The sequence below is a fragment of the Tursiops truncatus genome, chromosome 13 (genome assembly GCF_011762595.2).
Source record: "Tursiops truncatus isolate mTurTru1 chromosome 13, mTurTru1.mat.Y, whole genome shotgun sequence".
NCBI lineage: Eukaryota > Metazoa > Chordata > Mammalia > Artiodactyla > Delphinidae > Tursiops > Tursiops truncatus.
The window spans coordinates 67450932-68604364 of NC_047046.1; the positions used below are offsets into that span (position 1 = coordinate 67450932).

At 37.9% G+C, this 1153433-nt stretch overlaps 1 protein-coding gene and 1 pseudogene across 1 annotated transcript; both read left to right on the plus strand.

Moving 5' to 3' along the window:
* Positions 1 to 49760: 49760 nt before the first annotated feature.
* DCC (DCC netrin 1 receptor) lies at positions 49761 to 826173 on the plus strand. Its single transcript, XM_073789896.1, is given in 29 exon segments — positions 49761 to 49869; positions 63386 to 63706; positions 180565 to 180849; positions 195846 to 195996; positions 197203 to 197339; positions 344081 to 344235; positions 346790 to 346910; positions 443156 to 443312; positions 460259 to 460413; positions 494548 to 494696; positions 496345 to 496483; positions 502690 to 502739; positions 594991 to 595132; positions 606453 to 606563; positions 623700 to 623894; positions 666545 to 666640; positions 672444 to 672676; positions 677891 to 678029; positions 683218 to 683325; positions 697320 to 697514; positions 700498 to 700530; positions 715583 to 715648; positions 724888 to 725050; positions 735077 to 735303; positions 740115 to 740231; positions 754439 to 754600; positions 760506 to 760718; positions 817843 to 817985; positions 821651 to 826173. Coding segments are annotated over 29 exon segments (4362 nt in total). The 3' UTR covers positions 821741 to 826173.
* A 246584-nt stretch (positions 826174 to 1072757) lies between these two features.
* Positions 1072758 to 1073245, plus strand: LOC101322967 (small ribosomal subunit protein uS13-like; annotated as a pseudogene).
* Positions 1073246 to 1153433: the final 80188 nt, after the last annotated feature.

Below are 1153433 nucleotides of genomic sequence, written 5' to 3' on the forward strand. Positions count from 1 at the left end.
ATAGTGCTGCAATGAACATTGGGGTTCATGTACCTTATTGAATTATGGTTTTCTCCAGGTATATGCCCAGGAATGGGATTGCTGTGGGAGGGTTCCCTTTCGGAGAGAAGTGCTTTAATTTTACGACTCTTTGGTTTCTTTTTGACCAGCTTTTCTGGTTTGTAAATGTCTTTGACTCAAGTCAGTTTCACAATCCACCGAAATCTGAGGACACCAGGGGTCTAAATTGCCCACCATTTCCTGAGTGCATCATCACATGTGGCCAGCTATGGGATCTTTGTTTAATAATGATGTATTTGAAAATGATCAATGATTTTTTTGTTTGTTATATTGGGTGATTAACAAATTTTCCCCTTAGGTCAATATATTGATAGTTCCAATGTTTCTTAAAGAAATATTTACTGAAAGAGTAAGAAGTAGGGTACACACAGTAAGTGCTACTGAGGCCCTGGGCCAGGTGACTCAGGCATCACTGCCATCTTCCCAACAGCTCTGCAAAGCAAAAAGTAATAACCTCATTGTATGGAGGAGAAAACAGAAGCTTAGAGTGATTGTAATTTGCCAGACAGTAATGTTAGAGTTTGACTTACCCAGGTCTGTGTGACTCTAAAGCCAAAATTCTTTCCAAGAGCTTAGGCTGTTTCAAGTGTTCTATCTAAAGAATGCTGCAAATAATAGTAGCTCTTTTTGTATAGTTCTTTAAAAACTATGGAATATTTAACATTCCATTTGCTAAGCTTTCACACTAAGCAACAGGAAATTATTCATCTCTCCAATAAATCCTAACTTCAGAAAAGATTAAGGCACTGTCCATTTATTTTTATTAAAATAATTTATGTAAATTTTAATTCAAATTAGGCTCAGCCTGAAGCACCTAGAATATTAATTCAGAAACTAGTCGTATTAGTCCAGGTTCAAACGTGGGGAGATTTGGCCAAGGACATTGAAGCAAGCACTTTATCTTTATTAGCCATCAGTCGGCAAGCCTTTATTGAGTACCTTCTAAGCATTTGGGGAGGAGCTTGAACCTCAAAGAAATTGCCGTCTGTTAGGGCAATACGACTAAATCATGTGAAACAATTTGGGAAAAATAGTAAGACAGTTCATAATTAAGTGTTCATTTGCTGTAGAAATTCAAAGCAGAAGGTTTTTGAAAGCACAGCAGATTTATTGCATGGGAAGCATGGAAAATTTCGTGGAAGACACTCCACTTTGGGTAGCCTTCAAAAAAATGTAGAGGAGCTTTGAGTAAATTGAGAAGCATGTAGAAGTTCATAAGCATGATGAGTATAAAAATTTGTGTTGGGAAGTATTGAAAGAAGTTGGGTATATTGATGTATTCGATTCCAGAGAATTCTTGTAGTGTGTGTGTTTGTCCTCCTATAAACTGAGTAAGCCTAGGGCCCTTGTGCCTCTTCCTTACCTTCTGTCACAAGCACAGTACATAGCATGTTGTCGGGGCTTAATAAATGTAGTGTGCGCTTCACTGTGAGAAGAAGGCAGGGAGTCAAGTTTTGACTTAGTAGGAAATGGAAAATATAAATCAGAAAATATTCTTAAAAGTAGCTGATTTCAGTTAGCATGTACTTGCTGATTTTATTAGTATCACTTTGCTAAAAAGATTCCGTTAATTTTGAGTAAAAGTCCCATCACTTATGTACATATATGTAATAGGGGAGGTGAGTTTAGAATGAACGCTGACCAGTTAATACAAAAGTCACTTTCATTTAGCTTCAGGCTTCTTTGTTGTAAATCATCTTTTCTGAATCAAATAAAGGTTAATGATTCCTTTGCATTTGCACTCCTGAGCACACTTCAACGAAAGTGAAGTCGAGTCTATGTTGACTGGAAGAAAATACAAAGCCCTGAGTGGGAAGTAAATTAAAGATAAACATGACATATTAATTCATTCAGTCATTGTGGTAGCCAGCCTCCAAGGGGGCCCCTGGTGATCCCTGCCTCCCGGTATTCACACCCTTGTATAACTCCCCCCTGTTGTGAATGAGCCGGGTTTTATAACTCAGTCTAATGGACAGAAGGAAGCAGAATGGTAGTGTGTGACTTGGAGATTAGGTCATAAAAAGCACTATGGCTTCTCACTCTTTCAGTCTCTGAAATCACTCTCTCTGGGGGACTCCAGCTGACATGTTGTGAGCTGCCCTGTGGAGAGGCCCTCAATGGCAAGGAACTGAGGCTTCCTGCCAGCAGCCATGCAAGTGAGCTTAGAAATGGATCTTCTAGCCCAGTCAAGCCTTCAGTCGAGTGTAACCCTGACTGACACCTTGACTGCAGCCTCATAAGAGACCTTGAGCCAGAAACACTGGGTTAAGCCCTGCTCAGATTCCTGACTCTCATAAACTGTGAGATAATAAGCGTTTATTACTTTAAGTCAGCCAACATATCTGAGAACACCGTGTGAAAGGCATTGAGTTCCCTGGTGATATCTTGCCCTTAAGGACTTAACGGTTGAGTGTGGAAAATAACACATGTACAAGTACCTATTGTATGAGGCAGCAGGAAGATCGAGGGAGCAATACAAGCTTCATGGCAGGGGTAACATTCAGGTTGAGTTTTGAAGGATGAGCACGCTGTACACACGTGAAGATGTTGAGGATGTCTTGCATAAAGGGTTCTACTTTGTGATGAGATTGACAAAATTGCAGAAATGGAGTGGTTGGAAAATCGAGTTAACAATTATAACAGTAATACTAAAGTACATTTTTTAAAACTTGAACAGTATTTCCACATGTACTAATTTATTTGACTTCCTCACAAACCAAGTGAGATGGGTAGAACAGTCATTATTGTGCCTTTTTTTTTTTTTTTTTTTTTTTTTGCGGTACGTGGGCCTCTCACTGTTGTGGCCTCTCCCGTTGTGCGCAGGCTCAGCAGCCATGGCTCACGGGCCCAGCCGCTCCGCGGCATGCGGGATCTTCCCGGAGCGGGGCACGAACCCGTGTCCCCTGCATCGGCAGGCAGACTCTCAACCACTGCACCACCAGGGAAGCCCATTGTGCCCATTTTATCATTAAGGAAGGTACAGCTCTGAGGTACTCAGTGTTATGTCTAAGGTCAGTCAGGTAGTAAGTGGCCAAGATGAAGCTTAGGCTCTTTGAAAACAAGGAGAAAGTATAAATCAATATGTATAATGAAATAACCTCAATCAATTAGAAAATGGTGTAGAAGGGATCACAAGGCAGTGAAATTACTTCTATAGAAGTTTTGAGGGAAAGAGATGTATGGTGTGATCAGCACATTAGTCAGGAAGGCTGGCAGTATTCTCCCAAGAGACTTCTCAGGGAGGTGAATTTACCAGCGTCGGAAAGTAGGTGTTCAGCTCTATAAGCTCTCAAACCTGATTTAGCTAGCACACAAGCAGGTCCGTCTCTCGAGGGAATATTTGTATTAGCAAAGTGCACAGGCAGATTTATTACTGTAATGAGAAGTGTCACCGCCATGCACCTCAGAGTATTCTGTTGGCGCTAGTACATTCATTGCCTGTAGACAGGCCTTCAAGGGAAGTCCCATTACAGTACAAAACTTGATAGCGTCCATGCTCTCAGGATGAAGAGAGTTGACTAGATAAACCTATGAGATGCTCCTCGGGTTGGGGTGGGGAGACTGAGGCATTTTTTTCCTCTTTAGAGATCACCCTGCCAGGAACACCGGTCCTCTGGCCAAGATTCACTCATCCCCCAAAAGAAATCTGCTTCCCTAACTCTCCGTATTAGTTTCCTAGGGCTGATCCTAACAAAATATCAAAACTGAGTGGCTTAAAATTTCCTAACAATTCTCTAAGTTAAAGATATGAATGAAAGGCGTCAGCAAGGCATGCTCCCTCTGCAATCTCTAGGGAAGAGCGTTTCTGGATTCCTTTCCATTCTGGTGGCTCCCAGCAATCTTTGGCCTTCTTTGGTTAGTGGCTGCCTCACTCCAGTCTTTGAGTCCAGAGTCACAGAACCTCCTCTGTGTGTGTGCCCCCTTCTCTTTATATAAGGGAACCAGTCATTGGATTCTGGGCCCACCTTAATCCAGTATGACCTCAGCATAACTTGATTACATCTGCAAAGACCCCATTTCCAAGTAAGTTTGCGTTCACAGGTCCACAGATTAGCATTTGAACACATCCTTTGGGGAGGACACAATTTAAGCCAGTTTACCCTCTTTTCTCATGTTTTACTGTTTGGCCCACCTCACTGCCGCCCTGTCCAGGATAGATTCTTTCTGCATTCAAGTGTTATTTTGGCCTGAGAGCCTTTCTCCCTTTTTAAGGTGTCTTGACTCATAACCGACCTCACCTTTTACATCAATTACTTCAGGGATAAGAGGAGTAGAAGTGATTGGAACATTCTCCCCTAAATAGCTTGGTTTTTATTTATTTTTTATTCTAAATGCCAAATGTTTCCTCTATGGCTAAACCCACCAGTTAAAAATCCCTGCAGTCACTACTGTATCAAGAATCCACTGTTAGTCATGAGAGCTTGTGGGGATAGTTAATAGTTTGGGAAGCAATGCCAGCACCAAGGGGGAGCTTGGAAGATCTGCTCCAGCCCCTCCTTCAAGCCATCCAAACCCAAAACAATAATAATATTCTTTTACTGTAATGCTGTTTTATTTTGCAGTCTCATGTCAAATGTGAACAAAATTACCTTTACCACGTATTTTGCGTTTTCTGTACAATGTAAGCTGCTGCAAATAAAACTTCAAGGGAAGCTCCCTAGCCTCCTATTCTAACCAGACTAATGTCTCCTAAACCCCTGCCATATGGACGTTCTAGAATACCCTCTGTTTAAATAGCCACATTCTGAGCTGGTTCGTAGCCTAGCTTTTAGAGGCCATTTTTATTCACCCCGTTTCTGAATTCACAGTGGGAAGGTACTTGTAGTTATACCGTACGCATTTTCAGGTGAAGAAATCAGATATTAGCAAGTGTAAAATAAAATAATAGCATTATAAAATCAGAGGCCAGCAATGATAAGCGTGGTTGCAGAAAAAGCAATTGTTAGATAGAACTGTACCCTTTCAGAAAGAGCTTCTCTGGCCTAGAAGCCAGAAGACTTTGGCACTCCTGTTATTGAGAACAGATAGAGCAAGAAAATATAGTGTGTGATATTTAACTATAACCTCAATTGTGTATAGAGCCCAAAGTATAAAATAAATATATACAAGTTCACATTGACATTAAACAATTGAATAAATAAATAAATAGGGGAGGAGGCACAGATCTTTCTTATAAAATTATTTCAAGTAATATAAGTGAGGGCTGGACTTACCCTCATCCAAAATATAGAGCATGGAAAGAGGAAAGTTAGTAAGAGTAGAAAACATGGCAGCCACTAGTTTAACCAAGTTATCAGAGTTTCCATCACCAGTAATAAGTAATCTTCATAGCATACACCCCCAATACGATATGATGAAGAGGGAACTTCATCTCTCTGGTTTTCTTCCCCAAACCCATAGCCCCAGTCTCATCATGAGAAAAATATCAGATAAACCCAGACTAAGGGGCATTCTACAAAATACCAGTACTGCTCAAGTTGTCAAGTCCATGAAAAAGAAGGAGTGAGAAACTATCCCAGACCAGTGGAGACTTAAGGAGTGAGGATGACGAAATGCAGTGTGGGATCCTCAGTTGTGTCCTGAGGTAGGAAAATGACATTAGTATAAAAACTGGTGAAATCCAAATACAACCTGAAGTTTAGTTTGTAGTTTAAAAAAAGGGAAGGAAACAATTGGATCAGATGGCTTAGTCCCTCCTAGCTATAGACTTCCTAATGTTCTAGAAGTGAGGTTCATAGAAGAGATGTCTTAGAGGAGAGGTTGGACTTAAGGTGTCAGAGCTATTTTTTCTAATTAAAAAAATATATGTTTTTAGATGCTTCTTTCTGTATGTTTTCTTCCCATGCTTAAGAAAATAGAGAATTGCAGAAGGCATTGCTGCAGATAGAAAACCTTAGACATCAGTTAGAATCTAAGTAGGAAAAGACAGAGCTGAGTAAAGAATTGTCCTCAGCAGTGGATCTCAGGGGGCTCATCTAGTCCTGAGGGTCCACAGGCACGTGACCTTGGACAGGTCATATTTCCATGCCTCAATTTCTTTGTCTGTAAACTGGTGAGATTAGATTAGAAAATATCTACATTTCCAATTATAACATATAATTCTACTAGCTCTGTGTACCAGTGGTAGGAGTCTGAGGTATAGAGAATGCAATTTCTGGGGTGGGTAAGGGATGCTCTTCCGCAAACCACAGTGACACCTGCTGGGGAATCAAGGGTTATCTCCCTTGGTTGGGTAGCTTGGAAACTCACAACCCTGGGTGAGAGAAAATCCTGTAGACTCAGCTTGGCCGTTATCTACAAACTTGGATAAAGGAATGACTTTTGCAGGTCTCTTTCTTGCCTCTTCTTCTTTCAGACATTACCTAGCACAGTTCTGACACCACCAAAAATTAACTATGACATCTTAAGCAAATTACTTAACCTCTCTGGGCCTCGATTTCTTCAGTTATAAAATGGGGGTTAAAAATAACTACTTCGTGTTGCTTTACGAGAATGAATTGAGCAAATCCAATTCTGGGCTGCAATGTGCTATTTACTTCTTATTTAGGTGGGTAATATTTGGACTTTTCTGGCCTCTGATCCTTACCAAGTATTAAATAACAGTAGTGTGTTCGTGTCTGTTGGTAGAGAGGCTCAAAGAGCAGAATCCAGCTATTCAAGACTTTGAAAAAACCCTAAATGATAGCAAGAGGGTAGATTTAGTTTTTACTAACATTAACTTAAAAGATTTGGGGAAATGGTTTTGCAGCAGTAGTTAGTAGCACATGATTGATGGTTGTGTTCATAAATAATCAGTGTGCAAGTGACTGATGGCTCTTCTGTGGGGGACCCAAGTGGCAGGGGAGAAGCATGGTTGTGAGGACAGCCAGCGCTTGATGGGAGCCTCAATAGAAGATTGATAACTTGGGAATATTTTCAACATATGTGGATCGCTCTTAAATAGGTTTTTGAGAAAGGTTCTTCTGCAGCCGAGGCTTTATGTTGGCACATGTTCTTTTTGGATTGTAAATTAGATTTTCAGTGATAAGCTGCTCATTCTTCCCCCTGTGCATCTGCTCTCATCTTTGTGACCATGGGAGGGGAGGGATCAGCTGCAAGTCACCCCTGGGACCTGGGCTTCTCACAGAACAACTGGTCCCAGGAAGGCTCTGGCCACATTTACACGTTAAAAAAAAAAACAAAAAAATGAAAAGGGATTCAAAATGGGATTATCATCTCCCTAGAACTCAGGAGTCAGAAAGTATTCCCTGGAAATACTTAAGTGAACATTCCTCTCCATATAATATTGGGTTTTACAGGCTCTATTTTAATATTTTGAAGCCTTTTACTTACTTCTTCTTGTGATTCTTGCCATCTGTTTGATACTCACCAGGCTTTATTATTGTGTTCTCACGTAGGACGAAACTGAGGCACAGAGAAGTTTAATTTGCGCAAGTCAGTGATAGAGATAAGAGCCCCTTAGAGTCCTTCAACCTCTAGGTGGATAACTCATCCCATACCTCCTTCTAGAGTATCATTGTCATACAGGAAATCAGTGGAAACCACTATTATCGAAATAGTCATATAACTATTTTTGCTAACATTGTAAACTTCCTGGTCACGTGTCTGTGTGTATGGGTGTATGTGTGTGTGTGTGTGCGTGTGCACACGTGCACGCACGGGTATGCACATGTTTTTGCATCTATGACCTTTTACTCAGAAGTTTTTTATCCCTAAGTTCACAGATTGGCATTTAAATGTTCTTGATAAGGATCTTTAGAGTAATCAAGAAACTGTATTCCATCCACAGAGTAAAACCCAAACTCCTTGCACTTCCAGCACTCTTTTTGAGCTGGTACAAACTGCCCCTTTAATGTTTCTTATCTTATCCCCTATCCCCTGGGATAACCCCTGCACCTGTCTGTGCAGCCAATTCCTGGCTCCACCTCATACTACAGAATTAGAAAAATATAGAATCTAAATGTTCAGCCTGCTCCCCAGGTATTTCTGATGCAGTGAGCCTATGAGTCAACATTTGTGGACCCTGCCAGTCCCATGCAGTCTGCTCTACTCTAATGTGGCCTTTATTTGCAGGCCCTCGTAACATGATACTATCAATATGCCTGACCTTATCTCCCAAACACTCCCTTTATTTCAAAATCCAGGTCAAACACCCTGGCATTCATGAAGCTTTGACTTATTCCTTCCACTACAGCGAACTCTTCGTACTTCACCCTCTTAGAAAGTATGTGTGTGCTTCCATTTAAGCTCCGTTGTTTATCTGTATTTTCTTCCCTCCAGAAGGAGATCTAGACTCCGTCCCTAATGCCCCACCAGGCACAGAGTTCTCAGTAAGGAATTGCAGAGTGCTGAATCGAAGTCTATGGGTAACTTCCGGACATCGAGGTTCTGATGATATTTTATTCTGGAGGCAGAACGAGACCGATCGGGTCTTTCTGTTTCACCTTTGGTCTCAGAGTTTGGGATTAGCTACTATGGACTCCACTGAGCTCTGTCCCTCTGCTTCAGATGTCTGTGAAGCTTGAGCTACCACCTGACAGCCTAGTTTTTGGTTGAAGAGGAGAAGTGAAGGAAGAAGAATAGACCATATTTATTAAGGAATTCTCTGGGCAGCTGACGTGTTTAGATTAACAGATGAATAGTGGAAAAGAAAGCCTTCTGAGCCTTGCATGATCTCACTTTTTGGTCCTTTATTAGATATATGTGTATAACTGTAAGGGTGCTTCACACTTTGAGGATATACTCATTAAATTCTGACAGTTATTTTAAATCATACATGGGAACGTACTTCATGTGTGCATTTATCAAGAAATAGCATTTAAAAAATTTTTTGTTTGAAGTTTTCCTCCAAAAGTACCTTCATGCTGCCACCGATACATTCATTCAGTGCTCAGAGTCAGGATTTTGAGTACAGGGTTTAAAAGTATTTAGATACAAGTGCATTGTTAAATAGAGAATTTGCAAATGCCATACTACTAAACATAAAAATTGGATATGAAATATAATTGTTGATCCAAGAGGTTCCATTGGAGAACAGCTGGTTAAGCCTTCTGGAAGACGTTTTTGGAAGTATGATGGAGAATCTATTTTGGCTGTAACAGACATCTTCTTATATTTCCCTCTATTTCTATTCATTATCATTAAAGGGTATCATCTGCTCTTGGTTTTGTGTTTAATTTGAATTCACACTCTTACAATAAGGTCATCTACCTTAGTCAGCTCTGTGAAATTGAATCTAATTTTGGAATAAAAGTGAAAATTAAGATCTAGGTACCACTCATTAAGGTTTAGAAGGCATAGGTTGAATTGGGTGTCTTGTGTTCTGCCACTTCTACTACCAAGAAACGATTCCTTTAATCCAATGAAATCCTTTAAGAAGTAATAGAGCAATTAGAAATTAAGGGCAAGGGTCAGCTCCTGAGCAGCACCAAGCCATCAAGGACTTTACTTGTAGCCCTGCTGTGTGCATGTGTTCTTCATAAAGCACAAAACAAGACAGAATCTTTACAGTGTTTTCTTAAGATAGAATTTTAGTAAAGCTCCCTTCAAATCCCAAGGCCAAATACATATTGGAAAAACACCTATTTTAGAGAATGAGTGCCTTTCTTACTCTTTAAAACCAACCAAATAATGCCAATTCCTTTTGCCTAGTTACGACAGCCAGCTTTTTTTTTTTTTTTTTTTTTTTGCGGTACGTGGGCCTCTCACTGCTGTGGCCTCTCCCGTTGCGGAGCACAGGCTCCGGACGCGCAGGCCCAGCGGCCATGGCTCACGGGCCTAGCCGCTCCGCGGCATGTGGGATCTTCCCAGACCGGGGCACGAACCCGTGTCCCCTGCCTCGGCAGGCGGACTCTCAACTACTGCGCCACCAGGGGAGCCCCAGGACCTCACTTCTAAAACCTCACAGCAGTGAGAGGCCCACGTACCGCAAAAAAAAAAAACAAAAGAAAGAAAGAAAAAAAAACAAGTCAAAGTGTCTTTAATCATTAGTTAACTTTTTTTTTTTATTTGCGGTACGTGGGCCTCTCACTGCTGTGGCCTCTCCCGTTGCGGAGCACAGGCTCCGGACGCGCAGGCTCAGCGGCCGTGGCTCACCGCTGCGCGGCATGTGGGATCTTCCCGGGCCAGGGCACGAACCCATGTCCCCTGCATCGGCAGGCAGACTCTCAACCACTGCGCCATCTTTTTAACATCTTTATTAGAGTATAATTGCTTTACAATGGTGTGTCAGTTTCTGCTTTATAACAGAGTGAATCAGTTATACATATATGTATGTCCCCATATCTCTTCCCTCTTGCATCTCCCTCCCTCCCACCCTCCCTATCCCACCCCTCTAGGTGGTCACAAAGCACAGAGCTGATCTCCCTGTGCTATGCGGCTGCTTCCCACCAGCTACCTGTTTTACATTTGGTAGTGTATATATGTCCATGCCACTCTCTCACTTTGTCCCAGCTTACCCTTCCCCCTCCCCGTATCCTCAAGTCCATTCTCTAGTAGGTCTGCATCTTTATTCCCATCTTGCCCCTAGGTTCTTCTGACCATTTTCTCTTTTATATTTTATATATATTTGTTAGATTCCATATATATGTGTTAGCATACGGTATTTCTTTTTCCCTTTCTGACTTACTTCACTCTATATGACAGTCTAGGTCCATCCACCTCATCACAAATAACTCAATTTCATTCCTTTTTATGGCTGAGTAATATTCCATTGTATATATGTGCCACATCTTCTTTATCCATTCATCTGTTGATGGACATTTAGGTTGCTTCCATGTCCTGGCTATTGTAAGTAGAGCTGCAGTGAACATTGTGGTACCTGACTCTTTTTGAATTATGGTTTTCTCAGGGTATATGCCCAGTAGTGGGATTGCTGGGCCATATGGTAGTTCTATTTTTAGTTTTTTAAGGAACCTCCATACTGTTCTCCATAGTGGCTGTATCTTTGCAAATGAAGCAACTGACAAAGGATTAATCTCCAAAACATACAAGCAACTCATGCAGCTCAATATCAAAAAAACAAACAACCCAATCCAAAAATGGGCAGAAGACCTAAATAGACATTTCTTCAAATAAGATATACAGATGGACAACAAACACATGAAAGGATGCTCAACATCATTAATCATTAGAGAAATGACAGCCAGCTTTTGAACAACCTGAAACTCTCTGTGTTCGAAAAGGCCCAGCACTTGTACTTGATCCAGTAACGTTGAGCTTCTTGGAAGTTGTTTGCTGGGATTCATATCTTTCATCCTTTAACTTTGGAGAAAAATAGTAGCTCATTTCTGTCTCATTAAGGAATGTATCTGCATCACAGCTGACCTATTGCCAGAAATAGTACCTAATTACAATCAGGGAGGATGAATTGGTGAGCTTTTCCTCTCTTCTTTTTTCTGATTTAATGAGGATGACAACATTCTCTCTGAGTGCCGTGATTATCAGATTAAGGTTTACAGAGTTCGTATTTTTTCCAATGTCTTTGGCAACTCTTACTCCCTCTTGTTCTTCCATGTAACCTGTGGTTCTTGAAAATATAGATTATCAACTATATGAAAGACGAAGGTCTTAAAAAGGAACCCTTCCAGGTTATAGGAAATATGGTGACATAACCATCCTTAGGATGGGACCAAATCGTGTGCAGTTAGTTACATGTCCTTGGATAAATGAATAAATTAATAACTGAATGGATGTATGTTCTTCCCCAAGGAAAAACTTTAAAGGGAGAACAAATCCACAGAATTACAGCATAGTTGTCAGTAAAATTTTCGATGTTTGTTTGTTTTTGTGGTACGCGGGCCTCTCACTGTTGTGGCCTGTCCCGTTGCAGAGCACAGGCTCCGGATGCGCAGGCTCAGCGGCCATGGCTCACGGGCCCAGCCGTTCTGTGGCATGTGGGATCTTCCCGGACCGGGGCACGAACCCGTGTCCGCTGCATCGGCAGGCGGACTTTCAACCACTGCGCCACCAGGGAAGCCCTCGATGTTTATATAGAATCCAGAGATGTCAGTTCCAAAATTTGATGATGAGGGTGAGGGTGTGAAATTTACAAGCTCACTGTTCAGCTGTGAGCCTTGCAGTTCTTAGAGCACAAGCCGACTGGAAGCATCCCCTGAGACCCTACCCCTCAACCAACTGTGAGCCCATCAGTCTAGGGGTGGTTTCATGCTGGGATCATGTTTGGAAATCCATGTGGCCATGGACATTGCCATGGGACTGAGGGCGTCTGTTCAGTAGTTTTCTCTGAGCCAGCCGAGGAGACTGTATCTGGCCCTGTCTGCACCCCAGGTTTGACTGGGGTAGCAGCACTGGTGGCAGCCACGTGGTGTCACTATAATTATCCAAGAACGTTTGGGAGGAAGAACTATAAAATCATTGTTACTCATCTTAAGATATTTTTCATCATTCGTGAATTTGCTAATCAGAATGTCAGGGGTTCAAGGGAAATGACAAGTGAAATATAGCTGTTTTATTGGTGAATTCCCCAAACCTTGTGAGCAGACTCGATATCCATGGCAAAGGCAGTTGCATTTGGTGGTGTCTGAGGGATGAGAAAGATGGGCATCCTGAAGTTTGAGGCAGTAGAAAACTTTATGTTTTGAACTTTTGCTACCTTGTATCCCGATTCTATTAGGGTGATTAGGGCGTTACATATTACTTTCTTATTCTCTGATTTGGAAGTCAGCAGACATGGACTGTAGTCCCGTATCCCCAATTCTGTCCCTGTTCTAAGCAGCTTTATTGAGCTATAATTCATATCCCCCCCATACAATTCACCCACTTAACATGTACAGTTCCGTAGGGTTTAGTATCAGTATATTCACAGAGTGGTGTTAATTCTGTCCATTGAAGTGTCTATATCACTCCAGATAAATCTGTGAGTCTTGAGTTGCCTCATGTATAAATTGAGTGGAGCAATATGTTTTTAGTCTTCTTTTGGATGATGAGTCTATAATTTCAAGACTTGGGAGCAATCTGTTTATGTAAAAAAGAAACATCATGAAATATAGTGAATGTTTTATAAGTTACCGTTTGATAGATCTCTCTCTCTCCCTCTCCCTCTCTCTCTCTCTCTCTCTCTCTCTCTCTCTCTCTCACACACACACACACACACACACACACACACACTATTCTTCCCTCCATGATCTCCAACTCAAATATCCCATCATCCCACATCCAGTTTAAGTCTCACCTTCTTTACTCCTACCTGCAGTCCCCCCACCCCCAGGCCCCTTCTCATGAATGTCTGCTACATTTTTTCTATCACATACAGATTGTCTCATAGATATGGGCTTTCTAATACAGTTTTATAGGTATAATTTTTTCCTGAGTAAGACTATAAACTTGATTCTTTCTATCCTACACATCACTTTCGACTCATAGTCAATGAATAGTTGTTGAGTCTCTTCTATACAATTACCCAGAAATATATTTGGTATCTTCAAATGTAGATGGGTTCTTCCTGTGCCGACTACCAGGGTCAGCTTCCAAAGGCTGAACTAGTCTGAGAATGGATAGCACTTTAGGAATTGCCAGGGCAGAGCATCATTTCTGTGATTGCAGTTGTGTTCCTTAAAGTACAGGCGTTATTACCAAGAGTAGCACATGATATTGATTGACCAGCATTGCAAGTGCACAATTCCATATTGCTCCATTGGGAATTAATCATTAAACCTGAACAAAGCTCTGTATAACACACATATTGTCATGGTGAATTTCACTGGCCACAGTGAGTTGTATCTATGATAGCCTCTGATCAATGACTAATATTGTTTGTGAGATTTTCTAGTTAAGCAACACTGGGTGACTTCTGGTAAGGACTTATCTAATATAATAGATGGCGGAAATCCATTTTTCAATACAATCAGGTACATCTATATTGTATTAAAATATTCCAAGTGTTTTCACCTTGACTTTGCTAATATAGTTAGAAAGCTCTTTTCTTTCTTTCTTTCTTTCTTTTTTTTTTTTGTTTAACAAGGTCTACTGCTTCTTATTGATGTCCCAGCTACAGTAGCCTTGATAATTGAAATGTTACCTATCCTGAAAGACTGTAGCAGTAGCAACTAGGAATATGATTGTGTTCTCGTTAACTATGCTAAAAGACCATAGCCTGGAGCTTCTTTACCTGTGAGCCCAATGGGACAACTGTCAGCATACAAAATACACACTTAGGTTGTCAGAGTTTTCTTCATAACACTCCTAGCTCCCACATCTACCGTGAGGCACAGAATTACTGCACAATCCTTATTATTTTTGTATCCTACTTTTGTACCTCTACTATTTATGTACCTCTACTACTATCTAATCCTACCTATTTTTGTATCTCTACTTTTCCATCTCAATCCATCATCCTTTCTTTGATGTTTGTTCCTGTCATGCTGTCAAATATATTCCAACCCTACTTGTAGTTGTTTACCAACTACCTCATCCCTTTCCTAAATCCACTGAGCATTTGCAGTACAGCCCACACTCATCTTTATTATCCTGACTCTTACTTTCATCATGGACCATCCAAAAACTAGCCTAAAGATTAAGTACCTCGACCTTTGCAAGTCCAATAACTATCTTCTGTACACCCTTGAGTATGGTTCCTGTATATTCCAATTTTTCTGGGTCAATCCTATTATGCTTGTTATCATGACATGATTATTAATAACACCTCCTTTAATTCTCAAATGTGGTATTTTGTTATGTCATATTTCTGCTATTGATTTTATTATTATTTCTAAACACTGGAGTCCTCTATTTTTTCCAAAATTTGGTATATTTCCTTTCTATCCAGATTAGACCTGGTAGGGCCCACTTCAGCCACTTCTTGCTGCTATCCTAAAATTCTTGCTCCTTTGGCCTTGTGGGAGCATTCACACTGCAAACTGTCATCTTCCAGCTAAACCAACTATCTGCTTTCTAGGGTCTATATCCTGCCTTCCAGAGGCATCCAGCTATTTAAGCTGGATTTTTGCTTCTACAAATTCATGGTTTCCATCTTTCTTGGGCTTCCATGATGCTGGACCAAGCACTTACATAACATTGATCATTTTTCATTCCCGTTCCCATAACAGCTATTACACACTTTTAAAGGAAGTTTTCTGCCAATTTTGTAGTGAAAACTGAGGTTCATATCTACCTATCTCCATACATAGACACTTCTATTTATCATCACCCACCTTCACTACCTTTTCTTCAGCATTGTAGAAAGAGCTTTTCATTTTTCTAATTCAAGGCAAATTACTCTCGCTATGTATGCCCTTCTCCTTTTTTCTGCAATGTTCCATCAATTGTTCAATTTTTTTTAATTTTTGAATTTCTAATATCTCAACCTCTACAGGATTCTTCCCCACAGACTTTATATATGTCACTCCCACTTAAAAACAAAACAAAACAAAAACCTTTCTTGGCCCCAGCCTCTCCTTTATTTACTAGCTCACCTCTAGTGTCTTCTTTCCTTCTTAGAAAAGTCTACCCTTCTTCATCCTCTATAATTGGGTGCCTCTATCACTCTGCTGATTCTATTGTAGGAGATATTAATGATCTTCCAGTTGTCAACTCTGATACTCTCTTCACAGATTTCATCTTACGGACTTTCCAATGACATTTGACAACATTGACAACATTGACCATTTTTATTTCCATATGGAAATAACCCCTTTTTAACCTCTTCGTTCTCCTTGGAATTCTATACAGTTTTACCAAGGCAAAGCCAGGTTTGAGCATCAGTGAGGATCGGTAAATGATAGGGGGCCACAGGGTAGCAGACAGAAATGGGTCTGGAAGTGTGGGTTGGATTTTATGGGTTTCATCGTCTTGTTTTCATACTGCTTCCTCTCATGTCTTTTTATCATGTCAGGTCAACATGTTACCTTAAAATTATTACAAAGATTTCTTTTTGGAAAATGTGCTCAGATGACATGATTTATCTTAAAACTAAAGGGAGATGAAATCAAATGGGAAAAGTCTGGACAGATAAAAGAATAAGACAACAAATGTTTCTCCGGCTTTCTCGTGCTTAGATTGTAGACAGACATGGAAAGTTACTATACAGGGTCCAAGAATCTGACTGGATCCAAGGGGTCTGATATTCTTTCCCATTTCCCACTTTTCAGTATAAACTTAGACTCAAGGAGCTACATGGGAAATGGTTGGTCTCTATTCTTACACTGGGTCTAAGACTAAGTAGTTGTATACCATTAGTTAAGTTTCTTACCTTTTAAGGGTCCCCTTATGATACTACACCCTATGATTCTATAAAAGTAGGTATAAAGTAGTTCACAGGTATAAAAGAGCTTTATAAACGTTATGTGGTACCATTTCGAGTCTCTGTCAATGTACCCATAAAACTCTCAACCCTTTTATGTGATGAAATTCAAATGCAATAATTTATCATCTAGCACTGAAGGAAAATATTTTAGTTTTACATTACATAGTTTATTGTCTGTCCCATGCTCTTATAATGGGGTAGCCCATTTGTTTAAAAACAGGATGACACCTGGTAATTCGTTTATTTACAAATTGGGATCCTGACTTAATAAATAAATATTTGAGGCTTTCAAAAGCAGTCACAGTCATTTTCTACACACAGTCATTTTTAAAGAAAATTATATAGAGACTGTTTCCAGTTGTATTTAACATTTATGAGAGATGTTATCCTCATCTCCCGAAAGTTCAGATTTTATTAAATGAAGATGGTGATTGAAGGCTTCTATTCAAGAGCCCGAGCTCGTCGCATTATGATGCCGAATCCCACACTGCAAATGAAATAAACGGCATATACCCTCTTAGTGTACAAACAGCACAGCAGTAGCAGCCATCCAGTCCGGTGGTATTAAACAGGCTGGCCTTCGTCTTTCCTTTCTCACACTCTTAAATTCTTTCTTATTCTGTGGATTCAGAATGCCCTCAGGAACATGACTTCTTGGTTTTACTGATGCCTTTTCAACCATTGTATCTATTGGTGTAGGAGACTTTGGGGATTTGTTTTCAATCTTTTCCCCTTAGCCTCCCTCATGTCTTTTCTTTGAGCCGGAGGATATGTTGAAGCCTGGACGTTTATATGCTTGCCCTAATTTATGACTAATCATGCCTCTGCTCCCCTTCATGCATCTTAATATGAAGCTTTGGGGCACTTGGTTCCCAGGTGCTGAAATTATCCTGGGCCTTGTGTCCACAGCTGTGTCTCTGGCATCATCTCTTACTATCCCCTTAAGGAATTATGCTATGCAAAGTGTGCCTATAAGGTAACAAGGCTGGTTTTCCTACACTGTATGTAAATGCTTGTCTCCTTCTTTTCTAAGTTCATTTTATATCTACTCCTCTCTTAGGGATAGGAGTGGACAATTGTCAATTGATCAGATGAAGATGGATATCCTAATATAAATTTTGATCCCTGAAAATGCCTGGTTTTCAGATTGGTTCATTAAAGTGACAGCAACCCCAAAATGGATTTCTGGGAAATTGAAGGAAGAAGACTAGAGTGGCTAGAGGAGTGTTAGGAATTCTGATGCTTCTTAAATATGGTCTTTGGGGTTTCATATTTGAAAGAAAGCTGACAGCGGTAGAAGGAAATGTATACGTGAAAACCAGGCATTAACGATAGTCTTCACACAGGACGAGTGAGGTTTCTGTCGAACATTTCTCTCTTAAATAGGTAATTAGTCTGAAGGAGGAAAAAAAGGGCCTGAAGGAAGCACAGGGTTTCTCTGGAAACCCAGTGGAAAGAGCACTAGACTGGCGATCTGAAAACACAGATGTTGGTCTGACATTTATCATACTGTTGATGCTTAGATCACTCAGCTGGGTGTCCTGTTTAGACCACGGCCAGGTATATAAAAGGTACTCAAAAAACTTTTGTTGAATAATAAATGAGTTAATAATTGATTTATTACAAATCTGTCATAGGATTTGATGTCTAGGTTTCCAAGTTTAATCTTTCCTTTCATTCTAGACTGAAAGGACTTGATGTTCAAATGTAGCATGGTAACAAAAAGCCTAGGGCAACCGAGTAACCCGTGGATGGGAAAGATGCCCCCTTAGCTGACTACTAAATCTTAGGATGGTAAAACATTACAGAGACATCTTGATTAGGCCATGAAGGAAATCTAAACCTAGCACCTGGTGTACCCGTGTCACTCAGAAACGTGTAGGGATTATAAAATGAGGTTGACATCTAAACGCCTTGATAAAGCCCCAGAGTGGAAATAATTCCATCTGTTTTAAAAAATTCATCGCAATATTTTTGTTTTGTTTTTATTTTGGCTGTGCTGGGTCTTAGTTGCTGCACGTGGGATCTTCCTTGTGGCATGTGGGATCTAGTTCCCTGACCAGGGATCGAACCTGGGCTCCCTGCATTGGGACTGTGGAGTCTTACCGACTGGACCACCAGGGGAAGTCTCTTACTGCAATTCTGAACTCTAGGAACAAAAGTCTGGGTCAGATAATCCAGTGGGTGCAGAGAGGCTTCCAGATCATGACTAACAGTCCTTAGAAAACAGCCCTGGGTTCCTGATCGTCCTCTAGTTTTCCTCGTAAAGAGTCCCACATACCAAGGTTTGAGAATTTTATTTATTATGAATACCTATGGCCTGATGGTAATATTTTAGAATTTGTTGAAATAGTTTGCAAGTGTAATTAGGTTTCTGTTATTCCTTGGTAGCTCTTTGGGAACATTGTTTCCCTTGACATTGTAAGTTTCTGGAAGACTATTTCTGAATTCTGTTCATTTCTCTTACTTCAAAGCAGACCATTTATTATCAAGAGCAATTCAGAATGCTGCCAGCTTCTTGCAAGCATTGCCCCTAAATGCTTTATGCTTTTGCAGTTACATCTGTTTATTTGTTTACTCACCCATTCTCTACCCACCACCAATCCAGGTCCTGTGATGCATACTGAAGAGGCAGAGATAACAGATGATCGACATTGACCTTAAGGGGCCCAGAATAATACCTTACCCACAGTAAACAAACACAAAAATCTGGTGAGCAAAGTACTATAAGAAGAGCAAGGTATCTTGAGCACACACACCGTTCTGAGCTTGGGGTGAGGAGAGCTGATCAGGGAAGGTCTTAGGGACAGATAACATCTGAGCTGAGATATAAAAGAAGCGGCGAGTTAAACAGGAGAGAAATGATGTGGTGGGAGGGAAGGGGAGACTTGGGAAGTGAAGGACTCTCTAGGCTGCAGGAACAGCATGTACAAAGACTTGGAAGGGAAAAAGCTGCACTCTTCAGTGAACTGGGTATGGGAGTGGTGGGAATTTCTTTTACTGTGACTCAGGAGAAGAAGAAGAGAACAACACAACAACAGTTCACACACACACACAAAGGAGAAAATGAATGATGTTACAATACTTACTAACTTTTCTGTGTTTCTGACACTTAATTTTAAACTTATTATCTATGTAATTTATCATTATTACAGCATATTTGCTTAGTAGCCATTGCTTGGATAGGGAAACAGGAGCCCTGAATTTTGGTGCTAGCTTTGACGATTTCCTGGTGAGTAATTCTAAGTAAATACTAAGTTATTACTGAGTAAATATTACTAAGTTATTATTAACTTTGTAATATCTGGGCCTCTTTTTCCTCTTCTTATCTCTCTAAGTGACTTTTAAATCGGCAAAAATCTTTCTCATACATTTTTACGTGTAAAATATTGGTAGTTTCAAGATATTTGAAAAACCCTAACCCTCCCCTTGGTAGACAGGATCACATCCAATAGCAGAGGCCAATATCTAAAGATGTCAAAGCTCATTTGCATAGACAACCAGCAGGGCAGTTGAAGATGTCAACAAAAAGATACTGCAGTGGGCTCCCCTGAAATGTTTGAGTCTCGGCCATAAGGAGCCCCACCCATGGCCACTGCCAGGGTTGCTGCGTCTGAGTCTGTAGGTAGTTCAACTTCAGAAGGTTAAGAATTTGTTACCTGGCTCATATGAGACCCAATCAGCAATTTTCTAAAGATAAAAAGCTAACAGGAAAGAAGATATAAGTGAGAAAGCAAATGTGATTTGGAGTTTCCAGAAAAATAGTATGTTGCAACAAAGTTACAGAAAACCCACAAAGTAATCAAAGCTCCCATTTAAGCTGGAGGAAAAGTATCCTGGGTTAAATGGGCCAGGAACCACGGCCTGGGAGCCCTTTCTGGCAGAATCAAAATCTGTGTAGCTTAGTACCAAAAACTATCCCCTTGTCTACTGTTACTTATTATACTCTTAGACATTCAAGTGCTGAAGATGCACACAAAAGTGAGATTCATTTTGTGTCCAGTCTGTTTGTGGCAACCTGCTCTATCCTATCTCTGTCCAGCCCTACCTTCCAACATCAAGGCCCGCAAGACACTTTGTTGTTAAACTCGGAGGAGGCACCCGGATTGCAAAATACCTATAGTTTTACAGGCGAGAAAACTCATCCTCAGAGAGTTTAAATAACTAGTCCAAAGTCATATACCCCGGGACTACTAAAATATAGTCAATTACAGAAACAGTATTTGAAATCCATTCAATTCCAAAGTCATGTTCTGATGTATTCTGTTCTTCATTGCCCAGAAAGACTGATTGTCTAATTCCCAAACCACCCTCTGGTTAAAAAGTTTTTAAAAAGTAATGTTAGAAATTAGACTGGATTAGGAACACAGAGTGGTGCTAAGAAGGGAAAACAAGGGCATGTCACAGGGGTTTGGCTTTGAATCTGGAGAGCACAGACAGGCCAAGAGGCTAATGCCAGTCAGTAGTGGGATATTCTGGTACAGGAAGGAAACTGACTTGCCTGTCCCTTCACTGTGTGCCAGGGACAGTTACCTCCATTTTCTCCTTCTGTTTAATTCCAGTGGTGAAGATGGCCTGCTTTCTTTGAATCTCCCAATGCCAGATGTTTTGCAGAATGCGTGCTAGAGTAATTTTGAAATCTCATATTACTTAGTCAAATCAAATATGTTCCAAAGATTAATGCAACCATTAAGTAACTGGAAGAATCCTTATCTAGCAATATTGTTGTAAAATGAATTTTTTAAAAAGATCCAAATCTATTAGGAAAATGGGCAGATGATGTGAAATTGACTATTCACAGGAATAAAACCATACGAATGAATAAATATATAGAGAGAAGCCTTTTCAATTCAGAGAATAAACAAATTAACAAAATTTTTAATAGCAGTGAGAGAGTTTTTTACTGTTAAAAATAACAGAATTAAAGAGGAATAATGCCATCATGCCCTTGAGAATGTGGTTAAACAGGCATTCTCAGAAGATGTTGGTAAGATTGGCCACTAGCCAGGTTTCTGGAAGTCAATTTTTCTGTTTTCTCAAAGGTCTCAAAAATGTTTGGTACCCTCTTTCTTGATCAGTATTTCTCCTTGGAATCTATTTTAAGGAAATAATTAGCGATGTGGACAAGAATATATATAAAAACACTGATTGCAGCTGCATTTTTAACAACAGTGAAAAATTGGAAAGAGTCTACATTGCCATCTATATAGAAATGACTGATTAAAATACAGTATAAACATAGGACAGAATATTGTGCAGCTATTAAAGTATCTTCAAAGAATTTTATTGTATGTAAGAATATATGCTCACGATGTAATGTTAAGGAAAGAAAATGTAAGATGAAAAACAGAATGTGCAGTGTGAACTTGTGTGTGTATGTGTGTGTGTGTGAGAGAGAGAGAGAGATAGTGAGAGATTGAGAGTCACCAAAACATGCAGGGAACATACTAGAATGTTAGTTGCCATTCTCCTGGTAGATGAGATTATGATTTTAATTTTCTTTTTTATACTTTACTGTGTTTTTCAAATTTTCTACAGTAAGCAATATTATTTTTAGCATAGGTAAAAGAGAAACTGCCTTGATTTAACTAACCCTTAGATGTACCTGCATTCTATTCCCAGACGTACCTTCCCTGTTCTACCCCTGACATACACATCTATGGTAAAAGGAGGAGTGAGAGAATGTTGGTTGGGAATAAAGGCTTACAGAGGAGAGATACCGGTCTCCAGGAGACTTTATATGATTGGTTAGGAAATCATCGTTGGTACCCAAAAGAATAACTTTATTCTGCCAGTGAGCACAAAGCCAAGGTCTTGACTGTGTGCCTGATAGAAAACCATCCTATCTAAAATAGACACTCCCAACCCCTGTGCCCATCACTCTGTCCTGTGACCTTATATTTATGCAGCATAGCAGTTATTGTTACGTATCTATTTCTTGTTGGCTATTTCCCCTCTTTAGACTGTAAGGAACATGAGGCCAAACGTCTGCTCTCTCTTTCAGATTCTTTTCCATTATAGGTTATTACAAGATACTGAATATAGTACCCTGTGCCATACAGTAGGTCCTTGTTGTTTATTTATTTTATCTTCCATGGATGTTAGTTGAATGACAGATGAAATAATTAGTTCACTACCAACCTGTCATGGGATTTGACCTCAGCTTTAATCTTGCTGCAGCAAGCCTGTTGGTGTACTCTCAGACTTTAAGTTGACTGCAGATGCAGATGTTGGGGAAGGAAGGCCGTGGCTCGAAGGATCACAGAACCTTCAAGTTTTCTGCCTTTATTTAGGAGACGGTGGAGGTGCCACTGGCCGACCACACTCTCACTTTGTCCTTCTGACACAGAAGACAGGTGGGGAAGAGATGCTATGTTGGGGGCCCTTGTGGCAATGGCATGGCGTGTGCTCTGCTCACTGCTCTTTTGTTGATGCCTAGTTTGGGAAATCGCTGACTTTTCTATGTGTCTGACCAGTACAAGCATATTCTACATATTTAAATTGATTGTATCAGTAAGTCTTGCACACATCTAGGAGGATAATTAAAGCCAGAAAATCAAATAAATGCTTTCCCATCTACTTAACGGATAGCCTTGTTAGGTAACATGATAAGGATATTGTTATATATGTGTAATATCATTTTACTTTTATCTTTTTCTTCTCCTTACTATCCTTAGCAACCGATTTTAAAATACTCACTATGTTGTCGGCACTATCTATATTAAATCATTTACATGCCCTGCATTACCTCCTCAGCCTTTATCATAACCTGGGGAGGTATATGTTGTTATCCCATTTTACAGATGAGAAAAGTGAGTCGATTATAATACAGGTGTGACTGATCTCAAAGAACATATTACTCTACTGCGTTCCGTGTGAGAATCCTGAAATACTAGGTATCCTAGGTATCCTACGAATACTTAGAGCTGGAACTAAGGCCAACAGTCCATGGAAAATGATCAAGCCATCCGGAGAAGTTTGGTTTGGTTTTCTAAAACATTCTCGCTGGCACTCTTAATTTTCATAAACCCCATTCATCGTTACCAGTGCTGCCTTTCATCCATGTGTTACTTGATATCCCAATTGGTCTGCTGTCAGCCTGTAGGCAAATAGCTTTGCAAAGGCAGAGGGGAGATCTGTGAAGCCAGTTTGTGTGGAGGGCTCAGAGTGATGCCGAATGCAGCCTCTGTACCCGGGCGCCAAACCGAATCTTGGAGACAGAGTTTGGGGTGAAGTAAAAATGGATAGCTTTATTGTTTTGCCAGGCAAAGGGGGCCACGGTGGGCTCATGCCCTCAAAACTGTGTGTGCCAACCTGGGGAAGGGGGGTTGTGAGGAGTCTTATAGTCCAGGGGCAGGGCTGCTGATAAGGATCAGGGTGCAAGCAGGGCCCTCATTCCTTCAGTCTAGAGGTCATCTGGCATCAGGTGGCGATAAGCTGTGACCTTCTCTCTGGAATGAAGAACGCTTCATCAAGTAGTTAACATCTTCCGTTTGTTGGGGGTTTTAGTTCTGCAGAAGAGCTCAAAGATACTATTACATGTATCACTTGCGGGGGAACCAGGACCCCACCACAAGGCTGCACTGCTGGTTTTTTTTGACTGTTCCTCTCTGTCTCCGCATCCCCTCCCTTCCCTGATTAGCAACTGTTTGAACCTGCCCTTTGGAACTCAGGGAAGGGGACACAGGAAGGCTTTTGTTCCCAGGAGTCCCACAGGGTCCTGCTTGGTTTCAAGAGTTGCAGAGTTTATGAGAGCTCACAAAGGTGTCACTGCTTTGCCTTGTCATCCACTGAAATGTATTTCCCTTGCTGTTCTTGAGTCTGCCTGACTCTCACTCCTTACACCTGTCCTCTGAGGGAAACAGAGCTCACTCCATTCCATCTTTTTGACTTTTGACTTAATTTTCCTAATTGGTAGAGAGAGGCCATTTGGGACCTAAAAGCACTTTAGTGCCTAGCCGGGCCATTTCTGAAAGCTCTGTTGATGGAATATGCCAAGGGACTTGGGGAAGTGGATGCCCAATTCTTTGAGCTTCTCTGGCTCAGGTCATTCCTTACACACTTTGTCTTTAATTGATCATATTCAGATACCATTACAAACTAGGCCAGGGAGAAAAGGACAGTGTTAACTTCCGCTTCCATGGGCTCACAACGCTGGTCGTACCAGTCTGTGGGCTCATACCAAAAGAGTCACTGAGTTCAAGAAAACCCTGGAAACCAGCGACCTGTTCAAAACTGAACTTCCAGTTCTACAAGGAAGAGAGAACAGAAGAGAGAGAACAAAAAACCTAGCAAGAAGGTCAAAGCTTTAAGACACCACTCTGGTCACCTGGGTACCCCCTCAGGATCTCAGGTGCTTAATGGCCTGCTAATATTTGGAAGCAGAGTCTGCAGCATGAAGAAGACGTGAAATACTCCCGAGGGCAGCCCCCGTGCACTTGACGGATCTTTTAGTTTAGCTTCCTGCAGAGAAGTGTTTAATTGCCTCTTGGATGGAGATGATCGTTTTGATTGTGTTCAGCCAGAAGCTAGGGAAAGGCAGCCCCTCCTTGGGCAAGTTTTGCATTGCAGGTTATTTGTCATCTCTTAGCCGTTATCAGTGCTGCTGTTACTGTCATCATCATTATCATCAGAATGGAAGTGTTAAGCCTGTAATCACACATGGCGCTGCGTAAGTGCAGTACAAGGAGGCACTTGGTTCTTACTGGCCAGCTGTGTATAATCAAAACATACTCTGTGCTAGGGCAGACCAGTATTACAGGTTCATGCAGAAAGGAAGACGAACACATAGCGACTGAGCAGGTCTTATGAGGATTTAATTGACGGATGTCTGTTGTAAGACTACAAACTATCATCTGGGGACTTTTAGTCTCTTTAAGGACTACCTCTAAACCTCTGCTACGTTCCCGGCACAGTCCTAAGTACTTTGTATGGGTCATGTATAATCCTTGCAATGGATTTACATGATAAATGCCAGTATTATTCCCACCCCACTCACCAGATGGCAATACTGAGGACACACTTCTAGAAAGAGGAGAGCAAAGCAAAGCTTCTGAACCAATCTGTCTGACCTCGGGGTCCACAGGAAGGTGGCATCTTAGTAGCCACGTCAGTGTTTCCTAGAAAATACACCTTCGGGACAGACTTTGGAAAGCTTTTTGTTTTGGGCTGTGCAGCACAGCCTGCGGGATCCTAGTTCCCTGACCAGGGATCGAACCAGCACCCCCTGCATCGGAAGCTCAGAGTCTTAACTACTCGACCGCCAGGGAAGTCCCTTGGGACAGACTTTTATTGAATTGCCTTATTTTTTGAAAAGTTTCTTGAGCATTATGTTTATAATTATATAAAACCCGGCTAAACAGACAAAGCAAGAAAGGGAGCAAGCAAGAATGAGAGCAGTTGCTTGTGGGTAGTAAATTTTGGGAATTAGCTCTGTAACGTGTTTTGAAGTATTACAATTTTGTTTTTAAGGTTTAGAAATGGAAAAGCATTGGGAACTGAACTGGGAGGGCTGTGCTATGTTAGGGAATGAGACTATCTGGAGGGTGAGCGAGCAAGTTGAGACTGATAATTTGGATAAGCATCTCATCCATTTGAATCCTGAGTATTTGTAGGTACACTCATCTCTAATTCTAATACTGCATTACTGACTACTCAGTAGGTTCTAGTTATTCCATTAAAAGGATTCAGTGGTTACATGTTAATTAAGGATTCTTTCCAAGCTGATACTGTGTACACTGATAATTCCATTTCTCTCTTGTGATTGCTTTTCTGGGGGAGGTATGTGGATTGGAGGTGGAAGCATGACAATGAATCCTTTCTTCCTTAAGCTTCAATTTTCCTTTATTAAGAATAAGAGCTATTTTTAGGATAAAATTATCTGATTTTTCACTTTGTTGGGGCATTTGAACATGCGAATGAATGTTACAAATCGTCACCGTTATAGGAAATTCCTAGTATCATGGGATAATCCTGCAGGGAGGCTCACTTTAGAGAATCACTGAAAATCTCTGCAGTTCTCTACCCCTAATTCAAACAGCCCTCCTACACTTGAGGAGCCTTAGCCCAATCTGCTGGCTGTGCTTAGGGGTCTTGCCCGTTCATTACAAGGTCTAAATGTGTAATCCTCTACCCTCATCCCACCCAGTCACCCGGTGACCTTCTGTACTGATTTGTTCTTGAAAGAGCTGTTCCGGATTTGGAGGCCATAAATACAGTAGAAGGAGCTCCAGCTTAGGCGTCAGGCAATCTGGGTTCTCCTTTTAGCCCCGGCACTAACGGGGAATGTGACCTGCAGCATGTAAGTTACCCTTCAGTGTCTTTGTTTCCTCACCTGTAAAAAGAAGGGGGTGGCACAGAGGTCTCAAAGTCCTTTCCTGCTCTGTGACTCTGTGATCCCTGCTCAGAGCTAGGGAGCAGATGCAGGGCTGGGTTCTCCAGCTGCTCTCAGTTCACTGTTTACTGACTCGCCCCCTGCGGGGGCCCTTGCTAGGCCCTGGTTTGCCTGCCCCATGCCCGCAGGCTCTGCCTGCCCGCTGCAGAGCACTGAGATCCCATGGGGCCCCTCTTTTCCTTCCTCTTTTGCATACGAAACAAGCAATCTGTCATGTTGGCAGTCAGTTGCACCTATGAACCCCAGGCTTCTCCACTCTGAGGCTGTCCTCTCACTCACCTGTCGTGCTGTGATGGACAGTGAGGGGCAGGGGGGTGCTTCTGACCTCACTGGTGGACAGCTAGGAAGCCCTTGAAGCCATAATGGGATACGACGGCGGCAGCTGCTCATGGAAACCTCTGTAGTCTCACATGTGGCTTATGATTGAAGGTCAGAGTGTTGTGCTTGGCGAGGCCCTTTGTGTGATAGATGGTGAAGATAAATAAGTATGATGCCCAATTAAGAACACCGTACAATTACCCTTGTCCATCCTGGCAACATGGCTGTCGGGAAAAAGCTTCACCTGCTGGGGGATGAAGACAGGATTTTGCGGTACGCGGGCCTCTCACTGTTGTGGCCTCTCCCGCTGCGGAGCACAGGCTCCGGAGGCGCAGGCTCAGCGGCCATGGCTCACGGGCCCACCCGCTCCACGGCATGTGGGATCCTCCCGGACCGGGGCACGAACCCGCATCCCCTGCATCGGCAGGCGGGCTCTCAACCGCTGCGCCACCAGGGAAGCCCTGAAGACAGGATTTTGAATTGGGCTGTCGTGGAAAGAATATCACCATCTTCCCTATGATTACATAATCCTTGTAAAGACTGTGTCCCAGCTCCCTATTTGCCTCCTTTACAGGTACAGATGATTTTTCTTCCCGTCAGTTTCCTCTGAGCATTCTGCTCTTGCAATCATAGGTGACCATTTTTCCGTCTCGAAACCGTTCTTAACTTTGAAGTTTTCTGATCATTCTTTAAAGAGGGCTGTAAGGTTTCAGAACCAGGGCAGAGAACGGTTTCATAGATGGGAATCTAAATGTGATAACAAGTCACCGAGAGCCAGGGTATTATACTTCTGTCCCCCTGCAGTGTGATCTGCCTGTTCATCTGTGTAAACAAACTCTTAAGAAGTAGCCGACCACATAGATTAAGCCTCTCCCTGGTGAGAACTGACCGCAAGAGGGCCCCCGGGAACAGAAATCCATGGAGCTTCTGCAGATTGGCCAAGAGTTGTCTGGATTTTGTAAACAGGATGAGCAAGGCTATGCCACAAACTTTGGTGCAGAAGCGAATGTGATATTTTGCGGAACACGGCCCATAAAGCTAAATAAAAATGTTTTCTATGAGGTCATTATAACTATATGTCATAGAGCCTTTAAAGTAGCATACATTATAAATCAGAAGCTTGGGTTTATAAGGTAGCTTGCCTTTAATCGACATTATTATGGCATTGGAAGCTTGGGCCACCCCTTACCTCTTTCTGGTTTAAATTAAGGTCCTTTCCACATTGTGTTTGTTCCAGAGAGGAAAGGTCCATCTACTCATGGGCTTCTGTAACCTCCAGTGCTTCCTGCGGTGGCCACAGATCCTAACATTCAAATACTCAGAAACCACAAGCAGTGAAACTTCGCCCGCAGATTCCAGATGGTCAGCAGGGGAGTAGCTTGAGAGGCTCAAAACTACATTTAGGTGTAGTAGACACCAGTATAATACATGTCTCCAGGGGCCTTTTAACCCATAAAACCACCCATTTTAGAGTTTCACTGGTGCCGATTTTCAGTGGATAAAATACATAAAAGACATTTATTTACTGTCTTCCAAAACATGGCATGATTTAAACAGATGCTAAACGGAAGATGCCGTACACAAGACTCCATTTATATTACGTTCAACAACAGGCAGAACTTTTAATGCCCCTGAATTGTAATACATTGTAAAATGGTTAAATGATATCTTTTCTGTTACATATATTTCACCACCAAAAAAAGACAAAAAAGGAGTAACCAGCACAGCCTAATCTTATGAGCGGAAGGTCATGAGAACGGCTGCTGGTGGGAGTGTCAGTGACTGGAGGGGGCCAGGAGGGGATCGTAGGGGGTGGTGGTAAGTTTCTGTTGCTCATCTGAGTGCGAGCTACACAGGTGGTTCACTTCATGAAGATCCACTGAGCTGTATGCTGTGAGCAGCATACTTTCCAAATCTGTGTTCACTCCCATAAAACATTTACCCAAAGAAAGATGCTCAATAAGTCTTAGTTGACTTGATTTAATTTGACTGGGGTTTTGGTCACAAGTATGAAAATTGACTCTGTTCTTCAGTTGCTGCAGGGATTTGGGCAGAGATAATTGAATAAAATGATGTCACTGAATAATATTTCTATTACTTCTTTCTTGCAAACACTGAATTATGTTTACGGAAGCCAGGGCAAGATTTTTGGCAGCATTTAAACAACAAAGTTGCCACCCTTTGAAGCTGCTTCTTCGAAGCTCTGGAGGCGCATTGAAGCTTCCAACAGTCAATTCAGCGTTAGTCTAACAGTCAGCTGTGGGTTACAGGGCACATAGACTGTTTCCCTTAAAGGTTCTGCCTCTGTGTAGCATTGTGGGAGAGTGACTTTCTTGTCATCTCTGACAAGAGGTCAGTTCTCTGGCAGAGGCCAGGGAACTATCTGGAAGGGATGCTCTGCAGAGAGTGCTGGTATCATGGGGAGGTTGAACAGAATAACTTACAATGACCTCTTTAATTCCCAAGTCCTATTTCTAGAGTTCCTGTCTATGCAGTTGTAAGTGACTACTAAGTATGAGTTCTTGTCTCTGTGTCAGTTTCTTCTTCACTAATTTTGTGAAAGGAAGTCATAGAGGTCACAGAGTAAAACCATTGCTCTTAGAACACTGTATTAATTTTCTTACGCTGCCATAACAAATTATCATGAATTGGGTGACTTAAAACAACAAAAATGTATTCTTTCGCGGTTGTAGAGTTCAGAAGTCCGAAGTCAAGATCCATTGACTTGTCCATTCTCCCTCTGAAACCTGTAGGGGAGAAGCTTTCCTTGCTTCTGCCCATTTCTGGTGGTTCCTGCAACCCTGAACGTTCTTTGTCTTGTAGCTGCATCACTCCAATCTCTATTTTCGTCTTCACATGACCTTGTTTCGTGTGTGTGTGTCTGTGTCTCCCTGTATCCTCTCTCCTTTTTATAAGGATAACAGTCATTGGATTTAGGGCCCACCCCAAAGCCAGGATGATTTCATCTGGAGATCCTTAATTACATTTGCAAAGACCTTATTTCCAAATAAAATCACAGTCACCTCAGTTCCAAGAGGTTGTAAATTTTTTTTTGCCAGGGGAGCACTATTCAACCCTCTACAGACCCCTTGGCAAAAAGAAAAAGAAAAAAAAATCAACTTTAAAAACATACTAAGGCCTGCAATAGATAGAGAGTGTCTAAGAGAAAGTTTTGTGTTAGTTCTCAGGAATCCTAGGGGCTCAGACGGAAGATGATCCACTCATGCATTTGTGCAGCAAATTATTATTGTACTCCTGAGATGTACAAGGCAGTCTACTAGGGCTGCGTGTAGAAAGGTGAATATAAAGAAACAGAAGCCATCCTCATGGCATTTCTGCTTCAGTGGGGGAGATCAGTATTAGCCTACCAAATGCAAAAACAAATCTATTACAGCTAATTGTTAAGGAAGCTATCTATACCTCTTACACTGAGAGGGAATCACATTGGTGGCGGTGGAGGGGTTCTTCTTTTCACTTGAGGGTCTGTCAGGAAATTTTTCTCTGAGGAAATGACATTTAAGCTGAAACCAAAAGATGAATAGGAGTTAGATCACTCCTATTCATGGGCAGATCTTGGACAGATCAGTGGCGAGTTCAGAGTGCAGAAAGGAAGCCGCTGTGGTGACATGATGATAAAGGTGGGAGATGAAGAGTAGGGTGCCGGGAGCCCAGCGGTGCACACACGGTGGTTCACATTCAGGATTTGGGAGTCCCTGCAACAGGACTCCCCAGAAAGTTTTAAGGAGAGGAATGGCAAGCTCTGAATTTCATTTTTTTTTTTTTTTTTTTTTTTTTGCGGTACGCGGGCCTCTCACTGTTGTGGCCTCTCCCGTTGCGGAGCACAGGCTCCAGACGTGCAGGCTCAGTGGCCATGGCTCACGGGCCCAGCCGCTCCGCGGCATGTGGGATCTTCCCGGACCGGGGCACGAACCCGTGTCCCCTGCATCGGCAGGTGGACTCTCAACCACTGCGCCACCAGGGAAGCCCTGAATTTCATTTTATGTGATCCCACTGGTTGATATGTGGAGAAGAGATAGGCACAGAAAAGTATCACCTGTGGGCTGAATATGATAAGATGACAGAAGTGGCTAGAGTAGAGAACCTTGCTACCCAGGAAACATTCCATATATTCCTACTGCTTGCAGGTGATGGGGAGGGTCCCCAGTGGATTATTTCCCAGGCTGAAAGACAATCCTGACTAAATAGAGTTTTTTTTTTTTTTTTCAATAGAGATTTGTATAACTCCATCCTCTAGATAGCACTGACTTTTTAAAAAGATGAAATGAAAATCACTTTCAAATGGATCTTATTTAAAATTAATGAAAGGGGATTTTATTATATATCTCTGCTCATTTTCTACTAAAAATGTGGGAATTATATTCTGGTTTGGAATATAGGTCCAGAATCTGATTTGTGCAGATGGGCACGGCCTGCCTTGTCTCTCGTGCTTACTCATTAGATCCTGGAAGTGCTATCACACAGGATGGGAAGGCCTTCCTAGAAAAGTGTGAGTCTCTCAGACCTAGAAATAGTGGCCTGTGGTGCCTCTGAACCAGCAGGACACACCGTATCCTACCAGAAAGCTGCACGGGACAGAAGAGAAAATTAAGATGATCATATCAGACAAAATAGACTTTAAAATAAGGACTATTAAAAGAGACAAAGAAGGACACTACATAATGATCAAGGGATCGATCCAAGAAGAAGATATAACAATTGTAAATATTTATGCAACCAACATAGGAGCACCTCAATACATAAGGCAAATACTAACAGCCATAAAAGGGGAAATCGACAGTAACACATTCATAGTAGGGGACTTAAACACCCAACTTTCACCCATGGACAGATCATCCAAAATGAAAATAAATAAGGAAACACAAGCTTTAAATGATACATTAAACAAGATGGACTTAATTGATATTTATAGGACACTCCATCCAAAAACAACAGAATACACATTTTTCTCAAGTGCTCATGGAACATTCTCCAGGATAGATCATATCTTAGGTCACAAATCAAGCCTTGGTAAATTTAAGAAAATTGAAATTGTATCAAGTATCTTTTCTGACCACAACGCCATGAGACTAGATATCAATTACAGGAAAAGATCTGTAAAAAATACAAACACATGGAGGCTAAACAATACACTACTTAATAATGAAGAGATCACTGAAGAAATCAAAGAGGAAATCAAAAAATACCTAGAAACAAATGACAATGGAGACACAACGACCCAAAACCTGTGGGATGCAGCAAAAGCAGTTCTAAGGGGGAAGTTTATAGCAATACAAGCCCACCTTAAGAAGCAGGAAACATCTCGAATAAACAACCTAACCTTGCACCTCAAGCAATTAGAGAAAGAAGAACAAAAAAACCCCAAAGCTAGCAGAAGGAAAGAAATCATAAAAATCAGATCAGAAATAAATGAAAAAGAAATGAAGGAAACAATAGCAAAGATCAATAAAACTAAAAGCTGGTTCTTTGAGAAGATAAACAAAATAGATAAACCACTAGCCAGACTCATCAAGAAAAAAAGGGAGAAGACTCAATTCAATAGAATTAGAAATGAAAAAGGAGAGGTAACAACTGACACTGCAGAGATAAAAGAGATCATGAGAGATTACTACAAGCAACTCTATGCCAATAAAATGTACAATCTGGAAGAAATGGACAAATTCTTAGAAATGCACAACCTGCCAAGACTGAATCAGGAAGAAATAGAAAATATGAACAGACCAATCACAAGCACTGAAATTGAAACTGTGATTAAAAATCTTCCAACAAAGAAAAGCCCAGGACCAGATGGCTTCACAGGCGAATTCTATCAAACATTTAGAGAAGAGCTAACACCTATCCTTCTCAAACTCTTCCAAAATATAGCAGAGGGAGGACCACTCCCTAACTCCTTCTACGAGGCCACCATCACCTTGATACCAAAACCAGACAAGGATGTCACAAAGAAAGAAAACTACAGGCCAATATCACTGATGAACATAGATGCAAAAATCCTCAACAAAATACTAGCAAACAGAATCCAACAGCACATTAAAAGGATCATACACCATGATCAAGTGGGGTTTATTCCAGGAATGCAAGGATTCTTCAATATACGCAAATCTATCAATGTGATAAACCATATTAACAAATTGAAGGAGAAAAACCATATGATCATCTCAATAGATGCAGAGAAAACTTTTGACAAAATTCAACACCCATTTATGATAAAAACCCTGCAGAAAGTAGGCATAGAGGGAACTTTCCTCAACATAATAAAGGCCATATATGACAAGCCCACAGCAAACATCATCCTCAATGGTGAAAAACTGAAAGCATTTCCACTAAGATCAGGAACAAGACAAGGTTGCCCACTCTCACCACTATTATTCAACATTGTTTTGGAAGTTTTAGCCACAGCAATCAGAGAAGAAAAGGAAATAAAAGGAATCCAAATTGGAAAAGAAGAAGTAAAGCTGTCACTGTTTGCAGATGACATGATCCTATACATAGAGAACCCTAAAGATGCTACCAGAAAACTACTAGAGCTAATCAATGAATTTGGTAAAGTGGCAGGATACAAAATTAATGCACAGAAATCTCTGGCATTCCTATATACTAATGATGAAAAATCTGAAAGTGAAATCAAGAAAACACTCCCATTTACCATTGCAACATAAAGAATAAAATATCTAGGAATAAACCTACCTAAGGAGACAAAAGACCTGTATGCAGAAAATTATAAGACACTGATGAAAGAAATTAAAGATGATATAAATAGATGGAGAGATGTACCATGTTCTTGGATTGGAAAAATCAACATTGTGAAAATGACTCTACTACCCAAAGCAATCTATAGATTCAATGCAATCCCTATCAAACTACCAATGGCATTTTTCACAGAACTAGAACAAAAAAATTCACAATTTGTATGGAAACACAAAAGACCCCGAATAGCCAAAGCAATCTTGAGAACGAAAGAAGGAACTGGAGGAATCAGGCTCCCTGACTTCAGACTATACTACAAAGCTACAGTCATCAAGACGGTATGGTACTGGCACAAAAACAGAAAGATAGATCAATGGAACAGGATAGAAAGCCCAGAGATAAACCCATGCACATATGGACACCTTATCTTTGATAAAGGTGGCAGTAATGTACAATGGAGAAAGGACAGCCTCTTCAATAAGTGGTGCTGGGAAAACTGGACAGGTACATGTAAAAGTATGAGATTAGATCACTCCCTAACACCATACACAAAAATAAGCTCAAAATGGATTAAAGACCTAAATGTAAGGCCAGAAACTATCAAACTCTTAGAGGAAAACATAGGCAGAACACTCTATGACATAAATCAAAGCAAGATCCTTTCTGACCCACCTCCTAGAGTAATGGAAATAAAAACAAAAATAAACAAATGGGACCTAATGAAACTTCAAAGCTTTTGCACAGCAAAGGAAACCATAAACAAAACCAAAAGACAACCCTCAGAATGGGAGAAAATATTTGCAAATGAAGCAACCGACAAAGGATTAATCTCCAAAATTTACAAGCAGCTCATGCAGCTCAATAACAAGAAAACAAACAACCCAATCCAAAAATGGGCAGAAGACCTAAATAGACATTTCTCCAAAGAAGATATACAGACTGCCAACAAACACATGAAAGAATGCTCAACATCATTAATCATTAGAGAAATGCAAATCAAAACTACAATGAGATATCATCTCACACCAGTCAGAATGGCCATCATCAAAAAATCTAGAAACAATAAATGCTGGAGAGGGTGTGGAGAAAAGGGAACACTCTTGCACTGCTGGTGGGAATGTGAATTGGTTCAGCCACTATGGAGAACAGTATGGAGGTTCCTTAAAAAACTACAAATAGAACTACCATATGACCCAGCAATCCCACTACTGGGCATATACCCTGAGAAAACCAAAATTCAAAAAGAGTCATGTACCAAAATGTTCATTGCAGCTCTATTTACAATAGCCCGGAGATGGAAACAACCTAAGTGCCCATCATCAGATGAATGGATAAAGAAGATGTGGCACATATATACAATGGAATATTACTCAGCCATAAAAAGAAACGAAATTGAGCTATTTGTAATGAGGTGGATAGACCTAGAGTCTGTCATACAGAGTGAAGTAAGTCAGAAAGAAAAAGACAAATACCGTATGCTAACACATATATATGGAATTTAAGAAAAAAATGTCATGAAGAACCTAGGGGTAAAGCAGGAATAAAGATGCAGACCTCTTAGAGAACGGACTTGAGGTTATGGGGAGGGAGAAGGGTGAGCTGTGACAGGGCGAGAGAGAGTCATGGGCATATACACAGTAACAAACGCAGTAAGGTAGACAGCTAGTGGGAAGCAGCCGCATGGCACAGGGATATTGGCTCGGTGCTTTGTGACAGCCTGGAGGGGTGGGATGGGGAGGGTGGGAGGGAGGGAGACGCAACAGGGAAGACATATGGGAACATATGTTTATGTATGACTGATTCACTTTGTTATAAAGCAGAAACTAACACACCATTGTAAAGCAATTATACCCCAATAAAGATGTTAAAAAAAAAAAAAAAAGAAAAAGAAAATTAAGATGAGATGAGATGTAAGGAAAGACGTCTTCCAACCCTGAAAATGACATGACAGTCTCGCTTGTTATTAGAAACCACGTAGGTACAACACTGTTTGAGCTATGAACATGCATGGGTCTCTCCCACAGGATTCTCTAACATGGTACAGCTCTGTTTGAGCTATGAACATGCATGTGTCTCTCCCACAGGATTCTCTAACATACTGCTTCTTCCAGCTCCCTATATAATGGGCTGAGAGAAGGCTAGTATCTCACTGTAGCAAATGAGTTCGTTCTTCTGGCAGGCAGTCACCTTCTAGATGAGCCACATGGTCCTCGTGGCAGAAATCCTCTCATCTGAAGGATAACTAATGTTATGTACACATCTTCCATTCCAACCTGGGCTCCTCCAGCCCCCTTAAAAAGGTATATAATCCTTACAGGGTATCTGGGCACCAGAATTGGGCCGGGACAGAGATGGCCTTGGCAGAGGGCTCCGGCACCACTGGTGCATCTGCATAGTATTGTCCACGTGAGTAGCCTGCCCCATCGAAATCAACAGGACCATGAGGCAATGTTCAGATCTGAAATTATTCCAAATGGGTTCCTGTGTAGTTACGACTCTGTGCTTGCAGTCTTTGTGATTTCAATTTGGAAAGTCATTCAAGTGAATAATTTAATGTTGGGCTGTTCCTTCTGTTTTCCCGTCAAGCTCACAAAATTCTTAAAAGAGCTTTATTATGAGCAAACCGACTGTGCTTAACAGGACAGTGCGGGGCTACACTTGCGTTTGTTCGAAGTCTAAAGGGTCAGGTCGGATTTGACTTTATCAGCTTGACACTAGATTTTATGAAAACAGGTCCTAGGTGTGGGAAGCCAACTTTTAACTCTTAGATGGTGTCTTACCTGGAGAGAGAAAACCTAGATTATCTGTGAACAGACAATTGGCTATTGACCTCAGATGAGGTGGGAAGACTTTGACTTCACTAAGGAAAAATATCACCATTATTAAAGTCTCAGTGATCCTCTTCATTCATGCCTCTTGACCCCTGATTCTTGTACAAGTTTGATGGTCTCCTGGCCATGGAGGTACCTCAAATCACTTTTTAGAATTAGGTAAAATGCATTTTGCATTCACTTTTATCAAAGTTGTGTAGGCACATGATTTTAAGAGCGCTAGAGTTCTGCAAAGCTTGCTGTAAAAACATCACTCCTTTGCCACTACATCTCAACTCTTCTCCCCTTCCCAGAGGTAACTGCATTGAGGGACTTGTGGTGGCACAGTGGTTAAGAATCCACCTGCCAATGCAGGGGACACAGGTTCAAGCCGTGGTCTGGGAAGATCCCATGTCCCGCGGAGCAACTAAGCCCGCGTGCCTAGAGCCCGTGCTCTGAAACAAGAGAAGCCACAGCAATGAGAAGCCCGCGCACTGCAAGGAAGAGTAGCCCCTGCTCGCTGTAGCTAGAGAAAGGCCGCAGGCAGCCACGAAGACCCAAGGCAGCTAAACGTAAATAAAGTAACTAATTAAAAAAGAATGAATCCCTCTAGCTGATTTTTATGGAATTTTTTCCGTATCTCTAAGTAATATACATACATTACTCCTTTTTAATTTTTCCATTTTGAGCATTATCTACTGACTTCCAGCTGTGACAGATACAGAGTTGATTTCCTTTCATACCCATTCACCTTTACCCTATATGTGCCCTGTTCTCATCCTCACATTCCCAATAAAGTTTTATCTTAATTTTGTTTAGATCGATATTCAGTGTTTACAGTACTGAAGCAAATTATACTGTGCGTACATTTGCTTTCCAGTATAATTTTTCCCTCTGGAGTTAATCATTGTCCTTTGTATGGTTTTTGTTTTTTCGTTTTCGGGTTTTTTTAGTTTTAATGTATTCTTCTCTTCATTACAAGCCTAAATCACCTCCCAATTATTCAGGCAATATCTGTAGATTGTCTCTTCCTGAGGCACTCACTCCCGTAGACTCCTGACCTGCTCCAGTCCGAAAAGATTGACTGCTACTCAGTGGGCACTGCTATGACCCAAGGTCTTCTTTCATGACCATTCTGAGAACCCCCTCCTCTTCCCTTCTGTGTGCAGCACCAGTTTCCTGAAGCTCTTGTCTTCTTTATTCTCTCCTTTTGGTGGATTATATCTCTCAGTAACTTCCTGAGAAAGGATTCATGGGGGGTGGGGGAGGGTAGAATTAAAACTTTGCACATCAGAAAATGTTTTTATTCTATGCTCTCACTTCGTTAGTAGTTAAATTGGGTATAGGATTCCTATCACAATTTGAGGGTATGGCTCTGTTGTCTTACAGCTTCCACATTTGCTTTTGAAAAAATCTGATGCATTCTGATATTTGATTCTTTTAGGTTCTCTGTCTCTTGGTCTCTTTGTCTGTCTCTTTTTGGAAATGTACAGGATGTTCCCTTTGTCTGCAGTGACCTAAAGTCTTATGATAGACATGATCCTTATGATCCTTTGTTAGGGATATCTGTTATGGTGTGGATATAGACCTGTTTAATATGGATTTGTGTGTCCTTCAATTCTGGGGAATTTTCTTGAATTAGTTCATCAATAATGTCTTCTCTTCCATTAGCTTCATAAAATGTTCCAGAAATCTTTTTTCTTTCTTTTTTTTTCTTTTTTTTTCAGAGATTGGAACTCTAGAACTCATCCACTAATTTTGTTTTCTCTCTTATTTTACATAATTTTGCTCTCATTTCTAGACTACATTTTTAAAATTCAAATGGAATATTTCTATTGTCAATAAGTAATTTTTTTTTAAAAATTCAAAATGCAGTCATGATGAATTAGACACAGAATTCAATACAAATCAGAAGATCTACCAGTGATTGTGTCATTATGGGTAGCATAAAATCTGTCTGTTGTTACCATAAGTGGGATAATTACTGTGGGTCAGAGAGTAGGCCAAAACTGAGGAATTGTAGAACCTCAAGGGTAGGCTAGAACATAAAGGAGAAAAGCCTAAAAAAGGGTAGGCATTGCTTTAGCAGTCCTTCAGACCAAATTACCATCCCAGGAAGGACATGAAGACCATATTTAAAGCACTCTGTCTGAGTTCTGGAGGGTGAAACTGGGCCATGGGAAGTCCCTACAACTGAGATACTTGAGGTCAGACAAATCACTTGATACTCTAACCCCAGATCACAAAGACACACGAGACAAATTCTAGAAGTGAAAAGATGAGTGGTCCTAAACCTCACCCTCAGGCACCCTAATTCCCTGATTTACGTCAACATGGCTAATTGCAGACCCACCAGCTTGTAAGCCTGAGCCCTTTAAGCTGCCTGGTCAGCATTGTCTCAGGACTGGAAATGGTGGCTTCTATGAGCTGAAAATCTTCAACGTCACAGCTGTGAAGAGTGGGCTGGGAAGAGTCGGAGAGGGATGACTGTGAGTATTTCAGACCTCCAGTGACTACCCATCACCTTCTCCACCAAATACAACTTTATTTTTCCTTTAACTGCCCCTGTTCTCTTGTTTTAATAGGTTTTCCTTCTCATGCCCTATTTTTAATCTGATCTCAATGCCTGTTTTACTTCACCTGCACGTCTTTTTTTTTTTTTCCTCTTCACAAATTTTGCCAGGTGGCCTCAGAATTCCACAGCTCTGCTCACCTTGAAATAGTAGCTTAAGTTGATCCAGAAATCTTCCCAAGATTTACCAAGAGAATAATATGATCGATACATCTTATTTACTTCCTGTCCTTTAGCAGTCATTTGTATGCTTACTAAAGCTTGTGTTCCCTTTTTTCATAGTAGCCTAAAGCCTTCTTGAAGCAGAGACTATCATATGTTAATCATCATTCAAACCTCCTACACACACAATCAGCATAGATACAGTGAGCACACCCAACTCCATCTGGCCCTCTCTACAAACTTCTTCTCCCTGGGTGGCATCTCAGCTTTCCTTCAGTCTTACCTGCTATGAGAGACTAATCTCAGAAAGGAATAGCGAAGTAGAAACTAAGAGGAGTATTTTGGTTGCCAAGGATCCTCTCCATTCTCTTTCAAAGCGTTCCCTGTAGACAGCTGCCCAGCAGGCCACATCAACAGCAGTCCCTTGTGTAGTCTGAGATTGATTAGCCAAGAGTACCTGCCCGTAGGGGGCCACACTTCCCCTGAGGCTGAAGCACCTTTTGCAGGAGGAAATAAACACTAGACTCATGGACAGAGCCCCTGACGAAGGAGGGCTCAGAAAGGCAGCCCATGCCAGGATCTGAGCAAAGCTGGGAGCCTAGGTGATCAATACACACCTCACTCCCCACTGTGCATAGCACTGCCTCTTGAAGTCTCGGCTCTGTCTTTGGATGTAGCCATGATCCATCATTAACTCCATTTCGCGCCCCTCTACTCCTTCTGGAGAATGGGAAGTAGGGCTGAAAATTCCAAGTTTCTAATCATGGCTTGGTCTTTTCTGGTGACCAGCCCCCATCCAGGAGCCCACCAAGAGTCACTTCATTAGGATAAAAGACACTGCTTTCACCCCAGAAATTAGAAGGGTTTTAGGGGCTCTGTGTCAGGAACCAAGATCAAAGATCAAATATTAGAACTAAAGATACTCCTGATGTTCTTATCAGTTAGGAAATTACAGGGATTTCAGGAGCCCTGTGCCAGGAACCAGGGCCAGAGACCAATATATACTTTTCCTATTATCTCACAATGGGAGAGGATAGTTTTACTTCACTAGGAATTTGGACTTCATGTGTTAAATGAAGTAGATGGTTTGGACTGAGATGACATTACAGAGAGAGAAACAAGAGACTGGGTAAGGCAATAGAGATAGAAAATATAAATTGGAAATGAAACGAATACCAGGTCCTCAGCATTAATCCTTCCTTTCCTCAGAAGAGATCCGTACACACATGGCTGCTCACTCTTGTTTGGATCAGATGTTCATGGTTGAGTTTCCACTTCTAAGCAATGTTGTAATAACACTTTTATACTTTTTGAAATTGTTTTACACATATTATCTCATTTAATCGGGTGGAACAGGTTGAGCTTCCAATAGCATTCCCATTTCAAAGATAAAGTCAGTGGAATGACAGAAGTAAAGTGACTTGCTTGAGGTCACGCTGATTGTGAGTCATCACATTTTGACCAATGTTGATCATGATAAATGGTCAGCTGTTGAATGCTTACTACAGGCCTTATGCTAACACTTTATTTTAAAAATTCCAAACCACTCTAGAAGATGGGTAGCGACATTTAGTCTTGCTTTATGGAAGAGAAAAGAGGATAAGTGACTTGCTAATGTCGTATAACTGATAAGTGGCAGAGATTGGGTTTAAATCTAGAAATGCTTGTCTCCAGAGTCTGTGATCTTAACCACTATTTATAAATAGTTTGTCTCTGTAACCTAGCAATTCTCCTTCTCCTGATACTTAGTGATTCTTGCATAGTATGGTCACTTTTCTATTGAATCCCATCTCTCTCCACTACAGGACCTTCATTTTAGTCAATTTCACTAGTTGTAGCATCATCTCACATCTTCTCTGCTGGCCCATATATATCGCTTCTTCCATATTTCATCTTCTGTATACCTCGCTTCTCTAGCCTCCCATCACACCAAATTCTTCAGCATTATTTGTATATATGTCTCTTCTTTCTCTAGTTATTTTGGAAATATTTTAAGCCATGAACAGTTTTCGTAAGTTTTATATTATATTTTAATTTTTTGCAGTGGAATTCAGGCCTGTGAACTCCAAATGTAATCCTTTGATCAAAAGCACAGTCTCTCGATTCAGGAAGACTCAAGTTCAAGTCCTGGCTCTGCCCCTTACTGATTGAATGACAATGGTCAAATTATGTGGCCTCTCTGAACCACCAAGATGAGTCTACTCATCTATAAAATGGAGATAATGGTCATGCCAAATTATAGGTCAGATGCAAGGAGTATTCTACGTAATCTATAATAGATATTTAACATAGTGTGTAGTAGCAGATTAAAAATGATGCAACGATGGAAGCCGCTATAAATGTTATCATCATTATTAATCATAATTATGAAAAGAAAGCTATGAGCTTTGGGAAACATCCCACACCTGACATTTCTCTTGCTTAGTAAATCCCTGGTATTTCTTACGAGTCTAATAAATAGGAGTCTCTCCCATATAACTCAAGATGAAAAGTATATTCATCTATTTTGATAGAAGCCGTCTCTTAGATATGATACCGGAAGTAATAGGTGTGTTGCTGCAGGAACACCATATTCCACAGTGAGGAAAAAAACACTCAGAAATGGAAATCCACAGTGATGAGTTCTGAAAATTAAAAATTACTTTACCTTGTGATATCTTCCAGCCCTTTACTGTCATTGGATCATGAAAACAGTACCATTCTTTTGAAAATAATTGTAGCTGACCAACACTTTTTTTTTTTTACATCTTTATTGGAGTATAATTGCTTTACAATGGTGTGTTAGTTTCTGCTTTATAACAAAGTGAATCAGTTACACATATACATATGTTCCCATATCTCTTGCCTCTTGCGTCTCCCTCCCTCCCACCCTCCCTATCCCACGCCTCTAGGTGGTAACAAAGCGCCGAGCTGATCTCCCTGTGCTATGCGGCTGCTTCCCACTAGCTATCTATTTTACGTTTGGTAGTGTATATATGTCCATACCACTCTCTCACTTTGTCACAGCTTACCCTTCCCCCTCCCCATATCCTCAAGTCCATTCTCTAGTAGGTCTGTGTCTTTATTCCTGTCTTACCCCTAGGTTCTTCATGACATTTTTTTTTCTTAAATTCCGTATATATGTGTTAGCATACGGTATTTGTCTTTCTCTTTCTGACTTACTTCACTCTGTATGACAGACTCTAGGTCTATCCACCTCATTACAAATAGCTCAATTTCGTTTCTTTTTATGGCCGAGTAATATTCCATTGTATATATGTGCCACATCTTCTTTATCCATTCATCCGATGATGGACACTTAGGTTGTTTCCATCTCCTGGCTATTGTAAATAGAGCTGCAATGAACATTTTGGTACTTGACTCTTTTTGAATTATGGTTTTCTCAGGGTATATGCCCAGTAGTGGGATTGCTGGGTCGTACGGCAGTTCTATTTTTAGTTTTTTAAGGAACCTCCGTACTGTTCTCCACAGTGGCTGTATCAATTCACATTCCCACAAGCAGTGCAAGAGTGTTCCCCTTTCTCCACACCCTCTCCAGCATTTATTGTTTGTAGATTTTTTGATGATGGCCATTCTGACTGGTGTGAGATGATATCTCATTGTAGTTTTGATTTGCATTTCTCTAATGATTGGTGATGTTGAGCATTCTTTCATGTGTTTGTTGGCAGTCTGTATATCTTCTTTGCAGAAATGTCTATTTAGGTCTTCTGCCCATTTTTGGATTGGGTTTTTTAAATATGGTCAACAGGAGCATCTCTTGTTTGTCTGAAGCTGCTACGGGCTAATAAATGATTGCGATAAGGACTTAGAAACATGGCAGCCAGTTTTGACATGAAGCCAACAGTGTAATGAATAACAGAGTTTCAGGATCCTGCAACTTTGATTGCCCTTCCTCCTCCTATTTGCTTTGTTCATCTCCAAGAAGAAAATGATCCGCATTTGTAATATCACCTAATCCTGCTGTTGGACATTAAACATTGATTTTAAACATTAAAACTGCTGAGCTTGCAGGTTTATGACCCTCAGATACGTTTATTTATCTATTTTTAAATTTTAATTTCTTTATGTTGAAATGGCCAAATCCACTGAAATGAAAGGAAATGAGATCTGAAAGCTGTGACTTTTCATGAAGTGTATCCAAATACAGCTGGTCGGGAGAGGATGACGGGGATTTTGCTGCTGGTGCTGGCTGGAAGGGCAAGGCTGAAGTATACACATTTGTTATTGAATGCTTTACAATTTGGTTATGTTTGGATTATGGTTTTTAAAATATCTTTGGGTTTTGAAAACCTCAAACAATGTATCTATAACCCATGGCCCATCAGTTTTATTGTGGCTTTCATTTTAGAGAGCAAGAGTGGTTTTGCATTTGCAATGAATTAGCTGTTTATTTTCCCAACTCTCCCATTTCATTATAGTGATGCAATTCATTCACCTAATGGTAAACATTTTTTTCTGATGTCTGGTCAGTGCTTGGCTCAAACTAGAAGGGTTTCATTTTTAGAGTGTCAGTGTGTCGCCATAAAACAATTTAGCTTTTGTGTTGACAAGGATGAGGTTCCTGCGATTTATAAGTGCCTTTCCTAGGGAATTATGACTGTGTGCCCTGCTTCTCCCTTCTTCTTTGTTAATGAATAAAAGTGAGAAGTATTGTGAAGAGATCATAAGCTATTTTTGAAAAAATCAGTAGTTATTACTGATACCAATTATTTGGTGCCTGTAGGTAGCCTTAGAAATAAAGTTCTTTGTCTTACCAGAAACAGCTAAAGTGCAGTGACACTTAGATGATATCTCACCAAGTGTGCAGACTAACAGTTTCTCTGTATCGTTTTATTGCATATGTGCTCCATTTCTCAGGGCTAGGTGGTTTGCCTTTCTTGCCTCCCAAGATTGTTATACATGAAATTATAAGGATCATTGTATTTTGATGCATCTTCTAGAATGTTGAGAGGCAATGGGAGGAGACAGGTACAACCTGTGTGAAAGATGATTTCCTCAGTTGTTTGTTGAGATAAGTGCATTGTAAATGGGAACGTACTGTGGTATATTGGCAGGCAGGTCACTCGAGCCTCTGGATATAGAGAATTACAGTGTTGTGTCTGTGTCCTGTCATTTTATTTTGTACTCACATGAACAGTTGCAGGAATGCACAAGCTAACATATCAGTTATGGAAGAGCCGAAATGAGGGCCTGCAGATGGATGAGTTTCAATAGCCAATAGTTGACAGGGTCGAGGGTCCTGAAGGATGATTTCATTGACTTGTTGCATCTCTGCTGCAAACAAGGATTCAACAGCTATCAAAAGTGCAGATTGGTCTCTAGAATCTCCAGGGATCTATGTGAATAGTGTGTATTTGGAGAAATGATCACAAATAGTCATGGGCTCTGGGAATCACAAATCAGAAAGCAGGTGCTCTGAGACCTTATAGCCCATAAGATCAAATTCAGGAAAACTGGATTTTTAACAATTGTATGTATGTACGTACACATTTATCTTCTCTAAATCTAGTTTCTACCTTGAATAAAACTACTATAATAGGAAAGAAAAACTGTTAGCGAATAGGCAGTATCTAGGGCTGGATTTAGTGGTCTGTTCTGTTGTTGTTTGCCTATTCTTTGGCTTGGTGGTCATGCCCAAGTCTTTAAGGAAGCCCTAACTAATTATTACTCCCTTGATGTTTCTGTCTCTTTGAATACCCAGAAATAGGAACTACACCCACCTTTGCTGAATTATACATTCAGATTTTAATGCATGCAATTTTTCCTTCTTTGGGGATTACAGTTTTGTAGTATGCCGAGGTCAGTGAGAAACACTGACCGCTGTCAGAGTCCCACATTGGATGTGATGTTTGGGAGGACTACGGATGGTCCTGGTTCAAGAGCTAGTCCACATGAGTCAGTTCTTTTAATGATAGACCCACAGAATGTTAGACCTGGCAGGGACTAGGAAGTCACTTAGTCCAAGCTCTTCACTTGGCAAAGGAAGAAAGTGATATTAAAAAAAAAAAAAAAAAAAAAAAAGAGGATTCATTGTCCAAGGCCATGCTGTATGGATGGGATCATTAGGAATAAAATTTAGGTTTCTCGGCTTTAAATGTTTTACAAATGCCCTGAAATATTGACTTTAAAGCTGAGTAAAATCCACTTATTTCAAAGATTTAATAACACAGTTTTTGCATAAGCAAATAATTTTGTGTAATCTTTACTGAACTTTTTTTTTTTTTTTTTTTAAATGAGCATTACATATGATTCTTGTACAGAAGGGTCTGGGCCAGTGGTTTTTAAATGGAGTTGGTTTTGCTCTTCCTCATGGCATTGGTAAAGCCTGGAGACATTTGTGATTGTCACAACTGGAAGGGGAGAGGGAAGGGTACCAGCATGTGAAGGGAGACCAGATAGGCTGCTAAACTTTCTACAATGCACAGGTCAGCTCCCCCCAACAAAGAATTATACAGTTATCCAGCCCCAAATGCCAATAGTTCCAACATTGAGAAACCATGGTCTAAGGGGTGCCCTTTGTTTTTCTTTTTTACTTATAAATCTTCCATGGTTCTAAGCAAAAATCCAACAAGAACAGGGCTTCTATGGACCCAAATACATCTATGTTACCATAATCTATATTTACAAAAAACTCTTGACAAGGTTGTAAAATACTGAAGATGTTTGTGAGTACTGGAAGGTTCTTACCCTTGTGTAAGAATTTTTACATAATTAAAAACTGGCACAGCTCAACAATAATCACTCAGAACACATGCTGGCCATAAGCACAAAGGATGGCCCTGGTGGAATTCAGACCTTCTTAAGCAGATCAACACGTATGTGTGGGGAGAGACCAGGAAGACCAACAAAAATCTAGAAGGGTTAGGAAATGGCTGTGTGAGAAGCTTTGGAAGACACCTTCTCTTGTTCAGATGAACTCTCACAGTTTCTTAAGAGAAATCAGATAATGTAAGGACTCTTTGCACCCCAGGAGTTAGGCATCTTCAGACCTCATTGGTTTTCTAGAGCAGCTGCTTAATCTTTATCCCCTGTTGCAAACAAACCACTAGACTGCAATACCGCCCAACAAAAGAATAAAATTTGTCCATCTATCATTAAGATAACTGTTATTGATTAGTCTCCTTGTAATTTTCTGCTTTTTGTTTTCAGATGTTGGTTATAAATCACACCCAAAACAGGCACCGAGACTGCGTTTGTGTCTATTATGTGGTTCTGATAAGGCTGGGCAGCGTTTTTCACCTTCCTGATGCAAGTTATTGAGATTGATTGAAGTGCTTTGCTGGTCCTATCCTAGACACTGTGTAATTAATGTTTCATTATGTTAATACATGCAAATGTGAAAGTGTGTGTTTGATTGGGAGGTGAGAGAACAAAAAAGGATTAAAGAGTTCACTCCAAAGTACAAATTAATTTATTGCATTGCTAACTGGCCTCTGAGGAATGAGGGAGTAGGCTTCAAAACAAAACAAAATGCACAAAAAGAAAGAGCTGTGCATGTCTGTGTCATTCAGAAGTGGTACAGTTGACAATTATAAAAAGGATATTCAGTCATATGACAGAGGGCTTGTCCATGCTGTGGTTTCAGCAGTCCACATCTCCCTCTCTAGTAAAAGGCTTTAGGTTGAGGAAGTTACAGATGATTTCCTCTTTACATACGCAAGCGTTTATACCTATACAGAGTGCGTTAAGATCATACTGAAACATTCGTGCAGTATAAAGATCTTTCATATTCAATCAGTGGTTGACTTCATGACATTACTTTAGTTGTAGAAGGGATTTTAATCCCAAATCAATCATCCACAGATCTACCCCAATGATTTGCTTATTGTTGCATGTTTCTTCCCGGTCTTCATGGTGATAATTTTGATTATTTCCTACTATATCATTATATTTGTGTTCTGTGATTTACTTATCTATTTCCCTAATATTAAACAGTTAATATGTTTCAGTATAGCTGGATTTGCTATGATATCAAACATTGCAATGAGCTTTTCATTTTTATATATACAGTGATTTTTGTCCCATTGAATTATTTTCTTGAGGTAGCTTCTTAGGAGTGAATTTACTAAATCCTAAATTTTTATGGCTTCAGATATACATTGCTTTCTTTAGAAACATTCCCACTCCCAATATCTAGCATAGAGACTTATGGTTACTGAATTTAACTCAGCCTAGACTTTACTAAATTGTGATAACTTTAAGGTTGTCATATTAAGTTGTTTTAGCCAATCATACCTAAAGGTAGGTAAAAATGATCGAAACTTCCTCTCCACTAGATGATGCTATTTTGAATAGATTTTTAAAATGGGAAGCTGAAGAAAGAAGAGTTTAGAAAGTAAGATTCAGCCAGGAAGGGAAGGGCTAGAGGGAATTTTGAGAAGAGAACACTAATGCCAGTAGGAGAGCACTGGATGCCCAGGAGGTGGAGGGCAGAAAAGGGCTTTGGAAGAGAGGGTTAGAGAATGCTACATAAACACGATTGTTTCCTATCCAGATTTACTTACTGGAGGTATTACAGGGACATCATTGTAATATATTCTAGCCTATTAGTGTGTTGCACAATTTACTTATTTATTTTTGTTTAGGTTTTTCTTTGGGTTTAGTTGTTGTTGTTGTTTTGGGGTTTTATTTGCTTTCATTTCTAGTGATTACTCGGGAGGAAGGGGCAGGGTGGGTATCTTTTCCTACTGTCTGTGGCTGCTTCCCTGCTACAGTGGTAGAGTTGAATAGTTTGCTCCACATACCAAAAATATCTACTCTCTGGCCCTTGACCGAAAAAAAAAAAAAAAATGTAGAGTCCCGATATAGAGAAGCAAATCTGACAGGCAGAAATGGAGTTTGGAGTCAAAGATAATATTTCAAATTCAAACTCATCCATTGGGAAAATTATAATTTGTTATAATTTTTTCCTCCCTAAAATCAACATAGTAATAATTTCATCAGCTGGTTGAAAATGAAATCATATAATTGGTTTAAGTATTGATCCCCTTGTTCTTCCCTCCTATAAATGAAGAACTTCAAAACTATGATTAGTGTTTAAGGTATCTAGTAGTTATTTGTGCACTCTCCTGACGTGGTCAAATGAAGATCCATTAGTACTATGTAAATTTTAAAAAAAAAGTATTCTGTATGAATTAATAAATTAATGCAACCAAAAATACCAACTTAATTTTCCCCTGCTTTTAGCTGTGGCCATGATAAACTGTTAGTTGCTGATGTCAGCACTGACTAGAAAGGTTTCCTGAACGTATTTATTTGTGTCAAAGCATTGAACCCACCACTATTAAGCAAAAGGACATAGAGTTGTGAGTCATTTAATGTGATGGAACAGGTCTCTTGCCTATGATCCCAACTCTCATACTTCATTCTGCCGTTATTCTTCATGGTCAAAGCCAGTGGAGTTAATAGTGTCTGAGTGGCCGCGGTCCTTTGTACCATGATTCATGTGTCATTTTTCACAGTCACTTTGCAAACTGACAGGGAAGTGTGATAGTTTTTGGTTCACAGTCCCCTTCACTCAGACAAATCACATCTTTAATCACTTGATTTCAATTTCTTTGTAGCTCCAGGCCAGTATGATGAACCCACAGCCATGTCTTTCCAGTTATTACCAGGAGGTGTTCCAATAAACATTGGCCTTTTACCCCTACCCAAAGACATTTCCATTAAGGAGTAAGCAACATTGAGTGAGAATAAGGCAGTCATTCTTTAAACACAAATTTAACGAAAACTCCAGAAGCATGACAGTATATCATACATTTCAGAAATAGAAATGTATATACTATATTTCAATATAGTTCATTCTGAATGCTTCTAGCTCCTGACAAGATTTCTCACTATCAGACAAAAATAAACAGATTTCAAAAGAGAGTGCAAGTTTGAACATCTGTGTCATCTTTAAAACAGTGATAGGTCGGAGACTATGCCTCCCAGGTTGCCTCAAACAATTCTAGTTTATACGTGTTGTCCTGGCATAATTATAAATTGAGTTCTCTTTCAGTCTCAAAAGTATCAGATTTATATAAAAAATATGTGATTATCCTAGTGATCACACCAGTGATTTAGCTTGAAACTAGCCAAGAGCAAAATGTACAGTGCTGGGCTTCCCTGGTGGCGCAGTGGTTGAGAGTCCGCCTGCCGATGCAGGGGACGCGGGTTCGTGCCCCGCTCCGGGAAGATCCCACATGCCGCGGAGCGGCTGGGCCCCTGAGCCATGGCCGCTGAGCCTGCGCGTCCAGAGGCTGTGCTCCGCAACGGGAGAGGCCACAACAGTGAGAGGCCCGCGTACTGCAAAAAAAAAAAAAAAAGTACAGTGCCATAGTTAGCCTGTCCTCCTATTATACATTTTTGGTTAAATTTTACTTTTTTTTTAACATTGGTGGTGAAGAAAAATTGACATGCTGATGTTCAACAGCAATCCCACCTAAAAGCTACTTTTAAAACCTTCACAAACTGCGTTACTGACTTTCTATCTTGGAGATGCGCAAGTGGGCATCCATGAAAGCCTTTAATCTACAGTGTCTGGTTATGAGCTTCTTTGGGTCCTGCTTGCCCATAAATGGCAGACTCCAGGTGAATCCTGCAGTGGGTAAACCAAACTTTGGACCTACTGGAAAGTAAGTACTAAAGGAAGCTCAAAATGTTCACTGTCTTTCCTTTATTCATTTTTGGTTCATTGAACATGTTAAAGATGTTCTCTTGTCCTGAGACTAACGCCACCTAACACTTTTTAAAATTATTATCTGTTATGCGTTCATCAGTGCTAAACATAAATAGGGAAGGAGATTTAAACAAAATGGTAGTCATAGTTCTTGATTTTGAAAGTAGTAGATCAGATATTAATATATTTGATAGATCAATACAGATTTTCTGGGCTAATCAAAATTTGGGAGGCCTGATACTTATAAATTCTGCTGATCAAATGCCTTGTTTCTTCTACATCCAGTTATGTGGAATAAATCTGGGTTTTGTGATTGAGGGTCAGTCTCAAGGAGAAAATAAGGTAGAAAAAGGTTTTCTGCTTTGGTGTTATTCCTCCAGCCTTTTCCCCCACCATTCTGTTTGTTGATGCATAGGTGCCCGGGTCTCCTGTTTGTTGATGGAAGTGCAGGGCAACTTTATTCCAGTGGGCTCTTCCCAGACCATCCCAGACCTTGACCCATGATTTAAGGTGGTAAATAACCCCCAACCCTAACCTCCAGACCACCCCCTACACAGGATAATAAACCTGACTGTATGTAAGTGACTTTGATCATTATCAGTCCTTTTCATGTCTGTATTATTCGTTCCTGTGGCTATGCAATAGCAAAGGGGTATTTTTCAAGCTGTTTTTTCACTGGAGAGAAAAAGAATTGAAAAGGGGAGAGGGAAGATTTTATTTATTTGATTACATTAAAAGGTAGTAAGTGCTTTGGCTAATATGATTTAACACTTATACTAATTATGGTTTTTTAAATTACAGTTCTGGTATATATCATACAAATCAAAATGTTATACAACCAAAAGTAACCCCCTCTTTAACTTCTGGTGACACATATTAAGTCCCTGCCTGTTCTGATCGTTAGGTAATATGAGGCTAAAAGAGCTGAAGGCATTAGGTGAGAACCTGTAAGTGGGGCAGAACAAGATAAGAAGCAGATGCATTTGTCTGGGATCGTGGGCCGTGAGGGGAGGAAGTGTCTCCAGCTGATGAATTATAAGGGAGCCCACACTTGAGATGGGGGCCTGTGGACCACACTCAATGAACTCAGCACATTTTCTGCTCTCAATTTTGCGTTTCATCTGAGAATTGTGTATACATTTACTTCTGAGTGTGTTATGGTAACACTTGGACCTCTCAGTGGAATTACAGTTTCTATCATTCAAGGGAACCTGCTGTTTATTATTTAGATAAATTTAAGGCATTTACTCTTCCTCAGTTGAGACACAGAAGATCATTTCTTTGCTTTGACCCTTACTGATTTTATTTTTCAATTAGAGACAATGTGAAAGGAATTTGTTAAAGGTCAAATAAGATAAATACATAAAAAGCAACTGGATAGAAGTTTGTCCAGGAATGGTAAAAAGTGGCGAAGCAACCTTAATTGCAACCCACAGCTCACCATTGGTGATACTATAAGTCCCTAGCTCTTCAGGACTGAGAGTTACCCAGATGTCTTTTTTAAAAATAACTTTATTGAAGTATAATCAACATACAAAGTCTGTACATATTTAATGTATACAACTTGATGAGTTTGGAGATAAGTGTAAACCTGTGAAACTATCACCAGGATCAATGCCGTAAACATATCCATTGTCTCCAAAAGTCTCTTCCCACCCTCTTTATTTTTTTTTGTTATTAAAAACACAGCGTAAGATCCACCTTCTTAGCAGATTTTTAAATATACAACATTGTTAACTATAGGCACCATGCTGTACAGTCAGTCTCTAGGATTTATTTATCATGTATAACTGAAATTTTATAGCCTCTTTAAAGCCAGTGAAAAACTCTACTGTGCTATAGCAGAGCAGGCTAGACTGTACTGGCTTAATTGCAACAAGAAAACAAAAGAAATAGCTTTTCCCTTCACCTTGAATATTTATTCGTGTAAGATGAAAAAAGCTAACAAGACTGTTTTCCTTTTCTCTGGGGCTTTTTAGTAAATGATGATATGATAATAGCATGGGTTGCATATATCATCAGTAATTAGAAGAATACATTTTCCACGGAATCCCCAACCACTCTGTTTGCTGAGGTATAGGTACAGCAGGCAGCAGGGACATGAGAGAGGCCAGGGAGTGTCCAGAGGCAGCGAGGAGAAGGACAGGAAGAGAGAGGATGGATGAAGCATGTGGTCTGTGGTCCTGAACTAGAGGGCTATTAGAAGGAGCAAGGTAGTGGGGGAGCTACATAGCCATTTAATAGATATTTAATGAGATGCATGAATGAATGAACAACTATAATGAACTTCACTTGTGTGCCTATAGACCAAATATTCTTATTAAAGTTTTCGTAACTGGTAAATCCATTACCAAGAGGAATGCAGCTTTGAGGGTGGCGAGTTTAGCACAAGGTGGCAGCTCCAAGCTTGAATCCCCTTCACTGTGAATTAGCAGATGATTAGCAGAATCATCTTCTTAGAACAGGGGTCAAGACTACAGCCTGGAGGGATGGCCAGATTTGGCCCTTACCCTCTTTTTAAAATAATGGTTTGTACATTTTTTAAATGGTTAACTTTTAAATCATCCTAGAAATAACTATATAATATCCTCAGTGTTGCCTCTTGGCCCACAAAGCTGAAAAATATTTACTATCTGGCCCTTAATAGAAGAGAAAGTTGGCCAACCCTTCTTCAGACTGCTCAAGGAAATATTATCAGTATGAATATTGATAATTTTTGTTTTTATTGACAGTAATATTGAGTAATCTTTATCATTCACAACCAATCTAAGAGAATGAGATCCATTTTTTTTTAACCTCTGTTATGATTTTCTTTCACTGATATAGGCAATTCTCCTAAATTATTCATGTTTTTGTCAGTGTAACTTTATTCAATAGATATTTATTAAATGCATCTGAGATAGTTAAGGGCTGTGTGATACAGAGAGACAAACGTGATTCATTTCTGCTCCCCAGGAGTCTGTGGTATAATAAGGAAGAAATTCTCACAAATATGTGATAGAAAGAATAGAGCCAGAGGAGACATTGAATAAAGACCTATCACTTCTAAGAGCTGGGACTGTCACTGCTATGCAGGGAGACTTTCTATCTCTGTACAGGCCTGTGGTCTAACTTTTCCATTTTGTAAAATGAGAGCTGATGAGGATTAATGTTTATTATTTAATTGGCTTAAGATTTATAACTAGTTCTAAGATATTATTGGATGTCCTGCCATATTGGAAAGCAAGTGAACTGAGAGTGCCTTTTACTATAGTGATTACAGCTCCTAGAGAAATCTTTGCCCTCTGTTTTGTTTGGTGTCTGTAGTAGGACTTGACCAGCAAAGGATTTATGAATAATTCAGTCTAGAGAACTTTCCAGATTGCATCCAATAGTGGCATTCCAGACATTCAGATATTGACTCGATCTTATACATTTGAATAATGCATTTTAAAATATATATATATGGTCGGGTCACTCATTCCTTGGCCACTGTTCGGGCACAGGGTGCCTTCAACTCTGGTCCCCTCCTGCTAGTATGCTGGGTCCAAGGTAATAACCACCGGATTCTAGGAACGACTGTAATGCGAACATTTCTAGAAACTTCTAAAGCTAACTCATGCATGCAATTAACTCTTTTTAGATGAGAAATACACATGTGTGTCTTCATTTTCAGACTTCCCATTATGGTTTTGATCCTTTAAAGAGACTTCGTCCTTGCTCTCTAAGTCATCTCCTGTAGAATCTAAATCATCATTGAATAAAACAAGTTGTTTACATGGGTCCTTTAATAAAGGCTGACCTCCTGAGTGGTTCAAAGCTCACTGGCTCTCAGTTCCAATGTTGATGTTTCTCTTATCATTGTGGGTTTTCCTTCTTGATGTCCTTCATAGACTAAGCAGGAAAAGCTCACCTTTCTGCTGTGACAAGATACAGTAAGTATCCTGACAAAGAGAACTAATAAGAACCTGCTGTATAAAAAAAATAAATAAAATAAAATTCAAAAATTCAAAAAAGAAAAAAACAGAATGACTACATTTTAATAAAAAACACTGTTGGGCCTCTGTGTCGGGAAAATTGGGATCATTGTAACACAAATGTTTTACCAGTATGGGTACCCCCATCAGACTTTATACCACAATATCAACCATGAGGTTTGCTGAATTTTCAAGGCTTTCCCAGGACCTGTCAGACCTTTATGGAATTAATCCTTCACATATTCAGCAGTTTCCACAAGATGAATGCTTCATTTCTCATGAATCATAATAAAACAGCCTGTGCTTTGTTGGCAGAGTGACCTCTGCAGTCTTTTATTTTCAAGAGAAAAGATTAGACTTTCTCTCTATTTCATGGATAACGAAGGTGGGTTGTTGGTCTCTTGGCACCTTCAGTACCTGCACGTCTTTGTGCTCTCATATAAGTCTGTGATAAACTGATCACAGCATGATTATGGCAGATCTCTTCATATAACAAATTTTCTCCTAAATTTGAGGGTGATTTTTGTAAGTAGCAAAGCTAATATGTGTGAACTCATAGACTTTTATAACAAGAGAGCTGAAGACACCTAGAAGTCATGCAGTCTGACTCCTTGTTTCATTGTTGAGGACATTGGCTCCCAGGGGTGTAGCCCATACTCAGAGGGGCTAGTGAGTGACAGAGATAGGCGAAGTACTCAGGTCTCCTGACCCCTTGTGCTGAGAGCTTTGTTTTGCAAGTGTGCCTTTTTTGCATATAAATTATGTAAGTTGCTCTATTGATCTACTTGGACTCATCCTGGACTCTTTTCTTTTCTCAACAATCCATATCTAATCCCTCAGCAACCCCACTGACTCTACCTTTAAAAATGGATCCTGAATCTGACCATTTCTTATCAAGTCACATCATCTCTCACTAGCCTCCCAACTGGTTTCCCTTCTTCTTCCAATGACCCCTATTCTCAAAACAGCAACCGGGATGATTCTTTTAAAAGAAGATTTCTCAACCTCAGCACCATTGACATTTTGGACTGGATAATTCTGTCCTCTGAAGGGTTGTTCTGTGCATTGTAGGATGGGTAGCAGCAACCCTGGTCGCTTCCCACTACATGCAAGTAGCACCCTTCCCAGCTGTTACAACCAAAAGTGTCTCCAGTGTCCTGGCTGGGGGATGGGAGTGTCTTTCCCTATTCAAAACTACTGTTTTTATAACATAAGTTGGACCTTTGCACTGTCTTGAAAACTCTCCACTTGGTTTCCTTCTTTGTCAGTGTTAAAGCAAAGTTATTTTGCTTGTCTACCAGGTCTTACACGTCTCCCTGTGACCTCTTGGTCTTGTTTCCCGCAGATTTCTTCCCCTAGATACCTATTCTTCGCCTGTTATGGATTGGATATTTGTGCCCCTCCCACCGCCCTTGCCCTGGCAAGTTCTTATGTTGAAGCCCTAACTCCTGGTGTATATTTAGAGATGGAACCTTTGGGTTTAGTTGGGGGCCTCATGACGGGATTAGGGTCCTTGTACGAAGAGGAAGAGAGATCAGGATATAACCCCTCTCTCTCTCTGTCTCTCTCTCTCTCATATTATTACAAACATGTGGATAAAATAGCAAATTACTATGAATCAAAAACTGAATCATTTCTTACAAGGAAATGCATATAAATTTCAACAGTGGCTGTCACCAGGTGAAGCAGGATTATGAGCGAGTATTATGACATTTGGTTTTATGTTTATATGTTCTTATCTGTGTATAGTAAATATGGGCAACTTGATTAATAATAAAGTTCTGAAAGTTGATTGGTCTCTTAACAATACCTGACATTCCAATGCTTGTCCACTTTTCACTGCCATCTGGATGGAGAGATTCCTATACACTAGATACCATTACCTGGTACTTTTTCTAAATACTCTGAAAAACCTTTCTCAGTGTTCCAGTTGACAGCTGTGTATTCATAAAAAGCAGTCCGTCCCCCTACTGATGAAAAACACAAGGGAGGAGAAAGCCAGCTTACATTTTACCAAAATGAGGCAGGGGATGAAGGTTCAAACCCAGGGCAGATTAAGCAGCACATCGAAGTTTCTCTTTTAAGTGTTAATTTTGCATGAGACCTAGGGAATGATAACCTAGAAGTCAGACTGTGTTACCTGTTGAGCTGAAAAATAATCCCATTACAATTTGCCCAGTATCACACAGCAAAATCAAGCTGTGGTTTAGAGATTCAGCTCTTGAAGCAGCAAAGAGATGAGAAAGCTACTCCCCCACTCTACCTTGGCCCTTATCATTTTTCTTTACCATTGGATTTAGCCAGCGGACACTCAGACAGTTGCCTGGGGCACACACTTCTTGCCCTATAAAAACCTCAGATCTCTCTGCAAAGCCTCCACTGCTTTGTGGAAGATGCCACGTGCTCAGAATGTGTGATGGGGAGCCTCTGTGTGGGACCATGGCTTCTTGAACTTCACATCCTGTATTTATATTTCTGAATTTTGCTCCCTGTCTTGTAAAGGGAAGAGAAAAAGAAGGATTGCTGTGTTAAGAACAAAACAGATTCAGCAACCTTTCTACCTGTATATTTGGTGGTACTGGACTAGGTCAGCAAGTGTCCTGACACTAAAATCACTTTTCCTGATTCAGTCATGGTAATTTTCCAAGAGTTCACTCTTGGTAGATACGTCAGAACTGAGAAGGGTAGTATGAATTCATATACTATTTGCTTACTTTTGCGATGGCCTCAGGGAAATAATTTCATGGGGGATAAAATTGCCAGATAAAATACAGTATGGCCAGTTAAGTTTGAAATTTGAATAAATAACAAAAAATGTCTTAGCCTAAGTATGTCCTATGCAATATTTATTTCATATCAGCATTTATTAAGCACGTATATACTAAAATGTTATTTGTTGTTTATCTGAAATTCAAGTGTAACTGATATCTTTAATTTTTATTGGCTAAATCTAGAGATGCTAATGGGGGAGAAACTGGAACTATCCTTTAAAATTTTTCATTTCATCCATTGCTTCCCTACATTTTTCGGTACGCGGGCCTCTCACTGTTGTGGCCTCTCCCGCTGCGGAGCACAGGCTCCAGACGCGCAGGCTCAGCGGCCATGGCTCACGGGCCCAGCCGCTCCGCGGCATGTGGGATCTTCCCGGAGCGGGGCACGAACCCGTGTCCCCTGCATCGGCAGGCGGACTCTCAACCACTGCGCCACCAGGGAAGCCCTGTTTCCCTACATTTTAATGATACTTAATAAATTCCCATAGTAAAATGCACTCGTGTTTCTTCCTGTTAAGTCTTTGCCTTATTGAAATTCAGTAATAAATGCCATAAAACCTCATTCATTTCTGATTTCCGTTTGTTGTAATAAAAACTTGAAGTCGAATGGCTTGAACATAGTCTCTCTGAAGGGCTGGAATGCACACCATCCTTTAAAGATATGACCACATCTTCTGACAAGTATTTTTACCATGTCTCTTATGTAGTCGAAAAAAAGCACTGATACTTCACAGAAACCACTGTGGTCATTGGTTCTGGCTTTAGTTAGATACACTTTCTCACTCTGGGCTGGCTGAAGTTAATGTTTTGCATTAATATGAAGCATATAAAGTATACCTCCAAGGCTCTAGCAGAATGAGTGCTAATATGGTTTTGCCCATCTGGAGACTAAACTGGTCTGAGGGGCAGGTCACCCAGGCAAGTGTTTAGAGTTCCAGTATTTTTAAATGCTGTAATTATACTGTGGAGCTAAAAGGTAATGAAAGAAATGTAATCTGATAAAGAATAATATATTTTCCAAAACTTCTTTTGCAAGAGGATTATAGCTATTGCAGCTGATTAAAAGAAATCTTTTGACAGCTCCTTGTGTGAACAACCAAGAATGTTCCAAAGAACATTCTAAATGTTCAATTGACTATAGAATTTTTTTTTTCCTTAATCCAGTATGGCCATTTGGTGTCCAGAGGGCTGGTAACAAAGGAAAGATGAGGTGTCGTCACCAATAGCCCTCTTTCTTAGCCTTTTCCCTACTTTTTTTTCAGCCTCTCAAAGAGAACTATACAACAAATATTAATAAAATATGTGTTGGGCTTCCCTGGTGGTGCAGTGGTTGAGAGTCCGCCTGCCGATGCAGGGGACATGGGTTCGTGCCCCGGTCCGGGAAGATCCCACAAGCCACTGAGCGGTTGGGCCTGTGAGCCATGGCCGCAGAGCCTGCGCGTCTGGAGCCTGCAGCGGTGAGAGGCCCGCGTACCGCAAAAAAAAAAAAAAAAAAAAAAAGTGTTGAAATGGTATTCAGTTATTCGCATTCCTGGATCATCCTGGTAACTTCATCTTTCTACTTAGAATTGACCATATTGCACAAATGCACCAAATATGGAACATTATAACAAGATAGTTCAAAAAACACAAGGATCCCCAAGCTGTAGGGATCCCCAAACTTCCCCAGCTGGAAGTTTTGGAGAAGCAGTTCTCAAGCTTTAGTGAATGTGAGAATTTCCTGGAAGGCTAATTAAAGCACACATTGTGGGACTCTGCCCCATTGTTGCTGACCAATTGCATGTGTCTGGGGTGTAGACTGAGATCGTGCATTTGTAACAGGTTCCCAGGTGGTGTTGCTTTTCCAGGTCTGGGGACCTTAGTTTAAGAACCACTGTGTCAGATTTATAATCTGATATCCTAAACCAAGTAATGTTCACATTAATTAGGGGACCTGTTAATTCATGGGTTTCTGTTTTGTTTTTTAAATCCCCTCCTCCATCACATAGCCTCACAGACATTATAAGCTTTTGCGAGGGCTGATTCCAGAGTGGCAGCTGCACATGTAAGTGATGTTTGATTAATTGAAAATGGATTATATTCCGTCACCCATAGAACAGTTTTAATTTCTTTCAATGGAGTTCTCTTTCTTTATCTTAACACAAGAGAAACAGATGCAGTAGAATATATTTCTAAGAAAAGATAATAATGGCAGAACTTTCTGGGTTGATTCCATGAATTTGGGGATCCACAGACTCTCCAGGGGTCCCAAAGTAAAAGTTTTCATCATTTGAAAGAGACAAAATTATGCAGAGTAAGTTCTATGGGGATTTGTATGACATTTTCTAATCTTAAAATCTTTTAGGAGCTTCTTTTTACATTCATGCTACTTTTCATAAATTTCCTTTTTAGCTTTTATTGCTTTAAGCAGAAGCTCTAAAACATTGGACTTGGAAAGGAGTTTCTGACTTCATAGGGAATTATTTTTCACACTTAGCAATGTTTAATATTGTAGATGAAATGTCATACCTTAAAAATCCATTCTAAGTCTGCCTCTGTGACTGGTCTTTGAAATTAACAAGAATATGATAAGGAGAGCAAGCACAAAGGGACTTAATCTTATAGAAACATTTTTACTATTTGCTTGATCATTTTGGTGAGTTTCTAAAACACACTGAGGATCTTCTCTATCTCTAGGTGCTCAATTAATATAAATCTGGAATATCCCTAGGAGTGTTTCTCCTATGCTTATTTATGTTTGACAAAACTAAAGCAAATAGATGTTAATATTTCTCCTTTGGGTCACCTCTTAAGAGTAGGTCTTCCTCTATATTTTCATTAGGAAAACATTAAAGGTTTTGCTGTGTTCGTATCTACTTATGAACTACCATCTTTCAGAAGAAGAAGAAGAAAAAGAACAATGTCTAAGGAAAATATGATACTCTATTTTTCTTGGACCAACACAGATAAGAAACAATACCAGTTAGTTAAATGCATATATGGCTCTTTGCCTAAATCCTAGACAAAGAAGATTTAGGAATCTTCCCAAGACAAAATTTGGAGAGAGAGAGGGCTGAGACTCACTTATTCTTATCATGAACTCTGGTATCAGACTCACTCATACAAATTTCTTACTGGATGGGATTTTGGTATTCTCAAGTACATTTCTCTAAATATAATTACCTTATGTAATTTTATAGCAGGCCAAAAGGATTGCTTCTATGAAGCAAGACTGAGAAATGTTACTATTTGAGGGTTCAACAGAATGACCATGGGCATCTTAAAAATAAAACCAAACCAAAACAAAGGGAAAACTTCTCCTGTTGGCTTTCTTCTGGATGAAATTCTCACCATTGTTATTCTAATGTAAAATCCTCTGTAAAATTGTAAAGTAGGTAGTTTCATTTTGACTCTTCCAAAGCATTCTTCTATTGCTTTCTGATTAAATCTTTCACCCATTTCCTAGGCGACCTGTATCCTCATGGAACTCTGCCCAAATTCCAGCCACTATTTTTTGAGCCACAAGTTCCAAATGTTATTTGTACTTCTTTGCTTTCTTTAGTTTTATCATCTTTCTTTCTCTGCTCCTACATTAAATCAGTGTAGTTGATTTCACATTGAATTTTAGATGAAACAATTTGATATAATTATTTTATAAGATATGATACACTGGTAGGCCCATCCCTCCAAGGGGAACTAGTACTCTAAGAGAAGAGGGAGGAGGATAGCCTAGATTGAAGTCAGTGTAATTATCAGTGAGACATTTCTTAGGCCTGTGTATACTCTCCAAGGGGGTGGAGGCAGCTTGCCCCTACCATGAGCTAAAACTTTGAAACCAGGACCATTGGAGACACACCTCTTATTTCTCAACAGATTACATTTGCTTGGGTCCATGCCCATCTTTTCTAAAAATGAAATAACTAATGCAAGTTACTTCAAGCAGCGAGACACCTTTATTCCAGAGTCACATGTTCAAAATATAATTGTGAAAAGGAGCACAAAAGCTCACATTGCCAGCAAACTGCAAGGATAGTTGTACTGAAGAAATGTTAATCTTTATTTAACTTTCCCAAATTATGTATTCACAGTGCTGAAAACTGTCATAACCTTCTTCTTTCAGATTAAGTGGATTATTTATTTGTGATAATGGGCACATATGCTCATTAACATGGTGTCATAAACAGCTGTGTGAAATATACTGTGTGTTCTGTGACATAAATAAGGTGTTCAACATGAGGTGGTTGTTTAAAATATAGGCCCCGGGAAGAACAAAAAAGCAATCAGTGCTTTTTAATATAGTTGCCTGGTCTTAAATTCTAAATTTTTTTCTGCCTTATTAATGCTACTTGTATGGAAATTGCAGGTATTCCTCTAGTGAAATATCTTGACATTTAAGGACATTAGAACTTCTTTCTACTTTCTCATCCTTGGTGTATCTCTAGCTAGCTGTTCACTGTTAGCAGCTCAGTAAGCTCAGAGCAGCATTCATTTGATGGATGTCTTCAACCCATCCTAATTCTGAAAGTTCCCAAACTGGATATTGAATTTAGAGATCATCAAGTTCAACACCCTCATTTCACAGAAGGAGCTGAGCTTCTGAAGATTTAAAAGGCTTGTTTGAGTCCCAGATCTTTAAATAGTAAAGCCAGGACCAAGGGCTAATTATCCAGACTTCTGATGTGATATACTTTCCACTAGAGGGATGGGCAGTAATAATTAGGCTGGCTACACAAAAACAATCTGACGGGAGGAGGACCTTATTGGACAATGAGAGGATGAGGCTGTATCTTTTGGGATTTTTACCATTATAATTTACAGTAGACACGATGCTCACTGTTATTTTACAATTTATAATAATTTGAGCAAACTTCCAGCTGCTTTCTTTGGGTAAATGACCTAGTTGGATGAAATGAGTGTATGACAATGAATGATGGGCAAATTTCAACAAAAACAATAAAGTAACAGACTTATTTTGAATATAAGGTTTAGAAAAATTGGGTTTGTGGGAACATGGCAGATAACACCATGGAGAAACGGTGAGAAGCTGTTCTGCTTTATCTTGAAAGTGGAGTATACAAAGCTAGAAATGAGTCTGTCCATTGGTGCCATTATGGGTCAATCCTTTATTATAAGAGTACTGATGATAAGCAATTTAGGTGCCTGCCTTTTAAATAACAGAAAACTGGAACATTTTCACCAAGTATGACAAAAATTGTTCCCATCACAGAAAAATTAAGGAAGCTAATGAAGTTGAGATTGTTATCCTGGAAGATTGAAGCCAAACATAACTTAGGGGAGGGAGTATTTTTAAAGAAATTAAATGTGTTCCTCTCCTCCGCACTGTTACACAGGGTGATTCAGGAGAAAAATGGGATTAAATGGAAGCAAGAAAATTCAGTTAAGACTCTAAGAATGATTCAATATTGAAAGCAAGGGATATTGTAGAATCCCTAGGCCCAGAAATCATTGAAAATGAAATTTAAAGTAATTGAGCTTGAGTGATTTAGGTATACACCTGTCTGAGCAAAGGGTGAGCCCCATGACCTCCTGAGACCTCATCAAAGTCTTTGATTCAACAACCAAATATTCTGCCAAATGCTGTGATGCCAGCCCTGAAAAGAATGTACTTAAACTAATTGTAGGTGTTTTACCTCCTCCAGATTCTTAAACAACCTTCTATTCTTTCTGTTGATTTCTTATGTTCATAGATGTTTATGAGAAAAAATCCAACTATAATATTCACCTAGACTTCCTGGCTCGTGAGCAACATTTGGATGAAAATTGAGACATATCACGGGTCTGTGACTTTAGGTGGTAGCTTTATTGACTTGCTTCTGCAAGTGGCATCTCTTACCTATTTAAAACACACCTGAGCTTTGTTCTAAATAACTTGTCCCAGCCAGTTTGGAGCTGGTTTTTTGTTATTATTGTTAATGAAATACTGTCTCTGAGTGGATTTCTTTTTAAATTTATTGGATACTAAACTCAGAATGCAGAGATAGAAATAGCACCCTAATCTTAGCTACCCCACTACTAACCGTGGCTACTTTATTTATTTATTTAAAATATATATTTATTTATTTTTGGCTGCATTGGGTCTTTGCTGCTGTGTGCGGGCTTTCTCTAGTTGCGGCAATTGGGAGCTACTCTTTGTTGCGGTCCATAGCCTTCTCATTGTGGTGGTTCTTTTCTTGTAGAGCACAGGCTCTAGGCGCACGGGCTTCAGCAGTTGTGGCATGTGGGCTCAGTAGTTGTGTCTCATTGGCTCTAGAGCACAGGTTCAGTAGTTGTGGCGCACAGGTTTAGTTGCTCCGTGGCATGTGGGATCTTCCCGGACCAGAGCTTGAATCCGTGTCCCCTGCATTGGCGGGTGGATTCTTAACCACTGTGCCGCCAGGGAAGTCCCACCATGGCTACTTTGGAAAATATTAGTCTATTCTGTCTAAATTTTCAAGTGTTGATTGATATGTGATGGTGGCTATGCCTAGATTTCTATAAATTCTTAATTTTTTATATTATTACTTTTGAGACCGATAGTTTCATTAATTGTGGTTACTTCAATTGGACACTTTTTCACTTCTTTAACAAAACATCCTTGATTTTAAGTTTCATTTAGCCTTGGACATTATTCAAAGCCCCCAGGTGTTTTGAAAAAGTTTTGTGAAGAAAAGGCAGGGGATTGGCTCCTGAGATCTATTTGAATAAGTGAACATATTTCCCTGTACTTTCATGTTCCAGGTTTCCAGATTAAGTCTTTCACATCACTGCGCTTCCTGTCGGAACCTTCTGATGCCGTCACGATGCGGGGAGGAAATGTCCTCCTGAACTGCTCTGCAGAGTCTGACAGAGGAGCTCCAGTTATCAAGTGGAAGAAAGATGGCATCCACCTTGCCTTGGGGATGGACGAAAGGAAGCAGCAACTTCCAAATGGCTCTCTGTTGATACAAAACATACTTCACTCCAGGCACCATAAGCCAGATGAGGGACTCTACCAATGTGAGGCATCTTTAGGAGATTCTGGGTCAATTATTAGTCGGACAGCAAAAGTTGCAGTGGCAGGTAAGTGGATTTTTCCTTCTCCTCCTCTTCCTTCTCCATCTCTTCTTCTACTCCTTTTTTTTTCTTTTTGAGATTAAAAAAAAAAACCCTAATATTTGTAAAAACAATGTATATTTTTTAAGAAAAAGGAAAAAATGTAAAAACATGTATGTTTATTTCCTCACGGTCTTGATTGACTTTTTGCCTAAATTAGCTTGGAAAACAATAGAAGAATCTCAACAATTAACATAACATGATGAGATTTTCCAAAACAAAATTTGGTTCAAGTTGACCCACTACTTATGTGTAAGGAAGGAGTTTTCATTAATAGAAAAATATTAGAAAAATAATTTCCTAATTAATTCCATTTTACAGCCTCACTAATGATGAAAATTTGCAGTGTGTGTGTGTGTGTGTGCTTGTTTATTTGTTTGGGTTGGTTTTTTTTGCCTTTAGAGCAGTGGATTTTATTTTAATTATAATGGCTATAACATATAAATCTCTAAATGAAAAATAAAAATTTGAATAGTGCTTCCAAATATCTTTATGCTGGTAATGTATTGACTCAATAACCGAATAATAAGATGAAAAGTTTTTCTTTTTATATATATTTTGAAGTGGTGCAGACGCTGAAAGAAACAGTACTGAATGTTCTGGAATCCATGGATATTGCTCTTTTTTGCCCCACTTATTTTGGTTAGAGGGTAGCTCATGATTATTTCTTTTCAGAGGTAGACCTGTAGGAAGAAGAATTAAATTTTCCTCATTTCTGTAATGATTCAGCTAAAAGTTGGGCTTTGACTTTGTTTTTTCATCTTTTTCTGTTGTTTAATTTTGATATTGGTCACAAAACAAGGCAAATGGATCCAACCTGAAAAAAATTTAGGCCTTCAGATAGGTAAACAGGTTTGAAGGGCTCCTTTCAAACTTAATCTTCAGTTCTATTCACTTGAATGAATAGGCCGTAATGTAGTCATTTGATATGGGTTTCCTTTCCCAGGGTCCATGTAGTCTGTATACAGGAAGACTGATGAGAATGAGGACTCATTTTCAGCCATGACATTTACTAGGACAATCAGGCAGGACCACCTCCCCCCTTGTACTCTTCTAGTAAAGATGCAATAAAGTTGAAATCTGAAAAAAGGGATTTTGTCAGATTATGATATAAAAAATTAGATCTCATAGATAAGCGATCAGTCCATAAATTCAACTTCCTGCCACTCTTTTATGGCTTCTTTTCCCCACCAAGGACTCTCTCTCATATTTCAGTTAAACAAGACTATTCTAGAGCAAAGATGTCCTGGCGATACAGTGGTCAGCCATCTTGGTTTAACCTGGACTGACCTACTTTTAGCACTTGCAAGTACTGGTCCTGAGAACCCCTCAGTCCCATGTAAAACCAGAATAGTGGGTCAACCTACCTAGTGGAACCTTCCACCTTCTCTAGCAACGCTAGACTGAAGCATGGGTGCCGAGCGTCTCCTTCACACATGAGGTGGCACCTGATCAGGAAAACCAAGGCTATCAGCCACCTGGGATCTCTGAGTGATGGGTGTCTGAAATGTGATTGATGAGCGTAAAGTGTGGAGAGAACTGAAATTCTATGTTAACGATGATTGATTAAAAAAGAAAAGTGGAGCAAGTGTTGGGGGTGAAGGTAAAAACTGCTTTCCTGGAATGCTCCAAATGAAGCAGAAAGGGTACAGTCTGATTTCCCGCATTTGAGAATTTCTGGACGCTCACATCCCATCCGTCAGTTGCCCACAATACAACGTAGCTCTGCTGATTTGAGTGAATCAGGATGGTACTTTGATGCCTGTTCCAAAAGGCACACACATATGTGTGCTGTTAATGAAAATGTCCTGGTAAGTTGTGGTTTCTGTTTCCTGTGATCTAGATTCACTTTTACATGCTCTGTTTCAATGGTGAGATGAAGAATAATCCCTTCCCTGTGAGATATCAAAATAAAGTGGCTTCTTCTTTTGACTTTCGTATTCTGTACAAGGATAGGCTGGCAGATTCAGTCACTGAGTTACAATTTAATATTAGATTGTATCATTTCAAGGCAATGAGGCTTATTCACAGCCTTTTAAACACTTACCTTGCTGTTTGGCAACACAGCATATGTCAGTGTTATGTCTGCTGAGGTTAAGATGGCCAAACCACTGGAATGCACAAGGGGCATATATCTTCCCTGTAATAAAGACCACGGGCCTGATTTAATCTCATTTTTAAAATGTTAGCAGTCAGTAAACCAACCACTCCTAAAAGGTAACAGGCAGCTTTTCTTTGGATGAGAAAAAAAAAAAAAAAATCTGTTCTCTACCCTCAGGTGCTGTGTAGAGCCCATTTAATAGAATGCTTCTCTTCCATTTTTGCTTTCTCAAAGTGTCTTGATAAAAAGAAATGTGGCAAATGAAATTGGTCCTTAATCAGTCAGCTTATTTCATGCAATGATCTTGCCATACACCATTCATTCTATTTTCTAAGAACTTCTCAAGTGCTCTTTAAGCCCTGAGTACATGCTTAGCTGGAGAGGGAGAGAGAGTAGGAAAGGGAAATGAGGGGCTACCAGCCCATTCAACATCTTGTTAAAAATCTCAGTGTTACGGCCTACCGACTGTCAGTATTTCTGGGAATTGTGAGTTCTATCAATAAGGAACACCTGGGTTGTTAAATCTCTATTTGAAAGCAACTTGGCCAGTACTGGCTGAAACTTGGGAATTGTATTTGTATCCAATTAGCTCTAATCTAAAATGGTACAGTATTTATCTGCATCGTGTACCTCTATTTAGCATTTCTAGATGGAGAACAGCTTGAAGAGAGGAGTACAGCCAGTCTTTGTTTATATAACTTCTTCTACCACCCTCTCCACTCAGTACCTAGAAAATCATCAGACGTGTTTAGTAGTTTTTCAGTAGATACTTGTTTTACCAATGAAGATGTGGGGCTTTCTGCCGTCTATGGAGAGTTTCTGGCCAATGTTCTCTTCTTCCTTCTCTTCCTCATCCACTTCTTCATTATTGACCTTGATGTGATTAGTTAAATTTACCTATGTGTGTCCCTACTCCTTTTTTTTTTTGCGGTACGCGGACCTCTCACCGTTGTGGCCTCTCCCGTTGCGGAGCACAGGCTCTGGACGCGCAGGCTCAGCGGCCATGGCTCACGGGCCCAGCCGCTCCGCGGCATGTGGGATCTTCCCAGACCGGGGCACGAACCCGCGTCCCCTGCATCGGCAGGCGGACTCTCAACCACTGCGCCACCAGGGAAGCCCTGTGTCCCTACTCTTGATGGGCAGAGTTGGAATAATTTGATTTATATCTCAATAGTCTACAAATTCATTAACTATTAGAAGATGGACTGTGCTGGAATATTCATGCTACGTGAAAAAAATAAAAGGCATGTGTCAGTTCCTTATTTCTTCCTATAACATCAAGATGAGTTTGCATCTGGCCAAGCACGTCTTCCCTCTGCCAGATGTCACCGGCTATCTGAGCCTGTATTCTCTTCCATAAAACAGACATAATAATAATCTACCTCCTAAGGCTGTGCTGGCTTTCAAATAACATCTAGGATGTAAAGCCATAGTGCAGAGTAGATTCTTATTCAATAGCAGCAGTAGTATAAAGAGACTTAATAATGGTTATTGTGTTATTACAATTATTACTACTAGGAAATGACAACTTTCAATATTCCCATGTGGTGGTACAAAAAATTTGGGGGGGAAGGAGGTAAATATAGGCTGCAAATCCTGAGCCATAAATATTATCGTCCTAGATCAGATATCTGCCTTTGCAATCCATAATTACAAACTGGCAAGACTGAATTGAGTTTTCAAATGGTTGAATCTCTCTGCAGTTTGTTGGCCAGCAATGCCAAAATCAGTTTAACTACAAAATTCATTTTTCAAAAGTTGATCTATTTTGTCAGTGGAGCCAATATAATTTGTACTGGGTCTAGACCAAGCAATAACTGCTGTCATTTTGGAAAAAAGATGCTGGGCAATCTTCTCAACCAAGCCTCCTTGATGCCCTTCCAACTGAAAAAGAGTCACCTAGGCTGGGTCTACAGGAGTTATTTGGTCTAGATTGGGAGTTTAAATAATGCTGATGTGTAAGAAAACCAGATCACTACAGAGCTCCTCCAAATAATCATGAAAGAGTCATCTTATTCATTTTCCCTGATTACACCACCACCACACATCCACCATCCAACACACCCACCTACCCACATGACTGCTTGCCCATCTACTTCTCCTGCAGGGCTCTTAGAAGCCCAGTTGCAACCTAAGTGCTTCCTCTGCTTGTATTCACACTCTTGGGGCTGGAAGGCGGCCAGCCTCTCCTCCCTCATGTGAAGCAACACTGACTGCAGGATACATTACAGAGCATTTGTGTCCAGGTAGATTCTCTTTGTTGTTGTTAATTTTAAGCATTTATGTCTTGAATATTAAAACCATTGACTTGCTTTTTTTATAGTCCTTTGCTCTTTGCACAGTATGTTCATACACATTATCTCATAATGCTCAAAAAAGCCCAGTGATATAGATACCCAAAATGACAGAGAACAAACTGAAAAGAGGTAGGTGGCTTTCTACAGGCAGAGACTAGAACTCAGATTGTCTAACTCTGGCACACACTTATTCCCTTATCATTTTGCTTCTCAGTCTAAGGACTAGGTTTAAGGATACTGCGAATAGTTTCTCACTTAGTCATTTATTTTTAATCATTCAAACTCTCCAAAATAGAAACTAAGGGGAAAATAATAGTAGATTTCTTTTATCCATTTATTGCCTTGAAAATATCAACTTCTTATGGGTTTAGGGGTTCAGAAGAGGCCTCCCCAAGATGTGCTGCTTTGGTATGTGGATTATTTTGCGCTGAAAGCAATGGAGATCCTATGGGCTCAAGAGAAACTACTGTCTGTCCCTTAATAACCTAGAAGAATTTAAATTGGGGATTTTTCCCAGAAAAAGAGTTATTGCCAGAGATACACTTTATCTAAGTGGCCCCATCTATATGGCAGGACAAATATCTAATTACTAAATGTCTGCTCTTCTTTATATTGTCCTGTGAGTGACCCTCCTGTCCTGGGAAGCCCCGGCCTGTATCCCACTCCTTAGCTCAGAACAGCATATATACCTCGTTTTGGTTTTCTGTCTTTGAACCTCTCACATATGTGGGTTCTCTTACGCTCTCATATATGTGGGATTCCTGTACGTATGAAATTGAATGTGATATTCTGTTAATCTGTCTTATGTCAATTTAATTCTTAGACCAGTCAGAAGAACCTAGAAGGGTAAAGGATAGATTTTTCCTTCCCAACATGGGCAAACACTATGATTTGGATGTTTTCTTCTAAGATAAGATTTTGCTAACACAGCTATGCATTAAACAATGACACAAGATCAATCTCTCCTGAAATGTGGAGAACATGTGATTTTTAAAATCAGCTTATAAATAGTCTTTCTAGGGGCAAGATTTTGGTTACCTTTTATCTTCGTAAGTGGTTTTATAATTCAGGTCGAATTTGCATTTTTTTCCTTGAAAATCAAGAAAATAAAAGGCCAACTAAATTGCATTTACTTGTGTTATTTCATTCAGGGGCGTATTTTTTTTTACTTCCTTATTACAATAGATGTTTCAAGATGCAAATTGTAGCACTCTGCTTTTAAATAACACAGGCATTATAATTAAAATTCCCCTGAGTTTAAAAAAAAAATAATTAGTGACTTGAGGAGTAGTTTCAATGAATTCCCTTCCAGGATGCCTCCAATTTAAATGAGTTATGAAATAATTAGTGAAAGCATATTATGGTGAGAGAAGCTAGAATTGCTTCAGCAGAATGGAGCAGTTTGTGAAATGATAACTTGACCTTTACGTTTTTACTTAAAAGGAAACAGAAAAAGGAGATTGTCTTAAGAGAAGGAAGAATAAACTACATTGCCTCGGGCCACTCAAATGTTATAGAAAGGAAATAGCAAGAAAAAGTGCTCATATTCCTTTCCTCTACAAGAACAAATATAAGAATCTTGCCTAGAAGGTCAAGTTCATCCAGTGAAGCAGTTTGGAAAATGCATCCCAGTGCTCTTGAATGCTCTCAGAATTCTATTTTGGGGAAGTTTCAGTTACAGAGCAAAGTTTTACATTTTATACTGAGAGGGATATTGTTTATTTTCAGACTGGTGAGCAGTAAAATCCATTGTTCTGACTCCATAATTCTTAATGGTCTTAATTATCTTCATTTAGCTAAGTGTTCTTTTGTTTTGTGGTTAAAGCACGAGAAAGAAAGAAAATTTAAGGAAGGATTGTGGTGTTATAAGTAATTGTTGTATGTGTGCTAATCTTATAATTTTCTTTTAGTTTTATTGCCAAATAAAACTGGGATAATCACCAAAATTGCCCAGTGCCTACTTACCCACACACTCCCACACCCTCAACTTAAATAATGGCATTTTAAAGAATAGGTTTTTAGTTGCCTCCTTCCTAAGTCAATTAACTCTGCAGTAAAATTAAAATAGAAATATATTCCTGAATAAAATATGCAGAGTAGAAAGACATCGTCTGCATTATAAAAATTACAAAAGAAAACTTGACAGGGCTTTTTATAGTAGAAACATCAACAAAATAACTTTAAAAAATCTTCCAACCTTTCACTGCCTTTTCTTTGTTATGAATTCTAATTCATATGACAGTGGAAATAGTAATTATTCATTCTAAAATTCAGTATCTTAAGAGCACTGTTCTTTCATTCAACTGTTAAGCTAGCTACAGTTTGATTTTTGCTGGTGCTGTAATAAAAACGAAGGGGTAATATCTAAAATAGTAATACTATTTAGTAATACTAATAGTAAAACAGTACAGTGGTGTGTTTTAACCAAAAACTCTTTTGAATTCTAGAAGACCCCCTTGGAATACAAGAGATTTTTTTTTGTTTTCTGGGTTTTTTTTTTTTTTTTTTATCAATGTCAGGCTAACAAAGACTTAAATCAGAGGAAGTAAAGTAGATAGATCAGGTGGTATAACTGTAAATCTCTGATAAAATTATGATTGATAATAAATTTAATAGAGCATTTTACTTTTATGAACCTATCACTGGTACTGATTTTTTTCTATTGTTTTTTATGTCCATGCTAAAATTTATCATTTAAATTTAGTAAAGATCTACAACTTAAGATATTTATACTAGATACAAGTCTTTCTACAAAGTAAGGAAATATTCAAGCTTAGGAATGTTCTAGAAACTAAGAAGGAATCATGGAAAATCTCAGTGTATATAGTCCCTAAATTATCTTAAACTTTTCTTGTCAGGATCCATATTTAGAAATGAGAGTACTGAATACATCAGTGAAAACATCTCCCTTTAAGAAGGTATTGCTTTTTTTTTTTTTTTTTTTTTTTTTGCAGTACGCGGGCCTCTCACTGTTGTGGCCTCTTCGGTTGCGGAGCACAGGCTCCGGACGCGCAGGCTCAGCGGCCATGGCTCACGGGCCCAGCCGGTCCGCGGCATGTGGCATCTTCCCGGACCGGGGCACGACCCCGTGTCCCCTGCCGAGGCAGGCGGACTCTCAACCACTGTGCCACCAGGGAAGCCCCAGGTATTGCTTTTTAATAATCTACTTTTATATTTATAAGCTATATCTATATATTTTATAATAAGCAGTCTAGCCTCCTATAATTGTTAAATATGTCTATTATTTGGTAGAGATGAGAATTAGAATAAGTCAGTAAGTTGATTTCTAGTGACTAGGCAGCCATTGGAATATAAGGAGCCACATATTCTTTTTTTTTAACATCTTTAGGGCCACATATTCTTAGTGTAGCAAATAACTTGTTTTGGACCTTGAATTATGAGTTTAGCATGTAACAACAACAATAAAACAATGATAAATATTTTTGATAGCAAATAAATAATCACAGTAAATCCCCAAACCCAAATATATCTACTCATTTCACAATATACTGGGAATACACACACACACACACACACACACACACACACACACACATATACATATGCACACACATACTAAAATAGTACAATATGATATAGTACCTTCAAAGCTGCCACTCTCAGAGCTACAGCTGAAAGTTCTTTGGAGACTTTCTATTAAAAGACAAAACCTATTGCCTTAGTCCCAGAGGTCAGAGTGTTTTAAACCGAAAGGCAGTTTGGGAAAACTTCCCAAAGCATCTGAGAAGCAGCCCTTTTTTTGTGAGAAGCAACACATAATTCAGACAGGTCCTTAACTGGGACTTGTCTCTAAATGCCACTCAGGTACAGAGGCACCTGCTCTGACTGGGCCATATAGAGCTGTGGGGCTGTGATATTGTGATTCACAAGGAGAAATTTATATTTGGTCTTTATCCCACTAATGGCACAGAGTTTCTAAAGCCTTCTGAATTTCCTAAGTGACTAGAGTGATAAAGGTGTCTTTTGTTATGTGAATGAGGTGACTTCTGAACCCCATCTAAGGATAGGGGCTCGTTGCCAGGGGAACCAACCCTGCCAGTGATGAGAAGCCTGGAACTTTCAGTCTTACCCCCATGGGCTCTGGTAGGGGAGAGGGTCTGGAGGTTGAATCGATCACTGATGTCCATGATTTAATCAATCCTGCCTATGTAATGAAGCCTCCATAAAAATCCAAAAGGAGAAGGTTCCAGGAGAATCTAGGCTGGTGAACAGGTGGAGGTGCTGGGCTAATGGTGCCTTTGGTCTCATGGGTTCCACACCCTTTCCTCATACCTTGCCATGTGCATCTCTTCCATCTGGCTGTTTCTGAGTTATGTCCTGTTATAATAAGCTGGTGATCTAGTAAGTAAAATGTTTCTCTAAGTTCTGTGAACCACGCTAGCAAATTAATTGAGCCCAGGGAGGAGGTCATCAGAACCTCTGGTTTATAGCCAGTTGGTCAGAAGCACAGGTAACAACCTGGGCTCGTGACTGGCATCTGAAGTGGATGGACAGGGAGACAGTCTTGTAGGAATGAACCCTTAACCTGTGGAATCTGATGCTGTCTCCAGGCAGATAGATAGGTGTCAGGATCGAGTTGAATTGTAAGGACACCCACTGATGTCCAGAGAAATGCTGGTGGTGTGGGAAATCACCTTCACACACACGCATTGGAATTAGGTGCAGGAACCCAAAAGAGCTGCTCTAACTTCTAGAGGATGATGAAGTCCGACGGTTATATGCCTAACTCGGAATCTAGTGAGCTCAGGTCAGTGTGATTGTGTGTAAATAAATCAGTAGATATTGGTACAGGTAGGGGATGTGTGTGTGTAAGAGAGTCTGTGTTCTATCATCTCCCATCAGGATCTTTAAACAATTCAATTTACACTGTCTACATTCTAACCTAGGTTACCCAGAGATATTTAGACATAAATACAGAGCATGCACATACACCCTTCCATTTAGATGAATCTTCTTAGCTAAGCCTCTATGTCCTGTTAGAAAACAAAATTCAGCTGAGTAAATTTAAAGATCTAATTGGTTTTACTAAATGATTCATGAATCAAGCAACATTCCATCTAGCAGATAGGAGCTCCAAGGAGCTGAACAAAATAAGAGGCTTTATAGGCAGAAGCAGAGGAAAAAGGAAATTTCTAGCAAAGAGTGGATTGTTTCAGACAAGGTTGTCTTCCTTTGGAGGAAGTTGGGGTCTTTTAGGCAGATTATCTTACTAGTGCTGACCAAGTAATTCAGACTGACTTGTTAAATGTGTGTGGCTTAGCACAAGAGACTCCATTTTGGGCCTGTTTCTTGTTTTTTGCTGTTGTCTTCTTTAAAAATAGTTTTAAATCTCTTCATGAACAGCACAGTCATAAAATCTGTTTGATTTATAATCCCTCTAATTTACTGTTCTGTTATACACATTGCTACAAATTTTATTTTATAAAAAATATATCTATCTTTTTTATTGTAACCCAAAGCTTTACTACCCTTAAAAGGACTGTTCATGAGGTTTCATTTGCTGAGATTTTTTTACCTGGAACATTTCACCAGCTAGGAATCTATTTAAGAAAATGTTTTAAAGATTAATAAAATCTATATAGCTTCAACATTAAGTTTCAGTGCTGGTTGATTTTATTGGATTGAATTTTTGTGGTTCCTCTCGCAAAGAGAAAATTTCTCCAAAGGCTGGAACATGACGTAAAAAATAATTAGTGTTTCTTTGATCTAATCATTGTTTCCAGGGACATCCTTTGGGTCCCACAGTGCATTGGGTACTTTATGAGCGAATGTGTGGCTATTTCTTTAAGGTTATTTCCAGTTGAGTGTCAGTTCAGGAGGTGCCTTGGTTTGGAAGATGTAGTTGCAAATAAAGTAAATGTCCCCTTTAATCCTCTTCATCCCAAATGCATACATATTGTATAGATGTGGGATTTTTTTGTTTTTATTAAGAAATAGTTAACATACATAAAATTAACGCTTTGAAAGTATGTAATTCACTCATTATTAGTACATTCATCACTACTTTCTAACCCTAGAATATTTTTATCATTTCCATTCCCCTCTCCCCTCAGACCCTGGCAACCACTAACCTACTGTCTGTCTGCATTGTTTATTTATTTATTTTTTTTGCGGTATGAGGGCCTCTCACTGTTGCGGCCTCTCCCGTTGCGGAGCACAGGCTCCGGAGGCGCAGGCTCAGCCGCCATGCCTCACGGGCCCAGCCGCTCCGCGGCATGCGGGATCTTCCCCGACCGGGGCATGAACCCGTGTCCCCTGCATCGGCAGGTGGACTCTCAACCGCTGCGCCACCAGGGAAGCCCTGCATTGTTTATTTTTAACATAAACAAGATTATCTGATTATCCTTTAAATAGTCGCTTGTTTTTTCACTTAATGATATAGCTTAACGCTTTTCTATATTTGTTCTTACAGATCAGCCTCATATTTTTTAATTCTCCGTAGTATTTTTTGGTTTACCATTTGTATATTGATGGATATTTGGTTTGTTTCTATTTTTTTCACTTTTGTTAATAGTGCCCTTATGTATAGTCTTGTATTTAGTGGATACTCTTCTGTGTGTATTTTTGACAAGTTCTCTAGGACGTGTACCTAGCAATATAGTCTCTGAGTCAAAGAGTATCAGCATTTTAGTAGATACCGTAGATTCAAGAACATAATGTTAGCCTGGACCTAAACATCAGAGGTCAGCATGTGTTTTACTGCCACTGACTGAGCAAATAGAACTGGCTTCTCCTTAGCTTGTAAATATCACTGAAATCTATTGCTTACTCCAATGAGTAGTGGTGACTTAACACTGTTAATTAACAGTTACAAGTGTTTGCCTCACTTAAAAAAAAAAAAAAAATAGAGACTCTTATATACAGCATTATAGAAGAATACATCTCATCTGAGTCCTAGGATTTCCCTGTGCTGATAGGTGTCTCTACTGCTTTGTGTGAAAGGAGTCTTCTAGTGGGTGTCATTTCATGAAAATGACTTGGGGTTGGGGCCTCTTTTAGGTCCAAAATGGCATTTGGTCATATCAGTGCACCACAGAAAAACGGGAACTCTTTCCGGGGGCCTAAAGGCCCTTCAGAGTCTGGCCCGTGAGTGTGCCTTTAGCCCAGTCTATAATCCTGTCCACACTCTTCCCTTCAGTTTTTATAGCAGTTTCCTACACATGCATATTCTGGTGCTCATGGCTTTGCATATTTTATTCTGTATGTCTTCCTTTTTCATCTGTTATGCTCACTCTTGCACTTTTTGTTTTTTTTGAATGAGACTGGATTCATGCAGTCCATCTTTAGGAATCTTGACCTGGTCCCTCAGGCTAGGAGAGTCTCCGTCCTCCTTGTACTCACAGTAAACTGGGCTTCCCCCATTATGGCATGGAACATGTCACACTATGTCCTTATAAAATACACACACACACAGACATACACACAACTCCTCCACTGGTCAATGACTTCATGAAGACAGATCATGTTATATCTTCTCAACTTCTCTAGGTGGGCAAACTCTTTAGAACCTGGTTAGTTATATGGCATAGCATGGTAGTCAGATGCATGAGCTTCAGAGCCAGACAGATTTGGATCCTATCTCTATCCATTCACTAGTTCTGTAAACTTGGGCTCTCTGTGGAAATATTCTGGGCCTACTTTCCTGTTCTTAAAGTGGGCCTGCTTGGGCTTCCCTGGTGGCGCAGTGGTTGAGAGTCCGCCTGCCGATGCAGGGGACACGGGTTCATGCCCCGGTCCGGGAAGATCCCACGTGCCACGGAGCGGCTAGGCCTGTAAGCCATAGCCGCTGAGCCTGCGCGTCCGGAGCCTGTGCTCCGCAATGGGAGAGGCCACAACAGTGAGAGGCCCGTGTACCACCAAAAAAAAAAAAAAAAAAATGGGCCTGCCTTATAAGGTTGCTGTGAATATAATCAAGAAGTGCTTAGACTTACTAAGGGCTTAATGAATGAAGTTTTGTTAGAGATAGAGAACGGCAGTACTCTTGAAGATTCCTTGAATACCCTGCAGCAAATGGGAAGAGAGAAACCCCACGAAGAAGGCCTCTTTTCCTGTGTGGGATGCATGTCTGCATGCTCCGTGACTATCTGACCTGTTTCTCACCCAGGGTCTTGCTTTCCCACATCCAGATGAGCTCTGTGCAAACATGTCAGGTTTTATGTGCCTGTTTAAAGCTCTTAGTACCAATACTTTGGGATTGATATTCCTTCCTGGAGTAAAATAATGACTACACTGGAAAGTACTTGGATAATACTCATGGTTTTGATTTTGTTCTTTGATGATATCAGAACACAACATCTCTTAATTGTCACTTAGCAAAAATCTGAAGTAAAGTTTGTCATGGAACCTTGAAGAACTTTCTCTGGACCAGCAAACTTCGGGACTCTTTCTTCTTCTGGGAGGACATATGAACTGCAGACTGACTGGTTACCCTCGTTGGTCTTTAACCTTTCATAAAAGTAAATGATCATTAGAGATATAAAAATATTACTTAGGTTAAGAGATTCTTGTTAATGATATGACTTGGATTCACAGTTGTGTTTTCGTATAAATCTTGATTATTTGTAACTGACTTAGAAAACTATCCCCCATTGTATGTTTGTTGTCTACTTATATTCAGAAATGCAAGCAGTCATCTTATTTTACCAGAGGATTGGAATTTATTTCCTCCAAATACTAAGCTATCATTTCCAAGCCTTTTTCCCTCAGAATTTGTGTACTAGACAAATGTTTCTCTTTAAAAAAGGCTTTTTGAAATGCTCGTGGAAATTATTTAAGTGATTGGCATCATTTATGTTGCCTTTGTAGCTACTTCATTTCAGCCCTTTCCCCATCAGAACTCTCACAACTTAACATGCCTTCAGAAAGTGTGAATAAGATTACACGATAATGCTGCCCCAATATGCATTTCAGTGCTTTGGAAAGGAAGTGTGAGCGCAAAGCTGAGAATATGTGTGTTCAGCCTGGGAACAATAAAAAGGATGTTTATCAATGAAAGAGAACCACAAATGGTGCCACACTTCGGAGGAGGAAAGCAATTTGGTGAAGTGAAGGATGTTAAATGTTTTAATTTTCTTCTATGCCAGTAAAATCTTGTAAAACAAGGTGACATATTAAATTTTCTATACTATAGCGGCTCCAAGAGCCTGTCAACATTTTCATTATAAACTCTATTTTCAGAGCTTTATAGCTTGGCTTTAAGAATTCACTCTGGCCTGACATTTGGAGTGCAAGGTCTTACCTGGGGAACATGTGTTTCACATGTTTTAAAAGTTGTGAGTTTATCCACTTCTCAGCTTTTAATGAGTAACCTTTTCATACTTTTGCACTTGGCCTTCTGTACCTCATAAATCAGAGGCAGAAGGCTTACATGTGGTAGGTCACCGATGGGGGAAAAATATCTACAAATGTCGTCAACACAGGTCAGGGCTGCTGATTTCCATTACTAAGACTCACTGCCGTACTAGTCACTCAGTCCATCGTATACAAAGCAGAAAGAGCTCTGTCACGTTGCCCTCACCATCTTAGACTCTGCCAGATCTCTACAGAGAAGACTCTGATTGGAGAATTCTTAGTCCCCAGTCTGTTTATTTCAATATTTGTATTAGTTTGTGGATGATGTTAACACCTTTTCTTAAAGCTTCCCAACATTCATTCTAATCTTGTTGGTTTGCTATTAAGTCTTCTTTGTGGTTGTGTGTGTGTTTTCCCTTTCTATCATATTTAGCACTCAGTAGGGTTTCAGTTAATATATATAATACAGATACCATTTTTACACTTTCGAATATCTGCAGTTAAATCTCCTAAAAAATTGCTGTTTGGAAGGTAACTCGAAAAGAGGGACTAAGGACAAGGAAGCAGTGGAAGAGAAAAAGACATGTTGTCATTTGGTATCTGGCTTTGAAATGTCTTGAGGACTGACGACTTAGTATGGCTTCCCCAAAAGAACAAACACGGGCCATCTAGAAAAATGTGGAATGCCTTCCATATAAGGCATGGTACCAAGACTTCAGTTCTATGTTGTTTCAGGAGATTTCTAGGAAATCACACTTCCCGACATATGTTAGCATTATTCCACTCACCTAATTGCAGTATATTTTCATACAGCTGTCAAATTCAGGTTAAAATGTGACAAGCACCTGGGGTATAATCCCAACACTTGTTTCCATTGTATGAGGACCAACTTTTGTGCCAGCTTCCTGAAAATATTTATATTCCTCACAACCACTCACTATGAATGTCCCTCAGCAGGAGACTAAGAGACAGATGGTCTAAATAATTTGCGCCACAACTAATGAATGTCCAAGGCTGGTTTAGAACCCAGGTCTTGCAGACCCCAGAACCATATTCTTTTCTCTAACTCATCATGCCTTTCTTTATGTGTACAAAGACATCTGTTTCTATTTGCATTTTTCTATCAGAATCATGCTATGCCTAACCCTATAAATGACTTACATTTTCCAGTGAAAAATGTTAAGATATGAAGCCTGGACCTCCAAATCTAAAAGAAAAAAAAAAATGAAGGATCAAATGACTCTTCAGTGGTCAAAGTTTAACCAGGAATCTGCTTTGCTCTGCAATTTCTCTCTTATCTCACAGTTAACTCTGTCCTGTTCTTCTCTTTAGTCCCATTGCACTGGATGGACCTGCCTCCATCGAGTCATCTAAGATGGAAATCTGGATGATGTAATTTCTCTCTCTCTCACCTACAACATCCTTGTCCAATAACTAGTCATGTGGAGTCTCAAAGAAACATATATTTTAATTTCTTTTGAATAGACTTACTTTTAAGGGCACTTTTAAGTTTGTAGCAAAACTGAGCAGAAGGTACAGAGAGTTCCCATTACCCCCATTTCTCCTCACACACATAGCCTCCCCCGCTATTAACATCCCACATCGGAGCAGCACGTTTGTTACAATTGATGAGGCTACACTGACACATCATTATTACCCCAGACCCATAGTTTACCTTGGAGTTCACTTTTGGTATTGTACATTCTGTTGGTTTTGACAAATGTATAGTGAAATGTATAACCCCTGACAACAACTAATCTCTTATAGTCTCCTTAGTTTTGCTTTTTCCAGAATAGTATAGTTGGAATTATATAGTACGTAGCCTTTTTGGATTGGCTTCTTTCACTTAATATGCATCTAAGTTTCCTCCATGTCTTTTCATGACTTAGTAGCTGTTCCTTTTTAGCACTGAATGATACTCCATTGTCTGGATGTACCACAGGTTATTTATCCATTCACCTACTAAAGGACATCTTGGTTGCTTCCAAGTCTTAGCAATTATGAATAAAGCTGCTATAAACATCCAAGTTTTTGGGTGTACATGAATTTTCAGTTTATTTGGATAAATACCAAAGAATGTGATTGCTAGACTGTGTGGTAAATGTATGTTTAGTTTTGTAAGAACCTACCAGACTGTCTTCCCAAGTGATTGTACCATTTTGCATTCCCACCAGCAATGAATGAGTTTCCTTTTGCTCCACCTCCTTGTGGACATTTGGTGTGGTCAGTTTTCTCGATTTTGGCTAGTCTAATAGGTGTGTAGTGGCATCTCATTGTTGTTTTAATTTGCAATAACCTAAAGATATATGATGCTGAACATCTTTCATGTGACTATTTGCCATCTGTTTATCATCTTTGGTGAGGTGTCTGTTCACATTTTTTACTCATTTTTTAACTGGGTTGTTCTTTTCCTTTTTGTTGAGTTTCCAGAGTTCTTTATGCATTTTGGATACCAGTCCTTTATCAGATTAGTGTTTTGCAAACATTTTCTCCCAGCTTGTGGTCTTCTCATTCTCTTGACAATGGCTTTCACAGAGTAGTTTTTAACCTTAATGAAGCCCAGCTTATCAGTTATTCCTTTCATGGATCATTCCTTTAGGGTTGTATCTAAAAAGTCATCACCATATTCAAGATCATTTAGGTTTTCTCCTATGTTATTATCTAGGGGTTTTATAATTTCGTGTTTGACTTTTAGGTCTATGATCTATTTTGAGTGGATTTTTGTGAAGGGTGTAAGATAGGTGTAGATTCTTTTTTTTTTTTTTTTTTTTTGTAATGTAGATATGCAGTGTGTTCCAGCACCATTTGTTAAAAAGACAATGATTTCTCCATAATTTTGCCTTTACACCTTTCTCAAAGATCCACTGACTCAATCTACAACTGTTTATTTTTTGTTGGGTTTATTTCTTTCCATGCCTACTGGAACCCTCCAAACAGAAGCTTCCGTCATCTCTTGACTGCATCTCCTACAAAAGTCTTTTAATTAACTTTTAATCTATTTTATACACAGAGGCCAACGTTGTCTTTAAAAGGTATTTGAAGTTGTTCAGTGTATCCCACTGTTTTTAGGACCCAATCTAAAGTTCTCAATGACCTAAAAGTCCTGCCTAATCTGACTTCTTCCTTCCATCCCTTTATCCCCTTTCCCTCTCCTTCCCTCACAGCCAACTCCATTCCCATCAGTGTCCTTGGGATGCTCCCAGACACACTAGTCATCCTCACTTCCTTGAGCAAACCATTCCCCCTCCCACGTCAAGACTTGAAACATGGCATAATCTCCTTCAAACCCTTATCCCAGTTCCTTCCAGTTAGCTCGTTTCTATTCATTCTTCAGAACCTTGTTTGGATGTCACTTTTTCTGGGATATCTGTTGATTTTTTAGGTCTTAGTGCTAGCTGCTATCCCAGCACCATGCCTTAAATCTCCTTCATAACAATTGCTGATTATACTTTTTTTTTTTTTTTTTTTTTTTTTTTTTTTTTTTTTGCGGAACGCGGGCCTCTCACTGCTGTGGCCTCTCGCGTTGCAGAGCACAGGCTCCGGACGCGCAGGCTCAGCGGCCATGGCTCACGGGCCCAGCCGCTCCGCGGCATGTGGGATCTTCCCGGACCGGGGCACGAACCCGTATCCTCTGCATCGGCAGGCGGACTCTCAACCACTGCGCCACCAGGGAAGCCCGCTGATTATACTTTTATTATTATTTTTTAGCTCCTGCCTGTCCCACTACGATGGAAGCTTCCTGACCGAAGTGGGCACCATGTCTGTCATCTTCCCTGATGTATTCACAGTGGGCACAGAGTTACAGTGCCTTAGTGTCCTACCTGGGCTGTGGGCGGTACTGAACTGAAATCGTCAGTAATGGGCGTGAACAGACCTGCAGGGGAGGGGAGCTAAGGGTTAAGCCTCTGATTACTGGAGCCTAGGACTTTTCTGTTTATCTGGGAGTCAAGTAATCAAATCACGAGTCAAAAGACTTTAGCTACCAGTGTATAGGAACAACCCCGAGAGCAGGAATTTGGAGTCACAGGATCTTGGATTTGGAAAAGATAAAAGTCTGCATGTAGTAGTCAAGCCTTTTTATAATGATCTTAAGCCCAGAGAATTCAAGGATTCAGGTTCATCTTCCTTCCACATCCTTTAAGGCCCCATAGTCCAGAGATCATTTTGGTTCCTGACATGCCAAGACGATAGGACAGTTACTGTTCTTGGCCTCTCCTCCCATTGAGCCGACACAGAGAAAAATTGTGGCTTTTATCTTTTTTATTTTTAGGTAATAACTTGGTTTCCCTTTCAGAAAGCAGTTTTCAAATGCTTCCCAGTTCACTTTCACACCTCAGTAGGCCTGATTTATTCAGTGTCATTTGAGAGGAACTGAACCCTGGGTTGGGCCAGCATCAGAGCACAGACCTCACATGCAAACCTCGAAGCAGGCGTGAGGTGGAGACCATAGTTTTTTTTGTTTGTTTGTTTGTTTTGTTTTGTTTGCGGTACGCGGGCTTCTCACTGTTGTGGCCTCTCCCGTTGCGGAGCACAGGCTCCGGACGCGCAGGCTCAGCGGCCATGGCTGACGGACCTAGCCACTCCGCGGCATGTGGGATCTTCCCGGACCGGGCCACGAAACTGTGTCCCCTGCATCGGCAGGTGGACTCTCAACCACTGCGTCACCAGGGAAGCCCTGAGACCATAGGTTTTTTAAAATGCAGTAAAGAAAAATTCCCATTTACATAAAATGAATTCAATATTTAAAATATATGAAGAAACTGATCATTATTTTTCAGTTCTATTCAATTTTTGAATTGTTTTATTCAAATGAAATAGGAATATGCCCAAGCCCCTTATTAGCTGGTCTCTCGAAGCACTTTCTCGCTTAGAAAGCCACTAGGCTCCTAACAGAAAAAGTGAGCACAGTCTCACTTTTCTATCCTATACTCCAGGGCTGGACGCACAAGCTGGAAACTTTTCCTGCGTAGAAACCTAGTGAGTCAGTGTACAGAACCCAAGGACATTTTGGGGCATTACCCTCTCACTTATATGGGGATATAAATGGAGACATTGTATCAGAGAGATCTCAACAAAGTTTTCTCTGTGCTCTTTTATCTGTTTGAGGGAGGTAGGAATTTCTTCAATATCAAAAGCCTTCTGTAGTGTTGAATTATTCTCTCTTGTTACCTCTCTCATATTTTAATTAACCCCTAAGTTCAGTGCTTCTCAAATTTGCTTTGTATCAGAATCTTCTGGAGGAAACTGGTAAAAAATATCAGGCCCAGGCCTTATTCTAGTTCAGTGAGGCTGTTTTCTTTATTAGTCCCCAGGTGATTCTGATATAGAGCTAAGTTTAGTATGTATATGGGTTCAAGTTTATGCAGAATGGCACCATGCTTTGTTACTCTATGAACCCCCCCTTTATTTTAGAGTGTAGTTACTTACTCTGTGATACCTTCTTTTTGCTTACTATAGTTGAATCCTTATTAATTGTTAGAAGCTATTAACTATCGTATCCTCTCTAGTAGATGATATTGTAATGACACACACTTAGGTAGATGGTAATTTTGTCAATTCATGCTGAACACATCTTGGTTCAGGAACTTTACGTTAACAGTTATCCTTTCAAGAATATTCCACTGTACCATGATTTTAAAAAGTCAGTAAACCATGAATATCAGAAGAATAATAGCAAGAGGTTTATAAGTGTGCATCGTAGGGCACCAGCAGTTTATTGTTGAGAGAATCTGATTAAACGCCTCTCTGTGGTTTACCATGGTTTATGGCGTAAGCGATGTGATGATTTGTGTTAGAGGTTTAATAAGTTTAGAGTTGAAAGTGTTTTCTACTTTTATTTCCTTCCCTCTGGCTGATAGTTAATGTCTAAGGTACTTCATCAGAGAAACTACCATGGGATGTCCTAATAAGAATACTGTAATGCAAAAGGTAAAAACACATTTCTAGGGTCAATGTCAGAGCTGGCTGTGTTCTCTGTTTATAGAGATAAGGGCTCAGATTACACAAAACCCTTCCTTCAGGGAGGTGTTAGTCCAGTAGAACATATGATCCATAATGGTGGTTTTGTTTGGGGGGGTTTTTTTGGTTTTGCTTTTGCTTCTTTGTTTTTCCTTCATGGTAAAGACTCAGTGGATACTGAAACTCCCCAAGGAGTGATTCGACATCTTATCTCTAATTTCTTGCCTCTAAAGTTTAAATCATTATAATAGAGTATACATCTATCTCTGTCTTGCTTCTCCTGGAGGTTTCCTACTTCAGTAGACAACCAAGTGTATGCAAATATTCTCATTGCCAAGAAAATAAACTTTGCAAATTGGTCAGTTGTCTGATGTTCGAGGTGCTATCGGCATAACACCTCAAAGGTGGATCAATTTATCGCTATGAAGGTCATGTCACGATACCTCAAACCTTTTATGCTCTCGGGATAGCATCCCCACCACATCCTCCGGGGGGTGCTGGAAAGAATAATAGCAACTGGGAAGATTTTGGCAAAAAGAAATTATAATTTCAGTAGTAAACCTTGGATTTAAGGGCATTAGATTCCAGAAAACTATAACTTCTGTATCAAAGTTTATGCTTTCAGTTAGACATTTGAAACTAGGATCCTGGCCTTTCAGCTTCTAATATTGAAGACTTTCACCTCACCTGATGAAGATATTATACCCATTTTGTGACCTGAGCATCAGTTAAATTGGTAGCCAAAGGGAAGGGATCTTCCTTGCATTTTATATCCTTAACTATGAGTTCCATTTCAAGATGATTTATTCACCAAATATGCTTATTTGTCTCCCCCACATCACTTCAGGCAGGCATAGAAAAAGTTTATAAGAATCGAAAGCCACAACCCAAATACAATGAAGAAAAAAGGTGGGGTATGTGTGGACAACAGATTGCAACAGTTTGTAGGAAACAGAAAATCAGATGCAGGGGGAAAGAGATGAAACAAGACTGAAAAGTCTGCAGCCACATAAGGTGCCCTGACGGTCATCTCCAGGGGCTAAATGTAATCATCTGTAATCATCAAGTTGGCCGTGGGGTCTGGGAGACTGTTCTGGAATAAAAGCCCCGGGTGCTTGTAACATTTAGTCAAGTTAGGTCAGCTGTGAGTACTGGTTTTCAAAGAGGGTGGGCCCTAACGAGCTGCATAAGCGTCACCTGGGAGCTTGTTAGAAATGCATTACTGAGCCTTACCCTAGGGCCCCTGACAGAGGCTCTGGGGGCGGGGCCCAGCTATCTGTGTTTTAACAAGCCCTCCATGTGATTCTGATGCTCACTGAAGTTTAGATCCACTGGCGTCACACACGTCTAGAGAGACTGCAGCTCAGGATGGCGCTGCTCTCCCAGGCAGAGTCTTGAAGAAGTTTGAACACCAACGAAAACCCCAAGGTAGGAAAGAGGGGACAAAAAGGGTGGTGGTGGTGGAGATATTAACAAATTATCCTACCTTTTTCTCTATTTTTTGCAGAATACCTAATCAATAGTCATTTCCTAGCTCGAAAAAGGAAGGCTCTTTTTTTTTCTTTTTTTAAAGTCATGAGTGGACTGTTTGGGAAGCTCTAGAACAGCACAGGGCTCAGAAATTATATATCTCATACCTTTCCTAGGAAGTTACTTGTAGCCAAGGAGCAAAGAAAAAGGAAAGTCAGTGACCAGCAACAGGCATGGAGCTCGGGGGAGCTGCGCCATGCAAGTTCAGGCTTGGATACTCCTTTAAAGAAAAAAAAAAATGATGTTTTGTTCATCATGGATTTTTTTTTGCCTTCATTTTGATTTTTAAAAAATATTGCATCATAAAATATTATCTTCAAATTGAGTTTCCTGGTGTCCCGTTGCGTTTGTGCCCAAGGCGCCTGCCCCATTAACCTCAGCAGCCCTGGCCTTGATTTGTGTAGCAGTTTCCTGTGTTTGCTGTAACCTAGTACCATAAACTGGGGGGCTTAAACCAACGGAAATGTATTCTCTTAAGGTTCTGGAGGCCTGAAGTCTGAAATCACGGTGTCGGCAGGGTTGCATTGTCCTCTGAAGGCTCTAGGGGAGAATCTGTTTTTTTGCCTCTTCCAGCTTGTGTCGGCTCCAGACGTGGCTGTATCACTCCAATCTCTGCCTTTGTGGTCACATGGTCTCTTCATTCCGGCTGTCTGCTTCTCCGTATGATGTCTATCTCAAAACACTCTCTACCTTTGTGTTATAAGGACACTTGTCATTGCATTTAGGGCCTTCCTGGATAATCGGAGGACGATCTCAAGACACTTAATTATGTCTACAAAGACCTTATCCATATTTTAAAAAAAGGCAGCATTCACAGGTTCTGGAGGTTAGGACATGGCCGTATCTTTTTTGAGGGTGGACTAGGGGAGAATTAAGCCCACTACATAGCAAAGAGTGAATGCAAAGTAAGAAAAAAAAAGAAATAACAGTGAAGGAACATCCCAGATGGAAACCTGTTGCAGCTGATCTAGAGATCAGCCAGGACAGACTACAGTAGAAGAGGGTCTAGGAGGCAGATCTCCAGAGAAAAGAGACTTGGTAGATTTGATGGAAGATTTGAAGGAGAAAATGAGATTATAAATACAATTTTTTTTAAAAAGAAGGAAGGAATGTAAATGCCTAGAAAATTAAAAGGTAGAGCAAACTAGTTTGTAAAAGGAATTGTTATACACTACTTGTCCCATCAGCAAGCTGTATTTACATAATTTTGAAAATGTAAACAGTGTTGAATTACTTTTGGCCGTTTTGAATCTGCCTATAGACAATGCACAACACACTACTGAATCTGTCCTGACAAGGTAAACATATCTATGGCAGAAGGTAGATGATAAAATGGAAAAGAGCGCTAAAAAGCAGTGGTAAAGATAGTAATAGTCTCTTCTTTACAAACTATGAAATCAAGAAGTATTGTCTATCACTGAAAGAAGAAATAGTCATGAGTATTATGTTACTTAAAAGTTTCAGTGGTAACCAGTATAGATAGTCCCAATAACAATATATGGGAGGAGGAGGTGGTGGCGTAAGTGAGCTTAAGTACTCATCCATCATTGTGAGAAGTCAATAAATAATGTCTAATGCTGATGAATCCAGGACCAGCCACACTATTTAGAGCTGTGAAAGAAGTTGCAAGTAGAGGTTTTAAAAGTTCCCAGTGGGGAATAAGACTATTGATTTTAATATTAAGCCTTTTCTTTGTTGTTTTAAATATGCATTTATTACATCAAAAAATGATAAAATAACCTGTAATGTTTTCATTTATTCTGTGGTTTCAAAGTGTCTTTAATCATTAGTTAACTTTTTTTTTTATTTGCGGTACGCGGGCCTCTCACTGTTGTGGCCTCTCCCGTTGCGGAGCACAGACTCCGGACGCGCAGGCTCAGCGGCCATGGCTCACGGGCCCAGCCGCTCCACGGCATGTGGGATCTTCGACCGGGGCACGAACCCGTGTCTCCTGCGTTGGCAGGCGGACTCTCAACCACTGCGCCACCAGGGAAGCCCCATTAGTTAACTTTTAATGAATAGAATTTTTAAAAAATTATTAATTTTAATCTTAGATTGCTTATTTTACTACTTCTCAAACTGTGGATTATCAAAATTTGATAGAAATTTCTAAAAGCTTCCTCTCAGTATGTCTACTTGACATGTTGCATACTGGTAACAAAAAGTTTGCAGACTAGGAAAATGTCAAGAGGCATAATTTGAGCAATGACCTAGTTGTATCTTTTTTTGTTGTTGTTCTTTTTTCCTTTCTTTAAAAATAAAAAAGAAAGAAAACTTAGTACTGTTGCTTGTTTGCTGTCTTGCATAAGAAATTCTTCCCTACCCGCAAGGTTGTCGAGATATTGTTTTATTATCTTCTAAATGTTTCATAACTTCCACACTTAGACATCCAATACACTGGACTTGTATATGGTGGAAGATAGAGTTTTGATTTAATTTCTCCTTATCAATATCCCTTTCATTTTTTCCCTTATCAGTTGTCTTTGCCCATCAGTTGATTGGATTAAACTTTTCCTACTGTTTTGCAGTGCCATATAACATATGCCCTGTCAAGTATCAGGGGTCCACTGATGTAGGTTATGATTCTGGACTCTGTATTCTGTGTCAATGTTCTGTATGTCTATTCTTGCATCAGTAACATATCAGTTTGATTACTATAGCTTCCTGTTTTGTTCTTTGTTCAAGCGTGTCTTGGCTTTTGTTGTGCCTTTACATTTCCTTAAAATTTTAGTTGACTTTGAAGGTTTCCCCAAGAAAGCTGTTGGCATTTTGATCATAATTGCATTAAATTATAACTGTTTTAGAAAGGAATCATCTTTACAGTTTATATTTTTACAATTCTGGCCTTTCCAATATTTTAATATTATGTATTTCTCTTTTCATTTTGGTCTTTAAAACTCTGTTTTGAAGTCTATTTAATTATAGAAGTCTTTTGAATCTTTCTGTAGAGTTATTCCTAGTACACCATGTATTATTGCTAATATTTTAAATAGTATATTTAATTTTATTTTTTATCTGTTTTTAAATAGGACTCCCTCCCTAGGTAGATAAAATAGATTAGATAGATTAGATAGGTAGGAACAATCCAAGAACCTAGCTCAATTCTTTGTAATTCTAATAACTTAGCTTGACATTCTTTTGAACTTTAGAATTAGAAAATTAATAAAATTCATGGTCATTTGTAAAAATATTATTAAATAGATTGTTAGATAATATCTTTCAAAATATATGCTCTATAGAGAGAAATATAAGGAAAGAAGACCCAGCTGATTGAAAGGCTGGGATACACCAGACTCTGCTATCTGATTTTGATAAATGTAAGTCATTGTAGAGAATTGAATTTTATAGTCGATATTTATTGAATACCTGCTGTATGTAAGTACCATAGTAACCACTGTAAGGGGATGCCTTCCTTCAAGGAACTCGCATTGTAGCAGGAGGAATGGAGAGAGTGTCTCTAACATTGTATTTATGCAGAAGCCACGAATTTTATAGTCCACCATTCATTTGTCCTCCAAGCTCCAATATTTTTTCCTCCATTATTGCCCATTTTCTCAAAATGTTATGCAAATTTTATTTCATTGGCCTGTAGTGAAGTTCAATAAACATAGGTCTTTGAGAAGAAGGCTTTGTCTCTGCTTGAAATGCAGTCTGCTCTTTTAGCTTTCAGGGCATTGAATTTTATGGATATTCATTTTTTATAAAGCCCTCATCAATTTGAGACTGTTATATCCATCTATTTATATGTGAAAATAGTACAGAATGCTTGCATTACTTTGTTCTTTAAATACTACCAGGACATAATGAAAAAGCTGGTTAGTTGAAGAGAATGACTTCTCTTATTATTGATTGAATACACAAGGAGAAACTTCAGCAATAAGAAACAATGGATGATTTTTTAAAGAAAATAATTTCTGAAGGATGAAAAGGACCATTTTCCTTTTCCATTTCCAGAAGTAGGAAAGTAAAAGGACCTCTTCAGTTAATACATTTCCAGAACTAAACACAGGGTGCTTCCTAAACAAAAGGACCTTTATAAATGAGGGTACACACGTTAGAATCTTTTCAAGGGATCCATATGTAGTTCAACAGCCTCCTTCAGATGCAGTGCATTTTAAAGACTTGGAAAGTAATTAGACTCTAGAGACCCGGAGAGGAGGCTGTTCAGTATTATTTTGGAAGTTTTGGTAACACAGGTTAGTTCGTAGCATCTGCTTTGAAGTAACCTTCCATGATTCTGATAGTATTTAGAAATCACGAGGAGAAATTTGAGCTTCTCATTTTTGCTTCCCCCTTTCCTTTGGTTTCAAAGAATTCTCATATCAGCGCTATCCCAAGACTGCTTCTGACCCTGGATGCTCTAGTGTTCCACATCTATTCTTAACACTCTGCTTTGATCCTAACTTGTGCAACTATACCCTCACCCTTTTTCGGCCAAGTACTTTCATTAAATCCCAAATACACAGACTAAACCTGGAGGACAGAGCCCTGAAGGCATAGGTCTTTCTCTCTGTGTGTTCTCCACTGCAGCTTCCTGGCTTGCTGACCTCTGGATCTGACCTCTCGTAAATGTGAATTCCTAGACCTGGACTACTAACTCTCCTCTGCCTGGCTTTATTTGAGCCTCCTGGCTCCCCTCTAAGTTACCGTATGAGAGAAATAAGCGTTGGAAAAATTTTGATTTTTATCCCCAATACTCTGTTAAGAGAGAAGTAAATTTCAGAGAGGAGTAAATTTCAGAACAGTTTAGGGGAATTTATGCCCCATTATGCTCTCCTATAAACATTTTGATTTTAAACCCTGACACTCTACCTAGAAGAATTGCGTGACGGGATTGCCTAGGAAGGTAAATCATCACTATTTTATTACATCACATGATACTGGTGAAAGGCTTAAATGTCTTTGGACAGATGGTACCCTGTGATTTTCAAGGAAGCTAGAAACAAGACCATACTGATTCGCAGTGTTCAGATGTTTCTAAAAATATGTTGCATGTCAGAATGAAAATAGACCTACACTACAGATACTTTCATCGAATAAGCATAGCTTTAGAGTCTATTTTACATTTAAGTGAAGAATGAAAATTATGCAGGAAATTCCATTTATATAGGTTGTCAATTGACATGAGTTGGACATCCCTACTTGTTCGTCTGACAACTGTCCTAGAAAGTAGTTTTACACCTCTTTAAACTCTTTGAGTACAATAAGCATGTGTTTATCCAGAGCCCCAAATAATTTTTCACTCTGCTTCTACTTTTACAACACAAAGTACATAAAAATGCTGTTACGTCTCACAGGGCAGCTTTGTTTTAGTCTCAGTATCCTCAGACATATATGATAAAAATTACTGTTAATAATGTGACTTGAGGCCCGGCAAGATCCTATAATCCTTTCTGAATCTTTATACAAAGTAAGTTGTGTGCAGTGTAATTTGAAAGTGTATTTTATTGTATTATCAGTAAAAGGCACACTCATGTTCAAAAGATGTTCTTGATACAAACCTGACGCTCGTCAGTTAGTAAACAGTCACTTAACTATACTCCTCTAAATACAGGACTTTACTGAAATTCATTATAGATTCTACTTTACTTGACCTTCTAGGGTAATGCAGTTTTTTAAGTAAATTAGTATCAGGCTATGGCAAAGACTTGGCTAATTTTCCTCTCCTGGCTGGAGGAAGTAGCAGGCTAGGGTTTGGCTGGTTCACAGAGCTCTCAGAAGAACTTTGTAAGTACAGTGAACAGTGCTGTCTTTTGAAGAAATTCCAAATCCCTTCTGAATTGGAAAGAAGCTACTCTAGTTTGTCAAGGGTGTGTGTGAGTCCTTGAGCCTTTTTATGCTGGGAGAAAAAAATGAAGCAGGTGAGGAATAGCGAGGGAAGATAAAGAAAAGAGGAGGCAGTGAGGAGAAAAGGCTTTTTTAAAGTCAAAAACCACGGATATGGAGTTTTTTGTTCATGTTTGAAATAAAACAGGAACGGCTATTACAAACGCATATGAAATGACCTTGTGTGTTGTGAAGCTTAATAAATACAAATTTCTAAAGCTCTTGAAATCAGAAACCCACTGCCCCGTGCCTACTTGGTAGCTAAATTAATCTGTAAACATTCAGCAGAACACAGGTCCTCAATCTTAGAATCTATATGGTAGGTTATGCTTCCCTGCATTACACTGCAACAGATAGTAGTGGTTTGATATGTGGAAAACCTTGGAGCAGTAAACTCCTCACTTTATAGAAAAAGAAAATCTGAAACTTGATTAAAGGTAAAAATAGTACTTTTTGTTTTGTGGCATGGCGTGCTTTTGTTCCTGGACGTACATGTAACAAGAAAGCGTGAAGATGAGAAGGCAAAGGAAAGGGACTTGCTCAGTCTTGCACAGCTACTAATTGGGCAAAATTAGAATTTTAACCTAGGTCAGGCTCACGTCGAGACACGTGCTTATAACCACAGTAGGCTCTATCCAGTAATTTTAACAATTTTATTCGATACCTAAAGTTAACCCCACTTTCAAAATAGTCCTGTGGATCCCAAGTGGTACCCACTGATCAATATTTGAGAAGCCATTTCAAATACCCTGATGTCCAAGTACCAGGATGACTGTTACAAGGAGCGTAGCAATATATTCATTTTTTTTTTTAACAGTGGACACCAAAAAGCCCTCCAGGTTGTTGATACAACTTAATTCCTGTTACTTTGGGGTAGTGTTCTTCATTTTGAATCATTAATGGCTACAGATTTCCAAGACATAGTAATTGTCAGTTAACATTTGTTGAATTACCTTAAATAATATTCCTGGGTTATACTTTACTTACAATATGTGCTAATAATATTCATTTTCCATTAGTGTTCAGCGAGTTAATAAAATTAGTGTTGCAGAGCTCCTGATGAGAAAAGGCATTCATGGGTCCTACTCAATATGTACCTTTAGTAATATTTATTATGAAAGCCTAAGTGTTCCCTAGCTAATACTCTCATCCTAATGCCTTCAGGCTCCCATGCAATATGACACGTGATGTTTTAATGAGTCATTAAACAAAAGTGTATGCCAATATTTTGATTTTTTTTGTGCAGTCTTTAAGGGCAATGGTGGAGTAAAAGATAGTGTTCTATTTTTTTAAGTGAAAAATACTGGGAGATGCTCTACAAAAATGGCATTCCCAGTGGTGTTTGAGCAGCATCTTATCTTTTGAATGTATCCTTTATTTCTCGACTCAAAGTATCATTCTGAAGGCGTATAGATGGATATAAAAATGATACTGTGTTGATACATAGATTGCTGTCCTTGTCAGTTGAAAATGGTGCTGATGATACGATTAGATGCATACATAGGTAAGTTTGAAAAAAAATTTTGCTTGATAGCATTTTCAACCCCAGACAGAAATGTATTTTACAGACCAGTCACTGCTAATAAATAGCAAAACATACATTTTATTAATATATCACATTGTATTCAGAAGTAGGTTTTGTTTCTGAGAGACTGCAGAGCAGACTAGAGTAAAAGCACCAGAGCTGTTTTTTGAATTTATTTATTTTTGGTTGCAATGGGTCTTCGTTGCTGCGCGCAGGCTTTCTCTAGTTGTGGCTAGCGGGGGCTACTCTTCGTTGCAGTGCACAAGCTTCTCATTGCAGTGACTTGTTGCGGAGCATGGGCTCTAGGCGTGAGAGCTTCAGTAGTTGTGGCGCACAGGCTTAGTTGCCCCGCGGCCTGTGGGATCTTCCCAGACCAGGGCTTGAACCCGTGTCCCCTGCAGTGGCAGGCGGATTCTTAACCACTGTGTCACCAGGGAAGCCCCCAGAGTTGATTTTTTTTTTTTTCCCTAATGTATCAGTTAGCTTTTGCTGTATAGCAAACCACCTCAGAACTGAGTGGCTTAAAACAACGACTGTTTATTTCCTGATTCATTAGACTAGCTGGGCGGTTTTCCTGGTCTGAGCCAGCTGGATTGGTCTTACTCATGTACCTGCAATCAGCTATTGTATTGGTGGGGACGACTTGCTTGTGATGGCGTTGGTTGGAAAGGTGGGGACTTCTCTCTAGGTCTCATCCTCCAGCAGGCCAGCTTGGGTTGTTCCCCTGGAGATCTCAGAGCTCTAAGAGTAAGGGTCCAAGACTACAGGGTCTGTCTTCTGAGCCATAGCCTGGACCTTACAGTGCAGCTTCTGCCACATTCTGTTGGTCAAAACTCATCACAAAATCATCCAAGATTCAAGGAGTAGAGGAATATACTCCTCACTTTGAGAGGGGAAGAGACCATGACCATTTTTACAATTTACCACAGCTAAAATTGCCATTCTCACTCCAGCCTCCTCAAGAAGTAATGTCTTTTAATCATAATCATAACCATAACTGCTAACACCTATGGAAGATTCACTGTGTGCTTTCTGTGGATTAACTCGATTAATTTTCACAGTAACAATATAGGGTGGCTATTATTTTTCCCCACTTTAGATAAGGAAACTTCGTCTTGGAGGGCTTAACTATTTTATAAGATAAAAGTTCTCCAAAATGAGATTTCCCTTGTTAAATAAATTTTGGAAATGCAAGGTTAAACCGTGATGAAGAGTCTGTCTCTCCATCCATTCATCCTGTGGGACTTCTTAAAGTTTTGAATGTAATAATGTGCTTGTGAATCTTACAGAAAGGAAGACAGTAAGCCTCATTTTCCAAACTTGGAACCTAGGAACCCTTCTTACGTAACATCTATTAATATCTTACAGGACAGTAGCATTCTATGAAATCCAGTTTGGAAAATGATGTAATATTTATTGTACTTAGGCTTCAAACTGGAAACCACATCACCCCGATTTTACGGCAAATGTAGCTGTCATTGAGTATATTAAGATGTATGCAAAATACCTTATTTTTTCTTCTAAGTTTGCCTGTTTGTTCAAAAACCATGGACCCTATAGACATGTGAAAATTAAGCCAGTATTACCTCTGAATCCCTTCAAGTGTTTTGAACCAAGTTTATTTGCTTTGTAATGTTCTAGCCCCTCGCCCTCCTCTTCCTTTTAAACCATCGCCTTCTTTTTGTATTGACATCCCCCTGAGCGGGAAGTCAGCGTTAACTGTTACTGACAGTTGGCAAATAGTACTATAGCGCGGCAATAAGATGCTGAATGAAATTATACCCTTTTTTTAAAAGAAGATGTTGGGGGTAGGAGTTTAATTAATTTATTTATTTTTGCTGTGTTGGGCCCTCGCCTCCGTGTGAGGGCTTTCTCCAGCTGTGGCAAGCGGGGGCCATTCGTCATCGCTGTGCGCGGGCCTCTCACCATCGCCGCCTCTCCCGTTGCGGAGCACAGGCTCCGGACGCGCAGGCTCAGCGGCCATGGCTCACGGGCCCAGGCGCTGTGCGGCATGTGGGATATTCCCGGACCGGGGCATGAACCCGTGTCCCCTGCATCGGCAGGCGGACTCTCAACCACTGCGCCACCAGGGAAGTCCCCTGAAATTACACCTTTGTCAAATTGCTTCTGAATCATTTACTTCAAGATAGTCAAATGAGAAAGAATCAGCACCTCCACACACACACCCCTCCAGCCATACAGACGAGGCAGGAGCTTGGGGAAAGTTATCTCTAGCTCTTCAGTGTTTAGTATCTACTACTTAATACTGCTCTTGTCAGAGAAATAGCCTTGAGGAGGGAGTTCTGGAATCAAGATTAGGTTATATATGGGTTTATATACAGGTAGGGGAGGTAAGATATTAGCATGGAAATTTCCATCTAAAAAAATGTGCCTGGTCCTTTGTAACTGGCTTTTTTCACTGACCGTAATGTTTTCAGGGTTCATCCATGTTGCGTGTGTCCATGCTTCATTCTGCTTTATGACCAAATAATATTCTGTTGTGTGAACATTAGGAAGGCCAGATTTTTATCTCCTCTTCCTTTTGGGGAAATCCTAATCGCAGCCCCATCCCAAGTGTGGAAGACCTGCCCAGGAACCTGATGAGCTGATGAACCTAGGGAAGGAAGGCTGGGTTTGCCTCTCTAAGAGCCAGACTGATGTTCTCCCCAGCAACATACTTTCATACGTTTTCCTATATTAATGTTTCCAAAATGTTCATCTTTCATACGCAGATCCAGAGCTTTATACTGTGTACTGATATCTCTGTTCTTTTGAAGCACTGGAGAAACAAGAAAAGACCTGTTTTTTTCATTTAGGTTTATTCTGTATTTCTATAAACAGTGAACACTTTTGAAGACTTAGATCATTGATTAGGAGAATATCTGAGTGTGACCCAGTTAAAGATTGATAAATGATATTATAACATCTATCTGGGAGGTCATCCGGGTTCTTCAAGAAGTACTACAGACACAAGAAACTAAACTCGATCAACTAGGGAGAGACCAGATGATTGGGACTCAGGTGTACAAAGCAGCACACATTAGGAGATAGGAGATAAGCCTTTATGAAAACCATAAATGATGATAAGACTGAAATCACTTATATTTGAATATGTTTTAAAGCTAATTAAAGTGGGGATGACACTGCTTATCTTCCTGCATTATGGAAGGGACTAAGCTTCACCTCCTAGGAGAGTGAGATGTGGGAGAGAACTCCTCCCAACCAAAACAAAGTAGCTAATTGAATTGGTGAGAGCCCAAGTTCCACAGGGCCACATGTTTACCAGGTAATAGAACCATATCAACAAAAGGTCATGTAGATGCTTCCCTGAGTCTCCATTTTGCTGGTACCTGGGTTGTGGACCGGCTCTGTAAGTCTCCACATAAATGGCCTAGTACCCCAAATCTACTTTCCAAACCAAGTTTTCATGGGGGGCAAGGGAGAAGAGGGAGAGTTTCATGGTTTAGGCTTGGGATGGGAGTTAGCACAGCTGCTGAGCTCGCCAGCACCTCTCTGCCATTCCCATTTGGTGTTTTCATTAACGATTTGAAAGGACCTTGGTGAAGGCAGTGTTACCATATTGCACAACTCCAAGCGTCACGTTTCATATCTGAGACCATGTGAATGGCATGAGGGTACACCCTGCGTGGTCATACATGGCAGTCTGGGTTGAAGAGAAGGGGTGAGCAGTTGGGACCCCCAATACTTCCAAAATGTTACAATTTAACAACAATAACCGTTGTTAAATTTATTCATGTCTCACCATATGTCAGAGCCTGTTAAACACTTTATATTCTTTGTGATGTTTAGGGCATACAACTTTAGAAGTTTGTACTCATTATTTCTGTTTAACGTGAAGAAATTGAGGCTTAGAGAGATGTATCACTTGAACAGGGTCACACCGTTTGTAAGTGACAGATGCATCATGATTTAAACCCAGGCCACCTGTAGCCAAAACTTGAGCTCTTCTTTGAACAAAGCTGCCTCCCACTTACAAAATGCTTTCATACACATTAACTAATCCTTACAACAACTCAGCTGGATCAGAAGGGTCAGCGCTTTATTGACAAGAAAGATGAGAATCAGAGATGTTTGGTAATTTCCCCCAAGGTCATATAACTACAGTTTCTTAGCTAGAACTTGGAATCTTTTCTTTTTTAATTAAAGTCTGGTGTTTTTTCCAGTTGTCCATGTTTCTTTGACAGTAGATGCAATACACAGACTTTTTTAAAGTCAGCATAGGACTTTCCAAATCTAGCCTCTGCTACTAAACGAATGTGTAATTTTAAGCAAATGACTTAACCTCTCTGAGCCTCTGCTTCATTTCTAAAATGAGGATAGCAATACAGCTGCCTCATAGATCTATTGCAAGATTTACCCGAAACCATAAGCATGCTTGCTAGCCAAGGGCCTGACATATTTTAGATACTAAATGTATAATCTCTTGCTTTCCTTCTGTCCCTCTGTTTCAACTCAAATGGGGTAGTTTCAGGACAAAGTGCAACTTACATAAGCAAGTAAAAGATGTATAATCTTTATAGCTGGCAGCAAAATTCATCTTTGGAAGTAAACTGTTGGTCAAAATCTTCAGTATTTGTGGAAGGTATGATTCCGAGGGCATAGGTGTGTGCAGGAAACCCAGCTGTGAAAAGAGATGTGGTTAGGTTTTTCTGGATAAGAAAATTATAGGAATGTATGTTTTGCTACCAAAAAGGGAGGAGAGAAGAGACGAATGGAGAAGGTGGGAAGGAGACAGGAGCTGGAGAACTAGGGGCAGGTAAGGACCCAGGAGCGGGGCGGCCAAGGACTAGTGTCCCATGGAAAGTCGTAGAAGGACGTTTTAAAAATGGGAAGTGTATTGCTCAATTTAAAACTGTTGATATTAAACCAAAAAAATCAAATTTCAGTAAAATTTTCCACGCTTGTAAAGATATTTTCTGTCCCATCTGGATTACCATGAGGAAGAACAGAAATACATGGTTGAAAGTAAAAGAGACCCTAAGAATGTAAGCCACCTTGGCAGCCTCAGAAATCTGGAACCTTGAGGGCCCAAGAAAATTTGGGGGAGATTTCAAGAGATAGTCCCCGGGGGCATATGGGTTACACAGTTGAAGTCCAGTTAAAGTCAGTGAACCAGGAGATGCTTCTGATTTCAGCATGATTTAGATACATTAGCAGGGGACAAACTGAAGACATTAAGATGCAGGTTATAAAGAAATTTTAGGTATTATTTGAAACATACCTCTAAACTGTCGACATTGATATAGAATGAGATAAGAAGTTTCCTCCTTTAGATGGTTTTGGCTTGAATAGACCAGGAGTTTGCTCTGGTGGCTCATGTCTGAATCTCCTTTATTTACATATTGACTTATTCGATAGACTTCATTTTTTTAAAGCAGTTTTAGTTTCACAGCAAAACTTAGCAGAGAGTTACCAAATGCCCCCAGTCTCCCCCTACACACACCCTCCCCTACTATCAGCATTTTCCACCAAAGTGGTACATTTGTTTTAATAGATGAACCTGCATTGACGCATCATCCTCCAAAGTCCATAGTGTACCTTAGGTTTCACTCTTGGTGAATCTCCTTTATTTCTAATCTACAAATTTCTATCACATTACTGGGTAGTATGGAGAGATCCCATATCTCAGCCCATGTCTGGCTAGGTTGCTGATGACCAAGTATAAAATACAGTCATTTCCCAGCAGGTGACCTGACTCAGCTGTGATATGCATACATTCATTCATATTACACAGTTTGTGAAAGAGAAAGTCGTGTATATAAATACAAACATACGTACTTGATTATTGTAAAATAATGACAACAGTATTCAGAGCACAGCTGTGAGTTTAGTAACGGATCACAGGAAGAGGCTGCTGGAGGCTCTAAAGGAAGGAGAAACATGATCACAGCATTGTCCTCAGGATCTGGCCTTTCATTAAATATCAGCCTGAAATAAATCCATTCCATCGTACTCTTCTCTTTTGCCCCGGGCTGGTTTTTACAAGATCCATAATAACCTCATAACACTTGATATATTTACTGACTCTACTGCAAACAGGTATTTATCCTCCTTGCAAAATGCTGCTTTAACATAGGTGCATATCTGGGAGTTTAATGTGATTTTGTGTTTTCCTATTATGAGTGAGGAATATCTGATTACACACCTCCTTTCTCAATCTTCCCTGTGAATGTATGGGAAATATTTCATTCACTGGTGGTTTAGTCCGGGCCACGGAGACGCATCCCAATCCCCTTTCATGTGTTAACTCTGATGCCCCCCACATTAAATGGTTGTGGGAGGTTGGGGGTGTGTGGCTCTGCTGTTGCTATGACAACTCATGTTTGTGTTGCTGAAACCTGCACTTGCCTTCAGTTCTGAGGCTGTCATGCAGTTATTTCCTAGCAAACTTCCCTTTATATATGGGATTTCCGAAGCTTAGATGCCTAAATGAGACGTGGTAGAAACGCACACACGCACGCACACACACACACCAGTTAAGAAGGTCTGCTTTTAGGCACTCTCCACCCAAATGTGTCACTGTGCCTAAAACGTCTCAGTCTGGATTTTTAAATCAGAATATTAGTTTGATGTTGATCTTGTCTCTTCATGGTGGCCTTTTACCAAATGGTGTGGTTTGACATTTACCTAAACCATCAGGAGGTACTTTATAGGTAATATTCTAGTGGAAAGTCTGTATTTCTGAGTGACTGACTGAATCAGTCAAGAAAACTTGGCGTTTTTTGCACTCCCCCCAAGATGACTCAAAAGCCTAGATTGAGCTATTTGTCAAGAAAAACAAAATGCAAAACAGAAAACAAGTCCATGAATTATTTCATATCATACTTTAAAATGGTACTTCATATTATTATTTTAAAAAGGAAAAAGAAAACCAGCATGGTCAGAGAAAGGTATAAACAAAAATTCCCTTTTTGGAAAGGACAAGGAAGAACACTATTCCAAAATCTATAAATCCAAAGGAATATCACCAAAGGTATATCTACTGCCACCTACTGGTGGCAGCCAAAGAGGTCACGCTGTTGTGTGGATACTTTGCTTTAATTGTACTGTGAAAATTCTTAAGATTCTGCTGATTAAATGAGGTGTACTTAAATTTGAGGTTGTTTTTACTTACCCCCTCCTTTCTTTTGATTGCTAGTTTCCTCTCTTCTTGTTGGTTTCCTCTTATTCTCTGAATTATTTTCCCAGCTGGTTTGGACCCGTGAGATTTTAGAGCTTCTCAATTGACTCACTGACCAATTAAATCCCTTCTTTAAACTGTAGGCCTTTGGCAGGATGATCTTGACTTAAAATGTTTCCACTTCTTTCAGTTTTATGTTTGCGTCTACAAAAACTTACGCCTGGATAATCCTGGTTTCTAGTGGATGCCACAAGTAGAGCAATTGGTAATTGTACTTCTGTTGGTATCATTGACGAATTGCCTCATTTCTCACTGGTTTGAATACAGCAAGATCCAGAAGGAGCTGCCAAAAATGAGGGCTAAAAATTTGATGGCATCCTTGGAACATTCAAAACGTGGCATTTCAGTAAAAATAATAATAATTATTAATAAAAATGTATAATTATCATCTTTTAATTTTGCCAGATAAGAATGATAAAATACAGTTAAACAAAATCAGAACTACTGCATATTATCATATCTCTTCATGAGAAAAAGGGCTTTTTAATAATCAAAACAAAAGGAATATATTCTCAAGAATAATATATTCTCAAGAAGGGAAGTTCACTTTAATTAAAAATAACACAAATTGGACATTACAAACTGGATTATAAAAATCACCAAATTTTCTTAAATTTTGTACAATATTAGAACCTAGTGAAAGCACCACCACGGACCCACTTTTGAAGACTAAAGGAGACATAACAGGTGCATGAGATGAAGATAGAAAGGTCTAAAGTAGGAAGGGGATCAAAACCAGTGGGCAAAAGGGAAACCTGTAGGTGAATGGGTGCTGAATCAGACAGGTGGTGTGCAGAGGCAAGCTGATTTAACATCTGAAATGGAAGGTGGATGGGCAACTAGAAAGACAAACCAGCAGGAGGCTCTAATCCCAAGTGGCACCACAGTGAGTGGTATAGAGGAAGCGACATATAAATGACTGATCAGTTTTAAAATGTGGAAGTCTTAGAATTCAGAGTGAGGTCTTCATCTGGAGGGGGAAAAAACAAAACAAAACTGTTGACCTTCTCCCCTCAAGGGATCAGTTCATACCATACAGATACACGTGGAAACTGGCAAATCGTCATCATCTGTTAGTTTTTTTGCTGGTTTTATGAATTAAAATGTTAACCTATGAATAAAGTGACACAAGATTAATTTTGCATTTTTTCTATATTTACATAATAACTTTTTTCCTTATCACTTTTGATATGGTATTGAGTATGTGATGAAAAGACCAAATTAGGTTTTATGGGTGATGTTTATAAGTGTGTTGGGTTAACTACATGGATGAGCTAAATAATTTTAAAGAAAGCAGTCATGAAGTGATTCAAGAGAAAATGCTTGTACTCAACAGCATTGGTTTAGTTAAAAGTAATAAAAATGGGTAAACAACTTTTCCTACAGAAATTAATGTTGGAAAATGAAATCATTTTATATTGGGGAGGTGCTTAACTTACTAAAATCACTAAGGAAAACTAATGTTTTCATTTAGATTGCAGATAAGTTTATTTTCATACGTTAAATTGTATAACTAGTAGATTTCTTTTTTCTTTCTACATTAGAAAAGAAGTAAACAATCTTAGCACTGCCAGCAAAATCACAGTTATTAAACATAAAAGAAAAGGAATCAATATGGTAAATTACAAGAGAACATGTTTTATAGTTTTTCATTATTTTTATCTAAGATCTGAATAGACAGATTTTCTTTTTAAAAGATGTTTTTGCTGCAATCCTAGCTCAGCTCTTTTATGTAATTTACATCAATCACACTTTCATTTATTTTTATCTTATCAACAAGAGACATTTGGTGAATCTGAGGAAAGAAAAGAAAAAAGTGAATGCCAACCGAAATTCCAAATTAATCCATTGTGAGTATTCTTTTTGAAATCTTAATTTATGCTTTGTATTTTTATAAATAAGCAAACCCAAAATTCTTTCAAACAGCAACTTTTCAGAATCTACCATTAGTAAATTGGATTAGGACTTGGGACCAACAAGGTCTATGAAAGTGGTTTGAGAAGAAAAATAATCTGATTATCATAAATAGAAGGCTTATTGAGTTAGGAGGAGATCACTCTATTTTCCAGGTTGACTGAAAATGACTGAATTCGGTTTAGAGCATTTTTCTTTTCAATATGTAGTATTATAAAATTGAGTGTTTATAGCTCACCTCAGTTACCCTTCCTGATGTTATTTTTATTATATACGTTATGTGTATTTTACTTAATGTTTTCATAAGATATCTTTTTAAAATATTTATCCTTCCTAATGATCAATGTGTGTGCGTATACTATATATATATGTATATAATACACACACATTTCTGTAAATTACAGTTGACAAGTTAATTGTTATTTCAGGTAAGAGGGAAGACAAGTACCTCTAGAACAACTAATAGTTCACTTTATATTAATGTTTGTCTTCAAGGAGAACATAAGAATACACCAGAAAGGTGGAAATTTATATATTGTGTTCACCTAAAATCTTAAATCCCAGAGAAGCGGGTGATTGGCAGGAAAGTATCATCCAAGTGCAGTTCTTTCATCTTAAAAAAAATAATGGTTTTTTTTTTTTTGGTTGGATGACCAAAACCTGTGTAGAATCGGAGATCACGTTTATGGTTTTTTTTTTTTGGTTGGATGACCAAAACCTGTGTAGAATCGGAGATCACGTTTATTTTGAAAGCCTAAGGGCATGCATTTCTAGAAAACTGAGAGGCTTAAATAGTGTTTAAAAGTTTCCATTTAATTAAAGTGAATGCAGATAACCCGGGTCTCGGGCTGCTGTCCTGCACTGTGTACTTACTTGCTGGTCTTGTGCTCCAAGGCAAAGCTCTATTAAAATTCAACAGATATTAACAACTGCTGAACACCTTTGGGCTGAGAGTGGGATGGTGTGTCAGGTCAGGAACTTAAGCCTTTGGATAAAGACAGGCCAGAATTCTGTAGGTGTTAGCAGTAACCACCAGGAATGAGCAGGCAGAAAGTCTAGTCTCCTGAAATTACACAGCATGAAAGGTCTACACTGAGCTACTCCATTGGGTCTTTCCAGAGAACAGAACCTTATAATTTATGAAACCCCAGTGAAGATAATAAATAGACCTAAGATACATATGTTTAAGAAAATATTATAAGCCTACCTTGGTTCTCTATGATGAAGAGAACCTCTAAATGGCCTCTAGAGATCTTTCCCTATAAAGTGACACATGATTCCGGGATAGCTTTCCTGCCTAGCCTTAAAGTTTTCTGTACAGTTAGGCACTGATGTCTAATTTTGATGGCTGTTGCCTTTCAGCAGAGATTGAGCTGTACAGGGGAGAAAGATGTTTTCCTTGAACCACTTAGGGTTCCTGTCTGGGTCTGAAAATCAAATTGACAAAGACAGATGGACAGGAGAAAAGCATACACATTTTATTGCATTTGTACACGTACATGGGAGACTTCACAAGAGAATGAAGACCTGAAGGAGTGACCAGAGCAGGAAGCTTTTATACATTTTAGATAAAGAAACAATAAATTTGTGAAGAATCAACAAGACAAAGGGTTTGGGCTCTGGGTAGTAAATAATGAAGAAGTGTTACCAAGTGAATTTGCCTGTGCTCCCCCACTATGCAGCAAAGCCAATTTACTGACACCAGATAGTGGTGAAAGAAAGTACAGCATTTATTGCAGGTGCTAAGAAAGGAGAATGAACAGCTCATGCTCAAAAGACCCAAACTGAACTCTCCAAAGGGTTTCAGGGAAGGCTTTTGAAAGGCAACATTTGGGGTGAGGGTTGCAGCCTGTGGATGGACTTTCCTCTGACTGGGTGGTGGGTAGGTAACAGAGTGATGTTTCAGGAATCACCAGCCTCCTGGGTCCAGCCAGTCTGGGGGCTTGTAGTCATTTTGCAGAACAGTTCAAAGATGTACGTCAGATTGTTATGTATATCCCTTGAGGAGGAACTGGGACACTGTTTTATTGCTGAATTATTGTTTAAGCTATCAGTACTTTTCTTGCTGGACTGCTTTTCCTGTTTCTGAATTCCCTCACTTCCCTAATTAGTAACTGCTTGGGTCTGCTCTTTGGAACTCAGGGAAGGCCTAGGAGACAAAGACCTTTTATACAAACAAGAAACAGGGAACACGGAGGGGCTTTTGTAACTGGGAGGACCCCACAAGGTTCTATAACAGGAAGATAAGGATTAGTTTAACAAGGTTTGTTTGTACAGAGTATTTGCCCAAATTCCCTGTTGCAGGTGATAAAAGTATCTTCCCTGGTACAGGGAACACACCTTTCAGATGGGAGTTTTAGGACCTGTTTCAGGGAAGAAGGGTGAAGGGGGAGAGAATAGAGTGATCTTTTTGCTTCTGCCATTTTCTCAAACTTCTCCAACTTAAGATATTTAATATGTAAGGTACTATATTTTAGGGTAGTGTCCTGAACCCCATCAACTGCTTAATCTTGAAAAACATGTAAAGCCATGTGAATATGAATGCAAACTTCTGGAAGGAATTCGGTAGCATTTGCAGATGTTGTAGGTGTAGTTACTGTCTCCTCAACAGCACAAAGCATCTAGTCCAGAGAACTCTTTTGATGAAAGAATATCAAGAAAGAATCTGTTCACTCACAGTGAGATACAAAAGGCCTCTGGACAAAGGATGTGTTTGAGAGAAAATAGGGTAGAAGCTATTGTCTGAAAATCTACTACCTTATAACTGTGCTAGCAAGAAAAACACTTTTTTAAAGGGGTTGAAATATGAAAGTACTCAGAGCCTCTAAGCACTTCCTTTATGTAATTAAACAAGAAATCGTGCTATAAGTTAATGAATTGCTAAAGGGGAATGGTAAGTAATCTTAATCCAGTTGCATTTAACTGCAGGGACTATTACTATACATATCATTTGCATGTCAAAGTTGAGGAAGCTGAGCATGGAGAGTTTGGACAAAATTGAACTTTACAAGTTGAGTATCTATAGACAGTGTTAATGATGTTCAGTGAAGATTTTTCCAGAATCTATCATATAAAAGCAGTGATTTTCTGTGAACAGCGTATTCTGGTCGCTATTTAATATCTAACACCAAACCAAAGAAGCACCACGGAAAGCCTATTTGAGACCTGGACCCAAAAAGATTTATAGCAGAGCAAGAAGAAAGATTTAATATGGATACTGAGTTGAAGATAGGAAAAGGTAATTGGCCTAGATGCTGTAAAGAATCTTAGTAATTGTGTGATAATATTTGTTGTGTATTAAGAAATAAATTAATACTGCTTTCTTTTAAAGACATATAAATCATGGAGCAGTTATTTAAAAATTCCAAAAAGAAGCAGGTCAACAACTGCTGTGAAAACATCAGTTGAAGTAAGAATGCATTAGGGTAAATAAAGGGCAGGAAGATGATAGATAGCAGGAAAGAGAGGCAATATGATGACTATGACCTCTGTGCAAGGTGAGTCCGATCTGGGTCACCAACTGTCAGGAACCAGGGATCAGAATGGATTCCACAGCATCACACAGCAGGATTAGGGGATATACTTCGTAAGGATCAGTAAGAGGAAGAGAAGACACAGTGTGATGGTTAATTTTATGCGTCAACGTGACTGGGCCACAGAGTGCCCAGCTATCTGGCCAAACATTATTCTGCATGTGTCTGTGAGGATGTTTATGGATGACATCAACATTTGACTGGGTAGACATAGTAAAGCAGATGCCCTCCCTAATGCGGGTGGGCCTCATCCAATCAACTGAAGATCTGAATAGAACAAAAGGTTGAGTAAGAGGAAACTGTGTGCTTGACTGATTTAACTGGGACCTTGGCCTTTACGGGTCTTCCAACTCAGACTGAAATATTTGCTATCCTTGGGGCTCAAGGCAGCCAGATATTGGACTGCAACTACACATCAGCTTTCCTGGGTCTCCAGCTTGCCAACTGCAGACCTTTGTACTTCTCATTCCCCATAATTACAGGAGCTAATTCTTTATAATGAATATATCTGTCTCTATCTCCCTATCTATCTATCTATACTATTGGTTCTGTTTTCCTGGATAACCCTAATATACACATGATACATGTGTTCCCCATTCCTTCATTCTCCTAGAAGTATGCCACAGTAAGGACATCGTGGGTTTGTATTTTAAAGCAGGAATCCAGCCTGTCACACCTATCCTAGCCCCATGAGGCAAGTGTGAGGACACATTTATCAGTGGAGGGACAAACAAACTCCTTGGGTGCCAGCCAGTCTGGATTAGCATAGGACCTTTATATCAAATTTTTCTGGGATGCTAGTAACCCAGCTCGTAGAGACTTGGTGGCCCCTGGGAAGTTGCCATCCATTATACTATGGGGAGGAAGCCACAGGAAGCTGAGCTTGGGTATAGCCTTCCCCCTGAAAGGAGGAAACCTCTGGCCCCAGCCACCTTATTTTCCATGCAACACAAAGTGAGCATCAGGGCCCCCTGTATACTATCTTGATCCTTGAGTCATGCATTGCTGGATTAGACTCGATGATCTTCTATTAATGACATCATGAAAAATGCAGTCTTGCTGGGGAGTTGCCTCATGCAAGAAAAAGTCAGTATAGAAAATAAAGATTAGTACATAATAGTAGGTTAAAAACATACTCTTGAGTATTTCCTCTGGACTCCTAATACCATTCCCCCCAGTTTTATAATTTATGGAAGATATGTGTTGAAAAGTAGTCGGAAACATGAACTAATTAGAATTCAAAGGCTTTGAAATACCAAGGAGACTTTTGTTAACTCAATATGATGAACAGATCGGGAAATGCAGACTTTTTAGCAAGTAATAAAGATAAGATTCTATTAGAAAAAGTAATTGACTCTGCATTATCCTCTGGAGGGAGGATAACACAGGCAAGAAGACTGGTTGGGATGCTGGTACAGTGACCCATCAAGTGATTAGGGCCCTGGAATGGGGTGGTGACAGGTTAATAAAAATGAAGGAGGTCCACAGTAACTTCAAAATTGTAAGACTAGGCAACTAGAAAAAAATGTGGTTTCAGTTAGGGACAACACATCTCTTGTGGGTCAAGGAAGATTAGTGACTGTGGAAAGAGGCTGATATCCAAAGAAAACTAAAGACAGGCTTAAAAATTATAATGAAACATGGGACTGGTTAGCAATTGGCTAAGATGGAGTAGAAATTTGGTCATTGCTGAGGACTGAATTGTGCCCCGCCTCCTCCAGATTCATATGTTGAAGCCCTAACCTATAAGGAAGTGATAAACTTAAATGAAGTCATAAGGGTGGGTCCCTAATCCAGTAGTGCTAGTGTCTTTATAAAAAGAGGAAGAGACACCAGAATTCTGTCTCTCTCCATGATGTGAGGACACAGTGAAAAGGCAGTCATCTGCAAGCCAGGAAGAGAGCTCTCACCAGACACTGAATCAGCTGGTGCTTGACCCTGGACTTTCAAGTCTTCAGAGCTCTGAGAACATACATTTCTGTTAAGACACTCAGTCTGTGGTATTTTATGGCAGCCTGTACTGTAATTTTCATGCTTAGAAAATTAATTATGGTTTACTTTGCCTAATTAATTATTGTACTTAAGGCACAAACAAGAAGGTAAACATCAGGAAACTAAAAGTAATGAGTGATTTATTATTAGATAATTGTATGATGCCTCCAAGAATATATGAAGATGCATAACGTAAATATCTTGGAAAAGACATTGACAACTTCAGCTAGGTTTGCCTTGAAAATGTTTAGCTTCAGAATCATATAGAACCACTTTATTAGAGTACTGATAGCAAAAAGAGGAGGGTAAACCAAACAATTGGTGAATAATAATAGTAATAATAAAATAATAATAATGGCAACTAATAGTTATTGAGCCCTTGTATTTTTTGACTTTTTAAAATTTTATTTTATTGAATATAGTTGATGTATAATATATGTTATAGGTGTACAATATAGTGATTCACAATTTTTAAAGGTTATACTCCATTTATAGTTATTATAAAATATTCACTATATTCCCTGTGTTGTACAAAATATCCTTATAGATTGAGCACTTGCATTGTGCTGAGTATTTTCTGAGCACCTCGTGTATATATTCATTTGAATAGTCTTTGTACAACCTATTAGGAGTTACTATTATTAATCTCATTCTACAGAAGAGGAAGCTGAAGCAGAGTGAGAATCAGTAAGTTGTTACAGTCACAGAGCTGTAAAGGGAATGAGGAGAAATAGTGAAGGAGAAGAATCAATGGCAGTTTTCAAATCTCCAAAGTAGTCATCCTTGGGGGGAAAAAATATTGCTCAATTTGTATGAGCTTTGGTTGAAACGTTGTCCTGAACCAAGGGATCTTGGGGAAGAAAGGGGCTTGGGGTGCAACACAGCCTAATTCTCCATTGGATGACAACAGTTCTTTTCTCAGCTGCTCTGGCAGGCCACCCAGGCGCAGTGCATATTCCTAGCAAGAGAGTAGCTCTCTGCTTCCCAGAGAAGCCCTTTGCAAGGTGGCAGGGCACCCAGTGTTTCCGAATTCCTCAGTATGTTGAGCTCAGATCTCTCTCTGTACCCTATGCACTTTTGTTTTCCTTTCGTAAAGCTAGCATTCCTTGAATCCTGCTGTGTTTCCTTCTGGGTAACTGAGCATTTTACAGCATTTTCATATCCAGTCACACCAGTGGGTGTTACGACTCCCATTTTACAGATAGGGAATGTGAGGTTGAGAAAGTTGAAACAACATAACTGAGGTGGTTTATAACTCAAAGGGTATGGGTTAACCACATACTACATGGGTATTCAGTGGCCAATGCAGCACCCATTTCATCTAGTTGTCCTTCCCTAAATTCTCTAGTTAAGCTACATTGGAAATATTAGCTAAAATTGGGTAGAATATCCCAGATGTTGCACTACATTGGACCCTTACCTCACTGGATCCAAATAGTATATTTTTATAAGTATTACTTAAGTATGACATTAATTATTAAAAATAAACTTTTTATATTAAAAAATCAATATGTGCTCAGTATATAATACTGTTAGAATGGAAGAAAATAGTAATGACATACATTGTTCAGTATTTCTGATCAGGGTCAGTCATTTCAATCTGTTTTTAGTATTAATGCATCTTTTTTATTTATTTATTTTTAATGAACATTGCTTTATTTTTACAATAGCTGTATCTTCACTGCATTGATGGTTATGAATCCTGCTTTTCTTCCTCAGCATTGATAACATCAACATTTTATAGATACTCATAAACTCTTTGTAAACATGATTTTAATGACTATATGATATTCCATTATTGGCCGGTTTCACTTTGCCAATCCTTTAGTTTTCATCTTTATGGAAAAATTCTAAACTACTTATAAATAGTTTGGTGATTAGAATCTTTGTAAATATTTTATTGTTTTTTCCCCCTATATTTTAAATTACTTATGAAGAAAAAAGTATTTCAAAAGTGGGATTACTGACTTGAAAAGTATTTGAAAACTATAAAAAATTTTGTCTCTCCTTTTCTCTCTCCCTCTTCCCTGCCTCCACACACACTCCCACACACACATTTATGTATAGTTATTTTTAAATTTGGTAACTCTCTTACCAAAAGGATTTTGTTGTTGTTGTTTTGTTGGGTCTTCATTGTGGTGCGTGTGCTTCTCATTGTGGTGGCTTCTCTTGTTGTGGAGCACGAACTCCACATAAGTGAAGTTAAATTGTCCAAGTATGATGATGTCCATTTTTATCTTAGCTGTCATTAGGGTCAGGTGGTAAGATATTCATCTAATGCATAAAATGACCAGGTTGAATTAAAGACTAGTCTGATTAATTAGATTTTTTAAAATATTTGGATAATTTAACCATTTCCCCATCTGATCTGAGTAATCATTTACTCAGAAATATAGGCGTGAACTCCTCACAAGTGAGGAAACATGGCTTTACATTTGGGCCAGCTTTTCTTTTGCCACATAAAGCTGTGTATTAGAGTGTCTGGTACTCAATATGGTTTCTGAGTTTTCTCATTGTGAAGTAACAGATTCAAGAGTGAATCTACAGTGAGGTCACTGTACTGGTTAAGACACCTTAGTTCTAGTTGCAGTGCTGGAATAAGTTGATAATGGCCTTTAGATCAGTTATTTACTCTAAAGTGAAGGAGGGTATCATAGCCCATCACTGAAGTCTCTCTAATCTCCAACATTGTAGACATCTGTAAATTTGTGAAATGCCTCCAGGGAGACAGGATGTAAATTATTTATGCTATTGATTCATTTGGCAAGTGGAAAGGCTAAGCTCAGAAATGAAAAAGAAAATTCTCCTATTATAGATCCATAGGCTGAAGGAACCACACCACTCAGATCTCAAGAAGTGCTTGGTAGCAGTTAAAGTGACACTTCAAAAAGCACATGAGAATTTTCCTCACATGTGTATATATCTAGACATCTACACGTTCAAACATTCACTCATCAAAAAGTATCGTGCATGTCCTTTGGCCAGATACTGTTCTAGATTCTGGGCATGTGGTAGGGAATACCACAGGCAGGCTCTGCCTTTCTGAGCTTACACTGAGCTTACATTTTACAACGATATAAAATGTACTGTGTGTTAAATAAGATGATGAGGTAAAGATTATATTAAAGCTATGGTATAAAGTAGCAAATTAATGTGGAGGATCTAGGGAAGATAATTTCACTAGATAATTCCACAATATTGTGTCCAATGAGCTGCCCACGGAGAAGATGACATTTGAGTGAAGATCTGCAGGAAGTAGGGTGCAAGCCATAAAGCTGTCTGAGGAGGGATGCCTCAGGCAGAGCCAGCAGCAAGTGCAAAGGCCCGGTGGTGGAAACTTGCTTCCTGAGTCTGACAAATGGTAAATAGACCAGGGTGGAGGGAGCTGAGTGAGCCAGGGAGAGAGGAAAATGAGGTCAGGATATAACTGGAAGCCAAATCTCCTAAGATTGTGTTGGCCATTTTAAGGACTTTAGCTTTTATGCAGAGTGAGCAACATGAGGTGACTTGTTATTTAATAGGATCCCTGTGGCTGCTGGACTGAGAATAGTTTGGGGGCAGGGGTGAAAGCATCAGTCCTGTTACAAAGCCGTTGGATAATATTCCACAGATATTCTCTTCCCTTACAAACTAGTTTCTATTACAGAAAATATCCTACATTATCTATAGCCTGGTGTCATACTATTGAATTTATTCACTTACTTATAGCTGTACTGTAATTGACTGGTACAAAATGTAGTAGTTGTTGCACTAGGTTAGTTATATAATTTTGGCTGTTAAAGTATATGCAACTGTAGATGCCTGTTTCCCCTACATTTATGGATCCAGGACAGTACGATGCAATTAAACAAAGGTTTATTGAGCACATACTTTGTGTTAGGCACTGTTCCAGTTACTTGGAATTCCATGGTCAACAAATGAGTCTAGGACTTCCCTAGTGGCGCAGTGGTTAAGAATCCGCCCTGCCAATGCAGGGGACATGGGTTCGAGCCCTGGTCCGGGAAGATCCCACATGCCGCGGAGCAACTAAGCCCGTGCGCCACAACTACTGAGCCTGCGCTCTAGAGCCCGTGAGCCACAACTACTGAGCCCATGCGCTGCATCTACTGAAGGCCGCGTGCCTAGAGCCCGTGCACTGTAACTAGAGAAGCCACCACAGTGAGAAGCCCGCGCACCGCAACAAAGGGTAGTCCCCACTCACCACAACTAGAGAAAGCCTGCGCGCAGCAACGAAGACCCAACACAGCCAAAAATAATAAATAAATAAAAATAAATTTAAAAATTGAAAAAGAAACAAATGAGTCTACTATCCCTGCCCTCATGGAGTTAACATTTTAAAAGAGAGCGAACAAAGAAAAGTAATACTAAAGTAGAGGACACAATAAGTAATTGATCGAGTTTATTAGAGGATTATAAGTGAAACTGAAAAAAGAAAACACAGGCCAAACTAAGGGGATAGGATAAGTCTTGGTGTTAATCAGATATTCTAGTCAGGAGTTTTAAGAAAATAAGATTTAAGCAAAACTTGAAAGAGATCAGAAAGTTAGCCATGGAGATTTCTGGGTGAAGAACGTTCCAGGCAGAGGAAACAAGAGTGGCAAACAACAGGCAGTGCCAAGCTCCAAGGCAGAAACATGGCTGTCCTGTTTCTAGACACAATCAGTGTGATAGTGCGGAGTGAGCAGTGGAGCATTAGTAGGGCGTAAGCTATGAGTCGAAGTGAGAGCCTGACCGTGAAGTCGTATGCAAGCTCTTGGAAGGACTTTGGATTTTGCTTTGTATGAAATGAAAAGTCAAGGGAGGAAGAAGCATGATCTGATTTAAGCTCTAGTCCCGGCCACTGTGCTGTACTAGGATGTAGCAGGCAGGCATGAGAGCAGGGAAGCCAGGTAAGCAGCTATGACAACAGCACAGGTTAGAGATGATGAAGGCTCAGACCAGGATGGTGACAGTAGAGGTGGTGAGAAGTGATCACATTCTGGTTATATTTTGAAGATAGATTCAGATAGAAGGTAGATTGGATATGGGTCTGAGACAAAGAGAGGGGACTATATGACAATAACATCTGGTGAGGCCTGAGACTAGAAGGATGGAATTGCTGTCACCAAAGATGGGGGAGATTCTAGCCAAAGCGAATTTAAGGCAATATCAGGGGTCTTGCTTTGGACAGGATGCATTTGGACATATAAGTGGAGATGCTGCGTAGGCAGTTACTATACAAGTCTGGAGTAGGAAGGATGGTGTGGATTGAAGATATAAATGGGAGTCAGCAGCTTATAGTGGTTTTTAAGACCATGAGACAGCAGGAGATCTCCAAAGGAGTGTCTGAGGACAGAACAAAGAAGGCCAAAGACTGAGCCCTGCATACTCTCATATTAGATGATTTGGGAGAGAAAAAAAGAACTCAGATAGCTCAGAGCTGGACTTGTTAACTTCTTGTCTATCAGTAAAGATCTGTTACTGAAAGTGTTTAAGCTCATTTCAGATTGAAACTACCCTTTTAACTATCTTTGTAGCATAATCCTTTTTGGATGTACTCAAAGCATAGACTTTCCAAAAAAAAAAAAAAAGCGTGACTTTCCATGACAACTCCAGTCACTTGGTATTGACCACTTGGAATGCTGTGCTACAGAAGTTTTGAAGGCCAGACATGGGTTTCATGGGGGAAAGAGCCCTGCACTGGCATAGTGAGTCCTTCCAAGGGAGCAAGATGGGCAAAGGGTAGCTTGCAGGCCATGAGTTCCTTACCTCAGGCTGTGCAAATCTCACTGGAAGTTCTTACTCTTGGGGTCAAACTCGCCTTTAAGAATTTGATAAGATTACAAAGACTACTTACCATGAAATCTGCATTCACTTGTGCACCCTCAAATAAGAAACAATTCTGTGTACCCCAAAATGTATGTACATAATTTTAGTCAGACATCTGGGGGTCATCTATGTGCTTTTTTTTTTTTTTAAGATCCCTTCTCAACTAAATCCAAAACAGACTTATTAGTTGAACAAATTTTCTTTCAAAACTTTGTCAGCTACTATATTTGTTAATTTTAAGTTTGGTATACTCTGTGTACTATTTAACGTGAGTAGCAAACAGAAATGAGGTACCGTTATTCCACTATTATCATTGTTATACTCACTTCATAAAGACACTCGCCAAGAGTTAATAAACGTATTTGCAAATTCATTGCCCTTTTATTGGCCATTGACTTTGCAAACAGAAACTAGCTCTAGCCAATTGGCATGTTTCATAGAGTTTCCTATTTTTGGTGTACTTATAAAATCTTTCGTTACCAGTAGTGAGCAGGGCTAACTGAATTGGTGCCCCGAAAGACAGATGGAAATTCCAAACGTTACTAAACAGGGCTATATTTCTTTACTAAAATTTTTAATTTATACATGAATGAAACTACTCTTAGATTAGCCATATGCATAGCCTTCTGCCATAGCAAAAAGAAAATAAATAGCCTCTTGTTTAATAATTGTATAATTTTTCCATTAAGAACGAGGAGAGGTTTGAATAGAGAGAAGAGTTTGGAATCTAGGTACTGCCACAAAATCCGTCTCAGCTTTAATTTCACTAAGACAAAGCTCATTGCCATGTGGCTTTCACATGCACTTAGTTCACATTCATTACCTCCATATAGTAAGCCCACATCTCTGGATACTTGGGACACATTTTCTAAACAAATCCCTCCTGGTTATTAAACTGATAAGTGCCATGATCCTTAAACCCAAAAATCCAATAAAGGTCTAATGAGGCTCTTTTTAGAACCTTGGAGGATGATTTGTAGCCAGCTGTTTTGAAAATTCCAAACTAAAACATTTCTGCCACACTTTATAGAAGAGTTCTAAACTCATGGATCTCCTGGGTTGAGGCAGTGAAATGTGCGATTGATGGGTGTTGAGCATACACCCCTCCAATGGCGTTGAATACCTTTATACCCACGAGCAGAACAGGCAGGTCAGGTCTGCCAAGCTCCATCCTAGAGCTCTCGGGGTCCATGTGCTTGAGCAGATACAAAGCAACTTCTGGAGAAAATAGGTTTCAAACCTGTAGCTTACTACTGGGTGGAGAATGCTGGGCTTCTACACAGGTAGGAACACATCAGGCTTCGCAATGTTCATAATCAGAGATTAGCCTGCATGCCCTCTTTTCGTTATAGCCTGTAGATCCACCTTCCATCAGCATCTCAGAACATGAACTCTTGAGCCCTTCTCAGAAAGTAAAGTTTTTAAATACTTTGAAGTCCAGTTCACTTGATACCCCAGTTAAAAAATGGGACATTTAAGGAAGTTTGTAGCTTTGGTTCTCAAAGTGCAGTGCCAGACCAGAAACATTGGTATTATTGGGGAACTTGATAGAAGTGCCCATGTAGGACTTACTGAATCAGACGCTGCTGGGACCTAGCAATCTGTGTTTCGCAGGCCCTCTGGGTGAGTCTAATGTTCATGAAGTTTCAGAACCACTGGTCTCAGGCATTGTTTCTCAAATTTTAGTATGCATAAGAATTTCCTTCAGAGCTTGTCTGGGGTGTGGCCAAGCATCTTTATTCATAACACTTATAACTTGTGCCCAAGCTGCTGTGTCTCTTCTACACTGACATATTTGTGAAAAATAGGTTTATGTATCCTTATTTTCTTTTATGAAATAATTTAGTTCTTTGAATCAAACCTCACCAAAACCCTTGTTGGAGAAATTAGAAAAGAAATATGTTTCTAAGTGACACCATTTTTTTCCTCTTATCCTGTAAGTATGGTTAGATACAATACTGAATCATAATTGTCCAATGAATTCAACAGACTTCAGAGAGGCAAAAGAATAAGAGGTTTTTATTGGAGAAAAGTGACATACAATTGATTATATATATATATGTATATATACACACATACAGTATATATATACATATATACATGTGTGTATGTGTATGTGTATGTATATATATACATATGCATACATGTCTCACACACATATAATTGGATGTTCCTTTCTGGCTTCTGCCCAGTGCTTAAACATTTCTTCCTTTGTAAATTTTATGAAGCTGAATAATTTGCATTAAGTTTCCTAAATTTCTTCATTAAAATTTTTTCATGGGCAAATAAGCCCTGTAAGCATACTTTAATTGCCAGTTGATTCATTGGCATAGATGACTGAATTTAGGTCATTTAACATTCTATGGTTGTTTTATAATTAATAAAGTTGGAGTAGTGGTTTATTTAACACCATATCATGTATGGCCAAGGAAGAACTGGCTGTTTTCATAAAGCCTGAAAGAAACACAATTTATATTACAGTCCTTTTTGTTTCCAAAGCAGGCAAATAACTTAGTTTTAAAGCACCACTGAGAACACTGTGCTATTTCAAAGTGATTTACTTTCCAGTTTGTCCCTGACTTCCAAACTTGTTTTCTTTTAATTTCAAAATGTGGATTTTAAGTAGGGAAAATGTTTCTGATAGACATTTGTTTCATTCAGAGGTTAAAATAAACTGCTCCTGATTTCACTGCACTGGAAATGTATAAGGTGATTTCTTGTGTCTGAATATTTCTGGGAGGCAGATTTTGTTTTGATTTCGGTTGTGATGTCATAAGATCCTATTCCAAGCCTATAATTTTTACTCTGGAACTGAAATTATGGCTTTGCCAGTCTGTTCAGGCTACTATAACAAAGTACCACAGACTGGGAGACTCATAAACAATAGAAATTTATTTCTCACAGTTCTGGAGGATGGGAAGTCCAAGATCAAGGCACTGGCAGATTCAGTGACTGTTAGGGGTCTTCTTCCTGGTTCATAGATGACTGTCTTTTTGATGTGTTCTCACATGGCAGAGGGACTAGAGAGCTCTCTGAGATCTCTTATAAGGGCATTAATCCCATCCACTAGCACTCTCCCATCATGACCAATCACCTACCAAAGCCCCCACCTCCAAACACAGTCATATTGGGAATTAGATTTCAAGGTCTGAATTTTAGAGAGACACAAACATTCAGTCCATAATTGGAAAGTCTTTAACAAATTGAAATGTTTTCAGAGTAAATTTATTCAAAAATTAACCATTTTTCTATCCATCTACTCCATAAAATCAAATGTATTCAAAACTGACTTTAAAAAATGGACCTTCTTCCACTGCATTGAGAAGCCCGTGCACCACAACAAAGAGTAGCCCCTGCTCGATGCAACTAGAGAAAGCCCGCGCGCAGCAACAGAGACCCAATGCAGCCAAAAATAAAAATAAAATTTAAAAAAGAGTTTGCATGCCACAACTGAGACCGAGTGCAACCCAATAAATAAATAAATATTTTTTTAAAAGTCACATTTAATGACTCATGTTAAACATCTTTATGATATGATTCTTATTGCTAAAAAAATCTTTCTACCTTGGTGTAATATTTAAATTTTCAAAGAGGATTCAGATAGACACCATGGGAAAGAATAAAATAAACTCTGCATTTCTTTGTTTCTGAAATTTTTGGATGAGTACTCTCTATTTGTCCTTATCTTTTTTTTTTTTTTTAAGTCTTTTTCCATCCCCTCACTTTCAGTCTGTATGTGTCTGTAGGTCTGAAGTGGATCTCTTGTAGACAGCATATATATGGGTCTTGTTTTTGTATCCATTCAGCGAGCCTGTGTCTTTTGGTTGGAGCATTTAATCCATTCACATTTAAGGTAATTATGGATATGTATGTTCCTATGACCATTTTCTTAATTGTTTTGGGTTTCTGGGACCCTTATAATATGAATGTTGTTGTGTTTAATGTTGTCCCAGAGGTCTCTTAGGCTGTCTTCGTTTCTTTTCATTCTTTTTTCTTTATTCTGTTCCGCGGCAGTGAATTCCACCATTCTGTCTTCCAGGTCACTTATCCATTCTTCTGCCTCAGTTATTCTGCTATTGATTCCTTCTAGTGTATTTTTCATTGCAGTCATTGTATTGTTCATCTCTGTTTGTTTGTTCTTTAATTCTTCTAGGTCTTTGTTCTTTAATTCTTCTAGGTCTTTGTTAAACATTTCTTGCATCTTCTCGATCTTTGTCTCCGTTCTTTTTCCGAGGTCCTGGATCATCTTCACTATCATTATTCTGAATTCTTTTTCTAGAAGGTTGCCTAGCTCCACTTCATTTAGTTGTTTTTCTGGGGTTTTATCTTGTTCCTTCATCTGGTACATATCCCTCTGCCTTTTCATCTTGTCTATCTTTCTGTGGATGTGGTTTTTGTTCCACAGGCTGTGGGATTGCTTCTGCTGTCTGTCCTCTCTATTTGTCCTTATCTTTAAATTATATGAAATTTTCATTCATTTGAAGTTTTAGGGGATATTGTATTTTGATATAGAGAATTTTCTTCTGATCCAAGAGGAATATCTTTTCACTGACTTTTTTATTGAATAAATAATTTAAAAATATGATTCTACTTTTTTGTTGTAGAAAGTGAGGTTTACTAAATGCTTTGAATTCCTTTCTGGTGACTGATGGGTTTTTGGAGTTGTTTAAGATAATACTTACCTGTATTAGTAAGAAAAATAAAGTTATGACATTGTACACAATGTCAGTCATAGTGTTGGCTATGTAATTCAAGGAAAAAAAAGATGACCACTTAACTTTCATGGTAAGGCATGAATTGTTATTATTTTGCCAACAGTTTGTTTTAAAGCCTCACATACACTAATTTAATAAGTGTTTATTTAATTCTTACTGTGAACCAGATGTTATTCAGAGCACAGGAATGAAGCATAAGACTTAGGCTCTAACCTAAAAGATCTTTACATTTAGAGAGTTGATCATATGTCAAGATTATGTAATAATTCAAAGTAGTGTATTTTATGAATGGCAAATGAGCCATAAAAGCAGTAAGTTATATAAGAATTCAGAAAATGGAAAGATCAACTAAAATAGTTCATCAGCACTTTGGGAGAAAGTGGGACTTGAGTTAGAATTTTAAGAAAATCTTAGAAGATAGGAGAAATGTAACGAGTGTATTAAGAGGGAAATAGCTTGAGTAAAGATGGAAGTGAACTTTATTTATTTAGCTGAAAGTGACAAGATTACCTTGGCTGGATCAAGGGACACGTGAAGGAATCTGCAGGAAAACATATATTGGCTGTGTAGAGTTAGGCCACAGTGAGGGGTTGAATGGCAGAATGAGTTGGAAACCCCCTTAACCATATTACAGTTCCTGTAGAAAAAAGAAAACAAAAACAAACAAAACCCCCTTTTATTTAGTAGGAGAAAAAATGCAAGTAAATCCAAATATCCCTTAATAAGTAAAATGACGTTTTTGTTTGTTCATTTGTTTTTTTTTAATTTTTATTGAAATATAGTTGATTTACAATGTTGTGTTAGTTTCAGGTGTACAGCAAAGTTATTCAGTTATGCATATATATATTCTTTTTTACATTCTCTAACATTATAGGTTATTACAAGATATTGAGTATATTTCCCTGTGCTCTATAGTAGGTCCTTGTTGGTTATCTATTTATATATAGTGGTATATATATATGTTAATCCCAATCTCCTAATTTATCCCTCTCCCCTTTGGTAACCATAAATTTGTTTTCTATGTCTGTGAGTCTGTTTCTCTTTTGTAAATAAGTTCACTTGTAACCTTTGTTTCTAATTGATGCAAAGTTTCTATCTAATTTGATGATGAAGTGCGTGTGTATGTATCCTTGTATGCTGAGGCATGTGTGTTTGCATGTGAATGTTGGAGTTGTCATTTATCACAATAAAAGGTTGCAGCTACCCAAGCAATTAGGCATGAGGAGAGCAAAGACCGGGTAAGGTGAGCTGTGTCTCACTTTGCTCCTGAGAGATCTTCATCTCCTGTACTAATCACGTTAAGTCATCGTGAGTGACAATTACAGACCTCTCATTAGAGGAAATGACTGCACAACTAGGTAGATTGATGAGCTGATTGGTGTTTCCTCAGAAACTGAGCTCCCCCCCGCAAGCCCGCTTCTGACAACATTGTGGAATATTATCAAATATGTATTTAAGGCAGTTCAGGTACAGAGTCTTCACTTGGCAAAACGCATTATGATTGCTGAGAAATGTATGCTGGGAGCTGAATCTAACATATCTCTGTGAATTGTAATAATACCCATCATTCTGAAAACAGTCTGCTTTTCTGGAGTGCTTTCTACCTTCCTTTTGTGCCACAGTGTCTGTGATGTTGGGGGTCAAGTTTTAGATTTTGTGTTTACGTGGAAAATAAGATAGGTAGACAGAGTGTTTCGCTGAGGACTGTCTGCTTAATTTAAAGCAGAATGTCAGACTCTAACTTCATCCAAAACCTTACACTTCCAATTGCAGGTAATTTTTTTTTTTTTTTTTTTTTTTTTTTTATTTTTTTATTTTTTATTTTTTTTTAACATCTTTATTGGAGTATAATTGCTTTACAATGGTATGTTAGTTTCAGCTTCACAACAAAATGAATCAGTTATATATATACATATATTCCCATATCTCTTCCCGCTTGCGTCTCCCTCCCTCCCACCCTCCCTATCCCACCCCTCCAGGCGGTCACAAAGCACCGAGCTGATCTCCCTGTGCTATGCGGCTGCAGGTACTTTTAACCAAAATGTAGTTCACCTCTTCCCACCACCAATGGATCGACCCTAGCTCTGCAAAAGGGGTTCTCAAACTTCTGTGAGAGTCATCAGAATCACCTGCAGGATATGTTAAAGCACAAAGCACTGGGTCCTACACCCAGAGTTGCTCATTCAGATGGTCTGGAGTCAGCCAAATTGATTTACAGTTCTAAAAAGTCCCCAGTTAATGCTAAGTTGATACTGGTGCTACTAATCGGGAGATCAAGAGCCACTTCTTTAGAAGAAAGACTTTAAAAGAAATCCTGCCTGAAAAGGTGACTTATTGTTGGTTACGGTACGTTGACCAGATATTCGACTACTGGATGTTCCCCTGAAAGTTTTTCTGAATCCCAATCCCACATGATTCGGAAAACCGGTTGGGCACAGTTTGCTCGTGTACCTAAATAAATGTTTTGATTGCTTTGCTCTGGCTTTCTAGCCGTGGCCTCATGGTCTGTCTCCATGAGAGCCATGCAATGCTCTAAGTAGAGAAATGCTACCATTTGCATTTTTCTAAGACTGAATTTCTGATTTGCTAATATTCAGGCACTGATGCAATCCCATTGTAGCTAAATTCTCAGTGGCACCAATATTTGTAGAACCATTCTTAATGTAACTGATCGAACTAATCAGCTCGGTCTGTCTTTATGATGGATGGTCCAGCTGTCAAAATGCAGATATATTCATTGCCCTAGAGAAACCGTCTTAGATATGAACTATGCTGATTTGACATGATCAGGTTGATTCCTGGGATCTATCTTATCCAAACTGACCATGCATGACCTCAAAAAAAAATAACTAAAATACTAAGCTACTGTCAGTAGAACAATTGAGAGCTAGGAAGTAAGATACCATCCTCATTCAATCCATGCACATCATTCATCTATGTATTCAAAAGTGTTTATTCAACTCGTACTATATGCTAAACACACTTCCAGGTGCTTGAGGCAGAGTAGTGAACTGGAAAAAGTCTGCCCACATGGAACTCATATTCTCATGGGGGAAGATATGATAACAAGGAAATTGATTTTTTAAAATAGTTAACTTCAGATAGTTGAGGTGCTTTGAATAAACTGAAGTAGGGTGCCACGAGACCGTGACTGGGGACGTGGAGCTATTTTAGGTAGACAGGTCTGTTCAGGTCTTTTTGAGGAGGAGGCAACCGGGCTGAAGCCTGAATGATATGCAGTGTTCATTCATCTGTAACTTTCTGTGGGAAAGGTCATGGTGAGGTTTGGAGCGAAAGTAGAACAGAGCTTTCAGGAAGAGGAAATGGGAAATTGCAAATATATGAAAAACCTGAGGCCTTGTTGGCCACAGAAGGAAGTTTGATTTCCTTCTAAGAACACTGGAGAATCGTGGAAAGGTGATGAGATCTGCTTTACGTTTATATATATATATATATATATATATATATATATATATATATATATATATATATATATATATATATATAGTCACTCTGACTGATGCATGGAGAATGCATTGTAGGAGAGTAAGACTGAGTCCAGCTGAGACCTGATTTCATCAGGCCTTTGTTTCAGACATCGACCTTGAACTTGCATTTGCAGCTTCTTTACCTGGAGGGTCGCTGTTATTTCCACCTGCGTATCCTAGATTGACTATATCAGGAAGTTGGCTCTGACCCTAGATAAAACACTGTATAAAGGAATTGCCATCTGCTGAGAAATGAGAGTGAGCTGGGTGTTATCAGTGTATATAGTGAGAAGTGGTTACACTCAGTACCTATTTGTGGAGGTGGATCTGAACAGCTTGCTGAAACATGGATCGAAGGAGTGTATCTGGACAGTGTATCTCTGTCCAGATACACTTTGGCTGGAGAGTCATCCTCTACCTTTTGGGACTGTTGGCTACCAAGTGCTTGTGTTTGTCTCTTCATGAATTACTCATTTCCTTCTGAGACTACGTTTTTGCTTTCCCTCACCCTCCAGCCACCTTTCATTCCCTTCTTTCCTTTGAGCAGTGGTTATCAAAGTATGGTCTTAGAAAAAGTAACATCAACATCACCTGGGAACATGTTAGAAGGATAACTTCTCAGATATCACTCCAGACCTACTTAATTAGAAATTCTGGAATTGGAGTCCAGGATTCTGTGCTTTTCCAAGCCTTGCAGGAGATTCTGATGCACGCTTAAGTTGAGAACCACTGAAATAAAGCTATCCCTGGTCACTCATTTGAACGAGAATCTCCTTTCATGTTGCACTGCTAAGAAATGAAACCAAAGACAGAGAATGAAGGAAAAACAAGAACTGATGGTGATTCCTAGGTTTTTGCCTTTAGTATCTAGTTGACTTATTGTTTGTTTAGCTAAGGTGGGAAAGACTTGGGGAGGAGCAAGGTTGGAGAAAGCAAGCATTCTATTTTGAACTTGGTTAAGATTGAAGTGCTTATTAGATACCCCAGTGGAGATGTCAGGTAGGTACTCAATACACAAGTCTGGAGCTCATGTGTAAAGTCAAGACTTGAGTTATAAATTTCAGAGCCTTCGCTATGTGGATAATAAGATCTTTGAAGAGATCCCAGAGAGATCAGAGAAGAGGGTAGCAAGAACCTCTAATTTTTGCATGTATTTGGAGCTATACAAAGTATGGCTCTGTGACTTCTTTCTCTAAGTTTATATAAAATATTCATATTGATTCAAAAACACCCATATATAGAATAGAACAAATAATAGCTGAACAAATAAAGAATATGATTTGCCCTGTGTCTGCACAAAGGACTCAGCAGATTTTGCCAACTGCTAATTAAAAAATTCAAGGTTGTGTTTGGCTTTAAACATGTATGAGGAAGTTTTTTCACCTTTCTTAGCTGCTAAGTAGAGAGGGCTTCTTATGGAACATGACATATATATATATATACACATTTAGATGCCAGAAAAGCAGAACTTGGTGAAATGTCAACAAGGCAGGTCTGATTCCTACATCCAAAAGTGAAGCAGAAGGGTATCCTAGAAATGACAATTTTTGCACAAACATTTATAAAGATGAAACTCTTTTTTTTAACACCTTTATTGGAGTATAATTGCTTTACGATGAAGTGTTAGTTTCTGCTGTATAACAAAGTGAATAAGCTATACATATACATATATCTCCGTATCTCCTCCCTCTTGCGTCTCCCTCCCACCCTCCCTATCCCACCCCTCTAGGTGGTCACAGAGCACCGCCCCGAGCTGATCTCCCTGTGCTATGCGGCTGCTTCCCACTAGCTATCTATTTTACGTTTGGTAGTGTATATATGTCCATGCCACTCTCTCAATTCGTCTCAGCTTACCCTTCCCCCTCCCCATGTCCTCAAGTCCATTCTCTATGTCTACATCTTTATTCCTGTCCTGCCCCTAGGTTCGTCAAAACCTTTTTTTTTTTTTTTTTTTTTTTTTTTAGATTCCATATATATGTGTTAGCTTACGGTATTTGTTTTTCTGACTTACTTCACTCTGTATGACAGACTCTAGGTCCATCCACCTCACTACAAATAACTCAATTTCGTTTCTTTTTATGGCTGAGCAATATTCCATTGTATATATGTGCCACATCTTAATGATATTAAAGAATGTGCTTCACTGTAAAGAAATTTTTATAATTTTTTTACACAAATTATTAAAAGTTCAATTTTGGTGCATATAATAACTCTGTGAATGCCTTAAACATCATTGCTTTCTTTCTAATATCATTTTGAATTTTTCTTTTAGTCATAAATTCAGTAAGAGAAAGCCAGTATCACATGATTTTTTTAAAAAAAAAATGCATTTTATATATATATATATATATATATATATATATATATTACCCAGTGCCTATTAAAACACCACCTATATTGTATACATGCTAACCTCAGTTGTGTCAATTGCTTATGATGCAAAACTTAACCCAGTTTCCAGAAGCAGGTTGCTGGAACAGACCTTAAGTATTTTTCTACTATTTAGAAACTAACACAGGTGAGGCAGAAGAGGAAACATATAGGAACCATTTGGGGCTGACTTATTTTCCAAAAGTGATTTTTCTGTAGGCAACTTATATCCTTTTTAGAACACCATTAGCATGGTATAACATGGTGGGGCTTGCAAGCATGGCTTCTGAAGTCACATGTAATGACTTTGGTCCCACCACCTATCAACTTTGTGATTGTTCTTGTCTATAGCATTGCAGGGTTTTTGTGAGTGTTAAACAGTATAACAGAGGTAAAGCACTTAGAACATTGCTTGGAATATAGGACATCCTCAGTAACAGTCTTAACTCCATACCCACTGCCCCCAATCTCTGAGCTATTATAGGAATACCCAGTTAGGCAGATATATCATTAGATGAACATCTGTCTGTCCACAAGAAGGACAAACTTCTGTTAAGACTTGGTGTGCTGTTAAGTGGAATAATATAGTATGTGTTTTAAGTAAAGGGAAGCTTGTCATATGTGTCTTTTTTGTAACAAGCATCCAGGCTATCTATACCATTTTTCTTCACTCTTTCATGCTTAAAATAATCTTATTTCTGTTTCTACTGAAATGGTAGCAATAAGTGAGTCAAGAAGCTACATTCTTCCTAACCAGGTGATGAATAGAACTGGAAATCATCATTTACCCAAGATTCATTATATGATTCTGTTTTATAATAATTCATGTTAAGGCATAAAATGGCAAAGTAGCTTTATAGAGAGACTATGTGGTATACTGGGATGAACTGTGAATTTGTAATTAGGAAATGTGTATTCTGGGTTTCATCTACTGTACATTCATCCACCTATTTATTCAGCAAATATTTATTGAGTGCCCTAAGATATACAAGTCAGTATTATAGATGATGCAGTAGTAAACACAACACAAATATCTATCTGATGGAGCTAGTGTTCTAATTATCAGTATAGAGAAAATTAACAAATTAACAAATACAGTCTCTTATGTAGTGATTTAATGCTAAAAAATTCAAATTGGCTAAGATTTATGGGGAGTTTTTTTTAAAAATAAATAAATAATAAATGGTTATTTGACCTTACCCATGCTGTTCAATCTTCCATGGTTTTAGTTTCCCCAATTATATGTTTTGGTGGAAGAAGTGGATATAAAATCTAGGAGTCTTAGGACCTTTCGGGTGTCAGTTGGGACTAACACAGGGCACCGTGTAATCACTCAGTATAGGAGTCATTCTCCATTTAAGAGAAGTCGTCTTCATCTTCCTTTGGTTAACGTATGATCCCCTCATATTTTTTCTGCACACTAATAGAAATTTACCTCCTAACTCTAACATTTTTATGTTGTATATTCCAAAGCAGTTTGCAATCATTTCCTCACAATAACTCACCATTTTATTCATTGATTCCTTCATTTATCTAATATGTATTGAGGTTATACCATCCTCCATGAAGCATGCTGGAAGATTTAAATTGGTATTATTATCCCTGTATCAAAAAAAAGGATAAGTGGAACAAATAAATATGAACTAGTTCAAGGACAAAGATCAGATCCATGTAGAGTTCATTCTTCTCTGAAGACATGCTATGTTGCTTCTTTTATTCATGTCCAGTCCTTGTGAACTGAGAGAAAGGCAGGGCTCTTTCCTAATGTTTGTCTCCCAGTGATGTGTATAGGAGAAGATCTGATTTGGGCCATCAAAATCTCTGAACAAGAGGTTCTGAACGAATGGTTCAGTATTTGTGCTTTATGAGTAGTGTATTCCATGAAGTAGCTACAGAAAATATTCTTTGGTCAAAGAAAGAGAAGAATTTGCCATTAAAGAAAGCCCAGTTTTCTGCCTAACACAATGAAAAGACCTCTCCAAGAGGTATTCATCTGTGCTAACATCCGTCCTCTTTCTTGACAAGATGTCAGTGAAAAATGAACTCACTGAGAAGCATCCCAGTTCCCTTGGGGAAGGAAAGACAGGACACAGAATAAGCTTAAAAGCAGGCCCTAGGAGAAGTCTGAGAGCAATTTCCAACAATATTACCCCTGTGTTACCAGGAAAGGCAACTCATCGCAAAGAAGACTGAGCTACCCAATCAGCTTACATTTCTTCATTGAACCATTCCCTGTGATCTGTAGGTACTCTGTAAGACAGTTGTATATTGACATTTGTTTTTAAGTGTGAAAGACAGTAAAAGGTAATGCAATCACTATGAATGATGTCCTTGACCAAATAGAAAAAATCCATCATATACAACGCAACAATGGGCCAAATGCAGCACTGTGATAATGTTGTGATTCCAACAGCAGTCCACCCCCAATACCCAAGGAAAAAAGATCCTGCAAAACTCTGGAGTAAATGGTCAGAGGCTGCAAGCCTGGCTCCAGCATTAGGTAAGACACGACTTCCTGAAAGCACAGCGAGGTCTCAGTTAACATGTTCAAGTTCCGTGTAAAAATGCTGGCCTTCCACTATAGGGCATAGTGCATAGCCACCACAATAAACCCTTAAATAGGAGCAAGAGCGAATGGCAAAATAAACCCTTAAATATAAATTAATGACATTCATTTCAGTTGTCCTTTCCAGAGATTTGATTGATTTCCAGCATGTAATAATTGCCTTACTTCTCTAACAGGAAGCATGCATTGAAGAAAAGTACCACTAGATTTCTTCATGGACTATAGTGCTATGGAAGGGAAAGAGTTTAACGATGAGGTTCTGAGCTGCAAAGAGTTAAGCTTTAACTGTTCCCTGCTCCCTAACACACATACACTGGTAGATGTTTTTCAATCTCACATGCAAAGTTTGAGAGCTTTTAGAAGTAGTGTACCTGGTCTGAGCCTATTCTTCTAGTGTGGAGAGCTAGAAGTAGGAAAATGCTGATAGTTGAGCCTCAACTAGAATAAGCAGTGGTGGAGGGAGGCCTCCAATGAGAGATTAATAATCGTTGAGATTGAAAATATATGTGATGGGTACTCAGCAGAGATCTATGCAAAAAGTGGATGGCTGAGATTGGAGATGGACACATAGATCTGTCAGAGGGTGTAAATGTAGGGAATGTCGTCATGGCTTCTGACCTACCTGCAGTCAGAAGTCAGCCTGTTGTACCTCTTTAGCACACAAGTATCATGTTTAGAGTCCTGGCATTATAGGTAACAGGTGTGCATTTTTATATGAAATATTTTCTACTGAGATGATCTTTCATTCTCCTCATCTATCCCGTGTATGAAATCCCCTCCTATAACATGCATATAAAAATATGTTTTATGTTCTCAATTTAGACGTGGTTTGAAAATCTTGCTACCGAGCCATTCTCTCCCTGAATAGAACTCTGGGTTTTATACTTTGAACTTACATACCCAGAAATACGGTCAAAACGTTTAACATTCTGGAGCAGAAGCAAGAAGAACAGAAGCAAGAAGAACTACAGAAGCAAGAAGACAGCAGAAGCAAGAACTACAACCCCACAGCCTGTGGAACAAAAACCACATTCACAGAAAGACAGACAAGATGAAAAGGCAGAGGGATGTGTACCAGATGAAGGAACAAGATAAAACTCCAGAAAAACAACTGAATGAAGTGGAGATAGGCAACCTTCCAGAGAAAGAATTCGGAATAATGATAGAAAGATTTCGATATATTTATAAACAGTACAGTTTAGCCATAGTGGTGCATTAATGCTAGTTCTTCAGTTGCAAATTATAAATCTGTCAAACTTTGCTTCAAACTGTTAGCGAAATGTCATTCCTATGAATATACAAAGAGCCTGTCATCGTTCATCTCTGTGACCCTTCCCTCTCCCCTCAATACACATGCACCTAATTGAGGAAATTCTTCAGGCAAAACTAAAAATACAGGGTTAAAGGTAAGTTACAAGAAATAGGAACAATAGCCCAATGATGAACCTAATGATAATCTATCTATAACTTTAGAGTAATAACAAGAGAGAAGGAGAGGAAGAGGAGGAATAAGAATGCATAAATGTGAAGGCTGTTTCAGCTTGATTTGAACTTTTTAAATTGGTAGAGTAAAAATTTGACCAGCAAAAGAGACAGCAGTGCTTCTTGTCTTGTCTTCCTGCAATATTAGATGGGCAGGAGTGTAATGAATATAAAATTGTCAATAAAATAATCAATAAACAATCCATAATGGGAAGAGAAAAGAGTTTTATATGAGCCAAACTGAGGACTAAAGCCTGGAAGATAGCCACGTCTCAGATAACTCTGAGGAACTGCTCCAGAGAAGCATGGTTCTCAGCACAGTTTTATATCTTGTCAGAACCAAGAACATCAAACAAGCCAGGGATACATTCCTTCAAGGTTTCAAAAAAAACAGATCAGCACGTACACAGGGAGTCAATATAACCTTGGCATCAGGGAAGGGAATCATCATCAAAGTAGTACCAGCATTGGCGTCCAAGGAAGGGAGGTATTTAATCTTTATTTTTGACTTGGACATTCTTTACTTCTGGTTACTGTTCCATTTTCTTTTCTAGTTAAAGCAGATGTTCACTGTTTATTTGGTAGGCCACAAACAGGCTGTTTTATTTAACATAAGATTCAAGTTAACTTATGTGTAAGCCAGAATGACTCCCCCACTCAATACGTGATAATTTCTTTCATGAAAAGACTGGTGAAATTGAGCTAGGAAGAGTGTTAGCCCATGTATAGCTTGTGGAAAAGGCACATGGTATGTGTATGTTTGGGATATTTAAGCAATCAGTCAAAACATATTTCTTGAGGTTTTGTCTTTCTAGATGTGTAGAATTGTATACAAAGTCTTATTTCTTTTCAATTGGTTTACAAGTTATTTGAGCCAAACAAACCAAATACACATGAAACCATTTAGAGATCAATTCACTAGCAGGTATGATAAAATTATCCATTTGTGGTCCCAACTATACATGACTCAGTAGTTTACAAGAAGATCAGTGAGGACAAGTTGTTCAGGGATATCTTTACCCAGAAGACTAGATGCAAACAGTGCTCTGAACATGGCTTGTGTTGGAATAGGCATAGGGAAGGCCATTGAGCTTCCTATCCTCAAGATATGGAACTGATTTCTTTGGTACATCTGGGAGGTGTGAGGGATTGACATTGGACTTGCCGTGGTCACGTTCAGCTAGTATCCAACAAACTTACTGTGCATAGGCTTCTATTAAGAGGTAGAGTTTGGAATAAGACTCAGATCCAGGTTCCCCTACTCACTAGTGGTGACTTTGAATACCTGTCTCCATTTTCTCATGGGAATATAATGACAGACAGCACTTTACTGAATAGGTTGATGTATATAAAGTATATACGGGGCTCTGGTTTGTAGAAAAATCTTGAAATATGCTGTTGTTAATAATTTCCCTGGTTAAACTATTGGATCAAGGTATATTACTTTAAGTACAAACCAGTTCCCACTGCTTTGCTTTGCTAGCGTGAGGCGATCTGTAACAGCAGAAATATCCCACGTGAGTGATGTAAACATTAATTTTGTGACTTTGAGTGGGTCACTTGCCACTTTTTCTCATCTATAGAATGTGAGTAGGATGCAGTGATCTCCAAGATTCCTCCAGATTTGATATTTTAAACCTAGCTGTATGAATTGACACTAATTAGTTGCTGCTGATTACCTGACCCATAAATTAGCTGGACACGGTAAAGCAGAAGAAGTCAGCTTTTATACTGTATTTGGGAGGAGAAACAGGGAAATGTTTTCTTTTCATTTCAAAATCAACTTACATCAATAGGTAGATATTTTGGGAGGAGGGACACATATCTTGGTAGTTTAAAATAATTCATTTTGAAATTATAGAAACATTTTTGATATTTTTCAACAAAAAACTTTAAAATGTTTATAATATTTTCTTTAATGGCTTTGGAATCTTGTGTAATAGCTGGAATAGCTTTCTCCATATCAAGATTATACAAGAATTCTTGGTTTATTCTAGTAGTTTTTTTTTTTTTTAATTGGAGTATAGTTGATTAACACTGTGTTACTTTCAGGTATACAGCAAAGTGTTTCAGTTATACATGTATCTATTCTTTTTCAAATTCTCTTCCCATTCCAGTCATTACAGAGTACTGAGCAGAGTTCCCTATGCTATACAGTAGGTCGCTGTTGGTTATCTATTTTAAATATAGCAGTGTGTACATGCCAATCCCAAACTCCCAATCTATCCCTCACCTCCACCCATTCCCCCCCCCCCCACCCCGGTAACCATAAGTTGGTTCTCTAAGTCTTTCAGTCTGTTTCAGTTTGGTAAATAAGTTCATTTGTATCATTTTTTTGAATCCCCCTTTTAAGTGATATCATATGATATCTCTTTTTTCTCTGACTTACTGCACTTAGTATGATAATCTCCAGGTCCATCCATATTGCTGCAAATGGCATTATTTCATTCTTTTTAATGGCTGAGTAATATTCCATTGTATATACATAGCACATCTTCTTTATCCATTCATCTGTTGATGGAAATTTAGGTTGCTTCCGTGTCTTGGCTCTTGTAAATAGTGCTGCAATGAACATCAGGGTGCATGTATCTTTTCAGATTATGTTTTCCTCCACATGTTTGCCCAGGAGTGGGATTGCAGAATCATATATTAGCTCTGTTTTTAGTTTTATGAGGAACCTCCATACTGTTCTCCTTAGTGGTTTTACCAATTTACATTCCCACCAGCAGTATAGGAGGGTTCCCTTTTCTCCACACCCTCTTTAAGCATTTATTTTTTGTAGATTTTTTGATGATGGCCATTCAGACTAGTGTGAGGTGATATCTCATTGTAGTTTTGATTTGCATTTCTCTAATAGCAATGTTGAGAATCTTTTCATGTGCCTCTATTTCTTTGGAGAAATGTCTGTTTAGGTCTTCTGCCCATTTTTGGACTGGGATGTTTGTTTTATTGATATCAAGTCACATGAAATGTTTGTAAATTTTGGAGACTGATGCCTTGTCAGTCGTATCGTTTACAAATATTTTCTCCCATTCTGTGGGTTGTCTTTTCATTTTGTCTATGGTTTCCTTTGCTTTGCAAAAGCTTTTGAGTTTAATTAGGTCCCATTTGTTTATTTTTGTTTTTATTTCTATTATTCTAGGAGATGACTCAAAAAAGGTGTTGCTGCGATTTATGTCAAAGAGCATTCTGCCTGTGTTTTCCTCTAAGAGTTTTATAGTATCTGGTATTACATTTAGGTCTTTAATCCATTTGAGTTTATTTTTGTGTACGGTGTTAAAGAATGTTCTAATTTCATTTTTTAATATGTAGCTGTTGAGTTTCCCCACACCTTTTATTGAAGAGACTGTCTTTCCTCCATTGCATAGTCTTGCCTCCTTTGTCATAGATTAATGGAGCCTAGGGGCGTGGGTTTATTTCTGGGCTTTCTATCCTGTTCCACTGATGTATATTTCTGTTTTTGTTCCAGCACCATACTGTTTTGATGACTGTAGCTTTGTAGTATAGTTGGGAGTTAGGGAGCCTGATTCCTCTAGCTCCGTTTTTCTTTCTCAAGATTCCTTTGGCTATTTGGGGTCTTTTGTTTCTCCATACAAATTTTAAGATTTTTTGTTCTAGTTCTGTGAAAAATGCCAGTGGTAGTTTGATAGGGATTGCATTGAATCTGTAGATTGCCTTTGGTAGTATAGTCATTTTGACAATATTGACTCTTCCAATCCAAGAACATGGTATATATTTTTATCTGTGTCATCTTCGATTTCTTTCATCAGCATCTTATAGTTTTCGTAGTACAGGTCTTTTGTCTCCTTAGGTAGGTTTATTCCTGGTATTTTATTCTTTCTGATGTGATAGAAAAGGGGATGTTTTAAAATTTCTCTTTCTGTTTTTTGTTGTTAGTGTATAGAAGTGCAACAGATTTCTTTGTATTAATTTTTTACCCTGCAACTTTACCAAATTCATTGATGAGCTCTAGTAGTTTTCTGGTAGCATCTTTAGGATTTTCTGTGTATAGTATCATGTCATCTGCAAACAGTGACAGTTTTACTTCTTCTTTTCCAATTTGGAAAAACAGTAGAAAAGATCAGTGAAACTAAAAGCTTATTCTAGAAGTTGTTTTATATATTTACTTACAATTGTATTTATCTCTTTTATCTATTGGAAATTATCCTGTTTCATTGGTTTTGGTCAGGCTCCAACTTTGTCAGTATTTTTCCAGGTGGCTACCCAGTTGTCCCAACAACTTTTATGTAATTATCCACCCTCCCCTCTGGTTTGAGATTAGGCATATTTCCCATATATATTAAATGAGTTTTTGGACTTTTGAGTCTGCTCCATTTTCTTTCTGTAAATTCACACTCAAATACTTTTTGTGGCAATTTACAGTGCAGTCTCAGGCATATTCCTTAGCTTGTTTTTTATTAAATTTTCTTATTTTTAAAAAGGAAATAATGATATTCTGTACCTCAAAGGTACTGCAAACATGGGATTAAATAATGCTTCAATTAATTTAGCATAATATTTGGCCCATCCTAAACTCTCAAAAAATGTTAGCAATTATCAATAGAATCACAGCATTATTGTATTTTCTTCCTGCTGTTAAATTTCATTTATATTTTGTGATCGGTCCCAGTGTCTTTGTGTGTGTGTGTGTGTGTGTGTGTGTGTGTGTGTGTGTGTGTATTCTGTTAGGTTTCAGACAAAGTAGCTTAAACTCATACAGTTTTTGAGAAAGTTTTCTCAGTCCCTCGTGATTCTGAGGATTAGTACTGCCCAGCAAGAATCTTTGTTCTAGACAGCATGCTCCCCACTGGGCTGCTGTTGCCATCTGCCCTAGGTCATGACTGCCCCAGTTAATTATGTGTTGCTCTTCCCTCTTTAAAATGAGCATGAGTCTGTCTCTCCTGTTTCAAACAAAGACTGATTCCCCGCCGGTCCCGTTTTTGCAAACTCTGCCAACAGTGGATAGAATTGGCTAGTTTTGTCTCTCTTTCTACAGGGAAAACCTTACTCATCATAAGGATGGGAATAGTGCCCCTAGCTAAGTAGTTGAAATTAAATCCAGTAACTGGAAACCTGGTGTAGAGCATGAAAACAATGTTGGAAAGATCAGGGCACAAAAATTCACAGGCAGCATCTTGTACCTGCTCCCAAAACAGAATCTCAAGATTTTTTTTTTTTTTTTAAATAAAGCATCATCAGCAACAGAATATGCCCCCAAGCAGCAAAGCTCATAAAAAGTAGCTTTTATAACTTGATTATTTATTAGACTGTTTTTCCAATTTCTTTTTTTTTTAGGTCAGAAAATCTAGCATAGAATTTTATACCAGAGTAGCCAAAGGGATATAGATTTCTTAGGTACTAGCCAGTGAACTGAGCTTCTGATTTCAGTGTTCACATTTAGGAGGTTTAGCAAAGAAAGCACATGGACTGTTCAACTTTATTTAGTTTGGGAGGTAAACAAGAAAAATATCCAAGCCCAGGAAGAAAGTCTTATTAAATACCACAACACCCCAGGCCATGAGAGAACTCTATTGCTCTTGGGCAAAATAGAATTGAAAACAAATAGAACTAGAGATTACAGTACTAAGATAGTTGTTGGGGGTTTATTTATTTAGTTTTTTTTTGAGTTGTCAAATAAATTTTGAGAGCCTAGAAATAATTCTTTTTCACCATCTTGAAGTATAGAAGATCAGATGCTAAGTCAGAGATTTATTTCTGAATTTCTACTTATACACTTTGAAAGCATCTCTAACATCTTGTGCCCAAGGGCAAAGCTTTAAGGAATATTTTCCATGGAAGTCGAGTCATCAGACAGTCAAAATTTGGAATCATTCCCAGTTCTTCAAAAGTAAAGTTAATTAATCTGGACGCACATCATTTGTGTCTAAGAAATTCAAGAGAAGTGTAATTAGTTCAGCAATTAGTTTTTTTTTTTTTTTTTTTTGCGGTACGCGGGCCTCTCACTGTTGTGGCCTCTCCTGTTGCTGAGCACAGGCTCCGGACGCGCAGGCTCAGCGGCCATGGCTCACGGGCCCAGCTGCTCCACGGCATGTGGGATCTTCCCGGACCGGGGCACGAACCCGTGTCCCTAGCATCGGCAGGCAGACTCTCAACCACTGCGCCACCAGGGAAGCCCAGCAATTAGTTTTAACTTATCAGAAACATTTCTCAAAAATAGGCATTAAAATCTTGCCCCCTTCTCCCAGTAACCATATTTTTAACTGGTTTATTACTGCTGGTTGTTAAACATGCTGTCTCCTTGGTTGATCTTGCGGTAGAGGGAAAAATCCATTATTGACTCTTTCTGTGCAGTAAAGTTCTGCTTTATCTACATTCTCAATTGTGACTTATTGTTTGCTCTTAATGAGCATATGATGAGGATGTGCAGGGAACATTGTTTAGCATCTTGAATGGAAAAGGGATATTCTTGCTTCCTTGAAAGTTGACTTTTTAATCCATTCCTTAGAAAACACTTCCTCTTCCTGTCCTCTAACTGGAGTCTAACCCTCACCCTTATGCATTTTGCTATGATGATTTCGACAAAAGAACTTAAATAAAAGTTGTTCAGGAAATGAGACTTAAATTATCTTATGTATAAATTTTTGGAGTCCTGTTGTTTTTCCCAAGTTAGAAAATGTGGAGTAATGTCTAGGGTCAGGTTTTATTTTATGTTATCAAACACATTCTAAATCTAGATGGCTGTTTAACCTGTTTTGGTCAGATAAATTAATACCAGCCATAAATGTCTTTAATTACCCTTTTAATCTTTTCTACATTAACAAAATCATGGTGTTTTGTAGCTTCAGTATTCCCTATTTTTTTTAAACTTCATATGCTTCTAATCACAAATGAACAAGGAATTGAACAGGATTTGTATTCTTATTGTTTCAAAATTGCTAAGTAGGAAAAGTCCACAAGTAGATGATTACAACTAATGATATGTTTATAATCTGTTTAGTGTATAAACTTTTTATTCAAAGTGAAGTGACTCTCCCCACCGAAGTGTCTGTCTCAGTAGGTTAAGAATGGGATTTGAAACTTATCTAGCCCTTTTAAGATTTTGTTGCTTGATTTTTCCTATTTTATATCTTTTCATAAATTATCCTTGACGTTTATGTAACTTTAATGAAATGTATTAAATACTGTATATATTTTCTTACAGTGTTTAAAAATCAGTCTAGAAATTAACATGTTTGCCAAGGCAGTAGAGTTCCCAATTTCCAAGGCAGTAGATTTCCTGAGTGGCAGTGACTCAAGCCACACCATGAACATTCCAGTCAGCCACAGTCTGCATTTCTCCCTTTTCTTTCATTATGGAGTTTGTAATCCTTAAACTACAGAAAGACACTTGGTTAAAAACCTAGTCATAAAGATTTTTATTATTGTTTTACTTTGGGTTATTCTCTTCATCATTTTCTATAAACCAGAATTCCCTAGACCCTCTTAGCCTGTTCCTCTTCTCCAAATAAATAGCAAATTGAGTTAAGAAGGAACCTGAAAAAGGCCAACGTCAAGGCTAATGCTGAAGGTCAGTTGAATCTAAATGGATACCTTAGAATAATAGTGGAAGTTCAACATTCATCCATTCAACACATACTTATTCAATACCTACTCTGTGCTAGGCCTCATTCCAGCTGCTGGATACTGAAAGAAATGGAGATAATAAACAACAGATAATAAGGGAAGTATTTAAACAACCTACTTTACTACAATTATAATCTTACAAATTTTTTTAACCAGATTCTTGTAAGTTAAGACAGATCATACTTTACTTACTGTGGATAGAATAATAGGAACATCAGATTATAGCTTTTAAAAAATACATTGAAATATAGTTGATTTACAATGTCATGTTAGTTTCAGGTGTACAGCAAAATGATTCCGTGATTTTGATATATATATATATATATATATATATATATATATATTCTTTTTTAACATTATCTTCTATTATGGGTTTTTACAAGATATTGAGTATAGTTCCCTTTGCTATACAGTAGGTCCTTGTTGGTTATCTATTTTGTATAGAGTAGTGTTTATATTTTAATCCCAAACTACTAATTTACTGATTTATCCCCACTACTTCCCCTTTGGTAACCATAAATTTGTCTTCTATGTTTGTGAGTCTAAAATATGCATTCCACCCAAAACACATCCCTTTTTGGCTATTATAGTCAAAATAACTGATTAATTTTACTTTTTAAAAAATTCAATAGCAGTCATGGTACCATTGTAGCACACTTTAATTGAAAATTGATATTCTATCTCCAGAACAAAAGAGGCTGAATTATAAAAATTAATGTCAAAACTCTTCACTCTATCTTACTATGCTTACAGGCATAATGAGAAGAAAAATCAAAATCATCGTGTTTTGGATCCAGGATTGGTACTACTTACATAATCATATTGCTTCAGAGTACTCTCTAGCAATAATTATTACCTTTCCATATTAATTTTTAAAGGTAGATTTTTGACAGGTGAGATGATTGTTATTTATCCTTTATCCATCTGTTTTTTAAAGATTGCATATGCTCAGTAAGCCAAGAGTAACAAGAATTTGAAAGCCTAAAAACAAAACAAAATCTCTGGGCATCTAGTATACTTTATGTAGGGTGATTTTCTAATGTTCTGTGAAAACAGGCAAATCAATACAAAGTAAGTATGTTTTTCTTTATTTCTAGGGATTTTGATTATATATCAAATTCAGTTGGTCCACTAAGTAGATACTTGAGGTACATATAAATTTATTTTAAACAAATAATTCAAGAGGCATCAAGCATTTATTTTTTAGGTAGTTGCAGGGCTTAGTTGGTCATTTCTGTAACATTTTGTAAGCTCTGTTCTTTTCCTGCAAGTCATATAAATCACAAGCATGTGTACATTTAGATAGCAGTTATTATGGATAACAGTTGCTGTTATTGAAAATTCAGCATTTATTGAATACTGACTCTGGAAATTGTGTATTTATTATCTCATTTGGTCCACACAGCCACCCTACATGGCAGGTATCATTATTACTGTCTCCAGCTAATAGGTGAATGATTATAAAAATGAGTCATGGTCATAGTGATTGTTTTCCTGTAGTTAAAAATTCTACCTCTTGAACTACTCCATTTCTTTCTCAAAGTTCCTGGCTTTACATTCCTCATTTTATTATATCCTTTAGCCTGTTTCTATCCCAGTTTTTTAGTTCCTCTCCTAAGGTCATATTGGCAGGGCTAGGGTAGTCAAACGCTGTGACAAGGAGTTTGGACATAGTCAGAAGTGGAGACAAAAGCCCCAAGGGAGCAGACTCCAGAGTTGAGCTGGACCAGGGCCACTGCTGGTATATTTAGTAGTTTGGGAATCTTATGTTGCTTTCACAGACCAGGCAGCAGATGGTCTGGTTCAGAAGCTCAGTGCCTGGCAGAGAGCTGGGCACAGAATAGGCCTTCTCTAAGCATTTCAAATGAATAAGTGAATGAACAAAAGAAAATCAGCTAAGGCTCTCAGGTCTCAAGTTAGCTGGAATTCAGGTTCAAGGAGGCAACATTAGTTTCTAGCTGCTTACTACATGCCAATTATTGTACTAGAAAACTACACGAAGTAAATTCCATTTTATAAAACAGTGCACCTTCCCAGCATGTAACCAGCTGAGAAACCAGATGTCCAGATTTCAGCAGGAAAACCAAATGCTGTTCTTAACACATAGTAGAGATGGAGTTGGGAAGTTGGGAGTGATGCTGTCACTATTCCTCAGTGCTTTGTTCTTCCGTAGGAACTTGGACAGTTGACACAGGACATAATAGTAAATTGCATGGTTTCCAGAGCCTAGAAGCAGAGATTCTGATGTTTCAGTATGTTAGGCTCTTACTGCTCTTGGGTCAGGGACCAAGGCCACAGATCTTCTGAGAAGACAGGGTAGGTAGAGGCCAACATGCAAAAATGATCAGAAGTGAGTATTGCAGCTTGTGAGTAAGTTGGATACACACAGATTCAGCCTCCCTGACTAATTCACGGGAAGAAGTCCCAGTCTTTAGGGGTTCTTATAAAAGAGGAGAGGCAGGACTTATAGTAAAACTCAAAGCTCTACCGGCAAGGAGTTTGATCTTATTTCCCAATGCACAAATCATGAGCCGTCCATTTTTTGGCAAATAGCCTTCCTTGACCTCAGTTTACTGGTTTTCTCTTCTGTAAAGTAGGAATGCTGAATATTAGGCTATGAGAGGGAAGGAATTTGAATGGATTTCATAAGTAGAGGTGAGGCTGTGTTATGCCTCTAATTTCACAACCCAGTGAAAAGCAGCTCACCCTCCAAATATCAGGCTGATTTGACTTACTCTGAGCCTATTTCGCATCATCAGGGCAAATTAGAAGCATTCGTTTATTCAGTGCTCATAAATCTGAACCCAGTGAACTAAGACAGTTTTTGAAATCCCTCTCTAATTCTTGGAGTGATTGGCGTAATGGTTTGGGTGGGCGTGACGGTGGGGCAGGGTGGGGAAGGTGGAGGTAGAGGAATTAACATTTCCCAGCCATATTACAATTTTTAAATCGAGACTAAACCTACCTTAATCCACCAGTAAGATGTCATGGACTTTTCTCTCTCCATGTTTTACTGTTAGTTTTTGTTTGTTTGTTTTCCCCTCTGTTTTGAAAATACGTAGGATTAGAGTCAAGTGCTACCACTTAATCATTAACTAGACATTCTGCATCTAGAACAGGTGCCTAATCTGGCCAAAGGGTCAGGAGGATGGTCACTAAAAATGATGTTAAAACCTAAATTCTTATGAAGCCTTGCTTTAATAATGAGGGAAGATGACTGTAATCATTCAACTCAGGACAACAAAAATCGTTAAATGATTTGAGCCAGTGTTACAATATCAGTTGCATGCCATAAACAGTTAATTTAAATATTATTATGTAGTATATGTGTGTATGCATATATTGATATATGTGTGTGAAAAACATATATATACATATACATAATTTAATGTCTTCTGTTTATGAAGACATCTTTTTAAGATGTTTATGGAAATTAAGATAATAGAATTATTCTTTTTTTTTTTGCTGTACGCCGGCCTCTCACTGTTGCGGCCTCTCCCGTTGCGGAGCACAGGCTCTGGACGTGCAGGCTCAGCGGCCATGGCTCACGGGCCCAGCCGCTCCGCGGCATGTGGGATCTTCCCGGAGCGGGGCACGAACCCGTGTCCCCTGCATCGGCAGGCGGACTCTCAACCACTGCGCCACCAGGGAGGCCCAGAATTATTCTTTTGACAGCAACTAATTTTTTTAAAAAGTGACAATATCCATTATTATGAATGTAGTAAAACTTTTAAATGAAATTTGTTTTATTAGTGATAGATAACAGTATCTTTGTATTCTTGAATAGTTCTGAATGTATTTGGAAAGACACGTTTATAGCCTTGAGCAATAATTGATATGTAGAGTATTGATTCAAAATTTCCTTCCCATAATTCTAAAGCCTGCGCCACACTTACCCCAGAGTTCCTCAGTCCACAGATTAGATATAACTGCTCTACAAAAATTACATATAAATTGAACGAAATTCTGGTCTTAAGAACCAATTCTTCCTCTTCAAGCTGTTAATGTGGGTCTTGGCTTTAAGTCATGGGTTATGTTCTACATGTTTAGGCTCATTCATACTCTCTTCTTTTAATTTTCCTGTTTCATAAGTACTTTGCTGGATAACTGATCCATCACCATTATATGTGGGTTACATTTTTGTTTAGGGGAAGAAAAGGGTAAAGATAATATCATGTATATTCCTTTTTAAACAGATTGGATACTCTGGTAAAAACAAACACTAAGTCAATGCTTAATGGGGTGAATCTGAGAGGAAAGTGCTTTTAGTAAATTCAGGCTTGTAGACGTGTTAACATTTGGCTATCTTTGCTCTAAAGACGCAGGCTAATGGATGGGCTAGAGTAGCATTAATGAGCTCACTCCATTAAATCAGTTCTTTTTTCTTGTTAAATATCCAAAAGAGAAAGATGGTCCACTTAACTAGGAAAAAAAAAGTTTTCATTTTAGTGCCGTAGAAGCATGATGCATATTTCCTTTCTAATTTAATTTCTAACCATTAAGAGTCAATTCTATAAATGACCCACTGAAGCACTTGGAGAGATTAGAGAAGTATAAACCGAATGTCGTTTGAACTTGGCTGGCTAGACACCATGATGTTATATAGCATAATTTGAATTTAACATCACATTTTTATGAAGCCACCAAGATGAAGCCCAGTGACTTTCATAAACCATTTCTAAGAAGGCCCTCAAATGGAGTATGAAAATCAATCTCGTCTCTGGTCATTGTTATTATTCAAGGTCACATGGGCCAGGCCTTTCATTCACTGTGATTTGAACTTTTGTTCAAATAGTCAATTTCGCTCTCGGAAATCAGAAAAAGGTTGTTTGTAGTCTGTGGGCTGAAGGAAAAGGATTATAGCTCTAATGAGCCAAATCTGTGCAAATGAGAAAATAATAATCTCCTCATAATTAGAACTTCCTTTGTAGAATAAATGTTGGCCATGAGTTTCCAAAGGCAGAAAAATGATTTCATTATTTCCTTAAAAGAATATATGTAAATGAATGCCAAACAGCTTACTGGAAAGGAGGAATTAAATTGACTTCGGCTTGTTTTCACAAGTATGTACATTGTTGAAATCTCACTCTGATGTTCTAGTCAAAACACTTATTGTTCTTTTCTCTGTCATTTGGATACCAAGGACTGATATGTCATCTATTCAAGTAGAATGTGATGTTTACTGCATAAAACGATTACTTTTATTCTTTTTAAAGTTTGTCCTGTAGGAAGCAGGGCTAGCACACCCATTTCACAGATGGAGAAAAAGCATATGCCTTGCTCAAGGTTTACGTGAGTTTTTAAATTGGAATTAGCATTTAGGAGTGTCATCTCCCATGTCCAGTGTGTAGATCATTGTAAGCAACAATAGAAGTGGCAGCACAAATCAGGAGGAGAAAACATTGTAATAACTGTGGCAGTACCCAGTTTATAAGCATATGTTATTTGGAACTCAAAGAGAGGCATGTATACACATGGTTGTGATTGGGTGCTCAGACCGCCACATAAAGTGGCAACATATTACTTAACAGTCATACAATTCTTCCAGGGTTTCTGGGCTCCTTTTTCTGGTCTCTCCTGGCCCACTGAGGTCTGCTGAGTTCCCTATTCCTTTAAAACCTGACCTGTCTGAGGCTTGAGACCAAGAAAGTTTAGAAGTCAACTTGCAGGTTAATAGCCGTTTGGAGAATCCTGCTGGAGAGGGCAGTGCCAGAGGGGAGTTCAAACTGAAAGAAAAGACAGCGAGCGTAGAGAAAGTGAGCTGTCCTGTGTGGCCCCTGTAGTAGGTTACCTCACAGCAGAGGAGGGTTCCAGCCAAAGGAGGCGTCACTGTGGGGAGGCCTCTGGAATGGGGCAGCAATGTTTGCTCACTTCTCGGGGGTTTGGGGGAAACCGAAGATCAAAAGCCAGGAACTTTCCATAATTAAAGTATCTCCCTTTCCAGTCTCAAAAGAGCATCACCCTGAATTATCTTGATTTCATGACTATGGGAAACCAGTAAGACAGTCTGTCAAATACAGTGTCATTTTCCACATTTTAGAGATGTTAAAAAAAATAGCCCATAGTGGTGATGTGGCTGCTCCCAAGATTATAAAGCTGGTTGGTGTGGGAGCTTGACTTGCTATTCCTGTTGCTTGACCCTTTGTTGAGGACTCACTAGGGATTGATCCAAATGCTTAACCACTTTGTAGGAAGGAACGGGAGGCCTTTTCCCTGTCCTTGTTGCTTTATGTGGTCTTACGGTCAATATGATTGATAAAGTTGAACATGTCCAGGAAATGTAATAAAGTAAAAACTTCCAAGGCAATGACTTCAGTCATGCGAACAGCTGTTTCTGAGGTAGAGAAACAGTATTAATGCACTGATCTGGTGATTATATATCATGGTAATAGGGGGTTACTGCTCCTGGGGAGAGAGCTTTGATCACTTTTAAGAGCTCAGTGATTATATGACACTTAAAAAAAAATCTTCACCACTCTTTATTAGGTGTTTGGCCTCCTCTGATCACTTCAAGTCCAAAATGTAGGTTATAAAAAAAAATGAACTTTCATGTTTATATAGAAGAACTGATGAAAGAAGGCCTTTGGAAATTTTCCAAATTATCCCAGATAAACTGTGTTAATCCTCCTGATAGCCTGCTTGTGATGTATTAATACCATGAAGTTCAAATCTGACAATTTGGAATGAGTGGCACACAGATTTTTTAATTCCTGAAAAAAATACCTTCATCTTCCCACAAGTCTTACCCAATGCCATCCCCCTCAAAAGCACACAATTTTGATATAAATAGAATCAATAAGATGATTATCTTAGTCTTCAAGGGTCAAGTTTCCCTCCAAGATTTCCTCTTTCAACATTTGCCAAATGTGCCCTGCTCTCCATCTCACAGTAGAGAGTATACAGAAGGGTGAGTCAAAAGCATCTCATTCTTTCAACATAAAGCTATTGAACTCTGGTTATATGCATGGTGGTTATCTCAGTCTTGACAGTGGAGCTACAGTGAGAAATACAGACACATCAATCAGCAGATGTGTAGACCCGCATGTCACACACGCGGAGGAGTGTAGAATGGAACATTGGAGGTTATTCCTCCACTCCTGAATTCAACCTGGATTAAAGCTTTAGCATTTAAAACCCTCTGGCCCTACTGAAAATATAGCCCTGAATGGGTGAATAAACCTCATGAGCACAAGAGCTATCATCTGTTGAATGAGTTACCAAAATGAAGATACATTGTGTCTGTAGAAGCCCTTTGATTCACCAACGGGGGAACAGACCAGTCAAGATAGCGAATAGGGCTGATTTGGCATGGATTGTTCTTTCAAAACTGCACTGCTATCTCCTGGGTATACGATGATCAAAGTTAATAACATAGCAGGTGGCATAAGTAGATGAGCATTTGCCAGATGGATGGTATTGGTGTAAGTGATGTGAATTTGGAGGAGGAGGGAAGGGAAAGTTTTCCATGAGTAGAATATGAATATTTGCTCATGAGGGACTGTCCCTCAGTTCAAAATCCTATGAAAGCAAATTGGTGAAATGAAGCCTTTTCCACCTAGGGTATTTTAGAAAGGAAGGTTCATGTAAGGATTTGATCTAAAATTACTTTTATATTTATCCTCTCTCTTACCAAGGCTTCATTCTACTTTCCCTTTGTTCCCATGATCAAAATCAATGAGTGTAGTACTTGGTATTTTCTTTCTTTGTGAGACAAAAACTCATATTTTTCATTGGTTGAGAGATGGAGATGAGGTCCTTACACATATCCCTGGGATTAAAACACATATTACGGATTTAATTAAACTAGCTACCATTTTCTCAGTGGATCAGGGTGCAGATACACTCTGGTGGAAATACAAGTAAGAGTTAGCAATATTCAACGAGATAAGCTAAATTGTATCTTCTTATAAATGAATTGCTATTAATGACAAGAAAATAAGAACTGTTTTTATGGTTTAAAAAAATCATGAAAGCCCACTTCACTTATTTAAAGTGATATTCAGAACAGCCAAATTTTAGACTGCACGATAATTAAGCCACAGCAGAGACTTCTCATTGATCAATGTCAATATTAGTATATTATTAGGTATTTAAATACAAAATATAAAATGATTTTGAGCTCACAGTCAATTTTTGGTGTGTCATTCTTTGTGCCCAACTGTCCATGCTTAGGACACGATGAATTCCTTTTGACCAAAAGTTTTCAGGTTTAATTTTTTTATTTAGTTCATGACCCTGTCTATATCATCTCTCCTTTATGCGTCCCCATAGCTGCCGCACATATCATTTAATTCTTAATGACAACAAAAATACTTTGTTTTTCTTTTGGATCTTGAAACTGTTTTTTTTTTTTTTTTTTTTTTCCTGAAAAAAATCTACTTGCTATTCTTCCTTGCTGGAATCCATACACATTCCCCTTAAAGAATTTAAAAATTCTCTTAGCAAAGTCATTACTTCAACTTGGCCATTAACACAGCCCTGAATGTAACTTTTTTTAGTTTTTACTAAACAGATTTCGGTCTCATGACAATCTGTCCATCCTCTGATAGACAAAGATGTGAAACACAAACATTGAACATAATGTTCTCTGTGCACTCATAAAACACTAAGAGATACATGCAGAAAACATAATAGTGGAGAACCAAAGAACACTGCGGTCTCAAGTAGCGACTCAGCTATTGATAAAAACTAAACTTGCAGCCAGGATGCTATGGTCTAAGGTATTCACGTTGTGACTGGTGCTGAAAGGATCACTATTTATGTGGAATTGGTAGTAAGGCATTCATAACAGTGCTATGGCGCTCAGTCCTATAATCCCTGGGAGGCTTCTCCATTTTTCGGGTTTGCGGTTCTGTTGCCGTTGATACCAGTTTTTCAAGGAGAAACAAGCTAAGCCTTGTCAGAGCTGACAGCAGTGTCTTCTGAAGCCTTTCCTTTTAAATTTAAGGTAAAGGCAAGGAAATTAGGCTGCCACACAGAGGTTAGGTGGTGCCCAGCCCTCTTGGATAATCCTTCGTGAAAGATCCTCATTTTCTTCAGTTTGCTCTATTGGAACCCCAGTCCAGGGATGAAGAATTCATAGCCCACAATGGCTGATTTGAAATAGCCTAGACCATGTGGGTGAGAGGGTGAACAAATAAAATGAAAAGAATGTGTTTTCATCCTTCCTTACATTTCCCTTCTACTCACTGACTGTGTGTCCAGATGAACCTTGAAACGTATTTTTTTTTCTTTTTATATTTTTATGGTTTTTATTTATATTTTAAATTTTATTGAAATATAGTTGATTTACAGTGTTGTGTTAATTTCTGCTCTGCAGCAAAGTGATTCAGTTATACATATATATATATATATATAAATTCTTTTTTATATTCTTTTCCATTATTTTTTTTAACATCTTTATTAGAGTATAATTGCTTTACAATGGTGTGTCAGTTTCTGCTTAATAACAAAGTAAATCAGTTATACATATACATATGTCCCTACATCTCTTCCCTCTTGCGTCTCCCTCCCTCCCACCCTCCCTATCCCACCCCTCTAGGTTGTCACAAAGCAACGAGCTGATCTCCCTGTGCTATGCGGCTGCTTTCCACTATCTGTTTTACGGTTGGTAGTGGATATATGTCCATGCCACTCTCTCATTTTGTCCCAGCTTACCCTTCCCCCTCCCCATATCCTCAAGTCCATTCTCTAGTAGGTCTGCATCTTTATTCCCATCTTGCCCCTAGGTTCTTCTGACCATTTACTTTTTTTTTTTTTTTTTTTTTTTTAGATTCCATATATATGTGTTAGCATACAGTATTTGATTTTCTCTTTCTGACTTACTTCACTCTGTATGACAGACTCTAAGTCCACCCACCTCACTACCAATAGGGCAATTTCATTCCTTTTTATGGCTGAATAACATTCCATTGTATATATGTGCCTCATCTTCTTTATCCATTCATCTGTTGATGGACACTCAGGTTGCTTCCATGTGCTGGCTATTGTAAGTAGAGCTGCAGTGAACATTTTGGTACACGCTCTTTTTGAATGATGGTTTTCTCAGGGTATATGCCCAGTAGTTGGATTGCTGGGTCGTATGGTAGTTCTATTTTTAGTTTTTTAAGGAGCCTTCATACTGTTTTCCATAGTGGCTGTATCAATTTACATTCCCACCAACAGTGCAAGAGGGTTCCCTTTTCTCCACACCCTCTCCAGCATTTATTGTTTCTAGATTTTTTGATGATGGCCATTCCTACTGGTGTGAGATAATATTTCATTGTAGTTTTGATTTGCATTTCTCTAATGATTGATGATGTTGAGCATTCTTTCATGTGTTTGTTGGCAATCTGTATATCTTCTTTGGAGAAATGTCTATTTAGGTCTTCTGCCCATTTTCGGATTGGGTGGTTGTTTTTTTTTGATATTGAGCTGCATGAGTTACTTGTATGTTTTGGAAATTAATCCTTTGTCAGTTGCTTCATTTGCAAATATTTTCTCCCATTCTGAGGGTTGTCTTTTCGTCTTGTTTATGGTTTCCTTTGCTGTGCAAAAGCTTTTAAGTTTCCTTAGGTCCCATTTGTTTATTTTTGTTTTTATTTCCATTTCTCTAGGAGGTGGGTAAAAAAGAATCTTGCTGTGATTTATGTCATAGAGTGTTCTGCCTATGTTTTCCTCTAAGAGTTTGATGGTGTCTGGCCTTACATTTAGGTCTTTAATACATTTTGAGTTTATTTTTGTGTATGGTGTTATGGTGTGTTCTAATTTCATTCTTTTACATGTAGCTGTACAGTTTTTCCAGCACCACTTATTGAAGATGCTGTCTTTTCTCCATTGGATATTCTTGCCTCATTTGTCAAAGATAAGGTGACTGGGGCTTCCCTGGTGGCGCAGTGGTTGAGAGTCCACCTGCCGATGCAGGGGACACAGGTTCGTGCCCCGGTCCCGGAAGATCCCACATACCACGGAGCGGCTGGGCCCGTGAGCCATGGCCACTGAGCCTGCACATCCAGAACCTGTGCTCCGAAACGGGAGAGGCCACAACAGTGAGAGGCCCGTGTACCGCCAAAAACAAAAGATAAGGTGACCATATGTGCATGGGTTTATCTCTGGGCTTTCTATCTTGTTCCATTGATATATATTTCTGTTTTTGGGCCAGTACCATACTGTCTTGATTACTGTAGCTTTGTAGTATAGTCTGAAGTCAGGGAACCTGATTCCTCCAGCTCCGTTTTTCTTTCTCAAGATTCCTTTTGCTATTCGGGGTCTTTTGTGTTTCCATACAAATTGTGAAATTTTTTCTTCTAGTTCTGTGAAAAATGCCAGTGGTAGTTTGATAGGAATTGCATGGAATGTGTAGATTGCTTTGGGTAGTAGAGTCATTTTCATGATATTGATTCTTCCAATCCAAGAACATGGTATATCTCTCCATCTATTTGTATCATCTTTAATTTCTTTCATCCATGTCTTATAATTTTCTGCATACAGGTCTTTTGTCTCCTTAGGTAGGTTTATTCCTAGATATTTTATTCTTTTTGTTGCAGTGGTAAATGGCAGTGTTTTCTTAATTTCACTTTCAGATTTTTCATCATTAGTGTATAAGAATGCCAGAGATTTCTGTGAATTAATTTTGTATCCTGCTACTTTACCAAATTCATTGATTAGCTCTAGCAGTTTTCTGGTAGCATCTTTAGGATTCTCTATGTATAGTATCATGTCATCTGCAAACAGTGACAGCTTTACTTCTTCTTTTCCAACTTGGACTCCTTTTATTTCCTTTTCTTCTCTGATTGCTGTGGCTAAAACTTCCAAAACTGTGTTGAATAAAAGTGGTGAGAGTGGGCAACCTTGTCTTGTTCCTGATCTTAGTGGAAATGGTTTCAGTTTTTCACCATTGAAGACAATGTTGGCTGTGGGTTTGTCATATACGGCCTTATTATGTTGAGGAAAGTTCCCTCTATGCCTACTTTCTGCAGGGTTTTAATCATAAATGGGTGTTGAATTTTGTCAAAAGCTTTCTCTGCACCTATTGAGATGATCATATGGTTTTTCTCCTTCAATTTGTTAACATGGTGTATGATGTTGATTGATTTGCATATATTGAAGAATCCTATCATTCCTGGGATAAACCCCACTTGATCATAGTGTATGATCCTTTTAATGTGCTGTTGGATTCTGTTTGCTAGTATTTTGTTGAGGATTTTTGCATCTATGTTCATCAGTGATATTGGCCTATAGTTTTCTTTCTTTGTGACATCTTTGTCTGGTTTTGGTATCAGAGTGATGGTGGCCTCATAGAATGAGATTGGGAGTGTTCCTCCCTCTGCTATATTTTGGAAGAGTTTGAGAAGGATAGGTGTTAGCTCTTCTCTAAATGTTTGATAGAATTTGCCTGCAAAGCCATTTGGTCCTGGGTTTTTGTTTGTTGGAAGATTTTTCATCACAGTTTCATTTTCAGTGCTTGTGATTGGTCTGCTCATATTTTCCATTTCTTCCTGGTTCAGTCTTGGAAGGTTGTGCATTTCTAAGAATTTGTCCATTTCTTCCAGGTTGTCCATTTTATTGGCCTATAGTTGCTTGTAGTAATCTCTCATGATCCTTTGTATTTCTGCAGTGTCAGTTGTTACTTCTCCTTTTTCATTTTTAATTCTGTTGATTTGAGTCTTCTCCCTTTTTTTCTTGATAAGTCTAACTAATGGCTTATCAATTTTGTTTATCTTCTCAAAGAACCAGCTTTTAGTTTTATTGATCTTTGCTATCATTTCCTTCATTTCTTTTTCATTTATTTCTGATCGGATTTCTATGATTTCTTTCCTTCTGCTAACTTTGGGTGTTTTTTGTTCTTTTTTCTCTAATTGCTTTAGGTGTAAGCTTAAGTTGTTTATTTGAGGTCTTCCTTGTTTCTTAAGGTAGGCTTGTATAGCTGTAAACTTCCCTCTTAGAACTGCTTTTTCTGCATCCCATAGGTTTTGGGTCGTTGTGTTTTCATTATCCTTTGTTTCTAGGTACTTTATGATTTCCTCTCTGATTTCTTCGGTCATCTCTTTGTTATTAAGTAGTGTGTTGTTTAGCCTCCATGTCTTTGTATTTTTTTACAGATTTTTTCCTGTAGTTGATATCTAGTCTCATAGCGTTGTTGTCGAAAAGATACTTGATACGATTTCAATTTTCTTAAATTTACCAAGGCTTGATTTGTGACCCAAGATATGATCTATCCTGGAGAATTTTCCATGAACACTTGAGAAGGATGTGTATTCTGTTGTTTTTGGATGGAATGTCCTATAATATCAGTTAAATCCATCTTGTTTAATGTATCATTTAAAGCTTGTGTTTCCTTATTTATTTTCATTTTGGATGATCTGTCCGTTTGTGAAAGTGGGGTGTTAAAGTCCCCTACTATGATTGTGTTACTGTCGATTTCCCCTTTTATGGTTGTTAGTATTTGCCTTAGGTATTGAGGTGCTTCTATGTTGGGTGCATAAATATTTACAATTGTTATGTCTTCTTCTTGGATGGATCCCTTCATCATTATGTAGTGTCCGTCTTTGTCTCTTGTAATAGTCTTGGTTTTAAGGTATATTTTGTCTTATATGAGAATTGCTACTCCAGCTTTCTTTTGATTTCCATTTGCATGGAATATCTTTTTCCATCCCCTCACTTTCAGTCTGTGTGTGTCCCTAGGTCTGAAGTGGGTGTCTTGTAACAGCATATATATGGGTCTTGTTTTTGTATCCATTCAGCCAATCTATGTCTTTTGGCTGGAGCATTTAATCCATTTACATTTAAGATAATTATCGATATGTATGTTCCTATTACTATTTTCTTAATTGTTTTGGGTTTGTTATTGTAGGTCTTTTCCTTCTTTTGTGTTTCTTGCCTAGAGAAGTTCCTTTAGCATTTGTTGTAAAGTTGGTTTGTTGGTGCTGAATTATCTTAGCTTTTGCTTGTCTGTAAAGGTTTTAATTTCTCCATCAAATCTTAATGAGATCCTTGCTGGGTAGAGTAATCTTGGTTGTAGGTGTTTCTCTTTCATCACTTTATATATGTCCTGCCACTCCCTTCTGGCTTGCAGAGTTTCTGCTGAAAGATCAGCTGTTAACCTTATGGGGATTCCCTTATGTGTTACTTGTTGTTTTTCCCTTGCTGTTTTTAATATTTGTTCTTTGTATTTAATTTTTGATAGTTTGATTAATGTCTGTCTTGGTGTGTTTCTCCTTGGATTTATCCTGTATGGGACTCTCTGTGCTTCTTGGACTTCATTAACTATTTCCTTTCCCATATCAGGGAAGTTTTCAACTATAATCTATTCAGATATTTTCTCAGTCCCTTTCTTTTTCTCTTCTTCTTCTGGGACCCCTATAATTCGAATGTTGGTGCATTTAATGTTGTCCCAGAGGTCTCTGAGACTGTCCTCAATTCTTTTCATTGTTTTTTCTTTATTCTGCTCTGTGGTAGTTCTTTCCACTATTTTATCTTCCAGGTCACTTATCCATTCTTCTGCCTCCGTTATTCTGCTATTGATCCCTTCTAGAGAATTTTTAATTTCATTTATTGTGTTTTTCATCTCTGTTTGTTTGCTCTGTAGTTCTTCTAGGTCCTTGTTAAACGTTTCTTTTATTTTCTCCATTCTATTTCCAAGATTTTGGATCATCTTTACTATCATTATTCTGAATTCTTTTCCAGGTAGACTGCCTATTTCGTCCTCATTTGTTATGTCTGGTGGGTTTTTGCCTTGCTCCTTCATCTGCTGTATGTTTCTCTGTCTTCTCATTTTGCGTAACTTACTGTGTTTGGGATCTCCTTTTCGCAGGCTGCAGGTTCATAGTTTTTGTTGTTTTTGGTGTCTGTCTTCATTGGCTAAGGTTGGGTCAGTGGGTTGTGTAGGCTTCATGGTGGAGGGGACTAGTGCCTGTGTTACGGTGGATGAGGCTGGATCTTGTCCTTTTGCTGGGCAGGTCCACGTCTGGTGGTGTGTTTTGGGGTGTCTGTGGCCTTATTATGATTTTAGGTAGCCTCTGTGCTAATTGATGGCGTTGTGTTCCTGTCTTGCTAGTTGTTTGGCATAGGGTGTCCAGCACTGTAGCTTGCTGGTCGTTGAGTGGAGCTGGGTCTTGGCGTTGAGATGGAGATCTCTGGGAGATTTTCGCCGTTTGATATTACGTGGAGCTGGGAGGTCTCTTGTGGACCAGTGTCCTGAACTTGGCTCTCCCACCTCAGTGGCATAGCCCTGATGCCTGGCTGGAGCATTAAGAGCCTGTCATCCACACGACTCAGAATAAAAGGGAGAAAAAAAAGAAAGAAAGAAAGAAGATAAAATAAAATAAAGTTATTAAAAATAATTATTTAGAAAAAAATGTTTTTAAGTAATAAAAAAAACAACGGACAGACAGAACCCTGGTACAAATGGTAGAAGCAAAGCTGTACAGACAAAATCACACACAGAAGCATACACATACACAGTCACAAAAAGTGAAAAAGGGGAAAAAAGATATAGTTGCTCCCAAAGTCCACCTCCTCAGTTTGGGATGATTCATTGTCTACTCATATATTCCACAGTTGCAGGGTACATCATGTTGACTGTGGAGATTTAATCTGCTGCTCCTGAGGCTGTTGGGAGAGATTTCCCTTTCTCTTCTTTGTTCCCACAGGTCCCGGGGTTCAGCTTTGGATGTGGCCCCGCCTCTGCATGTAGGTCACCTGAGGGCGTCTGTTCTTCACTCAGACAGGACGGGGTTAAAGGAGCCGCTAATTCGGGGACTCTGGCTCACTCAGGCCGGGGGGAGAGAGGGGTACGGACGCGGGGCGAGCCTGTGGCGGCAGAGGCCGGCGTGACATTGCACCAGCCTGAGGCGTGCCGTGCGTTCTCCCGGGGAAGTTGTCCCTGGGTCACAGGACCCTGGCAGTGGCGGGCTGCACAGGCTCCCGGGAGCGGAGGTGTGGATAGTGACCTATGCTTGCACACAGGCTTCTGGGTGGCGGCAGCGGCAGCCTTAGCGTCTCATGCCCGTCTCTGGGGTCCGCACTTTTAGCCGCGGCTCGCGCCCGTGTCTGGAGCTCCTTTAAGCGGCGCTCTTAATCCCCTCTCCTCGCGCACCAGGAAACAAAGAGGCAAGAAAAATTCTCTTGCCTCTTTGGCAGGTCCAGACTTTTCCCCGGACTCCCTCCCGGCCAGCCGTGGCGCACTAACCCCTTGCAGGCTGTGTTCACGCCGCCAACCCCAGTCCTCTCCTGGTGCTCCGACCGAAGCCGGAGCCTCAACTCCCAGCCCGCCCGCCCCGGCGGGTGAGCAGACGAGTCTCTCGGACTGGTGAGTGCTGGTCGGCACCGATCCTCTGTGCGGGAATCTCTCCACTTTGCCCTCCGCACCCCTGTTGCTGTGCTCTCCTCCGCGGCTCTGAAGCTTCCCCCGCTCCGCCACCCGCAGTCTCCGCCGGCGAAGGGGCTTCCTAGTGTGTGGAATCCTTTCCTCCTTCAGGGCTCCCTCCCACTGGTGCAGGTCCCGTCCCTATTCTTTTGTCTCTGTTTTTTCTTTTTTCTTTTGTCCTACCGAGGTACATGGGGGAGCTTCTTTCCTTTTGGGAGCACCGAGGTCTTCTGCCAGCATTCAGTAGGTGTTGTGTAGGAGTTGTTCCACATGTAGATGTATTTCTGATGTATTTGCGGGGAGGAAGGTGATCTCCGTGTCTCAGTCTTCCGCCATCTTGAAGCTCCTCCTCCATTGTGGTTTATCGGAGGATATTGAATATAGTTCCCTGTGCTATACAGTAGGATCTTGGTGTTTATCCAGCCTATTGTTCCTCAATCTGATATTCTTAGCAGCTTTTCTCAGATCCATTTTGGCACTGGTCTACATTCCTTTTCTCAATGTGAAATGTTATTTAGAGTTGCGTTACTAATTTACTGGGGTTTAACGTTAATAACCAGTTTTACCAAATTTAACCTATAAATACATAAATTCTTAATGAGTACATTATTCAACTATTATGGTATTAAGAAAGTCTTATATGGGATGTTAGAGTTTATAAAAAGGCAGTTAGATGTATCTCCTCAGGCTGTAGAACTGAGCTTTATGGTGGTAATTTCCATATTATAGGCCTTTAATCACTAGGGTTAATTCTGTGTTTTAATGGCTAACGGAAGGAATAGTCTGGATCAGTGCTTCTCAAATTTTAATGTACTTATGAATCCCCTTGGGATCTTTGTAACTGGAGATTCTGAATCAGTAGTATAGGGTGAGGTCTGTGAGTCAGTTCCTAGTGATCCCCAGAACAGGGATGTAGGGAGACCTAAACACCTTAGAAATTCAGGACTTTGTGCATCCCCTTTAAAATTGCCTCTGGCCTTTGTTTTGAGCTGCCCCTAAAATACTCACCTGCCAGTTTATTATCTGTCTCAGACCCTCCATCTTCTTAGAATATGTTTGCCAGATTCAGCAAAAACAACCCAGGATGCCCAGTTAAATTTTAATATCAGATAAACAATGAATATTTTTTAGTATAATTACATCTAAAGTAGTGCGTGGGACGTGCTTATACCAAACACATATTTATTATTTATTTAAACTTGGCATTTAACTGGATGTTCTGTATTTGATCTGGCAACTTCTTCTTGAAACTAGTGCCTTGCTGTGGATTGTTCTAGATCAACCCCAGCACTACTGACTTTGGGGCCGTATAATTCTGTGCTGTGAGGGGCTGTCCTGGGCGTTGCAGGAGGTTTAGCAGCATCCTTAGCTTTAACCTACTAAATGCCTGAAGCACGTCGTTGTTACAGTGGGGAGTGAGGAGATGGGAGATGTCTGTGGACATTACCAGTGTCTCTTGGGGGAGCAAACCCATCCCCAGTTGAGATCCACCTGTCTAGAGGAAGAGACTGTGTGTGTGTCTGTGTTGTGTGTGTGTTTCTGGATGTTTAGGGGCCAAAACTTCAGGAACGATTTGGTCATCTGTCTTTTTCAGTACAATATGATATATAATGAAGTTTTCTCTAAGTTCAGTGAAAGTTATGAGATTACTGAAAAACTTAGAGGCAAATATTGTCTTCTGTTTACCTATGCACCTATTTCCTCATGCCCTATCACCTCAACACATGCACCAATTTAGCATTTAAAAGCTATGTTAATCATAATGTTAATTACACGTACAGTTTCCTGAGTATTTTACCCCATATCTACAGCTGTGGAATATTCATTTGTCCTAAGTGTCTATGGGATTAGACTCATACTGTCTTCCCCAGCATTCATGATCTTCCACTAGCTCCCTTCTACCTCCCCAACTCCTCTCCCCTTTGGTTTTCCACCATAGTCTCTAATGTTTCTCTCTTATCCACTCCATTCTGCAATGCAAACCAGACGTATACCACTCACTGATTAGTGTTGCTCAGGTGTTTTCTCTCATGTGCTTTCCTTGTGTTGCCCTCCTTCTACCCTGCCTCATAGCCATCCTTTAAAGCAGTCTGTGCAATCCAGTACTCCTCAGTCACAAAAAAAATAATGAAATTGTGCCATGTGCAACAACATGGATGGACTTGGAGGGTATTATGCTAAGTGAAATAAGCCAGAGAGAAAGACAAATACTGTATGATATCACTTATACGTGGAATCTAAAAAATACAATAAATTATAACCAAAAAGAGGAAGACTCACAGATCTAGAAAACAAACTAGTGGTTACTGTTAGGGAGAGGGAAGGAAGGAGGGGTGATATAGCATTAGGGGAGTAAGAGGTACAAACTGTTATGTATACAATAAACTACAAGTATATATTGTACAATACAGGGAATATAGACAATAATTTATAACTATAAATGGAGTATAACCTTTAAAAATTGTGAATCACTATATTGCACACCTGTAACTCATATAATATTGTACATGAACTCTAACTCAATCAAGAAAAAAAAAAACCCAAAACAGATCAAAGCAAAACAAAAAAGCAGTCTGTAAAATTCAACTCTTCAAGAAACCCTATTCTTATGTTCTGAGCCTGAAAGAATCACCCTTTCTTCTGGCACTTTATAATCTGTGTCTCTTCTTTATAGCACAGCACACTTTTTCTCCTTTGGATTAGAAATATTTATGGACTTTATCTCTCTTGCACACCTGGAAAGACCTTTAAAGTAGGTTTTGGAATTGATTCAATGTTGCATCCTCCATAGACCATCAATGTGCAGTCCCCCAGGTGCTCCCACCTTAAAGCCTTTGCATGTGTGTTTCCCTCTGCTTGGCACGTTTTGTCTAACATAACCTCATGGCCATACTCCCTCACATCATTGAGATCTTTTCTAGGTAAGGCCCTTCCTGACCTCCCTGTTTAAAACTGCCACAGATCCCAGCTCCAACACACTTAAACCCCTTTCCTGATTTATTTATTTTCATGATAGTCATCCCCTTCTCTCATGCTTTATTTTTACCAATTTATTTATTATCTGATTCCCCTTACAAGTATATAATTTTTACTCTTTCATTTATTATTATTTTCTTAATGCCTGGAGTAGTTTCTGGAACATATTAGGTGCTTGGTAAATACCTGTTGACTAAGTGAATAGATTAATGTACGAGAATACCTGAATGTACCATCTCCAAAGGAGTTGGTCTTAAAAATTCCAATCCATGGGAATATAAGTAGAGTAATTGGCAGAAACAAAACTATTTTAAGGTAGAATTTCTTATACACCCAGACACAAGCTCATCATTTTCTAATCCTATCTTGCATTTATTTCACACAGAAAACTTAGGAAGAAAAGCTAAAAAAATCATGTTGATTGCAGTTTGGAGGGAATGGTACTGAAAAGGCTCCCTTGCTTAAACTTCTCTAATGCAAGGTTCTGGAAATTCCACCATTCCTGATATAATAAATGCTATATTACTTGTTATTAGCTAAGTAATTGTAGAAATATGATTGGGCCAAAAAGAAAGTGGATAAAAAGCTGTTTCATAAACCCTTGCTTCGTTTTCCTTTCATCTCCTTTATTTTTCTTCATAAAAGTTGTATTTGAAGTAAGCAAGCGCCCTCTGGGGCTGTGCCTACATGGAATGTTAAGGTATTAATGGATCATTTTTGTGTGATTTGTTCACATAAATCAAATATGCCAGATGGGTAGGTTATTCTCCCAACCACATTGACCAACTGTACATGAAATTGCCTAGTTAATTTAGAACTCCTGAGTTAACATTACCATGAACAAGAAGTCAAACTTTTTTTTTTTTCTAAAGGACCAGCTAGTAAATATTTCTGGATTTGCAGGTCACATAATCTCTGCCACAACTACTCAGCTCTTCCACTGTAGCTTTAAAGCAGCCATAGGCAATAGTTCAAGAAATGGACGTGGCTATGTTCCAGTTAAACTTTGTTTTATAGATCCATATATAACACTTTATAGATCTATAAAACTTTGTTTTATAGATATTTGAGTTTCATGTAATTTTCACATCATGGATTTTTTTTTTTTTTTTTTTTTTTTTTGCTTTTGTTCAACCATTCTTAGTTTGTGAGCCCTACAAAAACAGATGGTGGACCAGATTTGGCCCACAGACTATATGGTTTGCTGACCTTTGCTGCAGACTTTCTGCTTCAAGATGTTGTTGTCCTTGTAGGCTATCCTAGTTCAGAAGGAGCAGGACTTCTTGGAATGGAGCAGCCATGGCAAATGTGTGAGACCATGCCTGTGTTAAATAAAAGAAAGGCAAGATTTTGAGTCAGACAGCAGTTTGCAGCCAGAATTGCAAGCCAGACTCTTGAGTTTCATCTCCAATTAAGACTTTGTAGATTACTTGTGCTTTTATCTAAATCTTGTTCTCACTCTGCAACGTTTAGGCCTAATTAATGTAGGCTCGTTTTTCATGGTACTATCTCTTTTCCTAGCATTTTGGAAAAACTTCATCAGTGATTTTCTTTTAAGTTGGCATTAGTATTTATTTGTAGAAGTGGAGAGTTAAGCATGTTATTATTTTCTACCCTTTGTGTTGCTTAATGCTTTTTATTGTGTTTTCTCTGCCCGTGTGATCTTAGCTGCAAAGGGGTAGTTCCAGCAAAAGGCAGAGATGTTCAGGGTTTGGTACTATGCAGTTAAGATTTAAAGACACTAATTGTATTAACATTTATTTTTAGATCTTGTGCATAATGATCATTTTCTCTCTCATTCATTGACAGATGTTTGAATAAATTGCGTACAACTTTAATGCTTTTATAATACAACCCTTGTGGATACCAGAGTATATCTTTCCCAAGATATTTTAGTCAGTTGTCTCAACTTCCTGTTTTTTTGTTTTCCCCTCAAGAATGTCAAAAGGTACATTTTCATAGCCTCATTGTATAGTTCATCCAACTGTTACTGGTCATCATTCATGTGGTCATGATTTTTCAATCCAGTTTGTCTCATAATTAGATATTTTGCAGCCTCTGTACCAGACCAAAGCATCTGCTCTTAGAAGTGTTGGTTTTTCCAAGCAGCAGGCTTTTCTGATGCTTCTCTCTGAAGATACATAGAGTACTTTCATCTTGGCAGGGGGAGTCTGGGTTTAGCCTTAGAAAAGAAATCTGTTCATATGCTGATAATTTATTTTCAATCAGTAAAATTAGTATACCACTTAATAAATGAAAAGGGTCTCTTTCTACCCACTTTATTATCACAAAGGATTAAGATCTCTTGTCCCTTGTTTTAATCAGAGATTTAAAATATGTTTCCATCTAAATGCATTAGCACTGAGCTCCCCTACCTCCTCAACTTGCACTCCATTTTGAAAAGCTGATTAAATTGTTTCATTGCTGATTGGCTGGAAGCCCATGCACCTTCCTGGCTACAAGCCATTAACACCCTGGCCACAAGTGCTGACAGGAAGATGAAGAGATTTACACCCTCTGATTTCTGTATTAACAACAAGGACAAAACAGTATGTGGTCCTGTCAGTGGATAATGCAGTTTAAAGATATATTTCCTTTTTCCACAGGTGCATTTTTCTCTGAAAATTAGCAGTTCAGCTTGGTGTGAATAATAAGGTATTTTCTCTGATAAGTCTGATTCATATTAAAAAAAATCTGTATTATGGACAAGTTCAGGATTTATAAGGCTATTAGCATTTCTCTAAATGATAAAACTGGAGTCAGCTTATTCTTGAGATCTAAGTTTTGATAACCTGAAAAACTTAGTGGAGAGAAACAAGTATGGAAAATGTTACGTTTTATAAAGGGAAAATGCATACACATGTAATAATAGTGAAAAAGAACTTTTCTTAATCATTCAGTTATTTAAGATAAAATTATTTTTTAACAACTAGAAACAATGCAGTATGATAATATGATCACTTTACCCAATTAATTCTCCACTTGTTTAATAACCAACTATATATCTTTGTAGGAATATATGTGAAGTAAATGTATGTGTTTGTATACATACATTCACTTGAAATATATGTATATATTTGACTACAGTTGCACATGTATAAGTATACATATATGCACATACTCTTATGCATCTGTATCTATATCTATACACACATATATACATAAGCACATGTATGAATATTTACTAATCATGCACATACATGTGTGCGTGGGTATATGTGTGTGTGTGTATATATATAGCACATAGAGACATACACTCCGATATATACAACCTCTAATATATAAAAATTGGAAAAAATAAATTGAAGATGGGGTAAAATATGAATTTTGTATATTTAACACATTTTTCCATAAAATGAAATGATTAGATTCGTTTCATCCCTAAGGCCTCTTTCAGCCTTAAGCGATGAACCTAATATTTGTATATCTTCATATTCACTTGAGAATTCTGGAAATGTTTGTAATGATTATTGGAGGATAGAAATACTATAGAAGGAATACAGATGAAAAATCAGGCTTTTAATAATTAATTGCCCAATAACCATTAACCACATACTACTGCAAAGGCACTGTGCTGGGCAGAAGAGACTATGAAGGAATTGAAGGCTTATTCTTACTTTCAGGTAGCTTATAGATTACTTTCGGAGAAATATGTAGACTGACATGAAAGCTGTCACTGTAAAGCAGGGATTGATAAGTGGGGTAAAAAATGCAAAACCAAGTCCTACATTTCAGTATCAGGAGAATTCACTTTAAAAAATGTAGACTGTACTGTAAATCGTTGTTTGTCAATTACTTTGCTTACAAAATCTTCTCTTGATAGCTGGCTCAAAGGTAGTCCAAACCTTCAGGGTCTAATTATTAGAAGTTGTAAGTTCTGAATTACAATAATGAGACTTTCCCATAAATGGAGGCCACCATTAAAATATTCTCAAACTTTAAGATGAAATAAATCAAGTGAAGCTAACTATTTTAGAGTTTTCTTAACAGATGGCCCTTTGAGTAAATGGGCAAAACAAAAGTAATTGCTCCTCAATGTGATCCAACTTAAAACAAGGGTATTATTTGATGTTTTCACTATGTGAGACACTGAGCTGTGAATATTCACAGAAACACAGAGCAATATTTCTATCCTTGAGCAAACTAGAATTTAACTGAAGAGATGCATGTAAATATGATAATGATACCAATGAATGGTTGAGGATTGCCAAGTGAGTGCCAGTGAGAATATATTTGATGAGATATCTGAGAAGGAAAGGGAAAACAGATTTGACTTGGATCTCCAAGACTGAGTTGGGTTCAGATACTTGTGCATTCAGCAAATATTTATTGAGGGTCTACTAAGTCCCAGGCACCTAGGATAGAATGGTAAACAAATCCAGATAAGGGTCAGCCCTCATAAAGTATGAAAACGCAAAGGAATCAGACAGGTGGGTGCAGAGCAGAGGGGTGGCAAAGCTGAACAGGTAGATGGGAGAGTATAAAGCCATGTTCAGAAGCTCAGTGAGAAGACCAGTTATATAATAGGACATATGGTTACTAAAGGAGAATTATAGGAGAAAGAGATGGAGAGTGAATGACTTCATAAACCCAAGAAAGAAATACTCACTATATCTGATAAGAAATTTGAGAAATAATGCTGTATTCTGAGATTCCCAATAAAATCAGGTTAACCCTTAGTAAGTTTAGTAGTGAGAAATTGCTTTAAAGATGCACCTCACCATACTCATAAGGGACTTAAGATTGATGGACTCCATTGGTATCTTAATAAATGTTTCTAGATCCAAGACTAAATTCAGTAGAATATTTCCTGAAAGGATGAATAGAGATTACAATAAGCTGTCATCTGTGTCTCAAGCACCACTCTTTTTTTTTTTTTTTTTTTTTTTTCTGTACACGGACCTCTCACTGTTGTGGCCTCTCCCGTTGCGGAGCACAGGCTCCGGACGTGCAGGCTCAGCGGCCATGGCTCGCGGGCCCAGCTGCACCGTGGCACGTGGGATCTTCCCGGACCGGGACACGAACCCGTGTCCCCTGCATCGGCAGGCGGACTCTCAATCACTGCGCCACCAGGGAAGCCCATCAAGCACCACTCTCATACAGAAGTAGTATCTGTAAATCACGTTGAAGACTATCTCAAATCCTCAAATGCTGAGGCCAAGAGGAGAGCAAAATACATAAGGGTTTGCTTCAAAGAAAGCAAAATTTCGTTCAAAGTGAATACGAAGAACTTTGCAGAATTTAGGATAAATCTAGCTGTTTTAAACTTGTACTTTTGATCTTCTCTTTGTTGAGAAGCTATATGCCTTAAAAATAACAATAGTTTAGATAGCCTTTGAGAACAAGAGTTTTATCTACAGAGCCAAAGTAAATTAGACTGACTAAATTAATGAGAAAGCTCAATAAACAACAAGGTAGCTCACTTGTGACTGTAAACAAAGGAATAAGAGTTGTTCATATTAACTTGAGTCGGTCAGTTTTTGCAATACTGGGCAAACTTTACGGGCTCCTCTTTTACCATAAATCTCCAAGCTTGTTTTTAAATCCCTTTTAAGTGTCTCTGTGATAAATGTTGTCTGATGAGCACTGTATCTCTACTAGACTGGCAGCTCCATTAGGGCAGTGATGGGGAATGTTTTATTTACTTCTGTAAATCCAGTGATTCACAGTTTCTATTATATTAGTTTTGTTAAATGTTGCTGGATGACTGTAAGGTCTGACCACATATTAAGTTGTGGAAACACAGAGTCACAGGGTTATATAATTTTACAAATGGAAAGAACTTTGACGATTACCTCTAATCCTTTCAACTTTGAGATTCAGAGCTTGAGAGCCAGTAATTTCCTTATCTCTTACTCTTGTTCTAGTTTTTTTTTTTTTCATTTTAACATCTTTATTGGAGTATAATTGCTTTACAATGGTATGTTAGTTTCAGCTTCACAACAAAATGAATCAGTTATATATATACATATGTTCCCATATCTCTTCCCGCTTGCGTCTCCCTCCCTCCCACCCTCCCTATCCCACCCCTCCAGGCGGTCACAAAGCACCGAGCTGATCTCCCTGTGCTATGCGGCTGCTTCCCACTAGCTATCTACCTTACGTTTGGCAGTGTATATATGTCCATGCCACTCTCTCGCTTTGTCAGTTTACCCTTCCCCCTCCCCATAGCCTCATGTCCATTCTCTAGTAAGTCTGTGTCTTTATTCCTGTTTCACCCCTAGGTTTTTCATGACATTTTTTTTTCTTAAATTCCATATATATGTGTTAGCATACGGTATTTGTCTCTCTCTTTCTGACTTACTTCACTCTGTATGACAGACTCTAGGTCTATCCACCTCATTACAAATAGCTCAATTTCGTTTCTTTCTATGGCTGAGTAATATTCCATTGTATATATGTGCCACATCTTCTTTATCCATTCATCCGATGATGGACACTTAGGTTGTTTCCATCTCCGGGCTATTGTAAATAGAGCTGCAATGAACATTGTGGTACATGACTCTTTTTGAATTATGGTTTTCTCAGGGTGTATATGCCCAGTAGTGGGATTGCTGGGTCATATGGTAGTTCTATTTGTAGTTTTTTAAGGAACCTCCATACTGTTCTCCACATTGCTGTATCAATTTACATTCCCACCAACACTGTAAGAGGGTTCCCTTTTCTCCACACCCTCTCCAGCATTTATTGTTTCTAGATTTTTTGATGATGGCCATTCTGACTGGTGTGAGATGATATCTCATTGAAGTTTTGATTTGCATTTCTCTAATGATTAGTGATGTTGAGCATTCTTTCATGTGTTTGTTGGCAATCTGTATATCTTCTTTGGAGAAATGTCTATTTAGGTCTTCTGCCCATTTTTGGATTGGGTTGTTTGTTTTTTTGTTATTAAGCTGCATGAGCTGCTTATAAATTTTGGAGATTAATCCTTTGTCAGTTGCTTCATTTGCAAATATTTTCTCCCATTCTGAGGATTGTCTTTTGGTCTTGTTTATGGTTTCCTTTGCTGTGCAAAAGCTTTTAAGTTTCCTTAGGTCCCATTTGTTTATTTTTGTTTCCATTTCTCTAGGAGGTGGATCAAAAAGGATCTTGCTGTGATTTATGTCATAGAGTGTCCTGCCTATGTTTTCCTCTAAGAGTTTGATAGTTTCTGGCCTTACATTTAGGTCTTTAATCCATTTTGAGCTTATTTTTGTGTATGGTGTTAGGGAGTGATCTAATCTCATACTTTTACATGTAGCTGTCCAGGTTTCCCAGCACCACTTATTGAAGAGGTTGTCCTTTCTCCGCTGTACATTCCTGCCTCCTTTATCAAAGATAAGGTGACCATATGTGCGTGGGTTTATCTCTGGGCTTTCTATCCTGTTCCATTGATCTATATTTCTGTTTTTGTGCCACTACCATACTGTCTTGATTACTGTAGCTTCGTAGTATAGTCTGAAGTCAGGAAGCCTGATTCCTCCAGCTCCGTTTTTCTTTCTCAAGAGTGCTTTGGCTATTCGGAGTCTTTTGTGTTTCCATACAAATTGTGAAATTTTTTGTTATAGTTCTGTGAAAAATGCCAGTGGTAGTTTGATAGGAATTGCATTGAATCTGTAGATTGCTTTGGTTAGTAGAGTCATCTTCACAATGTTGATTCTTCCAATCCAAGAACATGGTATATCTCTCCATCTATTTGTATCATCTTTAATTTCTTTCATCCATGTCTTATAATTTTCTGCATACAGGTCTTTTGTCTCCTTAGGTAGGTTTATTCCTAGATATTTTATTCTTTTTGTTGCAGTGGTAAATGGGAGTGTTTTCTTGATTTCACTTTCAGATTTTTCATCATTAGTGTATAGGAATGCCAGAGATTTCTGAGAATTAATTTTGTATCCTGCTACTTTACCAAATTCATTGATTAGCTCTAGTAGTTTTCTGGTAGCATCTTTAGGATTTTCTATGTATAGTATCATGTCATCTGCGAAGAGTGACAGCTTTACTTCTTCTTTTCCAACTTGGATTCCTTTTATTTCCTTTTCTTCTCTGATTGCTGTGGCTAAAACTTCCAAAACTATGTTGAATAAGAGTGGTGAGAGTGGGCAACCTTGTCTTGTTCCTGATCTTAGTGGAAATGCTTTTAGTTTTTCACCGTTGAGGACGATGTTGGCTGTGGGTTTGTCATATATGGCCTTTATTATGTTGAGGAAAGTTCCCTCTATGCCTACTTTCTGCCGGGTTTTTATCATAAATGGGTGTTGAATTTTGTCGAGCGCTTTCTCTGCATCTATTGAGATGATCATATGGTTTTTCTCCTTCAATTTGTTAATATGGTGTATCACATTGATTTGCGTATATTGAAGAATCCTTGCATTCCTTGAATAAACCCCACTTGATCATGGTGTATGATCCGTTTAATGTGCTGTTGGATTCTGTTTGCTAGTATTTTGTTGAGGATTTTTGCATCTATGTTCATCAGTGATACTGGCCTGTAGTTTTCTTTCTTTGTGACATCCTTGTCTGGTTTTGGTATCAGGGTGATGGTGGCCTCGTAGAATGAGTTTGGGAGTGTTCCTCCCTCTGCTATATTTTGGAAGAGTTTGAGAAGGATAGGTGATAGCTCTTCTCTAAATGTTTGATAGAATTCGCCTGTGAAGCCATCTGGTCCTGGGCTTTTGCTTGTTGGAAGATTTTTAATCACAGTTTCAATTTCAGTGCTTGTGATTGGTCTGTTCATATTTTCTGTTTCTTCCTGATTCAGTCTTGGCAGGTTGTGCCTTTCTAAAAATTTGTCCATTTCTTCCAGATTGTCCATTTTATTGGCTTAGAGTTGCTTGTAGTAATCTTTCATGATCTTTTGTATTTCTGCAGTGTCAGTTGTTAGTTCTTTTTCATTTCTAATTCTATTGATTTGAGTCTTCTCCCTTTTTTTCTTGATGAGTCTGGCTAATGGTTTATCAATTTTGTTTATGCTTTCAAAGAACCAGCTTTTAGTTTTATTAATCTTTGCTATCGTTTCCTTCATTTCTTTTTCATTTATTTCTGCTCTGATTTTTATGATTTCTTTCCTTCTGCTAACTTTGGGTTTTTTTTTTTTGTTCTTCTTTCTCTAATTGCTTTAGGTGCAAGGTTAGGTTGTTTATTCAAGATGTTTCCTGTTTCTTAAGGTAGGCTTGTATTGGTATAAACTTCCCTCTTAGAACTGCTTTTGCTGCATCCCAAAGATTTTGAGTCATCGTGTCTCCATTGTCATTTGTTTCTAGGTATGTTTTGATTTCCTCTTTGATTTCTTCAGTGATCACTTCGTTATTAAGTAGTGTATTGTTTAGCCTCCATGTGTTTGTATTTTTTACAGATCTTTTCCTGTAATTGATATCTAGTCTCATAGCGTTGTGGTCAGAAAAGATACTTGATACAATTTCAGTTTTCTTAAATTTACCAAGGCTTGATTTGTGACCCAAGATATGATCTATCCTGGAGAATGTTCCATGAGCACTTGAGAAAAATGTGTATTCTGTTGTTTTTGGATGGAATGTCCTATAAATATCAATTAAGTCCATCTTGTTTAATGTATCATTTAAAGCTTGTGTTTCCTTATTTATTTTCATTTTGGATGATCTGTCCATTGGTGAAAGTGAGGTGTAAAGTCCCCTACTATGAATGTGTTACTGTCGATTTCCCCTTTTATGGCTGTTAGTATTTGCCTTATGTATTGAGGTGCTCCTATGTTGGGTGCATAAATATTTACAATTGTTATATCTTCTTCTTGGATCGATCCCTTGATCATTATGTAGTGTCCTTCTTTGTCTCTTGTAATAGTCTTTATTTTAAAGTCTATTTTGTCTGATATGAGAATTGCTACTCCAGCTTTCTTTTAGTTTCCATTTACATGAAATACCTTTTTCCATCCCCTTACTTTCAGTCTGTATGTGTCTCTAGGTCTGAAGTGGGTCTCTTGTAGACCGCAAATATATGGGTCTTGTTTTTGTATCCATTCAACCAATCTGTGTCTTTTGGTGGGAGCATTTAGTCCATTTACAATTAAGGTAATTATCGATATGTATGTTCCTATTCCCATTTTCTTAATTGTTTTGGGTTTGTTATTGTAGGTCTTTTCCTTGTGTTTGTTTCTTGCCTTGAGAAGCTACTTTAGCAGTTGTTGTAGAGCTGGTTTGGTGGTGCTGAACTCTCTCAGCTTTTGCTTGTCTGTAAAGGTTTTAATTTCTCCATCAAATCTGAATGAGATCCTTGCTGGGTAGAGTAATCTTGGTTGCAGGTTTTTCTCCTTCAACACTTTCAATATGTCCTGCGACTCCCTTCTGGCTTGCAGAGTTTCTGCTGAAAGATCAGCTGTTAACCTTATGGGGATTCCCTTGTGTGTTATTTGTTGTTTTTCCCTTGCTGCTTTTAATATGCTTTCTTTGTATTTAATTTTTGACAGTTTGATTTATATGTGTCTTGGCGTATTTCTCCTTGGATTTATCCTGTATGGGACTCTCTGTGCTTCCTGGACTTGATTAACTATTTCCTTTCCCATATTAGGGAAGTTTTCAACTATAATCTCTTCAAATATTTTCTCAGTCTCTTTCTTTTTCTCTTCTTCTTCTGGAACCCCTATAATTCGAATGTTGGTGCATTTAATGTTGTCCCAGAGGTCTCTGAGACTGTCCTCAGTTCTTTTCATTCTTTTTTCTTTATTCTGCTCTGCAGTAGTTATTTCCACTATTTTATTTTCCAGGTCACTTATCCGTTCTTCTGCCTCAATATTCTGCTATTGATCCCATCTAGAGTATTTTTCATTTCATTTATTGTGTTGTTCATCATTGTTTGTTTCATCTTTAGTTCTTCTAGGTCCTTGTTAACTGTTTCTTGCATTTTGTCTATTCTATTTCCAAGATTTTGGATCATCTTTACTATCATTATTCTGAATTCTTTTTCAGGTAGACTGCCTATTTCCTCTTCATTCGTTAGGTCTGGTGGGTTTTTGCCTTGCTCCTTCATCTGCTGTGTGTTTTTCTGTCTTTTCATTTTGCTTATCTTACTGTGTTTGGGGTCTCCTTTTTGCGGGCTGAAGGTTCGTAGTTCCTGTTGTTTTTAGTGTCTGTCCCCAGTGGCTAAGGTTGGTTCAGTGGGTTGTGTAGGCTTCCTGGTGGAGGGGACTGGTGCCTGTGTTCTGGTTGGATGAGGCTGGATCTTGTCTTTCTGGTGGGCAGGTCCACGTCTGGTGGTGTGTTTTGGGGTGTCTGTAGACTTATTATGATTTTGGGCAGCCTCTCTGCTAATGGGTGGGGTTGTATTCCTGTCTTGCTAGTTGTTTGGCATAGGATGTCCAGCACTGTAGCTTGCTGGTCGTTGAGTGAAGCTGGGTGCTGGCGTTGAGATGGATATCTCTGGGAGATTTTCACCGTTTGATATTATGTGCAGCTGGGAGGCCTCTTGTGGACCAGTGTCCTGAAGTTGGCTCTCCCACCTCAGAGGCACACCACTAACTCCTGGCTGCAGCACCAAGAGCCTTTCATCCACACGGCTCCTTAATTTGGGATGATTCGTTGTCTATTCAGGTATTCCACAGATGCAGGGTACATCAAGTTGATTGTGGAGATTTAATCCGCTGCTCCTGAGGCTGCTGGGAGAGATTTCCCTTTCTCTTCTTTGTTCTCACAGCTCCCAGGGGCTCAGCTTTGGATTTGGCCCCGCCTGTGCGTGTAGGTCGGCCGGAGGGCGTCTGTTCTTTGCTCAGACAGGACGGGGTTAAAGGAGCCGGTGATTCAGAGGCTCTGGCTCACTCAGGATGGGGGGTAGGGAGGGTCACGGAGTGCAGGGTGGGCCTGCGGCGGCAGAGGCCGGCGTGACGTTGCCAGCCTGAGGCGCGCCGTGCGTTCTCCCGGGGGCGTTGTCCCTGGATCCCGGGAACCTGGCAGTGGCGGGCTGCACAGGCTCCCCTGAAGGAGGGTGTGCAGTGTGACCTGTGTTCGCACCCAGGCTTCTTGGTGGCGGCAGCAGCGGCCTTAGCGTCTCATGTCTGTCTCTGGGGTCCGCACTTTTAGCTGTGGCTCGCGCCCGTCTCTGGAGCTCCTTGAAGCGGCGCTCTTAATCCCCTCTCCTCACGCACCAGAAAATAGGGAAGAAAAAGTCTCTTGCCTCTTCGGCAGGTCCAGACTTTTCCCCGGACTCCCTCCCGGCTAGCCGCGGTGCAATAACACCCTGCAGGCTGTGTTCACACCGCCAACCCCAGTCCTCTCCTGGCGCTCCGACCCAGCCCCGCCCGCCCCGTCGGGTGAGCAGACAAGCCTCTCGGCTGGTGAGTGCTGATCGGCACGGATCCTCTGTGCGGGAATCTCTCCACTTTGCCCTCCGCACCCCTGTTGCTGTGCTCTCCTCCGCGGCCCCGAAGCTCCCCCACTCCACCACCCGCAGTCTCCGCCCGCGAAGGGGCTTCCTAGCGTGTGGACACTTTTCCTCCTTCACAGCTCCCTCCCGCTGGTGCAGGACCCGTCCCTATCCTTTTGTCTGTGTTTATTTTTTTCTTTTGCCCTAACCAGTTACATTGGGGGGGGGGGGGCGGTTCTTGCCTTTTGGGAGGTCTGAGGTCTTCTGCCAGCATTCAGTAGATGCTCTGTAGGAGTTGTTCCACGTGTAGATGTATTTCTGGTGTATCTGTGGGGAGGAAGGTGATCTCCGCGTCTTCTTGTTTTAGTTTTAATATCACATCTCTTACTCTAGTGTGTTTTCTTCTCGTTTCCTTCAAACCACCACATATACCCACTTAACCCAAAGCCAAAATCCCTTACCCCACAGCCTAAACATTTTATTTGGAAACCAGACCAGGGCTCTTTTTCTTTTTTAAATTAGTGTTGTTATTTATTTAGAAAATCTCCTATAAAATGTACAAAGATAGAGACTTCAGAAGTAATAATCACATTTGTAATTGTTTATGATGAATTAACACAAGCTAAAGACCAAGTTGTGGCAGCTGTAATCAACAAATTATTGAGAATATAACACTCTTTCCAGAGTCAACATAGGTATTTCTAGTGAATCAGAGAATTGAGGCTCTTTCAGGGAAGTAATATGTAGAAGTTGAAGGAGGAGCCATAAACAGTATAATCCAGAAACAATTGAATATTTAATAATTGAAGAGTAACTACAGTCTATATAATGAGTACATAACTTGACACATTGACAGTACCTTCTTTTCTTTTTTTTTAAACATCTTTATTGTAATATAATTGCTTTACAGTGGTGTGTTAGTTGCTGCTGTATAACAAAGTGAATCAGCTATACATATACATATATTCCCATATCTCCCTCCTACACTCCCTATCCTACCCCCCTAGATGGTCACAAAGCACGGAGCTGATCTCCCTGTGCTGTGTGGCTGCTTCCCACTAGCTATCTATTTTACATTTGGTAGTGTATATATGTCCATGCCACTCTCTCACTTCATCCCAGCTTACCCTTCCCCTTTCCTGTGTCCTTAAGTCCATTATCTACATCTGCATCTTTATTCCTGTCCTGCCCCTAGGTTCTTCAGAACCATTTTTCTTTTTTTTTTTAGATTCAATATATATGTGTTAGCATACAGTATTTGTTTTTCTCTTTCTGACTTACTCCACTCTGTATGACAGACTCTAGGTCCATCCACCTCACTACAAATAACTCAATTTCATTCCTTTTTATGGCTGAGTAATATTCCATTGTATATACATGCCACATCTTCTTTATCCATTCATCTGTCGATGGACACTTAGGTTGCTTCCACGTCCTGGCTATTGTAAATAGAGCTGCAGTGAACATTGTGGTACACGACTCTTTTTGAATTACCAGGGCTCATTCTTGATCCATCCCTTTCCCTCACAACCCACACTCAACCTTCAACAAGTCCTATGTTTATGCCTCAGAATATATCTAGCATCTCTCTTTTTCTCTATTCTCACTGTTATCTCACTTTCCCAAGCTGCGGAACAGAGCACTGTGCACCTGTTATCAATCCCAGGGGAGGATTCCAGACACTTCTGTCCACTGTGTCTTGGTATCAGAATTGCCAAGGAAAACAACACAGCCAAGCACTGGCTGGAACAATGCTTTATTCACATAGAAGAAACAGAGCAAGTTCAGCTCCAGTAGTGGGCAGTGGTCTCCCATGGTCAGTGTTCCCCGCAAAGCTGGTGCTGGGCAATCAGTCTACCTGCACCCCTCTGCACCACAGTAGAAAAAACCCAAAACCCTGCTGTGGAGTTTGAAATACTGAAGATGGGGGATGTGCCTGAGGGTCAATGACCTACACACCTAATCAGAACAAAGGAACATTCATTGAGTAAGAAATGGAAAGATATCCTCACACAAGGTGATAGGCCAGCACAGGCTATGTGAGCTTTTTATTCCTTGGTAAGGAAGTGTTCCAGGCCCAGCGGGGGGAGTCAAAAGGAGGCTAGCACGACACTGCCTTTCCCAAAACAGACCCAGTTTTCTTTCACTTCAAATACTGTTAAGTTTGTAAGATTCCTGCTTTCAGTCTTGCCTTCACCTCTGACCTACCCCCACTAACTATCCTCTACATAGCAACAAGAATGGTCTTCAAAAAATGTATATCCAGTCATGTAATTTCCGTGATCAAAATTCCTCAATAACTTCTCAGTGTAACTGAAATGAAATACAAACTTACCAAGATGGTATAAGGTGTCTGAATTATCTGTATTATATGACATATCCAGTCTAATCTTTTGCTATCCTCCCTTTTGCCCACTGCTCTTCAAAGCTCATTTTCTACTTATTGAACCATGCTTTTTAAGGAATATTTCTTTTTATATTCAAAGATCATAAGATCAGGAAAGATCATAAACAAGCTTGGAAGTAATGTTATTCGTGGTTCTATAAAAAGTGTGTAAGTACTCTCATACTTGAGACTAATGCTATCCTGAAGGAGTATTTTGCTTCCTACCACACATACCTGTACCCCATGCCTGGTCCCTTAGGAGCAGGGAAGAAAATCTCTCTCTGCCCACGCATGCCCTTTTCCCACCTTATTCCCAGTCCAAGTATCAGATGATGCAACTGGGCCCATGAAAATGACTCCACAACTGAAAGATTTTCAGGAAGGATGATTTACTATTCTCTAATTTACTGACATTCTTCTACAGCCAGATGATTGCTGGGGATTAGGTATACAGAAAGATATGTTGCAATAAATAACTACTTCACATTCTTGTGGTGGATATTGATTCTGGTGAGTATGAGACAAATGCCAAAGCATGAATTTGGGCATCAGACATTTTTTTTTTTTCATTTGAACAGTTCATTCTATCAGGGATATTTTGTTACCTGGGTCAAGCTACAAAATTTTGGTAATTCTTTAAAAAGTTTGATTTCCTCAGGGTCTTAGTAGAGAAGGTGGAAAATCATACACATTCAGCAATGAAGCAGACATATTTTGACTTTCCATTTTCATTGTACAAATGCACAGCATGCAAATGTGTTCCATTAGCTCCAATTTTCTCCCAGTAGGTACTTCCAAATCAAAGTTAAAATTATATGGATTTACCAGCAATTTTTAATCGAAATAATTATTTCTGCTGGGGTTCCTTGATTCTTATGCTACAGATGGATTTTGTGGGGAGAAAAAATAATACTGGTGGAAAAAAAAGAAAAAAATAGTACTGGAATTATGAGAGAAAAAATTGAATCTTTTGATGTATTTGATGTGACTCTTAGCTATTATCAGTAGCTAAGCTTTAATTAATTATATACTGAAATAGAAGTATTGAGCTGAAACTACTCTCTCTGCTGCCTCCTTTTATTGAAAACTTGTTCCATTTAGGTTTCTCCTTTCTTTGGTCTATGTCTACAAGTTTTGAATATACGATTCAGTCACATATTTTTGACAGGAAAAAAATCATTCATATTGAAAGGAGGGTGATCCTATGTAACAAACTGAGAGTGAAAAATGTTGCCAGGGAACTTCAGTAGGGCCCTTTACAGCCATGTAGAGACTATATATTATACATTATGTAGTGCCTCATATGTATTCAATCAAAGCTACTGGTAATAAGAAGAATAAACATCTGGGTTAATAGATTAACAGCTAGAAGATCATTTAATCCTTTGGATAATATGCTCAATTAAAAGTTTGAAACAGTTATAACCTGATGGATTCTTGTTTCAGTGACCTTTGAAACTCATTGGATAATCTCTTGCTAAGTATTTCTGCTTATGGGCTCCCCTTTATTGGGGCTTTGCCATGTTTCACTCAAGAAATATGATGAATATGAATCTTACACTCCTCCTCTAGGTTTCCAAAATCCAGAAAAGCCCTTTGACAAAAGCTAGCATTGATCGTTCATCATTATATTTCTCAGGCAGTTAGGATGATGCCTGCCACATATGAGGTGCCCGATAAATGTTGATTGATTGTATTAGTCTGAGTTCTCCAGAGAAACTCACGTGATTATGGAGGCTGAGAAGTCCTCCTGCATTTGGCAAGCTGGAGACCTAGTAAAGCAGATGATGTAAATTCCAGTTCGAGTCCCAGTCTGAAGGCATGAGAAACCCGATGTCCCAGCTCAAAGAAAGTCAGGCAGAGAGAATGAATCCTGTCTTACTCCACCTTTTTGTTCTCTTCAGGCCTTCGATGGATTGGATAAGCCCTACCCACATTGGGGAGGACAGTCTGCTTTGCTCAATGTACTGATTTAAATGTTAATCTCATCCAGAAACACCCTCACAGATACACCCAGAATAATGTTTAACCAAAACTCTTAGCACCCCATGGCCTACTTACATCCACAAATAAAATTAGCCACAACATTGACTGACTGAATAAATGAATGAAAGCATACTTTGGAAATTCCCGTAAGATGATATAATCAGTGCTGGTAGGGCTTTGTGGCAGGGTTATCAGGAGAACATAGATAAAGTAGGGAAGGGCTGGTGACAGTTATATGATGTAAAACAAAATATCATACAACTTTAAGAGCATGCTTTTCTGGTATTTGGGTGATTTGCCTGCCTTGAGTTAAGCACAGTTTACAAGTAGGCCTAACAGATATTAGCCGCATTCATAATCAACTTTCATGAATGTTGTGACCGTTTGTTAGCCATGCGTAATGCGATTTAAGCTTGATGGAAAGCCTGAGACTGAATTCTGTAAAACTATTCATAACTATTGATTATAAAACAATCTCAGGTTTTGTAATAAGGATTTTATCTGCAGAGTAGAGAATGACAATAAAGTTATCGTCAGAACCTGTGGAGGTAAACATCTCTTCATGAAATCGATATACTCTGAATAGTTTTTTTACAATTCACACTGAATAGAATACACTAAAAAGAGGGTTAGAATCATTAGCAAAATATCCTTTTGTATATTTTAAGATGTGCTTGTTTTAGGAAAAAAAATGAGAAAAATAACTTTCTCCCTTTAAAAAATATTTATTAACATAATTTTATATGGTCATATAATGTTAAGTACAGTGGATATACCATAATTTGCTTAAGAAATCACCAGTTGTACAATTAGCCCATTTTCTATTGTTCACTATTTTCTTTTCTTTTTTATTTATTTGGGGGGGGATTTATTTACTTTTTATATTGTTCACTATTTTAAATAATGCTGTACTGAATAATTGTGTGTGTGTATATATGTGTATATATAACCTTTTCCTTCATATATTTATGGAAAGATTCCTAGAAGTGGAGTGAGTTCTTGGGTTAAATTATTATGATGCACATTGACAAATCACTTTTCAAAGGTAGCGTATCAACTCATGCTTTCAGAATTACTGTTCATAATTTTTTGAAATCATTGCAACCTCAATAGGCTAAAGTGCTATATTATTTTCAGTTTTTGATTACTAATGAACATTTTTCTACATTAGAAGTTTGTCCTTCAAAGAATTCCTATAGAAAATCTTAAAGTAAAACAAGCAAACAAACAGCTCTGTTTGGTCTGCAGGATGAGAATGAGTTTCCATTCGGCTTAATACATATATACAGGTAAAAGGCTAGTTTCAGTCATCAAAGAGATGGTGATACAGGTAGGAGAAAATGTAGCTGCCACTGTACAGGGGATGCCATCTAGCTCTTCCTTGAAGAAGGATTCTCTTCTAACCTTCACGTACAATCATGGCATTGATGTTCAATATAATTTGATTAGATTTTATGAAGAATCTCTCTCCAGGAAGACAATACCATGTGAGTTTGAGGAAGAGGTGGTAAAGCTCACTTCATTATTCAATCTTGTGCCGGGAAATATATGTTGTATAATAGCCCAGAAGGACGAAGAAAAAGCTTTTAACACGCTACCCAGAAAAATGCTTCCACAATCTGCCTCTGTTTGACCCTGGCGTTAACAAAAGACATGGATGGGCCAAGCCAAATCATTCTTGACTGATAGCAGGTAATGAAGTCAAGAGGTGCCAACAGAGTTGTTAGTTACGTGGGTGTAGTTCATACCTGAAAACAGTCTCCAGGGGAAGGTTAGGTGGGGCCTGAAATCCAGCTCTGGATTTGCTAGCCAACCCCATGGGCTACCTTTTTAAACTCATCCCTTCAAAGGTGGCACCCTTTTCCAAGTCTTATAAAGGTGTCACGTTGGCTACCAGAGGCCATAAGGATGTTACTAAGAAGGATGACTTGGAGAATCCCGAATTGCTGCTCCATAGATTTGAAGGCCAAGAACCTAGCAAGGCTACTTGATGAGGTTAGGGATAGATCTGCATTCACACTGGCTCTTGATCACTCACAGCAGTCCCAAAATGACCACTTGGTTCTAAATCTTATGTATAATCAAGTTTTCAGAGATCTGGGAAAATACCAGCCCTTTAGAGTATTTATATTGAACAAACCCCAAGCGTGATTCTGAAAAAGACTTCTTTGATGACATTTCTCATTGACTGTTTTTTGCCAAGGAAATGAGTTCATTATGTGCTGCTAATCTTTCCGAGCTGGACAGACAAACTGACTGTGTAATTTGCCTACAGGTTTCTTTCCCTTTCACACTTCTTCTGTTACATCCTTCTGAGTTCAACTAATTGGCCACATGGATGTTTCTTATAAGATCACACACTGAAGGAGTGTGGCCGGTACCCGACAGACACACTTCCTAGACTTGTTTTGTAATGCCACATTCCAGCCATGGCTCTTTAGCCAGCTACCTAGGAGTCTGTAATTCCACCAGTGAAAAGGAAGTTGCTAAAACAAAAACAAAAACCTGGGGGAAAACGTAAGGAGGGAAATGATCACTCTCAGAGGGACATACAGAAATATGCTTGTAACATATTCTAAGAACGCTTTATTGGTCTTCTGGCTTCCGAAAAGCAACGAAATCTAGAAAACTTCTCTTTGGATTATGTCTATTCTCTTCCCCTGAGCTAGCTTGAAAATTAAAAGGGGGCAAACAAGGTCTGGCTTTGAAGGGAGGTGGCTGTGAAGCTTTAATTTGGAGCGAACAAAGCATCTACTTCAGCTCTCCTCTGGCAGTTACAGGATATTACCACACTGCTGAATATTTAAAAGCAAGAGAGATTTCCAATCCCAAGGTCCGTCCCCCAATTGATAAGTCTATTTTTATTAAATGAACTTTAATGACTTAATAATTAGACCTTCCGTAGGAGGAGATGTGGACCCTGATAGTCTGCCAAAGAGGCCAGAGGGCAAATCAGAAGAATGTACCATTTTGAGATTCAAATTTCAAAGAAGGAATAGGCCCAATCTGAGGGTGTTGTGGGTGGAGGAGAGGCCTCCCAGGAGGAGGAGAGTCCTGGCAGAAACCTGGAATGCTTTGTTTCCACTTTTGCTTAAAAAACAAAGTAGCTTAGAATTAAATGAACAAGAGTGCATGTCTAAGCTATTCAAACTTTCTGACTATCTGGATCTGAATGAAAGATTTCTCCTAGTCTATGTGATGCGTGTGTGCATGGGTAGAAGAGTGCGGAGAGACTATTGTTCTCATTATTTTAATTCTCGGAGACTCACACTTTTGATGTCCCTGAAGATTTAGCAGCATTCATTGCCATGGTGATTTTCTACCTCATTTTTTTTAGCATCACAAAGGAAAAGCCCAAATGAGAAATGTTTGCTGCTTTGCTGTTAACATTTCTACTGCCCTGGTGACAGCCAACAGTTTGGTTGTGCCTAGCTCCTGAAACAAATCTGTATTGGCCAGAGCCTGATTGATGGCTGGAGCCATTGCCCTGCCTGTCCCAGCTGGGTGGGGGCTGGTCCTGAGACCTCTGATAACTTTGTTTCGGGGACAGTGATTTGAAGGAAGACGGGGAAATCTCATTCGAAATATCACTGTTTCACAATTTAAACTTACGGGCCTTAGATAAAATTTTCATGGATGCGCTAGACATCGCTTCCCCCCCCACCCCCCACAATCTTTTCAAATGAACGGCTGTATGGGTTGACTTTGTATGCTTATTAGGCTCAGCTCTTTTTCACTTTCCCTGAATAAATCCTTGTTTTCTCCCTCTCTTTACGCTCTTCTTCCTAGATTTCCCAGTGTATAAGAGCCTGGGATATTTGCCTAAACTAATTATCTGACCAATCATACATACTTTCTCATTAGACATATATATGATGGACAATTATATGCCATGCACTGTGCTGAGTGCTCAGAGTACAGAATAAAATAGAACCAGCTCTGCTTTTGTGGAATTTACAGATTAGCTGGGAAGATGGCTATTAAATGAACTCCACAGTTAATAAGTTATAATTGAAGTAAATGTTGCAAAGGGGACATACAAGAATAATTGGTTCTATCTCGATTTGGGGGAGGCCCCTCTGAGGAGGTGAGAATTCTGATACTGTGTTGGTACTATGAAATCCCAGGTAATTAAGCACCCGATAGTATAGTAAGTAAATGTTCTAGAAAAGAATTGTAGTTATGGCTGTTTATCAGGCCTTGGGTAACATTTAACAAAGTAACCTATATAAATAGACACTTAATGAATGTTTTTAGTGTAAAAATTAGTGTTAGAGAATTAGGAAGTATCCTTTACAAAAATCGAAATAAACAGGGTGAGACCCATTTCTCCTCGGTACTCTCATAGTGGCTATATATCTCTTGCTAACAACATTTAATGCTTATTATACAACTGTAATTAGGATAGTTAACATCAATAAAATTTCTGATGCTGAAGCCCAGGCACTTTTACTATTAGTAGCTTATAAAATTTAAGTTATAAGTGTCTATGTTTATCATTTCTAGGACAGGGGATAAAATGGAGTTCCCATATACGCGTGCCTGATCTTTCCATATGTAAAACAACGTGTTCTTTCCTTATTGTGGTTCCTGAACTGACCTCGCACTAATAGGTGCTGGTCTTTGTTAATGTACAGAGGTGCGAGTAATGTGTAAACCTGTCAGTTAGCTGGGATGAGACACTTCCAACAAGTCCAGCTGTCTTAGAATCCTGGGCCAGGCTAGGTGTGAAGGTAGGAACCTTGGGTATAATTCATTCTGGGAAACAGACTTTCCCCAAGGCTAATAATGAAAGGCCTCCATGGAAACAACCAGGCATAGGTTTGTGTGCTATTTTCAATTGCACAATACTTCAGGCTGAAGTTTGTCTGTAAAAATTCAGTCTGGGGCAGAATATACTTACTAAACAGAGTTTTCTAGTATTGTGCTGATACTTGGGGGTTGAAGAGTCAGGAAGTACTGTTATATTAAACAAAAAACTCCTTTGGGGACATTTTCACTTAGATTGGGGAAATAGGGTATTTTAAGAAGTATCACTCAGGACAAAACCTTTTTTTAAACCATCATACATAATGTAAACATTTGAATGAGTTTCTTTCCCTTTCCAGTTCCATCTGTGAAGTGGAGACTGTAATACTTGAAGAGCTGTTGTTAGGAGTAAAGGAGTTAATTTATAAAGGAGCTTAGAATAGTGTCAGTGATAAAACTCAGGTCTCCTGTGTCATTGGTCTGGATCCAGCAGCTCTCCAGGGAATCACATTGCATGGGGGTTGAATTGATGTTGTCATATGTAAAACCCTGAGACCAACCTTGAGGGTTGATTTAGGGTTTTCTGTTTGTTCTTTGGGTTTTTCATTTCATTTTGTTTTGGTACCGTTTCTCTGTTTACCAACTGATATCAAATGGAGGCAAGGAGCAACAATTAAACAAACAAACAAACCCCTCCCCCCCGGTCTGTTCTTGTCCGAAAGTGGGACATTCCCAAGGAGAAGAGAAAGGTTCCACTTGGTTCCTAAAATCACCAAAAGCCCCATCCTAGAATTCAGCCCAGTTGGTTGATGCCAAGGGAAAAAGGCATCTTTTTAATGGATAGAGATGATCCGTCGCTATTTATGGTTTTATGGTGGCCTTGAACGTCTCTATTCTGTAAAAAAAAAAAAAAAAAAAAAAAAGGCCAAGGTAAACTTGCACCCAGGTGTGTTATTCACCATCCTAAACTGCCACAGAGTATGTTAGAAAGTGATACACCAACACTCAAATGCAGTTATCAAAATTTTCATGCTTGTAATAGTCTACTTAGACATGGAACCTCAGTAAACATTTGTGTTTTTTTCTTTCAGTAGATATTTGATATATTCTGTGGACTGAAAAAACACATATACAAACATATAAACACTTGTCAGCCTTTTATTTATACAGTCAACTATGTCATTCTATCTTAAGTTATAAGTTCTGTAAAAATTCAAAAGATTAAGAGATGATTTCTGGTAAGTAAGACTAAGGAAAAGAGGATTTTTTTGACTTAGTACTTTAAGAATGATGACACATTTGATAGGGAGATGTTAGGGGAGAAGGTATACTTCTTAAGAGGAAATTTCATGAGAAATACGATCAAGAGGGAGCCAGGTATAGACCTGTTCAATAAATCCAAGAATTCTTTCGTAGGAATTGTGGAAGATGAGCCTGGAAGGAACACTGTATTAGATTCTTGAGTACCAGGATTTAGGGTATGAGACAGTATTAGAAAATGGAATGTTAGAGTTTCTTGAGTGAAAAAAAAACAAAAAAAACTTTGGTGATTTAGAAACGCTCCTCTTTTGACTATGTTTAGAATGGATTTAGGTAAGAAAAGAGTAGTGATAGGAATACCATTCGTGTTATGATTACAGTCTATCAAATGTGATCTAATGAGTTGAACCAGGCTTTTTCCATGAGCAGGCTCTTGATGAGCGGGTAGCTGTTTTTCATGAAGATCTCGTTAAAATTATACGTGTATCTTTGTATTGCATTAGAGCCTTAAATGACTCTTATGAAAACACTGTATTTCGTTCTTATGAGTTATAGTGAGTTTAATGTTCATACGTAGGTGCTCATACTCTGCCTTGAAAATATAGTACTAAGTTGATAGCCTGTAACTTCTTCTTTTAATACTGTTGCTGGTTTGTTGCACGACCACAAGATGAGAGTGATCAAAGACAGCACAATACTGGAAGCATTAATTCAAGCCATATAGAACCTCGTAAACCTAGAATTTCTTTTTGATGCTTGGAGTTTCCTTTGTAGAGACACAAAGAAAAAGCTACAAATCATGTTTATAATTTCTCACTATATCAAATAATCAACTATTTGAAGTTTTCAAACATCGCATCATTAAATTTTAAGCGGTAATTCCAACCCCCTGTTTATTAAAATCTAAAATAACCATAGTGATTAAGCATGTGGAACAATAGCCAACTCCATTAAGCCCAATTATATTAATATATAATCTCATGCCTCATCTATGATTCTTCCAGCTAGATGAAGTTTATATAAAGGAACCAACTGTTGAGTATCAATTTGAATTACTCTTTCATTTTATGTTTTATTCTATGCTCTGGAACTCTTTAGGTGAATTTTGTGAATACCACAGACATTCAGATGTAAAATACATATTTAGAATTTTATCCAGTATATGTAACTTGTACAGGACCATATATCTGAATATATAGAAGTATCCAGATATTTTATCAACTTATCAAAAATATTTTATTCTTACCTCCTTTGTGTAAAATGTATAACTTGTATGTGTGGGTAAATTACTCCCAACGGTGTTTCCTTAACTATAAAATAAAATGGTAGGGATGTGAAGACCAAGAAGAAAGCTATTAAGGAAACAAGTCAGAAACGTATTTGAAAAATATCTTGACATACATAACCGTCACAACATCTGGACACTACTCATTGCAGATTTGCCTTGTGTAGTATATATAAACCATTCGCTGTTCAAGTATATGCTTTAAATCCATACCAAAGCCAATCAGTAGTAGATTAATGTGGCTTCTTTTGAATACACTCAAGATTATACGCTACAGACAGCCTGGAAATTGGACTTTGAACAATGAGCTAGGGCACAAGTTAATGGATTCCTTTTGATCTTCATTCAGTGGTGGATCCAGCATAGTTATAGATTATTTCCAGTTAACTAAATGAGAAGAATAAAATTAGGCATGTGGTTTGCTCCCACTGTAGACACATCTGTACTGCTGAGACAGATAGCTCCATGGATCTGGATTCCAGATGAGTAATTTTAATACCTAAGTGTAGGATATATTTCCATTGATAAATTAACACATGCATCAAAATTCATATTTCTCTTTGGTCTAGAATCAATTGTCCTTGCTAAACCATGGTGCCACATCTCCAGATCTGTAGGTCTGTTTATGAGTGTGGCGGTAGTGAGTGGTAGACCATCTTTGGCAACTTAAATCTATTCCGTATGTGATACGGATGTAGTTTCCTTTTTCATAGATTCAGTTACCCTGTGGCTCAAAAGACTAATCTTTTAGTCTTTTGGGATATGAAATGCTACCTTAGCCTAGGATATGAGACTTCTCCACAGCATTTCTGATTGTCTCTCATATTAAATTATGATGTTTTAACCTAGGTCATTTTGCCTTTGCCCTTTTCACTCCAGCAAAATTTTTATCAGATTATAGGGAAAGTTAGGTTTGTGAGAATTAATGGACCCCAAATAAACCTAACAGTAGTTAAAGCTGAACACATTAGAATTTGTTATTGACTAAATACTGGTAGAAAGTTTCTTGACAAAATTTAAACTGAGACCTAGGAAACTTTGACCTACTTATAATAGATCTATAAAATAAAAATCGCAGTAATGCAAATATGATCAGAAAAACTTGACATGAAACCCAAACTGATGAATGAATCAAATTTTATTGTGAAATGCACATACAGGGAAACCAATTCCAGTAAAATTAAAATATTGGAATATAACTGTGATGAATACAACACAAATCAAGAAATTAATATTAGTTAATTGGATTAACTCTAGAAAGTAAAATTGCCAATGATCCATCAGTGGTGACATAATTCATTCAAATATGTTTGTTTGTAATCACAAAAAATGTTTTCACGGTCAAAGAACTAGGGTCACAGATATCCATCTGTTCATAAAAGGGGGTTCAAGAGGGCAGGCTCCAGATAGCTTCTACCCTTCTCATATACCGCATCATGATGGAGGAGGCTTCTCTCTCACCATCCTTCATGCTCAGTGATAGCCAGTTTATTTATTCTTTTGTCTTTTCATTTTCCCCTACGTTTGCTTAATCATCCATATGGATGCATCTTTTTTACATGTTATTTCAAATGAACATCATAGTCGTCGTATTTGTTGAATTCACTACTATCCCATTTTATAGCCCAAAGAAATGAAACAAGTTACCAAAGGACTCACACAGAGTAGGTGGCCCAGCCAGACTAGAAACACAAACTAGTCTAATTCCAACTTAAGCATTTTTTTATTTCACCACAGCTATAACTGGCAAATAGTGATGGTCATTTACCTTAAGGAGTCAGCCCATGAAAGATTGTTCTTTTTTACTATAATTTCAAGACTCATCTTTCTTGAAACTGCGCTGGGTTATGTCATATGGCCAGTCCTTCATAAATCCCCATAACTTCATAGTCCTTTGTCCAAAGTTGGCTAACAGTAAGAGCATAGGATGAGAATTTGGAAGAACCAGGTTCCCTTGGCAGGATTACATTGTAGTAACTGTGTGAATGCATGTGGGATTTCACTTCTCTGAACCTCAGTTCCCTCATGTATAAAATTAGGATGATCTTGCCTGCTTTGTTTGTTTTATAAGGCTGTTTTATTACCCAATAAAAACGAAACAGTTAGCTTCTAGAGGTTAATGGCAACATCTTTATCATTTTTCAGTCACGGAAACTACTGTTGGGCCAGACGTAATGTGGTAAAACGTGGAGAGCAAACGAGATGTATTTTGAGAAGATGCTTTATAGAATACAATTTTCTAAAAAGAATACAGGTGTGATTTTTTATTTGGTGACTACTGTGCCTCCTCTGAAAGATTTACCCTTTGTTCTTTGTGTTTCTCCTAGGACCACTGAGGTTCCTCTCCCAGACAGAATCTGTCACTGCCTTCATGGGCGACACAGTGCTGCTCAAGTGTGAAGTCATTGGGGAGCCCATGCCAACCATACACTGGCAGAAAAACCAACAAGACCTGACTCCCATCCCGGGCGACTCCCGCGTGGTGGTCTTGCCCTCTGGAGCCTTGCAAATCAGTAGACTTCAACTGGGAGACATTGGAATCTATCGATGCTTAGCCCGGAATCCAGCCAGCTCAAGAACAGGAAATGAAGCGGAAGTGAGAATCTTATCAGGTATTGCTGATAAGATTAGCGCTCTTTATTCTCTTCAGAATTATATTTTCTAGAGTTGTTTGAGCAAGTTTTCCTTTAACACATATTTAGTAGTTGTTTTTAAGTTCTGTATTGTGTATTGCATTTAGTTTTATATATTTTTCTTCTTTTCTAAATGAACCATTAGATGAGGGTATGCCAAAAGCTTTTCTTATCTCTCCATGGTTTGTAGTTGAACTTTCTGGTACAACAGAAACAGGTATTTTCCTTATGTTTGGCTTCATTCACTCACTCATTCCATTAATAGTTAATGAGTGCTTCTTTGTGCAAAGCTCATTGCTAAACGTTTTTATGTTAGTTGATTCTCCTCTGGTAATAGTCTAAGAGGTAGTTATTGTTATCCCCATTTTCAGAGGATGAAGGTGAGGCTTAGCAAGGTTAAGAGACTTCCCCAGCTTAATATTGAACATTCATTTGCTTATCCATTCATACACTCATTTCTGTGAAGCATTGTGCTAAGTACTAGGGATACAGCAATGACTGAGACTGACACAGAGCCTGGCTTATATAGAATTCTGGGTGAACATGGACATACGAGTAATTACAATAAAGTGTGATTGATACTATGATAAGGAAAATGTTTCTTTCCATCTGTTATCTCCCTTTCTCTTCCCTGGAAAATCTCTAAGACTCTGGCCTCATTTTTTTCTCCTAAATGATCAGAGGTTAGAATGGATATTTTCTAAGATCTCTTCCAATAACTGCTACTATCTTATATCTATGTAATATCTATCAATACTTTCTCATTTAATTTTGCTTGTAGGGTTTATTTAGACTCATTTGTGAGAATCACAAAGAAGGCAACACTTGAGTAATTGTAACAGACTCGCTGTCAAAGCACTGGCGTTGGCTCGTCTCCACATTCTGTATGTAGTGGTCACAAGTCCTTCTGCTAGGTAGAGGGTAACATCCCCAAGTCATTCCAAATGCAGACTGGCAATGTGATTGAAAGTTTCCAAAGACCTCAATTTAGGACATCTCTAAAACCGCTTCTAACCCTTTTGTGTATTCTCTCCTCTGTTAGTCACAGGGATACTGACTTAAATGTGTCCACAACCATCAGTGACACTGTTGCCTTCCATCCTCTAGGCAGTGACAGATGCAAATGCAGCATTTATTCCCAACACGTACATGCATTTATTTACACATCCATTAGATACACAAAAATTTTAAATATTTATATTCACATACCCTTAATAATGCATCTGAGTCAATCAGATGCGAAGCCCAGGTAAGCCACGTAGAAAATTGGCAAGAATATGTTTGACTATGTTAATACGACCGAAAGGTGTGTTTTCCAGTGGTATTAAGGGATAAAGTTGGACTAATTAAATATTAAATATGAAATGGAAACATTTGAAAGGCACAGAGACATAATCATCAAATCACCATTTACATTCATTTCTTCACCTTGCAAAACACATTTGCATTGTAATCCATGGAGATTTATTTAAAGCCGAATTTCATATTGTTAATTTGGCTAAAATCAAGAATATGTCGTTGTACTTTGGAGGTGTGTGGGTATTATTTACCTGAATGAAAACTCGTATTTTTTTTTAAGTCACTACATCTAATGAGAATTTTTCTCAAAGTTCTATGAATTCAAGTATAAACTTCACAAAGGAGTTATGAGCTAAGGTAATAAACACACACACATTATTAGCATACTTGATTAATCCTGTATTGTGTATTGTTGACCACATAAAGGACCTTGCTGGAAGACCATGTTTGTCCCATTTATCCCAGAGTTTGCAAACTGGTATAGAGGTCAAATTCACAAATCCACAAGTACAAAATTCTTTTAGTTGCCATTTAGCGTTTCCTCATTTTTAAAATTGTGCTAATCCTTTCTGAATCAATTTCCACTTTCTATAAGTACCAGTTTGAGGAAGTCATAATTACACAGGTATATTGCCCTTTCTCTATTGTAACATGTATTTAATAGGGTAAGATAGACACAGTTAAAATAGAAATCCATCATATTATTAACATGACTTAGAAGCATTAAAGTGGTACGTATATGGTTACCACTCTTTAAAAAAAATACATTCTTCCATGGCCATTTAAATGTCATGTTGACTGATGAACTTATCTATTTTCCCTTTAGTTTGAAACATAAATGCCAATTTGAAGTTCTGCAACTTTGTTCAACACTTGTTTTTACCGCAGTTCATAAAGAGAGTATTTTCATTTGTGTGCATATGTGTGGAGAGTTATCCATTTCTAAATAATATGTAATTTGATGCCCTTATTCAAGTTTATGTAGAATACATTTCAGGTTGCCACTTTTATGTATCAGGTGTCTAATATCACCAAGTAACAGAGATTTATTAAATTCAGATTTTAAGAATCAAATAGTTGTTTCGAAATGCTGTCTTCCAGCAAGCAGTTGCAGTTTACTCAACAAGCTTTTGAGTGACTCTTATGTACCTGTCGTCACACAGGTTACTAGGAATACAAAGTTGAAAGATAATGCCCCCGCAAACGGTTGTCTAGTGGGTGAAACAGATAAAGCAAGTAGACCGTTCTTTGAAAGAAGACATACAGAGTGTCATCCCCTTACATAAGAGAGAAAAACAATGTGCCAGTCTTGAAGAACAAGTAGTAGCTAGGCCAAGAGAAGACTACACCAGGAGGAAAGAACCGCATCAGCAAAACACAGAGAAAATAGAGATAAAAGCTTTTCAGAGGAACTGCACACATTCAGAGGAACTGCACGCATTCTGTTTAACTAGGTCATAGGGCATAGGAAGTGTTGAAGGAGGAGAACTTGGAAGCAAGGACGATAAACTGAAGGAAGAAAGATACGGTAGAATGTACAGCATTAATTCTGGAGAGAAGTGATCAAAAGCTGCTACTAAAGTGGTATCAGAAAGGATTCAGAAATGAAGATGGGTGGGGAGATAGTAAGGACAGGTCTTGGAGACATATCAGATGTGCCTCAAGAGGGAGGGAATGGAGCCCACGCTCAGATGAAGCTAGGTAGTGGCACTTTTCCTGAGATTAGGAGCAGGGTAGTGGTGTTATTGTGCTCAAATTAAATTACAAATTTTTTAAAGAGATTTTTCTCGTAACATTGTATATTTTCAAGGTTAAATGAATAATTATTGTTTCATTAAAAGGTAGGAAAATTGGTAACTAATTTGTTGATTAATGTTTGAAGACAAAATTATGGGGAATTATATATTTTTAACAGAGCAAGTTACTATTAAATTATTGTAAAGGATTTTTTTTTTGAAATATTGATAACAAAACACTAAGAGTTGAGATGGTTTAAAATGCCTCATTGTCTGTGATGGAGAATGTAGCAGGGATTGAAACAGCCATAGTGATCGTCAGGTCCACTTTATTCAGATCTCATCATGTCTGAGTGCCAAACAGTAGACTGAATTGATGAATTATAAATCTGCTTTGGGCACTAGGTTGACTAAAATAACTGGCCCATACACTGGAACTCTGATTTCAGTTTTCTTAATGGCCTAATTGAATTGATCAATTGGTAATTCAATCTGTTGTTCATTCGTTTAACTATAATTAGATGATTCTGGATCATGGATAGACTTGAACTAAATATCTATGTAATTAGAGACATTGGCTTTTAATGGAATAAGTTGGACTAAAATATATTTTGAATGATTTTTCTCTATAATATTTATTGTTTATTGGAATAAATTTTAATAGAAACCATCCCCAAAGGCATATTATTTAAAAGGAAAACTGTGTTTTTTGGTTTTAAAAGAGTTTCAGAATATGTTCATCTCTAAGAATTTATTATTAACCAATGGCTGCATTAAACTTTTTAGTTTGATTAAATATTACTTATATTTCAAAGCTAATTACACTTTCCTACCATTTATTTGTATAATTTCTACAGAATAATAATCTGTAGAGGAAAACAAAGAAGACACATTCTTTGTTTTGAAATTTACCATCGAGCCAGACAGTTAATTCAGAGCCATATGACTAATATAAGGCAGGGAATGGTAAATTTAGGTAAATATCTCTAGTTCCAAATCAACACAGACAAGGGATACATCAATTCTAGGAAGAAAATTTGCAAAGTCTTTAGAGAGATTACTTTTGTAGGTCATCAGGAGATAACCATTTGTAGAATAATAATAGCAGGTGATCAATCTCGAGTTAGAAGCTGAACCTGCCTTATGGAGAACCTTGAGTCCCGTGTGTAGGAATTTAGACTTGATTCTATTCACTTTATTTGTGATCGGGGCTCCTTAAAGGTTTTTGAACAGTGGATTCAATGGCATAAAACACACTCAGAAAAACAGAAACAGGGAAGTGAAGAGCAAATCATATTACTGTATTACCTGATAGTTTTGTATTCTACTTAATGTTTTTCTCTGCTTTGAAGGATTTTCCCATAGTTTGCTTTCCTTCTTTAGGCTAGTTTTGACTAAAACTATTTCCTGTGCCATGCTATAAACAGGGCACACTTGTCTTTCATAGATCCAAGTTGGATAAAATGATTTCTTCTGCTTCTCTCTTATCTATACTTAGAAAAGAATAAAGTAACAGACATATTACCATGACCAACCATGGATTTGGTTCATATTGATCAGTTAATTAATATTTAAAATTTGCAGTTGGAACTATTATTATGATAAAAGTGTGAAAAGCACGGAGTCTGATACCAAAGTACAAATCTCAATTTCACCGCTTGCAAGTTGTGCAATTAGAGCAAATTACTTAATCTAAGTCTTAATTTATTAACCTTGCAAAATGTAGAGTGTAATTTCATACAATTTCATAGGGTGGTTATGAGGCTGCAATTTTTTGGGCCAAGTATAATGCCTAGAATTGCTAAGTCCTTAGTAACTATCATAGTTTAGCATCTTAGAAATTCCACTTTTAAAGATTTTGATTCTCATATCAAGATTATTTTTCTTTTATTAAGTTACCTGACTTTGATTCTGGATATCGAAGTATTCATTGACCTAGTGGTAGTTAATTACATGTTTTGTGCTATTTGTCCATAGTACTCTTTATTTTCTTCATTTCCTTTTCACATCTGTTAGAAGTCAGAGTATCCTGCAACTATTTCCTTTGTAGTAACTCACTGATACGTGATTTTCACCCTTACCTCTCTGTCAACATCATTTCTTTGGCTATATGATGTATCACAACAGACACTGGCTTAGAAATAAGAGTTAGCCAGTAAATAAGACTTCTTAATATCTTATCTTTGTTAGTAAATAAGACTTCTTAATATCTTATCTTTGTTAGTTGTTGCCGATTCTTTTAATCCTCTAAAATCCTTAGTTTCCTTAGCTGTTTAGAAGTTGGACTAGATCAGCCTTTCCAAATCTCACTACCAAGGATCTCTTTTATTATTTTATCCACATTCATCCACAATTCTGCCTAAGTGTAATGTTTAAGGGTAGAAGTTTGCTAGACAAATTCTAATTCTAATTTTTCAAAACCATGAGACCATGCTAAAATACAACAATTAAAGGTCAAAAATCAATCTCATAAAATAGGAGACGTTTACATTTATATTTTTTTAAAAAAATTAAAGTCAGTTTATATTGTCATAGAAAGCAGACCAAAAGAAGATTTAATACTTTTTATTGTATAAATTGACTGCCCAGGCAGTGAACTGACCAAGTTCCATGTCATGATTTGCCCCCCTCCCCTCATATGATAACTTTATCCAGCCTTTCTGGGGAGCCTGAGCTGGGCAGAGCACAGAAACCAGTGGACAAGCATGTTATATTATATGAATTAGTTATTGTAAGTTAGGTCTTTTAGCCAATGCAAGATAACTGAGATAACCAATGCTTCACACAGAGTTGATGAAATCCCATTTAAATGCAACAAAGTCTCATATGTTAGCAAATCTAAGCTGATTTACTGTGGATATGTAAGACAACACGTAGACAACGTCTGTTTGCTTTTTGAATTTGCTAAGAATAAATCTTCATCTCCCAGTGCTATTTTGGGGGTGATCAACAAGGTCCAGGATTCCAAGTTGAAAGTACTTGGAATACTGGGAGATCTATGACATTTTTGTTGCCAAGTCTGTCATTCTAATGTCACCAGTGTTCTCTCCTTCACCAAATCCACTAGTTTATCTATGTTCATCCTCGACCTTTAGTGAGTTTAGATATTGATTATACTATCTAATCTTAAATTTCATTCCCTCAATGAAATTTGCTATTTCACACAATATGCTTGAGATTGCCCTCCACAAGGAGGAATAAACATTTCTTGAAAAGGAGAGAGCTTGTCTTTTCCTGAGTCTACTGGGCTGACGTATGGTCAGTTCTGCATTTCCTAGGAATGTGACATTAAGCAGCCCTGGGTGGGTGACGGAAGGGTCATGTAGTCTTCCCTGTTTCATACACAAACAAGAGGGTTTCTCCAAGGGTGTGTGGAAGCAAAACCCATAACCTATGAGTGCAAAAGTCACAAAAATTAATCAAAGAACTGGTAGAACTTTCTTCTTCGGTCCTATTGGACATCAGTTTATTCCTCGAGCATAAAAGAAGACACGTTTAGTCAAGAGTTATGGGCACAACTTCATTTATTCAACATTGGCCAAAGAGGAAATATTTTGAATACTTTTGGTTCTTTATCAAAAATGAGAGAATAACAAGTCCATTACTTTTCTGGAAAGTTATAAGTGCTGCTTTATGCATTTATATAAATTATGAAGATTTCTAGGTTCCCTAAACTAACTTTGACACAGCATAATGGCAACATTTGTTTTCTGGGATTCTACTGTCAGCTGTAAAATTTAAAAAAAAAATCATTCTGTAAAAGAAAAATCACTTCCTTCAGATCTGCTGTAAAATGAAACTGATAGACTCAAAATTTGCCTGTGAGACAGAAGGGATATAACCACATGCCAATGATAGGAATAGACACTCCCTTTCTTCTTCCAAACTCTAACTACAAATAGCAGTATGTGTGTGTACATGGAGAAGGAAAGAGGAAATATGAACAGATGTAGGAGTATTTACAGACAGGGAATGCCATTTTTAGCACTGAGGTGTAAACAAGGAAGGAAAGTAATAGAATCCTAGAGCTTCTGAGAAATGGCTCCCTTCTTCCTCTCTGTTCAAAGCTCCTTGGCTTTCAGCCAGATGGAGATTTTGTTTTTTATTAAATAAATTTAGATTCCTGTGATCCGTGTGGATTAGGCTGGTTTTTAATGAAAGACACTCTAAAAGATTTAGAAGGAGTTTTGTGGAATTTTTGGCTCAGAGCACATATTAGGATACCTACTTTTGTTTGAAAACACATGGTACCTGCTGAATTTCCTAAAACAGAACTAGATGGGGGTTGGCTAAGCAGCCAGCAGGTGGACAGTAGGTTAGCTTGAAACTGAGGATACAGACAGAGGCTCTGTGAAGTTAAATTAATTTGTAACTCTTATGCCTGGGAAGAAATCAAAGAGAATATCCCATTGTAGCCTGCAGTGCCCTTTTATTTCCAATTGGAAAAGTGTTTGATATTCCACTGAGGCAGGAATTTAATAAAGAAATCAAGAGTATACAATGAGGGAAAAAGGTTTTGCATTCAGAAAGCATAAAAATTAAAAGCAAATACTAGTTATTTTGAGGAAGACAGTTGTAAAAACCAGAATTTTTTTTTTCTTGCTGACACAGATGCCAATGGTCCATCATTAAATTTCTCTATGCCTCAGTTATTCTTTAGATTCTGCCATGTTAAGTTTAGTGTTGATGTTCCTAAACAATAGTTTAGGAAAATGGCCCCATTAAAAAAAAAAAAAAAAGTCATTGCAGGGTAAGAATGCCTTCCAGTTTGCACAAGATAGTCCTGGTCACACTTGATGTCCTGGAATAATTATAAAGAGTTACCTTTCATTCTGAAACATATCCCAAGTTGCGTAATTTATATATTCAACCTGGTCATGGATCATGAAGGAAGGCAAAATTATGTGGCCCCAAGGCGTTTGGGAAAACCTGGGAATGCAGAGCGTCAAATCTAGCTTCCAGCTGGCCTCACAGATTCAAAAAATTTGGCCAGTGTAAGGTCTAACGAAACCTTTTTTTGACGGGTGGGGAGGTGGGGTGAGGAGGTGGGGTGAGGAAATGTCTTTAAATGGAAAATATTCTCTCCACTTTCACTAGTGCACTTTCTCCATGCTTCTTTAGTACATGGGCCCTGAGGATAGTTGAGTTCTTACTTCTGAATTGTAGGTTAAATGTGTCAGTTTATTGATCCAAGATGCTTTTTTGTGTGTGTGTGTGCGGTACGCGGGCCTCTCACTGTTCTGACTCTCCCGAGGCTCCGGACGCGCAGGCTCAGCGGCCATGGCTCATGGGCCCAGCCGCTCCGCGGCATGTGGGATCTTCCCGCACCGGGGCACGAACCCGTGTCCCCTGCATCGGCAGGCAGACTCTCAACCACTGCGCCACCAGGGAAGCCCGATCCAAGATGCTTTTTAATTTGCAATGGCCTGTTGCTGAAAGAGAATGATGGGAAATATTTAAGTTTTGCACTGCTTTCCTAACTGCAAAATAATAATGATGATTGTTGAGGAGGAGGAAAAGGAGGAGAAAAGGTATATTTAATTTATCAATTTCTACTTCTACTTGAACGATGCAAAATTATTCCCATGTTGAAAGGAAATGGGCTTCTTGAATGCCTCAGAAAACTGCTTAATTTGTTGAGACTGTGGCTATAGCAGGTCTTCAAAGTATGGTCTATGAACTCCTAGCATTTCTCGAGATGATTTCAGGGGATCTGTGAGGTCAAACCTATTTTAACAATAATCCTAATGTGTTTGGGCGGTATTTTTTCACTATGGTGACCTAAGAATGTCTTTGATGAAGCAGTAAAAATTATTAATTTTATTAAATATTGATTCTTAAATACATATCTTTTTAATATTCTGCATGTCAAAATGGGAAATAAACATCAAGGATATCAAAGTACAGTGTTTTCTGAGGGGTAAATGCTTCCGTGATCATTTGAGTTTCAAGATGAATTAGCTGCTTTTTTTGGGGGGGGGGACATCATTTTTACTTGAAAGGACCATCAGCAGGAAAACTGTAGCTATTCAGACTTGAGTACTAGTTAGACATTTTCTCAGAAATGAACGAAGTGAGTCAGTCAGTGCAAGGAAAATAGTATTTGCTCACAAGGATGAAGTTCATGCTTTTAAGACAAAATTAGAAATTTGGAAATCTTGTATCTGCCACGGGGATCTTGACAGCTTTGCAATATTAAAAGGCCTTTCTGATGGGATTGGTGGTGAGAGTAACAAATGAGATTTTGTGATACTGTATAATGAAATGTGTCAACATTTGGAAGATATGTCCCATTCAGTGTACCATTCCAAATGACCATTGATTGATGTGACTAAATCAAGCGTGGGCAAAAAATATTTTCAAAATGCAAGATAGACCAATGGATTTTTATATAACATAACACAAAATGTTTATTTGATATGGTGTCAGATTTCACAGTACAACTAACCTTCAGGAAACTCCTTATTGAGTTTTGGTGCAGTCTTTAAAGATAAAATCTACAATTCTCTGAAAAGGCTGCTAAAAATACACCTCCCTTTTCCAACTACATATCTATTTGAGGTCAGATTATTTTCATGCAATTCATCCAAATCAGCGTATCAGAACAAAGTAAATGCAGAAGGTGACACAATCTAGTTATTTTCCTTTAAGACACATTAAAAATGTACAGAAATAAAAGGTACTACTAATAATTTTATTTTGGAAAGTGTAGTTATTTTTTTAAATACTAATTTTGGTGAGGTGTGAATACTTAATATTTTAATCTCTGTTTTGATTTTTAATATGGTAACTATCTATAGCTATAACTGACATAAACAAAAGCTCTTTGGGTACCTCAATAATTTGTAAGAATACAAATGGTTCCTGAGACCAAACAGGTTGAGATCCACTGTTTACATTATTATTCATTTTCCTGATGATTGTAGATCAGTCCTTTCTAACTTAGATAATAGATTAAGCCAAAGTAGGCCCAATTTACTATTTAAAAAGTTAGGAAGGAAGGAGGAAGGGAGGAAAGGAGAAAAGGAGGAAGGAAAAAAGAAAGAGAAGCATAAGTAAAAGCAGCATGTTGCCATAAGGTGTTGCTAGAATTTAATGCGATCTGTGTATGTCAAAGATCTGCATCACTGGAATGACTGCTTTCTCTTTATGTATGTACCACCCTCTTCGTCTGTGCGGAGGATTAGCTCTACCTCTACTAGCATGACAATGAGATCAGATCAGAGAATCAGGCTAACATTTACCTCCCAACAGGAAAAAGCTAAACTGGGTTTTAGTCCAAGCAAATCATGACTGCTTATAATCCATTTAGGAAACATAGTTGTGACAGTGTGTGTGCATTCACTTCCGTGAGCATCATATGAAAGAGGTCTGCTTTTGAAATTTTTGATATAAAAATTTACATTAGAAGAAAAGTCATTTTTTTCTGGTTTGATTTTAAAGCTATTGCCAAATATGTTTCCTAGAATCTACCCTTGCATATCCGTCCCGTCTTTTAATTGTAAAACAGATTACACATGCATAAAAGTATATGAAACATATGTCAGTTTGAAGAATAAAAATAAAATGACCATTTGTGTACCTATCACAAATTTATGAAATAGAACATTTCAGACTGGTATTATATGCCATTTCCTTGATGAAATCATGTTTATTATTTTACTGGATTTTTTTTCATATTCGTATTAGCTGAGTAACTCCATTTGGTTCTGAATAATCAGTGGCCATGTAGCAAGAACAAAAATTCTTTTTATGAATAATTACTAATTCCATCGTAGTTCAATTAAAATCAATTTAGTCAGCAAAGGTCATGACCTAGAATCTTAAGTTCACTCCCCCCAGGGCTTTTTCATCTATATTATTATGGAGCCTGGAGGGAGAATTTTCATTTGCTCTTCAATATTTGCCTTGTGTTTTAGTCATTAGCTTTTATAATTTCTTTGTTTCTTGTATAATTTCCATCCACTTTGCAACACCAGAGTTTAAAATAACTCTTTACTCTAAAAAAATATATGTTCTTATTAAAAAAATTTAGAAAACACAGAAAAATCCAAAGATGGAAATAAAAACTACCCACAATTTTATCATACAAATGTAACCTTGGCAATAGTATCTCTGTCCTCTCCATTTTAAAACTTAAATACATTTTCTTGATGTTCTTCTAAAAAAACAAAACACATTTTAATGGAGAAAAATAAGGGATACATCAAGATTAATCATGTTTCTTTAAATAGCCAGAATCACCCTAATAGTGAAAAAAAAAAAAACAAACAGAAACCAAAAGTCAAACTAAAAATAACAGCAACTAAAAAGGTTACTTGGTATTTTAAATATTTTAAATAGCTGGGATGGATTTGTTTTGTTTTCATTCATGTGTATATTTCAGTTATCTATTGCTGTACAACAAACCACTCCAAAATGTAGTGACTTAAATTTCTTTTTTTTTTTTTTTTTTTGCGGTACGCGGGCCTCTCACTGTTGTGGCTTCTCCCGCTCCACGGCATGTGGGATCTTCCCAGACTGGGGCACGAACCCGTGTCCCCTGCATCGGCAGGCGGACTCTCAACCACTGCGCCACCAGGGAAGCCCAGTGACTTAAATTTTTATCTCTTATAGTTGTGCAGTTTATCTGAGCTGTTCCTCTGCTGGTTTCAGTTTGAGTCACTCAGGCATATTTGACCGAGGTGGGAATGTTAAGACGGCCTCACTCTCATGTCTGTCAGTTGGTGCTGGTTTTGTCTGCGAAACTCAGTCATCCTTCTCATCCTCCAGTTGCCTTCTCATCCTCCAGTTGCCTTCTCATCCTCCAGTTGGCTAGACCAACACGGTCGTTTCATAAAGACCCATGGCAGAAACTTGTATGTCTTCTTGAAGCCTTGTGCCCAGAACTCATCAGTATAATTCCCAACACATTCTATTGGTCAAAGCAAGACACGGGGCCAGGCCAGATTTAAATCATAGGAAAGTGGACCCTCAACTCTGGACTGAAGGAGCTCAAACAATTTGTGATCATATTGAATCTGTCACAATGTTGTGAAACATATGAACTATTTACTATTAAAGACCATTTCCATTAGCTTTGGGGGGGAACTTCCATAATATTAGAATTTATTAGATTGGATAATTACAGAGAAATATCTTCGGAGAAATGGAACCAGATTTCTCTGCCAAAAACTGACATTCCCATATGTATGATCAGGGTGACACATATGATCAGGTTCCAATGTCTATGGAGGAGCAAAGATAATAAACGTAACTGAAATGGACCAGGTTGAGATTGAAGTAATCTAGAATATATATGCTCTGTCTAAAAATAGCAGATGCTTCTTTCCTGGCACTGAGCCCAGTGATGCCTGAACTATTAATATTTTAAGATACAGACAAAATCCCATCATTTTGTGTATATCAATAAGCTGATTCTAAAATTTACGTGGAAAGACAAGAGAATCAGAATAGTGAATACAATACTAAAGAAGGAAGTCAGAGGATTCACACTGTCTGACGGTAACTCATGATAAAGCTGCAATAGTCAAGATATTGTTATATTGTCAAAATAATAGGGAAATAGATCAATGGAACAATCAGAGCTCTCAGAAATAGACCCACAGAAATATAGTTAACCAATCTAGACACAGGCCTTATACCTTTCATTAAAAAAACCCCACGAAACCTCCAACTGGATGATAGACTTAAACATAAAGCACAAAACTATTAAGAAAAAACTTCTAAAATACAGGAAAAAATCTAGGTGATCTTAGGTTTGACAATGAAGTTTTAGATACATTGCCTATAAAATAATGCATGAAAGTTGGACTTTGGGAAAATTAGTACTTCTTGCTCCGTAAAAGATAATGTTATGAGAATAAGTTGGACTTTGTGAAAATTAGTACTTTCTGCTCTGTAAAAGACTATGCTAAGAGAATAACAAGCCACAGACTGAGAAAGTATTTGCAAAGTACACATTTGGATAAAGGACTTGTATCCAAAATATACGACACATGCTTGAATTTCAACAGTAAGAAAACAAACCAATTTAAAAAATTGGCAAAAGATCTTAACAGACACCTAAGCAAGATATATAGATAGAAACTAAGCATATGAAATGCGTGCAATGTCTTAGGTCATTGGAAAATTGCAAGTTAAAACAACTATAAGATTCAACTGAATATCTATTAATATGGCTAAAACCAAAAAAAAAAAAAAATGACCATAGTAAATGCTTATGAGGATGAACAACAGGACCGCTCATGCATTGCTGATAGGAATGTAGAATTGCAGAACCACTTTGGAAGAGAGTTGGGGAGTTTCTTAGAAAGATAAACATAGTTTTACGATATAATCTAGTAATCATGCTCCAAGGTATCTACTGAATTAAGTTGTAAATTTCTGTCTAGAAAAAAATCTGCACATGGACATTTATAGCAGATTGTTCATAGTTACCAAACCTGGAAGCAATCAGGGTGTCTTTCAATAGGTGAATGAATAAAGAAACTTTGGTACAATAGAAAAATACCCAGCAATAAAAATGAATAAGCTATCAAACTACAAAAAGACATGGAGGAACCCCAAATGCATAATTGCTAGGTGAAAGAAGTCAATCTGAAAAGTCTATATACTATATAATTCCAACTATATGAGATTCTGGAAAAGGCTCTACTATAGGAATAGTAAAACCGCCGGTGATTGCTCGTAGTTTGAGATGTAGGTGGTGGGGAAGAGATGAATAAGGGAAGCTCAGGGGATTTTCTTAGGGTGGTGGAACTATTCTGTATGCTACAGTAATATTAGATATATGATGTTATGCATTGACAAAATCCATAGAACTAGACAACACAAAGAGTGAACCTTAAGGTACACTATGGACTTCAGTTAATAATAATGTATCAATATCACTTTATTCATTGTAACAAATGTACCACACTAATGTAAGGTGTTAATAGTAGGAGAAACTCAATGCCGGGGATGGGGAAACTAGTATGTGGGAACTCTGTACTATTCATTCATCTTTTGTAAATTAAAATAAAATATAAAAATATTTTAAAAAAAATAACCATTTTGTGTTACATGATTTTCTGACAAAAGAAAATATAATTGAGTTGAAATTTTGGCTCTTCCGTGGATGAATAAGTAGTATTACACTTAGGTCCCAGGCAAATTTTCTTAGGTAGAAGATAAAATTATATAGGTTTTATTTGATGTTTTCTGTAATAATGTAGTGTTATACAGTATATGTAGCTGAAACATTTGATGAATAGGCCTCCATTATAAAGATAGCTATTTATTTATTTATTTATTTATTTATTTATTTATTTGCGTTCCGCGGGCCTCTCACTGCTGTGGCCTCTCCTGTTGCGGAGCACAGGCTCCGGATGCGCAGGCTCAGCGGCCATGGCTCACGGGCCCAGCCGCTCCACGGCATGTGGGATCTTCTCGGACCGGGGCACGAACCCGTGTCCCCTGCATCGGCAGGCGGACTCTCAACCACTGCGCCACCAGGGAAGCCCAACAACCGATTTTTAACACAATTCTAACGTGTTTTTCTGATCTTACTCCCCAAGCCACAGAAGCAAAACAAAGCAGAAGGAGGTGGAATAGATATTAGTGGCAGGCACACTGAGAATATCAAAAAGGTACTGATACTGTCTTGTTCTTTGATGACAATAAGTCAACAAGGCCTGTAGCCCACACGAGTGACTTGTAGTCTCAAGCTTTCTCCCTTTGCCTTATACCGTGATGTCAACAACAGATAAGACTATTCTAATATCCTAATCCTAGAAAATAGGCATGGAAAAACTTCTAGGAGTCTATTTTATAAGTTTCATTGGCATCTTTCCATGTTTCTTTCCTTCCTCTTCATCGCAGTGTCTTGTTAGAAAAAAAAAAAAAGTTCCAGATACATCATTTTTCATAAAAGATGTGTCCCTGTGCTTTTTTCCACAGACCCAGGACTGCATAGGCAACTGTATTTTCTGCAAAGACCATCAAATGTAGTAGCCATTGAAGGAAAAGATGCCATCCTGGAGTGTTGTGTTTCTGGCTATCCTCCCCCAAGTTTTACCTGGCTACGAGGAGAGGAAGTCATCCAACTCAGGTATTATAAATTTAGGACTTTTGTGAAGTATATGTTACTATTTATCTTACTCTAATTTGATGTAAATACCTAGTAATACTAGGGTTTTTGATAATAATTGAATATTCTTTCCATATTCCTTGGCATTAGACAGTATATAAAAGACACATACCCACTGGGATAAAGGAATGGGGAACAGAGTCAAAATCCATGAGATCAATTCTAAAAGGAAATTTAGAAAGTCATTGTTGCTCTTGAGATGATCCTAACCACAGAGGCTTCAGCAAAGATACTTTGGAGGATCTCATCCTGAAGAAGTGGTGTAGAGAGTGAAATACTTCTTAAGAAACCAACTTTCTGCATTCGAATGTATAGCAAGACATGATAGGGTCTGTGCAGTTTTTTTTTTAACTCTGATTATATCTCTCACCATCCCAGCTATAACAAATATTCAAGATAAGACAGAATTTTGGCTGGCTTTAAATTACTGAACACTAATATTAAGGCATACTTAGAAAGTAAACTCTTAATAGAATGGAATACTGAGTCTGAAACATTTTGATGAGAATGAATTAGATTTCACTTAAGAAATTAATTTCATTGATTTTGAGATCTGGTGTTCTAAATAGAACATTTATATTCTATGGTAAGATAGGTTCATAGGGAATAAGCTTATCTTTAAGTTTCATCTACCCTAAGTGTTTATTTATATAACAATAATACATAGTATGGTATCACAATACTTCTGAGAATACTGAAATATGCAATACATCCGGTTGGAGCTTCCGCATGTGAAGATGTGTTCTCTGAATATGGTCAGGCATGCACAGTGCACTATGATATGTGACTTTGTACAAAGATTACTAAACTGGATGTCAGGACGTAGGACATGGACTTCCACTGTGGGTAATTACTTCTCTGGACCGGCGGTTCTCAAATCCAAAGTGGGCCAAATTATCTTTAAGTTTCTTTTCAGTACTAACATTAGTTCCAAGTTGAATCTACTTCATTTCTTTGATCACAGCACACAGTATTCCAAAGGGAGTGGTTTACCTTGAAGGGATTTTTGAACATAAATGTAGTGTTATTAAGCTCCCACGAAATAGAGGTTTTTCTCCAGTTTTATAAATGGAGCTTTTGTGGAGTTCAATTAAACCTTTGAATACCTTGCCTGATATAGATATATGTAAATCTACTCTCTAATGTCATATGTCTTCTGTCTTACAGGTCCAGAAAGTATTCTTTATTGGGTGGAAGCAACTTGCTTATCTCCAATGTGACAGATGATGACAGTGGAACTTACACCTGTGTTGTCACCTATAAGAATGAGAATATTAGTGCCTCTGCAGAGCTCACAGTCTTGGGTAAGTTAACGGCTTGAGATGAGTTTACATTGTACCCTTCAAAATATATCACCGTGATGCTATAAATGCTTATCACCAAATCGCTTCTTACGTTTATTAGTGTGAAATTGCAAAGCCCCAATACGCCACACATATGCTTGCTCTACGTTGATTAACTGCACAGAGGTTAAATGTAGTATTTGAATACTCGCTCATTGATTAAAATCCAGATAGATCACTCTTAGTCTAATTATTCCCATTACATAACTGAAACTTAACAAAAATTATTATCTAAAAAAAGGGGTAAATAGCAAATGAGAGGTTCCAAAACATCTGGGGGAAATAAATGAAGAAGTGAATGAGAGAAATTGTATAAAAAACTAGGTACTTGAGTAGAAAAGTTAAATGTCATTTGAGATGACAGGGTTTCTGACATTAAACTCAGATGTGTTGGTAAAATTGTTCAGTTAATATGGAAATGCTGTAGATGTTATGTTGAAAGTGAACCATTAAAATCAAATACATCTAAAGAAAACCTGCATAGCAAGAATCTAAATAAATGTAAGTTCATTAAATTGAGTTAGGTAGGGTCACTGTGTTATCACTGCAAATAAATAATTCTTATATGTGGTAGCTCCTCAGTCAAACAAAATGTTTTATTATCCACCAGGTTTCTTTTAGCCAGTTTCATTTGAATCATGTAGTTTAGAGAAAGTGCCTTAACATTTGAAAAATCAATTGATTTTTCCTGTAACAACACCAAAAACTTGTTTATCAGTCTTTGAATATTTTCCTCTGGAATAAATCTTTTTACCATTTAAAGAATCCAGGTAAAATCATAGGCTTCTTAAGAAGTTATTCAGTAAGAATGAAAAGGTGTGGTATACTGATGATACCTGCTAACCTATATCATAATATCATTATGCTATCCATTTTGCTTTAAAGTTTGCATTTTGCTTTAAAGTGTATTCAGGAAATGCTTTCATCTGCACACAGGGCAGTAACATATACGATGAGTGAGGCAATGGAGTTGTTTGTTCTTTGATCAAACTCTAAATGTTAAACTAAGAATAGGCAAAGGACTCTAATTATTTGGTTGTAGAGGTAGCATTATTCTAACTAAAATATCAACTAACTTTAAAATGGCAACAATTTAATTCACTCATTTTATATGGAAGTTTTTTTGTGAAACAAAGAGCTTCCACATTTGTAACATCAAAGTACAGTAACAGAACAGCTACCATAGCAATAACCTTGTAGTGTGTATTACTGATTGATTGTAAGGCAGATATGGTTATGGAATGAGCTAGAATTTGTGGTGATCAGAGCTAAACCTCTAACTGCAAATGCCTGAGGTCTAATTTTATACCAAATTAATGCACATATTGAGACATGTAATGCTTCATTGATATCTAAGTCAAATGTATATAAATACTGATTTCTGAGGAGAAACTAGCCAAGAAATATGTGTATAGACATACATATATGCACATATTTTGACATTCGTGGCATCTTCCTCTGTGTGTTACTGTGCATGTATGTATGTTCTCCAGTCCATGTATGTATGTTCTCCAGGCCTTGATTGTTGAGCATTATCTTGTTTCAAAATTTTATTTTTTAAAAAAGCGAACACTAATTTATCCTTATATATTTTTGTCATTTATTTGCTTATATCCTGAGGAAAATTATCAAAGAAAAGTTTATACTCTCACCAGCAGTGCAAGAGTTTGCCCCTCACAAGGACGCATTTTTCTATTAATTGCCTATCTAACAATTTTATAAAATTGAGTCTCTTTGTTCTAATTTACATCCCTATAAAATTCAGATTATTTTTATAGTTTTACTGGATATTTGCATTTTATATTTGTGACTTACTGTCAGTCTTTTTTGATCTTCATAAATTTATTGAAATAGTCATCTTTATCTGGTTTATTTGCAAGAACTCTTTATATAGGAGAACAGTAATAATGCTCTATATGCTCCGTGTGTGTGTGTGTGTGTGTGTGTGTGTGTGTATTTTGTTGTTTTGGGTTTGGTTTGGCTTGGTTTTAAGTTTCATATAGGGTACCACATCTTTCTCTTTATGGCTGCTGGATTTGTTGCCTTTAGACTTCCATTTTTATTCTAAATGCACCATTCTATTTCTAAAAATCTAGTTACAGATGTTGAATATGTAAATTAGAGGCATTGTTAAATTTTAAATATAGATAGAGCTGTGATTGTATCTTGGTTTTCCCCCTTCCTTCCTTCCTTTCTTTCTTGAATCCTCTTGGTAACTGCGTATACATTTTAAGGATTTCCCACAGACTTAATATGACTTATAACTATTGTAGAAGGCACGGTTTAATTTAGGATGTGGTTGTAACACTGTTTTAACTATTCTGCCCAGGTTTTAAAATAAGTGTCGATATAGCAAAATCTTTGATATAGTCTTTGACTATCCTGATATAAGCTTAAGTTCATCCTGCAGGACTGAGTTCATATGGAAAATAGAATTTATTACTTTTTTTAAGGAAAAAATACCTTCATTATCAGTGTTACTTAAATTTGATTTTCGTCATTTTTAAGAATTTAAGTGTAATTTAAATTCTTCATAAGAAAAAATTCCACAAGAAATCCAGGCTTGTGCTTTAATCATGGATTTTATCAAACTCTTGTTTTGCCTTTTAACTCATGGTTCTTTCTTGCACTTAGATTGCCTTTGAGTGTGAACCGGCACGAACTAACAGACTATTCAAGTAGGATATAATTTTATATACAACAAGATAAAGAGGAGTTCTGTGGTCTTCCTCAAGAGTTTCAGAGTTAATGTCCGTTAAATATCATTTAAAGCATATACATTCTAAAATGAAAATTGAACGTTCCATAATATGTAAACCTATTGAAGAAATCTATATTAGATGAGATTAAGGACAACCTTGTCTGAAATAAATTAATGTATGGTTAATAATAACCATTTATATAATGTTTCTGACCTATAAGAATAACCATCAATACAGTATTGGTAGACGTCTTTTGAGTACATGCATTGCACTGGGTTCCAGAAAGGCTACACAAAGGTTTGAAGTCTGGCTTTATGCCCTTGCAATATAGTTACAAATTCATAGTCAGGTACCTTCATGACTTTTGAGTAAGGTTTTTTTCCATACTGCATGTAAACATGGGATCTGTGAAGCTGTGAAGAGTTGATAGTCTCTGCTTTCGTAAAAGATAGAGCCTAAACCAATGGTGACAGGAGAAATGTGGAGATGAGGATCCAGAGGGAGGCTCTTTGAATACCGTTGCAAGCTTATATTTTGTTTAAATCACTAAAGCCATGATTATTTTTTTAAACTCTAGTTTTTAACAAGGATCTAAAGAATGGTATTCTGTCAATTCTTATTTTCAAAATGTCCAGATTTCTGGCTTGAGAGCTATAATCACCGTTTCTGAACATAAATACATCCTTTTCTCCATCTACCCGTTACCCTCACGCACACCTCCCTGCACACATCAAGACAACACTTAATAAGCATTGAGGAGATTTACCACTGCCTTAGGTCTCGATTCATTGTCCAAAGCAATGCAGAAATGCATATGTTAAAAAGCTATTTGATCTTTAACCAATGAAGTGCTTGACCTTGGACAAAGCCTGTGCACCCTTGTCCATACGCTCTCAGAAGGAGATGGGTGGAAAGTTCACTCTTCAGTAAAAGCCATTAGGTCTAACATCAAAGAGAAAATGAAAGTATTTTTGAATTTTCCAGAAAAGATTCTAGAATTCCTTTTAAAGCAGTCTGTAGCAATACAAGCAATATGCTGTTAAAAGTTGACCTTTGTGTGTAGGTTTTCTCAGTTATTTGCCTTAGGTTGGCTAGAAGTGTCACAAACTGGCTTTGTAGGACACAAATAATTCTACTGGGTCAGTCTTTTACACATAATTGAAAACTTGAAGCGAAACCTAAGAGTTCATATCTTCCACCCGACAAGTGGCACGTGTTACTTTATCTGGTGTTTGAGTTTATGCTTCTCCCAAGTAAACACCTTTGAAAAGAAGTCCTTTGAGACAGGTATTACCCCTTCCTGAAACTCCTCCTTAAGGTGGCTGGGATCCATGTGTCACCCTTTAGGAATGTGTTCAGAAGAGCTCTCTCTACTGACCTGAGCATATTCGCCTTACACAGATATGTTCTTTAAGCCTAATGGTGGTGGATTCAGAATATTAAATTATATTTCAAAATATATAATATTTATACATGTATATATACATATGTATATGTACATGCATACACATAATATACACATATATATACACATATTCTCTATTTCTAAGAAAATTTCTCTTCAAAATCCAGTCCCATATTCTCTCAAATGCTTATGGTTATCTCAACCATTAAATAATGTATTGATTTTGCAAATAATTAGATCATAGACAAAGCTATTCAGAAAGTTTTAGAAAAACCATCTTAAACGTGACTTGAGAGCAGATTAAGATACATGGGGGAAGTTAAAGACCCCTGTTTAAAAAATATAATTCTGTAATGTCATGGGTTAGAAAATTCCACCGTAGTAGCTCACTTTCTTCTGAAAATGCTATTGGACAATAAAAGAGCTGGCTGGGTATATATATAATGAGCCAACCAATTATAGTTTCTAGTCCCAGGTAGACAACTGAGCCACAGTATTAGTAGTAAAGTAGCACCCAACTGTTGGGTGCCTCCTGTATACTCTTTCAAGTACCCTTTGGGCATAGAGAGACTTATGACACAGATCCAGGCCTCAAAGACTAGTTAGGTAAACAGACAAGAAGTAGGCAATTATTAAAAAAGTCAAAGAACAGCTGGGAGAGAGGGAGGTGTGGGACCTTGAATAAAGATTTCAACAAAGATGAAAGAATGGGAGTTGGGGCTAGGACATTGGGAGGAGAGGTGGAAGGAGAGCCTTCTGGGCAGGGGGAAGGAAGTGGGCAAAGGTTTAGAGATAAGCAAGGGATGGAGAAGGGGGAGTGATTATGGGTACAGAGGGAATCTGATGGTGGAGTGGAAAAGTGGTATAGATCCTGACTATGTTGCTAATGTGGTTAGATTTTTATCTTAAGGGTAATGGAAAGATATGGAAAGGTTTTTGAGTTGTGGCTTACCAACTTTTCATCTTGTTTAGTTATCTAACTCTCTTATCCTCAGTCCCTTCTTTTGTGAAGAATGATAATTACTTCATCATAGGATTTGATGACTACTTGGGTATGAGAATTGGGAGAGAAGGGTTCCAGAATATAGCAAGACACAGGTTTGGGTGCTCCGGGAAATAAAGAAATGTAAGATGCTCTTCCAGCCCTCATGAGAAGCCTAGAGCGTAGTTGCAAAGATTAAGCAAAAACAAACTAAAACAAAATGCCATAAATATTGAAACATCCCATGTATTCTCTTCATAACCAGTTTTCCTCATCTATAAAATGTCCATAGCAACAACTGGTCCCTGCATAATTCTCACAAATTGTGGAGGAATCATATAATGATGTCCTAACAATACACAGAGATAGTATTTTTTTAGAAATTTAGAAATCTCTCAATTTAAATCTAAATTTAGAAATATCTAGAAACATAGACAAAAAATCAGGTTTGTGGCACAAGGATGATATCCAAATTCATGAAGCATTTTATATTTTTTACTTTCCTCTGTCCTCTATGGCCTGCTAGTCATTCTTTCTTCCCAGCTAGATTGTGAGAAACTTAAAAACTGATGCTGTGTCTTTTTTGTCTTGGCCACTCAAACCCTTGGTTTGTTCTCAGGCTCATCTGAGTTTGAAATATATGAAATACAATTGAATGTGCATTGTACATCAATTATCTGACTTTCTATCAAAATATTTCATAAGCTCTCCATCGAGACTCTTGTTTTTTTTCCTACCCCACTGTTATGCGCTGAATTGTTTCCCCCAAATTTCTAGGTTGAAGTTTTAATCCCCACTGTGACTGTATTTGGAGAGAGGACCTTTCAGTAGGTAATTAAGGTAAATGAGGTCGTAAGGGTGGGGCCCTTATCCAATAGAAATGCTGTCTTTATAAGAAGAGGAAGAGGAGATGGGGTGTGTTCAGGGTGGTATGGCAGTAGACCACCCTGTCCCTTCCAAACTCTGGAACTTTCCCACACTGCCTCCCTCCTGCCACCTTTCAGATGCTTCCAGGCACCTGGTGTTCATTGAGTGCCCTCTGTGCCTGGTTCATTGCTGATTTCTGTGAGGCTTTATAAAAGAATGAGAGTGTGTCCGGCCACAGTTGTAGTCTTCTGACCCTGGTCTCCAGTCACAGCAGCCCTGGGTTTGAAGTGATTACAGGCTGCCTGTGCACTGGTCATTGGTAATGTGGGCAGTGGAAAAGTTGCAAGGGTTGCAGGTTTTACGGGATCCATACTGGTCCCTTTCCAAATAGGACAGCCTTCAGTGACTGTGGCAGTGACCAAGTATGAGACAGTGGAGGGAGTCAGGCTGTCATGCATTCACTGCCTAAGGCCTGAATCTGCCCCCCGCCATGACCCCGACACACCCCCTGTGGATGAGCATAAGGGTTTCCTGCCAGGTGGACTGATCACATGCTGGAAAAAATTTTTAAAAATAAAAAGAAGAGGAAGCAATGTCAGTTCACTCTCCCGGCACACACACACAGAAGAGACCATGAGAGGACACAGAGAAAAGCCATCATCTGTAAGCTACAGAAACAGGTCTCACCAGCAGCCAACCCTGCTGGCACCTTGATCTTAGACTTCCAGCCTCCAGAACTAAGAAAAAATAACTTTCTGTTGTCTAAGCCACACAGTCTGTGGTATTTTGTAATGTATACCACAGACTAATACAACTACAGAAAGGGTGGTTGTTCTATGCATTAACCTGTTAATCTTGATCAGTTTTACAGAGACAGAAGCTACAATGGAGAAGTGTATTAGTAACGTTTCTTACATATTGTTAATATGGACAACCTTCAATTTCCAGGAGTGTTAAAAAAAAAAAAAAAAAACTCCCTCTTACAATAGCAATTAATCAAAACCCATTTCTTCATTTATACAATTGAGTATATGTAGTTCTACTATCCTTATAAATTTAGTGTTTGCTTGTCTTATTTTTTCTTCAATATCATCATCTTTTTATTTAGTAATTTGAAGTATAAGGTACCACTTTAGATCCTATCATATTAAATTATCTGACCAAATTTTAATAATATATATATATATATTATTAACTATGAAAAAACTGTGTTTGTTTTCTAAATCAACTCTTAGGTATGCTCTATAAATTCACTTTACTACAACAAGCATGTAAATGTTGACACACACCATCAACTCTCAGATATGTCTAGTAAGGAAAGGAAAGGAAGGAAGGAAACGTGATAATTAAACATTGATATGGCTTTATTTTTTACATATGCTTTAGTTTTATAATTTTTTGTGAAACATATGTATCATTTGCTGCTACTTTCCCAGCATGGATAGTTGGCCAAGCAGAAAATTAACCCATCCAGTTGTTTGGAGAGTAAGTGGCACATTCACCTGCCATTAAGGTATTCAGTCACCTCCTTTATAAACTTGCTGGTGGATCACCCATGTTGGGTTTTAGGCTTATGTTCTTAGCCATGAATGGAAAATAGTTATCCTAAAATATATTAATTAATATAATATTTACTCTTTTATTACAATGTATAACTGTTTGAATGGAGTTCTTCTGAATTTACTGCTTCTGCCTAAGTAGCAGTCCTTAAATTTCATGTCTACCTATAATTGGCCTTTATTAGCAGTGACAACCGCCCCCCCCCTCACCCATACGCATTTAATGATCATAGTCATAAAAGCTGTGCCTTAGGTAAGTTTATATTGATTATCCTTCACAGGTAATTGCCAAATGGATCATATTGAAGTTAGAGTTTTTCCATGTAGGGGTATGATCCCAAATGTAGGATGCAAGTGCATAAAGTAAGGCAGAATTAAAATTTTAAAATTCATATATTAGCTGTTTCTTCCCATCACTGTGTTGATTAGTTATCACAATTACTTTCCTCACCTGAGATCACCACTGTCATGAGCATATGCAAAAGTTCTATCCAAAATGATGTTTAGAAGATTCTGTGGAATGCATATAGGTATTAGAAGAAGAAAAGTGGTAAACTCAGGCTGTTAGTAATAAAATTATTTGATTACGACTGCAATTATACCCGGCTATGGAAATACTAGTTGGATTAGTGGTAGGATTTATTTATTTATTATACAGATATTTATGTGCAGGCCTACTATGTGGATCTCTACTCTCCTTCCCTCTTCTTTGGAGAAAACAATTTGAACAGTGTTTTGCATTTATCCTTGAGATGATTATGATCTAATTTTTTTCTTTCTCGGACAGATAAGGAAGGAAGTAGAGGCCCCAGAGGGAAAGGCAAAGGCTATGTACTAATTCAGAGCATTAAAAAAGGCAATCTAAGACTATGATTTTAATTAGCCCTAACAATCTCAGCAAGGTGAAGTGACCACCTGTGGTTTAGAAGAACTGCTGACAGTGGTAGAAAGCTGCCCAAAAGGGCATTTCATGCCAAAATTTTCCTGAAGTACCAGAAGTACACGTTATCCCAGAAGGAGTTTAACTCTGTGATAGGACTCGAACTAAATTAAACAGGAGTGTTTTAATTAAAGTTAGCAAGAGTTAGCATCAATTGCACTTGCCAATTTTTAAACACTAGGGAGGAAAGATATTTCCTTATATACTTTGTAATTTTTTTTCTGACTTATTATTTGATATATCTAGGTATACTCATTTCAGTAATTTTACATAGTTAGGTGTGGATTCATCTTTAGTATAATCCGGTATATCTGAGCAGGAAACCTCCAGAGTATGCCTAATATTCATGCACCTGAAATTCACACTATTAAGACCAAGGGTCCCACTACCACTTGGTGGCAGTGTACAGGGCAAAAAGCACCAACTTGAGAACCCAAGTCTTAAAATGGTGGACTCTATTAAAGCATTTGGAGTTTCTATCTATACATTGGTTGATTCATTTATTCATTTGTCCAACAAATGTGTATTTAAAATACAGTAATTCTCTCACCTAATGCTTTAAAAAACAGCTTTATTGGGCTTCCCTGGTGGCGCAGTGGTTGAGAATCTGCCTGCTAAAGCAGGGGACACGGGTTCGAGCCCTGGTCTGGGAGGATCCCACATGGCGCGGAGCAACTGGGCCCGTGAGCCACAACTACTAAGCCTGCGCGTCTGGAGCCTGTGCTCCGCAACAAGAGAGGCCGCCACAGTGAGAGGCCCGCGCACCGCGATGAAGAGTGGCCCCTGCTTGCCACAACTAGAGAAAGCCCTCGCACAGAAACGAAGATGCAACACAGCAAAAATAAGTTAATAAACTCCTACCCGCAACATCTTCTTAAAAAAAAAAAGCTTTATTGAATATCATACATTAAACTTCACATACTATACACTTTTGCATTTAAAGTGTGCAATTTAATGGTTTCAGTGTAATACAGATGTGTGTGACCCATCTGACCACAGTCAATTTTAGAACACTTTCATTACCTCCTACTGTTTAGCTCTCATCCCCTTGTCCTCTTGTTCTCTCTTTCTCCCGACCTTACCCACAGCCCTAGGCAACCACCAATCTACTGCCTCTGTAGATTTCCCTATTCTGGACATTTCACATGAACAAAATCATAGACTATGTTGTGTTTTGTGACTCGTTTCTTTAACTTAGCATAATATTTTCAAGGTTCATCCTTGTGGTATATATCGGTACTCCATTACTCCATTCCTTCTATGGTCAAGTAATATTCCATTTGTATAGATATATCATGTTTTATTCATCCACTCATTAGTTGATGGACATTATCTCTACCTTTTGCCTCTTATGAATAGTTCCATATAAACATTTGTGCACAAGTTTTTGTGTGAACTTTTTTTTTTTTTTTTTTTTTTTTTTTGCGGTACGCGGGCCTCTCACTGTTGTGGCCTCTCCTGTTTCGGAGCACAGGCTCCGGACACGCAGGCTCAGCGGCCATGGCTCACAGGCCCAGCTGCTCCACGGCATGTGGGATCTTCCCGGACCGGGGCACGAACCCGCGTCCCCTGCATCGGCAGGTGGACTCTCAACCACTGCGCCACCAGGGAAGCCCAAACCTATTTTTTCTAACATCTTTATTGGAGTGTAATTGCTTCACAATGTTATGTTAGTTCCTACTGTATAACAAAGTGAATCACCTATATGTATACATATATCTCCATATCCCCTCCCTCTTGCATCTCCCTCCCACCCTCCCTATCCCACCCCTCTAGGTGGTCACAAAGCACCAAGCTGATCTCCCTGTGCTATGCAGCTGCTTCCCACTAGCTATCTATTTTACAAAAAGAGTCATATACCACAGTGTTCATTACAGCACTATTTACAACAGCCAGGACATGGAAGCAACCTAAGTGTCCATTGACAGATGAATGGAAAAAGATGTGGCACATATATACAATGGAATATTAGCCATAAAAAGGAACAAAACTGAGTTATTTGTAGTGAGGTGGATGGACCTAGAGTCTGTCATACAGAGTGAAGTAAGTCAGAAAGAGAAAAACAAATACCATGTGCTAACACGTATATACGGAATCTTAAAAAAAAAAAAAAAAGGTTCTGAAGAACCTAGGGGCAGGACAGGAATAAAGATGCAGATGTAGAGAGAATGGACTTGAGGACACGGGGAGGGGGAAGGGTAAACTGGGACGAAGTGAGAGAGTGGCATGGACATGAACCTATGTTTTTAATTCTCTTGGGTATATGCCTAGAAGTGGAATTGCTGAGTTGTATGGTAACTCCATGTTTAATCATTTGAGTAACTACCGGCCTGTTTTCCAAAGCTACTATACTATTTTACATTCCCTCCAGCCATGTATGAGTGTTTCTATTTCTCTACATCCTCACCAGCACTTGTTAATAGCTGACTTTTTTATTCTAGCCAGCCTAGTGAGTATGAGGTGGTTTCTCATTGTAGGTTTGATTTCAATTTCCCTGATGACTAATGATGTTGAGTATTTTTTCGTGGGATTATTGGCCATTTGTATGTATTTTCTGAAGAAATGTCTATTCAGATCCTTTGCCCATTTTTAATTGGGTTATTGGTCTTTTTATTATTGAGTTGTAGTGGCTTTTTATGGGCATATGTGTGTGGAGTGAAGTCTACCACCTTGATAGGAACAGGCTAAATGTAACGCCACAGAGGAACTTCTGGGGGCAATATGCGGTCATCGGCTCCCTGGGTGGAAATGTTTGAGTTCATAAACACTGTCTTTTCTTGCCTTGCTTTTCTCTTTAACTGACACTCTGTCATGCATGTGCACTGCTCTTGGATCATTAGATCTGATACAACCTGCACTGATGTGACAGCCTCCATCCTTCCCTCTGTTTCTATAACTTCTTGTTAATTTAATTATTAACACTTAATGCATTGGTCAGGCAGCTTCCATAGAAGTTCGTAATGTGAGTTGTAATTACGTATAACTCAGATTGGTTCCTCAAGGGGAGGGGTTGTATCTTAGTCATTTTCATGTCCTCAGTATCTTACATACTAGTTGACATGGACTAAGCATTAAGAAACTTGTAAGAAATGCATAGTTTTCTCTCTCAGAATTGAATTTGTATTTTCATCCTACATGTTGAATATGTGGGGGAAAAAAAAAAGTGTCTCATTCATTTACTCCTTCTTGTGACAAAAGAAAACCCACAAAAACAACAAGATTGTGCACAACCCTCAGATTCCAAGTCTTCTTTCTCATTTTATCTATATTCCTGTGGTTCCGAAAAGCTATTCCGATGCATGAAGTTTTAAGTGCACTATAATTAAGACATGACAAAGGGTTCTAAATCGCAATTGAAATATTTTAGTAATTACTCCTTGTGAAACACATTTGGGTTACAAGTTCAGTAGGAACAAAATGGACAAAGTTAAAGATGAAGCAACTGCGTCATCAAATGAGGCATCTCGTAAAGATGAAGGCTAAACATTCTTGTTCGGCAGCATCCCCCCAACCGTCTTTTCATTATTAAGTATTCTAGCAAAAATGAAAAACACAAAACAAGAAGTCCTCTGTGTTCCCTCAATTTAGGAAATGTCACATCAAGCAAAGTTAAATTGAACAAGTACACACTGCAGGTTTTCTCAGAATCTCTAACAGGAAATGGTATGTGCAATTAGCAAAGACTATAGAGTTAAAGGTCATTTTTTCCCTATGTTTGGAGGATGAAAGTGCTTTAGGTGAAGAATATCCTATTATCAGCAGTAAAGCTACACCAGTTTAACTTATATGTAATTTCAACTTACTGTATACATTTCTGTGGAAACTGCCTACCCAATTAAAAGGGGATTTTTACCATGGTTAATGGGTGTGGTCATTTTTTTATTCTTGAAGTTCAGACCCATTACACATTTGGTAGGAAACAACATGACACCTTTTTAATCACAGCCCGGTGCTTCCCTTCTGCTAAGAAAAATAAGTGTGATATTTGTGAGTTTGCATCCATTTCTTCTTTAGGGGGCCAGCAAAGAAAATAATTAACCCCGGTGATTAAATTATACAATTCCGTTTTCCCTTGGTGTGTTCTTAGTGACATTCAAAAAAATAGTTAGTGAATCCAACTGCTGAGTTCTTGGTCATAACACTTCATCACCGATTTCCAGTGTATGAAAATAAAAGAAATTTCAAATGACTTGGGGGATTGTGTGTGGGTGTGTGTGATTCTTAAAGGATGTTTAGCCAGATAGAAGTAAGGATTGTGTATGTAGTATTGTGTTTTCCTTTAGAATGATAATTTAGGCTGTAAAATACCTTGGGAATTAAGACTCCACAGGGTCACTGTGTAGATACAGGCAGGAAGGGAGAAAGAGAGGAGGGGCATTTTCCTTCTTTGATTTTTAAAACAATAATAAAATCATAAGAAATGGCCTCAGAAGAAGATATCAGTGAGTGAGTTGTTCTCTTCCCCACCTCTGGACTTCCTTCCATGTCAACAGCAGAGCAAATTTGTTCTCATTTCCACTGTCAACCGCTTGGTGTTCTTCTTTTAAGGGACATTTCATGCTTATCAGCATCTCCCCTAAAATCAGGAGCATCTGTATGGTTGTGAATCTCATCTTTCATTTTAGCCACACCTTCTCCTTCCACCATCTTGCTCTTCTCTCTACTCCTCCAGTCGACTCCAGTTTATATTGTACTGAGGGTGTTACTGGGTGAGCAGCTGAGAGCATGTCATTTGATCTGTGCATGGTCAGTGTGATGGACCAGTGTCACCTCATCTGCAGAGCTTGTATGAAGTTTAGACTAAGTGAAATGACACATCTCCAGGGCAGTGCCTGGAATGGAACAGATATTTGATAAGTGGCATCGTTATCGTTGTTAACAACAGGTACCTGCCCATTAACATGCATGCTGCTCGATTACTCAAACTCAGAATAGGGAGTCTCATTTAGATCTTATAAGTTGGTCAGGTCTTACCATTTCCTGACATTTCAAGGAAAATCCAGGAGAAAGAAACTGTGCTAAAGAAGCATTCTAGAGGTAACTCTAAGAATAGTAGAACTTAGGGCAGTAAAATTTATCTTAAAATACAGGATCACTGAACCAAAGTTTAGAAGTAGGGATTCATGAGAGGAGATGAATGAGTTATGCTGCTTTGGGTGGGCTCTATAGTCTAGTGATTTGGACACGAACCAGGGTCTAGTACATATGAAGCATTAAATAAGTACTAGCTATTATTATTTTAAAAAATAACTTGAGCTAAAAGTATTATAGGCTTTCTTGGGGGAGCTTAAGAAGTGTACTACCATTATTTACAATTTACCAAAGACTATGAAAATGTCAGCATTGTAAATTATTAAGAAAATCCCCTAGAAAATAAATATTCACAATTAAATTAGCTTTGGATAATAAGGAATATTTATCATTCACATATATAATACATATGAAAACTTCCAAAATAAGTAAATAGAGTTTGGTTTAATGAATATATTCTCGATGTTGCAATACATTAAACCCAGTCATGAGTTTGGGGCCCTCTTTTCTTTATACCTTATTTACATTACATTATTTACGTTAAATCTATACTAGTTCAACCTCCAGGGTGTATTTCAAATCTACCCACTTGTCTCCATCCTGCCTTCCCTCACCTTCAAGAAATCCAACTACTCTCACCTGTTACCTGGACCAGACCTATAACCTCCTAACTCTCTTTCAGTCTTGCCTTACTGTAACCCATTCTCTCTCAGAATGATTTCAACAGTTTAATCAGAACACAGTATGTCCCTTCTTAGCAATTAAAACTCTCAAGGTCCTTGCATTTTTTTAGACTAAACTAAAAACTCCTTACCGCATCTTACCAACTGCTGTGGGATTTAGCTTGTGTCAACTTTGCTAACTTCATCACATCCTACCTCTATTCATTGGACTCCAATACTAGCCTCCTGCCTGTTCCTTGAACAAACTCATTCCATTCGTGAAACATTTTGGGGCAGCTTCCCATGTCTGGAATTATCTTCCCTCAGCTCTTAATGGGGCTAACTCCTCACCCAGATCGTATCACAAATGCCACCCTCTTTTGGAGTTTATCCTTGTCCATTCTGACTAAATCAGCCTCTCTCAGTTACTCTGTTCCACCATCCTGTTATTTTTTCCTCTGTAGTACTTATTACAATCTGTTATTACCTATGTCCTCATTCACTGTTCCTATCTTCACCAGAGTAGAATCCTTATCTGTTTTGTTCACTGTTATGTCCGCAGAAACTAATCAATCAGTCAGTCAGTCTGTTGAATTAATGATATGTTGCCATCACCATCGGCATTGATGTTCTCATAACTCACATCTATTGGGCACATGTTATGTGCCAGACATTGTGCAAAGTGCTGTGTTTTCCCATTTAATAGGCTCAAAATCTATATATTCTTATTTCCATCTTTGATCTCCACTTTAATTGAGGCTCGTCATCGTCAGCATTGTCATCACTGTCACCATCATCATCATCATTTCAGGAAGCAGAATTAGAGGTGGTGTTGTTTGCCTTTCTCAGACGGTGGTCAGAGAAAGGAATAGGGCCCTTAGAGGTAGGAAAGTCCATCAAGACAACCCAAATGAGCTGGTCAGACAGGTGGCTCATCAAGCGGGGGCTTGTGGTAAACAAAAAACAGACAGAAATCTTAGACGCTGTGTAATTCTCAAAGTGAGGTCTCCAGGCCAGCAGTATGGGCATCACTTGTGAGCCTGTTAGAAATGCAGAGTTGTTGTTCGTGCCCTTGCCTGCTGAATCAGAATCTCTAGAGATGGGGCCAAGAAACTATCTCAGTAAGGCTTCCAAGTGATTCATAACCACTGCTTTAAGAAAAGAAAGACCAATCTGGCAGATGGCAAAAGAAATGGGATATTAACAAGAGTAAGGTGAGGCATTCATATTCAAAAACCAGAACAAACAAAAGTAGCCTTGACAGGCCATGTGCAAAGACACAGACCTGTTATCAAAGTTGGAGTATAAGGGAGGGGCTTGGACATAAGGAAGAACAGTCAAGGTAGAGAACAGGGCGGGATACTGTAGGATTAGACAGTATCCACATGGACTTAATCTTCTCACTTGTAGTACTTGCTCAAGTTCTTGAAATTTCCCTCTGATACACAGGATTAGCATCAGAGCATGAGGTTGGACTAAGCCAAAAATAGAAAAAAAAAAAGCCTATCTACTGGAAGAGTGTGGGTCTGGGGAGGAAGATGGGCCATGATGACTGCACTGAAACAGATCTGTAAGTTTGCAGATGACTCTGAAACTGTTCCAACTTGTGAGATGGATGTTTCCTGCAAGAACACTTGTAATGCTGTGTGAATAGGCAAAATAATAGAGGATAAATTTCAGCTATGGCAAGTGTAAGGTAATGTATCTTGGGGAAATGTAATCCAAACTATGCTGGTAAAATGAATTACTGTCTCTTCTATTACTTTTGTCTGAAAAACAATAAAAAATATCTGAATCTATGTCAACTATTCCTTGAAGATAGTCCAGTGTAGAGTGGCAGTTCAAAAGGTCAAACAAATGCCAAAGATAACCATGATAAAATTGAAGAAAACAGGATTATATAATTTTGTTAAATCTTTGAAGAGCTAATAATGTTTCTGTACGTGGTGTAGAGTCCATGGTTTTATTCAGTACATTCCATTAAAGCCATAAAACAGAAAAGCCTGAAAGGTTAACAGAAATGATCAAAGGAAAGAAACAGTAAGACCAGATGAGAAATTTTCAGTGCAGAAAAATGATGGGTGAGAAGGGACACAATCAAATTCATGTCAATGAAGGATATTAGAAAGTGGAGCATGGTCATGTTCAACAAATTCAACAATACTATACGTAGGAGAATGCTCTTGAAGCTTGAAGGTAATTTTAGGACAAAAAAAAAGAAAAGAAAAAAAGTATGAGACTTCTTTTCATACCTGGTGGTAAACTTATTGATGTCCTTCCCCACAAGTGAGTTGATAAATTAAAAAGATAATAAGGAATATAAATAATTGGAAGATGAGATTTAAAATGGTTTATAAAAGGAACACTCTAGATCATTCTGGATATTTCCTTAACATTTAAAAAAGACATTATTTGGAGATATATTCAAATTCATGCATTCTCATGAAAAACAGAGTCCAGGAATTAATGACGGATGCAGTGTAATGGTTTTTAAATATCCTTTAATATATATGTATGTATACGTGCACAAGTACACACTCCTATTCACACAAGTATGCATATACATGTTTATATTTGCTCTCCTTTAAAATAAAATTTTATGAAAGAAACATGTTCATTAACTATAAGTACATTTAAAAATACAAACTAGTATGCAAATAGTACACAACAGTACAAATACTATACAAATAGTACAAATACTATACAAATAGCATACTAGTGTACTATTAACATTTTACTATACGATTTTCTCTATATGGTTACAATTTGTACTTTCTTCTGAGTTTTAAAAGTATTTACTGCCTCTAAAATTTTGTCACTATGTAGATTGTTGATTTAAGATAGGCAATTTTAAACATAATAACATGAAAATACTAATATTCTGTGAAATTCAGTTTACAAGAATACAGGATATTTGCTGTATATTTCAAAATGAGGTAGACTTTGGTTTTAGTATTCAAGTTTATTACACTCATGAAGTTAAGTAGTTTTATAATTTACATTATTTCTGTAAATACATTTTATTTCTAACGTCTTTTGTTTTATGTTCTAATACTGTTTTGTTTAGTTTGTAAAGACTGTCTTAAGTATGTCTTAATAGCTCATAGGTGTCTCCTTTTTTTGTTCATATCTACCCAACTTGAAATACTTTGCCTTTTCCAAGGAGGGTTTCACTTGTTCATATTTATTGTCACACACTATTTAAATTATTATCATGAGATATTTGAAAAAACAGAGTCTGAGTTTAAATATTGGTGCTGTTTACTAGCTATATTATGAAGTTGTATGAAGGTTTAAATTAGATAGTGGATTTAAAACACTTAGTATATTGTCTGGCACAGAGTAAGCATTCAGATTATTATTTTTGTTGTGATTATTTCCTCTGCCTTATTTTATACCTCTGGCTTTTATTTTAATACCATTTTGGTGTTTTCTTTGTTTATATCTTCTACTGTATAGGTTGTTTTTTTTTTAGTTTTAATTTTCAGAGTAACTAGGAAGGTAGAAACACTCTTACAGATTTTATAGACAGTTAACTAAATTGGTTAAAATAGTTACATAAATCTAAAATATGATAACTTGATGGGGAATTTAGAATGTCATTATTTTTACTGCCTCTTCCTTCTTAAATCTCATTGATATTAGTATTTTGGTGCCATATTAAGTTTATTTGTCTACAGTTTTGGGGGTATTTGTCTTTGATTTTTTTAATCCTATCTGCTATAATAATTGTCACACTTATAATTATGTCCTAATAAGCATTTTAATTGTTCACTGACAGAAGTAGAAGGTGACATGTAAAGACAATGATTGATATGGAAAGTATGACTGAAAATTCATGAATACAAATGATAACAACATTTTTGTAATCTATGTTTATATCATTATACTTTTTAGAAATTTATTTTTTTTAATTGAAGTATAGTTGATTTACAATGTTTCAGGTATACAGCAGAGTGATTGAGTTATATATATGCACAAATGTATACATAATTGTTCAGATTCTTTTCCATTGTAGGTTATTACAAGATGTTGAATGTAGTTCCCCATGCTATACAGTAGGTCCTCGTTGTTTATTTTATATATAGTAGTGTGTATCTGTTAATCCCAAATTCCTAACTTATCCCTTCCCCCCTTTCCACTCTGTTAGCCATAAGTTTGTTTTCTGTGTCTCTGAGTCTATTTCTATTTTGCATATAAGTTTATTTGTATCATTTTATTAGATTCCACATATAAGTGATATCATATGATATTTGTCTTTCTCTATCTGACATGCTTTACTTAGTATGATAACCTCTAGGGCCATCTGTGTTGCTGTAAATGGCATTAGTTCATTCTTTTTTATGGCTGAGTAATATTCCATTGTGTGTGTGTGTGTGTGTGTGTGTGTGTATTATATATATACACCACATCTTCTATGCTCTTTTAATTGATGTGCAAAAGCATCTTCTGTATCACTTACACAGGGTTCATATATATAGTTACAGTTAAAATTTAAATTCTCTGAGAAAAGAACGTGTGTTTCTCTTATTTTTATTTTTTAACATTCAGAAAAACTGAGGGAGATTTTCTGTGTGTTGTTACTGTAGTTTTTTAAAGGACTTGGAAGTGATGGGCAATGAGAATATTAAAGTTTGACAACAAACCTGGGTTTTAAATAGTAAGAAAAACATCATTCTGGCGAATAACATTTCCGTATCTCACTTTATACAAGGAGTGAGAAAATTGGTAGAAGCAGAGATGCTTCCATGGTAATGTAGATGATTGAAGAACCAGATTTGCCTCCTCAAGTTGAGAGTGATATTTTGGAAGCCTGGGAAGGGAATTAAGGGCGTTAGGAAGGTCTGTGGAATTATCCATCCTTCATAGGAAATGACACCTCAATGTCCCCAGTTTCTTAAGTCCAAAATTTAAAGGCAGAATCACTGAGGACCAGGAACTCCAGCCCTGGTTCTGCATAAAAACTGGCTGTGTGATTGCTGAAAATAAAATCTGAAGCCTAGAGGCACAATCTTTGTCTGAAGAAGCAAGAGGAGAAGACCCAGTTTTTTCCGCAAGAGCTTAACAAGCAAGAGCACATGGAAAACATTGATAAGTGATAGGTGAAGGAGAGATAGGTAGGAAATCGCTTAAAGAAGAAGAAGAAGGAGAAGATAAAGCAAAAGATAAAAGAAAAATCTATTCTGCTTAAAATGTGGTTTCTGGACCAGGCCAGCAGCATCACCTAGGAATATGTTAGTAATGCAAAATTGTTCTCCACCCCAAACCTACAGAAAAAGAAACACTAGAGGAAGGGGACCAACAGTCTCTGTTCACTTGGGTGATTTTGATGCAGGAGAACCACTGGACTGTAGAATAGATCAAGGGCCATTTCATACATGGATCAACAACTCCATCTCCCACCGTAGCCACAGGTGGCATCATTATATTACAGCTTAATGTGATGTTCATGATGATAAACTTAAAGAATCCAGGGATTTAATTTAGTTGTCTGTTTATTTTCATCTAGCCTGTTTAAGAAAGCAGGTAAACGATGTGATAGATAGCTTCTCATCAACTTTCTTGGGGGCATATGAATTGATAACCATTAAGCTATCAAAAATATGTGTGTTCCTAGAATACCAAATGTCTACACAATAAATATCATGTTACTGTGTTGTAGTGTATTATTTATAAATGGACATCTCTCACACAGTCCTGCTAAATTTGACATTTATGCTCCTAGTCTCCCTAAAACCTCCCATTGTTGGTGTAACTGTTTTCTTTGAAAACATGAACTTAGGTTTTGACAAAAAAATACCTTTCAAAGATTTATGTGAGTAATGCCTACGATAGATTATTTTTATACGAAGGTAAATTTGTGATATTTTTGAAAATTCATTTTCCTTTACTTCCCACTCACCTTGAAAACGTACCAGGAATATCGATACAGGTATGTGAAAAACTGGAACCAGTAAAATCCAATCCAGGGCCAAAACGTGGCCCTTGCCTCGGGTGTGAAATTTAAGGGAATGCCCTAAAACTCAGTAATTCAGATAAATAATAATTTAATACTATATTTTAAGAAATCAAAATTAATGTAAAAATTCTTGATGAACAAAATAAAAATATATTCGATAAAGATAGTCTGACCATGCTTTCACCAGACCCATCCCATTTGCCTCACCTGAGTCCTGGCCCTGCTGGATCTGGTTCCCACCATTGGACCCCTCAAAAACAGTCTGCTGAGAAGCAGTTACCTGACTCATTTTGCTTGTATCTTGACTCTGCATCAGCCTGAACATTTGTACTGAAACAAATTTGAATTCAAATCTCCAGGAGTTTTACTTCTATATAATTTAAGATATCCCCCGAAAAAGAGGATTTAGGGCAAGTAGCTTTTAACATAAAGCATCTGTAATTTGTAAAAACAAAATTATGTAAAATAACGTATTCCACAGAAACCTTTTTATGTCAGTTAAGTAGAAAGGCGTGTTTTGCTCTTAAATAATGCAAAACGTCTCTGTGTTTTTACAGTTGGCTCTCTACATCTGTGGGTGTCATATCCGTGAGTTCTGCATCTGCAAATTCAACCAACCACTGATCGAAAACATTCTTTAAAATTCAGAAAGTTACAAAAAGCAAAACTTGAATATTGCAAGGCAACTCTTTGCATGGTGTTTACATTGTATTTACAACTATTTACGTATTTATATTGTATTAAGTATTATAAGTAATCTAGAGGTTATCTAAAGTATATAGGAGGATGTGTAGGTTGTATGCAGATACTTCACCATTTTATATAAGATACATGAGCATCCCTGAATTTTCGTATCCGCAAAGGTTGAGGATGTGGGCAGTGAGGAGTGTGTCCTGGAATGAATCCCCCTTGAATACTGAGGAATGACTGTATTAGTCAACTCCTTATACTGTATGCTGTGCACATCCTGAATTTGGTTGTCTAAGCAAGAGCACCTTGGCATCAGACTGCCGTGATATAAGTAACAGAACATTCCTTATAGTTGGAGGTAAGGAGGGTAGTAGAAGACCTAGTAGAGCAATATTTTCTGGTCCACTGAGGGATTTCTCTAGGGAGTTATCAGAGTGTAACTGATCTATCTGACTCGTGAGAGAGGCAAATGAAAAACAATCATCTTATTATATCAGTCTTCAAATGCTTTATTACTTTTCAACCTGGAAGTTGGAAACTGGGCTCAGGCCTGCTTATAAGGATAGTGTGGAATATATCTGATGGAAGGGGCCATCCTATGCATGTTGCCAGAGATGAGAGTCATGCTACATTTGACTGCCAGGGTCCCATGAAGCCCCTGGCCGGTTTGGAACAACTTTCTGGCTGAAGTTGCATGTTCAAGAATCCATAAAGGATTCCTACTGAATTTCAAACATAGAACATGCTGTGGTGATATTTGTAAGGAGATAGCTGGGACATATTTAGGAGGGACTGATGAAGGTAAGACCTGTAACATGAGTGAACAACTCCAATCTCTTACAGGTAGAAAGACCTCTGACTGTTTTATTTTAATTACTATTAAGGAGCAAGCAAAAAAGTATATCTCTGTAGATATTCTAGCTAAATAAAGTAAAATAATATTAGCAGCATGACAGTTTTTTTTTTTTTTTTTTTTTTTTTTTTTTTTGCGGTACGGGGGCCTCTCAATGTTGTGGCCTCTCCCGTCGCGGAGCACAGGCTCCGGACGCGCAGGCTCAGCGGCCATGGCTCATGGGCCCAGCCGCTCCGTGGCATGTGGGATCTTCCCGGACTGGGGCACGAACCCGTGTCCCCTGCATCGGCAGGCGGACTCTCAACCACTGCGCCACCAGGGAAGCCCCATGACAGTCTTTAAAAGAGGGAGAATAAAGTTCTAAAAGAATCTTATTATGATTAATATGATTATTATTGATTCAGGCTATATAAAATACTTTTGGTGTGCTGTTATTTTGTGTGCTATCATGACTTTTATTGTAGTGCACACTAACTTTATGACTCCCTAGAAATCACTCCTGGTCCTTCTCTTTCACCAAAACCATTATATTTAATGAAGTCTTAGGTTAGTTTCTTACCCACTGATTCTTTTGTGTGTGCCTGTGTTTTGTTCTTTGTTATTATGATTTTTTAACATCTTTATTGGAGTATAATTACTTTACAATGGTGTGTTAGTTTCTGCTGTATAACAAAGTGAATCAGCTGTACATATACATATATCCCCATATCTCTTCCCTCCTGCATCTCCCTCCCTCCCACCCTCCCTATCCCACCCTTCTAGCTGATCACGGAGCTGATCTCCCTGTGCTATGTGGCTGCTTCCCACTAGCTATCTGTTTTACGTTTGGTAGTGTATATATGTCCATGCCACTCTCTCACTTCGTCCCAGTTTACCCTTCCCCCTCCCTATGTCCTCAAGTCCATTCTCTACGTCTGCATCTTTATTCCTGTCCTCTTACCCACTAATTCTTCTATCATAGTGTGTGTGTTTGAGTGTGTGTGTGTGTCTGTGTAACTTATTCTGAACAATTGGGACATGGAATGGATTGGGAGAGGAACTTGGATTATGAATGATATTGAATAGTAACAGCTGTCATTTATCGAGTGCCTTCTGTACAACAGACATCATACTATGTATTTCACATAGCAATTTATGCTTCTCTTTACTACACCTCAGTGAAGTATCCATCCTATACCTGTTTTACAAATTAGAAAACTGAGATTGAGAAAAGATTACATGGCTTGCCTACATAGCTAATAGCCATCCAAGTCTGGATTCGAATTCATGTTCTTTCCTCACTCCCCACATGGACCCCTTGGGGCAGCCCTACCTCCTACTGCTTTCAGCCTTGTTCCAGCTCCTGAGCAGCTTCGCCTCTTGTTAGCACACTCGCAAAGGCTACATTGTTGAGGGCTGAGATAGACGAGATTTTAGGCTTAACAGTAACATAGCTGATCTCCTTTGATCTTCACATGGTGTAATGTATTATCATTGTACCCCTATTTCAGGTATGGAAACTAAGACTCTGAGAGCATAAGTAAGTTGCCTTGGTCACACAGCTAGGGAATAGTTGAATCAAGATCCACCTCCAGATGTCATGCTTTTAGCCATTATACAGAACAGTCTCAAGCCATGCCATGCTTCCACTGTGATACAGTGGGGAAACCACTGGATTAATAGTCACAGACATCAGCGTTTTATTCCAGACGTGGCTCTTGCCAAGTCCTGTCTCTTCATCTGTAAAGCGATGATTAATCAGTCCTGCCCTGGGTAAGTCATATCTTGGTTGTTAGACTTCAACCAGAAGCCGGGAAGAGACAGCTCTCACTGCAAGTTACTGCAGAAATACTGGGAGCAGCTGGAGAGGCTGCGGCTGCTGTAATGATCTGTGCTGTATCTCACACGCGCTAGAAGAGTTCTTGACTCTGAAGCTTTTCGGGACTCAGACAAAAAGCAAACAGAAGCTGTCTCGGTAAGAGAGATTTCAAGGGCATATCTTGAAAGTGGGAAAAGGCTCCTCTTTCTCCCTTTCCTCATGGCCAGAACCAGCCCAAAGTATAATTAAGAGGCTTTTTGATGAAGGACAGGTAGAGTAGTCAGGAAATCATTCCTCATTAATAGGTTTCCTATTATGTGTTTCAATTGTTTTAACATTTCCCTCCCCCGAATTCATTGCTTCTTAGAGTGAATAGGAAGTAAGGGATACCAACTGCTGATAGTTTCTGGAAATAATCCTGAGACTCGCCTCTGAAATTGACATGACCTGACTACATGTGGTAATGAGCTGGCTACTTTCTCTTGCCTTCAGAGTGGATTTCAGTGAAGTCCTGGTCGGCAGGAGTCTAAGAGTCTAAGGCCTTGATAGTAATAGATTCTGTCTTCATTATTCCAAAATATTTCATTTAATGATCTGGGAAGTTGGAGAAAAAAGAAAAAAAAACAGGCATTTCTGACTTTCCTTTTTCAGACTCTTTCTCCTGTCTCCTTAGTCTCAATCTGGGTTTATTTTCATTGTAGAAACGAGAACTAGATGGCCAAATCCTCATCACTGATTGTCAGGGACATTTCCTCAATTTGACAAATATTTCTTAAGGACCTACTTACACAGACACTCTGCTAGATACTGGGGCACCATTTGCTGGCTTCTGTCCTTGAAAAGCTTACATTTTCCATCTCACTCTATATTTTTGGAGGCTAATACTGTTATCTTCACATTAATCCACATGATATTTTTCTATTTCTCTCCATTGGTATTTTTGTATTTCTCACCTCATCCATCCTATCCCATCAAGTTATCCCCTGAATATAAGCTTTAAGGGAAATTTCACAAGAATTTGAATTTCCTACTCTCTTTTTATTATTTTTTGAATTTTATTGTCGTCAGAATACTTAGCATGAGTACCTCCTTAACAAATTTTTAAGTGCAATATGTTACTGTTGACTTTAGGTACCATGTTATATAGCAGATCTCTAGAGCTTATGCATCTTGCTTAACTGAAATTTATACCCATTGATTATTAACTCCCCATTTCCACCTCCCCCCAGCCCCTGCCAACACCTTTCCACTCTCTCATTCTATGAAGTTCACTATTTTAGATACCTCAAATAAGTGGGACCATGCAGTATTTGTCTTTCTGTGACAGGCTTATCTCTCTTAGCATCATGTCCTCAAATTTCGTTCATGTCATCCCATACTCTCTTTCAATTGAAAACAAAGTCTCTCATTTTTGGAATTACTCTATCTGGCTGTGTCTGCATAAGCTTGCAGATGGTGTGTTTGCTGTTCTCACCTGTGTCATATGCCTCAGCTGACCGATCGTTCCTTCTAATAAATCAACACTTTGAAAACCATTGCTGTATCATAACCCTGCCTATCAGCTTTCTGACACCCAAATACAGTTTGGTTCAGAAGGGTCTAAACAAGCACCTTTCAGATAAGAGATATACAGCTTATATAAGTCACACCCAAAGATGTGTAAGGCAAATCATGTGGCCATGTCACTTAATGCACAAAGATTTGAAAGTTTACAATCAGTTACTTAAACACCTTGCTCTGTTTCACTTTATGGATGTTGGCATAGCAAGACCTCGAATCCACCTCCCCAGCTATGGCTACCTCGAATTGAATAACCAGTTTTTTTCCTCTAAATCTCTAGATTTTTATTGCAAAGTATTACCTTGCTTGTTGCTTCTGCCTGCATTGCCGATGAGCTAGAAGACTCTGTACGGTATTGCTGCAGCTGAGTGTGCATGGGCTTGGAGGGGGTGGATAGTTGGTCTTCAATCACAGTGGGCAGCTGTCACCCTAAGATGAGGGCCTCTATTTTCAGAGTTCTGGCCTAGGATGTTCTATCATACTAAGCTGCCTCCACAGGGCATATTTATTTATGAAAATAAATCAATACTTTCAAAGCAGTATGTAGCCTCCTAAGGGAAAAGTATCATCTCATTTGACGGTAACTAAGAATTCTGAACATACTAATTGAAATGTTTTGTTATCCTCCAAATACGTAGCTACATCTTCAGTAGTATTATGTTCAATGTTATATCACTGTTGCTTAAATTGTAAAATGCCATTACATTTGTGTTATTATTACTAATAATGAGGCAGATAGGCACATATGCTCGTTCCCATGAGAAAGGGAAGATACTCAAGTGTAGAAATTTTCACTGAATTGTTCAAGTGTGCTCAACTAGTTCACATGATATGGGGTAGAATTTTCCGTGAGGATATGCATATTTGCCTGGACTGTAGTTATAGATGAATATTATTCGGGGGAAGTTTATTTGATCCTGCATCGAAGGTGATCCACCCTTGCAGTAGATCAAATCTATATATTATGATCAAGCTATTTTCCCATGTATCCCTGAACTTGAGATACCTGTTCATATAATATAGTCTTTTATATTCTGGGTGGGCTATACCCTTTCCCTTTCTCTATACCTTAAATTGTCTATGTCCTTAATTTCCTTATTTTATGTTTTCTTTTTCTGGATATTTTCTCTTAATTAGTTTTAATTAGAAAAGGAGTATATAATCACCAAAAACACTTCAAACAGTTCAGCAATATCTAAAATGAACTGTAAATTTATTCCCACTAATTAAGTCCTATTCCCATTTGTTAGGGACAGACATGCTTAAGTGTTTCCCACGTCTTTAACAATCTTCACCACAAACTACATGATGCGGACAAATCCCATGTTGTACCTAGAGGGAGAAGACCCAAGTTCAAGATACGATTTTCCTACCATGACAGTCATTCAGTATCTCGGGAAATTCATTTTTCAATTGTAAAATTGGTGAACAATTTTTCTCTTACTTATACCCTAAGACTGTTGTAATGACCATATAAAATAGGGTATATAAAATTTGATGGGGAAGTTAAAAGGACATACAAATTTAAGTTACTGCATAGATTGTGTAAAAACCAAAAATCCTACTCAGCTTAAATATCCTTTTTATTCTGTATAGCTTTAGCCTTTGTTGAGCTTACTTTCATTCTCATAAACTGAACCAGTTTACTCATTTATATATTCACCATCACTTTGAATCAACCGGAAGTAATTTCTCACTTATTTAAAATCCCACAGTATTGTACTGTACCTCTCTGGGGTTTCTTACACCATTTTCCTCTCTGCTCTTTTTATATGTGTAGGGGTCTCAAACAGATCTCTAACTCGACCTCCCCTCCCAGTAGCATCCAATGTTGTTTTTCAAAGAAGACATGCTTATCAAATATTTGTTAAGTTTTAAATGAATTAAGAACTAGACACATGGATGAGTTATGGAAGTATTTCAAAGTCCTTATGGATATTCATTTTCAGCACTTAGATAACAAGCCTTAAAGACAGGAGCTGAAGTATCCGTGCATCCCCTCATCCCTCCGCATCATTTGCTGCTCTTAGAGCAGTGCCTGGAGTGGTTCATCGGTTCACAGCCTCACCTGACTGCTTCCTCTGGGCTGGCTGCCTCTTTGACCTGGCCCAAATTCTCACACATAATACGTAAAGTGCTTCCTGCTGAGTCCAACCTGTATCTGCCAGTTGCATTTGCCCGTGGAGTCCTTTGGACCTTCCAGAGCACCGGTCTTTACCCACTGAGCCGTTCAAACACAGCACTGAAGACAGAACCTATAGCTTATTCCTTTGTATCACTGACTTTCAAAGCTGCCTGAACAAATGGTTCTGGCTGGATTTATTTCAAAGCATTGACTAAAGCAGACAGAAAGTTTCCTGCCAGGCGGTTATATTTACCACACAAATTTGTCACCTTAACTAAACATTTCAGCAGAAATTTGAGCTGATTGATCTAAAGGGCTCAAATACTATGAAAGCAACGAAGGTGCATCAGACTACGTAACAGCGTCTGCAGGACTCCAAAACGATCACTCAATAAATGTTGTTTTTCAGAGGAGCTATGCTGTTGCCTCCCAGCTTCCCCCACCCTCCTCCCATACTGGGTTTACAAAAGCCATCAGGAGCTTTCATGAGTGTAGGTAGGTTTTGGCTAAAATACAATGGTGGTGTTAGCAGCAATCTTGAGATGCCTCAGTTGGTTCAAATTACACCTTAAAAATGTTATTGTAAACTCTGAGCAAAATTACAAGATACAGTGATCCTTGAATTCTTATTGCAGCCTTAACATCACCTCTATCCTGTATGTGTTTGTGCTTAACTTCTCTTTCTGTAAAATGGGAATTATTTTCATCATATTACTGTCACACTGTCTTCATAATTTAACATTAGACTTGCAAGAAAAATCTTCACGACTCAAATGCCATGGGAACCTCCTATACCTTATAGTGTAAACCTGGAAAATGTAGCAAAGACTAATCGTTCAAGAAGATATAACAATTGTTGATATGCTGGAACAGTGTATCACTAGTTATCCTTTTCAGTATCTTCTGAAGATAAGATAATCAAACTGGGTGTAACTGTCATAACTGTTACTAGGTTTATATAATTTGCATTTTCATCATTTCCTACACGTGTAATTTAATTTAGCGTGATTTACACTTTCATTTTTCTTTTGGGGGGAAATTAAATAAGTAAAACAGAATTTTCAAACATTTAAAACAGCATTCAGGCAATAAGCAACATTTATTTGGCAGATGGGTCTGGGAAATACTCACAAAGAAGGGTAGGGATGTATTTGAGGGCAGTCTGATGTTTCCCATGGATTTTGCAATCTACAAGGCAGATTAGTACCCCAATTCTTTCCAAGGGACTATTGGCAAATGTTATACATCTGATCGCTCAAGAGGCAATTTTTAAAGCCACATTATTGAAATTAATTTAATAACAATATAGATGGAGCAAATGGATGTTGTTCTTCTTTTCTGTGTCCTCTACATCTATTGTAGTCTATTCATTATATACAGAGAAGAGCGGTATAAATATTTTAATTTGAATTGATTTAATTAAGCCATAACCAAAGAACATCTTAAATTAAGCCAGTATGTTTTAATTGCTTCTTTTTAAATTAATAGACTTTATGTTTTAAAGCAGTTTTAGGTTCCCAGGAAAGTTGAGCAGAAAGTACAGAGGGTTCCCATATACTTCCTGTCCCCGCAACTGTAGAAACCCCCCCACTAGGGGCATCACTCACCAGAGTGGTACATTTGTTATAACTGAGGAACCTACATTGACACATCATTATCACCCTTGGCCCGTAGTGTATATTCAGGTTCATTCTTAGTGTTGTACTTCTATGAATTTTGACAAATGTATAATGACTTGTATCCACCACTGTTGTATCATACAGAATATTTTTCGTTGTCCTATAATTCTTCTGTGTTCTGCATATTCATCATTCCCTCCTCTCTAACACCTGGTAACCACTTATCTTTTTACTGTCTCTATAGTTTTCCCTTTTCCAGAATGTCATATGGTTGGAATCATAAAGTATATAATCTTTTCATACTGGCTTCTTTCACTAGTAATGTGTATTTAAATTTCTTCCATGTCTTTTCTTGATTTGATAGCTTATTTCTTCTAAATGTTTAATAATATTCTATTATCTGAATGTACCACAGTTTATTTATCCATTCAACCTACTGAAGGACAGTAGGTTGAATGGATAAATAACTTGCTTCTAAGCTTTGGAAGTTATGAATAGAGCTACTCTAAACATCCTTGTACAGGTTTTTGTGTAGACATGTTTTTAGTACACTTGGATAAATACCAAGAAACACGGTTGCTGGATCATGTGGTAATGGTATGTTTAGTTTTGTAAGAAGCTGTCAAATTGCCTTCCAAAGTGGCTGTACCATTTTTCATTCCCACCAGCAATGAATGAGAGTTCCTGTTGTTCTACATCCTCATGAGTGTTTGATGTTGTTAGTGTTTTGGATTTTGATCATTCAAATAGGTATGTGGTAGTATCTCATTATTTTAATTTGTAATTCCCTAATGACATATGATGTCAAATGGCTTTTCATGTGCTTACTTGCCGTTTGTATATCTTCTTTGGTGAGGTGTCTAAGTCTTTTTCCCATTTTTGAGTTGAATTGTTCATTTTCTTATTGTTGAGTTTCTAGAGCTCTTTGTGTATTTTGGATAGCAATCTTTTATCACATGGGTCCTTTGCTATATTTTCTCTCAATCTGTGAACTGTCTTTTCATTCTCTTGATACTGTCTTTCAAGGAGCAGAAGTTTTTTAAAGTCCAGATTATCAATTCTTTCTTTCTTTTGTGGACTGTGCCTTTGGTGTTTGGTTGGCTGAATTAGATCTGATAAATGGTAGGGAAGTAAGCAGGTAGAAAATGGTTTGCTCTTCTGAGCCTCCATGGTTAAGCCATAGCCACAAAAATGCCTCATGTTAAACCAATTTCACAGGAAATGGAAAGTCACTTAAACCAATGAATTCACTTGCTATGTGCTCTTGGACATGTTATTGAGCCCTCTAAGCTTAATTGTGTTTAACTTTTAAATGTGGAAAATAAAATTCTGTTTGTAATTTTTTTGCAAGTACTTGGTATATAATTAAAGAAAAATCACACTGCCTGGCATATGAGAGAGGTACACAATAAATACTATTTATTAATAATAGTACTAATGATAAAATGAGTGCCAAGCAGAACAAGATATATTTGTTGGCTTCCCTGTGCAGCCGGTTTACAAAGGAAATCAATATACTTTAAGAAGATTCACATGGACCTCCCCGCCGTGCCCTTTCAGAAGGCTGTTGGTAATTGCTGAGTGATAAAAAATGCTTAGCTGGATTGCTTCTGGCAGTGATCTCCCATCCTGCCTGCAGCTATACACCTTCTCTGAAACTTGAGTTTTATGTGTACAGACTCTTGAGCCCTACCCAATCGCTACTGACTTTATGCTGGACAGCAAAGAAATTTCCAAAAGGCAATAACAACACAATGAAAGGGCCTCATTCCTGCTATCAGGGACTTTAATCAGGAATAGGATATGCATGTAAAGTTTAATATTAGTGAGAGGACATCAGTTGTTCAAGGGAGTACTCCTGAGGGAATTTGATGATGTTCAAATAATGCATACTCTTGGAGACTAGCTGTGTTTGTCCAACCCTCTTCCACCTCTTTCTTCCCTATCTGCACTCTGAATTCAATCTCAATATCCATGTCCTTGTAAATAATATAGGTGCTTAAAATTTCCCTGGGCTGCACACTCACAGACTTCTGAATGTTTCTGGTTTTTGCATATGACACGTCCCTCAGTGTTACAGAATGACAGATTAAGGAGGGAAAACTTTTATCAAATGAATATCCCTGAAGCCTTTTCCTGTAATTAAAAAAATTTACCATTTGTAAGAAATTACATAAATCATCATACTTTCTATTGCCAGCAGAAATAGGTTTAGAGTCCTACAGCTTCCAACTTCTAGGTCTCTCCCTGATTTCTTTTAAGTTCTACTTTTTTTTTTTCTTCCGGTACGCAGGCCTCTCTCTGTTGTGGCCTCTCCCGTTGCTGAGCACAGGCTCCGGACGCGCAGGCTCAGCGGCCATGGCTCACGGGCCCAGCCGCTCCGCGGCATGTGGGATCTTCCGGGACCGGGGCACGAACCCGTGTCCCCTGCATCGGCAGGAGGACTCTCAACCACTGCGCCACCAGGGAAGCCCTAAGTTCTACATTTTTAATGTTGCTTTAGGCCTTCTGTCTCTTCTTTACTAATTGGCGTACTTTCTTTATTCTTTGTATTTTACCCATTTAAGAAGCTCATCTGTTTTTCTTCAATCATCTTTAAAAATCACTCACCATGGTTCACCACAGTTCATTATCCAGTGACTCCAAAATCAAAATGACATATTCAGTTTAAATGTTATCATGTTTCAGCCACCTTTGGAAACCATCGTAGAGGATCACAGTGGACTCAACTTTATAATATTATCTTATACTCGCAACTGACTTTATTGACAAACTGAAATTTGTAATTCGGCTTTCTTTACCTTCCCCCGTTTATCCTTTTAACGCAGTCACTCTCACAAGACAAGTCAAATGCAATTTCTGTGAACTCTAAGGGATTGTTCAAAATCAAGAATTTATTGATTGACTGTTGTTGGAAGTAAGTGAATGATAGGCTTAAAAGTATTTTTGTCATAGAGTAATATTATTTTATAATAATATTTTTGTGGAAAGGCTGAAGTGGATCAAAATTTGAATCTTGATGGCTGTACAGAGAGGTCAGTAAAATTTCATAGATTCTTGCAATCAGGACCAATGCTACCCCTAAATACATGCTTATGTTAACTGAGGGCACATTAGCAATCTGCTAAAATAAAATCTACATTACAGCACCACCAATCTGAAGTTTTGTTATGCTGTGCGCTAAGAAGTTATTTTTTTAAGAAAGCTCCAGTGTCAAAGATGTTTCCTAGGAGAATGACATTAAATTGACACATATCTTAGCAAGTGATAACAGGTTTCTTTAGTGCTGAAAGTGGAAAGCAGGACTGTAGAGCAAATCTTTGCATATCAAGTACAATTTGATGAACAAGAGAGGGATGAAACTGCGTAAAACACACAGCAGTCTGAAGACAGACCCAGGCTATACCGGGAATGTATCCCGGAAATAATGGAACAGGATGAAGTCAATAGGGCATCTCTTCAGCAGGAGGATGTTGTGAAAGCCAGGTTGACAGGGAAGTGTGGAAATGCAAAGGGAAAGGGATACTCAGCTCTTAACCCTTTAGCGTAAGGTAAGCGCGCTTCTATTTTAAACCGTGATATGTTTGCTTTGGAGCCGTTGCTTCCGTTATCTAGTGTATGTTGTTCAATATTGACAGATATTTATGAATATCTTTAATGTTTTTTCCCAGATTCCCTGAGCACTATCCAGTATGTTATAATCTTAGTCTATGCAAAGATTAATTAATTCCCAAAACATGTATTTACTTCTCTGGCACAAGGCTTGGGAGATACAAAGGTGCATAAAAATGATCCTTAACCTTAAAAACTCATAGTTTCATCATTAGACTCTACTAGACAGAGACAGTCTTGTAAATAAGTAATTATAATACAGTATGATACGTGGAATTAGAGAGGGAGGTATATTTAGAGGTAAAGAACATAGAGGGAATAAAGAGCCATTTTCATCAATAGTAAATTCCATGTTACCCTTTTTAGAAGCCCCACTTAAGAGGACTAGGAAAGAGGCCCAAGATTACCTTCTTATCCATCCTGAATGTACTTTGATTCAGGAAGGATGCCCCAAGAAAAGAAAAATTCAGAAACGGTTTAAAATATCCTAGTTAGCCAAAAAAACATTTAATGATATTGAATCTAAAAATGAATTTCTGCCTTGCCCACTGATGTTTATTAATGGAAAAAATGGAATGATATAAAATCTAACAGAAAAGGTAAGGCATTCTTATGAATTCATGAGGGTACCGGGAAATGGTGATAGAAAAAACCCTTTGTATTCTTTTGCCTATCTGTGCGACTCTGTAATATATATATATATATATATATATATATATATATATTTAATCTCAGTTGTTGTTTTTTTCTCAGTATCATCGTTTAGGACTATCTCATGGGACTTATTGCCTCACAAGTCAGTAGAACTCATAGCTGAATTGGTGGCATTTGGGAGACTGTGGGTACCAACACTTCTCCACAACTTCCTATTGTAGAATATGAAATCATCAGAGATTTATTAAATAATTATTTGTTTCTCTGGTTAATGGAGTTGTTAGGTCTTACCGGAAGGCCCTATATATTTTTTAATTTTTTAAAAACTTTATTTATTTATTTTTGGCTGTGTTGGGTCTTCGTTGCTGTGAGTGGGCTTTCTCTGGTTGCAGCAAGCGGGGGCTACTCTTCATTGCAGTGCATGGGCTTCTCATTGCAGTGGCTTCTCTTATTGCAGAGCATGGGCTCTAGGTGCATAGGCTTCAGTAGTTGTGTCACGCAGGATCAGTAGTTGTGGCTCGCGGGCTCTAAAGCGCACGCTCAGTAGTTGTGGCACACGGGCTTTGTTGCTCCGCCGCATGTGGGATCTTCCCGGACCAGGGCTCAAACCCATGTCCCCTGCGTTGGGAGGCAGATTCTTAACCACTGCACCACCAGGGAAGTCCCCAGAAGACCCTATTTAAAATATTCTTAGAATTTCTACTTTCTTCCTATTGTTGCTGTAAATGAATTACCAGAAATTTACTGGCTTAAAACAACATAATTACATTATTTTACAGTTCTGGAGACCAGAAGTCAGAAATCCATTTCACTGGGCTAAAATTAAGGTGTCCACAGGGCTGCAGCTTCTAGAAGCCACCTACATTGCTTGGCTACTGGTCCCTTCCTTCACCTTCAAAGCCAACAGTGTAGCATCTTCTCTCCTCTCTGACATCTGCTTCCATCCCTACATCTTCTCTTTCTCTTGCCCTGATCCTCCTACCTCCTTCTTACAAGGATCCTTGCTTGTGATTTCATTTAGCCCATCCAGATAACCTGGGCTAATCTCCCATCTCAAGATCCTTAACTTAATCACATCTACCAAGTTTCTTTTCCCATGTAAGGTAACATATTCACAGGCTGCAGAGATTAGGAAGTAGATATTTGCAGAGGGCCATTATTCAGTTTATCAGAAGGTAATATATATTACATATATTTACAGAATATATATTCTGTAAAATATTACAGTAGGTAATATTTTAAACTCTGCTGTGATATGTCCGTATTATCTCAGAGAGGATCTTTATCAGGAAAAAAGTTCTTGAAGAAATAGACACAATGCTGGAGTTCTAGGCTAGATTGAGAAAAAGAGGTTAGAAAGAATATACTTGAATGTTTAAAAAAAAAGAAAAGAAATGCACCACAGGAGGACAAAAGGAAGACCCCTCCCTCCCTCAAATAAGTATTCACACTACACAGTTTTATTAAGGGCAAAGTCCTAAGCAAAGACAGGGCCAAAACTTTATCCCCTTTTCTTTAGCTGATGCTCTCCCCTTGCGCCTTCTGTAGTAAATGTTTATGGTCATATAATTGCGAATCTCAAAGTCAGATTTAAAAATATGGCCAGAAAAAAAAAAATGTTGCTAAAGAAAGGTAATTTTTTTTTTTTCTGTGTTGCTTATTCTACAAATGGGTATCTGGTTGTTTCAATGAATGGCTTTAGAATTTAGATTTTTTAAAGCTATTTTGAAAAGGACACTGGAAGTAAACTAACCGAGACTATTATAGAGAAAGTACACTGTGTCACAAAGAATGTATACTTCTTATCTGAAATCATATTACTAGTTAGTGTTAGACACAAATCTCATTTCCCAAACCCAAGTTTCCTGACTCCTAATTCAGTTCTCTTCCCCCTAAATCCATTAGCTCAGAGATTTGCATTTGAATTTGGATCTCAGTGCAATCTACAAACTACCCATGAGCCTCTTCCTTTCATAAACCAGTTAATCTGTAAGCCAGGAGCATTTTCTTAGTACATTCAGTAAAACACACTGATGTATTCAGATCTGTGGGGAATCATGAAGGAAGATCATGCTCGTCGTCCAGAAATGTTTTCTCCATTGCTAAAGAACTTCAAAATACGCAAGATAGACTGCTAAGAATTCTTTCCAAAAAAATCCATTTATTATTTCCCAGAATAAACAAGGAAGCCTTTCTAACCTTTTCCCCTTGCTATTATAAAGCTAAAATTTGCCCTAAAGCAAAAAGTTGTTTTTAACACAGAGTTGTTCCATGGCCATGAATAAAGAGACATTGCTTATACACTCTGACAGCTTCAGTGATTCACTTTCCCAAAACAAGTAGCAGAAGGAGAGCATTTATTTATTTACGCTTTAAAACACCCAAGAGAACAAAAATAGTTTTGTACTGTTTTTGAATTGCTCAAGCATTCCGTACCCTTCTGAGAACTAGCTGGCTAATATCCTGAACAATATCAGTTTCTTCTCTGTTTACCCCACCCCAAAGCCAATGTTTGTCCATCTCTGCTGTGAAATGTGTCGCAGGAGGCTGACCCCTTGGTTCTCCATCAAATAGGCACTCTTGTCATCAGTTGGCTTCTAGTGTATTTACCCAAGGAGAGGCACGAGCAGGAGAAGATAGATAGGAGGGTGGAAGGAAGGTGAGGCTGGGGCTTTTCTTTTCACTTCCAGCTGGGCTGTACCCTCCATGAGTACAGCTGTTTCACAGGGTCCCTTTGCGATGACTCTCACTGTTAAAGGAAAAAGTGTTCATTCTGGGACTTGATGCTGATGAGGAATGTAGGGGGAGAGCTACTACAATGGCATTTTGTAATAGTGGACAGAGATTGGGCTCAACTCTAAATACAGCAAGGAAAAGTGGGGCTTTATAGCCAAGGGGAAGGGTTGGAGGGTCAGTGGGTGGAAAATTACTGAGAGAAAATAGCATCGGTCAGGGGGGGCATTCTGGCTAATATGACCTAACAGGATTCTTGTTGAAGACAGGCCAGAGAGATCAGACGTCACCTGGGGGAGAGTGGAGATGAAGAACCTGATCAGATATTGAGGGTGGTCAGATGTCAAGGGTGGGAGATTCTAGCTAAACGGACTTATTAGCAGGATTCTGGCTAAAACTGGACAATAGTGAGACTTACATGGAAGCCCCAAAGTCAGGACGGAGTTGAGAAGTGAGTTCAGAGGAGACTGAGTAAGAGTTGATCAAGGAGAAACTCTTTATTCCTGCTCTTGATCTCAGGATGAGATCCTCTTTTCCTGCCTTTGCTCCTTCCAGATGGTCAGTGTTCATGACGTCCTTCTATTGCTGATTTCTAGGTGTGTCACTTAATCCGGCCCACACATCACTAGTCTCTTTTTTTTTTACGTCAATCAGAATTTATTTATTTATTTATTAACATCTTTATTGGGGTATAATTGCTTTACAATGGTGTGTTAGTTTCTTCTTTATAACAAAGTGAATCAGTTATACATATACCTATGTCCCCATATCTCTTTCCTCTTGCATCTCCCTCCCTCCCACCCTGCTTATCCCACCCCTCCAGGCGGTCACAAAGCATCGAGCTGATCTCCCTGTGCTATGCGGCTGCTTCCCACTAGCTATCCACCTTCACATATATATGGAATTTAAGAAAAAAAAAATGTCATGAAGAACCTAGGGGTAAGACAGGAATAAAGACACAGACCTACTAGAGGACAGACTTGAGGATATGGGGAGGGGGAAGGGTGAGCTGCGACAAAGCGAGAGAGAGGCATGGACATATATACACTATAGTCTCTTTATTAAGCCTTTGCATTTGAATCACCTGAACTTTTCCAATAAGCCTAAATCATTGACAAGCATTTTCCCTTCTACATAAAAGGAAACTCAACAGCCACTGGAACATCTTTATAGCATCCCTGTGCTCTGTTATCTGCTGACTCTACCCTACCCTCTGATTGGCCCAGCCTGCAGCTGAGAAAAGGTCTCAGAAGCCTGCTGCCCAAATCCCTCTGAAATTAGTTGAGTCATTGCCTTTTCCCCATCCAGTACCCTACCTTTCCATGGTTTTAAGCTCTGGTGAGTTGAATAGCCTGACAATGTGGAAACCACATAATTTATTATTTTGGCTGTTTAGACCACAATCACCAAGGTAAGAATACAGGTGGGCAGTCCCAGCCTGATTTTAACCCTTTTCACATAAAACCTTTTGTTTGCCTTCACTGCCTTATTCTTTTTCTATGGAGCAAAGCCAACCCAAATGCCTCTGCACGCCTTTCCCAAGGCGGACTTAATAATGGAATATGGTTGGCCCAGTTCTCAGTGCTATTTGTTAGACTTGCAGCTGGGTTTCTTCATGACAATATGATTACCCAAACGTTGGGAGGGTTTGCCAAGACGACCAAGGGTGGAATATGCACAGTGAAGTTTTGGATAGGACCCTGAATTCAATTTGGTCATTTTATTTCAGTACTCTTGGTAATCATTTTTGCAGCAGAAAGAATTCAGGTCCTTCCAAGGTTTTGCATTTTTCAAAACTTTCCTCTTTGTTTTGTGTCTTACGTTTTGAGTCAGAGAGGTCTGGCTGTCTCTTTAAGCTCCAGTGTATCTGTACTTTCTCCTACATTTACCACCTTAATTTTTTGCTACTTTGTCCTCTTCTGATACTTTAGATTTTCCTCTAAACAATCTGTTCCATCCAGTATGCTCACCTCCTGATAACTTGAAAAACTGTCTTTGGTGTATTTAGGGAGGTCTGTCCCTTAAGTAACAACAGAAAATGAAATACAGGAGACTGGATTTTTCCAGCAATATAACTGAGGCACTGTTCTATGTCACTTATGAAAGTAAAAACTGAACAGTGTAAACTGTACACGATGTATGATGCAGTGCATATCTTCATGCTTCTATAGCTCTTTAATGCATCCATAATTGGAGTTTGAATAAATCTTAAATTTTATTTTGTCCAATAAACATGAGATTCTTGAAATTGCCCTATTTGCAGTTGTTATAGCCTATATAAATAGAATAAAGGAATCCCAGGTGGGTGTGTATTATTCTTCTGTCATTTATTAACCATCTACACTGGTCCAAGAACCGGGCTAAACTTTGGGATTATGAAGTTTCATAAAGCAGAATCCTGTCCTTAAGCTGTCCCATGAGGAGTCAGGGATATTAAAATAATTACAGTACAAAGTTTAAAATATCATGTAAAGGCTGTTAGAGTGTGGATTGAAAGAGTAGTTAATAACTCTGTTGAGGATGGCCAGGCACATTTCCTACAAATGGTTTAGGTATGGAAGGATGAATTGCAGTGCATCAGGCAGGGCCAAAGGGAAAGGATTACACAGCAGAGGAACCCGAGCTTGAGAAGACATACAGACAGCACAGAGACTTGTCAGAGGACTTGGTGGTGGGTGAATAGAGATGGAGCAGTTGTGTCCCTGAGTCGGCGTCCCACCCTCTCTTATTCTAGTGGTTTTATCCTTTCCCTCTTTTACTTCCTAAAGAGGTCTTGGGTCCCACTGTAGGTATTCCCCTATCTTTCCCTCTTCCCATCATAGCAAAGATCTCAAAAGAATATTTTAAATTTCAGATTCAATTACTCACCCCTTGCTCATCCACTTATCAACCCATGACAACTAGATTTAAACAATGTAATAATATTATTGCATAAATACGGCTAACGAAGGCTTTTCTTGCCAGGGAAAATTGAATCTTTACAGTTCTCATGTAATTTGACTAGTGTTGCCAGACAAAATACAGCATACCCTGTATTTTAATTAGTGAACTTAATTAGGACATTTAAATTTCAGAGGAAAATGGAGATTTTTTAGTATAAGCATGTTTGATGCAGTATTTGAGACATACTAAATTGCTGTTTGAGTGAAATTACACTTTAGCTTGGACACCTGTATTTTTACTTACGAAATCTGTACTCTAAATTTTCCCTCTCTGCAGGTGAGACTGAACCATTCAATCATGATTCTCCCAAGCAGTCTAATCCCCTTTCTTGGTTTTAGCTGTTCTTTCCCTATGACTCCTAAATCTCTACCTCCATCCAAGATCTATTCTTTGACTTCCAGATCAGTATATCCAGTACCTACTGAACATTTTCTTGCGGTTGTCTTACAGGTATCTGAAACCCCACATACCCAAAGTAAACATACCATCTTTCTCCCAAACCTGCTTCCTGCTTGCATCCTCCATGTCAACAAAGGGCACCACCACCCACCCAACCCAGTTACCAAAGTGGAAATCTGGGCATCGTTCTGGACTCATCCTTCCCCCTCGCTTCCATTCCCCATTGCCCCACTCAGCCCAAAATGACTCATTATAGTTCTCCTTCTTAACATGGCTTAATTTGCCCCCTCTTCTACAAGTTCTCTGGAACCTTCCTTGTTTACACCTGTAGCATCTCAACCAGCATATTAGGTTAGCCTCCAGTGCATTTCCCTGTTTCATGCAAATTAAGAGGGGGCTTAATTTGCCCCCTCTTCTACAAGTTCTCTGGAACCTTCCTTGTTTACACCTGTAGCATCTCAACCAGCATATTAGGTTAGCCTCTAGTGCATTTCCCTGTTTCATACACGTGTGCGCACACACACACACACACACACACACACACACACACACACCCCCGATGTCTCTGACATCTCCAGAATTTCAAATTTGAATATATTTCTTTATTACTTAATGTTCTTCGATAACATCTTATGTTCTGCAGGATAGGCTTGAAACTTTATATTGGCTGGATCATACACTGCAGAATCTGGCCGCTGCCAGCCTCTCTCAGGGATGAGGGCACACATATGATCTGTTTTTTTTTGTTGTCTTATGCTTTGTGTGTACCAGGCAATCAGTGATTATTTGTTGTATGAATGAGACAATGACAGAATCTTCACAGAGTGAAATCTGTCATATCGTCAGCGAAGAGAACATTCAGTGTGCACTAAGGAGAGAGTTGTTATACTTGAGGGACTTGATATGACACATGGTATTTCAGAAGTTATACAATAAAGAGCCATGACTTTGGTGGATTTATGTATGAGTGCCTATACATATAAATATTTAAATACATGTAAATGTTGACTGCTCCTGAGAAGGTGTATATTCATATAAATATTTAAGTACATTGATCTCTCTTTACTCTTTGGCACAATGAAGAAATATTGATGTTCTGATTGTTTGAATCTTCTGATTAATTAATCACCATTTTTCTAGCATTTAAAATATATTAAAATACAATCCACTCTACAGTTATGTGGGGTGTAATTAAACGTTTGTCATGTCAAAAGATAGTTCAGGGCTTCCCTGGTGGTGCAGTAGTTAAGAATCAGCCTGCCAATGCAGGGGACACGGGTTCGAGCCCTGCTCCGGGAAGATCCCACATGCCACAGAGCAACTAAGCCCATGAGCCACAACTACTGAGCCTGTGCTCTAGAGCCTACGAGCCACAGCTACTGAGCCCGCGTGCCACAGCTACTGAAGCTCACACGCCTACAGCCCGAGCTCCACAACAAGAGAAGCCACCGCAATGAGAAGCCTGTGCACCGCAATGAAGAGTAGCCTCTGCTTGCCGCAACTAGAGAATGCCGCACGCAGCAACAAAGGCCCAATGCAGCCAAAAATAAATAATAAATAAGTTTATTAAAAAAGAAAAAAAAGACAGTTCAGAGGACTGTTCATTTTCTTTATGTGTGATAAGCATTTTTATTTATGAGGAAACAGGGAGACCTGTTTTTAGACTATAGGGGTTCATTCAGTGTCCCCAGACTCAAATAATTAATACAACATATAATTAACTTATCTCTAAAGTACATATATCATTATTATTTGACAAATAAAGATTTTAACTAATAAAGATTTTCTCCAGTCGTAAGCTGAAATGTATAATTTAGATTATAGTGGAAATAAAACACCTCTTGTAGAGTTTCAGGACTGCTCAGAGTATTGATATCAACCAGACAAGCGTGCCACATTTAATTTAACCTTTCGGATAATGTATATAAAGGAAAAGAAATTATAGATGGAGTAAGGAGTATTACTTGCCATTAATAAAATAATTCCTTTTGGCATGCTAGAGCCAAAGTGTAGGTGGAATTCATGTTGGATAACACAACACCATTTGAAGCCTCTGTAGAATTATTTCTATTTAGTTAGTAACAAGTGGAGCTTGGGGTGTTATTAGGCAAAATTACAACAGCAGTGCACCGCTGCACAAAGAAAGATCAGGGGCATTTCTTCTAAGCAGCATCTTTAAAAGTCTGGCTGCTAAAACTAATGTTTGAAGCTTCAGTTCTTTTGAATTGAGACTCCAGGGAATAAGAAAGAGTCATAATTATCAGCTAGGAATTGATGCTAAATTTGTTTATTCACTGATTTTCCACCACTTTCTATAGTATGTAAATGAGATTCTTACTTAGAAAAAGCATTCCCACTCTGAGACAGATGACAGCTGTTCAAGCCCAGGGGAGGAAGAAAACACAGCTTTCTCCTTGGCCTTTTCTTCTCCTTCAACACAGCTTCCAAAGCCTCACAGAGTTTTCCCAGAATTCCCTGAGCAGGAGCTTTCACATTCTGATTGATTAGTCATCATATCAGAGCTTACCGCTTTGTGGCTCCTTGGCTACCAACTGAACGTTATAAACTGGACCCAGAAAATCAGCTTGCTCAGCACCATTGGATCTGTGGGCTGTTTAACAATGGATGTCTAATTTCCTATGACTCTAGGTAGTAGAAATGGCATCAGAGCGATATGATTAGCACGTCTTCAGAAAGGATTCTGAACGTCTTGTCGAAGTTTATAATTCTGCCATGAGATGCAGAGAGAGGTACAGATGAACGCGCGCGCGCGCGCACACGCGCACGCACACACACACACACACACACACACACACACACACACACACACGAGTCTTTCAGACCTCCAGTCAGAGGAGCTTATAGACTGCACTCGGGAATGAGGGAGGTGGTGGTGGGGAACTCACGCTGGTGGGAGATGGGAGAGAGGTGATTTTCAATTTTGATTCCTCCACCTCTGTCTCCCGCACCCTATTGTATTCTGCAGTATCCTTAGGAAATAACTCAGCCATCACACTCTCCATTGGATCTCACTCTTGCTGAAACCTCCCGAGGCAGAGAGAAGTCAAACTATCCTGAGAGCTGACACTCGGCAGTGATGATCCGTCATAGGTGGAACATTTGTCCCAAACTCTCCTCTTATCCCTGGAGTCTCTTTTCTGGGTAGACAGTCCCCCAGACCTGACAAACTTCAGCATCCCATTCAGCATGACTTCCTTAAGTACTCTGTGCTCCAAAAGATGCCTGCATCTACCCGACAACGTCAGAACCCAGTTGCCGTCTGTACCCTGATAGAAATGGATTCACACGAAGTTACTGATGGCTAATTTGAAGTTAATATGTGACCTCCCTCAGAATGATGTGGATTTAAAGCAGGACTGTGAGGTGAGAAAATATATGATTGTAAAGGGAAGAAAAGCATGTCTACTGGTCAAATTTAATCAACGTGGTAGATGTCTGGAAGAGAAACAGTAGGGCAGAGGAGGTATTTCCATTTTCCTTCAAATTTTAAGCCATAGGCTGGTATTAGTAACAGTAAAATATGTACATTTAGTATATGTAATATGTACATTTACTATACGTATATAGTAAATATATTTAGTATATATATACATATATTTATAAATTGAGTTATTATTAAATTATGCCTTTACAAATCCGTTTTCTTAGAGTTGATTTATGTAACATGGCACAAATTAACAACATTGAGTAAACATAAATCGACTAAAACCCTTACTGGTCTTAAGTTGCTATTAGGATAAAATAGACTTACGGGGAGATAAGGTCTGTGATCCCCAAATCAAGAAGTGGATGTTTTATCAGCTGCTATAAACAAATTTCTATGTTAAGGGATATATACATATGTGTACTTGAAAATTTCTCCCATGTTTCTTTAAAGAAATGCTACTGTAGTTTTTATTCCATGTACATATCAAGACAGCTATGTCTATATAATAAAATGCATATGCATACATTAACATATATGTAAACACTGGATCCCCCCAAATAGGAAACTCTAACACTAAGGAAGTAAAGTCTGCCTCATACATGTTTTCCTCTCCCTCCTGTGCTCTCTTAGCACAAATGGGCTTCTTGTTTGAGGGCACATGGTGGAGCAGCTGCCACCCCTTCTCAGTGGTACCTGCTGAAGCTATTGAAGAGAAGACACACTATTTGGTGCTCAGGGCTAAGCTTGCGTGGTATCCATTGCTTCTTTACATTACCTCAGACACATCACTGAATATAGTTTTGAATGGTTCTCTGTTGTATATCATTGTTGTGCATATGCACTGGGCCGTGCAGCGTGCAGACACTGCATTTCAAATGAACAGAGGTAATAATCCAGCCACAGTGATAGGTTCGGTTCCAGTGTAGAACAGGGCAGATTTAACATTCTTTTTTTTTTTTTAAATAAATTTATTTTATTTTTGGCTGCATTGGGTATTTGTTGCTGCACACAGTCTTTTCTCTAGTTGTGGCGAGCGGGGGCTACTCTTCCTTGTGGTGCACGGGCTTCTCATTGCAGTGGCTTCTCTCATTGTGGAGCACAGGCTCTAGGCACGCGGGCTTCAGTAGTTGCAGCACACGGGCTCAGTAGTTGTGGCTTGCGGGCTCTAGAGTGCAAGCTCAGTAGTCGTGGCCACGGGCTTAGTTGCTCCACAGCATGTGGGATCTTCCCGGGCCAGGGCTCGAACCCATGTCCCCTGCATTGGCAGGTGGATTCTTAACCACTGTGCCACCAGGGAAGCCCAGATTTAACATTCTTAATCTGGTTGGCCACTTAGAGTTTTCCTGCTGACACAATGCGAGAACCTAGTAGATGCTCAATAAATGTTTGCTGAATGGGTAAGAGTGAAGAATAGATGCCTTATGTGTATTCAGTTATTCTAGGTAAAGGGGTCTTTACCTAGATCTTCAATGTGATGTGGTCTAAAGAAAATAAGACTATAGCAGCAGATATTTTTATTGAAAATCGTTTTTTAGTTTTAATTAACGGAGTCACAAAATCTTCAAATTAATACAAATGGTAAAGTTTTTCTTTAACTTAACACACATTAGTGTGGAGTTTTAAATCACCATTGAAGCTTATTAAGTTCGTACTAAATAATATTACCTACATTTTGTATATCTTTCAAATTGTGGCATGCAAAAATACCGGTTATCCTGCTTGTCCAAACACAAGTGGTTTGGGAAAGTAGGTTTCTGCTCTTCTTCTCCCATCTTTCTCTTCTCTAAGTAAAATATTATCTCTCTGCCCCTGTAATTTTTAGAGCTCCAACTCTCTATGTCCTCATCTCCAATTAGGCTAGCGTGGGATTGCCTTTCTTCCCACATGCTTTGCGTTCCAAGAGTTTGCAGGGAGATAGCTCTAAGCATCTGAAGAGACCTTAGTGACCTTGGACAGGCTTGCTGACTATGGTCAGAAAGGTACCATTTTCACCAGTTTACAGAAGAAATCCCTAGGAGGCCTGGAGAGTAAATGCGCGGGATTCAAAAGCTGGTAGGAGGGGAGGAAGAGGAGGCTAGAACTTCAGGACTCTTTCTTTTTTTTTTTTAACAACACATGTTTATTTCAGTCCTCTTCATCTTTCATTTCTGTACGTGAGTGGCAAAACCAAGTATTTTACAACTCCATGCAGTGGTTCAAAGACTCCTGGCTGAAGAGTTGGCCCATTCATGTGCCATTATGTGTATATGTGTGTTTTAAATAACAGATGACCATTTATAATAGGCGCAGAAGATAGATGGCAATTAAACTTAGTGTGTTAATCGTTTTTATGGCAATGAAAGTATTTTTAAGTGAAAAATATCCTATATTCAGAAGTGTATGTTATGTATGTATATAACAATGTTTTTATTTCAATTCAAAGGCAGGAATTTGGGATACTGAGATGTGTTCCATTAAGGGCAAGCCTGGTACAATTTTTACTGCGTTTTGAGATTTTCTGTATACCCTTAGTGGAATCTGGCGGAATGCAGAGTAGAAATAAACAAGCGTCTCCTGGTTTTGTTCATGTAGGTAGCACGATATCCTGAAAATCAAGACACATCGGTCTTCTATCTGTTGCTGATATTAACTGGGTGAGAGATGGGGGCTGAAATCGGTCATCATTAAGGTCTATTCCAGCTTTAACAAGCTATTGATGAAATGTTGATTGTCAAACCGAAAATGTGCATTTTGTTGGTTAAAGGAGCCACGTTTGCATGAGGCAGCCCTGAACCACTCTGAATGTTAATAAGTGCCAGAGGACTTGCAGCAGATCAAACCACAAGTGCTGCTAAAACGAATTTATAGGAAAAAGAATGATTATTTTACTTGGAAAGCCACAGGGTAGCCTGTAGAATGTAATGCAGGGAGCCTTGGTGAGTATATGAGAATAAACACAGTGTTATCTAAGTGTACACTGTAAGAAGAACTCAAATGATCCAATATCTTCCCCTGTCATTTTCCACTTGCAACATAGACAGCTAATTGTTATTTTGCAGTGTTCGCTTTAAAACAAAACCCAGAAGTGATGACTGCAATGGAAGACCCAAGGCCGTTGGGAGGAAACGACCATGTGGCATCTTTTCTTTACATTTAACCTTTAAAAAGTATAACTGACTTGTGGCAATTTTGCATTAAATTATGTTTTGCTGTGAGTTAGATTGTATAAAAAATACTCTAGACATTTACCATAGATATGTGAAAACTTTGTTGAGTTTTATTTTCAGGGAGTTTCAGTTAACATATTGTGACTCCCTTTCACACTCTGTGTATCAGAACAATCTCTATTGGAAGCAGAGTAAGAGTCTTGGTACTTGTTTGAATACTCTGCTTCCTTTATGTCATCTCATTACTAAACCTAAAGAAAAAAAAAATGTCCACCTTAGTATTAGTCTGCTAGGGCTTGCTGTAACTAAATATACAGCCTGAATGGCTTAAACAACAAGCATATATTTTCTCACAGTTCTGGAGGCTGGAGTCCAAGATCAGGGTGCTGGCCGGCCTTCCTGTGTGTGTGTGTGTGTGTGTGTGTGTGTGTGTGTGTGTGTGTGTGTGAGAGAGAGAGAGAGAGAGAGAGAGAGAGAGAGAGAGAGAGAGTGTGTGTCAGTCTCTGGTGTCCTGGTGTCTCTTCTATAAGGACATCCTTCCTATTGGATTAAGGCCACCCGTATGACCTCATTTAACTTTACCTCTTTAAAGGTCCTATCTCCAAATACAATCACACTGGGAGTTAGGACTTCAGTATATGAATTTGTGGGGACACAATTCAGCTGATAACAACCTTTAAAATTATTTTCAATTATAATCCTCATTTGATTGCAAATTTTAATTCAGGGACCGATGATATTTTTACGTTTTCTTTTCCAATCTGATTCCAGTTGAAAAGTAAAACATAAGCCTAAGAGGATTTTTCTTTTTCCCTTAGAGAATTCTACTCTGGTATCCAAAATTTAAATGTAAGTCCGTCTCTTAAAGGAGAGAAATAATAGTCGCCATCTGCTTCCACTATCTTAGAAATGCAAAGGCAGAGCTTACTTCTGAATCCGTATGTAAAGGGTACACAGTTCTTCAAATGAAAGCTATAGAAAAGATACAGTGTTTCATATTATTTTTGGATATTGTTTTCAAGTTTAGTAATCCTTCACTCATTAATTCATTCATTAATAATTTTTTAATAAACATCTTCTATATGTCAATCAGTATTCTAAGTATTGGAGTGACAGTGGACAGCAAAGTTTCTCCCCTCAAGGAACTCAAAATGCCCAGGTCTGAATAGTAAAAAAAAAATATGCTCACTCTTTCTCACACAGTATAAACTCCTTTTCTGTGTTTGCCCTTCAGTTATTGCTCTGTGCCATCTTTATGGCTTAGCTCTCTTTTCTAACCTCAGTCATTTCCCTGTGGGGGAAAATACTGAGAGAAAAATGAAATCAAGTGTCTTACAATGTGCTCATTTGTAAAATGATGGTTTAGACTAGATCAGTGGTTCTCAATCCTGGTTATCCATTACAATCACCCAGGGAGTTTTAACAATATTCCCTGGACCCCAGAGATTCTGATTTACTTGATCTTTGATGGGTCGTGAATTTTGATGCATTGAAAAAGATCCCTGAATGGTTCTGCAGTGCAGCCAGACTTGAGAGCACCAGAACTAGATGATCACCAAGACTCCTCAATGATCTAAAATGTTACATCTCCTAGAGAAAAGTTATAGATTCCTAGATTTTTCCCCCCAAATCTGAAATTATGCTCTAGAATAAGTTGGGAAAGTTATTTATGTTCCTCAGCATGTGAATGTTGTGGGGACTCTTAGTGATTCTTCTAAAAACCAATCTCTGCTCTCAGGAAGATTGAATTAAACTAAATTTCTATAAAAATCAAGTAGTTTAAATGTAGCATAATGGGAAGTACAGGGAAAGTGACATAATACTAAACTGGGCAGGTAGGGAGGACTTTTTTTTAGTATGCTTTGAGGTTTACCTTGAAGGTGATTGCTTGCCATTGAGAAAATAACAAATGGTGGAGAGAGATTAAGAGGTCAGTGGTTCAGAAAGAACAGGTGAGAGAACAGTAGAGAATGGATGGAAAGGGGGCAAAACAAAGACAATTAGAACATTGGGAGGCCTTTACAACAACCCAGAGGAGAAAAGATGAGGACCTAAACTTCAGAGAGAACGGACTTGTGTCAAGAGATATTTTGGAAGAATCAAAAATTCATGGCCAATGAAGCAATCTCTGATTTTAATTTTGGTAAACGGGTGGTTTGGTTAAGCTATTGCAAAAATGAGGAACGTAGGAAGGGCAGATTTGGGTAATGATTTTAAAACGTGTTGAGTTTGTAGTACATTCAAGGAGAGTTTTTCAGGAAATAATACCATTTACAGCAACATGGATGGACCTAGAAATTATCATACTAAGTGAAGTCAGTCAGAAAGAGAAAGACAAATACCATATGATATCGCTTATATGTTGAATCTAAAATATGACACAAATGAACTTATCTACGAAAGAGAAACAGACTTACAGACATAGAGAACAGGCTCACAGTTGCCAAGGGGGAGGGGGTTGGGGAAGGATGGGATTGGGAGTTCGGTGTTAGCAAATGCAAACTATTATATATAGAATAGATAAACAACAAGGTCCTACTATATAGCACAGAGAGCTATATTCAATATCCTGTGATAAACCATAATGGAAAAGTATATAAAAAGAAGGTGTATACACACACACACGCACGCATACATGATATCTGAATCACTTTGCTGTAAAGCAGAAATTAACACAACATTGTAAATCAACTATGCTTCAATTAAAAAAAATGGAGAGAGGACTTCCCTGGTGGTCCAGTGGTTGAGACTCTGATTCCAGTGCAGGGGGCACAGGTTCGACCCCTGGTCAGGGAAGTTCCACATGCCACGCGGTGTGGCCAAAAAAAAAAAAAAAAAGGAAAAGAAAGAAAAAGGGGAGAGTTGATCAGTATAGTCAGACCCTTAAAGAAAGAGATTTGAACACCAGAAAAAAAAATGTGATGTTGTAATTATATTGAAAACAAGGGAGATGGATGAAATTGTTTCCAGAGAATGTGTAATTTGGGAGGAAGGCATGGACGGATTCTTAATTTAAGGAAAATAGAGACAAATAAGAAATAGTGATAAAAAAAACAGAAAGGTAAGCAAAATCTTGAACAAAGTGATATCCTAGAGCTTGAAGGGGAAGAGAACTTCAATAAGGAGGAGGTGGTCAGCATAGAGGCTGAGTAATAGTTGCTAAATGTTTTGAGCTCCAATTTTCTAGTTGCTTTATGTGTGTTGATTCACTTCATTCTGATAATAACCCTGGAAGGTAGGGATTGTCACCTAATTGTATAGAGAGGAAACAGAAGTATAGCTAGTATTTTACCAAAGACCACGCAGTTAATTAATAGTGCTGTTAGGATGTGAATCTGGGGAGTCTGACTCCAGAAGCCATGCTTTTAATGACCCTGATGAACGGATAGTAGGGTGAGGAGTGAGAACAGTGAAGTATCCATTGGAAATCAGTCTTAGACCTTGGTGAGAGCAGAGTTCAGTAAACAGTGTGGATCCCAGACTGTGTGTGTGTGTGTGTGTGTGTGTGTATGTGTGGCAGGGACGGGGCTGGGGGTGGTGTGCAGTGTAGAAGAGAGAATTAGAAGTAAGGAAATGTGTTCTTTTAAATGCCTTATGTGTGAAGAAAGGTGCATGGTAAGATGATACCTTAAGGGTGACTTAGTACAAAAGGAGGATTATATTTAAAGACGGAAGGGGTGGAATATTCTTATATTCTGCTAAGAAATACCCAAGAGAAATGCACAGATGGAGACATAGGAGATAAATCATTATGGTAGCTTCCCATGAAGGTGAAGGGTGAAGAAGAACCAGAAATGTTAAGGGGAAGAATCAGTACTGACTACCTCTTCCAGTGGGAGAAGAAGAAAGGAGAGGATGTGAGAAATAATAGCATAAAAGGGCAAGAAGGCTGTGAAGGACTACTTACCCAAAGACCACTTTCATTCCCCCCACCTATGGAATAAGGAGGACACAGTCTACTCAGAGCGTGTGCTCGCCTATCTACTATATACATTGCTGTACTCCAACTTTCTCAACAGGCATCGATGTCACTAACTCACCCACTCAGTATGGAGCCATCTTTCTCAGTCAGCACGTTCTTCAAGTTTTAGTTATTGAATTCAGTTAAGATTTTCTCTTCTCAGTAAGGAAGGCCAGTACCAAGCAAAAAATACCTCTTAATCAAATAATAGCAAAGGACAGCCTCTTGCATAGCTTGTGTCTGGAGTGACCCAGAAAGAGTCTGAGATTGATTTGCAGTCTGCTGCTAGCTCTCAGTGTGCTGAATTAGGAGAGTACCCCGGGTGACACATCTAGTCAGACTGGCAGTGATGGGCCTGCCTGTGGAAAGGATGTGAACTCAATTAATAACACTTCGAACTTGAGCAGAAAGAACCGTGGAGGAAAGATGTCTTCAGATGAAATCCGCAGTGCAGACTTTCTCCCCATCTCACTTAACAGGGGGAGTGGTTGCAAAGGGCAACATCAGCAACTTTCCATAGGCAGCCCAGCCACTGTCAATCTAACTCAAAAAGGAAAGGGGATGTCAGCTCTCCAGAAAACACCCATCCCCCGAGACATAGGCAAGGCTTTCCTGTTCAATCACTGTATTTAATTCAATTATCTGCCCCGCCACCGCCAACTGTCCGCCTTACAAGGAAGGTTGGGAGGAGAGTGATGCTTGATGCTTCTGCAAGTCCCAAAAGAAGTACCTTCTTTTTTTTTAAAGAGTGCTTTTTTAAAAAATATAGGTTTTATTTATTTATTTATTTATTTATTTTTGGCTGCGTTGGGCTTCGTTGCTGTGCGTGGGCTTTCTCTAGTTGCAGCGAGCAGGGGCTACTTTTCGTTGTGGTGCATGGGTTTCTCATTGCGATGGCTTCTCTTGTTGCGGAGCTCGGGCTCTAGGTGTGCGGGCTTCAGTAGTTGTGGCTCACAGGCTCTAGAGTGCAGGCTCAGTAGTTGTGGCACACGGGCTTAGTTGCTCCGAGACATGTGGGATCTTCCTGGGCCAGGGCTCGAACCCGTGTCCCCTGCTTTGGCAGGCGGGTTCTTAACCACTGTGCCACCAGGGGAGCCCCAAGATGTACATTCTTTATTAGAGAATTCAGTAAATGATAAGCTCTTACTCACCCAGCTGCTTCCTCTGGGAAGTCGTCATGGGGCTCCAGCTGCCTGCAACAGGAGGATGACTGGATCTATGCCATAAATTGATTTTTTTTTAGAGTGGAGTCAGCTACTTGTCTTTTTTCCTTTTCTTTCTTTTTTTTTTTAAGGGCTTATTTCAATTACTATTAAAATTTTCATGTTTTCTGGTATGTGAAAACCACCACAGATTCATATCCCGTTCTAGGATTTTCAGAGTCCAGATATCCGGATAGTATATTTTAGGTCTAATGATTTTCCTCTCTTCCTTTCTTTGTCTTATCTGTCTTCTTGTTTGCCCATTTAAGGGACCATTAAGATTAGAATCTCTACAAGAAGTTGAGGAAAAGGAGAAAAAGAATTATAGTTCACCTGTGTTAATTTCATTTTTTGCAATTATTCTAGTAAAACAATGCAGTAAACATTTTGTGAGGTTAAAATTGCAAAAGTTGTTATAAAGTAAAATACGTCTTTAAAAATGTGTAAACTCTTATATGTTCTTAGATGAATGAATGCATACCTTTGATAATAAATAAGTCAATCAATGGTTAAACATCTCTTAGCAGTCATGTACCACAATGTTCATTGCAGCACTATTTACAAGAGTGGACATGGAAGCAACCTAAGTGTCCATCGGCAGATGAATGGATAAAGGAGATGTGGCACATATATACAATGGAATATTACTGAGCCATAAAAAGAAATTGAGTTATCTGTAGTGAGGTGGATGGACCTAGAGTCTGTCATACAGAGTGAAATAAGTCAGAAAGAGAAAAACAAATACCGTATGCTAACACATATATATGGAATCTAAAAAAAAAAAAAAGAAATGGTTCTGATGAAGCTAGGGGCAGGACAGGAATAAAGGTACAGATGTAGAGAATGGACTTGAGGACACGGGGAGGGGGAAGGGTAAGCTGGGACAAGCTGGGACAAAGTGAGAGAGTAGCGTTGACATATATACACTACCAAATGTAAAATAGCTAGTGGGAAGCAGCCGCATAGCATGGGAGATCATCTCAGTGCTTTGCGACCACCTAGAGGGGTGGGATAATGAGGGTAGGAGGGAGACAAAAGAGGGAGGGGATATGGGGATATGCGTATACATATTGCTGATTCACTTTGTTATACAGCAGAAACTAACACAACACTGTAAAGCAATTATACTCCAATAAAACTGTTAATAAAGAAACAATCTCTTAACTAAAATAATCAAAACTGTTTGGTTGGAAGACAAAATTACCTCACTTACCATATATAACAAGAAACTCATGAAGTGAAGAAAACGAACGAATAGGCCATATCAAAGACCATCAGGTAATGAAAGCAAGGCTAAGCTGACCTTTCCATCAATAAGTCACAAACCTTCAAATTGCTTCAGAGTGCAAATGTATTGTTACTACATTTGATTACAATAAACCAGTAATGCCCGTGAAGATATAAACCAGTGTTTTCCAAATTTGAGACTATATAGAACCTCTTTAAGAAAAGAGATCTGCAGGCCCTCAGTAACAAATGCTCTCTCAATTTTGAGAAATATTGGCTAAGGATTCTAGGTGTTAGTCCATGAAAATATCTTTCAACTGCAAATAATCATAGCAAAGTATAAAATTGATCTTTCTAATGGTAAAAACCATTTTAGATTGCAAGTGCCAGTGAAAACTGAAAAACAAAGCAGCCAAAAAACATAAAACCTTGTGGACCTACAAGTTTATATCTGGAGAATCAATTTGAAAAACATGACTTTTAGCCCTTTTTAACCAAAACTTGGAACTTTTCAAGGATTCTTTTTTATATATGTGTTACACTGCCAACTTTCTCTGAGCCTTACTGTTAATTCAGTCTGAATCCTGCTCCCAAGTTTTCCCCATCCTTGTGAGATGTGAACAATAAGGAAAGGGTTGGTAACAAAAATGAGTATCTTCTGAAACTCTGTCACCATTTCTCTTTCCTCCCATTCAGACTGGAAAAAGTTGTCTCCTTTGAAAGCTGATCTCACTAAGAGTTTCTTTAGTCACACCTTTGTCCCCATAAGTGTTATCCACAATGTATATTTATTGAATACCAGTAAATCTGAGTTGGAGTGGCACAATGTTCTAGATAATCAATGAATGATATTTCTTGAACATCTGTATGAATAATTCACCAGAAGTAAAAGTTTACTGAAGAAGATACTTCTTAAAATGTAAATTTATATTTTTCTTTAAGTATTTATTGTCTTGATGGGAAGATTAGGATTATGTACATCAGAAGATAATGATCAGTATGTGTGAGTAATGAAGTAAGCAGATATCATGGAGGTGCAGTGGAGAGAAGAGTTTGAAGAAAGTGGACTGTAAGCAGGATCTTGAAAGAAAAATAGGATCGGGGTAGATAAAAAAGGAAGCAAGAAGGTATTCCAAGCAGGAAACATCAAAGAGTGAGAGGTAGGAAGTCTTATTTGGAGGACAGAGATTAGAACAATATGACTGAAGTTGGATGCTCGTAGAAAGAGCTTTGTGAGATAGCTTCACAAAGACTGATGTAAGCACTTTGGACTTCGTTGCTGGAGGTATTCAAGCAGGGCACTGAAATGGAGAAAGCAGTGCTTCTGGGTGATCAACTTGGCAGTGGTGGGAAGAAAGATTTAAAAAGGGAAGAAACTGGAAAATTAATTTCAGGATAATTGCTTATTTCTGTTTTCTACAGTGAAATACTTAGAGGAGGGTATAGACGTAGAGTTATCTTTAATTTGTAACCACGTCCTTGATAACAAGTAATGAGAGCAGTGCACTCATTCGATGGCAAATCGAGGACGGTTGTGAAATTAAGTATTCCTTACTGAAGGCAGGCTTGTTCACACAGAGATACGTGGTTGATGCTGGAAATCCAAACAGTGCACATCTTCTCTGCCTTTGTTCTTTGCCCTTCTTGCCTATTCACTGTATCACTCGCTTAGAGTAGTGTTTCTCAGCATTGGCACTCTTACCATTTGGGTTGGTTATTTTTTTGTTCTGAGCAGTTGTCCAGTCCCTGTCCTCTACCCGCTAGATGCCAGTAGCACCCTCTCTTACCTTCCCAAATTTTAACACCCCAAAATATCTCCAGAAACTGCCAGATGTCCCCCAGGGGATAAAATCACCTCCTATTGAGAACCAGTGGCTTGGAGAAACACAGATTATTTTGTTAAATGTTAAGCATTTGTGTCAGGAGAAGAGAAACTCTTTCCTTCTCCAACATTTCTAAGCTCTGGGCTTTGTGAGTCCTGGAGGCATCAGACAACCAAAATGTCAGCCATACAGTTCAATATGTCTTCTCCACTGACCCATTCCAACTTCAACCCTCTTCTTCTACTAGCCAACAATTATCTGGAACTGTCCATGTAACTAGTGGATTGTTTCTATGTCCTGGTTTGCCTGGGAGTGTCCTGGTTTACACCGGTTTTCCACATTCCTATCTGGTTAGTACTCTTTTTCACACTCTAAGTGTCCTAGATCAGATGGTAAATTATGTGATCATTCTTTTTTTTTTTTTGCGGTACACGGGCCTCTCACTGTTGTGGCCTCTCCCGTTGCGGAGCACAGGCTCCGGATGCGCAGGCTCAGTGGCCATGGCTCACGGGCCTAGCCGCTCTGCGGCATGTGGGATCTTCCTGGACCGGAGTACGAACCCGGTAGGGGTAGGACTCCCAACCACTGCGCCACCAGGGAAGCCCTGTGATCATTCTTATATGTAAATTACTAGAACTGTGAGAGAACAACCAGGAAATACTAGGGATAAAGGAGGCAAAGAGGCAAATTGCCACTTTGGCTGCCCCAGGAAATGTTTCCTTGAGAGGACACTGGAATTAAGACTTGGAAGAACATTAGGAGTTAACCAGAAAAAAGAGGCAAAGAGGTTTACAAGACAGAGACAACAGGTAATTTATAGAGTGAGACACTGAAATGGATACATTGAAGAGTTGGACCAACAGGCTAATATGAAAATCCAAAAGTCATTTTTGCAAAGTTGACTTCAATTTGTATCTACCTATCAAATTGTTATCCTATGTAGCAAAATGGGCAGTGGTATTTTTAGGCTATAAATTCTAAATGTGATCGACATTTATTTTTCTCAAAAGGAAAAGGATTGATTGCTAGGAATTGTCCAAAAGGAGAGGAGGGTCAGTCCCCTAGCTGTGGGTTTGCATATGTGGTGATATTAAAATGCACTGATTACCTTCTCTTACTTTTATCTGAATGCGTGTAGCCGAGATGTAACTACAGAGGATCCAGCATACCATTACACACATAGATTTCAAAGACTTGGGAACAAATCTTATTTCAGCATCTGTAGTTGGTCTTATTAAAAGCAGTTTAAATTCCCCTGCCTAGAGCAGTTTGGAATTATAGAGATGGGCTGCAGAAATTTACATTTTAATTGAGGCAGAAGACAAAATAGGGCATGGTGCAGCATTCACACATTACAAGGAAGAATAAATAAGATATGTATCAGCTGGGAGAAAATAAATGACTGGTCGTTTCTCACTGCATTCTGCACTTAATTTTTTCAGATGGCAGTCAGCTGTGTTAGGCTTGTTCTGCAAAGACAATTTTTTCCAGTCAAAACGTTTACCATTTCAGAGTCTTGGCATTGAAATATCTTTCCTCTGTGGAGTAAATATGTAAATACTCAAATAGGCATGTGTGTGTGTGAGTAAGTGTGTATGGTGGTGTCTATAAATATAATATTTCAAATACCTATAAATATACATAACAGCTCAATAGACTACATAGGAAATTATTTTAAAGTGTGGAATATAACAGAATTATTGATAAATGTAATTTATCTGTTACATGCTATACTTTGAGCTGTTGTTTATAAGTTTCATAGAAATAGAAATTTTCTGTGTGGACAAAATTTGTGTCCTGTTATCAGTGTGAAAGTCTCTCTGAAGAGTGGCGAGGATCCAGGTTTGCAAACTTGAAGATTTAACTGTGTTTAACAGTCACCTTGAGAAACTATCCAGTTGTTTCTTTTTCTGTATTCATTATGCACTTCACTCATTCATAGAAAATTAGGTTGAGAATGCAACATCAAAGGAAAAAAACAATATACATAAAATTTAAAGTGTAATAAAGGCTTTAAAAGAGTAAGGTATTAAAATTCAACACCCATTTATGATAAAAAACCCTCCAGAAAGTAGGCACAGAGGGAACTTACCTCAACGTAATAAAGGCCATATATGACAAACCCACAGCCAACATCATTCACCATAGTGAAAAACTGAAACCATTTCCACTAAAATCAGGAACAAGACAAGGTTGCCCACTCTCACCACTCTTATTCAACATAGTTTTGGAAGTTTTAGCCACAGCAATCAGAGAACAAAAAGAAATAAAAGGAATCCAAATCGGAAAAGAAGAAATAAAGCTGTCACTGTTTGCAGATGACATGATACTATACATAGAGAATCCTAAAGATGCTACCAGAAAACTACTAGAGCTAATCAATGAATTTGGTAAAGTAGCAGGATACAAAAATAATGTGCAGAAATCTCTTGCATTCCTATACACTAATGATGAAGGATCAGAAAGAGAAATTAAGGAAACACGTACATTTACCATTGCAGCAAAAAGAATAAAATACCTAGGAATAAACCTACCTAAGGAGACAAAAGACCTGTATGCAGAAAACTGTAAGACACTGATGAAAGAAATTAAAGATGATATAAACAGATAGATATACCATGTTCATGGATTGGAAGAATCAACATTGTGAAAATGACTCTACTACCCAAAGCAATCTACAGATTCAGTACAATCTCTATCAAACTACTAATGGCATTTTTCACAGAACTAGAACAAAAAAATTCACAATTTGTATGGAAACACAAAAGACCCCGAATAGCCAAAACAATCTTGAGAACAAAAAACGGAGCTGGAGGAATCAGGCTCCCTGACTTCAGACTCTACTACAAAGCTACAGTAATCAAGACAATATGGTATTGGCACAAAAACAGAAATATAGATCAATGGAACAGGATAGAAAGCCCAGAGATAAACCCACACACATATAGTCAACTTATTTTTGATAAAGGAGGCAAGAATATCCAATGGAGAAAAGACAGTGTCTTCAATAAGTGGCGCTTGGAAAACTGGACAGCTACATGTAAAAGAATGAAATTACAACACTCTCTAACACCATACACAAAAATAAACTCCAAATGCATTAAAGACCTAAAAATAAGGTCAGACACTATAAAAATCTTAGAGGAAAACATAGGCAGAACACTCTATGACGTAAATCACAGCAAGATCCTTTTGGACCCCACCTCCTAGAGAAATGGAAATAAAAATAAACAAATGGAACCTAATGAAACTTAAAAGCTTTTGCACAGCAAAGGAAACCATAAACAAGACCAAAAGACAACCCTCAGAATGGGAGAAAATATTTGCAAATGAAGCAACTGACAAAGGATTAATCTTCAAAATTTACAAGCAGCTCAATATCAAAAAAACAAACAACCCAATCCAAAAATGGGCAGAAGACATAAATAGACATTTCTTCAAAGAAGATATACAGATTGCCAACAAACACATGAAAGGATGTTCAGCATTACTAATCATTAGAGAAACACAAATAAAATCTACAATGAGGTATCACCTCACACCAGTCAGAATGGCCATCATCAAAAAATCTACAAAGAATAAATGCTGGAGAGGGTGTGGAGAAAAGGGAACCCTCTTGCACTATTGGTGGGAATGTAAGTTGATACTGCCACTATGGAAAACAGTATGGAGATTCCTTAAAAAACTAAAAATAGAGCTACAGTACGACCTGGCAATCCCACTACTGGGCATATACCCTGAGAAAACCATAATTCAAAAAGAGTCACGTACCACAATGTTCGTTGCAGTTCTATTTACAATAGCCAGGACATGGAAGCAACCTATGTGTCAACGGACAGATGGATGGATAAAGAAGATGTGGCACATATATACAATGGAATATTACTCAGCCATAAAAAGAAACGAAATTGAGTTATTTGTAGTGAGGTGGATGGACCTAGAGTCCGTCATACATAGTGAAGTAAGTCAGAAAGGGAACTACAAATACCATATACTAACACATACATATGGAATCTAAAAAAAAAAAAGGTTATGAAGAACCTAGGGGCAGGACAGGAATAAAGACACAGAGGTAGAGGATGGACTTGAGGACTTGGGGATGGGGAAGGATAAGCTGGGATGAAGTGACAGAGTGGCATGGACTTATATATACCACGAAATGGAAAATAGATAGCCAGTGGGAAGCAGCCGCATAGCACAGGGAGATCAGCTTGGTGCTTTGCTACCATCTAGAGGGTTGGGGTAGGGAGGGTGGGATGGAGACGCATGAGGGAGGAGATATGGGGATATATGTATATGTATAGCTGACTCACTGTGGTATAAAGGAGAAACTAACACACCATTGTAAAGTAATTATACTCCAATAATGATGTTTAAAAAAAAGTAACATATTAGTGTCAAAGATGATTTCCAGAAAATTGCTGTAATTAGGCACATTTACACTTTTGCTTCAACCTTCATCAACTTTGTGGAATCATCTATCAACTGTACATGTATTTTTACAGTTTTATATGCTCTTTTTAAACTGTAATTATAGATTAATTGTAAAATTGAAAACCAGTAAACAACATTTTACTATATCATGATTATCCAATTATTATTTAATGCAGAGCCACATCCTTATTAATTGGACACATAGAAAGAACATTTAACCTTTTGTCCCCAAGCATGTTCGTCTCCAGCATGAAGTTCAAAGGAATTCCCTACTTTTAGTCAGTGAAACTTACCTTCTTTTGCCCTATATTTTGACAATGAAGTACCCTTTTGCTTTTCCTGGAATTTAGAAATAACCTTTTATAGTTAAAAATATAATTAACAGAGTGTCTTCACCTTATCACTAAGAGTACTTGTTTCTTAATCATGGACTGTCTTTAAAATGAAAAGTCATTTTTCTTAACATTTTTTTTTTGGTTACTTTGTTTTTTCTTGTAGGGGGGTTGTTTTGTTTTTGTTTTTGATTTTTCCCCCCTTGGAGCTATCTGGATCACTGTTCTAACTTGTATTGATAATTTTTTTAGTTCTACCCCAAAACTGTTCATCTCAGGACTTTTTTCTCCTTTCACTCCTAGTCCAATTTTGTTTGGTTATGCTTGTTATATTTTGATATTTGTCTGCCTCCCTCTGCGTGGATGTCCTTTTTGTTTTATTTTTGTCTCTCTTTTATATTAATTATGATGGCAAAATAATGACATTTGATATATACAAGTACTCAAAAAACATTTGCTTTCTTAATATTGACACTTTCTGAAACACATTTAATAAAGTCAAATGTCATTATTTTCCCATCATACATAATTATTAGCATGGCTGAAAGTAGATTTTAAAGTTTAAAATCCTTTTCCTGCAGAATTTTGAAGACATTGCTTTATTGTCTCATGACATTCAATATTGCTGATGAGGAATACAATGCCACTTTGATTCTCATTCCCTTGTAGATAGGTGCCTTTTCCTTTAGGAAGCTTTTATAATCATCTCTGAATCTTTGGAGACCTGACATTTCATTGAGTAGGTGTGGGTCTTGGCACTTAACCACATAGCAACCACTTTTATTTTCAGACCTCTTTGAGTTTATTACATTTTGATTTATCTCCTCTAATTTTAGTAGGATTTTTGGAAAGAAATAAAAGAACATCTTAATTCTGATATTTTTGCACCAGACACAATATTTTCAAGGTAAAAACAAAATCCAAGGACTGTTCATTCCCCTTTCTTTCTGTACTAACCGTCTGGTTAAAAAGCAGTAAAAACCATCAAGGTTTCCACCATGAGCTCTACGGTTCGCAGTTCTGCTCACCTGTCCATGCTCAATGGCTACCAGGTAGAATAGGTAAGACAAAAGGGCAAAAGGTAGAGCTTCCAAGAAATTCTTTAGCTTGAAGGCACAGTATGATCAAGTTGTCTTACAACCCAAATCATCACCTTGTGACTTTATCATTTGTTGAAACTGCTGCCAAACTCCATCTCAGCATCTTCCACAGTAGAACTTAGGACAAGATTTGCTTCTCAGTCCTTGATTAGTCTTCATCTATTTCCATGTAAGTTTTCTCATTGTAACACTATTAACATAAAGCAGAGTGGGGTGTATAGCTGAGGAAATGGACAGTGGGGCACAAATGATTCCGTTTCAACAGTTCTCTGTTACAGTTGGTTGACTTCATCTGTGTATGCACTTTGCCACATTCTTGCAATCACTAGCATCTAGACACTGGGCAATCCCCATTGACATTTCTATTTTTCCCACTGTGTTTCCTGAATTCTATGATTTACCACACTGTGATTCTACTAACATAACATGAAAAATATTCCGAAACTATCTGAAAAAAATAAATGCATTTCATATAATTAATACTTACCCTAATGCATTTCTTTCTACCAATATAATAGTTTTCTCTTCCTATCAATATTGCCCAGCAAGAAAGCTCAAGCTATTTAACCAGCAAAGCTGCCAAATTTACAACGTTTCAAGTCAGTAGAGGAATTTAGGTAATTTGTATTTTAGTGTTTACTGGTTACTTAATGAATATTGTGCTCGTGATTTTACTTATTTATACTCTATCTTGGTCCAAAAATAATTTGAAGTGTCTTGAACATTGCAGAATATAAATATAAAGAAATAGAATCTGAGTACTCTATGATGAAAGCAAATTTTGACCAGAATTATCTTACCAAATGGGTAAACACTAAAGGTTTATATAATGTTATGTATAGTTTAAAGTTCACGGTTTTACTGTAAAAATTAAAAAGAAAGAAAAATCAATCATTCCTCTTACTTTATACAATTACCAAAGAAAGATAAAACAGTTCACATACTGTAGGGCTATCTAGTTTATACTGAACTATTCAGATGATTGGCAATTTTTATTCTATTTATGAAAGGATTCTTCCTTTGTAGGCACAACTAAAGTCATATTAAAGAGAGATGTTCTGTGAGAAAAATTCATACATATTTAAAAAATGAAAAACTTCTCAATTATGTACCTTAATCTGATTTTTATTCAGGCTTCGATTATTGTACATTCAGTTGTAAAATCTATAATAGAGTCCGTTATTTAAAAGTATCATTAAATAAAAATTGGAGATGACTCCCTCTTGCGAGAACACCGGAATCACAACTAACTGCTGAACAGTCATCGATAGGAAGATGCTGCAATTCACCAAAAAAGATACGCCACATCCAAAGACAAAGGAGAATCCACAACAGGACAATAGGAGGGGCACAACCACAATAAAATCAAATCCCATATCGCTGGGTGAGTGACTCACAAACTGAAGAACCACAGAAGTGGTTATTATACTACATAAATCCACCCTCTGGAGTGAAGGTTCTGAGCCCCACATCTGACTTCCTAACCTGGGGCTCTGGCAATGGGAGGAGGAATTCCCAGAGAATCAGACCTTGAAGCCTAGCAGGATTTGACTGTAGGACTTCGACAGGACCGGGGGAAACACATACTCCACTCTTGGAGGGACACACAAAGTAGTGTGCTCATCAAGACCCAGGGGGAAGGAGCAGTGACCCCATAGGAGACAGAACCAGACCTACCTGCTACTGTTGGAGGGTCTCCTACAGAGGCAGGGGGGTGGCTGTGGCTCACCACGGGGACAAGGACACTGGCAACAGAAGTTCTGGGAAGTACTCCTTGGCGTGAGCCTTCCTGAAGTCTGCCATTAGCCCCACCAAAGAGCCTGGAGGTGCCAGTGCTGGGTCGCCTCAGGCCAAACAACCAACAGGGAGGTAACACAGCCCCACCCATCAGCAGACAAGCAAATTAAAGTTTTACTGAGATCTGCGCACCAGAGCAACAACCAGCTCTACCCACCTCCAGTAGCTCCCATCAGGAAGCTTGCACAAGCCTCTCAGATAGCCTCATCCCCAAGAGGGCAGAGCAGAAGCAAGAAGAACTACAATCCTGCAGCCTGTGGAATGAAAACCACATTCACAGAAAGATAGACAAAATGAAAAGGCAGAGGACTATGTACAAGGTGAAGGAACAAGACTAACCCCCAGAAAAACAACTGAATGAAGTGGAGATAGGCAACCTTCCAGAAAAAGAATTCATAATAATGATAGTGAAGGTGATCCAGGAACTTGGGAAAAGAATGGAGGCAAAGATAGAGAAGATGCAAGAAACGTTTAACAAAGACCTAGAAGAATTAAAGAAGAAACACCTAGAAGAATTAAAGAACAAACAAAAAGAGATGAACAATACAATAACTGAAGTGAAAAATACACTAGAAGAAATTAGTACCAGAATAACTGAGAAAGAAGAATGGATAAGTGACCTGGAAGACAGAATATTGGAAATCACTACCACGGAACAGAATAAAGAAAAAAGAATGAAAAGAAATGAAGACAGCCTAACAGACCTCTGGGACAACATTAAACACAGCAACATTCGCATTATAGGGGTCCCAGAAGGAGAAGAGAAAGAGAAAGGAACTACGAAAATATTTGAAGAGATTATAGTCAAAAACTTCGCTAACATGGGAAAGAAAATAGCCACCCAAGTCCAAGAAGTGCACAGAGTCCCAGGCAGGATAAACCTAAGGAGAAAGATGCTAAGACACATAGTAATCAAACTGACAAAAATTAAAGACAAAGAAAAATTATTGAAAGCGACAAGGGAAGAATGACAAATAACATACAAGGGAACTCCCATAAGGTTAACAGCTGATTTCTCAGCAGAAAATCTACAAGCCAGAAGGGAGTGGCACAATGTATTTAAAGTGATGAAAGGGAAGAAGCTACAATCAAGATTACTCTACTGGGCAAGGATCTCATTCATATTTGATGAAGAAATCAAAAGCTTTACAGACAAGCAAAAGCTAAGAGAATTCAAATCCGCCAAACCATCTCTACAACAAATACTAAAGGAACTTCTCTAAGTGGGCAACACAAGAGAAGAAAAGGACCTACAAAAACTAGCCCAAAACAATTAAGAAAATGGTAATAGGAACATACATATCGATAATTACCTTAAATGTGAATGGACTAAATGCTCCAACCAGAAGACACAGGCTCACTGAATGGATAAAAAACAAGACCCATCTGTATGCTGTCTACACGAGACCCACTTCAGACCTAGGGATACATACAGACTGAAAGCGAGGGGATGGAAAAAGATATTCCATGCAAATGGAAATCAAAAGAAAGCTGGAGTAGCAGTACTCATATCAGATAAAACAGATGTTAAAATAAAGAGTGTTACAAGAGACAAGGAAGGACACTACATAATGATCAAGGGATCAATCCAAGAAGAAGATATAACAATTATAAATATATTTGCAATATAGGAGCCCCTCAATACATAAGGCAAATGCTAACAGCTCTAAAGGAGGAAATCGACAGTAACACAGTAATAGTGGAGGACTTTAACACCTCACTTACGCCAATGTACAGATCATCCAGACAGAAAATTAATAAGGAAACACAAGCTTTAAATGACACAGTAGACCAGATAGATTTAACTGATACTTATAGGACATTCTGTCCAAAACCAGCAGATTACACTTTCCTCTCAAGTGTGCATGGAGCATTCTCCAGGACTGATCACATATTGGGTCACAAATGCCAAACCTCAGTAAATTTAAGAAATCTGATATCATATCAAGCATCTTTTCTGACCACAACGCTATGAAATTAGAAATGAATTACAGGGAAAAAACGTAAAAAACCACAAATGCATGGAGGCTAAATAATACGCTACTAAATAACCAAGAGATCACTGAAGATATCAAAGAGGAAATCAAAAAATACCTAGACACAAATGACAATGAAAACGCAATGTTCCAAAACGTATGGGATGCAGAAAAGCAGTTCTAAGAGGGAAGTTTATAGCAATACAGTCCTACTTCAAGAAACAAGAAAGATCTCAAAGAAACAATCTAACCTTACACTTAAAGGAACTACAGAAACAAAGACAAACAAAACCGAAACTTAGTAGACGAAAAGAAATCATGAAGACAAGAGCAGAAATAAATGAAATAGAAACAAAGAAAACAATAGCAAAGAACAATAAAACTAAAAGCTGGTTTGTTGAGAAGATAAACAAAATTGATGAACCTTTAGCCAGACTCATCAAGAAAAAGAGGGAGAGGACTCAAATCAGTAAAATTAGAAATGAAAAAGGAGAAGTTACAATGGACACTGCAGAAATACAGAGCATCCTAAGAGACTACTACAAGCAACTCTATGCCAATAAAATGGACAACCTGGAAGAAATGGATAAATTTGTAGAAAGGTATAACCTTCCAAGACTAAACCAGGAAGAAATAGAAAATATGAACAGACCAATCACAAGTAATGAAATTGAAACTGATTAAAAATCTTTCAACAAACAAAAGTCCAGGACCAGATGGCTTCTCAGGTGAATTCTATCAAACACTTAGAAAAGAGCTAACACCCATCCTTCTCAAACTCTTGCAAAAAATTGCAGAGGAAGGAAAACCCCCAAACTCATTCTATGAGGCCACCATCACCATGATACTAAAACCAGACAAAGATACTACAAAAATGAAAATTACAGACCAATATCACTGATGAATATAGATACAAAAATTCTCAAGAAAATACTAGCAAACAGAATCCAACAACACATTAAAAAGATCATATTCCGTGATCAAGTGGGATTTATCCCAGGGATGCAAGGATTCTTCAACATACTCAAATCAATCAATGTGATACACCATATTAACAAATTGAAGAATAAAAACCATATGATCATCTCAATAGATACAGAAAAAGCTTCTGACAAAATTCAACACCCATTCATGATAAAAACTCCCTAGAAAGTTGGCATAGAGGGAACCTATCTCAATATAATAAAGGCCATATATGACAAACCCACAGAAAACCTCATTCTCAGTGGTGAAAAACTGAAAGCATTTCTTCTAAGATCAGGAACAAGACAAGGATGTCCACTCTCACCACTATTATTCAACAAAGTTTTGGAAGTCCTAGCCATGGCAATCAGAGAAGAAAAAGAAATAAAAAGAATACAAATTGGAAAAGAAGTTAAACTGTCACTGTTTGCCAATGACTTGATAATGTACATAGAGAATCCTAAAGATGCCACCAGAAAACCACTAGAGCTAAGCAATGAATTTGGTAAAGTTGCAGTATACAAAATTAATGCACAGAAGTCTCTTACATTTCTATACACTAACAACGAAAGATCAGGAAGAGAAAGTAAGGAAACACTCCCATTTACCATTGCAAAAAGAAGAATACAATACCTAGGAATAAACCTACCTAAGGAGCTAAAAGACCTGTACTTAGAAAACTATAAGACACTGATGAAAGAAATCAAAGATGACACAAACATATGGAGAGATATAACATGTTCTTACGTTGGAAGAATCAATATTGTGAAAATGACTATACTACCCAAAGCAATCTACAGATTCACTGCAATCCCTATCAAATTACCATTGGCATTTTTTTCAGAACTAGAACAAAAAATCTTAAAATTTGTATGGAATCACAAAAGACCCCAAATAGCCAAAGGAGTCTTGAGGGAAAAAACATGGAGCTGGAGGAATCAGACTCCCTGACTTCAGACTATACTACAAAGCTATAGTAATCAAGATTGTATGGTACTGGCATGAAAACAGAAATATAGATCAATGGAACAGGATAGAAAGCCCAGAGATAAACCCACACACATATGCTCAACTAATCTATGACAAAGGAAGCAAGGATATACAGTGGAGAAAAGACAGTCTCTTCAATAAGTGGTGCTGGGAAAACTGGACAACTACATGTAAAAGAATGAAATTAGAACACTCTCTACCACCATACACAAAAATAAACTGAAAATGGTTTAAAGACCTCAATGTAAAACCGGACACTATAAAACTCTTAGACGAAAACATAGGAAGAACACTCTTTGACATAAATCACAGCAAGATCTTTTTTTTTTTTTTTTTTTGGCGGTATACGGGCCTCTCACTGTTGTGGCCTCTCCCACTGCGGAGCACAGGCTCCAGACGTGCAGGCTCATCAGCCATGGCTCATGGGCCCAGCCGCTCCGCAGCATGTGGGATCCTCCCGGACCGGGGCACGAACCCGCGTCCCTTGCATCGGCAGGCGGACTCTCAACCACTGCGCCACCAGGGAAGCCCAGCAAGATCTTTATTGACCCACCTCCTAGAGTAATGGAAATAAAAACAAAAATAAACAAATGGAACCTAATGAAACTTAAAAGCTTTTGCACAGCAAAGCAAACCATAAACAAGATGAAAATACAACACTCAGAGAAAATATTTGCCAACGAATCAACAGGCGAAGGATCAATCTCCAAAACATATAAACAGCTCATGCAGCTCAATATTTAAAAAAATAAACAACCCAATCAAAAAGTGGGCAGAAGATCTAAATAGACATTTCTCCAAAGAAGACATACAGTTGGCTGAGAGGCACATGAAAAGCTGCTCAACATTACTATTAGAGAAATGCAAATCAAAACTACAATGAGGTATCACTTCACACCAGTTAGAATGGGCATCATCAGAAAATCTCCAAATAACAAATGCTGGAGAGGAGGGCTTTTCATGATGTGGTTCAAATTCTCCATAAATTAGTAAATTCGATGATGGAATAGCCCTATGGCTGCTACTATGAATGGAGTGGCAGAGAACAATTTCAGATAATCAGAGCCACGTGAGGACCAGAAATGAGGGCAACAGTCACAGCCTCAGTGCCCAAGTGCCCATTCATCCCACAGATGGAGATAGGTCTGTAGCCAGTTTCTTTGACCACATTGCACCTCAGAAGTAGAAAGATACTGCCTAGACTTTGACCAATACTTAGCACTTTGGAATATTAAATCATCATTGGATCCACAATATCCTAATTTGGGGGTGGGGTCACAGACATTGAGTTCATAGCACCTTCCCAAATGCATGGTTGTTTTTTGTTTTGATATTGAGTTGTATAAGTTCTTTATATATTTTGGCTGTCAACCCCTTATTGCATATATCATTTGGAAATATGTTCTCCCATTAAGTCAGTTGCCTTTTTGCTTTGTTGGTGTTTTCCTTCACTGTGCAAAAGCTTTTCAGCTTAATGTAGCCCCATTTGTTTATTTTTACTTTTGTTTCCCTTTCCTGAGGAGACATAGCCAAAAAAAAAAATTGCTAAGATCGATGTCAAAGAGGTTATTGTCTGTGTTTTCTGCTAGGACTTTTATGATATCAGGTCTTGAATTCACTTTTGAGCTTATTTTTCTATATGGTGGAAGAAAGTGGTTCAGTTTGATTCTTCTGCATATAGCAGTCAAGTTTTCCCAATACCGTTTATTGAGAAAAACTCTCTTTTCCTCATTGTATAGTCTTGCCTCCTTTGCCATAAATTAACTATATGAAGATGGGTTTATTTCTAAACTCTATATTTTGTTACATTGATCTATGTCTCTGTTTTTATGCCAGTACTGTACTGTTTTGATTAATATAGCTTTGTAGTATAGTTTCAAGTCTGGGAGTGTGATAGCTCTACTCTGTTGTTCTTTCCAAGATTGCTTTGGTATTTGGGGTCTTTTGTGGTTTGAAATACATTTTAGAATTATTTGTTGTAGTTCTTTGAAAAATGTCATTGGTATTTTGATAGGGATTACATTGAATCTGTAGATTGCCTTTGGTAGTATGAACATTTTAAAGATATTGATTCTTTCAGTGCATGGACATAGTATATCTTTCCTCTTATTTGTGTCATCTTCAGTTTCTCTCATCAGTTTCTTACAGCTTTCAAAGTACAGGTCTTTAACCTCCTTGGTTAAATTTATTCCTAGGTATCTTATCTTTTGATGAAATTTTAAATGGGATATTTTATTTTTTCCTTCTGATAGTTTGTTAGTGTACAGAATTGCAACATATTTCCACATACTAATTTTGTATCCTGAAACTGTATTGAATTCATTTATTCTAATATTTTTGAGTCTTTGGTGTTTTCTATATATATTATCTGCAATTAGTGACAGTTTTATTTCTTTCCTATTTGAATGTCTTTTATTTATTTTTGCTGTCTAATTGCTGTGGCTAGGACTTTCAATACTATGTTGAATAAAAGCTTGCAGCTTGTGGGTTTTTCATATATGGCCTTTATTATGTTGAAATACGTTTCCTTTATTCCCACATTGTTGAGAGTTTTATCATAAATGGATATTGAAGTTTATCAAAATCTTCTTATTCATCTATTGAAATGATCATTTGACTTTCATCTTTTGTTAGTGTGGTGTATCACATTGATTGATCTATCCTGGAATGAATCCTGCTTGATCTTAGTGTCTGATCCTTTTAATGTGTTGTTGAATTAGGTTTGCTAATATCTTTTTGAGGATTTTTGCATCTGTGTTCATCAGGAATATCAGCCTGTAATTTTATATTTTTGTTTATGTCTTTTTGTGTGGTTTTGGCATCAGAGTAATGCGGGCCTTGTAAAATGAGTTTGGAAGTATTCCTTCATCATCAAATTTTTGAAATAAACTGAGAAGGATAGGCACTCTTCTTTAAATGTTTGCTAGAATTCACCTGTAAAACCATCTGGACCTGAAATGTTTCTGAGTGGGGTAGTTTTTTGATTACCAATTCAATTTTGTTACTATTAATTGATCTATTCAGGTTTTATATTCATGATTTTGTCTTGGAAGATTTATGTTTCTAGGAATATATCCATTTCTTCTGGTTGTCTTATTTGTTGACATATAGTTGTTAATAGAATTCTCTTATGATCCTTTATATTTCTGTGATGTTAGTAATTTATTCTTTTTTGCCTGATTTTATTTATTTGGGCTCTTTTTTTTTTCTTGATGAGTCTGCTAAAAGTTTGTGAGCTTTGTTTGTCTTTTCAAAGAACCAACTCTTAGTTTCATTGATCTTTTAAATTGTTTTTTAATCTCTTTTTTCATTTATTTCTACTCCAATTTTTATAGTTTCCTTCCTTCTTGTAACTTTGGGCTTTGTTTTTTCTTCTTCTAGCTCCTTTAAATGCACATTTAGATTGTTTACTTGAAGTTTGTTTGTTCATTTGTGTTTAGAGGTAGGCTTATATCACTATGAATTCCCCTCTTAGAATTGCTTTTGCTGTGTCCTATAGATTTGGGACAGTTGTGTTTCTACTTTCTTCTGTCTCAGGGTGTTTTTTGATTTCCCTTTTTATTTCTTCATTGACTCACTGGCTGTTTATTAGCCTGTTGTTTAGTCTCCATGTGTTTGTGTTTTTTCCAGTTTTCTTCTTGTAGTTGTTTTCTAGTTTCATACTGTCATGGTTGGAAAAGGTGCTTAGTATGATTTTAATCTTACTAAATATATTTCTGGAGACCTGTTTTGTGGCCTAGCGTGTATTCTATCCTGGAGAATGTTCCATGTGCACTTGAAAAGAATAGATGGAGTGTTCCATATAAATCTATAGGTCAATCTGGTCTAATATGTGGTTTAAGGCCAATGTTTCCTTACTAATTTTCTGTCTGGATGATCTATCCATTGATGTAAGTAGGTTTTTAAAGTCCCCTACTATTATTTCATTGCTGTCTATTTCTCCATTTATTTCTGTTAATATCTGCTTTATATATTTAGGTGCTTGTATGTTGAATGCATAAACGCTTACAAAAGTTATATCCTCTTGTTGAATTGACCCCTTTAATCATGTAATGCCCTTCCTTATTTTTTGTTTCAGTATTTGTTTTAAAGTTGTTTTTGTCTAATGTGAGTTTTGCTCTCTTTTGTCTAATGTGAGTTTTATTTTCCATTTATGTCAAATAACTTTTTTCATCCCTTCATTTTCAGTCTATGTGTGTCTTTAGATCTGAGGTGAGTCACTTGTAGGCAACATGTTAAGTGGATCGTGTTTGGTTTTGTTTTAAATCCATTCAGCTACCCTGTGACTTTTTATTGGAACATTTAGTCCATGTACATTTAAAGTAATTGTTGATAGGTAGGTACTTGTTGTTATTGCCATTTTGTTAATTGTTTTCTAATTTTTTTTTCTTTTTTTTGGTAATTCTTCTCTGTTCCTGTCTTCTTCTCTTGGTTTCTTCTCTTGCGGTTTGATGAATTCCTTTAATGTTATGCTTGTATTCCTTTCTCTTTATTTTTTTGTGTGTCCATTTTAGGTTTTTGGTTTGTGGTTCATATATATATCCACCTGTTTATTCAGCTGTCTGTTTTAAGCTGAGAGTCACTTAAGTCTGAAGGCATTCTAAAAGCACTACATCTTTATTCCCCTCCCCATACCCACATTTTATGATTTTGATGTCATATTTTACATCTTTTTATTTTGTGTACCCTTTAACTACTTACATAATTGATTGTACTACATTTGTCTTTCATCCTTCATACTAGATTTTTAAGTGGTGATTCACTGCCTTTACTATATATTTACCTTTACCAGTGAAAAATATTATATATGTATATATATATATATATATTTGTTTATTTATTTATTTATAGCTGTGTCCTTTTCTTTTCCATTTAAAGAAGACCCTTTAACACTGATTGTAAGACCAGTTTGGTGGTGATGAACTTCTTTAGTTTTTGCTTATCTAGGAAACTCTCTCTCCTTCAATTCTGAATGATAACCTTGCCAGATAGTGTATTCTAGGTTGTCAGTTTTTTGTTTGTTTGTTTGTTTTCTTTCAGCACTTTAAGTGTACCTTGCCACTCCCCTATGGCCTGTAAAGTTTCTGCTGAAGAATGATAGTTTCAGCTGATAGTCTTATAGGGTTTCCCTTGTGTGTTATTAGCTGTTTTTCTCTTGCTGCCTTTAAGATTATCTCTTTATCTTTAACTTTTGCCATTTTAATTATAATATTGATATGTCTATGTGTGGACCTCTTTACGTTCATCTTGTTTCGAACTCTCAGTGCTTCCTGTGCCTGGGTATCTTTTTCCTTCCCCAGATTAGGGAATGTTTTTCAGCCACTATTTCTTCAAATAATTTTCCTGTCCCTTTCTATCTCTTCTCCTTATGGGACCCCATCATGTCAGTGTTAATATGCTTGATGTTGTCCCCAGAATCCCTTATACTCTCCTCATTTTAGAAAACTGTTTCTTCTTTTTACTGTTCTGATTGGGTAATTTCCACTATTCTATTTTCCAGATTTATAATTCATTCTTCTGTGTCATCTACTCTGTTGTTAACTCCCTCTAATCTATTTTTTTAAATTTGAGTTATTGTACTCAGTTCTGATTTGTTTGTTCTTTTATTCTCTGAGTCTTTGTTGAAGTTCTTATTTAGTTCTTACGTTTTTCTCTCAAGTTCAGTGACCGTCCTTGTGACCATTTCTTTGAACTTTTTTTGTCAGATAATTACTTATCTCCACTTCATTAGGGTGCCCCCTCCCACAACCACCAATGTTTTATTTTGTTCTTTTCTTTGAAACATATTCCTCTGTCTCTTCCTTTTGTTTGAACCGTTTTTTGTTTTCTATGAATTAGGCAAAACAGCTACCTCTCCTGGTCTGGAAGGAATGGCCTTGTGTGGGAGCAACTCCTTTGTAGATTGCTTGTACCTAGTGGCTTTGGCAAGCTGGCTGGGGCTGGAGTGAGCACAGGCTAAGGGTTGTCTATAGGGAATGCCATGCCTGAAGTCACCTTGACTGTGCAGCTGGGCTGGAGCAGCCTGGTCCAGGACAGTCCCTGGGGAATGCTGCACCTGAGGCTAACTTAGCAAGGTGGCTGAGGCTGGAGTGGGTGCAGGTTGGGAGGGGAGTCCCTGGGGAATGCTGGGCCTAAGACCAAGCTGGTGTGGTGACTGGAGCTTAAATGGGTGCGGGCCAAAGGGGAGTCCTGGGGGCACTCAAACAATGGTGTTAAATGGCATTTCTGGCCCCAGGGGGGGTTACAGCAGTTCCTTGCCTGTTTGGCAGAAGCTCTAGGATTAGTAAATGGATTTCCTCCCTGTATAGTCTAGTTACACAGGAGGCTCCCTACCCAAATGTTTATTTTATAAACAGAATTAAATGTAATGTGTTGAACTGAAGGCAGGTTATAGCTCACTTTAAATGAGAGTTTCCGGTTAGTCCATCTAGAAATAGAATGGATTGCCTCATTTGTAGAAGTGCTCAAGCAGGTTCTGGATGAACTCTTCTTAGGGAGATACACAGGATTTAAGCACACGGTAGGATATTTTAATTAGTGACCCCTAAGATTTTTTTCTGACTCTGTGTCTCTATGGTTAATTTCTTTATCTAGTGACTCTGCCTATATAGACTGAGATTGATTTTATCTTTTTTTTTTAAGTTGCTCAATACTGCTTTCCTAAGCCACTAATTCTCAAGAGACAAAGAATTGCTATTTAAGACAATCGTGCAAACTTATCATCAATCAATATAACTCAGGGAACACGACTCCCTTGAACACTCCCTCTGATGACTTAATTTAGGACATCTTGTGTGGAATGAGTTCATTACCATCCTTGGCATGGTTCAATATGTTGTTAGGGAATTGAACCTGGGAATCATCATCTTTTTTCCTCAGTCATTCCAGTTTCCATAAAGGTAAGTTAAATAAAGCTAAACTTAGAAAATATCTCTGACAGAAAAGGACAATTATTTTATAACATCTATTGAAACCAGTAAAACTTTGAAGAGTTGCTGTGAGGCTTGATGGGATAAAAGGCAGGAAGGAAATGAAAAGTTCTTTGATGAAAAAAAAATGGTTCTTTTCTGGTTTCATTTTATATAAGAACTTTTAAGTGGGTTCTCATTCTAATATACACGAACATTTGGCAAATGTACAGGAATATGCTTAGCACTGGAAGGAAGAATAAGAGGAACACGGTTTAATTCTAGAATATTCTAACTCCTGTATAAAACAGAATGAGGGTATTCCCTTTCTCAACAAAAATGACCACCTCTAGTGTTAATATAATGCCTCTTTACCATCAAATTTAAGTGGGAGACTAAGGTTTTATTACTGCTTCATATAGTAATGAGGTTTGAGATGAGTGACTCAATTGTCAAAAGAATTTAGGATGGGAAAGGCTATGATTTGGCGTGTTTCCAGTTGGACAGAGGTAAAAAGATGGGTTAGGTTCTTAGGGTATGTGAGAAATAATATGGATTGAGGAACATGGTGCCATTTTCCTGGGTATATATTTCTGTTGAATTAAAATTCCTATCTTGTATAAATAAGTAACTGGTAGTTCCCAGTTTTATAAATTCTGAGAATTCCTTGTGATTTTTCCTTGCTACCCGTCACTGTGATATTCCTTTCACTCTGTGTCATGTTCGAATTAGGATTAATGAGGAGTTTTCCATGAATCAAGTCAAATTTTTAAAATACCTTAGCTCATTTTTCTTTGAATGGTCGGGAATTGCAACATGAAAAATGTTTTATCACACAGATGGCCAAGTTGAGAGTTGACCACACTGATGGAACTATTCAGCTCAGTAATGTTAACAAAAAAGAAATCTCAACCTAGGTAAGAGTAGCCAGTATGTATCAGGAATAGTCATACTGTTTAAATCTCTTACAAAACGCTAAAATTAACATTGCCTATCAGATTTGCTATAAAATGTAACCATCTTGATCCTTTGAGTTTCATTGCTTTCTCTTCTTACCACTTTGATTTATTGACGGAATATTCTTTTTTAAGACCATCTTTGAGAGAAGCGAATAAAGTAGTAGATTCTTGGCAAATCATTCTCAAAATTTCCACCAATTCAGGAATGTGAGAGAAATGAGAGGAGAAAGAAGCAATTTTTATTTCCATTACTTGCTTCCCCTGAGAAAAGAATGTCCTCTTCTTTTATTTTTAAAACAAGGAAGGAACAAAAGAATTCATACATTAAGAAAATTGGAAATATCCTAAGCAACTATGATTGCATTTTATGCTTAACTTTCTAGCGAGAATGAACTCCTGATACTCAAATTTGAATGTTTCAGTGTATTGTGTAAGCATTACCTTAGGGGCAATTAATATAAAATTAGTGGCAGATATAGCTTTTTCTTTACAGAATGGAAATTAAATTTAGTTAGAAAGATAATTTTAGTTAAATGTGTTAATTAAAAACCTTTTTGACTATTCTATAATTTAAGAACCAAAATACTTCTGGTGACGTGGATGCCACATTTATTTTAAGAAAGGTTTCAGTGGATCAGATTTTGCATTGCAAACAAATCTAACAAATCTGATTGCTCCGTGTGGTTTTATTTATTTATTTATTTTTAACATCCATACAAAATTAGTTACCTTCTATGAGAGTGCGAACATGGTTGAAAGATGTTTTGAGGGTTTTTTTTTTGTCCCACAACTTGCCGTTTATTAATTAATAGTTACAACACCAGCAAATAATAATAAATTTTCTCAATGAAAGTGTTTCTTTACTGAACATGGTTCCTGATTGCATTTTAAACAAATCAATAACATTTTAAGACATTAAACTTCTCAAAGCTAGGTGCCTTTTAAGTAGCAACTAAATGAATATGAATTTAATTAGCTGTCTGTGAAACTAATATTTAAGAAGACAAACACCTCAGTTGTCAATTGTTGGGTGCTCAGCATCTAATACGAACCCAGATTACTTTAAGTGAATATATGGTCCTTGGTATGGTCCTTGGTCTGTTGTGAAACATGGTCAGCCCTTTTTGTTAACCGATGGTCAAGAGAAGAGGTTTAGAGTAAGCAGCAAGAGGTAGTAAACTTGGACCTGACTTTTGTCCCAACTCAACTTACTAATAGCTTAGTCTTGAGAAGTAATTTAACTTTGAAGCATTTCCATTTCCTCTGTCATAAAATGTTGCAAGTAATATCTACTTTGCATGATTGTTAAGAAATATTTTTTGAAGAGTCCCCAAAACAGTGCTTGTATTGTTCAGTGAATATTTTCTTTGCTATTCAACCACCCCTACCCCAACTCTCTCTCTCTGCCGTCTTGTAAAGGTCAGAAGACTTGGGCAAGCAGAGCCCAGGTTCTCTGACCACGAGGTCTGAATCATTTTTCTGTGGAGACTGATCAGCTTCTGGAGAATCTGTGTCCACTACTTAAGCCATGCTACACCTCCCATGCTGCCATATTCCTTCCACTGAGAACTGCAAAAGAACACTCGGCACCTAACAAACCCATCCAAATTCCTACACTAAAAGGCATTAACAAATACTAGCATAGTTTTTTTTAACAGCTCAAGAATGAGACCCTAGGATGGCTACTCCAACCTCCTTAAGTTTCTGCCGGGAAAGCTCACAGATGCCACAAAAAAATACTGTTTGTCCCAGTTAACACCTGAAGAGAGGATCCCTGTCTCTTAGTCTCTGTGGCAAGGTAGGAGTTTAACTTTGATAAGTTCACCAACCCAAATGGCTTAGCTACATGGACCAAGTCCTCCCCTTTGCCCTTCAGTGCCTTTTCCTTCACATACCCCAGCCTTTTAAAAGTCTGTCTTTTGTTTGGGAGAAGTTGAGTTCAGTTCATGCTGGACTTTTTTTCCTGTTTCAATAGTTACTACTGCGCAGAGCCTGTCCACTTTAACTAGTGTCTGGCTTTGATTATCTTTGGCACTACCCAAAAGTGTTTCCACATCTTCCCCCATGTCAGATGGAAGCTGGGGCAAGGGAATAGTCAGAAGATTGTATTGTTAAGGGAGCACATTTTACTCCTCCGTAGGCATGGATAACAGCATAAAATCACAAAATGCATATACCACACAATATTCCGTTCAAACCTCAGTGTTTTAAATCTGTACTTTAAGGCAGTATATTCTATATAATAATTGGATTGTTTCAGTCATATTGTTGTTTAAAAGAATGACTCTAACAGTAATTACCATAAATTGCATGTCTAAGGAAAAGCTCCATGAATCTTTTGGGGTTTACATTTTGATTCCAGGGATGATAACAGTTTAGGTGACTGTTTTGGGATATATTTATCAACACATCTTAACTTCATGTTCATTAAATTTTTTTTTGAGAAATTGTATGTAAGCAATATTCTTAAATGATAGTTTATTTTGAATTTCATAAATTCTGAATGCTAAATATTTTTTTCTTGAGATCTTCATATAATTTCATGTTGCAGACACTAATGATTACTAAGAGAACCATATATAAATTTGGTAAATATTATCAGAGTCAAATGTTTAGGAATTAAAACAAAATCTTGCAATAATTTTCTGTTTTGAAAAGGTAAGCCCTACCTCATCATGACCTGCCACACTCTTCACTTATTTATTTTCTCTTCTCAAACAGAATCACCTTTTTCTTGATATTCTCTGAAGTGAGAAACACACGCACTCTGTGTCTCTCTGCCCACCCTTCTGAAATAGAATTTGGCTCCTGACGTTCCAAGCTGTCAACATTTTTGTAGACAGTCATTTTTGATGAAGACACACAGAATTCAACTATTCATGGGGCTGTCAATTTGCCCATGTACACCAGTCTCTTAGGCTCTTCAGAAGATGAGCTAAGTCTCATCTTTATGCTTTTATATTCCCCAGTGCCTGGTTAAAAAATAAGCAAAAGCCAAACCAAACCAGAAACATTAGAAAAATATTTGCTGTGTTAAACTAAAACAAATACACAATGCGTTCATTGAGTGAATGAGGAAGGTACAGACCAAATCTGTGTACCTTGAAAATGTTGTCCAGGAATGTCTTAGTCTTGATGACTCACCTTGATCTTCACCTGGGACCCATCTCTGATGGCTCTCAGCAGGGCGCCATCCCTTTCCCATCCTCATTAGAATTTTGTCCTTCAACAGTGATGTAGACAGGTTTTCTTACTTCCAAGTATGTTGGGTAGAAGAGTTTGCCCAAAGAAGACTTACTCAACATCAAAAAAAAAATCTTAGAAGGCTAAATATGTTTTTATTATCTAGATAAACTGAAGTAGGCACAAAATTCTACATCTTAGTTCAGAACTCACATTTTCCAATTACTATTGGAGAGGCTTGACTTATTAGCAGTTACACTGAGAATTTATAGAATTCTTTCAATTAAATGTAAACTTAAATGGAGCCATTTTTCTGCCATGAATGCCAGTTTGAATTTCAGATGCACATTTTGAAGTATAGTATTCAAATAAGGAAAGAAACATTCTCACATTTTTTTCAACAGGCCAAGGTAAATTGTGTATAGAGTATGCCTTGAAAACTAATTTTATGAAGGTCATGAGGAAAATGGAGTTTCTACTCAGTATCTCACAGCCAGATTTTGTGTTCAAACTGGTATTTGAATTCTTTGTTCTCATTAGGTTCATTCGTGCCTGTGTGATTTTGTGAATTTTTTTCTGAAACTTCTTCTCCCCTTTGTCACCTGGCTAATTTCAGCACCAAGACCCAGCTCAGGCATCACCTCCTCAGGGTAACTCTAACTCAGCCATCACCTGGTCTCTCATTTCAGCCCTTTTCTGCTGGGCAGTATCATAAACAATATGTTTATTGTTATATTTATCAATGTATAGGCCTGTCTATTCCACCAGACTTGCATTGTCCAATACTTTGCCCATTGCCATATGTGACAATTTAAATAAAATACAATTAAAAAAATAAAAATTCAGTTTTTCAGTTTCCCTATCATTTTTCATATGTTCAATGGCTACACTTGGTTAGTGGCTACCATATTGGACAATGTGGGTATAGAATATTTTTATCATCTTAGAAATACCTATTGGCTGTAACTGCACTAGGCTGAGATCCTTAAAAGAGATTCTCTTTGCCTGATCTCTACATCCTCATCATCTGGGGTAGTACTTGGTACATGGAAGACTGCTGGTAACAAACCACTGGACACAGCTGAACTGAGAAACAGTGGGTATGCTAACATGGAAAATAGGATCAGAGTTTGTGTTGCACAAGGATAGAATTTCAGATGCATGAAGGTACCGTGGAGGCAGATTTGAGTTCAGAGTGGTAAGCAGCTTTCTCTCAATAGACCTATTGGAAAATGAAATGGGCTTCCTTGTTCTATATTTAGCTCAGGCCCCAAACTCATTCCGTTAAAGCATGGATCACCTTTCAGAACTCTGGTGCAACATATCCTTGCTTTGGGGTGGGAACTGCAAGCAGAAGAGAATAATTGAGGTTCAGTCATTCTCATGAACAACATTTGAGAAAGTTTTGTGAAACTTTTTACAAACCTTGACTACCTGTCACATTTCCATCCTTCCAGCGATGATCCGTGCTTCACTTTAAAATATCTCATATGTATACCTTGTCTTTTCCTAGGATAGCTTTTACTAAACTAACATAGCTCTAAAATGTTCTTTTTTTTTTTTTTTTTTTTAAGGAAGGCTGTCTGGAGATAACAGCTGACTGGTAAATTTTCAGGATTTTTACAAGCCAGTAGTTAAACACAACCATAATTAAAATTAAATTATATAAACTTGCACTTGAATTATATTAAAATCAAGGTAATACATACTTATAACTCATAAGTTCCTAATTATTTTTACCACATTGTGCTAGTACCTTTGTTCTTGAGGTTATTTACATCTATTGAATCTCTGTGATAGACAACCAATATAAGATGTATTACTCTACCTCTCATCCCAACTCAATGTTCCATCAAGTCAGTAACTTGAAATCAATCATAGTAGAAAATTGGGTAACCAAGGAAATTGACAGATGCTACCAGTGAGGGCTTTCACCACTCCAGCCTCCAACCAGGAGAGTTGATAATATTTATCAGCCCACCACTGGTTCACACTTGCCTGATTGTGCACTCTTTCACCCCCAGGATTTTTACAACTTTGGATATTGTATAAGAAAGTTGGACTAGAATACAAGAGAGGGCCCTTGAACAAGGTTAAATCACACCCTTTTTAATAGGAGAGTTCACAGAAGGTTTGAAAACAGTGCTTTACATCTTGATCTGACCTTTATGAATATAAAGGAGTTGTCCTCCAATTACAGATTTTTCAGGGAACAAGATGCCACCATCTTTCTTATGACTTACTTATCATGACCAAGTGTTCTCCTAAGATGGATAAGAGTAAAACAGTTCATAACCTTCTCAAGACTTTTCCCTTCTGGGTCCCAGGTTTTGCATGATTGAATAACAATTTATGAGAACTATGAATCACACTTTTCATTTGAAATATAACCCTTTTCTCTTGGGTGACCTTTCTGAAAAGTTTCGATACTGTCTCTAACCTGCAAGAGACTATTTCTTGTTTGATTATGTTACAATGATAAATTTCTCTAGGTTATTTAAAATAAGTCATACACTTGTTTTTGTTATATTTTGTTTTTTATTGTCTTTTTTTTCCTTAGGCAAAAGCAATGAGGTGCAATATACCATAACTCAGACTTAATGAGTTCTAACTGGCTGAGATCTGGGGAAATTCCTCCTTTAATCTTAATTTTTCTTTAGTTATTTTTTTGGGGAATTGTCCATGAGTATGACCACACGATGAGAAACTCATCCTGGTCACTTTATGCAGCTGTTTCAGATTTTTTTTTTCTGTAATTTTATTAACCTGTATTTTCCAACAACTGTATATCATAATCTGAGAAAATTACTATAATCATAAAAAATACATTGATAGCCTTTACCCCATGAGAAACACAATTTAAAAATATATTTTCTTTATTTTCATGGTATTACAAACCACATAGGCAGATCAGTAGATTTTTCTGAGATGCAATAATTTTATTGTCAATGTTTACTGTCTAGAGTTGGCAGAACTATCTAATGATACAGCTAATACTCTTCCTCTAGCCATGTGTAAACATCCTTTGGTTTCCCAGCTCATGCACATTTTGATACTGTTCCCATGCTTAAGCTTCCTGTATTATAGAATATAACAAAGTGTTTTCAGGGCAACATGAATAAGAGCTACCACATATAGACTAGACCAAATAATATTGTCTTCTCCGAGGGGAAGTCATCATTATCATCATCATCATGAAATATTACATTGTAAAATAAAATATTTTTGCTACACATTCATTTGACAATGGAAGTGTTATGGATTTCCTCTTTAGATTACCCACCTTGTCTTTTTTTTTTGTAGTTAAGTTGGTAGTGCTATACTGCTTTTGCTTGTCATAGGCAAAGTGACCAGGAACATCATGGATGAGCAAGTAATTGACAATAGACCAATGATTACTTTTGGCTCTTGGTGAGATTCAAAATCAACTCATTTCTGATTAAACACCACAAGTCTGCTCATTATTCCTTTAATTACACCTCTTTTTGTTTGTTTTTTTCTCAGAACTTTGATGATAAGCACATGACAGATGTTTAAAAAGCACTTGTTTTTGAAGCAGCATTAGCCTTGAAAAGACAAATGGGAGAGGTTGGGAGGACAGAAGGATAGATTTGCACCTGATATACTTACAGGCAAGACTGAATGACTCTCCAGTGAGAAGCTGCATCAGCACATAATCTTTATAAAAGCTAAGAATGGAACTGGTCAAATTTCCTTTGTGTTTATTTCTTTTTATGCCACCAACATATAAGAAGGCTGCCTGTCAAGTCCTCTTGACAAAGGAAACTCTGCCCTTAGGTCATATCTTGTGTTTTGTAGGAGCTAAGGGTACGTAGCTTTAGGGAAAAGCAAGTTGGTAGGTGCTGAAAACAAAGCTAAATAACGGGATTGTGAGTAGACAGTATAAGGAATGCTGTCAAGGATGCAGGGGTAGAAGGTGACATGATATGTTTCCCACTGCATCATCCTCTCCCGTTTCCTTAGCAACTTGGCTTCTTGATGGTCAGACCTGAGATAACTAATTAAAATGCTGGAAAAATCATTATTATTTAATTAAACAATGGATTATTGAATGCAAACCATTCAATACATGATTGAAAATGCTGTTAACCTAAGAGATCTCTTCCTTTTGGATCTGTAATACACATCGAACCCAGTAATATGACCCTGGGGTCAGTGGTGAAGTTTGTGTGGATTTGAGGAGAGAGAGGTTTGGGTGGAACTACCCAGACATAACAAAATAGGTCAGATGCTACCTCTGTCTCATCTCCTGTATGCCCTCTTTATGACCGCTTGGTTGTGCCCATACGTTCTAGATGTGATTAATCAAGAAAGCTATAATGCACTTGGAGGTGACACATACTGTTCTTTGTTTTCTCAGAGAGGTGAAGAAGAGAGTGGCCTCCCCCTATGACTTTCTATCCCTATTTCTGTGCTTTTCATAGACATTGGGTCTCAGGCTCCAATTTATGGTGATGGTCCAAAACGGGGAAGATTATGAATGACAAAGTCTGTCTTTTGAAATCTACTTATAAAGAATCTTTATTTGGTATGTGTTATAATTTCTTTCTGGTGGTCCACCCCAATCACCATTTGGATGTGATGGATATTAATATGCGTGTAATGTGTCATACCTTTGCTTCACTTATCATTTCTCCAAGGTCTAGCCTCATTAACAAAGCCCAGTGTACCTTCAGTATTGAAACTTATAAATGGATCGATGGAATTCCCACAGCATCTTTCTTGATAGTAGTAGTTCATTAAGAAAGAGTAGTATACTGGGCGAGGCAATGATGAAAATGGGGAAGAGCCCTCAGATAAGCTTTTATCTCTGTGGTTGTAGTTTTGGCATTTTTTTTAGTCTACGTGTATATATTCTTCAGTCATTATGTAAAAATAATAGTCATAGCAATTTTTATGCCCATTTTCTTTGTATTCTTATGTAGATATCCAAATACTTTTACTGATACAAAGAGCAACAAAATTCAAAACTGGTTGTGTATCTCATGATACACAAGTAGAGTTGTCTTCACAACTTTCCAAAGTGAGATTTGTAAATGGTATGAACCAGATTTAAAGTGTCCAATCAGGGACTTCCCTGGCGATCCAGTGATTAAGACTTCGCCTTCCGATGTTGGGGGAGTGGTTTAGATCCCTGGCCAGGGAGCTAAGATCCCACATGCATCGTGACCAAAAAACCAAAAGATAAAACAGAAGCAATGTTGTAACAAATTCAATAAAGACTTTAAAAAATGTTCCACATCAAAAAACATTTTTAAAAAAGTGTCCAATCGGGTGTCTTCTGTATAGATTGATTAATTAATTCTTAGGCATGGCAATGCTCATCTCAAATCAGTCCCTGTCTTCTGGGTTAATGCTAAGTAAAAAGCAAGAGTATATATTTTAACCATTAAAAATTCAATCTAGGAAGATGAAAAATGATGGCAAAATGGAAGAATCAGCAAAAGAGAAATGACTTTGGATATACATTTAAAAAAGCTATTTTTCTTTTTTGCCAGCTTTAAGATATAATTTACATATAACATTATGTAAATTTAAGGTAGACAGTGTAATGATTTGATATACGTATATATTGCAAGTGATCACCACAATTAGTTAACACATCCATCCACCTGACAGTTACAATCTTAATTTTTTTTTTTGTGGTGATATCGTTTAAGATTTACTTTATTAGCAACTTTCAAATATACAATACAGTATTGTTAACTATAGTCACCATGTGGTACACTATATCTCTAAATTGTATACATCTTAAAACTGGAAGTTTGTGCCCTTTGACCACCTTCACCCATTACCACTCTCCCCCTTACCCCCACCCCCATCAACCACCAGTATGCTCTCTGTATCTGAGTTTGTTTGTTTTCTTAGAATCCACAAAAATAAGATCATACAGTATATGTCTTTCTCTGTCTGGCTTATTTCATTTAGAATAATGCTCTCAACCTTCATCCATGTTGTCACAAATGACAGGGTTTCCTTCTTTTATATGGCCGAACAATATTTATATATATATATATATATATATATATATATATAACATTCATCCATCGGTGGACACTTAGGTTGTTTTTGCATCTTGGCTATTGTAAATAATGCTACAGTGCATATTGGGGTACAGGTACCTCTTCAAGATAGTGATTTCATTTTCTTTGGATATACTTCCAGAAGTAGAATTGTTGGATCATAAGGTAGTTCTGTTTTTAATTTTGTGAGGAACCTCCATACGATTTTCCATGGTGGCTGTACCAACTTGCATTCCCATCAACAGCGTACATAGGTTCCCTTTTCTTCACATCTCATCAACACTTGTTATCTTTTCTCTTTTTGATAATAGCCATTCCAGCAGGTATGGCTGTATACCTCACTGTGCTTTTGATTTGCATTCCCCTGATGGTTAGTGATGTTGAGCCCCTTTCCATAAACCTGTTGGCCATTTGAATATCTTCTCTGGAAAAATGTCTGTTCAGGTTCTTTGCCTATTTTTTAATTGGATTTTTAAATTTGCTGTTGCATTGGGCTCTGCAATCGCCTCCCATCAGGTGAGGTCACGGCTGTGTTCCCTGGCGGTATGGTGCCACTTGTTGAACTCCCTGGTTGAGCAGGGCTGTAGGCTGGGCTCCACAATTGCTCTTAGTTAGGTGGGTTTCAGGCTGTGCTCTCCAATAGGACAGTACCTCTGGCTGCATTCCATGTTCAGGTGATCCCCCAGACAGGGCTTTTTGATCTGAGGGGGCCTCAGGCTGTGCTCTGTGTTCAGGCGGGGCCATAGGCTGTGCTCAAAGTAGGCAGTGCCACAGGCTGGACATCATGATCGGGTAGGCCTCTGGCTGTGCTCTGTTACTGGGCAAGGCCACTGGCCAGGCTCTTTTCAGGAGAGGCCTTCAGCTGTAGCCTGCAGTTGGGTGGGGCCAAAGATTGTGCTCTGGGGTCAGGCAGAGATGCTGTCAGGACTCCCTTGTCAGGCAGGGCTTCAGGCTATATACTCTGTAGCTGGGAGGAGTCACTGAAAGGGTTCTGTGCCTGGGCGAGGTCATGGCTATGTTCTACAATTGGGCTGGGCTCTGATGCAGAGCTAGACTGTAGGCTGGGCTCCTAGGCTGCCCGGGGTCTCTCATCACACTTCCTGGTTACTCAGGGCCTGAGGCTATCCTAAATAGTTGGCAGGGCTGCTGGCTCGGCTCCCTGCCCAAGGCAGGTGTGGGATGGGCTCCATGGCTGCCAGTGTTCTCTGTGCGGGCTTGGTTGTGGGTTACCAGAAGCTATACTGAGCAGTTAGGAGAGGATGGAATTTGCTCTCCTGCCCAGGCATGGATGTAGAACACATCTCATTGGCTGGGAATCCAAATTAGGCAGACCTGCCAACTGAGCTCCCTGGCCAGATAAGGCTCAGCTCTGCAAATATGCATATTCACTGGCTGAGTTTCAGCTCAGATGCTTATGCAAAGCAGATGTGCAGTCTGCCAAGATCCAAGTGCTTGTTGCTTTAAGCCCCAGCCTCCTCCTGATCTCCTCCTGACACTCAGTCCTTGAGCCCTCTAGACTCCTCCAGTGATCCACTTGAGGTTAGACCCAACTAGGCTTCCCAGGAAGTGTCCTGCAATGCTAGGGAATTGGATATCCTCCTTGAGCTCTCTTCTTTCAACTGGAGAACCGGAGAAGCCATAGGCCCAGAAGGGCTCTTTGTATATGACATTGCGCCAGCCTGGGGGAGGGATGATGCAGTCAGAGTGTAGCTGCTTCTCTTACCTTCTAATATGATCCTTCTCAGTCTCTGCGGTCCACAGCGAGGAGTGGTTCAGCCTTACCACTGGGTTCTGGGAGTTTTCACAATGGTGTCTTGTCTTTGGATAGTTGCTAGTTGGTTTTCTTGTGAAGGGGACTGAAATAGGGAATGACCTGTGTCGCCATCTTGATGATATTGCTGGAGATACATTTTTATGATAAAAATATTCCAAAAGAAAGCATAAACTTAGGAGTAAATATGCATATTTACCGCCAACATAGAGATGCAGAATTCAAGAATCCCAGATGAATGCGAAACCTATGATATTGATAATAGTTTGATAAAGTATGCCACGGTACATTGTTAGTTTTGACTTTTATAGCAGTTGGTCATTTATATCATCCAGGCAGGAAGCACAAACTGATGTCAAACCGTCATGTAAGCACGGCTATTTGAATTAGTTTCATTATTACTTATAAGCTGCTCTGACCTTGTCAGCTCTAGTGTATAGAGCACTTAAGTCTTGAGTCTTGTCAATAAATATCTGGAAGCTGATCCACTTCCAACAGGGCATGACAAGGTCATGATGTTTTGCAACCTGCTTTTCCTACAAATGATAATGACCATGGATTCCAAAGAGATTGCTTTTCTGCATGTGATATATCATCAGAAATGGTGCATTAACTGAAATGTAATCACCATAGGCTGATTTGAAGCAAATGATAGACGGGATTGTAGGAATGGCAAAGAGCTGTAAAAACAACAAAAACAATAAAAATATCCTTAGCTGAAGTGAAGCAACTGATTAAATGGTTTATATGTATTCCAAGCTTCTAACAGAGGACAAAATTAATTGCATCTGGCATTATGTAATTAAACTTTTTAGCCATCGTTGGAAAAGCACTGAGGTTGAATTACAACGGCTATGATAACTTAAGGACGATGTGGTTACATATAGAGAAACCCAAGTTGACAATGATAAATTTTGTAATAAATTTATGGTAAGTTTGGACATGGGTATCAGGCCAATTAAGTGAGCAATCAAACTCCAAATAGAATTAGTTTCCTTTGAACTGCCAACTCTATGGAGAGCCCTATTACTTGGCAAGAAAAGGAAACTTACAGAAAAAAAGCCATCAAAATATATTGTTTGGAACTAAGGTAGCAACTGTGTTTATAAGAGAAAGAAACAGAATTTGGAATCAAGATCAACTATTAAGTTTTAACTAAAATATGCTGAGAGTCAGAGGCAATTTAGAAGCTTGAGAACAGAAACTAAACCCCCATTATCTTTTGTGAATATATAAGTATATTATAGATATGAGATCATAAATAAAATATTATAAATAAATTATATATATTTATAAATAAATGTAAAATTAAATTTTACATAATATAAATAAACATTATATATATATATTAGAAATACAGTAATTATTTGTTCTCAATATAGCAAAATGTAAGCCTAGAAGTTACAAATTTAAATGTCTACAGAACCAGGAAATCAACATGAAGATTAACATAAAAGGCCCAGTGTTATATAACAGTGAATGTCAGAAACCATGACCAACTGGGGTGTTCATGACTTATTTAAAGCCATTCCCATTCAGTTTTCTGATCTAGGAGCCTTCTTTTTGCTAATTCAAATGCTGGTGATTTTGACCAGTAAGCCCCCAATTCTGGAAAATCAGGCTGAGACCATTAAATAATTACTTGAACCAATTTCAACTAAAGATATATTATGTAAAGATGAGAGTGATTTTACTATGCCAAGATTGAAAATATGAAGCAGCACCAGAATTTGTACATAATGTTATTTTAAAATGCCTCTGAATCACATATGCAGAAATGTTAAAATAGTCCTCACCTAAAAATAAAGCCATAATAAATATTAACTTTTTTGCAATATGCTTTGAATTCCCTGTTTAAGGTTATTCCGTGAATCCATCACATTCAACTGACTTAAATCACACTTTCATGTTTATTGATAGCTAGCCCTTTACTTAGCTTAGTTATTCTGCTGACTCATGAACAATTTTTACCATTGATCTTTAGTATCTATTCTGCTTAATTACACTTCTGTTGATATATCAGTAATTTCTACTTAATTTGCTTTCCGAAAAGTGGTTTGGAAACTGAAACCTTTAACCATTTCCGTTGCTCCAGGATATGCTTCTGTCTGGTAGTATTTATCTATTTTCAAAAGAGAATATATTCTATGGAGAGAATAAGTAGAAGTCTTTCCTGTTCAATCTAATGAGTACTTGCAATACACAACTTTAATTTAGTTATAAGTGAATTCTCAGGATATGAAAAATATCAGTATAACTTAAATTGGTAATAAACTTACCGCATAAGTGTAAAATATTTTAAAGCTATGTAATGTTTTTATAAGTTAACCATTTCACTAGCATTGTCCACGTTTCTGGAATATGCCATCATTACTCAATAAATATTTGTAAACAGATGAAAATAGTATACTTAACAGCTATTATTAACAAAAATTGTAGAGTATAAATTTAGAAGAAATTTCTCGATAAACATTATTAAGTACTGAAGAAACAGCACTAACTTTAATATAGGCAGAAAATAAAAGAAATACCAAATAACACTGGTGATTCTTAAATGAACAGGTTACAAATGAGTCTCTACATACATCAATAATGCCAGAAGTATCGACAGTAATAAGTGCTGTATATTAGAACAGGCACCCCACATTTATAACCCTTAAACCCTTATATTAAAGAAGGAGTTGCAACAGACCTGAAAGGATTATATCAGAACATGTAAGTTAGGATAATGGGAGTAGAATATTATAGCCCTCATTAACAATCCCCTTGCCACTCTGGGTTTCTATCAGCTCACATTATTTGTGGGTGCTAGGAGGAATTATCTCTATCTTAACTGATCATATTTGTGAGCCCATATACCAGAGCATAATATCTTTTTTATTTATTTAGAACTCAGCCTGAAAAAATAAAAAAAAGAAACAAGAAGCTAAAGGATATTCTATAAACATATATTTTATTATTAGTCTGTGATACTTTAAACTCATTGTTTTAAATAAAAGACAGTTACGATGCAATAAAAAATCAAAGATATTCCTCAAAGTCCAGAATCCTTGGTCATTATATTAAAATGTCCCCGTTATTACTATAGAAGGCTTGGGACTGGCTATATATGCAATGCTGTCCATAAGATGTCGAAACAGTCTATCCATTATGTTGATTGTGTGGTTAGGGAAATAGTGGTTCCAGATTTAAAAAAGCAAATAAGAGAGAAAGTAAGTATAAAAAATAATTATTATTATAATAAAACAATTCTGAATTCAGACCTTACAATTAGATGACTTCTTTTTGGACCATATGTTAGATATTTATACCTATGAACATTTCTCCATTGTGTAGGTCTTGTGTGGTAGAGTAAGTCTGTTCTTCAAATTTATTAGTAAGAAGATAAAATTTCTTGGCATTTAGTTAGGTTTCGGCATTTATTTTAGTTAGAGTTAGGTTAGGTTAGGTTATTTAAAGTTTCTGGTTAGATCATATATAAATTTTAAAAAGCAGTCATATGTTATATGATCTGAACTGAACACTCAGCATTAAAAGTTTTAACTTCCCAATATGCTTCACCTATAGGCTAACTCAGTTCAAATCATCTACCCTTTTGGCTTTCAGAGTCAATGCCATTGTCGCTGGTCTAATCATGTCTTGAGTTTCATTGTTGAACCCCCAGTGGCTTCTCTAGATAGAGGCAATGAAGCAGCAGGAGTAACTCTGGGAAAGTACATGTGACAGATGTTTTAAAAATCAAATCCGGGCTTCCCTGGTGGCGCAGTGGTTAAGAATCACCTGCCAGTGCAGGAGACACAGGTTTGAGCCCTGGACCAAGAAGATCGCACATGCTGTGGGACAACTGAGCCTATGTGTTATAACTACTGAGCCTGTGCTCAGTCATAACTACTGAGCCTGTGCTCACTCTAGAGCCCGCAAGCCACAACTACTGAGCCCGTGTGCTGCAACTCCTGAAGCCTGTGTGCCTAGAGCCTGTGCTCTGCAACAAGAGAAGCCACTGATATGAGAAGCCCGCACACCACAACAAAGAGTAGCCCCCGCTGCAACTAGAGAAAGCCCACGCGAAGCAATGAAGACCCAACACAGCCAAAAATAAATACATAAAATAAATAAATTTATTTAAAAAAATCAAATCCATCAAATATTACTACTTTAAATTCACTCAAAAGTTATTAGACCCACTCGTGTGATCTTGCCTCATACTGGTTTTGTTTAGTTTAGTTAATGTTGCAGTTAATCTTTGCAAAAATCTAATCCATCCCCAAGCTTCTTTCATGCCATGATCTGTTTGTGTAAATCTTCTGAAACAAAATACCCTGTCTAATTTGATCTGTTGTCATGATTGAAAATAGTAAGCTGATATTGTGTTGTTTCTACAGTGATATAATTAAGATGCCCATGCTTTTCTAATTAATCTAGTCTAAAATTGCTTCGGCTATTAGATATCCTAATAGAATGTAGTGCATTGTTTTTTTTCTTATCTCTGTCATTAGTCAGGAGAATTAATTTCACCAAGTTTGAAACACACCCAATGTTTATTTGCATTTTCAGTTATCAATCTAAGCCAGACTTCTTTGTCAAATATGATCCATTGCTTATTTGTTCTAGAAAAAGTGTCAGATTCAGTATTCGAAGAAAGAGAGATATATTCATGAGTAGATACATACCTAGAAGTTTTAAACTTCAAATTAAGCTTTATATTAATAAAAAACAATGGGAGTTAGGGAAGGTTTTGAAGAGCTGTGAATAATTTTCCCGGAATTTTTTTTTTTTTTTTGCTGTACGCGGGCCTCTCACTGTTGTGGCCTCTCCCGTTGCAGAGCACAGGCTCCGGATGCGCAGGCTGAGCGGCCGTGGCTCACGGGCCCAGCTGCTCCGCGGCATGTGGGATCGTCCCGGACCGGGGCACGAACCCGCGTCCCCTGCATCGGCAGGCGGACTGTCAACCACTGCACCACCAGGGAGGGAAGCCCTTCCCTGAATTTTTATCTTAGTGAAACATCATTGTGCAAATCCACATTTCTGTCTTGACATATGGCAAACATTATTTTTAGAAATGGACAATGCAGAGATTAGAATTTAAAGTATTTTTAATATGCAATTCACATTTGATTTTTTAATGAAATGATTTAGTAATGAAAATAAAAAGGGAAAATTTATTAAGCAACATTAGAATGCAGCTCTACGATCTTCAAGGAAAACTAGCCTGATTTATCACTCAGGGTATGTTTAAATCTGATATTAAATAGTTGCACTTATATTAAAAATGTAAATTTAATTAAATGACTCATAGTAATATTAAATTAATAACACATATTAAATATGTTGATAAAACAGTTCCTTTAAAAATCCTTAAACTCATTTTACTAATATTCTGATAGTATATATCAGTATGTAAATAATAGTTTATGTGTCAGTTGTTGATAGAAAAACAGTACAATAGATTGTTTTGATTGTTTGCACATAATCTAAAGAAGCCAGTATTATGATACTCAGAGATGCTTGCATCTCATGAAAACCCTTCTATTTAGAAACAATTCTGTTTTAAATTAATTTTTGAACACTTTATAATGTATTTCAATGCTTAAAATATTCATTTTCTAAAAACATAATCCAGTTTCCATATGGTTTCAGCTTTGACTATATTTTCCTCCTCTTATAACTAAATTCAGTATTTTAAATTTATCAAAAATAAACCTTACATAACTAAAGGCTTAAAAATCAACCCCTTAAAAAAACTTTATTAATGAAAATTTTATTGATAAAAAAGTACATGAATGAAAACACTTGTAATGAGATAAAATTGCTATATAAAACATTTTTGATGAAGGAATGCATTTCCTAATTGCCTATGTTTAGGGCAAAATTCAGATTAATTTGAATTAAAGGCATTCTGCAGCTAATGAATGCTTTAAACCCTCCCTTCCTACTCATTAAGCTCATGGACCTTACCTTAATTTTTTTCCCCAAGATATTCCAACCCTTTTTCCATATTTTTATGTTGACTTATATAACACAGATTTATTGAGTCCTTGACTGTATATTTATATATTCATTCATATATTCATATTATAATGAATATACACTTGACCCTTTAAACAATGTGTGAGTTAGTTGTGCTGACCTTCCTTGCAGTTGAAAATACATAAATAACTTATAGTTGATTCTCTTGGTTCCTTCATATCTGAGGTTTCACATCATGGATTAAACCAACTATAGGTTGTGTAGTACTGTAGTACATATTTATTGGAAAAAAATTCACGTATCAGTGGGTCTGCACAATTCAAACCCGTGTTCTTCAAGGATCAACTGTATGTATATATATCAATTGTATATAAATGTAATTATAGTATATAATTTAATTGCATAATACATTTTTAAAAGCTTACTTAAAAAGTGAAAAATAATGTGGATCCTATTGTGCTTTGATTTAAAAATTACGGAAACTGCTCCACATAATTAGTCATGGAAATGCAAAGTAGATGGCATGCCCTTATACACCCACCAGAATGCTTAAATTGAAAAGACTGACAATACAAAGTGTTGACAAGGATGTAGAACAACTGTTCTACTCATACATTGTTGCTGGAAATGTAAACACGAAACTATCCCTTTTGGAAAGCTATTTGACAGTTTCAAAAAGATACGCCTTCCGTATGGCCCAGCAATTCCACTTCTAGGTATATATGCAAGAGACATGAGTGTGTATGTGCATAAAATTCATAGAAGAATAGCGATAAAAACGTTATGCGTAGTAGTGCAAAACTGAAAACAACTCGTGTGCCAAAATAGGAACAGAAATAAACAAATTGTATTAGTCAAACAATACAATACTGAACAGCAATAAAAAAGATGTACAAACTGTCATACACTATGATGTGAATAAATCTCAAATATATTAGTTTGAGAAAAAGAAACCAAAGAGGCATGTACTATGTGAATCTATTTATACGAAGTTCTAGAAAAGGCAAACCTATTGCTCATGATAGAAGTCAGAATAGAAGTTACCTCTGGGGGGCAGATTTTAACTAAAAAGGAACACATCAGAAGTTTAGGTGAAAGGAAGTGTTTTATACCTTGATTTTGGTAGAGTGTACATATACACACACACACACACAAATATTAATTGAGCTATGCAGTTAAGCTTAGTATATTTTGCCAAATGTAAATTATACCTTAATAAATAAAAGAAACATGGTACAATTGATTATTGTTCAATAGAAAAAAAATTTAGGATGTTTTCATGAGTATTGATTCTACTATAACAAAATACATAAAAGCCTTAAAACATGAGTCTATTTCCTCTTCAACCTGACTACCCTTGCTTTCTATAAAAAATTTATCCAGGGCTTCCCTGGTGGTGCAGTGGTTGAGAGTCCGCCTGCCTATGTAGGGGACACGGGTTCATGCCCTGGTCCGGGAAGATCCCACATGCCGCGGAGCAGCTAGGCCCATGAGCCATGGCTGCTGAGCCTGCGCGTCCAGAGCCTGTGCTCTGCATCGGGAGAGGCCACAACAGTGAGAGGCCCGCGTACTGCAAAAAAAAATTTATCCGTAGCTTTCTTAAGAATTATTCTTGAGATTGGTTCAAGATGGCAGAGTAGAAGGACATGCACTCACTCCCTCTTTCGAGAACACTGGAATCACAACTAACTGCTGAACAGTCATTGACAGGAAGACACTGGAACTCACAAAAAAAGATACAATACATGCAAACACAAAGGAGAAGCCACAAGGAGATGATAGGAGGGGCACTATCACAATAAAATCAAATCCCATAACTGCTGGGTGCGTGACTCACAAACTGGAGAACACTTATACCACAGAAGTCCACCCACTGGAGTGAAGGTTCTGAGCCACACGTCAGGCTTCCCAACATGGGGGTCTGGCTACATGAGGTGGAATTCCTAGAGAATAGGACTTTGAAGGCTAGCGGGTTTTGATTGCAGACCTTCAGCAGGACTGAGGGAAACAGAGACTCCACTTATGAAGGGTACACACAAAGTGTGTGCACATCGGGACCCAGGGGAAGGAGCAGTGACCCCATAGGAGAGAGAACCAGACCTACCTGCTACTGTTGGAGGGTCTCCTGCAGAGGCGGGAGACAGCTGTGGCTCACCAAAGGACAAGGACACTGGCAGCAGAAGTTCTGGGAAGTACTACATGGTGTGAGCCCTCCTAGAGTCCGCCATTAGCCCCACCAAAGAGCCCGGGTAGGCTCCAGTGTTGGGTTGCCTCAGGCAACCCAAAGGGGAGGGAACCCAGCACCACCCATCAGCAGACAAGCGGATTAAAGTTTTACTGCGCTCTGCCCTCCAGAGCAACAGCCAGCTCTACCCACCACCAGTCCCTCCCATCAGGAAACTTGCACAAGCCTCTTAGATAGCCTCATCCACCAGAGGGCACACAGCAGAAGCAAGAACTACAATCCTGCAGCATGTGGAACAAAAACCACATTCACAGACAGACAAGATGAAAAGGCAGAGGGCTATGTACCAGATGAAGGAGCAAGATAAAACCCCAGAAAAACAGCTAAATGAAATGGAGATAGGCAACCTTCCAGAAAAAGAATTCAGAATAATGATAGTGAAGATGATCCAGGACCTCAGAAAAAGAATGGAGGCAAAGATTGAGAAGATGAAAGAAATGTTTAACAAACATCTAGAAGAATTAAAGAACAGACAAACAGAGATGAACAATACAATAACTGAAATGAAAAATACACTAGAGGGAATCAATAGCAGAATAACTGAGGCAGTAGAACTGATAAGTGACCTGGAAGACAGAATGGTGGAATTCACTGCTGCAGAACAGAATAATGAAAAAAGAATGAAAATAAATGAACACAGCCTAACAGACCTCTGGGAAAACATTAAATGCAATAACATTCGCATTATAGGGGTCCCAGAAGGAGAAGAGAGAGAGAGAGGCCCGAGAAAATATTTGTACAGATTATAGTCGAAAACGTCCCTAACATGGGGAAGGAAATAACCACCCAAGTCCAGGAAGTGCAGAGAGTCCTGGGCAGGATAAACCCAAGGAGAAAGAGGCTGAGACACATAGTAATCAAATTGACAAAAATTAAAGACAAAAATTATTGAAAGTGACAAGGGAAGAATGACAAATAACATAAAAGGGAACTCCCATAAAGTTAACAGCTGATTTCTCAGCAGAAAATCTACAAGCCAGAAAGAAGTAATATGATATACTTAAAGTGATGAAAGGGAAGAACCTACAACCAAGATTACTCTGTCCATCAAGAATCTCATTCAGATTCGATGGAGAAATCAAAAGCTTTACAGACAAGCAAAAGCTAAGAGAATTCAGCACCACCAAACCAGCTCTACAACAAATGCTAAGGAACTTCTCTAAGTGGGAAACAGAAGAGAAGAAAAGGGCCTACAAAAACAAACACAAAACAATTAAGGAAATGGTAATAGGAACATACATATCGATAATTACCTTAAACGTGAATGGATGAAATGCTCCAACCAAAAGACACAGCCTCGCTGAATGGATACAAAAACAAGACCGATATATATGGTGTCTACAAGAGACCCACTTCAGCCCTAGGGACACATCCAGACTGAAAGTGAGGGGATGGAAAAAGATATTCCATGCAAATGGAAATCAAAAGAAAGCTGGAGTAGCAATATTCATATCAGATAAAATAGACTTTAAAATAAACAATGTTATAAGACACAAGGAAGGACACTATGTAATGATCAAGTGATCAATACAAGAAGATATAACAATTATAAATACATATGCATCCAACATAGGAGCACCTTAATACATACGGCAACTGCTAACAGCTCTAAAAGAGGAAATCGACAGTAACACAATAATAGTGGAGGACTTTAACACCTCATTTACACCAATGGACAGATCATCCAAACAGGAAATTAATAGGGAAACACAAGCTTTAAATGACACAACAGACCAGCTAGATTTAATTGATATTTATAGGACATGCCATCGGAAAACAGCAGATTACACTTTCTTCTCAAGTGTGCATGGGGCATTCTCCAGGGTAGATCACATCTTGGTTCACAAATCAAGCCTCAATAAATTTAAGAAAACTGAAATCATATCAAGCATCTTTTCTGACCACACTGCTGTGAGATTAGAAATCAATTACAGGGAAAAAAACGGAAAAAACACAAACACATGGAGGCTAAACAATACGCTACTAAATAACCAAGAGATCACTGAAGAAATCAAAGAGGAAATCGAAAAATACCTAGAGACAAATGACAATGAAAACACGATGATCCAAAACCTATGGGATGCAGAAAAGCAGTTCTAAGAGGGAAGTTTATAGCTATAGAAGCCTACTTCAGGAAACAAGAAAAATCTCAAATAAACAATCTAACCTTACACCTAAAGGAACTAGAGAAAGAACAAACAAACCGCCAAGTTAGCAGAAGAAAAGAAATCATAAAGGTCAGAGCAGAAATAAATAAAATAGAAACAAAGAAAACAATAGCAAAGAGCAATAAAATAAAAGCTGGTTCTTTGAGAAGCTAAACAAAATTGATAAACCATTAGCCAGAATCATCAAGAAAAAGAGGGAGAGGACTCAAATCAATACAATTAGAAATGAAAAAGGAGAAGTTACCACAGACACCACAGAAATACAAGGCATCCTAAGAGACTACTATAAGCAACTCTATGCCAATGAAATGGACAACCTGGAAGAAATGGACAAATTCTTAGAAAGGTATAAACTTCTAAGACTGAACCAGGAAGAAATAGAAAATATGAACAGACCAATCACAAGTAATGAAGTTGAAACTGTGATTAAAAATCTTCCAACAAACAAAAGCCCAGGACCAGATGGCTTCACAGGTGAATTCTATCAAACATTTAGAGAAGAACTAACACCGATCCTTCTCAAACTCTTGCAAAAATTTTCAGAGGAGGGAAAACTCCCAAACTCGTTCTATGAGACCACCATCACCCTGATACCAAAACCAGTCAAAGATACTACAAAAGAATAAAATAACAGACCAATATCACTGATGAATATAGATGCAAAAATCCTCAACAAAATACTAGCAAACAGAATCCAACAACACATTAAAAGGATCAAACACCATGAACAAGTGAGATTTATCCCAGGGATGCAAGGATTCTTCAGTATATGCAAATCAATCGATGTGATGCACCACATTAACAAATTTAAGAAAAACCATATGATCATCTTAATAGATGCAGAAAAAGCTTCTGACAAAATTCAACACCCATTTATGATAAAAACTCTCCAGAAAGTGGGCATAGAGGGAACCTACCACAACATAATAAAGGCCCCATACAACAGACCCACAGCAAACATCATTCTCAATGTTGAGAAACTGAAAGCATTTCCTCTAAGATCAGGAATGAGACAAGGATGTCCACTCTCACCACTATTACTCAACATAGTTTTGGAAGTCCTAGCCACGGCAATCAGAGAAGAAAAACAAAAGGAATACAAATTGTAAAAGAAGAAGTAAAACTGTCACTGTTTGCAGATGACATGATACTATACATAGAGAATCCTAAAGATGCCACCAGAAAACTACTAGAGCTAATCAATGAATTTGCTAAAGTTGCAGGATGCAAAATTAATGCACAGAAATCTCTTGCATTCCTATACACTAATGATGAAGAATCTGAAAGAGAAATTAAGGAAACACTCCCATTTACCATTGCAACAAAAAGAATAAAATATCTAGGAATAAACCTACCTAAGGAGACAAAAGACCTGTGTGCAGAAAATTATAAGACAGTAATGAAAGAAATTAAAGGTGATCCAAAAGTTAGAGAGATATACCATGTTCTTGTATTGGAAGAATCAACATTGTGAAAATGACTATACTACCCAAAGCAATCTACAGATTCAGTGCAATCCCTATCAATCTACCACTGTCATTTTTCACAGAACTAGAACAAAAAATTTCACAATTTGTATGGAAACACAAAAGATCCCGAATAGCCAAAGCAATCTTGAGAAAGAACAACGGAGCTGGAGGAATCAGGCTCCCTGACTTCAGCCTATACTACAAAGCTAAAGTAATCAAGACAGTATGGTACTGGCATGAATACAGAAATATAGATCAATGGGAAAGGATAGAAAGCCCAGAGATAAACGCACGCACCTATGGTCAACTAATGAATGACAAAGGAGGCAAGGATATACAATGGAGAAAAGACAGTCTCTTCAATAAGTGGTGCTGGAAAAACTGGGCAGTTACTAGTAAAAGAATGAAGTTAGAACACTCCCTAATACCATACACAAAAATAAACTCAAAATGGATTAGAGACGTAAATGTAAGACCGAGCACTATAAAACTCTTAGAGGAAAGCATAGGAAGAACACTCTTTGACATACATCACAGCAAGATGTTTTTTGATCCACTTCCTAGAGTAATGGAAGTAAAAACAAAAATAAACAAATGGGACCTAATGAAACTTAAATGCTTTTGCACAGCAAAGGAAACCATAAACAAGATGAAGAGACAACTCTCAGAATAGGAGAAAATATTTGCAAATGAATCATCGGACAAAGGATTAATCTCCAAAATCTATAAACAGCTCATGCAGCTCAATATTAAAAAAGCAAACAACCCAATCCAAAAATGGGCAGAAGACCTAAATAGACATTTCTCCAAAGAAGACATACAGATGGCCAAGAAGCACATGAAAAGCTGCTCAACATCACTTATTATTAGAGAAAGAGAAATCAAAACTGCAATGAGGTATCTCCTCACATCAGTTAGAATGGGCATCATCAGAAAATCTCCAGCTGGAGAGGGTGTGGAGAAAAGGGAACCCTCTTGCACTCTTGGTGGGTATGTAGATTGATACAGCCACTATGGAGGACAGTATGGAGGTTCCTTAAAGAACTAAAAATAGAATTACCATATGACCCAGCAATCCCACTACTGTGCATATACCCAGAGAAAACCATAATTCAAAAAGACACATTCGGGCTTCCCTGGTGGCGCAGTGGTTGAGAGTCTGCCTGCCGATGCAGGGGACACTGGTTCGTGCCCCGGTCTGGGAAGATCCCACATGCCGCGGAGCGGCTGGGCCCGTGAGCCATGGCCGCTGAGCCTGCGCGTCCGGAGCCTGCGCTCCACAACGGGAGAGGCCACAACAGTGAGAGGCCCGCGTACCACAAAAAAAAGAAAAAAAAAAAGACACATGCACCCCAATGTTCATTGCAGCACTATTTACAATAGCCAGGTCATGGAAGCAACCTAAATGCCCATCAAGAGACGAATGGCTAAAGAAGAAGTGGTACATATATACAATGGAATATTACTCAGCCATAAAAAGGAACGAAATTGGGTCATTTTAGAAACATGGATGCATCTAGAGACTCTCATACAGAGTGAAGTAAGTCAGAAAGAGAAAAATGAATATCGTATATTAACGCATCCATGAGGAACCTAGAAAATGGTACAGATGAACCAGTTTGCAGAGCAGAAATTGAGACACAGATGCAGAGAACAAATGTATGGACACCAAGGCGGGAAAGTGGTTGGAGTGGTGGTGTGCTGAATCGGGCGATTGGGATTGACATGTATACACTGATGTGTATAAAATGCATGACTAATAAGTAAATAAACATTAAAAAAAGGATTGTTCTTGTGACACAGCATATTTTCTAGCAAAGCTTAAAAACTTTGCCTATTATTATAGAGAAATAAAAGAAACAGTTTACAAATCAGACGTTACTGGATACATTGTCTACCTCTGTACCTGAGTTACTGTATTTGAAACATGGCAAAATGGCTTTATGACTACAATGAAAATAATCATAGATAGATACTTATATATTTCAAGACTGTGCGAAGTAATATTACATGAACTCTTCTTCATAGCAATATTAATGAAATGAATCTTATTTTATTTTAGTGAGTCCTGGAGCTGTACCTTGAACCTAGGGATTTTGTCTTCATAGACCCTGTTCTTAACAATATATTATTTTTATACTGAGTATTTCAAGTGTAATGATTATACAACTAGAACAGCTGGTCTGTTGTGAGTCACTCTACATTTGGACCATTGTATTGAATGAGAAAAATCACTTGCTTATTAACAGATTAACCATTGCAATTTCTGAAGCATATATTTGAAGTTCAAGCAGTTATTTCAAAACTATGGATAATTATTTGTGCTCTTCAAGTGTAGGTACCTTAAGTAGAATGTTTCTCTACTTTTAAATGAAGTAGATTAGCATTATGGGATGTAAACAGAAGATACAGGTAAGCATGTACAAAAGGCTAATGTCTTCTCAGATTCTGGAGGAAAGATGATTGGATTTGAGTTTGGAAATATTTAAGAAGATCTTTAAAAAGAATGGCTTAAGTTCTGCATAAGCATCTGAAGTTGAAAAGAAGAAATAATGGGTGGGCCAAAAAGTTCGTTTGGGCTTCTCTATAAGAAGTTATGGAACACCCGAACGAACTTTTTGGCCAACCCAATACTTGAGTGATCAAAGTGAAGGTGGTCCCCAAACTATTTTCTGTTGAAGTAGGTATGATTTCATCTGTATTAGGGAGGAATTTAGTTCTCCATTTAATTAAATTCCCTCTGGAATCAAAAGTAAATTACCCATATATCTTATTTATAAAGCTTTTTGCTTTCCCAAATAGTTAAAATTAGAATATAACTAATACTCTACTAAGGGAAGGAAAATTCAAATGTAAAATTATCATCCTTTCAATTCCCTTAGAAGTTTGATAAAAGAGAGAAGAATACCAACAATTACACTCAGATTCTAGAGTATCACTAGATTTCTTCTTTCTATAAATTTCCTGATTTCCAAGATAATGATTGATGATAAGAAGTTTAACAGTGTTAATTCACAACTGATTTTCAGTTCATTTATAAAATTAAATATAGTGAACTCCAAATATGGAAGGAGCAAGAATCTTTCTGATCTATCAGCTCATCAAAATCTTAAAACAGAGAGTTTTAGGATGAACATAAATTTTACTCATTTAGCTGAATTAAACATTTAATTTGTATGAATGTGATTAATCTTAGGCTCTCTTAGGTACAAATGCAATTTCAGAGTTTCTCCAACTCAAGTTCATTGACATTTTTCTGAAGTAGATTAACCTTCACTTGTTGTGTTTAGTTGCTGATGGCTTTAGATGCCCCTTACATCACAGTCATACTTTGACTCTGTGTATGTGTGTGAAGTGGGAAAGCTTAAAATGTTTTGTAAACTACCTTAGATAAATCTATTTCTTCCTGGCAGGTAGTGTGCAAAATTATTTAACCAGAGAGGCAAAAAATTTCTCCCTGAAAACATTGATAAAAATGCTGTACCCGTACAGAGCAAACTAGGACATGCCCTTGAAAAGGTAGATCTGATATTTTAAAAACTGCATTTGAAAATCTTTGCCCTTGCTTTGGATATAACTTTAAAATTACATTGTTTTAATAATTATGGTTGAATTTTAAGTAACAAAAATTGCAAAAGAATCTGTTTTTATGTGAATTTTCACTGTATTATCCATTAGAAATAATCAAAGTAAAATATGTTACCTCATATATTTGAAAGTCATGACCTGCCAAAATGGCACAAATTTATAGTAAAATATTTAATTCTTCTCTTTGCTTAAGTGCATAATGCAAGTCAATACTTGGTTTATTGAGACCAGAAAAACACTACAAGGGAAAATGTAAAATCAGACAGTTCTGCAACTGTGTCAAATTATAGAAGAAATAAGCAAAAAATTAGCTGTTTGTTTTCAGAAGATTTTTCACATGTCTCTCCTTGAATATTTGGAGCTTGTCAGCGACTAAAAACTTGAGTCAACTATTTGTGGTAAACCGGTTTGTACTGAAGTATGTTTGCTGATAAATAAGGATTTCCTCTATGAGATGCTAAAAAGTAGTTAGGCATCTTCAGCCAAAGGTATATCTTATGTCAGTGTGCAGTGGAGTACTTTGGAAAATGATTTATAGAAGTTCTCACTTTAGTTTTATGAAAGGCTATGTGGTATTCAATAGTGGTGACACATCTGTTTTTTAAGATGGGTGGAGAGTTTACAAATGTTCACTTTACAGATGTTCACTATACTATTATGCTTGACTTTACTATTATGCTTTACTTGACTATCATGCATATATATTTTTACTTGTGATTTTATGCATCAACAACTTTCAGTAAAATCTAAAATCAATAATAGATCATTGGCTATTCCGAAGAAACACATAATTTAAGCCTAACTCTTTATTTCAGTCTTCATTAAAGTGGAGTTTATTCCCAGTTGTTTTTATCTCCAGTTATCTGTTATTTTAACTAAAAAGATAATTTAAAAACAGATATAGCCAAACATAGAAGTTTGTGAATTTCTTCAATATCCATACTAAATCCTAAATCTTTGGATACTGGGTAGAGTTATTAACCTTAAACTTGCACTTGCATGGATGATACTCAAGGCATGTACAGAGCAATGGTCCATAAACTCACAGGGACTGGTAAAACTAGGGCTCATCACCACTCCCCACCACCCCAGGAGAGGGAAAGTGTACACATTCTGATACATACAATTTTAAAAAATTTAGTATGATAGTTACAGATCTCCTAAACCCTTCCATTTCTGGTAGATGTAACAGTACTGACACTGTTAGCAGTGCAAAAAAAAAAAATGTAGTATTTCTTTTTTCTACATACTTAACTGCACGTTCCCCAATGTTGTTCCTGATGCATACTTACAGGGTATCATGCTGCCTGAGTTACCACATGCCAATTTTTGCATGGCAGTGGTTTCAGTCTGTTTCTATTACCTGTTCTTAATACCTGTGTTTAGAGGATTTGGGTTACCATAAGCATTTATCCATGCAGAGGCAGAATCTATATTCCACTGAGGTATACATATTCCTTTCTTGATCTTTAATGTTACATGTGACTTTCAATGTTAATAAAATTGCTTAAGAGTATCCAAGAGATTGAAAGCTGTCACTAAATCACTGAATTATCCTGCCTAATAAGCACAATGGTACCAGTACTTGGCTAAACAACACACACATAGAATAAATATTGACATTACAGTTTTCGGGTACAGCACAACATTGGCTTTACCCAAACTCTGAATATAAGGATTATCCTAGTTGTTCCCAACCTGGCTTTAACCTGGCATTCTTCACTAACTTCTTTACCTTACCCCCTTTTCTTCTTTCTTTCTTTCTCTCTGTTGTCCCCCCTTCTTCCTTCCTTCCTTCCTTCCTTCCATTATCTTTATAAGAAACACTCCTCTTGCCTTAAGAGCTATAATTTTGTTTGGACTGCTTCAAGTTATCCTCAATTAAACATTTCTTCTTCAGGGTCACTTACCACGAACATGTCCTTTTTCTATCATGGCATGTAATTCATTTTGTTCCCTGAAATACAAAAGAACAGAGTAGTATGATATATACAATATTGTATGTGCTCAAACAGCATTTATTGTTGCACAGTAAGTGTATGAATGAATGAATAGATGAATAAATGAATGCTATAACCTAGTGTATATTCAAAATATATTTGCTTGTTAAGTAAAGGATATCTCTCACTTTTGATCTTAGAGATGCTTCAAAACAAAAGCTGAAATGACTGAATTTGAACTTTTCTACATATAATATAGTTATATATCATCTTGTTTTAATACCTAAATCACAATTGTCTTCTATTTTTCCATTTAGTTTCTTTATTGTCATTCCCTCTTATGAGCATTTGAAGACTAGAGTTCAGAACCATGGAGAGTTCCAAGTCGTCAACAAAGCCCTGTTGCCTGAATTTTCCTGTGAGAAAACTAGTAACTTATAGTAGTAATCAGTATATTAAGCACTGTTATTCACACTGACTAGGTCCTACACTATTTAGCACAATTCTTTTTTTAAAAATCTTATTTTTCACAGATAAGATAGCTGAGAGCTGTCAGTAATCCAAAAGCTGATTCCAAAATTCAGGATCTTTTCCCACAACTCATTGCCTCTTCAACATCCATTTGAGCCTATAGTTTTCATAACTGGTGTCAAGACGAAATTTCTCTCTTTTTCCTGTATGGTCCATGAGCATTTAACAGTCAATACCTCCTAATTTTGCAGAAGACATTAGAATTAGCTTTGTAATTTTAGAATAACTTCTGAGGTAGAAAATTCTATTATCTTTAAAATCGAAGAGAAGTTAGAGTCTCTGCCATGAGCTACCTTCCCTGGGTTGGAATCTCTAGAACACTTGCATTGTATGTATCTGTACTTGCAATCTAGGTCATCTCTGTGGTTTTGGGATTGCACACTTTTAATAGTTATTCTCATCAGCCTCATCCTGGGCTCCACGACCTCCTTTATCCTTAAGCCTTCCTCTTTCCTGTTCATAAAATCTATAATGAAAATCCAAAGACATACTTTAGTATCTTGTACGGTGATATATTACAGATTCTCCGATTCCTTAAACCACGTGTTGGCAAACTACAACCTGTGAGTCAAGTTTAGCTCACCACTCGTTTTTAAAAATAAAGGTTTATTGTATTACAGCCAGCTCCACTTGTTTACATTTTATCTATGACTGCTTTTTGTGGTACAACAGCAAAGCAGAGACCCTATGGCCTACAAAGCCTGAACTGTTTGCTCTCTGGCCCTTTACAAAAAAAAAAAAAAAGAGTCTTCTGACCCCTAGTTTAGACACAGGGAATTATTAAGTGTGGTTTTCAATAACATTAAAGAGAGTAAAGTTTCCTGGATACTAGGAGTCACAAACTACACAGATTGTGGCCATATACAGTTAAACTAAAAGTGAATCAGATGTGTAAGAAACAGGGAATGATGGAGATGTGGGAACTTGGTATATGCACGTTTTGCTTAAGAAATGCAGCTACTACCTAGCTCCAAATTGATTTGCCTAATTGGGTTGTAGACAATATATTGCAAACCTAATTTTTTAAGAGAAGCCCGAAATTTATATTCTTATGCGAAAACTTCAAGTAAATAAAACTGACTAAATATTTAGGATTTCATGCTGCTTGAATTTGTTTTGTGCCAAAAACAGAATAAAACTTGAATTTGACCAAAGATCGTCAGTTGCAATCTCAGCTTTAAAAAATTCAGTTCTTATCCAGAAATGTAAGATTGAACCATATTGTTACACAAAGTAGATATTAACAAATAATAAATTTGGGGGAATCACTATTTTTAAGTACTCCTAATGTAATTTCCAGCACTTAAATTAGCATATCCTTACAAATAATAGGGATCTTACTGATCAAGTCTCTTAAGGTTTTCTTCAAAATTGAACTTGTACCAAAAGTTATTTGGAACCAGCAGTAATCAAAGAGGAAAAGGTCATATACTACTCTTAATCAATGTGATGTGCTTCATACTCCTTATTTGTTCTTAACCCTAAGTGTAAATATGCAATCTAACTAGCTTTGGATGGACTCCTGCCCATTGAGGCCAAGCGAAAACTGTAACAAATACCTTAATTGTGTCTTCTTGTTTTAAAAGTCTTTTCAGAACAACAAACTTTCTAGTTATAAGGGTATGAGATCTGTAGGATATAGATAAGTTAAGGTCCTAGCACCTTTAGCTGGGAATTGGGTAGAATTTAATAAAAGAGCTGTCTTAAAAGGAAGGGGTAACACTTAGGAAACAAGAGGGAGTAAAAAGTCCCTGGGCGTAGTTCATTGCCACCTCAAGGCCAGCAGAGGTAAGGGGAGGGCCAGGTTATGCAACCTGGAGGTAACATTTTATTGCCATCCGACAAGAGATTTTGGTAGAGAGGCATAACCAACCAGCTGTGCATTAGAAGCCAGGGAACAGGGAAAGAAAAACATGCTGACCTTATTCCCATTCTTCCACCTCCTCTTGGTTCCTCATGTTGCTGAACCCACTGGAAGCCTGAGGGAAAGGCAGTCTGTTGAGACAGTCCATAAAGGTCACCTTCCTGGGGCACAGAGCAGAGGGTGGAGAATGTAAGGATCAACTCTGAAAGGGTAAAGAGGGAGTACTCAGCCCAGTGTCTTTCTTCTCTAGTTGTGTGAAGAGTTCTCTTAACCTTTGAAAATTGTTAAGTCTTCTAAAGCCAGAAACTCAGTAATGTAGGACATGAATAGGAAGGTTTTTCTGTAAAGCAATGGAAGTGAATGAGCTGTGAGTGAATACTTGTGCAGAGAGCATCAAATGTATCTGTTAATGACAATTATTATATCTTGTTCTATTATGTGTCTGGTGAGCTGCGAAGTCAAGTGAGGGTGACAGGCACAGTGGAAACTGAAATGTTATTCCCCTTATAGCATCCCCTGAGAGGAAGTACTGAGCAGACAGTTGCTATTCTAAATAAACTTGCATGTATATGCTTTGAAGGAAAGATTTCCATGGAGAAAAGGATAAAAGGTTATATACTGGAGAATTCCACAGTACTGGACTCAACTGACTAATTTTGAAGTTCAATTGATTTTTTTAATCAGACCATGTTCTTGTAGATGTTACCGTAATCGAGGGAAATAGAGCACTTCACTATTAATTCTACTTGAAGCCTGGCCTGATAAGGAAAATAAACTTGGATGACTTGATGGATACTGCACAATTCTGGAAAACCTTAATTAGTGTTTTGGGAAAAGCAAGCAGTTGGATATTGGCTACATTTGTTTTTATCTGGACTTTACTCAAAAGCCCTGGTTTTACCTACCTACATACAACTGCATGGAATACGAGTCTTTGGGCTAAAATTTCTAAACCTGGTTTCAGCAGTTAAGTCACAATTAAAATATTGGGAAAGGTACATTTTTTCAACTATTTCCTAGTTATATTAATAGGAATAATAATCTCTTTTTTATATGTACCTTAGTACATTTCAGCATACCTTAATGCATTTTCAGTTCAAAATCTCTATTTATTGTAATGCATACCTTTGAGAATATCCTTTTACTAAAATAAACACAATTAGATGTGAAGGATTTATCATGAGTATACATTTATAGTAACAGGCTTTTAAAAAGATTAACCTTAAATTAGATATTCTTATTAAAAGATGGGTTAAGAACGTAAGTTCTAGAGTCACAATATTTGGGCTTGATCCCAGACCTGCCACTTATTAATTCTGTGAACTTGGGCAAGTTGCTATACCTCTCTGTCTCACTTTCCTTATCATTAAATTATAGGTAATAATTCTATCTACCTCCTGAGATTTTTCTAAGAACTAAGAATTAATCATTGCAAGGCACTAGAACAGTACCTAGAATATGGATGAAAATATGAGAATGTGTCACTAGAATGCAGATTGATTTTTTCTGCACTATTGGTAGAACTACTCAACTCTATTATGTAGAGATTTGTAAAAAATCATTTTTAAACTGAATGTTTATTGATAAGTTTTTCTTCCCTGGTGAGCTCAATTTGTGAAATTCAAATTTGATGACTTGAAAATCCTGAGGATAAAACAAATCGAACAATAATAAGTTTAGTCCTCTTTGTTTTAAATAATTAGACAAGGAAGTAAATGACTTATCCCAATATTTTACTTTAAATGGAAACAATTTATATTAATAAATGAAAGAATAAATAAGTTAATGTTAAAAAATAAGTAATTTAAAATGTATATTAAGATTGTAGTTTCCTTTATCAAAATTAAGAAGACGGTTTTAATTATAATCTACCTTTCAAACAGCCTGTCTGCAAGAACATCATTTATCCTCAAGGCTACTTAAGCATTAAAAGTTTATATCAGAAAAACATTAATAAAAAGTAGAGAAGTATCTTTTAAATACTTAGATTCATTGTTCATCTTTATACTCTAAGAAAAATCATACATTTTTCAGCCATTATGTAATTTTAAATGCAAATAATAGAAAGATTCTTGGAGTCCTATCTCATTAAATACCACATCAATGACTGCAACATCCTAGTTTCCAAAAAGTCCTGCTTTTCGTTAAAAAAAAAAAAGATTCAAGAACATGTAAATCAGTGAAACAGAGTAAAAAGGAATTTGTAACATTTTGTAAAAGCAAACATGGCTGCAATTATAAGAAAATAATGATTTTTTTCTGCTGTGAAAACACAGTCAAGTTAAAAGAATGTTTGTATTTGGTACTGATGTAATGTTTTCTTCAAAATTTACCTTTGCATTTTCATAAAGGATTCAACAATTCAAAACATTAAGTTTTATATTATCGGCTGCTCCAGCTCATGAGAGCTGACCGTGCACGTCTCTTCCCAAGTTTGTGTTAAAAAACATCACCCTGAAATTTCAAAATAGGCAGTGAGGGTTGTATTTATACCATGGAAATTGTATAAATATAAACCTGGGTCTTCTTGGAGAGCTGGTTGCAATAGATTTACCCCTATAATCTCCTCACACTTGATGGATGTAGGTAAATTCCTCTGCATTTTCATCCCTTGTTTTCTAGTTTTATAATAACGAACGTACCGTACTGAATACTACTAAAGAGTACAGAAGTTTTTACTGGTCAGGAAAAAAAGTGTTGACATAAACACAAAAAATCCTTTGAGAAAAAACGATTTCAAGATCTTTCAAAGAATATATGGTCTTACAACTAGGTTGACCTTTAATACAAGATTGTTTCTACAGAAAATTTTCATGATAAAACCCTGCTAATGCACTCCAAGTTTTGGCAGTATGTCATCAAAGTTAAAAATCTGGACCCCAGAGCTACTCAGAATTCTATTTGAAATGTGATTTGTCCATCTGAGTGACTTTCAGCAACTTATTTGTCCGTTTTGATATTTTGATCTTTACAATGGATGTTACAAGAATAATATAAAGTTTATGAGGCATTATAGCAATAATGTATCTAGAGCTTAGCACAGTGCCTGCCTGGTACTTTAAACGCCTCACTTACGAGTGAATTGATTTGGCAACTGCTATGTAATCTGAAATCCAGGGTTTTACTTGGCTGGTTTAGCCCATACTATCTTGACTACAGATGTCCCAAATTCCACTCGGTCATTTAGTTAGTGGAATTATTTTACATCTGTTAACCTGTTAACTTCATCTAAAATGCATATTCATATGTTATGGGTCAATTTTTTTTGATTATTAGATGAATAGAATCAAAAATTCCAAAACTTCATTGGGGAGAAAGTGGAGAACTGGGCAAAAATACGTTTAGAATGAAGAGGACAGACTTTCACACACACAAAAAAAATCCGAGAGCAAAATTGTTCATTTTTGCCCTGAGCACATAATATTTAACAATAGAAACAGGCTAAATTTTTTTCTTGAATGAGTTGGCTCTAAAGAGTTTTATAAATGATGCTTAAAAGAAAATCAACATAATAGGAAGAAAACTTGGGAATCAGGGGAAATGGAGCTGTTGTATTTTGGGGGTACAAGCTTGTACAGGCAACTTCACCAATCTGGACTCTTGTTTACCTCCTTTGTAGTCTCTGAAGTACATTTCTATTCTGAAATTCCAGAGTATCACCCTATGAGGATAATCTCTGAGGTTACTGTTGATGCATTACATTTGCATAGCTCTTAACAGTTTTCAAATGCTTTTCACATCCATTAGCCAAGGGAGACTGCCCATGAGCTAAAGAGCTCATCAAAGTAATAAAGAGGGAGGAAGATGAACAGAAGTGTCATCCACTGAATCACAGGGAATAAGACATAGAAATTCATCTCAGCAGAGGAGACTCAATAGTCCCTGGCAGCTAAACCAAGGACTCTTCCATCTTAACTGGTCTCTAATGGGTTTCTAGTCCTTTGATCAACTTTTGAGTATTAACGACACTCTATCAATTCAATTTTAAATTCCTAAGTCTTGTGAAATATATGTGTTAAATGTTAATTTTTTATCAGCAATGGGTAAAGGGATTGCAGTGGTTGTTTCTTAATATATACAAACTTGGCTTGTCTTTCATAGTTAATGACACTAACAATTTGCTGTAGCTTAACATATGAAAAATAAACCACTCCACACTCATACCTCCCTTCTTTTATCTTCCACCTTCACAGAAGTAAGGAAAATCTATATTTCATTATAGATTTTCCCCTCTCTAAATATATTTTATTTATGAAAGTAATATATAAACATATCCAACTTTAGTTAAAAATTAAAATATTGCAGACAAGGTTGATTCTCAGAAATGCCTTGATTTCTCAAAAGGATGAAGAGCTTCAATCTGGAACATTTGCATTGGAGTTAGTCTGGTTAAAATGGGTGGAAAAATATAATCAAACAAAAGATGTGTGAATATTTACTGAGGGATCACTTGGAGCAGATGAGGGTTCATGAAAAACAAGCTATTTAAAACTAATCTTCTGCCATATTTTAATGACATTACTAGAGCGGAAGATCTTGAAAATTCTTTAGAGATTAAAAAAATTTTCATGCTATTGTTTTTGCTTTTTTTTTTTTTTTTTTTTTTTTGCGGTACACGGGCCTCTCACTGTTGTGGCCTCTCCCGTTGTGGAGCACAGGCTCCAGACGCGCAGGCTCAGCGGCCATGGCTCACGGGCCCAGCCGCTCCACGGCATGTGGGATCCTCCCGGACCGGGGCACGAACCCGTGTCCCCTGCATCGGCAGGCGGACTCTCAACCACTGTGCCTCCAGGGGAGCCCCTCATGCTATTGTTGAGGAAAAAATTTGGGAGAGTGGGCTAATGGAATGAATATCTAATGGTACATGAGTATTGCCCAAAAAGGAAATGTGATAAACTGATATTAATCAAAATGATTGTTTCCTTCAGGGATCTTAACTTACCCCTTCCCTGTTCAACACATTTGTTAAAGGCTGCTGTTATGTCAGTTGGGCTGCAGCCAACTAGTACACATGAGGTTCCCAATACTCAGGAAACGTCAATCTTCATTATGGCATGACTATTCCAGAATAAGATTCTAATATTGGACTCTGATGCCAAATTTTAGGGTGTTTTACCCCACAATATATCTAGAACTTTTTGTCTCTGATAGTGGATAGAAAGTAAAACGATGCTGTTTGAGATATAATTGAAATAACTGAGGATGTTTAGACTGGAGAACTAGAGATAAAGTAGGCAAAAACTATCTTATGATATATGTAAAGAGCTTCCATACCGGAGACTATTAAACTATAAAATATGTCTTTCTTGGAATAAATTAAGACTGAATACAGGATATAGATAACTTATTTGCTGTTTAATGTAAGAAAAAACCCATCTTTTTAATGTTTGTAGACTTTTCTAACTAGAATAAGCTTCCTTATTTAGGAAATGACTTTCTCGTCATGTGAGATGTTCCAGCTCAGCTTAGAGGATGACTTTTCGCAGTGGTTGGTCATAAGATTCATATGGGGTTAATTGAATAATATCCAAGGATTTTGAAACTCTGATGTTTCCCCCTCCCCACCACGAACCTATAGAGGATATTCATTAAATTGCTATAAAAGGTAGGTGAAGGTATTGATTTTAATTATCTTTATTTTACTATGAGCTTATAAGCATAATTGAGAAAACTGGAGGAAAAAGGAAGATAAAAAGTAGCTATGTGACATTAATGCAACATTTTATTTTTTATAATATACAAAGACATTTCTTTATTCTTTCTTATATTTTATTTAGTTCCCTTTAAGAACACAGTCTTCTTTAAAAACTGTGTTATAGAGAAAGAAACATGTTACCTATTCATCTCTTTATGCGGATCAATGCTTTTTTTCTCAGTCTTACATTTTAACACTTGGCTTTACCCTATTAAATTCCCCTTTCACTTTAGGAAATGTAGCCTGAATTGGTAACTCACACCTGGACAATCCTCATTCCATGCTACCGCAGCCCACTCTTTTCTTTAAAGACAAAATTTGAAGAAGTCTTGTAAATATCTGCAGGGTTTTCCCAATCTCTAATGGCATCCCACCCTTGAAATAATTTTTATCTCTTCCAGTCACCACAGCTTATCTAAAAGATTGTGATTATGCAAACCCTTTATTACTCACATTAAAAAAAATTAAACAAAAACAGTAGTTTCCTGGACAGTCCTTAAGCTGATAAGGTGCTATTTGTCTTTCTCCTATATCTTATTCTTGATCATAACAGCCTGTAAAAACATACCGTCCTCCAAGATGACTAGATTCTCCCCTTTTTCTGTGGGACCACATATAGGAAGGAATCAGCAAAGTTTGATGAAATGATCCTGAAACTTACCTGGAGGAATGGAGACATCTGGTTCCTGTTTTATAGGGACACTGAAGTGAAATCTACTGTATATAATCAATGAGGACAAGACTGTCACAGTTCAGCAATGAGTAGACCTCAGAGAATCCATACTGATGAAAGTATTGTAAAGGCCCATTTAGTTCAAAAAGAACCGTAACATTAGCATCAACAAACATTGATATGGTCCATTACAGTTTATAAAAAGCTCTAAATGCATGAAGTAATGTTATTTTCAGAACCACTCTGAAATTCTGCATAATATATAAACAATTTCTGGATGGGAAACAGGATCAGAGAGTGGCAGTATTCCGCCTAAAGTCACACAGCTGCAAACTTGGGGCAGAAAACCACATCACTTAATACGAGATCACATTTTCTCTTTTATGTTCAATGCCAAATTCCCCCCTCCACCTTCCATCTGATGCTGATTTTTCCAACACCTGGACTCCCAGACTGTGTTTGACTGGCTCCAATGATGAGGAACCTCACTACCTCCTAGGACTTCCCTGTCCTTTTATTTTCTTTTTCTTTTTTTTTTTCTTTACAGCTTTAACTTTTATTTTCTTTATGAATTTTATGATAGTGAGATTTTTTATGGTTGTGAGATATATATATATATATATATATATATATATGGTTTATTATTTACAGATAAGTCCCCCTCTTTCATTTGACTCTCACTGTTCATATTATTCACTGGTTTCCCTAAATCACCTTCTATGTACCAAATTGTCACCTTCTGCATAGTGCTGAAGTCCCATCTCCTGCAGTTCAGTGAAGTTTGTCAGTCAACACTGTCACTGGGAAAATGGCTCACCCTTGATAAAGCAGGAGTGTTTGCTATTTCCTTTTCAGCAACCAATCATCTTAGCTTTGGTAAATTTTATGTAGTATTGATTAGAGAGCAAACATAAACTCTCTGCAGTCTTTTTCCTTTGCCTGATTTTAATGGCACTGCTTTTAATATTCTGTCATTAAAGTTATTTTTGTTACTTGTTTAAGAAAGTTTTTTTTAATCATGATAAAGAATTCTTTCTGTTTTTTAATTGAAGTATAGTTAATATACAATATATTAGGTTCAGGTGTACAATATAGTGATTAATATATTTATAGATTATACTCAATTTAAAGTTTGTTATTATGAAATATTAGCTATTATTATCCATTCTTTGCTAGAAATTATGTAAAATAATGCATTTTTGTGTCCTCAAATGATAATGTACTTCTTTTTTTAATGCTAAACCATTCTTTTATTTTTGGTGATAAATACTTTTTGCATCAAAGTTTATATGTTATTTTTAAAATTTTTGTTATTACCTATAATATATTTTAATTTCAAGTTTATACTAGCTTCATTAGATAAGTTGACAAGCTTTCCACCTTTTTCTTACTCTAGGACAATTTAATTATCTAAATTATCTAAACAGAACAACATCTGTTTCTTGAAAATTTGAATTAGGTCACTTGTTAAGGTCGTTGGGCTAAGGCAGCATTTTTGGAGATAAATGTTTAGAGAAATTGAGAATTTTTTTCTCAGTTTCTTTCTAGGTTTTGTACTTTTTAAAGCAGTTTTGTGATTTGTACTTTTGTACCTAAATAAAAGTTTCATGGTAATAGTATTTATTATCACAGAGCTGTAAAAAGGTCTGCTAGCATTTTTGATCTCTTTGCCTCTCTTTTATGTGCTTTCCATGCCTCTAATGTTGCACTTTCTCACTCTTCATTAAACTGTTGATTCTTCTATTTTCTTTCTTTTTTTGTAGTCTAGTTCATTATTTTTCTGCTACCTTCATCTTTCCTCATTGTTTCCTTCAGTCTTCTTTATTGTTATTTTTGTTAACCTTTCAGTTAAATGAGATAATTCAGCATTATGGAATTTGTATATTGAGATATTCTAAATGTGAGAACAATATGAAATAGTATTATGTAAACTCAGATAATCATGGCAAGAGAAGAGAATGAGAGAGACAGACAGACAGACAGACAGAGACCAGTATAGCATTGCCGCTTCCTTATTGGTTACTTTTCCTCTCCTTTTCTTCTTGAATTAAAAATGGTTTCTTGTGATCAGTTAGTTACTTTGTATGCCAAGAATAGCGTGTAATTCCATGGTATTCAACCTATGTGCCTTAATAAAATTCTGGACCATATAGTGGGTGCTATTCTCACATTGCTTGTCATCTTCCCCCAATCCCCAAATACACTCATTATTCTGCAGGGTCTCTATAACAGGATTTCTTCTTATTCTGGAAAATAGAAAAATGAGGCAGTATGGCAAAGCACTTATGAGTACTAGTTCTAGAATTATGTTCACTGGCTCTGAATCCTGTTTTTCCCACTTGCTACTTACATGACCTTTGACAAGTTATTCAAATTCAGCTTCCGTATTTGTAAACTGGCAAGATTAGAGGCATCTCTTTCGTAGGTTGTTGGTATGAAAATGCATCAAAAGTATCTATTGGCATCCTCAGCACATTGTCATTCTGTCATTTTTGATTCACAATTGTCTATTTATACAATTTTAAAATTGATTTGTTAAGCTTTCTGATTGCCTGACTTCTTATCTATTTGATAAGAAGTCAGGCAAATAGATAAGCTTTGATAATTTTATGGTAAAAAAAGAAATTGATTTTGTGTTTTTGAAGCCAGCATTCCCTTCCATACTTAGAAAGAAAAAAAATGCCTGAAGTTTCTATTCTGTAAAACACTCACTGGGAGAATGATCAGGCACAGTTACTCACACTCAGTTAACAAATGTTCAAAATGAATTGACACTTTTTGTGTTTCCTGTTACTATACCATCTATCACTGCTAGACCTGCAGTATTCCACCTTCCCCTCAAATCATCCTGATGACTGCAAAGAAAAAAATAAAGAGAGGGCCTGATGAGTCTGTTCTTCTAACGAAGAGAAAATGGCAATGCTCTAAACCCTGAAGACTTTGTAATTAGCCCCAAGATAGGCAAATTATGTAGCCGGATGAGTAACTATTGTCAAACAGAAAGTGAATCTATAATTACAGCACAGTAATACTCTGATAAAATACCTTACTTCTCAAGTATCTGTAAGTTTATAATTTCATTTTAACCTCATAACAACTCTGCCTGGTGGAAAGAGAAACATTTTACACACTGGTGCAAATGGATAGTGAGTTTAATGGGAACAATGGCACATCCCGGACTGGATAGTGATACACCCAGACTTTAAATCCAAGCTTCCTGGAGGAAAGAGGCAGCGGGTAAAACCACTGATTAGTAAAGGGGAGATTCATTCATTTTATCCAGTTTTTAAATATCTATGGAGTTATGATAACTGACTATAATACGTTCTGAATTGAAGAATAAGTTTTTGATTTTGTCTTTACATGTAGCTCATTGCCTTATCACATTTCTGTTGAATTTTCTTCTATATAATATACAGTATATATTTTTATCAACTCACGATAAAGCATTGTAGTAGTCTAATATAAAATTGTTTTCAGAGCCTTCAAAATATTATAAACATTAGGAGTCACCCTTCATTTTCTGCTGCAGTTATAATAGGGAAACATAGGTGTAGCTTATTTGTTGGGGTTTTTTTGGCAAGCAACAGAAAGCTTCTGTGACCACTGCATTCAGTGTCTTCCGTCATATAGAAGATGTATTAAAAGAGAAGAGATCATTCATTACCAATTATCTACTTGATTAATTAAATTACTAGGTACCTGTTGGTTACAACAGGCTAAGTTAAATATAAACATTATTACTGTTATTACTATTATTATTATTTAGCTTACAATATTTGAAATCCTTATAATTGAGGTGCCTTAATGGCTGTTTATATTTCTGGAAGATATGATAGTACATCCACCAATATAATAGGAAGCTTAAATTCTTTCTTATGCAGGCAAAATGATATACCTGAATGATCCTAATTTAAGGTGTTGCAGGTGATTTTCTGTAAGAACTCATACATTTTTTGTAGCTTTCAATTTCATCAAATGGCATTTGAGTCATTATTAATATTTTATTACCATATCACTAATCATAATTATTTAATGATGTTTACTTTTAGCTTGAATATTGGTATAGATAACTTTGTACAATAAATTTGAACCCAAAGAGTTGTATGTAGATAAATTCTTTTTTTTAAATATTGGATAATTTAAATTTACTAGACTATCATGCTGTTTAACATATTTTTTAACATCTTTATTGGAGTATAATTGCTTTACAGTGTTTTGTTTGCTTCTGCTGTATAACAGTGAACCAGCTATATGTATACATACATCCCCATATCCCCTCCCTCTTGCATCTCCCTTCCACCCTCCTTATCCCACTCCTCTAGGTGGTCACACAGCACCGAGCTGATCTCCCTGTGCGATACAGCTACTTCCCACTAGCTATCCATTTTTCATTTGGTAGTGTATATATGTCTATGCCACTCTCTTACTTTGTCCCAGATTGCCCTTCCCCCTCTGCATGTTCTCACCATTCGCTACGTCTGTGACTTTATTCTTGTCCTGCCCTTAGGTTCATCAGAACCATTTTTTTTTTTAGATTCCATATAGATGTGTTAGCATACGGTATTTGTTTTTCCCTTTCTGACTTACTTCACTCTGTATGACACTCTCTAGGTCTGTCCACCTCACCACAAATAACCCAATTTTGTTTCTTTTTATGGCTGAGTACTATTCCATTGTATATATGTGCCACATCTTCTTTATCCATTCATCTGTCGATGGACACTTAGGTTGCTTCCATGTCCACTATTGTAAATAGCACTGCAATGAACATTGTGGTACATGACTTTTTTTTTAACATCTTTATTGGAGTATAATTGCTTTACAATGGTGTGTTAGTTTCTGCTTTATAACAAAGTGAATCAGTTATACATATACATATGTCCCCATATCTCTTCCCTCTTGCATCTCCTTCCCTCCCACCCTCCCTATCCCACCCCTCTAGGTGGTCACAAAGCACCGAGCTGATCTCTCTGTGCTATGCGGCTGCTTCCCACTAGCTATCTGTTTTGTGTTTGGTAGTGTATATATGTCCATGCCACTCTCTCACTTTGTCCCAGCTTACCCTTCCCCCTCCCCATGTCCTCAAGTCCATTGTCTAGTAGATCTGTGTCTTTATTCCTGTCTTGCCCCTAGGTTCTTCGTGACCTTTTTTTTTTTTTCTTATTCTTAGATTCCATATATATATGTTAGCATACAGTGTTTGTTTTTCTTTTTCTGACTTACTTCACTCTGTATGACAGACTCTAGGTCCATCCACCTCACTACAAATAACTCAATTTTGTTTCTTTTTATGGCTGAGTAATATTCCATTGTATATATGTGCCACATCTTCTTTATCCATTCATCTGTTGATGGACACTTAGATTGCTTCCATGTCCTGGCTATTGTAAATAGAGCTTCAGTGAACATTGTGGTACATGACTCTTTTTGAAATATGGTTTTCTCTGGGTACATGCCCAGTAGTGGGATTGCTGGGTCATATGGTAGTTCTATTTTTAGTTTTTTAAGGAACCTCCATACTGTTCTCCATAGTGGTTGTATCAATTTCCATTCCTACCAACAGTGCAGGAGGGTTCCCTTTTCTCCACGGCCTCTCCAGCATTTATTGTTTGTAGATTTTTTTGATGATGGCCATTCTGAATGGCGTGAGGTATAACTCACTGTAGTTTTGATTTGCATTTCTCTAATGATTAGTGATGTTGAGCATCCTTTAATGTGTTTGTTAGCAATCTGTTTTTCTTCTTTGGAGAAATGTCTATTTAGGTCTTCTGCCCATTTTTGGATTGGGTCGTTTGTTTGTTTGATAATGATCTGCTTGTATATTTGGAGATTAATCCTTTGTCATTTACTTCATTTGCAAATATTTTCTCCCATTCTGAGGACTGTCTTTTAGTCTTGTTTATAGTTTCCTTTGCTGTGCAGAAGCTTTTAAGTTTAATTAGGTCCCCATTGGTTGATTTTTTGTTTTTCTTTCCATTTCTCTAGGAGGTGGGTTGAAAAGGATCTTGCTGTGATTTATGTCAAAGAGTGATATGCTTATGTTTTCCTCTAAGAGTTTTATAGTGTCTGGCCTTATATTTAGGTCTTTAATCCATTTTGAGTTTATTTTTGTGTATGGTGTTAGGGAGTGTTCTGATTTCCTTCTTTTTCATGTAGCTGTCCAGTTTTCCCAGCCTCACTTATTGAAGAGGCTGTCTTTTCTCTATTGTATATTCTTGCCTCCCTTATCAAAGATAAGGTGACCATATGTGCGTGGGTTTACCTCTGGGCTTTCTATCGTGTTCCATTGATCCCTATTTCTGTTTTTGTGCCATTACTATACTGTCTTGATTACTGTAGCTTTGTAGTATAGTCTGAAGTAGGGGAGCCTGATACCTCCAGCTCCATTTTTGTTTCTCAAGATTGCTTTGGCAATTTGGAGTCTTTTGTGTTTCCATACAAATTGTGCAAGTTTTTGTTCTAGTTCTGTGAAAAATGCCATTGGTAATTTGATAGGAATTGCACTGAATCTGTAGATTGCTTTGGGTAGTATAGTAATTTTCACAATGTTGATTCTTCCAACCCAAGAACATGGTATATCTCTCCATCTGTTTGTATCATCTTTAATTTGTTTCATCAGTGTCTTACACTTTTCTGCATACAGGTCTTTTATCTCCTTAGGTAGGTTTATTCCTAGGTATTTTATTCTTTTTGTTGCAATGGTAAATGGGAGTGTTTCCTTAATTTCTCTTCTTGATTTTTCATCATTAGTGTATAGGAAAGCAAGAGATTTCTGTGCATTAATTTTGTATCCTGCTACTTTACCAAATTCATTGATTAGATCTAGTAGTTTTCTGGTAGCATCTTTAGGATTCTCTACGTATAGTATCATGTCACCTGCAAACAGTGACTGTTTTAGTTTTCTTTTCCAATTTGGATTCTGTTTATTTCTTTTTCTTCTCTGATCACTGTAACTAAAACTTCCAAAACTGTGTTGAATAAAGTGGTGAGAGTGGGCAACATTGTCTTGTTCCTGATCTTAGTGGAAATGGCTTCAGTTTTTCACTGTTGAGAACAATTTTGGCTATAGGTTTGTCATATGTGGCCTTTATTATGTTGAGATAAGTTCCCTCTATGCCTATTTTCTGGAGAGTTTTTATCATAAATGGGTGTTGAATTTTGTGAAAAGCTTTCTCTGCACCTATTGAGATGATCATATGGTTTTTATCCTTCAGTGTGTTAGTATGATGTATCACATTGATTGATTTGCGTATATTGAAGAATCCTTGCATTCGTGGGATAAAGCCCATTTGATCATGGTGTATGATCCTTTTAATGTGCTGTTGGATTCTGTTTGCTAGTATTTTGTTGAGGATTTTTGCATCTATGTTCATCAGTTATATTGGCCTGTAGTTTTCTTTTTTGGTGACATCTTTGTCTGGTTTTGGTATCAGGGTGATGGTGGCCTCGTAGAATGAGTTTGGGAGTGTTCCTCCCTCTGCTATATTTTGGAAGAGTTTGAGAAGGGTGGGTGTTAGCTCTTCTCTAAGTGTTGGATAGAATTCGCCTGTGAAGCCATCTGGTCCTCGGCTTTTGTTTGTTGGAAGATTTTTAGTCGCAGTTTCAATTTCAGTGCTTGTGATTGGTCTGTTCATATTTTCTATTTCTGCATGTTTCAGGCTCGGAAGTTTGTGCTTTTCTAAGAATTTGTCCATTTCTTGCAGGATGTCCATTTTATTGGCATAGAGTTGCTTGTAGTAATCTCTCATGATCCTTTGTATTTCTGCAGTGTCAGTTGTTACTTCTCCTTTTTCATTTCTAATTCTGTTGATTTGAGTCTTCTCCTTTATTTTCTTGATGAGTCTGGCTAATGGTTTATCAATTTTGTTTATCTTCTCAAAGAACCAGCTTTTAGTTTTATCGATCTTTACTATCGTTTTGTCATTTCTTTTTCATTTATTTCTGATCTGATCTTTATGATTTCTTTCCTTCTGCTAACTTTGGGAGGTTTTTTTTGGTTCTTCTTTCTCTAATTGCTTTAGGTGTAAGTTTAGGTTGTTTGTTTGAGGTTTTTGTTTTTTCTTGAGGTAGGATTCTATTGCTATAAACTTCCCTCTTAGAATTGCTTTTGCTGCATCCCATAGGTTTTGGGTCATCGTGTTTTCATTGTCATTTATTTCTAGGTAGGTTTTGATTTCGTCTTTGATATCTTCAGTGATCTCTTGGTTATTTAGTAGCGTATTGTTTTGTCTCCATGTATTTGTATTTTTTTACGGTTTTCCTGTAATTGTTATATAGTCTTACAGTGTTGTGGTTGGAAATGATCCTTGGTATGATTTCAGTTTTCTTAAATTTACCAAGACTTGATTTGTGACCCAAGATATGATCTACCCTGGAGAATGTTCCATGAGCACTTGGGAAGAAAGTGTATACTGTTGTTTTTGAATGGAATGTCCTATAAATATCAATTAAGTCCATCTTGTTTAATGTATCATTTAAAGCTTGTGTTTCCTTATTTATTTTCATTTTGGATGATCTGTGCATTGGTGAAAGTGGGGTGTTAAAGTCCCCTACTATTATTGTGTTACCCTTTATTTCCCTTGTTATGGCTGTTAGTATTTGCCTTATATATTGAGGTGCTCCTATGTTGGGTGCATAAATATTTGCAATTGTTTTATCTTCTTCTTGGATTTATCCCTTGATCATTATATAGTGTCCTTCTTTGTCTCTTGTGATAGTCTTTATTTTAAAGTCTATTTTGTCTGATATGAGAATTGCTATTCCAGCTTTGTTTTGATTTCCATTTGCATGGAATATCTCTTTCCATCACCTCACTTTCAGTGTGTATGTGTCCCTAGGTCTGAAGTGGGTCTCATAGGCAGCATATATGCAGGTCTTGGTTTTGTATCCATTCAGCCAATCTGTGTCTTTTGGTTAGAGCATTTAGTTCATTTACAATTAAGGTAATTATCAATATGTATGTTGCTATTACCGTTTTCTTAATTGTTTGGGGTTTGTTTTTGTAGTTCTTCTCCTTCTCTTGTGTTTCCTGCCTAGAGAAGTTTCTTTAGCATTTGTTGTAAAGCTGGTTTGCTGGTGCTGAATTCTTTTAGCTTTTTCTTGTCTGTAAAGGTTTTACTTTCTCTGTTGAATCTGAATGAGATCTTTGCTGGGTAGAGTAATCTTCGTTGTAGATTTTTCCCTTTCATCACTTTAAATGTGTCTTGCCACTCCCTTCTGGCTTGCAGAGTTTCTGCTGAAAGATCATCTTAACCTTATGAAGATTCCCTTGTATGTTATTTGTTGCTTTTCCCTTGCTACTTTTAATATTTTTTTCTTTGTATTTAATTTTTGATAGTTCGATTAATATGTGTCTTGGCCTGTTTCTCCTTGGATTTATCCTGTGTGGGACTCTCTGAGCTTCCTGTTCTTGATTGACTATTTCCTTTCCTATGTTAGGGAAGTTTTCAACTATAATCTCTTCAAATATCTTCTCAGACCCTTTCTTTTTCTCTTCTTCTTCTGTGACCCTTATAATTCAAATGTTGGTATGTTTAATGTTGTCCCAGAGGTCTCTAAGACTCTCCTCGGTTCTTTTCACTCTTTTTTCTTTATTCTGCTCTGTGGTAGTTATTTCCACTGTTTTATCTTCCAGGTTACTTATCCATTCTTCTGCCTCACATATTCTGCTTTTGATTCCTTCTAGAGAATTTTTAATTTCATTTTTTGTGTTGTTCATCTCTGTTTGCTCTTTAGTTCTTCTAGGTCCTTGTTAAACCTTTCTTGTATTTTCTCCATTCTATTTCCAAGATTTTGGATCATCTTTACTATCATTACTCTGGATTCTTTTTCAGGTAGACTGCCTATTTCCTCCTCATTTGCTTGGTCTGGTGGGTTTTTACTTTGCTCCTTCATCTGCTGTGTATTTCTGTCTTCTCATTTTTTTTTAACTTACTGTGTTTGGGTCTCCTTTTTGCAAGCTGCAAGTTCGTAGTTCCCGTTGTTTTTGGTGTCTGCCCCCAGTGGGTGGTGTTGGTTCAGTGGTTTATGTGGGTTTCCTGGTGGAAGGGACTGGTACCTGTGTTCTGGTGGGTGGGGCTGGATCTTGTCTTTCTGGTGGGCAGGACTGTGTCCAGTGGTGTGTTTTGGGGTGTCTGTGAACTTAGTATGATTTTAGACATCCTCTCTGCTAATAGGTGGCGTTGTGTTCCTGTCTTGCTAGTTTTTTGGCGTGGTAAGTCCAGCCCTGGAGCCTGCTGGCTCTTTGGTGGAGCTGGGTCTTAGCATTGAGACAGAGATCTCTGCGGGAGCTTTCCCCAATTGATATTATGTGGGGCCGGGAGGTTTCTGGTGGATCAATGTCCTGAACTTGGCTCTCCCACCTCAGAGGCTCAGGCTTGCCACCAGGCCAGAGCACCAAGACCGTGTCAGCCACACGGCCCATCTAGGTGGCGGCAGCTCCCTGGCCCCACTGGCTGTGCCACCCTGCCTGCTGCTTCCCCAGGAAGATGCAGCCACCAGGTTCGCTTCCTGCTCAGCTTCCTGTGACTCGGTCCCTCCTCCTCCCTGGCTGAGGGGGTCAGTGGGCGCCGTGGCTTCCGGGCTTGGCTGGTGAGATGGGGGCAGCAGCAGCACCACCACGTGGCCGCCTGTTTAACATATTTATGCTATGAGTCTTTCCACAAAATAAAGACACATTTTATCATTTTGGCAGACACAAGTTTTCATATGTAATATTTGCATTAAGCGAGATGTAGCTGTATATTCTCGATTGTTCCTCAGTCACCCTTATTTGGAATGCTTATTTGGACTGAGTTCTCAGGATTTTCAAAATCGATCTTCTCTTTTCCTCCATACCTTATTGTTCATGAAAACATTTAACCATTTTCCTCCATGAACCCAGAAATACCGTTGCCATAAACCTGCCAATTTTTCTAACCATAATAAGAAAACAATTATAGTTCTCATCTCACAGGTACTTAGATTCTACGTGGCATATAAATACCATACATTATGCATTTAAAATCATTATGTGTGTACTGTGTGCAAAGCTTAATCACAGGTTTACAAAAATGTGCCTTTCTTTTTTGTATCTGATCTTAATTATTCTTTTGAGATTGGCTTTATTTTACTGTGGATGGAAACCTAATCTCTATTAATCTGGTAGGAAAATAGAAAAAGCTTTATATACTGTCAGGGCCAGGAGTAGAAAGCTGGGATAGTCATCTGGGTGATAAAATCTCTGTATTCCAACATTCATGGATACCTCCTCATTTCTAGCTGGTTCTCTAGCTGTGATCTCTAAAAGCAGCTGTGGCATTATCCTTCTTTGATATCTTAATGGCCTCTGCAGGTCTAGTGACCATCTCGCCTTGAACGGTGTGGACAAGGATCTAAGATAACATTGCTTGCCCTCCAGTTCTGTGTTCTTCCCACCCCAGTGGAGAATCATTATCCAGTCGTTGTCATGGTGGTGGGGGGCGGGGCTGGACTCGTCATATTGGTTTTATTTTCTTTTCCTCTTTCCAAAGTCCCTTGAGTTTCTGCACTTCCCTGTCGGAACTACAAAGCCTTTTCTTTGCTTTTGTGATGAAACATTCCGTTTTTAAGGTAATGAGTGTTTCTCTCTCTAGTAGCCAAACTCAGAAATGATCAAGGGGTAACGGAAAAAAAAACAGTTAATGTTTCAGAATATCATCTTTCTGCACTTGCATTATAACTCCCTGGACTTTTATGAATGTTTTGCATTGTGCTGTTGGGTAACTTCAGCTGGGATGTTTGATCTGGTGTTGGTATTTTAGAATTCAGAATTTGAGAATTTTACACGGCGTGTTCTCTGAGAAAACATTTCAAGAATATAGTTTATATTGTGTTCTCTCTTGTTTCTACCACTTAAACAGGCATACAGCATACTCAGAAACCCAAAATTTCACTGTACATTCCAGAACAACATTTAAAACTCAAATGCAATGACATATGAAATAATTCAGTCAAACCTTGCCCGATGTCACTAAAGATATTCAACTACATTTTGGGGTGGGAAGTTAGGATGATTGGGTGTGAAGAATGTGGTCTGTAGGCAGGTGGTAATTTCCCTTTGAAGGTAGGAGGTTGGTAGCATGAAAGGAACAATGTCCCGTGAATGGAAGACCAATGTTGAGCAGGCCACACAAGAGATGCTCATCTCCATGGAAATGCCTGCATACCAAGACGGCCTTAGAGGAGGTGCAGCTTCAGGTCCTCTAGGAGAAAAAACACAGGGGAATCAACATTTTGTAAAATTTTTTAGTATGTAGATATTTGGGGACATCTGACCATTTCCATTTTCTCTTATTTTTCTCTTTTCTTCTGTCAGCTTTTCTTCCCCTCTTGCCTCCTTTCTTTTTGTCTCCCTCAATTCCAGTCTCCAACTTTTTTACAATTCTACTTCTCCCTTTCCTGTGCACTCCTCCGCCTATAGCTTTGACCCATGGCAACAGCAGATATTATTTTTCCATTCTAATCTCCTATGGAAATCTGGCCAAGGTGACATCAAGCATTATAAAGTGAAGGATCATTGGCTTCATATGAGAGAGTAAGGCGGTCTTTGAGTTGATTGAAGGCACTTTAGCATTAGCAAATGGAAGTCAGAACAGTGATCTACTTAGGAATACTGATAAAGTCATGTGACGCTACAGTTAAAGGTAATCTCCTAATAACGGTCAGTAAGGCAAATGGACATTTGTATCACAGCCCAGGTAGCCAATCTGAACTACACTGTTTGTCCAAGTTAATATCATCATAGGTATGCAGTGCTCATGTTGCCATGCAGGTGAGTTCAGCTCAGACAAATTATGCTGTCAGTGGTCATTGGAAGTGCTACTATCAAAATCAGAATGTGCCTTAGGTACCGTTAATGGCAGCACTCTTATGGGTTTTTTTATTATTTGTTTTCTCAACTTTAAAATTTACATTATTTTTATTAAAATTAGTTTTGCATTAAAAATATATTTAATAACCACATTTTTCTCTTAGTCATTAATAATGCCTCTGTCCCCCAACAAAGTATTTTTGGCTCTTTTCCCACTTAATTACTAAAAGTGGAAAATATCATACACAGCTTTTCCACTGCATAAAATTATGCTATGTATGCATAATATTCAGAGACCTTTGCTAGGAGCAATGTAGTTATACTATTATCAGTCATGTTAGGTAGTAGTTAAAACTCAAAATCCTTAAATGATTATTCCAATTTAGGCTGACTTAAATCTTCCGTAACTTCTTAGCCTAATAATTATTTTCTTAATCATCTGTAAATTTGATTTTCAACCATTCCTCATTTCAGTTTATTATGAAAACTCCTAACAAAGACAATAGTCTCAATATTAAACAACAGGAAATAATTCCATTGGAATTTTAATAACATCCAAATATACCTAAAGACCCACTGCACCTAAACTACTACTAGTAGCTTATGATCAAAACAATTACTACACTGCAATTAAATCCAAAAATGATTTTCATTATACAACCTTATATTCAGCCATGTAGTGTAGAATTTTGGGAACTGGAAAAAAATTACATATCCTGAAAGGAATTTCAGAGGTTTTGTTTGTTTGTTTCTTTGATTGTTTGTTTCTCTTCCACTTGGTTATAACAATTAAGTACTAGGAGGGGAAATACGTATAAGCCATAGTTTTTGTCTGTTTCAATTAATTCATAAAGCAATAAACTAAAATTCTCCCAAATGTGGATTTTTAAATAGATGTAAATAAATAGAATAAATTAACACTTGGTTGAAAAAGGAAATGCAGATATGTGGGGGGTGAAAATATCCCTCTGTAGGGTAAGAATAACTTAAAATTAGCCTCTATTGATGCTTCATCATAAAACTCATCTGTTCCTAAGATACTGAAACTTGCTTTAATTTAGTACAGTGGAACAAAATAAATATGTATTATTTGTCTCTCATATGTAAATCATTTTGCTGAGACTTTTTCTGTGTGCATTTATGGTAGAAATAATCATTGAGCACAGTCTATCATACCTCCTTCGTGAACCTAAAACAACTTGGAAATGCCTGATTTGTAGCCTTTCCCATACACTATGGAAATTATCTACTTCTATATCAATTACTGTCACTAAATTGGTGATAACTTGAAGGCTGGCACTATGTCTGTGTCTTCTTTGTGTAGCTATCTTTGTGTAGCTACATAAACTCAGAGGTACAACGAATATCACATTCCTTTATTTTTCTCAATTTAACTTCAAAACCCCCCTCTCCTGTTAAATTGAGGGGCTGTTCAATCTATGGCATTATTAGGGCTCCTCCGCTTCTCCAGGGTTTCCTCAACAGTCCCCAGGGGCTTGGTAGGGCAAGACGTTTGGAGAGAGTCCGTTTATCTGATCCATTCTGATCACTGTTGTCTTTATCTAGCTTGCCTAGATGCTTACAGGTGAGTAGCTTCCTTGATTTTATGCTAAATTTGAGTACTGGGAAATTTTCTGAAGTTGGGAACCTCGGACTCTAGAATCCAGCCTACACAGATATTTCATTCATCAATTTACTTCTCAGATTCTGCCATCTTCCCAGAACAGAGAGGGACACTTTCTGGTATTGGTGGGATCTTAAATCATTTTCCTAGATTGGCCCATGCCACCCTCTAAAACTCCCTTTTATTCCTCAATGCTATTTAAATATACAATCCACTTGTAGGTTTTAAAATAAAAGGAGGTGGTCTTCGGAAAACTTAAACTTTTGGTCAATAACTGTGCCTCATCTGCATCCCCAGTAAAGCAGGGAATACAAAGTCTTGGCTATTTTTCTAGAAGAAGAGAGACAAAAATACAGGAGGAATAAGCACATACTGGCATCTCAATATATGTTCTAACCATATTAATAAATATAGTAGAAAGAAGATTCTTCTACATGATAGATACTCATTAAAGAGTGTTGCATGGCTGAATAAATAAATGGGACTCTTTTTGATGTAAAGAACAAGGGCTCGTCTGTTTCTATTTCCATTTTACTATTGTATCTGACAGTCAAGATTAATATTATGCACATAGGAAGCATTCTACTTTGAGCTGGAAATATTATTCTCTATAATTATATCAAAATTTAGCTCTTCTTGGACCTATTGCTATGGGTCCCTCCCCTATCTTGGTAATAGCCAGAGGCTATGTTATAATCATTGCCCTCAAAATAATATATGCATATTTTTTCTAGATGAAGTTTAGTGGATGCCACACTCTAACTCAAAGGGAAGATGTTCCTGATGGGAAGTGTAGACCCTATAGTAGTAAAAGAAATATTTTGTAACAGAGCACAGTGTTACTGTTCCATTCCATCACTTCACTGTGGGCAACCAGAGCAACTCTTTTGAAACACATTCCCAGGAAACTGAAATACATTATCAGCACACTAGAAATCAGGTTGACCTGGATTGTACCTATCACCTGTTGACCAGTGGTCACACACCCACAAGTGGGGCTGTGTGACCAGTGTATTGGATCATGGGTCTCTCTTGAAATTCTTTTCTGACATGTGATCACTTAGAATATTGATAAAATTCTTTCCTGGACCAGATATACTGTGACCTTAATTTTTGTGTGTGGAAATTAGGTAATATTATCTTTCCCAATTTTTTATAATTAAAAGTAACTTTGTTCACTCTGAAATGTCATTATTTGGGAAATTAGAAGTGTATTTCCCAATTATCATTATTTGGGAAATTGCTAAAAGTGCAGACCTCTGGAGTATGAAAGATGAGTTTCCAATTCTCTCATGTTATAAGACTGATAACTGGTTTGGATCATATAGACTTTGATATGTATCCATAGACTCCAAAATTTGGTTTATTCAAATTTTGACTAAATAATAAAGTTTGAGTTGAGAAAGAAAAATGAAGGTTAACAGAATAATTAAATTAAAACAGATTTTCAAGGAAAAATAAGACAAAATACATATAATGTTAGGATTTGCCAAAATTTTACCTTCTAGATATCAAACTAAAATTATTTTTAAAGAATTTGACTTTTTCAGTAGGTTAAAGTATTCTGAAGATATTTTCCTGGGAAGAGCTCCAAAAGGGTCTAATAACTTACTCTTCAGATTATGTATTTTTACTTATACTGAACCTTTTAAATCAGTATATAGGTGTGTGTGTGTGTGTGCGCGCGCGTGTCGGGGGGGATGGTGTATGTGTATGCAGGTTTAACTAATTTTAATTTTCAGTTAAGCTGTTTTTCAAAAAGGACAATTCACTGTTCTTTGTGGAGCAGCTTTGAGAATATAAGAATGTGATATTCTAGTAAATGCACAATCTGTCAAACTGTTATTTTGAGAAATATGCATGTCTTGCTCTGGAGGTCCGTCTCAGACTTTCCTCTTGTTTGGATGCCACAAGAAAATGTTATCAAATAAATGATACAAAACACACTTTCATCTTTTAGAATCTTTTTTTTTTCTATGCTACAAAGAATTAGAATCACCCAAAATTAAAAATAATAATAAAATAAAAGGAAGTCTAGTAGAACCAGAGAAAGAAACAAAGAGAATTGCATATGATTTTTCCTGTATAGATTCCTTTGCAGGAGGAGTAGAACTAAAGGAAAACATATTAGAAGTCCTTTTACTTGAAGGATAATTTCCTGGCAAATAGTTGGACCAAGTGTGTATTTTTCCCGTTTGATTTCCCTGTTGTCAGTTCTTTGGATGTGATACAGGCACTTATTGATCTCACCGTTCTCTCATGATACATGGCGTTATTTGTGTTTTGGGTTTTTTTTTTAATTTTTCTTTATTTATTTTTGGCTGCTTTGGGTCTGCGTTGCTGCACAGGCTTTTCTCTAGTTGCGGCAAGCGGGGGCTGCTCTTCATTGCGGTGCATGGGCTTCTCACTGTGGTGGCCTCTCTTTGTTGTGGAGCATGGGCTCTAGGCGCACGGGCATCAGTAGTTGCGGCACGCGGGCTCAGTAGTTGTGGCACACAGGCTTAGTTGCTCCACGGCATGTGGGATCTTCCTGGACCACAGCTCGAGCCCGTGTCCCCTGCATTGGCAGGCGGATTCTTAACCACTGTGCCACCAAGGAAGGCCCGTTATCGTGTTTTGAGAATCATATTTTGTATGCATGGCATGAATCCATTTTGAAGAAAAGTTTAATTTATCAGTGCAACGTCTTTGATAGAAAATGTTTCTAAGAGTTAGGAGTCTATGGTTCTATACATTGTTTCCGTGGGGTTACTACTTACCATCCTATTTTATATTGGAGGAATCAGGGAAATCTCAAGCTCCACATTTAATGCTTTTGCATTCATATGGAAACATAGCTCATGGTAAACCCCTGGGGATAAAGATCTAGTGTTCCATGGGCCATTATGAGAGCTTCAGGGTACAGAGTGCAAAGAACATATAGGGATTTTTTTTTTTCTGAGCAGAATTTTGAGCATTGAAGCTCACTGCTGGGGAAAGAAGTTAATAATAAAGAGGAAAACTTGCAGTTCAAGTCAGACTTGAGGTGGAAATAGCGACTTCCCCAGAAATCTCCCTCTGGCTCTAAGTCTGACTTTTCTTGGCAACCCACATAAAATCTTTAAAAAAATTTAATGACATACCCAGTTCTTCACATACGGTCTTTTAATGAGTTGAGGATTCTCTGCTTTAGTGTGCCTTTCATACCCGTTAAAAAGAGTTCAAGTCTCTATGAAAGGTAGAACTCATTCTGTGGCAAGTAACTGAAGACTCCCAAACTGACTTAACACAAAAGGGAATACAATGGCTCATAGAAATGAAAAGTTTCTGGGTGGGGAAGGCTTCAAGTACAGCATGATGAAGAAACTCAACTGGCAAACCCAATCCCAGGTAAACCTAATTTTTACCCACATTACACTTGAATTCTGAAGCCAAACATGAGTGGAGAAAAACACAGGATCTTGCTGACAGGTCTCTCAATTATAATGACTGCTAGCTTCAAGTGGTCCTTAATGTTGGTTGGTGTGATCCAGCCATGTTTCTCTACTCCATTTGATCTCCCACGAGCCTGTAAAACTATTTTACAATGTTTTCCTTTCTCCTCATCCATCCACTCCCTCTTCCCCACCTCAGTCTCCGTTGATGATGTTGTTTTCCATTTCACTGAGAAAATGGCAGGTATCAGAAGAGAACATTCATCTGTTCTGTATTTATCAGACCACTGTGTGTGCCCGACCAACTCTTGCTTTCCTTCTGTATGACCTGACCTAAAACTAGCCCCTCTATCCCTGCACTGTCTCCATCGCTTCTTGGGTACCTATGGGCATTGCTTCAGCATTTGTCCTCTCTCTTTCCTAGAGCATCTGTTTTCCTTCTCTGCTAGATCATTGCCAACCAATATACAAATATGATATAATTTTCTCTATCTTAAAGAAAATGAACTTTGTGAATGTACATTGCCTTCAGGCATGACCTCATTTGTCTGCTTTTTTTGTGTTGTTTTGTTTTTCTGTTATTTTCACTGCAAAACTTCTGTAAAATGTTGACTTATATACAGTGTGTCTCCGCTTCCTCCTCTAACAGACTATCAAAACTTTCCTTCCCGAGGCCGCCTCCTTTGTGGTTATTTTTCAGGCCTTAATTTACTCAGCTTATTAATAATATTTGACATGGGTGACATACTTTCCTTCTTAAAACCCAATCTTCATTTCTCTTCTGGGACAGCTCCCTGGTTACTCCTTTTCAATCTCATTTACTGGTTTCAGCTCATCTCCCTGATGCCAAATGTTGAATTTACCCAGCTCTGAGTTTTCACTCCTCTTCTTTAACGACCTGGGTGATATCCAAGACATACTATTTATGTATTGATAGCTTTCAAATTGTGTGTGTTTTTTTTTTTTTCCATCCCAGAACTCTTCCCTAAGCTTTAGACTCATACAGACTCTCCTTAGATGTCTGGTATCTAACCCTAACCACGCTAACCCTAACATGTTATACTTAAAATGATAACCAAATTTCTCATCTCTTCCCACAGCTTCCCTGCCCCATCATATCTCTCTAGAAAAGTTTCCCATCTCAGTATAGAGCAGATGCACCATTCCAGTTGTACAGGCCAAAAAAGCCATGGGGTCACATGCAACATCTCCTCCCTGCTCCCCCAAAACTCACCTCTGGTCTGTCTACAAATCCTGTTGGCTCTAACTTCAAAACACAGTCAAAGATGGTTGGAATCTAAAACCCCACCGCCACTGTGCCACCCTGACGCAAGCTACAACTGTCACCTGGCTGTTGCAGGAGCCTCCTAACTGACCTACTTATTTTCATCCTTGTTCCTCTACAGTCTGTTCTTAATTCAGAAACCAGAGTCCTGATAAACCTAAGATCTGCTGGGTTACTTCTCTGCTCAAACCTCTTTAAGGCTTTCCTCAGCCCATCATAGTGGAAGCCAGAATAGTCAAGGAGACCTAAGATCTGGCCTCTGTGAGCTCATCTCTTCTTCCTCCCCTTGCTTGTGCTGCTCCAGCCTTGTAAGGCCACCTTTGCTCTTCCTTGGACCTTTCAAGCACACTCCTCCCTGCAGCTTTGCTGTTCCCTCTGCCTCAAGTATTCTTATGCCCCAAATACTCCCTTCCTACTCAACTAGCTAATTCTTCCCACACTCCCAAAGGACTCTTCCAACTCCCTTTTGTCCTTTACATACCTTTTTTTTTTTCTTTTTTTTGGGTAACACTTACCATCACTCATTTTCAATCTTACTAAACTAGAATGCAAGCTTGCTGAGCACAGAACTTGGTTTTCTACACTAGTTTTGTTTTCTAGTGTATCTCCAGTGCCTAAAACGGTGCTAACAGCAAAGTTTTAAGACAACAATTTTAGGTCTGGTCTAAAGAATCTTGATTTCACTATCTGCAGTATTATCTGGTCAAAAAATGGATACATTTAGACTCTCTAATGTTATGTGGAAAATGGAATCAAGTTTATTTTATAATTAAAAAATAGTATAATTGTAGTTTGGGGGAATATCAAAAGCCCAATATTCATCTCTCAGGTATGTTTATACTCTTGCTTAAAGAGGAGTATTATTCCAATGTAGGGAAAACTGGAAACAACGAAAGTGAACAACAGTGGGGTCGCCTCCATTCTTTGGTACATTTGTATAATGGGGTACTAGGCAGCTTTTACAGACTGTGCTATAATGTTTAGTGGCTTCATATTCATCCATAATTGATTTAAGTAATCCAGTCATTCTAATGTATAGTTGATACTTTGTATGCAATAGTAACGGACATCCCTATACACACATTTTTTGGCATTTGCGCGATCATTCCCATGGTATTAATTCCTAGTGTTTTTGCTCAAATTAGATTCAGGTTTTTAAAAACTATATTATTAGTCAGAACTTTTTTCCTGTGATTTTTTTTGGGGGGTAGGATTTAGCAATTCTTTACTTAGAGAACTTAGTATTTTACTGTTACAAATGGTACACTGTTACAAATGGAACACTCATGTTGACAAATCATTGTCTCCAACTGTGCTTATTTCCATAGGTTACATTAGTAGATGCTGAATTACTTAATAAAAGAGAAAACACATATCTCAAGTCCTAACATGGTCACTTTATACATCTTACAAAATTGCCTTATAAGAAAAGAATTTCAATTTATCTTTCCTCAGAATTGTATAATGGTGTTTGTTTCATTTCAACTTTACAAAAAAAAATGTTATCTTTACAAAAAATGTTTTTAAGAAGGTATTATAGCTTCCAAAAATCTTTACCCAAATTGGTTAGGATATGCACCTACACAATTTCTAGTATAGTTCGTTCTGCTATAATGCTTGTTTTGAAAATGTGAACTTGTTGCAAGGTAATCAATATATTAGGGAACAATTAGAGTATAATGCACATTTTGCATTTTCTATATGTGATTTTATCTGCAAGAAATAATAGGTGCCTAGAGAAAACTGTGCCCAGCTGAGCCAAACCAGGCAGGAATCCAGAGCTCAGACATCTACTAGCTACCCTAGTTTACCACATGTGTTTATGAGCCTCACCTATCCATAGCTGATCTTACAACTTTTTGTCCGATTTCAGGTAACTTTCCCTTTACCACTTCACTATAACATGGTCATTTTTTAGGAACACGTATGTCTCATTATAGCAAAACTGTGTATGAATTCAACATACATCAAAGGTATGTCTACACAGGTGTTATTTGTGTTTGTTTGTTAATAGCCTACAGAAGTAATATTCTATTTTAGAGGCTTTCTGAATCACTGGTAAAGGCACTGGTGGATCTGTTATTAAGTATGTGTCCCTAGCCCCCCTATCTGCTCCTTAACTGTGTGTGGAGAAGGCAAACTTGAGACAGCAGAAATTGAAATGGAAAAGGAAGTGTTCAGAACATTTGGTGTAAGCAATATTGGAACTGAATATTTCTGTTTGAAAAATATGCTGTAGAGTCTGGGAGATGAGTTCTTTCAAGTATTGCTTCCCATCTTGGGTACACTTGAATCCTTTAGCTTTTCAGAAAGAAAGTTTAGTCCAAACTTGATACGCATTTTCAAGGAGGATTTTTCAAGCAAACAGTAGAGCAGGGTCCTTATCAATCCTTCAAGACTCAGGAAACATTTGGTTATTTTTTTCATCAGTTTCAAACAGGAGAGCTGACATTCTGTTTAGACAGAGTAAATGATTTGGGGGACATTAGAAAAGACCCCTTACTCAAAGAAGCATTGCCAACTCAACCAATGATGCCTAAATTGTTCCGTGCTACAGTAAGAGATGAAACTTCAAGTGTAGCCATCCCTGGGTTTGCACTAATTTAGATTCAGTTGCAAATGGCATCAAGTACAGCTAGGACAAGTTTGAGGATAAGAGAACTGACAATGAGTAGTTGAAGAAGAAAGGTGATAAGGAATCAATTGAAAGTGAGCATAGGTACAAAAAGAAACAACACATTTCCCATGTAACTGATATATCGCCTACTTGATATATTTTAATATATGTAAATATATATTTATGTATAATATAATATATTAATATACATTTAAGGGACTTCCCTGGCGGACCAGTGGTTAAGACTTCACCTTCCAATGCAGGGGATGTGGGTTCAATCCCTGGTCGGGTAGCTAAGATCCCACATGCCTCACGGCCAAAAAAACCAAAAAACATAAAATCAGAAGCAATATTGTAACAAATTCAATAAAGATTTTAAAAATGATCCACATCAAAAAAAATATTTTAAGTATATATATATTTAATATGTAATATACTTAATATATTGCCTACTTAACTGCCCTTTTAATAAGTCACTAGATGTGAGTGTCGGGGCAGAGGGGTACCAGTAAAACAAAACAAAACTAAACTAAAATCTGACATGGTTTTGTTGTTTACAGTCATGAACAGTATTTACACAGCCTTGTTCTGTTACCATGTTACATCTTTTCCTCCTGGTCTCTTAAGAGTTTTTATCATAAATTTTGAGTAGAAGATTACAGGAAGGTGTTACTTAAGAGGCTGAACTCTTAAAACTTACCAACTCTGAAGGAATGAAACCACACTGGTATGGAAAGTACAAGGAATAGGTAACAACAAATGTAACCTCTGATAAGGTAAGAAAACCACATGGTGCTATTTGAAAGCACAGCCTTTGAAGTCAAGCAGAGCTGGCCTTTATCCTGACCCTCCACTTATGGGTTCACAATATGGAGGAGACCATTTAGCCATCATGAGTCTCGTTTGCTTCATCTGTAAAATTAGAACTGATGAGAACACTTGAAAGGATGTTTTAAAAGATTCAATGAGATAAAGTTGTGTGAAAATATTCTATATTATCTGTCACTTGGAAAGTATGGGAAATGAAGGCTAACAAAAAATAAAAAGAAACAAAGGAAAATGCCTTATGTCAGAGTTCTACTTTGGGAAACAGATCTATCTCCAGAGATGGTCGGGTTATTCAATCCCAAAGCAAAAACAAACAAACATATCTGAGATCATTGTTAACATTTAATGCTACTATCTTTTGATTCATGCACGTACTTGTCAACAAATATTTGAGTGACTCTAAGGCATGAAGCTAGGTGCCAGGGATAAAACAAAGTACAAGACCAGTCCCTGTTCTCCATGTTCTCATTTGTAAAGTTAAGAAATTGGGACAAATAATCAATTAGTTCTCTTTCAGTTTTGATATTTTAGGATTTGATTATTACTGGTATTAGTAATATGTATATATAATTGCTGTTATCTTAGCTTGGGCTGCTGTAACAAAATACCATAGACTGGGTGGCTTAAACAACAGACATTCATTTCTCATATTTTTGGAGGCTGGGAAGTTTAAGATTAAGATGCCAGCAGATTTGGTTCTTGGTGAGGGCCTCTTCTTAGCTGGCAGCTAGCCACCATCTTGCTGTGTTCTCATGTGAGCTCTTCTTTGTGCTTGTGTATGATCTCTCTGTCTTCCAGTTCTTATAAGGGCATGAATCCCATCAAGAGCATCCCATTCTCAGTGTCCCATTCTCATGACCTAATCTAAAGTTAATTACCTCCCAAAGTAATTACCTTCCAGTTCTAAATACCATCACTTTGGAGGTTAGGGCTTCGACCCGTGAATATGGGGGAAGCATAAACCTTTAGCCCATAACATCTATACAATACTGTTATTAGGACAGAAGTTTTATAGGATTCTCTCTTATCCTTAAGGTAACCTTTATTTGATAGTTATTAGTATGCTCACTTTACAGATAGACGCGGAGACTAAGAGAGGTGAAATTAATTGACCCAAAGTCCCATAATCACGGAGCGGCAAGGGCAGAATTCTAGACTAGAAGTGGACTAGATCTATATCCTTTATGGATCCCATCAGTCAGTCAATCAAATCAGCATTTATTCAGCATTCATTGTGTTTTAGGATATATAGTAAGTAATAATTAGACAGAGTTCTCTCCTCAAAGTACTCCCAGCCTACATTTCTACTCTACCTGAAGTTCAGGTTTATTTAAAAAGCAAAAACAAACAAAAAGTGGCTCCTTCTTGTCTAACTTGTGACTTGACTTGTAGCTTGGTGGATTTATTTTTCTTTCCACAATGCAGAAATCTTGTATCAGCTTTGTGCACATGAAAACAGAATGTTCAGATTGCAGGTTGCACTTTTGTTATAGGCATGTCAGTAGGTATAACAGGATACAAGGGCATGTATATGGCCATAGAATATAGATGTTTGAGGTGTATAGATATATGTCTCAAAGTAAAGACTTGTGTTGGTTTATATGACTGCTTTCGTTTGGCATATAAACAGGAATTATATGTATATACAAGAACAAACATGAGATACGTATGAATGATAAGTATGAAAATCTGCCAAGTACTTTTTAGAAGCTTCTGAGAAGCACATATATATATACATACCTATATATATATATATATATATATATATCCATACCTATATATATATATATATATATATAATTCTAATCAGAATCAGTGGATGGATTATAAGTTTTCTAAACAGTTTGCTTGTAATTGATGAGTCGTATGTTAAGCTGTGCAACTACTTCTGCAAATGAGAAGGAATAGAAGGGATTCTGTAAAGTTTGAAACATTACATAAAATATTTCCTTGAGCTTTTCTTTCCAACCATTTCCCAAAGAGCCTTGGGGTGTAAGAAGGTTTCACTATGAAATGCATGGTCAAAAATGCAAGAACTTCTGCGTTAGCCTTACATTTTGACTGTTGTATTTGGTGAGTTTTAGGAGGGGAATGAAGTGTTTCCCTGAGGTTTGAAGAGTGTTAGTCATGGGAGAGGAAGTTTAGGGTTAAACACTGTTCTATGCCAGCACTGATTGCCAGACCGCAAGTGATAAAGGTAGCAATACATCCCTTATCACACACACACATGTGCACTCACACACATACATGCACACATGCATACATATACATGTTTATGATATTCAGGATCCTCTAAAGTGCAAGGCCAGGGCAGGGTTTTAAAAGTGGAATTCTTCAAAAGTGCCAGGATAATCACTGGAATCAGAAAGAAATTCTTCTTCCTGCTGGTCTCAAACCTAGAGCCAGAAGACATTTGTTGAACAACTGCTTTCCCAGGACTGGTGATCCCCAGTTTTATATACAGCAAATGGTTTTGTTTTTATTGTTTATGTACTGATTTTTAAATATAATTCCATTTACAAAAAATAAATAAAAATAGAATTGGGATTCTTAGCAGTCAACAAAAATTCCTAGATTTCTTTTGATATAAACTTGTGTTAAACGTGTCGTAGGTTTTGCTGTTTTTAATCTAATGCATGCTTTTATCATTTGCCCTCAATACACTGCATTTTAAAATTTGATACCAATTCTTCCTAACTAAAATGAACTTTCTGAGTTCTGAATTTTTTAACCCAATTTACCACTATGAATTACACACACATTTTGTAAGCATTCCTTTTTGCTTTTAACTATCAGGCGAAATGTTTAAAAAGACCATTTTCGTTTACTGTGCAAGAAGTCATTCAGGTTTACAAATGGCTTATCTGTGTGGTGAGATTTTATAAATCCTAACACACATGCACGTGTGCGAGTGCACATGCACGCACACACACACACACACACACACCCCTTCTCCATGGTTTCTGAAATCCATGTTTGTAAAGCAGTGAAATTACCATGGAGCTTGGTCTTATCTGTAGGGAAATAGCTAAGGTCTCATGAGGCCAAAATGCAGGAATGAAAAAGGCAGATAAAATCTGAAAGTTGGAATGTAATCAATGCTGGAAGTACTCTTACACCAAGTAATCTTAAAAGCCATATGTGAGTGTTAGTATGAAAGGAATACTGTCATTTTACAGCAAGACATTGAACTAATTACCTTTGACCTGTCTTTGAGTAACTTTCTCAAGTGACTCAAAGATGCTTGAGATACTTATGTTGGTATTTATTGTTTTAAGCAATGCATTGATTCAGATATTATTTTAATGGTTGAATAAAAAGCAAATTGACAACTTATTTTCCCTCTTCTTTTCTAAATCAACTTGATGTAAACTGTTCATGGTGAAGAGCATTGGACCAGCTAAATATACTGACGGGTTAGACTCACCAGAATTTTAAAGCAGGGGTGAAAAAAAAGGGCTTGGGGATAATTTACTTTCTTTGTTTTAGTAGCAGAGAATGTTCTCGTGAAGCTTCGAGTTAATATAGAAGCTCATTATATACAGTGGCATTGATACCGACCAGGGTTCTTGACCTTCCCCAATCAATAGAACTTCATAAGAGACCAGACAAGAAATTCATGCAAGGCTTTACTGGGGCCCCTATTGTAGCAGGGGGAGTGAAAACAAATAACAGGTTCCCTAGCTCGCTCCCCTAGGGGGTGTGGGATGGTTCCTTATATGTGGTGAGGGAAGGGGTGTGTCGCGCGGTCGAGCTGGAGGGGTGACTTAGGTGATCTCCCCAACCCTTTGGTGGTGTTGAGTGCAGGGGCATGTGCAGTACCCTGCTTTTACTCCCAACACCCTGTCTTTGCTCCTGGCTCTTCAGAAGTGGCAGTTGGATTTTTTTTCTTTTGGTCTTTTTATATCTTCTTGTCCAGACTTTGCCCTAACTGCCCATGCACAGTTATTTTTAATCCCTTATAGTTTCCTTGTATTCTGTTGCTCGAGGAGAGGTTTGTCCAGGTGCACGTACTGCAGCAAAGGGTCCCAGGGCCCAGGTCCCAGCCTGTCTCAGCATTACTTTCCTTGAAGGTATTAAAGCGTTGGAGAGAAACATCATCACCATCCCCTCCCCAGCAACTGGTGAAGAGATTCCAAAGAACCTGAATGATTGGATTCCAATTTAACCTTCTAAGTTTTCAAGTAAGAAACTGAAGTCAAGCAAAGTTCAGTTACTTGCTTGGTGTCCATAATCTGACCTTTAGTAGAGCCAGAATCAGGGTTGTTCCTGATTCTCCTGATTCTCCTTTTTTCTCATACAGTGGTTTTCCCCAGATCATCCTGCATATAGGAAATATATAGGAAATATATTATCCTTCACCAAATTTGATATAGGAAACCTGGTGTTGCTCTTACCTCCACATGATTTCCCTTAAGGGTTTATGTACTCTTGTCACCAGCAACAAGAGTTTCTCTGAAGTTCTTCCAAGACCCAGTGAAGAGGTAGAATAAAAGGAAAAGAAAAGAAGGATAAATATGTTTACTTGCTATTTATATCATGTGTATTATTTATACAAGCTCTTGAATTTCCAGTGGGTTCTATTATTTAAAACTATCATAGTGAGCCCTCCCAGAAGGTAAATGTTTAATTAATATCTTTTTTAATCATTGAATTTTTTTTAAAATACAGAAAAAGAAAGAAGATATATCCATACTTCCATAATCACTGTACATCTTAGAATATTTACTTCTAGAGTCTTTAAAAAATTGTTTTAGAAGAATCACTCTATAATTTTGTGAAAATAACCCATGTGATTTAAAAATCATGCCAAATCTCAGTATTCCATACATCCTTCTACGTATATAAATAGTTGGATACTTAGGTAGAAGTATGTTTATAACAATGTGATGCAGCTACAGATACTGTTTTTTAAAGTTCACGTTTTATTTAAAGGCATAATTGATTAAATTCCTGCTGTGAAAGATAGCACCTAGGGGTTAGCATGAGGGGTTAGCAGTCTCATCCATCCTCTCATTCCCCCACCTTCTGATTTTGGTAGTTATGGTATTAGTTGTATCCTTTTCACGTTTATGACAATTGACTTATCTTCAGTAAACATTATTTCCACTGTGTTTACTTTTATTTCTGTATAGAGTTATATTCAATATTCATCACCAGTCCTTTTATCACAATGCCTATCTTTTCATTTTGATGGTACTCTTCTTAATTGCCTGGATTTTGTTGTCAGACTTACTTTAGCAAGTGCTATATTTTCTGAGCACTTTCATAATTTAGACTATGGCTTTGTAAATAAACAACTGTATATAATATTCTTGGGTAATATTGCTTCATTATCTTCTAACATTGGATATTACTATATGGGAATCTGATTCCCCCTCATTCCTTGTAGATGTGTTTTGATCTGTTGAATGTTCAAATAATTATTTATCCTCCAGATTCAATATTTCAAATAAGATATGTCTTACTGTTGAGAATTATGCATTCAATTTCCCAGGAAAATGGGATAGTCTTTCAATCTAAAAATTCAGATTTATTTTTTTAGGGAAAATTTCCTATTATTTTATCTTTGAATATATCTTCTGTTCCATTTGTGAGTTTGCTACATCAGAATGCCAGTTATCTCAATATTAAATCATCTTTGCTTGGCCTCTTTCTATACAAGCTTTTCCTAATTACTTTAGTCTCTTTGCCTTTTTCATCTGCATTCACTGCATTTATCTCATTTCCAACACGTCGGTAATTTGGTTTTTAGTGGTGTCTATTATGTTACTTGTACTTTCTAATTTATATATTGACTCTCTAATGATGTTGTTTTGCCCCTTGATTTGTTTCCTTAGGTCCGCTACCTTCATTTTCATTTCTTCTGTTGTTTTTCATCTAGTCTTTGACCTCTAGTGTTGTTGAATTTATTTTCATAATAAGTAAATCCATTGTGTGAAACAACTTAAATTTATTTCTGCTTCTCCCCTTAGATTTTCTTCTGGGTTGAGTGTTTTGTTTCTCTCTCTTCTTCCCCCCACTTTTCCCTCCCTGCCCCACCCTCTCTCTCTCTCGTTATTGTTGCCGATAATATATTTCCATATTTCCCATGTGTGTCATTTATCTTGCTCATGTGTGGGTGACTCTGTCCAGACACTATTTGTGCCAATATAGCAGGAGTTACTTCTAGACTTATTTACCACGCTGCCTGAGACCCCTTGGGCTCCAGTTTGTAGTGCTGGATATTTCAGGTTTTATTAATTATTTAATAACCAGCAGGAATGGTCAGGGAGTGAGTTCAGTTGAGGCAACATTCGGCCTCTTTGAGAGCACCCAGCTTCGTTGGCTGGTTCCGTATCCTATTCCCTTCTGTAGGGGAGGGGCTGGTCCTCAGGTTGATAGCCACTGCAGCTTCTCCTCAATCAGAAAAGGAAGGAAAAACATAGGACTCTCCATAGGTTTCACATTGATTCAATTTTGGAGGTATTACTGAGAATTCTTAGGCTTTTCCCCAAAGTCCAGGGCAGTTTCTGGTGTTTAAGGACAGATAAGGACCTAAATCCTGCTCTGCCTTTCTCCTCTATTCCAGAAACATCTATTTTGATTTTTTTTTTGTTTGCAATTGACTGCTTTCTTTTCTTTGGTTGCTATGGTTGGGGTGTGTGTGTGTGTGTATGTGCGTGCACGTGCGCGTGTGTGCTGGGACTTTTGACTTCATTGGGTATTGGGGGAGAGAAATTAGTTGTGTGTTAGAATTCATCATCGTCTCAGTTAAATGTTTGTGTTGGAAGATTCCCTCATAGAATATCTACTACTAACAAAAAACTCGAAAAACAAAGTTTTCACTATAATTTACTGTAACTCTTCAATGTCCACTTAAAAATACACAGAAATTGCTCTAATGCATGACAGAAACATTTTTTCTAGCTGTTTAGAATATCCACATCTTTTACTCTCAAATAACAAGAGGGCATGCTAGAAAACATTTGACTGAGGGAAAAATAATAAGTCTTAAAAATTTCTGTCAGTATGCAGTGTTAGGAACTAGATAACTTATTCTAAATATTTATTATTTTTGTCATAACCCATGTGAGTTAATGTTTTTATCTTGTTTTTCTTAAAATGTTTTCATTTTCTTCACAGCTAAAGTTGAAAATTGGATAAGAAAGATTTTTATAAATTGTATATGTATGGATATATCATTTGCATGTCTTTGTGTATACATAACATTTTAAATATAGGTATTCGATGTGATTTTACAGTTTACATAGGATTACATAGGAGCACAGATATGTATATAAATATATAGAAATAAATGTATTTAATATATGTGTTTATATATACATATACATATGCATACATACACACACACAGACTTAATTGTTGGAGAGTTGCCAACATCTACTGAAGGACACTGATAGCACACAAATAGTTTCCAAAGACATGGTGATAACATAAGTAAGCATATAGGATTAGGGCCTTGAGATTAATCCTCCTATCATTTTTATCACTGGTTTGAGCCTTACAACATCATTCTCCCAGTTTGGTCCTAAGCTCTACAGTTAAAGAGAGAAATGGAAAACTCAGTCTGGATTTAGAGAGAAGCAATCCTGATTACAGAAGCAGTGGAAACTGAGGAAGAGTAATGGGATTATTTGTCTGGATAAAGAAAATTGTGACAAGAGGTCTAAAATAGTTTCTAAGGTCTAAATAGTTTCTATTTTAAAAAAACAAAACAAAAAAACAAAATAAAACAAAATAACCTAAACACAACTCCAAAGTAAAGGTTGAAGGTCAGATGTTCTTCATCCCCACAGCACATAGACTAGAATTTTTAGATAGGAGCACAAATTTTTTGGCATAATGGGGTAAGAGATAAAATCAAAAGGTCTCAAATTTTATTTCTCTAAGATGATTAAAATATCCTCTTTGCCAGCTATAGCAGAATAGCTTATAGTTTGATGCTTCTAATATTCTATTGTTGTCATTAGCGTTGACTTTAGAAGAAAAGTATACCTTATTCTTAAATGTTGTTCCTCATCTAGCTTTTCCATAGCTATTACCTGTTTGCAGCCAGAAGGTGGCAATGCCAAAGCATTGGCCTATGAAGACTAAACCACATCCATGCCTGTTTATCTAATAAGTATTTATTAGCACCCATCCCATGTTTAGTCTTGGGGACAGAAAGTGAAGTAAGGTAGCCCCTGTCCTTAAGAAATTAAGAGCTTGGTGGATTTGCATCCAGATGGATGCTACAAGGGGATGAATTGTTGTTGCCTCATCAGCTTTTCTGAAATGTAGTTTTCAATAATGATATATTTACTTCTGCTTGAGAAAAAAATATATAATTAAATATACCACTTAGGCTTACACATATGTCAGGGAAAAAGGTAATGTACATTCTGGAAGTTGTTAAGAGGACCCAAACCCCCCCACCCCCGGAAATTGAAACACTTTTTTGAATAGAAAATGCTAAGAATAAAATCCGTAGCTTAATAGTCATTTTTCTAGAACAATGGGAGCCCCAGTCAATATTATTAATTAGAACAAAACTAAAATGAGATCTTATTTCCAATGTGGGATACATTCTAGTCACTTAAGGCTAGAACCCAACTAGACCCAGATTTCAAATCACTTGTCACATAAGAAAAGGCCTGGAGAGAAGTGTTGGATTGGGCAGAAATATATCACACAGCTCCTTGTTAAATAAAGGAGAAGGAAGGTTATTCATTTAAAGATCAAGTTAGCTGAAAGAGTTACTTTGGCACCAGAAGTTGGTGCAGGAAGAATTGAAACTATGGGATCAAAGAGCTATTTCTAATCTATAAATTGAATGTCCATTAGAAACCTTATTCCATAAAAGTAGGATTTTGTTGAGGTACATTTAACATGGAAGCCTGAATTGATAAAAAAATATTTTCCCCCTGTGCTATGTTATCTCTAAACCTACATTGAACACCAGATGGCTTCCTTTGTAGTCATCTGAATGTGATTACATATCAAACTGTGGCTCCTTAAGGTGAAATTATCTGACTGTACTTGAAAGAACTCAATTTATTTTGGATATAGAGTTAACCCAGTTTGGCAGCAAACGTATTTTAGATTTTTGATCTGGTCAGAATCTTCAGGTATTTGCATTTAAGAGAAGACTAATGGGTTTATGTCCATTATTTCAACAACAAATTAACTCCAAAAGGCCTGGAGAGAGAGAAGTGTTTTGCTCAGCGACACTAGCTGGCTTTCCAGTGTTCTCAGGATAAAAATGTAGCCCATCAAGGCTCATGGTAATTTCTATTGTCTTCCTAACAAAATCTCGCTAATCTGTTTTTTTCCTTGATGTTTATCATTCACATGATGTTTATCATTCACCAGTTGTGTGTTCTGCCTAGTGTTCATTTAAACCACCTGCATTCCTTTAAAGTTTCATTCTTGCAGTTTCAAAGAGCTGTAGTAAATTTTTAGGATGTATCGAATCTTCTCAATTTCAAGGTAATACAGAGTGTTAATTATGTGTCCTAGAGCAGTATTTTAGAATTGACCCACATTTATTTGTACCTAAATAACTGGAAAAGAATAGATAAATGTTACTAAAAATACTTGTGAGGCATCTTTTATGTGAAATAAAACCTTTAATACTATTTAGATTGTTGGTGATGACTTGGTTTGGGGCTGAAATTACCGAATAAAATTTACTCTACAGAATGCAAATGATTAGTCATAGCATAGAAACTCATTTATAAAATATTTAATTTAGAGAAAACTTTTATTCAAATTTAAGGTTTAATTGTACAATTCTAATGATTGCAGTGTAGAGGGATCTCTCGTCTATTAGTCATTTCTAAATATGATAGCATTTTCTAGAACAGACATTTTTTTCCATCTTTCTGTTGTAGTCACTATCTCTTCTTCCCTCAACCCCTAAGTTATAAAAATTCTCTATATATGTACTCTAAGTACTTAAGAAGATCCTGAGAAACCAAGATCTAATGAAAATGTGGGTAATTTATTTTTGGTCATGAATTTTATTCTATCTAAAGAAGGAAAGTATAACAAAATCAGTATCTTGCCTGAAATTGCTGTAGCATCATACGTGTATGTTAAGCAGTTCTCTGAAATGGACTAAAACTGGGTGAATGGAACGATTTGATAAGCTTGAAAATTCATGGCACTTCATTTTTATTAGTCATTAAGGAATTGTTGAGCTGTGACAGGGCGAGAGAGCGTCATGGACATATACACACTAACAAACGTAGTAAGGTAGATAGCTAGTGGGAAGCAGCTGCATGGCACAGGGATATCGGCTCGGTGCTTTGTGACCGCCTGGAGGGGTGGGATAGGGAGGATGGGAGGGAGGGAGACGCTAGAGGGAAGACATATGGAAACATATGTATATGTATAACTGATTCACTTTGTTATAAAGCAGAAACTAACACACCATTGTAAAGCAATTATACCCCATTAAAGATGTTAAAAAAAAAAATTGTTGCCCCCCAAATAGTTTAAAGTAGTGAATTATTCCTTCCATGAGAGTGGAAAGGAAGGAGAACTATGTTAATATTCAAAGGGAATTAAAAGAAAAAGCATATGCTTCAGGCCCCATCTTTATAGTCTGGTTAGGAAATAATGATGTAGGTGAAAAATATCTAACAATAATAAGTGGGATAAAAATCGAGCACAGAGAGAGAGCACTGCAAGAAGCAGGAAACCCCATCATCGGCTTCATGAAAGACAACATTTCATGGAAGATGGAGTGTGTGAGTTCCCTCTTCACGATCAGAAAAATGATAAAGAAACATGTCCACAACCATTGATAAGTCATGTTCACTCATTAGTCCCAGTTTATATTTGTCTTGAGAATCTAGTACCCCAGAGCAGTGAAAGTTATACCTAGGTCCTAAATTCTGGGAAGCAATGCTAAAATAGGATGAATAAATCCTAGTCTGCTCATCACAAGAAGAGAGAGGAGTAGCATAGGAATAGGAAGGATTAAGAGTATAGAAGAGGAAAGCAGGAAGAGAAGAGAATACTAAATCTCCTTCTCTCTATATAAATATATACACACATATGTATATGTTTATGTATGATATATGTTTATGTATATTTATATTACTTATATACATATATATTTAAAGTTTAGTCTCAACCCCATAAATTAATTTCAAGATCCACTTATGGAAGTCATCTGAATTTTGAAAACTCTGATGCGGGTACAAATGATTCCAGGAAATCTGATGAACATGAACGCCAGGGCTTAGCAGACTCAGACAGTTTTCATGGTACCAGGAAAGAAGGGCTTAAAGGGAGAGGCAGAATAGACAACGTGATGTTATTTTTTTTAACAGCTCTAATTGCTTAATTTCTATTATCACTGAGGCTTTGGGAATATTTTTGAGTTATCCTTCCATCAGAATTTTTCGGTGGCAAAATAATTTTCCATCGGAATTTTCCAGAGGTAGAACTATTACAAAATAGTTCAGAATGTAGGCAGTGGAGTCAGCCTGTCTGGGTGGTTTGGAGAAGTTGCTTACACACCACAGTCTCTTCATTTCTAGAATGGGGGTAAAAGAGCCTGCTTCAAAGAGTTGTGGTGTGAATAATAAAGTGCTTAGGTTAATAAATCGTACAGTCAGCTCTCAATAAATACTGGCTATTGGCTGGTAAATAAATACTTGATCAAAATCTGTGATAAAATTGACAATTTTATCCAAAAGAATCCAAAAGAGACAATAAATGTATCTGCTCAGAGGCACTCAAGAAATATTTCTGATGTTGGTTCATTCTCAGTGAATTTGGTGAAAGAATAAATAAAGTCTAATATTACTATAAATTATAAATAATTACTCTTAGCCCTATATACAATGGTGACACATTCTCTGTAGGAAAGCTCTCAGACACATTTTTTCCATATCTTTAATCTGTGAATAGTAATGAATCCCAGCCAAGTCACCTAAACCAAGTTGCCCCTGTGAAAGATTCAAGAATTTAAAAGTTGTTTGGTACTAGAGGCCCAAATATTTAATTAAAAATAGGAAGATAAGACAGGGAAGGGGAGAGAGGGAGGGACAGAGAGAGAGAGAGAGAAAGAAAGAGGAGAGGAGAGGGGAGGGGAGGGGAGGGGAGGGGAGGGGAGAGATCTGACTTCCAAGATCATTCAGTAGAAGAACTAGGACTTGAATCCTGGGTGCCTTCCACTGGCTCTTCGATTTTTCTAGAAGGCAATGACCATCAAAGATTGCAAATTCACTTTGACTTCAAGGGAAAGTTTTGCCGACGGTGGTTGGAAAGAGCAAAGTATGGTGGTTACTCAAAGAAGCAAAAATGAGCACACCTTACCCACTGAGCGTAACAACAGCAAAGACAAATATTATAATCTGTCTTTAAAAATGTCTACGAAAAATACATATTTATTTCCAAGGTGAAAAGGGGATCAAGGCTGCTACTTCCCTGTGAATTTAACCTGGATTTCAGACAATATAAATATTCAAGTTTCACATCATTTTAAGGTTCCCAGCGGAAGAAAATGACAGTCACTTAAAAAAAATTTTTTTCTTTATTGGAGTATAGTTGATTTACAATGTTGTGTTAGTTTCTACTGTACAGCAAAGTGAGTCAGCTTTACATACACATATATCCACTCTTTTTTAGATTCCCATATAGGTCATTACAGAGTATTGAATAGAGTTCCCTGTGCTATACAGTAGGTTCTTACTAGTTATCTATTTTATATATAGTAGTGTGTGTATGTCAGTCCCAATCTCCCAGTTTATCCCTTCCAACATCACTTTTTAAAATGTTCCTTTCCTACACAGTGTTCTGAGGCACCAGGTCTGAGAGATTCACTAGCGAAGGTGTGTTATATTTGTAATTTCCTTTAAATTGCAAATTTCCATCATAGAGTAATGAGTATTATGGTAATTAAGACATTAAATTAGTGTATCATGTACCCTGCTGAGAAAATAGTAATATAGTATAGCAATGCACTAGAGTAGATAATTGCTAGGACAATAGGCATGTGTCCACAGTAAAGATGATGGTCATTTTTAGTGCCCTTATCACCACAGCCAGTTTCAATAGGAACGAGTCCGTCACATTAACTAAATCCTAATGAAACTCTAGAATTACAGAGACACTAAGCGTTCATGTCTTATACACTGGGTTGTGTCAGTCATATCAGCTCCCCTTTATTTGCTTTTTCAGCATAGTTTCCATAGCTTTATGGACTTTCCAGTGTCCTTTATGTAGGTCAATACGAACACTTATTCAGAATGTTTATTATATGCATTTTTTAAAAATTTATTTTTATTTATTTATTTTTGTTTATTATATGCAAAGGTTGTTGTTGTTTTTTACATTCTTTGTGGCAAGACACCATTAACACAACAACACACTGTTTAACTGCATTTGGCGGGGGGGGGGGGGGGGGGGGGGGGGGCGGTGGGGGCGCGGGCAGGAGGGGCAGAGGGAGTTTATCATGTCCTACAGTAGTTCCTATAAAGTAAACCAGGGGCTTAGGGGAATTATTTGAATTACAAACATTTTCAATATTTGTTTCTAAGTCAGAGAAGATGCTAGCATGCAAGTTCACATCCCCACCCACTCACTTTTTATTTTTCTGTCTTTACAGTTCCACCATGGTTTTTAAATCACCCTTCCAACCTCTATGCCTATGAAAGCATGGATATTGAGTTTGAATGTGCAGTCTCTGGGAAGCCTGTGCCCACTGTGAATTGGATGAAGAATGGAGATGTGGTCATTCCTAGTGATTATTTTCAGATAGTGGTAACTATCTTTTTCATATTCACTTTACAATCCCATTCATTGTCTACTCTGTTTTCAGTTGCTTTTCTTTCTTGGGAACAACGTTCCTGTTGGGAATGTTTATGATGTATGAAGAAAATTGTTCCAATAAAGCAAATCATTTTTTAGACTTGGAATTTTTGAGCTCAAAAAAAGTCATTAAACAGTCCAGCCCCCTTGTTTACAGACACGGTTTTAAACAAACAAAGAAAAAATGGGGGGCCTAAGACCAGTGCTTTCTAAATATTCTCATTGGTGGTTCTTGGAAAAACAGAGTTTAGAATCTCGTTCTAGACTGTATGAATCCAAGAATCTCTTCTTTAAATTTTGCCCATTATAATAAAGTTTCAAGTAAGATGCGCTACTTATGAATATGGTAGTCTTACTTTGGTAATTAGGATGGTCACTCTTTGCTCCTTTGCTGCTCTTCCAGATAGGCCAGCTGATCCTACATGAGCAGTAGAAAAGGGCAGTGATGAGGGTGATAGTGACAATGGTGGTGGCAGTGTTGGAGAGGATTTGAAGACCCAGAGTTCACATCCTTTGCAGTTCTGAACTTTGGAAAGAATTGAAGCCAAGAACAATGGTTCTTATAGTTCCTATAAGGTTTAGTGTACCTCTCTGTCCCTGCCCTGGAGAGAGATAATAGGGATAATGGTGGTATATTCACTGAGTTGTTGTCCTGGTACATAGTGAGTGATCCATACCTATCATTATTATTATTGTTTTTGCTGCTACCAGCAGAATGCTTTGCTCATTTAAAAATGCTCTGTGAAAACTCTCCTTTTGGTGTAGGTCAGCATCAGAGGTTCTGAATTCAAATGAATATCTGAGAAATATGAAAAGCACTTTTTAAATATCAAAGAACTTTGCAGCTAAAGAAGGAGGCTTTCAATCCATTTCTCTTATGTTTGAGATGCAGACATGACCCTGTCAAAGAAAAGTGGTCCTCCAAGCCAGGTCTCCCAGGAGACGGCAATTATAGTGTAAGTGCCCTATGGAATTCAGGCACAAGCTCTCTCCATGGCTTTACAGTGCCTCTTGCTGGTGGTCCCTCTTGCACGATCAGAAACTTTCAGAAACTTTCATCACCTCTTGATTCATGCATTTTGTCACATTGTAAGGGCTCTTAAGGAATACATCCGTAAAGAATATCTTTATTATGTTTATCACCACTTACCATTTTTCATTTTTAGTTGCATTTAATTGGTTGGGAATAGAGTAAGAAAGGAAAAAAAATTAACTTTTGAATGCCACATCAATCCATTAGTTCCTTTACATGCAATGCTGTTTCCCCTATCACTGAATTAAAAATGATCTGCCATGGGGCAACTTGAAATGTGTTGTATATGCCTAAAATAGATGCTACTTGCATATAGAGGAAATTGTTGAGTGCCCTTAAGGACACAGGATAAAATGAAGCATTTCATTTTTTTCTACAGTTTGAATAATCTTTTCCCCAGAATGACTTATTATAGCCAACCTACTTAAAATGTTCCTTTTCTTAAGGTAAAAAAAAAAAAAAAAAAAAAAAGTATGGTATGAGCCCTTTTCACATTAAATTGTGCTTAAAAATATTTCCCCAATAGCTCCAGATCTGTCACACATGTAACATTTAGCACAAATAGTAACTTATATGAGAATTGTTAATTGTAAGTTAGTCAACTTTATCTTAAGAATTTTACATCAGCTGAAAATTGACTACAAGACACTAAAAACAATTAAGTATTCCCCATGAGGTAATATTTATCTCTTAATGACTTCAGGGCAAGTGATTTAACTCGTCTCACTTACTGAACTAATTCTTACACTATCGAAGATAAACTGAGTTACTGTAATTAAATGCTATTTCAGATCATTTTATCATCCATCCTTGAAAACTATGGTGGCCCAATTTACATAAAACAGGAGTTAACATTGCTGTGTTTTAATTTATGGATCACTGAAGGTGAAACATTTCGGCCATATAACAAGAATGACATGGGTATAAAAGATCTACCATACCCTCCTCCAAATCCCCGAAAGGGCACACAATTTTAAAAGGATTTTCAGATATTTTTTTTCTCGGCAAATGTCCAGAAAATATCCAACCTAGATTTCTTGTCCTTTAGAAGCTGCAAAGATAAGTAATTTTTGTTTCCTTTTGCTTTTTTTTTTCCCCTCTCCAGCACCCACTGAAACTACTTCCTTCAGTACAAGGAAAAGAATGAGATTTATTTTGATACTAACCTCTCTTTCGTCCATACCTAATAAAAGAGTTTTCTGTTTACTGCTCACTTATGGAGGATGTGCATTCTTGGGAGTATGCTTTTCATGGCAGAACTAGGTTAAATGGTGGCACGTGGATTCAGCAGAATCTTGGGAATCTGTGACATTTCCCAGATGACACAGGACATATCTGTAAGGCTGAGGACCCTCTTGGCCTCCCTTCTGGTTTCTTTTGGGAAGTTTGATTAAAATTTGTTTTGTGATCATTTTGTCACTTGGAGTTTTTTTTGCTTTTTCAAATGCTTTACCTGCTTTTTCTTCTCCCTAGGGAGGAAGCAACCTACGAATCCTTGGGGTGGTGAAGTCGGATGAAGGCTTTTATCAGTGTGTGGGTGAAAATGAGGCTGGAAACGCCCAGACCAGTGCACAGCTCATTGTTCCTAAGCCTGGTAAGATGAAGTGAACCTTGCTCTGGTTCCTGTAGTTGCAGTTCTGCATGGTTCATCTGTGAAATCTGTACTGTTTTCCCTATTCTCAAAGTCAATTTGAAATTATTGAGTTATTTAGTTAATCAGGTATACATGTGTGTATTGATGGTATATTTGTGCTAGCAAATTATATCTATGACTATCGATATATATCTCCATCCAGTGAGATACAGTCAAGATGACTACCACTAAATTACTACCGTCTCCCCTCTTTTGTGGCCTACCTTTCTTCTTGGTGTTTCATATAAATATAAACTCTATATATGGAACATATATATATATGTAATATATATAAAATAGATAAGCATATACATGTATACATACATGCTTATTTATAGTCTTAAATCAATGGAAGTTGGTAGAAAAATAGCAGGAGTAATTAACTTGAAAGTAAAAACATTCTTCTCTTTTTTTAGAACAGATTTTGATAAGTTGTCCTTTTTTCTATAATTTATTAAGTTTTTTATTTTGTTCTGTAATCTTTTAGAGGTTTAATGTGGTGGTGTATTCAAAACTAGCGTAAATCTATAATAGACATGTCATGTAATATCCCCATAACAATATGATTTCCAGAAAACAAGCAAACAGACAAAAACAAACACACAAAAAAACCAGCTGGTCAGCTACTCTGAAATGTGGTTACACTAAAGAAGGTCAAAAACGTCCCTTCTCTCTTTTTATTCTTTTTTTTTTTTAAAAGCAGGGACTGAACAGTTGTTTCTATAGATCAAAATACCTTAAAATATTAATACCTCCTCATGAAAAGTTTTCATACCACCTATTGATTATGTTAATTTCAACTTTTTCAGGCCAGTTTCCTTCCTCTTGACTCAACCTTGTCTTAATCTTTCCCTGCTTTAATTTTAATAGAAAACAAATTTTCTGTTTAGAAACAGTAATTTTAATAGAAAACAGAAATTTCTATATAGCTACTGAAATACATGAGACATAGTCTTTCTTTGGCTTCTGTCATTTACAGTGTGCCTATTGAGGCCTTATATTTTGTGCATCTCTAACCAATTATCTGAAGATGCTCAGACTCTCATAATAATGCTCACAGCGATGACTTTCTCTGCTTTTCTTGATTAAAACAAAAAAGCAACCATAGAACCACAGTCCCAGATGAGTAAAGGAATGAAAGGAACTATTTAGGAATTTGAAGGTACCATTAACTCTTGTTCAAGATCACCAGTTTCTCTGATGGACTGTTTGTTTTCCCTCCATTTAATGTGCCTTACATGTGAATGTGACCTCATTTGTGCGACTAAATACATTCTCTTCGGCCGAAACAGTAATGGATAAGGAGGGGAAAAGGAACCTCTAAAACCAAGGTCTCTAATATGAGCCATGGTTTAAAAACTCTGTGCTGTCTCATTAACAACGACAATATGGCAACATTTACACTAATACTGATTGCTACACAAGTCACAGATTAAGAGAATTCTAGTTAACGTTGATTTCCATGTAAGGCCATAAAGCTGAGGAAAATGCAAGATAAGTAGTCCCGTATTTCTGAAGAGAAGTATGAGGTACATTCTCCTATCATCCCCTTTAACTGCCATTAGCGATGGAGGATTCTTTGAAGTGTTGAAATTCATAGGATTAGACAGACATCATCATGGTGTTTTCTTTCCCCCACAAGTCAAGTTGTGGAGATACCAAGAAAACCCCTTGAACAGAATGTGTGTGTGTGTGTGTGTGTGTGTGTTTTACTGTTTTGCAAAAATGGAAAATGGGCAACTTACCCTGACTAAAAGCTGTCTGGAGCTGCCCACAACTGCAGGAGGAGAAAGGGGAAGGCAACAGTGGGGAGAAGCTCAATTTCCACCTTTGGGAAGAATGAGGGTGTGAGTTGCACTTGAAGAAAGCAGGGCGGAAGACATCTTGAAAGGCCTTGCCCACGAGGTCCTGGCTGCTAAGGCTACAGCCACCAAAAGACGCTAGAGGGACACTGGCTGGGACGGAGCTGAGCTGGGAGCTGGTGCAGAAGACTAGCCAGATCCTGCCGTGCCTGCTGCAGGAGGGGGTCCAGGGCGGGGCTTCCTAGGTTGGAGGGGCTTCTGAAGAACACAGAGCTGCTCCCCAAAAAGAGGCAAGTTGATGCCTTCCACGACTGTGGGCTCTCAAGAGCACAGGCTAAGAAAAGCAGCCTTTGTCTCTTCACTCTAAATCCATCTTCTCTTTCTACCCTGGAGAAGCCCTAAGCAGAGGGGGAAAGCATAGACCCAAGAGAATTAAAAAAAGTGGTGACAGACAGTCCCATTGCCTCTTCCCCATTTTTGGTCTCAGGCCTACTCTGGGAGGCGGGGAGAAACTTTAAATTGAACATTAAGTTAATGTCTTGATTTAGATCTCAGTGGTGTGTGTGTGTGTGTGTGTGTGTGTGTGTATTGCTGTTGTTGTTGTCATTATTGTTTTTAATATCTGCAAATAAGGCCTTTAAAATATTTTAAGGTGCCCTTAGGACCTGAGGGTTGACCCAACTTGTTATCTGGGGTAGGAAATATATCCGATAGGGTGTGTTTGAAAGTGGATGAGAGGAGAGAATAAAACTGTTTCCCCTTGATATTCCAATAGTTCAGCTCGTTCAATAAACCAATTATAGGCATTCAACTTCATTTACACCAGGCAGCTCTGAATTCAACAGGTAGCTCTTTATTAACAGTATCTTGCCTTCCACTCAGGCCCTGATTCATTTGCGTCTCTGTGACCACAAAAGAGCAAGGCGCCCCTCGGCATAAATGTCAGTTACCTCCTGGCTAGGGCAAACCTTGGAGAATCTTGATAATTCATTCTTCTCCCATCTAGATGGTAAAATGTTGTCAGTGGATTCTACATTCTTGGTCGGTGTTTATTGTATCTGGCATCGGATTAGAATGAAGACCAAAATCTGAAAGCGTGACAGAACACCATTGTGACTGTCTTACATCCCCTCCTTGTAAATGATGGATTGCTTTTTCCTGGCCATTTAATCAGGTCTTAAAATAATGCCTCTCCACCTCCGCAGAGGTGCAGTGTAGGCCATGTGCACAGATGGTGGAGAGGCCAGCCATAAATATAAACTCAGCAATGAGGCTGACCTTGGCAGGAAGAACAGAGCCCTCTCTGTTTAAGTTCCAACAATAAACGGTCACCATATATTTTGAGGCACATCGTGAGTCTGCACTGACCAGCTGTTCAGCTTTGGTCTGTCCACATGCTTGCGGCTAAGAGTTTCTCTTGACAGCCATAACAATCTGCTTCTAACTGAAGTGCACACAATGGCCTGTTAGAGCCAGTGCCCATTGTTGGTGGATATTTACATAAGCCTAATGAAGTTTCAACCTAGTCTTTTCTATATAGTTAGTTATTCCCTCTTTAGCAATTAGTGACTTAGGAAAGAAACATCATCTACTAAATTAAATTGAGTTAATGACTTGTTTCTCTTTCCAGAAGATAAATTTTGGGAAAATACTGAAATGTGTGCACTGTAACATGTGAAATATATACATGATTTTCTCTAGATAAAGATCAATGACACTTAAAAACATCATTATACTAGAGGAGGTGCTATCAGTAATGGTTTCTATCTGATACTCTAACACCACACACACAGTTCCAGACTGCTGACCCTCTCTCTGTATACCTAACACAAACATGAACGCACACACACACTCGTGCACCCACAGACAATGGTCTGCACACTTAAGAAGACTTTGCATATGCATCAAAAATACTTTAGCCATATTATGTAAGTGGTGGTGAATGCGAGTTAAGATATTTTATCTGATATATATCACTTGTATTGCCTATTCATCTCTTCTAAGAGCTAAGGAAATGTTTTCTTGTTATTTGTTTTAGTTTTATTTATTATTTGGTGAGGGACATTGGTTAAGAAGTCCTCTTTCCAAAAGGAGATTGACTGTAGCCCTCCAACTCTACTGTTCAGTGAACAGCCCAGACAAAATGTGCCAAGAATCAATGTGTTAGGCATCATAAGAATAAGATGTTTCAGTAGCCAGATTTGCAAACAGGTAACCAGTACCTTAGGATCTGGTTGACATAGCAGATGCTGATGAGTTAGTTACCCTTGAGTCTCATCCAGTGAACTGGAGTGTGGGTAAGTAGTAATTAAATTAAGACTATCGGGTAGCAAGAAGGAAAAGTGAGCATACTTTCCAGTGCTGGTGGGGCAGCGTGGGAGCATAGAGAGCAAGGCAGGAACAAAGGTAAGATAGATATAAGATATCAGTTGTCTCTGAGTTAGTGATTCTGGTTCTAGTTGCTAGGTAGCATTATGTTTCCAGGCCAGTGGTCTTCAGTGAAGGTAATTGGAAATACCTAACTGCTGGGCAGAGAAGAAGAGAGGGCCAGGGAACTGGGAATGCAGCTGTAATCAGGGCATATGTAGTCTGGAATATTTTAAATTTAATGGCAGAAATGGGTGAAGATAGAATAAAGTCGCCATGGGAAGAAATAATGTATTCTTCATATTCTACTATGCACAGAAAGGTTATGTGTTCACAAATGAATAAATGCTATTCTAAATATTTCCTAAATGTAGATCTGCTTGGGCAAGTTACCAAATCATGCCTTCCACTGAAGAAATATATATGGGATATGTGTCTCATGTTAACACTGAATATTTTTTTAATGCTGGTTTTGTGTTTTTCCTCCAATATTGATGGCAAAATAGAGTTTCCCACTGTAGGAGGGGAATATATTGGTTATGCCTTTAGTAAAATAGTGAGCTACTATCAATTCCTTGTTCTCCCCTGGGAAAGGTTACTGATTACAAATGCTGTAGAATTTTAAACATTGTATTAAGGCAGTGTATTATATATTAGCAGAAGTGTTAGGTCCAATCATAAACATCAAGGCATAACATCAAAAGTCCTTTTGATGCCAAAAACTTGGCCTCTGTGTCCCAGTGCTGAATCAAATCTCAGAGACAGAGTTTTGGGTGAAATAGGAAAGAATAGCTTTATTGTTTTGCCAGGCAAAGGAGGCCACAGCAGGCTCCTGCCCTGGAAAACTTTGTGTCCCCACCCGGGAGGATTTGGTGAGTTGCTGATAAGATTAGGAGGTGTGCAGGGCCTGCACTCCTTTATTCTGGTGTCAGGTAATCTTTTGATGAGCTTCTCTGGTTCCTTTAATCTGGCCTCCTCAGGGTGGTCTTCTCTCATATGAAGAATGCTGACATCTTCCACTTGTTGGGTCTTAGTTCTATAAAGGGCTTAAAGGCAGTGTTCTGTGTATCGCTTGAGGCAGCACCAGGACCCTGCCCCAAGGCTGCACTATTGTCTCTTGACTGTTCCTCCCTTGTCTCTGCATCCCCTCCCTTCCCTGATTAGCAACTGTTCGAATCTGCCCTTTGGAACTCAGGGAAGGCCATGGAGGCTGGAGTCTGTTCCTTACAAGAAATGGGGGACATGAAAAGGCTTCCGTGCCCAGGAGCCCCACAGGGTCCTGCTAGGTTTCACTTTGGATCTGTTTTTGTGACTTGTTCCCTATCAGTACAAGAGGAATACCTTGAAATCCAAATAGGCAAGAGGAATATGTGGGTGCGTACTCATACAGTGTATATTAACTGCAGCTAGTTAAAGTGTTTCTTACTAAATGTGGACTCTTGTGTAGTAACTTCAGTGAGATTGTGTGAAACAATGAAAATTGTACAATTAGTTGTAACACTTCAAGATCTGTTAGAATTTAATTTGTCAGTGTAATAGCACTGTGTAAGAGAGATTGTTACTAACTCTCAAGTGGTGTACTTTTAAATCTGATATTAGTCACTGGAGGTCAATTAAGTTGAATTTTTGTCTCTTATTATGAGAAGAGTTACTATGATTTAAGCGCTCAGTATTATTTTGTGTGGGATCAAATTATTCCTGGAGTTCTGTAAATAATTTAGAAGAGCCAGTTCCATGTATTGGACTAATATATTGGTGGACCCAAACTAGAAAATGAGTCATTAGACAGTTTCCCTCACACAAACTGAGACGCTCATTAAAACTACAAACATTCTCTTTAGAGTTCCATCATTGAGTTTACGTGAATGAAAGTGCAACTTAATATTTTTGAAACTTGTTTCCAGTGATGATTATAGTGATTATAGCTCATAAGCTTTCCACAAACATTTTCCCTTATAAGCCTTAGTAATTAACTGTAGCTATTAAGATACAGAACCGATTTTTTTCAAGGAAGTGATTAATGTCCGTATATGTATGTGGCTGTGAATTTGTTCAGTGTACTGAAAAATTATTTCGCTAGCTAAGGTAAAGATAAAAATAAGAGGAAGGTAATGTCTGCTCTTTTATTTTCTACCTCAAAGTCTCCTTTCCCTTAGAGAAATCTTGACGCTCAAACTAGCACTTTCCCTGAGGGGTTCAACGATAGCCGAAGTTTCACATTTGATTTTTTACCATGTGATATTCACGTAGTCTATGAGATGTGGACACATTTCATGTCCACATCCTTCTCTAGTTTATCTATAGAGATTTAAACTATACTGGAATATAGAATATAATGAACAGAATCTTAGACAATATTGCCTAACCTTTCCAGGTCTCCATTTCCTCAGCTTTAAAATACAATAGATAATTGTCTCAAAGATTTAGTGCAATAAATGTATGTCAGAGGGGTTTGTAGGCTGTAAATTGCTACACAAATGTTAGCTATTATAAAGTCTTCCACTGGTTTATTTAGTCTCAAGAAAAACAGGAGACATTTCTTGGGATGCATACAATGATAGCTATCTTCTAGCATATTTTTCCATCCTCCAAGAAAAGAATTAATAAACAAATATTTCAGGGACAGTGGCAATTTGAAGTTTAGGTATTTAGCCCAGTGGACAAGGTGAAGGGAAAAGGTTTATTTCAGAATGCCTGCAGTGGAGAGGTTTGTAGTAGGGTTTACAGTATCCCTTTAATGACTTGCTCATTCCAGTTTTATGTTGGCAGAGGTTTCTCAGCAAATAAAAACTTGTCACTCACCTTGTCCTTCATTCAGCATGTGCTTCAAGTAGGAAGCTAGCTCAGTGCTAATCAAGAGGATATGGCAGACTTCGAAATTAGAGATGAATTCTACAGTAATATGAAGTATCCTGAGACCAGTGATAACTGTAAATCCATACGATATGAAAGACTTGATAGATTCATAAATACTGATCACATCAGACTTTGGTGGTAAACACACCAAAGATTGTTACTCCATAGCTTTTTAAAATCCCCATTGTGGGGAAGTGGAAAAGAAGAATCCTGATTTTTCCACTGAACCCAAAGGATCTTGTTCTTGTATTTCTGCCTTTTATTTATAAATCATCGTTTGATAATAGATGTGCCTGGACACACACACTACACACACATACAGATATTCCTTCTGATATATTAGTATAAGAGAATTTTAAAATATCAAGGTGATCATTAGTAGGAGGTATATATAATTTAATAGCTAAAATTATATAGATGTAATTTTAACTGATTATCAAAGTGATAATAATCAACATTGATAGGACTACAATGAAAATAGTACTCATATACACAGTTTGAAGGAATGAATTACAATGTAGTCAACAACATAGGCCTCAGATGATTCCACAGGAAGCTTTGAAGCTGGGTTAGCTACTCAGGGTACTCTACCCCCAGAGATGGGTATGACCTTGAGTGAGGTAGCTCTCTTTAGCTGAAGGCAGTTACTGGAGATGGATTCTGTAGGGAGCCATCAGCCACCATCACTGTCTCCAGCTGGAGGAGTAAGTGCCACAGTCCATGAAAGGGAGATCCAGACGGTACACCACCCTATTCACTACAGTCTCCCGCTGTGCCACTCAAACCTATTTGCTTCATGTAACCAATTCTAGAAATAACTATTCCAGGATACAGGTTGGTCTTATTCCCTGGGGGAAAAGGAAGGTTAATGGGATGAACTACAGCCCTCACCAGTACAACTACAGCTGGTCTCAGGGCTGCAATTTGTGCTCATCACTTCCTTCCTCTCACCCTCAGCCAACATCTCTGCTCATCTGTATGGCTTAGCGGATGGAATGACTCAAACTCCTATTCCTTCGCAAGTCATAGAACTTGTAGTAGTCTATTTACCATCAAAATTGGGGAAGAGAGTACCAAGAGACACTCCAGTAGATCACCTGGGTGCTAACCACAGTCCTCCCTGTTTCCTGCTTCCCCCTGATGATCTGATAATTATTCTCTCCTTGCCTGCTGCTATTTTGGCACAAGAAGCCTGAAATGACCAGGAAGCAGTGATAGCTCAAAGGTTAATGATTAAAGCATTCCTCCTCTGGGAACTAGGACTTCTGAGTCCTAGAGTTTCAGGGATGAGAAACACAGATTCCCAAATGGGTCACTGGGAGTGATGGTAAGCAGGGTTGCACCTACTTCAAACTCTTTTATCCATTTACTCTACCTTTGGGGACATGGCACCGTATACTGATCATTCATTTTGTGTATGTACCTTACTCTAGAGGAAGGCTCTTCATTTTTTTAGGATATCGTCTTCAGTCTTAACCCATTGCTCCTCCAAAAGACTGTACTTAGGCTGTATCAAGTTAGCGGCTTCTCAGAGGTTGGTTTGTGATAGGATGAGGGGCTCCCATGGTCGTGTATTCATGCCCACACCCCTTTTGCTGTTAAGTGTGTTATTTGATCTTCTGTAATATTATGCATGATCCCATGTCTGTGGCTCAGAAACTTCGGGAGCTCTCAGTACTGCAGGCTGAAGCCTTGAGAATAAGAAAGGTGGAATATGTGTATAGTCCAATCAAGATGAATTTCTGCCCTTTCCAGAGTAGAAGGAGTTCAGTATAAACAACTTGCTACCAAAAAGTTAGTCGGCCTCCTCAAGGAACATTGTTTTATTGGGTGCTCTGCATCGGGCTCTTTACTGGTAGATTGAATGTATGGCAGCTCCAGTAGCTGCCGGTGAGCCCGTGTTGTTGGGCAATGCACAGGTCCAATCCCTGCCACAATAGCCTCTAAATTTATGCACCTTTGATGTCACCACTGGAGCCTGGCTGATATCACCTGGCCAGATTGTTCCATCTAATTGATTGTGTCTCTTTCATGGAGGATACAATCTGGTGTTTAGATGTTTTCAATTAACAATAATCATGCCTGGGATAAACTTCATTGACTACAGTACTTCATTGACTACATTGCACAAAGCTTGAGGTTTAGATGTGATTCAAAGATCTTTATAATACTTGATATCCACTCCCAGAGGCCCATCCAAATCTTTTCCAAATCTCCATGTCCCTGATCTTTCAATCACTATCCCTCCAGACCCCTGGTCAATCAGCCAGGCCATTTGACTTTGCTCATAATCTACATATATATATTCTTACTCTGGGCCATTTCTCTCTTCACGTAAGGTAGATGGCCTGGTATACCAAACATTCTGCCTATTGAGAAAAGCTCCGGACTGCTCTCTTTCAGGGCTTTCCCTAAGAGGGGCAGCCATCTATTCTGAGTGCAACCACATACCCACGTACCAAGCCGACAAAGCTTGGCCTTCTTCCTCCTCAGTCACTTGGTCATAAGTGTGAGTCAAGGGGGAAGTTCCTTGGACAGCAGTGATTGAAAATATGGTGGTCAGGGACACCTGCCATTATGCCCTCTGGTCATGCTTGAGCCTGATACCAAATATAACACTTTCATCTGATGATGGTGCTGCATGAACCTTTGACTCAGTGCATCTCAGGGAACTCAGCTCAAGATGAACAGTTCTCGCCAGTTGATTATCCAATAGTTGGGCATTCTTACTCCAATAGGGTCCAATATTTTGTCAGAATCCATTATATAAATGGTGTGTAATTCTCTACTGCAGGTGGCCTGATTTTACAACAGAACCGTCAGGGTTTATGTTGTGATTCTTCTATCAGGGTCTGCTGTCATCTCTCCATAGAACATTTTTTCTACCACCAATGCCTCTAATACTACGGAGTCTGCTAGGTTGTATAGCCTAAGTGGCAGAGCCACTTGCATCATGGCCTGGACCTGCTATAATGTCGGTTTTTACTCTGGAAACCGTACTCAAAGACAACACCCTTTCACATGACTGAGTAAATAGGTCAGAACAGAATGTGCTGCCTGCACAGCCCAAATGCTTAAGAGGCATTGTGATTCTTTCTTAGTGTTTGCAGGTATCAGATATAATAACGTGTCCTTACCTATAGGACATGTCTTGCCATGCATGCCGCAAATCACAGTGCCTCTAAAATCTTTACTAACGTTATAGGCCACTGTATCTCCATAGGGTTTGTCTCTCACTACTGGAATGTATATTTTTTTACCAAAGCCTTCCATGTATTTGCCATTTCTTGCTCAACTTGTCCGGTGAACATGCTGTCATTAAGATAATGGACAAGTGGATTATGCTGCAAAATATCTGGATGGTCCAGGTCCCTTTGGACTATATTAAGACAGACATGGGAGAGTTAGCATAGCTCTGGGACTGAAATGAATGATGATTTTTCATTCCTAGTGAATGAGAAAATGTTTTGGTTATCCTTTCTTATAGGGATAGAGAAGAACACATCACTATGGCTAAATGTGACTGGCGGTCATTTGCATTTCATGCAAAGATATAGCATCTGGTATAGCAGATGCAATGGGAACCACCACTTAGTTAAGTTTGTGGTTGTCCCCTGTCATCTTCTAGGTGTGATCTGATTTTTGTAAGGGACCAGATAGGGGAATTAACTTAGAATGTGATAGGAATTACCATTCTTTAGGACTTTAAGAGTGGCAGTCTCCTCTGCCCTTCCCCCAAGATGTGATATGATGCAGTGATAAATGGAATATAAATAGTGAAATATAAATATATAGTGGAATAAATATAATATGTATATAAATAGTGGAAACAAATATAAGAAGTAGAATATAATTTTTGCACGCAATATGGGTCCCAACTTTTAAAACAAACAAATCTAAATCTATTTCTATATTTGTAATAAAACTATTATTTTTATTTTAGAAATCAAAATACATGGATGCAAACAGTATCAAACAGCAAGCAATACACACTAAAGCATTGCAAGCGTTTTAGAAATGTGAGTGTGATTTTGCCTTTAACTTCAGGCCCCAGAGAAGCTACTGGGAGTATTCTCTACCCCTTGGGACACTTAGGAGGCCTTAGGAATAAGACTTTTGTATTTTAGTATTTTCAAGCTCGTAAGAAACCTAGAAACATAAGAAAATAAACACTATTTTAACTTATGGAAAATAACATGCCAACAGAGCTATCATCAGTCCTATTTAGAGTAAGATTTAAATAAATACAGACCCAAAGGAAAACACAGAGAGAATAACATATTCTAGAACATTCTTGTGTTGGGTACTGTGTGCTAAGCATTTTACATGCATCATTCCTTTCACTTCTACAATAATCCAGTCTAGAATATATTTCTGTTCTCATTTCGAATGTTAGAAGGTTGTGCCCCGAAGAGGACCATGCAATATAAAATAGCTACAAAGTGGTAGAGCTGGATTTGAAAACACTGTTGAATCTTTGTTAGTGGGTAGTAGCATGCTGAGTTCGGGCTTTACAATCACATATTAATTGATTCCTCTCAAGAGTCCTATGGAGGAGATAGAATTGTTTTCCCCTTACTTTGTGGGTGAGGAAACTGTGGCTCAGGGAAGGTAATTAACTTACCAAGGCCACACAGCCAGTCAGCCCTCTGACTTTTGCACTTAACTTTCTCATCCACTCTGCCATGATGTGACTGACCACCCATATTCTGTCCACCACATGGAGCTTTGTCAGGTGAATGGGTGATATTTCAGATTTATTTGAATCTAGTCAGACTGGTTTGGGAATTATCGATAGAGGAGAAAAGCTTGGAATTAATTAAAATTTCTAACATTCTGCCACTCAAATGATCTCTGTCCAGATTCCCACTGTGCTAGAGGTCATTACTAAGTGTGGGTCAGTTATAATATTGTCTTAAGAGTCTTAAAGGTAAGCATCACATCATCTCTGCTATTCAGGAATCCATACTTTAACCAAAAATACACTTGATGCAACTAATCTTACTTATCAAATACAGTTAAGACAGAGTGACTTGTAGGGGTGGGGGAACAGTGCATGGAGAAAGAATCCATAAGGATCAACAGTCCCATTAAATGTAAATAGTCTAAACACTCTAGTTAAAAGATAGAGATTGTCTGGTTGGATAGAAAGACCCAACTATATGCTGCCTACAACAAGTCCATTTCACATATGAAAACACAAATATGTTAGAAATAAAAAGATGAAACAAGATGTATCATGGTAACACTACAAATAAATAGATAAGAAAAAAATTTAACCTGGAGTTTCTTTACTAATGTCAGGCAAAATAGATTTCATGGCAAGGAATATTATCAGCGATAAAAGGTTTATTTCATAATGATAAAGGTTCATTAATCAAGAGAACATAATCCTCAATGTGAATGCAACTAATAATAGATCTTCAAAATACATGGAACAAAACTGACAGAACTGCAAGAAGAAATAATCTACAATTATAATTGGAGAGTTCAACACTCCTTTGTCAGTAACTAATCAAACAAATTGACATAAAATCATTAAGGATATAGAAAATTTAAACAACTGTATCAACCAGCTTGACCTAATTGATATTTCTAGAACACTCCACTGAACAAGAGCAGAATGAATACTCATTTCTTCTCACGTGCACACAACATTTTCCCAGTTAGAGCATATCCTGGATGTACAAAAGAAGTCTCAAATGGACCTGGAGGGTATTATCCTTAGTGAAGTAAATCAGACAGAGGAAGACCAAAAAAAAAAAAAAACCAGACAGAGTGACTTGTCATGGTGTTTTAATTGTTCAACATTTATTAAGCACGCTGAAAATGTATGAAGACTCACATAACAAATACAAATTAGAGATAGTAGATGCCATTCAAAGAAAGTTCAATTCTTTATATTTATACTCCTTAAATTCTAATACAGCTAGTGCTTGGTGTATTTTTGTTTGTTGTTGTTCTAACCCTATTTTTAGTACCCCTTGTCACACAGAATGACAAGGCTCCTATTGTTTTGAAAAGTTCTTTCACTTATTGTTTTATTTTGTTCCCAGCTTTAGGTGAGAAGCTCCAGGTTAAAAAATAGGTTTAAAACATTTTTTTTTTCAGATCGTCTACTCATGGGTCTTTAACCTATAGTGTCGTTCCATCAAAAAAACAATAGTTAGTGAATAAGCGTAAATGACTAGTGCATGCTGTGCACAGCTGTCTTTGTTATTTTGTGTTGACAAATATCCACCAAGGATCTATAGATGACCTTAACTTTCTCTGACAATATTGACAAAATATATATACCTATTTAGTTGATATCTGAGTTTGATATATTGTGGAACATAAGAAAATTCAGTTGAAATGAAAAATAACCCGTCCTCAAAATAAAACACGCATCATTATAAAGCAAGAAAAATCAAATAGAGAAGTGAGTTTTCCATATTTTCTGTTATTTTTCAGTGCCAGTTCTTATTTAAATAAAGATCTCCCTGATAACCAGACAAAATATTCTTTAGTTCTGAAAGATGTGGGCTGAGTGTATGTATATAAAAACATACAAAAGCAGAATAGACTATCTTGAATAGAGAAGAATGATTCTTTCTCTAAATGATTTTCTCCTAATAATATGACACTTATTTGGGAGAAAAAAGAAATAAAAATACTATGTAGCATATTTTATATCCTTCTCTTGCCTTGTCTTCTTGATCTCATAAATAGAAAGAGACATGAGATAACAAAATTGGTGGCCCAGACATAAGTCTTTGGATCTCATGAATTTCATATCCAATTTCTGACATACAGACTACCTGCTTTCTTTTCATATGTCTGCCTTACTTCTCATTATTTAATATGAGCCTTTGAGCCCAATTCTGATCAGCTATTTTAGGTCTTTAACACGCTTGCCTAGAAAGGATATTGTGACCCTTGGGGAAATTCAACTGAATGAAGTGGTAAATGCCTTTTGCTTTTTATATCAGGAACAATAACAACAATGATAAAACCTCATACCAAGTAGACACTTTCTTGCATATAAAACGTTATCCTAGAATAAGTTATTCCTATTTTCTGAATGCAGATGCTAAGTGGTTGCTCAAGCTTCTAGTCTAATAGGGAACTTTGAAGTAGAACAAATCATTACCATGAGTTCCAGGAGTATATTCATACAAGAGGTAGGGCTAGCACAATGAAGAGCTTAAGCAACTCTTCTGTGGAACAGAGGAACTCATCTCTGAGGATGTGACATCTAAGCTAAGATGGACGTTGAAGAAGGAAGATGATTTTTGCCAACCTATCCAGAAGGGCAGAGAAATGGCTGGTAGAAGACATGTTATACCCAAAGCCTAGAGAAATAACACAGAAGCAGAAGTATATATTCAGAGAAGTATGTGTGGTTCAGTAAGATGGGAGAGATATTCAGGGGCTGAATCACAGTCTGTCTTTCAGAATAGGGCAAAGAAAATTGGACTTTTTGTCTAGGCTGTGTGTGGGATGTTGGGGGCTAGGATGTAAAAGATAGGCATGCTCCTACTGGTGTTTTTAAGAGAGAACTCTGGAAGCAGTGTGGATGATAGCTGGGTTAACAGTGGCAGGAGGCAACACTAGAGATAGAAAAACTAATCGGGAAGGTATATCGTCCATTGGTTAGGCAAGAGAGAATAAGGCCATCTAAGACAACAGTACAAAAAGCGTGAGTAGATATATTAGAAGGTCTTCAAAATGTGGAGATTACTATGAGTATGTGTGGATGCATTAGGGATCTGGGATGATTCCTAGATTCTTGATTTAACTGTGTAGATGGTAAAACCAGTACTTACAAAGGGCAGAAGACTAAGAAGAGTGATTTAGTGCATTTAGACAGAAAGAACCTGGCTAGTGAGTTCCTTGAGGGTGCCTGTCTTTGCATTTCAAGCACCTGGTAAAAGGCCTAACAAGGGCAGGCTCTCAATTACTCACTGGAAGGCCTGAAGGCAAATTCTGTTTTCCTGCTTAAGTGACAATACCAGTGATTTAGTAAAAGATGAAGCAAAGGAGGTAAACGTTTAAAAAGGTCTCAAAGCATATAATTGAAAAATTTATAATCAAAATAGGCAAAATTAATAGTCTGACTGAAAAGGAATGTTCTGCTGTGTGTATTTGAGAGATTGGAGCAGAAGGAAAGATGAATGCAAAATGTTTTGTAGTATCCCCAGAGGGAAATAATTATGGTCTGAACTGGGTGGCAACTCAGCTCATGGAGAGAAAGATAAATCCAAAGAATACTATGAAAGAGGAAATGCTTAGCAGTTTGCATTTGAACTGAAAAAGAGATTTTAATGCTGACTGGGAATCCTGTAAGTTATTGGCATTGCTGCTGGTGATGAAAAGCTTAAGGGAGAGTATGACGGAGCCTTATCGTGCACCCTAAGTTCCTTGATAGGCTATAAGTGAGTCATTCTCCTACTGATGAGAGGATTCCTCCTTGCTGGACATTTTTTTTTTACCCAGCTCTGAGGAAGGGACTCATTGTACTGCCATCTTGGAAGGAATTAAAGGGCTATGCATTAACATAAGATAACCATTGAGAACATGCTGTCACCGCCAGGACCAGAATATATTGATTTGATTATCCCTTAACTATCAGAAGGATATAACTGATCACTTCTTTTTCTTCTCTCTCCTCTTTGTCTCTCCTTTCTGTGACAGACAGATTAGAACTGAGAAATAGATTAGAAGTGGAAGGACTAACTTTGGTTCTTCGCCACCTGAAAATATTCCATGTAATTTACCCTGACTATCCTTGTTAGAGTGTTAAATATCGACTAAACAGTTTAATATGGATTTATGTAATGAGTTCACAAATTGATTTTGCAGAGTACGCTTGCTTTAGGAAATAAGCATCTATTCACGTGGCTTGGATGCCATACCTGTATGTTTTGAAATGATGAATGGATTTTTTTTAAATGATAAGGATTCTAATTTATGATCATTTTATCATCTCAATATTTAAAAAGCTCAGAGTCCAAAACAAAACAAAACAATGATTTAGAAGCTCCAGTTATCTCGTAGGGGAAGCAGTCTCTATAGGGTAGCAGTGCTAATATCTCTGAGTAACAGTATTAAACAAAAAAGACTTTCACCCGATGTCTGCGAAACCTCCACTTTCTCTTTTCCCTGTGCAAGAAAGTCATATGTACCTTATTTAAACATTAATTATTTAGCCTGAATTGTCTGCAGCTCATTTGTAAAATAAAATTCCTTGCAAGTTTGAAGATGAATCCAAGAGAGGTGCCTCTCTCATGCGGGTCCCCTCCTTCCCTATCTCGGGTGGCCAAATTTGATGTAATTGTAATTGGTGATGGGGTGGCGATGACAGTGTCAGCCAATCATTCTAGGCATGACTGCTAAGATTTGTAATTATAATGTCCTTTATTCCCATTTAAATTCAGCAGTATCTTCACATTACTATTCTTTCTCTTGAAACATGGAAATTTGGATATGGAGGTTGGGGATGGTTAAGAGAAAGGGTTTTGCCTTCTTGAAATCTATACTTTTTCACAGTCTATCCCATTTCTCTAAGGCACCAGAGACAGGGGAGGCCAGCTATCAAGAATGGTAATTTACAATCTAAGAGTGCTTAATCTAAAATCTGTCCTTGTCGAAGGAGAGCATGTTGGTCCCCATGCAGCAGTAAAGGGAATTTTATTTCAGCATAAGCTTCAAATTGTATTTCAAATTGTATTCTTTAAACTACCCTGTCCTTATCAGTTTATGCAATGTACAAGTCTTGTGGGCCTTCAACCTCGTTCTACTTTTAAAATAGAAATCACTAAATGTAAACTCTGAAAATGTAAACTAACCTCATAAACTGATTACAAACATAATCGTTATATAGTTTTGATGGGATCTAGCTTTATTAGTAATCATTTCTCCTGGTGATTAAAATTTAACTCTCCAAAGAGACCTTTTTCCCTAACAGACTTGTCTCTCTTTCACTGTAACCATGTTATATTCTAAAATTACTTCCCTTAATTTTCACTTTCATATACAATAGAGATTTGCTTACCATGGCTGTTAAAAAAAACTCATAGTTGAGGAATATATTATTTTAGAGTAAAAACTGGATCGAGTAGACAAGAATGAAAATACATACATAAGATCTTTATAACTATTTTTGTTCACTTACAAATCACTAGGCAGCATGCTAAATAAAGGCAGTATCAAAGACATAGTAATAATGGGTATTTTGTTTTAACTCTATTTATAAGCCCTGTTTGCTGGAAACCTTTAAAGATGTCTTACCCTCATAGATTCCAGGTGATGTGTATAAAATATTTTGCTTCAGAAAACACATATCCTAACTTTATTTTCCCTTGTTTTCTGGTCTGGAACTAAGTTAAGTACCAATATCTGGCTTCCGCCTACTGCCTCACTGAATCTCTCCTCTGTTATCCCAAGTTTATCCTATTTACATCTGCTCTAGTGGATCCCTAAATGCTACACCTCACTGAGTTCTGCATCCACCTACCCCTGTAACACTGGTCCCTTTTTTTCCTTCATAGCAGATTCTACTAGGGACCAAGTCTAAGATTTTTTTTTCACCTTTACTTTTTCTTCCAACAACCTTCCCAAGGCATTATTGATTAAAAAAAAAAAAAAATCCAACAGGTATCATCATCCCCTCTTCCTCATCAAAACATTCATTTTTCTCTGCTGTGTTTTAACACAATATTTTGTCCTCAAACCTCAGTTCCTTTATGTTTTCCAGTTATCTCGTATGAGAGTGACAATTTGAGTGCTAGAGATGGCAGATTGATGACTGTGTGTGTGGTATATATGTAAAATTATATATATTATTACTTCAAGAAACGTCAGATATCCAAATTGACTTGGAAAAGACTTGATTTCTAATATGTGAAACTCTTGATGCCTGAAGAGTGGCACAGTTATGGTTTGGATGCTTGGTGATGGGAAGGCAAACTGACAGTGTTAAAAGTTTGCACTGTGTGTTGGGTCAGTTTCTCCTAAAGCATATAATGCTGTCAAGAATACTAGGACGGGGCTTCCCTGGTGGCGCAGTGGTTGAGAGTCCGCCTGCCGATGCAGGGGATGCGGCTTCGTGTCCCGATCTGGGAAGATCCCACGTGCCGCGGAGCGGCTGGGCCCGTGAGCCATGGCCCACAGAGCCTGCGCGTCCGGAGCCTGTGCTCCGCGACGGGAGAGGCCACAACAGTGAGAGGCCCGCGTACAGCAAAAAAAAAAAAAATACTAGGACCTAAGGACTTTTTTTTTGAATTTTATTTAATTTATTTTTTTCTATAGCAGGTTCTTATTAGTTATCCATTTTATACATTAGTGTATACATGTCAATCTCAAAGGACCTAAGGAATTTTTAAGACCACTTTTTGTTGACTATTTCTTAGATTCATCCAGGGAACACTTTGCATTCTGAAAATATGACCAACTAAAATGTCATATCCATAACTAGCAAGATTCCTTACCTAGTTTTTAGAATGACTATATTTTACCTTTCTGCTATTCAAAATAAATTTCAAGACATAAAGGTACCAAGAGTTTATGATAAGATGCTGCTATTTAGAGAGAATCTGTGGAAATCTCTTCGTTCACATATGTATAGATACATGGTCAAAATTTTGGAATAGTCTTGTCAACAATCAAATTCCCCTACTCTGTTTCCAGATATTGGAGTCTTTGGGGAGAAAATGAATGGCTATAGTGATGGCAGCAGAAACCGTTGTTTACAGTGTTTTTCAACGGCTGAGGCACCCGAATATCAGAGTGAACATGGATGTGATGGATTTTTACTGTGGCACTTCATTCACGCTGGAACATTTCTCTAGGTTGCCTCCCCCGCATGGTTCTACGTTAGCGTGGGCCAAAAGAGAAATTTTATATGAGATTTGGCAAATAGATACAAAAGAGGAGCGAGGAGCCATACTTCTTTGTGTTTTGAGGTTGTTGCAGGCGCAAGGTACTGCTCATCTGCTGACAAACCTGTTGGCACAAGGTAGCATCCTGGCCAGTGGCAGCTCTAGGTCCTGCCATATCTTCTGCTTCAGCTTCTCCACCTCCTGAGCTAGGTGTGTGTTTAGGTCTGTGCTGGAGATGGTGAGAGACTGACATGGATTCCAGTCTGTCCTCCTGGGTTCCATCTAAGCTTTGTAGATTTCATCTTGTCCTTGCTTTCTCCAGTCCACAGCCATCTTCCCCTCCCAACTCGCTGCCTGATGACTTCAGTCTCAATGACCAGATTCAGGAACAACAGCCTTACAAACACTGTATAACCAGCCCTGACAACTGTGTAATATTAAATCCTGTAATAAGTTCTGCTCCCTGCACAAACCCCCCACCCTGACTCTCATGCTCTGATCAAACCCTGATTGATACAATGGAGAAATGGCAGCAGTAACAAAAGTGGCCAAGAATTTGGGGAAATGGGTGAAGGATTACTGAAGAGAGAGACCCTTAAATGATTTGACCAGTTTCTAAGACACATTATGTCAATATTTACTTTATTTTTTAAATTAAAAACTCTTAAAATTTCTTCATCTACTGAAGTGTAACCTCTAAAATGTGAGTCTGAATATACAAGGGTCCCCGAAGGAAATGTGAAACATACTTAATTCAAGGAAGGCTTAATAAAGAAACTGTTAACAAAGGTGTTGGCTAAGGTACAAGAAAATACAAAAGATAGTGCAGTACTGAGAGGCTATTAACAGTGGAGCCGTCATCGTCCCTTGGCTCAAAGGGGGAACTTGGTAAAGCAGTTACTAGAATTGTAAGAACAGAGGGCCTTACAAAGAGGGATACTTTGAAAAAAGTTGTAACTTGCATTGGAGGGGAACAGCTGGCTTAAGACAGATCTGCACGGAGACAGGTAGGAATAAAAACCTCAGATTCACACTCATTCCTCATTCAGATTCCTGTCAGTGCTCAACAGTGGGTGTACTCAAAAAAAAGCCCAAGGTCAGACAGAGGCAGACAAATATCATATGATATCACTCATATGTGGAATCTAATTTTTAAAAAATGATATAAATGAACTTACTTACAAAGACTAACAGATTCCAAAAACAAACTTACGGTTATCAAAGGGGAAGCATGGTGGGGAAGAATAAATCAGGAGCTTGGGATTAACATACAGACACTACTATATATAAGGTAGATAACCAACAAGGACCTACTGCACAGCATAGGGAACTCTACTCAATATTCTGTAATAACCTATATGGGAAAAGGATCTGAAACAGAATGGATACATGTATAACTGAATCACTTTGCTGTACACCTGAAACTAAGACAACATTGTACATCAACTATACTCTGATAAGATAAAACAAAAAAACCCAAACAAAACAAAATGCCAAAGGTCAAGGAAGCCTTCTGATATACCAGAGATGTTTGAGAGGTCAGCCGCTCAGAGATGGGCTGGAGAGTGTACAGAGTGCGTCTGTGTGAAAACAAAACACATCCAGCCCAGGATCTTGATCATTTGTTCACAAGTTTGTTCTTTTTATTCAAGAAGATTTGAGAAAGGAAGAGTGGGCAAGAAGTCACAGATGGGGACTTCCCTGACGGTCCAGTGGTTAAGACTTCACCTTCCAATGCAGGGGGTGCGGGTTCGATCCCCGGTCAGGGAGGTAAGATCCCACATGCCTCATGGCCAAAAAACCAAAACGTAGAACAGAAGCAATATTGTAACAAATTCAGTAAAGGCTTTAAAAATGGTCCACATCAAAAGAGCCTTAAAAAAAAAAAACTCAATTATTAAAAAAAAAAAAGTCACAGATGCACAGGGTAAATACTCACTCTATACACAGAATAGTGTCCGCCCGAAGATGTCCACATCCTAATCCTTAGATCATTTGAAATACTGTTTGCTTGCAAAGGAGAATTAATGTAACAGATGAAATTAAGGTTGATAATCGGTTGATCTTAACATACGGAGATTATTCTGGATTATCCAGGTGAGCCCAGTGTAATCACAGGAGTCCTGAAAAGTGGAAGAGGGAGACAAAGGAAGAGGGCAGAGCAATGTAATGTGAGAAGGGTATGACTTGTAATGCCTGGCTTTGAAGATGAAAGGAAGTCCCACAAGCCAAGGAATGTGGGCGAACAGCCTCTGCAAACTGGATTCCTTCTTAGAGCTTTCAGAAAGGAACACAGCCCTGCCAACACCTTGATTTTAACGCAGTGAGAACCTTGCCAGCTTTCTCACCTCCAGAACTATAAAATAACAAATACGTGTTGTTTTATGTCGCCAAGTTTGTGGTAATTTGCTACAGCAACAACAGGACACGAATACATTTGCATGCAGATTTCCTCAGTTTTGACTCTACGTTCTGATCACCTTGGTTAATTCTTATAGAAGTTGTGCACCATTGAGCAAAGAGTGATTTTATATTAATGTTTAGGATTACCACTGCCAAGGAATTCTGTCTTAATATTTCACAAGAAGAGTTATGGAATTATGATCCCTTTGTGGTTCTTAATCTAAACAGGAAGAGTGTTTCTGCCAACCCATTTAAAACCTCCCCCATCATCCAGGTACTCAAAGGAAATCCAGTCTTCACAACAGGAGGAGGGGAAACAAATCAGGAAGCCAAAGGGTATTACTCTCAGGGTAGGAGGCCTGAGATTTTGTGTTCAGTAGCTTTTCCTGGAATTAATAAGTGAAGGCCAAGGATTATAACAAAGATATGAAGCAAGAATTTAATACCAACAAGGTGACATAGAAGAAGAAAAATGTGTACAAGAAAACCACTCCAAATTAAACCTAGGCAGAGGTTTGTTTGTTTTCCCCAAAATAATTGAGTCCTCATAAATTGCTTAGAAAAGAGTCATATTAGAACCCAATCCTGGTTCTTAGGTTTCTAAGTATAAGAAATTGGAGTAAACAATGCCACAGTCTTATTGTGATTTGTAGGTTAAATAAACTCCCCAAATCATCTAGCCATCTTAAATTTCAACCTTAAAGATACTACAGGGTGTTGTTATAATGGGTTTCCTGGATTGTTTAAACCCTACCCAATCAACATTATCGAATTCTGGTGTCAGGAGTAGAGATACCATTAAAAAGTACCTCTTAGAACATTCTGTGTCATGTCACCAGGCTATGTTCTCCTTGATTGCGCTTTTATTCCTATTAAATAAAATAGAAATATCAAGCTAACTTTTCAGATGGAAAGGTGAATGAATCCCCACAGCTCCCTCTAAAACCACACCGCTCTGTTGCTTGTTCTTAAGTTTAGACAGTACGAAGTAATCCATTTCTTTTTCAAACAAATTCATGTTTGTCATAACTGTCCTTCTTTAAAAAGTAACCTCTCTTGTGGACTTAATGATGATGAAACGACAGACCATCAGTCAGTCAAGCAGGATAAAGTGAGCACTTTAATTTTTTATACAAATTCCATATCCCTGGGCTTCCCTGGTGGCGCAGTGGTTGAGAGTCCGCCTGCCGATGCAGGGGACGGGGGTTCGTGCCCCGGTCCAGGAAGATCCCACTTGCCGTGGAGCGGCTGGGCCCGTGAGCCATGGCCGCTGAGCCTGCGCGTCCGGAGCCTGTGCTCCACAACGGGAGAGGCCGCAGCGGTGAGAGGCCCGCGTACCGCAAAAAAAAAAAAAAAAAAAAAAAAAAAAAATTCTATATCCCTGCCACCCTAATTTCTGGTGGCATGTTTTCTGATATCATTGCTACCCAGCATTTCTTAACAATGATGCCATTATAAGTTCCAGCAGTGATTTCCTGTTATTTTGCATTATATTTAAATTGGTTTCTTATGAACACTGTTAATGATCATAAAGCTCTCATTTTGAATATTGAGAAAGATTAGCCAGCAATGAAAATTAATTCAACACTGGATAAGTTTGGAATGCGTGATAATATGAATATGCTCTAATAAGGAACTCTATCCAGTTGTGTATTATTTATAAGAAATGTGACCAGACATTCCTCAAAATAATGTGACTTAGTCATTAGTTTTATAAAGCAATGCCATGCTTGTATTCATGTATTTTTAAATATTTCTTTCTTCACATCTCTGTCTTCTTCTCTGTCTTATTTTCCTTGGAAAAGGGGAGAGAAAAATCTGAGATGTGATAGGATAGGAGAACATCAAAAATGTCATTTTTGGTACCTTCCCCCATCTATAGTGAGCTAAGGCCTGTTTACACCCCAATCTGTACGTGGCTTTCATGGCTCAGAGGCACTTGTCTTTTAGGTCCCTTCCTCCATTAAAAAAAAAATTAAGAATTTTATTTTATAATTACATGGGTATGAAGACTAATATAATCCAGGTTGGATTGCATTCATTTCTTTCCTGCTGATTCAAAAACAAAAATGAAAACCTATTCCTGGACTCCTAACAGTGCTGGGGGCCCTCGGCACTATGCTCCGTGTGTCCCGTGGATGGCAGCCCCGTGACAGCCAGTGGTTACACTTTCAGTAAACTTAGCCTAACTTTCTAAGTGCTTTGCAGTCTCTTGATGCGTAAGACAGCTAATCAATTGTTTTTTCCTATTGTTTAATAAATCATTTTTACTTTAAAATCACTTTTATGTCATAGGTATATTCTGTAAGGTTGTGTCAGTTAATTTTTTAATCAATGAAACAATCCCTTTTCATTAACTTTTGTTATTACCACAAAGGAATTGAATCTTATTTCATATCAATTTCCAATTCAAATAGCAACTCACGTTTAAGCTTTGAGAATCTTTGACTTCTAATTTCTTACTGCTCCCCTTCTGTTTGCACACTCTTCTGTCCTAGAGCTCATGTTTTGACACACATACTTATGTTTAGGAAAGGTGTTAAAAATGTAGGGAGATCTTTTGTTCTGCCAAAAGAGATTATCTGTAACCTACCTGTGATGTCACTTGGAATACTAACATGTCTGTTTTATTTTTTCTAAAAGCAAGGGATATAAGAAAATATTCTTAATAGCAAACATATATCTTTAGAGGCAAATAGCCTATATTCCTTAAGTAACAAATAGAACTGTAAATACCAGTTCATGAGGCTAGTGCATGCTCTTACTTTCTGATAGTTAAAAATATCCTTGCAGATTGCTAGAGTTTGCCTCAATACTCTGTGCTATGCAGAAAAGTATACTAGAACTGGTGTTTTGAAGGGTGCTTTAAGGAATGTGTAGTGTTTCCTGATCCTAAGACTGTCCAAACCAGTTCAACCAAGTTACTAAATAAGCTTAATAATTTTTCATAGTTCATCTAGAATCTCTTAGAGTTTAGGCAAATTTTAGAATAAACTAAAATTTATTAGTTTAGATTATTAACTGTGCTCCACAGTTAATGTACAGCCTTGCCTTATAGACCACAGGTGTCCTGGGGTCATCATGTTTACAGCGCTTAGGGTGCAGAATTGCAACATCAGCTCCACATCCTGAAGTGGTACTTCATTCCTCCAGGGAGTCATTCTCAGCAGGAGTTGAGCCCCAACTATCTACAACATGTGAATATAAGAGAGATGGGCTCTCTTAGCGGCAACATTTTAAGTTGGAAAATGTAAATGAAAGACTTCCAATAAATTTGATGTTCAATGTGCTTAGAACTCATATAGCCAGTGTAGATCCAAGAAGCTGCAGCTAGCTTTTCATCTTTCCAAAATAATGAGAGAATGATGATGTCCAAGAGAATAACATTAAAAAGAATTACTTTGGGGGCTTCCCTGGTGGCACAGTGGTTGAGAGTCCGCCTGCCGATGCAGGGGACACGGGTTCGTGCCCCCAACCGGGAGGATCCCACATGCCGCGGAGCTGCTAGGCCCGTGAGCCATGGCCGCTGAGCCTGCGCATCCGGAGCCTGTGCTTGGCAACGGGAGAGGTCACAACAGTGAGAGGCCTGCGTACCGAAAAAAAAAAAGAATTACTTTGGTCTTTCTACAACAACAACAAAAATCTTCTTTATCCTTTGATAGGAAGGTAGATAGGTAGGTAGGTAGATAGATGAGAGTGAGAGAGAGAGAGAGAAAAAGAGAGAGAGCCTTTAAAATTTGGTGAATTCTAAATACCACTAATAAAAATCTATGGGAGGGATTTCCCTGGTGATGCAGTGGTTAAGAATCCGCCTGCCAACGTAGGGGACACGGGTCCGATCCCTGGTCCAGGAAGATCCCACATGGTGCGGAGCAACTAAGCCCGTGCACCACAACTGCTAAGCCTGCGCTCTAGAGCCCATGAGCCACAACGACGGAGTTCACGTGCCACAATTACTGAAGCCTGTGCCCTAGAGCCCATGCTCCTCAACAAGAGAAACCATCGCAGTGAGAAGCCCGTGCACCACAATGAGGAGTAGTCCAGTTCCCCGCAACTAGAGAAAGCACTCGTGAAGCAATGAAGACCCAACGCAGCCAAAAATAAAATAAATAAATAAATTTATAAAAACAAAAAGCTCCATAGGGCTGAAATATTTGCTGATTTCTCAGTTTAGAATTTGAGGTCATAAAGAACTTTGGGAACTATCTTTAATTACTATGAAAAATTTTTTAAATTCTAGACTTACTGCAATGGTAGCTTGCTATAAAATAACATGTTCATTATTCATAGATTCATACTTTTGATCAAAGTGACTTCTTAAACTTCAAAATTTAGAGATGTTAGTGTTAGTCTTAACAACTAGAATACACTTATAAAGGTTTTAAAATATTATTTATCATCAGAATACCCGGTGGGTTTATGAAAACCTTAATATGCCCAGGAAGCTATATTTTTAACAAGCCATGCAAGTAATTCTTAAATTCAGGTAATTTTTGGGACCAATGCCTTAAGCAAGTGAACTATTTAAATATTGAATTTCTCTTCTTAATTTTCTTCTCCCCCACTCAGAGATGCAAATGCATAATAAATTATTAGAGGAATTAGTGATGAGTCCATGATTAGAAAATGGACATTATAAACCAAACACAACATCATACACTTACTATATGATTCAATGAAATTTTCTTTTTTTTTTTTTTTTTTTTTTTTTTTGTGGTATGCAGACCTCTCACTGTTGTGGCCTCTCCCGTTGCCAAGCACAGGCTCCGGACCCGCAGCCTCAGTGGCCATGGCTCACGGGCCCAGCCGCACCGCGGCACGTGGGATCTTCCCGGACAGGGGCACGAACCCATGTCCCCTGCATCGGCAGGCGGACTCTCAACCACTGCGCCACCAGGGAAGCCCCAACGACATTTTCTTATAACTTATAAACCTTGTATAATGTAGACTTTTTTACTTTATTGCAACAATCCATTTTAGGAATGATAATCTCCTACATAGATAGTTTGACAGAGTAAGGAAGAAACTGAGTCTGTAATTGCTCTATGAATGTGTGAAACTCAGGATGACCTAACTTCCAGAAAACCCTTTTAGGTGTGGCATTAACTGAAATTATTTGGATGGATTATATTTCAAATATTTATTTTACTTATGATTAGTCTACTTCTCTGTCTCTCTTTGAGGTAAGGGGGCTTTATTTTTCTTTGATGTATCCACTCCGGTACCCATCACAGAATCTGATATATCATAGATCCTGGAACACTTGTTGAGGAAATGAAGTACTACTCAGTTGTGTCTAAATACAGACACACACAATCGAGGGAATTTTAATGCTGGTGACTGAATCACACGAGTAGATTCAAAGATGCATTCTATCTCCAATATGAACAATTCCATTAGTATTAAATGTATATACTTGAACACTACTATAGTACTATATTATATATTACTATGGTATATTACTATTATTGTTATAAACAGTAACATTAAAGCATTCTTACATCAATATTGATGACAAAACATTTTAAAGAGCCTCTTACCATCGCATCGCACATCGCTCTAAATAAAACCTCGGTACATAGTATTTGCCAGCAAATATCCAAAGATTGTCAGCCCTGCACATAATCATAGGAGGAAAAGACTCAGGTTCTTCTGAGAAGACTCAGCTCAAGTACATTTGAGCTCATGACAAATTTTGAACTCTGACCTCGGAGAAGGATGCTTTTAACAGGATAGATCAGCCAAATCCCATGTGTCTGATCTGATTAGCATACCCTCCGGATTTAGGTTCTGACCTTCCGTAATTATTGACAACTATTTAATTTACCTTTTCATCCATAGCTGCTATGGCACATGTGAATACATCACTGTCGCCAGCACAGGCTGATGGGTATTCATGCTTGACCGTCTTTTTTATTTTCTCCTTGGCTGCTGGGAGTAGCCTGAGCAGTACAGAAACTAAAGAGCTTCATCTATCAGGCGTGACAGATTTGTATGCAGTGGTAAACGCCTGACCTTCCTCAACACCCTCATCCATTCCCATCATCCTCTCGCCGGGATGAAAGAGTCTGCCTAACTCCTGCTTCCTGGCTGTTTCCTTACCAACAATAACTGAGTCAGTCCGAGAGAATCACTAACAGGAGAATACCTTGGTAATGGGATTAAGTGCTAAAATTAAGAAAATAATAGTAAAAGATTTTTAAAAATCACCCATAGAATTATAAACAAGGAATGCTTAAAATTGAGATTAAAAAAAAATGCTCATCAGTGACATGCTTTCCTTATTAACCCCTTTGACTTTGTAGTAATACTTAGATTTTCCCATGGTATTCTAGCCTGAGAAGAGAGTATTTAAGCTTTTAGTATCCATTTGAGTTATAGGATGAAAACTGGTTGGTTTTGTAATAAGACATATGATTTTAGATGTTGAATGAGTGGGTGGAAGAGGATGTGTACAGACACGGTCTTAACTGGCAGGAAGAACTTTGTAGTGCAGTATGTACTATTTATTTTTCTCCTTCCTCTTCTGAAGGTGATCTGGCTTTTTAAGGCACTAGACCTGGAAGATCATAGACCTGCAGCTTTCATTTTCCTCTAGGAATCTGTCACTTTTAGCCCCAATTCTTATGATCTGAAAGCTTCATCAGCATTCTTGCTTTGTATTATTTTTTGACAACACATCACAGGGTTGTCAAAAGTCTCAGAATCCCTGTGGAATTCTGAAATTTGCAGTGAAATTTATAGCATCAGCTGGAACTAAACTCATAAACTGTTCAGTGAAACTTTGATGGAATTTTACAGAATAATTTCAGATAACTCTATGCCTCAATAAGAATGCATGCAGCTAAGAGATCCAGGGTAAAGGGATTCAGCAGAGGGATTGTAGGATATTTGGATAAATATCTATTCCGGACATCTCCAATGGTTCCATCATTCTTTATTAGTTTTACCTTGAACACAGGGAAATTTTAAATAAGTTCTAAAAATCTAATTGTTCTGTTCTAATCATAGTTTTCTACTCATATCTAACATTTACTGAGGCTATTTAACATATGGGTATACTCAACCGGGTTTAATAAATAATATAGGAAAGTAATAATATAATGACACTAATTTAGATAATCTCCTACTCTAGAACTCTGTATTAGATGAAAGCTTAGCATTACTTATATTATGATTATTTATTGCTATTACTGCAAATTCTGAGTGCAGTTAACTTCTATTATAAGGATCTTAATTAGAGTTGGCAACAGAATTTAACAAAGCTTATTTATCTGTTTTCCAATTAAAATAAAAGACACTTCTACTCATGTTTAATGCCCCTGATTAAAATGGACATTTTGCTTTGCAATCTTTCATAAAGGTTAAATATAAACATATTTCAGTTGTCATTGCTGGTGCTCTTTTCATGAGATGTTATTAACCATAAAATAAGGTCTGAAGGAAATGAGCACCCTCTGTGTCATGTCAAAATGTAGAGATAACTGCCCACCCATTTTCTGGAAGACACCAGGTTGGATGGTCTGTTTATCTCCCCATGGGTGTCCTTTGTTCATCTCAGAGGAAGTAGCTGCCTTTGCTGATAGAACTGGTAAGGGAAAGGCTTTCAGCTAGGGTTTTTAAGTTGTCCTAAGAAAATGGAATAAAACTCTATTAGTTTCCTACGGCTGCTATAACACATTACCACAGACTAAGGGACTTAAGCTGGCACAAATGTATTATCTTACAGTTCTGAAGGTTAGAAGTTTAAAATCATTCTACCGGGCTAAAGTCAAGGTGTTGGCAGGGATGGTTCCTAATGGAACATCTGAGGGAGAATCAGTTTTCTTGCCTTTATGAGTGTGTAGAGGCTGCCTGCATTCCCTGGCCCATGGCCCCATCCTCTCATCACTTCCAACTCTTTCTTCTGTCGTCATTTCTACTATTGATGCTGACCCCTGCCTCCTCTCATAAGGATCCTTGTGATTGCACAGCGTTCACCCAGATAATCCAGGCTAATCTCCCCATCTTAAGATTCTTAATTTATTCACATCCACAAAGTCCAATTTACCATGTAAAGTAGCATATTTTTACTATCCAGGGATTAGGATGTGGATACCTTTATTTGGGGGACAGGGAGCGTTATTCAGCCTACCTCGAATGCAGACAATTTAGTCTTCTAAAATATGTGCAGAGTAGACAGTCAACCAATGCTTCTCAAATGAATACATGAGAAAGAACGCACAGAAATGTACAAGAAATCATGTTATGAAAATGCACAAGAGTTGTGGTTGTATCAAAAGGAAAAGGGCAGCTTTCAAGTGAGTCATACAGGAGTAACCTCATAATCGCATGGTCAGATCCCCAGTTGAGCATAACGGGCTGGAAAGTTGAGTTTCAATTTGCAGTTGTTTGGTATCTAAATTTTTTTTAATGTTATTATTTTTTGATCTTTAATATTTATATTGTTTTCATGGGAAACCCAAAATTAAAGGGTAGAGAAGATATAGGCTATAAAATATGACAATTATATGACAATATATTGTCATATATTTGATAAAAATATGACAATATATGTCAAAAGAAATATAATGAAATGGCTATACTTTTTATTGGAGTTTATAGTCTTATGGTGGATTCTAGATCCTTTTTTTTTTTTTTTTTTTTTTTTTGCTGTACGCAGGCCTCTCACTGTTGTGGCCTGTCCCGTTGCAGAGCGCAGGCTCAGCGGCCATGGCTCACGGGCCCAGCCGCTCCGCGGCATGTGGGATCTTCCCGGACCGGGGCACGAACCCGTGTCCCCTACATCGGCAGGCGGACTCTCAACCACTGCGCCACCAGGGAAGCCCCTCTAGATCCTTTTTAACTTTATTCCAGAAGATATCAATAGAAAGAGAGGGAGGCAGGACAGGAGGAAAAGAGGGATGAAGCAGAGAGCCCCAGCAATTGTTTAAAAATAAGCTTAGTTTATGATATGATCATTATTATTATGATCCTTGTCGATGATAGCATTACCATAATTACTGGGCTAAAAATATCATGACCACTCTATAATGAAGTAAAATGTATTACTATTTAGTGTGGTGCATTTTACACAAAATACCTTCTCAAAAGATTTACAAAGCTACATAATGTAGTTGGAAATACATACCAAGGGAAAGACAAAGGGGAAAGTAAAAAATGAGGAAGCACTAAGTAAAGGTGGCTTTTATTGCATTTGAAATGAGATTTTAGGGCATGATACTAAAAAATGAGTTGAAGTAAGGAAAACCTAGTGTGACAAAAGGAGAGTTGCCATATTAATTTGTCCATTCAATAATAAATTGCTTAGTAGATGTAATTTTATATCCAAGGGGTTGATTAGCTAATGTGGACAGTCTTTGGTTTAAGTTTATACATCTTCTATATTCAGTTTTTTCTATCTTGAGTGCGTTCAAAGGTATGAAGTGAGCTACTTGTTGATAGATGAAGAAGTGAGCTGGTCACTTCCCTTTTTTACTATCTAGACCTCATAGCCATCATCCTGCCCACACTACATCCTGCTGCTACTTACAAGTTCTTCTGTATTCATGTTGCCCAATTATAAAGACGTTTATTGATTGATTGATTGATTGATTGATTGCGGTACGCGGGCCTCTCACCGTTGTGGCCTCTCCCGTTGCGGAGCACAGGCTCCGGACGCGCAGGCTCAGCGGCCATGGCTCACGGGCCCAGCCGCTCCGCGGCATGTGGGATCTTCTTGTACCGGGGCACGAACCCGTGTCCCCTGCCTCGGCAGGCGGACTCTCAACCACTGCGCCACCAGGGAAGCCCCTAAAGACGTTTATTTAAAGAAAAATTGAGTGTCTGTCTACTACATACATGGCATGATGTCATATTAAAAAAAAAATCTACTTGCAAGGAGCTTAGACTTAATTGAGAGAGATAGACAAATATACCAATAAATTAGACCAGATTTAATTAAATGCATTAATTTTCACGTGTCATTTTAAGGCTCCCAATACATCTAGTGTTTATTACAATGCTATATTAGTCTGCTTGGTCTGCCATAATAAAATGTTACAGACTGGGTACCTTATAAACAACACAGATTTATTTCTAATAAACCTGGAGGTTGGAAGTCCAAGATCAGGGTGCTAGCGTGGTCGAGGAGGGCCCTCTTCTGGGTTGCAGACTTCTGGTGGTTCCTTCATATAGGGGAGGGGTGAGGGATCTCTCCGGGGAGTCTTTTATAAGGGCTCTACTCCCATTTAAGAGGTCTCAGCTCTCATGACCTAATCACTTCCCAAAGGTCCCACCTCCTCATATCATCACACTGGGCATTAGGTTTTCAACATATGAATTTTAGGGGGATACAAACATTCAGACCATAACATATTGACATTCAAAGTGTCCCATATTTGGCCAGTAGCCGTCCTTCCAGCTCCTTACTGTGTCCTTTTGACAGGTTCCAATTACATTATAATCTGGATCATTTTAAAAATACTTTAACACAAAACCCCAAATAATGCAATGAAAAACTCACAAAGTCACATAGAATTGAGTTTAAATGCTGGCATTGCTAGGTCCTAGCTGTGCTGCCTTAGCAAGCAAAACCTGAGTCTTCATCTTCTAATCTGTAAAATGAGAATGAGGATTACTGAGAAAGCCTATGCAAGGCAACTAGCCCAGGGCTTCCAACAATAAGAGTAATAATAGCTAATACCTGTTGGGCACTATATATGTAATATGTAGGTGTCCTTTATTTCTCTAAAATAGATAGGAATTCAGTAACCTGTCCTTGGACATACAACTAGTAAGTTCCTGAAGAAGATTTTAAGTCCAGGAAAAGTGGCTCTAGAGCCATAGCAAGGAGGTAATAAATGTGAATTCTGTTATTATTAAATGTTAATTTTATTGTAATGAAAAGTGGAAGTAAATGAGTTATCTTTACGAAATAGCAGAGGGTCTACCTAATTTCAGTTAGAGGATATAGGAATATGAGTTACACTAGCATAGGAGTCTTCATCCCCCACTCCCCCAAGTGCCCTTAAGCGTCAGATTAGAAGAGAGTAAGAGAGGTGTTTGTGATTTAGCTGAGTATCAGGATATGCCTATTAATTTACATGTTCTAAAATCTCATTTCTAACTAAATAAGAATATTTGGCAAAACCTTAGTTCCAAATGCCCTACTGGTCACAGGAAAGAAAAAGGAAGGATAGAAAATCTTTTAGCTGCCACACTAGAGGCAGAGAAGAGAAAATGAGAGGGAAACAGAGGCAAGAGAGAAGAAGGAAGAAAGGATGGGGTGTGAGAGGGCGGGGGAGAGAGAATGACAAGCAGTCTGTTCAGAGGAGAACATAGTATCTCAGGGGTCAGATGCCTCCTGGTACCCGTGCCATCTCTTGACAAGTCCTGAGTACTCAGATCAATTAGATTAAATAATATAATTCCAATACCAGCTTCCAAGAAGAGGTTGCAAACAATGGCAGGGGAAATGGGGAGTGCCTATTTTAAAATAGGGAGATGGCTACCATCCTTTTATCTCTGGCATCGTGAAATGTCCACACAGAGAATGTTCTCGGGATTCACTTTTGACGTAGTGGATGTCAGTACTATGCTGGTGGTGGAGGAGATGTATCCATTTATCCCATAGCCCTGTTCTCCGTAATCCTCTTCTACACGATTAACAATTGCTTGCGTGGCTGCCTTCTTGACTTCCCTGACAGCAGTGTAATTTTGCTTTACAGGTAAGACGTAGCAGAAACAAATTAAAGTGGGAACAGTTATAATCTTGAAATTATCTCAAAGAGGCATCTCCTTCCAGCTAGTCAAAACATCAGAGCCCAAGGTCAATTCTGAACACTAAGGATGGATGACATATCTGTCCTCTCCTTGGAGGAGTATTGGAGGACCCACACACTTGTACGTGCACTTGGCAGTGTGCTCATTCATGATGCCAAAGGAAGCTGTGGTGTCACAAAATCAAGGAGATAAATAGGGACTGACTCAAAGAGCCAGTTACATTAACTCTTGGGACTGAGCCATGAAATACTGCATGGAGCAAAATGAGAGGCATTAGATAGCTGCAAAATCCGTAGACCTTGGGGCCCTTTAACAGTGATGCTAACTCAAAATCTTATTAGGTCTGAAAAAATGGGCAAGGTGATCTTTGCATAAAGAATTCTCTGGAGTGCTAGTCGCACACCAGCATACTGGGAACAATAAGTACAGAGAGGTATTTGTTCAAAATAGTTGACTTCCCATATGGCTTCTTAACCAAGAAAACATAGAAGACAACTCACAGTTTACTGAAATTTTGTTTTTTTTGTTTGTTGTCCTTTGTTCTACAGCCATCCTCCCAGGATGGGGATAAAATATGGAGTTTTGATGCTAAGACACTGTTTTTACTAGAAATGCTGTCAGGGTCCTGGTGATTCCCTAGGACAAGAGGAAGTGCCTCTTGACATGACCACTGTGCTGTTTACTTTAGTGCTGACATTGATTTTTCTCCTCTTGGCATGTAGAAGTCCCAGGTGCCCCACTGACCCACTACCTGAGGCTGTAATTACTCCAGGAGTAGGGAATGAAAAGGGCATATCTCCTCTGCTTTCAGGGAATGACAGACTCAGGGATTTAGGCAGGTCCTGCATTAAGGTGGATCTCTCAGGAGAGTTTAAAGACTCCCACACCTTGATTTGTACATTTTTGCATTAATAGAGGCCGTGCTCATTATCACCGAAGGCTGCGCAAATTGTGGAATTGGCCTATGACTCTGAAACTGTTTCATCGTAAAGTCAGATCCTAATGCTCTTATTGGAAACCCAGACAAAAAATAGAATGATTGTAACTAGGCAGCTTCCTTTTTTCAGAGTAATTCTATTTAGTGAGTTCTTTTCTACTTCATTAAAATATATATCTATATAAAGTTTATGATATCTTTTAAAGTGAGCTGGTTGTTATAAGCCATTTTTAGGGACACATTGCTATTTTCAAAAGCATTTTTAAGCGATATGAGTGATCATCCCATGTATTTTTATTCCTTAGAGAGTCTGAGATTTGGTAATTTTGTGAAATCCATTTTCAAACTCTACAGAGCTCTCTGTACATCATATTAAAAGACCTCTGCCTAATTTTTAAAAGTGTGTGTGCTTCTAGCTTAATATTCAAGCTGTATCCTTGTGAGTGAGTAAGCTTTCCTCCCTTAGACAGTCTGCTTAGCTGATTTTTAAAGTTAATTATGGTGCAATGAAATCTAAAGGTCAGACCGTGTCTATTTTCCTGGCTTATTCAATGCGATGGGCATATGGGCACCAGATTAATCCATTCACTGCTGACCCAAATAATAATTTTCATGTACACTTTAACCTGTTTCCTGTTCCAGGTTCTTAGACTCTTTAGTCTGCTTTAGGGTCTTCAGAATGGAGTATTATAGTACACAACACCCAAGGATTCCATGAAGATCCCCTTAGGATTTCAAATCATAAACTGTAAGGCTGCCTTTCTGTAATATTTTCCCAAGTTATCTACATATTTCCTAAATTGCCTGGATTATTTTGTTTTATCCTTACTACTCAAGGAGCAAATTAAATTTTGGAGAGAATTTTGAAAAGCGTGTAATGCTTAGGGTTAGTTACTTAGGGATGGTTTGCTCACAGTTTTGTAAACTATCTTCTTATTTATTCATTCATTCACTCATGTATTCATTCATTCATTCATCGATTTCTTAACTGAGAAATAATCCGGGCTCATCACCATGCTGAATACAAGAACACAAGAGACATAGAGCCTGAAATAAGTATGTGATCATAACCTGAACTAGAAACGCAGACCAAGATTCTACCAGTGAGAGATGGAACCAAGCTACACACCCTCTGCAGTCCATGATAGCAGAACCTTGAGGGCATTCGAAAGGATTCAGGAAAGAAGAGGGACCATGAGGGAGTGGAAACTGAGGTGTGATCTAAAGCAGTATATTTGGTGTCTGTTTAGGGTGAATATCTGTTCCTTGAAATAAACCAAAATAGTCACACAGAATTAAAATAATATGCCATGACTCTCTATGCAAATCTGAAGCCAATAGTTGTGGTAAAGTTGTATTCTCATAACTAATCATAAATCAGCTGTCCCCAAAATCACTTCTGGTGTGCTTTCATAGAATGAAAGGATTATCCGTCTTCTACGTTAGAGAAGTTATATCTCCTACTACTCCTTGAACAGTATTACAAGACAGTAGGTTCTGACCAAATGCTTATTAAGTAGCTCATTTCCTCTGCCACAGTTTGAACCCAAATATCCTCAAATAGGGAAATGTTAAACGTGTGAGGGTGTTGATTTATTTGCCTGTGTATCAACTGGACCAATGCATGTGGGCTTAGAGGAATGATCTAGGAACAGGGCTGGAACTAGGATGAGGAAGGTAAGGCTCTAGCCTGGGCTCCAAAGCACTTAGTAATCCAGGCAGTATTTTAATACAATAATTTTACATCAAAATTAATGCAATACAACCCATGACAAACAAGATATCACAATTTTAAATAAAGTCAATTGGTTTTACCAATTTTTTTCTCTGGCTTCAGGCTCCAGTGTGGCTCAGCACGGTACCAATCTAGAAGAGCTGCAGATACAGAATAGGCACTTATGTCCTGTAAAAGCCATAGAACTTTGACTCTGGGTTACATTATTTCTCAGATTTTTTTTTTTTTAGGCATGCCTACTTGATTTTCTGGTGATCCTGTAAAGAGAACATGCATCACTGGAGCAATGTTTCTACCAGTCTACATAGTAGTTGAGTATGTGAGAAGTAGAAGTATCCTTGAAGGTCACATAGCAGTCCAGAGTTAGGAACTAATTAACAAGTGAGTGAGATGCAGTTTGTTCTAGAACCTTCTCTTTTGTCTCGCAGTCCACTGCTTTTAAGTCATCATGCTACCTGGGGCCTGAGTGTTTCATAGGGAGAAGTAGGTTATTTATCATTTAGAGCTCCTGTTTGTGAAACCTCCTAGGGATGTTCTATGAAAATTCAATTTAACCTTCTCACACAAAATGAATACACCACATGGGAGTAGACAAAGGACAGATAAATTAATTCCCATCTATGATTATGTAAATGCATTCTGGTTTTCATGCATGCATTTAATGGGTTAGCAATCATAATTTTAAATACTGTACTAAGAAATGGTATCATTTGGAGACTGTAAATTAAATGTGTTCATGTATTAACTGGCATTCTTAGAATTCCAGATCTTAGAGAAATAGAGTGAGAAGAAGCTGTAACTGAAATGTTTTGTGTATGAGGGAAATGGGTCCCCTCTGATGCCATTTCCTGCCACAGAAGAAGTTCCATAACAAGCAGTTTGAACTTCCTTAGTAAAGAAAGCCAGGTACATTCCTGGGGTGCTTGGATTTGATTCCAGGAGCTGGAAGCTACTGTTATTGGCAACTGAAAATGTACAAGTTCTCATGCTACTCCAAGGGCCACTTGTTTTCTGAGTTTATCTGTGTCTAAAGATCCTATCCCCAGGGGCTTCTCCGGTGGCGCAGTGGTTAAGAATCCGCCTGCCAATGCAGGGGACACAGGTTTGAGCCCTGGTCTGGGAAGATCCCACATGCCGCAGAGCAGCTAAGCCCATGCACCTGCGCGCCACAACTACTGCAGCCCGTGCACCTAGAGCTCATGCTCCTCAGTAAGAGAAGCCACAGCAATGAGAAGCCCGCACGCTGCAACGAAGAGTAAGCCCCGCTCGCCGCAACTAGAGAAAGCCCACATGCAGCAACGAAAACCCAACTCAGCCAAAAATAAATAAATAAATTCATTTAAAAAAAAAAAAGATTCTATTCCTAGAATATCCAGCTCAGAATCTACAAATTTTGCTTCTGTCTTATGTCCCTGGCTTTGTCATGGGCCCTAGTACCAGGAAAGGATATGTGTGTTTATTTATTCGTGTGTAGTTAAATAATCAGATTTCAGTTAAGGTCCAACTTAAAAGAGATAAATACTCATATTTGTGATAAGTGGATTATTTTAGGGTTGTGAAATTATTTATACTCTAACTTCATCAAAACCATGACAAGCTATGCATCTTATAAAGTAAGTTACCTGATTTCATCCACCTTTTCTGCTCCCCTTCCTCCTGTACATCCCATTTTTATAAGGTGTTTCCAGGGCCTGGGAAATAAACTGCATTTTTTGCAGGTAATAGGTTGTTTTCTTATCAGGTTCTGACAATTTGTGCTCTCACAGCCTCGCTTTCTGCCATCATGACTGCCTGAAAGAATCATTCTAGTGTGACCAACTTTTTTTTCTTTTTTTTTTTTAACATCTTTATTGGAGTAGAATTGCTTTACAATGGTGTGTTAGTTTCTGCTTTATAACAAAGTGAATCAGTTATACATATACATATGTTCCCATATCTCTTTCCTCTTGCGTCTCCCTCCCTCCCACCCTCTCTATCCCACCCCCTAGGTGGTCACAAAGCACCGAGCTGATCTCCCTGTGCTATGCGGCTGCTTCCCACTAGCTATCTGTTTTACGTTTGGTAGTGTATATATGTCCATGCCTCTCTCTCACCTTGTCACAGCTTACTGTTTCCCCTCCCCATATCTTCAAGTCCATTCTCTAGTAGGTCTGTGTCTTTATTCCCATCTTACCCCTAGGTTCTTCATGACCTTTTTTTTTGGCACATATATACAATGGAATATTACTCAGCCATAAAAAGAAACAAAATTGAGATATTTGTAGTGAGGTGGATGGACCTAGAGTCTGTCATACAGAGTGAAGTAAGTCAGAAAGAGAAAAACAAATATGCTAACGTATGCTAACACATATATATGGAATCTAAGGGAAAAAAAGAAAAGGTCATGAAGTGACCAACTTTTGAATGTCCTCTTTAGTCCCTCTTTATTTGCGAGGGCCGCCTGAAGCATTTTGTCTGCTTGCCTTCTTTCACACCTCCCTGTGACCTGAGATGAGAGGGGGATCTTAGAAGCAGAGGCAGAATGGCTGTTTGAAACTCTAGCCTGGCTTTCCTCAATTGTCAATTTTATTTTATTTGACTGTGGCGGTTTCATGGGTATATCAGAGCCCTCAGATATCGCTTAAGGGAAGCTAATAAAATCCCTGACAGATTAGATTATTTTCTGTTTCTCTCTATTGAACTTTTTGGCAGTTGGGCTTGATGGGTTAAAACTCAAAGGAAGTGTCTAATTTTCCATTGCGGCCTAAGCTAGATTCTTAGATCAGGACATAGAGCTTCTTAGCACATTTTGCCATCTGCAAAATACAGAGTGAAATGTCCCGCTCCTAACGTCCGCCATGTGCCGGCTTCTTGCCTGCTCACTGGACACATTTGCTTGCCTGGTACTGGCATCTCACTGTTAGCTGGGACTCTGGACACATCATTGTCTTCAGGGCTGGGATGTACTTTCATTTACTTTAAGAATCTGTTCAGTGGGTGTTGACTTGAATGTAAGTCTTATACGGGTTGGCCACCTGGTAGTCAAGAGGAAGTAATTATTCTAGAACGTCTAGTGAAGACCTACTTCAGGCTTTGCTCTGAATGTAAAAGAAAAAGTCTCCAACCTTGAAAAAAGATAAAAGATTGTGCCAAGAACAGAAGGAGATACTAAGGCATGTTGAAGAACAACCACAGAGAGCCATTTACCTGCTAAACGTCTTGTATGATAGAAGACTCTGTCATCTCACTTCTACCATCTTGTGTGCTCTTAAAATGGCCCATTGTCCTGGCCTGTCTAAAAAGATCTTTTGTTCAACACTGAACTCTAGTCTGGAAAAGTTTAAATGACTATCCTAGAGAGAGCTGGATTGGATTTGATACCCTCTTACCCTTATAATCTTTGCTTCACACTGAAATCCAAGATGGAAACCTGGGGGACAAAAGGGAAGACATGATTCCTAACCGCAAAGAGCTTATACTAAAGTTTGTCTTTTCCTTCTCAATTAGAACTTCCTTAGTAGGTATTGCTAGTTGACTAGCTAATATGATAAAGAAATTAAAGAGTTTATAGGTGACTGTGTGTTACTTCCCAAAGATGAATATTCATGATTTAAGAGAGACTTTCTGGCTCATGATGCCATAAAGTTTTAGATGGTGGCTCATGCTCAGGTAGGTAGACTTGGAAGAAAATAATCTAGGTAGGAGTGAGGGTTATGATTTTCCTATTATTTATTTATGCCTAACGTGTGTTTAACCTGTTGTTTTATTTAATCTTTTATTTCTGGGTTTGATATTTTTTATTTTTGTTTCGGGTTGCTTATTTATATTAATCATACTATCCCCTGTCACTTCTTATCTGTTTTTTTTTCCCCTTACTATCCTCAAGTAGATAATCATTAAAGGAGTAATGCATCAAAGCAAAAGAAATTAACTTTAAGTGTAAAACTCAAAGTAATTTTCAGAGATTTAGAAACTTTATAGCCATGGCATTTTGCTTATCTGCTTTATTTTATATCTTTTCTATAGTGAAATAAAGATTCGCACAGAACCGTGCTCACATACACGTGCACACGTACACACCCCGAGCAGCTCAATGTATTTGCATTTGACTCCTTCAGTTCAAGGAATAGATCACCAGCTGCCCAAGGAGCCCCATCATGACTTTCCTAGTTGCTTACCTCTGTGTCCCACCAAAGGAAGACACTATCTTGAATTGTACTGAAACCACTTCCTTACTTTTCATTAGAGTTTTACTTCCTAAGCAAGCGTCGCCAAATGTTATAGTTTAGTTCTTGTTTTTGAGCTATATATAAATGGAATCACACAGTATGTATCCTCTTGTGTGTAGCCTTTTCTCTGGGTGTTATGTTTAGAAGAGTCATCCATGTTTTTGCATAGCTGTAGTTTGCTCATTTTATTCATATTTAGTGTTCCATGGTATCAAGATACCATAATTTACTTATCCATTCTAGCGATGACAAATATTTGGATTATTTCCTGTTTCTGGCTCTTATGTTCTTGGACAAACTTGGACATGTCTGTTTCGATTCACAAGCACATGCTTACCTGTTGGGTATATATCTAGATGTGGAATTGTACATTTTCAGCCTCAGTAGATAAAGTCAGCCTGTTTGCCAAAGTGGTTTTATCAATTTATACTCTCACCCAGTGTTTATGAGAGTTGCTATTACTCTGCATTCTAGTAAACACTTTCAGTCATTTTAATTTTAGCTTTTCTTATGGGTAGGTACTGGTTTTATTTCATTCGAGTTTCAATATGCATTTCCTTGGTAACTAATGAGGGCAGCCACCGTTTTATATATTTATTGACCATTTGGTATCTTTCTTGATATGACTATTTAGACCCTTTCTCCATTTTTACATTCATTGGTTGTCTTTGTGTATTGAATCTATTGATCAATTTGAGGAGACATGATATTTTAGTGTAGAGTATTTCAGTACTTTACAGTACTCAATTTTCAAATATTCCAGTACTTGATACAATATTTAGTAAGCTGATTTTCACAATGTAGAGCACTTAAGTGTTCTAAGACTTTAATATTTACTAGCTCTTCTTTACATTTTCTAAATATTTTATAGTTTTCTGTGTAGAAGTCTTGCCCATCTTGCATTAAATTTATTCTGGAGTTTTCAAGCTCGTGCGCTTGCACACTCTCTCTCTCTCTCTCTCCCTCTCTCTCCCCTCTTCCCCTATCCCTCCCCCTCTCTCCCCTTCTTCCCTTATTTCCTTTCCTTTTCCTTCCTTCCCTCCTTCCTTCCTTCCTTCCTCTCTCCCTCCCTCCCTCCTTCCCTCCTTCCTGACTTTCTTTTTCTCTCTCTTTCTTTGTCTCATTCTCTCTTTTTGCCTTATTTTACCAGCTGGACCTTCCCGTAGAGCACTAGTTCTCAACTCAGGGCAATTTAGCCCCCTAGAAGAGATTTGACAATGTGTAGACATTTTTGATTTTCACGACTGAAAGATCCTACCAGCATCAAGGGATAGAAGCTAGGTATGTTGCTAAATATCTGCAATGCAGAGGACAACCCTCCACAACAAAGACTGCCAGACCTCTAATGCCAATAATGCCAAAGTCTAGTAACTGTGCAGAATAGCATTGTATAGGAAGGACAATACAGGACCTCTTGCCTTGTTTCAGTAGCAAGGTAAAAGCTTTTAACATTTAACTAATCAGTGTAATGCATCTTGCAGCCTTTTAGTAAATAACTTTTATTAAATAAATGTCAGCTTCTTCTGACCATACTTTGCTGAATGCTCTTATGGTGAACTGGACATCATATCTGCAAAAATGTTTAAGAAAGCACATTGAGACCTAGGAAGATATTATCTTTCTCCAAAGAGAATTCACATTGCTTCTGCTGTAAGAGCCCTTTCAGCAGAGATTGAGATAACTAAACACTGAACTTCAATACATACTTCTGCATACTTCTGGTTTACCCTTGCTCATTGACTATAGCATCTATATCTATACATATATAGCTATATCTATATATCTATATCTATTTGTCTATAGTCCCAAAGTAGCAGGTTTACCAGAGCTCCCCCAACAGTCTGTTCACTGGTCTTAGACACACATCCTTGTAGCCTTTGTCCATCAAGGCTGTCCACTGCAGGATCACCCTCAGGGCCTCTCAGTCTCTTCACATTGAAAAGAACCAGTCCCATGGAGTAAAATGGGCCCTAAATTCTAGGATCATCACTTCCCTTTGCCTGTTTTTTTTCCTATTTCCTAGGAATTCTTCATTCTTTTTTTTTACCTTTTCATTGCCTTCAGGCAGAGTTGTTTTTAAGTTGTATTCTTTTTTTGATAGAGATTCTCAATCGGAAGATTGTTCTGAATTATCTAGTCCACCACTACAGGAAGCAGAATTCTTGTTTTATTGGTATATGCATTTGTTAATTTATTTCTAGATAGACCTTTAAGGAAATCAGCATTGTAAACTATTGAAAATGTTGAGATATGCTCATACTTGGCAAGTAAAAAAGTCATTCTTATATGAATGAAAAGTTTGAACCATTTTTCCTTTAATTATTATAATCACAATTTACATACTTAGAAGAGATGTCCACCTACGCTCACCATTCCTGAATTAGGAAAAGAATAATTAAATGATTAAAAAGTAATTCTGGAATAGAAGTGACTTGTAGCTCCCTAATTTTTCAGCTGAATTGGCACAGCTTCTTTAATTGTCATGTCAATACCATCAGTGGTTAGATATGTAGACAGATGCGTGAAGTCCACAGCTGGCATTTTCTCTCTTCTCTGTATTATGCAGATGCATTTAAAGACCATTCTTTAGCACAGAAGTGGATTGGAGGTTAAGTGAAATCAGATAATTTAGCAGTCAGCAAGTTTTAAACCTTTGAGGATTTCCAAGCCTGACCAGGGAAACACAACAGGATTTTTGCCACTTTGGTCCAGGTTTTAGAAAAAAGTATAAATCTAAAGAGGCTACCAATTGTGGGTTTGATTTCTCTATCCTTCAAGTTACATACGGCACCTCAGAAAAATGTCCACTCTGATATCTCTGTTTTTCTCATAAACGATGATTTCACAGTCTGGGCTTATTAGTCTGCCTTTTGACAGTACAAAATCTTTTGTAAATTGCTTTTAAAAGAGGAAGAAGAAAATTCCTCTCATGCTGTTTAGATCCTCAGTCCTAATTCCAAGCATTTATATTGACAGAATGAATATATGCTCATTTTCTAAATATTCTCTGCGAACCTCTAACCCTATTGGAATTAACTGAATAACTATATATATATATATATATATACATATATATATATATATAGTAGAACCTCTAAGGATAACAAATCTGAAAAGAAATGAGAAAAAGGGAAATTCAGCCAAGTACCAGACACTTTAGACATTTTAGTTGTTTTGCAATTATAGTTTCAATTGCTGAAAATTTTCTTGAGTGCTTCATTGTCTCACTGATCTACCAGGAAATGAGAGCTGTGTTAAGAGGAGGAAAAAGAAGAAAACACCTATTTCATCCTAGCCTGAATATTGGTCTGATCGGACACAGGATATGGTTTTCACTGTTGCTTTTGACCTGCACAGAGTGACTCGAAACATGCCTTTAGAAGCCACTACAGAAAACAATTTCCCCCAAATAAATAAAACCTTGGCTTATATCTAGGTGATGTTATACCAAAAATGTATTTGAAATATTTTTAGAACATTAAGATGCTGCTAACTTTGGAGAAAGGAAAATAATGTTGGTTTTACGCTAACAGCTCATTTTCCTATAGCAATCAACTCCTTGGCATAATGTGAAAAATGTCAATGAAAAGGAACACTTAGTGAATGCTCTCTCTGCTAAATACTTTTGGTTCATTTTTTTTTTCCACCATTCAATCCTCACAACACCACCATGAGAAGAGGTTCTGTTGTACAGTTGAAGAAAATGCAGTTTAAAGTGATGAAATAACTTGCCAGTCATCCATTTAGTAAATGGCAGCATCTGAATTTAGAACCAGGTCTGGCTTTATTCTCAACCCCAGTGCTGCTGCATCATGTATTGGGGGGAGGGGGCGGGGAGGGGGATGGTTCACAGTGATTGCATCATAGGTATCTGAACAATGTAATGGATAGATGAGAATAATCTATAAACTCTACGCTTCAGCTACCCTCAGATAAAGACAAGGAGTTTAAGACACATTTATTAGAATTTAGAATTCAGATATCCTCAGATAAAGACAAGGAGTTTGAGACACATTTATTAGAATTTAGTCGGGCACCCTTGAAAGTATGAAGAAGAAGTCTGTTTCACTTCTCTTTTTGTTGTTCTGAGCACCCAATTTCCAACATGTGGTGAAGGCTTCCCCCACACCAACAAGCAGTTCTCATACATCAGCAAGAGTGTCTGAGAATTCAACGCAATTCTTCCACTGTTCTCCCGAAGGTAGCATCAGATTCCATAGGTTAATGGTTTAGTCCCACAAGTCTGTGCTCCCCGCCTTCAGATGCCAGTCATGAGCCCAGATTGTTACCTGTGCTTCTAACGGATTGGCTGTAAATTAGAGGTTCCCAAGACTCTCTCCTCAGCTTCGACTAATCTACTAGAACGGCTCAGAGAACTCAGAGAAACATGTTACTTACTGGTTATCACTGGTTTATTATAAAAGGATATAACTGAGGAATAGCCAGATGGAAGAGATGCACAGGGCAAGGTATGGGGAAAGGGTGCAGAGCTTCCATGTTCTCTCCGGGCATGTCACTCACCCCAGATCTCCACATGCTCATCAACCCAAAACCCTGTCCTTTCAGGTTTTTGTGGAAGCTTCCTTACGTAAGCATGACTGATAGAATCATAGACCATTGGTGAGTGAACTCAATCTCCAGCCCCTCTTCCCTCCCCAGAGGTCACGGATGGGACTGAAGGTTCCAACCGTCTGATCACATGGTTGATGTTCTTGGCAACCAGCCCTCATTCTTAAATGCTTCCAAAAGAAGTCACGTCATTCATCTAACCAAAGACGCCTTTATCACTCTCATCACTTAGGAAATTCCAAGGATTTTGGGAGTCGTGAGCCACGACCTATGGACAAAGACCAAATATATATGAGAAATATATATCTGAATGATCAAATATTTATTTCTTATAAATCACAATATCACCACTTCCCATTATAGGCACATTCAAAAGATCACTGGGCAGTGAAAACAGAATAAAGCAACAGAATGTAATGACTTACTCTTTTTGTACTACCTTGAAAACTATTTTAGCTTTTAGCATCCAATTGTATAACTACTGTGCATAACACTTGTCATTATTTACAGGACTTGTCGCTTATTTTCAAAATTGAAATTAGTGATTTATTTCAAAAATCCCCTAAAAAGGTATCCCCTTTCATTCTTGCTCATGACTGATTCATAAAATCAATAATATGCAGGTCCAGTATTCGAGAGATTTTCTTTTAAATGAGTCTCCAGGGCTCCAGTGACTCAAAAAAAGCCCATTAAAATATATTTTAAAAATTAAACTGAACCCACCAAATAACACATCCCTGAATGCTTATGTGAAAATAATGTAAAAGAGAAGGTTAAATAAGTTGATGTATATTTTATTGTATTTAAAATATTTATATGGTATGAAAATTTAGTGAGTTGGAATCTTTTATTCAGAGGCTGCTCCGTTAATAAACTACAGATACGTAACATTCATCTTTACATAGTAAGATGTAAGATTCATTTTTACATAGTCAGATATAATTTATTAATTCCATTTATTTAATTCCATTCAATACCAATGAGAGGCTTCGAGTACTTGAATGATTAACATGATAATTTATAAAACGTGTAATTTCCCTCATACAGTTCCCTTTTGGAAATCTCATAGGCTTACCTTCACATATTGATTTTCATTAGCCCTGATTTATTTTTCCTAGAAAAACAGACCCTGTTCTTCTTCTTTCCCCCTGTTTGTTTATTTGTTTTTAGCAACAATTTTACTGAGATCTAATTCACATACCATAGATCCTATTATTCTTTAATTACATGGAAGTAAAAGTTTACCTTATGTCAGAATGACACATGTTGTAATAGGAAAAATTTGGAATGTAGGTTATTTTTAGAATTATCAAAGCAAAAGCCTTTATTTTTATCAAAATCCATATCTTATTTAGAAATAGATGAATTTCTTGTCCTAATAACAAACTAATAGTAAATCTGAGGTATTAAGCTGACTTAATCTAATCAAACAACCTTCTTTTCTTTCTTAATTTTTGAAGACTTAATGATTTTAGAGCAGTTTTAAGTTCACAGCAAAACTGAGAGGAAGGTAGAGAGAGTTCCCATATACTCCCGGCCTCCATATATGCACAGCCTCCCCCATTATTAGCATCCCCCACCAGAGTTGCACATTTGTTGGAATTGGTGAACCTATATTTGCCATCATAATTGCCCAAAGTCCATAGTTTATATGAGGGTTCATTCTTGGTGCTGTACATTCTGTGGGTTTGGTCAAATGTATAATGACATATAGTCATCATTATAGTATCATACAAAGTATTTTCATTGTCCTAAACGTCCTCTATGCTCTGCCTGTTTATCCCTGCAGCACCCCAGCCCTCAGCCCCCGGCAACCATTGGTCTTTTTACTGTCTCCCTAGTTTTGCCTTTGCTGTTTCTAGAATGTCATGTAGTTGGGGTTATACTGTATGTAGCCTTTTCAGACTGGCTTCCTTCACTTGATAATATGTATACAAGTTTTCTCCATGATAGCTCATTTATTTTTAGCACTGAATAATATTCCATTGTCTGGACATACCGCAGTTTGTTTATCTATTCATCTATTGAAGGACATCTTGTTTGCTTCCAAGTTTTGGCAATTCTGAATAAAGCTGCTGTAAACGTGATGTGCAGGTTTTTGTATGGACATAAGTTTTCAGCTCCTTTGAGTAAATACCAAGGGGTGAGATTACTGGATTGGTAAGAGTGTGTTTAGTTTTGTAAGAACAAAGTGGCCATACCATTTTGCATTCCTCCCCCTGCCACCGCCGCCCCTGCCAGCAATGAATGAGAGTTCCTGTCATTTCACATTTGGTGCTGTCAGCGTTTTGGATTTTGACCGTTCTGTTAGGTGTGTAATGGTATCTCATCCTTGTTTTAATTTGTATTTCTCTGATGATATATGACATGGAACATCTTTTTGCTTATTTAACAACTGTATATCTTCTTCGGTGAGATGTCTGTTAAGGTATCTGGCCCATTTTAAAATTAGGTTGTTTTACTTTCCTAGTATTGAGTTTTAAGAGTCTTTTATCATATGTGTTTTGCAAGTATTTTCATCTAGTCAGTGACTTGTCTTCTCATTCTCTTGACATTTCCTTTCACAAAGAAGAAGTTTTTAATTTTAATGACGTCTAGCTTATCAGTTATTTCTTTCATGTATCATGCTGTTAGTGTTGTAGCTAAAAGCTGTTGCCATGCCTAAGGTCACCCAGGTTTTCTCCTACATTATCCTCTAGGGGTCTTATGTTCTGCATTTTGTATTTAGGTCTGTGATCCATTTTGAGTTACTTTTTGTGAATGGTGTAAGCCCTGCATGTAGATTTATTGTTTTGCATGTGAATGTCCAGTTGAGTTGTTCCAGCATCATTTGTTGAAAAGACTTTGCTCCATTGTATTACCTTTGTTCCTTTTCAAACGAAGATCAGTTGACATATATTTATGTGGATCTATGTCTGGGCTCTCTGTTCCATTCCAGTGATCTGTTTGTCTGTTCTTTTACCCATACCACACTGTCTTGACTACTGTAGCTTTACAGTAAGACTTGAAGCCAGGTAGCATCAGTTGTTCAATGTTGTTCTTCAATACTGTGTTGGCAGTGCTGGGTCTTTTGCCATCTTTTATTTTTAACTGATGAATTTTTGAGCCATGCTGCTTCATTTCTGTCAGTTTATTCTGTGATCTTAACTAAATCTTGCCAGTGATGTTTTGATCGTGCCTTTACTATATTAAAGTCACATTCTCTCTTATTGTTCTACATTTCTGAATTTTCTGAAGCTTTCTTGGTTTCTCGAGCTTGCAAATGGAATTTTACAATGTGTTTTCTTCTTCTTTTGAAGATGAAAATTGTGAACCTAAAGATAGATTCAAAATTGTTTATTATGGAAATAAAGACAAGTAGATAGCACTCTGGAAAGTGGTATCCTATGGCCCTTTATAATTATAACTATATATTTATGTCTATGTAAATGATGTCCTACCAAAGAGTTATCTGTAGTACCAGTTGGTAGCATTTGTACTGAATCTTGATGACGCTTTATTTCTAAATTTTAGTAATTTTTAAGTGAAAACCCCCTTTTTTCCTTAATGCCTTTAAAAGATGATGTCGAGTGCAAATTAATTTTAAATAGTTGAGTTTTGTTTCTGTGTGAGATAGTTAACATCTAAAAGAAAAGTGTCAGCCTGCCAACTGCATAATGCACGCTCCCGAGAACTAGACCTTGCACATGCCCACAGAATGTAGAAAAGGAATTCTGTCTACAGAATAAACTCAAAAGATATTTCACCTCCGCCTTAGCTTCAGCATATTTTAAAATCGGGTGTGCCATTGAGAAATGGGTTTGGATGTTCTTATTCCTTTTTTTAAATGGAAGCTACAGTTTTTCAGAAGTCAAGCGTGTTGTGTCAGTGTACACACTGAGCCAACGGGCCCGCCAAAGGAGCAACAGAACTTACTCTCTTTGCAAGCTGGAGTGGCTGGGTTATTTACATGCAGATCACCCATCACGCTGGGCTGAATTGCCCCCACCTACAGGAGCTCAGGACTTCATATCACTTTGAAAACACTAGGCCAGGGCTAGAGATTTCCGTGGGCCCTCGTTCCTTGATTACATTTATGGTTGGATTCACAGATTTATAAAAATAAGCCAGTTCAGTTATTTGGGGCCAAATGGAATATAGATGAAGAAATTTTTATACACTTGATGAAAGGAATGGGTCCAAAAGCAATTATTATTTTGAACTTTGAAAGCAGGGCCCGCTGCCGTTAAGGCCAAAGCATGAACTGTTGCATTCTCTGCCTGGCAAGCTAAGCTCTGGTTTGAAATGAACTCTTAAGGTTCTCCCTTACTTCAGGCAGGCATTAAAATGTTCAAGTCTTTCTTCTTTAAAACAATTCTTAATATTTACTATCTAACCAGTGATTTGGAAAAACTAGACTTTTCTAGAGAGAGGGGAAAAACACGCTCACAGATTATCAGTGTTATCATCAAATGAGTAATTTATTGGAGGGCCTGGTGCAGCAAACTAATTTTCTGGTTGTAAAACAAATGGTGCTTTTCTGAAGTATGTGAAATGAATTGAAAACTTTCCATCTTAAAAAAAAAAGAGGATTAACAGTAAGAAATATACATTAAATAACATTAAAAGACAACATTTTCACAGTGATATCTAACATAGGTCCTCCTAGACTTGAATATCTATGAAGTCTTCTACATATTAGTTTTCCATGTTTTATCTAGTATATTAAACTTGGCGTGTGTGCGTGCATGTGTGTGTGTGTGTGTGTTTAGTTTCGGGAGGGGGGATGGAAAGTGATCCTGGCCTCATTAAATAAAAAGTCTAGAGGTCATCTTTCTAAATTCTATTTAGAAACTGGGCCATTGAATCTCTTTCTTAGATTTGATTCACCTGTCTGATTACTATAATTGGACCAGTAATTGTGAAAAAACAGCACTGCAGTGGTTGTATTTTTATAACCAAGATAACATTTGACTTACAAATTTACATAACTCTTCTGCACATAAAAACGATAGACATGGGCTTCCCTGGTGGCGCAGTGGTTGAGAGTCCGCCTGCCGATGCAGGGGACGTGGGTTCATGCCCCGGTCTGGGAAGATCCCACATGCCGCTGAGCAGCTGGGCCCGTGAGACATGGACGCTGAGCCTGCGTGTCCGGAGCCTGTGCTCCACACGGGAGAGGCCACAACAGTGAGAGGCCCGCATACCGCAAAAAAAAAAAAAAAAAAAAAAAGATAGACATTTTCTTTGATGATAAAATCTATACTGGGACTCTCATTCATTTAATGTATACATTTAGATTTTTAGCATTAAAACTAATGTCAACCTAAAATTGAAACAAATTATTGTGTATTTGCTGGAACATCATTATGGGATATCTTAATGGGAGGATTAACATTTTTCTTTGAATTTTTTTTTCTGTTTCTTATTCTGTGGTGACAGGTGACAGTTTTTATTATTATTTTTTACTGGTAATCTCAGGAATATGTATTGTGAGTCTGGAGGAAATGTAGAAAGAATGGACCAGGAGCAAACTCTTCCTCCTGGCAAGAGTAAGGAAAAACAAGGCAGAGATGATAAGATAATAGGTCCGTTGAATCCTCATCATGGGCTGAAGGAGAATATCAAACAGTACTATATTCTTATGACCTGTTACTGGTGAAATTCCAGATGGAGTCAGATTTGCAATGATTGGAATGTTTTGAGCTTAGTTACACAGTTTTGTTTGCCCTGTTTTGCAAAATTAATTCCCTCTTAACTAGGATACGTTCATTTTTTGGTGTGTTATGCACAATTCCAGCTATTCGTTATTGAATTTTTTCAAATAATCATGAAAGTATTCCTGGGTTTCAGATCAAAAATGATTAAAAATGATTTGCAACAAAGGAAGTTGCTTTATGTCCTGCTCAATATCACATACTTTTGCTGCCTTTTTTTTTAGCAAAAATTAATCTTTCTAAGGTTCTACTTCAATTACAGTTCAAGATTTCTCACCTTTTCTTGATTTATAATACATATAGATAACCTTTTAAAAACAGCCTACATTTATCTCACCTACTTCCCTAATTTCTACCTCTAGACCTAAAGAGCAGATCCCCTATATTTAGTTTTGAAAAAATAAAATAAATTTCTTTCCTTTTGTGACCAAAATTGTTTATCTTTTTTTAACCAGCCTATCAAGTGAACTTTTAAATAATCAAATTCACATTGAACTATTTGTGAGATAGAAAATTCAGTAAAATGCATATATAAACCCTTCAAATGTCAAAAGAAAGTATCTCATCTGCGCTGTGGAATACAAAACATTTTTAAACATTTTCTAACTAGAGTACCTAACTTTCATTAAATTTTCCTTATATCAGATAATTTACTCTATTTCTAAATCAGTAGTTATTTTGGCTGGATTGCATTAGTCAGAATTTGCTTTTGCTGTTTTATCCCCAAAGTTTACTTGCACTGTATGAAATTGCCAGTGTTTGATGGGTTTTGACCTACAAAAACAGCAATTCCATTAGGTTCAGTCTAAAAGTGCCCACCCTAAGGTCCTTGAAGAGTGACAACGCAGGAGGATGGGACAGAAAGAAGCTTCAGGATCAAGATCTATTTTTGCTACTTGTTCTCTAACCCTTCTTGTGTTCCCACCTTATTTGTAGCCAGTCTCCTTGTTGCTGGCTGTTTGGAGCTCTTTGGGTGTCTAATTTATATTGCTGTTTCAAAGTCCATGGTTCCTCATCTGCTGTTTATATGACGACAGCTATCAGAGAGTAGGAGAACCTTTAGGTTAGAAGGAACCTTAAGACTGAACTAGGGGTATTTGACTTCAATCAGTTTTCAGTTAAAGTGATCCCTATAGCAGGAGTCAGCAAACGTTTTCTGAAAAGAGCTGACTGAAACTACTTTAGGCTTTGTAGGCCATATGATCTCTGTTTCAGTTACTTACCTGCCATTGTTGGGCAAAGGCAACCATATAAACGCTTGTGTTCCAATAAAACGTTATTTATCGACATTGAAATTTGAATTTCATATAGCTGTCACGTCATGAATATTATTATTATTTTGATTTTTCTCCAACTAGTTAAATATGTAAAGATCCCTCTGATCTCCTGGGCTGCACAGACAGGCAACTAGATCGATTTGGTTCACAGGCCATCCTCTACAGCATCTTTGACATGGGTCATCTGACATCATCATAAACACCCTCATTTGATTGGGAGATGATACAGGTCAGCACATCCCAAATGCTTCATTTGCACTTATAAATGCAGTATAACCATATTATAAAGCCTATTTTGAATCAAGCAAAAGAAAAAGAAGGTGCACATTAATATCATCACAGTAGCATAATTATCATTAATGTCGGGCAATATTTTCTTCCAAATCATTTTCAATGTATATTTTTCGATTCCTACAATAATAATGCATATATTTTGAATACTATTTTTGTAGTATAACACTGCATCCTAAGTATTTTCCATATAATACATAATTTTGTAAGTATAATTTTAGGTGTCTTGGCTAAATACAGCTCACTTGGGCAACTATTCCATGCAGTACTTGGCTGTTACCAATTTGGGGCACTTAGGTTGCTTTCAGTTGTTTCACTAAGATGATTACCTTTATGGATTTTGTTACATTTTCAATGTTTTGATTAAATTCATTGGGAAGATTTCCAGAGAAGGGATTACTGAGTCTGAGTGTATGATCATTATATTAAATAATTGTTGAATTTACTAAATGGTTATGGTGCTTGTATTAATGGGGATGTTACATTAAGTCTTTTATATGTGGCAGGCAATGTGCTAAGCACTTTGTATTATGTCACTGAATCCTCACTATAGCTCTATGAAATAAATGTTATTGTCCCCAAGTATAGAAAAGTATTGGGTTAGCCAAAAGTTTCGTTCGTTTTTTTTCCGTGAGATGGTTTTAGTAGCACTTAGTTGTCTTTAACTTAATTTGAAACATTTTTGTTAGATCGTATTGTGACAGCTGTCATATCAGCGTACATTTTAAAAAAGACATCAAAATTGGTGAATTTTTGTGTAGCGATTTTAATACTGAAGATGGAAGAAGAAAAGCAACATTTTTGGCATATTGTGCTTTATTATTCCAAGAAAGGTAAAAATGCAACTGAAAGACAAAAAAAGATTTGTGCAGTGTATGGAGAAGGTGCTGTGACTGATTGAACTTGTCAAAAGTGGTTTGTGAATTTTCATGCTGGAGATTTCTCGCTGAATGATGCTCCACAGTCAGGTAGACCAGTTGAAGTTGATGGCAATCAAATTGAGACATTAATTGAGAACAATCAACATTAACCACGAGGGAGATAGCTGACATACTTAAAATATCCAGATCAAGCGCTGAAAATCATTTGCACCAGCTTGGTTATGTGAATTGCTTTGACGTTTGGGTTCCACATAAGTTAAGCAAAAAAAGTCTTCTTGACCATATTTCCGCAGGCGATTCTCTACTTAAACCTAATAAAAACATTCCGTTTTTAAAACAAATTGTGATGGGCGATGAAAGTGGATACTGTACAATAATGTGGATGGAAGAGATCGTAGGGCAAGCGAAATGAACCACCACCAACCACACCAAAGGCCGGCCTTCATCCAAAGAAGGTGATGTTGTGTATTTGGTGGGACTGGAAGGGAGTTCCCTATTATGAGATCCTTCCAGAAAACCAAACGATTAATTCCAACAAGTACTGCTCCCAGTTAGACCAACTGAAAGCAGCACTCGATGAAAAGTGTCCAGAATTAGTCAACAGAAAATGCATAATCTTCCATCAGGATAACGCAAGACTGCATGTTTCTTTGATGACTAGGGAAAAACTGTTCCAGCTTGGCTGGGAAGTTCTGATTCATCCTCCATATTCACCAGACTTTGTAGCTTTGGATTTCCATTTATTTCCATCTTTACAAAATTCTCCTAATGGAAAAAATTTCAATTCCCTGGAAGACTGTAAAAGGTACCTGGAAGGGTTCTTTGCTCAAAAAGATAAAACATTTTGGGAAGATGGGATTATGAAGTTGCCTGAAAAATGGCAGAAGGTAGTGGAATAAAAGGGTGAATACGTTGTTGAATAAAGTTCTTAGTGAAAATGAAAAATGTGTCTTTTATTTTTACTTAAAAACTGAAGGTACTTTTTGGCCAACCCAATAGAACTATCACTATTATTAACAGAGTCCAAATTAGGATTTTGGTGTCTGACACCAAACCCTATATTGAGGCATTTTGTTGCATCTAACCATAACTTATAAATTTACAGTGCCAGCATGCCCACATGATAGAATGTTATTTTAATTCCTTTCTCTCTTTCAAGTGAAATCCTACATACCCTTTGAAATTTATTTTAATGTTAAATCTTTTCATGAATCTTTCTCCAAAACCCATGTGGCAGAGTTTGTCATTCCTCTCACACTTCCGAAGGCTTATCACAGTGCATTATTTTTAGTATCTCGAGGAAGGCACTGTGGTCTGTTTATGCTGTATCCCTTCAGTTAACCCAAGCTTTGTACAAAGTCAGGGATCAAAAATGCCTATGAATATAACTATAATGGGTCATGATCTGCTTTTGGACGCTTCTTCCCATTGACACAAATCCTTTTTCTCCGCTGCTGAAGAATGTAGTAAACCAAATGCTTTGGTCTTATCCTTGCTTTATTTTCTTTGCCCTCTTTTCAGGTCCTTATCCAATCTCTCACCCCTGTACTTCCCTGGCAATCTTATTTCTGTGTGCTAAGCTTTCCTTGGGATGCATCCTGACCCAACTTCTTTACCAGCAGGTGTCATGTGGCTTCATCTTCAGTAGTAGGGCTTCATCTTCAGTCTTAGAAAGACTAGAATGACATCAGGGCTACAGCTGGAGAAATCAAAAACCCTCAGCAGACCAAAAACAGTTCAGATTTGAACTTACAGGTTGTTTCTTATTTAAATATCCTCAAATACTAACAGTTGTAATTTGAGTCAGAATTGATCTGGAAAGGTATCTGATAGATATATCTCAGTGTTTGAGTTCTGATTCTATCAGTTTGCCCTATGAAGAGTTTCATATAGCCATCATCATTGCGCTTGACCTGCTCCACTGTCACTGTCTCCTCCTCCTCCTCCTCCTCCTCCTCCTCATCATCATCATCATGTTACTGTAAAGTTTATCATAACCTCCTAGGCAATTGAACAGGTGGGTCGCATCACATTGTGAGGGCTGCTTAGATAGAAATTTTATCTCTTCACCTATTGTATTGTTTTCTTAATTAACCCTCTCTAACCTCTATATCCTATACTTCTTGGATAGGATGAGATTAAGAAAAGGAAGATCCAAATTACACCCAGATAATATGGTAATTGAACAATCTAATGGTAAATGAGAACTATTATTAATGAAATTTCATTCTAGAAAAATTGGTTTGGAAAGTCCATCCCAAGCAACTTCACCACCTTGAAATTCTTGATAAATTGAATTTTATCAGAAATTTAAACAGGATACAATCATGTAGCTATATTTCAGAAATAACTATGTTCTTCAAATTGTAGAAATATCTAAACATAAACTTCAACAAATTAATGTTACATAAGAATTTCAATAGTTTCTATAAATTCTGAAATGAGAATATATTGTATCTGAAATCTTTTCCTATTCTGTTTTATGGTCACATATGTGGGAAAAAATCTTTGTATAAAGTACTATTCATCTCTTTCAATTAGCCTGGTATAAAAATAAGCATTTCTAGAATTAAAATACACTTTAAATTTAGAGTTTAATCTTAAAAGGAGAATGTTATTTATAATTGATGTAGGTTTTTCTTAAAAGAAATGCATCCGGCAAATTATAATTGGATAAGACATTCTTCAGTTGAATAAAATGCTATAGCTTCATTCTTTAACACACGTAAGAATCAACTTTTCTGTACGCTAATGAGAAGGTTACATAACACAATTCAACTCTATGTTCTGCTTACCTTTATGCTCAAAAAAACTTTGAATTTACAAGGAAGACAGGGGAAAAAATCATTCTGCCTGTAAGCACGGTAATGATTATGAATAATGAATATTGGAATGCTATTATAGAATAAAGCCACAAGCCATGATGTATCTTACTGCTCAATTATTTAAAATGCTGCCTGATAATTTTAGACTTGTTTTAAGTCTACATCTGTACATGTTAAAGCTGGAATCAGTTTCTAATCAGTACCATTTTTTCCTTCTTGGTTGGATGGGAGGAGGATGTTTGTGATAGAAAATATGTTATACAGTTAGAATGTTGAAAGAGGAGCTATATTTAAATTAATAGATGTTTGTTTGGGGCAAGTGTTACTCCAGGGCAGGGATTACTGAAATTTTAGAAATACATTGCAATAAGACTATTGTAATTAGTGGAATTGCGACTCACTGTGTTCTATGGAAAGTATTAAGGAAGGAAATACATTTTGTCATTAAGGAAACAAAATATGAATTGCATATTTAACACTTCATTAAATATGTAGATTGCTGTGAAATCTGGTGAGAAAGTTAAGGAGAGTGAGATGCCATAAAGCCATCTTCCCACACACATTTGTTTCATATATGATACAGTTAGAAAATTTTAAGAAGAACCAAAGAAAAGCCAGAGTTGATTAGACATAAAAAATAAGAGATTGGAAGCAAAAGGACATTATGAAGGATATATCTTTTCAGAGGTAAATTAAGGACCATTTTAACACCTTTTAATAACAAAATATTATTTCAGCATAGTGCATGTGAAATAATGTGGGCTGCATTTAAGAGTGAACGTTACATTACATGTTATAGCACATGCCAAATGAAGTCATGGGGTCACTACTCATTTCTCGCATTTTTTTTTTTGCGGTACGTGGGCCTCTCACCACTGTGGCCTCCTCTGTTGCAGAGCACAGGCTCCAGACGCGCAGGCTCAGCTGCCATGGCTCACGGGCCCAGCCGCTCCGCGGCATGTGGGATCCTCCCGGAGCGGGGCACAAGTCCGCGTCCCCTGCATCGGCAGGCGGACTCTCAACCACTGCGCCACCAGGGAAGCCCCATTTCTTGCATTTTTTAACCCAAGTTTACATTTCTTCTTGCTCTCCATTCAGATTCATGAGCGTTCACACAGCCTGTATCTCAGGTGCATTATGGAAACTTACAATTATGTGTATGTATTTGGTGATTTTGATTTGAATTCTTGCCTCCTTTATCTCTGTTCCTTGGGAGTATTTTGCCTGCTAAAGTCATATTTGTAAATCTATTTATAGTTTTTCTGGAAAGTCACAACTAAATTTTTAATTTACACTTGTTTACCCTTTTTTTCAAACATAATGCAATATAAATAGTATTAACTGAGCATCTATTATGAGCTCAACACTGGTTACATGTAACACAGTTTTGCATGTAATATCTCATATCTCTGTTATTGTTGAAGTATAGTCGATTTGCAATGTTGTGTTAGTTTCTGGTGTACAACAAAGTGATTCAGTTATACGTGTATATACGTATTCTTTTACGTATTCTTTCCATTATGGTTTATTGAAGGATATTGAATATAGTTCCCTGTGCTATACAGTAGGACTTTGTTGTTTATCTTTATCTCTTATATCTTAATAGCAATTCTTTAATTAGTATAAACTTCACAGATAGAAAAAATTATGAACCAGAGATGCTAAGTAACTTCCCTTGAGAAAGTTATGCCTAATGCTGGTTGTCCTATAAGTCTCACTCTGTGCCTAATTCATTTAATGAAAAGCCATTACATTTTTATAAAATGGTTTATTGGATGCTTTGAGGCTCTACTCAGTGCTGCACATTTTGAGGATCTATGCAAAACCTATTTTGAGAAAGAGAACACAATTCAAATATTCCCTGCTAAATTCCTCACAGCAGCCTTATGTTTGGAAAGTAATAAGTGAACTTATTCAGTTGTTCCTTCTCTAATTGTTTTCATCCAATTGCTCCATGACTTTTGACCAGTTGAGTGAATTATTTCAAACTTTTCGGTTTTCAAGCTGACTTACATGCAAATTAAATCCCAGAAATTGTTTGTGAAACTGGTGACTGGTGGTCTGAAATGCCTTTAATTGGTCACAGTTACGACACTGAGCACTGATTTTACAGTAATAGATATAGGAATAGAATTAAAAGTAGCTTTAGCCATTAAATTCTAAAGAAAGTTTTCTTTTTCACTCCAGATTTGTGGTGTCTGATAACAATGTAAACAAATACATTACGATCTCTCGAAAAATGAACCATAATTAGTGTAGGCTTATAGATAGCAACCCCATGGTCACTATTTATCTCACAATTGCGTCTCTTGTCTGTGACACTCATTTGAATGAGGAGCACTGAGTGTCATTAAGATATAGATTTAAGGGCTTCCCAGGTGGCGCAGTGGTTGAGAGTCTGCCTGCCGATGCAGGGGACACGGGTTCGTGCCCTGGTCCGGGAGGATCCCACATGCCGCGGAGCGGCTGGGCCCGTGAGCCATGGCCGCTGAGCCTGCGCGTCTGGAGCCTGTGCTCCACAACGGGAGAGGCCACGACAGTGAGAGGCCCGCGTATCGCAAAAAAAAAAAAAAAAAAGGTATAGATTTGTTCTGTTGGTTCTCCCTTATTTCTGTAAAATTCAACAGTCTAGAAAAACTTTATCTTGGAAAATATGTAGTAAACATGATTGACCATATTATCTTTGCTCTACCACTAGGCCATTAGACCAGACCCTTTAGCTGTCAAAGTCAATTCAGGATTTGATTAAATTGCCCTATGGTCAGACCTTAAAGAGAGAATGTCACAAGACTTCTCAGGTATTAACATGATGGGTTTTTTTGAAGCAGGTAGAAGTAAAGGAAAATGGTGTAAATTAGTTACTTTTTAAAAATATTTTACTGAAGTATAGTTGATTTACAATGTTGTGTTTAATTTCTGCTGTACAGCAAAGTGACTCAGTTATACATATACATATTCTTTTTCATATTCTTTTCCTAAACCAGTTACTTTTCAAGCTCTGATTGGAATATTTCCCATGTTTTGCAGACCTCAGCTATTTCTGACTTTCCGCCTTTCTGTCATTACCCTAACAGTTTTACCTCCCTTTTGTGTGCACATCCTTGTCAAATGCCCCTTCTTCTGTCTCTGGTGTTCAGTCATTTTCTTGTAATTTCAACAATAAAAAATCCTTATTGCATGTGTAATATATCCTACGGCCCGTTCTGGACACTGGGCCTCTCTTGATGAGCCAAATGGACAATGCATCTGTCCTCATGAAACTTACAGTCTAGCGCGGGTTCAAATAATAAACAAACCCCTCACGTATAACAAGGTGTTATAATTACTATAAAATATATCTATAATAGATAAATATATTGAAGAATGTTGGAAGATTATATAATAATGTATAATATAGTAATGCAGAAATAAATTGGAGAGTATTGGGAGAATATTTGTAACGGGATCAGATACAGGGTTTCCTGGGAAATTCTCCTTTGCGCTGAGATCTGAAAGAGGCACAGAAGGTAGTCGAGTGAAGTCAGGGTAGTGACGGGTGAAGTGCTGGTGATCCAGGACTGGGGAACAATTTGGACAAAGAAGGCAAGAAGCAGGACCTTCAAGTACTGAAGGACGGTGAGGGAGACTAGTGATGTGTGGGGGGCACGAAGGGAGATGGAAAGATGAGCAGTAGCATTTCTCAGAGGTCCTTGAAGACTTTGGAATACATTCTCTTTAAATCTGAGCTCACTAGAAAATTCTATGTGCAACCAGCCCTATTAGGTTCTTTCCATACCTTCCTAGTTTATTCTTCTTGCAATAATTTAAGGGTACCTAGTTACGGTTGGCTTATTTTCTTTTCCAGCAGAACTGCCCTTTCTTGTGAAGTCATTCTCCCTTTAAATTTTCTGACAATGATGTCATATCTACTTTTTGTCAGTTTTCTTCATTTTATTCTTTCTATTGCTTTCTTCCATCTTTCCTGCTTTTAAAAATCGTTTTCATGTCCAGTCAAGGTCTTCATCCCTCCCATCCGTGATGACAGCACTCCAGTAGGATATGGCCCCTTGCTCCAAGTTTTCTTCTTGAATCTATCTCATCTTCCTGTCCTTTCTCCTTGGCTGGAATTAAGTCCCAAGCTGCCATTTTGCTCATCACTTCCTTTACTTTCTGGATGATGAAATTGTCAGTGAGGCACATCAGGAACATATCCTATGATCAGCTCTCAAATGAATTTCGCTCCCAGCAGATGCACGGGTAATTGAAGCTTCCTGTAGCCAGATTGCCTTCCCAGGATGCTGTTTTTAATAATTTTACAGAGAAGATTGGCCCACAGTTTTCATCCACGCTTTGGGTATTTACTGCGTTGCTGTGCTAACACTTTTATTTTTCTTTCCTCTGTTCTCAACCAATTGCTTTCTATTGTGTTTTCTCCTTTTCAAAGTTGGTAGATTTTCTTTTAAATGCTGCATATTTTTGTGTACATTCAGGGCTTGGCTATGCTCTGAGGCTTAATGACACATTAAATGCTAGGATTTGGAAAGATAGGAGAAAACCAAGAGTAGGCTGTACAAGGACCAGGGAACATTAACCCTGCGAAGACAGCAAATCATCTCGATCAGCGTGCTCGGTGAGATGAGCATTTGAGTCATTTTCCAGGGTCTTAGGGTGAGAGTTAATGGGTAACTAATCAATACAGTGTATGATTGAGAAAGGTGGTGATAAGATAACGATGAAAATGATGTGCTGTTACAGATGCCGAATCATTTCCATTTTCTTTAACTTTTAGGTTTAACTATTTTTTATACATGGTCAATCTCTAGAATGCTGTAGTTAATTGTTCCAACTTAATGGAACAATTAAAAACAAGCTTAACAAGTGAAAATCATAATTTGTAGATGTTTAATATTTTCTGAAAGGCATGTCTAAGTTAAGGATGAAAAAGATGTACATAATATGTATATAGTCAAATACCAGTTAGTTTCATATTCTGTCAGGTTATAGTCGGCGATGACAGTTATTTGGGGTTTTTCAAAATCTTTTATTCAATTTATAAATTTGTTTTCTGTGGCAAGGGGAAGGAATGGAAATCCCACCTACTTTTTGAACTCTGTCCTTTCTCATGCCACGCTTGGAGAAACTTGCTGTACTGGTTCTTTAAGATTATCGATTACTTGTTTGGGGGAATCCATCAGAGTCTCTGTAGGAGCCTCTGAAGAGAGTGGAAGAGGAGGTCACTGCTCAGACATTTATTCTGGGACTCTTGCAGCTCCCTGAGTAATATGGTGTTCTCATCAGAATCATTTCCATTTTAAATAATCCTTCCAAAAGTATAAAACATCCTGAAGATTTTAACTAATTTTCATCAATTATACATCTTGAGAAAAAAAAAATATATATGTTTGTGTATACATATGTATAATTTGGAAGTTTAAACCAACAGTAAGCCAACTCTATTTTAAGCAGTAATCTACAGTTATCCAGGGAAATAATTTTTATCAGCCATCTGGTACATAATAATTTGCTGATCTGCCAAAGATTTATGGATTTTACTGCAACAATACTTACTGTGATGTTAAGAGCTTTATTTCATTTGCCTGTTTGCAAAATTGCACCTTTCTTTCTTTGTGGAGCGTGTCTTCTCTCATTAACATTGTGGCAGTTAACTCAGTTCATGATGACTGTCTGTCACGGAGCTCTTTAAGCCCTAAGGATGCTTGGAAGCATCACCTTGGCTTTTACTCTGCCAAATACAACTTGTGCTTCTTTTCACTTGAATAGTTTTGCATTGGGCTCCCTCACCACATTTTCCCATGTCCTGAGATTGCATGTTCTCATTATTATTCTCCTAGCGATTTTCTTTACCGGTCTCACTCTTATAGGTCCTTCCAGCATTTGCTGGGTTTAATGTTTGGCTCAAAATGGTCACCAAACAACTTATCACCAGGGATTTTCCAGGCCAGAGTATTACGTCAAGCAAACGGTTCAGTAGAATAAGTTCTCATGGTACTGTAGGTGCCTTCATTCCCAAGTCTCTGGTTCTTGGAGCACCCAGCAGCACTACTACAACCAGGGCAACCCAACACAATTTAGACCACAGCCCTAACATGCACACGCAGACACAGTGATCCTTTTACACTATTATTATGTAACTTGACACATGAGTTCCAAGAGGAGAACACATCATATATAACAGGGAACGGATGGATCTACTGTCAGGGAGCTTGTGCTATAGTAAGAAGAGGCACACTGAACAAGTAAGAGCAAGTTGTTGAGTGTCCAAAAGGAAATGCCTGATGATGTATGAACGTAAAGAAAGGGAACTCACCTCAAGGGAGAGGTATTTTAGAGAGACTTTAGAAGGAAATGTCCTTCAGTCAGGTAGAAGGTCTGGGGGTGGGTAGGGGAGAGAATGGGGGAGTAGATTAGAGGTGGAAGCAATAGTATGGGTAAATCCAAAAAGACCACGGAGTGTTCAAAAAGCATTCTATGAGGATTTTTAATTCATAATTCTTGACTCATCTGCCTTTTAAGATCAAGACATCTTGTTGAAGATCATTTCCTTGGTTTTAACCTTTGGGATATTATTTGTGCCTAGAATTTTTGAGAAAGCAAGAAAGCATTCCTACAGTGTCCCAACTCTTCCTTAGCTAATACATTGACTAACTAGAGTAACACAGCATAGTTGATGATGCAACTTCATCATATAAGCTTAGAAGTGCTTTGCTTTTATTTTATTATTGAAATTAGGTTATTCACTGTGACGGGTATTTGAGGCATTGTGTTGAGCTGTTGCTAGGAACAGTAAGTATTATCTTCTTAGGCTTTAAAACACAGGGGAAATGCAGATATTTTGGAACAGCCCACATATTCTGGGCTGCCCGTTGTTTTTCCTATTGATTTTATTTGCCCAACTATTTGTTCTAGATAAATACAAAATATATGGAGAATAAAAAGGAACACTAATATCTATCACTGAGAACTGTTCATTCTGAAGTTCATGTTTTTTGTTGTCACTGTTTTCTTGCAACACTGGCATCATCCAGATGCTTGGGTCAAATGAGAGCATAAGTAAGAAAGAAATTGCTATGACATTTGAGTTGACAGGCACAATTCTGACACGTAGAAATAACTGGGAAGAAAACCAAAAAAAAAGGAAATTCACAAATAAGAGCTTAAAATGAGGATTATGCTGTCTGCTTCAGAATTATTGTATTATATGCCCAATTTTTTTTTGCCAAATATGCCTGACGTTAAGGAATTTAGGACCCAAAGATAAAAGATAAATACTTAGAGGTCTCCCAGGGACCAAAGGCTGGCAGGTGGTGGCTCATCTCTTTCACATGCAACATGTGTTCAGTGGAAATCAGTCTTAACAATGATGCTTTTGGAAAGATTTAGTTGGATAAGAGATGCTCCCCAAAAGATTGGACAGGCTTCTTTCTAGTTGTTAATGATCATGATCATGAGCATCATTCAGATAGAGCTTGTTCATGCTCTTCCTCATGCCTTCCTAGAATTGGCTAAACTTACATTTCCTACCGCCTGCCAAGAGCTCTCCATCCAACTGGGTTCTAAATCTTACCAATGTTCTTTCAGTCTATAGGAACCCTGGAAATCCACATTCAGTGGTTTTGAACCTAACAAATGCTACCTATAGGAGCGCCACTCTAACCCCTAACGTTACCAGTCCCAGTTAAGGATTTAAAAAAAAGTTTTTTTGCATCATTTGGATCTATTGCATGCTGACAGACATAAAAAGTATGACCTTGAGCTAGTGAGAACTTTGCCACCAAAAACATTGATTAACTTCAGTGCCTACAGGAATGTTTTTCTTCCAAGTCGTTACTTTGGAAAATTACTTTGAACTTTTTGGAACTCTGCCTTTAAAAGTAGATCCAGATTCAGTTCACAAGCACAGAATAAACACAGTGTCATTGGTTTACAGCCTTATTTAAGGTATAAACCTTATCTTTCTTCATAAATCCAAAAAGTGGGCCATTCAACCAGAACAGCAAACTGTTCAAAATATACGACACCACATTTTTTTTCTTAAAATCAAATATTCTCAAGCACCAAAATCTCTCATAACTTAAATATTTATATACAAAAGACTCTAAAGACAATTTCCAAAGAAACATCCTCCAAATTATTTTAGTAACCTCAGGTTCTTGGAATATTTACGTAACATGCCATGGTGGTCCCTTGAAAAAGACAATACTCATTTGAGTGTTAAGCTATGATACTTTTGTTAAACACATGAATAAAATAAACATAAGGTCACATTAACAATGTCCTAATGGTAATGGACTCAACCTCTTTTCTTATTTACCGTAGCGAGGAAGATAGCTTATGTTTTTTAGTCCGTTCTATAGAACGGACTAAAAAACATAAGCTATCTTAAAAATCAAATTTATGATTTCACATAAACACATTTTTTTTTTTTTTTTTTTTTTTTTTTGCGGTACGCGGGCCTCTCACTGTTGGGGCCTCTCCCGTTGCGGAGCACAGGCTCCGGACGCGCAGGCTCAGCGGCCATGGCTCACGGGCCCAGCCGCTCCGCGGCATGTAGGATCTTCCCGGACCGGGGCACGAACTCATGTCCCCTGCATCGGCAGGCGAACTCTCAACCACTGCACCACCAGGGAAGCCCCACATAAACACATTTATTTGCCCTTAATTTTTTTATTCATAGTTCTTTTGCTAAAAATAATATAGCCAATCTTGAAGAGGGGTATTATATAGAAAATGAATGCACAAACTGAGCTCAACTTGGCTTAAAAATGCATCTTTCCTTCCAATATCTGATGGTAACATTGAGATAGTTTGCATCTCTCTCTTTCCATCCTTACATCTGTCGTATCCTAATGACAATAGTGACATCTGAAGATACATTGTTATCAGCTTGCAGCATTTGCAAACCATTTCTTGTGAAACTCTATTAATACTCAGTGTTCTCAATGCACCAGAATGTTCATTTTCCCTTTTAAATTTTGTCTTTTTGTTTTGCTCTCTTAGTTGCATTAATTTTTTGAAAAATTACTTTCATTGTTATTAAGGAAATTATTTAAAAAAACATATATTTAAGTCTGTTAAACTCAGAAGAAAGGGAAGAGAAAGAGAAGCAGGAGGGGAACGTGGGAAAATCATGGTTTCTTTCAACATAGATGACTTGCCTCTTTAAGACAATCATTTTCAAATGTTTAGCTGTTTCTTCTTATATATACCTCTGTATTTCTAAATAATATTTATGTATAGCTATCTCTTTTAGATATTACACATCGATTTCTACTATGGCAGATCAGTGCTTTAATTACACTACACCTCACACTTTCCCTCCTCCATTACTTTTTTGTTTGTTTGTTTGTTTTAAATTGGGGCATAATTAATATGTAACAAAATGCACAGATCTTAAATGTTTAGTTCATTGAATTTTGACGGCTGTATACAGTTGTGTAACCACTACCCAAAACAAGATACAGAAGATTTTTATCCCTCTGGGGTGTTCTCTCACGGTTTTATCCACTAAGTGTCTCCCCCTCCCCTTCATACATACATGTGCCATTATCTGACTTCTAACGTCATAAAACAGTTTTTTCCGTATTTAGATTTCATGTAAGTGGGCTCAAACAATATTGCCTCTATTAATCAGGCTTCTTTCTCTTAGCCTAGTTTTTGAGAGTGGTCCATGTTGTTATGTGTACCAATAATTAATTATTATTTTATTACTAAATAGTATACCATTGGTCACAATTTAATTATCTGTTTTTTATTGATAGTTATCTGGATTATTTTCCAGTTTTTGACTATTATCAATAAAGTTGCTGTGGACGTTTACAAATAGGTTTTTGTTAGCATATTTATTTTCACTTAAGAATAGAGTTGCTAGGTCATATGGAACTCCAAAATAGCTCTCCAAAGTAGTTAAAATCAAATATCCTTTTATAATCCCTCCAGCAGTGTATGAAATTTCTATGCATATTATTCAATTTTTGCCATTTGATGTTAGACATTATTTCTGATCTCTTTATACGTTATCTGTGTTTCCTCCAAGTTCCCTTTTACGTTTTGTATATGTCTTTCATGTCAGAGATGTTCCTCAAATTCTAGGAATCCAGACTACGAATTCATACCTAAAAGTGAAGCACTAAACATTTTATCAAAAACATTATGTTTGTAGGCAGGAAGATGAAATTATAGGCTTCCTTTTAGGACAATCACATGGCCGTCTTGTCTTTTTGGGAGTGGTCTTCAAAATAATAGTTCCTTTCAGTCTTTACTCTGTGAGGATTCAGATTCCCCGGAGAAAAATTCTCTTACCTTTTACTTTAGATTTGTAAGTCTGGTTCCCAGGTTTTGGCATCAAGTGGGTCAAGAGGTGTGGGACTCCTCCTGTGCAGCATGCAGATTTTATTTAATCTTTCTGTTTCCCATCTCACCCTTTCCTCTTCCTCTTCTCTGTACTTGGAGCTTTTCTGGTTTAATTTCTGCACAGACTATGCCTCTTTACTCCTACCTAGGTTGGCTGAGGACAAGTAAGTTGACTGTGCTAGGGGAGGGAACAGAGGGAACTTGGTGTGCTTAACACAAAGTTTCGAACAGTTCTCCTGGTTTCAAGCCCTACCTCACCGTGATCTTTCATAGTACTAGGTTATCCTGGGATCTGTGGGGCGAACCATTTGCTTCCTATTAATGTCTCAAGTACACTTCAGTTTATTGTTCCTCTGCTCTGCTAAATCCTGAGCTATCCAACATCCATCTTTTCTTCATCTTTGGTTATACTTTCCTGAAGATAGAGTTCGTGTTTGTACCTTGATTACTACTTTCCTGAAGATAGAGTTCGTGTTTGTACCTTGATTTCTATGTTTGGAGGGCTTAATGTGTTGTTGATTTTTAAACTACATGGTTTCACACAAGGCATTCAAATTACACCGTACCTGAGGCTTAAGGGAGATTGAGTTAGAGGAAAAGTACAGTATTTGCTGATGAAGAGCAAATTTAGTGTTTCTGAAGAGCTAAATCTAATGGGGCCTCTCAGTTCATTTTCAAGAATGCTTAAAAGACTGCCTGAGAAAATGACACAGGAATTTCAGAACTTCAGAACATGGGGTGGTACCCAATCTCTTTTCATCACCAGGAGGGTTTTGAGGGTACAATTTCAAACAAAGGGTATAGTCACCTTTTAAAATGTAAATGAACTGCAACATCAGCATAATGTTCTTGTCCTATCTTTGAAAAAAATGAAAATAAGTACATTCACAGTATTTCTTTATTCTCTCAAGAAGGGTGTTGAAAACCCATGATTATAGAATTTATTAAGGAAAAATAACTAATAAATACCGTTAGAGGAGAATACTCAAAAGTTGAAGGATTGCTACGCAAATTGTCTTATTTCTTAGACTGTATCTTGGAAGGATGTTGAAGTTGTTATTCACTGACAAAGATAAAAACAAGTTATAAATTAAGCATATTGGAAACAGCAGGGAGGATCCGAGCTGACAAATTATTGATGTTGCAGAGGAACCAAGGAACAGTGTGCTAAAATGACACTTGGATGATCCGACTGCATGTGTGATTATTGATGTGTTTGATCAGAGGGAAAATTTCCCCAAGTATCAATCAACATATATAATCAAGAACCTCTGACATGCTAGTCACGGTGTAGGCTATCAAGAAATACGAGCACACCCATGATTTCAAGAGAGATTAGTTTGGTTGTAGAGGCATATTCAAACAAAGAGATGTCATCAAGGAATTGACCTGAGTGTCAATTAAGTGATACAGTAAGAACTACCTTAGTTCCAAAGAGACAAAGTCATAGGTAGATGGAGAGTGGGATCTGCACAGGAGAAGCAGAATTTGCCATTACTCTTAAAAATAAATCAGCATAAGTAAAATTGGATGTTCTAAATCTTGTAGTCTATAAAGGAACTTGGAAACATGGTATCATTGTCTCTGAGTTGTTTTTTTTTAAAGCTACATTGTATTTTGGCTAAGATAAAGAAGCATGCAGTTCGTCATTGCCTAGTAGGTAGCAAGTTTTTTTAGATGAAAGTGTGTCTTCTTGCTCTATTTATGGATGTATATGATCTTCTTTGGCAGCATGACCACAAACTGACACATTTGAGGACTTTGGAAAATGGAAACAATATCATATTCAATTTTTGTCTTTTTTTTTTTTTTTTTTAATAAGCACATTTCCCAGGGAGAATTCAAAGTCAGGGAGGAGTCTAACCAGTGATGTGAATATATTCACCATGGCCAGTTTCAGGCTACCAACTTGAGGTTACTGAATCCTGACTTGGGGACAGTTGAGCACCACTGGCTGTCCTGAGCTGGTGGTACAAGCTCACTCCAGCACGCTGTTGAAGCCATCAAGTTTTCAGATTCCATCCAGAGAAATGTGGGCAGGGATGATAGCAACCTTTCAGTCTTTCTTTTTCCAGTCTAATCTTCACTTAGTCTTCTATCATTCTTCCTTCTCAGGTAGATAGCTCTGGTTATAACATTATAAAAGTCAAAGATACTTTATTCCAATATGTATCTTGTTCATTTAGGCTGTCAAATGCAATTTAGTTTGTTATTGATAGCAGCAGTGCCTTGTTGCTTGAGTAGGCACGTGACAGAGGAGGTGACAGGACTTGAAGTCAGCACAGGTGTGGTGCAGCTGTTTATTATGAACTCACTTCTGATAAAAGCCTGTCATTTTAGGGTTCCTCTTTTGAAAATAGGGACAGTAATTCCAAAGTCCTCCACTGATTGGTGAGGAAGAACCCATAATTACATAACTCTGCGGGCCATGCCAAGGTCGAATTCTTTATATGGTACTTCCTTTCCTTTAGTGGGTCTGGGGCAAACCTTGCAGAGATGTTCACAAGCCCTGAGTGCCTGCATCACAGGGGGACATCCCAGTACTAGGCCTGGACAGATCGGGTATTTACCCATAAATGTGTGAAGCAGAATAATCAAACAGTGAGTAATAACTTGGTTAGAGCCTGTTTTGCCAAAGACCAAACCAGGTCCAGTACTGAGCAACTATTAAGAAAGTATTGACTTCCTTCCTCTAAATTTCCACATGTCTGTGGACCTCTAATAGTCCTCTTAGCTACCGCATGACATTTACCATTTCCCTGCTCTCTCATTGGTTGCTGCTGCTACGCTGTCAGCCACCACATCTGCCGGAGACTAGACCAAAGTGCCCCTGCCCCCACTGGTCTTGCTGATGCCCAGGAAGTTCTTAGGAAGACGAAGATTGGGCCTCCAAGCCATCGCAGATATAAAATCATCCACACTAGTACAACTGAACTTAGTGCCAGTGCTGTAAATTCACAGTATCCCTGAGATTTTAGTGGAAAATCCAAGTACTGTTTAGCACAATTAGTTGTGTTCCCTTTCTTTTACTATGAGCCCTTTCAGGGTTGGACTGAGTCCTCTGGATAACAGACTCTTCACCCCTTCTGTTCCTGGAATTGTATATATGTTTGTCTCACTCCTTCTCTGGGGATATTTTTCCTTCTTCAAGATTCTCTTTGTTAAGAATCCACCACTCAGTAAGATCACACCCCCCACCGTAGGTCACACAGATTTTATAAATATTGCAGAAGAGATGAGAGAGAAATCAGTTCCTGGTGCATTAACTACAGCTCCACTCCATTTTCTTTCTTCCCTCTGGTGACAGGGAAGAGAAGGACACATTGGTTTGAGAGCCTCTGCCCTAAAAGATTTGTCTACGAGTCTCCAAAGATCCTCCAGTAGGAAACCACTCATTCAAGACAAATCTAGATAAAGCCAATGGTCAGAGCCAGGGATGCAGCCATAATGCCAGTGATGAAGAGCCAGGGGAGAGGAATAAAATTCAGAGTTCAGATGCTGGAGTCAGGAATGAATGTGACTTGGGATGGAAAGAATGGTGAAGAGGAATGGTCATGAATACTGTCAGAGAGCAAGAGACCATTTTCATGGAATACCAGCTAGGTTAATGGAGTCAGGCAGGGTGGGATGTGTGAACTGTATGAAAATATTTATTATCAGCCATCACACTCATAACTGTGCAAAGGGACAAGTTGAGGCTAGCTCTCTCTTCAGAGTGTCTGCACTGAAAGCTGCATCTACAGTGAATGATGTTTTGCTGTGCTGTGGGTTTGTTAAAACATTAGCATATGTGTTGACAAGGCAAAGGTGTGTTAAATATCTTTATGGATAGTCAATCCTGATAAAGCAGGACATAAACTTAATTACAGTCATTTAATGGTGGCTTTTCTACTTTAATTGTAGTTTTATATAATCTAAGCTTGATTTAGCTGAATAATAATGAAGTAGCATTTATATGCTGAGTATGAAGAAGGTTTTGGACCCTGTATGCTTGTGAATTCGACTCTCAGTCTGAATGTATAAGCATATAAATAATATGCATGCTCTTCAGAGTGTCACATTACTAGAGCTTCACACTTCTTAAATATGGACAAGATATGTTTGCAGGTCATTGGAGATACAGAGATCCACAGAGCTACCTTGAGTGACCCACTTTTTATACACAAATCTGGATTTCACCTAGGTAGATCAAAACCTAAGGGCCCAATGAACGGCTTATCTCTTAGTTCAGAATTTGACTCTAGGGTGAGAAGACTGTAGTTAAAATAAACTATTTTTATTTTTTTGACATTTGTCAGAGTGTTATTTTCTTATAGTGAGTTCCTTTGTGCATGTACTTGTACCTAGAGATTTCAAAGGCAAGACATACTGAACCCAGTTTCTGGCTCTGTGGCTAGAAGTGGGGCTTGCAGGAACAAGTGTGACATTCCCTCTCAGCAATGTAGGTGACGTTTGCAAACAGCAGAGGCGAAACTGGAAATTCTGTTTTCCTGTTTCCTGGCAGCTTATACTTCTTCATGTCAATGTTGCCCCTGTTGTCACTCCTCAGGGCCCTTCTTCAGCATTAGTACTAGGTTGTTAGTGGTTTAGTGGTTAGGCAGCATGTCTGACAAGGAAAACATCAGGAACCCATAACTGCTGGCAACTCTCATTCATCTGTTTTTGCTTTTTGAGGACACATTTGTGCAATGGATTCTCCAAGTCTCTCTGTTCACCAGGCATATTCCCTGAACCTCTGCTTCTCAGCATAGTGGATTGAAGCAAAAACTGTGCTAGTCTCTGATTTTCTAGGGCTGAATCTCAGTGTTAGTGGGGCCTATGGCAGAGGGGCCAGGTAAGAAAAAAGGCTCCTTCCAAAGATGATGTAACCTAACAGCGCTAAGCTCATGACATGGGCGTAGGAGGAAAGATGAAATAAGAATTTGGGAAGTCAGAATCTCCAAAATATACAAACAGCTCATACAACTCAATGACAAAAAACAAACAACCCAATCAAAAAATGGGCAGAAGACCTTAATAGACATTTTTCCAAAGAAGACATACAGATGGCTCAACATCACTAATAATTAGAGAAACACAAATCAAAACTACAGTGAGGCACCACCTCACACTGGTCAGAATGACCATCATTAAAAAATCTACAAATAACAAATGCTGGAAAGGGTGTGGAGAAAAGGGAAACCTCCTACACTGTTAGTGGGAATGTAAGTTGGTGCAGCCACTATGGAAAACAGTATGGAGGTTCTTCAGAAAACTAAAAAGAGAATTACCATATGATCCAGCAGTCTTACTCCTGGGCATATACCCGGACAAAACTACAATGCAAAAAGATACGTGCACCCCCTATGTTCATAGCAGCACAATTCACAATAGCCAAAACATGGAAACAACCTAAATGTCCATCAACAGATGAATGGATAAAGAAGATGTGGTACATATATACAGTGGAATACTACTCAGCCATAAAAAAGAACAAAATAATGTCATTTGCAGCAACATGGATGCAACTAGAGATTATCTTACTAAGTGAAGTAAGTCAGAAAGGGAATATCACTTATATGTGGAATCTAAAATATGGCACAAATGAACCTATCTACAAAACAGAAACAGACTCACAGACATAGAGAACAGACTTGTGGTTGCCAAGGGGGAACGGGGGATGGAGAGGGATGGACTGGGAATTTGGGGTTGGTAGATGCAAACTATTACATTTAGAATGGATAAGCAACAAGGTCCAACTGTATAGCACAGGGAACTATATCCAATCTCCTGGGATAAACCATAATGGACAAGAATATTTAACAAAGAATGTGTATGTATGTCAAACCGAGTCACTTTGCTGTACAGCAGAGATTGGCACAGCATTGTAAATCAACTATACTTCAATTAAAAAAAAAAGAATTTGGGAAATCAGGATTCATCATACAAAATACATTTTCATTAAGGTTTGTGAATTAAAGATCATATGGAAAGAATGCCAGATAAAAAGTCATGTTTATTCTGTGAAGAGGAGACAATGAAATATGACATTTTGGTTTTGACATCCCTCATGTCAAGTCTGCATAAAATTCTCTAGGGTTGTAGGAATCATTTTTGTGAGTGTCTGGTAATTCTTAATCTGTTCTTCTTTTGATGTGGTTACAGGTAGGAGTACTGCCATGTAGGACTGAGAGCTGCTTTCAGCTGGGCAAAGTTTCATGTATTTCTTTTCTCCCCCAAATAGCCCCAAATCTCTTGCATTTATTTATATTTGTTAGTTTGCATGAATGGGGGAAAATAGTATTCAGCAATTCAAAGATGGCTGAATGGAATAACAGATTTTTATTTCCTAAGGGAACATTTGAGGGTGATTGAATTGCTCTCAGTCTACAAGCCATTTTTTACACCATTTTCTACTTGACTAATTGATTATGACAGATGTCACCTAAGCTCTGCTGCTCAAGCTGGTTTGATGCTAAGGCAGAGGCAGAGCAAGCAACCTCTGTTGATGAAATAGAAAAGCTGTGCGTGGGCATTTTTCTTATTGATTTTTCCAGTATATGATATCAGTTAATTACTGATTTTCTCTCAGTTAATTACTGAGAGCCATTCACTGCATAAATGTAAGCAGTCATTATGCCTGCATTTTCAATTGATTTTCTTTCCCTACAAACATGATAAGTGATGTATTCATTTTGAACTAAACAGAAATTTAAATAGCTTTGGTTGATATATATATATAGGCACTAGACATGGTGAATAACATGTGCCCATAAAAAGTAAACTCCCTGTAATATAGATACAGATGTGTTTGTGTGAGCAGAAAAGGAGCAGCACATATAATTGCCATGCTGTAAAGTTGTAGTCATTATACCAAAAGAGGGATTTATAAGATACGGGGTTTTAAGTGGACTACTTTTTCAGTTTTCACAACATGACCAAAAAATTTAAAGAATCTATATGGAATGAAAAAGAGGTGTGAGGAAACTTTGCAGGTTGATGGATAGAATCCACATTTCTTGGTTCTGGTAGTAATTTACGGGTTTATACATCTGTTGGGTTTATATATCTCAGTAAATTATATACTTCAAATGGCTACATTTCACTGAACAGAAATCATACCTCAATAAAGGGTTTTCCTTAATTAAAAGATTTTTACTTAATCATTTAAACACTATTTGGAGAATTACCATAGATTTAACATCTCTAATAATATTAAATCATTTGTGCATATGAACAAAAGCTACATTTCACTCAGAATATACTCTTAGAAGGAATTGAATTGATAATATCCATGATATATGTTGAATGTTCAGGCTCCAAAGGGCTATTCTAAAGACAGTTGAGACTTTCTCTAATGGGCTTGATGATCTCCACTTACCTAGGAGAAGGGGAGAAATAACTGACCTTTTGGGAGTTTCTCATGTTGACCTATGTGATACGTTGCCATAATAGTTTTCTATTTCTGCATAAAAAATTACTACAGACTTAGCAACTTAACATCGCACGCATCTATTGCCTCATAGTTTCCATGGGTCAGGAGTCCAAGCACAGCTTTGTTGAGTTTTCTCTTTCAGGGTCTGACCAGGGTAAATTTCAGATGTTGGTCATGGTGGAGGTCTCATCAGAGGCTTGACTGGGGAATGACCCATTTCCATGCTCCTGCGTTGTTGGCAGAATCTGTTTGTGGCTATAGGACCAAGGTCCCCATCTTCTTACTGCTCATTACCCATTACTGGCAGTTCACTTCTTCAAGGCCAATAGAAGACATTCTCCTTCCAGTCTGCTAAGACAGAGTTTTATAAAGATTAGCTTTACCTAATCTTGAGATTGAGGATGCCATCACCATTGCCATATAATGTAAGGGAGTGCCTGTCTCATCAATTTTGCCATATTCTGTTGACTAGGAGTCCAAATTGCTCAGAGGAAGTGCAGTCAACTTAGGTCGTGTGGGTCACCTTAGGGTAATATCCACCATAGTTGTTTTACAGAGGGCTCTTGAAATTAATAATTCCTTAATAATATATTTAAATAAATAAATAGTACATCTTTAAATTTATAAACATATATTTCAGAACAATTTAAGCAGAGTGTGATTTGATTTTAAATAACAGGGTTATTAGTACATTTAAAACTTGATTTAATTTATGTCAGTTTGATGTTTATACAAAATCCTAGGACCATAGCTATAGTTCAGAATCAGACACATCCCTACAGGGTGCATCAGGCCATGAAGGAGTTAATATGTTTCTCAAACATTGTCAATTTCCTTCCTCCTCATCCCTAAAATAAGACCTATAATTTGCAAAACGAATCTGCATTCTTGAACACTGACTGAATGAAAAACCTGAGTATTTTAATAATTAGCTATTCAATTATCTACGGTTGCCTACTTTTCATAAAATCAAAAACATAATATAAAATAATGTAGATCATAATATTAGTTACAGATGTCAGCTTCCTCCTTTTTTTCCTGAAGAAAAGGTGTTAATGAATTACTCTAGACTGATTTCTGACATAATTGCCAGGATTGTACGATATATCATTCTACATTTATGCCAGCAAATTGGCATCTGTGATTCATACAGTGGTAGCTTTCTTAATTTTATAATGTATGAAATATACGTTGCTTAGGTTCTCAAAATAACAGGTGACTCTATACCTTCTAGACTGAAAAGAATTTACAGTTCTGTCATTGAATTAGTGAATATTTCAAAGATGACACTAACGATATACCTGTGGGTTTACAGCAAAATAAGGCTGAAACTCTGACAAGCTACTAAATAGTGCAAATGCATCAATAATTTCAACCTGAGAAATATGACTTTTAATAATTTTAGCTCCTTTTTCTTCTCTGATATATTTTTTTCATGACAAGTACACAACACACAGAACTTAATATTCATTTTCAAATACCAGGAAGGCAGCTACAGATGGTGTCAGTAGAAGTTGTTTGTAATATTCTCTGTGCTTGTACATACTATATGGTATCAATTGCAGCCAAGAGTTGGGGTTTGCCGACACTCTCTGCCACTTTATCGGTGACCTTGGGTGCATTCCTGAACTACCCAAAGCCTCCCATGATGCAAAATTACAGTAGAACCCACTTAATGCACCCACTCATTTGCCCAGTGCCTGACATATAGTGATCATTCAAAAAACAGTGATGATACAATTTCTTACCACAATAGACCATTGCTGGCCATTGTTTATACCGTTTTCCAACCTAAACTGCCCCCCCTGGGGCTGGCAACTTGTGGGGCAAAAAGCAGCAGTGTGAGGGAATTCCTTGGCCGTCCAGTGGTTAGGACTCCTTGCTTTCATTGCCAAGGGTGGAGGTTCGATTCCTGGTTGGGAAACTAAGATCCCACAAGCCACGCAGGGTGGCCAAAAGAAAAAGAAAAGAAAAGAAAAAAAAAGCAGCAGTGTGTTATTTCTAATTATGCAACTTTCTTCAGGGTTCAGGAAGTCATTTGGACTCATTCTATTTAAATGAAAGAGGCAGTGGGAGTTTATGTTATTATATTTGCCTTTAAAATAAAGAAATAGAGGGTTTCCCTGGTGGCGCAGTGGTTGAGAGTCCGCCTGCCGATTCAGGGGACACGGGTTCGTGCCCCAGTCTGGGAAGATCCCACATGCCGCGGAGCAGCTGGGCCCGTGAGCCATGGCCGCTGAGCCTGCGCGTCCGGAGCCTGTGCTCCACAACGGGAGAGGCCACAACAGTGAGAGGCCCACACACCACAAAAAAAAAATAAAGAAAGAAAGAAATAGAAGCAAAAGGAAGATTAAAGTGTTTGGCCAATGGAGTGCACTGGTGAAGTTGGCTTTAGTGGGCACCGTCTCATGATCTAATTCCTGGTTATTTTTTCCTCTCGGGCATCTCCTTTATTTAACAGAAGCTTATAGATGCTTCCTATGAGTCAGGCATTACTGTGTGTGTTTTACAGGTTTTCACTCACTTGACTTTCAAGGCAGTCTTAGGGGTTAGGTACTGTTATTATCACCCACTCTGTATAGGTGAGGAAACTGAGGCTCAGAGAGGTGAAGTAACTTGTGTGACAACATATATCTATTATGTGGCAGAAGGGATTTGGCTCTGGAATCTATATTTAACCACTATCCTGTGCTGCCTTTCATTCTCAGATATGACTTTTTTCCCTCTGGGTCAAAAACACATCAAATAATGCCTAATCTCCCCACCCTGTGATCACAGAGCTTCTACTCTGCTTAACATACTGAGTCAGTCACCAAGGAGGGTACAAGAATGTGTGCTCCCAGAGAGAAGGGAGTTATCTTGTCTACTACATTTCCATCACCTAGAACAGAGACTGATACATGGAAGGTGATCAGCAAAAATATTTTGAATGAACAAACAATCTGATGGATAGATGAATGAATGGATACATGTATGAATTAGGTATGTACCTTGTTTTAAGGGAGCTTTTAGTTTAAGGAGACAAACCATAATTCAGATGAATAAAAGGTTTTATTTTTTTTTATTCCTTTCAGATTGTTCAGAAAAACGTTCTATATATAAAACTATTCCAGTCTGAGTGAAACAGATTTGCTCGGTTTTAAAATACATATTAGAAAAACATATGCTATAATCCAAATTAAACAAGCTTTTATCTGCATGGCTCAGTCTCAACCCAGATTAATTTCGTAGAGGTGAAAATGAATTCTTTCACAGGAATTATCTTGCCATATTTTAGCATGACATTTTCCTTATGGGTGGCATTTTTATGAGAGGAAACTGAGAAGTAGAAGTAAGAATGGGGTGGGGGGATATTGTTGAAGGTATCTTCATCTTAAATATACCCCCAATATATCAGAATCTAAAGAGATCAGTAACATGCTGAGGTTAATAGTAAGGATTTAGAAGACGAGTTTTTATTTTCTTATCATCATAAAAAATAATGGCATGTTTATATTTTTAAAACTGTGGGCCATTCAATTTGCTCAAAAAAGGAGACAGAAGTAGATATATTCAAGAAGGGAAGCTAAAATAATCGAGAGGAGAATGGATTTGCAGATAAAGACTAATCTAGCTAAGGGGAGAGGAGGAAGGAAATGTCATTGTGTGGTGATGTAGGCAGTCGGGTTATCGTTTTAAGATTGGAAAGACAAGGTCTGAGAGTGGAATTTCATCAACGTGTGTAAAACCAAGAAGGATATCAAATGTGACCATTGATTTATTTTACAAATCCCAGTATCTTACCCTCAAGGATCTACTCAAAATTTAGAAGTGGTTGTTTTAGCATGAGTTATAAATATATTTCATAGCAGATAATAAATTCAGAGTGAAAATGGCACAGGAAGCTCCCTAATAAGTCATTACTGTAACTTATGAAATTTTAAATACACATCTCTAAATTTTACCGTTGATATCATGAGGGTTAGTCAAATGCTTATATAGCATGTTCCCTGGTGAAATATCCGCCAGAGAAAAACCTGCCAGACTCCTTACCTAGTTGATAAGTATAACTTCCCTTAGATGGGGTTATTATGGAGACAAATTATGATGCAAGTGCCTAGTGACTTATATTTCCTACTTAAAAAAAAATTATTTATTTATGGCTGCGTTGGGTCTTCGTTGCTGCGGGTGGGCTTTCTCTAGTTGAGGTGAGCAGGGGGTACTCTCTGTTGCGTGTGCGGGCTTCTCAATGCAGTGGCTTCTCTTGTTGTGGAGCACGGGCTCTAAGCACATGGACTTCAGTAGCTGCAGCACGTGAGTTCAGTAGTTGTGCCTCACTGAGCACAGGCTCAGTAGTTGTGGCACACGGGCTTAGTTGCTCCACGGCATGTGGGATCTTCCCGGACCAGGGCTCGAACCCGTGTCCCCTGCATTGGCAAGCGGATTCTTAACCACTGCACCACCAGGGAAGTCCCATATTTTCTACATTTTAATGGGCTAAAATTGTGAAATGATCTGAATACAAGGAATAGGAAAGCAAAAGAATAGAGTATGCATGGGTGGGTATCCTCCAAAACAATAACAAAAAAATCTGGACCATGTTTCTGACCTGATATGCATCAAGCAGAGGATAGACGTGAGTAAGTGTGTGAAGTGAAATTCAAAATTATTTGTCATAACTGCTGATAGTCAGTGATGGGAAAAAGTCTTGTAGGAGAAAGAATTTGAAGTTTCTCACCAAAAATGGGTTTTACCTAAATGCTGGAGTCAAACTGCCATCTTCAGAGGGCACATTATTCATGTGGAAGTTCATCCTGGATTTTAGTGATCCATGACATTCTTATCCTGGATCAGCATCGTCTGTGATTTTTGAGTTTTTAGAAACATAACTTTAACTACCTGGATTTCATGGATTCCTCTGGTTATTCAGTCGTTTCATCTGAGTGATTAGTATGTAAATATTCTCTTCAGTAAATTTTACTGGGTGTTTTCTTGACTTCCCTCAGCAAATTGCTATACTCAACACTTTGCCCCTTCCTCCTCTGCATAGTTTCATAGTTACAAAAAGTAAATCTTCCCACCCACAGTTTTTAATTTTTTTGCCCTGATTATTATTACTTATTTTCTTACCATCCTCGATGGTATTTCCACTCGTTCCCAAGGAAGCACACAGAACTCAAAGTTACCCAGGGTGTGATCACAGGCTGTAAAACCAACTGTGATGCATGTGTCCACTTCCTTACCTGAGACTCTACCCATAGGATGAGCAACCTTGGTGATGATCCAGGTACATGCTACCTGGGAATTCATCATGCCACCTTGAGAAAAACTGTTTTTCCATTCTGTCGCCATTAATTTTACTAGCTATTAGACTTCACAATTTGAAAAATAGAATGAACCAAGGGTCTACTTTGGAATCCAGTACATTACTCCCTATGATGAAATAGAAAGTGGACATACAGTAAGACTGGTGTCAAGTGATACAGACGCATCAGCATGAATCATGAGTGCTCTGGGTGGGATGACAGTTCCTGGGTCCATGTTTGCCATCTGAATGCTTTATCTCTCAGGTCTGTGTTTGGAAGTCCGGGTGGTGCACATCCCTTTCAAACTTCCAGGATTCATCTTTCCACAGTGGCTGATAAATGTTCACTATGACCACACTAAGAATCCTAAAACCTAACACTGCTCCTGTTCCTTTTCCTTTTTAATTTTTTTATTCTTCACTCAGAATGAAATGGTACACTCCTAAAAGATAAGCATCTTTTTATCATGTGTCTTCGGGGAGCCTACTCTCAGCTTTTTAAAAACCACCAGAGCTAAGAGCATTAGGGTTGACTCAGCAACTGTAATTAAAAAAACAGCTCTTTCCCCCTTTTCCAAAGAAACTTTTTATATACTGTGTAATTTTTTTTTTTTTAGATTTACAGAAAATTTATAGAGATACTGCAGAGTTCCTGTATACCCTTTACCCAGTTACCCCCACCATTGACAACTGCCATTACCATGGTGTATTTGTCAAAACTAAGAAACTGACATTAGTATCCTACTATGAAATAGACTCTAGAGTTTATGTGGATTTTCTGGGGTTTATTGTTTTCTTTTAATTTTTTTTTACATATTTAGGATTCTATATGGATGTTGTCTTTTAGATTTCCCTTGGTATCCTCAATTCTTCTCCCAAGCCAGGTTTCTACTGCCCCTTTAGGCTCTGTGGGGTAAAGAGGAGAGCTCAGACAATAATAATACTTTAGATGATTTTATAGTAATTATAATGTATCTCATTTCATTTCCAAGGCTATGTTCTTTTTTTTGAATTTTATTTTATTTACTTTTTATACAGCAGGTTCTTATTGGTTATCCATTTTATACATATTAGTGTATACATGTCAATCCCAATCTCCCAACTCATCACACCACCATCAGCACCCCCCACCGCTTCCCCTCCTTGGTGTCCATACATTTGTTCTCTACATCTGTGTCTCCATTTCTGCCCTGCAACCCAGTTCATCTGTACCATTTTTATAGGTTCCACATATATGTGTTAATATATGATATTTGTTTTTCTCCTTCTGACTTACTTAACTGTGTATGACAGTCTCTAGATCCATCCAATTCTCTACAAGTGACTCAATTTCATTCCTTTTTATGGCTGAGTAATATTCCAATAATAATGACTATTCCAGTAATAGTAATGTCTATTTAGGTTTTCTGCCCAATTTTGCATTAGGTTCTTTGTTCTTTTAATATTGAGCTGCATGAGCTGTTTATATATTTTTGGAGATTAATCCTTTGTCCGTTGACTCGTTTGCAAATATTTTCTCCCATTCTGAGGGTGGTCTTTTCATCTTGTTTGTAGTTTCCTTTGCTGTGCAAAAGCTTTTAAGTTTCATGAGGTCCCATTTGTTTATTTTTGTTTTTATTTGCATTACTTTAGGAGGTGGATCAAAAAGATCTTGCTGTGATTGATGTCAAAGAGTGTTCTTCCTATGTTTTCCTCTACTAGTGTCCAGTCTTACATTTAGGTTTTCAGTCCATTTTGAGTTTATTTTTGTGTAGGGTGTTAGGGAGTGTTCTAATTTCATTCTTTTATGTGTAGTTGTCCAGTTTTCCCAGCACCACTTATTGAACAGACTGTCTTTTCTCCATTGTATACCCTAGTCTCCTTTGTCATAGATTAGTTGACCATAGGTGCATGGGTCTATGTCTGGACTTTCTATCCTGTTCCATTGATCTGTATTTCTGTTTTTGAGCCAATACCATATTGTCTTGATTACTGTAGCTTTGTAGTATAGTCTGAAGTCAGGAAGTCTGATTCCTCCAGCTCCTTTTTTTTCCTTCAAGACTGCTTTGGCTATTCAGAGTCTTTTGTGTCTCCATACGAATTTTAAGATTTTTTTGCTCTAGTTCTGTAAAAAATGCCATTGGTAATTTGATAGGGATTGCATTGAATCTGTAGATTGCTTTGGGTAGTATAGTCATTTTCACAGTATCGATTCTTCCAATCCAAGAACATGTTATATCTCTCCATCTGTGGGTATCATATTTAATTTCTTTCATCAGTGTCTTATAGTTTTCTGCATACAGGTCTTCTGTCTCCCTAGGTAGGTTTATTCCTAGGTATTTTATTCTTCTTGTTGCAATTGTAAATGGGAGTGTTTCCTTAATTTCTCTTTCAGATTTTTCATCATTACTGTGTAGGAATGCAAGAGATTTCTGTACATTAATTTTGTATCCTGCACCTTTACCAAATTCATTGATTAGCTCTAGTAGTTTTCTGGTGGCATCTTTAGGATTCTCTGTGTATAGTATCATGTTATCGGCCAACAGTCTCTTATTGCTATGGCTAGGACTTCCAAAACTATGTTGAATAATAGTGGTGAGTGTGGACATCCTTTTCTTCTTCCTGATCTTAGAGGAAATGCTTTCAGTTTTTCACCATTGAGAATGATGTTTGCTCTGGGTTTGTTGTATATGACTTTTATTATGTTGAGGTAGGTTTTATCTATGCCCACATTCTGGAGAGTTTTTATAATAAATAGGTGTCAAGTTTTATGAAAAGCTTTTTCTGCATCTATTGAGATGATCATATAGTTTTTCTCCTTCAATTTGTTAATATGGTGTATCACATTGATTGATTTGCATATATTGAAGAATCCTTGCATCCCTGGGATAAATCCCACTCGATCATGGTGTATGATCCTTTTAATGTGTTGTTGGATTTTGTTTGCTAGTATTTTGTTGAGGATTTTTGCATCTATATTCATCAGTGATATTGGTCTGTAATTTTCTTTTTTTGTAGTATCTTTGTCTGGTTTTGGTATGAGGGGGATGGTGGCCTCATAGAATAAGTTTGGGAGTGTCCCTTCCTCCGAAGTTTTTTGGAAGAGTTTGAGAAGGATGGGTGTTAGCTCTTCCCTAAATGTTTGATAGAATTCACCTGTGAAGCCATGTGGTCCTGGACTTTTGTTTGTTGGAAGATTTTTAATCACAGTTTCAATTTCATTTCTTGTGATTGGTCTGTTCATATTTTCTATTTCTTCCTGGTTCAGTCCTGGAAGGTTATACCTTTCTAAGAATTTGTCCATTTCTTCCAGGTTGTCCATTTTATTGGCATAGAATTGCTTGTAGTAGTCTCTTAGGATGCTTTGTATTTCTGTGTTGTCTGTTGTAATTTCTCCGTTTTCATTTTTAATTTTATTGATTTGAGTCCTCTCCTTCTTTTTCTTGATGAGTCTGGCTAATGGTTTGTCAGTATTGTTTATCTTCTCAAAGAACCAGCTTTTAGTTTTTTTGATCTTTGCTCTTATTTTCTTTGTTTCTATTTCATTTATTTCTGCTCTCATCTTTATGATTTCTTTCCTTCTGCTAACTTTGTGTTTTGTTTTTTTTCTATCTCTAGTTCCTTTAGGTGTAAGCTTAGATTGTTCATTCGAAATTTTTCTTGTTTCTTGAGGTAGGCTTGTATAGCCATAAACTTCCCTCTTAGAACTGCTTTTGCTGCATCCCATAGGTTTTGGATCATCATGTTTCATTGTCATTAGTCTCTAGGTATTTTTTGATTTCCCCTTTGATTGCTTAAGTGATCTCTTGGTTATTCAGTAACGAATTATTTAGCCTCCATGTGTTTGTATTTTTTCACGTTTTTTCCCCTGTAATTGATTTCTAATCTCATAGCAGTGTGGTCAGAAAAGATGCTTGACATAATTTCAATTTTCTTAAATTTACAGAAGCTTGATTTGTAACCCAAGATGTGATCTATCCTGGAGAATGTTCTGTGCGCTCTTGAGAAGCAATTGTAGTCTGCTGGTTTTGGATGGAATGTTCTATAAATATCAATTAAATCTATCTGGTCTATTGTGTCATTTAAAGCCTGTGTTTCCTTATTTTCATTTTCGATGATATGTCCATTGGTGTAAGTGAGGTGTTAAAGTCCCCCACTATTATTTTGTTACTGTCAATTTCCTCTTTTATAGTTGTTAGCCGTTGGCTTATGTATTGAGGTGCTCCTACGTTTGGTGCATATATATTTATAATTGTTATATCTTCTTCTTGGATTGGTCACTTGCTCATTATGTAGTGTCCGTACTTGTCTCTTGTAACATTCGTTATTTTAAAGTCTATTTTATCTTGTATGAATATTGCTACTCCAGCTTTCTTTTGATTTCCATTTGCATGGAATATCTTTTTCCATCCCCTCACTTTCAGTCTGTATGTGTCCCTAGGTCTGAAGTGGGTCTCTTGTAGACAGCATATATATGGATCTTGTTTTTGTATCCATTGTGCAAGACTGTGTCTTTTGGTGGAAGCAGTTAATCCATTCATGTTTAAGGTATTTATCGATATGTATGTTCCTATGACCATTTTCTTAATTGTTTTGGGTTTGTTTTTGTAGGTCCTTTTCTTCTCTTGTGTTTCCCACTTAGAGAAGTTCCTTTAGCATTTGTTGTAGAGCTGCTTTGGTGGTGCTCAATTCTCTTAGTTTTTGCTTATCTGTAAAGCTTTTGATTTCTCCATCGAATCTGAATGAGATCCTTGCTGGGTAGAGTAATCTTGGTTGTAGGTTCTTCCCTTTCATCACTTTAAGTATATCATGCCACTCCCTTCTGGCTTGTAGAGTTTCTGTTGAGAAATCAGCTGTTAACCTTATTGGAGTTCCCTTGTATGTTATTTGTCGTTTTTCCCTTGCTGCTTTCAATAATTTTTATCTGTCTTTAATTTTTGCCAATTTGATTGCTATGTGTCTCAGTGTGTTTCTCCTTGGGTTTATCGTGTATGGGACTCTCTGTGCTTTCTGGACTTGGGTGGCTATTTCCTTTCCCATGTTAGGGAAGTTTTCGACTATAATCTCTTCAAATATTTTCTCTGGTCCTTTCTCTCTCTCTTCTCCTTCTGGGACCCCTATAATGCGAATGTTGTGTTTAATGTTGTCCTAAATGTCTCTTAGGCTGTCTTCATTTCTTTTCATTCTTTTCTGTTTACTCTGTTCTCAGCAGTAAATTCCACCATTCTGTCTTCCAGGTTACTTATCCGTTCTTCTGCCTCAGTTAGTCTGCTATTGATTACTTGTAGTGTATTTTCCAGTTCAGTTATTGTATTGTTCATCTGTGTTTGTTCTTTAATTCTTCCAGGTCTTTGTTAAACATTTCTTGCATCTTCTCGATCTTTGCCTCCATTCTTTTTCCAAGGTCCTGTATCATCTTCACTATCATTATTCTGAATTCTTTTTCTGGAATGTTGCCTATATTCACTTCACTTAGTTGTTTTTCTGGGGTTTTATCTTGTTCCTTCATCTGGTACCTAGCCTTCTGCCTTTTCGTCTTTCTGTGAATGTGATTTTTGTTCCACAGGCTGCAGGATTGTAGTTTTTGATGCTTCTGCTGTCTGCCCTCTGGTGGATGAGGCTGTCTAAGAGGCTTGTGCCTAGAGTTTATGTGGATTTTGTTAGCTTTTCCATTAATGTTATTTTTCTGTCTCAATAGCCAGTCTAGTATACCATGTACATTTAGTTGTCATGTTTCCCCAGTCTCCTTTTTCTATAATGGTTTCCTTTTTTACTGCTGTTTACCTTGACTGTCTTGAATGATACTAGCCAGTTATCCTGTACACTATCTCCAGATCTTGGTTTGTTTGAAGCTTTCCTCATGATTTAGATTGGGGTTATGGGTTTTGAAAGAATACCATAGAAGTGAAATACCCTTTTATCACATAATATCAGGTCTATGGGACAGCTACATGACATCACTGGGTGTGATAACTTACGTAGTAAGTCAGTTTGCCAGGGTTTTACCATGAAGTTTGCATTTTTCCTTTGCATACTCTTTTCTTTGGAAGTAAGTTACTAAATCTAGCTCATTTTTGCCTCTCTGCCTCTCTTTTTAATGTTTACCATCACCTCTGTGACTCCAATCTGGCAAAATTATATCACATTCTCTGTTAAATCTCTAACACCTAGAGAATTAGTGTAGAAGGCAGTGTAGCCTTGTGCTTTTATCTGGGAAGGGGTAGCTCCTCTTCTGAGAACACAAAATGATTGCTCAGAGAGAATTCAGTAATAAAACATTTACAGTCCCCAAATTTCCCATTTCTTATCTTTACCGAAGAGAATTAGACCCCAGAAGAGAGAATTTACATATTTGAATTATGACATAGCAGTGTTGCAGGGAGGAAAGAAGACATCTTCCCCTCTACTTCATCTTGGTTTTGGTTTGTTTTATTTTCTGGTCATACTTATGTGGATTTAATCTCTGTCCTGACACAACTATAGTATGGAGGGAACTTTCATAACCACTTCTTCATTCTTATTACAAAATAGCTACAGAGTTCCAAACTACATATTTGTAATTTAGAAATGTCTCAGTAACTGTGGCATGGAGCTCTAAACTCTATACAACTAAGTTTTTTCCCCTGTCAAAATATTTACTTGTGAATATAATATATCGTTTACTCTTAGCTTTAAATAACCAAAAGTGTGAGATTGATGGTTTCCTTCTCATTTGAAGCTTAATGAGTTTTTGCATTCTTGAAGGTTAAGGCTAGAGTACTTTGTATTTTCATGATGACATCCATCATATCGAAATAATTATTTCTGGTGGAATTAATAATTGCTAGGAGTAAAATAAACAACAAGGGCTTACTGTATAGCACAGGGAACTATATTCGATATCTTGTAATAACCTATAATGAAAAAGAATACACACACACACACACACATATATATATATGTATATATATAACTGAATCACTTCACTGTACACCTGAAAGTAAAACAGCATTGTAAATCAACTATACTTCAATAAAAATTAAAAAAAAAGAAACAAAATAGTTGCTCTGTGGAGGAGATAATAGGAATTTTCTTTTTCTTTCTTTTTTTTTTTAACTTCTTTATTGGAGTATAATTGCTTTACAATGGTGTGTTAGTTTCTGCTCTAAAACAAAGTGAATCAGGTATACGTATGCATATATCCCCTCCCTATATATATGCATATATCTCCTCCCTCTTGCATCTCCCTACCCCCCTCCCTATCCCACCCTTGTAGGTGGACACAAAGCACCGAGCTGATCTCCCTGTGCTGTGAAGCTCCTTCCCACTCGCTATCTATTTTACATTTGGTAGTGTGTATATGTCCATGCCACTCTCTCACTTCATCCCAGCTTACCCTTCCACTTCCTGGTGTCCTCAAGTCCATTCTCTACGTCTGTGTCTTTATCCTGTCCTGCTCCTAGGTTCTTCAGAACCTTTTTTTCTTTTTAGATTCCATATATATGTGTTAACATATATATTTTTTTTTCTTTGTGACTTACTTCATTCTGTATGACAGACTCTGGATCCATCCACCTCACTACAAATAGCTCAATTTCATTTCTTTTTATGGCTGAGTAGTATTCCATTGTATATATGTGCCACATCTTCTTTATCCATTCATCTGTCGATGGACACCTAGGTTGCTTCCATGTCCTGGCTATTGTAAATAGAGCTTCAGTGAACATTGGGGTACATGACTCTTTTTGAAATATGGTTTTCTTTGGGTATATGCCCAGTAGTGGGATTGCTGGGTCATATGGTAGTTCTATTTTTAGTTTTTTAAGGAACCTCCATACTGTTCTCCATAGTGGCCATATCAATTTACATTCCCACCAGCAGTGCAAGAGGGTTCCCTTTTCTCCACACCCTTTCCAGCATTTGTTGTTTGTAGATTTTCTGATGATGCCCATTCTAACTGGTGTGAGGTGATACCTCATTGTAGTTTTGATTTGCATTTCTCTAATGATTGGTGATGTTGAGCATCCTTTCATGTGTTTGTTGGAAATCTGTATAGCTTCTTTGGAGAAATGTCTATTTAGGTCTTCTGCCCATTTTTGGATTGGGTTATTTGTTTTTTTGATATTGAGATGCCTGAGCTGCTTGTATATTTTGGAGATTAATCCTTTGTCAGTTGCTTCGTTTGCAAATATTTTCTCCCATTCTGAGAGTTGTCTTTTCGTCTTGTTTCCTTTGCTGTGCTACAGCTTTGAAGTTTAATTAGGTCCCATTTGTTTATATATTTTTTTATTTCCATTTCTCTAGAAGCTGGGTCAAAAAGGATCTTGCTGTGATTTATGTCATAGAGCGTTCTGCCTATGTTTTCCTCTAAGAGTTTTATAGTGCCTGGCTCACATTTAGGTCTTTAATCCATTTTGAGTTTATTTTTGTGTATGGTATTAGGGAGTGTTGTAAAAATTTCATTCTTTTACTTGTAGCTGTCCAGTTTTCCCAGCATCACTTCCTGAAGAGACTATCTTTTCTCCATTGTATAGTCTTACCTCCTTTATCAAAGATAAGGTGACCATATGTGCATGGGTTGTCTCTGAGCTTTCTTTCCTGTTCCTTTGATCTATATTTCTGTTTTTGTGCCAGTACCATACTGTCTTGATTACTGTAGCTTTTTAGTGTAGTCTGAAGTCAGGGAGCCTGATTTCTCCAGCTCCATATTTCTTTCTCAAGATTGCTTTGGCTATTTGGGGTCTTGGAATTTTAAAATATATTGAAATAAAAGTTATATACTGATACTACTTGCCCATCTTTTCTAACTCTCTTACTTATTGGCTTCTTGGTTAGTTCAATTGATTTGTGACACTGTTTGCATATTAGGCAAGTCAATCCTTTTCAATATTATTAAAAATATTGTCCCAGTTTCTGATTCATATTTCAATGTCATTTATTATGCTTTACCATACAAAAGTTTTGGTTTCAATACAGTCATATTTATCAAGATTTTTCTTCATGGGTTCTATTTTTGTCATATTATGAGAACTGCCTCCCCACTTGAATAGCAGAATGTATTCCCCTCTGTTTTTTCTTGAGCAGCTTTCCGATGTTTTTTTTTTTTTTACATTTATTTCTGGACACTCTATTCTGGTATTCTGGCTTATTCTTCTTTCTGACTGTCTTTGCAGTAGTGCACAGAAACTTTTAGCATCTCATCCAGTATCACACAGAAAGTAAGTCAATGTGCCCTGTTTGACTCCAGTAAGCCCTTAGACTCTCACTCTCAGATCTGCCTCTTGAGGTACAGATTTATAGATCTTTCTAGTGTAAATTTCATTCCTAAGATTATTGAGCCTTCCTCTGCAGAACAGTCTGTGTTTTAGCTTAATGTGGAAAATGCTCATGTTTATTAAGGTGGTAAATAGTCACAGCAGGGGCTGGTGCCATTTGTTTTCCTCTTTGTTTTTAGGCTGTCTTTAACTGAACTCAAAGTACTTTATGTGCATCATCTGCTATATTTTGTGTCTTCATGGTCGTATTGAAGAAGAGGGATGTTCATGCAACATTTTGACACTGGGAAAAATTCAGAGACAGAAGGCAGTATAATGAGGTCATGTAATCAGTAGTGACCCTGGCACAGAATTCCACTGTTTTGAGCCTCCCATAATCAATAGTGACTCTAATTCTAACCTTTTTCCATATCATGTTTTCTTTAAACCCAGCTCTCACCCCTGAACTAGATAGTTAGGCTGCCATTGGGTTCGAAATTCTGTCTCAGGTTTGGATGAGTCACTTTCAAAAGAAAGAAGGGAAAAAAAGAGAGAAATAAAAAAATAGAAAAAAGAACAGAAAAAAGAGACAGAGATGGAAGTTATTGTTGCTTCCTAACATGATAGAACCTTAGTAGTAGCAACCTTAAGGATTAACCCATCTGCACCCTAGAAACTAATTGCCCAGCTACTAACTCATGAAGAATATAGGCTGTCTCCTAACTGCAATCCCAGGATTCTTACTTTACTTCAGAAAAAAAAATGTCATCCATCATACCTCTTACTTGATGCTGATAAACGTGTGAACACAGGTCAAGCACATATTTTGCTTTAGCTAGAGTAGCAACCAGGAGTCAAACTTAAAATAGATACCTCTGTTATGGTGGATGAACACCTGTATCTTATATTTCAGAATTTCACATGCCTTATGTTATATTTTGAATTATTGGATAATTTTACCTGCCATAATTCAAATTGACATGGGTCTTTAGGCAAATCAACATATTGAATGATTAAAAAAAAATCTACCAAGACTTTTTAAAAGATCCATCTTTTCTGTAGGAATTAATATTGTTCTATTTAGAGTGACCAAGAAGAATACTGGCATTTGATGCACATCCACAATTTAAGATTATCTAATGTGTTTTTATTACTTAATCAATCATCTCTGGTAGTTATTCCTTTTGTTCGCCTACTTAATAGATTTGAAGAATGAATGCTAGGTTCAGGCCAATAAGCCTCTTTTATGGTTTACAGTTTTACTATCATTTCCCTCACCACGGTATATTAAAAAAGAGACAGGATGAGCTTACGTGAGTAAGCACTCAGCTGTGGTTGCAAATTCTCCATGCTCACCATCTTACTTCCCAGAGAGGGGACTGTAATAGAATTGGTCTGTCTGTCTCTCTCAGCTGTATATAGGCTTAGAAGGACACATTCAAAAAGAAACAGGGATCTAAGGAAACATCATTCATACACATTCTCTGCCCCCTGTTGTTTTGTGGTGGCTTTATAGCAGTGATATAATGTTCTGCTTGTTTAAACTTAATCGAAATAAGTAATAATTTATCTTTGCTTTATATCCTCCTTTATTCATTTTATTTTTATTTCCCTTTAATTTGTTTTGGTAGCTATAAAATTTAAGGGTGAATAGCTAGGGGTTAGAGTCAAGTGTACGGCACACAGATTCTCAGTAAACCTCCACATCTTGCCAGTGCCCCCAGCCTTCAGTCTCCTCACACTCATTCTTATCCTGTCCGTAGATGACATGGCATTTGGTGAACCTGTCAGTCTGAAATTATGACTCTCAAAGACACTTCAGAACATTGAAAGCCGCCCATCCTGGCAATGAGCATTTCCACGGCTATACTTACACAGTACCCTTAAATAAATAATATAGAAATCTATTTTAAATCCCATGGACTGGGGCTTCCCTGGTGGCTCAGTGGTTAAGAATCTGCCTGCCAATGCAGGGGACATGGGTTTGAGCCCTGGTCCGGGAAGATCCCACATGCCACGGAGCAACTAAGCCCATGCGCCACAACTACTGAGCCTGTGCTCTAGAGCCTGCGAGCCACAACTACTGAGCCCATGCGCCACAACTACTGAAGCCCGCGCACCTAGAGCCTGTGCTCCACAATGAAAAGCCACCACAATGAGAAGCCTGTGCACCGCAACAAAGAGTAGCCCCTGCTCACTGCAACTAGAGAAAGCCCATGCGCAGCTACAAAGACCCAACGCAGCCAAAAATAAATAAATAAAATAAATAAATTTTAAATCCCATGGACCAAGTTGGAAGTTTGCCATTAGTAGAACTCACTGAACCATCAAATTGGAGGTTTGTTTTTCTTTTGTCACTTGTTATTCTGAAATAGTAAAAGCAGTTGTTAAAAGTACCTACGCTACTAAAGAGAGTAGCTTAAACCTTTAGTTCTTCTTACGTAATCTGCATTATCTTCAACTTACTTTTTCTTGAATTTCTTACTGGAAGAATTCAGTTACTTAACAACAACAACAACAAAATTAAAATGCTCTAGCACTGAATCAATTCTTTTTTTTTCCTTAACGACACAGACTGTCAGCTATTTTACATTGGTAGTGTCTTATTACCAAAGGAAATTGCATGGAAAAGCACCGCTTCTTAAAGCCTGCCATGTTGATTTGTAGCTTTAGAGGTTTGTGTTCTTTAGATGTTCTCCATGGTTGGAGAAGAGGATTTCATGGCAGTCAGGACAAAGCACCATATGGTTGGGTTGAGGTGAATGATCATAAAAGCACATGAGAGATGGGAGGAGAGGTGTCACTTGTCAGTCCTTATCCCTAGAGGAAGCTCTGGTGACAGGGGAATGATTGAAACGGCACTTTTGGGGTCGCTGGGCATGGAGAAGGGATAAACAATGACTAGGAATTCAGTGATGTAAACTCAAGGGAAAGGATGGAAGCAAAGGGAGCTGGGGATTGGGTAGAAGTGTAGCTCTCCTGCAGTTGGTGAAAGATGCCAGGGAGAGACATTGATGGGAGAGATGATTAAAGATGGCCTCGTAAAGCCCTGGAATAGTGACAGATGGAAAGGCTACAGTGATTAGTAAGAAAATACAGAGAAGGAAAGAAGACCTGAAATGAAGTAAACTCTTGTAGGAGGAGGCATGTGCGATGATAAAAAGGGAAAACAAAGGATGAATTTTTCTCTGCTACCTGTTAAGGGAAATAGGCACAGAGATGGAGGGGACCAAGTCCTGTCCTTGGATATAGGAAGCACTCTTTTCCCCAACTCACTTGACCTATCAGAGCCCAAATCCTTCTTAAAGCCTTTCCAGTAGGGTGTCTGGATTTCCAGCCTGACAACTTGACATTGGGCCAGCAAAAACAGACTTTCTGCTCCCTGGATCTAAAGATAGAGAAATAAAAAATACCATTTACTGAGTACAAATCATACACTAGGGAGTGTGAGCAGCCCTTGAAGTCCATCTCTCGTCATCACTCAACACTGCATGTTAAAGATTTTGGATCAGTTTTAAACATGGAAAATAGGGCTTCCCTGGTGGTGCAGTGGTTGAGAGTCCACCTGCCGATGCAGGGGACGCGGGTTCGTGCCCCGGTCCAGGAAGATCCTACATGCCGCGGAGCGGCTGGACCCGTGAGCCATGGCCGCTGAGCCTGCGCGTCCGGAGCCTGTGCTCCGCAACGGGAGAGTCCACAACAGTGAGAGGCCCGCGTACCGCAAAAAAAAATAAATAAATAAACATGGAAAATAATCTTCAAAGAAGCTAAATAACTTCTCAAGTCACATAGTCACAGGGTATCAGAGCAGGGATCCAACATCATGTCTATTTAATTGCAGTTTTCTAGTCAGAACCATTTGTTTACGTAACTGATAGATTAACCACCTCCACAAACTGCTTGTGACTCTTGCTCCATTTTGGATAAACTCTTTAAAAGGTATTTCCCTAAATGAAGTGAAAATAAAGAAAGCATTAAAAGCATACAACATATGCGTTTACATATATACAATGTACAGATTGTAAACACATTCATTCACACATGTGATGGTTGACCAGTTCTCCAGATATTATTTTTTTCTTCTCATTTTGTCTTTTGAAAAGACTTTAAACTCTGAGAGATGTAGTTATCTCTGCTAAAATGATAATACTTTCCAGAATTTGTTTTTCTTCTTATCTCTTTGTGTGGCCACAGGTAATTTTTCATAGCTTACTGCCTTAGCCTTGCAGTTCTCTTTGATGTGTGGTCCTGGGATAAGCATCGGACTTCTTATAACAGATCCCCAGGTCAGGGCTGCACAGGTCAGGCCAAAGCAGTTTTCCAGGCTTCTTTTCTGCTTCTCAATAAAATGTTATTGCTCTTAGAAACAGTCCTATATGAATGCATGTTTTACATTGTTTGGTACATAGTTGGATTTTGGAAACATTTTCCCCTATTTGATCCAAAATGAAATATTCTTACCACTAGCCTACATTCCCTGGAAACCTCCCTCTGAGTTCAGTTTTTCACTCCACTTTGTAATTTATTAGCAGAGTAATAATGATTAGCATAACCAGCTTGCAGTGATAGCTCAGTCCCCTTCCAGTACCTAATCTCAAATACCCATTTTTCATGGTGGCAAAATGAAATTTTCTAATCAAAGTCTAAACATCATAATTTCACAAGTTTGCAAAGCCTTTCTTTTAGCTAACAACTGCAAGAATGCATTGGATGCCTAGGATGTGACTAAATACAGTGCACTAGATTTGGGGATTAAACTGTGGTGAACGGTTTAGACTTGGTACCTACTCTTACCAAGCATATCCTTTGGGATAGGATACAAAAAAGTGACTAGACCACAACAGTGCAGTGTAGGACGTGTCCTGAGGGGATGCTTATTCTTCTTGGGTGAAAGCTCAGCAGAGGCACCTAAGACAGGATGGGGATCAGTGAGGTGACTCCTAGGCTGAACTCAAGAAGCCCAGGTCAGAGCAGCAAAGCAGTTGGAGGGAGGAATTCCATCCAGCTCAGGTTCCGCACATGGAAGTAGCAGAGGTAAAAGCATGAGGTTCTCATGGAACCCAGCAAGTTCAGCTTGGAGAGCTGAGAGGTAGCAAGGAACCAGGCCTGCAACTGAAGCCTTTCGAAACTCCTCAAGACTAGCTTCTCAACCCCAGAGACCTTCAACTGGATCCTTTATCAGGCTTAACACTGCCCAAGACAACTGAGACGGTAGACTGGGATGGGAGGAGCCATGTTGGAGGTGGGAGGAGATAGGTCCTTGAGGGTGAAGCAGGGACAGGGAGAATTCCCGAGCTGGCCTTCCTCCCTGGAATTGGGAAATGGATTAAAACAGGCCTTCACACCTTGCCTTTCATGTCCTCATCCATCCATGAATATTGAATGGATTAATTATTGGTTACATGCATTGATTTACCAAAGAAAATTCATACATGTATGATCCAACTCCAGAGCACTCTTACTATGGATAGTTTATAAAATGATGAATTAAATAGGTTTCTGGGAACAGAATAGAAATGGTTTAGTGAGAAAGTGTGTTCTGATTTCTAAACAACCATCCTGCCAAAACACTTAGAACGGGACACATTTGTAAGTAAGAGACTGTCTCAAACTTTGTAATTGTCTTACATGCATATACCTTATGTCTTCAAATTAGTTCCAGGCTCTCCCAAGAAAAAATTCATGGTTTTAAAATAATTAATTCTTCACTTCAAGAATAACCATAGGAGGTTATAGACATTCAATAAATAATGGTTACTTGTTTTTAGATACTAATCCAGTAAGTTATTTCATGTAAATATTTAGGTTTAATGAGATATTGTATAGTTCATTCATTGCTATCTCATGCTAACCAAAATTGAAAAATGGTTTCAAATCACTATGTTTTTTAGTCCACATTTCTTAGATTTATTAAAATTCATAATACACTAGCTCAAACGCCATGATTCTTTGAATTTTGAAAATAATGTGGAACTTTAGAAAAAAATGTTAGTCTTTGTCATTTTCAACCATATACAGCCAAGCTTTTTTCAGTAAGCTTGTGAAATTACTTTGTGAACTCTAAAAACTCCAAACTACAATTTAAATGTTATCTACTTCTCCATTTAGACAATTAAAAGCTAGAGTTTGGTGTCAAAGGAATAAAAACAAGAAAAAAGTCCAAAAGGAAAAGACATAGATGTTTGGCCTTAGCACAGTTAGAAGATCCTATCATTTCACTAATGTTCTCTGTTTATATTTTATTTTTATCAAATCTGCCAGCTAATGAAAAGATGCAATAAATAAATCATCTGGCTGATCTGCTGGCTACGTTTATAGTATTTTAGTTCTATAAAATAAAAATAGACATGGGGAGTAACAGGGTTGGTTGTATGATGTTTAATGCAAATTAAATATTTTTGTGTTTTTATGAATATGTCTTATCATCTTTCATATGTCTCACAGGGATTGGAGGTCAGGCATTGTTAATAAGCTCAGAGAAAAATGAATGTCCGTAAACACTGTATATTAAAAATCCAACAGAAAGAAAGTGTCTCTGGTATCTAGAGGGAATGTAGCTCTACAGAAAACTTAACCCAATATTGTAATTGTTATCAATGATTTTGCGATGACATCACAAAAATGTTATTATTATTGGTTTTGAGTTTCAAAACTATCTATTCTTTGGATTTACATTATCTTAAGAAATCACCTCCTTTTCCGGATGTTGCTATCATAAAATATATTTAAAAGAAAAACCAAAAGACTATGTTATACTGTGGCAAATTCTCCTCTTCTTCTCCATGACAATAGATAAAGAAACTGTAACCATGACAACAGTAATGGACCCGGGAGATTAGGGCCAGACTGGAGATTAGGGCTCCAAGAGCAAAGAAAAGAAGTCCTGATTGGTTCTTTATTGAGACCTTATGTGATGACAAGTTACCGTTGAGAGAAAGCATGAAGGATTAGTAAGAACAAAATGATTTCTCTTGTATAAAGTAAGAAGCCATTCCTTTGTTAAAAATGTGCCCCTTCCTTTTTATATAACGACTGTTGAAATTGAGGTAAGGAGTCCATGATTAATTGTCTCCTGAGCTTTGTCTGATAAATCGAGTCTAGACTAGCTCTGTGAGAAGACACTTCGGAAGCCTGGAGCAAAAAGCATCTGTGTGGAGCCCCATCACCCTCCTTGTTGGGAGCCCCTGAATGGGTGGAGAAACCAACTCGTTTTTGATGTGGTGCCGTCTATAAGCAGAGCGCTCTTGGCGGAAGAGGATTTGAGAGTTTCTTTCCTGTTCTTTGAAAACTTACCTTTCTAACTTCTTGAAAATTCTCAAAAGATTTTTCCAAGCCATCATTGTTCACATTTTGTTTTTAAAAAATCTTTTGTTTAAAAAAAAAAAATTGAAAGGATCCCATTTTCTTTAAAGTGGTGAGATGTATAGGTATTACATTTTGAGAAAACATGCTATCTGTGATTTTAACATGGATTCATTGATAAAGGGGGTATTTGCTATTTTTGCAGTGATAAATTTACAGGCCTGAGAATGTTTGGTCAAATGGTATGAATATTTTTCATTTTAAAGTATTTTGCCAAATTGACTTCTAAAAAAGATTGTACTCTTACAAACTTCAGCTGATAGCATGAAGGTGCTATACCCTAGCCAACGTTTTATATCAATGTCTTCAGATTCGTACTACTCTGACAGATTTTTTTTAAAAGCTTTTTTTAAAAAAATATATTTATTTATTTATGGCTGTGTTGGGTCTTCATTGCTGCACACGGGCTTTCTCTCGTTGTGGTGAGCGGGGGTTACTCTTCGTTGCGGTGCACGGGCTTCTCATTGCGGTGGCTTCTTGTTGCGGAGCACGAGCTCTAGGAATGTGGGCTTCAGTAGTTGTGGCTCGTGGGCTCTAGAGCACAGGCTCAGTAGTTGTGGCACACGGGTTTAGTTGCTCTGCGGTATGCGGGATCTTCCTGGACCAGAGATCAAACCTGTGTCCCCTGCATTGGCAGGCAGATTCTTATCCACTACGCCACCAGGGAAGTCCCCATTTTATTTTTTTAATTGAAGTGTAGTTGGTTTACAATGTTGTGTTAGTTTCAGATGTACAGCAAACTGATTCAGATATATATATATATAGATATAGATATAGATATAGATATAGATATTCTTTTTCAGATTCTTTTCTCATATAGGTTATTACAAAATATTGAGTATAGTTCTCCATGCTATACAGTAGGTCCTTGTTGGTTATCTATTTTATATATAGTAGGGGTGGAGGAGGGATAAATTAGGAGTTTGGGATTAACATATACACTCTTAATACCTTTGATTCCACTTACTGTTTCTTTTCTTCCTCTTTTGTTCCTTCCTTTAGAATCTATGGGAAGGTACCATTCTATGTTTGCTAACGGGTCTTCTTTGCCTTCCTATGCATTTCTTACCCATGTCCCAACACTTCTGACAGCCTCCTCTCCTTCCTCCTTAGCTATCCCGAGCTCCAGCATCCTCCCTTCTGCTCCCAGAGACGTGGTCCCTGTCCTGGTTTCCAGTCGGTTTGTCCGTCTCAGCTGGCGCCCGCCCGCAGAAGCAAAAGGGAACATTCAAGCCTTCACGGTTTTTTACTCCAGAGAAGGAGACAACAGGTAGGTACTACCAATGAAATTCAGCCTAATCCACCAGGTCTTTAAATGTAGACTGTGGCGTGATGGCAGCGGGAGGTCTTGAGCAGGAACTTTGGAGACTGTGGGAAATCTCTCCTCTGTGCCCTTCACTCATTACTCGGTGGAGATAACATGTCTCTGTTGCCTGTGTGGGGTTTTTTTTAAGGCAGGATTGTGTACAGAATCAAATTCAATCATTTATAGAAAACTTCCTTGAAAAACAGAAAAGCATGTAAATATATGATATCAGGGTTTTTTGTTTGTTTTTTTAATTTCCTTGAGTTTCAAAGTGGTAAGCAGAGAACAGAATTGGGCTGTGTATTGATAGAACCAAGTGTGGGAGAACCAGTGTGGCAGGGTGCAAACTCAGCTCTGTCACTGACATCATGTGATCTCAAGAAAATGACATAACTTCTCTAAACCTTACTTCACTCTTTAATAAAGAGGAAATAATAGTACTTACCTTGAAGGTTTTTGTTAGGATTAAATTAGCTTGCATTTACAAAGGTCATTTAAGAGTATCTAGTATTTGCTAAAAGTTCTTAATATCATTATTGTCTAGGTAAAAGTGAGCTGTATGAGTCTCGTTTCAAGATTACAATCTACTGTTGTTTTTTGTTTTTTGGGGTTTTTTCTCATCATTTTTTCTTTAAGATGTTTCACTGTTTTAAGGCTTTGAAGTTTGATTTGTAAGTCTATGATAGTTATTGGTTAGTTCTAATCTATAAGAATAAACTGTATGACACCCATTTAATTAAATATATTACACTTACTTTATATTCTCTATTTGATCACTCTCATATCTGCAGTCTTTGTGTTTCTGCTGACTCTTCCTCATGGGGGATTACTTCTTCCCATGTTTGAGTGATTCTTGATTGTTAAATCTAGTCCTTAGAAATTTATCTGAGGGAATTTTTGAGGCCAAGGTTTAAAGTACATTCTCAGGGGAGGATTTGCTTTACCAAAACGAGACCACATTAAACCAAATTTTCACTAAGGTATATTTGGTCCATACAGGTCTCGTACTGATATTTTATTAGTTATCAGAAAATCCATTGTGTGATACATTTGTTTTTCTGCCATTTTTAACTTATCAACTTAAATAAATAAATGCAGACTTGTGGTAAGCAATTTTTAGAGACGTTTTTGTTGTTCCAACTGAGCTAAGACTGAGACTGGCATGTATTCACCAATTCTCTTATGAGGCTAATTTCACTTTCTAGTTCATCCACTGAAGTTTGGTCTTTCAGGATCCTGGCTGTATGCAAGGTTCTCGAGTCAGACCTTGTACCCAACTTCACCTGCAGATTTGTTTCTTGTTCTCTTCTCCTGTTAGTTTCTAAAGCTACTAGCTCCAGACTTCTCTTGAAAGGCAAATACTCTCAGTTAAACACCGGCCCCGCAAGTCAGCTTTCCCACTGTGATAATTCTCTTACTTTGCTGCCAGCAAGTTCCTGGATAATTTTTTTGTTAATAAAAGAGATTTTGAACAATTTTGGCAGCATTTTAGGCGTGCTGTAACAGAAGGGTTTTTCACATACTATCTAGTTTGCCATACTGCTTGAAATGGAATTTTGTAATATTTATCAAATGCCCATGTGATTGGTAAGATTAAAGCATAAAGCCACTCTGTAAACGTCTCACTTAGAAGGAATCAGAAAGCTATAGGAAGCTTTCTTAATGGACCTTTCCATTCTGTTTTTTAAGCATTTTGTAAGTTTCTCTCCTCATCAACTTTTGGGTTTTTTTTATGTTGCCAATTAAAGGTGATAAAAGAGATCAGCGTGTGAAAGCTGAATTTGCTTTAGAGAAACAATATATTGCTAAATCCCAAGATTCTGTAGAGAAGAACACCTATTTTCAAATGTACTCAGCAGACCTACCTACGCCTCTCACACGGGGAGGGAACAGCATCATTATGTCCTTCAGTAGATGAGGGTTTTGATAAGGTAACTAGGATCTTTACAAAATAGCCGTCTGTTGACTTGGCTGAGTTCCAAGTTTCACATCTTTTCTTCCATTTTAAACCTCCTCCTATATACAACCAGTCTAAAGTGGACATCCAGTGGTACACAGGGGTTCCTGGGATGTGGCAGCTTCTTCTTTCATCCTTTCTTTATTTTAATATTATTTATTTTATTTTATTATTTATTTTTGGCTGTATTGGGTCTTCGTTGCTGCGTGTGGGCTTTCTCTAGTTGCGGCGAGCAGGGGCTACTCTTCGTTGCGGTGTGCAGCGTTCTCATTGCTGTGGCTTCTCTTGTTGTGGAGCATGGGCTCTAGGCATGCAGGCTTCAGTAGTTGCAGCAGTCGGGCTCAGTAGTTATGGCTCACAGGCTCTAGAGCACAGGTTCAGTAGTTGTGGCGCACGGGCTTAGTTGCTCCACAGCATGTGGGACCTTCCCAGACCAGGGCTTGAATCCGTGTCTCTTGCATTGGCAAGCAGGTTCTTAACCACTGCGCCACCAGGAAAGTCCCCTTCTTTCATTCTTGAATGAGGGCAGCATTCATTTTCTGTAAAGTTTTCCAGCCAAAAGAAATATGACCTGTTTTATGCATCTCCATATATAGAATATTTGGTGGGGGTGATAATGGTGGCATAGGGGAAGTAGAGAGGGAGAAGGAGAAAGAAAGAGAGAGAGTGAAGGAGAGAGAGACACACAGAGAGAGGATGAATCTGGTGGGACCTAGTTGTTGACAAGGCTGAGCTCACACTGATCCTGACTATCACTATTCGTTCTTCTGGAGAAGAAGAGACTAGATGTGATGGCTGTCACAAGCCTTCCAGTGCCTGTTGAGAACAATGGGGACGGGGAGGGGGGCAGAGCCAGGATTCAAGTGTGAGGCTTCTAGTCTCTCAAACCTGTGAGTGCTTTCAACACGTAATGACCTGGAGGAACCCTTCAGGATTTGAAAGGCACAGGACAGTTTGGGCTGGCTGGAGTGTATTCAGCTCAAAATGCTGCAGTGTGATGATCGGATGGCACACTGCAGCTTCTCTCGTGCTGCGTCTCAAAATGCTTTTCTTTCCAGTTCACAGCAGCAAAGTATATCTTTAAGTTTCTGTTTTCTTTTACAATTTGACCTGACTTTAAAATGAAAGGAAAGAAATATACATATGTTCCCTAAGATCGTTCATTACCTGAGGAAGCAGGCATTTGTTTTAGTGGAATCTCTACCACTGTTTAACTCTGTGTCCTTATGAGAAGTCTTGTAAGTTCTTTGCGTGCAGCTGTGAAAACAGGTAAGGATTCTTGCCCCCTTGTCTTCATGTATCCACATGGACTTCCTGGAGGCACCTTAAATTCACCCTGCCCAAAACCATACTCACTGTCTCCTCCTTAAATATCTTTTTCTTTACATTTCTTAGTTTATGTTAGTACCTTCCATCCTGTTGACCAAGTAGCAAACCCCAGGTCATATTTTATTCCTCCCTGAATGTTAGCACTGCCATTAGTCATCAGGTCCTGGCAGATCTACCTTGGCCACGGCTCAGCCATCGCCCCTGTATTCTGTCATCTCCACCATCACTTACCTGATCTCTGACAATAGCTACTCACCCTCTAATCCATCCTCCTCACTGTCTCGAGCTATCTTTTTTTTTTTTTAAAGTCTCCTTTTTTTAAAAAAATGTATTATTTATTTATTTATTTAATTTATTTTTGTCTGCGTCGGGTCTTAGTTGCAGCACGCGGACTCTCTAGTTGAGGCGCGTGAGCTGAGTAGTTGTGGCGCGTGGGCTTAGTTGCCTTGCAGCATGTGGAATCCTAGTTCTCTGACCAGGGATCGAACCCACGTCCCCTGCATTGGAAGGCGGATTCTTTACCACTGGGCCACCAGGGAAGTTCCTCGAGCTATCTTTTTGAAATACAGTTTGGATCACTGACTTCACTGCTTAAAAATGTGAAAGTGTTTCAAATTTAAATATGATAAAATTTCTATGTAAAGACATGCACACAATAACTACCAAACTCCCTTGAATAGAAGTCTATCTCCAATCTATATATAGGTAGAGTGTGATTCCTATAACCTATGAAGATTAAAAATATACCACTTGGGCATCCCTGGTGGTGCAGTGGTTGAGAGTCCGCCTGCCGATGCAGGGGACATGGGTTGGTGCCCCAGTCCAGGAAGATCCCACATGCCACGGAGCTGCTGGGCCCGTGAGCCATGGCCGCTGAGCCTGCGCATCCGGAGCCTGTGCTCCGCAACGGGAGAGGCCACAACAGTGAGAGGCCCACCTACCAACAAAAGAAAAAAAGAAAAAAAATATATATATATATATCACTTAAGTCCAAATGGCTGGGTTTGGAAATGGTACTACTGTTTTATCAGACATGTGAGTTTTGTGTATTTAATTATGTAAAAACCAGGAAGAACATCTCTCTGCTGTGGTGGACAAAGGGAAGATGAATGCTACCTGTAGGAATTGCTGTGAGGACTAATTGAAAGAATTCAAGTAAAGCATCCAAGGCAGTCACTGCACAAAGGCAGAGGGTCTCAGAATAGCGTGAGTTCAAAGACAGTATGGAAGAGAGGCTGAAAATAAGGCCCAAAGGTAATGGTGGTAACAGTAATAATTAACAACAATGGGTTTCCATTTTTTTTATATGAACCATTTATTTTCAAAGCTGCTCACTGTTTCCTGCTAATAAAACCATTTTATCCTTTACTCATCTATTGATATCTTCCTTACCTTTCAAGCCCATGCATCCTTCCCCCATACCCTCTTGGACAGTTATTCCTGTGGTCATACCATGGTCCTTGTCAACACCACTCTCTGCAGCCTCTCCATGATCTCGATTTCAAACCTCATACTTTCATCTCAGTCTCTCATTTTCCTACCTTCCATTTAAGACTCTGATTCCATGGGGACCTACAATTCATTGATTCTATGGCATTTCCATTGTCCCTCATCCTTCATGTTTTCCTTCATTTGTTAAACAGCTAAAACCCCATGGCCAATTATTATAAAGACTGACATACAGCAATGTTTTGCTTGTTACTGTCTCATTTAATATTAACTTCTTGGCCAAAATCAACTCAAGTAACTGTAATTTTCTACCTACCTTTTCTTGCACTCTTGTAGCTGAATATACGTGGAAGAAAATATGTAGCTTTGCTGACTAGTCTTGAAATTCATAACTACTTATCTGAAGTTGCCTCTTCATGGTGTTGGGGGTTGCATCGCACGTAGCAGTCAGCCTCTCTCACACACGATCCTAATGATATTTCCTACCTTTTCCTCTCTTCTCAAATCTCCAACACCTTCCCTCTTTCCCTTACTCTTAATTGACCTTGCTTCTAATCTCCTGGAAAATAGTAGCAATCACAATAAAAGTTGTACCAGCTTCCATGTCTGATTTACCTAAGTGGGTCTTTAAGCATCTAATCTGTCTTTCCTCAAAGTGCTATAAAAGAACTGCCCATGCTCTTAACAGGGCCAAACATTCACTTATGCACTAGATCCCATCCTTTTTTTTTTGCGGTACGCGGACCTCTCACTGTTGTGGCCTCTCCCGTTGCGGAGCACAGGCTCCAGACGCGCAGGTTCAGCGGCCATGGCTCACGGGCCCAGCCGCTCCGCGCCATGTGGGATCTTCCCAGACCGGGGCACGAACCCGCGTCCCCTGCATCGGCAGGTGGACTCCCAACCACTGCGCCACCAGGGAAGCCCTCCCACCCTTTCTTGAAAACGAAAGAACAAAGCTTCAGCCCAATGTTTCTCCTCCTCATCAACGTTTCCCACCTTGGGGTATCATGCCCATCAGCATACAAGCATGTATTTGTATTTTCCATCTCAACAAATCATCCCTCTCAATCCCATTTCTCTCTTCCTATCACTTCATTCTATTCCCTTTTATAGCAACATACCTTGAGCTGTCTAACTTCACTCCAGTACCTACCTCATATTCCAGTCATGATTCTGTCCCTAGTATTTCACTGAAACTGTTCTTATCGAGGTTTACCAGGTGACATCCATGTTGCTAAACCCAGTAGCCAATTCCTGGTCCTCTCATTACTTGGATAGTTAGCAAATTTTGTCACATTCGATCACTTTCCCTTTCATGAAACATACTCTTCCCTTGGATTCTATTACATACATTCTCCTGGTTCTATTCCAGTCCCTCTGGCCACTCAGTTTTAGGGTCTTTTACTCCTAATCTCCCTGACCTGTACTGAATTGCCCTAGGACTCAGGCTTTGGAAATCTTGCTTCATCCAGTTTGTGACTTTATATTCTGTCACTATGTTGAAGTCTTCCAGATTTGTGTATCTGGCCCTGACGTTTTACCTGCAATTCTGAATCATATATCCAAATTCCTGCTTGGTTTCTCAACTTTGATTTATCATGAGCATCTAAAACTTAAAAACAAAACTAAATACCCATTTTCCTTCAGCCTCAAACGCTTTCCAAAACTTTATCATTCCAGAGGTTCCTGCATCTCAATGTCATCTGCATATTTCTCATTACTCAGGCCAAAGTCCTTGGAGTCATCGTTAGGTCCTCTTTTTTTCTCACACTCTATATCAAATGCACCATCAGATCTTGGCAGTACTGTCAAAATATCTCCTGAATCCTTGATACAATAGGATACCTGATATTTGCTACAAAATAATACTAAAAGACTGGCTTTTGTGATTTATTTGAGCTGAGTGATGGGAATAAAGTGGTTCATCCTATCATTCTGTCTAATTTTGTATTCCTCAAAATTTTCCATAATAAAAAAGAAGTCGAATAAATAAATGAAAATAAAACATAGATGGAATCCTACCACTTCTTACCTCTTTTTTACTACGATCAGGTCTCATGTGAACTATTGCTATAACCTCTCAAGTCTATTCTTACCATACCAGCTGGAGTTAACCTGGAGTTAACACAAGTTAGATTGTGTCAATTCTCATCTTCAAAACCCTCCAATGACTTCCTGTCTCATTCAGAGAATAATCAGAAATCCTTCCTGATCTGACCCCTTTTCACCTTCCCAACTTCATCACTTACTGTGTTTACTGTTTTCTTATTTGCTCACTCCTCTCCAGTCTCACTGGCTTCTCTGTATTTCCTATATATACCAAGAATCCTTTTCCCTCAAGACCTTTGTACTCGTTCTTCAGTCTGCCTAGAATGTTCCTTCCCTCAGACATCCACATGGATCATTCTCTAACTTTCATTAAGTCTTTGCAGAAATGGTACTTTCTCTTGGAGGCTTTACCTGACTGCTAGCAATCCCAGCGTCCTTTTTTATTCTTATTTTTCACCACTGCGTTATTACGTTTTAGTTATTGTTTCCTGAATCTCCTTTCTCGCCGCCAGAATATAAGCATTATGTGGGCAAGGATATTTTTATCACTTCTATTCATTGAGCTATTCTCAGCACCTAGAGCAATACATAACCCAGAGTAAACACTCACAGAATAGTTGTTGAATTGAAGCTCCAACTGAAATGTCAATCACCATGTGAAACTCTACATGGTCCTCCAGGTCAGAAGTCATCAATTTCTCCTTTATCCTCTCCTTTCACTTTGATTACATCCCTATTGTAGCATGTGGCACCTTGTATCTGGTTTTGTGTTAGTTTGAGTACATGTGTGTTTCTCTCCCAATGATTGAGACTAGATCTTATTTATAATTCCGTATCCAAGTGTCTAGTCTCCTGACTTCTATAGACGTTTACTGATTGGAACTGATATGATAAAAGTGGCAGAGAGACAAATGTGATATTCTTAATAGATTTTTCCTCAACCAGTAAAGCAAATTGTGTTACTGAGGAAGATGAAAAGCTGACTGCAATTCAGTAAAAACTTGTAAGTTGAGAAACAAAAAGTTGATTTTGAAATTTGATTCCAATATCTTTGTTCATTTTCTGTTTTCTGGCTCTCAGCTAGAACGAATATATGCCATATGTCTCTGAGCAATTAGCTGTGATGCTTGTTTGCTCATATAGGTTTATTTAGCCCCTTAACACAATAGCTTTCTAAAAGGTAGTGGATTTAACATTTGCCTCAGATTTGCAATGGCTTTGTCAGGCAATTACTCTAGCTCAGATTATCATTAATCTGTCTGACTGGTTAATGGTGTCAATAAGGCAAGTGCCTCAGTTAACATTTTTTAATCAACCCCTCAGGAGCTTTCATTTCATAAGTCAGAGGACAGCATAAATTCTAGAACCTGAAGGCCAGAATTCACAGAGATGCGATTGCTTCGCAGATATCCAGCTGTCTCCTACCAGTACCTAAAAATCGTTAGAATGGAAAGTGATCTTCGGAATCCTAGCCCAACTTCCTGCTACTTACACATCTAGAGATTGATGCCAAGGGAGGGGGTCATTTGCATCCCTAAGGCCACAGAGTAAGCTTCCAGAATGAGAGCGGAGCGTTTATTGAGTACTCGCTGTGCCAGATAACAGGCTAAGCATCTTATATAAATTATCTTATTTCATCCTTACAGCAAAACATTATCCAGATGAGGCTTAAAGAGGTTTACACCTCTGTTATATAGCTAGCAAGAGGTAGAACCAGGATTGAATGCAGCCCTGACTCCAAAACAGGTGTTCTCAATCCCTGTACTTGCTTGTTTCCAGCAGTTAGTGGATTAATCTAGAAGAGAACCAAGCTTTCTTGATAGCTTCAGACTTATGACATGGATTTCTTCTGTAGGCTTCTTTCTGATAATTTTCTGATTCAGTGGCAAAGTTAATTTGCATCATTTATCTACTGTATATAAGACACAGTAGCAAACTTTTTATGTGTGCATAGAACGTTATACCTTCCATTCAATAATCTAAAATTACGTATGGAGTGTGACTCCGTGTATTCACAAGGTTAAGGCTTTGGGGCTGTGAAATTGAACGGCCTGGGTTGCAGTCCTGGCTCAGAATTTTACTAGCTGTGTGGCCTTGGGGCAATTATTGGTGCCTTCATTTCCACTCGTGGAATACTGATAGTACCTGACATGTAATGTTGTGATGAATATTAGACAAAGTTAAGAAAATGTGCCTAAAACACTTGCTCATTGCCTGGTACACTGAAAGCACTCAACTTTTTGTTATTTAGTACCAGGTGCTAACTATGGTGTGGGTTGGAAGTGAACAATCAGTGAAATACAGGTATTTCCCAATTCATATTTAGAAAGAACTTTATCAGTTTCACAAACATTAGCCCATTTGATCCTCAGATAAGGCAGGGACGATAATCTCTATTTTACAAATGAGCTTGTGTGACTCAATTGAGAATGTCTACAAAGCATTGCCTAAGAAGCTACACAACTAGGAAATATTAGAAGCAGGATTTAAATGCAGGTTTCTAGTCCAGCGATCTCTTTACTATACCACACAAAGTAAAAGATATTTCCTAAAAGACGTACATATAAAGTACTGCGGGAGTTCAGATGAGAGAATTAAAACACTTTCATAGGCATCATTCAGTATAATCCTCACAATAACCCTGTGAGTTAGGCAGATAAGGGACTGGTATCTTCTTTTTGCAAATGAAGCAGGGAAGGCTGCAGGATAGCCCCTGACTCGCTCAAGGTCACACGCCTATTTTGTGGCAGAACAAAGACTGGACAGAGCCTTCCAACGTGCAGCACTGTATGCTTTACCTGGTTTTATGCCACCACAGGAAACCCCTGCTCACTGCTTGGGATTAGAGACCAGCTTTTCATGATTGCCGTGGAGGATTCATTTTAGAATTCATCGTGCGTTACATTTTCAACACGGTGTTTACATATTCTTTCCCTGCTTCTCGGTTGAGGACCGGGCAGCAGATGAAGCTTGTTATGAAGGGAGTGTGTTGTGATGGAAAGAGAACGAGACTCAGAATCCAACCACTTTCTGGCTCTGGCTTAAAGCAGGGCAGAGTCAGCCCTCCTCTCACTCTGCTTCTCTGCAAAATGTAAAACCCTGTCCTCTTTACCTCAAAATGAGTGGTTGAATTTTTCCCATGGCCCTGATGCGTATTGCAATATAAAACCTGTCATCGACAGTTTCCACATGTAAATGAACAACCCATTATTCACTTGTGAGTTGACAATGTGTCCAGAACTGTGTGGGAAACGATCGAGAAGGGAATAGTCTTCTTGGAAACAGTTTAGTCGTGTTTAGTAGGTGGGCAAGACTAAGTGTATCAGTGGAGCTGGAGCAGTGACACATCTAGAAATATTTAGGAAGCAAAATGGACAGAACAAGGTACAAGACTGGTCATTAATGGTGAGACAGAGGGGGTTTTCAAGCATTGTTTAGAGATTTCAGCTTATTTAGATGGACAGATGGTGGGGCAATTTGCTGAAATTAGGATGCTGGAAAAGATCCAGGTTTGAGAATGAAGGTCGGAAATTCAGGTTCGGACACGCTGTGTTTGACATACCTTTACAACTTTCAAGTTGGAATGTCTGTCAGGCAGAGCCTTGAAAATAGGAACCTGGAGCCCAGAGGAGAAGTTTGGGTTGGAGATAACATATCAGGAATTTGTCAGCATGTAGATGATAACAGCAGCTAGGGAAGGAGAAGATGGGCCATCCCCATAAAACAAAACGAGAAGAGGGCCCAGAACTCACTCATATTTATTAGGGGAGCATTGGCTGGAACTAAGCAAGATAAATAACTTGAATCCCAAACTTTTCTTTTTCTGTGAAAAGGTAGCTTTTTTATTTATTGTTGCAGTAGTTATTGGATGCAGTAGTCTTTTGGATGTGTCCTAGGTGCGCCAACAGAGATTATGTTAAGGCAAACATTTTTAAAGCCTGTTCCTCAGACCGTATGTGTGTGTGTGTGTGTGTGTGTGTGTGTGTTTTAAACGATTCAAGTAAAAACAATTTTTAACCAAACTTTAGTGGAAATGCCTCTGACCAAGAAGATGATCTCTGTTCCCCCATCATGCTTTGTCTTGGAGTAGATCACCTCTGAACCTACTTTCCCTTCAAGATAACACTGATTCCAAAGTCTGTGGTTCTGGGGTAAGAAAGGGTGTGGCATTTGGGTGGTTGTTGCCGCTGTCACTTTGGGCCCTATTTCAGTGACCAGCATATTTCCGCTTTGATATCCTCTCATCACTGCACCCTTCTTGCTCTCACTGAGGAAAGAAAAATGAAAGTGGAGTGGATCAAAAGATGTTAAAAAATCTTTCCATCAAAAATACCGTAGGTCCTTCCTTACAAAGGAACATTAATAGAACTCTTCCTTCTTGAAGCAACTAATTAGGCATTTGGTACATCAAGACAGGGTTTGTTGCTCAGCTCACAGCTGTGACTGAATGTTAATGCCCCGCTATACTTAGCCCTTAGGAGGATATGTGTTTTCTTAATATGTATGCTGGAGACAGGTTACAGATGATCCACTAAGAAACAGAACCATCGTAATCTGTAAACTGTGTTTACTTCTGAAATGTAAATACAGAAGGGCTGAATTCAGCTAATACACACACACACACACACACACACACACACACACACACACGTAATTTTCTATTCCCAATGAAGAATATTAGATTTAAAAAAAAAAACCAAAAAAAAACTTCTTTTAGTAGATCTCACTCTTCACATCATGAAAATGAGACCCAGGAATGTGGAGTGGCATCTGAAGGCCACCTGAGTAAGCTGAGATGGAACACAGAACAGAACCCAGCTCTCTAAGCATTTCTGAGATCACACTATGTGAAGATGTTATGCAATTAGTCTATTAAAATTTTTACATTTATTTATGCATTCATTTTCTTTTTAAATGTGCGCACCAGCAGCATAGGCATTCTTTACCTGCAGTGGATATATAGACTGAGTGTCAATAAAATATGAATGGAATATGACTTCTCTTCTAAAATAGTTCACAATTGAGTCAAAGAGACAGACCTGTCTGTCAACACAACGTGATATGGGCTGAAGAAGATGTGTAAAGCAAGAGCAACAAAAGCACAAAGGAGATAATATTTTATGCTGCTTGAATCAGAGGACATGATGGTAGGAGAGCTCCAGCCAGGAGATTTCATTTGAATTGGATTTGAAGGATGAATGGGCTTCAAATGGGCCAAACTGAGAAGGAACTGAGTCAGGAGAAAGTAACTCCAAGATAATCAAAATAAAGCAAAACAAAATTGATGAAAGTCAGAATGACAAAGGTAGGGATGGATAGGGTGTTGTGGAGCTGAGTGACCCATTGCAGATGAGTGCATAAAGGTTTGGGCCACATCTTGAAAGTCTTTGAATCTTGTCCCAAGGAATGGAGATTGTATTAATGATAGAATGGCAGCCAGCATGATGTTTTGGGCACGGAGTTGACAGACGATGTATGTTAGAAGAGTATCTCTGTCAACAGAAGACAGAAGTGGGAGGACCAATGACAAAAAACTAGGAAAAGCTATTATAATGTAATACATTGTAAGTAGGAACCAGAGCAGGGGCCAGATCCGGGCACGGGAGAGTATAGCCTAACCAGAGTCAGGTTTCAATGCATACTGCTTAAGGCTGCATTCCATGCCACCATGTTTGACTCCCTGAATCAAAATGTATCAGCATCTACAAAGACTTTAAACAAAACGCCTCATCTCAGCAAAGCAGCAGAAGTATTGTTACTGGGTCAGAATGTATGCTTGTAGAACACAGGAGTTATTTTCCAAGAAACCTCAACCAGGTAACCCAAAGCAACCAAGAACCAGAATTTACAAGAAGGAGATGCTTCTTACTAACACACTCTTCTTGGTCTCCTTGTAAAGGTCGAAGAAAGCAAGCTGCCTACATCTTTTTCAGCCAGCAGAAGGAGACAGACTTTATAATTTATTCTCTATGTGGATGTTCAGTGAATGAATTTGCAGTGAATGGATTCTAGAAAGCCCAGGTGATTTACTTCCTTTACTTCAGTCAACTTTATTTTGAACTTGCCTGAACCCCACACTGCCAACCAACTCAGAGTCAAGGAGAAAAGAAATGGAGTAATGAAGCTCTGTCTGACAGTACATTGACCAACTCAGACCATGACGCTAAGCTCTGAGGATTTGAGGGGTAAATTATGTCTTCAGAGTTATAGGAGAGAACTTCATGGAGAAGCAGCCTGGGCCCCTGTTGCTTTCCCAGGAGTGGTTGGTGTGGTGACAGTCGTGACACCCGAACACAGTAACTGGGCAAAGTCCTGACGTCTACTGTCCTTCAGAACCTAGTGTGGTATCTGCCCACTTACAGAGGATCATGGGCTACAGGGGGCTAATTACTAACTGTCTAAACACAGAGATTTTGGAGAGTTTACTTTACATGGCTGGCATTGCCCTATTGTGGAACCAGAGAAACAGGAGTAACAAACTGCCCTTCCAAATTTAGATTCTACTTACTTGTTGGGAAATGATTTGCGCTGGTTTGTTTTCAGCTATTAAAGAACAAATGGGGTGATCGAAAGCCACCTGCGAATCTTTGAAGAAATCTGTGAAGGGTGACATGGCAGTAAATGCCATTGTCTTAGAATGCATTGGTATCACGTTTGATGTTGCCCCAGTGGGACCCAAGAAAGCATCAGAGCTTGCACCTGAGAAACCTGAGGTTCAGATAAGTTAATGAGGAAGCCAAGACAGCCACCCCAGGCTTAAAACTCTTGAATCCACTCCACAGTCTACATAGCATTTTGATGTGACCTCAGTTTGATAGGATAAGCAGATTTCTGAAAATTGGCACATAAAATGGAAATGTTTAGGTTAAATTGTTGTTTAAAACCACTAAGAGCCCACATTGAAGAAACTAGTGGTAAATCTAGGGCAGTGCTAGTGTCTGGTTGGAGGAAGGGCTGAGATCACTACCATGGAAGTGTTTTCTAAAGATGCTTTGTTCATACTCTTAACGCTGAGGAAGTATCAGTTGTCCATATCAATGAATATAAATTTTTTTCATGACCATTAGTAATCTGGGATATTTTTGGAGGCTGCTGGAGATTATAAGAACCTAAAACTCCCTTCCTTATAATAAAATCCAGCATCCCCTTTTATATGTGAGTAATGTTTCTATTATATGATCTTAGACATTCTTACCTGGACATGCCCAGAAGTTCTTGCCTCTTTTTCCTTTGAAGAATGCCTTTTCAAGGGGTTATGCCAGCATGTCCTAGAACACAGCTATTTCATCTAAATTATTCAGTAGTTATAAGAATAAAGTCAGTTGTGAAAGCTGTCCTTCCTTATAGATACTCAAGGACTTTGGTATGCAGATCTGACCTTCAGTGACAAATATGTTGCTTGAAGGTTTAGAAAATACATCCTGAAATGACTCATAACAGATGATAATTACACTCATTCTCCCAGTGGTTTCTGAATGCCCAAGTGTCTCTTCTTTCCCTTTAGGAGCTCATGTCTTCTACGCAAAGTACCCATGATCCAAATAGGCCCCTTGTTTTCCCCTATTGTTGAATGATACCAATACTGGCTCTAGAGGATGAAATCCCAAATTTCATTCTTAATGGTAATATTCATTAACTGTGAGTCCTTTAAAAAAATGTTGTTTCTTTAAATCTCACTTTTACATCTATAAAATAATGATAATAAAACCATCCTATTTATACAAAAAGAGAGGCAATGCATATAAAAATTCTGCTGAAAGAAAATAATATGCAAAACTGTCTACATCCACAAGGCGTACAATCTGATTATGAGGGTTTTCTTTTGAAAAGCAATCTATTGGCCTGAATCATCTTAGTTTGGTAGAATAGATCAGTGTGATGTGTGACACATGGGAGCCCTATCTGATGTTTCTTACTCCTACTTACAGATAGGTCGCTATTGAATCCCACCCACATCCCTCCCTCACTGTAAGTCACAATTCAGCCTTGCAGCAAATTAACACAGTACTTGTAGAGGGATACCTAAACCTTGGGCTATATCCAGATTCATACAGGGTGTTTTTTTGTTTGTTTATCGTGGTAAAATATACAAAACGTAGCATTTACAGTTTTAACCATTTTTAAGTGTAGAGTTCTGTGGCATGAATTGCATTCGCCTTACGGCACAACTTTCACTGCCCTCTATCTCCAGAGTTTGTTCATCTTCCCCAACTGAACTCTGTATTCATTAAATACTAGCATCCCATCCCTCCCTCCACCTTGCCCCTGGTAGCCACTCAGTGTGCATATTTTAATTATGAGCGGTAATGGATAAATGAATGCTAACCGCTATAACAAGCCCTCAAATTTATAATGGCTCTAATCTGTTTGACTCTGTAAAGTATTATAGGAAAAGGATGTTCCCGATTGACAGGCAGTTCTTCTCCCAGGTCTTCTCCAGAATTCTTGCAAAAATTTGACTTCTCCATCATCTGTGTATGGCTTCCAAGGTCTGCCTGCCACATATGTGGTTTTTCAAGGCCAGGCCTGGAATCAGCACGCGTTGTGTACACTCAAGCTCATTGATTAGACCCAGTCACATGGCCTCATCTTGGCTTCAGGGGAGCCAGGACATACAGTCTAGTACATGAAGAAGGAGAAATAGGTTTGAGGAGGATCCAGCCAGTCTCTGTCATATCAGTCAAATTAAGAGTGTATATATGCCCGGCAATCACTATTCATGCCCGTAGAACTTTGTTTTCACTTTTCTCTTTGGAAGCTTACTTTACCCTGGCAGCAAAATAGGTTTTATTTTAAATATCTCCCCAAACAAAATAAAACTGAATGGTAAAATTAAAATGAATATATAATTCCACTGAGATGTAAGAGATATCATCTAGACGTAGAAACCTTAAGAAACAGTTAAGTGGCTAGAAGGAACTCTTTCTTCACATTCGATTGTGCGAGACCAATGAGGATATAAATGTCTAGAATCATGTGGGTCCTTAAAGCGTACTTCAGGAGTTCCGGTTCTTATATGTCAGCATCCATATTCGTAGGATTTGTCTTCTCTTAATGTGAACTATAAATCTCACCATGATCAGCAGGTTAATTCATTTGTTTGGAGCCCTCTGAGGAAGTTTTTAATTGGAAAATAAATTGGACACATGTAGATGTGGCTTGAAGAAAAGGCAAGTAGACACGTGTTCCACTTTCTCCTCACGAGGAAGGGCATCTACTTCTTTCACTAAATTGCACTTAACGTAACCACAGGACCTCAAGCTCTGTACACATCAACACTTGGCATCTGCCTTTTCCTTTCCTACAATGAAGGAAAATGCATAAATGCATTTGTTGACAGTACTGACAAAGACTGGCTTGTGGAGTAATCAAAACCCTGATTTCTGTCATTAGCTGAATGTTTACAAAACGCATCTTCCTGCCTACGTTCCAGACGCTTCTTCTTATTTTACTAGCTCTTTGTTATGAGTTTTGAGACTAAATTGTAAAGTGTCAAGGGAAAAGACTTTCGTATGCAAGGTTCATGGGAATGGCATAAACTTGAACTCCCCAGAAACCCTGCAACATTTATTTATAGGCTCTTCCAGTCAGTTTACATCCCATAGTAAGCCTTCGAGGTCTTGCCTTACATGCAGAGTCAACAGGAAATGAGTGAGCAACCTTTTGGTCTACCTTACTGCTGTTGCTCATTATTATTATTTTTAATTAATTAATTTATTTATTTTTGGCTGCGTTGAGTCTTCGTTGCTGTGCGCGGGCTTTCTCTAGCTGCGGAGAACGGGGACTACTCTTCCTTGCGGTGCGCGGGCTTCTCATTGTGGTGCGATGGCTTCTCATTGCGGTGGCTTCTCTCATTGCAGAGCACAGACTCTAGGCACATGGCCTTCAGTAGTTGTGGCTCACGGGCTCTAGAGCTCAGGCTCAGTAGTTGTGGCGCAAGGGCTTAGTTGTTCCGCGGCATGTGGGATCTTCCTGGACCAGGGATCGAAACTGTGTCCCCTGCATTGGCAGGCGGATTCTTAACCACTGCGCCACCAGGGAAGCCCCTCTCTTGCTCATTAAGTAAAGGCTGTGGCTAAAAGTATTCATGTGGGAATAATCTTTCCCTGCAACTTTTATTTCCTAGGGAACGAGCAGTGAATACATCCCAGCCTGGGTCCCTTCAGTTTACTGTGGGAAACCTGAAGCCAGAAGCCATGTACACCTTCCGAGTCGTGGCCTACAACGAGTGGGGACCAGGGGAGAGCTCTCAGCCCATCAAGGTGGCCACTCAGCCTGAGTGTGAGTATGAGACAGGAAGGGCAAATTTAGAAAGCATTTGTTTTCGTTGGCGATATCTTTGAATCCTTTCATAATAATTTATTGAGGTGACGGAATGGAAGGAATATTTCTGAAGCAACATGTTTAACCCGAGGGTTTTTAAAGGTAAGATAACTTTAACAAAATGGCCTTCCCACTTTGGCCATATCTCCATAATGACAAATTAACAACTATCAAGGCCTGGTCCATCCACACAGTCTACATGTTCACTCCCGAGTAAGTGACTGACTCTACCCGCCAGTACTTCATCATCAACATTGGGTTTCAGCCTCCTGCATTGATTTTTTCAGATTTTTCTAAGTTTGTCTATAAAAAGTGTAACATCAAAGGAGAAGAAAAATGGCATAGGACTTCCCAACACAGGGATTATTCAAGAACTTACTCATGCACTGAATGCCCTTAAGAAGCTTCCAAAAGTGAATCTAGATTTAAGAAACGTAAAGAGAAAATCTCTATTGGGCAATCTCATTGTCCTTTAACATAAATCACTATATTAAGCTCCATGATCACAAAGTAATGCAGCTGAATGTTATTGGACCAAGTTATAATTTAGCGATTTGTACTTTTATAAAGGAACAGCCCCCAAACTGTACATTTGAAAAATATTTCTGTATTGTACAAAATTTTGATTTTTCTACTAAACGTCTAATTTATTTGGAAAGATTATTACTGATGAGTAGTCTGCTAGCTTTATTTGGTTCAGAGTTTTAAAAAATTGTGATCTAACAGCTAAATGACATGAAGGACTACTTGTAACAAAGTACATTATTTAGAGATTTAGACACCTAGTTTCATCTACTCCTGTTCTTTGTTTTTGTTTTTGTTTTTTTGAATGATGCTATTTTATCTGTATTCCCAACCATTTTATTTAAAACTATATTTAACTTCAAAATCACCTCACATGCTTTTGGAAGAAGGTGAAGTAGAAATCAGAAAGATTTTCATTGGTACATATGAGAAAATAATCTTTGGACTAGGTCAGTTCTTAAGGATTTGAAATCAATATGTTGAAGAAGAGCAACAGAGACGTAGTCTGGCAGCTGGTATCATGCTCTGCACACTGGGCAGAATCTCCGTTCCTTCTTCCACTCAGCCAACGCTACAAAGACCAGATGAGGACAAATTGCAATAAAGTATTTGTTGGGGGTGGGGTTATGACTAAGCTGGACAAGTCTTAGAGATATTTGCCTCATAGAAATAAAACCTCACATAGCATCTTTAAGGGCATAGTAATGTACAGGTTTCAGATCACATAAAAAGAAATTAAATTGAGTTATTTGTAGTGAGGTGGATGGACCTAGAATCTGTCATACAGAGTGAAGTAAGTCACAAAGAGAAAAACAAATACCGTATGCTAACACATATATATGAAATCTAAAAAAACAAAACAAAAAAAGTGGTTCTGAAGAACCTAGGGGCAAGACGGGAATAAAGACGCAGATGTACTAGAGAATGGACTTGAGGACACAGGGAGGGGAAAGGGTAAGCTGGGACAAAGTGAGAGAGTGGCAGTGTATATATGGACATATATACACTACCAAATGTAAAATAGCTAGCTAGTGGGAAGCAGCCTCATAGCACAGGGAGATCAGCTCCGTGTTTTGTGACCACCTAGAGGGGTGGGATAGGGAGGGTGGGAGGGAGGGAGGCACAAGAGGGAAGACATATGGGGATATATGTATATGTATAACTGATTGACTTTGTTATAAAGCAGAAACTAACATACCATTGTACAGCAATTATGGTCCAATAAAGATGTTAAAAAAAAATGCAGCCTCCCAGGCAGGACAGGCTAAATAATTTGCAGGACCCAGAAGCTACAGTAGAGCGTTAAGCCGTGCTCCACGGGGGACCCTCCTAAGCGTGGGATCTTGTGCAGCTTCGTTAGTCGTATGCCCACAAAGCTGGTCCGACTTCCAGGTTTCTCTTCTTAAGAATGTTTTGTTGCTGTTTGGATTGAAATCATGAGATAATGCTGATTTCCACTTTGCAGTGACTATGTTCACATGTAATTTGAGTCATCAATTTCTTCATTGACTTTTTTTTTAATTAATTAATTTATTTTGGGCTGTGTTAGATCTTCATTTCTGTGCTAGGGCTTTTTCTGGTGGCAGCAAGCGGGGGCCTCTCTTCATCACGGTGCGCAGGCCTCTCACTATCGTGGCCTCTCTTGTTGCGGAGCACAGGCTCCAGACGCCCAGGCTCAGTAGTTGTGGCTCACGGGCCTAGTTGCTCTGCGGCATGTGGGATCTTCCCAGACCAGGGCCCAAACCCATGTTCCCTGCATTGGCAGGCAGATTCTCAACCACTGCGCCACCAGGGAAGCCCCTCTTCAATGACTTTTCACAGATCATATATATACAGAATCAATAACTTTTAAGAATATTTGGTATTTTAATCAATAAACTTGAATAAAAACAAATTAAGTCAAAATATATATTTTTGAAAATGGTATATGCCATGTTGTATACAGACTGATAGTTGAAAAACCCATAAAAATTCTGTAAAACAATCTTGTTCAATTTTCTCATGGCAGAACTTAAACTTTAAAAGAATGTTCATTTTCAGAAGATCCAATTTCTATGAATCGTCTGAATTCTTCACTTCCTAATCCAACTATTATCCCTGGAATTGTTTTAGTGTACTTTTCAAGGCTGACTGGCTATGATTACATTACATTTCTGATGAAAATTCTACATAGTCAGTTTCACTTCTAGGACTGAGCAACATTATTTTTCTTCTACCATTATTTTTAAGTATCCAGTTTGAAAATCAATATCCAGCATTTTTTATTTTTTTTTTTTTTTTTTGCGGTACGCGGGCCTCTCACTGTTGTGGCCTCTCCCGTTGCGGAGCACAGGCTCTGGACGCGCAGGCTCAGCGGCCATGGCTCACGGGCCCAGCCACTCCGCGGCATGTGGGATCTTCCCGGACCGGGGCACGAGCCCCGTGTCCCCTGCATCGTCAGGCGGACTCTCAACCACTGCGCCACCAGGGAAGCCCCCAGCATTTTTTTAATTCACATTTTTAAAAACAAAGGGACATTTCCTAGCCAAGGGAAGGAAAGTCTTTTTCATTTGTATACTGACTAGTAATAACGCCTCATTTCATTAAAAACATTACTCATGATACATTTTTAGTATAATTAATCAAAAAAATAAGTGTGATTATTTGTATTACACATATGGCCTTAACCTTTATAAAGTAAAAACAATAGCATAATTCAACTTACAAGTGTGTTTAATGAACACCCACTGTGTTCCTAATACTGTTCTACACTGTCTGACAGGTTAAGAAAGCATATGTGTGTAATGAAGTAACAGCACTTAGGGCTCTCAGAAGCTTCCTGAGGAAGCAAATATTTTAAATATGTAACAGCAACAAAACAAGTAAGGAAACCTGTAAGAATTTGTTAAATGAAATATTAAAAGTCTGAATCACAGATTGGTTTATGAGCCCATTACTTGTGACGGCCGAGGCATATGATGCCAAGAGCTCAGCCTCTGTGTACCGGTGCCAGATCGAATCTCGGAGACAGAGTTTTGGGCAAAGTAGAAAAGAATAGCTTTATGGCTTTGCCAGGCAAAGGGGAACACAGCAGGCTCCTGCCCTCGAAAACTAAGTGTACCAACCAGGGCGGATTTGCTGAGGAGTTTTATGGCAGTGGTTCAAGGGTGGGGTTGCTGATAAGATTAGGGTGTGTACAGGGTTTAGGCTCTTTAATCTTGTTTCAGGTAATCTTCTTGATGAACTTTCTGGTCCCTTTAGTCTGGCCTCAGATGGTCTCCTCTGGCATAAAGAATGCTAACATCTTCATTTGCTGGGTGTTAATTCTATAAAGGGCTTAAAGGCAGTGTTATGTGTATCCCTTGAGGAAGCAGCGGGACTCTGCCCCAAGGCTGCACTATTGTTCCTTGACAGTTCCTCCCTTGTCTCTACATCCCCTCCCTTCCCAGATTAGCAACTGTTCAAATCTGCCCTTTGGATCTCAGGGAAGGTCATGGAGGCTGGAGTCTGTTCCCTACAAGAAACGGGGGACATGAAAATGCTTCCATGCCCAGGAGCCCCGTAGGGTCCTGCTCGGTCTCACATATTGTCTAGGTAATTTTTTATGCCTTAATCATATCGTGCTTACCTCCTCAAATAAGTGCTTTATTACAAAGACAGCTGCTTTGGTCCTTTGTATATACCTTCCATTCTTCCTCATTCAGAAAGCAGTCTGAGAATTTATGTAGAATAACTCACTGGGTGCTGGTTTCTGTAAGCATTTACTTTGCTTAAAAATTAGCATAAATGATGATAAGGCATAAAATAAAAACTAAACACCTAACTGAATAAAAGGTTACTTGTTGGTATTGTTGTCTCATATAAGTTATCTTTCTCCAGAAAATGAAAGTAGAAAATCATTCTGGGTTTGAAACATTGAAAGTATCTTTAAGTTTTTTCATTAAGGGCAGTGATAGTGGTCTTACAATGCTAACTGTATTTTGGCCTTTAATAACACCTTTGTTTTATTAAATCACCTCTCTTCTTACCACTGTATGGAGTAAGGATTATTTCCTTTGCAGACCATTGTTTACTTGCAGGGTGACCTGATTGTGTTTCATTAAGAATTGGATAATTGTCCTTGGATAATTAATCTCTTGCTGAGTAGATAGGTAGATAGGAACAGTTCAGCCCAGATAAACAGTACTTTAGAATATATTTTACATGTGCAAAACAGTAAACTCCTTCAGTTCATTTAGATTAAGAGTATTGTGTAGCTTACTCGCTGTCTTTATTACAGACATTAGGATAAATAAGTTATGTTATCAGGACTAATAGGTACGGCATGTGTATTTCATCTTCTGTTGTTAACACAAAATGCCATTTTAGCAATTTAAAAATATTTCTAGGATAAGGAACACTTCATCTTCTCCAAACCTGCTCAATAATACACCAATTCCTGAGTAAGATGGAACACCTTAGAGATCCTGTGCTTCATTTCCTCCTCTCCCCACTCCCCCCCACCTCCCGTCCCACCCCCCCCTCCCTCCCCTTTCTTTTCCCTACTCTTTCTTCTCTCTCGACTTCTTATAAGCTCGTCCTTCTGTGTTTTTAGAGGAAGTTCAGAGGCTGATTTTATTACTTGGTTAGAATTGCAGAATTTAGAGGCAAAGGTGGGGGGACGTTTTCATTGTTCTCTCACTGACAAAATGATCTTATCTGTTGAAAATGGGTCTCGTCTGGTTAGCATTTGCTTGCTCGTTTTATCACTGTTTTTCCAAATGTGATGTAGTAATTGTACACTAAAATGACATAGCTTTTATACAAATTGAATTTCAAGGTTTCCATATTATTTGAAAATAGCAACTCTGTTATGAAAACCATATTCTCAAGGAATAAACACTGATGGAAAACATGTCTGAAATATAAATCAGCCAGCAACTGTTTCTGAAAAGTGCACACGTACTGCAGTAATCATTTAAAGAGATCAGCAGCCCAAGATCCAGTTTATGAAATAATCACCCAGAATACAAAGGCTTGATTTATAGGAAGGTCTGTGTCTCCTGATTATATCTTCCTTTGGCTAAACCTTTGCTCTTCCCTCTGCCTTTATGGTGTATAATTTCTTTGCTGTATTATCAGCCAGATTTAAGTCCCTGTGTGCTTAAGACTTGTCTAATCTTTTCATACCACATGTGGAGAATTTTTGAATTATTATTTGGGGTCCTTTAAGATGCTATTAAGGCAGTTTAATCATGAAGGATGTTAAAATGGACCACATACTGGCTGGAGGCTTGAGTTAGAACGGGGAGCCTATTTGCTAGACCACAACCCAATTATCCACAAAACCCTTTTATAGTTAAGTGTTGTAAGTAATATTCTTAGTCCATTATATTCTTTACACTGAAAAGATGAGTGAAAGCAACCCCCAAATCGACTTTAGAATATATTATACAGAGGAAATAGGACTTCCCTGGTGGTCCAGTGGTTAAGACTCTGTGCTTCCACTGCAGGGGGCACGGGTTCGATCCCTGGTCAGGGAACTACGATCCCACATGCTTCGCTGTGCAGGCTAAAAATAAAAACAAAAACCAAAAATACTTTACGGGGCTTCCCTGGTGGCACAGTGGTTAAGAATCTGCTTGCCAATGCAGGGGACATGGGTTCGAGCCCTGGTCTGGGAAGGTCCCACATGCCGCAGAGGAACTAAGCCCTTGCGCCACAACTACTGAGCCTGTGCTCTAGAGCCCGCGAGCCACAACTACTGAGCCCACATTGCCACAACTCCTGAAGCCTGCGTGCCTAGAGCCTGTGCTGCACAGCAAAGGGAAGCCACCGCAATGAGAAGCCTGCACGCCTCAACAAAGAGTAGCCCCTACTTGGTGCAACTAGAGAAAGCCCACACGCAGCAACGAAGACCCAAGGCAGCCAAAATAAAATAAATAAATTTTAAAAAAGATAATTAACTGTTTAAAAAAAGAATATATTATACAGAGGAAATAGACATATTTGCCTTTTACATCTGTCCCTGGATTTTTTTTTTTAATTCTAATAAAGCTCTACTTCTATGGTTGTTATGGGGGGTACTGGAAAGTCTCTGAACATTATGTCTCCAAACATTACTATCCATATCCTAGGACAAGTTCCTTAATCCTTGAAACCTCATTGTCCTTGATTATAAATTGGAGATATGAATGATTTACCCCTCCTCCTCCTGATGCCAAAAGCGCAGCCTCTCTGTGCACCGGTGCTGAATCGAATCTCAGAGACAGAAGTTTTGGGTGAGGTAGAAAAGGATAGCTTTATCATTTTTCCAGGCAAAGGGGGACACAGCAGACTCCTGCCTCAAAACACTATGTATCCCAACCTAGGAGGATTTGATGAGGAGTTTTAGAGCAATAGTTCAAGGGTGGGGTTGCTGACAGGATTAGGGTGTGTGCAGGGTCTCAGGTGGTCTGACTCTTAATCTTGATGAGCTTCTCTGGTCCATTTAATTTTGCCTCAGGTGGTTTCGTGGCTGGGCCTCCCTTGACCACCAACTGTTTGCATCTGCCCTTTGGAACTCAGGGAAGGTCATCGAGGCAGGAGTCTTGCCTACAAGAAACAGGGTCCAAAAAGGCTTCGGTGCCCAGGAGCCCCACAGGGTCCTTCTCAGTTTCATTCCCAGGTTGTAAAGATGAAATGTGATAACATATGGGAAGCCCCTGAGTCTTACCTGGCATCTAGTAGGCACTCAATAGAGAGAAGTTCCCTGCCCCTAATGGGATCAAATGGAAACATAATTCCAACTGCCCTGCACTGACAACCAAAGTGGGACACTCTAGAGTAATCACTAAGGTAATAAGGCTTGATTACTATGCAATCAGCCATTTACGTATATTATTGCTTTCCCCCTAATCATCCCCTCCCTCTTACTTAGCACGCTATTGTAGACTGGTTTGTTGTCTAATTTGCCTCTTGTACATCTTTGCAACCCTAACTAAAATTTGAAGCTTTATGAGCAGAAAACACTCTATTATCCCATAACATGTGTCACAGCATTGCCATTTTGCGAATAGCTAGCTGGTTAACATTTGCTGGTAGAATCTGATTTGTACTTAATTGGTGGTGGAGATGATACGTATCAGCAGTGTTTATTCATCATGATTCTATAAATTAAGCAAGCCAAGTAAATTACAGTTCTGGCTAGCTAATTTCTTGTATCACTTAAACTGGTTTCCAATTACTGACTGCACTGCATGGTAATTTGAGTGAATATTTGGGATGACTGTGGAGGAGAAGTTGACCGTGAGCCAATCAGCTGGTCCAGTTTTGTGGTCATGTACGTGGCTATAGACTAATAGTAGAAAGAAAGAAATATAAGCACTGATGTTTCATCTTTTTAGGTAACACACAAATGCTGGTATAATTTAAATATTCTCTCATTGCAAAACATGTTTTCAGGTATTACAAGTATAAGATGAGAGACATTAAAGGCTTATGGTATGGTATCCCCGGCAACAAAGGCTTAAGGAATCCATTTGGATTTTTTTTTTTTTTTTTTTTTTTTTTTTTTTTTTTTTGCTGTACGCGGGCCTCTCACTGCTGTGGCCTCTCCCGTTGCAGAGCACAGGCTCCGGACACGCAGGCTCAGCGGCCATGGCTCACGGGCCCAGCCGCTCCGCGGCATGTGGGATCTTCCCAGACCGGGGCACGAACCCGTGTCCCCTGCATCGGCAGGCGGACTCCCAACCACTGCGCCACCAGGGAAGCCCCCATTTGGATTTAATGGTCAATTAGCGAGGTATTATATCTTCTACAATGATGTATATTACTGGAAGAATTAGAGGTAGGCTTGTGAGTGTGGGTTGTTTAATCACGTTAGAAAAATTGAAAGCAAAAGGTGAGTCATTCTGTACTTATTCATTCAGTCAGTCAGTCATTCAAAATGATTCTTTTGTGCTATGTCCTATACTTCATGGTCCCATACAACCACCATTACTACATGTGCCTATTTACATTTCAATGTATTGATGTAATATAAACTCTAAAAGGCAGGCACACTAACCACATCTGTCAAGGTAACACTTAAAATTTAAATAAAATTGAAAACTAAAAATTCAGCACCTCATTAGCCACATTTCAAGAGTTCGTATATGACTGCTGGCTACTGTATAGGACAGCACAGAGAACATGACCATTATTGCAGAAAGTTCTATTGGGCACCCCTGATCTAGATGCTCTGCTAGTACATGAGGGTACAAAAGCAAGTCAGAAAATGTCCTGACTCCCAAGGAACTATTAGTCTAGTGTAAACTATTTTAATTAAGCAGAACTCATTAAAAAGGTATTTAATAGATTAGTCCCCTTTGAAAGTTGAAAAAGTTCATTATGTGTTGAATTAATGTGAAAGATTAAGTTTTAAAAGACCAGAGAATCTAGATCTGAACATATTTTCTGATTAGTTTCTCAAAGCTCCCTAAATATTTTCTCAGATAAAAAAATATATATACATATTATATATATTTATATATATAATATGTGTGTGTATATATATATATATATATATATATATATATATATCTTTCAGTGCAAAATTAAGGATGAAGGACAAAGATGACTTGTTGTTTGGATTAATCAGTGGTACAGCATAATTCAATTCCCCTAAGAAGCCTCTACTGGTTCCTTGTTACTCTCTCTGAGCACAAAGCATAATTCAAGCTTCTTCCACTGGTATAACCAAACATCTAAAGAAGCTATCTACTTGGTGAGAAAGTATAGAGAAAAAAGCTACAGATTTCTGACTGCTATTAGGGAGTGTGAAGAAAGATGACAAGAGAGTGTCATAATAATGAGAAGTTCCTGGAGAGTATGGGTATCTAGCCTGGGATAATGAGCTTCCAAAAAGGTAGATTTGTTTTGGGTTTAATTGCCTCGTTTGGTTATGTAGCTACTGAAAACGAAAGTAGGTTGCTTGGTAAACTGAATTAGAGCAAAATAGAGCTTGAGCATCATCAGGGATATTGTCGTCATGCTGCAGCAGCCAAATAAAACTCTACTTCAGAGATAAAACAGCTGAGCTGAGCTCTTTTAATGGGACTCCTTCAGTCATATTGGATTCTGTGGAAAGCTGGTGTTCATGAAGTGAAGAAGAGTAAAGACACACAGAGAATATAGCATTTTTACTCATATGTATTTATATATTCTCTCATCTTGACAGCCCTTTTATCTGAATGGTCCATAAGCAATTATTGAGCACCTACTATGTGTCAAGCCTTTTATAAGGTGCTGGAGAGATAGAAGGTAAAATAAGATGGGCAGAATAGTATCCAAAAGTTTAGAGATGAAATTTTTGAAGAAAATATAGTCAGATAAATTGTTCTAAATCATACTGTGGGATCAAATTTATTTCCTCTTTTTTTTAACCTAAAGTTAGGATTATAAGATATTAGCATATAAATAATATATAATTTAATACATATATACATACATCTATATACACACATATACATTTTGTGTTTTAGTATGAAACATGATAGTACTTTTTAGAAAGTAGCACCTGAAGAAATTTATAGTTGACTATCCTCATGTGATACCCAACCCATAAAGAGTGAAACTCATTTTTTTTTTAACATCTTTATTGGAGTATAATTGCTTTACAACGGTGTGTTAGTTTTGCTTTATAACGAAGTGAATCAGCTATACATATACATGTATCCCCATATCTCCTCCCTCTTGTGTCTCCCTCCCACCCTCCGTATCCCACCCCTCTAGGTGGTCACAAAGCACCGAGCTGATCTCCCTGTGCTATGTGGCTGCTTCCCACTAGCTATCTATTTTACATTTGGTAGTGTATATATGTCCATGCCACTCTCTCACTTCGTCCCAGCTTACCCTTCCCCCTCCCCGTGTCCTCAAGTCCATTCTGTACATCTGCAAATTTATTCCTGTCCTGCCCCTAGGTTCTTCAGAACCTTGTCTTTTCTTTTTTAGGTTCCATATATATGTGTTAGCATACGGTATTTGTTTTTCTCTTTCTGACTTACTTCACTCTGTATGACAGACTCTAGGTCCATCCACCTCACTACAAATAACTCAATTTTGTTTCTTTTTATGGCTAATATTCCATTGTATATATGTGCCACATCTTCTTTATCCATTCATCTGTCGATGGACACTTAGGTTGCTTCCATGTCCTGGCTATTGTAAATAGAGCTGCAGTGAACATTGTGGTACATGACTCTTTTTGAATTATGGTTTTCTCAGGGATATGCCCAGCAGTGGGATTGCTGGGTCATATGGTAGTTCTACTTTTAGTGATACTCATTTTTAAATCACTATTTTATGGACTCTTTTAACTGCAGGTTATATTCTACCTACTCTGAAGTATCTTATGTGCTACACAAAAGTATAATAATTTGACTTTAACTCTTATTGTCTGATTCCAGTGTTCCTACATTGTTATACTGTTTTAATAAAGATATTATTTCTACTTTGTAGGAACACAGCTGAGGGGAATAATACCTACAACTATTCCCTGTTCTGTGAAAACTCTTTTGGGTCTCAGCCCAATCTTCCCACCTTGGGAAGCCCCATATCACATCCAATATTGAGTTTAAACTGGGCCAGAATTTCTGACCACAGGATGTTTGACAGATACAGGGGATTTCCATGGGTTGAAATTGAAAGATTTTTAAGATGAGGCCACACAATTACTGCTTTCAATGTACGATGTTAAAATTGGAATCAAGATGGTGCCACCAGTGTCCAAGAGGAAATGATCATGGCCTTTTATTAACTGGAAGTCGAATAGTGGAACTCTGAGCCCGTGATTAATGCAGGTAGCCTGCTCATTACCACCTTATTTGAATCTGTAATTAGTGTTCCGGGTCTTTAGAATGGAGGAGAGAGAAAGGTAGTTGAGAACAAGCATTCAGAAATCAGATTGGATTAGAATTCTGTCATTTTTACTTACTAGCTAACTAGGGTGAGCTGGTTTTGCTAAACCACAGCTTCCTCATATGTAAAATAGGGAGATCTTGCAGGGATGTTGTAAAACTTAAAAGAAAAATCCGTAAAATGGGACAAAACAGTACATCCTCAAATGATTATCCTGAGAATTCAATGAGGTGTTTAGCATAAAATACTTAGCCTGCTCTCTGGCACTTTTTTAGTCCGCAATTAATGCTATTATAATCTTGCATTCCATCACTGCTGTATTCTGATTATTCTCATGAAGTCATGTTCCTTAACAATGCACATAATTTGTTCATTTCTATCTGTGGGCTGCTGACATGTGTTTGAAATGCTCTCTTTCTTCTTTAGGCTATTTCATAAGTCTCTTGTATTTCGATTTTACGATTTTATTTAAGATTTGAAAAGCAGAATCCCACTCTGGCTAATTCACCCCATGGATCCGTTAGTCTGCATAAGCTCATTTTTCCCGCTCCAAATTTGTTCACGTCTTTCATTCATTCATTTTTTTCTTTCAACAAATAGTTATTGTGTGACCCTAGTGGGCTACCCTGTATTTCTCAGCACTGGGAGTTCAGCAGTAAAAAAAAAGACAGACAAATGTTTATCTTTATGAGGCTTCTATTCTAGCAATAGAAAGGGACAATAAACAAATAAAACTAAAGCATGCAGAAGAATAAACTAGTTTAAGGAGATAGAGAATGAAAAGGATAGAGGTGATTCTAGAAAGGAAAGTCAGGAGAGCCTTTCTGAAGAAGAGGCGTTTAAGGGGACCTGGGAATGAATTCGGAGGGATGCCAGCAAAGACCTCGGGCAGAGCCACATTTTAGGCAGAGCCAACAGCAAGTGTCAAGTCCCTGGAGAGGAAGAGGAAGAGGACCACTGTGTGGCAGCAGAGCAAAGAAGAGGGAGAGTGAAGAGAGGAGTCCACAGGTAGCAGGGCCCAGACATGAGAAACCTTGAAGCCACAGTAAGGAAGGTGGATTAGTTCTCAGTGCAGAGGCATCTGTGCAGGAGGGGGTGACATGATGTAATTTTCATTTTAGAAGTGGGAGCTAGAGAGGAGGCTAATGTGTAGCACAGTCAAGAGATGTTGGGGGAAACTGTAGAGGTATGAAGGGCTGGTAGGGTTCAGGATGCCTTTGGAAAAGATGAGACTTGCTGCTGGGTGTGGGATAGGAGAAAGGACAGCAGTCAAATTTACTCTTTGATGTTAAGCCTCAGAAACTAGGTGAATTGTGGGACCATTTTGGGTTCTGAAACTTGATAAAGAGCCAGCTTGGAGGGTGTGTGGGGAGGGGAGAGACATGAGGGACAAATCAAGACTTTTTAAAAAAATATGTTAGGTTTGGGCTTCCCTGGTGGCGCAGTGGTTGAGAGTCCGCCTGCCGATGCAGGGGACAAGGGTTCGTGCCCCTGTCTGGGAGGATCCCACATGCCGTGGAGCGGCTGGGCCCGTGAGCCATGGCCGCTGAGCCTGTGCGTCCGGAGCCTGTGCTCCGCAACGGGAGAGGCCACAACAGTGAAAGGCCCGCGTACCGCAAAAAAATAAATAAATAAATAAAAAGTTAGGTTTGACTGTTAAATGGATTCAGGTTTTATTTATTTAATTAGACTGTAAGTTCAAAGAAGGTGCCCAATATTTTGAATAGAAGAATAAAAGAAAACGCCACATACTGCTAGCCAGCGGCCAAGGTCATGCAGTATTTAGCTTCTTATAGTGGCAAAACTGAACAGTTGTTGGAGTAACAGGGGCAAATTCTCCATGTTGTCAACTATAAAATATCTGTGCCCTACATGTCCCTGATTCATGTGTTACAGGGATATGCACAGTGCCATGCTCAGAAGACACTCAAATATTTGTCAATCACAGAGAAGCATCCTTCTTAGAAAGCATCCTGGCAGGCCAGTGAAGTGTAATTTGATTGGCTGATCCCAGAGAGGGAGAATTGACTAAAAGGATGCCTCAGATGCACAGCCCAGTCTTCTTGCTGCCAAGATTTTCCAAGAAACCAATCCAAAGGGGGCTAGTTAGTGCCAAAATAAGTGTTAGCCCAGAACCAGCTTGTTTTCTGATATGTCCTTTGCCTGTGTTCATTAAACAGGAGATTGAATTCTAATAGGATGTCTATTCAGAAATGACCCAGCTGTTGAGTCACCTTATTCTCTGAGATGGCATCAGGATTTTATCAGTGGAAGCCTGGTTTATAGGTCCAAGTAAAGACTACAGAATTCACAAGGAGTTTGCCTTTCGGTTTGTAATATCCCTTTTCTTTACCCTTTTCCCTGTCTTGGGAAATCTTATACACCCCGTTAACTCAGGGTACCCAGAATCCAAAACATTCACCCAGTGATCTGAAGCATAAAGTCAAGTTCATAAAGTCTATTTGAGATAGCTAATTTCAATCATTGAGTTATACAAAGAATAAATTTGGGGATCAGGGAGCTTAAGGCCAGTCGTAGGATGGGTCAGTACACAGCGGGTATCACCAGGCCTATATCTATGTCTAGATTGCTCATCCAGGGTTATTTATGTTAGATAACTCTGCTTACAAAAAATCTGTTTCCTCATTTTGAAAATGGATGTAACACTAAACCAATATACAAAATACCTGGGTTCTAAACTGAAACATTCTCTGTATATTGCTGTTACGTGTTTGAGAAGGTCACTTACCTTTTCTGATTTTCAATTTTCTCTCCTAAAATAGGGATTATCCTGCCTGTGTTAGTTCCCTGGGGCTGCTGTGACAAAGTGCCACATGTTGCCTGGTTTAAAACAACAAAAATGTATTCTCTGCCAGTTCCAGAGACTAGAAATCTGAAATCAAGGTGTCAGCAGACGCATGCTCCCTCTGAAGGCTTTAGAGAAAAATCTTCCCTTGTTGCTTCCCGGCTTCTGGTGGTTTTGGCAATCCTTTGGCACTTTTTGGTTTATAGGTGTATCATCCAGTCTCTGCTTCCATCTTCGCATGACCTTCTCCCCTCTGTGGCCATGTCCCTTTGTGTCTTCTTTTTTTTTTATAAGGATGCCAGTCGTATTGGATCTAGAGCCCACCCTAATCTAGTATGACTTCACCTTAATTTAGGTAATTATATTTGCAAAGGCCTTTCTGGGTACGCGTGAATTAGGCAGGGGGTGGTGGATGGGGGAAACTATTCAACCCAATACATAAACTTCCCTAAAAATCATATAGATTGTTAGTAAGTTTCCAAGTAATGTGGATGAGGACTGAGAAAACTATTATATGCATATATATATGCACACACACACACACACACACATATATATACATATATGCATACATATACAGACATATTTTTTTTTCATTTTTATTGGAGTATAGTTGATTCACAATGTTGTGTTAGTTTCAGGTGCATAGCAAAGTGAATCAGTTATACATATACATTTATTCACTCTTTTTTAAGATTCTTTTCCCATATAGACCATTACAGAGTATTGAGTAGATTTCCCTGTGCTATATACAGTAGGTCCTTATTGGTTACCTATTTTATATACAGTAGAGGGTATATGTCAATCCCGATCTCCCAATTTATCCCCCCCACCTTACTCCCTGGTAACCATAAGTTTGTTTTCTACATTGACTCTGCTTCTGTTTTGTAAATAAGTTCATTTGTACCGTTTTTTTAGAGAAGAGTTAACATCTATCCTTCTCAAACTATTCCAGAAAATTGCAGAGGAAGGAATACTCCCAAGCTCATTCTATGAGGCCAGCATCACCCTGATACCAAAACCAGGCAAAGATATCATAAAAAAGAAAATTACAGGCCCATATCACTGTTGAACATAGATGCAAAAATCCTCAACAATATACACATTTTTTAAAAATTAAGAAGCTACCTTTTTCATTTAAAAAATAATTTCAGTTATTGCCTCTCAAGCAGAGAAATATTAAAAGTACCCTTAGTTCCTTAAAATCATATTTGATATGATTTGTTCCTACCTTCTTCCGCTCTCCAGAATTCTAACCCTGCCTTGTAGGCTGTAGGACACAGTACTTTCTGAATATTAAGGACTGCGAACTGCTTAGGTGGCCCGAAGCGAACTAGCAAGTGAAAGAAATCAGCTGAGTAACAGTTTGCAGAAGCTGCCAGCATGAGCTGTGACAGGCACTGGCCACACCCTCAGATTTCCACTGTTTGACCTTCAGTTGATGAAAACGCCGTGATCTTTTACTCGTGAACATTGATGGCAGCACCTTGACTTTGGTTTTAACAGCTACGGCCCAAAGCATTAATTGCATGTCATCACCTTGAAATCTTTCAACTTCAGCCCATAGCAATCGCCTGTACCTGTGAAACATCCTGTGAAAAAGAATTTTGGTCCAACCTAACTCCTCCATTAGCTGTGACGAAATTAAATGCGACAAAACTAACACTGTCAGAGTTGTGATTAGAACATGGCATGACATTCCTACCACAGTGCTAACGCAGGTCTGTGTGTCAAGATTAGCCATGATAATTTCAGGGAAATGGAAAAACAGTTACCTGAAAGCTAACTGCATTTGAACAATTCTGTAATGAGTTAAAATTCTTATTATTCAAGAAAACATTGCCATAACAGTATAATATTTAAAAAATCCCAGCATTATTGAGCTTATGCCAGTCTGAGTGAGTTATGCTAACCCCCACGCTGAAGAACATGCTAGGGACATCATTTCTCCTCCCTGTTGTAAATCACTTGAGCTTAACCTTCAGTCTGCTGTCTGCTGAAGACTTGATTCAAAGTCTTCTCCTACTACCTTGCAGTGAAATAAAAAAATTATTATTATCACTTCCATTCTTCAGAGAGACTGACTTGTAGTTCAATCTAACCAAATGCTTAGGATCCACAGAAGTGACTTGATGCCCCTTCTGGGTTATGTTTCATCACTGAATATAATTTTAAACCACAAATAACAGTGTAATAATAGATTGAACGTATCACTCACATCTTAGATTATGCCAACAGCTTGATTAATTTTATCACTTGGAATATGATTTGTTCTCTGTCCTTTTGATAATTTAATGTTCTTACAGTAATTTTGCCACTCTCTTTGGAAATACTAAATTTTCTAGAGTTTTTTTTTTTTTTTTTTTTTTTTGCGGTACGCGGGCCTCTCACTGTTGTGGCCTCTCCCGTTGCGGAGCACAGGCTCCGGACGCACAGGCTCAGCGGCCATGGCTCATGGGCCCAGCCGCTCAGCGACATGTGGGATCTTCCCGGACCGGGGCACGAACCCGTGTCCCCTGCATTGGCAGGCGGACTCTCAACCACTGTGCCACCAGGGAAGCCCCTAAAGTTCTTGAGTTATTTTAGTGGCATTTCTGACTTCTGTAGTGTTGGGTATGGTAACCACTAGCCACAAGTGTCTGTGGAGCACTTGAAATGTGGCTTTTGCCCGAATTGAGGTGTCCTGAGAGAGTAAAATCCACACTGGCTATTAAAGACTTACTAGAAGCAGCGTAAACTATCACATTAACACATTTCATATTGATTATGATTTGAAGTGACTGTATTTTAGATATATTAGGTTATATATATATATTTTTAAATTAATTTCACTTATTTCATTTTTACCTTTTTAATGTGGCTACTAGAAAATTCAAATTACATATGAGTATTCATGCCTCACATTATACTGGACAGGGACGACTTTGGTATATTCCCTATGTCTTATACCCAGCCACAAGGAAGTCAAAAAGATTGCCAATCTGATATTAAAATGAGTTTTGGAGTTATTGAAATACAATGGTTAAACAAATCCATCTTCTTAAGTATTTCTGAATATTATCTAAATAGCGTCATGTTTAACCCCTATTTTCCTTATTTTACTCCAGATTTACTGAACATTATAATCAATGGCCTTTGAATGTTTGAGTCAAAGACATTTCTTTCCTATTGGTCTGAAACTTTATGGCACAAATGAAAATTTAAGCCAAGGAGGTGGGGTTGGGGAAATAAAAGGAATCTTTGGATACAGAATAGTACATCCGTGTCCCTGTGTTCAGTTTTACTTAAAGTCATTGTCTAACTTCTGTGAGATGATTTACTGCTGAAGACTATTTGTCTTCCTGCTGCTATCTCTGAACAAGCCCAAATCTTCCATGTGGTTAATAAACTTCTTATCTTTTGAATACTGAACATAAAATAAAATAAAATAAACTTAATCCTCAGGGTGGTTCAGTCAGCAGACGGGGAGCCTTTTAGATGCTTCTTAGAGATAGAGGACAACTAGGTTTTCTGCCCTGTGCAATGATCAATCTTCCGTTTGCACGCGTGTATGTGTAAGGGCATTAAAGGTGCTTCTCAGTGATAAATGTCAGTGGAATCGCAAAGTGAATATTAATTTCAGTATTGTCAAGGTCACATGTGTACCCAGGTTCATTGTTATTGGGATTTTTATTGTTGCCACTGTAAGGAAAGATATTTTTTTCTTGAGCTCTTTTTTTCAAGTATCGGGAGCGGAATGGAGCAAAATTCCTCAACACGTATATACGTTGCTTGGAAAAAAGTGCCTTAGCAGAGTCTGATCTGTTAATTGGGGTAATTATTTTGAGTGCCTTAAAAAAGAGCAAAGTGTGGGTTTAGAGGAGCTCAGTTAGGTGGGAATAGAACAAACAGATGATCACAAAATCTGGAGACTAGCTAATGTTCCTAAAAAGCGGCTGACTATATATGGAAAAAGAAAGGAAAAAATTGCAGGAGAAATAAAGAAAGAAGAAAAAAAGTCTGTGATGAGGCCATTCACAGAACTAGGGTGTGAAATCGTCTAGCCCAGAGCCCACAAAATTAAGAGAGAAGTAAAGATGAAGAAAAATAATAGGTTATGACTATCCATCTGAGGATAAATACCCAGCCAGATATCTCTGTATATAGTGAAGAACCTCGACCCAGTGTGGGTACCAATACTGTGATATTCACCTGCCCACACACCACACCCACACACCTGCCCAGTCTCGCTTTAATCCAGTGTTTGCTATCTCAGTGAACAGCATGAGGAACAACCAGCTATGCAAGTCAGAAATACAGGAGTCATTCTTGATGCGTCTCTCCTCTCACTGCCCAACCTCCAATCCATCAAATGCTGTTGTTTTTACCTTCCCTGTAGCTCTTGAATCCCTCTTTTCCTCTTCATGTCCATCACCATCATTCTAAATCAAGCTGTTAACCTTTCTCATCTGTGCTATAGAATACTCTCCCAACTGGTCTCCCAACACCTACATTTGCCCCCTTCAATTCACAATTTGTATAGTGGACAGAGTACAAAGTCTCTGATTAAGTCTGTCAGTACCTTGACGAGTCTTAAAACTCAACATCTTCCTAACGCCTTTAAGGCCCAGTATGGTCTCCCCCTTGATGATCTCTCCCACCTCATCTGGACCTCTCCTAGCTCCTTGTGGCCCCATCACCTTAGACTAAATTTTAAGGAAGATTTCGTTGTTTCCACTGCTGATTCTCATGATGTCCGGCACACTGTGAAAATTGGTAGTATTTATTGAGCATTTCCTTGGTACTAGATGCCATTCATAAATGATTTATTGTTAATCTCCACAACAAAGCCATGAGATAGGTGTTGGTATTAACCCCATTTTTTGTTGTTGTTGTTTTGTTTTGTTTTTTGTGGTACGTGGGTCTCTCACTGCTGTGGCCTCTCCCGTTGCGGAGCACAGGCTGCGGATGCGCAGGCTCAGCGGCCATGGCTCACGGGCCCAGCCGCTCCGCAGCATGTGGGATCTTCCCGGACCGGGGCACGAACCCGTGTCCCCTGCATCGGCAGGCAGACTCTCAACCACTGTGCCACCAGGGAAGCCCCAACCCCATTTTTAAGGTAAAAAAAATTAAGCTCAAGAACATTAAGTAGATTGACCCTGGCTGTATAGCCTGAGCAAGGGTACTGGATTTGAACCCAGGGTCTCCTATTCTGGAGGCCACACTCTTTACTGTTAGTCTCTCTCACCAAAGTTTTATTAGATGGGATGTAGCCCAGATCGGTAACTTCTGTGAAACCTATGTGTTAGGAGAATAGAGTTCTAAATTTCTTCTCTAACTATGGTCCCTCCACAAAGAGTCAGTTTACCCAAGGCAGTTACTTATCTTTTAAAGCCTAGAGATAGATAAACAATACATTTCTTCCCCTATCTTTTAAGGTAGGATCTTTTTGCTGTTATGTAGAAAAATCTAGTCGCTTGACTGCTGGAGGAAAGATTGCTGCTTCCTTCTCCTCTAATACACAGCAGCAGGGCTCTTTTATAAAAGCAATCCATACATGTCATTTATTGACTCTATTAAAACTACAGACATCAAATATTGATTCTTCCCATACCGACCATAAATACAAGCCAAATTTGAGAAAGGTTGCTGAGATTTAGTTACATCATCAACATGGGGAACACTCTGGGTTGCACTTAAGCTGAAAACACCTGATTCTCTGATGCGTATCTATAATATTTATAGAGAACTGACTTTTTTGTGTGCAGAAGTACGATCCTGAAGTATATACGAGTCTCAAATAAGTGTGAAACAAGCAAGAGGCCTACACCTGTGCCCTTCCTAGGGATTTCTGCTTGGGACTCTTCTATAAGAATTAAACGTACATGTATGGTCTGTATAATAACAAAATAACTGTGTGGAGTATTTATGAGAAGGTTGAAAGGTTTAACTTATGTTTACAGACATAATCCTGGCCAGGACTCATGCTACACGCTATGCAGGTATGGACTGCAATGCTTACTGTTTCCTTTTCACATACAGCTTCTCCTTGTGTTCTTCTTACAATCTTGAGAATTAAGAGGAGCAAATACTTATTCCTCCAATTGTCTGATGAGGGAACCAAAATTTGGAAATGTTTAAGGGACTTGATTTCAGGTAACAATAATATTAATTACTGTATTATTTTGAAGACTTGCTTTTCTATAATAGCATCATTTACAGTACAGTTTCTACAATAGCCCTGTTATATAGAAATTATGAACCCATAAGAAAATAATATGCAGAGTGTTAAGGTAGTCTGGTCTAAAGATAAAGTATTATTAAATAGTGAACAGGGGTTTTTGATCCAGGGTTCAAAATTAAGGTGTTTCATTCCCATTTGGGGTATTTTCTTTTTTTTTTTTACCATGTATCACAGTGATAGTTTTCACCTTTCCACTATCTCTGGAATTTCTCAGAAGTTCTTGACAATTTCTTAGAAAACTCATTTGAATTTTTTTTTTTCTTTTGTGAACATTTGTTCCCAAACTGAAGTTCTAGAGGCAAACATCTTGCAAAAAATGGATGAGTTTTTTAACTTTCTTCAAGCATCTTGAGACACACATTTTCTTAGAAATCAGTAGAACACTATTTGATTTGTTGATAATGCTAATAAAATAGATAAGCAATTTAATCATTGATAATTTCATGTTTGTGGGTTGTTTCCTGATTAACTGTGCCATCATTAATTAGTTCACTTTGGAATTATCCTCATTATTTTTACTTAAAGACTTCCTCATCTAAAGCCTTCCCCAAACTATTCTCTAGTGTTTTTCTTTCTGTTGACCAACTTGTAAATTCTATTCCAGAAAGGCAATTATCAAGGCCATTACTCATTAAACTCATTCACACCCATTGACCCTGACTCACTAGATTCCTCCTTCACATCTGAATTTCCTGTCCTTCCTTTTTCCATCAGTGCAATTTTCAACTGCTGTTCAAGAAACACTCTTGACCAAACTTCCCATAACTGTCCTCAATTACTATATACTTCATCAGTAGGTCTATTTCTAGCGTTCTTATATACTTCATCATCTGTCCAGTCCAGAGAGGTGTTTTTTTGTTTGTTTTTGTTTTCTTTGTCAAAATAAGTTCCTTAAAAGTTTCTACATGATAAAATATTTCACAGTACTAGAGAAAGCATTGTATTATAAACACATAAAGAGTGTGATTAGACTTTAAAATGAGCTGTTACTTTTATCTAGAAACTTCAATCACAATGGCAAGTAAGGAGACCCAAGCTATTCTGGGAAAAAAATTTTTTAAGTCATTATGATTAGGTTTACATGACAATAAGCCTTCAGTAATATGGAAATTTAAGCACATTTGGCTGAAACTTTAAGTTTTTCACTTCAGTATTATATTTTTGGCAATTTTGCTGTATCATTAAAAACAGTTGCCTTTGACATTACTTAAAAATCTCCAGTTTAGGGCTTCCCTGGTGGCGCAGTGGTTGAGAGTCCGCCTGCCGATGCAGGGGACACGGGTTCGTGCCCCGGTCCGGGAAGATCCCACGTCCCGCGGAGCGGCTGGGCCCGTGACCATGTCCGCTGAGCCTGTGCGTCCGGAGCCTGTGCTCCGCAACGGGAGAGGAAATCTCCAGTTTAAATGGTTTGAAATCTCATTTGGTCAGGAATCTACATTACCCACTACATTTTACTTTTCTAGGCATTGTTTGTGTTCTAAAGTGAAATTCAGCATAAGCTATGTACTTCACCAAGGTTATTATTGCTTAGTGGTGTTAGTGAAAAATCTGTTACTCCACTGAAAAGACCTTACATTGAGGCTATCCCTGTAATCACTTTTATTATAAAACTACTTCCGGTTCTAGGACGAATCACAAGAAGACTACTTTTAAGATTTTTTTCCTTCAGAGAGAATCATTAAAGTTTTTCCTCTTATGCTGTCAAAAAATATCCATTATTTAGTATATCAGCATTTATACATGTTTATATATATAAGTAATATGTAAGTTATAAATCACACATATTTTATATGTGTATATATATATATAGATACATCAATATATGTATGTCTACAGACACACAGATGCAGACACATATACGCACACATAATGACACAGTTGAGTATATTGTGAGTTAGCAGATAGCACCTATTCAAACCAAAAATATTCAATAAAATGTTCAGGTAATAACTGCTTCCTCCAACCAAATCTTGTCAGACTCCTGTGGTTTTGTAATAGAAACCTACCCCACAGTTTGTGCTTCTTCCTTGCCAAACTACTGTCATATCTCCTAACTGTGCATAGTTCAGTCAAGAAGGGTTTTATTATGTTAATAATTGCATTGCCTGCAGGCTTTTTGATGTCGCATTCCCCCTGCAGAATAGAAACAGATTTCATAGAAATATCATTAAAGCTGTTAACTACAGGAGAAAAAAAATCAAAGAGGCAATCAAAGCATGCACTTTATTATCAATAAATGCAAATAGTTTCAGAAATGGTTTGCATTTGAAACACATTCAGTGAGGATATCATTGGAAATGGAAGCTGCTGCTTAAATAAGAGAGCTTTGTGGCCTAAATCCATTTGGATCACCACAGATAATTATTTAGATCCCTTGCTATCCATTTTTAAAAATGGACTTAAGAGTCATTTTTGTATTAGCACATGAATAAGAAGGTAGACTCACCCTCAGAATTCTGGCCTGAATTGAAGACATGTGAATTATAGGTCATTATTTGAATGACAACACATGTGATTTTTTTTTTAATGCAGTTACTTTAGTTCTTAAAAAATAAGTATTTGGTGGCTGTTAAATTAATGATTTAGGAACACTGTACTAAGCAATCATTTTGAAAAGACTTTAAATATTCAAACGTTCAACTAGGTATTCTCTGACACTAACATTTGTCTTCATTTCGGACTACGAGCTGCGAAACATCAGTATAATGGTGAAAAGATATCAGCCTCATTCAGTATTGTGATGACAGAGACATGTCTTGATCCTTCTAAAGTTTTTTCTATGAAGACCTTATATTCACATTCTTATTTGGAAGACGTTATTTAAACTCCCATTTTTAGAAGCATATATTTGATAAATCATAATTTGGAATTTAGCGTGCTCAATACAAATATCAAATTACAGTACAGAGAAGTCAGGAAGGTAGACAAATAGATATTAGAATAGACACAGAGCAAGAGAAAGGAAAGGAAAATAAAATAGGGTATTAATTTGTATATGCTGTTTGATTTTTTGATCATCAGAAGCCCTAACATTTGGAAAATCTAAAATATTTGATGAATTAAACCAGATGAATTCAAATGCATTTGATTTACCCATGATTTGCAAAATGACATAGAACCATCTATTTCACAAATGTTTCAGCTTATGAAACAGTATAGCATTTTATTAAAAGTTGAAGATATCTATTTTAAAGTGAAATTATTGCCATATTTCCCATTATAAAGTAATTAATAAGCACTACAAATGATTTGATGATAGAGTCACTGATTTTCAGAGTCAAAAGAAATCAGAGATATTATCTAATCCACTGGGAGCTACCACTTAGGAAATTGTAGACCTTAATGATGGAAACTTTGTACCCTACAATTCAAATAATGTACATATTACATTTTTGAAAGTATGCAGACAATTTCAGGGGGTCCGTGGACACCTTGGTCTTTGATGCCAATGACTGGTCTCTATCATGAGTAGGGACAAGAAATCATACCTTCTGACTCTTTTCTTAATTAATCAAGTAGCTCATTAAACTGTAATATTCTTCCCCCCACCCCACTTACCTACTCATACATATATAGAACACAGACATACATCCTGTCATCAGTATGATTATATGTGATAAATCATGCCTTATTAAAGATTCAGCCAACTTTATATGCCATCTTTAGGTTAATATGCAATAAGAACTCATTATAAAGTACCCTGTTACACTATAAACTTATATATAGTCAGAAATTCCTGTTCCTAGTACAAATAGTGACATGTAATACAGCTCATTTACTCTAGCATAGGTATTTAATTTGTTCTTAGGTACAGGTGTTATAATGAATTTCTACTGTAATGCAATATTGAAATTTAAAAAGGTAGTTGGTTAGGTTGACATTGATTGATGAGTTACTTGCATAGATTATGCATCTATTCTGAAATCTTTCCATTCTTTGAAGAAAGAGGTAACTGGAATAGAGATGGAGAGAAATTAGATGCAGTTTGCCACAAAATTATTGTCCAACTGTGGGGATCAGTGGGGATTATTAAAGACATCTTGGAAATGATGAGTGGTTAAACCCATTAAGGCTCTTGACTGACATGCTAAAATGTAATGAAGTGGAAGGCTGAAGCTGTTAACTGTATTGATTTCACATCTGATTCCTATTGTTGAACATCTTTGAGTCTTCCGTCTTCCTCTTTTTCTTTCTCTCTAATATGCATATAATGAATCACTTATTTAAAAGTGTGTAAGTTATGTATAAATATAGTTTATAGACATAGCTCTGAATAAATACACAAGTACATATATATATCAATATATGTATATGTACTTGTGTGTGTATATACAGATATACACACACACAAGCACATATGCATATTTCCACAATCAACATAAAACACAATATATTATCCACAGGCCGATGTTAGAGCTATAATTCAAAAGGAAAATATTAGGGAATTCAGGAATTTGAATTTATAGTACTGTTGTGCAGAAGAGTAAGCATGTAATAGCTTATGTTGTTACCTAACCAAACTTGCCTCTGTTCTCACCTGCACGGTAAAGCCAATCTGTTGACACTGGGTTATAGTGAAGGAAAGTACAGCATTTATTGCAGGGCACCAAGCAAGGAGAATGGGCAGCTCATGTTCAAAAGTCCCAAACTCCTCAGTGGCTTTCAGGGAAGAGGTTTTAAAGGCAAAGTGAGGGAGGGGGCCCCAGGGTGTCTGATCAGCTCATGCAGAGTTCTCGAATTGGTTGGCTTCAAGGTGAAGTTTTGCATCATCAAACTTCTTCTTTTCAACCGGTCCAGGGTCTGCGTGCTTGCGGTCAGCAGTTTTCATGTGGTGGGGGTGTGCTTCCTGTAAAAACAACTTAGGAATGTGTGTCAGGCCTTCATCTGTATCTTTCAGGGAACTGGGAGTTGGGTGATTCTGCTCTGTGGCAGATTTATAGTCTAAATTGTTACCAGTTTCCTGGCCCAGCAGCTATTCTTTGTTTCTACGTCTTCACATTTCCTAATCATTAACTCTTTTTATTATTATTAATTAATTAATTAATTTTATTTTATTTATTTTTGGCTGCTAATCATTAACTCTTGAACCAGCCTTTTAAGACTCAAGGGAGGCTTGGGAGACTAAAGCAGAAGCCTTTTACTTCAAAGGACAAGGACACAGGGGCTTGTATATGGTTTCAATCCCCCTTTTCTTTGATAGTGCTCAGTCTTGAGGGGAACAGGTTTAGGAAAAGAAAGGGAGTAAAGTTTTGGATAGAGGAGTTAATCATAAACTTGGCAGAGGAACTCAGTTTTAGGGGAACTCAGTTTCAAAGTGAAACACAGAGTCTTGGCACTATCCAGGAATGCTGTGAAAAAGAATGTCCCACGTGCAGGTGGTATTTTGGTCTGGATGATTAACTCTTTCTCTCTATCTCTCTATCTCTCTATCTATATACAGGCAGACCTCATTTTATTGTGCTTTGCTTTATTGCACTTTGCAGACACTACATTTTTTACAAATTGAAGATCTGTGGCAACCCTGTCTTGAACAAGTCTCTTGGCACCAGTTTTCCAATGGCATTTGCTCACTTCCCTGTCTCTATGTCACATTTTGGTAATTCTTGCAATATTTCAGAATTTTTCATGATTATTCTGTTTGTCATGGTGATCTGTGATCAGTAATCTTTGATGTTGCTCTTGTAAGTCTTTTGGAGTTCCAAACTGCACCCATATAAAGAAGGTGAACTTAACTGATAAATGTTGGATGTGTTCTGACTGCTCCACTGACAGGCCACTCCCCTCTCCCTCTCTCCTCAGGCCTCCTTATTCCTTCAGGCACAGCAATAGTGAAATTAGGTCAATTAATAACCTTAGAATGACCTCTGAGTGTTCAAGTGAAAGGAAGAGTCAATCCATGTGGCAAACTGCATTGTTGTCTTATTTTAAGAAAATGCCACAGCTGCCCCAGGCTTCAGCACCACCACCCTGATCAGTCAGCCACCACCAACATCAAGGCAAGACCCTCCCCCTGCAAAAAGATTATGGCTCACTGAGGTTTCAGATGATAGTTAACATTTTTTAGCAATGAAGTATTTTTAAATTATGTACATGTTTTTTAGACATAAGGCACACTTAACAGAATACAATACAGTGTAAACATGACTTTTTATAGGCACTGGGAAACGAAAAATGTTGGTTTCCTTTATTGTGATAATTGCTTTATTGGGGTGGTCTGGAACCTAATATACAGTATCTCCAAGGTATGCCCATATGTCTGTACAGTTGTCCCTCAGTATCTTCATTGGCATTGATTTCAGGGCTCCCCCATTGATACCAAAATCTGAAGATTCTTAAGTATCCTACATAAAATGAGGTAGTATTTGTATTTGCATATAACCTACACATATCCTCCAGTATATTTAATCTTGATTAATTATTAATATCTCTAGATTACTTATAACACCTAATACAATCTAAATGCTATGGGAATAGTTGTAAGTAAAATGTAAATGCTATGTAAATAGTTGCCACAGTACAGCAAATTCAAGTTTGGTTTTTGGAACATTCTGGAATTTTTTGTTTTTTTTTGTATTTTTGAACTGAACTGAGGTTGGTTGAATCCAGACATGCAGAACCTGCAGGTACGTATATCTATACATATACTGTATATACCTATATCTATCTCTCTCTGTATATATCTGTGTGTGTGTGTGTGTATATATATATATATATATGACTGTATATCTATATCTGTATTTATGTATATAAATATATATGTATATATGAAATGGAAATAAAAATAAACAAATGGGACCTAATAAAACTTAAAAGCTTTTGCACAGCAAAGGAAACCATAAACAAGATGAAAAGACAACCCTCAGAATGGGAGAAAATATTTGCAAATGAAGCAACTGACAAAGGATTAATCTCCAAAATATAAAAGCAGCTCATGGAGCTCAATATCAAAAAAACAAATAACCCAATCCAAAAACGGGCAGAAGACCTAAATAGACATTTCTCCAAAGAAGATATACAGATTGCCAACAAACGCATGAAAGGGTGCTCAAATCACTAATCATTAGGGAAATGCAAATCAAAAGTACAGTGCAATATCATCTCACACCTGTCAGGATGGCCATGATGAAAAAATCTAGAAAAAAATGCTGGAGAGGGTGTGGAGAAAAGGGAACCCTCATACACTGTTGGTGGGAATGTAAATTGATACAGCCACTATGGAGAACAGTATGGAGGGTCCTTAAAAAACTAAAAATAGAATTACCATATGACCCAGCGATCCCACTACTGGGCATATACCCAGAGAAAACCATAATTCAAAAAGAGACATGAATCCCAATGTTCATTGCAGCATTATTTACAATAGCCAGCTCATGGAAGAAACCTAAATGCCCATCGACAGAAGAATGGATAAAGAAGATGTGGTATATATGTACAATGGAATATTACTCAGCAATAAAAAGGAATGAAATTGGGTATTTGTAGAGACGTGGATTGATCTACAGACCGTCATACAGAGTGAAGTAAGTCAGAAAGAGAGAAACAAATATCGTATATTAACACATATATATGGAACCTAGAAAAATGGTACAGATGAACAGGTTTGCAGCATAGAAATTAAGACACAGATGTAGAGAACAAGTGAATGGACACCAAGGGGGGAAAGTGGTGGGGGGTGGGGTGGTGGTTTGATGAATTGGGAGATTGGGATTGACATGTATACACTGATGTGTATAAAATAGGTAACTATTAAGAACCTGCTGTATAAAAAAAATAAAAATAAAAAAATTAAAATGAATGCTCATATATCACTTAACTGACATTTCTCTGTAAAATTTATTAAATTATTCAGTTTCTAAAGAGTCTTTGGTTTATGTGGAAGAATAGTTCATTTTTACTTAGGTTTAGACAGTTCACAATTCTAATCAATACTTTATATATAGTAAAAAAATAAAAAGGTAGTTCATTAGGCTGGCATTGATTGATGAGTTGCTTACATTTGAATAGATTAGATTATATTGGATTGGATTAGATTAGATTAATTTCATGTAATTCATGATAACATAGGATTACAGTATTTTTATCTTCATATATGAGGATATTAAAGAAACTACCGATTCAATCAGATCATGAAATAAATTATATTTTAAAACATAAAGTAGGAAATTATCTTATTCTAAAATACAATCCTTTTTCAGAAAAAGACAATTGGAAACTTTACACTGACAAGTCAAATGTAATCTATGAAAACACATACTGTTGTCTGTGAATGCTTAAACTAAATGCTCTGAATGTTCCTTTTTACTTCTGGTATCTATTGTCTCTGTTTGAAATTGTTCTGGATTCCCAAGTACACTTTTTTTCCCTGATGGTGTCCAGTGACCATTAGGAAGGGAGAATAATTCAGCTGGTGAACAGATGATTGGGATTGACACTACCGGTATGTCCTGAATCCAAATTATGGTACTTACTGCCTGATGTTGTCCCACTGGTAACTACGCCACATGTATATTTAAAGAAATTATACTGTGGGCAAAGTGTACACAGACTCTCATGCGTACAAGAAACACGGACATATATAGCAACTTTAGTTCTCATCAGGTGTGTTAGGAAAATACAATTTTCTGCTCACTCATAGTGACAATGCTGAATCAACAAAACCAAACGAGTTAGACTATGTATCTTAGGCTGGTGATTTACCATAACACTTAGTAACTGCATATAAAGCCCTTCACTTGACACACATTTATTGATTACTTTCTCTATACCTAGCCTTGTGCATATCTCTGGAGAAGACAGCTGTTCTTACTGTTTGGGAAACTCAGTGAAGGGTTTGGACCATTCTCCTAACAGCCAGGACACGAAGCAGCCGTGGCTGGAATCATCAGGGGAGGAGTATGGTCTAATGTTTGTTATTGTTGGGGTGTTGCCTTGAGCTGCAGCAGCCCTGTAGTTTCTTCTCCACAATGCCTGATGGAAGTGATTGATCCCCACGCACTCAAAAAGTCATAGACAGGCTTTGCATCCTCCCGCCTCCCCCTGCCCGCCATGTGCCCCTACCATGCTAAGTGGCCCTTTCAGCTTGTCCTTCCAGATTCTCAGGTGGCTCACTCTGGGTGCATGGGTCATTTCTAGATTCTCTCCCAGCCACACCCGGAGCCTCAGGAAACTCTGAGTGACGTGGGCACTCTTCACACCCCTGCCTCAGCAAAGTTGCCACTGACTCTGCATGTGGTGGTTCAGGTGAAGTGCAAACTCATTTTCTTCTTTGTTCCTCAAATATTGAAAACATTTAAAATTGTTTCACATCACCCCATTGTGCTCCAGTAGAACAGATAAGCAGAAACTCCCCAAGCATTGCCTCCCCTTCCTTTCTCCCAGACATGTCCTGGAAACCTTTCTTGAATGTGCTACATCTCACAGTGGGAGTGATGGCTTTGGAGTTTGGCCATTTTAAAATCTGAATCTTTTCTCTCAGAATAAGCCCTGTTCTTAGTAAGCAATGCCCCTTCACTTTAGCCATGGGAGAGCTAGAAAGGACACATTCAATCACATTCAGTTAATATTTTACACATGAATGGACTGCACAAATATGCTCTATGTGAACTTTCAAAATCCTGGTTACCTCACATTCAACATATATCTTAAGCGGTTCACTCAATCTCGCTGCTGTTTCTGCTCCTTTCTCTATCTCCCTTCCATAGAAGAACAGTAGATTCTGAATTAGAAATGTCCCTTCTTGAAATGTTTGCATTGTCTTTGTGAGTATATAAGTAATCAATGAAGTATGCAAGTCATCAGTGTTTTTACTAATGCTATTTAAAATATTGTACTTTGAAAATCTCGTTGAAGAGTTATCAGCAGGCAAATTTTGAGTTTGCTTTTTTCCCCATGGAAGAAAACGTCTGCTTCATTATAATACAATTCTAACTGCATCACTATAAACTTTGACACAGGCAAGACTTGCCACTGTTCAACAATGTCTACTAAGGTCTCCTTTGTATGTGAAATAAGGGATTTTCCATAGAAAAATTACTGCTTCATGGAAGAGTACTGACGTGGGGATACTCTCATGAAATGTCTATCAAAATACAAGTGTTTGGGACTCAGAGTTCTCCCTTTGGAAGAAAGGACATGTGAAAGAAGAATGAGGAAGGCAAGAATGACCCCATCCATGGACTGGAATGGGAGGAATCTCTGTAGAGTCATGAAAAATAGCATATGGATCTGTGTATTTGAGTATATGTATCCACCTAAACGTTCTTCTGTGTACCTGTGTGTACACATTCATGTGTTTCTTGTTCACCCAGAGAACCTAGAGGCATTGATAAAAAGCATACTCCCAATGTAGTAGCTCCACACAGGTTGTTTATTAGTTGTAAGCAATGGAGCAGAGGGCTGGGGTCTGGGGGGATGCAGGGGACCACTTAACTCTACAGTGGAGAAATCTGATAGTACCTTGACCTGCTATTCAAAATTAACATGAATGATGGTACAGAGATCTTATGCCTCTGGATGTGATGCCTTGAGAAGGACTGACATCGCTTGCATTTTGTTTCAGCCTGGAATGTATAACCTCAATTCAGTATGAAGAAACAAAGACAAACCCAAAATGAAGAACATTCTATTAATTAAAATAGAACCCAGTAATCCCACTCCTGGACATATACCCAGAGAAAACCATAATTCAAAAAGATACATGCACCCCAATGTTCATTGCAGCACTATTTACAATAGCCAGGACATGGAAGCAACCTAAGTGTCCATCGACAGATGAATGGATAAAGAAGATGTGGCACATATATACAATGGAATATTACTCAGCAATAAAAAAGAAAATAATGCCATTTGCAGCTACGTGGATGGACCTAGAGATTGTCATACTGAGTGAAATAAGTCAGACACAGAAAGACGAATATCACATGATATCACTTATATGTGGAATCTAAAAATAAAGGGTACAAGTGAATTTATTTACAAAACAGAAGTAGAGTCACGGATGTAGAAAACAAACTTAGAGTTACCAGGGTATTGGGGAGAAGGGGGGATAAATTGGGAGATTGGGACTGACATATACACACTACTATATATAAAATAGTTGACTAATAAGAATCCACTGTATAGCACAGGGAACTCTACTCAGTACTCTGTAATGGCCTATATGGGAAAAGAATCTTAAAAAATAAAGGAGTGGATATATGTATATGTATAACTGATCCACTTTGCTGTACACCTGAAACTAACACAACATTGTAAATCAACTATACTCCAAAAAAAACAAAAAAAAATATATATATATATATATATATATATATATATATATATATATATAAATGTCCTAAAAAATAAAGAAAGTCTTTTGAACTGTTTCAGTATAAAGCAGACTAAAGAGATATGGTAAAGAAATTCAAACTTAACCATGAACTTGATCCTCAGTTAGAGATGAAAATGCTACATAAATGACACTATTGAGTCAGTTGACACAGATGACGATTAGTGATATTTTATTACTATGAAATGCACTGAAGTTGACAACTATATTATTCGTGCACACGTTAATTCTTAGGAAATATGCATTAAAGAATTTAGGGGTAGAGAGCCCGATTGGTGCAACTAAATCTCAATAGATAGATAGATAGATAGATAATTGAGAGAGAGAATGATAAAGTTTATAGAACAAAGTGTTAATAATGGGTAAATCTTGATAAAGGGAACAAGGGTGTTCTATGTACTCTTCTCATTCTTAACGTTTTCTATAGGTATAAAATGTCTTCCAAATAAGTTTTTAAGAAATTATTAATAATCAGTTGTTAAGGTGAAAAGAATGCAATTGTCAATAATAACGATTCTCCAGATTTGGGGACTGGTGGGAAAATATGTGAAGATGACATTGATACCGACCAGGGTTCTTGGCCTTCCCCAATCAAGCAAGGCTTTATTGGGGCCCATGCTGCAGGAGGGAGGAGCAAAAACAAGTAACAGGTTCCCTTGCTTGCTCCCTGAGGAAGGGCGAACTGGTTCCTTCTATGGAGCGAGGGAAGGGGTGTGTCCAAGGATTCGGCCAGAGGGGTGTCTTAGGTGGTCTCCCCACCCATTTGGTGGTGTTGAGTGCAGGGGGCATGCGCAGTACCCTACTTTTGCTCCCAACACCCTGTCTTTGCTCCCAGCTCTTCAGAAGTGGCAGTTGGGAATTTTTTTGGTCTTTTTGTGTATCCTTGTCCATAATTTGCCCCAACTGCACATGCACAGTTATTTTTAGTCCCTTATAGTTTCTTTGTATTCTGTTGCTTGGGGAGAGGTTTGTCCAGGTGCACTGCAGCAATGGGTCCCGGCCCAGGTCCCAGCCTGTCTCAACATAAAATATGTTTCTGACGTGAGTATTTTTTTCCCCAAAAAATGTGTGAGCGGTAATGCCTTAAGGAGCTGGGTTCCATGGAACAAATTCTGGAAATGATCCAGAGACACAGGTTCCATTCCGATCTAAGAAGTATATCATCAGATGTCATGTCATCTGAGTTTTCATATGCTATTTTGCTATGGAAGTTCAAACTCACAAGAGTTGAATTAGAGGCCAAAAATGTATATCTATCTGTCCAAAGCTAGGTGGTATCTAAGGCTGGGGGAAGTACACAGCATGTTTAAGTTAAAGTTGTTGTTACGCTTGCAATGATGAGACTATTTATTTATTTCAGATTATAGTAACTAATGTGATTATTGAATTTACCATTTACAAGCCATATATTTAATTTCAGGTCCATAGGCACAAATAAAGAATTCTGCACATATTCAGAATTTGCACATCTAAAATCAGACGGATTTTTCTTAACTCATTTCACACCCTAAACTGACTTGACCTTATGTTAGGCTATATATAGTCTTTAATAATCCTGTTTGGTGTGAATGTCATATATTTGCTGCAAATATATGGTTTAATAACAGGGTGCTACCACAGACCCCACTCGGGGTGTTACATAAAACACTGTGTATGCACCATGTTACATTTCTAAAACCTGAAAATTTTTGGATATAGAAACACATCTGGACATAACTGTTTTGGTTTAGTGATTGCAGACCTGTGTTTATCTAATTTCTTTAATGAACAAGCTTCTTATCCTTGATTAAGTGAAGTAATAGTTATGAGAGAAGATAGAATACTAGAAAGTAAAATTGAAGATTAAATCCTGAAATTAATTTAAAGGACCCAGATTTGGGCAAGATTTTAAAATGATGACTTAAATAAGGACAATGTGGTAAATTAACCGTAACTGTGCTGCCTATTTGAATTATAAGTAGGATCATGATGTACAAGTATTCTAACTGCATTTTCTCTTTTCCTTCTGCAGTTAGCAATACACAGGCAAAGGCCTACTTGCAAAGTGGAAAATTCTCCGTACTAAGAATTTAGATTAAGAATCCCACTCTTATTCAGCCATTACCCTAGTCACTTATACTCCTTGACCAGTTTCCTCAACCGTAAAATGAAATAAGTAATTTAGATTAATATAAGTCCTCTTCTGAATTTTAAAATGAAATGATTCTAAAATTTCATAACTTTCTATTTATATCCTATATTTTTATATTCTTATTCCATATGGTTCTAAAAATAGTACATGGTGCTATAATTTCCTTGAACTGTAAAAGATGAAATGCTGTTTGTTTTGAGAAAGAGGACCTTCTTGTACTAATCAATTTCTCTTGTAAACAGTGCAAGTTCCAGGGCCAGTAGAAAATCTGCAAGCCGTATCTACCTCACCTACCTCAGTTCTTATTACCTGGGAACCCCCTGCCTATGCAAATGGTCCAGTACAAGGTTACAGATTGTTCTGCACTGAAGTGTCCACGGGGAAGGAACAGGTAGGCAAGAGAATGGGCCCCACTCCTGTCGCCTATCGGAGAAATTGCAGGAGATCTGCAGGCTCTTGATATAAACCAGTATCCAGCACATTAATTGGATAGCTGATCAGTTTTAAAGTAACTGTTATTGAAAATGTTAAGCAATTTAATTGAATTTGGGTGGTAAGAGAGGCAAATGGGCAATGAGATGAAGTTAATACAAAGGATGCAGATTTTTTGTTTGAGTATATTGTGGTCTGGGCCAGTGTAACCACATTTGAACGAGCCCATGTGGTTCCAGAAAAGTATTTGCATTTTCAGTCCTTATCCTAAGGGATGATCAATCTTATTTTCAGCAACTTCCATCAAATTGCTTTTTTCATTCTTTTTTCATTCATATGTTTGATGTTATTTCTGTCTTCTCCCCACCATGGGACCGTCACCTATCACTTCTCGTTGTTTTCAGAATTACTTTACTCCTGAAGACTACCTTCTATTTTGCTTCTAATCTGTGGTTAGCACAGACATTGGAAAATAAACAAATTAGATTTTCATGTAAAGTAAGAGTAAATGAGTCTTAAGGGAGACACATGAAACTCAACTATTCTATTTTGTGACATATATATGACTACTGAGATGTTTACTTCCAGATTCTCAAGTTCATGTGGGAAAAGATACATAGACAAGTGGGTAGTTAAATAGGAAAGACCAGAAATGACCTTGGGATATTGAAGTTCTTACGATGTGTTGTGAAATTTGCCCATTATAGTGAGGTCTTCATGCGTCCACATACACTGCATGATAGATATTTTTCATTAAAATAAAATGTTTGCATTAGTTCTATTCAGAACAGTTCCAAGTTCCAAGTTATAGCATAAGAATTATTGAGATCCTCCTAAGTAATCATTCATTCCATTTTTTTTTTTGTTTACTGCTCCCATGCTATTTAGCTCTTATTTTCACCTTTCTATTCTACCCTTTTCCTACACATTTTAGTTCTTCAATAATGCATTCTACCAATTCATTTAAATAAATTAAAAAATAGTGTCACCCAAGATAGAGTGTGAGGATCATTGGGAAGAGCTGTATAATGGATCTTCTGGAGTGAACTGGCTCTGATTTGCTCAGTGACCTTCACCTCCATTACCTCATTTCTACATTCCAACTTAACCTCACAGCATTTTGAGAGATAATAATTGTAGCAAAGTATCCATAACAATTGTAGCAAAGTATCTGTCAGTTTCCAGAATCTCAGGTATATTTCAGCACAAGAAGGAAGAATTCTATTGTTTCTTGGTAAATTATTCCATTTTGGGTACAGGAGCAACTCTCCCTTCCTGTGGATTTACAAACTGCCTTCTGCCTGTCAGGATTTTGGTGTGGGTGTTAATAGTGCACACCATTCAATGTATTGGGTGGTGTTAAACAAATTGGAACTTAATGACTCTAAAGATAGCATGGTGCTGTTTTAACTAGGGTCTACAGAGTGGTTTGGTCTTCAGTGGGGGAGTGTGTGTCACAATTTAGGTTTTATAACAACTCATAGTAAGGCTAAAGTGTAGTTTTGTGAGTAAGAGTCTAACATCCAATTCACTGATTGCACAGAATGGCTGCCATTTCAGCTTTTACGTGTCTCCTGCATGACAGTTTTGGTGTTTTATGTCTCCAGAATATAGAGGTTGATGGACTATCTTATAAGCTGGAAGGCCTGAAAAAATTCACGGAATATAGTCTTCGATTCCTAGCTTACAATCGCTACGGACCAGGAGTATCTACTGATGACATAACTGTGGTTACGCTTTCTGATGGTAAGTTATAGACAGTGAAATTTGATTCACATAGTTGTTATAATAATGAAATAATATTGGATATATGTCATAGATTCCATGTTCAAGGCTTCCTAACTAAAACTTCATGGAGTATACTAGCATACATTAGAAATTTGGCTAATTCACTCAAACTATATTACAGTCAAATTTAAACTTTGAAAAGGTATACACTCTGAATCAGGATATCCTAATTAGTCATCTTCAAAGTGTGACTGCTGCCCGAGAGCTCAGAGTCATTTCTTTGTGTGTGTTTCCCTTTATTCCTATAAATACAAACACATTTGTACATGTGTGTGGGCTAATTTACATCAGCATCTTTCTTTTGTTTCTCCTTCTAAACAGTGGTAGATGATTAAAAGCGTAAATGATGGACAGTCCTCCTACATATACGTATTGAAAGTATTAAAACTGAATATGAAAATTTATATTTTAGTTTTACCTTGCCTAACAAATGAAAGATGAGACATATTTTTTAATGCCATAAAAAAGAGAAAGAAATCTTAATGAAGTAGAAGAATTTGACACAGCAGTAGCAGAGGAAACTAGGGATCTAAAAATGGATGATAATGAAAGGTTGGAAGTTTAATGAAAAGTGAAAATAAAGCACAGCAGAGCATATGATATGGGGCCAGTGACAATTCAGGCAGGTGCAGAAATGCAGAGATGTGACCTCCATGAATACTAAAAAGGCATCAAGCTATTTCTTTTCAGCAACGGTTTCCATGTTGGTATGTGTAATTCTATAAATCATTGATCTTTCGAATTTCAAAAAAATGACTTTAGTTTGTGATTCTTTGACTGATCCAACCTTGCTTCAATCTAGGAAAGCATCTGGGTGGATATTTCATACAATATCAGTGAAATGAAGAAGGGCATGCATGTTATTAAGGATAGGGTAAAGAAGACACAGGAGTAATGTTCATTTGCAATTTCAATGTAAAATAATACTTTATATCTGACACCGCTTTGGTATAATTTTTAATGTAATTCTTAAGCCCATCCATCTGATTCTGTTATTGAAGACAGAACAGAATATTTATTGGCAGAATAAATTACTTCACAACTTATAATTATAAAAATAAAAGGAAAACAAATGAAAATGAATATTTTACATAATTTATGTAGATTTCATTCACACACTGAACTGTAATGCTGGGGCCTTATTCTCTACTTTGGTTTTAAATGTCATAAGTGAGAAAGATAGATTATTACTCATTAATCCAAGAATTATTATCTAGAAGTATTGCAACATTTAGGATTTAGAAAATGCCTGTCCTTAAATAAAAGGATTTCATGACTCTAATCCAACAAGCATCACTCTGCAAGGGACCCCAGCTTCCCTCTATCAGATGCACTTGAGAGAGAACACATGAACTTCAGGGGCCCCTAGGGGTGGGTACTTCAACCTCGTCTGCTTTCATCTTTACAATAAACTCATCTCTTGTACTTCAATCTGATGTCCTCTTCTCTCTACTGAACCTATGCATGCCGAGGTCACATACAGATGAATTTAATTACAATTAACAGTCACCTGCTTCCCAGCTGTAAGTCACAAAGCCCTGTTCTCCTTGACTTTCTGGATGTTATACAAGGGAGATGTTGTGAAAATCAAATGTTTAATCCACATAAGCACCTAAAACATGGGCATGGCATATATTTAAATGTTTAATAAATGTTATCTATGCCAATGTCTCTTTTTCTCATTATTCTAAGTGTTCCTTAATATGAGGGATGATGTTATATTCATCTCTGTATCCCTCCTAACTCAGTAAATATTTATTGAATTAATCAGTTCAGCCACACCTGTACAGATGTTTGTAAGTATAGACTCATGTTTAGGACTTCCTCTTTGTGTGACTAACTTAACATATGATCATGTGTAAATATATATGTGTTATAGAGAGCATTAGATTTCCTATAAGGCCAGAGAAATTCTTACCATAAAAAATTTATATTGGGACTATAGAAAAATGGAATAAAAGCAAAAATAAAATGCAAATAACTTTTTTTCTTAATTAATTATCCCCAAAGTATCCATGTTATGCTAAGATGCTTGCAAAGATTTTATTCTGAGGAGCTGTCATCTCTAAGTTAGCTCTGTTTTAATTGTTTTTCTGGGAAGAAACACTTTTTTGTTCAGATTCCTCCACCTAGTATATCGTTAGTTTACAGCGTTCCACTTCTTCAAACCGTTGGGATTGTAGAGCATCAATCCAGACAGCCTAATATTTAGTGTAGACTGTAAGTAGTTTTGCCAGTTTGTTCTTAAGCACTGTCTCTGGAACCAGTTGACATGAATAGGTTACTAACAGATTTTATGAATTAATCAACATTTATGGGTGCCCATGCCAACTTGCCCTGTGTTCAAAAGCAGAGGGACCAAATTTTATAGGCAAGCTTAGCTATAGGAATGTGCTTCTTACTGTTATCGCTAATATTTATTGAGTACTTATTAGTGCAAGGCCCTGCTCCACACACTTCACAACACTGTATTTTTCCCTACTTTACAGATGTCAAAACTAAGGTAGAGGTCACAAAAGCTAGTAAGCAGCAGAGCCAGGTCATATAAGCAAGTAAAGAAGGGGGATTCAGTGTGGAAATATATTGTTTCTCTTATTCTATAATAAATGTCTCATATTAGGTCCTTCAAGAAAAAAGCTCAGGGCTACATATAAATTCTTTCAATCCACAAATTATGTGTACAGGACAGCACACACTTGCTAAGGGGAGGAATTCAAGTGACTATATGTACGATTCATTTACAAGTTTGAGAACTTAATCTACTCTACAGAATGCTTCATCACCATGTGCTTAAACCAGCATGCTCCACCACATTGAGAGGAGTTTCCAGACCAAATGCCTCTGATTGGCTTTAATGAACCTATTGTAATTGATAAATTACTTGACATTTCGAAGAGAAAAGCAATGAACTATGTCCTTCCCCTCTGCCTCATGAAACAATGAAGCGTTGTCAAATAAGACAAATAAAGAAAGTCCCAATAGATAAATGTGGATTCCACTCACTTCCACCAAGCATCTAATCCTATCTATTGTATCTATTTATTTGTAAATAGTACGGAAATTGATAGTAAGAAGAAGAGAATAATAACTAAAAATACTGTAGAAAAACACTGTCCACTTTTTTTCCTGACTGTGTAAGGCAAGAATAGCCAGTGTGCCATCTGTGAAAAGTAGGAGAAATTTATATTGTAAAAAACTAGGCAAAATTCATTAACACCGTTGTTACAGTCCACCTTTGGGACTTGATGGCTTTAAATTCCTAATATGGAAAATTATCAAATTGTGGTAGTTTATTATTGTTCTTATATATTCTTGGCTTTCTGAAATGAGGAGTTAAATGCCATTTATAAACTTTCATTAAAGTGAGATTTAAGGGTTACATATCAACTAGCACAGTACCTAGAACAAAATGTATGATAAATTTAAATACCTTCTCTTTCCTCCAATATTCTGTGTTTTCATATTATTTAATTGGTCAAAAGTGTGTGTAATATGATTAGTAAAGTATAATATGATATAAATGTTAGAATATCATATGAAACCCAAACTAGAAATATTTTTCATCAGTAAGAAGTGATTTATTATCACCTAATATTAAGACATTATTCCCAATCTTCGCTTTTAAAGAATATATTTTTCAGAAGCTGTGCAATTATATGATTTAGAACATAGCATTTTTTTTTTTCAGTTTGTACCTGTTTTAATTTTTACTGCTTTACAGAGTGATTTGAATGTGGGTCATATTAAATTCTTCCTCATTGTGAGAACATCAGTTTTTTTTTTAGTTCTTCTGATCACACAAATTATTTTTATTTCCAGCCTATCTTTAATCTTTTCTTGGTACAGTCACTTTAGAAAACTTTGTATCTATTAAAACTTAACATATGTTTAACCCTCATAGGGGGTCCCCCACCACCAGTATTTCCACTCCTAGGTATAAATGAATGAAGGAAATGAGTGCAATTGTCCAGCAGAAGACACAAACTAAAATTTTCATAGCAGCTTTATTCTCATAACTCCAAACTAGAAATTGATCCAAATGCCATTCATCAGTAGAACAGATAAATATAAATTAGAATAATTGTACATTGTAATACTGTGGAGCAACAAAACAAAACAAAAAACTATTGCTACATGCAACAATATGAATGGATCTCAAGAAGTAAGCTAAAGAAGCCAGCCTCTGGGAAAGAGAACACACAACTATGGTTTTGCTTTTAGTAAGCTCAAAATAAACTAATCTGTGGAGTTAGAGGTGATAATAAGTAGTGGTTACTATCAGAAAGATACTGACTAAGAAGGGACACAGTGAGCTTTCCAGGTTATTGAAAATGTTCTATATCTTGATCTAGGTGGTGTTTAAATGGGGATGTACACACACACACACACACACACACACACACCACTTTATCCAGTCATACATTCAAGGTTTATGCACTTTCCTATATGTTATACCTTAATTTAAAAAATAAAATTGCAAAATTATAAACTTTTTTTGTGACCAAATTTGTTGACAAAAACTCTACATATGAAAAATATTTTATTGTAATCTTATAATCTTTCTATTAATTGATTCATTCAATATATATTTGCTGAGTGTGCCCCATGTGCTTAACACACATCAATATTGGGGATGCAGCATCAAAAGGACAAAAATCCTGGTTCCTGTGAAGGTTATATTCTGTATTTGATAAGAAAACCATAGCAGAATTAAATGAAATTAAAAAATAAAGTCTATCTCCTAAATAATGAAATACTTTTTGAAAGAATGTTTGTTGACCTAATTCATGAAAAACAAGCTCTGATAAACATTTTACCACACGTTACATTGCTAATAACCTTTATCAAGTACTAACAAAATAAGTGACTATAATTCCTATCATGTTTATCACTTATTCATCAAAGTCAAACAAAATGAGTGATTATAATTCCTATCATGTCCGGAAAGGTCCAGGAGCTAATATTTAAGTAAGTATCCATTTGTTCATTTAATTATTGAGTCAGTAAATATTAATTGAATGTCAGTTTGGAGGATTTAAAGATTAATCAGGCATATATCATGCCCTCATAGTGATTACTTTTGAGAAGGCAAAATCAGAGTAGGAGATAAATAAATTCAGGGTAAATATAAGCACCCCAGGAAAACATAGATTATTGTCCAAGTTCAAATTAAAGAAGAGGAACATAACAAAAATGGCCCTTAAATTTTTGAAGATGCTGAAAGCCTTTCTCCTCTATTAAATTTATCAATTTGTCATGAAAAAAGATAAGGAATACTCTGATTTATATATATTAAGCATTTACTGAATGCTACTTATATGACTGTTGTGGGACAGATTTATTTATTTATTTATTTATATGATTCATCCAAGACATCTAGAATAGTACTTGAGATATTACAGTCATTCAGTGAATGGCTATCATTGAATTACTAACTTGATAGAATATTCACTTTTTGATATAGTAAATATCCATCAGAAGTATAAAGAAAGCTGTATATGTTCTTCCTCCTTCCATGAAGGATTGGAACAATCAAAATGCAAGTAAGTGAAGCAAAATACCTAGAAAACCCACGAAGAAAAATAAATTGCTCCTTTGTTAATAGAATTGGCTCACCAAATGCTCTCTGGTAACCTGCTTGCATCTATGACACAGAGATTTAATTACAAAGTGTGAGAAGAAGAAAAGGGATGTATTTCTTCTTTTCACTTTTTAAGGGATAATAAAGGTTGCATTTAAAAGGATTAAGCAACGAGAGTGACCGTTAGAGTGACATATTTCATCATAAAACTGTGGAGGTCCTGAAATGCACAATATCTTAAGCCCTTAAACCACTCTAGGAAATCTCTCGTGTGTTTTTATTGGTTCCTCTGGGAAGGTTATCACCAGAAAGCTGTAATTAAATGGCAGTATTTAGTATCATGGCAGGTGCTTTTTGCCTAAGAGTTTTGGGGGCTCCCTAGATGGATAACTGGGCCACTAAGTGAGAAAAACAAATGCAGTCATTTTTCATCTCTCCAGGAAAATTTTGAAGTGCCTGGAATTACCTACCTGATTATCCTTATGAACAATGAAAAAGACATGCTTTCTTTTTTCACAGAGGGTTGGAGTTTCTCTTTCGTGACTTTGGCAATAACGATCTCACCTTGTTTTATTTCTTTTAGTGCCAAGTGCCCCGCCTCAGAATGTCTCCCTGGAAATAGTTAATTCAAGGGTGAGTTGTGGAAATGTTTACTACTTCATTACCAATACATGTGTAACTTTCAATCACCCATCCACTGCTTGGGGTGGATGGTGGCTTCCATGTGAGGAAATGTTCCAGAACAACACAGTGAGTGGCATTAATCCCACATCTTCCACCACACTTGAATGAATTAAATGAAGGAGTTGTTTGCTTCTAGTACACTTGATTTTATAAATGTTATCATGATTAAAGGCTATTCCATCAGGTAACAAAGTTGTCTATTTACCTATACTTATCAGTACAGTAAGTCCCCCACTTAACGAACCTTCAAGTTGCGAACTTTCAAAGATGCGAACATGCCTCTGTGTGCCAGCTGTTGTACTGTACTACTGTACTTTTCAGGGTACTGTACTGTAAGATTAAAAATGTGTTCTTTATTTTTTGTGTTTGTTTTTTTATGTATTATTTGTGTGAAAAGTATTACAAACCTATTACAGTATAGTACTATGTAGCCGATTGTGTTCGTTGGGTACCTAGGCTAACTTTGTTGGACTTATGAACAAATTGGACTTTTGAATGCACTCTCAGAATGGAACTCATTTGTATGTGGGGGACTTACTGTATAGGACATAATGTGCTAGATGGAACAATTGAATGTAGGAATGAAAAAAGTAATTACAAGAGTTGGGATAAAGAGAGACTTTGTTTCCTGGTAGATTTAATTTGAATTGAATATTTCATCCTCATTCCTCTTCTTCTCTTACAAATATAGACATGGAAGGCTGTTCTTGAGGTCTGATAAGGTTATCTGTATGAAGCAGTATTAATCAGTGATTAATGTTTTACTGGCCTGAAAAGTTGATACAACTTTCAAAAGGGTTTAAATTAGGCTGGGTGTAGCTGAAGATAAGGAGTTAATGCCAGAATCAGTTTTCTAGAAATATCTCCTTTTTCAAGTGTGTCTCACTCAGCATTGGAAAGAAGCGAAAACCACACAGTAGAGGAAAGCAAAAGTAAGATTGGCCTGGCTTGCCTCTGTCATCATCTGGTTGTGTGTGCTTAGCGAAATAATTTCACTCTCCCTGGGTCTCAGTGAGGAGACTAGCCTAACCGGTCTCCAAGCTCTAGAAGATGACAGGAAAATCATATGTGTCTCAGAGAAAGTCATACTCTGATTTTTAATCCTAGCTTCCTCTTCTAGTAACTGTATACGATGTCAGAAAAGTTTCGAACCTCAGTAAACTTCAGTTTCTCTATATTCATACAGTGTGCATGTTAATCCCTCCCTTATTGATTTGTCATGAGGAAGTAGTAATATAGCATATGCAAAGGATCTAACTTAGCATCAGTAGCTATTACTTCACTCAATGTACAATTTCTTGCCATATTTTGCAAAAGTCTCTGACGAAGCCATATTTTGTGATTTTGATCAGATTTACCTCTGTCAAATGAGTTTACCTTTTGGAGCTAGTGAAATGTCTCTAAAATGGTTATCCTCTTATAATTTTAGGCACTAATTGGATAAGAATGAATGAAACAAATTTAAACTTAGAAGGGAGAAAAATAAATGAACTAAGGGAAGAAAAATGAGCTAAAGGAAAATAACGAGAAATAGACATCACCCTAAAAATTATTATTATTTACAACATTAAATATTTTACAGATGTTTACAGCTATTCTAGTTAACAGGTTGCCAAATCAAAGTCAAGTAGATTTTTATAATTATTGCAGGTTGCTAATGAATGAAACTGGGAGACCATATTGTAGTTTCTCTTGTTTTAATGACTCATTTTTACTAGAGTTTCACCCGATTTACATCTTTCCTTCAGGACAGAACATAGAAATTGATATAAGCTATTTTGTGTGTGTATGCTCGTATCCCATAAAAAGTCTACTTTAGCAAAGGATGCATGTTTTCTTCTGGAATGTGAATAAGGCATTATTGAATGACCCTGGTTGCTGACTGTCTTTGAATATGAATTTATTACCCTCCTGTAGGAGGGAATTCCTGGATTGCAAAATTGACTTTTTCGACTGATATATATATATATACATACACACACACACACATAAACACGCACACACACACATACACATAATCAAATATCACAGGCCATGCTCTTCTGAAATCTGCAGTGTTTGCAGCAACCAAATATTAACACCCCTGCTTCTATCTTCCTGAAGTTATCTGTGTAATGTTGGACTACCAGAAAATTTAACTTGTTCATTAGCTTTTCAGAATGAATACAGCAGGCCCAGGCACTAGAAAGCTTCTTGCTCTCCTCTCCCTCCCTCTGTTATCTTCTTTCCTAGCTTTGCAGGCATTATAAATTATTTTTCTTGGATTGTTACCAAGAGGAAAGGAACTGGATGATCAAAGCACTGTTTTATCATTCCCAATATGTTGATGCAGAGAAAAACAATAATATGATATTTTTATATTTGTCTCTTGTTTGAAACAAAAGAAAAGCTCTCAAATATACTAATATTTGCCCCAGATGATTACCACTTTAAGGAAGAAATTTGTAAAGAAAGAAACATTGTAGTTGAATAGTGTTGTATTCTTTTAGACTAATAGAATTATGACTTTAATGTTATTCATTTACTTGGAATTTTTATTTAATATAGAAGGAACAGTCATATTTTAAGTTCTTATTCTATATCATATCTGTAATTATGGAATATAATTGACCATTTTATTGACGGTCAATGAGAAAATTTCTTGGTATTTGCACACAGATGGCTAGGATTTCTGTACATAGAACCGAGAAGTGAATACAAGGTATAAAATTATCATTTATATATATATATATATATATATATATATATATTTTTTTTTTTTTTTTTTTTTTTTTGGTACGTGGGCCTCTGAAAAAGGCCCTGAAAAAAAAAAAGGATTTTTTTTTTCAGTTAAGCTTTGACGGTTAAAGAAATAATTTATTTCTTTTTTTAATTAATTTTTTATTGGAGTATAGTTGATTTACAATGTTGTGTTAGTTTCTGCTGTACAGCAAAGTGAATCAGTTATACATATACATACATATACAGGAAGGATTTTGACTGAGGTCTGTGTCTTCTGTCATTGGGCTAGTGATAATTCTCTTATCAACAGAAGTGACAGGGCTTCCCTGGTGGCGCAGTGGTTGAGAGTCCGCCTGCCGATGCAGGGGACACGGGTTCGTGCCCCGGTCCGGGAAGATCCCACATGCCGCGGAGCGGCTGGGCCCGTGAGCCATGGCCGCTGAGCCTGCACATCCGGAGCCTGCGCATCCGGAGCCTGCGCTCCGCAACGGGAGAGGCCACAACAGTGAGAGGCCCACGTACCGCAAAAAAAAAAAAAAAAAAAAAAGTGACAGCCAAGCAGATAGCTGAGTGAGGCTTTTGCATTTGATTCCCACCTGGGATATTCACTTGGTAGCCACTGTGAGCAAAATTGTCAAAATAAGAAGAGGAGAAACTGGAAGAAGTAAAAACAAAGAGCCAGTTGAATTATGATGTTAATTTGCAGGTCTTCTGTTTTTTTTGCGGGGGCATGCCTTGTTTTTTTTATTCTGTAATTGGGGTTGTCTTCTCTTGGCTGTGCAGAGAGCACTTACGTTAACACTGTTTCCTGCTGTCTGGCAACCTCACCTCTCAGAAACTGCACAGTTCGTGTAGGTGTTCTGGAACCACTTCTACTGTCACACCATGATTCTTATAAATGTTAATCTTCCTCTTTTGTGTTGTATAAAGGCCTTAGATAGCTCATGAAAAATATTTTTTGTTTGTTTGTTTCTCTCTGAATCATCCTAAATCCTTCGTAAAATACACTTTGGCCACTGAGTTACTTGGAACTGGAGCTCTGAGTCCTCCGCTTACAAATGTGGTAGATTTCTCAAATTTAATGTAGAGAAGCAGGAGACATAGGAGAACTTAGATGATTGATTCCGTGTAAAGATAAATTAGAAACTGGCATTTACAATAATATTTACACTCGCAAACTTCACACTGTTATTTGTATTCAGTCATAATATACAGAACATTTTTTTAACATTATTATTGGAGTATAATTTCTTTACAGTGGTGTTGATTTCTGCTTTATAACAAAGTGAATCAGTTATACATATATCCCTATATCTCTTCCCTCTTGCAACTCCCTCCCTCCCACCCTCCCTATCCCACCTCTCTAGCTGGTCACAAAGCACCAAGCTAATCTCCCTATGCTATGTGACTGCTTCCCACTAGCTATCTATTTTACATTTGGTAGTGTATATATGTCCATGCCACTCTCTCACTTCATCCCAGCTTACCCTTCCTCCTTCCAGTGTCCTCAAGTCCATTCTCTAGTAAGTCTGCATCTTTATTACCGTCTTGCCTTAGGTTCTTCATGACCATTTTTTTTTTTTTTGAGATTCCATATATGTTAGCATACGGTATTTGTTTTTCTCTTTCTGACTTACTTCACTCTCTATGACAGACTCTAGTCCATCCACCTCACTACAAATAACTCAGTTCTGTTTCTTTTTATGGCTGAGTAATATTCCATTGTATATATGTGCCACATCTTCTTTATCCATCCATCTGTCGACGGACACTTAGGTTGCTTCCATGTCCTGGCTATTGTAAATAGAGCTGCAATGCACATTGTGGTACATGACTCTTTTTGAATTATGGCTTTCTCAGGGTATATGCCCAGTAGTGGGATTGCTGGGTCGTATGATAATTCTATTTTTAGTTTTTTAAGGAACCTCCATACTGTTCTCCATAGTGGCTGTATCAATTTACATTCCCACCAACAGTGTATGAGGGTTCCCTTTTCTCCACACCCTCTCCAGCATTTTTTTCTAGATTTTTTCATCATGGCCATCCTGACAGGTGTGAGATGATATTGCACTGTACTTTTGATTTGCATTTCCCTAATGATTAGTGATTTGAGCACCCTTTCATGCGTTTGTTGGCAATCTGTATATCTTCTTTGGAGAAATGTCTATTTAGATCTTCTGTCCATTTTTGGATTGGGTTTTTTGTTTTCTTGATATTGAGCTGCATGAGCTGCTTTTATAATTTGGAGGTTAATCCTTTGTCAGTTGCTTCATTTGCAAATATTTTCTCCCATTCTGAGGGTTGTCTTTTTGTCTTGTTTATGGTTTCCTTTGCTGTGCAAAAGCTTTGAAGTTTCATTAGGTCCCATTTGTTTATTTTTGTTTTTATTTCCATTTCTCTAGGAGGTGGGTCAAAAAGGATCTTGCTGTGATTTATGTCATAGAGTGTTCTGCCTATGTTTTCCTCTAAGAGTTTGATAGTTTCTGGCCTTACATTTAGGTTTTCAACCCATTTTGAGTTTATTTTTGTGTATGCTGTTAGGGAGTGTTCTAATTTCATTCTTTTACGTTTAGCTGTCCAGTTTTCCCAGCACCACTTATTGAAGAGGCTGTCTTTTCTCCATTGTATATTCTTGCCTCATTTATCACAAATAAGGTGACCATATGTGCATGGGTTTATCTCTGGGCTTTCTTTCCTATTCCATTGATCTATATTTCTGTTTTCATGCCAGTACCATATTGTCTTGATTACTGTAGCTTTGTAGTATAGTCTGAAGTCCGGGAGCCTGATTCCTCCAGCTCCGTTTTTCTTTCTCAGGATTGCTTTGGGTATTCGGGGTCTTTTGTGTTTGCATACAAACTGTGAATTTTTTGGTTCTAGTTCTGTGCAAAATGCCAGTGGTAGTTTGATAGGGATTGCGTTAAATCTGTAGATTACTTTGGGTAGTAGAGTCATTTTCACAATGTTGATTCTTCCAATCCAAGAACATGATATATCTCTCCATCTATTTGTATCATCTTTAATTTATTTCATCAGAGTCTTATAATTTTCTGCATACAGGTCTTTTGTCTCCTTAGGTAGGTTTATTCCTAGGTATTTTATTCTTTTTGTTGCAATGGTAAATGGGAGTGTTTTCTTAATTTCACTTGCAGATTTTCCATAATTAGTGTATAGGAAAGCAAGAGATTTCTGTGCGCTAATGTTGTATCCTGCAACTTTACCAAATTCATTTATTAGCTCTAGTAGTTTTCTGGTAGCATCTTTAGGATTCTCTATGTAGAGTATCATGTCATCTGAAAACAGTGACAGCTTTACTTCTTCTTTTCCAATTTGGATTCCTTTTATTTCTTTCTCTTCTCTGATTGCTGTGGCTAAAACTTCCAAAACTATGTTGAATAAGAATGGTGAGAGTGGGCAACCTTGTCTTGTTCCTGATCTTAGTGGAAATGGTTTCAGTTTTTCACCATTGAGGACGATGTTGGCTGTGCGTTTGTCATATACGGCCTTTATTATTTTGAGGTAAGTTCCCTCTATGCCTACTTTCTGGAGGGTGTTTTTTCATAAATGGGTGTTGAATTTTGTCGAAAGTTTTCTCTGCATCTAGTGAGATGATCATGTGCTTTTTCTCCTTCAGTTTGCTAATATGGTGTATCACATTGATTGATTTGTGTATATTGAAGAATCCTTGCATTCCTGGGATAAACCCCACTGGATCATGGTGTATGATCCTTTTAATGTGCTCTTGGATTCTGTTTGCTAGTTTTTTGTTGAGGATTTTTGCATCTGTGTTCATCAGTGATATTGGTCTGTACTTGTCTTTTTTTGTGACATGTTTGTCTGGTTTTGGTATGAGGGTGATGGTGGCCTCCTAGAAAGAGTTTTAGTGTTCCTCCCTCTGCTATATTTTAGAAGAGTTTGTGAAGGATAGGTATTAGCTCTTCTCTAAATGTTTGATACAATTTGTCTGTGAAGCCATCTAGTCCTGGACTTTTCTTTGTTAGAAGATTTTTAATCACAGTTTCAATTTCAGTGCTTGTGATTGGTCTGTATGGGTCTGTTCACATTTTCTATTTCTTCCTGGTTCAGTCTCAGAAGGTTGTACATTTCTAAGAATTTGTCCATTTCTTCCACGTTGTCCATTTTATTGGCATTTAGTTGCTTGTAGTAATCTCTCATGATCCTTTGTATTTCTGCAGTGTCAGTTGTTACTTTTCCTTTTTCATTTCTAATTCTATTGATTTGAGTCTTCTCCCATTTTTTCTTGGTGAGTCTCGCTAGTGTTTTATCAATTTTGTTTGTCTTCTCAAAGAACCATCTTTTACTTTTATTGATCTTTGCTGTCGTTTCCTTCATTTCTTTTTCATTTATTTCTGATCTGACCTTTATGACTTCTTTCCTTCTGCTAACTTTGGTTTTTTTTTTTTGTTCTTCTTTCATTAATTGCTTTAGGTGTAAGGTTAGGTTGTTTATTTGAGATGTTTCTTGTTTCTTAATGTAGGATTGTATTCCTATAAACTTCCCTCTTAGAACTGCTTATGCTGCATCCCATAGGTTTTGGGTCATTGTGTTTTCATTTTCATTTGTTTCTAGGTATTTTTTATATCTTCTTTGATTTCTTCAGTGATCTCTTGGTTATTAAGTAGTGTATTGTTTAGCTAACTCCATGTGTTTGCATTTTTTACGGATATTTTCCTGTAATTGTTACCTATTCTCATAGCATTGTGGTCCGAAAAGATACTTGATACAATTTCAGTTTTCTAAAATTTACCAAGGCTTGATTTGTGACCCAAGATATGATCTATCCTGGAGAATCTTCCATGAGTACTTGAGAACAAAGTGTATTCTGTTGTTTTTGGATGGAATGTCCTATAAATATCTATTAAGTCCATCTTGTTTAATGTATCATTTAAAGCTTGTGTTTCCTTATTTATTTTCATTTTGGATGATCTGTCCATTGGTTAAAGTGGGATGTTAAAGTCCCCTGGTATGATTGTGTTACTGTAGAGTTCCTCTTTTCTGGCTGTTAGTATTTGCCTTATGTATTGAGGTGCTCCTATGTTGGGTACATAAATATTTACAATTGTTATATCTTCTTCTTGGATCGATCCTTGATCTTTATGTAGTGTCCTTCTTTGTCTCTTGTAATAGTCTTTGTTTTAACGTCTATTTTGCCTGATATGAGAATTGCTACTCCAGCTTTCTTTTGATTTCCATTTGCATGGAATATCTTTTTCCATCCCCTCACTTTCAGTCTGTGTGCGTCCCTAGGTCTGAAGTTGGTCTCTTGTAGACAGCATATATATGAGTCTTGTTTTTGTATCCATTCAGCCAGTCTATGTCTTTTGGCTGGAGCATTTAATCCATTTACATTTAAGGTAATTATCAGTATGTATGTTTCTATTACTATTTTCTTAATTGTTTTGGGTTTGTTGTTGTAGGTCTTTTCCTTCTCTTGTGTTTCCTGCCTAGAGAAGTTCCTTTAGCATTTGTTGTAAAGCTGGTTTGGTTGTGCTGAATTCTCTTAGCTTTTGCTTGTCTGTAAAGGTTCTAATTTCTCCATCAAATGAATGAGATCCTTGCTGGGTAGAGTAATTTTGGTTGTAGGTTTTTCCCTTTCATCACTTTAAATATATCCTGCCACTCCCTTCTGGGTTGCAGAGTTGCTGCTGAAAGATCAGCTGTTAACCTTATGGGGATTCCATTGTATGTTAGTTGTTGTTTTTTCCTTGCTGCTTTTAATATTTTTTTCTTTGTATTTAATTTTTGATAGTTTGATTATTATGTGTCTTCATGTGCTTCTCCTTGGATTTATCCTGTATGGGATTCCCTGTGCTCCCTTGACTTGATTAACTATTTCCTTTCCCATATTAGGGAAGTTTTCAACTATAATCTCTTCAACTATTTTTTCAGTCCCTTCCTTTTCCTCTTCTTCTTCTGGGACCCCTATAATTCTAATGTTGGTGTGTTTAATGTCCCAGAGGTCTCTGAGACTGTCCTCAGTTCTTTTCATTCTTTTTTCTTTATTTTGCTCTGCAGTAGTTATGTCCACTGTTTTATCTTCCAGGTTACTTATCCGTTCTTCTGCCTCAGTTATTCTGCTATTGATCCCTTCTAGAGAATTTTTAATTTCATTTATTGTGTTGTTCATCACTGTTTGTTTGGTCTTTAGTTCTTCTAGGTCCTTGTTAAACATTTCTTGTATTTTCTCCATTGTATTTCCAAGATTTTGGATCCTGTTTACTGTCAATATTCTGAATTCTTTTTCAAGTAGACTGCCTATTTCCTGTTCATTTGTTAGGTCTGGTGGGTTTTTACTTTGCTCCTTCATCTGCTGTGTGTTTCTCTGTCTTCTCATTTTGCTTAACTTACTGTGTTTGGGGTATCCTTTTCGCAGGCTGCAGGTTCATAGTTCCCATTGTTTTTGGTGTCTGCCCCCAGTGGCTAAGGTTGGTTCAGTTGGTTGTGTAGGCTTTGTGGTGGAGAGGAGTAGTGTCTCTGTTCTGGTGGATGAGGCTGAGTCTTGTTTTTCTGGTGGGCAGGTTCACGTCTGCTGGTGTGTTTTTGGATGTCTGTGACCTTATTATGATTTTAGGCATCCTCTCTGCTAGTGGGTGGGGTTGTGTTCTTGTCTAGTTGTTTGGCACAGAATGTCCAGCACTGTAGCTTGTGGGTCATTGAGTGGAGCTGGGTCTTGGCATTGAGATGGAGATCCCTGGGAGATCTTCTCCATTTGATACTACATGGATCTGGGATGTCTTTGGAAGACCAGTGTCCTGAACTTGGCTCTTCCACCTCAAAGGCATAGCCCTGATGCTTGGCTGGCGCACCAAGAGCCTTTTGGGAGGTCTGAGGTCTTCTGCCTGCATTCAGTAGGTTTTCTGTATGAGTTGTTCCACATGTAGATGTATTTCTGATGTGTTTATGGGAAGGAAGGTGATCTCCACGTCTTACTCTTCTGCCATCTTGAAGCTCCTCCTCTGTACTCACTCTGGCACAAGATGGCCATCCCTGGTTTCACATGAACATGATCCTAGGCACAAAGCTCCTTGTTTTTCCATTTTGTCTTTAAGTTAGTTGTTGAAACAACTGGCCCGCCATCCCAAGGGCTGTTGCGGCTTTGGCTGGTGGGACCCCTCCAGAGCTGGCAGCCTCAGTGAGGCCGCCCTCCCCTCGGGCTCCAGGGCAGTTCCCTGATGGCCGAGGGAAGAGACCCTGAGCTAGCTAATATACAGAAAATTTCTGCTCGAATACGGTGTCTTGAATTCAATTCAAGTAGGTATAGATCTCTTGTATTTTTTTTTTTTTTAAGTTACTGATTCTGTGATTGATTCATTATATAACTGTTCTCTGAGCATAGATAATGTCCAGGGGACAATGAATGAAAGTGTTTTGGGTGAGAGGGTAGGAGCATAATTATAAGGAAAGGAATGTCTCCTGATAATTCTTATAGTCTAATCTTTCTTTTTTTTGTCTAGAATTTGTAGGCTAGACTAGATATGTTTTTAAATTATATTAAAAGAAGACAACATGTAATAATTCATGAGACTCCCTCAAAAATAAAACTGTGTCTGTAATTTGGATAGAACCCATCTTCAGATAGCTGCTATCCTACTTACTTTTTTGAAAAATACATTTTTTTAATTGGGGTAAAACATACATAACATAAAATTTACCATTTTAACCATTTTTAAATGTACAGTTTATAGGCATAGGTACATTCACATTGTTGTCCAACCATCACCATTCATTTTCAGAACTTTTTTCATCTTCTCATCTTCATTGTACCCATTGTATAATAATACTCCATTCCTCCCCTTCCTCCAGGCCCTGGCAATGATCATTATACTTTCTGTTTCCTGACTTATTTTATAAAAGAGTGAGGACACCAATTCACAGAAAAATTTATTATTGCCTTTTCAATTTATCTTAATAGAGAAATAAAACACTTTTAAAACATTAGGTCTTCCCTTTCACAGGGAAACAAAGGATTTAATGAACTGTAGTGGTTAAGAATATAGGAAGATGCTTTAACTGGCTGGGAAGAAACTCCTCCCTTCCCATTATTGATACTGCTTTCAGAATACTTCTGTTCCAAAGTCCCACACTGATGTACTTTTTTTTTTTTTAATCTACTGATAAAGCCATCTGTCGTAGTTAACAATAAAGAACCAGAAATATATGCATGACATTATTCTGGAGTAACTTTGGGAAACATAATTTTGGTCACCAGCATGAGTTTTATATCCCATTATAATTTAGATCAGAGCTCCTAGCCAGTAGTTAAATTGATCGTTTGATTTATTTTTGAAGTTCCAGTAAGTCAGCAGTTTTCATCTTTTTTAGTGAAAACACAATAAATGGATAAACTCTGAATGGGAAGGATATTAAGGCAGTAAAAAAATTTGGATAACCAATTTTTAAATAATATAAATGTGTCATGCCATTTAAATACATTCTGCAAATAAGTTGAAGAGAATACTCTGGAAATTCTAAGCATATCTTTATATCATACTATCACTCATTTTCTTAGATACTTATCTCATGGTACTTTTCCAAGCAATGATATTTTTTTAAAGTGTGAGAAAAATAAATCCCCTATTGAAGACACAAAAGCCTGTGAAAAGTATTTGTCTAATTCTGCTTTTCGCAAATGATTTCTTTCTACAAAAGCATTTTGTAGTAAATACTATCTTTAAAACTTTTTCAGTCTCTTACCTTAGCATCACAATATACATTCCAAACCAGAACAACGTTCTCCATAAATTGAGTAACCACATCCCCTACATTGTTACCTGAATTAATTTGAAGTAAAAATATAAATTGAGTTAGTGAAAGAAGAAAAATTTATGAAGAGCCAGAAGTAAATCTAGGAACAGTCTTTATAAAGTGCCTATGTACGTAACTAAAGAATAGGGATTAAGAACCAGCGAAGGTGTCTATTACATGATTCGAATAAGTTAGAGACATGATTAAATCTCCATGTCTATATGAAATTTTATAATGTAAACAGGATAGAAAAACATTTTCTAGAAGTTCTCATCTTCATACTTCAAATACCTAAATACATCATTTTTGCTATTGTGTGTATTGAGGTTATTATATTTTGCTCTTTCCAAATGTATTCTAGTCACTGCCACTTAGTATACCTGCACAAAGGCTATGACAAAGAGTCTAAATTATGTGATAGACTACCATTCTCTTTGGAGTTCTAGTCCTACTTTAATAATCACCTTGTAATACGTAGTTCATCACACAGATTTCCGATGGATCCAATTCTGGTTGGCTCTGAAGGAAAAGCTCAAGCCATACATTTTTGAAAAGTGGTAGGTTTAATAATGGGCTTAAATTAAATGAACCTAGGTCTAGTGATAAGGTCTCTGAATTTAATTTAGTTCATGGAAGTTGCCCTTATAGTTGGAATGGTTGATTAGTTAGAGGACATGAATAGATTCAGTCCTACCAGTAGGTAAAAGCAGTTGCTAACTATGTGATTTGATTTAAGAGATGTTGAAATATTCATTTAATTCACTAGTTTAGCTTAAAATGTTATTTATCTTACAAAATAACTGTTGAAAAACAAATCTTTTGTCTGAAAGATGCAAGATATTAGCATGAGTTATTGTCATTAACATTCTTGACACATATTTAAGGAGCACCTAATTATAACTATAACAACAATAATAATGACAGTAACTTTTTCAGCAGGTGTTTTGTGGCTGGCAGTGTGCTAAGTAATGAAAGCCCTATTTACTCCTTATAACAACACTGTAAGTATTATTTGTTAAACCAGTGATTACTGAGCTTATTGCTGGAAAAGCTACAATGAAGGCAGTCAAATGTCCTTCTAAGTTAAGCACAGGGATATGATACAGAGGGAGCTAATTTAAATTAGATTGTCAGGGCAGGGCCTTTTAAGAAGATGACATGAGCTGAGACAAGAATATGAAAAAGGGCCAGTTTTGTCACACTTAAATCATTCCAAGTAAAGCTAACAACTAGTGCAGAAACCTTGAGGAGAGACCCATGTGTGCATGATTGTGAACTTGAAATAATAGCGGTATGAGTGGATTATAGATCCCTGGGTCAGAGCTAGATCATAGGGGCATTATAGGGCATGGTAAACACTGGGATTCATTTTGTGGACAATGAAAAGGGTTTTGAAAGGGGAATAATCTCATTCAGCTTTTTAAAAGATCAAATTGGCTGCTATGAGGAAAATTATTGGGGATAGGGCAGAGTGGACGCCAGGAGACCAGTGAAGATACAGTTGAGTGATCTCTATAAGATGATTGTAGTTGACACCTGCGAGTCATTAGAGCAGATGAAGGGAGAAGTAGAAAAAATCATATGTGTTGTATCTGGAGCCAAGAAGATTGGCTAGTGGATTGGATTAAACACACACACACACACACACACACACACACACACACACACACACACACACACACACACACACACACACACACACACACACACACACACACACACACACACACACACACACACACACACACACGGAGGGGAAAGAGAAGAATCAAGGACAGAGACTAGATTTTTGCTACAGAAAAATGAGTGAATTGTGGAGTTGTTTAATGAGATAAGGATGATTGGAGAAAAAAATTAGAACGATCAATTAGTTTTTGGACGTGTTGAATTTGAGATAACTATTAGACATATGATTAGGGATGTCAGTCATGTAGACAAGTTGGTATATAAGACTAGAAGTCTGATGACTGGCCAAGAGGTAGATATTTAGGAGTCACTGTCATGTTGATGACATGAAGGGAGAGATTATAGTTGGAACAAATATAGATCTTGGGAACACCACACATTTAGAGTTTGGAGAGATGAGAAGGCACAAGAGTGGTAGGAAAAACAGAGGCTTAGTGTTATAGAGGTCAGGGGGTAGAGTGGATGCTGTTAACTATGTCAGGTGCTGATGAAAGATATAGTAGAATAACAGCAGCAAAGTGACCGCCATGGGAAGGAGCGTGATGATGGAGGGGAAGTTGGGGGATTGCGTAGACTGAATGTAGATGATGTTTTTGAGAAATTTTGCTCTGAATTGGAGCAAAGAAATGGATAGTGAAACTTTAGGAGGTGGTAGGCTTGAGGGATGTTTTACTGTTTGTTCATTGTTTTTGAACATGAGTGATACTGCAACTTTTAGGAATAATGCAGTACAAAGGGGGTGATTCATGATGCAGAAGAGAGAACAGAAACTTGCAATAGTGCAAGCCTTTGAGTAGGCGAAAGAGCAGAGGATACTTCAATCTTGGTAAGATGAGCAAAGATGGAGGGAGTTGGTGTGGATGCAGATGTGTCAGTCACTTTGGAGCTGGGAAGGTGAGAAGTGTGAGAAAAGATCATCACCAGAGTGTAATGGCTTGGAGGATGAAGTATTGAGGGTTTGAAAAGAGGGGGATAGATGAACAATAGTTATTCCAGATTATAGAAAGAGATCATAATGTATGTCAGCGGTGTGGAGTGACCATTTGAGATTTGATGTCATGAATTTAAAGTGAAACTGGCCAACACAATTGTGTTTGTTTTTCTTCCCATGGCTGGTTGCTTGGTTGCTGGCCTGGGGTAGGGAGAAGGTTTTCTTTTATTCTGTTCAGAGTTTGCCAAAGAAGAAGGGGTGGAGTTATCAGGTTTGACAAGGGAGTGATTAAAAAGAAGACCCACGGAATCTAAACTAATGAAAAAAAGGAGGGTGTGGTTGGGGTGGGGGCACGTTGCATAATGAAAAAGTGATAAGGTCATTTGTATAATTATCCTCATTTTACCAAGGAGACCACTGATGCTTAGAGAGACCAGGTAATGGGCCCCACTGCCCCACAGAGAAGAAGTGGCAGCACTGGGATTCGAACCTAGGTTAGGGTTGTTGGTCATTTGGACACACTGTCTCCAAATTATAGGGTCTTATGAGGTAAAGGGTACAAAGCAGAATTCAAAATAAGCTTTGTCTTCAAGTGTTTCAAGTTCTCAGTGGAAATAGTTCCCAGGCAGAAGGTAAGTTCTAGATCAGCAGCTAGGAGATGGATTCAACCATCCAATGGAACTCTGTGGAAAGCATAGGAAGAGATTGGGTGTAAATGCTGAGAAAGGAGAGCTAAGAAGGGGATTTTAAAAAGAAAAACACATTTCCTTGACTTCCCAGTTTTTCCTGGAGGGAATCTACAATTAAGCTTCTGTATCTCACAACGATGTATTTCTCTCTGATGAGCCTAAAAAACACTTCAGAGGAGCTGCAGTTTGTTAAGTGAACAAAGCTGACACCTCAACGAATTTTATTAAGCAATCTTAAAAACTTCTGGCATTTCCGGATGTAATTCTGGTTTTTCCTCAATTCCAAGTTCTAGAATATTTTCTTATTGAATGTTTGAAAGGGAAAAATTGAGATCACAGAGAAGAGCTTTACCTTAGCCCTCAAGGTTTGTTGGCAGTAAAATAAAACCTCTAATTGATCAGCAGCTGTGGTCTGGAACAATTCGGAAATGTGTGTTAGATTTAGAGAAAATGCAAATCAGAGCACTGGGCATACATTTCATTAGCAAACATTGTAAATTTAAATAATAAACAAAACTAAATCAAATGGGCATAACTTAGATAAATATAGAGCAAATGTTGCCAGGTAATAGTGCAACTGTCTAAATAAGAGTACTATTTTAAGGTATAGCTGCTTTAGCAACCAACATAAACCTAATGTATCTTTCCCCTGAGGTCATTTTAGTTTAATCTCATTAAAAAACCCTCTAACATTATGCAATTGGAATATATACTCCCAGTAACATTCAACATTGAAATCTACTTATTTCATTTATTATGTTGCTCTTTCACATAGAAAATGGTAGCCTTCCTTAGTTTTCTAAAGTTGTCAAAAACATCACTCAGTCCACTGGAAAACTATGTGAAATTGATAGTTTCTAAGAGCATCATCTTCATGATTCCTGAACACTTTATAGAAAGTACGCTACATATTGAATACAAATGAATGTTTCAAATACATTGAAAAGTATGTAATGGTAGGTTAAAAAGTATTGAAGAACAATTTTGTATTTTCAGAAAATTAACTTGAGATCATATGACATATCTACTCTTAATGGAACTGGGAGAAATTACTTGTGTCTTCTACAAATAACTCTGTTCCGAGATAAACGATAAGAAATTTTTTGGGTTTTTTTTGGTGTAGTAACTCAAGTTCCTCCTACTTAAACATTTCTCATCTTTCAGAGAAATCTATTTGACAGACTGTTTTGTGTTTTAGCTGAGAGGCAGTAGCTATTAACTAGATCATTGTCTATTTTTACATGGGTAATGTTGAAGACACTCAAAAAGGATTTATATGTGAAGAAATGTTTCGTACTGACTTTAAACAATATGCATCCTTTACAAATATGAAGCTGACCATAGATTTTTATCTTTTATGCAGAGATGAGTCTAAATGTTGCAAAGAATATATATATGTATATGTCCATGGCGGTAGTATCAACATCTATTTCTCCAGGGATATATATATTTCAATATTTCCAAGTTGAGTTTTCTTTTTTGTACTTCAAAGAAAAAAGCATATTTGTGTTTCATCTGAGTGCTAATCAAATCAAATTGAAATCAAATATCATGGTACTTAAAGGAAACATTGTCAGTTTAAAAAAATCTCCAAATGGTCTCTTAATTTGGAAGTTTTATTACAGAAAAGGTAATGAAGAATTTCAAGATTATTTCCATCAAAATCTTGGGTAAATTCTTTCATGTGCTTATTCATTCATACCTTCATTTATTCATTTGTTTAATAATAAATATTCTTTGAGTATATACCACGTGACAGACGCTAGCTAAACACTTCAGCTCTGCTAGTTTAACAAGAGGCCTCTTTGCTTATCAGTCAGGAATCTCAACACCTCTATGAATGAGATCAAACAGATTTTCTGTTCTTATGGAAGAAATTAACTTCTCTACCAATGATAAAGGGAGCAGGTGCTTGCCCCTTGCATATTGGTTAGTGATTGTTGGGGCATTTTCTGATTATCCTTACCTTTGACGTAGTCAAAGAGATGTTCTGGCGTATGAGATGCCAGGTCTAGAAAGCTGAACCTCAGCTACAGGTGGGACTGAATCTGCTCACTGTCCTACTGTCCTGGAACTGAAGCTGGATGTGTCTGAGTCAGCAGGTGGAGGTTATCAGCTTGGAGAAAGGAGAAGTTGAAGGCCAGAGTTGAAATGCTCAGACTTTACGGAGCATTGAAATCCCTTAAGGCAGGTACTTGTTTAAAATGCAGAAACCCTTCCCCTCACCCTCCAACACACACACTTCTGATTCAGTAGATCTCCTGTCTAGGAAACTTGTGTTTTCTGATAGCAGCCCAAATTATATAAATGAGGGTGATCTACAAATTCCACTATAATGAAGTCTAAATAGATTAGAGGTTTCAAACTTTTTAATAGAATCCATTTCCAAGATCCATTTTTAAAAACAAAATTTTGCGTGGCATCTTGGTATAGTATGCAAAGGCAAAGATATGCAAAAGGAAAGATGCTGTCGCTGGTCTTTCGGGGACGAGGGCAGGGGAGTGCTGGAGCCTGCTTATGCTGGTTCCTAAAATGAACTGTTAAGTTTTTAAGGAATTTTATGAGCCCATTGTTAAACACAGTCATTGTTAAAATTAAATTATATAAACTTATGATTAAATAATTTCTGGTGAAAAAGGTAAAATTTGAAACCTATCACTTCCTCATTGCTTTACTACATCTTACTCTTATCTATGCTTTGGGGTTATTTGCGTCCAGTTTGCACGATGGAAGTAATGTACAGTGGTGTGCTTTGTACATCTCTTTCCAACTCTGCTATCAGTGACGTCACACTGATAGCTTGAAATTGCCCTTGTTGGGTGTATTTACATCATAGAAGTCAGCCAATGCTAAAAATGAAGTCTTTTTCTCCCAGAGAGCTAGTTTTTAAATATTTATTAGTATCCCATGAGACAAGGATGAGTGCCGGGAGGGCCAGTTTTTTAGCCTCACCCTCTCTTCCTTTAGTGGACTTTGAGGCACCTCAGGAAAACAAAATAAAGAAGAAAAGCTGGACTAATTATATTGCAGCTATGAACATGAAGAGGTAAAAAAAAAAATCAAGAAGGAATCGAGGAAAATCAAGTCTTTTACCATGAAGACATGCATTTTACAAATCTGGTCATGAGACTGACACTATATTCATAATCCCAGGGGAAGCAGCCCAAAGGTAGATCCAAATAACCCTTCTGCTACTGCTTCTCTTTTGTTTTCTAATCTCCTTTACATGATAAAGATGGAGAGAGGCTATATACATACATATATATGTATATATGTGTGTGTGTGTATGTCTCTCTCTTTATATATATACATATATCCACAAATTACACGATCATTGTTTAATCCAGAAAGTGGTCCATCCATCTTCAGTGGTTATGATGCATGATAAACATCTCTGTGCCTTCTTTGAAATGAAAGTGACCATCTTTCATAATAAACCCACACTTAGAATTTACTTCAGCAAATTATAGGTTTTCTTCTTCTATAATGTACAGTTTTGTCTTTAACATAAAATTCAGTATGCCACCAGTATAGAAAAATTACACATTGCCTTTAATAATATCTTTATAATGAATATAAATTATTTCATTAGTTATGAGTTATTCTAGCCTTTCAAAAATGATCCAAATTTTTTGTGTTATTTAGAAAACACAGTTGTTTTTTCTTAAGGGGTTTCAGTATCTAATTTTTCATAAACATGTGTAGCCTTGTGTCTGTCACTTGGCCATTTGACCTGAAATTCAGGTCATTGAGGTAAACCATTTGAATTGCAGTATGATAAGCTAAATAGACCAGTGTGACTTTTTTTTTTTCTTATTTTGAAATATCTATGAAGGGAGCAAATGCTTGCCTTACAAATCTTCACTTAAAATTACAAGATATTTCAAAATTCTGTATACAGAAATTCAGTTTAGAACAGTTGATTTCAATCAAATATTGTACGATTTGTCTCTATAATTGCTAGTAAATACCTAGACTTTTAGAAATGTCTGCACAAGTGAATTCATGTAGCTTGAGGTCTGCTTTTCTTTGAGGCGCATGAAAACTTTCTATTCTATTCTTAAATGGGTGTGCCATTTTCTAAGAGTATTTTCTAGACTCCTAGTTTTGGTTTTAGAATTGATTTTTTCCCCCCATGCTGAGGAGGACATGAATGTCAGGAACTTGACTATGGGATACAGTTTGACAGAGTGACACACACAGGAGTCAGATGTTTTCAAGAAGAAAGCATACTTATTCTCTGACATGTAGATCTTGTGAGAAACCGACATTGATGGGAAGTGATGCTCTTTAGCTAAAAGGGGGGTATCTATCATGCTGTCAAATCAGATTTGGTTCAAACTAAGTGAACACTTTTGTTATGATACTGTTCTTGGGAAATATACTTCTGAACATGCTCTTGGCTTTTTGGATAAGTCATAAATGGCCATAAAGTATATATAAAACAGTACCTGTCATAATAACCACATGATAAAAGAAATTTTTGCTTGTGGTAACTATCAATATCTGTATCTATGAAATGGACTATAAAGTCAGTAAGTACTTAAACAGTGCAGCACATCCTATTCTTACCTAATTCCAACAATCAGCAGTCCTTTGCCTGACTTGCAGAGAATTGTGACTAGTGATATAACTGGTTTGAAGAGGCTCTTTTCTTTAATGAACTTGAGACTTATTTCAGCTCTGAATTTTATATTTGAAGACTGATTTAACACGTGAGTATTAATTGACTTGAAACTTTTCAAAATGCGAGCCTTACACAAATTCTGTTTAATCCTCATGATGCTAGATGGATCCTCCAGTATTAAAAAAAAGGAAGGCTGATCCACTCCACTTTCCCTCATCTATAGTCTTCTCTATCACATGCACAACAGCAACAGCAAGACAGAATCACCAAGAATTTATCATGAAACTGTAATTTTAATTTTATTGATTTAAAAAATAAGTGGCTGGTTCTGTAATTATCTATCTGATATTTGGGTCTCCTTTATAAAGCATTCTTCTAGCTGATTCATGCCTGAACTCTTCTGGGGACAGTGAAATTTTTTCTCTCTAAGCAGCCATTTTTTGTCATTTGTAGGTCTAACTTCAGAAATTTATATTCACTTGTCATCATTATTTCCCCTGGGACTGTAGGGAACAAATCTAGTGAGTCTAGTGGCTTTCTCTTATGGCACTACTCTGAATATTTGAAGATGTCTGTCAAGTCCCCCTTTCCTCCACAGATTTTTTTCTCCATGTTAAATATCCTTAGTTTCTACAAATATTTCTCATTTGCTTGTCAGCTCCTGACTTGATATGTCATCTTCCTCTGCATAGTTTGTAGATGTCATTTGATTATTAATCATCCCTTTAGGGTACCTTCCTCATGTTAAATATTACATTATTATTCATATAATATGCAATCACATTGATGGTGTAGGTGGTCACATCTTGTGGATTCATTATAGAGGTGATTCTCCACTAAAAAACTTCAGGTATTTCATGAATTGTGCTTACAAACCGCATCTCCTTTACTCTGTTCATGCCAGCCTTTGTCTGATTTACATGCAGGATTTCTTTATTTATCTTCATTACATTTTGTCTCAGACGAAATCCATTACAACCTTTCAAGGTCCCGTGGAATCGTTATGCACTTACTCAACATCAGTGAACAAAGATTGGTTGTATAGTTGGTACATGTCAGGCAATGTGTAAGATGCTAATTCTGTGGTCCAGTTATTTCATACATCACCCAACTTCAATTGGCTTCCTTATTCCCAGCAATTTTCTCTCACACTTTAGTTTGTCCATCACCCCAGACCATGTTATGTTTCTCCCCCTTGAAGAAAATTTCATTAAAAACCTTAAATTCTAAAATCATCCTAAAAGCAACCTAAGTGTCCATCAACAGATGAATGGATAAAGAAGATGTGGCACATATATACAATGGAATACTACTCAGCCGTAAAAGGAAATGAAATTGAGTTATTTGTAGTGAAGTGGATGGACCTAGAGACTGTCATACAGAGTGAAGTAAGTCAGAAAGAGAAAAACAAGTACCATATGCTAACACATATATATATGGAATCTAAAAAACAAACAAAAAAAACTGGTTCTGAAGAACCTAGGGGCAGGACAGGAGTAAAGACTCAGACGTAGAGAATGGACTTGAGGACACAGGGAGGGGGAGGGGTAAGCTGGGACGAAGTGAGAGAGTGGCATGGACATTTATACACTATCAAATGTAAAACAGATAGCTAGTGGGAAGCAGCCGCATAGCACAGGGAGATCAGCTCGGTGCTTTGTGACCACCTAGAGGGGTGGGATAGGGAGTGTGGGAGGGAGGGAGACGCAAGAGGGGGGAGATATGGGAATACATGTTTATGTATAGCTGATTCACTTTGTTATACAGCAGAAACTAAGACACCATTGTAAGGCAATTATACTCCAATAAAGATGTCTAAAAAAAAAAAGAAATGACAACTATAGTAACATAAAATAAATAGGTAAATAAATAAAACCATCCTAAGTGGTGATTCTTCTTTCCTTGCAGACCTGTACTGTGTTCACTCTCAGTGAACTGATTAACCTCATTAATACTTTCCCTTCATTTCTTTGGTTCCATTTATCATTTTCCCCTTTATCTTGCTCTTACTTTCAAACTGGACCTTGTGTTTGATCATGTGACTAATCATATTCACCACCCTGAAGATTATTTATATTTTGTTTTGTTTTGCTTTAACAGTACACCATTTGTCTCTTATCAATCTCTGAACTCTCTTGCCTATTCCTAAGTCAAGCCAATGAGTTTTATGGGAGAAAATTCTACAATGACTGAAATACCTAGATCTGAAGGACCCTAAACAAGCCACTGTTGCTCTTGTTGACAATTTCCAGTTCTTTCCATCATATCAGTTATTAATCTAATACTTCTTTAGTTTTCCCTGGAGTTGAGTTGAGTTTAGTTTTCCCTGGAGTTCTCTATGTCATGCACAAAAGTGATTCAGAAATTTGTTCTGCTTCACACCAAAATCCACATTTTTGCCCATATCCAAAAGGTCAGTTAGTATGCAGGGCTCCATTAACCTAGCCCTGTTTCATCGAAGCTAAAATTATATCAGGAAACAGTTTTTCTATACATTTTTTAAAAAGTAATTGAAGCGGATTCATTTGGGTAATTATTATAGGTCCCCATTTCATCTCATTTCTTGTAGTTTCAGGGTCAATGCATTTGTCATATTCTCATTCAGAGCCACACGAAAGGAGTTGATAAAAAGGAAAATTGATCTCCTGTTTGGCTTCCTGGTTTTCCTACTGAACTGTGTCTGATTTTACTTAAAACTTTCCTGAATTAGTATTGGCACCAAACATGTGGACCATTGCCTATAACCTCATGATTGGTATAATACCCTTTTACGTGGAATAATACAAAGGTCAACACAAAAGCAATATACAAAAATGAAGTAAATTTTTTTTTACATTCTTTCTAGTCTCAAAATGTATTGGCCAATCGTGGATTTTGTTTAGTTTTTGTTTTTGTTTGTTTGCTTCCCAAAGTCACACAAAGCCTGGCCAAATGTACCACCAAAAAATCATACGTACAACCTACAGAAAGCCATCCTTCTTTTAATCAGGGACTTAATGACCTATTTGGAATATGTCAAGTATTTGGAAGATGTCAAATATTCAGAATATGTCAAATATTTACTTTCAAGATAAAATCATCCAAGCCCCCGATTTTAACTATATAAAATACACACATGTCTAAATTCCTCAGCAAGTTAGTCCTGGAACCCAAACCTCAGTTGTCAGTGTCTACCTAAACTAGTACTTACTCTGTTCTATATGGAAAGAAATTCTCAAAGAACTGATAGTGCCTTTTAATACCTAAATCTCTTGAAAAAAATAACAATTTGTTTCATTATGATTTGTTTAAAGTTGAAGCTTTTGATAATCGTATGGTCTGTTCCTCTCTTCTTCCTTATAAATATATTCATCTTATTAATTAGACAAGACAAAATATGTGTGACAAAGGGAGAGTCACATAATTTTTGTTTGACAAACCTCACAAGTGTGTGGAAGGATGCCCTATAGATAGCCAATTTCCATTCTTTTCATTCTAATGTTAATGATGTTATTTAAAGGTATTGGATGCACAGCATCAAATGACATTCTTTCAAGTGACTTCATGACACAGAGGGTACATTGTGTAAGGAATATCAAGTAGAGGTTCTCAGGTGTTTTTGCATTTAAAATGCAAAGGACGAAATGCAATTACTATTTATTATTTAGTTACCTAATGCCTGCCCATCATGTCTTTTTGAATTTGGCCCAGTAACTTATAATTAAAGGAATTATCCCTGCTGGATGTGGGCACAGATTCATATTATTTCTGTGAAAGCCTGTCTGCTGTCTCACTTTAATGAAAATTTAAACCTCTTAGAATGGCATGTAGTACCTAGAATTATTTTTCTTTTGTCTGAACAGAGTTGCAAGGGAAAGAACTGCTAGAAAAGCGAGTCCGTATTCCTTTCCATAAAGTCTTCTCTTTCAAGCATGCATTTTCTTTTTTTGAAAGGATTGATGAGAAAAGTATGAAAATATTTATACAATACTGTAAGACCATAGATCAGTAAAACAGAAACAAAACAACCAGTCTCCTCCCAATTATTTGGCTTTTTAAAAATTGTGGTAAAATATAATAACACAAAATTGACCATTTTAACCATTCCTAACTGTACACTTCATTGGTATTAAGTACATTCATGTTATTTTGCAGCCATCACCAATATCTATCTCCTGAACTTTTTCATCATCCCAAACAAAACTCTATATTCATTAAACAATAACTCCCCCTTCCCTTCTCCCTTCAAACTCTGGTAACCACTGTTCTACTTTGTCTCCATGAATTTGCTTATTCCTGGTACCTCATGTAAGTATAATCATACAATATTTGCCCTTTTGTATCTGGCTTATTTCACTTAGCATAATGTTTTTGAGATTCAAGCATATTGTTGTGTTGTCACAGTAACTTGTTCCTTTTCATTGCTAAGTATAATTTCATTACATAGAGGTACTGAATATGTTTATTCATCCTCCTATTGGTGGATTTGGATCATTTCCAGGCTAGGGCTATTATAAATAAAACAGCTACAACATTCTTAAATAAGTATTACATTGACCTAAACTTTCTCTTGGATGAGTATCTAGAAGTAGAACTACTGGTTCAGAATTCAGATATGTGTCTTACTTGATTAGAAACACTTTTCCAAAATAGTTTTGCCAATTTGAATTCCCACCAGCAGTGTATGGAAGTTCCAGTTGTCCAGTCTTAACCAACACATGTATTGTGAGACTTGTTAATTTTAGCAGTCTAATGGATGTATAGTCATGTCTCATTGTGGCTTGAATTTGCATTTCTCTGATAACTAAAGATGCCGAACGTCTTTTGATGTTCGTTGGCCATTTGAGCATTTTTCCCATTTATTAAAGCTGGGTTGTTAATCTGTTATTGATTTGTTGAACTTCTTTAACATTTTGGAAACAAGTCCTGGTCAGATTTTTGGATTGGGAATATTTTCTCCACATCTGAGGCTTGCCTTTTCAGATTCTTATTGTTGTCTTTTGATGAGCAGATGTTTCTAATTTTGATGAAGCTCATCCCTGTATTTTTCTTTCAGTTTTAATACCTTGTTTGACCTGTCTAAAAGACCTTTGTTTACGTCAATGTATGAAGATATTCTTTTATGTTTTACTACCGTTTGCATTAAGGTCTATGATCCACTTGAATTAATTTTTATGTGTAGATTGAGGAAGAGGCCAACCTTCTTTTCTTCTTTTTCTTTATATAGATAGCCAGTTTTATTAGCACCATTTGTTAAAACACTCCCCTTTTCTCATTGAATTATTTAGTGCCTTTGTTGAAAAACAATCGGCATATATGTTTATGTCTACTTCTGGACCCTATTCTGTTTCACAGATCTATTTGTTTTTCCTTTTGCTAATACCGTGTTGTCTTAGTCACTGTACCCTTAGAGCTTGATTTGTTGTACTTCTTCTTCAAGATAGATCATTTTTCCTTATATTCCTTTTTAGACTATTATTCTCCACAAAGAACATGTGATCTTAGTAGAGAAATGATCTCGATTCAGTTGGCAATCTCTACTAGATTATCCTTCGTAATTAAATAAGGCAAGGCCCATGAAGTAACTTTTTGCCAAATATGTGTATAAGTGGGTGAATGAGATAAAGCAAGATGAGGGCTAATGTTTTGAGGTGCTTTTATGCCTTTTCTTTCCAGATCTTGTTATATTTAAATGTAATTTTCACGACAAACTCTATGAGATAGTTTTTACTATCTCCATTAGTAGATGTATAAAGTGATGGTCAGAGAAGTAATCTGTTCACCTGATTCAGCTGGATTTTCTTTCATTCTTGATGATCAAGGCCAGTCAGCAGTCATCCTGAGTGATCATGTGGGGTTGACAACTACACTTTTAGCTAGAGACAGGTCTTCCTAGCCACCAGTTGTTACACTGAATATATATATATATATAAAATCCAGAGAACAGTTTTAATAACTCTATGACCGTTCAGTGGGCCTTCCATAAAAATTATATCCAGAAGTACTTTATAAGTGATTGGTTATGAGAGAAGTCAAATTCTCATTGTTTTTAAAAAGCACTATTAAGTATAAAAGTCAAATATACATAGCATTTTTTATGCCAAAAAATGTGTGACAAAATTTTCTGACAGCATTAAATGTTAATAGTTGGAAAATTATACATTAGTTACACATCAGTTTAAATAAACAGCCAGATGATTATCTTCTTGCCGCCGCTGAGAAGGAAAACCTTAGCACACAATTGGGTTTAACCTTTAAATCTGTTACTTATTGAGAGGTCCTAAGAAGACAAGTTGTCCATCTAAAATGTTTAAATCAATTATTTTCTAAAAGGCCCTCATGGTTCTGCTTGACCTTCACACGGGAAACTTGGAGATGTCAGTTGTTAAAAGTAACTAAGTTTCTTGTATTCTTTGAATTTATCTAGTATGTATTGCTGATGATTTTCTTCATGACAGCTACTTTCTTTAATGTTCTAGAGAAATGCACCATATCTAGGGAAAGTGTATTTAATTTTTATTCTAATGGATCTTCTAATTTATCAGTAATTACGGGATATATTATGCTGGGTTTTAGGTATTCAAGGTGAATCTAGGTGAATCATGGCTCCTAGAATTATGCAATGTGAATGCTTTGTTGAAGTTAAATGGTACATTTATACACTGCGGTGTGTTACATAAGATTATAACTCTCTTGGAAATTCCTTTATCAGTATAATAACCCATGAAACAGTCATCTTATCATTATGCATTTTAATCCTTACAAAAACTCCATGACATAGAATCGAAACGTAGCTGTTTCCATCGAAGATGAGGAAATAGAGAATCAGAGATATTGATGATTTGTCCAAGCTCACACAAACTGTAGGGTACCCCTGTGTTCCTCATGAGCCTTAGAATAGTAGTAGACACCAAAAAGTGATATATAAGAGTATCACTGCAGCTAAGGAACTCACAGCCTAGAGGAGGAGTGAGAAAAGCAGCCAAACATGTAAAACTGAATTTGGAAAATGCTATGATAGAGGTATGTTAAGAGGACAGGAAACCTTAACCTACAGAATGGGGGCCATTAACCTATGGAAGGTGAACTCTGAGAAGTTAGACAGCTAATAGTTATTGAAAGGACCTTCAATGTCTGTTATGTGCCATGTGCCTTCCATATACAATACCCAATCTGACTTAACCGTCACAAAAATCCAGCAAAGTCCATCACTGTTCTCCATTCTCTAGTTGCAGAAATTGGAGGAAAGAAAAGCCCAAAGAACAGAAGAGATGAAATGACCCTTCCATGTTTCTCCCAGGTGTATTGTTTTGTCGTTCTTCAAACCCCAAATAACCTTGAATTACTGAAGCTTTCTTCATTGTTTTCAGTTATTAATGTTCTCTGCTGTGAGCTCTTTAGTGGTAGCTTATGTTGAAAGAGGCCAAGGAGTAGAGATGACGGTTGTTTTGATAAGTGAGTGAATTCACAAGCAGGGCAGGTAGTGAGGGGGAAATACTCTTACAGAAAGGCCCAGGGTGCATCCCTACACCGTTGAGCCCTTTGATTGGTGTTATTGGCATGAATAACAAGAAGAATGCTTGAGAAAGTCAAGAAACCTTAAAGATTTTCTACCTTGAGTAGAGGAACTCAAATGTTTTTGAACACTAACATTCCACCCCAGGAATCAGGGGGCTTTGGGGAAAGACCTCTGATTTTCCTTGGTTTCTCTTCAAGGGGGGTGGACACGATAATATAATTTGCAGAATTTCAGATGGCCTGTTAGAAGAATTCTTTTGTTTTGAATACTCGAGGGCTGATATAATACTATAATCTTAACGTGTGAAAGTGCTGCATAAGCAAAATGGTGACATAATACACATTTTAATCAAAAGTAGGACAGGGCAATAAAGACTATGCTTATAATTTTATTCTTGTTGGAGAAGAATCGTAAGAAAAGAAGTAACGATATTTAGACTTCCAAAATTTTAGTTCTAGAATCAGAAAAACACTGTTTTCTCACAAATGTGTAATGTATAATCAGAAACAGTTATGCCTCTACTCTTTTCCAAAAGAATAAATAGCAGAGAGTTTAAATTGTTTTTATATTAGACAGTTTTTTTTCCTGGGGATTTTTTTAAAGGGAAGAGATGTCAGATAAAATTACAGATGAATGTACGTGCTAATATTTTTTTAAAAAAGCCTCAAGGACAACTGCATTGAAAGCTTTCATGTTTGATTGTTCCTTAAATACTGCATATTTTCCCATTTCTAAGATGGCCTCAGCACACCCTAAGCCATATCAAAATCTGCTATAACCACTGTGGGATCAACAGTCGTCTCCGTGATTGCCATAGTTACAGTCAATTTTATATATGAAAAGCAGAGAGGGCTTCCCTGGTGGCGTAGTGGTTGAGAGTCCGCCTGCGGATGCAGGGGACACGGGTTTGTGCCCCGGTCTAGGAAGATCCCACACGCCGCGGAGCGGCTGGGCCCGTGAGCCATGGCCGCTGAGCCTGCGCGTCCAGAGCCTGTGCTCCGCAACAGGAGAGGCCACAACAGTGAGAGGCCTGCGTACCACACACACACACAAAAAAACAGAGAAATAAAAGCTAACATTCCTGGTTCTACTGCTGAAAGACTCAGAAATAGAGCTGTTCAAATGTATCCAGGTAGGAATATTTGTAGAAAATATGTTAGACAATGATCTTCAAGGCATAAAAGGCTTTGGTATCAAACAGACCCAACATTAAGACACTCTTTTCAGCTGTGTGACCTTTTTGTAGTTAATTAACAATCTTCCTGTAAAATGAGACTAATATTAGGTCTTTACTCTGCTAAGATTGTTATTAGGATTCAAATAATACTTCTAAATGCACCGTACCTAGTGAAGGTTATTATTTTTAATATTTCCATTTTTCTCTGAGGCTATGTCTACACTTACAAACCGGTTTCTCAAAGTCATTTTTAAAAGCTTACATTTAGTCAACCCAGTTTTCAGATATTTGTAATAAGGGCATATATGTTCACTTTTATAGTCTTATATTATTGTGTACATATTGCTTACACGCACAGAAGAAATATCTTTAGTGCATTAGCCTGTGCTACTGTGGCAGAAGAACCCCCGAAAATGTTGGGGAGTCAGCAAGACCTTGGAAATGTTCCTTACCTCTTTGGGAGCAGAGATCTCTGGGCTTCTAAGCAAACCTTAGTTTCTACCCGTTATTTGGCCCAGAGGCTGTGAAGGAGGACACTTCAGTAGGACGAATCAAGGTGATCCAGGGCAGGGGGAGGGTGAGGTGTCGTAACGTCTAAAGCTGGCTCTCAAAAAGGTTGCTGGTACCTTAAATGTATGAGTGTCAAGGGCTCAGCTGAGCTGGGAAGAGCTGAGCTGCTGGGGTCAGAAAAGAGGCCAAATGAAAGTAATAGTCAAGCTTTTGATCACTTTGTTGCAATAATACAAGCAAGAGGCAAACCAGAGAAAGCACTGACTCTCCTCTGTTCCATTGCTCCCATGGAACAGCACAGACACTGGGCTTGTCTCACTGCCCAGGGAGCCCTGAGCAGAAGGTTCTGCAGTTTTGTGGACCCTGGGCCGGGGGTGGACGGCAGAGAAGGCTAAGAGTGGGAAAGGTCTGAGCGCTGAGTCAGAGTGGAGAAAAGTGTCTTCCTGGTCCCCGCTCCTTTCCCCAGAATGAGCCCTGGGCACAGAAGCCTGAGGTAGAAGTCTCTGCTTTTCTTTTTCTCTCCCAGAAAAAGACACCTGTGAATGAGCTGCATGGGATGGGATTGCAGACAGGCTTGGAACATGGCCACTGCCAGGAGGGCAGGGCTGAGGCCTTGACTGCAACTGCCTTCAGAGACTGCAGAGCCTTGGATGTGCACCAGGTCTGCTGTGGGGAGGGCAGCTTCCAGGGCACCTGCCAGGTGAAGTCTTTGTAATCACCCATGGTCAGGCCTGGAAAAAAAATCACACCGGGTTTTCGGCAGAAGCCGGACTCTTCTATAGGAAGCAGTCCTGCAGACGTCCAGGACTAGCAAGGATAGGAACTTCTTGAAACTGGCCAGCCTTTTTGTTTTCCTTCTTTACTCGCAGTAAAATTCATAAAGCAGAAGAGGGGTGGTGGGTTTGTACTGAAGATGAACGTGAAGAAGAGAAACTAGGACAACTGAGGCCCAGGCCAGAGCCAGTAATAAGGAGGAAACTGTGGTAGCTGCTCATTTCAAAGCAAGAGAAATGTGTTAAACGTTTGAGTTAGAAAGTAAAAGAGTGAATCAGCTAACTTGGAGCTTTCACAAAAATCTTCAAGTTTAATAATATGTTTCCGTGGAGAAGCCAGGAAGCTATGATTTCTTTGTTCTAAATCGCATTTAGGATTCAATGAATTGACATACAGAAAGCACCTAGTGCATTTTCTGAAACATAGTGTTTTCTCAATCAATGTCTGTTCCATTTTCTCAGGGAAGTGGAAGGGGGTGGATGTAAAAATTAGTTAAACACCAAATACGTATTAGATACCTAGTGTGCCAGCTTCTTGTGATAAAATTAACCAACCAAACAAATACTATGAGACAAGGCCCGTGCCTGTAGAGAATATTTAGTCTCGTTGGGGAGATGGAAAATGAAATTTAACGCCTCGTAGTTATGGAACCAAATGAACTCAAGAAAGTAGTGTGGTACCCTGTCAATGGCAACACATTGTTAGGATCAAGAGTTTAAATGACTCTACAAAAATTGCTGAATAGGCCCTACTATAGACCACTGGTCAGTTTTTTATTTTTTTGAAAACTAGGCTGGTATCATGTTCTCCAGTCTCTCAATAAAACGCATACCATTTTCAGTCACTGAGTAAAATCCTCTGATCCCTCAAGATGTCCAGACCTATCCTTCAGTGTAGAAGAAAATGATGAGGTGTGTGTATGTCTCTGACATCCTGACATATGGCCAGGAACTTTCAAGGTTCAAGCACTCACTTTGTATCCCTGGTTTTGAGATAGGACAGTACTCTCAGTGGTAAAGGAAGGACCCCGAAGCTGTAAAAGCCATCTGACTGTGATTTAAGAAGGAACATTTTCAACATGTTGAACTGATGTGGGTATTTCTGGATTTAAAAGAGAAGCCGAACGATGAGGAAAGCAGCCCTACTTCAGTAAATGGCACGAAGGCTGGCACTGGATGAAGTAGCGCTGAGCTGTCAGGGACTTGGGTCCTCATTAAGAGTGTGAAGACAACTTCTGACTGTATTGTAGATTTTCTGGCAAAAAAAAAAAAGCTGTCTCTTAAAGAAGAATCATCATGTAATACGGCTTGGGGAAGACACTTCAGCAGTGACCACAGAGAAACAAATCAGTGTAAAACCTGAGAGTTCATGAAGGCATTGGTACTTGGCTGCTATCTGTAGCAATCACATCTTAAGGTTCTTGTGCCCGTCACTGCAGATCTTTCAGATGCCTACCAAAGAAGCAGGCGTGATTCTCTGAGCAGCCAGAGGATAACAAATGGAGTAAGGCAGGGGCCAGTTGTCCCTTTGTTTCTGAACTATTCATAGTACCTTCTATGTCCATGTAATCAAAAGATGGGGATTTGGCGGTTCGTTGAATGCTACTTCAGAGTGCTCTCTGCAAAGAGATAGAATAATTTACTGGCAGATCATGTGGTATAAGGATCTTCGAGGAAACTGGAGACTCTTGGAAGTTTGGACGCTACTGGAAAGCAGGATTCAGGCCCTACCTTTAAATGAGATTTTCATGGTGTGTTAGCCATATAACGTTCACATACCCAACATGGTCATTCAGTTGAAGGGACGGGATGGGAATAACTGTTCTCACTCTACAGATTCAGCTGGTTTTTCTGTAGAAATCTAGTCTTAAAAATCTTCCCTTTCTTTTTATTATATTTACAGTAGATTCAACGCTCAGGTAAGCTTGTTAGGAAAAACAGCAAGATAGGAGTTGTTCTCTGGGGGTAATTTGTCAAGAGCAATGCCCTAACATTCTCAGCAAAGCTTCACAAGACACAAGGTAGGCTCCCAATGATTATGAAAAACATGAGTGGGCTTCTGCATGTTATACTCGGTTTTGTTTCAAGGAAGTCAGGTTATTTTGCTGCTGCAGATGTAACCAGATGTAAGCTTCTTGCAATCCACTTCGTGCTATCACACTGAGCATTATTCTTTCTACCGCAGGAAACTGAAGATTCTTCATGGAGAGTTTGATACTTTATTACTTCAGTTTCATTTTGTGCACTTGAAAAATATTTGCCTTAAAAAAAAAATGAACCACCTACAGAAAAGTTGATATTCCAATTCTAGTTCTGCTATTACACAGATTCAGACCTAAAACCTGTGGTGAGGTGCCTATGACCAATTATCCCCACGTGGCCCTCAGAAAAATGTTACAGGACTTGAACCAAATGTTCTAGCGCAGGTATGTTTGCGTTACGCATTGTGGAACAAGCCACCCCAAAACTTAGTGGCTTGAGATAATAACTATTTCATTATCTCTTGTGATCCTGTGGGTTTACTGGGTTCAGTTATGAAGTTCCTCTGCTCCATGTGATGTGAGCAGAGTTTGCATCTGGGGGCTTGGCTTGACAGGGACATCCACAGGGGCTTCCTTGCCTTGTCGGCTGTTGATGTTGGCTTTGCTGAGAATTCGGCTGGGATGGTTGACCGCATGACTCTGTTCTTTTACACGGCGGCCGCCTGTGAAGCTTGGGCTTTGCACAACATGGCAGCTGGATTTCAGGAAGAAGTGCGCCAAGTGGAAGGCTGTGGTTCATACGGCTCATTGGGTCCATTTTTAGAGACCAGCAAGCGTTAAGCCATTGGGTCTGGCTTACATACATACACCCAACTCATATGTCTCCCAGAATCACAGTAGGTAATAATGTCCACAGGATAATAAAATTGAGACTCCCCACACTGTATCAAGTAAATCACCCTGCCTTTGGGGACTAAAAGCAAGATATCCTATTACTTTAAATGATTCATTGAACATTTTAGCATTCTCATTCTAAAAATGTGAATGAACATCAATGGTGATTTACTTACTTACAATATTTAATAGTTTTCTCACTTGTGCCTGAACCTCATTATCCTGAGAAAATGTAACCAGAGTTGTGTCTTGGGACGTTAGAAATACCATCTAGCTGTAGTCTATGCTACAAGGAATCTTAGAACTCATCTAATTCACCTCCAGCATTTTGCAGAAAAAAATGCTGAGACCTGTGAGGTTATAACTTGTTCAAATCCCCCTCCCCGGCTTCAGTCAGGGTTACTTCTCTGTCATTCACTTTACGGAGTGTGGCTCAGGTATCATTTTATTGGGAATCCAGTTCCAATAAATTAAAGTTTGAGAAAGAGGCATCCTAGCTAATGGTTAAGAGCACAGGCTCTGGAGCCAGCCTACCTTGGACTATGATATAAACTCTCTGTGCCTCAGTTTCTACATTTATTATGTGAAGAGAATAATAGTACCTGCCTTACAGAGTTTTTATGGGGATTATACGAGTTCATATTGGTAAAATGCTTGCAGTTGCACCTGACATATGAATAGCATTATGTAAAAGGGAAATGCAGAGGAACATCAGACCTGATGGTACTGTGGGTGAAGGCATGAAGCCAGTCTCCTGAAGCAAGACTAATCTTAGCGATTAGCATTAATAGTAAAATATTTCACAGCAAGCCTTGGACATCAGTTAGGATACCTTAGACTGTAAGTAACTGAAAACTCTCCTCAGTCGCGTCAAACAATAAGGGATGTCTTGTCTGCAGTCCTTGTGCAAGCCCCGAAGTCATAGTCATGCCTTGACTTCCAATTGTCAGGCTTCCAAAGGTCACTTGCTATCCACTCCATTCCAATTCCCCAGCTCCTTCGGGTCCTCAAGCCTCTCACAGCAACTCCAGGAGCTGTGCGAGATTTAGAATTCCCTCACAGGTCCATCTAGGTGTGGACTCTGCCAGGCTTTCTCAGGTCCTTACCAACCACCACTTCTGTTACACAAACAGCGTAATGAGGGTGGTTGAGGAGCTCTCCATGAAGCTTGCTGTCACCATGGCCTTCACCAAGGGATAAAAGCGTAAATCCCCTCATCTCTCAGAGTTCCCCTGAACCTCTCTGATTTTGGTTATTTGCCACCAGTGCTCTCAGACTCAGCTCAGGGCCCAGGCCCCAGGCCCCTTCTCTGGGAGTCATCCAAATCTACCCTCATTCTTCCTCAGCCTAGGCAAATCGTTATTGTCTGGCAAAAGTGGTCTGAGTATTCATTTAATTTCTTTGCAATTTAATTTTTACAGCCCTAGCCGTGAACTGGTTTCCTTTAGGACTTTGTCTTTTGCATATCAAAACACTCACTTTCTGTCTGTGTATATGGGGATGGGGAGTGAGAATATGGTTATTTGGATGTGGTCAAGGGTCAGGGAATGAGGAAATGCAATGATAAATATCTCAGCTAATATTTTCTAATTTTATCTGGACTAACTAATGCAGTCATTTGTAGTAGAAAAGAAAATAAGTAAATTAAAAATAAGAGTTAAATAGATCAGGACAACAAAATAGAAGGAACCTCAAAGCCAGTTACGATGAACTCGGAGTCGTGCAGACAATTGCTCCAAGAAGTCAGAATTTACTTCAGGGTTGAGTTGGTCAAGGAAAGCTCTACGGAAGGAGTGTTTTTTTTTTTTTTAAATCTGGGTCAAAATTGATGACTAGGAGTTGAATGGAAATGGATGATCTCATGGTATATTTTCAGCAGAGGAATAACAACAGTAATTGCATAAAGTCTGGATATTGTAAGTATGTTTGGATGGTAACAAATTGAACAGTTGCCTGGAGTTGCAAATTCATGGAGATCAAAGCTGGGATTCTGTAGATCGTTAAAAAAGAGGATGAGATTAAATATAGCCTATGAAAGATGAGTGACTTTTATAAGGTGACTGAGCCAGGGAACTTACATGTTCTAAGTAAAGAAACATCAGGGATAGAAGCACAGAAATGATACCAGTTTGCCAAGGCTCAGAGAATAGAGAGTGTTCCACTTTTACCAGAATAAAGACGGCTTGATGAGCTTTATGGAACATGAAGCTGTAAAGTTAGATTGGGCCTGGATCTGGAAAACATTAGATTCCTTGAAAACCATATTGTGGCACAGGCTATTTTTAGGAACCAAACCTGGATGTAGCTATCTCTTCCTCCCACATCCCACAGACTAAAATACAGTCAAATGGCCCTCAATCTAACTGCAAGGGAAGATGGGAAGTGCGATCTTTCTGGATGCCCAGGAAAAAGACAGTGTGATAAGTCATCTAGTTTGGACTTCCCATGAACTTGTTGTGTCTCAAATGATGTTCTGTGAGAAGAGAACAAGGAGATATTTCAAAGAAAAGTACTTTTTGGTGCAAATGTGTCTACTTACAGAAAAATTATATGTGTTTATAAATAGTGAAGATTATTTATACAAACTGACATTAAATTCATCTACTTACATACTTTGGTCTCACAAACGTGAGAGAGCATGGGAGGCTGTCTTGCACAATATAGACACATAATTAAAGGGAAAACGTAATAACGTGGACACTAGCACTTCTTTTGGTTGTTTGCTTTGAGTCTGGGTGGGGGTGGGTACGTAAAAGACATGGAGATTAATGTTGATTTGATGTAGCCCTTAAGTTAAATCATTTTATAAGCTGTTGATTTTTTAAAAACTCATACTGTTTGAAGCTATTTGCCCATTTAATGGGGACTCGCCCTTGAGACTGCTCTTACTTAAGAATTAGTCATATTTGGTTTGCTTATGCTTCACAGGGCTTCCTTAAAGTCTATTGAACTTCAAAAAGTACTTCTTTTATTTTTAACACAATCACAGAGTTATTTTTCTACCTTTTAGCCCTCAACCTGAGTGCTTTAATACCCATGAGGACATCCTACTCTATACTCTAGTTTCATAATTTCTGAACTTTCTCAAATCTGGTGGCCTTTCAGCCACATACGTCACCCCATTAACTGTTCTTCTGCTGATCTCTTTGTATCCCTTGACTTAGCAGAGTGCCAGGAACACAGTACATGCTCAAGTAACTGGGTGAAAAAAATGAATTAGTGTCAGGTGTTCCATAAATACAGCATTAATACCTATGAATTGTTGTTTAGTGGCCAGTATCTAGTCCACTTTTTGTCTTCCTAATAGCACTTGGCTTTTGATTGCATATCCATCCCTCTCCAACAATTTCCATGTAGTTTAGGAGATGCTCACCCCAACAGAGGTTTCAAAGGTGGGTCCAGATTAGTCTATGACAGTTTTGGTAGTCCTATACCCTTGTCAATGATTACCTCCAGAATGGTCCTGTGAACAAATTCTGGCCAATGAGATTTGAGAGAAGCATTCCTAGGGGGTCTTAAGGTAGTTTTTCCTTGTTCTTAGAAGAAAGTGATGAGAAACCACTTTCACGCTTTCCCACTGGAAGTGATTAAGAACACATATTGTCCTGGTTGCTGGCTGGTGACAGCTAATTCATGACCATGAAGGAAGCCAGATTGAGGACAATCTATCCATGGAAGACAGTCAATCCTGGAATATAGCCAAGAAACAAAGCCAGAGCTGGGCTACCGTTACGTGTGAAGTTCCCCCATCCTACTGTGGCGCTTCGAGTTCTGTGAGCCAATTAAACCCCTTACTGTCCATACCAGTTTGAGTAAGGTCGCTGATACTCAGTATCAAAAGCACCATCCTGATACAAAACCCCTAGCCAGTTGGAAAAATTAGATGCTGACCTTAAGAAGAAGACAAAGCTCACCCTCTTCGCCATGCTGTAAAAATTGTGATTATCCTTATCTATGTATAACTATGATACAAAAAAATACAAATATCTGAATAATTTGATAAAATTGACAACTAAGCATGTGCTTTAGGGGAAGGTACTTTTTGGCAGTTCAGAACAAATAATACTTTGCCTGAAAGTTTCTATCATTCTGAGAGGAGTCTCATACTAAATGTTAATAGGAGATTCCATCAAGTCACTTGTTTTTGACGTTTTCATGATTAGCTTTCTTATGACAAATCAAGGGCTATGTATATAAGTTTGGGATATTTGGAGTCTACTTCATGAAGCAAATAAGGATACAAATATATGTACAGATTAATGAAGATAAAGAGTAGATACTTATCCTGGAAATGTAGGGTAAATTACTCACTTATTTTACCAAATTTGACTCTGAGCTTCTTGCTTTCCAGGGCAAAAAGTGAACAGAATGAATTATGTATTTTCCTTATGTATACTGTCATAGGAAACATGATGGCTGAAAGAAAAGTTTTTCCTAGGTACCAAATTTTAAAAAGAATTGATTATACGAATAGATTCTTTCTGGATAGATTTTCCCAAAAATACAGCCATGTGGTTATGTCAGCACTTATATCAATCTTCAATAAGAGTTAAGAGCATCATGATTAATTATAAATCTCTGATGACATTGATAAGGGAGCTAAAATAATACCTTCTAGGTATGTTTCTGTCTATGATCAGATTTTTATAGGCACTAAATCAAGTTACATTTTCCATCATACAATACTGTATTCAAAGTTTAATTGGGTTTTTGATAGGAGCTAGAGACAGATAATTTGAAAATAAACCCTTCACAGGGATCTGAAGTATGCATATTCTATGGTGTTGAAAAGCCATTAAAATATCTTAAATATCAGACCCATGATGGAATTCTGTCTTTAAGAGAGGATTATTCCATGTATGAAAAAAATTGGAGTAGAGTCGAACTTCCCTCAGGAAGTAGTTTTTGATACATTTTGATTACCAGATTAAGTGCTGCTATCAGTGGTTAAAAATTCACCATATAGAATATTTGCATTCTGCATTTGACAAAGCAAATAATAAGGTTTTACTGTAAAAACTTCCATTTTGGATTAAACATGAATTATTAAATAAACAAATTAAGAGTAAATAATGATTCCAGAATACTGTGAGATAAATGACTCCATCCGGAGAGTCGGTGGTTGGAGTTGCACCTCCACTGATTAGTAGTTACGCTTTGGGACAAATGACTTGCCAGTTGGCCATTTCTAACTGATCCAACTCTTCTTACTCGCCTTCAGATCCCTACTATCCTTCAGATCTCTCTGTGTTATTTCACTCTGACCTAGCCTGGTGTCTGCCCAGCTCGCAGACCTACTGGTTGGGTAACATCATCTCCATTCTCTCCTTTCTTCCTCAAATTTCTGGAAGATCCATCCTTTCTAGTGTCCATCCTTCTCCCTGGGTCCCATGTCCTCCAGATTCCTCCAGGGTCTCACCCTGATGATCCTCTCTATTATATATTTTCAGCCTCTCCCTCAATGACCTCCTCATCTGCCTTTAACTATAATCATCTCTCTACCATATTAACAAAAAAGGTGTCTAACCTCTTGCTCTCTGCCCTTTCCTTCATAGCAATGCCTTTTAAAGTGTTAGAGGCTCGGTGTCTCTAATTCTCTTACCTCTCCTGACTCCTCAAATCCTGTCGTCTGGCTTCTGCTACATTATTTTCCTAAACCTGTTCTCATCGAGGTCATCCAAGACCCTTCTGTTGTTCTTTCTTAATTAATGAGCCTCATTATATTTGGTTTATCATTCCCTTTTTTGCATCTCTTTCTTCTGTTTCTTGTTCTGTCTATCCTCTTGTGTCTTCTCTATGGCCTCCCTTTTCTTTATCTATCCATTAAGTGGGGACATCTTGGTCTCTTGTATAGTCATCTTTGGTCCCATCCGCTGATCTTTTTATTAGGCTCTGTCCCTCCTCCTCCTCTATGATTATATCAGTTTACTGTTCGAAAATTCTTTGTGGATTTTCCCTGTTATGTAAAACAGCCTTAGATGACAAAGTAAGACTTGCCACAATCAGCTTTTATTCCACCAAATAAAACCTCTGTCTTTTATTTTTAGGATGCCTTCTTTCCTATCTCACATTGAATTTCCCTCATTTTTGCATTTCAGTATCTTTGAACTAGGAATCATTCATTTAAATGGAAATGGGCATTGTGCTATGTCCTGTAGATATAACTAACAGTAACACAAATATGATTCCTGAATTCATGTACTAAATAATCAAGGACTTTTCCTATAATCATACCTATAACTCAAAGTCCAGCTCAAATGGAATCTTCCTACACTTTACTTAATCCTAATCTTCTCATCTAGAATAAACACGGATTCTCTCTGAAACCAATGCATTATTTTCTTTTAAAAAATTCTGAAGGTTAGGGGGCTTCCCTGGTGGCGCTGTGGTTGAGAGTCCGCCTGCCGATGCAGGGGACACGGGTTCGTGCCCCGGTCTGGGAGGATCCCACATGCCGCGGAGCGGCTAGGCCCGTGAGCCATGGCCGCTGAGCCTGCGCGTCGGGAGCCTGTGCTCCGCAACGAGAGAGGCCACAACAGCGAGAGGCCCGCGTACCGCAAAAAAAAAAAAAAAAAATTTTGAAGGTTACATACAGTAGTATCCACTTGTGCATATGTGTGTGTACAAATAGACACTTCACCAAGTAGATATAGGAATGGCAATGACAAGAAGGGATGTTTAACATCATCCGTCTCTAGGGAAATGGGTGCATTGATGAAGCACCACATCCCTCCATCATCCATGATTTATCGCCTCCAGTACATTAAAGTGGGTGATAAATGCATCTTTCCCAGCTATTACTTCCATATCCTCCCTCCACCCCTGGGTATCCCACAATACTGTCTGTCTCTAGGGTGTCACTACATACCTCTTCCTGCTGAATTTTCTTTATCTCAGCCCACCGGGCTGAATTTAGAACAGTTCCTGGAAGATGTTATCTGGCGTGGCCACGTTCTCCGTAAGAAACATGTGTGCTTGTCCCGCCAAAGAGGGAGTGCAGTTCTCTATTCTAATACCACAGGTGAAACAAAGAAAACAATAAAATTCTTTAAAAAATCTTTCATCTTGTTAAAAAAATTGAGCACAGAAAGAAGGTAGAATCCTATAGGAAGATGAGCTCCATACTAGGAGCTGATGGTCATAGTTGCAGAATGTGTGTATATTAATTATCTTTATAGAAGATAAAGTATATGTAATTATCTTTATAGAATTCCAATGTTCTATTTAAGAATATATTTTCCAACAAAAGCACTCAAAATAGGAGCCACGAAATATTTGTCAGATTTAAACCAAATGATTTCACCTAATAAAAAACATGCTGCTTCAGACCGTTCTTCACTATATTTGACCTATGCTTGTTGCAAGAAATCTCTTTAGATGCTACATGACTTGTGTATTTGTATATTTTTGCAGGCGCTTACATGCTGCATAGGATTTGAGATGGTCTACAGTAGACAAAAAAGAAAAAGAAAATATTACAACATGATGAAAGTAAAGAGTTAATACAAGAGAAAGAATGACACCAAGGAAAGACTGAGACTTATTTATTCTAGGGGTTTCAGATGGTTGGTGTGCTAGTGTGTTTACAGATAGAAAAACAATTGCTGTAAAACCAGATTCCCCAAAAATATATTAAATGTGAAATTCATTTCCAAAACAGTACCTATTTTTCAGACCCCAAGGAGGCAATTTAAAAGTCAACAAATCAGTACAGTCTCAAAGGATTCAAAACTTCTATGAGAAAGAATAAAATATTGCTAGATCCAGTAATGATGAGGTATGCTCCATCAGCAGATGTGTCTCCGGGTACCTTCTCTGTATCCAGAACTAGGAGAAGGGGTGTGCAAGTTTGGAGGAGAAGTGGAAAGCATGGACACTGAACTCAGCACGGTGACTTATCCATTTATTTGGGGAAAGAGGCACACAGAAGTCTTGATTTTCGATCAGGACAGAACAGACTAAAACCTTAAATTGGTTTAAATGAGCAGTTTAATCTTATAGGCTAAAACCTCAGTTTATGGTGATAGTTTACATTTGTAGAATATTTTTTGCTCCATCCAGAGCTCTCATTTCGCTTTCATAAAATGAGGTGAGGGAACTAAGGAATAGAGTCACATAGCTAATGATAATAAAAGATTAACGCTCATGTTTCCTAATCACTAATCGATTGCATGGTCCACCATTGATTTTATTCAGGTTTAATTTTTCTCTGTTAGTTAATTGAAATATTACTGTATGCCCGAATAATATATAGAGAGGTAAATAGATGCAACAAATTAAGTTTAATTCAACCACAGCTAAAATGACCAGAACCCAGACAGTCAGGTAAATGTTTCGATAATCTACCACAGCTGTTTCTTTTTTTGGGGAGGGGGGAATGTATACATTAACTTTATCTTATTTATTTATTTACATCTTTATTGGAGTATAATTGATTTAAAATGGTGTGTTAGTTTCTGCTTTATAACAAAGTGAATCAGCTATACATATATATATATCCATCCCCATATCTCTTCCCTCTTGCGTCTCCCTCCCTCCGACCCCTCTAGGTGATCACAAAGCACCTAGCTGATCTCCATGTGCCTAGCTGTTTCTTACTTGTATCTTTTGAAGTTGTTAAGGTTCCCATCCATCCCCTCTTCCTAAGCTAATGGCCAGTATTTATTGAAAGCTTATTTTATTTCAAGCATGACTGCAAGCACTTTATATGTATTATTTCATATTTTCATTCTCAAAAAGCCTGTGAGTTAGCAATTGTTATTATCTTCATTTTGCAGACAAGGAAACAGCAAGAGTAAAAAAAACTTGTCCAAGGCTACTTGGATATCAGAATCAGGGTTTAAATTAAAAGTGATTCTGAATGTCACCTTCAGTTGGGGATGTCAGATTCCAGACCTGGTGCTGTATTGCCTCAAATAAGGTTTAGACCAGTTTGGTGCCATTCTAACAATTCTCTGTATTAATGTTACCCTTCCCTACGGAGCTGACAAGTGCTCTGAAGAAATTAGCTAATTAACCATCATGTCATTTATATTGTATTACTGGTCTTTTAATGGGAAGGGATCATGAGCTTGCTCAAAGCCGGCTTAGTGGGAGTGTCAGAAAGAAAATGTGGATTAAATTTCTCAGACTAAGAAACCTCTCATACAGATTTAAGGACTTCGATTGAAGCTAATTATAAATCCATGACATTTTATTTACCATGGCATAAGAAATCATCCATTTCCTTCCTCCCCAACCCAATGCTATTCTACACAACTAATGAATTAATTTAAGAACCAATGCTTCATCTGAGACAAGGTGATGAAGGATATATAGGAATCAGTTAGGTGGCAGGTGTCTAAACAATGCCTGATTAGATGAAATGTGTTTTCCTTCAAATGTATTAGCATAAAGTGTCATATAGCCTCAGAAGTCAAAAACATCCGGGCAGTTATAAGAGCTAATGAGTGACAGGATTTTTCCAGGGTCCCTTCATTATAAGCATGAATGATTACTTAGTGTGGGGTGAACAATCAGATTTATTTCTTTTATCAAGCAAATATCCTCACCCTGAACATGAAAAAACAATCAGTGAATTATGAGCAAAAGGGTTTAGCCAAGGCTGGTGCGGGTGTGTGCTCTGAAATAACATTTCCTTTTGGAGGTAGAGAACCATGTCAGCAAACTTGAGAGAGGAAAATGGGTTCAGGTCATGAATGTGGTAATGAACGCCTGGGTCTGAGTGGGAGAGACTGAATGTTTGTGTCCCCCCCACCCCACAAAAAATTCATATGTCGAAATCCTATCTTTAGATGTGATAGTATTTGAGCATGGGGACTTAGGGAGCAAGGTAATTAGGATTCCATGAGAGTGGAGCCCTCATGAATGGGATTGCTGCCCTTATAAAAGTCATGAGAGAGCTTGTCTCTCCTCTCTGCTTTCTGCCCTATACAAGAAGTTAGCAGTCTGCAACCCGGAAGAGGGCTCTCACCAGAACCCAACCATATTGGCACCCCTATCTCACTTCTTCAGGCTTCAGATCTGTGAGAAATAAACGTTTATTGTTTAAGCCCCCCAGTCTATGGTCCTTGTTTGTAGCAGCCCAAGCTAAGCTAATGAGGTCTGCATCTGCGATGGCATTGTCCCCAGTCGTACTGGACTTTCTCGGCTCGCATCCCCGAGAGAGATTCAGGAGCCACCAGCCTCCAGGTCGTCCATTAACATGTAAATTCAGTGCCTACCGCAGTCCAAGTGAATCACTCTTTCCAAATGGAAACATGCGGTCTGCATTTCTTCCTATGCCTGTGCCCCTTCTGTCTCCTCAAGAGGCTCTTAATCAGTGGTGTGATGCTCTTGAAAACTACACGTGCCCAGCCCACCACACCCACTTTTGTTCCAATGCAGGAACCTATCTTATACTCATTTTTTTCTTCTTTACAAGAACTTAAAATTAAATAAAGCAAACAACTGTGTATCTAGACCTACGGACCAGACCCTCTTCTCTGCAAATTCTGATATTCAACAGTCCATCCTGTGGTGGCGTGTGACACCCTGACATCATTTCTATCTTTCAACATTATATGTAGACACAGTGAGTTTCATATAATTCATCTGTCCCTGGCTAGACATTTAAAGCTAATATCCCATCTGATTCTAAACATCTTATAATACTTTGAGAAGAGATGATTTGTGATAAATCTTCACACACACATTTAAATGTCTATTGAGCATGGTTCCCCAGGGAGATACCACAGTTCACGGGGTTATATAATTTAATAGATATTTTCTTTCTATAATGAAAAACACTGATAAGTTCTAAAAGATAAATAAAAGCACTTTGCTGCATAGACATTCTTCCTTAGTCCTCGATCAGAAGTTTACTGGTTGTTGTTCTGAATTTTGAGGAAGGGTTCAGAATACCAAAAAAATCACAAATATCTTCAAAAATCAATATATTCATATCTCTGAAATATTGAACTCCACTTCTGCCTGGAATAACTTTCATGCTATTTCCATAAAATGAGGAGAGTTGTTCATTTGTAACAAAAGATTACAAATATTAGATGGTGATTTTTTTAAAGTTTTTAAGAATACTGTGTGCATATCTGTGAATTTCCTGTTTTTTGCTTTTTTGTTTTGTTTTTTTGATAAGTGTTAGTAATGAAAATTTCCATCGAGAACTGGGTAGATGTGTGAGGAAATCAGCTTACAGCCATTTTGACAAAATTAACATGAATATATATCTGAACATTAAAGAAAATTCATCTCTTTGAATGAGTTCAATATTATAAAGAATACACAATTTTAAAATGTATTTCTATGTCAATAATTTAACCTTTTGTACATGATTTTTGGAAAATTGAAAGATTAAGTCATGTTTAATAAAAGACTTGAATTACATTTGCTTTAGGAACAAAAGTAGCTAACAGGATGGAAAAGATTATGACCACTGTTAACAATGAGTTTTAAATAATAATGATGGAGCACCCAGTGTATACTCTAAACATTTTTATGCATAAAGGACAAAGAACTTATGTACTATATATGTGCTATATAGGTATTTTTAAAATTTATTTTCTTTCATTCTTATTGAAGTATAGTTGCTTTACAATGTTGTGTTAGTTTCAGGTATACAGCAAAGTGATTCAGTTACATATATATATTATATACATGTTATTTTTCAGATTATTTTCCCTTATAGGTTATTACAAAATATTGAGTATAGTTCCCTGTGTTATATAGTAGGTCCTTGTTGGTTATTTATTTTATATATAGTGATGTATATATGTTAATCTCAAACACCTAATTTATCCCTCCCCCACTTTTCCCATTTGGTAACCATAAGTTCGTTTTCTATGTCTGTGGGTCTTTTTCTGTTTTGTAAATAAGGTCATTTGTATCATTTTTTTTTAAGACTCCACATATAAGAGAGATCATATATTTATCTTTCTCTGTCTGGCTTACTCCACTTAGTGTGATAGTCTCTAGGTCCGTCCATGTGGCTGCAAATGGCTGAATAATAGCTGAGTAATATAGTTTTGATTTGGTTTTATAACCTTTAAAATACAGGCCAATCAAGTATTTACTGGATTAGATACCCTGTTAGTAGCTTTAAATGTTACTTTGAATACTTTTTAATAATTTTATGATATTTATAATATCTTAATAATTTCATAATAAGCTCTAGCCCTGCTGATACTTTATCCTTCTCAATTTGCAACTGTTCCTTTTAGGAACTTTTGAAGTATTCATTTAAAAAAAAAAAAAGGTACTCAAGAGTTGACAATGATTTAAGCTTTTTTTTTTTTTTAATTGTGGTATAGTTGCTTTACACTGCTGTGTCAGTTTGTGCGGTATAAAAAAGTGCATCAGCCGTATGTATACATATATCCCTTCTTTTTTGGGTTTCCTTCCCATTTAGGTCACACAGAGCACCAAGTAGAGTTCCCTGTGCTACACAGTAGGTTCTCATTAGGTATCTATTTTATACATAGTAGTGTATATATGTCAATCCCAGTCTTCCAATTCATCCCACCTCCCTCTTTCACCCTTGGTATCCATAGGTTTGTTCTCTACGTCTGTGTCTCTATTTGTGCTTTGCAAATAAGATCATCTATACCATTTTTCTAGATTCCATATATGTGCCTTAATATATGATGTTTGTTTTTCTCTTTCTGACTTAATTCACTCTGTATGATAGTCTCTAGGTTAAGCTTTCTTATAAGGCACATTCTCTGATTTTTAGTGAAATATAATGATTCATAAAGTGCATTCTCATATAAGGGCTAAATGTATTTGGGAAAGCCCATTGCCTATATGTTGCGCTTAAAATTCACAGATCCCGTCAACATAGGGAATATTCATAGGAGTCTCTTTAACTTTGTCCAAATATTTCATAAAGCCCTTTACCGTGAAACCCTTTTACATAGAATGTTGGGAGGTGGTATTAAGAAAAACACTTCTCAGTAGCATCTACTAGGCAATCCCCATCGAGCACCCTTGACTTAGAGTTTAACTATAATTAATGGTCCTCTTCCATTATCTCATAAGTGGAGTCAATGGCACATCTGATTCTCTTCTAAATTTGGAAAGGCTGATATCAGTCTTTCAAGTTCAACAGAAGTAAGACCTGCTACTCAGCACTTAGCTCATTATAAAGTAGTTGTCTGATAGCTCTCCCTTTAGCTCAGTAATTCTCATCATTTTTCACTGAACAGAATAAGGCTAAAAAAATCAGCATGGACAGAGCAATATGCCATAAAGTCAAGTAATGTGATAGGACCATCTTTCAAATCCTGAAAAAGAAATGATAGCTACTCGCAGAGAAGATTCTTGAGGACTATTGTGTAATATTTAGAGCAAAAAAGAATCTTACTTACAACTTTTGTTTCAGGACTTTTTTTATTTAAACAGGATATCTTCATTCAGCACAGGTTGTTGAGTGTTTTCTATTCACATAATGTCTAGTATGTGCCCAGAAGTGAACCTTGAAAGCAAGCCTATACTTTCGCTAGTAGGAAGGCAGATCTGTCCTAAGCTGAACACATGCCATGTCAGAAGCAACTGAATGGCATTAGGGATTCAGTCTATGGAAAACAGTGTGTTTTTCTTTTCTTCCCAAATGCTAACTAATGAGAACCTAGGTCCTTAGCCTCATTAATACTAAGTTTTCTGAGCTACAAGCTGGCTCAACATTACTAATGGAAGTGACAGCCTATGAGAAATTAGAGGAGGAAAGGTGAATTTTTACATGTCATAAATAATTTCTGGGTGATGGATTTCAGTCCTAAAAGTGTGCTGTGCATGGAAGAAATACTCTGGGTATTAGGGAAACCTAGAAAATGGTTGACTGATTATTATCAGGTTCTAAATAGATGTGGTGATTGACAGCAAAAGAAGTTTCTCCTGCTGGAGAGAAGAATGTGTCAGGAATTCGGACATCATTTTCCTTTTCCCTCTCCCTAAATGACCACAGCCTCTTATTTTTCTGAATCTTAATCTATTCAAGGATCATTTTTATACTTCCTTGACCTTCCAATATTAATGGGAAGTGAGAAAGAAAACACACTTACATGTTATACAGTTCCAGAAATAAATTTATCACTAAAAAATGACCAAGGTTTCATAGGCTGATGACTCTTAATAGACATCCTCAGCTCTAACCTCTTACGTGGTACTTTCAGAGGCTTACAGGTCTCCATGCCATCACAGCAAACTCAGAACTCATGATCTCCCCCAACAAAATTGGCTCCTATTCCCAAAAATCCATTTTCTGATGGTGATACCTCTGTCCTTCCAGGTTCCTCTGTTAAATATACTGGACTCGACTTTCAAAACCTTCTGTGGTTCATCCCACCTTTCTGTTCCTGTTATTCCCCGTGATTTGCTACTTTAGCCCCTGTCTCATGGATATACAATGCAAGTTTCTGCCTGTGGGCTTGCTTCTGATTTTTTCCTAATCTGGGACATCTTCCCCACTTCCTTCCCCCCATTGAAATCCTAACCAAGCAGCAGATCAGTGACCTCAGATCCACATCAGTCAATTTCCATGAAGTTCTACTTCTTTTATAATCGTCACCGTACATTTTAGTACCTGATCTCACATTATCTTGTTTCTCTTCTGTGTGCCTCTACAAAGCGTCTTTGTTAATCTTGGTGTCCTATCTTGGAGACATTTTTATTGCATTCCTCACCTATTGCATGGGCCATATAATAGGTACTCTGTGAATATTTAGAAAGGTAGAGCTTGGAGCAACTAGAGGAGATCATCTCATCCAGTACGTCTTTTTTTCATTGTTTGTTTTTTTGATTTTGGTTTTAGTTTTTTTCAATGTCAAGGATAAGATGAGACTCAGAGGCTAAGAGACTTATTTCAGAACATGCAAAGCTGAGACCCAACCCAAAGTTCCTGATCCCTTTCCTGTGCTCTTTCTTTTTCTTCTTTTTAAAATAGTTTTATTGAGATATAATTCATACAAGATAAAATTTACCCTTTCAAAATGCTCAATTCAGTGGTTTTTAGTATGCTTGCAGAGTTATGTAACCATCACCACAGTCTGATTTTAGAAGATTTTTATCATGTACCCATTAGCAATCAGTCACCATCCTCTCTACCCCCAGCCCCAGGCGACCACAAATCTACTTTCTGTCTGTGGATTAGCCTAATCTGAACATTTCATATAAGTAGAATCAAACAATTTTTTTGTCTGTTGTGATTGACTTATTTTACTTACTAAAATGTTTTCAAGGTTCATCCATTTATAGCATGTGTCAGTTCTTCATTCCTTTTGACTTCTGAATAATATTCTATTATATGGTTATACCACATTTTATTTATTCATTCTTCAGATGATGGACATTTGGGTTGTTTTCACGTTGGGACTATAATGAATAATGCTACTGTGAATATCCATACATGATTTTTTGTGTCAACCTATGTTTTGTTTCTCCTGGGTACATACCCAAGAGTCATAAGGGTCATATTGTAATTCTGTACTTAACCTTCTGAGGAACTGGCAGAGTGTTTTCCAAAGCTACTGCACCATTTAAACTCCACCAGTAATGTAAGAGAGTTCCAATTTCTCTACATCCTTGCCAACACTTATTATCTGTCTTTTTGATTACACCCATCCCAGTGGATGTGAAGTAGCATCTGTCTCACTGTGGCTTTGATTTGCATTTCAAAATCAAATGATGAGTACCTTTTGTGCCCTTTCTTTTAAAACTAGCTTTTCCCTTACTTGACTGATTATGTATTTTCTTTTTAATATCCTAAAATGAGTATATCCCCAAGGAGAGCCACATGTGTATCTTGGACTCCTTTGGAAAGGAATATTATAAAACAACTTCCTTTATTTACCTTTATTGCTATACTGATCAGTTAGAGAGTGTAACTGATTACTTTGGCTAGAGTAAAAACCTTAACCAGGATTAAAAAAAAAAAATTGTCTGAAACTCACCACCCAAACTGCAAAGCACCCGAACTCATCTATATTATTGCCAAATACGACTACATAGTTTCCTCATACACTGGGTTTAGACTAGATAAATTTCCTGGTCATTTTTTCTTATTTTACATCTGACACTTGCCTGAAATTTGTCATTTACTTTATTCAGAGCTATGAGTGAGTGTTGGGCTCTTTTATTTTCAAATGCTTGAAAGTACACCTGCAATATTGTTAATGAGGAATGGGTGACACTTCATGTTTTGAATTTGTCAGGTTGAGTGGACATAACTCAGACACATTTAGTTCTGTGAGTAGCAGATTTCCAAAGTAAAATACTTAATAAAATCCCACCCTGGCACAGATGGGTTACACCTGAAGAAGATTCATTTATATTATAACCTCAGATATAGTTATTTTGCAGGCACATAAAAAGGAAACACTTCAAAGCATTCAAAGGTTCCCCTGTGAGAGCACCATATTGCAGACTTATTACTTTAGGGGTAGCCGAGAGCTTTCATTGTATCTATAATATTTGATTTCCACTTGAACACAGGCAGCAAAAATGAGTTTATAGCAGGTCTCTGAGGTAAATTTAGTCAGAAACAAGATTAGTATTAAGTGTGGCCTCTGGCTTTCTTTCAAAGGATCTTTTTCTCAGTGGTAGGGGGGTCATTTCTTCTGTACCCTGAAGCATCTTGATTTTTTACAGATTTATAAAAAAAAAAAATTAGCAATTCAAATTGGAATTAATAAGATTTACACATACGTATGTAAATTGAACATGTGGTAAATATGTTGAGTTTAAAGTAGTCTCACATAGATTTGGGGAGGAAGGAAAACATGTCCTTCCAAATGAATACAATTTAAAATCAAAAGAATTATTACTTCATGAGGCACATTGGATTAAAATGAAGAAGTAGCTTTTTCTTTCACCCGGGAAAACGTTAAGATATAAAATGCCTTCTTACATATCCAATAAGCTCTTCTCAAGAATGTGTCTAATCAGGATTTCTCAGCCTTCAATTTGCTCATTTGCAATGCCATTCTCATCCTTCCTTTCTTCTTCCCTTTGTTATTTGGCTTAAAAAAAAACAAAAGACAAGATCCGTATCTCTGTCCAACTGCTGAACTCTCACAAGTTTAAAACGGCAGTGTTTTTATAGGGGAATCGTGACGCTGTCACATTGATTTCAGGAAGCCTTGTTTCCATTCTGTTTCCTCTGTCGTTAAGATGACAGCTTGAACGGATGTCTGGCCACAGGTCCTGCCACTGTGTGTCAGCCGGAGAACAGAGGACCGGGCTTGGTCCGAGGAGAGGAGCTGTAGGGCATGAGGATGGAGGAGTGGAGGGAGAAGTAACACTACAAAGACCACCTTGGGAGAGAGGGCAATTGTTCTTTATAGACTGTAGTCTCCAGGTCATGTACACTAGAAATGTGCTTTTAGAGGAAAGAATATTTGTCCACTAGTGAACAGTGGGTTTCAGTAGGAAAGGCTTCACAGGAGCAAGTTGTACTCACGTATAGAGTTCACACCAAAAATATCCCACTTCTTACTATGGTAATGGAGGTCTGTGTATGTATACATATGTGTGCATGTGTATATATGTGCACTTGTGAACAGGCATGTGGGATTAATGTGTTAACTCGTTTGACCAGTTTGATGAGATCATGAGTGTGTTTTTCATGTATTTGTTTCAAATGTCAAAATAGGATTTTAATGAAAATGTAAGTTGATAATTTCTCTATTGCACTTTCACAATACACATACATTCATCATTCCTGCATTTGCCAAATCAAAAGAGGTTTCGTACTGATGTCCGGCATTTACCGGCAGTGTTCTATTTTACATCAAAACCTAGTCGTCCTCTTTAGGCACAAAGTTCCATCCAAGGTGGTGGTTGAAATAGTGCTGTCCCCTCCCTCCACTACCAACCCACATCCTAAGAGGAAAAGCAGGGGAGAAAATTATTCTCCTGCACGCAGAAAATAGGAGAAGAGAAAGGCATAGCATGTTAACAATAGTAGCAGTGGTGATACTAGTGGTCATAATATTAGTAGCTAATATTTTTGGAATACCTGCTTTGTGTCAGGAACAATGCTGAGTGGTATATGCATGTTATGTTTTTGGTTCTCATAATAGCTCCACCTGGTGGGTACTATCATTAACCCCGTTTTACAGGTGAGGAAGTCAAGGCAAAGAAATGTTAAGAAACAGTCCCAAAGTGCCCATCTGGATTCTGCCAATCTAGAAATCATACACGGATAACCTGACTCTAGCATACATCTTTACTATGAGATGAGTGTTTTCTAGAGAGGGACATCCTTGAGTTTGGCCTGGAGAATGGTTGGCCTTAGGATAGATTGAGGCTTATAATGTTGAAGGGGAAGGAAGCTTCTAGAAGAGAAGAATAGTATTGTTCCCCCCCCAGCTTTATTGAGGTATAATTGACATATAACAAGAATAACGTTCTTTAAAGGAGGGGATAGGGATAAGTGTGTTGCATTCATGAGATAATGGAGAATCCAGCTTATCAAGCAGGCTGTTCGTGCTGGGTAGGGACAAGTAGCAGTGCAATTTGGAATAGATGACCTCATTGCAGCCAGGTAGAAGGGCAAGAGAGATGGGAACAAAATCCCTCTACTTCTTATTTTCCTCCTGTTTCTTAAGACAGACACAAAATGTCTATCGTTTACCCACTTGCCTCCAAAGAGTACTGAACATAAATAAACTCTTGGCTCTAAGGATGCATTTGTTTAAACGTAGTGGGGGATTTGAGAAATCTTTTTAAGCTATTGCAAGTTGCTTTGAAAATGTTGGTCTGAATATTTCAACTATAATAAAGGCTGCCCAGTGGGATATTTTTGTGGTTTTTTTTTCTTTTTTCTTTTCTTTTTTTTTTTTGCGGTACGCGGGCCTCTCACTGTTGTGGCCTCTCCCGTTGCGGAGCACAGGCTCCAGAGGCGCAGGCTCAGCGGCCATGGCTCACGGGCCCAGCCGCTCCACGGCATGTGGGATCTTCCCGGACCGGAGCACGAACCCGTGTTCCCTGCATCGGCAGGCGGACTCTCAACCACTGCGCCACCAGGGAAGCCCTCTTTTTGCTTTTTTATTTGGGGAGCAGGCCAAGTGCTGATGATTTTTATATAAGAAAAGCAGGAGATTCACAATCACCTTAAAATCCTAATTATATGTGATTAGTTATATGGTCTCAATCCTTAACTTTAGACGGACTGTATAATTAAAATGCTGTTTTGAAGACTTGTTGAAAGAGATAAATGTCAACCTGCTTCCTGCCATTCATATACTGGGAAACGTTACCCTAAAACATTCAGAACAGAGCATTTTGAAATAAAAGTCTATGTCTTACAGTTTTACCTTATACCTCATGGGGCAGAAAATTCACTCCAAAACACCATATGGCGCATTGGTACCAACTGTTAGTCTTAAAAGAATTATGTTTTATTACCCTAACCCCTGCAGATTTGAACTCCAGAGATTTATCCAGAGAAGCTCTGCCTCTTATTATGAGCATGTTTCTAAGGTTTTACTCTTACCGTATCCATTGAAAATTAAAAGTCTTCAGGATTTCTTTTCCAATATAAGCGAGTAACACCTACAAGTGCTTACTACGTACCAGGCACTATTACAAGTACATTAAATTTGTTTAACTTATTTAAATCTCACAGTACCCTGTGAGTTGGGTACTATTACCCGTTTTTCTGATGGGAGAGAGCTGAGGTAAAAAAAGTTAATAACTAGTACAGTGGAGTGTAGCTATGATGTATCAGAGCTCAGTGTTGAATCCAGGCAATTTGGCCTTGGGGATTTTGCTGCTCACCACTCTGTTATCCTCTAAGGATCAGATTAAACCTGCATGTCAGCCGTATATAATACCAAAGTAATTTGTTTAGTACTTATAAGGACTTGCTTTTCTGTAGTCTAGAATGGCACTGTTGAATGCAGATTTCCTAAGCAGCCTACTGCCATAGACACAGATGAAATATCTGAAGGTGATTTTTAATTATATCACTACTTAAGGAGTGAAGGAAGCAATGTGTAATAGTTATCTATCAGTGATATAAGAGTGATATAAGAGTGATATATAAGGAGTGAAGTGATATAAGAGTGATATATATATATAAGATATAAGAGTGATATAAGGAGTGAAGGAAGCTTAATGTGTAATAGTTATCTATCAGTGCATAACGAATTATCCCAAAACTTAGTGCCTTAAAGCAGCAAGCATGTATTATTTCCCAGTTTCTGTGAGTCAGGAATCCAGGCGCAGCTCAGCTGAATGTCTCTAACGCAAGGTCTCTCACAAGGCTGTCATCAAGTATGACTCGAGCTGTGGTCTCATCTCCAAGCTTGACTAGGGAGGATCTGCTTCAAATCTCATATGCATGGCAATTGGCAGTGCCCAGGTACTGCTGGTGTTGGCCAGAGACATCAGGTCCTTGCCCCATGGACCTCTCCATAGGGCAGGTCACAACATGGCAGCTGACTTCCCATAGAGCAAGCCAGCGAGAGAAGGCAACTCAAGACAGAAGCCAGAGTATTTTTATAAGCATCACTTTGACTATATTCCATTTGTTGGAAGCAAGTCAGTAGGTCCAGCCCAGACCCTCGGGGAGGGGCTTACACAGGGCATAAATATCAAGAAGTAGGAGTCATCCGGCTCCATTTTTTAGGTTGCCTGCCAAAGTGTCTCCCCTTGTCTGCCTAAGTTAAGTTAGAATCGCTGTGGAATAATAAAAGATCAGTGACTCTTTTGTCTTCTTGCCTGTTTTTATAGTTAACGGACATGGCAACTTATTTTCATTTATAACTTCTTTTTAGGAAAAGACCATTTGTGTACCCTCCATTAACTTCACACCAGTGTTGCCCAGTTTGCTGTGTTGTGGTAAAATGTTTTAATTATATCTTCCCTGCTTCAGACAGACTGGTCCTTCATTGCAGCAATAGCAGACTTAGTATTTTGGCAGAATTGACTGGTTAATTTGTATAAACAAGTAGTTAATTCAGGTAAGCAACCAGTCTGACCAACCTGAATCCATTTAGTACATGCCTATTTAGCTGAGTTAATTAGATACTGTGTTCATGTAGCTTTAGGTCGAAAAAGTCCAGGAAGTAGAGTGGGTTTTCCCTAGCCTATTTTTCAGATCCACAATAAGGGAAAATATAGGATTCATTAATGAAATTTTCAAGACTACAGCAAATCATAAATTGTATTTTTCCATGTAAAATTATGTTTGATGAATAATTATTCCCATCAGAGAGTGATATCAGGTTTGAGTTTTGAAACACATCCTTTCTGAAGGAAATATCCATTGTAATTCTTTGCCAAAACGTCCTTTCAAAGATATATGCTTTTTATCTCCTAGTTATCATTACAAAACGATCCTGACATGTAGGATACATTGGTAATGGATCAGCGTAGGTCACATTTGTTCATATATCAGATCATTTTTATTTCCTCATAGAATTAATTTATTAATTTAGTTGTTCGGTCATTTATTCCATTCAGCAGTTGTTTATAGGGTGTTTGCTCTGGGCCAGACACAATTCTAAACACTGCAGTGTAACTCTAGCCTTTGCATAATTTTCAAAATATCTTTGTCAGTGTAAGAGTATTTAGTGCCTCGTGCTGGATTGAGGTAGCAATATTTACTTCTTAATATTTTCATTAGAAAACAAGATTCAAATAATTATGCCATCTTTTGATTGTTTCAGCAAAGCTGTTCTCTTAAAGAGTATTTAAATGTCACCAAAAATGTATATATGATTTTCTAGGAATGATGATTCATATGGAGATAAATAAAAGGCTTAACACAGATATAGAAATATAAATTAACCTGGAGAGGAAAGAACACAATTATTGATTGGATCCAAACCTTGATTATGAGTCAGTAGCAAATAGTAAAAGAGGGATAATGATCCATTACTAAATGGAAATAATTTAGCTTGATTATTCCTGCATTTTCAAGAGCAGCAAGAGCAGCCACATGCAGACAAGTGGTACTGAGATGTAAATTAAATATAGAGATGCTGCGATTATATTTAAGATATCGTAATCGCACTTAGTCCCATAGAGCTGAAAGCATGAGCTCTTATGAATAGTAATTCACCTTACGATTTTTTTTTTTTTTTTGTAATAAGAAATTACACAAGAGCCTCTGAATTCTTGTTAGGTTGGTGAGAATTGTCCTTTTTGTGCTCTTACAATCGGTGGTTGATGCAGTTTCCTAAACCAGGGTACTCGATATCTGACCTGATTCACCATATATTAATAGTGATTAAATGACTGCATTGAATGATTTCAGTCAAATGAAACGTGATGGGTAGGATTAGCAAATTATGACCTGCTTAGGTTTGAAAGAGCAAAGGTCATTAAAATCCTTTAAAAAAAAACCCTCACATTATTCAATGAATAATTGTGTCAAGAAAAATCATGTGGTACTGATTTCCACTTTAAAAAATTAAATATTAAGTTTCATACGTGTTGCCTGAGAGCTGTCTATTTGCAAATAAATTCTGGGTTTGTTTTACTGGGTTTCCTTTTGCCATTGAAAATATTGTTCTACGCATTACATCTTTTTTTCCACATAATTTATCTCTTCGCATCGTATCTATTTCTGCTATTTTTTTTTTTTTTTTACCTCAGTTACTTCAATAAGAAAGTTCTTTTCAACTCAGCAATACTTTAGGGGCTCACTCCTCTTGTCCTAGTGAGTTATTGCAATTGAGTCCACACATCCCACATGTGGCCCTGGCACCTCTGTGAGGCACCAGCACATACGCTCCACAGCCATAGGGAAGCAGATCCTTGCCACTGATAATACTGTGCAGGAGAGAGAAATCAATAGGGCCCCGGGCAAGCCTGAGGAAAAGAGTTAATTAAGGGATGTGGAAAAGAGAGGCACCATTGACAAGCTGCAAGATAAATTTAAAAGGAATTTTTCCAAATGTATTTAAAATGAAAAAGGAGGTGGAGGATGGGGCAAAACAGGAGAAAACTATGCTCTAACTTTTCAAAGACACCATCATGTATTTCCTTAAATTTTAAATAAATCATAGCTATATAAATTTATATTACTTAATTAAAAATCCCCACATAATTCAGTGAGCATGATGAGAGGGCCATTTAGCCCCCTTCTTTTTTTAAATAAATTTATTTTATTTATTTTTGGCTGCGTTGGGTCTTTGTTGCTGCGCATAGGCTTTCTCTAGTTGCGGCGAGCGGGAGCTACTCTTCGTTGTGGTGTGCGGGCTTCTCATTGCAGTGGCTTCTCTTGTTGCGGAGCACGGGCTCTAGGCACGCTGGCTTCAGTAGTTGTGGCACACGGGCTCAGTAGTTGTGGCTCGCGGGCTCTAGAACGCAGGCTCGGTAATTGTGGCACATGACATGCTCCACTGAATGTGGGATCTTCCCGGACCAGGGATCGAACCCATGTCCCCTGCATTGGCAGGCGGATTCTTAACCACTGCGCTACCAGGGAAGTCCCATCACTTCTATGGAAGAATAATAACATGTTACATCAATCATGGGTGTGTAGAGGCTAAATTAAAGGCATCCCAATGTTCTGAATCATCCAGAATCCCATAATCAAACTACAGTTCTACCTCCTCAAGTTCACTTTTCATCCTGTTTGGAGCAAACTTGCTGTAGTAGGCAATGCTATTTTTGTAAAGGTTGTCAATGGCATAGATTGCCATATGCTGTCATTACATGTGACTTTTTTTTCAAAATGCAAGTTTATTGAAGAACGCTGAGAAGAGCAGTAAAAAGACCAAATATGAGTCCACGTAAATTAAAAAAAAAAAATTCACATGTTTACAAAGTTGAGTAATTTTCACGTTTCACATCCACAGGGAAAAGTTGGGAGTAGTGTTTGGATGTCTTGAAATGCTGAAAGCAATGAACAGACACACAAACACATTAAGGGTTAGCTGTAGGTCAATTCACAAATGTATGCAGTTCCCCACATGGTCACCCATTCTAGTTCTGATTCCTCCTTTCAGGCACAAGCAAATGGCCACATTCTTTGTAATGGTTCACAGTGACCATCAATGTTGTTGAACCACAGTTGCAAGTTTAAATATCCCTTCAAGTAAGTGTATGGGGCACTGAGGATGTCACACAGTTTACATCTCTGTTTTGAATCATGTGTCATAATCCCATTGGGACTGGGGATTACATTTGGTACCAGCAGAAACTGTAGCCTTCAAAAGGTGCTGCTGATGTTGACATACCTGGAATCTCTGACTGCAGGAGACTGAAACACTGAGCTGGATCTGTAGTAGAGGAAAATATATCCCATGGAATGCTGTCTTCAACACTGAGTGCATATCAGTGAGTTGTCAGTGTAGACTAGATTTTATTTTTATTTTTTGCATTCCAGACCAGACCCGTTAAAGATCTTGGGTGGGAAACCCAAAGTGTACTTAAGTATTTGACCTTTTTTGTCACAGATTCTCTTTAGTGGTGGAGAGGGGCAGGTGGAAAGAATCTCAGAGGCTTTTTGTTTTTCATTTTTATTTTATATTGGAGTATAGTTAATTTACAAAGTTGTGTTAATTTCAGGTGTACAGCAAAGTGATTTAGTTATACATATACATATATCTATTCTTTTTCAGATTCTTTTCCCATATAAGTTATTACAGAATACTGAGTAGAGTTCCCTGTGCTATACAGTAGGTCCTTATTGATTATCTAGTTTATATATAGTATTGTGTGTATGTTAATCCCAACCTCCTAATTTATCCCTCCCCCACCTTTCCCATTTGGTAACCTAAGTGTTTTTCTAAGTCTGTGAGTCTGTTTCTGCTTTGTAAATAAGTCCATTTGTATCATTTTTTAGATATCACATATAAGTGATATCATATGATATTTGTCTTTCTCTGACTTACTTCACTTAGTATGATAATCTCTAGGTCCATCCACGTTGCTGCAAATGGCATTATTTCATTCTTTTTTATGGCTGAGCAATTCTCAGGCCATTTTTGGGAGCATTTATGACTCTTCTTTTTTCTAATACTTTCTGTTTGGTCTAGGACTCTTGTTGCTAGCAGTGATAGCATCACTTCTTTCTGGTTTTGCTCTGTTTCTCCCTTTCTGTTTGCCCCTCATCTGCCTCCTATATTTCCTTCAGCATCTGACATGTCAGTAATCAAATATGCCTTCCTTAGACCTGAGGATCTTTGCACTTGCTGCTCCTCCAGCACGGGACAGCTTTCCTCCAGGTCTTCAGACTTGCACCCGCATCTCATCCAGGTCTCAGAAAACATGAATACCGCTTCCTCAGAAAGACATAAGCCAACCTCCAAGCTAATCCCCCCCTCCCACCATTGCTCTCAGTCTTTTTACCCTAATCTTTCTTCTTCACAGAACATATATATAATTTAAATTGTCTTTTGTATCTATACGTTTATTTCCTTATAGCAGAATGTAAGTTCCTTGAGGCAAGGATGCTGTCTTTGGTAACCTCTATGGTGCACAGATGTCAGAATTGAACCAATTGAATAAATTCATGCCTATCTGTCTGCAGAGACTATGATTTTAACGACAGTATTATTTGCTTCAATATAATTGTGTATATAGCCCAAATTCTGTAGGAGCACAGGAGGAGGAGTAATTACCTCTAAGTGGAAATTTAGGGGAAGAAGAAGATTAAGGGAAACTTTAAGGAGGATGTAACATTTGAACCAATATTAAAGAAGGAAAAGGCATGGTGGAGAAGTAGAAGAAATACTTTCCAGGTGGGGGGAATTGTTCACTAAAACCGTACAAGAATAAGGAACAGCAAATAAATATGTGTAGCAGGTGTATAAGGGCATCTGATGAGTGGAGAAGGGAGAGATATGATTGGATAGTAGTTTAAGTAAAGTTTATAAAGGGCCTTGGATGCCAAGCTAAGAAGATGTGTTTTCTTTATGGGCAAAGATGTCAGTACAAGTTGTAAAGGAGATTAGACAGATCTTCTCGTAATGTTAGTTTGGATTTTCAAAATCATATTATTTTCAGTGAAATAAGGAAGGTTTAGTTTGAAACGCTCAGTTGAACTCCTACCCATTACAGATGGCTGTGCTTCCTGATTTTATTCAGGAACTGGAAGCATAAAATGGATTGTCATTTGCTTTTAGAACAAACTCTCTAAGCCTTTGTTGGTCAAAGTGTGGTCTCTTGGCAGCAGCGTGAACATCGGCAACACCTAGGATCTTGTTAGAAAGATAGTCTCAAACTTCAGATTCGTCCACCTGAATCCAAATCTGAATTTACCAAGATTCTCCTCGTGATTGTTTTGCATGCTACAGTGTGCAAAGCATTGAGTCCCAGGCAATTGCATCTTGGGTACGGTATATTCTAAAAGGCAGAAGAGAACTCTTTCTGCCGCAAGGCTGCAACTCCCAAATCTTGTTCTCTAGCTGGAAAACCCAACTGCACTAAAAATTTCAAATTGCTAATCAAAACAAATAAAGATAATTAGTGTTTGATGCCTCTAGTGCATTCTCAAGACAGTGAGGGATGCATAGAAAGTACAAGAAAGATCTCAACTTTGCAGAACTGTGAAGTTAGTTGAGACTGTGATTGCCTTCTCATTGTAGGAAATAAAACATACATTCCAAAAACTCATAGAGAACAATTATTTAGTCAATGGTGGGAGTCTGAACTTAAGGCTATCACTGCTATGCAAGTCATAAGAAAGTAAAGATTATTGTACAGTAGAGCAGAGAAGTGTTCATGGTTTTTTTTCCCTCTCAGTCATCACTACAATTACTACAAAGTTATACTGACCTGTGGAAGATTCACTCAACTGTATGATCTCCCCTGGCCCTAAATTCTACAGTGTGACTAAACATGTCACAGAGAAAAAGTGTTCTCTTTAATTGGTTTTCAATTGGTAGTCCTTTCATTCAACCCTTTTGCGGGCTTCCTTTAAGTTCATTGTATTGCAGTGTAGCACAGAAAAGCTGGAGCAAAAAGCTTTTGCCAGAGACTTCGCCATTTTAGTCAAATAAAAAACTGCTATTTTGAAAAATTGGTCATGACAGTGCAGTGAACAGCAACGCACTAAAAAATCAAGCGGCACTAGTGAAGGGCTCTTCTGTTTAATTTCCTGTCGGTTTTGCTTTTCAGGTAGGTCTGGTGTCTCTAGAGAAAGTGTGATGGTAGATACAAATCACTAGTAATGTGTATGACCAGATTTTATTGACTTTAATTTTTTAAAATCAAACTATAATAGTTTTTCTCCCTTTCTATTATATCAGCAATGCAAATAAAGACCCTCTTCGTGAGTTAAGGCAAGTTTTCTTAAGAATCGGTTATTTTAAGCCACTGGTAAAGCATAACTTTCAAAAAATTAAAAATATGAGTCCCATATAAATATAAAATGAACTTATCAAACATTTTATTCATCTCATTAATTAATGACAGAACTAGGAAGATGGCAAGGCTGGTATTTATGGGCACTTTAATAAAGGAATGTTAGAATAAAATTGCTAGGAGAGTTATGAAATTGGTTAATGTCCACTGGGGTAATAAAGTATAAATTTTGACATTTTCTTCCCTTCTGGACAGAAATTATATGTATTTCTACTGGACAGAAAATCTACAAGTTAACCTATAACTTCACTAAGCCAGGGTCCTTTGATCAATAGTAAATAGTAAGTTTAATGAAGTGCGTTCCCCTGGATAATGATCTTTGTATTGACCTGTTAAATCCCCATGAAAAAAGTCACCTGTCTTTTTTTTTCTTATTTCCAAGTTTTAAATATTTTCTAATATCACAATCTGTCTTTAGACAGATCAAAAATGAATTCCAGTTTACCTTCCATTCCCCTTATTTTGTTTTGATTGGAGTCAATAAATAATAATTCAGTTCTTCTGAATTCCTTGGAAAGTAAGAACAATACCAAATTACTCTAAATGTCCTCCCTCCCTCAGTGACCTTTCTACGCTAGGACATGCCTAAGGGCCATGTGATCCCATAAAGTTATGGACCAGCTGGAGTTTATTGATGTGGCTCAAATGAGAGATGATTAGAGCTAAACCAGGGTGATGATCATGCAAATGGAAAGGAAGGATGAGTCTGAGATATACCCAAGAAATAAAACCAATAGGACTTCATGCCTGCTTGGGTATAAAGAAGTTTGGGAGAGGAAAGAGCCAGAAATGATGGTGGGATTACACTAGGAATAAATACGATCTTTGACATCTGTGTTTAATGTACTATGAAACCTTGAGGTTAAGATGTTGATAAAGCAGTTAGAAATTTTATTCTGGGACTTGGGTCAGTATTGGAATCAGGGCTGTACCTTTGCTAGGTACCTACTGATGGTGATAGTTGAAGGCATGGAAACTGATTTAAAAACAGTCACCTACAGAGGATGTGGAATGATAGAAATAAAGGACCTAAGATCAAACCTAACATAATCAGTACTAGGTGCTAGAAAAAGAAGAGGCAATGAAGAAAAGGGCAGTCAGATAATAAGAGAATTAGAATGCGGCCATCTAAATGCATGCAAACTACTTTGAAAATATAAACAAAGAAATAAAGTACCTTCAGCACACATCTAGAAATTAATTTTAACTTCCCAGATATTAATATTTCATGCTTCTTTCTAAATTACTACAAACAATACATTTTTTAAGGTACTTTTATCATCTCTTGTAGGTCTGTGAGATCACCGTTAGAGTAGAAATGAGGTAGACAGATCCATGCTTTTCCTTTAAAACAAGAGCCAATCGAGACTTATCTGTCTGAGGGATTTAGGAAACAAAATCAAAAAATGGAATTTGAGGGATACAGGTGGCCAAAGAGTCAAACACCAGTCTTTTTGGAGATTTGGGCTGACTCTGTATTGGATGCACTTAGAGTAGATTTGGTTAAACTCTGTATGTTCTTCGAATTGGCTATTGGGAGACGTGGAAACTCCGGATGGATCATTATTTTACCAGGTACATTTCATTACAGACAACAGCCCAAGCCACTGAAAGACTCACCGTGCACCTTAAATGTCTGCAGTAAACATGAGCCAGGGATAGAATTGTTAGCCTACTTTGCCATTGGACCACTGGATTCAGCTCAGCCTGCATCTTCTCCAGAGTGGGACTCCCAGCCGGTCACCTCCCTCAGCAGTCTCATAGAGTCTCATTTACTTTATCTCCGGGTTGAATGAGGATGATCCCGTGTTGCTTATTATTCTGTTCACTCACCACATTTGCTTGCCAAATGCAATCACAACCTGAGTTTTCATCCAGCACCGTCAATTTTACTACTGCTTCAACATTCTAATAGTTGACTTGACAGCAGATATGATTTTGACAAAATTAGAAAATCCTGTAGAATGGGTTTGCCTCATTCCATTTCTGACAGAGATGTTAAAGAATTGTTCCCCTGCCCTGCGCTCTCCTCTCGTTGCCATCTTCGTAATACAGTTGAGCAGCAAATTGGTGAGCTCGTCTCCCAGTGAAATCTTCCATTTTTCAGTGGACTCTGCCCAAGTGCTTCTTTGATCATTTGGAGAAATAAAGCCCTTACTCTACAGAAAACCTCAGCTCCACAGGGCTCAGCTCAGAGAACTGGCGTATTTATGGCCAGTGGGGCTCTGGGCTGCTCGACACGTTTGTAAAGCCACCAAATATGGTGATGGTCCATGTGACAGCAATTTTCTGCTGCTGAAAATTTCCCACACAAGCATCCAGAAAGAAAGAGAATGGCATGTTCCAGGATCTTGCCTGTAATATTTCTGCTTTTTTGAGAAATAATAATGACTATGAGTTTTGTTTCATAGTTAGATATTCTGTACTTACATAAATAATTGGAATTGCAACAGGTATTTTGTTTTTCTTTTCCTTTGAAAGAAGAACAGAGACAAGTATGGCTTTCTCTTAAGTATTGATGGATGTTTTTTACTAAATAACAACAATCTAAAAATATTCACAGTCATATGACTAGACAAATAGTGTATATATGACACCATCTGGATACAAATACAGGCATGCAGATATTTGGCATTATGTATAATAAAACATCTGAATAGTTAACCTCATGGCTTTTTCATTCACATACTTGGGAATTATATGGGACTAGATTGTGGGAGCATGTGTGGATCTCATTTTCAAGAAAAGACTAGATTCTCCTTTACATGGAGAGAAAAATGTTCTTTCAGATTGGAACTAATATTTACTTTGCAGAGTCATATTGCCATAGCAAGGTGTTCTACCTGATTCTTAGATGGGTGCAATGTGAATTTAATGCACCATACCGTCTACATCTAGTCTGCGCAATAACGAGCCTTATTATAGAGGGTTATGTTGACACCTTTAGTTGACCCACGAGCAATATTTACTGTTTCTGCATTAATGTGGTAGAGCTAAGGCAGCTTCTTTTTCTTGCGCTTCCTTTTCTCCTTCTGCCCCCCCTCCTCTTCTGCTGGTAGTTTTCAAAAGTCCTTCTAAAGTAAAGGAAAAAATTCCCCAGTGACGTGACTCTATCATTTCTCCTTAACCTAATTAATATCAATCCCTTTCTGTTGAGAACTCACTTTTTGACTCGGCATTTAGCCTGGCCCAGCCATCTGGAATAGTGCCCTTATCAGGGCTTTACATCTGTTGCCTCGTTTGGTGGTGTTATTCCCATTGTGTAGATGGGGGAAGTGAGGGACAGAGGAGGTAAGTGACTTGTACCCAAGAACTCAGAGCTGGTAAGTGTTCAAACTGATATTCAAACCTAGGCTGTTTTAGAAGCCTGTGGATTCATCTTTTCATGACACTGCCTCTTGCTTATTGAATAAATGACTATAAAGCATAAAAGTTGGATCGCAGGAGATACCATCTTATCATATGCAAACTCCTATTTTTATATTCTACAGGCATTTAGATTCAATATTTATTTTCTTTCCCAATATTGGATTTATTCAATAGCCTAGACTCTCATTACTGTTTACATTTTAGAGATTTTTCTGGGTTTCATCGTTGTTGTTGTTTGGAACAGTATATTGAGAACACAAAATGTTCAGGAAGTTGCTGAAGAGGGTTGTCCCACATTATAATACCAAATCTGGTTTCTATTTTCAAACCTTTAAATGTCCATCTGACTTAAATTCCTTTGTGAAGATTTTTGCGTAGGATGAAAGAGCACACTCTGAACTTATGGGGAATTCTGCTTTTTCCTATGAACTTCCTTTGTTTTATTTATACAGCTGCCAAGTTTCTAGCCCTGGCGTGTTCCTCTTTGAAAATTGTCCTCTGGTATGAAACATGTTTTTCTGTCTCAAAGCTAATGTTATTTAACATGTTTGAAAAATTGAGCAAACCTTATTTTTGGTTCATAATACTGCCACTATGAAAACTTTCCGACGCATCTCAGTTAAAACATCCAAAATGTCCTTGAGGCTTCTGTTTCCTTAAAGCCTGAAAAGGTTGGACTAGGTAAGGAGTAAAAACCATCTTATTCATCTGAACTGTATGAAATTACCATTTTTGGAGGTCAAAAACAATTGATGATTGGCCATTTCATACAGCTTAACCTAAAAGGTCAACTACTTATCATTTGATATTCCATATTTATATGCATCTATAGAGAGAAAAAGTAGCAACGTGCAGTCCTTTCTTTTTTCAGGACTTCTCCTCAAAAAAGCCTGAGACATAGCCAGATGTTCTCTTGGAATAAGTTGGGTTGCTTGGGGGATCCTCAGAATCTTGAACTTCTGCAATTTCATAAGAAACCAGCTTTTTTTGTTTTTGTTTTTGTTTTGCGGTACGCGGGCCTCTCACTGTCGTGGCCTCTCCCGCTGCGGAGCACAGGCTCCAGACGCGCAGGGTCAGCGGCCATGGCTCACGGGCCCAGCCGCTCCGCGGCATGTGGGATCTTCCCGGACCGAGGCACGAACCCGTGTCCCCTGCATCAGCAGGCGGACTCTCAACCACTGCGCCACCAGGGAAGCCCAGAAACCAGCTTTTTAAACGTTTGCACCATGATGCAGTATGTGGCCATCACTGTGTAATTAAAAGCAATATAGAAATTCTTAAATATAGCTACAAAGCATATACTGTTTGCTATAGACTTTCACTTTTTTGATATATTTTCAAGATCTTAGTAGTTTTGCAGTTACCGGTGAGCTAGGGCTAGGCTTAAGTTATAATTTAATGATTTCATTCTAAATTTAATGTCATGTCATTTTTTCTGATATTTAATAGAAATTCAGATTAACTCTATCAGACCAACACAGACAAAAATCTATTATGCGGCCATCTGAGTTTCGGCCTTTCCATCTATAAATATTTCTTGATTCCTAAGTAGTGCAGGAGATTAAAACTTTGAATCAGACAAAGGCCTTCCCCCAAGGATTTTGCAGTCAATTTTAATGTACTCCATGCAAATTTGTCCCATTCTATCTTCTGGACTTGAGGCTTTTTGTTGGCAAACTGGCTTCATATTCCTTTTTGGTATGTGTTGGAGATGGTTGGGACAGACTCACTAGAACCAATTGTTAAATATTCAGGAATTTTGCAGTGTGGTTATTAAATCATCGGTGGCTTGAAATTGACCATGGTGGAAGTATTGACTCACCAAAATTGGCAAATACTACCTGTGGGTATTTTTCTGTCAGAGATCCAATTTACCAGAATGCCACCAGAATTCACAAGACTGGCCATTACAGTAGAATTCTCAGGAAACTTTACTTCAGATTATTACACATAGAGAGTTAATTAAAAAAGCCCCAAATAGGACTCTGAAATCTTCTACACGTCCAGCTGGGGTAGAATAAAGAGAAGTGGGAGAACTATAACTTGGGTAAAATACTTTCAAAGTGGAAACACACACTCATTTTAGAGAATTATTTCAGTTTCTCCTCAGCCTTTACAGGAACACTGATAACTGTGCAGGGGGAAGAAATGGCTTTATTTGCCACTTACAGCATGCCTCACTTTATAAATAGTATCCTATGTTAATTCTCTCGAGCTTCCTGTGAGGTTACTATTTTCTGGTAGTTTTATCTTATGTGTGTTTATTTGTTTTAAAATTCCCACTTATAAAGCAGTTAAAAGCATGGTGTGTCACATGGCTAAATGGCAGTAAATGGGATTTAAACCCAGGCCTGCCCACTTCAAGGCTGTCTTCTCTAGACAGGAACATCTGATGAATAGGACCAGTAGCTTGAGTGTCATCTCTTCTCTTATCCCTTAACACATCTTCCCCCAGATAAGCTAACACATTCTTGTAGAATGTTTCTGAAATAGAGATTTAGAAAATTAACAACTTGTATAATCCATACCCAAAAACCAAGAGTAACTTTGCCTCTGTGTCCTCATTTGCAGGATACGGAAATCAAATAGAAAAGTTATTTAATATCTTTGGAGTTTATTATACTGAAGAGTTATATAAATGTGGAACATTAGAATTTAATCATTTCTGCACATTAGCATGTCTCCATACCCTTCCTACTATCCCCTACTTTCAGACCCATGTTTAAAATATTTGTGTGCTTTGAGGTGAGAAACAACAAAGTGAAATAAGGATTCTGTTTTCCTCTCTAAGATATAAGACGCACAGGCGATAGTACTTAGCCTCATGTTATCAAATATGTGCAAATAGCAAGAAAGATTTCTAATTAAATAAATGCCACTGGGTACAAAATTTAAATGATTGCACTGAATGGCACTATTCATTAATCCCCAAAAAAGAAAATCAATGTATGTCGAATGTTGTCTGGTGACTTCTGATCATTTGCCTTTCCCAGTAATAGTCAGTGGCTGTATCACCTGATCTTTACCAAACTCACTAATGAACAAAAAAATAAAAGGAGACGTAAAAGAAGGAATCAGTAAGTCAGCACTGATCTGATTATTGCAAAGTGAATGTTTTTACAACTGACCTGCAGGCAACTTGGTAGTGAGGAAGTATTTTTATTCAGGCACTTCAATATTTCATATGAATCATAAACCTTAAAGCAAAAAGAAAAGAGTTCAGCCAGAATTCATGAATAAGATAAATGTTGAGTTTAAAGAGTAGAAATGTTTACCAATAGGGTGGCTATAACATGATAAACTTGGATAGAGAAGACAAAGGTTGCCATCTGCTTGGCTACTGACAAGTGCATTCTGATTTATTCCAGGGAAGAAAGAACTAATTTCTCTTTGTTTTATTCTTTCAAACTTCAGACTCAGTGTCTTCAATTAAGACATTGCTTTAGGGAAAAAAAATAAAAACTAAAAATAACTAAAAAAAAAAATTAGGCATTGCTTTAGGAAGGAAGTGTTTACTGATTTGACCCATATTATTTTAAAGATGTTTTCATAATATTTCAATCTAATTTTGAAAGCAAAGACAATAGATAATAAGGGCAGATAGTAAATTTAAAGTATAATATCAGAAGATAGCCTTTCGGTTATGCTTCCTCCATAGTTCTCCTAGACTACTTCCTTCGTACCAAAAAGAAACTGAGAAGGAAAATTAAAGCATGGGCTAGTATTATAATTGTATATAATCAAGATCTGTAAGAATATATATATATAATTTATTAATTATATTCATATAGGTATATACTACTTATATATTTATATTAATAACATTCATATAAACCTGTACTACTTATATATTTACATTATGTTTATATATATATGTATGTATGTATGTGTGTGTATATATATATTTCCAATCTATAATTCTACTCCAAAATATATATGTGTGCCATGATTATTACTTGCTTGGTATTTACTTAAATTCATTTTTCATTAACTATAGCATGAATTTGCCAGTACTATAGGCCCACCTTGTGTCATAAGCATCCATCTTGACAACGTGCAACCGTATGACCTGCCCACCATGCCCCACCCTCCTCCTGAGTACCATGGACTCCACACTTCCCTTCATCCCTTCAACACTCTTCCTCCCAACATGTCCCCATTCTTACTCCAGGGAGCTGAGGGCATCACCTGATGGAAGTTATAGAGAACCATAATTAAAATTGTTCTTTTCCCAATAAAATTTATTTCATTTGAGTTTAAGTAATCATTCTCTTTCTCACAAGTATACTTTTTAGCCCCTTCCATTTTTTCTTCAGACTTCTGTCAAAATCCTCAAGAGCTATCACCTCTTCTTTCATTCTTTTGTTTCTTTATTCATTGCATGTGTGAGCCAAAATCAGGCCCATAATATGTTTTCTAAGTGCAATAGCAATGCTTTTGGTATTTTCGTAACAAAGAAAAGGAAAGTACTATGATGTGAAGATGGATTTGATTAAATAAAGAACCAATTTCATTAAAATGCTTATTAATTTGTTCAACAACTACTTATTTATATAGTTGACATACAAGATTATGTTAGTTTCAGATGTCCTATATAGTGATTTAACATTTACATTCATCTTGAAATGATCACCCACAAAATCTAGTAAATATGTGTCTCTATACAAAGTTATTATAACATTATTGACCATATTCCATATTCTATATATTACATCCCTGTGACTTATTTATTATATAACTGGAGGTTTGTACCTTTTAATCTCTTTCACGTATTTTTCCCAAACTGACACCCCCTCCCCTCTGGCAACCACCCATCTGTTCTCTGCATCTGTAAAGTTTGTTTTTATTTTGATTGGTTGGTTGGTTTTTTAAATTCCACACATAAGTGATATCATAAGATGTTCTGTCTTTATCTAACTTAATTTTACTTAGCATGATATTTTCTAGATCCATCTATGTTGCTGTTAATGGAAAGATTTCAGTTTTTATTACTGAGTAATTCCATTATCTATATATACGACATCATCTTTATCTATTCATCTATTGATGGACACTTAGGTTGCTTCCATATCTTGGCTGTTGTAAATAATGCTGTGATGAACACTAGAGTGCATGTATCTTTTCGAATTAATGTTTTTGTTTTATTCTGGTAAATACCCAGAAATAAAATTGCTGGATCACATGGTAGTTCTATTTTTAATTTTTTGAGAAACCTCCATATATTTTCCGTAGTGGTTGCACCAATTCACAATCCCACCAACAGTGCACAAAGTTTCCCTTTTCTCCACATCCTTGCCAGCACTTGTTATTTGTTATCTTTTTGATGATAGCCATTCTAAAAGGTGTGAGGTGGTATCTCATTGTGGTTTCAATTTGCATTTCCCGATGGTAAGTGTTGTTGAGCATCTTTTCCTGTGTCCGTTGGCCATCTGAATGTCTTCTTTGGAAAAATGTGTATTCAGGTCTTCTGTCCATTTTTTAATCAAGTTGTTTGTATTTTTTGATGTTGAATTATATGAGTTCTTTCTATAGTTTTGATTTTAACCACTTGTCAGGTGTACTGTTTGCAAATATCTTCTCCCATTCAGTAGTCTGCCTTTTCATTTTGATGATGGTTTCCTTCACTCTACAAAAGCTTTTTAGCTTGAGGTAGTCCCATTTGTTTATTTTTGCTTTTGTTTCCCTTGCCTGAGGTGACAGATCAAAAAAAAAAAAATTGCTAAGATCAATGTCAAAGAGCATACTACCTAACTTTTCTTCTCAGAGTTTTATGGTTTCAGCATTTACATTTAAGTCTTTAATTCATTTTTAGTTTATTTTTGTATATGATGTGAGACAGTAGTCCAGTTTCATTCTTATACATGTAGCTGTCCAGTTTTCCCAACACTATTTATTTAAGAGATTGACTTTTACCCATTGTATATTCTTGCCTCCTTTGTTGTAGATTAATTGTTCATATAAGCATCAGTTTATTTGGGGGTTCTCTATTCTGTTCCATTGGTCTTTTTGTCTGTTTTTGTGCCAATACCATATTGTTTTAATTACTGTATCTTTGTAGTAGATACAGTAGTAGTGTATCTTTGTAGTGCAGTAAGAGAGGGTGATACCCACAGCTTTTTTATTTTCTTTCTCAAGATTGTTTTGGCTATTTGGGATCCTTCGTGTTTCCATACACATTTTAGAATTATTTGTTCTAGTTCTATGAAAAATACCCTTGGTATTTTGACAGGGATTTCATTGAATCTGTAGATTGTCTTGAGTAGTATGATTATTTTAACAATATTAATTCTTTCAGTCCATGAGTACAGTATATTTTTCTATTTAGTCACATCATTTTCTTTTATCAGTGTCCTATAGTTTTATGATTGCAAATCTTTTACCTCCTTGGTTAGATTTATTGTTAGATATTCTTTTTAATGTAATTGCAAATGGGACTGATTTCTTCATTTCTCTTTCTGTTGTTAATATATAGAAATGCAACATATTTCTTAGTATTTACTTTGTATCCTGCTTTACTGAATTCATTAGTTTTTTGGTGGTGTCTTTAGGGTTTCCTATAATATAGTATCATATTACCTGCAAACAGTGACAGTTTTACTTCTTCCTTTATCAATTTGGATTCCTTTTTTTCTTTTCCTTATCCAGTTTCTGTGGTTAAGACTTCCAGTACTATGTTTAATAAAAGTGGTGAGAGTGGGCATCCTTCTTTTTTTCCTGATATTAGAGGAAATGCTTTCAACTTTTCATCATTAATTGTGATGTTGGCTGTGAGTTTGACATGTATGGCCTCCATTGTGTTGAGGCATATTCTCTCTAAACCCACTCTGTAGAGTTTTTATCATAAATGGGTATTGAATTTTGTCAGAAGTTTTTTCTGCATCTATTGAGATGACCGTATGAGTTTTATTCTTCAGTTTGTCAATGTGGTATATAACATTGATTGACTTTTCAGATACTGAACCATCCTTACATCTCTGTGATAAATCCCACTTGATCATAGTATATAATCCTGTTAATGTATTGTTGAATTTGGCTTGGTAATACTTTGTTGAAGATTTTTGCATCTATGTTCATCAGTGATATTGCCCTGTAATTTTCTTTTTTGTGTATGGTATCTTTGGTTTTGGTATCAGGGTGATGCTGGACTCATAGAAGGAGTTGACAAGCATTCCTTCCTCTTATATTTTTTTTGATTGGCTCAACAAGGATAGATGTTGCCTTTTCTCTAAATGTTTGATAGAATTAACTGGTAAAGCCATCTAGTCTTAGATTTTTGTTTGTTGAGAGTTTTTAAAATTACTGAATCAGTTTCATTACTGGTCATTGGTCTGTTCATATTTTTTTTATTTCTTCCTGATTTAGTCTTGGGAGATTGTACATTTCTAGGAATTAATCTCTTTCTTCTAGGTTGACCAATTTATTGGTATATAATTGTTCATAATAATCTCTCATGATCTTTTGTACTTTTGTGGGTGTCAGATAAAGTTTTCTTCTTTTCCTCTTTCATTTCTGATTTATTTATTAGGGCCCACTCTCTTTCCTTGATGAGTCTGGCTAAAGGTCTATCAATTTTGTTTAGTTTTTTAAAGACCCAGCTCTTAGTTTTATTGATCTACTGTTTTGTTTTGTTTTTAGTTTCTATTTCATGTCAACAACTATTTATTGAATATATTATAAGTTTTAGACATTGTTGGCACTGGGGACCCTGTGGTAAGAAACAGCGGGAGAGTTTATGAGCTTAAGTTCTTAGGAGCTCAAAAGACATTAATCAAATAATCAGAAAAATGAATGGAAACTTAGAACTATGGTAAACACGATTAGAAAAAGAATATAACCCATGAAAACCTTACATATATTCTCATTTTATTTTCTTGGGCTTAAGCAAATAAATAAGCCTAGAAGATATTTTTCTGAGACCTTTTGTAAACTTCACACGATTCATTTGTATATAGTAGTTCACTAACCTTTACTCTATATCCCTCTTTCCTGACCCCCACCCCTTCCCCCAAAAAATTCTATGTAGCCTGGAACCACATTTCACCTTCTAGTTCTGTTATACAAAAATTTTAAAAAGCAGTTAGAATGGAGCATCCCCGAATTTTCTCACAGACTTGATTAGAGCTCCCGTTTGTAACTGAGCTCTTTGGAGATGCTTTGGCACCTAATTGTACCTTACCTTCTAAATATCCTCACAGGAAGAACCTGAAGCAGTGGAGTGGCACTGAACTGCTCCACTGTTTCCTTTCCTTCTGTGATCTGCAAACATTCTCGAGTACCATATGGACAGGACACTGTGCCGGCGATGGAGGATAAAAATAGATTGTATTCAGGTCCCTGCAGAATGTACTTCCCACTTATAGCAAGAGCCACATATGCAGGTGTATTTCTCCACTTTACAGACATATATAGAATTTCTTTAAATAAAATCCCAGAGGGTTTAGTGTATGTGTATATATATATATATATGTATATATATATATATATAAAATGAGTGGAAATGAACTGAAAATTTGAAGTCAGGCGATGGGCACGTGGGGGTTCATTACCCTATTCTAATTTTTTTTTTTTTTTTTGTGGTGCAGTTGTTCTTTTTGTAATATCTTTATTGAGATATAATTCACATACCACACAACTCACCCATTTAAAGTTGAAGCCAGCCACCAAAATCACAACTAGCTGCTGGACAGTCATCAACAGGAAGACCCTGGAACTCACCAAAAAAGATAACCCACATCCAAAGACAAAGGAGAAGCCACAATGAGATGGTAGGAGGGGCACAATCACAGTAAAATCAAATCCCATAACGGCTGGGTGGGTGACTCAGAGACTGGAGAACACTTATACCAAAGAAGTCCACCCACTGGAGTGAAGGTTCTGAGCCCCACATCACACTTCTCAATCTTCGGGTCCAGCAACGAGAAGAGGAATTCCTAGAGCATCAGACTTTGAAGCCTAGTGGGATTTGATTGCAGGACTTCGACAGGACTGGAGGAAACAGAGACTCCACTCTTGGAGGGCACACACAAAGTAGTGTGCGCATCGGGACCCAAGGGAAGGAGCAGTGACCCCAGGGGAGAATGAACCAGACCTACCTGCTAGTGTTGGAGGGTCTCCTGCAGAGGCGGAGGGTGGCTGTGGCTCACAATGGGGACAAGGGCACTGGCAGCAGAAGTTCTGGGAAGTACTCCTTGGTGTGAGACTTCCCAGAGTCTGTCATTAGCCCCACAAAAGAGCCCAGGTATGCCCCAGTGTTGGGTTGCCTCAGGCCAAACAACCAACAGGGAGGGAACCCAGCCCCACCCAACATCAGTCAAGCAGATTAAAGTTTTACTGAGCTCAGCCCACCAGAGCAACAGCCAGCTCTACCCACCACCCGTCCCTCCCATCGGGAAACTTGCACAAGCCTCTTAGATAGCCTCATCCTCCAGAGGGCAGACAGCAGAAGCAAGAACTACAATCCTGCAGTCTGTGGAACAAAAAGCACATTCACAGAAAGATAGACAAGATGAAAAGACATAGGGTTATGTACCAGATGAAGGAACAAGATAAAACCCCAGGAAAACCTCTAAATGAAGTGGAAATAGGCAACCTTCCAGAAAAAGAATTCAGAATAATGATAGTGAAGATGATCCAGGACCTCGGTAAAAGAATGGAGGCAAAAATGGAGAAGATGCAAGAAATGGTTAACAAAGACCTGGAAGAATTAAAGAACAAACAGAGATGAACAATACAATAACTGAAATGAAAACTACACTAGAAGGAATCAATAGCAGAATAACTGAGGCAGAAGAACGGATAAGTGCCCTGGAAGACAGAACGGTGGAATTCACTGCTGCAAAACAGAATAAAGAAAAAAGAATGAAAAGAAACGAAGACACCCTAAGAGACCTCTAGGACAACATTAAGCACAACAGCATTCGCATTATAAGGGTCCCAGAAGGAGAAGAGAGAGAGAAAGGACCGGAGAAAATATTTGAAGAGATTATAGTAGAAACCTTACCTAACATAGGAAAGGACATATCCACCCAAGTCCAGAAAGTGCAGCAAGTCCCATACAAGATAAACCCAAGGAGAAACACGCTGAGACACATAGTAATCAAATTGGCAAAAATTAAACACAAAGAAAAAATATTGAAAGCAGCAAGGGAAAAATGACAAATAACATACAAGGAAACGCCCATAAGGTTAACAGCTTATTTCTCAGCAGAAACTCTCAAAGCCAGAAGGGAGTGGCATGATATACATAAGGTGATGAAAGGGAAGAACCTACAACCAAGAATACTCTACCTGGCAAGGATCTCATTCAGATTCGATGGAGAAATCAAAAGCTTTACAGACAAGCAAAAGCTAAGAGAATTCAGCACCACCAAACCAGCTCTACAACAAATGCTAAAGGAACTTCTCTAAGTGGGAAACACAAGAGAAGAAAAGGACCTACAGAAACAAACCCAAAACAATTAAGAAAATGGTCATAGTAACATACATATCAATAATTACCTTAGGGCTTCCCTGGTGGCGCAGTGGATGAGAGTCTGCCTGCCAATGCAGGGGACACGGGTTCGTGCCCCGGTCCGGGAACATACCACATGCCGCGGAGCAGCTGGGAGCATGAGCCACGGCTGCTGAGCCTGCGCGTCTGGAGCCTGTGCTCCGCAATGGGAGAGGCCACAACAGTGAGAGGCCCATATACTGCAAAAAAAAAAAAAAAAAAAAAAAAAAATTACCTTAAACATGAATGGATTAAATGCTCCTACCAAAAGACACAGGCTTGCTTAATGGATACAAAAACAAGACCCATATATATGCTGTCTACAAGAGACCCACTTCAGACCTAGGGACACATACAGACTGAAAGTGAGGGGATGGAAAAAGATATTCCATGAAAATAGAAATCAAAAGAAAGCTGGAGTAGCAATACTCATATCAGATAAACTAGACTTTAAAATAAAGAATGTTAAAAGGGACAAGGAAGGGCACTCCATAATAATCAAGGGATCAATCTAAGAAGAAGATATAACAATAATAAACATATATATGCACCCAACATAGGAGCCCCTCAATAAATAAGGTAACTGCTAACAGCTATAAAAGAGGAAATTGACAGTAACACAAAATAGTGGGGGACTTTAACACCTCACTTGCACATATGGACAGATCATCCAAAATGAAAATAAAGAAACAGAAGCTTCAAATGACACAATAGACCAGATAGACTTAATTGATATTTATAGGACATTCCATCCAAAAACAGCAGATTACACTTTCTTCTCATGTGCTCAGGGAACATTCTCCAGGATATATCACATCTTGGGTCACAAAACAAGCCTCAGTAAATTTAAGAAAATTGAAATCATATCAAGCATCTTTTCTGACGACAACGCTATGAGATTAGAAATGAATTACAGGGAAGAAAACGTAAAAAGCACAAACACATGGAGGCTAAACAATACGTTCCTAAATAACCAAGAGACCACTAAAGAAATCAAAGAGCAAATCAGAAAATACCTAGAGACAAATGAGAATGAAAACACGACAATCCAAAACCTATGGGATGCAACTAAACAGTTCTAAGAGGGAAGTTTATAGCTATACATGCCTACCTCAAGAAACAAGAAATATGTCAAATAAACAATCTAACCTTACACCTAAAGGAACTAGAGAAAAAAGAACAAACAAAACCCCAAGTTAGCAGAAGGAAAGAAATCATAAAAATCAGAGCACAAATAAATGAATAGAAACAAGTAAAACAATAGCAAAGATCAATAAAACTAAAAGCTGGTTCTTTGAGAAGATAATCAAAATTGATAAACCATTAGCCAGACTCCTCAAGAAAAAGAGGGAGAGGACACAAATCAATATAATTAGAAATGAAAAAGGAGAAGTTACAACAGACACCGCAGAAATACAGTGCATCCTAAGAGACTGCTAGAAGCAGCTCTATGCCAATAAAATGGACAACCTGGAAGAAATGGACAAATTCTTAGAAAGGTGTAACCTTCCAAGCCTGAACCAGGAAGAAACAGAAAGTATAAACAGACCAATCACAAGTAATGAAATTGAAACTGTGATTAAAAATCTTCCAACAAACAAAAGTCCAGTACCAGATGGCTTCACAGGTGAATTCTTTCAAACATTCAGAGAAGAGCTAACACCCATCCTTCTCAAACTCTTCCAAAAAATTACAGAGGAAGGAACACTCCCAAACTCATTCTATGAGGCCACCATCACCCTGATACCAAAACCAAACAAAGATACTACAAAAAAAGAAAATTACAGACCAATATCACTGATGAATATAGATGCAAAAATCCTCAACAAAATACTAGCAAACAGAATCCAAGAGCACATTAAAAGGATCATACACCATGATCGAGTGGGATTTATCCGAGGGATGCAAGGATTCTTCAATATATGCAAATCAATCAATGTGATACACCATATTAACAGATTGAAGGATGAAAACCATATGATCATCTCAATAGATGCAGAAAAAGGTTTTGACAAAATTCAACACCCATTTATGATAAAAACTCTCCAGAAAGTGGAAATAGAGGGACCTACCTCAACATAATAAAGGCCATATATGACAAACCCACGGCAAACATCATTCTCAATGGTGGAAAACTGAAACCATTTCCTCTAAGATCAGGAACAAGACAAGGAAGTCCACTCTCACCACTATTATTCAATATAGTTTTGGAAGTCCTAGCCACAGCAATCAGAGAAGAAAAAGAAATAAAAGGAGCAAAAATTGGAAAAGAAGAAGTAAAACTATCACTCTTTGCAGATGACATGATACTATACAAAGAGAATCCTAAAAATGCCACCAGAAAACTACTAGAGCTAATCAATGAATTTGGTAACGTTTGGTAAAGTTTGGTAAAGTTTGGCTTCCCTGGTGGCGCAGTGGTTGCGAGTCCGCCTGCCGACGCAGGGGACATGGGTTCGTGCCCTGGTCTGGGAAGATCCCACATGCCGCGGAGTGGCTGGGCCCGTGAGCCATGGCCGCTGAGCCTGCACGTCTGGAGCCTGTGCTCCACAGTGGGAGAGGCCACAACAGTGAGAGGCCCATGTATCGCAAAAAAAAAAAAAAAAAAGAATCAATATTGTGAAAATGACTATACTACCCAAAGCAATCTACAGATTCAGTGCAATCCCTATCAAATTACGAATGGCTTTTTTTACGGAACTAGAACAAAAACTCTTCAAATGTGTATGGAGACACAAAAGACCCCGAATAGCCAAAGCAGTCTTGAGGAAAAAAAACGGAGCTGGAGGAATCAGACTCCCTGACTTCAGACTATACTACAAAGCTGCAGTAATCAAGACAATATGGTACTGGCACAAAAACAGAAACATAGATCAATGGAACAGTATAGAAAGCCCAGAGATAAACCCACACACCTGTGGTCAACTAATCTATGCCAAAGGAGGCAAGGATATACAATGTAGAAAAGACAGTCTCTTCAATAAGTGGTGCTGGGAAAACTGGACAGCTAGATGTAAAAAAATGAAATTAGAACACTCCTTAGCACCATACACAAAAATAAACTCAAAATGGATTTGACACCTAAATGTAAGACCGGACACTGTAAAACTCTTAGAGGAAAACATAGGAAGAACACTCTTTGATATAAATCTCAGCAATATCTTTTTTGATCCACCTCCTAGAGTAATGGAAATAAAAATAAACTAATGGGGCCTAATGAAACTTCAAAGCTTTTGCACAGCAAAGTAAACCATAAACAAGATGAAAAGACAACCCTCAGAATGGGAGAAAATATTTGCAAATGAATCAACAGACAAAGGATTAATCTCCAAAATATATAAACAGCTCATGCAGTTCAATATTAAAGAAACAAACAACCCAATCCAAAAATGGGCAGAAGACATAAATAGACATTTATGCAAAGAAGACATACAGGTGGCCAAGAAGCACATGAAAAGCTGCTCAACATCACTAATTATTAGAGAAATGCAAATCAAAACTACAATGAGGTATCAACTCACACCAGTTAGAATGGGCATCTTCAGAAAATCTACAAGCAGCAAATGCTGGAGAGGGTGTGGAGAAAAGGGAACCCTCTTGCACTATTGGTGGGTATGTAAATTGATACAGTCACTATGGAGAACAGTATGGAGGTTCCTTAAAACACTAAAAATAGAGTTACCATTTGATCCAGCAATCCCACTTCTGGGCATATACCTAGAGAAAACCTTAGTTCAAAAAGATACATGCACCCCAATGTTCATTGCAGCACTCTTTACAATAGCCAGGTCATGGAAGCCATCTAAATGCCCATCGACAGACAAATGAATAAAGAAGATGTGGTTCATATATACAATGGAATATTACTCAGCCATAAAAAGGAACGAAATTGGGTCATTTGTTGAGATGTGGATGGATCTAGAGACTGTCATACAGAGTGAAGTAAGTCAGAAAGAGAAAAACAAATATCGTATATTAACGCATGTATGTGGAACCTAAAAAAATGGTTCAGATGAACCGGTTTGCAGGGCAGAAGTTGAGACACAGCTGTAGAGAACAAACATATGGACACCAAGGGGGAAAGCCGCGGTGGGGTGGGGAGGGTGGTGTGATGAATTGGGCGATTGGGATTGACAGGTATACACTGTTGTGTATAAAATTGATGACTAATAAGAGCGTGCTGGGGCTTCCCTGGTGGCGCAGTAGTTGCGAGTCCGCCTGCCGATGCAGGGGACGCGGGCTCGTGCCCCGGTCCGGGAAGATCCCACATGCCGCGGAGCGGCTGGGCCCGTGGGCCATGGCCGCTGAGCCTGCGCGTCCGGAGCCTGTGCTCTGCAGCGGGAGAGGCCACAAAACAGTGAGAGGCCCGCGTACCACAGGAAAAAAAAAAAAAAAAAAAAAAAAAAAAAAAAAAAAAAAAAAAAAAAAGAGCGTGCTGTATAAAAAAATTAATAAAATTAAATTTAAAAATTAAAAAAAAAATAAAGTTGAAGCCATCACCACAATTAATTGTATTATTTTATCTCCCCTAAAAAAAAATCTGTATACTTTAGCCGTTACCCCTCATTTTCCTCTTACATTGTCCCTCCATCAGCCAAAAAGAATCTCTAGTCTGCTTTCTGTCTCTACAGTTTCCCTGTTCTGCATATTTTGCATAAATGGAGCGATACACTGTGTCATCTTTCAATTGTGACTTCTTTCAATTAGTATAATATTTTCAATATTCATCCATGGTATGGCATGTATCAGTACTTCATTTCTTTTCATGGTCAAATAATATTCCATTGTATGGACATGCCACATTTTATTTATCCATTCATCAGATGGTGGGCATTTGAGTTGTTTCCACTGTCTTTCACTATTATGAATAATGCTGTTATGAACATTTGTATGTAAGTTTTTGTGTGAATGTATGTGTTCGGTTCTCTTTGAGAATGCCTAGGAAGAAATTGCTGGGTCATATTTAATTCTATTTTTAGTCTTTTGAGGCATTGATAGATTATTTTTCAAAGCAGCTGCACCAATTTACATTCTTCCCAGCAGTGTATGAAGGTTCTAATTCCTCCACATCCTTACAGTGTTGTTATTGTCTTTTTTTTGTTTTGTTCTTTTGTGGGTTTTTTTGCGGTATGCGGGCCTCTCACTGCTGTGGCCTCTCCCATTGCGGAGCCCAGGCTCCGGACGTGCAGACTCAGCGGCCATGGCTCACGGGCCTAGCCGCTCCATGGCATGTGGGATCTTCCCGGACCGGGGCACAAACCCGTGTCCCCTGCATTGGCAGGCAGACTCTCAACCACTGCGCCACCAGGGAAGCCCTGTTGTTATTGTCTTTTGATCATAGCTATCCTGGTGATTGTGAAGTAGTGTCTTATACTATTCTATATATGTATTTGTTTGAATATTTTTATAATGAAGAGTTTCAAACAGAAGTAAATATCAGTCATTTGTATATTTCATTTATACCAAAAATCATTGTAAAAAAGTTACTTTATCTCATGCCTCAATCAATTGTGTGAGGTCCTAAATCCTCAAAAAAATTTGTTATAATATATGAAACTGTGCAGAATATATATTTTTTAATTTGGAAGAATTATTGGTTCTAATACTAGTACCTAATTTACTACAAACTTCTCGGAATACCAAAATTAAAACACATAGTAGTTTGCACACCAGAATGTTTTGCTACTATGGCCTAGTTTTAAGGTATTGTAGTTAAAGACTAATTTTCTCTCTTTTACAAAACTGTGTGTGAAACCATTTTTCAGGTTCACATTGTGCCTAAAAAAGAGAGCTTAATATCTCTTATGAGAATGTCTATTTACTAGACTGACATATTTGTAATAAAAGATCAAAAAACCTTTCCATTTCTAAAACATGCATATTTATAAAGCAGATTAGAAATGGGGCTGTATTGTTACCTAGGATCTCCTTTCTCATGCCTATTGTTCTGATGGACAATGGCTTATTCTGAACTACTTCCTCATCTTCCAGGAAAATGGTAGATTACTTACATTGAAATGATCATTGGTCAGCTTCTCTCCATGTTGTATAGGTTAAGGAAAATCCATTAACATTGTTTAAAGTAAAAAATTTTTAGAAATATTTTATTGAATTTGTCTTAATCCCAATTCTAATAGACTAATTATTCTGGAATTGTTTTATCATTTTCTTTATAATCCAGTAGTACTCATGCAGACATCATTTTAACTAATCAGCCATAATGTAATGAGTACTTAAAATTATAGCCAGCTACAGGTGCTGTTAATTGTTAATCAATTATACACATAATGATTGCATATCTAATTGAAATACTGATTGAAGTATTGACAGTTACCCATAATTTTTTTCAAAAGTAAACTACCTCTTACTGGTCTTAAATTGGAATGAGTTATTGAGACTATGTTCTCAACAACTCTCTGAGTAGCTTCTCTGAACTTTAGTGGAAAATGGACCTGCTCTTTCTGCATGTATAAATAAAATTGGTGCAGTAGATCAGAATAGACCTGACTGGCTGTAGAATGAGTCAGTGCATTTTAATTGGTTTATTTGCATATTAACAGGAAACATTCTGCAGATGGTTCTGTGGGTCCTGAGTATCCGAATTTGGCAAATTTGGGGACCCTTATATAGGAATGTAGCAGTCATTAAACACTGATAGAATCCCTGTTTTGTCAGGAGGCTGTGGTCAATAGCACTGTCAACCTGCTGATCAGCCTTCACAGTAATTAATTAGCTCACATATTTATAGCAATTTGGTGGTTAGAATATCTACATGACAAAAAAGAGTTGACATTTATTCCTTTGGAAAAATGATTGTTGAAATTCTCAAAACAGTCTAAAGCATAGAAAGGAGAATTCTGTCTGTACCGTCATAACAAAACATTATCTCGTAGTTTCCAATCATTGAATCACGTGAATGGGAGGCAGCTTAGCCAGAGTAAGCGAAGTCTGGGTAAGATGATGTCATGATCCATCAGATAATGACCATTCTAATTTTAAGGCATAAACTCTAAATATAAAGCCAGAATTTATTTTCTGAAAAAGAGACCATAGTATGGTATGTCTGTTTAGCTTAGTAGATTTAGTAAGGCCAATCTATCAACATCATCATAGAATCTATCTCTGGAAAGGACCATGCTCTTCAAGGAAAATGTTTTAGGCGCATATGCCCTTGTGCACCAGGCCTGGAACACAGCAGCCAATCAGGATGTTTAATGAATAAATTGATATAATAATGTATGTAAATAATAGTAAGATTTACTTTAGGCATTAATCCAAAGAGAATAGATCATTAACAATCCAAAAATATTTTTAATTTTAATTTTTTAAATCAGCGCTCCTCATTATTCATATATCAGTGATGTTTCAGATGTAACAAGCACAGAAACCTCTTTTTTCTGCTGCCATAATTCACCGGTTAGGCTACCTAAGAATTTTCAAGTACAGAATGAGATAAGGAAAAGAAACTTGGAAAAAACACAACTTGGAAATTTTAACTCAAAGAGTTCTCTTTTTTAAAAAGTGAGAATGGTGTAGGCTATGTATTTGAGAAGAAGGGATCTGAAAATCCAAGCAAATGCTATTATTTATTGAAAGTAACAGAAGTGAAAAACATAAGGACTGCTATTATTCTATCTAGTGGTGTGGTGTGTCATTTATGAAAACATTGTGTATTTCATTGTTTTTAGTCTGGCAACTCTATTGACACCTGGACATTAACGGTTTGGGTGTAAACTGTAAATAGCAAATTATATTATTGACCTGTCTTCTGGTATTACCTGAAGACTGCAATTGAGAACAGTTCCACTTACTTCAACTGTTCATCAGAACAGTTCCACTTACTTCAGGAATATTTCTCAAACCTTCATTTCCAATAAGAAAGCACCACAGAACACCTGTGGTTCTGGAGACAACCAGCTGTTAATGTGAGTTACGTGAATCTGACCTATAATCTCACCTGACATGTGGAACTCAAATATTTTCCCTTATTTCTCCAACACAATTAAAATATTTAGTCTCACTTCATTTTATAAGACATAAATAGCTATGTAAGTACTCTGTAATTACTGTACATTATAACAAATGACCTCATAAGTACATTGTAATGTCCCATGTAATTACATGGTAAGTCATGTCTCTGAGTTGACTGCTCTGAGATTGAAAGCCTGCTGGTTTCAGAGATTAATTACTTAGGGCCTAATTTGACAGTGTGCTTGAAGATATGCCTCTGTTAAATAGCTGCATCTGCATTTTAAAAAAAATGTTTCATACTAAGGTTTTATTCCCTTATTTAATATAGACTCAGCTGTTTATCCCTAAATATTGGACATGTCTAAACTTTGATATGTGTAAAAGCAAAAAACGCTTGTTCTATACAGGGTGAGACTGATTTGCAATCATATTTCTTCCATCATACATTAGATGGAAATTGTTTTTGTGACAAGAATTTTAAAGGTTCTGGTTTTATTACTCTAAAAATCATGGTGTTGTAAAAATTATGGTTTTTATTCTTTTATTGAGCAATGTATAACATTTAAACTAAGTTTCATTATTTCCAGACCAAGTTAGTATATCCTGATCATTTTAGCATGAGTGCATTATTGCAATACCCTGAATTCCTACTGGTGATTCTTGATAAATGCACTTTATCTCATACGTGAAAGAATTTTCATAAGGCTCAAATCAGTACTTAAATTCTTATCTCTTTGCCTCAGGGTGCTTAAATATCTGGTGAAATCAATTATCCTGAAGTTACCTCATTCAACTTACTGCTCAATAGTATCCTGGTTTCTATATTCTAAAACAAAAAAGGAATGGGAAATAAGTGAGCACTGTATTTTCTGCCTTAAGTTATATATTGGTCTATTTTCTTGTGCCTTTCAAGGGTATACTTTTGCAGATAACTCCCCTGATGTATTTGTGTTCTGGCTTTCAGAACTCTAGTTCCTGCATCAAGGCTATTTTATTGCTTTTAGTAGCTCTATTGAGTAGACATGAATAGTGTGAGAAAGGATTTAGCGATATGAAAGAGTTAATGAGCCTCCCTAAACATCCAGCTCACTTCCAGGGAATGACTTAGGACTGGAGAATAAAGACTATTGATACTGACAAATTTTGAAATGTATTACTTGTAAGATCGCTTTATCATGAACTCTAGGGAACAATCAAATTGCTTTTTTGTAATGGAATTTTGTTGAAATGTGAATACTGCCTAGAAATTACATTCCCAGTTTCTAGGACCTAAGAGAATAGGCCTGGCTACTAGGGTATACACAGCAAATTATCACATGAAAAAAATGCTATTTTAAATTCAGGAGTTCACAAAAAGAAGATGCTAGATACACAGCGATTCTACCTATTTTTTTTTCTCTTCTTTTTCTTTAGGCTGGACTCTATCTTACATTTGTGGATGATTTGTTGGTTGGTTTAGGAGTATTTGGTTAATTTTATTCAGTTGGCCAAGAAAGCCTTGACCTACAGGAACGATTGATTTTTTCTTTATTTTGCTTTCAGAAATTGAGACCATACATAGTTACATACCTGAGAATCAACTCCAACAAGGGTTTGGTAATCAATGGAGAAAGCACTTTTTCTCTGGGCCACTCATCAGAATATGGTAAAATCAACATAAAGCAATCACCTTTTCACCACTGAATGGTTTTTGAGTGGCTAGGAAAGTTGTTTCCCAGGGAAATGTAATCTAGTTGCTGTGATCAGTTGAAGTGCTTTTGGAGATAACTCAGACTCATTGAGAACCATTCATTCATTTATTTGTTTTTATGTCTTCAATACCTAATCATGTTTGTCCAAAGTGACCTGATGAGTCAATTCTTTAAAAAATTGCTCAGTTTTCAATGCCCTTTTGTGTAATCCAAAACAGGTATACATTCTACCACTAGTATTGCTAGTAATAAGTATAATTATAAACTTAAAAATTTTAAATAAGAGTAAAACTTTGAATTTTGCAGTGTTTTCAAGTTTCTAAACCCTTTCTCATCGATCACCTCTCAACAACTAGGTGGTAGATGGGGAAGGTCCTCTGATATCAATTGGTGCAGTGAGGTAACAGCTCCTAATGTCACTTAGCTAATTAGTGAAAAGCTGAGGGTGGAACAGGATACTTCCTATCATCCAGCTTGTAATATTTCTTGAATATCTTTTATGTGAAGAACACTATTCTCTCTCTAAACAGCAATTCAAAACTACATGCTAGACAGAACATCAAATAAGATTTTCTAAGCACTAGCTATGAGTTAAGGAGATCCCAGTATAGTTAGTTCCATGTACCTGTGCCTGATATTTGAGCTTTATTTAACATTTGGAGTCAAGTCTTAAAGAGAGGACCAGTGTTTATTGTACAGAATGGGCATGCAAGTTTGGGACCAGTGTTGAACTAGACACACCTCTCAAAAAAACTCTCCAGGCCACTGTAAGCTATTGTCCACTCTTCTAATAGAACTCTAAGCCTCCTATTTAAATAACCGAAGAAATATTTTTTAAAAGCTACTTTGCAAGTATGAAAAATACTAGCCTACCAGACTGCTACATTGTCAGTATACATGGGCTACCCTTTGTCTCCTTAGACAGTGATGGATTGGGGATCTCACAGTGAAGATTTGGAAACATATTTGACCTTAATTTACTGGTTCAAGGCCCCTGTGCTTCTAAAATTAAGTAGGTTAAGTAAGTCATAAGCTTCCCCTTTTTTGCTTGGGCTTGTGAAAGTTGAGCTCTCAGAATTTGATGAAAGGAGTAAAGTGGTGGCATGTCAGTTTCCCGGCGTCAATTTAAATATAGCCCAGTTTACCTTAGCTAAGAAATATAAAAATGGAACTTATACGAAATGGAGCATTTTCCAGATGACCTTTCTCATAGTTTGTGAATGTGCCCATTATATACCCCTGAAGAAGACAGGTCTGTGGGATGAATGGGTATGGCATTAAGGGCCAGTGTCAGGAGGGTTGTGTCCCTAAACAGGAGTAAGTAAGGTCATTAGGGATGTTCCTTCAGGAAGACTGGTCACAGTATCCAGAGAAACAGAAAGGTAGATGACAGTTGTCCCTGATGGGTGGTGTCAGAAATGGCTGATGACGCACTTCACGTGGTGAATCACAAGGCCAGTGGGTTTGGGCAGTTGAGAGTATGAAAGCAGATAACATGCCCAGATTCAGAGAGGCAAGTAAACATTGTCAGGAAAGTCCGCCAACCTCTGACAGATTCACAAAGGAGACACTCTCCGCTGGAGGACTCAGTCTAGGATGCCTTGGAGGTCTTAGATGAACCAAGCAGATTAACAAGGCAAAGGAACATTCACAAAAAAGCATGGCAACATCCCCACCAGAGAAACCTGGTTACTAAAACTGGGACCCAAGTCCAAGTGAATTTGCAGTATTTTATTTGAAGTTGAGCAACCTGAGAAACGTGTCCCAGTGTGGCTTAGCATATTACATAATCAGGGACAGGAACTTTCCAAAGTAGTTCACGTAGAGCTTAATTTCAAGATAGCAGTCCCACTGGCACTAGCTGTGCGGAGTAGAAGCCACCAGGGCAGAGATAAAGGGTAGACTATTTTACAACTAAATAAACCTATTGATGGAAAAGTGTTTGTATTATTTCAGCATCATTATATAAGATCACAACAGGTTAGCTTTCCCTTTTCAATAAAACAAAGCAATGTTCTTGCCTGAATTTAAGACATGTTCATAAAATTTTACTTAAAATCAAGTAGTACTCAATTTGTATATAACCATACTTTTATTATTGCACAGATATTAAACTTAAACTTTATGTGGTACTGGCAGACTTCACTCTGGAAATGTGTCACACAAAGTATTTTCTTACATGGCTTTAGGTCATTTTGGATAACAGTTGCCTACATGAACTCAAGAATGTCAATTATAGTATGCTACCCAAATTTCTAACTTTGCTTATCACAAGAGACGGAGTTTTTATGATAGTAAAGTAAAAACATGTCAGGTCTGCAAGAATAGTATATAACTGCAGGAAAAAAAATTTATGCACCTTTATAATACCTTGTTGACATTTTATCAAATCCATACTTGGTTAGAGCCATCAAGTATATAGGTTTACAAAAAAAAAGCAAAACTTTTTGTGGGAATTGTTCACACAATTATGTACATAATAGAGCTTAAAATACTGTTTTATTAATTAATTTCTATTCCAGTTTGAAACTCAATTAGACATTTTCAGCATTGATTGAAATATTCACCAAGTATTTGGGTACATATCAAAGGTTAAATATTAAATGTTATTATATAATTTTGATATTACTAAGATATGATTTACTCTAAACAATAAAATTAGAAAAATGCCTTTTGCAATATTATCTAGAATATTATCAACATGGATAGCCTTTGTTTCTGCATCCTCAGTGAATTGTCATTATTGATGGGACCAGCAGGTCCAGTGAACTCTTTTTGAAAGTAGATTATTTTTCAGACAACTTTATCACAGTAAATGCATTATCATCTACCAAGTTGCTTATGCCAGAAACCTAGGAGTCATTCTTGATGACTTTTCCTCCTTTACACTTGACAGTCAATAAATCACCAAGTGCTGTCAAGTCTACCTCCAAAAATAGATATTGCTTCTCTTCACTTTTCTGCCTTCCTTTAGTCTCCACCCTTTTCCAAGGTCTCTACCGCCCACACCTAAAGGTTCTATTGGCTACCACAAGAAATTTGACTAATATTTTACAGAGTAAATTTCTCAATAAATATTCATGGAAGGAAAGGAGTTTAAAAAGTGTTGCTAGGTAATTTATCACTCTCAGTGCCCCTTTTGATTTCCAGAAGAAAAATTGGTGAATCAGCAGACAAATAAGTAGTCCACATTCTAAACATTGTTACTGTACATGGTATTTCTTGATTCTCCTTCCTACCCTTGTTTCCTTTTGCCTTTCTTTATTCTCTAAATCTCTTGCTCTCTTGCCCTCTCTTTTTCTTTTCCTCTTTCCTCCCTTAAAGTATTGATATTTACAATTTACTGCATGATTATTGTGCACCAGCAGTCTGATGGAACTTCTAAGCGTGTTCACACTGACTTTCGTAATCTGTACCACGAGCCTTTGAGGTTGGCCCTGTTATTAGTTCATAATGCGTATGAGAAAACTTGGGCTCAGAGAGCTTTAGTGGCTCATTCACTGATAAGGAAGGTGACTGACATGGGTGTGAGCAGTGTGACACTGGAGGCATGAGGATCAATTACTTAGCTATGGCTGTATTCTGGGCGATGGTAAATTATGTTCTGAATTAGGGCAGTGGCAGAGGGAATGTAAATAAGGAGATGCGTGGGGGACACAATGAAAACAGGTTTTTTAGAAGTGCTGATGGGCTCTTTTTATTTATTTATTTATTTATTTATTTTTTGCGGTACACGGGCCTCTCACTGTTGTGGCCTCTCCCATTGCAGAGCACGGGCTCCGGACGCGCAGGCTCAGCGGCCATGGCTCACGGGCCCAGCCGCTCCGCGGCATGTGGGATCCTCCCGGACCGGGGCGCGAACCCGCGTCCCCTGCATCGGCAGGCGGACTCTCAACCACTGCGCCACCAGGGAAGCCCCTAAAGAATATTTTGATAGGAGAATTTAGGTGAACAGAATTTCCAAGTAGTTGCTCTATGATTATTTATTTTCGTATGAAATAATAAAAAGGACATCAGACTCAGCAGTCTGATAATCGCCCTGTGATGATACAAGGTGACTTCTGCCTGTTCATTTAACTCTGTGCCTCAGTTACCTCCTTTATAAAATTGTAAAATGGTGAAAATATCAGCCATGACTATCTTGAAGCATTGAAAACTAAAAATAAGATGTGTAGGGGAGTATAAATATAAGGTAGTCGTTCAATCTGGTTTTCTTTACTAGTGTCTAAACACTTAAGAGCAAAGAACACATCCACGCATGTGCATGTATGTGCACGTGTGGAGGGGGGAGATGACGTGTATGTATGTGTGCGTGCATGTGGGTGCATGCATATTTAAGGCTGTGCGTTCTTTGGGTGCCGAGTACAGTGTATTGTTATTTTATTCATTAGTTTGTCTCTCTTAAATGAGCACATTGATCTAACCATGTGTTTCCTTAGCATGGCCTAAAAATACTGATTTTTTTTTCCATCTGCCTTTTCATTACGTTGTCCTATGTGTCCCATTTACTGTAGCCACTGCGCAATTACTTGACCTTTACTTAAAGAGGCTCCACACTGTCATGACACCTTGAACTTGCTCTTGATATTTACTCTGTCTTAAATATCTTATTTATCCCCTCCTTGAAGTCCTATTCACACTTGAAGGATGGTCTCCTTGTCAAATCTTTTTTGACCACATGACACAGAATTAATCTCTCCCTCTATTATATTTCCACTGTATCTTCTGGGATTATCTATTCTAGCATTTAGCAGTTTGTTTTCATTATGAGTTTACATCTCTGTTTCCTCAGCCAGAATGAATGTACTATCATGATTCATTTGAGTGTTTCCATAGTCCCAAAGACAGTGCTTGCAACACAGCAGAGATATAGTTAATATATTTTGAATGAATAATAACTGAATGAATTAGACTTTCAGCCTTTGGAACTCCCATGAGAAGCAACATTAAGTAGGAAAGAACGCCAGCTTCAAACTGGAATTATCTCAGTTCATGTCCTGCCTCTATCACTTACTGCCACATGGTTTCAAGTTACTTAACCATTCTATGTCCCCATTGACATGATTGTACAAAGGGCATAAAGACAGACTTAACTCACTGCGTCACTGTGAGGGTAAAATCATAGCTCACATAGATATGTGCGGTGCCTAGACCATTTCCAGGTCTAGAGTCAATGCAAAAAAAAGCGTTAACAAGTATTAATAAGAGTGGTACTTAGCTTCTCACACTTAAAGGACAATGGGGGTGAAGTAAATGATCCCAGTAGTGCCATACTCTTTCAAGTATATTCTAACAACTTAAATAATCAGATTAATTTTATTTAGCTAAGTTCCTCTGAAATTATTAAACTATGTTTATTATATAATTATATTTGATCCTTATTATTTGTAGAGTCTATATGTGCAAATTCACCTACCTGCTAAAATTTATTTGTGTCCCAAAATCAATACCCACAGTATCCTTACAGTCATTTGCAGACTTGTGCACATGTGGAACAGTGAAAACTTTGAGTCTCCAGGAGCACATGTTTGCAGCTGAGGCTGAACAAGGAGATGCTCTGTTTTCTTGTTTCAGTTCTCATATTGTAACTAAGTGTCCCTTTTGTGGTCAAATAAATGCCCAAATAAAATACCACATTTTTTGCCCTCCCCCCCTTTTTTTTTTGCTTTCTGTTGGCAATTTTGCTGTTTAAAATGGTTCCCAAGTGTAGAGCTCAAGTGTTGTCTCGTGTTCCTAAGTGCAAAAAAACTGTGATGTACCTTAAGGAGAAATACATATATTAAATAAAGTCCATTCAGACATGCATTATAGTACGGTTGGCCATGAGTTCAATGTTAATGAATCCACAATGATATTAAGTAAGGTGCCTTTAAACAGGAACATGTATGAAACAAGGTGATGTATTGATGAGTTTACAAAAATGTTGTGACCAAAGTCTCACAAGAACCTAAACCTGTATTTTCCCTGGGAACAATATTACAATACTCCCAAATTCAGTGTTTGCAGTGCCTTTACAGAAAATAACTACTGCAAATGATGAGAATTGACTAGAGTTGGCATGTCCTTTGACATGTTTTAAAATGCTGAGCAAATAACTGTGCCTTTAGATGATTTCTTAAATCCTTTTACAGAAATTTAATCATTTGTAGAGCTAGCTAATTTGTAGCAGATCTGGAAGAAGGGTTTCAAAACCCGGTCTCCCTGGAGAACATTGCTCTGCCTCTGCTATACCCACATGATTGAAACAATGTCAAAGTGGCCTTGGGTTGTGGGCTAAGAGCTCAGAAGTCCATTCCTTGACATTGTGTTCAGCCTCTTTCTGACAGTCATTTATTTCTCAACTGTTCTCAAAAGAACAACTCTGTGTGTTTATTTTTAAAAAATGAATGTAAAATTTCATCAAAGTATTATTATTCATATATATATATATATATATATATATATATATATTTTTTTTTTTTTTTTTTTTTTTTGCGGTACGCGGGCCTCTCACTGCTGTGGCCTCTCCCGTTGCAGAGCACAGGCTCCGGATGCGCAGGCTCAGCGGCCATGGCTCATGGGCCCAGCCGCACCGCGGCATTCGGGATCCTCCCGGACCGGCGCACGCACCCGTGTCCCCTGCATCAGCAGGCGGACCCTCAACCACTGCGCCACCAGGGAAGCCCTCATTGCCTATTTTAAAGCCCTCAATCACATTCTGAAGTACTGGGGATTAGGATATCAATATATGATTTTGGGGTTTTGGAGGGCAGGGGGCAAAATTCAGCCCATAGCAATGTGTCTTGACAATTGTATCCACCCATGTGACAGACATGAACTAAGATGCAGTTTTATTACCCAAAAAGTCTCTTTGTACCCATATCCAATCAATCCTCCAGTGAAGTTGCCATAGGCAACTACTTTTCTGATTTGTATTACTGTAGATTAGTTGTATCTATTCTTGAATTTCTCATATCAATGGAATTATGCAGTATGTACTTTTTTGAGTCTGGTGTCTTGTCAAATCCAATCTTACATCTTATTGCTATTTTCCTCACTATCTTCCGAGAATTCCGTATTTCTCTTTCTGATTTGGATCTCTGTTGGATTTCAAATCTTTTTCTTCCTTAGTTTGCACTCTCATTTTCCTTGTGCATACCGTCATTAACCTCCTGATAAAGGGTACACAGATGGATATCTTTGAGGCCACTCGTATCTGAAATATCCCTATACTGATACTTATGCAAGTGTATGTTCTCATGCTTGTGTTATAGTTTCCTCATACATCATAATTTATTTGGCTTGACATGGAATTCTAGGTTTAAATGTTTTCAAACATTAAATGTTTTTGAGAAATCTGATGTTATTCTTATTCCCGATTATGTTTTATGTACCCCTTTTCTTCTTTTTTTTTTTCTTCATTCTGGAAGCTTTTGGATCGTCCCTCCCCCATGAGGCTCTAGTGTTTCACATAATATGCTTTAATGTGGTTCTTTTCATTTATTATGTTAGATATTCCATCATCCCTTTCAGAATGGGCTCTCAAGTCTTCCAGTTCTGCAAAGTTTTTATTGGGGAGGAGGATTTTTTTGTTTTTTGTTTTGATTTGTTTTGTTTTTTCTAATTTACTGTGTTTTATTTTTCCTGTTCCTTCATTCTCTCATCTTACTATTTGGGTGTCAAAAATTATGGACTAAACCTCTGATTTCTTATCTTTTCTCTCCAATTTCCTTTGATTACCTTTTTTCCCCCAATGAATTTTGGAAGGTGTCTATTAATTTATCTTCGAATCTATCTATTGAATATTTAATTTGTGCAACCAAATTATACATGTCATAAGCTTTTTCAAAATCTTTTGTTTTTCTTGTATTTTATACTATTTATGGATGCAGTAGCTTCTCTTTGATTATTAGGGTATTAATGACAGTTCTTTGGATCCTTTATCCTTACACTAATGCTGTTTCCTTCAAGTGCCATTATGCTCTTATGTGTTTTTCTCTCTGTATGTTATGGCGAAGGCTTTGTTTTCAATGTCTGATAGTCTTAAATTACCAGTTTACATAAAAATGCAGTACTAAAAAGGTGATTATGAAGTGCAAACTCTAGTGCATGAGTAGAGGTTATAAAGTGGTCTCCTCACGGTTGGGGAATTGATCAGGAACCTATCTGTTCTTTTCTCTTATTCTTTTAAATTTTGTCTAGAGAACAATTATCTGATATTCTGGCTGGGAAGTGTACACCTGGTTGCCATTGCTCTGGGTATCAGATGAAGGAAGAAGACTTGAGTGTCTTATGTCATTGACTTAACAACCCTTGCCCTCATCTCTATTCTCTCCTGTGCCTGGTGTCCCTGAATCTGTGGCTTCTGTTTCAATATCCCTGGAGAATGAAGCTTCCAGCTACTCCAAGATCAGGGAGTGTTAGCAGACTGGTTTTGCAGAATGTGATAGGACTTTCAATCCATCTTCTGTCTCAGAAACATAACTGTCCTGCTTTGTAAGGTATTTAGGAAGTAACAGTTTCTAGTCTTCCCTGAATTTGGTCCTGCCAATCACCTTGTTTTCATTAATATCTCTTAAGGAGGTACTTAGGTTTCATCTCTCTCCTTTGGCTCAGTCACACTTTTCCTCATTTGCACCTTCAAAAAATTTGTTAACCTCTCTCATTCACTAGAGTCCTATTAATCTATTCCTTATAGGTTTATACCATTTAGAATATTTTACTGTCATTTTAGTGACATTTACAAAGGAGAGATGATAATGCATGTAATCAACCAAATGAATTGTGTAAATTTGTCAAAATCAGACATATAGTTGTAAGAATGGATTTAATTTGGTTCTAAGGGGTAATCCCTAACACTTCTTGCATCTCTGCCTTATTTGCACTTATGTTTGTGTCAATTCTTTTTTTTTTTTTTTTACATCTTTATTGGAGTATAATTGCTTTACAATGGTGTGTTAGTTTCTGCTTTATAACAAAGTGAATCAGTTATACGTATACATATGTTCCCATATCTCTTCCCTCTTGCGCCCACCCTCCCTATCCCACCCCTCTAGGTGGTCACAATTCTTTGACCCTATCCTGTTGTCCTTCCTTTCTCCAATCTTTTAATTTACGTCTGTTATTTTACAGAGTATCAAAGTAAGCTGGCTGCCTCCTCCACCAGGAACACAAAATGGATTTATTACCGGCTATAAAATTCGACACAGAAAGACAACCCGCAGGGGTGAGGTGGAGACACTGGAGCCAAACAACCTCTGGTACCTGTTCACAGGTCAGTGTTCACGTGGTGGGGTCTTGGAAGGTTTTGATGAATTAAATGCCTCAGCATCAAAATATTTTTTGCTGGTAAACAACTTAACCATTTTTTTCCTGTTAAATGGCATGTGCTGGTCTGAACGAGAATAACCTTTACATTTTTAACTTGATATTCCCTGTAATGCTTTCACTACGTATTTTACTTCTGGATCATCATCTTAATAAACATATCATTGAATTTTTATCCATATTAGTTTCTTAGTATTATTGGTTCAACAACTTCTGTTGTCAAATAATTTTTAACTGTTTAATAACTTTTTTTTTTTTTTTTTTTTTGGTGGTACACGGGCCTCTCACTGTTGTGGCCTCTCCCGATGCGGAGCACAGGCTCCAGACGCGCAGGCTCAGCGGCCACGGCTCACGGGCCCAGCCGCTCTGCGGCATGTGGGATCTTCCCAGAGCGGGGCGTGAACTCGCGTCCCCTGCATTGGCAGGCGGACTCTCAACCACTGCGCCACCAGGGAAGCCCTGTTTAATAACATTTAAAAGTCGTGTAATCAAATGGTTCCAAGTTTAAGTCATTTTGAGCCTTGTTCCCTCAAACTCCAGGAGTGAGAATGAAGTTAGAAAATGGAGAGAGGGGTAGTTTGGGTAATAAAGAGAACAAGTCTACTTTCCATAAATAAAAAAGTAAATTCACTTACATAGCAATGTTGGTGGAACTCATAGTGGGTCAAAATTCTCTCTGAAAACTGGACCCAGTTTCCATGTAGTACTTAGATATATTTTTTTTATTTTATAAGATTAATAATCATATATTTCCTTTAACTATTGGAACCATTAATACATGTCAGTCCAGTTCCTGGAAAACAGAGACTGAGTCAGGCTTTCAAGTTAATGCATTTGGGGTGCAAGCCCAGGAAAGCAAGAGTGAGGGAACAAGGAAAATGAGCCAGGGAGGAAAATAAATCAAATAATGATGACGTATTATTGAGCTGGCCCCAAGTTTAGAACAAACCCACAGCTTGCTTGGCCTTGGTAGGGTATCACTAGAGAAGCTAATTTAACTGCTGTGGCCCACAGAGGATGGCTGGATAGGAAGCGTGAGCAGTTCCTCTCTTGTCTATCATTGGTCAAAGTAAGCCCACCAATAGGTTGTTAACTGTTTTGTACCTCCTGCCGGCCCCCTGGGAAGCCGGCACTTCTGGTAAATGTGCAAACATGGAATTCTCTCCTTTTCCTCAGCACTTTATGTGGTGATGGCTTGGTCTAGGGTGGAAGCAGCACTTGGGGCTGTGTAGTACCAAAGAGAGCATGAACTAAGGGTTTGGAAAGCAAAGCATATAGCAGTGGCTCATGGCAAAAACTGGCGGGTCAAGTTGAACGTATGTGTCACGGCACATAAACTGGCTGCATGACAACATGCAAATTAAAAATCATAACTTACAGAAAATGGATAACTATCATCGCAGATGAGAATAAAGGAAAGTAACTCCTTATTTATTCCTTTCTCTGTATGAGGTACTCAGTAACTTTCCATCTGAAATCATAAAACACACACAATTTAAGCTACTTGCTCAGCCTACAATATGAGACTTGATAGAAAGCTGGTTTTTCCCTTTAGGTTTTGCCTCTTATGCCTATAAAATGTTAATGTGATTGTGAGAGTGCTTCCAAAATAGATTACCAAAAAATTACATTACTTGTTTTATATCTGGACAGAATCTCCTAGGAAGGTATTATTAAGTCTAAGCGGAACTTATGGCACTCTACCATTCCATTTAAAAAGCTTAAGGAAAGCCAAGATCCTGTCTTTTTCCTGGATAAAATGATGAGAAGAAGGTAAAAATATTGAAGTGAGGCATGTTTGCTCACTGGAATATTTGGTACAACATGTACATAGTTTACTTTAAAATAAATCACCAAAATTGAAAAATCCTGCTTTAAAAATTTTAGTATAATTCCTAAGAGTTAATATTTGAATAGAAGAAGAGGCTCTAAGAATAATTTAATCCAAACCTTGTATTTTAATAGATATTGGCATTTGAAGCCCTGAAACTTTTTTTAATCATTGCTTTTCCTTCTCAAATGAAAAATATTAAAAATATAAAATAAACTTCTTTTTTATACAATAATTAAAATATGAGCATTCCAATAGAAAAACTAAGGACTGGATATTCAATTTACAGAACTATAAATAGCCAACAAGTGTAATAAAATGTTCAATCTCATTAGCAGAGAAATGCAAATTAAAACAAAATTGAGTTAGCATTTTCCTTTGATTAAAGTAATAAAGATAAAAATGAATGACGATACACTGTTTTGGAAAGTGTACAAAAGAAACATGAACTCTCATATACTACTTGTGGGACAGAAAGCTTCTAGAATCTTTCTGGAAAGCAATGTGGAGATTTCTGTTATATACAGATGTATGTGTGTGTATGTGTGTGTATTCATAAATGTATGAGTCAAGTTTCCAACTTCTAGGAGTTTGTTCCAATTCGGCAGACATATTTTTTTGCAAAGTTTTGAACTAAAAACATGTTCATTGCACCGTTACTTTAATAGCAAATAACAAGAAAAAAAATGACCCTAAGTATCTAACTGTAGGCAGTTAACTAGAAAATTCAGACACAATCATATCAAGGAATACTGTATATCTATTGAGAATACTGTAACGTAAACATGTTAAATTACATGTTAAATATTTAAAGCATGTTAAGTGAATAACTCAGTTTTAAATCAGTATTAAGCATGAGTCCATATTTATAAACCAAAAAATCTGTAAGAAAATATTTAGAATAATATGTTCTAAATATCAAAATATTAATAGTGATTATTGCTTACTTTTGTAACAATAAAATATGCATTTAACTGCATATGTACAGTGAAAAACAAATAAAATGTTAAGACTCTGATGTTTTTGATTTTTTTGACTTTTGATTACCAAAATTGAAGATTTCCTACCACTGACTTTAACTGTATGCCCATTGAACAACTAAGAAGGGACTGGTCAAGAAAATAAATGAAGAATGACCTTACTGATATGAATTGTTTAGTATTTATGGGTTTTTTGCCAAATGGAATTTAACACATTCAGCTTAATATAATCAAGCCAAAATTTTGACGCTCTAAATATACAAATTTTAGGATTTACTTTCGACGAAAAGCAAAATTGTTTAAAAAGATAACTATATAGAGCAGCAAGTTTTAGCCTTTTTACTATCAAAGATGCTATATTAGTCCTAGGGGGGTTGTAACAAATTACCACAAATGTGGTGGCTTAAAAGAACAGATTTTTTTTTTCAGTTCAGGAGAAACCAGAAATCTGAAATTAAGGTGTCTGCAGGATTGGTTTCTTCTGGAGACTCTGAGAGAAAATGTCCTCTGTTTGTCTTCTAACCTCTGATGGTTGCTGGCAGTCCTTGACATTCCTTAGCTTATAGATGCATCTCTCAGATCTCTGCCTCCATCTCTGCATCACTTCCTCTGTGTGTCTCTACGTCTCTCTTCTTATAAAGACACCATTCGTTGGATATAGACTGTAGTAATCCAGGATGATTCCATCGCAAGGTCCTAAAGTAATTATATCTGTTAAGACCATATTTCCAGGAAAGGCTATATTTGGATGTTCCAAGTATACTGTATTCTACTCACTAGACACCTTTCATTACTTTTCCTCTCAAGGACAATCATTTTGAATTATACCCTCTAATGAAACTTTAGTTATCCAAAAATAAACAATTCAGCCCTATATCTTTATTCCTCTAAGATATATGCGGCAATTAACCCTTCTAATCAGCATAGGATAACCCATCTTCACTCTGGTTTAATATCATTCCAGTCAAAAGCAAAGAAATAGGATGAATTAATTAGCTTGTTATTGAAATGATGCACAAATGCCCCTTCCCATCTTTATAGATTTGTAGGAATCTGGACTCCAAACTTGAAACCTTTATTCAGAATGTTCCTTCTTCATTTCAATTGTTATAAAATGAATTTGAGAGTGCAAACATAATCTGAGCAGTTATACTTGTAACTGTACTTGATATGTATTGCAAAAAAGTCACACAGCCTCATTTTTAATTTGAAATAGAGAATTACAAAAACCCAGAGGATAGCCTCATACTCTTAAAACATTAAAAACAAGCTTTGCAAAGCCTCTGCCTTCCTCTCCCCAGTTCTGTGTCCTGGCTTTAGTAATGCACGTTGCATTCCTAGATGTAGTGGGAATGTCTTTCAGGCTACAAAGCATTGAGGAATCAGGAAGTACCACACACTGGTTGATTGGCTGTGGTTTTGACTTGTCCCCAGGATATATTTAGTAACTTACCCACTTTGTAGTAAGCGGAAGTAATTGATTTTCTATATGAATCTTCAGCACTTTAAAATGTACAGGATTTGCCCCCATGTTTTCAATACCTGTAAAGTACATGGATATGTTGATTTGGCTGTTAGAAAATTGAAAATGCCAGAATGCTTCCTTTGGATGGTATAAATATTCAGATGTAGAGACTCAAATATTGTTTTTTACAGTCTTCTATTTGTTAGGCAGTTGTTTTTTGTTGTGTGTGTTTTTTTTACTAGGATAATGAGACATCTGCATTAACAAAGTAATTCAGAGTTATAACAAGGAGTTTAAATCACTGCTATCAATTTTATTGTGGGAACCCAAGTCAACTAAATTTTAAAGTGCTGTTTTTAATTTTTGAGTGCTCTTCAGAGAAGGTTGTTTGGAACTGAATTTAAGAGTTTTCTCATGCTTCACGACCAATATAAAAATAAATATAGTGGTAAACATGCATTGGTGTTTTATGGACTGAAAAATTGAAATAATGGCACAGCAATTTTATAACAAGGTTAACATTAGGGGAATAAAGGGAAGTTATATTGTTTGAATAATACATCATCTGTTGACCATAAGTTTTAAGAAACTAGAAAAGAACTGAAGAATTACAGAGTTTGAAGGCACTTATTACTGGGGATAGAAACAGGCAGAAGACAATCTGCTTTTAACAATAGAATTTTTTTACAGCTAAGAAAAGTATTGCTACCTATACCTTACTTCTTTTAGAATAAAGTTGTACTTAGAAGCAGCTAGGCACACACACATGCGCGCGCACACACACACACACACACACGCACATTGAGATTGAACTATACGCCCCTGACAAACAGAACAGGAAACACACAATTCATCACATCCAAAGCCCTTTTTTTTTATAGAAGAGGTAACTGAAGTCAGAAGAATGACATTTCTAGGATGTACCATTAGTTAATGGTATAGATTCCAACTAGATCACAGACGTTCTGATTCCTAGTTATGTGCTCCTTGTACTATACAGTGTTGTCATCTTTAGCTCACTTTATTGTGAGTGACTCTGGCCGTTGTGTCAATCTGTAAAAAAGCATTGATATAAACAATTTTAACATTTATAACAATAATAACAGCAATAGCAACTTTGACAACAGCTCTATGCTGGAAACAGTACGGAGGTTCCTCAAAAAGTTAAAAATAGAACTGCCAATGAACCACCAATCCCACTTCTGGGTACATATCCAAAAGAATTGAAATCAGGATCTCAAAGAGATAGCTGCATTCCCACATTCATTGCAACGTTGTTCGCAAGAGCCAAGGTAGAGAAACAACCCAAATTTCCATCGACAGACGAATGGATGAAGAAACTGTGGTATATACATACAATGGAATATTATTCAGCTTTAAAATAGAAAACAAAACCTTGCCATTTGCTGCAACATGGGTGGACTGGGAGATATTATGCTAAGTGAAATGTCAGTCCCAGAAGGGCAGATACATGATTCCGCATATATGAGGTATCTAAAATAGTCAAACTTTTGGAAACCGAGAATAGAATGGTGGTTGCCAGGGGAGAGGGAGAGGGGGAAATGGGCAGTTGTTCAACGGGTATAAAATGACAGTTATACAAGACGAATAAGTTCTAGAGATCTGCTGTACAACAAGTACCTATAATTAACAGTACTGTATCGTGCACCTAAAAACCTGTTTAGAAGTCATCTCATGCCAAGAATTCTTAACATTAAAAAAAAATAATAAAAGCAAGAGGACAAAAGAGTCTTTTGAAGGTGATAGATAGGTTTATTACCTTGATTGTGGTGATGGTATCATAATGTATACATATGTCCAAACTCATTAAAATATATACATTAAAAATGCAATTTGGGGCATATTAAGTATACCTTGATATAGCTGAAAAAATATCCATGATAAGAAAATAGAACTGTATCTATTTTAAAATTTAATCTTTATAATAATTTTTTATTCATATACACATTTTATTGTTGAGAAATCTTAGGCAAAGAAAGAGGGCTAGTAAGTTTTTCAAGGTCATGCAGCTAATAAGTGGTGCAGCAAAAACTTAAGTCTAATTCTGCCTGAATTGAAAACCTATACTCTTAACTCTTAAACTATAGGTAATATGATGTTGACCATAAGCAATGACTATGTGGTTGTGTGAGTATGTAAAGGGATAGTGAAATAATGCAGGGATGGAAAGAGATATCTATTGAATAGTAAAAATTGAGGATTAACTTTGTAACTAGAGGAACTGAGTAACTTTAGAAGAGATTAAGTCAAAACTTTCCTACCAATTTATTTTTGAAATACTGTTTAATATTTCCAGTAGCCCAACTCAGGAAACACATCTCAGATAACAGCTTTGAGAAATACATACACAAAACAGCTTTTGATTACATGCTGGTTTCCTTCTATCCCATCTCCAATGAATGAATGAATGAATGAATGCATGCATCCATCCATCCATCCATCAATGGAATGTTTCAAGTGAGAAAATAATCTGCAAATGTTAGTTATCTTTATGTCTATTAAATGCCTAATTTAATAAATTATTTTTGAAAGCAGTTTGTCATTTGATTCTCAAAAGAATACTCTAAGGTAGAAATGCAGGTATTATTACCTAATAACTGTATATGAGAAACTGAGATTAAAAGAGCTCTCAGAACATCTAAAACTTGTCTGGCCAACTACCCCTCACAGCAAAAAAGCAGGAACATTTGAAAGCTAGAATTCAGGGTAATGTACTGACTGACTCTGAAAAGCCAAAATTTCTGGTTTTGCTTATCACTGCATCCTCCACTTATCTAGACTAGAAGAGGGTCACAGGTTTAATTCTGTTGCTAAAAGTCTGGTACAGAAAGCACTGAATTTAGAATCAGAAGGCTTGGGTAAAGATATCTTGAAAGTGGAATTTAATTTTTTTTTAATCCCACTGTGTAAAATTCAGATTTATCTGTAGGTAATACTATAGTAAAGCAGATTCAATGCAATCTAAAGAAGAACTTTTATTAACAAGCAAAACTGTTGGAGTGGATTCCATCCCTTGGTGAATTTCTTATTCCAAAAGTATCCCTGCTTTATTTACAGGACCACTTAGTTGGATGTACAGTGTTAGATGGGCCGTTTGACTAGACATTATGATCTCTTTTAATATTGGGATGTTATAAAATCTTTAAATATTTTCTTATACTTAATCTAGAATTTCTGGGTGTTATTAGTGAGATTCCACAGCAACACTCTAGAATAAATTCCAAAAGTTTTAAAATTTAAGCTAAAATATAATATTTCAGAAGTTAACAGGATTTTCAGGTTGACCTAGGTACTACTCTATATAGAGTATTAAAGCTTCACTACTGATATCATAGAGAGAAAGATATGAAAAGCTACGCTACTGTATATGGTTAGAAGGGATATTCTGATAAGTAGCTTGGGGGGGGTGCCAGGTGAGACCTCATAGGGGAAGCACGTAGTGGTTGGTCTTTTAACTGCCTTCTAATTGTTACTTCGAGTTATTATTCAAGATATTAGTAGGCTTTTGTTTTACTCAAAACTGAATTAATGATACTGACAGAGCCTAAACTCAACATATGTAAATTGAAATTTGGCAAAATTATAAGAAGAAATTTGCATATCTACTTTATAGTGAGATATTTTAATTAACTTATGTTAAAAATTGATAGATTCTGCATGAGAAACACCACTCGATTTAAAGTCAAATGAATGGAACAGACTATACGGCATTCAGAAAGATTTCTGTTTATAGTCCAAATATTGCATGTAAGAGAATGGTATGTCAGTCAAGGTTTGACCAGAGAAACAGAATCAGTGGAGATATATACTAAGAGATTTATTGCAAGCAGTTGACTTAATTGACTATGATGGCTGGCTGGGCAATTCCGAAATCCACAGGGCAGGCCATCAGGAAAGATAGCTGCAGGTGAAATTTCTTCTTCAGGGAAGCCTCAGTCTGCACTTCAGTCCCTTCACCTGACTGAATGCGGCCCACCCAGATTATCTAGGATAATATCCCTTATGTAAAAGCAACTGAATATGGACTTTAGTCGTATCTACAAAATACCTTCCCAGCAACACTGAGTGTTTGATTGAATAACTGGGGACTTTACCTTAGCTAAGTTGACACATAAAACTGACCATCACACAAAGTATTTCAAATCAGTCACTGGAGGTGGTACTGAATAATTGTCCATCCATTTCAAAGAAAAATGAAGTTAAATTTCCCCTTACTGTAAAAGAGTATATTCTTGATGGACTTAAACTATTTGAGGTGAGACCACTATGAAAGTCATGAGCTGTAATGATTGCAATAATTCGGTAAACATTTCTTCCTAGAGTTCTCTCCCTGTGAGATTTTGGTTTTTGGTTTTCTTTAAAGATTTAATTTTATTTATTTTTGGCTGTGTTGGGTCTTCATTGCTGCACGCGGGCTTTCTCTAGCTGTGGTGAGCGGGGGCTGCTCTTTGTTGCATTGTGCAGGCTTCTTCTTGACGTGGCTTCTCTTGTTGCAGAGCATGGGCTCTAGGCAGACAGGCTTCAGTAGTTGTGGCACATGGGCCCAGTAGTTGTCTCTCACGGGCTGTAGAGCGCAGGCTCAGTAGTTGTGGCGCACAGGCTTAGCTGCTCCGTGGCATGTGGGATCTTCCCGGACCAGGGCTCAAACCTGTGTCTGCTGTATTGGCAGGCGGATTCTTAACCACTGCGCCACCAGGGAAGTCCCTCCCTGTGAGTTTTTAATTTCCCGGAAGAGCCTCTGTAATCCCTCTGCCTCAGGAATCAACAACAGCACCTATGAAGGGTGAAAAATGTTAACAAGTATCAGATCAATGCCATGTTAACTAAGGGACGAGTCAAAGTGAGCACAAGCCTACTTAAGGCACCACAAAGCGTTTATGTTCAAAAGCATCCGTTCACCACCTTGCTGATGGTGTTGGATATTGTATTGTAGTCTAATATTTCCTTTGTGCTAAGACTTGCTTTAGTGGATCTTTCAACAGTTGTTTTGTGTTTGCGCCTTCCCTGTGTCAGGCACTGTAGTGGCTCTATGGATATACAATTAAAACACTGATGATAACAAGACAACAGCACCAAAACTATTCTCAGTCCATGCCTTCCAGTCTATTTTAGAAAATTAGAAGCCTCTTAAGAGGACAGCATTTTGTGTGGGTGAGTTTATCAAACTGTCTTCTCTAACAGTACTAGTGTTTCGCCAAAAGCCTACTTTCGGTTTTAAGGTACATCGGATTCCCTGGCAAAATAACCACTCATCTCACACAAATAAACAGCTTCCATCAATCTTTAATAGAAGGTGATTTAATTTAATTTCAATATACAATCATTAGAAGGGATTATATCAATTTCAATCTACAATTATTGGAAGGAAAGGAATAAGAATATTAACAAAGTATATAATAGAGCATACCTCACCGAATTGGGCCGACACCTACTTCCAGATCCAAGCAGCAGCAGCTGGGAAGTCCTGAGTAACAGCAATCTGGATCCCCAATGGGGGAAGGGTCCCAGGCAGTGCGGCCACCCCATGGGTGAGACTTCAAGTTGCAGTTCTGGGGATCCCACTTATAATCCCAGGCCACAAACTCATATCATCAGTTTGCATGCAGAAATGCAGGTCTGGATTCACTTTAACAGTGCTGTTGTTTTCACCATGGGGGCGGCGGTCACAGGATTTTTCAGACCCCGGGGGACAGGCCAGGTCCCCAGGGCTCAAGAAATTCCAAGACCCATTCCCTCTCTTATCGTAAATGCCATTTGATTTGCTAGCAGCAATTGTTAGGTAAGTAGGCAGGCGCGCAGTCCAGGTAGGGTCACAGGTTAGTCAGAGGCCAACTTCTGTCTCTGAAGCCTGAACAAGACGATTTTACTAGCTTCCCCAACAACTGGTTATTGAAGACAACTGCCCTTCGACATTAACAAGTCCATTCTAACCATCATGTAAAACACCATCTCCTATTAATAGTAAGTTAGAATTCTTCTCAGTACCAAGATTTACTCATCTTCCTATGCAAAAATATACAAGTACATAACTTTGTACTTGATAGAAGCATCATTTCTCTAATAGCTTTATTTATGACTTTTCCTTGGCTCCAAATGTTCATGGCATTTCAAATTAATGGAAAAAACAGAGAGGTGTTATTTTTTATCAGTGTTGTTCAACTCATTGAGGCTTAAGAACTTGTCAGTTTAAACTGAGTCCTCAATGTCTCAAAAAAATCATATGGTCTTTTGACAAGCATCATGTGTTTTACAATAATTTTTCATGTTAATGAGCAACATTGAGATTCAGTTAAAAGGAAAAGTGTTTACATTAAAAATTTACACGTATCACACTCATGATACACAGGGCCTCTCTTGTCTACCTATACTCTCTGTGTACTGGAAAATCAGCTCTAAGGTCATCACTGTGTCCTATAATGTATGTCCAAATTATCATAGAGTTAGACTTTCTTCATGTTCTAGTATGGAAGCTAATGCAAAACGAACTATGTCTTGTGATGTTTTTGAGAGACAAAGGCCTAGTTTTTCTGCTGAAGTACAGTGGCTTTGGAGTTTTCTTTCTTGGCCCAAAGGGAACATAATCACTGACCTTGAATGAATGATGGAGCATAAATTTTTAGACGGACTCTTCTTGATTTATAGGCAGGCCTCTTCTGAACTGTGAGGAAAAATGATCCTTGCTATTTTTGATTATTTCTTCATCGTTCATATTTTGTATTCTGCCTCTGCCCTGAGGCTATTTTCAGGGTTATGTTTTTGTAAACTGGAAAAATAAATGAAGATATATGAAAAATAATTTGATTTCTTGCTGTAATCTTCCAACCCTTTTGGCTAAAATAATAATTACCACAACAATCACAAACAATGTAAAGCATGTCTACTATTGTTAAAATTTTGCTAAAACGTGTAAAACCCACCAGAAATACTTGTTTTCAGTAAGTTTTTTCTTCTGGGGAAAATTCTTTCACAGGACTGGAGAAAGGAAGTCAGTACAGTTTTCAAGTGTCAGCCATGACAGTCAATGGCACTGGACCACCTTCCAACTGGTACACAGCAGAGACTCCAGAGAATGATCTCGATGGTAAGACCTTTCCCCAATCACTGTCACTCTGATTTCTGTCTTCTTCGTTACTTCAGCTTCAAAGGATACCTTAAAAAAATTGATAAACTTCAACATTGGGGATATTTATTCTTCTTAAATTTTTAGATGCAAAACAAAAACAAAACAAAGCGAAAATGCTGAATGAATACAGAGTCTTCAGCAATGCCATGTAAATATAAATCAATAATAGTCTTCATAACAAATTACTTTTTTTTCAAAATAATTTGAAATGATCTTTTTACTATTTATTTTACTTTGAATAATTGACCTTAACCATTTTCTTCACAGGAATGGCTGCAATTTCTGATAATAATCATAAAACATAATTACTTTATATAGCTTCTCTGGCTCTTTTATGGTACTTCTGCAAAACAGCAAATATGTATTTTTGACATGCTTATGATATGGTCATTAATATTTGACACTTATTTTTTTGTATAAAGGACAATCTGCCTTATTTGCTTAATTGATAGTTGTCTGAAATACTTGTGGATGAGATATTGAGATTCATATAAAAGTCACATGTCACTACATTAAATATAACAACATCTTCAAAATGATCAGTTGAGAAATACTTCTTGAAATAAAAAGCATCATGACTAAATACAAAAATACAATTCAAGAGAAAGGGTTAATGGAAGCAACAAAAAAAGTGAATAATAAAAATAAACAGAAATATAAATAATATAAATAACAAAGCAAAAATATACTCTAGAGAATTAGAGTTACAAATGAGCAAAGGAGAAATTAATAAAAATGAAAGATACTTGAAAAGACGTAAGTTATGATCAGTAAACTTAAAGCTAGGTGATTCAAACTGGGGCAAAGAAAACAGTAGCTACAAGAATAAACACATGTGTATTGAAAATGTGGTGACTCAAGATGGCCGCCTATATAACCGGCAATGGAATTCACTTCTTCTTCACTAATAGACCTGAAAATATTCAAGTTACTGGAAGGTGAAAATGCTGTATCTCTTTCTTTTCCTCTCCTTTTTCTCTCTCCCTCTCTTCTCTCCATCACCATTCCTCAAATCCGTCCTCCCTTTCTCTTCCTTAAACTCCTTCTTTTAATTTTCTTCCTTTTTGATCTTTCCCTTCTTCCCTTTCTAAAGAACCCACTGCCATACATGATTTTCATATAGTCACAGATTTGGGTTTACAACATGATTATGGTGGCAGTGAAACAATCAACATACACTATTTCCATAGTAATGATAATCACTGCCATGTGATAGCACATTAATTCAAAGAAAAGTTATAGAAAATTTGCTAAACATCAGGCATTGTGCCTAGCTCTGAGGATATAATAATAAATAAGAAAGACATGATTCTTTTTCCTTGTGGAGCTTAGAAAGACAAACATTCTAAGTGAAGTCATAGGAAATTACCATTGTTATAATACAAACCTGGTTGAATATTGGTCATATCCTATTGTTCAACATAGGATGGATGGCTAAATAGAAAGATAGGAAGATAGATAGATAGGCAAAGAGACAGACGTAGAGAAGATTTACATCTGAATGAAACCTGAAGGATGAACAAGAATTAGCTATGCAAAAACATATATTAGAAATTGAGGAGGAGAAGTAGAGGGTAAGGTAAATGCATGTTTGAAGTCAAGATAGGTCATGGTGCTGCTAGGGACCCAAAATAAAGACCATCAAGGCTGAAACACAGAGATGGCATGCAGTTACTTTTGCAAGACAGGCATGTTCTAAATCTGGCATGACCAAATTAAGGATTTTGAACTTTGTCCTAAGAATCTCATTAAAGCCATAACCCGCTTTATCCTAAGCAAGTCATGAAATAATTTTTTAAAATACTGACAATTATGTTTGCATTTTGAAGAGACTAGTCTGGCTAAAGCACAAAAAATGTTTTAGAAGTAGACAGACATGGGCCAACTCAGTTAGGACAACCCTAAAGTAAACCCTAAAATAAAGTAACTTGGGGCTTAGAAAATGTTATTTAACTTGTCTTAGATAAGGTAAATCGAGAAGTGGAGCTACACAAATTCACACTTTGCAAAACATACACCCTTCATTAATAGGTTAGGGAACTTGAATTCATGTAATCATTTATTCAACATGTAATTTTTCTTGAAAAATTTTATATACCAGGCATTATTTTAGGTACTAGGGGCAAAGCAATAAACAAAGTCCCTACTCTCAAAGAGTATAAATTTTATTGAGGTAGAGATAGATAGTGATAAATTATCAGAAGAAAATAAAGTGTGGTAGAAGGAATAACAAATGATTCGGGAGTACTCTTTTATATAGGGGATTGAGAAGATTTCTCATATTAGGAAAATATAGCACAGACTTTGAGAAAGTGAGGGAGACAGCCATGCAAATAGGTCAAACAAGAGCCCTTGGTTCAGAAGGAATAGCAAGAAGAGACCATCCAGAATTTGAAGCCCAGTTGGTGGTTGAAGTATGACAAGGAGGCCAGGATAGCTGGGCCTAAAGTCATGAGGACATGATCTGTCTTATTTAAACAATAAAAGGACGGTTAGGATATGCTGTAGGAATACTTCATTTTTCTATTTTACTTGAGAAATAACTTTTAAAGTTTATATACTTGTGTTTTATACTCTCATCTATACATGTGGGGTATATATTGTTATCCTTACTTTTAAAGAACAGTAACTTAAGCTAAGAAAATTAAACCAACTTGATTCAGTCACTCTGCTGGTAACTGTGGAGCTGACACTTAAGACCGGGTTGGGTGAGTCAATGCCCAGTACAGGTTATCAAAGCAAAGTCCCCATGAATCCTTTAGAACTGACCCAATGACAATAAAAACACAGTGATTCAAGGCAAAAGATTCTAAGAAATAAAGTCATATCATTTACCCAAACTTAAGGGACTCTATCTCTTACCGGAAGGAGTGAAAATAAATGGAGTGGAGGTGCTGAAGTTCCTATAAAATATGCAGGATGAATGGGACGCTCCACTTGACTTATGTGTTCTTTCTCCTCACTCTGAAAGACTCACATTGTACGTAGAACCGAAATGTAAAATCACAGCTCCTGGGATGGCACAAAGCTTCCACTTAACTGCATTCTTTTCATATCTATGTGATCTAAGTAGAATCCATTTCATACATCTATTCTAATCAAGAACCTCTATGCCGAGCTCATGAATAGTGTCTTAATAAATGGTGTTTCACTGGATGTTTGAACTATACCATGTTTTTAGCTTAATAATATCTCTCTTCTGCATGCAGCATCCCTCCTGACTTTTTTCCTTATTTGAGTATTGATTAAGCAGTTATGATGTGCCAAGTAAACGGAGTACAAATGTGAAAAATGAACAGCTCTCTTGAGGCACTAACAGATACTGGCTGCAATGATTGAACAGGCATCATGAAAACAAATAGTACTTAAACTAGAAACTTCAGGGAAAGGGGACTGATGGCTAGGATTACAGGGAAGGGTGTGTAGGACAGCATAGTAGACATTTTTCAAAGTGAATACCTTAAGAAAAATCATTTCTACCACTATTTGTTCAGAATTCATCCTCCCTCATCCAAATGGTACTCCTTTAGCAGCTGGTTAACACATTTCAGTACATTTCAAATACTGCCTCTTCTCTCATTCTTGCACTTCTTCATTTGGATTATAATTGTTTACACAGTTCTTGTCCTTGATCGTAAGATGTGCATCAGTAATCTGACAAAAGGTAAATGAAAAATTAATAGAAGAAACCTAGTACAGTTCATACTTCTTGCACATAATGCTGTTATAGTTTATGATTTAAGATAGTATACATTTAAAACGTAATGGAAACTAATAGCCATTTCAGGGTATTTAACTATAGGAGCATGGGACAGATGTGTTTCACTTGCTTTGTAAAGCACTGATTTTACTCACTGTACTAAATTAATAGGACCAGACATATTTGGTCCTAAGGCTTTCTCAATTTCTGGACCCCGTGATCTCTTTTCACTGAGCAACTCCCTGAAACTGATTTCAATTCCTCTTCCTTCCTCCTGTTTTTTTTTCTTTTGACTACATCATTCAAATAGTAGAAAGTATAACCCTTGATACGAATTAATATTCGGATGAATGGACAAGCTCAGAAGTGGTCACTAGTAGCGCCAAGAGAATACTCAGCGGGATGGCTTGCTCTCTTTCTATATGGAAATATAGAAATAATATAGAATATAGAATCTATAGGATAAATATATACATATATTTAAGCTATGGAAGTTTTCTTTAAATATTCATCTCATTTTAACTTATTCAAGTAAATGTTTAAATTATAAAATGAGACTTAGATGACTTCTACCAGAGCTTTCATAGCTAAGCATTCCGAAGTCAGATTTCCATATAGAATGGCTTTGATTTCCTTTAAGTTTTCGGATAAGGAGGAAGCAATCCTTTTGAAAACCACTTGAAATGGGAGGCATTCTTTGCTGTAGCCAGAGAAATCTACATTGGCTGGGAAACCCAGTGTTGGCCCTTCTAGGTGCATAGTGTTGCATAACTTTCTCCCTTTGCCTTTAAGTCACCTTGTGAACTCAGAAGGTGTGATCTACTCATTAGGGTGGTAATGGTAACTCTGAGCCTTGCAAGTCAGCTAAACAGAAGCAGCGGTTTGTACAGATAGCTGAAAGCAATGAAAGTAATTCCCTCTCCTTCCGTGACTTCTGTAGCTTCTCTTGCCTTCTCTGTTTGATTTAAGCAGTGTGAAGATCTACAGTAACTTGGAGAAATACTCCAGTTCCTTATGGATTACCCTTTTAATTAGGATGTTTTGTTAAAGTAATTACAGAGCCAAACCTCACTGTTTGTTCAGGGTTCCCTGAAAGCATGTTCGCTATTACTAACAGCTGGGAAGTTTTAAAATATTTATTTTGTGCCTCAAAATTTCAGCTTAAAAAAACAAAATCATTAGAATTCCCCAAAGTTCTTATGTAAATGTCTTGCATAAAGATATGAAGGAATTTATGAGGAAGTTCAGAAAGGCATCCTCCAGGAAATTGAGGTTGGACATCCATTTGTGCTGCTTTAAAAAAAAAAATTAAAGTGAACAGGTAGAAATTGTTATACAAATCAATAATGATATAATTTAAAATTAAACCTCTACCCTAAAATGGAGGAGCTTGGCTAGCAAAAATCAGCAATGCAGAGACTCCTGAAAATACAAGAGTGATGTAAGCAAAAACTGTGAATCTAAGAAGAGGTTCTAATTTCCTGACCCCAGGAAATAGATAATTAACCCTATTAGCCTGTTCGGTAATGGTAAAGTGGAATTACTGCAAATTCATTTCATTTGAGAAGTGAACCATGAAAAAACTTCTGCCTTTTGGAATCTGCATGATATGTGATACTCCCTGGGCATATGGCTTTGAGAAGGAACACATTAAAGTTTATTTTAAGAATAATGGTAAAATCTAAGATGATGACTCCACCCAGAAAGAAGAAACATTGCATATTAAAAATGTCATATTCATTCAAAAAATAGACTCTGACAAGTGGGAAATCTCTAGGCAGAAGGAGAAATGAGAAAAGTAAGTTTTTGACTCACTGAAATAAATTGAAGAATAGAAAAAAGAAAGGAAGAAGGAGACAAAGAAGGAAGGAAGGAAGGAGAAAATAATACATGGAAGAGTTGTGGTAGGCTGAATAATGGCCCCCCAAAATGTCCACATCCTAATCCCTGGGGTCTGTGAGTGAGGGGCTTTGCAGATGTGATTAAATTAAGGTTTGTGAGATAGGCGATTATCCTGGATTATCTGGGTGGACCCAATGTGTTCAAAAGTGTTCTTGGAAGAGGGAGGTAGGAAGCTCAGAATGACAGGAGGTGTGACAGCAGAATCAGGTTGGAGTGACGTGGGGCGTGAGCCAAGGAAGTTCGAAAAAAGCAAGAAAACACATGGTCCCTTAGAGCCTCAAGAAAGAGTTATTAGGCCCTGCTGATACCTTGATTTTAGCTCACTGAAACAGATATTGGAGTTCTGACCTCCAGAAATGTAACATAATAAATTTATGCTGTTTTAAGCCACTAAGCTTGTGGTAATTTAATACACCAAGTACAGTAGCAATAGGAAACTAATACAACTGCCAGAAGAAAAAAAAATTTTTTTGTTTGTGTCATTTCAATCATTGACAAAGATTAAGTATAATTATACCAAAATAAAATTTGTATAAAATAAGATAAACCAGTTTGTGTTTTCTTTTGGTTTCATGTTAACATCATTTGAGGCCAAAAGGTATGAAAAAAATGAGCAGTAAACTTGAAATAGAAAGTAGGACAAGAAAAGGGAAAAATAATATTATTTTTATTGGGGGGAATGTAAATTGATACACCCACTATGGAGAACAGTATGGAGGTTCCTTAAAAAACTAAAAATAGAATTACCATGTGGTCCAACGATCTCACTATTGGACATATACCCAGAGAAAACCATAATTCAAAAAGACACACGCAGGCTTCCCTGGTGGCGCAGTGGTTGAGGGTCTGCTTGCCGATGCAGGGGACGCGGGTTTGTGCCCTGGTCCGGGAAGATCCCACATGCCGCAGAGCAGCTGGGCCCGTAAGCCATGGCCGCTGAGCCTGCGCATCCGGAGCACCTCCGGAGCCTGTGCTCCGCAACGGGAGAGGCCACAACAGTGAGAGGCCCGCGTACCGCCAAAAAAAAAAAAAAAAATAGACACATGCACCCCGATGTTCATTGCAGCACTATTTACAATAGCCAGGTCATGGAAGCAACCTAAATTCCCATCAACACACAAATGGATAAAGAAGATGTGGCACATATATACAATGGAATATTACTCAGCCATAAAAAGGAACGAAATTGGGTCATTTGTTGAGACGTGGATGGATCTAGAGACTGTCATACAGAGTGAAGTAAGTCAGAAAGAGAAAAACAAATATCATATATTAAAGCATGTATGTGGAACCTAAAAAAATGGTACAGATGAACCGGTTTGCAGGGCAGAAGTTGAGACACAGATGTAGAGAAGAAACATATGGACACCAAGGGCAAAAAGCCATGGGTGGGTGGGAATGGTGGTTGATGATTTGGGTGATTGGGATTCACATGTATACACTGATGTGCATAAAATTGATGACTAATAAGAACCTGCTGTATAAAAAAAATAAAAATTAAAAAAAAAGAACTGCCCTACTCCCATCATAACCAGTTAAAAAAAAAGGAAAAAGGAAGGAATATAGAAGATTTACTTGGACATAACTGAAATATTCACACAATTAGAAAATCATATTTTTTTTCCCTAAGCATCCAAAGAACATTTAGTGTTTGCCTATAAAGAAATGGATTTAAAGTTCTTGGATCATACTAAACACATTCATTGATCACCATGTAATTAAACTAATAGTTAATAATAATATAATACCCAATATATATTTGCAAATATAAAACATACTTCTAAATAATTCTTTGGTCCGAAAGAAATTATGTTACATCTCGAATGTAACTTTTAACACCTAAAATCTAGGCAACATGGTTTACTTGTATACCCTTTAGATTAAAAATATTAGGTACAGTTTTATAAAATTGATTTTAAAATTTTAACAAATACAGAAATTATTTTCATTTGACTATTTCTTTTGATAAAAACATGCTTTTAAAATGCATCTAAGTAGATGTACCAATTTGAGGATAAAGAGTGGGGGGGTTTATACCATTGATCTTGCAAATGTGATCATCTGGAGATATAAAGATGTTAGTATGAGATTTTATGCACAGTGGAATGTAGGTGGCATGTTGTGAAAAAGGATTTCTTTCACATGGGCTTTTGATAGGAAATCCATGATATTTTGCATTGCTGATTGACAAATAGGCTCATGGGATAAGGTTAGGCCAGTGGTACAGCAGCCAAGTCATCATGAAGTTGAAGAATACAGCCCCTTACTCTCATTCAAGTGGAATTCACCTTACATATAAGAAATGTTGCCATCAAAGCCAAAACTGGTTTTTGAAAGGAATTTAAAATCTGCTTTAGTTCTTCAGCGAGTGGTTGTTCAAAATCTCAGAGCTCCACTATACAAAGCATGGTACAGATTATTTAGACTTCAATAAATGTTCAAGGAAATTCCAAATCCTTTCCTTGGCTGTAGCAAACTTTTTTTTAATGCTCTCATGAAATGTTTGATTCCCTATGACTTGATTGACTTTTTCTAAGTGTAATGTAATGGATAAAATTGTGGACTCTGAAGTCTTAGTAACTAGGTTTGAATCCTGCTCCACTCACTATACAATCTTGGGCAAGGAGCTAAACTTCCCTGAGTTTTCTCATCTACAAGTAGAGTAACAACAATACCAACACATTTTTGTGAAAATTAACTATGATAATGGTAGTAAAATACTCAGCAGCATGTCTGATATATATCAAACACTCAACAAATGCTTATTGATATTGTTTGTTTTGATAAATTAGATCTCAAACCTTGACAGCAATATGAAATACTAATATCATTGTCTTATGAAGCTGCTTCTTGTTCATGATCATAAAGCCTTGTCTGCATTAAGAGATTAGATGTGTTCCCTTCTGATACGAAAGCAGGACATACATTCAGCACATCTTAAAAGCCACCATCTAATTAAGGAATAATTTAAAGGGGTGTTGTCATATAATTTTATCAATAGATGCAGGAGGGTGTTTTGTAAATTTAGACGGTTATTACCAATCTTTTAAAAACTCATGTTAACATAGGAATATAAAGAAACTTTCAAAATATTATTGTAAAAAGCATTATTGGGGCTTCCCTGGTGGCGCAGTGGTTGAGAGTCCGTCTGCCGATTCAGGGGACACGGGTTCGTGCCCCGGTCCGGGAAGATCCCACATGCCACGGAGCATCTGGGCCCGTGAGCCATGGCCGCTGAGCCTGCGCATCCGGAGCCTGTGCTCCACAACGGGAGAGGCCACAACAGTGAGAGGGCCACGTCCCGCAAAAAAAAAAAAAAAAAAAAATTATTGTAAAAATGTAAGCATTATGCTACATGGTAAAATACTAACTCCTTTGGCTTTAAGATCCAAACAAGCTAAGGAAGCTTCCTATTTCTACTATTTCTGTTATTCAACAGAGTGTAGAGGTTTTGGTAAAAACAAAAACAAAAACAAAAAAACTTAAAAAGCCGTAACATTTTATTACAGAGGGAAAGAATTGATTTTTATAAATGGTGTGACTGCATATTTGGAAATTTTAAGAAACTACACTGAAAACCTATTAGAACCAATAAGAAAATGTAATGTAGTAGGTTTCGATATATATATATATATATATATATATATATATATATATATATATACACACACACACAAACATGCATACACAAAAGTAGCTTTTTATTACACTATCAATATTAGTTTAAATATTAAAAAGAAAAGAAATGCACTCATACAGCAACCTAAAGTAAATCTAAGACTAAATTTAACAAGATGTAAACAAATGTATATGAAGAAAACAATAGCATTTTATTAAAATATAAAAAATAAAACATGAGTAAATAGAAAGGTATGTATATTCTTTGATGCAAACTTGCCATTACATAACTCAGTTTTTCCCAAATTAATGGTTAATGTAATATTATTCCAATCAGAGTAAACTTTATATGGAAGAATAAATATAAAAGAATTCGAAAACATTTTGAAAAAGTAGAACAAACATTTTTAGTATAAAACCTGATTTAAAACCAATATAGTACTGTCTGGCATAGAAATAGACAAGTATGTAGATCAGTGTAACAGAACATAGAGAGCAGAAACATTTGCTATCATTTGAGAAATAAATAAAATAATAAAGTTGATATTTCCATCAGCAGATTATTCAATAAATAGTGTTGAGGCTATCGCCAGTACTTTTGGTAGAACATAAAGTTTTCCTTCTCTTACATCAAGCTAGTTGACAGTGATTCTAATGATGGAATTGAAGCAAAAGAGGGTGAAGTTATCACTTATATAATTCCAAGACAGATTGGCCATGGGTGGTTTTAAAGATTTTGTTGTTTTTTTCTTTTGGTATTTTCAAGTATAACAAAGATGGAGAGCTCAAAAACACATCCTTTTAAACAACTGGAGGTTGTGAGCTGATCTGCAAGGCATCATTTCTGTTATGACTCAATGTGTTATTCACATTGGGACAGTACCGGCATCCACCAGTCACCCAGGCCAGCAGGCTTCCTGAGATTGGGGGAGGGAATGATTGCAAAGCGAAGCAGCATGAGGAAATTTTGAGGTGGGGGTGGTACTTTCCTGTACCATGGCGGGAATGCTGGATACATGAACTGAGTACCACTGAGTGAATTTGCTGCGTGTAAATTTTAAAACTATATTAAAAAGTTAAGTCTGAGAAAATGGTAGGAGTAGAACTGCAAAAAATAAAACAGAATAACACAGTCGAATTAAATGATGAATAGAAGTGATTGTCCCCTGCAATAAACAAACAACATTCCAAGTTTACAGAGGTGTAGTGGCTTAAGGAAGATGATGTCCTTTGCTGAGAACAGGCCCTGCCAGTAGAAATGAACACATTAGTATGTACCAGACCTGTCTAGAAAGACAGAGTGTGGGTATGTCAATTGCCTTCTGTAACTCTCTGTAAAGAAATATAAGCTGTTAAGGACTGGAGCAAAACTCTAACAAAAGGAAACATAAAATGCAGCATACTAAATAAAGAATAAACATGTATTTGTCAAAAGTACCAGCTGCCTGACACTACTTGGCAGTGCCGTATCCACAGCAGACGGTACACAGCCGCAATCATTTTCGTTAGCAGGAGCCAGAGGAGACCAATCTTGCTGGTGACTAGGAGAAAACGACATTAATAACTATATTTTCATCTCGTTTCAGCATCAAAGTTAAAAAATGTTATTCCATTTTTTTTCTTAAAAATGTTATGGAGAGAGTTATATAAAATTGTGGTAATTTTATATTTAATGAGTCATGCATAATGTATTGAACCTTATAGGAAATATAGGCTTTATTCCTGTATTCTTGAGCGCTTTGTGCCAGGAACTATTCTAATTACTGGAGTTATAGATAATTTATGGAGAGAGATGAGACAAAGAATAATGAAATAATCACATGAAATAGGTAGCACAATAAGTGACCATAAATCCTATGGGGAAAAACATGAGAGGAGATTATTAGGAGAGTAGTAAGAGATTAGAGATTAGGGAAAGATTGCAATTTTAAATATGGTAGCCAGAGAAGTCTGAAATTGGAAATTAAATAACTGAACCTGAAGAAGGTCAGGGAGGAAGGTATCTCTGAGGCAGAGCTTCCCAGGCAGAGGCTACAGCAAGTGCAAATACCCTGAGGCCAGAGCGTGCCTGTCATGTTTGAGGAAAAGTAAGTGTCCACTGTGGATGGCTGGGATGAGGTGAGCAAGGGGGGAAGTGGTAAGAAATGAGGACAGAGCTTCCCTGGTGGCGCAGTGGTTGAGAGACCGCCTACCGATGCAGGGGACGCGGGTTCGTGCCCCGGTCCGGGAAGGTCTCATATGCTGCGGAGCGGCTGGGCCTGTGAGCCACGGCCGCTGAGCCTGTGCTCCGCAACGGAAGAGGCCACAGCAGTGAGAGGCCCGCATACCGCAAAAAAAAAAAAGTAAAGAACCTGGCCTTCCAATGTGATAATGGAGGACTTTAGGGAGTTTTGGGTGATCTTATTTGCTTGATAGCATCTTATTTGTATTTTATTTGTTTTCACACATGCTCACACTGTGTATCCATGCAAATTTATTTTAAATACCTTCTGTATGCTGGTGGCTTCCACATCTATAAACCTGTCCGTGGTCTTTCTCCAAAACCTCTATCCCTTCCTAGTTCCCTAATATCTATATATGTGACTAACAGGCATCTCAAATTGACCACGACCAAAAAATGTGTCTGTTTTTCCTCAGCTCAGTACATCATCCACCAGTTGCCCAAAAGCCAAAGGTCTGTGAGTTATCATCGATCCTCCTCTTTACCATGCCAGTGACACAGCTCTGTTGACTCTACCTCTCAAAAGTCCCAAATACGTACACTGCATCTCCACAGTGGCCGCGCAGACAAGTGCAAACATGTTTTCATGGTCTCCAAATTTTTTTAACTTTTTAAAGAATTGTTTTAAAGTACACATTATGCAAAATTTACCATTTTAACCATTTTTAAGTGTACGGTCCAGTAGCGTTAAGTACAGTCACACTGTTTAGTAACCATCACTACCACCCTTCTCCAAAACTCTTTTAATTTTGCAAAACTGAAACGCTATACCCATTAAATGGTAACTCCTGACTCCTCCCTCTTCCCTCCTCCCAGCTGCCAGCAGTCATCATTCTACTTTGTCTTTATTAACTTGACTGTTTTAAATATCTCATATGTATGGAATCGTATAATTTTGTCCTACTGTGACTAACTTATTTCACTTGCATAATGTCCTAAAGGTTCTTGTAGCATGTCAGAATTTCCTTCCTTTTGAAATGAAAATTATTCCATTATATGTATAGGACACAGTTTGTTTATCATGATGGACACTTGAGTTGCTTCTATCTTTTGAGTATCTTGAATGCTACCTTTTGAGTATCCTGAATGCTGCTATGAACACAGGTATATAAATATCTGTTTGAATACCTGCTTTCAATTGTTTCAAGCATATACCCATAAGTGGAATTGCTAGATCATATGGTAATTCTTTTTTTTTTTTTTTTTTCTGATACGTGGGCGTCTCACTGTTGTGGCCTCTCCTGTTGCGGAGCACAGGCTCCGGATGCGCAGGCTCAGCGGCCATGGCTCACGCACCCAGCCGCTCTGCGGCATGTGGGATCTTCCCGGACCGGGGCACGAACCCGCGTCCCCTGCATCGGCAGGCGGACTCTCAACCACTGTGCCACCAGGGAAGCCCTGGTAATTCTATTTTTAATTTTTTGAGGAACCACCATATTATTTTCCATAGCAGCTGCACCGTTTTACATTCCCACTGGGTGACTCCCTTTTTATCCTCTTCATTTTCCGTCTATGATCAAGCACAGTGACCTTCTTTGGTTTCTTCAAGTACTAAGTTCCTTCTTCCTCTAGAGGTTTTGCTGTAGTTATTCCTTCTGTCTATAAAGCTTTCCACCCTGAGGGCTACTTGACTGGCTCTCTGATCATTCACCTTAGACTCTTCCAGGGATACCTTCCTTGATGTGTCACGTATGTGATTCAGTTATATCCTATATCCTAGCTTACCAAGATCTCATGATTTCCTTGTTTGTTTATTCTTAATTTTTTTGGTCTTATCTCCCTCAATACTCTATTCCCAGTACCTAGAACTATGACTGATGCATAGGAGATGCACAGTAATTGTTGAAATGTCACTGAGATTAGTCTGGTAACTTTCCCAGTGTGCTATATGTGAATATTACTCATTAGTGAAAGTCCGTATCATCACTCAGAGAACAATATTCTTTAGAAACAAACTAAGACAGAATTCATAATTCCATAATCTAATCAGGAATGGCAGTTAACCTAGTTATCTTGACTCTGGTAGGAATTTGCGGCCTTGTTAATTTGGATATTTCAGGCAAGATATGTTCTTTGTTTTCAAGTTATTTCAATAATTACCTTACTACTTCTCTATGCTTTATATATGCAGACATTATCCTAGAGGTACTTATAAAATCTGTCATGGACTTCTAAATAGCAAATTTGTTTTGGCCTTCAAACAAAGGGTACTTACATCATTTACCTTGCATAGTGGATTTTCTAAATGTTTTATAGTTCATTCCAGTAGTAACCACTTTCATAATCTGTAAGGTCAGCTGCATTAGACAAAACTCACGCAGGTAGCATAAAAGGAAAATTGTCGTTTCTGTCTTTATATTAAGAAGTGAGTAGGTGGGTAAAAATGGGCTATTCCAGATTATGAATAATCTCCTAACACAGTTATCTTTATGATGAGGCCATATATTTTGAATGACTTAAGTCTGATACTTGACAGGCACCATTCTGTCTGGCCCAATGATCTTTTTTTTTTTTTTTTTTAATTTATTTTTGTCTGCGTTGGGTCTTCATTGCTGGGCGCAGGCTTTCTCTAGTTGCAGCGAGCAGGGGCTACTTTTCATTGCGGTGCACAGGCTTCTCTTGTTGTGGAGCAAGGGCTCTAGGCACACAGGCTTCAGTAGTTGTGTCATGCAGGCTCAGTAGTTGTGGCTTGCAGGCTCTAGAGTGCAGACTCAGGCGTTGTGGTGCACAGGCTCTAGAGCACAGGCTCAGTAGTTGTGGCACATGGGCTTAGTTGCTCCGCAGCATGTGGGATCTTCCCGGATCAGGGCTAGAACCCACGTCGCCCGCATTAGCAGGTGGATTCTTAACCACTACACCACCACGGAAGTCCCTGGCCCAATTATCTTAACTGGGTTGTAAGAACCCATTAAATGTTTAGATGGGAGGCAGCATATACTCTTATGTATCAACACCCTTATTTTTTTATCACGTTAAAAAGTAGTTTGAGGTTTGCATCTAGGATTGAAACTCCTTTTATGTAGTGAAGAATAAAGATGGGTCTTGTGTACCGACAGCCCCTCTTCTTCAAGAATCAGTTCGTGCATTCATTACCATGGTACCCTTAAAGCTCTTATAGATGTAATTTTATGGTTATTAATTTAACTAACTTGCAGGGGGATATTCTGTGGTTTGCAGAAAAATGGAGAAATAGTTATTCTGAATTTTTTTTTCTTTTTATTCTAAAAGATGTTGAATATTGTCATTCAAATCATTAGGCTTTCATATTATTTTGAAAAAGTCATAAATGCAGAAAATCTGAATCACATTTAGTTCCTTTTCTAAAAATAAGATTAGGCAGATTATCCTATTTCAATAATTATTTCAAAAACATCAAATATGCCAGATAGAATTCATTGTAGAGCCCATTACATTTCAAGGACACTGGAGAGCCTCCATGGCAATAGGGTTGAAAAGTATTAATCCATCCCTTTCATCTTTTTATTACTTTTACATTGGGTTTATAGTAGGAAGTTCTTTACAAACATTGTGTTCTGTTGTTAAGATTTATATATACATTTTGAGATGATTTTTTACACCTTTGCATATTATATCTCCGGCATCTTCAGGGCAAACAATAGCTTGTCCCTTTTGTTCACAAATGGGTATCTTCAAGGAAAAAAAAAGAGCATCTTTAGAAAATGTTGTTGACGTAGCACCTTTAGAATGTAGCATCTTTTGAAGAGCTGTTAGTATGGTACCTAGTTTAAAAGCTTCAATAAAAAACATGCTTCCATATACCACTTAAGCTAGAAGTGTGCGTGTTGAAGATGGATAAAGGTGGTGAAGATTACATCATCTTTTGCCATTACATCAAGGAGAAAAATAAAATTTAATATTACCTTTAGTCATCAAACTCTCCTACATAATTTGACATGTATTACCTTCAGAGATTTTCAGTATTAAAGAGATAATGAACACAAATAGTTTGAATACAGTTTAAATCACTAATATTTTTGAGTACTTATCAATTGCCAAGAACTGTGCAAAGCACGTAACGGACTATTAAAGTTTACATGGGTATATTCTTTCTTAAATTTCTTCCTAGAATACTACTTTGATTTTCAAAGAATAGGCTACATGTGCCTGTATGAAACCTATCAAAATATATATCATAGGGCTTCCCTGGTGGCGCAGTGGTTGAGAGTCCGCCTGCCGATGCAGGGCACACGGGTTCGTGCCCCCGTCCGGGAAGATCCCACATGCCGCGGAGCGGCTGGGCCCGTGAGCCATGGCCGCTGAGCCTGTGCGTCCGGAGCCAGTGCTTCGCAACAGGAGAGGCCACAACAGTGAGAGGCCTGCATACCGCAAAAAAACAAACAAACAAACAAACGAACAAAAAAATATATATATCATAGTATATTGTAACTGCCTTTTTACTTTTCTGTCTTTTCCATTAAACTATAAACAGCAAGAGTACAGGTTTTAGGTCTGCCGTATTTACTCTCTCCTGTAACGTGATTGTCATGGGTACCTAGCCTTATACCTCAAACCCAGTAGGCACTCTACTAATGTTTATTAATAGAATTATGATCAGTGTCCAGAAAATACCTCATTTCTTTAGGGATAGGATCATAGGGAAGAATGGTGATGTAAAAATCAGAAGGCCAATTTATTAATTTTCAACACAGTCTCTTTAAAAAAAATTATATCAGGGTAGCGAGTGCATTTTCTTTCTGGGAGCTGCTGCCAGTTGGTGCTACTCATAATTGGAGTGTTTTGGTGCATAATTTTATTAAATCTCCTCACCACGAAATGAGACCATTACTATCCTTATCCTCATTCTGCACATGAGGAAACTGAGGCTTAGGGAGGATAAATAAGGTTTTAAAGTTTCACATCTAGTGAGAATCCAGTAAAAATTTGAATGCTTCTCTTGATTACTTCCAGAGCTCAAGCTTTGTGTCAATCAGTATTTGGAATGCCAGTTTAATTAATAGGTAAACTCAGAGAAGATAAATAATTTGATGAGAACACACAACCAGTAAATGACAGAGCCTGGTATTAAAGCCAATTTTCACACTCCAAAGTCTGTGCGGCTTTAATCCGGGCCACTCTCTCCTTTCCTTTAATAATAAATACACTTTTCGCACATGCAATAAACCATGGGTCAAGTACCATCCTATTCAGGCTGAGCAAATCATGGCCCTAAATTTTTTATCCTGACAATTTCTTAAGAAAGGACTGCTACATTCATTTTCTTCTCTAGTTAAATCAGAGTAAATAATCCTTGGGCAAGACAGTTTTTGATATTGCATTTCCCTTTCTATTATTCTTATATCTGTGTTGATTTCACCCCTTATTAATGATACCTAAGAAGAAATATATGAGAAAAAAAGAATCCCAAGGAAAAAAGTCTGTTAGGAGAAAAGATGTATGATGCTACAGCGCCTCTGGAGGGAATTCAGTATCCTCTTGCGTTTAAGAAATCCTGAGAAAGTCAAATCAAACATAGAAATCATATCATAAACTAATAGAAGGAGGAACTCGGGCAATAAGTGGTGCGTCATTTGAGGGTCTCTGGAACATGATATTAAGTCTTGTTTAATGGGACCTTTTACCATGCTCTGTGTTCTATTATGAAACATGGTGTTGTCCTCCTTTTGAATTCTAGAGTCTCAAGTCCCTGACCAGCCAAGCTCTCTTCATGTGAGGCCCCAGACCAACTGCATCATCATGAGTTGGACTCCTCCCTTGAACCCAAATATTGTGGTGCGAGGTTACATCATCGGTTATGGCGTTGGGAGCCCTTATGCCGAGACAGTACGTGTGGACAGTAAACAGCGATATTATTCCATTGAGAGGTTAGGTGAGTAGCTGTGATTTTTCTTCTCTTAAAGAAAACAAATGACTTATTTGAAATTATTTTCTTTCTTGGAAAATTGTTCTTTGGAAGTTTATTTCAATTTGTAACATATATTAATTCATAACTCTCTCACCCACCCTCCTATATACACACATACATTTTCCCTGTCTGGATTTTGAATTGGAGAATTTTATCTAGACAGATACACCATAGTGTGTGTCCTGGTATGTACCCTGCCTGCGTGTCATAAGGATAGAAAAAGTGCATTGGAACATTTTTCTTTTTCCTCTGTCAATGGAAACTTCTAATCTTAATAATTCTTACAGAAAGAAAGTCAGCAAATTTTTTCTTTCCCTAGAAAGATATTCTGTCAATTTTTCTTTAACCGTGAATTATCTAGTCACATTACCTTCCCCCCCCCCTTAGTATTTATAGATAAAGCTTGATGGATATCTCATTATGACTGTAGAACAAGATTTTAAAAAAGGAATTTTCAACCAAGACAGTAACTTGGAGCAATCAAACTCCTCTCTACATATATTCCTGATCCCTCCCCATCCAACTTCTCTTACAGTATTTAACCTCCTTTTACTGAATACAATACTTCTATTGTGATGTTTCTGAATTCATTGAAACTTTGTTTATTCAGAGAGGGTTAACATGTGCAAAATTTTCATATTCATTTTACACTGGATTTTCCATAGTGCAATAAGAGATTATATCATTAGCAGAGGGAAATAAAATGAATATATGTCATATATAGCGTGCCAATAAGTTAAACAATTGTTATAATGCAAAAAGCAAGTTGATTCTACCTGTTGATTTAACACGATATTATTTGAAGTGAAGTACAGTGACCTTCTCAGTGAAAAGGCAACCTGATTGAATTGCTGCTTATTTGCAGTATCTCTCAGAAACTGAGCATTTGTGATGAGAAGCCTGATTTGAATTTGAATAGCTAAAATGCAGTAGCAAGAAAAGGTTTTGTCACTGCAAGAGGAAAATTGCACTGACCCATTCTCTCTATAATTTCTTCAAACACTAATAAGAGAAGCACCTTCTGCAAATCTCCACAATTTTAGTTAGCTTGGCATTTGGAAATAATATTCTCTCAGTCAGTCCCTGAGTTTGAATGCAGAGGCAATCACAAAATTCATATTTTATGGCTATCAAACTTATGTCAGGGGACTTTCATTTATCCATTATTCAGTATATTACACCATCTCTGACAGTTCATCTTGATACCACACACCAAAGAGAGAGATTCCCGTGGCAGTACACAGGCTCTCCGGCAATGAGGTTGTGATGCAAACTCAGAATGAAGTCATGAAGGAAAACTGCATTGTTTCACCATGTGCTTTTGATAATGATGCTCTTTATTACAAAGACACTCTACCATGAGTTTCCAAGTCTAGTAAAGTTGAGGCATTTGGGAGATTAATACCGTGGCAAATCTTTCCAAATGCTTAAAAAATAAATTTCCCATCGTAAGGTATGTTTTAAAGAACTGGGAACGCTGATAAAGGTAAAATGAGCTAGGACCCTGTCTCAGTGATAGATAATCATGAGTATGCACTTTATCTGGAAAGACACCCACCCACTCTCCCACTAAATGCACACATGTGTATGTACATAAGTATTTAAATTCTACTGAAACTCTTTTAACATAGTACCATGTCTTAACATAAAATATAAAATAGTGTTTTATTGGGCTTCCCTGGTGGTGCAGTGGTTGAGAGTCCACCTGCCGATGCAGGGTACACGGGTTCGTGCCCCAGTCCAGGAAGATCCCACATGCCATGGAGCGGCTGGGCCCATGAGCCATGGCCGCTGGGCCTGCGCGTCCGGAGCCTGTGCTCTGCAATGGGAGAGGCCACAACAGTGAGAGGCCTGCGTACTGCAAAAAAAAAAAAAAAAAATAGTGTTTTATTATTGTTCCAGTATCCTCATGGTTATGCAAATAAACCGGTATTTTTTCAACATGAATTTCCACTGATTGGCCAAATGTATGTTAAACACATCTTAAGTTCTAATTTTTATAAAGATAAAGGATTCAATCAAGTTCACATTTGAACTCTACAAAGAAAACATCAATATTTCATTTGTTCTACTGAACATTAAAATAGGTGTATCAGTTTTTATAGTATCTTTTTGAAAAGGTATTTCAAGTACAATTTTAAAGCTATTAATCTAGACTTCTATATATAATAGACAAAAGGGAATGATATAATTTAAGAACAGTATGACAGTTATAGAATTAAAAATGAATTAAGGAAAGTTGTAATACTTTTAAGCATAGGGTCAGCCATAACTTCAAGTATCACGATTGTATTTTAGACTATAAAAAGCTACGTGGTTTGTAACTGACCAGTAAACCTCCTCTTTTCTTTGGTGAGAGATGAGAAGTTCCAAATAGCATTTTGTTTGTCAGCATAGTAACTCACTATTTAGACACCAGGTACTGTGACCTGCATCAGGACTAGAAATACACCACCATTTTGAACAGTATCAAATATTGCCTGATTTAAAACAAAACAAAACAAAGCTTACCTAGTGCAGCATAGAGTTTCATTAACCAATGTTTGTACTATTAGATGTTTATAATTAATCTTTTGAAATCTTCCTCCTTTTTATTCAAAAGTCCTAATGCCAAGTTTGGTGTATACACATGGTATAGATGCACAATATCTGAATTCTAGCAATGTTTAGCAAAATTAATTTGAAATCAGGTCCCTTTTTTAAAAAAACTTAATATTTACTGTCTGCCAGTCTATTGATCAATCTATCCATCAATCACTTTATCTTTTTATCTTTGTGGAGATATTTTTATAGATAATGAACTGTGCATATATAAAGTGTACAAGTTGTTGAGTTTTGAAAAGAGCTTTATTGAGTTAATTCTCAAACAATATACTGTGTATTTTTGAATTTCTTGTTTAATTTCTCTCAGCAATATTTTATAGTTTTCAATGTAAAGGTCTTGAGTTTTTGAATATTTTTGTTAGATTAAGTCCTAAAACATATATATATGAATTATTCTTTAAATTTATTTCCCAGCTGTTTGCTGCAAACAAACTGATTTTTTAATGTTAACCTTGGTATCCTAAGACCTGTTAAATTCAACTATTTGTTCTACTAGTGTTTTTATAGATGCTCTGAGATTTTCCATTTAAATGAGCATATTATATAAAAATGGGAACAGTTTTATACTTATTTTCTGATCTTCCTGCGTTTTATTTCTTTCTCTTTCTTTCTTGCAAAGATGAAGATCTTCAGTAAAATGTTGAATAGAAATAGTGAAAGCAGGCATCTTTACTTTGTTCCTAATCTTAGGGGAAACATAAAATAGGACTCTATGGTCAGGCCACTCAAGATGGCTGTTCTCTTGCTCTCTGTCCATCCCCAGCCCCACCAGTGCCTGTTTCACCTAAACCCTAAACCCAAGACTGACCTTCCTATGCACTTGCCCCAGGCCCCACCTGGTGATTGTTCTTATCAAAGGGGCCGTGAGAAGCGTGCCCCTCTACTGGTTTCCCTGGTAGCTAATGAGCTCACCTGAGGTCAATTCCCCTATAACTGGTAATCTCCACTTCACTCCCGGAAGCGAAGACTGCCGCTATGTCCTGCCTGCCATCTGCCCGAACATGGGTGGCTGTCACTCCAGGACCTTGCTTCAGAAGTGTAAGCTCCCTTGTTCATTGGTGTCTCTGTTGCTGACTCTGGGCTCTTTCTTCGGTCTTGGTGCTATGCAGATGCAGGGCTTGTAGGCCCGCGGGGTACAGCCCAGCAAGGACGTTAGTTAGTTGTAGGTTCTTCATAGGTGTCTGTTATCACATTGAGGTAGTTTTCTACTATTCCTAGTTTTATGGGAATGTTATCATGCTTATTTGTTGAATTTTTGTAAAATAATTTTCTGTCTCATGAAATGGTCATATATTTTCCCTCGTTTCATTTTTTTTAATATCATTAATTATATTGATTGACTTTTGAAGGGTAAATACCCATTCTTATATTGCAGGATTTAATTGGTTAATAGTTATTAAGGATTTTTTGCATATATTCATAAGTACATTTGTCGATAAATTTCTATTCATTTAGCGACTTTTTCTAGTTCTTTTTTAAAACTAAGCTTATACCAGCCTCATAAAATTATTTGAACAATTTGCTTTCTCTATAACTGAAAAAGTTTGTGTAAAATTGATATTTTTTATTTCTTGAGTATTTGATAGAATTCACTAACAAAACCATGTGTATCTGAGATTTCCATTCAGGAAGGCTTTTGAAATGAATTAAATTTCTTTAACATATACAGGTATTTTCATATTTTTAATTTTTTCTTGTATTGATTTTGGCAAGTTAATTTTTTCATGAAATCTGTCTATTTTATTTTGTCACATTTGTTGGCATAGTTCGTTCATGATATTCTCTTACTGTTTCTGGTTATCTGTGGTGATAACTGCTTTTACATTTCTGATATTAATGATTTATGTTCTCTTTCTTTTTTATAATCAGTCTAGGTAGGGGTTTATCAATTTTGTTGATCTGGTCAAAGAAAGAGCTTTTAACACTAATGATTGTTTCTACTATCTATCTTTTTTTCTTTCATATTTGCTCTTGACTATTTTCTTTCTTATACTGAAGTCATAATTTGCACTTCTATTTGTAATTTCTTAAGGTAGAACCTCATAATGTAGGCATTTTAAGCTATCGCTGTTTCCCTAAGCACCACTTTCCTTGCATTCCACAAATTTTTTTACTTTTTATTTTTTTTGCGGTATGCGGGCCTCTCACTGTTTTGGCCTCTCCCGTTGCGGAGCACAGGCTCCGGACGCGCAGGCTCAGCGGCCATGGCTCACGGGCCCAGCCGCTCCGCGGCATGTGGGATCCTCCCGGACCGGGGCACGAACCCGTGTCCCCTGCATCGGCAGGCGGACTCTCAACCACTGCGCCACCAGGGAAGCCCTCCACAAATTTTTATATGTTGGATATTCATTATCATTTAGTTTAAAATATTTTCTAATTTTTCCTTGATTTCTTTTTGCCCTATGACTTATTGTGTTGCTTAATTTTACAATTTTAGGTTTGCCTAGTTATCTTATTATTATTGATTTTTAATATTTTTATCATGATAGAAAATATACTCTGATATCACTATTTTTTACATTTAAAATTTTTTATTTTTTAACCATTTTTTATTGAAGTATAGGCAATTTAAAATGTGTTAGTTTCAGGTATACAGCAAAGTGATTCAGTTATCCATATATATATAGAGAGAGAGAGATTCTTTTTCAAATTCTTTTCCATTATAGGTTATTACTAGATATTGAATATCCCTGTGCTATACAGTAGGCCCTTGTTGTTTATTTGCTTTATATATAGTAATGTGTATATGTTAATCCCAAACTCCTAATTTATCTCCCCTCGCCCTGCTATTTCCTTTGGTAACTGTAAATTTGTTTTCTATGTCTTTGAGTCTATTTCTGCTTTGTAAATAAGTTCATTTATATCATTTTTTAGATTTCACATATAAGTGTTATGATATTTGTCTAACTTACTTCAGTTATATGTTAATCGCTAGTTCCATCCATGTTGCTGCAAATGGCATTATTTCATTCTTGTTTATGGCTGAGTAATATTCCATTGTGTATATATACCACCTCTTCTTTATCCATTCATCTGTCAATGGGCACTTAGGTTGCTTCCATGTCTTGGCTATTGTAAGAAGAGCTTCTATGAACACTGCGGTGCATGTGTCTTTCCAAATTAGAGTTTTTGTCTTTTCTGGATATATGCCCAGGAGTGGGATTGCAGGATCACATGGTAATTCTATTTTTAGTTTTTTTAAGGAACCACCATACTGGTCTCCATAGTGGCTGCACCGATTTACTATTTTTAAATGTTTGAGATTTGTTTTAGGGACCAACATACTGTTAATTTTGTTGAATGTGCTATGTGAACTTGAAAATCATGAATATTCTGCAGCTAGTAGATATAGAGCTCTGTAAATGTCAGTTAGATCAAGTCTTTGATAGTGTTTTTCAGATCATCCATGCCTTTACTAAAATTTTTGATCAGTAGTTTGTGAATTGCTAAGATTGAGTATCAGAATCACCTTTTATAAACATAGGTGTCTATGTTTATGTCTCCCTTTAATTCTGTCAATTTTTTTGCTTCATTTATTTTGAGAGTCTATTATTAAGCCAGTATAGATTTATAATTGTTATGTCTTCTTGGTAAATCACCTCGTTTAGCATTATAAATGTCTCTCTTTATTTCTGATAACATTCTTTGTCTTCAAGATGATTTTATCTGTTATTAATATAGCAACTCTAGCCTTCCTTTACTTACAATTCACATGGTATATCTTTTTCAATCCATTACTTTCAATTTGTGTCTTGTATTTAACGTTTGTCTTTCTCTTGTAGGTAGTATATAGTTGGGTGTTGGTATTTTATGAACTGAAAATTTCTGCCTTTTAACTGGAGTTTTTAGACCATTAAAATTTAATGTAATTATATGAATGGTTGAATTTAGGTTGATCATTTTATTTGTCTTTTCTGTTTGTTCTCTCTCTCTTTTTTTTGTTTTTGTTTTATTTGCCTGTTTTCTCTTTCATGACTTGTCCAAGTTCTTACTTAATTTTACAGTCTGCTTACTTTTATATCACCCTCAGATATTACGTTGTTTGGGTTTTTAGGTTTTTCCCTCTCTTTTTTTTTTTTTGGTATTTTGTTTAGAGTTTATAGTTGTTAGCAGTGGGATGGTTGAGCTAAAGGGTGCTCATTCCATCATAGCAGAACTGGAAACTCATAGTCCCTTTTTAAATATTTTTGGACAGGTGCTATGGTGAACACTCTTGGTACAAATAAACTCGGTTTCTAGGAAGTGTATTTATCATCTGAATTATATTTGGCACTACTTCACTTATTTGTGTTAATAAATATAGTCTAAGAATGCTAAAAAGTAAATAAAGGTGGAATTGAATATAATTCTGAATATAGGTTCAGATGCATACTTTTGTCTCTGCCATAATGTTTAATCTTGGAAAAGTCATTTGAACTCCAGCCTTGTAGTATTTCAGTGGAAATGCAGAATAAGAGTACCTTTTATTCCCTATTATGTGGTATAAAGAGTTAACAGACATTGAAAAGAGTTAACACAGGTAGAGAAGTTGGTCTTCATAAGAGATAGAAATACTAAATTTTGCATCATGATCATTGCAAAAATATTAAAGTTTTGCCTTAATTAAAAGATTTAGTTTTTTTTTAGGTAAATGCATTGTCTAAATATTATCAAAAATACTTTTTTATAACACTAACTGGAACTATTTTGCTTGGGACTGTTTAGTAATTTTTTTTAATTAAGAAAATGGGCTCCATTTGTGATTAAATTTGTTTATAATCCAGTGATATCAAATCTATCAAAGGTTTAAGTTTGATCTCTAGCAATGAATTATTGGTTATATATGGCACAGTAACCTTTTTATTCTCATACCGTGGGACCCTCTAAACCTCAGTTTTCTCATCTGTATAGTAGTAAAGTATGCTACCTTACAAGCTTTTTATGAGATTCAATTGAGGTAAAAAAGTATAGCCATTTGCAAGTTTTTAAAAGTTAAAAACTTTTATGCACACATAAATAAGGCATTGTTCTTATTATAGTTTTGTACATCGGTAGTTTAGCAAATATAAATAATGTAGTTCCACAGGCTTTGAACTGTGTGTTTTTGTAACCTTGAAAGTTATAGTGTTCTATACCTAAAAGTAGACTATTATATCATACACAATTTTTTAAATAGTTGAAGATTCCAGGATTTAAACTCAGATAACTCATCAGACGCATGAAATTTTATAAGACATACTCATTTACTAAAATTAATATGAAACAAAAATGTAAACGACACAGTGACATTCAATTCAGTGTGAAAGACAAAAATGTAAACTCCTGGTTTCAGCTATAATAGAATGCTGATTAGAAGATCCTGAGTGGGAGAGTTTGATTCATTCAGCATGAGCACTGGTTGCCCAGAGAGGGGTAAGGACAGAAGAGAAAAGGTCATTTTATGAGATCATTACTCTGAATGTATCAGGAAGAATGGATTTGATTTTTTTATGATTTTTTTTTTTTTTGAGGTTAGCATCTTCTAAACCTACAGGCATTCTTCAGCAGTGTTTAAGGCCAGCCTCAGGGTGATTCATTAATAATATGTACCATTCTATTTGTAACTCTTTTCTCACTTTTTACTCCCTGAAATCCAAAGCAGATACATTGTCTTATACCCAGTGCGTTTTCTAAGACTATTTGGAATCTATTACAATAGATGAATAGTATTATGGAACAAGAGAAGGAAATATCTTCTCAATGGAGTAAAAATTATATATATATATATATAATTACATATTATATATATTGTATATAATGTCATCTAGTGTTTACAGACAACTACTATGCATTTCTTCCAAGGACTTTACAAGTACCAGTCTATTCCTTCATCTTCTCCATTATTTTAGTGTCAAATATCATCCCAGTTTTTTAAATGAGGAAAAACAGCAAAAGAACTAAAGTAAACAGGAAAAGTTTAAGATAATTTTTTAATGAAGTTGAGTTACGTTAACACACTCAGATAAATATTGTGATAAACAGCAAAAATCAATTGCTTTAGCTTGGAGAAAGGAGACTGGCATCAGTTTTGAGCCTGATCAAGACTTGCACTAGGAGGCATTACTTCAGGGAAGTTCCAGTTCCTATAGGGAAAAACAAGGTATTCTGGCAAAGTTAAATCTCTTCAATTCAACAGCAGAATAATATGATCTAGTGAGATAGGACACAGTCCTAAAATTTCTGATCAAACACAAGTTATAGATTCAGGTATGACTCCCAGAGTTTAATCATGGAGGTCTGAGAGTTGTTACCTTGTGAGCCAGATTCAGGGCTGACTTGGGGAGAAAAGATAGAGAAACAGATGTCTGGATATATTGTATGATTAAGCATTTATACTTGTGGATTAGTATTTCTTCCTTTAGTTAAGTCATTTTCTGCCCCATGCAATTTGAAGCTCTTTTATCAGGCACACGGTTCCTTAGGATTGTTATATACTTTTGATAAATTAACCACTTTATCCTTTATGAGCTATACCTCTTTATCAGTGGTAATATTCTTTTCTCTGAAATATACTTTGTGTCTATTAATATAACAACTCCAGCCTATTTTTTGTTTGTGTGTTAGCAAGGTATATATTTTTCCATTACTATTTTACTGTCAAACTATTTGTGTCTTCAAAGTGGGTTTCTTGTTGGCAGCAACATATTGGGTTGGCCAAAAAGTTCGTTTGGGGTTTTCCATAACATCTCACAGAAAAGTCCAAATGAACTTTTTGGCCATCCCAATAGCTGGGTCTTGTTTTGCTGGTTTGCTTATCCAGTATGACAATCTCTGACATTTAATTGAGGTGTTCGGGCCATTTACATTTAACCACATTGATATGGTTGGGTTTATATCTACTGTTTTGCTATTTGTGTTTTATTTATTGCATTTGTTGTCTTTTGTCTTCTTTTTCTTGCCATTTTTGGGAATTAAGTATTTTTAATCATTTATCATATATCCTTTATGGACTCATTAGCTTTAGCTATTTCGCTTTTTTAGTGATTGCTTTAGAATTTATAGCACGGATCTTTAACTTATCTCTACTGACCTTATACCACTTCACAGTACATTGCTATTACTTTTTCTTTAAACAGTGAGGTATCCCTTAGTGGTTAAAAAAATAAGAAAAAGATGTTTTGTTTTGTTTTGTTTTTTTGCGGTGCGCCGGCCTCTCACTGCTTTGGCCTCTCCCGTTGCGGAGCACAGGCTCCGGACGCGCAGGCTCAGTGGCCATGGCTCACGGGCCTATCCACTCCGCGGCATGTGAGATCTTCCCGGACCGGGACACGAACCCATGTCCTCTGCATCGGCAGGCAGATTCTCAACCACTGTGCCACCAGGGAAGCCCAAAAAAGATGTATTTTATATCTTAATTGTGTTAATCCGGATTTTCAACTGGTAGTTTTCTTCCTGAAGCACTTCCATAATATTTCTCCTAATGGAATTATGCTGGTGATTATATTTTTTATTTTTGTACATCTAAGGAAGTTTTCAGTGTGCCTTTGCTTTTTAAATACATTTGCACTGGAAATGGAATTCTAGGTAAACAATGTTTTTCTTTCAGCATTTTTAATGATGTTACTTCACTATTCCCTGCATTGCCTTGTTTCCAATAAGACTACTGCAGTCATCCATACCTTTGTACCTCTGTACATGATTTGTCTTTTTTATGGCTGCTTTGAAGATTTTTTTCTTGGCCACCAATTTTACACAGTTTTAATATTATGTCTTTGTGTAGTTTTATTTATCTTCTGCTTGGAGTCTGTTGAGATTCTTGCATCAGTGGGTTTATCGGGTTCATTGAATTTGAAAAATATTTTGGCCACTATTTCTTCAAATAGTTTATTTTTTTCTCCCAGTCTCAATTGGTGATTCCAATTACACATATGTTGTGGTGTTTTAGGTTGTATCACATCTCATTGATTCTTTGTTCTTTTTTTTTTTTTTCATTCTTTTTACCCTGTATGTTTCATTTTGGATAGTTTCTATAACTATATCCTTAAAGCCACTATGTTGTTTTCCTGAAATGGCTGATCTGATCTTAATCTTATCCCATCCACTATATTTTTATTACTCATGGCAGTGTTCATCTCTAGAGGATGGTTTGAGTCTTTTAAATATTCCATATTTTAGTTAATGCGCTCAGTCTTTACCTTCTTCAACATAGAGAGTATAGGTATAATAACTCTTTAATCATGTTTTCATCTACTACTTCAGTCTGTTTCTAGTCACTAATTTTCCTCCTCAGTATGGTATGTATTTTCCCAGTTTCTGCATGTTTGGTAATTTTTGTGTGCTTTTTGCACATTGCATTTATCTTGTGGGAAGCTGGAGATTTTTATATTTTTAAAAATGTTCTTGGGCTTCCCTGGTGGCACAGTGGTTGAGAGTCCGCCTGCCAATGCAGGGGATGCGGGTTCGTGCCCCAGTCCGGGAAGATCCCACATGCCGCGGAGCGGCTGGGCCGTTGAGCCTGTGCGTCCGGAGCCTGTGCTCCGCAACAGGAGAGGCCACGACAGTGAGAGGCCCGCATACCGCAAAAAAAAAAAAAAAAAGAAATATAAGGCACGTTCTCTGACATATTCTAGGCTCCCAGAATCTTATTTGATAAATATAAAAATATTTCTTGAAAAGAATAAAGGAGGTCAAAAAAATAAAGGAGGTCAATTACTTAAGAACAGTAATTGCATTGGTAGATTGGAAGGTTACTTAGACATGAGGTTGCTAAAAGAATTTTGGTAGAAATTTTTGTTTGAGAATTTTGATATAAGGATAGATAGGATTCATTCTCCTGGGAGGAGACAAGATACAGTAAGTACAAGACTCAAAGTCAAGGGAGAGCAAGGGGGGTTTGAGGTCTAGTGAATAGGGCAATTTAACCATGAATGCAAGTTCTTCTAAGGCAGTAGCAGGCGTAATGAATAGAGATAACTTGAGTGTAAATTTGAAGTGGAATAAGATTGAAACTCTTAACATTCTTGGATTCACCTATTCCCAAATATTTCTAAGGGTTTATGCTGTCTATTTAACGGTCATTTTGTTGAGGTACTAAATGAATCTCAGATGCTGAGAACTTGTGTGCAAATCATTTATCTCATCAACACGCCTTAACCACCACCAGGCCTTTCTTTTCATTCTCACATGTCCATTATTATGAGAAAATAATATTGTGTATTCGAAAAAGTCCCGGGAGAACTGAGATACTGGGTTAAAAAAGTAGCTGAAACTACATTGTGGTGGTCTTTGAATCCCAGACTTGGCCTTTTTATTATGCAATTTAGTCATGGGAGACAGTCACTATTTCATATCTGTGTAACATAATTATTGGTAAGTGTTCTTTTCCTCCCTGTCACATCTTTTCTAAAAACTGAGCCATGAAAAAGAAAAGCGATTAACCGTTATTATTTAATTAATTCTAGCCAGCACTGGGCAGTTGTGCCCTACACCTTGCTTGTTCTGTTTAAATACTTTGTTCAATATCTAGAATTTCTCAAGGTGAAGCTCCTGATATTCTGATAAAGACAGTCAGAGCCTAACTTCTGATACCCTTAGTTACTTGGAAGAGTCCTGACTCAATACATATTTGAGTGACTCCTGACCCATCCTGACATCTAGACTTTGTATCCTGTCTTCCTCCCTGTATCCAAGTGACTGGTGATGATATAAATCTTGCTCTTTCTTTGGACTGTGCCTGGGCATTTAATTGTTCTGAGAGTGGTGGTAGGGGAGAGAGATGTGTGTGGGACAGGTAAGATTCAGATAAAATTTATTAGTCAAGAATTTTAAAAAATTCACCTTTAAAATGTGGCAAATCATTTCATTAGATGGTACATCTCAGCACATTTCTGTTTTTCAGGTGTTCTCCATGTGTGGGTGGGGGCAGGGTAGGTGTATGTTTTAATGATCACTATTCCATTGCACAAATGTGGAGAATAAGACCTATACTAGTCATGAGGCAAGTACAGATAAATTAGCAAATTAAAGACAGTAGTCGAATACAGTTTATTATGTCTAGCACTGTCTACCCTGAAGCATATCGGTTAATCAAGTAATCAGGTAGAATATCCAATATGTAAATTACTTACATATTTTATTTAATTAACACAGTCATTTGGGAGGGACCATTGGTTATACACAGCCCAAATCTTAGAAAAACGTTGTTTTCCATGAAATAATTTTTTTAAAATTTAATTTTATTTATTTTTTTATACAGCAGGTTCTTATTAGTTATCCATTTTATACATATTAGTATATATATGTCAGTCCCAATCTCCCAATTCAGCACACCACCCCACCACCCCCCGCCGCTTTTCCCCCTTGGTGTCCATGCATTTGTTCTCTACATCTGTGTCTCAATTAGAAAAACGTTTTAACCATACTTGGAAATATCATGTTATCTCAGTTTCTACTCACTCAATAGGAATGGCTTTTCTCTAAACTAAGCATTTTACTGTCTCATTAGAATAGAAAAAAATGTCCATGTAGTTCAGAAATAACAGATTGTGTTGTAAATCATTAAAAGAAAATATAGCGAGTTGGGTTGCATTTCTATACTGCTCCATTGTATGTTAATTTATATAAATACGAAGTATAGCAGACCTACAGTAAGGTAGACTTTCACCCCCTTACACGTCATCTGTGAGCCATTTCTCTCATTAGTACAAATTAAATATCTGTGCTGGTAGCCTCTAGTATTTCTGAGAAGCCATAGTGTTATGAGCCAAGGGATCATTTTTTTCTACAAGCACCTAAGTGTCTGTCAACATAGCCTTCTTAACAATTAGCAGAGAAGTGACATTTTAGAAATTACTGATTTCTTCCATATGCCACTTTCTAAGGTGTAGTAGTTAGAATGGGGACACCCAAAAGATGTGTTCACCTCCTAATCTCCAGAACCTGTGAATGTGACTAATTTGGGGAAAGGGGTTTTGCGGATATAATTAAGAATCTCTAGATATTTTCGCAGATTGTTAGATGGGCTCTGAATCCAAGGAGTTGTCCTTATAAAAGACACACAGAGGAAAAACAGAGAGGGGTCGAAGGTCATGGAAGACAGAGGCAGAGATTAGAGTGATGCAGCCAGGAGGAATGCTGGCAGCCACCAGGAGCTACAGAAGGCAAGGAAAGATTCTACCTTAGAGCCTCGGGGGAGTGTGGCCCGGCTGACACCGTGTTTTCAGACGTCTGGCCTTCAGAATTGTGAGAGAATAGATTTCTTAAACTTCAGACACCAAATTTGTGTACAGGCATACCTCGTTTCATTGTGCTTCATTTTTTGTGCTTCGTAGACATTGCACTTTTTACAAGTTGAAGTTTTGCGGCAACCCTGCATCGAGCAGGACTATCGTTGCCATTTTTCCAACAGGATTTATTCACTTTGTGTCTCTATGTCAGGTTTTGGTAATGCTCACAACATTTCAAAATTTTTCGTGTTTTTTTTTTTTTTTTTTTTTTTTTTTGTGGTACGCGGACCTCTCACTGTTGTGGCCTCTCCCGTTGTGGAGCACAGGCTCCGGACGCACAGGCTCAGCGGCCGTGGCTCACGGGCCCAGTCGCTCCACGGCATGTGGGATCTTCCCGGACCGGGGCACGAACCCGCGTCCCCTGCATCGGCAGGCGGACTCTCAACCACTGTGCCACCAGGGAAGCCCTTTCATGATTATTATATATGTTATGGTGATCAGTGATCTTTGATGTTACTAGTGTCATTGTTTTGGGGGGCCACAAACTGTGCTCGTATAAGACAGCAAACTTAATGAATGAATATTTTGTGTGTTCTGACTGCTCTGCTGACTGGCTGTTCCCTGTTTCCCTCTCCTTGGACCTCCCTGTTCCCCACAACACAACAGCGTTGAAATTAGGCCAGTTAATAACCCTCCAATGGCCTCTAAGTGTTCAAGTGAAAGGAAGAGTCACACGTCTCTTATTTTAAATCAAAAGCTAGAAATGATGAAGCTTAGTGAGGAAGGCAATGTCAAAAGTCCAGATAGGCTAAAAGCTAGGCCTCTTGAGCTGAACAGTCAGCCAAGTTGTGAGTGCAAAGGAAAAGTTCTTGAAGAAAATTTAAATTGCCTCTCCAGTGATCAAATGATAGGTAAAGAAGCAAAATAACCTTATTGCCGATAGGGAGAAAGTTGTAGTGGCCTAGATAGAAGATGAACCAGCCACAACATTCCCTTAAGCCAAAGCCTGATTCAGAGATCTTCAATTCTATGAAGGCTGAGAGAGGTGAGGAAGCTACAGAAGAAAAGTTAGAGGCTAGCAGAGATTGGTTCATGAGGTTTAAGGAAAGAAGCCATCTCTGTAACATCAAAGTGCAAGGGGAAGCAGCAAGTGCTGATGTAGAAGCTGCAGCAAGTTATCTAGAAGATCTAGCTCAGATCATTAATGAGGGCGGTTACACTAAACAACAGATTTTCGATGAGACGCCATCTAGAATTTTCATAGCTACAGAGGAGAAGTTAATGCCTGGCTTCAAAGCTTTGAGGACAGGCTGACTGTCTTGTTAGGGGCTAATGCAGTGGTGACTTGAAGTTGAAGCCAATGTTTATTTACCATTCTGAAAATCCTAGAGACTTAAGAATTATACTAAATCTCTTCTACTTGTGCTACGTAAATGAAACAACAAAGCCTGGATGACAGCAAATCTATGTACAATATGCTTTACTGAATTTTTTTTTTTTTTTGCGTTACACGGGCCTCTCCCGCTGCAGAGCACAGGCTCCGGACGCGCAGGCTCAGCGGCCATGGCTCACAGGCCCAGCCGCTCCGAGGCATGTGGGATCTTCCCAGACCGGGGCACAAACCTGTGTCCCCTGCATCGGCAGGTGGAATCTCAACCACTGCGCCACCAGGGAAGCCCTTTACTGAATATTTTAACGCTACTTTTGAGACCAGCTGCTCACAGAAAAAAAAAAAAAAAAAGGATTTCTTTTAAAATATTACTGCTCATTGTCAATGCACCTGGTCACTCAAGAGCTCTGATGGAGATGTACAATGAGATTAATGTTGTTTTCATGCCTGCTAACACAATATCCATTCTGCATCCCATGGATCAAAGAGTAATTTCAACTTTCAAGTCTTATTATTTAAGAAATATATTTCATAAAGCTATAGCTGCCATAAATGGTGATTCCTCTGATGGATTTGGGCAAAGTAAATTGAAAACCTTCTCAAAAGTATTCACCATTCTTTTTATTATTTTTTTTTAATTTATTTTTGCCTGCGTTGGGTCTTCATTGCTGTGCACGGGCTTTCTCTAGTTGCATTGAGCAAGGGCTACCCCTCATTGTGGTGCACGGGCTTCTCATTGTGGTGGCTTCTCTTGTTGTGGAGCACAGGCTCCAGGCGTGCACCCTTCAGTAGTTGTAGCACATGGGCTCAGTAGTTGTGGCTCATGGGCTCTAGAGCGCAGGCTCAGTGGGTGTGGCGCATGGGCTTAGTTGCTCTGCGGCATGTGGGATATTCCTGGACCAGGGATTGAACCCATGTCCCCTGTATTGGCAGGCGGATTCTTAACCGCTGCACCACCAGGGAAGTCCCAGTATTCACCATTCTTGATGCCATTAAGAACATTTGTGATTCATGGGAAGAGGTCAAAATATCAACACTAACAGGATTTTGGAAGAAGTTGATTCGAACCCTCATGGATGACTTTGAGGGGTTCAAGATTTTAGTGGAGGAAGTAACTGCAGATGTGGTGGAAATAGCAAGATAACTTGAATTAAAAGTGGAGCCTGAAGTAGTGACTGCATTGCTGCAACCTCATGATAAAACTTTAACAGATGAGGAGTTGTTCTTTATGGATGAGCAAAGAAAGTGGTTTCTTGAGATAGCATCTACTCCTGATGAAGATGCTGTGCAGGTTGTTGAAATGACAACAAAACATTTAGAATATCACATAAACTTAGCTGACAAAACGGCGGCAGGTTTTGAGAAAACTGACTCCAATTTTGAAATAAGTTCTACTGTGGGTAAAATGCTATCAAACAGCATTACATGCTACAGAGAAATTGTTCATGAACGGAAGAGTCAATCGATGTGGCAAATTGCGTTGTTGTCTTATCCTAAGAAATTGCTGCCCCAGCCTTCAGCATCCACCACCCTGATCAGTCAGCAGCCACCAACACCAAGGCAAGGCCCTCTACCAGCAAAAAGATTGCAGCTCACTGACTGCTCAGAGGATGGTTAGTATTTTATAGCATGAAAGTATTTTTAATTGTTATGTATGTTGTTTCTATAGACATAATGCTATTGCACACTTTGATAGAGTGGAAATATAACTTTTATGTGCACTGGGAAACCAAAACCTTGTGTGACTTGCTTTATTGCAATATTCACTTTACTGCGGAGGCCTGGAACCCAACTCGTAATATTTCCAAACCATGCCTGTAAATTGCTGCAACAGACATAGGAAAGCAATAAAAAAGGTAATCTCAATCTTAATTGCTTTTCCTCAGTCTCCTTCTAAATTTTTTAAAAAAATTTTCTGAACCAGGTACCATCTACTTTCTAAAGCAGCATGACCAATATTAAAATAATAAAAAATGAAAAGAAAGAACTTAACACAAAAAGCAGTGTTCTTGGCCAAAGAAATTCTTAGAGTGATTTGGAATGACCATGTGAGAAGATTCTTGGTAGTGAGATTAGATGAATAAGATGGTTCTAACTTTGTAGTCAAAGGGATTATTATACCTCAATTATCCAAAGGAACTGTGTTGTTCTGGCTCGTCAACCACACCTCTTATGTTAATGTTCAGAAGCCAATTAGAAACTGAATACCAGTCTTGCCTTCATTCCTCTCTACCTTTTCTCTAATGGGGCAGGGCCTTTGCTTTTCAGCAAGAGACAGAGAATAAATTTGGATGAAGTAAAATGAATACTGCACAGAGGCCTTTTTTTTTTTTTTTTTCTGGCTAAGAGCAAAGCACATTAACAGCAAAAAAAATCAAAATGTTTCTTAAAAAAGAAAGCAGACTCAGAAATTATACCCACAAAAATAAACATAAATGATGTATCTTTATGGTAATCTAATTCACAAGGTTTATACATCAATTAATAATTTCTGAGCAGAAATCAGGGAGTAGTATAAAATTACTGGACAAAACTGTACTTAGGGAGTTGTTGCAGGATTGGAGAAGAAAGGTGATGATTTTCTTTTTATACTTGACCCTATTCCCATCAATGTCCTTTATTAGTATGTTATCTCACAATCATGAGTAAAAATTCAATGCTCAATTGTTATTTTTTCCCCCAACTCTCTTGTATTATTTCCACAGCATCTTTTATCATTAGAACCTGCAGTAAAACTTTAGAGGCTGTTGTTTGACTTTAACTGTGGGGTGTATGTTTGATGATATACAGAAAGCAAAAGCGTGGACACAAATATTTTCCAATGGAATATATGTAAAGAATTTTTATAAGAAAGATTAAGAGCTTCCATCTCTTGACAATGACAGGGTGAAAGCATCTATTTTCTTTCTTGCTGCTTTACTTGTCTGAATGGCAGGGAGAAGCAATTTGAAGTTTCAAAATGCTCAGCATGCCTTGCAAGTGATTTTTCTGTTGTTGGTCAAGTTACTTAGACTAGGTGTCCTGGTTCCCCCAATCTGTCAAATGAGCATAACAAGCACTCCTGACCTTCACAAGAACAAGTGCGGCAGGAGAAGACAGATCCTGCCAGTTTGATGGAGGATGAAGTTATTTTTGAAACAAGTATTATGTATCTTCAGGGAACAAAATCTGGTTTAAGATTATTTTTCCTCTTTTCTGAATAGGCTATTACTATAAACATAGGAAACTATTTTTAATGTGAGGATTATATATACTTTTATTTTATGAGAAGTATATTTTATTATTAGAACTTGAGGAGAAAACAAGGGGAAAAGCTATACTAATAGTGTTCAACAAAACAAGCAGATAATATTGCTTACACTGCAATATAATAAACATCTAGGGAACTCACTGAATATACTACTATATTCAAATAGTAGGGCACTACAAATAGTAGAAAGCTTGCACAGCCCATAACAGCAAAAAATACCATTTACTGAAGCACTTACTATGTACCGAGCTCTATGTGTTTTATAGTCACTGTCTCCCTTGATTCTCACAGTAATCCTAAGAGAGAGGTGCTCTGATTGATGCCAACTTACAGGTGGGTTAACACCAATTAGATAAAGTTAAATTGAGGCATCACCCTGATACCAAAACCAGACAAAGATGTCACAAAAAAAGAAAACTACAGACCAATATCACTGATGAACATAGATGCAAAAATTCTCAACAAAATACTAGCAAACAGAATCCAACAGCACATTAAAAGGTTCATACACTATGATCAAGTGTGGTTCATCCCAGGAATGCAAGGATTCTTCAGTATAGGCAAATCAAACAATGTGATACACCGTATTAACAAATTCAGGGAGAAAAACCATATAGTCATCTCTATAGATACAGAGAAAGCTTTTGACAAGATTCAACACCAATTTATGATAAAGACTCTCCAGAAAGTGGGCATAGAGGGAACCTACCTCAACATAATAAAGGCCAAATATGACAAACCCACGGCAAACATCATTCTCAATGGTGAAAAACTGAAAGCATTTCCTCTAAGATCAGGAACAAGACAAGGATGTCCACCCTCACCACTCTTATTCAACATAGTTTTGGAAGTCCTAGCCATGGCAATCAGATAAGAAAAAGAAGTAAAAGGAATATAAATTGGAAAAGAAGAAGTAAAACTGTCACTGTTTGCAGATGACATGATACTATACACAGAGAATCCTAAAGATGTCACCAGAAAACTACTAGAGCTAATCAATGAATTTGGTAAAGTTGCAGGATACAAAATTAGTGCACAGAAATCTCTTGCATTCCTATACACTAATGATGAAAAAGCTGAAAAAGAAATTATGGAAACACTCCCATTTACCACTACAACAAAAAGAATAAAATACCTAGGAATAAACCTACCTAAGGAGATAAAAGACCTGTATGCAGAAAACTATAAGACACTGATGAAAGAAATTAAAGATGATACAAACAGGTGGAGAGATATACCATGTTCTTGGATTAGAAGAATCAACATTGTGAAAATGACTATACTGCCCAAAGCAATCTACTGATTCAGTGCAGTCCCTATCAAACTACCAATGGCATTTTTCACAGAACTAGAACAAAAAGTTTCACAATTTGTATGGAAACACATAAGACCCTGAATAGCCAAAGCAATCTTGAGAAAGAAAAGCAGAGCTGGAGGAATCAGGCTCCCTGACTTCAGACTATACTACAAAGCTACAGTAATCAAGACAGTATGGTACTGGCACAAAAACAGAAATATAGATCAATGGAACAGGATAGAAAGCCCAGACATAAACCCATGCACATATGGTCACCTTATCTTTGATAAAGGAGGCAAGAATATACAATGGAGAAAAAACATCCTCTTCAATAAGCGGTGCTGGGAAAACTGGACAGCTACATGTAAAAGAATGAAATTAGAACACTCCCTAACACCATACACAAAAAGAAACTCAAAAATGGATTAAAGACCTAAATGTAAGGCCAGACACTATAAAACTCTTAGAGGAAAACATAAGCAGAACACTCTATGACATAAATCAAAGCAAGATCCTTTTTGACCCACCTCCTGGAGAAATTGAAATTAAAAACAAAAATAAACAAATGGGACCTAATGAAACTCAAAAGCTTTTGCACAGCAAAGGAAACCATAAACAAAATTAAAAGACAGCCCACAGAATGGGAGAAAATATTTGCAAATGATGTGACTGATAAGGGATTAGTCTCCAGAATTTACAAACAGCTCATGTGGCTTAATATCATCAAAACAAACAACACAATCCAAAAACGGGCAGAAGATCTAAATAGACATTTCTCCAAAAAAGACATACAGATGTCCAAGCGGCACATGAAAATATGTTCAACTTTGCTAATTATTAGAGAAATGCAAATCAAAACTACATTGAGATATCTCCTCATACCAGTCAGAATGGCTATTATCAAAATTTCACAAACAATAAATGCTGGAGAGGGTGTAGAGAGAAGGGAACCTTCCTACACTGTTGGTGGGAATATAAATTGATACAGCTACTATGGAGAACAGTATGGAGGTTCCTTGAAAAACTAAAAATAGAGCTACTGTATGATTCTGCAATCCCACTCCTGGGCATATATCCAGAGAAAAACATGGTCCAAAAGGATACATGCACCCCAGTGTTCATTGCAGTACTGTTTACAATAGCCAAGGCATGGAAGCAACCTAAATGTCCATATATACAATGGAATATTACTCAGCCATTAAAAATATGAAATAATGTCATTTGCGGCAACATGGATGGAGATTGTCAAACTGAGTGAAGTAAGTCAGACATAGAAAGTGAAATATCGTATGATACCACTTATATGCAGAATCCAAAAAAATATGATACAAATGAACTTATTTATAAAACAGAAATAGACCCACAGACTTAGATAATGAACTATGTTTACCAGGGGGAAGGGTCGGGGAAGGGATAGTTAGGGAGTTTGGGATTGACATGTACACACTGCTATATTTAAAACTGGGGACGTCCCTGGTGGTGCAGTGGTTAAGTATCCACCTGCCAATGTGGGGGACACGAGTTTGATCCCTGGTCCAGAAGGATTCCACATGCCATGGAGCAACTAAGTCCATGCACCGCAATTACTAAGCCTGTGCTCTAGAGCCTGCGAGTCACAACTACTGAAGCCCGCACACTCTAGGACCTGTGGGCCGCAACTACTGAGCCCATGTGCTGCAACTACTGAAGCCCGCATGCCTAGAGTCCGTGATCCACAACAAGAGAAGCCACTGCAACGAGAGGCCTGTGCATAGCAACGAAGAGTAGCCCCTGCTCACAGCAGCTAGAGAAAGCCCACATATAGCAACGGAGACCCAACACAGCCAAAATAAATTATGAAAAAAAAAAAACAGGTTTTAGTGGATAACCAACAGGGACCTAATTGTATAGCACAGGGAACTCTGCTCAATATTATGTAACAACCTAAATGGGAAAAGAATTTGAAAAAGAATAGATACATGTATCTGTATAACTGAATCACTTTGCTGTACACCTGAAACGAACACAACATTGTCAACCAATTGTAATCTAATATAAAATAAAAAGTTAAAAAAATGTATTTCTTAACCACAACATCAGGCTAAGCATCTTCCACAAGATGTACTGTGGAAGTCAAATACATCTTTGAAAAATATCTAGCAAATGGAGCCAGTCCATCTGAAACTCTACAATAATTTTCTGCAGTCTGAGTCATTTCTCCACAGGCATTTAATACCTGAAAAATTCTTCAGGGATTTTTTTTTCACTACAAATGTATAGGTTTGAAAGTACTTTTTTCTAACTATGTTTCTCTCTCTCTCTGTCTCTCACACACGTTTACACACACATTGTCCCTTTATGTTTCCTTGTCTATGTGTGTTTTTCCTTCTTTTCAACTCAAGACCCCCACCTGAGCCATCCAGATTTGCCCATAATATAGAAAGAGTATATATGCTTTTTTTTAAGAAATATATTGAATTCAATAAGAAATTAAGAAATATTTAAGAAATGTATTGAATTCAATAATAATGACTTGTACAATAATTTGTAAGCAGAACAATTTGTTTTCTGTAAATATGAGTTGCTTCATGTCTAAGTTCAGGCCTCCAGTGACTTGCCTAGTTTCCTAGAAAGTCAGTGAGCAGACTAGGTTTCATTATTATTATCAATGAGATACTTTTTAGAGGTTCAAAAATCATAATAAATTGTTCAAGATCATTAATATTATAATAACAGAATAATAGCATTACTTGGATAAGTCTATTCAGCTAATTAGATAGAGTTACTGGAGCATAAATGTGCTTGGAATTGAATGCTGTAAATCAACGTTATCAAGTGCCAAAGAGAAACAATATTGCAAGTTATGGCTGAGTAGAAAGAACACTAGACTTAGAATCAAAGACTTCACTTAGAATCTGGCCCTTCTTTTTATTATCTGGGAGACCATTGTCAAATAATAGTTCCTCTAAGTATCAATTTTGACATTTTCAAATTAGAGATAAAAATACAGGTTTCTTGAGGTTATTAGAAAGAGTAAAGAGATGAAGTATATAAAACCACTTAACATATTTTTATAAAGGTTTTTCCTTCTGTCATAAACGAGGATAAATCATCTCTGTTTTCTCACAAAAACATAGCTGCAAGATTGGCTGGGAAATGTATAATATTTATTTTGCCAAGACATTGACCAAACAAATGTTCTTGAATTTTCTTATTAGGGAAGAAGTGGACAGTTGGCAGAGGGAGAACACTGTATTAGTCAGGATTTTCCAGAGAAACAGAACCTATAAGATGGATGGATGGATAGATGATAGATGGATGGATGGATAGATAGATAGATGATTGATAGATAGATGATAGATAGATAGATAGTTAGATAGATATAGAGATATGTATTTCTGCAAGCTGGAGATCCAGGAAAGCTGGTGGTATAATTCAGCCCCAGTCCAAGGGACTGAGAATCCATGGAACTGATGGTATAAATCCCAGTCTGAGGGTAGGAGAAGATGAGATGAAATGTCCCAGCCCAAGCATCAAGGTGGGGGAAAAAATGGGTGAATCCCTCTTCCTTTCAACTTTTGTTTTATTGAGGCCTTCAGTGGATTAGTTGATGACCACCCATCCTGGAGAGGGTAATCTGTTTTACTCAACCCATGGATTCAAATGCTAATCTTATCCAGAATCACCCTCAGAGATACACCCACAAGCTTTGTTTTGTTTTTTTTTAACATCTTTATTGGAGTATAATTGCTTTACAATGTGTGTTAGTTGCTGCTATATAACACAGTGAATCAGCTATATGTATACATATATCCCCATATCTCCTCCCTCTTGCGTCTCCCTCTCATCCTCTCTATTGCACCCCTCTAGGTGGACACAAAGCACCAAGCTGATCTCCCTGTGCTATGCGGCTGCTTCCCACTAGCTATCTATTTTACATTTGGTAGTGTATATGTGTCCATGCCGCTCTCTCACTTCGTCCCAGCTTACACTTCCCCCTCCCTATGTCCTCAAGTCCATTCTCTATGTCTGCGTCTTCATTCCTGTCCTGCCCCTAGGTCCTTCAGGACCATTTTTTTTCTTTTTTTTTAGATTCCATATATATGTGTTAGCATACGGTATTTGTTTTTCTGTTTCTGACTTACTTCACTCTGTATGACAGTCTCTAGGTCCATCCACCCCACTACAAATAACTCAGTTTCATTTCTTTTTATGGCTGAGTAATATTCCATTGTATATATGTACCATATCTTCTTTAGCCATTCATCTGTCGATGGACACTTAGGTTGCTTCCATGTCCTGGCTATTGTAAATAGAGCTGCAGTGAACATTGTGGTGCATGACTCTTTTTGAATTATGGTTTTCTCAGGGTATATGCCCAGTAGTGGGATTGCTGGGTCATATGGTAGTTCTATTTTTAGTCTTTTAAGGAACCTCCATACTGTTCTCCATAGTGGCTGTATCAATTTACATTCCCACCAACAGTGCAAAAGGGTTCCCTTTTCTCCACACCCTCTCCAGCATTTATTGTTTGTAGATTTTTTGACTGTGGCCATTCTGACCAGTGTGATATGATACCTCATCGTAGTTTTGATTTGCATTTCTCTAATGATTAGTGATGTTGAGCATTCTTTCATGTGTTTGTTGGCAATCTGTGTATCTTCTTTGGAGAGATGTTTATTTAGGTCTTCTGCCCATTTGTGGATTGGGTTGTTGTGTTTTGATATTGAGCTGCATGAGCTGCTTGTATATTTTGGAGATGAATCCTTTGTCAATTGCTTCACTTGCAAATATTTTCTCCCATTCTGAGGGTTGTCTTTTCGTCTTGTTTGTGGTTTCCTTTGCTGTGCAAAAGCTTTTACGTTTCATTAAGTCCCATTTGTTTATTTTTGTTTTTATTTTCATTTTTCTAGGAGGTGGGTCGAAAAGGATATTGCTGTGATTTATGTCATAGAGTGTTCTGCCTATGTTTTCCTCTAAGAGTTTTATAGTGTCTGGCCTTACATTTAGGTCTTTAATCCATTTTGAGTTTCTTTTTGTGTATGGTGTTAGAGAGTGTTCTAATTTCATTCTTTTACATGTAGCTGTCCAGTTTTCCCAGCACCACTTAGTGAAGAGGCTGTTTTTTCTCCCTTGTATATTCTTGCCTCCTTTATCAAAAGGTGACCATATGTGCATTGGTTTATCTCCGGGCTTTCTATCCTATTCAATTTATCTATATTTCTGTTTTTGTGCCAGTACCATACTGTCTTGATTACTGTAGCTTTGTAGTATAGTCTGAAGACCTGTATACAGAAAACCATAAGACACTGATGAAAGAAATTAAAGGTGATACAAACAGATGGAGAGATATACCATGTTCTTGGATTGGAAGAATCAACATTGTGAAAATGACTATACTACCCAAAGCAATCTACAGATTCAGTGTAATCCCTATCAAACTACCAATGGCATTTTTCACAGAACTAGAATAAAAAACTTCACAATTTATATGGAAAAACAGAAGCTATGTTTAATGGGTCCCCTCTAGCCAGTGAAGTTGACATGTAGCGTTAAACATTACAAACACTTAGGGTTTCTTCTAATTCATCCACCATATTACCAAAGGCAGTGTGACGTAGAGAATTCAAAAATCCCAACCTTCACTGAATATTTCCATATAAATAAGGTACAAATAAATGGAGGTGGTGATTTTGGGGTAGGTAATTTGATATGTGTTTCAATTGTCTCCTCACTGTTTTTCACATATGTGTAAATAATGTCATAACTTCTATATTTTCCCAGGTGTCATTTACCAGCTTGGTTTCCCACACACATTATTTCATAACTTTAAAATTTACAAATGTTAGATATGGTCTTTGAACTCTTATGCAGCTCCCTCCACACGATTCCATACATGCACGCACACACATCCTCATTGTGATATTTCTCACGTTGATGGAAATTTCATCCTGTGTTAAATATTCAGCAGACTGTCTCTGAATTCTACTTTCGAGGATAAAAAAAATCAGCAGACTTTTCCTTCCCTGAGTGAGCATTAATAGTTAAACCTATGGTATGGATGGGAGCCCAGTTAGTCCATTACCAGGTTTAATTGTTTTTGAAGGGATCTGTTCAGAAATCATTATAGCTTATGGGGAAAGGACGGGACAGGAATATGTGACTGTTGTAGCATTGAGTATTTGTTAAAACGTCCATTAATCAGGGGTTAACTTTCCTATTTATAATCATAAGCCACAATGCAGCTCATTGGAAATGAGCCTTCTTGTTAGGATTATTCATTTGAGAATCCGTCAACCACATTCTTCTCTGACATCAAAAAGGCTGAGAAAACAGTGGGTGATTGCTCAGGAAATTTATGAGACCAACATAAGTATCTTTCACATTCCACACAAGAAATACAACAAATCCTTTGCTGACAAAGCTGTAGTCATTACAGATTTTATATTCCAGTTTACGGAGGAAGAGCTTCTCTCAGGCAGATGGCTTGTTTTATCACAGGAATTTTCTTGCAGGAGAATCACTTAGGAAAAAAACTTCAAATAGATCTGGGTAGAATCCTGTCTCTACCAGCTAGAAGCTGTTTGACCTCGGCAAAGATAATTTTTTTGAATATCAATTTTGTTTACCTTTTAATTCCTTCATTTAACCAGTCATTTTTGTCATTCAAAAAATAGTTTTTAAGTGCTTACTGTCTATCAGGAACTGTGGTAGGCATTGGGGGTATAAAAAATAAAGAAAAATGGTCCCTGCCTTCAGAGTGAATAAGGAGATTCCTCTCTCACAGGTGGTGTGTGCATTAAAGGAGAGAGAGCATGTATAAATAATCACCACTGTTCTGAAACAGCCTGATAATTATCTCATTTTCTTTTGCAAAGAACTTTCCATGGATTATCTCTTCTGATTTCCTCAGGCAGTGACTTTTAATAATAGACCCACCTACCTGATTTTAGCAAGATACAGGCCCCCCCAGCTAAAGACAGTTTTTGTGCATGGCCTTCTTTACAGTCGTGGATGGCAGTGACTAAGCTCTGGCCAATGCAGATAAGTAAGTGTGACATTTCCATCCACAGGCCTTGCCCCCTCACAGAATGCATGAGCGCATGTGACACTCAGGTCTTTTCTCCTTCTCCCTGGCTAGGAGATGACAAGGAATTAGACTTACGAGGTAGAAGTCACAGAGGATGGCAAAGCCACATGAGCCACACTGGACTGCTCACTTTTAAACTTCTACTTTAAGCTGCTGTATTTTGTGTTTCTTTATTATAGCAGCTTGGTCTGTACCTTAACTAATATGATATGTATGACAAATACAGTTCATACCATATTCATTGTCTTGAATCCTAGAAAGGACATCACTTGTTAACCTTCATAACTGAAAAATATTGTTTTATTTATATTTGAAACTACTACAGTATTATTTAAGTATCTCTCTAATTGTACTTCCCTACTTTATTATTTTGAGTTTGAGTTGAAGTATAATAATTACAGTGCAAGAAAAATTACTTAAACTCACAAAGGAAGAAAATCTTAGTTTTTTTGATAGCCCTATTTCAAGTAATGTCCAATAAAAATAAAATTCTTAAACAACAAAAGAATTAGAGCACTCTCTTTGGGATTTGGATTTACACCTTTATTATGTTTTACAATATTTTAAAATCCCTTTAATCTTCAAAGCACCCTTGTAGTTTTGATACTTGACAAAGTCTAGAAATGGTATTTGGATAAGTCCTACTTATATTTTTGAATTTATTTTTCAGACTTAATCTTTGCCTTTTCTGCAACACATAAGGAATTTCTAAAAATAATGGGTTGAAGTAAATATAACTCATACAAAAGAGAATATGTCTTTCAGCAGTGTATGTATATAGGAGTAGATGTAGAGCCTGATACGGTGCTTAGGTAATAGAACAAAATGTATAGAAACAAGTGAGTTCTGCTGCATCCTAGTTGTTTCCTTAAGATGTTAATCACCTATTCCAGTGATATTTCTGTTTACAGTGTCTTTTGGAAATCTTTGTTGAGAAAGACTTTTAGAAAGTACCACATACTCTTTTGAATTCCTTCATTGACAAGAATTTTTTTATTGACGGGTTTGATGTAATATTACAACCAACAATGATTAAAGGACAAATATTATAAATAAGATGAGCAACAAATTATAAACCAACATTTCAGATTTTCAAAAACGTCTTAACATGGCAAGATAATCTTTCTCTTTGCAGCTTGTCTAAAGTTTTGTTTCTCCCTTAAATGATACATTCAGAATAACTAGGAGTAATTATCAGAGACATCTCTTGCCTTATAAATTATTCCAGGGCCAGGTCACCTCCGGAAGAATCTCAATCCCCGTTCATAGTTTTCAAAGGGAGTGGGACTGGTGAGTGTCAGAAGGAAAAGGAGTGACTAATTGGAAACATGATTGTATTTCCTTTTGTAATCTACAAAGAATGACCATTGTCAGTGTTATTCCAAGGGCAGAGGGGTGGTGAAGTAAAATTTTAGCTTTTGGTTACACGAAGGTAATGGTTCTTACAACCTTCTGAGAGACAAAGTAGGCGTTGAAGGTAAAGTTAGGACCCTAAAAAAAAGAAAGTAAACAAAACTTTAAATGCCATAAAAGGTGGCATTCAGAACAGATCATAATAATAAAACAAATACCATTATTGAATGTTGAATGTTGACCCAGTATCTAGTTATTTTAAAGTATCATATCAACATAGTTTGTCTGACCACAAGACATGTATAGTTTTTCTTTTAAACTAAGGCAAGATTGACACATAGTAAAATGGCCAGATATTAAAGATACAATTGCATGTATATTGACAGATGTATTCACCTATATAAACAAGGACCTAATCAGGGTACACTTCATTTCCATCACCACACACAGTTTCTGCACACCTCCGTCCAGTAAACCTCCAATCCCTCACAGGCAACCACTGTCCTGATTTTGAGTAACATAGATTAGATTGGCCTGTCGTAGAACTTCCTAAAGATGTGCCCTTATAATCTGTATTCTTTTGAGTCTGGTATCTTTTGCTTTCACTTAGTGTGGTGTTCTCAAGATTCATCAGTATATTTTTATGTATCAACAGCCCATGTTTTTTCATGACTCAGATGGTGTTCCACTGTGAGAATGTCATTATTGATGGGTTTTGTTTTTGAACATTTGAGTTTGTTTCTGTTTGGCTATCATTAATAATGTTGCTCTAAACATTCTGTAAAAGACTTTTTGTGGACATATGTTTTTATTTCCCTTGGGTAAATATCCAGGAGGGAGTTGCCAGATTGTATGATAAGAATCTGTTTAACTTTAAAGGAAATGGCTAAATAGTTTTCCAAGGTGGTTGTAGCATTTTACCTTTCAGCTAGAAACACTGCATTCTTCTAGTTGCTCCAAACCGTCACATTTGGTGCTGTAAGTGAACTGGCATCTCATTGTGTTGTGGTTTTAATTTACATTTCCCTTTTCATGCGCTTGTTAGCCGTTTCTATATCTTCTTTTGTGAAGCGTCCATTCAAGCCTTATTTACACCTTTTTTTTTAAAAGTAAAGTTGATTTACAACGTTGTGTTCATTTCAAGTGTATAGCAAAGTTATTCGATATATATATATTCTTTTCCAGATTCTTTTCCATTATAGGTTATTACAAGATATTGAATATAGTTCCCGTGCTATACAGTAGGTCCTTGTTGTTTATTTATTTTATATATGTGTATATGTTAATCCTAACCTCCTAATTTAACGCTCTCTTCTCTTCCTTTCCCCTTTGGTAACCATAAGTTTGTTTTCTCAGTCTGTGAGTCTATTTCTGTTTTGTAAATAAGTTCACTTGTATCAATTTTTTTTTAGATTCCACGTCTAAATGATAGCATATGATATTCCTCTGACTTACTTAGTATGATAATCTCTAGGTCCTTTCATGTTGCTGCAAATGGCCTTATTTCATTCTTTTTTATAGCTGAGTAATATTCCATTGTATTTGTGTGTGTGTGTGTGTGTGTGTGTGTGTATATATATATATATATATACACACACACACACACACACACACACACGCACACACACACACACATAGAACATCTTCCTTATCCATTCATCTGTTCATGGACAACTTAGGTTGTTTCCATGTCTTGGCTACTGTAAATAGTGCTGCTATGAACACTGGGGTGCATGTATCTTTCAAATTAGAGTTTTCGTCTTTTCTGGATATATGCCCAGGAGTGGGATTGCTGGATCATATGGTAGCTCTATTTTTAGTTTTGTAAGGAACCTTCATGTTATTCTCCATAGTGGCTGCACCAATTTCAGCATCTATCTTAAATGAAGGTAGTACCATTCACATTTCCAGATTTAAAAAAGACAAAGATAGAACTGAGAGAAGTCAAGAAAATTGCTTAAGAATATATATATCTTTTAAGTAGTCAAATTCATTTCTAACTCAGGTCTGTTTAATCCCAGTGCCATGGCCTTTCTACTCTCTCTGCATTTGTACCTTTTGGGGTGACATCTGTCTGGAAGGAAGAACTCTTGCCTTCTGAGCCTTGACCCTGAATGCTCAGCCATTCTCCCTGAAAGCGAGGCCCCTGGGAATTCACTAAGGTCACCCTGCCACAGGGTTCAGGTTTATTCAGTTTACATCTCTAAATGTTCTCCTCTAGCTACTTACCTTCTTCCCAGTTCTTACTAAACAAGGTGCTGAAGAAGGCCCAGCCTCACCACACGTATCTCCCCACAACTGGATGGGTTGCTGTTTATCATTTCCCTTTGTTCACAGTCTTTCAGCAGAATTTTCCAGACATGCAACTGTATTACAATCTAAGTCAATGTAAAGCAATCATGTACAAACTTGTCTGTTAAAATCCAAATCTATACCAGTAATGCTATAATTCAGTATATCTTGCTGAGATCAACAACTGTAATTTGCTTATTTCACTGGCTTCCTGATAATGACAGCGTGTTTTACTTTTCCCATACATCTACTGTTACTATTAATGCAGACTTTTGCTTGACCTTGGCTCAGGTCATTGTAAGTCCATTTGGTTTTGTCTATTTTTTTTTTTCTCTTCCTCTTCTACCCCCTGAGCCCAAGGCAATCTGAGTGGGTAATTAAAATAACAGTTGATTTGCTTGAGAACTTAAGTCCAAAACTGTATTTGTTTATGATCAATGGCCTAATGCTATATTCCTTGTGCCATTTTTCATTGGTAGTTATTATTTTTACCAGGTCTTTATTCTAGCCTAACTATTTTGACTTCATTTCTTCATGGTTTATTAAAGCATGAGGTTAAAAATGAGTTCAAGTTTACAGCCACCTTAGACTTGTCATTAATTTAATGTCCCTTTCCATTATTAACAAAGTTATTTTCCATCTGGACATACTTTCCTGAATCGAGTACATATTCAGATGAGCAACACATCCAAATTTTAGAGCACGGAATTGAAAAATTTGAGTACTCAAAAGTTTCATCAGTTGAGGTAGCTTACTTGCCATGAGGATAGAAATCATTTAAGATATATACAAGAAATTGAATCAGATACAAGGCAAATGCTTAAATTTTTTACCTTCAGGTGTGGTATATGTGTGCAGCCTATAAAATTAAACTTTAACCCAGACTATAAAATCATAGTTTGTACACTTAGTGAGTTATTCCACATTTGAAGAGAAAAGTAGCAGCAAGAACCCTCACCCCGAATCTTCTCCAGTTGCCCTTGGCATTGTCCACAAGACCTTAGTAACTATGGCAATACCATGGGAGAGAAAGATAAACAGCGCTTCTGTACAGGTGTGCTGTCCACCATGGAGGCCACTAGCCACACGTGGCTCTTTAAACTTAAACTAATTAAAGTTTAATAAAATGAAAAGAAATTAGTTCCTAGTCATGCTACTTACATTTTAAATGCTCAACGGTCAAATGTGGCTAGTGACTACCATACCATATAGTGTAGTTATTCAACATTTACATCATCACGGAAAGTGCTATAGGACAACGCTGTTTTTACAATACTTAGTGGGTTACTGTAAATGGAGCTTAATCTGAAGATAATGAAGAAAGCAGAAGCAAGAGTACATAGAGAAATAACCACTGTAATTATAAATAAATATACACATAAATGTGTGCAGGCTGAATGCCACTTAAGTGTTTGAGTATTATCTATTTGGCATCCTGGGTAATGAAAGGTTAGCAATAAAATAACAAGGCACATTACCCAAATGAAGGCAGGAACCTGAGTGAATGTAGAAGCTGACAGATTGAGCAGGCTACTTTGATACTCGCATGCGGGCATTCACACGCACATACACACACACACACACACACACACACACACATCTCAGACGCTAAAAGGTAAAAAATTCCACTTGGGCTCTGCTTAACCTGAGCCATGGTAAAGTCCCCAAATTATTTCTGTCTTGTGTCTTTCTTTCTACTTTTCCGCTTCAAAAAAGAATGTAAAGCAATTGGGGCCTTTTGCCTCTGATGTCTCGCTTAATCTTTATCCTGCAGTGATAGGAAAGTGGGTAGATGCAAAAGTAGGACAGACCTGGCTTTGAATCTGAGCGCTGCTAATTAACAAGCTCTTTGACCATCCCTAAGACTCCATTCTCTCATCTTTGGAGTGGGGACAGTCATTGTACCCACCTCTGGGTTAGGTAAGCCCGATAAAGCCTGGCCACGTTGGCATCTGGTACAGCGAGTGCTGAGAAAAGCGCTCCTCGTTATACTGACGTCTGCCCTTTTTCCTCAGCACCTCTGTATTCATATGCTTATTATTCTTTCTCTTTGTATTTCTCTTCTACTGCCTAGTTCCCATCCTGTCTCCCAGAAACCTAGAAGAATTAGGAGAGTAACGAAGAGAAGAACCCCAGAAGCATAGAAAAAGGAGACAAAAAATTAATGAGAGAAGAAAGGATAGCAAATGTTTGTAAAAGGGAAAGATATGCTTCCTCTTTCAGTTCCTAACCAAAACACATTTTATTTTATTATTTTCTTCTTCTATTTTTCCTTTATGCTAGGAGATCAGTCTGATTGGCTTTCAAGCCAAAGTAATGATTTGTTTGCTGTGAACAGTATTTGTGTTTTTTATTAGTTGAGTCCTTAGATGGTCCTACAATATATTCACCTTGTCTTTTATTTAATTCAATATTTCCTTGAGAGATATGAATGAAAAGAGGAAAACCTCTATGTTTGGTTATATTGTCTCTGGTAATTTCCTCATGTAAAGCTTTGCTGAGAAATCATTTCAAGAAGTGCTCCATTTGTAAGCTGTTTGTGGTGCTTTATAATCTAAGGATTTAATTGTTTCTCTGACTCTGAGGGCAGGCTGCCAAAAAGCACACCTCACCAACCAAAGCAGGTGACGAATGTTTATTCTGCTCTAATTGGTAACTAAAGTCTGCTCTGCATTATGGTCCAGAGAAAACCTCAGACCTTCTCATCCTGTTGCTATAGAGAAGCAAGTCTGGGCACATGGAAGACAGTCAGTACTTCCTGTGTCTTCTCTGGCTGAGATAATTACAACTGGACCTCGGTCTCTCCATTACTGAAATGGGAATGACCATCCCTGCCCTAACTTCTTTGTAACATCATTGAGATAACTGATGAAAAATTGTTTTTAAAGTCAGAGCACAGTACACATGAAAGTCTGCTTTTCTTAAATGTGATGGAAAATACCACATACATTTGGTAGCACTCATCAGGAAAGAGCCAACAACTCTAAGCAGATTATCTCTAAATAACCCCAAGACAGCTAGTTAATTCAGTGGGGAAAAGAAAAAATTAGGAATACAATTACTTGGAAGAGTATCTGGAGGGATGCACTGCTTCCTCGAGGCTTAAAGAAAGTATCCTCCATACTACAGATTATTTATGTACAATTCTTACACCATGACCAGAGCCCAGAGCAGCCCGTCTGTTTTATCTGTGATGCCCCTTCCTCTCTATACCGAATGCGACAGAAGCAGGAATCTTTCTCTCCCTTCTTGATTTCCTAGTCCCAACAATACTTTCAGCTCACTATGAGACTCAGAATGTAGAACTCATTCTAGATTTTTCCCCTCCTCATTGTTCCTCCAAATATACCTACAAACTGTGTCACTCACATGCATCTTTTGCTCTTCATTTGTGTTCTGCCACCTGAAGGCAGGCCTTTGCGATCTTTGCCGGGATAATTACAACAGTGTCTGACGTAGACCTGCTTTAAACATCTTTTCCTGGACTACATAGTTCTGGGGAATCAGTATCTCTAAAAGCACAGTTTGAGGGCTTCCCTGGCGGCGCAGTGATTGAGAGTCTGCCTGCCAATGCAGGGGACACGGGTTTGAGCCCCGGACCGGGAGAATCCCACATGCCGCGGAGCAACAAAGCCCGTGAGCCACAACTGCTGAGCCTGCGCGTCTGGAGCCTGTGCTCCGCAACAGGAGAGGCCGCAACAGTGAGGGGCCCGCGCGCCGCGATGAAGAGTGGCCCCCGCTCGCCACAACTGGAGAAAGCCCTCGCACAGAGGCGAAGAACCAACACAGCCAAAAATAAATTAATTAATTAATTTTAAAAAAACTAAAAGCACAGTTTGAAACTTATTCAAAATGTTATTCAACTCACCATCAATTATTCAGTGAAAAGCAAGGATAAGGGGCTGAGCTTTGGAATTAGAAATTCTCCCACTTACCTACAAAAAGGGGGTAATCGTTTATCCATTCAACAGATATTTGTTAAGTATTTACTGCATGCCAGAGACTGGATTAAGGGAAGGATTAAATAAAATAAAGGATGTGAGATAGTTAACAAAGGGCCTAATTAGACATCCAACAAATGTTACTACTTGGAGGGGGATGGAGGAGGGAGAAAAGGGAGAGGGAGGAGAAATTGTCAGTCTTCAAGTTTTGATCCTAATGTGCATGATTGTACAACCACCATGTGGTGTTTACTTGTATTTGCTTATTCCACTCTCTCTCCTCAACCTTTCTTCATCAGAAGATTCAGCAAAACTGCCACCTTCTCGACAAAGCCTCTCTGATTCCAGAACACTTTGCTCTGATTTTTTTTTTAAAACTTCCAACATGGCTTCTCTATTAGAAGATTCATCAAGGTGAATAAGGGCTTGTTTGTTTAAATCCTTACATACCCTAGAAAACTTATAACCATGTCTTACACACAGAAGGTGCTCAATGAGAATTGATGAGCAAATGAACAAATGAATAGAGGAAGAATAACTGAATGTGAATATGCAAGTGAGAGGTTTCGTTGCACAATCTCTTTGGATTCATAAACCTACAGGTATCAGAACGTGTAGTTTGAGATCAAGAAATTTGAGTTCTTTGTTCAGATTGATTGGGGGCTGCCATTTCACCTTCACTAAATAATATAGCCCTTCTGTGTCTCACATGTTCATCAATTCAACAAATATTTGTTAAATACTTCCTATATGCCAAGCAGTGAAACTTTCCCTATAAAGTTTATTTTTATCTGATTTCCCTCCTGGTGATAAACCTTGGTAGATTAAAGAAAATTTATGTTGATTCTCCTTTAAACTCAAATACTTCCTTACACAGACTAGCTGAGTATGTGGTACCTGCAAGACTGGTTAATGAACAAGTTATGTTATAATCTGACCGTTCTTTGAATAGTGTTCATAGAATAAGAAGGAAGGAAAGAAGGAAGGGAGGGAGAGAGGAAGAAAAGGGGGAGGGAGGGAGGGAAGGAAGGAAAGAAGGAGGGAGGGATGGAAGGAAGGAAGGAAACCTTCAAAGGGTACTAATTAGATTAGCTATTAATTCAATTTGCAAACAAGTATATGTAATGAAGTAGAATTGAATATTGAAAGTACTGTATAAATTGCATCTTTCTTGAATATGAATTGCTCATGCTTTTAAGAGATCAATGCAATTGTCTGTGTTTGCTGTCCACCCATTACACTTAATTAAACGGTTCAGGTCCAGTGGGGTCAGAGGTATCCAGTAACATTTACCAGCTGACAGGGATCCAGTGGTCTGTACTCTGTGCCTGGGGTAGCCTTGCTTCTCTGCAGTGAGCAGGCATCTGCATTAGGAAAACAGCTACCACTCTAATTTTCTCTAATTGACTTGTTGGCAGTGCTAACAGAGGGCAAAAGATGTAGAGACATGAAGACTGGGCCCCGGCAAGCGCTGGGCATTGATGGGGCCACTGAGTGAAGTAACTAATCTGTAATGAATAAAGGACTATGGGCTGTCAATCTAGCACACGCCAGTGGCATTTAATTCACACAAAATAGTAATTAAAAACGATGATGTTCTTCTCACTGGCTTTTGTTACCAAGTACAGCATCTTGGTCCAGCCCCTGAGGATCTGTCTGCAGGTTGTTTGATTCATTCCCTTAGCCCCAGAGAGCCACATGCATCTCACTACCTTCAGGCAAGCCTCAACAAAAGCTCTTACGATAATGGGTCTCTCACCTACCAAGTCTCTGTGGAAGGAGAACCAGAAATTCTCCCCACTGCCCATTCCTTGTCTTTATAACCCCTATAATCAATAAATGTGCATTTATTTCCCCTTTTTCCTAGCCACAAAGAAGATACTGGCCAGAAGCTATCTGTTTTGGATGCTCAAAGAGTTATTAAGTATTTCTTTATCCTCCTTTGTCCCATTGTGATGTATTCCATAGGAAAGGTTGGCCAAACGATGATGAAAATCTGACCAAGAGTTTGAAATCTTTGGAATCACTCCGAATATCCATAATTAAAAATAATCCCCATGTGAACATCCACCAAAATTCAAGTTATCTCAGTAGGATTCAGTCACAGTGAATTCAAATGAGAAAATACCTCTCTACGTTGTTTTTCAGAGGCAGTTGATACATTTTTCAAGCCTATATATCTGTATCATTTCAGCAAATCGAAAAAATAAATTTACTATCATAATTGTCATTAAATGTATTCCTGAACAATGGGGTCTGACCATAATTAATGATTAATTCATTTTGAATTCATTATGATAATATTAAATGTGTTTAACTCATTTGCTGCTTCTAAAGAGGGAACAATTCTAGGCAATTCTTTTGTGATTTACTGGTTTTAAAGTTTAAGAGCTCTGAGCATGTGCAGGAAAATAGCTCCACATTGCCCTCTAGTGGTGAGCTAGTAAATGACACCCTTCTTTTGTACGGGGAGAAAACACAAACCCTTGTTCTCCTTTGCTCCCATACACTCTCACAGCCATCTTTCCACCTCAGTACACACTTAAACGAGATGCCTCCATCACAGTATAAAAGGGGATCAAAGCAATAGAGTCCTATGTCCACTATTAACCAATAACCAAATAATATTTTTATTGTTGTTGTTCAGGCTGATTCACTATTGGATCAAGTTTGACGGGGGTGTAAAAAGATTCTGTTGTTTCCTTAGTAGATCCAGATGCAATTTGACAAAAGCACTATATGGAGGCCAGAGAAAGCCCAAAAGATGTTGAGTAGCAGGTAGAGTATGAAGAGCATAAAGAAGCTTCTTGAAAAAGGTAGACAGAAGGGGATGTGAAGTTGTCTTAGGTCTTTTATTTCCTAGGTAGCTCTGTGTTACTTTACAAATGTCAGTGGACTTACCGGATCCTCAAATTACTGACAACAGCAGAATACCAGATCAAAAAGTCTTGAAGACCCCTGGCTCTAGCAATATTCTTGTATCAGTAACAACTCCATTGTTGTTATGGCAACTCCGAAGGCAAATCTGTTTACCTTTCCTGAGAGTAAGCCATTACCACTTTCTATTTAAATTGAAGCTTGGCCACTGTCAAGGTGTACCCAGGGTAGTTAGGATTTGTGGAATTTAGCAGTTAGTGTAATTCGTTAATCCAACAGCTGGTAAATTATAAAACTCCGTACTCTTTGCTGGCATACCTTATACCATGGCTGGACATCGAATGGAAAAAGCTGCCATTACCCAGATGAGTAGAGACTTGATGGGTATTGATATTAGCAAGAGTCAGTATTGAAATGACAATGACTTCGCCTTTTCTGTGGGGGGAGATTAAGAAATGGTGACTACTGCTTAGGATCCAGATAGCAGCTAGATGAGGTAATTCAGATTGAGACAAAAATTCAAACCAGTAAAATGAGAATGAACCAGTTGAGTTACTTTTAATTTTTTTTTTAATGAGAATAAATGCATACTCCAACACTGAAAACCAATAGTGCAGTGATGCTGCAGAGGCTTTTACAGAGTCCGTTGTCTGAGGAGGTAGAAATTGGGCAGCTGGGAGGTGGGGACAGAGTGGTGAAGGGATGAATTCAATGTAACGTGGACCAGGCTGGGAGTTTCAGCATCAACCCTGAGCAGGAAGTTCAGAACTCAAGTCAGACATTCTTCCCTCTGAATTCCAGTCTAAATTGGAGAGGTCCACATAAAACAAGCATGCTCAATAACCTTGCATAAAGGAGACCTGCTTTCTTATTTTATATTTACCCTCTTTACCACATCATATAGTTTCTTCGTGGTTGCTGTTGATCTTGTGGTTGACATCTTGACTGAGGAAGCCCAGACTTTATGACCTTCTTCCATGAATACATATATATTTGCATAATACATATATGTTCCTACATATAGTTGTATATGTAGGGATCTGAGGTTAGAGACTAGTGGCCATGGACCTGGATTCAGTTCAGAGATACATTTTGTTTTGCCAGCACAGGTTTGTTTTCTTTATTTGCCAACATTTGAGAATGTGATGATTTCCCATAAAAATCTGGATTTCCAGAAAATTTGACACCAGGACTGCTCTCCATATGCTAATAACACCTGGAAGCTGAGTGGTGACCCCTCTCCTTACGTGAATTACTTAGATGAATTCCTGTCCAGCATCCTCTCTCCCCTATTGTCTCTCATACACTGTAGCCAAATATCTTTATCTGTCTGTCTCTCCCTCCCTCTCTCAGGTTTGAAAACAAAGACAAAAACAAAAATAAAATTCTGACTTCTAAGCATGTGAGTTTGGCATTCCTGATCTCTCTCTCACTTCCTTAATAAAGAAATACATAGACAGATGAAAATATATAGTATATGTATATTAGGTGAAACTAAATGCAGTTTCACCCAAAAGAAGTAATTTTTTATGGTTCTAACCTCATATAAATGTTTACATTGTAGTTGTATATATGTTTGAAATCAGACTTTGACTTCACTCCAATAACTATAAAGTATATTCGTCCTAGTAGAAAAGTTTTTTGGTGATCTTCCTCACTGTATTTTCAATCTGTCCCATCTTTTTCCTGAGATGTTTTTTTTCTTCTACCATCCTTCTACCTCTAAATCCTACCCATGCCCTTCAGTCCTAGTTCCAAGTCCAAGAAGTCTTTGATGACCCAATCCCTCACTAATTTTTTAGGCCTCTAAACTCATATAGCATTCATAAGTTGTATCACATACTTTACTGCTTAATTTTATGTAGTCTTTCATTGTTTTCTCTGCCCGGAATTATGATTGTAACCTGACAACAGAGGTTCATCTTTTCCAAATATTCTTGGATCTCCAACTTGTTGACTGATTACTTTCTTTTCGGTAAACTAAGTTGACAACATAAATCTAAAAAAGTAAATATCCCCTCTTGCAGGCGAAGCAATTCACTGAATAGAAGCCCTTCGACTGCATTGAATGTAATCTTATTTTATTCTTCTTGTTGTATTGTGGTTCTTGTGTCACTGTGGTTTGGAATGTCAAATCTTTAACGCTAATATTTAGGGCACATAAAAATTTCACAAAGGAAAAGCCATCTAATCAATTTTCAAAGAATATTGTCAAAGATAAATTCATTCGTTTTAAAAGCTTTTTTTTTTCGTAAAATAAAACACAGACACAGAAAACCACATGTGACAAATGTATCACTTCATGAGTTATTTTAAGTTAGAGTTCAACCTGTTTCTTTGCTCTGTTTCCTGCAAACTGGCAGTTGGATCAAGAAGCTTGATCAGACTAAGCAGGTTCGATCCTTTTGGCAAGACTCTAGAGGGTAGTGTGTTCTTTCATTAGGAGGTATGTAATGTCTGGATTCTCTGTTTTATCTTAGCAATCATGAATGCTTAATACATAGTTTCATTTGTTCACTGGGGCTGAAAACTAGCAATATTTGAATTTTATCATTTGTTTCTTATTAGTAGGAATAATACGGTAAGAGGATACTCCCCTCACATGCTCTTTGGTTACACAGTGGTAGAGTTTATTCAGGAAAGACATGATAAATATTTGACTCTTTACCCAGACTTGAAGATAGTAATTTGGTTCCCTGTGAATCTCAGAAGTGACCAACTCTTATTATTCTTTAAAAAATCTTTATGAATTCACCCATTCATATGTATTTGTTACGTTTCATTTCATTGCAACTTTCATCTTTATTGACGCTCAGACTGTCCTCACCTTTGGTCAGTGGAAAACTCTTCCAAGTTGATTTCCAAATCCATTTGACACAATCCTGTTAGTCTTTGAATGTTTCCTTTCTGTTTGATATGTGAGGATGCCTCAGGCTCAATTGCTGTGTTTCCTGCCTCAGACTAGGAATCAACCAGCTCTCCAAGAAGTCTTTGTTTCTTGCAGTGCAAAATATTTTTTTCAAAATCTCAGTTTGGGTGCTAGGGATACCCGTTGTTATTAAGTCAGTGTTTCTAGACATTTTCAGTGGACAGAATTAGAGATAAAATACCTTTTGAGTTTCAACTGATTTTTCAATTAAATTGTGGGAACACAATACTGAATCTTTTGTTCACACCAGGAATCCAGTTCTCAAGGACACAGGGTATGATAAAATTAGAATTTCTCCTGATAACCCATTTGCTCTATCTCATATTACATTGGTTTCAGAATAACAATAATAATAGTATCACCATCAACAATAATTATTGAAACATTTTTGCATATACTATTCATATTCATATTCTCCCTTAAGTTTATCTTATGATTATAATATAGGTACCTATATTATAATATATTATAATATAGGTACAATTTTGTAGCCTTGCAAAATAAAACCTCTTCCTTTTAACCCTCAGTTAGTCTTAGTTCATTTAATTTATTGTTCACCAGTTAGTTATTAGGTCAGTATCTCCCCTGGTCATTTAGAATGTCTAAAGCTCATTTTCTAGTGGATCTCCGGATCAGGGGAACAATATTCCCTGATTAATTGCAAGTTGATAACAGTTTGGGTGAGCCCCTTATATTTAAAGCTAACTCTTGTTGCCTGGAAAATCCTTGAATCACATTGTCTTACCTTGAGTGTCTCAAAAAAATCACGTAAATTTCTTCGGGCACAATATGGTGCTGTCAAAAAGTCTGATAATAAACTAATTTTCCCTCTTATAAGTCATGTATTCTTTTGTGTGCCTAAAAGATTTTTTTAAGTCAGCAAAAATTTCTTGAATAACATTTTTTCATCTATATTTGTTCTGTTCCCTTTCTTTAGTTTTTTTCCTCAAGGACAACTATTACTCCAATGTTAGCTTCCTTCTAGAATATTTGTCACTTTTTCCTGCATTCTTTTTTACTCTTTCTTCATTTACTTTTGTTTTTGTTTTCGTTTTTCTCCTTGTTGCATTTATTTGTTCATCTCATTACACTTTATTTCTCAAATTTCTTTTTCACTTAGTGGAATTCTTTCTTGAGCTAGGCCACCCCATTCAGAGTCCTTTGTCCCTTATGTGGAATTCCTTCTTGAGCTGGGCTGCCCCATTCAGATTTCTTTGTCACTTACATAGAATTCTTTCTTGAGCCAGGCTGCCTCATTTCTGAATTCTTCCAATTCTGATTTATGTAACTCTTGCATATCTGGCATTTTATTTTCTTAATGTTGTTTAGCTCACTTTGAAACAGTAAATTGCAGGTTTGATCTGTTTTTCTCGTGTATTTTTGATCCTTTCCTTGTGTACTTGTCTATAAGAATGATGTTCTCCTCATTTTGTTTTGTAAGGAATTTAACCTCAACGGATTTTCCTTGCTCGCTTTTATGTGATTTGTTTCCCTGCATTCCCAGAAGTTCAAATAGCTCTTCTAAATACACAGACTTCCCTATCCTGTTGTTTTCCTTAGACCTGCGCTCAGGGCTCAGCAAACTATAGCCTGTGGGTCAAATCTGGCCTAGGTCCTATTTTTGTTTGGGCCCCACTGAACTAAGAATGGTTTTTATATTTTTGAAGAGTTGTAAACAAACAAAACAAACAGACGAATGTGTGGCAGAGACAAAGTGGTCTGCACAGCTATATTGACTATCTTGGCCTTTTACAGAAAAGTTGGCTGAACCCTTTCACACACTAAAAACAATGGCAGTTTGCTTTCCAACCTTTCATGACTGTTCCTCTCTCCTACTTTGATCTAGACTTTCTCGTCCTTTCATGTCTATTGCTTCTGTCCTACTCATAAATTTTAAATATATTCTTAGTAGTTTGTCCCCAGTGTGAACACTGTCCTGGAAAGGAGACTTTGTAGGTTAGTTTCAAGTATTTACATTTACTGATCTTAAACTGGTCCATTGCACTTTCTAGCATTACTTGATAGTTATTTTAGAATGACTGTTTTCAGGTTTGTTGCTTCCCTCTGATTTCTCTTACACAGATACTGATAACATGCAGGTTCATGATAACATATTGGTGGTTTGTCCACATCCACTTGTATCTTAGGGTGTGAGCATATAGACCTCATCACCGTGTTTTGTCATAAATGTCTAAATGCCTTTGGTTTTCTATCTAGTTCTTCTGTCTCTTTTTATATGAAGATTCAGGAAGATCAAAAAACTATATTGCCACCACTGCCACCTTCTTCCCAGAATTAAACTCACTCATTTTTTAACAACTGTTTGCTTAATTGATTATATTCAATTTGATTTCAGGAAAATGTTTATCCTGAGTATTTCAATACATTAAATAAATCAACACGTTCATATTTTTTCTGTTTTTCTCCAGAGTCAAGTTCCCATTATGTAATCTCCCTAAAAGCTTTTAACAATGCAGGAGAAGGAGTTCCTCTTTATGAAAGTGCTACCACCAGATCTATAACCGGTAAGCTAAAGTAGTTAATCCTCTCGTGACAAGATATTTGAATTATGGTGAAGAAAACAAACTAAAGTGAAACAAAACAAAATACAAAGAAAAAAATGTATGTAATCATGTCCTGAGCCTTATGTGTATATGTATACACACCATTTGTTATTTTTTTGGTTATCAAATTTGAGAGGGATTCAGTCTATAAATTAGTATATGGAATTAGAGAACATAGATCTCTTATTCTGTCTTCTCCCAGTAGCTTCACGTTTTGGCATCCTGATACCACTCTTCATTCCTCTGGGCAGCTTGTTTCAAATCAATGCAGTGTAGACAAGAGGGTCTCTGCAAAAAAGGCCACCAAGCGCCTGAATGGACACTTGCTTCTTTGCAGAGGGTCCTTCAAGCTGATGTGAGGAGGATGAGCTGACCTCATGGGGCTGGCTTGGATTTGGCTGTGTCACCCAGTGGGTTCTTTCTGAGCTGGGCCAATAGGTCACCCCAACAGTGTCTGGGGCCTCTGCACATTAAAAGGATTGGCTGCTGCAAGGACTTCTCACCTCTAGGAATTGCTATGTGAGGTTGACTTGAAAGGTGGCACAGGAGAGAAACAGGGCTCAAGGAAATGAGAAAGGGATGGGTAAGAAAGTGAGACCCAATGAGAAAGGGATGGGTGAGAAAGTGAGACCCAATGAGAAAGGGATGGGTAAGTGAGACCCAAGCCATTTACGGAGCCTGTTTGTGAACAGGCTGGACCTACTCAGAAGCAGAGTAAGTACCACCTCTGTGAGTCTTGTTCATGACCCATCACATGACCCAAAGTCACATGACCACCCCCAAGAGCCTTATTTCTGTAATGTGAAAGTAAAACCCAAGAGTTCCCTCCTTTTAATGAATACTTTGATACTGCCCCCTTTCAAAACCCACAACCCTCAGACCTCATTCAACTTACCAGCTATTTTCACCTGAATGAGAACAAAGGATCTGAGAGCAGGATTTCATAGCGAGCCCCAGAGAACACGCAACATTACTGGGGTGCCTGAGTATGAGTCCTGGAAGGTAGGAATAAATGAACATAAAATAAATAATGGAGTCCTATGTCTTCTGCTACCAGCTAAATTTATGTGAACTTTGTACAGTTTGTTTTCCAAATCCAGAAGCTTCGTTCATAAACTTATCTTGAGAATTACAGTTGTAAACAAAATTCACAGTTGTTATGTCATGGTTTTCGGAGCGCATCATCACTTTATTGCTTTCAACCAGATTTCCTTGTAAGACAAGGATATTATTCCAGAGTCTCCTTGACTCTTTGGCTGCTGGTTTCAATGTCTATGGTCTTTCTGAAGTGGTATGCAAAAGCTTGGGTGCATGTCAGTATATTAATTTATCTGTGGACACAGTATATATCTTACATTGTGTTATCAAAGGGCCCATGGCTCCCCAAGAAGGGTAAATAAGAAATATTACCCTAGAGAATATTTACTGTCAAGCGTGTTATTTCTAAATATAGAGAGATGAGGCAATTAGAGGGCCAGGATGGAAACTACAAGATAACATGGTGGAGGGTGGCTGGGATTTCCTCTTCCCCTTATTCTCTTACTCTGCCAAAGTTTCTTTGAGAGATGGCAGCCACTTTGGCTGTGCCCATCCTTCCCATAAAGTTTATTCAGTAAGCCAGCTCTTTCTTGCCTAGGTTAAAAGATGGTAAAGAGTCACGGATGTGGCTTGTGGTCAGACCACACAAAATTGTACCATGGTCAGTCTTTTAGAACTCTTATTTTCTTACCAAAACTAAAGCCCACAAAGAAGAAACACTAAGATGACCTGCCAAAAGTCGATTTTTGAGCAGAAACTAATAGTAATAGCGATAGTAGAATTCAGATAAGCTGAAGATAGGTTGCTCAGAAAGAACTATTTGAGGTGTTATTAACTTTTTTCCCCTGAGCATTTGTTGTCATTCTTTAATTCTTAGCATATGGCATTCCCAGAGTGGTTTCTATAATACCAGTGATCCATAAGACAATTTTTTCCTCCTATGGCTAATCCAAATGGATCTGAGAAATAAAATAATACTGAAAGTTGGAAAACGTGTGAGGAATTTTCTTACTGAAGAAAAGTCAATAAGCGGTTGGAGAGGATGAATAAAACCAGCCCTTTCCACATCCCTGCCTAGATGTGGCAGACTTATTTTACTCTGTTTTCACACATCATGGAGAACAAAGGACAAATAAACAGAATCAGAGGTTCAGATTCGGTGAGAAACTCTTTCAATAAATGTGTCCAAGGGCTACATAGAAGATATTTTCGGTCTCTGAGCTTCTGCAAAGTATTCCCATGAGCAGTCTTGGAAGAGGCCAACATAAAGTAATTAAAAAAAAAAAAATCAAAGGCAGTAAATGCATCAGGCTGGAGTAAGTATCAGGCTACGGTGCTTTCCAGATGGATGTGCTCCTAGATGCTGGTCTACTCTGGACCTCGTCTCATTCGGAACATATCAGTGCTAGAGCCAAGGAAAATTTCACTAGATCAAATGGGCAGGTTGTTTCAGTTTTTTGCACATTTTTTACAATTTTATTCCATATTGTTGTAAAAATAAGACATTTTGAGCCTGGAGAAGGGAAGAGAGCAGGGGAATAATGAGGTGTGTTGTTTGAATTTGTTTATTCTCATTTGTTTTATAAATGTCTCTATGAAGTACAATTGTGTCATGTTTTGTAAAAGCTTGTTTTGAACTTCAGTATGTTGACCATACGCTTATATGTTCTTACCAAAACAACTATTAGGAATTGAGTAGGTTTCTCTTTTTAGCAAAAGGTTTAAAGCTATGTTTTGTGTTTTTGTCTTTTTTTTCACTCTTTTGTATATTACCACTGAAAATCAGTGGTATAGGAGGCACTCAGGAATACGAGGGGAAAATAACTGAAAAAAAAAGTTGTTTATCAGCAAAATGACTGCTAAACAGTTAGTGTTTAGCACTAACTGTTTAGGTACCTGGTGGTACCTAAGAAACTACCTAAACTACCTGGTGGCACAGTGGTTAAGAATCCACCTGCCAGTGCAAAGAACATGGGTTCGAGCCCTGGTCTGGGAAGATCCCACATGCTGCGGAGCAGCTAAGCCCATGCGCCACAACTACTGAGCCTGTGCTCTAGAGCCCATGAGTCACAGCTACTGAGCCCGCGTGCCACAACTACTGAAGCCTGAGTGCATACAGCCCGTGCTCCACAACAATAGAAGTCACCACAATGAGAAGCCTGTGCACCGCAACGAAGAGTAGCCCCCGCTCGCCACAACTATAGAAAGCCTGTGTGCAGTAACAAAGACCCAACGCAGCCAAAATAAATAAATTAATTAAATAATTTTAAAAAATGTGTAGGTACTTGGTTTAGGTAGTTTTTAATTCAACTACCCCGTTTCTGACCTGAGAGGGGAAGATAATTAGCAGTACATGTGGCATATATTTAGAGCAGTGCTTGCCACCTGCTACTAAGTTCTGCTTTGCTGGAAATACCATAGTGTCTGTACTATCCAGTACGGCAGGCACGAGGCTCATTTGGCTGTCAAATGTCTGAAATTGACTAGTGCAACACAATAAATGAATTTTAAATTTTATTTAATTTTAATTAATTTAAAGTTAAACTGTCCACTTAACTAATGGCTATTGTATTAGCCCAGCTCTGGAGGAAGTGGCAAATAGAATGACAAGCCATGAGTGGGGGGGGGGGGGGGGGGGGGGAACAACTCCTCTAAAATAAGCAAGAAAAACTTGTCCAGGTTAGAAATTTTTGAATTACATAAGTTCGTAGATATATACCGACAAACAGCATTACTTGAAATTTAGGGATGCATTCTGGAACTGAGACTCCAAGAAACTCAACAAGAAGTCATGGAAAACATACTTTTCTAAAATCCAGAAATAACAGGATTGAGTATTACCGTTTCTTCAAGTAGAATCACGACGTTTCAAAATCTTACACAGAGGACCTGTGAAAGACTGTAAAGTTAGTATAGGTGTATCCACAAAACTAGATGAAGCAAAGAAACAACAGATAGGGTAACATGAATATGAGTTGATCTGAAAGGAGTTTGTGTTTGAGAGTAGTCCTCCCTTGTGTATAACATTCTTCCTGGTAAGTCAGCTGTGAATAGAAACAAGTCAAGTGAGGCAGCACCTGCTCTCGTTTCGCCAAAAGGTTCCACCCATGTGCCAGCCTGATGACAGATTGCGATCCTCCTAGAGGCTGCAGTGTCTTCAGCTGCCCCTTCATCATTTCATAAATCCATTTGGGTTTAAAGGAGCCCTTAATAAAAAGACACGTCAGAGGACATACAAAAAGCCTGGGCTCTGTCATTAAATTTTAAACACATATTTTTCTTTCTCTCTCTTTCTATTGTTGTTTTGGGGTTTTTTTTCTTGGTCTTCCTTTTGTTCTGTTTTTGTTTTCAGATTTTATATTTTGCTCCAAAGACCACAGCCCAGTAAACGACTAAATAATTCATTGGAAAACAGCGATGAGTAGGGGGTAGACATTTAAAATTCAGTGGACAAAGTGTAATCATGAGAATCAGCCCTTAGTCTGTGTGCTGTATTTAAAAAGATAAGCTCTGTATGTTTACTGCTTCAGATACTCTACATTTTAGTACGTTTCATCTCCCCAAATGCCATCAAATGCCCAGCCTACGAGCTCATCTTGTTTTTTGTTAGTGAGGATACATGTTATATGATTTCAAGGAAAATTTTAACAGATTTAAATGTCTTAGGTAATAAATAAAAGACTCAAAATTGGACTCTAACTACAGCCACAAAATAGGCTCCCCTGATTCTGACATCCCCAGCATAAAAACAAATATAAGATTTTTCTAGAGAATCTTATGAAACCACACACATCATTATGCAGATTCTGTTTGTATTATGGATGTGTGTATCTCAGCATGTGTGTATCTCAGCACAAATCTCATCAGGTTGTAGGTAGTTCATTCTGTCTCCCCACCCAGTAATACGAAGTCTTTCCATGGAACTTAAAATTTTCAAACAAGGCATGTAGATACAGAAATGCCATAAAAAACTTAATTACTCTGTGAGAATGTGGGTAAAATGGACACTTCTACACTTTCTCTAAGAATTTCAATCTAACCAAACCATGTGCTATGTAAACCCAATTATCACATCATTGAACCATGAGGACCACAGACTTGGTCTGGCTTTGTGCAGTCATGGCCACAGACAGATTGCTGTAGACCTCAGGGCCCTTTGGTCTTTTATCCTTTGTTTGTTTCTTACCTAAACAATATTTATGCAGGTAGGATCTAAGCAATAATAAATGCATTAGAGAAAGCAAATCAAGTTAGAGAAGGAGGAGAAAAACAAATAACAAAGCAGATATTAGGTAGGCATTTATTTCCTTTGCAGGAGGAAATAAACCAGACACTCCTTAGTATTTTGTTATTTTAAGTTATCTGCATAGTTTTAAAACTGATGAATTCTATACTGGATCTTTTAAGAAACAGGGTACAACATTCCGAGAAAAAAATGGACTTTTAAAATATATAACTAGACGTGACAGCCAAATTGATAAAACCACTCTAAAGAAATGAGTGAATTATGGAAAACAGTCAGTTACTTTTGTAATCTAGCAATACTGTTTCTAATGAGTTTTCCGATTGAATTAATTGTATTTTTTTCTGTTCTTCTCATGTTCCCTTTCATCATTACTGCCATGCATTTAACTCATTGTGATGTGTTGCCACTGATGTTTATTTTTTTAACTCTTTTATTTATGTATTTATTTGTTTGTTTCATTTGGCGGGTTTTTAAACCCAGATCCCACTGACCCAGTTGATTATTATCCTTTGCTTGATGATTTCCCCACCTCGGTCCCAGATGTCTCCACCCCCATGCTCCCACCAGTAGGTGTACAGGCTGTGGCTCTTACCCACGATGCTGTGAGGGTCAGCTGGGCAGACAACTCTGTCCCTAAGAACCAAAAATCGTCCGAAGTGCGACTTTACACTGTCCGGTGGAGGATCAGCTTTTCTGCGAATGCGAAATACAAGGTGAAGTTCGAATTGATAGTATGAAATTCCACGTGAACTGTCATTTGTTTAATACATTGTTTTAAATGCATCCTGAACTGGCATGAATCATTTTGCTGCAGTGACATGAAATGGAAAACCAAGCCTTTTAAGAACTCAGTATCTAAAATTGGCTTGGGAATTATTGTGTCTTGGGAAACAATTCTAAGGCAAGGAAGAAAAATGTCAAGAGCTGCAAAATGTTATTTGAATTCCACCAGATGTTGGGTTTGTATAAATAATGTGATTTTGTACAAGGGAGCGCCATTTTCTTTTGAAAATAACAGAGCTCTGCATTCATTTTTTGGACAGATTTTGCTGTGTTTCTTTTCATTTGGAATCTAGATTTATGCCAGAGGCACCCCTATAAATGGTACAGAGACCCATCTTATAGTGAATATGAAAAGGAATACATGATGATTATTTTATACCATCCTTAGATGGTGAACACACTCTAAGCCATTAACATCTACTTCCTCATTTAGCCTTGAAACACCCTCAGGTGGTAAAGAAAATCCACAGTGCACACTCCCCTTTAATTAATATGAATTAGACCACCTCCCTTATTGTTGTCCTATCACCGAGTCATCTCACAACCCCCCTAAGAGCTCCTTAGAGATACATATTTGAGGCACTGTCACGACTACCTTCAAATCTCTCTCAGCGAGCCTCAGCAACTCCAACAAACGGTTATTTATATACTGGAACGATTTTGTTACCTCCTAAGCCTACCACATGCTAGTAGTGTATATAAACAATACACAAATGTAGAATAAAATGAGATCAACGAGTAATTATTAACCACCTACCATTTACTTAGAACTATGCCGGATCATAGAGGCAGTTTAACATGCTTTAGCTGTTCTTTCACATACTTAACATCGTTACTTATAATTTTGGAATGCATAATACATTCAGCTCCATAGGTTTACTTCAAAGAATTCGTAAGTTATTCAAGTGAGGTACTATAATAAAACACATTTAAAATATTCACAGGATGATTATTTGGGGTGGAGAATGTAGCTTTGGAAATAAGAGCCTAAAGCGGGGGCGGGGAGAGGGCGAATTGGATGAAGGCAGTCGAAAGGTACAAACTTCCGGTTATAAGAATAAGTAAGTACTAGGGATGTAATGTACAACATGATAAATATAATTAACACTGATGTAGGTTACATATGAAAGTTGTTAAGAGGATAAATCCTAAGAGTTCTAATCACAAGGAAAAAAATATTTTTTCTGTTTATTTAATTTTGTATCTATATGAAATGATGGGCATTCACTAAACTTATAGTTTAGTGGTAATCATTTTATGATGTATGTAAGTCAAATCATGATGTTGTGCACCTTAAACTTACACAGTTCTGTATGTCGATTATATCTCAATAAAACTGGAAGAAGAAAAAGAGCATAAATGTTACCCAACAACAAAGGAACCAGTAGTTCAACCCGGGCACTCCACAGTCTTCATACTCCCCTTATATCCCTTCTCTTTACCACTCTCCTGGGGTGACTTGCAGGGAGAATCTGGATATCCCAATACTTTATCCAATGTTCTTTGCACTAAACTGCTGTCTTGCTTAATCCAGACTCAAGCCAGTGGTGATTTGGGGGGATGAAAATATCCTTTGGAAATTTCTAACTCTCAAAACCCCAGATTAAAGGAAAATCCCACCAATAATTTTGTAAGTCTGCCTCTTTTCTCCTGTAGCCATGCTGGATCTGCTTCTCGTTTCATTCAGCCTTTACGTGGCGTAAAATTCACATTTCATAGTAAATCAGGTTTTAGTTGAAACCATTTAAAAAACAGTTTTCTTTGGTTCTGCCTCTCTGCTAGGTCAGGTACTAGGAGAAACTCTCCAGGCACGTCCAAATAGTATCACTGATATAAAATATGCTCTATCTCCTTACAGTATCAGATTTAAGACTCAGCAGAACTATAAATAAGGGTAACATTGTCAGATAAGACAACTGATGAAACACATGAGAGCATTTTTTTAAAAACTCTCTTTATATACAGATTACCCCATTCTAAGTTTACTTTTAAAAGACTACTTTAAAAGTGTTATGCTCATGGTTGCTGTACTTTGTGGATACATTCATTTCACAGAGTGGCTGTGGGTACGTTGCCAGTACGTAAAATGTTCTGAAGGACAGTGATTGTTCTCTGCAGAATGATTTGAGTTTCAGAATTTCTGGAGGCATTTTTTTTTCAGTTGAAGAGTCAATAGAACAGACACAGGATTATTGAGTCTCATAAAGAATGCCTACAGTGTGAGACCCAACCAAAAGCTATCCTCTGTAAGGAGAGGCTGTTTTCTCTTCTGGATTGAAGTATGAGAATTGAAAGAAATATGTTAACTGTTTCTCTCCCCATCATCTTCCCTGACCTAATAAGGCTTTCCATTACTAACGTTCGATCCCTCTCTCACACATACACACTCTACACCCACACTCTGAGAAGCAGGGTTAGAGGAAAGAGTTAGGTAAGCTCGATAGCAAGGAAAAATGTAGAGCATATCTGGTCTACTAGAAAGACATACATTAAATTTAAATTTTACAAATAATAGTAATAGACTACTTTGGTTTTGCATTTTGAACTTTTCAAACCACTGTCATATCTATTACTTCATCTCATTCCCCACTAAGCTTTATATAAGCTAGGCAGAGCAACACAAGGTAATGGGGGAAAAATACATACATGAGTCATATAAATGGGCTCTAGAGTTGGCGTTCCTGTGTCCTGTCATGTGACTTAACTTGTTTAATCTTTTTTTTAATCTATGTGATTGGGATATTGATATACTATCAATATAAAAAGAATAAGTAAGATTCTGCATAGCTAAGTAGGCATGTAGAGATCTTTATGAAGACTTGGGTAGGTTGTATAACTTGACAAAATCCCCCATGAAACTAGAGCTGGAACTCAGATAAGCTGATGGCTTTATCCAGGCCTCTCCCCCCAGGAGTACCCTTCTACTTCAGTCCCACGTCAAGCCATAATCCAGACATTCATATTTTGATTGTCCAAAACTGTATATTGACCTTCCTTATCAAATGGAGAAATTTTCTGTAATTTATTTTCTACTAAAGTGATGCATCATTTGATGTTTTATATGACTTCCCATTCAAAATGCATTCATTGACTATTGACTAGTGCTTACCAGATACTAGCATGGATATTACAGGAGATAGAAAGTTGTGCAAGACTCAGTCTCAGCCCTCAAGATGTTTACAGTTCAATGGAGAATTTATCAAAATGCTGTAAATATATGTGTGTGTGTGTGTGTGTGTATACACCACACACATAGAGTGCCCATATCTCACACTAGACAATGAATAAAATATTGTAGCTAACATTTATTTAGTACTTACTCTGGGCCATGTACTATGCTTTACTTGACTTATTTCACACTTTAAATAGCACTGTAAGGTCAGTGCTACAGTTATTTCCGTTTTATAGATGAGGAAGCTGAGGCTCAGAGAGGTAGTACCTAGGTATTCTGCCCCACCCCTCACACACACATACAGCCAGGATTTTCCAAAGTATCAATACTTCCAGGCTAATGATTTATGTTGAATAGTAACTTTTCATAAAGTTCCTGAGAAAACTCAGTGAATTAATGGCATTTATAGAATGCAAGTGTATCATTCAAGAATACAAACAAGGCATATAAGAATTTAAGAAATACAAAGGACAGTATTGCTTAGTTGCCTCCCAAATGCCAGTTGTGTCTGTGCTCAAAGAGACTAGTTTTATCAAAGTGTGGTCTTCCCTCCTAGCTGAAATATTTCTCATTGCCCAATTTCTCCCCTTATTTCCATTTCTAAGACTTAGAGGTATTCATGACAGGGAAGGAGGGAAAGATTGGAAGTCATATCAGCCTATCAGATACGAGCTGCCCGTTTCATGTTTTATTTGATGGGGTTCCATCTTAGTCTACAAAATAGTTTTACATTTATTTAGGGCATACATTTTTACAGCTATTTTTAAGAGCTTCTGATAAATGTTTATGAGGTCATCACTTAAATAGGATGGATGGGCACATCATCGAAATGTTATTAGAACAGTTAAATATTTATTTGATTTTATAATGAAATGTAGGATTTCCATAGCTATAATCTAAGAAGGATTCATAGTAGAATAAAAAAGATATACCACACTAGAATAGCTAAGGGAGGAGATAGGTATGACATAGGTGGAGACAAAAAGTTTTCCTTGATTTTCCTAGACATGGATATATAACAAATGTAATAAATTTAAAAGTAAAAGTAAATATTTAACCTTGGAAGATGATCAAGATCTAAATAACAAGCATAAATTGATATTTATAATAGGCATAAATAGTTTTAAATTTGCCTGATGATGTGGAAAATAAACATTAACCTGGGAGATTAACCATTTTCTTCATTACAATTTTGATCTTTTGAGTAAGCAATAAAGACAGACAATTTACTTTCTGCTAAAATATCCTTAACCTGTTGTTTAAAAGACAAAGAATGTATTCAGAAGACCAAAAATATTAACACTAATGTAATCATTTAATATTTATCCAATTTATTCTCTTCCTGATCAACTGCACCAATGACCATACTTCAATGTATATTTAACGTGACCTGTGCACAAAGAAAGAAAATCACACGACACAATATTGCTTTTGTCCATTTTCTTTATAACAGCTATATAGATTCTGGAATCACTAAAAGTTTGTATCATGAAGAGTTTTTTTAAAAATCATAAGCAGTAGAGCTCTAAAAATTCATTTTATTACCAGTGGGCAAATAATCATAACAATCTATGTAAAATATATAAAACATTAAAGCCTCTGAAAAAAAGACTTCAATTATGAGAAATAAATTGAAGTTAAAGTCAGTGCAGATAACCTTAAAAACGGAACTGACAGAGGAAGTGGAATTGGTCCTGTCTCTGTGGTTATTGCCTCACTTGGGAAAATTTATCATCTATCTGCCCCTTTTAACAACATAACATCTGATTTTATTGATTAGGTTTTAGATGTACAATCAGCCAGTGGAAACTGACACAGAAAGGAAATAAAGTCAGTCCTGTGTCCTAGGTCTTCCGTTGTTTGGAAATAAATTCCTTTTTTGTTGGCCTTTGATAGTCTTCTTATGTGTCTTGATTTACCAAGTTGATAGAGTTCATTTCTTTTTCTCTTTTCTTATTTCCCACTTGTTTAGTCAGAAGACACAACATCTCTGAGTTACACAGCAACAGGCCTCAAACCAAACACAATGTATGAGTTCTCGGTCATGGTAACAAAAAACAGAAGGTCCAGCACATGGAGCATGACTGCACATGCCACCACATATGAAGCAGGTATGTGAAGAAAGGCTGGCTTTGAAATTTCTACTCTTGATATTTGGTAGTGTTGTTTTCCAGGTACCAAGGAAGTTGGAACCTGTGTCCACCATGATGTCTAAATTATACCTTATTTTATATAAAATCAATCATAGCATTTTTATATCTAATATTATCCTCCCCACTCTAGATAAGAAGAAAATGAGTCCCCAGTGTATTAAGTGATCTGGTTTTAATCTGTACGTTAATTTAGGAGACCTGAATATAAATCTTTTCAATACATTTAAGCAAAGGCATTTTACTCTGTCCAAAGCATGCGTGTCTTTGATCAACAGACATAGTAGGTATTTACTTTTTTGGAAAGAAATTAGATACAAAATGAAATATTGCATTACAACTGTAGTCTCATGGATGCTTACCCTAAGTAACTTCAGCTGACTGTGGGAAGAAGTTTCTGGGGGGTCATGTTCACTGTTTGGAAATAAGACAACACAATGGAAAACTTTCATGCATTTTGCAATTGTTCAAGTTGAGAGTAAATGCAATTCACTGTAAATTTTACCAGTCACGTTTACTATGGGTCATAAATGTTGAGTTTATAACCTTAGCAGACATGCAGTGCACTTGGCATTTATAGTTCACAGAAATACAACATCTGAAGAAAAAAGGGTTTAACATACTTTTTGATTGCTTTCATGGCGTTACATCATATGTGGGGATAAACTGTACCACACATTTCCAAATTTAAAAAAATATGCCAGTAAAACTTTTATCTGGGTAATTTGAATTTCTTTTTCCATTAGAATTTGCCCAATGGCATGGCAGTTCTAATTTTTATTTCAGGCTACTACCTTAACTCTAAGTTCATTGTGAATATTTTTACAATTTGAGGGTACTTCTTTCTATAAGAAGTTTTTTTTCTACTTGTTTAATTTCAATACCTTCTTCTTCTGTTTTACATGTTTATATATATTAAATCATTCTCCTAGAATTCTGCCCTGGATGTCAATGTTCTTAGCTTCTTAGGAAGAATAAGACAAGCTGAATGAGTTATGAACTATGGGGAGAATAAAGGCTCTGCTCTTTCTTTTTAACTTAAAAGGAGATGAAAAGAGTTAAGAGAAAACCAGTAAGGCATTTGGTCTTCCCTGAGTGAAATAGAAGGAGTAGTAATTTCCTCATTCATTTTTCCCTGTCATACTTGATAAATGCACCCTATTGATTTCTCCTCAACTGCCTAGCCTTGTACGGATGTCAGGGGTGAGACCCATTGCTGACAAAAAGATATTAACTTTTAGAGATGTGGCTAGGAGGAAGGGTGACTGTCAAAACAGATAATGACCTGGACAGAGGTGTAAATAGCATGTGGATAAGATCCCTGGGTGACGATGAGACGCAAGAAGTAATTCACAGGTGTCTGCAGGTTTTATAACTGGGAGAAGGAAATGAAGTGAAATAACTCTAGCGTTCGCTTCTAATTCCATAATAACACAAAGACTATATGGGGCTGTGTTGTTATGCACTTGTGCTGAAATTACTAATAATAAAGGTAATGGCAGCTGACAGATTCTTGAAATGAAACACTTCATTCTGTCCAGGTGATGAATCCCTAATTTTACTCTAGTTAATTTAAATACAATAAAAATAATTGGAAGGACAGCTGAAATAATGACGTCTTGGAGAGGGGACAAGAAGCAGCAGTATTCCCAGGCTTTAGAGATGAGGAACTATAGGACTCTCCCTTCAAGGTGTTACACTCACAGTGGTTTGACTCCAATGTGTTTTCCTTTCTTGTATCAACATTCAGTTTCCCAGAAGAAAGAATCACACAGCTAAAGAGAGTGAGATGGAGGCCATGAAATTTCTATTTGATGCTGCTACCCAGCTCATGTGACACAGAGGAGAACTTGTTCCCAAAGGAAAAATCCAAGTGTTCTCTCTAAATGAAGGCGGGCATGGGGTGTTGAGCAGTCTAAAAACAAATGCCCAATACGAGTTCCAGGGCTGGGAATCTTCTAAATCTTGAATGTTACCATCCACTCATACACTTAACACAGAAATTTAAGCATGGGAAAAGTCCTTTGAGAAACAGACAAACCAGAGGGCAGTGCGTGTCCAGTTGTCTGAGATATTGATTACGGGTTTCCAATAAGGTTCATTTTAATTGTCAGGTCCTGAGATAGATACTTGGTATAAAAGGTAAAGAGAATACAGCCTTTATCTTGGAGAGAATTATAATCTAATACATAAGAAAAATATTTTGAAAATACAACCTTGAAGTAACATGAAAAATACAATCATAGAATTTTGGCCAAGTTGGAGTCAGAGCACACAGATCCAAGTATAAATTCTGTCTGGAGAAGTCAGGGAAGATTTCACAAATGAAATAATGATGGAGCTGTGGCCTGGGTGGATTGCCAGGTATCCATTCCAGGGCCTTCCAAAGGAAGGAAGCAGCATGCACAAAAATACACAAGCAAGTATCAGAAAGATGTCTTAAAGAGACGCTTACGAACGGATCAGAGCGACGGGAGCGTAGTTTTCATGGATAGCATGGGGACACGAGAGTGTATAAGAAAATAAAGTATACATCCTGCAGGGCCTGGTATTTATTGTTATTAATATCATTTAATTGAATGAAGACAGGTAAGAAGTTATAAAAGATTATTACAGGAGAACCCACGAGATTGAAGCAGAGCAGACCAAAGACCTCCTTCTGCTTGACTTAGGGGTCACTGCACCTGTTAGGGCCACTATAAATAGCCAACATTTTTTTTTAAATAAAAAAATAAATAAATATGAGGGAATAGTATACATTTCATATGATAATCGTAAACAACTAAGACATTGATTCCAATACCAGAATCTCTGTTTACCAACAGTCACATGGCTTGAGGAAAAAGAAAAATTTGCTCAGCACCTGAAATAGATTAGTCATTAGGTTGTTTTCGGGTTTTTTGTCTTGTTTTGTTTTTTTGTTTTCGAAAAGTAACCAGCTCTGCAATGTCTTATTTTGCTAAAGCTGGAGTCATTGTATATCTTTTGAATATCAACATAGAGTCAGTGAAGCAATCTAATCATCATCATTTGTTTGCTAAATAAGCATCCATTTTAATTTTAACACAGTTAAGAAAAAACAGACTATTCTGACTAGTTAGAAAGACAGATCTTTAATTACTTCCAAAATTGGAAAATTTCTTATTATGTTTGGTATAATATTCTAATTTGTGGCTATATATTACCTTCCTATCTGTGGCTTAGAAAATATCTTGAATGAGCTCTTTATAAAACTAACCCTTCTTTAAAGTAGCAGCCTCTCTGGTATTTGGCTTTTACAAATCTTTTTTGCATAATGTCCTTTCTTTCTTTTCATTAAAATATATATTAAAGTATGTTTAATATACAGTCTCCTTACTCAAGGATCTACTACACTAGACCTTTTCTTCTCCTCATCCTTCTCTTCCTTCTGCTTTTCCTTCTTCCTTCTCCTCCTCCCTCTTAAAAAAAAAAGTTAAGTATATTAAGTACTTTGTCAGGATATTACAATTTGGTGCAACTTTGGTTAACCTGGTATCCTAGTGGCTTGGAGAATCCGGGCATTGGAAATCAAATGGTATGATAGATGGGAGTGTTTGATGTCCCTCTATTTGGAATTCTCTTAGGAAGAGAAGCTGGAAATAGAGTGTTGATAATACTCAGATTCTGCACTGTTACAGTCAACAGAAGAGCCGAAGCAAATTATAAGAGTGAAGAGGAATTCAGAATTAGGACCAAGTTTTACCTATTTGTAATATGCAAATACTCCTGTGCAGAGATCAGGAAATCCCTCCAGAACCCAAGCTTGGAACTTAAAAACATTCTGACATTGCCTATGTCAAATTGGGGGTAATTGAAAAAGACTATGGATAGTAGACTTGGGCATTGTGAGTTGCCTAGAAGGAAAACTGACTGCATTTCAAAGCATATTTCATTTCAAAGAGTGAGAAAGCAGGTCAAAGGAAGCCTGAAAGATACTGGACAAGCTTGGCCAGTTTGCTGCCGCCTTTGAAGTATATTTAAACTTTTGTTGAGCACAATTTAGGGGAAGAAAAATCCTTTTATCCTTCCAGGTTCTTGGTTGAGGCGCCCTGTAATAAGAAACAGGTTAACAGGAGAAAAACAAACCGAAGATTGACAATAAGTATACCTCTTGTATATATGAGAGATACCCAGGAAAACAGTAATTCCCTAAAATGGCCACCACTTTCAATACCATCTCCAGCTAAAGACAAAAGGTGTTGGAGGGTGGGAAGCCAGTAATGGGAAGTTTTCTGGCAAATCACAGTAAACAAGGGCATGGTTGTTACGTACATTTAAGCCTCTGCCTCCTTGTCATCCTCCTCTTCCTGGCACAAAGAGGGAGATACCCTTATAAACGTATAAATTTTCCTTTTACGAAGGAGTAACTTCTACTTGGTTTTCAGAACTTTTCCTCTCTCTGTTGTTTCTTAAAAATAATCAGCTTAATTCTTATGCCAAAGAGGCATATTTGGGGGTGACAAATTCTGTTTCCATCAAACAACATGTGGGAAAAGTAGCTCTAAGCAAGACAGCATTTCTTGCCATCTTTACATCCTACCAGGTTGATACTAAGACCCTCATAGATTCTATTTCCTCTGTTTTCAAATACTTCTTTGCCTTCTTGTTGGGAGATACCTAGTATGTTACCTAAACAAGATATTGTGACCTGCATGTAAATTCTTTAATTTTTACTTTTTTGTCTTTTAAGGAAAAATAAAATTAGGTAAATTTTCATTTATATATAAATCCTACAGTTGTAACAGAATTTTGTCTCTTGGAGACATGTAGCCATCAATCTCACTAAGTTATGTGTCCATTTTTTTTTGCTCTTATAATGGTTCTTACATTTTTAGTGTATCGCTCACTTGAAAATACCAGTTACGCTTTTCTCTACATTCACACATATTCTGTTCTCCTCTCTATATTCACACCTTTGAAAGTCAGTTAACTTCCATGGAAAAACATTAATTTCTGTATCTTTGTTTGCTTGTTTAATTCAAATACCTAAAATAAATTGTGCGTGGTAAAATAAGCATGATATACTGTGTGACAGATTCTGAGTGTCAACATCATGATTAGAAGTCCCATAAATGTCTGTTTTCTTTCACATCCAATGACAAGGCCATGTTTCTGTTTCATCTCACAGCCCCGACCTCTGCTCCCAAGGATTTGACAGTCATTACTCGAGAAGGGAAGCCTCGCACTGTCATTGTGAGCTGGCAGCCTCCCTTGGAAGCCAATGGAAAAATTACCGGTAGGCACCTCAGCTTTATTTCCTGTGCTGCTCTGCTTGTCCTGTGATTGCTTACCTCCTGTGCACTGCTCATGACTTTTATGTATTAGTTTTCTGTCCCAGTATCTCAGTTGACTCCTGACCCTTTCTGATTGTCTCTTCTTGCCCCCTCTGACCTTGGAATTCTTCTAATGGAGCCTACAAATGCACACACAAACACATTTCATTTGTGTTGCTTCCTGAAAGATGTGCATTCCATTAGTATAGACCTTTTGCTTTAGATTCTGTGCAGCGTTAGGATAACCTTGTAGTGGAATGCCTCTGAGCCTAAATGACTAAAAAGAAGCCAGTTGTTTGGCAGTTATAAAATACAAAAGACACTTAATGACTGTGTATTTTCATAGGCAACATAGGAAGGAGGTTTGTCTGAGGATTTTTAGTTTTTCACTTAGCTTTTAGCTTCTTACTTAAATCATAAGGCTCGGAAAACACTTGATATTGACTGACGGAAATTGAACTTAATATTTCACAGTGAAAGATTTTATTTTGCCAAATATTTCTGATAACATCGATGCCTAATTAAAGCATCCATTAGAAGCCTGTAATGTTAATTTAGTATGAAAAATATAATGGAGTTCTATCAGAGATTTTGCATTTAAATGGTCACTTTAGGCTTTTAATACATGTCTCCATAGCATATAATTATTATGACGAATATTGTATAACTAAAAATGTGCACATTGTAGTCCAATTAACTTGAACCATTGGGTTAGGCGCATGTAAGAGTCACTCCTGTTTCTTCTTTTTTTCGCATACCAGCAGTGGATAGCATTATTATAAATTAACAAAGCAATTCAGTCATTCGGTGATACAGAGATAAGCTTGGAAATAACAGTTCAGATGGCACACTTACTTTATGTGAGTTACTTTTTGAATTTTACAAAATGAAAAGATAATGTGAAAATTCCAAATGTGGTTTAAATTTAAGTTGAAGACTAGTTTTCTCTAATAAATTGCTCTTACTGCAACAACAAACAGAATTTCCATTTGAGCTGGCATATATGGAAAAAGAATAGAGACATAAAATCTCCCCCAAATCTTATATACTCAGTTGTCACTCTGCCACGCTTTTTGAAACTGAGGGTGGCTCATTCTAATTTTTTCTTCCCCTTACTGTTATGATCTATTTTCATTGGTTCTGTTTCAGTACTTTTGTAGATTTTGATTTGTTTACATGATGAATTTTATTATGTTATAAACAGATATTTATAAGCATATGGTAAATCAATAGGTAATAAGTTTAAGAAGAAAAAAAACAAAATAGAAATTGTCTAAATAAAAACAAGTTCTGATAGAAAAAAATATATATTGGGGTAAAGGATAAATAAGTCATATTAAAAAAAAAAAAAAAGAAGTCAGATACTACCCAATTTTCCAATTTATTTAAATAAATGTCATCACACAGTCTATGTGAACAATACAATGTTTTTGTTTTTTTTTAAGTTTTTACTTTATTTTTTTATACAGCATGTCCTTATAAGTCATCAGTTTTATACACAGCAGTGTATACATGTCAATCCCAATAGCCCAATTCATCACACCCGCACCCCACCCCCCACGATTTCCCCCCCTTGGTGTCCATACATTTGTTCTCTACATCTGTGTCTCAATTTCGGCCCTGCAAACCAGATCATTCGTACTATTTTCCAGTTTCCACATATATGCGTTAGTATACAATATTTGTTTTTCTCTTTCTGACTTACTTCACTCTGTATGACAGTCTCTAGATGCATCCACGTCTCAACAAATGACCCAATTTCATTCCTTTTTATGGCTGAGTAATATTCCATTGTATATATGTACCACACTTATTTATCCATTCATCTGTGATGGGAATTTAGGTTGCTTCCATGACCTGGCTATTGTAAATAGTGCTACAATGAATATTGGGGTGCATGTGTCTTTTTGAATTATGGTTTTCTCTGGGTATATGCCCAGTAGTGGGATTGCTGCATCATATGGTAATTCTATTTCTAGATTTTTAAGGAACCTCCATACTGTTCTCCATAGTGGGTGTATCAATTTACATTCCCACCAACAGTGCAAGAGGGTTCCCTTTTCTCCACACCCTCTCCAGCATTTGTTGTTTGTAGGTTTTCTGATGATGCCCTTTCTAACTGGTATGAGGTGATACCTCATTGTAGTTTTGATTTGCATTTCTCTAATAATTAGTGATGTTGAGCGCTTTTCATGTGCTTCTTGGCCATCTATCTGTATGTCTTCTTTGGAGAAATGTCTGTTTAGGTCTTCTGCCCATTTTTGGATTAGGTTGTTTGTTTTTTTGATATTGAGCTACGTAGCTGCTTGTAAGTTTTGGAGATTAATCCTTTTTCAGTTGCTTCATTTGCAAATATTTTCTCCCATTCTGAGGGTTATCTTTTTGTCTTGTTTATGGTTTCCTTTGCTGTGCAAAAGCTTTGAAGTTTCATTAGGTCCCACTTGTTTATTTTTGTTTTTATTTCCATTACTCTAGGAGGTAGAACAAAAAAGATCTTGCTGTGATTTATGTCAAAGAGTGTTCTTCCTATGTTTTCCTCTAAGAGTTTTATAGTGTCCAGCCTTACATTTAGGTCTCTAATCCATTTTTAGTTTATTTTTGTGTACGGTATTAGGTAGTGTTCTATTTTCATTCTTTTACTTGTAGCTGTCCAGTTTTCCCAGCACCACTTATTGAAGAGACTGTCTTTTCTCCATTGTATATCCTTGCCTCCTTGGTCATAGATTAGTTGACCATAGGTGCGTGGCTTTATCTCTGGACTTTCTATCTTGTTCCATTGATCTGTGTTTCTGTTTTTCTGTCAGTACCATACTGTCTTGATTACTGTAGCTTTGTAGTATAGTCTAAAGTCAGGGAGTCTGATTACTCCAGCTCCGTTTTTTTTCCCCTCAAGACTGCTTTGGCTATTCGGGGTCTTTTGTGTCTCCATACAAATTTTAAGAGTTTTTCTTCTAGTTCCATAAAAAATGCCATTGGTAATTTGATAGGGATTGCATTGAATCTATAGATTGCTTTGGGTAGTATAGTCATTTTCACAATATTGATTCTTCCAATCCAAGAACATGGTAAATCTCTCCATCTGTTGGTATCATCTTTAATTTCTTTCATCAGTGTCTTATAGTTTTCTTCATACAGGTCTTTTGTCTCCCTAGGTAGGTTTATTCCTAGGTATTTTATTCTTTTTGTTGCAATGGTAAATGGGAGAGTTTCCTTAATTTCTCTTTCAGAGTTTTCATCATTAGTGTATAGAAATGCAAGAGATTTCTGTGCATTAATTTTGTATCCTGCAGCTTTACCAGATTCATTAATTAGCTCTAGTAGTTTTCTGTTGGCATCTTTAGGATTCTCTATATATAGTATCATGTCATCTGCAAACAGTGACAATTTTACTTCTTCTTTTCCAATTTGTATTCCTTTTATTTCTTTTTCTTCTCTGACTGCCATCGCTAGGACTTCCAAAACTATGTTGAATAAGAGTGGTGAGGGTGGACATCCTTGTCTTGTTCCTGATCTTAGAGGAAATGCTTTCAGTTTTTCACCATTGACAATGATGCTTGCTGTGGATTTGTCATATTTGGCCTTTATTATGTTGAGGTAGGTTCCCTCTATGCCCACTACCTGGAGAGTTTTTATCATAAATTGGTGTTGAATTTTGTCAAAAGCTTTCTCTGCATCTATTGAGATGACTATATGGTTTTTCTCCTTCAATTTGTTAATACGGTGTATCACATTGTTTGATTTGCATATATTGAAGAATCTGTGCATCCCTGGGTAAATCCCACTTGATCATGTTGTATGATCCTCTTAATGAGTTGTTAGATTCTGTTTGCCAGTATTTTGTTGAGGATTTTTGCTTCTATATCCATCAATGATGTTGGTCTGTAATTTTCCTTTTTTGTAGTATCTTTGTCTGGTTTTGGTATCAGGGTGATGGTGGCCTCATATATTGAGTTGGGGAGTGTTCCTTCCTATGCAATTTTTTGCAAGAGTTTGAGAAGAATGGTGTTAGCTCTTCTCTAAATGTTTGATAGAATTCACCTGTGAAGCCATTCGGTCCTGGACTTTTGTTTGTTGGAAGATTTTTAATCCCAGTTTCAATTTCATTCCTTGTGATTGGTCTGTTCATATTTTCCATTTCTTCCTGGTTCAGTCTTAGAAGGTTGTACCTTTCTAAGAATTTGTCCATTTCTTCCGGGTTGTCCATTTTATTGGCATAGAGTTTCTTGTAGTAGTCTCTTAGGATGCTTTGTATTTCTGCGGTGTCTGTTGTAACTTCTCCTTTTTCATTTCTAATTTTATTCATTTGAGTCCTCTCCCTCTTTTTCTTGATGAGTCCGCCTAATGTTTTATCAATTTTGTTTGTCCTCTCGAAGAGCCAACTTTTAGTTTTATTGATCTTTGCTATTGTTTTCTTTGTTTCTATTCATTTATTTCTGCTCTGATCTTTATGATTTCTTTTCTTCTGCTAACTTTGGGTTTTGTTCGTTCTTCTTTCTCTAGTTCCTTTAGGTGTAAGGTTAGATTGTTTATTTGAGATTTTTCTTGTTTCTTGAGGTAGGTTTATATAGCTATAAACTTCCCTCTTAGAACTGCTTTTGCTGCCTCCCATAGGTTTTGGACCATCGTGTTTTCATAGTCATTTTTCTCTTGGTATTTTTTGATTTCCTCTCTGATTTCTTCAGTGATCTCTTGGTTATTTAGGAACGTATTGTTTAGCCTCCATGTGTTTTGTGTTTTTTACGTTTTTTTCCCTGTAATTCATTTCTAATCTCATAGCGTTGTGGTCAGAAAAGATGCTTGATATGATTTCAATTTTCTTAAATTTACTGAGGCTTGATTTGTGACCCAAGATGTGATCTATCCTGGAGAATGTTCCATGCACACTTGAGAAGAAAGTGTAATCTGCTGTTTTTGGATGGAATGTCCTGTAAATATCAATTAAATCTATCTGGTCTATTGTGTCATTTAAAGCTTCGGTTTCCTTATTTATTTTCATTTTGGATGATCTTTCCACTGGTGTAAGTGAGGTGTTAACAACCCCCACTATTATTGTGTTTTTGTCGATTTTGTCTTTTATAGCTGTTAGCAGTTGCCTTATGTATTGAGGTACTCCTATGTTGGGTGCATATATATTTATAAGTGTTATATCTTCTTCTTGGATTGATCCCTTGATCATCATGTAGTGTCCTTCCTTGTCTCTTGTAACATTCTTTATTTAAAAGTCTATTTTATCTGATATGAGTATTGCTACTCCAGTTTTCTTTTGATTTCCATTTGCACGGAATATCTTTTTCCATCCACTCACTTTCGGTCTTTATGTGTCCCTAGGTCTGAAGTGGGTCTCTTGTAGACAGTATATATATGGGTCTTGTTTTTGTATCCATTCAGCAAGCCTGTTTCTTCTGGTCGGAACATTTAATCCATTCACATTTAAGGTAATTATCGATATGTATGTTCCTATGACTATTTTCTTAATTGTTTTGGGTTTGTTTTTGTAGGTTCTTTTCTTCTCTTGTGTTTCCCACTTAGAGAAGTTCCTTTAGCATTTGTTGTAGAGCTGGTTTGGTGATGCTGAATTCTCTTAGCTTTTGCTTGTCTGTAAATCTTTTGATTTCTCCATTGAATCTGAATGAGATCCTTGCTGGGTAGAGTAATCTTGGTTGTAGGTTCTTCCCTTTCATCACTTTAAGTATATCATGCCACTCCCTTCTGGCTTGTAGAGTTTCTGCTGACACATCAGCCGTTAACCTTATGGGAGTTCCCTTGTATATTATTTGTCATTTTTCCCTTGCTGCTTTCAGTAATTTTTCTTTGTCTTTAATTTTTGCCAGTTTGATTACTATGTGTCTCGGCATGTTTCTCCTTGGGTTTATCCTGTATGGGACTCGCTGCACTTCCTGGACTTGGATGGCTATTTCCTTTCCCATGTTAGGGAAGTTTTTGACTATAATGTCTTCATATGTTTTCTCTGGTCCTTTCTCTCTCTCTTCTCCTTCCGGGACCCCTATAATATGAATATTGTTGTGTTTAATGTTGTCCCAGATGTCTCTTAGGCTGTCTTCATTTCTTTTCATTCTTTTTTCTTTATTCTGTTCCGCAGCAGTGAATTCCACCATTCTGTCTTCCAGGTCACTTATCCGTTCTTCTGCCTCAGTTATTCTGCTATTGATTCCTTCTAGTGTAGTTTTCATTTCAGTTATTGTATTGTTCATCTCTGTTTGTTTGTTATTTAATTCTTCTAGGCCTTTGTTAAGCATTTCTTGCATCTTCTCGATCTTTGCCTCCATTCTTTTTCCGAGGTCCTGGATCATCTTCACTATCATTATTCTGAATTCTTTTTCTGGAAGGTTACCTATCTCCACTTCATTTAGTTGTTTTTCTGGGATTTTATCTTGTTCCTTCATTTTGTACATAGCCCTCTGCCTTTTCATCTTGTCTGTCTTTCAGTGAATGTGGTTTTTGTTCCACAGGATGCAGGATTGTACTTCTTCTTGCTTCTGCTGTGTGCCCTCTGGTGGATGGGGCTGTCTAAGTGGCTTGTGCAAGTTTCCTGATGAGAGGGACTGGTGGTGGGTAGAGCTGACTCTTGCTCTGGTGGGCAGAGCTCAGTAAAACTTTAATCTGCTTCACTGTTGATGGGTGGGGCTGGGTTCCCTCCCTGTTGGTTGTTTGGCCTGAGGCAATCCAACACTGGAGCCTACCTGGGCTCTTCAGTGGGGCTAATGACAGACTCTGGGAGGGTTCACACTAAGGTGTACTTCCCAGAACTTCTGCTGCCAGTGTCCTTGTCCCCACGGTGAGCCGTAGCCAGCCCCCTGCTCTGTAGGAGACCCTGCAACACTGAACCAGGTCTGCCTCAGTTTCCCCTTGGGTCACTGCTCCTTCCCCTGGGTCCCGATGCGCACACTACTTTGTGTGTGCCCTCCAAGAGTGGAGTCTCTGTTTCCCCCAGTCCTGTCGAAGTCCTGCAATCAAATCCCACTAGGCTTCAAAGTCTGATGCTCTAGGAATTCCTCCTGCTGTTACCGGATCCCCAGGTTGGGAAGCGTGACGTTGGGCTCAGAACCTTCACTCCAGTGGGTGGACTTCTGTGGTATAAGTGTTCTCCAGGCTGTGATTCACCCACCCAGCAGTTATGGGATTTGATTTTACTGTGATTGTGCCCCTCCTACCATCTCATTGTGGCTTCTCCTTTGTCTTTGGATGTAGGGTATCTTTGTTGTGAGTTCAAGTGTCTTCCTGTCGATGATTGTCCAGCAGCTAGCTGTGATTCTGGTGTTCTCGCAAGAGGGAGTGAGAGCACATCCTTCTGCTCCGCCATCTTGGTTCAGGGCCCCAGAATGTGTTTTCAACTCTGAAAAAAAAGCTTAATTTTCCTTTTCAGTTGGAAAAAGTGGAAGTCTGTCCCATATTAGGAAATGCCAATTAATCTGAGCAATAAAATTCTGTCTGCCAATGTCACAGTGCATGTATAAGAATTTGTGTCCACATATTTTATTTAGAGGTGTACGTTCCATAGTTCTCAATACTAAAAATCCATTCTTGTACAATGGCGTAGTAAAAGTATGGGATGAAATACTTTTCACCTTTAAAGACTTTTTCATTTATTAAAACCAAGTTGTGATTATCAAGTTGAGATATTTTGACTCAATTCAACAGGGAGCAAACACTAAAAACCGTTGAAACAACTTTAAACAACACTTAAAACAACTTCTGTTCTATGCATATTTTGATTCTTTCATTCAAATCACTTCAAAAAGTAGGATGATAAAATGTTCAAAATATCAGACCGATAGGCTGAGAGCCCAGATTTTCCACACTCAGTTTCTTGTGAAAGGACAACGGAAGATGTGAGTTGTTTTCCAGTGTGTCAGAGCACACGTGTGCCTGTGTGGAGGGATATACTCCCATCTTACTTTTGTATTTCTTTGTTTTCCTAAATCCCTGTATGTGCACAGCAGGAGAACAGGGTGGTTACGAACCCAAGCTTCTGACGGAGATATCTGAGCAAGTTATTTAACCTCCCTGAGTCTTACTTTAGAACTTCTTTTGTAGAATTGTTATAATAAAGGACTGAGAAAAGTCCCTGATACCCGGTGAGCCCTGAAATAATTTAGATTATTATTCCCAGTTGAAATTCATTCTAGGACAAGGGTTCACTATTGTACTCTGAACAGAACCAGATCATCAATTTATAAATATATATATTTATAAATGTATATATATAAATATATATGTGTGTGTATATATATATATATTTCCAGACGATTAAATAAAAAAGAGGATGAAAAAGGAGATCCAGGCAATTCCAGTGCCTAAATTCCTTGATTATAAACTGGCATCTTAGGAATTTAGACTGACATTTTCAGAAGAAAATGGTTCAAAATGAATTAAGCATTTACTACATGCTTGGCATTCTGCTAAGCATTTTTGTCTTATAAGCGATCATATATTCCTATTATTTCATTTTGAAATAAAGAGTTGAGGGCCTTCCAGTGTAAATAACTTTCCCAAAGTCAAATAACGAAGAAGTAGCAGAGCTGGGATGTAAAACTCAGGCTCCTAGTCTTAACTATTGCACTGCGTTTTTCTCTTCTTATCAGTATTCTACTGGTCCAAATCAATGATGCTCAACTGATTTATGATTTAATTTATCTGAGGAGGGATTGAGAGTGGTACTTCGTAAAAGCTCCCCAAGTGATTTTAACGTACAGTTAGATTTGTGAAACACTGATCTAAATAAATGCAACATCTAACATTATTTGAGATCAAGGACCTGTGCAGATAAAAGAGTTAGAGCCTCAAAGATTGTTTCCTTATCAATACCATCTAATGACTAAGGTTGTACCCTCTTTTTCCGTGTCATTCGATACTCTAGTCCAATTCCTCTTCCTTGAAATTCTCCTCTCTCTTGACTTTTGTAAAATCATCTAACCACTTTTCTTCCCACTTCCAGGCTATAACTTCTCAGTCTCCTAAGCATACTTTTCTTCCACCTGTTCCATAAGTGTTACTTCCCAGAATGCAGATCTTTTCATTCCCTTCATTACTTTCTCTGAAAAAGTATCTGCACTATAGCCAGGACTTCAGTGAACATGATCTCATGTCTCTGGAATCTATGTCTCCCTCCAAGGAATTCTAAATACACACATCCCTCATATTGTACATTTCCACTTGTCTGTCTTAGTGTCACCTCGTTCTATTCCCCAATCCCCCTCTCTCCCATTCTTCCATTCTTTGCTCTATCACCTACCACAAATGGCCAAACAATGCACTATTATATTCTGGAATAGGTTGTTAGCCCATTGGGATTGTGAACCCAGCTGGGCACTCACACTGGAGTCATGTGTCTAAACATTCTTACTCTCATCTTTTTAGAAGCCTCCACAGTTCACCCAGCTGCAAAAGTTGGAAACTTAGTCATCTTGACTTCTTCCTGTCCATCCCCTTTCCATATTATCATAAGAGAAAATCTAAATGCTTATAGTACAAGGCTGAAAGCAGCAGGAGAGCAGGGTTCAGATTTTGTTCAATGCTTTCTCCCCAGTAACAATATCTTTGACACTTAATAGATAATTAATAAACACTTGTTGAGCAGAATAATCATTAAATTGATATTAAATATATTGTTTGACTTGAAAATGTAGTTCTAGCTTCTAAACAAGATATTTCTTAAGCTTTATTAATATAAATAAATAAAAGCCTTAGCATTTACTAGGTAGTTACTACGTAAAAGATAATGTAATAGAAATACACTCATATATTAAGTTTTTAAAATGCATTATCTCACAGCAACTTGTTTTCAGTTAAGAAAATTAAGACATACTTGGATTATTCAAGTCGCTCAGGGTTGCAAAGCTAGTAAATGATAGCACTATGATTTGAGGTCAGGCCTCCCTGAATCCATAACCTATAATTTTTGACCACAAAAAAAGGAGAAAACAGGTCCTCCTTTTTTATATATCGACCTATATATATGATTATCAGAATCAGTTCTTTAAAGATGAGAAGCCCTCACTGGGCTGAGCTCCTTGCTGAGAGGGGCCACATCATGTATCTCAGTCTTCCCAGTACTTATCCACCTACCTGATCCGCGGAAGGGAATCACCGATGAGTGGGAGGAAGTATGGAAAAGGACAGAAGAGAGAAGAGAGGTGGAGGTGACTACTTTCTGACACTTTGCTTCTGGAATTACAACTACCTATTTGTATAAGTAGCGTCAAAATGAAAGATGTATATGATGCTACGTTTTTTAAGTATTTACACAAATGATATTTCAATGTAGGAATGCCCAGGTAAATTAATAATCCCCAAAGGTCTTACAACCTATGACAGAATATAATACTGATACTTTATTATTGCCCAGGATGGTGGGTAAGAGATAAAAATAAAGTGGAAAAAATGTAAGATGAAAGGATGGAGAATGACAGGGAATTGGACACAAAGGAATGAACATATAGATACAGAACGATAGTGAGAAACCTATAAATGTGTCCCAATCTATGTGGTTAAATGGAAATCTATAAGGTGAGACTTCAACAATGGATTTAATAGCCTCAAAACATGCCAAACTCACAGATCCAAATGAAGTTGTATGGTTTTTCTAAAGCTAGATTTTAGAGTTTTGAGTGATGTACTCTTGTTTCTATTCTCCAACTCAGTTTTCAAATTTACAACCAATGACAGGCATTTTAAAATAAATTTCAGGAAATTGCTCAAATACAATTTGGAGTCAGAACCTGCACTTTCAGCTTTACTTACCTGATGCCAGAACTGTCACTTTTAAATGCTTCAGTGACTACTCTTCACATAGAAAAAAATTACATGAAGGCAAATACTATATTCTCATTTGGTAAATGGAGAAAATCAGGAGTAGGTGTAGCTGACTTGAGATGGGAGCACAATTATCCAAACTTTCAAGTTCATCATGTACTTACAACAGCCCATGAAAACTTCAACCATTTCCTTAAATGTCATGAATTCAAAACTTATATACTTACAGGCTAGGGGATTTTATTCAATAAGTGAGTTTCAATACCTATTGTGTGAAGACTATTTTATTAGTTTTCTTTGAAGAATAAGAAGTAATATAAGATATAGCTCCTGAACTAAAGGAATATTTTTATTCTTTTGAAGAGATAAGACATGCACATAATAAAAGCTAGAACAATATTACTAGTGCCAGGGTCTTCTTTTCAGTAGATATGGTTCTTTGGGTACAAGAATGGAGACTTTTCTGGCTCACAGAATATTAGGAGGTTGTACTGATGTTGATCTCAGGGGCTGAGTTATCAAAGAATGGACATCTATGAGTCAGAAACAACTCCTTTATCCAATGATATTTTATAATCCCTTTTGAATTATAGTCTTCCAATTTTAATATCAGCCAGAGGGAGGAGCCATATAGCCTTTATAAATTTTGTAGACTTCTTTATCTTGATTAGTCTTTTATTTTCCCCTGAGCTCTCCACATCTTACATATTCATATCTGCAGCATCAACATCTCAACAAATATACCACAAAATATGCAGAATTCACATCATCAACTAGAGCAGTGATTCCTGACTTTACTGGAACACAGAAATCAACTGGGGTGCAGTTTACTGGGGTTACCATTAACCTGTTAGCTACTGCTGTGTAACAATATCACCACAAATTTAGCAGCTTAAAATAACACCCATTTGCTATCTCACAGTTTCTGTCAGTCAGGAATCCAAGAACAACTTAGCTGGGTAATCTGCCTTAGGGTCTCTTACAAGCTGGCAATGAAGGTGTTAGCTTCGGCTGATATCTCATTTGAGGCTTACCTGGGAAAATATTTGCTTCTAAGTTTATGTAGTTGTTGGCAGGACTCAGTTCCTTACTGGCTGTTGATCAGAGCCCAGCCTTAGTTCCTTGCCACATGGTCTTCTCCATCTGGCAACTTATTTCATCAAAGCGAACAAAGGAGAGAGTCTATAGAGTCTGCTAGCAAGACAAGTTATAACTTATGTAACATAATCATGGAGGTGACAGTCCATCACATTTGCCATATTCTGTTGGTTAAAAGCAAGACTTAGGTCCCATGTACACTCAGAGAGAAAAGACTACACAAAGCTGTAACTGCCAGGAGGCAGGGATAATTGAGGGGCTATCCAAGACTTGTCTGCCATGCCTATTGAATCAAAATGCCCTTTCTTGGGCTCTATGTTTTGTAACCTATACCTAGTCCCCAAGTAATTCTTATGATTAGGCAGATTTGGAAAACAATGAAGTTGGGAAAAGGTGAAAGCCAAAGCAAAATCGATGCAAGTTTTCAGCATTGATCTGAATTTAAGACAAATGGCCTTCTGGGTGTTGGAGTTTATGGCATTGCTTAATCCTACAGAATCACAGGGGAAAACTATCCAGTTCACTGTCTATAATGCATCCTCCAAACCCAAGCATAATTCTGTAAATCACTATGGGATTAAGTGAAAATGATACAAAATTGTATAAGTACTCTTATACTTTAATGAAGTGGGTTACAAAGTGTACAGAAAGGAGAGCTCACTATAGAGGGACGTTTCATATGTTAGATGTAGCTTAAACTAGACCTGGATGGCCAGGTAGGAGTTGGATGGAGAAAGTAAGGAAAGGTGTGAGGAGTAAGAGGAAAGTAGGAATAAGGATAGTATGGAAATGAGTCCTCGTGGAACTAAGAGTTGTGCTGAGATGTAGGTAATACGCATGGTTATTTTGGAAGGCAAGTGAATCTGAGTCAAAGAACCTGTGACATGACCACTGAAATATCTATGCGTGAAGGTCCCCAGTCCGGATGGGACAAGCGGGACTCAAAAGGAAGGACTAGGGGAATCAAAGGAAGACAATTCTTTTTAAAAAGTATTATTTACAAAGAATGTATTCAATGCGTAAGAATAGACCTAGGGACATTTGCGGCCTATCTGATGCGGATACCATTGCAGAAATTTGATAGAAGTAGAGGCTGACACCGCATTCATGTAGCAAAGACACATGCAATGAGTTATTTTACAGTTTATATTACACTATCGTCTGATATAATATGTAGTGTAATATAAAGTGATGAATTAATGCTTTTAGATAAAAGCTAGCTTAAATATTAGCTAAATATAATGTTAGAATATGAATATTTTACAGGGATACCTGGATCTGTTTGGGTGCATATTAGATTATCACCACTGAATACACTACAATTATTCATCCCCTAACACAGAGGACGAATGATACTATCAAATGATGGATTTTTTAATATTTGAGATACTAACTAGATAACCTACAGTTATCCAGAAATACTTTTTCTTTCTTTGTTTATTTTTGCCTAGTTGGGATGGACGGGGGGAAATGGTGTTGGATGTTTGGTATGGTAGCAGATGTTATCCTAGCCCTTTTATCACTGAGCTTGGGTCATGCTCAACTTCATCATCTATGAAAAGACAGCAACAGTACCCCTGCCAACGTCACAGAGTTATTACAGTAACCAAATAAGATCATTTATTTTTATAACACTTTAAAAATATAGGGCATTTTATACTTTTCAATCTATTTTTATTATTTAAACACTAGCCAAAATAAACATTACTTATCTTGATTATTGGATACAGTGAAAATGATACAGACTGGTTATCTGTCTTTTATGTTTTTCATCATGCCTATATATTAGCGCAAACCAATAATCAGGATTTATAGGCAGCAGAAACCTCACATTTTAAAAATATGGCAGATATTTTTATTTCTAATGGCTTATTCCACTTTTGGATTTTGTACATTGAAGCAATTCATTTTCTAAGCTTTGCAATACAAAGCAACATCATTACTTGCCAAACTGAATACTGTGCTTATAGATTGTGGATATATGATAATCCTTGAAAATTATACTTGGGACACATGGATGTTTGGAAGCAGAAGTGTAACATGTAGTCAGTACAGTAATTAACGTTGTGTTCATTTATTCATGCAGCTTACATCTTGTTTTATACCTTGGACAAGAACATTCCAATTGATGACTGGGTTATGGAAACAATCAGTGGTGATCGGCTTACACATCAAATCATGGATCTCAACCTTGACACTATGTATTACTTTCGAATTCAAGCACGGAATGTGAAAGGAGTGGGGCCCCTCTCTGATCCCATCCTTTTCAGGACTCTGAAAGGTTTGAATCATTTCCTGTCATTTCGGGGTTTTTTCCTATGGAGTTGTTATAAAATAGTGTTGGAGTCTGTGTTAGGAATTGCCTTAAACCATCTCTGTTGGCACGTGACTACAGTGGGCATTCAAAAGAAATTAAAATGCAAATTAAAACCAGAATGAGGTATCACCTCAAGCCTGTTAGAGTGGACATCATCCAAAAGACAAGAGACAACAAATGCTGGCTTGGCTGTGGAGAAAAGGGAACCCTCGTGCACCGTTTGGGGAATGTAAGTTGGTGCAGCCACTATGGAAAACAGTATGGAGGTTCCTCAAAAAATTAAAAATAGAAATATCATATGATCTAGCAATTCCACTTCTGGGAATATATCCAAAGGAAACAAAAACACTAACCCTATAAGATATCTGCATCCCAATGTTCAGAGCAGTATTATGTGCAACAGCCAGGACATGGAAAGAGTGTAAATGTCCACAGATGGGTAAAGAAGTTGTGATATATGTATTCCATTATATATATATAATAAAGTTATATATAATTATATGTACATAATGGAATATTATTCAGCCATAAAAAAACAGGGAAATCCTGGGCTTCCCTGGTGGCGCAGTGGTTGGGAGTCCGCTTGCCGGTGCAGGGGACACGGGTTCGTGCCCCAGTCTAGGAAGGTCCCACATGCCGCGGAGCGGCTGGGCCCGTGAGCCATGGCCGCTGACCCTGCGCGTCCCGAGCCTGTGCTCTGCAACGGGAGAGGCCACAACAGTGAGAGGCCCGCGTACCACAAAAAAAAAAACCAAACAGGGAAATCCTACCGTTTGTGACAATATGGATGGACCTTGAAGGTGTTATGCTAAGTGAAATAAGTCAGAGAGAGAAAGACAAATACTATGTGATCTCACTTATATATGGGACCTAAACAAACAGATAAACACCAAACTTATAGAAAAAGATCAGATATATGGTTACCAAAGGTAGGAGGTGATGAGAGGAGGAATTCGAGGAAGGTAATCAAAAGATACAAACGTTCAAGATATTTGATATTTCAAGATATTTATAAAAGGGTAGATCCCAAGAGTTATGATGAAGACAATTTTTTCCTTTCTTTTTACTGTACCTATATGAGATGAAGATGTTAACTAAAGCTGTTGTCATCATTTCCCAATATGTGTAAATCAAATCATCATGTTGTGTATCTTAAACTTGTACAGTGATGTACGTCCATTATTTCTTAAATAATTGGAAATAAATTGGAAACGAAAAAAAAAGATAAAATTAATTAATTAATTAAAATTTATCTTTTTATGCTGAAAGCCAACATGGCAAAGAAAGATACATTATTACATTTTCTGCCATCAGCACAAAGTGGACATATTTAACTTGACTTTTTTTCATTTACAACTCTTTTGGAATTTTGTACGGATTTCATGTATATGGGCTCTATTCAAAATATAATGAAACACTTTAGCCTTTTTATGTAAGGGAATAAAAATTAAAAAACATTGTATTATGTGGATAGCTTACTATTGCCAACTTTAAATATTTCCTTTCAGGAACTATTGTCCTTATATATTAAAAGAAATTCTGATATGGCAAGAAAGAAAATCTCAAACAAAATTAATTTTTTTTTTTAAGCACACAGGGTAGCAACATGAAAAAAATACCTTGTGGTATGATTACTAGAAAAACTTTACATGCTTGCAAGTATAAAAATTACTGCTCAATTTAAGGACAATTATATGTTTATACAGAAAAATACTAAGACCCAAGAATGGTAACTACCTCATAATGATCTGCATATAAGTCCTTTCCATTTTACAGCACAGTATTATTTTTCTGGAGGATGAATGATTTCAAGAGCCTCTATTATTTAGCCATTGAAAGTAATTCAGATGTTCTATAGCTGATATTTAAAGATGTATATTTAACATCTGATGTGTGTTATTTTAAAGGATACTTGACTCTTAAATATGTTACCACATTATGCCCATATATCTGGCCAAAAACTTAATAAAACATGATGGCAAACAGCCGAAAAATTAGAAACAGGTATCTGATTGACATTTTTACCCATTTGCTTGGACATACTAAAGAAGAGGCTTAGAATAACTAGATAGTCTATTTCTCAATTCTCCTAGGAAAAGTATGCTAATAAATAGTAGACTTTTGAATTCTGGTGACTGAGCTATTCAAAAGCTAGATTTGGTAACAGCTAATCCGAAAGTTTGCCAAGAATGCACAAAAAAAAGCATTCAGCCTCAACCTGCATGACAGCCCTTAATGACAGAGTAGAAGCGGGCGGGGTGGGGTTGGGGGGGAGGCAGGAGAAAAGTGAGCCAGTCTTCATCTATCCAGGTTTTTAGGACTTCTTGTCTAAATCAGGATTCACTCCAAATGAGCAATTGAAAGGAAACTGGTTATTCATTTTGTGAGAGCAAGAAATGTAACTAGGTAACGTTTCACAAATGCTTCATCTTTATCTAGACAAGTTGTGAACAATTCAAGACTTTTCTTCACAAGGTTTAAAATCAAAGAATTTAGATTAAACTTTACGATATTTTATTATTTTACCCTATTCATGTGAGAATTGGTAAACTTTTCTTGTTGAAAAATTTAAAATGAATACAAGAAAATAGCTTCCTTAACTTGTTTAAAATATACGGGTGATAATTACTTGGTAATGACATGCACTTTCTTTTACTGTAAATTGTATCATTAATTAAACTTGCATGATGATCATTTTGAGTTTATGTTTAGAGGAATGTTACAAATAACACTTTTAGAACACATTTATACAGCAAAACAATTATTTTCCATTTCTTTCTATGACTAATTTAATCCAAATAATCACATTAACCAAATTCCTTATCAATTTGTTTTCAATAGGGCATTGGCCTTGATATGAGAACTCGCTAACAAAACTGTTGATTTGAAATGTCAGCTTTCTTGATGGAAACTACCAAACTCTAATAATATTTCTCTTTCCCCACAGTGGAACACCCTGACAAAATGGCTAATGACCAAGGTATGGTGGTTTAATCTGTCATTTTTCCCTCCCTGAATCAATCTTATCCGTTAGAAATGTCAGTCATTATTTTCTATTCCTCTTTTCACCTGGGCCATACACCTGATGAAGCAGACACCAGTGTGATAATTAATCTTATTAATGAAGTTCTGCCTGGCTGAGGTTTCAGTTCTGATAGGGAGGATGTAAATTTTCTTGAGAGGAAATTGTTTTGTCTCCATTCTGAAGGACCAATTAAAATGTCAAGCTTCTTTGTATGAAATAAATTTTAGTCTCTGTCTGCACTTCTGAATAATTCACATTAAGTATAATTAAGCTCAGCATAATTTTCAAGCTGCTCTTGCACCCTTTCATGAACTCTGGATTAAAGTTCTATAGCTCAACAGAGAAAACTCATAAATCATGTGTGCTTTTCCTCTGCAATGAGCTGCTTTTAATACATAAAAACAAAGTTAGGTCAACTTTTCTTTAGGGCATTACTTTTGTTGATTTTGAAGCCAGAAAGCTTTCATTTCATGAATCAGGTACCAGTTTGACTTGCAGTATTTTATCCTCCTTCCATTCATTTGCTAAAAGCCGATTTGTGTCGAGAAACAGGGATGGTTTTACACAAAGGAAAATGGAGGTAAATCAGAGTTATCCGTCAACTCTCAGGTAGATAGGAATTTATTACCATGATTTGTAGACTGATCTATTAGGATTCCATTCTTTTACCACTAAGGTTAATTAGTAGAATGCTAAAGGAGAAAAAGAATAGTTTATGAGTTTTATTTTTTCAGGATGTCATATTCTTCAAAGAAGGGAGTATTTGGAAATGCTGGTTATAGTCAGTGTCATGAGTATTGGTTCAGAGTCCACAGCTTGTATAGTTGTCTCCTGCTTTGGGCACCTGTCAACAGAACCTCCTTGTCAGCATCATGTCTCTTAAGGCCTCCTGTTGTAGATTTCAGGAAAACATGCTTTTCAACAAGAATACTTTCCAACTATTGACAGATACTAAACATCTGGATTTTGAGTTTCACTAACAGTAGCAGGTTGTCTACATGAGTAGTATTATCTTTAATGATCCTGTGTTCAAGTTTATTTCTGGGTCCATATACCATCCCTCTGCTTAAGAGAACATGGCTAGAGCGTCACACAGGGAGTAATAGAAATGATACAATACACAGAAATGTCCACCCAGGGTTCATGTTTCCATTAATCACCTAGCTGTTCCTGCTTGCTTATACTTAAAATATTTTCATAAGGCCAATATCTACTGAACAGTAATATTTGTAAAACTACTAATGATAAATAATTGGCAGTTAGTGTGTATTCACTTAGGTAAATTAAATATTAGTGCTAGACAAATTCAAGCTGGAATAGTTAATTAGCAGAATGTATTATTTCAGTTCAAAAATAATTAAAACAGCATCACATTGTTTCCTTAACTGAAGTGAATTTGGAATTTCCACAGGCAGGTAACTCCCAATTTTTGAAATTATATTTAGAAAAAGTATGCATAGAGAGAAAGAAAACTCACAAACATTTTTTTTAAGTAACTGAACCAGATGAAAAGTTACATTATTAGCCGTTTGGGTGACAACATGCCCAAGCTTCTCAATAAGTGAGTTTCCAGTTGTTTCTGGATTCCTTTTAACTGTTTTTTGCTATTACTTTTTAAGTTAACTGTTTTGCTTAATAATATTTTCAGCTGCCAAGAAATATATTTTGTACAGTCTCTCCAGTCACACACTCTCCATGGATTTTACTCAGATTTTCATGTTGACAGTGAAATCAGATCAATTACTGGCAACAAAAGGAATTCCCAAGAATTATTGCCAGTGCCTGAGTGTGTTAATATATTTGGGAAATTGTTCTTTTCCTTCATCTAACATTACTTAAAAGGATTCTGTCACATATTATACTAGTTGGTCCCATATTCAATCACCGCTGGTATAGAGTTGGTCAAATTGATAGGTTCTAAATTTTACATCAAACTCAAATTACTTGTAAAATTAAGAGGGAGTGACAACATGTAATTTAGTGATTATAGGTAAGAACTTTACATTTTTACAAGAACGCGTATAAAATTTGTTGGCAGTTAAAAACTCTTTGTAAACAAAATCATTCATCTGAGTTGATGACCAAGTGCACAAAAAATAACCCAGTTTAAAGATCTTTCTAAGAATGGTGAAAATAGTAGGAAAAAGCTGCTCTGAATGTTCCCACTCTCAGCACATAGCATATCAGTGGAATATGCATTATTGTGCTCTCTGTTAGACCAATATACCCCCTTCCCATGTAGAATGGTCCCACTGTTACATTTATGGCAAGCACTGAATTTCTGTTGAGAGAAAATTTGCTCAGAGAGAAAATTTAGCACCCTGGGTTAGAGTTAACCTTGCAAAGATGAATCCTAAGTAGAAAAGCAGGAGATGGAGTTTGACTTATATGAGAGGAAGTGAGAAAAGTTTTGATTGTTTTTAAAAAGTATCTTTGTGGTCTCTTGTCACAATTACTTTTCGTTGGAATCTAATACCTGCCCTGAAGAGCATAAATGTGAAAAGAAAAAGTCAATTATATTTGAATCACGTGTGATTTGGGGAAAATATTTTCTTCTGAGTAATAGTAGTACTAGTATGAAAATAATAGATGATTTATATAGGACTCCTTTTCCCCTTTACGTAAGTGTAAATTGATTATATCTAGCATTTGCTTATCTCTTGTTCCACATCTTAATTATTTTTCTAGTCTCTTGTAGGCACAAGTGGCCAATAAGTTTTAAAGTAGTCATGGGATTTTAGAGATTAACCACAGATTTACTCTTTTGGAGGTTCAAAGGTAGGGAAATTGTATGGGTTATGTGAAGTGAGTGGAAAATATAGAGAAATCCTCTGCTTTAGACAATTTTCCTTTTTTATTTTCCATATTTTGGTAAAAACCCTGTCAATTTGTCTGTGTCTGGGTGGGCGTGTATAATGGTAGAATTAATCCTTATGGAGCTCTCACCATCAGTCACTGTTCTAAGAACTTAACTTGTGTTAACTCATTTAATCCTCATAACAATACTGTGAAAGAGTTGCTATTATTGTCTGTTTTAGTGATACAGAAGCTGAAACTCAGAGAGTTTAAGTGATTTGCCTGTAGACACACAGCTAGGAAGTAGCAAGGCCATGATTCAAACCCAGACAAGCATCTTGCAAAACCTGTTTTGAACCACCAAGTGTCTCCATCACTATATGCTACGTATATACATACACAGCCACACACACACACTTTTGACATATATCTATAAAGTTTCTGTATCTAAAGTGGGTGTATATTTTCCCAATATCAAGCTTTCTTTCCTCAACTCTGTGAATATTCTAGAGAACAAAGCAAACAGCTCTCAATCCGGGGTCATGTTATAAGTGAGAAGCCACAGCACTGAATATATGATACTGACAGTTCTTTATCTCAGGAAACATGGGGATGGTGCTAACTCCACTGTCTTGGTCAGCTCGGGCTGCCAAGACAAAACACCATAGATTGGGTGCATTAAGTAACACACTTATTTTCTCATAGTTCTGGAGGCTGGAAGTCTCAGATCAAAGTCTGGCAGGGTTGGTTTCTGGTGAGGGCTCTCTTCCTGGCTTGCAGACAGCTGCCTTCTTGCTGTGTCCTCACATGGTGGAGAGAGCATGAGCTCACTCATGTCTCTTCTTATAAGGACACTAATCCTATCGGATCAGGGCCCCACCCTTATGACCTCATTTAACCTCAGTTACTTCTATAAAGGCCCATATCTCCAAATACAGTCACACTGGGTTTTAGGAATTCAACATATGAATTTGGGGGTGGGAGAGGACATAATTCAGTTTACAGCATCCACTTTCAAGACTCAAGCTGTTCTTTCACTCTTTTACAGATTATCTTTCTAGATTTTCAAATGAGGAAGCAGAAGGTAATGTTTTACAAAAGGTCACTCAAATATAGTGGCAGGCAGAGTTGGAATTCAAACATCTTTATCTCTGACTCTAGTCTTTCCTTTGTAGACTGTTTCTATACTTACAAAATAATTGGCTTTTTGTTTTTCAACAATCAGCTTAAACCTTTTAGAGTTTCTCACAGAAGCATTTATAAAAGCTTCTTGTTTTGGGGTTGCAGTGGAGGTTAGCAGTAACTATAAACTATGACCAATTCTCGAAAGTGATGATTAGATCAAAATTTTAATCTTAAAGGATTGTCTTTGCATCCTTAGATTCCATTTAACCCCAAAATGTTATTCTCCACTTTGAGGTGTCTATAATGTAAAAACTGGTAATTCTTAGCATGAACACAAATGTTTTCAATTTCATGTGTGTTTCCATGCCTGCCCAATGGGTCAATAGAGTAGGTGCTGTGACCATGACATAGTACCATAAAGAGGGCAGGAATCTTCATGAAATGATCTGTATCATTGATGATATGAATCATGAAGAAAATGCTTGCTTCAAGCACTATCAAGTATCTTTAATTCTCCATGGCTGCAGAGGGGTGACCTAAAACAGGAGGCCTGAAAAAGAGGCATAAATTCACAGACCAGTTTTTAGATCCAGATGAAGGTGGCCTGCTGAGAACGGCCCTCCCACCATGGAGAGAGAATTTCTCTCCTCTGAATCGTGGTAATGGCTGGTAATGCTCTGGGCTTTCCCGTCAGCATCATTCAGTGTGTGCTGGAAGAGAACCAGAATGGAATCAGATGCCCAATATTTCTAGCACCATGCTGTCACTCTGAGCACCAGTGTGGCTTTGGGCATGTGACTGAACTCTTCTCAGCATCCTCACCTGTAAAATGATGACTTTTGCCCAAATTACCTTGGATTTCTTTTAAGTTTTCAGATGATCAAATTTTAGGATTGGTGTTAAAATTTAAAAAAACCTAAGCACGGCACAGCGTCTTCGTGTAGGGTAGCACTTCACATTTCAGCACTCCCACTGTGCACCCATCACTCTTCTGTGCACTGTGCATGTTCTATCATATTTAGTTCTGACAACATCCTTACAGATGCAGAAAGTAAAATGCCAAGAGGTTAAATCTTGCCCAAACGCTCACAGTATGTGTAAGTGGTTAGGCTGAGATATATACCCAGGCTAACTAACTTGAGAATCTCTGCTCATACCAATGTATAATTTCTGGAAATGCACTGAGTTAATCGACTCCTACTTTGTTATCAAGATAATGAAACTTATACATCCTTCCCATAAATTCACCCAGTTTAAAGGTCTTTGTCTTCCCTCAATAGGGTATGCAGGCCAAGTGCTTAACACCACACCTGCCATTTTACACCTCAGCTGATTCAATCTCATGAATAAACAGAATGTTAATTGTTTCCAATTTCAGGGAAATAAGGTTTTCAAGGCAGTCTAGTCAAGCTTGGAATTTAGTTCATGCAATCCAGATTTTGCACGGTTTGGATGACAGCAACCAGGCTGCTGTTTGAAAAATTGAAACCTTTAGCACCATTTGATGGGAGTCATTTAATTGAAAATGAAACCTCTTTTTAGCCTATTATGGTGTGTAATTTCAACTCACTTTATTATTCAGCTGCTTGCTACAGCCCCTTGAAAAAGCTATTCTCACATGTTTTTCTCAGCTCCAGAATTTTGCAATTCTGGAAATTAGGACTATGGTGAGAAAGTAGAGGCAAAAAAAAACAAGTAATGTGCTTTTGATAAAATGTGAAGATGCTTATCCTGGCCCCAGCAAGCAGTTCAAGAAACTGCCTAGTCAACCTCTCAGGAGTTTTTATGTTTTAATAGGTGACTTTGACAGAAAAAAAAAAAAGGACTCAGTGCTTGCAGAAGTTGACATGATTCATGGTATAATTTTAATCTTCTCAGACCTGAAAGATAGACATTTTCATGAATACAGAAAGATATCTTTCTCTCTTTTTTTTTTTTTTGGTCGCACGGCATGTGGGATCTTAGTTCCCCGACCAAAGATCATACCCATGCCCCAGCACTGGAATCGCGGAGTCTTAACCACTGGACCACCAGGGGAGTCCCAAATGGTTCCTTAGACAAGTTCTTATTGTAAGGCCCACCATGTTGCTGAATGTCCTTCTTTGCTGTAGACATCAGCCAAATATCAAGTTCCTAGCTTTATTTTCTGCCCACTTCTATCAGTCCTGGATTCTGCCTCCTCAGTTTTCTTTCTGAAACATAGGTGGTTCACTGTTTCTCATGGAATGAAGTCAGTTCTTTGACCTCAAGGTCCTGGCTGTCTGACCCCAAATTCCCCCTTCTAGCCTCACGGCCAGTTTTTCCCTCCACATATGTCACAGTCTATTAGCAAAGATCCACAAATCACTCTTGGAAAAGTGTATTTTTAGAACTCCACGCTCTAACTGGTACTGTTCTCTTAGTCTTAGCAGTACATTCTCCCTTTCTTTACTGAGAGAGGTCCTCATCTTTTAAGACTCCTTCTCAATTGTCTTTTGTCCAAGAAGCCTTACTTACCTTTCTGGTCTTTTATTCTTCTGTGTGTCCGTAACACCCAATTTAGTCCTTGCTATGTTGTCTGTTTCTTATGGTTTACCATTTTGATTCCCAACCTCTTGGCCAGGTTGTAAATTCTTTGATGGCAAAGGGCCAGTCTCATTGACATTGTCATCCCTGCCTCCAAGCACCCCCCAATCTCTAATTGTGAATCTCTCATATTATAGTTGCCAGATAAGTATTTGTTGAATTGAATTATGGTACAAATCGTCGGGAAACAGAGAGTAATCTGGAAACACAGACTTTACCATCTAATCCAGAGTAGAGTTTGGAGAACCCCAAGTAATAGTGCTCATGGCTGTGGATACTGTACAGTCAGTCCTCCCTATCTGCCTGTTCCAAACCTGCAGATTCAACCAATGTTGGATCCTGTACTGTGTCTGTGACCTATGAGATTTGAGCATCTGCAGATGCAGATTTTGGCATCCGAGGCAAGTCCTGGACCCAATCCCTGCAGGTACTGAGGGATGACTGTATATGTGATTGATCTTGGGGGAGATGAAAAAGATGCAAAAATATTTTTTCCAATAGGGAAAATGTATCTTTACTATTCATCTATTAAATTAAAGCTAAACAGAAAGACACCAAGTTCTCTGTGATTCAGGAAATGGTGGTCACATTTGCAGATGATTCTGACCCGCTGTGCCCTTTTCTTTACCACCACCCTTCCTGCCATTTCTTGTTAGCAGGAAATTTTTACACTTGCCTTTCACCAGCTGCTTGTAATTCTGAATATGTAAAGGAGAGAATCCAAACTAATGGGTGCAGATGAGTTTTTGAAATTCCAAATGGGCAGTATGAAAAGAGTTGGACTCCTTTTTGACCACTCCTTTATAACTATTTACCTAGCACTGTGTTGGGTGTGGTGAAACATAAGAAAGAAGTCCAGTTCCATGGGTTCATTTTCAAGGACATGCAGTATAGTTAGGATATAAAGACTCCCAGCCCAATGTGAAAAGTACGAAATGCTAAAGCAGGTGGTACCATCTGAGTATGTACGTTATAGGGTTTTAGATGGGAATCACTGTGAGTAGCAGCAGAAAAGACTTCTTAAAACACAAGACTGGACTTTAAATATGTGAGTAGGACTTGAGTGAGCACAAATAACTACAGAGGGAAAGATTACTTGAAGTTTTATTTAGAAAAATCCTACAATGGGAAGATCAAGAAGCCAAGAAGCTGCTCAATTAGTGAGGATTGCAGGATGTCTTCAGGGCATAATTAGGACACCACTGTGCAGAGAAGTACACTACGGTTAAGATATAAATTGATAACCGGGTTTTGCTTTTTCTCTCTGCTCCAACACTGTAGTTCGTAGGCTTTTTTACTTTTCGGTACATTGAGTACCTACAGTTACACTGGCTATGAAGACCAGCAGTGCTCCCCTGGATCCAGAGCCCTGCAAACCACATTCGCTTTTGGCTGCCAATGCTGATCGCGTCTTGCTTGCCAGGAGGAGGAGTCGTGAGAGTGTGGGTCAGGGAGAGGCAAGAAAAATCTGGAATAGGAATAGGGCTTCAATATCCATCATCTTCAAAGGGTTTTCCTAGCTTTGTTTGTCGACTTCTGTTATGCCTCTTCTGAAGGGTCACCTTCATTTGTCCCAGTGCTCTGAATGGTGACAAACAGAACTATGTTGTTTCTTTTCCAAAGTCTGTTGTGTTCTGTGTGCCCTGTTGAGAGTGGGGCCATCACCTCAAGTCACACCCACACCACTAAACCCTCACACTACCATAAACTCTAGGAGGTGCTCTAATTTCTGTCCAACTCACTCCGCATTCATCTTTCATTTATTAATCTGCCCGCTAAGGATAAAATCATCAGTCAGGCAGATTCAGCCACTTAAAATGAGTATATTAGTTAGTCTTTCTGAGCCACAGTTTACTCTTCTATAAAATGGAGCTAATAATGTCTACGCCATGGATTCATAATTAATATTATTCTCACCCTATTTATTATAATGGTCTCTCCTAATTAATTTTTTCTTCACACTCAGCTAGAATAATATTCCTAAATGCATATTTAATTGGGTCACTTTTCTGCTTAAAATACCTTCAGTGCATCTCTGTCCCCAATAAGAAAAATTCCAGACACTTCGATAGAGCATATAAGCAGTTTTATTATTTCATCTCTGCCTATTTTTCTAAGCTTATCCAGTTCATTCTTTTCTACCTGATACCTTTCCACTCATCCTTTAATTCTCAACTCAGATATCACCTTCCATCATTTTTCTAGGAAGAAATAGTCAATCGTTCTGTTTTTCCATTGTGTCACCGACTTACAATTTTTTAACTTTTGGATATTCCAGTCTATTATTATTAGTCACTTAACATCTTCCCCTCACTAAATTATGAGCCTCTGCAATAGTCACTTTATATCCCTAATTCTTAGAACAGTGAGTGGTCCACTCAACACATTTGTCGACTAGATGGATGGAGCATGGACAGATATATGAATGAAGAAATTTTCTGCTCCAACAGTGTTATTATTTACACATACTAGCAGTGCAGCCATCAGGGTGCTCACATTCTAGTGTTTTCATACTATAGTTGCAACTTCCCAACATGCAGTCACTTGGAGAAGAAAAGAGCATTCATGCTCTTCTGTTACTTCTCCGTGTACTACTTGGCAACTTCACTGAAACACAAACATACCTCACACTGCTTTTGGGATAAGCTTGTGGACCATCCGGGTGGGGCAGGCTTTCGTGGATCATCAGTAGCCTTTGAGAACAGTTCTCCTTTGTAACGCACACAAGACTGCCTCATCCTCCACGTTGCATCTGGTAAATGAACTGGCTCTTGGGAAGACCTAGTCATCCAGGAAAGTGTCCACGTTTAGAGAAACAGGATGCTTTCTAGATTTTCATAAAGACTGTGCTGCATCTAAAAGTGATTTCTTAGACCCATATGCTGGCCATTATTCCAGATACACTACAAGAAAGAATGCATTCAAGGAGATTCTCGTGAGCAGAGACAGTTCAGAGACCATCCTGCTTCAAGATATCAGTAATATTATTAAGTCATCTTTGTTTTTTATTCTCTTAACAATTCAATTTTAACATAAGTTTCACTCTAAACATATGTGAATAGTAATTGCAATAACTAATAAACTTATTTAGCTTTTCATATGTGGAAGCTTATGACATGTGTGATCAGAAGCAGTTGACAAGTTTTCATTTGCAACCAGATAAATGGACACAGGCTAATTGTAGTTAAAGTCCTATAGATAAGAATGTATGGGCTCCCCTTACCTGAAATCTTTAATGAGGCCAACTTCTTTCCTGTGAGCAGAAGATCTTGTTGATCTGGACAGGTACTTTGGTCTCCTGGTGTTTGCCTTTTGAGTCCATTGTCCCTTGCAAGATGTTGAAAATGAGTGGTAGTAGAATTCGTAAGAGTAACCAACGTGCTTCTGAAATATTTCATAATACATATACAAGTGTATATGTGTATTTCATATATATATATATAAATATGTTTTTTTCTTCTCTTTTCTTTGGCTGACCTCTGCCATCATGTTCAGAAATCCAGATACCAGTTGGTCTGGCCTAGTGCTGCCTTTTTTCTGGCCTAGTGCTGCTTTTATTTTGGTGCTTGCAATAGAAGAAGAAGGAAACGTTTGTAAACTTTTTTTCTACTTTAGAACATCACTCAGGCAACTTTCTTTACCCATCATTTGCCACATTCTGCAAAAGATTACACATATGCCTCAGGAAATCAGGACCCAGAATCAAACTGTGATGTCAACCAAGAGCCAGGAATTAAGGGTTTATTTGTTAAATTGTTCATGTCTAGGATAAATATAATTTCCATTTTGTCCAGGAATGTCCTAATTGATACCTGGGTCCAGGCAAAACTGATAATAGCACCTTCTATCACTCTTAAAGTGCCTTGATTTTCATAATAGCTACACAGTCACTGTTCATAACATTCGTATGTGAAATTGTAATCTTATATTTTAGATTGCTTTCTGACGATTCTTAGAAAATGAATTTACTTCTCCTCATAGTCTACTCTATTTATATTTTATGGCAGAAAGGCAGAAATTGGAACTCCCAAAGAACTGCCTCTCATGGTCAAGGAGAAGATGGACAATGGGGTATTTGGTTCTCTTGCACTGTGTGTGACTCAGAGTAGGTCACCAAATGCATTCCCAAAAATTATTGCTCATAGACTTGACACAGTATTTGTTGAGCACCAGGCCTCAATGTATGGCAGGCATGTCAGCTGCCCTTACATATGAAGTAGTAACATTGTACTTTCTTTTAATCAATGAACTTTCATTCATGTTAACTTGAAAACAATGTGTTGAACCTGAGGAGAGGGTGAGAAGAGCTCATGAGTTTTTCCTATTAATATATGTTCAAAATATCGTAGGCATAGGTTATGATTTTGCTTTCTGGTTTTTAGATGCCCTGATGCCTTTGTTCAAAGTCAGCAGTATTAACTGTATGGTAAATCGCTCCCTTAGCCACATTTTTCAGCCTCTGAAGAATCATCTGCTTTAAATATGTCTCAATATGATCTGTGTATTGGACAGTAAAACCGTATCCATGTGGCATGAGTGCATTATCTTTACCCACTGGTATACAAGACATAAAATCAATGTACTTTCCTTCATTATCACCAGAATTATTTTCAGGGAACCAATTCTAAGATCAAGAAGATATCTCAGTGCTCTGCATCCTTGGGAGGATATATATTGAATGTTTGTTAGACAACCAATCTGTCCATTTGATTTAGATTATGGTCCATATCTTGGGGTTGATTGTGTGTGTGCCATTCTGAAGGATGCTCTGTTAGCCCCATTCAGGGAGGATGGATTAAAAATAGATTAGAACTACCACATTCAGCTTTCTCCATGTCCTCTGCATATTAATTTTCCATTCACTCCTCCCTGAACTTATAAACATCCACTCAGAAAAACCACTCTAGAACTGAAATTCCAATTGAATTCTTCTTTTCTAGGTGCTAAAAATTTTTTATCATGGGGAATATTCTTCATCTGCCTATGTGTGCTATAAGGAAGAGTTTAATGTAAACATACTGTTTAATTTTACACACACACACACACACACCCCCCACAATAAAAAAATACAGAAGCAATATTTTAAGTGATAGTGTAAGAACAAGAACATAGAGATTAATGTGTATAATAGTAGTAACTTCAAATGTGTTTACATTGTTAACACATTACGAAGTATTCTAATTCAGTTTAGTCACTTATCAAGTATTGAGAACAGAGTGTAAATGTCACTTTAGGAAGCAGCAAGAAATATAATAATCACACTTCCTAAAGGAATTCATATTACCTCTGCCCATTTTCCCCTCAATCCAGAGAGTAACTGTCAGGGAAATCATGGAGACTTTAGCTTTTGCTTAAGGGAGTATATGTCTCTTGCCAAAATAGGATGATCTATCCCTTAAATAAAATATAAAAAATAACTCTTTAAATGACTCTTTCATTTATAATATTTTAGGAGTGCAAACCAAGGGGAGGAGCATGAATTCTTTGGTTTGGACCTTTCTTAGAGGTACCTAAATAAAATAAATTTAAAACTATTTAAACTATTTTGAATAACTCAAAAAGATGCAGTCTTCCTCTTTTTAAAGTCAGACATGGGATCATTTTCTTTGTTTTATTTTTCTTCCTGAAACCACCATTCTTTGGTTTCAAAACGTTTTGAAAAGTAGAAAACATTTGCCTTAGTTATCAAAGCTTTCTGGAAGGAGTGATTTTTTGATGAAATTATCTGAATGAAATCCATGGGTGGTTAAGTGATACATAAATTCATTACTCTTTATCATCTTAATTCTTTTCCTCACCCTCATTTCTATTATTAAGGAAATATGGGTACATAGTAACAAAAGAGTTCTTCTTTATATTCTGTAGAATATATTAGTATATTCATATAGTACATTTTGATTCCTGAGTTCATGTAAAATCATATTACTAATGCCATAATAAAAAAAAAGAAACTACCCATTCCCAGTTTTTGGAACTACATTGAACTCTATTTGAATAATTAAAAATAAAATGCATATACATTGAACTGTATTATATTACTTCCACAAATGTCATATTTAGATATCCATGTATTCATTTACTTATTTGGAATTTTTAATTTTGAAAAAATTTTTTTTAACATCTTTATTGGGGTATAATTGCTTTACAATGGTGTGTTAGTTTCTGCTTTATAACAAAGTGAATCAGTTATACATATACGTATTAGAGATTTAATACAATAAGCAAAAAAGGAAATTCAGGGATTTTAAGATAAATTTAATTGTGCAACATGTAATGTAAGACTAAAAATAATGCATTATCTTTTATTTGCATGTAGTTCTTTTACTACTAGATAAATGAAAAACATTTTCAATTCAATCTAATAGTGATTTCCTAGTAATAGTAAATCAATGCAGTGATAGTGATTTTATAGTAAGAATTAACTTATTCTTAAATCTTTAAAGTCAGAATAAGTTAAAAACTATCTGCAGTTAGCTGATATTAGCCATAAATAGGCCTGTATAGGATTTGGATACAGTGAGCCAACTCTATCTGTCATGGCAGGTTCCATATCTGATAAATCTTTTTATACTGCCCTTTCCCTGAGGATCCAGGACTGTACCTTGCATATAGTAGGCACTTAATACATTTTGAATGAATTATTATCAGTTTTATGCTCCATTAAAAATTTAAGACCTCTGGGATCCAATAGTAGTTTATATCTTTGCATTAACTGACTTTTCGTCTTCCAGAGCCTAATTAGTTCTCTATTTCCCTTAATCAGTGCTTATGAAATTTACCAAGTTAACTAAACACCTCTAATACTCCCAACAGGAATCATTTATTGCTTTAGTGGCCTAAGTGATGGGGCTGTTAGCATCTCTTTGGCTGACTGCTTTGCAATCTAGTTGCTTTCAGATGTGAGAAAAGTAATCTTAATATTCATACAGAACTTCTGTCTCTCTTCATTTCTTCCAATGTTGATCTGGCAGTGTCCCGTGGCCCAAGCTTATCCTCCACTTATTGAAACCCCAGATGTGTCAGAATCACACAAGTAAGGTATTTGGGAAAAGGGTTAGGCTCATCAGTCAACCCCCCAAAATGTTCACAACTGCTGCTTATTTCAGTTGCCCCTCCCCAATCACCCCCCCACACACACACATTGGGGCCTCCATCCTAATTCCCACTTCTTTATATACCCAGAGTCACTGGCCAGCAGATTTTAAATGTACCAGTTTACCCTGAAAACAGAATATGATGTGATTGAATTAATTTATCATTGCTTGTTGGAAGCTTAACCCTCTTAGTTCAGCTCTGACTTAATATTGAAAGAATGTTTTTTAAATTGTGAATGCGTGGTCTGGTAACAAGATTTAAGTTGTTTCTTCACAGCTCTTTTGCAAATAAAATCATGAGCTCTTGGAAAAGCTTTATTAAGAAGAGTGTTTGGTATGCAAAGGAATGTCACAAGAGCAGGACTTGGAAGTCTTAAAAAAGAAAAAGAAAATCTATATATGTGAGAAAAACAACCAGTGTTATCATAGCTGGCTGCCCCAGCTGGCTTCCTCGACATCACCCAGTGATTATAACTGCCTTCACAAATAACAGTCTGAAGTGTATAAAGAATTAGCTGTAGTCTTGTACGTGTTTGAGTATAGATTCAACTCCCAAATGTTTTTTCGAATAGGTATTCTAGAACTCAAAATCTAACCAAATAATCACAGTTCTACAAATGTACCAATAGAAAAGGGGATTACCTGTAGTGAAAAACTATTAATTAAAATATGGATGATAGGATAATTATTTCTGGTTAATTTCTGGCTCATTTCTCTTAAAGACTACTTTTACAACTGTTGAACACCTAATAGAAGGCAGTGGTTCCAAATGTGTGCTACTAGAGAAACCTTCCTTCTTGGCGTGTTTATAAGAAATATTCAGACCATGTGGGCTGTGTCATGCTCCCTACTCTTTATTCCATACCCAATAGCTCATTCCCAGGTACCTATTTGGCACATAACACAAAGACTACTCAAAGCCCAGTTATAAGGCAAAAAGTACTGTCCCCTGGTACAGTAATAATGATACTTTGCCACAAAGTCATGTCCAATGGCAACAGTGTAGACTGGACCTCTTATAACATGAAGGAGGTGGGCTCTGTCACGCTAGGAGCCAACACCACCACTCCTTCTGTTCTGAGATGTTCAAGACAGCAACACTAACACTGGTGCTGTACCTTTTGGTGACACGTTAACAAGAGTATTGGAGGAAAAAAGGGGGGTGGGTCAGCTTTTCTGTGAGGAATCGAATTTAGCTTGTTTAAAAGAGTATTTTTGTGACAGATTTTTCTCACGCATAGAAAATAACATTTTCTTGCAAAGTATAATGGTATCATTCTTTTCAGGCTTTCTTTGAAGTGGACAAAATAGTCTTACTCAGTTGTTTGTGTATTTTTAAATATTTGTTAGTTTTTGTCTATTTTGTTTCATTTGTGCTTTCAGGTTGCAGGTCCACTAACTTTCTGGTATATTTTCCGGATAAACAGGTCGCCATGGAGATGGAGGTTATTGGCCAGTTGATACTAATTTGATTGATAGAAGCACTCTCAACGGTAAGTATATACATTAGGTTCTATTGGATTCGTTATATTAATTAAAATTGTTAATTCTAGAGTGTCTGAGGCAAATTTTCTATTGACTGCAAGTGCCAAGACCCCCAGACTTAGGGTTTTAGTGGGAATAATAGGAACGTGAAGTTATTAACAAACCTGGAGCATATTCCACCAGGAGACAGTGCCGATGAGGGTTGACACGTACGCAAAACAGTCAGAAAAGTCCAAGCATAGAGAATTTTACAAATGATGCTTGGCTGTTAACTATCTAGGTTTGAAAGTACTATATATATTTGAAATATTTCTACAATTTTATTGTAGAGAGGTGACTGAAACCCACTCGCTTTCATAAACTGAAGTTAGTGGGACTTTTTCAAGAGTCAGAGTGCCAGGAGATTAAAAGGCAATCGGAATATGGACAATTGAGAAAGAATAATTATTTCCTCACAGTTTCCATCCACTACCGAGCAGTGGTTATATATGTACAGGTGAAGCAAATGTAAGCCAAAGACACAGAACGGTATAGTCTCTTAAATCGTGTGTCCTAAAGAACACTAATCTTGGATAGAACTGCCAAATGGAACAACTGAAAATACAGGAGGCCCAGTAAAATTTGAATCCTTTCTAATTGCCTATGAATCTGAGATAAAGAAAAATATTGCAAGGGGTTACCATCTCAACGTACACAGGCACTTCAGTGTACATATCCGTAGGCAACTAGAAATAATGCAAATTTAACTGAACCTCCTTTATTTTTACTTATTAAATCTGGCAATCCTAATTTTGGATCAAGTTTAGAAGTTTGCTATGGACTATTTTAACTTGCCTTTCAAAAGAAAATGAATTCTCTGATTGAAAAGAAACCTCAGCCCAAATTTGATGTTAACAGATAAGGATTTTTCTTTTCACAGGAGTCAAACTTCAGATGAAGAGCATGACAGTAATTGAGAGAAATGCATGTCACTTTATTTTTTTACTATTTAAGATTCCTAGTGAGAAATGTAATTGTAATTAAATTTGATCTGATTACATTATCTCACAGGAGGAAGTCATGAAGATAAAATAGATGAATGGCATCCAGTGACTGTGAGCCAGTTTAGATAGATTGTTGGCATGGCCCCTTCTCAATTTTCTGCTACACTTAATGATGGTTTAGGCCTTTCCTGTTAAATGAATGGGGTGAACAAAGTACCTGAAACATTTCTAGAATCCCTACTGGAATAACTAATTATTACAGGCTACATGATTAATTAAGCTGACTTGATAACCTCAGAGAGGCACGGATGGTAGCGGGCATACTTAATCTATTTCCTATTCTATTTCGCTATCCAGTAAATGATAGTAAATATGTAATTTGCCTTTAGCTTGGGCTTTTACAAGCCAATCAGCAAAGGCATCTGAAAACTCTACCTTCCTAATTAAAATTCTACTAACGTCTTATACCTTAAGAAGGGGGTATATTTTCAAATTATATATATAAGTGAAAAATTGACTGATAAAACTCTAACCCCACCACACCTTTGCTAAGTAGGCTGCATAAATAAGAGCAAAAAATCTTGAAATTTCTTGAGTTTTTGAACCTCATATACAATGAAAATTTCATACATCTCCTCATGTAGTGACAGAATTAGAGAGGTTTCCTATCTCTCCTTATACTTCTTGGTTCACCCTTCAAAGAATTGTAATAGAATAATGGTTTATTGTCAGGATACTCAAGCCACTTGCAAATAAATTTAGACCTCGCTAATCATTTACTTTCTCTTACAACGTGTCACTGTTTTAAAAAAGCACTCTTGGAATTCAGATAAAGAAAAACAAAGCTATAGTTCATGTTTACTCTTGAAGTTGGAAGCCCTTAATTAAATTGGGGAAACTGAAGAGCCTTCCTAAATTATTTTCCGATGGCAGGTAGAATCAAAGCTAATATGTGGTGATATGGTAGTATTTTACTTGTATGATGCATTCAATCTTGTGGTCCACATTCTTAAAGCAGGAAAATCTTCAACTTCTGAAAATGTGATTTTGTAGTTTATATTTGTATGAAGGATAACACCAGCGAAAATTACTTCACTTCAATCCTTTTTTCATTGGGGAAGATAAATCACCAACTTCGTTTTGTTGGTAGCTTTTCCTAAAATTTTCAAAATTAGTAATTTTGGTAAAGAGATCTACAAACCCTGCAAAAGCGTTGTTATATTGACTTCAACCTTTGAACACTTAAGTTTGATAGGTGTTGATACTTTGGTGAAGCATTATTTAAAAATTAATGTTATTAATTATTTTTTGTATATTTAGAATTGTATTAGGTATTCTGTAAAACATGACTTAAACTCTGTGTTTAGGAGAAAAAGCTGTGATTTTCCCTCTAGTTTTGATTTCCCTTAAGTAAAGATAATTAGAGTGTCCCAGGGCTCTCAAGCTCTAGTCTACGAGAGGCTCTGCCCACCTACTATCTAAACATTATCTATCTGAAATGATGTTAAGGCCCTCAGACTAATCCCAAACCCCAGGTTCTCGAACTGACTTTGCCATGGATTAGAAATGTGTGAATCAAGTCACTTAAACTCTCTGGATCTCAGTTTTTCATCTGAACATAGAAAGTGTTAACCTAGATCAGGGTTTCTTAACTACAAAACTATTGCCATTTGGAACTGGATAATTTTTGGGGGACTGGATAATTTTTTTGTCGTTGGGTTCATCCTGTGCATTGTAGGATGTTTAGCAACATCCCTGGCCTTCATCCACTAGATGCCAGTAGTATTTCCTCTCTACCATGTTGTAACAACCAAAACTGTCTCTAGACATTGCCAAATTTCCCCTTGGGGGGCAAAATCTCCCCAGTTAACAACCACTAAGCTTGGTTAGCATTCCCGAAAGGTTGGTCCAGGGTACATGGGTCCCATGAGAATCTCTGAGAAAAAAGTGTTCCATTGTCAAGTAATCATTGGGAAATTCGTTTGGTACTCACTTCCTTTTGCCAGGTCCTCGCCTTCTACCTGAATACTAGAGGATTTGTCTTGAGAGAGCATCTCTGCTCACTCTATACCCTTGAGTTTGGTGATCTCACCTACTCCCAGGCTTCAAATTCCATCTGTATGCCAGCTCCCACATTTATATATCTAACACAGACCTTCTAGCTGCCTCTTTACAATTCATCATAAGATCTCAACCCTGACATATTCAAGACTGAACTTTTGTTCTTGCCCCATTGAGCCTACCTGCCCTTTCGCCCTCTCCCTCATCCTAGACATAAGGATATTGCTGAGGCCTGAATCTGACTCCTCCTTTCTTTCCTGCCCCAAGTGCAATCTGCTTTATTCATTTACTTTCAAACTATATTGTGTACGTGTCCTCCTTGCTTGACTGAAGTTGCCACCATCTCAGTTTAAGCTATCATCGACTCTCACCTGGAGAATTCCATATCCTCTTAGCTGGTCTCTATTTTTCCACCACCAACCCCTCTCCACGCAGAGGGAAGAGATGTCTCCTTGGAGCAAATCAAGCCTGTCACGTTGCTGAAAACTCTTAAACCATCTGTGATTTTACCGAGGATAACTGAATGTGATCTACAGAGCTCATGGGAACAAGGTCCTGTTTCTCTTTTCAGCCTCATTTTGTGCCATTTCCTTTTTGCTCCCAGTGTTCCAGACACACGCACAGTCTGCTCTCAGTTCCCTTGTAAAGGAACAAGAACTAACTCCTAGCAACACTTCATAATTTAGCTTAAATGTCGCTTCTATAATGAGGCCTTTCGTGACCTCCCTCCTCTGTCCATGACCTCGTATCACATCCTCATGTTATATCTTTCTACATGAACTCTACTTTTCTTTAAAACACCAACTATAGTGGTAATGTTATATTTATTTGCTTCATGATTTGTTTGATATAAATCTTGTCCAGTGAATTGTAAGCTCCATGAGATCAACAATTATGCCCCCCTCTTTTTTTGGTAGGGAGCAATCAATATGCTAATTTGGAAATTATTCTCAGACTACACAATATACAAGAAGACCATGACATACACATTATTAGGAAATGATGTATATGTGGCCCCATAAATACATTCTAATGGTTTCATAGCCTGGCTGTTCTTCCTTCTCCACCCTTCCAGAAAAATAGCTCAGAAATGGAGCTTTCACAACTCCCTTCTATTCTATTGGCTATGCCTTGATCTCAGGTGAGAAGTAACCTGACATTCTGTTCATGTCACAGTGACCCAGATGGGGTCCATGTTTCAGGAATGGAAGACAGAACATTTAATATATAGGAATTGTTTTTCTTCTGTGGTCCAACGAGTTGGGCAAGCCTCTGACTATCTCACACCTGTGTATGTGTCTTATCTCATATTGTCTCTTTTTGCCTACTTGAATCCTCTCATGGCTTTTCCCCCTGCCTCCAGCTTTATTGGAAAATAATTGACTATAACATTGTGTAAGTTTAAGGTGTACAATGAGCTGATTTGATCCACTTAAATAATCCAGAATGGTGACAACCATAGTTAACACCTCCATCATATCATATAATTACCACTTACCCATAGTTTGATCACAACATCATATCCACAGCACCCAATTGGATCTTATTTATGGAATAATTGAATACATTCTCTGCCATTTCTGTGCTACCGCTCCTGGCAATGCATAGTTCACATTAGCATGTTCAAAATTCTGATATTTGAGGGAAAAAATATGTTTTCCACCTTAATTGACCAAGGAACCTTTTTCCCCCATAATGGTGATTAATATTTCATTTTAGGGAACACTGGGCTAGATTATCTGTGAGATCTCTTCCAGCTGATTGACTATATAGTACCTTATTTCAGGGTGAAATGCTTTGAAATATTCAATACCATATGAATGTCTGTTCAAATTCAATTGCCTGTGAAATTATGAAGACTTACGTTGAGCTGAAAGTGTTCTAATAACAAAACCGTTATCCGAGAACACTGCAATCATGGGAGGGAGGTTAATTTCCCAACTAGAAGCTTTCATTGGATCTGTTTGTCTCCCCAGAACTGAACTTGTCAATCTTATGTTCACATTGTTTGCCTTCCTATTGTTATTGTGTAGCTATTAGGGCTCAGCCATTGTGGCAATGAGACCAGGTTCTCAACATGGGAGCCAGGACTCCTGGATTCGATACATGGCTTTGTGTTCTATGTGATACTTAAGCACTCAGAGTACCTGTCTATCCATGAGCCTACTGCAGAATTTTTGAGGGCAAATATGATGAGACACATAAAATATTTTTGAAAGCCTACCAAGTATCATAAAAATTAAAGACCTTAGTAGTAGTTACACTAAACCAATTTTCTAATCATTACTAAGACTTTAGACCCAACAGATTATGAAATCTATGTTTGCTTTTATTGAATTTAGTATAAAAAGGATGAAATCATTTGCGGTGATCAGATATCATGAAAATTAAGTTGGATGGAATGCTCATGTGATATTTAAAAAATGTGACTCCCTTCTCCCTGATTTTAATGAAACATATCTAGGTCTTGATGACTCTGACATTGGATACCCACACTCTTAGGCTAACACCAGGAACAGATGAATTAGGATACTGTATTTTTCTTTAATTTGGAAAAATCACATAGAATGAACTGTATTGGACCGCATCATATCTGTTGAGCACCAACTCTGTGCCAGGGTGTGTGGTCAGGGTGATGCATCCGTTATCTCATGAAATAATCACAGTGCCCTGGAGGAGCTTGTAAGCCTTTGAATTACACCGTTCAGCTTCCGAAAGGGGGCAAAAGTCACCTTGCCCCTTTTGGAATCAGGCTATCTCCCAGAACTCTTACCTACACAATCTAGATTTGTGAGTTCTAAATTTTTTCCTAATTTAGAGCACTCTTTTAATATATTTAGATATCTGCTTGATCATCATTATTTGCAGGTTCTCTATTCATGAATTTACCTACTCTCTAAAATTTTATTTGTAACCCCCAAAACCAGTAATTATGGTGCTTTTATGATAATCCTTGGACATGTGCAGAGCAGCCAGAAATTTGAGCAGCCCAGTGCTCACAAACTCAGCTGAGCTGGAACAAGGTGGCGTTCTGCCTTGATGGTTCAGCTCTCATACCATGGATGTGTCCTTTCGGCACTACATTTAGTACCAATTTTTCACATTTTTGTGGGGTTTTGTTGGTGGTTTCACTGTTTAAAGCTGTCCCTAAATGTGGCGATGAAGTGCTTTCTAGTGTTCCTAAACACTAAAGGCTGATGTGTCTGATGGAGAAACTATGTGTGTTAATTAAGCTTCACTCAGGCATGAATTTATAGCGCTGTTGGCTATGAGTTCAATTTAATGAATCAACATTACATATCAAATAAGGCACCTTTAAACAGAAACCCCCATGAAACAAGGTTGTGCTTTGATTGGTTGATAAAAAGGTAGGCTCCCAGGAACATGACACTGTGTTTCCTCTAGAAGCAATACTTCGTATTCCCTAATTTAGTATTTGTGATGTCTTTATAGAACACAACTACTGCAAATAACAAGGATCGACTCCATCTAAAGACACCATTGCACTTGACTTTATTTACTGCCTGTTCAGTGTCAGATATTCTGATTAGTCAGCCTTTGAATGGAGATTGGGAAATTAATGAAAGATCTTGAAAACCAAGTTTTAAACTGATGGAACTTTTATGAAGAAGTCATAAAGGCCTGGAATCAAAGATTTATAATGGGAGCCCTCATGAACCCAACTCTGTGAGGCAAATGACATCAATATCTCACTTAATCTAAAGCTCATGGGCTTCCCTCGTGGCGCAGTGGTTGAGAGTCCGCCTGCCGATGCAGGGGACACGGGTTCGTGCCCCGTCCGCGACGATCCCACATGCCGCGGAGCGGCTGGGCCCATGAGCCATGGCCGCTGAGCCTGCGCGTCCGGAGCCTGTGCTCCGCAACCGGAGAGGCCACAACAGTGAGAGGCCCGCTTGCCGGAAAAAAAAAAAAAAAAAAAAATTAAAGCTCAGCAGAATCCAGAGTCATTATTTTCTAATTTGGAGCATGACATCTTCCTAGGTGGAAAGAAAGAAGGAAGAGCAAAAATTTGAAAAATTCCAATTTACATGGTTTTAAAAAATATTCATACAGTGTTACTGCCGGGTACGACTCCAACTAAGTTTGTCAGAAATGGTGAACTGTTAAATTTAAGTTAAGCTAATAAAATCCATGAGATCCCCAACGGCCTCCATTGTACACTTTCACATAAAAGGTTAATTTATTCCAATCGATTAATTTATTAAGAACAGAAAGGGCATATTGAGATACTACTGTAACATGACTTTTTAAATTGTAAGTAAAACTACGACACAGAAAGTTCTAACCTTTCATTACTTGCCTCATTCCTTTGTAATAAATGAAAAAATTACTTCAAGGAAACCTTATTTCTTTCATTTATAATCAGAATCTTTTAACAGAAAGTGCTGTGTAAAAACTTGATGGTTACCCGCCCCTGAGATTCAAGTTATATCGGTAGCACTTAATTTTTTTCCCCAACAATATTGAATCAGCAATAATTTGTTTAAATTTAGGTGACTATCTTTTCAAAAAAAAAAAAAAACCCAATGATTCTTAGGTAACTTGTCAAAAGATAGTGTTTCAATTTTGAGGCAAGTGCTGGGTTATTATATTCACTTATGCAAACAAGTTAATTTATCTTTCACATTGAATATTATGTCTAAAAAGTTTGTATCAATAGTTTGGAAGTCCACACCAAAAATATCCCAAATGATATGGTAGATTATTAATTTAGGCAACATTTTATTTTATGTTTCAGTGGGATAATGATATTATAAGCAATTACACTGTGTCAGATAGTTGCTGAGATAGTTGCTTTGTCTGTATTTTTTCTAATTCTGACAGTAACTACATATGATAAATATTATTATTTCCATTTTATAGGTAAAGGCACTGAGGTACAAAAGGCCTAAAGATTTTGCTCAACGGGTATAGAAAGCTAATATGGGTTGTTGAAGAAACTCATTCAAATTTAGATCTAGGAAAACATCCAAATTCATTGCTTTCTGCTACTTTTTAAATTATTTATAAATAAAGCTATATGCTAATATATACTTTTTAGAATTTGGTAGCTTGTAATAGTAAATATGACATAAATCAGAATATTTCTAATTGATTAATCACTGAGGGTTTAAAGAAAGCTATTTAAAGGGTCATTAGTCATTCTTGCTTACATAAGCAGATTATCATTCTATTTTCACCTGAATATTGTCTACCACGTGGTACAGTTGCAGCACAGGAAAAATTTATCTTAGGACTTTATGACACTCTTTCCAACCCTGTGGCTGCTTTTAAATGGGATTCATACACCCTTGACAGGTTGAAAATTAAATGTGCTTTATGGATAGCTTCTTAAAAGGAATGGAAAGTATGAGTGATTGGTGTCAAATAGTTTGTCTTTCACAGCATCAAATAAATAGTATTTTCTCAGCCTTCTCTGACTCTTGTCATACTGGAATTCTTATCGTTCAAAGCGGCATGCTTCCTGCCTTCCCCACTTTCTACTCAATACCATAGCTTAATTATATTTTTCCATTGAGATATAATTCCCATACCATGAATTTACCCTTTCAAAGTGCACAGTTCAGTGGTTTTTAGCATATTCACAAGGTTGTGCCACCATCGCCACTATCTAGCTTTAGAATATTTTCATCACCCCAAAGGGAAACCCTCTGCCCATTAGCAGTCTTTCCCCATTCACTTCTCCCCACATCCACTGGCAAACACTAATCTACTTTCTGTCTCAGTAGATTTGCCTATTCTGGATATGTCATAGAAGTAGAATTGTACAATACGTGGCCTTTTGGGTCTGGCTCCTTTCACTTAGTATATCATTTTCAAGGTACATGAATTTTGTAGCATGTATCAATACTTCATTCCTTTTTATGACTGGGTGGTATTCTATTGCATGTATATATCACACTTGTTTATCCATTCATCAGTTGATGGCTTTGGGGGTTTCCCACTTTTGGTGATTCTGAATAACGTTGCTGTGAATATTCCTATGTAAGTTTCCATGGGAACATTGGTTTCATTTATCTTGGGTAGATAATTCGATCTTTGCTCTCCTGTTTCATTGCTTTTTGCCCCAGCTTCAGGAATGCCCAGAACAATAGGAACTCTTTGAATTCTTAACCGAGCTTGATAAGCCATGGCTGTCACATCTCCCTAAACATGATCTTCATTTGCCTGTCTTTTCCCAGAGCCACCCATTGGCCAGATGCACCCCCCACATGGCAGCGTCACTCCTCAGAAGAACAGCAACCTGCTTGTGATTATTGTGGTCACCGTTGGCGTCATCACAGTGCTGGTGGTGGTGATTGTGGCCGTGATTTGCACCCGGCGTTCTTCAGCCCAGCAGAGAAAGTAGGTACAGCTAGTTCCCAAGAGATGAGAAGTCACTGCTTGACCTGACGACCATCTTTTTGAGTTAGATTTTTGACGGCTCTCTTCCTGTGTGCTTCCAGAATTCACTACATGTTCCTTATCTCCTCTCCAGAGCTGGGCAAAATCTTGCCTTTGTCCATTCCAGGCCCATAACTTAAGAGGGTGAGGGCTAGGCTTGCAGAATTAATAGTAGAATCCACCTGAACACTCACTCTGCATTTCTGTTTGATTTTACTTCTTGAGACCAGATTCTTCCTTTCAAATGAGAGCAGGTATTCCTTAAGTAACACTTAGAGAGTGGACTTCACCATGTCCCTACTTATGGCCCTCTCTCTGCAATTATGTATAAAACATTGGAGATGTGTATTCCTCTAAAAGTATTTACGTGTCATGGGCTTCCCTGGTGGCGCAGTGGTTGAGAGTCCTCCTGCCGATGCAGGGGACGTGGGGTCGTGCCCCGGTTCGGGAGGATCCCACATGCCGCGGAGCGGCTGGGCCCGTGAGCCATGGCCGCTGAGCCTGCGCATCCGGGGCCTGTGCTCCGCAACGGGAGAGGCCACAGCAGTGAGAGGCCCCGCGTACCGCAAAAAAAAAAAAAAAGTATTTACGTATCCCTTTTGGCAAGAAGGCCTGAAGGCAGTTAATCAATGCTTGCTGCATGAATGACAGTATAGACTACCAAACTCAACGTAATTATAATACTATGGAATGTTTAGTTTAGAGGGAGTAGTTAGGATAGACGAGAGATTCCAGAAATTCAAAATGGTTCATATTTCCTGGCTACGGTGGATTTTCAGAAATTAAAAATTTTGAGGGGTTTAAAAATATTTTCATATCGTGCAGCTCTAGGTTATAGCACATGCAGAGAAAGATATATCAAAGTACAAAGTTTGGAATGGAAAAGGGGTTTTAACTGAGCTTATCCCCTCCCAACGATACCCCATAAACAGCATATTAACCTTGTATCAGCCAGTTGTGGGAATCAGCAATAACCTTCTGGTTATTTTCTGGCTCTCTAGCACTTTTCAAATCCAACATGATATGTCTTTTTCAGCTGTGCTCTTCTCACTGGATTGGCTACAATAGGCTTTTTCCTTAATTTTTGTTTGTTTTTGGCCTGAGGCATGGTGTTCTGCAAGTCTGAGGCATGGGCCCATAGGTGGCTGGTTTGACAACTGTATACCATACACATTGCTGGAGAAAGATTCTCTAGCAAATAATTTTCCCTCTTCCCCTGGCAATACCTCAGCCTTTCTCTCTTTTTAAAAATGCTGTGATCCTATTTGTTGATTTCTAGTGTATCTTCCAGCATTTTGAAGTAAGGTATTTAGTAACAGGGTACAGGAAGATGTACATACTGAAGAAAGTAACATAGGTATAGATGTAGTCTTTGCATTTCATTTATTTAGATGACAGGTCAAATTTTATATCCAGCTGCATTCATTTGACTGGACTGTCTTGAAGCTGATGATAGCTGGTGTGCTGGTCCATTGTTTCCGAACAGGGAACCAGACAGAATGAGATTAACAAGGTGGGTCTCCTGTGTAAGCATCTGGAAAGTCATAATTGCCCACTGAGCTTCTAGAGTGCTGGGCACTTGGTAAGACTCTGGGGGAAAATCACTGTGATTAAGTCGTTGAACAATCTCTTGGTCCAGCAATCCCAGGAAAGGGCCCTTGTAAACAAAGAATGGTGAAAAATCAAAGCTGCAGGTCTCTGAGGCAGAGCTGAGAAAGATTCACAGAAATGGAAGCACGGAGGACAGCAGTTTCTGGTCTTATTTCACGACAGTTTTAAAAACATGGATGCGTTCACAAAACGAATTGAAATAACTAAACCATCTGTAGTGAGGTGTTTTGTTTTGTTTTGATCATTTTCCTCATTGTTAGAAGAATGTTTGAGGGTTATATTGACTTGATGAACTGAGCTCCTGGACCTGTGTTGTTTCTCCACAGAGAAAATGCTAGTCTTCTCCATGTGCAAAAGTGGGATGTGGTGCTGTTTTGGGAAACTCTCAAATTGTCCTAAATCCCACCCTAAGTACTTTGTTAGAAGCTTGAAGGTTTTATATAGAAAGAGTAGAAGCTGAACCCTGGGTGTCACTTGTTTTTAAAATTAGGGAATGGGGCTTCCCTGGTGGTGCAGTGGTTGGGAGTCCGGCTGCCGATGCGGGGGACACGGATTCGTGCCCCGGTCCGGGAGGATCCCACATGCCGCGGAGCGGCTGGGCCCGTCAGCCATGGCCGCTGAGCCTGCGCGTCCGGGGCCTGTGCTCCGCAACAGGAGAGGCCACAACAGTGAAAGGCCCGCGTACCACAAAAAAAATAAATAAATAAAATAAAATTAGGGAATGATTGAAAGAATAAATCACTCCATGAATGACTGAAAACCCAAAGAAAGTGAATTTATAGCTCATATGCTACTGCCGCTTGGGTTTTTCCTCACCCCACTCCCAAAGTCTCTTAATATTTACTTGGCATATTTTCACAGTTTAGCTTCACATATTTTTCTTCAGTAACAGGCCCAATGGCATTCATCCTGATCTCTTTGTTTGTATATGTTAACAGAGAAAAAGGAAAAAAGAAAATCTCTCCTTTAAGATATTTCTGAGTTTTAGTTTAGCTTTTCTTGATTTCATTGAGAGGTCCTCCTTCCCCCACAGCACCACCACTGCACTTGTAGAACAAACTAAATAATGCAGATGAAAGCAAAATCAGTTGTAATTTGAAGCAGAAATAATGTCCATTACAGGGCTCTCAGAAATGGGAGTTTAATGTAATTAATAAGGTGAAGTAGGAGATATCCGTGTGCTTCTTCAATATCTCTTTATTTAAGGACAGCTGGAGAGTGTAAATTGTCTATGTGTTTTACTGGGGGACTTGAATTACATCCACATGGATTTGAAACATTTTTGTGTACTATCAGTAATACTTCGTTCAAGTTAGTGTCTATGCGTTTTATTCTGTGATTTATGTAATGAGGTAATGAGCTAGCTTATCTGATTGACTCACATTCTAGTTGGTAAGATTTTCTTTTTGTTATAAAATAACTAACAGAAGTTAGAACCCAAGTTCTAGTTCTGATTCTACCACTTCTTTAATTAAATTAATAGTATTTAATTACACCTAAGGGAAGACCTAGTCTCCGAATACCTGTTTCCTCAAATAAGAAATGGGACTAAATGCTTTTCTGTCAACCCTCTACCACTAAAATTCTCCATGGACTACTGCTAAATTACAAAATCACATGGTAGCATTTAGCTTCAAATTCACATGAAATAAAAATAACTGCATTTCTTTTTAGCTATTAATTAAAACATTTTGAAGAGACTTCCCTTACACATTCTGAATTAGTGAGATTATAGTAGAATATCATAATATTGAAAATTTGTGTTTTAATAAAGCTTAAATTGATGGGGGATTTTGGTGCTTTTTAACAGAGGAATAATATTTTCCTGGCCAAAATGTAGAATGTGTATTTTGATAAGTTAGAAGGTATCTACAGATACTAAAGAAAAAAATATTTGACATTGAGACTATCCTGGAAATTCTGGACACATGGTTACATGAACACGTGGGTAGATGGCCAACAACTTGTCCGAATACATTAAATTTAAATGTGTAAGTGAAATTCAAGGTTTACATGGTAAAATCACCAGTTAACTAAGCCTCCTCTTTGATTTGACGTGGACACAGCAAGTTTTAAATATCCACACGCATTCAAATCTTAACAAAAATAATTATCTTCAGTACTGAGTGAGGATCAAATGTTTCAACGCAAATGAAATCTATTGTACTTTACTATAGGTCACTCTCACTATTTTCAAAATTTTAACATTCCATTGGTTTTCAGTATTCACCACACAAGGATTTTAACTGACAACCACTTAAGACATCAATATATCTTAGTTCCATCTCGGAAAAGGCAGGTTCATTTGAGTATCTAGGAAATATTTTCTCTGGCTTTCCAATACAAGTTTTTTGTTTCGTTTTTAGTAGCAGTCAGTAGAGTAAAAATAATCAGTATAGATAATTAGGAGGCTGGAAAGCTTTGGGAAAGATTTGGATGGAGGAAAATTAAAAAAAAATAATGACACGTTTTTATCATTCAATTCAAGTGATTTCTATGTGCTTGGTGTGTGATCTACAAAGTAACAAATCTGATGAATGTTAACTCTTGAGCTAAAAACCTTTCTGCAGTTTCCCACTGACTTACTGATAGTTTAAATGTATCTGTTATGATTTGGTCCCCTCTACTTTTTCAGCTTTCCTCCCTGCCATGCCCCAGTGCGTGCTCCCTGCTCCAACAATGCAGAAGCCATGCCTTTTTTCATTTGTTTATTAAACTCCCACTGTCTCACTGATCTTTGCATTTCTAGTCCTTAGCATACTTCTTGACACATTTACTATTCCATAAATGTTCACTGAATAAACAAGTGGATACATGTTGTAAAACAATGGGTGATGTTACAGAAAGGAAGTAAAGAGAGTTTGCATCAGTATCGCTGGCGGAAACCAGCGCACACACAGGGAGCATCTGGCCAGCCCAATAAGACAAACAGTGATCAATGCAAGGTGAGTGGTATAGAGAGAGACCAGGGAAATGGTTTAGCTATTCTAAGATTACACAGACCTAAAGTGGTCAGGAAGGTTTCCTAAAGAAAACAGGCTTGAAGGGAATCTTAAAGGGTAAGTAGTTTGTAAGTAAAGAGTACTGTGAAGGCTTTGTGGGCAGAAGCAAGATCAGATAGGTGGATGGATGGATAGATAGATGGATAGATAGATAGATACAGAGATACAGAGATAGATAGATAGATAGATAGATAAAACTAACGAACAAAACCCACCAGAATTTGATTATACTCTGGAAGCTTTGCCATAGTATGAGAAAGAGCAAAGAGAGCCGTGGAAGATTCCTTGCTTTGCCTTTATTCAAGAATACATGGGTGGGAAGAGACACTCCTATCCTGCAGCTATTTTTGGAAGCCAAACGATTACTGGTACCTGTAAGAAAAGGTGTGTGGGGGGGAGGGATAAACGTGACATATTCTACATCGAATAGAAGAAACTAGCTTTATAATAAAAACAAACAAACAAAACCAAATCATTCACTTAAGACAGTGCTTCTCAAAATTTCTGTGCATCAGATTCCTCTCAAGGGCTGTTAAAACACAGATTGCTGGGCCTCATGACCCCCTTCCCCAGTTTCTGATGGGGTGGGGCCTGAGAATGCGCATTTCTAACAGGTTCCCAGGTAATGCCGATGCTACCAGTCCAAGGACCATACTTTAGGGAACATTGCACGGGGTTCACCTACGTACAAATTTTGAAGATTCCAAATGGTGAGATAGAGGAACTGTGGACCAAAACGGACAGCAGTGATTATGTCAAGGAACCAGCAGATGGGCAAAAGGTTGGGGTAACAGCTGTTCCTACAGGTTTTAGGACAAATTTCACACAATTTAGTTATGAGCAAATGTCAGTGTTATTACAACCCTGCTATATGGACCACTGGGCTACTACCAGCAGGGGAAGGAGGGCTCTCCAAGGCCAAAGCTTTTTCTCTTGATAAGAGACATTATACAAAGCAGAAGTGGTTAGATGGTCTTTCGTAGAATATATACAGAAAGGAAATAAAGTCTGCTAGAGATCTTTAGATTTTTTTTTTTGTTTGTATTGGGGTATAGTTGATTTACAATGTTGTGTTAGTATCTGCTGTACAGCAAGGTGAATCACTTCTACATATATCCAGTCTGTTTTAGATTCTCTTCCCATATAGGTCATTACAGAGTATTGAATTGAGTGTTTGCAAAGCAGAAATAGTGTCACAGATGTAAAAAACAAACTTATGGTTACAAAGGGGGGGGATAAATTGGGATTGACATATACACACTACTATATATAAAATAGACAACTAATAAGGACCTACTGTATAGCACAGAGAACTCTACTCAATACTCTGTAATGACCTATATGGGAAAAGAATCTAAAAAAAATGGGGATATTTAGATTCTTGATGACTGTCAGCTAGGTAGATAAGCAGCTGCTCAGAAGAGGTCTTGATCTGATTAAAATCCATCAGAAAAATGCCTATGAATTTCATCAGGAATAATAATTTCTTTCCAGATGGAAGTTGTAAATCATAACATACTAAAAAGGTTCTGCCTCAATCAGGTTTAGAACTTTTTTTTTAATACAATACACCTGGGGATGCTTGTTACTGAGGTCATGGGGACTGGTGAATGAATGAATGAATAAGGCATGAATGTAAGCAAGGGAAACCAGAATTCATCATTTCCTTCTAGTTTCACAAATTATTTGACAAACTTCTTTACCATAAGCTGTTTAAATATTGAGTTCTCATGGACGTTCTGACGATCTTGTCCTGGATTTGGGAACTGCTGTGTCTCTGTATGCAGTCATATAGGCACCAGGGTTTAAGTTATTTAGCATTTTGATCTGTTAGAAAGAAAGATAATGGGGTGAAATCTCCAAGTTTGAAGATGACATTAAGTTCTTCTAAGTGACCAGAGATGGATTACATAAAGAGCGACAGACTCATTTCCTGTGGGCAGGTGAAGTGTAAGGAAATGAATTCAGGGAATAAATGGTTAGCAAGAGAGTTATTATCTTAAACACAAGAAAATGATCTAGGGGTTAATGATCTAGGGGTTATTACCATTGTCTAGAGTCAGTGTGAGCCTGCTGCCAGGAATTCAGCGAAGTGCAGGTACTTGTTGAGAAAATAGTAGAGCAGAAAACCCGGCATTATTTCTCCACTAAACTACTAAACAGATATGAAGTCTGAGGTTCTTTGTTTCTCTCCTCATCAGTATGCTTCAGGAAAGACAAGAAAAAAGAATGTTAAGAAAAATTCAACGAATCACACTACTGAACATTTATTAATTGCCTAATATGTACAAAGCATCTTATCCGGTAATGGGGACACCAAAGCCATTCTCAGTGGCCTTGCACAGGTTACAGAGTCTCCACTGAGAGTAGTTGATTTGAACCATTTAGCTAACATGAAAGCAGTTATCCTCATAAAGCATTCATTGCAAGTGAGGAAAGTGAGAAAGAGGTACTTCTCTGGGCTTCTACCAAAGGTTAGATTTTAACTGTCTAAATTCTGCCTTATGAAGACACATTATTGTTTTAAAAGAAGCAGAAGCTGCAAGTGGAGATGTTAAAAATTATAAAACTGTAGAGCAGAGGTTGAAAACCATTTCTGAAAAGGGCCCAATAGTAAGTATTTTCGGCTTTGTGGGCCAGGTGGTCTTTGTTGCAACTCCTCAACAATGCAACGTGAAAACGAATGAGCTTGGCAAGATTCCAGTAAAACTTTCTTTACAGAAATTGGCGTTGGAGGCCCCAGCCCCATGGAGCTGCCTGAGCAGAGCGGCTGTAGGCAGTGCTGTGTGGGCAGAACCTGGTGTTGACGGGAACCATTTTCATCGTCTTGCTGGTGACCGTAGTCCTTAGGCATTTTTTTTTTTTTTTTTTTGGAGCAAATGGATCACTATTTCTCACAAGCACTTTACATTAACTTGGATCCTTTCTAAATTTTTATCCAAAACAGTGTAACAAAATAGTAGGTAAGAGTTCATACCAAAAAACCCCTTCCATCCCACCTTTTACAAACTGCAATCCCTTATGGCATTTTGTGTCTACAAGCCCATTCGGCACCAGTGACAGCAGAGCAAGCAAGTCCTCCACGAGCATTTGGGAACAGAATAAGTTCTGTTACACATGGGTTAGTGGAGAAGTTGGAATCAGAACTTTAGTGCTTGGAAATCATCTTTGGTCTGGACAGTTGGTAAATGCTGAATGATTTAGAAAAAAACATCTAGCCATTATCTTATCCTAACCCTGTAATGCAAGTATTTGGCCACGGAGTCTGCTTCTCAGTGTTTCCTTTTATATTTGTATTTGTGGCTGTACTTGTTAAAAGTAAGACCTGAAGCTCCAAGGTTCAGTGTAAAGATGGAGTGCTCATGAGAAAGAAAGCATAACTTGGTGAGTGGTGTAAAACCACACTGGAAAGGACTAATCATTAATGGTTCAAAATATTAAGACGAGGCAGACCTGACATGTAGACATTCGCTACCTTGTAATTGATCACAATGGGTTAAGAATCACAAATGTTTTTAATTATCCCAAGTCGGCCTAGATACTCCATTTGCAAAGCAGCGTCAGCTGTGGGGGACGTAGGCCGCCATTCCTTGCGCTGCTCAGAGCTCTGTGCTCAGATGCCCGCACTGAAGTCGGGGTCACACCAGGTAGGCCTTTGGCCATGGGCACCCTCGGGCTGGGAGGCTCTGGGGGGAGCTGGGAGGCTCTGGGGGTGACTGGAAGTGTTAGCAGTTGGCCTGGCTGAAAAAGAACTCGTCCCGCTCAAACACGTTGATCTCCTTGTCCTGCGCTTAAGTCTTCCCAGCCCGTGGCCTAGACGTCAGGGCAGCTTTTCCCATCTGGAATCTTTTCAGCCCTGGGTAGGGAGGGTGCAATAGAATTGCATGTTCACCATATAAGGCCGAGTGGCGGGTGGGTGTGTCATTTAATTTCAGCTTTGAAAATGCTGCTTTTCCTTTGCACTGTTAGTGAACTGGATTTTCCCCCCATGGAAAGGATATTTTTGTGCTTACTTTTTGTGTTTATTTTATTTTAAAGGTGCTAGGCTTAACTTTGTTATTAAATTAAAATGCTTGTCTCGTTTGTGCTCCATTCAAGCAAAGCACTGATATATATATGTGTAGTTTTTTGTTTTTTGGTTTTTTTTGCGGTACGCGGGCCTCTCACTGTTGTGGCCTCTCCCGTTGCGGAGCACAGGCTCCGGACGCGCAGGCTCAGCGGCCATGGCTGACGGACCTAGCCACTCCGCGGCATGTGGGATCTTCCCGGACCGGGGCAGGAACCCGTGTCCCCTGCATTGGCAGGCGGACTTTCAGCCACTGCGCCACCAGGGAAGCCTCTGTATACATTTTTTTTAACAACCCACACTTAATGTGAAATAACTGATGTGGGATCCTGTAACTGTTTGACCTAAGGATTTTGCTTGTAACCCTAGCATTGCGGCACTGAAACGTTCACTGTTCTGTGCTTTTGAGCAAAATATCAATTAAAACAAAAGTAAAATCTTAAAAAAGAAAACAACAGCAACAACAACCAAAAAAACACACACAAATAAGCAGTGGAGGATTTGGCCTTCAGGCCATAGTTAACTGACCCCTGCTGTAGAGAACGGCCAACAGGAACACCATGCTTTTGACTCAGCATGCAGGGAACATTGGAACCTCACTAGCCCCAAGAGGATACTACTGCTGAAAAATAACTTAACGATTGCTAAATTCTTATTGAGGAAAATAAGAGACATTTGAAGCACACTTCCAACATGACTTCTCTTTTCAAAGGATGGATCTTACTGTGTTTGAATCCAGACACTTAGTGCCTCCAAGACGACAGTATTTTATTCTCCTAAGAATGCACTCATGCAGCTTTTTGTCTTCAAACAGCCAGCTTCCCAATTGCACATGAAATTGGACAGCTGAGCTCTAGACTCTCTTCTAAGCCCCAATCTTGGCGGTTGGCACAAATCCTGGCCTTTTTATTTCTATTTGCCCTTTTGAAGCAACTCTGTCATTTATCTCCTAAACAGATGTTGCAGTCGGGTACCTTATGCCTAGCTCCAAAGATTGGCATACGGTTCCATGTAACCCCTTGTCACCTTGTGCTCAAATCTACAGCAGGAGAAGCTGGAGTAAGGTGCTCTCTGGCAGGCAGCCGGGGCCCTGGGGATCCAGCACCACATCTCCCGTAACGTGGTGAAGCTCCAGGGGAGACGAGGAAAGGCAGCCAAGACAAGTCTGCCAATTCCTGGATTTCACAAGTTTTCTCCTGGGAGCGCTTTTGTTTCCTTCCCTGCTTCGAACTTGAATTGACTGAGAAAAAAAGAGGAAGGGCCATTGAATAAAGGCACTCACATTTGCCTTCTAATTTTGTTCCGTAGGAAACGGGCCACCCACAGTGTTGGCAAAAGGAAGGGCAGCCAGAAAGACCTCCGGCCCCCTGATCTTTGGATCCATCATGAAGAAATGGAGATGAAAAATATTGAGAAGCCATCAGGCACTGACCCTGCAGGAAGGGACTCCCCCATCCAGAGTTGCCAAGACCTCACGCCAGTCAGTCACAGCCAGTCAGAGACCCATCTGGGGAGCAAAAGCACGTCTCATTCAGGTAACTTTCACCTCTCTGGCATCAGGAAAAACATCCCACTCTGCGCCCCACAAAGGAGCTCTTGACTCCCTCTTTTGTGGATATACCCTTTCCGCTAATTTGCACATCATTTACCAACAGTTAAAATAATCTGATGTAAATTTGGTTGATTAACTAGGTTTACTTTCTATTCCATCATCGCGTTGACTGCCTTTTATAACTGTAATGCTTCTTGAAACTTCTAAGAAGTAAGAGGTGATGCCGTTGGGACATACTGAAATGTGAAGGCTAAATGAACTGATTGCTTTTTGTTACGGCTTGAACAAAAGTTTTGTCAAGGCAAACTTTGAAGCTATTTTAGTTCTCTGTGTCTGTGAAAAGTTGATTTTAAATTTGCTGTCAATTCCTTGCTTTAAAAAAATCACTTCAGGGACACCTGAAGTCTGAAAACATCAACTATTCTGTTACTTTGCCCTGATTACGGTGGAGATGAACTGTCATCCCCATGCAATCACATTATATGATCACTAGCCTAGTCTAATGGAGTCTCTGAAGGCTCTGTTGCTGTACAAAGTGATCTGATGGAAAAAAGCCTGCTGTTTAATGATTTGGTGCAGAACAATCCATGTCTAGGAATAACTGAGAAATCCAGAAAGTGGTTGTAAGATATTTCAGTTTATGTGGGTCCTTAGAGTTTCAAAATGCTTATGGGGAGTTGAATAATCAACCCAATACTCTCATCAAAAAATCTCTTGGTCTACTCATGATGTTTGTTTATAGAATGAGTAGCTGTTTTAAACCAAATTAAATATTTTAATTGTTTGAATGTGTAACTGGTTGATTAGACTTTCTTGCAGAGTTGTTTAAACAAGGACTTTACCAATTTTCGATCATGAGTTGCGTATTCCTTTTCTAGACCTTAAATAATATCTCAAGCAGTGTCCCTAACTTTTGTCACTTTCAATTATTAAACTATAATCCAGTTCCATTAAAAATTATAATACGAGATTTAAATTAAAGATTCTTTTCCCCTTATGGCCAGTCAGGCTTCTGGTTCTGAGCACTGGGGGTCACAATTTGTTTTTTTCAAATCCTCCAGCACCTTGGAGGAACATGGAGTGGTAGGGTGGGACAGCAGGAGGGAGGAGCATATTCTGTTTCAGAAACACCTTTACCCATTCTTCCTACCTATCTGCTGTTTCTGGTTTTGTGTGGGGACGGAGAGGGAAAGTAAAGGAAAAATGGGAGGAGAAAGGCAAGGTGGAAGGGAAGAAAGCACAGTTTGAAGTTCTTCACTCACTTTCTGGGCACATGGGCTGTCCTCATGTGGCATCCAAATTCTCAGTGTCTTATGAAATACAAGTATGAAGTCTTTATGAGACCCTGTGGGATGCCTTCTCTGGCCAATTCCATAACCTGAGATATCAAGTCAGGACTTAACCCTCTCCCACCAGGAGCAGCTCTACCTGTCAGCCTCACTGGTCCTCCTGTGGGTCATCCGCACTTACGTGAATTCCAACAAGAGGGCTCAAGCCTGGTCAACTTTCCAAGTACCCACTTGACCCAGAGGAAGCTCCTGTATCTTTGACAGGTCAAATGATGAGAGAGCTTGTAATCCACACTGTTCCTCTCTCAGCCTTGCTTTCTTCAATTACCTCTTCCTCTGTTCAAATAGACACAGTGTAGGCCAGCAAGCCTGCTGCCTGAATAAGCTTCTACCCAGAGAATGAATGAAAGCTTCTTTTGCAGGAACCTCAACAGTCTATAGGTGTTCATTCTTGTAGCTTTGTTCCATACTGGACATCAGGAGGTGAGAAGCACCTCTGCCTCTCACTGGAGGAAATAAAATTGTCTCTCAGCCCTCAGAAGCTTTTGCTAATCATTTCTAGGATTCCTCCTTATTGATTTTTCCCCTTATCATTTATATGCTCAGATGACATTTGGGGTCAGCAAGACAAGTTTTGTTGTCTCTTACTAAGTCTTGCGAAAAGTTTAACTCCAGATAATGGCTGTTTTCTTCAGAATGAGAAGATACTTGTGCCTATTTGTCTTTAATTTGAGGACCTACTTGCCAACTCTATAATAACAGGGAAAGTAGCACTCAAAATCCTGTTTGTTAAACTTGACAATACATGAAGTATTCTCTGTGCTGTTGTGGTTAAAAGGACAAAACTCTGATTGGAAGAATTCATATTGTTAAAATGGACATACTACCCAACACAATCTACAAATTTAATGCAATCCCTATCAAAATATCCATGACATCTTTCACAGAACTAGAACAAATAATCCTAAAATTTATATGGAACCACAAAAGACCCTGAATTGTCAAAACAACCTTGAGAAAAAGGAACAAAGCTGAAGATATCAGGCTCCCTGACTTCAGACTATACTACAAAGCTACAACAATCAAAACAGCATGGTACTGGCACAAAAACAGACACATAGGTCAATGCAACAGAATAAAGAGCCCAGAAATAAACCCACACACCTATGGTCAATTAATCTACGACAAAAGAGGCAAGAATATACAATGGAGAAGGGACAGTCTCTTCAATAAATGGTCCTGGGAAAACTTTACAGCTACATGTAAAATAATGAAATTACATTTCCTCGCACCGTGTACAAGAATAAATGCAAAATGGATTAAAGACCTAAATGTAAGACCTGAAACCATAAAACTCCTGGAAGAGAACATAGGCAGAGCACTCTTTTACATAGATGGTAGCAGTATTTTTTTGGACCTGTCTCCTAAGACAAAAGAAATAAAAGCAAAAATCAACAAATGGGACCTAAATAAATTTAAGAGCTTTTGCAGAGAAAAAAAAAAAATGAACAAACAAATTGACAAAATGAAATGACAACCTACCAAATGAAAGAATATATTTGCAAATAATATTACCAAACAAGGGGTTAATATCCAAAATATATAAACAGCTCATACAGTTCAATATCAAAAAGACAAACAAACAAAAAAGCAACCCAATCAAAAAATGGGCAGAAGACCTGAATAGACATTTTTCCAAAGAAGACATACAAGTAGCCAATAGGCACACAAAAAGATGCTCAGCGTTGCTAATTACTAGAGAAATGCAAATCAAAACCACAATGAGATGTCACCTCACACTTTTCAGAATGGCTATCATCAAAAATTTACAAATAACAAATATTGACAAGAATGTGAGGAAAAGGGAACTCTTGTACACTGTAGGTGGGAATGTAAGTTGATGCAGCCACTGTGGAAAACAGCATGGAGGTTCCTCAGAAAACTAAAAATAGAACTGCCATGTGATCCAGCAGTTCTACTCCTGGCTATTTATTCAGAAAAAACAAAAACACTGATTTGTAAAGATACATGCACCCAATGTTCATAGTAGCACTATTTACAATAGCCAAGGTATGGAAGCAACCCACATGTCCATCAACAGATGAATGGATACAGATGTGGTATACATATACAATGGAATGTTATTCAGTCATAAAAAAGAACGGAATTCTGCCATTTGCAGCAATGTGGATGGACCTAGAGAATATTATGCTTAGTGAAATGAGTCAGACAGAGAAAGACAAATAGTGTATGATATCACTCATTTGTGGAATCAAAAAAATAAAACAAATGAATGTATATAGCAAAACAGAAACAGACTCACAGATATAGAAAACAAACTAGTGGTTATCAGTGGGAAGAGGGAAGGGCGGAGGGGCAAAATAGGGAAATGGGATTAAGAGATACAAACTACTATGTATAGAATAGATAAGCAACAAGGATAAATTGTATAGCACAGTGTACTATAACCATTATTTTGAATAATTTTTAATGTAGTATAATCTATAAAAATACTGAATTACTGTGCTGTACACCTGACACTAATATAATATTGTAAATCAGCTATACTTCATTTAAGGAAAAAAAAGACCAAACTTCATGTTAATGAATCATATGCTCTTTAGTGATATATAGTGTTCAGAATTTCAGTTTTATTTTTCAACAGATTTTTATTAAATTTTTAAATATGCATGTATCACTCTTTCTTATTATTTTTTATGACTCTTTAATATGACATTTTATAGAATTATAATAAATCTGTATAGAGACACCTAGCTGTACTTTTGAAGAATGTAGTTTATTTCCTGTGTTTTTATAATAAGATTTAATGTCTTTGGGGCTTAAGTACAAGTTGCAAAGATTGTGGTAAATTCATACAATTGAATATTATGGAGCTGTTAAAAATTATATTACTGAAAAAACAAAAATTATATTACTGGGGCCTTCCCTGGTGGCGCAGTGGTTGAGAGTCCGCCTGTCGATGCGGGGGACACGGGTTCGTGCCCCGGGCCGGGAGGATCCCGCATGCCACGGAGCGGCTGGGCCCGTGGGCCATGGCCGCTGGGCCTGCGCATCCGGAGCCTGTGCTCCGCAGCGGGAGAGGCCACAGCAGTGAGAGGCCCGCGTACCGAAAAAAAAAAAAAATTATATTACTGACTTATTTATTGACAGAGAAAGGTTTTTATGTTATTTTATAAAGAAGGCTACAAAACGGTATGTATAGTATAATGCCGTTTTTGAAATAAATATATTAATAGATACTCTCTTGCTTTCACATATACATACATATGCAAAAATTATAAATAAAACAATAATGGTTCTTTCTGGGTAATGAGGTTATGGTAAATTTTATTAATGTTTGTACAATGAGAACATATTGATTGGGTAACAAAAAAACCTAGATATTATTATTTAAAACATCAATGAAATGAAAAAGGCATTGGCGTTCCTGGCTAGAAATGAAGTGTTGCATCATTAATACTCAAGAGTATTGTTGTTCTTTTAGGTCAAGACACAGAAGAAGCAGGGAGCTCCATGTCTACCCTGGAGAGGTCATTGGCTGCACGCCGAGCCACCCGGGCCAAGCTCATGATTCCTATGGATGCCCAGTCCAGCAATCCTGGTGAGTAACAATTGGTACCACAATGGAGCAGTCAGGTGCTTTCTGTTTGTATCTTTTCTCTATCAATTATCAAAGCCTAATTAAGTTTTCCCTGAACTTTCTGGGCAAATGGACATAATGAAGAAGTAGTAAAATTATATCATTTATATTTGGAAGTTAGAACTTTCACTCTGTTATTGTTGTATTCGTTGTATGCGATCAGATGATCTGTCTATTGGCAATCACTTGATACATATTTAAGAAAGTATAAGAAATATGAATTGATATAAAAAGAGTTGGAATTTTTGTCATTATTCATCTTATTCTAATGACCACCTTCATGGATTTTCAGACTTAAATCACCTAGTACCCTTGAAACAAATATTGAGATAATCACTTACTACCTCCTTCTTGTTAAAGTTTTCTGTCATACTCCCACATTCACTGAAGATATTAGTATCTGGGAATCACTTTCTTTCCAATTACCTCTATGATCAATCTTGGTAATTACAATATCCATGCAGAAAATCCATCTGATGTTAGTTCCTTTATATTCCCTGCAATATGAGCTCTCTCCCACCTCAGTCCATCAATTCCATGTCACACACTAAACCGATAATTGCATCTGCTGCAGAATGTCAGTTTCTATCATCCCTTTCTCTAGCACTGTATTACTTTCTGCCACTTATTTTATTGCCCCCTGGCCAAAAATTTTTCAATCCCACTTGGACCTCCAATCCATTAACTCCACAACCTTCTCATTGTCCCTCATCTTCCTCATGTCTTTACTTCCATCCAAACTCAACTCCCATCCGTCATCAGTTATTACCTCCAGTTCCTTGCAAACACCCTCATCTCCCTTGGTTCTTCTTCCCTATCATACTCACCTAAAAAAACTCAACCCTGATTAAGTCAGCTCCTCTACCAACATTGACCATGTACCCTAACAGCTGAATTTATCTGGAGAAAAACACATAACCTGTTTACTGGGTATTTATGACCACACATCCAAGGTGAGCTGTCATCTATTTGGAAATGCCACTCATTTCTCTTAATCATTCATTGTCTCACTTTAAAAGATGAATGTCTTATATCTATTCTTACTTTTCTGACTCCCGATACCTCTCTCCTTTCCCCACTCCCAGCTAATAAGCATGCTTCTTATATCACCAAGAAAAGAGAAGGATTCAAAATGGCATCCTTATCTACCCATCAAACCGAGTTGATCTGTTTCTCCTCCTATGTAAGGCCAGCTCTTTCCCTTGAGGACATCCATTCGTCCCCACTTAGGGACTCTTCTTTAATTATCCCTTCCCTTTTTTGCATCATCAGTTTTCCTTCCTGATAACTGATAACTCCAATAAGCATATAAACATTATCTCATAACTCCTGTGTTAAAGCATCTTCCCTGAAACCACTTGCCCTTGCATCTGAAGCCCATTCCTCCCCTTTCCTGAAAATTTCTTTTAAAAGTTGTCTATACTTACTTTTTCCTCTTTTAGTTTTCCTTATTAGGTTTAATGAATTTCCACAGTCCCTCTCTACTGAAACCATGGTTGCCAAGATTATCAATAATCTCCACATTTTCTTACCAAATGGTCAATTCTCCAATGCTCAGCAAAATTTGACATAGCTTCTCACTATTTTTTCCTGGAATGTGTTCTTCACTTGAAAAGTCAGAGAGTACCCTAGGGCTCAGACTTCAAGCTGCTGTCTTCTATCTACACTAGCTTCTTAGATGTTGTCATCTAATACCAATGTGCCACTTAAATGCTCACGAATCCCAGATTTTATCCCTAGTTTACTCTCTTCCTGAAATCCACATCAATTTCCGTATAGAATATTGACTCACCTTCTCCAAATGGCTCTCTAATAGGCAAGCCATGTATGCTCCAAATGGAAATCTTGCCCTTCCATAATTCCCTCTCCCCAACTCCAAACTTGATCCTCCTATTATTTTTCCCATTCAATACATCCATTTTCTGTTCATCCATTTACTCTTGTTAAAAAACTCTAGTTTCATACTTCTTTATTCTGATTTCCTCACATCCCAAATTCAATCTTTCACCAAAATCCTATAGTTCTTGCTTTCAAAGCCTGTCCCAAATCTGACCACTCCTTTCCATCTCCACTGTTCTGACCTTATCCAAGCCACTACCATCTCTTATAGATTATAGACTATAGCTGTAAACTTGTAACTGTTCTCTTTTCTTTAGCTCTTGACCCTCCAGTAAGTTATCTACACAGCAGCTTTTCAATATATGAATTAGATCATGTTATTCCTCTTGACTTCCCATCACATGTAGAGCAAAATCCAGTGATTTCACCATGTGCTCTGAAGCACCAAGTGATCCAGCCTCTGGCATATCCCTCACATCGTCTCCTGCTACTCTTCTCTATAATCTGTTTCAGCCACGTAGCTCTCCTCTTTGTTCCTTGGACAATAACATACATTCCAACTCAGGGACTTTTCAGTTACTGTCCTATTTGCCTGGAATCTCTTTTCGTAGATGTTTACTTGGCTTTTCCCTCATTTTATTCAGGTCTGTATTTAACTGCCACCACCATGAAAGAACGTAGACCTTCCCTGGCCATTGCCTAATATCATCCTTGGTCGCTCTCAACCCTTTTTATTCTGCTTCAGTTTTCTTAATTAATGTGTATAACTATCCTACTTGCTTTATTGTGTTTGTTTGTTTATTATTTGTTCTCTGTATTTTAGCGAGCTCTATGAGGGCAGAGATTTTGCCTGCTTTCATCACTTCATATCCTCAACACCCAGAACAAAGGTTGGCACGTGGTAGGCACTCACTCGATACAATTTAGACAAATGAACGAACTAATGGTTCTTTCTTTCTACCTACTGGATGTCATGTTTCCTCTGTGTTTCAATACAGCTCTCAATTTTACTATAATAAATGTAAAACCTTACATGGAATTTATAATAAATGCCAACTGTTCAACTCATGGGGTAGATACTATTCTTATGCCTGTTTTACTAATAAGAGAACGGAGGCTTGGGAGTTTAAGTACCTAGCTTGCAGTCGCACAGCAAGTAAGTGGCAGAGCCAGAATTTGGACTCAGAAGGACTGGACTGGCTTCAGAGTTCTGCTCTCTTAATCATTAGGCTCCCAGCTGCAGTCCTCTGTGAAGCTATTGTCCTTTTTCTTTCATTCCTTTCACCACATAGAGAGACACTGTACACTTAGCTGCCTCTATTTTTTTTTTTTTTCCTTCCAGTCACTTTGCTCTTGTAACTAAGTTCTATCTGTGCCAATTTTCTGTAGCTTTCTTCTTAAAGATCATTGTGTTTCAGAATCCTTGTGGGCCTTTCTCTCCCATATATAACTTCCTTATCTAATAAGTTCCCACATCCCACTGATTATTTTTTTCTTCCACAACATCTTTTGAATCCCTGGCTCTATTCCCATTCCCAAGAGTCCTATTTTTATTCTCCTCTTTATGTCCTCACACCTGAACTGTCAAAACAGTTTTAAAATTAATCTTCCTCTCTGTTGTGTCTTCTAGACTTCTTTGTATCCTGCTTGCCAAATTTCTTCCTAAAACAACTTAAATATGGTATTTCACTCCATACATTTTCCCAATGGCTCCTCACTGCCTTCTAAGAAAAAACGACAAACCCCTCAGCATACCAGATTTAAGTCTACATTTCTAGTTTCCTATTGCTGTGTTAGACACTTGCCAAGCCAGACTGATCACCAGTCCACAAACTTGCATTGCCCTTTATTTGACTTTCCTTCTGAATACCTTTTTTCCTTTAGGAATGACTCGGTAGCTATCTCTAACAAAGTGCTATGCATCTTTCAAAGACCAGAGAGATATTGATGCTTTCATAAATTCTTTCCTCTCTGATTATTCCATCCAGAAATGAGGGCTTCCTTTCTCGTGTTTGAATGGCCTTTCTTTTTAACACTTGTGAGGCATTAATTCCACATAGTACTGCCTCATATGCTTAGGTATTCAAGTCCAAATTTTCTCTCCTCTGACAGGTCGTGTATCATGTGATAGGGAAGGAACGTATCTAATTAATCTTCACAGACACACACTGTATAACTCAATACCTAGCACAAAATTGGTACTTGCTAAATATCTGTCAGGACTTCACTGGTGGTCCACTGGCTAAGACTCCACACTCCCAATGCAGGGAGCCCGTGTTCGATCCAGGGAACTAGATCCTGAATGCTGCAGCTGAGACCTGGCACAGCCAAATACATAAATAAATAGTGTAAAAAATAAATAAATAAATAAATAAATATCTGTCAAATGAATGACTGGATGAATAAATAAATGTATTATAAGAATGCCTTGTGTATACAAATCAATTTTCCCCGCAAAGTAAAGGAGCTGTTGCAGTGGAGGATTACTGGACTGAATATCAATATTATGACATAGTATGAGGGTGTTTCGTGTTTGGTAATTGCAATCATTGTTGCTTTTGTTGTGGTCATCCATTTACAAGGCTTGGTGTCAGTCTATTTATCTCTTGTAAAAATAAAATACGGTGTGTGTGTGTGAAAAAAAAAAAAAGAATGCCTTGTGTTATAACACTCCAGTGTTTTAGGGCTCTTTTTTTTAGCAGTAATAGATAGAATAAAATAAAATTTCTGGTATACTAAGGGCAGTTAAAGTTGTTTTCATTAGACAAGAAAGGAAATAATGTGATTAGAAAGAAAGAGGAATGAAATGAAATCTAACAAGCATTGAGAACTTCTAAATATTATTCACTTGCTAAGTACCTTGCTAATTATCATTTCATTTAATCCTCACAATATTCTTACGTGGTAAGATTATCCTGATTTTACAGATAGGAAACAGAGACTCAAGCAGTTTAAGAAACTTACTCCAGGACACAACTGGGCAGCCTATGAGCCTCTATGGTATACTGCTTTTCTAAAGATAAAGATGCCTTATATTATTTATATTCATTTTTTTAACATCTTTATTGGAGTATAATTGCTTTACAATGGTGTGTTAGTTTCTGCTTTATAACAAAGTGAATCAGTTATACATATACATATATCCCCATATCTCCTCCCTCTTGCGTCTCCCTCCCTCCCACCCTCCCTATCCCACCCCTCTAGGTGGTCACAAAACACCAAACTGATCTCCCTGTGCTATGCAGCTGCTTCCCACTAGCTATATCTATAGCACCATGTTCTATAAAATGGTAATTACCAGATAAAATATAAACTACCTGAAGTGTTTTTTAGCTCTTAAAACCCACAGGAAATGGTATTTAATTTCATTGAAGTACAAAATCTGTTTATTTGTCTAAGAATATACTTCATGGTTGAAAACATTATGTGGCATATGCTACTTCTTACCCCTGAGCACACTTCACAGCTAGGTAAGCTGATGCCCATGAGAAGCATACCAGCTGATAGTATAGGCAGGAAAAGACCCCGGATGTTCTGATTTCCCCAGTCGAGTGTTGTTTCCTACAAAATGGTAGCAAAAAGTGAGTATTGTTACGATGGCCAAAGAATTATTTGAAATGTTTTTCTTACTAAAAATGAAGTTAATTGCAAGAAATCAGAAGCTTCAGGTATAACTTTCCTTAAGTTTTTAAGGATAAGTAAGAGTTATATGCTGGGTTTCCAGGAATCAGGCTGAATAGAGATTGGAAAACAGGAGCTGTATTAGCAAGTGCCTCAGGAATAACACCTGTGAGGGTAAAGGACGCAGGGTTGCTGGGAGGGAGATATTGAACTGATGATGCAGTTTGATGGAGGCCTCAGCTGACCCTGTAGGTTGCTGTGGTGCTGGAATTGTCCTCTGTGTTGTCCCAGATGAGGTGGGAGGGAGGGGCTGTTCTGTAGTCTTTGATGCAGGCTCCTCCTAGGAAGAGACGTAGATTTTCTTACCGTTTCAGTATTTTATTACTCGATGGAGCCTAACTATTTGTTTGGCCTTGGAAAGAATCCCTTTCCATTTTCAACCTGTGTTTTCTTCTTCAGTAAAATGCAGGAGAGGTGAGGAATCAGAACTAGGGAATATGTAGACGGAAGCGGATACCCTGTAAGATCACATCAGTTGTACAGTTTTAATAATTTACTGTATGAGAGTTTTGCTGGGTAAAAGCCTCTTGAATTCCATTTTTTTTTTCAGTTTTTTCTTTCCTAGTAAATATTTGAGGGAAAACTGTAAAATTCGCCTTTAAAAACAAGAAATCTCAAAAAGTTAAACTAGAGGCTATTAAAAAGACTGAGGCAAAGAAAAGCATACAGTTTTGCTTTGGGGATAGCTTGGAGGCTGCTATGGCTACTGGTTTGGGGGCTTTCTAGAACATTCACTATGGGCGTCAACTCTTTTTTTTCCCCATTCCCACTATCTGCTTTAATCACTTGACTGCAGAACTCAAACTGAAACAAAGAAGCTATTGAAAAGTAAAATAAAGCCGCATGAGAAAAAGCAAGATTTTAAAAACTGGAATTCTCTTAGCTTGAGGTGCTGTATTACCAGAGGTTCTCTTGTGCACAGATGGACACTGGGAGAGACTGGCCTATGAAAGTCCAGTTTCCTAACCTCTGAAATATTTGATTTCAAATCAGAATCTTTGTCTGACCGTTACATACGTGGTGTGAGAAGCCAGTGTCTTAAGACTGGTCCCAGCTCCATGGGCTTCTGGAACATTTATTCCTTCACCTTGTGGATTCCCGCATCTGACTAAGAATGCTTCCTTAAGAGTAATAAGTGCAAACAATTCTTTTAGTACCATAAACACAAGTGCATACAAATTTTCAGCTCTTCAGAACTGTGGGAGCAGTGGCAAGGTGCAGAAAGTTCAGAGCTCATTTAAATTTGCATTAGAAATGATATCATTAGTATATGTTTCCAACCAATATTTGATAACTTTATTAAGATCAGTTTTTATTCTTTGAGTCTTGAACGTTATATTTCATTCCTTCTGTTACTATGAATTTCTGCAGAAGGACTATTTTTTCTGTATCCCTATAATTCCCACAGTTCTGTGTAAATGACTTTGTATAACAGTTGTTACTAAATATGGGTTGAAAGCACAGAGGTTGTTTCTTGATAGTTCTACAAGCAAATGATTTTTATATAAAGTTCGTTGATTAGTAATTCCACTGGATTACACTGGATTACTGGATTAATTCCACTGGATATCCAAATCAGCAGGTCAGTAAGATTGTGCAGACACGGTCAAAACGTGGCCTTTAAGTTCAAGATGGTACATATGAGGAATACAGAATTGTGTTTGTAGGGAGGATTTTACAAGGCAAAAAATAGCTTGATTATCAGAGATATAGGAATAATCCAGAAGGGACCTGACAAAGAGTTGGTGGAAGAATTTTGAATGATGGAGTACAAAAGGTACTCTAGCTTTTAGAAAGGTTTCCTAGAGCAATATGAAAAATAAAAAATCTGTTGCTTTTTTTTAAAAGTATAGTTGATTTACAATAGTGTGTTAGTTTCAAGCATATAGCAAAGTGATTCAGTTTTTTTTTAGATTATTTTCCATTATAGGTTATTACAAGATATTGAATATGGCTCTCTGTGTTATACAGTAAATCCTTGTTGCTTACATACTTTATGTATAGTAGTTTGTATCTGCTAATCCTACACTCCTAATCTGTCCCTCCCTCCCTCTCCCCTTCGGTAACTATAAGTTTGTTTCCTATGTCTATGACATAGTCTGTTTCTGTCCTGTATATAGATTTATTTGTATTATTTTGAGATTCCACATATAAGTGATATCTTGTAGTATTTGTCTTTTTCTGTCTGACTTACTTCACTAAGTATAATGTTCTCTAGGTCAGCCATAAAAAAATGAAATATTGCCATTTGTAGCGACACGGATGGACTAGAAGATTCCTCACTTTTTCAGATTTATGTCACCCAGTTCTTCCTTAATTCCTAACCTCTTAGAGGTTTCTACAGCAAAATGCACTATCTTTTCTTCCAGGATCTTTCTCATCTGAGTCAAGTCTTTTGGGCGGTCTGGGGTAACTTGTAAAAGATTAAAGCAGATGGGCTTACAGTGTCCTGGGAAAGTCACTGGTCTGCAGAGAAGGAAGCTGTGTGATGCCTCAAGCTCATCTCAAAGGAGTCCTCTAGCCCCAGATCAGAGTCTACTTTTCCTGCAGTCTCATCTGTCTGATGTCCTTGGTGTCAAAGTGTACTCTCAGATGTTCACAACTATTTCAGATTTCTGGACGTCATAGCCATATCTCATTTGAGAAGTGAGTGAAGGCTGCAGGAGGCTGTAAGGGTCTTAAGGTTCCCTGCTCACATTTGCTCTTAGGACGTTTTCATAGCTGCCCTGTGGCAGTCACTAGTCCAGTCACGTCCACATCGTAGCTCATCTTGTAAAGTGTGTGAAAACCACATGAAAAGTGGGCTGGCTGGATAGATTTAGATAAACTAAGAGCCTTCCCTTAGCTCCTAAATGACAGAACGAGAATTTGAACCAGGTTGATTTTATAATCATAATTCCAGTTATTTTCTTCCTCCAGAGAAAGAACTTTTCTTTCTAATCTCATAAATCTTACAGTGTCATACTTCCCTCAGGTTCAAACTTGAGTTAAAAAAACACTATTTAGTTTCCTCTAACTTAATGTACTCCTCTTTCAAATGTAAGATGGTATTTTTTTTTTTTTTTTTTTTGCGGTATGTGGGCCTCTCACCGTTGCAGCCTCTCTCGCAGCGGAGCACAGGCTCCGGACGCGCAGGCTCAGCGGCCATGGCCCACGGGCCCAGCCGCTCCGCGGCACGTGGGATCCTCCCACACAGGAGCACAAACCCGCGTCCCCTGCACCGGCAGGCAGACTCCCAACCACTGCGCCACCAGGGAAGCCCCAAGATGGTATTTTTTAATAGAACTAATTAGCATTTTAATAGAACTATAATGGCAATAATTGTCAGTATCTTTGGAAAAGTTTGGCTTATATTTTAAGTGGTCATATTTTTTAAACTTTTACTTACTTTTAAACAATTTTATTGAGATATAACTTATACATATATATATATAACTGTACGTATTTAATTTATACAAATCTACTAAGTTTAGATATATGCATACACCCATGAAACCATCACCATAATCAAAGTCATAGACATATAAGAAGGTTGTTTTAACAATACTTCCTATTGAATGGTATTCCGCTCAGTCTTGGGGAAGATCTATAGGAACCCAGCAGATTAATATCAATAACCCATATTTCCACAGTGCTGACTCCTGACCCCTCACCCTGCTGCACTTCCATGTGGATAATCTCTTTAATCCTCAGAACCACACCATAAAGTTGGTACCATGATCAGCTCCACTTTACAGATGAGAAAACCAAGAAACAGAGAGCATAGATACCCTCTCAAGCGAATGTATAGTTATCCACTACTGCATAACAAATTACCCCCAAAATGTAACAACATAAAACAGCCATTTATTTTTTTCAACAGCTTCTGAGGGTCAGGAATACAGGAGTGATTTAGCCAGGCAGTTCTGCCTCAAGACATGACTCCTGGCTTCCTCCAGAGTGAATTATCAGAGAGAGAGAGAGAGAGAGAGAGAAATCTCATTTAACCTAATTTTGGAAGTGACATACCATCACTTCCGTTGCATTCTTTGGTCACCAGACCAACCCTGGTGAAATGTGTCAGGAAACTCCAATAGGGATGTGAAGACATGAGGAGGGAATCAGTGGGAGGTATCTTAGATACTGGCTGTGACATTTATTCACTACCAAGTGGCAGAACTGGATAGTGAACCCAGGCAGTTTGACCTCAGTTTGGGCTCTTTACCACTATGAGCAGATACTGACACACCATTGTAAAGCAATTATACTCTAATAAAGATGTTAAAAAATTAAAAATTAATAACTGCAGAACACGTCATTGTGAATGTTTGCTATTTTCCTAAAGGTGGAGGTTGTGGATACTTGTGGCGGCCATCCAGTGACAATTGCTTGTTAAAGGGCACCTGAAAATGTGAAGGAAATTAGAGTATTTATCAAGGGCTATAGACACTACATTTCCAAATAGTCCAGAGTATATATAGGCCATTGCCGATATAAAGAGATGCTAAAGAGAAGCAGAATGAGAAATCATTTGACTTAAACTCTTTGCTCTTCAAAATATTATCTTTACTCTTCTGTTTGTCCACCTCTCCTCCTCAACAAATCTCTCAAATCTGTCAAGTATCATGGTGAGAAATCTCTACAGAGAGCTTTATTTCTTAAAATTGTAGCTTTAAAAATAAAATCTCTACTTTAGATTTCCTATCAGTCACGTTTAGCGCTAACATTTTTTAAAATGTTGTCAAAGTTTTTGAATATCAACATGCCCTGTTCAGGGCACTAACTAATTTGGTGAGGGAATTTCCACTTGAAAAATCTTTGTGTGTCAGTATGACATATAAATTCAATTGTCAGCAAGCTGTGTCGGAACAGATTTCTAGTCATAGTCAGCCACAAAGCAGAGATTTATTGAAAATGCTTGATGATATCGCTCTCTGAGCTGTTTTACATAAACAGAGCCATGCAGTGAATGCCTTGAATTGTAGTGTGAGGGTGTGTGTATGTGTGTGTGTTTCTGGCTCTCAAAACTGACATGTGGAGGGAAAATACCAAAATGCACTTCAATACACAGTGTTGGATCCAACTTATTTCCGAATGATTAGTTTCACAACAACAGTTTTATAAGTAAGGGTACGTGTCTGTGCCGTTTTAGAAATGAATCATGCATCAAAATACTTCAAAACCAAAGCTTTGGAATACTGACTATTCTATTTCATGTCAGGGTATAGAAGAATGAGAATTTCTGAGGTGCAGAGACATACAACCGATTTATTATTTTTTAAAGAACTTCTATTATTTGCAAACCTTTTGTACCCAGGTCAGTAGTCAAAATGCAAAACTCATGAAAAGTAAAATTTCTTTTCTTCAGTAATGAAAGACTTGGAGCTGGAATATAAATTTAGTCTCTTGGGTTCTCTCAGCTTTCTAACTTATACAGAATCTGTGGCTTGCCAAATTATTTTATGTTTCTCTATTCAAATTTATTCAGCTCGAAACAGGAGATATTTATGACTTTTTTTCCTAAGTGTATTCTAAAAGATTGGTTAAATTCACATAACAATATTGATTAGAAAGGTGCGTAATTTGTCAAGTGGGTGCCTTCCGCCTCTAAAGGAGACTATCATTGTCACATTTATTTATGAGTAAAAATTGTCAACACAGGAAAGGCTTTGCAATTTGGCAGTCAACCTTAATGACTATGCAGTGATCTCATTTTGATCAGTAAGATGTGTGAATTCATTAAATTAACTGCTTCAGAGACTGAGATTTTGAGTTATATGAATACGGACTTTACGTTATTATATGACTCTTATTTACAAATGTATTCAAATCTATTATTATTATCATTATTATTACTATAGTAACATAGTAACTATACACATCAGGATACTAAATAATACATCAAACCATGTGAAAAACCTCCAATGGGTTAAAATGACAGATTTCTAAATATTACTTCTAGAAAATCTTTCTTATTAACTCACTTGAAAAATACGAAGTATCTCCAGCACCATACTTTGACAGACACAAAGACCATAAAATTATAACCTTTTCCTTTGGGGAATTTGTAATTATTTTGGCTAGTATCTGATTTGAATTTCTGATTCTTTTTAAAAGTTTCCTTGTCATTTTATTTCTTTTCCCTTTTCTAAAGTCTGTTCATATGTTTGTATAGCCACAATTTACTCTTTATAAAATATTTTATAGATTATAAAGGATCTTCATTTATGATGCTATATATCATTTAATAATCTCAGTTTTTCATTCGAGTCCTCCCAAAAATAATTTAGAAAAGCTTTGTATCACCACACAGTTTTAACTTAACATTTACAATATTATAAGTTAAGTATCTGTGAAATATGTAATTTTTCTGGTATTCCACTCTTTCACATAAAGCCAAAAGTATAAAAATACCATAGCAATAAGATACCCACATCATCCATTTACAAAATACATGAGGAAGCTCCCTTTTACAGAGAAAAGTTGTATCACTCATTTTTTCCTTGAACTAGTACCTACAATTCACTTTCCCCACAGAATATACAGTTGTCATCTGTTTTTATGACTATCTTTGATCGATCATCTATCTTATTTCTTTGAAACATAATATTTTTATAAACTGAGATGTTAGATTTATATTATAAACTTATGTGACCACAAGTTTTTAACTGCTAATTATTTTTCTTCTCGGTGTGTTAACATTACAATTAGTATTTCTGCACAATTGTATATAAAATAAGATTGTGTTAGAATTCTATCACTTAATGACATGAAAGATGCTTCTTTTGTGCAACTAATGCATGTATTCATGGATGAACATTACTTACTGCATAAATTCTATTCCGATGTTTTCTCTTTTTGATCTAAACATTGAGAAACCTTGTTTGCATTAAGTATGAGCAAGTGCAATAACAATGAGATTTTTATAGCAATCATTCAAAGATTCAAACTCCTTCCAAATTACATGCCAGAATTATTCTGTGAACTCTCATACAAAGTTACTTTTAATAGTATTTCAGTAAACGACTAGATAATGTCTTCCTTCAATTTTTCTGGAAGTAAAAATTTTAGAAACTACCTAAATTTCAAAGGTATTTATTACTCATTCAAGTTACTTACTTTCTAATTTTCTAGGAGATACAACAGTAAAAAGCTTTACTAAGACTTACAAAGTAATTATAAAATACATATACAGATTTTTTTCACTTAGAGGTACTTTGTGTAATACAATATACTAAGACAGGATTGGAAACATTGAAATATCACTTATATCTTTACTAACATAATTTTTTGAAAAAATGTTTTATCCCATTAAATAATTAATATGTATCTTTATTCGATTCAGATAAAACAACCATTACTTAACCAACTGAAAAAAGAGTTAGTCTTCATTGTCAAACCGGTCAGTCAAAACTTTTTATCTGAAAAAAACCCAACTTCGTTTTTCAATTAAACATGTTAATAGGCACTTTAAGAAGTGTTATAAATAAACTGAAAAATAAATTCTCGAATGCAGTTTTAAGAGCTAGTTTACTAGAAGCAGTCTTTTTATTTTAAAGTGTTATGTATTTAATGTAATTAATCTGCATTTTTAAGTTAAAATGTTTTTAAAATCTGTTTCTAACAATAGTGCAAGATAATCTGTATCTTGATGATGAAATTACTTTCGTAAGAGGGATGTGATTAAAAAAAAAAGATATTCCTTTGGTAAATGTACACTGCTGTGCATGCTGAACTCCAGCAATTGACATTAGGGTATAATTAAATAAAAAATCAAGTATATAACAGAAATAACTTCATTAATTTTATACACAGAAATATACTGTTGAAATTGATCATACCCGTAGCTAGCTTAATTTTTATTTTTAGTTAATGAGAGGTAGGGAATACTAAACATTTTATAAGGTGGAGATTGACTACACTTAGAGTAAATATTTCATAATAAGATATAATTGAACAGATATTTGAATAATGGAATGGAACAATGCTCACTAAACCTAGAAAATATTGCGTAAGATATCATCTGTGGGTTTAAGTCAATATAACTTAAAACATGTTTGGTATTCACAGAAAACATTCAGTTGCATTTAAATTAATGTGTCACTAAGTTGTACTACTATTTTGGCTGTTTGAAAGTATTTTCTTTCTATTTAAATATAAATCCTTTGTGTGATTATTTAGACTATAACTTGCTATTCTCTCTCCAGACTATAGATCTCCAAAGCATTACACTCTTTCACGGAATTAATAGAAAATTCCCATTTTCTTAGCCCACTCTATATAATATATTCCATTTCTGAACAACACAGTATTTCTAATGTCATCATTCTTGCCTAGGAGAAAGACTAAAACAAAAACTAAACTAAACTAAATAAAAGCCAGGAAGCCTTAAGATGGCTTTATGACGGCTGATGAATCATTTCCTTGTTTGAAACCATGAAAAGTTTTAAACCTCAGGGTAATGCTCCCTGGTAAGATTCTTCAAGAGTGAGTTATCTCTTCTGAGCTAAGAAAGGGACTTTCTGGAAAGAGAGGTAAGTAAAGGAACCTACATGGTACTGTGAAGACGTGCATGGATTTGAAGATGTGAAAATGTAGCCGTTTCCTTTTTGCTTGTTAGGTGCGTGCATAGAATTATACATACTAACGATAACATCTTTGTTTTGCAGCTGTCGTGAGTGCCATCCCTGTGCCAACCCTAGAAAGTGCCCAGTACCCAGGAATCCTTCCATCGCCCACGTGTGCATACCCCCACCCGCAGTTCACCCTCCGGCCTGTGCCGTTCCCTACACTGTCAGTGGACCGAGGTTTCGGAGCCGGAAAAAGTTAGTGTATTGCATTTTCCTTTCTTTTTACTAAGAACAAATGAATAATACCAAGGATGTCTTGTCAAGTGTGTAGCATTTTGGTGTTCTTATCCTTTGGAAAAATTGATATACTTATGACCTGTGTACTAGAATTTTCTTTTCCAGCATCGTCTGCTTTTTTGGACCCTATGTACATGCTTTTGGACTGATTTTCTAGGAGTCTTTCCATAGTCCATTGCACTGACAGTATGGGGAGTCGTGGGGAAACAAAGATTAACTGCTTCAGTAAAACAGTGATGTGATGGGTGCTTGAAATTAATTTGTTCTGTTAACTGGGAAGTTAATAAGCAAGTGACTGTCCTCCAACATTCTTATTTAAGTGTCTGTTGGTTATAACTAAAGATGTCTCATTGATTTTCCTTATAACCAATAACTGTATGAAAGCTCTCTTTATTAAATCAGTTCAGCGATACATTTTCATCTTTAAGAAATAGTTGCTGGAAATGAAAAATTCCCAGAGTGGTATTTCATCTGTTTTTATGTATGCATATTTCCAGTTTTAATGAGATATAATTGACATTTAACATTGTATAAATTTAAGGTGTACAAAATGTTGATTTGATACACTTATGTATTGCAAAATGATTACCACCATAACCTTAGCCAACATCCCCATCATGTCACATAATAAGCATTTCTTTTTTGTAATAAAAATATTTAAGAGCTACTCTCTTAGCAACTTTCATGTGTATAATACAGTATCATTAACTATAATCACTATGCTGTACATTAGATCCCCAGAACTTATTCATCTTATAAGTGGAAGTTTGTACTCTGACCAATATCTCCCTTCTTCTCTCAACCCCCAGCCCCTGGTGAACATAATTCTAGTTTCTATTTCTACGAGTTTGGCTTTTTTAGATTCCACACATAAGTGATGTTATATAATGTATGTCTTTCTCTGTCTGACTTATCTCATTCAGCATGATGTCCTCAAGGTCTGTCTATGTTGTTGCAAATGGCTGGATGTCCTTCTTTCTCATGGCTGAATAATATAGATAGATAGATAGATAGATAGATAGATAGATAGATAGATAGAGATGTAGCTGTAGATGTAGATATAGATACAGATATAAATATAAATATAAATATAGCTAGATACATATCTCACATCTTCTTTACCCATTCATCCTGGACAAAAACTTAGCTTTTTCATTGTTTTGGCTGTTGTGAATAATGCTGCAAAAAGCACAGGAGTGCAGATATCTCTTTGATATCCTGATTGCCTTTGGCTACACCCAGAAGTGGGATGACTGGATCATATGATTGTTCAATCTTTAATTTCCTAAGGAACTTCCATACTGTTTTCTATAGCGGCTGCACTCATTTATATTCCTACTAACAGTGCAAAAGTGTTTTCCTTTCTGCACATCCTTGCCAAGACTTGTTAGCTCTTGTTTTTTTTTATTTTAGCCATTCTAATAGATGTGAGGTGGTATCTCATTGTGGTTTTGATTTGCATTTCCCTAATGATTAGTGACGTTGAGCACCTTTTCATCTATCTGTTGGTCTTTTATATTCCCTTTTCGGAATAATACCCATTCAGTTCCTCTGCCCATTTTTTAATTACATTGTCTTTTTCCTGTTGAGTTGTATGTGTTCTTTATATATTTTGTATATTAACCACTTATCAGATGTTTGATTTGTAAGAATTTTCTCCCCTTACCTTTTCATTTTATTTCTGTGAAGAAGCTGTTTAATTTGATGAAGTTCCACTTGCTTATTTTTGCTCTTGTTAGCTTTGCTTTTGGTGTCCAATCAAAAAAATGTCTAAGTTTTCTTTCAGGACTTTTACAGTTCCAGGTCTCATGTTCAAGCCTTTAATCCATTTTGAGTTTATTTTTGCAGATGGTACCAGATAGGGGTTCAGTTTTATTCTTTCACATGTGACTATCCAGTTTTCTCACCACCATTTATTGAAGAGACTCTTCTTTCCCCATGATATATTATTGGATTCCTTGTTAAATATTAGTTGATTTTTATATGTGGAGATTTATTTGGGCTCTCAATTCTGTTCCATTGGTCTGTGTCTGTTTTATGCTAATACTATACTGTTTTAATTGCTATAGTTTTGTGGGATAGCTTGAAATCAGGAACTATGATGCCTCCAGCTTTGTCCTTAGGATTGCTTTCAGCTATTCAGAATTTCATACAAATTTTAGGATTTTTTTCTCTATTTCTGTAAAAATGACATTGGAATTACAGTAGGGATTTATCCATGGATAAAGCTTTATACAGTCATGATGGACAAATCTTTCCTCTTCCTACTAATGCGCTACAGTTCTGCTCTTAGCCTCAGTAGGCAAAGTAACTGGCCTTTGGGGAACAAGGAAAAGTGCTATATTTTGAAAACTTCAAATAATCATCTTGAGGTCTCATTTCTACAAATCAGTATAAAATCAGTGCCCCCATTTCCTCATCTTTGAAACGGGTACTAGAGAAGAGTAGATGATTTCCACTATTGTTTTCAGTGTTGGCATGGTCTTGGTGAGAAAGCTGGTCAACTTTATCCATCTGCCCCGCCTCTCCGCCAAATTGGAAATCAGTTAACAAATGGAAGTTGACCTAAATAAGATCAGCACAGTAGAGTTCATGAATTTTTCTCTCGGGTCTTTTAAAAAAAATCCGAACTGTGAGGAATTGGGGTTACTTAGGATTATTGCATGATCTTGTTCTTCTGAGATTAATGAGTGAATTTGGTTCCTAGAAATGTTCGAGTCTTGAAGTGTCTTTGCTCAGAGTTATGAGTGCTGTATTTCTTTCAAATATTGCAATTTTAGATGGAAGAAAAAATCCTCATTTCCATTTTTGCAATATTTTTGCCAGTTATTCCATAGCAATTATTTATGTGTTGACATTAATTATTATAAAGTGCCTTGAGATTTGACTCTGCTGTGTAATTGTATGCTATTTGTACAATGAATTCCTACTATTTCATCATTTGAAAAGGAGTGCCTTGCCAGTACATATTTGATTCTCACTTTAGTGTCTGAATTGCAGGGAAGCTGCACTTCGTGGGTGAAAGGAGATTTTCTTTGCTTTTAGAGCTCTTAGTACAGCTAAATGTCATGTCAGAGAGCAAATCTGTTTCACATAGGTGTCCTGAAGCTGGCACCTGAACTGGCCAAACGGGCTCATCTGAAATGAGAGCTTTTCCAGTGGAGCAGTTGCTATTGTATTTGTCTGAGAATTTTTTCACTGCCTTAGATGTCAGCCATTTCTAAAAGGCTTTTTTTTTTTTTTTTTTGCTCTATGTAAAATATAAGCATTATGAATTGTCTATGGAAAACCTGTACCTTGTCCATTGTATTAGGTATTAAGCAAAATTAACGTTTTGAACAAAACAAAAACAGTCCCTTATGCATTACTGATACATTCAGTGTTGAGGCTGGACCCTCCCATTCCACCTAGCACATTGCATTAGGCACGTTCCTTTTCACTATGTGGTACTAAGTACTGATTTTGCTAAAGAGCTGGTCCATTGATATCAAGCCACCATTACTTCTCTCAAAGTCAAGAACCACATTGTGATGTTCCCAGTGGGAATCATGGTGGCCAACTGAAAACTTGGGAATGGAGGACTAGGCATGCACAGCATTTTTTTTTTCAAATATGCTGAAGAGAAGAAAAATGGGGAGTTCCCCCCTAAAATTCACTGAAGTCAACAGAATTCATGTGAAGCCTGAGGTTTTAAAGTAACTAAATTTTAGAAGACTAAAAAAATTGCATGTAAGTTTTATTAAACCTATGATCACAATAATATTTTAACTTAGATCTATTTGATTTCAAAAATGTAGAATAGAAGAAAACATGAAGGAAGGAATGAAGAAAAGAAAGACATCACAAAACGTTATTATTTCTGTAATAACTAAAGCAGTTTTCAAAATATGATATGGATTTACTGCAGTCCGTCTTCAATAGAGAGAAGTACAGCAGATTTCTGAGGAAAATTGTGAACTTTCTTTTCTTGGAGAGGCATTTATAATATGATGATATGGGCCATTTAATAAAAACCAGCCCTTTGGTAATAAAGAAGGACCTTGTTGTAGGTTCCTGCAGCTGCTTCTCTCTGATCTAGATTTGAGAGATACTGTATTTTTATTTGGACAACTGACCGTTGGTCATTTGTTCCTTTAGACTAAATATGAGTCTAGAGTAAAACCTTCATCATTTTCTTTGTTTCTAAAACTATACTCTCAACCACCTAAGTACACCATCTTGATTGAACACACATGTTCCTCTTTCCCTTTACATTCTTAAAAGCAGTTTAGCTCCTTATACCACCTACCTGAAGCCCCCATTCCCTTTTGCCTTAGAGAACCAACATCACCAAAGATTTGCCTTAATGTTTTCCTTGCAGCCCCATACTTGAACCTTGAGATTGTACCTGCATGTGTTTCTCCTCTCCATCTTTGATAGGACTTCCTAGCCTAGAGATAAGGTACTTCTCTTCAAACTGCTCTTGCCCTCAGAGTTCTGTCCAGTTTGCTGGATTACACTTTCCATATTTGAAGAAATCTTTAATCAAGTCTCTGCCCATTGTCTGGTTCCATTTGCTAAGTGACTGCATCTGTCCTGGGCCAACCCTGTATCTCCTCATCTCCATCTTTGAATGGGGTAAGCCTGAAGCCCGCTCAGTGACCCAGAGGACCTCTAACCCTTTGTGAATATAGACAAGTGAGTTTTAATATCAAATACCCTCTGCAGGCACATTTCGCTTTTGCATATCTTTAATATGATACCTTGATCTTTTGTATCTTTAATCTCCACCCCCTCCAGCATTAACAGGTTTTCTATCTCCTCTGCCCTTTGCTGACCTCACTGAGCCTCCCAGAGAGGTGTCTCAAAATTATCTCACAAACTAATTATCTTGAAATATTTCCCGCATAGAAATTCTCTTTCAAAAGTGAGACATTATCTTCTATCACTGTATTTTTTCCACTTTACCCAGTAGCACTTTTTAAAGAAATAAGTCATCGGAAATACTCTTCTTTCATCCACACTTATACCTGCTATGCAGCTCTGTTCATTTTCAATTTAACTGGGATCTGTTGACTCTGAATATGAATGAATAAAGTCAAATCACAGCATCCTTAGCATGATAAACAGTATTTTAGTCAAACTAAACTGTGTTCTCTGGAGAAAAGGTGTGTTTCCACATGCAGAACTGTCCAGATAGCCAAAGGCTTGTCACAAACGGCTGTGTGAAACCTCTCTAACCATAGTAATCTGACTGAAAATTACAATGTTTGCTACCAAAGAGGAAAAATTGCAATTCTGCATTCAGGCAACTTGTTTCAGCAGATTGATCTCTCCTATAACTTCTTAGCTGGATGTGCTTCTATTTTGTTATGGAAGATAATGATAATGGTTATTATTCGTATCATTTTATTAGCAATGCCTTGAGCACCCGGTAACTCTGATTTGTCTGACAGTTGACATGGCATGTTTAAAAAAATTGGCATATCGGCTGGTAGATAATAATGCAGCCGTAGCCGGGTTTGGTACATTGAATGTCACTGACATCGCTACTTATGAAAGGAGAAATAACCCTTTTTTTCTCGCTTTTTCACTTACGATTGCAAGGCCCAGACAATTCAGGCAACACAGTCAGTGCCGTGTATATTTTACTACTCTCCCCGGAAGATAGAGCCCTGTCCTACTGGGTCTATTTCTACTGTTTAAAGGGGCAGTGTTATCCTATCCCTTAAATATATGAGGGTAGAGGGATGGAATGTTCTCAACGTGAAGAATGGATTAGTCAGATCCTGGCATAACTCTCTGAACTGCTCCAGGGCCCCTTCGGGTGACTTAGGGAAAGCCCACTTTGTCACGGATTATGAATGGCTTTTTTTTGTCTCCCTTGCAGCAGTGAGCGAAGGACCAGCCACCCAGCAGCCGCCCATGTTGCCCCCAGCACAGCCTGAGCATCCCAGCGGTGAGGAGGCGCCCAGCAGAACCATCCCCACAGCCTGTGTTCGACCAACTCATCCACTCCGCAGCTTCGCCAACCCTTTGCTACCTCCACCGATGAGTGCAATAGAACCGAAAATCCCTTATACACCGCTTTTGTCTCAGTCAGGTAAGTGCCCATTCGTTTACACTTCAAAGCTTTGTTATCCCTGGTGGCTCCACGTAAGTACATGAGGGTTCCGAGAAGGCCTGGACATAATGTATCTTTTTGACATTGATTATGTGCCCAGTGTGCTCGTGTCTTTCACTGATGTTTGTGGTGCAGCTTTTAAGTATTTGCCTTATAAGCGACTGGCTGGTTGTAGGCGCCTTTCATTCCTTTGGAAAGTTGTTCATTGATCCTGAATGTCAGTCTAGTACTTTTAATGTGTGCTCTAGGTATGCCCACTAGAGAACACTGGAAAAGTTCTTCTGCCTGCCACATGAGTTGTAGGATTTAAAGCTAGACTCCAAGACTAGAGTAAAAGGTATAGAAGTCTGCAAAATCACTTTTTAGAGAAATGCCTGTAAATCTCATAATTCTGCTTTGTTCTTTTCATTAGTCATCTTGCAGGGGTTCTTATTTTAGAGTTCCAAGGCCAGAAAGGCATATCAGACCAGTGTAGCGTCTAACTTCCTAATTTTAGAAATAGAGAAACCACAACTTAGATAGATAGGAAGTAACATCTCTATGTTTCCTTTCTAAGAAAGTCAAATGGCAGAGAGGAGAACCAGAGTCCCTAATTCCCAGTGCAGTGTTCATTTTATTACCTTAGCTGGTATCCAGTGAGGCTGAACCAGAGCTCCTTTTCGTTTCTGTTAGGGGTTAGGGAGATGAAAGGGGCGCAGAGAGGGACAAAGGAAGACGAAGAAGGAGGAGAAGGAGGAGGAAGAGGGGGAGGAGAGGAGGAACAAACAGATAGGATGAAATATAGGTCAGTAGCTAGTTAAGTAGATACATAAAGAACTACATAGTGCTCAGAATTATTTGGAATATTGGCATCATTCTTAGGTTAAAGTGCAGCGTTGCAAGGAAAACATGAAGGCAAATCTTTGGTGATGTTGGTTCTCTAAAGCAAAAGGGAATGGGGGCTTCAGGTAGATGGTATAAGGAGTTCTCTGCCACATTTCACCAGGGTTGGTCTGGTGACCAAAGAATGCAATGGAAGTGATGGTATGTTACTTCCAAAATTAGGAATAAGCTAGTAATGTTCAATGGTTCCAAGTACATAGAGATGCCCCCTTAATAGACACAGGCAGCTGGATGGACCTGTCGGCCACTGTACAAATACATTTTAGTTAGTTTCTGTTACTCAGATCCATGCCCACAGCGATTTTAGTCACTGCATTAGTACGTAAACCTCACAGTGACTGCTTAAACTAGGAAAAATAAGACTGCAATTATGAATCTTACATTTATATTAACATTAAGACTATATCTTGTTCCTGGCATCATGTTAATAGATTTGTGTGAATCATCTCTGGTGTTCTCACCATTCGTGTAGTGTCTCATATGGATGTCGGCTACAGGAGGGATGTGGGACTCCATCCCTTGAGACGCACGCTGCATGTTGCGCCTGGGCAGGATGGGGTCTTCTCTGACACATGACTGCAGGTCATGACTTCATTTCACAGGAGACGGATCTTCTAGCCCAAAAGAAGCCCACACTAGGATTTAAAGCAAGTCTATATTGTCCAAGCCCTTCTCCCACTCCCCACGTATGTATCCCACATACACATCATGAAGAGAATCTGCTACTTGGTATTGCCCCAAAGCTATGAGGTCTTTACTAGTTGAAACAGGGACAATTTGAGGCAAGAAAATGTATTTCATGAAATTCCTGTGTCAAGAGCATGCTGCCTGGTGATTTCTGGCTACACTCAGTTTCCCGCTGAAATACCAACCAAAGGAAATGATCTTGGAGGAGACATATTCAGGATAGACGGCAGGTTAATTGCAACTACTACTAATAACTAACCTTTACTGAACATGTGCTATGTGACCTGCATGCTTCTGAAGACTTGTGGTATGGCATATGATCCTCAAAACTTGGTGAGGTTGCTACTTTCTTAACCCCATTTCATGGATAAGGAAATTGTGACACAGAGCATCTAAGTAGCATATTGAAGTCTACACAGCTAGGGAGTGGTGCATCTTTTCCCACCTTTCTTTAACTGCAGAAAGCGTGGGTTCTGAACTTTTAGGAACTCATTTGTAACTCTTAGTTTATGTCTAACTCATTTAATGACAAAAACAAAGATAATCTTTTAAAGCCTATTAAATTAACTCATTCTAAAAATGATAAAAAGAAAAAAGTGTGAAACATCTGAAATAATTCTGAGTTGGGGAATACCATTTTCTCACAAGGCTTCTTCCCTCACATTTTAATAAGGAGAGATGAGAATTTTGTCAAAAGCTTTTTCTGCACCCATTGAGATGATTGTATGGTTTTTATTCTCCAGTTTGTTACTGTGGTGTATCACACTGATTGATTTGTGGATATGAAAAATCCTTGCGTCCCTGGGATAAATCCTACTTGATCGTGGTGTGTGATCCTTTTAATGTGTTGTTGGATTCAATTTGCTAGTATTTTGTTGAGGATTTTTGCATCTATATTCATCAGTGATACTGGCCTGTAATTTTCTTTTGTGTGTGTTATCTTTGTCTGATTTTGGTATCAGGGTGACGCTGGCCTCATAGAGTGAGTTCGGAAGTGTTCCTTCCTCTGCAATTTTTTTGGAATAGTTTCAGAAGGATAAGTATTAACTCTTCTCTAAATGTTTGGTAGAATTCACTTGTGAAGCCATCTGGTCCTGGACTTTTGCTTGTTGAGAGTTTTTAAATTACTGGTTCAATTTCAGTACTTGTAATTGGTCTGTTCATATTTTCTATTTCTTCCTGGTTCAGTCTTGGGAGATTGTACCTTTCTGAGAATTTGTCCATTTCTTCTAGAGATGTTTAACTATTTTATACTGACAATACCAATTTTATAACACCAAGAAACTAAAGTGCTATAGTACTTTATACTGTTGACTATTCTCTTTATTTGGAAGTAAAGGTCTTATTTTTGAGGAACTATGTAATACAGAGAAAAAAGATGGAAATTATATTCAAAAGTCCATTTTAAATGAAAATTTTGCTGTGGCAGTAATATTTGGTTTGGAACACAAGGTTTGGATATCAACCCATGCTCCAAGTGATCTATAATAACAAAAAATGACCCCCAAATGACCCAATGATCCTAATTTTAGAAAGAACATCTGATAATAGGCAGAACAAAGCACTTAACCTTTATTATTTACTAGTTATTGTTTTCTTCTAGTTACAGTAAAACCGAAGCTGCCTTAAACAAAATCTGGCACAATGTAGCATAAATGAGTGTATTATATCTTTAAAAGATGGAAAGGAGAGTTTGTTCTTCTCTCTCTACACCTATTCTCTCAAATAATAAGCATATTTGAAGAACCGTTCTCTGTTCTAACGTCATGTGGACAAGATCTCATTTTCTTTTATTTCCATTGCACGTTTATAAGTCTTCTTTTGTTTTAATGTTGTTTTTGTTTTTAGTGGAACTATTTCTTACAAACTATCTTTTCTTTCAGATTTTCCAGTATCTCTGGCTTGCATTTTGGGGGTTGATTTTATTTTTTTCATAGTAAATACCATCCTCCCCCACTCACCTGAAGCACACCCCACCATCACTTGTGAATTATTAAATGCCTTTCCCTTTTTTGTTTCTCTTATTGTCTCCCTGTGGTTCCTGTTCATTTCATAACGCCCTACCTCATGATTTTCAAATAAGTTCTCCCTGCATTGCTCCTGACACATGGTAAATAGTATGCTTTTAAGAAAGGGCTGATGTTTACCTATTCTAATAGAAAAAGAAAATTAGCAGACTGACAAATGTATTAGCTGTGACATTAACTACTTGCTTCTTAGTCTAAAAGATGAAATATTTAGAGCTTTCGACAAATTTTAATTCTAAGAAAATCATTACTCTAGTCAAACTGATTGAAGAAGTAAAGTCATTCTCTTGTTGGCTTAAAAAACTACCTCAAATAATTTTTCTCTGGGTTTCACAATAAAGGACTGTGTTATTACTAATGAGTTTATCTTTACTTACCACAAGTAATCACTTTAGACTATGGTGACGTGAGGCATCGCTGTAATTTTTAAAGATCACGCCCAACGAGAAGTTCCTTCTGGTTTGAAACCATTTAAATTAGGATCAGTGAAGAAGTTCTTTCCCTCCTCAAATTCCTGTGTGTGGTTTTTCTTGGGCAACATTATCGATCTGTGCCTCAGTTTGCCTTCCAAAAAGGCATGCGAAGCTATGTTTGCAGCAGTTTTTTATGAGGTACAGGGCACCACATAATACGCAGTAATGACTTCCATGGAGTTGCAGAGAATTTTGCAGTATTTCTCTAGTAAATGGTAATTAGAAAATCATCTTGTTGTCATAACGAGTGACATTGTACCTACCTGAAAACACAGGTTCATTCCTTTATTTTTTCCTTCCACAGTTAGAAATTTAGCTTACTAGACTCTAGGGTGTTTTATGGTATTTCTTACAATTTCATCGTCACCTCGTGATAAAGTGGTTCCATTTCTTAATGCTTCATCTCTGTGTGGTCTTTACACGTATCAGGGAGGCTACACATACTGCACTTTGCAAATCACAGATGTGAACATATAAGTGATTTGGCTCAGTCCCCTTTCAGATTAAATAGAAAATGTTTGATAAGAGTGTTGGGTTTATGGCATTATAGATCTGACATAAATTCTACAAAGGGCCAAGATAGGCTGTTTTTTCGTTTTTCTTCTCTAGTTAAAATTCCTTTTAGCTGTGAACTGATCAGCTGCACTTTAAATGAACCTGGATTAGGAGACCATTTGTCTTCTGAGGCTGTAATTCTAAAGGGAGAGAAAATGTGACCTCTTAAATAGTGACTTTTATATCGTAGCGCTGTTTTACAACACTAGCCCCCCTGGGGTTCTTGCATCTTTGTAAAGCTGCATATGTGCTGTATTGCCCTCCGTTTACACATTGCATTTCTACATGTTTTTATTTATAAAAGCGAAAACCTAGAACATCCTGATCTTTTCAATCTTCTAGGGATCGATATGTCAGTGGACATGACAAGACCAAAACTCACTTCATTGTACTGCGAAATTGAGTTTGATTTTCCTTCTACAAATTGTGGCATGTGCTTCAATTTGTCTGAGAACTGAGGACAAGGAGTGGGTGGAGGTGGCTGACAGTGGACAGAAAAGGCATTTGATTTATATTTTATGGCTGGTTGGAAAATCATGTGTTCCTGCTATAACCTGATCTTTTTGGCAGGCCTCATTCAGTAAATATACTATCACACAAAACTGCCAATAAATTACTATGATACATTAATACAATCCCTTTCCCTGCGTCACCTGTAGTCTACCGTTGGGGCTGTTCATCAGGATTCCACCTGAGTATTCCATTCTGCTGAAATGAGTCACAGGCAGAGGTCAGACATCCTTTAGCAGGTGGAACCAGAGGTCACAAATAAATCACTGGCACAGTTAAGTGGGAAAGATGTGTTGATTTGATGTTTTGGAGCCAGTACCACCCATCAATTTCAGAGTGGAAAATTACATCGCCTCCTTCACATTTGATCTCATGTGTAGGCTCATCTCTGTGTGTGTTTGTGGTTTTTTTGTTGTGGTTTCTTTTGGTAGGTACCCCCTTGAAATTGTCTTGTCCTCATTCCCGACAGATCATTTTTTTAATAGATGAAATTTGATTTGGTCTAGTCATTCTAAATGATTACTTGGTAAATGTAATTAAGTCAAGTTTGCTTTATACATCACCAATATTTGTGACTCTGGAACCTACTTGGTGTTTTAATAAAATACTATTTCCTTTAGTATGGTGTTCCAGTATTTAAATAGGAAAAAATCTCTGCTAACTGCCTCAAAGAGAGGGAAACCATTTCTAGAGGACACTTTATGAGTAAGCCACATGACTGGTACCTCACTTATAAATGACAAAACTGAAGCCTAAAAAGGTTAAGCAGCTTGCCCAAGGTCAATAGTTGAGCTAATGGCCTAGTTGAAAGAATTCAGAGAAATAGAATGCTGAAGAAAAATAAAGGATTTTAGTTGGCTTTTTGTGCTGCGAGTAGTTATTCTCAGATTGACTTCTCCCCTACAAGCAGGCCTCTAGGATGATTCTAGTTATTAAATATCACTCAGAAAGAATTGTTTTCTAGCAGGGAGGTTGAGTTATTTTTTTTTTTTTTAACATCTTTATTGGAGTATAATTGCTTTACAATGGTATGTTAGTTTCAGCTTCACAACAAAATGAATCAGTTATATATATACATATATTCCCATATCTCTTCCCGCTTGCGTCTCCCTCCCTCCCACCCTCCCTATCCCACCCCTCCAGGCCGTCACAAAGCACCGAGCTGATCTCCCTGTGCTATGCGGCTGCTTCCCACTAGCTATCTACCTTACGTTTGGTAGTGTATATATGTCCATGCCTCTTTATCGCTTTGTCACCGTTTACACTTCCCCCTCCCCATAGCCTCAAGTCCATTCTTTGGTAAGTCTGTGTCTTTATTCCTGTTTCACCCCTAGGTTTTTCATGACATTTTTTTTTTTTAATTCCATATATATGTGTTAGCATACGGTATTTGTCTCTCCCTTTCTGACTTACTTCACTCTGTATGACAGACTCTAGGTCTATCCACCTCATTACAAATAGCTCAATTTCGTCTCTTTTTATGGCTGAGTAATATTCCATTGTATATATGTGCCACATCTTCTTTATCCATTCATCCGATGATGGACACTTAGGTTGTTTCCATCTCTGGGCTATTGTAAATAGAGCTGCAATGAACATTTTGGTACATGACTCTTTTTGAATTATGGTTTTCTCAGGGTATATGCCCAGTAGTGGGATTGCTGGGTCATATGGTAGTTCTATTTGTAGCTTTTTAAGGAACCTCCATACTGTTCTCCATAGTGGCTGTATCAATTTACATTCCCACCAACAGTGTAAGAGGGTTCCCTTTTCTCCACACCCTCTCCAGCATTTATTGTTTCTAGATTTTTTGATGATAGCCATTCTGACTGGTGTGAGATGATATATCATTGTAGTTTTGATTTGCATTTCTCTCATGATTAGTGATGTTGAGCATACTTTCATGTGTTTGTTGGCACTCTGTATATCTTCTTTGGAGAAATGTCTATTTAGGTCTTCTGCCCATTTTTGGATTGGGTTGTTTGTTTTTTTGTTATTAAGCTGCATGAGCTGCTTATAAATTTTGGAGATCAATCCTGTGTCAGTTGCTTCATTTGCAAATATTTTCTCCCATTCTGAGGGTTGTCTTTTGGTCTTCTTTATGGTTTCCTTTGCTGCGCAAAAGCTTTTAAGTTTCATTAGGTCCCATTTGTTTACTCTTGTTTTTATTTCCATTACTCTAGGAGGTGGGTCAGAAAGAATCTTGCTGTGATTTATGTCATAGAGTGTTCTGCCTATGTTTTCCTCTAAGAGTTTGATAGTTTCTGGCCTTACATTTAGGTCTTTAATCCATTTTGAGCTTATTTTTGTGTATGGTGTTAGGGAGTGATCTAACTTCATACTTTTACATGTAGCTGTCCAGTTTTCCCAGCACCACTTATTGAATAGGCTGTCCTTTCTCCACGGTACATTTCTGCCTCCTTTGTCAAAGATAAGGTGACCATATGTGCGTGGGTTTATCTCTGGGCTTTCTATCCTGTTCCATTGATCTATCTTTCTGTTTTTGTGCCAGTACCATACCGTTTTGATAACTGTAGCTTTGTAGTATAGTCTGAGGTCTGGGAGCCTGATTCCTCCAGTTCCTTCTTTCGTTCTCAAGATTGCTTTGGCTATTCGGGGTCTTTTGTGTTTCCATACAAATTGCAAAATTTTTTGTTCTAGTTCTGTGAAAAATGCCAGTGGTAGTTTGATAGGGATTGCATTGAATCTATAGATTGCTTTCGGTAGTAGAGTCATTTTCACAATGTTGATTCTTCCAATCCAAGAACATGGTATATCTCTCCATCTATTTGTATCATCTTTAATTTCTTTCATCAGTGTCTTATAATTTTCTGCATACAGATCTTTTGTCTCCTTAGGTAGGTTTATTCCTAGATATTTTATTCTTTTTGTTGCAATGGTAAATGGGAGTGTTTTCTTGATTTCACTTTCAGATTTTTCATCATTAGTATATAGGAATGCCAGAGATTTCTGTGCATTAATTTTGTATCCTGCCACTTTACCAAATTCATTGATTAGCTCTAGTAGTTTTCTGGTAGCATCTTTAGGGTTCTCTATGTATAGGATCATGTCATCTGCAAACAGTGACAGCTTTACTTCTTCTTTTCCGATTTGGATTCCTTTTATTTCCTTTTCTTCTCTGATTGCTGTGGCTAAAACTTCCAAAACTATGTTGAATAAGAGTGGTGAGAGTGGGCAACCTTGTCTTGTTCCTGATCTTAGTGGAAATGCTTTCAGTTTTTCACCATTGAGGATGATGTTTGCTGTGGGCTTGTCATATATGGCCTTTATTATGTTGAGGAAAGTTCCCTCTATGCCTACTTTCTGCAGGGTTTTTATCATAAATGGGTGTTGAATTTTGTCAAAAGCTTTCTCTGCATCTATTGAGATGATCATATGGTTTTTCTCCTTCAGTTTGTTAATATGGTTTATCACATTGATAGATTTGCGTATATTGAAGAATCCTTGCATTCCTGGAATAAACCCCACTTGATCATGGTGTATGATCCTTTTAATGTGCTGTTGGATTCTATTTGCTAGTATTTTGTTGAGGATTTTTGCATCTATGTTCATCAGTGATATTGGCCTGTAGTTTTCTTTCTTTGTGTCATCCTTGTCTGGTTTTGGTATCAAGGTGATGATGGCCTCGTAGAAGGAGTTTGGGAGTGTTCCTCCCTCTGCTATATTTTGGAAGAGTTTGAGAAGGATAGGTGTTAGCTCTTCTCTAAATGTTTGATAGAATTCGCCTGTGAAGCCATCTGGTCCTGGGCTTTTCTTTGTTGGAAGATTTTTAATCACAGTTTCAATTTCAGTGCTTGTGATTGGTCTGTTCATATTTTCTATTTCTTCCTGATTCAGTCTTGGCAGGTTGTGCATTTCTAAGAATTTGTCCATTTCTTCCAGATTGTCCATTTTATTGGCATAGAGTTGCTTGTAGTAATCTCTCATGATCTCTTTTATTTCTGCAGTGTCAGTTGTTACCTCTCCTTTTTCATTTCTAATTCTATTGATTTGAGTCTTCTCCCTTTTTTTCTTAATGAGTCTGGCTAGTGGTTTATCTATTTTGTTTATCTTCTCGAAGAACCAGCTTTTAGTTTTATTGATCTTTGCTATTGTTTCCTTCATTTCTTTTTCATTTATTTCTGATCTGATTTTTATGATTTCTTTCCTTCTGCTAGCTTTGGGGTTTTCTTGTTCTTCTTTCTCTAATTGCTTGAGGTGCAAGGTTAGGTTGTTTATTCGAGATGTTTCCTGCTTCTTAAGGTGGGCTTGTATTGCTATAAACTTCCCCCTTAGAACTGCTTTTGCTGCATCCCACAGGTTTTGGGTCGTTGTGTCTCCATTGTCATTTGTTTCTAGGTATTTTTTGACTTCCTCTTTGATTTCTTCAGTGATCACTTCATTATTAAGTAGTGTATTGTTTAGCCTCCATGTGTTTGTATTTTTTACAGATCTTTTCCTGTAATTGATATCTAGTCTCATGGCGTTGTGGTCAGAAAAGATACTTGATACAATTTCAATTTTCTTAAATTTACCAAGGCTTGATTTGTGACCCAAGATATGATCTATCCTGGAGAATGTTCCATGAGCACTTGAGAAAAATGTGTATTCTGTTGTTTTTGGATGGAATGTCCTATAAATATCAATTAACTCCATCTCATTTAATGTATCATTTAAAGCTTGTGTTTCCTTATTTATTTTCATTTTGGATGATCTGTCCATTGGTGAAAGTGGGGTGTTAAAGTCCCCTACTATGAATGTGTTACTGTCGATTTCCCCTTTTATGGTTGTCAGTATTTGCCTTATGTATTGAGGTGCACCTATGTTGGGTGCATAAATATTTACAATTGTTATATCTTCCTCTTGGATCGATCCCTTGATCATTATGTAGTGTCCTTCTTTGTCTCTTCTAATAGTCTTTGTTTTAAAGTCTATTTTGTCTGATATGAGAATTGCTACTCCAGCTTTCTTTTGGTTTCCATTTGCATGAAATACCTTTTTCCATCCCCTTACTTTCAGTCTGTATGTGTCTCTAGGTCTGAAGTGGGTCTCTTGTAGACAGCAAATATATGGGTCTTGTTTTTGTATCCATTCAGCCAATCTGTGTCTTTTGGTTGGAGCATTTAGTCCATTTACATTTAAGGTAATTATCGATATGTGTGTTCCTATTCCCATTTTCTTAATTGTTTTGGGTTCGTTATTGTAGGTCCTTTCCTTCTTTTGTGTTTCTTGCCTAGAGAAGTTCCTTTAGCAGTTGTTGTAGAGCTGGTTTGGTGGTGCTGAACTCTCTCAGCTTTTGCTTGTCTGTAAAGGTTTTAATTTCTCCATCAAATCTGAATGAGATCCTTGCTGGGTAGAGTAATCTTGGTTGCAGGTTTTTCTCCTTCAACACTTTCAATATGTCCTGCCACTCCCTTCTGGCTTGCAGAGTTTCTGCTGAAAGATCAGCTGTTAACCTTATGGGGATTCCCTTGTGTGTTATTTGTTGTTTTTCCCTTGCTGCTTTTAATATGTTTTCTTTGTATTTAATTTTTGACAATTTGATTAATATGTGTCTTGGCGTATTTCTCCTTGGATTTATCCTGTATGGGACTCTCTGTGCTTCCTGGACTTGATTAACGATTTCTTTTCCCATATTAGGGAAGTTTTCAACTATAATCTCTTCAAATATTTTCTCAGTCCCTTTCTTTTTCTCTTCTTCTTCTGGAACCCCTATAATTCGAATGTTGGTGCGTTTAATGTTGTCCCAGAGGTCTCTGAGACTGTCCTCAGTTCTTTTCATTCTTTTTTCTTTATTCTGCTCTGCAGTAGTTATTTCCACTATTTTATCTTCCAGGTCACTTATCCGTTCTTCTGCCTCAGTTATTCTGCTATTGATCCCATCTAGAGTACTTTTAATTTCATTTATTGTGTTGTTCATTGTTGCTTGCTTCATCTTTAGTTCTTCTAGGTCCTTGTTAACTGATTCTTGCAATTTGTCCATTCTATTGTCCATTCTATCTCCAAGATTTCGGATCAACCTTACTATCATTATTCTGAATTCTTTTTCAGGTAGACTGCCTATTTCCTCTTCATTTGTTAGGTCTGGTGGGTTTTTATCTTGCTCCTTCATCTGCTGTGTGTTTTTCTGTCTTTTCATTTTGCTTATCTTACTGTGTTTGGGGTCTCCTTTTTTGCAGGCTGAAGGTTCGTAGTTCCTGTTGTTTTTTGTGTCTGTCCCCAGTGGCTAATGTTGGTTCAGTGGGTTGTGTAGGCTTCCTGGTGGAGGGTAGTAGTGCCTGTGTTCTGGTGTATGAGGCTGGATCTTGTCTTTCTGGTGGGCAGGTCCACGTCTGGTGGTGTGTTTTGGGGTGTCTGTAGACTTACTATGATTTTGGGCAGCCTCTCTGCTAATGGGTGGGGTTGTGTTCCTGTCTTGCTAGTTGTTTGGCATAGGATGTCCAGCACTGTAGCTTGCTGGTCGTTGAGTGAAGCTGGGTGCTGGCGTTGAGATGGAGATCTCTCGGAGATTTTTGCTGTTTGATATTATGTGCAGCTGGGAGGCCTCTTGTGGACCAGTGTCCTGAAGTTGGCTCTCCCACCTCAGAGGCACAGCACTGAGTCCTGGCTGCAGCACCAAGAGCCTTTCATCCACAGGGCTCCTTAATTTGGGATGATTCGTTGTCTATTCAGGTATTCCACAGATGCAGGGTATATCAAGTTGATTGTGGAGCTTTAATCCGCCGCTTCTGAGGCTGCTGGGAGAGATTTCCCTTTCTCTTCTTTGTTCTGACAGTTCCCAGGGGCTCAGCTTTGGATTTGGCCCCGCCTGTGCGTGTAGGTCGCCGGAGGGCGTCTGTTCTTTGCTCAGACAGGACGAGGTTAAAGGAGCCGCTGATTCGGAGGCTCTGGCTCACCCAGGCCGGGGGGTAGGGAGGGTCACGGAGTGCGGGGTGGGCCTGCAGCGGCAGAGGCCGGCGTGACGCTGCAGCCTGAGGCGCACCGTGCGCTCTCCCGGGGAGCCGTCCCTGGATCCCGGGACCCTGGCAGTGGCGGGCTGCACAGGCTCCCCGGAAGGGCGTGTGGCTAGTGACCTGTGTTCGCACACAGGCCTCCTGGCGGCGGCAGCAGCGGCCTTAGCGTCCCATGTCCGTCTCTGGGCTCCGCACTCTTAGCCGCGGCTCGCGCCCGTCCCTGGAGCTCTCTCAAGCAGCGTTCTTAATCCCCTCTCCTCGTGCACCAGGAAACAAAGAGGGATGTAAAAGTCTCTTGCCTCTTCGGCAGGTCCAGACCCCTCCCCGGACTCTCTCCCGGCCAGCCGCGGCGCACCAACGCCCTGCAGGCTGTGTTCACGCCGCCAACCTCAGTCCTCTCCCAGCGCTCCGACAAAAGCCGGAGCCTCAGCTCCCAGTCCCGCCCGCCCCGGCGGGCGAGCAGACAAGCCTCTCGGCTGGTGAGTGCCGGTCGGCCCGATCCTCTGCGCTGGAGTCTGTCCGCTTTGCCCTCCGCACCCCTGTTGCTGTGCTCTCCTCCGCGGCTCCCAAGCTCCCCCACTCCGCCTCCCGAAGTCTCCACCCGCGAAGGGGCTTCCTAGTGTGTGGACACTTTTCCTCCTTCACAGCTCTCTCCCGCTGGTGCAGGACCCGTCCCTATCCTTTTGTCTCTGTTTAGTTTTTTCTTTTTCCCTAACCAGGTACGTGGAGGGGTTCCTTGCCTTTTGGGAGGTCTGAGGTCTTCTGCCAGCGTTCAGTAGGTGTTCTGTAGGAGTTGTTCCACGCGTAGATGTATTTCTGGTGTATCTGTGGAGAGGAAGGTGATCTCCGCGTCTTACTCTTCTGCCATCTTCCCGGAAGTCTAGGTTGAGTTATTTAGCTTAGTGTCTGAGTAAATGTTTTCTTCCTTTATGTAGGCTAGACAGAGGAAAGGAGTTATAGCAAGATAGGAACTAGACAGGAGCTCTGGAATAACTCCTATCAAACTCACCTGTCCAACCTGCCAGATCCCTCTACAGGAGGGCAAGGAGCCAGGGAACTGACATCTGTTGCTTTCAGCACCATGGATGGCCAGGGCTTTGGAGTCCAATAATAAAATTCAGATGAGCAGAAGCAAGTGTAAAACAAAGATAAAAGTTAACACACATGAGAATATGACTCAGATTGTGGCTTAGAACATGTGAAGGTCAACAAGAGTGAGAAAGGAATGGCTGATACTTTTTAGAATTGCAAAAAGCTATTGGGAAGAGGGGGTGAATGAGCACCATTGAGTCAAAATTTGAGTCCTTTTGATCAGATTTTTATGCAATTAAAAAAACAAGAGAGGGCTTGCCTGGTGGCGCAGTGGACACAGGTTCGTGCCCCGGTCCGGGAAGATCCCACATGCCGCGGAGCGGCTGGGCCTGTGAGCCATGGCCGCTGAGCCTGCGCGTCCGGAGCCTGTGCTCCGCAACGGGAGAGGCCACAACAGTGAGAGGCCCGCGTACCGCATTAAAAAAAAAAAACAAAAAAAAAACGAGAAAATATTGTACCAAGAATTGCTAGATCATGAGTAAAAATTGAGGCTAATTATCAAATTTAAACAATTAGACACTCTAGGGTTAAAGTATTGCATTGCTATCTAGATAATCATAGAGAAAATGAAAACAAACCTATTTTCAGAACCTTGTTACCTAGTAGATGATATAATTTGAAACATATAATCTAAGAAGAATGTCCTTGAATTATACTGGGGAGTGGTGGCCTTGTGGGTGACAGAGAATGATGAGTGAAAGGGTGAGGAATAGGTTTTTTTTCAAGGCAGCGATTATTCCTTTCACATATCCTATGAACCTGCTAGGTCACATGGTTCATTACTTCTATATAGATGTTGTTACTTGTGAAATATCTTGAGGATCATAGTACATTGGAGGAGAATAGCATCCCCTTTATTCCTAAAAAGAGGGAGTGAGGCCCAGTGCAAATAGAGTCCTGAGGACTACTCCCTCCATTATGCCAGTTATGGAATTCTGCTCCCCTGAATCCTACTAATTCTAATCTGTGGAATTAGATAAACTTTCCTCTTCAAAGAGGAATAAAATGTGAAATTCTAGCAATCTTAATTACTGCATAAATAAGGGTGGATGTTCTCTCTGTATTTCTTCTTTGCTTTGTGAAAGAGTATAAGTAAGAGAAAGGTTTTCCTTTGAGTACAGATTCTGAGCTGCACACTGTGCATCTTAAGTCTTCTAAGCATTTGACAGACCTCCTTATGGTTCATCAATGTGTGTCAGATTCCAGTTGCTTTCTTTGGGAACGGGGGAAATTTTGAAACAGACAAAAGGTGTTCACATAAACCTCTGTGTTAATGGATTTGTTGAAAATGCGTTGTGAAAGATCTAACACACTGAAACAATCTCTGTGATTAAAAGCGAGAATTTAACCATCAGTGAACTATTTCTGAAGATATGACCTGCAGTATCTAAGAGAATGCGTAAAAACCACTTAAAGATCCTACTTCTTCTGAATGTTTATAACTTTTATCTTATTGGCAGGGACTTAATGGGAAATTCAAGTACCATGTTAAACATCTTCCTAGAGTAGACTTTCATCTTAGGCTTGCAGAGGGTTGGTGTTCTTATTGCCAGAATCTCTTTATTTACCATAATATCAAAGCTCTCAGAGGAGAATGCCTTTATCTTTTGTGGTAAAAGGGATTCCAACAAATTGTTTTTTAATTTGGTGCAAAACAACCATCACTGTTTTGCCCATTTGATTTGATGGTATTTATAGCAACTGCTCTTTTCACATCTACTCCAAATTGCCCTTCTTAAATATTCTTCTTTCACATTTTCCATCCTCTTACCCAGTTGTTTGTATCTTTCTACTCCTGTGGTCACCTGAGTCATGATTTTTTATAGAAACAGCGTATTTCAGACTACAGTAATGTGTTTACCTAGTGTACCTTTAAAGTCTGAGATTATTGGTTTAATCTTTAGGTTTGATAGGTGCTGCATTTAAAATTATAGTTATTCGTTTTCTTCTTGGCTCCTCCCTGGAGTGGTACCACAGTTAGTTAATAGAAACAGAATGTTTTGGGCACACAGGTCTGAGCTGATGCCTGCCATGGTGCAGGACTAAAGGCAGGAAGGCACCATGTAATGAGAATTTGGCCAGTCTTCCTGTTCTCTTTGGCAGGAGCAAAGTGTGACTGAAAGAGGACTTACAGGAGGAAAATAATAAAACTCCACTAGGACTCAGCTCCCCTATTCATTGGGTAGGTTGGCCTTGAGTAAGTCATTTAACCTCTGTGCTTCCATTTTCCACAACTATAAATGGGGAGAATAAAATCTAGCCTGGAAAGAGTTTCATTTTCCTAAGGGAGTCAAAGCATGTAAACATGAATGATGCTAGTTAAAGATGTTAGCCCTGAATCCAGGAGCTTCTGATTTGATATAATCTGGAGTCCACATTGCCTTATAAATTGGGCCCAGTGAAGTTTCCAGTGCCCTATAATAAGAAACAGTGGCATCATGTGGAAGGGGGTTTAAAAGTACATTTTAATGGTTCAATGGCTGGTGAAACAAGATCTAACTCCTGAAGGTTGTATTGCACCACGAGTATGTGCACCAGAGAAGGGGCAGCCAATGAAATGGGCCCTTGCTTGGAAGACAGAATGGTCTTGAGCAGAGAATTTCAGAACATCTGCTCAGAGCTGTCTGAATATCATTTCTTAAGTCTAGAGAGAAGCATAGCCTCTTTCAGTTAAACAGGTCTTGCCCTTAAATCATAAATCCATCCAGCAGCCGGGAGGCTATTTCCCACCAGCCCCTTTAAATAACCAAACTGCTTTAGATAGCATTCCCCCTCCAATTTCTTAATCTGTCTCTCCACCCATTGTTAGGAATGTCTGTTCCTCAAGCCACTAAGGATTTATGTCCAGTAGATGTATAGATTTGGTGGTATGGTGCTTGACTTCCTCTCACTTATAAAGGATGCATCTCCTGAATAGCTTCTCATGATGAACCAATGTAAGGTGACTTAAGCCTTTGGAATTTCCAAGGTCCCAGCTCTCACTTCCAGCTTAGCCTGCAGAGGGAAGAGCAGGGCAAAGCAGAGTAAGAAGTGAGGACCCAGAAGTGAGCTGCTGAGAGTGGGAAAAAGGATATGTCTCATCAAACACATGTAAAATATTACTGACACCTTCATCTTCTCATTTACAAATAATATATATGTTCTTTTTTAAGTTTTTTTTAATTGAGATATAGTTGATTTACAATGTTGTGTTTATTTCTGCTGCACAGCAAAGTGATTCAGTTACACATATATATACATTCTTTGTTATACTCTTTTCCATTATGGTTTATCTCAGGATATTTATCCTATACAGTAGGACCCTGTTGTTTATCCATTTACAAATAGTATATATGTTCTATGAAGAATATTATAGTATGGCTCATTTCCAAATGTGATTTGAGATATAAATTTTTAATTCTAAACTCTCCATTAACATGACTATGTAAGCAGAGCTTCTTAAATCTTAGATGCCTAGGAATCACCTGCAGAGCTTACTAAAATGCGGGTTCTGATTCAGTGGACCCAAAAGAGGGCCTAAGATTCTGCGTTTCCTAGAAGATATCCAGCTGATGCTGATTTTGCCCTTCTGTAGATCACATTTTGAGTAGTGATATTCTTAAACAGATCATGTGTTCCTCACCTGGAGTTCAGGGAAGAAATTGTGGGTTTAGGAACTCTTTTGAAATTAAATTCACATTTGTGTGTGTGTGTGTGTGTGTGTGTGTGTGTGTGTGTGTGTATGTGTCTGTTTTTTCTATTTAGTGGGTTCATAGCTTTCATTAGAATTTCAAATGGTTCATTATTTGTAAATAAGTTAAGAACCACTTAAGCTGCCTTTTCGTCATTCACCCTGCATTTAGGCTCTGCTATGGAACATAAACACCAAAGTTTTTTTTCTTTTGCCTTGGTTTTGTTTGTTTGTTTTGCAAGACCAATTCCAAAATATCTTTTGCAGAGATAACCTTCCAGAATCTAAGGCCAAGAGCGGAACACTCTTGTCCTGCTCAGTGAAAAAATTAACTTATTCATTTTCTCGTAGAAACACCAAGGCCTTTGTGCACATTTTTCAATGCTTGAGGAGGGAATCAGTTAGATTAGTATTTATAAATGTCTTAAAAGTGGTCCCACTTCAGAAACTTTTATTTTTGTTGCCTAAATGAAAACTGGTAGAGAAGGTCTACAACTCTCTAGGATAAATTTTCTCCAGAAGATGAGCTCCTGCGGGAAATGGAGATGTGTTGTCGCTTGAAGGGAGTCATCATAACCTATCCTTGGCACCTGTGTTCTGGTGTGCAGTGGAGAGCACTTCCAGCAGAAACTGAATGATCATGTACACATTTCCCCAAACAATGACTCATCATTCGATGTAAATTTCAGATTCAGCCAGTGTCACACTGACATCTGAAATCTGTAAAACATATTTTTAAAAACGTTGCTCATGGTCATGAGGGTAGGCGAACCTCTAAATAGCAGTAGTATAAATCACAGAGATAATTTTTAATGGGAAGTAATGGAATGTTTATTTGAAGAGTGAAGAAGTTAAGTTATATAATATCCTGAAAGATATCATCATAAATCATTTATTGGGTATAAACTAATTCTAAGGAGTAAATACGTGTCTGAGGAGGCTCGGTTGTGGTAAAGAAGGGGTAGGAGAGAGGAAGGTTTTTAAAGAAAAAGAACCTGTTTCTCCAATCAATATTGGAGAAATTAAAATCTCTCTCCCTGTCTCCCTCCATCCTACTGTGTCTGTCTCTTTTTGTTTTTTGTTTGTTTTCTGGGTCAGAGCTCCTGAATTTAAATGGAAACAGGTGCTCCGTAAGCACTTACCAGTACATGAGTACTTGAATTTGAGAAATCCCAGACCAGAGACAGGAACAATGATAGAACATTGGAAAATACCTTGGAGAAAAGTGTATTGAAAGGAATTTTCCTGGGTCTCTTGATGTTTCGAATGTTTGAGTTTTCAGCTCAGAGGCCTCATCTTGATCTCTTTCCTTGAGTTTGTGGGTTAGACAGATGGTGCAGGATCCGGTTCCTGGAAGGTGACCTGGAGCCCCCACCTGCCAGGGGAGGCCATCCAACCACGAAGGCGCCACCTTCTCTTCCTCCAACTTCCTTGTCTCCCAGATGCCACACGATCAGTACTTTCTCTAATTCTTTCCTGGGTTAAAGCTCATAAAAGCTCATAAAGCTCAAACAGTTTCTCTATGTGTTCTGTATGTAGTATGACTCTAATTAAATAGTTCACACTTACATGACTTATCTTCTTACACCAACATGTAAAATCATGATAGACTCTCATTTTCAATATTCTTTAATGTAACAGTACAGCTTAATACGTGCTGAGTCCCAGTAGATCCTCAGGAAAAAGTGAACTGATCTAACCATGACGATGATGTTTGCAAACTTCATTAATGATAATTACCAATAGTAAACACTTATCTATCACTTTACTGTCTCATTTAATCTTGACAAAAACACCGACAGTAATGTATTATTTCTCCCAGTTTACACATGAGAAATTTTGGAATCAGAAAGGATAAAATAATTCATTCAATGCCACATTGTATTTAAATGGCAGGACAAGGGTTTGAATCTAGGACTTTCTGAAACCAAACCCTACTTTTCTGAACAACTGTATTATAATGCATATATGTAAAGTGGCAATGATTAGTGAATAGTAATATCACAAATAATAAACATTCAACCTATATTTTGGCGTCTCCCTTAACCTGTAAATTTACAAACTGCAATCCAGAGGTTTTCTGGTATTCTTCAGTGATATTTATACCTGACACAATATGCTAGCTTATACTTTCACAAAGGAAAAGAAAACATAGACTTTATTTCTGTGTTCTCTATATATTGTTTACATTTCCATTGGTTTTCTTTTTAATTTTTAAATTTTATTTATTTTTTTATACAGCAGGTTTTTATTAGTCATCAATTTTATACACATCAGTGTATACATGTCAATCCCAATCTCCGAGTTCATCACACCACCATGCCCACCCCCCCCCACGGCTTTCCCCCCTTGGTGGCCATACGTTTGTTCTCTACATCTGTGTCTCAACTTCTGCCCTGCAAACCGGTTCATCTGTACCATTTTTCTAGGTTCCACATACATGCGTTAATATACGATATTTGTTTTTCTCTTTCTGACTTACTTCACTCTGTAAGACAGTCTCTAGATCCATCCACGTCTCAACAAATCACTCAATTTTGTTCCTTGTTAAGGCGGAGTAATATTCCATTGTATATATGTACCACATCTTTTTATCCATTCGTCTGTCGACGGGCATTTAGGTTGCTTCCATGACCTGGCTATTGTAAATAGTGCTGCAATGAACATTAGGGTGCATGTGTCTTTTTGAATTATGGTTTTCTCTGGGTATATGCCCAGTAGTGGGATTGCCGCATCATATGATAATTCTATTTCTAGTTTTTTTAACGAACCTCCATACTGTTCTCTATAGTGGCTGTATCAATTTACATTCCCACCACCAAGGCAAGAGGGTTCCCTTTTCTCCACAACCCTCTCTAGCATTTCTTGTTTGTAGATTTTCTAATGATGCCCATTCTAACTGGTGTGAGATGATGCCTCATTGTAGTTTTGATTTGCATTTCTCTAATAATTAGCGATGTTGAGTAGATTTTCATGTGCTTCTTGGCCATCTGTATGTCTTCTTTGCAGAAATGTCTATTTAGGTCTTCTGCCCATTTTTGGATTGGGTTGTTTGTTTCTTTAATATTCAGCTGCATGAGCTGTTTATAAAATTTGGAGATTAATCCTATGTCCGTCGATTCGTTTGCAAATATTTTCTCCCATTCTGAGGGTCGTCTTTTTGCCTTGTTTATGGTTTCCTTTGCTGTGCAAAAGCTTTGAAGTTTCATTAGGTCCCATTTGTTTATTTTTGTTTTTATTTCCATTACTCTAGGAGGTGGATCAGAAAAGATCTTGCTGTGATTTATGTCAAAGAGTGTTCTTCCTATGTTTTCCTCTAAGGGTTTTATAGTATCCAGAATTACGTTTAGGTCTCTAATCCATGTTGAGTTTATTTTTATATATGGTGTTAGGGAGTGTTTTAATTTCATTCTTTTACATGTAGCTGTCCATTTTTCCCAGCACTACTTATTGAAGAGGCTGTCTTTTCTCCATTGTATATCCTTGCCTCCTTTGTCATAGATTAGTTGACCATAGGTGCTTGGGTTTATCTCTGGGCTTTCTATCTTGTTCCATTGATCTGTGTTTCTGTTTTTGTGCCAGTACTATATTGTCTTGATTACTGTAGCCTTGTAGTATAGTCTGAAGTCAGGAGTCTGATTCCTCTAGCTCCGTTTCTTTCCCCTCAGACTACTTTAGCTATTTGGGGTCTCTTGTGTCTCCATACAAATTTTAAGATTTTTTCTTCTAGTTAAGTAAAAAATGCCATTGGTAATTTGATAGGGATTGCATTGAATTTTTAGATTGCTTTGGGTAGTACAGTCATTTTCACAATATTGATTCTTCCAATCCAAGAACATGGTATATCTCTCCATCTGTTGGCATCATCTTTAATTTCTTTCATCAGTGTCTTATAGTTTTCTGCATGCAGTTGTTTTGTCTCCCTAGGTAGGTTTATTCATAGGTATTTTATTCTTTTTGTTGCAATGGTAAATGGGAATGTTTCCTCAATTTCTTTTTCAGCTTTTTCATCATTAGTGTATAGGAATGCAAGAGATTTCTGTGCATTAATTTTGTATCCTGCAACTTTACCAAATTCATTGATTAGCTCTAGTAGTTTTTTGGTGGCATTTTTAGGATTCTCTATGTATAGTATCATGTCATCTGCAAACACTGACAGTTTTACTTCTTTTCCAATTTGTATTTCTTTTTCTTCTCTGATTGCCATGGCTAGGACTTCCAAAACTATGTTGAATAATAGAGGTGAGAGTGGACATCCTTGTCTTGTTCCTGATCTTCGAGGAAAGGCTTTCAGTTTTTCACCATTGACAATGATGTTTGCTGTGGGTTTCTCATATATGGCCTTTATTACGTTGAGGTAGGTTCCCTCTATGCCCACTTTCTGGAGAATGTTTATCATAAATGGGTGTTGAATTTTGTCAAAACCTTTTTCTGCATCTATTGAGATGATCGTATGGTTTTTATTCTTCAATTTCTTAATATGGTTTATCACATTGATTGATTTGCGTATATTGAAGAATCCTTGCATTCCTGGAATAAACCCCACTTGATCATGGTGTATGATCCTTTTAATGTGTTGTTGGATTCTGTTTGCTAGTATTTTGTTGAGGAGTTTTGCATCTATATTCATCAGTGATATTGGTCTGTAATTTTTTTTTTTTTGTAGTATCTTTGTCTGCTTTTCATATCACGGTGATGGTGGCCTCATAGCATGAGTTTGGGAGTTTTCCTCCCTCTGAATTTTTTTGCAAGAGTTTGAGAAGGATGGGTGTTAGCTCTTCTCTAAATGTTTAATAGAATTCACTTGTGAAGCCATTTGGTCCTGGACTTTTGTTTGTTGGCAGATTCTGAATCACAGTTTCAATTTCATTACTTGTGATTGGTCTGTTCATATTTTCTATTTTTTCCTGGTTCACCCTTGGAAGGTTGTCCCTTTCTAAGAATTTGTCCACTTCTTCCATGTCCATTTTATTGGCATAGAGTTGCTTATAGTAGTCTCTTAGGATGCTTTGTATTTCTGCCGTGTCTGTTGTAACTTCTCCTTTTTCATTTCTAATTTTATTGATGTGAGTCCTCTCCCTCTTTTTCTTGATTAGTCTGACTAATGGTTTATCAATTTTGTTTATCTTCTCAAAGAACAAGCTTTTAGTTTTATTGATCTTTGCTATTGTTTTCTTTGTTTCTATTTCATTTATTTCTGCTCTGATCTTTATGATTTCTTTCCTTCTGCTAACTTTGGGTTTTGTTTGTTCTTCTTGCTCTAGTTTCTTTAGGTGTAAGGTTAGATTGTTTATTTGAGATTTTTCTTGTTTCTTGAGGTAGGCTTGTATAGCTATAAACTTCCCTCTTAGAACTGCTTTTACTGCATCCCATAGGTTTTGGATCGTCATGTTTTCATTGTCATTTGTCTCTAGGTATTTTTGATTTCCTCTTTGATTTCTTCAGTGATTTCTTGGTTATTTAGTGACGTATTGTTTAGCCTCCATGTGTTTGTGTTTTTTACTTTTTTTTCATGTAATTCATTTCTAATCTCATAGCGTTATAGTCAGAAAAGATGCTTGATATGATTTCAATTTTCTTAAATTTACTGAGACTTGATGTGTGACCCAAGATATGATCTATCCTGGAGAATGTTCTGTGCACACTTGAGAAGAAAGTGTAATCTGCTGTTTTTGGATGCAATGTCATATAAATATCAACTAAATCTATCTGGTCTATTGTGTCATTTAAAGCTTCTGTTTCCTTATTTATTTTCATTTTGGGTGATCTGTCCATTGGTGTAAGTGAGGTGTTAATGTCCCCCACTATTATTGTGTTACTGTCGATTTCCTCTTTTATAGCTGTTAGCAGTTGCCTTATGTATTGAGGTGCTCCTATGTTGGGTGCATATATATTTATATTTGTTATATGTTCTTCTTGGATTGATCCCTTGATCATTATGTAGTGTCCTTCCTTGTCTCTTGTAATAGACTTCTTTATTTTGAAGTCTATTTTATCTGATATGAGTATTGCTACTCCAGCTTTCTTTTGATTTCCATTTGCATGGAATACCTTTTTCCATCCCCTGACTTTCAGTCTGTATGTGTCCCTAGGTCTGAAGTGTGTCTCCTGTGGACAGCATATATATGGGTCTTGTTTTTGTATCCATTCAGCAAGCCTGTGTCTTTTCATTGAAGCATTTAATCCATTCATGTTTAAGGTAATTATTGATAGGTATGTTCCTATGACCATTTTCTTAATTGTTTTGGGTTTGTTTCTGTAGGTTCTTTTCTTCTCTTGTGTTTCCCACTTAGAGAAGTTCCTTTAGCATTTGTTGTAGAGCTGGTTTGGTGATGCTGAATTCTCTTAGCTTTTGCTTGTCTGTAAACCTTTTGATTTCTCCATGGAATCTGAATGAGATCCTTGCCGGGTAGAGTAATCTTGGTTGTAGGTTCTTTCCTTTCATCACTTTAAGTATATCATGCCACTCCCTTCTGGCTTGTAGAGTTTCTGCTGAGAAATCAGCTGTTAACCTTATGGGAGTTCCCTTGTATGTTATTTGTCATTTTTCCCTTGCTGCTTTCAATAATTTTTCTTTGTCTTTAATTTTTGCCAACTTGAATACTATGCTTCTCGGCATGTTTCTCCTTGGGTTTATCCTGTATGGGACTCACTGTGCTTCCTGGACTAAGGTGGCTATTTCCTTTCCCATGTTAGGGAAGTTTTTGACTATAATCTCTTCAAATATTTTCTCTGGTCCTTTCTCTCTCTCTTCTCCTTCTGGGACCACTATAATGAGAATATTGTTGCATTTAATGTTGTCCTAGAGGTCTCTTAGGCTGCCTTCATTTCTTTTCATTCTTTTTTCTTTATTCTGTTCCGCAGCAGTGAATTCCACCATTCTGTCTTCCAGGTCACTTATCCATTCTTCTGCCTCAGTTATTCTGCTATTGATTCCTTCTAGTATAGTTTTCGTTTCAGTTATTGTATTGTTCATCTCCGTGTGTTTGTTCTTTAATTCTTCTAGGTCTTTGTTAATCATTTCTTGCATCTTCTCGATCTTTGCCTCCATTGTTTTTCTGAGGTCCTGGATCATCTTCACTATCATTATTCTGAATTCTTTTTCTGGAAGGTTGCCTATCTCCATTTCATTTGGTTGTTTTTCTTGGGTTTTATATTGTTCCTTCATCTGGTACATAGCCCTCTGCCTTTTCATCTTGTCTGTCTTTCAGTGAATGTGGTTTTTGTTCTACAGGATGCAGGATTATAGTTCTTCTTGCTTCTGCTGTCTGCCCTCTGGTGGATGAGGCTATCTAAGAGGCTTGTGCAAGTTTCCTGATGGGAGGGACTGGTGGTGGGTAGAGCTGACTCTTGCTCTGGTGGGCAGAGCTCAGTTAAACGTTAATCTGTTTGACGATCGATGGGTGGGGCTGGGTTCCCTCCCTGTTGGTTGTTTGGCCTGAGGCAGCCCAACACTGGAGCCTACGTGGGCTCTTTGGTGGGGTTAATGACAGACTCTGGGAGGGCTCAGGCCAAGGAGTACTTCCCAGAAGTTCTGCTACCAGTGTCCTTGTCCCCACTGTGAGCCACAGCCACCCTCTGTCTCTGCAGGAGACCCTCCAACACTAGCAGGTAGGTCTGGTTCAGTCTCCCCTGGGGGTCACAGCTCCTTCCCCTGGGTCCCGATGTGCGCACTACTTTGTGTGTGCCATCCAAGAGTGGAGTCTCTGTTTCCCCCAGTCCTGTCGAAGCCCTGCAATCAAATCCCACTAGGCTTCAAATCTGATTCTCTAGGAATTTGTCCTCCTGTTGCCGGACCCCCAGGTTGGGAAGCCTGATGGGGGGCTCAGAACCTTCACTCCAGTGGGTGGACTTCTGTGGTATAAGTGTTCTCCAGTCTGTGAGTCACCCACCCAGCAATTATGGGATTTGATTTTACTGTGATTGTGCCCCTCCTACCATCTCATTGTGGCTTCTCCTTTGTCTTTGTATGTGGGTTATCTTTTTTGTGAGTTCCAGTGTCTTCCTGTTGATGATTGTCCAGCAGCTAGTTGTGATTCTGGTGTCTCACAAGAGGGAGTGAGAGCACATCCTTCTTCTCTGCCATCTTGGTTTCTCTCCTCCATCGGTTTTTATTTTGTCACACTTTTTCAGTCTTCTTGACAAATATGTACTGATTACATTTTTTCCTACTTGAACTGTCCCAACACATCCAACTGGAAAAAGTTTCATTTTTCATTGGAAGACTAAAAAAACTACCTATGTTGTTGTCAAAAACCCAAAGATAATATGGGCTTATTTCTAAGCCCAGTACAAAATATCCTGCAACCTATTGTTCAGAAGTAGCTTCCAGATGTTTTATAGATATGAAATATTCAGAAACTTCTTGCTGCAGAATATGTTGAATATTGAATAATTTATGAAACATTGCATAGAAACATATTTTCCTCATAAAAACTTTCCCATATATGGGCTTGAAGAGAACTTCTTTTTGGCCCAGCATGACAAGGACTAGTCAGAATTTTTCATTGACATTTAGTTCCACTGCAAATAAAGAAGAATAAAATCTCAGTTAACTAGTATATTTGGGGAATGGACTGTTCTCAGGAAATTGCATTTCTGGATAGCTCAGGGTAAAATAGAAATCATTTTATAACAGATAAATGTTTATCAGTTGCCAATTCTTATGTTAGCTGTAAACTTATGACTGAGGAGAATGCCATTTTGCACATGCTTTGTCCTTAAATCCCACACCACTTCTCTAAAGTACACCATGTCAATTTATATGGGATGAACCCAGAGTACAGAATAATTGAATAACATCTCCAAGGTCACAGTTAATACAGGGCAAGGATAGGATATAAGTTTGTTTCTGTGTGACTGTAGTATTTATTTTCTTTCCCCAATTGCAAAAGTGTACTAGGAAGAAAGACCAGAGTAAGGAAAGGCCCAGAGTTGGACAAGTACAAGATATTTTCAGAGTCTGTAGATAAAGCTATCTTGCTAGAGGATGATTCCTAGTGCAGTTATGAGATAATAACATGGAAAAGGGCAGGGTACAGTGAGCAAAAACAGAACAGTGCTTTGGGAGGATCAAATGGTAAACCAAGATGGAGACAGAAAGTGTGTGATGTAGGCTGACAGCAGTGAGAATAGATGGAACAAACAGTTGTAAGAGTTATCATCCCAAGGAATAAGCAGCTGATGAAGGAAAAGATGAGGTCCAAGATGACTCTGTTGTTTTAATTCTTTGTCTTTGGTAACATGGTTAGAAACAAACAGAAGGAAGTGAGCTGAGAGGTTCCTCCTTGAAAGGAGTGGAAGAGTAGGAAAGAGTGAAGTATGTTCAGAGTTTGGCGTTAGCAGGTGCAAACTATTATATATAGGATGGATAAACAACAAGGTCCTACTGTATAGTACAGGGAACTATATTCAACATCCTGTGATAAACCATAATGGAAAAAAATATAAAAGAGCGTGTTCATATGGGTGACTGAATTACTTTGCTGTATAGCAGAAAAGGGCTAAGAATTCAAGAGGAAAGTCACATTGAGGAGTAGGCTGGGTAATCATTCTCTGAGAGGTAAGAGTTTTAGCATATAGTAGATAGACTCAGATGACAACTCCCAGGGAATGAATTTGAAGGAAAGAAAAATTTGAAAGCTGTACCTTAAGGTAAATCTATATTTTATAAGGGAATGAAGGAAAGGTCCTAGAGATAGGAAAACAATGATAGAATAATTTTTCAGAAGCCAGGAAGGGAGTGTATCTCAAGGAAAATGCAGTTTTAAATACAATACTTCTTTGATTCAAAGTTGCCATAGAGTTATTTTTCCTCTATATTTTATTATAAAAATATCAAATGCCCAGGAAAACTGTGAACTCCCATCTATCCACCACCTAGATTCTACAGTTAACTTTTTTTGTATTTTCTTTGCCACATATTTCTCTATCCCTCCACCTTAATTTTTCTTGCATTTCAAAGGAACTCACAGACATTAGTTCACTTAACCCCTCAACACTTCAACAAGTATTTAAGAGGCCGTTGCCTATGGAGTGTACCACTGATTTAGTTGTATAATTTTAGGGGGAAAAATAAAAACTATAATTGTACAGAACTACTTGGAAGAAGCATTCTTATTTCAGGGAAATTGCTGTGAATCTTAGAACTGAGGAAATGTAATACTAGCAAATCCCATGGAAAGGTTTACAGCGCACATACTCATTAGGCTGAAACATTATGAGAGTATTTATGACCTTTATAGCTGACACTTCTCTAAATTGGTGAGGGCAAAAGTCAGGTGACCAGAGAGCTGTGGGGAATAAATAAACAGATGATGTGCAAGTGTAGACCAGCCCTATAAGTATGGCAGCAAAACGCAGGAAAGAACTTGTTCTGTGGAGAAAATGGCCGTATTCACTTAGGGTGTTGTCCTCAATGGCAGACATGGTCTCTGGGGTGGATATGCTGTCTAACTCTTACACTTGAAAATCTTTTAAAAATATGTGGCCATACTCCATTGACTAAGTACTTTTCTTTGAGCTTTTAAAATGTTCTGTGCCTTGAAAATACTAATCACGTTGTGTTCTGGTCAGTCGGAGAGGCACACATGTAAAAGCTGGAAAATACTGGGTTACACTGGTTGTGCACTAACCCCAGAATGTAATCTGGAAGTTATATTTCTGGCCATAATTATGATATCCATTTGTGTGTATGTGTGTTTGAGTATATGTGTGCCTGTGTGTGTGTGCATGCGCACACATGCATATAATCTGATGACTTCTATTAAAGATGAAACCAGATTGAAAAAATCAATTATTTCAGGATATTAAGAAATCTGGTTTGGAGTAGTAAGTTTTTACTCTTAAAAACAGAATCCTCTGTGGCAATCAAATTGTCTTCATAAAGGAAAATATTTTCAATATTTACAAAATAAATTGATTTTTGAAAGGTGAAAATTATTATACTTATATATCGTATGAAATATTTACCAGAAATGTAATCTGTTGCATACTAATGTGGATGAATTTGGGTTGTGATGACATTCTACATAGAGTACATAATTTCAAAAGTTGTGCAAGACTGATTCTGGATTTCTGCATTGTTTCTACATTTTTCTGATGTTTTCATGAAATACTATGGAAACTTTATGCAGTGTCATTTGTTTCCTTATGAACTGAGTGTGTGGTTTCTGTGAAGAAGTTTGATCACTAGGATATCATCAAAAATGGGATAATAAAGGAGGGATTTTTAAGTCTATTTTTCATGAAGAATAGAATTGACAGTTTTCTTCCTAGGGGTGCAAAACAGCTGAATTGCAGTAATTATAGAGAGCTCAAACTTGTTGCTTCTTGTGGCTAATTGGGTAGAAAAAGTTAGAAAATTAAAGTACAGATTTGGGCAGAAGATACAAAGTTCTAAACTATCTAGAAATGATATGGAATATCCATGAAATTAACTGAGAAGCCTTTTGAATTTGACATGGTAAGCAAAAGGACACAGGAAGTCAAAGTAGGCCTCTTAACGTAATGGAAGCAATGTAGAATCAACGTTTTTACCTTGAATTATGGGAGCCTGCCAACAAACAACACAGAGGTTCAGTTTTAAGTGTGTAGTTTTTTATTTTGTTTTGGTGTTTTGCTAATTTATGGCCTAGGAACCTCAGAGAAGCATCAAGAGAAAAGGGGAGAGATATAACTATTCTGGTAAATTCATTTCTCACAATCGTTGATGACTTTCCTGGCGCTTTTTTTATTCTATAGGGTTTCTAAATCAAGAAGCAGGAACAAGTAGAACCATAAGTGCAGTGTCTTTGCATCCTCATCTGCTTATTGTTGCTTTGGTCCACCTCAGTCTTGTTTCCAGGAATGAATTCCACAAAGTATGATGTCAGCTCTATTCTGTAGGAATTAGGCACTGATGTAAGTCCTAAAGACAAAAAGACATATCAGACAAGTTTTTTTGTCCTTAAGGGCTTCTTAGCCATCCTTTGCTTAGTCATTATTTCTCAATATAAACTTTATAGAATGACTCATTATCAGTTCCAGCTCCTTTTAAATCCTCTGTTAAGGCTCTCCCTTATCAATTATAAAAACAAACACTCTCCTGTATTAAAAATTTTTATGGATTCAAAGCCATCTGGGACAATATTTAACTCGTCTTTCTAACACAGTTGGTCACTTTCTCCCTCCTTTGCTATTTTCTTCAATTACAGTTGGGTAGGTTCTGATGTGCCCAGTGAATTTAGGACTTAGATTCCAATTTGCAAAGGTATGAAGGTACAACAAACCACAAATGTATAGAATTAAGAAAGGGTATATCTTTATAATTGGAGCAACTAGACCTTGGTGTTTCCTCAAGGGAGGAAATTAATTTTGGATTATTATTTAGTTGTTCAAGCCAGTAAGGTGGATGCCTTGTAGCCTAGAGAAAGAAGAAGATGGAAAAAATATCAACATCAGTTTTGAGAGGTGTCCCAGGAAGCACAAACATCTCCCCTACTCAGGTGCAATGGTGACAGAAGACTCATTAGTAGAAAAGAATCCCTTATATGGTCCTTTCTATCATTTATCTTTAAAATGTAAACAAACCAAAGACAAGGGAAAGATGATAATCTGTTAACATTTGTCACTGGTTAAATTATTGGATCGTTTTCTATCATGTGGAAGGATGTAGGGCTGTATGATGGCTCCTGGTATCTCATATTGGATGTTCATAGAAAGAAGAGTATGGGGGAGAAGTATCCCAAAAAGTAAGAGTACAAAAGAGGAAAGATATTTGAAGACAATTTTCACACTATGCATTGCTCAAACAGAGGCAAACTGCAAAACCATGTACTATATTTTTTCCTTTATTTTATTAATGATAGAGTTGATTTAAAATGTTGTGTTAGTTTCAGGTATAGAGTGATTATATTTTATATATTTATATATATTACGTATGTATATATATATATATAAATATATACATAAAATATAAAATTCTATTTCAGACCTTTTACCTTATATGTTGTTACAAAATATTGAGTATAGCTCTCTGTGCTATACAGTAGGTCCTTGTTGGTTATCTCTTTTACTTTTTATATATAGTGGTGTGTATATGTTAATCCCAAACTCCTATTTTATCCCTCTGCCCTACCTTTCCCCTTCAGTAAGTTTGTCTTCTGTGTCTTTGGGTATATTTCTGTTTTGTATATAAGTTCATTTGTATCATTTTTTTTTTTTTAGTTTTCACATATAAGTGATATATTTGTCTTTTTCTGTCTGACTTACTTCACTTAGTATGAGAATCTCTAGATCCATCCATGTTGCTGAAATGGCATTATTTCATTCTTTTTATGGCTAATACTCCATTGTATATATGTACCAGATCTTTATCCATTCATCTGTCAATGGACATTTAGGTTGCTTCCATGTCTTAGCTATTGTAAATAGTGTTGCTATGAATATTGGGGTACATGTATCTTTTTGAATTATGGTTTTCCCCAGATAGATGCCCAGAAGGGGGATTGCTGGATAATACGGTAGCTCTATTTTTAGCTTTTTAAGCAAACTCCGTACTGTTCTCCATACTGGCTGTACCAATTTACATTCCTGCCAACAGTGTAGGAGGGTTCCTTTATCTCCATACTGTCTCCAGCATTTATTATTTGTAGACTTTTTGATAAGGACCATTCTAACTGGGGTGAGGTGGTACCTCATTGTAGTTTTGATTTGCATTTCTCTAATAATTAGCAATGTTGAGCTTCTTTTCATGTGCCTTATGGCCATCTGTATGTCTTCTTTAGAGAAATTTCTATTTAAATCTTCTGCCCATTTTTTTGGATTGGTTTGTTTTTTTCATATTGAGCTGTACGAGCTGTTTGTATATTTTGGAGATTAATTCCTTGATGGTCACATTGTTTGCAAAAATTTTCTCCAATTCTGTGGGTTGTCATTTTGTTTGGTGTATGGTTACCTTTGCTGTGCAAAGTTTTTAAGTTTAATTAGGTCCCATTTGTTTATTTTTGCTTTTATTTCCATTACTCTAGGAGACGGATCCAAAAAGACATTGCTGTGATTTATGTCAAAGAGTGTTCTGCCTATGTTATCCTCTAGGAGTTTTATGGTATATGGTCTTACATTTAGGTATTTAATCCATTTTGAGTTTATTTTTGTATACGCTGTTAGAGGATGTTCTAATTTCATTCTTTTACATATAGCTGTCCTGTTTTCCCAGCACCACTTATTGAAGAGACTGTCTTTTCTCTGTTTTATAATCTTGCCTCCTTTGAGTAGATTAATTGACCATAAGGGTGTGGATTTATTTCTTGGCTCTCTAAACTGTTCCATTTACCTCTGTGTCAGCATCATACTGCTTTGATGACTGTAGCTTTCTAATATAGTCTGAAGTCAGGGAGTGTGATTTCTCCAGTACTATTTTTCTTTCTCAAGATTGTTTTGGCTCTTCAGGGTCTTTTGTATTTCCATACAAATTTTAAAATTATTTGTTCTAGTTCTGTGAAAAATGCCATAAATAATTTGATAGGGGTTGCATTGAATCTATAGATTGCCTTGGGTTGTATGGTCATTTTAACAAAATTGATTCTTGTAATCCAAGAATATGGTATATCTTTCCATTTGATTGTGTCATCTTTAATTTCTTTCATCAGTGTCTCATAGTTTTCTGAGTATAGGTCTTTTGCCTCCTCAGGTAGGTTTATTGCTAGGTATTTTTTTCTTTTCAATGCAATGGTAAATGGGATTGTTTCCTTAATTTCTCTTTCTGATCTCTCGTTCTTAGTGTATAGAAATGCAACAGATTTCTGTGTATTAATTTCATATCCTGCAAGTTTACTGATTTCATTGACGAGCTCTAGTAGTTTTCTGGTAGCATCTTTAGGATTTTTTATGTATAGTAATCTCATCTGCAAATAGTGAAACAGTGACAGTTTTACTTTTTCTTTTCCAATATGGATTCATTTTCTTTTTCTTCTCTGATTGCTGTGTCTAGGACTTCCAAAAGAATAAAGGTGGCAAGAGTTGCATCTTAATCTTGTTCCTGATCTTAGAGGAAATGCTTTCAGCTTTTCACTATTGAGTATGATGTTAGCTGTGGGATTGTTGTATATGGCCTTTATTATGTTGAGTTAGTTTCCCTCTATGCCCAATTTCTGGAGAGTTTTTTATCATAAACAGATGTTGAATATTAAAAGTTTTTTCTGCATTTATTGAGATGATCATATGGTTTTTATTCTTCAGTTTGTTAATGTGGTGTATCACACTGATTGATTTGCCAATATTGAAAAATCCTTGCATCCTTGGGATAAATGACAATTGATTATAGTGTGTGATCCTTTTAATGTGCTATTGGATTCTGTTTGCTAATATTTTGTTGAGGATTTTTGTGTCTGTGTTCGTCAGTGATATTGGGCTATAGTTTTCTTTTTTTGTGACATCTTTGTCTGGTTTTGGTATCAGGGTGATGGTGGCCTCCTAAAATGAGCTGGGGAGTGTTCCTTCCTCTGCAATTTTTTGGAACAGTTTCAGAATGGTAGGTGTTAACTTTTGTCTAAACATTTGATAGAATTCGCCTGTGAAGCCATCTGGTCCTGGACTTTGTTTACTGGGAGTTTTTTAATCACAGATTCAGTTTCAGTACTTCAGCTTGTTCATATTTTCTGTTTCTTCCTGCTTCAGTCTTGGAAATTGTACCTTTCTAAGAATTTGTCCATTTATTCTACTCTGTGGTTTTGGTTGCAACTTCTCCTTTTTCATTTCTAATTTTCTTGATTTGGGCCCTCTCCCTTTTCTTCTTGATGAGTCTGGCTAAAGGTTTATCAATTTTATCATTTCCGTGAACCAGATTTTAGTGTCATCGATTTCTTTTCTATTGTTTTCTTAGTGTCTATTTCATTATTTCAGCTATGATCTTTATGGTTTTTTCCTTCTGCTAACTTTGGGTTTTGTTTGTTCTTCTTTCTCTAGTTGCTTTAGGTGTATGGTTAGGTTGTTTATTTGAGGTTTCTTGTTTCCTGAGGTAAGCTTGTATCACTATAAATGTTCCTCTTAGAACTGCTTTTACTGCATCCCATAGGTTTTGTCTCATCATATTTTCATTTTCATTTGTCTCTAGGTGTTTTTTTTTTCCTCTTTGATTCCGTCAGTGATCCATTGGTCGTTTAGTAGCATATTGCTTAGCCTCCACGTGTTTGTGGGGTTTTTTTTGTAGTTAATTTCTAATCTCATAGTGTTGTGGTCAGAAAAGATGCTTGATATGATTTCTATATTTTAAAATTTACCAAGGCTTTTGTGTCCCAGCATGTGACCTATTCTAGAGAATATTCCATGTGCACTTGAAAAGAATGTGTATTCTGCTGCTTTCAGATGGAATGCTCTATAAATATCAATAAAGTCAATCTGATCTAATGTATCATTTAAGGCCTGTGTTTCCTTACTGATTTTCTGTCTGGATGATCTGTCCATTGATGTTAGTGGAGTGTTAAAGTCCCCCACTATTACTGTGTTACTGTCAATTTCTCCTGTTATGGCTGTTAGCATTTGCCTTATATAGTGAGGTGCTCCTCTGTTGGGTGCATATATATGTACAATTGTTATATCTTCTTTTTGGATTGATTCCTTGATCATTATATAGGGTCTGTCTTTGTCTCTTGTAGGAGTCTTTATTTTAAAGTCTATTTTGTCTGATATGAGTATTGCTACTCCAGCTTTCTTTTGATTTCCATTTGCATGGAATACCTTTTTCCATTTCCTCACTTTTAGTCTGTATGTGTCTCTAGATCTGAAGTGGGTCTCTTGTAGACAGCATATATACAGGTCTTGTTTTTGTATCCATTCAGCCAGTCTATGTCTTTTGGTTGGAGCATTTAATCCATTGACATTTAAGGTAATTTTCAACATGTATATTCTTACTGCCATTTTGTTACTTGTTTTGGTTTTTTGTTTGTTTGTTTGTTTGTTGCGGTATGCGGGCCTCTCACTGTTGTGGTCTCTCCCATTGCGGAGCACAGGCTCCGGACGCTTAGGCTCAGCGGCCATGGCTCATGGGCCCAGCCGCTCTGCGGCATGTGGGATCTTCCCAGACCAGGGCACGAACCTGTGTCCCCTGCATCGGCAGGCAGACTCTCAACCACTGCACCACCAGGGAAGCCCTTGGGTTTGTTTTTGTAGGTCATTTTCTTCCTTTCCTCTTTTGTTCTCTTCTCTTATGATTTGATAACTATCTTTAGTGTTGTGTTTGGATTCCTTTTTCTTTTTTGTGTGTATATCTGTAATAGATCTTTGGTTTGCAGTTACCATGAGGTTTTGATGTAGCAGTCTGTGTGTGTGTGTGTGTGTGTGTGTGTGTGTGTGTGTGTATATATATATATATATAAACACACACATACACACACACACATATATATATATACACACACACACATTATTGTTTTAAGTTGCTGTCTCTTAATTTCAAAAGCATTTCAAATATCCTGAATTTGTACTTTACTCCTCTCACGACTACCAGTTTAGATATTATATTCGTGTGTGGATGATTTCCTACTTTTACTGTATGTTTCCCTTTACCAGTGAGCTTTCCCATTTCGCTATTTTCTTGTTTCTAGTTGTAGCCTTTTCTTTTCCACCTAGAGAAGTTCCTTAAGCATTTGCTGTAAAGCTGGTTTGGTGGTGCTGAATTCTTTTAGCTTTAGCTTGACTGTAAAGCTTTTGATTTCTCTGTCAAATCTGAACAAGACCCTTTCTGAGTAAAGTATTCTTGGTTGTACTTTTTTCCCCTTTCTTCATATAAAATATATAATGCCAATCCCTTCTGGCCTGCACAAATTCTACTGAAAAATCAGCTGATAACTTTATGGGATTCCCCTGTATGTTATTTGTTGCCTTTTCCTTATTGCTTTTAATATTTTCTCTTTAACTTTAATTTTGGTCAGTTTGATTAATATATCTCTCAGCATGTTCCTCCTTGGGCCTTTCCATGTCAGGGAAGCTTTCAGCTATTATCTCTTCAAATATTTTCTCAAGCCCTTTCTCTCTCTCTTCTCCTTCTGAGACCCCTATAATACAAACGTTACTGTCTTTGATGTTGTTCCAGAGGTCTCTTAAACTGTCCTCATTCTTTTCATTCTTTTCTTCTGTTTCACGGCAGTTATTTCCACCACTCTGTCCTCCAACTCACTGATCCACTTTTTCATTTCAGTTATTGTATTCTTTTTTATTATTTTTTTTAATGTTGGGGGTAGGATTTTATTAATTAATTTATTTTTGCTGTGTTGGGTCTTCGTTTCTGTGCGAGGGCTTTCTCTAGTTGTGGCAAGCGGGGGCCACTCTTCATCGCTGTGCGCGGGCCTCTGACTATTGTGGCCTCTCCTGTTGCGGAGCACAGGCTCCAGACACGCAGGCTCAGTAGTTGTGGCTCACGGGCCCAGTTGCTCCGTGGCATGTGGGATCCTCCCAGACCAGGGCTTGAACCCATGTCCCCTGCATTAGCAGGCAGATTCTCAACCACTGCGCCACCAGGGAAGCCCCAGTTATTGTATTCTTTAACTGTGTTAGGTTGTTCTTTATATTTTCTAACTCTTTATTAACTTTTTGTAACTTCTTATCCTGTGCATCCATTCTTTTCCCGAGTTTTTGGATCATCTTTACAATCATTACTCTGAATTCTTTCTCAGGTAGATTGCCTATCTCCACATCACTTAGTTTTTCTTCTGGAGTTTTATCTTCTTCATTCATCTGGAACATATTTCTCTGCCGTCTCATTTTATCTAAATGTCTACTTGTATTTTTTTGTATGTGGAGGTTAGTTATCTTACTCAACCTTGGAGAAGTAGCCCTCTGTAGGGGATGTCCTGTGTCCCAGCAGCACAGTCCCCTCTCGTCACCCAAGGGCCAGGGACCAGTTTGTCCCGGGGTAGGTTCTGACCTGCATTTGCAGACTCATTTTTATCAGCTTCCAGATTGTAGATTTCTTGCTTCTGGTGTCTGCCCCCTGGTGGGTGAAGCTGGTCTACAAGGGAGGGGCCTGTGCCTGCCCACTGGTGGGTGGAGCTCGTTCTTGTCCCTCTGGTAGAGCTAAAAATGTCTTGTTTTCCCTCAAAGCCTACTTCGCAGAATTTTACTTTTATTTGTTTTTGTTTAAGATAGAACACATACTTTAAAAAACAATAGTCAGACCCCACTTACCAGCTAAATAGCTTTGAGAAAATCCCTTATCTTCTTTGAACTTTGATTTTCTATCTTCAAGACATGAGCAGTAAGATGTCTTAAAAGGTTTATTTTAAAGAGCATATAAGACATATAAGATGTTTTATTGTAATTTGTGTGTTTATGGGAGAGAGAGAGAGAGAATACCTAGGTTTTATCCTTTTTCTCTCTGGGTTCCAGTTCATGGAAAAAATAATAGAGAAAAAAATGCTGATAGCCAAACGGGAATCAAGGATACTGGAGAATCATGACCCTCTGGAATAACTGGGTGGGAGTAGCTGGGAAGCCTCTTCCTCCTTCACTATAGGACTATTGGGATCACCAGTGGTGAGCTAGAGCGGATGGAGATCTGCCTGCCCTGCTAGAGTCAGACTGTGCCTTGTTTGCTTAACAAATGCAGCCTTTGGAAAATTCAGGGACAGAGAGTTTGGGGTCCTCTGTGTCACACAGCACAGGCAGGTTTAAGAACTTGAATAGTGACCATTAGTTCATTAATTCTACCCTCCCACCTTTCACAGAGCTGTGGCCCAATGAAAATCCCCTTGTCACTCAGAGCAGTTCCTCCTTATACCTTAATGGGAAGTAGAGAAGGGTAGACAGGTGGGCAGAAGCCCCTCATTAACACAGCCTCAATGTGTTCTTAGAGGAAAAACAGGAAGGTTAGAAGAACACAAAGCTTCTATTCCCAGAAGTGGCATTTAAATGTGTATTACCCTTCGAGTGTAATACACACAGTAGACCAAATGCTTTAAGATTAATGCCAAAACTTGTACGTTTGAAATTTTATCACTTATGAAGTATGCCTGATGCTATTGCATCTATGTAAATACAGCTACTCTCTTTTTGATCAATATTTTGTGAACATGAAAAGACAGAGTATTACACAGTTTTCCATGTACATATTTCTTATTTCTTCTAAAGTCTCAAAAGCTCCTTGCATGTGAGAAGGGTACACGTCTATATGACACTTCTATAGTCCCCCAAACAATCTGAGCACAGAGTAGTTACTTATTAATAAATACACATTATAATAATATTACGGTTCACATGGAAACTAGACCAAGAGACGCTTTTTTCTGTGTCTAGCATCACAGAATAAGTCAAAGTGGAGATGAGAACCCAGGCCTCTTCAAAGGTACCCATTTGAATTTTACTCGTAAGGGTGAAGGAGTGGAAAATGAGATAGGAAAGAGAAGAAAGTAGACAAGGATATAAAAATTAATTGTGAAATCAAGATCATGCTACACACTGGCCTCTGCTTCAACCCAGCTGAATCTGTATACTTCATTCCTGCTACAGCTTAATGTAACATCTCTCACCAAGAACTATTTTACTTGGGAGAGCCCTCTGCAGGGAGATGCTAGCAGGAGTCTGCACCTGGCAGTCATACATTATGTACCTGATGAGCAAATGAAATGTTTAATTACTGTACTGTGAAAATACAACTTAAAACAGTAAATTCCTGCTGAGGCGGCTCATCTGCACCTGAGGTGCACGGCTGGCCCATCTCAAAGCTCCAGCATCATTTGTATTTTCTCCCCTTAGTGGGTCCTGCTGGGGAGAGTAGCATTAAAACCAAAGCCATGCTCACTTAATTAGTTGTGTATCGGTGTAAACCCATTTATTTAGCATATCAACATCATGTGTTTCACCTAAAGGTCGCCTGAAACACTTCTCCAACATGCACCCTGGGTAGGGGGAAATCTATAGCAATTTCAGACTGAGCATGTGTAAGTTTAAATTTTTCAATTAATCATGGATCACTTAAACTCACAGTAATTTAATACTGCTTATTTTAGGCCAAACTGTCTGATGTTAGTCTGAAATAACAAAGCAAAACAACCATAATTGTTAGTTTTTCATTAATAATTTTAAGAGAAAATGATAGAACTTTTTTTTTAATAGGAAGAACCAATTTAAAATCCAATTATCATACCTTATGAGTTAAAGATTCATTTGCTGGAGATTTCTTTAGATTCATTTTTACCAGTGGATTAACTACGCTTCCTAAATCTTAAGGAGAGCCCAAAAAATCCAGAAAAATGAAGTATAGGTAGAATACTTATAATTCCTAGTAAAGTTAAGTATAGGTAGAATAGCTATATTCTTTTTCCTTGTATAATTTTTATAGCTAATAGCTTAAAGATAAAATTGGTTAACCTTTATAGATATAAAAAAAACCCAAGACCAAAGAAATTAGGCTATGGGGCCAAAGTCACAAAATGAAGAAAAGACTGGATCTCCTAAGTCTCAGGTTAGGATTCTTCCTCGTATTTGGATATGTACTTGAGCAATCATTCTGCGGTTGGAATTCCTTATGTAGTTAACACACATTTTACTACCGTGGGGGGAAGAAAAGTAAATACAAGAAATCAGAAACCTTTTGTTCTGTTCTGGTCTTCGGGACTGGGAATCCCTCATCACTCAAGCCTGCCCACAAAGAAAAGGGAAGCTTTCCAGTGTCTCAGAATCCCAGTGCTGGCCTTCCTCTCATTGCTGCCACACTCAGCTTTGCTCCAGCTCTGAAAGGGACGTGGGCTTTCTTTACCACATTCTCAAAATCATTCTTCATTTGGGGGAGTGGTCACAGAGGATCATGACTGCCAGGCTAAGATTAGAAATTAGCAGCTGGGAGCCATGAAGAGGATTCTTTTAATTTTTCTTTCTTTTTCTCTTAAAAAATTTTTTTAAAAAAAATTTTATACAATATTTAAATGTTACTTTCCATTTGCAGTTTTAATAGAATATTGGCAATATTCCCTATGTTGTAGAATACATCCTTGAGCCCAACTTATACCCAGTAGTTTGTATCTCCCATACCTCTACCCCTATATTGCCCCTCCCCACCTCTCCCCACTGGTAACCACTACTTTGTTCTCTATATCTGTGAGTCTGCTTCTTTTTTGTTGTATTCACTAGTTTGGTGGAATTTTTATATTCCACATATAAGTGATATCAAACAGTATTTATCTTTCTTTGTCTGACTTATTTCACTTAGCATAATATTAGCCCTCCAAGTCCATCCATGTTGCTGTAAATTTTCATTCTTTTTTATGGCTGAGTAGTGTGTATCTATATCTATCTATCTATCTTCATCCATTCATCTGTTGACGAACACTTAGGTTGCTTCCATTCCTTGGCAATTGTAAATAATGCTGCTATGAACATTGGGGTGTATGTATCTTTCAGAATTAGTGTTTTTGGTTTTTTCTGATATATACCCAGGAATGGAATGGAATTGCTGTGTCACATGGTGGTTCTATTTTTAGTTTTTTGAGGAACTTCTCATACCGTTTTCCACAGTGACTGCACCACCCTACATACCCACCAACAATGTACAAGAATTCTCTTTTCTCCATGTTCTTACAAGAGTTCCCTTTTCTCCATGTTCTTGCCACCATTTGTTATTTGTATTATTTTTGATGATAGCCGTTCTGACAGGTTTGAGGTGATATTTTACTGTGGTTTTGATTTGCATTTCCCTGATGATTAGCAGTATTGAGCATCTTTGCACGTGTCTGTTGCCCATCTGCATATCCTTTTTGGAAAAATGTCTATTCAGTTCTTCTGCCCATTTTTTAATCAGGCTGTTTTTGTGATATTGAGTTGTATGAGCTGTTCATATATATTAATCCCTTTCTGGTCATATCATTTACAAATATTTTCTTCCATTCAATACACTGACTTTTCATTTTGTGGATGGTTTCCTTTACTGTGCAAAAGCTTTTAAGTTTATTTAGGTCCCATTTGTTTATTTTTGCTTTTATTTCCTTTGATTTAGGAGATGGATCAAAAACATATTGCTGTAATTTATGTCAAAGAGTGTTCTGCCTATGTTTTCCTCTAGGAGTTTTATGGTGTGCATTCTTACATTTTAGGTATTTAATCCATTTTGAGTTTATTTTTGTATATGGTGTTAGAGAATGTCCTAATTTCATTCTTTTACATGTAGCTGTCCTGTTTTCCCAGCACCACTTATTGAAGAGACTGTCTTTTCTCCATTATATATTCTTGCCTATTTTGTTGTAGTTTAACTGACCATAAGTGAGTGGGTTTATTTCTGGGCTCTCTGTCCTGTTCCATCGATGTATGTCTGTTTTTGTGCCAGTACCATACTGTTTTGATGACTGTGGCTTTTTAATATAGTCTGAAGTCAGGGAGTCTGATTCTTCCAGCACTATTCTTCTTTTTCAAAATTGTTCTGGCTATTTGGAGTCTTTTGTGTTTCCATACAAATTTTAAAATTATTTGTTCTGGCTTTGTGAAAAATGCTATTGGCAATTTGACAGGGATTGCACTGAATCTGTAGACTGCTTTGGGAAGTATAGTCATTTTAACAAGATGGATTCTTCTAATCCAAGAAAATGGTTTATCTTCCCATCTGATTATGTTGTTTTCAATTTCTTTCATCAGTGTCTTATAGTTTTCTGCATACAGGTCTTTTGTTTCCTTAGGTAGGTTTATTCCTAGGTATTTTATTCTTTTGGATGCAATGGTAAGTGGGATTGTTTCTTTTATTTCTATTTCTGATACTTCATTGTTAGTGTATAGAAATGCAACAGATCTTTGTATACTAATTTTGTATCCTGCCAGTTTACTGAATTCATTGATGAGCTCTAGTAGTTTTCTGTTGGTGTCTAGGATTTTCTATGTATAATATCATGTCATCTGCAAACAGTGATAGTTTTACTTCTTCCTTTGCAATTTGGATTCCTTTTACTTCTTTTTATTTTCTGATTGCTGTGCTTGGACTTCCAAAACTATGTTAAGTAAGAGTGGTGAGAGTGGACATCCTTGTCTTGTTCTGATCTTAGAGGAAATGCATTCAGCTTTTCACCATTAAGATGATTTTAGCTGTACGTTTGCCATATATAACCTTTATTATGTTGAGGTATGTTCCCTCTATGCCCTCTTTCTGGAGAGTTTATCATAAATGGATGCTGAACTTTTTCAAAAACTTTTTCTGCATCTGTTGAGATGATCATATGATTTTTATTCTTCAGTTTGTTAATGCAGTGTATCACACTGATTTACGGATATTGAAAAATCCTTGCATTCCTGGGATAAATCCCACCTGAGCATGGTGTATGATCCTTTTAATATATTGTTGGATTCAATTTGCTAATATTTTGTTGAGGATTTTTGCATCTATGTTCATCAGTGATATTGGCCTGTAACTTCCTTTTCTGTGATATATTTCCTAGTTTTGGTATCAGGGTGATGCTGGCTTCACAGAATAAGTTTGGAAGTGTTGCTTTCTCTGCAATTTTTTGAAATAGTTTCAGAAGGATTGGTGATAACTCTTCTCTAACTTTTTGGTAGAATTCACCTGTGAAGCCATCTGGTACTGGACTTTTGTGTGTTGGGAGTTTTTAAATTACTGATTCAATTTTAGTACTTGTAGTTGGTCTGTTCATATTTCCTATTTCTTCCTGGTTCAGTCTTGTGAGATTGTACCTTTCTAAGAATTTGTCCATTTCTTCTGGGTTGTCCATTTTATTGGCGTATAGTTGTTTGTACTAGTCTCAAGATCCTTTGTATTTCTGTGGTGTCACTTGCAGCTTCTCCTTTTTCATTTCTAATTTTATTGATTTGGGCCATCTCCCTTTTTACTTTTTTTTATTTTGACATTTGATTGCCAGTTAACTTTATTTATTTATTGGGAATATACATATCAAGTATATAAAATGGAGTTTAACAAGCAATTACAAAGGAAGTACTTTGTACAACTACCACCCAAATCAATAACCCCCAAATATGCACACCCCCTTTACAACTTCACTGTCATCTTTGTCTGTAGGCAGCATCTAGTTGGGTTTTGCCTTTTTATCTAAACTTACAGTCTCTTTTTAATTGGTATGTTTCGATTATTCACATTTAATGTGATTATTGATTGGATTAAAATCTACCACTTTGCCAGCTCTTTTCTTTTTGGTCCAAATTTTTCTTTTTTCCTCTTTTTCTTGCACTAATAGGGATTTTTTTAATGATTCCATTTTATTTCCACTATTGATTTATTACTTACACCTCTAAAAATTTTTTTAGTGTTGTTCTAGGGTTTAAAATCATCTTTAATTAGTCTATCTTCAAATAATATTATACTACTTTCTCCAAAGAAGATATACAGACTGACAACAAGCACATGAAAGAATGCTCAACATCATTAATCATTAGAGAAATGCAAATCAAAACTACAATGAGATATCATCTCACACCAGTCAGAATGGCCATGATCAAAAAATCTAGAAACAATAAATGCTGGAGAGGGTGTGGAGAAAAGGGAACACTCTTGCACTGCTGGTGGGAATGTGAATTGGTACAGCCACTATGGAGGCTAGTGGGAAGCAGCCACATAGCATAGGGAGATCAGCTCGGTGCTTTGTGACCACCTAGAGGGGTGGGATGGGGGGGGAGGGAGGAAGACGCAAGTGGGAGGAGATATGGGAACATATGTATATGTATAACTGATTCACTTTGTTATAAAGCAGAAACTAACACACCATTGTAAAGTAATTATACTCCAATAAAGATGTAAAAATAATAATAATATTATTATACTACTTCACGTGTAGTGTGAGGATCTTACAACAAATTTCCAGTTCTTCCCTCCCACCCTTTGCTACTGTTGTCATACATTTTTTCTTGATGAGTCTAGCTAAAGGTTTATTGATTTTGTTTATTCTTTCAAAGAACCAACTTTTAGTTTCATTGATTTTTTCTATTGTGTTTTAAGTCTCCACTTATTTCTGCTCTGATCTTTATGACTTCTTCTTTTCTGCTGACTTTGGGTTTTGTTTGTTCTTCTTTCCCTAGTTCCTTTAGGTGTAAGGTTAGCTTGTTTATTTGAGACTTTTCTTGTTTCCTGAGGTATTCTTCTATCAGTATAAACTTCCCTCTTAGAACTTTTGTTGCTTTTGCTGTGTTCCATAGGTTTTGAATTGTTGTGTTTTCATTTTCATTTGTCCCTAGCTGTTTTTCATTTCTTCAATTTCTTCAGTGATCCACTGGTTGTTTAGTAGCGTATTAGTTACCCTCCACGTGTTTGCGTTTTTGGCAGTTTTTCCTTGAAGTTGATTTCTAGTCTCATAGCATTGTGGTTGGAAAAGATGCTTGATATGATTTCCATTTTCTTAAATTTACTGAGACTTGTTTTGTGTTCTAGCATGTGATCTATCCTGCAGATGTTCTACTTGCAGTTGAAAAGAATGTGTATTCTACTGTTTTGGGATGGAATACTCTATAAATATCAATTAAGTCCATTGGGTCTAATGTGTTATTTAAGGCCGGTGTTTCCTTGTTGATTTTCTGTGTGGATGATCTGTCCATTGATGTAAGTGGGATGTTAAAGTCCCCTATTATTGTTATGGTCAATTAATCCCCTACTATTATTGTAACAATCCTTTTATGTCTGTCTATTAATATTGGCCTTAGGTATTTTGATGCTCCTATTTTGGGTGTGTATGTATTTTCAATTGTTACATCATCACCTTGGATTGATTCCTTGATTATTATGTAGTGTGTTTTTTCTCTCTTTAACAGTCTTTATCTTAAAATCTATTTTGTCTGATATGAATTGTTGCTACTCTTTGATCTCCATTTATGTGGAATACCGTTTTCCATCCCCTCAGTGTGTATATGTCCCTAGATCTGAAGTGAGTGTCTTGTAAGCAGCATATATATGGGGTCTTGTTTTCAGACCATTTACGGTAATTATCAATATGTATGTTCTTATTGCCATTTTGTTGTTTTGGATTTGTTTTTGTAGGTCTTTTTTATTCCCTTTCTTCTCTTATGATTTGATAACAGATTATCTTTAGTGTTGTGTTTGGTGGATTCCTTTTTGTGTGTATGTATATCTATTATAAATCTTTGGTTTGGGGATACCATGAGATTTTTGTATAGTGTATATCTATATCTATATAGATAATTGTTTTAAGTTGCTTGATCTCTTAATTTCAAAATGCATTTTAGAAACCCTGCTTATGTGTAATCTCCTCCTGCCCTCATGATTAGTGTTTTTTATATCATATTTTAAATCAAATTGTTTTAACTGCTTGTTGTGGATCTAGATGATTTTTCTACTTAACCTCCCCAGTAGCTTTGTGTGTGGATGATTTCCTACCTTTACTAGTGAGCTTTTTCATTTCATAATGTTCTTATTTCTAGTGGTGGCCTTTTCATTTTTCACCTAGAGAAGTTCCTTTAAAATTTGTCATAAAGCTAGTTTACTGGTGCTGAACTCCTGGTTGTAGGTTTTTCTCTTAAATAGATTGTGCTATACCCTTCTCACCCACAGAGTTCTGCTGAAAAATCAGCTGATAGCCTTATGGGAGTTCCCATGTATGTTATTTATTGTTGCTTTTCATTTGCTGCTTTTAATATTCTCTCTTTAGTTTTTGTCATTTTAAGTAGTGTGTCTGTCTGTCTTGGTGTGTTCCTCTTTGAGTGAGTTAATCCTATATGGGACTTTCTGTGCTTCCTGGACTTGGGTGACTGTTCCTTTCTCAAGGTAGGGGATTTTTCAGCTAGCATTGGCCTGCTAGTGGACAGGGCCTAGCTGGTCCCAGGATAAGGTCTGGCCTGCTGTGGGTGGGCTGGATCCTCAGTCTGCAGGATGGTACTTTTCTTACTTTGTCTGGTGGATGGGGCATGTCTAGAAGCTTGTGCAGGCTTTCTGGAGGGAAGGTCTGGTGCCTGCCCACTGAGGGTGGAGCTGGGTCTTGGCCCGCTGTTGGGCAGGGCTGTGTCAAGAGGTGGCTGTGGGCTCAGGAAGGTTTTAGGCATCCTGTCTGCTGATGGGTGGGACTGTGTTCCCACCCAGTTAGTTAGTTAGTTGTTTGGCTTGAGATGTCTCAGCACTGGCATCTACAGGCTTTTGGGTGGGGCTGATGAGCCAAGATGCCAGGAGCAGGGTTCACATGGTAGAACTTTCCCAAATATGGCTGTCACCAGTATCTACATACTGAGGGTGAGTGACAGCCACACCTCACGTCTCCAGGAGACTCTCCAAGCAGTAGGTAGGTCTGGCCCAGGCACCTATCAAATCACTTCTTTTGCCCTGGGTCCTGGCATGCATCAGATTTTGTGTGCATCCTTTAAGAGTGAAGTCTGTATTTCCGTCCTGTGGGGCTCCTGAAATGAAGCCTTGCTGGCCTTCAAAGTCAAATACTCTGGGGGCTTGTCTTCTCCGTACAGGACTTCCAGGCTGGGGAGCCCAACAAGGGGCTCAGAATTCGCACTACTGTGGGAGAACCTCTGCAACATAATTCTCCAATTTGTGGGTTGCCTGCCTGAGGGTATAGGATTTGATAATATCATAAGTTACCCCTCCTACCTGTCTCGTTGTGGCCCCTTCTTTATGCAGAGTTGTAAAAAATTTTTCTTGTAGGTTCTTATCTTTTATATCCATGGTTGTTCTGCAGATAATTGTGATTTTGGTGTGCTCATGAGAGGAAGTGAGCTCAGGGTCTTCCTACTCCACCATCTGGCCGCTCTCCCATTTTCTTTTCCTTTTCTATATTACTCTGATAAAACTCAGAAATGTCACTGAAATTAAGAGAAGTTTTATTAAGAGAAGTTTTATTAAAATTATTTATGTTAAACCAATTATCATCAGCATAGTGCAGTTCTCCAAAATGAAGAAATAAATATGAAGCAAAGTCTTCTCTAGAGGCTGCTCCCTAGATCTATAAAAATAGGAAAAGCTGTCAAAAATTCCATCATTTCTTGACATTGAAGAATAGGAGTGTAATACCCTGAAGCAAATGCTTTTTCTAATTGCTACTGATTTCACTAGTTCTTTGGGAGGGTAGGATTATGGCTGTCTTTCAGGCTGTCAGAACACCATCAGGCAAGGCAAAGGTTATCATGCCTTCAAATAACCCATCATGGAGAAGGAGCACACAAGAATGGGGGATTAAAGTTGGCTTTTAAACTGGCATATGAGGGCAGTGTAGAAAAAGCTAGACAGCAACAAAGGAAGGGTGACAAAGCCCATTTGCAACTGCAATCCAGGAAGGTTTAAATGACTATGTTGAGTACCTGAAATGGCTATAACATTGTAAATCAACTATAGTTCAATTTTTAAAAATACAGAAGAAAATGATGAATGGACTCAGGATAAATCACCTGCCAACAGTAGCAATCCATCAGCAGGTGAGAGGCAGCAAGATGGTTCCTAGAGTGAGTCCTCTGCAGATTGGACTGAGCTCTTAGACATCACTTACTAATCCAGATGCCAGGTGACTACACTACTTGCTCACTTGAACATAGTCTATGCCGTTAGACTGGCTATTTTTTAGGAAGATGTTTGCTTGGTTTGAATGATGTAGAGAAAATAGATTCAGAATGTAGCCTTTTGGAAGAGCCACCAGTAAGGTCTCAGACATGAAGTAAAGGCATGTCTTGTAGTTCTTCAGGAGAATAAAAGATGCAGACTTAGAAAATCAAAACAGGAGCCAGTAATACATAGTGAACTGCAAGTACATAAGTGAAGAAAAAACTGGTGACCTTGTAAGGACCAACCCAGGCTTTACCAGTTTCAAGACCAAAGTTGTCTTATTGGCTGTGATAAATCTCTCCTGGAAAATTTCCCTTAAATTCCCCATTCAGGAAGATGAAAAAAAAATGTAACACCCTGCTAATACTGAACTCTAAGAGACTCTTCAAAATTCTCCTCCTGTATGGGAATGTTATTGAAATTTTCTACCTTGATTTCTTGATCTTCAGGGACCTCAGTATTGTCTCCAGCAAAATAAAGGGAGGGTCACTAGATGAACTTCAAGGGCCGTCAGGGTTCCAGCATTCTAAATTGATTTGAATCTGTGAATATTACTTGAGAGAAGGAAGGCAGTAACATGAGGTTTAAACAAACACTGCATGGTCTTTGAGCTGAGGCAATGGCTTTAATTCCTTTTGTAAAATGCACAGCATCTTGCATGTATTCAACACTCAGTAGGTTCTAACTGTTGCCCAGACAATCAATTATCTTCTTTCTAATGGGTTTGAGCTATGGTACTCTTCAGGCATATGTGCATCTTATTGTAATAATACAAGTATTTCAGATGCAGTATAATACACTGTGGATCTGCCCAAGTCATTAGGATCTGAGGCAGCAAATATTCCATTAGAATGTATTTTAATAGAACTATAATTTCTCTCTACAAAACTAGAAGTCTGATAAGTTATAAAAGAATCTTTATTCTTAACATGTTTCCAAGTATACAACAGGCCTGTTTTAATTTCCTGCATAGTAGGCTAAGCCCATACCATTTACTTTTTCTTGTGTTACTCTTTGTATTGCTATATATATATATATATATGTATGCTAAATTGTGTTAATTTGTGAATATGTGTTAGACATATTTGCCTGTGTTTAAAGGTTAAAATGTAAATTTTTCAGAAATTATCTAAAAATTTAAAAACTAAAATTTAGGCAGAGATGGGAGACTAGAAGGATGTGGAAGCTCACCTCTTCCTACAAATACATCAAAAATACCTCTACGTGCGGAACAATTCTCACAGAAAACTTACTAAAACTTACTGAATGCTGTCAGAAGATCTCATACAACCAAAGCTGCAAGAAAGATCACCACATAACTGGGTAGGATGAAAGAGGGGGAAAAAAGGAATTGAGATGGGACCTGCATGTCTGGCAGGGAGTTATGAAACAGGAAATGTTCCCTCACCCGGGGAACCTCCTTCTCTGGCTGGGAGGTCAGCAGGGACAGATAGGGAGTCTCAGAGGACAGTGCAGCAACTGGCTTGCAGCAGGCAGCACAGACAGTCCTTGCCACCTCACTGCACTTTCCAGCCTGAGACGCATGTCTGCTGCCACACACAGTGCCTGGGTTCTGAAACTCAAACTTGAGCAGACAGACCTAGAAAGAGGACTTGGTTTAGCTGCACAGAGACAGCCTGAAGGCCCTGGAGTGTGGTCGAGGCCACAACTGGGAATGTGCACAGGATGGAGGCTGGGTTTGCCATAGGAGGCCCACTGTCAACATGTGCCCAAAGGGAGGTTGTGGACCCACCATAGCAGTCTCATCTCAGTGTGCTCACAGTGGGCACTGCTACGAGCTCTGGGAATGCACAGGCGGGTTGCCAACACGTGGATGTGGGGCATAAATCTGAGCCAATTCCTTGTGGTCCCACAGTGGGTGCTGGTATGTGACTTCAGCAAGTTCACACCAGCTGGTCCCACAGTGGGTGCTGGTATGTGACTTCAGCAAGTTCACACCAGCAGCTTTGTGAGTGCTTGGGGGACATTCGAGCTGAACACTGGCATTCCCACAACAGAGACTGATCCAAGGGCAGAGCCTACAACAGTGTACTTTGTGGGTGCCCACCATAGGTGGCAGGCAACATCACAGAGTGCATGTCCTGGTGGACAGCTCCTGGGGAGGAATATGCAGCAACTCCTTCCCAGTGGGAGGGCTCTAGTGCCACCTACTCACACCACAGCTTAAAACTGGATCTGGGGGCTTCCACTCCAACAACTGGGGAGCAGACCCTGCCGCTTTGTGACAACTATGGGACAAAGAGGAGGCCTCACCCCACATCACATCCACTGAAGGCTCTGGTCACACCACCACCAAACACACCCTTTATCAGGACAAGGGCCAGCACAACCTGAGGAAAGAGGTGGCACGCATCCATACCAAAAAATGGCCCTCTTGCACCAAAAATATTGGCCTCACACAGGGTCACTCCCACATAAAAACAGCCCTTCAAAGCCACAGTAGATAACCGTTTCTAAGTAAAATGAAAAAGCAGAGGAACCACTCCCAATTAAAAAATGAGAAATCCCCTGTTTGTTTTAAACAAACAATGAAATACACCTCTCCAGTCTACCAGACTCTGAGTTCAAAAAGGAGGTAATAAAAATACTGAAGGAGTTAAGGAAGACTATCAATGGAAATGCAGATCACTGTAACAAGAAACTATAGAGGAGAGATCCAAAATTAGACAACTCAATTGTCAAGATGAAAACCAAGTAACAGGCAATAAAATAGCAAACTAATGGAGAAGAATGATGATCTTGAAGACAGAATAACAGAAATTACACAACCAGACAGAAAGACAAATGAAAAACAAAGTAACACATGAGATCTATGGGATAATATAAAGTGTGCCGATTTATGCATAATAGAGATCCCAGAAGGAAAAAGATATCCAGGTACAGTAAGAACAGAGGGTCCCAAACAAGATGAACCTGACCAGACCCACAATAAGACATAATTGAAATGGCAAAAGTTAAATGAGTATTCTAAAGGCAGCAAGAGAAAAACAAATAGTTACAAGTGAACCCCCCCAAAGTGAACCCCCCCATAAGGATATCATCTGATTTATCCACAGAAACTTTATAGGCCAGAAAGGAGTGGCAAGATATATTCAAAGTTCTGAATGGGAAAAACCTGCAACCTAGGATACTCTAGCCAGCAAAATTAGCATTTAGAATGGAAGGAGAGAGAAAGAATTTCTCAGACAAGCAAAACCCAAAAGAATACATCAGTACTGAACCTGCTCTGAAAGAAATATTGAAAGGTGTTCTCTAAATAGAAAAGAAGCAAGAATCTATAAGAAAGGGAAAAATCACAATAGGAGAGGCAAATACATAAAAGCATTGTAGATCACTTAAATAAGCCAGTACATATATTTTTTAAAAATCAAAAAAAAATTTTGTGAAAGTGATTTTTAACTACACAGTGAACGGCAAAAGGATAAACATGAAAATGTAAAATAGGAAATCAAAATTACAAAGTGTCAGGGAGGGGAGTAAGAAAATATAATTTTTTTAGACTGTGTTTGAGCTTATTTGACTACCAGTCTCAAGCAAGTAGATATAGTAATGGGTTAACATACTTGCAATCCAGGGTAACCACAAATCAAAAACATATAATGGAGTCACAAAACTGAAAAGAACTCAAGTACAATACAAAAGAAAACCATCAAACCACAAAAGGAAAAACCGAAAGATAAAGGACAAAGAAGAAATACAAAATCAACTGGTAAACAAGATTTAAAGTGTCAATAAATACATACCTATAAATAATTACCTTAAATGTCAATAGACTAAATGCTCTGATCACAGGACAGAGTGGCATTTGGACAATAAAACAAGAACCTACAATATGCTGCCTACAAGAGACCCACTTTAGAGTGGAGGACACACCTATATTGAAAGTGAGGGGAGCAAAAAAGATATTTCATTCAAATAGAAATGACAAGAAACCAGGGGTAGCAATACTCATATCAGACAAAATAGACTTTAAAACAAAGTCCATAAAAAAAGATAAAGGACACTATATACTGATAAAAGGATCAACGCAAGAAGACAATATCACACTCAACACATATGCACCCAATATAGGAGCACCTAAATACATAAAACAAATACTAACAGACATAAATGGAGAAACTAATGGGAATACAATAATAGTAGGAGACTTTAACACCCCACTGACATCAGTGGACATAGTCCAGAAAGAAAATCAATAGGGCAACAGAGATCCTAAATGACACACTAGAACAGTTATACATAATTGATATCTTCAGAACATTAAATCTGGAAGAAACAGAATACACATTCTTCCCAAGCACACATGGAATGTTCTCAAGGATAGACCAAGACTAGGACACAGAACAAGTCTCAACAAATTAAAGAGGATAGAAATTATTTCAAGCATCTTCTCTGACCACAATGGCATGAAATTAGAAATCAGCCACAGAAAGAGAAATGAGAAAAAAACAATTATATGGAGACTAAACAACATGCTACTAAGAAACCAATGGGTCAAGAATGAAATCAAAGAGGAAATTTTAAAAATCCCTCAAGACAAATGACAATAAAAACACAACCATACAAAATCTATGGAATGTAGCAAATGCAGTCCTAAGGGGAAAGTTTATAGCATACAGGCCTTCCTCAAAAAACAAGAAAAACCACCTGACCTACCACCTAAAAGAATTAGAAAAAAGAACAAACAAAACCTAAAGTCGGCAGAAGGAAGGAAATAATAAATATCAGAGAGGAAATAAATAAAATAGAGATTTAAAGACAGAAAAAATTAATAAAACCAAAAGCTGGTTTTGTTGACAGAATAAACAGAATCAACAAACCTTTGGCCAGGCTCACCAAGAAGAAAAGAGAGAAGACCCAAATAAACAAAATAAGAAATGAAAGAGGAGAAATAACAACTGATACCACAGGAAAAAAAAAATCATTAGAGATTACTATGAACAATTATGTGCCAACAAATTGGACAACCTAGACGAAATAGACAGTTTCTAGAAACGTACAGCCCACTAAAATGGAATTAAGAAGACGTAGATAATTTGAACAGACTATAATTTTAAAACTCCATGCAAACAAAAGTCCAGGACTGGATGGCTTCATTAGGGAATTCTACCAAACATTTAAAGAACTTATACCGATCCTTCTCAAACTCTTCTAAAAGTTTGAAGAAAAGGGAACACTCCCAAAATCATTCTATGAAGCCACCATCACCCTGACACCAAAACCAGACAAAGAAACTACCAAAACATAAAATTACAGGCCAATATCTTTGATGAATATAGATGCAAAAAATCCTCAATAAAATATTAGCAAACCAAATCCAACAACACATAAAGTGGATCATACACCATGGTCAAGCTGGATTCATGCCAGGGTCACAAGCATAGTTAAACATATGCAAATCAATCAACGTGATACATCAGTCACATCAACAAAAGACAAAAAACACATGATCATCTCAACAGATGCAGAAAAAAACATTTGATAAAATGCAGCATCCATTCATATTAAAAACACTCACCAAAGTGGAAATAGAGGGACTGTATCTCAACATAACGAAGCTATTTATGACAAACCCACAGTCAACATAATTCTCAATGGTGAAAAGCTGAAAGCCTTCTTGCTAAAATCTGGAACAAGACAGGAACGCGTACTCTCACCACTTCTATTCAACATAGTATTTGAAGTCCTAGCCACAGAAATCAGATAAGAATAAGAATTAAATGTATCCAAATTGGAAGGGAAGAAATAAAATTGTCATTATATTTAGATGACAAGACACTATGTGTTGAAAACCCTAAAGTCTCCACACAAAAAATACTAGAACTGATAAACAAATATAGCAAGGTAGCAGGATACAAGATTAACATACATAAATCAGTTGCATTTTTTACACTAACAATGAAATATCAGAAAGGGAAAGTTAAAAATAAAATCCCTTTTAAAATTTCCTCAAAAAAATAAAATACTTAGGAATAAACCTGACCAAGGAGGTGAAAGACTTACATGCTGAGAACTATAAAACATTGATAAAGGAAATTGAAGACTATTTAAAGAAATGTTAAAATATATTCCATGCTCTTGGGTTGGAAAAATTAATATTATTAAAATGGCCATACTAACCAAAGCAATCTACAGGTTTAATGTCATCCCTATCAAATTACCCATGACTTTTTACACAGAACTAGAACATATAATCCTATATGGAACCATAAAAGACCCAGAATTGCCAAAACAATCCTAAGGAAAAAGAATAAAGCAGGAGGCAAAATCCGCACAGACTTCAGACAGTACTACAAATCTACAGTAATCAAAACAGCATGGCACTGGCACAAAAACAGACATGGATCACTGGAACAGAACAGAGATCCCATAAAGAAACCCATACACCTATGGTCAATCTTTAACAGAGGAGCCAAGATTATACAATGGGGAAAAGATAATTTCTTCAGCAAGTGGTGTTGGTAGAGTTGGACAGCTGCATGTAAATCAATGAAGTTAGAACAAACCCTCACACCATACACACAAAAAAGCTCAAAATGGCTTAAAGACTTAAATATAAGACATGACACCTTAAAACTCCTAGAAGAGAACATAGGCAAAACATTCTCTTATATAAATTGTAACAATACTTTCTTACGTCAGTACTTTCTTAGTCTCCCAAGGCAATAGAAATAAAAGCAAATATAAACAAATGGGACCTAATCAAACATAAGTTTTTGCACAACAAGGAAAACCATAAATAAAATGAAAAGACAACTTACAGAATACAAGAAAATACTTGCAAATGCTGCGACAGAGGAGATCCATCTCCAAAATATACAAGCAGCTCGTACAGCTCAATATTCAAAAAAAATAAACCACCTGATCAAAAAATGGGCAGGAGACCTAAATAGACCTTTCTCCAAAAAGACATACACAGAGGGCCAATAGGCACATGAAAAGATGCTCAACATTGCTAATTATTCGAGAAATGCAAATCAAAACTACAGTGAGGTAGCACCTCACACCAGTCAGAATGGCCATCATCAAAAAAATCTACAAACAATAAATGCTGGAGAGGGTGTGGAGAAAAGGAAACCCTCCTGCACTGTCGGTGTGAATGTAAATTGGTACAGCCACTATGGAGAACAGTATGGAGATTCCTTAAAGAAGTAAAAATAGGGCTTCCCTGGTGGTGCTGTGGTTGAGAGTCCACCTGCTGATGCAGGGGACACGGGTTCGTGCCCCAGTCCGGGAAGATCCCACATGCCGCGGAGCGGCTAGGCCCGTGAGCCATGGCCACTGAGCCTGCACGTCCAGAGCCTGTGCTCCGCAACAGGAGAGGCCACAACAGTGAGAGGCCCGCGTACTGCAAAAAAAAAAAAACAAAGTAAAAATATAGTTACCATATGATCCAGCGATTCCCACTCCTGGGCATATATCTGGAGAAAACACTAATTTGAAAAGATACATGCACCCCAATGTTCACTATTTACAATAGCCAAGACATGGAAGCAACCTAAGTGTCCATCAACAGAGGAATAAAGAAGATGTGAGATATATATATAGATACATATATATATATATATACACACACACACACACACATATATATACACACAAAATATTACTCAGCCATAAAAAAGAATGAAATAATGACATTTGCAGCAACATGGATGGACTTAGAGATTATCATACTAAGTGAAGTCAGACCAAGACAAATATCACATGATATCACTTACATGTGAAATCTAAAAAATGATACACATGAACATATTTACAAACCAGAAACAGACACACAGACATAGAAAACAAACTTATGGTTACCAGAGTGGAAAAGGATGGAGGGGAGGGATAAATTAGGAGTTTGGGATTAGCAGATACAAACTACTATATATAAAATAACCAACAAGCACCTACCATATAGCAGCACAGGGAACTATATTCAGTGTCTTGTAATAACCTATAGTGGAGAAGAATCTGAAAAAGAATATATATATCTGAATCACTTTGCTGTACACCTGAAACTAACACAGCATTGTACATCAACTACGCTTCAATTTTTTAAAAAACCTAAAATTTAAAATTCAATAACAGTTAGATTTCACCATACACCATCAAGAAAATCAAAGTCAAAATTGTAACAAAACATATAAAAGATATATACATAAAGTGTTAATTGTTGAAATGCCGCTACTCTGTTCTACCAAATGTAGGGAAGGAAGAGGTGACTCACAGAATGTGACCTATAGGAGGAACAACTTTCCATGGCAATAAAGCTACGTTCGGCTTTCATCAGAATATTGTGAACATTCTCGAAGGGATTATAAACAGAATTCAGAAAATGAAATTCAAAGTGGGAGTTCAACAGATACATTCTCAACGTTCACCAGTACTGTATGAAAATTCCTCGTTAAACTTTGTGCTTTCCCTTAGGTGATCATCTATAAGATTAATGTGAATTACACAAGGTGGACTATGTAGAGGGCCATTTTATAGCATCGTTCTGCCAGGGTTTTTAAATGCCTGCCTTTGTATTTGGGGTTACAACTAAGTTGGCTCTAGGAACACTGTGTTCATAGTCAGAGGCAGACTTACTATATAAATGATTTCTTCAGATCTAACGAAAACCAGCTGGCATTACATGCTCTGGAAGAATGAAGGTTTGCCTATTGTTCAAAGAGAAAAAAACAGAGAGTGAAAATTGATCATGTAAGACAAACCCAAAATCACTTGTGGCGCAGCAGTGAGTACCAAACGTATGTGTATAGGACTTTGCTATTTAATTTTAAACATGTTTTGGTTTTACAGCATAGTATTAGAATTACAAGTTTGTAAAGGTTATGCCAAGTTTTATGTTTGTATAAATTTAAACAACATTGTAATAGAAGTAGCTTAAATTAATGCTAAGTTCATTGTTTCCCCTTTAAATTCAAACATAATTTAACTACAAGAAACTGTAATACAATAAATAGTTTCTACCCTCAGGTTACTTATAGTCTTGAACTAGATTTCATATTCTTTTACATTGCTTCTTCGAAAACCTCATTTAAATTGGATGGACTAGATCAAAATATCAATGATAAAAGCTTAATTTGCTCAGTTGCAAATCCTTGCTCTGTCTGCCCTTTTGCAATGTAGGAACTTAAGCAAGTTACTCCATTTCTCTTCATTTTAGCATCCTCATATATGAACTGGAGATAGAAGGCTTGTTTTGGCAATTAAATATTAATAATAGCTAGCTCTCTTTGAACAAGTTACAGGAAAGCAGCCACTTTAATCTTATCAATCCTCAAGTTATTATTTCTATTTTATAGATGAAGAAACAGGCAAGAGAAATTAGTTGAACAAGGAATTACATATGTAGTACGTAGTTAGGCTTTACAGGATCTGAATTCAGATTGGGTTGGTAAGTAGCAAATTCTTCTGCACTATGTTATTTTGCCTAAAATAAACTAAAATGCTTAGCATAAGTCTAGAGCTTAGTAGGAACTCCATAAATATTCCTTCCTTAAGAAAATTATTCTTGTTTCTCCTGTCTCTATATCTCTTCTCATATGAGTTACCAAAAACCTCAGATCACCCTCTAGTGATAAATGATTCTAACTGCAGACTTTGAGCCTTGGTTTAAGAAAAAGAGTGAAAGAATATAAATATGAAGGAATTAAATGCTAGGCCACGGTATGAAAAAATGTGCTTTTGTTGGGATTTAGCATTTAGCAAATTGCTAGCCTCCTAGATTGTTTGCATTCTTTCTTTCCCAGTAAGCAAATACCCCTTATTTCTCTGATAGTAGAATAACTTTTGAGTTTTATTAACTAGAATTATGTTTTTGAAAGTATGGTCAAAATAACTTTTTTCCCCAAAAATATATAGTACACCATTGGGATCATTAGAACTTAAATATCATCACTGATGATAGAAGAGAACTGAGGCAAACTTCTTTTGATGACTTCAGTACCTTCTATGCTGAGGTCTTGGTTATAGTACTAAGAATGACAAAAGTCCTTAGGCATGTAAGGTATACTAGCTGATTCGATATGCCTTTATAAAGTTTTTGTTTTAGACTATAGGGACAAAGTTATATTACTGCTATAATCTAAGCAGAATTTACAAGGCAAATTTTAGACCCAAAAAGAAAAGGTAGCCATTGTTTATAGCAGACTAAAGTATCATTTGGGAGAAACTCAGCAGTTACTCAAATGATTTTCATGAGGATTAGAATGTATTTCATTGAGAGACACTAATACTCATCAGGACAGAATCATATCTTTTTTCTTTTCCGAAAGAAAATCAATGATGATATTCAATCAGGTTAGCCATAAAGGACCGTTTTGTACCGTAACATCTAACACTCATTTCCAGATCAGAGCAACCATCTCTTTTAACTGCACAAATATTCCTTGGCACTCACAGTTTATGGCTTATATAGGTGGTTTAGCCCGGGGCTTTCTGGCTCAAAGCTGAGGCTGGCCCAAAATGAGCTGGGCTGACACTTTAGAAGATGTGATGAACAGTCTGCAACTCCCAGGCAACCTTTCACAGGGAGATTTGAAATCCACTTGAAATTACGTATGACTGGTGGAGCTTCACCTGGAGAGGCCTAATCGGGATTGTTTTCGATTCAGTAGAAATAAAATAAGCCTGTTCATTGTGTCAGAATCCATCTCTAGACTATAGAATGAACAATAACCTAAAATCAATGCCAACCCACTGGATTCGGCTTACATGCGTGAGAGTTTGTTCCAGGGTGTTTTATACGGTACTTTCATCACTCTGTGTTTTCCTTTTAGGGCCTACTCTTCCCAAGACTCATGTCAAAACAGCCTCTCTTGGGTTGGCTGGAAAGGCAAGATCTCCTTTGCTTCCTGTATCTGTGCCAACAGCCCCTGAAGTGTCTGAGGAGAGCCACAAACCAACAGAGGATCCAGCCAATGTAAGACCATCCTTGAACTTCATGCCCCATTAAGGGAAGCACTGCTGTGCAATGCAGTCTAATCCAGCCAGCATTCTCCATTAACCCCAAGCCCTTGCTGTTCTTATTGTTTGTTTAGTTCTGTTTTCCTGCACTTACATATGAAGAGAAGAAACTTTAGGGAAAAACATTATATCAGGGATTTAGTTATATTAAAAAAATCGTTGGTACTTAAAGCCAACCTTATAAATACAAGCAGATAGCAACAGAATGAGTGACTTTACATACATATATGTATATATACACACGTGTATATATATGAATATACACATGTGTGTGTGTATATATACATAGATAGATATACACTATCATCACTATCCTATAATATGAACCACATGTGTAATTTAAGTTTCAAAGAGTCACATTAAAAGATGTAAAAAAAAAATTATACACACACACACATTTTCATCAATGAGATGAAACACCTTGGCATACCTGGAAATATAACTATAAAATTATTCTTTAAAATAGAAAAATAGTAATAAAGCTATACTCTGAGGAGCCTTCTGAAGTTATACATGTCACTTATAAAATCATAAAATAGCCTAGAAACACAGAATTGAGAAGAGGAAAACACAAAATGAAGAAATGAAGGAAGGAATTTAGGAAGAAAAAAAAAAAGAAGGAACTGATATATTTAGAGGGGAAAGTTTAGTTATTTAATGAGAGAAAAGTTTGCCAACTAAGGGAGGCAGCTAAAAAGTGATCAAATTAGAAAACTCTGAAAAAACTCCATGGGGACCAAAAAAAATCGAAATTTTGAGAAAGCAAACAATTCCCCCAACAATGCATTTTGAGGGAGATTTAAAAAGACGTTGCCTGAAGGCAGCAATTTAGAAAACTCTGGAGTCTTTCTGAATATAATTCAAGAGAAAACATTTAAAAGAAGGCTAAGGTACTAACACATATGATACCTTGAAAAATTAGAGGACTGGAGGGGGAAAAAAGATGCAAAAAAACCCAGATTAGAATCATGTCATTTGAATTAACATAAATTTTTTCTCGATTTTATTGTTTTCAGTACTACAAATAATAAAATATTTTAACATTTGGAGATCAGACAATCTGGATATGTGTATGTGTGTGAATGTTTGCAGAAGTATGTTATATAATTAACATACTTTCATACTTAAAAGATTCAAATTTACAAGAATCTAATGCACTGCTCTGTCAGGATATAGCTGTTTACATATTGCAATAGTTTAGTGTCACCGTTGTTAGCCATATCTTAATTCAGATCAAATTCCTAAATTTATATATCTCATCTCATAAGGAATCATGTCAGGTGGCCCAGTTTTTGCACTTAAGATTGACTCTAAGGGACTTCCCTGGTGGTGCAGTGGTAAAGAATCCGCCTTACAATGCGGGGAATGCGGGTTCGATCCCTGGTCAGGGAACTAAGGTCCTACATGCCATGGGGCAACTAAGCCTGCACGCCACAACTACTGAGCACACGTGCCTCAACCAGAAAGCCTGTGTGCTGCAAACTACAGAGCCCATGCACTCTGGAACCTGTGCACCACAACTAGAGAAGAGAAAACCTGGACTCCACAACTAGAGAGAAGCCTGTGCACTGCAACCCCGCGTACTGCAAATAAGACCCGATGCAGCCAAAAAAATAAAAATAAAAAAATAAACTCTTTTAAAAGGTTGATTAAAAAAATAGTGACTCCAAGGAGTGACAGCCCAAAGTATAATACGAACAGCAATAAGATTATATAATATGTTAAAGGAAATATAGAAATGGGACAAATAATCTAGATCATCACTATTCTATAAAAATATAATGTGAATCACATGTGTAGTTTAACACTTTCTGGGAGCCACATGAAAAGATGTAAAAATAAACAGGTGAGATTACTTTTAATGATATATTTCATCTAACCCAATACTTCCAAAATATTATCATTTCAACATGCAATAAATATAAACATTTATTAAGGTATTTTACTTTTTTTGTATTAAGTGCTCATCATACGATGTGTATTTCATGTGTACAGTACATCTCTATTCAGGCTATCCATATTTTGAAAATCCAGTAGCTACGTGTGGTGTGATGTTGCTGGATTGGACAAGATCTAAATAATTTGAGAAAACTACACAGATAACTATGACATCATTTTGGGAAAGGAGTTATCAAATTCATCAGTTCACTTCAGCATCCCTCCTCATACATAGGTCAGTCTTTTGGGCCAAATTGGCTACATCTTTCAATCCCTGTTAAACTCAAAAGATTACACATTACACGACCAAATCATTCACTGGCAGGCTGAGATTCCCACAAGAAGGTACCATTTCCAGACTGTTTAATACCACAAGTTGTTTCTTCTCCACCAGTGTTCTCATGGCATCCAGGGTGTTTGTTTGGCAGGACTTAATATACATTCTGACCATAGTACTGAGTAATGCTTCCTGGCCTCCACAGAGCAAAACATCATGCCTCAGGCCTCAATCTGGTTCAATAATTTCAATAAGTTCATCAAATGAATGAGCTCACCAAGAATAACCAGGTAGAGTCGGTATGTATACGTCAAAACAAAGGGTATTTTGAGAAAGGAAAAGAAAAAAGATACTAACATTTATTGAGCACTTAGCACTCGCCAGACTGACCTGGTGAATCCTCCCAGCCACCCAGTGAGGTAAGCTTGCTATTCCCGGTTTGACAAGTAAGGAGACAGACTCAAAAGGTCAAGTCTATAGAAGAACTGGGATTCAAAGCAACACCACAGCCTTGTTCTCCCCACTGGCTGACCATCAGAATTAGCTGGGAAGCTTTATAAAAGGAAGAGATTCTAACCTGTCCTTGACCTACTGAATCCAAATCCCCGAGGCTAGTGACCAGGGGGTCTGTGCTCACTAATAGCGAGGTATTATTAATGACACGATTCTAGTGGCTCACGGTAAGGGAGAGTTACAGACAGTATGGTCACTAAGATTCTGCCGTTCAGGCTTTCCATGTTATCCACCAATCAAACCGTGTCATAAGGTCACCTCTACAACCACGAACAGAGGCAGTTCTGGTTTGGGGGGAGAATTCTGTTTTCACACACAAACTAAGGTCATAATCCTCAGACTTTTCACTGTTCAGGTCAAGTTCCCACACATAAAAAAGTGCCTATGTGGTGTTACAAAGAAAGGAGACCTGGTGATGTAAATTCTGTTCATATCCTAATGGAAAGGAAAAGGAACATGTTGACTATGTACCGTACCATGTGCTGAACACTGATAAGCACTAAACATGTCACAGGATGCTGAGAATAGCCTATGAAATAGTTATCATCATCATCATTTTACATCTGAGAACTACACATCAGAGAGGTTTACTAACTTGTCCAAGATCACACAGTTTGGTAGAACTTGATTTGAAACAAGATTTTTTCTGACACTAAAGCCTTTGCCTCCTCACAAGGATGAACACAGTGAAATAGCAGACAGTCATTCATCACTGCCTCTTTTATTACCAGCATCTTCCTTCAATGATGATATGCTGAGTCCACAGCCCCTGGCTATGGGCCACCGTGCCATGCATGAGAATACGGTGAATCAATGAGACATGGCCCTGCCTTAACCAAAGGAGTGCACCGATATCCACCTGTACTAATTCTTTGCTCTCATTCTCTCTGTAGGTGTATGAACAGGATGATTTGAGCGAACAAATGGCAAGTTTGGAAGGGCTAATGAAGCAGCTTAACGCTATCACAGGCTCAGCCTTTTAACACACATTGCCGAATTGATGAGTTGAATCTTCCGGGACCTTTGCAGCATTACCAATTACCCATAAACAGCACACCTGTGTCCAAGAACTCTATCCAGTGTACAGGTTAACCGTCAGGACCACTGAGTTCTGGAAGATCCTGAAGCAGCTCAGAAGGAATAAGCATCCCTTCTTTCATAGGCATCAGGAGTTTCAAAATGATGACTCTGGGGTCCCTTAACAAAAGCAAAGATACATCTTCACTGCAATGTCAAAGCCGAAGCTGCTAGAATAGTCCTGGGCCTTTGCCACTGCAGTGACCACAGTGTCATGACAGATGCTTACGTTTTCCCTCATCAAGGCCTGTCATTTTCTTCTATGTGTAGGTCTAGTCTTACAAAATGCAAGTGCATTATTGAAGCCTGTACCCTGCCATGGCAAATCAGCGCAAGCTCACTATTTTATTTTCAGATTTAAGGTACAAAGCACCCATGGGAATTTTCTCACCACATAGCACCAAAGGATTGGATGTTTTTCTGACAGCACAAAAAAGTAAACAAAAGGCAGCAAATGCTTACGTTTTGTAGCTCAAGTCATTCTTGCACCGGTGGTGGAATGCAGCAAGTGGCTATAAAATTCACCCATTTTAGCAAGTATTGGTAAATCCACTCTTGGTTAACATTGATGTCTGGAGAACAGGAACATTTAGAAATCTGCAACTAGTGGCATCCTGCCAGCAACCAGTCCATTTCCTAAAAGAGGATACAATATGCAATCTTTTCAGACACATGATAATGACGTGCTTAAGCTTGTAATAGGAAACTTTAATTTGGGTGGCTTTCATGCCATACCACACTGTGATGATATTTCAAAGCTTCACCAAGTCCATCTCCCTCAGGAGTCTGGCTAGACTCCACCCCATCCCTCCCTGAGTTCCCCTTGGCAACCAGCCCTGGCCAGGTGGCTGTCTCCACACATCCCTTGGCCTCCTGACCCACCTTTCTGAAACCCTCCGTGGAAATGGCAGAGCCATCATGAGGGAGGGAAGGAAAATGGAAGGCAGTTTCAAACAGTACCTTCTCTTGAGTGATGTCACTTCCACCAGCAGAGTCCTCACTGACTTAGAGCAGGCCGTGTTGGTAGGTGACAACCACCGAGCTCTGTTGTCAAGGAAACCTTCTGCACCATGCCTGCCCAGAGTCAGAGAGCAGCAGAGGGAAGGCATCACTTGACACTTGGGACACATCCTAAACCCAGTGGATACTCTTTAAAACTGCATCTTCATTGTGACATAGAATCTTCAACTCCCACTGCCGTGTTTATCTACAGCTTGCAACTAGGTGAAATTAAAAAGATTTTGTGTGCACCCTTTTAGTTTTTGAATTTGAAGCTGCATTTGGAGTTAATCCATTTATGCAGCTGAATCGCCAAAAGGGAGCCAGTTTGCATATTTATCAGTTAGGCAACTTGAAAACCCAGTAAGAGAGTTTCAGCTGAATTATTCCTTTCAGCTCTGCCTTTGATTTCAAGCTTGAGTAGGTCCTAATTTTAAAAGAGCATGGAAGGGATAGGATCTTTACAGCCTAATAGCTCCTTTTATTAGGTGGGTAATTATATATGAATCCCTGAATGAAATATTTTGAGTAAAATGGCACTGTAACGGAAGTAATAATTCAGATTATTTTTTTACAGTTTTATGTCGGGAAGGAAATCTTATGTCAAAGAGAGGGCTTGTTCAAATGGTTCATTAGAAAGTCCGGTCCATTTGTGAAATTGTTCCTTCAACAAAGAGTGCTTGATCGATTGACTTATATTTTCATGAAGTCCTTCTGAAGAGCTATGTGGTGTTACCCTATGGGGCAGATAACTCTTATTCAACATCTAGGGTGCTTCGGCAAACAACCGTCCACTGACGTGGAACAAGGCATTTCATAACATAATATTGAGTCTTACAGAAATAATCCATTAGCTCAGAAAAGAAAATGTTCATTAGACCAGCCTTATCTTCTCGAGGTCCTAGGATGGCTTTCCCTTTCTAATCCTCACAAATACGGAACAGACTCTGAAGGCATTTGACATCCGAGGAAGGTCATCCTGAGTGTCCAGTTTGGAATGAGCTACAAATCTCAGATTCAGGGATTAGTCACATCTTCAATCTGTAGACTGTATCTGCACAATCAAGAGCACTAGCATTTTCACAACACACTAGACTCCTCTGAAGTCAATGACCCTAGGAAATACATTTTTTAAAATATAGGAAAATATACATTTTTGATTTCAGTGGATGCTCTTGAAACTTTCTTCATTAAACAAATCCAATGGTTTATTTCAGTAATCGGCAATGCTAATAAATCTTAGCTCCATGCACTGTATATAGAGTAGAATCCATTTAAATTCTCACAAGAGACTCTTGGGATATGTACCCAATGGTTTGAATATGAAACAACTTGACTGCAACTCTGTACAACTCTGCTCCCCATTCTCTCAGATAGTTCACACGTGTGTACAGCTGCTTGCCCAGGCTTATAGGTAACTCTTTAACTTCCCAGTCTCCTGATCTCCTGACAAGAAGAAATCTGTCTCTGAGTCTGGTTCATGACATACAGGGCCCTTTAAGCTCATAAATCTCTTTGACTCCCATAGCGATGCTTGACAGCCAACCAGCAGCTCTGCCACCAGGAGTCATTTCTCCCCGAAAAAGAAGAAAATAAAACATGGCGGGGCATCCTCAGGCCTTCCCTGCACTCTGCTGAACTGTCTGGCAAGAGCCTTCTCTTGAAAAAGTTTGGTATTTTTCATTTCATACTGATAAGAAAGCTATTTTCTTTCCTCTAGAAAGTTCTGCATCTGTTAAACTCACAAAAATGCAGATAGCTCAAAATGCATAAAACATATTTGGAGGATGCTCTAGCCAAAATTTAAATATTTCTTAGTGACTCACATTCAGTAAGAAACTAGTCATAGCTACCTCTTTGTAGAGCAGAGCTATAAGCTTCTAGGGTATTTAAATAATGGAACTTGATATTTGGGCATTATAAAATGCACACACAATTGAACAAGCTGGAAAAAAAGGAAATATATCAAGCCAGGGATATAAGAGGTGAACTTATTAAGGCTTCCTGGGAGGAGTTGGGTATAACATTATTCTCTTCAAAATAAGGGTGATTCACAATGACATGTATGTTTTCGTCCCCTGCATTGGTAAGAGCTACAGAAGGAGAGCTGTCCAACATTAGTGTGTCATTCCAGACAACATCTGGAAACTGTAATGTTTGGCACTTGTTGGCTTTTCTGATAAAGAATCTAAGTACAAGTCTTTCTGGAAGCCTTTGTAGTCTGTGCTTGAAGATGGTTGCTCGTTCCTAACCACCCTTGTGATACATCTGTCTGTTGACTTTGTTTAAAGAATCGTCTTCAGGTCTCCTCCAAATGTAATAGAGTGTCTCATACATGACTGCTGGACTGGAATTCTAACCAAAAAAAAAAAAAAAAACCCACCTCTAAAGAGATCACCTTACCTTTTAGATAAAATTGTGTCCCAGACTCAGACTCCTTGTAGTTTCAGAATGTCCATTTCTAGTTCATGAGAGAGAGAAAAAATAGAAAACTTCCTTACTTTTAGCTGTGTTAATAAAAAACAAAACCGTCAGAACTTTAAAATAGATGAGGAACAAGGTTGCTTTCCCTTCCTGGACCAGTTGACTTCATCTAAATGCAGACCATTCCTAAAGCCAGAGGTTAGTATCCTAGCCTGTTTATAACCCATATACACAATAGAGAACCCCCAACATTCTAGAGCAGCAGAGCAGTCATACACTCAAATCTACCATCTCTTTTTAAAATTACTTTCAAAGCAACATTTTACTCATAATAATAATAATAATTTGTATTTCTCTGGTAACTTTCAGAAATCACTTTGTGTACAGAAAAGCTTTTCACCTGATTCCAGCATTTCAAATTAAATCAGACTTTGGAAAAATCATAGATAGATGTTTTGTATGGTTTTCCATTGCATTTGAAATATGTGCTCCCATGCCTCAGTGTAACTTGCTATCCAAATACCTGCTTCCGAAATGTCCTGATTCTGAAAAGAAATGCCTGAGTAGTTCCTCGTCAGTGATATTATACAGGAGAGCACACACAAAGCCTGTTGTCTGGGCTCTCTGTTCCCGCTATTGCATAATGTTCACTTGGTGGAATTCTAGTTGCACTCTGTGAAGGATTTCTCCTGCTCTCAGTAGAGAGCCTTTGTACATTGTCATCCTATGATTTTTTCGTTGGTTGGAGAGCAACAGCAAAACTCTACGAGATGTCGCAAACACAGATGCATGGGCCAAGGTATCTCAGTGTGTTCTCAGATGCAAGAAAGGAAGGTTGGGGAGGAGGAAAAATGCTGTTTTTTATTATCGAAGGGTAAACCTGACAATTCTGAACTTTGTGAATTGTCAGCTGGTTTGGGGGCTGGGTGGGTGGGTCTGGGGTGTACTTTTTATAAGTAATATTTAATTTATTATTTAGAGTGGCTTCTTTTTGGATAATTTATGATACAAAGGGAGATCTGGTTGGGAATCTAGATACGGCTGTTAAAGCTGCAGTGTTCCATATCTCAGAGGGACCACTTTGGAAAAGAATCGTCCACTGCTGAGTATGAGGATACGCCCAGGCAAAGCCTCCACTGAATCGCTGTCATCACCGCCTTCTCCCTCTCCAGGGTCGTTCAAACACAATACCACCAAACCTACAATATTCTGATAGCATTTTACAGATCAATGCTACTCATTCTTTCAAAGGGCTTTGCGATTCAAACAAATTGTTAGTGTGCTAGTGGTAGGTTTATTTGGTAGAAATGGGTATACTACAGCTTTAACTAGCCTTAGTGGAAAAAGAAATTTTTTGTTGCTACAAAATGCCTTTTTTAAAAAAAAGGTATTTTGAGCCTACAAAGAGTTTCTTTAAATTGTCAGACTCTAGCATTGTTAACCAAATTAGACTAGTGATTGCAATATTTAAGTGTAAATCTTGTTCTATGAGAAAGGAAACTTGCTTACAGTTTAAAACGATGACTGTTTCTACACATGATCTTGTATACTACTACACGAGGAAAAAGGGGTTTTGTAATCACTGTAGAACAGTCTCATATTCATTTTTTATAGAAATGTTATTCCAATGGTGCATTTTTTGTTTAATAAATAAAGTTTTGATACAAAGTTCTTTCTTCATGTTATTTCTATTAAATGGCTGATACGACATGCACATGACCCTAACCCCTGCCTGTCTATTCTCATCCTCAGGATACATGCTGCCTTTTTGACATGTGTATCAGAGACTGTCAGTCCCTTTGGATCCTTTTCATCCACACGCTCAGTATGTTTTCTATCCCAACAGCCAATAAATACCCATGTGTGTGTCGGAGGGCTGCCTCGGGCTGCCAGAACTTGGAGAGTTGGAAATTCCAGATCAGATCTCACCAATAGCTGGTAAATACTCCAGCCCCCATGCCCTCATTGAGACAATTCTGCAGTGTAAGCCAGCTCATTTCCAGAGTCCCCCTGAAGGACTGAGCCAGAGTAACTCTCTGTGGGGAGAGAATGCTCCACAATATTGCACCCTAGATATAGCAACCATGTTTGGCTTGCCTCCTTTCTCTTTCCCTCTCCCCCTCTCCCCCTAGTGATTTCTCCTGGGAGCACTTCATAATAAATCACTTTTACACAAATCTTCATGTCAAGGGCTGTTTTTTAGGGATTTAACCCAAGGCAAAGACCCTACTATTTTTGTTCCCATTTCAACATGCGAACACCAAGTAAATATAATACTCTCTCCATCCTCAAGATATTTCATTCTTATCGTGTCAACAGCAGAACATGGGGACACATACGCACTGAATAATATATGGCTATGAGTACTGAAGGATGAAGTTGGGCGTGTAATCTATTCTTTAAGAGAAAATCACACATTAATAAAAGTTTTACTAACTCTTTTGGGTAAGCAGAGAACTATTCAGAGAGTTTGCTTGAAGCCAATGCATCACCAGTGCCAGGACAGGTGGGGTTTTAAAGGCCACCTAGCTCTTCCCATCTTCTTCAATGCATAATCATTCCACCTAGAGAGAAAAAAATTGTGGTTAAGATCACCAAGAACCTGGAGAAATTGGAACCCTTGTGCATTGCTAGTGGGAACTAGTAAACTAGTACACTAGTGCAGCCGTAAACCACCAGTATGGTGGTTCCTCAAAAAATTAAACATAGAATTACCATATGATCCAGCAATTCCACTTCTGGGCATATATCCAAAAGAATTAGAAGTAGGGACTTAAGAGATACTTGGACACCCATGTTCGTAGCACTGTTATTCATTATAGCCAAAAGGTGAAAACAACCCAAGAGCTCATCAACAAATGAATACATAAACAAAATATGTGTGTGTGTGCGCGCACACATGAGTGTGTGTGTGTGTGTGTGTATAATGGAATATTACTCAGCCTTAAAAAGGAAGGACACTCTGACACATGCTACAACATGGATGAAGCTTGAGGACATTATGTGAAATGAAATAAGCTCATCACAAAAGAATAAATAGTGTATGATTCCACTTATATGAGGTACCTAGGGTAATCACATTCAGAGAGACAGAACAGTAGTTACCAGGGGCTGGGAAGATAGGGGAATGAGGAGTAATTGCTTAATAGGTACAGAGTTGCAGTTTTGGGAGATGAAAAAAGTTCTGGAGATGGATGGTGGCAATGGTAGCCCAACATTGTGAACATACTTAATGCTACTGAACTGTACTATACACTTAAAAATATTAAAATTTTAAATTTTATGTTAGGTATACTTTGCCACAATTTTAAAAATTCCAAATAAGGATATTCCAGAGCCATTTTCTATAAATGCTGATGTTTATTCTATGACTCCTGAAATATATGTTAACACCAAAATGTTAAACTGATATGCAAGCCCTAGAAGTAACATATTTACAACAGTCTATTTTATCTCACATATTCAGTTTATGTAATCGTCTCTTACAGAAGGATGCCACGCTTTCACAGAAGCTATCAGAGATAGTATCTCCACGGAAAACCAGTTATTTGAAGAAAAATAAAATGGATTACTGCTGTTTGACCCTGACAGGAGAAGGTTAAGGGATAAACTAGCTACTCTCTCCACTGCAAATATCTTTATCAGAAGGATTTTGGAGTAGTCAAAAAATGATATACTCTCTATCTTAAATACCCTAAAATGCTATAATGAAGATAGATAGCAGATTGCATTAATATGCAGGTAGGAGAATTTAATAGATCTGAATGAAATTGGAAAATCAGAGAGGTTTTTGGAAAACCTCTCTGGAATTTTCTGGAAAATCCCAGAGCTGGAATTCAGAAAGGTTGACACTGCTCTCTTTCATGGAAATTTTCTTCAATTCATTAATTACTCGTTTCCATTTATTTTGATGTGTTTTAAAGGTGCATCTGTAACTCTTAACAAATATTTCCTGACTTCCATCCCATTATTAAACTTCTCATTATTTTTCACACATTACTCTTTTCTCTAAACATCCTTTGCATATTTTCAGGTTGGTCATTCACATCACAACTTTTGCTTTTTGTAAATCTTTGCCTCCAATAATGGTTTTAATTGTGTGCTTGGATTTTAAATTTTATTGCAGTTCTTCCTTTATTTACCCATTGCCTCCTTCATTTCATCATGCTGTCTTTTTATCCTATCCTGTTCTTTCTTCATTATATTCCAATTCTCTTTCAGAGAGTTGATTTTTTTAATAAATTTTTTTATAAATAAACCTGAAAACATCAGTTTTCTATGAAAGAACCTTCTACTGGTTTTCTAAAGGATTATCCTATCAGCTTCTTACGTCTCATTACTTTAACCCATTCTTATCTTTATTTTAGATTTAAGTATTTTTAATCTATTTACTCTGAAATAAAGGAAGATCTATTTAGATCAATGTGTGTCAACCCCCTGGTCGTTTGAATTGCTCCTGACTCCATTTTATTTCCCCTTGTGTTCGATAGACTTTTTCCTGATTGCCAAGTGGAGTATATGAAAAAGCAAAGCTCAAGAATAAACAGATGCCCTATCTCTTCTGTTTTCTACCTCTACCTGGACTACTGTAAAGAGAAATGTGCCCAGGCACATTAGTTCCTCTCTTACCCTTTCTGCCCAGTTCTGTTCTGACAGTTTGGTAAACAAATGAACGTAGTGGAGAAGAGAGAGATTAGAGGAAGGAATAAGGAACTTCTGGGTGCCTGATGCTTTTTGAGGCAGCTGGAGTGATACTTGCCTGGATTTTTGGTTGATATAAACTTTTCACTTGTGATCTGAAGATCATTTTGTATAAGATTACTGGCAATATGGTAAGAATGGCCTATATACTATGCTTCCTTGAAGTTTTATTGGCCTTATAGCTAGGGAAAAAAGAAAAAAAAAATTTTCTGATTTGGTGGAGAGGTCCTGTTTTTCAGTAATAATGTCTTCTTCTCCCCCTTCTCCCCTTCCTCTTCCTCCTTCTATTATATTTTTTTCTGAGTCCATTGATATGATAATGGGAAATTGGGGTTCACTGTTAGGGGCAACTCTCCAGACACCATTGTAATTGTTGAATACTAGGTATTTTTTAAGCACCTAGGTTTTGTCCTACGTTCTATTTACCTAAGTATAATCTTCACCTATTTTTTATTTACCAATTTCTTATTTCCATATTACTATATTCCTTTTCTCTCATTTGTGACTAATCTTTCTCTTTCACCTTAACTTTGGAAACTCATAATTTGATACAATAAATACTAAGGCAATTATCCCTGAGATAATCCAAATGTCCTCATTAGCAATTCAAAAGATTTCTTGAAATAAATAACAGAAGTAATTTTTCCCAGATTCCTTTCAGGTTTTAATTAACATTCTTCTTTATAAATTAATGACAGTCCCTTAATTTCCCTGTCTTTGCTAATATCTTTTCTGACTCTATATGTAAGTTTGACAAAATACCTCTTAGTAGAATAATTTTTCACCTTCTTAATATTTCTTAAGGATTTAATTCTTGTGCTATTCTTTGACTCTGGTTGTTTCCCTCAGCTACTTTTCTTTTTATTCAAGCAAAAAACTGGTCTTTGGTGTGGAACTCTCTTAACAGTGGCAGTATTTTAATTTTGTAGCTATGGCTCCTTATTTGTCATTAATTGTTCCTATTTCTTCCTGAAATAAGATGTTTCAAAAAATTGACTATAACGTTTACTTTAAGATGTATATTGTGGGCTTAAATTTAAATTAGACAATGTATGTAAAGCTCCTACTACAATTTTCAGTACTTGGCAAAAGCCTACTGAATGCTGCTTCTGAAAGTCTCTGCACTCAGTCTTTCCCCTTGACATTTGTGATCCTTTTTATGCATTTAAAATACATAAATAGGAATTTAACAAATTAGTCATTTGGGTGTGGTTCTAATGTTATAGGTATAATCTGTAGTAACCATGTAGATGTAGAAAAAAGTTTTCAAATGGATGACATTATAAAATATTTTTTCCTTTTCTTAATATAAATAACCAATATTTATTTAGTGCCTTTTATTCACTTGTAAGGCATAGTGCTAAGGGTACCAGCAAACCAAAGGATAAATCTATGTATCTTTCACTAACAGGAAAAAAAAAAAGTGTGTATCTATATATGTATATATGTGACTAGAGTTCAAGTAAGAAATTTAGATCCCTTTAGACAGATAAAGACAAAATTCCAACAGAATACAGAGTATCAAACTAAGGTTCATAGAAGCCTCATAGGGAATATGGTATGTGGGAAGAGCTTTAAATAATAAGATCAAAATCTTTAGAGATGGAAAAGGGCTATTCAGATAAAAGAAGTTATTATATGAACAAAAAGATACAAAGGTAAGAATTTATAAGACAGAAATGGAACTAATATTTCAGGGTGGGTTTTCTTTTGGAGTTTATGGTTTATAGGAAAAAAGTAGGAAGTACATTTAGAAAATCAATGGAAGTTATGTAATAGTGATTAAGATATTTAATTGTTACTAATACAGAACTGCTGAATGTAAAGTTTTATTCTTTCATTCACAAATGTCTGTTGAATACTAACCATGTACCAATGACTGAACTAGTACCAGAAAAACAACAGTGATCAATATGAATGTGATCTCCATCTTCAAGGAGTTTATAATTTGCTTGTGGAGACAAAGATTGGTGCAATAATTATAATCGTAATGAGTGCTATAAACTAAGACTGTGACATAGACATATCTTTATAGATTAGTCAAAATATTGATGGGGAATGGAGACAGCTTAGATAGGGAAAGACGTCTTCATGGAGGTGACATTTAAGCTGAAACCACTGGATACAAAGGAGGAATCCAAGTGAATATTGGGAACATAGAACATTCCAGATGGAGGGAAAAACTGAGCAAGCCCCAGGCTGGGAGAGAGTAATGGATAATTAGTGCAGTTGCATGTCACTGAGCAAATGGAAAGAATAGAATGAAGAAGTTAGGGAGTGAGGTTGGGCCAGATCATGTGCCATGCACACTACCAAGCATAGATTCCAAAGGAAATAGGAACCGTTTGGGGACATAAAAAAGAAGAGAGCTAAGATCTAATTTAGGTGTACCAAGATTTTTAAAAGCTGTACACGCTACCTCAGACGTGCAAAGTCACATAGCACTGTTTACTGTCTATGATTACTCTTATTTTTCTCTTCATCCCCAATTCTTGCTGAGTAAAGACACAAATCTCAATCTTGTCAATGAAAGGAGTCTTTTATTTCTTTTTCATTTAAAGCCGCCTCCTTCAGTTTAGCTAAGTTTTTCTCAGATAGTCATGAAATTCAAAGTTTTAACTCCCTGTCACATCTACATTTCTCTTCACAAAAGCCCTACCTTTGCCAATTTCAAGATGGCTTCCGGGGAAGCCATTTTCAAGATGGCTTCCGGGGAGGCATGTATGTTCTCTCGGTGTGCTGGACTAAATGTGGATCCTCACCACTTCCAAGTCAGCCTTTATTCCCCCTCATTGCTGGGAACTCTGTTGGCCTTGACTGACAAGATTTGCATCTGAAGACATTGTGAAGTTTTCTCTCAGCACAATAGGATCCCATAATTCCCCTCCCTGACTTGGCCCAATCTAAACTCTTTCTGTCACTATTACATCTGAGTCTCAGCTTTGTCTTCCATCTGGACCTCAAGTAGGCTGTCCACTGCGCAACTTCTTTTTGAGAGTTACATTTCCCCTGGCTATGATAATTGTATGGCAGACTCCGTGACTCTCAACTCAGATTTCTCCCAAATGCCCCACTGACAGTACGCTGGAATAACTGATTCCTTATATTATATGCAGATTTTGCCACCAGTATTCTCTCTGCCTAGCATTATCAAGCCACCCTTTCCCTCCATAGCAACACCCAGCCTTCTGAGATATTCCTTTCCAAGAATTCTACAGGCCACAATGGACAAGAGTCTAAGAGTCTTCTGGTTTTGGCTCCCCTCCCTCCCTGCCTAGGGCTTCTATCAACTCTTGCCTCCTTGTCCTAGGGTTTTACCCTATAGAGGTGTGTCATGGAAATTAGAGATGACCTGTAAATATTTTCATTTCTCCTTGCATATCCCTGTCCACTGAGGTACCATGTCTTGTCCAATACAAACTTTATGCTTCCTTTTCGGTTCTGGTTAAAATCCTCATGTCATATCTTAGAACTTTTCACTATGTGCATATTTATTAGTATCTTCATTTCCCTTTAGGCACTGAAACCACCGAGTCAATTCTTATGAAGCCACAGGGCAGCAAGAATTAAAGTGAAGAGAAATTTTGTTAATTTAATATTTACAAAAATAGTATATCAGTTATGCATGTGTGTGTCTATTAACATATCAATCTGGCTACTGTGTAGAGAATGAATTCCAAGTAGCAAAACTGAAAAAGAGCTGCAGGAAAAGTGTGATTCAGTGGTGGTAAAGAAATGAAAATAAAGTAGGTACACTTGAAATGAGTTTTTGAGGTAAAAAGAAGCATAATTGCAGATGCACTGGATGGGGTGAGTTTCTGAGTTGAACAGCCTTTAAGCTGGTAGCAACATTTTCTGTGATACAGCAGACTGAGAGAGAAACAGTTTTGGGTATGGGTGTATATAGGAAAAATGAGAATGCTTTTTAAAGAGCCTGTGTGATGTCCCAGAGGAGACAACAAAATGTAGCTGAAAATCTGAATCTGGAACACAGAAGAAAAGTCTGGTCTGGAGACATAAATTTAGAATTGCCAGCAAACGGATGACACCTAAAGTCACAGGAGACTCGGTGGAAAGAGATGGGGCTAAACTGAGCCTCAAGAGAGTCCAAGATACAGATACTGGGTAGAGAAGGAGCAAGTAGGTGAGCAGGCATAAAAAGAGTGGCCAACAACAGGAAAAAGCAGGCGTTTCCCGTTAGAGAAAAGTAACAGGAAACCAACACCAAACAAAAAAAAAAACCCATTGGTATGGGAGAAGAAAAGAGAAAAAACATTGGAAAAGGAGGGAAAATTAGCTGTGTTTAAAAGCTGGTAAGATGCTGGTAAGACAAAGATAAAATAGTGAATACTGAATTTTTCAAGGTTACCATTGACAGGATAACCATGCCCTCTAGTTTTCTGGGGACGGTCCTGCTTTATACATCATGCCCTCATGTAGTTAGTATCTAGAGTAGTAGTTAGCTTAGTGTAGAATCTACTTTCACTTTCAAAATAACCTCATTTGGATGATAGTTTATATGGTCATACCAGTTATTAGTGACCAAAGCAAGAGCAGTTTCAGTGAAGGAGTGGGGCTGGAAACCAGATTATTACAGATTAAAGATGGAATAGGAAGGGGCTTCCTTGGTGGCGCAGTGGTTGAGAGTCCGCCTGCCGATGCAGGGGATGCGGGTTCGTGCCCCGGTCTGGGAGGATCCCATGTGCCACGGAGCGGCTGGGCCCGTGAGCCATGGCCGCTGAGTCTGCACGTCCAGAGCCTGTTCTCCGCAATGGGAGAGGCCACAACAGTGAGAGGCCTGCGTACCGCAAAAAATAAAAAAATTAAAAAAGATGGAATAGGAAGTTATGAAATTAATATAGTACATATGCAATAACTCTTTGAAGAATATACTATGAAAAAGAGCAGAAGAATGGGGAAGTGATTGGAAGTGTACCTGGATCGTACATGTTTAAAAAGGAAACTCTCAAATCACTCACAATGATTCTACTAAGAAACCTGGGTGATTTCCAAGTCAAATTCACCTGTGCAATAAATGGTCAGAGTAAAGACCAGTGTGGTTAAAGGAAAAGACCTGTAGGCTAGGAACAGTAATCAAACACTCCAGAGAGTGCTGCATAAGGGTGAGGGTTGCCCTGGTTTGGAGCAGGAAATGGGACTCTCCAGGACTAAAAGCAGGAGGACATGCAGTATCTTCATTCAAGAGGACAGGGTATAATAGGCTGAATAGTGGTGCCCAAAGATATCAGGTCCTAACCTGGAACCTGCACATTTTACCTTATTTGGAACAGAAAAAGGGTTTTTGCTGATGTGATTAAGTTAAGGATTTTGAGATTGGGAGATTATCTTGGATTATTTGGATGGGCTCTAAATGCAATCACAAATGTCCTTACAAAAAATGGGGCAGAGGGCCAAGACTGAGTAAAACTCCACCAAGACCATGAAGTCTAAAATACAATGAAAAAGGAGATAAAAGCCAAATCCAAAGAGATTGGAGGAGATATCTTGGTGGAGATAAGGAGATGGAGTCAAAAGTTTCAATGTGGGCTTCCCTGGTGGCGCAGTGGTTGAGAATCTGCCTGCTAATGCAGGGGACACAGGTTCGAGCCCTGGTCTGGGAGGATCCCACATGCTGCGGAGCAACTAGGCCCGTGAGCCACGGCTACTGAGCCTGCACGTCTGGAGCCTGTGCTCTGCAACAAGAGAGGTCGCAATAGTCAGAGGCCCGCGCACCACGATGAAGAGTGGCCCCCGCTTGCTGCAACTAGAGAAAGCCCTTGCACAGAAACGAAGACCCAACACAGCAAAAATAAATAAATTAATAAACTCCTACGCCCAACATCTTACCAAAAAAAAAGTTTCAACGTTACTGCAGAGACAAGTTGCGTTCAAGTGCATAAAGGTATGACTGGTAGATAAGAGTCCTTGCCTATTGTCTAGCAGATCAGATCACAGTTGTGGTGGGTTTTTTTAATGGACCCTCAAGGTTTGGCATCTGGTAGAATGAACCTGGAATGATCCAGCTCCTAGTCAAAAGAATTAATCTTTAAATTGAAAGCAGGGTCTTGAAAACATATTTGTACACCCATGCTCATAGCAGTATTACTCACAACAGCTAAAATGTGGAAGCAACCCACATGTCCATTGACAGATGAATGGATAAGCAAAATCTGGTATTACACACAATGGAATATTACTCAGACTTAAAAAGGAAGAAAATTCTGACATATCCTACAGTGCAGATGAACCTTGAAGATATTCTGCTAAATGAAATAAACCAGCCACAAAAAGACAGATACTGTATGATTCCACCTATATGAGTTATTTAGAGTAGCCAAAATTAGAGACAGAAAGGGGCTGGGGGGAGAGAAGTATGGGGAGTTATTGTTTCATGGTTATAGAGTTTCAGTTTTACAAGATGAAAAGAGTTATGGAGATAGAAGGTGGTGATGGCTGCAAAACAAAGTGAAAGTATTTAATACCCCTGAATTATACCCTTAAAATGGTTAAGATGGTAAATTTTATGTTATGTTTATTTCATTTAACACAATAAAAAAAGAAAAAAAACAAAATAGTCTTTAGAGTTACCAGCCACTGGAGCTTGAACATATGCCTAACTTCTTTGAGTTTGAGTTTATTTTTTTTCAATTTATTTTCATCTGTAACACAAGGGTAATAATATCTAGCTTGCCCACCTCACAGATTTCTTAGGTGGATTGAATCAGATACCATATACAGACACACTTTATAAGTTATAAAGTGCTACTTCATAGCTTACAAAGCTATAGTGGTGTGAATTATCAATATCTGTGCCCAGAAAACTGTGACCTACCCATCCTTTAAGACCTAAAATATAAGCAAGGGGAGGTTCTGTAGGGGATTTTACTGGAAATTCCACACCTGATTAGGATCCAAGGCCCTTCCTAAGATTTCTGTGAACTTCCAGATGGGTGGAGCTGGAAATACTGCCTCAAGTTCTAGTTTGTGAGCAGTCAGATTCTGTTGGCTATCTCCTTGACTCAACCATTTTCTCATTAAAAACAAATAAAAAATATAAGTGGTAGACATCACTTGAGACTGAATTGAAGACAGGAAGGAGAGAGAAGGCCTAAATGGGTTTAACATTAATTGTAGCGATGTGAATGTTCCAATTTAAAAATGTTCTGTAGCCATTTTATCAGAAGGAAAGACCCACTGACTCTGAAACCATGTCCTTACACTATCTCGCAGACTCCCCTACCTTTCCCTTCCCCTCCTTGTCTCTATCCTGTTCTACTACTTACTTCCAGGTGCAAAAGTACAAATCTGTCTCATCTTTTCCCTCAGGGAAGCATCATCAACTCTTTAGTTGTTCAGCTTATTGCTGATGGAGCTCTAGGCTCTTACCTCTAACCCAAGCAGTTAATTAAGTCTCTTTCTCCCTAAAGACCATTCCCTCTACAGAAAGAATTCTGTGCCCAGCTGTTATAATATAGTGCTTACCCTGCTATATGGTAATGTTAAATCACACTTTATCCTGGGATTCTCTTCACACATTTATCCAGCTAAGTGACAGGGAAGACCTCCTAGGTCAGACTTTACAGCAAGTAACAAGATTTCTTCTTCCTCTGGATTCTCTTGGGTCAAATCGGGACCCTCCTTGGAACCAGTGCAATGACAGGTGATTCCTTTCAGACTAAATTTTTAGCCTTTTCACATGTGCTTTATAGACCAATGCCTTTCGATATGACTCTGCACATGGAGGTCAAACTGACTGACTGACTGAACAAATGAATGAACGAATTTATTAAATAAATGAATAAATTTAAATAATTTTTACGTTGCATCAACTATGAAAAATAAAGTACCATATGAAGTCAAGAGTCAAATATTTGCTAAAAATTAATATATTTATCAATGTTGGGTATAGCCCATTGTTCAGTTCTAACTGATTCACTTTCAATAGTGAAACTCAAGTTTTCCAAATTTGAGCTGTTTTCCCAGTGTTTCACAAGAGTTTGCCTTACTCTGATAATGAATTCAATAATACAATAAACACTAATGAAATTAAACACTCATGATGTATTAACATGCATCATGTATAACATTCGTGCTGTGTTAAGAACCTCGGATACATTATCTCATTTACTACTTAAAACAACACTCTCATGTGTGAAACACTATTACTGCTATTTATTGATGAGAAATTTGAAACTAGGGTAAGGATATACTTTGCCATAAGTCACATGGTTAATCGGTGCATAGCTGCACCTCGAACTCACTCTGTCAGCTCTAAAATATGTGCTTTTTAGCACCAAATTGAATAACATTCAACTACTAGTCCTAAGGAATTCCTTGAGTGTTCCTCAAACTTTAGCCATTATAAAATCCACTTGGAACTCTTGTTAAAATACCAAACCCTAGGCTCCAATTCTAGAGATATTGATTCAATTGGTCTGGGATGGGATCTGAAAACCTGTGATTTTACCAAGCTCCCCAGTTGATTTCTATTCTCATGATGTAATCGAGCAGGACCCTATGAGGCCTTCCCGGGACAGACACCCTGGCCCCTAGCCATGTCTTCCACCTGCCGCTTAGTTGTAAAAAAAAAAAAAAAAAATTTAGCCTCTTAGGCTTTTGCTGAGTTCCAAAGAATAAATTTAATCAGAGAAGTAAGAAAATGCAGAAGCAAAGAAAAACAGTCAAGCAAGACAAAATAATAATAGTTTAGCCATTAAACAAAGTCAAGAACATTTAGTTCCTCCTCAAAGGCTATAGAAAATATTCTGAGCCATATCCTTTGAGCTGTTTTGCAGATACTGAAACCCCCACCAGGTGGAAAAAATTAACTCTATGCTGCCCAAAAGCACATAGACCACAGATGGGCTGAAAGCAGAAGGTTAATGTTGTTGACTCCCAATTACCTCATCATCAGCACATCAGAAGAATGTTCAGGAGCTGATCACGCACCCCACAATCCCATTCCCTCACCCTGTCTTTAAAAACCTTTCCCTGAGAGCCATCAAGGAGCTTGGGTCTTTTAAGCACTAGCTGCCTGGACTCCTTACTTGGCGCCCTGCAAAAAAACACTACACTTTGCTTCACCACGACTTGGTGTCAGTAGACTGGCTTTACTGTGCATGGATGAGGAGACCCAAGTTTGGTTTGGTAGCAGTAAAATGTATCAATAAGAGCTCTGTCTGCTGTACTCAATAGAAAATCCAGTTCAAACTCCTAAATTGAATTAAAAAAAACAACACTACATTGGCTCAGGTACCTAATCAACTTAGGGTAGACTAATTTCATGCACATCTTTATTCTCAGTTCATACCCGGAGGATACAATGAGAGAAAACTGCTTCCTGGAGACCACAAACAATAGTTCTAGAATTGACTTTCCATGGCCCTGGTTGGCTGGAATGTGGATCAAGTGTCCATCCCTGAACCAATCACTGTAATCAAGTCGTTGGCATTTGCTATTTTCTTAGTCTTGTTCACTCACTCCTCCCTTAAAGCCCAGAGGTGATGTCAGTTGTCTTGAAGCCCATGGGATGAGAATAGGGGAGGGGAGGTTACTATGGGTCATTATCAGAAGGAAGGAGAAGTGGATGCAGGGTGTCAAAAATAACTAGAGTTTTCTAGGTAAAATGAAAAGTTCCTAAGAATAAACTATGTCAGCTGCTTTAAGAAACTATCAAAATCATATGACTGGAAAGTTTTCCTTATCATGGCAAAGATATTTTGATTGCTAAGTTACTGCCTTCCTGACCTATGTATTCAGACAGATTATTCCACAAAACCATCAGTATTATTCATATTATCTGTATGTCTCAAGTAGATACATTTTCTTATATTCTTGGACACATACTCTTATCCAATGCAAGGGGAGGGGAAATGGACCAAAATAGGTCTTCTCATTTTGCAAAATTATCGTTTATTTTAGATTTTTTTAAAAAGTCTTATATTTTTTGTAAAGTTTACTGCATTCATGTTAAATTGTAAAGTGAGCTTTTGGAAATTTATATCTTGGAGTTTTTACTTCAGTTTCAAGAAGGAAAATGTTTACTAAATTAAGATGAAATAGTTTTACTGCTATTTGCAACTCTCATTTAAAATTGGATATGTTTTATCACTGAATATTTCCTAAAATAAAACTTTATAACTATCTGGATTTAGCTCTTTCTTGCTGATATTTCTTGTAGATAAATGGTTTCTTAATGACTCTTTCAATGCCAGAGGATATATTAGACTCCAAAATTATATGTTTAGATAACCCAAAAAGGGCCAATTTTATTTCTGCATCTTCTGACCTATAATTGCATTTCAAAATTTTAAGTATATCAGAGTATTTTTCTAGGAAGTTCTGAGTCCTGAGAAAAGGCATAGTCAATATTATTGTTCTTTCATTTCAAAAAGAATAGAAAAATAATATATTGTATATATAATAATATATATTATTTTTCTATTCTTCTTTCTGAAATGGCTGTTGTCCAATTTGCTCTTCAACTCTGTTCTGCTTCTCTGGAGGTACATCAAACACTGAGGGAATATTAATTTTCACATATTGAGTAAAACTATCAAGTAATGCTTTTCTTCAAGTCATAATGAAACCAGGTCTAGAATAGAGACAGAAGGTTCTGGAAATCACCTGAAGATTTCTCACACAGGAGAACATCTGATGTTAATCCTGTTTATATAAACATTTAATTAGATGTAGATAAATGTTATTTAAAGAATAGTAGCTAAGACTATGCTACAAATATAAACATATGCATCTATGGATACTGTAAAATACCACAGTTACATAATTTTCCTCCCTCTCTAGCTTATATTTTAATGTTAATACCAGATAAAAAAGTGAATTAGAGAGTCTATTTCAGGTAATTACTTCGAACACAGACGAACTTCAGAGTTTAAGCCACTAAAAATAGAGCCCCCGAACATCAGTTTTTTCATGTATGAAAGTTGGAAAATGACTCCTATTTGCCAACTATTTCTAAGCTCTGGATCTTCAAAAGTGCTCAGGGACCAGAATACTCACTCCACACATTTTAAACATCTCTCAGATTTGTTCCTTTTGCTATTGATGAATACCGCATTTCATTGTAGAATTACACAAAATAATTTTATCATCCAAAATCTGAAGGTAAGAAAATAGAAAAGTAAATCCTAATCCTCAAAATGGCATAAGTATTAAAAGGCACTAAAATGGAATAAATTGGCAGTGACCCTGAGCTCTTCTACACTAACCTTCAAGCATGTCCAAAGAAATTTGATTTGAACTCGAAGGCTTCTAACAGTCTAATGGCGTCTCCAGTCTCTAGGGATCAAAACCGAACTTGAGCAATAATGGAAAATTTATTGGTTCACATGGTCAAATGTCAAAAACATTGGACAGTACATATGTAACCCAGGGACACTGGTACAAAAGTGCTCCCTCAGATTAGCTGTTCCAACAAGACTAGAATACGTCTGCAGCTAGTGCTATACTGGACCCTCATCACCTTGCACCGGCTCTAGTTAATGCAATTCCTGGGATGACCTCTTTGACCTGCTCTAGGAAATGTGCCCTTACATGCACCAAGCACTGCAGGTATGTGGATGGAATAAAATGATTGGCCCGGTCTGGACCAAGTGACCGCCCTTGTGCCCAGGGAGACACTGGTGCTTGACAGCTACAACCAAACAATGTAGCTGGGGTAGGTGAAGTATGAGGAAGGGAGGAAGCAGGAGTATGGATGAAAGGAAGTGTACTACAAGATGCTCTTTCTGGAAAAAAAAAAAAAAGCTCTTTCTATAAGAAGTATTCTGGAGTAGAAAAAAATCAACACTGTCTACTTCAGCATTCTAGGTATCAAAGTCTGATTATATTACAAAACTACCAAAATAAATTGTGAAAATAAATAAGAAGAAAAAATTTTTAATATATATTTCAATGTGGGGAAACACACATGTAATATTAAAGCTATGTGGAAAATGTTTCTATTTAGAAATTTTTTTCTGCATCATCAGTGTGACTGAAGGTCTTACACATCCAGAGAAATTTGTCCTGAAGATTTTTGTTTTCTGGTAAGTTTCACTGTTTTAGGCATTGGCTATTCCCTAGACTGCTAATAACTTCCAAATCTCATTAGCATCATTTATCTTGAAAAATATAAACATATAAGTAAAATATAATAATATAAATATAATATAATATAAAAATGTATGGATGTTTTGTGTTCGTGAATTTTTCTTCAGTATTTGAATGGTGAGTGCCAGTAGAGGGACAGTTTCATTTCAGAACTTTCCAATCATGGCCAGTAGCCTCCTGCCAAAAGTGCTGTGTTCACTATTCTAATCCCATGAGCAGTTTGACATAGTAGCATCCTCTGGGGAATTCATCCCTGATTATTCACTGTGTGCCCTAGAGATGCCTGATCACCTGAAACAGACACTGTCCTGAATGCAGCTTCTGTTTGCTGCGTTTGGGCCCAGACTTTACAGAGTCAGGAGAGCTTTGCAGAGAGTGTTATATGTAAGCTGAGAACTACAAGATGAGTTCTGTATTCGACATAGCGTTCTCTCACACAGGAGAGGAAACAAACACTGAAACAGGTCAGTATTTGCCAACTTGGCATCTTTTCAGAGCCGTGCTTAGACTTGGCTTAAGAGGAGAGCATGACAACACGTATGGGACAGTTTTGTTTATTTACATTACCTGGAATATTTTCAATTTTTTTAAAAAGATGGTACTTGAGAAATGCCTATTCATATAACAAGCTTTTGCTAAACTTCTACCATGAGGCTTATCCAAATGCCACTTATGAATAAAGCTTGGTTTATTTCATCAGGGTTTCCTGTATCAGAATGCTGTGTTATTAAAGAGGGAAATAAAATATTTTGAACATGGCTGATGATTCAGTTATTCACTTAAATATTTCTTGAACAGCTCCTTTGTGTGAAGCACCATACCGGGCAGTAGGAATATTAACACAGTCTTACCAAAAACAGTTATGGAAACAATAGGCATGGTAGAAGCATTCCATTTGAGTCCCACATGTTTCATTCACTAGCTTGGGCAAGTCCCTTAACTCACCTCCTTTCTCCACAAAATGTGGCCAATAAGCCCTGCTCCCCACCTGGGTTTACACAAGAATCTCTTTAAAAAAATATAAGACAATTTCTAAGCTATAAAATGCTATGTATATGGTTTGTTATTATTATTATCAATGTACCATTTTGTACTTATTTTTATACTTATATTTATACTTATATTTTGTTTTTTCTTCTATTCTTCTATATGGGGCTTGTCCATAGAAGTTCAATCTTCTGACCCTTAGTTAAGCAAACGGAAATCCTTAAAGCTATTTCAACCATTCTCCTAGCAGTAGCTGACTCATCCTGATCTGCCAGATTTATGGGCCCCCTCCTATCCCTTCACACAAGTAATCCACATTGTGGGATCTGGATGACTGTGCTCTGGCCTCTAGGCTTCTGTTAGGTGGACATACGCCAAATTACTTAGGCAGAACTTCTCTATGGAGTCACATATACAGTGTGGAAAGGGAGAGGGCTCAGCCAGTGCTAGGAAGCAGGGCAAGAAAGCATAGGGCTCTATTAAGTTCCCCGTTAACTTTGTAGATATAGCTCGACTTGACCTTTCCTTGGCTGTGTCTCTCTGCTGCTCCCTCAGCTGAGGAAAAGGCTGCTAGGTGTCCCAATGTCGCTGACCACAGTTGCACTCTGGGTTGGGATGTGATCAGGAGGTCTGCTGGCTACTAATCAGAGTGGTCATTCACAAGCACTTAATAAGGCGCATTTGAACCCAAAGAACTATTGGGCTTTCAGCAATCCTGGAGCTATTACTACACATGACTTTTGTTAGAAACTGAATTCAAGTTATTGCTCTTAATGGGGCAGTGTAGTTAGCAATTCAAGAATCCAAATATGAATTTTCCTGTGAGAATTGACAATTATGCCTTAAGGGAAAAAATTGCCTCCATTATGGAAGTTGGTACATGCACATGGTGGTGTCTAGAATTCTGGAGTGATAGATTTTGAAAATGTATTGACTTGTCCAAGAGTACAAAAAATTTCTAGAAGATAAGGTATCTTTTTTTCCTATTTATTTTAATCAACTTTGAGGAGGTATGTGGCTGTACTAGGTTGAATAATGTCTCAAAAATATTGTCCCCCCACATTTATGTCTACCCAGAAACTCGGTAGATGACCTTATCTGGAATTGGGTCTTTACAGGAATAATCAAGTTGAAATGAGGTGGGCCATAATCCAATGGCTGGTGTTCTTTTAAGAAGAGGGAAATTTGGATACAGACAGGAAAAGGCCAGGTCAAGACAGAGGCAGACTGGAGTTATGTTGTCACAAGCCAAGGAACACCAAGGATTTCCTGCAAACACGAGAAGCCAGGAAGAGCCAAGGAAGAATCCCTAGAGCCTTCAAAGGGAGCACAGTCCTGCCGACACCTTGATTTGGGACTTCCAGCCTCCAGAGCTGTGATATAATATATTTCTGTTGTGTTAAGCCACCCAGTGGCAGCACTAGGAAACTTATACAATTGGATAAAATAAAACACACCAATTTAAAATGTACAATCCAATGAGTACTGACAAATATGTATACCATGTAACCACCACCACAATCAAGATATAGGATATTTCTGTGAGCCTAAAGAGTTCCCCTTTATCCCTTCCTAGTCTATCCCCTCCTCTCACACATACACCCAGCCTCAGAAAACTTCTGGCTAATTTCTGTAATTAGGTCTATTCTAGAATATCATATAAATGCAATCACATAATATGTACTTTTGTATGTCAAGCTTCTTTCATTTAGCACAACAATTCTGAGGTCCATCCACGTTGTTATATGTATCGGTAGTTTGTTCCTTTTTATTTCTGAGTGTTCTATCTAATGGAAATACTATAATTTGCTTATCTATTCATCTGTTGATGGACATTTGGATTCTTTATAGTCTGCGCTATCATGAATAAAGCTGCTATATATAAACATTTGAACAAAAGTTTTTGTGTGGGCATGTTTTCATTTCTCTTAGGAATTACCTAGGAACGTAAGATTGTACGGGTTCTATGGCTCTTATATGTTTACCTTTGTAACAAACTACCAATCTGTTTTCCAAAATGGCTGTGCTATTTTATATTCCCACTAGCAATGTATGAGAGTTCTGGTTGTTCCACATCCTTGCCAACACTTGATATCGTCATTCTCTTTAATTTTAGCCTTTCTATCAGGTGCATAATGGTATTTCACTGTGGTTTTGGTTTTTTTTTTTTTTTTTTTTTTGCGGTACGCGGGCCTCTCACTGTTGTGGCCTCTCCCATTGTGGAGCACAGGCTCCAAACATGCAGGCTCAGTGGCCACAGGTCACGGGCCCAGCCGCTCCGCGGCATGTGGGATCTTCCTGGACCGGGGCACGAACCCATGTCCCCTGCATTGGCAGGTGGACTCTCAACCACTGCGCCACCAGGGAAGCCCCTGGTTTTGGTTTTAATTATCATTTTTTGATGGTTAAGTATCTTTTATGTGCCATTTGCATTATCTTCCTTCATGAAACTTGTTTAACTTTTACTCATTTATTTAATTAGACTGTTTATTCTCTGATACAAATACTTTATCAGATATATTGTATTGGGATAATTTCTCCCAGTCTGTGGCTTTCACTTTTGTTTCTTAATTGTGTATTTCAAAAAGGAAAAGTTTTTAATTTTGATAAGGCTAATTCATCAGTGCATTTCATTTATTGTTTGTTCACTTTTTGTCCTGTGAGATAATAGAAGAAAATATATATGGGTCTCTGTCCCCAGTTCCTGGCACAGAGCTCCTGAAACCCTTCGAATTTCCTAAGTGGCAAGAGCACTAGGATCATCTTTTGTTCTGATAGTTGGGTCTTTGACTCCAGTTCGCTCCAAACACCCTTATAATTTCCTGGGTGATATACTAGGTATATATACTTTGGATATATATTGGATAGATATATTTTCCTTGTTAAATAATCTTGGTACCTTTGTTAAAAATCAATCAACCACATGTGGGTGGGCCTATTTCTGGACTCTCCACGTGTTTCAGGGGTCAGAATATCTTTTTTCTTTTAAAACGTAATTGGTCTTGACATTGCACATGTAAAAATGACTCTTATTTTTATGCAAATCAATTCTACAAATATTTAAGAACCAACTTATGTTCAAGGCATTATACCAGACTCTGTGAGGAATGCAAAACTGATTAAGATGAGATCCCAGGTCTCAAAAATGCTATACTTTTAACACAGGATCCAGAATCCATGTATTGAGACAGTTATATATGCATGGGGTAGGTGGGTTTGTGATCCCCTGAAATTTAATTCATAATCTGGTATATATGTGCCCTTGTGCCTTTTTTTTATATAAATTCTCAAAAGAGTAGGGGGACCTACACCTAAAAGAATAACTGCTTCTGTAGATATACCTAATTGCAAAAGAAAGAAAAAAATGTTGCTGTCACCTCTCTCAAAATGCATAATAGCCGAATTAGTAATAGTGGAATTATGAATAGCAGAAAACCAGTTAATTGATGCAATTTTTTCTAAAATAAGAAAATCCAGTACACTAAGTTTTTTTTTTTTTTGCTGTTTTATGGACTTTAAACAAAATGGTTTTCACTTATAAACAGGTAACCGGATTTCATTTTTTTAGACAATTCTATAGCTGAGAAGTTTCTAGTTAATGTACACATTCATCTGTCTTCTCTATGGCTCATGACAGGTATTTTCCCTGAGCTAATCTTCCCTTGACACATTTCTGAAACATAAAAGCAAACCAACCTTAACTCTCAAGTCAAAACAAATGCACAATATGGATACTTAACAGACGCTGAGAAAAAATTAGCAGTAAAAAGTTCGATGTTATTTACTTAGGAAATGAAGTTGAAACACTCAATGACAATAGCAGTTATCAAAAAGCATAGAAGCTACAGTGCAAGATAGCAGTTTCTCTTCCATCTCATTGTAGTGCAGTTCAAACCAGGATATTATTACAAACTAAATGCCCTATAGAACACACATGAGTATAATGAACACCTAGGTACTTCTGGAAATATCTACATAAAACTACTAGTTTGGGAGGGAATCAAAAGTTTATTCTATTAAAAAAAAATAAAGTGGAATTAGTAGCTATTCTGACCTCTGTTCCTACATAGCATTAAATAGCCTATAGTTAAAATTTCTTTCCATGCTCTTCTGACGAGGCAGTTTCAGCTCCCTGACAACTTACATTAAGCAGTATGATAAACCCTGTGTTTTCCTACTTGTTAAATGGGGTCACTGCCCTGCTCTATTGTCTTAAAATGATTTTCATCTTTCTACAGGTTAATATATAGAATCTATATAATTTTGGAGTGCATGGGCATGAGAAAAGTCCCAAACCATGCCCCTGTAATTGAGCTATAATTCCTTGACTGTGGAAGGATTCTCAAAGATTATAAAGAGAATAAAATGTGTCTTCTGGGAACAAATATTACCTGATTTATGGGGATGTTTTCTTACTACTCTTCTCTCTATAACAATTCTCTATCTGCCTCTGCCTTTTCTGATACTATGTAATGAAATGTATACCTATTTAAAAATGGCAAGATAGGATTTGAAAACAGATTATATAAAAATTGAGCTGAAAGTAAGAGGGTTCTTATGTGCCAATTAAGGTTTTTTAAAATGTTAATCCAGACTTTTGAGATGCGTGTAAGCCACCACACTATGAACCTCCCAGATGACTCAAGGCTTTTGGTTTCATGAGGGTAATGACAATACCCCAAAATAATAACCATTGATTGGATTAATATTTCTTTAAGTAGCCCTGTGTCCCCAGGGACCATTACAACCATAAATCCTTAGGTCACTAAGTAATTAGTCAAAATATCTGTCCACTGGTCATTTTCAAATGCAGCCCAACCCTTCAGTTCCACCTAGATATCTAATAAGATTTTTTTGAGGGGGGAAAAAGAAAAAAACATTCCACTGCATATGACCTAAGCATATTCTATACACAGAAAAAACTTCACTGATTAGAACCACTTACGGGAAAAAATCATGATGAGTATGAAACCAAAGCAGTTATAGAATATTTTCAAAAAGCTCAGGTTAATGACTTTTAAGTAAATATAGTAACTTGAAGGTTAACAAATTGTTTTTAAGCAGAATTCTTTGATGATCAGCTTAATGAATGGATAATAAGCAGACCACTTTCAAAGGAGCACAGCAATTACTTGTATGTTAATGGTACTTCTAAAGTGCTTAAAATCAGCCAGTCCTACAAAATAGGCTAAACATTTGCCCTACAATCTTAATTGTACAATTAATTTGCTTAGATATCATTTGATTTTAAAGGTATTCTTAGTATAAAAGTGAATTTTACCTGATTTAAATGAAATCCTCCATACCAATACCCAATATTTCCAAATTTCAAAATATCGAGTCAGAATTAAAGAGGCTTGCGGTAATTCTGACTGTTCTTGACATTCTGCATAAGTTGTATAAAAACAGTTTCTAGAGGTAGTTGTCTATCTGGAAAAGATGACTTAAAAGTTCCATGCTTTGGGAATCACCATTCCCTTGGATTATGCATTTTACATATTGTCAAATAACAAATTAAACTGACAGATGGGATTGTAGAGAAAAATAGGGGTTTGGAAACAGGCAGACACCAGTTGAAATACCAACCCCAACGCCAGAAAGCTGTGTGATCTTAAGCCAGGTATTTAGCTTCCCTAAGCCTAGTTTCCTCATCTCTAAAGTAGAAATCACTATATGGAAATGTTTGTAAAGGATGGGAAGAGATGATTTTAGAGCTCCTAGCATGATGAGTAGCAAATAATAGGTATTCAATAAATGGTGGCTAATATTCCTCTCAAACTGTTGGTTTTGTGGTGATATTACGGAATAAGAAGAATGAGAAGAAAACAAAAACAAAGAAAAAGGGAAATCTGACGTCCATTCCATACGTGCAGAGGCTCTAAACATTTCTAACATGCAATTCTAATATTAGTTCTAAACTAGGAAAGAAATTATGTGGCGTGTACAAATTTGCCAAGCCATCCACATGAATAAAAGTGAAAATTTTATGCTTTCAAGTCATTAGAAAAATAATACATGAAATGGCTGAGAAACTCCAATACGGCAGTCAGTCAGATTTCAGAAGATAGCAACAAGGACTAGCTTGCTGTCATCTTTATCTGCTGACCTGATTTACTAAAAACGTTCACATCATTCCGCTACACGTGTGACTGAAATGAATAAAATTTATTAGCACCAGAGAGAAACAACATCTTTTTGTATATATAGTATACTATCCCCTCTTGGCCAATAAAACACTCACACACGATAAATTTATTAGAAAACCACCATTTTAAATTCAGACTAAAGCCTTAGCACGTGCTATTGATCATGAGTTAGTTTACTTTCCCATCATAACTCTTTGTGTTTAAATGTGAAATAATAGAAAATGCTTTCATTAATCCCCTCTGACATACTCCAGTAAAATTTCCAAGGTCTCTAAAATTGAGAGAGAAAAGTGGTAGTTAGAACGCATTCTCGGATCTATCCCTAGATCATCATTTAGAGATAACGTCAGTGAAATAGAAAATTTGTGCAGGATAATGGTCACCTGCTGTTAGATGAATGCTGAGATTAAAAAAAGCTTTTTTTGAATCAAAAAAGACAAAGCAGGGATTTTTTTTTTTTTTTTGGAAGAGGAGATCAAGTTTCTCTGAGAATGTTCTCTCTACCATCTACACTTCATTTCTCTTTTTACAAATTTCATAAAGAGCTGAATAAAAAGTGTCTCTCAACTTGATCTCTTAGCATTGCCAAGTGTTCGATTCATGAAGGAGTCAAATTTGGTACATCACTGAAGATTACACCTGAGATTCACTTTATGGGTTGGGTCAGGCTAAGATGGCAGAGTAGAAAGACCCTCAGCTCACCTCCTCTCATGAGTCCACCAAAACCACAGCTACCTGAAGAACAATTGTCCATGAAAAGACAGAAACCTACCAGAAAAGATCTTCTACAACTAAAGACATAAAGAAGGAACCACAATGAGACAGGTCCAAGAGGTGGACTCTTGATATAATCAAGTCCCATACCCCTAGGTGGGCGCCCACAAACAGAAGAATAATTATAGTGCAGAGGTTCTCCCGCAGCAGTAAGAGTTCTGAGCCCCACGTAGGGCTCCCCAGCCCAGGGGTCCAGCACTGGGAAGATGAGCCCTGAAAGCATTTGGCTTTGAAGTCCAGCTGGGCTTCATTTCAGGAGCTCCACAGGACTGGGGGAAATAGATAAAGAGCACACACAAAATCTCATGTGTGTTGGAACTGAAGGCAAAAGCAGTAGTTCGATAGGAGCCTGGGCCAGACCTACCTGCTGGTCTTGGAGAGTCTCCCAGAGAGGTGGTGGGGGAGGGTAAGGGGGCTGCCGTGGCTCACCCTGGGGATGTAGACACTGCTGGCAGCCATATTTGGGAGCTCATTCTACTTTGTAGAAGCCTCAAGCCGGTGCTGGAGCTGCCACTAGCTCATTAGCACCAAGACTTGCCCCTGCCCAACAACCTGTAGGCACCAGCACTGGGACACCTCAGGCCAAACAACTAACTGGGTGAGGACACAGCCCCACCCATCAGCAGACAGGATGCCTAAAGACTTCTGGAGTCCACAGCCACCTCTAGACACACCTCTACACCCAGCCCAGCCCACCAGAGGGCCAAGAGCCAGCTCTGCCCACCAATGCGCAGGCAATGGCCCCACCCTCCAGGGAGCCTGCTCTAGCCTCCAGACTAGCCACGCCCACCAGGGGGCAGACACCAGAACGAAGCAAACCACAATCCTGCAGCTTACAACAGGCCAGACCCTGCCCCGGGACCAGCTGAGTCCTGGCCCCGCCCAAGAGCAGGCCAATGCAAGCTTTGGGACTCCTAGGACCCCATACCCAACTGTGTCAGGAAACTCACCCTCCCCAGACCCTGAACGATATGACAGCTCGGGGATCCCTAAGCCCTGCAGCCAGGCTCCAGGACCCGGCTCTGTCTGCCAGTAGTCTGGCACTAATCCCAGGACCTGGCTTCACCCACCAGTACGGGAGCAACAGCTCCAGCGTCTTCCAGACCCAAACTCTTCTCACCAGTGAGCCAGCACTAGCCCTGTGGCCCCCTGGGGTTCTGCAGTCAGCCACCTGTTGACAAGGCTCCATTAACCAGCAGCCAGCAGCATCCACGCAAGGCAGGGCCTGGCAACCAACTGGACCAGGGGCCAACCCAGCCTACCAGACCGCACACATAGTCAGCCCATCGTAACAGAAGGACCCACGCAGCCCCTGTCAGGGGAATCCCGCTTCGGTGATGAGAGGGCAGTGCGCTGCAGGGATGCACAGGTCTCCTGCAGAAAGCCACCTCTTCAGGGTAGAGGAACGTAACCAGCCTACCACATGCATAAAAATACCAACAACAACTTAGTAAAAAGGAGGTGGCAGAGGAACATGTTTCAGACATGTTCTTAAGTAACAAGATAAAACCTCAGAAGAAGAATTAAGTGAAGTGGAGAAAAGCAATTTACCTGAGGAAGAGTTCAGAGTAATGACGATAAAGATGATCAAAGAACTCGGGAGGAGAATGGATGAACAGAGCAAGAAGTTAGTCGTTTTCAACAGAGTCAGAAAATGTAAAAAACCACCAGAGATGAAGAATAAAATAACTGAAATGAAAAATACACTAGAAGGAATCAAGAGTAGACTAAATGATACAGAGGAATGGATCCGTAAGCTGGAAAGTAGAGTAGTGGAAGTCACTGCCGCTGAACAGAAGAAAAGAGAGATTCACCTTATGGATTGGTCCACTATCTAGAAATCTGTGGTGGTCTTTTTGATGTGCAACCTGGTTAGGCTACAGGCCCCAGTCATTCAATCAAGCATGAATCTAGGTATCCTGTGAAGGTATTCTGTAGTTGGGATCATACTCTATAATCAGTTAACTTTAAGTAAGGGTTGGCCTGATTCAGTCAACTGAAAGACCTTAAAAGCTGAGCCAAGCCTTCCCTGAAGAAGAAGAAATTCTGCCTGTGGGCAGCAGCTTAGGTCTGTGCCTGAGAATTCTAGCCTGTTCCTCCTGATGGCTTAACTTACAGATTGTGAATCTGCCCAGCCAGCTCCACAATCATGTAAGCTAATTCCTTGCAATAAATCTCCTAATATACATCTCTTAATAACTCTGTTTCTCTGATTGAACCCTGATGGATCCAATAACACCATACACAAAGATAAACTCAAAATGGCTTAAAGACCTAAATGTAAGGCTAGACACTATAAAACTCTTAGAGGAAAACATAGGCAGAACACTCTTTGACATAAACCACAGCAAGATCTTTTTTGACGCACCAACTAGAGTAACGGAAATAAAACCAAAAATAAACAAATGGGACCTGATGAAACTTCAAAGCTTTTGCACAGCAAAGGAAATCATACACAAGATAAAAAGACAACCCTCAGAATGGGAGAAAACTATTTGCAAACAAAGCCACTGACAAGGGATTAACCTCCAAAATATACAAACAGATCATGCAGCTCAATATCAAAAAAACAACCCAATCTAAAAACGGGCAGAAGACCTAAATAGACTTTTCTCCAAAGAAGACATACAGATGGCCAAGAGGCACATGAAAAGATTCTCAACATCACTAATTATTAGAGAAATGCAAATCAAAACTATAGGGAGGTACAATGAGGTACCTCACACAAGTCAGAATGGCCATCATCAAAAAATCTACAGACAACAAATGCTGGAGAGGGTGTGGAGAAAAGGGAATCCTCTTACACTGTTGATGGGAATGTAAATGGATACAGCCACTATGGAGAACAGTATGGAGGTTCCTTAAAAAACTAAAAATAGAACTACCATATGACCCAGCAATCCCACTCCTGGGCATATACCCGGAGAAAACCATAATTCCAAAAGATACATGCACCTTAATGTTCATTGCAGAACTATTTACAATAGCCAGGACATGGAAGCAACCTAAATGTCCATCAGCAAAGGAATGCATAAAGAAGATGTGGCACATATATACAGTGGAATATTACTCAGCCATAAAAAGGAACAAAATTGTGCCATTTGTAGAGACATGGATGGACCTAGGGACTGTCATACAGAGTGAAGTAAGTCAGAAAGAAAAATATATATTAATGCATATATGTGGAATTTAGAAAAATGGTACAGATGAACCTATTTGCAAAGCAGAAATAGAGACAAGACGTAGAGAACAAACGTATGGACACCAAGGGGGAAGGGGGGTGGGATGGACTGAGAGATTGGGATTGACATATGTACACAAGTATGTATGAAGTAGATGGCTGGTAAGTGTCTACTGTATAGTACAGGGGGAAAATATTAAAAAAGAAGGTTCAGTCTGTTTGCACGATATATATTAAGTTAACCTTAAAAATGCATTCCAATATACATTAGGTGCAGACAAATACTGTTTGATTCCACTTATACGAGGTACCTAGAATAGTCAAATTCATAGAGTCAGAAAGTACATCGGTAGATGCCAGGGGCTGGGGGGTGGGGAAGGGGAATGAGGTTAGTGTTTAAAGGGGACAGAGTTTCAGTTTGGGAAGGTGAAAAATTCGGGAGGTAGATGATGGTGAGAATTGCACAACAATGTGAATGTACTTAGTGCCACTGAACTGTACAGTTAAATATGGCTAAAATAGTATGTTTTATATTATGTGACTTTTACCACAATAAAAAAATATTAAAAAAAAAATTCCAGGGGACATTCTGCCCTCTGAAAGTCCTTCAGGACACAAGACTTCCATGTTGGGTATAAAGTCAGGAGAATCACTGTAGTTGTGACTTGGTGGGAGAAAATGAAGACACCACCACTTCCTGAAAAAATTTGTTGTCTCTTTTGTAAACCACCAAATTCTTAGAAATGCACAACCTTCCAAGACTGAACCAGGAAGAAATAGAAAATATAAACAGACCAATCACAAGCACTGAAATTGAAACTGTGATGAAAAATCTTCCAACAAACAAAAGCCCAGGACCAGATGGCTACACAGGCAAATTCCATCAAACTTTTAGAGAAGAGGTAACACCGATCCTTCTCAAACTCTTCCAAAATATAGCAGAGAGGGGATGCTCAAAAACTCATTCTACAAGGCCACCATCTCCCTGATAACAAAACCAGACAACGATGTCACAAAAAAAGAAATCTACAGGCCAATATCACTGATGAATATAGATGCAAAAATCCTCAACAAAATACTAGCAAACAGAATCCTACAGCACATTAAAAGGATCATACACCATGATCAAGTGGGGATTATCCCAGGAATGCAAGGATTCTTCAATGTACATAAATCAATCAACGTGATTACACCATAATAACAAACTGAAGAATAAAGAAAACCATATGATCATCTCAATAGAGGCAGAAAAATCTTTTGACAAAATTCAACACCCATTTATGATAAAAACCCTCCAGAAAATAGGCACAGAGAGAACCTACCTCAACATAATAAAGGCCATATGTGACAAACTGACAGCCAACGTCATCCTCAATGGAGAAAAACTGAAAACATTTCCACGAAGATCAGGAACAAGACAAGGTTGCCCACCCTTAACCTATTATTCAACATAATTTTGGAAGTTTTAGCCACAGCAATCAGAATAGAAAAAGAAATAAAAGGAATCCAAAACGGAAAAGAAGTAAAGCTGTCACTGTTTTCAGATGACATGACAGTATACATAGAGAATCCTAAAGATGCTACCAGAAAACTGCTAGAGCTAATCAATAACTTTGGTAAAGTAGCAGGATACAAAATTAATGCACAGAAATCTCTTGCATTCCTATACACTAATGATAATAAATCTGAAAGTGAAATTAAGGAAACACACCCATTTACCACTGCAATAAAAAGAATAAAATACCTAGAAATAAACGTACCTAAGGAAACAAAAGATCTGTATGCAGAAAACTATAAGACATTGATGAAGGAAATTAAAGATGACACAAACAGATGGAGAGATATACAATGTTCTTGGATTGGAAGAATCAACATTGTGAAAATGACTATACAACCCAAAGCAATCTACAGATTCAACTCAATCCCTACCAAACTACCACTGGCATTTTTCACAGAACTAGAACAAAAGTTTTCACAATTTGTATGGAAACACAAAAGACCCTGAATAGCCATAGCAATCTTGAGAAAGAAAAATGGAGCTGGAGGAATCAGGCTCCCTCACTTCAGACTATACTACAAAGCTACAGTATCAAGACAGTATGGTACTGGCACAAAAACAGAAATATACATCAATGGAACAGGATAGAAAGCCCAGAGATAAGCCCACACACATATGGTCACCTTATCTTTGATAAAGGAGGCACGAATATACAGTGGAGAAATGACAACCTCTTCAATAAGTGGTGCTGGGAAAACTGGACAGCTACATGTAAAAGAATGAAATTAGAACACTCCCTAACACCATACACAAAAATAAACTCAAAATGGATTAGAGACTTAAATGTAAGGCCAGACACTATCAAACTTGTAGAGGAAAACATAGGCAGAATATTCTATCACATAAATAACTGCAAGATCCTTTTTGACCCACCTCCTAGAGTAATGGAAATAAAAACCAAATTAAACAAATGGGACCTAATGAAACTTAAAAGCTTATGCACAGTAAAGGAAACCACAAACAAGACAAAAAGACAACTCTCTGAATGGGAGAAAATATTTGCAAATGACGCAATTGACAAAGGATTAATCTCCACAATTTCCAAGCAGCTCATGCAGCTCAATATCAAAAAAACAAACAACCCAATCCAAAAATGGGCAGAAGACCTAAATAGACATTTCTCCAAAGAAGATATACAGATTGCCAACAAACATATGAAAGAATGCTCAACATCATTAATGATTAGAGAAATGCAAATCCAAACTACAATGAGGTATCACCTCATGCCAGTCAGAATGGCCATTATCAAAAAATCTACAAACAATAAATGCTGGAAAGGGTTTGATGACAAGGAAACCCTGCTACACTGTTGGTGGGAATGTAAATTGATACAACCAATATTGAAAACAGTATGGAGGTTCCTTAAAAAACTAAAAATAGAACTACCATACGACCTAGCAATCCCACTACTGGGCATATACCCTGAAAAAACCATAATTCAAAAAGAGACATGTACCACAATATTCACTGCAGCACTATTTACAATAGCCACGACCTGGAACCAACCTAAAGGTCTATCAACAGATGAATGGATAAAGAAGATGTGGCACATGTATACAATGGAATATTACTCAGCCATAAAAAGAAATGAAATTGAGTTATTTGTAGTGAGGTGGATGGACCTAGAGACTGTCATACAGAGTAAAGTAAGTCAGAAAGAGAAAAACAAATACCATATGCTAATGCATATATATGGAATCTAAAAAAAAAAATGGTACCGATGAACCTAGTTGCAGGGCAGGCATAAAGAGGCAGATATAGAAAATGGACTTGAGGACACGGGGTGGGAGGGGGAAGCTGGAGTGGAGTGAGAGTAGCATCGATATACATACACTACCGAATGTAAATTAGTTGGCTGGTGGGAAGCAGCCGCATAGCACAGGGAGTTGGCTTGGTGCTTTGCGATGACCTAGAAGGGTGGGATAGGGAGGATGGGAGAGAGGCTCAAGAGGGAGGGGATATGGGGACCTGTGTATGTATATGGCTGATTTGCTTTGTTGTGCAACAGAAACTAACACAGTATTGTGAAGCAACTGTATTCCAATAAAGATCTATTATAAAAATAAAAAAGAAATAAGAAAAATAAACCTCCCACTAGGTGGAAGAAGTTAACTGAACGATGACCAGACTATAGCCATGACATAAGCTGTTCCATCTTACACAGTTCCAAGCACTGGCCTCAAGGGAATGGGAACAAAGCAACCCTGGAATGAAAGATTAACTGTACTTAAAACCAACAAGATGATGCTGATCAGACCACCACACAACCAATTTCAAGATGACTGTCAGAGCTAACTGTTCTATTCTGCACATAGCCCCCTCCCTCCTCCCGTGCACCCCTGAAACTCCCATTTGAAAGCTCTTGCCCCCTGATCAGCATCTGGGAGTTGGTTTTTGGACATGGGTCTATGTTCTCCCCAGGTTGCTGGCCTCTTGAATAAAGCTAGTTTTCCTTTCCTACCAGCACTCATCTCTTGAGTATTGGCTTTTGAGCAGTGGGCAGCCAAACCTGCGTTTGATAACAGTTTCGGGGACAAAATGGACTCCAACTATCAGAATAATTGGGAAAGAAATCTCGCTGTAAAGAATCTGTTGACATCAAGGTCCACTGTCCTTTCTAAGCCTGGGGCTCCCTGCAGAGGCTCTCAGAAGAAGCAGTCAAGCAGCTGGTGAGAAACATGAGCTTGGGGCAACCTTTGGTGAGTGGAGAAAGTACATGTGAATGCACTTGTTTCACCTGATACATTTGTTTCTACAATGGTTTCTATAATGAGACATTCTTATAAATTCCTAGAAATAGTCAATTCCCTCATTGCACAGGACTCTCAGGACTCCTTTCTTGCATTTTTCCTAATTAAAGAATATACTTTGCCACTAAGTGAACTGTTTATATTGAGAAGGTCAACTATCCTTTTTATCTAATGCAGTCTTTCCTTGGGAAGGTATTGAGTTGTCATCAGTAACAATGAAATCACAGTATTTAGTTGTAAATGTTGAAGCGAGTAACTGGGGCTTAATTTGCTTTTAATACAAATAAATAAAAAACTTGCACAGCTTCACTGTGAATCTACATTTTGATTCCACCATAGATGTCAAATAAGAATTATTCTGGATCCCCCTGAGCTGGGTGGCATTTCTGTCAGATGAGAAGCCAAATCCTAGTAAGGCTTATGCTTAAACCTACTGAGCAAATACAAATAAACTTTCAATAATTAAAGGTACTGAATACACACAATCATTCTGAGAAACAAGCTGCATTCTTAAGTAGGTTTAGGCAAGAGATCCTGCAGGGACACTAGGACTGATTATCATAGCACAGTTAGGCTTTGGGAAGTCCAAAGGAAACTAGTCCTGTCCAATGTCCTCAAAGCTGGTTTTAAGTAGCCACTTCCTTTCTGCTTTGCCTGTACTCTCATGCCAACTTTCTTATGTCTTCTTTAGCCTTCTTGGGAGAAAGCAAGAAGATTGTACACCTATGGTCAAAAGCCATAGACGTTCAGAGACTTTTGTGCAATGTATGTGTGTAGAAAACTGCTGGAGTAGAGACACACCATACTTGGGGAGAACTCTATGTGTCAGTTGGGACTCTCAGCTCCAGGTGACATCAACCCAAATTGTTACACAGAAGAAAAAATATATCTGAAGACTATAGATGAAATATATTGGAGGTATATTTTGTAACAGCAGGCAAGTAAGTTACTTCAAGATCCACTGAAATCCTGAAAAATTTTCATCTCTGCTTTTTTGAGAGATCAACCACACATTGTCCGGCTGCAAACTGATTTCCTTCATGTGCTAGAGAATACAGTGGTTGATAGTTCCCAAGCGTGACTTCCCACAGAGGCCATCACCAAAGAGGGACTGATTTACATTCTCTCCAGCTTCCCAAGCTCAAACATTCCAGGGATCAGCTATGATTGGTCCTATTGGGCCAGGTGCTTATCTTTGCACCATCAACTACAGCCTCATATGAAGGCTGTAAGAACACGGGGGCCGCCATTTTGCTCACTGTGGTTGGCTGAGAGGTAGAGGATAAGAAAGAGGAGTATTTTCTCAAAAAATGCTCTATTGGACCCACTTCCTCCTGATTGCTGGCTCCCTAGTCTGGGACACTCCTGGCACCCTTTGCACCATCCCACGGAGCAGCCACCCTCCCTCTCCTCTCCCCAACCCCTCCATGGGTGCCCACCCTCACCTGGAACCGCCAGTTCGTTCTGCCGTCCAGGCCACATCTCGAGCCTGCCCTTCCCTCCTCCCCCTGGAGCCAGGCTCGTTTCGGAAATGCCCTTAGATCAGCAGCAGTGTGGCTGACAGTGTTTTGGTGCTCCGGGTGCATGTGAGGCCTGTGCCTCTGAGGAGGGCGAGCCGAGCTCAGGATGCTGGTCCACCAGAGACCTCCTGGCTTCACGTAATATCAAATGGTGAAACCTGTCCCAGAGATCTCCATCTCAACACTAAGACCCAGCTCCACTCAATGACCAGCAAGCTACAGTGCTGCACACCCTATGCCAAACAACTAGCAAGACAAGAACACAACCACATCCATTAGCACAGAGGCTGCCTAAAATCATAATAAGGTCACAGACACCCCAAAACACACCACCAGATGTGCACCACCAGAAAGACAAGATCCAGCCTCATCCATCAGAACACAGGCACCAGTCCCCTCCACCAGGAAGCCAACACAACCCACTGAACCAACCTTAGCCACTGGGGGCAGACAACAAAAACAATGGAAACTATGAACCTGCAGACTGCGAAAAGGAGAGCCCAAACACCGTAAGTAAAGCAAAATGAGAAGACAGAGAAACACACAGCAGATGAAGGAGCAAGGTAAAAACCCATTGGACCAAAAAATTAAGAGGAAATAGGCAGCCTACCTGAAAAAGAATTCAGAATAATGATAGTAAAGATGATGCAAAATCTTGGAAATAGAATCGAGAAAATACAAGAAACGTTTAACAAGGACCTAGAAGAACTAAAGAGCAAACAAACAATGATGAACAACAAAATAAATGAAATTAAAAATTTTCTAGACGGAAACAATAGCAGAATAACTAAGGCAGAAGAACGGATAAATGACCTGGAAGATAAAATAATGGAAATAAGTACCACAGAACAGAATAAAGAAAAAAAAATTAAAAGAATTGAAGACAATCTCAGAGCCCTCTGGGACAATACTAAATGCACCAACATTGAAATTATAAGGGTCCCAGAAGAAGAAGAGAAAAGGAAAGGGTCTGAGAAAATATTTGAAGAGATTATAATTGAGAACTTCCATAATATGGGAAAGGAAATAGCCAGTCAAGTACAGGACACACAGAGAGTCCCATACAGGATAAATCCAATGAGAAACACACCAAGACACATATTAATCAAACTATCAAAAATTAAATACAAAGAAAAAATATTAAAAGCATCAAGGGAAAAACAACAAATAAAATACAAGGGAATCCACATAAGGTTAACAACTGATCTTTCGCAGAAACTCTGCAAGCCAGATGGGAATCGCATGACATATTTAAAGTGATGAAAGGGAAAAACCTACAACCAAGATTACTCTAACCAGCAAGGATCTCATTCAGAGTCGACGGAGAAATTAAAACCTCCATAGACAAACATAAGCTAAGAGAATTCAGCACCACCAAACCAGCTTTAAAACAAATGCTAAAGGAACTTCTCTGGGCAGGAAACACAAAAGAAGGAAAAGACTTACAATAACAAACCCAAAACAATTAAGAAAATGGTAATAGGAACATACATATTGATAATTACCTTAAATGTAAATGGATTAAATGCTCCCACCGAAAGACACAGATTGGCTGAATGGATACAAAAACAAGACCCATATATATGCTGTCTACAAGAGACCCACTTCAGACCTAGGGACATATGCAGAATGAAAATGAGAGGATGGAAAAAGATATTCCATGCAAATGGAAATCAAAAGAAACCTGGAGTAGCAATTCTCATATCAGAAAAAACAGACTTTAAAATAAAGACTATTATAAGAGACAAAGAAGGATACTACATAATGATCAAGGGATCAATACAAGAAGATATAACAATTGTAAATATTTATGCACCCAACATACGGGAACCTCAATACATAAGGCAAATGCTAACAGCCATAAAAGGGGAAACTGACAGTAATACAATCAAAGTAGGGAACTTTAATAACACCCCACTTTCACCAATGGACATATTATGAAAAATGAAAATAAAATAAGGAAACAAAAGCTTTAAATGTTACATTAAAAAAGATGGACTTAATTGATGTTTATAAGACATTCCATCCAAAAACAACAGAATACATTTTCTTCTTCATTCCATCCAAAAACAACAGAATACATGCTCATGGAACATTCTCCAGTGTAGATCATATCTTGGGTCACAAATGAAGCCTTAGTAAATTTAAGAAAATTGAAATCACATCAAGTATCTTCTCCAACCACAACAGTATGAGACTAGGCATCAATTACAGGAAAGAAAAATGTACAAAATACAAACACATTGACCCTAAAGAATACACTACTAAATAACCAAGAGATCACTGAAGAAATCAAAGAGGAAATCAAAAAATACCTAGAAGGCTTCCCTGGTGGCACAGTGGTTGAGAGTACGCCTGCCGATGCAGGGGATATGGGTTAACACCCTGGTCGGAGAAGATCCCACATGCTGCGGAGCGGCTAGGCCCATGAGCCATGGCCGCTGAGCCAGCGCTCCGCAATGGGAGAGGCCACAACAGTGAGAAGCCCGTGTACTGGAAAAACAAAAAACAAAAAAAAACAACCTAGAAACAAATGACAATGAAAACATGATGCCCCAAAACCTATGGGATGCAGCAAAAGCAGTTCTAAGAGGAAAGTTTATGGCAATACAATCCTACCTCAAGAAACAACAAATATTTCAAATAAAAAACCTAACCTTACACGAAAAGCAATTAGAGAAAGAACAAAAAAAACCCCAAAGTTAGCAGAAGGACAGAAATCATAAAGATCAGACCAGAAATAAATAAAAAGAAATAAAGGAAACAATAGCAAAGATCAATAAAACTAAAAGCTGGTTCTTGGAGAAGATAAACAAAATTGATAAACCATTAGCCAGACTCATCAAGAAAAAAAGGGAGACGACGCAAATCAATAGAATTAGAAATGAAAAAGGGGAAGTAACAACTAACACTGCAGAAATACAAAGAATCATGAGATATTACTACAAGCATCTGTATGCCAAAAAAATGGACAACCTGGAAGAAATGGACAAATTCTTAGAAATGCACAACCTTCCGAGACTGAACCAGGAAGAAACGGAAAACATAAACAGACCAATCACAAGCACTGACATTGAAATTCTGATGAAAAATCTTCCAACAAACAAAAGCCCAGGACCAGATAGCTTCACAGGTGAATTCTATTAAACACTGAGAGAAGAGCTAACACCTATCCTTCTCAAACTCTTCCAAGAAACAGCAGAGGGAGGAACACTCCCAAACTCATTCTATGAGGCCACCATCACTCTGTTACCAAAACCAGACAAAGGTGCCACAAAGAAGGAAAACTACATACAGGCCAATATCACTGATGAACATAGATGCAAAAATCCTCAACAAAATACTAGCAAACAAAATCCAACAGCACATTAAAAGGGTCATACACCATGATGAACTGGGATTTATCCCAGATATGCAAGGATTCTTCAATATATGCAAATCAATCAATGTCATAAGCCATATTAACAAATTGAAGGAGAAAAAAAATATGATCATCTCAACAGATGCAGAAAGAGCTTTTGACAAAATTCAACACCCATTGGGCTTCCCTGGTGGCGCAGTGGTTGAGAGTCTGTCTGCCAATGCAGGGGACACGGGTTTGTGCCCCGGTCTGGGAGGATCCCACATGCTGCGGAGCGGCTGGGCCCGTGAGCCATGGCCGCTGAGCCTGTGCGTCCAGAGCCTGTGCTCCGCAAGGGAGAGGCCACAACAGTGAGAGGCCTGAGTACCGCAAAAAAAAAAAAAAAAAAAAATTCAACACCCATTTATGACAAATACCCTCCAGAAAGTAGGCATAGAGGGAACTTACCTCAACATAATAAAGGGTATATATGACAAACCTACAGCCAATATCATTCTCAATGGTGAAAAACTAAAACAATTTCCTCTAAGATCAGGAACAAGACAAGGTTGTCCACTCTCACCAATATTATTCAACACAGTTTTGGAAGTTTTAGCCACAGCAATCAGAGAAGAAAAAGAAAAAGAATCCAAATCGGAAAACAAGAAGTAAAGCTGTCACTTTTTGAAGATGATATGGTACTATACATAGAGAATCCTAAAGATGCTACCAGAAAACTACTAGAGCTAATCAATGAATTTGGTAAAGTAGCAAGATACAAGATTAATGCACAGAAATCTCTGGCATTCTTATACACTAATGATGAAATATCTGTATGGAAAATTAAGGAAACAGTCCCATTTACCACTGCAACAAAAAGAATAAAATACCTAGGAATAAACCCACCTAAGGAGACAAAAGATCTTTATGCAGAAAACTAGAAGACACTGAAGAAAGAAATTAAACATGATACAAACAGATGCAGAGATATACCATGTTCTTGGATTGGAAGAATCAACATTGTGAAAATGACTATACTACCCTAAGCTATCTACATATTCAATGCAATCCCTATCAAAGTACCAATGGCATTTTTCACACAACTAGAACAAAAAATCTTAAAATTCGTATGGAGACACAAAAGACCCTGAATATCCCAAGCAATCATGAGAAAGAAACATGGACCTGGAGGACTCAGGCTCCCGGACTTCAGACTATACTACAAAGCTACAGTAATCAAGACAGTGTGGTACTGGCACAAAAACAGAAATACAGATCAATGGAACAGGATAGAAAGCCCAGAGATAAACCCACGCACATATGGTCACCTTATTTTTCATAAAGGAGACAAGAATATACAATGGCGAAAAGACAGCCTCTTCAATAAGTGGTGCTGGGAAAACTGGACAGCTACATGTAAAAGAATGAAATTAGAACACTCTCTAACACCATATACAAAAATAAACTCAAAATATATTAAAGACCTAAATGTAAGACCAGACACTATAAAACTCTTAGAGGAAAACATAGGCAGAACACTCTATGACATAAATCACAGCAAGATCCTTTTTGACCCACCTCCTAGAGTAATGGAAATAAAAACAAAAATAAACAAATGGGACCTAATGAAACTTAACAGCTTTTGCACAGCAAAGGAGAACATAAACCAGATGAAAAGACAACCCTCAGAATGGGGGAAAATATTTGCAAATGAAGCAACTGACAAAGGATTAATCTCCAAAATTTACAAGCAGCTCATGCAGCTCAATATCAAAGAAACAAACCACCCAATCTAAAAATGGGCAGAAGACCTAAATAGACATTTCTCTAAAGAAGATATACAGATTGCCAACAAACACATGAAAGGATGCTCAACATCACTAATCATTAGAGAAATGCAAATCAAAACTACAGTGAGGTATCACCTCACACCAGTCACAATGGCCATTATCCAAAAATCTACAAACAATAAATGCTGGAGAGGGTGTGGAGGAAAGCAACCCTCTTGCACTGTTGGTGGGAATGTGAATTGGTACAGCCACTATGGAGCAATCCCACTACTGGGCATATACCCTGAGAAAACCATAATTCAAATGGAGTCATGTACCACAATGTTGATTGCAGTTCTATTTACAATAGCCAGGACATGGAGGCAACCTAAGTGTCCATCAACAGATCAATGGATAAAGAAGTTGTGGCACATATATACAATGGAATATTACTCAGCCATAAAAAGAAAAGAAACTGAGTTATTTATAGTGAGATGATGGACCTAGAGTCTGTCATACAAAGTGAAGTAAGTCAGAAAGAGAAAAACAAATACTGTATGCTAACATATATATATGGAATCTAAAAAAGAAAAAAATGTTTCTGAAGAACCTAAGGGCAGGACAGGAATAAAGACGCAGACGTAGAGAATGAGGACACGGGGAGGGGGAATGGTAAGCTGGGACGAAGTGAGAGAGTGGCATGGACATATATACACTACCAAACGTAAAATAGCTAACTACTGGGAAGCAGCCGCATAGCACAGGGAGATCAGCTTGGTGCTTTGTGACCACCTATAGGGGTGGGATAGGGAGGGTGGGAGGGAGACGCAAGAGGGAGGACATATGGGGATATATGTATATGTATAGCTGATTCATTTTGTTATACAGCAGAAACTAACACACCATTGTAAAGCAATTATCCTCCAATAAAGATGTTAAAAAAAAAATACTCTCTTTGTCTCAGAAGGTGGCAGGTGCTCTGAGCAGACAAAACTATACAGGGTCCCATTTCCCAGAAAAATAAAGATTAATTTTCAGATACAAGCCGAAGTTGGACAATAAACGTAATTCCAGAGCAAAACATATGATAGAAACTGATGCATTCAATCACTAGCACATTCATCCCTGTGGGCCACAAGTACTGGCCTGGAAAATGAAGAGTCAAGTGTCTCTGGAGACAGCAGGACTGAATAATGCATTAATTCAGAGGCAATGTCAAAGACAGACACTTTGGGCACCACCCAAAAATCATGCACATTTGTCAATTCTTCCTCTTAAAATCATTCTCTTCAACAAATGAAAATACATATTTCTTGTAACAAAACATTAACAACAAGAAATGTAATTCAGGCATAAATTATTTTTCAGATGTAAAAACCAATATTAGCCTATGTAGGTAGCAATATTTGAGCATGCAAATGGGAGGTACCACCCATGATCTCATGCTCATGGGGCACTTCACCATCATAACTATTCATTTGCAAGTTAAAGAACAAATTAGCAAGTTTATCTTTAATGTTTCTCCCTTCCCTCCCTGCTTCTAAGGCACACATATACCCAGGCACACATTACATCCTCCCAGACAAACTAAATGTTTTAAACTGAAAATGGTGGAATTTTAGGTACTGCAGGTGGTGTTGAAGGATGGCCCCTTTAATGAGGGATTCTTCACAGGTTAAAAGAAGGAATCATTTTGAAGAAGCCCAGAGGAATTCCAGGCTTCAAAGCTACATTTTTCACTCTGTATATAGTCATTAAGCCCCATGAACAGAGCCTTAAAATTATAAGACACCAGGAGATCATGGGGATTTCTAATTTACTGTATTCAAACGGCCTAGACTATTTCTATGACATTACACCTCAGTTAATAAGGGGAAACAAAAGATTCCTTTTAATCCATGAATTTCTAAGGCATAGGCCCAGGTTAGCTAAGCTTCCTTTTTAACCATAACTTAGGCTTTTCAGGAGCCCCTGCTGAGAAACAGATAATGTCTGTGTCTTACTAAATATGTCAGAGTCGTAACTCAGGTAGCAGGGATTTTGACATGAATATTCATTTTTGGAAGCATAAGGGGATATTCTTGGTTATGCTCATTATTCAATTTGCCCCAGAACACTTTCTCAAGCTAGGTTTTCTTGATGCAAAAATATCCATTGCACACATGTGCGCGCACACACACACACACACAATCAGACATCAATGCCTACATAACATCTAGTTATATAGTAACATCTGTCTGCTTCAGTTTTTTAAGATTTCCTTTAGGACTCTTGGAATCATAAATATGTGCTGTCAACATTAATTAGGATTCTCCTTAGATGTTCTTAAGTTTCTTATATAGGAAAGCAGGTAGATACAGCAGGGGGAGACAACTACGTATGTCTGCTTCCGTTTCATCAAAATCACAAGACTTCCTCTTTCAAAGTCTATGGTGAAATTGTCTGTAGCTCTGTCCACTAGTAAATGTGTCTAATGGTTGCAATTACAGTGTAAATCCACCAGATGGCAAAATGGCAAAATTACATGAATCTAGACAACAAAAGGGTCTTCCCTCTTCTGAGGGCTTCTTTTTAAAAACAAAACAAAACCAAAAAACCATGGCCTGGGATTGCCTGGGTAAGAGAGACCCTAAGACGTTGGCTGGTCATACGACTGTCAGACTTTGGTCTTAAACCATTCCAAGAATATGTTTCAAAAGTTCTCAAGCAATGTCATCTGCCAGTAACAGAAACCAGAGTTTCGAACCATTTCTTTGCATAAAAAGATGGGAGAGGATATGGTGATGGCATCCAGAATATTAGCGAATGAGTTGGGTTAGTATTGGGAGGACTCAAAAGGGTGGGTTAGAGAGTGAGGAACAGAATAAAGAAATCGCCAGCCTCTGGAACAGCATTATTTAAATCAGAAAAGATAGTTCCTCAAAAACCCCACTTCTGTGTTAAATCATTCTCTCATCTAGGCATTTATCTTCATAACTAATTTAAATCTCCCTGTTTGCAGTTTAAGCCTCTATCCTTTCCCCCCCCCAGTTCCCAGAAGCTTTGAGAAAGAAATCTCTTTAAAAATTATTCACGAGGATCCTGATAGAATACCTAACATACAACTTCACATACCAGATGCATTAACTTACTCATATTTTATGTATATCATTTTATTATCTATTAGGGACCAGAGAAAAAATGATTCTAGGGATCTATGTGAATCACATATAATTTAAATCATGACCTAAATAACATCACTATTATTCAAGATTCTTATTGAATATGTTTAATTTCAGCTTTACAAGTGCATTGTATTTGGTGCAAGTGGAGTAATAAAAAAGAGAGGAACTATTCTGATATAACTCTATTAATTATAAATAAAAACACAGATTTTAAGATTTCCTTACTTCAGCAGGTGACTTTCAAGCAATTTTGTGAATGCTGTATACTACTTTGCCTCCTAACGTACTGATGGAGTTTTGTTGCAATTTTCTTCTGTTCACTGCATTGTCTTTGTTTGCTCTAAGCTCCTTTTATTGTATCGATGTGTTTTGATCTAAGTCTTCTATATTAGAAGCTCTGCTCTAATGTCTGATAATCACTGCTTTCTGTTAGTATGTTTACCACTGTTTTATTTTTAAAATATTTTATTGCAGTATATCATCAGAGAGAAAGTGCACACATCATAAGCAGGTAACAATGATTACAATAGAACACCTATGTGTAACTTGCTTCTTCAAAGCCAGTGAAGGGAGATTGATCTAGTGGGTCTTTTAGCAAGATAGAGTCTTAAATAATGTAACCATCATGGGAAAGACATGCCATCATCTTTGATATTGTACTCTCACAAAGGAGAGGATTATACAAGCGCATGAATATCAGGAAGTGAAGATTGTGGGGCCCATCTTAAAGTCTGTCCTCACACCAAGATTATAGTAATCATAATAATGATGGATTACTACTATATTGTTCTTATAATGCTTTATGCTTTTAAAGCGTCTTCACATACACGTTTGCTTCTATGAATACATATATCAGAGGAGCCAACTCAAGTGTAAGCTGTGTTTAGTCCAGGACTCAGGCATTTTTCTGTGTATGCTCAGAGAACTAGTGAGATACCACCCCCAAGGAGACAGTTATATTAAGGATGAAAGGGCCTCTGGTAAATAAGAGCTTGGTTCAAGGACGACTGGGCAGCACTGATGAGATGGCATGATTTTTTTTTTTAAATAGCACAGAAATATCAATCAAACTATCCCATGGCTTCAGAACCTAAAAAAAAAGGTTTTGGGAAGTTCAATAAAATAGTTTAGAGCAATGGTTCTCAAACTTCAGATTGCATCAGGATCACTGGAGTAGGTCTGGGGTGGGTCCCCAAAATGTGCACTTCTAACGTGATCCCCGGTGATGCTGGTGCTGTGGCTGCCACCTACATTTAACTCTATTCACTATCTTATTCATCTTTCCTTGGGATAAATAAAAGCTTTAGAAAATGAGATTCAAGAGTTTCTGGTTTCAATATAAGCATTCTATCTGAGAAAGAAGCAAAGGCATTTATGAGTCTTATATGCGTATAGATTAACTCATCAGATTACCTGCTTGTTATCTTGGAAAGCACATCATGAACTATTTCCTTAGAAGATGTACAGGATAGGTGGCATTTAGCGAGAAGGAAGCCTCCTAACTAAAAACCCCAAGAAAAATGGGATGCATGGAAATAAACAGAGACCACCCAAATGAAAACAAACAGAATCACCATAACTTGTATTTGACAGAAACTCAAAGACAGGCAAAGCAGTGGGAACGCATTATAGTGGAAGAAAGAGAAGCTTTTAGATATACTGTGATTGAAGTCATTGGCACGGCAGTGCTGGAGTTGTTGGAAGCAGGCTAACTAGAAGTGGGGCATCTTATGTGATTGGTTTGGGGAACATACTTAGCTTTCTCTGGTTGGTTTGGAATTGGAAACAAGGGTAAAAAAATAGGGAAGCTGACAGTCATTGACCAAGTCTTGACCATTCCAGACCAATTGCTGAAGAGGCTGTGACTAGCTTCCTGTGAGGGTTGCTGCAGAGACTGTGGGTCAGAGTTCTACTTATTATATACGCACTGACCACTGTCTACTTCTAACTCAGTTTTTCAAGAGCTTTTCAAGGCTGTCAGCCAGAGCAGGCAGGCAGACCCTGGCTGCAGGGCCAACTTACCTACTAAGCACTGCAGACCCAGTGTCAAGGGCTCATGATGCTCTTGGGAGCCTACAAAACTCTAAAACTTCTTTTCATAGGAGAAAAACATATACTGGTTACAAAATTTTTAATGTATAATATCAACACATTTGTCTTTGTGCCAACTCAGTGTTCTAAGAATATAAATGTTGACTAAAGACCGACAGCATGGCCACAGGAGGAAATGAGAATGGGGCTTGGGAAAAGTTGATTATAGTCACAGGTCCCAGAGAGGGGTCACCGTGTACCATGCAGGATGACAGTATAAAGCATCAGTGTTGGACAGGAAGCAGAAAGGAGCAAGGTGAAAGCCTAGGCCACAGCCTTTATTGGGGTTTCTATGGGAAACGCAAGTCAGGGCAGAGTGAACAGTTTAGGATTGGCTTGTCTGAATAATTCCTGAAGGCTTTGGGCCATAAGAGTGGTCTCTGGTTGCCTGCCACCTGGCCCTGGGATGATTTAGGACAAGGAAAATATGGTCTCGGTGTATGAGAGATAAGGAGGTGGTTGGGTGTAGAGACTCAGAATTGGTTGGCTTGCATTTGAAAGGCATGCTCTCTGGGCAAGTTGTTACTTTTAGGAATCAGCCAGCCCTGGGAGGTGCAGTCTCTCCCTCGGTCTGTAAGGCTTCCAAATGCCAGAGCATCAAGAATACAGAAAATAAGAAAATACAGTTAATATAATATAGACTCTGTGATGAATGGATGCCAAATAGGTGAACACAGAATCCATTCAAACACAGTTAGAACATGCATTCATGAAATATAATTTTTAATTTTTTTTTATGGAAGAAGAGGTTCATGAAAGTCACAACGCACACCTTCCTGGTGACACAATCTGGTCAGGACTTCAGCTGGTTGGAGGGTTTGAATGAGCAGTGGGAGAAAACCATCCAAGTAGGAAGGGCTGGATAAACTGACATCACAACTTCTAACCACTGCCCCACTGGCCCCATAAAACAAGCGTCCTTGTGTGTTTCGTTGATCTCCTCCTAGTACGTATTCCAGAAAATCAGCTTTAGCATGTAGACACTGATTTTCTGGCCTCGATTTAGTTCTCTTGGTTCTCAAACTTCTTTCACAGAGCCAACCCTGACATTTGTCTTGACATCACTGTGGCTTGATCACAAAGGTATTCTGCTAGCCACAGGATACTAAGAATAAAAAGTATTTGTATTGGTTTTGCCTTTTTTTTTAACAGAACCTAAACCTTTCTGAACTTCTATTTTAAATTACCTGAGCTACTTAGCAAATAATATTTATTATTCTTAAAGAGAATACTGAATTAAGTCAGTTTTGATTGTGTGCATTATTATTTTTATTAACTATCATAGTTTTATACAGTTAGGAACATATTATATAATACTACAAACAAGCATAATGGTATTTTTAAAGAAATGTTATGTATTCTTCCATTTAATTTGATTCTTACTGCCTTCGTATTATAATTTACCTGGTCTTTCTCTTTCATATATACATCAAAAATTAGTTCTAAATTATTAAAATCCTCTATAAAAATCTTCAATTTAGATGCTATACTTTACTGTAGTCACAAGGCCTTTGTTGTTGACTTGGGCCTTGAAAAGTCATTTTCTCTCTCTTTGTCTCACAGCAAATAAATGTTAATTTATACTTCTTTACTCAGCAAATCTCAGAGAATATTTGTTTTCAGACATGTATCCTGGAGGTTACCCTTTAGATATTCAAATGAACCCAACACCATTTTCAACCTTTCAATTCTTTACTCAGAAATTTTCAGTAGGAACCGAGAAAACCAAAATGAACAAATATCAAAACAGAAATAGATCCACAGGTATAGAGAACAAACCAGAGGTTACCAGAGGGGAGGGAGCTGCAGGGGGATGGGGGGGATGGGTGAAATAGATGAAGGGGTTTACAAGGTACAAACTACCAATTATAAAATAAATGTCACCGGGATGTAATGTATGGCACAGGGAATATAGTCAATGATATTATAACTTCGTATGATGTGTAATCTATAAAAATATCAAACCACTATGTTGTATACCTGAAACTAATATAATATTTTAAATCAACTACACTTTGAAAAAAGGAAATTTGCAGTAGCTCAACAGAAGAGTGTTACTAGTTTTTGGAGAAGGCACATGAATATTTTAAATGTTCTTAACATTTTGAGATCACCAGGGCCATTGTGTAGAAAGAATCATTGATTTGCTGAATGGAGTGTTGTAGTTTGCAGTCAATTCCAATGCGGGTAGTGACAGGAGCAGTAAAGAAGGGGAAAAGACAGTGATGACTTCTTCTTGATGAATTATTGGAATGGGTTTAAGAACTACCAGTACCAGAGGAGCTTCAAGATGGGGGAAGAGTTAGACGCAGAGATCACCTTCCTCCCCACAAATACATCAGAAATACATCTACACATGGAACAACTCCTACAGAACACCTACAGAATGCTGGCAGAAGAATTCAGAACCCCCAAAAGGCAAGAAACTCTCCACGTACCTGGGTAGGGTAAAAGAAAAAAGAAAAAATAGAGACAAAGAATAGGGATGGTACCTGCACCAGTGGGAGGGAGCTGTGAAGGAGGAAAGGTTTCCACACACTAGAAGCCCCTTCGAGGGCGGAGACTGCGGGTGGCGGAGGGGGGAAGCTTCGGAGCCATGGAGGAGAGCACAGCAACAGGGGTGCGGAGGGCAAAGCGGAGAGATTCCCGCACAGAGGATCGGTACCGACCAGCACTCATCAGCCCTAGAGGCTCGTCTGCTCACCCATGGTGGCGGGTGGGGGCTGGGAGCTGAGGCTCTGGCTTTGGAGGTCGGACCACAGGGAGAGGACTGCGGTTGGCAGTGTGAACACAGCCTGAAGGTGTCTAGTGCACCACAGCTAGCCGGGAGGGAGTCCGAGAAAAAGTCTGGAACTGCTGAAGAGACAAGAGACTATTTCTTGCCTCTGTTTCCTGGTGCGCGAGGAGAGGGGATTAAGAGCGCTGCTTAAAGGAGCTCCAGAGACGGGCATAAGATGCTAAGGCTGCTGCTGTGTGCAAGAAGCCTGTGTGCGAGCACAGGTCACTATCCACACCTCCCCTCCTGGGAGCCTGTGCAGCCCGCCACTGCCAGGGTCCCATGATCCAGGGACAATTTCCCCAGGAGAAAGAATGCACGGCGCGCCTCAGGCTGGTGCAATGTCATGGCGGCCTCTGCTGCCGCATGCTCGCCCTGGACTCCATACCCCTCCCTCCCACCGGCCTGAGTGAGCCAGATCCCCCGAATCAGCGGCTCCTTTAACCCTGCCCTGTCTGGGTGGGGAACAGATGCCCTCAGGTGACCTACATGCAGAGGGGGGCCAAATCCAAAGCTGAACCCTGGGAGTTGTGCAAACAAAGAAGAGAAAGGGAAATTTTCCCACCAGCCTCAGGAGCAGCGGATTAAATCTCCACAATCAACTTGATGTACCCTGCATCTATGGAATACCTTAAAAGACAACAGATCATACCAAATTGAGGAGGTGGACTTTGGCAGCAATGATATGTTTTTTTTTTCACTTTTTCTCTTTTTGTGGTGTGTATGTGTATGCCTCTGCATGTGAATTTGTCTCTACAGCTTTGCTTTTACCATTTGCCCTAGGGCTCTGTCTGTCCGTTTTTTTGCTTTTCTTTTTTTTTTTAGTACAGTTTTTAGCAGTTGTTTTGGTTAAATTGTTTTTTGGTTTGGTTGCTTTTTTCCTCAAAAATAATTATTTGTATATTTTATAAAAATATTATTTTTATAACATTTTTATATTTTTATATATTATTTTTATAACTTATTTTATTTTCTTTCTTTTGTTCTTTTTCTTCTCCCTTTTATTCTGAGTCATGTGGATAACAGGCTCTTGGTGCTCCAGCCAGATGTCAGGGCTGTGCCTTTGAGGTGGGGGTGCCAAGTTCAGGACACTGGACCACAAGAGACCTCCCAGCTCCACGTAATATCAAATGGTGAAAATCTCTCAGAGACCTGCATCTCAATGTCAAGAGCAAGTTCCAGTCAAGGACCAGCAAGCTATAGTGCTGGAAACCCTATGCCAAACAACTAGCAAGAGAGGAACACAACCCCATCCATTAGGAGAGAGGCTGTCTAAAATCATAATAAGGTCACAGACACCCCAAAACACACCACCAGACATGTACCTGCTCACCAGAAAGACAAGATACAGCCTCATCCACCAGAACACAAGCACTAGTACCCTCCACCAGGAAGCCTACACAACCCACTGAACCAACCATAGCCACTGGGGGCAGACACCAAAAACAATGGGAACTATGAACCTGCAGCCTATGAAAAGGAGACCCCAAACACAGTAAGTTAAGCATAATGAGAAGAGAAAAATATAGCAGATGAAGGAGCAAGGCAAAACCCCATGAGACCTAACAAATGAAGGGGAAATAGGCAGTCTACCTGAAAAAGAATTCAGAATAATGAGAGTAAAGATGATCCAAAATCTTGGAAATAGAATAGAGAAAATACAATAAACATTTAACAAGAACCTAGAATAACTAAAGAGCAAAAAACAGTGATGAACAACAAAATAAATGAAATTAAAAATTCTCTACAAGGGATCAATAGCAGAATAACTGAGGCTGAAGAACAGATAAGTGACCTGGAAGATAAAATAGTGGAAATAACTACTGCAGAGCAGAATAAAGAAAAAAGAATGAAAAGAATTGTGGACAGTCTCAGAGATCTCTGGGACAACATTAAATGCACCAATATTCGAATTATAGGGGTCCCAGAAGAGGAAGAGAAAAAGAGAGGGAGTGAGAAAGTATTTCAAGAGATTATAGTTGAAAACTTCACTAATATGGGAAAGGAAATAGTTAATCAAGTACAGGAAGCACAGAGTGTCCCAAACAGGATAAATCCAAGGGGAAGCATGCCAAGACACATATTAATCAAACTATCAAAAATTAAATACAAAGAAAACATATTAAAAACAGCAAGGGAAAAACAACAAATAACATAAAAGGGAATCTCCATAAGGTTAACAGCTGACCTTTCAGCAGAAACTCTGCAAGCCAGAAGGGACTGTGAGGATATATTTAAAGTGATGAAGGAGAAAAACCTACAACCAAGATTACTCTACCCAGCAAGGATATGATTTAGATTAGACGGAGAAATAAAAACCTTTACAGACAAGCAAAAGCTAAGAGAATTCAATACCACCAAACCAGCTTTACAACAAATGCTAAAGGAACTTCTCTAGGCAGAAAACACAAAAGAAGGAAAAGACCTACAATAAAAAATCCAAAACAATTAAGAAAATGGTAATAGGAACATACATATCGATAATTACCTTAAATGTAAATGGATTAAAAGCGCCAACCAAAAGACACAGACTGGCTGAATGGATACAAAAGCAAGACTCATATATATGCTGTCTACAAGAGACCCACATCAGACTTAGAGACACATACAGACTGAAAGTGAGAGGACGGAAAAAGATATTCCATGCATATGGAAATAAAGAGAAAGCTGGAGTAGCAATTCTCATATCAGACAAAACAGACTTTAAAACAAAGACTATTACAAGAGACAAAGAAGGACACTACATAATGATCAAGGGATCAATCTAAGAAGATATAACAATTGTAAATATTTACACACCCAACATAGGAGCACGTCAATACATAAGGCAAATACTAGCAGCCATTAAAGGTGAAATTGACAGTAACACAATCGTAGTAGGGACTTTAACACCCCACTTTCACCAATGGACAGATCATGCAAAATGAAAATAAATAAGGAAACACAAGCTTTAAATGATACATTAAAAAAGATGCACTTAATTGATATTAATAGGACATTCCATCCAAAAACAACAGAATACACATTCTTCCAAAGTGCTTATGGAACATTCTCCAGTATAGATCATATCCTGGGTCACAAATCAAGGCTTGGTAAATTTAAGAAAACTGAAAACGTATCAAGTATCTTTTCTGACCACAACACTATGAGACTACATATCAATTACAGGAAAAAATCTGTAAAAAATACAAACACATGGAGGCTAAACAATACACTACCTTCTAACCAAGAGATCACTGAAGAGATCAAAAAGGAAATCAAAAAATACCTAGGGATTCCCTGATGGCACAGTGGTTGAGAGTACACCTGCCGATGCAGGGGACACGGGTTTGTGCCCCGGTCCTGGAAGACCCACATGCCATGGAGCGGCTAGGCCCATGAGCCATGGCTGCTGAGCCTGTGCGTCTGGAGCCTGTGCTCTGCAATGGGAGAGGCCAACAGTGAGAGGCAGGCATACGGCAAAAACAACCTAGAAACAAATGACAATGAAAACACGATGACCCAAAACCTATGGGATGCAGCAAAAGCAGTTCTAAGAGGGAAGTTTATAGCAATACAATCCTACCTTAAGAAATAAGAAACATCTCAAATAAACAACCTAACCTTACACCTAAAGCAATTAGCGAAAGAACAAAAAAACCCAAAGTTAGCAGAAGGAAAGAAATCATAAAGATCAAATCAGAAATAAAGAGGAAGAAAAGAAGGAAATGATAGCAAAGATCAATAAAACTAAAAGCTGGTTCTTTGAGAAGATACACAAAAGTGATAAACCATTAGCCAGGCTCATCAAGAATAAAAGGGAGAAGACTCAAACCAACAGAATTAGAAATGAAAAAGGAGAAGTAACAACTGACACTGCAGAAATACAAAGGATCATGAGAGATTACTACAAGCACCTGTATGCCAATAAAATGGACAACCTGGAAGAAATGGATAAATTCTTAGAAATGCACAATGTTCCGAGACTGAACTGGGAAGAAATAGAAAATATGAACAGACTAATCACAAGCACGGAAATTGAAACTGTGATGAAAAATCTTCCAACAAACAAAAGCCCAGGACCAGATGGCTTCACAGGCAAATTTTACCAAACATTTAGAGAAGAGCTAACACCAATCCTTCTCAAACTCTTCCAAAATATAGCAGAGGGAGGAACACTCCAAAACTCATTCTACGAGGCCACCATCACCCTGATACCAAAACCAGACAAAGATTTCACAAAGAAAGAAAACTACAGGCCAAAATCTCTGATGAACATAGTTACAAAAATCCTCAACAAAATACTACCAAACAGAATCCAATAGCACATGAAAAGAATCATACACCATGATCAAGTGGGGTTTATCCCAGGAATGCAAGAATTCTTCAATATATGCAAATCAATCTATCTGTTACACTATATTAACAAATTGGAGGATAAAAACCATATGATCACCTCAATAGATGCAGAGAAAGCTTTTGGCAAGATTCAACAGCCATTTATGAAAAAACCCTCCAGAAAGTAGGCATAGAGGGAACTTTCCTCAACAAAATGAAGGCCATATATGATAAACCCACAGCCAACATTGTCCTCAATAGTGAAAAACTGAAACCATTTCCACTAAGTTCAAGAACAAGACAAGGTTGCCCATTCTCACCAATATTATTCAACATAGTTTTGGAAGTTTTAGCTACAGCAATCAGAGAAGAAAAGGAAATAAAAGGAATCCAAATCAGAAAAGAAGAAGTAAAGCTGTCACTGTTTGTAAATGACATGATACTATACATAGAGAATCCTAAAGATGCTACCAGAAAACTACTAGAGCTAATCAATAACTTTGGTAAATTAACAGGATACAAAAGTAATGCACAGAAATCTCTTGCATTCCTAACACTAACGATGAAAAATCTGAAAGTGAAATTAAGAAAACACTCCCATTTACCATTGCAACAAAAAGAATAAAATATCTAGGAATAAACCTACCTAAGGAGACAAAAGACCTGTATGCAGAAAATTATAAGACACTGCTGAAAGAAATTAAAGGTGATACAAACAGATAGAGAGATATACCATGTTCTTGGATTGGAATAATCAACATTGTGAAAATGCCTATACTATCCAAAGCAATCTACAGATTCAATGCAATCCCTATCCAACTACCACTGGCATTTTTCACACAACTAGAACAAAATATTTCACAATTTGTATGGAAACACAAAAGACCCCGAATATCCCAAGCAATCATGAGAAAGAAACATGGACCTGGAGGAAATCAGGCTCCCTGACTTCAGACTCTACTACAAAGCTACAGTAATCAAGACAGTATGGTACTGGCACAAAAACAGAAATATAGATCAATGGAACAGGATAGAAAGCCCAGAGATAAACCCATGCACATATGGTCACCTTATATTTCATAAAGGAGGCAAGAATATACAGTGGAGAAAAGACAGCCTCTTCAATAAGTGGTGCTGGGAAAACTGGACAGCTACATATAAAAGCATGAAATTAGAACACTCCCTAACACCATACACAAAAAGAAACTCAAAATGGATTAAAGACCTATATTTAAGGGCAGACACTATCAAACTCATAGAGGGAAACACAGGCAGAACATTGTATGACATAAATCACAGCAAGTTCCTATTTGATCCACTTCCTAGAGTAATGGAAATAAAAACAAAAATAAACAAATGGGACCTAATGAAACTTAAAAGCTTTTGCACAGAAAGGAAACCATAAACAAGACCAAAAGACAACCCTCAGAATGGGAGAAAACATTTGCAAATGAAGCAACTGACAAAGGATTAATGTCCAAAATTTACAAGCAGCTCCTGCAGCTCAATATCAAAAAACCAAACAACCCAATCCAAAAATGGGCAGAAGACCTAAATAGACATTTCTCCAAAGAAGATATACAGATTGCCAACAAACACATGAAAGAATGCTCAACATCATTAATCATTAGAGAAATGCAAATCAAAACTACAATGAAATATCATCTTACACCGGTCAGAATGGCCATCATCCAAAAATCTACAAAGAATAAATGCTGGAGAGGGTGTTTAGAAAAGGGAACTCTCTTACACTGCTGGTGGGAATGTAAATTGATACAGCCACTATGGAGAACAGTATGGAGGTTCCTGAGAAAGCTAAAACTAGAACTACCATATGACCCAGCAATCCCAGTACTGGGCATATATCCTGAGCAAACCTTAATTCAAAAAGAGTCATGTACCAAAATGTTCACTGAAGCTCTATTTACAATAGCCAGGACATGGAAGCAACCTCAGTGTCCATCAACAGATGAATGGATAAAGAAGATGTGGTACATATATACAATGGAATATTACTCAGCCATAAAAAGAAACGAAATTGAGTTATTTGTAGTGAGGTGGATGGACCTAGAGTCTGTCATACAGAGTGAAGTAAGTCAGAAAGAGAAAAACAAATACCGTATGCTAACACATATATATATATGGAATCTAAAAAAAAAAAAAAGGTCATGAAGATCCTAGGGGCAAGACGGGAATAAAGACCCAGACCTAGTAGAGAATGGACTGGAGGATATGGGGAGGGGGAAGGGTAAGCTGGGACAAAGTGAGAGAGTGGCATGGACATATATACACTACCAAACATAAAATAGATAGCTAGTGGGAAGCAGCTGCATAGCATAGGGAGATCAGCTCAGTGCTTTCTGACTACCTAGAGGGGTGGGATAGGGAGGGTGGGAGGGAGTGATACACAAGAGGGGAGAGATATGGGGACATATGTGTATGTATAACTGATTCACTTTGATATAAAGCAGAAACTAACACACCATTGTAAAGCAATTATACTCCAATAAAGATGTTAAAAAAAAAAAAGAACCACCAGTAGCCAAAAATTGATAGTAAATGAAATAGACAATTTTATATTCATCAAAAATCCCTTCCATGGATTGTATGAAATCACAAAAGAAAAAGAGGAGGGTGAATGGAGAGTAGATACTGTCAGTACTATTAACTGGCTCTCTTCAATAAGCGGTTTTGGGAAAACTGGACTGCCACAGGCAAAAGAATAAAAGTGGATCCCTACCTTACATTATACACAAACAACAACTCAAAATGGATTAAGGGCTCAATATTAAGGTCTAAAATTTAAAACTTCTAGAAGAAAATACAGGCAGCAAGCTCCTTGATAAGGGTTTGGCAACAATGTTTTGGTTTTGACACCAAAAACAAAGGCAACAAAAACAAATAGCTTTTTAAAACTAAACATCTGTTCAGCTAAGGAAAGCATCAACAAAACGAAAAGGCAGCCTGTGGAACGGGAGCAAGTATTTGCAAAACCACAATTCAGAAAACGAGTTAATATCCGAAACACACAAAGAATTTATATAACTCAATAGCAAAAAGAAAACCAAACACAAATAATCCAATTAAATAATGGGCAAGGAACCCAAATATATACTTTTCCAAAAAAGACATATAATAGCCAGGATGTACATGTAAAGGTGTTCAACATTACTAATCATCCGGGAAATGCAAATTAAAACCACAATGATATACTATCTCACACCTGTTAGGATGGCTATTGTCAGGAGAGAGAACAAATGCTGGTGAGGATGTAGAGAAAAGGGAACTCTAGTACACTTGTTGGAGGGAAGGTAAACTGGTATAACCACTATGGGAAACAGTATGAAGATTCCTTAATAAATTAAAAACAGAATTACCATATGATCCAGTAATCCCACTTTTGGGTATAAAACCAAAGGGTATATATCATAGAGATACCTGCACTCCCATGTTCACTGCAGCACTGTAACAGTAGCCAAGGTATAGAAACAACCTATGTGTCCGTCAACTGATGAATGGATCAAGAAAATGTGAGGTAGGTAGGTAGGTACATAGACAGACAGACAGACATGAGGCCCATGAGGACATGGCTGCCCTTGAGAAGGATTATGAGGACGATGGAGCAGAGAGGGCTGAGAGAGGATGAAGGTGAAGAATATTACACTGCAATTTTTACCCTCTCATCTTGGGACTGTTTTATTTGTATTCTGTGACTCTGTCCATTGTGGCCTTATCTTAATAAAATTGATGTTTCTAGTTTCAAAAACTAGAAACTAATATATGATATATATATGATATATATAACTGCATATATATTATATATATAGTTTCAAAAACTATATATAATAATATATGAAACTATGTATAATTATATATATAATATATATTATATATATTACATATAATATATGATCTATATTATAAATATATTATATGTAATATATATTTTTATATTTATATTTGATTTTTATATATCATTATTATGTATTATTATTCAGGCTTAAAAAGAAGGTAATCCTGCCTTTTGCCACAACATGTTTGAACCTTGAGGGCACTATGCTAAGTGAAATAAGCCAGACCAAGTCAAATACCACATGTTATCATTTGGTACAAGCTTTTCAGTTAGATGAATAAGGTCTGAGGATCTAAGGTATAACATGGTGACTACAGTTGATAATACTGTATTGTGGAACTGAAATTTTCTGAGAGTAAAACTTAAATATTCTCACCAAAAGAAGGAGGAGGAAGAGAAGGAGAAGAAAAGTATGTGAGATGATGGATGTATTAATTAACTAGATGTGGGGGGAATCCTTTCATAATATATATATATATCAAATTATCACATTGTACACTTTAAATAACTTACAAATTTATTTGTCAATCGTACCTTAATAAAGCTGGAAAAAAAAAACTATTTTCAAGCCCTTCTGAGTCAGGATTTTTTTTTGACTGGTATCCAAATGTTATGTCTAATTAATACTCTATAGCCAGGCTCCCATCTCAATTCAATCAAATCAGCCCCACATTGGGCTTCTGAATAAGATTTTGTGTAAGAAACTCTCACAGCTCAAAAATTTTTGAAAACTCCACATAAAGTAATATTGAATGTATTTCCGAATTTGCTTATCCATGACTCAGTGATTTGATAAAGTCACCTAAGAAAATTAATGAAAAGCCATGAATACATTTTGTGACCGTGGACCTGAGGAAGAGTGATTTTAGGCAGTGGGTGAGGTCATATTATAAAGGGTTGAAGAGTGCAAGGATGCTGAGGAAGTGGAGACAAATGTTGAATCTATTTCTTCAAGAAGTTTGGGGGTGAAGAGAAAGAGAAAATGGATTGAGGATTACGTTATGTTGAAAATATAGAAGACTGGGTTTCTAGGTTGAGGAGAAAGTGCAGTGAATGTAAAGAAAGCACGGCTCCAGAGGGACAAAACAGTCAATGCAGCAAGGTTCAGCTTCAGTGAATTCCAGAGATTCTAGCCCTTGAAGGCACAGCCTTGAAGACACTGAAATATTTCTATTTAGAAACTGAAATATACCAAACTAAAATGGAAATTTGTGTGTATAGAGACTGAGTATTTAGAGATATTACAATTTTTAAATAAGTTCTTTTCTTTTCTTTTTTTTTTTAATTGTTTGGCCACAGCATGTGGGATCTTCATTCCCCAACCAGGGATTGAACCTGAGCCCCCTGCTGTGGAAGAGCAGAGTTTTAACTACTGGACCACCAGGGAAGTCCAATTTTACATATTTTTTGACACCACAAAATCCAGACATACAACTTTGGAACATTTTCATAAAGTATTCAAGAAAAAGAGATAATAAAGTTTTTTTAATCCAAAACCATGATCTCATATAGGAATATCTTCTATAAATAATAATGAATCTAACAATATGTTTCTAATATCATCTTTTAGAAGTTTTTGGATTTCCTTTCTACTAGGAAACTTCTAACTTCGAAACAGCAAGTAGTATTTTTCTCCCTGAAATGTCTGCAGTGTTTGCAATGCATTGACGTTTGATTAAAAGAAGAGTTAATGCAAACATAAATCCCTTAAAATATTCAGAGCACACAAGTCTCAACCCATTTTGTATTTATAAGACAACATTTTTAAATGACTCTCTCTTAAGAAAGGAGGCTATTAGATTGAGCGATGCCTTCTCTTCCCAATAGAGTATTAGACAAGCCGAATATATAAATCTGCTTAATGTTACTGTATCATTGGTTGATGTTCAATGGACTTTTGGTATTAGGACTATAAATATCTGACAAAGGAATAAACACTGTGCGGAAGAAAATTGACTGTAACTGAAGAAGGTGCTGTGAATAGGCCTCCATGAAATTATCTGCTCAGTCTTTGAGACTTTTGTTTTAGCTTTGTGACTTTCAAAGGTGCAATGATTTTTCTTATGCAGGGGTGGTTTGAAAGGACTTCAGGGGTGAGGGCTGTGCCCTCATTGTACACACGGATAGTTATCAAGTCTCTTGTTAAAGCTCACATGTGATGTCCACCCAGAAATCTATTTTAAAATGTTAAACCATCAACGGTAAAGCTGTGATTTTTAACCTTGCCACTTCCCCAATAAAATTGTACCACATGTCTCGTTGTTGTTGTTATGGAGGTTACAGGTAATAACTGATCATGATAGACAAGCTCACTCTTCTTTCTTCCCCTCCTTTCTTTTCTCCATCCCTCTCTCTGCACTTGACTTCTCATTCCAGAGTAAGGAAGGAAATATTGACAACCACCGCCCAGGGGTGACATTTAGGAAAACTGAGGCTGGAATTAAAATCCTCAACAGTGGTTCTCACGGTGAATGGCTATTGTGGTGAGGATTTCTCACCATTTTTTTTCATCCCTTCCAAACCAGGAGCAGTATTTTTTAATCTATGTGTAAAGACATGGAAAAGATTAAACAATCAGTGAAGATACAAGTGATCATGTGTTACACCAAGAAGCTCTAATGAGAGCTGTTGGGGAGAGGACGATAGAAGAGTACAGTCAAGGAGAAGCTTTGTGAAGGAGACAGACCCTGAGCATGAACTTGAAGAATGAGTGGGTAGGTAGATTGCAGAGGACAGAAAATCAAATACATTAAGACTCTTTCTTTTCTTTACACTGCTGGCCCTGGCTGTTTGAAACTGCCATCACTGTCATGATTAAAGGATGGAGGATATCTTCATAAAGTGGCTTGCTTTTAGACAGGCAGCATTGTTTAAAGCAGGAGATCTAAACAGGGGACCATGTGCTGGGCTGAAAGAGGTCTGTGAACTCCCTAAAACGTTATGCAAAATTTTATAAAAATAACCTTTTTTTTTTTCCCCCTGAGGAAAGATATGCCTGGCAGAATACTACTTAGGAAAGTCTGATCTAATTCCATTCTACACCGACATCTCTCCTTTATAAAGTTTAGCAAACTAAGGCCCAAATGAGTGAAATCATTTGCCTACTGTCACAGTAACTGCTCCCGGATTACTCCCAGGTCCCTGTTGTTTAACTGGTGCCCTAGCATTCTCAGAGCCACAGCTTTCTTTCGTGGAATATCTGCTATTTGTCATTATATTTATCTCTTCAAACTGCTATAACGAAGTTCCACATGCTGGGTCACTTAAAACAACAGAAATTATTCTCTAACGATTCTGGGGGCCATTAGTCTGAAATCAAGGTGTTGGCAGGGCCATGCTCCCTCAGAGACTCTGGGTAGAATCCTTCCTCGCCACATCCTAGCTTCTGGTAGTGGCCAGCAACCCTTGACTATCCCCAGCTTACAGCTTCATCAGTCCAATCTCTCCCTCTGTCACCACAAATGGCATTCTCCCTGTGTGTCTCTGTCTTCACGTGGCATTTTCCTCTTCTTATAAGGACAACAGTCATATTAGATTAGGGCTCACTCTAATGACCTTATCTTAACTGGATTGTATCTGCAAAAGTTATATCCAAATAAGGTCACATTCATAGCTACTGGGGTTTAGGACTTCAGCTTATCTTTTTGGGTAACAATTCAACTCATGAGAGTAATCCAGATTCCTCTCCATTTTCCTCCCTAAAATAACTGCTTCCCTCCAGCTTTGAAAAGTTATTATTCCAAAATTAATTGAATTCATTCTACTCAACCTTCATCAATTGAGTTCCAGTCAATCATTTGCTAAGTCATCAGCAAATCATCCTGAATTCTAAGGGAGTATGAGGTGCCATTGTTCTATACATTTTGAGCCTTAGCCACACTTAGAAAACTGAGTTTCTCAATGGGCTCTGGTGCGTTGACTCTGAATCATTGATAAATAGTCTTCTGGACCTCCAAACATCTGACATCTGACATAAATAATCAACAATGTATTTTTCTGTTTATGCACATATCTTGGAGAGCAAAGTAAAGCCTTCCTGAAGGAAAGATATATTACGCCCACTGCTTTTTCCATCCACAAAACTGGTCACTCCATCACAAAAGAAAATTAGAGTGGTTTGACATTATTTCTTTTTCTTATGTCTCAGCTGACTATTATCCAATCCTCTTTGCTAGTTTGGGAATCCAAAGAGTAAAAACACACAAATACAACATTTTGCTCAAAATATAAGGCTGCACAAATTTTATGCACTACTTCCTTCATATTTAGCTCTTTTGACCCTCTTATATAAATGGTTATTCTGGGCCTCTCTGGCCTTGATAAGAAACTTCACAATTCTCAGGGGAAATTATAAATTTCAGACCATCCTGACCCACAGAAAGGATCTATCACTTTAGCCTATTATTTCCTTAAATTCCCCTGAAACTCTCTTGAGACCATTTGTTGAAATGTACAACAGAAACTAATATAAAGATGGGACATTAAAATTTAGAAGACAGAACAAGTACTCTACACTGAATAAGTGAATTGCTTAACTGCTTTGTAACACCATTTATCCACTTTAATGTTATAACCTAAAAGTTGAGTGTTGATATATTAACTATCTTTAATATGGGAAGGAATCTCACTCTTAGGTTGAATGAGATTATGCCACTTTTCATCCACAGTTGGTTTTGACCTTACAGTGATACTCTTAGTGAATTCAGGAAAAATAAAATTCTATTCACTAAGTGTCACTACCTATAAATTACCTGAAACCTTTCGGTTCTCTAGAAGGACATTAGTAGCTTGTCACCATGTGACATTTGCCTATGCACATGGCAGAGTGTGAAGGGGTCCTGCTAAATTTGCTTTTAAAGGCAGTCTAAACTATTTAATTTCACTTTGGCAAACCCCTTCTAGGACCAGAATCCTTTTGAGAGCAAATTTCACTGTCTTGACTTGAAATTAAAGGTTGTCTGTTGATCTTCTCTTCTCACCTTCCTTTTCTACAAAAGAAATGTGGCAATAATGTCTACATTTGCCTCTTCTCATGACTTTACTCTCTGTCATATCATCTTCTCCAACCCACTTGATGGCATCTCAAGTGACTCCATTCAACACATTTCTGGCAAAGACTTCCTGTGGTACCATAAATGGTCATTAAGTTACTGGACATTCAACTTTGTGTGTTCCAATAACAGCTACTAACAGATGGTGGAGAACTGGACTGTGTGGAATTTTTAAACTCTGCTTCATTTTCAAACTCCATTATGGATGTCTCCTATATCACTACCATTTAGTTCTTGGCTCTTTATTATTTTAGATTTGCAACGATCTGAAACAGCAGAGGACTACATTCTCAGCAATCTGAACAATAAGTTTGACTTTTGCAGATATTCAGAATTATCTCTGCATGTGCATCAAAACCTGAACTAAAGATTAGCATTTGAGTGAAACAACCAGATACCTCAATAAAAATAGATATGCATATCAAGGATAATAAAATAAATCACCACTGATCAGACAGGAAAAGTTCTTCAAAATGAGAAACATGGTGGACCCAATTTCAGTGAGGAAAAAATCTCAGACTGATTGTTGTACACTGAATGGATAAAACAAACACTTGTTGCTTTGAAGTTTTTATTGCTTTTCTTTTTGCTCTTAGGATAAAGTCCAAACTCCTCAAAAAGTCCCTCTAGAACTAGAACAATTAATCCTAAAATTTATATGGAACCACAAAGGACCCAGAATTTCCAAGGCAATTCTCAGGAAAAAGAAAAAAGCTGGAGACATGGCCCTCCCAGACTTCAGAAAATACTACAAAGCTACAGTAATCAAAACAACATGGTACTGGCACAAAAACAGACATACAAATCAACAGAACAGAATAGAGAGCCCAGAAATAAACCCACACACCTATGGTCATTTAATCTTTAATAAAGGAGGCAGGAACATACAATGGAGAAAAGACAGTCTCTTCAGCAAGCGCTGCTGGGAAAGCTGGACAGCTGCATATAAATCAATGAAGTTAGAATACTTCCTTACACCATACACAAAAATAAACTCAAAATGATTTAAAGACTTAAGTATAAGACATTACATCATATAACTCCTAGAAAAGAACATAGGCAAAACATTCTGTGACATAAATCATTGCAATGTTTTCTTAAGTGAGTCTCTCAAAGCAATAAAAATAAAAGCACATATAAACAAATGGGACCTAATCAAATGTATAAGCATTTGCAAAGCAAAGGAAATCATAAACAAAACAAAAATACAACGTAAAGACTGGGAGAAAATATTTGCAAATGAATGGACTGACAAGGGCTTAATTTCCAAAATATATAAACAGCTCATACAACTCAATAACAACAAAATGAAGAATCCAGTCAAAAAATGTGCAGAAGCACACCAGTCAAAATGGCTATCATCAAAAAATCCACAAACAATAAAGGCTGGAGAGGGTGTGGAGAGAAGGGAACCCTCCTACATTGTTGGTGGGAATGTAAACTGGTACAGCCACTGTGGAGAACAGTATGGAGGTTCCTTAAAAAACTAAAAATAGAGCTACCTTATGACCCTGCAATCCCACTCCTGGGCATATATGCAGAGAAAAACATTGTCTGAAAAGATACATGCACCCCAATGTTCACTGCAGCACTGTTTACAACAGCCAAGACATGGAAGCAACCTAAATGTCCATTGACAGAGGAATGGATAAAGAAGATGTGGTACATATATACAATGGAATATAACTCAGCCATTAAAAAAATGAAATAATGCCATTTGCAGCAACATGGATGGACCTAGAGATTGTCATACTGAGTGAAGTCAGACAGACAAAGAGAAATAGCGTATGATATCCCTTATATGTGGAATCTAAAAAGAAATGATACAAATGAATTTATTTACAAAACGGAAACAGACTCACAGACTTAGAGAACGAACTATGGTTACTGGGGGAATGGTAGGGGCAAGGGATAGTTAGGGAGTTTGGCATCGACATGTACACACTGCTATATTTAAAATGCATAACCAACAAGGACCTACTGTATAGTACAGGAAACTCTGCTCAATGTTAAGTGGCAGCCTGGATGGGAGGGGAGTTTGGGGGAGAATGGATACTTGTATATGTATGGCTGAGTTCCTTTGCTGTGCACCTGAAACTATCACAACACTGTTAATTGGCTACACTCCAATATAAAATTACAAGTTTAAAAAAATGGTTAGAAGACCTAAACAAACATTTCTCCAAAGAAGACATACAGATGGCCAACATATACATGAAAAGATGCTCAACATCACTAATTATTAGAGAAATGCAAATCAAAACTACAGTCAGGTATCATGTCACACCAGTCAGAATGACCATCATCAAAAAGTTTACAGATAATAAATGCTGGAGAGGGTGTGGAGAAAAGGAAACCCTCCTACACTGTAGGTGGGGATATAAATTAGTGCAGCCACTTTGGAAAACGGTATGGAGGTTTCCTTAAAAAACTAAAAATAGAGTTACCATATGATCCTGCAATCTCACTCCTGGGCATATATCTGACAAAGATGAAAGCTCTAATTAAAAAAGATAATTCACCCCAATATTCACAGCAGCACTATTTACAATAGCTAAGACATGGAAGCAACCTAAGTGTCCATCAACAGATGAATGGATAAAGAAGATGTGGTATATATACATACAGTGGAACATTACTCAGCCATAAAAAAGAATGAAATAATGCCATTTGCAGCAACACAGATGGACCTAGAGATTATCATACTAAGTCATACAGAAAAAGACAAATATTATATCACTTATATGTGGAATCTAAAAAATAATACAAATGAACTTATTTACAAAACAGAAACAGACTCACAGACATAGGAAACAAACTTATGGTTACCAAAGGGGAAGGGGCAGGGTATAAATTGCGAGTATGAGATTAACAGGTACACTAGCATACAAAAAAGTCCTCTACATTTTCAGTCATTCTTACCTCACCCCACTCCAACCTCATACTCTATGTCCAAGAAAAGTAAACTTTTACTTTTTTCAAATACACTGGGCTTTCTCTCAACTCTAAGCCCTTCCATAGACTGTTTGCTCTGCCTAAAGAGTTTTCCCCTCTGTGTTTACAGTTCCTTAAGATCTCAATTTATAATTTCTTCCAAGAAGATTCCTCTGACCCCCTGGTTCCCTTGCTCTCTGCAACCATGAGATATTCTACTGTCCATAAAATGCACCTGACACAAAGTATTGTGATGATCCGTCTCTTGTCTCCCTCCTTTATTGCCATGAACCCCGTGAGAGCACAGATCAAAACTATCACATTAATCAATGCACATACAAGTACACTATCAGGTACATGCAACGCTCAATTATTATTTGATGAGTCAAAGCATGAATAAACATAAAGGTAGGAACAGATTTGCTTTCCAAAAGAGGAAAATCTCTTAAAATACTTACACTACTCAGCTGAGGCCAAAATTCACTTTTTAAAACTAACACTGAGGCACAAAATTGGACCACAAATTTGTATCTCCAGCACTAATTCTCTCTTGAACTCCATAATTATGACACCCAAGTTCCTCTTAAACAACTTCAGTTGGATGTCTAATTTCAAACTGAACTTTACCCAAGAGACTTTTTCATGGTTCTCCCACAAACCTGATCTACCTGTAGGTTTCCCATCTCTGCTCTGGCAATTACATGAGACACACACACACACACACACACACACACACACACACACACCTGTGCAATTATCAAGCCCCAAATCTTGGGTTCATCTTTGACTCTTCTTCTTAACTATCCCCAACAGCCAATGCAACAGCCAATTTTCTTAAATCCACCTTAAAATATATCCAAATCTGACAATTCGCCATCATCTTCCAAGCTGTCACCTCCTCTCACCTGTGTTATTTATTACCATGGCCCCCCAACTGGTCTCCTTGCTTTCATTCTTGCCTGCTTTCAGTTGATTCTCATAGAGTCAGGCTGGCCTCTTTAAAACATAAATTAATACATGTCTTCCCTGTAAGCAAAACCTTCCAATGGCTTCTCATTGAGAATTCAGACTAAAATCAGACCACTTTACCATGGTCACAGGCTCTACCCCTTTATTCTCCCTGATCCCTCCTCCTACTCTCTCTCCTTAACCCAACTCCAGTGACATTGGTGTCCTTGCTGTTCCTTCAATGGATAAGGCAAGCTCCCACCCCAGGGCCTTTAGCCATTTGTGTACCCTGTCCCAGGAATGGTCTTCCTCATACATGACATTCCCTCACTTCTTTCAAGTCTTTATTCAAATGTCACCTTCTCAGAGAGGCATTTAGGGACTACCTTTTAAAATCCTGCAGTTACATTTTTACCGCCCCTATTTTTTTTTTCTGTTATTTATAACGTGGTATACCTCCTAATATATTACATTATTGACTATTTATTTTGATTCTGATCTATCTCCTTGCACTGGAACAGAAGATGCATGGGACAGGGATGGTGGTCTCTTGTTAACTGCTGTGTTCAGTGACTAGAACAGGCTTAGCACATAATAGGCATTCAATAATATTGGTTAATAATAATATGTGAAGCTCGAAGGCTAAAACCTAAAAATGCCTCCCATGCCTGCAGGAAGCTCATACTAAGGAAAATCTAGGAAAAGTCTCTCATTCTAATGAGACAACAGGCATTTCTAGAGAGTAGCAGTCTGATGTTCCTATCAATTTAGTCTGTTCTAACTTTAAAATATAAATGTTCAATGTGGCCTCCAGGTAGCAGCTGACCTAGGAAAGGCACAAGCTAGAATCCAATTACCAGGATAATTCTGCCTAGTCAAGGTAAACAATTCTTTCACCCTTGAATTTAGGTATCCCAGGCCCATGAATATTTGTTTTCATAATGCAAATTTCTCCCAAGCTCTCAATATGATTCTCTTTCAAGAGGCAATTTTGTGATTTTGTGTATTTCATGTTTTTTTCCCAGCCTTGAAATTCTAAGATCTCCTAACCCTAGGGCAAGTATGTTTCTATTCAAGAAACTTAGCTGTGATTCAGTAATAACTAACTTTTCTTTTTCTGGCCACAGCGAGTAATGAGAGAAGGTGGAATTCTCAAGGCAGGGAGAGCACAGAGTGAATTAGCTGGTTTTGTTCAGATACCATAGCTCAAAACACAGACACCATCTGCTCTACTCACTCCCGACTTTTCATTGCTGAAACCCCACTAAAGAAACCACTAGAGCACCGGCATAACTATTTCAAATGGAAGTTTACAGGAAAAGACTTACTGAAAAACAATAGACTTGGAAACTTACTATCTGATCAAGCCCTAAGGAAGGTAATTCAAGCCAAGGCAGATCTCCTCTCTGCGATTTGCTGGGAGAGGACTTTCTTGCTTTATGTTGTTTAAGCCATATGGCAATTTAAAAATCCATACCTTTAGTGTCTAGGAACAAACTAATTTATAACCAAAGAATCAATCTTTCTTGATTTCGTTTCCAAGTATTTTGCAATTTGTAAACAGTGGCTTTAAATCGGTCTCTACATTGTGGCTGGTCGTGCTCATTAGGGAATTCTACCTTAGATAAATCATTTGCTACCGCAGCCTGCAATAAAAACACTATAAATTGAATGGAGACTTGTCATATTGTTATTTATACTCGAATGGGCTTTGTAGTTATTGGAACTGGGGCAGAGCAGTCATGGGACGAGCCAGGCCAGGCTACCGTCCTCTCCTGAATTGCTGGCAGCAACCTAGCTCTGATGATGCACAAATACAAACACTTTTCTCTGCCACCCTGTCGCTGGCCACCTCACCGTTTCAAACACTCTGGTGGATTATGCAGAGTGCCTTGATTACCACCTGTGAAAAAGCAAGAAAAAGGGGAAGAGACTTGAAGCTGTAAGGCCAAAATAATCTTCACTGTGGATATTTATTCTAGTTCCATCCAGAAATTTATCTTTTCTTAGGGGCACTACATTAAATAGGTCTTTCCTAAATGGTATGCCACAAATTAAATTGAGAGGGACACAGCAAACTTTTTGTATTTGGGGGGAAGGAAACAACACATGTACTGGTGCATTTCCTCATTAGAGAAGTTATGATTGACCCTAAAGCTTCACACCTCTTGCATGCTTCCAGAATGAAGCTTAGAAAAGGATACCGACATGACTCGTGACGCTCACCCATGCCCATCCCAACACTGAGCGTGTCTGCAGGTGCTGTCAGGTGCCCCAGTGCAGAAAAGAGTGTGGGCAATCACGCACTGAGATTTCCCCACAGTCATGCCCAAGACCCAAGGGCTGCAAAGTCAAAGTTCTCACCTTGAAATCGATTCGAGTCCTTTAGCTCAGAGGTTTAATTTCTTTCCTTTCAGGATGGTTAGCAACTGAAAATATTACTTCTTCTTCTCCCCATTTTCTCTCATTCTCCTTTCCTTCTGCTTCTTTTTCTCTTTCTTTCAACTCCCATTTGAGGCTATTTTTTGAAGCTGATTTGGGAAGAATATATGAAAGCTTTTTTTAGGCTCAAATGTTTATTCAGCAAATAAGAAATTATTAAGCACTTACAGTAGGCCAGGTATCGTGAGAGTTAATAGAACCAGAAAGATGACAAAGTTTTTTTCAACATAAAAAGGAATGAGTGGGTATCACTCATGACTGTGGGTTACGAGTGGGTAATGTATATTCCTTACAAAGTGTTGGAGATGCTGTGACTTGCCTATTTAATATCCATTATCTCCATCTACCTAGTGAATCAAGTCCAGCAGCCAGATATACAGTCATAGAGAATAACAATGGTCTTAGGTTTGATGTATAGAAGGAAGCTTTCCACATACAGGTTTAGACTGAATACCACTTAGATGAGCCATTCCAATTTCCCCACCCACCTATTCTCCCTTTATGAACTGACAGGCATAACTATGAAGGGCTTTGGGCAATTTAGAAGCAGTTGACCCTTTCCTGAATAGTAACTAGGTAGATCCAGTAGCCTACTTGGAGTGTTGGATTAGAATGAATTAATGCCATTTGCAGCAACATGAATGGACCTAGAGATTATCATACTAAAGTGAAGTAAGCCAGACAGAGAAAGACAAATATCATATATTGCTTGTATGTGGAATCTAAAAAAAAAAAAAAGATACAAATAAACTTACATGCAAACAGAAATAGACCCACAGACATAGAAAACAAACTTATGGTTACCAAAGGGGAAAGGGGTTGGGGGGGGATGGTTATGAATTTGGGATAAACGTACACACACTACTATATATAAAACAGATAACCAACAAGGATCTACTGTATAGCCCAGGAAACTGTACTAAATATTTTATAATAACCTGTAAGGGAAAAGAATCTTAAAAAGAATACACACACACACACACACACACACGTATGTGTGTGTGTGTGTGTATATATATGACTGAATCACTTTGCTGTACACCTGAAACTAACACAACATTGTAAATCAACTATACTTCCAATATAAAAAATTAAATTTTAAATAAATAAATTACTACAAAGATTTTCACCAACTTAATCATGAAAAGAACTATCCATATTAAAAGGCATGTTACATTTTTATCAAATTCAATGGCTTACAGTTGAGCAAATATTCTACTCAACATAGTATTAGACAAAATTAGTACTTGGTAATTTGCACTTGAATCTGTAAAATTGCCAGAATATAAGAAGCATGTCCTAAAAGTAATAGGACCTCTTTTTACAAATACATCATCCAAATAAACATTTCCCTTAATTTCATTACCGAGCTAGATTAGGTATTTTCTCCATTAATGTTGCCCTTACTCACTATAATTCAAGCATTTGGGAGATAATACTTCAGAACACTGTAAGTAGTAGAGAGAGCATGGGTTTTGGATTTATACAATCTTAAATTTGAAACCTTATATTGTTTTTTGCTATGTGACCTTGAATATGTTACCTAAGCCTTTGAGTATCATTATTTTCAACTGATAGAAAAAAAAAAACAATACTGAGTTGCCATGAATATTAAATAAAATTGTATGAACTAATTACCTAAAACAGTGGCTGGAAAATATTAGAACCCTAGCAAGCTCTTGCTGATACTAGCATTATTGGCCTCGGGGTGGTTGACAACATCTTATTTCTTGGTAACTGTGTCTCACAATTGTATCTCAAGTCTACTTCTTGTCATCAAAAGTATAAGGAATTTTTAATCATCCATCTTATTCCATAGATTTAGTTCTGAATGACATTGAGTGCTCTCTAAAAGTCAAATCCATTTGCAAATAGGTGAAGAGTACACACAGTTGCTAAACTGTTATGAATGTGTCAAAAAATATGAAGGAATTTTTTTAAAAAGTTCAAAAGTATTTGCAGTTTTGGCAACATCATTGCAATAAATATAAACTCTCCCAAGTTACCTATTTAAAAGGCCAAAAGTAATTCAAATGTGAAGTTATAGTTTTAAAAGTAAAATAAATCCTCTTACCTTACAGCCATACCTCAACCCTAGCTAACCAATAAGCTTTTAAGGAAAAAAAAAAAGCTTACATTGACACTTAACTATATATAACCAATTGTAATATTTGCCCCAAGTATCTTTCAACCACATGATTTGTTTGGTGAGGTCAAGGGTGTTAGACATTTTTAGAAAGGAATGAATATGATGATCCTATATTATACTAAACCCATTTTTACACCCAAATCTTCATTAAAATATTAAACATAAATAAGAATTAACACATCTTATACATTATAAAATACTCATATAGGGAATAGAGAAACTAATCAATTTTCACATTTAATTTCTATTTTCCAAATAGATAGTTTTAGTAAAATGTTCTACCTTAGTGTACAAGTGTGATTAAGCTATTTGAATTTCATCAAATTTACGGCAATTTTTGCATTTGACTTTATTACATGGAGTCAGCCTCAGTCAATACTTTCACATACTGACATTAGTTTTGTTTAAATTTCTTTTTGTTTTAACATTTCTTGGGAACTTGATGAACAGTTGAAGGGCTTTGGGCTAAGTGTTTTATGTGGATTATATATTTCTCATTTTATTCTAACAGAAAACATTGTGAGGTAGGCTCTGTGATTAACCACATGGAGACATGAGCAAGTCGAAGTTTAGAGATGAAGAATTTTGCCCCAAATGACACAAGTACTATAAGACAGAGCTGGGAAAACGAATTCCAACACCTTCTCAAATTCGAATACAAAATTCAACAGCTTGACCATAAGGAAAAAAAGAAATAAGAATGGTCACAATGCCTTCCACTTTTAAAGATCGCTAATGAGTTAGTGATTCTTGAAATACTCTGAAAATACACAGCCTAACACGAAGCCAATACTGAACCGGTCACACAGCACGGCACATTGGGCAGGGCCTAGAGCATGGATTCTGACAATTTTCAAACATGCTTTCTAGTTTTTAGCCATTTGACCTTTGACAAATTAATTCCACTTATCTGTGCTCCAGTTTTCTCATCTATAAAATGGGGTAGACACTAATACCTAACAGAACTGTTGTTAAGGTTAAATAAATATTTACTAAAATCAATTAGAATAGTGCCTGCTGCATAAAAATACTATGTAAATATTTATTAATAATAAACTATCTTAAAAATCTATGGGAGTACAGTCACCTCAGCCAGTGCCCATTTAATGTACTAAAGTTAGCAGATTTTGTCTGTACCCCTAAGGAAGATTTATTTTTCAGGATAAGTCACTCAAAGGAAGGATCTTTATGTTTATTCAGAGTAAATATTAATTAGATGATTTACCCACTGATTGTACTTGCTACCTTCAGTATTAAAGTACCTTACACTCCCATCTTAACAGAAGACAGACCTAAAGAATTTTTTAATTTTAAATGAAGAAATAAAATATATTCAAAAGCAAACCTACTTATTCTAATATCTAGCACAGGAAGAGATGTTTCCGTGAGTGAATGAAGCACACTGGCTCTCACTGAGCATTTTACTGTGCCATCAACCCTACGCTTTGTTCAGTGTACCCTGGATGGAAAAGCTAACAAAAGGTTAACTGACTTTGCTTTCCTCAGACACAGCTATATAGGTTTACCCAAAAAAAGCTCCATATGCTTTTCAAAGATTCTACCAGAAAATTCATTACCATCAAATGAACAAAAGAGACTACCGTCTAGAAAATAAGAAGAAAAAAGAAATAGAAAGAAAATATAAGAGATCTTAAAGACTGTCGTTGATCTGTCAACTGTCTGACTTTTCTTGACAGACTAATCATGCATTGTACAAAATGGAGGCCACTAGTCACTTGTGGCTGTTTAAACTAAATTAAAATTTTCATCACACATTTCAAATGCTCAGTAGCCACCTGTGGCTGGTGGCTACAGTATTAGAACAGATATAGAACAGTTTCCAGCCCAGACCCTGAATCAGAATTTGCACTTTAACAAAATCCCCCAGGTGATCTGTAAACTCAAAGTGTGAGGAGCACTACCTAACCTATTCAACTATCTTTGGCTTCACAGTTGTACAAGTGCAAAATACTAAATTGATTTACAGGATAGTGAAATACTGATATCTGAGTCTTGTGAGAAAAGGCAAGAGTCAATTACTTGATATTATCTAACAGTAGGAAAAACACATCATCTTGATTTTCTAGAAACTCTCTAATTTTCTTTTTGGTTTCCCACAAAATAATCAGCTCTTCCTTCTGTTCCCAGATCCACAGTCAAAGTTCACAAGGACAACTAAGAAAGTAACTAGAAACTCTAAATTCGGAGTCTTTTTTCTTGTCTTACTGTTGATCCTTCTGATGTTCTGTTGGATATTATTTATAAGAAAAGATGTGAGCTAACTCAGAAATAAGACTCCGATCAAAATGCATGCAAATACATGAAGCAAGTTCAGAAAGGCTGCAGACTGGGAAAAAGTTCATTCCACTAAGAAGTTGTGAAGTGTAACACAGACACTGTGTATTTATGGGAAATGCTGCCAGGCTTTCTCATCAAGACATTTTCAGATCCCATTCTTTATATTATTCTATGAAAATTGAGAGAGAATTGGTGAGATCCTTCAACCAGGATAAACAAATTAATGCAATCCTGAAAACAGAAATGGCTTTAAAAATGAGAATCTAATGGGACTCAAGAGTTTTGAAACACTGTCTCACAAGGCTATGAATTCCTCCACAAGACAGATGTCCTTGAAGACAGTGACTGTATTTTCCATTTATGTATGTCAAGTTCCTATACTAGTGTTTGTGACAGAGTACGCATTCAATAAATATTTGTTGAATTAAATTCCATTGAATTCTCCTCAGGTCAGGGATGGGAAAAAGGACTTTCTACTCTATCATGCCTGGTCATCGGAAAGATACATATTATATCTAATTAAACATTTGATTATGTTCAAGTACCTCATTTTAAAATGCACTTAGTTGCCCACAGTAAGAATTTAAAAGTATCCTTACTTCAGAAAAGGAAGTAAAAATAGAATCATCTAGTCAAAAAGTAAAAATAGAATCATCTAGACAAAAACCTAAGTCAAATTATTTGAGATTTTCCACTATTATTTGCATTTGCGAAATAAATTGTTGAATAATTCTATTGACCACTTTTCTGTCAAATACATAACCCCCCCTGAAATATTGTGTCTTTTTGCTGTGGCTCCTTCTCTTCCCGTCTTTAATGAAGCATAAAGCTTGGAAAATATTTGAAGTTGGTTATGGGTTTTTTTTTTTTCAAATTCATGGTTCTATCTTTTTTTAATCATACTTTTTCTGAATAACAAAAATATTAAGGAATTCATCATTGGTAAAGGCAATGATCAGATGTTTTGACAGGAGAAATGAGCCTTCTAATATAAATTTGACTTTTACTATTTCTGGTGTTTGTTTAGCTGTTCTACAAGTAACAGTATGTGGGCATCCACAGTAATGCAATTTGTACTGAGTGGAAAATGCACATATAGTGCTGGGCATGCAGAAATGCTAAGCATAAGGACAAATGTCAGCATCAAGACAGGATCTGGATGAATCATCATTGATCTTCTGTTACTGATGTTTTCTCCTGACATATATGGTGATTTCTCACCACTGATTCCCTCCATGACCTTGGACCCTTCACAACTGCTCTAAGTTTTCTCATCTGAAAGGGGGTGGATGACAAAAGGGACAAGGAAATGATGGGAAAAGATGACAACATGGACCAACCACATAGAGATGGGGGAAAGTGAACCCCAGCCAATTTCTTTGGAACATTCCATGAATACAAAGCTGTATTGGCTGTTCTGGTTCTAGACAGATATCACATGATACAGGTCTCATCCTATCTTCTCATTCTTCTTGAAAACATAGCTTGGAAGTTAAGCACAAGATGGAAATCTATCTAAAAAGAGCAACAACAAACATTAATAGAATCAACTCTCAGTTCTCTTAAAAAGATTATCCCTGGCAAATCTTGCCAGCAAAAACAAGATTCCACTTCACTGCTCACTTTTTTAACAGCTCACATCTATTTACTCTTAACTTGGCGTGCAGCTTGCATTCAAGTTCTCCAGTCATTTAGTAATGTGAAATTCATAGATTATTGTGGATGGAAGTGCCTTTAAAAATCATCTAGCCTCTCATCAATGTTGAATGACTCACAGACGCTTGAACAATCCCAGTGATGTGGAACTCACTACTCCCTGAAGCAACCTATTCTATCTTTGGACTGAGTCCTTGCTCTAGGAAAAAGGAAAATACTAGTTGTGTTTTTATGCCAGTCTGATACACAAACTCTCCTTTCCTAGCCCAGCGTGTATTATAGGAAGGAGCTGAGAGCATTTAAGTAGGGAAATGGACAGTTCCCTGTTCCGATTGTTTTAATGAATACAAGCCCAAACCTTCAAAGTAATCACAGAATGAAGTAAATGTTCATAATATCATAAACAACCATGTATCAATATGAATGAAACTGCTTTTCCAATACCAATATAAAAGATGACTACAGACACTATCTGTGATTAGCCATATTGTAGTCTCATGCTGCCATTTTTTACGTGATACCACCTCTAAGAAGAAGCCTAAATATGTAGCAAGAAATTAATCTTCTTTTTTCTGTCCCCTATTAGAGTTACCTCTAGTTCATAACACATACACAAACCCTTGCTCATCCATCTTCATCCTCCCAAAACTACAATGATAATTCTTCTTTCTACTCTTTGTCATCTTTAATTCTCAAAAAACTATTTTATTCTTGCTATCTCTACATCCTTGCCACTCTTCTAGTCTTTAACTCCTCAGAGAAGCATAAAAATAAAGTTTTATGCCTCTTGGATGACCAGGCGTAAAACTCACACTTTTATTCTCCATACAGTGCTAACACAGTTGACCCTTAAGCAACATGGTTTTGAACTGTACAGGTCCACTGATATGTGGATTTTGTTCAATACATATTACATTACTACACCATCTAGGGTTGGTTGAATTTGTGGATGTGGAACTGTGGATATGGAGGGTCAACTATAAAATTATATGTGGATTTTCAACTGCACCAGCTTGGCATCCCTAACCCTCGTCTTGCTCAAGGGTCACTTGTACTACTCTTTTAAGATCACCAATCAATTCCTAAATGGTAACTCCAAAGAACGTTTTTCAGATCTTAACCCTAAAAGACCTCAAGGATGCACCCAATTCTATTGATTGCTAGCTTCATCTTGAACCCCTTCACTTAGTGCCTTTTAGCTATCTACCCTCAACTTTTCACTTTGTTCTGCCTCTCCATTAAGTATTGGTATTCCCCAAAATTGCCACCTTCAGCAATTTTCTCTTTTGCTTCACATGCTGTCCCAGGGAAATTTAATCTATTTTGAGTTTTCACTATTGCCTACGTACCTCTAGCCCGGCCCTCTCCCACAAGCTTCAGGATTTGTCTCCATGAAGGGAATAAAACATGCGTTAATATCTAAAGGATAAATAAAGATTAGTGAAGAGATATGGATGGAAGTTTATCTGGAGGGGAAAAGAAAATTACAAGAAGATAGAAAAGCACATTTAAAGAATTGGAGGCAGCCAAAAAATAGTGATATATCCGAAGAATTAAATGAAGACCAATTTCACTGAAGTATAATAGAGAAAGGGTAGAACTGAGAAATCAGGATGATGAGATAAAAGAGCTAGGTCATATAAGACTTTGTAACCTACATAAAGGAATTTGGATTTTATTCTAAGGGTAAGAGAAAATAAGAACAATCAAAGGAATTACATGACCATATATTTTGCACATATTTGCATGTTTTATAAAGATCTCAAGGTTAATACAGGGATTGGCTTGAGAGGGAAAGGGAGAGATGTAGAACAACTAGGGGGTATCCAGAAGTCCATTCAAGAGATGATGAGGGGTGAGGCTAAGGGCATTATAGTTGGGAAAGAAAGGATACAGGATAGATTCAGATCTTATTTACTAAATAAAATGGGTAAGATTTCATTGTTGCTTGAATTTGTAAGATAAAGGAAAGAAAAAGAGTCAAGAAACATACCCAAGAGTCCAAGTAGGATGCTGGCACCGGTCACGAACAGGGCAAGCCACAATGAGAGGGGGTTTGGGCCCCAAAATATGAGTTAAGTTCTCAACATATATATTAAACTAGATCCCCATGTGGTCATCCCATAGGCACCTCAAAATAAGTAAGTCTACACTTCACAAGAAAGTGTGGGAAGGTAGATTCATGCAAAGAAAAATGAAGTTTTATGTGCTATCACTAGAGGAAGGTAGAATGCAAGCTGGAGAAGCAAACAATAGCAGTTGTCCTTCTGATTTTCCTCTTTTTTTTTTTTTTTTGGCCTCTCCCGTTGCGGAGCATAGGCTCCGGACACGCAGGCTCAGCGGCCATGGCTCACGGGCCCAGCCGCTCCGCAGCATGTGCGATCTTTCCACACCGGGGCACAAACCCGTGTCCCCTGCATCGGCAGGCAGACTCTCAACCGCTGTGCCACCAGGGAAGCCCTGATTTTCCTCTTAAAAGCCACAGTTGCCCCTTCTATTTTAGTTCTTTACCTTCTGGGGGCCAACGTATTTTTTGACATTTCCTTAATTTCTCATTAGTCTCTTTCTAAGAATGCAGCCTTTGCATTGCCATGAGATTGAGCTTCCTAAAGAATCACTTTGACGCATTAATCCCTTGCCCCCAAGTCTTCACTAGCTCTGCACTGTCTGATAAATGATGTCCAAATTCCCCAGGCCCTTTCTGATCTGTCTTCCCCTTTACCTTTCCAGGTTAACTTGCCCAAATTTCCCTGCACAAAGCCCCAAAAAAGGTCATGACAGCTTTCCTGCTTCCATGCTTTGGATCACGTTGCATTCCATTTTACCCACCTGCAATGCCCATTGACATTCTAGTCATCCTTCCAGTCCAGTCTAGATATAAACATATATCCATGAAGCCTCCTCTGACATACTCCTGTCAGAAGTGATGGTGCTCTTCTCAGAGTTCTCCTACAAATACACTATGAACTGGTTCAAGCTAGAACCAGTGTATAGATAGCAAGAGGGAACGTTAGATCACGCAACTGATTATACATAAGCACTTGACTTATATCAAACAATCCGCTATTTACTAGTGATGATGTTGAACAGTCCTGGGCTCGGAAGGCAACCAAGGTTGAGAAATTCCCCCACTGCCTTATGTCATGGGAGCTAATAGCAAATGACCACCTGCTGTAGTATTTTCCAAGTCAAATCTCCATCCTTTCTCAGTAACTCAAATGAGACCCAGCTCCATTCTTCCTTGTGACTCTCTTATTTACTGGCCTTTATAAAACTGTGGATTTTCTCTCTCTCCTTTGAGACATTTCTCACTAAGAAATAGTATCCCTATTGTAATGGCCCAACTGAAAGCATCCCTTTATTTGTCCTGTGCAGTTGTCTTTCACACGGGTTTGTTTTGAGAGACTGAATACACAAATGAACAATGACAAGACCCTACACAGAAACAGAACTCTGACCCACAAGCTGCAGCAGCCTGCCCCAGAAACCAACCACCTCATTATCTGCAATAACGAGGCCAGGAAATCAATCTGCTATAAGCCAGACTTGCAGGAAATCAGACTGCTGTTGGTAGCAACAATTCAGAAAGCCAAACAATAACTCCTGTAACAATTAGCTCCCAACGGCCAGGACTTCATACCTGACAGCTTTCCTGTCACTTTTTGTTCTTGCTTCCAACTTAAGACCAACAAGAGAGAGCCAAATATCCACCCATCCCTAACTAATCATACGGGATGATGCCCTGCTTCTAGTCGGCCTGCCTCCCCGCTTGCCAACAATCTCCATTCAGGGCATACTGGAAGCCTTTTTCCATTATAAGGCTTTCCCACTCCTCTGCCTGCCTTTGAGTCTTTGCCCTTAAAGGCTTAGTGTCTGTGGCTGACTCTTGCTATATCAGGCTCGGACTCCTACTTGTTCTCATTTGGTTAGCCTTCATTTATTTCCACAGTTGGACAGAATTATACAAGTTAATTTCTAACTCTCTTTGCATAAATAATAATGTCACAAAGCTTGAGCGGTATCAAAATTATTTCACTGCAACTTTCCATAAATGGTAAAGGACTTGCTCCTGCTTTTTTGCATATGTGTTTAAGCATCTTTATTTTAATGCATTGCTTTTAAAGATATAAAATGAGTGATTAATAAAGATGATGGAAATTGGAACCAGTCGCTAATTTCTTTGATTCTCTTATTTTAAATATTAACTGCTACCTAACTGGTTATTTTTAATAAATGTCTGGCAAGAGTTCTTTTCTTAGTGATAACAGTATATTTTTCAGTGAAATTGATACTATGTTATACCATTTTACTTTCAGCAGATTAATATGATTTAATTAAGAGTAAACATTAGGGCTTCCCTGGTGGCGCAGTGGTTGAGAATCTGCCTGCCAATGCAGGGGACACAGGTTCGAGCCCTGGTCTGGGAAGATCCCACATGCCGCGGAGCAACTAGGCCCATGAGTCACAACTACTGAGCCTGCGTGTCTGGAGCCTGTGCTCCGCAACAAGAGAGGCCGCGATAGTGAGAGGCCCGCGCATCGCGATGAAGAGTGGCTCCCGCTTGCCACAACTAGAGAAAGCCCTCGCACAGAAACGAAGACCCAACACAGCCAAAAATAAAAAAAAAATTAAAAAAGAATAAACATTAGTTTAAATCATTACTAATACACCTCCAAATATTTTGCATTCAACTGTTTTTCATAAAGGTGTCTATGGAACAACTGAACTAATTTATGATAATCTGAAGTACCTTGGTTGAATAGTTTCAGACCTACTCTGTTTTTCACTCTACCCAAATAGTATTTCAAACTCTGCAAGATAAATTCTTGTCAGCTGGGGAAGAACATTCATTTTTATTGCTTCCTTGTTTTCTCCTACTGTGACAGTTCTGTCTGTTCTCAGATGGAAGAGTCAATGATAATAGGAATAATAATCCATGTCATGCTAGGAGAAGCAGCAACTGTTAAAACCCTTCCAGCTTTTCTACAGCTCCAGCATCAGTTATCATGTGTGCATTTTCATCGTGCAAGTAACACAGGACTTAGTTTACCTCTATTAAAATTTCAGTGTCTAATGAGTTGATTAAGGATAAGAGAGGTTATATGATCAATTAATTTTAATTTTTTTATTCCAAGTATTTTTCTAGGTCTAAGAAAAATGACAACAAGAAGCCTTTGCCATTTGCACATCTACTTGATTTCCTTCCCAACGGTTTGCTGTTTTGTGAAATTGATTTAACCTCAAGTTGTTTTGAGTGCTAAGGTTAGAAAGGCAATAGAGAAAGAGACATTTTTTTGACAATTGCTTGAAGTAGGCATAAAAATGAACTTGGAAAATCTTCTATTACCATACAAGTGTATGTCATGGAAGAAATGCCAGCCAAATTCTCCTTCAGAAAGGAATCAATAATGTGTCTCCTGATGGATCTGAGAGTCCACACTCACCACCCAAGATAAGCAGAGGAGGCCAGTGCTCACGAACTTAGCCAAGTAAGGGGCTCCTATCCAAATCAGTTGCTTCATGAAATCAAAGGCCTAATAATTGCTACCACTTCTTATCATTTTAAAGAATGATAACCATCAACCTTCTTACCATTTTAAAGAATAATAACCATCAACCAGCACAATAAATGAAATCAACTCAAATTTAGTCCTTAAATCAAATCTGAGGACAGGTTTTGATATTTGGACGTATGTCACTGTTCTCATCAGAATCCTTTTAATTATGATTAGTTATTAAAAGCACGTTGTGTCAAATTTGGTACAAATACTTCGGACCTGGTGCCAGTTCTGCTTCTGTAATCTAAGAATGACATATGTACATGTCCTACACAAGGCACAGGACATATTGCTTCTGATCTCTAATGTACTTTGCCAAGCAATTCCAGAGAAAAAAGTTCTAAAATAATTAGAACGGTTTTTGTTTAATAGGTTCAGTGTTTCAGTTTTGCAAGATGAAGTGTTCTGGAGATTGGTGGTTGCACAGCAACGCGAATGCACTTAGCACTATTGAACTGTACACTTAAAAATGCTGGAAGTGGTAAATTTTATGTTTTGTATATTTTACCATAATTAAAAAATAAAATCATTAGAATAGAAATACTCAATAACTACTAGCTTAATAAAGCCCCTGATGTCCCTCCCCCTCCACGTGTACACAGTCATGTGAGCTCATCAAATCCCAGTCTATTGCTGCTCATTCATTAATCTTGGAATCATCTCTAAACCTCATTACCAATCTCCTACCAAATGAACTACTGAACTGACATTTCCAGGTTGCCCAGCAATCAGGGGCAAAGCTACCTTTCATCTCCATCAGGTAAGAAATTCTCTTTCTTTAGGACTTTGCTACTGCTTAATGTGAAGTTGCTGGGTTATTGATGAGAAAGAAAAAGAAGTAGCAATGAGAAAGGAGAGACTTAATAAACTGCCAGAAACATGGTTTATGCTTAAGATTTCTTTCTTTCCTTCCTAGTTTTAGGCTTACCCAAGAAAAATCCTCACTAAAAAGTTTACGTTTCTCATAGAGTTTAAACTTCCCTGGAAACTGAGCTATGTGTTTCTAACCCACAGAAGATAGAAGGAGGCAAATACACAGGAAAATTGCGTTATTCTGACCTTCGGACTTTGATTTCTTTCCTCAAATTATACTATTTCTATTTTATGGTGACATGTATTATAAAGCCCATTTGCATCTATTATTTCAATTAATCTCATTAAGTCTTTACCCCAATCCTGAGAGATAGATATTATTGTCTTTATCTCATACATCAGTAATTTATATTCAGAAGAGTTCCTTGCCTGAATTCAAACAGCTAGGGAGTAGCAGAGACTCTACCTCGTATCTTATAACTCCAAATCTGATTTATTTTCCACTCTGCTAGAGGAACACATGCTGATTAAGCCTTTGTTTAACATCTCCCAAAAGGTACAAAAGTGCCTGTCCCTTAGGTTGGTCCTTTATTTGCCATAAAGGAAAAATGTCTACACTGACAAGAGTGATTGCTATATCCAAACAAAAAATAGCAGGGGGTTGGCTGGGTCCAGGTCACTGCCCACTTAACAGACCATAAATAAAGGGTGATTTATTATAAGCGATTTTTTATATTTATTATTATGAGTGATTTATTATATTTATTATAAATAAGGTGGAGATTTTCCAGAGCCTAAAGGCAAGCACTGCAGGAGGGTCTGTCTCTGACCTGGAACTAGAATTGGAAGGCTACAAGGTACCTTGAAGTCCTCTGACCTGACTCAGGGCCACCAGGGGCTCCATTTCCTCTGCATCACCAGGCTCTCTCTCCCATAGCTCCCATAATGGCCACTCAAGGATGCAACTTCAGTCCCAATGTCAACCTACAAGTCCAGCATTCTCAAGTAAGTAACCCATACTTGTCATGTTCAAATTCTCAATTTCTAGGAGGCACAAATCCAGAGAGTCAGCTCAGGTCAAGACTCTACAACTGATTTGATATGTATCCACTATAATGATCAGACTAGATGCTTTACTCTTTGGTAAGTGGACAAAACGAGTATGCCTTCTGTGCTATGGCCTAGTTTAGCATCTGTGTATCAATTTAGCCCAAAGGATGGTTTGCACATAAAAAAATCAAAGGTTTCACTATCAAAGATGATCCTATAATGAGCATCAGAAAAATGCAATTTAAGGTGAAATTCTAACTAACAGTCATCAAATTGGCAAAAACTGAAAAGTCTAAAAATATCAAGCAGGCAGGGAAATGGGAAAACAGGAATCTTAAATGCTGGTCCATCTATTTTAGTGGAAAATCTGGCTGTATCTGACTGTATATAAAAGCAGGCACTGTATCTCAATGCAGTCTCAAAATATTCCTTCTAATTGTAGTCCCTGAGCAAAACTCTTGCTAACGTGCAGTACACGTGAACTGGAAGAATACTTTTACACATACTTGTATGTGTAAAATATTTGAAGATAAAATAAAGTATTAACATTCATTAACTCTGGGTGGAGAACATAAAATTGTTCATGTATTTTCTATGCGTTTACATTTTGTAAGCTCTATAGTAAAAATAAATAGGATGATAAACAGGAAAAAAGGAAAAGTATTTTCTCACGAAGAATGTCAATCATTTCCCAAGGATTATGCCCACCCCTCCGACCTTAGGCTCCACTATTATTCTCATCACCTGAGACTTCAACATGGATGTGCAACATGAGGAAGGAGACTGTACAGAATCCACTCTGCTTGCTGTAGTTTGGGAAGTAGCAAGTGGGCTGTAAAGCCAGGTTCCCCAGGTAGAAGTGACCCTGGTAAGGGCGGGATTTATAGATGCCATAAAGTAGAGTTTAGGGTAACAGGACAAATGATTGCATCTAGCCTTTTGTTGGGTAAAAAGCAGTAGCAACAGCAATTTCCCTATCAGATCTGTGGTGTCGTTGTAATATTATATTTGGAAGTTTAACTTCAAGTTAGTGCTATACTTTCCCCAAAATTCTGTGATCCAATCAATATCTTTTTTACCTTTACTATTGTAAAATCTAATTCAGAAAAATGCATATCAAATTACAATTTAGTAAATGATGAGGATAAGCTTTGTAATCTCTACCCAGGGTAAGAAAGAGAACTTATTGTATGCCCTAGAAGGCATCACCACCCTTCCTTCCTCCTGAAAAGTAACCACTAATATGACTTTTAAAGTAATTACATCCTTGATTTCTTTATGGTTTTATTTAGGAATTTTCTGTTAGGAATGTGCATTCCTAAATAGTATAGTTCACCTGTTTTTGAAAACATTTAAGTCTCCTTTCCCCACTCCTCTCTCTCTCTGTCTCTCTATCTCCCTCACCTCTCCCCACCCCGCCCCCCCCCCCCCCCCCCCCCCCCCCCGCCCCTCCTCTCTCTCTACAATTTGTACATTCATTAACTGGCTTGTTTTGCCCATTGAGTCATACACACAAAAAGCCAGTATATGTTTTGCTGACTGTATCTCCATGCTATAGGTACTGTTCTCTGTATTTCCTATAAATTGAAACTTACATGTAAAGAATTAGTCATATTCTGATTTGATGATTTTTTAAAAGAATTAGTTCAGAGTTGGCATTGTGTTCTTCCATCAAGAGGCACATGAAGTTGTCCCAGAGGTCTCTTAGGGTCTCTTCATTTCTTTTCATTCTTTTTTCTTTATTCTGTTTTGCAGCAGTGAATTCCACCATTCTGTCTTCCAGGTCACTTATCCGTTCTGCCTCAGTTATTCTGCTGTTGATTTGTTCTAGTGTAGTTTTCATTTCAGTTATTTTATTGTTCATCTCTGTTTGTTTGTTCTTTAATTCTTCTAGGTCTTTGTTAAACATTTCTTGCATCTTCTCCATCTTTGCCTCCATTCTTTTTACGAGGTCCTGGATCATCTTCACTATGATTATTCTGAATTCTTTTTCGGGAAGGTTGCCTATCTCCACTTCATTTAGTCATTTTTCTGGGGTTTTATCTTGTTCCTTCATCTGGTACATAGCCCTCTGCCTTTTCATCTCGTCTATCTTTCTGTGAATGTGGTTTTTGTTCCACAGGCTGCAGGACTGTAGTTCTTCTTGCTTCTGCTGTCTGTCTGACCTCTCCTTTTGTTTTTTAACTTTAGGAATTAAAAAAAAAGAATAGCATTTATTAACTGTTCTGTTTTCTTTCATTTTGGGGGGTAGGAAGGAGCAGTGGAAGGACTACTACAATACGTACTTCAGATCATTTTTGCTCATCATTTTTCTCTCAAATATTTTTATCACTTTTCTTCATCACTCTTTGATTTTTGAAACCTTTCTTATTTTCACCTTGTATTTTTCTAGAGGTATTATCTTTGCGTTTATATACTCAGGTGTTCCATTTAGCTTAGTCTTTGTTTCTTTTCATTCCTAATTATTTTATATCTAATTATTTCCTGATAATTAGTACCTCACTTTTGAGTTTTTCTAATTCTGATTTATGTTGTTTTTTTCACATGGTTTCATTTTCTTAATATCTTCTAGCTAATTCTGAAATAATAATTTGTACTTATATTTTTTGGCAGGTCTTATACCGGCTGTGGTTGGGGATGCTATTCTAATTCTCTTCTTTTAATAACATTGCAAAGAATTTGATCTCAGTTCTTTTTCTTGCTCATCATTATGTGAATTTACTCTTCTCGAACTAAAATGAAAAGGTTGGTTCTGGATAGCATTTCAAAACTCACAGCTATATCACTTCTTCTATTTTTCTGAAGTGTGACAAAACATGGTAGCACACATTTTGACTTGATTTTCACTTCCACAACTTTGACCTGAACATTCTCTCCCACTGTGTCTTCATTTACCCTGTAGTACTCAATTAAATTCTATTCCCAGGAGTTTCTCTTAGTGTGGGGCTTTGTCCAGGAAGGGAGCTTTTGCTGGTTTGTTCTGAGAATAGGGCAGGAACTATAGAAGCCCCTTCCGACATCTCTGAAGACTTGTTGCATTTATCCACTACTGAGTGCAACAGTTCTCTCAAGTTCAGCTGCTGTTCACAAACTGGGCCTCTTAGCATTTCAGTGATTATATGATGGCTATTTTGGGATTCTAGTCTGTAGCCAGAAAGCCCCAGTGCTTTCTCCATATAGATACTGACACAATGCATGTTTTGTAGCTGTCATTGATTTGTCTCTATCCACTCAAATTTGGGAATTAATGAGGACACCTTGTCACCCAGTTCTATTATATATGTTATCCATGGAGTTTTAAGTTGCTAATCAAGTCTGTATGTATATTTTTATAAGGAGAGGAATTTGGGCAGATTCAAATTCTACCTAGCTGTTACCATAATCCAAGAATCCTACATCAACTATTTTATTTTAAGCAAGATTACTGAGGTATAATTTACATACAATTTATATAGCATACCAGCCTGTATTCTTTGGATAAATGCATGCAGTTATGTAACCACCACCACAATGAACATATAGAACAGATCCGTCACCTCCAACAATTCCTTCATAAATATGCCCCTCTTAGTCCTCTTCCCCTAACCCCAGCCTTTTGCAAACACTGGTCTGTTTTCTCCCCCTATGGTTTTTTTTTTAGCCTTTTGAGTCTGAATTCTTTCACAGAGCGTAATGCAATTGAACCCCAGCCCTGTTTCTGTTGGCACTGAATCCCTGGAGCTTTCTCAGTGATCCTGTTCCTCCTGTAGTGTTCTGAGAACTTAAACGGTCTGGGCCCCCCCAAGGGTACAGGATGTTTCCTTTTTATTCTCGCTCCAGGTGCAATGGGTTTTCACCTGCGCCTCGGAGGGCTACAGGGTAGCCCTTCCCCAAGAAGCTCATGGTTTTTGGTCCTCGATGGCCAAGGAGCCAAGTGGACTTCTGCTCCTCCTTCAGAGCCTTCCGCTGATGGAGGCTTTGTCCTCCTGGACAGCCCTGCTTTCAGCCTTGCTCATGAATTCACTGATTTCCAGGACAGCCTGAGGGCAGGTGTGAATTTCCCTCATGGATTAAGGTCCCAGTGGCTCTTTACCCTCAGGCCAGCCACACTCTGCCTTTATCGAATCAAAAACAAAAATTTTTATTTGAATTTCTCCTTACAACTTGCATGGAGACCCTGACTTCTTCCCACTGCCACGGAAGAAATGATGCTCACATCCTATTTGTCCTTGGAGGTGCCCGTCTTTCCTAAGAAATCAGGCTAGTTGGTTGCACTGCAATCTAAGCTCTTAAATGGATTAAAGAAAAGCTATGATTCTGTACATAATCTGGTTTTTCTGTGGTTACTTGGAGGCCATGCTCTTTCCAGCTTTCTACCCCTTAGGTAGAAGCCAGAAGTGTTGATATTAAAAATAAAACTCTTTTTGGCGTAATCCAGGGACATACCTAAGAATCACAATAAATAAAATGGAAACACTAAAATGATCCTCAAAATGAATTGCTGTTGAATATTCAGTTCAGTTAAATCTGAAGTGACTGACATTAAAAATAACTCATAAACTGTCACTACCCCGCATACTAGCCATATTTTGTGATTTTTCACAATTATAAAATTATCTAAGAATGTCTCACAAACTCTGGCTTCTTGTAGATTTACTATTTAAATGGGTCAAAACAATGTTGGAGTAAAACAATTTGTCAGCAAGAATACCTTTCTTTCTTTACAAAGAAAGAAGGAAACCATTACAGAAATCCGTAATTATGATAACACAGCATAGCCAAACTTAACCCTATTTAAAACCTGTATTTTAATCTGATTGCCCTACTAACTGCAGTTTACTTGGTCATAAAGTTGATTTTCTTATCAGAACAATGTGAACAAAGAATGTCCCTGCCACATCAGTAAACAATGTTGCAGGGGCCATCAAGCCATCAGCCACTGCAGCTGACCTGACTGTGTATCCTGAGGCAATTCAGGATGGGAAAGAATAAAAGAATTCAGGATGGCCCTAGATAGTTAAGGTGCATATCAAAGGAATGATTTCAATGAGCCTAGACTCCTGCATCTTCCTATAAAAAGAAAAGCACTAAATTCATTAATTTGGGATGTCTGTTTTTCTTTAATTAACAGTAATCTTTTGTTGTTCCGACTACCTGGTTTTTGTTGCAAAAATTCCTATACCTCTTGGGAACAGTCCCTCAGAGCTATATGAGAGGCTGTCTTCCGGGCTTAAGTCCTCAGCAAGTGTGCTAAAGGAAACATAATTCTCAACTTTTAGGTTGTACACTGTTCTTCAGTCGACAACAAAAAACATTACAGAACAGTATCCAAATAAACCAATTACCTTAAGGTCTAAGAAAATTAATACTAGCTTCCCTTTACTTAAAGGCTAATCCCCTTCTTCAAGATGCTCACGTTTCTGATTACACATGTTATCTCTTCAGAGAGGGGCGTATATCATTTGTTTTACTCTGTGTCAACACTGACCTTCATAAGGGACTGGGACCAAAAGACGGCAGCTCATCAAGAAGCTGTCTCTCCCTCAGCTCTGCTTCTTTTTGAGGATTTTCTTCCTTCTTTTTCTCTGAGACTAGTTTTCATTGCTTTACTATGCACATGGTTAAACATTACCAGGACAGAGTCCAACAGTTGGCATTTCCTACATTCAAATGGATAAACCCAGACAGGAGCTGGCATCAAGTTCAAAGTTTGTATTTCTTGAGAGAGGATCTAACTGACTTAGCCTGGGTCAGCATCTGACCGCTGATCTACCATCTGTGGTCAAGGTGCCGGGGTCATGGTTAATGGTGGGTACTCCGTGGGGAGGTGGTGGGCAGATGTAACAAGATGCTTCCTGTACTTTGTGTTGCCTTTGACCATAGCTCCTTCTATGTATCCATTCCTGCATGGCCGTGGCACTCTGAGCCTACAGATGACATTGAGGCAGGAGACAGATGGGCTCCCGGGGCAAAAAGTTTGGGTTCGTTCCCTGTGGAACGATACTCCAAGACGGGAATAACAGGACAATTGAGAGACGAGGCTAGGCCCTGCCCAGATAGAAAATAACAGACCACATATTTCTCATTCTCAAAGTCAGGAGACCTCCCCAACTACACATGCACAGAAAGGCTCCTTGGAGGTCAAAAGGGGCGTGATGCTAACTGACACTAACTACCCACAGGCACCTTGGGCAGAATCCATCTTGGCTAAGAAATGCATGCACACACATGGGAAGATCCTGAGATACACCAAATATGGACTCCGAACCAGGCAAATCAAAATGATTGGTCAAAGGAAACATGGAAGAAACACCCCATATAAGTGATTTAAACTGCCACGAGGGCACGACTCTCTCTCAACCGCCTGTGTGCCTATCCACACGTACTGTGCTCTTTTCTCCTAATAAATACTTTACTTGTTTCACTACTTTCCGTCTCTGTGGGAATTCTTTTTCTGCAAAGCCGTAGGGCCAGGGCCTTGTCACTGACCACTGGTCTAGTGGCTAGGATTCACTGCTCTCACTGCCGCCACCCGACCTCAATCGCTGGCCGGGAACCAAAACCCTGCTTCAAGCCACGGCAGGCCGAGGCCACCTGAGATCAAAATGATCTGCAGAAATTAACTAGGCTTAATGTGTTTATTTGGTATTATCTCCTTTTCCTTCTGCCGAAAACTTTTTGTTTCCATAGAAAACTGTGCCTCATCTGTAGCACAGCTTTCTCAGTCATCAGGTTCCAGCTGTGTTCACTGTCTTTGCTCACTGTCCATTTGTCAAATCTGTGTAAATTGCAGGCAACTGATGTGAACTAATTGACTTCCTCCACCCTATGGAAAAGCCAGTTTTGTCTCCGTTTGCAATTCATTTCAACATTCCTTTATTCCACATAAATATGTGTTCCTTTGACCTTTCCTTGAACAGGTTACACATTTTTCTGGGTTCCTTCATATCCTGAGTAAAAGATCATATCACAGGAGTAAAACATTTTTATATCTGTATGTGTCAAGACGTTGTCTTTTTCTGAATTCTTTGTCATCAATATCACTTTTCTGAGCTCTTTTTTTTACTTGGGTCAGGCTTACAGTAATCTCAAAATTCTTATATATCAGAAGATTCTTTACCTTAAAGAAGATACTACTTTGTAAGCATGCAGCTCACAAATTCAAGAAATTCTGAATACAATTAGAACTGAAAAGAGTTTCAAATTGTCTTGTGGCTCCAATTCTTTGTTGAAATTGTGGCTAGTGATTTATGTACCCTGAGGGCCTTGCAGCTTTCACTGGTGTGTTCTCAGGCCCGCAACAGTTCATAACGTGCTCAATAAATGTTTGGTAAATTTAATCATGAATATAAACTTTAAAGGTAGCTTTCTGACTACACACACTTAGAAAAGAAAAAAAATTGGTCAGTTAAATCTAAATGTTCAAGCCTACTTTTATCACATTATGGCCCATGGTGGAGGAGAGGTCAGGAAAAACAAATACAGTGAGTTCAATGAAAAGGAATTGTATAAAGCAACGTTAACTTAAAAATAAAAACCAAACTTTGGGAAAAGTCGGAACAACTTGAATCCCTAACACTTAACGGGTGTCGGCGTAGGAAGGACTAGCAAAGCTTGTAAAAACAAAAACAAAGGGCTTCCCTGGTGGCGCAGTGGTTGAGAGTCCGCCTGCCGATGCAGGAGACACGGGTTCATGCCCCGGTCCGGGAAGATCCCACATGCCGTGGAGCGGCTGGGCCCGTGAGCCATGGCCGCTGAACCTGCGCGTCCGGAGCCAAAAACAAAAACCTTGCTAGTGTTTTCTCACCTTTGAAGCAGAACTGTGAAATTCAAACGGCAAGAATGATCCAGAATTCCTCTTGGGAGGGAATGTGAAAGGGGAAAGATGGCATGATCCTTTATTTTGTCTCGGTATTTTTGTTAAGTAATGTCTTTCTATCTATTCGCGACTGCTGTAGTGGGATTCCATTTTATTTTTTTCCCAGGTAATATTTTAAAATTAAACCCAGAATTTGTTTTCCCTCCTCTTAGAGAAGACTTCTGCTTAGTTTCTGATAAGCCTGATGAGCAGGCTCTGGAAAAATGGGAAGATATAAAGCTGGCAGAATTTTCTCCTGTCAAGATAATTTAGCGCTTTATCACGGAGATTATGGTTAACTTTACAGTGTAAAAACTTCCTTGTTTACTGTAGTAAATCAACAGAGACTAACATTTTTTGAATATTTATAGTGCTATCACTTTAAACAAAACATTCTTTTTGAATCTAACATTGTCACTAAGAAAGCATCTGTTCAACTTAACTGATTCTGTCAGTAAAGAAGACGAGGAGGAGAAGAAAGAGGAAAAGAAGGAATACCCTGTTGGAAATAAATTTTAAAACTCTAAACTGCCTCAAGAATGACTTGTCTTATCTTTGGACTAATTATTACCCTACTTATAGTTCATCAAAAGTAAGCCAAAACTTACTAAATGTGGTATTAAAGGTAGTTTTCAGAAATTGGTAAATCATGATTCTCATGCATATATAAAAATGAACATGCGTTCAAGATTTTATTTTACTCATCGGATATGAAGGAACCGAGCAGATATTATTACTGGTTCAAAGGAAAAGGCAAAAGGGCACAAAATGATATGGAATAAAAAAAAAAAAAAAGTCAAGGTGAATTGCAAATGGAGACAAAACTGGATTCCCTAGAAGGGAGGCAATCAATTAAAATCACTACCAAACAGGATAGCATTTACATATCTGTTAGTTACCTATAATTCAGAAATAATTGCAAAGTGGTTCGAAGACAATGAATAGGGCTAGAATTCATAACCTGGAAAGGTATGCTGCAGACAGTGCGTAGTTTTTCTCGTGAAACACACACACGAAAAACATTTCTACAGTGATTTCCCCTAGATAATGTAGGGGAATGGTACAAACAGGGGCCTATGATACCAAATCATTACTGAAGGAGGGTAGATTGTGCTTCTAACAATGGGAGACCACCTCCTCGAAAACCACTCTAGTTCAGATGCAGTATTTCCCTTCATATGCATCCTTCTCTCAAACTGCAGTCAAGTGCTGTCTGATGTTGGCAGACATTGCCCCATGAAGTCAGCCCCTTATAACCACTCTGCTGAGACATTCTCTCTTAAGCACAGCACATCGCAGTTTATCTTCTAAACAGCGAGAAACGTAGATATCTATCTTGATTCATTTGGTCCTTATGTTTGTATCCCTCTTTCTTGAAATTTTAACAAAGCAACTCAACACATGCGTAGGCTTTTCATTCTCATTTTTCATTCCTATCATTATTCCTACATATTAGACAATTATGAGCACTTCGGCTCACGATGAGTTTCTTTTCATCTTCATCTTCCCTTCTTATGTTCCTCCACAATGACAGTTGAGTATTAATCTGCGGACTGATCATAAGGTAAGGCCAAGGACACGGGTATGATCCAAGCTGGATGGCATCAGTGATTTAAATGATACACTGTACTGGATGATACTCGTGGTGCTAGCCTCCTCCCTACAGAATAATTCTGTCATTGGGTGTTTCCCTAGAGATTGGGCCTCAAGTCCCCTTCTTATACTAGCAGTCATTAAAACCTTAGCACTTTCCTTTTTTTCTTATCTTCATTTCCTTCCTCCTTTAGACATTTAAAAGGATGTGGAAAGTGCTAGAGTAGCTACATAGAGGAGACAAAAAAGTCCCAACTTCCAGGGCTACTGAGTCAGTGGAGATAATAGATATCCCCCAAATAATTAGAATTATAGCATTGTGATAGTATTGTTATAGTAGGAACTTTACAACGCTCTGCAGGGGCCAAGAAGAGAGAGTGCTTAAAACTTTTTGCATCTGCCAGGGGAAATCTTGACGTCTTCGTCTGCACTATTAAATTAAAATTTTTAAAACGTCATTACTGGTTTGAGGGTATTTTGTATATCTTTCCTCTTAATTTCCCTCCAACTCTCCTTCTTTTTTCTCCCTGCATTAACCATATCTCTTATTGCCTATATTCTGATGTTTTGACATCTGGAGCCTCGTTGACCCTGGAGGGGCTGCCCATTCCAGGTACAGTCAATTCCCAGAGACAGGGACCAACTCAATCAAGAGTGGAGCCTGCACTTTTCAAACACAAATGAACCAATACAGAGCCCATCTGCCCCCTCTATCAGACTCTCACACTCTGAGCCATTATCTACCTGCCCTAATCACCCCAGGGCCAGGTGCCAGACAACTAAAGGAACAGCCCCTACACCCTAGAGCCAAATGAAATTATTCAAACTAGCCAGTCTTAAACCTGCCCACCCTGCCTGCCTGTCCTTCTGAAGAAACCACAATACAGGCTCCTGCTCACCGTTTCTCCCTCTCCCTGCTTCCCTGGGTGGCTCCCCATGGCTGGATGTGCCCAAATCTCTTGTCTGTGAGCAACAATCTTTTCAACAGCAGTCATTTTTTATACCTATTGGTCTTACTATACTCAAATTTTCTATTAATACACTATATTTGAAAGCTCTTCCTCTGCCCCATTCTTCCTCCCTCTCTCTTACTTCCTGTCCTCTCCATTTTACTTTGCTAGTATAGACCATGAGTTTTTCAAAAATCTGTTATCAAAAAATTGGCTCTCCTTTCACATACAGACATGCAATTCTTGTCAACTACTCCCCCTACCAGAGTACTCTATTCTTACACCATTTGGTAGAACAACGGAAAAGAAATGATCCCTTTTGCTAAAAATAAGTAAAACATAATTTTATGTATACTACAGAGTAAATGATTTTTAAGCTTAATTTGTTTAACTTTAAAAGATGGCCATCATCAAAAGGTCTACAAATAATAAATACTAGAGAGGGTATGATGAAAAGGGAACCCTCCTACACTGTTGGTGGGAATGTAAATTGGTGCAGTATGGAGGTTTCTTAAAAAACTAAAAGTAGAACTACCATATGATCCAGCAATCCCACTCCTGGGCATATATTCAGAGAAAACTATAATTCAAAAAGACACATGCACCCCAATGTTCACAGCAGCACTATTTGCAGTAGCCAGGACATGGAAGCAACCTAAGTGTCCATCAACAGATTAATGGATAAAGAAGAGGTGGTATGTGTGTGTATATACATAAATACACACACACACACACACACACACAGAATACTACTCCGCCATAAAAAAGAATAAAATAATGACATTTGCAGTAACATGGATGGACCTAGAGATTATCATACTAAGTGAAGTAAATCAGAGAAAAACAAATATCATATGATACTGCTGATATGTAGAATCTAAAAAAATTATAAAAATGAACTTATTTACGAACCAGAAACAGTCACAGACATAGAAATGTATGGTTACCAAAGGGGAAGTGGGGGGGGATAAATTAGGAGTTTGGGATTAAAATATACATACAACTAAATATAAAATAGGTAACCAATAAGGACCTACTGTATAACACAGGGAACTATACTCAGTATCTTGTAATAACCTATAATGAAAAAGAATCTAAAAAAGAATACATACATATATATATATAAAACTGAATCACTTTGTTGTACACCTGAAACTAACATTGTAAATCAATTATATTTCAATAAAAGTTTTTAAAAAATAAAAGAGAAATGCCATTTGATTGAGCAGCTATTGTTTTGAAGCTGAAAATCATAAATGAATCAAAGATCTTAGTCTATAAAAGTAGACTGGAGAATACATGTGCAGATGAGCGTGTACATGCACACACACATGCACAAACTAGGGGTGAGTCATAAGTGGATATTAGGATGGGGTGAATGAGTTCAATCCCTTTAAATGAAGCAGATACAAAGATGAACTTCCGCCTCCCCCTGTAGTAGAATTCTTGGTCTGGAAAACCATGGTCTACTAAGGAAAGACTGAAAACATTCATTTAGCTTCCATTCTAAGACATTAGCTAAACACACCAAGTGTTTTATGCACAGTTAGCTGCAAAACGAAATGAAACAAACAAACAAAAACAAAGCAAAAGAACTATAAAACAACAAGCAGGAAAAGAGACTGTCTTCTGAATTATATACAAACATCCCCTCTGTATATCCCAGCCTGCTGGTATTGAAAATCAAACACAGTCTAGCAATCATGGAAAGAACTTATTAAACCAAAAGAGTTCTCACTACCCATCAGCATCAAAAGTTCAAGGGCCCTAGGGCTCCTCTGACAGTTCGTTATACAGAGCAATGAACCTAGGAAGCTCAACAGGGGCAAAGGATTCCACAGAGGTTCAGAAGCAACCAAAGGCAGACATGCCCTCCCAGTGCCGCAGCTCATTAAGGTGTTTCATATTCAAACAAAGTCAACAGGAAAATATCACCACTCTTCTAATGTGAAATGAAAAGAATGTGAATACTGACCATCATTAAAATAAAAAGAAGCCCAAAATAGATCTTTAGGACCAAACAGCCATTTGCAATCTGAAAAAATACACGTGGCCATGTCTTATCCTGCAAAGCACATTTAGCAAAGAGAATTCATTATTGGGAAATGTCAGTTCTTCACTTCCTCACCAGTCAAGTTGAATCTTAGCCAGGATCTACAAGTACAAATGAATTTGATGAGATTTGGTTGTTTCAAAAAGTAGCCTGGAAGAAGGAAAGAGGGTGGACGTGCAGCCTTCACCCAAGTTTGAGCTTTCCTGTTTGCTAGAAGTTGTGTGGCTTTAGGTACATCACCTAGTCTCTGTGCCTCATTTACATCACATATAAAATGGGAGTAAAAATTATTTCACTGCCTTCTCCCCGAATATAAAAGTATGTTGTAAACTAGTAGTTTCCACAGAATTGACAATATTCTTGCTACATAAAATGTATTAAAATAAAATCAGATTATCTGGATTTAGAGGAGGAATACATTATACCAATAAACCAAATTTCATATTTCTGTATATGTAGTTATCACAAAGCTAGGTAAATAAGTATTTCCTGAATTATCGACTAATGATCTAGTTCTCATCGTAGGGAATCACAAAAACACACTCACTCACCTACTCTAGCCCCTTTGATAACACATAAAGGATTTCTTTCCTTTTACTATCCTCTTTCAGCACTCACAGGATGCCTAACCTGATACCCTTCAGCGGTACACTTTGGGAGAAACTTTTCAGTGGAGATGCATTAAATTCAGCCAGCAGACTGAGGAGACCGCTCTGAATATGTTCTAACAACATGCCCACCCAGAATGGCTACAACTGACCATACCAAGCTAAAGGTCTTGAATTTTTTTGATCCTTTGAAACTATGAAAGAATTTAAACTTTACTATTGATAAAATAATTTTTAAACTTATTTTATCATTATCAAGCTTCTTAAATTGATAAATGAGTAAATGAATATTTTATCTAATTCAGTATACACAGCAGGACAATATATTTCAACTCATTGTTACATCTCTTGAAGCCATTCCCCCAACGTTTCATTGTGAAGTTCAGATATGCAGAAAAAGTTGAAAGAATAGTACGATAATCGCCAGTGTACCCACCACATAGATCCAATCTTTGTTTACATGTTGATGTATTTATCATGTGTAGGTACCACATATTTTTGATAACTTATTTGAAAGCAAATTTTAGACATCATAATGTTTTACACCTAATTGATTCAGCATGTACTTTCTAAAAAAGCTATTTTTTTCCTACTAAACTGCAATTCTATTATCACCTAAGAGAACATTTTTCCTAATATCACTCAATATCTATTATATATACAAATTTCATCAATCAAACCCCAAATTCCTTTCATAGCTTTTATACCTCTGTTGCATATGTAATTTTGAATAGAGCTATACATCTTATACTTTTTTTTTTTTTAAATAAGGATCCAGTCAGGGTTTATACGTTGCATTTGGTTGTTGTATTTCTTGGCTTCTTTTACTTTATTTATCCTAAAATATTTATAAAACTAGATAAAACTAGTAACAATGAAACTAATGGGTAATATTCAAAATTTCTTTGCAGCTCATTTTTGTCCCTTTAGAATATATTCCATTAAGAAAGTACAATCAGAGTTAAAGGTAACTTGGAATGATTCTTTTCTCTCTATGATTATGCTACCACATTTACACATAGTTTTATTTTTTTAATTTATTCTCAAATATGTTTTGCTTCCTCCTTTTTGAGTTCATTTGAGTCTTGAATATATAAAACATTTCCTGTTTTTCTCCCTCCTTATTTATTCATATACATTGTACTGAACCTTACTTCTTTTCCCTTAAAAATATGTTCTAGAGGCCACTCAAAATTAGTTCATGGTAATTGTTCTTATCCTTTTTTATGACTTTAAGAACTCCATTTTGTGCATAATCTATAGTTTATTCAACCAACGACTGACAATGAATTCGTTTCCAGTCTTTTGCTACTAAAAAGAATATATGTTGTATATGTTGATGCAACTGTGTTGAATTCAGCAGAGTTCAGGATTGGTTGTGGTCTTATTCACAGTTATGTCTTGGGATCTCAACTTTTACATGAAGGGGTTTATGATATCTTGAAAGGGGTCAGTTCTCTTCATAAGATTATTTCAGTAACAGCTTAATAATAGTAATGATGATGATAATAATAATAGCTAGCATTTATGATTATGTTTTGTTGTCACTGTTGTTGGCAGTGGTGGTAGTATTGTTAGGGCCGAGTCTAGCTAAATGCTTTACAAATATATCCCTAATCCCTCTATCAGATAGGTTATATTACATCAACTTATAAATTAAAAAAAAAACCCGAAGTGCAGAAATGTTAAGTAATTTGAACAAGACTCTAGAGGAAGCTGAATGGCACGAACAGGACAGGATTTAATTTTGGGCAGTGTCGTTTCACAGCTCTTTCTGCCTTAAGCATAGGATGTACTGCCTCTTTGTAACATTCACTTTGTTACAAAAGGATTACAAACCACTTTTTAGAATATGTATATGTACTGAGAAGGAAAGGGTAAAACAGATGTCCCAATCTGATTTAGGAAGGCAAATCATCAAGCTCATATATATACTAGTATAAGTTTTAAAACAATCTATCTTTAAGGATTTGGATACAAAGATTGAATGGCTAATGTTCATCACACAGAGATATTTAAGAAAAAGTTAAATTAAAAATGATGATAATAAAAGTCTATGCCAGAGAAAGACAGAAAACCAGAGAAGACCTTTTTTTAAGAGAACTAAATAAGACAAAATATAAAGATATTTAGCAATCAAAGAAGGCTGTGGATCCAGGTAGTCTAAGATATCAGAGAAGAGTTTTGTGAGATGCTTATGATGTTCCCCAGCATCTTGCTGGGAGCTGTATTTGAGTGGAAAGGTTGGGCGGGGAAGGAATTCTGCCTGCAGTTCCAGTTTCACCGCTAACTGGCTGCTTGCCTCTCAGCAAGTTATTTAAATTCTCTGCGCCTGAGATTCGTAATCTGTAAAATGGTAAAATAATAGAATTTATGCCACAGATTCATTGAGGAATTGAATGAGTTAATTCACATGTGAAATACTTAGAAGAGTAACTTGGTGGGTAGTAAATAATAAGTGGTTGTCGACCCCCTCTTTAGGCTGTGCCATGCGGCATGTGGGCTCTTCGTTTCCAGACCAGGGATGGAACCCACGCCCCCTGCAGTGGAAGCTCGGAGCCTTGGTCGGGGGAACTAAGCTCCCGTATTAAAAAAAAAAAAAAAAAAAAAAGGTGGTAGCTATCATTGTTTTTGTAATACATGCAGTTTACCAGGATGCCTATTCAACATTAAACTCACTTTCATCTTTGGTTTCAGGGTCCAGGCATCTATATCCTGTCAAACTCCTGCTGAGTCCTGCTAAGGAAACTAAACAGAACAATAAAGAACATTATAACAAGTACTCTCTGCTAAGGTGAGCCTGGTCTCATTACTGAACCTCAAGCATGCAGTTCCTGGGTCTTTTTTTCCCAACCAGAAAGTCCTCCTTTAGTTTGCTTAGTTTTAAACTATCCAGTTTGGAGATTTTGCTCAAGACTCATGACGTTTCCTATGATCCTGCTGCCCTACAATGCTTACCTTCTTGGAAACTGTTTTGTGTGGTCTAGAATTTAATAGCATCCTCTGCTGTCTTTTCTCATCTTTTCTAGCTTATGCATGTCTTTCTTTCTGCCACTGTTTCATGAACGTAATATCTATTCTCTGCATCTGGACAATAAACTCTGTGCGGTCAGAAACACTTCAAACTTGTTTGTAGTCCCTAGAACAGGGGTGAAATTCACATACTTATAGGTATTTAGTAAGTGATATGTTTTTTCTAGTTTGAATGGAATCTCAAAAAGCTTGACAACCTGGTACTCAGCTTGCCTTGCCAATGTGCTTATTAGACCAAGCTCATCCCTTTGCAGTTCAGGATGTGTGAGGTGTGAGGCTGAGAGATGTGGATGCTCCCCGAAAAACTGGTCTGGGATTTTCTGTAAAATCAACAGGGTGGTTGGTGGTGGTCCGCAGCACACTTTCTCTATGATACCACTGGGGAGAGTTTCTTAATTTCTGGGCCTGACTCTTAGTATCATTTGAGAACTAACTCACAACCCCATGCTTCTCGGGACACTGGTTCATCTTGGATCCTGAAAATGGTTTAGAGCTTCCAGACCCCGGTTCTTGAGGATTGAAACTCTTGTCCTCCAGACCTTTCCTTTTGGTTCCCTAACAATAAAAGAGAACTTCCTTACATAGGATTTTTTGTTGTGATTGCAGTTACTGTTTACAGCATAAACACTGTACAGACCACAGTGTGCTTTTTTTAAATAAGGAGAAAATAAATCAAGCTCAGATTTTATAGTGTTACTGACTAGCGTAATTTGTAACAGCCAGCTCTGCCCATATGACCATTTGAGAGAAAAAGCGTGTGTATGTGTGTGTATGCACGCGCACGTGTGTGCACGTGTACGCATCCTCGGTTGGGGTCGGGGGGAGGTGTACCAAAACTCCGAACTCAGCACATCTAGTTAGAAAGTTCAGGTTGCAGGTTTAACTTAAGTGTACCAGGTTTCTCAAGTCTGTGCCCCAGTGCCAGCTCTGAGCAGATGTGATTCTTAAATAAAATGAAAGGCTGCAAGCCAGAAGCTTGTAACAGATTTGCCAGCTGTGAGCACACTGTTTACAGATTGAACTTGGGACCCAAACCATTATGTAGTATAATTTATGACAACTCAAGAAAATATGTTTTGACAAACAAGCGAGAGTGGCATGGACATATATACACTACCAAACGTAAAATAGATAGCTAGTGGGACGCAGCCGCATAGCACAGGGAGATAAGCTCTGTGCTTTGTGGCCACCTAGAGAGGTGGGATAGGGAGGGTAGGAGGGAGGGAGACACAAGAAGGAAGAGATATGGGAACATATATATATGTATAACTGATTCACCTTGTTATAAAGCAGAAACTAGCACACCATTGTAAAGCAATTATACTCCAATAAAGATGTAAAAAAAAAAAAAAATCAGCAGCCGCATACAAGATATCTCTCCTCAGCAGAGTGCAAACGTTCTGCAATGCTTTCCCCCCTCTCCCAACCACCTCAAAGCTCAGATTTGGTCAGAGTAGACAATGGTTTTCTTTACTAGAAACAAGCAGGGACTAAGAAAAATAGGAGATAGATAGATAGATAGATATGGATACAGTGTATCTTTAGTTATATATTATATATAATATATAATTGTTTATAAGAATAATTATGTGTGTGTGTGTATATATATATATATATTACTTCAGTCTTCATGGGCACCACAGCCTCATTTTAAATGGTGCCAGGGAGAATACTAAGGATTAAACCCTTGTTGATTACTTTTTATTGTCCTTGGTTGTGAATCATTTGCCAGTTTGAATAAGCAGAATATATTTAAGCAGCTGATCTGTATACCTCACCAAGTGCTTTTAAAAAGAAACAGTAAGCTCTTCTTGCAATAATCTTGAACTTAGGGGTGAGTCTATATATAGTAAAACTGAAAACAGATCCTTGAGCAATGATATGAAAGATTCTGATAGTTTTCATCAATTATTTGGGTAGCTCATGTACTGGTAGACAATTATTTGGTATATTAAAACTGGTCCTTGGAGTAAAGATGTTGTTTTAGGAAACAACACAATTTTATTTCTTACATACTATGATATTGCTACTAAGTGAAGCACTAGAAATACAAAGATTTATGAGCCGCTGCCTTCCTGTAAGTAGCTCAGAGTCTATAAATAAAGTCCTCCATTCCATATTCTATATATGCCCATGAATAAATGTTTAGAGAAGTCACAGATACATTTAATTTAAAGACAGTCTAGTAACGGTTTTAATTGTTCAGGGCCATGGATTAAAGACCAGAGGGAAAATTTATTGCTGTACATAAAATTAAAGACAATTATTTTCTACACAGAGGTAAAAACATCTTGAGAGGATAGGAAAAATGTTTATTGCTGTCTTCATTATATCAGTAATTTGAGTGTGTCATTAAATAAATGAAGTGCTGGCTATATTTAAGTAGTGACTTAGAACCACCAGTTATGTTTGGATAGGATCGATTTCTTCCATGTTGCCTGGATACATTTAGTACAATTAAAATCCAAAATATGTTTCCCCAAAACATTTTAATTCATAATTTCTCACTCTCTTTTCTCTGTAGTAGAAGTCCTGTTAATTGTAGATTTCCTTCAAGAATTGAAGAAATAGAAAACTTACTATTGGAGGATTTTTTTCACCTTATTTCATCAAGTAGTACAGTCTATAGAGACTTGAAATCCTAAAAATTAAAACAATTGTAATACTAAAAAGTAAAAAAATTAACACCTAAAATTAAAAATAAAAATCAGGATAGACACATTTTCTGAAGAATTATTTGATCCTTCACATATAATTTCAAGTATTCACAGTGCAGTGAGTTAATCATATGTGATGTGAAGGGTAACAAAGTGCCCACCATACCCACCAGGGAAAAAGTGTTATAATATTTCCAAGGTTCAAGGCACTACTAAAGGCAAATGTATGTTACATTTCACCCATAATTAATATTTTAGTTGACATTAATCAAAAAAATAAACAGTTGTATACATCCCATGAGATACTAGGTCACAAGACAGGCAGGCTTTGAAAGAAGAATTGGTCCATGGTATAAAGCAAAAGGCTTGAAACGTTTTGCTCATATACATCATCATGAGGATGTAATTTCCAGCATATTGTAAGAATTCATATTTTAAAGTAATAGGGGCAGAGATCAAGATGGTGGCATAGAAGAGTATAGAGCTCACCTCCTCCCACAAATACATCAAAAATACACGTACACGTGGAACAACTCTCACAGAATACCTACTGAACACTGGCAGAAGATCTCATTCAGCCAAAGTTGCATGGAAGATCACCATGTAACCAGGAAGGACAAAAGAGGGGAAAAAAAGGTAATTGGGATGGGACCTGTGACTCCTGGGAGCTGTGAAAGAGGCTGCACTGGCTGGGAGGTCAGCCGGGACAGATACGGAGCTTCAGAGACTCAGAGGCAAGTGCAGCTGGCTTGCAGCAGGCATAATAGAAACAGACCAGCACAGATGGTCCTGGCCACCTCACTACCTCCCCAGCCCAAGACACATGTCTGCTGGTACACATGGGGGCTGGGTGCTAAAACTCAGGGTTCAGCGGACAGACCTGGGGAGGGGAATGAGGTAATCCATGGTATTAATCTGGGTAGAGAAATTCATTAATATGATGAGCTTTTTAACTAATGGCTAATTTCTCTAAATGGTCATTGAAGATTCAACAGAAAGTATTAAAGAAGGAACATACAGGAGGCATCAATTCTGATGGACAGCACAATTAAGACCAAAGAAGGTCTTTTATAATTATATCAACTGTCAAGATCAGCATCCCCTAAAAGCCTTGGGCTTAATTCTACAGCAAATATACCTTCAAGCAAGGAGTGCTAAGTGTGTACAGACCTGACCCTATCCTTGACCTAAATTTGCCCCAGCATAAAGTCAGGACTCTCGCTTTTTAGATAAACAGGCCTTAGAAGGATAGTTTCGGGAAAGGGTATGGAAGGTTGGGAGATATAATCATTGCCAGGATCAGATATAAGAAGAAGCAAAATATGAACAGAATGAATGGTTCTATTCAAGTAACAACTGCACAGGGAAAGAACCCAGAATTGGGAACAAACAGCCTAACTCAACAGCTGTATCATTTCAATCAACTCTCACAGCTTCTCCATATCTCAATTATTTTATGTAGACCAGTGATCCTCATCTGGGAGTGGTTCTCCCCCACAGGGCAATGTCTGGACACGTTCTTCGCTGTAACAATTTGGGAGAGAGGGTGCTACCGGCATCTAGAGGGCGGAGGCCAGGGCTGCTGCTAAACATCCTACAACACATAGGACAGCCCCTCCAACAAAGGATGATCTGGCCCCAGATGTCAGGAGTGCTGAGACTGAGAAACCTTGATATAGCGGTTGGACATGTACACCCTGCCCTGCCTGCACTGAGGAGTTGTTATGAAGATAAAAGGGAAAAGGAGACAAATGTTTTAGGAAACCACAAAATTATATAATCGACAGTGTTATTCTTACCGTATTATTTATTTCCACTTACCCTTAGAATTCCTTCCCCCTGACAAGGAACCCAAGGTCTTTACACTACTTTTCAGGATGTCTCAGCCTCTTGAATTCAGCCCCTTTCTCTTTAGAGTTTGTCCCTTCTCTCCTAACTCCTATGTTTCATCAAAATATCTTTATTAAATTTCTATTTTCTCTGGATATTTTTAGGTGAATACATTTTCTGAGAAACTACTTTGAATTGATGGCTCAAAATACAATTGCTGTTAATAGTTTAAAAGGTATCCAAGTGGAAAAAAAATTTTTTAAAAGATGAACAGAATTTAGAGCTCATTTTTTGCAGTGATTTTCTAAATGTGCACGGTAGATTCCTAGGGTTCTGGGAAGCAACACAACGGGAACAACGATAGGTAAAAGAAAAAGGAGAACAGGCTTCTTTCTCTATCATCTGCCCGTTTTTTAATTAAAACATCTCAGCTTTTTTTTTTTAATTGACATATGGTGGTCTTTTGCAAGCTTTAATTTGACAAGAGTTCTACCACTAAGTAAAAAGCCCAGAAAGCTACTAATCTCATTTGTTTCATTCTTATAAAGAAGGAACCGAGGCTCCGGTAGCCTTCAAGACAGATGAGAAGAGGTGAGAAACAACAATAAGTCACAAAGCCAGGCTCCTGACTCCTAGTCCAGTGACCTTTCCAATCTGCCATGTTAGCTCATCGAGAGTGATTGCACTTCAACAGGAGGCTTTACAGGCCTAATGCAGAAGACTGAGTCACGTGAGGATTGTTGCGTTCGTAATAGAGGAAGCGAGAGAGGAATTTTTAAGCAGAATCTTTTAGCACCTTCAAATAATAATCAGCCCACGTCCACTGGCTCTGCCAATAGTCTGGATCAGAAGCATGCATCACCTCAATAAGTCATAAACCAACTCCCCATCTGGTCCTTCTTCTCTCCAGATTGTCCCCTTCTGTGACAGAAGAATGAATGGATATGATTTGCCCTGTATCATGTGTCCCCATCCAACCTGGTCCTAAAAATAACCAGTGGGGAGCTTGTTGTAGAGCTACCACGATCTATGTCTCATAAGCAGAATCAGAGTCTCCAGGGCTATTGTCTGGAAATCTGTATTTTGATTGGGGATCACTAGTACCACACACCATCCATTAGTTAAAAAGGGATGTTTTTAAACTGGGAGAAGTGAATAGCTGATTTGACTAGTCCGTTATTGATATTGTCAGCGAAGCAATTTGTTGTCCTCGTGTCCCCTAACCGTATTATCTCTGCCTGAACTATATCAAGGACAGATCTCACCCTGCAGAAATGTCCATAAAGCGACCAATGTATCCTTCTCCACAGCTGACTCTGTCCCAGCTGGAGCCTCAGGGCCATTCAGACCAGTGCACATGCCACCCCTCCTTTTGTCTTTCCTCCTACAGAATTTGAAACCAATAACCACAAATGTTGAACATCCATACAGCACTTTATAGCTGCACAATGTTTTTTTTTGCGGTACGCGGGCCTCTCACTGTTGTGGCCTCTCCCGTTGTGGAGCACAGGCTCCGGACGCGCAGGCTCAGCGGCCATGGCTCACGGCCCCAGCCGCTCCGCGGCATGTGGGATCTTCCCGGACCGGGGCACGAACCCGTGTCCCCTGCATCGGCAGGCGGACTCTCAACCACTGCGCCACCAGGGAAGCCCTGCACAATGTTTTATATTCATTTTTGTTGGTCATTTCAGAAAAGAACTCTCCAAGGTACGTTTGTATTGTCACCCTTAGACGATGGATGAAGAAACAGGCCATAGGGGAGGTCTGGGTCACACAGCAGGGACAAGAATGATTCTGTCTCCAGGCTTCTGCTGCTTCTGCCTGATTTACTCTACATTGCTTGGCTGGATAGCTGCCATTTACCCATCCAGATCCATCTCCTCTGCCCAGGGAGAAGAGTGGGTCTGGCCCATATCAATGGATTCCCCTATCTCTGTCTTACATTTGAGTTTGGCTATTGTAGAGCCCCGGGGAGAAATCCAAAGGAAGGAGGAGATGATGGTTGGACCATTTATTTTCCAGCTCTCTTTCTGAGTGTTCACATCAGAACGGCTGCAACTCTGGGCCAAAAGTCACCATTCCTTTCAAGGTCATGACTCTATTTGGGACTGTAGTAATGGCCCCCTTTCCTTGCCAGTTCAGGCCTACGTGTGCTAATGACTTCTCCTCCATTACTAGGCCTTGGATGCTGCATTATTTCTTTTGCTTTTGTAATATGTTATAGAACGTTATAAGTGTTCTCTAAACATTTGTATTGATAAATAGTTCCTCATTAAACATTCTTCAAAGCCCTGAGTATGCCATCTCTTCCTCCCTCCTTCCCTCCCTCCTTCCTTCCTTCCTTCCCTTCCTTCCCCCTCTCCCCCCTCCCTCCCTCCCTTCCTTCCTTCCTTCCTTTCAATATCCATCACCACGCATAGCATAGCATCTATTTCTTGCTGGGACCCTATAGACTCAATAACCACACATCTAAGGCTGCCATAAATTTGAAAGTATAACTTGTTTTAAGCAAATTGATATATGAAGATTCAAACTTATCAAAGCATAAAGATTTTAAGGAAAAATAAATGCATCCTTTTTAGAATTTCATGAAGGCTATGACACCTTCATGTCAAGACTCTCACACATACACTTTTACTTAGCAATGGTTTCACACACCTCCCAAAACCCATCTGAAGAAGGACCCATTATGAGCACAAACTTGAGAGAGGGACTTGAATTCAATGTCCTCATTTTATGCATGGAGAATCAGAGACACCTGTCTCAGGTGAAATGGATATTTACTAGTAGAAATGCAACTAGAAGTCAGATCTGCCTCTGGAGTCCCACTTTTTCCTGGATTAACACTTTTTCCTCTACAGTGAACATAAATGTTGAGAATCGTTTTTTTTTTTTTTTTAAATCTCTGAGGAATTTATGTGAGTAGCACACTCCTGGGGTATATTTACATTTAAAAAAAAATTACCGGGGCTTCCCTGGTGGCACAGTGGTTGAGAGTCCGCCTGCCGATGAAGGAGACACGGGTTCGTGCCCCGGTCTAGGAAGATCCCACATGCTGCGGAGTGGCTGGGCCCGTGAGCCATGGTCGCTGAGTGTGCGCGTCCAGAGCCTATGCTCCGCAATGGGAGAGGCCACAGCAGTGAGAGGACTGCATACCGCAAAAAAAAAAAAAAAAAAAAATTACCCTTAAAGGATCAAGTTGACTAACTCATAAAAGAAGGTATACCTGTAGGCACTCTGTTTCATGTGAAATAGATCAGAGCCTGCAAGTGAGAATATAAAAATAAGGAAAGTTGGCATTTTACTTTCTGGGTTATTTTGGTGATCAGCAATACCTCAACCCTGATTTTTATCTTTTTGGTAGGTCTAGGATTACCCAAAAGGCAAAGAGACATTTATTTGCCCAGAAATGTGTGGATACAGCTGCACTTTTCTAAGAGCAGAGAGAGAGAAGTAGCAGCAGTGAACTGCGCCTCTGAAATCTAGTGACAGCTTTATAATGACTTATAATGGAGAGGGCCTGGTAGGAAAAGAATTAACCTGGCACCATCTGCAGCTCTGCACACCACAGAGGACGGGTCCATGGAGGACACCCACGTAGGAGTGCTGGTACGGGGTAACTTTGATGAGATTGCAGTTCTGAGCCTTCCAACTAAACTAGAAAGCCTGTGCCACTGCTATCAGGAATTGGGTAGAGTGGGTGTCGAATTTCTCTCTTAAATCGCAATTACAAAATCCGAAGACTTCAGAAATCCAATTACTATTATTTCAATTTTTGCAACTTTGAGGCAAACTCAATGGAGGCAAAATTTTGACCTGAATTGACTTTAGGCTATTTATAAACTATGTTTATCCCACTCAGCGTACAGGAGCCTACTTTTCACCATAAAGATATAATTTTGGTTACTGGGTATTGGTTCAGACTCTTCCAGTGATTATATATTGTATTACCTTTTTTTATTTTTGGAAGACTTTATTTTAGAGCAGTTGTAGGTTCACAGCAACACTGAGAAGGTGGTACAGAGATTTTGCATGTACTCCCTGCCCTCACATGCACAGATTCCCCCATTAGCAACATCCGGCACCAGAGTGGGACATTCGTTGCTCTATCAACACACCTACACACCATTACTGTCCAAAGTCCATAGTCCACTTTGGGGCTCACTCTTAGTGTGTATATTCTATGGCTTTGGAGAAATGTATCCATCATGATAGTATCATACAGAGTAGCTTCACTGCCCTAAAATTCCTCTGAGCTCCACCTATTCATGATATTACCTCTCTTTGAAAAATTAATTCTGAAAACCATCAGGCTCCAAGATTTCAGGTAAGGTATGGTAGACCTGCATTTCCCATGGAACTCAGAGCTAGATGTCTCTGGAATGGAAAGGGAAAAGAAAGGCTCACCTAGTTGGACAACCTTAGGAAAGAAAAGTCAGTATGAGCTGGTTTGGGGGCCTTGGACAGCCTCTATAGCTCAGCTATCCATTCCTGATGTCTGAAATTCAACAATTTTAACGCATTCTGTAATTTATTTTAATTTTTCCTGATTTGAAATAGACCCTAGATGCCATAGAAAGGAAACATTGAGAGCTCATAGCGTAAGTTTTGAAAAGGAGAGTTCAGAAGTAAATCCACTGCCTGATAGAATAGAGGAAGTGCCTTTGTGGAAGACAGAAACTAGAAACTGTGCCAAAAGGGTAGGCTGTCCTACACTGCTGGTGGGAACGTAAACTGGTGCAGCCTCTATGGAGAACAGTATGGAGGTTCCCTAAAAAGCTAAAAATAGAGCCACCATATGATCCTGCAATCCCACGCCTGGGCATATCTGGAGGAAACCATAATTCAAAACAATACATGCACCCCAATGTTCATAGCAGCACTATTTACAATAGCCAAGACATGGAAGCAACCTGAACGTCCACTGACAGATGAATGGATAAAGCAGATGTGGTACATATATACATGGAATACTACTCAGCCATAAAAAAGAATAAAATAATGCCATTTACAGTAACATGGATGGACCTAGAGATTATCATACTAAGTGAAGTAAATCAGACGAAGAAAGATGAATATCATATGATATCACTTATTTATGGAATCTAAAAAAAATGATACTAATGAACTTATTTACAAAGCAGAAACAGACTCACACACATAGAAAATAATCTTATGGTTACCAAAGGTGAAAGGGTGGGGGACGAGTAAATAAGGAGTTTGGGATTAACAGATACACACTACTATATGTAAAATAGATAAAAAACAAGGACCTACTATATAGCACAGGGAACTATACTCAATCTCTTGTAATAACCTATAATGAAAAGAATCTGAAAAATACGTATATGTATAACTGAATTGCTCTGCTGTACACCAGAAACTAACACAACATTGTAAATCAACTATACTTCAATTTAAAAACATTTTTAAATAAAAGAAAAAAACAAAAGGTGAGGCCAGTCAGCTCATCTAAGACACAGGGATCAGTGGATCTGCCCCACGCACTTACTGTTGTCCAAAATCAAAGAGAAAGTTACCCCAGTTTCAACGGGTCTAAAGCACAAGGGTCAGAAATACCACTGAAGATATTTTCTGCAATCAAAACAATGCCTGCTTGACCTGGCTCTCCTAAGAATTACATATATATTTACATAATAATAATAATTATAATATGATTATATAATAATTACTATTATTATATTTTAAAATACACATATATTCACAGGTGAGTCCTTGAAGTAGGAAATAGCACCCCACTATCCTCATGAGCTAAGGGTCATGATCCACCAGCTCAAGGAAGTCAGGTGACTCACTAAGATGACCGAAGAGAAAGGACTGAAAGTCATCTCTGATTATCACATAAACTTCCTGTGTCCCTGGATAACACTTTTGAAGGCTCTCTGAAAACGAAAATCTATTAACAATAAAAAAGAAGAAGAGGGCTTCCCTGGTGGCGCAGTGGTTGAGAGTCCGCCTGCCGATGCAGGGGACACGGGTTCGTGCCCCGGTCCGGGAAGATCCCACATGCCACGGAGCGGCTAGGCCCGTGAGCCATGGCCGCTGAGCCTGTGCGTCTGGAGCCTGTGCTCCGCGGCGGGAGACGCCACAGCAGTGAGAGGCCCGCGTACAGCAAAAAAAAAAAAAAAAAAAAAAAAGAAAAAAAAAAAGAAAAAAGAAAGAAGAAGAAAGGGAAAGAGATGAGGAGATCAAAGTACATTTCTTTCCGCTTTCCTTGTCTGGTCGGTGCACTAGGGATATTTGCAGTGATGAAGAGATATTCAAACTAGAAATGTTGGGGTCTCTTTGTCTTCCCTAAGGCACTCCCACCCTAGTGAGTGATTTCCAATCACTCAGAAACGCCCAGGGCCAAGTGTTCACCCACTCTCCCTCTTCCCTGAAACCTCTATTCCTCACCTCCGCTTTCCTGCCCCCAGAGAGTCAATTCCTCAAGCAGCCTCTCCCATCCAGGCACCATCTCTGAATTTCCTATTTCCAAACAAAGTTCTACAAGGCCCTAAGTGTGGTTCCTGTTAAGGGGATTCACACTAACATACAGTGATATCTGTCCATTTTCAGGGCATCTGAATTTCCAAGGAACAGCTTGCTCATCAAACTGGATTTCTCAATTAGAGGCGGTGTGGGAAATTTTTTAAGCAAGGGGATTTTCAGACACTTAAGTCATTTCAAGCCTCTGTACTTTACCTTTTCTCCAACAGGTTTCGTCACCTGTAACAAATACAAAAATAGCTTTACAGACAAAGAGAATACAATTCCCTCCTTAACACAATTAAGGTACTAGAAAGCTATGTCTATAGAGATCCATGAAAGGAGACACTTCTCAAGGGAAAGTGGTTGGTATTGATCCTGACTCTCAAGCTAATAAATCCAGGGGAGCATTTTATAAATGAGGCTGTATTTCTTCCTCGTAAAATTTTCTTCCATATTAATTCTGTATCATCGGTTGTCTTAACTTTCTATAAAAGACCCTTCAAACGTAGAATATTTTAACAGATTTAATGAGAGCAGAGTGATAGATTCATAAAATTAGGGCTGCAAGAGAACCTATTGCCGGAGTTCTCGGCCTCAGCACTGCTGGTGTTTGAGGCTGGATAATTCTGTGTTGTGGAAAGCTGTCTTGTGCATTGTAGGGTGTTTAGCAACATCCCTGGCCTCTGCCCACAAGATGCCAGTATCACCACTACCCCTACCTGTGACAACCAAAATCACTGCAGACATTGCCAGCAGTGCCCTGAGGGCAACACTGCCCAAGTTGATAACCACTGATATAGTCCAACCTCTTCACTGCAGATAAGGTATCTACAATACAGAAGGAGGAAGAGTCATCATCACAGTTACACCTCAGTCAGGAGCAGAGTCAGCAGTATATCATAGTTCGTTCCTATGCTCAGTCAAATATTTATTTGAGCTATTATTTCATTTATTATGCCCTTGAAAATAATTTTGCTCCAACATATTCTCTCTGGCTTAAGCACACTTTATACCATCACAGGAATTGAGAACTAAAAAAATGCTCTTGATTTCTAAATTTTGAAGGAAGATAAACGTCATCTTATATTTGCCGCATAAGATAACTGTATTAGGTAGGGGTCAACAGAACCCTGTACAGAATTGCCTCATGTGATTATGGAACCTGAGATATTCCACAACCTGCTGTTTGCAAGCCAGAGACCCAGGAAAGCCAGCGATCAGGTATGAAGGCCTGAGAGCCAGGGAGCTGATAGTGTAGATTCCAGTCTGAGTCTGAAGGCTTGACAACCAGCAGCGCCACAGGCAGAAGATTGATGTCCCAGCTCCACTGGTCAGAGAGCTAATTCTTCTTCTCCTTTTTGTTCTATTCAGGCCCTCAAGGGATTAGATGACACAGACCCACAATGGGGAGGGCAATTTGCTTTACCTCAGTCTACCAGTTTAAATGCTAATATCATCCGGAAGCACCTTCACAGGCACACCCAGAAATAATGGTTAGTCAAATATCTGGGCACCCCATGTCCCAGTCAAGTTGACACACAAAATTAACCGTCACAGTAACTTCATCCATCCAACAAGCAAAGACAGGGAAAGAAGAGAGAGCAAATACACTCGGCCACTTGCAATGTATCTCACTTCTAGATCCTCAAGTCACCTAATCAGTAATTACTGTTCTATAAGCATTCCGCTTTTCTGTTGAGCATTTCAAATTGCCACACCCACATCAAAACATCAGTCCCTAAAACATTCCCCTGAGAAGAGCAGCCATTTCCCTGTTAGACTCCCCAAACCAGAATCCCTTGTCTAAATATATCAGAGAGGCTGGTTTCAAAGTCCAGAATACACCTTCTGGAAGCTACTATCCACGGTGTTTTTTTAAATCTTTGGGGACCCAGCACGTGTGTAGGTTGTGCCCATCCTACCATCCGATGCTGTGCAGTGTTGCCTGATGGGCTTTAGTGAAGTAGACTGTGTTGCTTCTCCGGATCACGTGTCATAATCTTAAGGTGCCCTTGACATTTTACAAAGACCTAATTTCTTCATTTGATAATTCTAACACCTTGGTTCAGGAAAATGCCAATCAGCTATGCAGTGCTGCCTGCAACCAAAGGGACACGCCCACCACCGCCAACAAAAATAGGGGTGAAAGACAATGAGGAGTTGTAGCTCTGTTTTGATTCGATTTTTGAAAATGGGAGCTAACTCAGAGAAATGGAAGAGAACTGAACTGAGACGTAGAAAGCCAGTTTTCAAATTGCCACTTGACAACATAAGGCTTCAGACCAGTGGTTTTCAACAGGAGGTAAATTTGCCATCCAGGGGACATCTGACAATGCCTGGTGACATTGTTGGTTGTTACAGCTGGGGGAAGACAGAGGCCTGAGATGCTGCTAAACATTCCATAATACACAGAACAGCCCCGCATGATGAAGTGTTACATCCAGCCCCAGATGGCAGTAACACCGTGTAACTCAAGCAAGTGTGTCTGGGGTTCAAATTCCACCTGTAGCCTGTATTAACTTCATGGTCATGGGCAAGTTACTGAACATCTATAAAACACAGTGTTAACAGTACCTACTTTGTATGGTTGTGACTATTTAATGAGTTAATGCATATAATGAGCTTAGAACAGTTCTTGGTAGATAGTAGACGTGTATTAAATATTGGCAATTACAATATTTTTAAGGAAGCCGACCAGGATTATGTGAGGCATTACAGGACACAGAGGACAGTAACATTATCCAGTGTAGGGGTGGTCAGCGGATGTTTCCTGGAAGATGTGGTACCTGAGTTACATCTTAAAAACTGACAGATGTTAGAGGAATTGTATAAAACCGGAGGCAGGGAGGCCATTTAGGAAGCGGTTAACAAGTCCAGACTAAAGCTGAGCGTTGAAACCAGGGCAGTGGTCGTAGGAATGGAGAAGAGGTATAAACAGCAGAATTCAGTGATGACTAGCTGTGAGAGAAGAGAAATCAGGAAGGAGAGGGCCGATGCTAGTACTTGAACAAGTTGCCTACACTCTCGGAGCTTCAGTTTTCCTCATGCATGAAATGGAGATAATTGTACCTACCTAACCAGATTATTATAAAGATTAAAGCAATTTTATTTAAAAACCCATAGCATAGTAGCACACAGTAGACAATAAGCAGAAACTCTCACTATTATAATTATTATTAACAATAATTACAGCAGCCCTGGAAGGGGTCCCTAGATGACAGCTAGCCCAAGAGACAGCATCAGGAAGAGATCTGCCCAGTGAGTGTTACAACCATCTACTTAGTGACAGAGCCATACATTGTAGCTGCTTTTAAGCAGCAACGAATGTGCAGAACAGGGCAAAGTCTACCTGTAAAGACCATCCAAGTGATCATGCCTTAGCATTTTCTGAGTTCTTTGGCATGCAAAGAAGGGCTAAGAAGATTGGGAAAAATTGGAAAACAGCACACTGATCTTCAAAGAGCTGCCAATCTAGTGGAAGCAATTAGGTCAAAAGCTTGGGAAAGCAAGTAACGCATTCAACAGGAATCCAGCGAGAGCCAACGAACATTATCTTGATCAGTATTATGAACAGGACAGTGAGGCAAGGTGGAGAGGGTTAAATAAGAAAAGTTCCTGTCATTGTACAACTGAAACTAATATAATGTTATATGTCAATCATACCTTAATAAAAACAATAAAGAAATCATTTTTTTTAAAAAAGAAAAGTTCCTTCAGGAAAAGATTCAGAAACAGCTCATTCAAAATATGAGAGAATAGCCTCACTATTTCAATTCTCTTTAAAATAACTTCATTTGAAAGCTGCTTATAAATAAAATTGAAACCATACCAGAACAGTATATTGTCTCCTTTTACGTTTGTAAAGAAGAATCTTTCTTCTCTACTAAGTTCAACGATTCTTCTTTGTCATTGTAGTTTATATTTCTCAAAATATTCCTCTTTGTCTCATAATATGGTGTGAATCTTATAGCAGTGAAAGGAAATACCTTTCCTAGAAGTGTCCACTTATTTACTCTAAGTAGGTGGCGATCAAAAAGGGCCCAAGGACAAGCCCCTTTGAATTGTTGAGTTCTGATGGGGTTCTTAATGGAAGTCGTAAGTCAAAACCTCATATAAAGAGAAAAAAAAAAAGACCAAATTGCCTTTTGTAAGTGTCTCAGACTTTCTTCCTAACAGATGAACAAATGAGTGGGATTTCTACTCTTCTCCATCCCTTCCCCACTAGCTAAATGAAACCAGATATCAAATAGATGATTGTAGCGTGGGCACCATCTGAAATAGGTTATACATAATTTTTTACCAAATGGAAAGAGCTGAGAAAACATATTTCATTCATTGTGTAAAATTTATAGTTTCTTTCATTCTGGGGAAGTTCCATAAATTTTTCTGAAAACTTGCAATATATCTATGAGAGCAATCTTATGCTCCATCAACTGAATCAAGATGTATCAATTTCTTTTATACACACTGAAGACTCTTGAATCGTCAGACCCAAGACATATTAACTGGCCAGATAAGACTGAAAAGATATATGAACAAATTACAGATGGCCTGCATTAATGTCAACAGAGAATCGAGCTTTTGAGAGCTAGAGTGACAGCTCTGATGTGCTCCTTGGGATGAGTTCTTTGCTGTTGTTTTTAGCAATTCCATTTTCAAATCTATGATGGCAACCACTCAAAAGTACTTCTTAAAGAGAGTACCTGTTGCTTCCTGTCAATCTAACATTTAGTGGGCCAATGTTTGATGACCAAGATATTAGAATATAACCCTGCAATCATACTATCTGAATTGGTCAAAATGCTTTTGCTCCCCTCCCAGCTGGTCTCAATAAAGGTAAATATCCTGAAAAAGATATATTTGCAGGATCATTGTCACTAGGATTAGACTTGCTTAGAGACCACATTTCAATCTCGGTTAAATTCAAGGAAAGATTTCCTCAATTGTCATTAAAACAGGACTTTTGGTGAGGGAAAGGCCAAGAATAGGAATACAAACAAGAATGGAAAAATATATATAATAACTTTATTCCTTTAAACCCTAATGAAGAATTCTGAAAGTATGTTTTTATAATCTATTACTAAGAGAGAATATAGGCATGAAAATAACAAGTTCTATTAAAGACATCATTTTCAGCACTACTTGTCTTTCCTTCACCTCTCATTTAAACATAATATTTCCTATGGACTCCTGATGTTATTTGAACAAATGACATTCAACCTCATCTCTAAAGAATTGCCTTTCCATTGTATTTTATAAACAATCACAAATTTGGCTGTAACTGAGGTTTTTCGATCCCACAACAGCTGGACTTGAGAAAATGCTTTTCATATTCCTGAAGGGCCCACTGTATTATGGGTCATTGGAATATATGACAGTGTGCCTGGACATGGGGGGAAGAAAAAAACCTCACAGGCTCATGATGTACTGACTTGACATCACAATTCTGAATCCTGGGATGTAGAATTAAATAAATTATTACTTAATTTGTTTTTTGCTTTACGTGCAAAAAATAACAACAACAAACAGGTCTCCAAAGCCTACAGATTAAATGTCTGAAAATGCAATTTAGGAAATACCTTGAGTAAGATGTTTTATGAATATAAAATGGAAAACCAGATATTTTGAACTGTGAATGAGACAGATAAACACATTAAAACACATTAGAGTAAGGCCAGACACTATAAAACCCTTAAATGAAAATATAGGCAGAACACTCTATGACATAAATCACAGCAAGATCCTTTTTGACCCACCTTCTAGAGAAATGGAAATAAAAACAAAAATAAACAAATGGGACCTAATGAAACTTAAAAGCTTTTGCACAGCAAAGGAAACCATAAACAAGACGAAAAGTTAACCCTCAGAATGCGAATAAATATTTGCAAATGAAGCAACTGACAAAGGATTAATCTCCAAAATTTACAAGTGGCTCATGCAGCTCAATAACAAAAAAACAAACAACCCAATTCAAAAATGGGCAGAAGACCTAAGCAGACATTTCTCCAAAGAAGATATACAGACTGCCAACAAACACATGAAAGAATGCTCAACATCATTAATCATTAGAGAAATGCAAATCAAAACTACAATGAGGTATCACCTCATGCCAGTCAGAATGGCCATTATCAAAAAATCTACAAACAATAAATGCTGGAGAGGGTGTTTGGAGAAAAGGGAACCTTCTTGCAGTGTTGGTGGGAATGTAAATTGATACAGTCACTATGGAGAACAGTATGGAGGTTCCTTAAAAAACTAAAAGTAGAACTACCATACAACCCAGCAATCCCACTACTGGGTGTATACCCTGAGGAAACCATAATTCAAAAAGAGTCATGTACCACAATGCTCATTGCAGCTCTATTTACAATAGCCAGGACATGGAAGCAACCTAAATGTCCATCAACAGATGAATGGATAAAGAAGATGTGGCACATATATACAATGGAATATTACTCAGCCATAAAAACAAATGAAATTCGGTTATTTGCAGTGAGGTGGATGGACCTAGAGTCTGTCATACAGAGTGAAGTAAGTCAGAAAGAGAAAAACAAATACTGTATGCTAACACACATATATGGAATCTAAACAAAAAATGGTTATGAGGAACCTAGGGGCAGGATGGGAATAAAGATGTTGACCTGCTAGAGAATGGACTTGAAGACATATGGAGGAGGAAGAGTAAGCTGGGACAAAGTAAGAGGGTGGCATGGACATATATACACTACCAAACGTAAAATAGATAGCTAGTGGGAAGCAGCCGCATAGCACAGGGAGATCAGCTCGGTGCTCTGTAACCACCTAGAGGGGTGGGATAGGGAGGGTGGGAGGGAGGGAGACGCAAGAGGGAAGAGATATGGGGATATATGTATATGTATAACTGATTAACTTTGTTATAAAGCAGAAACTAACACGCCATTGTAAAGCAATTATACTCTAATAAAGATGTTAAAAAAACACACACACATTAGAGATATATACAGAAAGCTGTATTTCTCATAATAGAAAAATAGACTGCTAATGTTGGTATAAATTAGTTAAATATGTAGAAACATAAAACTAAACTTACGTTTTCAATTCTCATGCAACTATAAATCCAAAAACATTTATAAATTTAAAACAGAGCTACAAAACCAATAAAAATCAAATTAGTAATAAGTTAATGTTGTGTACAATGCTTAGCGGCATCGACATCACCATTTACAATGCAAATATTGTACTGAATGAGAATTTGTACAGAATCATTTGGGTCTGAACTGTCTATTCCACATTGCGCCATCTGATGACTCATTTTCTTAAATGATATTTCCCATTCAATTTATTGCAAAACCGTTTGCGTATGAAATTCACTTAGTGAATCATTCAATATTATTAGATGTATCTCTTTAATATTTTTCTCATTAGCAAGTGATAATAAATTAATCAATTAAAAGATTCATCATAATCATAAATATAAATGAAAATGCAGGCACTGAAATTGTATGGCTGTAGTCTGTTTCAAGATGATTTTCCGTATGGTTCTGTATGTGCTTATATTAAGAGTTTTATTTTTGGCCTAAAAAATTCAAAATACAAATATTCTCATGGAGAACTCAAGGATCTCTAAGAATAAGTTACAGAAAATGTTTGTATGCATGTGTGGAATGCTTCACGTAAGGCTCTACCTAAGTATTCCTATTATTTTCTTATTCAGAGCGCAGTCTGTCTTTTTCAGCAGTTCTATTTAATGATTGTGGATACCGTGTAGTCAATTTTTGCTCCTTCTTTTTTTGTTGGTTATTAGATGTCAAATTGGATTAGAGTTTTCTGAGTCGTGGTAGTCCTACAGATGGGGGAAAATAAAGTTATATGTTCTTTTAGTGTAGAAACAAGTGGGCAGCTACCTCCCCCTAAACCACCTAGAGGAATTCTTGCTAATTTCAGGTCACTAATTATTGTCTCAACTTCAAGAAAAGAAGGATTTAGCTTGTTCATCTTGTTTCTTCTAGACATTTGGGATCCAGAAAGATCATGTATGCATCCAATGTCAATCTTCCCCCAGAGATCCTGTCCAATGACAATGATCCCCGAGTTATATGTGGATCAAACGCTTCCTAGGAGCTAACCACTTTTGGTCCTAACCTAGATATCCCGACAGAAGGATAGAGATACACATCTAGCTTTCAGAAAAGAAAGCTGTGAACCAGTTCTGTCTCAGACTTCCCTCCACAGTCCAAGGTCCCACTTGCACCCAATTAGCCATAGGTCCCAGGAGATATCTGCCTCAGAAGAAATGATATATCAGAATTGGGAGGGAATAGAGAGGAGGAGAATTCTTGGATTCCTGTTCTGAAATCTCACAAATTACTCATAGGATGAAGTATATACTAGTTACATTAAAGTCTAACAGTCAACTTGCATGCCTACTACTTTCATAATATAATACAAAATACAAATCAACATAATTACTATTCTGGTCAAATCAGAATTTAGTTGATAGTCAATAGAGCAAAACTGTTTATTCTTTTATCTGCTTTTCTATCAACATAACTTATAATTCAAAGAAAATGATGAAAGTATTTACTCCAATGCTTTTTCCATATCTTATTCTAATTATTTCTACAAGTAATATCATTGGAACCTGAAAATCCATTTTTCTTGGTTGGTTGATTCTATAGTTATTTTTCCCCTCGACTGCTTTATAAAAATATTATTCTTGTTATAACATATATCTCAAAATTTTAGATCTACTTTGGTTTGTTTCAAAGCCTTAACCACTAATCAATTATTAATGTGTTAATACATTAATATTAATATATTATCGAAAGTATCAATGAGAATGATCTATTTATTATTTATGAGAGTGATCTAAGTCCTTTTCATTGTCCTGGCAAGCAATTCAAACTCCATATCCTACAAAACCCTGATATAACCTGACTTCTCCTTAGTTTTTCAATCTCACATTCTGTCATTCTCTCCTGTCTTATATACCCAGACTTTCTTTCCCATTCTCTTAGAAACCAAGATCATTCCTGTCTAAGGGGTTTTGAGCTTTTGTATTATCCTATCTTTTGCTTAACTGGATCCTCTATTTCCTTCAGATCATAATTGAGATATTACCCCCTCAGAAAATCTCCTCTGACCTCCAAACCAAAGTGCACAACCATACATTAGAGTTTTCCTTTTCACCAACAGCACTGTCACAATTAGTAACTATATATTCATATGTTTATTTACTCATCTTCTGCCTCCACTTTGTATAATTTATTTTATCAATATATATCAACTGCTTGCATACTGCCTAGCATGTTATGGGTGCTCCAAACACACATATTCAATGTATGAATGAATCCAACAAACAGTAGATGTAATTTTCTTGCCCCACTACCTACAGTGCAGCAGAATGATAAAACTGAAAAAAACACCATATTACTATTTTAAAATATAGTGCATTAATAGAAAATTTGAGGTATCGTAAAACCAACAGATGAGGAGAAAACTGCCACTGAAAAGATGCCTTATTACTCATTGCTCCCAAGGGGAGGGGCATGACATGCCACAGGGAGGCACCCTGGAAAGCACCAGGGTTGGCTAAAAGCAAGGGGAGAAGCAGAAGCTTTGGATAAGAGATTTTATTGTGGTTTCTTCAGGAAGGAATGGGTGAGGCAGGGTAAGCAGGTTTAGGGTTGGCTAGTTTGAATAATTTCAGCAGACCCTGGAGCATAGGAATAGTCCCTAGTTGTCTGGTATCTGACTCTGGGATGATTATGTTAGGTGGAGAGTGGCTCAGAGTGCAAGAGCCTGATAGAAGTGGTGTTTGGGGTGTGGGCTCTAGCTGGGTTGGTCTGTATTTGAAAAAGTGCACTCGCAGGTTAGCTGTTTACTCTGCCTAGGAATTGCCAATCCCTGGGAGGCGTCCTCCACGGTCAGCATGGCGCCAGATATCAAAGCATCAGAAATACAGAAAATCAAAGACATGGTTAATACAACTAGCCTGATGGGCAAGCCCCCTGACATCACTGAATCTCAGACTTCAGAAGTGGAGATAACAAAATTCTCTTCTCAACCTCAAAAAATTGGCCAATGACAGGTGTGAAGGTACTTTGAAAACATTAAATCCATTTATGAAGATATTTTATTATTTTATAAAGAACAGCCCACCAAGAACGCATGAGAGCTGGATTTTCTTTCCATACTGTTGATGTTTTTATTCACAGTTGTTCCACTCTCCCCCATCCACCTTGTGAAATTACTAGTCTATTTATGTGAGAGAGTCGGCAAGAACAGGAGGAAAAGGTCAGTCTGAAGCCAGGCAGGAGAGCGACAGGAAACAGACCTGGCCTCATTAGATCATCCTTTAAACGACTGAGCTAAGCAGTCACTGTCATGACCCTAGGACATGAGGGGTGACCAAACTATATACATGTAGTAGCTATTTGAAAACACTTCTTTATTCACCATGAAAACTCACTAAAACAAGTCAGCGAAAGGTCAAAGAAAACAAGGAGAAAATATTAGTTGAGCAATTTTCTAATTATCTGAAGCAATAATTATATTAAAAAGAATTCATAGAAACTTGAAAGATTATAAATATTTATGTAAAAAGTAAGTGGAGAAAGAGACTTTCAATCCATCAGCCCCTCTCATTTCTTCACTGTCTTCCTTATGAAGGTCAGATTCCATGGTAATCACTACTTTGAATGTTTGGTCTCAAGAAAATGGGTAAATGTCTCTCACACCACTTCTATTTTCTCTACAAAGTAAGGAGGCTTTCATCTTCTGACAGGGCAGTGGCAGGAAGAGGAGGATTAGAACTTTGAGGGGAGGGAAAAAAAAAAACAAACAGAGACCTTCATGAGGCCTCCCTATACCTAGAAATCCTGTTAGCTTTGTCGGAACAACTCAGTTTTCCTCTAAACTCTCCACATGCCTATTGCAAATCCTCCCCTCCTTTCTCTATTATGCATTCAGTAGATGAATTTGTAGAGAAATAGAAGCTCTCAGATAGGAACATGTCCATTTCCCTGAGACCAACCATACATGCCTTCTTCATCTGTATCCATTCTCTCTCCTATTTTGGACAAGAACTTGCTTCTATCCCAGACCGATCTAGTTTCTTCTTAATAACATACACTGTGATTCTTATAATTCAACTTTTCCCTCCCTTTTCACAGTTATTAAATGCTCTCAATCTGTCCCATTAAAACAAATAAGAAATGAAGCAAATATCCCTCAACCTTTCAACCCCATTTGGTAATGCACTCTCTTTCTCACAACCATATTTTTCAAAACACTCATCAACACCCTATGTTTCAATTTCTCACCTTCCATGCATTGTTCAATAACTGTCAATCTGGCTTCCTGCTTATAAATCTTCCCAGTACTGTTCTTCCAAGGATCACCAATGATCTCCATGTCATTAAAGCCCATGAATTTTGGGGTTTTTTTAATATCTTTATTGGACTATAATTGCTTTACAATGTTGTGTTAGTTTCTGCTGTACAACAAAGTGAATCAGCTATATGTATACATATATCACCATATCCCCTCCCTCTTGAGCCTCCCTCCCACCCTCCCTATCCCACCCCTATCTCACAAAGCATCCAGCTGATCTCCCTGTGCTATGCGGCTGCTTCCCACTAGCCAACCATTTTACATGTGGTAGTGTATATATGTCAATGCTACTCTCTCACTTCATCCCAACTCCCCCTCCCCGCCTCATGACCTCAAGTCTGTTCTCTACATCTGCATGATTATTCCTGCCCTGCCATTAGGTTCATCAGTACTGTTTTCTTAGATTCCATATATGTGCGTTAGCATATGGTATTTGTTTTTCTCTTTCTGACTTACTTCACTCTGTATGACAGACTCTAGGTCCACCCATCCCATTACAAATAACTAAATTTCATTCCTTTTATGGCTGAGTAATATTCCATTGTATGTATGTATCACATCTTTATCCACTCATCTGTCGATGGACAGTTAAGTAAGCCTACGAATTTTGCCTAGCCCTCAACGTACCTCACTTATAATCAACATTCAAATTGCTTCAGTACTCCCTTGTAAGTAAAATAATCTTTTGGGGGATTTCTTGATAAATAATCTCCAGATTGGGAGATTGGGATTGACATATATACACTAATATGTATAAAATAGATAACTAATAAGAACCTGCTGTATAAAAAAATAAATTAAATAAAATAAAATAAAAATAATCTCCAGATTTGTTTCCTATCTCTCTGACAGTATTTGCTCAATTTTCAAGTTTGTCCTCTTCTACCTAGGCCAGTAAATACCAGAGTTCTTCAAGAGCCAGCCTTGAGTTCATACATTTTCTCAATGTCTCACCCCTGAAAAATCTCACTTATTGCTGCAGCTTTAATTACTGCTCATTTTCAGAGGACTCACAAATACCTATCTTCATCCTAAGCTTCTTTTCTTAGCTACAGACCTGCTTATCCGAATGCATACTTGTGATTCCTCTTCAATAACTCATAGAAATGTCAAAGTAAGCAAGGTGAAAACCAAGTCTCCTGATCTTCCCTGACACTGACCCTCTTCCAGAGTTTCCCATCACTGTAAGTGGCTCACCATTCAGCCAGCTGTACAAACCAGAAATCTAAGAGTCATCATCAGTTTCCATCACACCTTTCTTCACCAGCCCCTGTGAGTTTCATCTCCTATAGATTTCTTTAATCTACCCATACCTCATTATCTTCCCATCATCACCCTGCTCTAAGCCACCACCATCTTTTACTTGACTACTCCAATAGGGCACTGTTTCATCTACTTGCATCTCCTCTGGCTCCTCTTTGAGTCCCAGGGTTACATTACCACCCTAATTTCCTGACTATCCCTGGTTAAAACTCTTGGGGGCTTTCCACTGCATTCAGGATAAAGGCATGGATGCCTTCACATGGATTCTTTCACATGGTCCCTACATGAGCCATAACTAGTGCTAGCTACCCAGCCTGGTCTTACCGCCCCCCAACCCGACCACATCACTGTACTCTTTCAGCTGGTCCCTGGCTTACCTCCAGGCCATGTGCCCACCATTCTCTCTCACACATTCTGGGTTTTACCTATGCTGATCCCTTTTCCCAGAGCGATTTTCCTTCCTCACACTCCCTGAATAACTCCTGCTTATCCTTGGGATCTCAGTGCAACTATCATGTCATTAGAGAAGTTTTGCATAACCTTTTTGATGGAGTAAAAATACTACGAATACCACTGTAGAGTTTTAGAGCACTATTTCTTCTCAATATCCCTCTTTGGGAAACTTTATTTGGTGAATGTCTCTTTTTCCCCCCGCTATAGTATAAATTGCACATGGGCAGCAATAATGTCTGTATTCCTCTTTATTTTATCACTATCATTTAACATAGTGTTACATTTAGCTTAGTTCTTGACATGTGTGCATTCATTTAACAAATATTCTTTGTATTTATATTATTAATGGATATGCAGAAATATTAAGTATACTATAAATGAATAAATGTATTAATTTACTATTTGCAATAAACCTAGGTGCTAGAGTGTATTGTCTGAGGTCCTATAGCTAGTAAGTGTCAGAGACAAGATTCAAATTCAGGTTTCAAAGCCAAGGATTTCCACTATAAGACACAATTTTATAAGCCAAGCATACTTGGCATCCCTTTACTTCAGTAGTTCTTAACCCTGGCTTCACGTTGCAATCACCCAAAAAACATTTTTAAAATGTTGATACCCAGGTCCCATTCCCAGAGATTCTATTTAGATTGATTTGAGGCTGGGTCTGACTATTCATGGTTTTTTAAAGCTGCCCAGGTGATTGTTATGTGTAGTCAGGGCGGAAAACATTTGTTAGAATGACAAAACTAAATTAAGTGGAAGTAGTGGCCTGAAATAATGACGATAAAAATAAAACTTAAAAACAGAAAATCAGGATAAGAAGTGGAAGTTCAGGTTGTTGGCTTATGATTTCCAATTTTATTTCTTTTCAATTAGTTGTTGCCATTGTCTTTTCTTACTTGGTTAATAGTCACTTGATGTCTTCAGGTCCTCTTCCCTGGAACCTATAAATGTTATCTAATAAGGAAACAGGATCCCTGTAGATGTGATTAAATTAAGGATCTTGCTATAGGGAGATTCTCCTGGATTATCCAGATAGGCCCTAAATCCAACCACAAATGTCCTTACGAGAGAGAGACAGAGCAAGATTTGACACAGACAGAAAACCAGAAGGCAGTGTCAAGCTGGAGCAGAGATTAGAGTGATGAAACCACAAGCCAAGGCACGCCAGCAGCCCCCAGAAGCTAGAAGAGGTAAGGAACTGGTTCTCCAGTGAGCCTATAGAGAGTGGGGTCCTGCCAACCTGTGAGATGGACTTTGGACTCCTGACCTCCAGAACTGGGAGAGAATAAGTTTCAGTCGTTTTAACCCATCAAGTTCGTGGTAACTTGGAACAGCAGCCACAGGAAACTAATACTCCTGGACTCTGATAATATGACTATAATATACTTTCTACCTATTACAAATTTTTCTAAAATCATATATTCTAAGGCAGTAAAAGTAAAGGGACCATAGGGTATTTTTCTGTCTTGGGTCAGTTTCACTCTTTTCAAACTCCAGCTTCCCCAAAAGTTTTTCCCAAATAGTCCTGGGTGTCCTCTGGGATATCTCACAAATGGCCTGAGAACTGGCTGCTTCGGCTCTTAAATGATGTTTGTCATTTCCTACCTTTCATGCTCCATATCACTGTGGCAATATCTCTGGCCACTGGTAAACCCAACAATCACCTCTCAAGGGTCCCACGATTATTAATGACATCTATCTGTATGAATGAAAACTAGACTAAAACTGGATCCATGAACTGGGCTAGTGAGGGTTCATTGTAATATTGCTTTCTAACAATTTCCTTGATTACACTTAAGAAATTATAGTTTAAAAGGCAGTGAAAATTTGAGATAGGACACATTAACTGGTTTCGGAAATACTATCCACACACTATGAAACTATTAGTTTCTCTGAGAACGTATAATCTTATTCTAATTGTTAAATGCTACATTGCCCTGCAACTCTAATCTCAGTATCATCAAAGATTCTTCACCTGCAGTTAGATTAGAAAAATCTACAACATCTTATACATGATTATTTACTTTACAGCCCTCTATGGTGACTTGCAATCTCAAAGCAAAGGATTATTTGGTTTTTACCTGTAATCACACCTGAGTATGCGATGGCAGAAATGCCAGCCATTACTGATAAGGCTTTTTTTTTTTTAATCTTAAGGGCTAAGTGTGTTTATTTCTCATTATAAAATAGTTCTATCTTGCATTGCTCACTTACCAAGTGAGTGATCACTCAAAGAACTAAATTTACAGACTAATATCTGCCACTGGCCAGAGTCTTTCAATCTCTCTGAAGAGAGAGTGATCATTCTGAAATGATTGATCTCCCTGGCTTATGATATACACACATGTACATCCAAGAATCAGATCATTAATAACACCATGATTAACATTTATATATTTAATTTCAGTGGTAGGTGCAAGGCTTTTTTTCCCCTTAAGTTTAAACCTCAAATCACACTAATTCCCTTTTATTATTATTCATCCTTATAATTAATCAAGTATTTATCAAGCTCCATTTCCTGCCAAAGTCTGTAATATCTGGCAATATAAATAATTCTTACATTGATATTCCATAAAACCATAACAATATTAAAATAATTGGACAAATAAACTGCTTCTATATATGTTAATAATCATAATAGTGAATATGTTATAGACATTGGGAATTCCAATAGTTGAGAGCAGTGCTTATTAAGAAAAAGAATCTACAAAGGAAATAATTAAAAGTAAAACCAAGCCATTATTGTCACAACTAAAGATTGTTTTCTTTGCCATCTCACATTGTCTAATAAAAGACACACTCTGAGAAGATGAGAGTGGAGGTGATTGATGGGAAAGTTTCTCAAAATTCTGAGAAGAAAGTAAGTTCTGGGAATTTAGGGCACCATGAGCAGGGTGCATTAAGATAGATGAGAATACTATATCTGGTCCAAGAGGCACTGAAAATGACCCTTAATGAGAGGATAGATAATCATAGAGAAATCAAGGAAGTGTTCTGTCTTAAGGGGAATCCTGAGAAATTGAGAATTAGAGTAGGGGAGAAAAGGCTAATTTTCATCCATTTACTGAAGATTGATGTCATCAATAAAAATGTAATATTCATGTCTGGTCTGACTGTTGACTGTGATGACAGGTACACTTACTGTCTAAAAAATGTTAGGGTTTTATAAATATATCATTAATTAGGGTTGTGAATTGTTAACACAACATTTGCTAAGCATCTAGGAAGAAGTAACCCAATTGCAAAGGGGATTAATTAAAAGATTAGGCATTGGAATGACCTTGCTCAAGACTGCTGAGATAGAAGTAAAACACAGGTTATATCATTTCCATTTTGAACCTAGAAGTGTTCAGCCCAAGGAGAGTTAATTATCTTCCCTGGAGGACACCAGAAAATAGAAATAGACTACGAATTTGACTTCTGTTCTTTGCTCTTTTAAGAAATTTAAGGCAAACTTGACATACTGTGAAAATCTTTCATGTTTTGTTTCATTCTAGGTTTCCTGATTTTTTAATCTAAACTGGAGAGCTAATCACTCTTAAATATGATTATCCAACGCTCCTTAGCTTCAGACTCGTTTAGACAGCTAACTGCCTAACTGATACCCCTACTTGAACGTCTGGCAGGGAATTCTACCTCAAGATAATGAAAATGGAACTATCCCCCCAAATACATGCACATGTGCACAAATGTGTACACACACACACACACACACACACACACACACACACACACACTGCAAAACCTTCTTTGCTTCTACTTTACCAACAGTTCATTACATCTATCCAGTTACTCAGGGCAGAAATCTGAGTCACCATTGACTTATTTTATCAAACATCCACTTATTCCTCTAGGTTTCCTGATGTTTCCATGTGAAATCAGGGCAGGAAAGTGCACGGAAAGCACCCGACCACTACATCCCCCTGCTGAGCCTGTACAGACATGATTAAACAGTAACAGTACCCATTCCTGCTAACCCTAAATTCACCATCACCCAATTCCTCAAAACAGCATTCCTTGCAGACACCACCAGGTGACTGGAATTGACACTCAAGAGGTAACCTGTTTGTCTTCCTAGTCCATGAAATTTCTGTTTCTTCCTTTCAATCATGACTTCCTCACTCCTGGATCTCATTATTTATCTTCTGGACTACATACATGACCCTGTGACCAATCTCTGTGCCTTTAGTCTTGACCCTGTGAAATTTACCCTCAGTACTGTTGCCAGAAGGCTCTCTCTAGAAATGCAAATATGACTGTACCAGTTCCTTCTTGAAACCCATCCTTTTCCCCTATTTCTCCATTAGAGAAATTTAAAGTCTGTAGTACAGTTTAAAAAGTTCTCCATAACCTGCATATGCCCACCTCTCCACTCTCACTCTCACCACTTCCTGCCCCTGGTTCAGTGCTTTAGTGAAACCAAACTACTTGCAATACCCTACATTTTTCATGCTGCTTCCTCCATCGTGCCTTTGCTCATGCTGTCTCCATTACCAGAAACATCCTGTTTACCCTCATGCCACATAATGTACTCTTTACCTTTATGTCTCAGCTAGAGCACTGATTTCTCATAAAATCATTCTCTGATCCTATGCACCACCCCCCAACACACAGACACACACAGATACACACAGACACACACACACACCTCAGGATGGGAACTTCTATCTGTGCTCCTACTGTACTCATTTGTGCCTCTATCATGACACTGAAAATATTCTCCTGTGGTTACCTATTTTAATGACAATATCTCCTTGGCTACCCTATAAGGATAAGGACCAGTACATGTGGACTTTTGAGTCCCTAAATCTCCACTTCCTGCCTTCAGTCTTGACAGACAGTCTATTTAGCAGGGACCCAAGAAATGTTTGTTAAAGTGAACTGAATCGAAACTACAGTAAATATTCTGATATCAAACTTCCTGTGTGGATGTTGCCAATCTATTTGTATTTGCTAAGCATTATTTTATAACCATGGAGGTAACTGTTATTTTTCTATTTCTTTCTAAGCAGAGTTTCTATAGCAGATGCTCAGGTTGTGATATTTAAATCTGTCAGGAAGTGGAGACAGTACCACATTCATTTGCTAGGGTTGCCATAACAAAATACCACAAACAGGGTGGCTTAAACAACCGACATTTATTTTCTCACAGTTTTGGAGGCTAGAAATCCAAGATCAGGATGTCGGCAGGTTAGGTTTCTTTTGAAGCCTCTCTCCTTAGCTTGCAGATGGCCAGTTTTTGCTGTGTTTTCACATGGTCACCTCTTCATGTGTGTGTGTCCTAATCTCTGTTCATACAGACATGTCATATTGGATTGGGTCTAATCCTATGATCTCATTAATCTTAAATACCTCTTTAAAGGCCCTATTTCTAAATACAGTCACTTTCTGAGAAACTGGTGGTTAGAGCTTCAACACATGGATTCTGGAGGAACACAATTTAACCCATAACACATGACAATCCATGTCAGGGAATTTTCTTTAACAAGAAAAGCATATATATATATATAGATATGATTTACCATATATATTTATATTATATATATGGTAAATGCCTCAATTTAATCTCCATACTACAATATCTATAAGTCAAAGCGGCCAGATGCCTTGAGATGCACACAAGTATATTTAAGGAAGCAGCAATCTGACAGAGTTAGGTGCTAAAAAAACTTTATAAACTTCTACTTAAGTGTTTTGAATTTAAACTTCTCGGTGTGCTCATTATTATTTTTTCTTCTTTGAAAAATTACACAATGGCTGTTTAAACAATGCTTAAACATCTAGCCAACTATTTCCTGTCATTGGTCCACATAACCAATTATTTCATTTAATTAAATGCTTTCGGATTGCTGTAACTAGCCAAGTCAGAGACATTGGCCAAGCTTGTTTATAAGTGAATTCTTTGGCTATCAACATAGGGCAACAGCATTAGCAAAAAACTTTAATAAACAAAATGCTCCAATAGGTTAGGCAGCTTGTGATTATAAATTCAAACAGAATCAGGAAACTGCTGCTTGAATTTAGTTATAAAGTCTTAAAATAGTTGAAAAAAATTAAGCCAGCCAATTAAATTCAGACTTTTTAAAAAGCATTTTCAAAAATCAGACCCAATCACCGTTTGTCGTTGTTGTTTCCTTATTAGATAGACAACACACAGTTGTTCATTTTAGAAAATTAGAAAATTACAGCAAAGACGAGAAATTAAACTCACACCCCTCTTAACACCACAGGGTATTTCTGGGAAATGTCAGAGGAGCTAGAGTCTGAGCTACATCCTCTCCAGAGAAGTAGGTCTGTGGGAGGTGTGTATTTATGTGTGTTTTTAGTGCTAATATTAAATAAAGTCCAAAAATATTAGTTTAAAAGCAATAGGCACCCACTCCTAGGTATTTGCCCAAGTGAAATAAAAACCTATGTTCCCACAAAAATCTATCCATGAAATGTTGACAGTAGCTTTGTTCTTAATCACCAAAATTGGAAACTGCCCAGATGTCCTGTAACTGAGAACTGGATAAAGAAACTGTGGTACATCCATACAATGAAATATTATTTAGCAATAAAAAGAAACAAACTATCGATACATACAACATAGATGAATCTTAAATATATATTGCCAAGTAAAAGAGGTCAGACTGAAAAGATTATATAGTATATGATTCATTTAAAGGACATTCTGGAAAGGTAAGACCATAGGGAGGAAAACAGGTTAGTGAGTGTCAGAAGTTAACAGTTGAGGGAAGATTTGACCACAAGAGATAGCATGGGAGAATATTTGGGGGGAAAGAAATGATAGATTTGCTCTGTACTTTGATTATGCTATTTATATGACTCCCTGCATTTGCCAAAACTCATAGAACTTCACATCAAAAGGAGTGAATTTTAATTTCGTTTCTTTTTATGGCTAAGTAATATTCCATTGTGTATATGTGCCACATCTTCTTTATCCATTCATCTGATGATGGACACTTAGGTTGTTTCCATCTCCTGGCTATTGTAAATAGAGCTGCAATGAACATTTTGGTACATGACTCTTTTTGAATTATGGTTTTCTCAGGGTATATGCCCAGTAGTGGGATTGCTGGGTCATATGGTAGTTCTATTTGTAGTTTTTTAAGGAACCTCCATACTGTTCTCCATAGTGGCTGTACCAATTCACGTTCCCACCAGCAGTGCAAGAGTGTTCCTTTTTCTCCACACCGTCTCCAGCATTTATTGTTTCTAGATTTTTTGATGATGGCCATTCTGACTGGTGTGAGATGATATATCATTGTAATTTTGATTTGCATTTCACTAATGATTAATGATGTTGAGCATTCTTTCATGTGTTTGTTGGCAGTCTGTATATCTTCTTTGGAGAAATGTCTATTTAGGTCTTCTGCCCATTTTTGGATTGGGTTGTTTGTTCTTTTGTTATTGAGTTGCATGAGCTGCTTATAAATTTTGGAGATTAATCCTTTGTCAGTTGCTTCATTTGCAAATATTTTCTCCCATTCTGAGGGTTGTCTTTTGGTCTTGTTTATGGTTTCCTTTGAAATTGAGCTATTTGTAATGAGGTGGATGGACCTTGAGTCTGTCATACAGAATGAAGTAAGTCAGAAAGAGAAAGACAAATACCATATGCTAACACATATATATGGAATTTAAGGAAAAAAATGTCATGAAGAACCTAGGGGTAAGACAGGAATAAAGACAGAGACCTACTAGAGAATGGACTTGAGGATATGGGGAGGGGGAAGGGTAAGCTGTGACAAAGCGAGAGAGTGGCACGGACATATATACACTACCAAACGTAAAATAGATAGCTAGTGGGAAGCAACCGCATAGCACAGGGAGATCAGCTCGGTGCTTTGTGACCACCTAGAGGGGTGGGATAAGGAGGGTGGGAGGGAGGGAAACGCAAGAGGGAAGAGATACGGGAACATATGTATAACTGATTCACTTTGTTATAAAGGAGAAACTAACACACCATTGTAAAGCAATTATACTCCAATAAAGATGTATAAAAAAAAAGGAGTGAATTTTACCACATGAAAATTTAAACTAAATTTAAAATGTATTAGGCAGAAGAGTGTATTTTATATGCTTCCCCTTTGTGTTTGGTATATATATATATATATGTCATATACCAAAAGTCAGATGTCATATATATGTATTATATATACATCTATATAATATATATCATAAAATTCACACAATTATGCATGTTGTACATGTATATACACCATTTCTGGCAATAAACAAGAAACTCTTCAGAGTGGTCATCAGTAAGGAAGAAGATTACAGGTCCCAAGGTATATTGTTACATTGTTTGAATTGCTTTCCACATTGATATAGTACTTTTCAATTAAAGAAACACCAAACTGAAAGAAGAGATAAATATTTCAATGTTGCAATGTTGGAAACTTTTAAGGTAAATTTTCCTTTCTGACCAGACAAACTAAATATCCTCTTTCCTTGAATATGGGTACAATTAGGTTATGGAAAAGTTCTGACAGTTCCCTGGTGATAGAAATTGTCTGAACGTTGGGGTGGCACACTTTCCCTGGCCCACAGGAGATTTTAACAATTACTCCATGGTAAGCAGCACAAGCTGAAAATCAATGAAGGCAGAAGCAGCAGGTTGCTCCATGGTAGATATGGCCTCAGTCTCATCAATAGCAGTCAGCATCATCTTTGAAAGTAAAAAAGACTCAAAAATATAGGAGCTCAGTGCACAGGATACCCAGTATGGTTGTCAGCCAAAACTTCACATACATGAAGATGTCTTAAATTTTCCATTTAAACTGCCAAAGACACGTATTAGAGTTGTAGGATTAACTTGTCATCAAGAAACCTTTAAGCAGCACAGTTGCACAACTGGGCTTTGCTACGCCTCTAACAATTGGACACAGTACTGGCTTTCTCCTCCAGGGTTGTACAGGATGCAGGAGAAAAGCGACTGCCTCACCGATGACGCATCTCAGACATCCAGTAAGCTTTGTCTTGTTCTGAAGAGAAGGTTCTAGAACTGCATCTTAACAAAAAGTAACATAAAGACTAGAATTTTTTAATCCGTATGTTCATATGTATGTATATCTGAATGAATATACATTTCTGGGTTGTTCTATGCTCCCTCAGTTGGTAGTCTTATGAAATATTTCACTGGGAAATTTCCATTTCATTCTGCCTATATTTTCATAAAAGGAGACTGTGTTTATACAGTAGGGACACAAGAAAACAGCTGTTTGATCCAGTGTGAAAAGGGTGCTATTTTTGTGCAAGAACACAGCTGTGTATCATCTCAGAAGCTGTCTTTAAGAATTTTCCTACTTGAAACATGATGCCAGAAACTTAGAATTTTTTTGCTATTTTTGTTCATTTGTTTAACCTTTAATTGAGAGGTTCATATTATTACAATTTTTGAGGATATAAATCCTTCATCAGATATAAGTGCTGCAAATACTTCCCCCATTTCCTTTGCTTGCTTTTTCATTTTTTAAATGACGTCTTTCAAAGAGCAGAAACGTTGATTTCTATTAAAAATGATTCTTATTTTTTGTTTAGTGCATTTTAAATCAAATCTTATAAATATTTGCCTATATCAAGCTTACAAAGCTATTCCCCTATGTTTTCTTCTAGAAAACATTATAGTTTTAGATTTTATGTTGAACATTATCTAATTTGTGGGTGTAGAGCTGTTCACATTCCTTTATTATCATTTTAATGTGCATGAAATCTATAATGACATTCTTTCTTTCATTTCTGATATTAGTTTTATGTCCTCTCTTTTTTTGATTAGTTGGTGTGATTAGATTTTTTTGATGTTTTCAAAGAACCAGCTTTTGGTTTTATTGATTTTTCTCTACTGATTTTCTGTTTTCAATTCCATTGATAACTGCTCTTATTATTTCTTTTTTCTGCTTACTTTGGATTTAATTTGCTCTCCTTCTTTTTTGTTTGAGGTATTCTTGTTTTTAGTTTTTTTGTTTTTTGTGTTTTTTTGCTCTTCTTTTAGATTATTGATTTTAGATCTTTTTTTTTTGATATATGTATTCAATGCTATAAACTTCCCTCTAAACACTGCTTTAATTTTATCCCACAAGTACTGATAAGTTTTCATTTTTATTTAGTCCAAAATATTTTTAAAATCTCCTGAGATCTCTTCTTTGATTCATGTACTATTTAAAAGTGTGCTGTTTAACTGCCATGTTTTTTTTTTTTTTCCAGCTATCTATTATCAATTTCTAGTTTAATTCCAATGTTGTTTGACAGCAGACAGTATATGATTTCTATTCTTTCAAATTTGTTAAGGTATGTTTTATGGCCCAGAATGTGGTCTATTTTGATGAGTGTTTCATTTGAGCTTGAGAAGAATGTGTAATCTGCTGCTGTTAGATGAAGTAGAGTATAAATACCTATTATATCCAGTTGATTGATGGTGTTGTTGAGTTAAACTATGTCCTTACTGATTTTCTACCTGTTGGATCTACTTTTGAAAATAAAGGGTGTTGATATCTCTGGCAATAATAGTGGATCTATCTATTTCTCCTTGCTGTTCTATTAGTTTTTATTCCCATATTCTGATGCTTTTAGGCACTTACATGTTAGGGAGTCTTATATCTTCTTGGAGAATTGACCACTTTATTATTATGTAATGCCCTTCTTTATCCCTAATAATTTTCCTTGCTTTGAAGTTGGCTTTGTCCAAAATTCATATAGCTACTCATTCTGTAACTTCACATATATATGTGTATATATATGCATTCATCCATGAAATCAGGGAATATACTCTTCTGTGTGATTCTAATTCTTGGAAATTTGTTGAGATTTGCTTTATGACTCAGTCTGTGGTCAATTTTTATAAATATTTTGTGTGGAGGGGAGGGAAGTACGTTCTGCAGTTACTGAGTGGAATATTAGGTTAATTTTTATAATCTTGCTCTTCAAATAAATTTATATCTTTTATCTATTGAGAGCAGAGTGTTAAAAATATATCATCATACTTAATTTACTACTGTTTTTGCTCTGTATATAAGGAGACGTTGTTAAGTACATACAAATATACAGTTGTATTTTCCTGATAATCTACCCAATAAAATGATAGTTTCATCAGATTCATCTCCTTAAGTTTGGTGTTTAGCTTTCTCTTTTTTTTCTCCTGGATTTGACATGGGACCACTTGTTTCAAAATCATTTAAGATCACCAAGGAACTACTGAGGGAAGAGAGTATGAAACCACATACTTATTATGATACTATTTAGCTAACAAGGAACTCAATGACATGCTTCATCCCTTTATTATTTAGTTTTTACTATATAACAAACTACTGTGAAATGCAATATCATAAAATAATAAGCATTTATTAATAATTATGAATCTGCAGATCATCTGCACAATTGTTCTGATTTTCGCCAGGCTCACCCATGCATCTACTGTCAGCTGGCCGATGGTCTGTGAGCTATGCAGTCCTGAAGATGAGCAGGTCTTCTCTCCATGAGGTCTCTCATTCTCCAGCAGGCTTGTTCTGTGCCAGTGGCAGAAGTTCAAAGAGAAGTCTGAAATAGTGCCAGGCCTCCTGAGGCCTACGCTTACAACTGGCACAGCGTCATTTCTGTTGAATGTATTGGCCAAAGCTAGTTACAAGGCCAGACCAAACAAGAACTGGGGAAATAGAACACCTCTTGATTGGAGGAACTGCAAAATCACATTGCAAAGGGTGCAAATAGAGGGAAAGATAAAGAATTTGGGACATTTTTGCAAAAAGTCTGTCGCATATCCAAAACTTTTGGGACCTGCAGTGTAACAGAAAAGGAAGGAATGGGCCAAAATGATTTACTTCCAGTCATGCTACATGATTCCTTTCTCTTTATTCTTACTTGTAAAATGAAATTATATTTAAATTATCCCTGTAATTAAGTATAATATGAATGGAGGAAATTATAGAGAAAATAGGGAAAAGAGAATGGAAAGGTAATCTCAAACCTACATTTTTCACCAAATCAACACTAGGAATGATTTGCTATCTTTCCTGGTACGTAACATTTAATTTGGAATTCATGAGTTGGGATGAGACCATCTAGTGCTACTTTACATTTAACCTGGATCCACTACTGTGTTTCCCTGTGGACCATTCTAAAAGCTCAAATATATTTGAAGTCCAGAGTATGAAGGTATCTAGAATTTCTGTTTAAGAATAAAAGATTAAGCAGAATCTTGGCTCTTCAAGTGCCCTAAAAGGACCCTTGCCTTTGCTGTGGCATAACCCTCCCAAGACCTCTACCTCTAAATCTCTAATTGCCTTTAAATGACTGATTATGGCTCAGTCAACCAGGGATTTATCTAAACCTTTCTTTAACCCATTTAAACTTTCAGCCAGTGCAATCTCTTGGGAGTATCAGGTTTCATACGTGTTTTGAGAGCTCCCAACCCTTCAGATGTAATTATTTTCCTTTGAGTGAAATAGAAAAGTATTTGGTACTTATGGTTTTCAAATCCATTTAGAGAAAAGACTGCAGTCCTATAGTTCATGTTAAAGTTAAAAAAGAAAAAGAACAAGATGGTGTATGTGTGTGTGTCTATCCAGTGGCTTTTGTATTTTGTAATATAAATTAACTTCCTCCTTAAAATTCTTTATGAACTTTACTTGTTTACTCATATTCTAATAAAGTTGGTAAAACTATCTTTTCTCAGTCTATAAAAAAGCAATGTTCATCACTTGGGTTTTCTCCACGCTCCCTCAGCTCTGGTACATGAAAATAAGGCATCAGGTTACCATTTTACAATTGTATTTTTATTCTTCTTTTAGAGCCATTTCCCATTTTTCTCCTATTGAAAATGTTCAAGAAAAAAACCTCATAACTTCCTCACTTCCTGTGGGACTTAACGGCTGCTAAAGATAATAACCATAAGAATATGTACTGTAAGCTCTAATAATGTTTCTACAGTTTCCAGAATGAAACAATTTCATAGTCAAGAATTTGAACTATAGGGCTTCCCTGGTGGCACAGTGATTGAGAGTCCGCCTGCCGATGCAGGGAACACAGGTTCGTGCCCTGGTCCGGGAGGATCCCACGCGCTGCGGAGCGGCTGGGCCCGTGAGCCGTGGCCGCTGAGCCTGCGCGTCCGGGGCCTGTGCTCCGCAATGGGAGAGGCCACAGCAGTGAGAGGCCCGTGTACCGAAAAAAAAAAAAAAAAAAAGAATTTGAACTATAGAGTTTAAATGGTAAAAATTAAAGGAAAATAAATTCTTAACAGCTAACTAAGGTTGTTAGAGTGGAGATTTAGCTATATAAATCTATATATCTCCACTTATAAATAATAATATTTAGGGATTGGCCTGTTTTCAAGATTTTTCTTTCATTTCTGAGTTTTGTTTCAAATATTAGTTATATTATCAAAATACCAGGGGTTTAGGTCATACTGACAGATTCACAGGCACAACTCATGAAGAAAAGAACAGTGATTCCATCTATCTCTCCTGTTGTTCTCCTCTACTATAAATTACGTTGGGATGAGAAGAAAAAGTGAGTTATAATAAATTTCAGCTGAAGTATCTCAGAGAGCAGAAACTTGCCAAGTATGTTTGATGAAAGTGCATTGGAAGATTCCTGTCCCGGAAGTAAATCCTGTAATCTGCAAGGGGTAAGCCTGGGGGAATTGAGACTCCATGGGTGAGTTAGAAGGAGACCCCTCCCCTTCCCCATCTCACATTAGCACTCTCTCAGACTCAGGAAACATGTGCCCTGCAGACCACTGAGAACTGGACACAACTCTTTATGACATTCCTATTCATTATACTAGGTAAACCCATCTGCAGTGTTCTTACACTGCCCATGAGAGAAATGATGGCAATCAAGAAAAGAAGGTAACTTTAGACTAAATTACTGCGTTGATAGTTCACGTTGCCCAGACTCATGTAATAAACTGCCAACCCTCCATGTTCTTCTAAAAACCTAAGTAACCTCTATTCTTACAAGAAAGATCTATTGTTCAAAGTACAAATGTTTATATGTATCAGTTTGATATAAGTTACTCCTAGCATAATGTGAAGATTAAGGCTGGGCTGTTTCCATTTCAAAATGGAAATAGGAAGCATATGGTTAGTTGTAAATTTAGAGAAAACCCAAATAAAAATATGATGAGCCCTTCATTGATTATTAATTCCAAATCTAAGCTAGAATGATTGATAAGTACTCATGACACCCCTTAGAAGCGAGCCTCTGAAGAAAAAAGAAAAGGCCCATTCGTAAATTACTCAAAGCTACTGCTTGTACCAAGGATAGGTGCTAATGTTTTATTTATTTTATTTATTTATTTATTTTTGGCTGCACTGCACGGCATGCAAGATCTTTGTTTCCCGACCAGGGATCAAACCTGCATCCCCTGCACTGGAAGTGTGGAGTCTTAACCAGTGGACCTCCAGGGAAGTCCTGGTACTAATATTTTGATATCACTTTTTTGTATAATCTTAGCTACCAAGGTTAATGAACCTTGATTAAGAATGTCAAGAGTACACTGTTGGTGGGAATGTAAATATTGGGGCAGCCACTGTGGAAAACAGTAGGAAGGTTCCTCAAAAAACGAAAAATAGAGTTACCATATGATCCTGCAATCCCACTCCTGGGCATATATCTGGAGAAAAATGTAATTCAAAAAGATACATGCATCCCAATATTCACAGCAGCACTATTTACAATAGCCAAGACATGGAAGCCACCTAAATTTCCATTGACAGGTGAATGGATAAAGAAGATGTAAAAAATATATACATATCTCTCTCTCTCTCACACACACACACACACACACACACACACACACACACACACAATGGAGTACTACTCAGCCATAATAAAGAATGAAATAATGCCATTTGCAGCAACATGGATGGATCTAGAGATTATCATACTAAGTGAAGTCAGTCAGAGAAAGACAAATATCATATAATATTGCTTATATGTGGAATCTAAAAATATGATACAAATGAACTTATTTACAAAACAGAAGCAGACACAGACATAGAAAACAAACTTATGGTTACTGAAGGGGAAGGGGGAGGGATAAATTAGGAGTTTGGGATTAGCAGATAGAAACTACTATATACAAAATAGATAAACAACAAGGTCTTACTGCAAAGCACAGGGCACTATATTCAATATCTTGTAATAAACTATAATGGAAAAGAATATGAAAAAGAACACACACACACACATATATACACACACACACACACATACATACACACCCGTATGTATAACTGAATCACCTTGCTGTACACCAGAAACTAACACAACATTGTAAATCAACTGTACTTAATTTAAAAAAAAAAAATGCCAAGAGTATTTCCACACAGTTTGCAGCCCTAGGCCAAAACCAACAATGTTGATGATAAAGACTTCAGGTCCAAGTCTACACTGTAATGAATTCCCATACATCTAATGTTCCCCTGAGTGCAAGAGTTAAGTACAGTTGATACGTGTGGCCTTCAGAACTTCTCAGAGAAGAAAGCCCACCCTTTACAACTCAAATGCAAAACGTGTATATACAACATCTCTAACATTTCTTCTTCCCTGAAATACACAGGAATAAGGAGAACGCAGTCAAAGGCTGCATTCAGCATACGGCCCACAGACAAAGAGAAACCTTGCTAAGGCAGCACTGTTTGAAAGGTGCTGCTTGCATGGACTGCGAATCTGGTAAGAAATGTTCTTACCTACATATTATATGATGAAAACGAAGAAACAAATAAGCACACAAAAAATCCATTGCGAAGCAATCAACATATTGTAGAATAAGCCACATTCTATTTACCAATCAAATTCAGTCTAAACATATATATTAACACACGTACACATGTAAGAAGGTATACGTGCGTGTGCGTGTGTGTAAACAAGACAGAGGCAGAGAGAGATAAATATCTGAAACTACCAAAAGAAAATACTGAACTGGTACAGATACAACGTCAGGTCTGGTTAAAGGAAACACCTCTGTCCTGGAGCAAGGTTTTTTGTTTTGGGGGCTTTTTCCACCTCTTGCACTAAGTATGTCAACTTCTTTACCCCTTGCCACTCTGCATCTAAATGTCTGTTTTTAGGAAATACGTATACATATAGCTGATTCATTTTGTTGTACAGCAGAAACTAACACAACATTGTAAAGCAATTATACTCCAATAAAGATATTAAAAAAAGGGAAAAAAAAGAAATTTTCATGCATTTAAGTATGTAGAGGAACTATGGGGATTTCAGTACTAAATCTTTTTGTCTGAAACTGCTTAAAGTTTGTATTTTATTTACAGTGTCCTTCATATATTTTTCTAAAGTTCTAGTTATTGATTTCCTAATTTGCCTCTCAAATTCCTATAATGAAGAAATAACTCTAAACTAATATAGAGTTTAGTTTATATTAGTTATAATATATATATAATATATATAATATATATATATATTATAGAGTTATAAATAACTCTAATTCTAAAAATGCCTATCATATCATAGATATCTATTATTATATTATTTAGTTGGTACCTTGTGGTCAAATCTCCTTATAACATTTTAACTCATTACTCAAGCCCTTGCCTGGCCAACTTGGCTATCTAACACCAATCTCTCTCTCTCCCTCTTCCCTGCCCAACCCTTTCTATTTTTTCCTTCCCTTCAGCTACTGAAATTTTCTGAGAAGCAAAGAAACTTGCTTAGGACAAAGAAATTATCCATTTCCAAATGCCAGGCAAACAGAAATGAAGAGTCTGATCTATCAACACTGGGCCACTGTTGCCGCTGAAAACTAATCTCACAAAGATCTGGAGATGTCCTCTCTGAACCTGGTATGTGAATTTTTGTTTTATTTTGTTTTGTTTTCAAGAAAAATGACCACATTGCTTTTAATATTATAATCCGTTAAGGAAGTACTCTATTTGGGCTCCCAAGTATTCAACTCCTAAGGAAGGATTCATACTTAATTTATATCCTCAAAATGTATTCATTATTCTTAAATGCTGGTCTCCATATCAGAGCATCTGGATAAGGAGATCTCTTGCTTTTGAAAAATGCTGTGCCTAAATAATTCTTCCCTTCATGACAAAGGTAGTCATGAATCCAAATCACCCATCAGGATCTCCATTTCTTATAAGATGAATTCCTCTTCAAGGTCCATGGGGGCCTTATTTAGAGCCATCTTAACCTATCACAGAAGTTCATTATGAAAGCAGTGAATCTCAGAAGAAAATCAATTGGTGTCTTGATCATTTTCTTTCCAGGAGGATCCTTATCCTTTGTGAGGATATATCTACTTCTTCCCCATGCCCATTGCTTTATACCAAGGAAAATTGAGGAAAGGGAGTCTTTGTCAAACCGTTAGAAGATGCTCTTACATATTTCCCCCTGAAGCAATGAGTATGTACCGTAAAATTATTTTTTAAAGGGATACTGCAATTGATTCTTCCCATAATAGCAGAAGTCTGCTCTAAGGTGGTTTACTGTCTACAGCTCTAGACACAGAAGTGGCGAGCTTAATTTTAAATTCTGCCTTGCTAGTCAACATTCATCAGAGACCACTGCACTGCCTCCCAACCATTTTCAGGTTGGAATACACATAAAAAGTGATTATATCCATTTGATGCACTGGGATAAACTGGAATGGATTTGAGAGTGTCTATACAGGGCTTGGTAAAAAAAAAAAAAGTTACATTCTTAATGTAAAATAGTAATGTTAGAAAAATAGAATAAAAGTGGTAGAGTATTCATGATTAAGTTTATATAAAACTTCTAAATATAGACTTTCCATTTTTTTTCTTTAATGACAAACTTGAGTTTTCTTTCCTAAAAATAGACATTTTATGTTTGACTTTGTGATTGAGCTGGCTACAGGCAATTCCTAATCATGATTTTAATGATAATCTTTTTTTCAAATCCTTGAGAGTCACATCAAAAAAAAATTTATTCAGAGATAATAAAAAATTTTAAAACCGCTTTTCCATTTTTATAGTGCTTAAAAACTAGCAAGTTGAATCATATTTTAAAAATCTAAACACACATCCTTTTCTGTCACTTACTAACGTAATCTTGAAATTTCTTATAGTAATGCAAATGGACTTCAAACCCACATAAACTTTTGTAAATGAGACATTTCAAAATAATGGAGAACATTGAATTTGCAGAATATGGGTTCATATTCAGAGAGGTCATACAGCAGCTACTTTGTATACACCAACAAAACACCGGACACAAAACAGACAAATTCAGGAGCTCACTCCTAAAATAACACCCTCCAGGAGTTTGCTCATGGCCTCCCTGACTGCAATTCAGCATGAGCTGCATTCTCTGCTCTGTGTTCTGAACGTGAACTATTCCAGCAGCAACCTGGGCTGCTTTAGCTGGATGTCAAAGTCGATTTCTACAAGCTAGAGCATCCCCATAGTGCCCAGCAGGCACTTTAGAGCAAGGACAGACTGCCAGGTGTGGCTCCTTGAGCTCCTGCCTGATGACCCAACCTTGGTACCCCCAAGACTAACATAGTAGTTCTCAAAGTGTGGTCCCCAAACTGAGAAGAGCAGAATCAGCAACTAAAAGATTATTAGAAATGCATATTCTCAGGCCCCACTCGAGACTTACAGAATCAGAAACTCCGGGTGTGTGGTCTAGCACTGAGTGTATTAAACAGTCTTCCAAGCCTTCTGATTCATGCTCAAGTTTGAGAATTACTGGGCTAAAGGAATCAATATTCTAGGGAACACCTGTAATCCATTCACAGCACAAAGTTTGGGAGCCTCCTTTAAGTCTTCTTGTTGTTGTTGAAGAAGAAATTATATCGATTTCTCTAACCTTTCATATGAAACATCTTCAAGGTTGAGGGACATACAAAGAAGTCTGTGTACTGTGTAAAAGTCATCATCTGGACTACTTCCTGTATAGCTGCACCACTGCACTTGACTCAGCGGCCCAGAGTTTTATAGGTACACATTCTATGCCCATTTATATATGGGCAACAGAAGCAGAGTAAGTCACTGCTCAGGTAGTGTTATCCAAGAAAGACCATGAAAACCTTTTCCAACCCCAAAAAGAAAAAATCTCCAATTTACCGTCCATGGTATCTAATATCCCAGAATTAAAGATTCTAATTTGGAATAGGGCATTACACCTCCAGAATTGCTCCTTTAAAATGCAGATACCTTTGTGATGAGGAAAATATACCAATTATCCATCAACACCTTAGCTTATAAGATTAATTTTGGATACCATGTAACACTTTGAGAGAATGGGATAGAAGACAAGAATGGTTGGTATTGGGTGAAGGGGAAAGAAAATTAAGAAGGCAGAAAAGAATAATCACAGCAAAAGACAGTCTCTGAAAATGGATCCTGATGGGCTAAGAGTCAGTGTGATAATCTTGGTTGTTCCAGTGCATATTGAAATGAGGAGGAGTTTTTTTAAGAAGGAAAAAAAAGAAGAAACTTTCACCTGTGCGTTTTCTCTAATATCAGCTCTAGTGAAATCCTTCATTTTTTCCTCCTATTCACAATGGCAAATGTTAACTTGCCCATATGCCTATGATCAACTAGAAATTTGTTTTCACCTCAGAGAGCCTTTACTTAAAACACAGGAAGAATTAGACCAACCAGCTGATTCCAGGCAAATGTTAGCTCATCCTAGAATATCAGGAGCTAAAGCATTCTTTATACTGTGGAGTTTATAGTTCAAAACACTGATGCCTGTTTGCTTATTGTGAAAATCATAAACCTGTTTCCAGAATTCTCAAAAAGAAGGGGAGAAATCTGAGAGTCAACAAGTGGAATGAAAACTAAAAAGGTAAGGCACTTTACCTAAGAACACATTGGAAATTTTACCATTACTTTGTTTACCAGAAAGCACTAGCTATCTATAGTATATTTGATTCATCTACAGCATATTTGATGCCAGGGACATTTCCTTTGGCCTTAGGCACTCTGAAAGCAAAAAAAAATATTACAGTTATTTTTAAAAATAAAATGTCTCCCAAGAATGCATTTCTAACTTTCTGTTTCTATTCTTCACAAGAAATATACACCAACCACCAATAACGCTATCATCACTGTCACTAAACAGTGGTAGCCAAAGCCGGTGTTGGTTGAGGTAAAATATTTGAGGCTAGATTTAATTTTTAGTTTTTTTTTTAAACAGGCAAAAGGTATATATGTCAGGATACTTCTATTCAAAGGATTCTTTTGACACCCATATTTTTTCTTACCCAAAGATCAAACAACATTTTGTTTGGCAAACCACTTCTGTTTATAGCATTTCTCTTATATGGTTTCACCTGTCTGTTTGTGGCTTGAATATTTTTTCACACCTACAATCCAAACTAGACCCTCCACCAATTTGTGAGTCAGAACCTTGAGGAGTTCTTGCCTCCCACTAGGCCCCATGCTTCAAGATCCCAGATCTCTCTTATGACCCGTCCTATGGTAGCAATGATTGTGAGGATGATTTCCAGTTGGAACTCCATTACCTCCTTTGAAGAGGATTTAAGGGTCAGGCCATTCCTCAGGCACAACATTAAACACTAATCTGGCACAGATGTTGCCTACAGATTTCTCATTGAAACTTTGCAAACATTTTATAACTCCATGTGTTTCAACAACTGTAAAAGTCATCTTTTTCAGAAGCGTTCACACAGATCTCTGTCAGATGTGCTTGAGGACAAGAGTTTATCATCATTATTTTTTATTGCTATCGTCTTCCTAGGAGAGAGAAATTTACTAAATGTGCTATAACTATTAGGGAACTTCGGCCATAGGGAATTTAAATAACATTTACTGAAATGTTCCACGCTGATATTTTTCTTACAGAGAAACGATAATCAAGATATTTTAATAAAGATAACATTTCCTTTATTCTGACTGTTTCTTCTATCTGGAACACTTTTTCTCAAGATACATCTTATCTACCTTTTCCTTCTCTTTCAGTTCCGGCTCAAATGTCACCTTTTAATACGATTTAACCTGACCACACCATGAAAATTTGCAACCTGTCCACTGTATTCCCAATCTGCCTTACCTTGCTATATTTTTCCCAAAGCATTTATCTTCTTTCAATATAAAAAAGCAATTGTTTAATAGGTTTGCTGTTTGGTCTGTCTCTACATTCTGCAATGAATACTCTACAAAGGCAGGGCGTTTTGAGAGCTTTTTCCAGTAATGTTTCCCCAATTAACATATGGCATGGCATATGGCGGTCACTCAATAAGAATCTGTTGTGTGAATGAATGAATGCACGAATGAATGAATCAATAAGTAAACTAAAAACAACAGTGAATGGCCACAACTTACAAGTTTTAGTTTTTATGTAAAAGTCTGTCTTCATAAATTAAAACGTCACATTTGTACACCTGATTTCGCATTGTGAAAAAGGCCCCTTTACCTCAGTAATGGAACAAAGACAATCTGAAAAACTAAGATTCTCCAAAAACTTTAAATTATCAATAAACATGTTATTGTTTTATGCTAGAAGTTTTATTCTAGAAGCATTAGTTAAGGAAATCTTCAACTTGAGAAATCATAAATTTCTCAGATTTGTCATACACCTATTTTTATCTTCATTTAGTTTAAAATTCCCTAAGTTGGGAATCAGAAACCTTCAAAATAAATTTTCACTGTATTTACCAAAGATTTGATGTGGCAGTTGAGTCTCTGATATGGGGCTCAAATACAATTTAAAAGTGGCACCCCAATTTTTTTCTTCCTAAAATTTTAGCTTTGGGGATGGGCGGAGAGAGTTTTAACATCCAGTATCATCTACACTCTAAGCATGTTGTCATAATATGCATGTTCTCCAATTTAAGGTGTGCTTTCAATTTCCAGGCGTCATTCAGAAATTAAATTTCATTGTAAGTGTAAGATTACAGTGAAAACCATAATTATTGGTTTAATTTCTTGACTGTATTTAAGTTGACTAGTTGGAATCCATTTAAAAAATAAAGGTAAGAATCTTTCAAACATTCGCTTAGTCACCTTTACATTTATTCATTCCAGAACAATAATATATTTATGTTTAGAAAAACTTCTTTAAAGAAGGCTTTACACTTTTTGCTGGAAGAAGTTTTGTGGCTAAGTCATTTTTTTTTTCAAATTTCTACTTAAAAAGCATTACCTTTTTCAATACTTATCACCTTTCTCAGCTCAAAGCAAAAGGAGAAAAGCAAGAATAGAGAGGCTGCCAAGATCATTTCCCTGCCTTTGCTTGCCAACAACTGCACGAAAGAGCTCCAGAAGCCCCAGAAGAGGGAAGAAAGAAGCTTCGATGTAATATTGTTCCAGGTTTTTGTGCATCTCCAGCAAGCTCCTGGACTTTTAGCCACACAGCTCAATGCCATAAAATCCACTGAGGTCCCCAAATCATGCCCCTCCTGTTCTTGCCTTGTTACCACATTGTGGACAGCTGACTACTTTCTCTAGACTACACCTCATTTTCAGGACACTTAATATCAGCAATGTGGCAGGAATTTCAAGATACCAAGGGCCAAGAGACCAGTTAAATTGCTATTCTACTGGCCCTATTCTCTACAAATACATTACATAACACTTAGATAATCCTAATATCACTCCACCTATCCGCAGAATTTGATGAATTTATTTGCTCCTTCTTGAAACACTTTTTTATGGTTTTTATGATACCTACTCTTTCAGTTCTTATTCAAGCTCTCCTGGTTGTCCTCTACTCAAATCATAAAAGTTTGAGTGCCCCAGGCACAGTCCCCAGATGTCTTCCATTATTAATTCATTCCTTAGGTAATCTAATAGATCCATGGCTGCAAAGACCATCTATATACACTAACACAAATTTGCATTTGCAGCCCAAACACTTCCTTTGAAATTCAAATACCGTATTTTTTTTTTTTTTTTTTTTTTTGCGTTACACGGGCCTCTCACTGTTGTGGCCTCTCCCGTTGTGGAGCACAGGCTCCGGACGCGCAGGTTCAGCCGCTCCGCGGCATGTGGGATCTTCCCAGCCCGGGGCACGAACCCGTGTCCCCTGCATTGGCAGGCGGACTATCAACCACTGCGCCACCAGGGAAGCCCCAAACACCGTATCTTTAAACAGTACTAACATCTCCATTTGGATGTTCAGTAGGCAGCTGGGCTTCAGGGTCAAACCTGAACTCCTGATCTCAGCCACCAGCACACCTTCCCATGGCCTCTGTGACACCCCCAAGGACCTCCTCTTCTTAGAAAGTGAAACTTCTTCTAGTTGCTCAAGCCCAAAGACACAGCTTTCATCACTGACGCCTCTATTTCTCGCATGACCTAATAATCCATCAGCAAATTTGTTGGCTCTACTTTCACACACTCATCTGATCAGAAACCTTGGGTGGTCCCCCATTTCACTGAGTATCGAAACCGAAGACTTTACAAGATCCTATATGATTTTCCCCCTCTACCTCTGATTCTACCTTCCACAGCTCTCCTGATTCACTCTACTCCAGTGACACAGGTAAGGCATGCACCCTCCCATGCCAGAGCCCTGGGGTTTACTTTCCTTCTCTTTCCTCTGTAGTAGGAAGTGGGAAGAAGTAGGAACTGAACGGCTATCAAGCCCCACCAGAAGCAAAACTCTGGGCAATTTTCTAACCCCTCACCATCAATTTCCCTATCTGTAAAATAAAATTCCCACTTAAGAAGGTTACATAAGGATTAAATAAGCTACCTATGTTAGAAATGAAGTGTACTGCTCGGCACACAGAAGATACTCCGTGGATGTTAGTTCTGTTTAGGAAGCATTAGTTGCTGGTAACAGAGTTTGGTTTTGAGGCCAAATCTTTGTTCAAGACATGATTCCTAGCTCAGGCTCTTCTAGTCATGTAATATAATATTTCTGAGAAAAAAAAAAAAAAGAATGAAAACACAATTTACTTCCTGACATTGTGAACCATATTTCGTCTTCTGGAGACCTATACTTAAATGCCAACCCAAATTATATGACTGAGCCCTGGGGACCCACTCTATGGCTCTGAATGAGCTTATGTTATATCTCAGAAGGGAATCATTAGGAGCCATGCTATTTACATACAGACTGTAATATTTAGTGAAAGTCTAGGAGTTTAAATATTAAGGATTTCTTGGTGAAATTGCAAGCTTTGTGACTGAGGCAGTAGGGGAGTTACTGAAACAAATATGAATAACAAAAGTACCAGTTTCCTTCAGAAAATGAATGTTCATATTTCCTTAAGCTGTTAAAAATACAAGTCAATCTGTTAGTTTTCTAAATCAAAAATACATTGAAATCTTTGATACAGAGATTACTTTTATTGGCTTTGACAGCTTAAATGCCACTGGGCACAAAGATCTCTCCACATAGTAAAAGGCAAGTTATTCCACACATTTCTAGACTGTGACCAACTGACAGTGCATTGCTAGCATATTTTTGAAAACGAATAACTTTTTCAAGGAGATGACTAAATGAACAATTTTCCACAATTTTAGCATTTTGTTTGGAAATAAATGTATTTTTCCCACAAGGTGTTATCAATTGTTTTCTTCCCTCAATTGCTTTCTTCCCTCACTTCCTCTCTCATCTATTTTCCTGTGTCCCCTATGGAGGTTGATGTTTTATTGAGAAGTAGAGAACAGTATACACATACACACGCAAACATACACACACACACACACACACACAATATGAGTAGATTTAAATTTTGTAAAATAGTGTTAGTTCTTACATCTGAGTTACCACAGGATGGGTTACAAACCCTCATCCCAATGATGCTGCCATTCCATAAATATTTTTGGAACTCCCCTTTTGGAAGCACAATTTTAGGAATCTAACACCCTAAAGCCCGTCTTTCAACCACAGAACTGCTTGTTCATTTTCTAGGTCTGCCGTAACAAAGTACCCCAAACTGGGTGGTTGAAGAAAACAGAAATGTATCATCTTACAGTTCTGGTGGCTGGAGGTCTGAGATCAAGGGTGTCAGCAGGGCTACACTCTCTCTAAGGAGAAATCCTTCCTTGTCTCCTCCAGCACCTGATGTTGCTGCCAATGCTCGGCATCCCTTGGCTTGTACGTGCCTCTCTCCAGTCACATGACCATCTTCTCCCTCTCTGTCTTCACATCATCTTTCCTGTGTACATGTCTGTCTGTGTCCAAATTTGCCCTTTTTTATAAGGCTTATAAAAAGAAGTCATATTGGATTAGGACCCAAACTAATGAACTCACTTTAATGGAATTACCTCTGTAAAGATCCTATTTCCAAGTAAAGTTACATTTGGAGCTACTGGGGGTTAGGATTTCAACATATCTTTTGAAGGGAGATAAAACAACCCGTAATAGCTGCCTTTTTAGAAATATAATTTTTCTTCCTTAAAATTTTCAAAACTATATTTAAACATGAAACACTGTATGGGCTTCCCTGGTGGCGTAGTGGTTGAGACTCCGCCTGCCGATGCAGGGGACACGGGTTCGTGCCCGGGTCCGGGAAGATCCCACATGCTGCAGAGCAGCTGCGCCCGTGAGCCATGGCCGCTGAGCCTGTGCGTCCGGAGCCTGTGCTCCACAACGAGAGTGGCCACAACAGTGAGAGGCCCGCATACCACAAAAAAAAAAACAACAACATGAAACACTGTCAGAAATACCACTTGAAAATATAATATCATAAATGTTTTTTTAATAGTAGCTATGATATATAGATATATGTACATATAAATATATATGGGTATATATATAGATACATCTAGATACATCTAGATACATCTAGATTTTTATATATATATGTGTGTGTATATATACATAGTGAGAGAGAGAGAGAGAGAGAGAGAGAGAGAGAGAGAGGCTCTCTCCCTCTCTACAGAAATACATATATATTACATCTACGTAAGGATAGGAGCCTCTTAGCTATTGTAAGAAAGGAGAAGGGGAGGAGTGTTAACACTTCATCTGATTTGTCCTAATTATTTGCTTGCTGTTTCACATTCATTTAAGATTCCAGGAGCTGAGATCTACATAACTACCATGTCTAAATCTTCAGAACGCTCCCTTCTCCTAAACTAAGTCTTGAGATCGGACAGTATTCTCATTAACAGTCTCGCAAACATTATTATCTCAGTGACTGAAATAGTTTGTGCCAGAATTTGAGGAGGTAAAAATCCCATCAATGCCTTCCTCATTAAAATAAACTGATCCAACATGATTAATTCCTAGTTTGCTTAATATTCTCTACTACTGGGTGGGTGAGGCATTATGAGAAATTCCTTAGTACCTGGTAGGTTTTATTTACACCAAACAGATGTTATTGCAATGTCTTGGCACTAGGAAAACAAAAACAAACACTTGTCTTCGTAAAAAAGAAAAAAAATCCTCAGAAAGTAATCTATTTGATGAACCTTTTGGGTACAAATTTAGAATATCCTAAACTAAAGGTCTGTGGATTATACTTAGTATGCTGATGGGAAACCAAAGAATGGAGACTTATAACAAAGTTGCTAAAGAAAAGATTGTCACATTTGGAAGTATCTCATGTTTATAATATTACTCAAAGCACACATGGACTTCAGAATACTATCTGATCCTGATTTTTCTTAAAAAACAAGAAGGGCCCAAAGTTTTAAGAGGACCAAGTAGATGCCAGAAGTAGTTCATTCTCTATTCCTAGAACAGTTACACAGTGAAAAGATTTACATTTCAAAAGAGAACTGCAGGGACTTCCCTGGTGGCACAGTGGTTAAGAATCTGCCTGCCGATGCAGGGGACACGGGTTCGAGCCCTGGTCCAGGAAGATCCCACATGCCACGGAGCAACTAAGCCCGTGTGCCACAACTACTGAGCCTGTGAGCCACAACTACTGAGCCCACGCACCACAACTAGTGAAGCCTGTGCGCCTAGAGCCGGTGCTCCACATATGAGAAGCCACCGCAATGAGAAGCCCACGCACCACAACGAAGACCCAATGCAGCCATAAATAAACAAACAAACAAACTGCAACATTTTACAGAAATACAAACATTGACCCAATGTGAAGTTAAATGATTCCCAATACAGTATGGCATTGAGGGAAAAATCAAAAAACATAATGTCTCTTCAGGAGGGTGCAAAACACTGAGTGAGCAGTTAATGGGAATTCCACGATAAAAAGGCTACCTAGCCAACAAGGTTGAGAAAGGGAGCCCAGTCATCCTCACTGAGAGATTCACAAAGCTTTTGGAACAATAAAGCTTTGAAAAACTACAGTGGAAAAAAATCAGCCTACTTCTCTTTTTCTTCCTCTCCCCTTCCCTCCCCACACCCTCTCTTTTAAGTCTAACACTTTGAAAATCATTTTTCTAGAGGATCAAATATTCTTTTATTTAACACCCATGGGTATCTCATATCCTGGAAAAAGAACAAGCCAGAGTATTTCCCCTTTGGTTTCAAGCAGCTTCCAAGACTCATTTCCGTTCAAGAATAAGCTGAACGAGTAGAGCTCTACGAGACCTACTTCCGTTTCTATCTGAATTTGAGCATCAGGTGACTTCCTGTTTGTTATGTATCCTCAACGCTAAGATGGGGGAGGAAGCTTATAATTTATCCTTCGACAATAATTCAGGAAAGCCAGAACAAACTCTCCAGGAGATTTTTTTTCTCAAAGCCTGGGATCTCCTGATAATGTGTCTAGTATTCTAGCAAGTTCAGGCAATATCAGCAGAAATATGAGATTTGATGTGTTTTCAGAGAAGGAAGAAAGCCTGGGAAAAGAGGAGGGTCAAAAAGCAGTACGTAGTCTCTTCCTCCTCTATTCAGGCTCCATCTCAAACATCCAGGTCCTGCAGCCCGCTCTTAACTCTGCTGCAACCATGCTTCTCTCCTGCGCCCTCCCTAGGGCAGACCCTTACCATTTCACCCAGTTAATTTCAACTTGCACTTCAGGTCTCAGTGAAATCATCACTTCCGCTAGGATGCCATCCTTAAGCCCCCGAGTCTGAGTTTGATTCTCTCCCCTATTCCTTCTCATAGCACAAAGATAACTTCCCCCACTGTGACACTAACCACATTTAACTATTGCAGATTTAGGCCTTTCTCTTCCCCAAGCGATCTGATCTTAAGAGTGGGACCTATACCTCAATCACTGTTCATCTTAGGTACCTATCACAGCGCCCGCAAATAAAAGTGCCTAGAAAAGACCTGTTGAATGTGACGGTCTTTGAAATTCCACCACAGCTCTCTCTGCTCTACAGCTAAATCTGGGAAATGGTTCAGAATTGCCAGCAGAAATGGCTCCCGCAGGCCACCTTCTCCCCTCCATTCATCCCTCTTCTGCCTAACTTCTCCCTTCTCCTCCCTCTACTCCCTGGTCTAAGGCAGTTATTGTTTGAATCCATTCTCCATCCCTCCTCCAGCCACTTCCAGAGTTATTGTCACTGCAAACAGGTCACAGATTCCATCCCTCTGTCATCCTGAGCTACAGGGGAGGGAGGAGGAAGGAGTCGGTTGTTCAAGGATCCCTCAAATGAGTAAAGTGTTCATGACATGAGAGCTGTAAGGGCAGAACCAGCGAAGTGCTGAGCAAGAGAACTCCAAGTGGAGAAGTTAAGGTGAGTTCTTTACTTTCTACCGTGTGTGTGTTAGGAGTAATGGGTGTCAAAGATCATTATAAATGGTACACTGAATCAGAGGGAATAGTCAATATTAGCATAAATTACATTATAGGAATAACATTACCATTATAGGAATTACATATTATTATATTATAGGAATAACATAATAAGAAAACTCAAACTCTGGTTTGTTCATATAAAAGTAGTATTATACTATTTGCAATAATACTACTCCAATTGCAAAAATATGTGTGCTTAATCACCATACGCAAATCATCATTAAATATTAGAATAAGGTGTTAGTTTTACTTCATTATGCTTGTTCATGCAACTCCATGTGTAAATATATAAATGCATACAAATACAAATTACACAATTACATAATGATTATGCAACAATGTATTGTGTGTATATATACAACAATCTATTATTTACACGAACATTTGTTCGGCCTTTTCTTGCACAAACAGTAAATAGTGCATGTCAATTAGAAAGGCAACAGTGTAGCTGAAAAGCAAGAATTACCTTTTACAGGTGCTTCAAAAAACAGTGAAGACTTATAGTGTCAAATATTAGACATAGAGTGAAGGAAAGGCAAGAAGCATGGGTGGCTCCAAAGTATCTCTCCTGCAAGACCGGGTGTATGGGCTTAACTTCCCACATCAGGATGGGATGGTAATAGCAGAAGCAGTCAGGCACAGTGTTGAGCAGAGGGGAATTGTATCTTGATGAAAGGACACTTGCAAGTACCTCCCTTATCTCACCTACACTCAAAGGTAAACCTTCTCTGGAAGGCCCCTTGGCATATGAAAAATGGGGGAACAAGGAAACAAAGGATTAACTTTTCCTGGTCTACCCAAAGGAAGCTATAGGGTATTCAGAATATTATGATATCTATTCATGTTTTGACATGCAATAAGTAAACTTTAATTACACTATCAGTCTACTGGAAAAGTATAATTGATAAGAGATGGATAGATACACATAAGATTTTTAAGACTAGTAACCTTGAGATAGAGGGAAATAAAGCATGTTGACATAAGCAATTTTGCAGTCCAGACCACAGAGCACTGCTAGTTATTTTTAAGCCAAACACAGAAGGTACTTATAAAAGGGAAGGGAAGAAAAGAGGGGATTAATTTAGATAGTTTACAGGAATAAAGGATGCAGATAAGTATAGAGCTTAGACTGTAAATTGAAAAAAAAAAGGAATAAATCATGGATTATAGGTAAAATGTATATATCTATTATACATAATAGATTAGATTGATAATTGATGATGGGTGGAGTGTTGATGGAAAGACTGTATAGAAATTTTAAAATATGGATAGATACACAGATAAATTAAAACATGGGTAATATACTTATTAAGCCAGGTCTACAGAAAACCATTTTTATGTCCTGTTTAAGAGGCAAAAAAGAATATTGCACTCATGGGGTCCAACTGCTAAGTAACACAGATTTCAGCTTTCCTGTAAGGGATACCAAGAGATAGTACTACAAAGATGGAGTTTTCTGACCTTTCTACTTTTGTGTTCAAAGAGAGCTGAAGTTTCATGATGAATCATCCTTTCCCCTCTAATATTCAACTTGTGCTCTGCTAGAAGCTGCTCCAAACCATGGAAGCAAATCCATCTATTTAGAGAAATCTGCCCTAACATCCCAGAAACGTTTCCATCTGTAAATTCTGAGATCTTAAAATTAGAACCTGCTACCAGTTATGACTTTAAACTACATACAAGTTCTAGGAGTACTCCAGCAAGGCAGACAATAACTCCAATGGCACAAGATGTGAGTATTAATACGTTTAAATTCTGGGATAGATAATAATAGCAAGTTTTTTTAAGCAACAAGTTTTGTTAATTTCTAGTAAAACTTTTACTACAAGAATAGGTGATTTAATTTTTTTTCTTGAATAGATAAACGGGAACAGGAGACAAAACAATAAACGTGAGGAAAAAAAGTTTATTGGGATATGAATCCTGTATTTTAGCAAGCAATTAATCAGAAAGGGAATATGTTGTCTAAGAGTATTAATTACCTTGCTTGATCTCTGACTCTGCTAAGAGTGGAGATTTTTTCTAACTTTCAAAGCACTGTGAGAAACAAAAATGATTTTTCTAAGGGTCTTAATTATTTTTTTGGATTATATGTTAAGGGTTTTAAGTTTTGGAAATAGCTGAGACAATCACTTTTTCCTTTCTTTTCTTTCCTGCTTTATATTTTTCTCTTTCTTCTTTTGAAGAAAGGAAATCCGAGCCATCAGATGACTTTTGGTTTTCTTTGTTTTCATTTTCTTCTCTGGAAAATTTAGAGAGCTGAAATTCATTCTTGCCAGTTACCTTCCAAAATAAAAAGTGTATTTCCCAAACTAGGGGTTCTTGATCATGGCTCATGCACATTTAGAACAACCTGGGCAGGGGGGTGTTTGAAAATATATGGGTGCCAGGGACCCATCCTCTCAGAGTCTGATCTGGTTGGTTTGGTGTGGAGCCTGACTATGGGTACAGTTTTTATTTTAACATCTTTATTGGAGTATAATTGCTTTACATTGAGGTGTCAGGTGCTGCTATACAACAAAGTGAGTCAGCTATACGTATACATATATCCCCATATCCCCTCCCTCTTGCGTCTTCCTCCCACCCTCCCTATCCCACCCCTCGAGGTGGTCACAAAGCACCGAGCTGATCTCCCTGTGCTATGCGGCTGCTTCCCACTAGCTATCTATTTTACATTTGGTAGTGTATATATGTCCATGCCACTCTCTCCCTTCGTCCCAGCTTACCCTTCCCCTTCCCATGTCCTCAAGTCCATTCTCTATGTCTGCGTCTTTATTCCTGTCCTGCCCCTAGGTTCTTCAGAACCATGTTTTGTTTTGTTTTTTTTAGATTACATATATATGTGCTAGCATACGGTATTTGTTTTTCTCTTTCTGACTTACTTCACTCTATATGACAGGCTCTAGGTCCATCCACCTCACTACAAATAACTCAATTTCGTTTCTTTTTATGGCTGAGTAAAATTCCATTGTATATATGTGCCACATCTTTATCCATTCGTCTGTCGATGGACACTTAGGTTGCTTCCATGTCCTGGCTATTGTAAATAGTGCTGCAGTGAACATTCTGGTACATGACTCTCTTTGAATGATGGTTGTCTCAGGGTATATGCCCAGTAGTGGGATTGCTGGGTCGTATGGTAGTTCTATTTTCAGTTTTTTAAGGAACCTCCATACTGTTATCCATAGTGGCTGTATCAATTTACATTCCCACCAACAAGAGGGTTCCCTTTTCTCTACACCCTCTCCAGCATTTATTGTTTGTAGATTTTTTTATGACGGCCATTCTGACCAGTGTGAGGTGATACCTCATTGTAGTTTTGATTTGCATTTCTCTAATTATTAGTGATGTTGAGCATCCTTTTTTATGTTTGTTGGCAATCTGTATATCTTTTTTGGAGAAAGCTCTATTTAGGTCTTCTGCCCATTTTTGGATTGGGTTTTTTGTTTTTTTGATATTGAGCTGCATGAGCTGCTTGTATATTTTGGAGATTAATCCTTTGTCAGTTGCTTCATTTGCAAATATTTTCTCCCATTCTGAGGGTTGTCTTCTGGTCTTGTTTATGGTTTCCTTTGCTGTGCAAAAGCTTTGAAGTTTCATTAGGTCCCATTTGTTTATTTTTATTTCCATTTCTCTAGGAGGTGGGTCAAAAAGGATCTTGCTGTGATTTATGTCATAGAGTGTTCTGCCTATGTTTTCCTCTAAGAGTTTGATAGTGTCTGGCCTTACATTTAGGGCTTTAATCCATTTTGAGTTTATTTTTGTGTATGGTGTTAGGGAGTGTTCTAATTTCATTCTTTTACATGTAGCTGTCCAGTTTTCCCTGCACCACTTATTGAAGAGGCTGTCTTTTCTCCACTGTATATTCTTGCCTCCTTTATCAAAGATTAGGTGACCATATGTGCATGGGTTTATCTCTGGGCTTTCTACCCTGTTCCATTGATCTATATTTCTCTTTTTGTGCCAGTACCATACTGTCTTGATTACTGTCACTTTGTAGTATAGCCTGAAGTCTGGGAGCCTGATTCCTCCAGCTCTGTTTTTCTTTCTCAAGATTCCTTTGGCTATTCAGGGTCTTTTCCTTTTTTTTTTTCCTCTGAGTTTTGCCTCTGTTTTGTATAGCGAACATGTAATTTGGGGGTAGTAGTCTCATCTTTCCCTTATTTGCCAGAGCTCTGAGGTGGATGCTATGCCAAGATTAAGCATTAATTTAACTATCTACCCTATATTCTCTTATCTTTTAAATACTCCATCCTAAATTCTGCTGTCTTTGAGTTGTCACTTTTCCCACAGCAGATGTGTAGGGTGTATGCCATTTTATCTACCTCATCTACTGATAAAGGAGATCGAGTAAGAACTGCAAAGCCAAGATATATAGCTAATCATAACTAGATGTTGAGAGTTCTCAAACAGAAAGCAGAAAGAGAGATGCTGATCAAACATGTCCAGAAAAAATTTGGACCCCAGTGATAAGCTGATTTTTTTTCATTTTTCCAGACATTGTGTCCCCTAATGCCATTATATGAGATGGGTTGTTATTTAGGAGAGAGTCAAAATTAGAAGAAGATTGTAAAGTGGAGAAATGTGGGTTTTTTTACATTTCTTATGTAAACCTCATTTATAACACTATCACACACAATCACCATGTAAGTAATAGCAACACTGGACTTAGATTGATGGAATGACTAGACCTAGACACCAAATAAATTAAATTGGCACATTATATAGAACTGATGTATGTAAAAGTATGGAGAAGGTCAACGTAGTCAGGACACATGGAAGAGACATGTAGGCATGTTTGCTTCTGGGACCAGCACATATGCAGACCCTCAAATCTTCACTGGCATGCACAGCTATAAAAGTCACTGCCTTTGTGAATAAGGTCCATGACAGGTTTCTGGTGCCCAACTATCTTCCATAAATCTGGATCCATCATGCACATAGACTGGCCTGGGTTTGAGCCAAGTGACGGCCCATTGGTGTCAGCGCACCTCATCGATCTTGCAGTTACGCAATCAATACGTGAACAGATTACGAGGCACCACACAGTTCACTCAGCATAATCGCACTTCACATTTACCACCTTCAGCCTTATTAGGTCAACACAGGTGACTGCAAGCACATCTCTCAGCACTGGACAGTAGAAGTAGAGGAAGGGACAGTTACCCACACATTTTGAAGAGTCCTGCCCCAAGAAATGCCAAATAGGCTCCAAGGCTAACTTTGAAGTTTTGTTTTGGTTTTTTTTTTTACTAAGTTGCAAGTGTCTATACATTTCCATAATATTCCCACAAGCAGGATACAACTGATATGTTCCCCTAAGGTTCTGAGTCAAGCCAGACTTTGTCTTCCTTAATGTCACCTTAGAAGCCCACAGAAGCCTGCTAGTGAGAAGTGGACCCTGATCCTCTTAAAATGCCATTAAGCATTCAAAACAAAGCTAATAGTCCTGGTAACCCTAGAAAACTGGCAAAACCTTGTTTGAGGTTACAGTCATTTCTCCTTTCCACCAGAAAACTATTCCCAACAAAACCCTAAATACACCTGGCAGAGTTTCTGTCCCTCTAGTTTTTGCTCAGGGAGATGTATTAACATCTACATTTATATCTACATTTACATGTCCACATCTATCTTACAGGTAGTCACAGACAGTCAAACATATATAAATGTGCATACGTATGTGTGTATGTATACGTTACACTTATATGGCACCTGTAATATAATATATTATACTGATACCTGTTATACTTTTCATCATGATGTCCAGGATTAAAGAAAGAGCACAGTAATAAAAGTTACATTTTAGGAAGCAACAATGTACAGCTGAGCTCATTAACATTACACACAGTACAAAATTCCTGAATGATACTCTGTAACTATTGAGTTCATCAGCAGTTTTGAGCAGTGTCTAAGCCTCCCCAGGGCATTTCCAGAAGCGTAACATTTTCTCATGCCCACAATAGGCTCAAAGTAAAAATTGTGTACCCCTGGGTTCCAGGACCATGTCAGGTTAACTCAGTGCCAACCTTGTTACTAGCACAAGTTCACTTCCTATCTGACAAGAACAACAAAGATCTTTTCAGGTGGTGACTTTGGTGAGGGAACAAGATAGTAATCCTCACCAGGCCCCCTCAAAGGATGAACTAGCCACTGAAATTAAGGTGGGGGTGGGAAGGGGGAGAGTGAAAATGTTATACACATGTTAGGTTCAGAACCATTTGAAAAGAATTGTGAGGGTCAAGAGGTGTGTGTCCACATAAAGTGTGAGTTTCTTCAATAGCCTGGGTCTGCTCTTTGGTGATCCTGGGCTTCTATTTGCCCACAGAATAGACTCATATCCTTAGAACAATCAGCCAGACAGGCAAAATTAATGGCTATGGGGTAACTGAATCATTTCTGAATGTTCAATGTCTGTTTCCTTTCATTCTAGTCCCTATCTTCAGCTGATTAATTATAGGATTAAATTAATTCATGCTAAGTTGCTAATGATTATCACAATTATAACCTCCCTAGAGAGGGACTGGTTTTGGGTTTGGAATTAGCTTGTTACCCCAAATAAACTGGTAATCAGCACAATATGTGTGAAAGTTCATTGACTCTTTCCACTTGACTCTTTCCACTTGGCAAATACACATACACTCCAATCAAGATGATAGAAGTTTTTAACTAGGAACCTGGTTTCCAAAAAACTGTCAGTTGCTAGATTTTATCTTCATTATATTAAGAGGGTAAAAATCTCAACCAAAATATTTTTTGCGTCTTTCAATTAGTAAGTAACTATTGACACTTACTATACATACCAGACCTTACGCTAGGTGCTGGGATAAAGGGACAAACAAGATGTAGCCCCTGCCTGAAGTTAACAATGGAAAAGGGTTCTTAAAATGACTTAAAATTTCTTAGAAGTAATTTAAGAAATTCCCCTTTTCAAGGGGAATTTTAATTCAAAAGTTTTAACTGTAAAAAAAATCATGCACACAGAAGACTTAATAAAAAGGTATTGCTTTGGACTGAATGTTTATGTCCCCACAAAATTCACGTGTTAAAACCATAATCCCCAGTGTGATGGTATTAGGAGGTAATTAAGGTTAGATGAGGTCATGAGGGTGGAGCCTCCATGGTGGGATTAGTGCCCTTGTAAGAAGAGAGCAGAGAGCCTGCTCTCCTTCTCTCCACCATGTAAGGATACAGCAAGAAGCAGTCTGCAAACCAAGAAGAGAATCCTCACGAGGAACTGAATCTGCTGGCACCCTGGTCTTGGACTTTCCTGCCTTCAGAACTATGAGCAATAAATGTTTGTTGTTTAAGTCACCTGGTCTATGGTATTTTGTCATAGCAGCCCATGCTGACTAAGATATAAAGGAAAACTTTTTACAGACTTTTAGAAAAGAAGTAAAAACGCAAATACCCATTTAACCATCATGTTACCATGTGCAAGATAAGAAATTGAAGATTGCCAGTAACTTAAAAGATCCTTTTGTACCTTCCTTAAACTAATCTCTCTGCCTCTGTGCCAGAAATAAATGACCACCTGACTTGCATATTAATTATCAAGGTTTTGCTGATATTCTCATTAGGTTTCCCAAATACACTTTTTCATGTTATAAGTTTTTGACTCTATATAAATGGAACCCATACTGTATACTGGATGACTTCCCTCTTTTACGCAATATTACCTTTGAGAGATCTATGATGAAGCCCGTAGCTAGTTTCTTTCTCATAGATACATAATATTTTGTTGTCAAATATATCACCATGTACACACCAAGTCTACTGTAAATGGACATTCAGATCATTTCCTCTGTTTTGGTTAATAAAAAACAGCTATAAACATTTCTATGTTCGTCCGCTTTGTTCCTACTCAAAATGTCTTTAAGGAATACACCTGAGGTTGGAATACCTGTATTGTTGCCCATAAACATGTTCAACTTTACCAAATAATACCAAACTATCATAGTACTTGGAATCATACCGCCAGCATCAAGCACAGATGTCTCCACCACTCTGTGTACTAGCCAACACTGGGCATATTGATGTCAGACTTTTAAATTTACCAGTTTAGGGGTGTATGTCTATTTTCCTAAGTACTAATGAAATTGAGCATAATTTCATAAGTTTATTGACCATTTGGATTTATTCTTTTGTGAAGTACCTATCTCAGTCTTCTGACCATTGTTCTGTTTTGTTTTGTGGGGATTTTTTTTTGCCATTTTCTATAGATTTATTGGAGTTCCTTACATACTCTAGATATTTGCATTCCTCAGTTATATGTCTTCATGCAGTTTGTGGCATGTTTCCCCTTTGGGTGTTGTTTCCCCTCTATAGTGCCTTTAAGTAAAGGGAAGTTTTGAAAATTTTAATTTTAATGTAATCTAACTTAGTAATATTTTTCTTTATAGTTAGTGAGTATTGTGCCTTAAAGAAATTTTTTATCTTGTAATCATGAAAATATTCTTGAATATTAACTTCTGAAAACATTATAGCTTTGGATTTTACATTTAAGTCTTTAATTCACTTGGAATTGACATTATTACTTATGTTTTGTAGAGGAAACGTGTATACAGATTTGCATACACGTTTCCTCTTTTCTGTACCCTTTACTCCTTCCTGAATCTCTGACCTTCCATCTTGTATCATTTTCTTTCTGCTTCAAGTATATCCTTTGTGGTTTCTTTCAGTAGAAGTCTGATGGTGAAAATTATCTTCAGCTACTTTTTGTTAACCAATGTATTTATTGTACTGTTATACTTGAAAGACAATTTTTTGGCTGGTCATACAATTTTGGATGGTTACTTTCTCCTAGCATGTCATTTCACTGTCTTTTGCCTTCCCTTGTTGCTAAGAAAAAGAGAGATGTATTTCTAACTCTTTCTTGTTTGAAGTAGTCATGCTTTCCTCAATGCTTACCTTTAAAATCATCTCCTTGTATTTGATGCCTTGTCTAAACACCATATTTTTTATTTATCTGTTTTGGATTTGGGGGATTCGAGGGTGGTGTCTTTCATCAGTTCTTGAAAATTTTTCTGCCATTATGTTTTCAAATACTGCCTCAGCCTATTCTTTATCTTTTTTCCTCTGGAATTCCATTTAGACATGTTGTAGACATTCACACTCTTGCCTTCATGTCTCATAACTTCTTTCTTATATTTCCTATTCCTCAATCTCTCTTTGCTAAATTGCACACCATTTGTTTTAGTTTACAATTACTTTACAGTTTACATTTTTGTTTCAGTTCTACTCTAATGTTCCCTTCTTCCACTGGATTTTTATTTTTAATATTACTGTTTCTATTTCTAGCAGTTCTACTTGACTTGTTATCAATTATGTTTGATTTTTCTTTACTGTTCCATGCTCATAAGTTTAAGCTTGTCCTTTATTTCTTTAAACATAGTAATATAAGCATAGGTATTTTATATTCTGTATCTGGAAATTACAATATCTGTAGCTTTGGGGTCTTTTTCTGATAGTTCTTACCCTCAGTACTTTCTTTCTTTCTATGCTTAGTTATAATTGCAAGAAACATTTGAGACTTCAAATGAAAATGAGTTCCTTTAAGATCTATATTTGCCTCTGCCTGGGAAAACTATCAGTCAGCAATCATTTTAATTAAAATTTCTGGATCTCAAAGGTAACAAAAATTTAGGCTGCAAAGCTGCATGAGGTCAACCTGGTATTTCCAAATGTTTACTAATGTTATTTCCCCCCTCATCTTAACCTCATATTTTAGATCGCTAATTCCTCTTGAGGTCCCACTGGAGAATGACAGATATTATTTCTGGATCACCCTCTAGGGTACTAGCTTTAAGAAGTAAGGATTTCTAGATTTTGTCTTTTTTTTCCCTCAAACTCTTGGAGACCTTTAAAATAAAACCCAAGTTCATAGGCCCAGCAAATGCCTTCAAGTGAAAGTCAGTTTCACTGTTTACTTCTTCAGGTCCATGCCTTTGATTAGTTTTTTTTTAACCTAAGAAGTCCTTGTTTTTCTGAAATGTGTCAGTTCATTCAATATTTATCCAGGATTCTTCTTTCGGAGATGGATGTCTATCCAGGTACCTCATCTACAATATCATTGAAAATAAATATCCTCAGCAAATTTCTAATCCTTTTAAATTCTGTATTGTATCATTCTATATTTGAATTTGGATTATTCTATTTTATCATACTTACTCAATTAGGCAAGTGGAAAATTTAACTGATTTGACAAGCAAAAGGGAAATTTTTTCTGTAGTAGTCAATAGACTCTATATCTAAACAGTCCATTATGCCCAGTGAAATTTGGTTTTCAACTGTCTCCGTTTCTATCACTTACTCTTCTTAGATATTTTCTCAGTATACGTTTTATAAATTACTTAAAACACCTCCTTTTTGAGACTTTCACCAATTAATTAGACCAAATCTGTTGAGACTATACTCGTCTTCCTCTTAATGATGTCCTCTGGTGAATACTCATGAAATAGTCTGACCTGATGTCATTTTTAAGGGTACAGAACTTCCAGAAGTCTATCTTTTTTTTTTTTTTTTTTTTTTGCGGTACGCGGGCCTCTCACTGCTGTGGCCTCTCCCATTGCGGAGCACAGGCTCCAGACGCGCAGGCTCAGCGGCCATGGCTCACGGGCCCAGCCACTCCGCGGCACGTGGGATCTTCCCAGATCGGGGCACGAACCCGTGTCCCCTGCATCGGCAGGCGGACTCCCAACCACTGCGCCACCAGAGAAGCCCCAGAAGTCTATTTTTATGTCTTTCACACTCCTTCTTCTAATGTGTCCTAAAATCCATTTGAAAGAGACATATCCTTAAAATCTTCATAACGTCTTCATCCACTGATCCATGATTGATTGATTGATTCTCTCCTTCATTAATTTATTCACCCAAGTACTGTTGGCTGGGGAACTTACAAGCACAAGCTTATGTTTGTGGAACCACTAAATTATGTAAGACAGGTATTCTTTAAGATTGATTCAGCTGTAATCAGTTAATATTTTATCAAAAAAAGACAGAAAATTAAAATTTGAAAAGCATTCCATTTAAATCTATAACTATACCCAATGCCAATACTAGTATTAGTAGTGACCAGCAAGTCAAGAGTTTGGTTGAGGTAACTTAGTCCACAGGAAACACTCAAATTATATCCACATTAGACAAGGTTCAACTCAAAATCAAACTAAATAGCAACAGAAATGGTTTACAAACATAAGTTTTTGTAAATACCCCTTCCATGCCATCCTTGATGAAAATTCCAGATTCCTTCACCGAAAGAGGAAATCCCTTCAGGTCACCCTTCTCTGTTCTATATTCAGGCACCAGAAACAATATACCTACCCCAACCAGAGGCCTGTCCCTTCTATATACAAATCAATGATTTTCTGTTCCTCAGGAATTCAAGACTATTCTATATATGTCCAAAGGGATCCGAGCTCTCAAGAGGTAGCATCTTTAACCTCTACAGGTCCTTGCAAACCCATCAATTCCAGGTATATATGTCCTCTTATAGGCAACACAGCAAGAAGAAAGTAGAATAGCCAGATACTTACATGTCTGAGACCAAATTTTGACATTTTCTGGTTAATTTTCTTTTCTATTTTCCAACCTAGTAACATAACAACAGAATGAAGGGGAAAAAAAGAATTTCCTGCCCTTCGGATTCCTAAAGGTAAACATAAGCAGCAGCTGGTCTGCATAGCTGTACCTGTCTGAAGTGGCCTGTTAATACATAATTGGTTCATCTTGAAGGGCCAGCTCGCATACCCTGCACAAGGCAATGGCATTTAAAGAATGGATTTCAATTGCCATCTGAGGTTAAGTTTAGAGGCCATGCAACTAAGAACCGTTAGCTTTGTCAGACCAAACTGCACCCAAGGGTTCAATGGATGGGTCTGAGTAAATCTCTTTGACTTGGCTCATCATTGGCAAGGCAGGATTCAGAAGCATTTATCATTCCTATGAAGTTGATGCCCAGAAAACCAGCCTAATTAAATACTTTATTCTGCTTCCAAAATCAACGTGGTTGAATAGTTCTAATGTTTGCCTGAAAAACATCTATTCTCCTTAGTCTGTTTTTTTTCCTGGTACCCAGAGATTAAATTCTCCCCTCAAAGAATGAACTAGTTCCAAATCTTTTGCAGGTCTGCAGTGTTCTGCATTAGTGTTTCCAACTTAGGGTTCTTCAGTATAGTTGTTAAGACCAAACATCAACTTCTTAATTGCAGAGCAGAAAATTAAAAAATGCTGATGTTTCCCATGCATCCAAGCATAAAAGTAGGCCAGAAAAGTGCCAGGACATTAATTTGATGAATCAGTTGCTTTTATTTTATCACTTATATAAATTAACCATGTGTTGTTAGTTATTTTCTCGTCTGAATAAAGCTAAGAAGAATTATATTATGGTCAGATTTTCAGTGTTTATATCCCAATGTTTAGGAGTGCCAAGGAAATTTTCTAAATATCTTTATCATAAATACTTCATTTCTTAGATCAAAGATCTACTTAGATCTTTTTATCCTTTTGCCATTCTTATTAACATTAGAATCAGGTAATTTAAAACATTCTGAATATAAGACATTCATCTTCATGTAACAGAGATACATGAGGACTGGATTTATCTTGATAAACAGACTCACCTACTGGCTCTTTGAGCTTGTCACCGCAACCATATCCATCTCTCCCCGTATTTAATATTCCCATAAAGTTTTGTGATGAGTGGAAGCTGCATGGGAACCTCCCTTTGAAACTACACTTGCAAAATGTCAGGAAATCTTAAACTTACTATAATGATTATACAAATAAAAATGTATTTCCTCTTACCCTCATTTCTTGTTGTATCTCATTAGATAATACTCTTTATATAAAATATCTAACATTCTTATAATGGACTTTTAAACCTCACTTTAACTTTCTACTCTTTGTGTAAACTAGGTGTGTTAATTTCCTTGGGTTACCATTAAAAACTGCAATAAACTGAGTGCCTTAAAACAAAAAATATTTATTGTCTCATTGTTCTGGAGGTTAGAAGTCTGAAATCAAGGTGTTGGCAGAATTAGTTCATTCTGGAAGCTGTGAAGAGAAGAAAATTATAGGCCAATATACCTGATGACCGTGATTGCAAAAACTCTTAATTAAATACTAGCAAACTGAATTCAACTGAATTCAATTCCATTATCAAGTAGGAACTATCCCTGGGATGCCTGGATGGTTCAAGATCCACAAATCAATCAGGTGATACACCACATTAAAAGAATGAAGAATAAAAATCAAATGATCATCTCAATAGATGCAGCAGAAGCATGTGACAAATGCCAATACTTTTCATGATAAAAACTCTCAACAAATTAGTTATAGAAGGAACTTATCTTAAAATAACAAAGCCCATATGAAAAGCCCATGATTAACATCATTCTCAATGAGGAAAAACTGAAAGATTTCTAAGATCTGGAACAAGGCAAGGATGCCCAACATCATTACTTATATTCAAAATAGTACTAGAAACCCTAGCCACAGAAATTAGGTAGGAAAAATCAATGAAAGACATCCAAATTGGAAAGAAAGAAATAACAACTGTTTGCAGACGATATTATCTTATATGTAGATATATATTTCTTCAATGTAAAAAAAAAGATGCTAGGAAAACCAGACAGCCACAGGAAAAAAAAAAAGAAAACAAAACAAAAACCCAGAAAGAAAGAAAAAGAAATTGGACCCTTATCTTATACCATATACAAAAATTAACTCAAAATGGATTAAAGACTTAAACATAAGAGTTGAAACATTAAAATTCCTTGAAGAAAGAATAGGATCAAAGCTCTTGACTTGGACTTAATAATTTCTTGGATTTGACTCCAAAAACACAGACAACAAAAGTAAAGCTAGATGGCGGAGCAGAAGGATGTCCTCTCACTCCCTCTTGTAAGAACACAAGAATCACAACTAGTTGCTGGACAATCATCGACAGGAAGACACGGAAATTCACTTAAAAAGATACTCCACATCCAAAGAAACAGGAGATGCCAGAAAGAGATGGTAGGAGGGGCGCAATCACAGTAAAATCAAATCCCAAAACTGCTGGGTGGGTGACTCAAAGACTGGAGAACACTTATACCACAGAAGTCGACCCACTGGAGTGAAGGTTCTGAGCCCCATGTCAGGTTCCCAACTGGAGGTCTGGCAACATGAGGAGGGATTCCTAGAGAATCAGACTTCGAAGGCTAGTGGGATTTAATGGCAGGACTTTGACAGGACTGGGGAAAACAGAGACTCCACTCTTAGAGGGCACACACAAAGTAGTGTGCACATTGAGACCCAGGGGAAGGAGCAGTGACCCCAGGGGAGACTGAACCAGATCTACCTGCTAGTGTTGGAGGGTCTCCTACAGAGGCGGGGGATGGCCATGGCTCACCATGGGGACAAGGACACTGGCAGGAGAAGTACTCCTTGGCCTGAGCCCAGGGAGTCTCCAGTGTCGGATTGCCTCAGGCCAAACAATCAACAGGGAGGAAACCCAGCCCCCCACATCAGCAGTCAAGTGAATTAAAGTTTTACTGAGCTCTGCCCACCACAGCAACAGTCAGCTCTACCCACCACCAGTCCCTTCCATCAGGAAACTTGCACAACCCTCTTAGATAGCTTCATCTACCAGAGGGCAGACAGCAGAAGCAAGAAGAATTACAATCCTGCAGCCTGTGGAACAAAAACCACATTCACAGAAAGATAGACAAGATGAAAAGTCAGAGGGCTATGTACCAGATGAAGGAACAAGATAAAACCCCAGAAAAACATCTAAATGAAGTGGAGATTGGCAACCTTCCAGCAAAAGAGTTCAGAATAATGATAGTGAAGATGATCCAGGACCTCGGGAAAAGAATGGAGGCGAAGATGGAGAAAATGCAAGAAATGTTTAACAAAGACCTAGAAGAATTAAAGAACAAACAGAGATGAGCAATACAATAACTGAAATGAAAACTACACTAGAAGGAATCAATAGCAGAATAACTGAGGCAGAAGAACGGATAAGTGACCTGGAAGACAGAATGGTTGAATTCACTGCTGTGGAACAGAATAAAGAAAAAAGAATGAAAAGAAATTAAGACAGCCTAAGTGACCTCTGGGACAACATTAAACACAACAACATTCACATTATAGGGGTCCCAGAGAGAGAAGACAGAGAGAAAGGACCCAAGAAAATGTTTGAAGAGATTATAGTTGAAAACTTCCCTAACATGGGAAAGGAAATAGCCACCCAAGTCCAGGAAGTGCAGTGAATCCCATACAGGATAAACCCAAGGAGAAACATGCCAAGACACATAATAATCAAATTGGCAAAAATTAAAGACAAAGAAAAATTACTGAAAGCACCAAGGGAAAAATGACAAATAACATACACGGGAACTCCTATAAGGTTAACAGCTGATTTCTCAGCTGAAACTCTACAAGCCAGAAGGGAGTGGCATGATATACTTAAAGTGATGAAAGGGAAGAACCTACAACCAAGATTACTCTACCCAGCAAGGATCTCATTCAGATTCGATGGAGAAATCAAAAGATTTACAGACAAGCAAAAGCTAAGAAAATTCAGCACCACCAAACCAGCTCTATAACAAATGCTAAAGGAACTTCTCTAAGTGGGAAACACAAGAGAAGGAAAGGACCTACAAAAACAAACCCTAAACAGTAAAGAAAATGGTCATAGGAACATACATATCGATAATTACCTTAAATGTGAATGGATTAAATGCTCCAATGAAAAGACACAGGCTTGCTGAATGGATACAAAAACAAGACCCATCTATATGCTATCTACAAAAGACCCACTTCAGACCTAGGGACACAAACAGACTGAAAGTGAGGGGATGGAAAAAGATATTCCATGAAAATGGAAAGAAAGAAAAAGAAAGCCGGAGTAGCAATACTCATATCAGATAAAATAGACTTTAAAATAAAGAATGTTACAAGAGACAAGGAAGGACACTACATAATGATCAAGGGATCAATCCAACAAGAAGATATAATTATAAATATATATGCACCCAACATAGGAGCACCTCAATATGTAAGGCAACTGCTAACAGCTATATAAAAGGAAATCAACAGTAACACAAAAATAGTGGCGGAGTTTAACACCTCAAACCAATGGACAGATCACCCAAAATGAAAAAGAATAAGGAAACAGAAGCTTTAAATGACACAATAGACCAGACAGATTTAATTGATATTTATAGGACATTCCATCCAGAAACAAAGATTACACTTACTTCTTAAGTGTGCACAGAACATTCTCCAGGATAGATCACATCTTGCATCACGAATCAAACCACAGTAAATTGAAGAAAACTGAAATCACATCAAGAATCTTTTCTGACAACAACGGTATGAGATTAGAAATTAATTACAGGGGAAAAAAAGTAAAAAACACAAACACATGGAAGCTAAACAATAACGTTACTAAATAACCAAGAGATCACTGAAGAAATCAAAGAGGAAATCAAAAATACCTAGAGACAAATGACAATGAAAACACGACAATCCAAAACCTATTGGATGCAACAAAAGCAGTTCTAAGAGGGAAGTTTATAGCTATACAAGCCTACCTCAAGACACAAGAAACATCTCAAATAAACAATCTAACCTTACACCTTAAGGAACTAGAGAAAGAAGAACAGACAAAACCCAAAGTTAGCAGAAGGAAAGAAATCATAAAGATCAGAGCAGAAATAAATGAAATAGAAACAAAGAAAACAATAGCAAAGATCAATAAAACTAAAAGTTGTTTCTTGGAGAAGATAAACAAAATTGATAAACCAGTAGCCAGACTCATCAAGAAAAAGAGGGAGAGGACTCAAATCAATAAAATTAGAATGAAAAAGGAGAAGTTACAACAGACACTGCAGAAATACAAGGCATCCTAAGAGACTACTACAAGCAACTCTATGCCAATAAAACAGACAACCTGGAAGAAATGGACGAATTCTTAGAAAGGTATAACCTTCCAAGACTGAACTAGGAAGAAATAGAAAATATGAACAGACCAATCACAAGTAATGAAATTGAAACTGGGATTAAAAATCTTCCAACAAACAAAAGTCCAGGACCAGACAGCTTCACAGGTGAAATCTATCAAACATTTAGAGAGGAGCTAACACCCATCTTTCTCAAACTCTTCCAAAAATTGCAGAGGAACAAACACTCCCAAACTCATTTTGAGGCCACCAACACCCTGATACCAAAACCAGACAAATACTACAAAAAAAGAAAATTATAGACCAATATCACTGATGAATATAGATGTAAAAATCCTCAACAAAATACTAGCAAACAGAATCCAACAACACATTAAAAGGACCATACACCATGATTAAGTTGGATTTAACCCAGGGATGCAAGGATTCTTCAATATATGTAAACCAATCAATGTGATAAACCATATTAACAAATTGAAGGATAAAAACCATAAGATCATCTCAATAGATGCAGAAAAAGCTTTTGACAAAATCAACACCCATTTATGATAAAAACTCTCCAGAAAGTGCGCACAGAGGGAACCTACCTCAACATAATAAACGCCATATACAGCAAACCCACAGCAAGCATCATTATCAATTGTGAAAAACTGAAAGCATTTCCTCTAAGATCAGGAACAAGACAAGGATGTCCACTCTCACCACTATTATTCAACATAGTTTTGGAAGTTTTAGCCACAGCAATCAGAGAAGAAAAAGGAATACAAATTGGAAAAGAAGAAGTAAACCTGTCACTGTTTGCAGATGACATGATACTATGCATAGAGAATCCTAAAGATGCCACCAGAAAACTACTAGAGCTTATCAATGAATTTGGTAAAGTTGCAGGATACAAAATTAATGCACAGAAATCTCTTGCATTCCTATACACTAGTGATGAAAAATCTGAAAGAGAAATTAAGGAAACACTCCCATTTAACAGTGCAACAGAAAGAATAAAATACCTAGGAATAAACCTACCTAGGGAGACGAACTGTATGCAGAAAACTATAAGACACTAATGAAAGAAATTAAAGATGATACCAAGAGATGGAGAGATATAACATGTTCTTGGATTGGAAGAATCAATATTGTGAAAATGACTCTACTGCCCAAAGCAATCTACAGATTCAATGCAATCCCTATCAAATTACCAATGGCATTTTTTATGGAACTAGAACAAAAAGTCTTAAAATTTGCCTGGAGACACTAAAGACTCGGAATAGCCAAAGCAATCTTGATGGAAAAAACAGAGTTGGAGGAATCAGACTCCCTGACTTCAGACTATACTACAAAGCTACAGTAATCAAGACCATATGGTACTGGCAGAAAAACAGAAACATAGATCAACGGAATAAGATAGAAAGCCCAGAGATAAACCCACGTACCTATGGTCAACTAATCTATGACAAAGGAGGCAAGGATATGCAATGGTGAAGACAGTCTTCAAGAAGTGGTGATGGGGGCTTCCCTGGTGGCGCAGTGGTTGAGAGTCCGCCTGTCGATGCAGGGAATATGGGTTCGTGCCCCGGTCCGGGAAGATCCCACATGCCGTGGAGTGGCTGGGCCCGTGAGCCATGGCCACTGAGCCTGCGTGTCCGGAGCCTGTGCTCCGTGATGGGAGAGGCCACAACAGTGAGAGGCCCGCGTACGGAAAAAAAAAAAGTTGTGGTGCTGGGAAAACTGGACAGCTACATGTAAAAGAATGAAATTAAAACACTCCCTAACACCATACACAAAAAGAAACTCAAAATGACTTAGAGCCGTAAATGTTGGACAGAGCACTATAAAACTCTTGGAGGAAAACATAGGAAGCACACTCTTTGACATAAATCACAGCAAGATCTTTTTTGATCCACCTCCTAGAGTAACGGAAATAAAAACAAAACTAAAGTAATGGGACCTAATGAAACTTCAAAGCTTTTGCACAGCAAAGGAAACCATAAACAAGACGAAAAGACAACCCTCAGAATGGGAGAAAATATTTGCAAACGAATCAATGGACAAAGGATTAATCCCAAAAATATATAAACAACTCATGCAGCTCAATATTAAAAAAACAAACAACCCAATGCAAAAATGGGCAGAAGACTTAAATAGACATTTCTCCAAAGAAGACATACAGATGGCCAAGAAGCATATGAAAAGCTGCTCAACATCACTAGTTATTAGAGAAATGCAAATCAAAACTACAATGAGGTATCACCTCACACCAGTTAGAATGGGCATCATCAGAAAATCTATAAACAACAAATGCTGGAGAGGGTGTGGAGAAAAGGGAACCCTCTTGCACTGTTGGTGGGAATGTAAATTGATACAGCCACTATGGAGAACAGTATGGAGGTTCCTTAAAAAGCTAAAAATTGAATTACCATATGATCCAGCAATCCCACTACTGGAAATATACCCAGAGAAAACCATAATTCAAAAAGACATATGCACCCCAATATTCACTGCAGCGCTATTTACAATAGCCAGGTCATGGAAGCAACCTACATGCCCATCGACAGACGAATGGATAAAGAAGATGTGGTACATATATACAATGGAGTATTACTCACCCATAAAAAGGAACGAAATTGGGTCATTTGTAGAGATGTGGATTGATCTAGAGACTGTCATACAGAGTGAAGTCAGAAAAACAAATATCGTATATTAACGCATATATGTGGAACCTAGAAAAATGGTACAGATGAACCAGTTTGTAGGGGAGAAATTGAGACACAGATGTAGAGAACAAATGTATGGACACCAAGGGGGGAAAGCGGTGGGGGAGTGGAGGTGGTGGTGCGATGAATTGGGCCATTGGGATTGACATGTATGCACTAATGTGTATAAAATTGATGACTAATAAGGAACTGCTGTATAAATAAAATTCAAAAATTAAAAAAAAGAAAAAAAAGGTGATGCTTGCAAAAAAAATAAATACTAAAGCTAGACAAGTGGGACTGCATTAAACTAAAAAGCTTCTGTGCCCAAAGGAAATGACCAACAAAATGAAAAGGCATCTGTAAGTCTACTTCTTTTTTGTAGATAAGTTCATTTGTACTCTTTTTTTTAGATTCCACATGTAAGCGATATCATATATTTGTCTTTCTCTGTCTGACTTAATTCACTCAGTATGACAATCTCTTGTTCCATCCATGTTGCTGCAAATGGCATGACTTCGTTCGTTTTTATGGCTTTTAACACTCTTTTCAAATTACTTCATGATCCCAGCAAACATATGACCAAATTTAAGATTGAACATACATCAGGCTATATTTCAACATGCCTGTGAATCATCCAACACAGTTCCCAGAAGCATAAAGCACTCTTCATCAGTAAAAGCAAGTTATTTTACTACATATTTGGTGCAACTAGCATAGCCAATGAGTTTTCAACACAAACTGAAATCAGGAAGCAATTTTATTTTAGTTTTCTGTTGTTTTGCTATTTCAAGAAAGATTTTTTCTTATCTGTGGTCCTTGTGCTCTTCTGTGGATATATTTTAACCCTGTAACTTACATCCACAAAAGATGTTTTGCAGCAACCCACTCACACAGACACCAGCAATGCACCACCGTAGGCTCTTCCCTGGGGCAACTATTTCACAAGTCACTTCTTTTTTAAAAAAAATTTTTTTAAGTCACTTCTTTAAAAGGGTTTGGATCAGAGAAACCAACTCTCCCCATAGCTATTACATGACTCGTAAATTAGAAGGCTCATTTTTTGACTAAATCATCAATAAGGTTTAAAACAGGCAAATACATTATTTTTAAACAACTGGTACTGATTTTGCTTTTTATGTCGCATTTCTAGTCTATCCAGTTTCTCTTCTCCCAGCATTTAAACAACACTAGCACTCCCATTCATATATTTTATATACAACATAATTTGGTAATCAAGTATTATAAGAAGCTATTTTTCCTGAAGCATGAAAATGATAATCACAGATCTGTGACCTGTAACATCCAATTATAAATGTTTTATCCAGAAATAATGTCCAAACAGGTACACTATTTCAACTCAAGATTGAATTGCATGCATTCCAAAAGAGTAAATGCATAAAATAAATTTGGGGAGATTCATTCATCCTGCATAGTAAGAGACAATAATAAATGTATTTTTAAAAAATCTTTATGCTTAAAGTTGGATCTTTAGGTTTTTAAAAATAATTTCTTGCATTACAGGAAATAAAATAACAGCAAAGAAAAGGAAGTAATGGGCATGCATTCTGAAATTATTAATAAAATAATTTTATTAATTGTAATTATAATCACATAATCTTGCTTGGGGTATAAATCAACATAGGGTTCAGATCAACTGACCATATAGTGCATACAAGTATGTGCAGAGTCAGCTTATAGTTAAATCATGAATTTTTGTTCTATTGCCCTTTAGACCTATTGCAAGTACTAAGTATCCTCACACTGCCCCTCCTTACTTTCATTTGCCCAGGATGCTAAGTATACAAGGCATGAGCACATTTTTGTTTCCTACCACCAAAATAAGTTTACTTGACCATCCCCTTGGACGCCTGTTTGCTTCAAAAAAATTGAGAACTAGATTTTAAATATAAAGTTTCTAAATCAAAAGTTATTTAACATTTTAATATTTTTCATATAACACATAAGTATTTATAGAGCCTAACAGTGAGACACTCAAAGACAGGGAGGTTCCCATAGTCAGAAGGAATTGCCTCTTTATAGGATGCATGAAGGGAGCCTTGAACATTTGTCTCATGTATTTTACATCTGTATGTGCTTCGTAAGGTCAAAGGCAAACAATGCACCCATTCTCAAAATATTCCTTCTTATGTGTGATTGAAAACCTGGAACCCATCCACTCACCCTACCCCACCACACTCAGAGACTGTACACAAACATAGACCTTGCCTAAGGACTGAAACAACTCTCTTAAGAGTAATTTATCACTAGGTCTAGCAAGTGATCGTTACATAGTTTGGGGTCAGGATTGGGCATGTTTTTAAATGCCAGAAATTCATGAATTATACAATGTATAAAGTAGGAGGGAAGAAATGCAAATGAAAGGAACCAGTAATGGCTTGAAACACTTATCTCCACTGTGATAGTTATTCATAGGGCTGATGTGGGGATTAACCTAACTTATGTGAGCAAAATGCACTCAACCCAGAAGTATTCCATAAGACAACAGCCATAAAAATATATTTTTAAGTTACTGCTGAGTAATTGACAAAATAAAGAAGTATGTCTCCAATACATTCCAGAAGACAGAATTCAAAGGGAACCAAACTATGTCCACCCTGTACTCTTCTGCAGGAATTTAGAAACCAAAGCAGGCCCATTACCCCATTTCTTCAGCAGTTGTCGTTCTGCCCAAGGTAACCATGCTTTTTAACTACTGAACAACTCAGACTTGGAAAATATACTGGAGTTACTTAGGTAGATACAGGTTATTAGAATTAGGTTTTACTGGCAAGAGCAAAGAATTACCACAATGTAAATACATAAGAGTTTAATTTTCCATCAAATAAAATGTACCAGAGGCAGGTTGCCAGAGCCGATAGGGTGGATTTACAGTATCTGGTGTTTCCAACCTTTCTATTTTACTATTCTCAGTGCCAGCTTTCTTCCTGAAACTCTCACAATTGTCCCAGATGACTGCTGAAGTTTCAGCCATCACAACTGAGCACTAGGCCAAGAAGTAGCAGGAGGGAAGAAAGGCAAAAACCACACGGCTCTTATTTGAGTAAGTCATCTTTAAAAATGTTTCCCAAAGTCCCACCCAAGCACTTCTACAAACCTCTCCTTGGCCACACTAGATACAAGGAGGTTCAGGAAATATAAACTTTCAGCAGGACATATTAACTCATCAAATAAATTTAGGGTTGTGTCCCTAAGGAGGAAAGAGAGGATGCTCATTGCTTAACAATTAGTCATCTCAGGCACACTGAGAAGAGGACAGGTTTTCCCAAGGTTTGGTGGACACTGGCACCATGCATGAGAGGAAGGAAGTACCCCTGCAGAGCAGGCAGCAGAGCCAATTTTGGAAGAGTAGATGTACAAAAGGGATACCCAGGGAAAAGTGTAACTTTTGGCTGCTTTTTCCTTGGGCTGAAAGAAAAGCCATACATGACTTCCAGCTCTAGATATTTTCCTTACCCTACAAACATAATTCCTTTTCATTCCTCATACCCTTCATTAAGATTGGGTACATAAAAAATGCAGTTTTGTGCAGTGGTATTTAAAGAATAAAGGGAAATCCATAGCTACGCCTAGCTGGAGACGGGGTGCAAGGCACAGATGATACTTCACAAGTTCTGTGCTCATCCTCCCCTTGAGGTGACACTTGTGCAGTGGATACAGCCTTAATTCAAAGGCAGTGGGTTTTCTGGGAGCTGCAAAGATGACCAATGGTGATATGAGCAGGAGATGGGAGTCCCTGGGAAGGGAGCTGGGGCAGGCACCAGCACAGACGCTGTAACAGTGAATAGCAACGGAGAATGAACAACAGAGGAAGAGCTCATAGAACAGGCTCCCCAGCTCCCCCCAGGGCTCCTCTTCCCAGTGTGTTCGGTTGGATGGCCTGTAGAGGAGCGAGAAAAACTAATTCTTGAGGTATAACCTCCATTCGTCACACTGGAAGTATTTCGGTTGTCTACTATTTTATTGTCATTATAATAGTAATGCAGGTAAATGGTTTAAAAACATTTGAACGGGAGAGAATATGTAAATTGGTAGTCAATGTAGCTCCACACCTAGCAATCCTCAGTGCCACTCACAGGGTTAAACACTATTTACAGTTCCTTATACACGCTTTCAGAATTTGCATGCATATACAAAAATAAATACTTTAATAAACAGAATATAAAGAGGAACAATCGTATACGTAGCGTTCACTTACAAAAATGCCATCCTGTTAGGTATTATTCACTTCTGTACCCTGGAATTTCTCGTAACACATTCTCTGAGATCTTTCTGTATCAACATATATGGGTTTACCTTGATCAGTTTAAACTCTGCAGTATTTTTATATGCATAATTTATTCAAAGAGTGCTCTATTGAGGGTATTCAGGTTGCTTTTGGTCCCTTTTTCCCATTACATCAGTGTTGCAATAATCACCCTTGGATTTGTGCAGTATGTACACATGGTAAACTCCTACCAATAAAAATCTAGGGCCAAAAGATATATGCATCTTTTAAAATTAAAAGATATTGCTGGAAGTTTCTCCAAAGAGATTAGACCAATTTTCACTGCGCACAAGAGTGCATAAATGTGCCTGATACCCCACAGTAGGTCATATATGACTATGAGAATTTTTGCCAATTACAATAGGTGTCAAATAATCTATCCTTGTTATGACTTGCAGTTTTTAACTGTATTTTGGGGAAAGTCCATTTTTTCGTCAGCTGCCTGTTCAAATTTAGCACAATAACCACTGCAACACCCCTCTCCCCACTTGATATAAAAAGGCCTAGAAAAGGGGAGAGGGGTTCACTTTGGGGGTACACAGAGCTGTGACTAGCCACAGGGAGGGAGCAAGAGGGATGATGGGATCTTTCTCCCATCAGGTGGGTGTTTGCTGGACCACAGCCTGTAGCCTCTATAAGAAAGGCAAAGACAACTGCTGGCTGGCCCTTCACCTCTACAGGCTACTCCCAGTAACTGAGCAAGACAAGCCTATTCTAGTGGAGGTAACAGTGAGAAATGAGGTTGTAGTTACCAAAAATGACTGGAAAATTCTCAAAGTGGACTGAAATATCGCTAAGATCTATCTGGTGGTGAAGGAATTTTGACAAAGCCAAGTTGGACATATCTTTTGAAAAAAATAAAAGAAACTTTTCTCATTCATTCTCATTTGAGACTCTTCCAACTTTTTGCCTGTGCATGAGTATATCTGCAACTATATATGTGTAAACATGTGAAACTCTGGGGGTGTGTGTGTGTGTGTTTCTCTCTATATATATATCAGTGACGTCCTAAATGAACAAATCATTTTGTTCAATGCAACACAATTTTTTGGTTCATTGGAAAATCACCTTGATTATCTTATGCAGTTCTGTATTTCCTCATTCTAAACTGCACCTATGGTCTTCCTAGCAACATCTAATGGCTACCTTACTAACCCAAGCTTCACTGAAATCAAAAACTCAAAAGTCCCTTTGAAGCAGGGTTGGCAGTCAGGCAGTACACACTGTTAAAATACTGAACATTTTTTATACTAGTTGGAAAACATCTGTTGTTTAAAGTTTCTGTCTCCCTCGCCTATCCCACCCATACCAACTCTTCTGTAATTCACGGAACTTCTCCAGAATCCGGTTTAAAAAAAAAATGGGTTGATGCCTAGCCCTAGAACAAGGCCCTGTAAAACTACCGCCAGTGCCCATCTGGATTAATTACATCATAATGTATTTAAATATCACCGCTCTTTGAAGAATTATGCACAACAGCATCTAGATTATTAGAGAAAAACATTTGAACACACAAAGGTCACTTCGTACTCTAGCTTAAATTTCCAAAATCAAGTCATTTGCAAGTTTGGAGTTTTTTCAAAATTTAAACAAACAACTATCTACAATTAAATTACTTGTTAGTTTTTATAAAGGGCTATCATTCTGAAGGTAAACTGAATTGATCTTTAGCAAGTTTTTGAAGCTCATTAAAAAACTGATAGCACTGTGCATTCACATAGGGTAAATGAGATTTTAGGTTCCCATGGCAACTTGATCACATCAGCAGAAAAAAAAAATTTAAACAAATAGGAAGGCTCTTCTATATCAATTCTGTTTAGCTTATCATTTCAGTTATTCCCAACCTAGATGTCCACCTTTGGGGAGTCACATATTCTGGTAAATTCCCAGGCTGCTGTTGACAAAAGGATGAGAAACAACATAATGCTAACCCTGTTGAGTTCTGAGAAAAATCAGTCTTGCATTTATTATCTTAGGGAGAGGCACCATTTTTCTCTCCATAGCATAGCTTTTGTTCTATGTCCCCTGAGAAACTGCATATACTCTGCTAGCTACCTTGTATTAGCTTTACTGGTACACCTAAAACACTCAAGTATTGATGGTGGCAAATGTCTCAGCACTTCAAATGAGTAGACAAAAGAGAGCCTCCCTGTGATGAGTTTGTCATCCAATCCTTGGTTCCCAAACTCAGGACCTGTTTGATTAACCAGATCAAAGTCATCTGGGGCCCTTGCTTAAATAAGAGTCCCAGACCCCACTCCAAAATAACTGAACTAGAATATCTAAGAGTAGATGTATGAAATCTGAATTTTTAAGAAATAGTCTAGTTGATGTCTATGCATAACTAGTTCGGAAAATTAATGACCTATTAATTAATAAATCATTCACAAAACTGGCTTCATGGTTTTTCATGAACGAATTGGTTGACTGAATTGATGAGCATTAAAATTCAAATAAAAGGGAAATACTGGAGTGTTGACAGGAAAAGCTAGCACCTGACTACCATAATGCCTTACTGTTAGAGTGCAACATACTGATATTTTCTACTCTGTTCTACTTCATAGTTTTATAAATATGTTATTCACAAGCTACTTAATTAATTTCATTCCCTATTTAATAGATCCTGACCCACAATTTGAGAAACAATGACTTAAGGAAGTTTTTCAAACATACATGGCCTGACATAGCCTACCTGAAAGATTCTGCTATAGCAGGATTCAGGTGATTCCCTGGCAGTGTATATATTTAACTCTCTTAGGTAAATCTGGTATGCCTGAAAGATATACCCCAAATCAGGCTGTGATCAGACCACAGGAGGTCAATCTATTGTAGAAATATCAGTTAAGAGTGTGAAATCAGAACAAAATGAAATGGTTCCATGATCAAGTAGAGATACCCCTTTCATAAGGACCAGAGTTCATAAATCCATAGAATTGGGAAGTCTGTTGCCTGCACAGATGGGAGATGGACAGTAACTTTTATATTTTTGAGCATCTCAGTTCTATACTTCCAATATTCAATCTTCAAACTGGATAAGATATAATCGACTAGGTTTCTAATTTCTAACTTATTCGTTCATATCCTTACTCTCTAAAATTATAAGTAAGTTATCATGATTGGCTTAGGGTTGTCCCAAATGCTAGACTCAAGTATCAGTAACTAATCTCTTAAATTGCTTCCTTGGATGATTAATCACATCCATTCGTGAGACAAGGGAGTATGTCTCTTTCATCTATCACTTAGTTCTCAGTGCTTAGAACTCTGCTTGGCATACACTGGGTAGCAATACGTATCTGAATAAATTCAGTACCTAGAGATTTCACTAGAATAATCCAAAGAAGGTAACCAAATTTCTCTTATTTTAACTTCTTCAAGGAGGCTACAACATGTTCTTATCTATGGACAACATTAAGCATTTAATTTAACTGACTCTAATAAATTGGCGGATAGAAAAATATACTGACATTAACAAGAGTGCCAGGTACATAACATCTTCAAGCTTTATCTCTCATCTTGTTGATATGTTGGGATAAATATAAACACTGAGACTAGATCATTTTTTAGGCATGTTTAGATGAAAACTTGGAAAAGCATGCATGAAGATTTCCTTTACATCATCTATAATTGCAAATAAATAAATAAACCAAAACAAACAAAAAAGCAAACAACAATGGGGAAGGAATAAACTAAATGTCCGATGATATAAGACTGATTAATATGGTATGTTTTACTCAATGGAATATTTAGTTATTAGAATTAACCAAGGATATAAAATAATAAAACAAAAAGGTATGACATAATATTAAAAACACACTATTTTCACAACTATGTCAAATAAATCACCTAAGGGTAAAATATATAAATCAGAGTGTAAACAAACCTAAAAATGGTTGTGCTGGCATGATGTAGTAGTGTATTTTTTTCCCTTTCTCTTTTTCTAAAGTTATTTGTATATTGTTAGTAGAAGATATTTATTAATTGCCATGGCAGCCTCCATTTCCCATTCCTACAGAAAGTTCCACCAGGTGTTAGCCTGAATTGACCTACCATGAGATACTGGAATGGACCTTGATTAGTGTAAGCCTACAGGATATTCCATCCTCCTAGCCAGAGTTATTGGTTCAGGAATAAATATATTCACTTAAAATTATACCCTGAAGGTTAGTTTTTATAACCCTATGTTTAGTACCCCTTATCTTAGCCTGGCTTCTCTTGAAAACATAACCTAAAGCAAGAATTAAAGTGGTAGCATTCTATCTGTAAGGTATAAACCCTTGACAGGGGAGAGAAAAGGGAAAGTAATCATGAGAAGATCAAAGCAATGTTATGTGATACATTATACTGACTACCACTTCACAAGGTCTAAGATACGCAGTTGGTGACTCGGCAGGCCTGCAGGACTATTCCAAGATGAACTTCCTCTCTGCTGTACCTCAGGAGACATCCCTCTTATTGAGTGCCGTATCTGGGCTGCTCTTCATGAAGCAGTAGCCAGTACAGTAATACATTAGGCAACATTGTTCTGCATTTTCCCCCTGCCTCAGTTCCTCTTTCCTCCCCACTGCCTTCACTGTCCTAAACTTGTACCTATATAAAATAAAATGACATTAATATTTGCCTCAGTTTCTCCTCTCAAGAAGCCTAGGATTAATGTAAACAGACTAAATGCTCCAACCAAAAGACACAGATTGGCTGAATGGATATAAAAACAGGACCTGTACATATGCTGCCCACAAGAGACTCACTTCAGATCTTGAGACACAAACAGACTGAAAGTGAGTGGATGGAAAAATGTATTCTATGCAAATACAAATCAGAAGAAAGCCAGAGTAGCAATACTTATATCAGACAAAACAGACTTTAAAATAAAGACTGTCATAAGAGACAAAGAAGGACACTACATAATGATCAAAGGATCGATCCAAGTAAAAGACATAACAATCGTAAGTATATATACACCCAACATAGGTGTACCTCAATATATAAGGCAAACGTTAACAGACTTAAAAGGAGATGCTGACAGTAACACAATAACAGTGGGGGGACTTTAACATCCCACTTACATCAATGGACAGATCATCCAGACAGAAAATCAATAAGGAAACACAGGCCTTAAATGACACATTAGACCAGATGGAGTTAATTGAAATTTATAAAGCATCCCATCCAAAAGCAACAGAATATACATTCTTTTCAAGTGCACATGAAACATTCTCCAAGAGCACATGCTAAGCCACAATGCAAGCCTCGTTAAATTTAAGAAAACTGAAATCATATCAAGCATCTTTTCTGACCACAACACTATGAGGCTAGAAATCAACCACAAGAAAAAAAAAAAAAAACTGCAAGAAACACAAACAGGTGGAGGCTAAAAAATATGCTGCTAAACAACCAACGGATCACAGAAGAAATCAAAGGAAATCAAAAAATACCTACAGACAAATCAAAACGAATACACAACAATCCAAAACCTATGGGATGCAGCAAAAGCAGTTCTAAGAGGGAAGTTTATAGCAATACAAGCTCCCAAGTTCATTCTATGAGGCCACCATCACCCTATACCAAAATCAGACAAAGATATCACAAAAAAAGAAAATTACAGGCCAATACCACTGATGAACATAGATGTAAAAATCCTCAATAAAATACTAGCAAGCTGAATCCAACACTACATGAGAAGAATCATACACCATGATCAAGTGGGATTTATCCCAGGGATGAAAGGATTTTTCAATATCCACAAATCAATCTATCTGATACACCACATTAACAAATTGAAGGAAAAAAAAAACATATAATCATCTGAATAGATGCAGGAAAACCTTTTGATCAAGTTCAACATCCATTTATAATGAAAAATCTTCAGAAAGTGGGCCTAGGAGGACCATACTCAACATAATAAAGGTCATATATGACAAATGCCCAGCTAATATCATACTCAACAGTGAAAAGCTGACAGCATTTCCTCTAAGATCAGGAATAATACAAGGATGTCCACTCCTGCCACTTTTATTCAACATAGTTTTGGAAGTCCTAGCCACAGCAATCAGAGGGGAAAAAAACCAAGAAATAAAAGGAATAAAAATTGGAAAAGAAGTAAAATTGCCACTGTAGATGACATGATACTATACATAGAAAATCCTAAAGATGCTACCAGAAAACTACTAGAGCTCATCAATGAATTCGGTAAATTGCTGTATACACAATTAATATACAGAAATCTGTTGTATTTCTATACACTAACAAAATATCAGAGAAATCCAGGAAACAATCCCACTTACCATCTCATCAAAAAGAATAAAATACCTAGGAATAAATCTACCTAAGTTGGAGGCAAAAGACCTGTACTCCAAAAACCATAAGGCTCTGATGAAAGAAACTGAAGATGACAAACAGATGAAAAGATATACCACATTCTTGGATTGGAAGAATCAATATTGTTAAAATGACCATACTACCCAAGGCAATCTACAGATTCATGCAATGCCTATCAAATTACCAAAGACATTTTTCACAGAACAAGAACAAAAAGTTTTTTAACTTGTATGGAAACACAGAAGACCCCAAAGAGCTGAAACAATCTTGAGAAAGAAGAATGGAACTGGAGAAATCAGGCTCCCTAACTTCAGACTATACTACAAAACTACAATCATCAAAAGAGTATGGTATTAGCACAAAAAGAGACATATAGATCAATGGAACAGGATAGAAAGCCCAGAAATAAAGCCACCCACTTATATTCACTTAATCTATAACAAAGGAGTAAAGAATATACAATGGAGAAAAGACAGTGTCTTCAATAAGTGGTGCTGGGAAAACTGGACAGCTATACGTGTAAGAATGAAATTAGAACATTCTCTAACATCATATACAAAAACAAACTCAAAATGGGGTAAAGACCTGAATATAAAACCAGATACTACAAAACTCGTAAAGGAAAGAAGAATAACACTACTGCAAATCTTTTTTTCTGTGATATGTTGCATTTATACAATGGGCCGTGAGAAAGAATAAAACCTTTCTTTGATTATGCATAAGCCATTTGTTTTAGGTTTAGGTTACTTGATTGCTACCAACATTTGCCCATTATCTATCAGGAGACTTGTGAGCTTCCATTGCAACAGAAAGCGTCACACAAAATTGCAAACTGACTCATGTTTCAGCGATAAAAAATTGTTTTTGAAAACAACTTAACTAGGATTACAGTTGCTATTAAAAAAGGAAATTATATCACTTTTAAGTATGTTTTGTGATATTTTCTACTATCATAACATAGTTTTATAAAATGTTAGAAGTAATTATGTAAGTAATAATTTTTGTAATTCCTTGAAGACACAACAATAATCCAGTTAAAAGCCTATACCGGGGCTTCCCTGGTGGCGCAGTGGTTGAGAGTCTGCCTGCTGATGCAGGGGACGTGGGTTCGTGCCCCGGTCCGGGAAGATCCCACATGCTGCGGAGCGGCTGGGCCCGTGAGCCATGGCCGCTGAGCCTGCGTGTCCGGAGCCTGTGCTCCTCAGCGGAAGAGGCCGCGGCGGTGAGAGACCCGCGTACCGCAAAAAAAAAAAAAAAAAAAAAAAAAAGCCAAAACCAAAAACAACCCACAACTGGTATTGTATATCTTGCACAGCATTACAAATTATAATTAAGTTCTCTAATTCATTAAAAACTTTTTTCAATTTTATTGAGCTAATGTACTGAACTGTATAAGTTTAAATATATAATGACTTGGCATATGAATATTATGAAATGATAACCATAATAAGTTTGGTTAACATTTGTCACCTCATATAATCACCAAAAAAATTTTTTTTCAGTGATGAGAAGTCTTAGGATCTACCCGCTTAGCCACTTTCCAATATACCATAAGCAGTGTTAATTATAGTCATCATGTTGTACATTACATCCTCAATACCTAATTTATTGAAGACTTTATTTAGTTAAAAGTCTTACTTGTTGGGCCAGGAGCCTTTGATTATTTTGTTCTATTTCGAGGCTTCTGTTAGTTCAGAAATGAAAAGCTATCCTTTTCCACTCTGCCAAGGTTTTTCACAAAAAAGGAAAATTCTGTCCCGATTTCTGACTTTCTCTCATTCAATGCTTACAAATTAAGAGGAAAAGTTAATGTTCTAATGATATCAAACTCTTTATGTGGAATAAGTGTAAAATATACATACTTCCATGTTCAATTATTCTCACATTTAATATAGGAGATTACCTATTTTAAGTAGAATTACTTCTAATGAAAATGTAATAGGGATGGCCTCCAAGTGACTAGCATTTACCACCGTAATGAATAATTTCCCTTAATTCATATGAGCATTAAAAGGGTGAACTTCCTTCTACTTGTCAAGAACCTGCCTCTGAAGAACTGAAAACTCTGTGAAGATGTAAATGATGCTGATTTCCAGCCTCAGGAGAAAATAGGTTTAATGAACATCATTTCCACCAATAGAAAACCCAAAATGTTGAGGCTACATGGGGAAATATGGAGAGAGAGGTTCCAGGAGCAGAACATTTCACACAAATAGCCCAATTTCACCTAAGCCGGTCAGGTAATTGAGAGAAAATTAGACCATCTGGCTGGCCCTACAGACTGAACCCCCTTGGTAATCGTCACTCCACCCGTGAAATCATTTTGTCCTCCAGCGTCTTAGAACGTTCGCCACCTGAACCCCTCACTCGGCGGATAACTTTTCCAGGGTCTGCTGGCTGGTCAGTGGTGGAAAATTTAAACCTGATCAGCATGGCTCTAATCCCTTGTGCCAAACCACCCCCGTGGATCCCAAAGTAAGTCCCTGGTGTCACACGTCTATAGTGCAGGGAGAGATTAAGCTTCTCAGATGTGACAAGACTGACTCACATGCACAGGACCACCAGTAGCTGTGGGCCATCTCCTCATCCCTCCAACTACCAGGGTCTCTCACCCTCAGTCGGGAACTTAGGACAAAGAGAAGCTACCTGACAAAGACAAAGGCTCCTGCTTTGCACACTTCATGTCACAGAAGATTTTGCCACCCTTGCCTAACGAAATTGAAGTGTCATCTATAATGCGTACGCTTTCTTCTTGCCAACCCTGAACTCACCAGAAATGCTGCAAATACCAAATATTATGTGGTTGTCAGCCTCTAAGATGGCCCAAATGCTAGCTGCCTTCTCATATTCACACTTTTGTCTAATCCTTTTCCTTTGAGAGTGGGCTGGACTTTGACTTGCTTTTAATGAAGAAAATATAGCAGAAGAGATGGGATGGCATTTCTGAGATTAGGTTAAAAAAAGACTCTGTCTTCTGTTGTTGGTACTCTCTCTCTCTCTCTCACTCGGTCTTGGACTGTGTTGCTCCAGGGGAAGCCAGCTGCCATGCCATGAGACAGCAGTGAGGACATTGCTACTAACGGCCACCTGAGTTTGGAAGCCATTCCCCTACCTGAGCCTTGAGATGACAGCAACCCTGGCCAACACCTTGACTGAAGCCTCATGGGAAACTCTGAACAAGGACCACTGGGCTAAGCTGCTTCTGACATCCTGACCCACGGAAACTGTACAATAATACATGTTATTGTCTTCAGCATTTAAGTTTTGGAATAACTGTGTTACACAGTAATAGATAACTAAAGCACAGCATAAGGAATGTTTATTACGCATCAGAGATGAAGCTAAGCACTTTACATCTCATTTGCTTTTCACAACCACCTCATGAAATAAGTAGTATTATTATCACCCTTTTGCATATTAGGATGCTGAAGTACAAAGAAGTGAAATAGCCAGGAGAGTTTCATCTGCTTATGAATGAAGTACCTGGGGTTTTATCAGAGAATTTCTAAATACAGGGTTTGGCATGTAGTATGTACCACTGAATCTGTGTTGATTGATTCATTGGTTCAACATGATCATGTCCAAAAAACTGCAATGAGAGAAAACAAAAGACAAGTTCTGTTATTTATTTTCAATGGTAACAGACCTGGAGGAGTGAATCACTCCAATGAAGAATTAATTAGTGTGCCTCTTTTAATGTAGTGTTCATCTGAGACTTCTCGTTTTCTTCTAAGATTAATGCCTCTGGATCGTGATCCCTCGTACCTAAGAAGTGATATAAAGCTGGACAGAGATTCAATAGTCTCTGTCATTCACTACGTCTGTCTGTAGCGTGGAGCCCTGGCATAAGAGTAGGCGGCTGAAGGCAGCATTACTTCCGTGACTCCTTGACCTGCTAGTCCCTGCTTGTTCTTCCAGTTTCTGCATCCTTTATCTTTCCACAGTTTGGGATACAGATTCCCCTTAACAAGTTCAGTCCCTTACCAGTTCCCAATCTCGACCTGACCAGTGTGCTTTGAGGAAGTTCTGACCCCACTAACTCGGGGTCATCATGGTTAGCTGTCAAAGCCCAAATAAACATGTGCTGGAGCCTTGGAATTGGCCTCTGCCCAAATCTCAAGGCTCTGTCTCCAGCTGGTTACTTTTCATAATGGCTTGAAAAAGTTTTTAAACTTTTTATATATTTACACACTACTTATGCAGCTCATGGCCCCAATTTGTCCATGCCAGTCCACATCTAGAAATAAGAGACCTGTGCTCTGACTTTTTATTATAACTTACAGCCAGAGGACCAGCTTGGTGGTAAACGACTTTTTCATGTTGACAGCTCACCAATCTATCTGCTAAGACTCCCAATCACTGCCTCCCCATTCCTGTGCTTCTCCTACAATCGTATTATTCTTTATTTTGACTCCCCATCATATACTACTTACCTGAGCAATTTTAACATAAAATCCCTTAGATACTGTACCATACACAACATCTTGAATATTCTTTCAACCCTGTCTGGAACAAGTGTGTAAGATGATAATTATTCATATTTATGTTATCATCAGTAAAAAGAATATGAAAAAATTGTGTTAAATTAGGAATTGTGCTAACTCTGTGTGCTATATCACCTATTCTTTTTAACAATAAGGTAGTTTGTATCAAATCTATTTCAGAAATGAACAAACAAAAGTTCATCAAGCTTAGCAAGTTGCCCAGTTGCAAAGCCAATGAGTGAAAGAGTCTATCTTTATCCCAGGTTTCTATGGATACTTCTGGCTATTACAGAGTATCTGGTATCATACAACACCTTCTGCCCAAAACAACTGTAAGAGCTGGGTGAAATACAAAACAGATAAATGAACGCACTGGAGAGCCACCAAGACATCCAGACACTGAGATGAGTCCAAAAATACATTGCTACTTTAGAGAACAGAATGTTGATTTTCGGGGCTAGGGAGGGTGAAAAAGTAGATATTGGCCAAAGGGTACAAACTTTCAGCTATAAGGTTAATAAGTTATAGGTTTTAAGGTACAGCATGGATACTGTATTGTATACTTGAAACTTGCTAAGGACTAAATCTTTCTTTTTGTGTTTTTTGCGGTACGCGGGCCTCTCACTGTTGTGGCCTTTCCCATTGCGGAGCACAGGCTCCGGACGTGCAGGCTCAGCAGCCATGGCTCACAGGCCCAGACGCTCCACGGCATGTGGGATCTTCCCGGACTGGGGCACGAACCTGTGTCCCCTGCATCGGGAGGCGGTCTCTCAACCACTGCACCACCAGGGAAGCCCTAAGGACTAAATCTTAAGCGTTCTCACCACAAACACAAAGAAAAGTTCAAAAAAATGCAGCTACTCTTACCCTTCAGGACTTAGGCCAATATCACAGTAGGGCATAGAAGCCAAGAGTTTCTGGTAGTCTCATTGGACTGGGAAAGCAAAACTGGAATTCAGAATTATCAAGGCAGCCAAGACTTGAGGGGTCAACCTCTGAAGAAAAGAGAACTCCAGGGAAGTAAGCTTGACATACTGGGCACAATTTTCCCCTTGAGGCATCTGCCAATTCATAGCTGGGAATATATCTGGCATGACACACAGAACCATAGAAAACAGGTGCTGAGAAGCTAAAGAACTATATAGATACTTCCCAGTCTCACAGTGATGAGGAAATAAAACTGGAATACAGAACTTGCCAAAACGGAGAAACACTAAAAATAATGCCAGTTTTTCAGTTGATCCACTGAAGGGTCATCCTCAAGGAGAAAGGGAAAGCCTGAAATAGATACATCTTGACTAGATCAAGGTTGATCTACCTAAACTCGAATGACCTGCCCCCCACCCCCACCCCTGCCACCAAACTGAATCCTTTCTGGAAGAAATGCTATTATCTAGATCCTCTTCATATTCTAATACCCACTTCAGGGACTTGGTCAAAATATTAGCTGACATGCCAGGAAAAAACACCACATGAGCAAAATAAAGGAAAAAGAAAGAAACAGTGATTCAGATTTATTTATGGGCATTGAAATAACTATAGTTTATATACTAAAGAAAAAAACTAAAGGATGGAAATTTCACTAGAGAACTGGAATATTTTAAAAATCAATGGAAACCCTAGAACTAAAACATAAAATAGCTGAAATTAAGAATCTGATAGATGCATTTAACAACAGACTAGACAGAGATGAAAAGAGGATTAATTAGCTGGAAAATAGGTAAAACTGATGCACAGATAAAAAGGATGAAATACAGAGAATAGAGGGCAAGAGAAACATGAGACATAGTGTAGAGGGCTAACATAAATGAAACTGCACTTGCAAAAAGAGCAGAGAAATAACAGAGAATCAGAAATATTTTAAAAGATACTAGAAATTATGAGACTGGCCTTGAAATACTGAAACCAGAAAAAAAGACAAGAATGTCAGCTATCGTCAAATCCATTCAACACTAAATTGGAAGACCTAGCCACTGCAATAAGAAGATAATAACAGCAAAAGAACAGGGAGAGAAAGAGGGAGGAAAATGAAAAGGATAAATAAAATGTGAAGATTCAGAAGGAAATAAAGCTCTGTTTGCAGATAAAATGATTGTGTATGAGAAAATCCAAAATATTTTACAAATCAACTATCCAAATTAATACATGCCTTTATCAAGATCTCTGAATAAAAGATAAATTCATAAAAAATTATATTTCTATATACTAGCATCAAACACTTCAACTGTAACATTTAAAAACAACAGTGTTTACAAGAGCAATAAAAAACTCATATATCTAAAAATATCTAATGAGAGATATATAATACAGCTATTGAAAAAAATCTATAAACAAACTGAAACAAACTAAAAAAGACCCAGATAAATGGAGAGATATACCATAGTCAAGGACTGTAATGTTCAATACTATAAAGATTTCAATTTTCTCCAAATTGATTTATAGATTGAAATCCAAATCAATATAGTAACAAAGTCTTTCTTTGCATGTGTGTCAGTATGTACTATAATTGACAAGCTGACTCTAAAAATATATGAAAATACCATGGGTCAAAAAGATCAAATCAATTTTGAAGAACAACAAAGCTGTGTAATAACACTACTGTACATCAATGCTCATCATAAAGCTACAGAAAATTATTTAATATATATTGTCACAATATATATTTTGCAGAGATAAATAGACCAGTAGAACAAAACAGACCAGAAACAAACCTACTCATATGCCACCTAGTTTATAACAAAGATGCCACTATAGTATAAAACGGAAAATTATCTTTTCTTTAAATGGTGCTGAATCAAATCAATACCCAGGTAGGAAAAAAAAAAGGATTTTTGATATCCATATCCATATGGAGAAATACAACTCCAGATGAATAATCTAAAACAATAAAGAGTCTGGAAGACAACATAAGGAAATACCTTTATGACCTTATATATGTAAAGCATAAAAAGCACTAATCACAATGGGGAAAAAAAAAGAAAATTAGACTCCTTTAAACTTAAGAACATCTGTTCATCAAAAGACTACAGGGCAGAATAAAATAGCAGACCATGGAGTGGAAAACGATACTTGGAATGCATAAATATTGCAAATAACTCATCTCCAATATACATATCGGGAGCTGGAACATATTAGTAAGATAAAATCAGACAATCCCATTGAAACTGTCTCGACTTGAATAGACATTTCACAAAAAATATATATTCAAATGGTCAATTAGAATATTAAAATAGTCTCAACATCGTCAGTTATCAGGACAATGCTAATTAAAACCATAATGAGATACCAGTTTGCACTAGAATACCTAGTTATAAAAAAAGAAAGAAAAACTGATAAGATCAAATATCAACTCAGTTATGAACCAACTGGGACACTCATACACCTTTAGCAGGAAACAGTTGGGCAGTATCTGCTAAAACGGAAAATATACAAACCCTATGACACAGCAATTTCTCTCCTAGACATATATCCAGAAATTAATACATATGTGCACCAAGAATGCACATACCAGCATCCTTCATGATAGATGAAACTGGAGACAGATCAAATAACTATCAATAGGAGATAAAAAATTGCAGTGGAATCACATGACCGGATATGCTCCCATAGTGAAAAAATGGACTATTGCTGCATGTAACAAAATGAATCTCGGCAACAGCAAAAGAAACCATACACCAAAGAATACATAAAATAGGATTCCATGTATACACTATTCAAAACCGGGCTAAATGATTCTATAGAATTAAAAGTTAGGATCGTAGCTACTTTTGAGGGATGCTGAGTGGTGGGCAATAGAAAGAAAGCTTCTGTGCTGCTGCTAACATTCCCTATTTTGACCTGGGCAGTGGATTCACAGATGTAACCGCCTTGTAAAAATTCATCAAGCAGCACCTTTAAAATGTGTATGTTTTATTTTATGTATGTCTTACTCAATAATGATGTTTCCCAACCACAAATTTTAGCCTCAGCTCTTGCTCTTAGACCTGGCCATGCTGCCTGTTGAAGTCCCTGACATGAAAAACCAAGAAATTCTTATTAACCTGCCTCTGTCATGTGCCTAATATCTGCCTTATAAACCTGCTTGGAGGTTTTCTATAATTAATTGTCTTCCAATCTTTCCATCTGCTCCCACGCCAGACTCCTGATCCTGCCTCTTTTATATTCTTGTTACAAACACAACCTTGGGTTAAGAAGGGAACTCCAGAGCAAGCGCTGATCTTTAGATGAAATGGGAAAGCACGCGTTTTCTCCCAATCCTCCTGGCAGAATAACAGCCACAGTCTCCAAGGGGAAAGTTCATTTCAAAGTGCTCCCAAACCAATCCAAATATTACTTTAGCTTGAAGAACACACTTACACAGCATTGAGTACATGGTGGGCAATTTACAAATGCTTATTGGCTAAGCCAGTGCATTTGTTGTCTTAATAAAATTCTCTGAAAATATATATTTTTTTCATCTTATATCTCTAATCCTAGGGAACTTTCCACTTCCCACTTTCAATGTGTTCAGGCTGCAATATTAGCTGGAGACTTTACCACAGGGGAGAAGTATAGTAGTGATGTCTGCATTCCTGTTAGGAGAAACAGCAATCACTGCATTTTACATTTAGTTGGCTTAGTTTACTTTTAATTTGCCTCTATATTTAAAATCATGCCTGTTTCTAATGCAACTGGGAGAAAGGGAGGTGACGGGAAGGAGAAGTTAACAGGAACACAATATTATTCAACTAAATTAGAACTCTGTGGAACAGTACTGCTGATTAGGGATGGTAGAAAGTCATTACGGGTGAATGCATCGATTTAATCTAGAGGAACGTGTGACTGGGCACTTATCTACTCTGAAAAAGGTTACTGATAAAATGATGGATCTCAAATCTAATTCACTAAGTCTGGCACATCACAGAGAGCCCCTCACTCAGCGAAACCGCAGACCCCCTACTGTCTCATTATGTCCTTGGAATCCAAAGGCCCCACTGAAGCAAAGCCTAAAATGGAATTATCCCAGCTTGCTGCCTCTGAGTTTCCCATTTACGCCTCCTTCTTCAGTGTTATAGCCACATACTAATTACCAGCACTCTCTATTTCATTTGATAATAATCCAAACAGAGGCCAATCCTAAAAGAAGCAAGTAGGGGCGAGGAGAAAAGAAGAGGTTGGGAGGATATAGATTGCTGTGTGTGATAGCAAATAAGGATTTAATCAAACTGGACTCCACGCCCAGAAAAACAGCAAAGGGAAGCCAACTGTCCACAAAACCAAATAAATGCATTTCTAAAATGAACGCTCATGAATGTGGATGAAATTGGGCCTCTCCTATTACTGTAAATTTGCATAGGCACTGCAAAGACCACCCCAAGGGGAATGGCCAACAGTTCTTTTGGTCCACGTGCCCCAAGTTTTGTCCCTGCAGGCTCCTCAAGCCTGGTCTAAACCTGGGACAGGAATGTTGCCCGCTGCTCCCATACCTAGGCTCTGCCTCGAGTTAGCTGAGTTTAAAGCACTGTGGGCACTAGTCTGCATCGTCTTTGACAAATCTCTACCACATGTGGCCAGTCTAGGCTGCTAGTACTTCGTTCTTATTTTAATTCCCCCATAGGCTGAAAACCAATCCTGGGTACAACCTGCTTAATTGCCTTTCACCATGTTCTTGCTAATTACTGTTCCCAGAGTCGGGGTATCTTTCTTGTTTCTATTATATCTGAGCAGGCTCTGTCCCCACAATAGCTCCCTCATGTCCCTGGGCTTAATTCTCCACTTGTTAAAAAGGAATTTCTCCGCATTCCCCCTTCCACTACAGATGTGCAACTCCGTTCTCAAATGTTTCCCAGATTTCAGGTCTTTTGTCTCATTTACAGATTTGGCTTCACTGCCAAGTGCTTTCTAATTAATGTTGGTTGGGTAGTTTTTTATGTTTCCATCTTCACTTTCTTCCCAGGATATGGTCACATATGTAGTTACCTCCTCTGCGCCACTGAAGCTTATAAACATTGCTTGCCCTGCTCTGTCAAATTCCTGAGAGAGTGCAACCCAGCTGGGACCGGAGCCTCAGGGTCTCATTTGCTTGAGAAGACAGCTTGGATATACGTCCCTTATATCTCCTTGAGCCAGCCTCCTTAATTTATGAGTCAAATACACTGAGTTCAAGAAACATGCCAACTAAAAAGTCTGATCCCTGTCTGGTGAAACCTGAATGTTTGCAGCCCCACTCCCCCAGCAGACCAAGTTCATATGTTGAAGCCCTAACCTCCAATGTGATGAAGACAGGGTCTCTGGGAGGTAATTTGGGTTAGATTAGGCCCTGAGGATGGGGCTCTCATGATGGGATTATTGACATTATAAGATGAGGAGGAAAGATCTCACTCTCTGTGTACATACACACCAAGGAAAAGCCATGTGAGGTCACAGAGGAAAGTGGCCATCTGTCAGTCAGGAAGAGAGCCCTCTCCAAAATTCAACCCTCCCTAACCTTGATCTGGAGCTTCTCAGCCTTCAGACCTGTGAGAAAATAAATTTCTGTTAAATTTCTATTGTTCAAGCCATTCAGCCTGTGGTACTTCGTTATGGCAACCAGAGCTAATATACCACCTCACCCCTTTGGATATTTAATGGAGTTTCCTGTGTTGTCTCAGTCTGCTTTCTTACTCTTAATCTTGGCTGAGGAAATCTGGCAGGCTCTTTCTTGCGGCTCCCACCAGAGTATGTTGTAAGAATAGGGCTGCATTGCCTATGGACTTCTAGGATGACTCTGAAGAGTCCTAAGGCATCATGAATGTGCTTTTGCGTGGAACCCAGTCATGATGAAGTGTGCTGTGATCTGATTAAGTCAAGGAGAGCAGCCAGAAGGTCAGTAAAACGCTTGGAAGCTTCCTGTATGCAAATAGATTGCTCTGCTTTCTCATCTTGGTCTGTGATGATAGATAGGCAGAGTTATATGTCAATCAAATTCACATCAAAATATGGCTAATTCTCTACATTATCTGGTAAATTTTGAATATTTTCTACTCTACTTTTGATCAGCCTACCTCAATGGCACATCTCCCTCTTAGTAAATAAATATGTGTTCAGGTATAAAAAACTCACCCTCTAAAATCAAACATCTATTCTAAGGTTATAAATCCCTCAAAATACATATACTTCTTTAACTCACTGTTTGACAAATGTTTTCCTAGATTAAGATCCTTGAGCTACAGGATTTTATAAACCATGTTTTCTATACCTACTAGTACTAAAAAGAGCACTAAAATCACAGATTAATTAGAAAGGTCTTTTTTTTTAATTTAGTAAACCTAATCAATATTTATCCAAAAGCAAAATCTCCTTATATCTGCCTACTCTGAACAGTTTTATTTTCCTATTATAACACCTGCAATTGATAAGAATCAACTGTGTCCTTAGCATGGATTGGGTACTCCCCATATGTTATTTAACTGAATGTTACAATTACTTCATGAGTTAGATTTCATTTATCCTCATTTTATAGATAAGAAAACCAAGACTTGGAGAATGTAGGTTAACCAGCACACAATTAACTATCAAGCAACCAAGATGGTGTATTACCTAAACCTCACTGACTTCCAAATCCATGTTATTTCTTTTATGCCAGTTTTCAATTTTAGGTGTGTTCCTAGGGATCCTCTTAGAAGCTTGTTTGTCATTCACATTCCTACAACCCACCCCCTAGAGATTCTGATTACTAGGGGATTTTTTTGTTTCTTTGTTTTGTGTTTGTTCTGTATCCAACTAATTCTAACACAGATTATCTGATAACCACACAGGATAAACTGCAATGAATGCCTTTAACTCTTCTGCTTTACCAATCAATTTACCAACTTTTCTCTCCCAGATAGTTGTTGTTTCTAGCCCCACTAAAACTATTCAAGTTCTTCCCCAAGAACTTAACCTTTGACTATTGAAATCCCCTCTTAATCTTTAAGTTTTAGAGAGCCAGATGTCCCTTTACCTCCAGGCTGTCACTAATTCTGCTCTCGGTAATCACCAGATCAATTTGCTCACAAGAGTAGATCTGAACTTCTTCTTCTCCTGGCTATAAAATCTTTCAGTATGCTAGAAGTTCAATTCCATTTAGGCTTTCCATGTTCAGATGCAAGCCCAGATGAGATACTGTCTAGATGAGATCTCTATCCACTTTTCTTTCTTATTTTTTTCTGATTTCATCTAGTGGTTTCCTCACTCCTGCTATTGTATCATCTTACATTTGTCTCTTCAAAGTCTTCCTGCTTCTAGTCTCCTCCACAGGACATTCATTTGCATACCACTGCCATATATGCTTTCTCCAAAGATCTTTCTCTGCTTCGAAATCTGCAATATCTCTAATTGCCTTTAAAATAAAACCTAAACTTCCTAAGCTGATAATTAAGATCCTCCAGTCTCCCATTTATATTCCCAACCTCAACTCCCACTAGAACTACGATCTCTCTGCTTACTGCCACCCAAGCACATCTTAAAATAGCCCACTTTCATTCTCATATATTATTTTCTTCTGTAGAACACTGGTCCCTCTTTTTGTCTGCTTACCCAGAGCCCCTTCTCCTTGAACTATAACTTCTAGGATAAGTTCTTTCTCATTTATGACATATTCCCAGACCACGGTGGCCTTCCCTCTTCTGAACGCACAGTGTTTACTGCCTTCTTGGAAGAGTAAACATGTATTGCCTTACCAAAGCTCTTGTAGTGCTGCCTGTATTGCTACTTAATTTTCTAGATTTTTTTTTTTAAAGAAAGAAAGAAAAAAATCATTTGTTTTAATGATCTGGGAATGCTAGGTAAATAAATCTTTTGGTTCAGATAATCTGAATAACAACTTCAAGTCACTACTTACTGCACCTGACATAAATACATCATCTAAGTTTTAGTTTACAGTTCATCGTATATTAGTCACCAGGCAAGTACTGCCTATGCAGATTCATTTATGTATAATAACATAGATGGAGTACCTCTGTATTCATCTCTGGATAATTATCTCCTTATTTATAACCTTCTCCTTAGAATATTAGATGTTAATTTCTACACACAGGAAATAGGATAGTAGACAGTGTCTCTGTAACTAAAGAGATAATAAGTACCTTATCTCAGAATGTATAGCTTTGTTGAACTTCTCTCATATGTCTTTAAACTTATTTTCAATATCACTTTCTACTTATGTTATTGCTTTTTATTAGCAAAGAACAAAGTCATGTCTAATAGAAATGTAAATTTCAAACAATATAACACTTATTTCTAATAAAGATGGCAAAAGAATGTTCCGAAAGTCGAGCTATGCTCCCAGTAACAATTATAATTTCTCTCTAGCAAGGTTAGCAGAGGGACCAAGGTTCTTTGGGATTCTCTAGAGTACAAAGAAACCCTGAAAATACCTGTGTAACCCCAGCCTAGAAACCCACACCCTTCACCTGCCATCTTTGATGCTTTGTCCTTTCTTTAGCTGGAACATAAGTAGTTTAGGGGCACAATGTTTCCTGTTCAGAGAATACTTTTCTGAGATTACTGTTTACATTAACGTTTACACTCAACAAAATGCATACGCAATGCGCCACCAAGCTACTAAGACAGAGTTCCTCTTACCTAGGATGAGCCCTCACCATGATACAAACACAGCCAGAAAATCTCAGATCTAAGTGAATAGCCACTTTTCTCAGTTATGTCCACTCCTAACTCCTGGTAGATCCTGCATCTTTTCACTTTCTGTCTCCAGGAAGCTGTGACCACAAAAACCCCACAGCCTGCTTAACTCATGTTACATACCCATGACCCACGGCCCCCTTGTCATTGACACCCTCTCTAACTTGGTGGAAAGAATACAATTCAGTTCCTTCTTGCTCCTCTTTCCTTTAATAGCTTTTCTGTTCTTCCCCCAAATGGTTTACAATTCCCATCAACTTCTTCCATTGGCTTCCAGGAATGTGAAAGGACTATTCTTCAGAACAAAGCCCATGATCTGAAAATCCAGAAGCCCGTACCAAAAAGGTCCTAATAGCACATTTAAAATCATCTAAAAGGAGTGCTTCTTTGAGAAAACTGCTAATTAAGCTGAGATGCAATATATTTTACATGCACATTCTACATGCTGTATATTTACAAGGGATGAGCAAGATTAATCAAAGAGATAATGATATTTCTTATTACTCAAGTGTCCACAAATAAATGGTATTATTAATTCAAATTCAAATTCAGAAACATAGCATTCTCCACTTACAACTGAACCCTAACTATGCAGGTCATAAAAGAAGCTACCAGAATTCTGAAGTTAACCTCAATGTAAAGCTGTAAAGGAAAGTAATTAGGTTGAATAGAAGCTATGGCTTTAAACCAAGGATGGAGAGTCATTTTAAATAACAAACTGTCAATATTTGCAGAAAACTGAGACTTCACAAATAATAAGCAGTGCTATTCTCTCTGTGAATTGTGGGCCAATTATTATAAATATTGAAATTCAACAATTCATCACTAAAACTATCCTTTATTTTAGCTGTTTTCATCTGGTAGTAAATAAATATCATATTTGTTGGCTAAAGCTAGAAGAAGGAGAAACGCTTTTTTTTTCCCTGATGAATTTAGCCCAGGAAAAGCATATCAAAATTACATGTTTACAGAGAAAATAACTTGGCATCCGGAAAGACCAAAAGATGTTACAAATGTAATTATCTCAGTATCAGCACCACATGGTGATATTGTCAGACTGAGAGTTGGGGGTGGAGGGAAGAATCTGCTAAGATGAAAAACGCAAACAGGTGATCTTGCTAATGGAAAGATGGATCTGCATACCTCTTTGGAATGGCCACATTTTTTAACCTATTTCTATTTTTTTATGATTTCAGATTTATTCATGTATCGTCTTTTATCTGACCGTGCAGATGAATTCAATTTTCCTCCAATAATTTTGGCAAAACATCAGGTCATTAGTACACGCTGGCTGATTTTAAAAGTAACATCCTTATAACACTGCCAATAAAAAGTGGGGGAAAGGCAAGACAAAATATGCAATTATTTCACGTTTATAGCAAGAAAGAGTTACCAGCTGTGTGTAAATATTTTCTAAGTTTATGTTTTTGCCTCTAACAGGGCACACTGCTGTTTCCGGGTGGGCTGAGTTGTCAGTGCAGAATCAAAGTTAGAGAACAGTCCATCTGTTGCTAAAAGAGCTGTTGCGAGGGGGGAGCTCAGTGGCCATCGTTATCTAAATATTTCCTCCATGTACCCAAATTCAGTGTTAACATTTTTTGAAGTCCTAAAATTATGAGGAGGTTTTTGGTTTTGTTTCTACTAATTTTACAGTTCCTCATGTGGTGACCCAAGGCTCCGTAACACAGAAATATTTCCTCATAAAAGTTGCCCCTCTCTCCTCCGTGACAGCAAGGCTTAGGAAAAAACTTAGATGTTCACCACCTTTGTGGAGGCACACCTGGGCCCGCCGTCCCAGACACAGGACAGCTGTGAAATCAACACTCCCCCCAATGAGCGAGAAGATGCATTCCCTGTCCAAGGTACCCGCCAAGCCTCGGGAAAGAGATCCTGGCACCCACAGAGGGACAGCTGTGCTACCAGCTCTCTGACTGGAAAGAAAAGGGGAGAAAGTTACAGAAGCATCTTGTAAACAGCAGAACAAGAGATTTTCATGCAAATGTTTTTTAGGATGCTGAGGCGGATCAAATGAAAAATGGATGGCTCAAGTGAATTAAGAAAAAAACTAAAATTCTTGTGTTTTTTTATTATAATAAACAATGCTTCACTGCTTAAAACTTGGATTGGTCTTCATTTCATAACTGTCTTCCCCAGTCAAGGACAACTAGACTCAAGTGAACAAGGTCACTCCACCATTAATGCTCAGAGCAATGATGAAGAACCCAGGTTCGGAGAACTTTCCTTTTAAGTCACTTCCTGGGGAGCAGAGCTCTCTCTCCACTCACCTTCCTTGCTTTCTGAGTTTCCCCAGGGGGACAGCACTCATCACTCTCTGTGAAAGAACCAAACTCCTCCCCTAGGGAGTTATAGCTGGATTTGAGTAGGTTCTTCCACATTTTTCACACTCAAAAACAGTCAATTGTAGGTAATACTTTGTGCCCGGGGTATCAGATATGGTAGTACTAATAAGAAAAAAAATGCACCCGAAATTCAAATTTTTCCAAACTGGACAAATGGGTTTCACTGTTCCATCCCAGGGAATGATAATACCTTCACTTAGTTGCACAAGTCAGAAAATTGTGTATCATCCAGTATTTCTTCCTCTTCCTTTAACTCTGAATCTAATCGATCATAAATTCCTAGAGCTGACACCTCACGATTACTCCTCATAATTCTCTGCTCCAGCATTGTTGCCTTGGTTCAGTTCTCCATATCTTCTCCATGAAGCAAATGAGTAGCATCTTCGCTAGAGAGCTATTTCATACTTTTCCTCTTTTTGTAAAATTCTAGTACTGCCTCTCCCTTTTTATATTGTTTTGGTGATTTTCACTGTGGTACACTTCTTCCTACTGGATGTTTCCATTCAGCATCCAGGGTACTTCAAAACTGTGTCGTAAATAATTTATTTGTTCATGATTCTCTAATCTTGCCTGGGCTCAAGTGGGTGATTCTTCTGTTGCATTCCCTGGGGTCACTCATGCAGCTGCAGTTATCTAGAGGCTTGACTGAAGCTGGAAATCCAGGATGATTTCACTCCTGCATCTGACCTCTCAGCTGGAAGGCTGGCACAAGTGGAGTTTGGCTGGGCTTCTCAAATTCTCCCTCTCCCTCTCTCTCTCTCCCCCTCTCTCCTCATCTCTCCCCGTCTCTCTCTCTCTCTCCCCCACCCCCCCCCCCCACCAACACCCCACAACATGGTGGCACAGGCTCTTTTCAAGGTCAGTTCAGGCAGGGTTCCATAAAGAAAGAAGGAGAAAATGACAGCTTCTTAGGACCAAACCTTACTTTAGTTGATGGCACCCACATGCACAGAAGTTTTAATTGTCTTTTTAGCATCTTGCTCTTAAATAGGATCAGATTATCAAGGAACACCAGGCATTTGAGGAAATTATTTAATATGAAAGTCAGAGACCAAAGCAAAACTACAGAAATAATCAATCTGAAGGAGTCACAGAGACACAGAAGAAAAATAAATAAAAATAAAATCACACCCTCAAACATAACAGAGTTCCATTTCAAAAGATAAATATTCTGAGAAATATTTTCAGAAATAAGACATGCAACAGGAGGATTAGAAGGTGAAGTCAAAGGCGTAGAGAATGGACTTGAGGACACGGGGAGGGGGAAGGGTAAGCTGGGACGAAGTGAGAAAGTAGCACTGACATATGTACACTACCATATGTAAAATAGATGGCTAGTGGGAAGCAGCCGCATAGCACAGGGAGATCAGCTTGGTGCTTTGTGACCACCTAGAGGGGTGGGACAGGGAGGGAGGGAGGGAGATGCAAGAGGGAGGGGATACGGGGATCTATGTATACATATAGCTGATTCACTGTGTTATACAGCAGAAACTAACACAACACTGTAAAGCAATTATACTCCAATCAAGATGTTAAAAAAGAAAAAGAAGGTGATAGCACAGTGGATAAAATTAAACTACACACATTGGGAAATTCCAGAATATTGGAGACTAAGAGAAGATCATACAATTTGAGGAGAGAGGAAAAAAACAGTTATCACATCAGGATCAAGTTTCAAAATATCATCAAACTTCTCCAAAGCCTTCTCCTAAACATTACGGAAACTGAGAAATTCCTTCAAAGTTCTGAGAAAAAGTAACTTCTAATCTGCAATGTTTTACCCAGACAAACTCTTAATTATGGTGCAAGAGAGAATAAAGATGTTTTTGCCCCTTAAAGATCTTTAAAAATATTTTTCCCATGCATGAATTTTCAAGAAGATATCAAAAGACATGCTCTACCAAAATGAAGTAAACCCAAAATGAAAAACATGGGCTCCAGGAAACAGAGATTCTATCACCAAAGAAAGGCTAAGGGATTCTCTAGGCTGATGGTTAAAGGAACTCTCAGGATGACAACTATACAATACATCTAGAAACCAATTAATTCAAACAACAGCTGATCTGAAAACCCTGGATTTTTTCCAATAAAATGAAATTGACAGAATATCTCAGGTGTTTTAATATATTGACAGAAAATTAAATTAGTGCTCATTTTGTAGAGAATTGGGTAAACAAACAATTATCAACTCTAGGAAACAAAAGGATGTTGTACAGAAAAGAAAAAGTAATCCCAGTAAACTACCTGCTCATCCAGGTACAGTGTTTACCTATATAAATACTGAATATTATTCTAAATATTTACTAAAATCATGATATAAATATACTGGGAGTCTAGTGGGCAGGGACAAGTAATATACATGTGTGGGCTAGGGAGTGAAAAGATAAAACAAAATTTAATTCTCATCTTTCATAGTAGGAAGTAAACAGGTAATGCTTAAAACTGGTAAGTCAAAAAGTAGCAGTGTATGCATGTTATTCATAAATACAGAGGTACATATGAAACAAATCAACTGAAGGAATTGAAAGTAATTGCTTTGGGAAGTGGGAAATGGCGGGGGCAAGAAAACTTTTTGTTAGCTCAAGCCTTATAGAACTGCATGGCTATTTATATATATAACTTTGAATGAGAAGCGGATGAACAACAGTAACGTTTGGATATTCATATTGTGCGTGTCTTCCACCTTTACTTTCTTTCTAGTTGCAGATATTGCTGCCAGTGTGGCAAATGAGACTTTAAAATATCTCAATTCATCCTTCGGTGGGCATTAAATTCCTGAATGTTTTCATTTAGTTTGCTACTTTCTCTTCTCTCTCTATATTTATTCCTGGACAATCAGTGGTCAAGTGATGCATTTATAAGGAGTCAAAGAATAAATGAAGGTGACAGAGTGTATTTAAATAGGGAAGCTGGCTGATAAAGGCAACAAGTGTTCTCAAGAAACTACCTCAAGACCAAGCAAATGTATCTCCTTGTCTCTGATTCTACCTCCCAGATAAAATTGCATGCAGTGGATGGTCAGAGAGTTATAACTAACCTGCGGGAAATTACTGACAAAAGTAAATAAATTCTATATGGGCCAAATTGGGCCAAACTGTTTCATTAAACTAGTTGGTAGCATGATGCTTTCTTCTATCTGTTGATAGGAGGATCAGATTTCTCAAATTTATGAAAATAATTTAATTTCTCAAACCTAGATGAAAGAAAGAAAATGGAAGAAGGGGGTCCAGGGTCCAGGAGAAATTTGTCTTTTTCCAACTCATTGTCAATGCTGTCCCACTGTGAAGCAATGAGTTTTTGTTTCTTGTGTTTGGATGGCATTTCTGCTTAGGGAATCACCACATTTTGATCTTTCATTCCTTTGGGGAAAACCAGTGAAAAGTGCTTTTATAAGTTACAGTTCTGACATTTTTAGGATTCTGTTATTTGATTAAAAAGCATCAGAGATCTTCTGTCTGGCAGCGTTTACTGCCTGTAACAAAGCAATCAGAAACGCAACCGAAGAGTAATTTATAAGGGGTCATAGATTCATTCACAACAAATATTGTTACTGGTGCAATTCCACACAGAAAATGACATACACCAGAGATCTGTTTGACTTCTTCTCTTGGGACCCATGACCCTCAATTATACTACAGGGGAAAACAATTTATAAAGATGGCATTTGGCTCCTTTGAATGAGACCCAAGTGAAACCTTGCTTTCGGAGCTCTCTCCATGGGAAGTGTGGTGTGGCACGATGTAAGAGTTGCTCTATATGACACCTTTATTGTCTTAAACCATGTGGTCTTTAGATGCCTAGGGGACCCCAAGGCCTTTCCAGGTGTTCCATGGGGTCAAAATCATTTTCATAATATTGAAATATTATTCATTTTTCACTATGTTAACATGTGCGCTGATGGTGCAAAAGTAATCGTGGGTAAAACTTTGGTGCCTAAGCATAAATTGAGACAGTGGCACTAAACTCCTCTAGTTTTTCCTTGTTTGTTTAGTAACAGCTTTACTGAGATATAATTCACATAAAATACAATTCTCATTTGTCAATGAGAGTGTTAGTCTGGATGGTCCCCACGGTTTCTTAACATCTTTTCTCTGAAAACACTGGAAAATAGCTTAGCTAACAGTGGTAATACTAATGTGAGCCTCTCTGGTTAAGAAAGTAGAGGTTAGGGAATCAATGACTTCTGATTTTAAAACAAAGCGTATAACCGATCAGTTAAATTGCGATAGACTTGTTAAATTCATTGCTATTGGTGATTGCAGCAAGAAAGCAGGTGATGCAATCTTTCCTGGAGGGTAGTAATTTAGGTTTCCCCTTAACTCTTCTCTGCTCATTGCCCTTGTAGATACAGACCTTGTAAAACTGGCTCCACTTAATCAAGTGGACTTAGAACAATCCAGTCTGATGTGCAGACAACAGGTCCATCAATTAAATGTTAATTAATATAGCTGTCTCAAGATTAGTCCTCTAATCAGCCCAAGTTGATCAGAATAGAAAATCTGAATAAAGCTTGTATAAAACAGAGTGTGAATATTTAGAAGCAAACAACCTCCAATTTGGAATTTCAGGACCTGTTTTATAAAAGGTGTACCTTTCAAACACAGAAAAAGAAATGCTTCCCTAAGGAATTCAGATGACAAATGAGCCTCTTTCCACCCTGAACAACATTCCATCTTTGCAAAGTGATACTGTGATATATGTACTGCCATCACCTTTGACCAAAAATTCAACTAATTTTAAAGAAGACTAGCCCGTACTCTTCCTCAGAAATGATCACTCAGCCATTACATTCCTTATAAATATCTGTGCTAAGAAAATGTCTTTCCTGAAAGCAACCTTTTTTTTTTTTCATAAATAAGGCACAAAATTTGTGACACACAAAAATCCGTGGGTCTCATTTGGGGCCTGTCACACTGACAAGTAAAGGATGGGCCACAAATGCATACCTTTCACTGTCCACCTGAGCCTTCAAGCACTCCGGGTTTGAGCAGTTGTGGACTGTTGAATTTAGTGCATTGTACTGCTCACTGGCTCCTGGCAGTTTTTATCTCTTCATCACTTCAAAGCTAGGTTTGTTTTTGTTTTGTTCTTCACTCAGAGAATTTCGATTACTGTTACAACAACAATGCAACTCACATATTTGTGTCACTTCCTACATTTTTATTTCTCACCATCAAAACAAATGAATATTCTGGTTTCTTTAAAAAATGGTACATTTTATAGATAACCGCCTTCATAAAAGCTGGCATGTAAGTATACCATCAACACTGAATATGTAAGATTCTATTGCCTCAAACATCAAAACCAGAGATATTCTGGGAGGTTTTGCTAACAGGCTGCCTTTTGGGAAAAAAAAAATCATTAGAATACTGGCTTATCCTCAGTATTTTTAAAGGGATACTCCAGTAGAATATTCTTGAACCCATGAACCCAATACCCGGTACATGAATGAATTTAAGTCTTGAAATTGAAGTTGTGAGGACTGTACTACTACCTCAGAAAGTAAGAATGAGGACATAAGTTAATGTTGTTTCTTACCCTCTTGAACTTCTGGCAATGAATTTGGGATCTTAAGTCATACTGCTAACTGTCTGCTCAGGGAACCTTCAGAGCTATTCAATAGCAAGGAAACAACAGAGCATGATGAAAGAGTGAATGAGCCTTCCTATGTCTTATGGAGAGTGATTTTTGATATCGCAGACATGGACTGAATGTTCAGTAAATAATTCAATAGTAACTCATGTATTAAAATCATCACCATCACCGTTATCAGTATCACCATCATCGTCATTTCCATTGATTCACTGCCTACTTACGTAAGTGTTTTTATACACATACTATGGTTTGTTTGCGAAGGTGGTCACAACTGTTCCCATATCTATGAGCCGGTGCCTTTGCAGTGTGGCTTTACCACTTTTCGCATCAAGAAGCAGTGTTTATTTTCCTCTCTTCTTGAATCTAGTCTGGCCTTGCACTGATTTTTCCGGTAGCATGTGGAAGAAGTGACTTTCTGTGATTCTTGAACCTCAGTCACATGAGGTCTCACAGCTTTTGCAGCTTCTCACTGTTCAGTTTTGTGACCCTGAAATCACCGTGTAGGAAGCCAGGCCTAGTTTCTCGGCAGATAAGAGACCAGGTGGAGGGTTTGAGAGAGAGAGACAGAGAGAATGAGAGAGAGAAAGAGATTCAGGCAACAAACACCAGACATAAAAATGAGGCCATCTTGGACCATCCAGTCCCAGTTGAGCCACCAGAGAGCAGCCACAGGGGACACCACAGCAAGGCCACCAGACAAAACAGTTACCTGATCCCAACTCAAATTGCTAAGCCACAGAATCAGAAGCAGAGAAATGATTTTTGTTTCAAGCTACTAAATTTGGGGGTGGTTTGTACACAGGAATAGATAACTGAAACATGTCCATTTTCTGATTTACTCCCCCATGGAACACTGTGTGCTTTCCAGTTCTACAGCACTCCCTTTGGAATGTCTGTTGAATATTTATTATATACTTGAGTGCCCACAGATGGTCTGGGTTCTCATAACACCATTACCACTTTAGGTGTCCAAAGCCCAATTCTCTTTTCCTGAGTCTTCCAAGGACTCTGGTCAGTTGTGAAAGAGTGGTTGTCCACATGAGGAGATTTAGAAAGTAAGCTGAGCAGTCCTGAGGCCAACAAGTGTGGGCTTCCTGCTGACTGCAGTCTTCACTGGTCGGCCATGAGAAGGATGACATAGCCTATTAGCATGGCTGGTGTAACCATGCTCACTGAAGTGAAGACTGGTTCCCTCAAGTAGAGACCAGATCATCTTCAGGGTTGGACTAAGCTCTCTTACAGGGACACAAAACTAGACCAGGTATTGCTTCACACATTTTCTAAAATAAACTTTAAATCTCAATGAATCTGACACTTGTTCTGAGTTTCTACACTGTCAGACTTTCCCTAAGGCAAAGGGTGACTAATGTCTATCTCTCTGGGAGAAGAAATGCAGTAAGTAGCAGAGTAGAAGAACATAGCTTTCAAAATCTTGTTCTGCCACACTGTAAATAATGTACTGCAATGTGGAGGGATGCAGGCTCAAGAAGAAATCAGAGAAATCGGAGACCATCCCTACTGGTCAAAGGAGTCAGGTAAAACTTCATGGAGGAGGCATGACATTGACCCTGTCAATCACGAACGACTTAAATTACCAAAAGTACAATCAGCACTATCAGGCTTTTCATGAAGACCATATAATCAATATGTTTGGATGCGGACATATCTTGAGCTCATTCTGAAACGTTTACTGGGTTATATTTATTCCTGAACAAAGCATTATTTACAATCCTAATACTTCACATTTTTATTCCACTCCACGTTTGAGAAAGTAGTTTTACAGACATTATCTCAATTGATTAACAATAAGTTACTGTCATAGGCGGTAGTTTCATCATTCACGCATGCTATCACCAGCCAGATTTACTGACTCTGTTTTGAAGTAGTTGGTGGTTTTGCTCTGTTTGGTTTTGTTTTCTGCTTCATGCACATACATGCTTAGGACTAAGTCTGAGTTGTACAAGGACAGCAGTGGCTATTAACCTTCTGAGAGTCTCTTAAATCTCTCATTTTTAGTCTTCTCACATTTGGAACATAATGTTTCTCCCTTATGGGTGTCAGTGAACCTTAACACATGGATGTGCCATTTTAAAATATTTCTGACCTTTGCTCACTGCTGACCCACCTAAACAACAAGAAACTTTAGTAAAACCCTGTGCCTTCCCCCCTTCAGGTCTCCTGGTGCTCGTTTCTTATTATTTGGCTCATCTTCAGAGCATGTAGTTTTTATTCCTTGTCCTTCCCCTTACAGATTGTGCAACTGAATTCACCCTTTCCTCAATTCCTAAGATGACTCTTTATCCCATAGAACTTATTAGGCTGGCATTCTTCACTCAAGGCTGCATGATTGTATTTTTCTTTTAACCTTAATTAAAAGATTAAATGTTACTTATTACATTCCACCTGGGATAGAGCAAACTTAAAAGGGTATCACTCTCACTCTAACAAGAAAAATATGGATAATCAACAAAATCTTAACCTTTTTTGAACCCAGCAAGTGCTAAAGTCACACCTGAGATCTAAGGAAAAACAGGTACCTCCACAGAAAAATGGGACACAAGCACCAACTCAGGGCATAGGATGAAGACAGGACTTCCCTATAAATGGCTTAGAAGACTACTTTAACTACTGGCTAAAGACTGAATGTGAGCTAGTATGAGATTATAGAATCTCTGGAAGCTACAACCCCATTGGCAGGACCTTCACCAGTGATCACAAGAAAGACCAAGGTCGTGGCAAAAGACAAGAGGAAGCCTCCATTGTGGCACAGGCCTAGATTTGGGGAGTGGCTTTCTCTCTAAAACATACACCAAGTCCCATCCGGATCTTTTCCATTAAGGAACAAACACTTCAAGTAGCTGGAGGAAGGGCAGTAAAGCCCTTGTTGCCAGGATATATATGAAGACCCACCCTGATTATGGGAAGGGAAAATGGAAAAACTCTCTACCCTGGAGAAAGGTAGAGGTATTCTAGTTCTGGTGTTAGGGCCTGTCTAACACTGAGTCTAGAGTTGAACCTCTCCGCCCACCAGGCTATCAGGCACTGAGTAACAGGCAACAGCAGTCTGTTGCCAGGAGAAGGTCAAGAGTGTGGAGAGAGACCTCTCTGAGGTGCAGGTATAAAGAGAAAGCCTAAAGCTGAAGATGAAACAGACCCTGAGAAAAAACTCTCCAGCAAATCAGTCCCCAACCTAAGTACAAGGCAGCAATACAGGAATTTGAAGTTGGTGGTGAACAGAAGGTAAGCAGAATAACAACAAAACTCAAATTCAGTCCAACTCCTTACAAGATTAATACAACACTTCACTTGGCAGGCCTAGCAAAAGATGAAGTGTTCCCCTTTCTAGGCCTAAATACTATTTATCTTAGTCTCTACTGTCACACTCAGGATGACCAGCTTTCAAGCAAAAAGTGCGAGATACACAAAAATTTAAGGAAAAAAACAATTCATGGTCAAGGGACAAAATAACCAACAAAACCAGATTCAAAAATGAACCATATATTAGAATAACAAACAGAATTTAAAATAAATATGATTAATATATTTTAAATATGCTAGTGGAAAAGGTAGACAACATGGATAGGTAGACAGAGAATTTCAGCAGAGAGGTGGAAACTCTAAAAGTAAAATGGAAATATTAGAAATAAAATAAACATTTTAACAGATATGAGAAATACCTTTGATGATTTCAGCACAGTCAAGGAAGGAACCAATGATCTTGAAGACAGGTGAGTAGAAACTGTCCAAACTGAAACACAAAGAGAAGAAAGAGTGGAAAAGAAAATTAACAAACATCCAACAGCTGGAAAAAATCAAATGACCTAATAAATACATAATTAGACTCTCAGAAGGACAAGAGAGAACAAGCCAGGAGAAAATTTAAAGAGATAGTGGCTGGAAATTTGCAGAAATAATGACATACACCAAATCATATAGCTAAAAAATGCAGAGGTTCCCAAGCAAGACAAGTAAAAAGTAACACACACACACACACACACACACACACACACACACACACAAATCCCTAGACAAATCATATTCAAATGTTGAAAAACAAAGACAAAAGGAAAAATTTTTGAAAGCAGCCATGGGGTTGTGGGAGAAGAACATATTACATTCATAAAAATAAAGATAAGAATTATAGCAGATTTTTCATCTGTGCAAAACCAAAAAACAATGATGTGAATGTTTAAAGTGCTGAAAGAAAAAAACTATCAAATTAGGATTCTATACCAAGTAAAATATCTTTCAAAATGAAGGATAAATAAACTTTCTAAAGTGTTTGTTTTTTCAGGCAAACAGAAACTGATAGCATTTGTTTCCAGCAGACTTGCACTACAAACAAACAAAAAAATGTTAAAAGAGTTCTTCAAACAGAAGAAATATGATACTAGACAGACTTGGATGTACACAAAGAAATAAAGAGATCTTGAAAAATAAATGAGGGTAAATATTAAATCTTTCTTTTCCACAATTTTAACTGACACAAAAGACAACTGACTGTCTAAGGCAAAAACTGTAGCAATGTCTTCTGAGTTTATGAGTTGAGTTAAATATATGAAAACAATAGCACAAAAATGGGAAGGAGGAAGAGGGAGAATACTGTTATAATGTCCTTACTCAACACGTAAGGCGGTTAATATTATTAGAAGAGAGGCCATGGTTAATTGAAGATGTAAACTCAAGGCAACCATACAAAAAAATTTAACACAGTTATAAATAATTTACCAAGAGTAGAGATAAAATAAATAAAATATTCAATCTAAATACAGGCAGAAAAGGGAGCATAAGGAACAAAGAACAGAAGGAACAAATAGAAAACAAATGTAAACATAGTAGATATTAATCTAGCTGTATCAATAATTAAATGTAAATGACCTAACAACAGATTAAATATAGCCATCTGCAAGAAATCTATTTTAAGTGTAAAGACACATACAGGTTAAAAGAATAAGGATGGGGGAAAAAGATATACCATGTAAATGCCAATGAAAAGAAATCCATGTTGGCCATGTCAATATTAGACAAATTAAATTTCAAAACAAGGAATATTACCAGGAATCAAAAGAGGCATTACATAGTAGTAAAGGGATCCATTTAGCTTAGCAAGAAAACATAATATTAAGTGCATATATAGCAAACAACAGAGCTTCAAAATACCTGAGGCAAAGACTGATAGCAACTGAAAGGAGAAATAAACAAATCCATAATTACAGCTGCAGATTTCAATATTCCTCTCTTACTAATTGAGAATAAGTAGAAAAAAATTATTTAATAAAGATCTGAACAACACCATCAACTACCTTCATCATATTCACATTTATAGAACATTTCACCCTACAACAGCATAACACACATTTTTCTCAATAGAACTTTCTCACAGAATACTCACAGTGGTAGGCTGTATTATAGGTCATAAAACAAACCTTAACAATTTTAAAAGAATGAAAATAATGCAAAGTGTGTTCTTGGACCTACTGGAGTTAAACTGAAATCTTTACCAGAAAGATATCTAGGAAATCTCCAAATATTTAGAAATTTGTTGTTAGGTTAAATTTTTACTTTCTTTGTAGGTCCCTAAAAGGGAAGGGGGGATATTTGAGAAAAAATACTTTATTTATTTGAACATAACCATTTGAAAACTAGTGATACACCGGTCAGAATGGCCATCACCAAAAAATCTACAAACAATAAATGCTGGAGAGGGTTTGGAGAAAAAGGAACCCTCCTGCACTGTTGGTGGGAATGTAAATTGATACAGCCACTATGGAGAACAGTATGGAGGTTCCTTAAAAAACTAAAAACAGAACTACCATACGACCCAGCAATCCTAAGAAAACCATAATTCAAAAAGAGTCATGTACCACAATGTTCATTGCAGCTCTATTTACAATAGCCAGGACATGGAAGCAACCTAAGTGTCCATCAACAGATGAATGGATAAAGAAGATGTGGCACATATATACAATGGAATATTACTCAGCCATAAAAAGAAATGAAATTCGGTTATTTGTAGTGAGGTGGATGGACCTAGAGTCTGTCATACAGAGTGAAGTAAGTCAGAAAGAAAAAAATACCGTATGCTAACACGTATATATGGAATCTAAAAAAAAAAAAATGGTTCTGATGAACCTAGAGGCAGGACAGGAATAAAGACACAGACGTAGAGAATGGACTTGCAGTTGGGGGGAGGGGAAGCTGGGATGAGGTGAGAGAGTAGCATAGACATATATACACTACCAAATATAAAACAGATGGCTAGTGGGAAGCAGCTGCATGGCACAGGGAAATCAGCTCGGTGCTTTGCGACCACCTAGAAGGGTGGGATAGGGAGGGTGGGAAGGATACACAAGAGGGAGGAGATATGGGGATATATGTATACGTATAGCTGATTCACTTTGTTATACAGCAGAAACTAACACAACTTTGTAAAGCAATTATACTCCAACAAAGATTAAAAATATAAATAAATAAATACTAGTGATAATTCAGACTAAGTCTGGGCTGACCATTATATGATTATTTAAATAAGAATTAAGTAATCTGGGAAACTTTGAAACTACTGGGGAAAAAATGTTTATTTGTAAGTTTTTTTGAACATATTGCACATATTATATGCTCATTAGTATTGTATTAATAGGATACACATTGAAAAAATATTTTTTGCATGCTATATAGTCAAAAGTATGCATTGCTAAGACTATAAATATTTATTATTCATTAAATTTATATCAAAGTAAGTTCTCAAATTTTCACTTGCAATTAACCAAGTCCTTATCAAATACGTACACTTTTTAAATTTCCTGTACTTTGTGATTAGTTTGTTCCACTTTACACACCTTAAAATAATAAAACTATATGTCTCATAAATATATCCTTTAATAAAAATGAACTGTCAAAGGGGTTTTTCTTGAAGATTATTTTGAATTTTTAGGTTTTTACTATGTTCAGTTATTTAAGAAGGATGTTTGCAGTGCTGTGTGTCAACCATTGTGCTAATAGACGAGGATAGAGGTTCCAAAGAATAATATTAGCTATTGTTTACTGAGTACTGGACATTCAAGGCACTATGCTAAGACTCTATGTATTATCTTAGTTAATCCTTTATCACCTCCCTGTGGTTATTATTTTTCCCATTTCACAAATAAGGAAATAGAAAATTGAAGAGATTAACTTTCCCCTTGACACGCAGCCAGGGAGTTGAAAGTTTAATACAGATCTGTTTCCAAAGTCTGTGTTCTTACCTGTTCCCTAAGACAAGATCAGTTTCCTCATGGATCTTGCATCACAATGTAGTTGAAGACACAAGGCATGTATACAGATGGGTGAATTATAGCACAAGGCAGTTGATAATAATAAAGGTACCTGGAGTACCTAAAGTACCTGGAGGCCTGGAGAAATGTGTTTAGTGGTTAAGACTGCCTGAGTTTGGAAACTGCTCCAGCATTTGGATGGCCCTGGGCAAGTTATTTAACCCTCTTACCCTCAATTTTCCCATCTGTTAAATGGGAAAAATAGCAGAGGCTATCTCATAAAGTATAATAGAAAGTCCCATAAAGCTGTTGTAAGGATTAACCAAAATCATTCTTGGAACATAGTAAACACCACAAATATTAGCTATAATTTGACAACTAATTAACATCTTTCCACCCCATTAGATTGAGAGTTCCTTAAGGGCAGAGAAAGGTTCGTCTGATTTGCTCAGTTTCATCACTAGTACCAGGCCCAGTGCCCAGCAGCGTAAGACCTTGGTAAATAATACCTAAATAAAAGATTCCAGGTGGTAGAGAAGAGGGGCTTTGTGATTGTTAATAATAGGAACCAGGAAGGACTTTACAGAGAAGATGGAATGAGAGCCAGCCCTCGGATGATTTAGTGATTTTGAATAAATGGAGAGGAAAGAGAAGTTCATTTGGGGAAAGTGAAATAGCATTTGGAAAGCTAATAAGGTGAGAACAGAAAACTTCTATTTGGGGGACAAAGAGTAGACAAACCTGACGGAGGCAGAGGATTCATGTAGGAAGCAATGAGGGGAAAAATCTGTAAAAGGAGACGAGAATTGGAATACAGGGCCTTAGATACCAGGCAAAACAAGCAATCCTCTTACTTGCCTTCTTTCAGCCTTTGCATCCCAGGAAGGGCTTATATTCGCTCCCTCTTCATTCCCGTGGGGATAAGACTCCAATCATTATATTTTGACACATATAAGCTACCCAGTGCCACTAGTACTAGGAAATATGAAGAGTCTTATAACACAGGTTTGGGTGTCAAGGCTAAAAGGCTCTGCTAAAGTCTTGTCCATGAGATCCGTACAGATTACAGCATTAAGAGCAATCATTTCTGCCTCCTGAAGGATGCAGGGCTTAGGTAGCTCTGCAGGAATTCAAATAAATCTCTCTCCTGTGACACTGAAAATGAATGAGAGATTGTTGCCAAGATTCTTAATGGTCCCATTACATGGTATTACTAATGATAATAGTCAACTCTGTCTCAAAATTGCACAAGGAAGGGGCTGGCTGTAAGCTTTCAGCACCTGAAAATCAGTTTAGACGTGCAAATTTGAATAATTTGAACAAATCCTCCCTGAGACAATTAGGAAACTTAGAATACAACCCATGTCAAGCCTATGCATTAAGAATGGGGATTGTAAACACTACCTCGCAGTTGGCTAGGTTTCACTTGAAAACCAGAGAACACGGAACATGGAAAATTCTCAACATCAGGAATGTCATTCTCAAAGCATAATGTCCTCTACTCTAAGGCTGGCTGACAGCAATAAGCACTATTATTTTTCTTCAAAGATAATGATCCACTGAAATCACTCGTGCCATTTTACTCCCCTCTAAATAGTAACTGTTTCTTCTCACCCTAATTTTCACACCCTTTTACTATTACTCCAAGACTTTCAAGAGTAGTTCACAATTCTACCACTTAATCATATGCCTTGACTTTCTAAGCACTGAATTTCACTGCTGAAACTGCAAAAAAGTACAGAACTCCCCTTTTTTGCCATTTGCCATCCTAGCCAACTCCTTAGGACTGACTTTCTGCCTTGGGTTAAGCGGAGAACTGAGACCACATGTAGCCCAGAGTTCGAGACTCCTGGCTCAGTGTTCCTTCTACTATGAGACCTTACCTTCATGCCATGATTTAACGTGTAACTCTGTCCCCAAGATTCACAGTTTTTAAAAAATTTATTTATTTTTGGCTGCACTGGGTCTTCCCTGCTGCGCTTGGGCTTTCTCTAGTTGCAGCGAGCGGGGGCTACTTTTCAGCGCACGGTCTTCTCATTGCCGTGGCTTCTCTTGTTGTGGAGCATGGGCTCTAGGCATGTGGGCCTCAGTAGCTGTGGCACGCAGGCTCAGTAGTTGTGGCTCATGAGCTCTAGAGCACAGGCTCAGTAGTTGTGGCGCACAGGCTTAGTTGCTCCGTGGCATGTGAGATCTTCCCGGACCAGTGCTCGAACCTGTGTCCCCTGCCTTGGCAGGCAGATTCTTAACCACTGCACCACCAGAGAAGCCCCACATTTTTAAGAGAAACTAAGTAAGAGGGAAGTGTATAAACCTCAAGAAATGAATCACTAAAGGTTGTACAAGGAGACATTCTGGACACCTGTAAGTCATTTTTTGTAAGAGGTCGTCTTCTTTTCAGTACCTCCCTGGTCCTGTCTACTCAGAAAGAATTTCCAAGTATCTGAACTGTGTAAATTTTTCTACTTTACAGGTTCCTCAGAGAGGCTCAGCATTCAAAAAGAAATGTTTATTCATTCAACAACCAGTTTGATCACCTACTAATCCCAGCCATTCTGATTGCTAGGGGTACACAAATCAAGACAACTTTTGGATGCAAAGGGTTCTCAGGTTAGTCTAGAAGGCAAACGTTTGAATGATGATAGTGCTGCATAACAAATGTTATATTTGAAGGAGTCCTGGGGTGCCAATATGAAGCAAAAGAATCTATTAGCTAGGAAGGTTAGGGAAGTTTTCAAGAATGACACGCACCAAAATAGAGTCTTTGAGGATGAATTTGGAATTAGCCATAGGGAAAGAGGTAGAAAAGGAATTGCAATTGGGAACACAAGCAAAGTCATGGGAGCATATGTCATCATAATGTGTCTCGGGAATCACAAATAGCTTGATATGGCTACAGCACAGATTGTGAAAGAGGAATAGAGACTGATGAGGCTAAGAAAGTAGGCAAAGAGATGCTTTGAATGCTAATCTAAGGACTTGAATTTTATCCAGCTGTGAGCTACGTTCTACTTGCCAGATTCCAATTTAATTAATAGGTTATTTTTATAAAACAGTGAATGAAAAATTCAGGATTCTAAGGACCTAAAATCAACTATACAACTGTCTACTGCCATTTGGATATATAACAAGCATCTGAAATTTAATGTCACCAAACAGAACACTTGCTTACCCCATCCAATCCATCCCTCTCCAGAAAGCTCTTTCCATCTCTGTAAACGGCAATACCATCCCCCCAGCTGTTCAATTCCAAAACTTAAGAGTCACCCTGCATTCTGCCATTTTCCTTATTTTCCACTTCCAAGCCATCAACAAGTCCTGCCAGCACTACCTCCAAAAATTATTCAGAATCCAACCATTTCACATCAGTTCCATGTCTATAACTCAAGCCAAGTCTCCTCATCTCCCATTTGGAACACAAGAATAACCTCTTAACCAGTCTGTTTTCCTCTCCTTCTTCCCTCATTTTTCTCCACAAAGTAACCAGAATGATCTATTTTTCCCCAGTTTCATTGAGATATAATTGATATACAACATTGCGAATGTTTAAGCTGTACAGTGGGTTGATTTGATTCATTTCTATATTGCAAAATGATTACCATCAAAATGATTGTGTTAGCTGACACATCATGTCACATAATTACCATTTTCTTTTTGTGATAAGAACACTTAGGATCTACTCTCTTAACAACTTTCAAGTATATAACATATTATTGTTAATTATAATAACAATGCTTTCAAGTATATAACACATTGTTAATTATAATAACAAGATCCTCAGAACTTATTCGTCTTCTAACTACAATGAAATATCTGAAAAAGAAGTAAAGAAAACAATCCCATTCACAGTAGCATCAAAAACAACAAACTGCATAGGAGTAAATTTAACCAAGGAGGTGAAAGACGTACGCTGAAAACAATAAGACTTTGGTGAAATAAATGGAAGGAGACACAAGAAAATGGAAATATATTCCATGTTCATGAATTGGAAGAATTATTATTGTCAAAATGTCCATACTACCCAAAGCTGTCTATAAATCAATGCAACCCCTGTGAAAATTTCAATGGCATTTTTACAGAAATAGAAAAAACCTAAAATTTGTATGGAACTACAAAAGTCCCTGAATAGCCAAAGCAATTCTGAGAAAGAAGAACAAAGCTGGAGGCATCAGAGTTCCTGATTTCAAGCTATACTACAAAGCTATAGTAATCAAATCAGTATGGTACTGGCATAAAAACAGACACATAGGCCAATAGAACAGAATCAAGAGCACCAAAATACCCACAAACATACAGTTAACTAATATTTAACAAGGGAGCAGAGAATATACCAAGGGGAAAGAATAGCCTCTCCAATAAATGATGGCAGGAAAACTGGATATACACCTACAAAAAATGAAACTGGACCGTATCTTACATCATATACAAAAATCAAATCAAAGTAGATTGAAAACTAGAATGTGAGACCTAAAACTGTAAAACTCCTAGAAGAAAATATAGGGGATAAACTCCTTGAAATTGGTCTTGGCAATGATTTTTTTGTACTTGACACTAAAAGCAAAGGCAACAAAAGCAAAAATAAACAAGTGGACCTATATCTAATTAAAAGGGTTCTACACAGCAAAGGAAACCATTAACAAAATTAAAAGGTAACCAGTAAACTGGGAGAAAACACTTACAAATATCTAATAAGGGGTTAATGTTCAAAATATATAAAGAACTCATACAACTCAACAGCAATAGCAAAAAGACAATGTGGTTAAAAAATGAACAAACATTTTTCCAAATAAGATATTCAAATGGCCAAAAAATACATGAAAAGGGTGTTCAACACCACTAATCCTAAGTGAAATGCAAGTCAAAACCACAATGAGATACCACCTCATACCTGTCAGAATGGCTACTGTCAAAAAGACAAGAAATAACAGGTGCTGGCAAGGACGTGGGAAAAAGGGAACCCTCATGCAATGTTGGTGAGAATGTAAACTGGCACAGCCACTAGGAAAAACCACATAGAGATTCCTTAAATATTAAAAATAGAACTACCATATGATCCAGCCATCCTACTTCTGGCTATATAGCCAAAGGAAATGCAACAGGATATCAGAGAGATACCTGCACTGCTACGGTTTTTGCAGCATTATTCACAATAGCCAAAACATGGAAACAGCTAAGGGTTTTGTCAAGGATGAATGGGTAAAGAAGGTGTGTTTTATATATTATAAAATATATATGTCTGTGTGTGTATATATTCATATATACAAAATTCACTCATAAGAAAGAAGGAAATCCTGCCATTTACCACAACATGAACGGCTCCTGAGCGCACTATGCTAAGTGAACTAAGTCAGACAGAGAAAGACAGATACCATATGATATTACTTATAGATGAAATCTAAAACAGCCAAACTCGTAGAAACAGAAAATAGAATGGTGGTTGCCAAGGGCTGGGGGAGTGAGGGAAATGGGAAGATGTTGGTCAAAGGGCACAATGATCTCTTAAAATGCAGATCAGATCGTCATTCTGACGTTTAAAGCCTGTCAAGGGCTTCTCCAAGACCATCTGTTTGGAATCCTACTACTCTGGGGTCTTGGACATGTAGTTCATCACCATGAGGATTTATTCTTCCAGCTACTTGGCTCCCAGTGGCTTATTGTCAAAGAGAAAGAAAAGAATTAAACACTGGAAAATATTTATTAGACAATCTGGATATTCCCTAGATATGTTAATACCAAACCTTCTGATGATTCCTTGTATTCTATTCTATTCTACCTATTATAGGATGTCACCCTCTGAAACAAGAAGGGAAGGAGCTGAGACAGAACTGGGTAATGTTGCTGTAAGTTAGTACATCTCACTATCCCCTAAACATGTCTAGTTCTGAAACCATACTTTAAGTGTATTATATGAGTAATTGGAGGAACATAGTTTTAATGCAGCAGTTTGGGAGAAGTGCTTATGAAAGGGGTGTGCGTGTGTGTGTGTGTGTGTGTGTGTGTGTGTGTGCAAAAAAAGAGGAAGCAAGAAGGCGACAGAAAGAGAGAGAGAAATTGGGGTGGGGGTGGAGAAAAAGAATGATTTCTCCCAATCTGTAACACACACACACACACACACACACAAATATATATATATATATATATATATATATATTTGGATATATTTCCAGATATGCCTGTCTTGAAATAACGTTTCTCAAGATGCTTTCAAAGGTATAGCCATCGTGAAGCTAAAGTTGTTTTTCTTTACAATCCTAAAATGATTTGTCACTCTGTTACTGGTACCTCATTCGATTTCATCACCAGGAAAATTAATTTAATGGCTGTTTACAATTCTGCATGACACTGTCTTTGTGTCCTATGGTCCTAGAAAGCAGTTTGGCAGCACAGAAGGCAGTTTGGCAGTGGACTGATCTTACTTAAATTTTGAGTAGCAGATTCTACTACTGCTGGATGCTTGTGAATACCAAAACCAAGAAGGATTATTTAACACAGCTTCATAGTACTTCCTTATTTATTCCTGAAGAGATACAGCCTTACAAACAGTCGACAAGCCCAAATACTCCCATGAGCTTTAGAAAGCATGCAAATAAGGCAGGCCAAAAACGGGTTCTAATGCACAATACATTTTTGTATCTTTTTGAACCTTACATAGATTGTACTTGAGTATCTTTACCCATATAATTTTCCTGTATCATCAGGGTTGGATATTTTACGTCCCAACTTCTCTGAGAATGTGCTACATTTTTAAAGGTCAAGTGCAAAACTGTTCACCTTGACAGCTGCCCTTACAAATTTAGAACCGAGCTTCCTCGTAATGGGTAGGGGAAAATGTATACAGTCTTCCCATATAAGAATAGGTTTCCCGGCTACCCAAAAGTAGGGCATTCCTATGAAATCTTTCTTAAGCTGAAATGTCATAAAATGAAGAAGCAATTACCTTAGGAAACATCTTGCTAAGGGATGCACAAAATAAATGAAGATAAAGCACAGATGCTCACACACTGTTCAAAGCTATGGTGTCTTGATACTGAGATGTGGAATGCAGTTCCCTGAGAAGGAGCTTTGGCGGTACCACTCTTGCTTCTCCAGATTCCGAGTGCCTCTCTAACTGCTCCCTGCTAAGCAAACATTGAACGCTTTTCTCACTTTTCACCTCTTTTAGTAAAAGTGGAAATCCCCTTTGAATTCAGTTAGTGAGAACAGGTACTAATATAAGTCTTCTGTAAAAGCTAAGTGGGGTAAAGCAAATTTTCGAAAAGGTCTTCCTTTGAAAGACCTCCTTAATTTTTCTCGTTAAGCAACTTTCCCATCTACCTGTCACAAATAATAATAGCTAAGAATTACAACGAGTTTGAGACTGAAATTCAGGTCTTTTAATTCTAAGCCCCATGCCCCTTACAGTGGACTTTGCTGGCGTAAATGTATGTAGATTAAGGTCAATGGTTCTAACCTAGTAAAGGTGTTGATATGAAAGCAGAAAAAAGATATGAGCCTAAACATCGGAGCATTCTACTTGAAACTAAAATATCCAGCTTATGATAAAAAACCTGTCACTTGAAGCAGCAACGTTTTCCATATTCTAGAATGGAGACTTCTTTAAGACTTGCTGCTTGTTTGCTTACAGCCAGCTCCCTCCCTGTATGGATTAATTATCCAAGCAAGTATTCTTGGAAAAAAAACACCCTTGGCACCATTAATCCAAATGCAGACGTTTGGGGCCACTATTTGATGTATCAGTCAATAAACCATTGTATTTAGAAAACTTTTTGTTGTTTGTTTGGGGGGGAGGGTTTGTTTTGTTTTATGAGGAGAGGGTAGGCTAGAAAGGGAATTGTTCATTTCTTTTAAAATGAGAAATTGATACGAAAATATCTTTTTTCATATAAACTTAGATGACACTGTATTTGAACTGACGCTAAATCTTGTGGCAAGAGGAGTAGTATTTTTATTGTGTTTTGAAACTTATTTACAAGAGACAGAGTAAAGGACATGCTTTTACAAGAAAGCAGAGAATCATCATTTACAGATGCTACCAAATACGCCACAAAGTAATACCCATAATTAACATTGTCACAGCAATTTGGAGCTTACAAAGAAGTTTTTATTTACCCAATATTGTCTCGCTTGATGATGTAATTTAGGAAATATAGCTACTTCTACTTTACAATGAGAAGCCTACTTTACCGGTTCTCAGAGAGGCTCGGTAAGGAATGGAGGCAGCTCTGCAATTCAGAGCTTCTGATCTGATTCTGACTCTTTCTATCTCACCACAGATCACAGCTGCTGCCTCTATATATTCAAAGACACTGAAAGAGACCAATCATTCTTGGCCCTCAGCTTTTGAAAGTCCCCAGTGTGTCCTGGCATTTCCACTTCCTACCAGTTTTTCCAGTGATCTTTTTGGTAGGTTATGCCTGTCAATGAAAAACTGTTGCCTGCCATATCAGTAAACAAATGATGTCACAGCCATCAAGCCATCACATGACAGCCACCCCACAGTAAGCCATGAGGGCACTCAGGATAGAAACAGAATGCCCACCATCAAGACATCAGCCACTGCAGCCACCCCCAAATGGCACACCCTGAAGAGACTCAGGAGGAGAAAGCACAGGATACTGGCCCCAGAGAGCTGAGGTGCATATCAAAGGAACAATTTCCATAAGCCCAGACTTTTGCATCTTCCTATGCATAGAAAAGTGCAAAATTCATTAACCTGAGATGTCTAGTTTTCTCTAATTAACAGTAATCTTTTGATGTTCTGATTACCTGGTCTTTTTTTTTTTTTTTAATTTATTTATTTATGGCTGTGTTGGGTCTTCGTTGCTGCTCACGGGCTTTCTCTAGTTGCAGTGAGCGGGGGCTACTCTTCACTGCAGTGAGCAGGCTTCTCATTGCAGTGGCTTCTGTTGTTGCACAGCACTGGCACGCAGGCTCAGTAGTTGTGGCGTGTGGGATCTAGAGCGCAGGCTCAGTAGTTGTGGCGCATGGGCTTAGTTGCTCTGCAGCACGTGGGATCTTCCCAGCCCAGGGCTCGAACTCGTGGCGCCTGCATTGGCAGGTGGATTCTTAACCACTGCGCCACCAGGGAAGTCCTGACTACCTGGTCTTTGTTGCAAAAACCCCTATATATCCTGGCTCCCCCCTACCTCTTCAGAGCAGTCTCTCAGAACTATCGGAGACGCTGTGTTCCAGGCTGAAGTCCTCAGCTTTGTCTGCCAAATAAGACATAATTCTTAACTTTCAGGTTGTGCATTTTTTTCCGCTGACATGTAGTATCCTCAAACAATGTTCCCTCAGTCACAAAAGCATGTTGAGGAGGGGACACCATGGTTCCATTGTTTTAGGAATCTCCCCTTCTTTCTCTAATCTAATATGGAGGAGCCTGAAAATGCAGCTCTTGGAAAGGACTGCTTCCTCTCTCAGTTTCCCAAAGTATCAGCAAAATGTGTAAAATCTGGGCTTCCCTGGTGGCACAGTGGTTGAGAGTCTGCCTGCCGATGCAGGGGACACGGGTTCGTGCCCCGGTCCGGGAAGATCCCACATGCCGCAGAGCGGCTGGGCCCATGAGCCATGGCCACTGAGCCTGCGCATCCAGAGCCTGTGCTCCGCAACGGGAGAGTCCACAACAGTGAGAGGCCCACGTACCGCAAAAAAAAAAAAAAATGTGTAAAATCTTCAAAAAAACTAAAGTCCTGGGTTTGAGTAAATTTAAGCAAAGTGTATATATTTCAGCTCTTCATTTATACTTTAGAGGATGGTTTTATTAAATGCAATCGTATCTGTGTTTACCCAGCATTCAAGGAAAAATACAATAAATCTATTACGTGAAGACATCATGAATTGAGAATGATCACACAAGAGTCAGATTCTGGCCATCTCAGGCATATATGGTGAGACTGGTCCTTTAGTTCATGACACTAGCTAAAATTTCAATAATCACTCACAGACCTCCCACATTTCCCAAGAATTACATCACTTCTCGCCATCCTGTGACTCGGGATATAACCACAAACAAAAGAATAAAGTTTTGATCAACTGGGATAAGTAGCTTGGAAAATAATTTGAATGAATTTATCTCACAATCCAAAGCCTTCCTCCAATAATTTTTCCTTAAATTTTAATAGTTACGGTTTTCACATAATTGAAGTCTGAATGAACGAAGGCAATCATTGTAGCTCTGGTAACTTCTCACCATCATCAATCTCCTATTCCCCAAATTAAATTCAAATAAAGCTTGTTCAAAATATTGATTTAAAAGGGAAACATCCCAGGCTAAAGAAATCAGAGTTAGAAATACTTATATTTTCTAGCCCTCTGTTCTCAGGATATAAATAGAACTGCCAACAGCATGATCGGACAGAAGTAAGGCCCAATGACATAATGGGTGCAATACAAAGGCTACCCCAATTCTTCAAATTCACCACTCTTACTAATAACACATTTAATGGGGGGGAAATAGGAGAGCAAAAGAGCAATACAAACGTCACCCCGTAGTTATGGTATACTTCTGCAAGAAAGTAAATCAAGAGATTAATTTACTACTCAGGCAAAAAATTTGATGATTTCTTTTCTTCCTCTTTCTTTTACTACCCTTTTCTGTCCAAAAGACCTCTAATAAGGTTTAAGTATCATCAGACTTTAATTTGTACCCTTATAGTAGAAAATTAAATTGCAAAACAATCTTCCCCCATCGTTACTGCAAATATTTAAAATTTGTTCTTATAAAACATTCTTTTTGAAATATATTTTCCTCCAATGTGACTTGCTGTAATTTCTCTAATGAGAAAAGCCATGTATAAGATTCTTTCCCTGCCTTCCTTCTGAAATGTCTTTGCTAATTGAGATGCTTGAAATGACCTTGGTTTCAAGGAGTATCTGCTGGCTAATGGAAGTTACCTTTGACCTAGATCTCTGGGAAAGGAAGATGCAATGAGCTTGAATTGATTTTAATGGTAACAATATACACCCCAGAGACTTGGGCAAATGTGTGGGTGGAAGATCTAAGAGATCCACTCAATTCAGCCCAAGTTCAAATGTATGTTCATCTTATACTATCATGCTCTGGCTTTTACTTTGAAAATAAGAACCAAAGTTCAATTCCTGTGCAAATTAAATGTAAATATTTATTACTTATCAACATTTCTCAATGAACTGCATTTTGTTGTATGAAATCAAAGAGGAATAGAAATCTTCACAAGCATCGATGTAATTGGGCTACTTATTTTCAATCCCCAGATTAAGAATGATTTTACCTTGCTCACTGGATGTACTGATCAAACCATCCAAACTTTATACGAATGTATCAAAGTTGCAAATAAGATTTCTCAAGGAATTACAAGGGAGGTAGGGAAACAAGTGTAATACATATGAAACGATCAGGTAATATTATGAACACATATCATCAAGTATAGTCAGAAGACAACTTTATAGGTGATGAGAAGAATGGAAGGCAAAGTATCAGAGTCTTCATGGAGGCGGGAGAAATATGACAGACATATGGAAAGATCATTAAGCTTTGAGTAAGTAGAAGGCCACAGAAGAGGGAGAACAGAGATAATTTGCTGGGGTTGCTAACCAAAGCTATGATCCTGTTGTTCTTATATTGCATTGGTTCTAAAACAATTAAGACTTAAAATTTCTAGGATCTTTTTTTCATATTTTAATGTCTCAGAAATGAGGATGCAAATTACAGTCAATAGCATGTCCTAGTCTAACTGGTGCTGATTTTCTATTATGATGGTACCATCACGGTCCTCAGTGGTTTGTTCGTCAGTCGATGGTATCTTACATCTGAAGATATAGAGAATGTATAATCATCTTATAACCTAAATCACAGAAGCAGTGAACACTGGACTGATCCTCTAAACACTGTAAGGCTACATGATCCTGGCTTGTGATTTACTTTACAATTCCATTATATGCAAACCTGATTTCACCCTCTTACAACAAGAGGGAATGTGCCAGTTATCAGCTTATTACCTCTCAGTTCCAAATCCACCCTTCATTGCCTGCTTGTGAAACTGAAACATTTCTCCCTTGCCATGTGACAGGATGTTAATCTCCGTCAGTAGAGAATATGGGAAGGGACCTGGAGAAGGAAGAGTTTCTCCTCCACGTTCTGCTGTGCTTTTATTTTTTAATTTTTTTTGCGGTACGCGGGCCTCTCACTGTTGTGGCCTCTCCCGTTGCAGAGCACAGGCTCCGGACACGCAGGCTCAGCGGCCATGGCTCACAGGCCCAGCCGCTCCACGGCATGTGGGATCTTCCCAGACCAGGGCACGAACCCGTGTCCCCTGAATCAGCAGGCGGACTCCCAACCACTGCGCCACCAGGGAAGTCCTGCTGTACTTTTATTTTTCCTGCTCCTGCTGCACGGGGCTGGAGGTCACGACGCCCAGGGAAACTCATCCCTAGTGAATTTCCAAGAAAGGTCCACAGGTCCCCCAGCTGGCTTTCTGAAGGTGAGTTCCATGAGCTTCCTGGTGTCTTCCTAGTGACAGCTTTTTGGTCATGGCTTCCTAGTGAATTCAATACCATCCTCCTCCCCTGGGAAGCCTCCCAGTGAATGTCACTGGCATCCCAGCAGACAGTTCTCTAATTTAGGATTAAAATAGATCTCATATACCAAGAGGGAAAACCTGATAGACTTATCAGTTAGCTTTCTCAGTTAAGGCCCATCAATGAGAGCAAAATTAAAAGTGCATGGTTGTGTTGGGGTTGGAGGATATGCAGTAAAATGGGTTGATTGGGGAAAAAAAAGAAGTTAATGAAGAGATAGATATATGTGCATGATTGTTAAGGTGTTTCTAAATGATCATAAACCACCTAGAAAGCTGTTCTCTCTCAACTTCTGTTTCAGGAGATGAGCCTCATTATCAGAACTGTTCATGTTTTTTACTCTTGATCCTGGACAGAAATCATCCTGATACGTTCAGATACAACAAAAAAAGATCCTTCTACCACTAGGAAGTTTTTTTCAGCATAACAGTAAACATTCAGAGGATTCCAAAAAAGAAAAAAAACCCCAGATATTTAACACTGGAGAAACAAACAGTTGCCTGACAGTTGATTTAATGTTTCATTTTTTTTCAACCAGATGCTTTAGTATCTCATACACACTTTCTAACTATTTTGGTACAATATTTCCTTGTACAGCTTAGTATTTTAAAGGCTGTATTGTTTTAACATTGAAAAGTACAAGAAATGTGAAAATAAGAAGTAAAATGATTTTCCTTTCTAACTCAAAAATGCAATGAACAGATTCATGGCTTTTAAAGAAAAGGAAAGCATTAGCACAGGTGAATTACCATCCGAACCTCATTTTAAAAAAATCACTTTGTATTCTCTTTAGATTTTAGTTTTCCCTTGTATTTGAAGATCAGAATGTAAGATATTTAAACTTCAGCTGAAGGACTTTTAAGGCGTTCTAAAGTATTAGGTTACTTTCATAAAATAGTTTCTTCCTTATTTACCAATTTAAAAATAGTGTACAAATTTAGTCTAAAGTTTTCAAAAATTCTTAACTTCTCTCTGAACATGAAAACCCTTTAATCTTAACAATAAAACTGTCTTTTACTCATATTATCCTCCTTCAAATTGATAGTTGCCTTAGTCATCTATCATCTTGTGTCTGACACCGTTTCTTTTTTTTTTTCATTTCCCAAGTATATTTTTTGGTCAATGGAAATTCTGTCAGGATATTATCTCTGGGCCTTCCATATCCTTATTCTCTTTTCTTACCCTTTATTTCTTTAAGTCAAAGATAAAAGAATTCAAAAAGACACATGTGAGTTTGAGCAAAAGAGCTGTTCATATTGAACAAGAAAAAGATTTCATTCAGATACTCTAAGATAAACTTCGAATGGTTAATTTATCCATTCTCATAGAGTCGTTTTCAGCTCAAAGCCAAGGACAGGAGCAGAGGCTCTTACTCTGATTTTATTGTGTTCGGTGTGTTCTGATTGAACTAAAGCAGTGAAATACAGGCTTATCTTTCCCAGCTGGAGGCCATCAGAGAAGGCCCTATTTTGTGCATATATTCACAAGATTATTCACATAAATAATTCCCTTTAGATCTGTGCTATATTGTCAATTCCACCAGCACCGTGATACAGGCATTCCAATGCTCTCAAAAAACCTGTGAGGACATAGCATCCACTTCCACTAACAAGAACAATGCTGGTAATTCTCTGAGTGTGAGATATGCAAAGAATACACCCTACCATCTGCTGCACTTGTTAATGAAGGTGTTGCCATCACAGAACATGACACTGGGAAGGAGCCTTGGTGAGCATCTAACTCCTCTGTTAAAGATAAGAAAATTAAAGGTAAATGAGGAGGGGTGACTTTCCCAGAGTCTCCCCAGGAAGCCAGTTGTGGCAGAGCCAGGAGCAGAATATCTGTGATACAGGGCTCTTTGTATGTCAATATACTTGTCTAACTAGCTTCTAGTCAAAATTAAAATCATGTCCTGTTGTCCTTCTTTGGATAATGTTAATATCATTCAAAAATTTCAGGCTTCCCTGGTGGCGCAGTGGTTGAGAGTCTGCCTGCCGATGCAGGGGACACGGGTTCGTGCCCCGGTCCGGGAAGATCCCACATGCCGCGGAGCGGCTGGGCCCGTGAGCCATGGCCGCTGAGCCTGCGCGTCCGGAGCCTGTGCTCCGCAACGGGAGAGGCCACAACAGTGAGAGGCCTGCGTACCGCAGGAAAAAAAAAAAAAAAAAAAATGTCCTGCTCCCCTACAAATCCAATCCCCAAAATATTCTGTTGTGCTATTTAGATTTGTTGTTATCACCAATAAAGAAATGATGAACTAACACTTGTCAGCTGAGGAGGAGGAAAAAGGAATCAATGACTTCTGAGGGTAAAGGAATGTGAGCAAGGGCAGGTTGAAGCTCACAGATGCAGAGTTTCTGGAAAGCCCCAGGCCACTGCCTCTGGACCAGCCTGTCTAATGAACTAGAAATCCCATTATTCATGCGTCCTTTGAGATATTTAGTCCGTGTCACAATCAGAAAACTCTGTTGTGGGCAGAGAAATTCATACGAATCGGGAGCGTCATTAGGCAGCACTGTGTGAGTTACAGCTCTGCACCCTTGAGCAACTGGAAAAGGATCTATACTATCTGTACACAAATATAGCTAAAATAAGGCAGCAGAATGGTGTCAAGTCCTAAGTACATTTCACTTATAGATGACTTTAGAAAGGCCCTCCTCCCCCCGCCCCCCCAGAAAGAGAACCCCACTATCTCATTGAATCTTAACAAACAAATCTTTTAACGTGTATTAATGGTAGACAGACTGAACAATAAAACAAATTGAATAGACCCAGGAAGCAAGCAGGAATACTTCAGAATTCTCCACCAATGTCCAATTCATTAGCGGGGACTTTAAAGCACGTTTGCAGGCATTCCGAAATCCTGTTATGGACTCTCCTTTAGTTCATCCCCTCAGCCTGGCTCAGTGTGTGTCAAATGTTAGTTCACATAAGGACTACTTGTTATGCAATTCTGACCATAGGCAACTTTGCTTTATACCTTAGACTTTGAAATCTCTGCTACAAGTACAATGCATCTCCATCACCTTTGCAGGTGGAGCCAGGACTGGAAATGTGGAGCCATGACATTAAAGCCTTTATGTCCAGACTGAGGTGGACATTTTGTCCATTAATGTCGGGGTGGGGGGGGGTCACGAAGATTTTTGAGCAAGCAAATGGAGGAAAGTTTACCAGTTTCCAGATCATTTCAGTGGTCTGGGTATGAGACAAAGAGGTGCTAAACTGGGATGGTTGTAAAGATGTAAAGGAAGCAAGAAGCATTACAAAGGAAGATCCCGATAGCCGACTGGATATGAATGGAATATTGATAATGTCGCATAGTTACTAAAAGCAAAGTCTTTTTTATCTTACAGATCTGGATTAAACTCCAATTCCCACCACTTTCTAGCTACATGATCACAAACATTTACTTAACTTCCCTGTGATGATTAATTTTATGTGTCAACGAGGTGTCCAGACATTTGGTCAAACATTATCCTGGGTGTCTGTGGGAGTGTTTCTGGATGAGATTAATGATTTCTTTCCAGAGCTGGTACGACACATATATCACAAATTTTGTCAATTGATTCCTTTGGGGCTTTGCTTTTGATCCTCCCAAATAAGCTTTTGGAAATTGCAAAGCTCTCTTAAAACACCCAACTTGTACAAATCGGATGCCCCAGCACGCAAGACCATTGCCTCTGCCTCATAATACACAAGGTGAGCATCTCCTTGCTTCTCACACTTTACATTTCTCCAATAACACTTTGCCAAGGACAGTGGTCCTCCCTGCTACTTGATCAGAGTCTGGATGAAAGAAAGAGAAGGAAAAGCACACATTTAATATCAAAATATCGCTCCGCCACAAATAAAACATATGATATTTATCTTTAGGGTCCCTTATACCTCTGTTTCTTGTTTGTCCTACTTGCACTTCATCTTCTTTGTCAAGGGCCATCTACCCCCATGATCTTGCCTTTTACCAAAAACTTCTTTAGAACAAGATTCTGCCATCTTAGACGACCCTTAAGTACAAGTGGCTGAAAAGGCTTGAGCACTAAAACTTCCAGAGTAATTTGCATCTTAATAGTAATCAAAGACTTGAGCTAAAAATAAAACCCAAATCTGCAGTGATGGAATTGCCAGAATCAGTTAACTCCCGAGTAGACATATTTTAGACCAAGGAGTCTTCCCAGAATTCTAAAAAATTATACCAATAGGTAACTGTTTCTCCTCCAGACATTCCAACAATATATTAGGAGAAGTGTTGCCTTCCTGGACAGTTCACTGTTTCATGTTCTAAATTTAAGAGACATATGAAGAGAATGCAAATTACATGTTGCACACTCAAATAGGAGGTATGATAAATAATGCCAAAGTACACTCCTAATTAAACTACTTGAAATTAAAGTACAATTGTGAATCACCTGGTGTTTAACTGAGAGGTGACTACAGAGAACCTGCTGGTTTTATCTAAAGACTGACTTAATGCAACTATTAGAGTGTGAAGGCATTTCACGGCTGGGAAAGTTTCTAAAAGTTACAAAAGGTTGGGTTATGATATAATACCATGTGGATAAACTGGAGAAACTGAAATCGACACAATGAAGGTCAAATAAGGTTGAAAAACTACAGAACAGAGCAATGATACAAAATGAACAATAATATGGAACATTTAAACTAAGTCACGGTCACAGAAATAATGATTCATTCAGACTGTGATGAATGCAGATAAATATTGAATGTTGCCCTCCTTCTACTCCTAAAAGGCAAATGCCTTTGATAAGCAGTATAAGTAGAAATATTACCAGCTCCACATACATAGCAATTATTTCAAGATTATATACTCTTTTTTTTTTCTTCTTACATCTTTATTGGAGTATAATTGCTTTACAATGTGTAATTTAATTGTTTAATTTAATTTCTAATTGTTAGAAATTGTTTATTTGTTAATTGTTTAATGTAATTAACAATTGTTTACTGTAATTAACAATTACATTAATGTAATTAACAACTGTTTAATGTAATTAACAATTGTTAATTGTTTAATGTAATTTAATTGTTTAATTTAATTTAATTTCTCCAAAAGAGAAATTAAAAGGACACAGAGTAGAATTTCATTCAGGACAGAGAGAACAAAATTTTTTTTAAGATTTGAACTGAAAATCTCTGAAGGAAGGAAGTTAAATAAGGGTTGAGAGCTTCTGCCAGTGGGAACAATGATTGGGGCCCAACATAACTGTTTTGAAACATATGAGCAGCCATCAAAAAATACAAAAAATGTGGGGGTATTGGGCCTTGATGACTCAGAATTTGTAGAGAGATTTTTTCAAACAATGGGATTAGATTATAAACAAATTTTAGAAATGAAATTTTAAGCCAATGAATAATTGGTAACATAAGACCTCCTGAAAGAGTAGAAAAAGACAATAAATAAAATTGATATCAGGCTTCCCTGGTGGCACAGTGATTAAGAATCCGCCTGCCAATACAGGGAACACGGGTTTGAGCCCTGGTCCGGGAAGATTCCATATGCTGCGGAGCAACTAAGCCCGTGCGCCACGACTACTGAGCCTGCGCTCTAGAGCCCACGAGCCACTACTACAGAAGCCTGCACACCTAGAGCCTGTGCTGTGCAACAAGAGAAGCTACTGCAATGGGAAGCCCATGCACCGCAACGAAGAGTAGCCCCCACTCACCACAACTAGAGAAAGCCTGTGAGCAGCAACGAAGACCCAATGCAGCCAAAAATAAATAAATAAAATAAATTAAAAAAAATTGATATCAACATTCTAGTACAGTATAACTCTTTGGGGGATAATTGGAGCATTAATAAAAATTGCACTTTGGAGGGAGGGAAAATGCGAGTTGCTCTTCACCTTGTGTAAAGTTTCAGCTACACGAAGTGAATCAGTTCTAGAGAGCTGCTATACAACATCATGCCTGTGGTTAACAATACTGTGTTGTATGCTTTAAAAATTGTCAGAAGGATAAATCACATGTTTAGTGTTCTTACCGCAGTAAAAAAAAATTTACACTCATCATGACAGCATGGGGAAATAAAACGGGCAGTTTTAAAACATCAATTAATAAAATCCTGCAAAATTTTGCCCACCCTCAAACCACATTCTTAAAAAGCAACAGAACATGAGATGTTGCTTCCAAAAGTTGACACATGGTGTTTTTTTCAATATTACTGAGTGCAAAATACCATGATAATCAAACTACTAAAATAACATTAATGATATAGTATTACCTTACATTTGTGTGATACCTCACCATTGTCAAATCTCTTTCATTTCGGCTTTATCCAGGTGTTTCAAACCATTAATTGCCCACAAAGTCCTTGTTCTCCTGAATTCTGACCTTATGCTCCTTATGTATGATACTTTGTGACCATATTAGCCAATGAGCTTAATCGGCATGAGTTGTTGCCAATACATCACACAAGCTCTGTTGGTAATTTCTAGAATGTTTCTCAAATTAAGCTGTGCAATGACATGGAGAAATGCTAATTACATTGAAAGGGGTGCTGCAAAGTTCTCAAAACACAATTAATCTTAATTTCCAAAACTGATCCTTATGTTACTTTCAGGCTATCATTGCAATGTAAGGGATGAAAAGGGAGGAGCAATAAAATGAACAAATGAACGGGCAGCAGGATCACAAAACAATAGAGCATCACAGCTCTATGAAGGACTGCTTCTGTTAAGGAGACTTTCTAAATAGAACTAAAAAAAGATAGGTTTGAAATAGTTTGAGACCTGTTATTCACTCATCTTTGAACTAGGTGCCATGGAGCTACCAGAAAAATCTCTGCCTTCAAAAAATACAATTCTAATCAGAAAGATAAGAATAACAAATGTTAAAGGAGAAAACTACAGAAGGTAGTAAATAAACTATGTAAATAAACATAGTGATAAACTATGTGGTACTCAACATTCATACTGTAGAAGCTCAGAACAGGGGAGATCTCTGGGACAGAAGTACCTTAAGATGTGGGAGACCATAGTCTGTATGGTAGAGATAAGCAAGAGTGCCTTCCTGGTAATGAAATCAGTGTAAATCAAGTGATGCATGCAGAAACGTGCAGAGCAGGGAAGGTCTCCTGTAGGAGAGAGTATCTGACTGTTATGGAAACGTCTTCAGAAAACAAAGGTGGTGTCAGATTCTGGGGGGTCATGAAAAGCTCACAGTTAAGTGAGGCCTGGCACAGTGACAATGTGAAATAATTGTAGGTTATTACGTGCAGAAGTAACATGATTAAAAGCATGGATAAAAAAGGCTGAGCCTCACAGAGAATTTTTCAAAACTCTGAATACTACTCTTGGTCTACTCAGAGTGCCATTGTACACACTGGATGCATTCGTAATATTCCCAAGGCCTAAGTGTAGCCTTACGGTCAACCATGCATAAGGTTTTTGTGTGAAGATAGTTTCTGGAATGTCATTAATAGGACATGTCTTTGGGTTACTTTTAAGTAAGGAAATGTATTTGTAGCACAGCCAGGGAAAGGCTAGTCTTCTTGCAGTAACACATTCTTACCCGAGGATGCCCACTTCTGCACTGGTATCTTGGGTGCCAATCAGTGACTGTCTGCCCAGTTCAAATCTGCATCTGTAGCAATACTGGCAATGGTTCTTTAACTTGGGAATTTATGAGGACAGCATGTCTCCAACAGGTGGGAATGACTCAACCCACACAATGGGGACTATGAGTTATGGTGCAGTTAATTTTAGCCTATTTGTATAAAACAAATGCATAGTAATGTATAGTAATCTGCAATTCTTCATGAAAAAGGGGTGACATGGTATGCCTAGTGGAAGGAATTTTGTCCAGTCTATATTTCTCTTGATCTAGGTACTGCTTTTAGGTTTCCTCCATATTGTTCTCATCTCATATACTATAGAAGTCACTGCACATGCACAAAGCTGCCTTTCCATAAGGATCTTGATTAATTTTATTGTCAGGAAGACAAAACTTCCCTTCAACATCCATTGCAAAAATGTCTGCCACTGGTTTCTTACTGGAGAAGGGCTTCTCTTTGACTTTTCATGCTGCTGCAGACTCAGTTTTCTGATTGTACTACTCTGCTAATCAGCCTGCCTCTGTGTTCTGCCTGAACTACAGCAATCAGGGTTGTCATGAGCCTCTGTACTGTTACCACCTTTGCTTCCTAAAGATGTTTCCCTTATATTCAGGTGTTCTCTTCCACTGCCAGACCTTACCTGCTCTACATATGTCTGCACTCATTATGTGATTTATACTGATTCATTCTCCAACCTCCTCCCATTTTGGCTGAAAAGAGTAACTTCCAGATTTGAAGTCCAAATTTAAAAAGCCATCCTCCAGTAAATGGAAACATCATCAAAATTTTACTTTACAGATAATATTATTAGTCATTTATCCCTGTGATAAAGATCAGTATTTTATTACTATTTAACCATTTCACACCCAATGTAGCACAGTAAAACTGTTTAGCCCTGTCTTTCAAAGGCACAGATTCGTAATATGCATGGAACACATTGGAGTTAAACATGCAGCTGCTCACAGCTGTCCCCTTACCAACAGATGGAGTCACCCACCAAACTGTCATCTCCTGAAGGCACTACAGACTACACAAATTCTGAAAGAGAATGTTGCTTAACCTAGGCACTTTAACAGAAAAAGAAAAAAATCCCTTGGCTTACCCGTGTTAATTTACCAAAGCAGCGTCAAATAATCTCTTTCACTGATTTAATTTACTGGATTTCTTTTTTTTTTTTAGAGACTTGTCTCTCTCTCTTTTTTTTAATTTATTTTATTTTTGGCTGCATTGGGTCTTCACTGTTGCGCACAGGCTTTCTCTTGTTGTGGCAAGCAGAGGCTACTCTTCATTGCAGTGGAAAGGCTTCTCATTGCAGTGGCTTCTCTTTGTTGCAGAGCACCGGCTCCAGGCACGTGGTCTTAAGTAGTTGCAGCATGCGGGCTCTAGAACGCAGGCTCAGTAGTTGTGGCGCACGGGCTTAGTTGCTCAGCAGCATTTGGGATCTTCCCACCCCAGGGTTTGAACCCATGTCCCTTGCTTTGGCAGGTTGATTCTCAACCACTGCGCCACAAGGTAAAGACGATTCATTGGATTTTTACTGAACAACTACTACGTGTCAAACACTGTGGCTAAAAATGCTTCCAACAGACATTATATCTTAAGCTAAAGAAGGAACAGACACAGAAGCACTCCCCTGAAATCACACATCTCCCTGAACATATACTAAAAAAATGGAATGATTTTAAAAGAGTAAATTATTCATATATGGAATCTATTAAAAACATACACTTCAATCAAAAGGGGGAAATGATGAAAAAAGAGGAGCCTATCCTGTTAGTTCTTAAGGCCACCACCAGTCTACCAGTCTATAACTTTACTTCCTAGAATTAACTTTCTTCCCAGGGACCAAGGACAAACTCTCAATAATAAAACTGTTGGAAGCAATACAACAGCAGTAGGATTCAAACACAAGAAATCAAATTTGAAGACCAGGTCATGTATTTATTTTGTTAAAAATAGAAATCCTTGTGGCACATGTAAATCTCATGGGCTCCTCCATTTGACAACTCAGCCACTTAAAACCGTTTTTAATTTCAGGTATCATAAGCCAGTTTCTTTTGAAGCTCTCAGTTGGTAATTGGTTCCCTTTAACATGAAGTTATCCACAAGAGGGCAAACAGCAGAAGCAAGAACTACAATCCTGCAGCCTGTGGAACAAAAACCACATTCACAAAACGATAGACAAGAAGAAAAGGCAGAGGGATATGTACCAGATGAAGGAACAAGATAAAACCCCAGAAAAACAACTAAATGAAGTGGAGATAGGAAAACTTCCAGGAAAAGAAGTGAGAATAATGATAGTGAAGATGATCCAGGACCTTGGAAAAAGAATGGAGGCAAAGATCGAGAAGATGCAAGAAATGTTTAAAAAAGACCTAGAAGAATTAAAGAACAAACAGAGAAGAACAATATAATAACTGAAATTAAAATTACACTAGAAGGAATCAATAGCAGAATAACTGAGGCAGAAGAACAGATTAGTGACCTGGAAAACAGAATGGTGGAATTCACTGCTGTGGAACAGAAAAAAGAAAAAAGAATGAAAAGAAATGAAGACAGCCTAACAGACCTCTGGGACAACATTAAACACAACAACATCCACATTACAGGGGTCCCAGAGAGAGAAGAGAGAGAAAAAGGACCAGGGAAAATATTCAAAGAGATTATAGTAAAAAATTTCCGTAACATGGGAAAGGAAATAGCCAGCCAACTCCAGGAACCGCAGTGAGTCCCATACAGGATAAACCCAAGGAGAAACACGCCAAGACACATAGTAATCAAATTGGCAAAAATTAAAGACAAAGAAAAATTGCTGAAAGCACCAAGGGAAAAATGACAAATAACATACAAGGGAACTCCCATAAGGTTAACAGCTGATTTCTCAGCAGAAACTCTACAAGCCAGAAGGGAGTGGCATGATATACTTAAAATGATGAAAGGGAAGAACCTACAACCAAGATTACTCTACCCAGCAAGGATCTCATTCAGATTCGATGAAGAAATCAAAAGGTTTACAGACAAGCAAAAGCTAAGAGAATTCAGCACCACCAAACCAGCTCTACAACAAATGCTAAAGGAACTTCTCTAAGTGGGAAACACAAGACAATAAAAGGACCTACAAAAACAAACCCAAAACAATTAAGAAAATGGTCATAGGAACATACTTATTGATAATTACCTTAAATGCAAATGGATTAAATGCTGCAACAAAAAGACACAGTCTTGCGGAATGGATACAAAAACTAGACCAATCTACATGCTGTCCACAAGAGACCCACTTCAGACCTAGGGAAGCACAGAGACTGAAAGTGAGGGGATGGAAAAAGATATTCCATGCAAATGGAAATCAAAAGAAAGCTGGAGTAGCAATACTCATATCAGAAAAAATAGACTTTAAAATAATGTTACAAGAGACAAGGAAGGACACTACATAATGATCAAGAGATCAATCCAAGAAGAAGATATAACAATTATAAATATATATGCACCCAACACAGGAGCACCTCAATACATAAAGCAACTGCTAACAGCTATAAAAGAGGAAATCGACACTAACACAACCATAGTGGGGGACTTTAACACCTCACTTACACCAATGGACAGATCATCCAAAATGAAAATAAATAAGAAAACAGAAGCTTTAAATAACACAATAGACCAGATAGATTTAATTGATAATTATAGGACATTCCATCCAAAAGCAGCAGATTACACTTTCTTCTCAAGTGTGCATGGAACATTCTCCAGGACAGATCACATCTTGGGTCACAAATCAAGCCTCAGTAAATTTAAGAAAATTGAAATCATATCAAGCAACTTTTCTGACCAAAATGCTATGAGATTAGAAATCAATTACAGGGAAAAAAACGTAAAAAACACAAATACATGGAGGCTAAACAGTACGTTACTAAATAACCAAGAGATCACTGAAGAAATCAAAGAGGAAATCAAAAAATACCTAGAGATAAATAACAATGAAAACACGACGATCCAAAACCTATGAGATGCAGCAAAAGCAGTTCTAAGAGGGAAGTTTATAGTTATACAAGCCTACCTAGAGAAATAAGAAAAATCTCAAATAAACAATATAACCTTACATCTAAAGGAACAAGAGAAAGAAGAATGAACAAAACCCAAAGTTAGTAGAAAGAAAGAAATCGTAAAGATCAGAGCAGAAATAAATGAAATAGAAACAAAGAAAACAATAGCAAAGATCAAGAAAACTAAAAGCTGGTTTTTTGAGAAGATAAACAAAATTGATAAACCATTAGCCAGACTCATCAAGAAAAAGAGGGAGAGGATGCAAATCAATAAAATTAGAAATGAAAAAGGAGAAGTTACAACAGACACCACAGAAATACAAAGCATCCTAAGAGACTACTACAACCAACTCTATGCCCATAAAATGGACAACCTGGAAGAAATGGACAAATTCTTAGAATGGTATAACCTTCCAAGACTGAACCAGGAAGAAACAGAAAATATGAACTGACCAATCACAAGTAATGAAATTGAAACTGTGATTAAAAATGTTCCAACAAACAAAAGCCCAGGACCAGATGGCTTCACAGGTGAATTCTATTTACCTGTGTTTAAATGTAAACATTTAGAGAACAGCTAACACCCAACCTTCTCAAACTCTTCCAAAAAACTGCAGAGGAAAAAACACTCCCAAACTCGTTCTATGAGGCCACCATCACCTTGATAGCAAAACCAGACAAAGATGCAACAAAAAAAGAAAATTAGACACCAATATCACTGATGAATATAGATGCAAAAATCCTCAACAGAATACTAGCAAATAGAATACAACAGCACATTAAAAGGATCATACACCATGATCAAGTGGGATTTATCCCAGGGATAAAAGGATTCTTCAATATACGTAAATCAATCAATGTGATACACCATATTAACAAATTGAAGAATAAAAACCATATGATCATCTCAATAGATGCAGAAAAAGCTTTTGACAGAATTCAACACCCATTTATGATAAAAACTCTCCAGAAAGTGGGCACAGAGGGAACCTACCTCAACATAATAATGGCCATATACAACAAACCCACAGCAAACATCACTCTCAATGTTGAAAAAGTGAAAGCATTTCCTCTAAGATCAGGAAAAAGACAAGGATGTCCACTCTCACCACTATTATTCAACATAGTTTTGGAAGCCCTAACCACAGCAATCAGAGAAGAAAAAGAAATAAAAGGAATACAAATTAGAAAAGAGGAAGTAAACCTGTCACTGTTTGCAGATGACATGATACTGTACATAGAGAATCCTAAAGATGCCACCAGAAAACTACTAGACCTAATCAATGAATTTGGTAAAGTTGCAGGATACAAAATTAATGCACAGAAATCTCTTGCATTGCTATACACTAATGATGAAAACTCTGAAAGAGAAATTAAGGAAACACTCCCATTTACCACTGCAATGAAAAGAATAAAGAACCTAGGAATAAATCTACCTAGGGAGACAAAAGACTTGTATGCAGAAAACTATAAGACACTAATGAAAGAAATTAAAGATGATACCAACAGATGGAGAGATATACCATGTTCTTGGACTGGAAGAATCAATATTGTGCAAGTGACTATACTACCCAAAGCAATCTACAGATTCAATGCAATCCCTATCAAATTACCAATGGCATTTTTTACAGAATGAGAAAAAAAATCTTAAAATTTGTATGGAGACACAAAAGACCCCGAATGGCCAAAGCAGTCTTGAGGGCAAAAAACGGAGCTGGAGGAATCAGACTCCCTGACTTCAGACTATACTACAAAGCTACAGTAATCAAGACAATATGATACTGGCACAAAAACAGAAACACAGATCAATGGAACAAGATAGTAAGCCCAGAGGTAAACCCATGCACCTATGGTCAACTTATCTATGACCAAGGAGGCAAGGATATACAATGGAGAAAACACAGTCTCTTCAATAAGTGGTGCTGGGAAAACTAGACGGCTACATGTAAAAGCATGAAATTAGAACACTCCCTAACACCATACACAAAAAGAAAATCAAAATGGATTAGAGACCTCAATGTAAGACCGAACACTATAAAACTCATAGAGGAAAACATAGGAAGAACACTCTTTGACATAAATCACAGCAAGATCTTTTTTGATCCACCTCCTACATTAATGGAAATAAAAACAAAACTAAACAAATGGGACCTAATGAAACTTCAAAGCTTTTGCACAGCAAAGGAAACCATAAACAAGATGAAAAGACAACCCTCAGAATGGGAGAAAATACTTGCAAACAAATCGATGGACAAAGGATTAATCTCCAAAATATATAAACAGTTCATGCAGCTGAATATTAAAAAAACAAACAACCCAATCCAAAAAATGGGCAGAAGACCTAAATAGACACTTCTCCAAAGAAAACATTCAGATGGCCAAGAAGCACATGAAAAGCTGCTCAACATCAGTAATTATTAGAGAAATGCAAATCAAAACTACAATGAGGTATCACCTCACACCAGTTAGAATGGGCATCATCCTAAAATCTACAAACAACAAATGCTGGAGACAGTGTGGAGAAAAGGGAACCCTCTTGCACTGTTGGTTGGAATATAAATTGATACAGCCACTATGGAGAACAGTATGGGGGTTCCTTAAAGAACTAAAAATAGAATTATCATATGATCCAGCACTCCCACTGCTGGGCATATACCCAGAGAAAACCGTAATTCAAATAGACACATGCACCCCAATGTTCACTGCAGCACTATTTGCAATAGCCAGGTCATGGAAGCAACCTACATGCCCATCGATGGACGAATGGATAAAGAAAATGTGGTACATATACACAATGGAATATTACTCAGCCATAAAAAAGAACGAAATTGGGTCATCTGTTGAGACGTGGATGTCATACAGAGTGAAATAAGTCAGAAAGCAAATATGGTATACTAACGCATGTATCTAGGTCCGCTAGAATGTATTAAATGTATGAACACATTTTTCTAGGCTCCACAACCTAGAAAAATGGTACAGATGAACCAGTTTGCAGGGCAGAAATTGCGACACAGACATAGAGAACAAATGTATGGACACCAAGAGGGAAAGCCGTGCGGGGGTGGGGATGGTGGTGTGCTGAATTGCATGATTGGGATTGACATGTATGCACTGATGTGTATAAAATGGATCACTAATAAGAACCTGCTGTATAAAAAAATAATATAAAATTCAAAAATTAAACAACAACAAACATGAAGTTATGCTTTCCTTAGGGCTGGTTTTCTGTTTGAAATGCATAAGTATCGGTTTCTAAAAGTTTAATTATGTAAAATTTTATTTCAAACTCAATAATTTAGAAATTTTCTAGTTGATATGAAAATGTCAAATGCCAAAAGACAGGAATGTTTAATTAGTTAAGGACCTTAAGTTTTTTGACAAATACTGAGTGGACTTGTTAACACTTGCTGCCAGAACTCAAGGGTTTTATTAAAAATAGAAACAGAGAAAATTAGCCTCCCTGAATACATGATTCAGTCTAGGCCAAGCCTACTCCTTCCTTATGCCTCACTCTGAGTCTCTTCTTTCTGAAAGGTCACTCCTTTATTCTGTTTTGCTTTTACTGACAATATGTCTTTTTAAACACCAATATTTATTAATTATACTGTTAATAACAATAAATATCATGACAATATATTTAAAAAACAAAAAACAAAATCAGACAAAAAGTACATAGAAAGAAGGTTTGGGTGTTACAGGCAACCGCGCGTATGACTCTAAATAAACATATTTTCATTCTTCTGGTCTGTTTCCTCATCAGTAAAAGTAGGAGACAGAATCAAATGATCTCTTATCAAATCAAATGGAATGATCTCTTATGTAATCAAATGTTTTCAGTTTATTCATTCCATGAATTCGATTTGTAAGATTGTTCTCCTTGCTTCCTATCTTCCTTCCTTCCTACCTTCTTATGGCAAATACTTTGGAAAAGGAAAATTGCATCAATTGTTTCTTTTTCTTTTTTATAAGAGCTTTGAGATAGATTCACATATCATACGGTTCACTCATTCATCAGTTGATTTTTAACCACAGGTTTTCTTTTAAATTAACAATGAAAATAGACTCTATGCATTTGACATGGTACTCTTCAAGACGCTTATAGCCTGGTAGGGAAATGACACAAAACCAGAAACCGTCTCAGTGCCCATCAAAAAGCAGCAAAATGTGGTGGCTTTACTTAAACTAAAGGTATCCTGAATCTTTTTATTCCAACTCAGAACTCTCTCTCCTAATAGCCAAACCCATATTTCTTCCTAGCTACTAGAAATATCTACCTGAATAATCAGAAACTTTAACTTCAATTTCTTAAAAACTTAACTCTTCCACTTCCCTTATAACTGGTTTCTTTGCCTGCACCACCACCATCTTGGTTCACAGCACCTCTATCCATCTAGTTCCCTGCCTCGGAGGGCTAACAGGCACACTCAAGGAGTGCCTCTCCTTCAACACTCAGTCTGAATCAGTTAGTAACTAATTCAACCACACCACAGTCTAAATACCTCTCTAATCTCCATCTCCTCCCTAGACTTAATTAGTTGCATTTATCAACTTGCATCAAGATATTTATTGTGTTTGTTCACCCTTGTTGAATTGAAGTCCCATGAAATCAAGGACTGTGTCTCTTACGTTTATGTCCTGAGTACCTTACATAATACTTGGCACATAATAGGTACTCAGTAAATTAAGTTCTACTCTTAATAAGTAAGTAGTGATGCTCAACACTCTGTAGTGACCTATATGGGAAAAGAATCTAAAAAGGAATGGATATATGTATATGTATAGCTGATTCGCTTTGCTGTACAGCAGAAAGTAACACAACATTGTAAATCAACCCTACTCCAATAAAAATTAAAAAAAACAAATGCATAAGTAAGTAGAGATGAACTAATATTTACTAACTTCCTTGTGAATTGCTATTTCCTAAAATAAATTTAAAACCTTTTAAAGCTCAAAGACAGAGCTTAAAATATCTAGGGATTTTCACATTTACTATCTCTAATGTATATTATTTTCTACCTTTGGATAATCTACACTCACCAACTGTTCATCCTTTAATTCGGTCTCCGTAATACTTCTCCCCAAGCTGTGATTACATTACTTTGCATCCTTTTGAAACACAGATAACCTAGGAGCTAGTGGACATCATTTCATATGAAAGAGCAGCTTTACACCCACCAAAATCCTACAGACACGTATTCTCTACTTGCCAAGAAAACACGTTGTGTGTAAAGGTCTGCTGAGGTTTTCTTCTCCCACAGAATAGCACCTAAAGGAGGTGACAGGATGCAGGAACATGTGGCATGATGTTTGGAATGTTTCTCTGCCTAACTGGCCTGAATTTACGAGTACATAATAACTCTCTCTATCCATTTTCAAATCCAGGCAGCATTATAAAATAAGCCTGAGTAATATTCAGGCTGCTGTGTTTTATGGGAAGCTTTACAGCATGACCATGTTGTGCACAAATGCATGGGGTATGCACAGATGTTTGCATCATTTATACTTCTCAGGGCAGCAGCAACAATATGAATGCAGTTTGGAAAGCATCGTTAAGAATTACACTTGGACTCTTACATTAAAAGGAAATGTGTTTCCTCCCGCTTCCAATTCATTTTAAAAGTCAAGAGTTAAGTTGGCCAATGGGTGACTACCTCTCCCTTTCCAAGCTCTTTTCCTCCATCATTAAGTGTATTTGCTTTCACTTTCTGGTCTCTGGGTTTCTCTGCTGTTTTGTATTTTAAATAGCTAAGCAGCTCCAGGAGCAGAACATTACTGCTGTTCAGGGCCTGCTACTTTTTTTCTTACTGTCTGGTTACTTGAATTAATGCTATAATATTTTGGATGCCATTGTATTATGCTAGAACAATCTTCCCTCTGCTATGAGGACAAGCAGAGAACAGTTTGTAAATAATATTGTCCTTTCCTGATTCAGTAAGTGGGTAATTTGTTCCAGTGAGCATGACTTTCCTATTATGAAAATAAATAAAATACGTTACTCACCTGGCTTTTCAGAACTCTACTCTGAGGTTTGTTTGGGATTTTCAACAGACAGGCAAGGAGGCAGAAACTTTGGAAAATAATGCAGGAGTCCCTGATGATATACCAGCTAGTAAAGGGTTTGGTTATTGTGCTTTGTCATCTGCTAGGCTCCCCACAGTGGATTCTTTAACTCACCAACATTTTGCAAAAGCCAAACATCATCAGAGCCCACCTAACATAACTATTCTAACCTAGATCCTTTCCAGGCAGGAGGGGCTCCTGGAGGACCTTTCCTGCTCAGGCAGCCCGTATTTACCGATATTTAAAAATCTGTAACATGTCTAGGGACTTGGAACAAAATAAGAATAATTTTATATTTTCTCTTATAAAATTGTATCCCAGTCACTCATTGATCTAGCAACATATTTAGCTAAAACTGCACATCCAACTGTTCTATTTAGTCATGCAAACTGCTTTTTAAAATTGCTTTAAACCAGAGTTTCTCCACCTTGGTACTACTGACACTGGGGCTGGATAAATTTTGTGCTGTGGAAGCTGTCCTGGACATTACAGGCTATTTAGCAGCATCACTGGCCTCTACTCACTAGATGCCACTAGTGCCCTCCCCACTGTCATGACAACCAAAATGGTTTCTAGACATGGCCAAGTGTCCCCTGGAAGACAAAAATTACCCCTGGTTGAGAACCACTGTTCAAACAAAACCAGGTCATACTTAATAGAAAGAAACCCCTCTAATACTGTGTAGCTCCCAAGAAGCCAGTGTGATATAGTGATGGCATAGGTGAGGGCAAGTGCATGGGTTTGGAATCAGCCTGCTGAGGTTTTAGTTTCCTCATCTGTAAAAAGCAGATCATAAAACCTGCTTTTGCAGGTAGCTGAAAGGTAATATATGCGAAGTACTAGCAAAGTGTCTGGAGCATATTAGCTATTTTAAAAGGAGTAGCTGTTTTATTATCAGCAAATAAAATCTATGAAACAGTTAAACCTCAATTTCAGCCTCAAGATCATCTTTAGGCTTCATTTTTAATTCCAACGTCACTGAGAAGTAAAGCTGGTATGGAATGTTAGGCCAAATTTACACTATCCCCAGATACTCACTAGACTTAATTTGCTACCTAAGTTTATTTTATCCTTAGGAGAAAGCTGGAAACTTCTCCCTGCGGAACAAGTTCTGGGGCTGGTGGATTCACCGACAATAGTTTCAAGCAGGCCACCCCAAGCAGCAGTGCAATCCCCCATCATGGTCAGGCAAGGCCAGCAACAGTGGTTCAAGGAAAAGCAAAGGATCACAGTGACTGGGCTTGGAAAGGAGGAAGGAAGGTTCTTTACGATGAGAAGTGGGTGTAGGCGATTCTTAGGAGTCCAGGAAGAAAGGGGCTTAGCTCTCAGGAGATCTGCTACCATGGGTAATAGGACCTGGGCTACTGGGCTGGGGTGAGGGATCGGTTGACTGGGACCAGCAAGGTCAGGTCTTAAAAGAACAGGCAGTGACCAGAATAAGAGCTTAAAGGTGGGGAGTGAAGAAGCGAACTTTAAACAGGAACATTTTGGCAACCTCCCAGATAACAGTAACACTAGTTCCCGTCACTTTGTAGGTGTGACATCAGAGTTCTTCCTTTTAGGTATTTACCTGCAATGAGAAATAGATAGCATGGGAGAGGGTCTGTTGCAATCTGGTCTTTGCAATTAGGAGGAGTTTAGACTAAGGCAGCGTCCGATCGTGGGGAAGGCAGGTCTGGGTGACTGATCTTGAACTTGCAACTGAATAGCAAGCAAGCTGCAAGTGTTTACTTAGATCATACCTTATGTAATTAATACATCAAGCAAGTTAGGCTTATAATACATCAGAAACTCCTTTATTGCTTTTCATCATGACCCTCTCAAACCCAATATGTAGGCTTTGTTCTTCCCCTACTCCATGAAAGCCTGGGCAAGTTCCTCAATATACATGCATACGTTCTGATAATGTAAGGTTGCCCTTTAGTTTGGTCCCTTAAACAGTCACAGTTGAATAAAAAACTCTGGTGCAATCCCATATCAAAATTCCAAACTTGATTCCAGGTTTATCTTAAGACTGCTGCCAGCAGGAAGCAATAGGAATGGGTTTGGAGCTCTAAGCGAAGCATTTGAAAATTCCTCTACAGCAGCGATGGGAAGAAAGGGGTGAATGGATAAAAGTGTAGAAAACATCTTTCCTAATTAGAATCATCTAGAGTTGTATCTGTCTGACTACGGCTTTAAAGCTCTGTCTCTCATGGGCACCTTTGTGTGTTTTTGCACAACCCTCGTTGCTGTCGTCTGTCACCTGCCATTCCCTGCCTCAGTGATACAATCCCCACGGGCCCTTTTTACCCCTCTTAGGTTCCGGGTTTTCTTCTGTGCTTCTCCTCCTCACACATTCTCCTTTAGGGGCTCCGTTCTCCTCCAAGAAGCCCTCTTGGAAGAGTCTCTGCAAGATGATTTGAGACCCCTGGCAGACTGGTTCTCCATGACCACTGATCCCTTGGAAACATACAACTGCAACCCCTGACTCTGTGGTCCTGAACCTCAGATTCTGCACTGTGGCCACAGCCCACTTTGCCCTTTAGATTTCTTATGTAAGAATCAAACCACAGGCTGCCATACCTCCAGTGCAGAGGATGCACAAAAGCTCTCCAACTAACCTCCTTGAAGCCTCTCAATTAGTGCCCTTGAAACCTCCCTCATCAGCCTTGAGGTCAGGGAAAAAGCACAAAGGACCCTCTCCAGTGTTAACCAATTTATACTCATAAGCAGATGAAGAGACCAGGGTCACCCACACCAGGGCACTCTGACGTCTCATCTCCGAACGTGAGGGGCATTCAGACCTGGAAGTCAGCCAAAACCGAGAGGCAATAGCCCCACGTCCACATCCTGCCTGGTATGAGAGGAGATGGGCAGGTGTGCTTGAGGCTCCCAACCAGCTTTTTGGTGCCGCTGGGGGAGCGGCTGAGGTGTTCAAAGAAAGCAAGGGTGAGAGAGAGCTGATCCCTGCTCCAGGACAAGGCTGCCTGGAGGGCAGAGTCTCTTGTCACCCATTCGCTTAGCCTGGATGCTAGCAGGAAAGGCACTGTGAGACTCATAAACGTATTGTTAAACCACTGAAGCACAAACAGTGAGAATATCGCTATGTCACAGTCACCAGCGTGGCCCCTGACAGGCAGGCTCTCACCCCATTTGAGCAGAGACCACCTAAGCCCTTTATGCGGGTTTCCCACTTAAAGTTAAGAAGACCAGAATCCCCTCCAATGCAGGGGATAAGATACTGCCTCAGAGATTCTCAAAAACTTCAGGATAGTGTTAAATCTTTTAAAGAGATCTTTAACAGATTGCCTCCGACAAAGAAATAACACAATGAGTGCTCAGCAGGCAGCCTGATTGTTAAGACAAGACTCCGTCCCGCAGATGCTACAGACATAAACCCCCTCCAAGAGGGAGACTCTGAATCCAAATAAACTAACAGAAGTTGGAGTCACGCCTTGAGAAACAAAAATGGAAACCCAGTAAAACAGTAATTTTTTTTTTTTCCTGGTACCACCAGACCTCAGCTGGAGCAGAACAAACCAACTGTCCTTATGGCAACAATGAAAATACCTTGTTCTACAAGACAGCATCATAGCCCTGCTAATAGGAGAAAAGTTCTTTCAATAATATGGGAGTAGGCTACGTAGCTTTCGAAAAAAATTAATGTTTCAAGTGACATGGTTATTCGTCAAGTTCCCTAGAAAGATAAACAGCAGCAGCATCCTGACAACTGTTAAGAAGATGTCAAAAAACAAAAAAAAATTGAGGGCCTATCTGTACCGTCTCTCCTGGACTGGATCCCATTCTCCACCCAGAGCCTCTGATGGTTTAGAACAGAGCTCAGGGTCTATCTAGCCAAAATCTAGGGCTGCACTTGACATGAGGATTCAGAGAGAAGCCTAGAAACTCTGTGTACAGGTACTCTACCTGTGGACTCTTCTAGAGTGAGGAAAGAGGTATTTGAGTGACCTGAAGAGGAGAGTGCATGTGGGAAACTGATGACTCTGAAGAAGAGTTAATGAACCAGAGGTGGAGGCCTCCATGAAGGACCCTTTAGGGAAGCCCCAGTCTTGAAAAGGCTTCACTTTTGTGAAACAATAAAAAGTCCAGATTAGCTGAAATTTCAGCCACCACATATGTTGAATTCTAAACTGTTGCACTGCAACAAGTTGTAAATTATAATATTCTTATAAATCCCTTCTGAGGGTATCTTAAGCCTTCAGTTTCAATCCAGTGAGCTGGTTCAGAAAAGCTAACTATATAAAAGGACTGTGCACTTGATCTCAGTTTCTTTCTGGACCCTCATGGAAAAAGGAAGTGTTCATCTTTGGTGAACTAGAATGCACAGTTCCTGGTGGCTCCTGACTGCATCCAAGAGACACCCATGACCTTGGGGTTGTGAAAGAGCAGGCCACGTAACATCAAAACACACACAGTCTCACTAATGGCGGAAAAGAGCGCCTGTGAAACACAAAGGACTAGGTGATTCATAGGCAATTCTGATGGCTCAATACCTTAAATTGGGCTGCTGGTTAAAATTATTTGGGAGGGCTTCCCTGGTGGCGCAGTGGTTGAGAGTCTGCCTGCCGATGCAGGTGACACGGGTTCGTGCCCCGGTCTGGGAGGGTCCCACATGCTGCGGAGCAGCTGGGCCCGTAAGCCATGGCCGCTGAGCCTGTGCGTCCGGAGCCTGTGCTCCGCAACGGGAGAAGTAACAACAGTGAGAGGCCCATGTACCGCAAAAAAAAAAAAAAAATTATTTGGGAATCCCAGAAAGTTCTCTTCTGTTTTCTACCTCTCGAGTCCCTAAAAATGATCCCTTAGCCCCTTTTCCCAATGACGATTTTATCACTCTGTTCTTATTCAAATAACCACATGCTTCAGTTTGGTAGCAGCCTTCCTCAGACGAAACACTATCTTTGAGGGTGACACACTCTGAGCTTGTGGGCGATGCTTGGTAGCACAGCACAGATGGACAGGAAATTGTGTGCCTTCCACAGCACGCTGCTCATATATTTCACTACAGAATGTAAAGCACAGAGGTATGTTTGGGGCAAGGAAATTTGGGTCTCTTAGAAATCCAAAACCCTTCTAGTCCCTCGAGATATGAGCGTTCACTGATAAATCTCCACCTTCCAGCTTTCTTGCTCCAAAAAGAAACATGAGGGAGCACCCTGTTTTATGGTCCTCAACTCGTAACAAATTTGAAATCTACCAAAGAGAAATCTCCCCCACTACTATTTTTCCCCTCTCAAGCAGAAGAAAACTCTCCAAAAGTGGTCTGGAGATAATTCCACTTGTTAGAAATAGCTGCATAGGATGCTCCTGCCATTTCCATAAGTCTGTATCCGGCAGGACGACTTTCTTTAACACAAACCAGCCTGTGGAGGAGATCCCTGTGCTGTCGAAGCAGTTGGTGCTAAATACAGGCAATTGGTTACAGTAGTTACTTGCTTCCCTATCAAAAGCAGCCTAAGGCATGAGAACAGCATATTTTTCTTTCAAATTCTCTTTCTTGAATAGGTTTTCATGCACGTACTTCTTGTAACATCCTAACTTGCCTAAAGTTATGCATAATTGCCTACCTGTGTATGTATGTGTAAGCATTTTGTATTTTAACCTAAAAGACAAATGACATTCCTTCTTCTTTTTTATCTTTTGGAAACCAACCACCCCGGGCCTTTATTGCTAGCGCTGGCTGGAAGGGAGGTGAGACAGAGGGTTGGAGTAGGCGAACATTTTTTTTCACTTTTTACAAATTGTGGTAAAATGCACATAATATAAAATTTCCATTTTATATAACTATTATTTATATATAATATATAAATATATAATATTTATATATAATATAAGATAACCATTTTTAAGTGTAAAGCTCAGTGGTATTAAATACATTCATATTATTGTGTAACTATCACCACCATCCATCCCCCTAACTCTTTTCATCTTGTGGAACTTAATGTATGCTGAAGTCTGGTCAAGGTGTCACTTAGCATGATCACTGAGACAGCGGATAACTTCTACTATAGCCATACATCTATATCTATAGCTATATCCATAGATACAAGCAAGAGTATTAAGAAAATACTCTTGCCAACAAGGAGATATATATCTCCATATTTATGAATATTAAGAAAATACTCTTGCCAACAAGGAGATATATATCTCCATATTTATGAATATTAAGAAAATACTCTTACCAACATGTTGTCAAAACCATTACTCAAGGATGAAATGAAATGTGGAAATACCAATTCAAATTAATTTGATATAGTGTTCTCTTGATTTTTTTCATGCTTAACTCAGATTTCTAACCCACCTGGTTTAAAGTTACAAGTAAAATATGATACCCAATGTTTTGGCTTCAGAGGACCCTCAATAAGTGAATTTATATTTCATTCATTACAGTAGCACTTTATGCATTTGGAAAATAGGGTCACAGACACATGAGAGATGTATTTCTTTTTTTTTTTTCCGATATACGGGCCTCTCACTGTTGCGGCCTCTCCCGTTGCGGAACACAGGCTCCCGACGCGCAGGCTCAGCGGCCATGGCTCATGGGCCCAGCTGCTCCGTGGCATGTGGGATCCTCCCAGACCGGGGCACAAACCCGCGTCCCCTGCATTGGCAGGCGGACTCTCAACCACTGTGCCACCAGGGAAGCCCGAGATGTATTTCTTGAAACTACAAATAACACTGCCTGTGCAGTTGAGAACCTCTGTGATTCAGCACAATTTTAGCTCTAGAATATATGTCCATTGGAATTCTGAGGCAGGAAAGTCTTTACAGAGGAGATAGTAACATAGAGTAGGCATCACAGTATTTGGATCGAAAGAGAAAAGGGAATTCATTGCAGGAGGTGAGGAGAGAGCTGAGTCTGATTGATCTAGGGTAAGAGTTGCTTACAACAAAATTCAACTGAAAATTGCAACTCTTACAACTGAAGAAGCACTCAGGAGTCATTGAAATAGGACTGTCCCAAGAGCTAAGAGACTCTGGTCACTTCTCACTGTCATCATTGTCATTAAATATCAAGTGGCCATGCCTACTCCCAGGGCCTTTCCTTAACTATTAAATGAGTAGATCAAATTGAAGAAAATATAAAATTTAACTTGGCAAATCACAATATTCCTCTGAACTGCATCAAGAGATAAGACTATTTTTCATCAGAGCAGACTCTCTTTGAACATAACCCTGAGTGAAAAAATGAGTAGTATCCACAGCTAACATCATACTCAATGGTGAAACACTGAAAGCTGTTCCTCTAAGATCAGGAACAAGACAGGGATGCCATGCCTGCTTTTGCCATTTCTATACAACACAGTATTAGAAGTCTTAGCCAGAATAAGTAGGCAAGAAAAAGAAACAAAGGACATGCAAATCGGAAAGAAAGATGTAAAATGTCTCTAGTTGCAACATGACCTTATATGTAGAAAGCCCTAATGACTGCATTAAAAAACTGTTAGAAATAAACACATTCTGCAATTGCAGGATACAAAATCAAAATGTAAAAATCAGTTACATTTACATACACTAAAAATAAACAATCTGAAAAGGAAAACATTTTTTAATTCCATTTATAGCATTTAAAAAATAAAGCACTTGGGAAAAAACTTAACCAAGGAGGTGAAAGACTTATACACCGAAAACTTCCAAACACTGCTGAGGGAGGGTGGGAGGGAGACACAAGAGGGAGGAGATATGGGGATATATGTATATGTATAGCTGATTCACTTTGTTATAAAGCAGAAACTAACACACCATTGTAAAGCAATAATACTCCAATAAAGATGTTAAAAACAAACAAACAAAAAAACACTGCTAAAAGAAATTGAAGAAGACACAAATAATTGGAAAGACATCCTGTGCTCATAGATTGGAAGTTGTTTTTTTTTTTTTTTTTTTTTTTTTGCGGCACGTGGGCCTCTCACTGTTGTGGCCTCTCCCGTTGTGGAGCACAGGCTCCAGACGCGAAGGCTCAGTGACCATGGCTCACAGGCCCAGCCACTCTGCAGCATGTGGGATCTTCCCGGACTGGGGCACGAACCCGCGTCCCCTGCATCGGCAGGTGGACTCTCAACCACTGTGCCACCAGGGAAGCCCTGGAAGATTTAATACTATTAAGGCGTCAATACAAACCAGAATGATCTACAGATCTAATGCAAATTTTTAGAATGGAAAAATCCATTCTAAAATTAATATGGAATTTCAAAGGACACCAAATAGCCAAAACAATCTTTAAAAAGAAGAATGAAGTTAATGACACACACTTTCTGATTTCAAAACTTGTTACAAAGCTACGGTAATCAAAACAGTGTGTTACTGCCATGAAAACAGATATACAGACCAGTGGAATTGAATGGAGAGGCCAGAAATAAATGTTTGAGTATATGGTAAACTTATTTTTGACAAGGATGCCAAAACCATTCAATGGGAAAAGGACAGTCTCTTCAACAAATGGTGCTAGGAAAACTGGATAGACATATGCAAAAGAATAAAGTTAAAGACTTACCTTACATCATGTGAAAAATTAATTCAAAATGGCTCAAAGACCTAAACTTAAGACTTCAACAGTAAAACTCTTAAAAGAAAACAGTGGAAAAACTTCATTACAATGAATTCGGCAATGATTTCTTGGATATGACACCAAAAGCACAGGCAACAAAAGTAAAAATAGGGCTTCCCTGGTGGCGCAGTGGTTGAGAGTCCGCCTGCCGATGCAGGGGACACGGGTTCGTGCCCCGGTCCGGGAGGTTCCCACATGCCGCGGAGTGGCTGGGCCCGTGAGCCATGGCCGCTGAGCCTGTGCGTCCGGAGCCTGTGCTCCGCAGCAGGAGAGGCCACAGCAGTGAGAGGCCCATGTACGCAAAAAAAAAAAAAAAAAAGTAAAAATAGCTAAACTGAACTACATCACAATTAAAAACTTCCATGTGAAGGACACAAGCAACAGAGTGAAAAGGCAACCTATAGAATGCGAAAAAATATTTGCAATCATATGTATGATGGGGGGTTAATAACCCAAATACAGAGAGAACTTTTAAAACACAACAACAAAAAACAACCCAATTTAAAAAATGGACAAAAGGGCTACTGGGACTGCTGCCACATCTCTAGTAATCCCTGAGAAGTTCCAGCACATTTTGCAAGTACTCAACAACAATATTGATGAGCAGCATAAAATTGCTTTAGCCATTACAGCAATTAAGGGTGTGGGGCAAAATTTGCTCATGTGATGTTGAGGAAACCAGACATCGACCTCACCAAGAGGGCAGGAGAGCTCACTGAGGAGGAGGTAGAATGTGTGATCACCACTATGCAGAATCCACACCAGTACATGATCCCAGACTGGTTCTTCAACAGACAGAAGGATGTGACGGATGGAAAACACAGCCAAGTCTTGGCCAACGGTCTGGACAACAAACTTCATGAAAACCTGGAGCAAATGAAGAAGATTGGGGCCCACAGAGGGCTGTGCCACTTCTGGGGACTTTGTGTCTGAGGCCAACACACCAAGGCCACAGGCCACCATGGTTGCACCATGCATGTGTCCAAGAAGAAATAAATTTGTGGGCACTGTCTGTTAATAAACAGTTTATATAATTTTTTTCAAATGGACAAAGAACTTGAAAAGACATGTCTCCAAAGAAAATAAACCAATGGCCAATAAGCATATAGAATTATGCTCAACATCACTAATCATAGGGAAATGCAAATCAAAATCACAATGAGAGGGGACTTCCCTGGTGGTGCAGTGGTTAAGAATCCGCCTTGCAATGCAGGGGACCCGGGTTTGAACCCTGGTCTGGTTAGATCCCACATGCTGAAGAGCAACTAAGCCCGTGCACCACAACTACTGAGCCTGTGCTCTAGAGCCTGCAAGCCACAACTACTGAAGCCCACGCACCTAGAGCCCGTGCTCCACAACAAAGAGAAGCCATCACAATGAGAAGCCTGTGCGCCGCAACTACAGAAAAGCCCGCGCACAGCAACTAAGACCCAATGCAGCCAAAAACAAATTAATTAATTAATTACTTCTTTTTTGAAAACCATGAGATATCACTTCATACCCATTAGGATGGTTACTATTTTAAAAGAAAAAAAAAGAAACAAAATAACCAGTTTGCCATGGAGAAAATGGAACCTTTATGCAATGCTGGTGAGAATGTAAAATGGTATAGCTACTATGGAAAACAATATAGCAATGTCTCAAAAACATTAAACAGAGAATCGTGACCCAGCAATTCCACTCCTGGATTTACATCCAAAAGAATAGAAAGCAGGGTCCCAAAGAGATATGTGTATACTCATGTTCAGAGCAGTATCATTATAGGCAAGAGGTAGAAGCAACCCACATGTCTATCAACGGATGAAAGGATAAACGAATGTGGTATATACGTACAATGGAATATTATTCAGCCTTAAAAAGGAAAAAAAATCGGACACATGTTACAACATGGATGAACTTTGAGGACATTTTGCTAAGTGAGATAAATCAGTCACAAAAGACAAATACCATATGATTCCATGTATGTGAGGTATCTAGATTAGTCAAATTTATAGAAACAATGTACAATGGTTGTTGCCAGAAAATAGGGGGAGGAGAAAATGAGGAGTTACTGTTCAATGGATATAGAATTTCAGGTTTGCAAGATGAAAAAATTCTGGAGATTGTTTGTACAACAATGTGAATTTACTTAATACTACTGAACTGTATGCTTAATACGGTTAAGATGGTAAATTTTCTGTTATGTGCATTTTACCACAATTAATTTAAAAAATTTAATTTAAACAAATGCATGGTAGCAGAGGTGCAGAGCCTAGCCCAAGGGCTTTTTTGTGCCACATTGATTCTCAATTCCTTCAAACAATTGCCTAGCTCCTTGTTTGCTCCAAGAGAACATATCTGATGAATCTCAGCCTACAATAATCTTTCCCATTTCAGTACTGTATATGGGACCTAAGAATTCTGAATAATGTCCATCCCAAATCCAATGCTTTATTGGAGTTTTTCCATTTCATCTTCAGATACTTTCATGCCCTAAGATCACTTCTGCACCAATCTATAAAACCATGAGATTCCAAGGAGACAAGATCAAGGAAGAAGTTTTTACTAAGCTCACCAAAAAGTTAAAAAACAATAACAAAACACTTGTCATTAAGACATTCCAGTTAAATGAGAACCATGTGGCAATTCTTCAACTATTAACAAGACTTCAACTTCCCAACATTCTATTTTTCAAGGCATACCTCGAGCCCCATAATCTCTATGAAACTACCTATTTCCTTCCTCCCTACAAAACCATATTGCTATTTCTAATGTTGGTATTGTAAGCCCTGCAATATTGTATTTTCTCTTTGGTTACAAACCTTGGCTTCAAAATCACGGTATCTTCACCACACCCACAAGCATTTCATGAGTGTCTAACATACAGATACTGCTTGATTTATGAAGTCAGTGCCTAGCCAGTTTTCCCTCACCCATTTGCCATGAGAACTATTTCAACTCTCTCAGATCCCTCTTCAAATTTCACTTGCTTAATGAAGCCACTCCAAGAAGGCAGTGAACTGGACATCGGGGACATAACAATGAAAACTGAAAGAAACTGTCGACCATGTCACTTTAGTATAAATTACTTCTCCTCCACCGAGTACTTTTTACCCTTGCAATTTCTCAGTCTTACCTTGACAGTCAGCTCACAAAGCTCGAATTATGTCTCTATATGCTTTTCTTCATCCGGAGCTGGATAATTGACATAAGTTATCATCCATTTACTTGTACTCACTGCAAAGATTTCCCTATACTCCTGCTTCTCTGGACACCTTGTGCTTGTACATTCAATATCATCCGATAATACTGGATATGGGCAATGTGAGGAATAGGGGAGGAGGGAATCGATGGGAGTTTTAGTTTTCTCAACTCTGTAACGATGAGCAATTATTGATTTTAGTTCTCAACTTCTTCATTTATTTAAAATAATAATAACAAAGAGATCTTTAAGTTTGCTGCTACACTTCTTAGAGTACATTCAAGCTGCCATTAAAGGGAGCCAAAAATACACTGATTTAAGTAAGATAAAAAATGGACTCCCTTACAGTCCAGAGGTAGCCAGCCCAAGGCTAAAGGGATGGTTCTCCCATCCTCAACAGATGACTGGTATCCTGAGTCTAAAACGTCTTCTCGAGCTGCCACCATTAGGTCTGTATCCCAGCCAGATGAATGAAGGAAAGGTCAAAGGCAGGGCATACCCATTCCTCTTATGACTGTGATGTGGAAGTAACTCTTTGCCTCACATTGCATTGGCCAGAGCTTGATCACATGGCCATGAAAATAAAGATGGGAAATGTAGTCTCTACTGAGGTGCCCAGCAGAAATTCAGATGCTCTTTCATTAGTTTAGTACACCATATAATTTTTAGAATGTTAACTCTGAAGGGTCTGAGATTTTATGCCATTTGCAAGATAATAAGTTTCCCTGGCACAGTCTCGTGGATATTGGCAAAAGACATGGGACTCCTGGGTCAGGAACAATGGTTTATGACTCATGGTACTGCAAGTAGCATGAGCATCACCATATCTGCATCAGTTTACCTTGCCCTCCCAAGTCCCACAGGGGCAATGAGATGGGCTTGGATGGGTGCATGCACACATAGTTGGTCGCATTACAGGAGAAGAATTTTGAATTTAGTGAATCTTTTATAGTGGCAGTAATGTGATTGCCTTTTGTGCTGGAGAGAGTCACATTCTCTATCTTCCAAGGCTGTTCTATAAACATCTTTATATATATAGTCCAGGTAACAATGAGTAATTACCCGACTCATAGGACATACAGAAATGAAACAGACCCATGGAGAGCTGTCTCCCGACATAGGACTCTATTAAGAAAGACGCTATCACTATTTATGCTGGGACGACAGCATGAACCGGGACTTCTCCAGGAAAACCAGGACAATATGTTCATCTTAACATTAGTGGATCCTAGCAGTCTCTGCCACGTATTCTAATTCTATAGTATCTGCCATCTGAAGGAATAACATGAAGGCCACCAGTTCTTTACAGACCAAAATGTATGTAAAGATAACAGTGCCCAAGGTAAACATTTTCAATTACCACAACTGGCTCCTTAAATCTAATACTTCTAATGTTAGGATCTTAAATGTACTTCACGTGATGTGAATGTTGAGTCATTTAAGGTAAGGACTCTAGACTAGGACACCAGGCACCTGAGATCTAGGGTCAGATTTTCTATTAGTTTGATTCCTGATTTTGGAAATGTCACAACATATTTTAACCTTAATTTACTTATTCTGTATAATGAGTTGTTAATGCCTTTTACGTCTATCTCAAGTTTCACTTGAACTCAGCCACTACCATGATCTAGTAACTTGAGATGAAGGTCATATATAGGTCAGAGGATAGCCTTCTGGCTAAAGTGTTGGTAGTTCCACTAATGCTCAGAGCGCTCCTTGCCTCTTTTAGAAGATACTTCTTGTGTGGGCCACCCAAAACAATAACTTTCTTTCTCTTAAACCTGTTAAGTTTCGGTCCAACTTTTTAATAAATTCAATAGGAGCTAAGTGATTTCATTATGCCCTGTTTCAGTTAGGTTTACCTGGATCACAGCTTTTATCTCACGTACCAATTTCAGTGGCTATTCTGGAAAACTGTAGAGGAAGTTCCTGAGGCTGCCTCCATATGGGCACAGGAGGAGAAATTGATGGCACTAGTGCCAATTATCTCCATCCTTGATCTGAATTCTCCCTCCTTATTTGTTACTATTTGATCCATTCCTTTTCATCTACCTGCTTCAAAAGACAATTAAAGAGTGCGAATCTCTTTAATCACTTCCTCAATAAAGACCTAAGAAACACTTTACTTACTGGATTATCTCCTTTTTATCCATGATCTGCAGTTAGTTCCACTAATTCTTTGGTGCCTTCTCGCCTTTCATGTTTTAATTATTTTTCAATATTGGTTCTGAACTCATTTCAAAATGCTTTATAAACTTTGGCAGTGGAGATGGGGTGGGGAGGTGTCTGCCTACACGCCTAAATTTCTGGTCTACAACTTTGCAGTATCTCCATCCACCTCTTTTCATTTTCAAAAACCACTTTTTTCTTGCAACTGTCTTTTTTTTTTTTTTTTTGCAAATGAGTCCTATAGGATTTCAGTTCAAACACTTGTCTAGGTCTATGTTTCCAATTGTGGTATTTTTAAACACACACTCCAGGCTTCCTGTGGCTTTTTTTCTGTTTGTTTTAAATTGTCTTTTCAACATCTTCCTAATTAATGTCCTTATTTTAGAACAATTTCCATTTTATAATTCTTCATTTCATTTTCTTCATTTTTATTCAAAGTCATAACTGCATATGATTTACGAAACAAAAAGAACAGAAAACCAACAATTCTTATTTCCATGCCTCCCCACCCACAGAGTCTTAATCCCCAGAGGCAAACACTTTTAACTGCTTCCTTTTCATTTTTCTGGGGCACACTTTCAAACACTTAATTAGCACATTTACACCATGATTTCTTGGCTACTGGCCTCCTGCTACAGTAGATGAGGATTCTGCTCACTTACATCACTCCCCACCTCCCCAAATCTTTCTCTGTATATAGTTTTATCACCATAATTTCTCCTCTCAAGACATCTGCAGTAACAACAAAATTAGTTAAAACACTATTTCTTGGCCCATAAATTATACACAATACATCTCGGCTCCCTACTTTATAAGATGACAGGACACAAAAACTCTCACCCTTGTCTCCTCCTCTCTTCCCTTCCTCCATCTCTCATCTCCGTCAGCCATATCTACACTTTTAATAATAGCAGAGTGGATACTGTTTACAATCTGTCCTATAATCTTCCTACAGTTTCCCATAATTTGTCTATAGGCCAATTCTAAAAGATGAAAACCAATAAGTGGTATTTGATTTACTGTGGTCATGTCAATAATGAGCTACGTCATAAGCTAGGACTCCATTTTCTTTTCCAGTGTCATCTTCCAATTACACTAAAATATACTTAGAATCAGTTCAATTGGATTCTCCTTTTTCAAAGTTTATCAATTTCCTTTGGCATATCCTCAAACATTTCTAGACTCACAATTATACTATCTATCCTTTCATTCTGCCTTTCTTTCCTTATCAGAGACCACCGTTTTGGTGTCTTCCTTCTCTTTCCCTAATATGGATTAGTTGCTTTTTAGGCCTAGCACACAGAATTCCCATCACTGCACTCTGGTTTGGATCCTCTGTTTCCTGAGTTCTGTATATTTTTTCCTGATATGGTCTCTTTTTTTTTCTTCTGGAGCATATCCTCAAGGAACTTTCTACAAAAGGGTACTCAGGCATCTTGGTCTGAAAACATTCATTCTACTATCACCCTTGATTTACTGGCTGTTATCTTTGAACATAAAGTGTTGTTGGTAAGGAATCTAATCTCACCCCTTTGTAGGCAACTTTTGTTTTAATCTCTCCTGACCCACTTTTTAGGAGGGTCTCCTTATCTTTGGTGTTCTAAAATGTCACAATTATGTATCTCTAGGAGTCTCTTTACACATTCCCTATGCTTAGTCCTATCTGAGCCTTTTCAGTCTGAGCACTTGTGTTCTTTTTCTATTCTGGGAAATTTTCTTCTTTTCCACAAATTCGCTAAAGCCTAGTCTCATTCTCTCCACTAAATTTAAGACTCAGTTCTATCCCTATATTCTTTTCTATCTGCAACCTCTCACTAGATAATTTCATCATCACCTGTGGCCTAACTTCACCAATATACTGATGACTCCTGAATTCATATCTCCAGCCTGATCTGCCTCCACACCTGGGGACCCTATGAATCCAATTGCCTATTTGACCTGCATGCTTGGATGTCTAACAGATATCTCATATATAACAAGGCCTAACTAAATGTCTTGATATCCCTTTTCATCTTAGTACCTATTCCATATCCATTCTGTCACAAGTCAGAAACAACATCCCCTTAAGTGCATCACAAAAATATCTAGAAGTCACCTGTAATTTCTTTTGTTCTCACTCACCAAACAGCAGATCCAGCAGCAAATCTAAAATCTGTCCTGAATCTGACCACTTCTCACCAACTCCACTAATTAACACCAAAATTATCTTTTCCTAAGACCAGTATCACAAGAGTATATAATCTGGCATATAAATGCACATATCCTAGAATTCAACTGGCTGGCTTGGTTTCAAATTCCAGCTATACCACTAAATAACTGTGTGACCTAGAACATTATCCTTAATAACCCTATGCCTCAATTTTCTCATCTATAAAATGGGGATAATAAAATATCTCCCTCCTGGAGTTGCCATGTGGGGCACAGGATAAGCCTTCAATAAGTGTTCATTGTCATGATTATTATCACTATTACCGCAACTACTTCCTAACTAATTTTCTTGATTTCAGTCCTTCCACTCTCCAGCTGCTAGAATGTTCTCTGTCTCTCTTTTACTTTAAAATCATTATGGAGTATAACACACGTGCACAAAAGTGCCATCTGCATACAGCTCAGTAATTTTCAGAAAATAAACATCCATGACCTCGGAGCCAGGTAAAGAAATAAGATTTTACCAGCACCCCAGAAGACCCCTTCATACCTTTTCCCAATGAACACCTCCCATCTCCTTCCCCAAAGGCAATCATTATTATTTATAACTCTATCATTTAGTTGTGTACCTCACAGTATGCATTATTTGCTATCTGGCCTCTTTTGCTTAATATTATGTTTGTGAGCTTCATCCACACTGTGTGCAACAAAAGTTCATTCACTTTAACTGTAATATAGTAATGTAGCCCTTCGTTACATGAAGATGTGAAAACATTGTTTATTTAATCTACTGTCGATGAGCACATGGGTTGTTTTTAATCTTTAGCTATCATGAACAGTGCAGCCGCAAACCGTCAGGTGTGTGGCTCTTGATGTACATCTGCATACATTTCTGCTGTGTATGTAACTAAGAGTGGAGTTTCTGTGTCATAGTTGAGTGTATGTTCAGCTTTAGTAGACAATACCAACCAATTTTGCCAAGTGGTTGCGTCAACTTACACTTCTGTCAGTAGTTTGAGAGTTTTAGTTGCTTCACCAACATCTGGTAGTAAAAATCTGTTTAACCTTGTTAACTCTGCTGGGTATACAGTGACATCTCACTGTGGATTTGAGTATCATGATGACTAATAAGTTTGGGAACCTTTCCAAATATTTATTAGCCATATGGATATATTTTTTAAAATTTCACAGCTGGGGACCAGACATCCAGTTGTCACCTGACATACAGATGTGTCAGGTGACTGGAAGCAAGGGGAAGGTGAACAGGGGCTACATTTCAAGAGGGAATTTGAAGCCTTGAAGATAAGTCTACAATGATGGAAGGAGTCTGATTCAAGTAGCCAGATTCAGTTAAGTAGTCAAGGTCATGGTTTCTGAGTCTTGAAAGCCTTCCTGACCCAGCTACCCTGCCTACCTGTGAGAACTGCAGGGGAAAACACCTGTGAACATGAACTAAAAGAGCTTTCTCACTAAACTCTTAAACATCCCTCCCATGGGGGACACACACACACACACACACACACACACACACACACACACACACACACCCCAAGGACTACACACAGTGGGTGGCACAGTGACACTACAACCTGGACATCTCTCAGTTCTGTTGAGATTTAAATCCCAGTGGTAAAAATATTAGCTTTGAGAAGACTGGGTTCAGGAAGGGCAAAAACAGCATTTCCAGTTTCCAGTAATGATTACAGAATTTCTGGTTAAGGAAAATTACATTTTGAAATTTCTGTTTTGTCAGAAATGGGCAAATATTATTATCACAAGCAGAAATACAGGCCGAGATACTGAAGAAAGCCACAGTAGCAAAAAGAAAAAAGTAATAAAAAAAGAAAAGAGAAAAAATATCAATGAGATAACCACTACACAGCTATTAGAATGGCCAAAATCCAAAAACACTGACAAATAACAAATGCTGTCAAGAAGCAGCAGCAACAGGAACTCTCATTCATTGCTAGTATAAATGCAAAATGGTAGAGGCACTTTGAAAGACAGTCTGGTGGTTTCTTCCAAAACTGAGCATACTTTTACCATAGATCCAGCATACTACTGTTTATAGTAGTTTTATTCACAATTGCCAAAACTTGGAAGCAACCAAGATAGCCTTCAATAGGTTAATGGATAAATGAACTGTGGTACATTCAGATAATGGACTATTATTCAGTGTTTGAAAGAAATAAGCTATCAAGCCATGAAAATTCATGGAGGAAACTGAAATGCATATTACTGAGCGAAAGAAGCCAATCTGAAAAGGCTACATACTGTGTGATTCCAATTATATGACATTCTGGAAAGGCAAAACTATGGAGGTAGTACAAGAGTAGTAGTGGTTACCAGGGGTTGAGGGGAAGGAAAGATAAATAGGCAAAGCACAGAGGCTTTTTAGGGCAGTGAAACTACTGTGTCTGAAACTGTAATGGTGGATATGTCATTATACCTTTGTCCAAACCCATAGAACATAAAACACCAAGAGTGAATCCTAATATAAACTATGGGCTTTGAGTGATAATGGCATGTCAATGTATGTTCATCAAATATAACAAATGTACCATTCTGGTGGAGGATAATAATATGGGAGGCTATGAATGTATGGGGGTAGGGGGTGTACAGGAACTCCACACTTTCTGCTCAATTCTATAGTGAAACTAAAACTGGTCTAAAAAATAACATCTATTTTTAATAAAGAAGATAATCAAAACAGGAAAATCCTGTTGGAAGCACTTTGAAACACACACAAAAAAGAAAAAAAAAAACAGTGGGGCTCAGTTCAACTAATACCAACAGATAAAACAGATATGCCAGTCTTCTGCTTAAACCCTTCAGTGGGTTTTGGGTTGGGTTTCTAAGACACTGAGATGAGAAGTCATGTGAAACAGATTTATTTGAAAGTATTCCCAGGAAAAATGTGGGCAGAGTGGGTCAATGGGACTGGGGTATGGGGGAAGGAAGCAAACAAGGGCACACTATCAAGTGAGTACCACAAATGGTAACTTTCTAGCAACCCTACAGGGAAGACGAAGACAGTGTTGGTCACTCCTGAAACTCCCATTAAGACAGGGAACCTCTGTGCACTACTGATGAGAATATAAACTGGTGCAGCCACCATGGAAAACAGTATGTAGGCACCTCAAAACATTAAGATTAGAACTGTCACATGACCCAGCAATTCCACGTCTGGATCTTTATTCAAAGAAAACAAAAATACTAAGTTAAAAAGAAATATGCACCCCAGTGTTCAATGCAACATTATTTACAATAGTCAAGATATGGAAACAACCTAAGTGTCCACTGATGGATGAATGGATTTAAAAAACATCACACACAAACACACACACACGAATATTATTCAGCTATGAAAAAAATGAAATCTTGCCATTTGCAACATCATGGATAGGCCTCGAGAGTATTATGCTAAATGAAATAAGTCAAACAGAGAAAAACAAATACTGTATGATCTCACTTATATGTAGACACTGAAAAAAAAAGGCAAAAGAAATTCAAGTTCACAGATACAGAGAACAGACTGGTAGTTGTTGCCAGAAGGTGGGATGGGGGGAGGGGTTGGAAGAGAAATGGGTGAAGAGGGTCAAAAGGTACACTCAGTTATAAAATGAACAAGTCATGGGGATACAGTGTACAGCAATGGTGACTACAGTTAATAGTACTGTATTGCATATTTGAAAGTTGCCAAGAGAATAAACCTTAAAAGTTCTCATCGCAAGAAAAATATTTTTGTAACTCTGTAAGGTGACAGATGTTAACTAGACTTATTGTGGTGATCATTTACAATATATACAAATATCGAATCATTATGTTGTACACCTGATTTTATGTCAATTATACTCAATTAAAATAAAAAACAGGTTTAACAGCCCTAAGGAACAAACTGAAACTTCTGTAACTTGAAAAACACCATAGACAAGGTCAACAGAAAAACAACATAAATGATAGAAAAAATGGTTTTAAATATATAAATATTTCCCATACACCGACAGGAAAAATCTAAAAAGGAAAACATGGTATTAAAAAAAAAACCCCATGACCTGGTAATCCATCCACTGAATCAATCGTAAAAGCATTTGGCTCATTCAAATATGAAAAGATGCTTAGATTCACTAATAATCAAGTGAATATTAATTAAAACAAAGAGATATCACTTTTTAACCTATAACATTAACAAAGATTTAAAAATAACAACAGTATATATGTGAAAACATTGGGAAGCAGGTACTCATATTATTGGTCAGCATATAAATTGGTACCACCTTTTGGAAAGTAATTTAGAAGTGTATATCAAAATCTAAAATTTATTGTACCCTTTGACCCAGAAATTTTACTTTAAGGAATTTATCCTACGGAAGTACTAATAAAAGTTTACCATGATAGTTACACAAGAATGTTTTGTGTAGACTTATTTACAACAAAGAATTAGCATCTAAAGAACTTTAAAACATTTCCTTAAGAGTACCTTATAATTATGGCATAGTCATAAAGTAAAATCATCTGTAGTCACTAAAAAGAATAAGGCAAATCTGTATATACCAACAAAGGAAAATGTCAATGGCATATTAAGTTACAGAAGCAAATTATTAATACATACTACATGTTTGAACTTCAAAAGCATTATGCTGTTCAAAAAGACAGCTGTAAAAATCACACATTGTATGATTCCAATTACGTGAAATGTTCAAAAAAAGAAAATCTATAGAGATGGAAACAGATCCCTGGTTGCCTGGGACTGGGTTGGGCACCACTTGCCTGCACATCGACATGGGAATCTCTGAGGTGATGGAAATATTCTCAAACTGAACTGTGGTGATGATTGTATAGTTAAGTGTCAATTTACTAAAAATCATTGAATTCACTTTGTGAACTTTATGATACATAAATTACAACTCAGTAAAGCTGCTTCTTAGAGACAAAAATCAAAATACTGATCAGTATAGTAATAGCATGTGCATATGCAGGTGTATGTACATTTCCACAAACAAATCTCTGCCTTAGAACATTGCTATATTGTTTGAATATGTTTCAATACGAATATTACTTTTACATTCAGAAAAAATTATAAACACAAACATATTATCTCTGAAAGCTCTTGGATTAGATATGGTTCCCACCCCCCAGCCTCCAAAAAAACAAACCCTGATTTCATATATTGTCTGACAGACACGGCAGTATGATATGTTTTGAAAAAGCAGAGCAAATCAAGAAGACCAAGCCATCTGTAAATGCAACACTGCAGAATGGAAGGTAGTAAAGGTCGTTGCTAACGCAGAGTGCTGCTCTGAATGACCTCACCTATTTAATCCACATAACCGCTCAATGTTGCAATCCAACCACAGTGCACCTGGCAAAGACCACAGAGCTGGTGAAAGTAGATCAGAGATTTAAGCCCAGGTGGTCAGACATCAGGGCCTAGGCTCTAAAAACTCAGCCAGACTGCCCTGTACTGAGGCTGTAGTCATATTATACATACAAACCCATTCTTCTCTGATTACACGTTTGCTTCAATAAAACATTTTCTTCATTTTGATTTTGGTAGTCAGCTTTTAACTTTTTTAACTATTTCCACATTGCCAATTCAAGTCAATGGAACATGTAAAGTAGGTAGTCAAGGCTCTTATACAATGCTAAATAGCTAATACAGGAAATGGCACAAAATGGGGCTTAGAAAAAATTTATTGAATTATATTGAACGCTTTCAACAATGCTGCTCTCCACAAATTCAGGTTGGCTGAATGTTTAAATAACAACCTTTAAAAAACGACAAAGAAGGCATATACATGGAACAAAATCCTTCCCATTTCCTTCAAGGTTTAAGACATCAGGAAGCCTGATTGAGTAGGGACTGCCCACCGAAAACTCATCGCAGCTCAGGCTTCCCTGGTGGTGCAGTGGTTAAGAATCCACCTGCCCACGCAGGGGACATGGGTTCCCGCCCTGGGCCAGGAAGATCCCACATGCCGCAGAGCAACTAAGCCCGTGCATCCCAACTACTGAGCCTGCGCTCTAGAGCCTGCGAGCCACAACTCCTGAAGCCCACACACCTAGAGCCCATGCTCCACAACAAAGAGTAGCCCCCCGCTCGCAGCAACTAGAGAAAGCCTGCGCACAGCAACAAAGACCCTGTGCAGCCAAAAATAAAATAAAATAAATTTTTTTAAAAAAGGAAAAATATTGCAGCTCATCACATTTCACTATCACTCACTGTCAAGTAATTAATAAGTCAAGCTCCCAGAGACAGTGATCATAGTGATGGTATACCAAAGAGACATGGCAGGCTCTTCTACACCTCCCACCGAAATGGGAAATGCAGCATGTTAGCACTGAAAATAGGATATTAAAGCCCATTTAGATTCTCACATTATTAGATAAGGAAAATAACCTGGCACTAATGCCTGACTATGGTTTGCTTAAAATGATGCTTATCCTCCTAAATCCCATAATTCTGCAGTTAAAGGTTACAAATGTTCACACCACAAAATGAGCTTTAGAAACACAAAGATCCCATTGGTCTTAGAATTTGAAAGTAATAACCTATTTTCTCATGAAGTGACCCATAAGGCCCAAATAAATGCAAATCCTAGTATATCCTAGTGTAGACGGCTTCCTCCCTTGTCTTGGGTTACTGACATTATCCCTCCACCTTTCTTCATCAAGCTGGGATAAATATTAACAGTTCTCTGAAACAGCTGGGTTCACGACTCAATCTAAAAAGCCTCACTTAAATGTAGCCTCATTCATTAATTTTGTAATTAAGTTATATCAGCTCTTGCCATCTCAATGTGAAAGTCCTCAAATATACATGAAAAAGTTATTATCTTATTCTTCTGCAGCGTTTAAAAATTAATAATGGTGAAATCCCAATTTTCAACTGGCCACATCATGGAATTAGAGTCAATAAATTGCATAGATTTTAAGAAGTTCGGGCATCATTACTAATCTTAGCCCCCTTTGAACTTATAACCAACATTCATATTCTGCCAATATCATATTAAAACTCTTGGCATTATAAAGCTAATTTTACACACCAATTTCTCATTGGTTGTCGTATTCCATAATGGGTAATATTTTCATGTTAAGCGTTGATATAAAGTCTCTTCTAGCTGAATTCTTATTGAGAAACTGAATTCTGTTTAAAACATCGGTTTCAATCTCTGGAACACTGACATGAGCCTCTGTATTTTGAGTTTAACTTTTATATTGTTTCTGATTTTAATTTTGATGAGAATCATTGTTTTAGATCATCTTCTGTTACACAACTGGGGAACAACAGGCTTATCTCTAAAATGCACACTAAATTGTTTATATACCTAATGACTTAGAGGGAGGTGTGAAGGATATCAGTTTTGTTGCGCAAATGTGGTGAATTTTCATGGAGTTTATAACAATCACCTTAAGAATGGTTACACTACCTTGTGATCCGGACTGTTACAAAGACAGGCTCTGTAATCTTGATTTGCTTCTCCTGACAGTTAGGGAATATGTCTTATTTTGTGTCCAGGACAGTTCCTGGCACACATCAAGCACCTGATAGGAAGGGAGGAAGGGAGGAAAGGAGGGAGGAAGGAAGAGAGGGAGGGAGCGAGGGAGGGAGAGGAGAGTTGGTATTCAAAAGTGCTGTGAGAATTGTAAATTCCATGCATATATAAAAGCTCAATATAATTATCGTTTTCATAAGCACCAGGAAAGTGGCTGATCTTATGTGATTAGCTGTAGTTAGAGCATGTCCTCCTCGGGATACTGTGTCTTGATCTCTCAGTAGGACTGAATTAACTGTCTCCTCTTAAGGCCTGACAATTCCTACACCAAAACAAATCCATCTTCTTAAGCAAAAGGAATGACTGTTGCTATACCTAAGTCTAGCTGACAGGGGAATGAAAAGCTTTTCCATTCTACAAAAGAAAGAAAAGAAAGTAGTCTCTGTTTTCTTTCAAATTTCACACCTCACTCAGACTTGCAGATTGCCCCAAAGAAAGGATGAACAGGACAATAGGCCATTGAGATAAATGTCACAAAGAAAAAACTACTCAAAATAAACACCACAGTGTTCAGTGTTCCTTGTCTTCAGACAGATTTATATTCTTTTTTTGATCCTCTCACAATGCCCTTTCCTGAATTTAGAAAGTATCTTAAAATTACATTTAAAATAACAAGACCATTCTGTGAAAATCTGTCAAGATGTGTTGGTTTTTTTCTAGTTAGGATTGTCCAGTTTTATTTAAAAGAACAACAAAACAGTAACACTGCTGACATATAAAAACACATTCAATACAAGGACCTGAAAACAATGCATATATCCTGATAAATTGTGTGTGAGAGTGGGGTGGGGGTGGGAGAGAAATGGGGGGAGGGGACGGGAGAGAGGAATATCCCATACTGACTAGGCCATATCAAAAATATAAGATTGAATTCTAGTTGTCATATTTTGAGAGGAACAATGAAAACTGGGATATTTACAGAGAAGAAAGTGATCAGTCTAAGAGTGTTGTTACATGAGGACATTTGAGTGAAGTAGGTTTATTGAACCTGGATTCCAGAGAATCTTAGAGGAAAAGAGGTGTGTACATTTTCTTTAAATATTTGAAGAAATCTCCTACAAATATGAAAGTGGCATGTTTTACATGCCTCTTGACAAAACTAGGACCAATGTATTCAACATAAAAACCTAAACATCTTATGGGCTATTCAGTTCCCAACAACTTAAGGGGGAAATTCAAGAGTTAGGTTTGGGAAATGTATTTTGGGATACCTAGTAGATGTTTAAATGGAGATACATAGATAGATAGACAGACAGATAGATAGGAAAATACGGACACACACACAAATATAGATATATATAGACACACCACGCACACACAAATTTGAGAGTTGAGATTCCGAAAAGAAGACAGCTTGAGGCCTAATTTTGATGATATTTGAAATCTTAAGTTTGGTTGAATTCCCCTAGGAAATATACTTTAGTTCAGAAAAGTGGTCCAAGGACTAAGCCCTTGGCTATACTAACATTTAGATACCCGAAAGATAAGGATCAAGAAAAAGAGACAGCAAAGTGTCTTAGTTTGAGTTTCCCCAGAAGTAGACCCTGAAGCAGGTGTTGGAGTACAAGTAATTTACTTGAGAGGTGACCCCAAGAAACACTAGTAATGGAATCAGAACAAGAGACAAGGAAGGGAAGGCAGCCGATAAGTGTGCGTTATCAAGCCAGTTTATCACTGTGCACAGCTGGGGCTTAATTCCCCTGGAGAACGCTGTCAACCAGTATAGAATGCATGCCTCAAGGTTATCCCTCCATAAAGAAAAGAAACTAGAGTATTTAGATACCAACTGCCGTTAGTCTTTAGTTGGAAGGTGGTCCCAGGAGGCATAAATATTTGGAATTTTGAGCCTCCCATGCTTGTGAGCTGAGTGGGCTCCAGCAGCCAAAGAATGCTCAAATGTTGACAGCTGAAAGTTAGCTGGAGCCCACGGACCTGATGGAGTATGGGCACGGCAGCAGCCTCTATACAGGACGGAACAGTCAGAAAGACGGGAAAAACCAAAAAGAGGGCGATATCCCAGAAGCCAAGTGAATCATGAGTTAATAATGCAAAATGGGTCCCTGCATTATGTTTACTATTAGGGACATGCCCTCTGTTCTTTCAGCAACAATTTTCTATTATGTTAACCAGTAGAAAAATAAAATATCATCGGCATGGAGTCCGCAAAGTGAAACGCTCCTTCTTCCACCTTTAGAATGAGTTCTGTACAGTAGGAGATAAGTGGCTTATAATGATGCATTGAACAATATGTTAATTAAAGGAGTGCCAACTGCAGGAACATTTATAACCTTCGTGGCAAAAGAAAACTTTCTTTTTAGAGGACACCATGGAGGGCTATTGCCTGTGCAGAAGATATTAGCTGAGCAATCATAAATAATGTTTACCACTGAGTGTATTATACCTTTTATAAAATCATGAGAATATGCTTATTGGCTTCTAGATCCAGCTTTGATTTCACTAGAATTTAATGACTTCCCAGATAAAATTCCCCAATTTGAAAATCCCACAATTTGAAAATCCCAAAGCCTCATCAATTATGTTCCCTTACTCACTGTATCTGTTTCTTTTTAAAATATTTTCTACACTGTTTGAAAAATAATTATGGGTATTCTTTTAAATTCTTACATGTGTGCAGAAGAACTGGAAGGGAAGATTTATCTGCAGGAAAGTAAGTAAGTAAGTGAGATTTGTTCTTCAGCTCACCATCAGGTAGAAAGGTAACCTTTTGTGACTTTATCATCAGGAAAAAGCAGACAGCAAGGAAATTTGCTGGGTAAATAATGGGCTGTGGCATGATTAGAAGCAACCAAATCCTAAAGCACTCTTTCTTAAGCAACTCATGAAACGATACTTAGCATCTCATCACTGCTATTTTGTGCATAAAAGACACCACTTCAAAATATAGGTACCTGTATACTGTCTGAGAAGGGATTAACTGAAACTCGGAATCGGACATTTATTTTGAAGACATTTCTCAAGGAAAATCATCATGGCTGCTGCTCTGTGGGACTGACAGTACCTCCTCAGCTGTTTGCCAAAGCAGAAACTAACACACCATTGTAAAGCAATTATACTCCAATAAAGATGTTAAAAAAAAAAACAAAAAAAGAACGATTTAAAGGACCAAGGGAGGAAGGGAAATTGAAAAGTATATTAAATGTCACAAGTGAAGGGCTGTCACCCTCAGATTTAATAATGTCGTTATTGAAAGTTAAATACCAGGTAATTATGAATATGAAGATATGCAAGAAATCTACAGCATAATTACATATAGCCAGCATTTTTGGAGCTAAGAAGAATTTAACATCACCTGAAGAACTTTCTAAACGACAATTAGCATACACACAGCCTATCCTTACCAGTCCACCAAATCGAGGTAGTTAGAAATTACTTGACTTGTAAGGATGGAATTTGGATTATTTTTACTCAGATGCAATCGATTTATTTTCTTATGCTTTGTTTGATTTTAGTACTTTAAAAATGGATGTGGCCCAGGGTGTTGGTGGTGTATATGCCTAGTTACCTAGAGAAATGGTTCCCTCTGCAGGCAAATACTTTGTGATTATATGATGCTAAACATGGATAATAATTGTATCACAGTTTTCTTGGGGATCATTCAAGAATGCACAGCACACACACTCATCCCTCAACTTCACTCCTCCATCCCTATTCTAATATACATCACCGGAATGATGACATTCAGGACCATAACTCATCAGCACATGTCTTTCTCCTGATGTATTGTGTTTCATACCATTTCTTTGAAAGTGACACAGAATTCCTAGTGAGCAAAAACTCATAAATAATATTACAATTAAAAATAAAGGATTACTTACCAGGTAGCAAGTATATTCAGATGTGACTTTTAAATGGCAAATGCGTGGCATTTTTCAAATCTCAGAAACATCTATTATGTGGGCCATGAGGGACCTGGGGAGATGATGGATTTTTTTTATATTTCTGTGCTTTCTTGGTCCTTTCTCAGATAAACACACACTCAGAGAGACAAACTTACAGCCAGATTTTAGGGCTCTTGGGGATGGATGTGGAAGTGTGTTCAACCCTTTTTTATTTGAGACTGTAAAGACATCTCTTAGATTATTAACCTTCTCAGAAGTGTCAAAAATAGTGTATGTACTGATTAGCTTTTTTACTGTCCTTTCCTGTCCCTCTGTCTTCCTCATTTCTCTCTGGTCAGTCTGGACAGGATAAATTGAAGTGGAAGAATAGTCTGGGGAGAGTGACGAGCAGCATATGAGACTCAGGCCAAACCTAATGACCACTATTGCAAACCCTACTGAGGGTGCCAAGCTACTATGGGACGGACAGTTAAAAAGCCACAGGTACTTTGTGTCCAAGGACTAGCAGAAGGGACTACCTAACCCATAGAAACCAATCCAGGACCAAGGTAGCAGCTAATTCTTTTGCTCAATTATTTAACAAATGTGTTTTATACATCTGTTTACTACAAAAATAGTTCATTTACAGAGTTAAAATATCGCAAGGTATAAAAGGGTAAACAATGAAATGTGAGTCTTCATTGCATCCTAAATCTCCAATTCCACTCCTCACATGTAACTGCTTTGAAGTTTCTCGTGTATTTGTTAGATCACTACTGTCTGCACTGAAATATCATTCAGGCCACATACGCAATTCTAAATGTTTTAGTGGCACCACTAAAAAAAATTGAAAGAAACAGGTGAAATTAATTTCAGTAACATATTCTATTTAACCCAACATATCCAAAACGCTATCATTTCAACATGTAATCAACATAATAGCATATTAATGAGGTATTTTGCATGATTTATTCTAAATCTCCTAAATCCAGTGTGTATTTTACATTACAGTATATCTCAGTTCAGACTAGCCACATTTCAAAGACTTAATCATCAGTGGTCAGTGGTTACTGTAGTACACAGTGCAGTTCTAGATATCTTCTGATTTTATATCAACAGATTCAACACCTTGTTCTGTATCCTACTTTTCTCAATTATTACAAAGATTTCAGTATCAGCAAATGAAGATATGACTTGGTTTTTAACTGGTGCATTTTGGATGCTTTCCTTCTTTTACTATAATTATCCTTCAAAATTCATCATTTCTTGCATGTGTGAGTATACAGATTTGTGTGAATTTCTTGATCTAAGAGTATATACATTTAAAATCTTGATTTTTGATGCCAAACTACCTTCCAAAAGTGGAAGGTTTACGTTCCATCCTTTATTCTCATACTATTTAATCTTGGTCAGCTGGATAACCTAAAAATATGGTGTTTTGTTTTTCCCTGATGTCCAATGAAATGAGCATCTTTGTAGATGTTTATAAGCCATGAATATTTTCTGAACCGCCTTCTCATGTATTTACTCCATTTATCCACTGAGTCACTGTCCTTTTTAATTGACTGTCAAGGACTTTTTTAATATTAAGAAAATTTGTCTTTTCTCTGTCAAATATGTTGTAAACTTTTCCTTTAGTTTGTGTTGGGTTTTTTATACTGTATATAGTATTATTTTGCTGAACAAAAATTTTTAATTTTATCTAGTTAAGTTTATTAACCTTTTCCTATATTATTTCTATCTTTTTTGCTTATTCCAAGATTATGGAAAAATCACTGTGTTTTCTTGTAGTACATTTCTTGTTGTACTTTATTATCTTTTGGAATTCAGGTGCACAGAATTGGATTAAACATAAATTTTCCTTCATTCCCTTGTATGAATGAGTTTTAATTAGTTTGTAATTTAGTTATTTTTAATAATGTAAAAATCATCACAGCCCAAAATCAAAGTTATAATATTCACAATGAATAACAATTTACTATATGTTTCCCCCAACATTCCATCCTCCTGGTTCCTCACCACCCCCAGAAGTAATCATTTTTCTGAATTCTGGGTTCATCATTCCCTTGCCTAAAATTTCCTTTTTAGGTTATTTATTGTAAATATTTATTGCATTTCCTTTTGTATTTAAAAACTATGTGTTTGTATGTGTGTGTACTTTTAGGTATTTTAAACTTTACAAAGATGGCATGCATATCAGGAGTTCCTTTTTAAACTAAGTTATACAGCTAAGATTCAACAAACGTTGTATTGCTAACATAAATATATCTGGTTTCCTATCACTGAAGTTCATGAATACACTATTCCACTGTGGGCATATCCACAATATATTCATCTATATTCTGATGGGTGGCATTTGATTTAGTTCCGACTTTTGGTACTGTAAACAAGGCTGCTATAAAATGCTTTAAAATGTCTTCTCTTGGAAATGCAAACCAAAACTACAATGAGGTATCACCTCACACCAGTCAGAATGGCCATCATCGAAAATCTACAAACAATAAATGCTGGAGAGGGTGTGGAGAAAAGGGAACACTCTTGCACTGTTGGTGGGAATGTAAATTGATACAGCCACTACGGAGAAGAGTATGGAGGTTCCTTAAAAAACTAAAAATAGAACTACCATACGACCCAGCAATCCCACTACTGGGCATATACCTTGAGAAAACCACAATTCAAAAAGAGTCATGTACCACAATGTTCATCGCAGCTCTATTTACAATAGCCAGGACATGGAAGCAACCTAAGTGTCCAGCGACAGATGAATGGATAAAGAAGATGTGGCACATATGTACAATGAAATATTACTCAACCATAAAAAGAAACAAAACTGAGTTATTTGTAGTGAGGTGGATGGACCTAGAGACTGTCATACAGAGTGAAGTAAGTCAGAAAGAGAAAAACAAATACCGTATGCTAACACAAATATATGGAATCTAAAAAAAAAAAAAAAGGTTCTGAAGGACCTAGGGGCAGGTCAGGAATAAAGACGCAGATGTAGAGAATGGACTTGAGAATACAGGGAGGGGGAAGTGTAAGTTGGGATGAAGTGAGAGAGTGGCATGGACATATATACACTACCACGTGTAAAATAGATAGCTAGTGGGAAGCAGCCGCATAGCACAGGGAGATCAGCTCAGTGCTTTGTGACCACCTAGAGGGGCGGGATAGGGAGGGTGGGAGGGAGACACAAGAGGGAGGAGATATGGGGATATATGTATATGTATAGCTGATTCACTTTGTTATAAAGCAGAAACTAACACACTATTGTAAAGCAATTATACTCCAATAAAGATGTTATAAATAAATAAATAAAATGTCTTCTCTTGTACATACGCAAGATTGTCTCTTAGGGATATAACTAAAAGTGGAACTGCTGGGTCATAAGGTTTATGGATGTACAACTTTAGGAGAAAATGCTAAAACTTTTCACAAAATGGTTGCAGAAATTTACACTCCCGTTAGCAATGTGGCTCTGAGTCCACGGCCTCTTCAAACTTGGCATTGCCAGACTTTTTTTTCTTTAACAGTGAAGTGGGTGCTGTATGATATCTTAAGACATTCCATAGTTTTATCAGCCATTTAATTATTGTCTTTTGTAAACTGGCTGTTCAAATTATTTGCCCACTTTGGGATAATTTGGAAGAGTTCTTTATATATTTTTGATATGAGGGTTTTGTCTGTTGTATATAAACAAATATCTTCCCCCATTTTCTGTTTCGTTTGGCACTCTATTAAGGTTGTCTTTTGCTAAACATAAAAAGAGGTTTAGAGAAAAGGAACACGATATGCAAATGTCCTGAGGCAGGAAAGTATCTGAAGTATTTGAGGGACAGAGAGAACAGTGTGATCTTCAACAGAGAAGAGGTATAAATTGAGTATAGACTTTTCAAGAAATTTTTTTAATGGGATGTGGGGTTAGGAAGTGTATTTTAAAAATTATTCTGGCTTCTGTGTGGAGAATTGCTGGGGAAAGAATGTGGATACCTGAACACCAGCTACTGGAATAGTACATGTGATACTAAAGAACATCTTCATTTAAGTGGTGGCATTGGAGATAAACAGAAGGTGGATTTAAGATAATGTGGAAGTAGTATATCACCATTCTCCATGCCTCCATTCTACACTCCAGCCATAATAAACTATTCAGTATCTCCCAACAGAGCATGCTGGTTCACACATGCCACTGTGCCCACACTGCTCCAGTGTCACTTTCTACCACAAGCAAAAAAATGACCATCATCCTTTACGTCCCCACTATGTCCCATGGGTATTTTATAATAGTAGCTCCTCCAGATAATATGCACGTTTTTATTACTTCTCCCAGATCTGGCAATATGCCTGGCATACACCAAGAACAGTGACTAATAGTTGCTTATGATATCAATACCCCCTTTTTGCCTGTCTAATAAAATGAAACTCTTCAAAGAACCCCACAAACTTCCTTCTCTAAGTATCCTAGATCACAGAGATATAGAGAACCTTCTTATACTTCCTGCTACATCTTATTCTCCTATATATTTCCCCAGAAATGGGGAGTTGGAAGTACCATGTTTCAAAGGGCATCATGTCTATATCAATCTGATGCAGTGGTTGGTGCTGGATGGGCAAGTAATCCTGGGATCTTCTCTCCAACCTCAGTAACACTGCACAACAAACCAGAGCCCACCACCAGACCATCCCAAGGGACTTAACTCCACTTTGCCTACAAGGAAGGCATAAAAGAATGATACCAGCCCTGCTTCCAGTTCTTGGCTTCTCCAGTCAGCAGCCCTGCCCTCGTACCAGACACCATCCTTCATTAAGGTGAAACACAACACCCTCAAGTGTCTGTGGCAATCACTTAAGGAACCCTTTTACCTTCCTTACACCCCACTCCAGGCCCTATCCTCCTCTGGCCTTTACACCTAGTCAGTGTACTTGATCTCTCATGGTCAACCTTTGGCCTTCCTTAACAGACTGAGACTTGATTTTGCCCTGAGTCATGCTCTCAACCGTCTTGGGCTGAACCTCTCACTTTAACTTCATTCTTATAAAACGGAAATCCTAATATTAAATAGCCCTAGATTTAGGCTTGGCAAAATTTATCTTCTTCTGAAGACCCCATCCGTATGACAATATGATCCAGAAAACTATTCATGATAGACTGAGCTTGGAGAGGGAGAACAAAGAAAATCCAGCTGTAGTACTCAGTACTCTCAAAGCCCACGAAATAAAGGTGGGACATCTAACTAAGCTGTTATCCCTCTCTCTGGTCAAGTGTAGTGGGTCTGTCTTCTTTTCTCTGGACTGTAACTAAATTGGAATAATACAGCATTCATTTAGTGAGTGTTTGTGTCTTACTGTAAAGGAAAAGCTCTCCAGAGGTTAACTATAAGTATTTGACCATTCAAGGCATTATGAATGTGACTGGAAGTATTTCCCTTCCCCCATGGACATAACTTGAAATGGAGTCAAGAGGATTGATGAGCCTGTAGAGATGATGAGGGGACAGGGCCGAAACTGTCATTGTGAATGTCATTAAGGAGATGAAGTGCACGTGAATGCAGTTTCGTCTGGCAGCAGAGATGTTCTCCCATGTAATTCACTCCCAGATCAAACAGTGTGGCCATCATTATCTCAAAACAACAACAACAACAATAATCAGTATGGAAGTGGCAGATTTTGAGGACATCATCTCTACAGAACAAAACTGAAGGAGGTAGAAGACCAAAGTTAAGACCTAACCAACAAGAATACTTTTGAAATATATTGATAACATTCCAAATCTCTTTTACGGTTATCAAATAACTGTGAGATATGGAAGAATCAAACTGTTATCTTTGCTTGGGAATATGAAGAGTACACAACCCAGAGAGGCTGAAGGTAATAGCACTGAAAAATCCTGGACACAAAATCAGCATATTTGAAACTGAGATTCTAGAAATGCTGAGCTGAAGCTACTTCAAGGTGACTTTACCATAGATAGATAAGTAAAGGAATGCAGCTCCTCTGCCGTGGATGTCTCCCTAAATATATCCAGCACCCTTTGCTGTTCCCAAAAAGAGTTTGAAATTTCCTTTATATGGAGGTAGTTTCCTTCTAAGACACAATGTTGTAGATGTGTCTTACTTGCTCTGGGATAGCTCAGAGAAAGTTCAATAGTTGACCGGTCCAATATGGTAGCCACTAGTCACACATGGCTATCGAGCATTTGAGATGTGGTTAGTCCAAACTGAAACGTGCTGGAAGTGAAAACTGCACACCAGATTTCAAAGACTTACTGTGAGAAAAAGAATGTAAAACATCTCATTAACAATATTTTATGTTGATCACATGTTGAAATGTTATTTTGGACATATCAGGTCCAATAAAATATATTATTAAAATTAATTTTAACTCTTCCTATTTTTTTAATGTGGTTACTAGTGAATTTAAAATTACATAGGTGACTCATATTACAGTTCTACTGGACAGCATTGCTCTACAGGATTTGGGGAATGGGGGAGTTATGAGGTTAGCATAAACCAAGAAGGAACGGGATTCCAGAGATTCAATTGTTGATCTGGTCTGAACAACCATGTAAAAGCTTAGGGATAGAACTGGTTGCACAGCGTTATGCCCAGTGTGATTCACAGGATGACACTAGCCTGCAAACTGTCACTGGTCCATGACAAGTACAGAGATTAAGGGTACCTCTTTAGAAACTTTTATACAGCTTGACAGAGTCATTCTACATCTGTTGAATTTAATCTTTTTCAACGGGCTCGTGTTTTGTATGTCTCTGTGTTCTTTTATTTCAGGTTTATTTATTTTTGTAGATAACCTTACAAAATTGTCAGTCTGAGATATTGGAAATATGATCTTCACCACCAACAGTTTGAAACACACTGAGATGTACAATGCTGGCGAGCCTAATGTTTAGTTCTGATATCCACAGGAACAGAGATTTGTGGGTTTCATATATACTTACTGAAAGCCAGTGTTTAATGGAAAACAAAAGTATTCCATTTTCTTTTTTTTTTTTATAAATTATTTATTTATTTATTTATTTTTCGCTCATTGGGTCTTCATTGCTGCGCACGGGCTTTCTCTAGTTGCAGCGAGCGGGGGCTACTCTTCGTTGTGGTGCGCGGGCTTCTCATTGCAGTGGTTTCTCTTGTTGCAGAGCACAGGCTCTCGGAGCGCAGGCTTCAGTAGTTGTGACCCACAGGCTCTAGAGCACAGGCTCAGTAGTTGTGGCGCACGGATTCTTAACCACTGCGCCACCAGGGAAGTTCCAAGTATTCCATTTTCTTATCCCTACCTAAAGGGTAGCTCTATCTAAATCTTTTAAAATGTGTAACCAGTTTAAATATCAAGCAAAGGAATGGGCTAGACCCCTAACTCTATAGAAACATTCCATTTCTATAACTTGTGGAAATCTGTAAAATTTCTATCTAGCCAGCTTCAAAATTACAGAATTTGGGCAAGTCCGAGTTTACATGAGGAGCTGGTGGAAGTCTCCATCATAGTGGGTGCTAACCCAGCCCCCCACTAGGTTAAATTGGATGTGTGATCTATTTTGGCCTGGAAATGTGAAAGGAAAAATTAGTAAATGCTGCTTGATAATAATGAGAAGAAACAATTTGGGGTTAAGTGTAATCCAGTTTGGCAGTTCATTAGCACATAACTGTTCACTCTGCCAAAGTACGAAAACCAAAATATCCTACTTAGAAGAATTAAAGATTTCTCCCCTTCCCTTTGAAACAAAACAAAGCATGTTCAACACAGACACGGCAACTGTGGTCCCTGCCTAAATGTATCACAAAGTGGGGCAACTCGGATCCGACAGCAGAGCACTAGGAGATCTCTTGAATATCACAAGAGCACATCAACCCTGATTTCATAAGATGCTCTCAGATACAGGGTCCACGATAAAAAGGCATACACAACAAAATAACTGAGAAATGTTACTTTTTTTCTCATATCCTCAGACTTAGCAATTCACCCAGCTTGCTTCCTACAAATTCTAGAAGACGCCACAAACGGCCCCTTGATAATGTTTTCTTGCTCAGGTGTTTTAAAGGCCCTTTCTATTAGATACCGTAACCCTTAATCTGATTTTCCTCCATTCCACTGACATTTAATTTGCTGAGAGATATAAGACAACTCAGGGTCTTGAGAGGGTTGGGGAAAACAGGACTGTCCCCATTCCAAAAACATGAGAGCAGTGTACTCCACATGTCAGCTCCTGGAGGGCAGGCACACTCTCTTACAGCATTTACAACTATCCTTGGCAATTAGAAAACCACTCAATAAATACTGTGACTGACTCTAGGCAGATAAACACTAGCGAAGCACCTACTACGTGCCGACACAGACTGAGCATCTTGTTCTTCAACATAATCCTGTAAGCTAGGTGTTTTGGATGTTGAAACTAGAAGTTTGGTAACAAATTCAAGTCACCGTCTTCCCCTCCACAGTTAACACGTTCTCCCACCTGAAGGAAACAACCCAGGTGCACTGACTGAACCATCTACTGACTCTTAACTAGTATTCCCTCATGACATCCCTTCCGGCTCCACCTGGAGGTGAGTGCAGAAAGCTCTGCTCTGAAAATTAAAGGTTTCTTCAATTGTCCAGCCTAGGTTTTCTTTGACCTTGACTTTGCCTCTGCGAATACTGTGCCACAAGTTGACATGTGAGAAACTCATTCCACATGCATTTGAGATTCTCTCTTGTCACCAGATGTCCAAGTTGCTCATTTCCCTGATTTGTTTTCCCATTATTTACTTGCTGGGCAGAGAAAGCCTGAACCTGGTCATTCATCAAAGAGAGCAGCTCAGTAATGATTCCCTGAAAGAGCATGCAGACTTTTCTTCCCTCCAAAATACACGGAAATTCTGTGTAGAACTGCCCTCATGAGTATACAGATTAAGCTGCCATCTGTGACAAGGGTCCTTCTTTCTACAAGGTAATGTTTCTACCACTTCACTGAAACCTAAGTCCCTTACAAAGAACACAAAGGAAGAGTTTTCTCTTCCGCAATTAGAGGAAGGCAGTGTGCTCGAAGGCTGTGAACATGAACCTTGCAATCAAGCTGACTTAGGTCCCACCACAGCTTTGCTGCTTAATTACTGTGTGACTTTAAGCAAAACTACCATCAGAGTTTAATCAGAGAAGCCCAAACATTCTAAGCATTTCAAGCAGGAAGAAATTACATTTTAAAAAACACTGAAAGGACTAGGGTAGTAGAAAACAGGGGAGAAGGAAAAGTGGTGTTATCCAGCACTCAGGAGCTGTAGGAAGCCTGACACCATTGTTCCACCCCCCTCTCCCCTGCACCGCCTCAGCTACTGCGGGAGCCCCCAAGCCAAGCTCCCATCACGCGCCCCCTCACCCTCACCCCTGCTGCAGGTGCCCACAATTCTCATGCCGTCACCCAAGTGTACTGCCATTGCTGTTGCCGAAGCCAGAAGAATAGCTAGAAGCTTCCTTCTGTTTCCAATCCCAAGTGAGAGCCTCCTGTTGAAAGAACCTAAACCAAACCTTCTAGCAAGTGGATCTAGGAAATGTAGTTTCTAGGCTTTTTCATCTTCTGACATACAGGGGAGAGAGCGACACAAAATATCCGTTGTAAAAAGTTACATAACCTGCCTGAGCTACCGCTTTCGCCTTCATAAATAAGTGGCTTGATGCTATATTCATGTTTGTGTTTACTATGTGTTGAGCTATTATATGCTGGGTATTAATCGAACTGTGGATATAAGGTTTACTTTAAGTACAGTCTCTGCTTTCACATGATTACATAAATACATATTTAAACAGAGAACTGTAATAACAGTTTAATGCCAACTCTATGCACAGGGTCACATAATACCACACCAAGAAAAGGCGGGGGTTATCTAACTAATTCTGGGAAGAATGGAAAGAGTTTCTAAAGGAAGTGATACCTACTTGAGTCTTCAACCATGGGGAGATTTAGCCAGGCAATTGGTAGTACAAGATGGGGGGTGGAGAGAATTCATAATTTCAGGAAGAAATAAAAGCTAGTACAAGAGAGCAGATACAGCATAGAGAAGAATACCAGCAGTTTTAAATCCTGGAGAATAAAACTCAAGGAAAGAAATGAGACGAGAGAGAGGCAGAGGCCAGAGCAACAAAGGCATCCTTTAGCCTGTTAAAAAGTTTAGACATCAACCTCCTAGAAGAGGACATACTTAAGAGCCTGAAGGCCAGCTGCGGTGTGATCAAATTCGTGTTATGTCGAGTGGCTCTGAGAGGAGGGTAAAATACGAGCAGAGAGGCCAGTTAGGAAACGTTCAATAGCTCTGGAATGAGACAGGGAAAAGCTAAACTAGGACCAATGCAAAAGAAAGGGAGTCAATCAGACACACTCTATTCCAGGCACTAAAACAACACCGGACCTGTAACTATGATTGAGCATCTTATATTTTCCAATCTACTTTTGGGAGTAGAAGTATATGCATTTAGAAGGAATTCTTTGATAAGACGACTGGAGTGGGAAAGAAAACTGTCCAACTCCCAAGGGGTCATACCTTATATAAAGAGTGTTGGTTCAGACAAGTATAGGGCTTTTATTTTGCTGGGGTGGACACAAAGCTTGGAGCAGGGCTGGGTTCCTCCGGACAATAGAGGAGAGACTGATCCTACAGCCACCAGGAGTCCTGGTCTCTGGCTAGATTAGTGAGAGCAGGAATAGAGGCAAAGAGATAGATTCTAGAAATAAGGATAACACTGTCAGGATCTGATAGCTGGTTAATGTAGAAGGTGCCAAAAGCCAGACATCAGAAGGAGTTATTAGAGTACATAGGCATAATCCTTTATCTGAAACCCATGTGGCCAGAAGTGCTAAAGGACATGGAAAGTTCCAATTTAATAAAAATAATATGGTGTCTATATCATGTTTTCCAGAACAAAAGCAGGAAGGTGTACACCAGTGCCACGCTCCAACATGTTAATATTTTTTCAGTGAAGTATATGAATATTCATAACAAGTGAGACAAATTAAAAAATTGAAGTAACTTCATTTCAGTTCAGTCAGCTTTTAACTCAGATGAATTGAGGTAAGGTCAAGTTTCATTACCAAGTGGATAATGAAAACCTCTCTGTTTTCAGAGCTATTCCAATTGCAGCACCATGAAACCCACAATTGGCTGGGACAGAGATGAGAGTGCTGGGTTCTGGTGATTTAGGCAGGTTGACCCTCCATTGGCTTCTGTCTCCAAAGGTGGGGACCTTCTTTTCTATCACGAACTGAGGTGGGATTATGGATCGGGATTATGGGGCCCCAAGGGGCTCAAGAGCTCTGTGAGAAAACACTTGACCTCAGCCATATTACCAGACCTTATGGATTTTGTTATGATTTGGGTGTGTCATCTAGGAGTCATTTTAGAGACTGAGAGAATGAAGTCTCTGAGAGAATATTACCGTGAGATAGTAAGAAATGTATGCAAATATGCCAGACTGAGTATACTGGGTACCTTGACTCAGAGACTGACACCAGGTAAAGAGTGAGTCTCTGCCTGACCATCTCACCAGCCAGACTCCCTCTCTTCCACCACCAGACAACTCCAACAACCATTAGGAATACCTCCCTCAATGAGGTGGTCATCCTGGCCAGAAAAGGAGAAGAACACAGGGGGTGAGTTGTTAGGGTGAGGTGGGGGGTTAGTAGCGATTCAGGGAGTGGTCCATGGAGATTAGAGATCTGAAGGAGGCCAAGGGTACAGAAGAGAAGTAGAAAAGGTTTAGGGATGAACAGCAGAATGTGAGGAATCCAGGGAGCAAAAAAGGGCTAAAGTGAGAGACAAGAGACCATGGGGTCTGCAGAGCTGTCAAGGAAGGACTGATCACAACACCCACCCCTTAGTAACTGAAAGGGAATCATGGCAAAAGCAGAGAACTAGGATAAATGACTTTCTTACTTAAGAAAATGGGGATAGTTTATACTTGGAGAATTACTATGCATCTTACTATATATTTGTACTCGCTAGCAAGAGTCATGTGGAACACACTGTTTATAAATGACTCGAAGGTCTACAGCTAGGATAACTAATTGGATATTGGTGCTACCAAAGAAAATCTTTAAACAAAAAACCAAAATTCTGGAGGAAATAGGGTTACTCCAACTTAACATAATAAATGGGGTCACATTAAGCCAAGGTGCTCACGTATCATCAGGCAGGTGGAGCTATCTAGTAAGCTACTGGATGTATAATTCTCAAGTTGGTAGGAAACATCTGTGCTGGAGATAATGATTTTAAAGTGTAGTGTAAAATAAAACCACAAGAATGTTGAAATGACTCAAGGGGAAAAATCGGTGAGAATATACTCGTTGGTTGATGATGGAATCCTGAAGAATGACAACATTTAAAGAACGAGTAGTGGGGCAGAAACCAACAGAAGAAAAAAAACAAAACAGAGAAAGAGTAGTAAAAAACTAACAAGAAGAACTGCTTAGTACAAAGTCAGGGGAGAATGAAGATTGATAAGGATGTAATGGCTGTCAGGTGAGAGAAAGAGTAAAATGTATCCTTGGAATTTACAAATGAGAAGGGCATGGAGATATAAAGGCAATAATTTCAATGCACTGGTCCAGGCTGACACCAGGTTGTAGTAAATGGGTGAGGAGTTAAGTGAAGACAGTAAGTACAGAATATTCTTTCAAGGACTGACAGAGATTAAATGAGGTAATTTTTTAGTAGAGTATTTGGCAATTAATGGGGCTTCAAATCACATAGAGGCATAAAGCGTGATGTCAGGTCTTTTCCTGGGAATGGATTTGCCTAAATGAGAGGAGAAGATGGTTGTTGATGCCCTGTTTTACTCTCACTACCTCTCTGTGGGCATGCCCAACCCTCCAGGCACCTGGAAGGGGGAGCGGAACAGCCTGAACAGCGGGCTTAGTGCAGGTAAGATGCTGGCGGCGTAGGGACCAGAATGGTGGGGCCCCAAACTGCTTTAGAAACTTCACTTTGGTTCCCCACCCTACAAGAAAAGAGATGTACTATATTTACTTTGAAACCGTGCATTCATTGTCAAAACCCTAGACTTGTAACCAGCCCAGTGTATCACCTTGAAAGCATTTTCTTATGATATGATAGCTGACTTCAAAGTCAACCCAAGTACCATGCTTATTTGTCTAAAATCCCTGGTAATTATGCAGTTGGATTATTATATTTTAATCTCCATATCTCAGAGATTCTTCCCATTTTCTCCTGAGGGCAGAGGACCTTGCAATATGCCAAGCGATTTTCCTGTCACTCTAGCCTATTAATCCTCTCCGACTTCCCTCACTACTCTAATCAAGGATGGGGGTGGTGGCTCAGAAACATGGCTGGCCAAAATTATTTCTCAGAGATTATGATCTTCAGGTAGGAAAATACCTTCCAGAACAGGTGGTTTTCACCCTCCCCACAGCACGCAGTTAATCATGTTGAAGTAGATGACTAAGCAGGTAGGTACGGGGTGACCATGACTTACTGACAGGGAGATCAAGCTCTCAAGTTTCACAGTCTCCATGTCCTCACAATCATTTCTCCTTTGGGGAATAGAAAAAAGCAGCAGAAGCCCTTCCTTTTTTCTAGATTCTTTGTGGAAATATCTAGCTCCCACTTCGAAGGAGATCGCTATAGATATCTTGCTTTTGCTTTCAGAGTGGGTGTGGAAGACAACTCTCAGCAATGATTTACTGGAGTTCTCCATCATTCTGTTTATCTGTCCATGGCCCAAATCTGCAGAGACTCCTTTATCCCCATCCCTGGGCACTGATTCCAAACCAATTTATTCCGGTCGTCAGAAAATTAGCTTTCACCTGTTTAAAGTTCTTTCCAGAGAGCAATGCTAGTGGGCACGCCACTATAGGACTTACGATTTAATTGTTTATGATTAAAACAGCGCAGACAAAGCAGGTCTGCAATAACTCAAAAGTGATCTCAGGTAAGCAGGCTTAAGTTAATCCTTTTGTCCCTATACAAATTATTCAGCTCATGAACCACCCCCAAACTCTTCCCTAGACCATTTCCAAAGGTGGAGCTATTTAGACCACATGTTGCTTTGTCTCTAATTACAATATATTTAATGAGCATGTAGGATTTTTTTCCCATTAGGCTGTCATTATCGTAAGGTTGGGAACCCTATTGACAGGGCAACCTGGATGGGAATATATACAAGTCAACCTCTATTAAAATCCTAACTCAGCTCGAATATAACTGTGTTCTGGGCTCCCCTGTCTAGAAAGTCAAAAGAATGCTAATTTTTCCAACTTGTCAGTCTCTCCAAAAACATACCAGTGACTTCTATATATGTTTCCTTGAATTTACTGACCTCAGTGTTTCCGCTCACCAGCCTTAATACACTTGCTTCCTCCCAGACCATCAATATTCCTATTGGATTTTCATTCTGGTCAATCCTGCCCCCTGAGAAAAGGGAGCACTACAAAAGTAGCAAAGGGGACAGAAAAGGAGTCTGTTCCACCCACTAGTACTTTAAATTCTAACTATATTTAAGGCTCAGCTCAAGTTATCTTCCCTCCATGAATTCCTCTTTAAGCCTCTCAGACCTTTTCCCCTTCGGAACCTCTAACCTTCTCATTCTATGAAACTCACTGGGCATTAGCCTGTATAATCTGAACTGTTAATTTAATACTTTGCATACTTTGACTTGCTCCACAATTAAATCATAATTTCTTTCTAACATAAATTCCTTTGACCACCATTAACTAAGCAATAACTGTGTTCTACACACTGAACTATGTGGTAAACTTGCAAAAGTAAGAAAAGAAAAACTTGTCTTCAAGAAGTGTAGTTAAAGAAGCACTGATTTGCATACGGCATTGTCTCCCCAGGACACAAATGTTAAACTATGAAAAGGATAATCACATCAACAGGATAAATAATAACTAAATTTGTCAAGTGGCAAAAGAATCTGGGAGAGGAACCAAGATGGCAGAGTAGGAGGACGTGCTCTCACTCCCTCTTGTGAGAACACCAGAATCACAACTAGCAGCTGGACAATCATCTACAGGAAGACACTGGAACTCACAAAAAATGATAACCCACATCCAAAGACAAAGGAGAAGCCACAATGAGATGGTAGGAGGGGCACAATCACAGTAAAATCAAATCCCATAACTGCTCGGTGGGTGACTCACAGACTGGAGAACACTGATACCACAGAAGTCCACCCACTGGAGTCAAGGTTCTGAGCCCCTCGTCAGGCTTTCTAACCTGGGTGTCTGGCAACGGGAGGAGGAATTCCTAGAGAATCAGATTTGAAGCCTAGTGGTATTTGATTGCAGGACTTCAACAGGACTGGGGGAAACAGAGACTCCACTCTTGGAGAGCACACACAAAGTAGTGTGCGCATCAGGACCCAGGGGGAGGAGCTGTGACCCCAGGGGAGACTGAACCAGACCAACCTGCTAGTGTTGGAGGAGAAGAGACTGATCCTACAGCCACCAGGAGTCTTGATCTCTGGCTAGATTAGTGAGAGCAGGAATAGAGGCAAAGAGAGAGATTCTAGAAATATTGATAAAATTGTCAGGATCTGATAGCTGGTTAATGTGGAAAGTGCCAAAAGCACTCCACCACTGCAGAGGCGGGGTGGGGGGCGGTGGCTGTGGCTCACCATGGGGACAAGGACACTGGTAGCAGAACTTCTGAGAAGTACTCCTTGGCCTGAGCCCTCCCAGAGTCTGTCATTAGCCCCACCAAAGAGCCCAGGTAGGCTCCAGTGTTGGGCTGCCTCAGGCCAAACAACCAACAGGGAGGGAACCCAGACCCACCCATCAATAGTCAAGCAGATTAACATTTTACTGAGCTCTGCCCACCAGAGCAAGAGTCAGCTCTACTTACGACCACTCCCTCCCATCAGGAAACTTACACAAGCCTCTTAGATAGCCTCCGTCACCAGAGGGCAGAGAGCAGAAGCAAGAAGAACTGCAATCCTGCAGCCTGTGGAACAAAAACTACATTCACAGAAAGATAGACAAGATGAAAGGACAGAGGGCTATGTACCAGATGAAGGAACAAGATAAAACCCCAGAAAAACAACTAAATGGAGATAGGAAACCGTCCAGAAAAAGAATTCATAATAATGATAGTGAAGATGATCCAGGACCTCAGAAAAAGAATGGAGGCAGAGATCGAGAAGATGCAAGAAATGTTTAACAAAAACCTAGAAGAATTAAAGAACAAACAAACAGACATGAACAACACAATAACTGAAATGAAAACTACACTAGAAGGAAGCAACAGCAGAATAACTGAGGCAGAAGAACGGATAAGTGACGTGGAAGACAGAATGGTGGAATTCACTGCTGCGGAACAGAAAAAGAAAAAGCAATGAAAAGAAATGAAGACATCCTAAGAGACCTCTGGGACAACATTAAACACAACAACATTTGCATTATAGGGGTCCCAGAAGGAGAAGAGAGAGAGAAAGGACCCGAGAAAATATCTGAAGAGATTATAGTCGAAAACTTCCCTAACATGGGAAAGGAAATAGCCACCCAAGTCCAGGAAGCGCAGTGAGTCCCATACAGGATAAACCCAGGAGAAACACACCAAGACACATAGTAATCAAATTGGCAAAAATTAAAGACAAAGAAAAATTACTGAAAGCACCAAGGGAAAAATGACAAATAACATACAAGGCAACTCCCATAAGGTTAACGGCTGATGTGTCAGCAGAAACTCTACAAGCCAGAAGGGAGTGGCATGATATACTTAAAGTGATGAAAGGGAAGAACCTACAACCAAGATTACCCTACCTGGCAAGGATTTCATTCAGATTCGATGGAGAAATCAAAAGCTTTACAGACAAGCAAAAGCTAAGGGAATTCAGCACCACCAAACCAGCTCTACAGCCAATGGTAAACGAACTTCCCTAAGTGGGAAACACAAGAGAAGTAAAGGACCTACAAAAACAAACCCAAAACAATTAAGAAAATGGTCATAGTAACATACATATCGATAATTACCTTAAACGTGAAAGGATTAAATGCTCCAACCAAAAGACACAGGCTTGCTGAATGAATACAAGAACAACACCCATATATATGCTGTCTAGAAGAGACCCATTTCAGACCTAGGGACACATACAGACTGAAAGTAAGGGGATGGAAAATGATATTTCATGCAAATGGAAATCAAAAGAAAGCTGGAGTAGCAATACTCATATCACATAAAATAGACTTTAAAATAAAGAATGTTACAAGAGAAATGGAAGGACACTACATAATGATCAAGGGATCAATCCAACAAGAAGATATAACAGCTATAAATATATATGCACCCAACATAGGAGCACCTCAATACATAAGGCAAGTGCTAACAGCTATAAAAGAGAAAATCAACAGTAAAACAATAATAATGGGAGACTTTAACACCTCACTTAAACCAATGGACAGATAATCCAAAATGAAAATAAATAAGGAAACAGAAGCTTTAAATGATACAATACACCAGATAAATTTAATTGATATTTAGAGGACATTCCATCCAGAAACAGCAGATTACATTTTCTTCTCAAACGCACACGGAACATTCTCCAGGATAGATCACATCTTGGGTCACAAATCAAGCCTCAGTAAATTTAAGAAAATTTAAATCATATCAAGCATCTTTTCTGACCACAATGCTATGAGATTAGAAATGAATTACAGGGGAAAAAAACTTAAACAACACAAACACATGGAGGCTAAACAGTACATTACTAAATAACCAGGAGATCACTGAAGAAATCAAAGAGGAAATCAAAAAATACCTACAGACAAATGACAATGAAAACACGATGATCCAAAACATATGGGATGCAGCAAAAGCAGTTCTAAGAGGGAGGTTTATAGCTATACAAGCCTACCTCAAAAAGTAAGAAATATCTAAAATAAAAAATCTAACCTTACACCTAAAGGAACTGGAGAAAGAAGAACAAACAAAACCCAAAGTTAGCTGAAGGAAAGAAATCATAAAGATCAGAACAGAAATAAATGAAATAGAAACAAAGAAAACAATAGCAAAGATCAATAAAACTAAAAGCTGGTTCTTTGAGAAGATAACCAAAGTTGATAAATCATTAGCCAGACTCATCAGGAAAAAGAGGGAGAGGACTTGAATCAATAAAATTAGAAATGAAAAAGGAGAAGTTACAACAGACACCACATAAATACAAAGCATCCTAAGAGACTACTACAACCAACTCTACGCCAATAAAATGGACAACCTGGAAGAAATGGACAAATTCTTAGAAAGGTAAAACCATCCAAGACTGAACCAGGAAGAAATAGAAAATATGAACAGACCAATCACAAGTAATGAAATTGAAACTGTGATTAAAAATCTCCCAACAAACAGAAGTCCAGGACCAGATGGCTTCAAAGGTGAATTCTATCAAACATTTAGAGAAGAGCTAACACCCATCCTTCTCAAACTCTTCCAAAAATTGCAGAGGAACAAACACTCCCAAACTCATTCTATGAGGCCACCATCACCCTGATACCAAAACCAGACAAAGAAACTACAAAAAAAGAAAATTACAGAGTAATATCACTGATGAATATAGATGGAAAAATTCTCAACAAAACACTAGCAAACAGAATCCAAAAACACATTAAAAGGATCATACACCATGATCAAGTGGGGTTTATTCCAGGAATGCAAAGATTCTTCCATATACGCAAATCAATCAATGTGATACACCTTATTAACAAATTGAAGAATAAAAACTATATGATCATCTCAATAGATGCAGAAAAAGCTTTTGACAACATTTAGCACCCATTAATGATAAAAATTCTCCAGAAAGTGGGCATAGAGGGAACCTACCTCAACATAATAAAGGCCATATATGACAAACCCACAGCAAATATCATTCTTTTTTTTTTTTTTTTTTTTTTTGTGGTTCACGGGCCTCTCACTGTTGTGGCCTCTCCGATTGCGGAGTACAGGCTTCGGACGCACAGGCTCAGCGGCCATGGCTCACGGGCCCAGCTGCTCCGGGGCATGTGGGATCTTCCTGGACTGGGGCACGAACCCATGTCCCCTGCATCGGCAGTGGACTCTCAACCACTGCGCCACCAGGGAAGCCCCAAACATCATTCTTAATGGTGAAAAACTGAAATCATTTCCTCTAAGATCAGGAAAAAGACAAGGATGTCCACTCTCACCACTATTATTCAACATAGTCTTGGAAGTTCTAGCCCCGGCAATCAGAGAAGAAAAAGATATAAAAGGAATACAAATTGGAAAAGAGGAAGTAAAACTGTCACTGTTTGCAGATGACATGATACTATACACAGAGAATCCTAAAAATGCCAACAGAAAACTACTAGAGCTAATCAATGAATTTGGTAAAGTTGCAGGATACAAAATTAATGCACAGAAATCTCTTGCATTGCTATACACTAATGATGAAAAATCTGAAAGAGAAAGTAAGGAAACTCTCCCATTTACCACTGCAACAAAAAGAATAAAATACCTCAGAAGAAACCTACCTAGGGAGACAGAAGACCTGTGTACAGAAAACTATAAGCCACTGATGAAAGAAATTAAAGATGATACCAACAGATGGAGAGATATACCATGTTCTTGGATTGGAAGAATCAATATTGTGAAAATGACTATACTACCCAAAGCAATCTACAGATTCAGTGCAATCCCTATCAAATTACCAATGGCATTTTTTAAAGAACTAGAACAAATAATCTTAAAATTTGTATGGAGACACAAAGGAACCTGAATACCCAAATCAGTCTTGAGGGCAAAAAACGGAGCTGGAGGCATCAGAATCCCTGGCTTCAGACTATACTACAAAGCTACAGTAATCAAGACAACATGGTACTGACATAAAAACAGAAACATAGATCAATGGAACAAGATAGAAAGCCCAGAGGTAAACCCATGCACCTACGGTCAACTAATCTATGACAAAGGAGGCAAAGATATACAATGGAGAAAACACAGTCTCTTCAAGAAGTGGTGCTGGGAAAACTGCAATGCTACATGTAAAAGAATGAAATTAGAACACTCCCTAACACCATACATAAAAAGAAACTCAAACTGGATTAGAGACCTAAATGTAAGACCAGACACTATAAAACTCATAGAGGAAAACATAGGAAGAATACTCTCTGACATAAATCACAGCAAGATCTTTTTTGATCCACCTCCTGGAGTACTGGAAATAAAAACAAAACTAAACAAATGGGACCTAATGAAACGTCAAAGCTTTTGCACAGCAAAGGAAATGATAAACAAGACGAAAATACAGCCCTCAGAATGGGAGAAAATATTTGCAAACCAATGAACGGACAAAGGATTACTCTCCAATATATATAAACAGCTCATGCAGCTCAATATTAAAGAAACAAACAATCCAATCCAAAAATGGGCAGAAGACCTAAATAGACATTTCTCCAAAGAAGACACACAGATGGCCAAGAAGCACATGAAGAGCTGCTCAACATCACTAATTATTAGAGAAATGCAAATCAAAACTACAAGGAGGTATCACCTCACACCAGTTAGAATGGGCATCATCCTAAAATCTACAAACAACAAATGCTGCAAAGGGTGTGGAGAAAAGGGTACCCTCTTGCACTGTTGGTGGGAATGTAAATTGATACAGCCACTATGGAGAATAGTATGGAGGTTTTTTAAAAATCTAAAAATAGAATTACCATATGATCCAGCAATCCCACTACTGGCATATACCCAGAGATAACCATAAATCAAAAAGACATATGCACCCCAATGTTCACTGCAGCAGTATTTGCAATAGCCAGGTCATGGAAGCAACCTAAATGCCCATCAACAGATGAATGGATAAAGAAGATGTGGTACATACATCCAATGGAATATTACCCATAAAAAGGAATGACATTGAGTCATTTGTTGAGACATGGATGGATCTAGAGACTGTCATACAGAGTGAAGTAAGTCAGAAAGAGAAAAACAAATATCGTATATTAACGCATGTATGTGGAACCTATAAAAATGGTACAGATGAACTGGTTTGCAGGGCAGAAGTTGAGACACAGATGTAGAGAAGAAACATGGACACCAAGGGGGGAAAACTCCGGGAGCGTGGGGATGGTGGTGTGCTGAATTGGGTGATTGGGATTGACATGTATACACTAATGTGTATAAAATTGATGACTAATAAGAACCTGCTGTATAAAAAAATTTTTTTTAATTTAAAAAAAGACTCACATAATTCTTCATAAAATTGTCAGTCCGTTATTACCAACTTCCCTGAAGAATTCAAAGCAATGACTTCGAAGTCCTCTTCTTAAGATTCTGGAGGTCTCTTTTTGCCTTGGTATGCTGGGCAACCTCCCTCATCTCTGCAAAACTGTCTTCAGAAAGAAACAACTTGGTTTTTCCCTGTAGAAGCTCAGGAAAAGAAATACCTTCCATTCCCCTTCCACGTCCTTCACATCATTCTGAGAGTAATTTCCAGCCTCCTTGATGTCAGTGAGGCAGTTAAATGATGACCCTAGAAAACCTGATCAATTCTAGCTACTTCTTGAAGGGCTGATTCAATAAAGAATTAACAAAACACCCCTCCATGATCCAAGACATGTATCATAAAATATTGCTAGGTTCAGACAAATAGAGCTGATGATGCCAGGCAAGTCCTGTTTATTTGTGATTAGTAAACAGAGTAACAATTATGGGGATAATTTGGTTATTTACTCAAGACTCAAAAGAGTATTTGTGTACAAGCAGATTTTAACCATTGTTCCAAGTACCATGAAGCAAGAAGGACCCTGTTGCAAACTGTTATGATCCTTTTGGGATCATGAAAGCACTACTTCTGATATCCATAGAGACTCCATCAAGGCATTTGAGAGAAATTCATGTAACTTTCCTATTCTTTACTGGACAAATCACAGAGGTATTCTGAACTTAAGTTCTGCCTGATTCTGAATAGTAAACGATTAAACGAGTAACACTGAACTACTCCTACAAGGAGATGTTTAGTATCAGAAGAAGTGTCACTACCTCATTCGTTCTGCTCGGTGTGGTGTCAATATTATCCCCGTATTGCTATTAAAAAGACACTCTTTTCTCCAAATGGTGGGAAGGGTAAAACGTTGCTCCAATACAAACATCGCCAAGAATGATGTACTTAAAGGAGAAGAATGCACCACACATAATAGCATAGGTCAACCCTCTAGTTATTGCTATTAGTAGATATCTAGAAACATTACATCACCTAAATATTGCTGGGCACTCAATACTCTGGAAACCAAAAGAGGAAAAAGCATGCTATTAGTGATGCTCAGAACATCCTGTTACCTGAGACCATTTCTGTCTGTCTCACGCATATTCAGCCCTACCTGTATAGAGTGGAACAATGGTGAGAGTGCGAAAGATACACGTGACCTGGTGTCACTTTCTGTGACTTACAGCCTCACTCATCACTGTCCCATGGAGGCATCTAGAAAATCTCGATTCTACTTTGTGTTTGCTAGAACTGCTTCCAGTAGAAACTGCTCCCATAATTCCACTTCTGCCTCATTGTAACCACTTTGGAAGCCCTGCTTATGTTTCTTATATCGGCCCCATACTCTTTCTCCTATACCTCTGAAAATCTGTTTTCTGACCGAGCAAAATTGGAGGATATCTTTGCATGATCCTTCCCCAGGATACCTGAGTCAACAACAGCTGAAGTGAAATTTCCACCGGCAGCCAGCAGGTGGGGGGGCCTTACAGAAAGACGACTAAATCAGGGCTCTCCTGAGATGGCTGTGAAATCACACCGTGTAGACAATGGCCAAACCCACTTGTGAATGACTGGCCTGAAGTTAGGAATAAGATTCTAGGAAAATTATAGCTCCAACTGGCCCTGTTCCTTCCACTGTATTGGTACTCATTAAATGTTTCACAGCTTGGACACCCTAAAATCTCAACATTGTTTAAAGACTGAAGCTGTTAGGAGGAATCCCTGCTAGCTAAAAGAGAGACAGAGTTTGCCAAATAGTTATATAAAAAAAACAGCTGAGCCTGAGCTCTGTCTGCTTAAAGGTCAAATTAAGCACATCCATACTGCTTCTGATTAACGGGACAAGGAAATACAAACCCTTGCCTCCCCTTGATTAAAGGAGGTTTCACCAATACAAGCAGAGTGTCATTTATTCGGCTGCTTTCAGACAAATCTGCTCCAATTTACCTAATTACAGGATGCTCTCTGCCCAGAAGCTTCTTCAGCACAGCCCAGTGAAAAGAAGCATCAGTAATTGGTCAAAATGTGTCAGGTACACAGTCTTTCAAGTAGAGAAGTCTCTGCAAAGGCCATTTCACACAACAATGAATTTGTTGCTAAAAGTTCTTGATAGAAAACCAAGGAAATGTGATGCCAAGGGGTATCAAAGGAAACAATACGCTCTGCTCGATGCACGTATCCTTTCATTCAATCAGTGAGCATTTACGGGATTTACAATGAGGTTCCTGAAGCCAAAATGAGATTTTAGTACTCCTACCAAAGGCACAAATATACAGAGACAGAAAAAGACAGCTTTAGTGATGGGAACAGAGAGAGGGCTAAAATAAATCCTCAGCCATCTGCATCTGCCCCTCTGATTTTCCCCTCTCACTCTGGGTGATGGTTTATGAACCTAAGTAATGATACACAAACCTAGACGCGACATGATATGAAAGGTGGCAGAACCCGGCTAAAAGAACTTCATAGCCAACAGGAAGAGATGATACAGGAGAGATAGAAGGTACAGGAGAAGCACTCAGGGAACTGTAAAACAAGAATACACCATAAGAATGTAAACTGATACAGCCACTATGGAGAACAGTATGGAGACTCCTTAAAAAACTAAAAATAATGAGACCTTCAAGATGGCAGAGGAGTAAGACGTGGAGATCACCTTCCTCCCCACAAATACATCAGAAATACATCTACACGTGGAACAGCTTTTAGAGAACACCTACTGAACGCTGGCAGAAGACCTCAGACTTCCCAAAAGGCAAGAAACTTCCCACGTATCTGGATAGGGCAAAGGGATAAGAAAAAACAGAGACAGAAGAATAGGGACGGGACCTGCACCTTGGGGAAGAAGCTGTGAAGGAGGAAAAGTTTCCACACACAAAGAAGGCCCTTCACTGGTGGAGATGGGGAGGGGGGAGGATGGCGGTGGGGGAAGCTTCGGAGGCGTGGAGGAGAGCGCAGCAACAGGCGTGCACAGGACAAAGCGGAGAGATTCCCGTACAGAGGATCAGTGCCGACCAGCACTCAGCAGCCTGAGAGGCTTGTCTGCTCCCCCGCCGGGGCTGGCAGAGGCTGGGAGCTGAGGCTCCAGCTTTGGTCACATCCCAGGGAGAGGACTGGGGTTAGCGGCGTGAACACAGCCTGAAGGGGTTAGTGCACCACGGCTAGCCGGGAGGGAGGCCAGGGAAAAGTCTGGACCTGCCGAAGAGGCAAGAGACTTTTTCTTCCCTCTTTGTTTCCTGGTGCGAGAGGAGAGGGGGTTAAGAACGCTGTTTAAAGGAGCTCCAGAGACGGGCGCGAGCCGCGGCTAAAAGCACGGACCCCAGAGACGGGCATGAGTCGCTAAGGCTGCTGCTGCCGCCACCAAGAAGCCTCTGTGCGAGCACAGGTCACTGTCCACATCTTCCCTCCCGGGAGCCTGCTCAGCCCGCCACTGCCAGGGTCCCGAGATCCAGGGACAACTTACCCGGGAGAACGCACGGCACGCCTCAGGCTGGTGCAACGTCACTCCGGGCTCTGCCCCACAGGCTCGCCCCGCCTCCGTACCCCTCCCTCCTCCCGGTCTGAGTGAGCCAGAGCCCCCGAATTAGCGGCTCCTTTAACCCTGTCTTGTCTGAGGGAAGAAAAGACGCCCTCAGGCGACCTACATGCAGAGGCGGGGCCACATCCAAAGCTGAACCCCGGGACCTGTGCGAACAAAGAAGAGAAAGGGAAATCTCTCCCAGCAGCCTCAGGAGCAGCAGATTAAATCTCCACAATCAACCTGATGTACCTGCATCTGTGGAATACCTGAACAGACAACAAATCATCTCAAATTGAGGAGATGGACTTTAAGAGCAAGATTTATTATTCTTTCCCCTTTTCCTCTTTTTGTGAGTGTGTATGTGTATGCTTCTGTGTGAGATTTTGTCTGTATAGCTTCCCTTTCAGCATTTGTCCTAGGGTTCTAACCGTCTTTTTTTGTTTCTTTTTTTTTAACTTTTTAAAAAAATTGTTTTCCTAATATTTTAATAATTTTATTTTACCTTACTTTATTTTCTTTTATCCTTTCTCCCTCCCTCCCTTCCTTCCTTCCTTCCTTCCTCTACTTTTTCTCCCTTTTATTCTGAGACGTGTGGATGAAAGGCTCTTGGTGCTGCAGCGAGGAGTCAGTGCTGTGCCTCTGAGGTGGGAGAGCGAACTTCAGGACACTGGTCCACAAGAGACCTCCCAGCTCCACGTAATATCAAACAGCAAAAATCCCCCAGAGATCTCCATCTCAACACCAACACCCAGCTTCACTCAACAACCAGCAAGCTACAGTGCTGGACACCCCATGCCAAACAACTAGCAAGACAGAAACACAGCCCCACCCAGTAGCAGAGAGGCTGCCTAAAATCTTAGTAAGTCCACAGACACCGCAAAACACACCACCAGACGTGGACTTGCCCACCAGATAAACAAGATCCAGCCTCATCCACCAGAACACAGGCACTAGTCCCCTCCACCAGGAAGCCTAAACAACCCACTGAACCAACCTTAGCCACTGGGGACAGACACCAAAAACAACGGGACCTACGAACCTGCAGCCTGCAAAAAGGAGACCCCAAACAGTACATTAAGCAAAATGAGAAGACAGAAAAACACAGAGCAGATGAAGGAGCAAGATAAAAACCCATCAGACCTAACAAATGAAGAGGAAATAGGCAGTCTACCTGAAAAAGAATTCAGAATAATGATAGTAAAGATGATCCAAAATCTTGGAAATAGAATACAGAAAATGCAAGAAACATTTAACAAGGAGCTAGAAGAACTAAAGATGAAACAAGCAATGATGAGCAACGCAATAAATGAAATTAAAAATACTCTAGAAGGGATCAATATCAGAATAACTGAGGCAGAAGAACGGATACGTGAGCTGGAAGATAAAATAATGGAAATAACTACTGCAGAGCAGAATAAAGAAAAAAGAATGACAAGAACTGAGGACCATCTCAGAGAATTCTGGGACAACATTAAAAACACCAACATTCGAATTATAGGGGTCCCAGAAGAAGAGGAGAAAAAGAAAGGGACTGAGAAGATATTTGCAGAGATTATAGTTGAAAACTTCGCTAATATGGGAAAGGAAATAGTTAATCAAGTCCAGGAAGCACAGAGAGTCCCATACAGGATAAATCCAAGGAGAAACACGCCAAGACACATATTAATCAAACTGTCAAAAACTAAATACAAAGAAAACATATTAAAAGCAGCAAGGGAAAAACAACGAATAATACATAAGGGAATCCACATAAGGTTAACAGCTGATGTTTCAGCAGAAACTCTGCAAGCCAGAAGGGACTGGCAGGACATATTTAAAGGGATGAAGGAGAAAAACCTACAACCAATATTACTCTACCCAGCAAGGATCTCATTCAGATTTTATGGAGAAATTAAAACTTTAGAGACAAGTAAAAGCTGACAGAGTTCAGTACCACCAAACCAGCTTTACAACAAATGCTAAAGGATCTTCTCTAGGCAAGAAACACAAGAGAAGGAAAAGACCTACAATAACAAACCGAAAACAATTAAGAAAATGGGAACAGGAACATACATATCGATAATTACTTTAAATGTAAATGGATTAAATGCTCCCACCAAAAGACACAGACTGACTGAATGGATACAAAAACAAGACCCATATATATGCTGTCTACAAGAGACCCACTTCAGACCTAGAGACACATACAGACTGAAAGTGAGGGGATGGAAAAAGATATTCCATGCAAATGGAAATCAAAAGAAAGCTGGAGTAGCAATTCTCATATCAGACAAAATAGACTTTAAAATAAAGACTATGAGAAGAGACAAAGAAGGACACTACATAATGATCAAGGGATCCATCCAAGAAGAAGATATAACAATTGTAAATATTTATGCACCCAACATAGGAGCACCTCAATACATTAGACAAATACTAACAGCCATAAAAGAGGAAATCGACAGTAACACACCCCACTTTCACCAACGGACAGATCATCCAAAATGAAAATAAATAAGGAAACCCAAGCTTTAAATGATACATTAAACAAGATGGACTTAATTGATATTTATAGGACATTCCATACAAAAACAACAGAATACACATTCTTCTCAAGTGCTCATGGAACATTCTCCAGGATAGATCATATCTTGGGTCACAAATCAAGCCTTGGTAAATTTAAGAAAATTGATACTGTATCAAGTATCTTTTCCGACCACAACACTATGAGACTAGATGACAATTACAGGAAAAGATCTGTAAAAAATACAAACACATGGAGGCTAAACAATACACTACTTAATAACGGAGTGATCATTGACAAAATCAAAGAGGAAATCAAAAAATACCTAGAAACAAATGACAATGCAGACACGACGACCCAAAACCTATGGGATGCAGCAAAAGCAGTTCTAAGAGGGAAGTTTATAGCAATACAATCCTACCTTAAGAAACAGGAAACATCTTGAATAAAGAGCCTAACCTTGCACCTAAAACAATGAGAGAAAGAAGAACAAAAAAACCCCCAAAGTTAGCAGAAGGAAAGAAATCATAAAGAACAGATCAGAAATAAATGAAAAAGAAATGAAGGAAACAATAGCAAAGATCAATAAAACTAAAAGATGGTCCTTTAAGAAGATAAACAAAATTGATAAACCATTAGCCAGACTCATCAAGAAAAAAAGGGAGAAGACTCAAATCAATAGAATTAGAAATGAAAAAGAAGTAACAACTGACACTGCAGAAATAAAAGAGATCATGAGAGATTACTACAAGCAACTCTATGCCAATAAAATGGACTACCTGGAAGAAGTGGACAAAATCTTAGAAATGCACAACCTGCCAAAACTGATTCAGGAAGAAATAGAAAATATGAACAGACCAATCATAAGCACTGAAATTGAAACTGTGATTAAAAATCTTCCAACAAACAAAAGCCCAGGACCAGATGGCTTCACAGGCGAATTCTATCAAACATTTAGAGAAGAGCTAACACCTATCCTTCTCAAACTCTTCCAAAATATAGCAGAGGGAGCAACACTCCCAAACGCATTCTACGAGGACACCATCACCTTGATACCAAAACCAGACAAGGATGTCACAAAGAAAGAAAACTACAGGCCAATATCACTGATGAACATAGATGCAAAAATCCTCAACAAAATACTAGCAAACAGAATCCAACAGCACATGAAAAGGATCATACACCATGATCAAGTGGGGTTTATTCCAGGAATGCAAGGATTCTTCAATATACACATATCAATCAATGTGATACACCGTATTAACAAATTGAAGGAGAAAAACCATATGGTCATCTCAATAGATGCAGAGAAAGCTTTTCACAAAATTAAACACCGATTTATGATAAAAACCCTTTAGAAAGTAGGCATAGAGGGAACTTTCCTCAACATAATAAAGGCCATATATGACAAACCCACAGCCAACATCGTCCACAATGGTGAAAAACCGAAAGCATTTCCACTAAGATCAGAAAAAAGACAAGGTTGCCCACTCTCACAACTCTTCTGCAACATAGTTTTGGAAGTTTTAGCCACAGAAATCAGGGAATAAAAGGAAATAAAAGGAATCCAAATCAGAAAAGAAGAAGTAAAGCTGTCACTGTTTGCAGATGACATGATACTATACATAGAGAATCCTAAAGATGCTACCAGAAAACTAGAGCTAATCAATGAATTAGGTAAAGTAGCAGGATACAAAATTAATGCACAGAAATCTCTGGCACTCCTATACACTAATGATGAAAAATTTGAAAGTGTAATCAAGAAAACACTCCCATTTACCACTGCAACAAAAAGAATAAAATATCTAGGAATAAACCTACCTAAGGAGACAAAAGACCTGTATGCAGAAAATTATAAGACACTGACGAAAGAAATTAAAGATGATACAAATAGATGGAGAGATATACCATGTTCTTGGATTGGAAGAATCAACATTGTGAAAATGACTCTACTACCCAAAGCAATCTATAGATTCAATGCAATCCCTATCAAACTACCACTGGCATTTTTCACAGAACTAGAACAAAAAATTTCACAATTTGTATGGAAACACAAAAGACCCCGAATAGCCAAAGCAATCTTGAGAACGAAAGAAGGAACTGGAGGAATCAGGCTCCCTGACTTCAGACTATACTACAAAGCTACAGTCATCAAGACGGTATGGTACTGGCACAAAAACCGAAATATAGATCAATGGAACAGGATAGAAAGCCCAGAGATAAACCCATGCACATATGGTCACCTTGTTTTTGATAAAGGAGGCAGGAATGTACAGTGGAGAAAGGACAGCCTCTTCAATAAATGGTGCTGGGAAAACTGGACAGGTCCATGTAAAAGTATGAGATTAGAACACTGCCTAACACCGTACACAAAAATAAGCTCAAAATGGATTAAACACCTAAATGTAAGGACAGAAATTACCAATCTCTTAGAGGAAAACATAGGCAGAACACTCTATGACATAAATCACAGCAAGATCCTTTTCGATCCACCTCCTAGAGAAATGGAAATAAAAACAAAAATAAACAAATGGGACCTAATGAAACTTCAAAGCTTTTGCACAGCAAAGGACACCATAAACAAGACCAAAAGACAACCCTCCGAATGGGAGAAAATATTTGCAAATGAAGGAACTGACAAAGGATTAATCTCCAAAATTTACAAGCAGCTCATGCAGGTCAATAACAAAAAAAACAAACAACCCAATCCAAAAATGGACAGAAGGCCTAAATAGACATTTCTCCAAAGGAGATATACAGACTGCCAATAAACACATGAAAGAATGCTCAACATCATTAATCATTAGAGAAATGGAAATCAAAACTACAATGAGATATCATCTCACACCGGTCAGAATGGCCATTATCAAAAAATCTAGAAACAATAAATGTTGGAGAAGGTGTGGAGAAAAGGGAACACTCTTGCACTGCTGGTGGGAATGTGAATTGGTACAGCCACTATGGAGAACAGTATGGAGGTTCCTTAAAAACCTACAAATAGAACTACCATATGACCCAGCAATCCCACTACTGGGCATATACCCTGAGAAAACCAAAATTCAAAAAGAGTCATGTACCAAAATGTTCATTGCAGCTCTATTTACAATAGCCAGGAGATGGAAACAACCTAAGTGTCCATCGACAGATGAATGGATCAAGATGTGGCACATATATACAATGGAATATTACTTAGCCATAAAAGAAACGAAATTGAGTTATTTGCAATGAGGTGGATGGACCTAGAGTCTGTCATACAGAGTGAAGTAAGTCAGAAAGAGAAAGACAAATACCATATGCTAACACATATATATGGAATCTAAGAAAAAAAATGTCAAGAAGAACCTAGGGGTAAGACAGGATTAAAGACACAGACCTAGTAGAGAATGAACTTGAGGATATGGGGAGGGAAGGGTAAGCTTTTACAAAGTGCTAGAGTGGCATGGACATATATACACTACCAAATGTAAGGTAGATAGCTAGTGGGAAGCAGCTGCATAGCACAGGGAGATCAGCTCGGTGCTTTGTGACCACCTACAGGGGTGGGATGGGGAGGGCGGGAGGAAGGGAAATGCAAGAGGGAAGAGATATGGGAACATATGTATATGTATAACTGATTCACTTTGTTATAAAGCAGAAACTAACACACCATTGGAAAGCAATTATACTCCAATAAAGGTTTAAAAATATAAAATAAAATGTACAAACAATAAATGCTGGAGAGGGTGTGCAGAAAAGGGAACCCTCTTGCACTGTTGGTGGGAATGTAAATTGATACAGCCACTATGGAGAACAGTATGGAGGTTCCTTAAAAAACTAAAAATAGAACTACCATATGACCCAGCAATCCCACTACTGGGCACATATTCCCTGAGAAAACCATAATTCAAAAAGAGTCATGTACCACAATGTTCATCGCAGCTCTATTACAATAGCCAGGTCATGGAAGCAACCTACATGTCTATCTACAGATGAATGGATAAAGAAGATGTGGCACATATACAGAATGGAATATTACTCAGCCATAAAAAGAAATGAAATTGAGTTATTTGTAGTGAGGTGGGTGGACCTTGAGTCTGTCATATAGAGTGAAATAAGTCAAGAAATAGAAAAATAAATACTGTATGCTAACACATATATATGGAATCTAAAAAATAATAATAATAAGGTTATGAAGAACCTAGGGGCAAGACAGGAATAAAGACACAGATGTAGAGAATGGACTCAAGGACACAGGGAGGTGGAAGGGTAAGGTGGGACAAAGTGAGAAAGTAGCACTGACATATATACACTACCAAATGTAAAATAGATAGCTAGCGGGAAGCAGCCACATAGCAGTGGGAGGTCAGCTCAGTACCTAGAGTGGTGGGATTAGGGGGTGGGAGGGAGATGCAAGAGGGAGGAGATATGGGGATATACATATATACATCTGATTCACTTTGTTATACAGCAGAAACTAACACATCATTGTAAAGCAATTATACTCCAATAAAGATGTTAAATAAAAAGAAAAAATAGAATTACCATATGACCCAGCAATCCCACTACTGGGCTTATACCCAGAGAAAACCATAATTCAAAAAGCGACATGCACCCCAATGTTCATTGCAGCACTATTTACAATAGCCAGGTCATGGAAGCAACCTGAATGCCCATCGACAGATGAATGGATAAAGAAGATGTGGTACATGTATACAATGGAATCTTACTTAGCCATGAAAAGGAACAAAATTGGGTCATCTGTAGAGGTGTGGATGGACCTAGAGACTGTCATACGAAGTGAAGTAAGTCAGAAAGAGAAAAACAAATATCGTATATTAACGCATATATGTGGAATCTAGGAAAATGTTACATATGAACTGGTTTGCAAGGCAGAAATAGAGACACAGATGTAGAGAGCAAACTATGGACACCAAGGGGGGAAACTGGGTAGGGGTGGTGGCGGGATGAATTGGGAGATTGAGATTGACATATATACACTAATATGTATAAAATACATAACTAATAAGAACCTGCTGTATAAAAAATTTTAAAAAAAGAACACACCATAACATAAGAAGAAAATTATGTCCTTTTATACCATATGTTCTTTTGCACAGTCTTCAGTTAGCCATCTGAAGCCAGGACACAGTTTTAAATGAATTTCTCTCACTTCCAGTGATTCATGGACATAAAAGTGATACAGCACTTTTCATCTCAGGGACGGCAATATCATTAGAGGCCTTTTCATGTCATGAAGTGTGATAACAATAACTTTCAAATAAGCCCCTTAAAGCATTTAGCCACATGTCAGTAGATCGTCATTAAACACGTAGTGAGGTCCTCTACAAGCCAGATGCCCCTGCACTAGGTGTGAGGGGGAACGTGAATGGTCAGTGAGAAGACAGATATAGTGCCGACCCCGTGGGAAATTCAGGACGAGTCAGGGTGAGGGGAGAGGGGGCAGTGGAGGTAGGCCATGAACATGTGACTAAACCTGTTGGGCTAAAACTGAAAACAGAGTACTCATCTCCATCCAGGCATGGATCACTCCTACCCACCCACCATGGGTGGGTCCGAGATGTCATCTTCAAATGAAAAGGACCTCACCGACTGTGTCTCTGACTCACAGCTCCAGGGAAGCCATTTAGCTTGCAGGAAAGTTCAGACTAAAGGACTTTTATTTCTGTTTATTTTCTAATCCAAGTCAGTGCACCAATCCTTCGAATGCCTCCAGGTGACTGAATCACGAACACTCTTGTCAGCGGTACTTGACATTAACTAGATTGACTGCGCCAGAACAGCAGCTGATGATAAGCGATGGTGGCTTCCCTGAGCTGGAGAGGGTGGGGATCTTTCTACCTTCCATCAAGACTTTCAAAGTCAGTAGGAGTAGAGGATGAAATTACTATATTTTAACGCAAAGAGACCTTATCATCCTCTTTTTCACTAGATCAACATTTAATGACTCACTTTATACTGTTTACTAAAAGCACATTCAAACTGACCAAACTGTATTTGAAATTAGATTTCATGTTTCATTACAATTATTCTTACAGAATGCATTATCACTTACATCAATTTATTATTTAAATTTTTATTCTGACAGTATAAACTTACAGTATTTATTAAATATCTGCTTCACACTGAGAAACAAAGACTTAAAACATAGTATCTGATTTGAAGGATGTGAACATTTATTCAGAGACAGCAAGTAAATATGTATGAAATAATTTATAAACACGCAAGCACTATGGTATATGAAACAGTGTTAATTCATGAACAGTAAAAATGCAGCTATAAACACTTAGAGAATATGATACTAATTCATCACACTTCATAAGCTTCTAATTCTGTATGATAGAATAAAATTAAGAAGAGGATGATCAAGCAGGCTAAGATCTCATTTAAGAGAAGAAGGTTTCCTGAGAGAGATGAATTACAGAAGTTTGGATTACACATGTGCAGGCTGATTCAACGCTGTCTATAAGCAGAGACCGGGTCTCATAAATCTTGTACACTTCCTCCACCAGGGCCACCCCTAGGGTGTATGAGGCCACAGGCAAATAAGTTTGTGGGGTTTCTATCTAAATGAACAATTTGATTGAAGAGTGTCTTAAAAACGTGTGAACCTTTTTGATATGTAGTGATATACTGATGAAGATTTGGAGTAGTGGGAAGAGAAGAGGTTTAGTGCCCAATAGTAAATGAAAAGGTCCTTTATAGTTTCCAGACACCATCTCTTCTTCTTCAGATCCAGGAACTATTCCTTTGTGGGTTTTGTCAGGTGTGTCATTCTTGGCTGATTTCTCTCTCTCACCTCAATAATGAGGTAAAAAATGTTGCTATTCCTCAAAATCCTATGGCTCTTTGGAACCATTTGTATGGAAACACTATTGATCTTGCCTGGGTCAGCCCATAATAAGTTTTATATAATGCCGGTTGCCTCATTACTCATGGTGCTGCATTATCTATGAATACTGGCTTCATACAACTCTCTCTCAGGTTATTACTGTGCTAGTTGATGAGAGACGCAAATTCAAGACATCCAAAATATGTAGGAAATGTGAATAATTCCTTGTCTAGTTATACTGAACTTACAGTTCAAAATTTTATAGTGTGCATGGAAAACAACCCATTTTCCACCATGTCTCTTTTTGAGCACTTTTTACCATTTGCATTGCACTCTGAGAACGTAATCTCTTTCAAGTTTACTATAGCCCCAATCTTCCAAATATTGCCACTGGATCCATGAATGGAAGGAGAGAGTGGTTCCCATTCACATAGGAGTCTATTCCTGTCCAGCACAGTTTAGACTGAGCCAGGAAAGCTCGATGTTACCTTATCAGTCAGAGGTAACTCTGAGAGGACATTTATCCAAAGAGCCTGTTGTTTTGGGGAAGCAATGATCTGGAAAGCCCTTGGAGAAGATAGTCCCCTGGAGGACTGCCTGACCTTGGCACAGAACTGGCAGAGGAGGTGAGTCACTGCCCTTAGTGCCAGTGCTAAGGACCCTCAGGATAAAGGATGGCTGCTGCCCCTCCCACCATCCTCAGATGCTATGGACTCAGGAGCCAAACTGCATGCACATAAACACACACACACACACACACACACACACACACACACACACACGAGGCTCAAATACAAGGGTGAGTGAGAATCATCCCAAATCAGCACATCAGCACCATTCTGGTAGTCCAGTCTCATGTGATTCTATGAAAGGAATTCTGCACCGGCCAGAAGGAGCAATCATCTTGCCAAACTGTCCTCCTGCATCTGGGGCTCATGCATGGAGCCCTGGGAAGATCCCATCAAACCACGGGGTAGAGGATGGGAGTAAACCATAGAGAGGAAAAATGGAGACCAAAGGCCACATGGGTCCAGGGCCAGGCTCAGGAAAACCTACCCAGATGGTATTGCTAGTCCTGGTCAGACCCAGCCACCAGAAAGAGATTTACAAATTACTGAAGTAGGTGCTTCTGGAGACTGGAACCTATACATGACCAGGTCTGGACTTGGATCTTCCTGCCTGAATTGAAGTTCTGGCTGAAACCCATTCCAGGTACTGGAAAGAGACTTAGCAAATTTTAAGAAAAGTTCTTCACTATGAAGGATCCCTGAGGCCCAGTGGTATGTAATTATATACATCCATTACCAAATAATTCTGGCAGAGAGAACTTCTGAATGGATGAGGTGTTGATAAGGAACCTAATCCTCCACTTACAATAACCTTTTACACATCTGATGACTTCCAACTTCTTACATTTCAAGTTTTCTTTGTCTTCTACTATGCATACATTTCTAGTCGTACCATAATATGACCTCTGGTCCATCACTTTTTTTGCCATGACACTGGTGGGACTGGCACAGTAGGAGAGAGTTTGTAGGAGTATTACTAGAAGTCATTCTTTCACTGGGACAGAAATAATTTAACTGGATGCGTGGAATTCTTGGCAAACTACATAAATATATCCCAGTGAATACAAACTAACTGTATTACCAGCACAAGTTCCTCTCAGCCTGATCTCAAAATACCTGTGGCCACCCAAAGCCATGTGATATAATGGTAAGTATTTATAATAAAGGGGAAGTTGGACTGGAAAAGAAATCTGATCTTAATACATTGAAATTAAAATATCTTACTTTTGCAAACTTTACAAAACCATATACTCATGTAGTCACATTACTAGGTTCCTCCTTTGAGCCTTGGAATGGTCCCACAACTTTGAGAGTCTCTAGAGCTTAACTTCATGAGCTTCATGGGAAAAACCTCCTCTGCTACAGAGACAAGCAACCTTCTAGAACGACAGTGATATAAACATCTGAATTTCTAGATCCGTAAAATTCAACTGTTGTATGGGTTAAATGATTTGAATGGGATACATTTCTAACATTTATGATCATTCTTTTTTGATGACCTGCTTATTAACTTTAAATGAAAAGGGAGTAACTCATGCACCTCTGACTTGTCTTGTTGAATTTCTTTGAGAAGGTGGGCACAGATCTGGCGTGGTTTGATCTAGCCAACCTCTTGCTTTCAGCATAAATTTGACTTCAACATGGCATATTTTTTGGACTACTTCCTTTTAACATTGAAGGTAACCAAAAAACCACAGCTCTCTCTTACAGAACGTCTATTCTTCTGGAAATCCACAAATTAATTTTCCTCATGAAATCAGAAGTCTGTGGGATCAAGAGAAACCAGCTTCTATTTACTCCCCCTATTCATTCAAAGCAGAATTCTAAGATTTTACATACATAACTGCTTGCTTAAGTATGTTTCTGGAATTGACACCATGATTATATATGTTTACACTGTTACTTATGTTATAATGGTCTTTCTATTCATCTGTTTGTGTTTCTGCAGTATTTTCACACGTTTCTCAAAAGCCAACTTTGTTGGGATGGTTTTTAAAGAGTTAAATCCAACAGTGGGGACTACTTGGTTCTAAATTATCCCACTTGACTTCCAAAAACCATTCAGAGGGAAGAAGGGAAATGGAAATAATCATCATTTTCAATGGAACAAGTAGGCAGGGAAAACCCCAGACTCCAAATTATAGCAAGTGCTGCCAAAAGCAACTGACATGTTATGAGGAAGAAAGACTCCGAGAACGTGGCAACAGAAAACAGGGAGTTCGGGGTAGCTAGCTGTGGTTAGCCACAGAAATCACTAGTAAATATACAGCAGCAGAAGAAATAGAATGGGAGAGCTCAGAGAGCACCAGCACAAACGTACCTTTAGAAGTGAAAGAATAACCTCAGGATGCCGTATCTGTGTCCTTTGGTAGAGGGAGCCAGTAAAAGATACCAGTGGAATGGACTGGTGGTGAAAATCCTCCCAAAGTTAGGTTTGGAGAGGCCAAGAAGACATACCTAACCAACACACCATATATAAAAGAAACAGTCTATCATGGTAGCAAGAGCAGAGAGAACCTGTCATTTGAAAACTAGAAAGGCTACCCTCTCTGTCCTGTCCCTCTAGTATCACCATAGAAATCTTCTATAAACACTTGCCCAGGGAATTTCAACTCATTTGGATATGGGTAACAAAAATCTTATACACATAAACTCCATACTGAAAGAAAAATATGTGTAAATGACTATCCAACTTTCTTATCGGTGATGAGAACTCACCAGAAAAAAAACAAATTGCCATGAAATAGAACAAAATTTTAATATGGTCTACCACAAACTTATTAAAAATTTAATGAAGCAACTATAGCTATGAAGGAAGATCACACAGGACGTGACATCTAGACAACAGGAGGAAATGAAATAGGAATAAACAGACATCAGGAAAAGATAAAAGGAAAATCATTACAGATTTAAAGACAAAACTGTAAAGTGAACAAGGGAGAAAACATGCTTGGAAGGCCCACTAAGAGAAATACAAGATGGAAATTAGAAAATTAACAAAATGAAACAGAAAAAATTTTAAGTGAAAATGATTAATGAGAAAATAATATAGTAGACAGTAAACAGAGTTCTAATATTGAACATATTTGGAGTTCCTGGAAGACAAAAACCAGCTGAATGCAACAGAACTCAAAGTTTTAAAGCACAAGAAAGTTTTCCTGGAATAAAAGAAGACTTTAATCTATAGATCAAAAGTGCATACCATGTATCAATGAAAACTGACGCATATCAGTCAATACAAAAATGTGCTAGTTCAAAGATGACACAAACAGATGGAGAGACATACCATGATCTTGGATTGGAATAATCAACATTGTGACAATGTCTATGCTACCCAAAGCAATCTACAGATTCAATGCAATCCCTATCAAATTACCAGTGGTATTTTTTACAGAACTAGAACAAAAAATCTTAAAATTTGTATGGAGACACAAAAGACCTCGAATAGCCAAAGCAGTCTTAAGGGGAAAAAATGGAGCTGGAGGAATCAGACTCCCTGAATTCAGACTATACTACAAAGCTACAGTAATCAAGACAATATGGTACTGGCACAAAAACAGAAATATAGATCAAAGGAACAGGACAGAAAGCCCAGAGATAAAACCACACAACTATGGTCAACTAATCTATGACAAAGGAGGCAAGGATATACAATGGAGAAAAGACAGTCTCTTCAATAAGTGGTGCTGGGAAAACTGCAATGCTACATGTAAAAGAATGAAATTAGAACACTCCCTAACACCATACACAAAAAGAAACTCAAAATGGATTAGAGACCTAAATGTAAGACTGGACACTATAAAACTCATAGAGGAAAACATAGGAAGAACACTCTTTGACATAAATCACAGCAAGATCTTTTTTGACCCACCTCCTACAGTAACGGAAATAAAAATAAAAATAAACAAATGGGACCTAATGAAACTTAAAACCTTTTGCAAAGCAAAAGAAACTGTAAACAAGATGAAACGACAACCCTCAGAATGGGAGAAAATATTTGCAAACCAATGAATGGACAAAGGATTAATCTCCAAAATATATAAACAGCTCATGCAGCTCAATATTAAAAAAAAAAAAAAAAAAACCCAGTCAAAAAACGGGCAGAAGACCTAAATAGACATTTCTCCAAAGAAGACATACAGATGGCCAAGAAGCACATGAAAAGCTGCTCAACATCACTAATTATTAGAGAAATGCAAATCAAAACTACAATGAGGTATCACCTCACACCGGTTAGAATGGGCATCATCAGAAAATCTACAAACAACAAATGCTGGAGAGGGTGTGGAGAAAAGGGAACCCTCTTGCACTGCTGGTGGGAATGTAAATTGATACAGCCACTATGGAGAACAGTATGGAGGTTCCTTAGAAAACTAGAATTACCATATGACCCGCAATCCTACTACTGGGCATATACCCAGAGAAAACCATAATTCAAAAAGACACATGCACCCCAATGTTCATTACAACACTATTTACAATAACCAGGTCATGGAAGCAACCTAAATGCCCATCGACAGATGAATGGATAAAGAAGATGTGGTACATATACACAATGGAATATTACTCAGCCATAAAAAGGAATAAAATTGGGTAATTTGTAGAGATGTGGATGGATCCAAAGACTGTCATACAGAGTGAAGTAAGTCAGAAAGAGAAAAACAAATATCGTATATTAACGCATGTATGTGGAACCTAGAAAAATGGTACAGATGAACCGGTTTGCAGGGCAGAAATAGAGACACAGATGTAGAGAACAAACGTATGGACACCAAGCGGGGAAAGTGGCGGGGGTGTGGGGTGGTGGTGGGATGAATTGGGAGATTGGGATTGACATATATACAGTAATATGCATAAAATAGATAACTAATAACCTGGGGTATAAAAAAATAAATAAAATAAATTTTTTTTAAAAACGTGCTAGTAAACATACTATCATAATAAAGGACTTCAACTATAAAGAAAACTTCTTTGGGCAGTCATGCAAAGTGTTCAAGTTGCATGTATAAGAAAAAGAAAATTAAGCTGGCATCAGGCTTCTACCCAGAAAATTCAATACCACAAATCAAGGGAGGAAAACCTACAAGATACATGAGACAAGACAGCATGAGTAAAGGAATTTATATACAGCCAAGGGTTTTATATCCCTCAAAGTATGAGACAGTATTTCTCACTTCTAGTTCATGAAGCATAAAGGCTGCTGAGAGTTTTGAACATGTAATGAAACAGGGACTACTGTTTCCTTGAATCCTTCTTGAGAAAACTACCACTAGAGAGAAAACCCCAGCCAGCCAAAATGGTGGGCAAAACTCTGGCAAAAGGCTTGGCAGTTAAACTGAATATATTTAAGTGCAAAACTAAGACAAAAACAAAGGTGGGAAAGGGGGTCATAAATAATCTGACAAGGTAGGAATGTATGACTTCAAAAAAAAAGAAAGAAAGGGGAAAGAGGAGAAGTAAAATAAGCTCACTGCTTGCCTCTTCTCCACCTAATGGCAGTCAGAGTATACCAGGCAAAAGTAAGAAATCAAGAATATGCATATTTCAAAATACAAAGATAAATGCTCAGCTTAGACCATCCTCTTGACTAAAACTGGGTAATATAGAAGAGAGTATGGCCAAAGAAAAATTATGTAAGCCAGTAAAATCACTGCTCATAGTAGTGAACTTATTGAAACTTTAAAGAAAGAAGGAACTAAAGCCACTATGTTAAGGTATATTTATAAACAAATATGCATTTATATCTAGAACAAAAAAAAATCTTAAACATCAGAAAAATTACAAGTTTCAAACGCAAATAAAACAGACTACATAGTGTAAGACCTTTATATTATCTAAAAATAATAAGCACATATAATTCACACTGAATATATCTGCCATATCAACAAATGTAATAAGCATAACTCATCTTTTAAGGGAAATAATATTCAAATTAGATCACATTTGAAAACTCAATTCTGTGCTGTATACAAGAGACACATCCAAAACAAGTCATTCAGAATGAAAAAGAAAAGATGGGGAAAAAGTGTTCCAGAAAATGTAAACAGAAAGAATCAGGAGTTACAGTATTAATTCCATGCAAAATGAAATTCAGGTAAAACAAGCACAAAGATGCATGTTTTATAAGGATAATGGGTATAACCCACAATGACACTCACACAGTTCTGGATACACATACACAAAATAATATATAAGCAACTTCCTAAAACAAATTACAGGAGCTATAACAAGAAACAACTGGTAATTGGGAATTCTAATTCAGTGCTCTCAATCTGCAACAGATAATTATGTCCATTTCCCCTAAGTTAATTAATGAATTTAACACCATTCCTATATATATACACCATAAATTGTTTTCTGGAATTACATAAGCTGATGGATTATGAAATTCTTATAGAAAAATAAACAAAGAAGGATAGCCAAGGAAATTCTGCAAGAAGAAAAACAATGATGTGACACTTGCCCCATCATATACTAAAATATGTAATGAAGTCCCCATAATTAAAATAGCGCAGTTCTGGTATATGACTAGACAAATCAGTGGCATAGATTAGAAAGTCCAGAAATAGTTACAAAAACATAAAGAATTAGTAAATATTAAGGTGGAACCTCAAATCAGTGGTGTTAATGTAGATTATTTAATTGAGGGTGTTGGGACAATGAAGTTGCCTTGGGAGAAGAATTAGGGGGACTGCGGAGGTAGAAAGATAAACTGTAATAGATCAAAGATTTAAACGTAATCAGTAAAATCATAAAGACACTAGACAAAAAGCTGGGGCAATTTTATTTATAACACTGGAATAGAGGAGGCCTTTTAATCATGATTCAAAAACCTAGAAGCCACAAAAAATTTGATAAATGTAATGCTAAAAATAAAAATAACTCTCTATATATATTTTTAAAAGCCAAGTGAAAGAAAGAAAGAAAAAAAACCTGGGATAAAATATCATTAACTAACACACCCAGGACTAATATCCCTAATGGATAAAAAAAATCTCAAATCAAAAAGAAAATGACAACCCAACAGAAAAACAGGCAAATCACATAAACAGTTCACAGGAAGAGAAATACTTAAACCTACAAAAAGATGCTGAATTTCATTCAGAATAAAAGAAATACCAAAAAAAATTATCTTGAGATTACATAATTTACCCATCATTTTGGCAAATATACCAAAGTTCAACAACACTCTGTGAGGCCACTCATTACTTTGTTATTAGCAGTGCAAAGTGGTACAATCACTATGGGGGAGAATGTGGCAATATCTCCCAAAATGACAGACTCCACAATCATATTCTGAAACTGTATCCTTCAGAGATTGCTGCATTTATGCAAAATGATGTGTGTACAAGGTTTTCTATTGAAGCGTTCCAAGAGACTGGCAAAATCCTAAGTGTTTATGATGAGGACAGCCTAAATAAATTATGGCAAATTCATAAAAATGGAATACTCTGCATCTGTTTAAAAAAAATGAGAAATTTCCCTACACCTTGATATGGAAAGATCTATAAGATATAAGAAGTGGAAAGAAGGTTCACAACAGTACCTACAGAATGCATCTGGTTGTTCTCCCTCTATCCCTAACCATCTGTTTGTTCTCCCTCTATCCCTAACCAGGTATAAATTCATACTCCATGCTTCTCAGTCTTGTTCTGGGCCTTGAAAGCCTGACACCTGAGAACTGCATCAACAGGGCCCCTTTACTGTCTCATTTTGGGTGGGTTTGACCAGTGGAGTCACAGGGGTGAGAGAAGACCAAGAGTTCTCCAGGGGCATCAGCCTCCATTTTTACCCATTAACACTATCAACATCTGTAAAAATTTGGTTAAATCTATTCAGTTAAACTATCTTAGTGGAACTTTGTTTCCTGCTAGGATTCTGATTTACATGGTATACGATCTTTTACTTAAGAATGAAAAAAAAGGGCTTCCCTGGTGGCGCAGTGGTTGAGAGCCCTCCTGCCGATGCAGGGGACGTGGGTTCGTGCCCCGGTCCGGGAAGATCCCACATGCCGCGGAGCGGCTGGGCCCGTGAGCCACAGCTGCTGAGCCTGCGTGTCCGGAGCCTGTGCTCCGCAACGGGAGAGGCCACAACAGTGAGAGGCCCGAGTACCACAAAAACAAACAAATAAAAAGAATGAAAAAATAGTTGATTAGTGGTTGCTTGAATTTACATAAAGAAATATTGGAAGGATACACAAGAAAGCAATCTAAATGTGGACCTTCAAGAGGTGACGGAGAACAGAAGTAGGAGCAAGATTAATCACTAAAAACCTTTTGGTGGTCTCTTGCTAACCATGAGAATGTATTATCTTCTTCAAGAACAATTTAAAAGAAACAAAATGAGAAATATACAGAGGATTATATAGGATGATGAAATAAATCAAGCTGGGATGATTTTTTTTTTAATGAAGCTACCTCTATATATTTATACAAAATAATCTCCCAAGATATAGTAAGGGGGGAAAAAAAAGGGTAGAAAATGTGTATTAAATGCTTCTGTTTGTGCGGAAGGAAGAAAGGAAGGGAGGGAGGAAGGAAACAGGGGTGAGCAAAAGAGGGAAGGAAGGGAGAAAAGGACTGAATATAAATGTATGTGTGCACAGAATACCTTGGATGGTACACAGAAGACTTGTAATGTGAATCAGGAGTCTGGTGGATAGGCGTGTGAGGAAGAATTATTTTTTACCTTATATTCTTTTGTACCTTTTGATATTTTTTACCAAAAGTGCATAAGTAGCATTTATTTGAGAAAAAGGAGAAAATATAGATAAATAAAATCACCAATATTCCTCACAATTTTTATTTTCCCTTTTTGCTCACCAAAATTTTTCCTTCTTTTGTAACGATAGTGAACAGGCTATGAATACAACCTTTGACAAGGCAATTTCACCTTTAGTAATTTATTGTAAGAAAAGAATTAAGGATGTGGGCAAACACTTGTTTAAAAGATGTTCACAGCAGTATTTTTTATAATAGTGAAAAATTGATTTTAAAAAACCTACATGTCAAAACTAGGGTATTAGTTTTGATGAATTATGATTCATCCCAACAAAGGTATAGCCTAGCACTATTAAAAATAATGTTGCAGAAGATTAATGATAGCCCTGGAAATATGTCCATGCTCTACTATTTAATATAAAAGCAGGTTCACAAAATACAATTCAAGAATATTTGTTCATAAATTTTAAAAACTTAATTGAGGGTCTATTATTTGTTAGGCATCCTATCAGGTATTAGGGATACAACAGTCAATAATAAGACACAGTTTTTTTGCCCCTCCTGGGGCTTTAATTCTAGTCAAGGATGCAGGCAAGTAAATATTCAATAACTATATAGTGTAAGACTTGTTGAGGGGGCAGTAGAGATGTCAAGAAGTAAAACAAAACTAACTAAACCCATATTACACGGGACAGAGGGGACAGGGATTTAGAGGCTAGGGGGATGGGGACTGACACTTAAAGACGCTTCCCTTGAAGAAAGTGATTATATCAGTCACCTCTTGCTGTCTAAGAAGCCATTACAAAATTCTGTGGCCTAAAATAACTGTGATTTATTATCCTCTGAGTTGGCAATCCTGTCAGTCTTTCTGCTGCTCTATCCTGGAATCACACACATGACTATGGTAATCCAACCTCCCTACTAGAATATCCAAGATGGCCTCACTGATGTGTCTGGAAAATTCTGTTGGCTATTGGCTGGGGTGGCCCAGTTCTGCACTTGGCCTCTCAACCTCCAGTAACTTAGACCAGGCTTCACAGCAAGGTAGCATCAGTATTCCAAGAAGTTGAAAGCAGAAGTTACAAAGCCTCCAACTCTTGTGCTCTGGAGTTCACATAACGTCACTACCTGCCACATTCTCCTGGTCAAAGCAAGCCATAAGACCAGCCAAGATTCACAGGGTTGGAACTATGGATGCCACATCTTGATGGGAGAAATTGCAGCATTCCACTGCAGAGGAGTATGGACACAGGCTTGATTCACCATTACTGTAATAATCTTCCATAGCAATGTCCATGATGAGAAATGAAAGGTAGGAGGAAAGCGTTCTAGGCAGAGAGACCAGCCATCAAAGGTGAGAGAAAGCATAACACATTCAAGGAACAATCAGTTCAGTGGGGATTAAGCCTAGAACTGATGAGAGGAAAGGAAATCAGAAAGAAAAAATTATAAAGGAAGTTATTTCAAAAATGAGACAAGTAGGATGAATACCAGTTATCTTGCTTAAAACAAATAGTTTTTTAAATGGCAGAAGAAGAGTTTGTTGTCAGTGACAATGAGAGGGACAACTCTGAAATTCAGAAGGAATCAGGAAAGGAATGGGGCATAGCAGTCAAGAATGTGTCACAGTGTATCACACACTGCTGGGTGACCGAGATCAGGATAAGAATCCAAGGAGATGGTCTTTGGCTTCATCTACCAGATGGCCAGCTCAATAACCTGAACTATGTCTGACTTATATAACAAGAGTGGAAACCTCTGAGTAGTAGAATTATGGACTTTTTATCTTCGCAATTTACTTTCTTGTATTTTTAACTTTTATCTACCTTTGAACAATCACTTGTAATATTGTCACTGATAGATAATCACCATTAAAAAGAAAGTCAGAGGGCTTCCCTGGTGGTGCAGTGGTTGAGGGGCCGCCTGCCGATGCAGGGGACACGAGTTCGTGCCCTGGTCCGGGAAGATCCCACATGCCGCGGAGCAGCTGGGCCCGTGAGCCATGGCTGCTGAGCCTGCGCATCCGGAGCCTGTGCTCCGCAACGGGAGAGGCCACAACAGTGAGAGGCCCGCGTAAAGCAAACAAAAAAAAGTCAGAAATATGTATATACATATTCTCATCATTAAGATTCTATAAAAATTTTATGTCATTGTAACTTAATTAGTGCTTAATCTTAGTGTTCAGAAGTAGACTGGCTCTATCAAAGAGCATGCAAACCTTACTTTCAGAAAAGTTCAGCCAACTTATACTCTTACATACCTATTGTTCCTGTACTTCTTCAATACCGAAGCCTTAAAAAAAAGTCTTGGTTAACTTAATAGGCTAAAAATACATTACACTGTTTTAACATTTCTATGTTTTGACCCTAATGAAGTTGAAGTTTTTCCATGTTTTTTGGCCATCTGTATTGCTTTTTTGGAAAAATCCCTATTTGTAACTTTTGCCCATTTCACTTTAAAACAGTAGTGATATAAAGTAATAGTTTATATATTAGCCCTATTTCATGTGAATAATGTGGTTGTTGAAACAGAAATCTCTTCAATCTATTTCAGGAAGCAGGGAACTTATAGCTAGAGAAAAGGATAATCTCATAGAACCCACAACCAGAAAGTAGAACAAGATCTCCCAAGAACTGGAAAGCTATCAGGCAGCTAGATATTCTCCCTCTCTCTGGGACTACTAGCCTCTTCTACTTCTCTCTACACAGCTCTTCCTTTCTGCTTTTCATAGACTAGTTCTCTTGATACGACTTCATTTATATATTCATGGGGTTATATAGTCATGAGCCTTGAGGTTGTACAGCACCAACTCTGAGCCCTATTCTCCAAGGAATTAAAGCATGAATGTTCCCTTGAGTGTATTATAACCAGCTACATACCTGTGTCTCCACATTCAAATATGTGAGTCTGAGAACCTTACTCCTGGATTATCTTGCTTTGAGCTAGACGCACACTTCTTGTGAATTTAGACATGGCTGCGGAGTTTGGGGTGGGGGAGGGATGAAGGGCAGAAGAAGCTCAAATGGCCTGTGCTGATTTATTTCATTTTCAGAGAAGGAAATAGGGGCAGCCACACAAACAAACTGATAAACACCCTGTACACCCTATGGTTCTCCAACATGCTGCAAGTATTTTTCCTAGTTTATTTGAATTCACATTCCAGTATTTTTGACAGTGGAAAACTTTAAGTTTTGATGTGGTCATGCCTACCAATCTTTTCTTTAGCAATCAAAATTCATTATTTTCACATATTTGGCTAGTTATACCATAACATTTGCGGAAAATCCATCTGCTTCTCACTGATTTGAAGTGACAATTTTTTCATATGCAAATATTTGTATATATTTGCATCTTTATTCCATTTCATTTATTGATGTGACACTTCTATATTGAGCCATGCAAGTATTCCCAACTTATTATTCTTTGTCAATATTTTCTTAACTCTTCTCAACCATCTATTTTTCCAGATGAATTTCACATCACCACTACGAGCAAGATAACTGTTTCATCTGGAAGTAACAACTGTTTTGACCCTGAAGAAAAATCTGACCATAGCCTACATAAGCCATGGTTCCACTACTCGAAAAGTATGTGACTTTAAACTCTAGAATCCTAGTTATCAGGGAAGATGTTCATGCTTTAATAGGATTATAGTAAGTAAAACTGAGCAAAGAAACAACAGGCTCTGTCTCTCAACTTCAACTCACAGTGTGGATGAGAGAGAGAGCAGTATTCTACTCTTTATTCTCTCCCACTTTGCTGAGCACATAGAGCTGAATTCACATAACTTAAATACTTGTTTAATAAGACTCCTCTGTGTTGGTTATTCCTTCACCTCGCCTTATGGCACTTGCTAAAATTTTCAGAAAAACATTAAAGAACAGCACCTCTAGTGGGCATCCTTATAATATCGGCGGAGTATATATGTCCATGCCACTCTCCCACTTTGTCACAGTGGCATGGACATATATACACTACCAAACATAAAACAGGTAGCTAGTGGGAAGCAGTCGCATGGCACAGGGAGATCAGCTCGGTGCTTTGTGACCACCTAGAGGGGTGGGATAGGGAGGGTGGGAGGGAGGGAGACGCAAGAGGGAAGAGATATGGGAACATATGTATAACTGATTCACTTTGTTATAAAGCAGAAACTAACACACCATTGTAAAGCAATTATACTCCAATAAAGATGTTAAATATATATATATCTGCAGAGACAACTTTGATGTGAATGAAATTATTTCTACATTTGCAAAGTGAACCGTAGAAGAGCAATAGAGAGAAACAGTGAACTTAGAAAGCCAAATTGGATTCAGGTCCTAATGTGTCACTAACAGTGTGATGTTTGGAAAGTCATTTTAACACTATGGATACTAGCCTCCATCGTGTCCCCCACCTGGGATGCTCTTCCCACCCACCAGTCTTTCTCATCACTGAAGACTTAACTGGGGAGTCCTCTCCTCCAGGAAGTCAACCTGGTCCCAACCGTATCAGGAGCTCCTCTCTTCGGTGCTCTACTGGCCTTCAAGGGTCAGTGACCTCAGCTCATGATTCTTTGTAGCCTAGAACCCAGCATATTACACTACTTTTTAAATATCATTTACTAATGCATTCATTTAACAAGAGAATTGTCCTTGATAACTTTTAAAGTCCCTTATGGTTCCCAAATTCCAAATCACAATATCATAGCAATAATTTAGGTTTTCGAACCAAAAATAGCCAGTCAAAACTTAGTGGTTTATTTTTGCTTTAAATACTCAGATAATTTCCTCAGTTTTGCACATAATCTTTTATTTAGGGATATTCCTTAATCATATGACATGAGAGAGAGAGGATATTAGCCTGATCAAAAGACAAGGGTTCTGATCCAAATTCCACTATTTCCCAGCTATATGACATTGGACGAATCACTTAACTCACCCTGATCCTCAATTTCTGCATCTTTCAGTTAAGTATGATCCTGGTCCTTCCTGCCCTACGGGCTTGTTGTGAGTGACAATTGAGAGAATACAGTGAAAGAACTTTCGTAAGACTATAAAGTGCTCTTCAAATATAATGCAGTAAGCTTCAATTAAACTGTTACATTAGGGCTTCCCTGGTGGCGCAGTGGTTGAGAGTCCGCCTGCCGATGCAGGGGACGCGGGCTCCGCCCCGGTCCGGGAGGATCCCACATGCCGCGGAGTGGCTGGGCCCATGAGCCACGGCCACTGAGCCTGTGCGTCCGGAGCCTGTGCTCCGCAATGGGAGAGGCCACAACAGTGAGAGGCCCGCATAAAGCAAATAAATAAATAAAATGTTACATTAATTATTATTGTTATGTCTATTTCTCATAAATGTGCTACTATATAGAAATAAAATATAACATCATTTATACTATTGTATTATAGCTACTTATTTACATATTTAGTATGTATAAGTAGTGAGTAGAAAGTCACCTGCCCATGCTAAATCTCAGTTTCAACAAAGTTCTGACAGTCACTTTAATATGACGTTGGCCAAGAAATAGCCTTTGTAAATTACTTTGAAAGAGAAATCAATTAGAATGTCGTTTCTCATATTTATTCTACAGTAGCATTTTACCCTCAAAATACAAGATATTACTTTTCACTTGATGAGTTGTTTCTTTTTGAAACCTGAACCATATAATTAAGTCTTAGTTATACACTTGAACAGAAAGAGCCAGAAAGAACAAATTCCCAAATCCTTTCTTTCTGTTTTTGCTTCAGACAACCAGCTTGGTTGCGTGAAAGAAACAGGTGACCAGTTTACTGAGCAAGACGGATATGACAGGACAGAAAAGAAAAAACACTTTCTTCTTTCTCACCATTGCCCTTCAGACAGGCTATGCCAGGTCACCTTCCCAACTCAAATTTATTGTGTTAGGGTGAGGGGAGGCAGCAATCGGCTGAGCCTCTCTTTTTCCTTGTGTAGTTACCTCGCTTTTCTTTCGAACTCAGCTTCTGACCCCTCCAGATCATAAAGCCATAGAAGTAAATTTCCTTCTTGAAAAATTCAGTCTTCAGGGCTTCCCTGGTGGCACAGTGGTTAGGAGTCCGCCTGCCGATGCAGGGGACACGGGTTCATGCCCCAGTCCGGGAAGATCCCACATGCCACGGAGCGGCTGGGCCCGTGAGCCATGGCCGCTGAGCCTGCGCGTCCGGAGCCTGTGCTCCGCAATGGGAGAGGCTGCAACAGTGAGAGGCCCGCGTACCGCAAAAATAAAAAATAAAAAAAAAAATAATACTACAGTCTTCAGCTAGCATTGTGCTCTCTTAGCCTGGCAGATGTTGAAATCTGACATTTTCTGATAGCCAAAGTTACCAGATAAAACACAGGACACCCAGTTAAAACTGAACTTCAGAAAACCATTCACTGTTTATCTGCACAGTTATCAAATTGAACTGCACATTCTGTATCTATTTAGGTATTTTCATTTGTTATTAACACTATCTATTGACACTACAGTGGTAGGCCCCTCCTAGGGGTTCCTCTAAGGCACTCTCCTTGCCTCAGTTGCTGGAAGTTTCTCACCCAGCAATTACTGGGTGGTTGCATCTGTATTCCTGCTAGTCTCTTACTCTTCCCAGAGACCTTCCAAATCTGTTCTGCTGTGGTCTGCTCGCCCCACCCAACAGGAGGCTCTCGTGGGTAAGACCTAGGCCCCATCTGGCCCAGCGAGGCCCGTACGCAGGGGGTTCACTCCCAGGGCAGTGCTTGTTCCTTGTCCTGCTGCCATAACAGTCAACCCCTTTTGGTCCAAGGTCAGTGGGACACATATAAAGTTCTCCAAGTGATCTCCTGGAAGCCCATTTTCCTGGCACCTTCCACCTCATATTCTGAGGCAATCACTTCAACACGCACACAAAGAGCATACCCACCACACAGACACAGACACACACACTGATACATCTTCAACCCTGGTTCAGAAAAATAGAAATGATGACTAAACTAACCCATTAAAAACTCACACATACCCACTTGTGACTAATCTAAACTTAAATAATCCGTGTTTGCAAAGCTACATTTTTCTTCAAGTGGTTATGCAGAAACACAGAATGGAAGAACTGACAGGCCAGGTTTTTATTCCAATTTATTTAATGAGCTAAAAAAAAAAAATCTCCGAATGTAAATTAGCAAATTAACAAGATGTCTGATTAAACTGGACCAGTGACAGCATCTAGCTGGCATGTGGGTCCACCCAGCCTGCTTAGATGCATTTCCTTGGCAGGAGCTTTGGGAGAGTTTGGGATGTTGACAGAATTTGTGTACTGCAAAATGTCTGTGCATCTATTCTGAACAGTCACACTTTTGTAGCTGCAGAGAAGTGAGGCTGTGAGATATGGCTATCTTTAATTCCAGCCTACATGCTTCATTAAAGGCAACTCTATACAAAGAACTGGAAAGCAGAGTCACAAAGCTGAAATCTAATCAGAAAGAGAAAATTCAAAACATTATTTCTGCTTCAAGCCTATATAGGGTGGAGTGTGGAAGGTCAGTGTTTCCTTTATTTTTTTCCCCATTTTAATAACAATGTCCAGACATGCTTTAAAATAACAGAAGCGCTTATGGAAATCTTTGTGCCTGTTGCCAAGAAACTAGAACGTCAGCCTACCGGGTTGTAAAATACCACACAGGTTGGCCTAGCGAACCCCAAGGCATCATGCCCTCTTCATCCTCAGCCTACTTTCCTTCCTGGTGCCCCTTTGGATGGCAGCATCCCACCCACCCACCCTCCACACCCCTTCTAAGTACCCAGGGCTTGGGAACCCAGGAACTCTTAGCCTGCATCACCAAGCCTCCCCAAACCTAACAAAACGTACACCTTCAATGTCTCATTAATCCAAGGATGCCTCGCTCTTCTAATAAGCTAAACTCAACCAAGGTGAATGACCAGTCATATCTTGTTTTACTCTCACTAAATCCTTCTTGACCGAGGTAGCTATTTTATTTTCATAAATCCTTCAAGCCCTTCATATCTTTAAAACTTTGGGGCAGGGGGATTCACTTTTACCTCTTAAGTCACTCATGACTACTGACCAGCACCTCTGTTCACACTCATGGCCAAGTGTTTCTAGAGCCGCATCTCAGGGACCACCCATGGTATGGTGTATGCCCACATTCGTCCATTCATTAATTTAAAAGAAAACCAGGTTTAGTTTTGTTGAAAGATAAACTGTGGCACATTGAAATTCTCCAGAGATCCTTCACACATACGTTGATTTAAATCAGACAGCGTCCATCTAAAAGTGCTTAGGTACTCTCCACAGACAGGAGCTGGGGAGTGGGGTTTTATAGAGGAGATGCAGAAGCAAAGCAAGTGAACTATTTGATTGGCTATGGCTTAAGCAGTTGCCTTATTTTGCAAAGGCTGGTTGGCTGTTTGTGGCTGGTTGTCCTTAAGTTTCATTTTCTTGGATACAAGCGCATTGACTGACTTCAGGCTTTGGTTTGCTCACATAGACAACGAAGGCATTGGAGCCACCTCAGTCTAAGGGCCTCCTCGTTTAATTACATTAACCGTTTCACCAAATACTTTTTTCCTTTTAATAAACAATTAGTTGCAGTTAAATGAATCAAGCACTTCCTTTTTTAAAGCAAACTTGAACCTAGTCTTGAGAAACAAGCTAGATTTTAGGTACAAGTACGATATGGAGCTGGAGGTGGGAGGCGATGTTCATGGCTATTACCATCCCATCATCAACATTGTCAGGTGTTTGTCCCTGACAATGGTGCATCCTCGTCTGATTTTGGTTCAGTGCAGATCCTGCCCTCAGAAATGATTTTGTTCTCCCTTCATCAGAAACAGCACTGTCTGCTGAACAGATGGGAAAGACAGTAGCTGTGATGTCAAATCATATGGTTTCGAGAACAGATAGGAGTAGTCATTCCAAACATTAGTATAGTTTCTTTCAGGTTTTCATGGAAGTGACACACATGAACGTCAATAGGCAAAAATAACAGATAACATTTTCAATCATCTCAAAATCTACTTGGCAAAAATCAAAAGTATAAATTGATTGGCTTGCGTTCCTAAAGTACTGTGAATTTGATAGGGTAAAAAAATTAGGTTGGGCCTAACAGAAACCAGATTCTTCATTCAGTCATTCAACAAATATATACTGAGCCCTGAATTTCTGCCAAACTGCTGGATTTGTGGGATAACATGGTGAACAAGTCAGTCTTTGTTCTAGAGGAGCTACTGGTCTAATGAAGGGAGATTATCTTAATAAATGAACTGAGAATTACAATACAGTGTGGTAAGTGCCAAGATAAAGGACAGCAGGAGATGCCCTGGGAAGCTACCGAAGGAGCACTCATCCCAATCTGGGGCGGACTGTCCGGGAAGACGACAGAGAAGTGGTATCAAAGCTGAAAACTCAACATGTAACAACTGCCCAGACAAAGAGCAAGTATGTTGGGAGGGGGTAAAGAGGAGAACGCTTCATACATGTCAAAGATGTGGAGGTGACAAGGCACAGAGACAGTGACATTGAGTTTAAAATAGGCTGCCAGATCAGAACCTTGGATAAAAAGAATGGAATAAACTCTATAACTGGAACTTGTTAACCAAACATCTACTCATCAGAACTCAGCATTACCACAGGTCCCGGTCTAAACTGAAAAGAATGAGTCAGAACAAATCACCTCTGAATTACATATCACATTCTATGAATCTATTTGCAGCACAAAAACACAACTTGAGATCCTTAAAGTAGTTATATATCTATATATAATATATATATTATACACACCATACATAGATGCATAGAGAGACATATGGAAATGTGAACTATGAAATATATAGGGGATCATATATATATATATATGTGTGTGTGTGTATATGTGTATATATATGGCATCTAAATTATATAACCAAAATGTTTCATACCTGAAAGCGTTTTTTTAATCCTGCAGAACACTGAAAATTGTTGCTTTCCAAAGAAAATACCTCTGAGAGGAACTGAGCACACACCAGCAGTCAAGCTGTGAATCTGACTGAGTGATTTCAGGATCACTTTTTCAAAGATAGTGAATGAAAGGTGAAGACAGTATAAAGGCAGAAAATATGCAGTCCTACTAAAACTGTGCAAACATCCTTGGAGAATGTTATCTATGCACTTGTAAATTTCACAGACACCTTGCAAACTCCTAGCTGATATTTTCCTAGTATGAGCCCCTAACAGAGCTACAGCAGGTTTATCATAACTTAGAACGCGCCAGCTTTCATTCCAAGGGAATTGTGAGATTCAGGTGGTTCGGGTAAAGTAAGTACAATCAAAATCTTGTTCTAACCACTTGTGGCTGAACAGAAAATAATAATTTTTTATTTTTAATGAGCATTTGAGGCAAAGCCAGTAGCTGAGAATATGGCTGAAATGGGTTTCATCTAATATGCTTTAATTGATTATTTTTATAAAGTATCCCTGAGTTAGTGAAGATGGTACAGGTATAGAAATTTAATGAAACCAAAATTAAGCACTCTAGAAGCAAGATAAAACGTTTCATGCTGTCTGTAAGAAGCCTGCCCAATGCTTTTTCTCTTTACTGCATCAAAGCACAGCAGCATTTCCCGTGTCCTCCCCCCTGGGCTGTTGTCAGCTAAGTACTGATGATGAAACGAAAGGATAATAGTGTGTACACACACACACACACACACACACACACACACACACACACACACACATTGTTGAGAAAGAGGAAAGGAGTAAAGTCTATTCATAAATCCAAGTTTGAGAACACCTACTAAAAATTCAGAGGTAAATAAAGTAGTGAATTGTTTTACTATATTCTAAATATTTTTCATACAAATGATGAGCACAAAGGGGAGAGCAGAGTTGGGGACTAACAATCTATCAGTGTGGTAGATTTCATACTGTCTATAATTATTCACTTCCTCTCCCTATAGGAATATACCCAGTGTGGGTTTTCCCTTAAATTTATTCTCACTTAAATAAAAAGATCAGGCCACAATTAAAAGGAGCCACTTGGAAATCAACTTGGAAGTCAAGATCATTTCAGAAAAACAACTGAAATTGCAAAGAGATACAAATGTCTTTTCTCCAAGAAGACAAATAGAGAGAGAAAACCCATCACTTGATATCCTAAATTCTGGAGCAAGTGACCCAGAGCAAAGGAGCTTAGGAGCTGAAAGACATCTCCAGTCTAGAGGAGAGTGGTTATGCATAGTGTATTGGCTACAGTTGGCCTCTACAATAACAAAGTGTTTACTTAGAGATTACATTCACCATAAAACATATTAATACCACCATCCCTCCATTCCAGAACAGATATAACTAGTTCCTTTTCTTTCTTTGATGAGCCTGGACATAGCCTCCTGTTGCCAATCTTAGTCTAGCAGAATTAGTACTAAAGATGAACCTTATTTGTCATCCCTACTCTAAAACTTAAAGAGGAGATTTTAATTTATGTCTTTTATGTCTAGTTGTTGTATTGCTTCAATTTTGCTTGAAAGAGAATAACTTCTGTAGCTACTGATGAAAATTTTAAAATATAGATAATGAATGCTTAGCACATATATATTTACCCTTTTAATGGAGTTCCTCTTTTCCAGAAAAGCAACATAAGAATTGGATTGTTCTTTTTTTGTTCTGTTTTTAATAAACTTCATTTTTTAGAGCTGTTTTAGATTCTCAGCAAAGTTGAGCCGAAAGTATAGAAAGTTTTCATATACCCCCATGCACATACACACAACCTCCTCTACCATGGACATCCCACATGTCCCGCATGGACATCCCACAGGAGTACATTTGTTAAAAATGATGAATATACATTGACACATCACTATCAAAGTCCACAGTTTAGATTAGGGTTCACTCCTGGCGTTGTACATCCTATGGGTTTTGACAAATGTATAACAAGGTATCATTACAGTAACATACACAGTAGTTTCATTGTCTTAAAAAATCTCTGTGCTAAGTCTATTCATCCTTCCCTCTCCCCTAACTTCTGTCAACTACTAGTCTTTTCACTATCTCCATAATTTTTTTAAATGTCATACAGATGAAATCATAGAGTATGTAGCCTTTTCAGTTGGCTTCTTTCACTTAATAATATTCATTTAAGTCTCCCCCATGTTTTTCATGGCTTGGTAGCTCATTTACTTCTAGTGCTGGATAATATTCCATTTCTGGATGTACCAGATTATTTATCCATTTACCTACCGAAGGACATCTTGCTTCCAAGTTGTGGCAATTGTGAATAAAGTTACAATAAGCATCCAAGTGCAGTTGTTTATGTAAACAGAAGTTTTCAATTCAGTTGAGTAAATATCAACGAGCATAATTGCTGGATCATATGGTAAGAGGATGTTTAGGTTTGTAAGAAAGTGCTAAACTGTCTTCCAGAGTGTCTGTACCATTTTATATTCTCACCAACAATGAATTAGAGTTCCTGTTGCTCCTGTCCTCACAAACATTTGGTGCTGTCAGTGTTTTGGATTTTGTCCATTCTAACTGGTGCATTGTGGTCTCTCACTGTTGTTTTTGTTTGCATTTCCATATGACGTATGATGTGGAACAGCTTTTCATATGCTTAATTGCCGTCTATTTATTTTCTTCAGTAAGGTTTCTGTTCAGAGTGTTTGCCCATTTTTAAATCAGATTGTTTGTTTTCTTATTTTTGCATGTTAAGAGTTCTTTGTATATTTTGGGTAACAGTCCATTATCAGACATGTCTTTTGCAATATTTTCTTCCAGTCTGCGGCTGGTCTTCTCAGTCTTCTAACTTTGTCTTTCACAGTGCAGAAGCTTTTAATTTTAATAAAGTTAAGCTTACAAATTATTCCTTTCATGAATCGTGCCTTTGGTGTTGTACTTAAAAAGTCATCACCATACCCAAGGTCAGCTACATTTTCTCTTATGTTATTTTCCAGGAAATTTATAGTTCTGCATTTTACATTTAGGTCTATGATCCATTTTGAGTTCATTTTAGTGAAGGGTGTAAAGATTATCTAGATCATTTGTTTTCATGTGCATGACCAGTTGTTCCAGTACCATTTGTTGAAAGGACTATCTTTGCTCCACTGCCCTGCTTTTGTTCCTTTGTCAAAGATCAGTTGACTATATTTATGTGGGTCTATTTCTGGACTCTCTGTTCTGTTCCATTGATCTACTTGTCTGTTCTTTCACCAACACCACACTGTCTTAATTAATGTAGCTTTATAGTAAGTCTTGACATGGGTAGTGTCAGTCCTCTGACACCATGAGGACCTAATAAAGCTCCTGGAGGTGAAACTCACAGAAGCGTGGACCCCCCCATTACTGAGTCCCCCTGGAATTTTTAACTTTTGAAAGTGCCCACACTGAGCCCCCTGTTATTTGTCAATTACATTTCAGGTTTTCCTACCCCAGCACTGGTTCCTGCAGAGATTTCTATTCTGGTAAGTTGTGACTCTCTGTATTCACCTGTCAGTCTCTCCAATTTGGGAAGCAGCAGTTTAGCCCATGATGTCAGTTCTCTCACAGATCTGAGAAGAGCTGTTGAATTTTCAAGTTTGTTCAGCTTTTTCCTTGTCGTTAGGACAGAGTGACAACTTCTAAGCTTTTTACATGTCAGAGCAGAAACTGGAAGTCTGCTGTTATATTTAATCTCAATTCTTAGTGATCTAAGCCAGGGATTGTGGAATTAAAGAGGCGAAACTGCTTGGAGCAGATCCTAATAGGCAGCTACCATAAATACAAATTATAACTGACAAAAAGTAACCAATTTCTAGAAGTTGCCTTAAAATTCGAAACCTATTTCAGTGGCAACAAACTTTACAGTAAACTTTTCCTGTTTGTGGATCCTTCTCTGCCCAACTCCTGCTTTCTCTGTCACAACTACTTTGCTGGATACTTTTCCCTGAATCACCCTTTTTCTCATAGCCCTGACATCACAGTGAACAATGCTGTCAGAAGTGATGTGTAGTTTATTTACAAAGTAAACAAATATCCAAGTACTACTGGGTTCTAGAAGTGTGGATCCCTTTATGACTGCTGAGACTGAGTCCAAATCCCAGCTCCACACTTACCAGCAACTGGGCCAAATTCTTTAGTCTCTTTACATCTCAGCTACTTGGGAATGATAATGATATTACATGTGCCGTAGGCCTTGTGGAAATTACATGAGTTAAGATATATACAGCTCCTAGAACAGTGCCTGGCACATAGAAGTACATAGTGTTAACTCTGGTGAGACCTTTCTAATAACCCACACCACAGTCATGGGACTCTAGAACAGAGAAAAAGTTGCAGTAATGCCTGAGATATTGATCCCTTACCCTTAGGGTGGCCAGAAGAGACCCAGACCAATCACCTCTGGCCAGATATGCCATTCAAATAATTCTAAATTTCTCTGTATGTCAGGATGTGAAAGGGGATTGGGAAGCACTACATTTTTCTGTTTCCCATAAGAATAGCGCACATTATTATAGACCCATAATATCTTTTCCATTCTATTTCATTTTACTGAAAAGAAAATATCCTGGAATCTAAAAAAAAAAAAAAAAATGATCATGAAGAACCTAGGGGCAAGACAGGAATAAAGACGCAGACCTACTAGAGAATAGACTTAAGGACACGGGGAGGGGGAAGGGTAAGCTGGGACAAAGTGAGAGAGTGGCATGGACATATATACACTACCAAATGTAAAACAGATAGCTAGTGGGAAGCAGTCGCATAGCACAGGGAGATCAGCTCTGTGCTTTGTGCCCGCCTAGAGGGGTGTGATAGGGAGGGTGGGAGGGAGGGAGACGCAAGAGGGAAGAGATATGGGGATATATGTATATATATAACTGATTCACTTTGTTATAAAGCAGAAACTAACACACCATTGTAAAGCAATTATACTTCAATTAAAATGTTAAAAAAAGGGCTTCCCTGGTGGCACAGTGGTTGAGAGTCCGCCTGCCGATGCAGGGGATATGGGTTCGTGCCCCGGTCCGGGAAGATCCCACATGCCGCGGAGCGGCTGGGCCCGTGAGCCATGGCCGCTGAGCCTGCGCATCCAGAGCCTGTGCTCTGCAACGGGAAAGGCCACAACAGTGAGAGGCCCGCGGACCGCAAAAAAAAAAAAAAAAAAAGTTAAAAAAAAGAAAATATCCCGGGAAATAGCCTCTGACTTTTTTCATTTTAACACACCATTACAAGATAGCCTGTGCTGATTACCCAACCATGGCTTTAAAAAGCTGAATAATTTTACACTGAACTATTTATGTTACTTCCTTAGGGCTTGGATTTCTGCATGGGAATTATGGATTATTCTGACCAGACTCTGAAGCATTTATATTTATTCCAAAACATTATTCTTCTGTCTGCCCCCTAAAGTGGCATGTGCCTGGCAAATGCTGCTATGAATCAATTGGGTAGAATGAGCACAGACTCGTCCAAGAACCAGGGGATACACACTTTGGATGTTTCAGGTTGAAAGCTGACTTCCTAGGCCCTGTGTAAAGTTCAAAAGCCCTGGTTAACTGTCCTGCTCTGGTGGAATTGCCCATCATCTCCCCTCAGAATAACCATAGCACCCCATTAATGACAGCATAGATGCACCATGCTGCTTTCATGTTGCTTAGCAGTTTTCCTTAACGTTACAGTTTTATAAATACACAGGGGGACCCTAGCAGGTTGAAGTTTTTGAGTAATTCAGCCCCAATATCTCTGAGAAGGAAACAAAGTTTAATCTTTTTCCAACTTGGGGTTGTTTTTATCACAGATGTAAATATTACACACACCTGTGGGCATACACAGTATCACTGGGACTTTGTAGTTCTATAAATTATTTTTATTCAGATTGTTTTCTAGTTTATGAGCAACTACACCAGATTGTAATGAAATCTTTTCTACTTGTAAATAGCCTGATAATTGCTCAATACTGTCATGTTGTTTAATAATCGTTACTGTCATTTTGAAAAAGTGAAGGAAAGAAGACATTCCATGAAGGGGAACAATGGAGAGAAAGGAATGTGTCAGGAAGAAATTTTCCTCTACCCTTCTAGGTTCTTCTGGCTGGTCTAAGAATTAAATTGACATGAGACAGATTAATAGAAGAAAATGAAACAAAAGTTTAATAACATGTACACATAGAAGAGACCCAGTAAAACTGAATAACTCACCAAAATGGCCAAAACCCTCACCTTAAATACCATCTTCTGCTAACGACAGAAGGGGATGTTGAGGATAGTAGCCTGGGACTTCAAAGAAGAGGAAGGCAATTTAGAAGGGGATGGAAAAGCAGATGGTTGATAAACAAAGGTTTGCTGGGCCAGGCAGAGACAATGGGACACAGAAAGGAATTTTAACAAACAGACTTTGCTAGGTTCCTCCCCGTCTACACACCTAGTTCATAACTATAGTTATCTCTGATGATAACTCCCTTCCTGGAACAGTCCCTCTATCTACACTCTTTTAGGCAGCTAGGGGAAAGGTCAAAGTTTCTTCCTGAGCCTTTTGGGCCTTGATTCTTTTCAGCTTGAAAGAATCTACATACCAAAGAGACATATTGGGGTGGCAAATTTTGCTCCCCTACAAGTGATTTCTAAATTTTGTTGTTGCTATTGTTATAGGGAGAATGCACTGAAAAGTTGCAGAGCAACTTGGTAAACACAAAACACATTCCAGATTTTTAAAATAGAAAGTGTTATATAAGGTAGATAATTCAAAGCCAGTTCAACCTAACTCCACTTTAAATACTTTTAGCCCTGCTTTGGTACCAATTTTTTGCCCTCTTTCGGGATCTCCATTTCCTCATCTGTAACATCAGGACATGCATTGAATGGGATTTACATTACATCTAGAAAGATAAGAATAAAGTCTTCCTGATTTTAAGATGTTTGTGTCTAAACTCATTAGGAGGTTGACTAACATATCCATCACAAAGGGAAACTTCTAGGAAACACTTTCGTCTCCTTTTAAGACTTTGTCTACATAATGATCCCAAAGTAGATCAAAACCTTTTAAAGGATAAAGTCTATTTTGGAGTTGTATTAGAAGTGGAAATATTTTACCTCAGGCTTGGCCTGGTCCACAAACTTCAATATTTTGTAATCATGTTAGCAGAATGTTTTGTTCACAGGTTATGTTCCCTTTGGCTTGTAGCTTATACAGTGTTTGTTGAGTGTCTAAGACCAACACATAGAGCCAGCAAGTGAAAACTATCAGCTAACTTCCCGTGCACTTTTTACTAAGGAGAATTAGTGAGCACATAAAACCTAAATTCCTTCATAAAGTTTTTTTCTTCATCTTTTCCTTCATGAAGTTTGTTTTCTGGTCTTCAAAATAAAGACCTTAAATTAGATAAAGCCTGGAGTCCTTTATTCCTTAAATTATCTGCTGATTGTAAGATTCTAGATCTTTAGAAGACATTTGAAAACAATTCACAAGTACTCTTGCTCTTTCATTTTTTCCAGATATATACTCAGGAGTGGAATTGCTGGATCATATGGTAGTTCTATTTTTAGTTTTTCTGAGGAACTTCCATAATGTTTTCCATAGAGGATGCACCAATTCACATTCTCACCAACAGTGTACAAGGTTTCCCTTTCCCCACATCTTCACCAACATTTGCTATTTGTAGACTTCTTGATAATAACCATTCTGACAGGTGTGAGCTGATATCTCATTATTGTTTTGATTTGTGTTTCTTCAATAATTAGCAATGTTGAGCATCTTTTCATGTGCCTATTAGCCATCTGTATGTCTTCTTTTGAAAAACGTTCAGGTCTTCTGCCCATTTATTGATTGGGTTTTTTTTTTCATATTGAGTTGTATGAGCTGTTTATATGTTTTGGACATTAACCCCTTGTCAGTCACATCATTTGAAAATATTTTCTTCCATTCTGTAGGTTGTCTTTTCATTTTGTTCACTGTTTCCTTTGCTGTGTAAAAGCTTTTAAGTTTAATTAGATCTCCTTTGTTTATTTTTGCTTTTATTTCTTTTGCCTAAGGAGACTGATCCAAAGAACTACTGCTATAATTTATGTCAAAGAGTGTTCTGTACATGTTCTCTTCTAGGAGTTTTATGATTTCAGGTCTTACATTTAGGTCTTTAAACCATTCTGAATTTATTTTGGTATATGGTGTGAAGGAATGTTCTAATCTCACTGTTTTACATGTAACTGCCCAGCTTTCCCAAGAGACTCTCCTTTCTTCATTCTTGCCTCCTTTGTCATAGATTAATTGACCATAGGCACAAGGGTTTATTCTGGGCTTGCTATTCTGTTCCATTGATCTATGTGTCTGTTTTTGTGCCCAGTACCATGCTGTTTTGATAACTGTAGCTTTGTAGTATAGCCTGACATCAAGGAGCATGATCTTCCAGTTTTGTTCTTTCTTCTCAAGATGGATTTGGCAATTCAAGGTCTTTTGTGGTTCCATATGAATTTTAGGACTACTTTCTCTAGTTCTGTGAAAAACATCATGGGTATTTTGATAGGGATTGCATTAATCCCTATCAAAATACAGTCAATCCCTATCAAAATCCCTATCAAAATACAAAATCCCTATCTGTAGATACAGTCTTTGAGGTCCTAAGTACAGAGTGCCTCTTATTTCATACTAGATTCTAGTTTTGTAAGAAAAAGGTTAGAGCTTATTTTGCTTGACCTAACATTTTTAAGACGTGTAAAAAAAATAGACATAATGAAATAAGCAAAAGAAAAAATTATTTTCTTCTTGAAACTGATGTTTCCAATATTCTGATGGTTGTATGCAAAGAGAATAAAATTTGGTGACAGAAGAAAAGTCTTTTGTTTCATTAATGGCTCTTGTTGTGATATGGAATGGGAGGTACTTTCCAAAAGAATTAAGGTGGACGGGTACATGTCACTCTTTCTGAACATTTTCCTGAACATTATGTCATCTTCCAGCATCTGACCCACTTTCTATGTTTGGAAAGTTCTACACCTACTGAGTCTTGGTGGAAGCCAAAGCCCCCTCCCTTTTCA